The following is an 844979-nucleotide window of genomic DNA, read 5'->3' on the forward strand; positions in this document are numbered from 1 at the left end:
TGGAATGTTTGCGATGGGTCTGTAGCTTGAGAGGTCTTCCATATCATGCATCGCATCTTTGAAAGTGATAGATTGAAAAGGTTTAGGTAGTATTCTGGTGGTGTCCCCTGTGCAAGGACCGATTTGTAGCTGCCTGGTGGACAGGGGTCAGCTGGGGAGCCTGACTTGTTGCTTTTGTTCACCAGACGGATTAATCTTTTTCTTGTTATTTCTGAAAGAGGGTCAGCCCGCTCTGTGGGCTGGTGGGTCAAGGTGAATGGTCGGGTGGGTCGGTCTACTTTGTATGACCTGTTGGTGATTTTATTCAGTGATCTGCAAGATCATCACACAGTTTTAGCGATGGGATCGGTGTGTTATTGCACCCGGGAGGAATTCTCATCTGGTTTATGAGGTTGAACAATTCTTTGAGTGTTGTTGTCCTTCGTGATGCATTTGTTATATTATTTCTTTTTTGATTTGAGATTTTCGCTTTATATGATCGTAGCAGTCTTAGAAATGTTATTCTTTATGTCTTGGTCATGGTTTTTCCTCCATTCTTGATCTAGTTTCTGTTTTTTTTTTTCATTGCTTTGAGTTGGGGCGTGAACCATTATGTGCCCTTAAGCACCTCAAGGTGGTTCAAGGTACCCTTTGTTTACCTGGCTATGTAAACTTGTCCATTCAGCTGTTGAAGCCCCATTAGATGGTAGCAGCTAGAAATCAAGGCAGGTTGCCCATGAAGGTATCAGTGTACTGTGACTGTCAGGGTCATGACTGTCAGGGGAGGGAGAGGAGATGGGGACCCTAGCCCAATAGAACTCATTATGTCCATGAGTGAGATCTGGGAGGGGGGGCAGGGGTCTTGTCCATTCTGCCCGAATATTTGCCGTTAGAGGAGTAAGCGCTTTTGAGGATGGGATACCATGCATATACTGATCCATTTTAGCCTTTCCTCAGTTTATCTTTAGCCATGATACCATGCATCCCAGTCCAGGGGTACAAGTCTTTATTTGCAGGGTTCCATAATGCAATAAGCCCCAGCTGAGACGTATTCTGGGCATATCCACAGAAAGCTCCACAAATGTCTTCCCAAGCACACCAAAAGCGACCCTTCACCCTTGCTGTGAAGTTTCTTCTTTGAAAGGCAAGTATGTTGTATGGCCTTGTCCAGTCCTCCTACCCCAGTGGTTATAGCATGCAGTGGTTTCTGGGTGTAGTAAATCCCTCTTGAACTAGTGGGGGACTGAAAGAGGGAGGCATAAGGATGAATGGCAGCGGTCTGTAAATCTTCTCACTTATTTGTGGGGACGAAGGGTGTTAATGCACTCTCTGAACACCTCCACTGTCTCGGCATATACTGAGCCCATTCTAACTTGCACACAATCCAGCCTGCTAGTGTTAACCAGGCCTCAGGTACCGTGTCCCCCACAGGGCGCTCTCAGAGACAGGCCAAACTCAAGCCGGTGTCCGGCAGACCTCCTCCTGCTGGTGGGTACTTCCCCAATTCACCTCGCCGTCTCATCCAGGCATAAGCTCTGGAGTCTCCGCTACGTGGCCTGTGAAAGCATCATGAGTTGGACAACAGGTTCAAATTTTCTCAACATAACTTTATTTCAACTTAAATGGTAGGGTGGAGTAATGCCTAAGTTGCCCTATGCTAAGGTGGGATTTCTCTACCTAAAGGAAACAAAGGATAGTCTACGTCAGGAAGTCCAATGTAAAACATCTGTCTGTGTCCAAAACCTATACTTGCCCTCACAACTAACTGCATACAATGTCTAGGGATGTCAGCATCAAAAAGAAATAGTGCTCAAAGTAAAGTTCAGAGCTTCTTCTAGGCTCTTTGGCTGGTAATCAGCTTCCCTTCCTCAAGGACAAAGTAGTTAATTAAATTCATCAAACAAAGGGGATTCCCTTCCCCTACAGTTTAAATCTTCCAGCTTTCAAACGCACATTTGACACTGATAGCTCAACAAGGTCTTAATATGACACAGGCTTCTTTAGAGGTGCTTTCAGAGGCTTCTTCATTCAGGGCCACCTGGTCCAGACGCAGTTGTCGGACCAGAAAGACCACCCATTACAGGTCACGCAACCAGTAACCCTTCTTGACTGCTTTCCCTTTAACACCCGTCCACTGCTTCTCCTAAGCAGCGAGATTTGCCTCAATTATATGCGCCACACGCTCCTGACAATGTATAGTTGCTTGTTTAACCACCTTGCACTTGTTACACCTTATGTTTTCTTGGCTCTTGCCAATGCTCGTTTCCTTATGATACACAGTTCTTTGCACTTTCTTGGCTGTGGCCCAAATGTTGGATTTACCATATCCTGCACACAACTCTGCGTGCTCTTGGCTCTGTTACCACTTGTTTCAGTTCACGCAGTTCATTATTTCCTTACAGTTCACAACTTTTTTCTTAGGAGTCACACTCTTTCTTTCATTCCTCACAAAATGCAGAAGTGTTCCCAACTTGGTTTCATTTCATGCCATATAAAAAAATGCACTGCTTGGCCTTAACTTGCTTTCATCACGTTCAATATTCAGAATTGCCTTGCTTTGCTTTAACGTGCTTTCATTGCATTCAATATTCAAACTTGGCTTGCTTTGCTTTAACTTATGTTCAATAATCCAAAAGCCTTGCTTTGCTTTAATGTTATCATCGCTGGCCAGTTCGATGTTGCCCCTTTCCTGGTTGCACTCAACGGTTGGTTTTACGGCCCTCACAAAGTCTTCCTCTGCCATGGTTCCGGTTTCCCTGTGCGGTCGCTTGCGTCTTCTCTTGGCAGTCTGTGTGGCTCGTGCACACTAAGCAGAGCTTCAGTGAAGCAGGATATTCACAACCATTTCTCCTGGTCCCCACAGCCCCATTCTCATGGCTTGCCACCAGCCTCCAGCTCCGTATATTTCTTTGCTTCCTGCTGCATATGCTCTGCACTGCTTCACGGGCCCCGAGTGCTCCTCCTGCCACAAGGCCACACCGGAGAGGTCCGCTTGCACACAGCGGGCTCTCCCTCCACAGATGATCATGCTGACACTCCTCTCGTAATTTGCCTTTGGCTTCTTAAAGTTCCTGCCTTCATTTGCATTACAAAAGGACTAGACCGCTCCCCATCAACGCAGTAGTCCTCTCTTGCTCCTGTTGTCCATTGCCCCAGTACTTGGCTGGAGTTGGTAAATATTTGTTTGCTAAATATGAGCATGCGTTTCTCTAGACATACTCTTCTTCGTTCCAGTACCATACTGGTACAATTTTAGGGGAGTCATAGGAAAAAGGCTGACTAAAGCCCGTAAAGGCTTGAGGCATGGAGGGTTCATGGTGAAAGGGAAATGGGGAATACCATGTCTCACCTAAGGAGGTCCTTTCCCCACTCCCCAAGTCTCCTCCACCAAGGTGATCTTCCCTTGCATATCCACCCCCCTGGGTCGGGATCCAAAAGTGATGGCCTTTCCCTGAGCAGAGGATACCAGGGGAAAACAAGTGAGGATGACGCCAGGTTCCTCACAGGCCCTGGTCCGCAGCCATTGCTCCACTTGTCCCGGCGAGGTCTCACTCATTCCATCCTGCTCCAATGCTCCCAGCAGCAGCACCTCACACTACCAGAGGCCAGATGCCACCTCAGATATACGCTCTGACACCAGGTAAGATAGTGTACGCCTTTGGCGCTGGGTGAAAAATGTGTCGGCCCGGGGCTTCCCGGCGCTGTTTTTGCGAACGCTGAGGATGTTCTGACACCCCTTTTCTGCGAGGGAGGAAAAAAAGCAAGCTATACAGGCCCCGGTGGAGAACGAGAGATTCACATCTCCATGCTCTGGCTGCTCGACAGCGCCGCCCCAAGGTAGTACGCTTTAAGGCTGAGTGGTTGGAAATTAAATAACAGAGTAGGGTTTGTCAGTCCTTTGTGGATGATGTGAAGGACAAGGATCGGAACAGAAGGGAAGAAGTAATGGTTCAGTCATAGGCCTTGAGGCATCAGGAAAAGGGTAAGCAGTGGGTTAATAGCAGAATGGGGATAGAGAAAGCTGCATGGTTCAGGATGGGAGTGGAGGAGGTATAGTTAACAGGTTGGGCCTCTAGTGATAAATATGCATAGAACAGGGATTACAGAGCCCCGAGCAAGCTATGTGCAAAATACAATGATTGCAGGGCCTCTAGTGACCAGCGGGCACAGTACAGGATTACAGAGAATGACCTGCATAGAACAGGGGTTACAGGACCTCTAGCAACCAATACGCATAGATCCAGGATTCTGAACCCCCAGCGATCATTGTTCATGGAATACAGCCAGTGATAGTTGCAAATGTCAATATTCAATGGCGGTTACCCTTCAGGAGCGCTGCGTAGGCCCCAGGAAGTGGCCACCACAGTAAAAGGGCGATGAGGCAAGCAGTTGTTAACCCTCGCCTAACTGCCTTTCTCTTGGATGCCCGAAGGACTGGTCTCCTGTTCAATGGCAATATAAAGACCTACATTGCATGTGAATTCTACAATCCAGTCTGTGGCCTTCTACATTACTGCTCTCTTTGAAGGAAAAGCTCTGGAGTGGAATTGCAGATGGTTAGCACAAACATACGTGTTAACCAGATCCAGAATAGAAATAAGTAGAAGCCAATTTTAAAATGTTCCTTTAAAAATTTATTAAGGTGCCATTCTTATAGTGCAAGCAAGATCAGACTGAGGAGATAGAAACCAGGATTTTCAATTTTTGGTGTCAGAAAAGCTCTTTGTAACATAACAAAGAATATCTCTAGATTGGGATGTTATGTTTGCACCCCATCATCCCACTACATATTATACAAACGTGTCCGAGTCAACACTACAATAACAGAAGAACTAGTCTTTCCAGTTCCTGCTACAGGTACTCTATATTATAGCACGTTTGTAGGTATCCGACAGGACTCAAAAGTGACATTACTACCAACAGAAATACAAAAACATCAGAATTTCTTAGCCTTGATTCTTACTACCCAGACTTTGCATTCTCGCTTTTCTTTTAGGCCAACCCGTATTTTAGAACATAATAATGCAAGTCTTTCTGCAAAGGAAATGCACACATTTATTCTTGGCACTTAACACTTCCTGGTCATTTTGTTTTAATGTAGCCACACAGTGCCATCAGTTCCTCAAACTGGTACAAGAAAAGGTCCCTGTGGTCGAGTAGCGTTTGTTAAGAGCAATGTACCAGATCCATAAGAGTGAACAATTCTGAAACCGATGTCATTAAATGTGAATTAATTATCCTTCACAGGATTATAATATAATTCTTGGACAACAGACCAAATCTATATTTTGGTTTAGAGTCAGTATCTGGTGATTGTTTTGAGTATTTGCATTACTTACGTATCCTAACAGACATATTTGACACATGTGACTACATTTATACACCAGAAAAAGTTAGCAAAACCCTTCGTCAATCAAGTCATCATATTGTCAGTCATTGAAAATAAAGGTGTGTATGCATGCGACTGTACCTTGAGAAAGGACAAGCTAGTGTTTGGACCCACTCCAACTTTGATACTGGTCTATATAGTCTACAAAAATACACAATCTTTTTAAAGAAACAAGCTTCAGGTTCTGTTCATTTCTACATAAGGCATTTCCATTTTCAAAAATGTTTGGTCCCCAACTAGAAAAAAAGACTCTGGCTAAAATGCATGGGTAAAGCGGATATTGGGTTACATTAAGCTGAGTGGATGTGAAAAGCACTGTAAAACAACTGTCCTATTTGCTGTAATCAGATCACTATGGTTTTGAACCGGTTTTCGTTTATTAAGGTTAGCAATATCTTTTACTCAAATAGACCAACAATTAAGAAAACCCAGCTGTTACTCCAGGTCAATGAATTATTTGCTTAAGCCATATTTTTCCTGATTTGCATCTACATGCCTTTGTAGGTGATAAAGCTGGAAAAAACAATGGGAAGCCAAAGTAGTGAGCTACACATTTAAGAATAACCCTTGCCAAATTATCACCACTGGTCTCAGCTGCATCTTCAAGAAATGAGTACATCGCATGCAAACCTGGAAAGTTCCCTCTAAATGTACACAGGAATTCCATACATGTTTCTCCTAAATACCTCGTGCATGTTAAATCACATTAACAAATCCCCTTCATCCACAATTTTGCATAGCACTGGAATCCCACAAGTGGTCACTTTTGCTTCTCAAAGGTGTGTAAGAGCTCAGAAGTCTATCCAAGCATGTTGACAGTCTGTAGCTGATAGACATCACAGAGTTTAGCAACAAGAAGTCCAAAGGTTATTTTCTTTATGTCCAGGTGTTAAGGTTACTCAGTTTTGTCTGCATTTTCAGGCTTCTCTTTCTGTATCATACAGCGCCGAACTATGCTGTCAAAGCTCCCCAGGTAAAACAAGGCGATGGTTCGAAAAAGGCCCATGGTAACAATCTGAAATAAAGAACAGGAGATCTAGCTTTTTTACAAAATCTGTGCTTTGCTACAGTATGCATACTGCATGCTTCTGCTTAATTTATTTGCACTATATAAGCGATTTACCACAAACGAAATGCTCAGGAAAATATCAAAATAAACAGCACATGCATGCATTACGACTGCACAAATTGAATGATAAAGCTACTGATTTGTAAAAGAAAGGTTCTTTAAGGCATTCACTCCTTATGCGCATTACCTGTGTATAGCAAATATGGACTGCATTGTTGTGATCAAATTGCAAAGGGAAAGGGGTGCTGGGCAATCAGGAAGCTCAGAACATGGGCTATATTCTGCTGGCTAGCACGCCCTCCTACCTTTCTACTACCTTTCCCTGCCCCCCTCCAACCACCTCGTCACACCTGTGTAGTTTCCTATGCAGGTCTAAGAGTGTTATTTTAAAGAAAAAAAATAAACGTACCTGGCTGTACAGCACAGTGCCGCACTGTAGATTCCCCAAATAATTTCCTGGTTGATGACGTCACTGTTATTAACATTAAAAACTGACTTCAGAAACTATGGCACGGTCCAGGACTGCAAGGTCAGTATCTTTTATAAAAAAAAATACATTAAACACCATTATCACCCATGTAGGAAATCACACGGGTGCAATTGGCGATTTAACCCATGGCGGCGGGCTGTCTCTGCCAGTAGCAGCACAGCCCCCAGAGTGAAGGGATCCTCGCTTCCCTCAGGCAGGGTTGATCCGCTGCCAGGGATATATCAGATCAATACGTGACACTAACAAGAAGATCGGACTGGTGTCACCTATGATTGAGGTATGCTCGGAGCCATCTTTACCAACAAACCATTTCTGGGCACTGTTAAGTGGTGCCTCCTTCACAAATCCCCCCCCCCCCCCCAAAAACTCCCCAAGAAATGGCATACATGTATTTAAAAGGAAACCACCCATAGAGGAAAAAACACCGGACTGTCACAAGCCCATCCTGCCCAGCATGTGGTATGAGTAAGAAAGTCACAGGGACATTATTTACCAGGAGTGAGTCTCAATCACTGCAAGTCATCAGGATGAATCTCAAGGAATGGGACCTCCTCACTGGGCGCAAGCCTTACACGGAGCAAATCGCAACCTCTGGGAAGATGTTTAAACAGAAGAGAGCATCTCATTCAGCTGTGGCAAATCAAAGGAATGGGACAGTAACCGCCACCTCGGTTCTTGATTCACACACTTCATGCACAAATCATGTTTGGTTGACAATGCCAAATTCTGGCAGCCAAAGGCTATTGAACTTTGCCAGCCCATCACAGCGAGTGTAGGTGGGATTTGCGGTCCACAAGAGGGTGCCCAGGATTTCAATTAAGAATATTCTTCAGGGGGGTTTACAGGGGATTGTTTTAATTTGCTATAGCCTTGCACGTCTGGTCGAACTAAGCTCCGACTACCTTCCTGGATGGGCTATTGTACATACTGTTCCTGCCCCTTCCATCAGACCACTGACCTCCCAAACGCTTCATCTCCACCCACTATGGCCAGTGTGCTTGATTCCGCTTTGCAGGCAGCATCATATTGACTTTCTGGTGAGTCCTATTCTCAAATAGTTATGGTGCCTCCTATGCATGTCTGCCACCTCCAAACACCTCCCCTGGCAATGCTCAACTTGCCAGGTGAAGGCAAGCCCTTTGCATGACACAGAAAGCAGGCATTCCAGGGAAGGTGGACACCAGGCAGAAATGGGCAAGGAGGTAGACGCTGAAGTCCATAGGTGCCAACACTTCCATGCACACCCCTACTGTCTAGTGGGGATTTGAGCCTTAAGCATCCAATAAGGATTAGAATACTGACATGTAAGAGACATCAGAAAGGCCAAGCAAGAAATGAAAAAAAAAACTCATTGTAGTCACCACACACTCAAAGCCCCAGATAGGAATTTGAGGCATGAGTATTGTATTCCATATTTTGGGGAGTTGGGAGTAACTTGGTTTATTAGGAAGTACAAGTGTAGTTCTCATTATCGAGTGGTGCGTTTATATGCAAGCAAAAATATTTGTTCATTTGAAAAAGAAGTCAATGTTCTTGTAATCCAAATATTTACAGTGATCAAATCCTCTAAAATAAATTTGCATTTTTATATCACAAGCTGTCTTCACATCAGGTTGCACTGTAGCAGATCTGCTTTTTGGAAGATGCATCTGAGGCCACGGGTCTGAACTCATCACCTGAGAAGTGTTTCTTTGTTGTGAGTACTAGCCTGATTTCAGGAAGTAAAATGGGGATGTATGCCACCAATCTAAAGCCCTGACTGTGCACTCCTAGACCACAGTCCCCTTCCTTCCCTAAGAGCAAAATGCCCAGCCCACGTTGATGGGACTGGAGTCATGACTGCACAACAGACCTTCATTTTTAATAACATATCACACGCATGCAGCTACTTCTCCATGCTTCCCTCGCCACAAACGCCGAACAGTGCTTTTTCTTTCTGCCTCCGCCAATGACGAACAGTCAGCATTAGGGGTGGAGCTGGTAAGGCACATGGAGTAATGGAGACTACGGTTTGATTTTAATTTATTTTATTTCTTTGTAATGTTTACAGTGCAAATCAAATTGTTTCTAGGCGTCAAGGACCATTAAACTGTTGGACAGAAGGAATCCACGAGGGAGCAACACAGGGATATTTGAAGTAAAAGTGATAGCTTATTGAAAGGCAATTAACCCAGAGTGAACCTCACTAGGGAATAACATTCCACAAGCAAAGTGCTTGAGCACAAAAACGTCTACCTCCTCTGGCAGTACAATTTACTCTGTGAATAACAATGAGAGGTGGATGAGAAATGCGAAGGTTCAGAAAGGGCAGGTAGGCAATCAGCCCCCTAGTTAGATAATGGAGGGCCAGCACACGAAGACATTTAAAAATTATACATAAAACCTTGAATGCGGTCAGTCTTAGGATAGGCAACTAATGCAAGCAGTGGCATACACGTCACAGTACAAAGTCCTTTCATCGCGGGGTGTTTTTTCACAGGTTTTTTTACTGCAAATTTTTAAATGAAAAAACCCATCAAATTTTTTAGGGGGGGTTAGAAAATGATATATCTGGGGTGGTGGTGTTTAGGAATACATTAAAAAATAAAAGCAGATTGGGGACTATGGGGGGAACCCCACCAAAAAGAATGTTATATATATAAAAAAAAGAATTTGTTGGGGCTTTTCGTTAAAAAAAATCATGGTAAAAAACCCCACGAAAAAACATCCCACGATGAAATTACATGGAACCACACGTCACACATGACCAATTTCTTTAGACCAAATAAACGCACTGCAGGATTCTGCATCCCTTGCAAATGTTGAGATTGGTATGCAGGCAGCCATACACCGGACACTGGCATAGTAAAGTTCTAAATTCATCAAGGCTCTGACTATTTAGGATGGTCTTGTCTTGAAATTAAAGGGAAGTATATTTCTTCACAGACAGCCAAAAGAAAAAATACATGTAAGCATTTTAAAAAAGTCATTAGAATACCGAGCCTCTTTTGTAATCAGTTTGATTGTTTCCTAAATCGTTCTGCATTTCTGGAATTAGGTTTTCAAATCTTACCTCATCGATCGATTAAAACTCAATACTTGGATTATGTTGAGATTTTTAGGAAATACTGCTAATGCTACTATAATTGTACATTTCTAATTTGAGCCCATTATTGATTGTCCTTTGGCACTTGAGGCAGATTTCTATAGACTGGGGTGCAATTGCACACCTGAGGTCATCTTAAAGGAAGAAGGCCACTATGACGGAGGACTACATTGAGCAGTCACGGTATATCGAATTTTGTAAATTCTGACATGGGCAAAGACATACACAGGGGGTGAGAGGTGAGATGGCCAATACAGTAATCTCCCCAAGATCTTGAATGCAAGGCGGTGGGGGGTAGAGGGACTACAATAAATTCACTACCCTCTCAACTTTCAGAGAATATCAAGATCAGATCCAATAAAAGGCAGCTAGATCTGTGCTAATGAGCATGAGGAGAATGATTGGCAGTGGATTCCTCTTTTTTACCTAGCAACCACTTGAGTCAATCCTGACCTGTGTATAAGCATTTCATCTTTGAATACTTTGGGCTTTACCCACCTGCTTGAAAAGTTTGGCCTCGTGCATAACCAATACAATTAGCATGCCAACATTACAAGAAACATGGCTAGCACAAGATAATCATACTTAAGGGTAGGTGCATCATGCACAGAGACCTGCAGTGGAAGGTAATTTGAGATGGCCGTAAGGCGGGCTACTTCATCAGTGTAAAACATTTTTGATTTAATTAAAATATTCCTTCTGACTCCATACTTGCATGTACTGCCAACTAGCACTCTCATAATGGCATTATCTACTCAATCTAAATTGTTAATATTTACGATACACCAGGGAAAATTGTGAATCATGATCTAGTGAACATGGTTAGGAATATGATCAAAAACCTATCACAACCGCAATTTAGATTTGGTCCTCGGAGACTAAAATCCCTCATTGTATTCCCATCAAGGGATACATGATGCTATTTTACTTAAATCTATCCAAGCTAAAAGAGGCAAAGTTTATGCCAACTTATTTGGTTGATATGATCTATGTATGCTTAAGGGATGCTGCACCAATGATACTCCGGGGAACATTACTAGAGTTTCTGTTACTTCTACATTTGACAAACCGTTTGCTCATAAATCTCTGTTCGATTTGGAGGTCGATCTGAACATCATCCAGCGCAAGGAAAGTGATCACTTACCCCTATTGGTCACAACTGGGATTCCCGAAACCTCTAGTGAATCATGATCGCATAGGCTGAGTAGAATTGAATGCTAGTAAGAATCACATCAGTTGGACCCCATGGAATGTGAGCAAGACTAACAACCAGTTATAGGATCTTGAACTTGGCATCTTAAAGAATTTTAGTTGGAGATGTTTTTATCAACTAAAGCTAGGTTCCCTGGCAGTCCCTGGAGGCTGTTCGATGTGAGCTGGAACCTTCAAAGTCAGATTACTTCCATTTGGACTGAGGTGGATGGTAATGGCTTCCTCAATCTTAACCTCATATACAGTAGCAAAATCCATCAGAGAGAGAGAGAGAGAGATTATTACGCATAGATTTCCTGTTAATGGCCTGACTTATTTGAACAACTCAAACAAACATCATTTTGATTATAAAACCCGTCAAGAGAAAATAATGAGAAGAGATCTGCAACGGTTACTTAAGAGGTATTGTAAAAGCACAAAACGTAAGTAGTTAAATTAAGGAAAAAAAAAAGTATGCTAGTTGGCTGAAAAAGTATCAAAAGGAATTGAATATCACAATTGCAATAATTAAAAATGACAACTAGGACTAATAATGTGCAGTGGTTTTGGAAATTAACCAGACCTATTTATATTTCAGCGACTAGATGGGGAGAGCTATTGATGGCAGCCACTTTATGGGCAAGCTTTCATTCACAAGGTTGAGCCTGACCAAATTATCGTGGCCACATGGAAATTAAGCGATTTGTCTACCAGTGGCTCACACTTTTCGCTAATACATTAAGGATTTGAAAACAAGCTGGAGTTTATATGTCCAACTGAGGCTTAAAAGTGCTCAGCATTTGAAATTGAAGTTATTGAGGTGTCCGACTATCCCCTTAACACAGGGGTTTGGTTCACCAATTGTGGATTCTGGATCTATTTGGAAGACCAGAGCTAAAAAAGAAAAATCAGAGAAAAAATATCTATCTGGGTCCTGATGAAGACTTGATTATTTTTGTGATTTGCCTCATCTCTGCAGTCGAAACTAGTTTTGGAGGAAGGTCCTGCCAACTGCCAGTCTTGTACACAATGACCACCACGATTTAAAAACAAAAGGATTGTTATATAGGTGATGGGGTGTACACTTATGACCTCAACCGTCTAGTTTACCATGTGTTTTTAATAGTTTCCCTTGTCTGTATCCTATCATGATTAGGGAATTTCGATTGTATAACTATTTCTGAGAATTGTAGATGTTCATTGTGAGCATTTGAGATTAATGTTTCACATTTTCGTGCCTGGGATTTGTGGTTCTATTATTTTCTGTTCCTTCTTTTGGAAGTCACTCTCCATTTGTTTATATAGCACTAGGTCACATTTGATTTGCTTTATATTCTGAGATGGATTGAAAATTGTAGAGTTTAGGTGATTTTCCATCCTCAGTGATTTGAAAGAATTATACTTCTTTCTGTTTGCTTTGATGTTTTAATATACATTATATAATTTAGATTACAATAATAAATATCTTTCTTATTTGTGTTCTTACTCTGTTCTGGGTCCCTGCTGGTGCCATTCCCATTGATGGCTGAAGTAGTAATTTGTTAATGAGTGAGGGTACAGTACATATCTCATGCAACACTATACCTTTTGTAGTTCCGTCTATGTACACCTCCCAGCTGGCATTGGAGGGGGGCGCCAGAGATGCGTAGCAAACCAATATTGCAACCACTAAATGCTCCTCTAATAGCAAAGACTGTAAGATTTACCTATCCAATGCCAAGTGGGAGTTTAAATTACAAGTCCACAAACTAGTAGCCAGCCAACAACAATGAATGTAGCAATTCATTCACTCAGCCATGAATACATTAGGCATTATCAAGAAATAAATTAGCTCCCTCTCTACCTAAAAGAGTATCATCACAATTGGATTGTGCAAAAATGCAATAAAGATAAGATTCAATTGTGTGAACTTGGGGCAATTGGGGCACACAGAGGCTTACACAGAGTGCAGCAAATGTGTAGATTATGTGGAGGAGAGGATATAGAAACTATAAAAACATCTGTTACTTGCATGTGAGAGTTTGCGTGAGAATCAAGTGCGTACTTGCGTACATGGGTGTAATTCTAGGGGTGACAAGGATGTTTGTCCCCCCCAACCTTTGTGGCACACCATTTTGTCCCACTCATTTGGCAGGGGCCCCTTTCATTTAGATGTCATGCCCCCCCCCCCCCAACATTTTCAGCAAATTGACTCCGCTGCTTGTGTATGGTAAAATGACCAGCGAGCACCCCTCTACCATAATGAATTACGGAATGTCTTATGGAGATCACGAGGTAATAATATTACAGGATTCAATTTTGTTGTCCGTTGCAACAAATTAGGGACAATATGAGTGCCAAAAAGGATATTCTTATGATCACAAAATCTATTAAATTGTTCATTATGACTTATATTGACCACATTTATGAAACCTATTAGATAATGTATTTATTTTAATATTGATGTTCTTTGTATAGCGCCTGCCATTGTTTTGGCTTCGAAGCGCTGTGAGGGTGGAAGGCCCTTAAGAAGACCGTAGTATGTGCAAACATGGAAATAAAAGAGCATTAATTTGCATGTAAATAGTAATTTGACTTGGATGGTTTAAGTCTACTTGGTCGAAAATATTTGACCTTTTCACATTTGACCAAATGTTTTTTGGTCGAAAATGAAGGAGATCCACTCTCAACCCCCTATTCCATTACCACACCCCTATTTATAGTCAATTAAAATTGACTGAATTTTGAAAAAGAAAACGATTTAAAAAAATCTGTCAAAAGAGAAAACTTCTAATGTTTTCAAACAAGTAGCCTAATACCACTTGGATAACTATTTCTAGAAAAGCTGACTAGTTTAAAACATTATGAAAATCAATCAGAGCATTGGGTCAGGCACAGAAATGACTGCTACGTCAGTGACTGAGAGACAGCTGGACCACATGTATTTGTGGGACTCGGCTGTAGTCTACGGGTTGCAGTGCAAAAGGGGAAATGGGCATCAAACCCCTAGGGAAACTATCTAAAGTTGAGGGCTCTGTTATACATTACATGCAGAACACATGCACACTCAATAACATGTAGTCCAGGCAAAACAACCGACAACCCTGTACTCCCACCACTTTTTCTTGCATTTAGGTTCCATTTCACTAGCTGACTGAGCCCTTGCCCTCTCTTTCTCTCTGTGTCATCAATCTATTGCATCCGATGTGCAACAAAACCAGCATCTCTGAGGTGTCACAGCAAAAAAAGTGCGATTTAGATTTTGCATTGGTTGTAGTTTTTTTTTTTGTTATGTTGAGGTGTATAAAAAGCATTACTGGCTACATTATACTAAAAAAATAATTTCACCCAAAAGACTACATAGCCTATATGGGCTTGGCTTGCATTCACAAATAAGCCTCTCAGATTACAGAAACAGTCAGAGTTGTCGCGGCAGTTTTGTGGCCAGTAAGCAATCTGCAAAGGCCCAAAATGCAGAGCTCTGTCTTTGAAGCATTCCGTTTGAGATCACTGTGTCATCCAATTTTCTATCATAGTCATAAAGATGGGGAGGGAAGAGAGACACTCTTCAAACCCACTTACTCGTAAAGTTCCAGCAGGCCACTGAGTGCAGTACCCAAGCATGCTAGACTGCGGTTTTAGGCATCTTTCAGCCTGCCAACCAACATCCCAAGGAAGGGGAAAGCGCCTGCGGTTCCCTAAATTGCAAGCAGCCTTTTCTCTGAACCAAATGCTCTTGCCTCACATAACACTTAATTGTTGCTTATAGTAAGTAGTGGAGTTTCTTGACTGCCCGCTTTCTCTCATCTACTCATTTACAGATCCTTATATTGTTGCACAAGTATCAATTTTGTAGGGGGATGGGAAGGGAGGGGAGGGGGAAGAGTGGTGGGAGAGGGAGAAGAGGAGCTGGGGGGAGGAAGAGGGGTGAGATTAACAGTGGCAATGAGAGATAATGAAACAGGACCAGTCTGTAAGAGACCAGCAGTAGGAGTGCAAGGGTTGCAAATTGTTTTACTGTGCAAGCTCTCCCACTTCCCTAGACTGACTCGAAGATCAACTACCACCTTACGCTACTCACAAACCACCGCCAGACAGCCTCCACATGTCTGACCATTAGCACATCAACACTAATTGAGTGTGAACTAAGCTCTCCTCTTTAGCACTATCACAAATGCCCACATCAGTGGCTAACCTGACCTGAAGTGCTGTAGTCTATTAGATCTTGTGCTCTTCCCTATGGATAACAAACTCGCATCTGTCTCGGGTAAGCTCATAGAAAGCAGATTGCAACACAAGAACCAGGTACTTAAGACATACATCTATGAACAGTGCAGTTTTTGCATCTGTCTATCGCTCTGTCCCCCTAATGACGTCCATCTTTTCCCCCCTGTGGAGCCACACAACGCAAGGCCACCAAAAGTACATTACGTTACCGTCTATTTATTTATTGAACATTTGTTAGGCGCTTGCAAAATTGGCAAAACTGTTTCAAAGCTCCGACCGGGCAACAGGGTGGGGACAGGGGAAGTTAGACAATGAATTTACAACAAAGATAAATAAATTGAATTAATAGTACAAACAAATAATGAGAATAAAAGGGAAGGGAGACAAACATACTATGCCTTGTGAGTGTTCAGAAAGTGCAAGTGCAGAGGGTAGGGGGGTAATGGATAGGTGCTGTAGTGCTCATGGCGAAGTGCTAAGAAGAGTAACCTATGTGCAACCTCCCGTGGGGAGGGTGAGCCTAAGCAAATGCAGTAAGACAGCGGCTAGGATGAGAGCTGTGGGGGCACAGGGCCCGAGGATACATAACGGCCCTGCACATCAGTCACGCTACTGTGATTAGCAGGGAAAAGAGGAGGAGAAGGAGGAGAAAAAGACAAAGGTCTTGAGGCTTTTCTGGACCTTGAGGAGGTCCTGCTCAAGATGCAGGGTAAGAGGGGGGGCTATTCCACAGAAGGGAGCCCGCCGAGGAAAGTGAACGACCACCAGCGCTCTGCTTAGCAAACCGCTTCACATGCAGAGAGTTGGAGCCAGAGGAACGCAGGAATGAAGAAAGTGAGTATTTGGTCAGGATGTGTTGAAGATTAAGTGGTCCCTAGCACCAGATACCATTGTGGATGATAGAAAGGGCTTTGAATTTAATCTTTGCTGAGACCAGGAGCCAGTGGAGGCTTTGTAGGGCAGGTGAGATGCGGTCCTTGGGCTTGAGGGGAAGGATAAGTCTTGCTGCCCTATTTTGGGTTAGCTTGAGGCGCAGGGTGGTTGAATGAAGATTAAGGAGGAGGATGTGGCAATAGTCCAGCCTGGAGAGAACCAGAGCACAAGCACCATTGAATCTCTGGGGGAAAACCAGGAAGGTTAGAGTTTCTTTGATAAGGAAGAGCTGAAAGTGGGACTTCTTGACATTGTCCTGAATATGAGGGATGAAGGAAAAGGAGTAGTCGAAGATGACTGATTCCTGGCTTCAGAGGAGGGTGCAGGGGAGAGTCCATGGATGATGGCCAGAGTGACGGGAAGAAGTAGGGTACAGGGGACCCAATAGGGAGAATCTCTGTTTTGCTGGCATTGAGGCACAGGTGCACCAGGACTGGGTAGCAGTGAGGCAGTCAGGAATGAAGGAAGGTGCAAGGGCGTCAGTGGGAAGTTTGAAGAGTTATCGGCATAGCACTGGAAGTTGGGGGGGGGGGAGGAGGAGGAGGAGGAAATGAGGCGTGCCACCAGAGAAAGGTATATGTTAAAGAGCCAGGGAGAAATAATGGAGCCCTGGGGGACGCCACAGGTGGAGGTGGAAATGGGGGAGGAGAAAGGGTCAAAGATGGTTTTGGAGGAACGGTCAGTAAGAAAAGAAAAAAGCCATACCAGTGCCCGCTCCGAGATACTCAGGGTATCGTGGAGCCTTTTTATGAGGATGGAATGGTTCACTGTGTCAAATGCAGAAGAGAGATCAAGGAAATTGAGGGAAGCAGGGGAGCTGAAATCAAGGGAAGTGAGCAGTTTTTCACAGGTGTTCAGAAGAGCAGTTTCCGTGCCTCTGGATGGTCAGAATCCAGATTGGTGATCGTGAAGACCACCAACAAGCTTGGTATGAGAGATGAGTTGGGGGAGGGTCAACTTCTTGAGCAGTTTCCCCAAAGGGGGTGTTGTGGAGATGGGGCGGTAGTTGGCTGGGCAGGAAGGGTCTGCAGAGTTTCTTTTTTTTTTTTAAAGGAGGGGGAGGATGGAAAAGGATCAGTAGCAAAGGAGCGGTTGCAGAGATCAGCAGGAGCAAGAGATGTTGTCCTTGATGGTTCTGGAAGAGCATGGGGCAACCTGTTTGGAGGAGACCTTCATGGAGTTGACAACTCTGGTGACTTTTCAGGAGAGACTGGAGAGAAGGAGGAAGGTGGTTAGTAGGGGGGTGCGTACATACGAATGATATAGTCCTTCCGATCAAATGAGGGGAGGGGGCATATATGAACATTAAAGTGTAATGGATACAGAGAGGAAACATCTAGACCACTCTGGTTAATGGGAACAGGTCCTTTGATGTAATTTCCCAGTTTCACACTGTTTCCTGTTAGAGAGAAATGAGTGCAACCATTCTAACAATGGACCAGAGTCTCAAGAAATAGTGGACAGGGATTATAAAAAGTTTGTGATCAAAACCTGCTGATAGTTCCATTCCACCAAACGTGAGAAGGACCATTTTTTAGTTAGCTTCAAAATATCATGTTTAAATGATGTGTGTCAAATTCCTGACTGGAGGGTGGTACATGATTCCTTGTGTCAACAAATGATTGAAGTTGTAGAGTAACAATGCACTTCCTATCAATGCCATTCGTTACGAACTGGGTAGAACCTCCCTGACAGCACGAGTTGAGTACACATTTCTCTTTACTGAGGAAAATATTGAGTCCTGTTGGTGGGTCTTTGTTTGAAGATTTAAAAAGTATCCTGGCAAGTAGTTCCTGGTTGAATGAGATATGCGAGCACAGCGTATTGGTGCTGGGGAAAGCAAATTGTTCATTGAGATAATTGTGCGAGAATCCTGAAAGGATTAAGAAATGCCTTTTGGAACAAGACTGGATTGCGACTTTGGAAGCAATGTTGGATACTCTTCAATTTCCCATTTACAGCATGATCATAAGAAAATAGGAGTTCTGGCCCCATTTTTAGCAGTTTATCCTGCAAAGTGGGTTCTGCGTTCATTTTTGGGATTCAGATGGAACGTGTGTCAGACTAAGAAAATTATGTCTATAATGGGCTATATTGATGACCAGTTAGTGTGTCGATATTGCAACAACAAGACTATGCATGAAACTCTGAAACATGCATTTGTTGTTTGCCCAGCACTGGGTGCTTTAAGATCGAAATACCTACACAAAGTTATACCTTCCCTGTCTTTGGGCGATATGGAACTTATGCTTATCTGGCCATATAACCTTTGCTAGAATATGGTCACCTTCTTAGAAGCACTAAGGTTTGAAGTGGGCTGTGAAACGATCTAATTTAATGAAGATCCTATTGGGATTGGTCTTTGTGAAGCTGATCCATTTTTAAACGATAAAGTGTGAATGGTCCTGATGGGTTAGGTTGAATATTTTTTGTATATTTATTTGCATTCATTTTAATGTTCTTCTATTTTTACCATTTTATCTTTCTAAATTGTTGTGATATATAGTATGTATATTAATTCATGTGTACTGTTCTTTTTTATATGGGTATTTTTGTTAAAGATTAACTTTGTCTAGCCATAAAACAATAACAAAATTAAAAAAGTAACAATTTGCGTCAACATTTTGTCCGTCCAAGGTAGACCAGCTAGAGGTCTAGCAATATTCTAAACAGTACATGCCCAACTCACGATGGGCGGTTTACTGATTCTTTTTGCTGCAATTTATACTGGGGCTGTTGGATAAGGGTATAATTTTAAATGGATTTTAGGGTGGTGAGGAGGGTCAAAGGATGAATGGGCGTCGCCCCCCCATAAAACCATGGTTAGTTGCATTAGATCCATTCAACACTAAGGGACCCAGCAAGGATTTCTTTCATTAAAGTGTCAAGACTGACTGAGGGTTGTAGGTACCTGTGCTAACATCTAGGAGAGGTTTACAATTGTGCAATACGATCAGCATTTTTATTTGCTGCTAAAATATCCTCTTGATGGCAATTTGGGAGAAGGAAATTCAAGGGAAGGGAAATATGAAAAATGAAGGCTATATACAAATAATTGAGCTAGCTCTCTGGAATGATTGATGAACATCACAATCATATGTGGGCTGGCTGGAATGGACGGGGTGTTGAGATGGATTTCTAGAATCTATCCTGGTGGACAGATTTTAGGAGGCTACTCGAACTCTGAGGTTAGCAAAAACCCTATCAGGGTAGCAACGGAGAGCAGTCAAGGCTATTGTCAGGAGAGTATGAGTGAGGTTATGGGTCCACAATAAGTCCACAAAGCCAAGCACACAATAATTCAACTTGGACAGGAATGTACAACATTACTATATTTATTCTAGGCCTTAAACACACGCTACAAAATGAAACGAGCAGGTCATACAATCACACAAACATCAATAATAAATAAGTATACAGTCACAAGAGATTCTTAAAATGCATTCAATGACAAATCAATAAAATAATAGTTACTCACTGTAGTGACTAACGTACTCTTAGTCCATAGTCCCCTTTCCTCCATACTGCATGGGTGTCCATCGCTAGGGACGTGCGACAGAACCTTCTTCAGCAGAGAAAAACCTACTTTAAATTTAGAGGTGTGGGCGCGGCCCTGGGGGCATGCGCTCCCCTGACTCTGCCCACAGGCGCCACCGCTCAGTCCCCATTGACGTGTTGACAATGCTTAACATTGCCTAATGACTCCAGTATTATTAGGGGCGAGGATGGTGTGACGTATGGCGGAAACGGGACTATGGACTAAGAGTATGCTAGTCACTACGGTGTCTATTACTCTTACGTCCCGTCCCCTTTCCTCCATACTGCATGGGCGATTACAACTGAATGTAGCCCCAGGGTGGAGAGCAAACCCTCCTTAAGAAAACAGGTTCCTTAGAAACGCCTGTCCGAAGCCCGCGTCTGACTTGAGCCGGCATCCAAACAGTAATGCTTACAGAAAGCCGAATGGGTGGCACAGGTGGCCGCCCTGCTGATGACCTGCCACGGAACCTGCCGTTGGAATGCAATGGCCGTGGCCTTGGCTCTGACAGGGTGGGCGTGCATGTTAGTTGGCAGCAGCTTGTGCTGCCCCTCGTAAGCCTCCTTGATGGCTGAAACCATCCACGGTACAATCGAGGCCTTGAATGCCTGATATCGAGGACTTGAATGCCCGATACCCGGGCCTGGATCCCCCAAAGGTGACAGAGCAACAGACTTGCAGAAGCCCCTGGTACTGTCCAGATAGAATTTCAGAGCGCGTCTGACATCCAGACAGTGCAAGACCCTCTGAGCCTCGTCCTTAGGGTCAGCAAAAAAATGCAGGTAAGACTATTTCCTTGTTTGGATGGAAAGCGGAGGGTACCTTAGGTAGGAACACGGGGTGTGTCCGCAGGACCACCTTATCCCTGTGAGAAGTGGTATAGGGTTCTGAGGCCACCAGAGCCTGGATCTTACCGAGACTGCGAGCACAGGTGAGCCCCACTAACAAAGCTGTTTTAATGGTGACCAGCCTAATGTCTGCAGACGCAATTGGCTCGAAGGGCTTATGCGCCAAGGCACCCAGCACCACATTGAGGTCCCACATGGGGTGTGGCTTCTTGATGGGCGGGTAGAGGATGGAGAGGCCCGCCACATGTCTCCTGACTATCGGGTTTTAAGAGAAGATGACCTCCTCCGAATTTCTGTAGGCCCCTATGGCAGCCAGATAGGTGCAGCATGTGTCCACCTGCACACCTGAGTACGCAAGGCGTGCAGAGAAGGAGAGCACATCATCCAGCGTGCATGTAAGGGGGGGGCGATCTCTTTAAAGTCTGCCCAATGACAGAACCTAGTCCATTCACTATTGTTATGGCTCCTGGTAGCCTTGCTCCTGGCACCCTGAATGATTTCCAGGTTAGCCTGTGATAGGCTCAGGTGCTTAGGAACCACACTGCGAGGGGACAACTTCTATTCCCAGCTCGCCCCTGAGATCTCTGTCCTCGGCTGGGGCCTCCCCCTGGAACAGCCTCCCTGCCACTCTAGAACTTGAGGAGAACCATCTCCGGTTCTGGAAGCACCTTAAGACCTTCCTCTTTGCTTCTGCCTTCGCTCCCCCTTTCCCCTGCTGACTCTGCTCTCTCTTGGCACTGCGCACCTGGCCATCCCCTGGGCCCAGGTACCTTCTCACCCTGCCACCCTCCTGCACTGCCTCTTGGCCACCCCTTGCACTGGTGACTGTATCTGTACCCATACAGACCCTCACCCAAGTTTCTTCTTTTTCTGCACTTATTCAGACTTACCCAGTCTGCTGCCGTAAACACAGCACTTGCCACTTTCTGGCTGCACTACCACTGTTTATTGCCTCCATTATCTATTTAGTTTTATTTATTACTATTGATCTGTTATCCTCTGCTCTGCACTTTCCACTCACCCCCACCACCCCCTTCCATGCATTTTTCCCTTTTCCCTTTCCCATGCACGTTCTCAATGTCACTGGGCCTACTAAGATGGTTGTTGTGTTCTCCCCCGTTTCCCCTCCCTCGCCTTGTCGCGCTCTGAAACACCTGTGTACGACTGCGTTACAAATAAAATATCAATCATAATCTGGGGCAGGGTGGATGACCCTGCCCCCTGCAGCACCAGAAGATGCACTAGTCCCTTTCGGAAGGTGAACGGGTGGTCTGTCCGTGAGGCTGAGAAGCTCGGAGAACCACGGTCTCGCTGGCCACCATGGAGCTATCAGAATGACGCTGAGGTTACAAGATTCCTTTATCTTGCAGATCACCATGTGGATCAGGGGTGTGGGAGGGAAGGCAAACGTTTTCATGCCGTTCCACTGTATCTGGAATGCGTCGCCCAGGGAGCCGGGGCCCTGCCAGGACGCAAACTGTTGGCACTTCCAGTTGTCCCAGGAGGCAAAAAGATCCACTTGAGGATGCCCCGATCTGCTGAAGATTTCCTGCAGGACCTGGTGGTTCAATTGCCACTTGTAATGGTCTACTCCCAGTCTGCTGAGCCTGTCCGACTCCAAGTTGGACTCCCCCATAAGGTGGATGACCGTGAGGTAGAAGTCGTTCTCCAGGGCCATTCCCACATGCTGACCGGAAGGCTACACAGTGGAGGGGACCTGGTAACCCCCTGCTTGTTGACATAGCACATGCTGTGTGAGTTGTCAGTCTGGATTAGGATGATTTTGCCCCCAATGAGCGGAAGGAAAGCTTTGAGAGCTAGCCAGATGGCTCTTAGCTCCAGCCAGTTGATATGAGACTCCTGCTCCTGCCGGGTCCAGACTCCATGGATGCTGTGGCCGTCCAGAGTGGCTCCCAAGCCTTCCAGGGAGGAGTCTGTAGTGATGGTGACCTGCGGGGTCGGCTGCCGGAAGGGCTTGGCGATACACAGGTTGCAGTCCCTGGAACATCATGTGAGGTCCGAGAGGAAAAAAGGAGGGAGGGATGCTGACCAGCTCTGCTTGGGAACCCTTCTCCTTAATTCCATGAGCCTGCAAAGTGCAGCTGTAATCTCCTCATCTTGAGACTTGTGTAGGGTACGGCCAGTAGGACCGCTGCCATGATACCTAATAAGTGTTGGTACCAGCAGGCCAAGGTCACTGCTCTGGTCAGGAAGTGAGTAGTGGCTTTCTTAATGGCCGTGTTCTTGTCCTCCGAGGTAAAGACTTTCTCGGAGCTCGTGTCCCAGATGAGGCCCAGGAAGGTCAGGCTCAGCTAGGCTGCAGCTGAGACTTCTTGAGATTGATCGTAAACCCGTGGTCATGGAATGTGTTCATAAGGGCGGAGGAAGTGTGGTGAACTGTCTCCGGAGATCTCGCCCTGACGATCCAGTCGTCCAGGTATGGGTAGACGTGGTGGCTCTGGGCCCTGAGGAGGGCTGCCACTGCATTCATGAGCCTGGTAAACACCCTGGGGGCTGAGTTGAGGCCAAATGGTAGCACCTTGTATTGGAAATGGCAGCCCATGATCCTGAAGCTCAAGAAGGAGCGATGCGGTTGCCAAATCGGGACATGTAGATACGCGTCCTTCAGATCCAGAGAGCACATTCAGTCTCCCGTGTCCAGTGTCCAGTGTCTCCGCAATGAGTGCTGGCGTAACCATCTTGAATTTTTGAAGAGTGAGGGAGAGGTTGAGGGTGGAGAGGTGCAACAACTCTCAGGACAGCCTGGTTATTTTGTATGGCGAATATCCTGGAATAGAAGCCCAATCCTCTCTGGGAGGCTGGGACTTCTTCCACTGCCTGGCTTTCAAAGAGCGATCCAATTTCCGCCAACAGAGTACCTGTTCCAATCTGTGGGGGTGGAGGGGAGAATGGAGGATAGGGAGGGACCGGTAGGCGGTACCCTGTGGATACAACAGAGGGTCCAGGGGTCCGAAAAGTTCTGGTGCCAAAACTGCACGTGAAAGGCAAGCCTACCCGAAAGAACGGGTCATGCCTTCTTTCCCTCTGAGGCTGCTGCAGAGGAGGGGGACTGGAAAAAGCCCCTGCCCCCATATCCCCCTTTTGTTGCTTGCACCGGTGCTGACTGAGAAAAGTCAGGCTGTCTGGACCTCTGTTCCTGGAAGCCCCAGAACCCGTCAAATGCCCGCCCCTTATCGGAGCGTTGATGCGACTGGGTGTACACCTTGGGTGTGCCCTTCGTTAGGATAGGTAAAGACTTTGCAGTTTGCAAACTGTTCTTTTTATCTAATTCCACATCAGTGGTGGAGTAAAAGAGGTCAGGTCCAATATGCGCTCCTGGACGTCAGGGTTAAACTTAGTAGCCCAAAGCCAGGCAGTCCTCATGCCCATGGCGATGCATGTGGCACGGCCAGAGAACCAGAGGTATCTATGTGGGCCACGGTGGACTCCATGATGTACTGTGCCACCAGTTTGACTTCTTCCAGCCCCGCCTAGAAGTGGCTCTGTACCGGAAGCTCTGGAAGGAAGTCAGTATTTCCCACCAAAGTCTTTGGTTAATGGCTGCCAGCATGGCATCCGCGTTGGATTAACGCAGGTGCAGAGAGGCGTTGGAGTACAGCTTCTTTACGTATGCCTCCAAGTTCTTCCCCTCCTTGCCTAGCAGTGCCGAGGACGAGCTGGCTTAGGACGACTGAGGCTTTGAGTAGAGTGACGCCGCAGCGATCACCCAAGAGTGTGTTTGAGGGTGTACCGACAGCAAGAGTGGATCCCCCTCCATCTGCCTATACTTTGCGTCGAGGCGCTGACTGACAGGCTGGGCGGAGTGTGGCTTGAGCCGCCCCTTCTTGGCCAAGACAACAATGTCCTTCTGCATCGGGATCCCTGTTCTAGCAGGGGGGCGTAGGATGAGGACTTCTGCTAAAACCCTTCCTCCGGTTGTTCGACCTGTGGTAGAGGAAGCCCCAAATATTCTGCAATGAAAAAACAGTGGAATCGAAGGATATAAAGAGACTTGTTCTCAATGTTATCATATGGAGGGCAGGGGGGAGACAAATGCCGGACTGATATGTTTCGCAGAGGCCTGGTTGGGTCGACTGGGTGGGGGCGGCGTTCATTGGAGGTTGGATTTCTCACTGTTGGTTCCGATGAGAGTTGCCTAGGAGCCGCGGGTGTAAGGATTCTTCTGGTCGGGTCCCTGAGCAGAGTGCAACTCTTGGCGATGGAGAAATGCAGAAAGCACTGATGCAGACCTATTCAGGACACTTCACAGGACAGGGGAAGGAGAGTTGCAGCGACGGCCAACGCACACAGATGGCAGACGTCTTTACAGTTATGAAGACCTTCCAAATCAGAATCTCTTGAAGTTTGGAGGCTTGAATTGGGCAGGAAGGCATCTTACACAACGGTTCTAGAAAGGTAGCCCACTGGAAAGCTGGTCAAGCCACCAGGTGGTCCAGGACACTTGTGAAGGCTCAGGATGGCTGGATCCTCTGAAACATATCAAGACTGGTTGCTCCCACCATCTAGAGATTGAAGCACCACACAAGGCCTTCATAGATCAGGTAGTCCAACAGGGCTTCACTAGGCCAGACACAGGAAAAGATGCTGGGCATCTTGAGGAGTTTTCTTTGGCTCTTCAGGCGGCTGTTCTTCTACACAGGATTCTTGGCTCCAATGCTTATCTCCAGAAATGGCTGCAGGAGTTCTCTTATCCAAAATCCAGCCTGGAAGCAAGTCCAAGCGGACCAATGGTAAGGGTCTGCACCAAACAGCCTGCAGTATTCCAACCAGGGACCACTGTTGGGTGTCCCTCATGCCCCAACACCCAGAATTTCAGGTACCACAGATGTGGATTGGGACCAGACAGTCCCAGCTCCTTCCTGAGCCACACACATGAAGGCATCACCAGTCAGCGAAAGCTGGGGCTTTCCTGGGCAATTGCATGACCTTATATGTTATTTCCAGACCTGGCAATACAGGAAGAAGGCCAAACAACAAGCGAAAATCTTGTGGCGTTTGTCATTTAAGGGGACTAACCACGTTTAGTACCCATACGTGGTAAAAACAAATGTGCACACTAGTAATAAAACAAACTGGTAAAAAATACATTTGCTGCCACCAGCTTGCCGTTAGGTACATATAAAAGTAAACAAAAATCCCAATTGTAAAACACTAGGGTGATACAAAGGTATTGCTGTTGCACTGCATTGCAAGATGCTGTGTGCAAAGTTAAAACGTTACAAAAGTGCATGGTTTGAAATTACTGGGCGCTAATTAGCTCCTGGTGGCACTTAATCAGTTCCCGGCAATCGTTTCTCCAGTGTTAGCAGGCACTACTAAATGCACCTGCTGTATTCCAGTGAATTTCTAATAATTGGCCACTAGATGGCAGCAGAGCTCAGAGCACCGACAAGAATAGTCTTGCCATGGAGCTGTGAACGGCTTCTGGTCCCTGAAAACTGCTCACCAAGCACCATGGCTGTCACTGAGCCCTGTTTCTACGAAATGAATGAGCTGCTGGATCCGACAGCAGCCATCCTCTACAGAAAACAGGGTTGTCTACTCGTCACTTAGTTCACTTGCCCCACCGGATGTAAAAGGTTTAGGGGTATTGGAGAAATTGCAGTTATCACATTTATCGCAAACTGAATTCCCTTGCATGACTGCAGGCCTCAGGTCCTCAAAAACAAGATATGTATCCCCTACAAGAACTAATTTATTCAAAACACCAACTACAAAAACTCCTGGTAAGTTTACAAATACAATTCTGTGATAGACGAGTCAACGGGCGCTAATAAAAATCGTTTGGCAACATTTATTTTCCCTTTCTAATTTTTTTTTTTAAATTTAATTTTTATTGTTTTTAACAGTGAATATGAACATACAGGTGGTTATACAGTGTGCATATCGAACTACTGCATTAAAGACTCCGTGTCCACCTTAACAACAGTTATCAACCTTAACCCTCCATATTCCAGGAGAAGGCAGAAAGAAGAACGAAAAAGAGAATAAAGAAGAGAAAAGAAAAAGCCCCCCTTCCCTCCCTCCTTCCCACCCCCCTCCCTATCCCCATGTTCCATGTCCGCTTCCTTCGGGGCTTTGGCATTCTGAGTCGTAGTGGGCTATGTGACGCGCATTTTGGCACTTCCAACGATCATTGTTCTCCTGTGTAGTCTATGACATGCAAGGGTTGTCAGCATGGGGGCTTTTCAGTTTTCAGTGATTGGTGGCACGGATCGAGGGCAGTTTTCCTGCTGCGTCGAGTCTTCCTTGGTCGGGCGCGAAATGTATTCGGTTATGAAGTCGGACCAGAGTTCTTCTTGCCGCGCAGCTCTGTCATGTAATATTGCTGTCACTTTCTCCATGGTGTAGATATTTGTCGCAATCTGTATCCAGTCCCTCTTATCAGGCAGGCGAGGAGCTTTCCATTTTATCACAAGGGCAGCTCTCGCCGCAAGCAAGAGGGGGGATATCAGACCTTTCACTCTTGTCATTTCGTCGTCCTCTTCTTCGAGGCCAAACAGGATCAGGAGGGGTGACAGTTCTCTATTTATGCCTTCCAGCTGTTTGATCCATCCCAGGACCTCTTGCCAGTAGATGCGGACCTTGGGGCAGTTCCACCACATGTGCCAGTAGTCGGCGATCATCCCACAATGTCGCCAGCATCTCGGGCTGGAGGTCTGGAACATTTTGGACAGTCTTTGCGGGTCATATTGCCATCTGTGTAGTAATTTTATGGCGTGCAATTTGTACTGGGCCGCAATCGATATTTTGGCTGGTGTTTCGCATATTTTGTTCCAGGCTTGCTGATCGAACTCTCTGGCAAAGTCTCGTTCCCATTTTGCTTTTAGACGATGGTTGGGTGCATTGTCTTTGGTGATTAGGGCTCTGTACATTTTCGCTATGAGGCCTTTGGAGGTAGTATTTGTGTCCAGGATCGTCTCAAAGGGTGTCAATTCTCTCTGCGTGGTTTCCTTCCATTCTTTTCTAGATATGACGCCTTTCAGCCGTAGGTACAGGAGGACTGGTATCGGGCGGATTTGGAGGGCCTCCTCGAGTTCCGTTATCGAAATGAATTTCCCCTTTCTCCACAGCTGTCCGACCCTCTCAAGGCCGGCATCGAACCAAGATTGGTACCTGGCATGTTCCGGGATTTCCTCTCTGATTCCCGGGGACCAAAGATGGCTCAGTGGCGAAGGCCATGTGGTAACCCTTGACATTGCTCTTCCCTTTCTCCATATGTTCCACAGCGTGCTTAGTATCGGATGGTTGCGGAGCTTCCTCGATAATTTCGACCTGGGGACCCATAACCACTCTGCCAGCGTCACGTTGTATAGAACGTTGTTGTCAAGGTGGACCCATTGGAGGTCTTTTCTTTCTCGGAGGTGTGGGATTAAGATCCTGAGCTGTGTCGCTTGGTAGTAGCGTTCTATGTCTGGTAAGCCAACCCCGCCTAGCTCTTTTAGTAGTGTTAAGACTTCGTATGAAATTCTGGGTTTTTTCCCGTTCCACAAGAAGTGTAGGATGGCCTTTTTGACTTGCTTGAAAAAGTGTTCCGGGATTGTGATAGGCAGGACCTGAAAGGGGTAGAGAAATCGTGGAAGGGACACCATTTTAATCGCGTTCAGGCGTCCCATCCAGGATATCGTGAGCGGTTTCCATTTCCTGAGATCATTCTTGAGAGCCTCGAGGAGGTGGGGAAAATTGGCTTCGTAGAGGTCATCTAGATGTCGCGTCAGGTTAATTCCCAAGTATCTCAATGTCGGGCCTCCGACGATCAGCCCGAGTTGTGCAAGGGTGTTCCGGTATTCCGATGATGGTTCGTGGAGTGGGAAAAGAGTAGATTTGGATTTGTTGATTTTAAATCCCGAGAGTGCACCGTACTCTTCTATTAGCTGGATCGCTCTCGGAACGGAGGACATTGGGTTCGACAGGTGAAGCAGAATGTCATCTGCATACAAGGCTAGCTTATATTCTTTACCGCTCACTTGGATTCCCTCCACTGCGGGGTCAGCTCGTAGCATTACGGCGAGAGGTTCCAAGGACAGTGCAAACAGTATCGCCGATAGGGGGCAACCCTGTCTTGTACCCCTGTTGAGGGGGAACCATCGGGAGAATTGAGCGTTTGCCGAGACCGATGCTCTTGGAGACTTATAGATTGCTTTGATTCCTCGTCGGAGTGTAGGGCCTATGCCTATCTTTTGTAGTGTGGCCTCAAGGAATTGCCAGTCGACTCTATCGAATGCCTTCTCAGCATCAATTGAGAGTAGCGTAGGATTGTTCTGTGAAGTTTGGGCCTCGTGAATTAAGTGTAGGGTTTTCCGGGTGGAGTCTGCTCCTTGCCTGCCCAAAATGAAGCCGACCTGGTCATTGTGGATTATTGCCGGCATATATGACTCCAGCCTTGCAGCCAGGATTCTCGTATAGATTTTGGCGTCAATGTTTAATAGAGATATAGGGCGGTAGGAAGCGCACAACTTAGGGTCTTTACCCTCCTTGGGGATGACTGTTATCAGCGCCTCGGAGAAGGAGTCGGGTGCCTCTCCGGAGTATAGGATGTTGTTGAATAGGAAAACCATGAATGGGAGAAGGGCGTCTTTAAAAGTTTTATAAAACCCTGCCGTGTATCCGTCGTTTCCGGGGGCTTTCCCTGCTGGGAGTCTTTTGATAGCTTCCTCAATTTCCTCTCCTGTTATGGGGGCTTCTAATGTGAGTGCACTATCCGTTGGGAGGGTGGGCAAGTGCGCTCGCTCAAGGTATTCATTTATGGCTCCTGTATGCAAGGGGGGGCGCGCTGAGTATAATTTTTCGTAAAATTCGGCAAAAGCCTCAGGAACACTGGGCGAAGTTGCCTCGTCAGAAGTCCTTTCTGTTTGAATCGTGGGGACCCATCTCTCTTGGCATTGGCCTCGTAGCCTTGCGGCAAGGAGGGCGCCCGCTTTGTCCCCGTGTTCATAATGCTTCTGCTTCAGGTGTTGTAGCTTACGTGCTACGCTTCCCGCCTCTAGTTGTCTTAATTCCTCTCTCTTGTCGTTGGCTTCTTTAATCTTTTGTAGTCTATCCTGATCAGCCGTTTGTGCCATGTGGTCCAGTTGTGTGATTTCATTCCGGATCCTGTTCTCAATGAGTTGTCTTTCCCTTTTTTTGGCTGCTCCTTCTCGGATAAGTAGTCCTCTCCAGGTCGCCTTGCCTGCCTCCCAAACTGTGTTCATAGAGACTTCCCCTGTGTTGTTGATCTCAAAGTATCGGGTAATGTCCTGTTCCAATTCCTCGCGAAAGGTGGGATCCTTAAAGAGGGTTTCATTACAGCGCCATTTAGAGGATCTTCGGGGCAGGGCTATTTGGTCGAGGGTGACCGTGACCATATCATGGTCCGACCAGGAGACTGGGTTTATGACAGCTTCAGTCATCGCCGCGATGAGGTCTGTGGTCAGATACACATAGTCTATTCTGGAGAAGGTTGCGTGTGGCGCCGAGAAAAAGGTAAAGCCAGTGCGGTTGGGGTTGGCATGCCTCCATGCGTCGGTGAGGTTATAGGCGGTCATCATGTCTGCGGCCAGTGGGCGTCTGGGATCAACGAGTGGAGATGTAGAGGGGCGACCTGATTGCCTATCTTGGTCCGGGTTCATCCACATGTTCAGATCACCTCCGATAATTACTTCGCCTTCTGCTTCGCACATGATTTTAGGTATTATCCTCTGGAGGAATTGGTCTTGGCCAGTGTTAGGGGCGTATATTGCCACAAGGGTAACAACCGTGCCCTGTATGTTGCCCACCAGGGCTATTGCTCTACCACTGACGTCCATCCATGACTTTAAGAGTTCGAATTGGATCTTTCTGTTGATCAGTATGCCAACTCCAGCTTTTTTCAGCGGGCCAGAGCCCCAATATTCCGATCCCAGCTTGGCATAGAGAATCTTCCTCTCTTCCCCTCTGCTATATCGAGTTTCTTGTAAGAAAAGAATGTCCAGTTCAGCCCTCCTGAATTCTCTCAGCGCCAGTGACCTTTTGGTGGGAGAATTAAGGCCCTTAACATTGAGCGTGCCAATTTTGAGCTTACCCTGCATGTCGTTTGGTTTATCATGTCTGTGTGTCATCAGTGCATCCGTGGAGTTTCTTCACCTTGTCGTGGAGCCCATTGTACGAAATTGCTATGATGGAAGTAGCTTTGTGTGTGGCACTATCTGACAGAGGCTTTGTCTGAGACTGTGCCATTCCCCGTTTCCCTCCCCCCTCCCGTTCCCGTAGGGTATCTGACTGCATACCCATCACCCTCTGGATTATCGTGTCGATTTTAAATTTTTCGATGAGGGTTTGTGTCTGTCCGTGGTGGCGTCCGAGTTGGACCGGATTGGGACAACCGGTCTTCAGTCGGACCACCAGTGAGGGTCGAAACCGTACGACCCCGTAAACTAATAGTATCAAGCTAATATTTTTGAGCCCCCACCCCCCTGCTCATGAAATCACTTATCAAACAACAGTGTGTCAAACACCAAGGATTCCCACTTCGCGGTAGCATATTGTATGATACATGTGGTCATTGGTTGTGATCAGGTGTGTCATTGGGTCTCCTGTATTTTCTGGAGCCTTTCACTCGTTTTCTTCTCGGGCCCTGCAGCTCCCAGCGTGATCCGTCCTGCGTTAGTGTTCCCTGGGTGCCGCCCTCCGGGGTCTGTTCGAGGAGGTCGGCTATACATTCTCTAATTTCCTCTTCAGAGCGTAGTAGGAACTTTCTGGTTCCATGTTCAAACGCGAGGGAGAAGGGGTATCCCCACCTGTATCTCGTTCCCTGTTCTTTTAGCCATCTCGTGAGGGGGCCGCATAAGCGACGCAATGCCAGTGTCAGTGATGAGAGGTCCTGGAAGATAGTAATCTGGGCCCCTCCTAGGGTAAGAGTGCCTCCAGATCTGGCCTTGGCGAGTATCTTCGTTTTGTCCTGGTACCTATGGAATCTGGCAAGGACCAATCTCGGGCCTCCTGGGGGGCCACCGGCTCTGTGAATTCTCTCGGTCCTGAGTTCATCGATGTCATCGTCCGCGGTCAGGATTTTGATGATGTCGTGTATAGTCTGCTTGAGGTCTTCCTCTGTCTCCCCTTCTTTTTCCGGGATTCCAAAAAACCGTAGGTTATTTCTCCTTTCTCTGTTTTCCAAATCGTCTATCTTCAGGCGAATCTCATCCTCCTTCTTTTCTATGTTTCGTATTCTGAGCTCCATTTGGGCCTCTAGAGTGTCTATAGAGGTTTGGTTCATCTCGACCCCTTCTAGTCTCTCCTCGATGTTGTCTATCCTTTGGGTCATCTTATCCATTTTGCCACCGAGGTTGGCGCCCATGTTTCGGATTTCGGCTAAAAGAGCGGCAATATCACCCTTGGTGGCAGCTGCACTTGTTTCGGTGGTTTCTACCGACATTGTTGATCCAGGGTCGGGAGCCTGAGCTGCTGGCTTGTAGGCGTATTTGGCAAGCTTGTTCGATATGTTCATGGATGGGTGTTCAACGAGGAGGCACACGCCCCTGGGTCGGGGGCCTTACCCTCGGAACCAGCGTGTTTAGGCGCTCGTGGGGGGTATCAAGGAGTGTCCGGGTGGTTGTCCTCGTGGCGTGTGTTCCTTTGGCGACGGTGGGAGGAGGCACTCGCCCTGTCTCCAGGGGCTCTACCCTCCACACTGGTTATGTCCTTCGTCGGCTTCAACGTCTTTTCGGAGGGTCTTTGGTGTCGATAGCGTCCCGTGGCTAGGCCCTGATGGAGTTGTGTGGGCGCATGTCTCAGGGCAGGGATTTAAGGCGCAGATGCTTGGGGGGGGGCCTCGGGTCTCCGTGTAATGCAGTGTTGTCCAATTGCAGGGCCTTTTGTCCTGCCTCCGTTCTGTCGGTGGCCTTTTCGAAAGAGGGCACACGCCCCAAGAGTGGGGGCCCAACCTTCCGCCTCCTCTTTCGTGTGCTTGATTAACTGGTTGCTTGGGGGGAGACCGTAGATAGCTGTTGTGGGCACCAAGAGCACCCGTTGGTTCCTTTCTCGCCTGGTGGTGTGTGGGTCCCCGCGTTGCAATCGGCGGGAGCGATGTTGGGGCTGCGGCACCCCTACCAAGCCAGAGCCTTCGGGCGATTTGCGCGCTTCAATTAGAGTGGGGCGCCGTGTGGGGGCAGGCTCTTGGCAGGTCTCCTGGAGTCCTGGTGGCGCGGTTATTCTAGGCCGGGGGGGTAGCGCGGTTATTCTGGGCCGCGGGGGCAGAGCAAGCTCCCGCCGAAGTGGCGTGGAGCCGGGCACCTACCTCCGCGGGAGCGATCCCTTGTGGCGTGGAGCCGGTCGCACGAGGAGTCCGCTCTTCGGGAGCTCGGGGGGGGGGGGCGACCCTCCACTTGATCCGGAGCGGGCCGTTGCCTCTCTCCCCGAAGCCCTATTTCCGCGCTGGCGTTTCCGCGCCGGCGTTCCACGATGAAGGCCGGGGGCGGAGTCCAGCGCCGCGGGCCGCGGCCTTCTCCCGTGTCTGTGTCTCCGCCGGCGGGGGGAGGTCGATTCCTTCCGTGGTTTTCTTGTGGACCCCGGGTCCGATTTTGGCCGGGTTTTCGCTCGGGGGGTGGGGGGGTGCTTCTTGCAAATCAGGCTGTCGTTGTTGGGTTCGGGGGGGGCCAAAGTGGGGGCTCAATTCACTTTTGGGGGCCCGTGGGTTAGGAGCTCACACGGAGGATGACATCGTCCGTGCGCCCCCTGGTGGCCTCTCCTTCCCTTTCTAATTTAAGCTAAATGGTGCTTGTTTACATAATGTAAACAATATTGGGTCTTGTAGACAAGTCGGGCTGTGAATCGGCGCGATATTTAGAAAACAAACTGAGTTCTATATGTTGAATACAACGCTATTCAATGGTTTCTAATTCATGTGCCTTCCATAGTTTGTCAATGACCTCTGCAAGCTGTGGTCGGCACACAAACGGAATAACTACTATGCTAGTAGTGTAATTTCCATGTATACCAGATTATATAATCTATGAAATAGTGATTAGAAGGAAAAGGTCACTGCCCAAACTGCAAAACCCAATTACCCTCTAATTCTGCTGTTGTGGTTTCGGTCCGACATTTATGGTGCTAATTAGCTAGCCACAGATGCTGCACTCCAAGGCACCACAAGCCCACATCAACTCTGCTGTTTGGATTTCCAGTGATGATGGGGTGGTCGGAGCCTCCCTCGCCGGCCACCACCCTTGCCTTTCACTATAACATTTCACTCAATGTCTCCTGCTACTTCTATTTGCTCATTAGATTTGGTCTATTTGATGGTGAAAGGCTGGATGTCGACCAACTAACTGGCTCTGCCTTAACACCACAAAGACAGAGTTAAAGTTATATGGCCCTAGACAAGCCAGAGAGAAGCTGAGCCCTCCGTACAGCAGTTTACTGATTGATGGATGCCAGATCCCAGTGGTACACAAGGTGAAGATCCTGGGTACTTATTTGGAGGCCAGTTTGGACAACAATGCACATGTTGACGCAATTGTAAAAGGTACTAATTACCATTTGAAAATGTTTCACCAAGTGGCCCCTCTGGTCTCAGAGGAAAACTAAAATTGGTTTGAGCTGTAATACTCCGGAGCGTGGACTGTTGCAATGCCCTCTTAGGGGGAGCCAGAAGGCAGACCTTCAAAAACTCCAAAAGATTCAGAACGCAGTGGTACGTATTGTCTTTCAGATGAACGCCTGAACCTACATCAGCAGCCAGGAGGACTCTACACTGGCTGCCAGTTTCAGCCAGAGTACAGCACAAGCTACTATCACAAGTGTGTCTATGGTGATTCTTCTGTATACCTTAAGAACAGGTTGAGACTATATATACACCTAGTAGAATCCATCGTCAGCTAATGCTTGTTTTCTACAAGTAGACCGAGTCAAAAGAACATGTGGAAACAGTTGTGATTTCCAGGTACAGGCCGAACAGGCCTGGAATGCCCTGCCTGAATTCTTAAGCAACACAGCCGACCTTTTGGTCTTCCGGAAACAGCTAAAGACCATTCTGTTTGTGTAATCTTGATATGGCTAACCAGCAATAATTAGATGGGGTACTGTCTTCTATCTTTCTTCTTCTTATGGCACCTGGACGCCCCGGAGCTTTGGCGCCTTACAAATAAACTAACATAACATCCAGCATTTGCAAGTTCTCACATAACATAACACTACACTGCTGGATTTGATATCCATTTAAAGTATGAAACACTGGCAAAGCGTTTATAACAGTATGGCATTGTGTGTCTTAATTGAATGTGACTAGTGTTAGGGAGAATTCTCATAAATGTGCTAATTCCCTCTACCTTAGAGCCCTCCAGCTCTTTTGTTAAGCTTTGGGGCTTTGAACTTTTTAATTCTGTTTGTTTTCTGTGTTTATTTCTTTGGTTATGGAGTTTTAGACAACTCCATAGGCATCATCTTTTTATTTGTGTCACACAGCACCCACAGTGCAGTGACACAGGGATGTCTTTCTAGACTTCCAAAAGGTTTAAATGCCTTCTCTGGGATAAATTGTTTCCCACAGAATGGAAGGTTAAATTGACTTTACTAGTCTTTTTAGATTCCTAGACCCAGCACACACTTTCTTCCTATAGAGTGCTGGAGGGGTTTCCTAGTATCCCCTGCGTCTAGAAACTCATGTAGCAGTCAAATGCTACCCTTTTCTATCGAAATGGCTGGTGTCAGTGGTTTTACGATGAAGTACCATGATTTTTCCCGATCGCGAACACCGGAAGCTAAAAATCGCGGGAGCCATGTTTTTCAAGATGGCGTCTTAAGCCCCTTTGTTTAAACAGGGCCCGGTCTTCTCTTTTCGCTGTTTCTTTTTGGAAAGGTCCTTCTAGAGTTTGTCTCTGCGTACCAAACCAGGTTTTGGTCCCTTTGTTCGTACGCCTTGGGCAGGCTTCAAGCCTGAAGAACGCCTCTGGCACCTGAGTGTCTGGGTGGGCGGGAAGTGAGGGAGGTACCCGAAACTCCCTGTGCTTAGCCTCCTAGGAGACCCAAATGCACTCTGGCGTGATTGGCTGGCTGACTGTCCGGCAAGGACAGCCACCCTGCTGGGTGAGTGGCAGCTAGGCTGGAATGAAAGGGAGAAAACTCTTTTAAAGACGAGTCTCTTGGACTGGAAAGCAGATACGACCACTGGAACGAAAGAACCAAAGGCAAGCTGAAAGAGGACGACTTCTGCAACTCCTGGACCATTGGTTTGCCCGGTGAAGCCCTGCTGCAGGTCTGAATTGCCAAGTTCATCTCGAGAGAGAAGCCCCTACAAGGACGACTTCTCCCTTTGAGTTGGTGGGACCAATCAACTCACAAGCCACCTGGATACTATTCTCGGAGCTGGTTACGATTAACCAGGGGGAAGGACACCAGCTTGTGTGATTGACGACAGCTACGCGAACCGAAGATCTTCCATTTTGCCAGCTTGTTTGACCCGTCCCTGTGCAGTGCAGGAGTCCCCTGACACCCCCCCTCTTGTCCCCATGACTGAGGCTCAGGAACAGTGAGATCTGCAGGAACTGCCAGGAACCAACATCTTCAGCTGAATATTTTTCTTCATACTAAGGTACTGTGCCAACCCGATTGAGAGAACTTAGTCTTGCAGTGAAAGTTCGTGAAACTTTCGCAACTTGCAGGCCTAATCAGCTTGTGACCCAACATATGATTGTTTTTCGTACAAACTACTTTTGAGAACATTGGCAAAGACTTTACTGTTTACTACAAGAACTGCTCTTTCCTATCCAAGACACTAGCCCATTGATTTTGGCCTAGGCCTTTTGAACTGAATTGAGTCCTCTAGTGAACGGAAACTATTTGCACTGCCTCAGAGAGTGTGATTTATTCTATTAACTTGTGCCTTTTTACTTCCAGTCAAAGTAACTGAAATGCCCTTTTGCTCCTATTTCAGGGGAGCCTAATTTACTCAAACGTATTTGGTACTGAAGTGTGTTTGTGTATAATATTAATATGCCTCCTTCTAGTGAATGTTTTCTAAATGACTGTGTAATAAATTAATAAGTGTTTTACCAAGAAACCTTGAGTATAAGTGTCTACTTGAACCACTGTGATTGTAAGACCTCTATGTAACATCCTTGTACTGCTCACATTCTCTCTTGAGATAAGCCTGGCTGCTCAGCTCTCTACCAAAAACTGTGTAGTACAGACTTATACCAAAGGTTGGTTTTGCTTACACCTGTAGTCTTAATTGTATGTGGTGCTCCCAGAGGGTACTGCATGCAATTCTGCCTAACAACTAGTACACAGTATAAGAATTAATTATGAAACTACACATCTGCCTGAACGTATGCACTAATGTCCACTACAGTGAGGAAAGATGCTGCTTGATTGAAAATCCATTGAAATATATACAAGAATTGTATGGCCACTATGAAATCCATGTTTAATGACTGCCATGACTATTGTAAAATACTTGCTAAAACTTGGTTTTGACACCTTTCAATGTGAAAATATATTTTGTGGTTTTTAATTAAAAATACGATGGCCCAGTAACCGCTTTCCTCTGCCAGCAGAGCTAGGGGTACGTTCGGATCATTAGACATGCAGAGTGTATCTGATCACAAAACCCTGACTTCTCATGCTCACAGAGCCCAATACTACATCTGTGTGCAATGACCTACGGGGACAGACATACAGTCCTAGAAAACAGATCTTTCTGGTTTCCAAATTGGTTGCTGCCAAGGAGTGCAGATAGTTGGCATTCAGAAAGTAGGAGTCCCTCAAGGATACTTATAAATGCATTTGCAAAGTTAAATATAAAAGTTCCTGGTCAGAGGAAATATCTACTAGTAAAAAAAATGTTTAAAAAAAATAAAATCATGATACCCAGGAGTTACCTTGAGCTCCTGCTCCATGAATCCCTATTTCGACCCCTGAAAGTGTAGTAGTCAAAGGGGAAACAGTTTCCCAGTACTGACAGTCTGAAACACTGATCAGTTTCCCCATAACAAATGAGCAAAAGCTCTGGGAAGTGATGCAGACGGCTTTAATTCCCTGTAAAAAGTCATGACAGGTACAAGAACAAAAGCAAAAAGATTGGCTGTCCTTCAAAACTGCAGAGCGAAAGTTGCCAAAAGAGAAATCTTTCCTAAGGAGGGGTAATCTCCAAATGACTGAATTTGATTTGCTCACTGAAGAATTGGTTGAACGTGTCCCAACACTCTTCAGAAGGTTCCAGTTGTCCTTGAGACACGGAGAGCGAAAGGTTTTAACAACTGGACATAATGATCTAGCTTTATTTTGTGCTGAATGACACTTGGCAGTAAGGAATATCGTTTTAACATTCAAAATATCTTTTTGTATGACAAGGAGGAAGGAGTGCAACGAGGGTAAATTGTTAGGTCTGTATATTTTGTTCTAAAGTATATCTTTAGGTTTACATTGACTTTTTTCAGAATCGTTCTGGTGAGATCCAATTATTTATTTTCCAGATGCATTTTATTCCCAGCAGGGGAGCAATGTTATTGTTAGGTGTTAAAAACGCCTCCCGTAATGTGTCAAAAAGGCAGAACGTGAAATGGGAGTCTATGAATCTAAATTGAGACGGATCAAAGGTTCCCACAGTCACTTGACAAAAGTTTATTTTTTCGATCCAGAAAATCCACTAGATATTTTAAGAGTTCCGGGGGAATGTCTTTGGAAGCTAAATGTTAAATATTCTAATGTGATGCTTGGGCTACACAACTGGGCTGGTGGAATTCAACTCAAGTTTCTAAACAAAGTTATATCAAGACTATTCCCTTTAACAGGTGGCAGGGAGCTAATGTGAGCGGACGAGTCATCCAAAAATATATGGCGTCTACTTTTTCTGGGCAGTTGGTCCAAACGAGAACATCTCTGAGGATAATTAATTTTAAGGCACCCAATCCAGAGTACTGGACCACTGTTTGAAACGGAAAGACCCTGGAAGGCACAGGAGGCCGATAAGAAAAGCATTTTTATTTTTACGTTTTTGCAAATTAAGAAATCCAAAACCTCAAAGTTTTCAGCCCAAATGCTAAACAGGCACTTGATCCGCACCTAGACTTGCAATAGACACAAACGTTCTGCCATTCATCAGTACACATTTTAATCTCAAAGCCTTTTTATTTGTTCTATTCGGGAATGCAAACATGAATTTTTTGGGCCTGCAGAATGCACTTGCTACCTATATGTGTAGAGCAATCCAGCCGAAATAAAGCTTTTATAGAAAAAACGTATGTGAAAGTAGATCTTAAAAACAAGAGGGTCCTGATAATGTGTTGCCTCACGTGAGAGTGGCATCTACTTTTGTGAAGGGGAGGGGCCCCCCTTGATCTTGATTAGGAAGGCAGCAGGGAGCGCTCCATCTTTCTATAGGGTTAGCTTAAGTGGCGCAAGGGTGTCAGCAAGATCCTTGGGGGTAATGGGAGTTGTGACAATCCAGATGTACTTTAGGTTTTGTGGGACAGGGTAACCGTTTTTACAGGATCAATTTGTCACACATTCTTTCTTGTTAACGAAAAGGTTAATAGGGTTTACCCAGTCAAACTGTGGGTTTGAGCAGTGTTTAATTTTACAGACAGCCTAGGTAGTTGATGAGTAATATGATGTTTTGGCTCCGGTGAGGAGATGGCGGCATGTAGTGCGCAGGAGGCTTTGAGGGTAAGGTCTTAATTTCTCTGCATTTAATAACAATGTAACTATGCATGTGAATCCATGCCAGACCCATGCTGGAGAACATTAGTTACAGGCAAGTAACAAACCTTCTCCAGCATGGGGTCTGGCATGGATTCACATGCTCATCAATATTCCCTCATCAGGCTGGGAATCATTAGTAAAAGAAAAAACTGTATTTCTCCTCTAAACCCATCACTGTCCTCTGGGTCATACTGCCCACATCCATTGATGTTAAGCACGCAAGTGGCAGTATGACCAAGAAGAGCCGCAGAGGGACTGGGAGGGAGGGTTCGCATGTGAATCCATGCCAGACCCATGCTGGAGAACAATAGATACAGGCAAGTAACAAACCTTCTCCAGCATGGGGTCTGGCATGCATTCACATGCTCATGAATAACGAATATACAACAGTACACATTACACAACCACGGGAGGAGGCTCAGCAGAAGAAATTAACACTTACCCCTGGAACAGGTTCCCTCAAGAGAACAGGTTGCACAGCCCTGCCTGGCCGACTCTAGACTCCTCCCTGAAATCCCTGTCGACGAAGAAGAACTTTGTGAAGTTATGTGTGGACCTGCATGTTGCAGCCCTGCAGATGTCGAGCGAGCAGGGGAACACCAGAAAGGAACCCTCTCTACCGGCGACGGAGGGTTCAGGAAGAAAACGGGCAACACCAAAGGCTCGTTGAGGTAGAATACCGACTGGACCTTTGGCATGAAAGTGGGGTGCGTAAGCAGCACCATCCGCGATTCGTGAAAAGTCAGATACGGCTGCTTGCAGGACAGGGCCTGCATCTCACCCACTCGTCTGGCTGAGATGATGTTCACAAGGAACGCAGTCTTCCACGAGAGAAACTTGAGTGGGATCTGATGCATAGGTTCGAAAGGTGCCCCAATTGGACTTGTCAGGACTATGTTGAGTTCCCATGTCGGGGCAGTTGCCTACACCGGTGGGAAATATCTAAGAAGCCCCTTGAGAAACTCCTCGACAAGTCTGTGGTACCACAACAAGGATCTTCCCAGGGGTCTGGTATAGCGCGAGATGGCCGCCGTGTGTACCTTGATGGATGCGTGATCCAGACCAACTTTTGCCAAGGAAACAAGTATGGAAGAATCTGTGGGGCTGTGACACTCAGAGATAATTTTCTGCGACCGGCACCACGTAGAAAAACGCTTCCACTTATGGCTGTAGCACTTTAGTGTCGATGACGCTCTCCCTTTGGCGAGGACCTCACCGAAGTCCACTGGCAGCTCATAACCTCCAAACTCCAAGGCTGCAGGAGCCATGCCTTCGGATTCAGAGATCCTGGGTCGTGATGAAGGACTGCACCTCTCTCTCTGGTGAGCAGATTAGGAAGTACCGGCAACTTGACTGGAGGAGACACTAAACGCTGAGTAGGTCTGGATACGAAATCTGTCTCGGCCATGCCAGGGAGAGGAGTATCATCCTGCACCGTCACCGAGTGTGTTGATCACACTTAGCAGGAGAGGACACTGAGGAAAAGCGTACAGAAACAGACCTTCCCATAGGAAGAAGAATGTGTCCCCCATGCTCCTCTGTTGGGGTAATCTGCTGGCAAACTTCTGGCATATTCAGTTTTCTGCTGTGGAAAAAAGATCGATCAGAGGTCTGCCCCATTTGATGAACAGAGGGTCCACCTGATCCTGACAAAGTTCCCACTCGTAGCAGGAGCGCAGCTCCTTGCTGAGGGAGTCAGCAATGGTGTTCTTGAGTTCTGCCAGGTGGAATGGGACGAGCAACATCCCCTGTTCGATGGCCCAATGTCACAAGTCCAGAGTCCTTGGAGAGCACTGGGGATCGAGTTGCCCCTTGCTTCCTGATGTAGAACATGGTGGTGGTGTTGTCCATGAAGATCCTCACCACCTTACCTCTCAGAGACAGAAGGAAAGACTTGGGCCCAGAATACGGCCATAGCTCCAGGAGGTTGATTAGCAGATACTTCTCCTCCAGAAGCCACAGACCTCTGGCGTGCAGAAGTCCAGTGTGAGCTCCCCAACCTTCCAGAATTGCATCCGTGGTGACCCTCTCCTGGTATGGTGGGGTTTGAAGTCACATTCCCTGGGCGATGTGGGAGCGTACCCCCCACCACTATCACCTGCCGGTACTCCTCGTTGAGGGGGATCTTGTCTGCAAACCCCCCAGACACTTGTATCCAACGTGCATCCAAGAAATCCTGTAGAGGTTGCATTTGCAACCTGCAGAGAAGGACGAGGTAGATGCAGGATGACATCATGCCCAGCAACGATTTTATGGCCCGAAACGTGACCGTCTTCGCTGACAACAGTCACTGCACCTTTCATTGAACGGCCACTAGGCTCTCCTCCGAAGGGGGATGCCAGGCAAGCCACTAAATGGAGTCTGACGCTGAGGAACAGTGTGCTCTGCAATGGCGGTAAGCAGGACTTTGGATAATTTATGGAGAACTCGAGCTCCGTCAGTAGCCTGACGGTCTCCTTTGTGTGCTCGTCGGCCAGTTCACGGGAGCGTATCAGCCAATCGCCCAGGTACGGGTATACGTGTATGCCCTGCAGACGCAGGAGGGCCACCACCGGTGCCATGCATTTTGTTTGCACCCTTGGTGCCGGATTTAAGCCGAACAGTATGGCCTTGAATTGGTAGTGATGGCCTTTTACCACGAACCGTAGGAACTTCTGATGTTTCCTGTGGATGGGGACATGGAAGTACGCATCCGCTAGGTCCAACATAGTCAACTTCCTCCAGTTATCCGAGCACCTGTTGCAATGTGACCATCCTGAATTTTTGGGACTTCATGTGCTTGTTAAGACGGCATAGGTCTAGGATGGGTCTCCAAAATTCCCCCTCCCTGTCTTCTTTCTAACCAGAAAGTATCTGGAATAGACTCCGCAGCCGTTGCGGAACAAGCTCTATCGTCCCCTTCCGTAACATGGCTGACAGTTCTTCTAGAAGTTGAGGGATGTGCTGCTGTTGACGGGGAAACGGTGGAATATGAGGGCACCTGTGTTGTAACTCCAAGGTGTGTCCCTGGGAGAGAGAGTCCAGCACCCGTCGGTCAGTGATTATCTTCCACTCAACAGCCGGCCTCCCATCGGGTTGCACGAGTGAGGGCCCGACGTTTTGGCTGGTTCAAGGTTGCTTGAGCGCAGGCACCCTGCGGACGACAGCAACCTCCACTACCGTAGGCCTGTGAGCGACAGCTGTGGGCTTCCTGCATGGAGGATCGTGGAGGATGCCTGGTGGATCGTGGAGGATGCCTGAACGATGTGGAGTATCCCTTGGATGATCTGCTTGATTTTCCCCTGGAGGAGCGAAAAGACATCGAGTGATGCTGCTGCGGAGTCTCAACCGAACGTGACGTCTCCCAGTGTGTCAGTCTTTATAGCTTAAAGGGATTCGCCGACCATCTTCCCGAACAGATTTTCACCATCAAAAAGTATGTCCAGTACCTTTGCATGAACATCCTGCTGAAAGTTAGTGGCCTTCAACCATCCCTGCCGATGAAGGCAAACCCCGTTTCCCATCTGTTGGAAAACTATGTTGGTGATGTCCACTGCCACTGTAATGGCATGGTCTGGCGCCAGCTCCCCTTCCTGGAAAAGGGCGAGAGCCTTGGTTTTCCATTTCGTCGGGAAGGAATTCCAGGATAGGGCCCAGCTTGTACCAAAGCTCACGGTCGTATCGGGACAAGATAGCCAGAGACAGGGGGGACTGATGATGCAGAGGCCAGGTTGGCTGAATGTTTTCTTGCAGCGGCTGACACCATCGAGTCCGGCGACGGTTGTGCCTCAGGCACTTGGTTTCGGAATCCGGCACCCTGCATTTCTTCTCCAACCTGTCTCGTTTGGGTGGAGCCGTGTATGGGTTTTTCATGAGGGCCAGGTCTTCCTCCCAAATGTCATCCAAAAAATTGTAACACGACAGTCCTCCTCTTGGACTCCCGTCACTGGTATAGAAAGCCCTCATTTTTGGTTTCCTCAGGCACCAGCTGGAACAGCTCAGAGGCCCTAGAGATCAAGTGGAATGATCCCACCTCGTCTGGTGGAGAACCTCTATGAGGGTCGTCCAGGTGCAGTGATTTGTTTTCTGCCGGGACGTAGTTCTCATCTTCGTCGGTTCCCGTGGCCTTCATGGCCATGTCCGTACCAGTGTCCGTGGGTGTATCTGAGTCTGCTGGTGGAGTCGGGTAGAGGCCTTGCTCGACTTGAGCCATGCCACCAGCCTGCTATACCTGACTTTTAGTTTTCTTCAAGAAGCCCAGGCATATGTCACATCCATCCCTGTTGTGGTCTGGGTGTAGGCAGTACAGACACTTTATGTTTGTCCTCCATAAAGGCGTTCATTAGCCCGCATTGGGCGCAGGGCCTGAAAAGGGCCCTTCCCTCCTTTGTCTCCTCCATCATGGTTGGAGAGTGCGAAGTAGGCCCAAGTCGGCCTCCCAGAAACTTTGAGGAACAACTGCCCTTGAGGGGCATGCAACTTCAACGACAACGGATCGCCGTTGCAGGTCGACGAAGATAGGAGCACAACAGCTCAGATGGAACAAAAATAGAATTGCACGAAAGAAACGTGGAAAAAAGTACAAAATAGCTCGGAGAGCAACTCGAGGACTCCCAACACTGAAGTGTGCGGTAAAAATCTGACGATGGCTGCCAGAAGTGGGGCTTAGGGAGAGGACCCTCATTGGATGGGGACAGTATGACCCATAGGACAGTGATTGGTTTAGAGTAGAAATACAGTTTTAAAGTGAAAGTAAAAAAGCGTTTTTTTTTTTACCAAGGATTCCCAGCGCGACAGCGGGGAATATTCATGAGCATGTGAATCCATGCCAGACCCATGCTGGAGAAGCTAGTTTGTGCTCCAGTACTTGAACGGGGAAATCCTTAAAAGGAGGACATGGTAGGCTTACTCTTTTCTGTGCTGAAGGTGTGAGCATATGTAATGTACGATGGGAATGGCAGCGTTGTCTATACGGTAAATTGGGATAGAGTAATACATTTTATCAAGGTGGATGCCGAGAAGAGTAGGTTGTGAACATTTCGTCTGACGTAGGTAGGGTTTAGTATGTGCAGTTTTATGTCCAAGGACCCCATGAGGTGGAGGAGAGCATCCCTGGTACTTTAAGTGGCTTGGGTCCCCGCCACATTTATTTTTGAATTGGTGAATATTGCAAAGGTCGAACAAGTAAGAGGAATGATCCCCACCTGTCAGGTGGGCTGTCAATAAGATTGAATGTGGCAGTCTGGTTATGAGATGATAGATGTCTAGATGTACGAAAATCAATGCCATGTGTTTGGAAAGGATTGTGGTCTAGAGCTGACAATATCACTTTGAAATCCCCAACTGGGTGAGTAACCTGGTAAAAAGTTGCAACAAACCCCTGCAGACCTGCTTCACAACACGGTTCGAGTAAGATGCCATTGTAGCTAGCTAATACTTTTGCAAGATGCAGGCTTCTATTGGAATAAAGATGCCAAGTGAGAGATGAACAGAACATTGTCTAAGGAACAAGAGGATAAATATTAGCCTGCAAGCGCCAGTAGGATAAAAGGACATTTGCTCCAGTACAAAGCTCTTGTGGGCAGCTTCCGGTCTGCATGAATTTTGACATTTCATATCAGAGCCCCAACCTAAGTGACAGTCAGGACCTCATGTACCAAGCGGCAAAGTGCATCGATTGAGAAGAGGAATGGCAAACAAGACCTCACTGTTGAACTAGCAGGTCATTCCAGGGTGGAAGAAACTTAGTGTGCTGGAGGACCAGGCTGATGAGGTTCAAAAACGGTCAGGCATTACCACAATAAGCAAGCATTATGAGAGCTTAGACCTTTGCTCTTCCTAACATGCACAAGGCCCAAGTGGACAGATTGTTTCAGCTCAGCAAAAATGCATCCCACCAGAACTGTGACCCCCAGTTACCATAGGGACACACACTGCGGGCATTTCGCATCGGCTGGGAGGCAAAAGGTCCACCATTGGGAAACCACATTCCTGCAAAGTCATATTTGCTGCTTCCTCGGGCAGCACTCACTCATGGCTCTGGTATGGCATTCCAATTTGGGAGTCTGCTTCTGACATTTGCATACTAGACTGGTTGCTTGAAGGGTTATGCCCTGGTTCAATGCTTACTTAAAGATTTCAACTACCAGCTGACAAAGGGTTGGAAACTTTCCTCCTTGTTTATGACAAGCGTATTGTCCAGCAGAATCAATAGTTCAGGCTGTGTTCTGGACAAGAAGAACACTGCTTTAAACTCAAGAACATATACATGTAGTTTTCTATCCTGGAAGGACCACATATCGTAGCATGTAGTCCCATGTTTAGGAATGTGTACATAACATGGATAGAATGTATAGAGAGAGGGTCACATGGATACCGTAATTACAGGAATGCAGTTACATAGATAAGAGATGTAGAAAGAGATACATGCAAAGAAACGGGTTGCTCCAGAGTGAAGATCTGTAGTGTGTTAGAAGGGGAGGTACAGGAGTTCTAGCGATGTGGGAGCAGGGTGGGAGTTGGTCTAGGTCTCATTCGGCATCCTGGGAAAACAGGAGGGTTTTGAGTTGTTTGCGAAAGACCGTCCTTGTGCGGGCTTGGAGGTGAGCCCACCAGTGTTCACTCCCCTCGCCTTTCCTCTCCCTCGAGCCTGCCCACGGCTCACAGCACAACAATGAAGGTGAGCAAAAGCAGGCTGCTTTTAAATAAATCACAAATGCTTGTGATTTTCTCCAAGGAGAAATGTAAGCAAAGAATGCTTTTCATAAACTCCTAGGCGCAGGCCCCTTTCCTCCGCTCGCATGAGCGTGTGGGCAGCATCGCCCATAGAGCTCGTCTAATCCATAATAGTCATAACAAATTATGAGCAAACTAAGGGCGCTCAGCAACAGTTAAGTGGCCAAATACTGTAGCACACTCCTATTCCTGAGAATTTAAGGGTCTAGCTAGCGAAAAAAGGAACTACTCTGGTTCTATTCAAGCATCTCTGCTTTAGTAACATTAGCGAACACTAAAAATATTGACTGCCGATTCTGCTCCTTTCATGACTGCGATAAGGACTACAAAGCCATCACTTACGAGCAGATATTTTATTCTGTTTCATTTTAAGTGGAACCTAATCCCGTCCTAGTAGAGTTTTCTGTAAATATGCACGTTATATGCTAATTCATCATGCATGTTTTCGGTGATAACAGCTATCGCTTTAGTCTGCGGGTAGGAGCTGTGAGCGATGTGGTGGGAAGTGAAAAAGAGCATGTGGATATGCCTGTGCACCTATGTGTATTGTATGCGTGTTCACGGGTATGCACCTATTTGTTCTTTGAAATATGTGGCTGTGTGAAGTGTACGGCTAAATATATGTTGGTTTATTTGAGTATGTCTATGTTTGAATGTGTTTGCATGTGGATATATGTGAGCATTTAGGACAACTTTGTTGCTAGAGTATGTGTTTGTGTGCGTGTATGGATAGGCCTGCCCAACGTGTGAGGAAACGAGTGCCCGTCTATAGGTATAAACTATGAAGTGTATGTGTGCGCAGGCATGTGTGCATATGTTACTTACCTGTAACTGTTCTCCAGCATGGGTCTGGCATGGATTCACATGCTCATGAATATTCCCTGTCGTCAGGCTGGGAATCCTCGATAAAGAAAGAATCAGTTTCAGTTCTGAACTGTCTTTCTCCCAACAACCAATCACTGAGCTCTGGGTCATACTGCCCCCAGCCAATGACTGCCCTCTACCTAAGCCCCTCCTCAGGCAGCCATTTTCAGATTTTTACAGCACGTTCCAGTGTTGGGAGTCCTCGTGCTTAGCTCTCGAGCTTTTACTGCATATTTCGCTTTTTGGAAGAGTTTTACTCTATTTTTCGGTCAATCACGCCTTGTGCTCCATTGACATCCTTCCGATTAACAGGGACCAGTTTTTCGGATTCTTCAGCACCCCTCAGGGGCGGATTTCATCAAGTTTTCTTCGTGGAGGCTTCCAGAAGATTTGTCATGTCTATGATGTGTGTATCATGTCGGAGAAGGATTCCCCCTCTCTTTTCAAGCTTTGTACTGACTGCGGCTTGCAGAATGTTTTCATGGCCGACAAACATTCCCAGTGCATTTACTGCCTGTACCCAACACACAAGGAGGAAGATTGTGCATTTTGCCGTGAACTCTCGACACACATGTTGAAGGATCGGCGTAAGCGGCTGAATGAGTGGCTGCAGACCAAGGCCTCTGCACTAGGTGGGTCCCAGGAGCATGCATGTCCCGGATCCAGGAAAGCCTGGGTGCATATTGGTCTATATGTGTTTGTTCATAAATGTTATGTATGGATGTATTATGTATGGGGGTGGCACATGTGTGTACGTGTATACATGTATGGCAAAGTGCATTATTGGGCTAGCGTGTGCTCGTGTGTTGAGAGCATGTATGTAAGGGGAGAGGAGATGTACATTTGTGTACTGTCCTTGAACAGGAGTCTGCAGGATTGTCCAAAGAAAGACTGAAAAAGATGCCAGGTTGAGATTAAAGGCAGTTTCTTGCAAGGGGCCACTGCTTGGCCCAAGTTGCCCCAATACATTTGTTCGAACAAATTCCCAATTAGAACTTGCATTCGTTTAAGGCACGTTTCAAAATTCCATTCGGATTTATCTTCTGGAATGCAAGGATAAGCCAATCAATGACTTCCTCAGAGTGTTTTAAAATAACACCGTTTAGGAGGTCAATGCAGGAGGCCGCAGCAGCCGTCCAGTACAATGATGAAACGGGTGTATAACATTTGTTATTCAACTGGGCGTATTCTGACACATCCCACTCGCGCTTCCAAGAATATGGTCTCTCGGCGCTGGGTTTTCTGTACTGTCAACGCCCAGCCAATGGACCAGGAAGGATGCTCATAAACCAGTGCCGATTTAAAATGGGTAATTGTATGATTTATGTAAAGAACTTTGGCGAAACTGCCTTATAGATGCATGGGTATTATCATTATCAATAATAGTGTCATTAGTTTCCATAAAACGTTTTAAAAAAGGCAACTAATACCGCCCTAAACTACACACAAGATATTCACTAAAAGTAGTCTGTTGCATTCTATGTTTGTTGGTTAAAACAATTGCACCATGGATGTCCCATATGCGGCTGAAACATTGGGTCTGATTTACAAAGCGTTATTCAATGGAATTATCCCATTGAAAAAAGCTTTCAGGCCCATACTGTCAAGTGACATGTGTTGCTTCTAGTCTTTGTTTTTAAAGGTGTGTAATCTATGCAAGCACATACCAATGAAGCATTAGGGCCTAATTCACAGAACTTTTGTCAATGGTGTTTTGCCATTATAAAACGCTTCTTTGAAGTAGGCCCTAGTCCTTTATTTACCGTTGCACCCTGGTTCCTATAAGTACAAAGAATAACAGTAAACGTCAAAACTATTGCCATTGCCAATGCTGGCTTGCTTTGGAGCCTGGGAGAAGCCGTGTTTTGCTCACCATATTTTCAGCGAACTCCACCTCCCAGTAGTGATTTCATTTCCTTTCGTGGGGGTGCGCTTGAGAGGAAAGCATACTATTCTTCAGGGACTCTGCTGCCTTGAGCACGTCAATGGGGTGTTACACATCAAGCAGCCACCCTTATGTGGGGAGAAGTGGGGTAATAGCACCATACAGTGCTATAATGCATACCAGTTATTGGCATCACATGCTCCAGTACTGCTTTAATAGGCCATACCAGTTCTGAAAACTAATGTGGGTCTTGTAAAGGCCACATTAAAGTGCATTTTTTTTGTATTAGAACCGAGTTGCACATCGTACTTAAGAGGGCTAAAATATGCTTTCGTAAACTGTCTAAAAAGGTACAAAGCCCAGATTATAGTAATGATATTCTTCCTACTATGACAATCAATCTTCTGCAAGGAAGATTCATAGCTGAAATAAAAATATTGTCTGGCACACATTGCATGATCAATGAAGAAACAGTGTAGCAGCATTATTTTTATACTGTCACCGGGTTCTGCTTGGGAGAAAGTACTGCAGCCAGACCGTTTGGGGATTTATTGCAAGAAGGGCCAACTTAAATGAAAAGGCGATCTTCCCAGATAAAACAGTCAGGATAGCTCTCTCCAAGGTAGAATTCGGCCACTGTGTCACAGAACATTGCCTTACACAATGGGGCTCATTACGAGTTTGGCGGTAAGCAGTAAAAGTGGAAGTAATACAATTACCGCCACTTTTACCACTTCACCGAACTATACACTTTTCTCTAATTCAATCAGCGGAATTATCACTGGGAATCCGCAGAATTACTGCCAGAACCAGGATGTTATTCCCACCATATTTCAAGTGGAAACACAGCCGAATCACCACAGAAAAACAAGTGCATAAAGCCCACATCTTCCACAAACACATTTTCCAACACCATGCTGCCACTAGCTGTTGTGAACTGTGGCATGCAGCTGCTCCTGATTGAGCTGTACAGGCTGGAATAGCAGCACTGGGAGCAGAGCGTAGAGAGGAGACGCCATGCAAGGTGAGTGCACATACCCCGGAGCAGGCCTTCACCCTGGACTTTAACTGAAAACCAACTGAACACCCTGTACTGCCTGCATACATGGAGTGGCACAGAAGGGCAACCAACCTGGATACTGGTGCCATCACACAAACTGATCTTGCAGCACCAGTGAAATGCAATGTGAAGGGGACACAGGAGGGGCATTACCACAACTGAACAATGCATGCCCTTGTCAAGGCCCCTGCCCTCTCACCACACACAAGACAGCTACCAACCCACCAGACCAGGACATGCTAAACAATGTGGTAGTATATTGGCAATGCATATTGCCCCAACAGGCAAGCAAAAAACACACACAAAAAAAATTGAAAACATTGAATGTCTTATGTCAACACTGCACAAAGACAATGCAACACTGGCAGAAGTTATGCCAGGTACTCCATCGACCATGTATTTGAGGCAATAATGAAGGAACGCAGATCCCACAAACCTGCACAATTACGACTAATCAATGATCAGGGAACATGCAGGATAGCAACACACAGGCCCAACACAGCCAACATGCATTCCACTATGCTAATCACAGACCCAGAAAGCAACAAGTGTTGCCCGTGAGCTGTGTGCATGGTGCAACTTGACAAGCACATGTTTCAGCCATAACAAATGAATCTACATACAAGTACTGTGATACTAAATCATTTTGTACAACAGATCTGGAAAAATGCATTTACACAATGTCCATCAACATGCCTTTAGAATAGTCAACACATTCACAATACACGGTGCCTGGCATCTGTGACCTTCGCCCTTGTAGTCGACTCTGGATGAAACCATGGCGGACACTTGTGCGCAATCCACTTACACCACAGGAGTTGGCCTACAATGAGGCACACGTCAGAACCAGGCTGTGCTGAAGGGTCATTTTCGGTGTCTACACCGGACCGGAGGGGCTTTGATGCTCAGGCCAGAGAAGGTTGGACAAATATTTCTCGTCTGTGCCATGCTGCACAACATTTGCTCAGGTGAAATATCCCAGAGGAGGACATGCCACCCCCAAAGTCCTACTACCTGCAGGTGCAGTGCTGCCAGATAGTGAGCAGAAGTAGGGAAGGGATGGACGTCTGGTGCAGCAATAAATAATATACAATTATTATTGATCACATCGATAATGACATGCTGCACACCTTCATGCATAGGCACGTAAAGATGTCCTAGCATGGATTCAAGTTAACTTGCCTTTAATACTCAAGTGTTCAGATCACCAACACAATACCCTCCCCTCATCCCTAATACAATACCCTCCTCACGACCCTCAGCCCTAATACAATACCCTCCTCGCGACCCTCAGCCCTAATACAATACTCTTCCCACACCCTAATCCCTAATACAATACCCTCCTCACGACCCTCAGCCCTAATACAATACTCTTCCCACACCCTTGCAGTCTGTGTGCCACATGTGTCCATTACCACCCCCTCTTAGCACCTATTGTTGTGGGCGCAGCAGCACGAGAGGTGTAGCGCTGATAGGGACATTTCCAACTGCCTCCTTCTCCCTTATTTCGGTCCATTCTTGTGCTGGGTGGAAGTCTTGCAGTGGTGTGGTTCATATAGCTCACCACCTGCTCTGCCAGCACAGTGAGCTCCCGCTCAGTGAATTTGGGTTTTTTTCAGGCACATTTTTGGCACCTTCCTTTGCCTTAGGACATGTTTGGGCTTGGATGGCAATCCTTTAATGGTGATTTTGAGTGCATTTAGATTTTCAAAATGGCTGCCGCTGTGCTTCCCGTTCTGACGATAATGCCATTTCCGCCAAACGTACAGCGGAATGTCATGGACTCCATTTCGGCAGTAATTCGGTTTCACAGAATTACTGTTGCAGCCAATGGTGTGTGCGTGCTCCGGCCAAGTTGTAATACGGCAGTAATTCTGCCTGACACCATGGTGGTAACAGTAATTCCGCAGTGGCAGAATTACAGCCAAACTCATAACGAGCCCCAATGTTTCTTCTGAAGTCGGGATTCTTAGGCTTTTCTAGCCTCCGGACTAAGTGCCAGAATCTGTATAGTACAAGATGTATTTTTTTAAATTTTTTACACCTGCATAGCATTGTAGGCCGAATGTAACCTAAACTCTTCAGTTTGATCTATCTGCCGGCTTTCCAGGGTCCCATACCCAAGGCTCACTCAGGCGCAAAGTCTTTTAAGGAGACAGATCAGTGGACCTAACCAGCAAGGAGAGCAGTTCTGGGGTTTTAGCCTTGCCAGACTGTTACCCTCATAACTCTCTCAAGTTTTGGTAATCTCCATGACCCAGTCTCATTCCTCCCACAGTCTAGCCCAGCCTAGGGTTGACTAGACCAGCCAGAGCCGCTGTGCTCTGGAAAACTAACAACCAAGACAAGTCAATTAATCAATTGGCTCAGACAAAAAGCCTGAAACCACATTTTGGATTAACTTGTTCATTCTTAAGCCCATTTTGCTCTGGAAAACAGCAGTGCACCTTTCTAAAAAATGTTAACGTAAACTGACCGTACACATTTTAAATAATAGCTTCCTTTTACGTGCATAGCTTGCATTCTAAAACCATAAAAGGAGCATTTGAAAGGCTTATAAAAACCACCACTCTGAAGGAAATAATTGGCTCATAGGACTGAGTTAGACATTCCAAGACCTGCACAAGGGAGGATGCCTATGGGCCACAAAGAAAGGAACAATCCAAGATGAAGGCAACTGCAGTTAAGAGACATAGGTGTCCACAACCTGCCTAGCAATGCTACGCAGGATGCAGTTCCCCGCCATTATATGGAAAGCCCTTCCCACTAACACTGGGTTAAGCTGAAGTTGGTGAATGTGTCCTCCAAGAATATGTTTCATTAATGGAATGCACTTAAAAAAATACAAAATTAAAAAAACGTACCCGATTACGAGTCGGGCAGTATCCCGGCTGGGATACCACCCAACTTTATTTGCATTACGCCCACTCATCCCCCGGATCACGGGTTGGGCACTAACTGTTACTCCCCATTCCCCATTCGGTCCATTGGACCCAACGTGGTGAATTTTCGGTGCAATTACCGCTGGCGATAATTGTGTCGAAAATGGGCATTCTTCTGGCATTTTTACCCCTAGTTCAGAGTTGGGGGTAAACGCACCAGACTCAGGATTGGGCTGACCCTTAAATACGGCAGTAACACCGTTACCGCTGCATTAAAGGGCTACCACCCAACTCGTGATCAGGCCCTTCATCTTGTCAAATTCTGGTCCCTAATTTTAATTGTCACTTGCATCACCCTGAGTTGTGGGATTGACAGGTCTATTTTTGAAGCCATCCAGACGTGTTGAGCAATACATGGATACTCTCAAACACTGAATAAATCTGGTCGCGAGTAAATACCAGACTTAATTTAGCATCTACCCAACTCCAGATGAAATGCACTGCAAGTAGGTAAGCCGGGAAAACGTTTGAATGATATTAGGAAACGATAGGAGTGTACTTATGGTGTTATGAACTGAAATAAGTGTTAACCAAAGTCTGCATCAGTTCGTAAAATGTCCAGCACCTGCTAGAGAATCAAAGTCACAATGCGAGCAACTGCAGAAATAGGTCAACCATCCTTTGCCTCATTAGATCACGCTCCGAGCCCTGCCCCCTGCAGTGGATTGTGAGGACTCCCTACTTCGGTTTTGCTGCTACTGGTACAGACCACCACCCAAGGAAGTCCCTCTTCATGATGCAGGGCACTGCACCCTGGGATTCCATTTGGACTAGGTGATCCACCGCCAGGAACCCTCTGCCAAAAAGGACTCTAGTTCATTATTTTTGTGTTTTATTTTATGGAGTCACGTTCTCCTCCATATTTTATAAGGCATCTGTAATTTACTTGTGCAGCTCGCAGCACCTTTAGTTCAGTGCTGCTGGGAGCCTTTTGGGCTTCCCCTTGTATTTTCTTTTATTTTCCTTGTATGAACACATATTACCAAGGGTAGAGGGATACGTTTTATCCAGTGTACATTTCTATTGTGAGATCAGCACACCCCACCTTATGTGGAGTGGTGAGGGGTTACACCGTATCCCCTTTCTCACTGCTCCTGTAACATTTCTGTTACAGTGACAAGTATACCTGAAAGGCTGGTGACAGTGGACGTATTCTACTGACTTGTGTTCACAGCCTTGGTATTGCACAGAAGCGTCACCATTGATCCAAACTGGTGGCTGTATTCTTTTTTCGCCATTTCATGTGTGCTTGTTGTTTCTTGGTTCTTCTGCTGTCCTGGGTGGGGAAGGTCCTGGTTTGATTACAGTCTTCGGCGGGAATCCTTTGTGAATCCCGCTGAGGCTCCAGAGTGTCTGTGAAGACAGGAAATGAGGGAGGAGTCCGAAACTTTGCAGCCCTGGTCTTCTGGCGTGCCTGCCTGGAACCCAAAGTTTGAATGTAGCATAAGTGCCGATTGGCTGGGTTCCTAGATAAATGGCTTGGATCTTGAGGCTGAAAAAAAGTCAACCACTTTAACAGAAGGACCGAAGATAAAGACTACCAGAGACGCCTGCAGCCCCTTCCAGTAACAGGTGAAGCCTGCTGAAGTGTCTGCTGCCGTCCTGACCCTGTGCACTCTGCTCACCACTACTGCACTTTTGTAATTCGTTCCATGAGAAGGGTAACCTCTCTGCACTTAACCCAGGGTCCTGCTGGACTGGGTGCACTTGTTCCCCTCCACCTCCCTTTCACTTCTGGTTTGCGCACTTACATTACCAGAATGCACTAGGCCTAGTTCGCCAGGCCTACTACGGTAGTTTTTTGTTTCTGTATGTTCTTCTCCCCCACCCTTATCACCTCACTCTTTGTCATGCACTTGAACTATTTGAAACATTGTCGTCCTAGTATGGTAGTTTATGGACTGCATGTTCTTCTCCCTCTCACCCCCATTTCTTTCATTCCTTCTTGTCATGCACTTACACTAGTAGAAATGCCATCAGACCTAGTATGCTGGTCATTTTTTGTTAGATCAACCGGAAACTTCAAGGCCTAAGAATGGCTCTGTATTCCCTTGTTCCCTTCCCGCTTTGAAGCATTTCAACTTGTGTGTAAGCGCTTCACAAAAACAATTACAAACCGCCAAAACCCAGGGACCTGCGTCTATTCTGCAGTGCATCATCTTCCCATGAAGCAACTCTCCCGAAACTTTGGTGGACTCCTTCAGGACCTCCTGAAGCACAATTCCACTCCTCAAAGTCCCCTCACCACAGTGCAGGACCGAGCAAGCGAGCGAATCGGATGAGAACCGTTCTTCACTGGTGTCTGAAAAGGCACCAAAACCACAGATCTGCATTGGAGCACGAAGAATCCTTTGCTGGGAGTTCGCTCTCTCGAATGCTGCTGTGAAAGCCTATCCAGAGTGCCTCCTTATCATCACCACGACCAAGGAACAGGAGACCGGATCTACAGCAGCTACATCGTGAAGGCATCCAGCTTCATCTTCATCACTCTTTCTTTTTTTTTTTTTTAAATCTCTTTATTGGTTTTTCAACACATGTGAAACAGTGGTTAGACAATGCAATATGTATGAATCAGGAACAACATGTCTTAACGTACCCAACCTCCCCTCCCCCCTCCCCCCTCCCCCCGAGACCACAGTGAAGTCCTCAGATTTCCTTAGGCACGAGCCGGGTCGGGACTGTCAGTACTGTTCGAGGCGCCGTCGTGCGTCACTGGGTGGAGTAGTGGCACCGTTAGCGCCACCCAACGGAGTAGATCTGCGCTGGAGTCCAGCCTTTGTACCTGAATCGCCGTTTCCCAAGCCGCAGTCTCAGCGGCTATCCATCTCTTGAGGTCGTCCCACCAAAGGGCTTCGCTCGGCCCCCCTGCGCTCTTCCAACCCATGGCTATGCGCCTTTTTGCTGTTATGTATATCAAGTCAGTGAGTCTATTTAGGGGCTTATTCTTGCTGTTTCGCTTGTAACTCCCCAATATGCAGGCTGCTGGCTCCCGAATCTCCACCTCAATCTCAGCTGTCGCCACTTTTTCTTTCACTCGGGCCCAGAATCTCTGGACTATCGGGCAGCTCCAAAACATGTGGGTCATACCCGCCCTTGGCTCGTGACATTTGGGACATGTCTGGATCGTGGCTCCTTTGAACTTAGATATGGCGTCGGGCGTAAGGTAGGCTCTATTGGTGATGTACAGCTGAATAAGTTGGAGGCGTGCTTTTCTGGAGACTTTTTTATGGTAATGGGTTATTTTCTCCCATGCTTTGTCCTCAAATTCGAGGCCCATTTCGCTCTCCCATCTACTTTTGCATTTTAGTGTGTCCTTTGTCGTGCTCTGCAGTAGGGCTTCATACATTCTGGAGGTTTCGTGGCCTCCTTCGGCAGTGTCCAGCAATGATTCGATGACTTCATTCTCCATGAGTTGGTTGGCGGCCTCTGGCCATCTCTCCTTCAGGGCCCTCATTACTGCTCTGTGGAGCAAGAACTGGCCCGTGGGCAGGCCCGTGGCTTCGCTGAGGTCAGTAAACGTCATGAGCTCTTGTTCATGGATGAGGTCTCCGAGTACCGCCACCCCATAGGGTTCCCACTGAGTGCGCGTGTCTGTATATCCCCATGAAGGTTTCGCCATGACGGCCGCAATGGGGATCTGCGGGGAATATGGGTCCGTCACCCCCACTGCCTTGCAGGCTCGCTTCCAGAGCTGAGTTCCAAGTTTAATTAGGTAAGGGTGATGCTGAAGAGCCCCCTTCTCGACCCAAAGTAGGTCTCGGAGTAGCAGTCGCGGCAGGGCCGGTTGGAGGAGTCGGGTGTCAGTGGTGGCTTCATCCGCCATCCAGTGCGTTACGTGCCTCAGTTGGCTAGCCAAGTAATACAGTTCGAATTTGGGGACTTTCAATCCCCCCCTTCTCATAGGGTCTTTGGAGAATGTCCAGCGCCACCCTGTGCCTACCTCCCTGCCACAGGAATCCCCTACAGAGCTTGTTCAGGTCTCTGAAAAAAGCAGGGGGGGATGTTGAAGGGGACGTTAGTGAAGCAATGTAGCAGGCGTGGGAGCGCTACCATTTTGAGGAGTCCCGCCCGCCCAGCCACAGAGAGAGGGAGCTTTCCCCAAAATTCCATGGATTTTGCAAGTGCGTCCTTTGCCCTAACCGTGTTAAGGATGTGTTCGGTACTCGGGTTGCGGTGTATGGTAACACCCAAGTATCTAAAGGATGTTGCTTGCCACTGGAGGTCTAGTGGGGGCAGGGATCCGTACTCCTCGCTATACAGTGCAGCGAGGGGGTAGAGGCAGGACTTATCCCTATTTATCTGTATGCCTGTGTGTGTGTGGAAGCAATCTAATGTCTCCAGAATGTGGGGCAGACGGAGCTCGGGATCATGCAGGTAGAGTAGCATGTCGTCTGCATACATGGAGATGAGATGTGACACCCCGTCTAGTTCAATGCCTCCGTCACCATATTCCTGACGGAGATATGCGGCCACCGGCTCTACAGCTATGATATAGAGCATGGGGGATAAGGGGCATCCCTGCCGTGTGCCTCTATGGAGGGACCATTTGTCAGAGTAAGTCTTGTTGGTGCGCACCCTGGCGGTGGGGTTAGTGTAGATCAGTTTAGTCCATTTAAGGAAGGCGGGTCCGATCCCCATCCTGACCATGGTGGCATACAACCACTCCCATCTAACCGAGTCGAAGGCCCTGGTGGCGTCAAGTGACGCTACGGCGTATTTCTGGGATTTCCTCTCGGTACTATATATGATGTGGTGTAACCTACGTAAGTTTTCGGTAATAGAACGCCCGGGCACGTAGCCCGTTTGGTCCTGATGGATTAGAAGGGGAATCACTCTGCGTAGTCTATTGGCGAGCAGTGCCGTCAGTATTTTGCTGTCAACATTTAACATAGAAAGTGGTCTATACGACCCGCAATCTGTCACGTCTTTACCAGGCTTCAGTATGGGAATTATTATTGCTTCACTCATGGAGTTCGGGAGAGAGCCTCGCTCAAAAGCCTTGTTATATACTTGTGCAAGCAGGGGGGCGAGGGTCTCCTCGTATGTCTTATAAAATTCCCCAGGGAGGCCATCCATGCCCGGCGCCTTTCCGGAGGGTAGTGATCTGATTATTGCCTTCACATCATCAGGGGTAATCGTTTCGTCTAGGGCCTCAGCCCGTTGTGGGTCTAGCCTGGGTAAGTTAATGCAATCTAGGGCGTCTTCGATCCCGGTGTCGGATGAGGGGGGGTTTGGGAATAGAGGTCTCGATAGAACTCAGAAAAAACCTTATTAATCTCCGCTTGTGTGTGCGCGGTGGTGCCATCAGGTTTGCGTATGTGGCAAATGGGGGTGCTAGGGGTCTCCCTTTTGTACAGCCAAGCTAGGAGTTTGCCAGGTTTATCTCCCAGGGCGTGTGACCTTTCTACATGTTTGGCATAATTTAATTTCCCCAGTGTCTCCCAGTGGGACAGACAGGCTTGTCGCAGTTTGATTATTTCTTGTAGAAACTCGGGAGTCACGTCTACCCTGTTCTCCAGCTCCCCCAGCTTCTTTTCTGCGTCTACCAGGGAGTTCACAATGGATCTCTGAGCCCCTCCCCCCGCTGCCAACATGTCTCCCCTCATGACCACCTTATATGCCTCCCATGCGGTGCTAATACAGTCTACACTGCCTAGGTTGTTTTGCCAGTATTCGTCTGTGCTGTCTTGTATGTGATCCCGGAAGGCAGCATCCAGCAGGTCTCCACGTGGGAACCGGGGGTCTGGGCGGGTATACCTCCCACGTGACAATCAAGTGGGAATGGTCTGACAACACTCTAGGTAAATACTGTGCTTCACGAAAGGTGGCCTGCTGCTCCTGACTGACCAGCATGTAGTCCAGCCTGGTGTGGACTTTGTGCGGTGGGGAGAAGAAGGAGTATTCTCGTCTCTCCGGGTCTAGTTCCCTCCACAGATCACAGAGTGATAGTTGGGTCATTAGTTTGGACAATATCTTGGCCGGGGGGGATGAGCGGGAGTGTCTAGTATCGGACCTGTCTTTAAGTGGGTCAAGGGTGCAGTTGTGGTCACCGCCCCAAATCACAACACAGTTTACATATGGGCCTAGTCTGGAATATAAGGAGTGGAAGAAGGGGGTGGCGTCGTGATTGGGTGCATAAGTGCTAACCAGGCACAGGTCTCTTCCCTCCACCGTACCTTGCACAAGTGCCATCCTACCCTCGTCATCCGTCTTGGTGCTCGTTATCCTGAAGGGGACGGTCGGGTCGATCCATATCAGGACCCCTCTTGCGTATGAGGAATAGGTGGATCCGATCATGGTCCCTCGCCATGTTTTGGCTAGCGCCTTCAGTTTCTCCTCCGTTAGGTGTGTCTCTTGGAGCATAGCAATTCGGACCTTGCAGCGTCGCAGATATGTGTGAATCCGGCGTTGTTTCACATAACTGTTCATGCCTCTGACGTTCCACGTCATTATTTTTATTGTTTCAGCCATAAGCGTGGTTGTGCCCAATGTTCCCCCACTGTCTCAATCGGGGTCCTGTTAGTGGTGCGTCTGTAGTGAGGTCGTCCTGTGGTCTCGGTATTTTTTGTTCAAAAGTCCCAACGTGGGTGTAACTTCCCTGTATTTCCCTCCCCCCTAATAAACTTCCCCAACATAGAACTGGTCCAACGGGGAGATCCCCGTCATGACTGTCCCGTTTCCACTCCTTGAGACCAAGCATGGTCTTCGGGTGCCCTACGGGCGGGTAAATGTACCCTGAAGAAGAAAAAAAACTCCTGGGGGTTGAGGGGGCTGTTGCTTCGGTGTTCCGCGTAGTAAGATCAATTCAGCTGCTCATAGGGCTCGATTTATTGTTGCTGTGCACTTGGGGTAAGAACCGTTCCTCTGCAGTCGTGGAGGGTGGTTCAATGCGGCTTACGTCTTTTATCTTCAATGTCCGGTAATTGCTGCTCGTCCATCCAGTCTCGAGCCAGCGCCGGGGTGTCAAACAGGTGGGTTCTATTTTTATATATTACCTTTAGCCTAGCGGGGTACAAAAGCATGTATTTCAATCCGGCAGCTTTCAATCTGGCCTTAGTATGTATGAACTGAGCTCTGTCCATTTGTACTTGAAAGGTATAATCAGGGTAGATCGCAATCTTGGCTGAGTTCCTGAGGATCTGACCCCCTGAGCGCGAGAATGCTAGAATGATCTCGCGGTCTCTATAGTTTAGTACTTTTGCTATCATAGGCCTAGGTGGGCCGCCTGGTGGAGGTTTCTTGGCGAGTGATCTATGTGCCCTTTCGATGGAGAAACCCTGCGATAGTTTCTCTGCTCCAATCTCCTGCAGTAGGAGGTTCTCTATGTAGTTGGTGGGGTCTGGGCCCTCGATGCCCTCCGGTACGCCAAGCAGTCGGATGTTATTCCGGCGAGCCCTCCCTTCGGCCTCCTCTGCCCTGTCCTCCAGGTTCTTGACCCTCTGCCGCAGGCCATCCACGTCGTGCAGGAGCTGGGTTTTCGCTTCAGTGTTTTCCCGTACCTGGGTCTCAAGTGCCTCGGTCCTGCCCGCTAGGGAGTGGACGTCCTGGCGTAGGAGGCCCAGATCTATGGCCACAGCGTCGATTTTGTTCACCATTGTTGCCTGGAATAATGTGATGGCCTCTAGGAGTTGGGTGTTGCTAGGTTCAGTTGGCGCTACGGTGGGGCCTGTTTCCTTACTAGCCGTTGCCGTGTCTGGACACCCGGGGTCGGGGGATTCATTGGCTGTATAAGCGTCCAGGGTGGTCTGTCGCTGCTTGGACCTAGCTCCCCTTCCCGCTGATCTATCCAGGCCAGACATTCCTGCGGTTCTGTGAACTTCAGGCACCGGGACGAGTTCCACGGCAAAAGCTCCAGGTCGCGGCCCCGGGTGTGGTCCCGGCCTCAATATGTGAAGGCGTTTAGTGCGCCCCTACTCCCGGCTCTCGGATGGGGCGGTGTGTGGTCCTGCACCGCGGGGGGACAGTCGCCAGCTCCCCCAGTCTCCCCGGGGCACCCTCAGTCCGCCTCAATGCTAGCGCCGTCTGAGATATGGGTATATTGCGGGCCGCCGGGCGTCAGGGCCACGCAGGCCGCAGCGCTTGCCCGGCAGGGCGGCCCGATCCCGCCGGCCCGGTCAACGACGCAGGCCCCGCAGGGCGGGCGGCGCCGATGGATCCCCCGGCGGGACGAGTCCAGGAGCGGGGCTGGTCCCTGATCTTCGCCGGTCTCCGCCGCGGGGCCGACGGCGCGCCCCAGCGGCCCAGGCAGCTCCCCCGCTGCACCTGCTTCCAGCGGGGCCGGTCTCGAGCCCGGCAGGACTCCTCCCGACCGCTCTCCGATACTCCTCCTCTCCGAAAGTGCAGTGAAGGTCCGCCGCTTCCGCGGATCGCTGGGCCAGCGCAGGACTCTCCGGGCTCAGCAGGAGGAGGCCGCCATCTTGGCCTCGAGTTACGCGGGTTTTCACGGGCCGCGTTTAGGTCTTTAGGGCTTCAACCCTCGTATGTGGGGAGCACCGGGACCCCTCCCAGGCTTCCGCAGCTCTCGTGATGTTTCAGCGGGTTCGGATGAAGCTTCGGTGTCCCGTAGAGCGGCTTATCATTACCCATCGAGCAGAGCTCACCGAAGACGCGTCCACTCTACATGGCGGTTAGCCACGCCCCCTCCCTTCATCTCTCTTAATGTACCCTGGGACTCTAAGTAATATTACCTAGAGTCATCATTCTGCTGCTCCTGTGTGGCTAGGGGCGTAATTAGTTTGGTTGGGAGTTTGTCCATCCATGTTCGCCCAGGCCCAACGCTGGAACGCATGCAGGGAGCCTTTTACAAAGTCCCTGAACCCGTACCCACAAAAACGTACTTGCTCCAAAAGAATTTCCCAGGAACTCTTGACTTTTCTACAGCTTGTGCTTGCCCGTTTGACCTCCAATCTGACCCTGAAAGAGACTCAGCACTAGATGAAGGAATCCTAAAGAGTAGGCCCTGTGAAAAGATTGCTTAGTAACTTAACTTCTCTTGGTGGGGTTTTTATCACACGGCTCTGAAACCAAGTTCTTACTTACCTTTGAAGTGTTTCCACTACTCTAAAAAGTATTACAAAGTTATTACTCACCTTTGAATTGCATAAGGCCATTCTGCAAAGAAATTATGTTCGTATAATTACAAAGTTACAACAAAGTGGTTTTTACTTACCCTGAATTGCATACTGCCATTCAATAAGTCTTTTACACTTTGGTTCACTTACCAGAAGCACTGCGTTGGTTATACATTGAGTTTGCCAAGTGTGATAGTACAATGTAGTGCTTACGGAAGAGTGGCCATTTCTTAGCCTACGTGCTCCTCCCATCAGACTTATGTACATTTCTAGGTAGAAAGGACTATTTATGCATTGCATCCTTTTTACAGAAAAGCAGGGCAACACTCGTTCATAGTCCACATACACCAAATGGGGACTTAAGTATTGTTTTATGCCAACCTCTATGGGGTTTACTGGTTCTGCCACTCAAATGGCAGCCCCTCTGACACTTTGGCAACCTCTCTGTTAAGTGAGTGATGCACAAAAGATGAGCAGGTTGAATTTACTAGTACTGGTAGGAGACATCTGTCAAATACCATTACCACATTTAGCTTGGCACAAACGTCAGGTGGAAAAGCACAGTTTCAGAACAGAAAACACAAATAACCTAACAATCCCAATCACTGAACAACAAGTTACAACAAATGTGGTTGGTTAAAAAAGAGGGGTCTGCATACTAAAGTTATCTGTGGGAGGCAGTGAAAGGGAAAGGTGCATACTGCTGTAACTCCTGTGAGAATAGAACAAAGGGTACCATCCCAATTCTCGAAAATAGCATGTGGCCTTGAGGGTGGGACACTTACTTCTCCACAGTCTACTGCCTGCCTCACTTGAAATCCCATTAAGGCAGTCACCTAGTTATACACAGGACAGATTGCCAATTGTGTTTGAGAGATGATGGGCAGCTGTTTATATTGAACAGAAATACATTAACTAGGGGTTCCAGAGTTGCTATGAGATATAACTATTTCTCAGGTTGGTTCACAGAGAGGTCTTGACCTATACAGTTTCCTTTCACACCCTTTTATATGCCCATCTCTCACAAACAAATTCGAGTTTGCTGGGTGGTGGTCCCAAAACATGCAGTGCAACTGAGCATGTGCTCTGCAACCAGCATGAGGACAAATGTATTTGGGCTCTTGTAACCATATACCCCCCCCCCCAACTCACCAGAGCAATTTCAATGGAAACATTTCACTGCAGCACTTAAAATGGGGGATGGGGATTAATGGAATGGGGTGTGCTAAAATAAGGAGAATTTAGTTTAGGGGGCAAAAGGTGGGGCGGTCCAGAAAGGATATGGGGGCTAGCTCCCCATAAGAATGGCACAGTGCACAAACACCTGCAGAATTTAACGTGTTATGTTGCATTAAAAAAAGGGATCACTGATCCAATTACAACGTAGTGCACCGTTATCTTTTTCTTGGGGTTGACCCATTTCGTGCTACTCTTTTTTTTTTTACAGTTGCACACACTTACTCTAAGATAATTATTTTGTAAACTGTTTCCTTAGAATAGTAATCATTGGAAGAAACACTGACATTTGACATAGGATGTCATTTTCGAAAATAGAATCATTGACCAGTAATAGAGCAGAAATATTGGGCTTCTCAGAGGAAGAAGCCAAACGTATCCTCAATTTCATTGCCACAACAGAAAAAGAAAACACACAGACTACTAAAAATCCAGAAGAATTAATTAAGCAGTTAGAAAGAGTGATTAAGCGAGAAATTAATCAGAAATTGCATGCCAGTACCTTGGCACAGTATTACAAATCACAGAGAATACCAAGGGGTTTCCTTATACTTCTCACCATAGCAGAATTATCGAAATCAGTAACATCATTGAAAGAAGAAATAGATATACTTAAGTCAAGTTTGTCATCTTTGATGACTAAAGAACAGCTTTCTTTAATATTAGAAAAAATCAACAATAAATTGGATCAGTTTAAATCTGAAACGAAAAAAATTAGAAAATTTCGTAGAGACACAATAGATTATAAACTTGATATTGTGTATACTTGGAAAGAGTATTATAATAAGAGGAATCCTCAACCTTTTCCTGCAAGACCAAGGAGACCATCAGTCTCACAATCATCATCTGAAGCTTCAGACCCTGAAACTGAAGAAGCTCGTTTAAGACAACAACAAACAGATTCGACGGAGGGGGGAGAGGATTTGAGAAACCAATCGGGAACGAGTGCAAGAGGGCCTTTTTTAGACAAAAGAAAACCCCAAGATCCAAAAAGATTAAAATCCAGCACGTCAAGTGAATATACCTCAAAAGAAAACCTAATCATCAACATATCATTGTATCAATTAAGTGAGTTTGAATCGAAGACCCTTCAAAAGGGTTTATCGTTTGTTCCAACATACTCAAGCAATCTACTTAAAGGAGAAAATCAATCTTTTCAGGTTAATCCGAAAGATGAAACAAAGTATTTTTTGCCACTATGGAAGGAGTACAACCACAGGAATCCTCAAAATATTTGGAAATTTCACCAAAGAGTGTGTTCACACCTCATACACAGAATCATGTTTTGGAAGTTTTTTTATAAACAAACATTAAGAGATTTCAAATCTATCTCTTTTAAGAATAGAAACATGATGAGCAATTTTTCTAAAAATGAAAGACTAGCACTGGACAAATTGTGGCAGAATCAAGATATTATATTGAAGCCAGCTGACAAGGGTGGAGCATTAGTAATAATGGACCGAGTGAAATACAAATTGGAGGTTGAAGGCCAATTGAATGATTAAGAGACATACCTGGAGGTCACTTTTGACCCTACAAACCATGTGAGAACATTAATTAATGAATTTTTGGATGAAGCAGTAGATCAAGAGGGGATAACGGACAAAACAAGATTATTTCTAACTAAGGAATGCCCAATAATGCCGGTTCTGTACATCTTACCAAAAGTACATAAAAATATTCAGGACCCTCCGGGTAGACCTATCATAGCAGCGACGGACAGTCTCTTAGAACCATTGGCACAATACATTGATCAAGCAATTCAGCCACTTGTGCAAAACAATACAACGTACTTAAAGGATTCTACCAATTTTTTATTAAAGATCGAAGACCTCAAATTTGATGGGACCACGGACATTCTTTTTACAATGGATGTCTGTAGTTTGTACACAAATATCACACATGATGCAGGATTGAAGGCAATGGAATGGCTACTATTGTCATCACAAGAATGTAAGGCAAACATGTGCATACTGAACTTATTGAAATTGGTCTTGAATAATAACTTTTTCCGTTTTGAAAATAGATACTTTATCCAGATTGCATTGACATCAATAGGGGCCGCTATGGCACCTGGGTCTGCGAATACCTATATGGCGTACTTGGAACAAACAATGGTTTTGAACAATCCACAATACCAGCCTCACTTAAGAAGTTTTATGAGATTTATTGACAATATCTTTGGTATCTGGAGAGGTTCTCATCAAGGTCTCCTACAATTATTTGAGTATATGAATCAACTAGCACCAAGAATTAAGTTCACAACTCAGACTAAGAAAAATCGTATCCAATTTTTGGATATGGAAATCTATGTTAAGAATAATCATCTGCATACAACCATCTATAACAAACCCACAGCCAGAAACAGCACATTGATGGAATCTAGCTTTCACCCATCCACTACAATTCAAAGCATACCCTACAGTCAGTTCTTAAGGTATCGCAGACTGATCTCTGAGCCACCTGAGTTTGAGATCCAATCCGACAAATTGAAAGATAAATGTTCTAAACAAGGTTATACAACAACCACACTAGAAAGTGCCTTAATAAAGGCCTCAGCAGTCCCGAGAGTTAACATATTGGAGCGGACACCAAAGGAGAACTCAGATGTGATGGTATATGTGACAACATACTCTCAACAGAGTTACAAAAGGAACAAGTTACTTACCTGTAACTGTTGTTCTCCAGCATGGGTCTGGCATGGATTCACATGCTCATGAATATTCCCCGTCGTCAGGCTGGGAATCCTCGGTAAAGAAAAATCAGTATCAGTTTAGTTTCTGATCTGTCTTTCGTAGTAGTAACCAATCACTGATCTCTGCGTCATACTGACCACAGCCAATGACTGCCATCTTCCTAAGCCCCGCCTCTGGCAGCCATCTTCAGATTTGGTAGCACGTGAAGTGGCAGTATGACCAAGTGAAGAGCTACAGAGGGGTAGGCGGGAGGGTTTGAATGTGAATCCATGCCAGACCCATGCTGGAGAACAACAGTTACAGGTAAGTAACTTGTTCCTTCTCCAGCATGGGGTCTGGCATGGATTCACATGCTCATGAATAAAAGAATACATAGAAGTACACACATGCACAACCACGGGAGGTGGCAAAGGCTCAACATTAAGCATTACATCCAAAACTCAACATTAAGCAGTTCTTACCTCCTCACCAGGCTCACCTTAGGCGAACAGGTTGCGCAGCACTGCTTGGCCGACCCTGGACTCCTCCCTGGAATCCCGATCGACGCAGTAGAATTTCGTGAAGGTGTGCGTTGACCTCCACGTAGCAGCCCTGCAGATGTCCAGCAAGGGAACGCCGTGGTAGCTGCTCTGGTGGAATGGGCTCTCGGACGGCCAGGCAGCGGTCGGTTTGCCAACCGATGACAGTACATGATACAGCCGGAGAGCCATCTGGAAATGGAAGCCTTCGAGAGAGCCTTCCCCTGATTGACAGGTCCAAAGTTCACAAAAAGTTGTGACGTCTTCTGAAAACTCTTTGTGCGGTCCACGTAGAACTTCAGCGCTCTAGCCACATCCAGCGAGTGAAAAGTCCTTTCAGCCGGCGACGAAGGCGACAGGAAGAAAACAGGCAACACCAAGGGTTCGTTGAGGTGGAAGTCCGACGGCACCTTGGGCATGAAGGAGGGGTGCGTCCTGAGCACTACCCTCATGTCGTGAAAAGTCAAGTACGGGGGCTTGCAGGAAAGGGCCTGGATCTCTCCCACCCGTCGTGCGGAGGTGATGACCACAAGAAACACTGTTTTCCATAACAAGAACTTCAACGGAGCTGAGTGCAGAGGCTCGAACAGAGGTCCCATGAGCTTGGTCAGCACCACGTTGAGCTCCCACGCCGGGGCCTGGGCCTTCACCGGCGGGAACGATCTGAATAGTCCCTTCATCAATTCTTTCACCAGACGATGAGACCACAAAGACATCCGTCCCCTGGTTCTGGTGTATCGGGAGATCGCAGCAAGATGAATCTTGATGGAAGCGTGCGCCAGTCCAGCCTTGGCCAGTGTCAGCAGGTACGGCAGTACTTGATGAGCCGTAATCCGTAGAGGGTTAATCTTCTGTGCGTGGCAACAGACAGAGAACCTCTTCCATTTGTGTCTGTAGCATTTAAGAGTTGAGGACGCCCTGGCCTTTGCAAGAACCTCTCTGCAGTCGGCCGGTATGTCGTAACCTCTAAACTCTAACGCTGCAGGAGCCCAGCCTGCAAGTTCAGCGACTTCGGGTCGTGATGGAGGATGGCGCCTCCTTCCCTGGAGAGAAGATCCGCGTCCACTGGCAGCTTGATTGACGGGGACGCTGACAAGTCCAGAAGGTCCGGGAACCATATCTGCCTCGGCCACCCAGGTGCGACGAGGATCATCCTGCACCGTGACCTCTTGAGCTGGTTGATGAGCCGGATCAGCAGCGGCAATGGAGGGAACGCATATAGGAACAGGCCCTCCCAGGGGAACGAGAAAGCATCGCCCATGCTCCTCGGCTGGGGAAACCTGCTGGCGAACCTCCGGCACTTGGAGTTCATCGCCGTCGCGAACAGATCGACCTGGGGTGTGCCCCACCGTCGGAAGAGGCGGTCCACTAGATCCTGTCGTAGTTCCCACTCGTGGCACGAGCGCAGCTCTCTGCTGAGCGAGTCGGCAATGGTTTTTTTTATCCCTGCCAGATGAAACGGCACCAGAAAGATCCCTTGGGCGACAGCCCAATGCCACAGATCCTGAGCCTCCTTGGACAAAGCTGGGGGATCTGGTACCGCCCTGCTTCCTGATGTAGAACATGGTGGTGGTGTTGTCGGTGAAGATCCTCACCACCTTGCCCTTGAGAGAAGAAAGGACCTGAGGGCCCAAAACACTGCATGGAGTTCCAGGACGTTGATATGGAGGGACTTTTCCGTCGGCAGCCAAAGGCCCCCCGCGTGCAGATTTTCGGTGTGCGCTCCCCACCCTTCCAGGGAGGCATCCGTGGTCACTGTCTTCTGGTGGCCCGGGGTCTGGAAGTCCATGCCCGCCGTCAGATGCGCGCGGGCGCCCCACCACCGGATCGCTCGTCGGAAGCTCTCGTCGAGTGTGATCCTGTCCTCGAAGCTGCCCGTCGTCTGGATCCAGCGAGCGTCCAGGAACTCCTGTAACGGGCGCATCCGAATCCTGCACAGGCGGATGAGATAAATGCAAGAAGACATCATTCCGAGGAGGGACTTGATGGACCTCACCCTGGCCGCGTCCGCAACCAGCATCCGCTGCACCTTGCCCAAGATGGCCCTCGTCCTTTCCTCCGACGGAGAGGCCAGAAGCGCCACTGTGTCGAGCTTCGCTCCCAGAAACAGTGCGTCTTGCGCGGGCACCAGGTGGGACTTGGCGTAGTTTATGGAGAATCCCAGGTCCGTGAGTAGTTGGACGGTCCTCGCCGTGTGCTCCGCGGCGAGCTCCTTTGTCTTTGCTCGGATGAGCCAGTCGTCCAGGTAGGGGTAGACGTGAATCCCCTCCAGGTGCAGCCGCGCCGCCACCGGTGTGAGGCACTTGGTGAACACCCTGGGTGCAGACCTCAATCCGAAGGGAAGGGCTCTGAACTGGTAGTGACGCCCTTGGACCACGAATCTGAGAAACTTTCGGTGTCCCTTTAGGATGGGGATATGGAAGTAGGCATCCTCGAAATCCAACGACGACAGGAAGTCGCCCTCCTCCAGTTGACCCAGGACGTGCTGGAGGGTGACCATCCGGAACTTCTGTGCCTTGATGAATTTGTTCAGCCGTCTTCTTCTTCACGAGGAAGTATCTTGAGTAAACTCCGGAGCCCCGAAGCCTCTTTGGGACGAGCTTGATGGCGTCTTTCTTGAGCATCGCCTTTACCTCCAAGAGAAGTTGAGGGTCGTGATGTTCCTTCCTGGCCACGGGGGGGGGGCGCGCAGGCACTTCTTTAGAAACTCGAGCGCGTGACCCTGGGTCAGGGCGTCCAGCAGCCAACGGTCGGTGGAGATGGACTCCCACACGCTGACGAAGCTCGCCAGCCGGCCTCCCACCGGGGTGCTTCAGTGGGGGCCTGACCCCAAGGCCGGTTCAGTCCTGCTTCGACGAGGCTTTGCTGCCTTGTCCTCCTTGGCGACGACGGCGGGGTCCGCCCGACTTGCCTCGTCCCATGTAGGCTTCCTGCGACAACGAACGGGCCGCTTGACGATAGGTGGAAAATCCGCCGCCAAAACCTTTGGAGGCACCCTTGAAAGGGCTGCCGTCGTTGCTGGAGAACACCAAGAGCCCGGGCCGTCTCCGTCTTGATGGCTTGTAGGGAATCGTCCACTGTTTTCCCAAACAGGTTGCTCCCGTCGAACGGCATGTCCAAGACTCTGGTCTGCACGTCCTGACGGAAGTCAGTTGCCTTGAGCCATCCACGCCGTCTAAGGCACACGCCTATGCCCAACTGGCGAAATCCAGTGTCAGCGATGTCCGTCGCTATCGTAATGGCGTGGTCCGACGCCACTTCTCCTTCCTGCAAGATCTCTAGGGCCTCCGCCCTCTTGTCTGGTAAGAAGTCCAGCAGGGGGGCGATTTTGTACCACAACTCCCTGTCGTAGCGGGCTACGATAGCCAAGGCGTTGGCAGCCTTAATTGTCGTCGCTGCCGATGAGATGACTCTGCGTCCCATCGTGTCCAATTTCTTTCCCTCGCCATCCGGCGGGGAGGCTGACGTAGAGGCCGAGGCCCCCCCCCCGCTTTCTTCCTGGCCGCCGCGGAGATGACCGAGTCCGGGGTCGGCTGTGGCCGAAGGCACAAGGTGGCCGCGTCCGGGACCCGGTACTTCTTCTCGTACCGATCCCTTCTCGCAGGCGTTGTGGATGGGTTCTTGAGGAGACCCTCATCCCAGATATCGTCCAGTAGAGGTACAGCGAGGACCGTCTTCCTCTTGGTCTCGCGCCGTTGATAAAGGAAACCTTCCTTCTTCTCTTCCGGGCAGAGCTGGAAAAGCTTGGATGCTCTGGCGATCATGGCATGAAACGATCCAATCTCGTCGGGCGGGGAAGAGGTGACGACGGGAGATCCTCGTCGTAAACCTCGTCGTCTGTGCCCGTCGCGGCCTTGTCAGTCCCCGTATCATCCCCACGGGTGGTGGACGGGGAGGAGGGCTGAACAGGGCGCGATGGTTGAAAAGGAGGTGGCAGATGAATCCTTCTTCTCTTAGGAGGAAGGTTCCCAGGAGGGCCTGGCTCCGGGTCCCCTGTCGGGAGAGGTTCCTCTGTTGGTGGTAACGGCAATCTCGTCCTTATCTCCAAGCAGAAGGACTGTATAGCCAACAAAATGGCCACCGAGTTGTCTTGCGGCACTGGTTGAGGGGATTCCGACGGGCGGTCAGGAGCCCCGTCGGGACCCCCGACGTTCTTGTCATCTCCTACGTCGGGGTCCCTCCCGACGGGCTGGTCGTCTTCCACGCCAACGCCGTGGCTTAAGACTTCGATCAGCTCCTCCTCAGAGGTTGAGGCCAAATCACAACAACCTCCTGCCCCCCCTTTTTCTTCTCCGTCGGAGGTTTCACGGGGGTCCTGTCGATGGGCATGAAAGAGGACTCCCTCCGTGGTGGCAGGGAGACTCTGGGCCCCAAGGTCGCCACCACTGGTGTAGCCTCCACAGGCTGAGCCAGGGCCGCCGCGACTGTCTCGATCAAGGCTTTCACCACCTTAGGTGCGCTCACCGCCTTCTCCTTGGGGGGAGGGTCACCGCCTCGCTCCCCCTCCGATGGGGCCTTCGAGCTCGACCGGGGTCTCTCCAGGAGCTTCGCCGGGTGCTCGGCCTTCCTCTTACCCGAGCTAGAGCATTGGCTCGTGGTTGATGGCACCGGGGAGGATGCGCCCTGCCTGGCGCCCGTAGAGCCCGACCGTTCGGCGCTCCCGGTGCCAGCGGACTCACGGTGCTTGGCCTTCTGTTGGACACCCGTCGCCGGGGCGCCCTCAAAGGTCTTAGAAGACCGCTCGGACTTATTCTTCTTCTTGCCTGACGGGCTCTTCCCTTCCAGCCAGTTGGCGAGACGCAGATGGCGGTCCTTCATGGTCCGCTCCGACATATTGCCGCAAAACGCACAGTCCTTCTCCACGTGCGTCTTGTCCTCATGCAGGCAGTAGAGGCAAAGGGAGTGTTCGTCCTCCTTAAAGACATTCTGAAGCTGGCATCCAGGGCAGACCCTGAACAGCTTTCCGGGCGTCGAGCTTCCCTTTTCCTGGGCCATGATCGAGATGGGCCTGAGAAACTTCTGGAGTCCTCCAAAAGCGTGGCTCGACGAAATCTTTACCCTTGAGGGGCGTAGAAGAATCCGACACGGGTCCCCGTTGATCGGATACAGAAACGGTGGAGCTTGAGGCTCTTTTGACCAAAAAAGAGAAAACTTTCCTAAGAAAAAGCGCGAAAAAAGCACTAAAGCTCGAGAGCAATAGCACGAGGATCCCAACACTTGAACGTGCGGTAAAAATCTGAAGATGGCTGCCAGAGGCGGGGCTTAGGGAGATGGCAGTCATTGGCTGTGGTCAGTATGACGCAGAGATCAGTGATTGGTTACTACTACGAAAGACAGATCAGAAACGAAAATGATACTGATTTTTCTTTACCTAGAATTCCCAACCTGACGACGGGGAATATTCATGAACATGTGAATCCATGCCAGACCCCATGCTGGAGAATTAAGAAAATCATCAAAAGAAACTGGCAAATGTTGAAGATGGATCCTTTGCTAGCACACTTGTTTGAGAAAGAACCAACTTTTGCATACAGAAAGAGTAAATCTATAAGAGACTTTGTCGTTCGAGCTGATTATCAAACACCGGTCATTGGCTCCAACATATTCAGAGGTACTTTACCCTGTAATAATTGCCAACACTGTCACAATGTAATTAAGGGACATAGTATTAACCATCGGTACACAGGAAAAAAGATTTGTCTTAGACACACCAGTACGTGTGACACAAATAATGTAGTGTATGGAATTAAATGTCCATGTGGGCTATTTTATGTTGGTCTGACATCAAGAAAAGCTAAATTGAGGTGGACTGAGCACAAATCTAACATCCGGCTGTGCTCAGTCCACTCACCGGTGGCACAACACTTCAAAGAATACAAACACTCAGTGGCTCAGATGAAAGTGGTGATTTTGGAGCAAGTAAGATGCTCAAAAAGAGGGGGTGACATACACAAGTTATTGAGGCAAAAAGAGGTGGAGTGGATTGAGCGGCTAGATACGCTTGAACCAAAGGGTATGAATAACGAATATGACTTGACTTGTTTTATCTGATGTGATTTTTTTGCTGATTATTGTGGGTCCAACTGTTTTTGTTATTTGCTTTTGGAATTGCCCTGTTTTCGGGCTTAGAGTGTAAATAGAATTGTGGTAACCTTGATTGTGGTGTCGATTCATGTGAGAGGATATGTTAACAATAAGAATGAAGATCAGTTAGTACGTATAAAAGATAAGGGAAATGTTGCTAATTGTCTCTGTATGACAAGCGCCCGTGGTACCTGAATGAATTTAAGCATTGAACAAGATTGGAAAACTCTGGTTTTATTATAATTGGATTTCAGTAATTGATGAATCTCCGGTGAGAGGATAGAGGATAAACACCTAGGGAGCAGGAGATGGTTAGGCTTGTATTGATCATATGGAGTTGCCTCTTTTGTGAATGAAATGTTGCATAGTGAGTATTTTTAGTGTAAATACATTGGTACAGGACTTAACTGTACTGATGTACATTTTTGGTAGGAGAATTTTTCCCATGTAAGTAACACATACATTAATGGTCGATTGCTTAACATCAAAATCTCACCATTGTTTTCCAGCTCTGGTATTTTCCAGGATTGGCCCATTGCTGAGATAATTCTAAGGTAGTGAAGCATGCACATTTCAAACTTTTGAACTATGGGTTTTTGCCATGGGCAGGCCGTCACGTGATGACTTCATTGTCACATGGGGCAGCATTGAGGAACAAGGATTATGTGCACCATTAGTCACGTGATCGGGCAGATCGCGTGACAAAAGTAAAAGATGTAATCTAACCCATCGCGGGGCGGGAGGCTTTGATCGCAGCCAATGTGCCGTTCCTGTGATGCGTTTATAACATACTGCGTTTCATAAATACCTGTGCTGTTTGTAGGGGAAGAAATGTACGTTGGGTCACGTGATCGGAATTACGATCACGTGACTCAGTGACTTTCTATTTAAAACGAACCGCGGGATGGGAGGCTGTGGTTGCAGCCCTTTTGCCATCACCGCGTTGCGTTTGGGACTCTGTTAGAGTTGTAGACAAGTAAGTCTGTTAAGCGGGATTCTGGTCTAGTGATTTATTGACTCAGACAAATTTGTTGAAACAAGTAGGTGGTGTCTGTGAGGAAGCTTACAGGTATTATTGTTTGTTCACAGAGTGACTGCAACATTTGGTTAGAATCTTTGGAGATCATTCAGGAAGTGAGACTGAAGTCAGAATTGACTGAATAGACCTGGGATATTTCCAAGGTCAGTGAAATTATATATTGGTGGCTTAAAATACATATATGGGAAATGGGCACTCGCTGTACTCCAGAGACAAGATTAGTACACATTTCTGTTTTTTGTCAAAATATTTTTAGGATACAAGAATATTGTTAGAAACATCACATCAACACCTGAAGAAGGGGTGAAGATAACCCCGAACCGCGTAGTGGACAAACATCATGTGATTGTGTGGGGAAATAAAAAAAAACCCTCTTGTTGCGAAATTCATTCCAGAAAGCATAAAGTTGGTACTTTTTGCTGAACCTTTCTTGGGATAAAAAATGTTTTCTTAAAAAAAACATTGCCTGTTACAAAGAAGAAAACATTCTTTTTGCTCTTGTTTGATGATGAAATATTTTTGTTGTACTTGTTGAAATTTTGAAATTCAGATTGGTGAAAAACATTGTAGGAATGATGAATATAATTACCTACTAAAAGACATTTACCATGTATGTATTTATGTTTTTTGAAACTTAGATTTAAAAGAGGTAATACATTTTTCGAACTTATTGAAATATCTTGAAGAGACTTTTTCTTTTAGAGTGATCATGTACATGCCCCATAGTGTTTTGTGGCATAAAATTGTATTGGCATTATGTTGCATTAAATCAGCACCTATAAGTTACTTCAACTAAAGGTTTTCAATGGATTCATTGCATCATATTATTTCACCTCAACGGTGCTTCAACAAAAGTTTTTTCACTGAATTTCAAGGGTTTTGTGGCACTGAATTAGTTCACCTTAACTATGTTTTTTCCACTGAATATACACACGTATTCTGTTCATTTTCTCTTTTTTTGTACAACCCCAGATCTAGGATACAATGATTACATTTTTGTACTATCCACCTCTTATTTCTTGCTTACACTGAAAGAGCAAAGTCCCACTGCATCCCTTTCCACTGCTCAATGCTCACCACTTTGCTCCTGATAGCCTTAAGTGATTCTCCCCACGTTAACATGTGGCCTAGCATATTCCCTTTCCCTATGATGTGGACCTGGCTGCATTTTAGCGGCAAACATCCTTCCCTATTTCGCTCGTTAGGATAGTTTTTCTGAAGTCCAACTAAGGGCATAGTCAAACCATTCAACTGAGACAGTACAAGACTCCATTCTTAGTTTAAGGCTGTACCACCCAAGTATATGGTAGCGTAGTCAGAGCAGTCCGCCTTATTTTAGGAGGGAAAAAGGGTTGTAGGAAGGTACAAGAACTTGTATACCAAGGGTTCAACAGAAACCCTTACAACCAGAAGTATTATTAAAAAAAATAAAGGTTTATTATAAATACAAGTTAGGCCAAGATAAATATTGGGTGGTAAGTACTTGGTCATAGAATTATAAACCCAATATAAAAACACAACACAATGCTTGAAAATACACAGCCCAAAGCATAAAACTTGTTTAGAAAACTAACAGTACGTCTAAGCAAGTCAAACATTATCAAACACATTTATTATAGGACACACCTATTCATGGGGAGTAAAACCATAAATTACTTTAATTACTTTCAGTAATGCAAGGGTAGTAGACCCTAGCAGTACTTTCAGTAATGCAAGGGTAGTAGACCCTAGCAGTTGCGCAGTGACACTAAATTAGAAAATCACTTAGTAAACCAACCTTCAAGTATACTTTTCTGAATAGTGGAACACTCATTCAAGGAACAGTAGAAACCTATAACCACATTCAGGGCAATACACAGTTATACTAGGTGAGTAAGACCTGTTGGTGTAATATACAATTACAGTTGCTTTTCAGCTCAGTGGACCACAGACTAAGGTAAGTAAGAACTTTTTACACCAATTTAGGATTATGCCAGGCAGACCAAGGTCAGCTACACCTACAGAACACCTTTTAAGAATGGCACACAGCTATTCTAGGCAGGTAAAACCTAATTTTGTAATATACTATTACAGGTGCTTCTCAGGTCAGTAGAATACCAACTAAGGTAAGCCAGGCAGACCAAGGTAAGTAAAACCCATATACTTTTTGAAGGAGCCATCAGCAACTTAAAGGTAGGTATACACCGAAGACTGTTTTAGCATCTGTATAAAACAGACCAGGGAAAGCAAAATCCGATGGTACACTATGAGAATGACTCAATTTTACTCCAGGTAGGTAAGACCCAAGGCCGACTTAGACAGGCTATACAGCAAGTCACGGGAAACAAGACCCAGTTGGTGAACTTCCACACTAATATTTTGGAAGAAATAGTTAAGTGAAGCCAACAGCATTACTTTTGGGAAGCGGCACAACCAATTCACAGGCGAGTAAGAACTTTTGTTAACTGCTCACTCACGGAGTTACAGTTACCAAACACCTCATTTACAAGTAATTACACTTTTAAACACTGGTTCTCTTTTTTAGGCAACAGGCCCAATCCTCAGAAAGTCTTTCCCTTATTCTTGGAGCATTAGTGTTTTCAGTGGCCGAAGGGAGCTGTTCTCAGTAGCAGAAAGTGGCTCACTAGGTCTCTAGTATCCAACAAGCAGTTCAGGATAGGCACAGAAGTAGCAAAAGTCAGAGTTCCTAAGGAAGACTGTTGAAACAGGTAAGCATTACACTTTAGAGAGGTTGAAACGGTCCAAGGACTTCTGAGAAGACACCCTAGGAGGATTACAGCAGTGGGCCTGGGTGAAGTGGGTGAGAGGACTCCCATCACAGGATACGCCCCAAAAACGGTACAGAAATCGCACAGGCTTAAGGTAAGTAAATACCCCAGCCAATACAGCACCTCAGCATAGAAGAGCTGCAGCAGGAAGACTTCAGGATCGGTATCCAAAAACCTGGTCAATGGATTCCTTTGTCATGAAGACCGAAGAAAACTCTTTGGAAGGGATTTTGAAGCAAGGCTCAACAGAAAATGCTCCAGTTAAGAGTTTCTTCATGGCTGGATGTGGCTATGTGGTTTTGCCCACCTTTTCAGGAACCAGAAGACGACTGAATATTCTGATTGGATTTACGCCGCTAATCTGGCCCAGCACTCTGGTAAGGCCACTTCAAGAACTGGAATCGCGTCTCTGGGTGTCAAGCAGGATTTCACCAAAGTTTCAGCTTGATTCAGAATTCGGAAGATCATGCACCGCACAATGGCACAAAGTCCCGGGGTGTTGCAGCCCCACAAGGCATTCGGATGGCTGAAAATGCATGTCCTCTTGAGACTCGTGAATCTCACCATGCTGTGGGTCGGGGTCATCGTTTTTCGAGTCCCCAGGTCACTTGGAAGTAAGAGTAACAGGAGGCTCTCTGGTCAGTAAAAATCATCTCAGCAGGAACCCAGCAAATCAAATATTGCAACATTCCAACTTGGGGGGGGGGGGAGTTGACAGTCCTTTCAGGACAGCCAGCCTCCAGGTTTGAACCGGATTCTTGCAGGCAGGCTGGAGGACAAAGGGCTGCAGTGGTTTTGGACTCCTCCCTCGCTTCTTGCCTTCGCAGACATACTGGAGACTGGGCAGGTTTGACCGATTTCACCCACCTTGGATACAATTCACACAAAGGAATTTCCCACCCTGGAGGTCAGGGGAAAGACCAAGAAGGGACAAGAAGCCGCAAAAATGGCAAAAAAAAGAAGACTGGGGCTGTTTTGCTAAAATGGGCACCCATGGGTGCCTGTACTGCAGCTGTGAAAACAACCAGCTGAAAGGCACACCGAATTTGTAAAAAGGTTCACTGCCATCAGCCATTTAAGATAAGCTTGTCCCTGTAACAGAAATGTTACAGTGCTAGGGAGAAAGGGGATTCATTGAATCTCCCCAGCAGTCCACATAAGGTGGGTTGTGGTGGTTTCACCTATCAAAATGTAGAAGGGATAGAAATATCCTTTGTACCCTTGGGAACTGTATTACTCGCAAGGTTAGCCAGAGAAAGTAAAAGGGGAGCCCAAAAGGGCAACCCTGTAACAATAAAAAGCTATATACCAAATGTTGCCAAAGAGGATCAAATTAAAAGGACCAAATTAAAAGGACACTATGTAGTGTCTTACAAATGGCACTCATAGAAATAGTAAAAGGATCTGCGAGTGTGGAAAAAGGTTCCCACTCATTGATGTTTAGGGACAAATAATCTACCAGTCCATCAAAAAGTTCTGGGGTTTTCACAAGTGTGTAAGATTTAGCACCAACGTTACAATCTTACCCAACAGCTCTCTCTCTCACTAGGTTTTATGATGGCTGCACTCATGTGCTCCTTTAATGCAACAGGGGACAGGGGCCTGTGCTCTCCACATTCATGGTAGGAGAACTATCATTCTACATACAGTTTAGATGTTGCCTGCTCATTTCACTGCAGGCCCAAATTGAGGTACATTTAAGTAGATTGACCTCCATAATCTTGATGTTTCTTTTCGATGGGGTATGTAGTGTGTGAACCTATGCAAATGGCTGGACTGTGGTAAGTGGCTGAGCCTTTATGTTGGCCCACAGAGAATGAAGTACCAATTCTACCCTAGGTTTTGTATCTTTTTGTTTGGCATCGCACAACTGTTATACACACATTTATGTTTGCACGGATTCACATACTATGAATATTCACCCATCGGCAGACTGGAAATCCTCAGTAAAATAAAGCAGTTCAGCCTTAAGCTTAAAAAAAAAAAACTTCCAAGGTGCTCAGCTCTTCCTACCGAAAGCCCTCCTGCTCCACTACACGGGAGGTGTATACAGGTAGTTCCCAGGCCTATAGGAGAGGTAACCAGTATTGTTGTCCCCAAGTCACCAGGGCGCAGGCACAGAAGGAAGCCTGGCTAGGCCCCACCCCCAGACCCCCACTTCACCACCCCAGTGGGAGGTCAGCTATCTCGAGTTCCAGGACAAGTGCCCCTCCCGCCCCCCGCATTCTTCCTGTGACAAGGCAAGAACAGCACAGAGCCCAACTTGTCAAGGAGGTTCAGGCTATGCAGCTGTAAGGGGCAGTGGACCCGGTTCTGATGTGCCTCTGGTGTTCCAGAGTATACTCCAGATACTTTCTGGTTTGGGTTTGGAAGAAGTCAGGAGGGTTGAGGCCCATCCTGGACTTGCTTGTCGCAACTAATTCCTGAAGTACCAGAAGTTAAGAATGGTCATGTTGCAGCACATGCTCGCCAACTGGAGGAGGGAGATTTCCGGGCGAGACCAGATCTGGAGTATACATATTTCCACATCCCCATTCTCCCAAAACATCCAAGGTTCCTAAGATTCGTTGTGTAAGGAAGACATTACCAATTCAAGGCGCTGCCCTTCGGCCTCAATTAAGCCCATAGTGTGTTCACCAAATGCCTGGGCCCAGTGGCGGTGTTCTTTTGTCCTAATAGTGTCTGTCTATCCCTACCTGAACGATTGGCTGGTCCGGTCACATTCTCACGCCCAGGCGGTGCAACATACAGCAGAGACGGTCCAGACTAACTTCTCTGAGATTCTCCATAAACTATCCCAAATCCTGCATGGTTGCTGTTCTAAGACGCTCTGTTCCTGGGGACCCAACTCCACACTGTCTTCTGGAATTGAATATCAACGTCCTGGAACTATGGGCTGTTTTTTGGGTCCACAAGTCTTTCAAACCTCAGCTCTTGGGAAAGGTGTCTGGGTCTTAACAGACAATACGACCACCATGTATTAAATCAAAAAGCGGGATGGGACGAGGTCACTCGTCCTCTCTCTGTAGGGAACAGAGCCTGTGGCGCTGCACCATTGCTCAATGGCAGATAATCAAAACACCATTGCAGACGCTCTCAGCAGGCAGCTGTGGTCCTGCCACGAGTGGGAGCTCCAGAAAGCTCCAGCCTCTGGGATCTTCAGCGAGTGGGGCCAGCCTCAGATCGACCTGTGTGCAACAGCAGACAATGGCAAGTGCCAGTGGTTTACCAGTCAGTGTCCTCAGGCAAGGTGTCTGCGGGACGCCTTCTCATTCCTGTGGGAAGGCCTATCCTTTATGCTTTCCCGCCAATTCCACCGCTCCTACGTGTGTTCAACACACTCAAACTATCCAGCTGCAGGATGATCCTCATTGCACCTGCATCGCCAGACAGATCTGGTACCCGGACCTTCTTCACCTGTCAGTGGTTCCGGCCATCAAGCTGCACCTTCTTCCATACCTGCTATCCAGAGGAGGGGCAATCCTGCACCAAGACCCAGCGTTCCTGAATCTGTCGGCTTGGCTCCTGCAGCCTGAGAATGTGGGCATTTATTTGCTTCCATTAGAATGCAAGAATATTCTAGCCAAGGCCAGGGCTCTGTCTACACTTGCCTGCTACAAAAACAAGTTGAACAGCTTTACAATGTGGTGCCAGTCACAGAAGATCTCTCACCAGTCCGTCAGTGCTGCAACGTCTGCCTAACCTGATCTTTCTGGCTAAGGCTGGCCTTGCCCATGCGTACATCAAAGTGCACTTAGCCGCAATATCCCAGTATACCCAGGCTCCTGGCAAGCTCTTCATGTGATCACACAGGCTTGTGAAGGAGTTCCTCAGGGGCCTCTTTAGAACATTCCCTCCAGTGAAGGCTCCTGTCCCAGCATAGGAGTTGAACATTGTCCTGTCCAAACTGATGGGTGGTCTGTTTGAGCCCATGCATCTGACAAATTTGAAGTTCCTCTCATGGAAGACCGCCTTCGTAGTGGCGATCCCCGCGGCCAGGCGTGTTGGAGAAATCCAGGCTCTCTACTGTAAGCCTCCTGGCTTTCATTTAAACAAAACTTTGGTAGTACCAGTTTTTTTTACAAACCCTTGCTGAAAGGTACTTGCATTTATGGATGTGTTGCATGCCTTTAAATTCTATGTGGCAAGCCCTAAAGATTTTTGAAAGACTTCGCAACTTTTCATCAACTTTGGGCCTCAAGGGCTTGGGAAGGCCCTATCGAAGGATTCCACCTCCAGGTGGCTCTACGGCTGTATCATACATTGCCATCACTTGACCAACAGACCATTACTAGGCTGCCGAGTGCCCATTCCACCAGAGCCATTGCTTCGACTGCGTTCCTCTGTGGTGTTCTCCTGATGGATATCTGCAAAACTGCTGCGTGGTCGTCTAACACCTTCACGAAATTCTATTTTGTCAACAGAGATTCCAGGGAGGAGTCTTGTCAGACAAGCGTTGCTTCGCAACCTGTTTTCTTCAGGTGAGTGTATTTAAGGGTTACGTTTTATTGCTTGTGTTGAGCCTTGCCACATCCCGCGGCTGTGTATATATGCTGCTGTGTAATCGTATTCATAGCATGTGAATCCATAAAGGACCCCATGCTGGAGAAGGAACAGGTTACTTACCGGTAACTCTTGTTCACCAGCATGGGTCTTGCAGGAACTCCACCCCAAACCCTCCCACCTTACACCCTCTGCGGCTTACTGCTACTTTACGTGCACAGCCGAATCTGAAAGATAGCCACCAGGGGTGGAGCCAAGGAGCAAAACTGTCATTGGATGGGGCTGTATGACCCAAAGTGACAGCACCTGGCTATACAAGCAACAATGCAGTTTTTTTTAGCTTAAAGCTGAAGTGCTTCATTTTACAGAGGATTCCCAGCCGGACGACAGATAATATTCGTAGCATGTCAATCCATGCAAGACCCCATGCTGGAGAACATAAAAGCTAGCAGATTCAGCTCCACAAAAATGAGGAAAACACCAGCAGAAACCCTAGAGCACAGACAAGTAGAGCAAGAGGCTACACAATGCAGCAAGGGACAACTGGTCAGCGGTCATGCTTGAACTATGAAGGCAAAGACCAGACCAGTTAAAGCATTGTGCTGGACAAGGGAAGAAAGCAAATGTTTGAACCCTTGGCATTGCCATCATCTTACAATTCATGCTTTTGAAACCTGATATTCATGATGCATCTTGGGAGTTGGTGGTTTTGTTATAAATCGAATAGGCAGTGAATGAAAAATAGTAAAGTAAGCACAGCATAATGATATACTCTACATGTTTAGTAGAAGAACAAGTTACTTACCAACTGGTAGCGTTCTTTCGACTGGATGTCCCTCCAACGTATTCCACATCTTTGACATGTAACGTCCACAGCTGTGCAGTTTGGAAACTTTTTCAGCAGAGGGCGTCCTGCATCGATGACGTTGGGTCGATGTCCCTCGAAGGCCTCCATTGAGGGCGACATCACCGGATGTCATAAATAGGACACACGGCGCCCGCAACCTCAGTTTAAGTTTTTTCCCTCAGAATGTGTGCCACCAGTCTTATGACTGCTTGACTGCACATAGCCTTGCGGAAACGTAAGCTGCAATCGCATAGGAAATTCTCCAGAGGGGCAGGCCGGGAAGGCGATGTGGAATAAGTTGGAGGAACATCCAGTCGAAAGAACGTTACCAGTTGGTAAGTAACTTGTTCTACGAATGGATTGTGTCCTCCAACGTATTCCACATCTTTGACAGACTCCCAAAGCAGTACCAGTAAATGGAGGAGGAAAAAGAATTTAGAGTACCCAATCAGATTGTGGAATAAAGAATCGCCTTTCCAAAGGCCATATCCTGACCATGGATTGTATCCAGGGAGTAATGTTTAACAAAGTTGTGGATTGAAGCCCATGTGGCTGCATCCAAATATTCCTAATAGGAACCCCCCCCCGCTGGAGGGCTGTGGAAGTAGCCACGCCCCTATTGGAATGAGCTTGCAACCCTTCAGGAGGGTCCTTACCTGCCACTCGGTAACACTCTGTAATGGTGAGGATAATCCACTTGGACAAGGTCTGTTTGGTAACAGCCTGGCCCAATCGGTGTCCAGCATATCCTACAAAGAGTTGATCGCCTACTCTGACCCTGGACAACCTAGAAATGTAAAAGCTCAGAGCTGTCCTAGGATCCAAACAATGGAGTTGCTCCTCTTCCTTACCAGGATGAGGAGGAGGGTAGAAAGATGTAAGACCCACCTTTTGACTCAAATGATATTCAGATACTACCTTTGGTAGAAAAGAGGGACGTACCCGCAGTCCAACCCTGTCCTTGTGAAACACAGCAAAGGGTGGCTTAGATGAAAGTGCCTGTAATTCACTCACTCTGCGAGCGGAAGTAACCGCAACCAAGAACACAATCTTCAAGGACAGTAATCTCAAAGGACAAGAGTGCAAAGTTTCAAACGGAACACCCATGAGAAATTTCAAAACCCAATTCAAATCCCAAACCGGCACCTGGACAGGAGACGACGGAAAGCCATTAGTTAGTACTTTAAGAAACTGAGAAATCAAAGGAATCTTAAAGTAAGAACATTCTTCAGACGAGCGCTTAAAGATAGACACCGCCGCCAGGTAAGCCTTAATGGTACCCACTTGAAGGCCCCTGTGGGCCAAAGAAAGTAATAAAGACAAAACCATAGGAATGGAGCACAGAAAACAATCAACATTGTGACTTCTGCACCAGTCGCAGAACTTGCGCCAATGGCAATGGTACATGGATTTTGTTGCAGCCCGCCTGGCCGAAAGCAACACCTCCATCACGTCATCTGGGAGATCCCAATACTTATAACTCAACCTTTCAGATACCAAGCGTGAAGGTTGAGAGTCTTGACCTCTGGATCGAGAACCTGACCTGACCTGACCCAACCACCCACCCCCTCGCACGAGAGCAGATATCTCGGTAGGGAAGAGGGCGCGGAGGGCAGATGGACATTTCTAGAAGGTCCGGGTACCATGCTCTCCTGGCACAATCCGGAGCAATGAGGATCATGTGGGAGCCGAACCTCCGTAACCTCTGCAACACTTGAGGAATGACGGGGACTGGAGGAAACGCATAGAGCAGCATGAATGACCAATCCACCATTAACGCGTCTCCTAAGGCTCCTCTTGAAGGAAATTCCCTTGAGCAAAATCTCTCGCACTTCCGGTTGACACTGGTGGCAAAGAGATCCACTTGCGGGTTATCCCAAAGGGCGAAGATCTCCTGAAGGACTTCCTGAGACAACTCCCACTCGTGAGAGATCGTGCTCTGCCTGCTGAGAGCGTCTGCCGCCACATTTTCGTCTCCTGCCAGATGAACTGCCGGGATCGAAATGTTCTGCTGGATGGCCCACAACCAGAGGTGCATTGCCTCTCTGCACAACGGAAGTGACCCTACCCCCCCCCCTTTTTGTTGAGGTAATGCCTGGCCACTGTGTTGTCCGTCATGATTAGGACACTCTTCCCCCGTACAGAGGCAAGGAAAGCCTTCAGGGCTCGCCTGATAGCCCTCAGCTCTACCATACTGATGTAGAGTCTGGACTCCGACAGAGACCAACGACCGCTGGCAGTCAAGTCGTTGGCATCAGCGCCCCATCCTGTGAGGGAAGAGTCCGTCACTACAGTCACCTACAGCCACGGTTGCCAAAACGGTTTCCCCCCCTCATCAGGTTCCCTTCGTTGGCCCACCAGAGAAGATCCTGTGAGACCGAGAGTGGAATCTGAACAGGATCCATCATCTTGCCGGAGAGCTGCGACCACTGCATCATTGCAGGTATCTCATCCCCAGCCTGGCCTCTGGCACCAGAAAAAGGCAGTATGCCATGAGGCTGAGCAACCTTAAGAATTTGAAAGCCGGGAGATTCTGGGCCTGTTGAAACTTGTCCACCATCTGCACAATGTGATGAGCTCTCACCCTGGGAGGCAAGCACTTCCCTAACACAGCCCAATGTACTGGAGCTGTTGGGTAGGCATCAGATGCGACTTCTTGAAATTCAGGGAGACGCCCAGCCTGTGGAGGGCGCGGCAGGTGAGTGAGGTGACCCAACGCTCGCTCAGGAGGGCACGTCCGGATCAACCAGTCGTCCAGGTAGGGGTAGACGTGAATCCCCCCTCACCTGAGGTACGCTGCCACCACCACCATGAGCTTGGTGAAGACCCTCGGGCGGAGGTCAATCCAAATGGCAGGACGCAAAACCTCAGGTACTTCCTGTGCGCGGGATGGATCGGCACATGAAAGTGAGCATCCTTGAGGTCCATAGACACAAACCAATCCTGAAGTTGAAGGGCCTGGAGGACGTGAGAAAGAGTGCCCATCTTGAACTTGTCGTTCTGGAGAAGTTTTTTCAACTAACGCAAGTCCATGATGGCTCTCAATCCCCTCGTCTTTCTTTGGGATAAGAAAATAAGGGGAATACCATCCCTTGTTCCTCTCCGCTACAGGCACTGGTTCTATAGCGCCTTTCTCCAGCAGGGACACGATTTCCTGCGCAAGGAGCGGATCCAGAAGCTTCAAAGAGAGTTTCCCTGGTGGATTGTCGTGAGGCTGCTGAAGGAAGTCAAGGCAGTAGCCGTGGGCTAAGATATCCAGAACCCACGCATCTGAAGTAATGGCTCGCCACTCTTCGAGATACTGAGACAGTCTGCCCCCAACCGGCGAACCATGGGACATGGCCTCATGACTGTTTGGAAGCGTCTACGGCAGCGCCTGAAGGCAAAGAGGCAGCTGCCTGAACGGCTTTGGCACCACGATTTCCCCCGACCACCATGGGTACTTTTTTGCGCTGGCCCCTTTGACTGGCGGCCCCTCTCGTTCTACCAAAGGAAGAGTAGTAACGAAAAGAACCTCCCATCCACTGCTGTCACCTGCTACGAAAAGGCGGAGGACGCACTGCAGAGCTTAAAGATTTCGCCACAGCTTTCGCGGTCTGCAACCTCTCAAAGCTCTCGTCAGCCTTGCTGCCAAACAAATGAGCGCCATTAAAGGGCATGTTCAGAAGACAGGCCTGCACATCCGGAGCAAACCCCGACTTCCGCAACCACGCAAATCTGCGTATAATGGTGCTCGCAGCCATGGATCGGCTAACGCCGTCGGCGGTAGCCAAACCCGACTGAAGGGATTCACACATGGCATCCTTGCCATCCTGCACGAGAGCAAGGAACCCATCCCTTTCCTCCCCCTCGGGAATATGCTCAGCAGCCAAAGAAACAATTCCACAGAGTGTGTGAAAACCTTGCCAAGGCACACGTGGAGTTGGCTGGTTTCAAGGCCATGCTCCCAGCAGAAAATACCTTCCGGGGCCAACCGTCGAAGCGCTTGTCGTCTCTATCCAGAGGGATGGTAGGGTACGCTGCCTACCTTGAGGTGGCCGTAGTCGCCTGCACCACCAAACTATTAGGAGTGGGGTGAGTAGATAAATAGCTGGGGTCGCTAACGGAAGGGCAGTATTTCTTAGTCAAAGATTTATTAACAGCCGGAAGAGATTCCGGAGACTGCCAAGCAGCTGCCACCCTTTTCTGCAAGGTAAGATTAAATAGCTAAACAGGGTCAGAGGACGGACCTTGATCTAAAAGGTCTGTTTGATCATCCTGCACGAAGTCTTCAGGAGGACTGGACCAGGCCAGATACTCCCAGACTCTCACCATGAGCCTTCTGTACGAAGACTGCATGAGCCCCAGGCTCAGGCCTACCGAATTCCACTTCCGGAGAACTGTCCAACCCACTGGCATCATGGAGGGTCTGCCTCAAGTCCTCCAACTGATGGTCTCCAGAAAAAAGTGGAGCCTCATCAAGTTCACCAGGGTCCTCAAACTCAGACCTTGCCTCCTCTTCATAAATGTCATCCAGCGGGGGCTGAAACCCAGGCCTGAAGACAGAAGAGGGCCTGGAGGCCAAAACTGGCCGCACAGACTTCCCAGTAGCCTTCCTTGGAGGATCCACGAGATCTGGGTACTCCAAAGGGAAATTTTGAGAAAAAAAACCAAAACAGATAACCTCGACGTCGTGAGCGCCGAAGGTGTCGACAAAGGTGCCGACGGCGCCATGGGCTGATACGACGGCAAAGCGTCGATGTCAGAGTCAGACGGACATGGCGCCGACCGAGTCGACACCGGCCCCGAGCCCTCATTAGGTTGCTGCGGTCTCGCCAGAGACGAGGACCGGGACCTAGAAGCACATCTCTTGCGACTTTTCGAATCCTTGTCCGTACGGGGCCTCGAAGGCTCCTGATGTGAGTTGCGTCATGTACCCGAGTCCGAAGGCGTGCGAGCCATGGTACGAGACCGATCCTGGCCGGCTTCGGTAGAAGGCACGACCGGACCTGTGCCCTGCGATTGAAACATCGCAAAAATGTGCTCTTTAGACGCAGCCCATTCCTCTGGAGTCGAGGACTTCGTCGGGCATACGATCTTCCTCGAGGCACCATCCTCCGAGGAGGACAGGGAAGGCGACCGGTGACAGCGCTTCCTAGAGTGCCGGGATGAGGAAGAAGAATGGTGGGAACCACTCCGGGACTGAGATCCCTGGGACTCCTTCCGACGCGGAGAGTCGCCCCTCGAGTTGTCGGTGGAAACCCCCTTAGACTTAGATTTGAACGTTTGGGACTTAGCAGGCTTAGAGCCCCTACCTACCTGGAGCTTCCCCTTCTTCTCCCGCGAGGCCTTGGCAGTCAGCGACTGGCATTTCGAGCAGTCATCGGTGTCGTGCGACTCACCCAGGCACCACAAACAAATGTGGTGCGTGTCGGTGAGCGACATTTTCGACTTGCAGTCCAAGCAGGTCTTGAAGCCAGATCGCGGAGTCGGAGGGGTCGAAGAGAAAGACATCGTAACGATGAACACACAAGGCGCGCCGAGTTTCACGAAGCAACACGTTCGTGGAAAAAACGGAACTGAGGCTGCGGGCGGCATGCGTCCTATTTATAACATCCGGTGACATCACCCTCGACAGAGGCCTTCGGGGGACATCGACCCAACGTCATTGACGCAGGACGCCCTCTGCTGACAAAGTTTCCGAAGTGCACAGCTGTGGACATTACATGTCAAAGATGTGGAATACTTAGGAGGACACAATCCATTAGACATTTGATTTGCAATGGTAGGATAAGCATTCTGTTGTAGAATTACATTTGAAAATATGTCAACTGATTAAGGGACATAACCATTCAGTAATGTTATGGGGCGTTCACCATACAACAGACAAAGGCAAGGAGCAGTGATTGGAACCCCCAGAATATCGACTGAGAATTCAATGTGTAACTGGAGTTGCCTCAAATCAGTACATACCTGCTGGAGTCCCTCTGTAATAGAGGTGACTGGAGACATCCCACACGTCAATGACGACAGCATATATCCATCTGAGCCAACCGAACTATTAAAATTTCCTTGCTGTTGACAAAGAAAACATTTTATCAATGGGTGCTATACACATTCAATTGAATCAAGTGTTTAGGGTCATCTGAAACCCACTGATTTAGCACAGAGCTTCAAAATGACACAGCAAATTAAACATTAAGAATAGGCCATCTCAACTTACTCAAAGATTAAAAGGAGGTCCAACAATAATAAGCCACTAAAATGTATACTAACTAATGGTTAATATGATGTACCAATTACATGCACCACTACAATTCTTGTGACTTCACTCAACTGTTGGGAAGGGTTTCTCTTTTCGCAACTCTCTCTCCATATTCTACAGACCCCAAACATTTTGCATTTGTTTTTACACCATGGCCTAACTTTTTACAGTAAAGTGAAGCCTTGAGCCTCACTTCTCTGTCCTTTTGCGCACTTGTTATTGGGAAAATAACTTAGCCCTTCAGACTGTCAGTACTGGGAAACTAGGTTTCCCTTTTCTTGTAAATGTTACTATTTTTGGGTCACTTTCATGTTGCACAATGCAACTTCCAATGCAGTGCAATGGGGATACTTTTGTATCACCCTAGACTTCACTCAAAGGATGTTTTGGTTACTTTCAAATGTGCCCAAGTACAAGCTGGTGGCAGCTGTTACATTTTTCCTGTATTCTTAATTATCCATCTCTTATTTACCACGCTTAGCTCCTGTGGCTAGTGTCTTAACATGGCTGTGCCATGAGGTTTTTTCGCTTGTCTTTGGCCATTTTGTTCTTTTGCCTTCTTCCTACGTTGCCAGGTCAGGAATGTCCTTTTATGGTCATGCACTTGCCAGGGAAATCCTTGCTTTTCGTGGGCTAGTGTCTTTGGGTTCCGGGAAGTGGGTTGGGACAGTCTGGTTCCAATCAACATAATGGTGCCAGTATGTCTGAGTGTGTATGCAAGAGTACGACCCACAGTGGTCCCTGATTGGATCACTGCTGGTGTGCATGTGTGGGGGCAGATCTTTACATTGGCAGGCGGGTCTGATCGCTCACCTGAATTTGTGATAAAAAGGAGTCCTGCAGCCATTCCAGCAGATCAGAAGGGGAGCCAAGTATCCTGTGCAGCTGTGCAGACGAAGGAAGACCCGTGGACTGATCCTGAAGAGGCCTGGCGATCAAGTCTTGCTGCGGTCCCAGTGGAGCCCTGCCTGGCTACTGATCTCAGAAGACCCTCGTTGGTGCTTCGACCCTCTGGGCCAATGGCAACAACCAGTCTTCACATCTTCGCCTGTTCCTTATTTGGACAGGTTTTATAAAGTTCAAATAAGGGCATCATAAAACCATATCGGAGACAGTACAAAACACAACTCTTAGTTTAAGGCTGCGCCACCTGTGAACATTTGGTAGCATAGATAGAGCATCCCGGCTTATCTTAGGAGGGAGAGAGGGCTGTAGCATGGTACAAAGAAATAGTAGCATACATATGGTCCAAAGAAGAAACACTATGGTATTTTAAAAATAAAGGGTTTAACTACAAGTAGGCCAAGATACTGGGAAAGTAAGTACTGCAACGTATCGTATATTAATAATTACTCACCGTAGTGACTAACGTACTCTTAGTCCATAGTCCCCTTTACTCCACCCTTGCGGACAGGAGACGTAACCTTACTCCGCCCACCGGCACCACTCCTCAGTCCCCATTGACGCGTTGACAATATTTAACATTGCCTAATGACACCAGTGTTATAAGGGGAGCGGGGGTGGTGGGACGTATGGAGGAAAGGGGACTATGGACTAAGATTACGTTAGTCACTACAGTAACTATTAATTACTCTTACGTCCCGTCCCCTTTCCTCCATACTAAATGGGCGATTACAACTGAATGTAGCCCCAGGGTGGAGAGGAGACCCTCCCTAAGCAAATAGGTTCCTTAGAACCATCTGTCCGACGGCCGCGTCCGACTTCGAGCCAGCGTCCAAACAGTAATGCTTACAGAAAGCTGAAGGGGTGGCCCAGGTGGCCGCCCTGCTGATGACCTGCCACAGAACCTGCCGTTGGGATGCAATGGCCGTGGCTTTGGCTCTAACAGCATGGGCGCGAATGTTAGCTGGCAGCGGCTTGTGCTGCCCCTCGTAGGTCTCCTTGATGGCCGAAACCATCCACCGTGCAATAGAGGCCTTGGATGCTCGATACCTGGGCCTAGATCCCCCAAAGGTGACAAACAGTGCATCCGACTCGCAGAAGCCCTTGGTCCTGTCCAGATAGAATTTCAGAGTGCGTCTGAAATCCAGACAGTGCAAGACTCTGAGCCTCGTCCCTGGGGTCAGCAAAAAACGTAGGTAAGACTATTTCCTCGTTTAGATGGAAAGCGGAGGGTACCTTCGGTAGGAATGGCGGATGTGTCTGCAAGACTACTTTATCCCTGTGAAAAGCGGTACAGGGTTCTGAGGCCACCAGAGCCTGGATCTTGCTGACTCTGCAGGCAGAGGTGAGGCCCGCTAACAAAGCTGTTCTAATGATAACCATGATGTCCGCAGATGCCATTGGCTCGAAGGGTTTGTGCGCCAAGGCGCCCACCACCACATTGAGGTCCCCAACGGGGTCTGGCTTCTTGATGGGTGTGTAGAGTCTGGACGGGCAGGCCAAATGTCTCCTGACTATCGGGTTGGAAGAGGAAAAGACCTCCTCCTCCGAATTTCTGTAGGCCCCTATGGCTACCAGATAGGTGCGGCATGTGTCTACCTGTACGCCTGAGTGTGCAAGGTGTGCCGAGAAGGAGAGCACATCATCCAGCGTACAGGTAAGGGGGTCGATCTCCTTGAAGTCCACCCAATGGCAGACCCTAGTCCATTTACTCTTGTATTGGCTCCTGGTAGCCTTGCTCCTGGCGCCTTGAATGATTTCCAGGTTAGCCTGTGATAGGCTCAGGTGCTTGAGCATGACCTGTTCAGGAACCACGCTGCGAGGGCTAACTTCTGTGGGGCGGGATGGATGACCCTGCCCCCCTGCTGGACCAGGAGATGGGCTGGCCCCATCAGAAGGCGAATGGTTGGTCTGTCTGTGAGGCTGAGCAGTTCAGAGAATCACTGTCTCGCCGGCCACCATGGAGCTATCAGAATGATGCTGACGTGACAAGATTCCTTTATCTTGCATATCTCCCTGTGGACCAGAGGCGTGGGAGGGAAGGCATATGCTGTCATGCCGTCCCACTGTAACTGGAATGCGTCACCCAGGGAGCCGGGGCCCTGCCCCTGCCAGGAAACAAACTGTTGGCACTTCCTGTTGTCCCAGGAGGCAAGCAGATCCACTTGAGGATGCCCCCATCTGCTGAAGATCTCCAGCAGCACTTGGTCGTTCCATTGCCATTTGCAATTGTCCACTTCTATTCTGCTGAGCCTGTCCACTTCCAAGTTGGCCTCCCCCCGTGAGGTGGAAGGCCGTGAGTTAGATGTTCTCCCGGGCCCATTCCCACATGCTGACCGCTAGGCTGCACAGTGGCGGGTACCTGGTACGTCCCTGTTTGTTGACATAGTACATGCTGGTGTAGTTGTCGGTCTGGATAAGGACGGTCTTGCCCCCAATGAGCGGAAGGAAAGCTCTGAGAGCTAGCTAGATGGCCTTGAGCTCCAGCCAGTTGATGAGACGTCTGCTCCTGCCGGGTCCAGACTCCATGATTGCGGTGGCTGTCCAGAGTGGCTCCCCAGCCTTCCAGGGAGGAGTCCGTAATGATGGTGACCTGTGGGGCAAGCTTCCGGAAGGGCTTGCCTGTCCACAGGTTGCAGTCCCTGGACCACCATGTGAGGTCCGAGCGGAGAGAAAGAGGGATACTGACCGGCTCTACTTGGGATCCCTTCTGCTGATTCCATGAGGCTGTGAAGTGCAGCTGTAATCTCCTCATCCTGAGTCTCGTGTGTGGCACGGCCAGTAGGACCGCTGTCATACCACCTAATAAGTGTTGGTACCACCAGGCCGTCACTGCTCTGGTAAGGAAGTGAGCAGCAGCTCGCTTGAAGGCCGTGACCTTGTCCTCCGAGGGAAAGACTCTCTTGGAGCTTGTATCCCAGATGAGGCCCAGGAAGGTCAGGCTCTGCGTAGGCTGCAGTTGAGACGTCTTGAGGTTGATCGTAAACCCCAGAACGTGGAGTGTGTTCGTAAGTGCGGAGGAAGTGTGGATAACTGCCTCCAGAGATCTCACCCTGACGAGCCAGTCGTCTAGGTACGGGTAGATGTGGTGGCCCTGGGCCCTGAGAAGGGCTGCCAATGCTTTCATGAGCCTGGTAAATACCCTGGGGGCTGAGGTCAGGCCAAAGGGTAGCACCTTGTATTGGAAATGGCAGCCCATGATCCTGAAGTGCAGGAAGGAGCGATGTGGTTGCCAAATCGAGACGTGTAAATAAGCGTCCTTCAGATCCAGGGAGCACGTCCAGTCTCTCTTGTCTAGTGTCTCCGTAATGAGTGCTGGCGTAACCATCTTGAATTTTTGAAGAGGGAGGTAGAGGTTGAGGGTGGATAGGTCGAACAACTCTCAGGCCAGCCTGGTTCTTCTTTTGTATGGCAAAAATCCTGGAATAAAAGCCCAATGCTCTCTGGGAGGCTGGGGCTTCTTCCACTGCCCGACTCTCGACGAGCGACCAAATTTCTGACAACAGAAGTTGCCAACGCTATCTGTGGGAGAGGGGGGAGGGTAGAGATGGGGGAACCAGTAGACGGTACCCAGAGGATACTACCGAGAGGATCCAGGGGTCCGAAAAGTTCTGGTGCCAAAAATGCACGTGAAAGGCAAGCCTGCCCCCCACCGGAGAAACGTGGACCCAAAGGGATGCGTCATGCTTTCTTTCCCTCTGAGGCTGCTGCGGAGGAGGGGGGGGGGAATGGAAAAAGCCCCTACCCCCCACCCTTTGTTGTTTGCACCGGTGCTGACTCGGAGAGCAGACAGGCTGCCTCGACCTCCGTTCCTGGAAGCCCCAGAACTTGCCGAACGCCCGCCCCTTGTTGGAGCGCTGATGCGACTGTGTACGCCTTGAGCATGGCATTCGTAAGGATAAAGACTTTGCGGTTTGCAAGCTGTTCTTTTTTTATCTAATTCCTAATTGGTTGTAGAGTGAAAGAGGTCACTACCCTCGAATGGAAGGTCCAATATGCTTTCCTGGACATCAGGGTTAAACTTAGTAGCCCAAAGTCAGGCAGTCCTTCTCATATCTGTGGCAATGCATGTGGCCCGGCCAGAGGTATCAATGTGGGCCACGCTGGACTAGGATGTCCTACGCTACCAGCTTGGCTTCTCCTAGCCCCGCCTTGAACTGTGCTTGGGTCTGCACCGGAAGCTCTGGAAGGAAGTCTGCTACTTCCCGGCAAAGCCTTTAGTTAACGGCTGCCAGCATGGCATCCGCGTTGGATTGACGCAGGTTCAGAGAGGCGCAGTACAGCATCTTCCCGTACGCCTCCTTCTCCTCCTTGCCTAGCAGCGTCAAGGACGAGGTGGAAGAGCATGACTGAGGTTTAGAGTAGAGTGACATCACAGCGATCACCGAAGAAGGCGGTTGAGGGTGCACCGACAGCAAGAGCGGATCCCCCTCCATCTGTCTGTACTTGCGTTGCGGCTCTGATTGACAGGTTGGCCCGAGGTAAGGCAACAACATCTTTCTGCATCGGGATACCCATTCTGGTAGAGGGTCATAGGGGGAGGACTTCTGCCAAGACCCCCTCCTTGGGCTGCTCGACCGCTGGTTGAGAAAGGCCCAAATATTCCGCCAAACCTGCAAGCCGTTCGTGGAAGGCATTTTCTGACGACTGCGTGTCAGAGTCCTCCTCGTCTGTGTCCACCAGAGCATCCGGCTGGTCCAGAGCGGGTGGAGGAGTGCTCGGCGCGGTGGGCTGTGGTGTGGAGATTGGAGCCGGAGGCCGCTGCAGAGGCTTGTGTGGAAGACATGCATTACTCACCGTAATAGCATTTCTGATGATTGTATCCGCTTAGATTCACATGCTGTACATATGGTCCGACATCCAGTGGTAACCGCAGAGTATTACATCTCGTCTTTCGGGGACCGAAAGGGGACGTCGGCATAGGCGTGTCCGTAACACTATCCCTATCGTGACGTGTAGTGTACCCAAAATCCCTCACGCACCGAGGTCCCTCCGATTGTATTTTTTCTGCCATGAGGGAGCCCAAGGCTATAGTGAGTGAGTACATAAAGAGAGAAAGTAGTAAGACGTCTATGTTCCTTTCACCCGGAGCGGGGAGGCAGGGAGGGTGCATGTGAATCTAAGCAGATACAATCATCAGAAATGCTATTACGGTGAGTAATGCAGGTCTTCTGATGCTTGCTAATCTGCTTAGAATCACATGCAGTGCATAGACTAACGAGCAGTACCCGGAGTTGGAGGTGGGTTGTGAGAAGGGACAGTAGAGAAAAGATGTCTTCGTACTGCTTGTCCCACCTGAGAATCAGACCTAGAATGAGTGTCTAGACAATAGTATTTTGTAAAGGTGTGTACAGAACTCCATGTTGCCCCTTTGCAAAGGACTCGAGGGGAACATTTTAAATGAATGCTATGGATGACCTGGTGCCTCGAGTAGAATGTGCTCTGGGTTTGAGGGGCAGTTCTCTCTTAGCAAGAGGGAAACAGTGAGATCCATTTGCCAATCCACCTTGAGATAGCTGATTTAGAGACAGGATCCCCTTCTCTACCAGCTGTCACTGAAAAGAAGAACTGTTTAGTCTTCCTCAGTGGTTTAGTTCTTTCCAGGTAGAACATGACTGCCCTGTGCACATCCAGTGTGTGTAGGCTTCTTTCGGCCATGTTAGTAGGGTTCTGGAAGAAAGTGGGTAGTTCGATTGATTGGTTCACATGGAACTTTGAGATGAATTTAGGTGCAAATCTGAGATGTGTGCGCAGAACTACCTTATCTTTGTGGACTGTAACAAAGGGGTCTAGAACAGAAAGAGCCTGTAGTTCGCTAACCCTTCTGATAGAAGTGATAGTCACTAGGAAGGCTGTTTTATATGTCGGGTCTTTCAGACTTGCTTTATGCATAGGCTCAAAGGGAGCTCCCATGGGCCTGGTCAAAACCACATTTAGATCCCCATCCAGGGGCTGGGTGAGAAATGGGAGGATAAATCCTCTTAACCCCTTCCATAAAGTCTTTAATGACAGGTATTGTCCACCACGACACCTTTTGTAGTGACCTGGGCTAGGTTGACAGAGCAGCCAGATGAACCTTTAGGGAATTGAAGACTAACTCAGTGTCCAACAGATGGGTTAGATGCAGCACAATGTGTGTGGGTGAGCAATCGATGGGATTGACGCCCTTGGAATTGCACCAGATGACAAAACGTTTCCATTTGCTGGCATAGCAATAATGTGTATTCGGTTTTCTCGCTTCCCTGACTATGTCCATGCACCTCTAAGGGAGGTGCAGGTGTCCAAACTCTATGATCTCAGAAGCCAAGCTGCTAAGTTCAGGGTTTGTGGGCATGGGTGTAGGGTCTCCCCCCTGTCCCGAGACAACATGTTGTACGGGCAGGGTAGTTTTATTGGTGGGGAGAGGAACATTTCCATCAGGTGAGCGAACCAGGGTTTGCGGGCCCACATGGGGGCCACCAGTATCATGGTAACTGGTTCCTGGTGCATCTTGTGTACTATCTTGTTGAGAAGGGGAGTCGGGGGGCGGGGAGGGGAAGCATAGACAAATTTCCCCAACCATGTCACCCAGAGACCGTTCCCCTTGGATCGGTTCTGGGGGTACCTGGAGACGTAGTCTGGGCATTGGGCGTTTTCCTGATTTGCGAACAAGTCGATCTCTGGGAAGCCCTTTGTATTCTTCTGGCAGAGGAAAATCTCTGCTGAGTACGTCTGCTAGAAGATTGAGTTCCCCTGGAACATGTTGGGTCAACAAAAACATCTTGTGTTTGAGAGCCCATATCCAAATGTTTTGGGACAGCTTGAATACATTGCTGTAGTGCTGTCCGTTAGAATCAGCACTGTCTTCCCTTGCAGTTGCATCTGAAAGGCCTTCAGTGCTTTGAACACCGCCAATAGCTCCAGTAAGTTTAAATGGCTGGATGCTATTCGAGGGGACCACACTCCGTGCGCTGTCTGCTGAAGCAGGTGAGCCCCCCCTCCCGTGAGAGATGCGTCTGTCGTGAGAGAGGCTTCCACTGTAGGGGTGGTAAAGGTCTTCCCCTTCAAGAGGTTTTCTCTTGACCACCACTGCAGAGAGAGAACGAGGGCTGACGAGACAACTACCAGATCTTCCCATTGTCCGCTGGCCTGACACCACTGGCTGTTGAGCCACTCTTGCATGGGACGCATGCACAGCCACGCGTGGGGAACCAAGTATATGCAGGACGCCATCATTCCTAGCAAGCGCATGGCTTTGTGCACCGTCACCTCCTGATTGGCTACATATTGAGGGATCCGAAAAAACATGTTCTGAACCCTCTCGTTGGAGGGGAAGACGAGACCGTCCTTCGTCCGAATTAGAGCTCCCAGAAATTGTTTTATTTGACTGGGGACTAAACTGGATTTCTTTTTGTTGATTGAGAAACCCAGACTGAACAGGAGGTCTACTGTTTTTTGGGTGTTCGAAAAACAAACGTCGAACGAGTCCCCCGTAATGAGCCAGTCGTCGAGGTAAGGGTAAACTGGGACTGATAGTCTGCACCACTGCCAGGACTTTGGTAAACACCCTTGGTGCCGAAGCGATGCCGAAGGGGAGTACCTTGAACTGGTAATGCCTGTCCTGGATCATGAACCTCAGGTATTTTCTGTGTGCCGGCAACATTGAAATATGAAAGTATGCATCTTTCATGTCCAATGTTGCCATGTAATCCCCTTGTTTCAGCAATGGAATCACCTCCTGCAGTGTTACCATGCGAAACTTCTGGGGGTTTTATAAACTTGTTCGCTAGATGCAGATCTAGAACAGGGCGCATGGCGAGATCCTTTTTGGGTACAAGGAAGTACACTGAATAAATACCCTCGTTTACCTGAAGAATGGGGATGGCTTCTATGGCGTCCGTCCCAGCAGGGCTTCCACCTCTTGGTTCAGGATCTCCATATGGTCCGGTGAAAGGCGCCGTGAGCGCGGCGGTCTGAATTGTAGAGGTCGGGTACTTCCACACATTAACCGTGGGCGACCGTCTTTATGATCCACTGGTCTGAAGTTATGCCATGAGGAAAGATGTTAATCGCCCCCGACCGGGGTGACATGGGAGGGGACCTGGATTTGGTGGTCATTTCTGACCAGAGGCTGTGGCTCCTCTGGGATTGGGGTCTCTGCCGCGTTTGACCCCTTGCTCGGTAGTATGCAGTGTTTCCAGAAGTCTGTCCTGAGTTGAAGTTTCCTGTGCCATAGTTGTTTTGACCAGCACGGGCTTGCCCCCGAAAGGACCGCTGAGAGTTATTACGCCTCTGGGTGGAAGGCTTCTGAGTGATCTGTTGCAGTGACTTCAGAGTCTCATGCACCTTCTTGGCTGTTTCCAAAGCCTCATCCACTACCTTCCCGAAGAGGTTAGAGTCCTCAATGGGCTTGTTGATGAGGGAGGCTGGAGTCTCCGGTTTAAAACCAGACGTACACAGCCAAGCGTGTCTTTTCAGCAGGGTCCCTTGAGCTAGAGACCTGCCTGCAGTTAACGCAGTGTCGAGAGTGTTCTTGATCACATGCTGGTTAACTTGTCTTCCCTCCATTACAATGGAGAGAAGCTTCGATTTTGCGGGTTCAGGAACCTCTTGGAGGCCTTCCTGGAGCAACTTACCTTGGGCGTCAGCATAGCTTGCCAATAGTGCAGTATTATTAGCAATCCGCGTAGTGTATGTGGGTGCTGACGTGACCCGTTTGCCAAGGGCATACTGTCGCTTAGATTCCTTGTCCGGCGGTCATTCCCCCGCAGCAAGGGGTACCCCTGTCCTTCTCCAAGTGGTAGTCACTACCAATGAATCTGGGATGGGGTGCCCTCTGATGTAAAGAGGGTCGGAACAGGAAGGCCGAAATAATTTTTCGACTCTTGGGTTCACTGCCCGGGTTTGAGCTGGTGATACCAATGAGGGAGCCACCCTTCTCTTCACAGAGTTGAGGAGGGTTATGGCCTGGCTAGATGGAGGTTTCTCCGTAACGATATCCTCCATAAGATCCTGCTCAGGCACCGCATCCTGAGTGCAAATTTTGAAGTATTCAGCGGCTTCTTTCATCATGGAGTTGAACGCTATTTGGTCATCCACAGGCGAGGCCTGGCGAGCCGGAGTGGACGGAGGAGAATCCAGGCACAAAACATCAGAGTCCTGATCTTGCTGTGTCCATGGGTCTTGACCTACCTGCTGGGTTTCCTCCCAGTTGTCCGTAGTATCCGGTTATTCTTCCTCATAACGTTGAAGAAATGAAGCTTCCTCTTCTTCATTATAAATGTCCCTATATGTGTCCATGTGGACTACGTCTTCCTGCTGAAAGGCATGAGACTGATCTTCAATCTGGAGATTAGGGTCCATTTGAGCCCTTTTTGCGGAGGATGGTCAGAAAACCAGATAATCCTCCCCAGCCGATCCATACACCCTTCGAACATCTCTGTAGTGCATTTAGAGGACCCAAACGGGCCTGCAGGTGGAGAAACAACGTTTTCCGCCCTACCGCATCGAAAAGGGTCCTTTAGGGTGTCGGAGAGAGGCTCCTGGCTATCTTCGTAAGCGTCATAAGAATCAGGATCCCAATCCGCATCTGAAACTTTTTCTGCGGCTTGTCTCATAACTTTGGGCGGACTGGGGTAAGACCCACTGCCGCTGTAATCCTTTCGATGCTGTCTTCGATAGTCGATGAATCAGCGTGAGACAAAGGCTCCATTGGTTTACCGGCAGGTAAACTACCTTCCGTGACGCTAGAGGGCCTAGCGGTCGGTTTTTTGGGTAGAGGCCTAGCTGTAGTTTTTGGGCCTACCACAGCCTTTGAGACCGTCGGACTTCCGCGCTTCAACGTTTGCAGTTTTTGGAGTAGCGCCCTTGTTTGATTTGGATCGCCTAGTCCTAAGACGCTGCTGCGGATGCAGGGAAGGCTTTGGATCAGAACGATCCGAGGAAACCGGCAAAGTTTTCGGCAGCCCCGTTGGCGCTTTCACCTTTTTCGACAAAGATGTCGAAATCGGTATAAGGGTTGTGTGCTTAGTGCGATGCTCTTGTACGCCCCTGTCGCCAGGTGTTGTCCCTGTAGCGAGACCAGAGTCAATCCTTAAAGGGTCGGGGATGGGCATGGCAGACCTAGAAGCGTCCGCCTCAAGGTCTATAACATCCGCAACGGATGTTTGATCATACAAAGTACCCAGTCACTCTCAGCGGGTGTGGCGGTGGGGGAAGGGGGTTCCACCTGCGACATACCGTACGCGGCCCATCGCTTTACACAGCGCTTCTTATGGGTTTTGGGCGCTAGGGGGAAGACAGGCCTTACACGTCCTGTGCTCGTCCTTCCAAGGATATCTAACCCTAAAATTAGGGCAGAATCTAAAGGGAGTCCTTTCCATAGCTAAAGGGAATGATGACCAGACCAGAAGGGAAAAGAGGGGAAAGGAGGGGAAAGGAGGAAAGGCATACCGACAATATGGCCACCCCGACCCCACTCTCCCTACTGTATAGGTCGGCCAGAAGGCCCGACCATGTGGAAAATCTGGCCGCCGGATCTTAGGCGCCGAAATCCACAGCCGTAGACGAATACCTCGTAGACTTCGTAGAAGATGTTCTTGTAGTTGAAGTGACTTAACAGGGAATAACCGACAATTCGGTGAGATAAGAACAAGTTACTTTCTTACCTGGTAACGTTCTTTCGATGGGATGGTCCGACGACGTATTCCATATCTATGACAGGTAATGTCCACAGCTGTGCTGCTTTGGAAAATCTTTGGCGTGTGCGTCCTGCGTCGATGACGTCGATGCGCCGTCCCCGAGGACCTCCTCCAACGGCCAACGTCACCCGATGTGATAAGTAGGACGCACGACGCCCATAGCCTCAGTTATAGTTTTTTCGCAGAACGTGTGCCACCAGTTTTCTGCCAGTCAGACACACAAGGCCTTGCGGAACACAAGCTGCAATCGCAAAAGAAATTCTGCAGCGGGGAAGGCAGGGAGGGAGCGATATGGAATACGTCGTCGGACCATCCCATCGAAAGAACGTTACCACGTAAGAGAGTAACTTGTTCTTCGAGGGGATTGGGTCGTCCGACGTATTCCATATCTATGACAGACTCCCAAAGCAGTACCAACATAAGGAGGAGGGAAAATAATTTAGAATATACAAATTTAGAATGCCCAATCAAAATGCAGAGTAAAGGACCGCCTTGCCAAAGGCCAGATCCTGCCCCCGGATAGAATCGAGGGAGTAGTGACGTACAAAAGCACGGACCGAAGCCCAGGTGGCTGCATCACAGATGTGACGAATGGGAACTCCCCTCTGCAGAGCAGTAGACGCGCCACTCCCCTGGTAGAATGGGCCCGCAAGCCAGCCGGAGGGTCCTTACCCGCCAAGCGGTAACACTCGGAGATAGCTAAAATAATCCAACGAGACAGTCTGTTTCATCACAGCTTGTCCCAAACGCTTTCCAGCGTAACCAATGAAAAGTTGATCGTCCACTCTGACCCGGGACATGTGCGAAATATAAAAGCTCAACGCTCTCCAAGGATCAAGCCTATGGAGCCTCTCCTCTTCCTTACCAGGATGTGGAGGAGTATAGAACGCCGGAAGAACAACCTTCTGGCTCAAATGAAATTCCGACACCACCTTCGGAAGAAAGGAAGGACGAACTCTAGGACAACCCTGTCCTTATGAAACACAGTGAAGGGTGGCTTAACTGAAAGTGCCTGTAACTCACTCACTCTGCGAGCGGAAGTAACCGCAACCAAAAACACAGTTTTCAGAGTTAACAGCCTCAAAGGGCAAGAAAGTAAAGGCTCAAACGGAGCACCCATAAGAAACTTAAGAACAAGGTTCAAATCCCAACCTGGCACCAGAAAAGGTGATGGAGTGAGCACAATAGTGAGCCCTTTCAAAAACTGCGAAATTAAAGGAATTTTAAAATAGGAACACTCTTCAGACGAGCACTTAAATATGGACAGCGCTGCCAGGTAACCTTTAATGGTCCCCACTTGCAAGCCCTGTGGGCCAAAGAAAGCAAAAAAGTCAGAACCATGGGAATGTCACATTCAAAAGGATCCACATTCTGAACTCTGCACCAGTCGCAGAACTTTCTCCAACGGCACAGAGACTTAGTTGCTGGCCGCCTGGCCGAGAGCAACACCTCCATCACGTCTTCAGGGAGGTCCCAATCCTTATACCTCAACCTTTCAGAACCCAAGCATGAAGCTTGAGGGATCTGACCTCTGGATGGAGAACCTGAGAGCAGATCGTCTCGGTAGGGAAGACGACGTGGAGGGCAGATGGACAAGTCGAGAAGGTCCGGGTACCACGTCCTCCGGGCCCACGCCGGAGCAATGAGGATCATCCGGGAACCGAACCTCCGTAACCTCCTCAGCACTTGCGGGATGACAGGGACTGGAGGGAACGCGTACACAGCAGTGGGAATGACCACTCCACCACAAACGCGTCTCCTAAGGCTCCTTTTGGAGGAAATTCCCGCGAGCAAAACCTTTCGCACTTCCGGTTGACACTGGAGGCGAAGAGATCCACTTGAGGGGTCCCCCAAAGGGCGAAGATCTCCAGGAGAATCTCCTGAGCCAGCTCCCATTCGTGAGAGATCGAGCTCTGCCTGCTCAGAGCGTCCGCCGTCTCGTTGTCGTCTCCGGCCAGATGAACAGCAGAGATCGAAACTTCCTGCTGGATGGCCCAGAATTCGAGCTGCATCGCCTCCCTGCACAACGGAAGTGACCCTGCCCCCCCCCCCCCTTTTTGTTGAGGTAGTGCATGGCCACCGTGTTGTCCGTTAGAATCAGGACACTCTTACCGCGCACAGTCGGCAGAAAAGCCTTCAGGGCTAGCCTGACGGCCCTCAGCTCCAACAGGTTGATATGGAGTCTGGACTCCGACAGAGACCAACGACCACTGACTGTCTACTCGTTGGCATGAGCTCCCCATCCCGTGAGGGATGCGTCCGTCACGATCGTCACCTCCGGCCAGGGCAGCCAAAATGGGGCCCCCTTCATCAGATTGCCCTCGACGGCCCACCAAAGAAGGTCCCGGGCCACCGATGGCGGCACCTGAACAGGGTCCAACAGCCTGCCGGAGGACTGAGACCACTGGAGCTTGAGTGCCCACTGCAAAGATCTCATCCGCAGACGAGCCTCTGGCACCAGAAGAATGCAGGATGCCATGAAGCCGAGCAGTCTCAAAAACTCAGACGTTGGGAGATCTAGGGCAAAATGAAACTTGTGCACCATCTGCTGAATGTGAAGAGCCCTCACCTGAGGAGGAAAACACTGCCCCAGAGACGTGTCAAGCACTGCTCCGATGTACTGGAGCCGCTGCGTTGGTGTCAAATGGGACTTTAAATTGAGGGAGAAGCCCAGCATGTGAAGGGAGTGGCAGGTGACGGACAGATGATCCAGGACTTGCTCGGGAGAGCTCCCCCTGATCAACCAATCGTCCAGGTAGGGGTAGACGTGAATCCCCCCTTTCCTGAGATGCGCTGCCACCACCACCATGAGCTTGGTGAAAACCCTCGGGGCGGAGGTCAATCCGAACGGCAGGACCCGAAACTGAAAGTGCGAGTCGCCAACCGCGAACCTCCGGTACTTCTTGTGCTTGGGATGGATCGGCACATGAAAGTAAGCATCCTTGAGGTCGAGAGACACCAACCAGTCCTGAAGTTGAAGGGCCTGGAGGACTTGAGAAAGTCACCATCTTGAACTTGTCCTTCCTGAGGAGTTTGTTCAAACCGCGCAAGTCCATGATGGGTCTCAATCCCCCGTCTTTCTTTGAAATAAAAAAATAAGCGGAATACCATCCCTTGTTTCTCTCTGCTACAGGCACCAGTTCTATGGCGCCTTTCTCCAGCAGGGCTTGAATTTCCTGTGCAAGGAGCGGATCCGGACACTTCAAAGAGAGGTTCCCTGTTGGATTGTCGTGAGGCCTCTGCCGAAAAGGAAGACAGTAGCCGTGAGTTATGATCTCCAGAACCCACACATCCGAAGTAATGGCTTGCCACTCTACAAGATGCTGCGCCAGCCTTCCCCCAACCGGCGAACCATGGGACCTGGCCTCATGACTGAGTGGTAGCGGCTGCAGCGTTGCCTGAGGGTAAAGAGGCAACTGCCTGAGCGGCCTTGGCACCTCGAGTACCTTTATTTCCACCTCCGGCACTCTTACGATGGCCTCTTTGACTGCTAGCTCCCCTCGCTTTACTGAAGGACGAGTAATAGCGAAAGGAACCGCCCCTCCATTGCTGTCCCCTAGGACGAAAAGGCAGAGGTTGGCGAACTGCAGCGCCCAACGACTTCGCGGCAGCTTTGGAGGTCTGCAACCTCTCAAGGCTCTCGTCAGCCTTGCTGCCAAAAAGGTGTTCACCGTCAAAGGGCAGGTTGAGGAGCCGGGACTGCACATCAGGAGCGAACCCAGACTTCCGCAAACACGCAAACCTGCGCATTACGGTGCTCGCCGCCATGGACCGGCTGACACAATCCGCCAAGTCCAAACCCGACTGAACGGCCTCACACATAGCATCCTTGCCATCCTGAACCATAGCAAGGAAACCATCCTGTTCGTCCCCTTTGGGAATATGTTCAGCCACTAATGCAACACAGTTCCAAAGAGTGTTTGTGAAACGAGACAAGGCACATATGGAGTTGGCCGCCTGAAGCATCATATCCCCTGAAGAAAACACTTTCTTCGCCCAGCCGTCAAAACGTTTGTCGTCCCTATCCGGAGGGATGGTAGGATACGACGCCTGCTTTTCCGGGGCCGTAGCCGCCTGCACCACCAAACTCTCCAGAGTGGGGTGCCTAGACAAGTAGCAGGGGTCGCTACTGGCTGGACGGTATTTTCGCGACAAAGACTTGCCCACTGCCGGGAGACTCTCCGGAGCAGTCCAAGCCGCCGCCACCCTTCTCTGCAGAGCCATATGAAAAGGCAAAACCGGGTCAGTGGGGGGACCGAGATCAAGGATGTCCATGAGATCATCCTGAACGAACTCCGCTGGGGGAGCTGACCAACCCAAGTACTCGGTGACCCGAGACATAAGGCGCTGATATGAAGAATCGGCATGAGTGCCAGGCTCCGGCCTACAAAACTCCACCTCCGGAGAGGTGTCCAGTCCACTGGCATCATGCAGCGACTGCCGCAGATCATCAAACTGGCTATGGCCCGAGATACGGTCATCTTGAACCGTAACCGGAACCAAGCCCCCATCAGAGCTTTCATCACCCTCTGAAATGTACTCCAGGCGGGGAGAGGAAGACCAAAGCAGTGCCTGACCTTAGCCATAGCCTTTCTAGGGGCAAACCCCGTGCCACGGGGCCCCTCCGACACAACCGCCTCGGAAGGCGTCGAGGGGCACCAAACGAGTCGGGGCCGGCGTCGACAGAAAAGGCGTCGACGTCAGCTGCAGCGCCGCCAGCATCGGCGGCATCGACACAGGCCTCAAAGCCGGAGCTCCGGGCGTGTCTCTCGACGACCTAGGCGCCGACGGCGTCAACGACCCCCTCGGAGGCGGAGCCTCGAGAGAAATCGTCGACGACCTCAGCGCCACAGGCGTCGACGTCTTCTTCGAAAGACAGCACAGGATCACGCGGTCTCAGGCGCGTCGAGGACCGGGACCTGGAACGGGCATGGCGAGAACGGCTACCCTTGTCTGAGCGGGACCTCTCCCGCGAGCCGTGCCGACCACCCGAGCCCGAAAGCGTACGGGCAGCGTCTCTCGACCGGTGCCAACCGACCCCACTCGGAGGCGCGGACGGACCGGTGCCCTGCGATTCAAGAATCGCTAGCATCTGCTTCCCGAAGGAAGCCCATTCCTCCGGTGTTGCTTGCATGGAGAGATAAGCGACCCGCCGACGGGCGGAGTCCTCGGAAGAGGACGGGGAAGGCGACCTATGCCGGCGCTTCCGGGAATGCCTCAAAGAGGCGGAGGAGTGGCGAGGCCGACTCCTGGAAGGAGACCCACTGGACTTCCGTCGAGGACGCGGAGAGTCACCCCTCGAGTCATCCGTCGAAAGCCCTGCAGACCTCGACTTCTGGTGCTTAGACACCCGGCCTACGGACAGCTTCTTGCGTTCCCGCAAGGCCTTTGCCGTGAGCGACTGGCAGGCGACACAGTCGTCTGTATCCTGGGCCTCCCCGAGGCACCAGAGGCAGGTGTCGTGCGAGTCCGTGACCGACATCTTGGACCCACAGTCCCCACAGTTCTTGAAGCCCGGACGTGGGGTTGAAGATGAGAAAGACATCGCCACGAACAGGTCTTCACAACAAACCGAACAGGTTCAACGAACCGAGAATTGAAAACAGCAAACTCCAACGAGTCGAGGCGTACCGAGATTCACGAAGCGAACACGTTCGCGGAAAAAACAGAACTGAGGCTATGGGCGTTGTGCGTCCTACTTATCACATCGGGTGACGTCGGCCGTCGGAGGAGGTCCTCGGGGACGGCGCATCGACGTCATCAACGCAGGACGCAGACGCCAAAGATTTTCCGAAGCAGCACAGCTGTGGACATTACCTGTCATAGATATGGAATGCGTCGGAGCACCCAATCCCCTCGAAACAATGTTTCTAGTAAGAGCTCTACTATAGGGCGACCAGTTATCTGGGTGGAAAAAAACAATCTGAGGGACCCTGGTGCGTGAGGGATTTTGGGTACACTACACATCACAATAGGGATAGTGTTACGGACACTCCTATGCCGACGTCCCCTTTTGGTCCCTTTTGGATGCAATACTCTGCGGTTACCACTGGATGTCGGACCATATGCACAGCATGTGATTCTAAGCAGATTAACAAGCATCAGAACCGCCTCTACTGTGGGAGGCAGGGGAGCCGGAATCGAAGGTACCAGCAGGGGCTGCGCTGGGGCCTGTGGCGCCAGAGCCATAGGAGGAATGACTATGGGCGCTGGTGGAGAGACCGGAGGGAGCACGTCCCTGACTGTATCCCGCAGGATGGCCCCATCTGAGGGGTTCCCATCAGTGCTAGGAAACTTTCGAAGAACCCGTCTTCGGAGGCTGAAGAGGTGGTAGGTGCTACTGACGTAGTGGCTGGAGGTTGCTGGGGCCAGAGCGCACTCTCTCGGAAACTCTTGAAACTCGTTCTCCTGCCCGCTCTGTTCCTAGGAGTGGCATCGGACGAGTGACCATGTTGTCTGGCACGGCGGCCATTTTGTCGTGCAACATGCTACGTGCCGAAGTCGTGGTGCTTGGCTCCCTGGGCCCGGCCTCCTCCAAGACTCTTGGTGGTGGAGCTTGAGACATACCCTGCACCTTAGGCCGGGGCCTGGAAGGCGTATTGCCCTCGGCAGTGTTGCGGGTAGTGCTGAGTGTAGGCGCCCCCTCGGACATTAGACTGGTACTAGGGCGTAGCCCCTCGGGTGTACACCCTGTAAAAGAACCTTGCTGTCCCTCAGCACTGCTTCAGGAAGGATCTACTGATCCCTCGGTCGGGAGGCCGGTAGCTGGACTAGCCTCGGTACGTGTGCTGGTGCGAGAACCAGAGAGGTTCCTCCCGCTCGGGCACTTGCTTGGGAAGGAGTCGCCCTTACGGGGTGCAATGGAAAACAGCGGCCCTCCCTTGGTCCTCGATCTCTGTCTGACCAAGTTCTTTAAGTCCTCTGGAGGCGACCTTTCGAAGAGCTCCCTCCACCTAGCTAGCCTGTTCTTCAGTGTGTCGCACGATGTACCACCTTCCCAGCCGTGATCGGGGTCAAGGCAGCGGAGGCAAAGAGCGTGGGGGACGGATGTAGGAAAGAGCCCCTTGGAGGCTGGACACCTGCTGAAGTCGACATGCGCCGGGAAGGAGCGTGGCGCTGGAGTACCAAGTGCCAGATTGACAAAAAGAAGACAAAAAGATATAAGAAAGTATCCAGGGAAGAGCGCGTGGTATTACATGGCCGAAGCCAAACCCAGGAGCGCAGGTGAAATCGGCCTGTTGTCGTCTACGCGAAAAAAGGGGACTGGGGAGTGGCGCTGTTGGGCGGAGTCAGGGGAGTGCATGCTCCCAGGGCCGTGCCCTGCGCGCCTCTAAATTGAAAGGGGAAGAAGGTTTTTCTAGTGAAAAAGGTTCTGTCTCCCATCCATAGCGAGGGACACCAATAGAGTATGGAGGAAAGGGGACGGGACGTAAGAGTAAAACACAATTATATAAACCAACTCAATACTTCTGGTTCACAAACCAAAGTGTAACGTTATTTAGATTACAATAAGCAGTCAAGGTGAGCCCAACCTATAACATATTCAGAATGGCATTACATTATTAATGGTGAGTAAAACCACAGTCAGTTACTTTTAGATTACAATGATTACAATAAATAATTCAAGGGTAGTAGTTGCAATATGCATAGTTATTCAGTTTAGACACACTTAATTAGGCCAACACTGTTACAAGTCTATCTTGCAACATGTATAACCTACTTCTATCAAGAATGGATACAGTTACACACCAATGTAACTTTTTAGAACACAGTTCAGAGGGAGTAACTTAACTTGTATACTTTCTAGAGGAGCCTCCAGCTACTTATGGACAAGTATAAACCTAGTGAAACTATTTTATAGGTGCCCAGAAGCAAATCGGGGAAAGCACAATCTAAGAGGTGACTAATTGACCATGTACTCTTGTAACCACACACGGAGTGACTTCAGTCAGGTAAGTAAGAGTACTTATCTGAATTAACTCAGCAACATTAAAGTTTAAGAAGAGAAGCAGCTATTCAAAGTCAGTAAGTAACCCAATACACTTTTCAGAAGTGTGATATACAGTTCTAAGGTGAGTAGGAACTGTATGACCGTTTCAGAAGTGCTCTAAAGCACCCCAGGTTAAGCATAACCCAAAGATACACTAAGAAAAACAGTGCATTTCAAGGTAAGTAAGGCACCTCATACTTTTAAGAGGGGCTACAAGCAACTCAAAGAATGTTTTAGGAATGTAAAAAGCAGATCAGGGAAAGAAAAACCCAATAAAACAGATTTAGAAGAGCACACTGCTAAAAAAGTGGGTTAAATCCTATTGGAAAGCCTTTACACTCATTTACTTTAGAAATGATAAAACTCTACCAACTTTATTACGTTTTGGAAGTGTGAAGCACAATTCAAAGCCACTAAAATAAACTTCCAACTATACTTTATAGAGGAGCAACAAGCAACTTAAAGTTAAGTATTAACTTCAAGGACACTTTATAACGTATTCTGTACAATAACCAAAGTTTCTCAACTAATTTAAAAGTAAGTACTTTCAACACTGGTTACAGATTTCATGATAGAAGCCTTACATCAAAGTCCTTCCCCATTTCTAGAGCATGTGTTTTCTCAGTGGCAGAAGAGGAACTGGTCTAGAAAGCAGATGTAAGCAGGTCAGGATAGGTTTCAGTTGCAGGAAAGTCAGAGTTCCAAAGGCCATCTTTTCAGACAGAAGTGGTTAGGGACTTCACAGAAGGCTCCATATATGCGTTCCACCATTAGGCCTGGGCGAATGTAACGATATGGGCAAACTGCCAAATAATTGAATCACCCACTCAGCCTCAAAGGATTCAAACAAGACTTAAGGTAAGTATTACCTAATCCAACAGTACCTCAACAGAAAATAAGAGCTTCTAGGAGGATGCCTTCAGGATGCAGCAGCACAGGATCCGGTCCTTGGGTTCTTGGTCTAGAGAGAAGAAACGGACACGCAGCTCTGTGGATTTGGTGCCCTTTTATAAGTACCTGATGAATGACGAATATCGCTGGTCAGATTCTCTTCACTCTCTCGGTCCTGCACTCTGGTGAGGGGACTTCAGGGATTCAAAGAGCAAGAGTCCACCAAAGTTTCGGATGAAATCGTACTACGGTGCATGGTCCCCTGGTATTGGTATTTTGCAGCCCAGCATGGTCACAGCATGCTGACAGATGGCTCGTTTTGCAGGTCTTCTCAAGACTAGTGGATCCGACCAGTCTCTGGGTAGGAGTCGTCGCATTCGGAACCCCCAGGTAGCTTGGACGGAAGGGTTACTTCAGGCTCCGGTTACACAGCAGGTTTTCCGGTCACTGGAAATGGTTACAGCAGTCGTCTTCATCTTCCTCTTCGGATTTGGTTCCAGTGGTCCACTTGTCAGCAGCTTCCAGGATCTGAGTACTTATCAGAACTACAGCACAACTTCTGCAAACTCTCCATTTAGTTCACAGAAAGGGGGTGGTCTGGCTGTACAATCAGGACAGCCAGCCCCCCCAAGTGGGAACTCGTTCCTTTCAGGCAAGGTGAAAGACAAAAGGGCTTTGGAGTTTGACTCCTCCCTCACTTCCTGCATTTTGACTCAGAACTTCAGGGGTCCTCTCCTCAGCTTGCCCAGAAAGTAATCTTCCTGCAAGATTTCAGCATCCCATCATCAACGGTCCCCAAGATAGAAGGCTTTTTTGAACTGCGACATCTGTTACGCCTGCTGTCGCTGTGCATAGGTGGCCATCGCCAAAGCTGTCCTTCCCGTATCTGGTCAACTGTCCTGAAGAGTCCTGCATCGGTTCCTACTGCATTATTGCACTGGAAAGGGTTGCGCTCTGCTCCTGGACCTGTCTGGAACTCTTGCACCCGCAGCTCCTGGGAAGCTGCGACTGGAAGAAACAGTGGGAAAGCCTACCTACAGCGACCCTCCTTGGACCTGCCAAGTCTGAGGAAAAATCAGAGTACGGGTGGGGAGTAGTACCAATACCAGTGCCCCTCTCTCCACCCTTCAAATGTTTGTGAAGAACTTAGATTTCTTTTATAACTCTTAGCTTTGCCAACACTTTTTGCAAAAGACCTCCAAATGCTAGATACACATTTTGCTCACCAGTAACCTCCTTGGACATCCTTTTGGACCCACCTTCACATCCTCAGGAACCCCCCCCCCCCTCCCAACACCTAAAACTCTTTGGACACTTTGTGAACTTTTGTCACAAGGCCCCATTCAACTTAGGGTTGCAATCCCTGTGGACTGTTGATGCTATAACTAATTACTTACCTTTCAAGCATTGTGGGGCTGAATTGATTTTTTGGCACTGACTGATTGAAGATACGTTTCATATTAGTATTGTGTGATATTACCTGTTCAAGTCATTTTCCTTGTGTATTTTTGGGCCTATAATAAATATATGTTTATAATTAATTGTCCAAGTATAATCCTTGATTGCCTCACTGTTTGGGCTCTTTGTGGACCCATGACTCCCACTAACTTCTCCTGAGATTTAGCCTTGGCCTCTCTCCATGCTACCTTGATTGGTTGGCTAAACTCAAAGAAGTTTCTCCCTGGAGCGGGCGCTAGAGAGCCAAGCGGTCCAGCTGTACCAAACAGTGCCGGCCTGACAGGCCTCCAACGCACGAGAGGACCGTTGCTCCTCCACCCCCGGAGAGAGGTTGCCGACGGCAGAGCCCTGCCCGTGTGCGGCCTGGCGAGAGCGGGACAAGGGGCTCTCTTCGCTTGCAGCCGCGGCTGGGCTGGATCTCGGGGCGGGTTGTGCCCTGGTGTCGGCTGGGGCGCGGACGAGGGCGGGCTCCTGCCGGGGCTGCCTGCGAGACCAGCAGGCGAACCTACATCCACCACGTCCATCCTCTGGCGGTGGCCCCCGGTGACCAGCAGTTCAGTGAGAAGAGCAGCGAGAGCAGAGCTGAGGCAGCTGAGTGAGCGCCCAGAGCTGCACCGGCCCTGGGTCCTAGCTGAGCAGAGAGGCGTGAGCAGAGAAGCCCAGTGGAGAAGTCGGCCATTTATTTGGCGCCATAACCGGGAGGTAACAACGCACGCACTGAAAGGTGAGAGGAACCCTGGCCCTTGCCCTCCCCCTGAAGTCACCTAAAGGCACGACCACGGCGTAGGGACAATAGCAGATACCATAGGCTTGTGGGCCCCCGCAGCGTGTGTAGCAAGAGCAAGTGGCGGACCTACAGCGATCACTGAGTGGCCCCCACTGACACTGAGGTTTAATATAGCCATAAAACGGCGGGCCCCGACCCCACTGGCTCCAGATAAACACTCCCAAACAACTCACATGGTGAGTTAACTGGTGGGAGCGCTCTCCCAGTCTGCTCCAGACGCCAGCCCCAGCCTGGGCCAGGGACACCCCAGAGCAAACGGAAGAAAGTGCGCCCGAACAGTCACACTGGCACTCACCCCACAGCGCTTCAATCACACAGCGCCACCCAATCCCACAGAAACGAAGCGGGGTAAGAGACCTCTATGCCAATCCTGAAGCCTCGTGCAGTGCCCAGACCTGGCAATTAGGACACACTGCACCAGAAGTCTCTCCCCCCCCTCTGGCTACTATGAAGGGACACTCGCACCTGGAACTGGGTCAGCACTCCATTGCCCCCTGTAGCCCCAATCACGCGCAGGCGATCCCCGCAGCCACCGTTTTTCCTCAGCCCCTCCCCCACCAAGATCAGAAGATCCTGTACATCAGAAAAGTTTAAAAGCAAGGCCGAACACGCCCCCAGAAATGGGGAAATCCGATAAATCACAAAGGAAACTCAGATTCGAACCAGGATCAGTGGTCAGAACCCCGCAAATCAAATGACCAACCTGCCGATCCTGGTGATACACTACCTCTCGAAAACGACGTCGACCAATCCATAGACATCAAGGGGATCCTCCTTGAGCTTAAATGCGGTATCGGTAACATCAACAGTAAGCTCGACAGTCTATCTGCCAAGGTCGACCAGATCCAGCACCGATTAGACAAACATGGCGACAGACTGGACACAGCCGAGCAACGGATTTCGGATAGGTCGACCGCACGCTCTCCCTGGAATCAAGTCCGTCAACAATGGAAACACAAATGAAAGCCGTAGTGTCGAACGGGAAACCATATCATACCCTCTTGATCGTATGTGTATATATATGAATTGGCCTGGGCCAAGTCGTTCTGCAAGGAAATCTGTGTTGCAAGATCCTGACCTTAGATCTGTTTAAGCCGCCATTTTAGGTTCATCCACCATTTTAGATTGTCCCTCTAAAGTCACCCTTTGTTCTAAGATGGTGGACAGTGTCGTTTTTTAATGTAACATGGCCGTCTTGACCTCTGTGTACAAGTTAATGTATAAACTGCCTGCAGGCCAAATGTTAGGGTCATGTACTGAGACCTTGTCCTTCGTTGACCTGTGTATAGAGGATTACCTGCGCCAACGAGACTAATCCATGAACATATATCATGCACAATACTGTTTGAGCATCTTATGTGAACACTTGTTTTACTATATTGTATAAAGAGATGTGCAAAAGCTCAACGTGAAATCTAAAGACACACTGTTGCTATTGTAACTTGTTTGCGAATATATTAAGGATAACCCCTAAATGTATAGTTGCATAAATTAGAAGCGAACTCGGCACAAACCCTAGATCCAAGATTCATTAACCTGCAAGTGGGTTGGACATCATATTTTGGAGTGTAGAAAAGGTGCGACTATTCTGATGTACATCCCCACTCACTTCCCACACCGAACGGGCTGGTATTCGCTGTGGTGAACTGAGGGCCTGATAGCTATCCGATACTTTGTTTCTTTGAAAACTGTTCAATTACTTTGAAAGCAATAAGGTTAGTAACACTTCAGAACCAGATGGCATTAGATGTCATCCTAGCTGAACGTGGAGGGGTATGTAAATTAGTGGGTTCCGCTTGCTGCGTTTTTGTGCCAGATTCCTCCCCAAATATCTTCAAGGGAATACAGAATCTGCATGTCCTAAATTCAGAAGTGCATGTTCCCGAAGGAAACTGGGATCTTAGCGCTTGGTTCTGGGACTTCTTGCGATCTTGGGGTTGGAAGGTACTTTCGGTCTTGCTTATTTTGGGAATTCTGTTGTTCCTTTGTTGCTGTATGCAGTGTCTTCCTGGTATATGTTCGATGCTAGAGGGATGTTGCGCACAGGCAATGGGTACATTAGGACGCAATGTATACGCCCCAGACAAGAACTCCAAAGAATATGTTCTGAAAGAAATTCTGGTAACCGATCTAATGGCGATTGATATCTCCGATGGTGATTCAGGGTATATGGAGGTTGAGTCATGGAGTCATTCATAAAGTGATTAGAAGTAGTTTAGCGCTTGGCATAGGCCAAAAGGAGGGTTTGTCGAACAGGAAACCATATTATACCCTCTTGATTGTATGTGTATATATATGAATTGGCCTAGGCCAAGTCGCTCTGCGAGGAAATCCGTGTTGCAAGGTCCTGACCTTAGATGTGTGTAAGCCGCTATTTTAGGTTCATCCGCCATTTTAGATTCTCCCTCTAAAGTCACCATGTGTTCTAAGATGGTGGACAGTGTCGTTTTTTTAATGTAACATGGCCGTCTTGACCTCTGTGTATAAGTTAATGTATAAACTGCCTGGAGGCCAAATGTTAGGGTCATGTACTGAGACCCTGTCCTTTGTTGACATGTGTATAGAGGATTACCTGCGCCAACGAGACTAATCCATGAACATATATTGTGCACAATACTGTTTGAGCATCTTATGTGAACACTTGTTTTACTATATTGTATAAAGAGATGTGCAAAAGCTCAACGTGAAATCCGAAGACACACTGCTGCTATTGTAACTGGTTTGCAGATATATTAAGGATAACCCCTAAATGTATGGTTGCATAAATTAGAAGCGAACTCAGCACGAACCCTAGATCCAAGATTCATTAACCTGCAAGTGACATCATATTTTGGAGTGTATAAAAGGTGCGACTATTCTGATGTACAATCCAACTTACTTATCACACCGAACGGGCTGGTATTCGCTGTGGTGAACTGAGGGCCTGATAGCTATCCGATACTTTGTTTCTTTGAAAACGGTTCAGTTACTTTGAATAAAGATCTGTGTATCTTTATAACCCACGTTTGGTGTATTTCCTTTTGAAGGTACTCAGCCTCAATATCTTCTTTTGCTTTCACAAATGGCGCCCGAATAGGGACCCTCAAGATTGATGCCAGCTCGTTGAAGGTTGACGCGGCTATCGGACCCGGATCGGACGGTGACAAAAGGGGCCCCTTTCTGAATGAGAAGCGACACCTCAGCAGTGCTGCACGGCCCGATCCCTGGACAGTGAGCACGCGGTCTGATTCGGCATCTTGACGAGGGTCCACATTTCGAGGCGGGCAGATTTGCCAAAATCACCAAACACGAGGTAAAATTTGTTAGAAAAAACTTTGAAATCCGATCGGAACTCCTTAGGCTTGATCAGGTGAGTCGTGACCCGCTTCTTAAGTATCCTGATAATTTGTTTTGGAGCATTGCACTCGTGAGTACAATTATTGACCAGGTAACACCAGTATTCTGACATGCCTAGGAAACTGTCTGCCTGCTTTAGGGCCTTATTCCTCAGTGACAGACAATCTTTGGAATGTAGCCATCCGGCGCCACAGGAGGGGTCGCTGGCTTGTACTATGTACTGTAAGCATGGCATTGGTAGTATAGTGTTTAATGATGTTTGGCACACACAAACTAGACATGCTTCCGAACTTCAGTGGCCAATCAATGGTAGTTTTGAAATTCCTCGTATTGAATACTTAGAATCTATATTATTAAAGAAAAAGGCTAGACCTGCCGCATTTGACATATTACAGAATTGGAAGAAAGAAGCTTTGCAGCAGCTTAAGAGTAGAGAAAAACATGCGCGTCATCATAAGACAAACACCAAAAAAAGCATTGTTGTATGACTAAGATAAACAGTCTGAGTCAACTAGCAATATGGATAGGGCTTTCTCACTTGGTATCCAGAAAATCTATCCTTATAAAGACTTTCATGTTTCCGATGAACTTATCGATAAATTGTTAAATGAACGAAGACCTGGTGCCACTGCGCCACCTCTGTATGTTCCTCTTCCTGCTGCTTTGCCTCTCCCTGCTGCTGTTCCTCCTCCTGCTCCTCCTCTTGCTCCTATTGTTCCTCCTGTCATTCCTCTTCCTCCAGTTGTTGGTCCTCCTTTTGTTGCTGTGCCTCTGCCTGCTCCTCCACTCTTTCCTGTTGTACCAGTGATAACACTTCCGTTGAACATGCCTACTCTCTCTCTTCCAAGTGGTCCTGCACCGCTTGTAGTAGATCAGGGAGCGGGATCGAGCGTTGTCACTCGCAATACTGTACCTCCAGAGAAGAAACATGAATTGATTGCGTGGTCTAAGTATTGTATGGAGAAGGATGATCAAGCTAATGTTTTTGCCACACTTTCTAATATGGATAATTTTCCTGAGAAAAATGTTTTTATTGAGGGATTAGGGATTCATTTGTGTGTAATGTGGGACTTGCACTTGCACCAAATGGGCGCATAACTCTGACATATATAACAAGCATTGGCAATGCCAACAGTTTGGGCTTTTGTGTCAGCAAGGGCACTTGCCAGGCACACCCATGGTGGTATTAATTGATGGTAACAGGTGCAAAATGGTGCAAGTACCTGGGCATCTAACAGCAGTGCCTGGCAAATGACTAATACTTATTCACAAACCAAAACTGCTGAATTTGCTAATGTTTGTTTTGAGTGAAAAGTTAGATGGTAAGGTTTCAACAAAGCAAGCTCAGTTTCCTGTTATGCTCAAACCTTGCCCGTAAATCCCATAGCTTGAGTCTTTCATTTTAGGAATTTCAGAAACACTACATTATAAACCACTGATAGGTTCCTCTCAGGTGTAAGCACTTGGTATTTGTGGTATGGCTCTGCACACATTGCGAACAAAACCACCTCTTTTTTTAAATAAACTAGCATCTTTACAGATTATGTGCACAAGTTCCAGCACACGTCTCTCCCACCAGCTTATGTTCACACAGTCCCACTCGCAACCATCACATTCTGGCACGTTAGGCAGAAAACCAGTCAGGACGGGTGCTCTACAAATCCCCTAGGGATAACATAACATGATTGGTTAAACCACTGGCTATGCGCAATGCTGTAGCATCGAAGCACACTTAGGTTGCAGGAACGCTCAACCAACATACGCTATGTGCGCACAAAACGTGTGTCTGGGTGCTTCCTCTGCTAATCATCTTTGATTTGCAGAGCGCACAGTGCAGATTGTAAACCCTCCTGCCGCCCGATAGCCTACACTTCTCAGAAAAAAATAATATATCTGACAAAAATAACTATTGAGACCTTAGGGAAGAAGATTGACGCCTGAACGGATAAAACTCATTTCTAGCATATCTGTCCCAAATACGCAGGAAGAAGTTAGAGCCTTGATAGGAATGGCTTCTTACTGTAGGCAGTGGATCCCCAACCTTTCGTTAACAATCAAGCCAATGTTGGCTGACGAAGAAGGGCATTTCTTCGCCATTGCCGTGGAACATGGAGCACCAGCGTGCATTTGATTTGCTCAAGACTGCATTGTGCTCGGCACCAGTTTTGGGTACACAAAATTAGGAAAAGGCCTTTGTGTTAGTGCATGAATGTGATGGATGTGCTTTGACTGTATTAACGCAGGAACATGTAGGGAAGAATAGGCTGTGCGGCTACTTTTCTTCCGTCCTCGATCCTGTAGCATGCGCTTTGCCAAGATGTTTGTGAGCTGTCGCTGCTGCGTCTGTAAAACAGAGTGAGGGAATGGTCCTAGGCCATGCTTTAACCCTGATGGTACCTCACTCTGCAGATGTTCTACTGAACAGAACTCAAACGCAACACATCACTTCCGCATGGTTGACAAGATATGAATTGATCTTGTTTGCACCACACATTAAAATTAGGAGGTGTTGTGTTCTTAATCCGGCTTAACTCTTACCTTTTCCGCAAGGTACTGCTTGCAGGTACGAACAGTCACATGACTGTCTTTACACTACCGAACAAGAGACAAAGGGTAGAATTGATCTAAAAGATACTCCTTTGAACAGTCCACAAGGGGAGCTGTTTTGCGATGGCTCCTGCTTCAAACTTCCAGATGGTACATCCACAACTGCTTATGCAATCACTACATTGAGCACGGTCGTGGAAACCAAGACAATCACGCATAACTCTGCGCAAGCCGCAGAGATTATAGCATTGACCCGAGCTTGCAAACTTTCCGAAGGGCTTACCGTGAATATATACATGGACAGTCAGTATGCCTTTGGGGAGGTTCACAACTTTGGGAGACTTTGGTCAGAAAGAGGGTTACTGACTTCACAGGGTACAAAGACCCAGCATGGCTCCGTGATAGTACGGCTACTCTCAGCACTTGCACTCCCTACTCAGCTGGCTATTGTAAAACGCGCAGCGCATCAAAAGATTGTAGATGATATAGGAAAAGGGAATGCTTTTGCTGATCAGATCGCTAAACAGACTGCCACCGATCTCTCTTCAGACATGTATACTTCAAAGTAAGCCACAAATGCCTGTACTATGGATGAGGGTATAGATTCCGTGAGGGATATCCAAGCCGATGCCACATTAGAAGAGTCTAACAAATGGGCTGAGGGCTTGGGGAAACTTGACGATGATGGGTGTGGGTTGACAGAGTTGAAGGGAAATGGCTACTTCTGGACGCGTATATGATGATAATGGTTGTTTGGCCCATGGTCCCACACATATATGTGCACGCAAAATCACGCAAAATCATACAAACGTTGGAAAAAGTATGGGTAAACGACAAAATCTGTAAGGTAGCTGAACGCTTTGTTCAAAACTGCATGATCGGTTTAGAGCATAATATGGGAAATGGAACGCCAACTCCTAGGGGAAGTTTTGGTCCACCTTCTGTCCCCTTCGAGGTTATACACTTTGATTTTATTGAGATGGAATGGTGTAATAATCTGATGTGTGTGTTAGTCGTTATTTGTGCTTTTAGCAAATGGGTTGAGGCTTTTCCTTTTAAAGATGCTACAGCCATGACTACTGCAAAAACTATGTTAAAAGAGTATTTCCCAAGGTTCGTGCTACCAAGAGTCATCTGGTCGGACAATGGTCCACATTTTATCGCTGCTATAATTCTGCAGATATGCGCGGGATTACAGATCGATAAACGGTTCCATTCGGCCAGACACGCTCAGAGTGCCGGACTAGTAGAAAGACAACGGCATCATCAAAAACAAGCTTGCTAACATGTGTGCCGGCATCAAACTAAAATTACGGATCGTTTTGTTGTCAATGCGTACAACCCCTCAAAATAAGACTGGGCTCTCTCCCTTTGAGGTGGTTATGGGGAGGCCTGCTAATATCTGGAACCTTCCGAAATGTCGTTCTCTGCGAAATGTAGAAAATGTACTTATTTCAGATTACTGTAGCCAGTTGACTAAAAACTTGTATTTGATTTATCAAAGGGTGCGAGAGGCTTTACCTGTACGATACGAGGGCCCTGGTCGCAGCATACAGCCAGGTGACTGGGTCCTGACAAAAGTATTCGAGCAATCCTCTTGCTTTGCACCTTGGTGGCGGGGACCCTTCCAAGCCCTGCTGGTCACGTAGATGGCGGTGCAGGTGGCAGGCCGGAAAAATTGGATCCATGCGACGCACACCAAGAAGATTCCACACCCAGTGCCACACGATACAGAAGAAACAGAACCCCTCATCAGTACTGCAACCAACAATCCCGAAGCAGTAAACAGCATCAAGAGTGTGTCGGAGACTCTTCCCTGAGCCCGTGGGGTCTGGGGAAACAGCCATTTGCCTCCACACTCTCCAATAGTTTTGTTTCCGGAAGCTGTTGTTCCGGATCTTGCATCCTCTCTTTTTCTTGATACATTGCTTCCAACGGGAAGTGGCGACACGTTGTTCTCAGTTCAATCAGTACCAGGAAGCACGAGCTACGATCTGCGTCCAAGGAAATAAGACTTACGGCACGGTTCGGCTGTGCGCTCGGAGAAGAAGAAAATCATCAAGGGCTTGCTTTTGGCCCGATCAATTGTTTGAAAAAGGGGATTCTGTTGGCTAGGGTTTTTGGAAGTAAAAAGACGACGATCGGCCTGGAGGTCGCAAGCTAAAAACATTGGCGTGTTCGTTTGAAGATTACAATGCCTGCCACCGCTACCGCTCATACAGGACTGATAAATGAACGTGTGACCAGCTGCGAAAAAGGACAGTCTGTAACATGGGCCCCGAAAACGTACTGCTGTTTTTTGATACTGTTAATTGGTTTTATAATAGTCATTGTTTTAGGCTTCTGGTATCTAGAAGAAGTACATCCGCTTGAGAATTTGTTACCGACTGAAAATGTACCTACTGTTTCTACTCCTTTCGTGCATCTGCACAATCTATCTCCTAGGGACTAGTTAAGCATAGACAGAGATACCATAACACCACATTATTACTTATCATGAATGCTATACATGCCATCTTTAATTAATAAGTCCAACTGTTGGGTCTGTTCACATGTACCACAACACGGGGATAAGGGGCTAGGTTGGTATATTCATCCTTTACCTTTGGCAACTGCATGCTATGCTTCTCTTCGAGCACTATTCTTTGGTCGCTGGAACGATAGCATCTCAGCGAACTTTGATGGGACTGATTTGAATCAATTTGAAAAACGTGTTTTGACTCCCTTGGGATGCTCGCTTTTCGCAAATAGGAGTAAGCTCAATGTTGCTTCCATTAGGCCTTCTGATACACTGTCTCGTCCTTTCCAATCTTTGATTTCCTTTAAAATGGCTCCTATAGGCAATAAGGATGCCACGCCTCCTTCTTACACCATTAACTATAGCCCCGATTCAGTTTCTTTCTGCATACAGAGGAATGGTACTCAGACAATGGGTGATTTTAAAGGTTGCGCCAACGTTGCGAATTTGACTGGGGAAGACGGACCTTTTTATGTAGGCGAACCTGTCTACTTTGTTTGCAGTAATGTAGCTTTTCCATGGTTACCCAGGGATTGGCAGAGAACTTGTTATTTAGGGATCCTGTTACCCAGGGTATTCATAGCCAGTACTGTAGAGGTTTCAAAGGCTTGTCCACGGCGGGACGAGAATGGTGACACTCCAGCACAAGTTCTGGGAGACATAGCAAAATCCTTTGTGCCATTTTGGGGACAAATACTGAACTCAGAGGATATCAGGAGACTAGCGAGAGTACTGGAGAGAACCATCAACCCGGACCACTGAAATACTCTATAATATGACTCTAGAACAGAAAGCAACAAGGTTAGTAGCACTTCAAAAACAGATGGCATTGGATGTGATCCTAGCTGAACGTGGAGGGGTATGTAAATTAGTGGGTTCCGCTTGCTGCGTTTTCGTGCCAGATTCCTCCCCAAATATCTTCAAGGCAATACAGAATCTGCATGTCCTAAGTTCAGAAGTGCATGTTCCCGAAGGAAACTGGGATCGTAGCACTTGGTTCTGGGACTTCTTGCGATCTTGGGGTTGGAAGGTACTTTCGGTCTTGCTTATCATTTTGGGAATTCTGTTGTTCCTTTGTTGCTGTATATAGTGTCTTCCTGGTATATGTTCGATGCTAGGGGGATGTTGCGCACAGGCGATGGGTACATTAGGACGCAAGGTATATGCCCCAGACAAGAACTCCAATGAATATGTTCTGAAAGAAATTCTGGTAACCGATCTAATGGCAATTGATATCTCCGATGGTGATTCAGGGTATATGGAGGTTGAGTCATGGAGTCATTCGTAAAGTGATTAGAAGTAGTTTAGCGCTTGGCATAGGCCAAAAGGAGGGTTTGTCGAACAGGAAACCATATTATACCCTCTTGATCGTATGTGTATATATATGAATTGGCCTAGGCCAAGTCGCTCTGCGAGGAAATCCGCGGTGCAAGGTCCTGACCTTAGATGTGTGTAAGCCGCCATTTTAGGTTCATCCGCCATTTTAGATTCTCCCTCTAAAGTCACCATGTGTTCTAAAATGGTGGACAGTGTCGTTTTTTTAATGTAACATGGCCGTCTTGACCTTTGTGTATAAGTTAATGTATAAACTGCCTGGAGGCCAAATGTTAGGGTCATGTACTGAGACCCTGTCCTTTGTTGACATGTGTATAGAGGATTAGCTGCGCCAACGAGACTAATCCATGAACATATATTGTGCACAATACTGTTTGAGCATCTTATGTGAACACTTGTTTTACTATATTGTATAAAGAGATGTGCAAAAGCTCAACGTGGAATCCGAAGACACACTGCTGCTATTGTAACTTGTTTGCAGATATATTAAGGATATATGTATGGTTGCATAAATTAGAAGCGAACTCAGCACGAACCCTAGATCCAAGATTCATTAACCTGCAAGTGACATCATATTTTGGAGTGTATAAAAGGTGCGACTATTCTGATGTACAGCCCCACTCACTTATCACACCGAACGGGCTGGTATTCGCTGTGGTGAACTGAGGGCCTGATAGCTATCTGATACTTTGTTTCTTTGAAAACTGTTCATTTACTTTGAATAAAGATCTGTCTATCTTTATAACCCGTGTTTGGTGTATTTCCTTTTGAAGGTACTCAGCCTTGATATCTTCTTTAGCTTTCACAGTAGCAGCCAAAAATGAAGATCTCGAAGGGCGCTCACTCCGAAATAACATCAGGATTTTAGGGGTGAGAGAACATCAAGTCGCAATGAAAATGGAGGACTTTGTGGAACAGGTCTGCAAAACACTGTTCGGAAGCCCAGCACTCTCCAACTTGTTCGTGGTGGAGCGAGGCCATAGAGTCCCCGCTAACCGCCCCATCCCTGGGGCACCCCCTCGCCCGATCATAGCTAAACTTTTCAATTACAAAGACAGCGACACAATACTACATGTGGCTAGGGACAAGGGAGACCTAAACTACGAAGGAGATAACCTACAATTCTTCCCGGACTTCTCCCCATCAGTCCAGGCACAACGAAAGAACATTCAACAGGGTAAAAAGACGGTTACAAGATAACCAAATGCTTTACTCTATGATATACCCAGCCAAACTGCGCATCCAGCATGACGGAAAGTCCCAATTCTTTAATACCCCTGAAGAAGCAAACTCCTTCCTGGATAAACTAGGATGTAGACCCGGGGTGAACAACCCGAGACCCCCCAAGGAGAGACCGACCTGGAAGAGTCCCCCCCCGTGACATCACTCACCGCGTGAAGGGGACCAACCCAACTTTACATGATCGACGACCTGGAATCTTCAACAGCGAATGAAAACAGGGTGCAACGGCCCTTGTGAGGTCACTAGCGCCCAAAGCGCAGCAGCGTTATGTTTTGGGTTTTAGAATGGGGAAATCTGACAGGCGAGTTGGGGAGGAACATTGGTCAATGTTTGAGAGACACGCCTGCCAGGGCCCCCCCCCCCCGAGTCCCACCAGCTGCCTTCACAAATTCCAGCCAGAAACTCCAGGGATGCCCGTGGACAAAGAATATATGCACCCACACACCAACCTACAAATAAGCAGTACAACACAATCAGCAGCGTCAGGGCTCTAAAACAAGTCAAACGAGTCACCATTCCGCAACATTCAAGCTAGTCACGTGGAACATTAGAGGGGGCAACCACCCGACAAAAACGAGGAAAATAACCCAATACCTTTGGAGGCACAAAGTAGACATTGCACTGATCCAGGAAACCCATCTCCTCCCAGGCAAGGAAAATCACTGGGCCAGAGAGTGGGGCTGCCACAGGTACTTCTCCTCGTATTCCTCATACTCCAGAGGGGTGACCTGTCACGACCCTCGCCCAAAACCCCCTCTGGCAAACCCATTGGCCAGGTGGAGTCAGGACTCTGGCCTCTAGAGCCTGGCATCCTCTTCAAAAGCCCTCGTGGGGCTAGTCCTGGCGCCTATGGCGCCAGGCTCAACCACCATGAAAAACAATGTGCTTGGGAACTACTTTATTGTATTGTCAGCCAACATGGAGGCATCCACATAGCTTGGTTATTAAGAACCAAGCTATGCGGTCTAGTGTTTTGGGTGTGGTAGCCTAGGGACTATTTTGTTGGGGCTATTTAAACCACACCCGAGCAAGACAACACGCTTCACGTTACTTTGCAGCTTGCAACGTGACGCTCACCGTGTCCAGCTATTCCCTCGAACCTCTGAGAAGCAGAACCTGCAAGGAGACAAAAGGAACATCATTACCAGCAGCATCTTACTTGCAGTCTTCATCTTTAAACACTTGCAGCTACTGAGAACAGCTTCCTCGAATCTGCACGTCTCCCGGACAGAACGACCTGAAAGAGGAAGATAGAGGCAACATTAAAGAAGGAACAAGTTACTTACCTGTAACTGTTGTTCTCCAGCATGGGTCTGGCATGGATTCACATGCTCATGAACATTCCCCGTCGTCAGGCTGGGAATCCTCTGTAAAGAAATAATCAGTATCAGTTTCGTTTCTGATCTGTCTTTCTTAGTAGCAACCAATCACTGGTCTCTGGGTCATACTGCCCCCAGCCACTGACTGCCCTCTCCCTAAGCCCCGCCTCTGGCAGCCATCTTCAGATTTGGTAGCACGTAAAGTGGCAGTATGACCAAGTGAAGAGCCGCAGAGGGGTAGGAGGGAGGGTTTGCATGTGAATCCATGCCAGACCCATGCTGGAGAAAAACAGTTACAGGCAAATAACTTGTTCCTTCTCCAGAATGGGGTCTGGCATGGATTCACATGCTCATGAATATAAGAATACATAGCAGTACACACATGCACAACCACGAGAGGTGGCAAAAGGCTCAACATTAAGCATTACATAAACTCAACATTAAGCAACTTTCAACTCCCCACCAGGCCCACCTTCAGGCAAACAGGTTGTGCAGCACTGCTTGGCCGACTCTGGACTCCTCCCTGGAATCCCGGTCGATGCAGTAGAATCTCGTGAAGGTGTGCGTCGACCTCCACGTTGCAGCCCTGCAGATGTCCAGCAGGGGCACACCAGACAAGAATGCCATGATAGCAGCGATCGCTCTGGTCGAATGGGCTCTCGGACGGCCGGGCAACGGTCGGTTTGCCAACCGGTGACAGTGCATGATGCAGCCGGAAAGCCATCTGGAAATGGAAGCCTTCGAGAGAGCCTTCCCTTGGTTCACAGATCCAAAGTTCACAAACAGTTGACGTCTTCCGAAAACTCTTCGTGCGGTCCACGTGTTAGGGAGAATTCTCTGTTTAGGCTGAATTTCCTAACCTAGTGAGTCCCCCAGCAGCTTTGCTGGATTTTTGGGGTTTATTTTTTTTCTCCTGCCAAGAGTGAGACTCTTACCCTCACTCTTGGACATGATTTGAGTGTGTCTCTTTGATTCTAGATGTGTTTAATGGGCTATAGGGTCTTTTACTCCATAGGGCTTCATGTGTTTTTGTGATGTGTGTTACACAGCACCCTCAGTGCAGTAACACAGGGGTGTCATAGCGACCCCCCAGTATAGACTCCATACCGTGACTGACTACTGTCTCCCAGGGCATGTAAAGTCACCATTGACGTTACTAGTCTCAAATTCTGAACAGAACCAGTACAAACCATCATACTGTGGACGTACTGGCCGGGGCAATTCGATTGACCCGGGGTCTGTTAGTCGAGGGGGCACGTCTCCATCCCCCCTGATCGAGTTTTGGCTGGTGGCAGTGGATACTACTTTTAATATTCGACCGCGAATATATCCCTTTGGGATTTCCCATTGTTCGAGGCTACCAACTTTAATTATTTAATTCCTATAGCCTCGAACATACCCGCCGGTTTATTTATTTAATATTAATTCTCCGGTTGGTATTTTTTGCCAGAACTCTGTTCTAAAATGGCGTTTGTGTTCGCTTCTGTGACTCCAACCCAAGTTGAGCCCTTTGTTCCACTTTTTGGCGGGCTTCTCCACAGAAGCCCTCCAAAGTGGTGCCACTCTGTCTGGGGTACTTAGTAGGGGTGGAGGGGGATTTAGGCACCCTGGACTGAGTTGCCTAGGCAACTCAAGTCGCACTCCGTCCTGATTGGCCCAAGTGGTGAGCCGGCCGGCTCACCACTTAGCATGTTTGAGTGACAGCTAGGCTGAGTGAATGGGGGCTTTCTGCATAAAAGCAGGGCTTTGGGGACTGGAACTTTAGAAGTTGCCACAGGACCTAAGAATCCGACGAGGGAGAAGCTGAGCCGACCTGCTACGACGACACCACCGGTGGAGCCCCACTGAACCGTCTCACCACTTTTCCCAACGACAGAGGAGATCTCCAGCCCGGAGAGTCTTCTTCCTTCGACTGGTGGGGATAACCGGTCTGCTTCCTTTTTCGCTTCCTGGAGCATCTCGTGGCCGCCTTGCCTGTGCCAAGCACCCCAGCAACCGGGATACCATGTTTTACCACTACCGCGAATCAAAGGGTACTACCTTTAACCGGAAAAAACTCTGCGGCTGGTTTCTTCCCTGGCAGTGCAACGACCTTCATCTTTCCTCCGCGTTGAGATCTTCCCTTCCTCTGGAAGACGCCGCGACTTGCACACGCTGCCAGGAACAACTGCCCCCGCTGGAGGATCCTTTCCACATAAGGTACCGTGTTCTGCCTGGCTTCCCTTGCAACCGACTGTACGGGGTAGATTTAGTCCCCGGCTTTCGACCCTCGGTTAGCCTGGGACACCCTGGCTAAACTTTTCTGAGCCTAACAGAAACCTTTCTGAACTCCCTGCAAGACTTTTTAAGCCGGTTGTCATTGTGTGATCTTGGGTGCATTTGTGCCCTGCTCTCTCCAAGAGTGGGCCCGGCCTACGGACTTTGGCTCACAAGTAACTTTTGCCTTTCCTGCCTTGCTTAAGAGTTCCTAAGTATTGGTGTGGTGTATTTTCCTACATTCTGCCTTTTCCCTCCCTTTTTCGTTAACTTATTGGAGTGCCATCTATAGTTAAGCGCTCACCTTTGTTTGGAAATAAGTGGTGTTAACTAAGTCTTGTCTGATAAGGAATAAGGAGTGTATATATGATAATAGTAAGTGTGTTTAGAGTGATTTACGATAATAGTGCTGGAGTGTTCCAATAAGTGTGTTTTTAAATAGATAATTATATACCTTGTTCCAAAAGCTCTGGTCAGTATTTGCTTGTGCTATTGTATCTGAGTGCCTATTGTGTATACTTTGCATCCTGCCTAGCTCTTCTTTAGGGAAGTCTGACTGCTCAGCCACAGCTACCAGGTAAATCTGGGTGGTACAGACTGCTACCAAGTGGGTTTACTGCCAACACCTGTAGTCTTAAATCTTTTGAAGTGGTCCCCAAGGGAACTGCACAGGTTTCTGCCTAACACCATGTAGACCTTCAGCGCTCCGCCCATATCCAGCGAGTGCAAAGTCCTCTCGGCCGGCAATGAAGGCGACGGGAAGAAAACTGGCAACACCAAGGGCTTGTTGAGGTGGAAGTGCAACGGCACCTTGGGCATAAAGGAGGGGTGTGTCTTCAGCACCACCCTTGTGTCGTGAAAAGTCAAGTATGGAGGCTTGCAGGACAGGGCCTGGATCTCTCCCACTCGTGCGGAGGTGATGGCCACAAGAAAAGCGGTCTTCCAAGACAGGAACTTCAACGGCGCCGAATGCAGAGGCTCAAATGGTACCCCCATGAGCCTAGACAGCACCACGTTGAGTTCACACGACGGGGCAGGGGCCTTCACCGGCGGGAACGATCCGAACAGTCCCTTCCTAAATTCCTACACCAGACGATGAGACCACAAGGACGCCCGTCCCGTAGTTCTGGTGTATCGGGAGATCGCAGCCAGATGTATTTTGATGGAAGCGTGAGCTAGTCCAGCCTTGGCCAGTGACAGTAGGTACAGCAGTACTTGAGGGGCCGTAATCCGCAGAGGGTTAATCTTCTCTGCACGGCACGAGACAGAGAACCTCTTCCACTTATGTCCATAGCACTTGAGAGTTGAGGACGCCCTGGCCTTTGCAAGAACCTCTCTGCAGTCAGCCGGGATATCATACCGTCCAAACTCTAGTGCTGCAGGAGCCAGACCGCCAAGTTCAGCGACTCCGGGTCGTGATGAAGGATGGCGCCTCCTTCTCTGGAAAGAAGATCTGCGTCCGTCGGCAGCTTGACCGGTAGGGACGCCGACAAGTCCAGAAGGTCCAGGAACCAGATCTGCCTTGGCCACACAGGTGCGATGAGGATCATCCTGCACCGGGACCTCTTGAGCTGGTTGATGAGTCGGAGCAGCAACGGCAACGGAGGGAATGCATATAGGAACAGGCCGTCCCAGGGGAACGAGAAAGCATCGCCCATGCTTCTCGGTTGGGGAAACCTGCTGGCGAACCTCTGGCACTTGTAGTTCGTCGCCGTTGCGAACAGGTCGATCTAGGGTTTGCCCCATCGCTGAAAGAGTCAGTCCACTTGATCCTGGCGTAGGTCCCACTCGTGGCACGAGCGCAGCTCTCTGCTGAGTGAGTCGGCAATGGTGTTTTTTATCCCTGCCAGATGAAACTGCACCAGAAACATCCCTTGGGCAACGGCCCAATGCCACAGGTACTGGGCTTCCTTGGATAGGGCTGGGGCTCTGGTTCCGCCCTGCTTCTGGATGTAGAACATTGTGGTGGTGTTGTCAGTGAAGATCCTCACCACCTTGCCCTTGAGGGCCGGGAGAAAGGACCTGAGGGCCCAGAACACTGCCCGGAGCTCGAGGGTGTTGATGTGGAGCGGCTTCTCCTCCGGGAGCCAAAGGCCTCTCGCGTGAAGATCTCCGGTGTGCGCTCCCCACCCCTCCAGGGAGGCATCCGTCGTCACCGTCACCTGTTGGCCCGGGGTCTGAAAGTCTGTCCCTGCCGCTAGATGAGCGCGGGTGCCCCACCACTGGATCGCTCGTCGGAAGGTCTCGTTGAGAGGGATCCTGTCCTCGAAGCTGCCCGTCGCTTGAATCCAGCGGGCGTCGAGGAACTCCTGTAGAGGGCGCATCCGCAGCCTGCACAGGCGCACGAGATAAATGCAAGAGGACATCATCCCGAGGAGGGACTTGATGGACCTCACCCTGGCCACATCCGGGGCCAGCAGACGCTGCACCTTGCCTAGGATGGCCTTTGTCCTTTCCTCCGAGGGCGAGGCCAGACGCGCCACTGTGTCGAGCTTGGCTCCCAGAAACAGTGCGACTTGAGAGGGGACCAGGTGGGACTTGGGGAAGTTGATGGAGAACCCCAGGTCCGTGAGCAGCTGGACGGTCTTCGCTGTGTGTTCTCCGGCGAGCACCCTTGTCCTTGCACGGATGAGCCAATCGTCCAGGTAGGGGTAGACGTGGATCCCCTGCAGGCGCAGCCGTGCTGCCACTGGAGCAAGGCACTTGGTGAAAACCCTGGGTGCCGACTTCAATCCGAACGGGAGGGCCTTGAACTGGTAGTGCCGCCCTTGGACCACGAACCTGAGGAACTTCCGGTGTCCTTTTAGAATGGGAATGTGAAAGTATGCATCCTCCTAATCCAACGACGACAGGAAATCGCCCTCCTCCAGCTGTCCCAGCACGTGCTGGAGGGTGACCATCCGGAACTTCTGTGCCTTGATGTACTTGTTCAGTCGTCGCAGGTCCAGGATGGGTCGCCGCCCTCCCGTCTTCTTTTTGACGAGGAAGTACCTTGAGTATACTCCGGAGCCCTGGAGCCTCTTTGGGACGAGCTCAATGGCACCTTTCTTGAGCATCGCCCTTACCTCCAACAGTACTTGAGTGACATTGTTTTCCTTCCTGGCCACGGGAGGAATGCGGGGACACTTTTTTAGAAATTAGAGGGCGTGCCCCTGGGCCAGGGCATCCAGCACCCAACCGTCGGCGGAGATGGACTCCCACATGCTGACGAACTTCGCCAGCCGGCCTCCCACCGGGGTGCTTCGGTGGGGGCCCAACGCCACGGTCGGTTCAATCTTGCTTGGAGGACGCCTTACCGCCTTGGCCTCCCTGGCGACGATGGCGGGATCCACCCGACTTGCCTCGTCCTCTATAGGCTTCCTGCGATGAGGAGCGGGCCGCTTGGCGGTACGTAGAGGAGCCACCGCCGAATCCCTTGGAGGCAGCCTGCTTGCCTCCGGAGCTCCGAAAGGACGGCCTTCATTGCTGGAGAACTCCTAGGGCCTTAGCTGTCTCCGTGTCCGCCTTGATGGCCTGGAGGGACTCATCCACTGTTTTCCCAAACGGGTTGTTCCCGTCGAACGGCATGTCCAAAACCTTGGCTTGTACGTCCTGGCGGAAATCCGTCGCTTTGAGCCACCCTCGTCGTATGAGGCAAACGCTGTTGGCTAGCTGGCGGAAACCGGTGTCGGACTAGCTGGTGGAAACCGGTGTCGGCAATGTCCGTTGCCACCGTTATGGCGTGGTCCGACGCCACCTCACCTTCCTGCAAGATCTCCAGGGCCTCAGCCCTGTTGTCGTCCAGTAGGAAGTCCAACAGGGGGGCGATCTTGTACCATAGCTCCCTGTCGTAGCGGGCAACGATCGCGAGGGCAGTGTCCGCTTTAATCGTTGTTGCCTCCGACGAGATAACTCGTCGTCCCATTGCATCCAGCTTCTTTCCTTCGCCGTCCGGCGGGGAAGTTGACGTTGAGGCCGATACCCCCCTGCCTTCTTCTTGGCTGCCGCTGAGACGACCGAGTCAGGGGTCGGTTGCGCCCTAAGGCACAAAGGGGCCACGTCGGGGACCCGGTACTTCTTCTTGTACTGATCCCTCTTGGCAGGCATCATAGATGGTTTGTGACCCTTGTCCCAGATGTCATCCAACAGAGGCACAGCGAGGACTGTCTTCCTCTTGGACTCGCACCGTTGGTAAAGGAAACCTTCCTTCTCTTCGGGGCAGAGCTGAAAAAGCTCAGATGCCCTGGCGATCATAGCGTGGAAAGACCCAATCTCGTCGGGCGGGGAGGCCCGGGCTAGAAGCGATGGGAGCTCCGTCCCGTCGTCACCGCCGTCATCCGTACCCGTGTCATCCCCAGGTACGGGGGACGTGGGCAAAGGTTGAGCAAGCCGCGAGGGCTGAAAGGGCGGGGCTGGATGGGTCAGTCTTCTCTTGTTTGGGGGACTTCCAACGGGCCTGGCTCTGGCTCCTCCGTCAGGCCTGGTTCCGGCTCCTCTGTCGGTGGTAGGGGCAATCTCGTGCTTATCTCCGAACATAAGGATTGTATTGCCAACAAAATGGCTGCCGAGTTGTCCTGCGGCTCCGGAAGCAACTGTTGACTAGGAACCTCGCCGGTGCTCTCGTCGTCCCCTTCGTCGGGATCCCTCCCGTGGGACCGAGCCTCTTCTACGCCCTCGTCGAGGCCCTCCAAGACTTCAACCACTTCCTCCTCGGAGGCTGTGTCCGTGTCCACAATGGCCACCGGCCCCCCCTCTTTTTCCTGCCGAGGGTCTTCGCGGGGGTGTTCTCGATGGGCCTGAAAGAGGCTTCCCTCCGCGGTGGCAGAGAAACTCTGGGCCTCGAGGTCGCCTTCACTGGTGTAGCCTCCCCAGGCTGCGCCAGGGCCGCCACAACTTCCTCGATAGAGGCCTTAGCCGAGTGAATCAAGGCCTTCACCACCTTCTGCGGGCCTGTGGCCTTCACCTTGGCGGGAGGGTCACCGCCTTGGCCCCCCTCGTCTGGATCCTTCGAGACCGGCCGGGGCCTCTCCAGAAGCTTTGCCGGGTTCTCGGCTTTCCTCTTCCCTGAGCCAGAGCTTTGGCTCGTGGTTGATGGTGCTGGAGAGGATGCGCCCTGCCTGGCAGCCGAGGAGCCTGACCGTTCGGCGCTCCCGGTGCCCGTGGACTCACAGTGCTTTACCTTCTGTTGGGCCCCTGTCGACGGGGCGCCCTCACAGGACTAAGAAGACCGCTCAGACTTCTTCTCACCTGACGGGCTCTTTCCTTCCAGCCAGTTAGAGAGACGAAAATGTCGATCCTTCATGGTCCGTTCCGACATGTTCCCGCAAAACGCACAGTCCTTCTCCACGTGCGTTTTGTCCTCATGAAGGCAGTAGAGGCACTTCGAATGCTCGTCCTCTTTGAACACATTCTGCAGCTGGCATCCAGGGCAAACCCTGAACAGCTTTTCCAGGCGTCGAGCTTCCTTTCTCCTGGGCCATGTCCGGAGTAGGCCACAGAAACTTCTGGACTCCTCCAAGAAGCGTAACTCGACGCAAAAATCCAAAACTGGTCCCCGTTGATCGGATGTAGAAACGGTGGAGCTTGAGGCTCTATTTTGAGAAAATGTTTTTGAAAAAGCGTGAAAACGCAGCAAAAAGCTTGAGAGCTAAACACGAGGACTCCCAACACTTGAGCGTAAAAATCTGAAGATGGCTGCCAGAGGCGGGCTAAGGCAGAAGGCAGTCATTGTCAGGGGGCAGTATGACCCAGAGACCAGTGATTGGTTGCTACTAAGAAAGACAGATCAGAAACGAAACTGATTTTTTCTTTACCGAGGATTCCCAGCCCGACGACGGGGAATATTCATGAGCATGTGAATCCATGCCAGACCCCATGCTGTAGAAAGCTGTAGAGACATTTACAAATTACGAACTGCTCAAAAGGCTTACCTGGCTGGTCGCCTCTCGGCTGGCACCACTCCGGACATTCCACTCGCGCTGAAGAACACCACAACCTACAAGGAAGGAAAACGCAGGTTAGCAAAGGCAAGACTTTGCAGCCCTGCGCATTATGCTTATTTACCACATCATAGCGCTCTTAATGCGTCATCATTTACCAGCAGGGCTCAACCAAGCCAGTTCGCCGTGCTGAAGCTCTGCATACCTAAGGGAGAAAAAAGAGACATTTTAAACAAAGAAAGGCATGCAGGATAGCAACAAAACTAAAGAACAGCAATAAGACCTACCTGAACATTATCAAACGGGCCAGCGTCAGTGAAGTAACTGGAACGCACTCACCTATGAAAGACAACGCGCCCCTGCAAAGAAGGCAGGACGGAGAGCACGCCTAATCCTACAACAAGGTGAGGAGAGGGCGCCAGAGGGACTGAAATCATACAGGGGTGGAAGGAGGATACTTACCCCAGTCAGTCTGTCTTGAACAGTCCTCCTGTATTTTCAGGCAGAACCTTCCCCGCAGATCACATCAGGGCAAAGCTGAGAAGCATACCAGCGAGTAACCCGGCTGGGTGGCGTCCCTTGGATACCAGGTGAGCGTAACATGACCATCTTGATTAACAAAACCCTAAATTCAAGCTCATATCGTCCAGCAGGGACACAACAGGCAGGGCACTTCTCATGCGTGGAATCCTTGAGGGGACAGAACTCATCATTGTGAATTCCTACAGCCCCAATGTTGACAGAGCAAATAACTTTGATTGGGTTATGACACACCTCGAGGAAGCTGGGCCAGCTACAATAATTTGGGGCGGCGACATGAACACCACACTTGACCCCCACCAAGATAAACTGCATCCAACATCTACCCCGACCCCCATGGCAGCACTCCAAATTCTCAAGATATGCAAAGCATACCGCCTGGAGACACCAACATGGTTCCTCCCGGGACTACACTCCTGGGTCCATAAACTGAGCTCACGAGTAGAGTACTTCCTGGTATCCACACAGAGTGAGGTACAATGGAGTCAATGTCACATCCTTCCAAGGACAATATCAGACCATTCTGCAGTCACGCTGGAATGCACCCCCCCCCAGACCAATTAGAGGAGAATCATCACTGGAGATTCAAACCTGGGGCGCTGCAAGACCAAGTGTTCGAGGAAGAACTTCGCAAGGAGATTATCTCCTTCCTAGAAATCAACCAAGGCTCGGTGGCATTGGCCGGAACACTATGGGAATCCCTAAAATGCTACATAAGAGGGGTATGCATATCCAAGGAACACGGAATTCTGAAACTCATTAGAATAGAGCTCAGCTCTAGTGAAGCCCGATGAAAAGAACTTGAACATCAAAACCCTGCACCCACGGACCTGCTAATAATTGCGACATTAAAAAAAGATTTAGGAAGATAAATGGACCAGAGTGGAAGGCTTGACCCCCTACTTACTGCTCGCAGCCAGGGCCCACTTAGTGATTAAATGGAAATCCACAACGACGCCCGGTAAGAGGGAATGGATCGCCCTAGCCACAAACATCTATTTAATGGAGACAATAACCGCCTCCCTGCACGGCAAAGCCGCCCAATGCGAAGCTCTATGGATGGACTTTAAAAATAAATATCTCATAACAGACTCTGGGCTCCAATCGGAGGAATCTATCGGACCCTGATGGAAAGGCAACACTCGACAGAAAACAATGGAAGAGACTCTGTAATAAGTAGCACCTGACCGACCACGCAATGGAGCTCTGAATAAAACACTTTGGAAATCCCCATGCTTTCAAACACTTTAATGGATGTGTGCTCAATCAAGGAAGGGAGGGGGAGAGGGGAGGGTAGGGTTCGTTAGACTAAGATGGATATACTTTGAGGTACCCAATGTAACATATGCTGCATAACTATGCCTGTTCTTCTTTTAACAACAAATATATCTTCCTTGTTCTGCAAACATATGCCTACTATGGTGAAACATGTAATATGTATTCCATCTTGTTTGTTCCTTTGTTAAAACCAATAAAACCAAATTAAAAAAAAAAAAAAAAGATTTAGATATATTTAATGAGGCAGCCAATCACGAAATAAAATGTTTAACCCATGGCCACCGCATCCGCCAATATGGCGAGGGACAAAAACCAGTGGCCCTTCTTGCAAGACTGATAGCAGCAGACAGAAAACCCTCACAGATAACGCATGTACGTGACCATAGAGGCTACCTGATCCACATGGATAAAGAAATAGCGGAAGCCTTCCGCACCTTTTATCAAAATCTCTACGAATCCAAATACTGCGCCAGCCAGGATGAGCTCCTGCAATACCTAAATGGAATCGAACTATACTGGGTGGACTCCACGTGAAGAGAGCCATGAAATCAACCCATTACACTAGACTAAGTCCAACTTGCAATAAAAGACCTCCCAAGAACCAAAGCCTCCGGCCCAGACAGACTGATTGGGGAATTCTATAAAACATTTGCCCCCCCTCCTGGCACCATTGCTATTCCAAGTATACGAGGAAGCACTCGCAAAAAGGAGCCCTCCCACCAAACCTTCGAGAAGCAAATGTGATCCTATTACATAAAGCAGGGAAACCCCCAGAGGATTGCAGCTCTTATAGACCAATATCATTGATCAATCTCGACAATAAGATTCTAGCCAAGATCTTGACCACCAGACTGCTCCCCTCTGGTGCTCGCAGATCAGGCAGGATTCATCCCTGGTCGCAATACGACATTTGGTATAAGGCGAATGTTTGGAGTCATGGAGGCACTGAACCCATCATGCCAAGCAGTGGTGACCCTGCTGGATGCGGAAAAGGCATTCGACTCCATCGAGTGGCCCTTCCTTTTTGAGGTCCTAAAAAGATTGGGCCTTGGAAACCAGTAGAACAAGCTCATCACACTTCTGTAAAAATCAACCCCGTACACATAATTCTGGGGAGAACCTGTTCACTACCCATAAATCAGATGAGGGGTACTAGGCAGGGCTGCCCCATGTCTGCAGTTCTATTTGCGTTGGTAATGGAGCCCCTCGCCTCAGACCTACGTGCCCGTCACATACACAGAGGCCTAGCTTTCGGCCCGCATAAATTAATTATATCCCTTTATGCAGACAACATCGCTCTCTACATGCAAGACCTTATTGAGAACCTAAACCCAATCATGCGGGACATCATCAAATTCAGCACTTTCTCTGGCCTGAAAATAAACCACAGTAAATCAATAATTTTCCCACTGACACCAGAGATCTGGGAATTCCAAGACGAATTCGGATTCAAAGAGGAAAACAGACAAAGGTTAGGTACTTAGGCATACAACTGGCCAGATCCCACCAAAAGACAACTTTGGCAAAGCTTTAGAAAAACTCCAAGAGAAGTTAGTTAACCAGATGGAAAGCATTGCCACTCACCCTCTGGGGCCAGGCATCGCTGGTCAAAATGGTGAGACTCCCCAAATTTTTATACCTCTTTACGAACCTCACTTTATTGGTGCCCCAAAAATACCTCCAACATTTGCATAGCTTGGTTCTAGAACGACTGTGGGCAGGCAAATCAGCCAGAATAGCATACAAGACTCTGATTCAGCCAGTAAAAAAAGGAGGCATGGCGCTCCCAGACCTAAAAAGATATTATTGGGTAGCACAAGCCCAATTCCTTGGCCACTGGTATGCCATTCATTTTATACGAACGCATGTCCAACTCGAAAGACATTAAACCTAGTACTATCCACCATCGCAATTTGGAAAAGAATAGCGCTAAAATGCGGTACACAGGAAAGGATTTCCCCTCTACTCCCAACAAGATTCACCCCTGGAATCCCCCTAACCTCAGAAAAAGTATACCTGAACTGGACCGACAAGCTCCAACTACACACCATGGGGGACATCTTCAATGACCAAAATGTCCTTACTCCTGAACAAGCCAGAGCCCGTGGAGCCACCACGGCCCTCGACACATTTAATTACTTCCACCTCAGGGTCTCTCTCCAGGCCATATTCCCATTGTTTCCACAACAGCCGCCGACATGGCAGCTACTGCACGGAGTGGTCCAGTCTCAGGGAGAGGCAAGGCTAGTGTCATTAATCTACAAAACCCTACTATCCGACACGGCCCCACCGCCACGAAAGCCAGATGGGAGAAAGCCCTACATTCGGATATCCCAGACGAGGACTGGGACTATATATTAGCTCAAACCCAAAAAGTATCACTAAACACACGCTATAAACTGATACACTTAAAATATGTGCACCAGGCATATCACACCCCTGCCAGGCTACATGCACATCATCCCACATTACCACCATCATGCAGTCGGTGCAATGCCCCAGTGGCTGACTTTCTCCACATTGCATGGTCATGTCCTGCCATACACCAATTCTGGAAGTCAATCTTGGAGAAACGGCAGCAATCATTGATACCCCTTTGGAGGCAGACCCCAAGATCACAGTGCTTGGACTCACTAAATATCTACCTTCCTCAGTGCGTTAACTAGCGGGACTGTTGTTACTACTAGCCTGGAGAAGGATTGCAATGTCATGGAGGCGAGGTCCGATAACAATCCAACAATGGCAGATGGATATAACGTACTGCCAAGACACAGAAGTGAACTTCATTAGACTCCTACCTCTACATGCTCGCCCCCCCATGACATCTGGGGTCCTTATATTACCTACCGAATATCCATCCCAGACCAAGACTCTTCACAAGACCCCTCCCCAGGTCCCAATGTCGGCGAGTCTGGTAATGCTTCACTATGAGACTGGGCTGGGTGCGACTAACATCAATATGCAGCAAACCCAAGGCATGGCTGGAGGAGAGAGGGCTGCGGAGGGAGGGCGGAGACTTGGACGGCTGACGAGGCATTGTTTCTCTTCTTGTTTGTTATTGTATTCACAGTGAAAAAATACCAAAAATAAAGTTAAAAAGAAAAAAATAATACGTTTTCCCTGTTCACTATAACTAATGTGGCCTTCTAAACTCTGTTCCCCAGGACAAGTTTCTAAAGCGTTCAAGGCATCAAGTTGAAAATTGCTGCAATGCCATGGATCCTCCAATATAATTCCGGCCATCAACTTGGACATCTGAAATTATGGTTCTGCACTACATTGAACAAATACCTACCAACTAAGTAAACCAAAGTGGAAAACATGGTTATTCGTTGCCATTTGCACATGTTGCCCTTGTGGAAAGACTAAACCAGTAACTTGGAAGGTTTCACCATCTGCTGTATTTAAATGCAGCTGGATAAATAAGTGTGGCCCAACTGCATCGTGAAAGATTCCATTGAAAACCTTCTATGGTGAGGGGGATACAGTTTATTTTAATCTAGGTCAGAATCCATCACGCATCTCCCCTTTTTCGGTAACATTGAGCAGACCGTCACCATCCGTTTGCATGAAAGGATCAGTCAGTACACTCTCCTCCAGGACTACCAATGCTCGATCCACATGGACAAAGGGGAAACCCGCGTACGCGTCCTATTCTACTTCTATGTTAATTCAATACTGCTAACCATGAAGCTCTCAACATCCTCCCAATGTGCAAGGGTGTCAACAGAACAACCCTACTGTCGTTTACACCTCAAACAAAGGCCATCTCGTCCATATGGATCTCAATAGATCCCTCCACTAACAAGTAATTTGCAGAGTTCCACAAATGTTCCATCCTGTTACTAGTCCTTGTGAACATCTGCAAGGAACCTGTGGGAGAACTCCTCAACAAAGACATCCAGATACATGAACACTCCGACGACAGCTGTATTTAAAGGTCCATTGCATCACCAACATCCACCTGCACACACACTGTCCAAGATTTAGGCCTGGATGTCAATTGCTTTAAACTAAGCTCAACCCGACAAAGACCAAATTAATTCTCCTAGGAATCCCCACCAAGCATGCCCAAGTCAAGAATTGGATGCCAATCATAAGGTTTGATGGATTCACACCTCATGTGTCATCCAGTGCAAAATCTCTGCGTAACCCTGGGCCGTCACCCCTCATTTACAACGCATTTCCAAGAAGACCCAAATTACATGCTAGCTGCTTGCGCTCATCTGCAAAGTCAAGTATTTCATCCCAGCTCAGCTTCAAAACAGTCACCCGATTCCTAATTATCTCCCACCTGGATGGTGGAAACGCCCTACATGCAAAAAACCCAAATGGCATCTTGTGCAAGGGCTGTCTCCCCCAAATAAGTCAAACCTGGTTTGCTTTTTAACAAGCCTTAGAAGTCATGATAATGTATTATACGCCGATGATGCTTTAGCAACAAAATTCAATCTAATCCATTTAACATGTAGTGCATTCCATGTTCACCGTATTACGTTTGTCCATTCACTGTAGTACAACCCATGTAGCATTTTAAACTTTCTTTGAAATATATTGATCATGCGCAATAACATTGATCAAATGCAATAAGCAAAGCGGAAATGCGCATTGATAGGTTTGCATGCCAGCAAGGTTAAGAAGATAGCCCAGTGTCTTAAGCACTTGTTGCAGAGATCTGTATTCATATACTGTATGACATTTCCCAATCCTGACAAGGCAAAGAATGCCTTTTCTCCCTCTCTGGGGTTATTTGTCTAAACACTGTTGATAGTAACTCTTACTGGGCTACAAAACAGCACACCTCGAACAAAACCACAAGTTTCAAATGCTAAAAGAACATCACATTTACCATCCCCAGTGAAAAGCATACTGCATTGGTTGGAAGATGTGGTTAAGTAGTCAAATTAGAAACAGTGAAACAAATGTGGCGAGGCCAGCAGCCTGGTTTCCCTGCTAGACAATACAGTAATCCTGGCCGGATCTTCATTAATTTACAGTACTGGGCTATCTTTGGTGAAAAGGTTTGCCTCCTCGCATTCTGCATGCATTCCTTAGCCCATTGCCTGTTCTTTATCTTCAAGTAGGCCATCTGAGTAGAAGGGGATCTAGACAGGAGCAATCCAGTTTAATGTGAAAGGTGTCTGGTGAGTTTATAGGACATAATCTCTTTGCTTTTTTGTAGAATTTCAAACCTTCATGTAATGAATAAGCAACCTGTGCATCTGTGTCAAACAAGGACTATAGACAGGTGGACTCATCACAGTTTCTTTTGTCGGGAGTATTAAAATCTTAAGAATCATAACAATTAGGACTGCCCATGAAGAGTTTGTTATATGTATACTTGAGAAATACAACTATAATCGTGCTCCTTTTTCATAACACATTTCTAAAAGGATGTTTTAAACATGCTGGTTTAGCATGTTTGTTTGTTTATTCATTTGTAATGCGTGCCAGACCCAAGGGTAACAGGGCGCAGGAGCAAGGCAAGGTAATTCTCAGCTTGGTTACAGTGCTGTACAGTATTGTATTGTAATTATTAAGTTTATATAGCGCTTTACACCAAAGCGCTGCACATTTTAACAGGAGACATTTAACAATAACAAAATAACAGTAAAAGCAAATTACAATTTTGAATCAGACCAACAAAACAGTATTTAGAGCAATTCGACAGAAGGGAAGGGGAGAGAAGAGGAGTAGAGCTAGGAGGAAGAGGGAGGATGGGTAGGAGGAGGAGGAGGAGGAGGGAAAAGGAAGGGGTGAAGGGTGAGGATGGGGTGGAGGGGGAGGATTAAGGGGAAGAGGGAAAGGGTGGGGGAGGGGGAGGGCGAGCGAGAAGGGGGAGGTGTATCATGGCGGGGAATGGAGAAAGATTTAAGGGACATGCGGAATGGGGAAAAGGTTGGAATAGAGCGGATTGAGAGAGGTAAGGAGTTCCAGTGGAGAGGGGCAAGGAGTTGGAAGGAGCGGAAATGGGAGAAGGCACAAGGGGAGGGAGGAACAGTGAGGAGGAAGTGGTCAGCGGAACGAAGAGAGCGAGAGGGAGTGTAGAAAGGGAGAAGGGAAGAGAGATAAGGGGGAGCAAGATCATGGAGAGATTTGAAGACTAGGCAGAGAAAATGAAATTTAAGTTGGGAGTGAAAGGGAAGCCCGCCAATGGAGGATATAGAAGCAGAGATGGAGTCTCGGGAGGTGAGGAGACAGAGGGTACGGATGGCAGAGTGGTAGATACATTTGAGGGGGGCGAGATGAGAAGTAGGTAGACCAAAGAGTAAGGAGGAGCAGTAGAAGAGGCGAGAGAAAATAAGGGAGGAGATTAAAAATTTAGTAGCATGGAAAGTAAGGGAGGGGCGGATTTGCGAATATTATAAAGGTGGTAGCGATAGGTACGAGAGGTGAGAGAGATATGATGGGGAAAAAAGTGAGAGAAGTGTCGAAGTGAATGCCTAAATTGCAAGCGTGGACGAGAAAGTAAGATTAGAGGGAGGAAAATGAATGTAATTAAATGAAGTAATTTACAGGTGTGGGCATTGATTGTTACAGGTGGTAGAGCATAGCAAAAACGTTAGGAAAAAGCATGGATACAAAATCAACAATTTACAGAATATAAAAACGCTGGTCGTGAAAAGGGTTAGTGGTCATTTTCCTTTATCCACTGTATGTAGTTGCGCCTGAAGTGGGGGAAAGTTTGCGGTGTCCTTAGGGTGGGTAGCAGAGAGTTCCAATGTTGGGCTGGTTTGACTTGGAAACAATTGCCAGCCTGTTTTGGTACGTTTGAATCTGGGAATAGACAGAAGGTTGGGGTTGGCGGTCCTGGTAGGTCGGTTGGGGATGTGTCATTTGATTCCATCTACTAGGTAGCGAGGAGCTGCATTGTTGAGGAATTTATGCGTTAAGGAGGCTACCTTGAGCATGGTTATGTCGGTGGTGGTGAGCCAGTTGTGCGCTCTTCTCAAGTTGGAGATGTGCTCTTTTTTGGAGATGCTTAGGGCTGGTCTGAGAGCATTGTTCTGCAAGATTTGGATTTTGTTGGTAACACATTTGTTAGCTCCTACATATAGGGCGTTACAATAATCCAGTTTTGATAGGATTAGGGCTCTGGCTAGGGTGGTACTGCTTTTGGTTGAGAGGAAAGGTTTGGCTGCTCTTATAAGTTTGCAAGTGTAAGCTGTTGCGGAGGCCATGGAGCTCACTTGTTTGCTGAATGTTAAGGTGGCGTCTAGATAAAACCCTAATGTTTTCATTTCTTTGGCTACATGGATGGGGTGGCCGTCTATATTGAAGATTGCGTAGTTGTGGTTTAGTTTATTTAAGTTGGGGGTGGTGCCAAGGATGATAAGCTCCGGCTTGTCATCATTCAGGCACAGACCAAGGGAAGCCATCCATGCCTGGATGATGAGGTACACCCTGTTCACCAAGGCCAAATCCTTGCCGTAATCTCCAGTCACTAGGATGAGGATCTGGGTATCATGGGCATAGTTAGTGTAGGTGATACCCAGGCCATCGAGATCATCAAACAGGGGTTTCATGAACACGTTGTACAGAGTGGGGGAGACACACGACCCCTGGGGAACCCCACATGTGATGGGGATGGGGTTGGCGGAATCTGTGGTAGAGAATACACACATGGACCTGTTGTTGAGGAAAGACTCTATCCAGCCGATGATTGCACAGAATTTTGTGATCTACTAATGCAATGCTGCAGAGAGGTCGAGTAGAAGTAGTAGTGCAGTTTTCCCATTGTCTCGAAGGGTGTCGATTTGCGTTTTGAGGTCAATGAGTGCAGTCTCTGTCCCGTGTTAGGGTCTGAAGCCCGACTGGCGGATACCCAGAAGGTGGTTAGTTTCTAGGTATTGTTGTATTTGCAGATATGCTGCCTTAGCTAAGATTTTAAGTAGGAAGGGAACGGTGGTGATGGGTCTGTAGTTGGTGGGTATTGAAGGGTCTAAAGATGGTTTTTTGAGTAAGGGAAGGACCCACGATTCTTTGAGATTGCTGGGTACGGTTCCTGAAGAGAAGGAGGCATTGATAAGCTTTGTGATGAAGGGAGAGAGGTCCCTAGCTGCGTCTTTGATAATTTGTGAAGGACAGGGGTCATCCTGGCAATTGGAAGGTTTGAGGCGGAGGATAATTTTTTCCACTTCTAGCGTGGTAACTTTAGAAAAGCTGAAGCAAGAGGGCGGTTTAGTTATAGAACTGTGGGGAAGGGGAAGAGTGGTGGTGTTAGAAGTGGTGGAGTTGGGGATGAGAGCTGCGCGGCCGAGGGCTTCTTTTTTTGTTGTCAATTTTGATTTGTAGGCCTGCGACTTTATTGGAGAGGGCATTTTGGTCACTGGTGCACCATTGTCTTTCACACAAGTATCGGGGATTGGGATAGGTGTTTCTATCTCTTTCAGTATGGTGAACAATTCTTTTATACTAGAGCTAGCTTGTGACATTCTCAGATTGTATGACTCTCGTTTGGCGGTAAGTATTTTTTTTTGTAGAGTGCTGATATTTTATTAAGGCTTGCCTTGTTGTTATCTGAGGAGGATTGTCTCCAAGCCTGTTCTTTTTTATGTTTCTCGAGTCTGAGAGATTTCAGATATGGGGAAAACCATGTTTTTTAGGCTTACCTTTTCTAAGTTTAAGCGGTGCAATGGAATCGAATACTGATCTCATGATTTTGTTGTAGCCATCAACGAGGGAGTGAGGTTTGGAGGGGGCAGATAGTGAGTTGAGAGTAGGGAGGATAAGAGGGATGAGTTCTTCAGCCTTGATGTTTTTCTTGTTTCTCGTAGGGATGGCTGGGGCTAGAGGGTTGTTAGTTTGAGGGAATGAGGCCTCGAGGGAGAATGAGAGGAGGAGGTGGTCTTTCCACGGTTGGGGCACAACTGCCGTGAAGAAGGCCAAACAATTGTAGTCTGCAACCTAGTCGAGGGTTCTCCCTTTGTTATGGGTGGGGAGGGTCACTCTTTGGGTGAAACCTAACTCAGCTATGCTGTTGTCGATAAGGGTGGCCTGGGAATCTTTAGGGTCTTTGATGCCCAACTTAAAGTCACCTAGGAGAAGGCTGCGGAATGTGTTCTTAATGTTGTTGGTGAGGATGGTTGTAAGATCCTCCTCGAAGGATCCTAGAGGACCAGGAGGTCTGTAGAGTATGTGAATGGTGAGGGTTTGGGAGTTGGCAAGGGGTAATTTAGCTGTTAATGATTCACAGGAGGTAGTGCTGTCTGTATCGGCAAGTCTCATGCTGAGGTGATATTTGGCAATTATGGCGAGGCCTCCGCCTCCGCCTCTTGATTCTGTTCTATCTACTCTGAGGATAGTGTAGTCATCTGGGCTGGCTAACATAAGGGCTGGGCCAGCGGCTGGGTGGAGCCAAGACTCAGTGATGGCCAAAAAGTCTAGCTTTTCTTCTAGTATGAGGTCTGCTATGTCTGTAGCATGGGCTACTAATGAGGGTGCATTTATTAAAGCGCCTCTAATGGGGGGTGGGGGGCAGTATTAGAGATGGGAGCTGGAAGAGTGACTATGTTGTGGAGGTTGAGTTTATTAGTGGTATTATTAGGGTTGAGCATGGTTCTGGTCGCTGGTTGGGGGGTGAGTGTATCTGCCTGTGGGGTCGAGTTGGTAATTTTAGTATACGGGAGATCTCTGGCACGCGGCTCAGAGTTTGTGAAGCCTGGCGCGAAGTCTGTGGTTTCTGGCCGAGGGACTGCAGGGCTTAGATAGGTAGGAGAGGTGACAGTGTAGAAAAATGGATACCTCTCATATGTGACCACAAACGTATTCTGATGGCCGTGCACGATATGACAGAATATAGGTTTCCGAGTTTGCCAATGAACGGCCATTTTGATGTAACAAGAATCGCCATTTTGTTTTCTAACCATTGCTCATTGCTTTCTGTTCTTATTGCTTCGCAGTACATTTTCTGCTTACACTGCTTGACTGTAAAACATTGCTGTCTGCACGTGAAAGGATAAGGACGCAGGGCCGGGAGGATAACAAAAGTTTGTTGAAACACAACGTAGGCAGCGCCAGGAAGAATGCCCGGCTCCCTCCCGAATGTAGCCTTGAAGCAGAGCTGCAGGACATTTAATCATTTTGCAGCTGCCAGCCAGTCTCGTTATATGGTAGAATATGTTAGAATAAAGCAGCTGAAGGCTTGAATTATGCTCTTCTTACGGCCCCCCCTTGCTGAGCCCCGTTAGAGCGTGTCGGCTCCCAGGACACGAATAGTACCTCATATATTGCAAGGTCTGGAATGCAACTCTTCTCCCCGTATGTAGCTCGCTTCCAAGAACAGAAGCGCTGTGTTCTGTTCAACAACTGAAAGATGCCTCTGCACTCACAAATTGCAAATTATTACTAGAATAGATATTTGAAGGTGTCATGGTTGTCGAAAGTGTCCATCATCACACCAAGTTCAAAGACACCCAATAAAAGGGGGGTGTTAAACATGTCATAGCTGAATGTTTGATATGCATTTTGTATATATGTAACTGATGTACGTAATTCACTCTCTTGCGTCCCTCGAGGTCTAGAGATACACGTCGCGGGGCGTGAGACAGAGTTGGCCAACTGAGACTTTTGCTTTGCAATAAACCCTAGCTTTGGGAATACAACCTTGTGTCTGGCGTATCTATCGTGTGTGGTGACTCGTCTTGTTTCCATAGACGTAAGGACCCCTAGGGGCCCCTTTCAGAGGGATGTTGGAAAGTGGGTGTGAGTCATGTTGTTGTAAAGTGGGGTGCCTGTGGAGGCAGACCTGTTAGTGTTACTTAGGTGGCAGGAAGCGCAGATTAGGTGGAGAATAGTTTTCAGCAGGGCTGAATAAATGCCTGGAAAATACATTCTGTGAGAGAGTATTGGTTAGGTGGGTCGTGCAGACATAACACTACAGCACATTGGACCGTTAGAGATAGTGCTACAAGTGGTGGTATTTGATGGTATTTAGGCAAACTAGGATCAACACTGTAGTCTAGCAAGTCAACCGGAGGATGGGCAGGCAGGTGGCCTGGTGGTCTGATTTCCGCAACGGCACTGCAAGTGTAACATAGCAACAGCATTAGGCTAGGTGTAACACTGTCAACGAGATGGGGACTTTCATGTGCAGCAACTTACAGAAAGGCAGTGTTGGCGGCATACAATAGCATGTGATTTGTGCCCTTTCCGTAACAGCTCTATAAAGCATGGTATTCTTTTAATTCTGTGACGTCAAACATTCAAAATTAAGTGAGTCTTGCTGTAGGACAGGAACTGGGAAATGATGCAGCCAAGGGCAAGAATTGTAGACTGGCCCTAAATCCCAGCTTCACCACTAGTGAAGTGCCTTCCCCAGCCCGGCTTGCTAGTTTCCTTGTTTAGCCTTCCCCCACACGCCTCCCGCACCACCCTGACCACTGATTGGGCCTCCAGGACATTCCAAACAACCCTCGAGGGCCTTGTGTCCACACACAAGTTCCCAGGGAGGTGGGTGTGACCCTGGTTGCGCCCGCTGCTGTGTTCGAGCGTTAGCTGGCTTGGTGCATTATTTAACTGTTGTCATTCAACGCCACTATGGCTTTAATCCTGGCACCTCATGCCTTTCACAGCCCTGCTTTTTAGTTTCATTGTTTAGCCTTTCCCACCCACCTCACGCACCACTCCGACCGCTGGTTGGAACTGTGTCCCATTTAAACTAACCTATCAGGGCAGCCTCTGCCCTGGAAGCCAGTCGGCCAAAGGCCACAATGCAAAGGGCAGATACTGCCTAAGCAGCTCCACTCCATGTTTGCCTGTGTTTACCTGGGACGCCTGACGAAGTCAACCTAGAGTGACGGATAAGGTAAGTGTGGTGTGGGCAGGGAGTACAGCCATGATCCTACTGCTGTAAAACACCACCACTCGTATTACCTGTTATCATCTAGCCTAATTGTGTAAGGTAGCCATTTTGGCACTCAGTCTAAGTGTGTAAGATAGCTATACTCTAGATGGAGCCTTAGTTACGTACGTTCGCCATACTCCACATCCAAACTGTTGATATAGTCTTTTTATATTTCCCTGCTGCGTTCTGAGATATAACTGCGCTGCGCCCCATAGTTAGCCATTGTGTCCGCACCATAGCTAGAACTTTGCCACACCCTATTAACTAGCCATCATAAGGCGATACAGGGAGAAAGCACAACCATTACTGTGCCCTAGAAACCAAGCCGCTCTGCGACTACTATGTATACAGTGCTAACATAGTTAACCTATGAGTTGAATTGTGCTTCCCTCCATAGTCATAAAATATATGGGCACTTCCCAATTTTTTGTTTTTTTTCGGGTGACCTGTTTTCAGACGGGAAGGTTTTTACACAATATATAGAAAGAAAACAGGTTACCACCCCCCTTTTGCACATACTAATTTCACAGTAACACAACATACTGACCCAACATTGCCTAAATCAGGTTTAGCAACAGAGCTTCATTTTATTCCTAAATTATACATTTAAAGGTCCATTATACAAAATGTTTGTTTTTTTTTGTAATTTTTATTCACCAAACAATTCATAAACCACAAAAATGTATTCTCAAATAACACACAGACAAATCATTTGTGCCCAGGGGTTCGTATCAACAATGTTTCATCTATACTAAACAAGTCCATCATTACAGAACAGATGTTCAACATTTTTGAAGATTAGCAATGCATCACATTTAGATCTGTGAAGATTAACCATGCATCACATCTAGATAGAATCATGAAGATTAGCCACCGAGAAGAATTTTGTGAGTACACAATGTACTAACAACCCGCTGTCCGGAAGGAGGATTGGCTTGATCTTTCGCAGGAGGGAGAGTCGATACAAAGCTGTATGAGTTTTCTTAGCTATGTGTGTCTTGAAGGAGAGGTGTCTGTTGATGTGGAACCCAAGGGACTTGGCGCAGGAGGTGAGCTAAGGTGTGAAGCCCTAGTTCATGGTTGATGGCTAGGTCTGTATGTCTGGGTGTTCGGTGTTGTTGGTGAGGAGTAGGAATTCCGTCTTGGAGGGTTTGAGCTTTAAGTATGCACTGGACATCCAAGACTGGATCAGCGAGGGACAGGGTTTGAGCCTATGGATGTCCTTGATGGAGTCGATCTTGAGATATAGCTTTGTCAGCGTATTGGTGGATGTGGATGTTGATGTGTGTGTGTCTATGATGGCTCCCAGCAGCTACATGTATAGATTGAAGATCACTGGGGAGAGGATGGAACCCTGCGGGACTCCACAGGTGACAGGTAGCATTGATGATCTAGAGGAGTCCAACTGCTGGATAGATAGGACTTGAGCCAGCGTAGGACAAGGTTGCTGATCCCCAGAATAGAGTGTCCGTAAGCGCCTGGTGGTCTATTGTGTCGAAAGCGTCCGAGAGGTCTATGCACCTTTGACTCCAAGAGGGGAGGAAGTGGCAGGTGCATGTGAATGTAAGCAGACACAAGCATCAGAAATACGATTACGGTAAGTAATGTAGGTCTTCTGAGTCTTGTGGATCTGCTTAGAATCACATGTTGTGCATAGGCTAGGAAGCAGGAAATGGTAGTGGGTTGTTAGAAGGTACAGTGGCAAAAAGATGTCTTAACACTGCCTGACCCAACCGTGAATCATTTTTAGAATGTGTATCTAAACAATAGTGTTGTGTAAAGGTATGAATAGAGCTCCATGTAGCTGCCCTGCAAATGGCATCTAGAGGTACATTTGCAATGCAGGTTAAAGTATCCCGTGTGTCTCAAGTAGTGTGCGCTCTAGGAGTGAAAGGCAAAGCGCTCTTGGAAAGAGTAACACATTTGGAAACATTGTACAATCCATTTAGAGACTGCCAACTTATAGATGGGATCACCTTCTCCACCAGTGGCAATGGAGACAAAGAATTGATCTGGTTTCCTCATAGGTTTTGTTTTATCGAGGTAATGCATCACTGCTCTCTGAACATCAAGCGTATGGAGAGATTACTCAGTTGAATTTGTAGGATTTTGAAAGAAAGACGAAAGTTCTATGAATTGATTTACAATGAACTTAGAAATTAATTTTGGTGAGAAGCGTGGATTTGTGCGCAAAACCACTTTGTCCTTATGAATAATAATAATTTAATAATTTAGCATTTATATAGCGCTACGAACCCTCGGGTATCTGAGCGCTGCTTATTACCCAAGGTGTGTGGTGCTCATTTATCGACCTCGGAAGGATGAAAGGCTGAGTTTGGGCCTCCCGGGATTCGAAACTGCGTCAGCAGGCTCAGCAAAGATGTCAAAGCGAGCGCTCTACCCGCTGTGCTATCGGACCAGCTATGGTAAAAAAAGGATCATAAATTAAAAGTGCTTGCAGTTCACTTACCCTCCTGATAGAAGTAACAGCCACTAGAAAGCATTTAAGACTTGCTTAATGCATTGGCTTGAAAGGAGGGCCCATAAGCTTGGTAAAGACAATATTCAAATCCCATCCTGGAGTTGGATTAGATATTGGGGGTGAAGTCTTTTGACCCCCAACATGAAGGTTTTAATTACAGAGACTTTCCATCCAGACATCTTACTTTGAGAGGTGGTATAACCAGAAAGGGCAGCAAGGTGAGCCTGTAAGGAATTACAGACGAGCCCAGAGTCTAAGAGCTTTGTTTGAACAAGTGCATTCAATGGGTTGATGTGACGAGAAGTACACCAAACGACATGTTTCCATTTAATGAAATAAAGTCTGGTATTTGCTTTACGTGCCTCAAGATTCACATGTGCAAACTCTAGGACTTCAAGAGCCAGGCTGCCAAGTTTAGAGTTTTTGGACATGGATGTAGTGCTGCTCCCTGATTCTGTGACAGAATGTTGTAGGGGTACGAAAATTTGGCTGTGGGACAAACTGAAATTTTCATGAGGTGAGAACCATGGTTGACAATCTCAGATTGGTGCTATTAGGATTAGTGGAACTGCATCTTGTGAACTTTCCTGTTGAGGAGAGGAGTTTGGGGGGTGAGCAGGGGTCTAAAGACTGGAGGGGGGTTTTCTGTACTCCTGCCCTCTATATAGCAGAATAGAAACACAGAGCACCCCAGCCAAGATTCTCTATAAGGTAGCTATGGACGAGCACTCGGGCTTAAGGTCTCAGGAGGTGAAGCAGGCTGGTTCTTAAGTTAAGTGTGGTCCCCAAGCCCCCACAAAGGAATGTCCACACACTATGTTAGTGATAACAGTTATTTATATACATAAGGTTCAATTTATACACACACACACACACTTTGTGCTCAGGCAATACTATAATGATATATGTACAATTTCTATGTGGTACAACAATTACTCCTTGACTCCTTCAAAATGCATCAACTGCTGACAGTTTCAAATGGCATACAAATCAATAGCAAAAAGTATCAACCATAGACTTGGGAGGAAAACAAGTTGGTTAAATAATTGGCAGAATACTGGGCCCCTACCAAAGACACAGTTCTGTGTGAGGATCACCCCCACCTGGACAACCGTAAATAAAGTATATTGAGAAGCCCAGTCCATATATTGTTTAGCAGAGTCTCATTTCCTTCTATAAATGTTCTACTACCCCAATGTACCTGGTTTAGCAGAGTAAGAAGACGGGTCGTTGGCGGATCCTTCTTGAGTGAACTCCCTTTAAGGCAGGAGCCAGGGATCGTTGAGATTCCTCAAAGAAAGGGGTGAACAATATTGTTGAGGCAGCAGCTTCGGTCCTTGCAGCGCTGGTCGACGATCGGTCGTGGACGTCCTGCAAAGATGAGGCATGCAATGTACCTCGACGACAATAGTTCGTTGCCACAAAGTCAATGAAGAACGTAGGTCCAATAAGGGTCCCGGGTCATCGGCGGTTGATGTCGGCGATCGGGACTCAATCACGGCTGGCTTTTGGATCTTCGTCTGCGTCTTTGAGGACTTCGGGTGGCGGGAAACCCACCGGCGGATTCTCCTCGGTTCAGCAGCAACCTTTACTTTCTCTGGCGGGACAAAGCGGAAGACTGTGATGAGCAAGGGAGTCCTTCATTCAAACGTCTTAGGAAATGGAGCGTTGCTGCTCCGGTCGGCAATGATGGTTGTCAAAAGACTTCAATGTCTGGGTGCTTCGCTTCAGGATTCCTCGGCAGCCCCAGTCTCCGGTCGGCAGCCTTTCAATGACTGACTTCCAGGGAGCCTAGGTGAAGGTTAGCTGGTGCGCGATGTTCCCTCGTAGCTCCGGAAAAGGTCTCCTAGCCAGATCCTCTCTTGGATCAGTTCTTGGAGACACAACAGCTTTCAGGTTGCATCGAAGGAAATGAGCAGCAAAGCCACCTTCTTCCAGCTGGGCTTCAAGATAAGCATCAAGTTTCGACTTCAGCTTCTGAACGATTGGTCCCCAGATATTCTGTTCGGTCTCTCATTCACTCTGCTGGGTCACAGTCAGGCAACCAATCATTCAGAAGGGCATTCAGGCAGGCAGCCAACCAGGCTCACAGTGCATTCAGGCCATTCACTTCCATCCAGACACTCGCAACACGGGATGTGGATTCGGACAAGCACCTGGCCTTTCAGCACACCACACTGCATTTATACCAGTTACGGGCAGGGCTGTCTCAGTCATTGTGTGTCACACCAGAAACCAGACACCCATAACATGAAATGTATATTGGTCACACTCCATTCAACAAGGTGCCACCCCACAGGCGTACCCACAACATACAGTCATTCGGAAGGCTCCAGCCAATCTGGCCTGGACTTCCCCACAATACCATATATGAAACTTCCACCCAACAGCCATTCAGGGGAAGGGACAGAGTCAGGGCTTCCCAGGACTTTGGAAAACAAGGTAACCGGCAACAGAAAGCAAGAGGCCACAGTGGCTATCTTGTCTCCCATCAGGAATCAACTGATTCCAATGGCAGGGCCTGGGTATCCCAAATTGGAGGACATTCAGAGCACCTATCAAATTCAGCATGGAGCTGCCACCAGCCCCTACTCTGCTCTGTGGGCAACACACAGGTGCCCAAAAACATACACTATGGGTACAGGGTGGTACACCCACCCATGGGTGCCATAAGGGTATCGAAGGGTCTGTTCACCACGATCACAAAGAGGAAGAGCTGCACTGCCAGGAGTCCCACATGGACTCCTGTGCAGAAAATAACACAAAACGCACGTGATAAAAGGACTAATGGACAAGGAGGCCCTGTCCATCCAATGCATTTCCAGCATTACAGGGTGCATGGCGGAGGGGGTGGTGAGTGTAGGCACATTTTCCTGACCACTTGTTCCAGCAACCATTCCCCTTGGACCTTACCTGGGGATACATGAAGGCGTAGGCTGGACATTGTAGGTTTTCCTCAGTTGCGAAGAAGTCCATCTCTGGATGTCCCCAGTCAAAATATGTTGTGCAAGATGTCTGTGTGTAAGAGCCTTCTCTGGGCAGTTGAAAGTCTCTGCTTAGCACGTCCACTAGAAGATCATGTACCTCTGGAACATGTTGTGCTTCAGTGCCCATATATTTTGGGTTAGTTTGGACATACTTGGAGAGTGTGTACCCCCTCTGTTAATATAAAAAATGGCTGTGTTGCTGTCAGTACTGTTTTGCCCTGTAGCTGTTGATGAAATGCTTTTAGGGCTTTGAACGCTGTGAATAGTTTCAACAGGTTGATGGGTTTGTTGGCTACCGATTGTGACCATGTGCCGTGTGCTGTGTGGTCGAGACAGTGTTCCCCCCACCATGAAAAAAATGCATCTGTGGCAAAAGTGGCCTCCACTGCGGAGGAGGTGAATGTCTTCCCCTTCACAGGGTTTCCCCTTGTTGACCACCGTAGTGATAGAACAAGGGCTTTCAAGACAACCACTAGATAGGCCCACTGACCGCTTGCATGAGACCATCGGTACCAGATAAATACAGGAAGCCATCATACCTAGAAGGTGCATGGTCTTTCGTAAGGTTATCTGGCGACTCGCTACATACTGACTGATTTGGAAACAGCATGTTTTGTACCTGCTTGGCGGAGGGGAATACAGACGTCTTCTGTCTGAGTGAGAGCCAGAAGAAATTGCTTTACTTGGCTGGGCACGAGACTTGTTTTTTTCTCATTGATGGAGAATCCCAATTGGAAAAGTAGGTTTATGGTCTTCTGTAGACACGCTTGATCTGTGTCTCCGGGTATTAGCCAGTCGTCCAGATAAAGGTACACCAGAATAGACTGTCTGCGCAGAGGCGCTTTCACCATTGCTAGAACTTTGGTGAATACTCTCAACACTAAGGCTATGCCGAAGGGGAGAACCCTGAATTGATAGAGAGTCTCTCACACCTTGAATCTCAGGTATTTCCTATGCGCTGGCAACATTGAAATATCAAAGTATGCATCTTTCATATCCAATGTTGCCATGTAATACCCTTGCTTGAGAAGGGGAACTACTTCAATTAAAGTCGTCATCTTGAATTTTTGAGGCTTGACATACTTGTTTGCAGATCTTAAACAGGGTGCATGGACCGATCCTTTTTGGGTACAAGGAAGTATACAGAATAAATACCTGCATATACCTTTAGAACTGGCTTGAGTTCTCTCACTCCCTTTTGTAGCAGGCTTTCCACTTCTGACTGCAGAATGAGAAGGTCTGCAGTTATCTTTCTTGTTCTTGGTGGACGGTACCAGGGTTTCTGAAGGAATCAGACTGTGGCTGATGTGTACTGTAGAACACCAACTGAATTCCCTCCCATGGGTGTGTGAATTACATTATTCGACCTTCTATTGGCGATGAATGAGAGGGAACCCTGACGGGTGAGCAATTTATTAGCAGGGGTAGGGGAGCCTTCAACGGCGGCACTCCTACCTCATCCCTTGCCACAGCAAAATCCTCAGTGTTTGGAGGTTCCTTGAGCAGAGTACCAGGCAGGGCCAGTAGAGCTGAAACCAGATTGTGAAGGTCTGGAGAAGGACTGGGACCGAAAGGGCTGCCAGGCGTTGAAAAGACAGCGCTGAACAAACTGGTTTTATGGTTTTGAGAGTTTTGTGCATTTTTTTTCTCGCGGTTTCCAGTGCTTAATCCACTGCTTTGCCAAATAAAGCTACCTATATCGGTTTACTGATGAGAGCTGTCTGAGTTTCTGGCTTGAAACCTGAGTTACGTAGCCAGGAGTGACGTCCGAGTAAGGTGTCCTGAGCCAAAACACTGCCTGCTGTTTCTGCAGGGTCAGAGTATTTTTAAGAATATTCTGTGTCACTTTCCTACCCTATTATTATAGACAGCAATTGAGATTTAGTAGGTTCGGGAATGTTATTTAAGCTGTCCTGAAGTAAGCCCCATTGAACATCACCATAGCTAGCAAGCAGTGTGGTGCCGTTGGCCCTGTGAGGGAGGCAGGGGTCTCCACAGACGGGTCAGGGGTCTTGACTTTAGCGTTGACACAAGGAACCTCGGCAGAGACGTACTGTGTGGCTTAGGATGTTTCTGAGATATAATAGCAGCCAAATTAGCCTCTAAAAGAGGAACCTTGGCCGCGCCGGTAACAGAGGAATTACGGTCAGCGACCTCACTCTGTGCCCCCTCGACAGAACCGGTATCACCACCAGGGTGAGAACGATGAGGAATCCACCTCACTGACAAGACCTTAACAGGCCTCTCAGTTCCATCGGTCACCTTAGCCTCAGACAGAGGAATCTCAGACCAGAGTCCGGTAACTGCTCCCTCACGAGGGGCCTTGAACCTTGGTTCGGTACAGAAAGCCTCTACCGAGACCTCAGAGCGCACCCCAGTGTCTGTATGGGAAGCTCCAGACAAGGAGACCTCGAATCAAGCTCCGGTACCCCCAGCCTCAGTATAACTGAGCCGTTGAATAGCCCCCACATGAGGTGCCTCTGATTGCAATCCGGTGTAGGCAGGCCCCTCACGGAGGCCCTCGGAGAAAACTCTGGTACCTTTTTTAGGCCTGAAAGGCACCTCATGGGAAACCCTGGTAACCAAGCTTTTGAAGCCCCTGCTGGACGGGGAAGACCCCGGGAAGGAGTCCTCCGGTCGGGGTGCCCTAAAAACTAAAGAACTTAGCCATTGAGACACTGGAAGAATTTGCCACCATATCCGGTTTCACAATTAATTACAATAAATTAAAGGCACTAAACATAATGGAGGACGCAAATACAATAAACTGCATGAAGAAGAGATTTCCCCTGAGATGGGAGGAAAACACTCTAGAATACCTGGGAGTTCACCTGGCTAGGAAATTTGAGGACTTATATAAATCAAACATCCCCCTCTTTGGAAACAACTGAAGACGGACCTGCTGAGATGGGATAACCAGGAACTATCGTGGTTCGCCAGAATAGCAGCAGTAAAGATGACCCTTCTCCTCCGCCTAATATATGTGACCAGTTCAATACCCGTAGAGATACCACCACAGATAATCAAAGAACTTCAAAACGCGGTATTCAGGTTCATATGGGCGAAAAAGAGACCCAGAATACAGAGACGCATATTGACCCGTCCCCCGCTCCTGGGAGGCCTGGGGGTTTCAGACTTGGGCAGATACATCATGGCAGCGCACTTGGCCCCCATACTAGTGGGCTAACCCAGCCGACACCAAAGGATGGAGAGTCATAGAACAAGCAACCACACAGATCCCGATAACAGCGCTCCTAGCATTGAACCCCAAGGCCCGCGAAACAGAAGGAAAACTACTAGGAGCTACTAAAACAGCCCTAAGTAACTGGGACAGAGCCATGCAAATGAAAAAGATCAAACGAGGGCTGGGCCCACTATCCCCAATAGCACATAACATCGATTTCACCCCAGGCTTGAAGAATTTCTGGGTAGGATGGAAAGGCGCAGACACTCTAACATTACAGCACATGTACCAAAATGGGGACCCAATCCCCTTCTTAGAATGCAAAAAGAAATTCGGTCTGGGAGTAAATGAAAGGTTCAGATGCATGCAAGTACGACACTGGATCTCCCACCAGTCAGTGAAAAGAGCGGGTACAAGAACCCTAACAGGCTTGGAACTAACCATGCAAGAGGGGAAACCAGGTAGAGGGATATCTAGAATTTACAGACTGCTCGATGGAGCACAACCAACGGACAACGTAAGATATAAAGAGAATTGGGAAAAAGATGTAGGAGAGCCGATAACGGATAGAGAGTGGGACCAGATATGGACAAGAGCTCATAGATCCTCCAGATGTACAGCAATTAAAGAAGCTGCATATAAATTATGCGACAGATGGTACATGTCCCCCCCACAGATTACACAAAATAAACTCAGAATATCCCCCAAACTGTTGGAGACAATGTGGAGGGAGTGGTGATCCACTCCACATGTGGTGGACATGCCCAAAGGCGATTACCTATTGGAAGGAGATACTAGGACACATCAAAGACATTACTGGCAGCGAACTACCACTATCACCTAAAGTGATCCTGCTGGGAGCGGAGGCAGGCGGCATCCCGGCATATATCCACTCTAATACCACACTAATACCACACTTACTATCAGCGGCACGAATGACATTGGCACAAAGGTGGAAACCGCTAGAGGGCCCAACGACACCATGGTGGTGGGTGAAAATATACGGAGTAATGGCAATGGAGAAGGTAACTGTCATAAGAACAGAGACTTACCAGAGATACTTGTCCATATGGTCCCCCTTTAGAGACTTGTCGGAGACAGGAAAGCCCACTTCTATAAACCACGGACCCTCAGAAATATATCGATCATCTAACAACCCAGAACAGAGAAAGAGAAAGAATCAGCACAACGAGAAAAGGGCACAAGGCGAAAAGTAAAGGGGGGAGGGTGGAGTTAACTGTCTAAGTGTTACACTCAAGAACCTATGTATGAAAGAAATGAACACTGCAGAGACTCTAGCCTACTGGGTCCCCCTTACGAAACTTTGTCGAAGAAAGAGAAGCCTATTCCCTCAAACCTAGGGTGTTGGAATAATAATCTATAGTTTAAAAATGGGAGGCAACTTACACAACAACGGGTGAAATTAACCCTGAATGAAAATTTGGTTTTATGCATTGTGTTAAAGTAGAACGACTATATGTTGTAATTGATTATGCCTCTATCGAAAAATAAAAATGGTAAACATTTTTTTAAAAAAACACTAAAGAACTTACCGGGCGTCTCTTATTCTCGTCGATGAAACTCTGAAAATGCAGGAGAGGTATGCGCTGAAACACCTCCTCCCACCGCTACAGACGACGTTGAAGTGCCCGGACCGAAAGGGAATCACAGTAGAAGCACGAGTCCCACCAGTGATCCGGCCCAAACACTCTAAACAAAGAGGATGGGGATCCCTAGCGAAGCGTCGCTCGCAAGAAAAACAAGAAGGAAAATCTAACCGAACCGGCATAGACGTACTACTATGCAAGGGCGTCCAGACCCGAACGTGTGGAGAAAAGGACTGATGGGCGAGGCACTGGGCGGAGCCAAGGAGGGCGGGATTACGGACACGTGCGGTACCCCTCGTAAAAAGAGAGGAAGAACACATTTTTGAAAAATGTGATGCTTTTTACTTACAAAGTGCTCTGATCCCGTCCCACAGGACGGAGGAATGTGCCTTAAGTATGGAGGAAAGGGGACGGGACCTAGGAGTATAACGATTACACAGAAGTACACATACAGAACCACAGGAGGTGGCAAGGCTCAACAGAGGCACCAACACCCACCTCTGGAACAGACTATCCTCAAATGAACAAGTTGCGTAGCACTGCTTGGTCGACATGGGACCCCTCCCTGGAATCCCTATCGATGCAGTAGAACCTTGTAAGGTGTGCGCGGACCTCCATGTAGCAGCCCTGCAGATGTCGAGCAGGGGCATAACAGAGAGAAACACTGTTGTTGCTTCGATGGCTCTGGGGAGTGGGCTCTCAGTCGGCCTGCAAGAGGTCTGCTAGCCAATCGATGACAGTGCATGATGCAGCCGGAGAGCCAACTGGAGACGGAAGCCCTCGAAAAGGTTTGTCCGTGATTCACAAGTCCAAAATTGACAAAGAGCTTCTGAAAAGTTCTTTGTGCTTGCCACGAGCAACACAAGTGGAAGGTCCTCTCCGCTGGAGATGACAGATTCAAGAAGAAAACAGGCAACACTAAAGGCTTGCTGAGGTGGAACTGCGACAACACCTTCGACAGAAGGGTTGGAGTGTGTACTCAGTACAAGAATCAGTGCGGAAGGACAAGTAGGGCTGTTTGCACAACAGGTCCTGGATCTCCCCGACCCGCCTGGCTGAGGTGATTGCCACGAGGAACGCAGTCTTCCATGATATAAACTTGAGCAGGGCCTGATGCATCGGCTCAAAGGGGGCCCCCCCATGAGCTTAGTCAAAACCACATTCAGCTCCCAAGCAGAGGCGGGTACCCTTCACCGGCGGAAAAGTCCTGAAGAGTCCTTTGAGGAACTCCTTGACGAGTCTGTGCAATCACAGAGAAGGCCTAGCCGGTGCCCTGGTGTAACGGGATATGGCGGCCAGTTGCACCTGGATAGAGGCATGAGCCAGTCTAGCATTGGAAAAGGAAATTAGGTACGGTAGGAGTTGCAGGGCTGTCGCACACAGCGGGGTAATCTTCTGAGCCCGGCACCACACAGAGAAACGCTTCCACTTATGGTCATAGAACGTCAACGTTGAAGAGGCACTGACCTTGACCATACACTCTGCAGGTAAAGATTAATGTCCAAACTGTAACGCTGCAGGAGCCAGGCTCTGAGGTTGAGCGACTTGGAATTGTGGTGCAAAATCGCTCCTTCTCTGGAGAGTACGTCCGAAAGTAGTGTCAGTCTGATGGACCTCACCACTGAGACATAGCAGGTCTGGATACCAGATTTGCTGCGACCACGCTATAGCGACGAGCATCATCCTGCAGTGACACTGTTTGTGTTGATCACTTGTAGCGGGAGCGGAGGAAAAGCGTATAAGAAAAGTCCCTCCCACAGGAACAAGAACGCATCCCCGTGCTTCTCTGCTGCGGGAAGCGGCTGGCTACCTTCTCAATTGAAATTCCTCACTATCGCAAAGAGGTCAATCAGCGGTTGACCCCATTCGTGGAATAGCAGATCCACCTACTCCTGGCAAAACGGAAGCTCCCTGCTGAGCAAGTCTGCAATGTTGATCTTGGTGCCGCCAGGTGAAAAGGGACAAATAGAATAAAATGTCCTGATGAATGGCCCCGTGCCCCAGTTCCTGGGCCCACCTGGAGAGCATCGGGGAGCACATGCCGCCCAGCTTCCGGATGTAGAACATGGTTGTGGTGTTGTCTGTGAAGATCCTCACCACCTTTCCCCTTATCGATGGCAGGAAGGACTTGAGGGCACAGGAGACTGCTCGTAGCTCTAGGACACTGATCTTCTGGCAGCCAGAGGTCTCTGGCTCTTAGGAACTCCTCGTTGAGGGCGATCTGGTCTGTCCAGGATCCTGAGACTTGCAGCCACCTTGCATCCAGAAACTCCTAGAGAGGCCTCATTTCTAGCCTGCAAAGGAGGGTTCCATGTAATGTCCCCTCAAAAATATCACCATGCAAAAAAAGAATTAAAAAAAAAAGAAATCGCTGAAAAAAGGCAGTTTTTCTGTGGGGATATCATTACATGGAACATGCGGGGGACACCCACGCAACCCCCAAACCCTTTTTCAAGGGGGGTGAGGGACACCACCACTCTCCCGTGCCTATATATATGGTCACCTATATAATGTCGCCACAACCTTTTCCCGGTGACATAAGGCGACCATATATTATAGGGATATTATTACCGGATACCCAAAGGAGGACAAGGTTGATGCCGGAGGACCTCATGCCCAACAGCAACTTTGCTCGCACAGTAGCCGACTGCACCGATGACATGCGCTACACCTTCCCTAGCATGGCTAGCACCCTCTCTTCCCGAGGCAGACGCCAGGCAAGTCACTGTGTTGAATTGGGCTCACAGAAACAGAGGGTTCTGCGATGGTTTCAAGCAGGACTTTGGATGATTTACAGAGAATCCCAGATCCGTCAGCAAACACACAGTACTTGCTATGTTCTGGCTCGCCAGAGCATGGGAGTGGGATCGAACTAGCCAATCATCCAGGTAAGGGTAGACGAGGATATCCTTGAGGCGAAGATGCACCGCCCCCGGAGCCAAGCATTTCTTGAAGAGGCTCGGCCTGATTTCAGGCCGAAGGCAAGTGCCTTGAACCGATAGTGTTGCCCCTTGACCACAAATGGTAGGAACCTGCAGTGCTTTCGATGAATGGAGATTTGGAAGTAGGTGTCCTCCAGGAAATGTCCCTCCTCCAGCTGGCCGAGCACATGTTTCAACGTGACCATCCTGAACTTCTGGGACTTCAAGTACTTGTTGAGGTGTTGCAGGTCCAGGATCAGCCTCCACCCTCCTGTCTTCTTTCAGACCAGAAAGTAACTGGAGAACACCCCGAAGGTGCTGGGGAATGGGCCCTATTGCCCCCTTTTTAACATTGTGTGGACCTCCCGCAGTAACTGCGCCCAGTGCTGTTCTTGTCGAGCTACAGAGAGAATACATGGACACCTGCATTGGAATTCCATGGTGTGTCCCTGTCCGAGAGCGTCCAGCACCAATCTGTCAGTGGTGATGGTTTTCCACAGGCTGACTGACCTTGCCAGACTGTGGGGGCCCGAGTCCACGGCCGGTTTCGGTGCCAGGACCCTGCCTGCACTGTCCTCCGCTGCTGTATGCCTGCAAGCGACATCTAAGCCTCTTGCATCGTGGAGCGGGAAGGCTGTCCATAAGGAGTGGTGTAGCCCTTGGAGGACCTGCTGGGTTTTCCCCTTGAGGAACAAAAGGACAGACATTGCTGCAGGGTACCAAACATGCCAATTCCATGTCAGTCGATGATTTGAAGAGACTCGTCAACCGGCTTGCCAAACAGGTCCAACACCTTAGACTGAACGTCCGGCCTGAAGTTGGTGGCATTCAGCCATCCTTGTCGACGGAGAGACACCCAGTTTCCCATCTGACAGAATCCGGTGTCTGCCATGTCCACCGTAACTGTGGTGGCGTGGTATGAGGGCACTTGCCCCTCCTGGAACAGCTCTCCAGGTATCGTCTAGCTGGAGAGTTAGATGATAGGGTTCACCCTGCGGTGACCCACCTTCCAACAAGGGTCAGTGGCCCAATTTGTGGTGCCAATAGTAGCCCTTGGGCAGATCCTCACCGTCATTGGAGCTAGTATAAACGTGCCCCAGCACACTTGGCTCAGCCCCTTGTTCTGTACCCTTCCAAGGGGTCGTCAGAGCCTTACTCCTTCTCCTCTCCTGAGACTTCTGTAGGGAAGCGTCTGCTGTCCCCTTTCCAGGGGTCTGCGCTGAAGCCGTGGCAGTTACCTCACGCCGTGCTGGCAGAGACACCTGCAGAACAGCCATCGCTGCGAGTGCGGGCACCGCCTTCGTGGTCTGCCCTCCTTTTGACAAAGTAGTGGTAGTCGACGGGGTCGTTGATGGGGTGGTAGCAGCAGTCGTCAATGTGGTCGTTTGTGCTGTCTTGGCTTGTTGAAATGCCAATGGAGGCAACAAAAGGCCTACTTTCGATATCTCTTTCGTCACCTTGCCTGCCGATGGCAAGCAGAGTTTCGAAGGAGTGATGAATGATCTGTAAGGACCAGGCATCGGAAGTGGCAACTACCCATTCCTTGCCAAAGTGGGATATCCTGCCTCCCACAGAAAGGATGATGCAAGTTTTGATTCATAGATGCTTTGCCCCTGGGGCAGCAGAAGTCACAGTGAAGGCAGTGAGACGCCTCGTCTGGGGATACCTCTATCCTGACCCCTGTGGGAGCGGTCAGCACTTGCTTGCCTGAGGGAGCTTGACCTCTTCCACTGTGGGCGTAAGAAGTGAAGGGGCGAAAACCTCTGCATGCAGATTTGCAGGTTGTTGCTGTTGGACCACCAGCCCAAGAGATTTCAGTCACCTTTGCAGCCTGGAATTTCTGGAGGGATTCAACTGCCTTTGTGGGACAGATTGTTACCTTCAAGCTGCATGTCCAGAAGCTTTTCTTGGACATCTGGGGCAAAACCGGACTTTCTCAGCCAAGAGGATCTCCTCAGCACAGTGCTGGTGGCAATTGTTCTGGCCACACGGTATGCCGTATCCAGGCCTGACAGAAGGATCTGCCACAAAATCTCTTTTCCATCCTTCACCAGGGCACCAAACCCATCCCTCATGTCACCCTAAGGGGTGTTCTGCTGCCTCCAAGAGGACAGACCCAAGTTCAAACGAATAAATGTGGCTAAGGCACAGGAGGTGTAGATACATCTGAAGCCATCGCTTGCTAAACAAAAAACCTTCCTACCCCAGGCATCTAGCCTCTTGCTCTCTCTGTCCAGGGGCATAGAGGGGGGAAAAGTAGTCTTCAGGTTAGCCATTGCAGCCTGTACCACTAAACTTTCTGGTGATGCATTAACAGACGGGAACTGCAGATCTGAGGTTGTTCGCCTGTGCTTTTTGGCTATATCCCAGTCTACAGTCAGAAAAGAGGCCAATTTGGACCACAGATCAAGGACTGGCACGTCTCCTGCCTGTTCGATTGGTAATCGAGTCTCCTTCATTGAAACGTTCTTCAGAATATCAGTCAGCTCCTACTGCACCTTTGGCTGGGAGGGGGCCTGATAAACCTAAGGTATACACCACCTAGGCAATTAGATGCTGTAAAGTTGCCTGAGGCTCTCCCAGGGTAGGAGGAGGCAGAGGCCTAGCTCTGGCGAGTTGTGGAGGCAACGCGAGTTGTGGAGGCAACTTGCCTCCTGCAAGTAACTTTCCTCACCGTAAAATTCCTCACAGAAGTCACCAACTTCCGTAGGGTATAGAGGTTACAATCCAAACGGAATGGGGTCCCCGTCTTTATCATAAATATCCTCTGAGACAGGAATGTGCCCCTATGGAGCAGGGCATACTACCAGAGGCACTGTGGAAAGAAGTGTAGAGGTCGGTGGACCGGTGTCTGAAGACTGAGCTTTGTGACCTTACAACAGGTTCTTGTCGGTCTTCTGCTTGACAGAGCCCCAGGGCATACGGTCGCACAATTTTTCAGTGTCTCTAAAGGCTCCCCCGAGCATGGTGGACTCAGGTGGCACCGGCAAACAGAGGCCGAAGCCAAAGATTCAAGGGCCTTGACAAAGATGTTGAGAATCGTAAGACCTGCCATTCCTCCCGAGTAGGCGACTGGGTGGTGAAAGGTACCCCGATCTTCAGGAAAGTCCTTGGACTGGTGGCTCCTTTTCAACTAAGAAGAATTGCCCTTTGAAGAATCGGCGGGTGAACAAGAGCTCTTGCAATGCTCCCCCCCCCTTGCAGACCGGGCACCGCTCTTGAGTGCAGTGATCCATGCCAGGCAACCTCGAAAACGTCAGTTGGTCATCTTTTTCTTTGTGGTGCAAGGTGAACAGCTTTGCTTCCCATTCACATAGCGCCTTGGTGTGCATTGACTGGCACGACATGCAATCCTGCATGTCATGGCCCTCACCGAGAAAATAAAGACAGATCCAACAGTGATCCGAGACGAACATCTGATGGCCGCATTCGCCGCACTGTTCAAACCCGGAAGTCTTCGATAGATTCGGCATATCATTGAAATCAGGAGAAATGATAATACTTTGAAAGAAGATGTGTTCCTAAAACAAGCAGAGGGCGCAAAAAGGAACCATAGTGGGGCATGGTGCCTCTATATACAATATCCCAATGTCCTATCCGGCACGAGGCACGTACAGGCGTCGATGGAGCAGATACTTAACAGCATTAAGCCTCCTGGTGGCAGAAAAGCTTCCCAAAAGCAGCTACGCTGGTAGATAAGTATCAAAGATGAGAAATATTTGGGAGGAAGGAATCCATGAGAAACCTTGGATAAGGGCTCATAATCTGGATCCATATTGGCCTGCAGCGAATGGGACACTACGCAGAGTGGTGGAGAGCACAAGCAAGGCAGGTTTGGGCCTAGTCACCCTTCAGGGAGAGAGAAGGCACCAAATGCATTATTGGAGATGTGATCCAAGTCATCCGTATCAGTGTTGTCAGCACTACACCATTAATCAGAGCCCTGAAGTGGTCATTCAAAGAGCATCACTTTGAAAGGAATGCTTTTATAGATGTTTGCCAGCTGAGGAGGCGGCACTGGAAGATTTAAGTATTGAACAGTGGCAGCCCACCTCCATGGGCATGGGGTGCTGACCCCTCACATGAGGGACAAGCAGACCAGCCCACAGGTAGGCTTTATTTACACGGGGGTCTGTGCTGCCTGTACACATTTTTTGGTTGTTACAGAGCCCTATAGTCCGTTCAGCGTGCTTAGGTTGCAACCCTCCATTGCGACTTGGGCCCATATGGAGGCTGCGTGCAGGTACAAAAAGTGCTTTTAAATCTAATATGTGGTTGTATGTGTGGCTGCATGTATTTATGTGCACATGTTGCTATGTTTTTTCTTTAAGCATGAAAGGAGTTGTTTGAATGTTGTGTGAATGTGTGGTTTAAAAAAAAAAAAATATATATATATATATATATATATATATATATATATATAACACAGCCACGGTAGTGGCTGTGTAGTCATGGTTAAGTCGCTGTTTCCATAGGAAGAGCACTTTTTGGGCGGCCTACAACTCCGCTCCCCCTGGACGAATCCTCACCAAACTTTGCAGAAAAAGTATATGGCCCGCTCTGAATTTTTTTTGCAAAGTTTGGTGATGTTTGGTTCGGGGGGGCAAAGTTATAGGGGGGTCCCAAAACATCTTTTTTCCCCATAGACTGAATGGGGGTAAACTTTCTGCACGGCTACATGCCAAACCGCTGGATGGATTTGCACCAAATTTGCAGCAGGGGCTTGGTCGCGAAAGCGTGCTTTTATAAATTTTGTGACAATCCGTCCAGTAGTTTCCTTAAAAACGATCAAAAAGTATGTCTCTATAAATTAGTGATATCTATGTCCGCTCCGCGGTCACACTTCCCTGTTCGCTCCGTGGAGAATTCAATTGGCTATTCCGATGGCATTTCTGATGTCATCTTTGATGTTCTGGGTGTTAGTCTTAACAATGCACGTAGGTGGCGCGAGTTATGGTTGTTTAGTGTCCCATATTTAGGGATTGTCAAGTGTTTTTCGGTTTTACTGTGAACTAGAACGTCCCAGTAACTACGTTTTTTCACTGAATATATATTCGCCGCTCTGAATTCTTTTGCAAAGTTTGGTGAGGTTTGGTCCAGGGGGAGGGGGGAAGTTATAAGGGGGGTCCCAAAACGTCTTTTTTTCCCATAGACATAATGGGAAAAAAACTTTGCTCGCGCCTACAGCCCAAACCGCTGGATGGATTTTCACCAAATTTGCGGCAGGAGCGGCGGCTTGGTCCCTAAAAGCGTGCTTTTGTTAATTTGGTGTAAATCCGTCTAGCAGTTTTTTTTTAAATGACCAAAACATAAAGCAAATAATTAGTGATATCCCTGTCCACTCCACGGACACACTCCGCGGACAAGACACCGATTGGCTAGTTGACCTGCGTCATGTCCGCAGACACCCAACGTGTTCGCTGATTGGTTGCCATGAAACGCGTCAGATTTTTGGAAATGCCCGCCATCTTGCGACATCGGCCGGTGTCCGCGGACATCGCGGTAAAAACATATTAAAAAAAAAAAAACACACAACATTGCACTTGTCAAACTTATCAAATAATCTCTGGGGAGGCGACGGGTAATGAGGATGGGATGGAATATGCCTGCAAGAAGCAAAAAAAACGTTTTTTTTTTTACCGCGAAAGTATGCAAACAGTTTGGATGTTCGCGAACAGTCCTGAACAGTTCGCGAACACCTCAGCATTACAGGGTTGGTGAAATGCAGTTCTTGGATGGCTTATAACTTTGGCGCCACTCAATGGAACTGCATGAAATTTTGCATGTATATTCCTGGGCTGATTCTGAGTGGGTATGCACAGTTTGGTGGGAACCTGCCATGAGGGGGCAAAATTAGAGGGGGGGGTCCCAAAATAATGTAAAGGCTTATAAATGAGGTGCCAATTGACGAATCTACACCACTTCATTTGGCAAACTGATAATAGATCAAGATATACATGTTTTTGGGAAGTTTGGTGGGATTCCGTTGAGAGGGAGCAAAATTAGAGTGGGGGTCCCAAAATATTGTAAAGGCTTATAAATGTGGTGCAATTTGACGAATCTACACAAAGGTTTTCAAAAAGATTATAGATCTAGATTTAGATGTTTTCTTAAAGTCTGAATGGATTTTGTCAAGTGGGGGCTAGGTTATATGACGATTATATGTGCATACATTTGACACTTGAAGAAAAAAAAAAACATGGGTGGATTTCCGGCAAACTTGCGTAAGGAGCATTGGCAAGGACCTACAAGCATGGTTTTGCAAATGTGACAGTGTTTATTTGACAAGTGTCATACTGTAGCTACAAAAAATAGCGGTATACCTTTAGTGACTGAGGGGTAGCCTGTGGCCATGGGCAGTGGCCATATTGTCTGGGTCATGGAACAAGGTCATGATCCAGACAATCTGGCTACTGGCCATGAACACAAAGAACAAAACATAGGTTTAAAGTGGCCATGTCCACCTGGGTCTGGCTTTGTGGTAAAGTTATTCGAAATTAGGATCAATTTGAAAGGGAAGAAAAGTGTGCTTGTGGTAATATGGTCATAGGGTTCTCTTTTTGCCTTCTGCAGGCTGCTATGGAAAGCAAAGAGGGGCCCTGTATGGAACCCTCACTTTCCCTTTCCATGGTGGTCATCCTGGAAAAGGATTTTCCTTCCTATACCTGGACGCCTGCGGTGTTGGAAAAAAAAATCCTATTTTTAGCACCCCGGGTTCCCGCTTTGGGAACCTAGGTTGCCAATGGCCTTCATCCCCCATTTCAGGGGCTGGAATGGGGGGATAATGGTTCAGAGACCTCGTTAGCCACCCTCGCTTCGCTTGGGCTGCTGGGCCGGTATCCACCATTCCAGTGCCCGGAACAGAGGATGAACGCCACAATATTCCCATTAGCATAGCACAAAATGGAAATGATGGAAAATCTTACGTCTATGTACTTTACTAAGAAATATAAAGTAGATGGAGTCTATACATTTTTATTTTTAGTTCTATTTTTTAACTGTGAAAGGTAGTTCTTAAAGGAATATGTGGTTTTTGTTTTTGGATGTATTTATTTTGGCAGGCGAGCAGAGAACGAAAGGTGGGGAGGGAAATGAGGGAAGAGCAACCAAACACTAACATGGAGGGGTAGGTGGACAAGGGAAAATGTTGCATGTGTGTTATTTCTAAGTTAGGGGGCACTGTTTCTCATTCTCCTTGATTACAGCAGTGGTGGTGGCTCTTGGGGAGGAGGGATGGCATTAGCTGAAGCCATTTTAAGATGAACAGCAGTTTTGCTAAAAGTATGTACTGTGTACTAGCTTGTTAATGGATAATGAGTAGGAATAGGTGTTGGAGCTGTGCAAGGGAAATTTTGAAGTTGGAAGTTCCTAGATCAGTAGAAAATGCAGTTCCGAACTGTCCGCCAAGCAGAGATCTTATCGTGAAGTGCGGACGGGTTCTCAGACATGTCATGATGCCGCGCGCCAGCGTATGGTCATGTGGCACTGTCCGGAAGGTCTGCTATGAAGTCAGATGTTAGTCTACAGATGCAAAACTAGTTGAAATAGTTGCAAGAAGTGTACAGAAGTGTTAACAATTATTCCAGATGGTGTGAAATGGCAGAGTTTTAAGGTGAAACTTTGGAAATTGGACACAAACATTGCTATGGTCATCATTTGTGATGTCATCTTTGATGTCCTCGGTGTTAGTCTTAGCAGTGCACGGTGGTGGTACGAGTTATGGTTGCTTAGCTTACCATAACTGGCGAAGGGATGGCATTCTTTTTTGCTTTACATCCTTGATGCACAGCAAAGATCGCATACTGTGCAGAAAGGGTGTAAAGCAAGCATGATGAGTAAATGTTACTGTGCCTCAAGGGTAATGCAAACATGATCAATGTTATGTGGCTAGACTGGCCTGCATTGCTGTTGTCCGTGTGCATTTACTTTCTTAATTTGGACGGCCATTTATTCGGTGGCACAGCAGATTTAATTGCTTGGACTCATGGTAATACTGTAATATACTGGTGCAGCTTGCATGGATATGCATAGGCACAGCCAGCATTACTATGTTTTACATACTGGCATATTTTGTGGGCAAAGGCATCATGGAAATGCATTAGAACATGGTCCTGTGCACTGTTGGTGACTTGTAACCATTGTTTTGTTCCTCATGTTTGGAGCTTGGGAGCAAGAGACGCTGCCAACGCTGCCGTAGCAGAGCAGAGTTGAGCAATCCCGAGAGGAGCATTCCTGAGACCCAAGACCTGGGACCTGAACTTCAGAGTGGAGGGCACGCGAGTACCCGCCCCTGCCCCAGGAGCCTGTTCCAGTGTCAGTGGCGGCAGCATACAGCACCCTGTAGATCGCTGCTACAGAGGCACTGTAGAAGGAGGTGACAGGGATACACCGTGGGGGTTCAGGGGTACACCTTCTGAGGCCCTTTTCCATTCCTTTCCATGTTTAACTGCTCAACTTTCTTTTTTGAGGCGCTCAGCCCTCATTAGGCTGCATTAGAACCATTGGAGTCATTGTATCTACAGCTTGGCGGTTGTTGCAGAGGAGACCGAGCAGGGTAGACTGCACTGCGCTGAGAGGCCAATCGATTACTGGGGTACACAATTTAGCCATGCAGAGGCTGGAGCTTTTGTAGGGCACTTTCCAGGCAACCCTCTTTCTTCTGTGGAGGGGGCATGATGCTTGCTGTGGTCGTGGCGAGAGAGTCGGAGAGGGCAGGTGATGAATACCCCACAACTGAAGACTTGCCCCTAGAAAGTGCATAGAGAGCAGAACACAAAATGGTGGGTGGTGTGTCGTCTGTGGACCGCGGCACGGTGCTCTATGTCCAGATTCTAACACCCACACCACATACCGAGCACTCTAGCAACTATCATCCATTACCACTGCTTGTTGGGGGGCTGTGCAACGGGAACTGTCAACAGGAACTGCTCACTTGTATGCACATCATAGGGGAAATGGCAAAACAGAAGGACAACAGCACCATGTCGCCTGTAGAAGGCAGTAAAAAGCTTTATAAACTTTTTAAACCAATTGACAACGTCAATCTCCTTGCAAATGAAATTAAAGACTTGTTAAATTACATAGATGGGCTCGATGAAGTTGGGTTTAGTAGGGGTGGAGCATTAGCTACTTGCGTTGTTAATTCTTCAGGATGGGATACTATTGAGAAAGGGCCACACAATTCCCAAAATGGGACCGCCAGACCCAGCATGGGACAAGGAGGAAGGACCAAACAACTGCCTGACCCACTTGCCGCTTGTGAAGTGGATAAGTGGCTCGACCAGATTGAGGGGGCAAAACAATTCATTCCCTGTGGGTAGAAAAGGGGTTCCTGGCTCGGGGAACCTGAAAGGAAGGGGTGCACTAGTAGTGCTCGAGACCCAAAGACTAATCAACAGGGCCCTCATACCAAAGGGGTCGGCATCCAATAACCCCATATGCTCACCGACATCACAATTAGCATTCCCTGTGGACCAAGCTGAAGAGGTGAGGGAACCAAGTCAATCCATGGGGAACGATGCAACAGACTCCCCCCACGATCATGGACCCGCTATCAGAAGACATAGCACATTTAAACCTGCCAATGGAGGAGCCTAAAACACTGTGTACCATTAATGTCAACAAAGCCCCTGGAGGGGGTGAGTGGGTGGGGGAGGAGCAGTCATCTGTAATTTGACCGCATCAAACAGATATGCCCCATTGGTGGTTCTGGTGGATGGCAGTATGAAGGCCGAAGAAACCGATAAAAATAAAAATATGGTTAGTAGTGCTACCTTCAGCAAGAGTGCAGGGAATTACTCAGAAGGCTCGAGTCAATTAATGATAAAGGAAGATCTTGGGGAAATTAAGACCCTAGTTAAAACTATGGTTGCCAAAATTGAAATTTTGATTAATACTGTTTTTGACCCAGAATGCACTTTTTCTACTACGTAGGGCATGGCCACACATTGCCAGACATGCAACTGTATAGTGAATACCCGATCGAGACCCGTTGCCGGAGGGAATGAATCCATCAGTTACCACCAACAAAACAAGGCCAGGCCGAGCCATCCAAGACAGTAGATGCAGGTCACGAGCCAGTATAAAACCGAGGATAATCCGCTTCCCTGATGTCTGCTTTGTCAGATTGTACAACTAATGCCAGGGTAAATGTGCCACGAGTAGAGATGCTTTGTCGCCCACAAATGCATGAATGGGCATGAACAGGACTGACCTTGCAATTACTGCAGTACTGAACACATTTGCACAAGCAAATCCATACAGGCGGCCTCACAGCCCAAAACATCATATGACATCCTGCATATGGGACCTGAGAAAGCTGATGCATGATTAGTTTACAAGTACCCTATGGATAAGGGCACATGTATGAAAAATGGCTGTAGGTTACTCATGTGTAATGTCTCAGGACCATCTAGCGGGCAATATGAAAACAACGATTTGCTTGTCAACAAAGTAGTACACTGGATTAGAAGCACCAGGAGCTGCACCTCATTGATCATAGAAGACAATTTCATGTACCAGAGTGCAGATGCCCCTGGGCAACACAGATGATTTCCAGCTAATCTTGAGGAGTAAATTCTTGGCTGTCTATTGAATCACGCACATATAAACCCAATGGTTTTAACATCATAATACGATCAACTATTCCTAGCAGTATAAATAACGGAAGTGCCTTACGGTAGCAGAGAGCACCACCCAGCCAAGTACAAGCAGATTCTGTGTCGAAGAAGTGGATGGACTTACACCACCCCAGAATGTACCAAAAGCACCCGCATCTAAAGACATTCAAGTTCTCTCATGGAACATTGCGGGAGTGATCAAACATACAACTGACCCTAGCTGGAGAGACTTCATTATGGGATCCGACCTAATTTGCTTGCAAGAGACGTGAGCATCTGAGCCTATCGAGCTACATGGGTACTCTACCTACATGACTCCAGCGACTAAGGGTTCAAGAAGAAGCCCAAGTAGGGGAATTTTGGGCTGGGTCAGCTCATCGCTTAATTGGGTAGCTGAACAAGTACCTACTGACTCGCCGGATTAACAATTCATTAACTTCACTACAGAGGAATCAGAGTATATCTGTTTAACATCTATAATCAAACCCTGGGGGTCTCCCCACTACATAGTCTGTTAAGGATGAACTAGTTTATCGTAGGGAGGGATCCAACAAATGGTTTCACGATAGTAACACTGGCAGTCGGGGATTGTACAAGCCCTTCAGACTTGTTGATATAGTATACCAAAAAATCCCACCCATTAGCCATTGGAGTGGCACGACTCCTGAATTATCTTAATCTTAGGGCATGCAAGAGCTGTTGTGCTTTGGGCAGCCCTCAAAGAACACTTTCCATGGACATAATGGTTCGAAGCGAATAGACCAGTCATGATTGGTGCTAAAGATTGGGACTTGATCACATTATTCGAGAATTTGGGCCACAGAGTGATCACAGGTCAATCCTATGTGGCATGTCACCAGTACATAGCAAACAGGCCAGGACTGATGTATCTCAGAGCAACCTCAATAGACATTGGTGGTCCCTCGAGAAGGGTGGTTAAGTGGGAAGAGGTGATAAACAGATTGGTTACCGGGCATTTATTCTACAATTATTGGGTATATTGCAGACATCTGTGATCTGAATAGGGGAACATAAGAACTAGTGGATGGCTATGTAGAGATGGTTGTACTCCTTGTTTACCAAACCAGGTACTAAGGTGAAGAATTATTTAAAGACCTGCCAGGGCTGGTATGACGAGGAGTGTCGATTATGCAAGCAGAACATCCTGATATGCCTTAAAGAAGGTCCAACTGAAGACGCAAAAAGATTGAGGCTGCTTAGATCGGTCTATAAAACTACCATTGGGAACAAGAAAAAGCTTTTCCACCAGGAAAGATGGGAAATCATGCAGAGGCATGAAAGGCACATGAAAAGGCACATGACACGCGCACCTTTTGGAAACCTGCATTGGGCAAAGACACAGACTCCTCTCGCAATCTCCAATGTAGCATTGCACCAGACACTTGGTGGGCCCATTTCCTGAACCTGTATAAGGTCTCTGGAATACCCAGTAACTCACTGAACTCCGGTGGCCACAATGGGGACCTACTTGGGTATAGCCCAGACCTTACAGTGATTGTGGAGGAGGATGAGAGGGCAATTTGTGCCCTTGGGAGCGGGAAAGCACCTAGCCTTGACTGTAAACCTGTAGACTTCTTTAAAAACAAGCCTGTAACACAGGTTCCGGTTCTGACATGAGTTTTTAACGTGGTTACTAAGCACACTTAGGAACAGATTTAGGCTGAAATCATCCCCATATTTAAGAAGGGCTCAAAAGATTCCCAGAAAATTAACGGCTCATCTCCTTGTTAAACGGGGCATGGAAATATATGCAAAGGTTATTCTGGGCCGCCTTCAAGAATGGGTTGTGTCAAGAGGTATGATAAATCCCTTGCAGGTGGGATTGCAGCATGGAATGTGTACCCTCGAGCAGTGACTGAGGTTTTATCTCATTGTTAGAAAATGAGATCAAGCCTGAATAACAAATCATATGCTGTGTTTGTTGATCTTAAAACACCATCTGACTCTCTACCTAGAAACCAACTGTGGCAGGTCTTGAATGGCTATAGCATTCCTGTCCATTATACAGGCCCAATACTCCAACAGTGTTGCTGGGGGATGAGGAGAAAATACAAAGAGGTTTGAGGTGCAGCGTGGGGTCAGGCAGGGTTGCGTGCTGGCACCACTCCTCCATGCTTCACTGCCCTGTTTTTCGCAGACGATGCAGTGATGGCATGGACTACTCCAATAGGTATAAGGCGTACTATAGCCGTTTTCTTTTCAAAGAAATGTGGCAGGCATCGCCTGGAAATCAACAAAAGCAAAACTAAAGCTCTTGCCTTCAGCCATAGAAAAGCCAGACATGTAAATGTTAAGAGATAAAAGGTGTTATATTGGAGCAGGTTACCACCTATAACTATTTGGGTTTGTATTTTGCTGAGAACGGCTCTTGGTGTGAACAAATATTAAAAGCCACCACAACCTTGAACAGATATAATGGGGTTATTAGGAAATTCTACCAGTCGCATGGAAGGGGTGCCTTGAACCCGCCCTTGAATTATATAGACTACAGGCTACCCCAGCAGCAGTATACAGTGCAGCGATCTGGGCATTTGCTACAACAGGAGCCATAGGAGTGGCTGAAAACAAATTCCGCAAATCCTTATTGATGCAAGCCAAGAGTACAGCAAATGCTATACTGCATCTTGAATGTGACTTGTGCCCTATCGAGTACTCAATAGCAGTTAAACTGCTTCCTTTTTGGGCCTGTATATGGACTGTACCTGGTCTTCATATGTTCAAGGAAATCATGATCCATGTTCCTGCCTTGAAAGGAAGTCGATCCACCCCATGGCTGACTCGCATTCAATTCTGGTACAAGAAGCTGTGTCATGGGTTCAGCCAACTAGTAGGACTCCTGCTTCTAAGGGAGTGATCAAAATGGTTTGTAGATTGAACTGCAGAAGATCAATGGAGGTAGCGTGCGCTAGAAATTCCTGTGACCAGCAGTATCTGCAGGTCAAGGAAGTCTCTGGCTACATGCTTTTTAGATGTTATTACACCCAGGTATGCCAGGTCACTATTCTATGACTTGAGAACCTGGACCCTGCGAGTGGTCTCCTTCAAGAGAAATTGGAGCAACCAAAACTGCACTGAATGCGTGGCTTGCGGTGCCTCATGTGAGACCGTTCTCCACTTTGTATTGTTCTGCCCCAGATATAATGATCTCTGAGCCTAGTATTTAAAGCCAATTTTTAGACCGAATGGAATTCAAATGGCAACAGATGCAATGGCCCATTGCAGGAAAAGCAAAGATCTTAGCCTCTTATACTTTGTAGCCACATACCTCCATAGTGTATGGCTGAGAAGGGAGCGTGTGATTCGTAGTAGAGGGGGGAAACCATGTATACATGATCTGTATGTAACCAATAAATAATATATGTTATTTTAAGCTTATGATCAAAGTATTAAGTTATTGGTTTTTATACGTTTTATCTGGTTTTAGGTGTAATTTTGTATGTAAAGTAATATGCTTTGATGGCACCAAAGCCAAAAATAAAGCTTACATACAGGTTGTTTTATTCATGTGCTACCATACACAGTCTATTGCAAACTGTGTGGCTTTTTACCAATTTTATCGTAAAGTGCCCAATTTTAACACATTCAAATAAAATTCTCCAGGAGGGCGGGCGGTGGGTGGAATCAGGGGCTGTCAAGAAATACAAGGCCTGATGTGCCTCTCCCAGACATTTTTGGCTGCATGGGGTAGAGGAGATAGAGAGAGACAAGTGATCAGCAGCAGATCTGTCTACATGGTGAAGACGTAGATGATGCTGCTCTTCGAAATTGATGGCGACTGTCTGGAAATACATTTATCACTGCCCTACGGGTATACAGGTTCAACCATCTTAACCACTGTTTAATAGAATTGTTAGGGAGTTTTACACAAGTTGCTGTCTATGACAGAACTTGGAAACGCCAACCTTACGTGAACAGGGTTACACTTCTTAGTTTGGGCCTGAACACCACAAAGGTTTTTTAGAATAGCAAGTATCCAGGCTTGAAGGAGGGAGGAGGGCTGTAGTGAGGTTCAAAGAACTCAGAGCATACACATAGTCCAAGAAAATGCAAATACACTTAGTAGATATATAAAAAAACAAGCATTTATTAGATACACCAAGGCAGAGGTGATAATTCACATGTCAAGTAATTACACTAAAACAGTGGGATAACATAAAATCACTTTGTAATATTCTTTGGATAATAAACCACTGTTGTAACAACCTTCGAATATCATTGGTAGTAACAAATCAGTTAGTGAAACCATCTGAAATATATGTGCAAACTTTTCCAAACGTGTAGTATAACTTTTAATAACATTGTTCCAGCCTATCTTAGTGAGTCCAACCCCATCTTATGCGAGTCTCTGTGTTCAGCTTGGTCACTGGGCCGCCAGTGGCCAGGGGTGGAGCATTAAATCAGGGTAAATGTTTCAATAGGGCAGAGTCCAGCACGAGTCTCTTCCAGTATTGCAGGTAAGTAAAGTTAGTTTTACAAGGGCAAGGTATTCAGGGTGTAGGTTTGCCCCAAGGACCGGTGCCCTAAGGCAGGTTTAGCGTACAATGGGAGGTACACCCCAATGTAACTACGGGTGACCTGGAGTGGTGCAAGATAACGCTATCTACGGTTTATAGTCATAAAATCGAAAACCATAATGTCGAAAGTCATAATATAGAAGAAAAAAATGTCGAAAACAAAAAAGTTGAATTTTTTTTTAATTACGTTTTTTATTCGAAATGGGAGGGGGGGGTTCCCCCTCAAACCTCCCTTTTAAAAAAATGTTTTAGTTTTACCCATTTATTTTATTCCCGGACCCCAGAAAAAAATATATGAATAAAAAAATTAAAAATGCAACTTTTTTCCCCCCCGACATTATTGTTTTCTATATTATGACTTTCAACATTACTCATTCGATATTTTGACTGCACACCGCTATCTACTGCCCCCAGGATCAAACAAGCAACCCACAGGTTCGTTGTCCCTGGGGTAGGGAAAGACCTTTAGGTGAAGAACCTGTTGCTGCATTACTGTTCCAGCAGTGAGGCGACAGCAGACCAGATCACTGGTTTCTCAGTCTTAATGACAGAAGGGGACCTCAGTGGATCTGGCGCCATCTGTCGTGCAGACGGACACCCATCAAAGGATCTTCTTGGTTCTGGTTTGTTGGTGCCTTTTTTAGGCTTGTTTGAAGGACGGTTGTCGCAGCACTTGACTCTTCTTGGTCATCGTCTTGGAAGAAGGGACTTTTGGGAGCTGGATCAGGTCACTGCACGCTTGGAAGGAGGCCCACAAAGTTTCATGGTTCAAGAGACTATGCACAGCAATGCAGCTGAGGTCCTAGGGAACTGACGAATTGCAGACCATTGAGGTCACAGCTCTTCAAGGGATGGCGCAAAATGCAATTAGTCTTGGGACTGGTTAGGTCCACCAGTCCAAGGGAGGAATTCGCTGTCTTTGGATCGTACCTGTCGCTTAGAGTTGAGGTCAGGACAGCAGCGGTTTGGTCTGAAGGAGGTTGCTGGTGTCATCATCCTTTGTTCTTTTTCTTCAGCTCTTCTGTTCCAGTGGTTGACTCTGGGTTTCAGCTCCAGGACCTCTGGATTTATGCAGAAATCCGGGTGGAGTCCACCAATCGTATCGTATCCCATGCACCATTCAAACTTGGGGCTGGCCATCTAATGGGATAGCCAGCCTCCCAGTCTGAAGAGGTTTCTCTCAGACACACTGCAAGACAAAGGAAAGGGGAGTTTCGGTTGACCTGCCTGTTAGGAAACAATTGATGTAGTAACCCTTTGGGAGTCTACACCAGCCTTATACTGTTGGTATTAAGTAACCCACCTATTGGTATACGTCTCTACTACACAAGTTGGTAGTTTGACTGAGCAGCCAGACTTAAGAGGGGTACATGTGAGCTGTACAGTTGTGGCAATGACATCCACCAATACAAGTACCCAAATAACTCTTACACTCAAGGTTTTCTGGTTAAATAATTATTTAACTGTCAGATTTAAATGAACATTCTTTAAAAAGGGCAATGAGCAACAATAAAAATACACTTCAAAATACTTTTCCAGAATCCAGAATCAATAGAAAGCAAGTAGATACTCTTTAGAGATGCTCCATACACACTTTCCGCACCCTGAGGTGACTTCACTAGCTAGGATGGCATTTTTATATCACTTATACACTTTGATAGATTCTGAGGTTGGTAGAAAGGAAAGGTTAAAGGAAGGAAAAGGTTAAACAGGTTCTCAGAACATGTGAGCACTTTAAATCCTCCACTGAAGTCTAGATAAAAACCATTCCCAGCAATATTAGTTTAAAACCAGCGCATCAACTATGAGGGACAGTAAGAATCAAAGTCAATGGAATAGAAGGATCTGCAGGGAGCCAGGACAGCCAAAGTCAATTGGAGAAAAGTCTAAGGAGCTGAGGCACTTCTTAGATAAAGTCTTGCTCAAAATTGTAGAAAAATTACTGTAGGGTCACAAGCTGTTACACTTGCGGAAGTTAGAGCTGCAATCAACTCTAGAAAAGCAGCTACTGCAAGGCTCAACTGAGAAGAGCAAGCTACAGTCAATGAGGTAAGTACCCCAAAGTCAGAACAGTACCATAGGTTAGAAGAGGATCCAGCTGGCTTCTGTCTGGATTGCAGTGTTGCAGATTCTGTGTTCCTGGGCCTCAGTCGTGGGGACAAGAGGGAGGACGTATAGAGGACTCATGCATAGCAGTTCAGAGGTCAGCAGCAGCTAAGGGATCTTTTCAGTTCAGCTTCACTTTGCGGTTTCAGCGCCTGATAAACAGCACCACCGCAGATCTTGGACACCGGTTGGGCTTCCTTCACTCAGTCCTGCACTCTGGTGAGGTGACTCGAGCTTCAGTCTTCCTGCTTCAGGGGGGGGGCGGGGGGGTGGGGGAGGGGGTCTTCTGGAGCTTCCTGGAGCATTTGGCCAGTTTATAGACTTTGCACTCGACTACGGATTTCTCGACCCTCGGCACTAGGTGGTGTCAGCGGCAGCAAAGAATTACAGCCAGTTGGGGAAGGTCTTCCAGCAAAGAAATTCTCGGGGTTAAGTTGGTCCCACTAACCCAAGGGAGGAAGTTGTCCTTTCCAGAGCTTCTCTTGAGTAGTAGTAGAAAAAGTACAGCAGCAGGGCTTCACCGGGAAGTTCAATGGTCCAGGAGGATGCAGCAAGCTTTGTTCACGGTTTCCTCATCGGGTTGTTCTTCCCAGTGGTCGACTGTCTTGAGTCCAAGAAGCCTCGCCTTTTAAGCAGGTTTCTCCCATTCATGCACAGCCTAGCTGTCACTCACAGGAGGGTGGCTGTCCTTGAAAGCCAGCCAGCCCATCAGTACTGGGTGAATTCAGGTTTCCCTGGAAACTAAGGACAGGGGAGTTTCGGGCCCCTCCCTCACTTCCTGCCCTTCCAGACACACTGAGCTAGAGGCGGGTTTCAGTACTGAAGCCCACCAAAGGCAAGGTTAACAGAGGGCTCAAACCTGGTTGGGCGTGCAGAGTAAACCCCAAAGACCTCACAAACAAGAAATGGCAAAAAAAGAAAACCAGGGCCCTTTTGACAAAATGGTCACCCATGTATGCTAAACTGCAGCTGAGGATTCAGCCTACGGTAGAAAATCACAATTGTAGGAAAATTAAACCACTGCCACCAGCCATTTAAAGTAGTGAGGGTAACATAAAAATGTTACATGAGTAAGTAGGAAAAAGGGGTTACTAAGTAACCCCCCAGCACTCCACATAAGATGGGGTGTACTGGACCTACAAAAGAGAAAGACGTAAGTAAAATCTATTTCTCTTTATTATTCTTGGGAACTGTAGTTCACCCAAGAAAAGGTATTTAAACCTTATGATTTCTCTGTGAGACTGCACGGAAGGTGCAGTGTGTCACCATACAAAAATGAGATGCCTATGGAGTTTGTCAGACTCCAAAAACAAAGGAAACAGATAATCCAGATCAGGGTTAAAATTAAAAAGTCCTAAAGTCCAGCAAAAGAGTGTGGGGTCTCTAAGGGTGAAGGCAATTAGCACAGAAATGAGAATTCTCCCTAACACTGCCCGCATCCTTTCCTGCCAGTCACTCAAAGGGTCCTAGCAGTCTTTCCAAGGGAAGCCAGGCAAAGACAGAGATAAGAGGACCCTCCCCCATCTAGCCGGATAGGAGACAACATAAGAAAGGAGAGGCCATCTTGTTTAGGGTTTAAAAAAGTACAGCCACCATTTTGGCCGAATGATGTCCCTTGTGTCCCTTGCCGCAGCTGCGAAGACATCCTGTAATGAAAGTTCACAAAATGTTGTGTAAAATGCACACTGTCACGAGACTAAACAGATGGACCGGTCACAGCAACAAAAAAGTTACTGGAGAGCCGAGAAAATGGAAACATTGGATCCCCTCGGCACCCCACATAAGGTAGGGGTGTTCTGATCTTGAAAAATAAAAACGGGTAGGATAAAAAGTATCCCCCCTGCCTTGGTAACCAAGTTTGCTGAGTAAGGTAAAAACAATCAAAGGGAAGTTCTAGGGGCCTCCAGCTACACTGCACAGACAGTGCTGTGTGCTGCTATAGTAAAATGGAGTAGAGATGCCTTTAAAATTGGAGGAAAGCACAATTCCAAAAAGAGGTACAAAGGATTGCCATGATCAGAGTAAGAGAAAGAGTGTGGAAAAGGTTCCCACTCACTTAGGAGAATTGGTTTAAAAAATCCAAGAGTGCAGCAAAAAGTGGTAGGGGACTATGAGAAAGTCGAGGGTGTCTTACTTGGTAGTCCCCGGGGATCTGTCATCCAGGTGGCCAGGAAACTGCCATCGCTATTGGATCCAGTTCCTGGGGGTGGAACAGTGAGGGACGATCACCTAGATGGGGGGCACTTGGGGAGTAGAAGTGGGACATTGACGGGTGAGACACGGTATCCCCTTCCTAGAACCCTTTTTCCCCCAGCCTACTAAGTAGGATGCTCAAATATTCTACCCACTGCACCCATTTTCCAACCAGAACACTGAGAAATACAAGGCAAACACCAGTGCCATCTACCGGACTTGTCCCAACACAAGGGTCAGGCAGAGTCACGCAATTGACCAGAATCACACACACCAGACAGCCCTTTCCCTTCACCACAGGGATGAAAGGTGGAGCATGAAAGCACAATACAAGCAAGGCTGACCGCACTACGTGAGAGCTAACTCAGCACAGCAGTTCAAGAGGAGGAGAAAGACGGCGCAAACCGAGAGGGTGACAAGGAGAGAAGCGACCTTGCCCTTTTCTGTTAAGGCCCGTGAAATCTCTGAGGAAGGAATCGTAAGATCGCAAACAATAGCCAGGATGTGTTGCAGCAGATGTCAATAGTACACAGTAACCTCCTCCGCTGATAACCAAGCCTGGGAGAGATGCTGGTATCTGTGGTCCCAACCTTGACTCCAGGGAGAAGAGAGCCAAGCTGCTCATCACAGCCGGTGAGTCGAGGGGAGAGCCGATAAGAAACCGAACTGTGTTGAACCAAAAGTAGCAAAGAGCTAATTGAACTGTGAAAAGTTACAAAGCACTGTTGATATCGAAAAGGGGGAACACCAGCAATAGAGGAGGCCGGCACCATGTGGGTGCTCACTCAGGAAACATTACCAAAAAGCCTTGGGAAAGACGAGAAGGGGGGTCAAAATGGTCACAAAAGGGTCTTTTAAAATCCTCTGTACAGTCGATAGTATTTGACCGACAGATGATTGTGAAGCTAAGGGAAGCGTATTACCGCATTTTAAGAGTTGAGTGAAAGGTTGACAAGAGAGAACCCAAAAGAGGGATGCCGATAAAGAGGGGGCGAAGTCTAAAGTCCCGAAATACAGTGTGTTGACAAGAGTGAACACGGCTGAAGGGATTTCCACAGTGAACTGTACAAAAAAAGATTCAGATTTGTGAATGTCACCAACAAAATTGCATTGAAAGCCATAGTGAACCCGATCGAGCGAAGCTAACGGTCAAGTTGGATCTGAGCCCGGAAGAGGGGGATCCAAGAGTGTGAAGTCAACACCCACCGACTCGTGAATGCAACAAAGAAAAGTACAGGGAAAGCCTTTGAATGCATGCCATGCCAGAGTGAACCTTATAAAGAGAAGCTGATATTCAAGAGAGGTCTGAGCCCGGGAGAGGGGGAACCGGGGGTGAAGAGCCATCACCCAAATAAAACCAGAGAAGCACTCTAGAACTTTGAACCCTTCAGGCCCTCGAAAGCAAGAAAACATAGCCGTCAGAGGTCCTGGTATTATTAAGGAACTTTCTAGTCATCTGCGCCTGCAAGAGGGGGATCCAAGGGTGAAAGGCATTACCCAACGTGCAAGCAGAAAATAACTTTTGTTTACTATGTTGAATACATCAGGCCCACAGCAAAAGACTCTTTGTAGAAAAGAGACTTAACCACCGAAGGCCCTGATACCTGAAAGTGGAACTGTTGGCTCGTCCTGGGAAAGCTCGATCGTGTGCTATGCATCCTGACTTATTATTTGTGAACACTTCCATCTTTTTTATGAACATTAGCCCACACTTCTTTTGTATTTAGTGTAAGGATTGGCAATAGGTTTTCTTAGTATAGGCCCTTTTATTTGACAAGACACCACTAGGACTGCCCTATTATTTGATGGTCGAAACTTGCTCCCATCTTAGATTTAGGTGTTTTTCCAACCTACCTTTGCAGCTCAATAAACACCCATGAACTGTGATAACTTGTGTATTTATTTACTGTTGCCACCATGAGTTCTTTACAGGACTCACAGGTGGAGAGAATTTCACACAAGGATGGAAATCTACTAGAATAAATAATTTAGTGCACAATAGTATTCTTAGAAGCACAAAGTAAAGTTCCTGCTGGTCTAATGGGTCACCACGCACAATGACAAAGAATGACTTCTACTAAGACAGGGAGCCGTCTCATTCTTTCCACAATCTTTACTGGGTTTGGGAGTACAAGGGGGTACCTCACGTAAGACTGTTTTCTGGGGGTACATCTATCCTTCATTACAAGGAAGTTGACTGTGTGATTAATGTATGACTAATGCTTTTTCAAATAAACCGGACACACAGTGTTTACTAGCCGAATGTGGAAAAAACAAACGGACACATTATTCTGAAAATTGTAATCTGTTGCCATTTATTCCTTGTAGTTTACAGAAGATATTAGTTTCCACACTCTGGTCCCAGGATGGGACACTGCCTGGACTCCCCTGTCCCAAATTTAGTAGCACCCAAGGCTGTTTTTTCTGATGTGTGCGTAGTGCTTCAAGAGATGCAAGGACCAGGGATCAGCAATTAATTGTGAGCTATAAATGCATTTTGGGAAATTAGACGTTCCCCGATCAGAGCAAACCAAGCACCACACCTCAGATTGAAGCTCTCCAAACAAGTGTATGTGGCTCATGATAAGTAGGCATTTTATTTTGAGGCTCAGAGCTCTGACTGGCAAATGTAATTGGCAGAAAGGACAGTGTGCTTTACATGCTCAAAAGGATGCATTTCTTAAAATAACCCAAAATATTTGTAAAATATACAAATCTGTAATCATTCTTACGGTCCCTAAATGCTCTTGGATTTTATGCAAAGCAGCAAGGATCTCCCTCTCTTTTCAAGTTATTTATATAACAAGGGTGATTTACTCATGGACTAAATTGTTGTTTGTATACTGAGAGAAACATTTTTATTTATGGACAATGTATTTACAAACTGAGACGCAGGTGTAGATACAATAGGTAGACAAGGCAAGCAAGAGCAGGGTTTGAGCTTTAGGTAAGCACTGGGTGATCCAGGACTGGAGCAATGTGAGGCAGTTCTTGAACCTATGGATGTCTTAGATGCAGAATATCCTGTGCTAGAACTGTGTGTGTTATTGGTGTATTGGCAGATGTAGATATTGTGTGCAGCCAGGCGGGCTCCAAGCGGTTCCATGTAAAGGTTGAAGATCAAGGGGGAAAGGATGGATCCTTGTGGAAGTCCACAGGTGAGGAGTAGAGTTGGTGATCTGGAAGAATCCATTTGTGCAAATTGGTGTCGGTTAGCAAGATAGAATTTGAACCAGCTGAGGAAGGTCTCGCTTACCCCTTTGCAGCAACATAGAATATCTGTGGCGCTTTGAAACATAGGTGCGTTATGAATGCCATATTATATCATATCTGTGAGTGTCTGGTGGTCTACTGTGTATAAAGTTTGAGAGTTCAAGGAGAACCAGGAGGCCAGGATGGTCATCATCAAGGATACTCGGGTATTGATGATGGCCTTGATGGTAGCAGTCTGTGCTACATCTGGGTCTGAAGCTAGATTGGTAGGACTGAAGGAGGTTGTTGACATTGACGTGTTGTGTAGCTGCTGCTTTCTCAAGGATCTTACCTAGGAAAGGAAGATGGGTGATGTAGCGGTAGTTGCTAAGGTCGTCAGGAACCAATATTAGCTTTTTGAGAAGCAGGAGACTGGCTTGTCTTCAGGAGAAGGTGCCTTTAGAGAGTTAAATGTGCAATGCTGCCATTTCAGCAACTACCCTTTTTTGGTGAGATTCTGTAATCAAGCCTTTTTCAGCGAGAGGCAAAACACCAATTTTAATGGTGTTTTACGTAAGGTCAATGAACCACATGGGAAGGATACTGTTCTCCTTCCACTTGGAACACATGATCAGCCCGCTCAGAAAATATCCTAAATAATTTACTTGGGATTTTCTTTTACTTTGCAGAGTAAAGGAAACATCCAGTCATAAAAATAAGTTGTAGCAGGAGCTCTAATAACACCCAAAGTCTGTATTACAGCTTACTACGAAGGTCAATCTTACTATTACCATCCTGCCTACTTCAGAGCTTCTGAACAATGCAGAATTATCAAACTACGTCTACAATAATCCAGGTCTCAAAGAGGACATGGATATGGCGCTGCTGCATATAAGCTTTACAATCCAAGTCAAAATCCCATTTAGGAACCCAGCAGAATTGCATGTGGTGATTTTCAGACCTTCAATTACTTGCACTCTGGGGCTTGTCGTTCAACCACCAGCATTAGGGCAGGTGGCCAAAGATGTGCCTTCTTCACCAGCTTCATTTTGTCCAAAGACCAAAGCTGTTAACAATAGAAATACTGAGGTTGTAACATTCTGTTGGCATCTAGTGTCTGGTATACTGGCATGTGAAAGGTGTTTCTTTTATGGTGGAGTACGTTTAGGCCTTTTATAGTTTGTGTCTTCTATGCACATATTTCTTTGACACCCACCACACACCTAAAGTCCAACAAGTAAATTAAAAGTACTTACAATGGCGTCTTTAACTATGACTCTGGCAACTTGTTCTGCTTGGCAAACACTTGATGTTTCCGAAATGAGCCTCGTCTCCAGGGGCTTTAAGAAAAAGAAATACATTCACATTAGTCCGTGTTAAATAAATGTCATACTTTATTATTTAGTTAAAAACCTCTAATAGAAATTGCTGTTTAAAGGTTATGCAGAACAGTACACATGAAGTGAACGGTTGATGGCAGGAGGGAACCAGTGTCTGGTAGAGCGAGGGCGGAGGAGAAAAATGTTAGGTTATTTGCTGCAGCTATGTGACATTATTCATTCAACTTCCGGAAACCTTCACATTCTCTTTGCAAGTTTGTTTGTTTTATTTATAATGCGCGAGCGTACCCGGGGGTATCAGGGCGCAGCCTTTACAAGAATTTTCGGAACTTGGTTACAGTACAAAGAATATACATAATGCAAGAGTAAAATACATCAATGTTATATACAAGTCAGAAGTAGGCTTGCAGGCCATTATATACAGGTAAGCAGAAAGGCACATGTGGTTACAGTTTGTGTGGGTGGAGCTGGGCACATCAAAGACTTGGTGGGTCTCGAGTTTCAACCAGGAGACTACTAGTGAGCGGAAATTTTGGTAGGGCATGTCAATTCTAAGGTAAGGAGGCAAGGAATTCCACAGCAGAGCAGCTTTTACTGGGAAGCTGCTGCCCCCCTATGGTGGTCCGCTTGTAGAGGGGAACCGATAGACAGTTTTTGTATGCAGTTCTGGTAGGTCTTAAAGAGGTCTATCGGTGGAATCTGTTGATCAGGTAAGTTGGGGCGGAATTGTTCAGGGACTTATGTGCAAGTGATGCAGTTTTTAATAATATTTTGTCTTTAGTTGAAAGCCAGTTGTTCTGTTGGCTAACATTTGTAATGTGTTCCCTTCTGGAAATGCCCAGTGCTGCTCTAAGAGCGTTGTTCTGAAGGGTTTGCAGTTTACTGGTGGTAGCCTTGGTAGATCCCAAGTATAGGGCATTGCAATAGTCAAGGCGAGACAGAATAAGAGCTCTGGCGAGTGTCAGGCAGCTGGAGTCCGACAGGAATGGTTTAGCTGCACGGATTAATTTCCAAGTATAAGCCGTGGAGGATGCAAGGGAGCTCACTCGTCTTTTGAAGGAAAAATTGGAGTCTAGATAGAATCCCAATGTTTTGACCTCCTGTCCGACTTTAATGATGTTACCGTCAATTGTAAAGGAATTGTAGGCCGGGCCAAGTTTCCTTATATTGAGTGTAGTACCTAGGATGATAAGTTCTGTTTTATCATCATTCAGGCATAGTCCATGAGTGGCCATCCATGCCTGGATGATGATGTACACCCTATTTAACAAGGCCAAATCCTTTCCATAATCTCCAGAATGCAGAAGGAGGATCTGAGTATCATCTGCATAGTTGATGTAGGGATACTGAGATGATCCAGATCATCGAAAAGGGGCTTGGTAAATATGTTGTATAGTGTGGGGGAGACGCAGGAGCCCTGAGGGACACCGCAGGTGCTGGGTATGGGGTCTGCTGCAGCCGTGGGAGAGAAGACCCTCATGGTCCTACCGTTAAGGAAGGATGTGATCCATGTGATGGCCTCCGTTGAGAAGTGGGCTGCAGTGTGGAGATGTGAACATAGGACAGAGTGATCGACCAGATCGAAAGCTGCAGATAGGTCAAGGAGAAGGAGTAAAGCAGCATGTCCATTGTCTCTGAGCGAATCGATCTGGGCTTTCAAGTCAATGAGAGCGGTTTTGGTCCCGTGTTGGGGCCTGAACCCAGATTGTCTAGAACCTAGGAGGTTGTGTTCTTCCAAGTGTTTCTGTATTTGTACATAAGCAACCTTGTCCAGAATTTTTAGGAGAAAGGGAACGGTTGTAATGGGTCGGTAGTTGGTGGGTATGGCAGGGACGAGAGTAGGTTTTTGCAATAATGGGAGTACCCAAGATTGTTTTAAGTTAGTAGGGATGGAGCCAGTGGCGAAGGAGGCATTGATCAATTTTTGTGATGAATGGGGAGAGGTCCCGGGCGGCATCTTTGATGAATTGAGCAGGGCATAAGTCTCCCTGGCAATTGGACGGTTTCAGAGATAGGATGATTTTTTCCACTTCCAAAATATTGACTTTGGCAAAATGGAAGCGGGCTAGGTCAGTGGGCATGGGTTTGTTATGAATTTTTAAGTTAGGTGTGTTATTCAGGGACGCTCTTTTGTTGGAGATTTTACTTTGAAGAGTCACAATCGTATTTGCTAGGGCATTTTGAATTTCTGAGCACCATCTTTTATCTTTGGTGCAAGTATTGGGGGTGCTATGGGGGTTTCTATTTCTTTGAGGATAGAAAAAAGTTCTTTCATGTTGGATTTGGCTTGGGATATGCGAGAGTCAAAAGAGGTGCGTTTGGCCAGGTAGATTTCTTTTTTGTACAGTATGGTTAGTTTGGAGAGTTTGAGTTTGTTTGAGTCTGAAGGGGATTCTTTCCAAATGGCCTCGCAGCTTCTTTTTTGCTGCCTTAGGTTTTTGAGGAATGGAGTATACCATTTGTTGAGGTGCATTTTTGCTTTACTGGATCTGAGTTTAAGGGGGGGCGATACGGTCCAGCGAAGTGGCCATAATCTTGTTATATTCTTTGACCAAGGACTCAGGGTCCAGGTCGTCTGGCAGTGTATTGAGCGTAGGGAGTAAATTAGGGATAAGTCTTTCTGCTGTCATGTTTTTCTTGTTTCTGGTGAGGGTGGGTGGGGCTGTAACGGTAGGCGGAGGTGGTGGTCTATCAGTAGAGAGCATTAATGATATTAAATTGTGGTCAGTCCAGGCTAGAGGTGAGATATTTGTGATATTCGCTAGGCAGTTGTGGTCGGCCACCCAGTCGAGTGTTCTACCTTTCAAATGTGTTGGTAACGTGCAACTTTGCGCGAAGCCTAATTCAGTGAGAGTGTTGGCTATAATGCTGGCGGGATGGTCTTCCGGGTCATTGTAACCCAAGTTGAGGTCTCCTAGGGTGAGTGCTTGAGTGGAGCTCTTGAGGTTGCTAGATAGAATAGAGTTGAGGTCTTCATCGAAGGTACCAATAGGGCCTGGTGGGCGGTAGATCAAATATATATTAAGCGCTTGGGTGTTAGTGAGAGGTATTTTGACTGCTAATATTTCACAGGAGGGGGTATCTATAGGGGAGGATAGTCTCAAGGTAAGACTGCACTTATGGATAATGGCGACACCACCTCCTCTCGAGTTGGTACGGTCTTGTCTCAGGATAGTGTAGTTGTCTGGGATAGCCAGCATGAGTATAGGGCCTGCTGCTGGGTGTAGCCAGGTTTCGGTGATGGCGAGGAAGTCAAGGTCTTCTGTCAGTATTAAGTCTGCGTTTCTAAAGCATGGGCTACCAACGATCTGGCGTTGAACAAAGCTCCCTTGATCTTATGGCTAACTCTGTTTTTGGGAGTAGTGTCTCTCTTTTCTGAGGTAGTAGTATGGCGCTTGTCCTTTGGGAGTTCAGGAGTGCCTAGGTTGAGGGAGTTATGAAAGGGTGTGGCATAGTGTTTTTATGATGGGTTACTGATTTGTGAGTCAGGATTAGGTTGGAATGGTTGCGTTCTGCGGTTTTGTGGGTTGGGCGATGAGCGGGCCAGGGGCTCGTGAATTTTGGCTAGCCTGGCTCTAAGTCCTAAGTTCCTTTCTGCAGTGGTGGGAGGGTGACTGGAAGGTGGCAATACCTGAGGGCCATTTAAATCTAAATAGGGTACTTGGCTATTAAGTCTAGGTAAGACTGGCCAGTTGGGTAATTGTGTAGCCATTTTAGTAGATGGTGCACTATTGAAGCTGATCACAATATGGGCCAGCAAGTAGGTGGTGAATAGACACATACTAGGTAGTAGCATCAAGCTATGGTAGTTTGTCTGAATTGCAGAAGTAGGCAACTACAGTCAGAATTAGGCAGTTTGGCTAAGGTGCATAGAGAAACACCTAAAAATGAGATGAGGCAGTTTTGCAGAAGTGCAAAATAGATGCCTAGCATCAGGATTAGGCGGTTTGGCAGGAACGCATAGATAAGCACCTAGATTTGAGATGAGCCAAGTTGGCAAGAATGCATATGTGAGCGCCTACATTCAAATGAGGCAAGTTGGCAAGAATGCATATGTGAGCACTTAGATTCGAATGAGGCAAATTGGCAAGAATGCATACACACTAGATTCAAATGAGCACCTAGGTTTAAATGAGGCAAATTGGCAAGAATGCATACACACTAGATTCAAATGAGCACCTAGATTCAAGTGAGGCAGATTGGCAAGAATGCATAAGTAACTGGTTGACTAGCAGGACAGAAAGGTCACCTTGGTTCAGTTTTCAGGATGAGGGCGAAAAATGCAAACTTTGAGACCCTTTGGATAGGAATGACTAATGGTCACCTAAATGTAGTTTTCACAATATAGGTGATACATGCAAACTTTAAAATCTTTGAGTAGGAGATGGCTAGTGGTCACCTAAATGCAGTTTCATAATGTAGGCGATAGATGCAACTTGAAACACTTTGAATAGAAAATGACTAATGGTCACCTAGCTGCAGTTTTCACAATATAGGCGATAAATGCAATGTAATTGACTAGCAAGAGAGAAAGGTCACCAAGGTGCAGTTTTCCAGATAATGGCAAAAATGCACACTAGGCGCATTTTGAGTAGCAAATAACTATAACTAGGGTCACCTAGATTCAGTTTCAGAATATGGCTGATAGATACAAGTTTTGAACACTTTAGGTGGCAAGTGAGTTAGGGGTAACCTGGGTACAATTTTCATAATTTGGGCGAAGGGTGCATGCAAAGACAGGTTATGATGAGGAGTATTGTTAGGTGGTAATCTCCAAAGGCGGTTGGCGTCGATGAGACTCGCCTGGATTCGAGATACAACGTAAGTGGGCAATGTCAGCATGCACGATGAAAGGTGGGGAGCTGTTTTGAGCATTGATATCGGAGTCGCCTCATCTGGGGCGCAGTGAGGTGTTGCTCTTAATATAAGGCTGGCGTGGGACAGAGTGTTAGTAGGGTTTGTTGAACTTGGTGGCGTGTTCATGCGAAAGCATATGAAACAGGAGAGTTACCATAGTATTGGTATGGTGACGCAAATGATTTGGGTGGCGAAGGCAAGTTGCCACGTTATTGTCTGTGGTGATTGGGTGAGGCTGGTAGCTGTAGGGCGGGCCTGCAGCAGCACAGCATCAAAACAGTAAAATGAGGGTATATGACGCCATACCATTGTATAGGTTAGAGCTAGTAAAAGGTAGGCTAGTGATTACTCACATGTGGGGAGGGTGAAGGGTCTTGCAGCATGTCCGGCCGACATCAAGTGATATATGAAAGTCCTTACTTACCCAGTAGTAGTGTTTCAGGAGCTTATATCTGGATATAGTCATAAACTATGCAAATTGCACCATCTGATGGCTGGTGTGGTGCATTACAAGTGTGAGGAACTCATGGTGGCAACAGTAAACACAGACACAAGTGATCACAGTGCAAGGGTGTTTAATAAACTGTAAATGCAGGGTGGAAAACCACTTAACCTAAACATAAATCGAAGATGGGAGCAAGCTTCGACCATCAAATGAAAAATTAGGCAGTCTTTGTGGCGTCTTGTCAAAGTAAAAAGGCCTATAATAAAAAAAATAATAATAATAAATAAAATAAAACTATTGCCAAATTCTTACAGCCAATTACAAAAAGAGTGTGGGATAGGGTTTTCCATAAAGAAAGAAGTGTTCACAAAAAGTCAGGATGCGATTGCCAGGGGTGTCCCCTTCCTCACGTTCTGCGCACAGGACAAGATGGATCTCCTGAGCACAGCACACACAAGCCTTCCCAGCACGAGCCCACGGTTTCGTCCCAGTTATCAGGTTCTTCGATGGTTAAGTTTCTTTTAACAAAAGACTCTTGCCTTTAAGAGCTTGATGTTAAACTTTGCGTGAAGGCTTCACCCCTGGGTCCCTTCTCTTCTGGACGTAGACCCCTCACGAGTTGTATTCAACAAAATCAACTAAAAAGTTCCTTTCTCAATGAACTTTGGGTGACGATGTTCCACCCCTGGAACTAACTCTCTCTGGCTCAGACTCCTAGGTTTCTTGCATACACAAATCGTAATGTCTTTTTAAACAGTTCATGCTTCACCCCTTTCTGTCAGCCTCCCTCTGCCGGGTTCACTCTTGCCAACTTTCACTCAAACAGTACACTCTGGACATTCCTTGGTCAGGTTCACTTCTGTTATCACACTGTTCATAAGGACTTCACCATGTGGAAATCATTTCCCTTAGTTTTCACAATCTTGTCGGTCAAAGACTTTCGACGGTACAGAGGATTTTATAAGACCCCTATACGACCACTTTGACCTCTCTTCGCCTCTTCCCAAGGCCTTCTGGTTACAGTAGTCACTATTATCGGTATCGCCCAGAGTTTCCTGCCTGAGCACCCCTGTGGTTCCAGACACCTCTGCTGCTGGTTTTCCCCTTCTTTCATCAATTGTTTCTTTAAACCTTTCAAAGTTCAATTTAGCCATTGGCTACTTTAAGTTCAAAACAGTTTGGTTTCTTTTCGACTCTTCCCTCAACTCACCGGCTGTGATGAACCGCCTGGCTTTCCTTCTCTTTGGAGTCAAGGTTGGTACAACCTAGATAAGCGTCTCTCCCTGGCTTGGTAATCAGCAGAGGACGACCTCGAGAACCATGCGCATCTGCTGCAACACACGCTGGCTTTGGCTCGCAGCCTTATGTTTCCATCTACAGAGGTTTCACAGACCTTGCTCGGAAAGGGCATTGTGTTTTCTCTCCTCGTCACGCTCTCGGTATTCGCCTCCTGTTAAACTGCCGTGCTGAGTTAGCTCTCACGCCGTGCGGTCTGCCTTGCTCGTCCTGTGCTCTCGTACTCCACCTTTTATTCCTGTGGGGGAAGGAAAGGGCTGTCGGGTGTGTGTGATTCTGGTTAATTGCCTGACTTTGCCTGACCTTTGTATTGGGACATGTCAGGTAAACAGCTCTGGTGTTAGTCCATTGTCTTTCGTGTTGTGCGAAGGTGTTTGTATCGGAAAATGGGGGGGGGGGGGGCAGCGTTTTGGAATATCCTACGTGGTAGGATGGGGAAAAAGTCTTGAAAGAAGGGGGATACTGTGTCCCACCGGTTGGTGTTCCACTCCCACAGGAACCCCATCCAGGTGATCCTCCCTCACTGGTCTACCCCCAGGAACTGGATCCAATAGTGATGCTGATGTCCTGGCCAACTGGATGACAGATCCCGGGGACTAGCTAGGGAGATACCTTCAAGTTTCTTAAATACCATTCCACCATGCAATTTATTTATTTGCATCTTTAAAGCGCTCGCACAGTCCGGGGCATTGAAGCGCTGTTACAGGAATATGTCTCTTAGTTACGTATTTATAACGCGCTTAATACCCAGAGGTTTTTTAGGCACAGACCCAGGGATCGAACCTGTGTTGCTCCGTGTCATCTTGTTTCCAAGGCAAGCACGTTACCGCTGAGCTATCCTGCTGGGTTGTAGCCAATTTTGTTTCACAGGGGAACCGGGAAAGAAAATCTACATTTCCCTGGTCTTTTCCTTTTTGGTGTTCCACAGTGAAACAATAGGGCTGTATGTCTAGAAACAATTGCATGACCCGAGGGTTGGAGTCTTTGGGATGGCTAATCCAAACTAGGGGTGAGTGGTCTGTAACAAGTATGAACTTTCGTCCCAATAGGTAGTACCTACGATGGATAATGGCTCACTTGATGGCCAGGACCTCCAGCTCCCACACAGTAATTTCTTTCATGCGGGAACAGTTTGCAGCTGGTGAATAGTATGGGATGTTCCAATCCATTGCAAACCTGGGACAGGACGGTTCCTAACCCTGTAAGGGAGGCATCTGTCTGTAAGACAAACTCCTTAGAGAAGTTGACTACCTTTAGGATTGGGTTGTGACACAGCGTCTGCTTCAAGGTGTTATATCTCATCCTCATCATTCCAATGACGTTTCCGGGGTTCAGCATTCTTAAGTATCTGTCAGCTGGGCTGTTTTGTCCGCAAAGTTTTTTAAACATTTTCATTGCATTTTTATATCGCAACAAACAACAACACACTCAATGTTTATCAACTGTTTTGCAACATATCTTGTCATTCAACTTTACTAGCCCTATCACATCCCCCCAACTTTGCCTGCCCATAAGGAACAAGTTACTTACCTGTAACTGTTGTTCTCCAGCATGGGTCTGGCATGGATTCACATGCTCATGAATATTCCCCGTCGTCAGGCTGGGAATCCTCGGTAAAGAAAAAACCAGTATCAGTTTCGTTTCTGATCTGTCTTTCGTAGTAATAACCAATCACTGGTCTCTGCGTCATACTGACCACAGCCAATGACTGCCCTCTACCTAAGCACCGCCTCTGGCAGCCATCTTCAGATTTGGAAGCACGTGAAGTGGCAGTATGACCAAGTGAAGAGCCGCAGAGGGGTAGGCGGGAGGGTTCGCATGTGAATCCATGCCAGACCCATGCTGGAGAACAACAGTTACAGGTAAGTAACTTGTTCCTTCTCCAGCATGGGGTCTGGCATGGATTCACATGCTCATGAATAAAGAATACATAGCAGTACACACATGCACAACCACGGGAGGTGGCAAAGGCTCAACATTAAGCATTACATCAAACTCAACATTAAGCATCTTACCTCCTCACCAGGCTCACCTTAGGCGAACAGGTTGCGCAGCACTGCTTGGCCGACCCTGGACTCCTCCCTGGAATCCCGATCGACGCAGTAGAATTTCGTGAAGGTGTGCGTCGACCTCCACGTAGCAGCCCTACATATGTCCAGCAGGGGCACACCAGAAAGGAACGCCGTGGTAGCTGCGATCGCTCTGGTGGAATGGGCTCTCGGACGGCCAGGCAGCGGTCGGTTTGCCAACCGATGACAGTACATGATACAGCCGGAGAGCCATCTGGAAATGGAAGCCTTCGAGAGAGCCTTCCCCTGATTGACAGGTCCAAAGTTCACAAAGAGTTGTGACGTCTTCCGAAAACACTTCGTGCGGTCCACGTAGAACTTCAGCGCTCTAGCCACATCCAGCGAGTGCAAAGTCCTCTCAGCCGGCGACGAAGGCGACGGGAAGTACACAGGCAACACCAAGGGTTCGTTGAGATGGAAGTCCGACGGTACCTTGGGCATGAAGGAGGGGTGCGTCCTGAGCACTACCCTCGTGTCGTGAAAAGTCAAGTACGGGGCCTTGCATGAAAGGGCCTGGATCTCTCCCACCCATCGTGCGGAGGTGATGGCCACAAGAAACGCTGTTTTCCACGACAGAAACTTCAACGGGGCCGAGTGCAGAGGCTCGAACGGAGGTCCCATGAGCTTGGTCAGCACCACGTTGAGCTCCCACGCCGGGGCCGGAGCCTTCACCGGCGGGAACGATCTGAACAGTCCCTTCATGAACTCTTTCACCAGACGATGAGACCACAAGGACGTCCGCCCCGTGGTTCTGGTGTATCGGGAGATCGCAGCAAGATGAATCTTGATGGACGCGTGTGCCAGTCCAGCTTTGGCCAGCGTCAGCAGGCACGGCAGTACCTGGGGAGCCGTAAACCGTAGAGGGTTAATCTTCTGTGCGTGGCACCAGACAGAGAACCTCTTCCATTTGTGTCTGTAGCATTTAAGAGTCGAGGACGCCCTGGCCTTTGCAAGAACCTCTCTGCAGTCGGCCGGTATGTCGTATCCTCCAAATTCTAGCGCTGCAGGAGCCAGGCCTGCAAGTTCAGCGATTTCGGGTCGTGGTGGAGGATGGCGCCTCCTTCCCTGGAGAGTAGATCCGCGTCCACCGGCAGCTTGATTGGCGGGGACGCTGACAAGTCCAGAAGGTCCGGGAACCATATCTGCCTCGGCCACGCAGGTGCGACGAGGATCATCCTGCACCGTGACCTCTTGAGCTGGTTGACGAGCCGGATTAGCAGTGGCAAAGCAGGGAACGCGTAGAGGAACAGGCCCTCCCAGGGGAACGAGAAAGCATCGCCCATGCTCCTCGCCTGGGGAAACCTGCTGGCGAACCTCCGGCACTTGGAGTTTGTCGCCGTCGCGAACAGTTCGATCTGGGGTGTGCCCCACCGTCGGAAGAGGCGATCCACTAGATCCTGCCGTAGTTCCCACTCGTGGCACGAGCTCAGCTCCCTGCTGAGTGAGTCGGCGATGGTGTTTTTTATCCCTGCCAGATGAAACGGCACCAGAAACATCCTTTGGGCGACGGCCCAATGCCACAGGTCCTGCGCCTCCTTGGACAGTGCTGGGGACCTGGTTCCGCCCTGTTTCCTGATGTAAAACATGGTGGTGGTGTTGTCGGTGAAGATCCTCACCACCTTGCCCTTGAGGGACGGAAGGAAGGACCTGAGGGCCCAGAACACTGCACGGAGCTCCAGGACGTTGATATGGAGGGACTTCTCCGTCGGGAGCCAAAGGCCTCTCGCGTGCAGATTTTCGGTGTGCGCTCCCCACCCTTCCAGGGAGGCATCCGTGGTCACTGTCTCCTGGTGGTCTGGGGTCTGGAAGTCCATGCCCGCCGTCAGATGCGCGCGGGTGCCCCACCACCGGACCGCTCGGCGGAAACTCTCGTCGAGTGTGATCCTCTCCTCGAAGCCGCCCGTCGTTTGGATCCAGCGCGCGTCCAGGAACTCCTGCAACAGGCGCATCCGGAGCCTGCACATGGGAATGAGTAGGATGCAAGAAGACATCATTCCGAGGAGGGACTTGATGGACCTCACCTTGGCCGCGTCGGAAACCAACATCCGCTGTACCTTGCCCAGGATGGACCTGGTCCTTTCCTCCGACGGGGAGGCCAGAAGGGACACTGTCGAGCTTCGCTCCCAGAAACAGTGCGTTTTGCGCGGGTACCAGGTGGGACTTGGCGTAGTTCACGGAGAATCCCAGGTCCGTGAGAAGTTGGACGGTCCTTGCCGTGTGCTCCACGGCGAGCTCCCTCGTCTTGGCTCGGATGAGCCAGTCGTCCAGGTAGGGGAAGACGTGGATCCCCTCGCGGCGCAGCTGCGCCGCAACCGGTGCAAGGCACTTGGTGAATACCCTGGGTGCCGACCGTAGTCCGAAGGGGAGGGCTTTGAACTGGTAGTGACGCCCTTGGACCACAAACCTGAGGAACCGGGCTAAGGCGTCCAGCACCCAACGGTCAGTGGAGATGGACTCCCACACGCTGACGAAGCTCACCAGCCGGCCTCCCACCGGGGTGCTTCGGTGGGGGCCCGACCCCACGGCCGGTTCAATCCTGTTTCGACGAGGCTTTGCCGCCTTGGCGACGACGGCGGGGTTCGCCAGACTTGCCTCGTCCTCTGTAGGCCTCCTGAGACGACGAGCGGGCCGCTTGACGGTAGGTGGAGAAACCGCCGCCGGAACCTTTGGAGGCGCCCTTGCCTCCGCTGCTCCGAAAGGGCGTCCGTCGTTGCTGCAGAACCCCAAGGGCCCGGGCCGTCTCAGTGTCCGCTTTAATGGCCTGAAGGGAATCGTCCACTGTTTTCCCAAACAGGTTGTTCCCATCGAACGGCATGTCCAGGACTCTGGTCTGTACGTCTTGAGCCATCCACGCCGCCTAAGGCACACGCCGTTGCCCAACTGGCGAAACCCAGTGTCGGCGATGTCCGTCGCAATAGTGATGGCGTGGTCCGACGCCACCTCACCTTCCTGTAGGATCTCCAGGGCATCCGCCCTCTTGTCGTCCGGTAGGAAGTCCAGCAGGGGAGCCAGTTTGTACCATAGCTTCCTGTCGTAGCGGGCCACGATAGCCAAGGCGTTGGCCGCTTTAATCGTCGTCGCTGCAGACGAGATGACCCTGCGTCCCATAGCGTCCAATTTCTTTCCCTCGCCGTCCGGTGGGGAAGTCGATGTGGAGGCCGCACCCCCCCCCCGCTTTCTTCCTGGCCGCCGCGGAGACGATGGAGTCCGGGGTAGGCTGCGCCCGGAGGCACAGGGGGGCCGCGTCCGGGACCCGGTACTTCTTCTCGTACCGGTCTCTTCTAGCTGGCGTCGTGGTGGGGTTCTTGAGGAGGGCGAGGCCCTCATCCCAAATGTCGTCCAGTAGAGGCACCGCGAGGACCGTCTTCCTCTTGGCCTCGCGCCGTTGATAAAGGAATCCTTCCTTTTTCTTCTCCTCAGGGCAGAGTTGGAAAAGCTCGGATGCCCTGGCGATCATGGAGTGGAACGATCCAATCTCGTCGGGCGGAGAAGCCCTGGTGGGAGGTGACGACGGTAGATCCTCGTCGTATACCTCGTCGTCCGTACCCGTCGCTGCCGTGTCAGTCCCCGTATCATCCCCTCGGGTGGACGGGGAGGAGGGCTGGACGGGGCGCGACGGCTGAAAAGGAGGTGGAGGGTGAATCCTCCTTTTCTTGGGCGGGGGAACACCAGAAGGTCCCGGTTCAGGATCCCCCGACGGGAGAGGTTCCTCCGTCAGCAACGGTAGTCTCGTCCTTATCTCTGAGCATAAGGACTGTATAGCCAACAAAATGGCCGCCGAGTTGTCTTGCGGCGCTGGCAGAGGGGAATCCGACGGGCGATCAGGGGCCCCGTCGGCACCCTCGACGATGTCGTCGTCACCTGCGTCGGGATCCATCCCGACGGGCCGGTCTTCTTTCACGCCAAGGCCGTGGCTTAAGACCTCGATCAGCTCTTCCTCCGAGGTTGAAGCCGAATCTACGACGACGCCCTGCCCCCCCTTTTTCTTCCCCGCCGGGGATTTCACGGGGGTCCTATCGATGGGCACAAAAGAGGACTCCCTCCGAGGTGGCAGGGAGACTCTGAGCCCCGAGGTCGCCACCACTGGTGTAGCCTCCACAGGCTGAGCCAGGGCCGCCGCGACAGTTTCGATAGAGGGCTTGGCCGGATGGATTAAGGCCTTCACCACCTTAGGTGCGCTCACCGCCTTATCCTTGAGGGGGGGGACACTGCCTCGCTCCCCCTCCGATGGGGCCTTCGAGCTCGACCGTGGCCTCTCCAGGAGCTTCGCCGGGTGCTCGCCCTTCCTCTTACCCGACCCAGAGCGTTGGCTCGTGGCTGAAGGTGCCGGGGAGGGTGCGCCCTGCCTGGCGCCCGTAGAGCCCGACCGTTCGGCGCTCCCGGTGCCAGCGGACTCGCGGTGCTTGGCCTTGTGTTGGACCCCCGTCGCCGGGGCGTCCTCAAAGGTCTTAGAAGACCGCTCGGATTTCTTCCTCTTCTTCTCGCCTGACGGGCTCTTCCCTTCCAGCCAGTTGGCGAGACGTTGATGGCGGTCCTTCATGGTCCGCTCCGACATATTGCCGCAAAACGCACAGTCCTTCTCCACGTGCGTCTTGTCCTCATGTAAGCAGTAGAGACAAAAGGAGTGTTCGTCCTCCTTAAAGACGTTCTGCAGCTGGCATCCAGGGCAGACCCTGAACAGCTTTCCGGGCGTCGAGCTTCCCTTCTCCTGGGCCATGTCCGGGCCTGAGAAGCTTCTGGTGTCCTCCAAAAGCGTAGCTCGACGAAATCTTCACCCTTGAGGGGCGCAGACGAATCCGACACGGGTCCCCGTTGATCGGATGGAGAGTCGGTGGAGCTTGAGGCTCTTTTGACCGAAAAAAACGAAGTTTTTGAGAAAAAACGTGAAAAAATAGCACTAACGCTCGAGAGCAATAGCACGAGGATCCCAACACATGAACGTGCGGTAAAAATCTGAAGATGACTGCCAGAGGCGGTGCTTAGGTAGAGGGCAGTCATTGGCTGTGGTCAGTATGACGCAGAGACCAGTGATTGGTTATTACTACGAAAGACAGATCAGAAACGAAACTGATACTGGTTTTTTCTTTACCGAGGATTCCCAGCCTGACGACGGGGAATATTCATGAGCATGTGAATCCATGCCAGACCCCATGCTGGAGAACATGTCGTACTATTAGTTCTTGATCATTTTGCATCAGTTCCGCATCGTGCGGTCTGCGTGGCTTCATCTTCATCATTGCAATCAAACAGAGTTACAGTCAACACTATCCATTGTTGAATGTCCATTCACGGCTCGATTTTTTGCTCACTAAACGCCCTTTCCCACGCTCCAGTTTCTGCAGTGACCCACTTTCCTAACTCCCTCCACCAACCAGCTACGGTCGGCTCTTTAGCATCGTTCCACCTCATGGCTATACTACGTTTGGCTAATATTTACATCAGGTTTTTAATTTTATTTAGCGGTTTGTCTTTCACATTTTGCCTGCATCTTCCCAACATACAAGCCTCCAGGGTCTGGATATCCAGTTCAATGCCACCCTGGTGTGCTTTGCATGCCACCTCTTTCCAAAACCCCTGCACCCTCGACAACCCCAACACATACGTATCAACCCAGCATTCACCATCTTGTATCTAGGACATTCTTGACTTTTTGCACCCTTAAAGGTTGCGATAATAGCAGGCGTGAGATACGCTCTTTGTGTTACATATAATTCTATCAATTGTAGCATGGCATTCGGCGAGACCTTTTTGTGGTACAGTTTCACCTCCTTCCATTCTGTATCCTCAAACACCCTCCCCAATTCCGTTTCCCACCTCTCTCTGCACTTCAATTCCGTTCTTGAATTGCGGTCTATCAGTACTTCATAGATTCTAGAGACAGTGTGTCCCCCCTCCACCACTGCTAGTAATGTTTCAATATCCTCACTTCATATGGTCTCCTCATTGCTATCTGGCCATCTATCCCAGACTACCTTTATCACAGTGCTGTGCAACAAAAACTGGCCCTCGTATATATCTGTGGTCTCTTGCAACTCTGCAAATGTCATCAACCCTTTCTCATTCAGCAGATCCCCTACTGTAGCTATCCCACACTCCTCCCATCTTGTTCTCACCATTCCCCTGCTTCCCGGTCTACCTTCCAGGATTGCTGCGATTGGTGCTTGCGGCGAGAGGGGTTCCACCAGTCCCATGATTCTGCAAGCCCTTAGCCAGATTCAGATACCCAGTTCTATCAAGTAAGGGTAATCAGATCGTACCCCAGGGGGAATCCACAGTAGGTCACTCAGGTATCTACCTCCGACAGTTGGCTGCAATGGTGCCGTTTCTGCTGTGGGCTCATCTGCCATCCATTGCACCACGTGTTGCAACTGGCATGCCATGAAGTACAGCTCGGAATTTGGTATTTTAAACCCTCCCTGTTTGTACGGTCTCCCCTCCCGCCACAGGAATCCCCTGCACATCTTTTCAAAGTCTCAAAAGAACTGCCTATGGACATTACTAAAACAGGGCATGAGTGTCGGCAGCGCTACCATTTTCAGCAGCGCCGCTCTGCCCATCACTGACAAGGGTAGCTTGCTCCAGAACTCAGTGGATTTCAGTAGCATGTTTTTGGCCCTTACTGTATTACATGTGTGCGCTTGCGTGAAGTCTTTGTAAATGTTGATACCAAAATATTTAAAGGAGTTCCTTTTCCACGGCAGGGGAAGGATTGGCAATTCCCTTTCCTCTGCCTTCACAGCCAGCGGGAAATAAGCATGACTTACTTTTATTAATCTCAATTACCGTCAGCGCACTCAAATTTTCCAACATCTCGAGGATGTAAGGCACGTTTACTGCTGGATTGTTCAGATACAGCAACATGTCATCCGCATACATGGACAATACATGCTTCACCCCACCCATCTCTATGCCCGTATCTCCGTATTCCTGTCTCAGATATGCCGCCATAAGCTCTGCCGCTATAATGTATAGCATTGGGGACAGTGGCAGCCTTGTCTTGTGCCCCTATATAGTTTCCACTCGTCTGAAAATGTGCTACCGGTTCGGACTCTCGCCATTGGTTCAGAATATATCAGTTGTACCCATTGCATATACAGCGGCCCTATTCCCATCTTAATCATTGCGGCATACAGCCAATTCCAGTGCACCGAGTCGAATGCTTTAGTCGCATCTAGTGATGCAACCGTGCACTTCGCCGTGTGACATGCAGTGTTGTAGATCACTTGATGCAATCTCCTAATTATCTGTAATGTTCCTCCCTGGTACATAACCAGTCTGATCCGGGTGCATCAGCACATGTATCACTCTGTGGAGCCTGCTTGTCAAGATCGCTGTAAGGATCTTGCTATCTTGGTTCAGCAACGACAATGGCCTGTAGGATCCGCAGCCCGTGCTCATCTTGTCCCGTTTTAAAAGTTGTACTATCAAGACCTCTCTAAAGCTGCCTGGAAGTATTCGGTCAGCATATGCCTCATTATACTCCTTGGCCAGCAGTGGCGCCAATATATCTCTGTAGGCCTTATAGAATTCGCTGGGGAGTCGATCTGTGCCTGGGGCCTTGACCGCAGGCAGTGATCTAATCGTGGCTACAACCTCCTCTGGGGTTATGAGCGCCTCCAAGGATACCGCCTGAAGCACATCTAATCGGGGCAGGGTAATGAGGTCCAGTACCTCTTGCAGGTCTCCTTCTTCGCCTACTAAAGTTTTGCATAGAGTGCTTTATAGTAATCCGTGAAGACCTTGTTGATCCCCACTTGTGTGTTTATTTCTTCTTGGTCTTTGTTCTAGATGGAACATAGGGTGGGGAAGGGTTTGGAATTATCTCACTTCTACAGCCAAGCTAACATTCTTCCCGGTTTGTCCCCTGTGCATGTCTCCTCTCCAGGTATTTCGCATGATTGTACTTACCCAATCTGCCCCATTGTTTTAAGCATGCCTGTTTCAGTTCTATTATTTCCTCTAAATGCCCTTTGTGCACTTTCGTTTCTCCCTCCAACACCTTCAGTCTCTCTTCCACATTCTGCAGTTCATTAACTATAACTTTTTGCACCCCTCCCGATTCGGCGATCATTGGCCCTCTTCTAACCACCTTGTACACCCTTCTATACCGTGCCTACTTTCTGTGCACTCTCCTCATTTACTGCAATGTACTCAATTGTCCTCTTACGGATGTGCTCAGCAAATGCTTTATCTAGTAGCGCTTTGCTTTTCAGCTTCCATGTGGGTATGGGTAGTCTTAGGGCAGATACCCGCCATCTCACTACCAATGGGGAGTGATCAGACAGGACCCTGGCTAAGTATTATGCCTCCGAAAATTCCACTTCGTGCTCGCCCCCAGTGAACACATACTCAATTCTTGTATAAACCTTATGTGGGGTGGAATAATGCGAGTATTCCCTGCCTCCCCCATACTGTACCCTCCATAGGTCCCGTAATTGGAAGTGCTCCAGCAGTGAGTTTAGCACCTTGCCCGGGAGGAGACGGCTGGCTGTGCTTCTCATCCGATCTGTCTACGGTAGGGTCTAGTGTACAACTGAAATCCCCCCCCAGATCAGAGTCCCACTCCTGTAGGGTCCTAGTCTCGCATACAGTGATCTAAAAAATAAAAAAGACTGTGGCATCATGGTTGGGGGCATACGTGTTCACAATACACATCTCGCGATTTTCCAATATACCGTGCAACATCGCCATCCTGCCCACATTATCCGTCTTCATTGTCTGCACCTTGAGCGGAATAGCTGGTTCCACCCATATGAGGACCCCTCTCACATATTTGGAGTAATCAGAGCCCACAATTACCCCTCCCCACGCCTTCCCCAGGTTTTTCTGCTTTTGTGCTTCTAGGTGCGTTTCCTGTAGCAAGGCTATCCCTACCTTGTTCTGTTTGATATACACACACACTCTCCTGCGTTTCACATAGTTATTTAGTCCCCAGACATTCCATGTCATAATCTTCACTTTTTCAACCATTGTAATATTGCGTCTAGGGCATCAGTGGGGCCACCAGCCTGGTGCCCGCCTCAGCAGAAGTTTGATGCAGCTATGTATCATGTATGTCAGGCTATCCCATTCCACCCCCCTCCCTGACACCCCAAACCAAACTCAACTTGTCCCGCTATGCAAACCATGCAGGGACTTCCCTGTTTCTGCTCCATTCCACCCGGCCGCTAGATCAGGCTCCTGGTGCCCTACGGGTGGCCCTATACTATGGGCCTTAAACTACTACTACTACTCGGGAGGGGTGGGGGGGTAGTGGGTGTGCTCTCGGCGTTCGCTCTACCAGGCTTCCATGGCCACTACGTTGCTCCCGTCATCTACTTAATGTATCATATAGCTTTCATAAGTCATATAGGTTCCAAACACTACGTGCCTTAAACATGTTCATACCCAAATCTACACATTTCTTTTTAACTTTGTTAGTTTTAGTTTGACTGTCTGTGCCAGGCTCTCCTCCTCTCGCTTAGGCATGCTGATTCTGACCTGGCATATCCGGTATGTGGGCTCCATCCATCCACTCCTGTGCCTCCGTTGGCGTCTCAAAGAAAAAAACTTTCCATTGTGTATCACTTTGAGCTTCGCAGGATATAGCAACATGTACTTGAGGTCTGCTTTCCTGAGCCTCGTCTTGATCGTGATGTACTGGGCCCTTCTTTTCTGGACCTGAAAGGTGTAGTCGGGATACACAGAGATCTTCGCTGACACCCTCTGCGACCCCCCTGATCTGGAGAAAGCCAGGATCTTTTCTCAGTCTTTATAGTTTAGCACCTTGATTGTCACCGGCCTCGGCGAGGCACCCGGTGGTGGTTTCCTAACGAGGGAACGAAGTGCTCTTTCTATATTAAAACAATGTGTAAGTTCTTTCACCCCCATTTCTTAGATCAACATGTTCTCAATGTACGTGGTGGGGTCGGACCCTTCCGCTCCCTCACGCAGCTCCACAATCCTGATGTTATTTCTGCGTGCCCGACCTTCCGCTTCCTCTGCCCTGTCTTCCAGTAATTTCAATTTCTGTTGGAGAATGTCGATGTCCTTCGTTGTTTGCACTCTCACTTCCGTATTCATTTTGACCTGCGTCTCAAGTTTCCCGGTGCGTTCAGCTATAGCTCGAACATCCTGCTGCAATAGTGCCACATCTATAGCCGCTGCATCGATCCTGGCCTTCAGCATTGTTTGGAGTGCCGCAATGGCCTCTAGGATCTGCTGCTGCCCTGCCCCCTGGTAGTGGCGCTTGTTCCTTGTCTATTTGCCCTCTGTCTTCTTCCCGACGGTTGGGTTTGCTTTTCGCGAAGGTTTACAGTGTGGTTTGCTTCTGCTTGTTTTTACCACTCTTGGTCGTCATCGTGCACCGCAACTCCTGTGGCACCCTCCATCCTCACTTGCCCAGTGGGGGAACCACACGCTCCGCCTGAGGCCCTCAGCATGGTTTGCGTCGCCGCTTCCGTCTCACTAGAAGTTTGTCGGTGCACCACACAAAATGTCTCTGCTGCACACCTTTCTGCCACTATCGTCCTCTTTGTTCCGGTGCCCTAGGATACATGAGTTGTGTAGTGGCTGGCTTCAGCGGTCGATGTCCCGTTTTGCCTGCTCCCCCCAACTGCTAACAATGTTTCTTCCCCGCAGCTACTCAGCATCAGGTCGCAGTCAATGCTTTGTCTTGGTTCAAGCCCTGGCTGCATGGGCACCTGTGTACCCTCCCTGAAGGATGTCCTCCAAGGCTATGCTTTCTAAAATAGAGCGGCTCTCGTTTGCTGAGGGTTCATTTATATTGCTACTCTTTGGTGTTCCCTTAAAAAGGCCTTCTTCCTGTGGCCTTCTGGCCGCATCACTGGTTGTTGTCTCTACCCCTGCACACGGGCCTATGGCGTCTGCAGCCGTGCACTGGCTTTTTTCACTGCTCAGGCCAAGCTGACCCATCTCTTGGGGCTACTGGGAGCTCACCAACCTGGGGTGTAATGTACTGCCAGCACTGTACGTTCCGGTGGCTGTTTACCGTGACCTTCCTCTGTGCTTCGGGGTCTTATGTCCGCCAGCTGCGCTCCGTTAATATGGCATGAGCAAGCCGGGCCACAGACTCATGATTGGTGCCCTCCATCCGGCACCACTCCACCGTCTCGCTCAGGCGGGTTGTGCCGCTGCAGGTGGAGTCAGCCGTATATGTGCGCCATCTCCGCGATACGTTCTTTGCAACGGTTCGGAGCACCGCAGGCAGCGCAGGGGAGCCCTACTCCCAACAGTCTATATTATGTGCGCAGTGCTCTGGCTCCCCCCTGCCTCCCCTGGCTCCTTACCATTTCTTCGCCGCACCTCGTGGCCCTCACACCCCACAGCTCAGCTAATTTTTCAGTGGGCTCCTCCCTCCGCTGCCTCTCGTGTGCTGGCCCAGCCCGTGGGCTGCCTCGTTAACATTGTGCCACCATTCGACTTCTTTCGGTCGGCTCCTGGGCATGTGAGGAGACCCACCGCAACATCCCTCCGTCTCTGCAGCACCGCCCACTGTCTCGTCTCTTCCGTGCACAGCCTCCAACCCGTGTTGTCCGAGTGCCTTCAGCCACAGCACTTCGGATACACCTTGCTGACTCTCGTGTTCCTTGCACGTGCAAGGTGGTATACCCGTCAGGGGTGCTGCTTCACTGCTGGGCAGTTCCACTCGCCGTTCTCATTGGCCAAGCAGCTCGTGCCGGACGCAGTTTCCTTTCTTCATAGCTGCCATTTTCCAGCATCTCTCACGGCTCCTTTTCACTGCGGCACTGCTCACCGCTAAAAAGCCTTGCGTTATGCCACTCCACGCAATCCAGCTACTCAGCTGTTTCCCATTGCCATTTCTCTGCGTGTAGAGTATATTCTCAAGGCATAAGTCTCTTTTGGAGGCTTCTCAGTGTCCGGATTTGTAGGAGTTGCAATGAGCAAGTCTGCCTCACATGGCTGCTAGACACGCCCCGTCCGAAAAAGTAAGGGATAAACCTTCGGTAGTATCCCATTAACCAGAGAAAAGCTCTGAGATTTCTTTTGGTCTTGGGAGTTGGTTTATATAAGACGGCTTTTACCTTTTCATATTGAGTTGTACATTCCCGTTCCCTACAAAGAAGCCAAGATATTTTACGGCTGATTTGGCCAATCTGCTTTTAGCTGGATTAGCAGTTAGGCCAGCATTTCTGAGGATTTTCATGATGGTATAAAGATGGACGAGATGGCCCTCCCAAGTTTTACGATAAATGACGATATCGTCAATCTAAGCTCCACAGAAATCATAATAGGGTTGTAGGATTTGATCCATGAAGTGTTGGAAAGTGGCTGGCGCACTGTGTAGACCGAAAGGGAGGACTATAAATTAGAATAATCTGAGCAGCATTGAAAATGCTGTCTGTTCCTTACCTGGTCCATATATGGGAACTTGCCAGTACCCCTTTAAGTCTAGGGTTGATGTCCTCTTAGATTGCACAACGAAAGTCTTCTCCAACACAGCAGGTGCTGCCCCAGCCTCAGTTCTCTGAAGTGCCTCAAGGATCCTGAGTGTCACCCACGTTTTACAACCTCTTTACTAAACTCTTGAGGGGGCGTGGCTAGACGGCCATGTAGGAGGACGGGAAGCTCCAGAGCTCCAAGGGTGCGCTCAATATCCTGCAATAATCTGCCTTCCAAACCACAGAAAACCCATTGGGAAGATGAGCACATGTATGGGAACATATTCGGCACGCGATGCGCATAAAAGAAACTGAACTCGACCTCCAGAGCGAACAATGCCCCGTGTGCATAGGAAGAACGACCTGACGGACTCCCATTAAAATGGCCGCCGCGCCATAGAACAAAGAAACTGGACGCGGGGAGCCGCGACAACACTGGACAGAAGCCCTGCAGGAAGAATTTGCGGACTTGGCACCCGGGAGACACCAAAACAGAACTAGCGGTGCAGGACAGAGGAAGCATCCTGGCCGGGGATGCTAACGGACCTTAACTCGCACGGAGAGTATCCAGGCATGGAGAGGCGGCGGGCGCTGTAGAACCGAAAGACAACACATTGAACGCGGGGAGCCGCGGCACCATTGGGCAGGAACCTTGCAGGGCGAACCTGTGGACTTGGCGCCAGAGACACACCAAACGAGAATTAGCGGCACGGAGTGGGGAAGAGACCCGCTGGAGAAGCTAATTGACATCAAGGCGAGAGAGGTGAAGCCTGGCAAGGAGGCACTTCGGTGCCACAGACACAAGGTACATACAGTGCCGGAGCAGCAATTCCATCGCGGGGGGTGCACGCTGGTGCCGGGCTCTGGAGGCTCCTTTAGCTATTTAGAACGAGGACGACCCAGGCGGGACCCGCGCTGAACGGGAAGCCGTACGCCCACTGGGGCCCGCCCGCGGCGCATGCTCAACGGTACAGGAGCGAGACACTAAGCGTCCGAAGCAGTCCCACAGCACCGTACCCACGGGGTCGCCTGCCAACATACCGCGACCGGCTGTACTGCAACAAGCAGTGCGCCGGGACACAGAAGGTGCAGGGGAGGTCGAGCCCCCCCGCGGAACTAAGCCGGAAGCACTCCCAGGGAAGGCACGGAGTGCACAGAGGGACGTCCCAGCACCCTGTCACAACAGTGGTCCACCCTGGGGGACGAGAGCCTAGACGAGAGCGAAGGGAAGGCCTGGAAATAGGGCGTGATGGCTGAGAAAAGGCGAGTGTGTGACCAAGCTAGCAGCCCCAATGAATTAAAAAATAATGCAGCAAACGGGAGGTGAGCTGTGGATGACATGCTGAAGAAGCGCGAGGGGGAGGCTCTGCTCTTTTCAGAGTGTTTGCCCAGAAACAGAGGTGTGGAGGCACCGCACTGGGGTGCATACACAGACATTGAGCATTGAATGTCCTAGAATCCTTTGTTCACCCACAGGGGACATCTTTGAACGGACATAGGCTGTGGGCGAGTGGTGGCCGGGCCAAACTGCAACACACTGGGCCCAGGAAACAAGGGCGCCAAACGCGCTGCAAAGGACCACACAGGAAGCCATTATAAAGCCCAGAGATAAGCCCAGCCGAGGCACCTGAAGCTGCACCACAATCACAGACATGCCAGGGAAGCAGTGAGGCACCACCCCACTTCTGGAGGCAGGCAAGGAGGGGACCTCGCCGAGATACACCACGGCACCCGCAGCACTGCCCCGAGACATTCCCACTGGAGCCATGCCGCACAAGACTGTAGCCAAGCAGAAGGAGTGGCGCAGAAAAGCGCAATGCAAGCTGAGGTCGCCCCAGGTGAGGAGTAGAAACAAGACAAATTAACCTGGGCAGCACCACAGTGAATTAGCCCAAAGGAGACAACAGCCTGGGATATAGACAACGGTGCTGGAACACCTGAAGGAGACAGCAATAAGCCCACACACATAAGGCTGAGAGCCTCAAAGCAGCAAAAGGCTGCACCATCCGGAGCTTGGGGCCCGTTCACCAACTGGGCAACTAAGCTGAATAAAACAAAAGGGAAGCAATCCAAGATGGAGGACTTCACAAAAACCCTGCAATCAACGGAAGGTGCTAGAAGCAAGGATAGAAGCGCCCATCTGGACGTATCCCCAGCGCGAGGAGACCGGCAACTCCTGGAAGCCATTGCAGACCTGAAAGCGGCGTGGGAAACGAAACTGGAAGCCACCATGACCACATTGAAAGTGGTGCTGGAATCTAAAATTGACGCAGTACAAATAGATCTAAACCTCCTGAGACAAGATGTAAGGGCAATAGCGGACCGCACAGGAGAACTAGAAAAAGAAGTGGAGGCCAAAACAGCAACCTGCGCCTTGCACGCTCCAGAGATCCACACGCTACGCCAGCAGGTGGGCAACCTGAAGAGGCCGAAGGACGGGCACGCAGAAACAAAAGGATCCGGGAATATTTTCGCAAGGGAGGCACGATCCGAAGGTCATCCGCCTCAATTACAGCATACCCTGACTATACACTCCAGGTGCAACGACGGCGACTCAACTTCGGAACAGTAACGAGGAGGCTTCCGGAGTCGGACCATAGATACATGCTGATGTATCCGGCGAAGCTGAAGGTGTTCCACAAGAACAGGACACTATTCTTTGACACCCCAGAGGAGGCATCGGATTGGCAGGACGCACAAAATTGCCCGGAAGGGAAGGAGGGCTAGAAGGAAAGCGGCACAGAGAAATGATGCAGAGACTTCGGAGAGCGAGGTGCTATATAAGATGTGAAAATGGGACTTGACTATAGCCGTGTTACTCAATGGGAAGGCAAGTAAAATGTGGCACATAACAGGGAGATACAGAGCACCCGATCTCACACCCCCTTAGATAGGTTAGTTGAGTTACCAGTAGAGCGGTAACCTCCTTCTGGGTTCCCGGTAACGGCCTAGATTGACGGGACCAAATGCGGGATCGCCAGAGATCCAGGGATGGAGCTGGGCAACAGTTGGGGTTGGAATGGGACGGGGGAGAGGAGGGAGTTGGGGAGTTTGCAGTGATAGTTGTTAGGGAACGAGCGTGCATCTGCGCGCCTCCACGCTTGATCCACGCTAAGTATTCTCAGGTTGAAAGATATGGAGGGAGAGACAGGGAAGGGGGATCTAAAAGATAATGGTGACCTCAGAATAATAACCTGGAACGTCAGGGGACTTAACACCTACCTGAAGACAAATAAGGTGATGATGTACTTGAGAAGGCAAAAAGTAGACATAGCTCTGTTGCAGGAAACTCACCTCACTAAGGAGAAACAGGAGGTAATTGAGAAAAAGTGGAGAGGGACTACTACAGGAGCAACGTCTTCAGCATAGGCTAGGGGGGTGATCATTTGGGTGGCACCACAGGTGCCTTTCCAGATACTACAGTCCACGGTGGAACCGGATGGGAGGATGGTAGCGCTCCGGGGCCTTTTAGAGAACGGGGAACTAAGCATCATAAACACACATGCCCCCAACCAGGACACAGTGACCTACTATAGAACATTATATGGTAAGATCAGCCCCCTCACAGGAGGAGCAATCATATGGGGAGGGGACTTCAACTGTATGCTAGACCCTAAACTGGATAGATCCAATACGAAACTAGATAAACCCACCCCCGCAGCAAGAGCGCTACGAGCCCTGTTAAGAGACTTTGGGCTAGAGGACATTTGGAGGCGGCAACATCTAACAGAAAGACACTACTCACACTTTGCGGCCCCACATAATCTGTATACGAGGCTGGATTACATGTTCGCCACCCCCGAAATAGCGGGGGAAGTGGTGGGTTCAGAATACAAAGCGAGAATACTATCGGACAACTCCCCTTTGGTCCTGGAGTGGCGACACCAACCCCCCAGAGCCAGAATCCCAACATGGAGGCTTAGGGCCGAGGCACTGAGGGATACTACATTTCGAGAGGACCTATGGAAGAGATAATTAGCTATTTCGAGAATAATACAGGAAGCGTGAACTTGGAGGGAACTCTGTGGGAGGCCTTTACGGTGGTAATAAAGGGGGCAGCCTATCCAAATCTAAAGGGCTCCAGAGGGGTATAGAGTGAGAGCTGCAGGAGGCAGAGAAAAGATGGAAACAATAATGAATAAAGAAGGCACTTCACAGGAGGGGGCAGAACGTGTGAGCCAGTTACAACTGGCTGGCGAGGAGCTTTGGGAGAGGCTAAGCAACCTGAATTACAAGAAATATATTGAAAGACAACACGCTGGAGGGGACAAACCAGGGAGCTGTTCGCGTGGCTATAGAAAAACGAGGCACCAAGACTAGCAATTAGAGAGATAGCGGGAGAGGTGGGACAAGTCTGGAACACCCAGGAGATAGTGAACGAGAGATTCCTCAGATTTTATAAACCTCTATGCAGATGCGGGGGAGAACACGGAGAGAGAGACTCAGGAGATCTTAGAGGACACAGGATTGCCCAAATTAAGCGTAGAAGACAGAGAGAACTTAGAAGCTATAGTCACACTGGAGGGACTAGAAGCAGTGGTGATGCATATACCCACATGCAAAGCCCCAGGCACGGATGGGCTCCCTAGCGAGTTTTATAAAGCATACAGGAAAGATTCTTCCCCCACTACTGGCAATGCTGAATGAGGCATACGAGATAGGGAGACTGCCAGAATCTCTGGGAGAAGCGGTAATCATCCCGCTCCTTAAACCAGACAAGCCTATCGTAGACTGCGGGTCGTGTAGACCACTATCTATGTTAAACCAGGACAGCAAAATCCTCACGTCAGTATTAGCAAATAGACTTAAGCTGGTGATAAACTAATACACCCAGACCAAACTGGGTATGTCCCAGGCAGAAGCATATCCGATAATCACAGGAGACTCCACCACATTATAGAGCAGACAGAGGGCAACCCAAATGAAATAGCAGTAGTCTTGCTAGATGCAGTTAAAGCCTTTGACTCAGTCAGGTGGCCATGGTTGATGGCGGCTTTAAAAGAATACGGCAACTGGCCACCAGGGGGCGCACGGATGATGCCAGCCTCCGTGTGAGCTCCTGACCCACGGGCCCCCATAAGTGAATTGAGCCCCCACTTTGGCCCCCCCCATGCCCAACAACGACACCCTGAGCCATTGGAAGCACCCCCCCACCCCTTGAGCGAAAACCCGGCCAAAATCGGACCGTTGGTTCGAGAGAAAAACTCCAGAGGAATCGACCTCCCCCCGCCAGCAGAGACGCGGACACGGGACAAGGCCGCGGCCCGCGGCACTGGACTCCGCCCCCGGCCCTCATCGAGGAAGACCAGCGCGGCACCGGGGCTCCGGAGGGGGAAGCAGCGGACCGCCGCCCGCCCCGGAACGCGTGGAGGGTCGGCCCCCCCCCGGGCCGTTGTGGAGCGGACTCCTCGAACGGCCGATCCCACACCACTAGGGATCGGCCCCGCAGAGGTGAGTGCCCGCCCGAGCGTAGGGGCCTCGGACTGCACCGCCCTTTTAGGCTAGAATAGCCGCACGGCCAGGACCCCCCCCCGCACCAGCAGGAGACCTGAACCCCCCCACAACCAGGGGAGACCTGCCACAAACCGCCCCACCATCTCACGCACCGGCCGCAACGCGGGCTCCCACGAGGCCGCGCTCCCCGTCTAGCTGCAGAGGACCCGCGCACCAGCAGGGGTGGAACGAAACATCTCGACCTCTACTGCCCTCGGTGGAACATAACCACACATCTACGGAGGACCCCCCCCACGCAGCGAATTTGCCAGCACGCGAAAGGGGGGGCGGAAGGTTGGGCCCCCACTCCTGGGGCGTGTGCCCTCTTCTGGAAAGGCCCCAAATTACAAGCAGAACGGAATAAGGACAAGAGGCCCGACAATTGGAAGACAGTGCATTACATGGTGGCGCTTGGCCCCCCCCCAGCATCTGCACCTCAAATCCTCGCCCTGAGACTAGGACCCACACACCTCCGCCACTACCCTGCTACAGGACGATACCGACGCCCAACACCCCCCAAAAAAAGACGCTGAACCAGTCGAAGGACATTGATCAGTGCGGAGGGTAGAGCCCCTGGAAATAGGGCGTGTGCCTCCTCCCACTCCCGCCAAAAGAACCCACGCCACGAGGACCACCACCCAGGTACTCTCTGACACCCACCAAGTGCCTCTCAACACATTGGTTCCGAGGGTAAGGCCCCCGATCCAGGGGCGTGTGCCTCCTCGTTGGATAGTCCTCCATGAACATACCAAGCAAGCTTGCCAAATACGCCTACACACCACCAGCCCAGGCTCCCGACCCTGGATCAACAATGTCGGTAGAAGCCATCGAAACGGGTGCAGCTGCCACAAAGGGGGATATCGCCGCCCTCTTAACCGAAATCCGAAACATGGGCGCAAACCTTGGTGGCAAAATGGATAAGATGACCCAAAGGATAGATAACATCGAGGAGAGACTCGAAGGGGTCGAGAATAACCAAGCCTCTATTGACACTCTAGAAACCCAAATGGAGCTCAGAATACGAAACATAGAAAGGAAGGAGGATGAGATTCGCCTGAAGATAGACGATTTAGAAAACAGAGAAAGAAGAAACAACCTACGGTTTTTCGGAATCCCGGAGAGGGAAGGGGAGACAGAAGAAGACCTCAAGCAAACTATATATGACATTGTCAAAATCCTGACTGCGGATGGAGACATTGATGAACTCAAGACCGAGAGAATCCACAGAGCCGGCGGCCCCCCAGGAGGCCCGAGATCAGTCCTCGCCAGATTCCACAGATATCAGGACAGAACGAAGATACTCGCTAAGGCCAGGTCTGGAGGCACTCTTACCCTTGGGGGAGCCCAGATTACTATTTTCCAGGACCTTTCATCATTGACGCTGGCATTGCGCCGCTTATGCGGTCCCCTCACGAGATGGCTAAAAGAGCAGGGCACGAGATACAGGTGGGGATACCCCTTCTCCCTCACGTTTGAACATGGAACCAGAAAGTTCCTACTACGCTCTGAAGAAGAAATTCGAGAATGCATTGCCGACCTCCTCGGACAGGCCCCGGAGGAGGGGACTCGGGGAACACTAACGCAGGACAGACCACGCTGGGAACTTCAGGGCCCGAGAAGGAAACGAGTAAAGGGCTCCAGAAAGTACAGGCGGCCCAACGACACACCTGAATACAACCAATGACACACTGGCTTCAAGCTCTAAATCCTGACGAATCAGGCTTTCAAAACCCTGGCAGGGAATCCACTTACATAACGGATCATGGCACCCCTTAGCTCGCGGTTCTGCCAGAGAAGGAATGAACTGCCAGTCCAGCAAGAAGGAGATTCCGAGGAAGGCTGACTCCCGAAACCGCATGTATCATAGAATATGTTAGCTCGAAGTGGGAATCCCTGTTGTCTGACACACTGTTGTTTGTTATGTAATTACATGAGAAGGGGGGTGGGGGCTCAATAAGGTTACCTTGATACTATTAGTTAACGGGGTCGTACGGTTACGACCCTCACTGGTGGTCCGACAGTAGACCGGTTGTTTACATCCGGTCCAACTCGGACGCCGTCACGGACAGTTACAAACCCTCACCGTAGGATTAAAGATCGACGCGATGGAACAGAGGGTGATGGGTATGAAGTCCAATACCCTACGGGGAAGGGGAAGGGGAGGGAAATGGGGAATGACAAATGGAGGCACATATAATGCCACTTCCAATACGACAATTTCTTACAATGGGCTTCACGACGATGCGAAGAAACTCCACGGACGCACTGATGTCATACAGACATGATAAAGCAAATGGCACGCAGGGTAAACTCAAAATCGGCACGCTGAATGTTAAAGGTCTTAATTCCCCCACCAAAAGATCACTGGTGACAAGAGAATTCAGGAGAGCTGAACTAGACATCCTTTTCTTGCAAGAAACTCGCTATAGCAGGGGAGAGGAGAGGAAGGTTCTCTATGCCAAGCTGGGAGCGGAATATTGGGGCTCCGGCCCGCTGAAGAAGGCAGGAGTTGGCGTATTAATCAACAGAAAGATCCAATTTGAACTCTTAAAGTCGTGGACGGACGTCAGCGGTAGAGCACTAGCCCTGGTGGGCAGCATACAGGGCACGGTGGTAACCCTCGTGGCAATATACGCCCCCAATACAGGCCAAGACAGATTCCTGCAGAAGATAATACCTAAAATCATGTGCGAAGCAGAAGGCGAAGTAATTATCGGAGGTGATCTGAACACGTGGATGGACCCGGAACAGGATAGACAATCGGGCCGCCCCTCTACGCCCCCGCTCGCTGGTCCCAGACGCCCATTAGCTGCAGACATGATGACCGCCTACAACCTCACCGACGCATGGAAACATGCCAACCCCAACCGAACTGGCTTTACCTTCTTCTCAGCGCCGCATGCAACCTTCTCCAGAATAGACTATGTATACCTAACCGCAGACCTCATCGCGGCGATGACTGAAGCCGTCATAAACCCTGTCTCCTGGTCGGACCATGATATGGTCACGGTCACCCTCGACCAAACGGCCCTGCCGCGAAGAAGTTCCAAATGGCGCTGTAATGAAACCCTCTTCAAGGACCCCATCTTTCGAGAACAACTAGAGCAGGACATTACCCAATACTTTGCGATCAATAACACAGGGGAAACCTCTATGAACACAGTTTGGGAGGCAGGCAAGGCGACCTGGAGAGGACTACTTATCCGAGAAGGAGCAGCAAAAAAAGAGAAAGACAACTAATAGAAAACAGGATCCGGAACGAAATCACACAACTGGACCACATGGCACAGACGGCCGATCAGGACAGACCACGAAAGATTAAAGAGGCCAACGACAAGAGAGAGGAATTAAGACAACTAGAGGCGGGAAGCATAGCGCGCAAGCTACAGCATCTGAAGCAGAAGCACTATGAACATGGGGACAAAGCAGGCGCCCTGCTGGCCGCAAGACTACGAGGCCAACGCCAAGAGAGGTGGGTGCCTACGATTCAAGCAGAGGAGAACTCTGACGAACCACTTTCTCCCAGCGTCCCTGAAGCTTTTGCCGACTTTTACGAAAAATTATATTCAGCACGCGCCCCCTTGCGCACGGAAGCTATAAATGAATACCTGGAGCGGGCACCCTTGCCCACCCTCCCAACGGATATTGCACTCACATTAGAAGCCCCCATAACAGGAGAGGAAATCGAAGAAGCTATCAAAAGACTCCCAACGGGGAAAGCCCCCGGAAACGATGGATACACGGCAGGGTTCTATAAAACTTTTAAAGATGCCCTCCTCCCATTCATGGTTGCCCTATTCAACAACATCCTATCTTCCGGCGTGGCACCCGACTCCTTCTCCGAGGCGCTGATAACAGTCATCCCCAAGGAGGGTAGGGACCCAAAGTTGTGCGCCTCCTACCGCCCAATATCCCTATTAAACATCGACGCCAAAATCTATACGAGAACCCTGGCTGCAAGACTGGAGTCACACATGCCGGCAATAATCCACAACGACCAAGTAGGCTTCATTTTAGGCAGACAAGGAGCAGACTCCACCCGGAAAACCCTTCACTTAATCCACGAGGCCCAAACTTCACAGAGCAACCCAGCGCTACTCTCAATTGATGCAGAAAAGGCATTCGATAGAGTCGACTGGCAATTCCTCGAGGCCACATTGCAAAAGATAGGCCTAGGCCCCACACTCCGACGAGGGATCAAAGCAATCTATAAGTCTCCAAAAGCATCGGTCTCCGCGAACGCCCAATTCTCCCGATGGTTCCCCCTCAGCAGGGGTACAAGACAAGGTTGCCCCCTGTCGGCGATACTGTTCGCACTGTCCTTAGAACCTCTCGCTGTGATGCTACGAGCTGATCCTGCAGTGGAGGGAATCCAGGTGAACGATAAAGAATATAAGTTAGCCTTGTATGCGGACGACATTCTGCTCCACCTGTCAAACCCAACGTCTTCCGTTCCGAGAGCGATCCAGCTAATAGAGGAATACGGCGTACTGTCGGGATTTAAAATCAACAAATCCAAATCTACTCTTTTTCCACTCCATGAACCATCGCCGGAACACCAGAGCACCCTTGCGCATCTCGGGCTGATCGTCGGAGGCCCGACATTGAGATATCTGGGAATTAACCTAACGCGACACCTCGACGGCCTCTACGAAGCCAACTTTCCCCACCTCCTCGAGGCTCTCAAGACCGATCTCAAGAAATGGAAACCGCTAACAATATCCTGGATGGGACGCTTGAATGCGATCAAAATGGTGTCCCTCCCACGGTTTCTCTACCCCTTTCAGGTATTGCCTATCACAATTCCGGATCAATTCTTCAAGCAAGCCAGAAAGGCCATCCTACACTTTCTGTGGAACGGAAAGAAACCCAGAATCCCCTACGATGTCTTAATACTGCCAAAAGAGCTAGGAGGGGTTGGCCTACCGGACATAGAGCGCTATTATCAGGCCACACAGCTCAGGATCTTAATCCCACATCTGCGAGAAAGGAAAGACCTCCAATGGGTCCACCTAGACAACAACGTTCTACGCAATGTGACTCTGGCAGAGTGGTTATGGGTCCCCAGATCGAAGCTATCGAAGAAACTGCGCAACCACCCGATACTAGGCACGTTGTGGAACATATGGAGGAAGGGAAGAGCAATGTCAGGAGTCACCACGTGGCCTTCGCCACTGAGCCATCTTTGGTCCCCTGGAATCAGAGAGGAAATCCCGGAACGTGCCAGATACCAATCCTGGTTCGATGACGGCCTCGAGAGGGTCGGTCAGCTTTGGAGAAAGGGGAAATTCATTTCGATAACGGAACTCGAGGAGGCCCTCCAAATCCACCCGATACCAGTTTTTCTGTACCTACGTCTGAAAGGCGTCATATCCAGAAAGGAATGGAAGGATACCACGCAGAGAGAACTAACGCCCTTTGAAACGATCCTAGACACAACTACTACCTCCAAATGCCTAATAGCAAGAATGTACAGAGCCTTAATCACCAAAGACAATGCACCTAATCATCGTCTCAAAGCAAGATGGGAACGAGACTTTGCCAGAGAGTTCGACCAGCAAGCCTGGAATAAAATATGTGAAACACCAGCCAAAATATCAATCGCTGCCCAGTACAAATTGCATGCCATAAAATTACTACATAGATGGCAATACGACCCACAAAGACTGTCCAAAATGTTCCAGACCTCCAGCCCCAGATGCTGGCGACATTGTGGGATGAACGCCGATTACTGGCACATGTGGTGGGCTTGCCCCAAAGTCCGCATCTACTGGCAAGAGGTCCTGGGATCGATCAAACAGCTGGAAGGCATAAATAGGGAACTGTCACCCCTCCTGATCCTGTTTGGCCTCGAAGAAGAAGAGGACGAAATGACAAGAGTGAAAGGTCTGATATCTCCCCTCCTACTTGCGGCAAGAGCTGCCCTTGTGATAAAATGGAAAGCCCCTCGCCTGCCTAACAAGAGGGACTGGATACAGATTGCTACAAATATTTACAATATGGAGAAAGTAACAGCCATATTACATGACAAAGCTGCGCGACAGGAGGAAGTCTGGTTCGATTTCACCACAAAATACATCTCACACTCGACCATGGAAGGCTCGACCCAGCAGGGAAACTGCACCTGATCCGGGCCGCCAACCATTGAAAACTGAAAGACCCCTTGCTGACAACCCTAGCGTGTCACAGACCACACAGGAGAACAATGATCGTAATAGGATCCAAGATGCGCGTCACGCAGCTCATTACGACTCAAAATGCCAATGCCCGAAGGAAGTGGACATGAGAGATAGGGGTAGGGAGGGGGGGGAGGGAGGGTTTTCTTTTCTCTTCTTGATTTCTTTATTCTTTCTTCTTTTTGCTTTCTTCAGGAATAAGGAACGTAGATAACTGTTGTTAAGGTGGAATTGGAAAGTCTAACGAAGTACCTCACAATGCATAATGTATACCCACCTGTATGTTCATATTTCTTGTTAAAAACCAATAAAAGCCAAATTAAAAAAAAAAAAAAGAATACGGCATGGGCCCTGGGTACCTGCGGTGGGTGAAAATGTTGTATAGCTCCCCCACAGCCAGGGTAAAAACCGGAGCAATAATCTCAGATGAATGGCAACTAAGCAGAGGCACAAGACAGGACTGCCCATGGTCTCCGATGCTGTATATCTTTGCATTAGAGCCGCTGGCAATTTATCTGAGACAGCAATACAGTGAGATAGGAGTGCGCACCAAAGGGGGACCGCACCTGATAGCACTTTATGTAGACTATATGCTCCTGTGCCTGCGATACCCGAAAGAGAACCTGCAATAACATCCTAGAAGTGATTGTGCGCTATGCGGCTCTCTCCGGGATCGTGGTCAACCCCAAAAAAAAAAAATCGAGCATGTTCCCCTTGGGTAGATACAAAGGCATACCACAGAAAAACCAACCCACCCTGCAGATAGCTTGGCAGACCAGATTGTTCAGATACCTGGGGATCAATATTTACCATACGGTAGAGGATGAGCACAAGTATAACACAGAGGAAGCAGTGGAGGGCATCAAGAAAAGCATGGAGTTCTGGGCCAAGTTGCCCTGGCCATGGTGGGGAGGGCGGCCTTGCTTAAAATTGTGGTCTTACCTAGGCTACTACATTTTTTCACAAACATCCAACACATGGTGCCCAGGCGCTTCTTCACCAAACTACACAGCCTGTGCAGAGGTTTCCTATGGCACAATACTGGAAACATAGTGACCCTGTGGAAACTACAGAATGCGTACGATAGAGGGGGATAAATCGACCGAACTTTGAGATATACCACCTGGCGGCACAATTACAATATGTAGCCAGGTGGTTAGCGTAAGATGAGACAGCAGAATCCAGGCTGTTGAGGGATGAGAATGCCCCATACTTCCTACGTGAACTAATATGGCTACCCAAGTCAGAGATGCTGGGGAGACCGAGATTGCTAACACTGGGCTGGGAAATTGGCAAAAAGCGCGCCGAGCCAATGGAAGCCCGGCCCTGTGCTCCCCGCAGGCGCCACTCGTGGCGCTATGCGGTGCAGAGGACCAACTAAGGAAAGGAATCCGGAAATATTGGGAGCCAGTGGGCCTAGCTACCCTGGGGGATATCTGGCAAGAGGGGGAGGCCCTGGATTTTCAAACAATAATGGACGGAATTGGGGTACACGCGGGACAGCATATTACATATAGTAGAATAGTCAAAAGGGTGAAAGGAACTTGGTCAGAAATAGTGCTAGCAGAACAACCAGGTACAACTCTTTAAAATGATGTATAACATGTCGGAGGGAGGGCAAGAAATATCCCGGATATACGAACTAACAATGTTAAGAGTGGGAAAAGAGCCGCTCAAACTGAGGTGGGACTGGGAGGAGGAAGCGGGAGAGACTATGTAGGATGTGCAATGGGAGAGAGCCCAAAGATACAAGACGGTGTCTAGAAACGCGAGGCTGCAACAGATACAACTATACGTCACCCACAGAGCATACATGACCCCCCAAATGATTGCAAAATTCAGAAACGCAGAAGCACAAAAATCCCCCAAGTGTGGAGAGGTGGGAGCAGGGATGATCCACATGTTCTGGGCATGCCCGGAGGTGGGGAAATTCTGGGGGGAAATTAAGCACAAGCTATCTGAAAAGGGCATTAAACTAGACATGGAATCCATATGGGCATGCATGCTAGGGGGATTCACCAGGCCACATAACTTGAGACATGTAAGTAAACTCAAGGACCTAGCATACATCCTGGCCAAAAGGAGGATTGTCATGAGTTGGAAAGCCACCCATAGACCCAGACTAGAAGAATGGTGGAAGGACCTCCTAAAATGGGCGGAAGCCGAGACAGTGGTATGGTATGAGGCGGCTAATAGAGGGGAAGGTGAAGAAGTGGGACCACTGATGGAATGGAGACAAATGATAGCCTTGTTGTATGGGCCCACCCAAGGTGACCCCAGTGATGACGACACGCCCAGCAATGAGGAAGAGAATTAATCCTGGGCAATGAGAGCCAGAGACATAGGGGGGAGAGCTCGAGTTTTAGGGGAAGGGAGGGGGGAAGACAAAGGAGAAACGTGTATTGTATGATGATACCTGTAACTGAAAATGTTGGGAGTGAAAGCTATGGTTTGTTGTAAAAACCAATAAAAACTATTTTAAAAAAAATCTTTACTAAACTCTTGTTTGATCGCTTAGACAAACTTGGAGTGTCGTATACTAATTACGCGGATGACACGCAGATCCTATTGCACCTCACAGGAGATGACAAAGACACTGCCACACTTAACAACATCTATCCGATCATCCAAACTTGGATGGCTTAGAACGAACTCTGTTTAAATGACAAAACTGAGCTCATGCTAGTAGGCACACAAACTTGCTTAAAAAACTCGACTCGAAAAAAAAAGCCTTCGCAATTGATAGGAACACCATCACCATATCAAAGGACGTCAAAATTCTAGGCGTTTATCTGGATCCCTCACTAACTTTATCAAAACAAGTCAACGCATCTTTCTCCTCATCATCATCATCATCATCATACACAGCCAAGCTCATTAACGCTTGCAGACCCTACCTCTCACCAGACAGCTGCTTAACCCTAGCGAGAGCCCCTATTCTTTCCAAACTTGATTATTGTAACATCCTCTTGGCTGGCACTTCTAACAGCAACATCAAAAAACTACAAGTCACCCAAAACAACGCCCTCCGAGCTGCTTTGAATATCCCTAGGAGAGAGAATAGCTCAGAATCAAGACGCAAAGCCCACTGGCTGCCGATCCAGGACAGCATTAGATTCAAAGTACTGGCAACCACACACAAATGCCTCATTAATACGGCCCCCAAATACCTCACCAAGCTCTTGGCTCCAACACAAACTAAAAAACGTACACGTGCTTCCATGGCCTCTCTCCTCAGTGTCCCTAAATTCAAAAGTAGTAAGGCCGGTGGACGCAGTTTCCCAGTAGTAGCAGCCAAAGAACAGAACACCCTGCCACTAGCCATCAGTTCTGACCCTTCTCACACATCCTTCCACAGAAAACTCAAAAACCGGCTCCTTACGTTCAAATGTTAGCACCTTAGATACCAGAAGATAATAATAATAATAATAATAATTAGGCTTTTATATAGCGCTACAAACCCTCAGGTATCTGAGCGCTGCTTATTATTACCCACGGTGTGTGGTGCTCATTTATCGACCTCGGAAGGATGAAAGGCTGAGTTTGGCCCCGCCGGGATTCGAACCTGCGTTAACAGGCTCTGCACGGGTGTCAAAGCGGGCGCTCTACTCGCTGTGCCACTTGACCGGCTGGAGCCAAGATACCTTGTACACTGTAAATATCTGCAATACCGTTACCTTTTGTATATTGTAAATTATACAATTTACTGCCTAATTTCTATGCAACTATAAATACGTCTGTAAATGTATGTCCAGTGCCCAGATACCTAAGGGTTAGGTGCGCGTTTACAAATGCTAAATAAATAAATAAATAAAATGGAAGGTGGCTGCTCCGAGTTTATCAATCAGATTGTCGATGCGTGGCACGGGATAGGCATCGATGGGATGGGAAATCTGATATGGCATTAACTTGACGGAAGTCTATACAGAATCTCCAGAAACGGTCATGTTTAGTGACCAACACGATAGGAGAGGACCATGGACTTTAGGAGGGCTCAATAATGTTGGCTTTCAACATTTTGATGACTTCCTCGCTCACTATTGTTTTACTGGCTTCCGGGAGTTGATATGGTTTCAAGTGTACCACTTTACCGTTAGGTGTTCTAATATAGTGGCAAGTACCTTTTACTCTGCCTGGTTTTTCTGAGAATACATCAAGAAATGAAATTACTACATCTTTTAGATCTTGTTCGTGTTGAGTAGATAACTCAGAAGCAATTAAATCAAAGTTATCTATGTCTTGGGGAACCAGACAGGCTAGTACTTTTGGCACGGGTTGCCGACAGGTTCTCTTTGCACTCTTTCAAGAGATTTACATCATAGCATTGGTTTTTCTATTTTTTATCCAGTTGGGCTACTCTAAAAGTACAGATTCCCGTTCTTTGTACTATCGCATAAGGTTCGTGCCATTTGGAGACAATCTTGCTCTCTGAGGTTGGTAAAAGGATCAGTACTTTCTGTCCTATGGAGAATGATCTTAAATTCACTTGCTTGTCATAAGTGGTCTTTTGTTGGTGCACTTGGGTGTCAGTTTGCGAGATGGGAATATCGGCCTCCTCGCGTTCTTCCCAGGTTTCCCGTTGCATGTGCAGGACATCTCTCGGTTATCTTCCATAGAGCAACTCAATGGGAGAGAAACCCGTGGAAGCTTGGGGGATTTTCCTCACTGCAAATCGTGCCCATGGGATCATTCGGTCCCAGTCTTTCCCGCCCTTGCCTGCCAGTTTTCGGAGAATTAGTTTTAAGGTTTTATTGAATCTTTCTACCAAGTCATTGGAACAGAAGTTCCCAAGGTGGTAATGTGGAGTAGCTCTTTGACTTCGGCCATAAGCCTACCATAAAATTCGAGCCCTGGTCAGTTGGTATTTCCTTGGGAAAACCTACCCTGGTGAAATACGGTAGAGGATGTTTAAGGATCTGCTCAGTGGTATTATTTAGCATTGGGAATGCCTCAGGATATCGTGTTGCATAATCCATGATCACCAGGAAATATTGATCACTGAATCTGAACGTTTTAAGTGGTCCAATTATGTCCATACCAATTCTTGAAAATTTCTATGATCGGCAATGGGTTCAGGTGATGGGATGTGTGTGCTGGTCTTCTGACATATTTCGAACGTCTGGATGAATGTATTTATATCAGCATGGATACCTGGCCAGTAAAACTTTCCACTAACATGCGCCTGCGTGTTAGATTGTTCTAAAAGCCCTCTGGTAAGATGAGAATGTGTGATTTCCAGTACAACATTTTGGTGGCTTTTGGATATTACCATTTGTCTTTTACCATACCTTCTGGGGAGGTTTCTTTTCTGTAAAGCAATCCTTGTTTTAGAAAGAAAAAAGGTACTTCCCTTCTCTAAACCTTCTTCCGGAATTGTGTGCAAAAACGCTTCAGTGAGAGCTGGATCATTTTGCTGGGCGAATGCTAGCTCGGGATAGATGGTGGGTTCTTCTCCCTTCCTTTCTTTGATGTTAAGCGATTTGTCAGCTTCCCCAAAGCCTAAGTTACCTCTTTCTAATTTATCTGGTTCACTTTCTTCAAACTGAGGAAATAAAACTCTTTCCAAAATTCTGTGTGCAATTTGATCTCCCGGACGTACCTCAAAAGGGATTTTGCAAGAGAACCTTCACATCTCCCCGAAAGTCGGGATCAACAACGCCTGCTAAGATGTCTATCCTGAACTTCCATGCTCAGCTAGATTTTGGGGCTAGTCGAATTTAACACCCTGCAGGGGGTATCAATACCAAGTCTGTGTGAATCATTCCTCTTTTCCCAGGGGGAATAATCATTTCCCTACTGCTACAGATATCAAACCCTATTGATTCCTTGGTGGCGATGGAAGGGCTAGAGGCTTTCTGGCTAAGCTTTTGAGGTTGTAGGTTTCCCCAATTAGTTTCAATTGAGTCACATCCCACTTCTGACACCATTTGTGAGGAACTCATGGTGGCAACAGTAAAGACAGACACATGATCACAGTTCAAGGGTGTTTATTAAACTGTAAATGCAAGGTGGAAAGACGCCTGACCTAAACCTAAATCTAAGATGGGAGCAAGCTTTGACCATCAAATGAAAAATAAGCAATCCTTGTGGCGTTTTGTCAAAGTAAAAAGGACTATACTAAAAAAAACGATTTCCAAATCCTTACAACTAATTACACGAAGTGTGGGATAGGGTTTTCAATAAAGAAGTGTTCATAAATCATAAGTCAGGATGTGATTGCCAGGGGTCTCCCTTTCCCTTGGTTTGAGCACCGGACAAGGTGGATCTGAGCACAGCACACACTCGAGCCTTCCCAGCACAAGTCCACAGTTCCGTTCCAGTTATCAGGTTCTTCGATGGTTAAGTTTCTTTTAACAAAATTCTCTTGCCTTCAAGGGCCTGAGGTTTTCAACAAACACAAAGTTCTGCTTCACGTAAACTTTGCATGAAGGTTTCACCTCTGGGTCCCCCTCTTTTGGACGAAGACGCCTCACAAGTCGTATTTAACAAAATCAACCAAGCAGTTCCTTTCTCAGTGAGCTTTGAATGATGACGTTCCACTCCTGGATCTCGCTCTCTCAGGCTCGGGCCTATAGGTTTCTTGCATTGACGAATCTTAATGTCTTTTTAAACAGTTCAGACTTAACCCCTTTTTGTGGGCCTCCCCCTGCCAGGTTCACTCTTGGCAACCTTCGCCCAAACAGTTCACTGTGAAGATCCCTTGGTTGGGTTCACTTCTGTTATCACACTGTTCATAGAGACTTCACCATGCAGGATTAATTTCTCTTAGCTTTCACAATCATCTGTCGGTCAAAGACTTCAACGGTACAGAGGATTTTACAAAACCCCTGTATGACCACTTTGATCTCTCTTCGCCTCTTCCCAAGGCCTTCTGGTTACAGTAGTCTCTACCATCGGGTAATCGCCCAGAGTTTCCTGCGTGAGCACCCACATGGTGCCGGACGGTTTTATTGCTGGTTTTGCCCTTCTTTCATCAATTGTTTCTTTAAACCTTTCAAAGTTCAATTTAGCCATTGGCTGCTTTTCACTCAACACAGTTCGGTTTCTTACCGACTCTTCCCTGGACTCACTGGCTGTGATGAACCGCCTGGCGTTCCTTCTCTTTGGAGTCAGGGTTTTACCACTGAGACAAGCGTCTCTGCTCAGCTTGGTAATCAGCAGAAGAGGTTCTAGAGTACCATGCGCATCTCCAGCAACACATGCTGGCTTTTGCTTGTGGCCTTATGTTTCCATTTGCAGAGGTTTCACGTACCTTGGTCGGAAAGGGCAAGGTGTTTTCACTCCTCGTCATCCTCTTGGTATTTGCCGTCTTTCGCCTCCTCTTGAACTGCTGTGCTGAGTTAGCTCTCACGCTGTGTGGACTGCCTTACTCGTCCTGTGCTCTTGTACTCCACCTTTTATCCCTGTGGGAAGGGAAAGGGCCGTCAGGTGTGTGTGATTCTTGTCAATTGCCTGACCTTTTTATTGGGACATGTCAGGTAAACGGCTCTGGCGTTAGCGTGTTGTCTTTCGTGTCATGCAAAAGTGTTTGTGTCCGAAAGGGAGGGCAGTGTTTTAGAATATCCTGCATGGTAGGATGGGGAAAAGGTGTTGAAAGAAGGGTGATACCGCATCTCACCCATTGGTGTCTGTTAGGCAAGATTGTATGCAGTACCCCTTGGGTGCACTACAACAACCTTGACCTCCTGGCAATAGGGACCCAACCTTAGGTATAAGTCTGAACTACACAGGGTGGTAGTGTGGTCTAGCAGCCAGGCTGATCTCAAGAGGGGTCAATGTGAGCTGTAATGTTGCGACACAGTTTCACATTAGCAGTTATTCAAATAAACACTTACACTCAAGGTTCCTTGATAAACAATTATTAATTTATTTCATATTCAGTTATGAAGCCTTCTACAGAAGGGAGCAATATATGTAACAATTCAAATACAATTCAAAATACACTCTTAGTTTCTCTAAATTAGTCGATACCAATTGGGGATGGCACACAGACACTTCCTACACCCTCAGGTTACTTGAATAGCTAGGACACTATGGTCATTGATTTATCACTAGCACATTTAGAGCAATACAGAGTTCGATGCAAAAGAAAGAATAGATGAATAAAACAAAGGTTAACAAATAATTCACAAACAGGCAAGTACTTTTGAAAACCTTCCAATGGCAAGTAAGTTTAACCCTTTCCTGGGGGAAAGGCCAAAGCACAAAATCGGGTAAAGAGGAGTCTCAGGGAGCCAGGACAGCCAATGTTAATTGCACAATGTCAAAGGGAGCTGATGATCTTCTTTTTCAGGTAGATAAGTCTTGCACAATGTTTTTAGAAATGTTTGTAGAAAATAGAACACCTGAAGGGCCACAAGCTGGGAGGCCTTTGAGGGGTAAAGTTTCAGCAAATATGCAAGTTAACCAAGACGGGTCTCAACTGAGTGCAAGCAAGGCTACACAACAAGATGTAAGTTCTTAGACTTTACAGTGCCTCAAGTTAGAAGAAATGTTTCCAGCTGGCTTCTGTTCCTGTACAGCTCTGCAGATCCGTTTGTTCCTGAGCCTCAGTCAGGGGACAAGAGGGAGGACATCTGGGGACTCCCGCTCTGCAACTTGAAGGTCAGCGGCAGCGATCGGCAAACTTCAATTGAGCTGTCCTTCGTGTTTCAGCTCCTCGCGTCCGACAGCAAATAGCAACACTGCCGTTCTCGGATAACACTTCAGACTTTCCTTGTTTCTGGGGTCCAGCACTCTGTTGAGGTGGCTCAGGCTTGGTTAGTCCTGCATCAAGGAAGTCCGGAGGATCTTCCTGGCGCTCGGTCTGGCTTAAAAGCAACACACAATCTGGTGTTCCTCTCCCTGGCTCTTAAGATTCCAGGAGCAGCAGTGGAAACAAAACCAGCTTCAAGAGGAGGTCCAGACTGGCTTACTTGGTCCTACCAAAGCAAAGGAGAAGTCGTCCTTGCAGGGTCTCTCTAGTGGAGGAGAATTCGGAGCTTCAGCATAGCAGCAGGGCTTCACCGGGCAAACCAACGGTCCAGGAGTTGCAGCAGACATCTCTTCCAAGTTCTTCTTCGGATTCCTTCATCCAGTGGTCAACTCTGCCTTCCAAGCCAAAAAGCCTTGCCTTTAATGCAGGTTTCTCCCAGTCATTCCAGCCTAGCTGCCAATCACATAGGGTGGCTGTCTTTGCTGGACAGCCAGCCGGCCAATCAGCTTTGGGTGCATTCCTGTAACCAAGGGGATGAAGCACAGAGTTTCAGGCACCTCCCTTACTTCCTGCACCTGTCAGACATACTAGAGCCAGAGGCGGGCTTCGCTCGTGAATCCCGCCAAAGACAAAACGAACAAAGGGAACAAACTTCGTTTGGCGCGCAGAGTAAATCTCAAGGACCTTTCCGACAAGAAATGGCGAAAAAAGAAGACCAGGGCCATTTTGCAGATATGGGCACCCATGGGTGCCTTACTGTGGCTGCAAACGCAGCCCACGGTAAAAACACACAATTGTAGTAAAAGGTAAGCCACAGCCAGCAGCCATTAATTGTAGAAAGGTGAACATAAAAATGTTACATGAGAAACTAGACAAAGGGGATACTAAGTAACCCCTCCAGCACCCTATGGTAAGATAGTGTGTGCTGGGTCTACAAAGTTACAAAATGTAAGTAAAGTCAATTTCACTTCACTGCTCTTGGAAACAGTAGTTTCACCAAGAGAAGGTATGTAAACCTTCGGGAAATCTAAGAGACTTCCCTGTGCTGTGTGTCACAATGTAAAGACGATTCCTATGGAGTTTGTCAGACTCCAAAGTCAGAAGAAATACAGAGAATAAATCACAATAAAATTACATGAGAGATAAAGTCCTAAAGTCCAGCAAAAAGAGCTGGGGGTCTCTAAGGAAAAAGGGAATTAACACATTTCTGAGAATTCTCCCTAACAGTGTCCAACTCCCACTCCCCAAGGACCCCCCATCCAGGTGATTCTTGTTGGGGAGAATTCTCAGAAATGTGCTCATTCCCTCCACCTAAGAGACCCAGAGCAACTTTGCTGGATTTTGAGGACTTGATTTTTCTAACCTGGAGAGAGTGAGACCCTTTTTCCCACTCTCCCATGTATTTTATTGTGATTCTGTACAGTGTCTTTTGGTTGTGGGGTCTGACAAACCCCATAGGCATTATCTTTTACACTGGGTCACACAGTACCTTCATTGCAGTGGCCCTGGGAAGTCTTTCAGATTTCCCAAATGTTTGAATACCTTCTCTTGGTTAAACTACTGTTTCCATGATCAGTAAAGTGAAATTGACTTTACTTACATTTTTAACTTTCTAGACCCAGCACACACTATCTTACAATAGGGTGCTGGAGGGGTTACCTAGTATCCCCTTTGTCTAGCTTCTCATGTAACATTTTTATGTTACCCTTTCCTCACTGAATGGCTGGTGGCAGTGGTTTCGTTGTAACTTACGTGGTGTGCATTTACCGCGGGCTGCCTTCGCAGCTGCAGTAAAGCAACCAAGGGTGCCATTTTTGTCAAAATGGCCCCGGTCGTCTTTTTTCGCCATTTCTTTGTGTAAAGGTCCTTCTTTAGATTTACTCTGCATGCCAAACCAGGTTTGGTCCCATTGTTCGCTTTGCCTTTGGCGGGATTAATGAGTGAAGCCCGCCTCTGGCTCCAGGGTGTCTAGGGTAGGCAGGAAGTGTGGGAGGTGCGCAAAACCCCCTGTGCTTAGTCTCCTAGGAGACCAAAATGCACTCTGTGACGATTGGCCGGCTGACTGTCCGGTAAGGACTGGAGAAAGAACTAAAAACACATGCACACCTTAGTCTGTATACAATTCACCTTTTTACAGATTTTAGTCAAATAACAAGGTGCAGAGGAGAAACCAGAGAACCCTGACACTGGGTTGTGGGTTTGAAAGAAACGGAGGAAAAAGGGTATCCACTGGCTGTGGAACCCTTGCGTCCCGTGCACACTCGGGGTTTCTGTCCTGAGACAGACAATGGATAAAGCCTTATCAATGTGAAAATTCACAAAAAGGTAAGTAAAATAGTTATGAATTGTTTAGTATGTATAAGTAAATAGACATTTCACCAATAGGTTAAAGGCAAGTATAGTGTTTACGCATATTTAAATGTTCTCAATTCAACTACTTTCAAAAAAATGTTGTTCAGAGTTAAATCACTTTTATTCACAGGTACTACTATCCTCGTAGCTCAGACCATTTTCATAACACCATTCATTTATGATTGTACATGTTTTCACCATACTAACTTCATATTGTGAAGAACAAACAAATCACAGTCTCTGTAATGTTTACTACTACTACAGAGGAACTCAACGCGTTTCGGGAAATAATTTCCCTTCATCAGGAGTAAATGCTTGAGATTTTCATAGTATACATCAGTTGATAAAAATTCTTAGAGCCTTTGAATTCTTTAGTTCTTCCTGGCCATCTATAGAAAATGACAACATTGAGATGATATCTTGTAAGTATCTTATTGGAAAGTCAACTATGACTATTCATATGGTCACCAATTGTACAGTATCCTACCTCACATTGGTGCCCCCAGGTTATTCCTAGTGCTGCAATTTCAGCGGTGGCAACTATCCAATTCCGGTGAGCTATACCTCATCACAGGTAATCCGTAACCTACAATGATGATTTATATCTACTTAGATGATGGTAAAATCTGGTGCAGCAAGCAAGTCACTGTCATGTACTCGATATTACAGGTAATTTAAGATTAATATCAGTGTATGGTATCTTAGTTTAAATCTGTTCCGACGTTACCCTCTACTCCAGGGGTATGGAAGAAGACTGGTGATTTAGGATGCCATAGTGTCCTAGTAAAAATACGGAGAGGAGGAGGTTCTAACATGTTGTAATGGTCAGTAAAGATATGCAATAGAAACAGGCGCTGGAGTCAAAAGCTTACCTGCGCTATCTTAATTTTCGAGCGGGCAAGTCAGAGATGTCCTCTCTTAAGGTACAAGGTATTCCTAAGGAGGAAAAAAAAGGGGGGTGGTGTTTAGGAGTTCTTAATGACCTAAGAGTCTAAAGTTGGTGAAATAGCTCAAGGAATTAGGGGTGGTGTCAAAGTCAGTATCTTAATTCTGTCCGAGTAGGCAGGTGAAAATAAATGTGTTCACTTCGAGCGGCATCTACTGCTGGATGTAGACGTGCCTTCCATGGATGCCGGAGCACAAAAAAAGTAAAAACGTAAAAAACGGCATTTGCGGGCACGAGCGCAATGATGTCACATGTTACATGTGACGTCATTACATCTCACGTACCAAAAGTAAATGTGTCAATCGCGCGTCAGGAGCATGATACTAACCTCAAACTCATCTGTCTAAGTTGTAGGATGAGGTCCAACACTTCCCAGTGTCTAAAGTTCATGCAGTAAGTAAGTAGGTCGAGTTCCTAATCATTTTTTTACAAATGTTAATGGGCCCTAGTCCATTGTATTAATAATGGATTCTGGAGTCAGAGTGGTGGTCGGCCCCTCACTATGTGATGTCAATCTGATATACACAAAGGTCTAACTTAGTCTTGTACCGATCAAGAGGAGGTTCAATTGTTTAAGTTAATGAGCGTCCACTAATCTGTTATGAGTCAATGATATGTATATTAAAAAATTCTATTAGTCAGGTAGACCTCTCACTCCTGATATCGTTTCAGCATAGGGGAGTTTAGACTAATCAAACCTTAGGGCACCTCTGTTCAAAATCTCCATTAATTTTCATGGGCTTAGATAGGTATGTACTCAAGAATGGAATTCTATATTAATTTCACATTTGTGCTAAATGATTAATACATCAGCCAACAATTAACCATTGTAATGCAATTAGTGTTCCATTGCAATACACTGTGACATATGAGTCACATCAGTAGTACAGACTTCTTGAGTGTGGTTTATATGGGCCACCTACGAGATCCCAGGATGTAAGGACCAATGTTATAATGAGACACTGTATACATAGATACCTTGGCTCCCCATATGATAATCAGCTCTTGTTATGTGTTGGATGTATCTATATGAACCTATTCCTCCTATTCATAGGAGATCGAAGTACTCCTGGGTTGTGGATTAACCCTCTATTAGGAATCGAAATGCTGAGTAGAATCAACCGGCATTGTGTGTACTAGAAGTTAAACAACTTTAAGATTCCCTTAGTGGTATTTAAGGGTTTGGTTCCCATTGCTTTAGAGGAAAGCTCCCAGGTGAAAATCTTTATTCATCCCATAGGGGTTCATGCTATCTAATTTGTCAATCCAGAAAAGTTCCCGTTGATCCAATCTTTTAGCATAATTACCTCCTCTTCAGGCTCTTGTGACTACTTCCAGTATTTGGTAACGTAGTTGGGCTACTGAGTGTTGTTTGTCAGTGAAATGTCGTGCCACAGGTGACAGGTCATTCTTCGTCCTGATGTTGCTCTTATGCTCATTGCATCTTTCTTTCATTTTCCTTGTGGTCTGTCCCACCTAATATATCCTGCAGGGGCATCTCAGTGCATATATTACTGACTTTGTGTCGCAGGTAGCACAGTGTTTCAGTTTAATCTTGGCTCCTGTTCGTGGGCGTCTTACATAATCATCTTTGGTGATCTTCTTGCAGTTTCCACAGTGTAGGCCTGCAAAAGTTCCAAATTTCCTGGTCTGTAATGTTAATTGTCGTTGTTCTGGGGTACGTTCAGCTTTCACAAGTTGGTCCCTACAGTTATTACCTCTTTTATATGCTATCAGAGGTGGTTCAGGAAAGAGTTTCTGGAGTTGGGGATCCATTTGAATGATCCTCCAGTTCCTTCTTATTAGACAAGTAATTTGATGACTCTGACTCGAATATTTAAGAGTATATAGAAATGGTATCTCCTTGTGTTCAGGTTTCTTCCTCATTAATTCTTCTCTTGATTTAAGAGTGGATCTCTGCTTCACAGCTGTTATGATATTTTCGGGATATCCTCTCTCCAAGTATTTGCCTGTCATCTTGTCCATTTCCACTGTAAGTGTGCATTTCAACTGTAAGTGTGGATTCAACTGAGGTAATTCTTTTTCCCCGAAGCAACTGACTGTATGGTAAGTTATTTTTCAGGTGTCTCGGAAGACGACTCTGGTAATGCAGGCTGTTGTTTACATCTTTCGGTTTCATGAAAAGATTCGTAATGATTTCTCCATTCATCAATTCCAATTCAATGTCCAGATAATGAATTTTAGGATTACCCATTTCCATTGTAAATTTAATCCTGGATGAGAAGCATTGACGACATGTTCGTCATTTGGAGACGGGACAAAGAGGCACTTGATAAGTTCCTATTATACATCAATTCTGTGAACGACAGGATTACATTTACAATGGAAATAGGTAATCCTGAAATTCATTATCTGGACGTTGAACTGGAATTGATAAATGGAGAAATCATTACGAATCTAGGTCTCTTATGTTCTAAATAATCTTTTCCTTTTGACTTATTAGCATAGGATTCTGAATGCAACAGTGATATATTAATGTCCCCAGCACCGTAGCAATTGAAGTCACCTGAGGGTGTAGGTTGTGTCTGTGGGCCATCCCAAAAGGGTATCTACTGATTCAGAGATATTAAGAGTGTGTATTTCATGAAGTGTATTTGAGTGTTACTGTTATATTGCTCCCTTCTGAAGAAGGCTTATTCTAACTCACTGATAAATTAATAATTGTTTATTGAAGAAACCTTGGGTGTAAGATTTTATTTGAATACTTGTAACTGTAAATCTCTGTGTAACTCCACTACAGCTCACATTGACCCCTCTTGAGATAACCCTGGCTGCTCAACACGCTACCAAAACTGTGTAGTACAAGCTTATACCAAAGGTTGGGTTTCCTATACCAGTAGAGTTGTTTGTAGTGTTCCCAGAGGGTACTGCATGCAAACTTTGCCCAACAATCCTCCCTCTCTGGTCCACCCCCTAAAACTGGATCCAATAGCAATGGCTGTGTCCTGGCCACCTGGATGACAGATCCCCTGGGGACTAGCTAGGGAGACACCTTCAGGATTCTCACACGAGTCAAAGTAAGCATCAACAGGGGCCTTCCTGTGAGACCATCGCTATCCTACTTGTGAATGTATGTAAAATGTGCTTATAGAGCAAAACTGTCACCCCAGCAGAGGCGCACAGGCTCTACACTATCAATGTAGGGGTAGATAAACGTCTGAAAGAGGTGACATTTCAGACTATACCAGAAAAGGAGCAGCCCACTTTGTACAGGCAAGGACTCTGGACATGATAACAGAGACAAATGTCTGTCCAGCTAATTGGAGCCAGTAAACGAAGGGACCAAAGCAGTCCAAAGGAGACTAATCAAGGCATATGGATGTTGACCGTTATATGGAGTAGAGAGAAGACATTGGCCCTCATTACGACCTTGGTGGAGAACCATGGTGCAATTTGCACCATGGTCCATGGCGCTTAGCTGCCAACTCCGCCATGGTGGTTGTCGGACTTACCGCCCCATTCCGACCTTGGCGGGGCGGTAAGTCCCCAATCCCCATTTACCCTTCCCCATTTTTGCCCCATAGGGTATAATGGGAGTGGGGAAGGCGTTAATTACGCCACCATAAATTACGGTGGCGTAATTAACAACAAGGTCCCGTAGCGCCATGGTTTTTACCGCCTGCAAAAAGCAGGCATAAAAATCACCATGGCGCTACGGGAACTCGTACTCAGGCGGAAAGGGGCGCCATGGTTTACACCGGCGTAAACCCCTTTCCGCCAGGGTCGTAATGAGGGCCATTGAGTGGAAGGGGTGGTGTATGAAGGTGATTTTAAAGGTGCAGAAAACGGTGGAAGCTCATGAGTCTTTGGCAACAGTGTTCCAGTGGAGAGCTATCTTGGGGAGCGGGGGGGTCTAGGGTGTGGGGGGGAGAATTTGAATCTCGTCAAGCATGATATTTTAACTTTGATTAGGCGATGCTGTGTTTTTTCGATTCACAGGACAAGGTGTGGTTAAGTGAAGGCCAACAAGGAATTTTGAATTATATAATGAGTAACTAGAAGAAGGACCTGTAAAAACACATTCAATGCATCTTCATTTCTGTGTGGTGATATGGGGGTGTGTCTGGGAAACTGGCAAAACATAGGACTGTTGTGTAAGGTGAAACAATCGGAAGTAGGAGACGGAGACAGAGATGCCATTACCAAATAGGTTTTATTTAACTTAAAAGAAAATGCCCAGCTATCCTTAATTTGAAGGGGTTATCCCTGAAAGAGAAAAGAAAGCTCAGGTGCACGTCGTCAGGATGGCCAAACTGAAAGTTCAAGCCCACCATCCGGAACTCCTACTGTAGCCCTGTCACAACTTAAAAAATGTGACTAGGAGGATGACTCCCTCCTCCTAGTGGGACATACAGGATTTCTATGCCTCTCGATTACAGAGACTTGTTTGTTCAATTGGGGCAGGGTCTCCCTTCCGCCAGTTTGTTCTCACATGGTCAATCAGCTGACTCAGTCCATTTGTACTTTCCGTAAGGGATATTCTGTACCATCCTGTGTTTCTTGCTTGACTGTAGTGACCTACTTTTCCCTTCAACAGTTCAGTGGACTTATGCCTGTCGCTGCATAGAGGAACTTTCCCTCCTGCTAGATTGCATTTCTCGTTACAGTTCACTTGGTTTGTAGGGTCACTTGACCAGGCCTGAAGTAGGGACCAGTCCCTCATGCTCCTGCCTCTGCTGTACCGCCCGTACTCCCGGTTACCTTTTGGGATCTCTATGTATGGTGTCCGATCTTTCTGAGCTCTATGGGCGTCTCTTTCCAGGTTCCTTCGATCTTCCTCAGCTTTACTGGTTCGTGGTAGGCCTGCGGTTCAAGGCTCCATAGAGTATCGGCATAGTTGTTGGACTGCACGATCCAGATCCACCTGGAGGTCGTACTACTGCTTCTCCAACTGCTAACCAGCTTCGGTCCTGCAGACGCAGGACTGCCCAAGAATATTCTCCCCTCAGGGTGAGGGCTCTCCACCCTCAGATCCTTTCTGCCTCCTAGACGTCACTGTCAACGACTCTCTGTCGTGCTGCCAATGTCTTGTGGAGTGCATTAGACCGAAGTCTAATTGTGGAATATTGCATAGGTTCTTGCTGATTAGAAAGAGTTATGTTATGGGATGGTGGCTGTTAAGCCAGAATTCCTATTTTGGGGATTGTAGAACAACTGGTTGCTTTATCTCTTTTTGGTGTCCAGGGAGACTTATTCTGATGTCTCCCTGCCAATAGGTCCCTCCTTTGCTTACATAAGTTATATGGTATTTCTTACCTTACATAAGATATATGGTATTGGATCGCCCCAAGGCATCCAAGACAACGGGCATCTTCACAGGCACCTAATTTCTGCCATAGTGTGATTAGGTCACTGAATATGTTCCAGGGAATAGGCTGGTGGTAGCTGTGCTTTACATTTGGCTTCACTTTGGGTATAAGTCATTTGACCGCAATGGCAGCCCAATGTACCTTTTTTGGTAGCCATTGGAGTACAAATAGGTTTTAAAACCCTACTCCTGACTTTTTTCTTTTTTCTGGGGCCTCCCTTTGTCTAAGAGGCCACAATGTGTGCTTAAATTGTCGTTCTTGCCAGGTGTGCTCTTTGTGAGACCACCATGGAAGCTTCCATACTAGTTCTAACTGGTTTGGTCAAGTATAGGTCCATGGCCGAGCCCTCACTTCCTGTGAGGGTGGCTTTGGCTGATTGGCAGTTCCAGGGAACAAATGGCTGGTTGGCCTTTAGCCAACCCTCTTTCAAAGGGGTATTATGGTTCTGCCCCACCCATAGCTCTCTTGTTTGCTTGTTCTTGAACTTGGAGGTGGCAGGAATGCTAATCTGCTGAAGGAGTGTACCAGCCGATCTTGCCATTTTTAAAGCCCTCACTTGGCAATACTTGTGAAACGCAGTGTCTTGAACATATCCCAGTTTAAAGTATTTTGCTGCTAGAAGTCCAGCCCGGATTTAGAGAAGACTCCAGGTGACTACCTACATCTGCTGGATCGAGCCCTCCACTTTGGACCCACTTCTGAGCCATTTTACCGCTGCATCCCACCATTTACTGCCAGGATCTGCCGCTTGGCTGTGGGCTACTGTAGGCATCCGGAGGGGTAATGAGAGTTAATCACTCTGCCAGATCTTTGCCTTCGGACATCCAAAACGTGCCTCCAGCCATTGTCCACGGACCTGGGATAGTTTGCTGTGGTGCTTCCTTTATCTTTTGTGTTGTGAACCACCAGGAGCCATTTGTTTAGGTTCTCCAGTCTTCCTAAAGTCGTCTTCATGGGATCTTTCACACCTGAACTGAAGGTAGATGCCTTAGGAAGAGCTGTTACTCTTATCCTATGTTGCTGGCATCTTCATTGGATTGGGGTACAAGATCCTGAGAACCGAATCCAGAGACCTGCACCTGTGGAAAGGTGTCACTCACTTACAGGGTTGTTTCCAGTCACTGCAGCAGTTTCCACTAAAATCACTGATGCAAGTATCTACCTTGGGGTCCTTGAAAGGGATATTCTGCATCTTTGGGTGTCCCCCTGGTCCGGGGTGGATATCCCTGGGAGGAGAGTCTTTACTGGGCCATTCCCCATAGACTTTCATTTGGGGTCGTTCTGCATCTACTTCTCGGCTCCTGAGTCCATCTTCTGAATGTTGGAACACCTCCTTAGGGTCCCATGGGGTCGATCTTTGCAGCAGCTGCCCTTTTGGAATAGATCCTACTTACCTCCTTTGTAGCAAATGGGCCTTTAACTATTCCCATTTATTCCTATGAAACTCTGAAATGACAAACTCTTCTTAAAGTGTCTCTGGGGTACTTGCCTGACCCAGGACATTTCTTCCTGAAAACCAGTAAGCAGCTCCAGGCCAAGTTTCACCATGTATGTAGTTACCTGTGGTTTTATAACAATTTTTTAAATCATCCCTTTAATTTCTGCTTTGGTAGATGTGATTAAAACACTAACTGCATCTAATAATGCGTAGATTTTTCCATGAAATGCATCTGAAAAGAAACGGTTATTGAAACATATCTTGATTCTTTTGAAGTTTTTACAAAATGTACAGTATGGTTACATCCTCTTTGTTAATGCCCAGTGACCCAGAATGCATTAAAGCCACACTGCTATAATGCCCTATGAGGTATATATTGATGGTGAATTGCATTTTAGGCTTTAGGGATTTTAATCTGTTTTTCCCCTCTGGTAGAATAGAGTTTCCTTTTTGAATTCCATACCCTGCAATATGTGTTAGGTGCTGACCATCAGGTCTAGGGACATATACTAGGGTTGCTGTGTGTCGGTAGGAAGAAATGCTATGCATAAAAACAATCTAAAACACAAGTTTCACATTAAGACCGTGATAAAACAAACTTCTAAATTAACCTTACAATCCCAGCTTTTGTTCTTCAAACCTATTTCGTATCTTATTATAATAAAACCAATCATTCACTAAAATTCATTGTGAGCCATTAGTTTGGGCTCTGCTAACATATTAAACGTATCCACCGCCCGTTGCCAAATGTGAGAAGCTGCAGAGGCAATCACTGTAGATGCCACACAAATAATTGTGTTCCAAAATTGGTCTGATGAATAGCATCTAACATTCAGTTTGTGAGAATATGTCTCTGCGATTCCACTTGTATGGAGAAGAGCCTACACACTTGCTGAGCCCAAGGAATACTCAGCCGGGGTCCCATATATTCTAGCATAGGAAGTATGTTTAGGCGGAGAGCAAGAATGAATCTGGTCAGTGTCGAAAGTACTGAATTTAGTGAGGCAAGTCATAGGGGCGGCAATAAGAAAACTTTGGTGCAAATATATAACATATCTTTGCCGCTTGGATAAATGATTGTCAGTTTGTGAAATGTCCAGATGCCTTGATTTCTGGAGAGATACAAGTCCTGCCATGATGCAGGAGGTGATTCTACTCCAATTTCCCCAAAATGTAGAGATCCCATATGATAGAGCCCAGTACTACTCCCTTTTGCAGAATCGCTTAAGAGTGGAAGATCATAAAATTAAGCAATGTCACTTCCTGATGCCCACTGAACTGGATCTTTGCCCATAGTTTACAAGCTGCTATTTTCCAAAGCAAATGCAGAGATGGAAGCCTCCATTCCAGACGTATAGCCTCAACTGGCACCATTGCTGGTAAACCCAGCAAACAGCGCAACATTTTTGCTTCTAGTTAAGGTCACCAGTTAAGCAGTTTAATTGGGCAAACTTCCAAAGCATACAAGTTGCTAAGAACAATTGAAGGACTATAAGCTCTTATCTTCGCCTCAACATTGACCCCCATGAGTTTCAATGGTCTTTCATTGACAACCACTTTCTCCAGGCTTTCGCAGAAATGCCATCAGCTAGGTGAGCCAAGGCCATTTTTTCTCAAATACCTACTCCCAGATATTTATACTCAATTCGTTCCAAAGTAACCCCACCTAAATTCCCCTTAAAAGAGGGTGCACCATAAGCCCCTCTACCCGCAGGCAGGACCTTTGTTTTAGAGGGATTATGATTCAGACCATGCTCTGTTGCAAATTTGTGTAATGCCTCTAAGGAGCGTTGAAGACCTATGGGCGTGCGGTCCAAAATTATTGTCATCTGCATATCCGAGACAGTTCAAAACTTTGTAGCATGCGGCTGGGGGTGGTTATGTACAGCCTTAAGTGCCTGCGACAGCTCTGCAGTACAGAGGCTTTAAAGAATGGGTGCCAATGGGCAACCCTGCTTGAGGCCTCCATCAGTGACAAAAGGCTTACCCTCACCACTGTATCAGAGTAGAGAAGTTTAATGAAGTACAGAAGTGATGAGCCAATTCCCCACCTTGCCAACTTCTCCCATAGTTTGGATCTAATAACGCTATCAATAGCAGCGGAATAGTCAAAGGTGAGGTATAGCGCCCTACCAGGATTTGAATGTGTGTCTGACAACAAAGTGAGAAGAGCCCGAGTGAGTGAGTGAGTTGTTCCGCTTCCCTTCCTAAAATCAGTCTGATAGAATGGTAGCAAACACTCTTTCACCCAATCAGCCAAAATTGAGAGGAGTATAGAGGCAAATATCTTTACGCTACAGTCTAACATTGCTGAGTCTCTAAAATGTGTGGTGTGATTCCGGGGGCCTTTCTCACATACTGTGAGGAGTATTGAGCTATTTCAAGTCTTGGGTAGCGATCCCCTTTCACATATGTGCAGTAAGAGACATCTTAGCAGGGCATCCCAATTACCTGGGGGTTCACTCTTTACAACCATGTTACATAGTCCATCCAGACTGATGGCCCTTAAGGCCTTCATTTTGACTAGCACACCTTCCAAATCAGCTGCCCTGATGTTATCAGACACAACAGAATACTGCATGGAGAGCACCCCCACCCTTTTTCTCCCAACTTTAGAATCCGGCCAAAAAGTATGTTCATACTTCAAAGGCCGCCAGGACAACCCCATTGCAACAAATAAGATGCCAAAACTTCTGTGTATTATTTGTCCTAATCAACTGATATGAACTTCCAGGCTGCAGAGTTCGCCCCATGTCTAACACCGGAGTCAAGATTTTAATCTTGACCTCTGTGTTACCATAGTCTTCCTCTTAGTCTCCCCTGAAATGGTGAGGCTTTGTTTGGTTTTTCGAATCAGTGAATTGTCGTCCTCCTTTTTCCCCATCAATCCCTTGATCAAATCTTAGGACCTATGGTCAGCAGAAACCTGATATCAAGTAAAGGGGGGGGGAGATGTAGGCCATCTCCTGCCTCTCCCAATAGCACCACCGTAGGATGTCCACTTCAACCAGTCCCTGCTCCATAACAGCCCATCCAAATCATTGGATCCTGGAGTTCCTGCAACAGAGCCTGTTAACCTGGAGGTTAACCGTGGGGTAAACAACACCTATTGTTGGAAGATCAGGAGTCGCCCCCCCACACTTCATACTGAGGGTTACATGATCACTACATGTCATCGGGAGCGAACTAAATTCTGGAGAGCACTTCTGGATCACAGGATTCACAAAAATAAGTACACAGCTGTTATATGTGCCATTGGACCATGTGGTTTGAACCTCTTCCTCCTGACCACCAGCATAGAGAGATCAAACTCGTCCAAGGACTCACGCCAACCCCTGGAACGAAGACCAAGTTCACCCCTCTTCCCCTTTCCGGCCACACCCCAACTACCATAAACACAGTCCACATTAAAATCTCTGGCCAGAATAATACCACCCCAGGGAAATCTGTTGGACCAACTCATATGGGTGTCTATTAGTACCCCCTGCAAACACTCTGTTAGTTTCCCTCCCGAGGGGGGCATATAGGGTCACCACCAATGTTGCCCCCATTCCCAGGAATAGTTTAGAGGTGTAACCACATAATAGGTTACGGTGGAACCTCGTGGTCGAAAATTCAGTAATGCTCAACGATGCCCTAGCACCAATACAAAAGCCGCCCTTTGGACGGCCCTTAGCTGGATGAGCGGAGGATCTGAATAAATTATTGTTGCTGTCTAGGTCGAAGGAGGTCTGCCACATTTCCTGAAAACAGAATGGCTGCAACTTCAACATCGTATCAAGGGCAGATTGATGACTGAGAAATGATCGATGGCCCCTCGAGTGCCAAGAGAGGAACTAGAAGGTACCTCCGTCCCTCCCCAGAAGAGGTTAGTGTGAAATATATTTAAACAGGGACCAGTGTCCAGTCTGCCTAACAGGTGCCTGCCTAACCTCCAAGGTGGTAGACCATGTCATGCTCTGCTTATGCATGGGTATGGCTGCTGCAAAGTATTTTTGTGCAGTAGGACAGAAGACCATGATCCCAAAACCTAACTCCCTCAAAGCTTTCACATTTTTGTACACGCTTTCCACCACAAAGGATGATTCAAAACCGACCACTGCCCAGTTCGTGATACTATCATGGAATGATAACTCCAGTTTCCCAATGTCCTTCGATGAAATAGCCTTCAGCTCTGGTATGAGGTACAGCAGTTCCAATAACCAAGAACGGTTGAGGAAGGGGCTGTTCAAGGTAGGCTTTGACGCTATACATTTAATATGATGTAGATTTAAATAATATGCCTCATCAACCTGAGTTCCCACCATGTCCTGCCTTACAGGTCGTAGTGCTTCCACCCTGCTCTGCCAGTGTCCTCCAGTTCCCTGCTGCGCTGTTTCCTCACTCACCACAAGGCCTGTGGATGTTTTTTTTCCAGGGAATGCATCTCCACTTGAGCTGGGGGGAGCCTGTACCGGAAATCTCTGCTCCTGAACTTATGAGCAAGTACAGGCTCTGGACTCATGGTGCCGCTCTTCCTCTCGGGGCGCAGGCTGTGAGTGTTAGTTAGGAGCCAGAACCTCAGTATTTGTTGTGACCGCCCTCTTAACAAATGTATTGGCAGTGAGGCCTTGCAACATCTCTTGGCAGGGGTCATCCATTTATCCCTCAGGCCCTGCAGCTGTACCCTCCTAACCGTGCCATCACGCATGGCCTTGCTGATAGTCGTGCCTACTATACATTTTTGGTCGTAGTCACACCCATAATTCGTAATGGGTGCCACAGAGGTTTTTGGGGGTTTGGCTTGAGGTCTCTTGTGAGGAGCGGGTCAACATTTGTACTGCAAATTCTTGAAAGGAGGCTGTTGATAGATTTCCGCACAGAGCGCCTCCATGGCGCAACTCTCAGAGTCTGCTCCCACATACCCAGATTCCTTTGATATCTCCTCCAATGAATGATAAATGGATGCTTCCTGCTGGGACATCGTGCCCAACGACTCCCCCACTTTCTCACTCTTGGTCAATTGGGTAATGGCCAGAGAGGTCGGGAGGGTCCCCATTTGTATTGCTTCCGATTTGCAATGCCAGGGGAGACAGGTTCATGGCTTCCCAGCAGAATAATGTCTACTGGGGGCTGGTGCAGCCCCGTTGGGCTTGGCACAAAAGACATGAGACCTTGGGTGGGTTTTTGGGCACTGCTGTGTTGGGGGTGGCAGTGAGGGAGGGGGGAGGTGTTGTTGGGGGATGTTTTAACAATAAAAATGGTGAGACAGTGGTAGCTTTTGGTATGACACATCTGGCCGCTGTACAAGTGGCCGGCACTAATTCGACAAAATATGACACACATTACTCGGATCCCCCCTAAATTGCTACTGAATGGCTATTAGGCTGATGTCTTGGAATATCAGAGGGCTCAGCAACTTCACGAAGGCACGCAGGATCACGGCCTACGCCCAAATGCACGGGGTCAAAATACTTCTCTTTCAGGAAACTCACGCCCTGGCACAATTATCGTCCTCTCTTGCCCCGTCATGGGGCCCCAGCAGATATTACACTGTGTTCTCTTCACAATCCAGAGGTGTCCTCACCTTGATTCACAAATCCTTGCAGTTCTCCCTTCGCACCAGCCATATAGATGTCCAGGGTAGATATGTGATCCTTCACTGTTTCCTCGCTAATACAGAATGCCTCCTGGTCAACACATATGCCCCATGCAGAGATGCACCCGAGTTTTTCGACCACATCCTTGACATTCTACTTGGCTATGTTGGGGTTCCCATCATCTGGGGGGGGGGGGCATGAATCTCATCCTCGACTCCGACTTGTACAGATCCGGTGTTGCACCTAGAACACTCTAGGGCCGCTCGCTGCCTCCATGCACACATGCTCACTACCGGTCTGGTGGATGCCTGGAGAGCACTCCACCCAATGTCGAAACAGTTTACATTTTAGTCCTCCGTCCATGACAGTCATTCCAGGATCGATCTTTTCCTTCTCTCCGCGGGGCTCATGGGCAAAACACGTACCACACAGATCCTGCCTCGCATACTCTCCGATCACTCCCCGATCACGTTAGACATTGCCTTGAGCCCGACCCTCCCTCGGCACTCTCACTGGCGGTTTAAGTCAGACGCACTACACGATATAGTCTTCAAGGCTGACATCCTTGCAGATATCACCTCGTTTTTTGATAATAACAAACGCCATGATACAACGGATGGGGTGAGGTGGGAGGCCTTTAAGGTTTTCATCAGGGGCATGTGTATCTCCAGGGAGGCTGGGGTCCTGAAGGACATCAGAAACGCTCTGTGCCGTTCTGAGTCCAGACTCGGGGAGCTAGAGCGCGAGTATGCGGCCGCCCCCTCTCCGCCTAAACTGGCACAGATTAGAAATGAACTAGACACGGTCGAGTCCTTCGCCCACAGCTAAATAAGATACCTTGCCCATCCCATTGCAGCACGGAAGTATGGTGAAGGAGAGAGGCCAGGCCATACTCTTGCCCGCCTCGCCCGGGCTGAGGGAGGCAGAGCGCTCATCGATAGTGGTGGAGTGCGACAATGGTCTGACCGGCCCATTCTTGTGACCTTTGCAGATTTCTATACAACCCTTTATGCCCAGCAACTAGAGCACAGCCCGTGAGATCTCGACGACCTCCTAGACCGCATTCCAATGTCCCTTATATCTCTAGCCACCCAAGAGCAATTAGATGCTCCCTTCACCCTTGACGAGATCACAGCTGTCATTTCGGCCCTTCCTAAGGGTAAAGCCCCTGGCCCAGATGGCCTGACTGCCAAGTTCTATCAGGAACATGTCGCCCTCCTTGCTCCGCGCTTGCACGAGGTTTGGGAGGAGTCGTTGCGTCTTACTACCCTCCCCTGTTCCTTGCGTGAGGCTGTTATTACGGTGCTTCCCAAACCGGGTAAGCCTCTGGATGAATGTGGCTCTTATAGACCCCTCTCCCTCATAAATACCGATACCAAAATCTTCGCCAAAATCATAGCAAATTGGTTCCTCCCCATCATGAAATATCTGATTCACCCAGACCAGAGCGGTTTTGTCCCTGCCCGTTCCACTGCCTTAAACATTCGGCGACTATTTAACGTAATCTCTAGAATCGACCCCCGAGCCAATGCGGTGGCCGTGACGCTGGACGCCCAAAAAGCGTTCGACATGGTCTTGTGGCAATATTTGTGGGCAGTACTGGAGAAGATGGGGATTGGCCCATACATGATGTCCTGCATTAAATTGTTATACACTAACCCTGTGGCCAGAGTCCTAGTCAACTCTCACCTATCGGCTCCCTTCTCCCTCCATAGAGGGACACGACAGGGCTGCCCATTCTCTCCCTTGTTGTTCGCGATGGCCATCGAGCCCATGGCCGACAGTGTACGTAACAACCACGTGCGCAAAGGGATTCCTTTGCGAGATACTCCCGAAATCATTTCGCTGTACGCCGATGATGTGCTGTTATATATTAGAGAGCCTTCAATCCACCTCGACCCGATCATACGTGAAATTATCAAAATTGGCACATTCTCGGGCTTCACTATTAATTACTCTAAATCAGAAATTTTTCCCCTTACTCCTGCAACCTCCCAACCTGCATGCGAATTCCCTCTCAAATGGGCACCTGATGGCATCAAATACTTATGGGTCCAAGTTTCCCTCTCAAAATCCTCTTTATTGTCTGAGAACTATGGGGTTGCCGCACATTATGCTCATACCAGGATGGAAAGATGGCGGAACCTCCCCCTTTCACTATCAGGTAGACTGTCCCTAATAAAAATGATAATTGTTCCAAAACTTCTGTACATATTCGCTAACGTTCCACTTTGGCCTGGGAAACAGTACTTTGCGGACTTGCATGCGGGGTGCGCCCGCTTTCTCTGGCACTCAGGGGCCGTGCGCAGAAAGTGGCAGCTTATGACCCTGCCTTACGAGAGGGGTGGCTTCAGTGCATCTGATCTCACCCAGTACTGGATAGCCGCCCAGGCCCAGTACGCTACGTACTGGTACCAGCACCAGGAACCCCCCCCCCCCCCCCCCCGCATGTTAAGCTCGAAATCCTGCCCGCCGAGGAGGTGAATGTCATATCATTGATTCCCTTTCACTTGTATCGATCGCAGGCCCCTGCTGACCCGGTGGCCTCCACTATAAGGGCGTGGCTGCAGATTCTGACGCCGGATTCCGGCTCCCGCCCGTATTACAAATGGCTTCCTCTCTGGTCTTTCCCTGGCCTCACCCCCACAGAGGATAAGCTTCTCATGCGTCACTGGTCAGACCTGGGATACAGATCATTCTCCGACCTGTTCCCTGATGGGAAATTCATCACCCCAGATACGTGGAAGCCCGGGCACTCCAGGTCCCCACTGGAGCTGCTGCAATACTTCTGTATCAGGGCGGCAGTCCAAGACATGTGGCCTTCATACCCGGACGAACCCCCCCCGAGGTCAGCTATATAGCCAATTCCGCTGGTGGTAGGGGCATTGTATCCTCCGGATATAAAATGTTGATGGCTGCCGAACCCCCTCACTCGGTTCGGGATGCCTGGAGCCGGGATCTGGGATTAGATATCACTGATGATATGTGGATCAAAATGTGTATGCACACTCGCAAGGTTGCTCTTAATTCCAGAGTTAGATGTATTCAATACAAGCTGCTCAATCGCCTATACTACACTCCTTACGCGATTGGAAAATTTGCCCTGGATCAATCCCACCCCTGTCCAAGATGTAGATCTACTGAAGCGGACCACGCACACATATTCTGGTCTTGTGGGGCACTGGCCCTGTCCTGGAATGCTGTGCTTGAAACCCTCTCCGAGGTCGTGGGGTTCTGTGTAGGCCCGGAACCTCTGTCTCTTCTGTTTGGGCTTTGGGAGGGGGCGGAAGAGAAACGGGAAGCTAAGTTTATGAATGTGGCGGCAATTGTGGCCAAGAAATGCATTCTGCAATGCTGGAAGCGCAGATCCCCCCCCTTCCCTAGAAATGTGGCTGAAGGCCCTCACCTGGACACAATCCTGTGAAGAAGACTATATTAACATGCTGCCTAGTAATGCTCGCCCTAAAAACATATGGACTGAGTTCTGTAGTTACTTGAACCGCAAGGTGGACCCGGAGCTCTTGTCATCCCCTCCTTCTCCTGATCAGGGGGCGGACCGCTATACATGATGCATGCCTCTATTGTAATTAACTTTTGTTGGATTGCATGTGGCCTTCTGTAGAACCTGCGTTTTGTCATTCACGCTTCAACATGAAATGTGCGTCATTTGTGCAAATTTTACTGTACCAGTTGCTACTTCTTGCCAATAAAGAAAAGTTTAAAAAAAAAAATGAATAATGTCTACTACTTTTGCAACAACTTCCTTGAGGCCTTGCTGTTCCTCTACAATTTTGGAACATAAGAGAAGCAGTGCTTCAATTTTTGCTTCTAAAGTTTCCAAGGTCACCACCATGGCAGAGAGTGCTTCATCAGAGTCTCTGCGGAGCGTCGATACTTCTGTCAGCAATTCCTCGTCCGAGTCACTGTCACTAGAGGACGAATGAGTGGTTAGTAATTTCTCCAGGTCTGGAGTCTGACAGATTTGAGGCCAGGTTAATGTCAGACAAAATCTGTAGGACACACAGAGTTTATTTCTATCACCTTGCACATCTTCAGAAGGGAACCATTGTTATCTATAGACATGTTGGCCTGCGAGGAAGTCTCCACCCCCCATTTCTTTTCAAGCCGACTGGGCCGTCTTAAACTGCTCTCCCGCTATGGATGGCATATTGGTCCCAAAAAAGGTCTCCATCTTAGACTCGGTAAGATTCTCAGTGTGCGCACCTTCACGTTTGTCTTTTTTTGGAGCGGGCGATGAGTTTTAAGTTTAACTTTTTTTTTCCCCTTGCAGACTGCGGGGGCGCTTACCAGGTTGGCAACGATCACTACGCAGTGTCAGATTTTTTTGTTTTCATTTGGGTGATCACTGGATGCCCTGGCAGCAGGTTTGAAAAAAACATTCACAATCCATTAACTATAAGGCGTGCAGTGGCAGCCACACGGGCTGGGAACTGACAGACTGGACCAGAGGAGATCACAGTGAATGGGGAGATCAAAGCGACTTTAGCCAGCACTGCCAATATTTGATATTTCCTAATTAGTCCAGTGCAGGCAGATGTCGCCGTCAGGGAGCTCATCCAAAAACAGCCACCCATCTCCACCATACAATAGACAATGCATGGATTTCTAGCGGCAAGTCAAAACCTGATTTAACACTGAGGTGTCGCCAGCTCTTTCAGCCCACTCGCCCCAAAGCGATGATATAAAGGCTGGGATCAGCTCCAAGTCATAAAAGCCCACAGCCACAGACCAAGATTGTGCGGATAGTACCAGCCAAATTCAGTAGCCTCCTAATAGCAGCTTAGGAGAGTCTTTCCACACAATCCAACAAGTATAAGTCAATGTTCCAGTTTTACTTTCAGCTAGAATTAGAATGCTTACTGTAGAAAGCCTGTTGAACGCCGGTGTACTACCAAGCTCTGCCGATTTGACACACACACCGCTCAAACTCTGCGCTGCTCCGCAGTGCAATGGGATTTTTAAAGTTAACTTCACCTCCAGGAAGGAAAGCCAGTAAAAAACAGTAGCCTGTCCTGCTGTGACTGTTACCAGGGTCGGATTGGGCCAGCGGCCACTCGGCCCATGGCCAGGCCAAAATCATGTGTAGTCCCTGGGGGCCGGTTTCTGCCCATGCCTGGGCCGATTTAAAAAAAAAAAAACATTTTGAAAGCATGTTTTCTTTTCTGTATAGCACATCAAGTGGCCATTGATTTCATTGTGCCACAATGAATGCTTTGTTGTAATGTGTATATCTTTCCCATCTCCTTGGCATGCTTTTCACTTTGTTTGCATACTCTGAGCACTCGTTGCCTCATGCAGTATGAGGTAACGAGTGCTCAGAGTATGGGATGTCCTGCAAGTGTGCTGCTTTTCCTATTTTGCCAACCTCTGAAGCCTGAAAGTAGATGCACGCAGGCTTAACATGCGGCCAACTTTGCACCAGTCCTGCAGACGAACTTAACTTGTCTGCTGTAAATCTCAGTTACCAGTTTAATGGTATCCACTTCAGAATAATTGCTCATTTTACTATAGCCGATATGATAGCTCAGTGGGTTGAGCGCTCACTGCTGCGATGTGTGTGTGATCTGCAGGTTGCAGGTTCGAATCCCAGCAAAGCCATCTCAGCCTTTCATCCTTCTGAGGTCGATAAATGAGTACCAACACAGGTTGGGTGATATTGTATGCATATTTCTTCTATAAAAAAGAGCTTGAGCGTAAGAGCTATACAATAACATTATCATTTGGCCTTGGACGTCTGCTTGCATTCACAGTAATTTGACAATATGATCTATACAGACACAGGTATTAATGATACATATGGTGATCCATTCTTTAATGATGTGTATATCACATTAGTGAAATCATAACCATCTTTTTCGTAGTGTACTTAGGAACAATGCTATTTTAACGCCACTTCCCATTTTGTCAAGGGGTATAAGGTCGCGTTTCATCGTTTCCCGGGATATCACTTTCTGGTGGGGTCAAATGACATCACTTCCAGTGATGTCATCAGAGATCAAGGGTCATGAGGCGAGGGGTGGGACACTTTTTCTTGGGTGTCTGGGCCTATTTCTTGTCCCAGTCCGACCCGGACTGCTACTCCAGCTACTCCGCTGTCATTTTATGTTGGGTGCCAACCTCTAGTAGAGTGCCCACATAGCGACATTGCTGTTAAGACAGTCTTTGTATAGGCATTTTTTTTGTAAAACTTTTTTTTATTGTTTGTGGTTTATAAGAAAACCTTTACAAAAACATAAATGGAATTAATACAAAAATATATACACTTCAAGCAAGTCAATAAAACCAATCTGATAAAAAGAAGAAAACAGTCCGTCACTAAAAAAAGAAATCAATTACAAACAGAAAATTCCATCTGTCAAAACGTTTAAGTTCTAACATGTTTAAAGTAATCACATTTCACATACATCTTCCACATACTTGTAAACACACCTTAAACAGGGAACAACATAATTTCACAGTACATCACAAACAAGATATATTTATCCCAAATGTGTAGGCTCCTTAACTTACAGCAACAACATTCCAGTGCCTATTGCACATCCAATGTGTGGTGACAAATCTTGAACCAAGAATAACTTAAATTCTCAATACCCCTGCACATTAACATAGAAATAAATATTCATCACAGCCTCAAATATTGTCACTGGAAGATTAAAGAAAGGAAAACATAAAAGATTTCCATATGAGGACAATTATAAATCAATAAATGATTGTTTGTGTAGTTCAGCAAGTTCTGTTAGACGAGCCTCTATGTGTCCAAGAAGCTCAATCAGCTTCAAGGTGAAATGTTGACTGAATCCCTCCATGCATCGTTTCCATAGAAATTCTCTTTTGATTTAAGTTTCAAACAAAATCCCTAGATCAAAAATGCGTACACGATGATCTTCAAAGAATTGACAAGAAATAACCAAGTGCTTTAAAGTTTCTTTGCTTTCGTCCTCAGTGCAAAAACAACAATAGCCTGAGCCCCAGCCCATTTGCCCCTGACTCCTATACCAGTACTTAGTTCTAGCATAGACAGGTAATTGATTAAGTCTGAAGTGAAGGTACAGTTTTCTTGCAGAAGGAGAGGGGAATTGGTTTAGATATTTAGGATTGCCCCATTTCCTCCGATATAAATTATATTCAGAGAATGAGGAGTAACCCCCAATCAGATCAAACATAGTGCACCAATGGTAACGCTCAAATTTCAATTTTTGACTTGGCAGTCGCGCACACATAGATTCTGGGGTTTCGTTAATGGCATTAAGCAACAGTTTAATTTGGACATTGATTTATACATAGAGGGAATTTTAGTTCATGACACATAATAGCATTTGGTATAGAAAGAGCAAGACCTAGAACCGTTTTCCATATTCTACCCTGTAAAATATCAAGGAAGGAATCAATCTCAAAGGTGCAGATGTCCAGTGAATAAAGAAGGATAGGTTCACTTTCAGTAAGTAGAATTGAATAAGGGGGAGAAGAGAAAACATACAATACTTGTGATGTATAATTTTCATTACTGAGATCAATGATTTTGCTTTGACATTTAGGATGTTCTTCCACATTGTCAAAGAATAGGAATCGGTCAATGGATAACCCAAATATCGAATTAAGGGGGGCATGGATTATAACAGTCTCGTTAAGAGACCAAGCAAAGCGTGCTGTTTTACGTTTACCGTCTGCAAATGTTAGAATATGTGATTTGCTTGGATTTATTAAAAGATTGTGTTATTTGCCAAAACTACTGAAACAGTTTAATTTCTCTTGAAGACCAAACAGTGTTCTGTCTATAAATAAGGGATCATTGAAAAAGCAGAGCCAATCCAATCTAATATACCCACGTTTAGCAGGAAATACCACAGTACTATGCCATAGTTCATCAAGGCCAAGAAGGTACAAATTAAAAAGTACTGCCGCCAGGGTACATCCCTGTTTAACCCCAATCTCAGTTAGGATGGGACTAGACAGAGCCCCCTCAAGGTTCAATCTGATACAGTAGTTGGTGTCACAATGGAGTAAAGCAATTAAAGCTATCAAATAAGTTGAAATTCCTAGTTTCAACATTTTTGACCAAAGAATTTCTCAGATCACGCTGTCAAAGGCTGCAGTGAGATCGAGACTGGCCATGTAGACAGGCCCCATTTTAGATGAAGTTTTTTGAGCTTGAAGGTGAGCTAAGATAGTAGCATTCAAGGAGCACCCTATATATTTACGAAACCTCACCATATTTGGAGACAGAAGATCTTTTTGGACAATATATGTTTGTAATTGATCCAACAATAGGAGTGAAAATATCTTTGAAGAAGCGCCTGAGCGCAATTGGGAGGTAATTGAGAGGGGATTCAGGAGGACCCTTTATATAAATTGGGATAATATGTGCAGAACACCAGGACAATGGAACAGTCCCAGTTGTCATAATCAAATCGAAATTTTAGAATATAAGCCCAGAAAATAGGATCAGATTTGTACACGCAAGGTGGCAGACCATGAGGACCTGAGGCCCTAGAACTGTTTAGTTTCCCAATGGCACTATAATATCTGTACAGGACCATAGGGATTGCATACCCAGAGTTAACTTTGGTTCAGTGCCTTTCAGCACTCTTATCCGCTTAGGCAATTGGTATTTTTTTTTTTTATGAAGCATGACCATTTCTCAGCAGAAATAACAGACTCCACATCAGTAGCAGAGGATGAGGTTGATATACGCAAAAACGACCACACGTCATGATGCCTACCCCCGGGGACCCAGACCAAGTCCAGCAACCCCGGAAGCAGGCATCAAGTTATTCTAAGCAAGCCCAACAACCCCTGCTAGGGGCTATTTTGGTGCAGTCCTGGCGCCTATGGCGCCAGGCTCATATGCAGAGTCAGTCCTGGCGCCATAGGCCCCAGGCTCATAGATTAACACTACCTGATGCAGACCATGCTGCAAACTCACCTGATGCAGACCATGCTGCAGGAGCTCCAAGCCAAAAGAGGCTTGGAAGGGACTACTTTACCCAGTGACTATTTGTTTTACTCGGGTGGGGCTGGGGAGGAATACTTACCTGGGACTACTTTGGAGGCTATTTAAACCACGCCCGAAGAGCAGCACACGCTTCGCGTTATTCTGCATCCAGCAGCGTAACGCTCACCGTGCCTGCAAGTCTGCATCCAGTCTTCTGCCACGCCCGCCTCGAGTCTGGAGCTCCTAGAAAAAGGGAGAAAGAAGGAGAAAAGGTTAGAACAAGAGCAATACCTTTGATCCTTACCTGAATTCTCGATCCATCGCGCCTTCGAGCTGGAAGAAAGACGTTATTTTATGCGCGTCGCCTCGCCTGCTGCAGCGCCGCGCTGAACTCACCGGCCTTCGCAGCATCTTCACATTCCACTGCATCCTTCTGCATGTTCCCGCCGCACTCCGGCACCTAAGGGGAAGACAAGAACAGCAAGGTGAGCCAAGGGAATACACAGAGGCAATATTATTTACCCCCCCCATAGACTTACCTGATTTTACCACCGGGGTTACTATTCCTCTTCACGGGTCAGCGCAGCTTCCACTGCATCCTTGCCGAACCCCGGCCCCCAAGGGGAAACAAAAGGACAACAAGGTGAAACAAAGGGACAAACAAGGGGAAACCTCCTCACCACAATAGACTTACCTGATTTTACCGCCGGAGACTTCATACTTTCTCTCAGTGCCTGAATAAGGGAGAAAGCAACAGGTTACATATGGACATTATTTTATCGAACTGTGTTGGATAATACAAATCCTTATCTGAATATTACTTGTTGCCACGAGGAACTCTCCGCTAGGGTCAAGCTGCAACCTGCAAGGAATCGACAGAGTGAAAGTCAGACATCTGAACTCTTACGAACTACATACTTACGGCGTCTTGCCGGGAATCTCAGTTAATATTGTTCTGGAACTCACCAATTCCTTCAAGCCAGTGAAGCAACTGGTTATCTACGCGCCCCTGCCCTCAATGCAGGATGGAGAGCTCATCTTTTCAAACCATCAGGTGAGACTATAAGAGGGGACATCAAAGGCGATCAGTGGGGAGAACAGCGGGAGTGAGGGAGAGTCAACGCTTAACTCCACGGGTGGTTAATTCCCTTTCTCCATTTGCAGAAGAATATTTCTACGGGCCAAGCAAACGAAGCTAGGTGGGCCAGTCCAGTCCGTCATCTCGGCACTACGCGTCACATTGTTGGAGACCGCAGGAGTCCAGTTCAGATCGACGCCCCTGTGGGAGCCAGGTGAGCGTAACACACATGCCTTGTGTCATGTCTTAAAAGGAGACCAATCATGTTTTGGTTATCAGTAATATGTAGTTTACTCGTCCATTTAATTTTATTTTTGTATGCTGGTTTGATTTTTCTTAACTGTTCGTTCAACACTTCACAATGTAGGTTTTTTTGTTTTTGTTTTAGTAAATGCTTTATTAAAAAGTTTTTTTTCTTTCTTACAAGCAGCTAGACTTGAGTTATATGAATGTACATGACTCGAGTAGAATTGAGTGTGGTCTGGTTTTTCAAATGCGAGCCTCCTTACACGGGATTGAATACGCAAGGTGTTAGCTTCAATGTCAAGGAGAGAATAACCGTCGCCACTACAGTGAATAACGATTTCCTTATCTAGTTTAATATTTTTGATGCGCTTATGACAAGTAGACTGGTTCCATCTTACAGACAAAGACTGACGATCTGATTCCACCAAGAGTAACGAGTAGTCGGTGGAGAACCGAGCAATTGGAATTTGAAGCAACAATTCAATCATCATGTGGTCTCCCACTTCTGGATTAACTATGTTAACAGGAGCAATATGTTGATATAAACCAGAAGAAATAAAGAAAAAAATCAATTAATGAAAAGCTAGTTCCCCTTGACCAAGTATAATTAAAGGAGTCAAAAATCATAGGCGGTGATTGAATGTCCCAAGTTAGAAGTAGGTCCACCCACTCCTGACCATTTCGCCTCGATAATGCTGAAGGCTTTATTGCTCTCACCTCTGAATGAAGCACAGTATCGTGGCAAAATGAGTTAAAATCTCCTCCAATAATTATACTTATTGCAGGGTTTTCTATGAAAGCCACTTTCAATATGGAAGTCAATTCATCAAGAATAGAAAACAAAGACTTTGAATGCTTGTTCCAATAAGTACAAATCAGCAGGAAGACTATGGTTGGATCCTCGTCAGCAGTTAACTGAGTTACCAAAAACGCATCAGAACTGCTAATTAATTTAGAAGAACACCTACATGCAGTGTTAATTAAAATGGCTAAACCTCCCGAGGGTCTTCCCAAGTAGCCACGCTTTGCCGCCTCAACAAAGGTATAATAACCCTCAACTGTAAAAGAGGTCAGACACATGGTTTCATGTAAGAAAATAATATCTGGCTTGAAATTATTTTTATTCCTGCACCAGGATCTAAAATTGTTTAAACCGCAGGAATTCCAGGAAATGATGGAAAAGTTAGAGATAACAATCGTTTACCTTCAGTTTTCAAGACAGATTGAGCAATACAAGGATCCATCCATGGCATACCCTTGATAGCGGATACTAAAGCCATAAATTGTTTCATTGTGTGTTCATCTATCGTGGCAGGATTACCCTGAAGCACTCCTGGTGTTGTCTCAACTACAGGAGGTAAAGGGGTTTCAATGAAGATTCTAGCATCCTCGATTGTTGTAAACAAATATGGCATCAAACCAATAGAAATCAAATCTTCTCTATGCTCCCAAATGAGTGAGGATAAAATGAGAGGTCCATCTGCATATCATTCTGTTATTGTTCACAGAGGCTAATTTGATCCAGTCTAAATCATTAGATCTTATTATGTGTAGTGCTGGAATCTCCTGCAAAGCATTTAGAAGAAATATTCGATTCAAACAGGCTTTGCCGTGGCGCTTCGGGTCACTTAACCAGCCCATCATTGTAGCAGAATTGAGCTGTATTGGTGTAGGAAGTGGATTGTTACATACCAGCCCATTTTCTTATTCTTCACTACACCTTGAGTGGGGGTGGGGGTGATCATTGCCTGTGCATCGGATTTTACAGATGGAGGCACTTGCCTAATGAACACTCCTTCATTGCTGGAACCACCCCCATCAATATTTGCCATACAGTCAGCAGAGGAAATTGGTGCACTGTTTTCTTTGTTTGGAGTCAATTTACCAGGGCTTTTAGCACTTTGTTCTTATACTGCACCAATGATTACCTTTTCAGTTTTCTTGATGCCCAAAATCGGATAGTAATTTGAGAGAACTGATTGCTTTTGTTACGACATTTCAGAAGGCACACATAGTGAATGAAGAGGCTCCTTTAACAGTCCCTTTAGAGACTTGAATAGCCCCTTTTGATGATTTTTGTAGGCCTTTGTTAGCATTATGACCTGAACTCTGAGGAGGGAATCCTGTTATACCACTAAGATGGATTTTCTTTCAGTTTTTTGTTTGTTTTTGAGTCAATTACAGGATTGGTCAATAGATGAGCCTGTAGATGGGGCACCGAGAAATTAAGCAATAACTTAGACTCTTCATTCAGCTGATGCAAGGCAATGATTGCATCCCCCAGACAAATTACAAATATCCTTCATGTGTGTGTTGTGTCTATCAATTGTCTCTGGTGGTAATTTTTTTTATTTTTTTTCTGTTTTGATCTTGGATCTTTTTTCAAAGGCTTTGCATTTCTCAACTCTAGCTATAGTTCTTTTTTTGTTTACGCGTCAAAACCGGTTTAGAAGTCTCATTAGTACAGTAATTATTCACAGACAGATCCAGTCCCTCTATTGGCTCTACAATGTCATCAGAAAGGTCAATGAGATCTGTTAGAGCAATGGGACTATCCAAGTTCACAATCTCTCGAGGGACATTTGACCCTACAAGTCCCATTTCACCGGAACAAGAATTTGCCGACTGGATTGGACCCAGCGCAACAAATTTCAACGACAATTCTGCAATTTTGGCTGCATTCATTGCAATCATTTGGGGGGAGGGGGGTGGGGGTTGCAAGTCTAAACCTTAGGCTGGAAGCAACTCTTGAGAATTGTGTGCCACTATTTCAGCATATGTTTTTGTCTGAGTCGCAACAGAACGAGACTCTGCCCTGTTATCGCGCTTCTGGGTTAGAACAGAAATTGCATCACAGGTAAATAGCATCCCCTCAATTTTGCTGAGTTTACCAATCAGCTTGGACATCCGCATTTGGAGCATCCTGACTTCACCATGTGTTTTTTCATGGCCCCTGTCCAGCAAGTTGAGTATTCGGGTGAGAACCGGAAATGCTTCAGAGCTCACTCAAACCTCATCTAAACTGGCTGCCATTGCAGGCTCAGGGTAGTCATTTCTTGGATCAACATCAGATAGATGATGGGCCAATGACTGTTCACAAGTATTAGAGCTCTTAGAATGATGAAAAGCAGACTTTTCAAATATGGGGGAGCTAATTTTTTTTTCTATCTGCAGGAGGTATCGATGGAATTCTAGGAGTGAAAATACTGTCAAAACCGCGCCCAGCACTACATGGGAGGTTGCGTGATGGTGCACTATACGAATAATTTGGCAAGTTATTATAGAGGAAAACATTTTCCATGCCATATTTCCTTTGAGTGACAGGAGTCGAGGGTTCATTTGAAAGCCTAATACGCTTTCCTAACTCTGATTCGATTGCAGGAGCAAGCATCGAAAAATCAGCATGATGACTAATACAGCCCTCCACTCCCATCAATCTTTTTATGGTTTCCCTAACCGCAGTACTACCCAGTTTTTCATCCTCATTATCCCATCGTATGGGCGAGATTCTGCTTGCTTCTTTTAGAGATAAAGAGCCTAAAGCATGTTTGTACACTTGGGCATTTTTAGAGTCCCCTGGAGTTGGTTACATGCAGAGGTTTGTTTTAAAATACATTTCTCGTCACTAGTTCTCTTAGGGTGACATATTTCTCCAACTATGGGGACTACATTGTAGGCAACAGGCCCAGTTGCAGAAGCTCCTAAAGTGACACTCTTATCCAAATGAAGTGGATGATGCAGAGGCACTTAGTTGTTGGAACTGGCCTCAGGATTACCATGTTCGTTTTGTGCGCCCGTGCCTGGCAGGACCTCCAAGTCACTATCAATCATTTGCTGCAGCTATGTGACATGGGGCTCGATATTCATGTCAAGAGGCAGACAGATGGTGACTTCCACGGTATCACAAAGAACCTGTGGAGGCTCGCCTGCCGACATGTTAACAATAGGACCAGCATTCTCAGACTCAAGGGCGCACAATAAGTGGAAACTTCAGCTTTTAGAATCATAACTAACTCATTGGACATATTAACTAAACCAGTCTCGGAAGTACTAAAATGGACGTCAGACGTCACGGACAAAATGATGCAAGCAGGAATAGAGGTTAAAGCGGGTTTAGGTTTAACCGTAATAAGTTTACATCCGCTGGGCAGACCATTTACCAGGGTAAAACTGTGTTAACCCTCAGCGCAATTGACAGCAATGAAAGCGCTTTGTGTGATGATTTAATAGTGGTTAGAAAATGAAACGTAACAACATAGCACAATAAACTAAACACAAACATTGAGAATATCAAATTCATCAACACTGAATCAGCAACAGCCTGGTGGCAGGGACACACACTCTCACCAGTCAATAATGCGTTAAGAAGTGGAACATAATGTTGGACTCACTCAACAGCCCAACAGCCTTACACTTCCCAGGCTCTTCCAATGCGCATGTGCCCAAGTGTAAGTAGGCTGGCTGGAGGGCTGGAAGGATAGGTGGGCAGGACCGCAACACGCACAGGATCTGCAGAGAAATTCAAAATAACCTGACGTGAGCGTAATGATACGCAATCATTACCAGCCCAAAACAACACAACAGGGAGGAGGAGGAGCAAGCCACTCCCAGCCTCAGTAGCTCCACACCCAGTGCTCCACTCCAGTGGTATGTAAATTGTCTAAGCACAAAAGAATGAATGAATATGAAACGTAAATATGTTTACTCTGGGCTATGAAGTCCAAGTTCTGTAAAAACAGTCCAAGCACACGCAGCGGTAGCGTTTCATCTCTGTAGGATGTTGAGACCTTCCTCTTGTCCTTACGTCCACACTCAGGCAGCAAAGAACAGAGGCAGGACAGAGCAGAAGCGGGTCAGCGTCTCAGCCCAACAGCCTTACACTTCCCAGGCAGTTCCAATGCTTAGGCATTACTGTTTTTATAATATGCTGGTATCTTTTTAATACTGTGTATTAAAATATAAATTACTTATTTGAACTGACAGTTTTAATAATCATCATAAGGCTTTTATTCGACAATTTGTCAAACTGACAGTGTTAAATATGTGGAACTTTATTAAAGTATATATTATTGATACATCAGTGTGGTGTATTTTCTGGAGCCATGTGTGTGGACTCATTGTATCTGTGTTGACCTACTATCCCTACCCGAGAGTTAAGCCTTGTCACTCTGCCTAGGCTAGTTGGTTTAGTCTCCCCCCCCCTACCCCTAGGGTTAGTTGTTGTAGCATCCTAAGAGGATGGTACAAAAAACCTCTAACAGTGGCCAAGATGGCAACCATGCACTAGCCGAAGACTGTAGCGGCATGACATGAGTGTTCTTTCAGATCCTTTAACAGCACATAAGGGATACCATGTATCTCACCATGTAGTTTCAGCTACATCTACCTGTGTTTGTTTTGGCACTGTGGAACATTTTACACTGGTGCTTGGGGATGCCTGTGTGGCCGTATCCTGTGATCGCTTCACCTGCTGACACTGGGACAAGATGAGCACTCATGGTGTTAATCAGTAAATCAATCATGCAGTTAGCGGATCACCTGCTTTTGCCGTGGGCTCAGTGATGGCAGCAATTGGTGTTCTGTTCAGTGAGCCTTTATGATCCATGTGTCAGTAGTCTCCACAGCCTTGCACTGAGCCATCTGTCAAATGTCAGTGCAGTGAGGAGGGTGCTGCTGGCCTGGTGTTTGGTACAGTGAGCGCAAGCAGTGATGAAGATTGAAAGAGCAATGGGTCTGGCTTCCCAGCAGACCCATACTAATTCTGTGGTGACAGTGTGCACAAATACTGGAGATGCCACTGCTATGCTGTAAAGCCACAAATCAACGGAAATTCTTCTCTGGTGCTTTCAGTGTGAGAAGCCAGAAAACTTCCCGCTCCTGAAATAAAAGGCTGCTGAAAATAGTTTTGCTCCTAAAAATAAATTGTTAACATCTCAGATAGTGTCAGCAAAGCAGGAATGAACAGGTTCGCCCTGCAATCTCCATCAAGTATCAATCTCAAATAGTTCATTGATGGCAACTAGCTGTCCTACCAAATTGGCGCAAAGCGTGGAGAGTATTCATTAGGACATAGATAAATGCGGCAAGTATTCATAAGGACAGGGATAAATTAAGGGAACTATTGAGGTCAATCAGACAATCTTAACCACTGTGGATACGCTTGGTGCGGCCTCCCGTAACATCACATAGGACACCGATTGGGTTAAACAGGATCTCAAAGAATTGGGGGCCAGGTCGGACCCCAATAGCCTCAGACTGTGGTTTTTATGGAGGGGCAGAGAAGGGCCGTGAAGAAGCTTCTTAAAGAATGTCTTCCCTTAAACCTTTGCAGGAATGCTAGTTGATAGGGAACACTCTGGAGTCCATGCAACTAATCCCCCAAAGCCCTTAATGAGCTGATAATAACGAAGCTATTGCGCTACCAGTATAAAGACCCTATGGCCGCAAGAGAATGGTGAGATCATGTACAACAGCAGGCAGAAGAAAGAACTACAGACAACAAAGATTGTTCATAATATCATGAAATTAGACAGAATTCTGTATAATCGGTCTTTACTAAATATCCAACCTAATGGAAAGACAGGGTTTCCAATCAAAAGACAGACCAAACTCTGACGTGGTAACAATGGCAGAGGTGTTCGGCTTTACTCAAGGGAGGAGGTAGGCTGCCAGTGAGGTAAAGATATTCCCAGTAGTTACCACCGGGGAATACACTACTCAAGTATACTAAAACATACAGACTAGCATAAAATTAATTACGCACAGTAAATATGTTTAAATATATTACATAACTGTAAGGCACAGCGTATGTATAAAATGTCATGATGCCTACCTCCAAGGAGCAAGGTCCGACCCAGCAACCCCAGAGGCAGGCATCATTTCCCCCAGGGAAGTGCCAGCGGGCCCAAGCTGGGGCCCTTTAGACACAGTCCTGGCGCCTTAGGCGCCAGGCTCATGTTGGACCCCTGTCCTGGCGCCTTAAGCGCCAGGCTCATAAAGCTAGACATGTGTTCAAGTGTTTTAAGGTGCACTTACCTGATGCAGACCATGCTGCTACATCCAGGCCCTCTTGAGGCCTGAATGGAACTACTTTACCTGTGGAACTACTTTCCCCTGGGTGTGGTCGGGGAAGGATACATACCTGATCGGTGGAAGGATACATACCTGGAACTTCTTCCAAAGCTATTTAAACCCCGCCCGATCAGCAACTCACGCTTCGCGTTGTTCTGCTCCTCGCAGCTGGACGCTCACCGTGTCAGCTCCTGCATCTGGACTTCAGCCACACCTGTCAGCATCCTGGGTCACCTGCTAAGAGAGAATTGGAGAGAAAGAAGACCTTACCTGCTAAAGCTGCATCACGGAGACTTTACACCGACGATCCTGAAAGGGAAGACATCATTTTAAAAGCATTTCGCTTCGATCGCTGCAGCGCTGCATTTCACTCACCTTTCCTGGGCACCTCCATCTTCAGCAGCGATCATCCGGATCCGCAGCCACTTCCCAGAGCCTAGAGAGAAAAAGACAAGAACAAAAGGTGAGAGAAGGAAGGGAATAGGAAAAGCTCAGTTTCCTTCTAACACTTACCTGTTGGGTCATTCCCATTTCATTTCGGGTCCTGCCGCTTCCTGGCATTCCGGACCCCGGCCCCTATGAGGAAAAAAGACAAAGACATTGAATGAGCGAATGCAAAGACATTACCCGAACGCTCATCCAGAACTTACCTGTCATTTACTGGAACTGCACGTTTCACTTCAGGTCGGCGCCATATCTCCGGCATTCCGAACCCCGGCCCCTAAGGGGAAAAAGACATGAGCGTTAGCACTTGCTGCAATAAGACAATGAACATTATTATTAAGCTTGAACTTGCTACAGAACTCTTACAGCGCCTTACCTGAATAGTCAAGCTTATTTGAACTCCCATCAAACCTCAATCCAGTAAAGTAACTGGGTTTCAACGCGCCCCTGCATCAGAAGCAGGATGGAGAACTCGTCCTTCCAAACCCTAAGGTGAGACTTCACGGGGAATCGAGGAAGGGTATCGTGGAGGATTGGACGGGAGTGGGAGGCTTGAGCATTATTCCGTCAGTAGGTAATACTCCCTTTTCACGCACAGGGGAATATTCCTGCGAGCCAGTGAGTCCATCTTCAGAGTCCTGCGCTTCACCATAGAAGAAGCATCAGCACTCGAAGCCAGACCTGCGCCTCCGTGGGAATCAGGTGAGCGTGACATAAAAACAGTAAAGAGCATAAGGTGGACCCTTCCTACTCCTGAGGTAAAGGTATGACCATTACCTTGTGGGTAAAGTGAGTATTTATAAAAGCAAAGGGGAGGGGAGGAAAGGGAAATCCTAGACAATAGAAAATACACAGAATGCCACCACATGAATAGTCACAGCAATCCCCACAACTTCTTACACAAAAGTATTACACATATAAACCATATACTAGATACATTGCCAAGTGATTAAAAAAGTGGGGGTTAGCACAGTTTACAAGAAGGCCCAGAGGGCTACGAAAAGCTAGAACAGGATTAGGTTTACAATACCAGAACTGAATAGTTTCATTCACTCCATACACTCAAGGACATAGAATATAAAATGGCCAGCAGTTAATACACTTTTCAACCAACAGCAGGGTAATATACCGATTAACACAATGCATAATAAATCGGCATTAAGTTCAATCTTTTGAAGAAATCTCCAGGGACCCAAACGGGGTCTAGGAAAAATGTCAGTGTTCAGCTAAGTACCATCTAGTGTTACTCTGGTGCAATTTAAAAAGTCCAAAGAGAAATCGCACTACAGTAACAGGTAAGTAAAACTTTGTAAGATAAATAAAGGAATTCAGCGACCATTTTAAAGTCTCAAAGCTCTTGGCATCTCTAAAAAGTCTTTGAAGATTGAGAGAATGTAAAAGCTAAGGAAATGTATTCCCATCTAGAAAAAAAGAGGTGCAATATCATTCAATGGAAAGCAAGGGGGCCAAGACTTGCATAAAAAGGTTTTATTTGCAGAAAGTTCTGGTAATTGCAATCCCAGTGCTCCGGACGTGTTGCTACGATAGCAGCATTAAGAAAAATGTACTTAAGCCCTGCGGTCAGGGTCTTTAGTTATGCTTTACTGACTTGGGAGTACCAGTCATTTTCTCAGGCTCAATAAGTGTCAGTGTGGCAGAGCAGCCCAGGCCTAACTTTCAGGAGGTGTGGTGGTTAACAAGTATATAGTGCCCACTATTCACAAATACCAAATTAGGGAATTTTGTAGAATAAAAGCAACACTAACAAGTAAAAACTGTTTCAAAAGAGTTTATCAAAGAGTCTTACCTGCGATTGCTTTTGCCCTTAGTAAAGAAACACTAATCTAAACCAGAACATTTAAAGACCCAGGAATACCAGTTGTGTGCATTTCGGCAGGCTTTTGCAAACAAAGAAGGCGTTTTTGGAGTTCCAGTTGAACTTTTTTGCTGAACTTGTGGATTATTTTCCTATGTTCTCGAGTGAGTGGAAATCCTTTTTCCCCACTCACCCTTTCTTTTACTATTTTTATGTGATTCCTTTTTAAGACTGTTAGGGGTGCTTTCCTAACGTTCTACTGGCAGTAAGCCTTTACTACGATATCCCAGTGGTTTGTAGATCCCAAACTCTTATGTTTGTTTATTTATTTATAGCGTGCGTCAGACCCGAGGGTATCCGGGCGCGTGTTCAAGGATACTTTAAGCTTACATGTTACAGTTACACATTTCAGGAAGGTTACAGGGTGCATTAACGGTAAATGATGACAGTATACGTGTTACAGTTACACATTTCAGGAAGGTTACAGGGTGTATCAACAGTGAGTGATGTTAGTATGCGTGGTTACATGCGCAGGTGAGTGTGCACAGGGGTGTGTGCACAGTATGCATCGAGTGTCGGGAGCAAGGTGGGTTAAACGGGTGATGAGCGAGGTATGCGTTCGGCTGCAGATTAACAGGTGGGTCAGACGTGAGTAGTCCTAGTCTAGTCGGTTAAAGGTCATTTTCTTTGAGCCATTTAATGCAATTAATTCTGAAGCGTGGATATGATTGGTCAGACCTTAAGGATGATGGGAGGGAGTTCCATAGCTGGGCCGCTTTGACGGGGAAGCTGGTGCCTCCGGCTGTGCTCAGCTTAAATGGGGGCACGGCTAGTTGGTTGGTGTATGCTTCTCTGGTAGGTCTGTTAGAAGTTCTCCTTTTGAATCTTTCTGTTAGGTATTTGGGGGCTAGGTCATTAATACTTTTGAAAGTCAGTGATGCTGTTTTGAGTTTAATTTTGTCAGCTGTGGATAGCCAGTTAGATTGTCTTCTGACGTCTGAGATGTGCTCTCTTCTTGGGATTCCTAGGGCGGACAGAAGGGGGTTGTTCTGCAGGGTTTGGATTTTTTGCAGTGTGTGTTTATTGGACCCTATGTATAGTGCATTGCAGTAGTCCAATTTGGATAATACTAGGGCTCTTGATAGGGTGAGACAGCTGGCGGTGGATAGATATGGTTTAGCTGCTCTATTCAGCTTACAGGTGTAAGCGGTGCTAGAGGCCATCGCATTCACCTGCTTTGTTAGGGAGAGGCAAGAGTCGAGGTAAAAACCTAGTGTTTTTACTTCTTTCGCTACTTTAATGGTGTTGCCATCTATGACAAATGATGAGTAGTCATCGTTCAGTCTTTTGATATTTTGTGTGTTCCCCAGTATGATGAGTTCCGTTTTGTCATCATTCAGGCATAGACCATGACGGGCCATCCATGCCTGGATGATGAGGTATATTCTGTTCACCAAGGCCAAATCCTGTTCATAATCCCCCGAAAGTGGGATGAGGATCTGAGTGTCATCTGCATAGTTTGTGTAGGTGACACCCAGAAGGTCCAGATCATCGAACAGGGGCTTCGTGAAGATGTTATACATAGTCGGAGAGACACAGGATCCCTGGGGGACGCCACATGTGATAGGTACTGGGTCAGCCGCTGCGGAGGTGGAGAAAACCCTCATGGTTCTGCCGCTTAGGAACGATCCGATCCATGCAATGGCATGTGTGGAGAAGTGGGCCGCGGTTTCCAAGTGGGTACAGAGCACATCATGATCCACCAGGTCAAATGCTGCTGAGAGGTCCAGCAGGAGGAGTAGGGCAGTTTTTCCAAGATCTCTCAGCTCATCGACCTATCGGTCTGTTCTAGCTCAGTCCATTTGTAGAGTGGCAGAGCAGTCAGGGCTATCGTAAGAGGAAGATGTGAGCTGTAGGTAAGTACACTGAATCTTAGCTTGAAAGGCTCAACAAAGAAGCACTTATATTTATATAAAAAGTATATATTTATTATATTTACACCAGAAACACTTTTAATACTTCAGAGTTTACGGTAGAACACTTAGGAATACTTGGTAATACACTTCAAAGGGCACTTTCACTTTCTTTTTGTTCGCAGTTATATTTGTGGCAACGTTAGAAAGAGAAAAGCCAATGTTATTGGATTATCAGCTATTGCGCAGTGATGCAGTTTTCAACGATTTATACAGTAGTACGTTTACTCTGCAAACACATAATAAAGTCACTTAATGGAAGGAAAATGGTTAGTGTAGCCTGAGCTTAGCTCAAGGGTCTAGAGACAGTTTCTTCACCTAGTAAGACTTTGAAGTCCAAAGAAGCAGCAAGTTAACAACTAACAAAGGAGACCTTAGAACGGACTCGAGAGGGGGACATAAGCAGCGGCTTATGTCAGAGGCAAGATGGGGTTGCCTAGGACACCTTTACATGGACTACGCCGCTATGGAGTGACTTCTTGGAATCAGGTAAGCAATACCTTTTTCCCCACAGTACCTTTGGCTTGAAGAAAGTGTGTGTGTGTTGTCTCCTCCACGATGTGGCAGCTCTGGACCAGACCTCCGGATTCCTTGGTCTGGTGAAAAAAGGCACAATGGACGGTGTCTCTCAGCATCAGTCTCGAGGGAGGACTTGTGGCATGGCTTTTCAGCAACTTCTTGGTTCACTCTGCGGTTTTGGCACCTTTTCTGCAGCACCAACAAAGGACACAGATCAACCGTTTCTTCTTCGCTTCCTGCAGTCCTACACTCTGGTGAGGGTGTCCGAGCTAGTTCGATCTGATCTCTGGAGTGTCTTTATGAGTTCAGCAAAGATTTGGACAGTTTCAGCCTTTCCACAACGATGCACTCGAAATGGGCAGCAGATCTTCTGCTATTGGGGTTCCCCAGCTCTGGAAGTTCCTAGGGCCTTCGGAGATGGCTCGTTTCAAAGTTTGTCTTGGGACTGGTTGTTCCCCACCAGCCAAAGGGAAGAAGTCGTCCTCTTCGGAGCTCCTCTGTTGCATATAAAAAGGGGTCAGGACAGCAGTGGTCGCTTCATAGTGTGCAAAGAGTCTGCAGGTGTCTCTGGACATCTTCGGTTACTTCCGTTTCTAGTGGTTGACTTGCTTTTCACTCCAGAAGCCTCACCTTGTATACAGTTCAAGCACACACTCCTCTGCAATCTCCCTCAGCATTTTACAGAAAGGGGTGTTTGACTGTCCAATCAGGACAGCCAGACCCCCTGTGGGAGCTGGACCTATTTAGGCACTGTGGCAGACAAAGGGCAGGGTGTGGAAAACTCATCCCCTACTTTCTACCTGCCCAGATACTCACACACACAAAGACGCTGCATGCTTTATTTTTGGAATTATACTTTCCTATAACATTTTCAGAATCTGCATTTTTCTATTTTAGCATGCCATGCATCACTTTCTGTGCAGTGTTGCTGGGGTGCCACCTGGGCTGCCCTTTTTTATATTATCTTGGGTCCCTTGTGTTAACTACTGTTCCCAAGGGTAGGTGGATACTTTCTATCCTTTCTACAATCCCCATTGTGAGATCAGCACACACCAAATGATGTGGCGTGCTGAGAAGTCACAGGTCTCCCTTGTCTCACTATTGCTCTAACATTTCTGTTACAGTGACAAGCATACAATTATGGCTGGTGGCAGTGGACCGGTTCTACTGACTTGTGTGGTTTTTATTTGCAGGCTGTCCAACCAGCCGTGGTAATGCAAAAAAGGGTCACCATTCATCTAGAATGGTGGTTTCTTTCTTTTGTCCACCATTTTTAGTGCGCTTGTCTTTTCTTGGTCCTTATTCTGCCGTCCTGGGAGGGGGGCGGGCTATTGGGGAGGATCCTGGTCTGATTTTTGTCTTCGGCGGGAACCAATTGAGTAGCCTGCCGAGTCTCCAGTGTGTCTGAAGACAGGAAATGAGGGAGGAGCCCGAAACTCCTCTGCCCTTGGTCTTCTGGCATGTCTGCCTGGAACCAGTCCTTACTGGGAGGCTGGCTATCCTAGAAGGACAAAGTTTGAATGTAGCATATGTACTGATTGGGTGGGCTACTGGATAAATGGTGTGGTTCTGGTAGCTGAAGTTAAGTTGACCAATGGTGCTGAATCCAATGAGAACGAAGCAGAGAACATTGTAGCCGATTCCAGTGACTGGATAGGTCTGCTGTGTAACCGCTGCCTATACTGACCCTTCTTCCATGCAACAGAAGCCCCGAAGACGACTCCAACCCTTAGATTGGTGGACTTAGTCCTGCAATTCAAGCTATCCCATGAACAGCTGTGACCTTCCTGGCATGCAAACCGCCAATAGTCTAGGACCTCGAGGCCGAGTGCTGTGCAACATCTTCCTGTTAACGAATCGTGCTGAAACTTCGGTGGACTCCAGTTGGACCTCCAGAAGCAAGAATTCACTCCTTGAAGTCCCCTCACCAGAGTGCTGGACCAAGATAGCGATGTGAATCAGTAAGGCGACCGTTCCACATCTGGTACCTTGAAAAGGACACCAAAAGCACTGAAGAATCCTTTGTCGGGAGCCTTTTCTATAGACTGCTACTGCAATTTCCCATCCAGTGTCCTTTCTTTCTTCACCAGGATCAAGAAGCCAGAGACTGGGTCCTATACTGCTGCATCGTGAAAGTGTCAGCCTGCCAGCTCTTCTTTACTGCTGAGGTACTGTGTGAGTGAGGGTAATACGTAAAGTCTTATGTTGCTCCTGTGTGGCTAGGGCGGTGATTCGTGTTGTTGGGCGTTCACCCATATCGTTTGCCCAGCCGGAACGCATCTAGGGAGCCTTCCACGAAGACCCTGAACCCTTTCTACTAACTCTAAAGTCTGTATTTACTTGTTGGATGACAAATCCTCTAGAACTCGACTTTCCTGCATCTGTGTCTTATCCTAACCTGCCTACTGTCAGCCACTGGACCACCAGTGTGCCCCTTCCGCTTCTGAGAACACTCATGCCACAGAATAGGGAAGGACCTCTGAAGTAGAAGGCCCCTGTCTAGAAAATAAAAGTGGTGCAAAGTACTTACTTGCTATGTGTAGGTGCTGTAACTGATTATCTCTGAAACAGGATAAAGTGTTACAAAGTTCTTACATGTGAATTGCTTACTGCCATCATGAAAAGTATGCAAAGTTGTTTTCTTACCTCTGAATTGTGTTCCACTATTCTAGAAAGTAACAATTGGTAACACAATATTATTACTGAAAATGAATAAGTGTAACAGTGTACTATCATTAAGGTTTTAATCACCCTGAATAACATGCTGCCATTCTAAATGTGCAATACAAAGTCTTACTTACCTATGAATAGCATACTGCCATTCTGAAAAGTAATTCATAAGTTATTGCTTACCTTTAAATTGTGTGTCAGTATTCTAGAAAGTAATATGGGTGTAACTATAATATTCCTGAAAGAAGAATACATTACATATGTTGCAAAGTGCTTACCTGTTAGGTTGATATTGTAATTGTATTATTCCTGAAACAGAATAACTTACACAAGTGGCCAGGTACTTACTTAAAACATTATTGGTATAACTAGATTATTCCTGAAACTGAATAAGAAACATAGTTTACTGCCAATAGGCTGTTTACCTTGAATTACATACTGTCATTCTAAAAGTCTACTAATGTGGTTTTACTCCCCTTGAATAGCATACTGTCATTCTGAATTTGGTTTATTCTTTGGCTAACTTACCATAAGCATTGTATTGGTTTTTTAGAATTGTGGCTATGACTTCTAAAAGTACTTTACCTTTCTAATATTAGTACATTACTCACCATAATCATATTTCTGATGCTTGTATCTGCTTAGATTCACATGCTATGTATAGGCCGACATGTAGTGGTAGCCGAGGATTATTACATTTTTTGGTTTTTCGAAACTCGAAAAAGGGACGTTGACAGGGCGTGCGAGTAATACTATTCCTAGTGTGACATCTCCTGTTCCCACGGTCCTTCATGCATCGAGGTCCCTCAGATTGTTCGGTCATGCACCCAGCTTCAGCCTCGCCCACACTCACCTCGCGGCGGCGGTGCGCGGGTAGCCCGGCCCGATGTCAGCAGGGATTGCACCCTTCAGGGAACACCTGGCCTGGCCGCGGGCCGCTGTTGCCCTCGGCGGCTCAGCGCCGTAATGACCCTCCGGCATTACGGCGTTCATGGCGCTGGTATGGGTGGGGGCGGCGATTGCGCTTGTGGTCCCGTTGGACCTCCCTTCCTCACGGCCGCTCACGTGACCACGTACGTAGTATTTACAAACTACGTTCAATGGTTGGTCACATGATGCGAGCTCGATCACATGCCCTAAGACCAGCAATCAAGGGTAAAGCCAGATAGGTCACATGATCAGGAAGTAGGCCATAAAAGAAACTCACAGTGTCATTCAAATGCTTCTCAGCTGTTCCAACGGCGCATGGCCATTTTTTGTACCTTGCCTGCTTTTCTTGAATTTTGGAACTCAAACCTGCTTTGGACTACCCTTATTGGATTTGGGGACCTCGGATTGTTTACTTACACGGCTACTACCCTCTGGACTTTGAACTTTGGACTACTTTTGCCTTTGCCCCTTTGGATTTGGTGAACTCAGAACTATTTGCCTGGATTATTACGAACACTCTACAGCTTGTGTTTTTGTTCAAGCAGAGTTGAAGACCCTGCCACCAACGTGGGTATGAGCTTGGGCCGGGAGGAGGACAAGACAGGACACCGCAATGGACGCTTTCTGGTACTGAGTTCTGAGTGGTGGCCCGAAGAGCTGCAGCTACGAACGACAGCCGAGGCGAATCAACAGCTTTAGCCGGATTCGATTAACGTATGCTCGGTCCTTCTGTACCTGGCTCCAGGAGCTGTACCGCAATAATTGGAAGTGGCCGCTGCCGCGATGCTGCTCGGCGAGCCCCGCAAGCAGATTTTGGAACGCTGCATGCCCAACCCGGCAAGATACCACAGGTAAGGCCAACCCCCAACACCAACCCCCCTACGGTACACTCGACTTTAGGATGCAGTGGCTTTTCTAACTCGGGGAGTACGGCCGCACTGCAGTACACACTTGGCTACGTGGGACTGTCCCTCATGGGCCATATACAGTACCCGCCGTGGACACTGGTGAATTGGAGTGAAGCGGGACAAGTGAGAGGTGAGTGGACTGGCGGGTGGCGCAGGGGGTACATGGGGTCCTCGAAGCACGAATGCCACAGCCTACCCTGCCTTCCCAGAGGGAGGCTGGAGAGACACGTGTAGACAAAGTGTCACTTAGCCACTATATAGGCTCGAGAAGCCTGGGCACTTCCCTGGACTTGTGGGCCGCTCTACCATAAACCCTGGTACACAACATCATTTGCTGAGCGACCCACGTGCCTGCCTGTTTGGGCCACATCCAATTAATGCAACCTGGCATTTCTGCTGTCAATAGACAATTAAGACATGAGCAGAGAAGCTGGTGCTAGGACCTGAAAACACGCATGAGATTTGTGTCTATGTGGGAAAACTACAATCCATCCCATTATCCATAGGGCGAATGCAAACAAAACTGGTAAGCGGTTGCAGTGGGAACGCTCTGCATCGGCTGAGGGGACGACAATACAGCATTTATCCCTTAAGATATACGCAACTGGCTAGTGACTTTCCTTTCCCCATGAGAACAGCCACGTAGACATTGTTGCCTGTGCGCCTGCTGCGCCCTGTGGGGTTTCCCTGTTGGCCCCCTGTGACACCACTGTTCGTGTGAACTCACTGTAGCATATCTACACGGCATAATCCGGACTAGTGAGGAACACTGTCGTTTTGCGGGACAGCCATAGTTTGCCCTGGGTCTCACAGCAGGCACCCCCAAATAAGAAAAGCACAGGTTACATTGAAAGTTAAAGACGCCATCCTGTTGTATTGAAAACTTGGGCGACGGCTTGTGTGGCAATATCCGGCTGGGGGTGCAAGACAGCGGAACACTAGCCAGAATACATAATCCAGATGTAAAGGTGAAAGCAGTATATACGCAACACTGTAGACAATGCCAATCCTCTAACCAGCAGCGAGTGCTCGCCTGCCTGGCACACGGCACGCTCTAAACTGTGCTAGCTCCTGGAGGGTTCACTGCTCAAGCCAAACTGTCTGCAGTGGGCCAGCCCCAGTGTAATCCAACAACGACAAAGGGTGCAGACATTAAGAAAAAGGGCCCTATGGATTCATTTACAAATTCTCAGACTCCGATGGCAACTGCAGCAGCACCCCAGGCTGGCGATCCCCCTTCAACATCAACAGGGAATCCCAGAGAAGACCACCTATTAAGAAATGTGCAAACAGGGTTTCTATCCGTGGATGTTAAACTGGACAATACAGTGCCGACTATCGGGTCACTAAAGGCAAAGCTGGAAAAGGAAAGTGCCCGGATAACAGAAACTGAAGTCAGAATAAGCGTGACTGAAGATGAGGTAAACCAGCATGACGGCGACATATCACACTTAAAGGGAGAGCTATCCAAGATGCGCGGTAAGAGAAGATTTAGAATCAATATCCAGAAGGAACAACGTACGGATCGTTGAAGTTCCAGAATCCGCATGTAAAGGTCAAATGGAAATCTTCGTTGAAGCACTCCTGAAGTCCCTATTTGGTACGGCTTTGTTTTCCAATAATTTCTTAGTAGAAAGGGCCCATCGCACTCTGGCCCAACAACCAACCTGGGGGACCCTCCCTGCACCATTAGACTGTCCAGAGAGATGGGTACATTGAAGTGCGAGGAGAGCAGCATCCACATATATCCCGATTTTGCTACGGGGGTACAGGCCCAGAGAAGGTCCTATGATCCGGTAAAGAGGCAGCTCTGTTTGCGCCGTATCACGTATGCACCGATTTTCCTTGCTAAATTGCGGATCCAACACAGGGGCAGGGCGCACTTTTTTGAAAACCCTGCTGAAGCTATGGAATATGTTGAATCCTCTATTCCGCTTCCTCCCCGGGACCGCAATTTGGACCAAAACAGAAGCCCACGACCTGGCGACAACAGGAGAGACCCTGCAGATTGAATGATATACACTGCCATATCCTTTATGCTTGCCTAAAGAGGATGTAAATGGGTGGTGCCAATACAAGTGTGTTAGAAGTGTCTGGGCGGTGGCAAGCAGTTTTGGCGGACATGGTCGCTGCAGCATACACACCTCAGGAAAGTTCCAAGAGTTATGTAAGAAACATCATCTAGTTGGGGTTGATGGTGCAGGTGGTGGGGGGGGGGGGGGGGGGGGGGTGTACGTGTGTTAAACAGTTAATAATTGACAAGGATGGGGGTGGGAAGGGAGGGCGAGGAGAACCGGAGGGGTTGAGAAAGTTCAAAGTTATGAAAACAATGGTCATGTTACGAAGAATGGCACGGAAAACAAGTGTACACGCAGTGCAATTGGTAGACATGGTTAATGTAAATGGCAACTACAGGTCCCATGGGCAAAGGGCTAAAAATCAAGCTGCTGACCAGGTTGTCCAGGGTCTTGATAATCTGGGTAAAGCTAAGAAGGTTGGGGGGCGTGGCTACATGGCCACATAAAGGACGTGCATTGTGGAGCTCCTGACGATCCGATGAAGATCTGTGGCCCTAACAGGCAAAAAAGATAAGTTATTAAAAAAAGAACAGAAGCCGTGGTTGTCTGAACAGTCTGGACACAGGGTGATGTGAAGAACGTGCGGAAAATCAAAGCACGGACAGTGCTTTGAGAAGAAGGTTGGGCGATATGGCGAGCTGACGCAACAAAATGGCGCCTGGCCAGGAACAAAGGAGAGGAGAAACCGCATAGCAATTGAGACTGGTAATAGAGCCCCGTTCTGCAGAGAAGCCGCGCCTGAGCTAACGAGAAGAAGCTGTATGATAGCAGAAGACGCAGCGAGTCAGCTGGAGCTGAGCAACAAGCGGCCGGCAAGCAAGTGTAATAACTACGAAAAGCAGAGGACACATTGTATCCAGGGACAACAGCTGATCGAACAGAGAGCAGCCGAAGAGAAGACACGTGGCACTGGTGCTCACGGAGTGGCTGAGCAGAGAGTGGGGCCCTCGAGTGGTGATACGATCAGGGGCCGGTTAGTGGATCACTGATAATGTGTCGGTCAGTAGATCACGGATGGAGGAATAGTGTGGCAAAGCGGGCCGGCCCACGTGGGATGTGGCTCAGCAGTGTGGAGCGCGGGCTGACAGGATTCGTACAGAGCACGAAGGCACTCAGAGCGGGCAGGGGGGAAGCATAGGATTTCACCCCAACTGACATGCAGGCGGGCGCAACAAAATGGCGCCTGTCCAGGAATAAAAAAAGGAAAATTTGGACAGCAGAGATACATAGTAGCAAAGCCCCGCTCTGAAGAGGATCAGCACTGGAGCCCCAGAGCAGACGCTGGAAGATAGCAGTAGCCGGGAAGCGTCAGACCAAGCAAAGGCACAAGTTGCTGACAAGCGGGAGTATAACGCTGTAAAGTGGATGAAACATTGCATCAGAGCAGCAGGTGTGCGGGGGAAGAATACATGTGAAGAATAGGCATACAAAAAGTGGCTGGGTGCAGATTGAAACCCCCGAGCGCTGGAGGAAAAGCACAAAATGACACGATGAGCCACAATGGGCCGGCTCTGAAAACATTAGAATCCGCACAGAGGTTTGAAGGAGGCACTGAGATGTCACTGAGATGTGCGAACAAGAGAAAATGGAGTAAGTGGATCTTGGTCCCAGCCACAGAAGGCACCAAAGAGACTAGAGTGACAGCGCCAACAGAAAAGGTCCCCGGGGACCTGGCACGGTAGCACAAGACAGGTGAAAGACCATGGACCAGCTCTGAATAAGTGAGACCCCAACCTAACTAAGCTGCGGCAGGGGCCACAGGGGGCCTACAGAAAAACACGCACAAACGGATTGCAGGCTGACAAGAACCATCACTAGTGGCGTGGAATACAAACGCAAAAGGAGAGTACCAAGTGCTCCATCTGACCTTACTACGCCTGACACAGACAAATACAAAACCCATGAGGTGCGAGTACCAGCAGCCCATGCAAGATAGGGCTCACTAACACAATACAGATGCCATAGGGCGACGAACTCCAGGCAATAAAAGCTGCTGCAGACAACTAAGCAGTGCCTGGCCACACCAGGGAATGGACACAAGGCGGATGGGCGAGCCCACATAAAGGAGCTAGGCAAGCTGATATTGACCCACTGAGGAGCTGCGCCTGCATGTGACACCCAAGGCAGGTTAAGATCGCGCTACAAAAGCAACAGAGGTAAATGCGTGGGTGTAGTAAACAGACAGTCAATAGACTGAGCTGAGGCATGCAGGGAACCACACTGAGAAGTGCAACACAGAGCCGAACAAAAGGTGGTGCGGCCCTGTCAGGGGGATCACACAGGCCAGCCTCTGACCAAAGCTCTCGAGTGGAATCACAGCAACAGGAAGACTGATGTCGGCACAGAAGGGCGATCCAAAAGGTAGGACCCTGCATGAGGTCATTGCAAACTATCCCCCACCCACTGGACACAGCAGAAGTGCATGTGCTGCACCAGATGCCAGGAACACTAAAGAACCTGAGGGGCAGGACATTAACAATGTCGACTAAGGCGAACAAAGAGAAAGCAAAGCAGACATCACTGGATACGTTCACCAGACCTACGCAGGCGATGGAGGGGGCGAAGGCGCAGCCACAAGAGCTTTCAGACGAAGCCACACCAGACAGAATGGACAAACAAATATTAGCGGCCATAGCAGAATTGAAAACGTCCTTGGAATTTAAAATAGATGCCATGCAGGCAGACATGTACCTACTGCGGCAAGGCGTCAGAGTATTGTCAGAGTGCACAGGGGCGCTGGAAAAAGAGATGCAGGCCAACACCAGCGGCTGCAAGGACAATACCTGAAGCAACAAGTTCAGAACCTGGAAAACAGGGCGGAGGAGGCAGAAGGCCGGGCCAGGCGTAACAATGTTCGGATCGTCGGGCTACCAGAAGGCGAGGAGGGACGGGACCCAACCAATTACACAGAGGACATGCTGCTACAAGAAATTGGAGTAGGCACGCTTTCCCAAGGATTCACGGTGGAGAGAGCGCACAGGGAACTGATGCAGCGACTACAACCGGGGGCCCCGCCGAGACCAATGATAGCCAAAATACTGAATTATAAGGACAGGGAGAGGATACTGGAACATTTCCGGAAAGGCGGCACTATCAACAGAGCATCGGTGTCCGCCATAGCTTATGCAGACTACACCTTTTTAGTACAAAAGCAAAGAATGGACTACAGGGAGGTGAAAAGAAGATTGCGTGTGCCCAACTCCAGTTCATGCTCTGCTATCCCGCCAAGATGAAGGTGCTGCACAAAGACAGAGCCTGTTTTTTTGAGACCCCGGAAGAAGTAAACAACTGGCTGGATTCCCAGAATATGCTGGAGGAGAAGCGAGATTGTGAAGGCAAGGACAGTGATAAGTAATGCACAGGGGGGACACTTGATGTATAACAATAGAGGGGGGGTGCTGCAGATGCTAGGGACAGACACTTGGACTATTAATAAGCAAAGCCACAAGGCCTATGCCAAATAACGAATATGCGGGAGTTCCACAGGAATCGCTATTACCCCCAGTAGGTTAGTTAGTTGGGATACTGGTAGCTAGGTATCCACCTGTCACACCCCAAGTAGCGGCCTCGGGCCAGAAAAGGAGGGAGAAACAGGGATGCCTGAGATTTAGTTTTGGAGCTGGGCAATTATTGGGGTTGATTGGGGTGGGGAAGGGAGTTGGGGAAGCTGGGGATGTTCCTAGGGGGAAAGCCTACAGACTGACATCAGGAAGGGAAGGAAGGGAGGCGGGAGGAGGGACGGGAGAGCTGCACAACGGATAATATGGGGGAGCTAAAAATAATGACCTGGAACGTATGCAAGTTGAATAACTATATCAATCGAAACAGTGTAATGATGTATCTAAGAAGGCAAAAAATAGACATAGCATTGCGACGAGAGACACATTTGACTAAAGATAAACAAGATGTAATGATAAAGAAATGGAAAGGGACAACCATAGGGGCTAATCAATCAGCGTATGCCAGAGGGGTCATAACGTGGATAGCACCTCATATCCCGTTACGGTTGTTACAGTCCACAGTTGACAAAGAGGGGAGGATGGAAGGGGGATGGTGGAGAACAAAGAAGTGAGTATAATAAATGTTTATGCCCCGAATCAGGACACGGCAGCATACTTCAGGGCCCTGTATACAACGGTCAGCCCATATACTGATGGAACGGTGATCTAGGGCGAGGACTTCAACTGCACCCTAAACCCATTAACAGACAGATCATACAAAAAGGTACTGCACCCGATCCCCGCAGCCAAGGCCCTCAATACCCTCTTACAAGCTTTCCGATTGGTAGACGCATGGAGGGAGAGCCACCCAAACGACAGGGAGTACTCACACTACTCTGCACCACAAAACCTTTACACAAGGCTGGACTACATATTTAAGAGTATAGCTGTAAACGGGGAAGTGTCGACAGCAGAATATAAAGCAATGGTCCTGTCAGACCATGCAACATTGGTGTTGACATGGCAGATCTGGCCACCCAGAGCCAAGATCCCCACATGGAGACTCAGGGCTAAATCACTGAAAGACACAGCATTTAGTGAAGATCTAAGGGGGGGGGGAGATGGAGGAGTACTTCACATATAACACAGGGAGCGTGGACTCAGCACGGACATTATGGGAGCCATTTAAGGTGGTAATCAGAGGAGCAGAAATGGCTAAATCTAAAGGGTTACAAAACGTAATAACACGAGAACTGCAAAACGCAGAACGGAAACTAGAAGAGTTGATGAAGAAGGGCACTAGCGCCCCAGAAGAGGCTGAGATCATGTCCCAATTAAAGCAGGAGTGTAAAAATCACTGGAAGAGACTGGGCAATTTAAGTTACAAGAAATATGTGGAGAAACAACATGCAGAAGGGGATAAATCGAGCAGGCTGTTAGCCTGGCTATACAAGAGCGAAAACCCTAGGCAAGCAATTAGAGCTGTACATGGACCAGATGGGCAGTTAAAACAGACCCAAGAAAGAGTCAATGAATGTTTTGTTGAATATTACAAGCGGCTGTATGCAGACTCCAAGGTAGAGGAAGAGATAGATATACAGGACGTGTTGACAGAGATCATGCTCCCCAAACTGGAGGAGGCAGAGAGAGAAAGCCTAAAAATCCCAGTAACGGCAGAAGAGGTAGAGCGAGTCATCAAGCTACTGCCCACTAGCAAAGCCCCAGGAGCAGACGGACCCCTTAACAAATTTTACAAAACGTATAAAATCGGCATTACTCCCTCCAATGCTAGAAATGTTTAACGAAGTGCTCAGCAAAGGCAAGTTGCCCGAGACCCTATGAGAGGCGATTATTGACCTGCTACTTAAGCCCAACAAACTGGACACAGACTGCGGGTCTTATAGACCCTGCTCATTACTCAACCAAGATAGCAAGATCCTGACAGCAGTGATGGCCAATAGGTTAAAACCAGTCATAAGTAAATTGATACACCCAGACCAGACGTGATAAGTCCCACATAGGAATATAACGAATAACTTGCAGAGACTCCATCAAGTTATATATCACAACAGAGGGAACACAGATGACGCGGCAATAGTCTCACGTGATGCTGTAAAAGCGTTTGACTCAGTAAATATATCAGAACAATGGTAACTAAGTAAAGGCACTAGGCAGGGATGCCCTTGGTCCCGATGCTATTCATTCTAGCGCTTGAACCCCTAGCGGCGTACTTGATACAACAATATGAGGCGGTAGGACTCGGCACAGTGAGTGGGCTGCATTTGATATCACTATACGCCGATGATATGTTACTGTACCTGCGTTACCCAGAAGACAACCTGCAATATCACTTAGAGGTAATGGAAAGATACGCAAGATTGTCTGGCATAACGGTCAACCCCCAAAAGTCCAGTATGTTCCCCTTAGGGAGATATAAGGTCAAGCCTATACAGGAGCTGCCAGTATTACAGATTACTTGGGAAACTGTCAAGTTCCAATATGTATAGCGGTGCACCCCAACCCTGCCAAAGAATATAAACATAACACTGAAAAGGCAGTGACTAATATAGAAAGGAGCATGGCATTTTGGGTAAAATTACCACTGGCTATGGTAGGGAGAGCGGCTCTACGGAAGATGGTAGTGCTGCCCAGGTTTTTACACTTTCTTGCAAACATTCCATATGCAATACCTAAACGATTTATTTCAGAATTACAGAGCATATGTAGAGGGTTCCTCTGGCATAATTCTAGCAATAGAATAGCATTATGGAAGCTGCAAAACACATATGAGCAGGGAGGCAAGTACCAAATTTCAAGGTGTACTACCTAGCTAGCCAACTGCAATACATAGCAAGATGTTTATCGGAAAAAAAAAACAGCGGAATCTGAACTGTTAGGGGTGGAGTGTACTGCTTTTTTTTTTTAATGAAAGGATGTGGTTCCCGAAACAACGAGGAGTAGGCAAAGGCACGCTGCTAGATCTAGGGAGTGAGATGTGGACCAGAGCGTGTAAACTCATAGGAAATCCAGCCCTGTTCTCCCCGCAGTTACCACTAGTCGTGCTAGAAGGTGTAGACGAACTTAGACTGAACATTAGAAGAAAGTTAGAACCAGTGGGAATAGCGTGGGTGGGGGATGTATGGATAGACTGGGAACCCAGGGAGTTTGAGGAATTGGTGGAGGACACAGTTGCACCGGGGACAGCACATCACGTATCTGAGACTGGCTGGTATAATGAAGAAGTAGTGGAAGGAGGAAGGGCTAGCGAGACAACCAGCTGCAACAATAGAAACTTTCTATGATGTGTCGGAGGGTGGACATGAAGTCTCACGCATATATGAGCTGCTGATCTCCAGGATCGGGAAAGAATGTGTGCGAACGAGGGCAGACTGGGAAGAGGAGGTGGGTGAAGCAATGGATGATGGGCTGTGGACTAGAGTGCAGGGATACCATAAAAAGGTATCGAGAAACGCTAGACTACAACAGATCCAGCTATATATAACGCACAGAGCGTACATGACTCCGGAAAAAATAGCGAAGTACAAACACACAACCGTACAGACATGCCCGAAATGGGGGGCAATAGAAGCGGGAATGGTACATTTGTTCTGGTCTTGCCCTGAAATTGGGAGATTCTGGAGGGAGGTGGCCCGACACCTGATAGATGTAGACATTAACTTGGATGTGGGTACCCCCTGGGCATGCCTACTAGGGGGGTCCCTAGACCGCGCAGAGCTAAACACTTAAGTAAACACTTCAGTAAACCGAAAGACCTGGCATTTATCTTAGCTAAGCGCAGAATTGCAATGAGCTGGAAAGCACGCGAAAGACCATCGGCCTTCGCCTGGTGGCAAGACAAAGAAATGGGCGAATGCAGAAACAACGGTGTGGCAAGAGGCGTCGAAAAGGGATGGGCGAGAAGGTGCAGTGACATTGGCTGCTTGGAGACAACTATCCACGCCACATCCGGACGACCCCGAAGGTGATAGGCCAACGAGTAGGATTAATGGCGCAGAAAGTGAGAGCGATGCAGGAAGTAGGCTGGGGGCAGGGGGAGTTGGAAGTTGGGGGGTAGAAACAGTATAAGAAAGTTTGACTGTAAAATAAACACAATCAGTGTAAGGATAAAACTGATGCAATGTGCAGTCAAACGAATAAAAAAAGCCAATAAAAAAAATAAATTAAAAAAAGCTAAGAAGGTTGGGGCGTATGTGTCACAACATGTTGCACAGATCCCGATGTTGCAGGAAACACACGCTCTAAAGAAAGGTCATGCAGCTTTTCTTGCAAATAGGGGTCGACTGCGCTATTATACAGAATACTCCACACAGGTTAGGGGAGTCCTTGACTTATTAATCCCTCATTGGACTTCCGCTTTGCGAAGAGCAGGGTCGACCCTCTGGGACCATATGTACTTGGGGTGACATAACTGGACACCCGGTTGTACTGGTGAATACTTACAGACCCAACCTTGACCCGGAATTTTACCAGACAATTGTGGATATGCTTTTCCCACTAGATGAGACTCTGGTAATTTGGGGTGAGGACTTTAATACTATCCTAAACACGCTATCAGATCGGTCCTCCGATGCCCCCCAGTTGCTTATGACAGCGGCCATTAGATCACAACAGATTCTCTTGCAACTGCCCCTTGTTGATTTATAGTGGACTCTCCACCCACACGACAAGGAATTCACATATTATTCCATGGTTCATGATTCGGAATCCCGCATAGATTACTGGTTGATAACCACCTCGATTCCTAACATAGTACAGAGCTGCGATATCCTTCCACGCACATTGTCCGACCATTCCCCGGTATCGCCGACTCTTGAACTGCATGATTCCTCCCCACACGCACCACGATGGAGGATGCCATCGGCGATTCTCAGAGACCCCTGTGTTACTGTAGCCCTACATATTGAAATTGCAGAGTTTTTTGCTATTAACAGTGGATCGGTCAGCACCCAATCGATACTTTGGGAGACCGTTAAAGTCTAGATCAGGGGCATTCTTATGGCCACAACCACTGGATTACTTAAAAATACTAGAAAATAATTAGGTCAAATTGAATCCCAACTAAGAGACCACGAAAATAATTACAGTGTGACACATAAGGAGGAGACTCTAGCAAGCATTCAGGAACTATTAGGTGAATTTCACAAATTGGCAGATAGGGAAGGACTATATATGGCTACCCCAGAAAGAGCCCGCAGATATGGAGAGGGGAATAAATCTAGAAGGTCAGTGGCTAACCAGTTCAAAGCAGAGCACTATCGCAATCCTATCCTATATCCCTATCCTATCGCTGGGATTCAAACTACAAACTGCTCAATGGTGACCCAGGACAAAAACAAACGACGCATTCACACAATTTTATTCTACACTATATTCTAACCGAGATGAGGTTACGGCAGGTGAGCTTTCGGGATACTTAAACAAATTGAATCTCCCAGCGATCTCACCTGAAGTCAAACACACTCTAGATCAACCTATAACACAGGAGGAAATTGATGGTGCCATTAAGTCACTGGCAACCGGGAAAGCTCTGGGATCAGATGGCATGGGAATCGAGTTATATAAAGAATGCCACCAGGAATTGGCGCCTATCCTACTGGGTGTATGGGAGGAGGCTATGGAGCGGGGCACACTCCCAGAGTCGATGCGGGAAGCCATTACTATAGTGTTATTAAAGTCACACCGTCCCCCACACGATATGGCCTCCTATAGACCTTTGTCCTTGATTAATACGGATGCTAAAATATTAGCTAAAATCCTGGCAACGAGTCCTCTCCCAAATAGGTCCCATTTGGTGCATCCAGATCAATCTGGCTTCATTCCCACGAGATCAACTGCACTGGACCTCCGATGTTTGTTTAGGGTTATGGCTCAGGTAAATCCAGACGCAAAAGCCGTAGTGGCTGCCTTAGATGCCGAAAAGGCATTTGATTCTGTACCTTGGACGTATCCGTTTGTGGTGCTGCGCTGTTTTGGGATCGGCCCGTACTTCCAGAGTTGTGTCTGACTCCTATACACTGGCCCGGGGGCGAGAGTGCTCACAAACCGAACATGGTCAGCAGTATTCCTTCTTGGTAGGAGAAATAGGCAGGGTTGCCCCTTCTCCCCAATACTTTTCGCCCTCACCATCGAGCCCATGGTCGCCTTTGTACGACAGGTACACAAACACAGGGGGATTAGGATAAGAGGTTCTCCACAAATAATATGCTTGTATGCTGTAGACACTCTACTATATGTCCGAGACCCAGAACAAAATATTGAACTCATTCTGAAAGACATCCAGTTACAAAATAAATGATTTTAAACCTGAATTATTCCCCATCACACCCGGTACCATACAACCATTTAATATTAGTGGGTTCAAATGGGCGCCCATTTGAGTCCGTTGCTTGTCGAGAGAGCGACAAACATATGCAGACAACTATGAGGCCTACCTGCAGCTCCTGTCTGTGAAACTACAGTTATGGGCATATTGAAAATGGCGGTACTCCCTAAACTGTTATATATTTTTTTGAAATATCCCCTTATGGCCTGGAAGGACCTTCTTCACTAAGCTTAATTCACTGGTCACTACATTCGTATGAGGTCCCGGGGTCGCAAGGATGAAATGGCATAAATTGGCAGAGCCATACAGAAATGGTGGCCTAGCAGCACCCGATTTTTAGCTTTACTACTTAACATCACAAGCCCAATTTACTAGACATTGGATTGACCCGGGAGATACAGCCACACACATACCGCTGGAGAGGTATACTGCGTCCCCCACTGAACCAAGCTCAGTTATATTTAGTACACGACACAAAGACTCATGCATATTTGACCCAGTTAGGACCACTGTTCATGCATGGTCGAAAGTCTTTGGGAAACTTAATGTGGAGACGCCTTATGACCGAGAAGCTCCATTATGGTGCTTTCCCGGAATCTCCCCCACCTTCGATGAGGCACTACAGAAAACCTGGGACCCTCATAAGCAATTGAAAATGGGAGACATGTACCCTGAAGGGATTATGTTACCCAAGGTGACTTTGTAAACACTATTGGGGGTGGACAGTTGAAACTGTTACAATGTCATCGAATGAGAGCCACATTTAATAAGAGGTGTCCGACATTCCCGAAGGGACCAGACACGCATGAATGTATAAGAGCCATCATGTCCAATGATGGTACGAAAATAGGAGTGTCCAAATTGTATGGGCTAATACAATCACATGTCCCTTCTCAAAACTGTATTATAGGGGATGGAAAATGGTGCAAATACTGTCAATTGACGCAAAAACCATATCTTTAAATGCTGGGTTACGTTTGATTCAGTTCAAGATCCTGAACCAGTTACACTATAGCCCTGCCAGAATTACCAAATGTATTGCAGACCGTACTGGGGAATGTATAAAATGCGGTAGACCACAGTCCGATGCTTTTCATATGTTCTGGCCATGTCCCTTGATAGCCTCTTTCTGGGGAAGTGTGGCTGAAGCAATAGAAGATATCACGCACATTCCATCTTCACTTGCCCCTCTCAAGTACATAGTCAGAGATATTGGTAAACCTGTGGGGACCATGAGAAGATTGTTTAATGTTGCATGTGCTATGGCTAAAAATATATATATTAAAGAGTTGGAAATCTAAACATGCACCTAAATTGGACAACTGGCTCCGGGAGCCAACATATGTAAATGAGTGTGAAGAACAATTTCTACTATTTGTGCCTACGACATGTCGACCAAAGGACATTTGGGCCTGGTTCAGGGGTTATTTATGCAATATGAGATCTGATGACAGCTCTCGAACTGTATACTATGATGTTGAAAATGTCGAAGATATTGTCCATTGATGATTATGTTGTACACTGTCCATATACAATGCTGAGATTTGTGATTGACAACATGACCATTCAATGAACAAAGTTTAAAAAAAAAAAAACACATCTATACACCTTCTACTCCACAGGAGGGGAAGGGTGGGCGAATGTGAATCTAAGCAGATACAAGCATCAGAAATACGATTACGGTGAGTAAAGTATTCCTTCTGAGGCTTGTGGATCTGCATAGATCACATCCTATGCATAGATTAGGGAGCCGTGTCTGGAGAAGGTGTTGGGTTGTGAGAAGGTACAGTGGCAAATAGATGTTTAGCACTGCTTGTTCTACCTGTGAATCTGCTTTAGAATGTGCATCAATGTAGTAATGCCGAGTAAGAATATGTATAGAACTCCGTGTAGCTGCTTGGCAAATGGCATCCAGCGGGATGTTTGCAATAAAGGCCAAAGTAGCTCCTGTACCGCTGATAGAGTGAACTCCTGGTGTGCAAGGCAGAATTCTGTTTAGTAGAGAATAGCAGGGCTGTATGCATTTAACTATCCATCTTGAGATGGCATTTCTTTTTTTTTTTTTTTTTTTTAAATGATCACCTTCCCTGCTTGGTGCTACAGAGACAAACAGTGGGTCTGTTTTTCGTAGAGGTTTACATAGTAAAGAACCACCCTCCTTACATCCAGTGTATGGAGGTTTTTCTCAGCTGAGCTTGAAGGGTTTTGAAAGAATGCAGGTAGTTCAAATGACTGGTTGACATGGAACTTGGATATGAATTTAGGTGAAAACCTAGGGTATTTTCTTAGTAACAACTTGTCTTTATGGATAACAAAGAAAGGGTCTTGTACTGTCAAAGCTTATAGTTCGCCTATTCTTCTTATGGAGTTGATAGTCACCAGAAAAGCTGTTTTATATGTGAGGTGTTTAAGGCTCGATTTGTGCATAGGCTCAAAGGAGGCACCTATGAGCTTTGCGAGTAAAACATTTAGATCCCACTCTGGAGTCGGTTTTGAAATGGGGGGTTGGGGCGCAAAGCCATTTTACTCCTTCCATGAATGCCTTAAAGACAGGGACTTTCCACCAGGACACCCTGCTTTGAGAAGTGATACATGCAGTTAGAGCCACTCAGTTAACCTTGATGGAGTTAAATACTAGACCGGAGTCTAGTAATGAAGTATGTGTGAGAGTGCAGTCAATCGGGTTTACATTTTAGACTGGCACCATATAACAAATCTTTTCCATTTGTTAAAGTAACAGCGTCTGGTGTTTGGTTTGCATGCCTCTTTGTGGATTTCCATACACCTTTGAGGTAGTTTTAAACGGCCAAACTATGACTTCAGGAGCCAAGCTGCCAAGTTCATAGATTGAGGGTGTGGGTGTAATGTTGTCCCTCCGTGTTGGGTGAACATGTTGGAGGGACACAGGCGTTTGATTGGATCACACATCGCCAGTCTGCGCAGATGCGGAAACCAAGGTTGCCTTGTCCACAAAGGAGCAACCAGGATTAGAGTCACTTGTTCCTGGTGCATTTTGAGCACTATCCTGCTCAGTAGCGGTGTTGGGAGAAAGGCGTAGGCAAATTTCCCTGACCAGCTCATCCCCAGGGCATTCCCCTTGGATACGGGTTGGGGAAAACTGGATGCGAAGTCTGGGCATAGTGTGGTTTGGCTTGTGGCGAACAAGTCTAATGGAGGATAGCCCCAGAGGGAAAAAATATCATCTGAAATGTTTCTGCTGAGCTGCCACTTGTGCTCTTCGGGAAGAAGAACTTTGCTTAATGAGTCTGCCAGAGAATTGAGTTCCCCTGGAACATGTTGCGACACTAGGAACATGTTCTGCTTGAGTGCAAAAGTTCACATTTTTTGTGCTAGCCTGGACAGACTTGGAGAGTGTGTGCCTCCCTGCTCGTTTATGTAAAATATGGCAGTTGTGCTGTCTGTAGGGATTTGTACTGTTTGGCCTGACAGATGTACTTGAAAAGCATGAAGGGCTTTGATCACTGCTAGAAGCTCTAAAAGGCTACGTGATTTTGGGCTGTGATATTGGTGCACTGGCCAGGCGCTGTGTGTTGAAGGTAATGGTCTCCTCAGCCGGTGAGAGATGCGTCTGTTGTGAATATCGCTTGCACGGTAGGGTTGTGAAAAGGTTTTCCCTTCAACAGATTTTCCTTTATGCACCAGCGTAGCGCTTGAACTAGGGTTATGGAAACAACCACTAGATCGTCCCACTGACCGACTGCCTGAGAACACTGTTTCACTAACCATTCTTGCATTGGGCGCATGCGCAACCGTGCTTGCGGAACCAGGTAAATGCACAAAGCCATCATCCAGAGCATGCGCATTGCTTTGCGTACGGTTATTTGGCGAACGGCTAGATATGGAGGTATTTGCAGCGGTAGCTTTTGCAATCTTTCATTTGACGGGAAGACAGACCCTTTTCTGTTTTTTTGACAGCTCCTAAGAACGGTTTTGTTTTGTTGGAACAAGACTATTTTTTCTTGTTGATTGAGAATCCCAAATGGAACAGAAGATCAATTGTTCTTTGGTATTTTGCTTGAAAATTTGAGGGGATTCCCCTGTTATCAGCCAGTCATCCAGATAAGGGTACATTGGGATTGATTCTCTACATAGGTGCGCTGCCACTACCGCTACTACCTTGGTAAATACCCTTGGATCTGGGGCTATGCCGAAGGGTAACACCTTGAATTGGTAGTGTTGGTTCGCTATTTTGAAGCGCAGGAATCTTCTGTGCACTGGGAACATTGAAATATGAATGAGGTGCTCGCAGTCTACGGCACACTCTTGCACGACCCTGCTTTCCTGCAGTCTTTTCTCAGTTGCTGTTGCTGTGGTGGGAGGAGTGACCCACACAGCCTTCAAAACCTCATTTCGGCCGCTGAGCGGCCGCGGAGCTGCTCGCAGTCTACGGCACACTCTTGCACGACCCTGCTCTCCTGCAGTGTTTTCTCAGTTGCTGTTGCTGTGGTGGGAGGAGTGACCCACACAGCCTTCAAAACCTCATTTCGGCCGCTGAGCGGCCGCGGAGCTGCTCGCAGTCTACGGCACACTCTTGCACGACCCTGCTTTCCTGCAGTGTTTTCTCAGTTGCTGTTGCTGTGGTGGGAGGAGTGACCCACACAGCCTTCAAAACCTCATTTCGGCCGAGGAGCGTCCGCAGAGCTGCTCGCTGAGGTGCTCGCAGTCTACGGCAGTCCGCGGCCGCTCCTCGGCCCGCCTGGCCCCGAGATGCCATTCGGGGACACAGACTGAAGGGCTCTGGCTGAGAAGCCAACGTACCAGAAGCGAAGATAGCGGTCTGGAGAGGCGCAGTCCCCTGAAGCGGAGGACCCGCGCCAAAAAACCACCCTCTTCAAAAACGGCCACAGACTTAAAAAAAACTTTTCGCTTTTAAAGGCCAAGCGCCACTGCTCGGACAATTCCAACGAAGTCATGGCCAACGTACCAATCGGCTTGGAAGATAGCCATATGCCTACATTGCCAGCGAAATTGCCCATTCGGGAGGGGGAGAGAATCCAGCTAGACCTGGCAGAGCAAACAGCGGCTACCCCCAAGCAAGTCTCGCCGAGGGACTTCCTCAACATCAACATCGTCCCCCCTGCCCCCAGCGCACTTGAAAACAACGCACAGGGAATTACCTGCTTTGTCACGCCTATCGACGAAACTTCCAACGGCGGACTCATCTGGCGCCGCTACCATTGAGGAGAGGGCTCCTGAAGGTGAGACTGGGACCGGAGCACTCAGTCCCGCTTCGGAGAATCCGCCAGCTGCGACCGACCGTGGACCGCCTCCTTTCGTGCTGGGCGCCGCCGTCGACCGGGAGCTCGCCGCGAAGGTGGCGAGCCCTGTTGCTGACGTGCCGCGCTCTGCGCAGATTGAGACGGAAAACATGAGACGGACCCGTGAACCGGATTAGGATCCCCAACAGCTCGAGAAACCGTCGAAATAACGCCAGACTCGAGCACAATAGGACACAAAACTCCTCAATGCAAGGCCAGGAAGGCCCCCGAAACCAGCCTGCATCAGGGAGTTCTGAAGGAGTCTCCGCCACAAAAAATAATGAGTCTCAAAAATCAAGAATGAACTCCGATCAGGGGGGACACCATCAAACCATCACTCCAATGAAAACACAGCCCTTACAGAGGCCTTTGGTAATCACCATCTCGTCAGCTAAACTAGCCGACACTCCGAAAAAAGAAACAACCAAAGTGCAAATCCACCAGCCGCACAAATAACGTGGCAGACAAAAGCTTGGAGGAGGATTCATACTCCACAGTCGACTACTCCGAAGATGAATTGGACGTCTCAGGAGAGGCAATTGAACCCATATCTATCCCTTTAAGACTTAACTTCTCGGACCCTATCTCTACGCCGATAGAAGCAGTCTCAGTAACTTGCCTCAACCTCAAGAGCGTAAACTACACCAAGCCCCAGTCCCAAACACGCTCAACGATGCCCCATAAAGCCATCACGCAGAAGTCCGGTAAAAAAAACTCAAATAAAAGGCCTAACACCATCACGAACAGGCAAGGCCCCTAAAACACCACTAAGTGGATCTATAGCCAACTTCTTCGCTACGAAAAGCAAGCCTCAGCAAGAGGAAGACAAAGCGGAGATATCGGATGCTGAATTACTAGAAGGTACCTTCCACCAGCCGAACCACGAAAATGATAAGGATTCTCTGCGTAAACTCGCCTTCCTGAAAAGATGGCACTTAAAAGTGGAAAGACCTGGCTCTGCTAACTCTGCCGATGTTGCTAAATCCAACCTGTCTCAAAGGTCCACGCCAATTCCTTACGACCAAATGCAGAACGCACTCAACTTGGCCGTAGGTAAACCAACCACGGACCAGGGGCAAAGTGACTCTGTACCCCACACGAAGAACCATAGTCCGAAGGATCATCACAAGTAAAGTCTCAAAAAACATCAGCGAGCAAGACTTAAGGAGCGAAGTCTCCCCTCTGGATAGTTCCATGGAAGAGAATACAGCTAGTGAACACATCACGCCCAAGCTGTGGCAGCCGCTGTCTACACCAGAGGACCGAAATCAAACCCCTGTTATCAATACCGCAGCAGGCCCCCAACCTCCATCACCAAAAAGGAAACCAGATCTTATGGTTCTCATGTCGTCATTGACCATAGCCCTCGCTCCGTTCACCAAGTTGTACGAAGCGCTCAACGACTCGGCTAAAGACCAAGCTACCATTCTGGCGCAGATGCAAACTCGGCTTTCCTTCATTGAAGGTTACATCACAGCTAAAGTAAACAAAAAAGTATCTCCAAGAGAAGACACACTGACTCCGGGCTACCTCGTAGTACCCACAAAGTGCTCGAGAAACACCCAAACTGAAGAGACGGTACCCAAAATCTTCAACTTTACAGGGAAATCGGACAAAGAAATCAGGACAGTGCCTACTAACCAAGAAAAAAACAGGTCACTTGGTCGGCGAGTAGTGTCACCATCAGAAGCTCCCTCTGTCAAAAGCACCACGCAGATAGCAAAAGAAAAAGCAAAACCTTCAAGCACTAAATCACTGCAAACTATTCCAAACAAAATCACAGGGAAAACGGGTCTTAGACCCCAACGGAAGAATGTATGTGCATCCTGGGCTGACGACCAATCAATCCATAATGATGATGTCAACCTGAGAGGACCTATAAAGGGGAAGACGAGCAAACTGCCAATCAGACTCAAAATCAATGAGGGCAGCCTGGTTCCCTCCTTCAAACAATCTTGTCTACCATTCGAGCCCAAACCAAGTGACCTCACTCTCTCTCTTCAACCAAAGTCTTTACGCACATCCAACAATGAAAAGATGGTTATGGATGATACCATATGGTCAATTACGGAAAGCGAGCTGATGGACGCAGCGCTGAATGAAACTGAAACTTGGGAAGAACTGGAAGAGGCTGAGAAGAATCCACCACAAAAAAGGAAGAGAAACACAATCTCTCAATCCCCTGTGCTAGCTGCCGAATGTACTAATAACAAACAAAAAAAAAGAAAACAAAATCAAGGATGGCTTACCGAGACCAACCAGCCCAATCTTCCTAACACTGGAGGAAAGAAAGCTCAATCTCCTGGCGAAAAACAAAGCCAAACCATTGTCCCAGAAGCTACCAATTAGGAAAACTGAAAAGACTTGTGAACGATTAAAGTCTAAGCCACGCACGGCTGCTGGGACCCAACCATCGGGGCGAGATGCCCAAAAAGAAAATCGGGAACATCAAATGACGCACGGGCCGGCACTGCTATCAGGTCCAAACCAAAGAGACCAGTTCACCAAAAAGAAAAACAGGACCGTCCATCCAAAACTCTTACCCATAGAGAGGAGCGCTCAACTACCAGAAATCGGAGCCCCAAAAAGACACTACAAATCAGAACATCCAGTTAGACCCTCGTATGTTTCAATTCATCGACGGTCGTCCAAATCTAGGAGGTCAAGATCCCCCAAACACGTGACTACTTCTGGGGAGGAAAACAACGACCGCCAAACAAAAAGACCTCATAAGGCGCTCGGCCAGATCCACAAAGACCCGCTCTTTTGTCCTGAAAAGCATTTGGAAAGAAGACGTCTCTTTCATCCTCAATAGGAAAACCATCATGAAAATCTTGCACCTGGTCCGGCGTTATCCACGCTATCGACCGACTACATTACAATGGAATTTCGGGACAAGAAGAGAGTCGACAACGTCTACTTACACATACGATCCGAAACCATAAAAGCCGCCTTACATAAGGCCAAAAACAAATTGAGAGCGCTAGGATACGACCTCACAGACTACATCAGCAAAGAGGGGTCCAACCTTAAAGAACAATCCTCAAATCACCCGGAGAGGCGCTCTCTTGAAAAAAAGACAAAGAACCACGGAACAAAGGATCGAACGCACCAGGGAGATCGGGCTCTGTCACTAAAAAAAATGAACCAACCAAGAGTCACTATGAGGGAACAGATCGAGGGTCTTCGACTAAGTTCTCTTGAACTAGAAAGAGTACCACCAGGCCCGCAGAAAAACTGGAATATCACCATTGAACAAGACATTGCAACCAAAGGAAAGGAGAAGTCAACCATGGTGGTTAAGCTTCTTGGCTCAAATGAAGATTCAAATCGATGGGCCTGGTTGCCGAAAGCCCTATCAACAAAAGAAAGATCTTAGCAATCAAACTTATGCCAGAATAACAAGGAGCGCTCTGGCAAGCCACGAACCATGGAACTCAATTCCAACCTTACTTTGGGATCTTGGAACACCAGAGGTTTCAACCATCTGACGCAGGCCTCAGATGTCAACTTAGGATCGTCAGATATTTGGTGTTTCCAAGAAACTTGGATCCAAAACAAGCCATCTATAGAGGGCTACGCAATCACCACTTCTCCAGCCCTGAGAGGCGTTTCGGGCAGACCAAGAGCAGGTCTATCAGCGCTGCGAATTGGGTCCAACCTGCAGTTCATCAAAGTGCTAAAGGCGGAGCCACACATACTGGCTACTCTGATTCAACTTAGTAGCACTCAACAAAAAGTAACTAAACAAAGGGTAATCACTTACCTACTGGTCAATTTGTATTGGAACCCAACAGAATTTGCAACAGAGCAATTCTTCCGAAAAATTTAAAACATTTTGAAAGACGCCCTATCGAACGAACTAATCGACTGTACAATCATCTGCGGTGACTTAAATGCCACAATCAAGGAGGAACATGACAACCTCCAACCTAAAACTATCAAGTCACAATTGTCGGAAAACTCACTAGAAAGAGGAAAGAAATGGGCCACCTTGATGAACAGTTTCGATCTTCACAACACCCACTTCCTTGGCAAAGCAGCGCACTCGATCATTCCGACCTGGGAACTAGCAGGAAGACACGCAACCCTAGACCACCACTACCTCTCCAGTAATCTCCTGCTGCAAGTCACGGGCTTCGAGGTCATCAGAACACTCAACAGTGACCCCAATCTTCTGAAAATGACACTGGCCGTCCCTAGTCTAGAAGCCCACGAGAGTGCCGCCGTCTTAAGAACATCAAATATTGAGACCCATGCTAACTCGACACGCTTAAGGTTGAAAGACTCTGCCATCTCGACAATAATTATGGATTACCATCGAGTAAAAGCCTGGGACAACGAAAAAAGGGTAGGAACCACCATGGACTACTGTCCTTTACTACAGCCTTAACATATCCAAGCAACTGGTATCCGTCCCAAAGGGAAGATCAATCACCGCAACAATGCGACAATTAGAGAAAAAAGGCTGGAGATGAGACGAGCCGTCCGAATGGCAAGACGGGCCCCCTCTATTACCAACATAGAAACAGCCAGGACCGCCACAAAGGCCTACAAGAATTGGCTAAAGGGCTTCAAACTTAAACTATATCAGGAGGACTCGGAACAAATGCTGCGAGTACTGGCCGGCAAACAAACCAAGGCATTTTGGTCACTGGTCAATTCTAAAAGTCCATCAAGTGATGACCCTCTATCATCCAGTGTGCCAGAAGAAGCCTGGATCACTCACTTCTCTGCCCTCTTCGGTCCATCGGTTAAAAGGACGGAACATCTGAAACACCAAGGATCTCGATGGGAGACCGATCCCACACCGACCGACATTGAAGCAAACATTAAGAAACTAAAATCATCACGTGCACCCAGCCCGGACGGCCTATCAAACATGGACCTAAAATCCAACTCAGAAAGCTGGTCCATTCTGATAGCTGAAATTTTCGAATCATGCACAACAACTAAATCCATTCCGAAGTCCTGGAAGACAGGAAACGTGGTGCCAATATATAAATCGGGGGATAGAAGTGACCCAAATAACTATCGCCCGATTGCACTCCTTGACTGCATCGGCAAACTTTTTGGTTCCTTCCTCCTGGACAGCTTCAAAAAATGGATGCCCTCCACAGAGGGGTGGGATAATTTCCAAACTGGCTTTAGAAAGAACATGAACACCATGGCCAACATATTCACCATCAACATACTTAAAGCCAGAGCCCAGGAAGGGGGGCCATCCCTCTGCATAGCCTTTATCGACCTATCAAAAGCATTCGACAAGGTAAACAGAGAGAAGCTTTGGACAAAACTTACTAACTGGAATTGCCCCCCTTCCTTATTGGAACCAATACAGGAACTCTACTCGGAAACATCCATGAGAGTGAGACTTAACGGCATAGGGCAACTCTCCTCCTCAATCAGTACAACTGGTGGAGTAAAGCAGGGTTGCCCCCTGGCACCGGCACTTTACAACGCCTACATAGGTGATTTTCAACACACAGAAAGGAAGGCAAAGGCTCCCCCCCCCCCTCTCTCTTAGGTCGGAAAAAGTGAGTAGACTGCTGTATGCGGACGACATCATTTTAATAGACCAAACGAAGATTGGGCTCCAACGAAAATTGGACAACTTGAACGAATACCTTCAAGTAAACGACCTAGAAAGTAACACGGCAAAAACCAAAGTGATGCAACTAACCAAAGTGGCCAAACGAAAAACTCCAGAGGCTTGGTTCTTTAACAACACCCGCCTTGAAGAGATAGATGCCTTCAGATACCTGGGCATCATGTTCAGTAACAAAAGGAACGAGCAGCCAATGCTAGACTTCTTGATCAACAAAAACAATACCCTGTCAAACCAATTGATCATCATGGACAAAAAATATGGCCGCTTTTCGGTTAAGGCGGCGATAAATTTCTACAGGATGAAAGCAGTTCCAGCGCTTACTTACGGCATGGCCGCTATGTTTGGTATTCCAGACTCAATTTGGCTGAAACTGGAAGGCTCACTTTGGAAAAAAGTCCTGCGACTGCCTATCTCGACTCCGATAACCCTCATCAGAAGGGAATTGGGTCTTACCTCACTCCAAGGCTCAATATCTCTAAACAGCCTGATGTTCTATAGAGAAGTTAGGTAATCTGTGGAAAAAATCTACACCCTGATTCAGGAAGAAATCGTGAAAGGGTCAAACAAAACGCTAAAAGCCTGGATGGAAAAAAACCAAATGCTGCTAAAGACAATAGGTAGCTCAGAAGAGGAGCTCCTGGAAAATCAAAAAAAAAAAACGCAAAAAAACTGAAAGAACTGGACTGGTGTGAAACACAACTGAAAGCAGCAAATTACAAGGCTACAGCACTTCTTCCACCTTTTGCCCAAAAACTAAACGAGCCAGTCAGCTACCTATTGAAATTCCCGAACGAGTCTGCCCACTCGACGTTCCTGAGAGCAAGAATGAATATTTTATAAACCAATGAGGTTCTAAAAATCAGAGGAAAAGCAGCATCCGATTCCTGCTGATTCTGCCGGAACCAAGAGGCTAAGGAGAGCCTGAAACATTTGATCCTCCAGTGTCCGGGAACCAGCGACAAAAGGGAAACCCACTTGGGCCACCTCGAGTCTACTTTCTCAAAAATGGACGAGGACTATTGGTGGTCATACCTAATGAACGGGCTAAATGGAAGACCAGTAATCGCAGTGGAAAATTTTGTACATAGTCTGAAGCTGGACATCATATGCGACCAACTGGAATGAGCACTAAAGGATTTAGCCCGTTTTTGACAAGTACCTGGACAAATTCATTGGAAACAGAAATGCTTCTTTTGAAAAAAACTGATAACAACAGTTAAACACAATAAAAAAAATAAAAAAAAATATGAAATGTATGCATCTTTCATGCCCAAGTTTGACAAGTAGTCCCCCTGTTTTAGCAGTGTGAATAATTCCTGTAGCATTCTCACGCAGAACTTTTTTGTCTTGACATAGGTGTTCACAGGTCACAGGTCTAGGACAGGGCGCATTGTGAGTTTTCTGTGGCACAAGGAAGTACATTGGATAAATACCCTCGTTTACCTGGTTTGCTGGGATGATTTCTATAGCACCCTTTAGTAGAAGTGCCTTGACCTCTTCTAGCAGGATGCATTGTTCTTCCTGTGTAGTTTGTCTTGGCAGGTGGTTGACCAGTGTTTGTATTCGGTCTATGCAATAGGCCCCTGCCACGGTGGAAAGTTCCCACTTGTCCGACGTGATCCCCCTCCCATGCGTGGGTAAAGTGAGACATACAATCTCCTACTGGTGAGGAATGGGAGGGGACCTGTAGCGGATGGTTATTGCTTTGGAGGGGTGGAGCCCCCTCTTGAGGAGAAGCATCTGCCTCTAGTTCTTGACCTTTTGTGGCCCCTTTTTGAATTTTTGGTTGGGAGAACTGCCATTGAGAGGAACCCCAGGGCTCTGCCTGCCCTGGTTGTAGTTGGAGGACCGCTGAGAGTTTTGACCTCTAAACCGGCATATATTTGAACCTCCTCTCTGCACAAAGGGTTTATTTATGAGTTGCCCCAGCGATTTGACGGTACTCTATTCTCCTTAGCACTTTTTTAGGGAGTCTTTGAATGCTTTGCCGAATAATATGTTAGGCGTGTTTAAGAGTGTAGCCTGGGTCTCCAATTTGAAACATGATTGATGAAGCCATGCATGGCGTTTGATGAGGGTACCTTCTCGCACAATTCTCCCTGCATTGTCTGCTGCGTCCAAGATATTTTTAAGAATGCAGCTTGCTACTTGTCTCCCCTCAGCAATAGTTTGTAAGAGCTGTATATTCAGGGGTTCTGGGACCGAGTCTATTTGTTGCGCGACCTCGCCCCACTTGTGGCAATTATAGCTAGACAATAGCGTAGTGTTAGCTATCCTCACTTGATAGGCAGCCAAAGAAGCTACTTTCTTGCCCAGGGTGTAGTTCTTCTTGCTCTCTTCATCAGGAGGGGCTTCAGCAGAGGCCAATGGTGTTCCTGCTCTCTTCATTGGGGTGGTGACAACTAGAGAGTCAGGCTTTAGCTGCCCCCAATGTATAATGGGTCATTGAATGTTTAGACCAGCCCCATCAGCTCCAGTTACCAGAATTCCCTGTTGCCACTGCCTGGTACATACCAGAGGGATTGAATCCTGCAAGGTTATGTTATGCACACGTAAAAAGCGCATCAGTCGCTCAAAGGCATCATGGCGCTACACCTAGAAAGTAAAATGCCCACTCAATGAAGACGAATCAGAACAGGAACGTTTTCAAGGCCCAACAAAACGGTAGGTGGGCCTCAATGGTGCGTAAAGCCCGGGGAAGAGAATTGCAAACAAGTGCAGCAACCACAGAAAAAGCACGACCCCACACCCGAGAGGGCCTAATCCTATAAATGGTGAGAGTCATACGTGCGCAATACTCTCAAAGGGACATAGGGACTTAACTTCTCTTGGAGATATTTGCATCCAATCAGCCTCCCTGAAGATTGCTGAGGCATGAAAGCGCGCTAGGAAGAGAACATCTTTGGACTGTTTGAGCTTACTGCTGCTGGGACCCAGAGCAGCGCCCCGGCCACCCCTCAAGTTTTATACATACACACACACACTCTTTCTGGGCAGCTTATAACTTCGCTCCCACTGGACGAATCCTTACCAAACTGCGCAAAGAAAGGATACGGCCCAGCCTGAATACTTCTGGCAAGTTTTCTGAGGTTTTGTCAAGGAGGGGTCAAAGTTATAGGGAGGGTCCCAAAGATATATTTTTTCCATAGACGCAATGGAAAAGAAAATGTTGCCCTCTGTTTGGATGGTGAAAAGAGTGAAGTGCGTCATATTTTTGGAAACGCCTGCCATGTTGGATTCGCAGACAGCCACCGGTGTGCGCAGACATCGTGGCAAAAACATTTTAAAAAACACAACATTGCACTTGTCAAACTTATCAAACAATCTCTGGGGAGGTGAGGGGTGAAGAGGATGGGAAGGGATATGGCCATAAGAAGCCAAAAAATTGATGTTTTTCATCCCTGAAATCCGCAAACAGTCCAGATGTTCGGAGGCAGCCCTGTGATGTTCACGAACACTTCAGATGTTCGGTGACATCGGTGCCTATTTCTGCATTACAGGGTTGGTGAAAAGCAGTTCTTAGATGGCTTAAAACTTTGGCTCTACTCAATGAAACAGGATGAAATGATTGGGATTGGTTAATCTAGACTTCATTCGGAATGGTCTGTGGAGCTGTTTTGTGATGTCATCTTTGATGTCGTGGGTGTTAGTCTTAGCAGTGCGCGGTAATGGCGCGAGTTATGGTTGCGTTGCTTAGCTTACCGTAACTGTGCGAATTTCTGAGGTTTTTCGGTTTTACTCGTAACCGTAACGTTCCTTTAAAAAAAGTATTTTCACTGAATTTCATAGGTTTTTATTAGTGCAATTTAACCATTAACGTCCCTTTAATAAAGTTTTTTCACTATATATATATATATATATATATATATTTCAAAAGAAGGAGGAAAAGGCGAACCGCACTCCCGCAGGCACATAAACTAGTGCCAAGTTCAAAAATGGTCGGACAAAACACACCGGACACAGTAGAAAGATTACTGATGTCTTTAATGTTTTTACAAAATTTTAAAAATTGCATTGTGCAGAAACAAATGCACAACACATGAGCAGCACATAGAAACAAAAGAACAGCAGGACACATAGGTATAGCAGCCTGCAAACAACGCGTTTCGCGCTATACTGAGTGCTTGATCACGAGAGGGGGAGTGGGTTTGGCAAAAGTAAATACACTTCAGAGATGCAGTCCCTTAACTATGTCAATGGCAACAACTGTTAAGACAACATGAGGAAACAAAGGCAGCCATATTGGAAGGGAGTAAAAATACAGGCAAAGTCAGAGAAATGAAAGCACAGTGCATTAACAAATTCTCTGCAAGTTGAAAGTGGCCCTAACCATGATGTGAGACACTGTATGGAACGTAATAGTCCCAATATAAAGTCAAAACCTCATAAAAATAAAAATATTGCTATGTGGGACATGATAAATATAAAAGCACCGTAATCGTATTTCTGATGCTTGGATCTGCTTAGATTCACATGCTGTGCATAGGCCGACATCTAGTGGAAGCTGCAGAGTATTACAGTTTGTTTTTTGAAACTCGAAAAAAGGCGTCGACACAGGGCGTGCCAGTAATACTATCCCTAGTGTGACATCTACTGTACCCATGATCCCTCACGCGTCTAGGAGCCTCAGATTGTATTTTTTCTGACATGAGGTAGCATGAGGAGTAGCGTGAGTACAGATAATCCAAGCAGATAGATAGAAAGGTAAGACTACAAGCATCCATGCGCCTTCTCTCAGAGGGGAGGAAGGGTGGGTCGCATGTGAATCTAAGCAGATACAAGCATCAGAAATACGATTACGGTGAGTAATGTATCCCTTCTGAGGCTTGTGGAATCTGCTTAGATCACATGCTGTGCATAGATTAGCGAGCAGTACCTGAAGAAGGAGGAGGTGGGATGTGAGAAGGGTCATGAGCAAATAAATGTCTTAGAACCGCTTGTCCCACTTGTGTATCTGTCTTGGAATGAGTGTCAATGCAGTAGTGCTGAGTAAAAGTGTGAATAGAGCTCCAAGTAGCTGCTTTGCAAATGTTGTCAAGGGGTACATTTGCAATGAAAGCCAGAGTGGCCCCAATGCCTCTTGTAGAGTGGGCCCTAGGCGTGAAAGGCAGAGTTTTTTTCAGAAAGTGAGTAACACAGCTGGATACAGTTAATAATCCACTTCGAGATGGCACCTTTAGAGACGCTATCCCCCTCTCTGCCTGTAGCTACGGAGACAAACAGCTGATCTGTTTTCCTTAGCGGTCTGGTCTGGTTTACATAGTAGAGGACCGCCCTACGCACATCTAGTGTGTGCAGTTTCACCTCAGCTGAGCTTTGTGGGTCTTGGAAGAAAGCCGGAAGCTCGATGGACTGGTTCATGTGGAATTTTGAAATAAACTTAGGTGAGAACCTAGGGTGTGTGCGTAAAACCAGTTTATCTTTATGGACAGTAAAGAAGGGATCTTGCACTGACAGAGCCTGAATTTCACTGACTCTTCTTATAGATGTAATTGCTACTAAGAAGGCCGTTTTGTAAGTCAGGTGTTTGAGACTGTTTTTGTGCATGGGCTCGAATGGGGGGCCCATGAGTTTAGATAGCACCACGTTAAGGTCCCATCCTGGTGGTGGGTTTGAAATAGGAGGGTGAAGTCTCTTTACTCCTTCCATGATGGCTTTAACTACTGGTACTTTCCACCATGACACCTTGTTATGGGAAGTGGTGTATGCGGACAGGGCTGCCAGGTGTACCTTCAGTGAGTTAAAAACCAGTCCTGCGTCCAGCAGGTGGAGCATGTATGTAACAATAGTGGAAGGAGTGCAATCAACTGGGTTGATTTTTTTATTCTGGCACCAGATAACGAATCTCTTCCATTTGTCAAAGTAGCAGTGCCTCGTGTTAGGTTTCCTAGATTCCTTTAGGATGTCCATACACCTCTGTGGTAAATTGAGATGTCCGAACTCTATGACCTCAGGAGCCATGCTGCCAGGTTCATTGAGTTGGGTTGAGGATGCACTGTTTGACAGTGCTGGGACAGTAGGTTGTACCAGCCCGGAAGTTTGATGGGTTCGCACACCGCCAATCTGCGTAAGTGTGGGACCCACGGTTGTCTTGCCCACATGGGAGCAACTAGGACGAGCGTCATCGATTCTCTGTTCATCTTGTTGACCACCTTCCTGATTAGAGGAGTTGGTGGAAAAGCGTACGCAGACATCCCTGACCAGTTCATCCACAGGGCGTTCCCCTGGGAGTCTGGTTGGAGGGAACCTGGATGCAAATCCTGGGCATTGTCTGTTTCGCTTGTGGCGAATAGGTCTATAGTGGGGAAACCCCACTGAGAGAAGATATCTTTTACGACTTCTCTGTGTAGACACCATTCGTGTTCCTCTGGGAGGGGGGTCTCTGCTCAGAGCATCCACTAGGGAATTGAGATCCCCTGGAACATGTTGCAATGACAGGAAGATGTTCCGTCTGAGTTCCCATATCCAGATTTTCTGGGCAAGCTTGGACAGATTTGGCGACCAAGTCCCTCCTTGCTTGTTCAGGTAGAACATGGCTGTAGTGCTGTCCGTCCGGATTTGCACTGACAGATTTAACAGGTAGGGCTCGAACGCTTGAAGTGCTCTGAATACTGCCAGAAGCTTTAACAGGTTGATGTGATTCTTGGCCACTGAGAGCAACCAGAGACCCTGAGCTGTGTGGTGGAGATGGTGAGCTCCCCACCCCATCAGGCATGCATCGGTTGTGACTACCGCCTGTATCTCGGGATTGTAAAAGGGTTTCCCCTTGGACAGATTCTCTCTTGTCCACCAGTGAAGGCTTTGTACAAGTGTTGGCGAAACGACCACTAGATCGTCCCACTGACCACTTGCCTGAGACCACTGTTTCGCCAACCATTCTTGCATGGGACGCATGCGCAGGCGCGCGTGGGGGACCAGGTAAATGCATGACGCCATCATGCCCAGCAAACGCATTGCTTTGCGTACCGTTATCTGGCGACCGGACTGATATTGCGGAATTTGCAACAGTATATTCCGAATTCTTTCCTCGGTAGGAAAGGTCAACCCCTTTTGAGTGTCTAGGATAGCTCCTAGGAACTGTTTGGAAGTGCTTGGCACCAGACTTGACTTTTTCTCGTTTATTGAGAAGCCCAATTCGAAGAGGAGGTCGATTGTCCTTTGAATGTTTGCTCTTCAAATTACTGGGGTCTCCCCCGTGATGAGCCAGTCGTCCAGGTAAGGGTACACCGGGATTGCCTCCCTGCGTAGGTGTGCTGCCGCCACCGCCAGTACCTTGGTGAATACCCTTGGAGCCGAAGCTATCCCGAAGGGCAGTACCTTGAACTTGTAGTGCCGACTGTCCACCTTGAAGCGCAAGTACTTTCTGTGCGCTGGGAACATGGAAATATGAAAATAGGCATCTTTCATGTCCAATGTTGCCATGTAATCCCCCTTTTTTAGGAGGGGAATTACCTCCTGGAGAGTAGTCATGCAAAACTTTTGGGGCTTGACATACTTGTTGGCAGGCCGTAAGTCCAATACTGGCTGCATTGTCAAATCTTTTTTTGGCACAAGGAAGTAAGTTGAATAAATACCCTTGTTTACCTGGTGTCCCGGGATGAGTTCTATCGCGTCCTTGGCTAACAGATTGACGATCTCCATGAGGAGGATTTCTGGTGGTCCAAAGAATGTATTCTTTGTCGTGGAGGATGGTTTCGGGGACACTAACAGTTCTATGCAGTACCCTGCGGATACTTTGGACAGCACCCATCTGTCTGATGTGATCCCTTCCCAAGCTTGGGTGAAGTTGGAAATGCGTCCCCCTACTGGGGTTGCGTGAGAAGGGACCCTGAACTGAGCGTCACTGTTTTGGTGGAGGCGTGCCACCTCCTATACTGGGGCTGCCTCTACCTTTCCCACGTCCTCTTTTATTACCGCTGCCGTAACCCTGGGTAGACTGTTGGTTATTATTGCTCCAGGGTGTACCCTGCCCCCGGAATAGTTAGATCCTCTCTGGGAATTTTGGCCACGTGGGCGACGAAAACTGCCATTCCCTCTCTGGTTAGGGGGTCTATTGGTTAGTTGGCCTAGGGATTTGAGTGTTTCATACTCGTCCTTGGCATATTTCAGCACGTCCTCGACCGCCTTACCAAACAACAGATCTGGCTCCACCGGTTTATCTAACAATGATGCATGGGTTTCAGCTTTGAATCCAGACTGCCTTAACCAAGCGTGTCTCTTGATAACAGTTCCTTCTGCTATCAATCTGCCGGCGTTATCCGCGGCATCAAAGGTTGCCTTTAGAATGCAACCGGACACGGCTCTTCCCTCTGCCGAAACTCGTGCCAACTGGCTCTTTGAGGGTTCTGGGGCGGAGTCTATGAGTGCCGCGACTTCTTCCCATTGATGGCAGTTGTAGCTGGCCAACAGGGTGGTGGAGTTGGCAATCCTTGCCTGGTAGGCGGAAGTGGAGGCTACTTTCCTGCCCAACCCATACAGTTTCTTGCTCTGCTTGTCGGGAGGAGCTTCGGACGATGACAAGGGTGTTCCAGCCCTCTTACGGGTGTAACAACTAGGGAGTCCGGCTTCAGATGCCCCCTTATATACAGTGGGTCTGATTGGGCTGCCCTGAAAAGTTTCTCAATCCTGGGGTTCACTGCTCTGGTGAGGTTAGGATTTACGAGTGAATGGTCTATTCTCCTCTGAATAGACTTCAGGATAGGAATGGCCTGAGCAACAGGCCTCCTTTCTCCCACTAACTCTTCGGCAAAGTCCCTCTCCTCTTGAGCACCCTGGGTGTCAATGAGGAAATGTTCAGCTGCTCGAGACAGAACTTCATTCAGGAGAGGTTGGTTGTCGACAGGGGAGTCGGTAACCGGGGGTTTCTTGTCTACCGGGGAATCTACTCTGTAGGTTTCCGGGTCGTCCTCATCCTCTTCTTGGTCCTCATCCCCATAGTAGCCCGTAGCAGTTTGTTCTTCCAACATGCCCAAAACTGGATCCTCACAGAAGGATGTCTCTCCTTGATACTGAGAGTAGGGCTGTACATAGAAGGGGTCCGAAGACCGTGTTGGTGTTTCAAACCGGGACTTTTTACTTGGAGGTATAGGATCCTTAGAGCCTGAGGGTGCTGACCCGTCGGGAGTATAAGAGAGAAAGTGTTCAGGGTTTTTTGCGTAAAAATATGCCAATGATGACATCCTTGACATGACCCTGTCTATGTCATCACTAGACCATTCTCTAGAACTGGGGATGACTCTTTCTGGAAGTTTCTCTGACTTATCCTGACTAGACTTGGTGGTCTGAATAGGGGTCTTTGTGATAGCAGAAGACTTGGACTTGTCGGTCTGTTTCTAAGGAGTGGAGTGTCTTAAAGGTGTGGAAGTAGGCAGAGGCTGCTTCCTTTGTTGTTTTTCCCCCCTCCCCCTGAGTGGAAGAGTGTTTTCCCTGTTTTTTCGCCCCTACGGAGCCTTTCGATGCCTGGCGTCGAGGTTCGGGGGTAGTGTCCCTATCATTCGAGTGTGGAGGTAGGGGTTCGGGAGCCGCCGTAACGCGGTCTGCGGGCGCCGACTCCTGGAGTGTGGTCTGGGGATGGAAGTCGGCTTCGTCCTCCGACGATCGAACTTCCGTTACCTTGGGGAGCGAGGCACTCTTGGCAACAGTGGATGATTGCCTGGAGTCATGCGGCGATCTTGATCGAGAACGCCCAGAGGACGCCGATTCGGACCGTTCTCTATGTGCCTCTTTCCGAGAACTCGACGTGCGCGTCAAGTCCCGGTTGGACTTCATGTGTTTTGTGGAAGTGCTGTGGGAAGTGCTTGTGTCGCCGGGGGTCTTCCCCATAGCCGCCCTGTCGGGGACTTGCGCTCGGCTGTCTTTCGATGCCATAATGCCCTCGCCGTCCGAAAGCACGGCGTCTCTGCCATCTCTGAAGGCGCCCTCCGCTGCCATGGCCTCTTGACGCCTGGCGTGGTGGGCCCAACGATTGATCGAACAGTCCTTAAGTGTTTTGGGTTTAAACCTACTACACGCTCTGCAGTTCGCCTCGGGGTGGTCCCTCGGCAAGCAGAGATTGCACGTGGCGTGCCTGTCGACCCAAGGGTATTTGCGGTTGCACTTGGGGCAGAATTGGAAAGGGGTACCCTCCATACGCACCTTGTGGCAGCGGGCTTGTAAGTGTAGGAATATATAAGAATGTACCTATATACCAAAAGAGTGTAGAGTATGTCCACCCCCCACTCTCCCTACTTGCAGGGCCGAGGCCAGCGGCCTTCCAAGGCCCGGGCCGAGGCCAGAGGCCTTCCTAGGCCCAAATCCGTCGTACAGCTTTCGACGGTCGAATTCTTCTCCGGGCCGGCATTGAGTGTGGAAGTTCGGTGACTCGACGTTGGGGTGGAGAAATGGGTAAATTTAACAATATTTAGCAAAAGTATGGCTAAGGCCAGGGAACTCCGCGAAATGCTTCCGACCACAATGGCGGAAAAAACCAATCCGAGGGTCCTAGACGCGTGAGGGATCATGGGTACAGTGGACGTCACACTAGGGATAGTATTACTGGCACGCCCTGTGTCGACGCCTTTTTTCGAGTTTCAAAAAACAAACTGTAATACTCCGCAGCTTCCACTAGATGTCGGCCTATGCACAGCATGTGATCTAAGCAGATTCCACAAGCCTCAGAAATATATATATATATATATATATATATACACATAACCATTGATTTTACAAAACGTCAGTGTACAAGTGTTTCTTTGGCACAAACGTATGCTTCAAATTCTTTGTACCACCACTCTGAAGCCCTTTCTCCCTCCTTAGGTAAGCCTGGCTCTTCTGCATAGCTACCCCTTTACTGAGTGTTCCAGGCCTTTAATAAGAGTTGGAGTTTCTGTATTGCCCAAGGTATTGTTTTTAAAGTACCTTTGGGTGGACTTTTGAAAAGCTGTCCTAACAGGGCCTCCCAGAAATGGAGGCATAGTTCCAGCATTAGACAAGGTGAGGGATTATTTTTAATTTTATTTATTGAGTATTTATAAGGCACCTATGCAAAAAATGGTGTTTCAAACAGAGTTTCCAAGCGTCAAGCACCAAGGAGGTCTGATGTTATCCTATTAGGAGACGGCGAGTAAACAGCAGGCAATCACATACCAAACAATCCAAACTGAGGGGTGGGCCGCCAATGTCAGACCATCTCTCCAAACACACCCAGCAACTCAGGAAGGGCTCTCACACAAAGAAAGTGAATGCACACTATCACAGACGGGCATCTGCGCATGCCATTCAGAACTGTTTCAGGCCGACTGCAGCCCCCAGTCCCAGCATGCAGGCCTCTAGTGAAATATATAGCCACCTCCATAGTGATGCAACGCCTTTGGTCTTTGAGGCAAAAGGCCATTATGTGAAATGGAGAAGAGGGATCAAACAGGTAAAAGTGATAACACCATGTGGAGCTATACAACACAGAGGAAAAAGCCACCACCAGCATTACAACGTGACCATGGGGTACCCCTGCATTAGGAGTCATAAGGACTCCTAAGGCAGAGCACACACAAACAGGAACACTCGGTCATGCTTGGATTAAGCATGACTGGGAGGAAAAATAAAGTCCACCCCCCAGAAATGCCAGCAAAATGCTCAAGGGTCTACAGCAGGAGGTAAGAAAAGGGAGCTTCCTACCTAACTGGCAAACCCTTGGATCCAATGGGGGTGGGAGGAGGTTGGGGGGGTTGGCGGGGGGTGGCAGTTGGAAGAAACTAAGAACCCCCATCAGCGCCAGATGACTGGAAGGCGAAGCTCTCCACCCTGGAGTCAGTCCTAGTGCACGGTCCAAGGGGTGGTCCGGAGGGAAAGTTGTCCAGGGATCACCAACGCCTTCAGCAACCGTGTTCCATTGATTAAAGGAGCACAGACCCCCCCCAATACTGCCTGCCCCCACCCAGCCACAAGAGGATGGATTATTCAAGATTTCACCACAAACTCAGCTAAAGATTCAGGCCTGGAGCGCAGGAAGTAGTGGTCAGGTTTCAGAGTCATGGGAGATGCTTGGTGCCTACGATATCTAAAAAGGCACACAAGAGCAGGAATCCAGAGGTGGGGTCAGTGCTGAGTGACCTCTCGGGAAGATCTGTTCTTGAAGATTCACCCTCTGGACCACACCTGAAAAGAGCCAGTGGCCCTGGGTTGCAGGTTCGGAGAAACAGTCTGGCAACAAAGGGCAGCACAAGCCTCTGAAACTTTAGATTGGGGAGATAGAACAGAGTGCTTAGCATGTGCTCCCAGATGACGGAAATCAAGCCTATGGGTCACAAAGGAGCAGGGGTCTTTGGACCGGTAAAAGGCTCCAACTGTCCCCACCAAATCAGATGGAAGAAGCACCACAGTGGGTTCCCCTTTAGGTGCTGGAGAAAAAGGGCTTTGTATGAGACTTCATGGTGTGTTTGAGATGCTGGTTCAGAGCTTTAATCTCCTCCAAGCAGCAGACCTTCGAAGTGTGCAGTTTTGTGTTTCAGCAGCAAGGCGAGTGGGTAGAAGGGATCTTACCCACAGTCTCCCATCGCACACCCACACCAAGTCAAGGGATGGCAACCGACTCTGGCATCCCCAAGCACACAGGAATTGGTTACACACAAAATATCCATACCAACACTGTTCCGAGACAGGCATCAGTCAGTCAGAGCTCATTCAGGCTGCTACAGTTTCCTGCTCAGAGAGATGGTCATCCTGTGGCACATCCACACGCTACAATACCATGAGTTGTACTTTTACTCAAAGACCACAAGTGTCAACAACAAAGAGCAAATCGACAGTGAAACTGCACTTTAAGATTGACAGTGGTGTCAGAAACCTAAGTGCTTTTCTTCTCACTAGAGCTGCTATAAACGAGATATCGAGCAAAGCTCCCTAAATAACAGTATTCAATTCAAACAATAGCAATCACCAAAGTGAAAGCCACATCAAGAAACTAGGAGTCCTTCAGTGCTGGGCAAAAATAAAGTGTGTTTTTAGAGAAAATACTGACAAGGGCTTGGGGATATCATTATTTCTTTTTTTTTTTAAAACTAGAGTTCCAGCAGTGTAGTGCTGTAGTACATCATCATGGGAAAGACCTAAAAAGAAAGTACTTGTCTGCTAATCCCTCCGATTCATCTTTCACCACATTGGGATAGACCTGGAGCACTAGTTGTCCTCACCAACACCAGAATCTACCATGAGCTCTTCCACAGCATAGTCATGTTCCAAATCTGAGTCAAAGCATGGGAAGACACCCCTTGTGATGTAAGGAACAAGTTACTTACCTGTAACTGTTGTTCTCCAGCATGGGTCTGGCATGGATTCACATGCTCATGAATATTCCCCGTCGTCAGGCTGGGAATCCTCGGTAAAGAAAAAACCAGTATCAGTTTCGTTTCTGATCTGTCTTTCGTAGTAATAACCAATCACTGGTCTCTGCGTCATACTGACCACAGCCAATGACTACCCTCTACCTAAGCACCGCCTCTGGCAGCCATCTTCAGATTTGGAAGCACGTGAAGTGGCAGTATGACCAAGTGAAGAGCCGCAGAGGGGTAGGCGGGAGGGTTCGCATGTGAATCCATGCCAGACCCATGCTGGAGAACAACAGTTACAGGTAAGTAACTTGTTCCTTCTCCAGCATGGGGTCTGGCATGGATTCACATGCTCATGAATAAAGAATACATAGCAGTACACACATGCACAACCACGGGAGGTGGCAAAGGCTCAACATTAAGCATCACATCAACTCAACATTAAGCATCTTACCTCCTCACCAGGCTCACCTCAGGCGAACAGGTTGCGCAGCTCTGCTTGGACGACCCTGGACTCCTCCCTGGAATCCCGGTCGACGCAGTAGAATTTCGTGAAGGTGTGCGTCGACCTCCACGTAGCAGCCCTGCATATGTCCAGCAGGGGCACACCAGATAGGAACGCCGTGGTAGCTGCGATCGCTCTGGTGGAATGGGCTCTCGGACGGCCAGGCAGCGGTCGGTTTGCCAACCGGTGACAGCACATGATACAGCCGGAGAGCCATCTGGAGATGGAAGCCTTCGAGAGAGCCTTCCCCTGATTGACAGGTCCAAAGTTCACAAAGAGTTGTGACGTCTTCCGAAAACCCTTCGTGCGGTCCACGTAGAACTTCAGCGCTCTAGCTACATCCAGCGAGTGCAAAGTCCTCTCAGCCGGCGACGAAGGCGACGGGAAGAACACAGGTAACACCAAGGGTTCGTTGAGATGGAAGTCCGACGGTACCTTGGGCATGAAGGAGGGGTGCGTCCTGAGCACTACCCTCGTGTCGTGGAAAGTCAAGTACGGGGCCTTGCAGGAAAGGGCCTGGATCTCTCCCACTCGTCGTGCGGAGGTGATGGCCACAAGAAAAGCTGTTTTCCACGATAGAAACTTCAACGGGGCCGAGTGCAGAGGCTCGAACGGAGGTCCCATGAGCTTGGTCAGCACCACGTTGAGCTCCCACGCCGGGGCCGGAGCCTTCACCGGCGGGAACGATCTGAACAGTCCCTTCATGAACTCCTTCACCAGACGATGAGACCACAAGGACGTCCGCCCCGTGGTTCTGGTGTATCGGGAGATCGCAGCAAGATGAATCTTGATGGACGCGTGTGCCAGACCAGCTTTGGCCAGCGTCAGCAGGTACGGCAGTACTTGGGGAGCCGTAATCCATAGAGGGTTAATCTTCTGTGCGTGGCACCAGACAGAGAACCTCTTCCATTTGTGTCCGTAGCATTTAAGAGTCGAGGACGCCCTGGCCTTTGCAAGAACCTCTCTGCAATCGGCCGGTATGTCGTATCCTCCAAACTCTAGCGCTGCAGGAGCCAGGCCTGCAAGTTCAGCGACTTCGGGTCGTGGTGGAGGATGGCGCCTCCTTCCCTGGAGAGTAGATCCGCGTCCGCCGGCAGCTTGATCGGCGGGGACGCTGACAAGTCCAGCAAGTCCGGGAACCATATCTGCCTCGGCCACGCAGGTGCGACGAGGATCATCCTGCACCGTGACCTCTTGAGCTGGTTGACGAGCCGGATTAGCAGAGGCAAGGGAGGGAACGCGTAGAGGAACAGGCCCTCCCAGGGGAACGAGAAAGTATCGCCCATGCTCCTCGTCTGGGGAAACCTGCTGGCGAACCTCCGGCACTTGGTGTTCGTCGCCGTCGCGAACAGGTCGATCTGGGGTGTGCCCCACCGTCGGAAGAGGCGATCCACCAGATCCTGCCGTAGTTCCCACTCGTGGCACGAGCGCAGCTCCCTGCTGAGTGAGTCGGCGATGGTGTTTTTTATCCCTGCCAGATGAAACGGCACCAGAAAAATCCCTTGGGCGACGGCCCAATGCCACAGGTCCTGCGCCTCCTTGGACAGCGCTGGGGACCTGGTTCCGCCCTGTTTCCTGATGTAAAACATGGTGGTGGTGTTGTCGGTGAAGATCCTCACCACCTTGCCCTTGAGGGACGGAAGGAAGGACCTGAGGGCCCAAAACACTGCACGGAGCTCCAGGACGTTGATATGCAGGGACTTCGCCGTCGGGAGCCAGAGTCCCCTTGCGTGCAGATTTTCGGTGTGCGCTCCCCACCCTTCCAGGGAGGCATCCGTGGTCACAGTCTCCTGGTGGGCTGGGGTCTGGAAGTCCATGCCCGCCGTCAGATGCGCGCGGGTGCCCCACCACCGTATCGCTCGTCGGAAGCTCTCGTCGAGCTTGATCCTTTCCTCGAAGCTGCCCGTCGTCTGGATCCAGCGCGCATCCAGGAATTCTTGCAACGGGCGCATCCGGAGCCTGCACATGGGAATGAGGTAGATGCAGGAAGACATCATCCCGAGGAGGGACTTGATGGACCTCACTTTGGCCGCGTCGGCCACCAACATCCGTTGCACCTTGCCCAAGATGGTCCTGGTCCTCTCCTCCGACGGGGAGGCCAGAAGGGACACTGTGTCGAGCCTCGCTCCCAGAAACAGTGCGACTTGCGCGGGCACCAGGTGGGATTTGGCGTAGTTCACGGCGAATCCCAGGTCCGTGAGGAGTTGGACGGTCCTTGCCGTGTGGACCACGGCGAGCTCCCTCGTCTTGGCGCGGATGAGCCAGTCGTCCAGGTAGGGGTAGACGTGAATCCCCTCGCGGCGCAGCTGCGCCGCCACCGGTGCGAGGCACTTGGTGAATACCCTGGGTGCCGACCGTAGTCCGAAGGGAAGGGCTTTGAACTGGTAATGACGCCCTTGGACCACGAACCTGAGGAATTTTCGGTGCCCCTTTAGGATGGGAATGTGGAAGTAGGCATCCTCCAAATCCAACGACGATAGGAAGTCTCCTTCCTCCAGCTGACCCAGGACGTGCTGGAGGGTGACCATCCGGAACTTCTGCGCCTTGATGAACTTGTTCAGACGCCGCAGGTCTAGGATGGGGCGCCATCCTCCCGTCTTCTTCTTCACGAGGAAGTATCTCGAGTAGACTCCGGAGCCCCGAAGCCTCTTTGGGACGAGTTCGATGGCGCCCTTTCTGAGCATCGCCTTTACCTCCAGGAGAAGTTGAGGGACGTGAAGTTCTTTCCTGGCCACGGGGGGGACGCGCGGGCACCTTCTTTGAAACTCGAGCGCGTGGCCCCGGGCCAGGGCGTCCAGCACCCAACGGTCGGTGGAGATGGACTCCCACACGCTGACGAAGCCCGCCAGCCGGCCTCCCACCGGGGTGCTTCGGTGGGGGCCCGACCCCACGGCCGGTTCAATCCTGCTTGGACGCGGCCTTGCCGCCTTGACCTCCTTGGCGACGACGGCGGGGTCCGCTAGACTTGCCTCGTCCTCTGTAGGCCTCTTGCGACGACGAGCGGGCCGCTTGACGGTAAAAAGCGAAACCGCCGCCGGAACCTTTGGAGGCGCCCTTGCCTCCGCCGCTCCGAAAGGGCGTCCGTCATTGCTGCAGGACTCCAAGGGCCCGGGCCGTCTCAGTATCCGCCTTGATGGCCTGAAGGGAATCGTCCACTGTCTTCCCAAACAGGTTGTTACCGTCGAAGGGCATGTCCAGGACTCTGGTCTGGACGTCCTGCCGGAAGTCCGTAGCTTTGAGCCATCCACGACGTCGAAGGCAAACGCCGTTGCCCAGCTGGCGGAACCCAGTGTCGGCGATGTCCGTCGCCACGGTGATGGCGTGGTCCGAGGCCACCTCACCTTCCTGCAGGATCTCCAGGGCCTCCGCCCTCTTGTCGTCCGGCAGAAAATCCAGCAGGGGAGCTATCTTGTACCAGAGCTCCCTGTCGTAGCGGGCCACGATAGCCAAGGCGTTGGCCGCTTTAATCGTCGTCGCTGCCGACGAGATGACTACGTCCCATAGCATCCAATTTCTTTCCCTCGCCGTCCGGCGGGGAAGTCGATGTGGAGGCCCCCCCCGCTTTCTTCCTGGCTGCCGCGGAGACGACGGAATCCGGGGTAGGTTGCGCCCGGAGGCATAGGGGGGCCGTGTCCGGGACCCGGTACTTCTTCTCGTACCGGTCTCTTCTAGCTGGCGTCGTGGAAGGGTTCTTGAGGAGGGAAAGGCCCTCATCCCAAATGTCGTCCAACAGAGGCACTGCGAGGACCGTCTTCCTCTTGGCCTCGCGCCGCTGATAAAGGAAGCCTTCCTTTTTCTTCTCCTCAGGGCAGAGTTGGAAAAGCTCGGAAGCCCTGGAGATCATGGAGTGGAAAGATCCGATCTCGTCGGGCGGAGAAGCCCTGGTGGGAGGCGACGAGGGAAAATCCTCGTCGTATGCCTCGTCGTCCGTACCCGTCGCTGCCGTGTCAGTCCCCGTATCATCCCCTCGGGTGGACGGGGAGGAGGGCTGGACGGGGCGCGACGGTTGAAAAGGAGGTGGTGGATGGATCCTTCTTTTCTTGGTAGGGGGGAACACCAGAAGGTCCCGGTTCTGGATCCCCCGACGGGAGAGGTTCCTCCGTCGGTAACGGTAGCCTCGTCCTTATCTCGGAGCATAAGGACTGTATGGCCAACAAAATGGCCGCCGAGTTGTCTTGCGGCGCTGGCAGAGGGGAGTCCGACGGGCGAGCAGGGGCCCCGTCGGTATCCTCGACGATGTCGTCGTCGTCACCTGCGTCGGGGTCCATTCCGACGGGCTGGCCTTCTTCCACGCCTAGGCCGTGGCTTAAGACCTCGATCAGCTCCTCTTCTGAGGTTGAGGCCGAATCTACGACGACGCCCTGCCCCCCCTTCTTCGTCCCCACGGAGGGTTTCACGGGGGTCCTATCGATGGGCACAAAAGAAGACTCCCTCCGAGGAGGCAGGGAGATTCTGGGCCCTGAGGTCGCCACCACTGGTGCAGCCACCACAGGCTGAGCCAGGGCCGCCGCGACCGTTTCGATAGAGGGCTTGGTCGGATGGATCAAGGCCTTCACCACCTTAGGTGCGCTCACCGCCTTATCCTTGAGGGAGGGGGCACTGCCACGCTCCTCCTCTGCCTTAGAGCTCGACCGGGGCCTCTCCAGGAGCTTCGCCGGGTGCTCGGCCTTCCTCTTACCCGACCCAGAGCGTTGGCTCGTGGTTGATGGTGCCGGGGAGGGTGCGCCCTGCCTGGCGCCCGTAGAGCCCGACCGTTCGGCGCTCCCGGTGCCAGCGGACTCGCGGTGCTTGGCCTTATGTTGGGCCCCCGTCGCCGGGGCGCCCTCAAAGGTCTTAGAAGACCGCTCGGATTTCTTCTTCTTCTCGCCAGACGGGCTCTTACCCTCCAGCCAGTTGGCGAGACGTTGATGGCGGTCCTTCATGGTCCGTTCCGACATGTTGCCGCAAAACGCACAGTCCTTCTCCATGTGCGTCTTGTCCTCATGAAGGCAGTAAAGGCAGAAAGAGTGTTCGTCCTCCTTAAAGACGTTCTGCAGCTGGCATCCAGGGCAGACCCTGAACAGCTTTCCGGGCGTCGAGCTTCCCTTCTCCTGGGCCATCTCCGAGACTGGGCCTGAGAAGCTTCTGGAGTCCTCCGAAGTGTAGCTCGACGAAATCTTCACCCTTGAGGGGCACAGATGAATCCGACACGGGTCCCCGTTGATCGGATGTAGGATCGGTGGAGCTTGAGGCTCTTTTGACCGAAAGAATCGAAGTTTTTTGTGAAAAAGCGCGAAAAATAGCACTAACGCTCGAGAGCAATAGCACGAGGATCCCAACACATGAACGTGCGGTAAAAATCTGAAGATGGCTGCCAGAGGCGGTGCTTAGGTAGAGGGCAGTCATTGGCTGTGGTCAGTATGACGCAGAGACCAGTGATTGGTTATTACTACGAAAGACAGATCAGAAACGAAACTGATACTGGTTTTTTCTTTACCGAGGATTCCCAGCCTGACGACGGGGAATATTCATGAGCATGTGAATCCATGCCAGACCCCATGCTGGAGAAATGTTATTAGTTCCAATTTGACTGCAGGACCCACTCGACAGCAAGCGCATGGCTCTGGGCCAGGTTACCACAAAGCAGCTCATTTGTCAGCTGTGCTCATTGACTGGGCATGGTCCCCAGACGGTTCTAAAAGTGCACTCAGCACAAATGACCCATCAAGGGGATAAGATGGAAGATGGAGCGGGATGTTTAATCAGGGCTAGACTAGTTCCAAACACAGCCACAACTGATCCCTCCTAGAGCCTTCAGTTGGAAGAGAAAGGCTCAGAGTGGTGTATGACGAAGGCCCCTGCTTGATCGTGCTGGTGAATGGTAGGGTCACGAAAGAGGCAACCTACTGCCATGAGCCAGGTGATACTGGGTCTGGGGGAAGCATGGGGAAGAGCCCCAACAACCTCCCACTAAGCAATATGCATGGGCTCGTCACATTGGCACTTTAGCCATTCCTGGCCCTATAGTGAATCGAGGAATAGTGATCCCTCAGAGCCTGGCAACACCTACAGGCCTGAATCGCCTCACGCAGGTACACAAATCCTATGGAAAACCACAGGGGAAATAACAGAGCCTGAACTAGGAGGGAGAACACAAGCAATCACCAGTCAGTTCCAAAATACTAATTACGGATCAGTGTATGACTAGGAAGGCTAAGTGGGTCCAACCCGAAAGCAGGGCCTTGTCAGGCAGAGAGAGGGACGTCCAAGGTGATGAGCCAGCCAAACGAGACCCTCGAGGAGTGTAGCCAAAACCAGGGGCAGGCGCTCATCGGCCAATGTCTGTATCAGCAACCTAATGATGAGGAGTGACGAACTTCATGATGGCAAACACGGTCCTTGAAGCTGCGGTCCAGCCAATGCCAGAGACATGCCCAGATACAAAGAACTGCAACTCCCAAAATCCCCATACCAAGCCTGCACACCAAGGTCCCCTTTAACCAGCAAGAGGCCGGAATTAAAAGAATGGGCCTTGGCAGAGTTGAGGTTTAGGAGTTAAGAGCACATACAGAGCTGGATGGCAACACGAAAAGGGGCTGGAGCTTAAAGGAATGGTTCGGTCAAAAATATTATTGTCCCTATGGTTCGGCCATGTGCTTTTAACCATAATTCGATCAATCGTAAAAGCATTTCCTATGCACCTTGTCCGAGTTTTCGTCTCTTGAACACAAGCACAATCAGGCATCAGGGCGCGGCCATCTTGTGATAATCTTATCACTTTCCGCATCGCCCTGAGTGACCTGCGTTTGCGGCACTAAATCATATCCCCCATCCCTGAGCCTGACATCACTAGACGCGTACTGCCCATTTCACAACGCCAAAGCACGTCTCGTGTCAACATTCTCTGTGCCTCAGCTAATGACGTGTCACCATGGAAACAGCAGGAAGCCTCTTTCCTCGACAAGTATAAACTGAGCGTTTCACAACACAACAGCAGATTTTCTTTTCCAATCCTCTCGCTGTATTTCTTTGAGTATTCTGTGACTCATTTCTGTGCTCTGGTCAGCTACCTTCGTTGCTTGTAGCCCATGTGAACAGATACCAGTACGACCGCTATAAATTATTTTCATTTCTTTACCACACAATGGCAACAATAATGCCCTACCTGTACGAGCCCGAGTATTCCGAGGAGGAATTACTGGAAAGAGCAAGCTCTGTAGACGATGGGGATTTGGACAACAGTTGGGCGGACGTTTCAACAGATGAAGAGCCTGGGCCTAGTCGCATGGACGATGTTTCCACCCGGTGTACCTGCAATTGGTGCACGCTAATGCCAACCGAGTTGGAGAACTGCTGCTGCCGAGAAAGCTCTGGATGCTTGTCCTACATATCGCAAGACAATCCACAGCCGCAATGCGTTACCGAGCTGCCAGACTTCACGGCAGTCTGTCTCACACGGTCCGTGTTGAGGACTTTGATGGTGCTTATGCACGAACTTCGCGCAACAGTTTGCCCTCGTAATCCAAGTAACGAGTAAGTGTAGTCTGGTTGTGATGTCAATTAGGCCACTACTATTTCTTGGTTGTCCCCTATATTCTCGTAACTTCAAGATATCATTGTCATATCTGTTTAGTCTTACAATTCTCTAGTAATAGTCGCATAAAAGTCATTCTAAATTGTGCAGTGTCTAGTTAGCATTTGTCCTGGCAAAAATGCCATTGCATACAAGAATGGTCATTGACAACTAAGGTTTAATACACTTATCTTGGTCATTTAAAAACAGATTGTATCTTTCTCTTTCATAGGTGGTACCGGCTGGTGGCCTATCGTTCGTACACATGGTGGCTTCATGGGAGGCTTGGACACCGCATTTGATGAGTAATACCCGCCTGTGTCGTTGGCGCCATTAGACAAACTTTCCCCAGCGACAGTGGTCAGTACAGGGGATTTTCCCTCGCTAAGCTGCAACCAGACCTTTACAATGTGTGGTATTTTTGTGCATCAAAATAAGAAACCAAATAAAACACAACATATTTTCTATCAATGGTTGTTTCAGTTTTTAAGTGAATCAAGTGTGTCTCCATTCAGCATTGTTCCGGTGCCTTGTCTGCACGCCTCCCGGCCCATCCATCCCATCCCCCTCTATCCAAGGCAGTTCGCACCAGTAGATGTGCGCTGCCATGGGGGGCTGTCAGGGGCGCGAACTGCCAAGGTGCCAAACAACATGTACACTTCAAAAAGGTATCCCACGCTCAGGGGCCATTGCTCACATGGCCTCCTCAGACCCTGTGTCTCCAGGCAGGCCTCCCCTGAAGCAGACCGCTCCCTGCAATGTACATAATGCCACGACATATACACGTCATTCATTCACAAACACACCCCTTTTTGTTATTCTTTATAAACCACTGGATATTTACCATGAGAACATCCTTGAGCACTGCAAGTCAACTCGTGAACGTGCTACTCTGTGACCGCTTCGAGTGAACTCATCAGTGTGCTACCTGTGAACATCTCCCTGTTCTCCTGCCACTAATTACTCTGCTTGCTGAATCCAACTGTTTGTTGGTCAAGGTAAGGGCATGTATCCTAATCATATCTCCTTCATTTGTAAATGTATATCTATTCCGAAGTATCAAACTCCGTAGTGCTATGTTAATTTGTATCATTGCTTTTGACTTGAGTTTCTTTTGTTATGTTTTCGATATCTCAATTTTTATAAGTATCAATTGGCATCGTTTTGCATCCTTCGCGGACCGTGTCTATAGTATAAGCACGTTTCCTTTTCGTGCATGATAGAACATTCAAGGGACGAGTAACAGGTTCTGATTTTCAACACATCAATGAATGCTGCACTAGTTTTGCTGTGGTGCCCAAAAGAAAGCATGAAACGAACAATGTATGGTCCAATTCATTCTTTCTCACATGATTATGCAAAATCAGTTTCTAATAATGTTGACCTTTATTTTGCAGAATTTACAACAATGCCTGCATGTTCTATTTTCGGTTGCCCTTCGAAGACCCATGAAAAATCCGAAGGCATTACAATGCATGTATTCCCTAAGACTGTTGATCGAATAAGAGAATGGGTCAGACATTGTGGATATCCACTGGAAGAGCTTGAAAGAAGGGTCAACCAAGTCTTGGAGGACAAGAGGGGTCATCGATACCGCATCTGCAGCCTGCACTTCTCACCGGATATGTACGACACATCCTTATACACAAAGAGGAATCAACTGAGAACAACTCGGAAATTGCTCCCAAACGCTATTCCGACTTTACTCGTGAAAATGCTGCCACAGGTGAGTCATGCTTCCGGATTCAGCTTTAGGCCTGTATTTTCAGTGTAAATGCCACTTATAGTACTTTCCATATTTATGTGATTGAATAGCGGTTGAAATAATTACTTTTTTGCTAAACATCAGTCCTTGTTTTGTAGAACCCACATAGAAAAATGAGTTATGGGGACGGATAACTATGCTATATTATGCATTTCAATAAGTGTAATTTTCTCGTATTCAGTCTCCTTACATGCCATTTTGTAATGCTGGAATTGCTAAATCGAATAATACTTTCCCTTTACCACTCCATGACTATCCATCGAATATGAAGGAACAAGATTCAACATCCACGTCTTGCCTGGAGTCTGAGCGCGTATCATGTAATCTTACCTAGCTATTCTGTTCCAGACTGTTTTTATGCACAGAATTCTAGATGATGTGATCATATTTTCGCAACATATCATTGCATTACACAATGTTTCTTTGCCACTTTACTGTTGATATGTACCTTTGTCGTCTTTCCAAATTATGTGTCCAGTTTCCAATCTTTTCGACCTTACTAATGCAAGTACTGTGTTTCAGGGAGATGCTGACGCGTCCACTACAATACGAACACCCCTTGTAGTAGATCCGGTGTCAGAGGTATGGGTCTTCATAGCTCAATAGGACGAGATAATCTGATCATATTTTCGCAACGTATCATTGCATTACACAATGTTTCTTTGCCACTTTACTGTTGATATGTACCTTTGTCGTCTTTCCAAATTGTGTGTCCCGTTTCCAATCTTTTCGACCTCACTAATGCAAGTACTGTGTTTCAGGGAGATGCTGCAGCGTCCTCTACAATTACATTATCCATTGTGGTTGTTCCGGAACCAGACCTTACAGTTGATCCAGAGCCAGAGGTATGCGCACTGACAGTACCATCTACTAAAAGAAAGTCGGTCTAATTAGATGTGTAATGCCAATGACTTCTTTTAAATGGATTCTATTTTTTGTAGGGATGTATCCAAGATCCGTATATTGAACCGGAGGAACGTGTATTTGAGTAGGTCCGCCAGTTTGCTGATGTTAGAGTAAAGAAGGTTTCAAAGAAAATAAATAAAAATAAGGTGTTATAAACACTTTCTATTGTTGGCAAAAGTTTTGTGCTAAGGCCTTCATTATATGTTTTTTTTGTATGTCAATTGCACAACACTATGTTGGATTTACACTGAACATCCCTTTTCCTATCTGTCCTGTAGTTGCCCAATGCAGTACGGACTATGCAGACACAGACAGCGATACAAATGACAGATGCTGCTTGCCAAACTGTTTTCACCATGGAGGAACTATTCATTGAGGCGCGTCGTGTTCACACTCGAGATGCCTATGTCCAATGGGCAGAAAATGAATTTAATAAGACCGGCGATTCCAGCAAAGTGTTCTTGGACCATTGCTACAATTCGCCCGCTCCACCAGAGGAAGGTGAAATTGAATTTATAGATGATAGTTTAACATTACTAGATGAGCACTTGACACAATCGACGCCCGCCAAAAAAATGACCCCCAAAACAGTCCACATTGATGTTTTCTCCTATCCATCGTCAAGTAACAGATGTTGAAATGACAGAAACTGAAGCATCAACACTATTGACCGACGAAACAGACAAAGATATAGACTATAGTATGTCCGGTTTTCCTGATATGTCCACCACGGTTCAGTCCGAAACAACAATGTTGCCAGATGACAGTATTATAAAAGAGGCCAAATACAAAGTATTTGACAGCAGCTTGATGGAGATTATAAAGATGCTGAAATGTGTGCATTCAGTGGGAGGGGAAGTATTTGGAAAGCCATTGGTGAGCGTGACTCGTCTAACACAAGGCAGTAACCTGAAAAAAGATGCCACCTGTGAAAAGTCACAAAGCATTTTCATGGTCCGCTCAACCGATGCTGGGGAAACTGCCATCTGGCAATCTACTGTGTGCAGCAGTTTTACTTTTCAGTGGCTCTAGTTTCACAAAGTTTCTTTCAGTTTGTGGGACTCCATTTCATTTCTAAAACGCAATACTACAAATACCAACGTGAATATCTATTCCCTGCCATTACTGATGCTTGGAAAATTGAACAATTGGCTATTGAAAGTACATTCCCCGACAAAGGTTTCAGGCTAGCCGGCGATGGACAGTGTGACAGCCCCAGATTTTCTGCTAAGTACTGCACCTACCATCTTCAGGACATGGAAAGTAAGAAAATTGTGAGTTCGGTGGTCGTGCAGGTGTCCCAATGTAAATCCTCGGTGGCCATGGAGAAACTTGGTTTTATAAAATCACTGGAAGATCTACAATCGAGGGGAATGCAAATCGAACTCATAGCCACGGACAGACACGTCTCAATAGCCAAGACAATGAGAGAGCAGTATCCAAAAATTAAACATCAATTTGATGTATGGCATGTTGCCAAGTCAATTAATAAAAAAAATCTCAGCTGCAGGGGAAAAAAAAAGGTTTGGAAGGTATTTCGCAATGGTCCCAGTCTTTCAGCAAGCATCTTTGGTGGACCTCCAAAACATGTGATGGGTCTGTGGAAATTCTACTGGAAAAATGGCGCTCACTGATGCACCACTGTTCCAAAGTTCACCATTGGACAGAAAACCAACATTTCCAACAATGTGAACATGGCCCTTTGTCCCCAGGGCAGGCACGGAAGAAGAAATGGTTGATAACCTCTTCACCTCCGCACAAAGCCCTTGAGAAGATTGTGTTTGATAAAACTATCAAGAGATCTTAAGGGACTCACAGAATTCTGTCACACAGGAGATTTGGAGGTGTTCCACAATATGTGCCTAAAGTACAGGCCAAAGAGATTGCATTTTGGCATCCAGGGGATGAAATGTCGGACTTTGCTTGCGGTATTAGCGCATAACGAGAATGTGGGCCGGGAACAATGTAGGACTGCAGGAAACTTACGGATGCTTCGCTACACTATGGCCTTTACGAAAAGAAGAAAAAAATGGGTTGTCAAACCAGCATATGAGAAAATGGAATTCGATTTTGTGAAAGATCTTATTGCGAATGTCGTCGAGATGCATACTCATGGAATCACGCACAAATCTGTTCAGAGCACACATACATTGCCACAAAACATTGCCAGCGTGCCATATCCACCCAAAGCAGAGCTTGTAAAATCGTTCAAATCCCGGTTGAAATGATTACCGTCTGTTTTTATTTTTGCAAAAAATGTTTCTATAATCTGTATAAATAAAGTATGCATTTTGTCTTTTGAAATCTATCCACCCAGTCCTTTTCTTAAAAATATATTACAATTATTACGATTGCTTTGAAGTGGGAGAATGGAAGAACAGGGTCCCGCCCTTCCCCTCTCGCGTTTGGCCTAGAGGATCACGGCCCAGACACCCGCCACGAGAGGAGTTTGCCTATCTACCGGACGACCAAATACCCTGGTACAGGAACATACGGATGTGCCCATCTACCTGCCCAGCAGCCCGCCCTGTCCATGCCGACACCTGCGGCACGGACCAACTCGACTAAACCTACACGTCGTTAGAGATGCCATGACGACCTAGCCAACGGTCAGCACACCTGTGCAAATATACACACCGGACACTCCCGCACCAATCTACACGAAGAATATACTCAGTGCTATGACGTAGGCGACAGACATACTCACGGACGTACATCTTTATTATTTTCCACTTTGGCTCTCAAAATGCAGAAACGCAAGACGCATCATGAACTTATATAAAAAAGGCTTGCTCACGCTTCTTCTAAAGAGCCATGTACCATAATGAAGAACATAACAGGGACACGATACTGAGGATAAAGCAATATGATACCGTAACCTAAAGCGCCCTGCATCAAACGGTTCCACCTATGCACCAGGCCCAAGTAGGCCGCAGGCAAAAGCTTCCATGAACATTGAATGAGCAAGAACTGGGTTGCTGACCCTGCAAATTGAGCCCGACGAAGGCACACCGTCAAGGGCACAATGTTGCAATCTCGCACGCTGCAAGCCAACGCCAAGGTCACACCTGCAAGATAAACCAGGCACACAGTAAGAAAAACAATATTAATTGTGTTGAATTTTGCCTCAAACACGGTCCCACCTCACGTGACAAAGTCAAACCTGACAAGATGCCAAGCCCAGGAGGAAGGAGACGCCTGAATCCCACGTTTCAAGACACAGGCAGATACAATTAAAAGACTCATTGGACATCTGCAGCAGTGGGAGTAGTCTACCTCCCAACATATGAATAAATCCTCACATTGTTTACACCTACCCATATTAAAACATTGTTGCAAATGACAGGTGCACCGCGAGCTGGGAACAGCGATAGTCCCAGACTGGGAGGCTCGCGAGCGGACCAATTAGAACATGGGGTTCTTATCACTGACGCCATTCACATTGACCAATCCTCAGAGGTCTTCATGTAACAATTTTCATGTATCAAATTGAAGGGACAGCCCAGGTATACCACCTGACTAACCCTCAGCCACTAACACCGTTCTCTATATGTGCGCTATACTAACCCTACCACTCGAGTAACCAATCCAGAGTGGAGATAGGTTTTTTGCTAAACTTTCCAAGTGACGCAAGTAGCGCGTCATACTAAGGTAAAAAGGGCCTGCGAGCCCCACGATTGTGTGTGTGTCAGGACGGACGCGTACGCTCTTTGACCCATCCCTGCCGTTTTGTCTAATAAACAGCAGAGTCACCTTGCTTCTTGCGTGTGTCTCATACTCTATCTCTTTTGGGTTATACGGGAGGAGTTGGGGCCTCCCTGCCCGGAGGTCTGCGGACGGTCCGGCCGACCCCGGCAGAATTTCCCCCCCGACAAGTTGGAGGCACTGCTGAGATCTGTTTAAGATCTGCTTTTTATTTTTTACTTTTTCCAGGTAATCGCGTTGCGAGGAGGCCCGGCGGCGTGGCCCCCTCTGCCGTTGCCCCCTTCTGAGGACTACAGGACCATCGCGGAGCTGCGAGAAGGCCGGACAGCGCAATCCGGATATTGGCCCTCGGGAGCCGGTTGAGAAGTATCCTGCCCGCGGTTGGCGAGTGTCCAGACGTGGTCCAGACGAGTGGAGGTGGCGAGCCGCTTGGAGGGGTACACGCAGTCGAGCGGCCCCGCATCAAGAGAACTTGGTGAGCATGCCACGCACAACAAGCAATGTGAAATTGTGAGGGAGGGGGGAGGAATTAAGTGCGGGAGGTGTTGCACAGCGAAGGTTTGGCAATTTAGTGTTGGCAGTGGAATGAATGGTAGCCGAACGAGTGCGAGAGCAGTCGGCTACGTTGCGCGAGAGAGGGGGGTGGAGCACGAAAACATCACGTGCGGCCGCTCGTAGACACTGATTGGCCTAGGTCGCGACTACATGTAAGGGTGTGTGTGGTTTCCTACGATTTGGCATTTATTGATCAATGAGTAGATGAGGATCCCTATTGTTCGAGCAAGAAACTCGATAGGTAGATGACGTTTCCCTGTAGGCGGTAGCTAGTTAGTTGCCCAATACGGAAGATAATTGGCTGGTTAAGTAAGCCCTCCTGTCGAGGGGCGTATCACACGCGAGGTGACGCAGCGTGCGCAGTCCGATTATATTATTGATTACCTTGTTCCAGGAGTGACAGGAAGACAGCTGTGAGGTTAACGGGGGTAGATTGCAAGCGTATTTTGAACTTAAAGAATATATGAAGAACTTACCAGTAGCTCGAAGAGATCGGTGACGTCACCAGTAGGGCTTTCATAGGATATCCCGAGCACAAGGCATCTTTCTTTCTGAGAGTGGTGGGGAAGAGAACTGTGGTAAGGGAGTGGAAACGGAGATAAACGGTAATGAGATGATCGGGGAAAGGTGAAACGGGGGACGTGGCTGCGCACGGAGAACGCCGGCCACGGCAAGTGTAGAAGAAGGAGGAGGAGCAAGTGAAAATAGGACGACTGTATAAGAACGTCATAAGGGGTACGCAGCCGCAGGGGGCTACGTGCGCCTCGGCCGCAGGGGGCCGTAAGGGTGTCATGTAAAGGAAGAAAGACAGAAGAAAATATACAAATGTAAATACTATATTTTTATAATTTTCCTTAGCGGACTATCGCAAGTCCCCAAACTTACGGGGCCAGGTAACGATATAAGGCTGTATATTGTAAACTGCTAGTGAGATAACCGCTACCGAATAGGGGAAGGGTAACAAGTGGAGCGCTACTATGTCATACGAGACAGGATCGGGAGGGTGGGGGAACACCCTCACTACCCCACTACAACACATATGTACAACACTGTCACCCCATAGGGAGAAACTGATTAAGTATAGCATAGAATGGACCCAGGGGACCGACAACAAAATGATAACAGCGTGGCCGCCTAATGGTAGCTTCGATCCATATGCCCAACATTCACTACTAAACCATCTGCATAATACATACAAGGGGAAGAAGTTGGCAAACCACGTGGAGGTGTTTAATTTATGGAGGATGTTCCAAGGGTCCCGACCAGGACCAAATGGAACGTTCACTGTGGGGGAAATACCGGAAGAAAAAGAGATTAAGGAGGAAGGAGAGGATGGGAAAAAGGGGAGTGAAGACCCAAAGAACACGGGGAACGGACAAGAGGGAGGAGAAAAGAATAATACATCAAATGAAATAAAAAAGGAACCGAGCAACGATATACCCCAAGCAAAGGGAGTGAAAACAGAGGGAGGGGGGTCTTACCCTTTAAGGGAGTTAGGAGAAATAGAAAGAGGTCAGTTACGGGCGGCTGAGGGGTACTCGAACCAGGCATACAGCCCTCCACCATATGTGGCTCATAGGAAGATGCCAGCAGGGGAGGGGAGGACTGGAGAAGAACAAACTGTGGAAATAGGAAATGATGAGTGGGTAGCTGCACAGATACTATTAAAATTACGAGGTTCATTAACAGGAGAAGAGAAGGAGGTAGTAAGGAAAACAGACGAGGATAATACCAGGGAGAGTGGAATGAGAGGGGAAGAGCTGTTACGGCAAAAGGAAGAGATTTTGGAGGAACGACTAGCAGAATTAAGGGATGAGCAGAATGAATTGATCAAACAGCTCGAGAGGGAGGAAAGAGAGAGAGCGAGGAAAAGGAAAGAAGGTAAGAACGAATTGGAAAAAATAAGGGAACGAACTGAGGAGCAAAGGAGAGAAGCTGAAAGGGTAAAAGCAGCAGCAGAAAGGGTATCAAGAGCAGTGCTGCGAGAAAAGAAAAGGGAAGAAGAAGAGAAAGAAAAAGAAATGGCAATGTGGAAGAGGAGATTACTATCAGAAACGACTAAGAAATACGAAGAAGGGAGGGTGATAGAGAGCATATTGGAAAGGGAAAGGGTGAAATGGGAAAGGAAGAAAGAGGATGAAAGAATACTGGAACAAATGAGTAGTGAAGTAATGGAGGAATTAAAAAGGAAAAGGGAGGAAAATGGTAAGGAGATGGAGGAGAGAAATGAAGGAGAAAGAAGATAGGAGAAGGGAGAGTGAAGTATGGGGGGATGTATTTAGAGACACAGAAGTAGCAACAACATCAGCGCAAAGGGGAGCGGTTGATAAAGGAGTAAAAGGAGAACTGGACCTAATAGACTTACAAACAGTAACAATAAAGGGGAAAAAGACCGAGTGGGGGGTGCCGTTTATGACTGACTTTTGTAGTGAGGAAGAAGGAGTGGAGAAGGAAGGAAGAAACAGTGAAAGGGAAAGCCTAGATAAACTATACATCACCCGGACCAACACAGGCTCACCATGGATCCGTAGGAGAAAGGATGAGGTGGAGAGAAGTGAGGAGGGAGAGCAAGGAATAGCGGAAAGACAGACACATGAGGCCGCACCGTCCCCATCACGCCCTCTCCCATCGCACTCTACATGTTCAACCACCTCACGCTCGTTACGCACAATAAAACTTGCGCCCTTCACAGACAAACTGACACCCTATGCATGTCGGCTTAGGGACCTCCCTAGACGCAGGCAGGAAAGGCGAATACACATGGCCACAGTAAATACAGGAAATGATGGAAGAAGGGGAAAAGATGGAGAAGAAAGAGTTACGAGCAGGGGAAATACGGATGAAATTGACGATGTAGAAGAAAGGGAAGAAGAGGACGGGTGTGAGGACTCGATTTTATGGAACACAAAGGGTAAAACGAGACATAACTTAATGCCACTTCTGGAAAGGGGAGGGGTTAGGCCACAGTATGTCCCTTGGAAGCATACAGACAAAGAAAATATAAAATGCAGGCTCCCATCATTAAGTGGAGGTGCGGGTAAGTGGATATATGAAATGGAAAAACACACCGCAGGACAGAAACTGGCAGTAGGAGATGTGAAGGGCCTTCTAATATCAATATTAGGGGATGCAGCGGATGACATTTGGAAGAGAGCGGGATTCCCTGGGGTAACAATAACAAACACATCGCATGATGGGGCACCATTCGCAAACTGCAGACATGCACTATGGCAGGCACTGAGGGTACAGTACCCAGACACATCAGACATAGGAGCAATTACCTCCCGCAAGATGCGTGAGAACGAAGATCCTGTTGATTATATCCAGGAAATCCAAGAGAAGTGGCGCATTGAAACTAGAGAACAATGGGACAAAACACCAGCAATATTTTATCATATACTAGTACAAGGGCTCCCAGAAGGAGTTCAGAAACAACTAAAGAAAGTGGTGGGAATGGAAGCAAAAGCATGGCCAGAAATACAACTGACTATAGTGCACCATTGCAGGACATGGCAAGGAAAAATGAAACAAAAGGAAGAGGACAGGAAAACGGAAGAGGCTAAACTAGTACAGAAAAAGCTTACTAAATACACAATGGAAGGGGCACTAATAACTACGCCTACAACAATGACCCAAAGCCCCACACAAGTAGTGGCTGCACAAGATCCCTCCCAAATACCACCTTCACAGACTGTAACACAACAGGTGCCGCCACTCCAACCATATACGACCAACATGGGAGGAGGATACCCAATGCCAGGAGCTGGGTATTATAATTACAACAGGGGGGGAGGAGGAATTATGAGAGGGAGAGGATACGGATATAATACCCAACAGCAGGTGGGAGGACTTAGAAATTCCTACCCCACAGGGCACCCAGTATACCAGGACAACATAGGGAGCTTTCCATGGCAGAGTAGGGAACCACCGGTGTGTTGGAGTTGTGGATTATTAGGGCACATGTCACGCACGTGTAGAGTAAGACCAGGAACACCACCATGGAGTGAACAGGGACAACCAAGGCCCACACAGGAACAGCAGGGCATACAGCAACAGCAGACGTTGCAACAGGGAAATGAACAGCAACAACTAATAACACAACAGCCACAGACACATTCACTGCCACAACAACAGGTAGCGATAACACAACAACCCCAAGTACAACAAACACAACTGGGTAGGGTGACGGTCCTGGGACACAACCCTTACACAGGAAATGGTCAATCGTTGTACCCTCAATAGGACAGCCCACAGACGGCCTTGGTGTGTCCCATCCTGTCAGTAACACCTAATAGTGCGGAGGAACCACGCATAGAGGTAACGATAGGTGACAAAAAGTTATCATTCCTTGTTGACACCGGGGCGACCCGGTCTTGCATAAGGGAAGGTAAATTTAAGATGTCAGGCGAAGCCATGAACACCCAAGGATTCTCTGGGGCTAAAGGGTTGGTTCCTTTTACTGATAACATTCCCTTATCTATAGTAGATTATGACCTGTCAGTCCCACTTCTATATAATAGTGCCTCACCAGTAAATATACTGGGGAGAGACATAATGAACAGGTTGAATATGACGATCTCATTTACTGAGGACGGCATAATTTGCTCCACTCCAGGGATTAACATGCTCACAGCACGACAGATTATGCAAGCATACTGCGGACAAACAGCGATTAGGGCGGAGCCAGTAGATGGCGAGCTCTTCCAGTACGGGACAGACATGGCATTTGCATGGATGCCAGGGATAGAGGGAAAAATGTGGAGGAGGCCAGCAGCCTATCTGTTCAGACCAGAAACACCAGTAAATGAACCAGAAGGAAAGGTGGTTCCAGTGGACATTGAGAGCATTATAGCAACAGCTGATTACATTGCTGTACATGCCCAAGACAGAGAAGGAAGGGCATGGAGGGCAGTGATAGCACTAGCGGAAGGATGTAGACTCACCCAGGTGTCAGATGAGGAGCTGTTCTCAGAAGAAAAGGAGGAAGGTGAAATGGTGTTTATGATGAGTGTGGAAATATGGCTAAGAGTGGCGTACAAACAAGTAGCACAGAAAATTGCAATGGCACTTGAGGCACCCGCATGCACCCCAGTCCCCTTCTTTAAGGAGGACATGACAAAGGTACCCACATCACTGTGGACTACTAGCCCCTATGACGTGGGGTGCATAAAAAGTATAGGGGGAGTAAGGATAAAATTGAAAAAAGGTGCAACACTCCCCAGAATGAAACAGTACCCACTATCAAAAGAGGCAGATGAGGGCATATATGAAACTATAACTGCCCTTATAAATAATGGCATATTGGTCCCCTCAGAATCACCATGTAACACGGCTGTATACCCAGTGCGCAAGGCTAAAGGGGGTTCTTGGCGCTTCATACAGGATCTCCGGCCCTTGAACAACATAGTAGAAGCAGAATACCCCATAGCAGCAAACCCGGCCACAATATTGTGTGGCATTCCAGCAGAAGCATCACGATTTACAGTGATCGACCTTAAAAATGCATTCTTCTCAATACCATTGCACCCAGACTCACAAGATCTGACTAGCTTCACTTACAGAAACACAAAGTGGAAACACACCAGATTGCCACAAGGGTATGGTGAATCACCCTCAATTTTCAACAGAGTAATACAGATGGATTTGGGAAACATTGAAGTGGAGAGCACAGTGTTGCAGTATGTCGACGACATAATAATTTGCAGTACAAATGAAAGGACATGTAGAGAGGACTCATTAAAGATGTTGACAATATTGGCTGAGAAAGGCTACAAGGTAGACATGGAAAAGTTACAGTACTGTCAAGAACAGGTACTTTACATTGGTCAGCTCATATCCCAACATGGAAGAAAGATTGCACCACAAAGAGCACAGGCCATTTCAAACACTCCAGTACCACAAACAGTGAGGGAACTGCAGCAGTTCCTGGGGCTGTGCAACTACTTTAGAGCATGGGTATTTGATTACAGTTCATACATAGGACCCCTGCTTGAGGGGTTAAAGGAAGCTAATAAAGGGGAGAAAAAGCTGGGATGGACAATGGAAATGAAAGAGGCTTTTGAGGAGTTGAAAGATGCGATATCAACTGCTCCGGTACTGGCATCCCCAGACTATGAGCGACAATTTTTTATATTTTCACATTGCGACTCAGCAGTAATGAAAGCAGTGTTGGCACAAAAAACAAGCATAGGCTACAAACCAGTAGCATTTTACAGCGGCCACTTAGATCCTGTGATGCTAGGTCATTTCCCTTGCGAACAAGGTCTCGCCGCAGCTGCTTTTGCGGTAGAGAGAGCATCAGCAATAACCATGGGGTGCCCAACTACACCGTTTGTGGAACATGCACTATTTGCCATATTGAATAAACCTAAGTCCACCCTAACCACACAAAGGGCATCAGGTTATGAGATCATCCTATCCAGAGCTGAACTATCAATTGTTAGATGTAGCACGGTTAACCCTGCAAGGTTCCTAGCAGAAGTACTTGAGGAAGGAGATTATGCCCACGATTGTACGCAAATAACTGAAATATACTCATGTACTAGAAAGGTTGAAGAAAACGCGCTAGAGGGAGGTGAGCTCTTCTTCATTGATGGGTCATCAACTATCGACCAAAGGGATGGTGTAAGGAGGACTGGGGCAGCAGTGGTAAAAATGATGGAGGTACCGGTGTGTGTGGCCATGAAATGTGTACAATTACCACAGCATTACTCCGCTCAAGCAGCGGAATTAGTTGCACTGATCTTGGCGTTGAAGGAAAGCTTTGACAAACGAGTGACCATATACTCCGACAGCACGTATGTTACATCCACTGTCCACTCAGGGCTGTCGAAATGGAGAAGAAGAGGGTTTAGGAGAGCTCATGGCACTCCAGTGCAACATGCCCTCCTATTGGCTGAACTAATTGAAGCAACCCCCAAGAATTAGCTTTAGTGAAATGCACCGCTCACACCAATGGTGAAGATCACATCTCAAAAGGGAATGCAGCAGCAGACGCACATGCGAAGTATGCTGCATACTTTGGTGTGATATGGAACCCCCCAGAGTCACAGAGAGGGAGAGGGAGGGGAATAGCTAAGGAGATGTTGATTAAGAGAAGGGTACACCCATCTCCCAGCCACACAGATTATGGAGCTACAAGCGGCTGCACCAATGGCCGAAAAAGATATATGGGTAAAAAGAGGATGCACAATGTCACCAACCGACGCACTATGGCGCCAGGGTGACACTGGAAAGGTTGTAAGACCATTGGCACTTTTGAACACCGCCCTAAGCCAACTACATTACCCAGCCCACACAGGCAAGGAAGTAATTGCAGCACAAATTAGGGAAGACTGGTTCTGCCCCGAGTTAAATTCTCATGTGTCAAATTTCATCAGCAATTGTCTCACATGTCAACAGTTTACGGCCGGCCACACTCTAAAGGTGATAAGAGGTACTATACCCCGGCCAGAGGGACCGTTCCGACATCTCCATATTGACTATGTTGATATGATCAACGTATGTCAAGGAAATAGGTATATGATTGTAGTAGTATGCCCATTCTCGAGGTGGATTGAAGCAGGGCCCTGTTCACACCCAGATGCATTTAGAGCAGCTAAATTCCTAGTGAGGGAGGTCTTCCCTAGGTGGGGAGTGTGTGAGGTATTAAGGTCAGACAATGGCCCACATTTTGCAAACGAAATGTTCCAGCACATTACATCCTTGCTGAACATCAAGCATAAATTTGCATGTGCATACCACCCACAGGCCAACGGTGTATGTGAACGCCTGAACGGCCTATTAAAGGAGGCAATTGCAAAGATACAGCAAACAACAAAGAAGAGTTGGTTATATTGCCTTCCATTAGCCCTATTTGAGCTAAGGAATAGACCAGGGTCCGACCACCACCTCACCCCTCACGAGGTGGTTACCGGACGACAAATGCGCCTTCCCCTAACGCCAACATCAAGAGCATTTACTGACCACGAAAGCACTGCGAGTGTTCTTGGTGATGAAATGTACCAATATGTGTCTTCTTTGATTACTAGTGTAGTGTTTGTGTCTCAACAGCTCGAGCGCACGCGGGGCGGGTCTAACAGCGACCAACAAGAAGACGTGGATAAAGAATTGGAAAAGGAAAGACTGTGCAAAGTTGCTAAAGGTGACCACGTACTACTTCGCAATTTCAACAGAAAGTGGAACAGTCCACGATTCACTGGCCCCCACCTGGTAGAGGAGGTATCAACGAGAGCAGTAAAGTTACAGGACAAACGTGCTTGGAACCACCTACACGACGTAAAGATCTACAAACTCCAGACCCGCCCCAGCGCCACCGACAGGGCCACAGGAAAAACAACAACAGCGTCACCAACGGAGGAAGAGACTTCTCCCACAATTAACATCTTAAGTGTCCCCATACCCTGCCACCCCCAGATTCCCCAGAGACAACTATTAGAAAAGAAAGGGGTGATCCCCATACCGCCCACCCCATGTTTACACGATCAAAGGGTAAAGAGACTCCCGCCAGCTGAGCCCCAAACCCTCTGCCCATTGACCCCCTACCCACTGTAGTAATAACTGAACTGAAGGACATTGTTTTTGCACATATACACATGTAAACACCTGAATGTTCTCTTTCTTTTCCCTCGCACATGCAGGTAAAGCGTATTATTGTACTGTTAAGAAAGTAGATAACTAACTAATTCACTGCCCAGGAGTAGATGGTACCCTCAGACAATAATTACCTGGAAGAACTGTCACACCAATTTGTATATGAAATAAAACGGCCAACGTACTTGAAAGGAAGGAGGGTACGTGTCTACTACACAGCATTCCTCTTGGCCATAGAACATTCAATGCCCCACCTCCAACCATACTTGCCTGCCCTAAGAGATAGATCGCTTAGATTGGCGTGGGAACAGCTCTTCGCCTGGGCACTGAATGACTACTTGATAGGGAGAGCTTAATAACAACAACTAACATTAATAACGAGCATATTAAGAATTTTCAGGCGGGCAACTGTAACGTCGCAAGAATAAGCTGCCGGACTGCAGCAAGGTAAGAGCAAAATGCCGGTGAAATTAGCATTTGTAATAAAATTGATAGGGATTTTAATGATCACCGGGTTCTTGGCTGCCTCTGTATGGCAGTACAGCTATGCTATTGATATTATTGCTGTACCCAAACCTAATATACCCCCACCCCCAGCTGCAACAGGTGTTACGTCAGGTGGTACTAGTAAAACCCCACACCAGGAAAATAGAGTTAAACGCAGCACATACTCAGATAATAAAGGCATTGACAACTATGTACAAGATTCAGCACACGTCTCTAACAACATGTGGTACCAACATATGACCAAAATAGGCAAGCAGACAACGGAAGACAGCTGCTACGTTTGCTCATTGATCCCATACGCCATGAGCGCTTCTCGAACATTTGTTGCTACGGAGATAGATGAAAAAATAGCACGATGTATAATATACCTGGCACTGTTCCAGACGAAAGGAAGATTTCAAGAGACAGTGGTGCATCTGGTGTGGAAAACACGAGATACATATCCATATGAAAACAACTTCCTTAAGACTTATTTGAGTTACCACAAGAGCAGTCTACATGCTGAAGGATTCAGATACATAACAAGTGGTCCTGAAAAAGGAGAAACAAAGAAGGTAACACTGCAGTACCTACCATGTGATTGGTACGCCGCTGAAGTCCCTGGTAAAAACGGATGTTGGGAAAGACCACTGATAATAACAGGGAAGGTGTACATGGACAACAAATGGGACATAGGAGTGGTTGGCAGCAACATGTTAACAAGACAAAATATTTCAACTATTGATGGAGATAACCATAGATGTTAGATGACTTCGATCAAGTACGTACCCATGCTTACGTGGATGGAGAAGGATGAAGACCCAATAACAATATTGCCGCTAACTGCGCCTAAGGTATGCTACCAACATAAAGGAGAGGTGGATGTGGGATACAACACCAACTGTGAAAGCGTGATGGAGTTACCTGAGGGGGGAGCAGGAACAGCAGTAGTAATGGACCATTACTGGGCCTGCGGAGACAAGGCATATCACACACTGCCCCCTTTGTGGAATGGTGTATGCACTATAGTACACGTTAATGTACCATCACTAGTGGTACCCCAGAAGCATGTGAATATGGCGAATTTCCCCAAGATGGATGAGGGAAACAAAAGAAGGAAGAGATCTGCACAGCCTCGGAAAGGGCCAGAGAACAGACGCAACGTTAACAACACTGTCCTCAACAGAAGGAAAAGACAAGGAGAACCCCTGACAGGAAATTACCTGTGGGGAAGGTCGGAAACAGCACTCACCTCAATTCCGCCGGAACACAGACTATTCAGCAGAGCAGCCATGTTCTTCTCCTCAATAATACATCCTGGACTGCAGGCCTACGCAAACGCGAAATGGCTCCAGATAACTAGGTGGGAACTAATGATGACAAATTAACTCTACAGTAAATGGATTCAACGCAATAAAAGAGGAATTGCGAGCAGTAAGAATGGTTGCACTACAGAACAGATATGTACTGGACCTCCTCACAGCAATGGAAGGAGGAGTTTGCGCAAAGATAGGACAATCATGCTGCACATTCATTCCTGCTAACGATGCTGACAATGGTACCCTCACGGAAGCTGTGTCACAATTGGCCCAGATGCAATCAAAAATGATGGATGAAAGTAAAGGTGTGAAAAAGGATGAGAGCTGGTTTTCAATATTATGGTCATGGATGCCATCTTGGCTGTCAGATGGACTGAAGATTATAGTTGGATGCACTGTTTTGGCTGGAGCTGCACTGATCATAATAAGATTTTGGAAGGCCCGGAAGGCACGCACCACAGACGAGATGATCGAAATGGTTGGTATACACCTCTTGATGCCAACAGATGACGGCCAACACACAGGCACAATAATAAAGGAGAGAGAGAAGTTGCGCAACCAGATCACCACCAACCACCTGGATCCACCATCTGTGAAGCTCGAAAACCCAAGAAACCCAAGGAGCTACATAGGGAAATGGGTATACTGCACTCCTGGAGGAACATGTGAATATATGTATTGGTCATTTGAAGACCATGTTAACCACTATGGACATTTGGGAGGAATAACTAAAATATGGAGAGTAAGAGGAGATAAAGAAAAGGATATGTTTGTGGTCGACAAGTCGACCAGAGGGGGGACTGAAGTGGGAGAATGGAAGAACAGGGTCCCGCCCTTCCCCTCTCGCGCTTGGCCTAGAGGATCACGGCCCAGACCCCCGCCACGAGAGGAGTTTGCCTATCTACCGGACGACCAAATACCCTGGTACAGGAACATACGGATGTGCCCATCTACCTGCCCAGCAGCCCGCCCTGTCCATGCCGACACCTGCGGCACGGACCAACTCGACTAAACCTACACGTCGTTAGAGATGCCATGACGACCTAGCCAACGGTCAGCACACCTGTGCAAATATACACACCGGACACTCCCGCACCAATCTACACGAAGAATATACTCAGTGCTATGACGTAGGCGACAGACATACTCACGGACGTACATCTTTATTATTTTCCACATAGGCTCTCAAAATGCAGAAACGCAAGACGCATCATGAACTTATATAAAAAAGGCTTGCTCACGCTTCTTCTAAAGAGCCATGTACCATAATGAAGAACATAACGGGGACACGATACTGAGGATAAAGCAATATGATACCGTAACCTAAAGCGCCCTGCATCAAACGGTTCCACCTATGCACCAGGCCCAAGTAGGCCGCAGGCAAAAGCTTCCATGAACATTGAATGAGCAAGAACTGGGTTGCTGACCCTGCAAATTGAGCCTGACGAAGGCACACCGTCAAGGGCACAATGTTGCAATCTCGCACGCTGCAAGCCAACGCCAAGGTCACACCTGCAAGATAAACCAGGCACACAGTAGGAAAAACAATATTAATTGTGTTGAATTTTGCCTCAAACACGGTCCCACCTCACGTGACAAAGTCAAACCTGACAAGATGCCAAGCCCAGGAGGAAGGAGACGCCTGAATCCCACGTTTCAAGACACAGGCAGATACATTTAAAAGACTCATTGGACATCTGCAGCAGTGGGAGTAGTCGACCTCCCAACATATGAATAAATCCTCACATTGTTTACACCTACCCATATTAAAACATTGTTGCAAATGACAGTTGCACCGCGAGCTGGGAACAGCGATAGTCCCAGACTGGGAGGCTCGCGAGCGGACCAATTAGAACATGGGGTTCTTATCACTGACGCCATTCACATTGACCAATCCTCAGAGGTCTTCATGTAACAATTTTCATGTATCAAATTGAAGGGACAGCCCAGGTATACCACCTGACTAACCCTCAGCCACTAACACTGTTCTCTATATGTGCGCTATACTAACCCTACCACTCGAGTAACCAATCCAGAGTGGAGATAGGTTTTTTGCTAAACTTTCCAAGTGACGCAAGTAGCGCGTCATACTAAGGTAAAAAGGGCCTGCGAGCCCCACGATTGTGTGTGTGTCAGGACGGACGCGTACGCTCCTTGACCCATCCCTGCCGTTTTGTCTAATAAACAGCAGAGTCACCTTGCTTCTTGCGTGTGTCTCATACTCTATCTCTTTTGGGTTATACGGGAGGAGTTGGGGCCTCCCTGCCCGGAGGTCTGCGGACGGTCTGGCCAACCCCGGCAGAATTTCCCCCCCGACAGCTTTCACATTTCACAGTTTAGTTGCGATACTGTGGGACCTTCATTTTTCGTGTTAATGACCAATGGGTAACAGTGTGTAAGAATATTTGGGTTTTGGCAGTTGACTCGCAATAAAGTTCAGCAAAAAGCTGAATATCTGCTGGACCTACAAAAGGGATTAGATCTAGGCCACAAAACATTCTAGGCACGCAAGAAGTACTGACTGTGAAAACATGCCATGGGGTAGGAGGCCATGAGATAAGCAGAGGGGGCCTTATTATAAGACACATTTTGACTCCGTTTTTGTGTTACACCGACTATAATTTGGGAATAGGGGGCATTCTGTCATTGGCAAATTTCACCTACAGCTGAGCAGCGCCATGAACAACTAGCAGTGGTAGCCCACAATTTCTTGTGCCCGTGCTTCAAAATTCATGTTCTCATGGATGCGTTGGCACAGGATATTGCAAAGTAAGAATGTACGTTCATTTTGAGTGAAGGTCACCAGCTTGGAATTTTAGCTTTGGAGCTGTGAGGCCCACGCGTCCCGTGCACAATATAAGGTTCTATTGTTTTTTTGACCTTGAGAGGCAGGGACCATTCCGAAAGGGATTGAATTGAAGGGGGATGTAATAACGTATGATATGATAAGGTTGCCCATTCCGAAACTGCACCTTCACTTCAACCTTCCCTTCAACCCTGATGGAGCCCCTTTCCCTCTGCCTCCCAGCACCGGATACCATCGCGCTGGACTCCCCATCGAATCGCGCACTGCTGGGGGTAAGGATTGACTTTAATGCAGACTTATTTTCGATCTCGGCAAAAATTTACAATCTGCCTCTAAATTGCACCGGATCATTGTGCTTGCCTCCTCTGGGTCTGGCGTGCCCTGCATGGCGCGATTAGCGTGAAACGCACTTGGGTACATTTCGAATTGCTCTGTGTGGTTATGCTGCCTCCATGCTTTGAGGCCCTCAAAGATGGCCGTCGTTTTTCTTGCCTGCCTGCATTCTGTTGTCCTGTTGTGGGCCAGCCCCTGCCCCCTCCCATTGGCTGCCATGGCCCCTTTAGCCAGTGGCTGAAGCCGGGAGGCGGGAGCCGGCCACACCACCTAAGGCCTACAACGGGGCCCGCCTCCATTTCCTCTCGTCCTTCTGCCTTCCCTTCAACCCTGATGGAGCCCCTTTCCCTCTGCCTCCCAGCACCGGATACCATCGCGCTGGACTCCCCATCGAATCGCGCACTGCTGGGGGTAAGGATTGACTTTAATGCAGACTTATTTTCGATCTCGGCAAAAATTTACAATCTGCCTCTAAATTGCACCGGATCATTGTGCTTGCCTCCTCTGGGTCTGGCGTGCCCTGCATGGCGCGATTAGCGTGAAACCCACTTGGGTACATTTCGAATTGCTCTGTGTGGTTATGCTGCCTCCATGCTTTGAGGCCCTCAAAGATGGCCGTCGTTTTTCTTGCCTGCCTGCATTCTGTTGTCCTGTTGTGGGCCAGCCCCTGCCCCCCTCCCATTGGCTGCCATGGCCACTTTAGCCAGTGGCTGAAGCCGGGAGGCGGGAGCCGGCCACACCACCTAAGGCCTACAACGAAGGCCCTGTCTACCGCTGTCCACCGCGGTACGCCGGATCGCCGCCCCCTCCGTGTGAGAGTATCTGTGTGCCCCCCCTGCCCCCCGTGAAGATCTGTGTGCCCCCCCTGCAGATCTGTGTGCCCCCCCTGCCCCCCGTGAGTATCTGTGTGCCCCCCCTGCCCCCTGTGAGTATCTGTGTGCCCCCCCTGCGTATCTGTGTGCCCCCCCTGCCCCCCTTGAAGATCTGTGTGTCCCCCCTGCCCCCCGTGAGTATCTGTGTGCCCTCACCCTGCTTGCCCCCCCTTCTTGCATTGCGCTCCACCCCCCCTCCTCATTTCCATCCTCTCTACTCCCCTCCTACTCCCCCCTCTTAGACCTCCGCCTCCTAGCACTTACTACTATCATCTGTTCCGTGACTCTTGATAGCAGCTTGTCTGTCCCCCCCTTTGTTCTCCCCCTCCCCCCTCCTCTACTTTTCAATTTGTCATTGACTTTTGCTCAGTAGCGTGTCTTGTTCTCCTTCCCCCCTCCGTCCACTTGCCCCCCCCCACCCCACCTCTTGTTACCACCTGCACTGCGTAAATTGTCGTCAGACTTAGTAACGTTACTGCTTGCTCTGTTTTTCCTTCCTTTCCATTACCTCCTGCCTTACTTGTTCTATGCACTTGCACTATCAGAAATGTCGACAGGCCTATTATGATAGTTTTTTTTCACATTCTGTATTGTTTCAAGGACTTGCTGAATGTAACTGTATTTTTCCTTTGTCCCCTCCCTCCTTGAAGCGCTTTGAAACACGTTGTGTATAGGCGCTTTATAAATAAACTATCATATCATATCATATCACCTAGTTACATACAAGTTCAGTTCATGAGAAAACGTTAACACGAACGGAGGAGTCTGTATCACTGTCTGCATTACGCCTAGAGAATGGAAATTGCGAATATAATGCAAGTTTCTCTTTAGACGATTTCATACCAGAACTAATCGAAATACGAATAGCTGACTGTTACTGCTGGGTGACATTGTACTTGTTCGTTCTGTTTGGCATATTGCAATGATGTGCTAGTACAACCTTTGTGTGCAGGGCTATCTACCGGGCACATGGGAAGGCCAACATCGAGATGCATAATGGGACCACCACTCGTTTCTCCCTGGCTCTACGCTAATAAATCATTACATTGTTTTTACACCTCGAATTCTTGCCCCAGTTTACGCATTACGTTTAGAGCTCAACATTCCCATTCGCACTATCCTTGGAAGCAAATAGAGTACTTTGATATTCCACGTTGTATTCTCTCGGTTCACATTGTGTCACCTCTGCGCTAATAAAGGAAATGATTAATTGTAATAAAGATTGGCGACTGAGACACGATTTTTATCTTTTGCAAACAGGTACATCGTGCCATTCTGAGATTGTCATCTATTCCAGACCCCGACCGGTGGCTTCTTCAACCGCCAGCTGCAGCTACATGTCAATCACTGGATCTACTTAACTGTATTTTGGGACGACAGACAAGGTCCATTCTGTCCGTACGCGGTACCGGCGATTAGGAGCAACATAACAGCCTTTACGGTGGTCTAGTGCCAAGTTGAAGCACCAGCCTTGCAATTCACTGTGCGACCGAAGTGCTTCGTTTACCCAAAACGAACACCCTGTGTACCCAAAAGGAACAGCGCGTGACTCACAAACATTTGCGGATTTATGAAACGACAGCAAAGAAAAAAAGTTCAATTTTAATTGATTAGGTCACACGCCAAATGTTATCGAAACATTTAATGTGAAATAAATGTACTTTACCAATTGTACAGTCTTGCTGTTTCCTTTTAAAGTACACTTTCATATTCCTAATTGTGACGCGCCGCACTGTGAGACGATGTGTGTTTTCTGGTTTCCGTGTCTAGTCGCGTAGGTGACGACTGGGCTCGTTTGGCCACGCTGCCCAGCAACGCCACGGAGACAGGCAGAGAATATAAATGATTTGGTGATGTCAGGGGCGGGGGAATATGATTTAGTGCCGCAAACGCAGGTCACCCAGGGCGATGCGGCAAGTGTTAAGATTATCACAAGATGGCCGCGCCCTGCTGTCTGATTTTGCTTGTGTTCATGAGCCGAAAACTCGGGTAAGGTGCATATGAAATGTTTGTACGATCGATCGATCGAATTATGGTTAAAAGCAGATGGCCGAACCATAGGGACAAAAATATTTCTGACCGAACCATTCCTTTAAGCATCACCCGATGACCAAGAGCATGAGGAGGGATATCAGTGCCTGGAGCAAATGGAGACAGTGACCAAGGAGAGCAGACATCCTGGAGAGTCCAAGAAGAATCCCTCCCGTTTCAGACCATATGCAAGTAGGGTCAGGGTGGCGAACAAAGAGGCAGTTTATAAGCAGGGAGATGGCAGTGAAGAAGAGGAGATTGCTATCATCAGTGTAGGGTGAAGGAATCAGACGTCAAAGGAAGCGATTGCCAGAGAGTGGAAAGTGGGGATTATCAGTCATTGGAAGGCAAATCTCAGGAGGTGAGGGGAGTGGACTATCAGGAGAGAAGAGAACATCAGAAGTTGTTAGGAGGAGAACCCCGGGAGGAAGCCGAGGAAGAAGAGGGGCCTTAGGTTCATCACATTTGTCTAAGAAGTGGGTGGAGCAGAAAGGGCTGAAGAAGGGGACCATGACCCACACCACACAAGAGTTAATTTTTTGAGGTAGACAATGCCTGAAGGGGTGATGAGGGAGAATATGCAGAAGAAAGATGGAGAAGAAAGGATAGGGAGTTAGAAGAGAGAAAGTTATTGAAGAAGTTGGTGAGACAGACAATTGGAACACCAACGCTACGGTCAGGTAAAACAAAAGTGGGAGAAGATGTTGGAGCTGCAGGGGTTTGTGATTGCACCAGAGAAGGGGATAACAGTAAGGGGGGCATGGGAGAGAGTCGGTGGGAACTGGATAGTGAAGGAATCAGGGTGATTGGCCACCCTCTTAATCTTCCTAGAATTCCTTGCCTGCACCTATTGCTTTGTGAGTTGCCACAGCCTCACCCCAGTATCCCACACTTCCTAGCTGGAACTACCCGCCATGATGGCCAAGGAACCTATTAGGGAAGAAAGACCAAATATGGCCTCAACAGCCCACGTCCAAAAAGAGGAAGAAGTGGGGTGCGAGAATCCTTAGAGGCTAAATTTGAAAACGGACGGAGAGACCCTCAGTCCATAGAGAAGACGCATGAGGGGGGGAAGATCAAACCCGAGAGTACTGAATGCTGGTCAGGATGAGACCCCCTCCAGCTGAAGCCAGAGATGTTTTGTAATAATTTTTGTCAAGGGCTAAAGCCAGAAGGGTAACCCCCGACAAGCCCAAACTGAGGAGAAGCCATCCTGAACTTTTATTATATCTGTTAGTTGGACTTGTTAACATGTACCACTTAGTTAAATCCTGCTGTCTTTAGTTTACTTCAGAATAATTGGTTTGCCATTTCAGCGCTCATTTGTATAAATCTTTTGCTGAGTCCATCTTTTTGTCTCACCTTATTTGTAGATCTCCCGTCAATCATGTGAGGTTGCTATCTTAAAGGAACTGTAAGGATACATATACTGTAGGACTGCACCCCTCTTCGAGTCTGAAGACTATCTTAAATTGTGCTCATCTGCCCGCTGTATAAATAAGATGGATTGCTGAGTCAGAGGGTAGATATAAAAGAAAGCGATCATGCCAGTCTTCTCCCAACATCTTTCCATTGTAGAAATCATGTTGCTTACTGGGGTAAAATTCTGAAGTACTGATGCTTTCTTTGACAAAGAACTAAAAGAATGAGCAATGTTAAAAAAAAAATATTCAAAAGAAAGAAAAACATACCCTTTTTTAAGTAAAAGATGCAGGTGTAAAAAAAAATTAAAAGTCCTCTGGTTTTAGGACCCTTACTGGCCAGCCAGAAAAACAAAGTGAAGCTGGATCCTTTGTTAACCAGTCGTATGCAAGGGAGATAGCCAATATACAGCAGAAAAAAAACCCTAAGAATGCATACCATTTAGCATGCTTTTTGTAACAAAATACTGCGAGGGAGGCATGGTATCACAAGTAGACACTGATAGACGAGCTGCAAGTTTCAAAACCTTTATTGATGGTTTAAAAGGGGTTGGAAAACTCCCATCTTGCCCTATAACTAAGATGGGAGTATTATTGACCATCAAACGAAAAAAAAATACAGTCCTAATCAGTGCTTAGTCAAAATAAAATGGCCTATACTGATAAACCGAATGCCTGCCTTCTTTCCAATACAATAAATGTGTAAAGGGAATGTGTAATGCACAAAAGAATATCAGCGTTCAAAAGAAATGTCAGTATGGCTGAGTAAACTCTCTTCCCCAGGTTTTGTAGCATGGGTAAGGTGGCACTCTTGGACCTTGCGACACACTCGGGCTTCGGACACAAGGATGCAGTTTGTTTTGTGGACCAGGGCCCACTTGGCCTTCCATGAAAAGTCACTAGTTAATCCACTGGACCTCTCTGCCTTCTCTCAGTCCAGCCCAGGTCACCTTTTAGCTTGTAATGCAGCTCAACAAAAGTTTGTTTCCTTCTGGTTACCACAATTCAGTACAGGTTTCCCTCTGCCGGGCTCAGACCTTTCAATCACAGTTTATGGGGGTTACCGTCCCCAAGCTTCAATCACACTTTCATAAGCTTCCCTGTGGCAGGCTCAAGCCACCTTTCACTCTCCTTCCGCTGTCGAAGGCTTTTGAAACTGAGTCTTTTGCTCTTACCTCGGCATGACCACTTTGACCTTAAAATTTCACTTTTTCTCACCTACAACAAGGCCTCTTGGTAAATGTAGTTTCGAGCACAATACTTATTTCAAAGCTCAAAGATAACTCTCACATCCAGGTTTTCCTCTGGCAGGATCAAACTAACAGTTCAAATCTTGCATCTCAGTTGCCTTCTCTTCCCGTTGCTTGTACGGCATCAGACATTTCACAGAGACTTTCGATTGGGCAATCTTCTGTTGCCGGACCACTCTGTTACTTTGCATCTCTAATTTACAGTTCTTTACAATGCTTTACTTTCTCTCACATTTTATCGGCACACACGCAACCTTCATTCATCAGATACTGTTGCCATCAAGTTTCATTTAACACAGACCTGCTTTCATCAACTCACCAGCTGTGGTAATTAATGTTCTTCTTTTGCAGCTTTGATCCTGGAATCAAGGCTGATGCACAACTACCGCTGGTCCTCCCCAACTCTGCCTTCCCCCCCCCATGAGGGTGGCTGGTATCCTTAAAACACAAATGGGGTTTATCTCTTTGCTCTAGCTGGGCTTCCTTGTGTAAGCTTCAAGGCCCTTCGGAGGCAACGATCTCTGGCCGGGGTGTCGAAGGTTTCTCTGTGCCTCGGTTCCGTCCCTCGGCCTGTCGCTCTGCTCTGCCTGGTTTGCTGTCGCCCTGGAAGAACTGCTCCTTTTCGTGCACTGCCTTGCTCAGAGTGTGTCTCAGTGTTCCAGCTTTTAACCATGTGGAGAGAACTAATAGCTAACAAGTGTATGTAATTAAGATCAAGTGCCTGACCCTGCCTGATCACATTAGTGGACATGTCCAATGTAATGCATGGGTGATATTCCTTTCAGCCTCAGACCTCCTCTTCCTCGGCTCAGTGTTTGTGTAGGGAAGGGGGTGGGGGATCTGGGAAGTTGGAATATCCTATAAAATAGGATATGACCGGGGTATTTGGAAAAGGGGGACACCATGTCTCGCCATCAGGTGTCCCCCCCCCCCACTCCCAGAGGACCCCGCACCCAGGTGATCCTCCCGCACTTGTCTAACCCCAGGGTTTGGATAGAAAGAAGATGGCTGTGCCCTGGCCACCTTAGAAAGTGATCCCCAGGGTTTAGGCAGTGAAACACCCTCTGTTTTTGCACAATATTTTTATCGGGTTTATTTTTTACGAAAAACAGAAACAGTGTGTGTGCCGATATCTAAATAAACAAGTGACACAGCTCAAGGTCCAACTTGAGGTATGCTTTTACTCAAACATATGGGAAGGATCCTTTATAGAAGAAACCTAAACGTTTTTATTTACCATACCATGTCTGCTGTTGATTCTTGAGCAGTAAAACCAAAACTAGTGACACTAAGAAGAATGCAGCACCAGCAGCTCACCCCTTGGAAGACCTGTGGTCAAGCAAGATCATCAATGAAGGGCCTAAAGATCGATTTCAAAAGTGGCGCATTCATCCATCTGCTTCTTCGTCCCAAAAGGTAAAATCAGTAAGGGCCATGCAACGCAAGCAGTTAACCATTTTCAGTAAATTCCCATATTGTGTTTTCTCCCATCTTCAACAACTTTAAAGTAAATCAGGAATAAAATAGTTATTTTATTCTTTCAAAACACATCATTTAAAAAAGTGTACAATTCAGCAGACTCAAAGTACCTTTGTTTTGTTTTCTTCTGCAAAACCAGGCGTGTCTGTATCCGGTGGATAAGCAACGGTTATATAAATGTTATATGGTTTCACCTAAAGTAGAAATTAAAAAATGAAATTTTAAACCACAGCAAACATGCGACTTTGTAGACAACATCTCAAACTGTTGTAAAGTGTTTTAGCTCAAGTCTATTCAATTTTGTTGCATTTCAGCTTAAACTCAGTCTGACTCACACTGATAAATGTATAACTGCACGGTCAGCAGATGAGCAGCCTTCTGGAAATACATTTGGTGAAATGTATATAGCTGTCAAAAATACAAATGGCCAATGAATTGGATGAGGAATTGAACAGACCACACAGGAGAACACAAATGTAGCATTTACTAAGCAGCTAACTTCATGACCCCGGACCTCACTGTCCTAGGGCTATTACTGTGCTCCTCAACTTAATTCTACATTCACTGTCAAAATTATTTCTTTTCAAAGTCACTCCATTATTTGTCTTCCAATCCCACCACTCCCGTTTCCCCTCCTTCCCTTTCTACCATCCCTCTCGTGTTCTCATCTCTGATATTTCCCTACGTTGCTTTGAAAAGGCTTATGGAGGTATTGCAAGAACAATACAAGTGCTAAACAAAAGCCCTACATGTATAACCGAATATTCTACATCCTCTTATACCCTCTTTCCCACTACCTCAGTGCTCCACAACTGCCCATGAACCACATTAGCTGCTGCCAGTTCACATTTATGGTTCCCATGAAGTGCACAGTAGACGGTTTACAAAGCTGTAAAGATAAAGGAGGGCAATGTATGCTTCCAAGTTGTAGCTGGACACAAAGTGTGAAACCCTGAGAAAATGTACTCCATCAACGAAATGTGACTCATATGCCCTTCGAGTTAGGGTCTAGACCTTAGTAATGCTACCCCTTGTTGCCTTCTACTTGTACACTGTGGGACTGATTATGAAGTATAACAAGCATATGTAACTGCCATGTAATAGATTGAGCGCTGTTTTAGCTACTGTGACAGATAGCCCTTTCTGATGTCGTGTTACACTCTGGAATTCAAATTGTGTACCCTTACATTACTACAAACTCTGAATTTTTTTTTTTTTGGCCAACTTTATTTAATAATTACACAGAAAATAATACAAATGAGTAACATCAGAATGGGAACAAGTAAAAGATTACTCCATATACATCAGTGCAACAAAATGCAAATGACTACTAAATTAACAGCATTTCAGAAAGAAATCGGAAAACATTCCCACCCTCCTATCCCATAGCAAGACGTTACAACACACAACACAAAACACAAAAAACAGGACAAAACATACACCCCAACAAACCCCCCCCAACCTCAAGATCCATAAAATAAACCAAAGCCTACACCTCATCCAAATAAATCACTGAATGACCCCCATCTCTCCTCGTACTCAGTTTCCCGATGTTGTCGAATTGCCCGAGTCTTCTCATATCAAGAGAGCGTCCACATATCCGACACCCAGTTCTTGCAATGTGGCTTTTTCCTGGACTTCCACACCTTCATTATATGTTGTATGGCCATCAACAACGCTCTATCAATCCATTCCGAACAATCCCACATCTCCACACTTCGACTATCAGTTGAAAGAAAAATCACTGACAGAAAAATACGAGGCAATGTCATACTAGTTACCATATCGATGTAATCCAAAACCGTTCTCCAAAAGTCCAGCAATCTACTACACTCCCAGAGCATATGTAGATAGGTCCCTCTCGAGGCTCCACACTCCCAGCACAGATCTACATCAGCCAAGCCTCTCTCCTTCATTTTCACTGGAGTCCAATAAATACGGCCTAAAAGACGTTGGTGAATATACCTCAGATTTAAATCCACCTTGGCCCTCACCGAAGCCCTCCAGCTATTATCCTACAAGTCATCAGAAAGATCAGTTTCCAATTCAGACACCCATTTCATTCGCAACTGATCCCAGGAACTTCTCATACAGTCCTGCAAAGGCAACAACTTAACATATGTAGAAACTGTCTTAGGAGATGTAGCAAATCTCACAAATCTGAGGACTACCACTCAAAGGTCCGCTCAACGGTTACCAGACATTTCGTCGAAAAAAATGGTCGACAGGACATTTGGTCGAAAACCAAATGGTCGAATTTTTTTTATTTTTATTTTCACTTTTTTTTTTGGGGGGGGGTCCTCCCCCAACCCCCTTTTTTTTTCTAAAAAACCCTTTTTTCCCTAAACTAAAACCTAAAAAATATATATATAAATAAAAAAAACATTTGACCATTTGGTTTTCGACCAAATTCCGTCGACCAGATGTCTTTCGACCAAATGTCTTTCGACGAAATGTCCGGACACCCCGCTCAACATTTGCAATCTTTCCATCAGCAATCGCTCCAAAAGCCCATATCTACCCACCTCCCTATTATGCATAACAATCAGCTAATTCTTCAAACGAAACCATCCCCCCCTCCATACATCCCCTATCTTCAGAATGCCCCTGTCAGCCCAACCCCTCCAATTAAGCATTTTATTATTAATTTCTAAACCCGAGTTCAGCCAAATAGAGGCCGAATCATACAAATACAAGGATTGCCCACACCCCAGAATCCATGTAACCAACACCGACTTAGAAACCACTAGAGCCTCCAATTTAGTACCAGAATTCGCCAACCTCCTATAAGAATATAACAGTCCAGGGAAAAGGGATGCAGCAGTTCCTTTTCCATTGAAGACTTATATGGGTCTGATGCCCGCCCCTCCTCAAAGTAATAAGAAGCCTTCTTCAATAAGAAGCCCCTACAATAATTCTCCAATACCAGATAACCAAAGCCCCCATTTTTAACTCTACGTACCAAAATAAATCGTGGAATTTTTGGCTTATTACCTTTTCCCCATAGGAAGTCCATGAAAATCCTATCAATGCTCCGGAGCACTCTTTTAGTAAATTTAAGGGGAAGTGATTGAATAAAATACAGGACCTTTGTCAACAACATCATCTTGATAGCATTTATTCTTGCCCAGATGCTTAGAGTCAATCTTACCCATCTTTGTACATCCTTCAGCAGAATTTCTTTCAATTTGTCTACATTGTATTCCACCGTTCTCTTAATATCGCGCACCAAATAGACTCCTAAATATTTCACCGAAACATCAGCCCATTGGCAATCCCAATCCAACAACCTCCTATTCAACGAGTTCATCTGAAGCGGGAAAACTACCGTTTCACCCCAGTTCACTTTATAGCCAGACAATTCTCCCACCTCCTGCAACATATTTCTCAATAAGGGGCCACCCACCTCTGGATTCCTCAAGACCACCGTCAGATTGTCAGCATATGCTAGGACTTTCACCGCATCATTTCTCAACTTCCAACCACAGATATTCTGCTCCTGCCTAAAATAAGCCAACAACGGCTCCAGGACCAAATTAAACCAAAAGGGCGAAAGAGGACACCCCTGTCTCGTACCTCTATACAACCGAAACGCCTGAGACAAAACATCATTAACCCAGATTTTAGCCGAGATATTGTGTTGCAATGCACCTATAGCATTCAGAAATTGTAGGCCAAAGCCCACCCGAAGCAGCGTGAAATTTAGAAATGACCAATTCACACAATCAAATGCTTTTTCAGCGTAAAAAAAAATAAAAAATAGATCATCCACCTTAGCACAAGACAACCCTATTATATTCAGCAATGTCCCAATGTTATCATAGCCATATCCATCAACCATAAACCCCACTTGGGAACAGCCCACCAATTCACCCATATATTTTTGCAACCTAGTGGCCATGACCTTCGCAAAAATGTTAACGTCCACATTAAGTAGAGAAATGGAACGATAATTAGCACACTTTGACGAATCTTTTCCCTGTTTTGGGATGAGGGTAATAATTGCCTCTTGCATCGTTGGACACAATACTCCAGCTGAAAGAAAATTATTAAACAAAACACAATTTGGGCACCAAAACCGAACTAAACGCTCAAACTCTGCAGGCAGCCCATCTGAATCAGGGGATCTACCCATATTAAGTTGATTAATAGCATCCACAACCTCCGTTTCCATAATGTGAGCATCAAGAGCCTCTCTATCCTCCTCAGATAAATAAGGAATGTCTATTTTATTAAAGAACTCCATTAGTTTGCCATCCTCAACTTGCGACACATCCGAATAAAGAGAAGCATAAAAGGACCTAAAGCATTCACAAATGTCAACACTTCGAACCTTCACCTCTCCAACTGTATTCTCCATTTTCCGTATAAACGATCTATCCGACAAACTTTTCAGTTTCATAGCAAGCAATCGTCCTCCCTTATCCCCTTCCTCCCAATATTTCTGCCTCATGAAATATAAACCTTTCTCAGTTTGCTCCTCCATCATTTTTCTTAATTCACTCCTCACAACCTCCATCTTTAATCTATCCTCTCCTTTACCAAACAAAGCATACTCCCATTGTAGAGCCTTAAGCTCCAACACCAACCCCCTAATACTCATCTCCCCCTCCCTCCTGACTCTAGCTGTCCAATTAATCAATTCCCCTCGCACATGCGCCTTAAACGCATCCCACACTATCGGACAGTCGGCCAAACCCACATTATCCTCCAAAAAATGAACGATGGAGATATGAATGGCCTCACATACTTTCTCCTCCTGCAAATGTCTTAAGTCTCCATTTAACCCAGGTAGAACGATGTATACTTCGATCCATATTCAACTTTACCAGTAAATGATCTGAGAGACACCGCTCCCCAATTTCCACAGTCCTCACAACATCAATCATTTTATCCGAAATCAGCAAATAATCCAGTCTAGAGTAGGAGTTGTGAGCCAAAGCGTAAAAGGAAAAACCCTTCTCTGTAGGGCGAAGCGACCTCCAACTATCCACCAAGGCGAAAGCATCAATAAAACCACAAAAGACACTACTCTGCCCATGACCTGTGAACCTACTTGTTGATAACCTATCCAAGGTGGCATCCAAAACACAATTAAAATCACCTCAAGAATGATATAATCACCATTCATCTTTTTCAAAGAATCTGTCATTGCCTTAAAAAAAACTAATACCATTTGAGCATGGACTATACACTGATCCTAAAGTCATCATTCTCCCCTCATACTTAACATTCGCTAAAATATACCGTCCACCGTCATCCATAAGTATATTTTAAACCACCATTGCCAAGTTTTTCCGAAGCAGCAATCCCACTCCCCTTGAACTTCCAGAGTAACAATTGAACAGAACCTTCATAAACTTTGATGGCCCATAAAAATGAGTCGGGTGTTCTATTAGGTGCCTTTCCTGTAAGAAAATAACATCTGCCTGTTCACGCTTTAACATAACAATCACATTTCTTCCTTTCTCTGGACAATTTAGTCCTTTAACATTCCAAGTCACAAAATTCAAGGACCCCATCAAAATCTATCAAACACAAACACTATACTATTTGCACAAACCACCCAGGACATCAACTTGAAGACCGGGAATCACATATTAGGTTCAAAAACCGTACAAGCCAAAGATTCATCAAGAAGTTGGTGTAGAACAATGAATCAACCCCCCCCACAGACCTGCATCACAGTAAACACAGACACACAACAGCAGTCAACACAAAGATAACATTTAAATTGCAGATAGCCCATCAACCGGACTGAACGATAATTTTCACAATCACAAAACCCAACCACTGAACTGTAACCCTAGGGTCCCGTGCCCAAACTATAAGCAATACATCAGCTCAACCCTTCTTACTCTATTTGCCACAAGCCCCTACCTGCACCTAACCTCTGAAGTAGTCTTCAATAACCTATATATTCAACCAAAACCCCCAGTAACCCCATTCAAGCCCCCAATCCAAGCTCACTCCTAAACATAACCCAAAGTTAGCCAGCCAGAAATCCCCCATTTCCTCTCCACTAACTATCTAAGCTCAAGCTCATCATGATCCCCATCCAACAATAACAGCACCACCTATCTCCAACCAATGTTTGGGACTTATTCAATGAAGACAACCTCCACATCCCCATATTCCCATCCCAATCCACATAGCCAGAAATACGAAAGTTCAAGCACCAACAGAGTCACTACTACCACACTGCCCGAGGGAGCGTAAGTACAGGGCTGAGTCCCCAGAAAGCAGCGTAAACCCCAAGATGTATGACGGAACTTCAGATCCCCCTGAGTAAAGAAGAAACGTTCCTAAATTGACTTCAATACATAGCTGTAACATCTGAAGGCTTAAACAGGAAACAAATACAATGCAGTCCTATGTTCTCAGTAGACATAGAATAGAATTGAGCATTGAATCATTATGATTAAAAGTAATGTGCAGAGAAAAGAAATATCAGAAGATGTCCTACTGGACTAAGCACATAGCATAACAAAGCATCTCGAGAGAGGAGACAATATAAAGTAATCATCAACAATGACAGTCTGCATATCTTCATAAACGTTGAAGATATCATTTCTATTCATAACAACCAACCAAGCACGCATTGTCTCATCTAGCCATTCGAGGGACCATACACACAAACATCTGCATTCACGACCCAGCATACAAACAACAAGAGGCCAATATCAGACATTCAAGAACAATAACGCCTCAAAAAACCCACATGCATACATCCAATTACGGGTTCAAGCAAATCCGGCATTCGCCCTAAGCAGAGGAAACTGCGTAGTAAAGGACATGAAGCCAGAGAGAAAAGCATAAGATCAAAGCACAACTACGCGAGCATTAACATCAGAACGATACATTAAAACGCACGCTTGCACACCTTTCAATAATATTCCCCCCCCCACCGCCTACAACACTGACAATCCCCCAGAATGCAAGGATTAGCTGTAAACCTGCAGGTCTTAAAGAGAAGCGGATCACATCAGTACCCGATAAAAAAATGTTTTAAAAAAAGACAGCTTCTGTAGTAAACCTCCCGCATGTTATCGTCCATTGCCGATCCACTGCTCTTCCTAGGTTCATGCAGCCATTCACAGTCAGTCCGACACTGCATTATCCACACAACGTAAGTCCGTACAGCGCTCCAAAGTCACGTGATCCAATACAACGTGATAAAGTCCCTTACTCTAAATCCCTCCCTGTTCATTGTACAACCAGCTCCGAACATTCTAATCATAACGAAAAAAAAAAAACGAACTAACGCCAAAAACACATTTTATATTCAAATATATACATAGTGAAATGTAAAATGTAAAATATGAATGAATAAATAGGCAATAAAACAAAACCAGATGAGAGTCAATACAAATGAAACACCATTTTCTCACCAGGCAATCATCTTTTCTTCTTTGTTGAAATGGTCCTCTGAGACCCAGATGCAGTGTCCATGGGCATATTCTCCATATCAGATAAAAAGGTTTCTGCAAGCTTATCATCTGAGAAAGAGTGGGTCTGGCCATCAACGACCACTCTCAAGATAGCCGGATACACCATGTAATACTGCAATTTATTGATCCTGGCTTTTTCTTTTGCCACATTAAACAGTCTTCTCCTGTCCAAAACATCTCTGCTCAGATCTCCAAAGATCCTAATTTTATTTCCACCCCACTGTAGATCCCCCAGCTCACAAGATTTTTTCAAAACCATTTCTCTCATGGGGAACCTCAGGAATTTTACTACAAAGTGCCTTGGTTGCCTTGGTCTTTGGCCCAGTGCCGGTTTCTGGCACAACGCCGTATGAGCCCTTTCCATTTCCAAGGGGGTGTTCGGATCCAACTTCAGGATTGAAACCAAAGCCTTCTCCAGAAAGCTCATTGGATTGCCACGTTCTGCATTTTCCAGAAAACCAGCCAGCCTGATGTTATTTCTCCATGAAAAATGTTCTTGTTCCGACAGCTTAAGCATCAATTTTCCATTTTGTATTTCCAGTTCTCTGATTTTATCATGAAGCTTCACTGTTTTTTCATCAGTAACTGTAAAATGATCTTCAATCTCAGAAACCTTGGTAGACAAAAATGAATACCTCTCCTCAGTGTTGATCATCCTTGCCTTGATCTCAGCAATGTCAAGAGTTACTTTGGTAAGGAGATCCAGAAGTTTATCGTCCCATGAATCAGTTTCATCCCTTCCCTTTTGCAGGTTGGGAAGTCTCTTCAGTCTTCTGATCAGCCATTATGAAAAAAGGTTCAATCCCATACAGGGCACAGGAGCACAGCAACTATGCTGCCATCTCCTGAGCTAGCAGTTCTAGAATCCCCTGAATAATAGCTTGAGTGCGGCACAGTCTCACTTACTCGCTCAATTTTCCACATTTGCTTCCACATTTGCTTCCTGCACGTGGAATAGCCAGCACCACTTGATAATTATAATGAAATTGCCAAATTAAAAATTGTGCAGAGACCTTGAACTTCATCATTAAAGATGCACCTTGTATTTCGGCTCCAATCAAAGACGCAGAGAGGGACGGTCTCAGTAAGTCCAAAGCCTCTCAAGCATAACTTATTAAACAACTGTAGCATAAACTCAGAAAAAATATAAATTTGAAATTCCATTGAGAAAAAAAGCTCAACGTATCCGAAGAGGATTGTCCTCCAGCCTACACCATGCAGCCAAAACAAGGAGTTTGTTAAATGGTGTTGACAAATTCTCTACAAGTGCGGCTTAGGACTCAATCTTCCGATGGCTGAACTATCTAAATTACTTCACTGCAATTCAATTTACAAGAGCACCATGTACAACTTCAAGGATTGTATTCTACTGCAGATCTCACTAAACTACTTGCAGATAGCAACGCAACTCTTGATAACTACTGTGAAATTCTAGAACAAAAGAAGATTATAAGGTTTGGCAGATTTACTTTAGATCATCAAAAGGATACTGTATAGACTTAGATGGATGAAAATAATTGTACCAAGTCTAGCTTGTCATACAAGCTACAAAAACAATCTGCCTCTAGAGCGATTCCCCATTGCTGATCCTGAGTTCAGCAGCAAAACTATACACAAACCATCAATAGTTACCATCTCTGATATTAACTCTATACTTTCTACTTCACATCACCTAGTTCAAACGTTTTTAGGACAGAATGATGGACATAAATGACTAGACGAGGCAAAGGGTAGAAATGTAAATACAGAATATCCAGATGTTAAGACAGTCGGGATTAAAATAAAGTTGAATGGCCAATTTTAGGGAGTTTTAATAAAGTCCACCCATGATAGGACTGAAGACTCACTCTTCGGTCTACAGGGCTCCAATTCTTAGGTTTGGCCTGAACTACTCAAAAGTGTTGGCAGCAATGGACTAGCAGCCATGCTTAGTCTAGGAGGGAAAAGGGCTGTAGTTGACTACAAAGACCTTTCATCAGACCTATTCTCAAGGAAACACTGTAGTATTAAAAAAAATAGACTATTATAGATACCAAAGCAATGTTACAATCAAGACAGTTCAGGTAAATAAAAATAGTTCACACAAAGATGGGACACATTACTCACCGTAATCGTATTTCTGATGCTTGTATCTGCTTAGATTCACATGCTGTGCATAGGCCGACATCTAGTGGAAGCTGCACAGTATTACAGTTTGTTTTTCTAAACTCGAAAAGGGGCGAACTAGGGTGTGCCAGTAATACTATCCCTAGTGTGACGTCCACTGTACCCATGATTCCTCACACGTCTAAGACCCTCAGATTGTATTTTTTCTGACGTTGTCATGATGCCCGCTCCCGGGGAGCCGGTTCAAGCCCTGCGTCCCCGAAAGCGGACATCCAGTCCCCAAGAAAAGACCCAGCAACCCCATATAGGGGCCCTTTGGACAGTGTCCTGACGCCATAGGCGCCAGGCTCATTATGGGAGTGCTTGGGTGCACTTACCTGATGCAGACCATGCTGCAGGATCCCAGCCTCCTTGAGGCCTGAAAGGAACTACTTTACCTGTGGGACTAATTTACCATCCGGGCGTGGTCGGGGAAGGATACATACCTGGAACTTCTTCCAAGGCTATTTAAACCCCACCCGAACAGCCAGACGTGCTTCGCGTTGTTCTGCATCTAGCAGCTGGACGCTCACCTTGTCTGCTCCTGCATCCTGACTTCTGCCACGCCTGCCAGCATCCTGGATCACCTGCAAAGGAAGAGAAGAAGAGAACAGAAGAAGGAAAAGTCCTTACCTGCTAAAACCGCATCCCGGAGACATCTCGCCGAAAATCCTGAAAAGGAAGACTTATTTAAAAGCTCATCGTGTCGATCGCTGCAGCGCCGCATTCCACTCACCTTTACAGGGTGCCTCCATGTTCAGCAGCGATTATCTGGATTCGCAGTCACACACCAGCGCCTAGGGAGAAAAAGGCAAGAACAAAAGGTGAGAGAAAGAAGGGAATAAGGAAAGCTAAATCTCCATGTTAAGACTTACCTGTTGATTCATTCCCTCTTCATTTCGGGTCCGCGCCGCATCCTGGCATTTCCGGACCCCGGCCCCTAAGGGGAAAAAGAGACATCAGCGTTAATGAGCGAATGAAAAGACATTACCAAAAAACGCTCATTAAAGACTTACCTGATTTCTACAAGGATTTCACCTCTCATCTCGGGTCGTGCCTGTTCCCCGGCATTCCGTACCCCGACCCCTATGGGGAAAAAGACACTAGCATTAGTACATTAATGCATGGACACAAGGGGAACCTCTTATCAAAAAACTTATCTGGAAGCCAAGCAAGTTTGGTTCTCACCAATCCGAAAATCCAGTGAAGTAACTGGATACCAAAGCGCCCCTGCATCAGAAGCAGGATGGAGAGCTCGTCCTTCCAGACCATAAGGTGAAACACTACGGGGAATCACAGAAGGGTTTCGAGGAGGGTGAGAGGGGAAAGTGGGAGGCCGATTGCATTACCCCGCAGACAGTTAATCCCCTATTTTCGCCTACAGAAGGATACTTCTGCGAGCCAGACAAGCCAGATTTGGGGGCCCGGTCCAGTCCGTCTTCCGAACCCTGCGCATCACCTTAGAAGAGGTCACAGCAGTGCGAACCAGGCCAGCGCCTCTGTGGGAGTCAGGTGAGCGTTACAGACGTGAGGTAGCATGAGGAGTAGCGCGAGTACAGAGTATCCAAGCAGATAAGATAGATAAGACTACAAGCATCCATGCGCCTTCTCTCAGAGGGGAGGAAGGGCGGGCGCATGTGAATCTATGCAGATACAAGCATCAGAAATATGATTAAGGTGAGTAATGTATCCCTTCTGAGGCTTGTGGAATCTGCTTAGATCACATGCTGTGCATAGATTAGTGAGCAGTGTTCGAAGAAGGAGGTGGGATGTGAGAAGGGTCATGAGCGAACAACTGTCTTAGAACCGCTTGTCCCACTTGAGTATCTTTCTTGGAATGAGTGTCAATGCAGTAGTGCTGAGTAAAGGTGAGAATAGAGCTCCATGATGCTGCTTTGCAAATGGTGTCAAGGGGTACATTTGCAATGAGAGCCAGAGTGGCTCCAGTACCTCTTGTAGAGTGGGCCCTTGGCGCAAAAGGCAATGTTTTATCTGACAGGGAATAGCACAGTTGGATACATCCGAATATCCACCTTGAGATGGAATTCTTAGAGACGCAATCTCCCTCTCTGCCCGGAGCTACGGAGAAAACAGCTGATCTGTCTTTCTTAGCGGTCTGGTCTTTTCGAATAGTAGAGGACCGCCCTCCTCACATCTAGTGTGTGGAGTTTCACCTCAGCAGGGCTTTTGGGTTCTTGGAAAAAGGCCAGCAGCTGAATAGACTGGTTAACATGGAATTTGGAAATGAACTTGGGTGCAAACCTAGGGTGAGTGCATAAAACCAGTTTATCCTTCTGAATAGTAAAGAAAGGATCCTGCACTGACAGAGCTTGGATTTCACTGACTCTTCTTATCGAGGTGATGGCTACTAAGAAGGCAGTTTTATAAGCCAGGTGTTTGAGACTAGATTTGTACATGGGCTCAAAGGGGGGTCCCATGAGCTTAGCAAGTACCACATTAAGGTCCCAACCTGGTGGTGGGTTAGAAATTGGAGGGTGGAGTCTCTTTACCCCTTCCATCAATGCTTTGACAACGGGCACTTTCCACCATGACACCTTGTTATGGGAAGTGGTGTAGGCTGATAAAGCTGCCAGGTGCACTTTAAGTGAGTTAAACACTAACCCTGCATCCAATAGGTGGAGCATGTAGGTGACAACATTAGAAGGAGTACAATCAACTGGGTTGATTTGTTTATTCTGGCACCAAATAACGGATCGTTTCCATTTGTCATAGTAACAGTGCCTTGTGTTAGGTTTTCTTGACTCTTTCAAGATATCCATAAATCTCTGGGGTAAATTGAGATGTCCGAACTCTATGACTTCAGGAGCCATGCTGCTAAGTTCATCGAGTTGGGCTGAGGATGCACTGTTAGCCCCTCGTGATGGGAGAGTAGGTTGTACCGGCACAGGAGTTTGATGGGGTCGCACACCGCCGGTTTGTGTAGGTGTGGATACCAAGGTTGTCTCACCCACATAGGAGCAACTAAGATGAGCGTCATTGGTTCCCTGTGGATCTTGTTTGCCACCTTCCTCACCAGACGGGTTGGTGGAAAAGCATAGGCAAACATCCCTGACCAATTCATCCATAGGGCGTTCCCCTTGGAGCCTGGCTGGGGGAACCTGGATGCAAAGTCTGTGCATTGCCTGTTTTCGCTTGTGGCGAATAGGTCTATAGTGGGGAAGCCCCACTGAGAGAAGAGGTCTCCTACGACTTCTTCGTGTAGTGTCCACTCGTGTTCTTCTGTGAGGGGATCCTGGCTCAGAGCATCTGCTAGCAAGTTGAGATCCCCTGGAACATGTTAGGATGACAGGTAAATCTTCAGTTTGAGTACCCATCCCCAGATTTTCTGGGGAAGCTTGGACAGATTTGGCGAACGTGTGCCCCCTTGTTTGTTTAAGTAAAACATTGCTGTTGTGCTGTCTGTTAGGATCTGCACTGACATGTTGGATAGGAGGGGTTCGAATGCCCAAAGCGCTCTAAAGACTGGCAGAAGTTCTAGCAGATTTATGTGGTTCTGAGCCACTGTGTGAGACCAGAGACCGTGAGCTGTATGGTGCAGGTAGTGGGCTCCCCACCCTGCTAGGGAGGAGTCTGTTGTGACAACGGCCTGTATCTATGGATCGTAGAAGGGTTTCCCCTTCGTAAGATTCTCTCTTGTCCACCAGCGAAGACTCTGTACTAGTGTTGGCGAAACAACCACTAGATCGTCCCCACTGACCACTTGCTTGAGACCACTGTTTCACCAACCATTCCTGCATGGGTTGCATGTGCAGGCATGCATGGGGAACCAGGTAAATGCAAGATGCCATCATGCCTAGCAAACGCATCACTTTGCGCACCCTTATTTGGCGACCGGCCTGATATTGAGGAATTTGCAGCAACAGATTTCAAATTCTTTCCTCTTATGGAAAGACCAAACCCTCTTGGATGTTTAGGACAGCTCCTAGGAACTGCTTTGAGGTGCTTGGCACCAGGCTTGATTTTTTTCTCGGTGATTGAGAAGCCCAATTGGAAGAGGAGGTTGATTGTTCTTTGGATGTTTACTCTGCAAATTAAGGGTACAATGGGATTGCCTCCCTGCATAGGTGCGCCGCCACCACCACCGCCAGTACCTTGGTGAATACCCTTGGAGCCGAGGCTATTCCGAAGGGCAGCACCTTGAACTGGTAGTGCTGGTTGTCTATTTTGAAACGTAAGAATCTTCTGTGCGCTGGGAACATTGAAATATGAAAATAAGCATCTTTCATATCCAATGTTGCCATGTAATCCCCCTTTTTTAGTAGGGCGATTACCTCTTGGAATGTAGTCATGCAGAATTTTTGTGGCTTGACATACTTGTCTGCAGGGCGCAAATCTACTACTGGGCGCATTGTTAGATTTTTTTTGGCACAAGGAAGTAGGTTGAATACATTTCGAAGGTTTTGGGGAGAAATAGCCAACCGACTAAATGAGAAAGGTATTAAGCTAAATGTTGAATCAGCATGGGCATGCATGGTAGGGGGGTTCCCTAGACCGCGCAAACTCAAACATGTGAGCAAGCTTAAGGATCTGGCATATATACTTGCCAAGCGTAGAATTGCCATGGGGTGGAAAGCATGTAATAGACAGAAAATGGAAGTCTGGTGGAGTGACCTCCAGAAATGGGGTGAAGCCGAAACGGCAGTATGGCATGAAGCGACTGGTAGGGGAGGGGAGGGGAGGAGGAAGTAGAAACCCTGACGGCCAAGAAACACTTAGTGACCACATTGTATGGGGCCACCCAGGACTGCTTAAGTGATCAGGAATCCTCAGAGATAATGGAAGGGGAGGCTCCTCTGAAGGAAAGAGAAGGAACAAGTTACTTACCTGTAACTGTTGTTCTCCAGCATGGGTCTGGCATGGATTCACATGCTCATGAATATTCCCCGTCGTCAGGCTGGGAATCCTCGGTAAAGAAAAAACCAGTATCAGTTTCGTTTCTGATCTGTCTTTCGTAGTAATAACCAATCACTGGTCTCTGCGTCATACTGACCACAGCCAATGACTGCCCTCTACCTAAGCACCGCCTCTGGCAGCCATCTTCAGATTTGGAAGCACGTGAAGTGGCAGTATGACCAAGTGAAGAGCCGCAGAGGGGTAGGCGGGAGGGTTCGCATGTGAATCCATGCCAGACCCATGCTGGAGAACAACAGTTACAGGTAAGTAACTTGTTCCTTCTCCAGCATGGGGTCTGGCATGGATTCACATGCTCATGAATAAAGAATACATAGCAGTACACACATGCACAACCACGGGAGGTGGCAAAGGCTCAACATTAAGCATCACATCAACTCAACATTAAGCATCTTACCTCCTCACCAGGCTCACCTCAGGCGAACAGGTTGCGCAGCACTGCTTGGCCGACCCTGGACTCCTCCCTGGAATCCCGGTCGACGCAGTAGAATTTCGTGAAGGTGTGCGTCGACCTCCACGTAGCAGCCCTGCATATGTCCAGCAGGGGCACACCAGATAGGAACGCCGTGGTAGCTGCGATCGCTCTGGTGGAATGGGCTCTCGGACGGCCAGGCAGCGGTCGGTTTGCCAACCGGTGACAGCACATGATACAGCCGGAGAGCCATCTGGAGATGGAAGCCTTCGAGAGAGCCTTCCCCTGATTGACAGGTCCAAAGTTCACAAAGAGTTGTGACGTCTTCCGAAAACCCTTCGTGCGGTCCACGTAGAACTTCAGCGCTCTAGCTACATCCAGCGAGTGCAAAGTCCTCTCAGCCGGCGACGAAGGCGAAGGGAAGAACACAGGTAACACCAAGGGTTCGTTGAGATGGAAGTCCGACGGTACCTTGGGCATGAAGGAGGGGTGCGTCCTGAGCACTACCCTCGTGTCGTGGAAAGTCAAGTACGGGGCCTTGCAGGAAAGGGCCTGGATCTCTCCCACTCGTCGTGCGGAGGTGATGGCCACAAGAAAAGCTGTTTTCCACGATAGAAACTTCAACGGGGCCGAGTGCAGAGGCTCGAACGGAGGTCCCATGAGCTTGGTCAGCACCACGTTGAGCTCCCACGCCGGGGCCGGAGCCTTCACCGGCGGGAACGATCTGAACAGTCCCTTCATGAACTCTTTCACCAGACGATGAGACCACAAGGACGTCCGCCCCGTGGTTCTGGTGTATCGGGAGATCGCAGCAAGATGAATCTTGATGGACGCGTGTGCCAGACCAGCTTTGGCCAGCGTCAGCAGGTACGGCAGTACTTGGGGAGCCGTAATCCGTAGAGGGTTAATCTTCTGTGCGTGGCACCAGACAGAGAACCTCTTCCATTTGTGTCCGTAGCATTTAAGAGTCGAGGACGCCCTGGCCTTTGCAAGAACCTCTCTGCAATCGGCCGGTATGTCGTATCCTCCAAACTCTAGCGCTGCAGGAGCCAGGCCTGCAAGTTCAGCGACTTCGGGTCGTGGTGGAGGATGGCGCCTCCTTCCCTGGAGAGTAGATCCGCGTCCGCCGGCAGCTTGATCGGCGGGGACGCTGACAAGTCCAGCAAGTCCGGGAACCATATCTGCCTCGGCCACGCAGGTGCGACGAGGATCATCCTGCACCGTGACCTCTTGAGCTGGTTGACGAGCCGGATTAGCAGAGGCAAGGGAGGGAACGCGTAGAGGAACAGGCCCTCCCAGGGGAACGAGAAAGCATCGCCCATGCTCCTCGTCTGGGGAAACCTGCTGGCGAACCTCCGGCACTTGGTGTTCGTCGCCGTCGCGAACAGGTCGATCTGGGGTGTGCCCCACCGTCGGAAGAGGCGATCCACCAGATCCTGCCGTAGTTCCCACTCGTGGCACGAGCGCAGCTCCCTGCTGAGTGAGTCGGCGATGGTGTTTTTTATCCCTGCCAGATGAAACGGCACCAGAAAAATCCCTTGGGCGACGGCCCAATGCCACAGGTCCTGCGCCTCCTTGGACAGCGCTGGGGACCTGGTTCCGCCCTGTTTCCTGATGTAAAACATGGTGGTGGTGTTGTCGGTGAAGATCCTCACCACCTTGCCCTTAAGGGACGGAAGGAAGGACCTGAGGGCCCAAAACACTGCACGGAGCTCCAGGACGTTGATATGCAGGGACTTCTCCGTCGGGAGCCAGAGTCCCCTTGCGTGCAGATTTTCGGTGTGCGCTCCCCACCCTTCCAGGGAGGCATCCGTGGTCACAGTCTCCTGGTGGGCTGGGGTCTGGAAGTCCATGCCCGCCGTCAGATGCGCGCGGGTGCCCCACCACCGTATCGCTCGTCGGAAGCTCTCGTCGAGCTTGATCCTTTCCTCGAAGCTGCCCGTCGTCTGGATCCAGCGCGCATCCAGGAATTCTTGCAACGGGCGCATCCGGAGCCTGCACATGGGAATGAGGTAGATGCAGGAAGACATCATCCCGAGGAGGGACTTGATGGACCTTACTTTGGCCGCGTCGGCCACCAACATCCGTTGCACCTTGCCCAAGATGGTCCTGGTCCTCTCCTCCGACGGGGAGGCCAGAAGGGACACTGTGTCGAGCCTCGCTCCCAGAAACAGTGCGACTTGCGCGGGCACCAGGTGGGATTTGGTGTAGTTCACGGAGAATCCCAGGTCCGTGAGGAGTTGGACGGTCCTTGCCGTGTGGACCACGGCGAGTTCCCTCGTCTTGGCGCGGATGAGCCAGTCGTCCAGGTAGGGGTAGACGTGAATCCCCTCGCGGCGCAGCTGCGCCGCCACCGGTGCGAGGCACTTGGTGAATACCCTGGGTGCCGACCGTAGTCCGAAGGGAAGGGCTTTGAACTGGTAATAACGCCCTTGGACCACGAACCTGAGGAATTTTCGGTGCCCCTTTAGGATGGGAATGTGGAAGTAGGCATCCTCCAAATCCAACGACGATAGGAAGTCTCCTTCCTCCAGCTGACCCAGGACGTGCTGGAGGGTGACCATCCGGAACTTCTGCGCCTTGATGAACTTGTTCAGACGTCGCAGGTCTAGGATGGGGCGCCATCCTCCCGTCTTCTTCTTCACGAGGAAGTATCTCGAGTAGACTCCGGAGCCCCGAAGCCTCTTTGGGACGAGTTCGATGGCGCCCTTCCTGAGCATCGCCTTTACCTCCAGGAGAAGTTGAGGGACGTGAAGTTCTTTCCTGGCCACGGGGGGGACGCGCGGGCACCTTCTTTGAAACTCGAGCGCGTGGCCCCGGGCCAGGGCGTCCAGCACCCAACGGTCGGTGGAGATGGACTCCCACACGCTGACGAAGCCCGCCAGCCGGCCTCCCACCGGGGTGCTTCGGTGGGGGCCCGACCCCACGGCCGGTTCAATCCTGCTTGGACGCGGCCTTGCCGCCTTGACCTCCTTGGCGACGACGGCGGGGTCCGCTAGACTTGCCTCGTCCTCTGTAGGCCTCTTGCGACGACGAGCGGGCCGCTTGACGGTAGGAAGCGAAACCGCCGCCGGAACCTTTGGAGGCGCCCTTGCCTCCGCTGCTCCGAAAGGGCGTCCGTCGTTGCTGCAGAACTCCAAGGGCCCGGGCCGTCTCAGTATCCGCCTTGACGGCCTGAAGGGAATCGTCCACTGTCTTCCCAAACAGGTTGTTCCCGTCGAAGGGCATGTCCAGGACTCTGGTCTGGACGTCCTGCCGGAAGTCCGTAGCTTTGAGCCATCCACGACGTCGAAGGCAAACGCCGTTGCCCAGCTGGCGGAACCCAGTGTCGGCGATGTCCGTCGCCACGGTGATGGCGTAGTCCGAGGCCACCTCACCTTCCTGCAGGATCTCCAGGGCCTCCGCCCTCTTGTCGTCTGGCAGAAAATCCAGCAGGGGAGCTATCTTGTACCAGAGCTCCCTGTCGTAGCGAGCCAGATAGCCAAGGCGTTGGCCGCTTTAATCGTCGTCGCTGCCGACGAGATGACTCTACGTCCCATAGCATCCAATTTCTTTCCCTCGCCGTCCGGCGGGGAAGTCGATGTGGAGGCCGCACCCCCCCCCGATTTCTTCCTGGCTGCCGCGGAGACGACGGAATCCGGGGTAGGCTGTGCCCGGAGGCACAGGGGGCCGTGTCCGGGACCCGGTACTTTTTCTCGTACCGGTCTCTTCTAGCTGGCGTCGTGGAAGGGTTCTTGAGGAGGGAAAGGCCCTCATCCCAAATGTCGTCCAACAGAGGCACTGCGAGGACCATCTTCCTCTTGGCCTCGCGCCGCTGATAAAGGAAGCCTTCCTTTTTCTTCTCCTCAGGGCAGAGTTGGAAAAGCTCGGAAGCCCTGGAGATCATGGAGTGGAAAGATCCGATCTCGTCGGGCGGAGAAGCCCTGGCGGGAGGCGACGACGGAATATCCTCGTCGTATGCCTCGTCGTCCGTACCCGTCGCTGCCGTGTCAGTCCCCGTATCATCCCCTCGGGTGGACGGGGAGGAGGGCTGGACGGGGCGCGACGGTTGAAAAGGAGGTGGTGGATGGATCCTTCTTTTCTTGGTAGGGGGAACACCAGAAGGTCCCGGTTCTGGATCCCCCGACAGGAGAGGTTCCTCCGTCGGTAACGGTAGCCTCGTCCTTATCTCGGAGCATAAGGACTGTATGGCCAACAAAATGGCCGCCGAGTTGTCTTGCGGCGCTGGCAGAGGGGAATCCGACGGGCGAGCAGGGGCCCCGTCGGTATCCTCGACGATGTCGTCGTCGTCACCTGCGTCGGGGTCCATTCCGACGGGATGGCCTTCTTCCACGCCTAGGCCGTGGCTTAAGACCTCGATCAGCTCCTCTTCTGAGGTTGAGGCCGAATCTACGACGCCCTGCCCCCCCTTCTTCTTCCCCACGGAGGGTTTCACGGGGGTCCTATCGATGGGCACAAAAGAAGACTCCCTCCGAGGAGGCAGGGAGATTCTGGGCCCCGAGGTCGCCACCACTGGTGCAGCCTCCACAGGCTGAGCCAGGGCCGCCGCAACCGTTTCGATAGAGGGCTTGGTCGGATGGATCAAGGCCTTCACCACCTTAGGTGCGCTCACCGCCTTATCCTTGAGGGAGGGGGCACTGCCACGCTCCTCCTCTGCCTTAGAGCTCGACCGGGGCCTCTCCAGGAGCTTCGCCGGGTGCTCGGCCTTCCTCTTACCCGACCCAGAGCGTTGGCTCGTGGTTGATGGTGCCGGGGAGGGTGCGCCCTGCCTGGCGCCCGTAGAGCCCGACCGTTCGGCGCTCCCGGTGCCAGCGGACTCGCGGTGCTTAGCCTTATGTTGGGCCCCCGTCGCCGGGGCGCCCTCAAAGGTCTTAGAAGACCGCTCGGATTTCTTCTTCTTCTCGCCAGACGGGCTCTTACCCTCCAGCCAGTTGGCGAGACGTTGATGGCGGTCCTTCATGGTCCGTTCCGACATGTTGCCGCAAAACGCACAGTCCTTCTCCACGTGCGTCTTGTCCTCATGAAGGCAGTAAAGGCAGAAAGAGTGTTCGTCCTCCTTAAAGACGTTCTGCAGCTGGCATCCAGGGCAGACCCTGAACAGCTTTCCGGGCGTCGAGCTTCCCTTCTCCTGGGCCATCTCCGAGACCGGGCCTGAGAAGCTTCTGGAGTCCTCCGAAGTGTAGCTCGACGAAATCTTCACCCTTGAGGGGCACAGACGAATCCGAAACGGGTCCCCGTTGATCGGATGTAGGATCGGTGGAGCTTGAGGCTCTTTTGACTGAAAGAATCGAAGTTTTTTGTGAAAAAGCGCGAAAAAATAGCACTAACGCTCGAGAGCAATAGCACGAGGATCCCAACACATGAACGTGCAGTAAAAATCTGAAGATGGCTGCCAGAGGCGGTGCTTAGGTAGAGGGCAGTCATTGGCTGTGGTCAGTATGACGCAGAGACCAGTGATTGGTTATTACTACGAAAGACAGATCAGAAACGAAACTGATACTGGTTTTTTCTTTACCGAGGATTCCCAGCCTGACGACGGGGAATATTCATGAGCATGTGAATCCATGCCAGACCCCATGCTGGAGAAACAGAATGCGAAGTGGAGTAGGCTTGAATGGGGGGTACAGGGTAAGTGGTAGATACTTAATGATACGCACATGATGTTAAAGTATGATCATAAGTACCTCTGGTTTGTTCATTGATTGTTGTAAAAAACCAAAAAAGCTTTTAAAAAAAAAAAGTAGGTTGAATAAATACCCCCGTTTACCTGGTTGCCCTGGATGAGTTCTATGGCGTCCTTTGCCAGTAGAATGGCGATCTCCTCAAAGAGGATTTTCTGGTGCTCCGAGTGTACCTTCTGTCTTGGAGGATGGTCGTGGGGGCCCTCTAGTAGTTCTATACAGTATCCTGCGGACACTGTGGACAGCACCCATCTATCCGAAGTGATCCCCTCCCATGCGCAGGTGAAGGTGGAAATGCGCCCCCCCCCCTTACTGGGATGTATGGGAGGGAACCCCTAGCGGAACGTCACTGTTTACTGGGTGGCGTACCACCTCTAACAGGGCTGCCTCTACCCCTAGTGCGGCCTCTGCGCTGCCCTCTGGGGAAGGCCTGTGATGGTTGGAACTGATTGTTGCCCTCCTACCAGTCGTTTATCATTGATGGCAATACCATCCAAGTTTCAAAAGACACAAAAACCTTAGGCTTTTACCTCGACGCCACTCTATCCTTATCGCGTCAAACTAATGCAGTCAGATCAGCCTCTGCATACACCTGTAACCTCATTGCAGCCTGCAGGCCGCTTCGGACTACCACTAGCCAGAACCCTCATTATGTCCAAAACGGACTATGGTAGCTCCATCTACTTGGGAACTAGCCAAGAGAACATGAATAGATTACAAATCACCCAGAACAACACAATCAGAGCTGCCTGAAGCATCCCCCGTAACCACCACATCTCTGAATCCAGAACCAATCTACAGTGGCTATCCGTCAAGCAGAGAATCTCACTGAAAACACTTGCCCTCACGCACAAACGCCTGGCTAGCAAGGCCCCCCCGTACCTCTGCAGTCGGATATCCTGACATGCGCCCACCTGACCTCAAAGAACTGCTCAAACACACTATCTTTCGACCCCCCAGGTTCAAACTCCAAAAAGCGGGTGGCTCAAGCTTCCCTGTCCTGGCCTCCAAGCTATGGAATGCCCTTCCCCTCACTATTAGATCTGAAGATTCCTTTAACGCATTCAAGTCCAAAACGAAATCATGGCTCTTCAATCCGCACTGAGACATGTTCTGCACACCACAGCCCTGCTAGCATTGAACCACTGATCCCGCCTGTTGTACACTCTTGTCCCTATACCTTAGGTCAAACACTGGCTTTGTACATTATGTATATGACATATCCGTTGTGTATCCCTGCTTAAAATTATGTACGTATATACGCACTCTGTTTTAAATTATGCATGTATTGATGCTCTGTATGTATGTAACTTTGCACAAGTTGCGCCACGATGCCTCCGGGCCTGATGGTGCGCGTTACAAATAAAACAAATACAAATGAGGTTCCTTGATTTTGATAGTAGTTTGAACCCCTCTGGGAGCTTTGGCCCCGAAAGCGACGAACATTAGAGTTTCCCCTCTATCCTGAGGGTTTATTTGTGAGTTGTCAGAGATTTTAGGGTCTTGTACTCATCCTTGGCCGTCTTTAAGGCTTCCTCCACTGCCTTGCCGAATAGTACATCCGGCTCTACCGGCATGACTATAAGAGTGGCTTGGGTCTCGGGTTTGAACCCTGACTGTCTTCACCAAGTGTGACGTTTTATTACAGTGCCTTCGGCGATAAGTCTTCCAGCATTATCTGCTGCATCAAAGTTTGTTTTTAGAATGCATCCTGATACCGACCTTCCATCTGCTGCCAGCTGAGCCAACTGGCTCTTCAGTGGTTCAGGTGCAGAGGATACCAAATCAGCTACTTCTTCCCACTGATGGCAATTGTAGCTTGCCAAAAGCATTGTGCGGTTTGCAATTTGTGCCTGATAGGCGGAAGTGGAGGCAACTTTCCTGCTGAGAGTATATAATCTCTTGCTCTCTTTATCGGGAGGTGCTCCTGAAGAAGCGAGTGGTGTACCTGCCCTCTTTCTGGTGGTTGTTAATTGGCCCATAATGTATAGGGGGATCAGAAGGTGCGGCACAGAATAATTTTTCAACTCGTGGATTAACCGCACAACTAAGATTTGGAGTTACCAGCGAGGGGTCAATTCTACACTGGACAGACTTTAATATAGGGATAGCCTGACCAATGGCTCTTTTGTCACCCAGGATCTCTTTGTCATGATGCCTGCCCCCGGAAGACCAGACCAGGCCCAGCAGCCCCGGAAGCAGGCATCATGCCACTTGGAGCATGCCCAAAAGCCCCAGTTAGGGGCTGTTTGGGTGCAGTCCTGGCGCCTATGGCGCCAGGCTCATTATTGATAACTTACCTGAAGCAGACCATGCTGCATACTCACCTGAGGCAGACCATGCTGCATGAAGACTCAAGCCAAATGAGGCTTAGGAGGGACTATTTAACTGAAGGGACTATTTTGTTACTTGGGTGGGGCTGTGGAAGAATACTTACCTGGAACTTCTTCCAAGGCTATTTAAACCACGCCCGGACAGCCACTCGTGCTTCGCGTTATTCTGCTTGCTGCAGCGTAACGCTCACCGTGTTTTCAGCAGCTCCAGTCTTCAGCCACGCCCGCTTCAGTCCTGGGACTCCTGAAACAAGAAGAAAGGAAGGATAAAGGTTAGAACAGGAGTTTTAACTTTAATCCTTACCTGAATCCTGATCCATTTCGCCACGGAGCTGAAAGACAGAAGTCTTTGAAGCATCGCTTTGCATTCCTACGGCGCCGCGCTGAACTCACCTGCTTGGCGGTACTTCAGCATTCCATCACGCTCTCGCCATCTCGCGGCCGCCCTCCGACACCTAAGGAGACAAAGACAGCAAGGTGAGCAAGGGGACTCTAAGGCTATACAAGCTACCCCCAAGGACTTACCTGATTTACCACGGGGGGTACTCACCTCATCTCGGGTCGGCGCAGTCAACTCTGCTTCATCGCCGTACCCCGGCCCCTAAGGGGAAAACCACAATAGACTTACCTGAATCTTACCAATTGCCATTTGGATATCTTCGAGTGGATTAATCGGCAACCTGCAAGGAATCGGACAGAGTGAAGATCAGACATTTGAACTCTTATGAACAATTGGACTTTAGAGTCAATACTGGAACTCAACAATTCCTCTACGCCAGTGAAGTAACTGGTCATCAACTCGCCCCTGCGGTCGACGCAGGATGGAGAGCTCATCCTTCCAAACCATCAGGTGAGACTAAGGAGGGGACATCAAGAGTGATCTGTGGGAAGACAACAGGAGTGGGGAAGGTGGGTTGACACTCAATTCCACGCATGGTTAATTCCCCTTCTCCTTTGCAGAAGAATATTCCTGCGAGCCAGACAAACTAGGCAGAGCGGGCCAGTCCAGTCAGTCATCTCGGCGCTACACGTCACGCTGGTGGAAACAACAGCGGCCCAGTTCCGGTCGACGCCCCCGTGGGAACCAGGTGAGCGTAACACTCTTCCGCAAAATCCCTGTCCTCTTGGACACCTTGTATGTCAATCTGAAAATGGGCTGCTGCCTTAGCCAGTACCTCATTGAGGAGTTGTTGATTATCCACCGATGAGTTATGCACCGGGAGTTCTTTAGGAATTGGGGAGTCATCCTCATCCTCTTCATCCTCCTCCCCATAGTAAGGGATCCGTGTCTGGTATTCCATCATTTGTGGTTCTGTTTCATCACAATATGACTCAGGATGGTAAGATTCAATGACCAAAGGGTCTGTGACCAAATCCTGCACCAGGGCATCAGAGCAGGGTCTTTTATTAGGGGGTTGAGAATCCTTGGACCCCGAAGGGGCTGAGGTAGCTGGTGTGTTGGCATAACTATGAAAATAATTGGGGTCTTTGACATTCTTCTCATAACCCTGTCGATATTAGCTGAGCTCCATTCCTTGGAGCAAGGGATAACCACAACATCTTCTGTTTCTTCTTCCATACCCATATCGTGAGCAGCAGAAGGGATGATTTTACCTTTAGTGGGAGGGTCAGGGACCTTGGACTTTCCTACTGATTTACAGGCCTTTTGTTTTTCTTAATGAACATGTTGTTCTGAAGGCTTTTTGTGTTGTTTCTCCCCCTTCCCATGACTAGAGGAATGTTTCCCAGTGCTTTTAGGGGCCTCCGAGGAATCTGACGCCTTACGTCGAGATTCGAAGCTGGTATCGGACACCTCGTGTCGAGATTCGGAGGTGGTCTTGGAGGAAGGACATCGAATCTCGGGAGTAGATGCTACGCGCCTTGTCGGGAGGATAGAGGTCGGAATTGTCTTCTGACGATCGGCCTCTGGGAGTATTGGGAGTGTGACACCCTTTTCAACCGCAGACGGTTGGTCTTTGTCATGAGGCGATCTCGAATGAGAACGCCCAGAGGACACAGCATTGTTGGACCGCTCTGTGTCTTCCGTTGCCGATCGTTCGACACGCATGTCGAGTCACAGCCGGGGCTGATGTGCTTAGTGGAAGTGGTGTGTGTCGCGCTTATGCCGCCGGGTGTTGTCCCCATAACTGGGCCGCTGGCCAATCCTCCGGGGTCGGGGGCTTGCACGTAGTGTCTGAAGTCACCCCTCTGCCCTCGCCGTTCGAAACGACAGTGTTGCTGCCATCGCTAAAAGAGCCTTTGGCGTCCATGGCCTCTCGATGCCTGGAGTAGCGGGCCCAGCATTTAGCTTGCAAGCTCGACAGGTAGGCTTGGGATGGTCTCGTGGGAGACACAAATTGCACCTATTGTGCTTATCTACCCAGGGGAATTTCCTGTTATACTTAGGGCAGAATTTGAAAGGAGTACTCTCCATATGTGTCAATTTGATAGCGGGCGGGTATAAGTAGGAAATAAATGTGGGAGCCTGTATGACCACCCCCCACTCTCCCTACTTGTACAGGGCCGAGGTCAGAGGCCTTCCGAGGCCTGGGCCGAGGCCAGAGGCCTTCCGAAGCCCAAAGTCCGTCGTGGAGTTTCGACAGCTAGTTTCCTCGATCTTCACCGGCGTCGATCTTCGGTGTAGGGTGGAAAGAACGGGGACGTTTCAACAATAATTTTAGTAGAATTGGCTAATGCCAAGGGAACTCTGCAACATGTGTCCGACTAGTATGGCAGAAAAAAACAATCTTAGGGTCCTACACGCGTGAGGGATCATGGGTACAGTAGACGTCACACTAGGGATAGTATTACTGGCACACCCTAGTTCGACGCCCCTTTTCGAGTTTCGAAGAACAAACTAATACTCTGCAGCTTCCACTAGATGTCGGCCTATGCACAGCATGTGATCTAAGCAGATTTCACAAGCCTCAGAAATATATATACACACTAGATATTTGCTGTTGCAATACTCTGTTTCAGTAGTAGACAAATTAATTATAAGCAAGTATAAGAGTAGCTTTATGTTAGCAAATAATTTATCAACCAACACTAATTGAAATAGCAATATTGGTAGGTTAACAACTTGAGGAAAGCCTTTTCTTTAGAAGTGCAACCCTATCGGGAATGAGTGTCTCAAAAAGTCAAATGGTAACACTGGAGGACAAGTGACCCTTTAGTGGCATAACAAAGGAAGACAGACGGTGTCAAAGTTGTCAAATAGCAGAATTATAAGAACTTTTGGCGGGAGCGCGTGGTCAGACTCGGTCCCAGGGATGCCCAGCAGACAATCTTTGCTGTACTTGGTTGAGGATGCTCGACACAGGCTTTGGAACAGTAACGGTTGTCCCCTGGCAGACTTTTGTCCTTCTCTTGGTCCTCGACTCTTCTGAAGGGGAGTTCTACGATTGAGATGAAGTCTTGGTAGGGCCAGACAGATGCCCACAAGTTTGCAGCCGGAACCGCATTTATCAAGAGGATGCAGTGCAGAAGTGGCAAAGGTCCCAGGGTATTCCGGAAATGCAGGCCTGGAAGTTCGCAGCACTTCGTGTGATGGCTCAACCTGTAGCTGGTCTCGAGACTGGTTAAGCCCACCAGTCCAAGAGAGGAAGTCATCCGGTCTGGATCGTCTGTGGAACATAGAAGAAAGGGTTGGAGCTGCAGCGGTCACTCGTCGGCTTGGCTGTTGCTCGAGGTGGCTGCAGATGTCCTTCCTTCTTTGAAATGTTTCTTCCAGTAGTCGACTCTGGCTAGGTTCCTGCATAAAAGGCGAGGGTCTTGATGCTGAAGCCAATCAGCTCGCATGCAACATTCAAACTTTGGGACAGCCAGGCAATCAGTTAGAACTGGATCAAAGCTGCACTCTAGGACAAAGACCCAAGGAGTTTCGAGGTCGGCCCGGCTTCCTGTCCTCCCAGACACACTGGCGGCTCCTTATGGGCTTCCCAATGGGAGCCCACGCAAGACAAAGGAGTGAGCAGGACTTTCCCCACCCAGGTTAGCAGAGAAAGGCAGAGGAAGGCTCAAGAAAGGGCAAGCCACCGTGAGTTGGAGAAAAGAAAAGACAGGCACAGCAGCCTGCATGTGAAAATCACAAAAAGTCGTTAGAAAACATCCACTGCCACCAGCCACTCAGATAGACTTGCAACTGTTACCATAAAGTTACAGGAGAACTGAGAGAAGGAACACCATGTATCCCCTCAGACCTTCACATACGGTGCGTTAGGATAATCTCACAAAAGAAAAGTCTAGGTAGGATAAAAAGTATCCCCCAATCTTGGTAACATTAACGTTAGCACCAGAACCAATGAGGGAAGCTCAAGGAGTTTCCAGCATCCCTGCACAGATGGTGCTGTGTGCTGCAATAGTAAAATACTGATGCCTCAAAAAGCAGAAAGCAAATAGCCTCCATCAAAGATAACCAAAAAGGGTTCCCCGAGTTATAGCAAAAAAATGAATGAGGAACGAGGCTCCCACTCACTCAGGAGAGTCTGAAAAAAACCAATACAGGCTTCAAAATTGCCAGGCGCTGAGCGCTAATTAGCTCCTGGTGGCACTTAATCAGTGCCTGACAATCTTTTTTCCAACTTAAGCAGGTGCTACTAAATGCACATGCTGTATTCCAGTGCATTTCTAATAATTGGCAACTAGATGGCAGCAGAGCTCAGAGCACCAACGAGCATATGCTTGCCATGGAGCGGTGGACGGCTTCTGGTCCCTGAAAACTGCTAACCGAGCACCGATGACGGTCACTGCGCCCTGTTTCTATGAAATTAATGAGCTGCTGGCTCTGACAGCCATCCTCTACAAAAACCAGGGTTGCCTAATCTTCACTTAGTTTACTTGTTGCTTGCCCCACCGAATGTAAAATGTTTAGAGGTATTGGAGACGTTGCAGTTAACACACTTATCATAAACCAAGTTCCCCTGCATGAAAGTGCAGCTGCGTGCCTCAGGTCCCCATAAACAAAAGATGTATCCCCTACAATAATTTCTAATTTATTCAAAACACCAATGACAAACTCGTAGCAAGTCCACAAATACGATTCTGTGACCGATGAGTCACTGGGCACTATGAAAATCGTTTGACAAAATGCTTTATTTTCCCTTTCTAAATTAAGCTAAATAGTGTGCGTTTACAGAATGTAAACAATATTGTGTCTTGTAGACAAGTGTCAGGAATTGGTCCGAGATCAACAGGAGTCTAACTAAGCCGGCTGCCTCCCCATTGTCTCAGACACAACAGGAACACTCTACATGGTGTCAGCGCTCACGATCCCTTCGGATTCCTCGTAAAAGAGGGTTACTTCAAGGCCACAAGAGTTGGTAAAACCTTGTCCCTCCGTGTTGTTGCGTTGGCAGTTGCCATGGAGATTAGGGCAGGCACGTCGACCTGCACCACGTCAGCCGTACCTTTAGGTCATGTGACTGCAGCTAGATAAACTCTAGCCGGCAGCAAACTCGTTGCTTCTGATTTTGAATTTGGAGTCTGCTACGTATCCTGAGATATTCCTTGTTTTGCCTGCTATTTTGGATTCTTGCCTTCCTGTCTCTGCCTCGCTACTTTTGCCCCTGCTTCAACCTCGCACTCGTAATTTCCTCGAAGTTATGGCCTCCGTGATTGGAATCTCCATTGTTCTCCCTCTACCCATCTATGCTATTCCCCTTACCTGTTGTCTTCCTGCTCCTTCCAGCCTACACCCGGAACTATTCCCATTCCGCTCCGCTGCTTCTGGTTGCCAAACCGGACCGCACCCAGGAACTGCCATTTGTCTCACGCTTTTGATCAACAATACCTCCCGTTGCCGAATCAGAATTCCTCCTGGATTGCTTTGCCTCACGTTTGATCAACGCTGTTTATAAACTCATCATCGTGGACCGCATAGGATTGCCTCCTGTTTCTTGGGATCCACGTGCCTATTGCTCCTCAACCAGACTGCCCGTACACTACTCCTCTCCTCTTCCCCGGTACGGACTAGAGACTGCCGTGGTACCATCAGGGGCTGAGGTCGGAGCATCCTCGTTTCGTCGGGTATTGTACTTCTGACCCTTAGGCGTACGCGTGCCAGCGGGAGTAGCCCTACCCACCCTCCCCCTGTTCCTGGCAGTCTTACTGGAGCATTGGTTGTTTCTGGAATACTTGCGGTCAATCCCATGGTAAGAGTGTCTGTCCTTATTCTTGTTTCTGCTTTTCGTTTCACGTTTTGTGAGTATTAAGGATTCTTGTTTCTTGTGTATTGTAACAGCTGTTTTCTGGTCCTTGTGAAGTCGGCATAAAAAGCATTAATTGTGTCAACTAGAATACTGTCGCACCCGAGGAGTCTACTGCCACGCGTTTTTTGGGTCCATTCTTCAAAACAATTGATCCCTGGTGCTGGTTTACTTGTATCCAGACACAGAGTTACATTGTAGGGTAGAATTCTTCATCTACACTATGGGGGGCAATCATAACAACAAGTCAGGATGTGAATTGGTATGCATGTAAAATATTTAGAAAACAAACTGAGTTCTATATGTTGAATACCACACTATTCAATGGTTTCCAATTCATGCGCCTTCCAAAGTTTGTCAATGACCTCTGCAAGATGTGGTCGGCACAAAAACGGAATAACTTCTATGCTAGTACGGTAATGTCCATACATATCAGATTATATAATCTAAATACGAAATGGTGATTAGAAGGAAAATGTCACTGCCCAAAATGCAAAACCCGGTTACCCTCTACATCTGCTGTTGTGGTTTCGGTCAGAGATGTATGGTGCTAATTAGTGTAGGGAAGGGTAGGTCAATAGGACCCCCTCCCACTACATGCCCCACCTTGGTTGAGACCCATGACTCGCCAGCGGCCCCCCGCCTCCGGGCCCAGGCAGCAGGGCGGCTGCCGGCCGACACATGGGGCTGCACCATCACGTTATGTGGCAGAGAATAGAAGCCATCTTGTATTAAGCCATCTCCATCTTGCTAGAAACGTGCATATTCAACCCAAGGCAGAAACACTGAACGCTGCAGAGTGACTCTCACTTGACCGCACTCACAGAGGCCCACACTTTCCCCACCTCCCACTGCATGGCAGATCCGCTGAAGACTCGTTTTCACGAGTCACCAGACGCGAGCGAACAACAAAATAAAACACTGTAGCTGTTGACCTTCCGCAGTACATCATTGCCCCAGCTATGAACGAGAATACTAGGATGTAACTTAGATCAGCCCACACCATGCCGGCCCTGACCCCTGCACCAAGCTCCCCAGCCATAGACGGCGTGGCGCCTTGCACACATACCCACCCCAAAAGCCCTTGCAATGTGCAGAAACCATTTATGTAATATGTGCCTTGTTGACTAACGTTCGCTGCTCACATAAAGGAGAATGGGTAAAGAGAAAGTTGTGCAACCGAAATTACATGTAATGAAGAGATATACAAAGACTGGACAGCTGATAACTGAACAATACCTTGTGTTGCTCTCTCAATACACTCTTTAAAACACCTGCTTGACACTACCTCATGTTCGTATGTCAACTGTAAATGTGAAATGCTATGTAAAAAAAGTATGATCATCAGCTAGTATCCCATGTAAATACAAATACATTTGAGTGCTTTTAGGAACCCGATGTGTTGTTTGTCGCCCCTCACCCATACGACAGTAAAACCGCCTCGTGCAAGATGCCACGCACAGACCTGCAAGGCCATTTCCCCCCTCCCCCTGCCCAGGCTCTCTCTCGAGATAGACAGTGTTCAAACAGCAAACCCTTGCCTTCCCTCCCGACCCTGCTGGACCCATTTCAAGCATCCGCCACCCTTCCTTAAGAGCTATTACTGTCCTCCATGGTCTACCCTCATCTACTCCGAGCATCGCCATTTCCTTTTCGTACTATGGCTGCTTCCAATTCTATAGGGATAGTCTGTCCTTGCTCTTCGTCCATAGATATCGGTGGTCTAAACAATCGGGTATTCTCACAATTTTTCCCACTAAGCCAGGTAGCCATTATCAATAGAATGCTCACTCCATACAAAACCCCTCTGGATCTATTGGCACACCTCGCAGAAACACTTGCCCTGTGAATGCCAATATAAATTCTCCCACATTCAAATAGTGTATTCCTAGTGTGTAGCACACTAACCCTTGATCAGTGAATGAAATAGTCATGTTTTTTGTCATGAAATCTCTTCCAAAAATGTTAACTGTGACTGTCATGAATATAACAAAGGAACAGACAACACACTCTCCTATAAAAATTGGTAATTCATTAGTAAAAGGAACCTAGTTGTAGCTCCAGAGAACCCTTGAGCATTCATGGCAATTTCTGACACTGGATATTTTCCCTCTTGTATGCATGAACGAGTAGACCCTGTGTCTACTAAAAAAGAAAAGGATTTGCCTCCTATCATCACATTAACCGTTGGTTCCTCACCAATAGTACTGAACACACAGTCACCCTGTGGGCTGTCCTATTGTGGGTACAGGCTCATCCCTGTCCCTGTGAAAGGATTTCCTCTTACCACAGTGACACCTCCTGTTCTAGGTGTCAGCACTTGTCCTGAATTCGCACACTGCTGCATTTATTTATTTCAATTCTTAAAAACACGCCACATCGCCTGAGGGCCTCAAAGCGCACAGAAAACAAACAAAAAAATACGCAACGAACAAAAAAGCAGCAGTGCATCAGAGGGCCAAAGGAGCTGACAGGAGATAAGTGAGCAGGCTACGTAGCCTTAAACAGGAAGGTTTTTAGTTTCTTTTTAAAATCAGCCAGTGATGTGGTGGATTTGAAACCGAAAGGAATTGGATTCCAAGTGGCAGAAGCCAAGATGTCAAAAGTTGTTTGGCCAAACTTGACTGATCGAAACCTGGGTTGGCACAGTTTAGCCTGATCTAAGGACCTCAGGGATTGTGTAGGAACGTACCTGTGAATGCGATCACAAAGGTAGTTAGGCGCCATCTGGGTAAGGCACTTAAAAGTGAGCATAAGGATTTTAAAAGGAAATGCAATGCTTAACTGGCAGCCAGTGCAGATTCTCCCTGACAGCAGTGATAGACTGCCTATTGGAGATACCCAGAACTGCTCTGACCGCCCCATTTTGTGTTACTTGTAATGCCGAAAGGTTGGATTGAGCGAATCCTGCCAGGAGACTATCGCAATAGTCGAGCCTCGAGTTGACTAGGGCAGAGGCAAGAATGGACATATTTTTAACAGTAAGTTACGGGCATAAGTGGACAAGCGGTTTGTTGATCCAACCACATGAAACCCACGTCTTGGCAACATGTGGCCTCATCGTCAACTCACGAGTCCAATGTGACACCCAAGGTCTTGACAGTCTTAGCCACTGGAACGGAGACGTTGGAAATTTTGAGGTTTTTTTTCATAGGACTCGAGGCCACAATGAGCAGCTCGGTCTTGTCTGTATTGAGGGTCATGGAGTTTTCCATCATCACCATCCAGGAGTGGATGGTGGAATAGATGGCATTGATGGTCTGTGAATCCAGAGAATAAATACCAGAGAGTTCGAGGATGACCTGGTTGTCATCAACATAGTTGGTATACAAGACACCCAGGTCATCAAGTAGGAGAAGAAGAGGAAGAATATAAATATTTAAGAGAGTAGGAGACAAAGAGGAACCCTGAGGAACACCTTGTGTGAGCAGAGTAGGACAGAAGGAGGCATCATGAAGTGCAATTCTGCCAATACTTGGACCCAAAAAAGGAGACCAGCCACTGCGTTGCTAGATCAGAGCAGCCCACCACAGATTGTAACCTGGTAGCCAAATGTTCGTGGTCGACCAAGTCGAACGCAGCCGACAAATTGTGCAGCATAAGGAGGGCAGGATGACCGCTATCGACGATAGCCGACAGATTTGCCTTCAGATCAAGCATGACAGTCTCAGTCCCATGATGAGCCCGATAGCCCGATTGACAGGGCCCTAGAATAGAATAGTCCTCAATGTATTTTTGGGGCTGAAGGTAAGCGACACGATCCATTACTTTAAGAAAGAAGGGCACATTAGTGATAGGACGATAAGGTTTTGGCAGAACAGGATCCAGAGTTTATTTTTTAAGCAATGGAGTGATCCAAGCTTCCTTGAGGTCAGTAGGTACCTGTCTCTCAGCAAACGATTGATTTATACGTTTCATGATCCAGGGACAAATGGCATCAATAGACCCAACCAAAAGTCTAGAGGGACAGATATCACCCCTGCATATGCTGGGCTTCATATCAATGATGATTTTTTTTTACCTCTGCTACTGTGCAAGGTGCAAAGGAGAAAGTAAATTTAGGATTAGAGTGCCGCCTGGCAGGTGTGTCTTGCTGAGTGGAGGCAGGACTGGTGGGCTCCTGCAATTGTGCGATCTTGGCAGGAAAGGCATCATGGATGGTCTGCATGGGAGCTTGTTGCGACTGCTCTTGCAGTGGATTCAGCTTGTGTCTGATAAACTGTGATCCTGGGCAAACCCATCCCTAGTCTATGTACTATATGGAGGACAGGCTGTGCCCCCTCTTGAAAATTGGCCATTTTGTACATTTCCCTGGCTCCCACATTTGCGCACAATGTGCACTGTCATCCCAACATACTGGGGGTGCTCGTCTAATAAGTCCCCCCTGGTTAAATCCTCCCTGGGTATTGTTTTGGAATGCTCCTCTTCCTCCATAGCCCATACCTCTGCCTTGCGGCACAAACCCATATCCTCCTTGGACCATCGGGCACTGGTTATTCACCTGCGATGCACCCACTGCTTCCTGCATTCCCAATCCTTCTCCACTCGTCAATATGGCAAATTTAGAAAAATAATTCGGAACAAATTGGATTCCTCGATTTTCCTAGTCTCATCATTCTTCCTATATTTCTCTTGCAACAACCGACAGTGAAGCACTATCTTCAGCAGTATCTCAAGCCAAGGCTTTGCTTCCATTCACACTTGTTTCTTCATCTGTCTCTGTACTGGCTCCGGTAACCCCTGACATAAAATGTGGTAAAATAATGCCACTTTTTTTCCTCACAGCTCTCTAGTTTCAAGTTGTCATCTCTCCTGAATATCCTGAATGTAAGCAATAGGGTCTGCATTTTCCTTCATCTTACGTGTTATAATTGCACCCATATCTGACGTGTTCGGATACTGTACCCTTAGAGGCCTACAAACCTCTTCTCTGCAATTATTAAACAGCGCTCTGTCATGCGCCGCTTTCTGTGCGGTCACACTTGAATACCCTGCTCTTCTCCATATGTCAACAGTTCTCTCCCCAGGAATAGCTTCCAAGAGACCTTTAATGACCCCTATATAGCCAGCGTATTTCCCCCGGTCATTTTTTCTAATTCATATATCCATTTCCCAGCACCTTAAGTCAAACTCGGGAGCTTATACCTTAAATTATCCTTGTCCATCTGTGGCCATGGAATATACTGTGGTCTCGCTCCCCCTTTTTCCAATAAGGGAAACTGTGTAAACCCTGCCCCACAATCGGATCCTACTATCAGTCTATCCCTGGCAGAGACGATTGTCCCCGTCTGCCTCCTTGTGGGTAACAACCTCAACCTGCCCACATATGGTGGCGATTCTCCCTTCTCACTGTACGATTGTCCCCGGGGACGCTATGGATAGGCTATAGAATCTGGCGTCCTTTCATTAGGTTGTTCTAGATCCGACCATCTTACTTCCTTATCTATTTGAAAACTTCCTTCAGGGGCACACATGCTCCCTTCTCGTGCCTGGAAGGCAGACTCTTTCCTCGTCTGACATGTCTTGTCCCAAACTAGTATGACTATCATCCCCTTCACCCTTATCCAGATTCAAATCTACTTCAAGACAATGCTCAACGTTCACCACTAAACAAGCTTCCCTCCTCTCTTCATAATCGAGGCATTGAGGATCGATCATCATTCCCTCGTGCTTCATACTCGCTATTTCGTCTCAACTGTTGATAAGTGTTATCAATCCTTTCTCCGATGCTTTCCGCCTCAAATCTTTCTTTGTCTAAGACAACTCTAAATGCCCCTGGCATTGCTTCCTTTAACAGAAGCAACTCTTCTATTCTGTCCATTCCTATTTCTGGGCTTGGCCCTACTTGTTCTTTACGAATGAGACTGGTATCAAAACTTCATTGCCTCCCATTTTGTTTCATTTCTTCACCTAATTATCTTCACTTTCTCGCATTTCGTTTAATTCTTTCCTCTGCTTGTCTTCGTTCCTATCTCCTTACCTTCTTTCCTCTTCTTCCCTTCATCTTTGTATTCTTTTATCCCTTAATCTTTGCACATCGTCGTCCTCCTTCCTTTCCTGTCTATTTCTTTCTTCTATCACTTTGTTGTCATATTTCCTTTGTTTTTATGCCTGTTCTTTTCTTTCTTGCTCTTCCTGATATAGCTGTTCTCGTCACTCTCTGCTCCTCCTTTTCTGCCCATCTTCTTTCAGTCACTTCTCTCGTTCTTTATCCTTCCTGGTTTGTCCTTATCTTCCCTTTGCCCAACTTCCGCAATGCTTTTTCCATCTAATTTGAGCAAAATCTTTCCTCCCCTCCATTCGTTCGGCACAAGCGTTAACTCGTCAGCTTTATCCTTCTCTCCGTTCCATCTCCTAATCTCCCTGTCTATTTCTGTCGATAATTTCGACCGCTTACCCCTTTCTTCATTTTCTTGTATGATCTTACAGATCTCTTCTTTTCTCTTACTCTCCTCGTGATTATCATCACTGCTATAAGCGGGAGGTTCATATATCTGATTACTGTACCCCATTGCAGCTTTGAACACCTTTAAAGGGTACAACCCCATCTCTACCGTGTTAGTGACTTTTACTTCAGGCAAGGTAAGGGGAGCTGTTGGCTTAACACCTTACTCCTTACGCTGACTAAGCATTCAGTCCTCAGGTGGAGGGTCTTCCCTCTCTTTCTGGTACATTTTCCAGAGTTCTAGAATCGCTAATCTTTTCTCTAATTTCTTCCCCGTGTACGCAGCGTGCAAGTAGGTCGCCATGTGTTACAATACCGCTTTTGACAGTGACCCCGCTTGTGGCCACGGCATGAACACCTTATCTGCTGTGCCTTTTACCCATTCCACACTATACTGTTTGAGCTTGGGCATGTGCTTTGGCAGTGTCTTGCATAAGTGCATCAGCGTAGTTTCTTCCATTATGACAAGTCCAACATTGACTGGCAATACTTACCAGACTTTATGAAAGAACCTGTAAACCTTTGCGTGAATCACCACTTTTTCAATCGCTTTTAAAATAACAAATATGAGCGTGCACCATCAATCGCCACTCAAGCCTCTAATTTCTTAATTAGCCATCTCTACCTTTAGACTGGTACCAACCTCTTCACTAGGTAGTCACTATAGCTCTTCAATTATTTCACAACTTCTATCCCGCTTCGATATTTCTACTGTACAAACACAGACTAGTCAACTTTAAACATTAATAAACACTGTGATCACGTTTCACTCTTCTCTCGCCTTTTCTATACCCTGTACAGGGTTCGAGACATCACCTTACACGAACCTGTTTGTGCATTATATGTTTCTGCTTTACTCCCATTGGGATTTGAAATGTCTCCTTCTGCAAATCCCTTGAGTCAGGACTCTAGGCACTATTCTTCTCTTCACACAATATTTCCAGTTACTTAAAAATGATCACACCCCATCACCTTTATTTGCCACACCCCTTAATCTACTCACCATTTGTTCGTTAATCGACTCGAGCCCTTTGGTAGCGACTCCTCCAATCCGACCACTTTGCCTTCCATCCGCAGAACATCTCTGGAAACCGGGCAGGGATTTTGTCAAAGGGCACCTGCCCACTGTCTTGGTGCTACTTGCAAGTTTATCGCTGTTCGGTGCTCTCCACAGGAAACCCTGCAATCTTCCAGATAATAGCAGAAGATACTCATTCATCCGAAAGACTAGGGGCAAACTAGTTTGGATCTTGAACCATCCGCAGTGCTACTACATGAATTTAGGGTCCTTTGGGTAATGTGGTGATTCCTGCCCCTCATGTCCCCCAGCCCTCCAAGATGTCAGGCTGGAGCCAGGCCACAATCACCTACATGGCCCTCAAGGGCCTCTCCATCCCTCCAAAGACCCACTTGGAGTCAGACTTGGCGCTTGTGGCACCAGACTCACTCACTCTCTCCCATAGGATAACATTGGGGATTGGACTTGTAGGGCATTGATGGGGACAAGATGGATGCCCCCACATATTTCGGTTCCAAGAACTGCATGTGCGGTCTAGTCTTTTGGGTGTGGTTCAGCTCAGAGACACCTGGGATATCCAGAGACTATTTAAGCCACACCCAGGCTGAGAAACATGCTTTGCGTTTTCTGCACCTGCAGCGTGACGCTCACCGTGTTCGGATCGATCTCCAGTAGGCCTGCATCTTTCTTCTGCGCTCAGCTCCTGCAAGAACAAGAACACTGTTAGGAACAGCCTTACCTTGCGGCGCTTCTGCCCATCATTCATCGCTCCTTCTTTTCTGCGGGCATCTCGGCGGTGTCATTCCCATCCCGGCACGCTGCTTCCTAAGGAAAAGGGAAAAGAACAGAAAAAGGGCATTAGTAAGCATTCTACAAATCTTACGAGCTTCAAACGCTTACCTGAATCCCAGCCGCTCTGGGGGAACTCTGTCTTCGGAACTTCTCATCCATCTGCAAGAGGGAAAAGACACTCCAGGTTAGAGTGGAAACATCTAGAGGCGCCGCATACCGCGCTTACCCACTGCATTTGTTCTTCATAACCGGCATACACGCTGAAAACGTTGCGGCACCTAAAAGACACAGAAAAAGAACTCAGTTCAATGCAAATACGAAAGGGGTGCATCGCGCTCTCACTCACCTTCAGCGCTACTCATCTCAGCAGCACGCCGCCATCCCCGGACGCCGGCCATCATCTAAGGAAGGAAAGGAACTAAGTTAGAGAACGGTTCAAAAGACTCATTATATTTACCTGTCAGACTCTTGCCAGTGAAGTAACTAGGCAGCAACGAGCATGCATCAATCAACGCGCCCCAGCGCTGAAAGCAGGACGGAGAGCGCACTATCCAAGAAAACAAGGTGAGCTGTGGATCAAAGGGAAGGGTTGGACCCCTGGGAAGTAGGGGTTCAAGCACACAGACAATAGGGAGTTAAACTCTACCAATGCTGTGTTTCAGGCCCAGTCTCCAGTTGAATAGCCTCCAGGGAAGGGTTCAAGGTCGTAAGAGGTCAGGACAGGCTGAGTGACGTCCCCGTGGATACCAGGTGAGCGTTACAGGTAACACGCATGGATGGAATGCAGAATAACAACTCAAGAGTCCAAATAATCGAACCAACTCAGGAATGTGGCAAAGTTTACTGTTTTATTAACAATTCTCTAAAACAGGGAGGTTTCAACAGACAGCAACTGACGTTTGCTCGAGCTCTCAGCGCATATTACATAAAAACACATTTATATACAAAAAATGTCATAGGTGACGTCAGCCATTGCATGCGTGTTGCATGGCTAAAGTAGTTTATGCAAGGATAATGGAGAAAGGAAGGTGGATAAACATGCTACAAATGTAAAAGATCACATAGTAGATCATGAAGTCGACACCATGTGCCTCACTGAGCCATGGCTGAAAATGTCTAGCGGCCACAAATATTGAACTTGCTACTCCAACAGACTATACATTTGTAAATCAGAATAGAGAACATAGTATGGGAGGTGGGGTGGCGATTCTAGTCAGACAGAAATTGGGCTTCTTTCAAACACCAGTTTCACTTACGGATTGTGAAGCGGCAATGATAAAAACAACATCTTCCCCAAATAACTTAATATTTTAGTACTCTACCATCACCCTGAAGACACTCCAACCTTCTAGGAGGAAATGTCAACCATTCTGGTGGACATGAATAAGCCTTTTAGCTCTACCGTTGTATTGGGAGATTTTAAATAGGTGGTTAGGGAATCCTTTGGACCCCAAGGCTACGAGTCTGGAGCAATTGTTCAATCTAATAAACCGACCCCCCCGAACAGACCATCTCCAGGAGAACCAAGACAAGACACTAGTGACAAGAGTAGTGACATCCCCTCAAGTAACGAAGACACTACAGGAAGAAGTAATACCGCAGGGGAATTTTCCACAACACCGAATACAAGAAGCGATAATTTCCATAATTCACAAACAGCCACAACCTCTACAGCAGCACCACAAGCTTTTTTAGACGGAAGACCACACAAAGAAGGTCTAAGAAATCTAAGGTCAAAGAAAAAAACAAACACCACCTAGTGGTTAACTTATCTTCGAAACAACTATCTAACAACCAGCTGCAAGTATTGAATTTGGGTCTCTCCTTCACTCCCACACAAAATACAACACACTTGGAGGAACGTGTTAACCTATATAGAATCATGAGAAAAATGAGGCTCAAGGTTTTCTTTGATATACAACCTCCAATAAATATTCCTCCCTTGACAGAATACCTTGAAATCAAACCATTGAGTACTTTAAACCCCCCCACCCAAAACACTACTCTAAAACTTTTTGAAACTCAGATGTTAAACCAACTCAAAAAATTGTAATACTGTACGGTGAAGAAGTATAACATACGAAACATCAGAGCAAAATATTATAGAGTTGGCTGATGACAGTACATTGACACTGAAACCCGCTGACAAAGAGGGAGCAAAAGTAATCATGGACACTTCCTTTTATAATTCTCAATGCCTACTACTTCTGGATGACAGATACCTATATCCCTATTAATGAGGACTCCACTTTAAGAATATCTACAATGATCGAAAAGGTACTCGAGAAAGCAGTGGACAACGGTTGGATAACAGAAAAAACTAGGAGATTTCTCAACAAAGCCAATTCCATCATACCAGTATTGTATGGTCTCCCAAAGATCTACAAACAACTGGTTCAACCACCGTTAAGACCAATAGTTGCAGGAACAGATAGCCTATTTCATCCTCTTGCAATTTATGTTGACCAGATACTCCAAACTATAGTACGAAAGACCAGTACTTACTTACGTGACACTACCCACTTCTTGAACATCATACAAAATCTACAGGAGTTGCATAACTATTATTTGTTGGTAACATTTGATGTACAGAGCCTGTATACTTCCATTCCTCATGATAAAGGATTAGAAGCATTAGAATGGGCACTTTTACAAGAATAAGACTGCAAAGCTGAAAGAACATTCGTACTGGAATTGGCTACCATTATCCTACACAATAACTTCTTCAGGTTTAACCGTCAATTTTACCTAAAAGCATCCGGTACCTCAATGGGTTCAGCAATGGCCCCTGCATACGCCAACTTATTCATGTATCATTCGGAAACAGAACATAATCACACATCTAGACTGGGGACCCAGACTAATCTGTTGGATGAGATACATCGACAACGTTTTCGTCATTTGGAGAGGGGACAAAGTCACTTGACAAGTTCCTAGTACACATCAATTCGTTGAACGACAGGATCAAATTCACTATGGAAATAGGTAGTCCCAAGATCCAATACCTGGACGTTGAACTGGAATTGACAAATGGAGAAATCATTACAAATCTTTTTACAAAACCGACGGATGTGAACAGCTTACATTACTAGAGTCACCATCTGTAACGCTCACCTGAATCCCTCGGAGGCGCAGGTCTGGGCTGAGGGTTCTCGGAGTCTTCTAGGGTCACGCGCAGGCCTCGAATGCCACCCTGGAAAGGCCCTTTCCCCACTGAGATCTTGATCTGAAGGGTGAGGTGTCTGCAATTATGAGAGCAAGGGGTTAATATGGATATATAAGCCTGACTGGGTAAGCTGCCTCCCCTTCCTGGTACTCCCAAGTAGTTCGTAGGCTAAATGTGCTCACCTTATGTAGGTGAAAGCGGAGCTCTCCATCCTGCGTCTGTGCAGGGGCGCCGAAGCCAGTTACTTCACTGGTTAATTGTCCAGCCTCTTGGTTGCAGAGGATGAAGATTTGGAGCTAGGCCGTTGTTAGCAGCACGAACGGCGGTTGCTTGAATATGGAGGTCCGGAGAGCGATGGAATGGCGAAGGTATTGCAGGCAAGTAAGTAGAAAATGTCAATTCGAAGTTAAAAGCACTTCTTAATGTCTCTTTTCCTTTTTCAGGTCGCAGAAGCAGCTGGGTAGAAAAATGGATGTCGAGGAATGCACCGAGGAGTGAGAAAGATGAGCGCTGCTCAAAACACGTGCGTATAGATGGAGTTTTGTATTTCTTAATGATGTCCTTTTGTTTTGCAGATGCGAGTAGCAGCGTCGGCGGAGGCGAGAAGAATGCAGCGCAGGTAAGGAAAGTTTCACGGAGGTTTACTAACCAATGTCTTTGCTTCCACAGGGTGCCGGAAAAAATGTAAAGCTGCAGCCCGTGGCTTGAGATGCACCGATGGACTGGGTAAGTGCTGCGCTGGTTTTTATCTCGTGCTAACCTGGTGTTCTTTTCCCTTTTCAGATGCTGCTGAAGACGAATATGGTATTTCGGAAGGTAAGATTGCGGATTTTTCTTCCCCAGATACAGAAGTTGAAGATTCTCTGGAGCGGACACGGTGAGCGTCCTGCTGCTATTGCAGAATAACGCGAAGCACGTTGCTCTGATCGGCGTGGCTTAAATAGCTTACTGGAGTGCTTAGGTGTCTCCTTCCACAGCAGCCTCGCCCAGGTAAGAAGTCCCAGCTTCCAGAATAGTTCCAGTATCCAGTCCCAGGGAGTGGTGCTGGCCACACCCAGAGGTAAAGTAGTTCCAGCCATGGATGGATGAGGATTTCATCCTGCAGGTGAGTGAGCAGCATGGTCTGCAGCAGGTAGGTCCACCCAAGCACCATTCCTTACATCATGAGCCCGGCACGTCCTGTGCCGGGACTGAGTCCCCTTATGAGCATGGCGCCACTGGCGCCAGGACAAGGTCCATAAGGCCCCTATGGGAGCCGATAGGTGCCTGGAAATGAAGTTGTGACCCAGCTTCCGAGGCAGTTGGGCTAAACCCGACTCCTTGGAGGCTGCGGTCATGACACCATCCGGGACACCTGAAAAACAACTTACCATACAGTAAGTTCCTTCAGGCAAAAAGAATTACCTCAGTGGAATCTACACTTACAGTTGAAATGGACAAGATGACAGGTAAATACCTGGAGAGAGGTTACCCCAAAAACATCACAGCTGCAAAGGAAAGCTCCATTCTTACATCAAGAGAAGACTTGCTGAGGAAGAAACCGGAACAGAAGGAGATACCATTTCTATATACCCTGAAATACTCTAGTCAGAGTCACCAAATTACTCGCCTAATAAGAAAGAACTGGAGGATTATACAAATGGATCCTCAACTCCAGAAACTCTTTCCAGAACCACCTCTGATAGCATATAAAAGAGGGAAAAACTTTAGGGACCAATTTATGAAAGCTGAACGTACCTAGGAACAACGACAAATAACATTACAGACCAAGAAACTTGGAACTTTTCCATGTCTACACTGTGGTAACTGCAACAATATTACCAAAAGTGATTATGTAAAACAACCACGAACAGGAGCCAAGATTAAACTGAGACACTATGCTTCCTGCGACACAAAGTCGGTAATACATGCACTGAGTTGCCCTTGCGGGATCTATTATGTGGGCCAAACCACTAGGAAAATGAAAGATAGATGCAATGAGCATAAGAGCAACATCAGGACGAAGAACGACCGGTCACCAGTGGCACAACATTTCACTGACAAACACCATTCAGTAGCCCAGCTACGTTATCAAATACTGGAAGTAGTCACAAGACCCTCAAGAGGAGGAAATCATGCTAAAAGATTGGATCAACGGGAACTGTTCTGATTGACATATTGGATAGTATGAACCCCTATGGGATGAATGAAGATTTTCACCTGGGAGCTTTCCTCTAATAGGTTCACATAGATACATCCAACATATACATAGAGTTTATTATCATCAGGGGAGCCAAAATATTCATGTAGGCAATGTCTCATTATAACATTGGTCCTCATATCCTGGAAGCCCGGATGCGGCCCATATATACCACACTTACCAAAGACTGTACTACTGAAGTCATATTTGATTGCAATGGAACACTAACTGCACTTTTAATGGTTAAGTGTTGACTGATGCATTAATCACTTAGCACAAATGTGTTATGAATTTTGAACGCATACTTGTCGAAATGGTGCCATAAAAATAAGGGAGATTGTGAGCAGAGGTGCCCTAAGGTGGGATTAGTCTACAGTCCCCTACACCATAATGATATCAGGCATGAGAGAGTCACATGATCATTTGAATACTTTAGAATTTCCTTACAAAACTTGTGGTCAACCTGACAGTTGTACATACCGGATGAACATCATATAGCGAGGGGTCAACCACCTCTCTGACCACAGAACTCAATATCAACACATTGCACATTGGCATTCAAATATTGACATTAAATGACTAGGAATACGTCCTACTTTGTTAGTGCGATTGCACCCACTTTAGACACTGGGTTGCGTCAGAAATCTTCTTGCAACTTATACAGATGAGCCTTTTAGCTCCTGACGCGCGTTTGACGCGTATTTACTTTTGGTACACACAAACACCATTTTCTGACGTTTTTACTTTTTGTGCTCCGATAATCACAGAAGGCACTTCTACATCCGATATTGGATGACGTGCAAGGTGAACACTTTCAAGTTGCACCTGCCTGCTCACTCAGAGGTAAGAGATAGACCTTGTGTTTTTGTTCCCAAAACGGGACACATCCCCTAATTCGTGTAGTGAGTCCACTAACTTTATAATGTTATATTCTTAGACCATTAAGACCTCCTACCTCCTTTCTTTCTTTAATCTTTAGGTAGATTTTGTACCTTAAGAGAGGACAACACTGACTTGCCCGCTTGAAAATTAGGACAGCACAGGTAAGATTTTTACTTCAGTGCCTGTTTGTATTTACTTTTACTGACCAATACAAACTTATTAGAATCTCCTCTTCTTCGTTTTTGAACTAGGACACTAAGGCATCCTAAACCACCTGTCCCTAACGCCAGGATTAGAGGTAGCATTTTTTCCACACACGGATACTAATCCTTAAAATCTAGTACATGACAGTGACTTGCTCTCTGCACCAAACTGCACCATTATCGAAGCAGATATATATTACACTTCTAGGTTACCTATAACCTGTGATGAGGTATGGATCATCTGAATGGGATAATTACCACAGCTGAAATTGCAGCACTATGAATAACCTGGGGGCACCAATGTGAGGTAGGAGACTGTACTATTTGTGACCATATGAAGAAACCTAGTTGATTTTCTAATAAGATACTCACATAATATTGTCTGAATGTTGTCATTTTCTAGAGACCCATGAAGAACTAAAGAATTCAAAGGATCTAAGAATTTTTTATCAACTAATGTATACTATGAAAATCACAAGCATTTACTCCTGATGAAGGGAAATTATTTCCCGAAACGTGTTGAGTACCGCTGTAACTTTAGTAAACATAACAGAGACTGTTAGTCACTTGTTTTTCACAAAGGAAGTTAATATGGTGAAAACATGTACAAACAGAAATGTATGGCGTTATAAAAATTGTCTGAGCTACGAGGTTATTAGCATTTGCAAAATAAATAAAATCGATTTATCTCTGAATAACATTTATTTGAAATCAGTGGAATTGAGAACTTTTAAATAAATGAAAACATTATACTTCCCTCTAACCTATTGGTGAAATGTCCGTTTACCTATACAAATTGAACAATTCCAAACTCTTTTACTTACCTTGTTGTGAATATTCACATTGATAAAGCTTCAGCTATTGTCTGTCTCAGGACAGTAACCCCGAGTGTGCGGGGGACGTGAGGGTTCCACAGCCTGTGGATAGCCTTTCTTCTCAGTTTTTCTCAAACTCACAACCTAGTATCAGGGTTGTGTATTCTCCTCTGCACCTTGTCACTTGACTAAAATCCGTAAAAAGGTAAATTTTATACATATTTAGGTGTGCATGTGTGTTTACTTCTTTCTCTAAACCTTAAGAGGAGTCAGAGCCCGGCAGAGAGAGACCCTTGGGAACTTTGAGGGGGAAATTGTCATCAAAGATAGAGTGGTCCTGCACCGCCTGGGCGCTCATTCGGGGTCTCTGGCTGGTGCCCCCTCTCCCGAAACCAGGAGAAACAATAAGCACCAAGAGGCCTTAAAAGAGGCAGTCGTGAGGTGTCAAGGGGGCCATACGATGGTCAAACCAACCCCCTTGTACAGTCGAAAGTCTTTGATACATTATGGAGGCCGACGTGAACCCCACTGAGGGATGCCAGCGAATTGGGGTGAACCCGAACACACTCTAGAACATTATGATGAATTAACTGCGCAAAGCCTGATTGGGGCTTTACGGAAAGCCTGACTGGGGGCTGAGACCCGGACTTAGGTAAAGGGAAGAACCTAAGGGGTTTAGAATGACTTTGTTGAAATGTGAACTGTTGCAAATGTCAACCCGACAAAGGGATGTCAAGAGAAAGGTAGGTGAAAAGAACCCCGCTTTCTGATGAGATTTAAAAATTGTGAACTGTGGAACGTGCAAACCCGGCTGATGGAATTGTGAAACTGGCCTTTACACCCGGTTGAGGGGAACACAGTGCAAACTGTGATATTGTGGAGCACGCACTTGCAATAGAAGGACAAAGTGACCCAACGAGACGTGATCACCCTTCGGAAGCCCCAGTTTAAATTAACAAGTGCTTTGAGAGGCTAACGCTGAAAGAAGGATCGGAAACCAGCTGAGGGGATCCAAGGGTGAAGAGTAGTGACCCGATGTGAAGGTTACCAGAAGGAACTGTTTGTTTTGTTGGTTAATGGCACATCAGTCCCTCTGAAGCACGAGACTTTGCATGAAAGACTTGGACACAGATGGTCCCAATATTGAGGAAAAGTAACTGTAACCTTGTGCCGTAGAAGCCCAGGAGTGTGTTGTGCTCAAGCGTCCTTTGTCCCGTGCAACAAACGTGGGGAAGGGAGACCCTCAACCATAACATCCCGACATCATTCTGTGAACACTTCTTTCTTTTCTTGTGACCATTATCCCACACTATTTTGTAGCATAGTTGTAAGGATTGGCATTTTTTTTTAGTATAGGCCCTTTTTATTTGACTAGACTCCACAAGGACAGTATTATTATTTGATGGTCGTAGCTTGCTCCCATCGTAGATTTAGGGTTAGATTATGCATTAATCTCACCCATTTTTACAGTTTAATAAACACCCTTGAATTGTGATCACTTGTGTCCGTCATGCTTTGATACCATGCCCTTCCTTACACTGTGCAATGTTGCACAACATCTGCACCAAGCGCAACATACACCTGCCCCCAGATCTTGGCATGCCTTCCGCCAGAGGAGGATGATGATGATGATGCCGGTCCCATGCATGTGCGCACTGAGCGCATGGAGGCCAGAGATGGGCGCATGGCCCAACAAGAACTGCTTGGAAACTTATGAGTTTACCCTTTACTCTGCCCCTTTGTAAATAACATGCAGCATCACAGTAAACACTTGTTAAAAAAAAAGGAATGTTTTGTGTTATAATGCGAATATTGGCAACCCCAAACACACCTCCCTCTACCCTCCCCACACACCATCCCACTCCAAGCACCTCTTCCCTTCCAAGCTCCTGCTCCCTGGCCCTCACCACACACCCAGTGATGCATCCGGCCAGTGTTCTACAGTCACATGTGGCATCTCTTTACAATGGGGCTCTTTGCGTGCTCCTTTGATGACTGGAGTCACTGGGAACGGTGCTGTGGGGTTCCAGGCTGGGAGCCCTCGTGAGGGCGACTGGTCAGATCCCTGGCCCTGCATGTGCTGCAGGGTCAATTGTATGCTGTGACTGATGGCCTCTGCTGTGGCAGAGGCTACCTCATTGCCCTCATGCCCCTTTTGGACAAGGGAGACTAGGGCAGCGGTGGCATGTCGAAGGCGCCTGGCAGTCTTGTGGCTCGATGCCTGCATGCATTCCCACATCAGGTGCATCCTCTCGAGGTGCTGGCATTCTATAACAGTGAATTCTGACTGCCTGTCCTCAATGGCATGGAGGTGCGTGTCCAGGGATCGGATGCTGGGCAGTATGCTGTAACAAGGGGCCGGGTAAGATGTGTCCTCCTCGTCAGTTGTGGTGACCCTGCAACCAAAGGACTGGTGGCTGTAGTGCCGGTGGTGAGGGCACAGGAGGGGCAGCAGCCCGTAGTGCCCATACTTTGGTCCGGTCAGGCCTGCCAGAGGTGGCTCTTGGGGCTGGAGCATCTCCCTGCTGACCATTGGTGGGTCCACTGACCACTGGTGTGGTGAGGGTGGCAACACAGGCACCACTGGTGGGCCACTTGCAGTGGTGGGGGGTGATGGTGGGGCAGCTGTACGGCAGTGGGGCTGATGCAGAGGTTGTTGTGCCAGTGGCCATACCCAGATACCCTGTGTGTGAGGCTATACATTTTTGCTACGGTGCTTGTGCATGGCAACGCATACCTGCACCCCCTGGCATGTGTGTGTGATCTGCCCATTTGCTGTGAGGGACATAAGTTGGGCCAGTTTACTTGCACACTAGGTGGTTTGGTGCTAGGGGATTTGGACACAACATTTGCATGGGCTTTGTTGTACTTAAACACCTTTGCCTTGGGTCCCAGCTCCTGCCTCTGACGTCCCAACACACTCAATGCCCTCCATGTGCAAGATGGAGCTGCCTGTCACCTCCCATGGCGTGAGGTGGAGGGGTGCCACTGTCCCTCCTCCTGTGGCAGACATCTCCCTCCTATGCTGGGAGATGAGGTCCCAGATCATTCAAGCGCTTCGGGCAGTCCCTCTTCGTGTGGGGGACAGTCCCCCACAGCCATCACATTGTCAACCACCTTCTGCTATATGGCAGTCTTTCTTTTCTGGCTGGTCTTTCTGTGGCCTGCCCCAAAGAATGCCTCCAAGTGCTGCACCACAGTGTTTGCCAGTGCAGTCAGCTTGGCCTCTGAAAATGTTGGTTTGCGCATGCAGATGTCATGGACTCGGATCTCCTGGCTTCCAGACATGTTAGGCACTTCCTTTAGCAGTGGATGGCAGTTGGCGATTCAACCTGGATCGAGTTTTAAAGATGGCTGCTGGCAAGCTTCCTGTTATACTAAGAGTGGATTTATGTGCTGCCTCAGATGTATGGTTTTATGAAGCCCATAGTTGGACTATAGAAAAACTGTCCTAACAAGCCGGTATTACCACTTCCGGCCGGGGTTCTGCACGCACCAGAGCACACCAGTATTTCCAGCGGTCGCCCTGCCGGAGACGGGAATACTGGCATGATGGAATTACCAGTGTTTTACCAGCAAACTATGAATGAGACCATATGACTAACATTCTACATTCACATTTGTGCTTTGGTCATACCTTCCTGAACTCGGTTACATCATATCATACCCCAAGCATACATGCTCTCAACCAATTATCTTAAAGCCTCTGCTTTATAGCATGGTCCAACCTCTAATCAGTCCCTCAGTATCTTCAGTCCCAAATCTCTGAGCATATTGTCCTGAAACAGTTGTGGCCAGGCCCACTTAGTCATTGAAAAGTTACTAGATCTAGGCATCCACGATATACTTCTCTCCCCCCAGCTGGCCAATGGAATCCCCTTATATAGAAGCCACAGAAATTAAATGGGATACAGAGTAAACCAGAATCAACCATGTCCTTTTGATTAATGTGTATTGGAATAGCTTGCATATCTCGGTGGAATCCTTTTTGACTTGCATGACTTCAATACTTTATAGAAGGATGTTTATTAGTGGTTCGCCAAATGTTTTAATCGCAAGTGAGCTGAATTGTACATGTGTAGAAACAGGATTCTCCCCCCCCTTTATTCTAGGCACTATTCTAAAGAATCTCTAAGTCAAGGTCAGGCGTGGCTTAATCTCATGAATACTTGGGGCCTTTGCCAGTTTAATGGGCATATTCCGGGAGATATTCCACCTCGCTCCACCTGGGAAACTCTGCATCTCTTACTGATTATATGTTTGCCACTGATTTTTTATTCATGATGTGATCCAACTACGATGTGCTCCAACTTCAGTGTGTTTAAGACCACCACCAGCAACCACCAGAATGGATGTTTGAGGCCAACGCTTCTCACCCTCCCCTGGCCACTAAAACATCTCAGATTAAAAATACAGGAGGTAATTGCTTGAGATAGAATAATCATTTTGCAGCAATTTACAATGAAAGATTACTAGCATCGACCTCAATGAGGCGTGGCTAGCGCACATGGAGTGAGGAAGCAGCCTGGCTGAGCTCCCGTCCGAGATCCTACGTATGATCCTCTGGCAGCGGAAAAAAGCAGAATATCTAACAACAAATTGCAGTTAATGGTGCATAAACCTTTTACCAGCCGTCCGGTGTGTTCTCCAACGAGAATCGGACCTAGCAAGTTGCCGAAACGATCACTTCATCAAGACGCCCCTGCAGCCTTCAAAATGGCGCTGGCGGTTCTCACTGCCTGCCTGGGGGAGGACTGAGTCTACAGATCAGCCACAGCACGAACGACTTGAACTACGCCGACATCTACGGCGTGGGATTGACCAGGAGCACCTGCTGGCTCCCATTACTGGAAGGGAAAACAACAGGTGGCGTGGCGTGCCGCCTGGGACGAGCTGAGTTTTCAGCGTGGAGCGGGAGAGCAGGGGGGTGCCCGCGCTTCCTGCCAGGACTGTGCCTGTTGGACCGCGGTTGCGGGCAGCAATGGTGCGCTGTTGGGGCCCCCGTTGCTAGTAACTGCTTAGCCCGAAAGGAAGGCTGGAGAAGAAGCCCTCCCCCACACTAGGACTGCTGGGGCACGACAACACTTAGGGAAGTGACTGGGCCAGATCCCGGAGGAGTCGCGGGAGTGCCCCCACCGAGACCACAAGACCCAACGAGCGCAGAAGGCACGCAGGCCTGTAATAATTGCCCGCTGAGGACGCCGGCGCCATACAGGTCAGTGGGAGCGCGCCCCTGAACTTAAGGAGCGGGAAGCTCCGCAAACATTTCTGTGGCGAGCCCGTCAAGGCTGATGGGGGCTGCACTCGTGCACTGATTGCCTCATAGAGGAATACCCCAACACCAGTGCATGAACTGAACAACTCGACCTGAAATACCCCCACTCACTGAGGACCTGCGACTTTATCCTGGGGGTGTCCAATACCTGAACACCCCACCCTGGGAAGGCTGCACACAGTAAACAGAAGGGAGCCGAGTTGGGAACGGTGTTGCGCAACCGTACCGCCATGACAAGCTGAACAGCAGCAGGGGAAACTTGCTATACAGTGTGCTCCGGCTGGGCCCCAGTGAAGCGACACATGCTCTACAGACACATACGAGGCTGCACACTGCCTTGGGGCGATTGGAGGAGCTCCAGAACACCAATACAAACCCGTAGCTGGGAAAAGGATCAACTATTGGGGCCGTAACCCAACCAAGACACCTGAAATGAGACACAATATTGAGCACTCGAGACCACCAAACTCCAATCCAAACTGCTGGCATTGAAGAACACAGCCCTCGGCCGGGTGCCCTGGTCGCATCATAGCCCTGCACGTCAGCGAGAGCTGGCGACTCGCTGGCCTGAGACAGGAAAACGCCTGCATCAGTCGGCCAGGGACACACGAAAGCTGCCGTCCATTAAGCAGCGAGTATCACACCAGTACTTGGGGACCACATGACCCCGCCGGTGCAGACCAACATTCGACGTGACCAACCGAGGGGGCAACTGGACCAAAAGCCGCAGCAACACAAGAAGTGAGCCACTGAGCAGGCTCACAACCACGCATTGGCTGAACACCGCGAATCCCTGGAACCATCACCACTGCCTCAAACACCAATAATCACCTGCCTCCGCCAACCTAAGGCCTGGAAGAAGCTACCCAACTGAGTGGCCTACAACTACTTAAAGAGAACAAACAGTGTGCAAACCAGACACATACTGGGTTGCAATCACAGAACCACACGTACACGTGGACCCGAGGCGCGAGGGGACCGACGCGGCCGGGCGACTGCCTGAGGGCCTAGTCAGTAAGGCGAGGCAATGTCCCCCCCCGAAAGGAAAGGGCAAAGCCAGCATTATGGAATCCTTTGTGGTAGCCCGCACAAAGGAATAAAGGTCGGAACCCAAGAGCCCTGAACCAACCCAAGGTGCCCCAGAGGAGCACACCAAAACAATATCAGGACTCCACTCATTCATTAACACCAAGATAGAGGAAGTGAAATCGGACATGCAATTAATGCGTCAAGACATGCGCAACCTCGCAGAACGGCCGACAACCACGGAATCAAACCGACAAGAGATGGCCACAACACGGAGAGAAGTCCAGACCAAAGTGGAGGAGTTAGAAAAACACAACAGAATATTGGAAGAAATGGCGGAGGACACCGAGGGAAGATCCAGGCGCAACAACGTCCGCTTACTTGGGGTTCGGAGGGACTCAAGGGACGCAACCCCATGAACTTTGTAGAATCACTGTTGCAGCAGGAAGTGGGTGCCGGAAGACTCTCCCAGGTTTTTGCTGTTGAAAGAGCACACATAGCACTCCAGAAAAAGCCACCACCGGGCTCATACCCACACCCAATTATAGCTAGAATCCTGAACTTCCAAGACAGGGAGGTAATATTACGGTATTCACGCGAGGAAGGTGCAATAAGCAGAGAAAATGCAAAGATAATATACCCAGACTATACCCGAGCGGTCCAAAGGGCAAGAAACTCCTACATTCCAATTAAAGGCAGGCTACGACAACTGAACCTCAAATACATGCTGCTCTACCCTTCCAGGCTCAAGATCATACACAAAGGATGAGCCATTTTCCGAGAGACTACAGCAGCGGCAAACATGTGGCTCGAACACAACAATATGGCTGACGACGAAAAGACATCAACACGTCCACAACACTGATATAACGGCCTCACAAAGGAAACTTTGCCCATGACAGCCTACAACCTACGCCAACCCGTGCAAAATGACACGACCCCATGAACGGACCGATGCAGGCCTGTTTCCATGGCATCGCAGCCCGCCAGGGATGGCTTGGAAAGGCCAAGAGATGGAGGGGGCACCCGAGCACGGCCCATGTGGCACAACTGCTGGGTGCAGTTGGTTGAGTTTATTAAGTTACTGTTCAAAATGTTCTATACTCTTTGCCACGATACACACACAGAACCAGAGAACATCGGAGACATTGATCAGGACACTACAACACGACGATGGCGGCGAACATCAAGGTGATGACGTGGAACGACAGAGGGATGGGCTCCTACATGCGCAGGATTAGGATCAAATCATACCTAAAAAGGAAACACGTCTCCATTGCGCTATTGCAAGAAACACACCTAACAGCTGAAGGCAACACCAAAATGACTGAATGGTGGGGAGGACAGGGCTTTGGTGCCCCCTACTCTAAGTACTCACATGGAGTCTACACCTGGATTGACAGCTCAGTGCCCTTCAAGCTACACTCTAAGGGAGCAGACACGGAGGGAAGATACTTGATACTAAAAGGCAGCATTGAACAGCAGGAAGTATGCATGGTCAACACTTACTAACGACGGCATCCCAGCATACCTGTCCAAGATAAGTGCTAAATTAACACCCTATCGGGATGGTCTGTTTATGTGGGGGGGCGATTTCAACTGCACACGAGATTGCACGCTAGATAGGTCTAAACCTGCTACCTCTTCCCAATCCCCACTGAACAAAGTACTAGAGAATCTCGACCTGGCTGAGGTGCGGAGGGAACTTCACCTGAAAGATAGAAAATACTCATATTTCTCATCTCCTCACACACTGTACACTAGGATGGATTACCTGCTGGTTGACAAACACCTACCTCAGGTCGAGTCAATATCCTATCTAGGAAGAATAATAGCAGACCACTCCCCACTCCTTATGGAATGGAAAACTAGAGGGCCCAGACCACCCATGCCAATGTGGCGAATGCCGACAGAAGCCCTCACTGATTGGGCTTTCAGAGAGGACCTCTGGGATGAAATACAAGAATATCTGGACATCAAAATAGGCTCCGTAAAGGGCTGGGACACAATATGCGAAGCGCTAAAAGTAGTGATCAGGGGAGAGGTTATCGCCAGCGCCGGAGGTATAAGGAAAACCCTACGGAAAGAACTAGAAGCTGGGGAAGAGGGAATCACCCAACTTGAAACCACGGCACTTAAAACAAGGGAAACAGAGGAGGAACTAGTTACAGTCAGAAATTACTGCCAGAACGCATGGGCCAGATTAGCCAAATTTTACTACATAACCAGGGTCAACAGAGCACACGCAGAAGGCGAAAAGCAAAGCAGATTTGTCGTGGCTATGCAAAAAAGAACACCCGAAATACCCAATCACTGAAATAAAAACCCCCAATGGTGAGACCCAGAAATCACAACCGGAAATTAATGAGACATATAGCCAATTCTACACCCAGCTGTATAGCCACACAACAATGATACCGCAAGGGGACATCTTAGACACCCTTGAAGAAATAGGCCTCCCAACATTAGACAAAGCCCAGGCAGCCACCCTCACTGAAGACTTATCGTTGGAGGACATAACCGAGGCAATCAAATCACTGTCCACGAGCAAGACCCCGGGCAATGATGGACTGCCCCCTGAGTTTTATAAAACATATGACGCGACCCTGGCCCCCACCCTTCTGGGAGTCTTTAAAGAATCTTATGAGAGAGGGACCGTGCCCAAAAGCATGAGGGAGACGCTGATAGTGCTGATCCCCAAACCCGGGAAACCCAGAGAAGAATGCGGGTCATACAGGCCACTAGCCATGCTTAATTATGATATAAAAATACTAACCACCATTCTAGCGCAGAGACTCTCCAAGGTGATGGGTACACTAATACACGAAGATCAAAACGGGTTCACGGCAGTAAATCTGCGTCGACTACAACATATAGTGGCATAAACCAAAAACCTACAAACAACATACGCAGTGGTCTCCTTGGATGCCACAAAAGCTTTTAACTCCATATATTGGGAGTGGTTGCTGGAGGTCCTGAGAGAGTTTGGGTTGGGGGCTTCCTTCATTAGATGGATAAAAATACTATACCAATCGCCGGTGGCTAGAGTGAAGACTGGGAAGACAGTGTCAGGACTATGGGACATCCAGAGGGGTACCAGGCAGGGCTGTCCGCTATAACCTATGTTGTACATCCTGTGACTGGAACCATTAGCCATATTCATGAGGAAGCAATTCTTTGAAGCTGGCATCCAGATAAGGGGAGAATACCATATCATCTTATCGTACGCAGACAAGGTCTTACTATATCCGAGGGACCCCCACCTCAACCTACCAACAATCCTAGAGGTCTTAGAGAACTTGGCTCGGGTGTCAGGGATCTCCTTCAATAAAGAGAAATCCAGCATATTCCCCCTGGCTGATCTAGTTGCACGAACTGATCTAGTTGCACAAACTGAAACTGATCTCCCAACGGTGGGAATCCAATGGAAGCTTCACACCTTTAAATACCTCGGGGTCAACATCTGGCACACACCAGAACACAAACATGGGGGCAACACACAGGTAGCGGTACATGGGCTTAGAAAATCGATTAAATTCTGGTCAAAACTACCACTATCAATGATGGGCAGAACTGCAGTGGCTAAAATGATAGTACTACCAAGATTCTTGTATTTCTTCCACAACATACACTACCTCATCCCTCTTTCTTTTTTCCGAGTACTGGAAAAACTATTGAGAGCGCTACTTTGGAACAACACTAGACACAAAATATCCCTGAACACACTGACACTGCCATACACAGCGGGCGGAATCCAACTCCCAGACCTAGGAAAATACTACCTTGCTGCACAACTAAGTCACGTAACTAAACGGATGTCCGACGAATGTACCCCTGAAACCAGATTACTCAGACAACATGTGGCCCCAGCAAACTTGAAGGAGATACTATGGGTCCCGGCAGATTCCCTCGGGGAAACTCCGATGGTAGTAGAGCTGGGCAAGAGGGTCTGGACCAGAAACCAGAGGTACGCAAAAGGGGTACACCCCTACTCTGCAGACATGCCGATAGCAGCAGGAGTATGCAAAGGAAAAACGGACCTAGCCCGAACTAGACAGTGGGAGAGGTACAGTATTTACACCTGGGGAGACACGTACAAAGATGGAACCTTCAGGGAATTCGAGACATGGTGGCCAACGAGGGCTTGCCCACCGGCCAATCCCTATGGTACAGAAAAGTCAGAGAAAGCGCCAAATCACAATGGCAAGAGTGGACAGATGACCCGGAGCTAGACCCACTAATAACACTGCTATACAACCTAGGGGATGGCTGGATACCAATATCTAGGCTTTACGCCCAACTATCGGACAGACCCAACCCCAAAAGTGAGGCTTTGAAAACGAGGTGGGAATCTGACCTGGGGGAAGAAATCACTGAAGAGGAATGGGAAAGAATCCTAAAATATCCTAGAGAGGTGTCGAGAAACGCCCAATTCAGACCAATCCAATTACAAGTCCTCTACAGAACGAAGATGACACCAGGGAAAATAGCCAGAATCAACAAGACCAGTGACCCACTATGCCCTCGATGTAAATTAGAGGGAGCGGGGATGACGCATATGTTCTGGGAGTGTCGGATGATCCAGACTTTCTGGTCCAGAGTGGAATAGACCTGCAGAAGGGCAAGAATGACACAATACAAATGGTCCCCGAAGGAATGCCTACTCGGCACGTACCCAATAATAAGCAAACTACGAAACATAGTGAAATTTATGGACATGGTGTGCGTGCTGGCCAAGAGACCCATAGCAATGCCGTGGACATCCTCGAAAGGTCCACAATTCGAGAGATGGTACAGAGAGCAAGAGCACTGGACAGGGGCCGAAACAAAGGTGTGGGGAGATGGAGTAGACAGAGCAGGAGGAGAGGCGAGCCCGACATTTGAAGACTGGAAAGCACCAATACGAGATGTTTCATCCGTCGGATGACAAACCCCCTTGAACCATCCCCTATCCACCGAAACACTATTGAATCAGACTTAAAGCCAATGCCCCGCCAAAGCACCCGCAGAATTACTAGACTTGGCACTTATCCGCCAGTCTAACACCCAAGGAACTCTGATGCCGAAAGACTGAATGAACCGGGACAGAACCCCCAGCGTATTCGAGAGGCAAAGAGATCAGTTGTTTAGTTACAATCGTTCAATGTTTGCGTATCACACTTGCTTTTCTTTTCATTCCCTTTCCCTCTTCTTTTGACATCCCCCACTCGCCCCCTACCCCCCTTGTGGAAATGATGCTTTAACAGGTTATTATGTAAATGTTACCAAAAGTTAAATGCCAATAAAAATACTTTAAAATAAATACTAGCATCAACCTCGATGTGGCCCATGCAGGAATTTGACAATGTTTTTCCCCCCGGAGAAATGTATGTTTTTTTTTCTCCATGTATTTTAATGCAGAGTTTAACCCTAAAACTATGAGAAGCACCAAGTAATTAACATCAGTGATAGAAATCAGAAATTAAAATGGAACCTCAGAGCACTTATCAAGATTCCAGTGGCCAGTGCGAAGACCCAGGTGGACAAAGCTGAAACTGGGATATAACAATTGGATGAGGAGGTATAAAGCCTGTATCCTCCAACGGGAGGAGGAGATAATGCTGTATAGTTTGTCCTGTAACAATATAGCTTCTTTTTGGAAGTTGATTAATAAATCTAGCCCGACTCAGGCCTACAGGCTTTTGTGCCCAATCGCAGAAGATGATTGGATTAATTATAACAGGATTGGAGTAGTTACACTTGAATTATGTTAATGCGCCCAATTGCTGAATTACATTCAAAAGAAAAAGATCACACGTCTTATGTGTTTGATTTACACAGTGTTGATTTATATATATTCAATGCCCTTTTCCGATGACATGTGTTTCGACGTATAAACCGTCTTTTTCAAATCAGGGCTACATACCAAATAAATACAAAAAGTCAATCACAATCAATTTAACAAAAAAAAAAAAACATGATTGATGGCAATTATTATGATCACTGCCAAATTGTAGCGCGAGTAGCAAAACAATAAATATATGTTTTTTTAATCAACATTATGTATGCCAAAAGAAAAAACCCAACAGTTGTGTGTGCATACGTATAGTAAAAAGTGGATAGAAATGGCCATCTTGAGGAGGGGGAAGGGTAGGAGGTTGTAGGTAGTCAAAAAAATGATAGAGAAAGAAATAAATAAATCAATGGCAAACACTATACAGAACCTAGTTTAAATGTAAGGTCAGCTTGGCTTGAGATGTGTGAACCCTGGGACCAAGAGGAGGAAACCATGAACTCAAATTACGGCAGGAAGAAGCTGGAATGATTTGGAAATTCCGCTCAGTGGAAAGAGTCTTAAACTCTGATACTGAGATGTATTCTTTTTTGTAAAATATTTCTAATAATTTGACCTATTTATTTGTTACATAGGAGAGGAAATGTATAGACATTGTCACTGGCCACACACATATACACGTCTGGTCAAAGTTGGCACATCATTTATTTATAACTCTCCTTTTTTCGCATTCTTGGGCATGGCTCATCAATAGTGCGTGACTAGACAAGGAACATAATCCCAGGCAAGGTTCATTCCAAAATACTTTGAATTAGGGAAGATCTCATCAATCCCCCAGCAATTGGCTCCAATGAGAATTAATCCGCAAACCATTTCATTGAAAGAATTAGAATTAAGAGCACAAGGATTTTCTGATTAACCTAGAAACAAGGGCAATTCCCACCAATTGTGGGACCTCTAATTTTGACCAATTTATCCATGAGAAGGGCTAACTAAAAATAGAAAGTCTATTTAATTTTAATATCTGTCTATGCACCCGTGGCTTTTCTGAATTAAGTAAAACAATCAGTGCGAACTATTAACTTTATAACTGTGCACTGCATTATTCTTAATCCCATATACACCTAAATAACAATGTGAAGAACACCGACAACTAAGCAATTGCGTCTCATTTCATTAATCCATTCGTAGTATTAGCCATACTAAAACATGTAGGTTACACCAAGGATAGGCACACCATTTCATGAATCCATCCATCAGTAGGAATGGTGGTGAAGGCACGTATCACAATTGAAAACAGAGAACATTAGCCCAAAACATGGCAGCCATAATTGAAACAGCAGTAGGACGAGGTTGCTAAGCAACCCAATAACAAACATGGAGCCGGTGGACAAACTCGAACGAGGACAGAAAGGTATAGATCGAAGAGGACGAAGGTAAGATACATACGGACACTACAACTCGCTTTTTTAAAGTATCGCACACAGATTAGGTGCACGCGGTCCCTCGTGGAGCTTGCCCGTAACATTCACATGAGGAAATAAATCCTTTTTTATCTATCTTTGCACGTGCATATGGAAATAACACACGCGGCTTCAGTTCCACGGCCACCATTTCGCTTGCAGAGAAATTGGTGCAGCCTATTATTTTGATAAGTTTCGCGTAGACACTATGTTAAATTTTAGTACGGAGTCACAAACAATGATTATGGCTTTGACACAAGTGCTGTATTTAATACGAGACGAGTTTGTAATGACACATGATATAGTAATCATGGTAAATTGGGACAAAAGGATTATACTCTCCCGAATAAGGGGTAAAAGACATGCATGATGGAAACCAATGTAGGAACATATATTTTTTGTGTTTCAATATTTAAACCTGTAGAAGTCCACTTATGTAATGTGGGGGTTTCTCCCATAGGCAAACTGTGATTATTCCATGACTGGATGATAATGCTGTGAAGAATATTTGGTGCATCAAAAATACTGGGTAAGATGCGCTAGTATGTTGCGACCTAGTGTGATTTGTACAAATGAAAGTCATCTCAAGCCAAGGTGACCTTACATTTAAACTATGTTCTGTATAGTGTTTACCATTGATTTATTTTTCTTTCTCTTTCATTTTATGACTATCTACAACCTCCTACCCTTCCCCCCTCCTCAAAATGGCAATTTCTATCCACTTTTTACTATACGTATGCACACACAACTGTTGGGTTTTTTCTTTTGGCATACATAATGTTGATGAAAAACATATTTATTGTTTTGCTACTCACGCTACAATTTGGCACTGATCATAATAATTGCTATCAATCATGTTTTATTTTGTTAAATTGATTGTGATTGACTTTTTTTATTTATTTGGTATGTAGCCCTGATTTGAAAAAGACTGTTTATACGTCGAAACACGTGTCATCGGAAAAGGGCATTGAATACATATAAATCAACACTGTGTGAATCAAACACATAAGGCGTGTGATCTTTTTCTTTTGAATGTAATTCAGCAATTGGACACAGCATAATTCAAGTGTAACTACTCCAATCTTGTCTTTCTAAATGGAGCAGAGGAACCAAGGACTCCATTGTTACCAAAGTTAATGCGACCTGAAAATCAGAGCGAATCATCAACACAGAGGGTGCAGAGTTCTACCAAACAAGTACCTCGAAATAGGTTCCTCACAACCCTAGTAAATTAATTACAACAGGATTTATGAATGGCCCCCGCAACTGTGCATTGATAGGTCCTCTGATACAGTTTGGTCCATGAATTCGATATTGATGATCTCTATCAATTACATTTAAAAAAGTAAACTGTGACATGCTCCTGGACCCAATGGTCTCTGCAACATTACCATAAGGAGTCAGCCAGAATTGTGGTGCAGAATCCTTAACACACTATTTGATCAGATCATTCTCTCCAAGACCACCCCCCCCAGATTCCTGGTAGTTTTCCCATATTGTTACAATTTACAAAAAAGGAGAGAGTTCACTTTATCGCCCTATAGCCCTGATGCAAGATTTCCATCCTTCCTGCTAAAAAAAATCAGGAAAAAGGGGTAACAGAAAGGAAAACTCACGATATCAATCAGTCAGGTTTTAAAAAGGTACTTGGGAACTACCCTTAATGGGCAATGTTGTCACTCCTTCAAACGAGAGCAGCCATTTAAAATACCAAACATATATGTTGCCTTTAATCGATCTGACTATGGCTTTCGGTTGTGTTGATCAGACCCTTCTCTGGAGTAAAAATTAAACTGAATGCCCAGGGTGCCCTGTCTAAACCCATTTCTACCTTTAGGGGCTAAAACAAGGTTGTGTACTGATGTTCATAGCTGAAATTGGAGAGTTTTTAGTCCAGATAATACCTCCCTCCCCGCCCTACCAAATCGACGCCAGTGACGTGGTTTTGCTGGACCTCACCCCCATTGGGCTCCAGCGTCAATAGGTGGCCCTAGATACCTATGTGACTGCTAATGGTTTGAATATTAGCCCGAAAAAACTAAGATTCACATTTTTAGCCCAAATCATGGAATTTAATATAAACATTTCAATTGGATCCTAAAAAAAAAAAAAAATCAATTGAAGTTGCCCCCTCCCTTACTTAATTCGGATTTTCAATTTCTGTGAAGAATAGAAAGGAGTCTCTTTACGCAGGGCTGTGTGAGAAATGTATTGCATTTGCAGGCTGTTGAGGGAGTTTTCCTAAAATCCACTTGAGCTAAGACTTCATAGAGCTATCTCTTGGCATACAGGTCCCCAACTCTTAGTCTGTACTACTCAAGAAACCTTGGTAGAGTGGCAGAGCAGTCAGGCTTACCATACATGCATGGGAGTTAGATGTGAGCTGTAGGCAAGTACTCTAAACCCAGTAAGTACAATAGTCCAAAGAAACACTTGCATGTATATTTTAGTAGAACATTTTAAGTGTATTATATTTACACAAGAAAGGTAAATAAATACTTAGTTCACTTAACCCACACACATATGAATTCTTAATACTTTTCAGAGGCCATTGCTTCAATGGTAGTTGCTTGTGGTACAATTGTTACAGAGTTTAACACCAATGACAGTTCGACTGTATTATCAGTACTACCACACACTCGTGTTAAGACAAAGATATATGGTAATTGGATTTAGTTAGCAAAACCACATAAGATAAAGTCTTTTAGGAAGGAAAAAAGTTGGTTAATCACCCAGCCGCAGAGCCGTTCTAGAGACACTTTTCAGACAAAATAACACTTTAAAAGTCCAATCCCTAACTGTACAAAAAAGTCAGTGTAGGAGCGGATTCAAAGTCTTAAGCAGCAGCAGAACAGCAAAAGTCCCTGAGGATACTATTAGTCTCTAGGATGCGTTACTTGGCAATTCAACACAACAAGGAGGCCCCTGCTAAAGGACTACTTAAAGGAACACAGACTGGCAAGCCTGGGTCAGAGGGAGAGTGACACCCTGGGCTCCTCTTCATGCACTTTAGCCACTCTGGAGCGACTTCTTGGTTCAAGGTAAGTTATGACTTTCACCCCACAGTACCTTAGGTTAGAAGAAATGCTTGTGGCTGGATTCACCTCTGTGCAGCAGTGACGGACCTGGTCTCCCGATTCCTCGGACTAGTGACAAAAGGAACGACTCTGAATGGGATGTCTCAGCAGTAGTCTCGAGAGACAGGACCTTTGGCACAGATTTCTTCAGTCCCCTTGGTCGCTCTGCGGTTTTGGTGCCTTTTTCTCAGCACCAAGAAAGGGCGTTCTTCACTCAGTCGATCTTCGATTCTGAAGCCTTGCACTCTGGTGAGGGGACTTAGATGAATGGGATTGTGCCTCCTGAGGTCCAGCCCAGAGCTCACCAAAGACTTGGATGGATTCGGCCTGGCAAAGACGTTGCACTGAAAATGGAGTTCTCCTGGTATTCACGGTCTGCCGCTCTGGAAAGGCACAGCACCTCGGGAGATGGCTCAATTTGTAGTTTGTCTCAGGGCTGGTGGGTTCCACCAGCCAAAGGGAAAAAGTCGTTCTCTTCAGAGCTCCTCTGTCGAGTCGACAACAGGGCAGGACAGCAGTGTTGCTTCACAGTGATTGGACGGGTCTGCAGGCGTCTGGTTGTCTTCAGCTTTGGTTACTTCAGTTCCAGTGGTCGAATTGCCTTTCACCTCAGGAACCACACCTTTTTTCAGTTTTCCCACACACTCCTCTGCAAACTCACTCAGCATTTTACAGAAAGGGCTGTCCAATCAGGATACCCAGTCCCCCCCCCCCCAACCCCTCAGTGGGAACTGGTTCCATTCAGCCACTCTGGCAGACAAAGGGCAGGGGAGTGAATAACTCCTCCCCCGCTTCCTGCCTGGAGACAGACACACAGACACACCCCCCCCAATAGAAAAGAAAGGAGCCACAATGTTAGCACATAAGTGACCCTATTGTGCATAACCGAGACTGAATTGAGTATGTGGTAAGCACACAATTGGTAGAACACATCCACTGCCACGAGCCTTACCTATAGGGTTGCCAATTTGACTAAAAAGTCATAGGACCAGAGAGAAGGGGCATGGGGGATACTAGGTATCCCCTTAGCAGTCCACATAAGGTGGTGTGTGCCAATCTCTCATAGTATAACATTTTAGGAAAGATACAAAGTATCCCTCTATCCTTAAGAACTATAGTTACTTGAGTATAGCAAAGGAATCTCAAAGGAGAACCCAAAGGGTTCCCAGCAACATTTTACATAGGGTGCTGCGTGCTGCAAAAGTTAAACACAGATGCCCTTAAAGAGCTATGGATGAAAGCAGACTACATAGTAAAGATAAAATACAGAACAGAGTTCCAAAAGGTCACAGCAAATAAGAAGGAATGTGGGGAAAAGGGCTACCCTCATTCAGGATAGAAAGAAAAGGGTGCAGAAGACCAGCAAAAAGTGCTGGGCGTCTCCCTAGAAGAGGGGATGAAGCATTCAACAGGTCAAGCCAAAAAATAAAATCAGTATGCGCTTGGGCGCTTCTCCACATTTCCTGTTATAACATTTTTTTTAAAGGCAAAGACAGTTTATCCTCAGGTATGGAACTGAATTAATGAGTGTCAACTGTGGTGCTATTTTGGACAAACTTGAAGACCTCTTTGGAGGAGATTTCTGAAGCTAGCGGACTGTGTACCGGTCACAATAATAAGATATGAGCTTGGTTGAATTTCTCTGAAAGCTCTAGTTAATTGGAAATACTTGGCTCATTATAGAAAAATATTAGTCCCAAATGAAGGCCCATTATTTAGTGTCCTAAATACAGCATACATTAAAGAAACTGACACGGAATTAATCCACTGGAATGTTTATGAAAACTAACTATTAAACAAGTTGGGGATGAACCCTAAAACCCTTATTACAGCACCTATGGAAGTTGAGAAAAAATGCAGGACAGCAGATTGGAGGGAGTTATTTACATGCTCGAAAAAGAAAAGCCAGTAAACTTCGTACCATTTTATTTTAGGAAATTCCCCGACCATTGACATAGGACTTGGTTTTGGAGGTCAAGTTAAACATTCTGCCTACCAATGAAATTTTGGGAGCTCGCCTCAAGAGCGCAGCGATTTTGTAGAGCTCCCGACATTGTAGAAACCCTGCACCACCTACAAGATGTTCACCTGTAAACATCAGTTGCATTGACAAATTTTTCCACAACATAAATTGTATTAATGGACATGAACAGAATCATGTTGGGTATCACGTATCACTAGTTTTAGCTATTACTAAATGTTTAGTGGAGATTTTGCTTGAACGTAATGAACAATTGTATAAGTAGTGAAATATGTACAATTTATCATTTTTCTTCGTGTGAATATTTTTTGCCCTCTATCGGATTTCATGGAATCGTTAATTGATGTACAGTATCTTCAATCTAGAGGTGGTGCCTGTGGTCTTTTGGGTGGGCTTGAGAGAAAGGGCACATTTATGAAGCTTGTGCATTTTCATCAGAGTATGCTTGGAACTTCCTGTCTGCAGAGGGCCTACTGTTGGACATCTTCAATTTACATCTACTTTGTCTGACCGAGACTTGGTTCATGGGCAGCTCTGTCACGAGCTTTGACACTCTCCTTCCTGATGGCTACAAGATCCTCTCCGAACCCAAAATCAACCGTCCCGGTGGGGGAGTAGCCTTGATCTTCCCGGAGTGGATCCCTGCTTCTATCATTCCAATGCAGGACTCCTCCTCCTTTGAATGCCTGGTCTGCAGGCTCTCTGCCTCTCCTGGCCTTTCTCTCACTGTGGCCACTATCTACAGGTCGCCCGCTTCCTCTCCGAGTGGGCTGACCTCTCCTCCTCTTTCTTTGCCTCTACCTCAACTTCTCCTCGGGGACCTTATGATCCACCTGGACGCTACCTTCCGTTCTTCAGGACTCTTTCACAACCTCTGCAACCCTCTCTACCTCTCTATTCTTCCCTCTAGCCCGGCTCACACTGCAGGGCACACCCTGGATGTTCTGACCTAGTCAGACCTCCAACTCCAACTCCATCACCACTCCTCTCTCCTGGAGTGATCACTTTCTCCTTTCCTCCCACTTCTCTCTCTCTACCCCTCAGGCCAAGCCGACTCCAGCACTGCCACCTACCTTCTCGGCCATCCGCACCATGAAGCGTGTGTCTGCTGAGGCTTTCGCCGCTACTTTCTCTCCTCCTTCTGCACCTTTGGCTGACTCTCACCCTGACACAGTCCTATCTAACCTTCATCTTTCAATATCTAACACTCTTGATGTACTTGCCCCTGTCCTGAGGATCTGCCTGAAGCCCCAATCCAAGTGCAACTCTTGGTATGACTTCAACCCCGTAAGCCACCAACGCAAGTGCAGGGTGGCTGAGAGAAAGTGGAAGGCATCAGGTCCACCCTCTGACAAACTGGCCTACCGCCTGCTCCAAAGGCAATGCGGACTCGCTGTCCTCGCCAAGAAGTGCCGACATCCAAGCAGCATCTCTGCGGCATCTAACAACTCGGCAGAACTCTTCAAAATCTGCAAGGAGCTGGCCAATCCTGCTGCAGTCTCTACCTCTCCTGTTCCCTCCCAGGCCCCCTGTACGACATTGGCTTCTCATTTCATCATTAAAACTCAGGACATTGTGTCCACCCACTCTTCCTCCTCCTCCACTCCTCCCCCATATCTCCTCCTCCCTTCCTTTTCCCTTGTTCAACCCAGACAATGTTTCTAGACAAGTCCGATCTATAAAAGTCTTGTCAAAACAGGTTCGCTGATGTTCATCCATTACCATCAAGGACCACATTGACACCCTTGCTCCAGCCTTGGCCGATTCCTGCAATCACTCCTTTCCCACTGGAACAGTCTCCTCCCCCTTAAGCACTCCCTGCTAAAGAAGTAGCCTGCCGATCCTCCCTCTCCAGCTAACTATCGCCCTGGCCATCGCCTAGCTTAATATGCACACTGAATCTGTTGGTTGTCTCCATAACCACCAATCTGGCTTCAGAGCTGCCAGAAGCACAGAAACTGCTCTCCTGAACACCCGTGAAGACCTGCTCTCTAAAATTCATTCAAACCTTCCTTCTGTCCTCGTTCACCTCAATCTGTCTTCTGCCTTTGATATGGTCAACTATGCCATCCTGCTCATTCGCTCTGTGATAACCTGGGTATCATTGATCAGGCTCTCGCCTGGCGGACCTCCTTACTCAGTGACAGACCCACTCAGGTCCAACTGGGGGTCTTTCCTCTCCTCTATCTCGCCCTCTACTTGTGTTCCCCAGGGGTCTAACTTCTCTCCTGGCCTGTTCAACCAATACCTGTGACCTCTTGCCCACCGCATGGATTCCTTCTGCTCCAACTTTCAGTGTTATGCGGATGACACCTAGCTCTCCTACAGGCTCCCCTCAGCCGCCTCCTCGCCTCTCATTCCAGATTGTCTGGCCGCAATTCAGGAATGGTGTGCCGCCAATGATCTCTGCCTTAATGCCAGTAAGACTGAGATCCTCCTCATCAGAACACCAGCTCCCTCCCTTTCCTCACTCTGTGCCCTCTTCCTGCTCCGACACGTGAGGCTAAGAACTTTGGGGTCATCATCGACTGCACCCTCGCCTTCTCTTCTCACATCGCCGACGTCTCTATGAAGTCAAAATATCAGCTGCACCTCCTCAGAGGTATTCTTCCTTTCCTCACTTTCCCCCAGAGGTTCACTGTCTCCAGAGCTCTGGTCCTCTCTGGCTGCACTACTGCAACAGTCTTTTTCTAAATCTTCCTGCCTCCACTCTACAACTTATCCAGAACAGGACTGTGAGACTTGTCCTTGGCCTCAAGCCCAGGGATCGTACCTTTCCAGCTCTGCAATCTCTTCATTAGTTCCCAGTGGCGGCAAGGATCATGTTCAAGACCCTCTGCATTATCCACAAGGCTTAATGGGGTCTGGGACTGCACGATCTCCAACTCTCTTCCGAAACATCTACCTCTATCTCTACTCAACCATCTCCGACTCTCTGAGGTTCAGTCGCTTTTCCAAGTAGAGAGTTGGGGCCAGATCTCCATCTTCGGCTGGGGCCTTCCTCTGGAACAGCCTCCCTGCCGCTCTCAAATGTGAGCAGAACCACCTCCAGTTCCAGAAGCAACTCAAGACCTTCCTCTTCGCTTCAACTCTTCCTCTCCTCTGCTGATGTCCTGACTGCTCCATGCACTGGTCACCTGGCTACACTCTGAACTTGGGCCCAGGTTCCTGCACGTCCAGTTGCACTTCGTACTGCCTCCTGGCTCTGCAGCCCTGCAGTCCCTTCTCTCTGCACTTACGAGCCATCCGTTGGCTGCACTTGAGTTACCTGCAATTCTCCCTCCACCTCATCCCCAGCACCCTGCACCCGGCACTTCTACCCTTCCACTTCCCCACACTTGCGCGATCTGAATGACCCAGGGCCTAGTAAGATCATTGTTTTGGCCACCCTAGGTTTCCCCCTCCTTGTCTTGTCGTGCCTAGAAACACTTGTGTACAGGCGCGTTATAAATGCCATATCATATCAATAGTTAATGTGTTAACTTTTACAAATAGTTTTTTTCGTACAGTGCAGTGGCACATGAGCAGCAATTGTTCTTGCAAAACAGACTGGAGGGTAGGCTTCCCAGTTTAACTGTGCTTACTGCATAAAGGCAAAAAAGCAGCAAATGCATAACTGGTTTCTGTAGTTAGTTTATTAAATAATGGGAGAAAGCTGCAAAAATAAACATATTTTTTAACTATTTCAATGGAAACCCCAGTATATATACTGACTGTTGTGTGACCCTGCCTGGACATTTATACAAAATACTTTAAATATCAATTCCTTGCTTAACTCATTCCATTTTGGGGGTGGGGGAGGCATAAGTGAGTCCTTAAGGCCACTGTGCAGGAGACCCGGTCATAGTTTAAGGTTTAGCAATACCTACCTTTAAAATCAACAAAGGTGCATAGGAACCAGGGTTCAACTTTATTCTGACTTCAAGGGCATTTTCCCCTTATGCAATGTTAGGAACTTTTTTTCTTGTTTGCTGTTTTCCATTTAAAGACATCAATGGGACACCCTACTTTTGTGACATTGTCTTAAACCTTTCCTGACTTTTGGAATTAAGTGAAGCCTCTTTGCTCCACTTAACTTGCTAAGCTCATCAGTATTGGGGGCACTGATCAGCCCCTATGGATTTCAGTGCAGTAGAACTCAGTAGTAAAACTCCATGATTGTTTTTCCCTGCATACATCACCTTTCGAGAAGTGCGGCAGGAACACGGAGTATCTATAACTTTGACTAGACCGTATAACTTCTGTGCCGGTTTCTGGATAAAGGGGGGACTCCTGCAGCCATTCTTCAAGTCATCGTTAGAGCCAAGACACCGATGAACAGGAGCAGCCTGCTGAAAATCCACAACTCGTGGCTGGAATATAGTTAAGATTATAGCCAGCAGCCATTTTTCCACTCAAAGCCCTGCCTCTCTACCGATCTCCTGAAAACCTTAATTGGTGCTTCGACCATTGGACCGGTGGGAACAACCAGTCCCAACCTTGGCTTGAAGAGCCAGCCGCTGTAAGCGCATAAAAGTCCCAGAGTTGTCCGGTGAGCTAGCCAGATGTCCACTTTGGCTACATTGCTGCATCAGTTGCCGTCCTGTGTTGAGCCTTGGGACTCCTTAGATACTCAGCTTAGGGAAGAATAGGCAAGTCTTGTGAAGTTGCACCATAAAGAGGGGCCTTGCATTGCCAGTGTATTTGCTTCCGCCATGATGGGTCCCCTTCCACCATTTTCTATAATTGGCCATCATTGATCACCACCTGTATCACTTTCTGGGAGTCCTCTGAAGTGGTCCAGTAGTTGGTGTTTCCTTGATGTCCAGCTGTCGAGAACCAATCCATCAGAGCATGGAACCGCATCCGGACCCAAAAAAACCTAAAGCCGAATTGACCTTCAACAAAACCAAGACACAAATCCAAAAGGCCCAACAAGTTCAGTAAGTCCTATGGTGGTCTCCTAGTGAAGCAGAGTACAGGGAATAAGTAGACATACCTGCCCTCCTCATCTATATAACAACTGTGTTTTAATTCTTGCAGTGGGATTTTGAATTCACAATCATTTTTAAAATAGTTACCAAACTACAACTCCTTAGGAGAGAATTGCTTATTTTACACCGTCGTTATGGAGCTTTGTAAGGAAGGCTGAACGTTCCAAACATGTTGGATACAATTTTTGAACGCAGGCATACAATAGAAGAAGCAGCAAGTGCAGTTACATGGTATGAAATATCAAGAAATAAAGAAGGCCAACCACAACAGTATTGAGATTATGGACAAACTTCATACAGACATTGGTTAGAAATGCTGATTAGCAAATACAATGGGATTATCAGATTCCCAGTATTCACAGGCATCCCTGAATGGCAATACACGAACCTGCCTCTTTGAGGCATGTACAGAAACAATGGATGATCTGTTTGAGGCAAATAAATTGATGACCTTGGAAAGAATGGCACATACAGCTGTGTTTAATGGGAAATGGTCTTGAAATGTTTTATTTCAAAACATTTAAGTAACTCACAATAGCACACATACTTGCAAAAAAAAATAAACAATACGCCCCAACAATTATAACACCAATTGGTTACTGGAGGGCTGCCATCTTTCCCACTGTCTTGCATGGTACTGTGGCTTCCATTACAATGTATAAATAAACTCCAAAATAATTGGAGGACCTCTCGGAAATAGTGAGACATAAGCTCCTGTTTCAATGTATTAATAATAAACTTGACTGTAGGAAGCATATAAGATGCAATGATACAATTATGCAAATGATTATTTCACAGGAAATACATATTCAAAGCTATTTTGCAATATTCTGACCTTCTTTATACCTCCATTTTCTTCTTTCTATCCCTTTTCTCCTCTTCGTGTACCCTCCTTTCCTTTATTCAATTTTTCTGTCCAGATCTTATTTTATTCCATCTATCCAAGTCCGACCCTCTTTTCTCCTCTTTCTTCCACTCATTTCCTTCAATTAACCTTTTATTCTTTCCATATTTATTTTAGTGGTCATTCACTTCTGTGATCATAGCACCAGCTTGTCTTTCCTTGTTGCTGTCTTTCATTCCACCTTTCCTTTCTGGTTGTTCTTCATTTTATGTTATGTTCTGTCCATCGAACTTTTCTTCATCCCATTTGAGCTTCATTCCATTTTTCCGTCTTCTCTCATTCCTGCTTTTTTTTCTTCTTTTTTCAACTGATAAACAAAAGCCCCACCATGTTTAATTGTCTTCCACTTGTTGTTACCTGTGCTGGCGGATGTATTAGAATATCTGACAAATCAAGCTGAAAAGTCTGCTAGTCATTTTTCAATACAGGAAGACCAACCTTACGTCCCATCACTAAACTAGCATCAGAGCAATACCATATCAATACGTTCTCTTACCAGCAGTAAGATTTTTCAGTTCCTCCAACCTTAAGTAACATACATTTTTATCTCGGAAGTGAGTCTATTACACAGAGCAATAATTAACATTGCCACTAAAAATCCTTTCCTATTGGTTATGCTTCATCTATTAATAATTTCTCAGACTCTTTCTCCCATTTACGCCACTGAATATTTAATTTGTAGCCTGCATCATGTAAGTGGTCACAATCAACCATCCCGTTACTCATGAGATTCTTGTATATGTAGACAAAGCTACACGTACATTTTATTTTTATTCTACAAACTTCACACAGTGGCATTTCCGACATTGGTTTCCATACATAGCATGCTGGTGATAGATTCAAGTATAGTGGAGGACCTAACCTACCAAATAATAGCAAAAACGTATATTCATCCACTGAGGTTGAACAAAATGAATAACTAATAGAGAAGGGTTTTGTTACAGTGTCAACCAGTGAGCTATTCGGTTTCCGTCAGACATATTGCTTAAAGCCTCAAACTAATTCCAGGTTGGCCAAGTGCAAATATATTAATACCAGTTCTAGGATGTGCTTGGTGGGTTTACTCTTAATCAGAATATGTTGTTGACAGGAAGGAATTGTCGAAAGTGTCCATCATCACACCGAGTTCAAAGAAACCCAATAAAGGGGGGGGTGTTAAACATGTCATAGCTGATTGTATGATATGCATTTTGTATACATGTAACTGATGTACGTAATTCACTCTCTTGCGTCCCTCGAGGTCTAGAGATACACGTCGCGGGGCATGAGACTGAGTTGGCCAACTGAGACTATTTGCTTTGCAATAAACCCTAGCTTTGGGAATACAACCTTGTGTCTGGCGTAGCTATCGTGTGTGGTGACTTGCCTTGTTTCCATAGATGTAAGGGACCCCGACGGGCCCCTTTCAGAAGCTTCCCACAAAGGATTATTTACAGATTCTCATGGCTTCGGCACACTTTTGTAGTTGCCTGATGAAGAACGAATATCGCTGGTCGGATTCTCTTCACTTTCTCGGTCCCACATTCAGGTGAGGGGACCTTCAGGGATTTGAATCTTGTCTCTGGAGTTCCAACAGGAGTGCACCAAAGTTTCAGATAGATTTGGACATCAGAAGACTATGACCTGCACTCAAGCTCTTCGTTCCCTGGTATTGGCGTTTTGCAGCCCAGCAAAGTCACAGCACGTCGAAGGATGGCTCGTTTTGCAGATCTTTTTGAGACTAGTGGATCTCACCAACGTCTGCTTAGGAGTCGTCGCATTCGGGATCCCCAGATGGTTGATTGGAACAAAGGGTTGCATCAGGCTACGGTTACATAGCAGGCTCTCTGGTCACTGGAAATTGCTAAAGATGTCTTTCCTTCATCTTCCTCTTTGGATTCAGCTCCAGTGGTCAACTTGTCAGCAGCTTCCAGGTTCGGAGTAATTACCACTACAGCACAATCTCTGCAAACTGTCTCTGCAGTTTACAGAACGGGCTGTCTGGCTGTCCAATCAGGACAGTCAACCCCCCTAGTGGGAAATGCTTCCTTTCAGGCAAGGCGAAAGATAAAAGGCTGCCCTCGTTTCCTGTCCTCTCAGACACTCATTCCCACCAAATAAAAAACTTCAATCAATCAAGGTCGTTCCCAGCTAGAATGGCATAAGATGGAAGACCACCTCCGAAACAATAAAATGAGAAATAGCGAAAAAAGGAGTCAACCATTCCAGCAGAATCGTGGCCCTCCTGTGCATTACCGCAGCTGATTTGACAGCCTGCAAGAAAGAATGACTAAAAGTCATAAAAGTAATTGCACTGCCACCAGCCATTCAAGTTAACTAGTAATTGTAACATAAATGTTACCAGGGAAGTAAGAAAGGGGATACAGTGCATCTCCCCAGTACTCCACATAAGGCGGGGTGTGCTGATATATATATTTACCCCTTAGGAACAGGAGTTCATCCAAGTATATTAAAGACAAATTACAAAGGGAAGCCCAGAGGGGCAACCCAGCCTAAGCCCAAAAGTTATAGGAAACCAACTCCAATCATACATTGTGGAGGGACATACAAGGGTCACCCATCAAAAGAGTAAAAGACTAGGTGAGAGGTGAAAATGATTTACCTTCACCTAGGGACAAGGAAAACTAATTACCAAGTCCAAGCAAAAGGTTCTGGGTTTGACACAGGTCAGGAAGATTTATCATTTATGAAAATCTTACCCAATAGGTATAAAGAAGGAAAGACCTATGAAAGGAAGGATATGATAAGATGGAATGAGAATAAAAGTTGATGGAAAGAAAAAACAAAGACAGGAAGGTGAGCAGGATTGAAAAGAAGAAAGGAGGGAAATAAAAAATCTATACAGAAACAAAGAATTAAATGAAAATAGAAAAAGGAAGGCTAGAAAGAAGCAGAGGGTCAAGCTATTACAAAATAGCATAATATGTGTACATTAATTTCAGAAATGCATTAAAAGTGAGGGTTGAAAAATGTGTCCTATAGTCGGACCCCATTATTCATATGCTGCAACAGCTTCCATCAACTCATTGTTGAAGAAAGTGTCATGCAGTGATCAGTGGAGTCTATTATCGATACTTTGTCAACGGAGCCATGGCACCATGCGATGAAGCTCCCAACTTGAGACAACATATCCGTGAGCAGGATATTCAGCGGCCAAGTTTCCATTGGTAAATCCTTCAATGTTTTAAAAAGAAAATAAAGTCCCCCTTTTAAGCAAAAATGACGTTCCCACAAATCATAATCTTTCATACGACTGTAACCCCCCAACTTCTGAATAAAATACCAGAGAGCATGCTTTCACCTACTCAGGAAAAGATGGCAGGAAAAGAACAAGCTTATAATACATGGTATTACTGACTCAGAGGAGGCAGATAGGACTCCAAAGAGTTGAGAAACCTTGGGGCAAGCGTTGAATTTTTGAAAAACTCACCAACACCAAATAAAAAGAAAAAAAATCATGCAATCTTAACATCTGCATAGTATCTGTAGGACAGACTAGATATAAGAAATTTGATGCCATCAGAGATGGACCCCATTAGTAGGACCATGTAGTTAAATGCTGGTCCAAGAGTCCCCCCCCAGTAAACATCCAATTGCACTTTTATGGTTAGCATTGATTGATTGTTTTTCGTAATGTCGAGTGAAACGTGTTGAAAGTGGTTTCAGATTCATAGGTGGATGTGAATCAGAGTATTAACCAGCCGTGAAGGCTTAGGTGTACAACTCAGACACATGGCGGTATGTTGAATGGTAAAGACTTATTAATAACCAAAACAGGTAGGGGTTGGAGGAAATCCTAGCTAACCCTACCTTCAACAGGGGTTTCCCGGCCAACAAAACTATCCAATTAAACAGTCTGTGTCAGAATTTGCAAAGTAATGTTCGCCGTCCCGTGTTCAAATCCTAACCTATCCCTCACAAGCTAAACTCAAAATAAGGTGAAAAATTGAAATTTCTGACTGCCGACCTACAACCGTGCATATAGTTCAAAGGTGTAGAAAAAGCAAGCAAAAAAGTTCCACCAGACTCAAGGGTTTGACTCCCTTTCCCGAGAGTCTTAACACTTTATACAAGATTGTCTGTATCTTTAATGGTCAACATAAGTATCTTTAGCAGGCCTGGCTCCCATGCCCTGCAACAACGAGGAATAGCCTGGGCACCTTTTCCAAGTCTACAGGGTCCCAGCCTCCTTGGTGGCCAGTCCCAACGTCCACGTACTGCAACGATAAATAATAGCATGGTTCTCTCTCCCCAAGCTGTGTTCTTATTTTCCTCTCAATTGCTAAGGGACCCAGACCCTACCCTCAGAACCCCTCTCAGTTACTGAGACGAGGCAGAATAGCTTGGTTCTCTCTCCCAGGCTGTACTGAGGGTGCTCGACCCATTCTCAGTACCCCTCTTCTTGGTCCACTGTCCTGGCCAAGTGGAGTACTTAACATTCTTGGATGCACAGTTCTCACTCTCTCGGTCTTCACTTCCACCCACAGCCTTGGTTTACTCTCCTGCCAAGGTCTGAGTGTTACTTGTACATGTAAGCTTCGTAGTCTTCTCAATAGCGGTTTGGGGTGTATGAACCCACTATGGGTCCCAATGCCCCTTCCCTGGATTGATCTTATAGCGCGCTCTCTCAATTCTCTCTTCACTCCACAGCCTAGGTTTACTCTCTTGATAAAGGCATGTGGTCGCCACTTGTATCTGCAAAGTTGGTGTTCCCCTTTATTACTGGTTGGTTTATGCCTTCCTGACATGGGTCCCACACCCCCCCTCCCTCACTAGGTCACTCTGCCCGTTGAGTATTTCTTCTCCGTTGTTAGGACTAATTTTCTATACTCTGGCCTGATGGACATTAGCCACAGTAGGTAGCCAAACGCGGTAAACACAGTAAAGCTAACGTAAAATACACCAAGAAATAGCAGAAGTAACTGCGGTTACCAGCTTGTCCCTTAGGCACACCTAGAGTAACCAAAAATCCTCTTTGTTAGTCTAGGGTAAAACAAAATGTGTACCCCATTGTACTGCATTGTACATGCATTGTAAGATGCATTGTACAATGATAAAAAAGTTACCAAAAGTGATAACATTGTTACAAACCTAAGGGAAACAATGTTTCCCAGTACTGACAGCCTGAAGGACATGTCAGTTTCCCCATGACAAATGAGCAAAAGCCTATAGTTGCTGCAAAGAGAAATATTTCCTAACATTTGTTTCGGGCCTTCAGTACTCTTTCTGGGTCTCCCCAATCCTGGGACTAGCCACCCTTGTACCTGTAGGGCCTTGGCCATCACCGTCCGGTTGTTCAGGGGTCTCTAAGGAGCTTTTGCAGATTCTCTAGCTCCTCAGGCTTCTCTGGCTCACCAAGACTTTCCCCGGCCTTCCGCACGTCTCCTCTGCAGTTTGCTGCTGGTTTCCTTGCACTCCAGAGACCTGTGTCACCTGACGGAAGGTACGTGTCCCCTCTTATCTGGTGTGCCATCTGCGAGTGCGTCTCTCCCTCGGACACAGTCTGCCTCTCTGCTTTGTGGTCCTGCCCGTACCTGGGCCCTTTCCGGGCTCATGCTGAGCCGACAACGGAGACGCCATCCTTCTCTTTTATACTGGCTGACCTCATTGCTGAATCTGGAGTCTTTTTATTCTTATGCCGACACCCAGCTGGTGTTTCGGCTAGACTCCCCTCAAATGGATCCACCCGAGAAGTTGCAGGACTGCTTGGAGAAAGTAGGCAGCTGGATGTCGGCCAACTGGCTGAAACTGAATGGAAGCACAACGGAGGTCCTGGTGTTCGGACCTCAAAACGTGATCATCTCTGGAATTCGGAGCATTGGCCGAATAGTTGGGCCCCTGTCCAGTGCCCTGCACCTCAGTAAAAAGCCTTGCGGTGAAACTCTTACCAAATGACTCGCGTGAGGCACAGATCTCTGCCATATGCAGCACCTGTTTCGGAAAACTGAAGGTTTTGAGGAGGATTCTCGCTCTGCTTCCTCCAGCAAATGGAACACTGGTGACATCAACTATAATGGGGTCACTGGATCACTGTGGTGGGATATACTTGTGACATCCCAAATATCGGATCTAACAGATGCAATTACTCCAAAACTCGGCAGCTAAACTGCCACTTGTGGTGCCTCGTCCGATACCTTCAATAGCTCTCCTGCACTGCTTGTATTGGCTACCAATGGCCACTCGGATTGAATTTAAGACTGTTGTCCATCGTGCTGTGCACAATGTTGGCCCTCAATATCTAAAAGGGAAGTTAGAGCGGTACTGTCCAGCCAGACAACTGTGCTCTGCGTCACACTTACTTCTCAAGATCCTCAAATATCAGCGAAAGCAACTAGGTGGCTATTCCTTTTCAGTCCTGGCCCCTAGTTTATGGAACGATTTCCCGCTATCCTCAAGAACCATTGATGAGGATATCCCTTTTAGGAGAGAGTCAAAAATCCATCTGTTCTAGCTCAGTTTTTTCTACAGGTTAGGAGTGTGAAATATCAGTCGCGAGGCTGCTGACTTTTTAGCGCCTACATGCCTTTTGGTTGTTGCGCTTTATGCATTTTCAAATTATAATTCTATTGCTGCCTTTGAATGACAGCTGACCAATAAGATTGTTCAAAGTCTAGAATGTGCGCATTTGTTCTGGTCAGTGTTCATTACTCATGGCCTCTTCCTTGTCCCAGAAGTTCTTGTCTGAGATTTACTGCAAAAACACATGGGGACATTGGGTAGTGTGGAATTGGAGGGGTTTTGAGGGAAGATTGGAGGGTGAAATGGATACAGAGTTCTCCCGAGATGGCCAGTGCTCTCAATGGGGTTCTCCCTTCTCATGAGATCCTCTCGCCGAGCACCACACCCAGCGGGATTATCGGGTAGCGGCCTCACCTCCCTGCCCCCTCATGGAAAGGGGCTCCCCCATCTGAAACAGTGACGATACCTTGGGATTCCTCACACAGCCCAAACATATATGACTGAGCAGCCACTTTTACTCAATAAACCTGGCAAATGCTCTCAGAAAATAAAAGAAAATATGAAGAAAAGAAATACTCCCCAACACACACACTGGAAACAGATAGAGAACATTGGTGACCGTTTCCACATACATAGCGCCACAGAGATGTTCAGACCAGTGCAATCAGCAGAGCGATGTCAGAGAAAGGAGCTCTAATGCAATATTCAATTTGTTTGAATGGATTGGTATGATTTGACCGTGGCATAATTGTTTGTGGTGGATTTGAACGTAGTCAATTTTACTGCGGGCAAAATACCAATCCATCCCCCCACCCCCAATACATCCCCACTTCCCTCCCCCCACTTCTTTCACCGTCAGCGTTCCATCTGACCCTCCGGCGTCAGTTCCGTCCCTGCAACGCGGGTCATAACTGACGCTGCAGCGTCCCTTACTCTATTTATTTTTTGTAATCTTTTTTTTTTTTTTTTAAAAAAGTCCCCCGCTTCCAATGCCCCGGAAGCGCAGGACACCCCCGCAACCCCTGTTCACTATATTTGATTGATTGATATTTTATTTCTATCGCGCTCGTACACAAGTGTTTCAGAGCGCCACAAGGCAAGGGAGGGGAACAGGGGAGAACTAAACAGCGATCTTACTAGGCCCAGTGACATTAAGAACACGCAAGTGCATGGGAGGGGGGAGAAGTGGAAAGTGCGAAGCAGAGGAGAAAAAGATAAATAACAATACATAAATAATAAAGGCAGCAAACAGTGGTAATGCAGCCAGCAATTTGCAAGTGCTAGGTTTAAGGCAGCAGACGGGGTAGGTCTGATAAGTGCAGGAAGAAAAAGGGGGGGCTGTATGGGTACAGAAACAGACCCCAGTGCAAGGGGTGGCCTGGAGGCAGTGCAGGAGGGTGGCAGGATGAGCAGGTACCTGGGCCCGAAGGACAGAGGGTGGCCAGGTGCATGGTGCCAAGAGATAACAGATCAGCAGGGGAGAGGGGAAGCGAAGGCAGAAGAAAAGAGGAAGGTCTTGAGGTGCTTCGGAACCGGAGATGGTTCTCCTCAAGTTTTAGAGTGGCCGGGAGGCTGTTCCAGAGGGAGGCCCCAGCCGAAGACAGATCTACCCCCAGCTGGTTTCTTAGAAGAACGACTGACCCTGAGGGAGTTTGAGATAGAGGAGCGAAGAGCTCGAGAGGGCCCATTTGACCGAATATTTGTTTGTACGATCATTCCGTACAGGCTAAATTCGGTAAATGGGCCATACGGTAAAACAAATTCTGTCAAATTGGCCAATTACCAGGTGAGAAGAAGTCTGCATTAAAAAACGATTCTACTTTTGAAGCGAAAATATTTTTATTCGCCTGAACAATACACCATTGGTAATGAGTTTTCCTCATGAATTTAATGCTGCCTCCCTTTTCAGAATTGGGCATCAAATGCTGCCCCGTCAAACTTATCTGGGACCTGTGAGAAACCAGATGGCGTTCTCACATCTACTCCCCTTGGATCCTCTGGTATTGTACGTTTTTACTGAGTAAAAACATCCGCAAGCATCAAAAGTCCAAAAATGCATACCACCAAAGGTTCGAACACCGAATGTTGGAACCTTTGGTGGTATGCATTTAAGGTAGGAAGAAAAAAAAAAAAAACACACAGGCTGCGGGGGTTTCCTCTGCAACACCCCGCTCACTACACTTTACAGTACAGTGAGCAGGGGTTGTGGGGGACATGTATTTCGCATGGGAAATGTACTCACCTTCTGTGGTGTGTACATTTCCCATGCAAACTTTTCTGTTGCGGGAAAACCAGCCGCGGTCGGATCACGCAGATCCGATCCTCTATACAGGTGGACAGGGAAAGGCCATCACTTTTTTGATCCTGCCCGTGAGGGTGGACAAGCGAGGGAGGACCACCTGGATGGAGGGTCCTTGGGGATTGGAGATGGGATGCCCTTAGGTAGGATGCAGTATTCCACACTCCCATGTCAGGAAAGAACCCCTACACCAGAGGTGGTTATGGGATATTGTTATCCATGTTCTCTTGGTCCAGAGATGGACAGGAGATATTACCCCCAGACGTGTTCGAAGAGAAGGATTGGGTATGAGGTACTGGGACAAAACACAGTATTCCCCCTTGTCCTTGTAATAACCAGCATAACCCTCCCCCGACCTTACGGGGTAATTGTAGAGCAGTTCCCCTTTTCCCCCCGCCTCTTGGGATACATGACAGTAGTGAGACAATGAAGAAACAACTTTGGGGAATGAACACTCCACGCTTTCTCCACTTGGTACTGAGACAAGGAAGAAGCCACAGAGTAATGAACACCACTTACTCTCACCACTTTTGACACTGGGACGAAGAAGATGACGAAAGAAGCACACAAGTATACTGAACAGCCATGTCCCACTAATAGGTTCAGGCCAAGTCAGTCAATTGAAATAAAGTATTCCCACCTGCACCCTATGAAAGTCTCAGGAGAGTATAAAAGGAGTAGTCACTAGAAGCGAAGGCGAGCGAGTTGGTACAGCAGCTGAGACGCCAGAGTTACCCAGCACCAGTTGGTGGAGAATGAGACCCTGAGAGTCTACAAAGTAAAGCCGTGAAAAGAAACGTGGCAAGGGAGCTGTGTCTGCTTGGAGCCAGAGAAGTCCAGAGAAGGGAGCCGGAAGGCGTGCTGATCCCTTGTGAAGTGGTTCGAAGAAATGCTCATTCACCTGGGCTGAGAAGGGAGCGCAGGAGTGTTCAAGGGGCCGATGGCGAGGCCCTGACCCAGGAGGGAAAAGACGCTTCACTCATTTCTAGCGGAAAGCCAAGAATACAACCAGTGAGTTTCAAATAGTAGGAAACCCGGTATGTGAAATGCGTGAGTGAATACAATGCAAGTGACAATCTGCGTGTGAAGAAATACATGTCCTTAATCTCCAAACAACGCTAAGTGAATGAACAAAGATGAAAATAGAAGGATAAGTGATACGAAGTAAGAGAGTGGTCACACATCAAGAAATACCTTCTCGAATGCCTCTGTGGAAAGAAAGAAAGCCTTTTTATAAGTAGGGGATCCAGGTGAAAGGCGAAGTATGAGCAAAATCCCCAAGAAATACTGAACTGAATGAAAATAAGCAAATTGCTCCTATTGAACACAAATGTAAATGCAAGAGCAAATTACTAACCCTGAATATTGAACTGAATGAACAGCAAGAAGCTGCATATAAGAAATGACTTGTTCATTGAATATTGAACCACACAAATATGTTTAATAAATGGCTGGAAGATGATTCAAGGTTCCTGGTTGCGTGACCTGTAATGAGTGGACCGTTCCGTCTAACAACTACGCCAAGACCAGAGAACCCCTATATGCTAACAAGGAGACCGGTTATTGTGTTGAGAGGAAAACCAGTATTGATGCCTACGAGACATGGGCAAGGGAACCGTGAGCTGTGAAGAACTGCTGAAAGTCAGTTCAAAGACCAGGCATCAAGATACTTCTTTTGTAGCATCTTTTTGATATTGAACTTTGGGAAGGGAACCCCGAGACCCGCCGGCCTGGAATTACACTGAACTTGGGCGGGGGTGGAGTGGCATCCTGACATTAATAAAGCTGTGGAAGTTTACTACTTTAAGTCCAAGAGAAAGTAATTTTAACATTGTGATGAGCTTGTTGATATTTGGGGAAAGGAAGCTGAATAGGCCTGAGCTGGAAATAGCTCTGAACTTTACTTCTGGAACACTGTTTAGCTTCTGATTGATATCCCTCCACATTGTTTGGTTTTAGTTGTGAGGGCAAGCATAGGTTTTGGACACAGACAGACTTTTCATTTGAACTTACTGACACAGACTATCCTTAGTTTCTTTAGGTAGGGAAATCCCACCTCAGGATAGGGCAACTTAGGGCTTAGACCAGCGGTATTCAAACTGTGGGGCATGCCCCTCTGGCGAGCCCGCAGCCTCATACCCAGGGGGGCGCGCATCCACAGCCCGAAAAAAAACAGAAAACAGGATACATTACAAAAGGATTTGTCTGTTGCTTCATCATCAAGCAGCAGCCCGATCTACGGCCCCTGCCACACATGCTTAGTGCGACAGGGGCCGGGGCCTTTGTGGGGCCTCAGGCTCCTTTAAGAGCCTTTATGAAGGCGAAAGAAAAAAGCACACACCTGCTTTTGCCGTGGTGACCCATCATTGCGGCAAAAAAAAGGAGTGTGCTTTTTCTTTCTAATGCAATGAAATACCCAAAAACCTTTTTGACAACTTTCTAAACTTCTTAAGTCAACATCATGTAGAAGATCAGAAAATAATACACCAAAGACTATTATTGCGACAAAGGCTCCTGCTTCATCTTACTGGAGAAAGGTGCAGTTGCCAAGGGGGCCGAAAGCTACCTCATGCCAGGTAATGTCTGTGACACAAATGGTGATTTGTTGGATGGAAGGCTTAGAAAAGAAGGCGGAATGTAGTTGCAGCTCACCCTGGAGCATATCCAAAGCCCCAGAGCAGGTGGGCCTGGGTTGCAGTGACCTGCACTAACAAGAATGCAAACAATGAACAGGGGAGAAGGAAAGCCTGCAGACATACATAGGGCTACTGAGGGCCAGAGTGCTGTAAAAGAAGTCCACAGAGATGAAGAGTTCCAAGGAGAAAGGCTGCTGATCTATCTGAGAGAAACAAAAGCCCAAAGCACCTTTGAGAAGGAGCTGAAGCGAGATAGCACCCTTTTGGTCAGGATACTCTGTGCTGAGAAGCCGCTGCATACTGAAACATTGAGTCCAAGATTTCAAAGTGAATTGAAGAAACTACAAGCTGAAACACTGCGCTTAGTGGACCACTAAGTCCAATTTGCCAGAGCAAAGTGGTGAAACTACAAGCTGAGAATCCGCTCCATGCAAGGACACCGAGCCCAAATTCCTACAGCAAAATGAAGAAACTGCAGGCTGGCAACACCCTGACTTCAGGGATTTTTAGCAAAAGTTCCCAGTTCAAACATATAGAAACAACACGTTGAAAACCTTCTGCATACTGGGGCACTGAACACAAGTTTTCAGAGTGAACTGCATAAACTACTCACTGAGAACCTGCTACAGCCACAGCCGGGTGGATAGCTCAGGATAGGTCAAGGGCAACGCAGACAACGTACAGCAACACATCTTCGAATGCTGGGCTAACTCTTAGAAACCGGCTCTGGTATTAAGTGCGTTATTAAAGAACAATTATAATGACAGCAGGAGGCACTGAACCCTAGTTCCCATACCGATAACGAGCTAAAGGAACAAAAACACTTTATCTGATATATACTGGTTCACTGACCCCAGAGGCGTCCGAGGTCCCACAGAGAACTTAAAAAAAACAACACACAAAAAAAACACATGTAGTGGATTAGGTGCTGAGTCCAAGCTCAGGAACATTGGTTAGGCCACTGGTGCATGTGGCAACACTGATTTCAGTTACCCAGCATGAACTAGAACAGCAGTGGCCAGGGAAGGCTTCAGGGCATTTCAGCTTTTTTAAATTAGAGGCACCAGGGCATTTCAAACTTTTCACATGAGGGAACACCACAGAGTCTTGGGGGTGGGGGAGCAGCTTCCCCCATGTTGCCAGTCAGAACTCATTTACCTCAGCAATGTCTTTCGTTCTCTGTTTTTTGTCCTGGTGCTTAAAATGTGCGCTTTGCATTACAAGCTGTGTGCCGCAGAGTGCTCCGCTCTAAGCAGGGGAGACATGAGGACTGTGGGGACTCTGTCCAAGTGAATAGAACAGAAACCCCATGGTCCTCCTTTCTCCTGCCGAAGCAGTGGCCAGGGAAGGCGCTAGGGCATTTAATTCTTTTCATAGGAGGGGCCTACACTGAGAGTGGCAGTCTCAAAAATAAAGCCACACATAGACTCACTTTCTGCAAATAGACAGGCCCACCCTTCCCATTAGTACTTGCTATGTAAAATCAAATTGTTTTCTGCTGAATGTAGTATTAGGAATGTATTTAAAAATAAATAAAGGCCCTACTGGAGAATTTTGTGTTTACTTGCATGGTTTCTATGTTTGGATTGGAAGTGATTGTCCTACTGTCTTGGAATGTCTCCCCAACAACACATATCCCTACAAAATGATGGCACCAGGCATTCTGCAGCCATCTCTATAAAAAAATAAAAAAACACCAACACAGAAGGGCAGGGCAAGAGGGTCCCGAACATTTTATTTTTTGCTCAGGGGGGCCTTGGCATAAAAAGTTTGAAGACCACTGCCTTAGGCAATCCTGACATTTTCTTTAATAAAAGCCTTTAATACATTTAATCTGTTGTCTGTCTCCTTCCAGGATGCCAACCTCACAGACCTTCGTACTAATAGTTCCCTAAAGCATGAAGGGATAAAAGGGCATCAAGTCAAGTACAACTGTAATGTTTATTATAATTTTTAAATGGTTTCTAGATTCCATAGAAGTTTTGATTGTTATGCTGACTGTGTAAATGTCCATTGGTTTTGGTTGCACTGTTGCATGTAAACCTGACAAGTGTCTCATTTAATAAACTTGAAGCGGGAGTGCTAGCGACATGTATATCTACTAATAGCTTAAGGAAAAGGCTTTCAGAACATTAAAGTATCAATTGAAGGGGGGGACTGGAGGTGGATCAGAGTTGATGTTTCCAACCCCTTTAAAGTTGAAAAATAAACTACTCGCGCTCTAAGAAAATATAGACAAGGGTGGTGCAAATTGTTCATCCGCGACTCATGGCAGGTAAGAAATGGTGTACTGTGTGTATATACAGAAATTAGGTGAGTGGCTAATAACTTCCAACTTGAATTTCTATCCACAGAGATACATATAAGAAAAGTAAGAGTCTGGTGTTCAGCACTTCGAAAATTATGAACTTCCCAATATAATAGATATAGTTTCCAGGAATGTGTGGTAGGTTGAGTTAACAAAAATCAGACAAGTTTCATTTTGAGCAGTCAGGATTTTAGTTCATCAAGGAAATAATATGCATGCCAGTTATTTCTTAAACAAAAAACAGGCAAAATTGCACCACTTCAGGGCAACAAGTTTCAAATGCATATGTTACCTTTCATCTAACTGTATGGTTAAACATATCATAACGTACGAGCAACCAACAATTTTGGGAGAAATATATAAATCATTCTCGCGAGCATTCTTCTAAACTTACCTCCATTTGCAAGGCTTCTGCTAGGCCACGCAGAGCAAACTTTGTTGGAGAATAGGCTGTGTAGCCAAAAAGGCCAATTTGTCCTGCCTGCGAAGACACAAAGACAATGCGCCCCATTCGTCGCTCCTTCATGGTGCCAATCACTGCGCGGCTGGGGTATACGCTGCCCAGGTAATTCACTTCCATTAACCTCTACACAGATAAAAACATGTTAAACCAACATGCATTATGTGCGGTGAAACATACAGTCATCAGTGGGATTCAGGGACATATACATCCGGATTTAAACTTTACAAAAATCAAATTGCATGCCCTTAGGATGATGGCAACTAGTTGCAAAATTAAACGGACTAACTTAAATTAATAAGAATAAGACACTGACTTTTCAAGGCCACTAACACAAGCACATGGCATAGTTGGAAATTACATGGAATAGTATGTGAGAAACCTGACCATATACTCCCACCTACTCCTCCGTGACCTTCCATTCAGGTGGCCAGGGCCAAGTGACGGAGGATCGATCACCTGAGTGGACATTCACAGGGGGTTGGGGGAATACCGAAGGGCGAAATATGGTATTCCCCCTTTCCCCAATTCTACACCAACCCACTCACCCTCAACCTTAATGGGGTATTTCCAATCACACCCCAGCTCCCCCCCTCCCCATTTCCAATAAGTACTGGGACGAGGAAGAGGCAATCGGTAGCAACGAGGATAACCCATAGAAACAACATAGGGATACAAAGTGAGGCTTACCATTGAACACCTTTAAATTGTCCCAGTAATAGAGTCGGGCACGGTCAGGCACATTTCCCCAACTGTGCACACCTGACTCCAATTGACTGACATGCAGTATAAAAAGGGTGGTTCTGCCAGAATCAGAGAGCGAGCTGGGGATGCTGACTGAACCAGAGGAGCCAAGGAGCAGGGAGCAGGGAGCAGGAAGCTGCAGGAAGAGAAGCCTGGAGGATCTGGAGGAGAATCACATGCCAAGACACTGGCCTGGTGTTTGTAAGGGGCTGCAGCGTGGCTAAGGAGCCGTGTTTCCAGAGTACCCGAGCGAGGCCGCCTGTAACCTGCCGGCACTGTTCAGGGAAATGCTCATTCCCTTGGGATGTGTGCCGGTCCAAAGGGTGCATGAGGGGCAGGTGGTTAGACCCTGACCTCGACCCAAACCCATTTGGCCTGCTTGCCAGCGCCGCGCAACTGTTGGTGAGTTTCATGAGACAGAGAGAAACTCAGTAACGTTCAGGTGGCTGGAGCCAAAGCGTTGTTGAGAGAAGAGCCCAATGAGCGAAAGTGGGAGGAAAGCAAGTGAAAGCTGAAAAGCAGTGGAAAAAAAGCAAAGTGAAGCAAGAGACAGGTAAAAGCAAAGCGAAGCAAGCTAAAGCTGGAAAGTAGTGAAAGAAAGCAAAGCGGAATGACAGAAAAGGGGCGCTAGAGGCGCAGCAGTAATAAAAGACAGCAAAGCCAGGACAGTGAGAAAGAAAACAGACAGTCGAGAGAGGGTGCAAGCGACTGAAAGTGAGAAAGAGGGTGCAAGCTACCCGAAAGAAATACAGAGAGTGCAAGAGGCACGTTAAAAGGCAGATGAAGGTGCAAGAGAGCACAATGAAAAGAAGTGTGGAAAGAAGGTGCACAAGTGCACAACAGAGAAAAAAGTGCAGAGGAAAGCTCAGCAAAGTGGAAAAGGACAGAGTGAAAGAGGCACAGAAGAGGAAAAGGTGCCAGAGGATAGGGCGAGGGGTTAGAGGTTAGAGTGGTCGCGGCTGGGAGGAACAAAGAACACAGCGTTCGAAAGTCTGATACTACCCCCATGAAAGAACTGTACAGTGAAAGATAATCCTGACAAAAGGAAATTTGTTTGCAGACAAAAGGGGCCTATGCTTGGGGAAGGGAACCCTCAGAGGCCCCACAAGGACATTGAGAACTTATTTTTTTTGTATTGATTGGCTGAAAAAAACAACTTTTCAATTTAAGACAAGATTACATCATTCAAATGAGAAACAATTAATGTATAGTACAAAAGTTATCTAAAATTCCAAATATACATAGATCAGAAGATATAAAATATCAAACTTAATAAAACACCATCTCATATAAAAGGGATGCTTCATCCTAGGCCTTCTGTCTAGTTAAGTTTCAGCTCATGTAAAAAGCCAATAGTAGCTATTTTTACAGGCATTAGTTTAGCACCAAATACTTGCAACCAGAATTCCTCAGTCTCAATAGCTCCCAAGAGATTGAAACAATTTGCAAAATATTTACAACGTTGTACATGCACTCCAAAGCAATACGTAACAATATGCTTCAAAGTTTCAGGGTGTTCAGCAAGGTTACAGAACCTACAAACATTCTCATGAGAGGCCAGAAGCTGCCGTCTACATTGTATCTCTCTAGTGGACCACAAATTTAAGTGAAATCTCAAAATCTTGTCTAAATTTATGAGATGGATATTTGATTAGATAGAATTCTGGGATTCTGAACCTTTTGTGTCCAAATTGGGCTGGTCCCCAGTGTTTATGGAGCAGACATAATTCTATGGTATAGATCCAGTCCCTTTGATAGAGCTTCAATTTTGCATGGTCAGGATTATTGAAAGATCAATTGTAATATCGGCATCAATGAGAATGTTTAAAGACAAGTTCCGCCAGCTCTTTGGAAAGCGTTGCAAAGATTGTAACAAGTATCTAGCTAGAATATAGGAGATATCCTTGTATTGCAGGGAGATTATACATTTCCTTAGCAACGAGCACAATTTCCAAGCAAACATACTGTACAGAGATAACAAGCCTAATTCAAAGCGAATCTGGGCATTAGGTACGCAGTTGGGTAAATTGAAGTACTGAGCGCCAGAATTTACCCTCTAATCGGTCCCAGAACACGCAAGTTTCAGGCATACGGGATTCAGAACCATAGGTGATGGGTATCACTTTCAGTGAGAAAAAAGATAAAAAAAAGAGGACATGTGAAATTAACAAACCTATAAAGAATTGCTTTAGACAGAGATTCCTGTAATTTGGAATTTATATCTGCTAAATCGAGTGATTCATTCTCCGTGTTACTGATAGTCATCCCTAAATATCTGTAAATTGGAGTGGAAAGGATACATTCCTGATCTAGGGTCCAAGTAAACAGCTTTCGGTCTTCAACCTTGAATTGCAGCATTCCATGACTTGGGTTTGTGCTAGATTAACAGTCATGGCATTTTCATGTACATAGGATGCTAAACCTCTAATTAATCTTTGCAATCCCACTAGAGTTTTAGAAGGTAGGATAAGATCAGCTGCATAAAGGACCCATTGAATCTGATGGGATCCTAATTTAGGGGCATCTGAATTGATGTTTATACGTTTTTCACCCATATCTAGAATAAAGATTTAAGATGGTGGCCGCCAAAATGCACCCTTCCTTAAGACCCCGAAAAGTCGGGAGGGATGTCGTAAACCGACTGTCAGGAGCAATTCTAATACGTATTGAAGTGTTGGAATGAAGCAATGAGATCACTTTAATCAAGGAAAAAGGACAACCCATTTTTGTCAATTTATGCAACATCAGTGCTCGATCGATGGAATCAAAGGCCTCTCTGAAATCAACGAAGGCTATAAAATAGCGGCTGTTTTTGCTGATGACAGAGGGTCTTGATTGAGGTGATCGTAACAATATTGATGGCTGTACCCTTTCCTGCAACAAAACCGGTCTGGAACATGTCCTGGATATTCTTTGATTTGATCCAATGATGAAGATCTTGCAAGATCAAAGACGCAAACATTTTCCCTGGCGCATCAAGAAGGGCGATAGGTCTGTAGTTAGCTGGATTATGCCTATCACCCTTCTTGAATATAGGAACAATAAGGGAACAGCACCAGGATTTTGGGAGCTTTTGTGCAAGTATAATTTGAGAGAATAGCTCAAAAAGAATAGAGGCCCACAGTTCCAGGAACTGTTTCAACATAGAGTTAGAGAGGCCATCGGGGCCAGGGGCTCTTGAACGGCTAGCTCTATGAATATAATAAAGAATGTCATCAGCAGAGAAGGATATCGAAAAAAGTACTTCCAGTTTAGGGAAAGGGAGTGAAAAATTTGAGTCAGCGGCTGCATATAGCCGAGAGAAGTGAGCATGCCATTGGGTCGATGAAGCATCATTCATTTGCATACAGCTTTGTGAGCGCTTATAGATTTTACTAATTACAGCCCAAGTTCCAGCAGAGTTTTTGGAGCATATTTTAGTTAGCATGGACTCGCTATAATTTTGAAACAAAGCAGCTTGATGAGCTCTTCTCCAGTTTCTAGATCTTATCTTAATAGTTTTTAGGGTGGACCATCGCAACTCGTCTGGTAAAAATAGGGCCAATTTCCTTTCTCTTCTGAATAACGCTTTTCTCCTTTGCATATCCAGATCAAAAGGTATGATTAGTCGAGTGCGAAATAATCTGTTTAGGAGGTAGTGCCAAATTGATGTAGCAAGTTTGTGTAGTCAAGGCCAGTTGCGATGGAAGGCTGGTATTTCAGAAACCCATCCTTCAACAAAATGCTGAACTGTGATAGCTTGAATTCAGTCCAATGCAATCGATTCACGGCACAATGATTGTGCAACCGCATTCCAGTATACATTAATTATAGAGTAGTAAGTCTGCCTAATATTTATCTGTACGAGCTGCAGATATGGGTTAGGTGCTTGCTGCGCCACAAAAGAAATATATGGGCTGGTTTTTAAGGCAACCAAGAGGCCTGACATCGGGCGACCTCTGGATGAACAAATCGCTGGGTTTAGAATTATGGTGCGATTATCCCAAGATGGACACTGAGTTACCAACGTTTCTTGAAAAAGAATAACATCGTAATCATCCAGTTTATTAACTGAGGGCAATAGGAGATGTCTATGTCATCTCGTGTTCCAACTTAGAAGAGCGATAGAGATCGTGGAGGAGAGGGTAGGCTTAACTATTTGCACACACGCATTTACATCACAAAAAAATCTGGGCAGGGCTTTTTAAAGAGCCAACAGTCTCTGTAGGTCCTTCCTTCAGTTGATGCTTCCTTGTATTGAAGGAAGGATCAGGATCAGATCTCGTGATCTCTATCAGCAGATAAAAACCTCACTCATTTAACTCAGATTGTTGCACCCACAAGGTGTTAAGTACGACTCTTGATCGTAGCCAAATCCTGGCAACAGAAAGATCGAAGTCATAGGGGAATTCCACCAATTCGATATCGCAGGTTTTGATATCTTCAAGCATTGGAATATCTCCAAGGATTGCCAGGATACTGCTTCGATTCAGGTCGTATTTGGTATGTGGAAGATCTCTACATTTAATAATTAGAAAGTGAAGCCGGTGCTTGGACCCATATTTTTTTTAAAAGAGAATGGTGTCCAGATGTTTCGTTAAATGATTAGGAAATTAGTCAAAGACTCGCTTAGGAAGCACTAGTGGTGTTTTAGGCAACAAAAGAGGCTTTAGTTTTTGTCTGTCAAGCGTCTGTCAGGAGGTGTTTTTCCACTTGCTGATCATGTCGCCTAAGTGTACTCGATGGTTTGGCAAAATGTTTGGACATGTATTGCTCGATTGCTCTAGACATCATTTGTTCGAGTGGAAGACGCACAGATGTAAAGTCAGCTTGTCCGAAGTCCTCGATTTTTTAAGCAACTTGAGGATTAATCGGAGGGACAACAGAAACATCTGGAGTCAGAATGGATCCTAAGGATTCAATAGGAGGAGGAGTGGATGGATTGGTGGTTTCCATTGGTATAATATTAGTATCAGATTACACAGAGTAAGTTTAATGGGTTGGGAGGACATAAGAACAATCTCTTTTTGAATTTCAGAGCGCCTGAGTGCTAAGTAGTTTTTAATAGCTGCTCCCAACACAGAAGGATTGGTCAACTTTTGAGAGTTATTGAGTAAAGATTGCTGGTTCTCGGTTAGTGCGACAAGCTCATTCAAAGGAGCATAGGATAGGGGAAATGCAGAAGGCAAAGTTTCTTTGATTTTTTTAGCCAAAGTCATTTGAGCATACTTAAGTTGCACCGCTTTGGCTGCGAGAGTTAATTTCTTTGTTGGAAGCTGAATTGTTTTAATAAACGACTTTGCGGCTGAGGAAGTGATATGCTGACAAGCTTGGTTTTTAGGTTTTTTTCTCAATTTTCGTAGGATTAAGTTTACTTAGTAATATCCTTTATGGGTAAGGAGCTCCCAGAAAAAATAGTGTATGATTGTTTTTGCAGGGCTGTACAAGCGGAAAGAGAAACACTTGCAGCAGTACCTGCAGAGAACGGTTCATTGGGGGCATCCAAAGGTTTCAAAAATGAGGGGGAGAAGAGTACTAGGAACTGTTTGAGCAGGCACATCACCATCCGCAGGAACGCTTTGCATTGAAGTCAAGCAAATTTTTCTGGCTTTAGTCTGCATCTGCAATGTAAGTTTGTATTGCCATTTAGTCAGTTTTAGTCCGTTTAGTCCATTTTACAATCTGCATAGCTTGTTTTGTCAACTTCGAATCCAAAAGTTTCATACAATTTAAACAAGGACGAAATCGCTAGATTCATTGCATGAAGAGTTGTTTCCACTAGCATTGCAGTGGGAACTGTCAGCTGAGGGGGTGGTACCGGGGAACCTTGAAAAGGAGGATGGGCAGATATCGGAGCAGGGGGGCGGAGGGTGACGCGGAGTGGGAACAATATGGGAGGAAGCTACCACTGAGATGTCATCTGAGTAAATGTGGGATACTTCAGGCAAATTGAAGTTGGTTTCATGCTCTCCGCCATAAACGATGAACAAATGGAGTTCAATAAAAGCGGGATTAGTTTTTACACAAGAGGCGGGAAATGTAGATAGTGATTGTGAACCTACTTTAGGTGCAAGCGGCAGGAGAGCGTTGAAGAATGGGCAGTCTCCTCTCATGGGAGTAGCTATAACAGCATTGGGGGTTCCCTCAGTCTCACAAATTTTATCCAGGGACCCACAAGTGGGCAATGTCCCTGGGTTTACATGTGTAGATAAATCACTACCTTTAATCATGATTGCATCCGAAACAGTGAGAGAGGGGGCTAGGGGTAAAATAGGTACAATGCTAGGAGCGACTGGGGTAGCAGGTAATAAAACCGTACTAGCAGTGTTGCAGAGTTCTCCTAACGGGTTAAATAACATGTGATGGATATCTCGAGAACTTACCTTATGTTTGGAGCAGCCAAAAGCAAGAGCCTGAGACCCGGAACTCGAGCGAGGTTGCAGCGTGCTACCCAGTTGTTTTCTTTTTGAGTTGGCAATTGTAGGAGTCACGGGATCCGGCATATTTGTTTTCAGGGAGTAAATGCCGCACCACATGGGCCAGACTCAGAAAGTCAGGGTGTGGAAGTAAGGCAGTATATCAACACTCCAAAATAGCAGATAAACACAGACGCTGTACCCTGCACAGTGAACAGCAAACTGCTCACTTAGGAATCACTTGTGAAGCGCACACTGAAGCGCGTTCACAGAGGATAAAAAGCGCGCTCTGGAAGGTAGGCAGAGTCCGTATGGTAGAGCCACCAATACAATCAAGATTGCAGCGGTCACAGGGTCGCAGTCGCGGAAGCACGACCAGAACAGCAAAAAGCAGTGTCTCCTCTCAGCACAGCCAACAGCTCACTTAGGAATCACTTGTGAAACTTTACAAGCAAGGCCTAGACCTGGGGAAGGGGCCCTGGGACGCCTGAATTGAACTGTCAATCCTCAATAAAGTTGTAAGATAAGAAACTTTGAATCTTTGGTATGACGTCCTTTCATTGCGGGATGTTTTTTCACTCGGTTTTTTACTGAGAATTTTTTGCCGAAAAAAACGAATCAAATTTTTGGGGGGCAATGAAATGACATGGAACCGAATCTTTTGACCAAGAGGGGCCTAGGCCTGGGGAAGGGAAACCTAAGAAGCCCTATAAAGACATTGTTGAACTTTGAGAAGAGAGGCCTAGACTTGGGGAAAGGAACACGAACTGTGCATTTTTGTCTGGAACTGGAAGGATCAAAGCTTGGGGAAGGGAACCCCAAGAGACAGAGACATTGTGAACTCTATTGACTTAACGGCAAGAGCCCTGCATGGAAGGTTCGAAGCACAACCCTTTTGGGTTGAACTATTTTTAACTGGCCGAACTACACCTATTGGTAAGACTACCTGAAACCAGCTGTGGTTGATTTTTCCATTTAGGAGTCCCCATTTTTCCTTTAAGAAAATCCCCTATCACATTTGGTTTAAGAGTGAGGGCAAGCATAGCTTTGGACTTGCGGACATCGACGGCCCTTAGATGCATCAGTTGAGGGAACAATCCCTTAGAGTTGGGGCCAGGTAGGCATTACACAAACCCCACAAAGTTAAATATTAAAGGTTTTCAAACTGTTACTTTTGAGTATGTCTCTCTTGATACCATGCCTGTCTCACACGTAGCAGACATGGTACACTTCAGAGAAAGCCTATTATAAAAATACACACACACAGGCCCATTATACTCCATACCTTCTGCCATCACAGCAATTAAGTTACTTTCCCCATGTACTAAGTTCACTGGCATAGTGCACAGGTTAAATCAAGCAGATGTTAAGGGTGTCAAGAACAAGTAGTTTGTCTGAAACATAAAGTGGTACTTTACTGAGACTTCTTGATTTCAATTTTACACCCACAGAGATAGGATAACAAAGGGAATGTCCCCATTCAATTCCAAGTGCACCTCTATGCCTGGTGTACATTATTTTTACTAAACCACAAGCTAAAACATTTTTTAAAAATCAATAACTAAGGAAAGTGCAAATATAACCAGTGCAGCACTTTGGAATTCCACCATTCAAATTGCTGCATCTGTCAGAGCTTTAAAAAAAATTAAAATACCCCAAAAAAAGAAAATTATTGAATTCTTGATTTCCAAGAAACAAAACGGACAGGTATCGAGAGTGCACGATTGTGCGGGTTTTCTCAAATTCTTTTAGAGGATCTCAAACTGCATACCCCAAAATATCCTGAAGCCTTAAGTCAAGGCATTCAGAAAAGAGCTGATGTCGAATAACTGGTTTTCGTTCTATAGAGGTATATCTTAGTTGCAGACAGATCTTCGTTCTCCGAGCTTATGTCATGAGTAACTATTAAAGCTCACACTAATTTTAGATCGATTCCCCAGAAATACACAAAATGCATTTAGCTATATACAACTGTGTAGCGTTAGCATTTGGTGTGCAGACTGTAGCCATTAAGTGCTGCTAGCCAAGCCTTTTCACTTGGGCCTCTGACGGCTCAGGGCTGTTAACGCCAAAGCCTACATGCCAAACAGGTACTTAATGCTGTTAGCATGATATGATATTAGATGAGTAATTTATAAATCGCTTAATACCCAGAGGTTTCTAAGCACGGACCCGGGGATCAAACCTGTGTAGCTCTGTGTCGTCTTGCTTCTAAGGCGAGCAGGTTGCCCCTGAGCTATCCTTCCGAGAGGATAGCTGGGCCGCTAACAGTTGGTTTTAAAAAAAAATGGGTGTGTGCCCAATTTCCTTTATACAAATGAAGATGCCACTCAGAAAATACAAAGGAGCACTGACGGCCTCTGATGAGAGATGCAGCTGGGGGAACAGATGGATGGAGGAGAGGGGAGGGGAGGGACCTAGAGACGAGTGCAGAAAAGTGGATTGCGGTAAAGGCCAAACCAAATGGCGGCTCGGCAGAGTGGTGCCGTGAGGGTGGAAAAGAATGTGGGCGTATACCAGCTATTATCAGCCCATGTTATAAGACTACCGATTGGATGGTGCCACTCGCCCAGGTGCTAATTCACATTTAAGTTACAGAATTCAAAAGCACACCTTCCTTTGCTTGCAGGTTTGATTTGAGTGCCATGTATGAAAAAGGAGCACTATTTTATTCGATATTTTTGACATAGCACCACACCTCATCAGGAAAAGAGGATGCGCTGTGTGTGGTGTTAAAACTCCATTAAAGCTCTACTTGGAAGGTATGCAACTTTTCATTTCGCGGCATCAGATCTACGATTCTTTTACATGTCTGGTAGAACAAGCAAGCTAGCATCTTGGGGATGTACAGTCAGACTAATGCTTGCAATTAAGGCCCTGTATTCTGGAACCTCATTAAAAGTTATATTAGACTGCGCAAGTAGTTTATCGAGTTAAATTCCAATGAGCAGAGGTTTGAAACAAGGGTGCCCCTTGGCGCCAGCTCTTTTTAATTTGTTTGTAGCAGATTTGGTGGGCACTCTAGAGAAGTCTAGATCAATCCTTTCACGTTTTAGTGGGCGATTGGTAGGTCACCTATTATTTGCTAATGACCTGGTGCTTATAGACCAGGCACCAATTGTTCTTCAGCGACCATTAATGGCCTTGCAACAACATGCAGATAAAAACAAATCGGAGGATAAACGTACCAAAAACGAACATCCTTATCCTTGTATCAGCACGGGGCAGGAAAGGTGGTTTGAGAAAGTGGTTCCTAAATAAAGAACAAGTTTCCTACGTGAAATCATTTACCTACCGGACAAGGTTGGTAAATATTAGTGTAAACAACAGCCCAAGAACAGCTCAATTAAGGATAAAAACTAAACATCTAGCGGTACAGGCCGCTATCTCGGGAGGATAGCTCAGGGGCAACGCACTCGCCTTGGAAGCAAGACGATGCAGTGCAACACAGGTTCAATCCTCGGGTCTGTGCTTAGAATCCTCTGGGTATTAAGCGTGTTCTAAATAACCAATCATAATCATATCCTACACTTAAAAGTTTGGGTGTTTCTCTTTGATTTATAGAATGAAGGTGGTGGCCATACTTACTTACGGGCAGAAGTATTTATTTCTACTACACATTCAATATGGGTTACACTGGAGGGCTCATTTTGGAAGAAAGTGCTGTGTCTTCCTACTACGGCCCCTATGACAATGATACAGTGGGGGCGTGGCCTGGAGCCGATGACGTACAGAGGCTGAATAGCCGAGCTCCGGCCGAGACGCCGTTTCTCGATCCTTTTTACCGGTATAAGAAGTGCCTACGACCGCGAAAAACTAATGCGGAGGTGGGAGAAGCCGACCCCGACGCAACCTGCTTGACCAACCGGGAAATCGGACCCTCTGGTCTGCGAAATTGTCCTTGAATCATACTCCCTCCCCCGCTCCCATACGCCTCCAAGATGGCGTCCGGCACCATTTAGCGGAAACTCCGAGAAGGAAGCCGCCATCGAACAGCATCCGGGGACTAAGGTGGCCAGATCGAGGAGAGACACCACGACGGAGCACGATCGCATGCAGAACATCGGAAGGGAGAGCCCCCATCCTGCTTCTCACTACTGGGCGAGGCCCGCCACAGCGGCACCTCTACACCCGTGGTACACTACGCGGGCTCATCCATCGCTGGGGACGGCCCGCTGAGGGCGCACACTACCACCGGAGGTTCCTCCCCAGCGTCGCCCCGGGGCACAGGACATCGAGAACCAGCTGCAAGAGCGTGAATGCGGCGCCCACATATCTCTCGCTCAGAGGCAGGGGCAGTTCAGCGACTTCACAGATATAGCACCCCTATCCCCCTGCAGATTCGGATTTATTGACTTTTGACACCTTGGGAACGTCACTCATTACTCTATACACGGAGAGACGGCTGATACCCCCACCGGTAACTCATCTAAAGTGTCCCAAGGGCAGCATCACCGAGACTCCAAAATGGCTGCCAGGAACAAAGCGAAAGCATCCACCATGGACTTATTTGTATCCGCCAAGCCAAAAACCCCCACACTGGCTTGCTCTTGTGCTCCAGAGATTACCCACACGAAAGAGGGGGAAACCACGGATAACCACTCCCAAATATTGGAGGCTATTGCTTCATTGAGGACACACATAGACTCTAAGATCGACAAATTTAAAATGGACATTCAACTCATGCGACAGGACGCCCGCAAATTAACCGAGAGGGTGACAAACACCGAGACTTCATTAGAAGAAACGGCAGGAGCCACGGCAGTCTTGAAGTCCAAGGTTGCAGACCTAGAGAAGAAAGGGGCGATCCTAGAGGAGAGATCCGAGGAGGCTGAAGGTCGGGCTAGACGGGGCAATATTAGGATCCTAGGAGTACCGGAGGGAAACAAAGGCCCGAACACTACAGCCTATATAGAATCCTTGCTACAACAGGCGATTGGGGCCGGGAAATTGTCGCAAGGATTTGCGGTCGAAAGGGCCCACAGGTCACTCCAGAAGCGGCCCCCACCTGAATCATTTCCACGGCCAATAATTGCTAAAATCCTAAACTTTCAAGATAGGGAGATTATCCTTCGTCACTCCAGGGAAGAAGGCCCCATCGAACATGGCGACTCTAAAATAACCATTTATCCCGATTACACTCAGAAAGTGCAGAGGGAGAGGAACTCTTTTGTCTCGGTAAAAGCAAGACTCCGACAATTGAACCTGAAATACAGGCTGCTCTACCCATCACGCCTGAAAGTCATCTTCAACAGACGAGCCATATTCCTAGAAAACCCAATGGCCGCCAACATGTGGCTGGAAGACAACAACCTTGCAGATGGTAAAGATGCTCCCCAGATGGAAGAATGAGTCTCTCAGACCGTCGACACACGCTGCCATAAATGACCACAACAAGCACAATCAACCGGACCCCAGAAGGTAATCCAACTATCAGTTAGCTACATAGAAACAGCCCTCATTCGGTCTCTCCGCCAGACACCAGCCCTATCCCCCGCAAACAATCCGGTTCGGGACAGCCACCTGCCCGACCCAGCTCGCGCCCGACACCCGGATGGGTCTGGACGGCTCGAGAGCGCCCGAGCACCACAACGAAGATGTAGTCGGTGGGCGCACCAGTTTGAGTTTTGTTAACAGTTTTGTTAGTTATACAGTCTTCATAGCACTATCGCCGAAGAAACACAGGATGGGTGCATGCCACAACTTGGGGGTAAAAGAACCCGATTACTCCCGTCAACGGCCTAATAACCTAAGATTGGCATCACTACAGGCTCCAGAGGATGAGCTGCCAGCCAGCCTCAAAACATTGACCCGATGGCGTCACAACTCAAGGTCATGACGTGGAATGTGAGAGGGATGGGCTCATACCTGAGACGAAATCGAATACAATCCCATCTTCCCAGGAAAAAGGTCTCAATTGCAATGTTACAAGAGACGCATGTTACGGAAGACACCATGTCCAAAATAATAGAGCGATGGGCTGGGACCGGGAGAGGTTCCCCCCTACTCCAAATACTCAAGGGGGGTGCTCACATGGGTGAACCCGAATGTGCCCTTCCAATTGCAAGGATTCGAGTCCGATAAAGAAGGAAGGTTTGTGATAATGTGGGGCACCATCGAACAGACTCCAATCTGCCTAGTTAATTCGTACTTCCCGCAACACGGGATACCATCTCACCTCAGGGCAATATGCTCAAAGATGGCACACCACCGAAATAGGACATTTATATGGGGGGGAGGGGGATTTGAACTGCGTCATGGATGGCTCTATGGACAGGTTTGCACCCCCTCCCCCCCATCCAAGTAACCCCGCAACATGTGCTCTGACAGAAACACTGCAACAACTCGACTTGGTGGATATTTGGAGTGAACAACATCCTGTTGAAAAGATCTATTCCTATTATTCAGCCCCGCATAAGATCCACACGAGAATCAACTATCTGTTCATCGACAGGGAACAAATATCATTGGCAGAAACCACGGCATATTTAGGAAGATCAATCTCAGATCACTCCCCACTGATAATGCAATGGCAATTAACAGGGCCTAGACCACCAATCCGCATGTGGAGAATGCCCACTGCAGCCCTCGCCGACCCGGAGTTCAGGGAAGACCTCGCTGAAAAACTAGAAGAATACATTGACATTAATAAAGGCTCCTATCTACCTGGAGCACACTGTGGGAAGCCTTGAAGGTGGTGACCAGAGGAGAAATAATATCAAAAGCTGGAGGCACTCGTAGGCAATTGAGGCTGAACTCGAAGCACATGAAAAAGATCTCCCGTCTAGAATCCACCTCAAATATTACTCCGGAAGTTGAAACGAAGTTGAAGGAAGCCCCCGAGAAGTGCCAATCTTCCTGGGACATATTGGAGAAGTTTGACTTCGCGACATACACTACCAGGTCTCATAAGGAATCCGACAAACCCGGCAGACTGCTGGCCTGGCTGTTTAAGTGTGAAAGTCCCAGGCACCTCCCAACGGAGATACTAGACGAGAATGAGACAAGTCATACGACATAACTGGGAATTAATGAAGCGTTTGCTAAATTCTACGCCAGATTGTACTCCCACGAAACATAAATAGACAGAGACGAAATCAAAGAAACACTAGATGAGATAGGCCTCCCCAACATATCCAGCGAACATAGAGAGGCACTCGAGATGGAAATCACAGCAGAAGACGTGACTAGTGCAATCCGATCGCTAGCCACCTGTAAGGCTCCCGGAAGCGACGCCCTCCCGCCTGAATTTTATGAAACATACGAATCCATCCTCACCCCAATCCTCCACAAGGTCTACCTGGAGGCCTACGAAAACGGGGTCTTACCTAACACTATGAAAGACAATAATTATTCCCATGCTCAAACCAAACAAACCACCCACTGACTGACTCTTATCGCCCTCTGGCCGTGTTAAATTATGATAGTAAGATCCTCACCACTATACTGGCCAGCAGACACGCTAGGGTGGTAGGGTCCCTAATCCACGAAGACCAGAATGGCTTTGTCCCAGGACGCAACACCACGGCCAACCTGAGAAGGCTTCAACACATTACGGCCGAAACCTATGAGAATGAGGAAGACCTGGCAGTACTATCACTCGATGCCATCAAGGCCTTTGATTCCATCTTCTGGGAGTGGCTCATCGAGGTGCTGAGGGGGAGGGGGTTTGGCGAGGGCTTTGTCAGATGGATCACAGTACTCTATAATTCTCCTATGGCAAGAGTAAAAACCGGCAGAACGGTGTCTGAATCCTGGAAAATACAAAGGGGCACCAGACAAGGGTGCCCACTGTCGCCCATGCTATACATATTGGGCCTTGAGCCGATTGCCATATACTTTAGGAATCAATTTTTTGACGCTGGCATCAAAGTGGGCAACGAACATAACATAATATCCCTGTACGCGGACTATGTCCTTTTATACTTGAAAGATCCCTAGGTCAACGCACCAATCACATTGGATGTACTAGACAACTATGCAAAATACTCCGGGATCAAATTCAGTAGACTGAAATCTTCTGCCTTTCCCTTGGCCAGCCTGAGAGGCTTAGAAGAAACTGACCTCCCGGACATTGGAATAAAGTGGCAACTCGACAAGTTCCGGTACCTAGGAATTAATGTGAGTCACACCCCGATGCTCAAACACGAGCACAACACGGAGGTAGCAATAACCAGCCTTCGCAGATCCATGAAGTTTTGGTCTAGACTCCCACTTGCGATGGTGGGCAGGGCAGCAATCATCAAGATGATAGTCCTCCCCCGATTTCTGTACTTCTTCGTCAACATATGCCACTACGTCAGACCGCCCTTCTTTAAGAAATTAGAGGCACTTATCAGGGACTTCCTATGGGGACCTACCAGGGATAAATTGACTTTGGCTGCCCTATCCCTCCCATAGAAGGAGGGGAATACAACTCCCAGACCTCCAGTTGTATTATCTTGCGGCACAGCTTAGCCACGTGACGAAGTGGCTTTTTGACGAACCATCAGCCGAGCTGGGACTATTGAAACAATCTCCCTCCAGAATATTCCCCAGGGAAACTCTTTGGAACCCTCTACGACAATCCCCAGATGCCCCCCTGATTGTCGAACTTGGCAGGCAGATCTGGACCAGAACCTGCTACATCAGACAGGTGAAACACCCTTACTCTCCAGACAACCCCATTCTGGTTGACGTGTGCAAAACAGAATCGGATCTCTCCACATCCAGGAGGTGAGAGGACTCCGGAATCTACACATGGGGAGACATGTTTGAGAAGGGCGAATTCAGGGATTTTGAATCGCTGCGGGCTAATGAGGGGCTATCAAGCGGCCAGTTCCTCTGGTAGTATCGGCTCAAACAAATGGCCAAGAAGATCTGGTGCAGCTGGCCGGAGGAACCCACCCCGGACCCACTGTTACAAGAGATGCATGACCTCACGGATGGCTGGAAACCGGTCTCTCGACTCTATAGGAGACTCATCGAAACCCAACCCCAAAAGTGCGACACTGAAGGCGAAATGGGAAACAGATTTTGAAACTACGCTTACAGACAAGGAATGGGAAAGAACGCTACTATACCCAAAGAAGGTGTCGAGAAACTCCAGATTCGGTCAGATACAACTAAACGTCCTGTATCGGACGTATCTGACCCTACACAGGGTGGCCTCCTTCAACAAACAGGCCTCCCTGGCTTGCCCGTGGTGCGGAAACGACAAAGCTGATCTGATCCACATGTTCTGGACTTGCACCAGGACAATGGCGCTGTGGTCCAAAGTCAAACAAACCTGCACTGACGCCGGGGTAAGCAGATACGAATGGACACCCGGAGAATGCTTATTAGGGGCCTACCCCAGACCAAGCAAATACAAACATGTCGTTAAATTGATGGACATTTCATGTATCCTTGCAAAAAGAACTATAGCCATAGCATGGAAGTCACCAGGGGGTCCTAGACATGAACGCTGGTTAAAAGAACTAGAGAGATGGACTGCAGCCGAAACCAGAGCCTGGCAAGATGGAATCGCCTCTGACTGAGACTTTGCGAGTGGCACCCTGGACTCTTGGAAGGCCCTCCTGAGAGATATACACTTCAGTGCAGACCATACACCCCCCTGATAAACCCCATTTCTCTACCATATAAGACCCCTCACACTCGCCCGGACATGGTGATCTCCTTGACCGAGATCCCTCCCACTTCCCGAGATGTCGGAACCCCCATCTGCACCCTTGCCCACCCAAGTAAGAGGAACTGTTCCCTTGAAGACTGTTGTTGTTTATGTTTATTGTTTTAGTTAATTTTCTTGTATTTGTATGCATTTAATACAAATGACAATAAAATATGTTTAAAAAAAAAAATGAGTGATACAGTATGAACTGGGACTTACATCTCTATATGCAATTGTAGTATAAAAGTCTCTTGCTCTATACAGAAAATGTATAAGCCAATTGCCAGTAAGAGGTTTTTCATTGAAGGATGTTTTAAAAAACTGAACCGATCTAGATGTGTGGAGATTGGCATGCCCTGCTATTCTATCTGACCTAAGCACGTCGGAAAGTACACTAATCCCCAACACTGAATCAGTCAAAATTTAACTGTGGAGAAAGAATTGGTTGGATACAATTGATCAAAAGGTCCCAGTGGAGGATGTATAAATGTGGAAAGTCGGGCTTATAACACCATGCCAAAATAAGACTGTTTCGGATTAGTTTCTTCAGGTCGGAATTCCTAAGGTTTCGACTGAACTTGTACCCAACCAAGGAGTTCTTGATGGTGAGAAAACAATGGAAGGGAACAAATCTTAATTACAGCTTTTGAGATCCAGAGGGAGGTGTGGAAACATATCATTAAAAATATTATTTTTCCCTTGGTTGTCAGAAAAACTGACATTGTATCTGGGAAAGACTTTTGAAAGATCTTAACACCTCAACTGCAGAGGATCGGTGGACAATGAGAGTCAGTGGTGAAAATGTGACAACAATAGCACTGATAAATTATTTGGAAAACATTTTTTGCGGAAATAATTATTTTATTGATGATGAATTTTTTAATTTTAAATGGGTATTTTGATACATTTTCAAAATGGTTTTATGAATTGTAATACGGTTTTCAGTGACATTGTGGAACAGGTGAAAGGTTTATAATATTGCATACTTATTAAAAAAAAAAAGGGTAAAAAGCCAAACAAACAGTTTGCAATTGGCGCTGGGGCCCAAGGGGAAAGCATGGTATTTTTTACTGGACATCTATGAGAGATATCCAGTAAATAAATACCATCCCTGTCCCCTGGGCTCCACAGCGCCACAGAAGGAGAGCTGATTTTGGTAGGTGGGTAGGGGGATTGTGCAACAAAGGCATTTTGCAAATGCCTTTGTTGTACAACCCCTCCTTACCCCCTCGACCCCCTCACTCGCCAAAATCAACTCAATGGACCAAAACAAACACATACACACATGGCAATCACTCCATCATTCATACAAGCACCCATCACCATACACTCACTCATAACACAAGCATACACGCATCCGTACACATATTTAAATAAAAAAGAAATTAACATAAAAGTACGTTCTGCAGGGGCCTGCGCGTGGGTGCTGAAATGCCCCGCTCCAGGTTGCTCTGTCCGTATGTGCGAGGAGGCGCATGAGCGAGGAGGCGCATGAGCTCCCCCTCGCACATACAGACATGCAGTGCCCCAACCAGCATTTCCAATGAGTTATGCAAAGCTGACGAAGCAAAACGCCCCCAGCGTTGTATGGCTCAGTGAGCATGTGCAGCTGGGGAACTGAACTGTCAAAGGGAAACATTGTTTCCCTTTGACAGTTCAGACAGTCCAAAAGCACTCCCTCATCTGGAAAAAAGCATCTGAGGGAGTGCTCAGTGTTTCACTAGGCTGGCTCCTCGGCTCCTCCATAATAGGCGAGTGGGCCACTGGACGCCCATTATGGATGAGCCGCCAAAATGCTAGTGTAGGCCAGTCAAAATGGGCCACTTTTTTGCCCAATGTTGGCCAGTTGCATGAGTTACTTCACTATGCAGCTAGTATTTTTGACCGCTGTTGCTGAATAAACATTCTTTAAATATCACAATTTACTTACATTTTTAAAAAAAAAGCACCCCCGTGGGTATTATTCAAAGAGTCTGTGACTAAAGGAATTAATATCCATTTGCAACTGCGGGCCACTTTTTTATTGGTGCCTGAGACCATTTTATCACCCAGTCCGACCCTGTGAGCTGCCCCAGCCCATTTCTCTCATTACTTTTACATTTCATGCTGGGCTCTCGCGCCCCCTCCCTGCGATGCGGCCGCGCTTCCTAGGGGGGCGTGACCCACTGTTTGAAGACCTCTGACCTACACCCTCAGGTGACTTGCTAGGGTGCTGGGAACATTAATAGATCACTGTTGCATTTAGAATATACGAGAGTGCCAAAGAAAAGAGGTTTCAGAGTAAGACAAGTATTCACACAATTATTCTTAACCAGGTAAGTACTTTCAAAACCTCCCCCAATGCAAAGTCAGTTACCCCTTTCCTGGAAGGAAGGCAAAACACATCAGCAGAGGAGAGAAGAGTCATTCAATGAGCCAGGCAAGCCAAAGCTAAGTTAGCAAAAGTCAAGGTGAACTGAAGCACTTCTTGCAGGTAAATAAAAGTCTTGCCCAATGTTTTAGAAATCTTTGTAGCAAAAGTAGAATCAAATGAAGGGTCACACGCTGTTAGGCCTGTGAGTAGTAGAAGATGCAAGCAACTCTACAAGAGCAACCGAGACAAGTCTTAACTGAGATCAAGCAAGGTGGCACAACAAGAGGTAAGTTCACTTATACTGTACAGTACCTTTAAGTTGAAGAAAAGTGCAGCAGTTGGCTTCTGTTCCTGTGCAGCTCTGCAGACCCGAGTGTTACTGTGCCTCAGTCGTGGGGACAAGAGGGAGGACTTCTGGGGACTCCTACACTGTGATGGGACAGTCACCAACCGCAACAGGCAATGTTTAAACAAGTGGCACTTTGGTGTTTCAGCTCCTCGTGTCTACCGCAAATACCAACACTGCAGTTTCCTGGCTGTCGAGATGGGCTTTCCTTGCACCTGGGGTCCAGCACTCTGGAGGTGGCTCAGGGTCGGTCAGTCCTGCTTCCTGGGAGTCCGGAGGATCTTCCTGGAGCTCTTGGCCAGCTTAAAAGCAACACAGACAAACTGGTTTGCCTCTCCCTGGCTATTCGGTTCCAGCAGCAACTGCAGTGGAAATTCAACCAGCTTCGAGAGGATGTCCAGGTGGCTTACTTTGGAGTTGATTGGTCCCACCAACTCAAGAGGAGAAGTCGCCCTGGCGGGGATTCTCTGTCGATACGAATTCGGAGCTTCAGCGCAGCAGCAGGGCTTCACCGCGAAAACCAACGGTCCAGGAGTTGTAGCAGGCGTCCCTTACAAGTTCTTCTTCGGATTCCTTCGTCCAGTGGTCGACTCTGCCTTCCAAGCCAAAAAGCCTCGCCTTTTATGCAGGTTTCTCCCATTCATTCCAGCCGAGCTGTCAGTCACCCAGCAGGGTGGCTGTCCTTGCCGGACAGCCAGCTGGCCAATCACCTAAGAGTGCATTGCTGCCTCCTAGGAGACTAAGCACAGGGAGTTTTGGGCACCTCCCTCGCTTCCTGCCCCCCCCGCCAGACACCCTGGAGCCAGAGGCGGGCTTCACTTGTGAATCCTGCCAAAGACAAAACGAACAATGGGACCAAACCTGGTTTGGTGCGCAGAGTAAATCTCGAGAAGCACCTTTGCACAAAGAAATGGCGAAAAAAGAAGACCGGGCCATTTTGACAAAAATGGCACCCTTGGGTGCTTTACTGCAGCTGCGAACGCGGTAAAAGCACACCACGGTAGTTAAAAGTAAACCACTGCCACCAGCAATTCATCGAGGAAAAGGTAACATAAAATTGTTACATGAGAAGCTAGACAAAGGGTATACTAAATAACCCCTCCAGCACCCTACTGTAAGATAGTATGTGCTGGGTCTAGAAAGTTACAAATGTAAGTAAAGTCAATTTCACTTTACTGCTCTTGGAAACAGTAGTTTATCCTTAAACCTTTGGGAAATCTGAAAGACTTCCCTGTGCCACTGCACTGAAGGTGCTCTGTGACACAATGTAAAAGATGATGCCTATGGAGTTTGTCAGACTCCACAACCAAAAGAAACAGTGTTCAAAGTCCTAAAATCCAGCAAAGTTGCAGAGGGTCTCTAAGGTAGAGGAGTTAGCACATTTCTGAGAATTCTCCCTAACATGAAGATATCCATTTGAGTGGCCCAATAAGAAAGAAGAAAGCCATCACAATGCAAGCAGCAGGGTTACATTTGCATAGAAAACCTGAAGCACCAGACTGTTTAAACATAGAACTGAGTCTTCCAAATTAACCTTTTAATGCCATCTTTGTACAAATTGTCCTTTGTTTTTTCTTGAAAGCATATGTATAACTTCATTAGCATCTGTGGGTTGCGCATACAAACTGGGCAATTTACTTTAAAATATTTGTAACGCGCACCACAAGGCTCAGGGGCTTAAGGGCACAGACAACATGTAATACTAGAGACAATCAGACGGGCCTAAATATCAAACATATTGCACATGAACATGTGGGATGGCACTCAAACTGCCGTCCATCCATTACAATATCTAAACAGCAATATTTTCAATCTTTTCCTAAACACCACAGTCAAGCTTAGCTCCCTGCGATCAAGCAAAATGGCATTCCAGGATCTCGGAGCCGCCATAAAGAAAGCACATTTCAATCACATGGGTCAGTTTGCAGGCTGGGATTTTAAATTGACTGGAGTGGTTTGATCTTAACATCCTGCTACTCTACACACCAATGCCTCACTGTGATACAAAGGGCTAAACAGACATTTATGGGTAAACAACAAATGAAAGATGACTCTTGCCTCTACGGGCAGCCAGTGTAAATGACGCCTGGCATTGGATATATGATCCCTTCTCTGCAAACCAGTGGTTACTCTCACCACACTGTTCTGAAGAATTTACATTCTTTTTTTGCTATGCCCATAAGCAAGCTACAACAATAGTCAATTTTTGAACCAATCATGGCTCGTGCCACGGTTCCACAATTAAGGTTTGAGATAAAAGGACAAAGCTGCACAAGCATCTTAATGTAATATGCAATAGAGGAGACTAGGTTGCTCACCTGGGCCCTCATTTAGTTTCTGGTTCAAGTACACCCCCCAATGTTTTAACTTCCTTCTGTGGAGATACTACATCCTGCCACTTGGAAGTAAGTGTAGTCAGTTCCCAATTTGCAAATCTTCACCATCAGCTCAGTTTTTTCCTTATTCAGTGCCAGGCCATTGTTAATCATCCATGACTGGATGAGTCCATATATTTTATTAATGGTTTCCTCATCATCTTTATGGTTACCAGTCAAGCAGATGACACATTGCGTGTCATCAGCATAATTGGTAAAGGCAACAATATTTTTCATCAGTAGGCTAAAAAGTGGTACATTAAACATGTTATAAAGCGAGGGAGAAAGACAAGGCACACGTGGCAGATGGTGGTATGGTGTTTAGTTTATGCTGCTCCATTTTTATTGGTTTCAGTTATTATTTCTATGACTATCTAGAGCAGGAGGTTCAAGGCCACAACATCATCCATTTCGGAGTCGGTCATTCTTGCAGGTGATCTTTGGATGGATGAATGGACACGAGGATCTATTGTAGCAGTCTGAGGTCTAGCTTTGTAAGAACACTTGAGACAGGGTGTTTCGTTGGAGAGATGGTTTGTGGTGCATGGTCATTCGGTCCTCTCAGCTGGTCAATGCGAGATCTTCATTTACTGCTGCCAAGAATCATACTTCTGTTCCTGTGTGGCCTAAAGCAAGTTTTGTTCCCAGCCACCCGCATCTTTCAAAGTAAAGTTTTGGTTTAAAATGCATTGCGCCACAGTCCGAATGTGTTTGGGTCTAAAATTCCTTTGACTTTTCATGGTTCAACCACCCAAGAGCATGGATGGAGGTTCCTGGCCGGTAGCATGTTCTGCATTTCTGTAGGACATTAGAAACCTTATTGGAGTAGCTCACGGGCAATCTTTTGCCATGGAAGCAAGACAATGCAGAGAAACACAGGTTCAAATTCCGGTCCCGCTCTCAAGAGACTGGGCCCCCGTATTAAGCAAGTTGTTACTGTGTTCTTTGCATCTCACTACAAGTGAAATAACCTGTACTAATGATGTCAGTCCACTGGGGCAGGGTAGTCTATATGAATTGTCAGAGGCCAAAAGAGTTTTTGATTTTTCTGCCTATTAAAATAGAACTCTTTCCAGGTGCCACCTGATGGGCCAAGTCTACTGATGAACAAGATGTCTCACCCATGCGGCACACATATATAGCCGGGCTAGCAGGAACACCAATCCAAATGATCCTTCATTGTCATCCTCAACTGGTTTAGTGCACGGATCCTTCGCTTTATTTGATGCCATTATAGATTAGGTTTTTCCAATAACAACTGAAAATTGAAAAAACGAATACTATGACTATCATGATGGCTTGGCGACTGTTCCTCCTTCTCGCCCATTTCCTCAGTCCCATCACATTAACTGTCCCCAAGTCACAGCTGCTAATTGGTCACATTTCATTTGATCATGTGATTTCCCCCAACAGTGCCCTGCACAACGGGGACCTGTAGGTGCATATTGAGAATGGGGGAAAAGAAGTCCTTTCCCAAAGTGTGGTCTCTTCAAAAACCATGACTGTCTGATGTGAAACCCCAAAGTGATAGCAATGCCATAGCCGTACTGTGAGGGCCTGGCACAATATTCCAGACATCCATTGTGGTGCATCATGTAATGGTGATAAAGTAGGGAAATGATGCAGCTTGCAGGACAAATAGACCGATTATTGAGGTGTTTTGCACTGCACCAACATTCAGCACAAACAGCTTCATAGTGCTATAGAAAGACGTGGTGAGCGGAGGGCCTAGGCTGCAGGAGGGGTGCAAAGATTCAACATGCAATCAAGTCCTTTAAGGGCATCTGCTGGAGGAGCAGTAGGGCAAAAGAACAAAGTCGTCTGCAATCTTGGGATCAAGTAGGCAAGAAGAAAAAGTACAAGTTGGGTGTTGGGTGTAAGGGTCCTAGACTGCATTATTGGCTTTATTGGACCCATGTGGGCTGATTGCATCAGGAGTGCAAGAAGTGGCATCAGCCACCTTGACCAGGGGTAGGCAGGGAGACAGAAGGGGGTTGCAGCTGCAACCCCTAACAACCCCCAAATGACGTCCATGCATCCCATCTAGAGGGCATCCTTTTTCTTAGTTCCTCTTTAGCAGATCGGTATTACATTGAGGGATCTCTGTTAAGTCATTAGTGGAGCTTTAATATTAAATTCATTGATATTGCAAACTTTTTTTAAGAAGCTCATCAGTGTCTACACTTGAGGAGCTTTTTCCATTTGAGTGGTGAATGCTGTGTCTGAAACGCGATGCACCGACAGACCCCTCGCTTTGTTTGTGTCTGATGAGCGCCTGTCAGCACACATACAATTTAACCAGAGATCGCTCATCCCGTTTTCCATTTTGTTATCCCAAATGCTCTCGCCACAGCTATCTGTTCCCTGGTGAGGCAAGTGATACTCACAAGGATGGGAACCCCAACCGTGTGGAGTGGGAGCGCAGAAGGGACCCAGCAGGGCGCCCCACCACCGGTATTAATGTTACATGCTCAAGCCGAGCCAATGTCCTTACAACATTCTCTAAATCAAGTTGTGGTTGGGTCAGTGGTGTACACAAAGGAAAGAGTGGCTCTAGGGAGGATATGCAGTTAGGAAGGGGCCAGCTAAGAACGGGTAGATGCAAGGTCACATGATGAGTTAAAGGACAGAAAAAGAGAAAACATGAGATCTACTCAAAAAGGCGTGGACTGAGGGAAGTGGCAGTGTTTCAAAGTCGCTCATATTACTGGATGGTTTTGTTTTCCATGGCTGCTCAAGAGAAGGAAAGGGAGAACATTATAATGCACTCCTCTGTGCATTTAAGAGAGTCAAGACTTCAATATTGTAGCCTGGGTAGTCTCCTATGACCCCCTCGGAGGAGTGCCAAGTTTTTTGAGGTAGACGATTCAACGGCATTTGCAAACCAAGGATCATGAAAGAGGAACGCCAGAAAAAAGGAATCTTGGAAATAAATAATCTCTGATATATTTACTCCTAAAACTACAGTCCCTTTCCCTCCATACTTGTGGAATACCCATCCATAGAGGATGGCATCTGACATATTTGCACAGCAAAAAACTTTAACTTAGGGCTCTTAGCCTCATCCCACTAAGATACAGTTTATGACTTAGCCCACAATTCCTTTTAACTTCCGCTCATGCAAGGTCTAACAGATAGATCTGTCGTAGCATGGTTAAGGGAGGATTGTATGAGAGGATGGGGGGGGGGATTACTAGAAATACAGAAGTGGCTACTGTGAGCAACCTATTCTGACTCCGAGTCCCTTGCCCTTTCCTCCATACTTTCAAAGCTTGCATCTCCAGGGTGGTTGTACCTAGTTCACCTTCTAACCAAATAGTTTTTGAATGATCAGTTCTCTGAAAAAGATGCAGATACCGATTCAGTGCTTACCACATTTGGGTGAAAGCCTTTGGTGGGGTAAATTGGATCTGGATAGCTTCCAGATGTAGCTAACATTACTGCCAGTATTGCTGCTCCTGTAGAAGACAGCCCCCCTGTCGATACATAACTTACATGCCCAGCAAACATCCAGAGAGTTAGAAGGCAGCCACGTAGTGTCGGGACCAAGGTTGGGAACATTTCCTGTTTTGTATAGGAATAGGAGTGTACCTTTAGCCAAAAGATGGACTACGATATGATACGAGTCGTTTATAACGCGCCTGTACGCAAGTGTTTCTGTGTACCTTGCACTTTGCACCACCTTGTCTATGTGCAAGACGGAGTATGGTCCAGAAGATAAGGTGTGCTGTCCATCTGGCGAAGTTAACCAACAAAGCCTTTTTCTGGGTTGCAAATTGAAGGTCTACAGAGGTCGTAGGCACAATTGTGATTAAGAGCAGTGGATCAGGATTAAGTCCAAGACTGACAAGTGCACAACAGTCTTGCTGAGCTTTAAACCACAGGGTGCTGTAGGGAATGGACCGACATCTATATTTCAGCAGACACTTATGCCCAGTCCACATGAAGCCCTTTGTTCTTTATCCTGCATAAACCACAAAGGGCAAATATAAACTGCTAAAGTACTGGTTTCTGGCAGAGGACATTCTGGCTACTTGAATAGACCGGTTTGCCTCAAACAATCCAAAATGGGAGCACATCAGTTTCTCACAAGTTAGTTTCAAAACTGGTGGTCTTTTTGTTTCTGTAATAAAATAAAAAGACAGCTTAACATAGAGTTCCAGATGAACAATGTCCAGTACTACCCAACTAAGATCAATGATTAAGGATGAGAGGTGATCATACCACCCTATTGCTTGCTTAACAAATGCGTTTACCCGACTGAGATAGAGTGTGATGAATTGACTTCTGCCCTGCAGGAGTACAAGGATGAGTTGAGGCTAAAACGCTCAATTAGCCCTCAGTCTTCTACAAACCAAGAGCCAACACAACAATAAAGGCAAAACAGGCCCAATCAAGAGATCAACTTCCTTCACCTTTTGTGGCAACGTGGGCGGAGGGAAGGCTATACTCTTGAGGAGGTGTGAATGTGGTTCAGTAGCAACACAAGCAGCGAAGTATTACAGTCCAAAGTAAAGGAACATCCAATCAAGGTTCTATACAAATACATACACTTTAAACACACCATGTACAATAATAGCTAGAAAAAAACTACACAGAACCCAACCCTCAGTAAAGAACACAGAATAAGCAAAGATGGTAGATGCAGCACTCTGGATAACGAATCAGGGGTGAAAGGCAAACAAAAGATACAATGTTCTTGGAAACGGATATGTACTTGTGAGCAAAAAGGTTTGAAAGTGACCCAACCAGTCTCTAGGGCCCATGAACGGACAAAGGGGGCAGTTAGCAGTCAAATAGGATCTTCTTTGCATTTCTTGGTGGTTCGGCAGCGCCAAACCAGACTTCTTTTCGCTGTGCTAAGATCGGGAGAGAGTAAAAGGCAGCAACGACGGGTCCTGCTGGTTCAAATGTGTTGAACACAGTTCTTGAAACGTGCTCCAAGCAGTTAAATGGAGAAAGACATTATGATCTTGGCAGTCTTAGCTCTCAGAGTGCACAGAGTCCCAATCCAGGGACTCGAGAGACAAGAGTAGTAACAAGATTTGTGTGCCAGCCTCCCTCAAATACTGGGAAGGCTGGCACACAACTGCAGGGGTCCTCCAACACAGTGAAGGCCTGGGTACCACTTTGGCTGGCAGAGCGGCAGGTCTTCTTCCAGCAGCAGATCACCCCCCCAATGGACCCTGGGGATGGTTAGGGGACAGAGCTTGATTATGACTTGGAACCCTGGCTAGTTTCACCTCACAACTGGAGGACTTTAGAAAGGACAGCTCAAAGCAGCAGCCAGTGAAATCTTCTCAAATGATGATCCAAAGATGCTTCAAGACAATTTTAAGAAGTGGTGGGAGACTCCTTTTATGGGCAAAAGTCCCCATGTGAGTGGATTAAAGCTAGCTTGCGTTAGGGGTCCAATGCCGGACTATTCCCTTCCGATGTCACACCCAATGTGCTTTGCTCCAGAAGAAGGGGAGGGGAAGGAAAAAAAGAAGCAGAGAGAATCAGGTTGGCAGAAACTTCCCAAAATTGTACTCTGGCTACACTGACCCCGCCCATTAACTTCTCCAAAGGATCAAAGGATTAAAAAAAATGCAGCCCCCTGGTGAGAGGCCTGGCTCTCTGAATGGGTGTGCATCTTGATTTCTGTAAACAAGGCCAGCGTCCTGTGGAGTGGCTGCCCTAGGGGGAAAGGGTGTTACCTGCCCTTACAAAGGAACAAAGACGCAATTCTCACCCTCCTGCCCCCCAAGGCTACAATCCAGTCAGTGGACAGTGGTGGGCCTTGTGTGGGAGGAATACACCTGATCCTTACACAGTTGCAAAATCAATGTAATGTGGCTGAGATAACTCATAAATGCTGGCCACCATACCCTAATTCGGTTATGGCTTATATTTACAGTTTAGTGAGCCACCAGGACAGGATTTCCAGAGTTATGCATTATTTATTGCATTTGTTACACACCCAAACCCACAGGCATCACGGCGTTGGTTACTAAAAAAAAAAAAGAAAAGAAAAAGTTTCACTTGTTAGAGGATTGCTCATTACTTATTCACTTGCTCGAGACACTGGTTGAATACAAACATTCAGTTGGGGCGTGGCTAGGCAGCCATGGCGTAAGACGCGCTTCTGACCGTCTCCTGCCAATCCGGAATGATCCTTGGGTGCATGGGCACCTTAATCCTGAACATTCGCTACCAGAGACAGACCAAAGTCGGTTGGAATGCTAGCTGCATCGAATGATGGCACTCCGCTCAAAATTCATCAAGTATTGGAGCGGCTACCGCGGAAATTGTGCTGGCGGTGGAGGACGGCGATCGGAATCAAAGATGGCGGCCATGCAAGCTCGCCGAACAAAGGAACGGGAGGACTGAGAAGGAGGGCTCGCTGTACGCCTTGAGGGGAAGCGTCCCTGGTCGGCTGGGACAGCGGCACAAATGACAAAGTGAAGAGCCCAAGCTGTGCTGCTGCGGAACCCAGAGGAGTGGACGCCTCAGTTGCTGATACAGGCGCCCAGCGAAAACGGGAGTGCACGTGCGCTCCACAGACCTGGCGGCGCATAAGCGCTCTGTGGACCTGACGCAGTAGACACAGGATACTCCCGAAGGGCCCTGAAAGCGGTCGTACATAAGGCAATAGCATCCACCTGGGACTGGAAGGCAGCAGGGGCCAACGCCCTGCCGCCAATATACGGCTAGCCCGGCGGCGGGCCGGTGAGATTGCAGGCCTTGCTGATCTACGGCACCGTGGCTAGGGGCCAGTAGGCCTCGCTTAAAACTGGGGGAATGCCAGACGGCAGGATGACATCTAAACTTCCCAAATCCAAGGGGAAGCAGCCCACAATGGAAGATTTCACCAAGATCCCGCAAATGGCGGAGGGGGCGAGACCTAAGGACAAGATTCCACCGGAGGATACCACTCCTACACGCGTCGACCGGCAGATCCTGGAAGCAATTGCAGACCTTAAGGCAACGTGGGAAAGCAAGCTACAGGCAGCCACTGCCGAACTTAAGGCAGCGCTGGAGCTCAAAATTGGCGCAGTGAAAGAGGAGGTCAACTTGCTCAGATTGGACATGTGGAAAATGGCGGAACGTACAGATGAGCTGGAGAAAGAAGTGACCATAAACACGACTGCCCGGTCCTCCCATGTCTCGGAGATCCATATCCTGAAGCAGCAGGTGAGCAACCTGGAGAACAGAGTAGAGGAGGCCAAAGGGCACGCTTGAAGGAACAACGTGCGCATAGTGGGCCTTCCGGAGGGGGAAGAAGGCCCCAACCCGACGGACTATGTCGAAAATATGTTGTTGCAGGAGATAGGAGCTGGGGTCTTCACGCAAGGCTTCGCGGTGGTGCGAGCACACAGAGCGCTCACGAGGAAACCCCTCCCTGGCACCCCCCTGAGGCCGATCATCGCCAAGATATTGAACTATCGGGACAGGGAGAAGATACTGGAATATTTCAGGAAGGAGGGCACCATACAAAGGGCTTCCGCGACCATCTCAGCATATCCTGACTATACACTTCAAGTGCAGAGGCGGAGGCTGAACTATGGGACAGTGAAGAGGAGATTGCGAGAGGCTGGGATGCGATACATGCTGATGTACCCAGCTAAGCTGAAAGTGATCCACAAAGCCAAAGCTCTGTTTTTTGAGAGTCCGGAGGACGCAACGGAATGGTTGGATGGCTAAAATTGCCCAGAGGGAGCGGACGGCCGGACGAAGGATGATACGGACAAATGATGCCCGATCACGGGACCGAGGTGCTGTACATATTGTGACTCTGGGACTTGATTATAATACAGTGTAGAGATGCATGGACTCTCAGGGGCGACACATTTTATTGTGATAATGAGGATGCACAATGTACCATGGCAATTAGCAGGAGACAAGTAGGAGGCACTCTTAACCCCAACAGTTAGGACATTAGTTAGGTCACCAAATATTGGTGACACCCTGCCGGGTTCCCGACCTCGGCATTTCGAGGTGGGAACAAACGCGGGGGAGCCCGAGATCCAGGGATGGAGCTGGGCATTAGTTTGGGTGTGGTTGGGGGGCGGGAGGGAAGGCGAAGTGTGCAGTGGGGAACAGTTGACTGGGGGGAGGAGGGCAGGCTAGTTGGAGAGCCCAAGTTGGGGGAGGGTGGGGAACAAGTCCAATTTCATGCTGGCCGGGACTGGAACTGTGACCCGGGGAGAGGGGAGGCGGTACATACTTTGCATGGCTATGGATAATCTCAGGATTGTAACTTGGAATGTAAGAGGGCTCAACAGCTACCTGAAGAGGAATAAAGTAATGATGTACCTGAGAAGGCTGAAGTCGATATAGCATTACTACAGGAGACCCACCTTACTAGGGATAAATTAGAGTTAGTCAAGAGAAAGTGGAGGGGAACCACCACAGGAGCTACATACTCAGCGTATGCAAGGGGGGTGGTCACTTGGGTAGTACCTCATGTAACATTCCAGCTGCTTCAATCCACGCTAGACCCAGATGGGAAAATGCTAGTGGTGAGGGGGATGTTGGAGAATAGAGAGGCCAGTATCGTGAATACATATGCTCCCAATCAAGATACAGCAGCCTACTACAGGGCCCTCTATAATAAAATTAGCCCCCTAATGGGCAGTGCTACCATCTGGAGAGGAGATTTCAACTGTAAAATAGACCCCAGGATGGACAGGTCCGATAAGAAACTTGATAGACCCATCCCTGCGGCGAAGGCGCCAACGGCCCTCCTGCAGGATTTTGATCTATAAGATATATGGAGGTGGCTGCACCCGGGGGACAGGCAGTACTCACACTATTCGGCCCCCATAACTTATACACTAGATTGGACTATATGTTTGTGCCCTCGGGAATAGCTGGGGACATGACAGGTTCGGAGTACAAGGCCAGAGTTCTTTCGGACCACTCCCCCTTGGTGGAGTGGAGGCATCGGCTCCCAAGGGCGAGAATCCAGACATGGAAACTCAGAGCTGAAGCTTTGCAGGACTCGGGATTCCGTGAGGACCTAAGGGAGGCCATTAACGAATATTTTGACATGAACACTGGCAGCGTGCAGTTGGAGGGCACCCTATGGGAGGCGTTCAAAGTGGTAATACAGGGCGCGGCCATATCTAAGTCTAGAGGGCTCCAAAGGGGCATAGAGCGTGAGCTACAGGAGACAGAGGGAGCTGAAAGAAATAATACAGGCGGGGGGTACCTCACAGGAAGATATGGCAAGGGTGCCCCTACTCCAGCAGGCTAGCAGAGAGCACTGGGACAGGCTCTGCAAGTTAAATTATAAAATGTACGTTGAGAGGCAACATGCAGGGGGAGATAAACCGGGCAGGCTGCTGGCGTGGCTATACAAGAACGAAACGCTGCGCACAGTGATTAGGGAGATGAGGGACGAAGATGGCCAGACCTGGGATACCCAAAAGGGAGTCAATGAGGGATTTCTTAGATTCTACAGGCGCCTGTACGAGGATATGGGGGAGGAGATGGGGCAAGAGACTCAGGAAACCCTGGAGGACATACGACTGCCCAAGCTTAGTGACCAAGAGACCCAGGACCTAGACGCCCCAATCACTCTTGAAGAATTAGAGATGGTGGTACAGCACCTACCTACGTGTAAGGCTCCAGGGTCAGACGGGCTCCCGAGTGAATTTTACAAGACATACAAGCAGGAGGTGCTCCTCCCGCTGCTCGTCATGTTAAACGAGGCGTTTGAACAAGGGAGACTGCCAGAGTCCCTTAGGGAGGCGGTAATAATCCCCCTCTTGAAACCAGGCAAACCAAGTTCAGACTGCGGATCCTACCGACCCTTGTCCATGCTCAACCAAGATAGCAAGATCCTTACTGCCGCGTTAGCAAACAGGCTTAAACGCGTCATGGGGAAACTGGTCCATGCCGATCAAACAGGGTATGTACCAGGCAGGAATATAACGGACAACCACAGGAGACTCCACCACATAATTGAGCCAACAGAAAAAGACCCGGGCGAAATGGCGATAGTTTCGTTGGACGCCATTAAGGCGTTCGACTCGGTGAGGTGGCCGTGGTTGCTGGCAGCGTTGAGGGAATATGGCATGGGGCCAGGGTACCTGAGGTGGGTTAGAATGATTTATAGCTCCCCAATTGCCAGGGTTAAAACTGGCAATATGATCTCGGACAAATGGCAGCTGAGCAGGGGCACGAGACAGGGCTGCCCCTGGTCGCCCATGTTGTACATCCTCGCTCTGGAGCCGCTGGCAATCTGCCTTAGGCAACAGTATGGGGAGATTGGCATCCCCACAAAGGGAGGGATGCACCTCACTTCGCTGTATGCGAAAGATATCCGGTTATACCTGCGCTGCCCAGAGGAAAACTTGCAATATGTCTTGGAGGTGATGGAACATTACGCCACCCTCTGGGGCATAGCGGTGAATCCTAGGAAATCTAGCATGTTCGCCTTGGGGAGATACAGAAGGGTCCCAGCAAAACACTTGCCGGTCTTGCCGATACCCTGGCAGACTAGGACTTTTAGGTACTTGGGTATCGATATATACCACGCGGTCGAGGACAAACACAAACAACACGCAGCGGGCTGTGGCAGGCATTAAGAACAGCATGTGGTTCTGGTCTAGGCTCCCTTTAGCCATGATGGGTAGGGCGGCACTGCTCAAGATGGTGGTCCTCCCGAGACTGTTGCACTTCTTTGTGAATATTCCATATATGCTCCCTAGACGGTTCTTCAGGAAACTCCACAGCTTATTTAGGGGCTTCGTCTGGCACAATACCAGAAACAGGGTGGCCTTATGGAAGTTACAAAATCCGAGTGATAAAGGGGGCATAAACTACCCAATTTTGAGCTAAACTATCTGGCAGGACAGCTTCAGTACGTGACCAGATGACTGTCTGAGGAAGAGTCCGCCGAGACTAGGCTTTTGCACAAGGACTCTGCCCCTTATTACTTGAGGGAGGTGGTGTGGTTGCCAAAAACTAAGGTGCAAGGAAGGGCCAGACTCTTAACACTGGGCTGGGAAATCTGGAACAAAACGTGGCAGCTGGTGGGAATCCTAACCCCATGCTCCCCGCAGGTGCCGTTGGTAGTGGTATGCGGGGAGGACCTGCAATTGACAATAGCGATCCGTAAATATTGGGAATCAACGGGACTTGTGGCCCTTGGGGATGTATGGCAAGAGGGTGAGGCACTAGACTTCAGTAAGCTGATGGAAGATACCGGAGTGCACGTAGGCCAACACATTACCTATACTAGAGTCATCAAACGGGTGCGGGACAGATGGTCTGCGGAAGTGTTATCTGGTTGCTCGGATATGTCCATCGAGACAATGTACGATATCTCGGAGGGTGGGCATGAAGTGCCCCGCATATACGAGTTACTGATGTCCAGGGTGGGTAAGGAGGTGTTGCAATTGAGACAGGACTGGGAGGAAGAGGTGGGAGAACCCCTACTGGATGGACAATGGGACAAAGTTCAGAGGTACCACAAGAAGGTGTCTCGCAACGCAAGGCTTCAGCTATATGTCACCCATAGGGCATATATGACCCCCGATAGGATCGCCAAGTTTGGGAACCCAGCGGCGCAAATGTGCCCACAGTGCGTGGAGGCGGAAGCTGGGCTAATACATATGTTCTGTGCTTGCAAGGAGGTGGGCAGATTTTGGACAGAGATCAGGCTACGCCTGGCGGAGAAAGGGATTGTATTGGAGGTGGACTCAGTATGGGCATGTTTGCTGGGGGTGTTCGCCAGACCGCGTAACTTGAAGCACGTTAGTAAAATGAAGGACCTGGCCTACATTCTGGCCAAACGAAGAATTGCAATGTGCTGGAAGGCCGCCCGGCGCCCTAGGATAGAGGCGTGGTGGGCGGACCTCCTAAAATGGGCAGACGCAGAAACGACAGTGTGGTACGAAGCAATCAGCAGGGGTGGGGAGGAAGAAGTAGGGCCCTTGATAGAATGGAGGCAACTGGTGACCACATTGGCAGGCACCCCTAAAGGAGGGTCCCAGTGGGGACACCGCGCAGGAGACGCGAGAGCAGAACAAGATATTTTGGCAGGCGGCATGGAGATAAGGGTCGAGTTAAAGGGGAGGGGGGACCTCAATGTTTGATGCACGACTATATTGCAGTACACTGTAATGTAATTGTCCTCTAAGTTGTAATGTTTGGTGTGTTGGTAATAAAAAATAAAACACTTTAAAAAAAAATACATACATTCAGTTACAGCAGGTTAAGAACATTGACGGAATTATTTGAAATTAGTCGAATTCATCAAAAGAGCCAGGTTTTGATCATTGTCTTGAATCACTGGTGCAATTGCTTATTTTTAATCTGAGCCGGTAGAGTGTTCCAGAGCGTTGGTGCGGCTACTGGGAAACTGGAGCCTCCGGCCCTTTTACTCTTGTAACGAGAACATTCAAATAAGTACTGGTACATGATCTTAGGGACAGAGTTCAAACCTTTTGGGTTACGCTGTTGTTCAGATAGGATGGGGCATCATTAAGGATACATCTGTGGGTCGTGATAGGGTCTTAAAGAGGATTCTTGCTTTGACAGGGAGCCAAAGCTCTTCGATAAAATCGTATCTTTTCCATTCCCCTCCCTAACACCTTTCGCTTCCTCTCCTGCTTCTCCCACTGCCTCATGCCTCACCTCTTACTCCTGTACTCCCTTGCCCTCTCCATCCTCTACTCCCTTCTACCATATCTACGGCTCTTATCTAGTCTTATTCTTTCCTCTCTTCTTCCTCACACCTTCTCGCCTCCCTCTTACTTCTGCTTCTACCTCCACTCATACCTCCCATTCCCTCTCACACCTCTGTCCCTCTCCACTCCCTCCTCACCTCAGCAATAATGTAAATTGTTCCTTGTACTGTTTGAGTTGTGATTCAATTGCCATTTGTTGTATGTTTTCTTGTTCTCATGTAAAGCACTTTGGATTAAAGGGCTACATAAAGTCAATAAAATACTAATACAAATCCAATGAGCCTCTCTTCTAGAAGAGAAAGGCTGCACGTAGGGCTTTATTCTGGAGTAATTGCAATTTGGCGAGGTTTGTTGTGGTGCCCAGTAAGAGGATGTTGCAGTTATCTCGTTTTGAGAGGATGTGGGCTTGTGCTAGTGTAAGGCAGTTCTGGGGTGTGACAAATTGTCAGTTTAGTGAGATAAGTGAGGTAAGTTTTGTAGTGTAGGCAGTGGAGGAGGACGGGTCGTTAGATGTGCTTGGTCATGGAGCGATTAGCATCTAGGTAGATGCCTAGCGTTTTTACTTGTTTCAAGATCAATATTTATGGCAGTGTAACTATCATCTGGGGAGTTTAGGCGAGCGGGAGAGCCTACAATAAGGATCTCCGTTTTCTCATCGTTCAGGCATAGGCTATGGGTGGCCATCCAGTTTTGGATGATTGCGTAAATCATGTTGATAGTGGCAGCAGGGTCATGTTTGTGGTCCTCAGTGATGGGGATCAATATCTGGGTGTCACCAGCAAAATTGGCGTAGATGACGTCTATGGTGTCAAGTGCTGCAAATAGTAGTTTAGTGTATGTATTGTAAAGTGTAGTGAGAAACAAGAGCCTTGAGGGACAACTAGAGGTACTATGATGGAGTTTGCAGCCTCATCACCGATATAGACTCTGGGAGTACGTTCCGACAGGAAAGATTTAATCCAAAGAGTGGCTTTGGGGAAAAATTGACATTTTCGGCTAGAGCATGGCACAGCTTGTCTTGATCTACCAGGTCGAACGCAGCTGAAGGGTCGAGGAAGAGTAAAATGCCTATGTTGCCAGAACCTCGGATGGTGTCCATCTTGATTTTTAAGTCTAGTAGCGCCGTTTCGGTGCTATGTTTGGGGCAGAGACCTGATTGTCTGGCTCCTAGTTGGTGGTTGCTTTCCAAATAGTGTTGGATTTGAGTGTAGGCTACTCAGTCAATTATCTTCAGTAGGAAAGGAACGGTAGTGATGGGGCGATAGTTGGTAGGGGTGGTGGGATCAAGAAAGGGCTTCGAGTAGTGGGGTTACCCAGACCGATTTGATGCTGGAGGGGACCGAGTTGGAGGTAAAGGATGCATTGATAAAATCAGTGCTAATGGACACTATGGCTGGAGCACAGAGTTTGACCAACCGGGCGGGGAAGCGGTCACCTTTGCAGTTGGAAGGTTTAAGGGTAGTGATGGTAGCCAAGACTTTATCTTGGGTTACTGTACTGAATTTGAATTGGGAAGCGGTGGTATCAGAGTTGGGTAATAGTAAGGGCATACTTTTACCAGCTAGTAATTTACTCTTGGTTTTTATTTTCCCTTGTAAGGTAAGAATTGTGTGTGCCAGTGCATTTTGAACGGTAGTACACCAAGCTTTGTCTGTGTGGGAAAGTGCTACTTTAGGGATGGGTGATTCTAATTCCTCAAGTATGGAAAATAGTTCTTTAGTACTAGAAGACACATTAGTAATACGGGTGTTGAGGGAATTTGCTTTATGAGCTATTACTGTTGATTTGTATGTTTTATTAGCTGCGACAAGCGCATTGGTTGCATTGGTGGAGGGGTTCTTTCTGTGAAGGTGCTCCAGTGTTCTTTTGTTGCAGCATAAGAGTATGACTTTTTCATCAAACCAGTAGCTCACACGCTTCGGTTTGTGTGATATTTTCGAGGTGGGTGGGGCTACAATGTCAAGAGTGGATTTCAAGAGAAAAATAAAGGGGTAGACCTGCACTTCAAACCCTGATCCTTCAGGTATAGTACGTAAATATCCAAGATTGGATCAGTGAGATGGGATGATACGCCTTAGTGACTAAGGAGTATCATCCCATCTCACTGATCCAATCTTGGATATTTAAGAGTGGATTTCAGACATGTGTGATAGAGAGTGGAGATACTATCAAGGTTAGTATCTACGGGGGAGTGAGACTTCAGCGCATCTGCAAGTATAGGGATGAGATTTTCTGCTGTGAGTGTTCTGGTGTTTCTAATGGTGATAGGGCTCTGTCTGGCAGGTGATGGAACCTGTGCCTTAGTGTTGAGGAGATCAAAACATTAGGAAGTGGTCAGACCAATTAACTTCACATATAGATTCTAAATTTATAGTTAGGTTAGAAGTCAGGATCCAGTCACGGATTCTTCCTTTAATGTGAGTAGGAGAGTTGACAATTTGTGTAAAATGCAGGTCATAAAGGGCAGAGGTGAGAGCAGTAGCTTTGCGGTCCAATTTATCATCAAATCCCAGGTTGAGGTCTACTAGAATAATACATTTGGTGAGTGGTTTTAAAAGGGTAGTGATAAGCAAAGCGATGTCGAGTTCAGGATTGTTTGTGTTATTAGGTTGTCTATAAATAAGGAGGAAGTTGAATGTGGTTTTAGGGTCAGTAGTAAGCTTCAAGAGCAGGAGTTCATATCCTGGAACAGGGCCAATGGAGCATGGTCTAAAATGCATAGTGGTTTTGGATATTACTGCTACTCCACCCCCTATGGTATCCTAGCGGCGTGTCCTGAGAATTGTGTAGTCAGAGGGGATAGCTAGTGCAAGGGATGGGCCGGATGCTGGGTGTAGCCATGATTGCTAGGAAGTCTAGTTGTTGATCTAGTAGTAGATTGTGGATGTCAATGGCATGAGATGCTATGGAACAAGCATTAATCAGGGCACCTTTAAGACTAATGTTAGTGGCTACTATGTGGGGCAGGATGTCTGTGTCATGGGTGGTGGGAGCGGCAAGGGAAGGATTCTTGTGAGTGGTCATCCCCTACTCATGCTGTAGGGTGGTGGGTTCAGAGTGTGCTATAATAGCGGTGGTACGCACCTGTGTGGTGTTGGTAGTGTATGGCAGGGGCCAGTTAAGAGTGTGGTGGTGGTTCTGGCGTGTGCGTGATGAGTCCAGCTAGCCTGGCTGGCCCTAGTGCAGGAAGGGTAATATGCGGAGGGGCTGCTAGTGTTCTGGAGCCGAAGCACGCAAGACGAGTTATGCCTATGCACGAACAGTGAGCCTTATTTGTACTGTTTTAAAGGGTGGTGTGTATGATTAACGGGGGCGGGCTAGTGAAGTGAATATCTGTTTAGGAGGTGGTAGCGTTTTATGGGTGGTCTTCGGATTGCGCTGGGTGGGCATTTTAGTAGGCTTAGATGGAGGTTGCTGGAGTGGCGCTAAGGAGAGTGGCTGTTTAATTCAGGTAGACAAGGGGAGGCCAGGACTAGTGTTTGTGGCTTGGGTGTCGCAGGCGTGGCTAAAGGGTCCGGGAGCTGCTATGACGTTGGGATTAATAATTGTTATCTGTGCGAATGGGGATTCTTTTGGGATCAAGGGTGTCGGGCATGGACTAAAGAAGCGGCGCAGGCATAGGCGAGCAAGGCAGTTTCCAACCTGCACATAGGCACCAGCTGTACAATTCACTACGCTTGGCTTAACATGATGTGCGTTCTCTGCGGGCAATGGTTTCCACCAGTACACATGGCGAGCAGCGGGGAGCTGGGTAGAGGGACATCAGCCTTTCCTGCCTACCTTCGCTTTCCAGCTTCGCCATTTGGTGCGGGGCAAGCCTATTTATTGGTCCAGACAGGGGCCAATCATGGTCCTGGAAGCTGGATGCTCCGGCCCCCGGATCAGGAGTAGAAATGGCAGTGGGCATCTTTGATAAGGGGGTCGGCGTAATGTTTCCAAAGGTGGAGGCACACTCCTCTAATTGGCTTGGGTACTTTAAGGCATGCAAGCACGTGAGGTGCAGATTGCTAGCATAAAGCATACAGTGGGGGCAGTGATTTTGTGAGCATTTGACAACAGATAGCTATCTACTCTCCAATATACCTAACACATGAACAAGAGGTGGAAGGCTTATGTGCAGTTAGGCATCATACAGGAACATCTAGGTACATTTATGGTAGTCGCAGATATAAATTACTGACATAGCTGCAGGGATACAGAGCTAAAGTTCATTAGGCGTTGTGTACACATACAACAAATAGCTACTTAACGTGGTCTAACTAGATGTTAATAAGCAATAGGACACGTTGATATGCAGCTCAACAAAGGCGGCCATACAAATGCAGTTGCTCACAGGCACTTCTAGAAGCATGCAATCGATAGCATAGCACAATACAGTACAACAAGGGGTGCAGCTTGGATGCGATAGCTCAGGGGCATTACTGGGTGCTAGTAATCAATGAGGCACAGTGACATGCAAAATGACAAAGGATGCCGCACCAATGCAGTTCCTCAAAAAGGCACTATTGTAAACCTCCAAGTAATGGCACAACAGATACCGATCAACGGTAGGACACAGCAAGATGTGATTGAGGAATGACACAAAGCGGGTGCAATATTCTTAGATACAGCTAAGTATACCTCATATCGAAAGGGGTATGGCCCCTAGGACCAGTTCGCTTAGGCTTGGGATATGTCAAGTGTGTGACAGTCCATGTGGTGGGGCATATTTTGGTTAGAGTTGTTGGTTGGGGCCTGGATAGGGAAAGTCTGTCTTACTGTTGTAGGCAGTAGTTCATGCGACCACCCAATGCTTGGGTTTAGACCAGACTGTTGCCTCGAGATCTCAGCTCCACCAGCCATGGACAGGCGCAGACGGGGCCCTAGCAGAACGGGCCTTTCAGAGTAAGGACAGCTTACGTTTGGAACAGAGGTGCACATTGTAAATGCAGCCCCTGTGCAACATATGTGGATGTCACTGCAACTGTCAAGAGGGCACATGTGAACTCTGAACCTGCTATGTGCAACTGGTAGAGCAGGTCCGGTGAATCAGGATACTGATGCAGCAGGGCGCAAGAAACCACTATGCTTTTGGAATGGAGCTTTGACAGGGCAATCCGATTAGCAGATTTCCCTTTCAGAGATGGAATGACCTGCATCATTTTATTACTTAATAAAAATCTAACAAAATCCAGGGTTTTCACACCCATGCTAGATCGCAATTCATCACACAGACACTAGGCTATCAAGGTCTGTGAACCAGAAGAACAAGTTACTCTCTTACCTGGTAACGTTCTTTCGATGGGATGGTCCGACGACGTATTCCATATCTATGACAGTAATCACCACAGCTGTGCTGCTTCGGAAAATGTTCTGCGTCCTGCGTCGATGACTCGATGAGCCGTCCTCGAGGACCTCCTCCGACGGCCGACGTCATCTGATGTGATAAGTAGGAAGCACAATGCCCGTAGCCTCAGTTGTAGTTTTTTCCCAGAACGTGTGCCACCAGTCTTATGCCAGTCTGACACACAAAGCCTTGCGGAAACGTAAGCTGCAATCATATAAGAAATTCTGTAGCGGGGAAGGTAGGGAGGGAGCGATTTGGAATACGTCGTCGGACCATCCCATCGAAAGAACATTACCAGGTAAGAGTAACTTGTTCTTCGAGGGGATTGGGTCCTCCGACGTATTCCATATCTATGACAGACTCCCAAAGCAGTACCAATGCAAGGAGGTGGGAAAAGAATTTAGAAAACAGAAATTTAGCATGCCCAATCAAATTGCGGAGTAAAGGACCACCTTGCCAAAGGCCAGATCCTGCCCCCGGATGGAATCAAGGGAACAGTGACGTACAAAAGTATGTACCGAAGCCCAGGTGGCTGCATCACAGATGTTGCGAATAGGAACACCCCTCTGCAGGGCAGTAGAGGCAGCCATACCCCTGGTAGAATGGGCCCGTAAGCCGACCACAGGGTCCTTACCCGCCAAGCGGTAACACTCAGATAGCCAAAATAATCCAGCGAGACAAAGTCTGTTTCGTCACAGCCTGTCCCAAACGCTTTCCAGCGTAAACAATAAAGAGCTGATCGTCCACTCTGACCCGGAACATGCGTGAAATATAAAAGCTTAACGCTCTCCTAGGATCAATCCTATGGAGCCTCTCCTCTTCCTTACCGGGATGTGGAGGAGGATAAAATGCCGGAAGAACAACCTTCTGGCCTAAATGAAATTCCGACACCACCTTCGGAAGAAAAGAAGGACGAACTCTAAGGACAACCCTGTCCTTATGAAACACAGTGAAGGGTGGTTTAACTGAAAGTGCCTGTAACTTACTCTGCGAGCGGAAGTGACCGCAACTAAAAATACAGTTTTCAGAGTTAACAGTCTCAAAGGGCATGAATGCAAAGGCTCAAACTGAGCACCCATCAGAAACTTTAGAACAAGGTTCAAATCCCAACCGGGCACCTGGAAGATGACGGAGGGAACACATTAGTGAACCCTTTCAGAAACTGAGAAATTAAAGTAATTTAAAAATAGGAACACTCTTCAGACGAGCGCTTACATATGGACAGCGCCGCCAGGTAACCTTTAATGGTACCCACTTGAAGCCCCCTGTGGGCCAAAGAAAGCAAAAAAGACAGAACCATGGGAATTTCACATGCAAAAGGATCCACATTTTTAACCCTGCACCAGTCGCAGAATTTACTCCAACGGTACAGGGACTTTGTTGCGGGCCTTCTGGCCGAAAGCAACACCTCCATCACGTCTTCAGGGAGGTCCCAATCCTTATACCTCAACCTTTCAGAAACCAAGCGTGAAGGTTGAGGGACCTGACCTCTGGATGGAGAACCTGACCCCCCCCTCCCGTGAGAGCAGATCGTCTCGATTCGGAAGACGACGTGGAGGACAGATGGACAAGTCGAGAAGGTCCGGGTACCACGTCCTCCGGGCCCACGGCGGAGCAATGAGGATCATCCGGGAACCGAACCTCCGCAGTACTTGCGGGATCACGGGGACTGGAGGAAACGCGTACAGCAGTGGGAATGACCACTCCACCACGAACGAGTCTCTTAAGGCTCCGTTTGGAGGAAATTCCCGCGAGCAGAACCTCTCGCACTTCCGGTTGACACTGAAGGCGAAGAGATCCACTTGAGGGGTCCCCCAAAGGGCGAAGATCTCCAGGAGAATCTCCTGAGCCAACTCCCGCTCGTGAGAGTTCGTGCTATGCCTGCTCAGAGCGTCCGCCGTCTCGTTTTCGTCTCCTGCCAGATAAACTGCCGAGATCGAAACCTCCTGCTGGATTACCCAGAACCAGAGCTGCATCGCCTCCCTGCACAGAGGATGTGACCCTGCCCCCCCCCTTTTTGATGAGGTAGTGCATGGCCACCGTGTTGTCCGTCAGGATCAGGACATTCTTTCCTCGCACAGTCGGCAGAAAAGCCTTCAGGGCTAGCCTGACAGCCCTCAGCTCCAACAGATTGATATGGAGTCTGGACTCCGACGGAGACCAACGACCACTGACTGTCAACTCGTTGGCATGAGCTCCCCATCCCGTGAGGGATGCGTCCGTCACGATCATCACCTCTGGCCAGGGCAGCCAAAATGGAGCCCCCTTCATCAGATTGCCTTCGTCAGCCCACCACAGAAGGTCCTGGACGACCGAAGACAGCACCTGAACCGGGTCCGACATCCTGCCGGAGGACTGAGACCACTGGCGCTTGAGTGCCCATTGCAAAGATCTCATCCGCAACCTGGCCTCTGGCACCAGATGAATGCAGGATGCCATGAGGCCGAGCAGTCTCAAGAACTCGAACGCTGGGAGTGTCTGGGCAAGTTGAAACTTGTGCACCATCTGCTGAATGTGATGAGCCCTCACCTGGGGAGGAAAACACTGCCCCAGGGACGTGTCGAGCACTGCTCCGATGTACTGGAGCCTCTGAGTTGGTGTCAAATGGGACTTCTTTAAGTTGAGGGAGAAGCCCAGCTTGTGGAGGGAGTGGCAGGTGACTGACAGATGATCCAGGACTTGCTCGGGAGAGCACGCCCTGATCAACCAATCGTCCTGGTAGGGGTAGACGTGAATCCCCACTTTCCTGAGGTGTGCTGCCACCACTACCATGAGCTTGGTTAAGACCCTCGGGGCGGAGGTCAATCCGAACGGCAGGACCCGAAACTGAAAGTGCGAGTCGCCAACCGCAAACCTCAGGTACTTCTTGTGCTTTGGATGGATCGGCACATGAAAATAAGCGTCCTTGAGGTCGAGAGACACCAACCAATCCTGAAGTTGAAGGGCCTGGAGGACTTGAGAGTAACCATCTTAAACTTGTCCTTCCTGAGGAGTTTGTTCAAACCGCGCAAGTCCATGATGGGTCTCAATCCCCTGTCTTTCTTGGAAATCAAAAAATAAGGGGAATACCATCCTTTGTTCCTCTCCGCTACAGGCACCAGTTCTATGGCGCCTTTCTCCAGCAGGGATTGAATTTACTGCGCAAGGAGCGGATCCGGACTCTTCAAAGAGATTCCCCGGTGGATTGTCTTGAGGCCTCTGCCGGAAAGGAAGACAGTAGCCGTGGGTTATGATCTCCAGAACCCACACATCTGAAGTAATGGCGCGCCACTCTGCAAGATGCTGCGCCAGCCTTCCCCCAACCGGCGAACCATGGGACATGGCCTCACGACTCAGCTGAAGTGGCTGCGGCGTTCCCTGAGGGCAAAGAGGCAACAGCCCGAGCGGCCTTGGCACCTAGAGTACCTTGTTTTCCACCTCTGGCACTCCTACGGTGTCCCCTTTCACTGGCAGCTCCTCTCGCTTTACCAAAGGATGAGTAATAACGAAAGGAACCTCCCCTCCATTGCTGTCCCCTAGGACGAAAAGGCGGAGGTTGTCGAACTGCAGCACCCAACGACTTCGCTGCAGCTTTGAGCTTTGGATGTCTGCAACCTCTCAAGGCTCTCGTCAGCCTTGCTGCCAAAAAGATGTTCCCCGTCAAAGGGCATGTTGAGGAGCCGGGCCTGCACATCAGGAGCAAACCCTGACTTCCGCAACCACGCAAACCTGCGTATCACGGTGCTCGCCGCGATGGACCGGCTGACGGAATCTGCCATGTCCAAACCCGACTGAACAGCCTAACACATAGCATCCTTGTCATCCTGAACCATGGCAAGGAAACCATCCCGTTCATCCCCTTCGGGAATATGTTCAGCCGCCAAGGAAACAGTTCCACAGAGTGTGCGTGAAACAAGACAAGGCACAAATGGAGTTGGCCGCCTGAAGCGCCATACCCCCTGCAGAAAACACTTTCTTCGCCCAGCCGTCAAAACGCTTATCGTCCCTATCAGGAGGGATGGTAGGGTACGGCGCCTGCTTTGCCAGGGCCGTAGACGCCTGCACCACCAAACTCTCCGGAGTAGGGTGCATGGACAAGTAGCAGGGGTCACTACTGGCTGGGCGGTATTTTCGCGGCAAAGACTTGCTCACTGCCGGGAGACTCTCCGGAGCAGTCCAAGCCGCTGCCACCCTTCTTTGCAGAGCCATATGGAATGGCAGTACCGGGTTAGTTGGTGGACCAATGTCGAGGATATCCGTAAGGTCATCCTGAACAAACTCCCCTGGGGGAGCAGACCATCCTAAGTACTCGGAGACCCGTGACATAAGTCGCCGGTACGAAGAATCAGCATGAGTGCCAGGCTCAGGCCTACAAAACTCCACCTCCGGAGAGGTGTCCAGCCCACTAGCTTCATGCAGGGACTGCCTCAGGTCCTCAAACTGGCTATGGCCCGAGAGAATCTCATCAGGCACCGTGTCAGGCACCATGCCATCATCAGAGCCCTCATCCACCTCTGAAATTAATTCCAGATGGCGGCAAGAAGGCACAGAACTGGAACCAAAGCCATGCTTGACCTTGGCCAGAGCCTTCCTATGTGGTTCCCCCGAGCCACGGGCTATCCCCGTCGACACAGCCCCGAAAGGTCGAGTGAATCGGCGCCGACGACAGACGCGGCGCCGACAGCATCGACGGTGTCGACACAGGCCTCGAAGGCAGAACCCCGAGCATGTCCCTCGACATCCTGGGCGCCGACGGCGTTGACGACTTCCTCGGAGGCGGAGCCTCGAGAGAGTCCGTCAACGACCTCGGCACCACAGGCGTCAATGTCTTCCTCAAAGACTTCACAGGTTCACGTGGTCTCGAGCGCGTCGAGGACCGGGACCTGGACCGGGCATGCAGAGAACGATTCCCCTTGTCCGAGCGGGACATTTCCCGCGAATCGTGACGACCACCCGAGCCCGAAGGCGTGCGAGTGGCGTCTCTCGACTGATCACGACCGACCCCACTCGGAGGCGCGGAGGGACCAGTGCCCTGCGATTCGAGAATCACCATTATTTTCTTCCCGAAGGAAGCCCATTCCTCCGGTGTAGCATGCTTGGTGGGGTAAGCGACCTGCCGACGGGCGGAGTCCTCGGATGAGGACGGGGAAGGCGACCGATGACGGCGCTTCCGGGAGTGCCTCAGAGGCAGAGGAGAGGCGAGACCGACTCCGGGACCGAGACCCACTGGACTTCCGACAACAACGCGGAGAGTCGCCCCTCGAGTTGTCCGTCGAAAGCCCCGCAGACATCGACTTCCGGGGCTTGGACACCTTACCTACCGATAACAACTTCTTGCGCTCCTGCAAGGGTTTCGACGTGAGCGATTGGCAGTCGACACAGTCATCCGTGTCATGGGCCTCCCCGAGGCACCAGAGGCAGGCGTTGTGCGAGTCCGTGACCGACATCTTAGACCCACAGTCCCCGCACTTCTTAAAGCCCGGAAGCGGTGTGGAAGACGAGGTAGACATCTTCACGAAGAAATCGTACACAAACAGGTTCGAAGAACCGAGATGAACAACAGAAACTCCAAAGAGTCGAGACGTACCGAGATTCACGAAGCGAACACGTTCGCGGAAAAAACGGAACTGAAGCTACGGCCGTTGTGCGTCCTACTTATCACATCCGTCGGCCGTCGGAGGAGGTCCTCGAGGACGGCGCATCGACGCAGAACATTTTCCGAAGCAGCACAGCTGTGGTGATTACTGTCATAGATATGGAATACGTCGGAGGACCCAATCCCCTCGAAACTAGTCTACCAATGGCAAACAACCAGAGACAGAGAGTTGTGGTTCCTCTTGTACACCAGATGTAGAGGAAGGATGGCCGAAACCTTTTTATTGTTTCAGTGCAGCGTCATGTCATTTCTCTGAGATAGTGATACCAGACCCATTGAGGAGGCATACAATGAGTACTTCACTTTGTAATGCGTTACATAAGGACAATGTGCTAAAAGTCCTTGGTGCAAAACATATGCATATCTTACGGGTGCCACTCCCAATCATGGATCCACAGGGATAGAGCACTTATTGAGCTTGTTATGCTCACTAGGGTGAGAGTTGTGAATGCAAATGCCCTACAACCAATCCCATATCCACAGTTGAAATAGGAGATATACCCAAAAGCATTCATGCCCCACCCCCCCTTTGTTTACATAAAATCGGCTGTGGTATTGTCTGTGAAGACCAGAAAACGTTTGCCTTTGTTCAGGGGGGGCGGGGGGGACTTTGATGTTCAGAAACAGCCTTGAGCTCCAAGAAGGTGAGGTAATTGTCACATTCCTAGGATGACCAGAAGATGTGGACCACTAGAAGACTCCCCAGCCAAATAAGGAAATGACCGTCATGATTGATGGTCACAAGTGGTCTGGAGACCCTCCAACAATGTCCTCCTATACAGGTTGAAGGACAGCAGCTAATTCTGAGGCTGTGCTGGCAGATTTCACTTTAACACTAATATAGGTGAACTCATTGCATTTTTTTTTGTAGCACAGGTGCAATTCGGAAATTAGCAGTCCCAGCAAAGCACCACACTGTGGTATATTATCTAACACAGAAGTGTAGCAACGTACAATGAAATGTCGGGATCCTGGTGCCGCATATAAAGCTTACGTGCATCAGCTTTGGAGTGCCAAACCATGTTGCATTTTAATATGGGACGTGAAGGACTTCTTGATCGATACGCCTAGACAAAGGAGTAGTTCTTGTAGCAAACAGGGCTGTCGAAGCTTTCTGTGGAATGGACACCAGATATTGGTAGATACGTGTCCCTGCATTCAGAGACAAGGGAACACTGTTGCCATGGGTACCCTTCAAAAGAGGGAAGCTGCTTGTAGCTCATAAGGAAAAACTCAGTACTAGTTCCTCCTTGTCCTAATTGAGAAGTGTAAGAAAAAATACTGATGGGACCAGTCAGACTGGCTAAACAAACATGGCCTGCTGTACACCAACAAGCAGCCCTACAGATAAGGTGTGAACAAGCAGCCGTACAGATAAGGGGTATATCAGCCACTTTTACTCACTAAAAATAGGCAAATACTCCCAAGAAATAAAAACGGGGAGTAAAAATACTCCAAAAAGAGGAGTATGTTTGGACCAGTAGTGCATGTAGTGCCACAGGAAGAAACTGCCATTACTGCCGGATGGGAAGAAGTAAACCTGTATCTTTATATGTGTATGAATAACTAGGTGCAAAGAAATTAATTACAAAAACATTGTTTTTTTCAATTCAAACATTTTTACCCAAATATAAAATACTTCCCTTGGGAATTGGATTTACATTTTTACTCCCTAAACAAATAATTTTTCTCACAACTTTAAGAAAGATTGAGTAAAATACTCCCACTTCCAAATCATATTTGGAGCACTGCCAACAAGTAATCCCGGTGCACTCCAGTAGGGGATTTCCTCTTAATAAACTTCAAAATACACTCACTTCAACAATAATATAGGTACTCTCTCTGTCACTGCTAAATTACGTAATCTTCAAGTAAAGAAGAATTCAAATAAAGTCAGAGGTAAAAAAAAACATAAGATTTTATTAGGAGCAGTTTCTCCTAAAACATAGCTTCTTCAGTAAATTCTGTTTAACACTAAAGCTTCTGACCACATAATCAGTTTTGTGACTTTACAATGTTGTAGATGCGTTTCGGATATCACAATGATTCCTTCTTCATGGGCTATAAAGCCGTCAATTGAGTTTGGCATCTATATTCAATATTGCCTACAATAAACAAATAAAACATTATCGACTTACTCTTCTAATCCATTCAAAACCTCTTTTGATATGAAGAAAATTGAAATGACTAACCGCTAGTATTCATCAATGCACCACTTAACCAGCTACTCAACGTATAGAATCATAAACTGACATAGCCTCAAAGTATGCTAACCCAAATTTATTTGGCTGGACATCCCGTTCCAACAACGAGTTCCCGAATTGCCAGATCACCACAAGGCTTTAGAGACCGAAACAGATCAGTCAACATAAAAGTACTTGAGTGACCAATCACTTGTTTAAACACCCCCACTTAGTGCACTTACTTTGTTAAGACTCATTCAGGCATGAACAGCAGGGCATCAGACCGCCAGAACCCGTCGGGTGCCCCGCATTCATTATTTATATTCAGAGCTCTGACGTCGACAGCCCGGAACAGTCAGATGGGCACCTTCAGACATTTTTCAGAGGTTCTGAGCAAAATCAGTCTCTTGAAGAAAGCGTTGACCAAGAAATGTGCTTGGATCTTGAACATTTTACTGGGAAGGGAACCTATGCATGGTTCTTTCCTTTTAAGTGTGCGTGCGATGGAATCCTGCATTCCATTTTGGAATGCCATCGTTCCCAGTTACCGGTGTCGATTTATTCCGTTGGTGCTCCCCCAGTGCACGCACTTGTGTAGGGGTTTCTTTCAGGAAATAAACTTATATAGAATCCTTCTATGGTGGTGGACTGCTTATTATCACTACATTTATTGGCGACGAGGATGGGATTACAATAAGAGACCCGACACTCGGCTGGAAAGGATAGGTGAGCAACGGAAGGTTTCACCAGTGGTAAGTGGTGGAAAGGACTTTAGCACAGGCAGCGAGCGATCTTTGGGCTTTAGGAATATCTGTGTCTGAGGTCATCTGAGGCGTTGTGAGACGCTCTTCTCAGATCTTGCTGTTACTCACCGGCACTGGGGTTCGTGCCAGAGCTATTGGTGCACATTGGACCAAACAAACCGACTAATTTGAATAGCACTGGCATGCGAACTTTGGACTTTGGTGTTTTGAGGCATTGTGGGTTGCTGCAGAGGGTTTACTTTATCCCTCTGGTAGGCGCCCATTTCAGGGCTGGGGATATTTGTCGTGGGAAACCCCTCCCCTCAGCCTCCCTTTACAAAATTAACTCTACCAGAGTTTGTGCTGAAGCCAATGTGGTTGATAATCGGAGCGGATTCTGCCGCAGATAGTCAAGCACAGCAGGCGCGGTGGGGCAGCTATTAACATTCTTAGCACTGATGCCGTCGAATCCTTAAAGGGGTTGCGACTGGTGGGGGCACTTCCTCGCTATCCACACTACGGAAGCTATCAAGTGTTAAGGAAATACGTATGAAGATGGGCGGTGCTGTCCTGGAGGGCCGGCATTGCATCTTCCAGTATACACATTTGTTAGGAAACTGTGCCATCTTCAGGCCATAATTGGTGCAACATCGGATGAACGCTTTTTGTTCTGATCATTATGGAGATTTTTGAGAGCATTTGGACACTTTTTGGTCTCAGTGCAGTGGGAGGTCGCTCCTTGGGCAGCCTTGGGGAGCAAACTTTAAGTGTCTAAATGTTTCTTGGTGATACATCTCTGTTCAATTATATTGAATTCACATTTTCTTTTCACCTTAAATGTTTTTTTGATAATTGTGAGAAACCTGAAGGTGTCTCACCCGCTAGTCCCCGGAGATCTGTCATACAGGTGGCCAGGACATAGCCATCACTATTGGATCCAGTTCCTGGGGGTGGACCAGTGGGGGAGAATCACATGGAGAAAGGGGTCTTCGGGGGAGTGGAAGTGGGACACCAACGGGCGAGACGCGGTACCCCCTTCCTATAAACACCTTTTTCCCCATCCTACCTTGTAGGACATTTAGAAGCTCTACCACCCACCACTTTTCCGACACTAACACATTCTTATACCATAACAGACAACAGACTAACACCAGAGCGGTTTATCTGACATGTCTCAACACACAGGTCAGGCAGAGTCAGGCAATTGACAATAACCACGAACACCTGACGGCCCTTTACCTTCCCCACAGGGATAAAAGGTAGAGCACACTACGAGCAAGGCCGAACGTACGAGGACACAGCTATACCGGACCTGCAGTTCAAATGGAGGAGAAAGGCGGCGAGACCTGGTAGAGACCAGCTGCAGAGTGGTCAGGTGCCAAAGGAGTGCTCATTCAAAGGACTCTCGCTGAACCCTTTTTATATTTTGTGTTGAAACTGCTCAAGTACCAGAAGGCCCTAGGAAAGGGCGACGTGAGAGGTCAAAGTGGTCCTACAAGGGTCATGTCAAATCCCTTGTACAATCGAAAGCTTCTGAACCATTGCGAGAGAAAGCTAGGAGAAGGGAGCCCACACTTTCTGATGAAAATTAGCAAATCATGAACTGTTAGAAATTCATGCACTATGTTAAAGAAGGCCGTAGTAAGCCCGGCGGAGGGAGGTCTTGGGGGCAAAGAGCAATCACCCAGGGTGCAAGACCACGGAAGGAACTTTTGTTTGTTGTTTTGATCCAGAAAGCCTTCTAAGGCAAGTGACTTTGAGGAAAGAGACTTGACCCTTGAGAGTTCCGATATCATGAAATAGAGTTGTCAACCTTGTGCTGGAGAAGCCCAGGCGTGTGCTGTGCGCAGGACTCCAGCCTTGTCCCGTGCTAAACAGTGGGGAAGGGAGACCCCGCCACCATCTCAACTAATTTTTTTAACAGTTCTTTCTTTTCAGTTGAACATTATCGCATACTCTTTTTGTAACTTGGGGGTAAGGATTGGCAATAGTTTTTTTACATTTTATTTTAGTATAGGCTGTTTTTATTTCACAAGACACTACTAGGACTGCCTTATTATCTGATGGTCATAGCCTGCTCCCATCTTAGCTTTAGGTTTAGTTTAGGCATTTCTCTCACCCCTGCATGCAGTTTATTTAACACCCTTTAACTGTGATCACTTGTCCCTGTCTTTACTGTTGCCACCATGAGTTCCTTACATAACATTGAGACAGTTACAGGGTTCTGGCAGTGGGAATTTTGGTCAAGCTTGGGGGGTAATTTAAAGTGTATATATTTTACAGGGATACATTTATATTTTCACTGTCATCAAAATGCAAAATTTGGATCCACCCCCCACATTTTTGGCAACCCCTAACGAACCTCGCATTCCATGGGAGGATTGGAAAGACCCTTTTAAATGTAATGTTGTCGCTCCTGGTTTTTAAAGATTTTCCGGTGAGGGGAAATATTCTACTGTGTTGTATGGAGGCTGAGGCTTATCCGAAAATGAGCAGATATCAAGTACTGATGGAGAAGAGGGGGTTTGTGGGGATGGTGATGGGTTATATGGCAAAGCTATGAGAAAATTGGAGGTGCAATATGGAAATCCAGTAAATGTGTCATTTGAAAGATACACATTTTTCTCTGGGAAGCAGGAGGTTGGTGAAACCGTGGATCATTTTGTTGCGGATTTAAGAGGGCTATTGGCATCTTGCAAAATCATAAGAAGGAAGGATGAATTTATTTGGGATAAATTAATGATGCACACTTCCAACTCTAAAATACAGGAAAGTTTGTTATTGGGTATCAAATTATTTTAAAATATATATATGGTGTATTCCTTATACCATTAGGAGTAATTACACGCCATTAGCCCATTTGTTTAGCACTAGATTTGCCAGCTGGTTGTCAGCCCTGCAGAGTTTCAACTTTTTGGTGCAGTTTGTGCCAGGTCGTTGCAACCCCGGTGCGGATTGTTGAGGTCACCGAAGGAGGAGGTGACCGTTGATGGCATTGGAGATAAATGGGTGGCCCAAGTTGGGAATACTGTGAATGCTGCGTTTTCTAAAGAATTATGGTTGGAGGGCATTGAGGATGAGGAGTTGAATAAGGCTATTGCTAGAACAGAACATGGATGGCGTTCTGCAGAGGAAGTTAGTTCCCCTTTTTACAAGGCAAAGGAAGAATTGCATAGTTCTCTATGGGGTTTGACAAGAAGAGAAAGATTGATTCCTCCTCTTTCTTTGCGCAGTGAACTTGTCAAGCATGCTCATGCTGGCCATTTAGGTAAAAGTCTGACAAAAAAGAGAATGAGAGCGAGGTTTTGGTGGCTGGGTATGGACACGATGGTTGACGAGGAGATGGGGTGTTGCGTACCATGTAGTGTCAGTGACTAATCCCTTTCGGCCCGCCAGGACCGGTTCATTGAGTGTTGGGGATGCGGTACGCATCAAGAAACCTTTCAAGGTACCAAAAGGGTGTCCTGGTTACTTTGAACCCATTGGAAATAAACATGTGGCAACGAGTGATCGTAGGCGTGGAGTATGAACATTGTTGCTGTGTTTCAGGGTACGGATAACATGGCATTAGAGGAGTGAGAAAGTGAGAACCCCATTGGGGTAGATGATGGGGTGGCATGGTATCAAGGTCCTGGTGTGAGTGATGGTAATGGTTCAATGAATGAGGACGTACATATCCCTGAGGTTGTGGGGGGAGATTATGTTTCGTTAGATGAGGAGGAAGGTGAGAAGGAGGGATGAGATCCAAGTGCGGTCGAACAAGAAGGCTACCATTGAAACTAAATGATTCTATAATGCCAGGCGTACAACCCTCCTAACAGTGTATACGTATGTGTGTTGAAACCCATGTTCAGTGATATCACTATATTTGCAGAGTTATTTTAATTTTTTAAATAAGAGGAAGCATATGTCATATCTATACATGGTTCTTTCCTTGCAAGAGTGCGCGCAATGGCATCCCGCGTTCCATTTTGGAATGCCATAGTGCGCAGGGACCTGTATCAATTTATTCCATTGGTGCTCCCCCAGCACACAGACTTGTGGTGGGGTTTCTTTTGGCAAATACACTTATATAGAATTCTTCTGGTGGTGGACTGCTTATTATCACTACAGGAACGTTTTTCAGTGAAAATCTCCAAACAGTACCTTGACTAGCGTGGACATTTTTTCTATTATGTAGTCTGAAGGAGCAGCCTAAACCCTTCTCGCAAGTTAAAGGTTCACTGATCATACCCATGGTTGCAACAAAATTACCACAGCAACAGAGCATGTCCCCAGTTGGAACGATGGGGAGAGCGAGAGGATTGCGAGGAGCAGCAGGCTAAATCCCTGCCCACTTCTGACCACACCACTGAGTCCTTTGAATAACTGAGTACTTTGCATAAAGGAGGGATTTGCGCATTGGCTCATCTGTCTTGGATGGCACAAACCTATCTTGCCAATTAAACGTATCTTGCATTCGGTGCTAAATTTCTTACAGATCAAACTTGTCAGTCGGTATGCTGAATGATAAATAGTTGGACGGAGACTTCAGTCATGTCTGATATAACTCGTTTGAACTGTTCAAGCTAGAAGTAACAAGAATACAAAAAAGGTAGCAGGCACCCCTCTCTCGAAAGAACACGGCAGGATAACCTGTTCAGTGGTTATTAACCACTTTGAGAGTTTGCAGCCATCTGCTTTTTGCTCACTGTACCTTTCACAGATGGGAAATAACCATTTGCATATCAGTCTTTGTCCCGCCCACAGTCCAGCACCTAAATGCTATGGCAATTCCTCTCTGAACAAGATTACCAACAGCAACCGCATACACGCGTTTCAGCCTTGTTGGGCCTCATCAGTGAGGTGAAGCTGTGCCTCTCTGAAGTAACAAGAGCCTGATCATCCTATGTCTTGGTTGCATACTGTAAGCAGAGCAAGTTTGACTAAAGTGGAGAGCTGAGTGAAGGTGTAGAGCTGTGTTTTGGTAACCTTCACACATCACAATGTCCAGTGCTCTTTTGTATCTTCATAAGGGTTGATGTTGATGTGGTACAACTGGTTGGTAACTTGTTATTGAGCATTGTAGCCAACATTACAGGAGGATTGTAGGCCTTGAGGATGCTATGCAGATCAACCAACCTATGTGTCATGTCAATCTGTTTATTTACAGTCTTTCAAGAAATGAGGAAACTACCAGATCTTCTGGGCTTCTCGCTCTCAACACTTCAGCTTTAAAGTCGGAATCACTATGGTTTCTTCGAGCAGTAAAGCCACAATTTGCTCTTTTAGTTGTTTCACTATCTGACATGAAGAGATCGCTCAGACGACCCGACTCCTCTAATGGCTTTTGATCGCCATAGGTTGCAAACTCATATTGGCTCTTATGGAGTCTGTGGGATCAGAGGAGTAGGTAAAGAAGGAAGAAACGGTGGTTAAGTTGGAACTGCCAAAAAGAGGTACAGGAATCATGGCTGAGGTTGCAGTGGTTGTGAAGCCAGCATGGGCGTCATCAGTCCAGTAATAACACATGTATTTATGCAATCCTTGACTTATTCTAAATAATTAGTTGCCCTTGCTATGGAAACTGAACTCACTGTATTAGGGGTCAGTGTATGATCTCAGCCCAACTTTGATTGCTTGCCCTCAGACCTCCAGATAAGGGCCGTACCAGGCCTTTTCAGGCATGAAAATCTTGTAAATACGACAGCATTATTTTCCTGTGTACATTTACATAAAGGTTTATAGCAGAGGGCAGTGGAAAGGTCAGGTTACTGGACAGAAACCAGAAAACTTCTTTTGATTTGTATCTACATGGATGTAATTGCAAGTCGTGAAGAAAAGCATCTGAATCAGAATGTTCTTCTCTGAAGCCTTTCAAAAAAGGAACCGCACATAAAAAGCCTTTCATAAAAGGAATGGTTTCTTTCCGTTTAGCTTCTGCTGTGTTGCGTGTAGATGCTCATGGAGAAAACAGAAGCACTGTGCATATTTATTTTCCTAGCATGTTAGTATTGTATAAATAAGATGGAAAACTAAGTTGCAATTGAGAATTAATCTTTTGCAACAAATTATACTTTTTTTCTCCAGTGAAAGCAAACTAGTATTGCACAATTTAATTTTTCAGAAAATAATGCAGAGGCAGATCATTTTTACACTTATAATTTCATTTACACTCGAATTATAAAAACAGTGTGTAAAATGATGAGTATGCAGGGTCTAGTTTACATCCCTTCAACTTTGCAGTCAGTGGGGTACATTACTATAATTGGTCAGTGGCAACAGAGTCTTTGCTCAAGGGTGAGTGATTGTCATTACATCAATCTCAGGTGTTACAGGCTCTCAAATCTTCAAGACTACAATGAAAACCTCCATATCCTGAGTCTCCAGGAAGTGCAAACGCTGTTCAAAAACAAACAATTGAAAGTTGCATCTGTAATTCAAATAGAAACTCAGTAAAACCTGTCCTGGAGTAATCCAGATAGGTATTTAACTTTATGTAGCTCTTCATGCCTGGTTCGTCCAACATCTAGGCACTGTGATTATTATACTTCAGTTGATAGTCAGTTAACCAACATCAGAAGGATGTTTGCCAATAAGATAGCTCAGCCATTTGAGCACTTGTTGCTGCTATTTGTGTGTGATCTGTAGGTTGCAGGTTCGAATCCAAGGCCAACTCAGCCTTTCATCCTTTCCAGGTCGATAAAGGAGTACCAACTTCGGTTTGGTTATTATTGTGATAAATATGTTCTATGTACAGTGCTTTGCCAAAAGCGCTATATAAATATTTTGACCATGAGATTAGGTATAGAATTTAGCATCGAGTCCTTGCCTCTCTGCACTGTTGCATCATAACATTGGCATACCATTATGTAGTAATAGTTCCAAGACTTTCATTAAATATCAAAAAACAATTCTGCTATCGGACCTCAAAACACACAATACAATTCAGGTTTGCTTTACTATGCATTTGGCTAGGTCTTTGAATTTTCAACATTTAAATATATACAGGAGAGATCAAATGGCCAGACCTTGGAGAAATAATGAAGGGTGTATTCTGTCACAATGCAGAAAGCTGCCGCATGGTAATGATTACAGTTTTTACACCTGTTGGCTGGATGTCACATACATTTTACTCTTGCAAAGGAGAAAACTCATGTTTACTCTCTTGCAATCACATTTACTCTCTTGCAAACACATTTACTCTCAGAGTTTAAAAATGGGGAGTAAAATACTCCCACCAAATCTTATCTGGAGCACTGCTTGCCCTCGCCTTGAGATATGAAAAAGACTGCTCTAGATACTGAGCTTTGCAGGGTCCTATGTTTGCCTTCATTCAAGTTCAGGATGGAAGATACCTTTGAGATAGCTCTGCATGATGTTTCAGTACACAGTAGCTTGTCTCAGAGTCTGCTGTAATGAGTAAAAAAACGATCTACCCTTGATTGGACATTACCTTCAGGTAATTGGGACACAGATGGACCAATGGTGCCATCAATTGCCCACTTGTCTGGAGATAGGAGAATTGAACAGATATGCCGTGTTGGGCACCAAAAATGGCAACCAGCGGGCACTCCATTGCTTTAGTATGTCCCTCTATTTTAGAATGACCCTACATTTACAGTCAATAGCAATAGCAATGCCTGCCCCGGTGGGTGGTCATAATTTCGAGAAAAAAATGTCGACAGACAAAAATGTCAACAAAAAATGTCGACTTTCGTTTTTTTAAATTATACATTTATTTTAGGGGTTCGGGAGTTAAAAAAAAGTGAAAAATTAAAAAAAAAAAAAAAAGGGGGGTTGGGGGGGAACCCCCCCATTTAAAAAAAAAAATGCATTGAAAAAAAAAAGTCGACTTTTTTTCGACATTTTTTTTTCGATATTTTGACTTTCGACATTTTTGTTGTCGAAATTATCACTGTAAACCGCCTGCCCCTCCATGTTGTAAAGGGCCCGAAAAGGTCAGGTCAGTTACTTGTCAGTTATGCCTCTTGTGCCTGATCAGATAGTGTTAGGTCACCACAGAGCCCTTATGTTGCACCCAGTAGTACAAATGAAGAGATCATCAAAAGGACATCATCAAAATAAAACCTAGTAATAGGCTTAATGGTTCCAGAGATAGCGTTTCTAGTGTTGGCCCCTGTGTTTTGCTGGCCATAGGTGCGAATGTAATACCTCAGTGAGAATCCCGATATTAAGTTTCAGTAGACCCTTGTCACAGGAATCATTGGGACAAACCCTAGTAATATGACATGCTGGAGATCTTTAATGTTCTTTTCCAGCAGTTTACTGATGATACACAGATAGTTTGCAAGCAGCATAACTCGCGCAATAAATTGCAGGACATCACAAAGTGTCTCGCCACCTTCCAAGACTGGACAATAACCTATGCTTAAAACTTTTGGGGGGGCGACTTTTCTACAGCCCTCTGGTGAGGGTTGTAAATCCATCAAACCTGATCGCAAGAAAGGGGGTTCAAACAAAAGAAAGACCAAAATCTGTAAAGTGGTAGCTATGGCAGAGCAATAAGGCTTTACTTAAGCAAGGAGGTAGTCTCAGAGTGAGGTACAATTAGTCCCAATAGTTACCCCAGAGAATACACCAATCTACACCATTCTAAAATTACACAGAGAGCAACCAGAAGTTCAAATAAGTACTTGGACTAAAACACAGTGCATGTAAAAACAGTAAAGTTACCTGAGAAGACCTCTTCCTTCTCCCAAGCCAGATTTATGCCCAAACTCTACTGGTAAGCACTGTACACATCAGCCCAAAGGGAGTGGGAGAAACCAGGAACCCTAGACAACAGTACAATGAATTTCGATGGTCATGATCAGGACCCAAAATGCCAAAACGTGAATAGTCACTGCAATCCCCACAAGATCTAGCACAGTAACATTATTACACATTGTGGTGGGTTGGAAGAAGGAGTCTGACAATTTAAGGACATGTTTGTGCTTTTTATTAAACTAAAAGAATAAGGCCAAACTCTCCCTATGACTAAATGTAATACCCTACCTCTGTAAAGATGTCAGGAAGCCCAAAGTAACGCTGTCCTCAATCCAAGCTAACCCCATAACTTAAGCAAATGAGGCCAAGCAAATGTCTCCCCACTTGGTCTTCTCTTTATCCTAGTTTCTTATACTATATATTTCTTGGTAAAGTCAATTATGATTGTTTTTCTCAAGAGGTCTTTGGTTCTTGACCTTTCTATGGTCCTTTCTTGGTAGTAGTTTTCTTGGTATAACATACACGTTCTTCAGTCTCCGTTTATACTTTTTGTGACACAATGGAGTAAGGAGGCTGACAGGATGTTCTCATTTTGGCTATAGATTAATAACTCAAAAAAGTTAACTTGTATTTCCTGATCTCTAGAGAGGTTGTCCCTGCCTCAGCACAATACTTGAGTGCTTGTCAGAATGTTCATCATAACCAAAAAGTACCATCCTCTGTCCAAGCCAACTACTCCAGCCCTACCACTAAGAACTAAACCACCCAATGATCCAGGTTCTCTTTAACGGAAACATCAGGAGAATTACTCCCTTCTCCAGTTGAAACCATGCAGTTCTGGTTGATTCAAAAGCAGTCTCTTGTGAAAGGGCCTGTTTTAACAGACACACTACTGACTTGATGGCCTACGCGTTAGTTGTGACCATGAGTCTCTTATCTCCACCTCGTTTGAGGCTATGAAAATAGACCCTTGACCATCAGTCGTTTCATTTCGACATTCACCATATGCTGTGACTCAGCGCTAAAAAACAGGCCTGCCTAGGTTTGTGTGCTTACCAACATGATTAAACATATACAGCCAAGAATTGTAAAGTTCTTGAACTCAAAGAGAACACTCTGACACATTACTCTGAATTATAAAACTTGACACAGGAGTTACCATGCTAATGTACTTAAAAATTACCACCTATCTTCTGACGGCTCTTATTTTCATTAAACAAGGTAAAGCAAAAGCAGATATAATATAACATCACACGTTTGAATAGATGAATAACAGAACAAGTGGTGGTTTTAGTTTAACAGCATGTGTATCCTTTATGTCTCAGGAAGCTATGCTACACTATACTACATACCATCAGTCTAAATGGACTTAGCAAGTCTGCATGCTTCACTCGCGCAAGTCCCCACGCTTCACTCGCGCTTAGAGCAGAATGTGCTTCACATGAAACAGCGCGTTCTGGGGTTTGCGAGTTATGCTTAGCTGGGACCGGCTGTCTCTTTCCTGCTGCTGCTCAGGACTCCTCTGCACTCCTCCACAGCCCCACTGGCCTCGATGCACAGGCAAGTCAGCTGCTGTTGCCTCTTTCTTCGCCTTTTGGCTGGGCCTTATAGTAAGAAGTAACATGGTTTCCCTGCCCGCGTGCGTGCGTCATATCCGCTATCTGGCAGAGTAAAAGCGTGTGTCAAAACCTGGACAGTTCTCACGACAACCCCCTCTTAGCCTGGAGCTAATTTGCAACCAGACTTTCCTCACAAGAGCGCGGTCTGTAGGAGTATAGTATCCCTGACAGACCAGGGGCTTGAGTGAAAAGGCAGGAGCAGCAGCAACAGAGCTAGAGGAAACAACAAGAACAGCAGTTCAGTACTGTGATCAAGGATACCAACCCTGTCAGCCACCACCCCCTACTTCCCACTCTTACCTGTTCCGTGAAGGAAAAGACCTGAAACCTACTTGGCCTCACAAGATGCAGTAGAATGAAAACAAGGTAGCAAAATCTCAGGAGTCCTGTGATCCCAATAGAACAATTCCACGGCAGTCCTTTATCTTTCTGCACAGCGTCCCGATGTTAGAGGGAGGAGTGACCAATGAAGAATTCGGGAGAGCGTCCACAGTAGTCACCCTTGAGTCCAAAAAGAAGGATCCTTGGAATTCAGCAAAGCGTCCCAAATAAAATATAGGTAAGCGAGTACGTGTCTGGGGGTGTGGAGAAAAAGCAAGAGTAGAAGGCAGAAAGAAGGAGACTGAAGGAGAGGAAAACAACAGGTAGACAAAAACAGAAGTCGGGAAGTACTCGACCAGGTTTCAGAAGTTGCCACACCAAGGTACAGGAATCAGAATTATCGACATAACCAGACACTAAGCAAAAGGGAAATCCGGGTAAGCAATGCAGCGTCGGGGGGACCGGGAGTCAATCCAAAGGAGCCGGGCACCGGAAACCAAGGGCTATCCAATAGAATAGTCCCTAATAACAGGCCAAGAAGTCGAAGGCAGGATTCAAGACGGAAATATCAGGATACAAAGCGCTACGAAAACTCGCAACAATACACAGTTAAGGAGCACCCGATCCATGTGTGAAGTCAGAACAAATAGACTACTCGCGTACGGACGCGAGAAAACGGTCCGTGCATCTCACGTGATCTGAGTACCCCATTCGAGCACTAACACGCAATGCTGGAAGATGTAGTCCACACGGGACCGCCACGCTTTCGGCATTGAGCAAGACGCCAAAAGATTTTCCAGGATGATATAAGGGGTGCTCATACGCTGTTGTTGCCACATATGAGGTTGGGTCATGCCAGTGTGTCACTGTGCTCGTTGAGTACAGTCTCCTATGTACAACTCCATTAAGTGGGGTTTAGCACCTCTCAGTTTGTACCAGTTCAGTGAATGCGTCCACTGTACTTTATGGCCCTCAGCTTTGCGAAGAGACAGGTCTCTTACTTGTTACTTCTTGACCTTGCAGACATGCACGATGCTTCGGTTCATGTCTGTCAATTTCCTGTTCTTGAATCCTTATCAGATATAACACTTAACAGTGTAAAGTCAACGCTCGCGACTACTGGTGCATAGTTAAGAGGCATATATTTGCCGTTTTGTGGTTTGCTCATCGGCCAGAACAGTAAAGCACCACTTCCTGGATCTTGGTGAGGCCAAGAAATATTTCTCCAGCAAGCGTGCACACTAACCTTCTGTGTAGAATATGTGCTGTATGTTTGATGACCATTCTTCGGCTATCAATAGCTGCAGGCCTGCATGAGATGTGGAAACAGCAGTCCTCTACATGTGCCATTGTTCCACTGGCTACAGGCCACATGGGATGAGAACAGTTGTCTTAAATTAGGCTTGTTTTCATGTCACTGGGACCAGGAAAATGGCTCCCTTCTCCTGGTCTACTTGGGGAAGTTTTGAAGATAGTTCCACGATATCCTCTTGAACATGTTTTAAAAATGTCTTCGGTGCCTCCCAAGGATTAATAAAAACAGAGTTCATTTTTTCTCAATTCTTCTTGCTGTTGATGCCCTCTTAGGGTTACTTGTATCTTGATTACAGAGGAGATTAATCCCGGATAGCTCTTGGTCCTTTTGGTCTCTTTCCTGCAAGTTGTATTTCCTACTTTGCCGAAGGAGTTAACTCCCGAGGCACTCTTGCGATTTAGAACTTGTCACCACTGATGAGGAAGTTCACGCTGGATGTACTCTTTACTTTGAAAGTAGGCTTGATATTTAGGCAGACTGTCCCTTTGAGTCTCTTGCCTTTTTCCTCCTTGGACTATCAGCCCCCATGTGCCAGGATCTATTTTCAAGGAATACTTTGTGCATCACTGTGACAAGGGCAATCACTCCAGAGTAAAACTTGACTCTTGGTTCTCTGGGTATCACTTTGATGAAGGAGATTACTCTCGAGGCACTCTTCTGTGGACTCTAAACCCTCCCCCCCAATCGGCTTTTCTTCAGCCCCTCCCGTTACCTTCCGTTTGCTTTAGTTGGCTTACTGGTTCTTCCTGGGGTGTTCCGTTGCCTCTCTCCCTTCAAATGCTGACCGCGTCTTCCTCGCTGCTTCTCAGCATTCGCTGTCTGCTTTGCAAGTTCGTGTCTCTCACTGCGTTCCCAGCCACCCCTCTGTGGTTGTAACCAGTGCTCCAGATAAGATTTTGAGGTGGGAGTATTTTACGCATGATTTTTGAAATTAGAGAGTAAATGCAATTTCAAGAGAGTAAAAATGAGTTTTCTCCTCTGCAAGAGAGTAAAACGTATCCAACATATACACCCAGTGCATATGTAAAATTAGACCCGTAGACAAAAAGAGTTGTAGCTCAAAGTTGTCTGGCTTGCCTTTAACCATTTTTTTACACTTGCGGAAAATATTCTGCCATGAAATAACTTTTGTACAAGTGCACACATCCAGGGGTGCACCTGGGGTACAATTTAGACAGGGCTAACCCTTCAAATGTTGGGAGAAGCACTAACTTCAGAGACGGTGGAGGGGTGGCAAACTTACTTGTGTAAGGGCATTTAACTTCTTACTTGTAATGAGACTATTCTAGTGCAGCTTCAATGTTACAATCAGTTAACTCTCTCTTTTAGGTCTAAAACACCCACTTCTTGCAGATCCTGAAGGTCCTAGAAAGTGTCCAAATGGCAGATGGTGTGCAATGAAAGACTCAATATCATAGCATAACGGGGACATTGCAGAGTGGGGGGCAGTACTCTGGACGGCCCAAACCACTTCAGTTGCTGGGAGCAACAGGGGAGAAAATATAATGTTGGTTCTACCACAGTCTGCTATACTAGAATTTCTGGTGCACTGACTGGCTGGTGGGACTGTCTGCCTGTCAAATCCAGTGTTACGAGATTGGAGGCGGGCCAGTGCAGCAATAACGCATTTCTTTTTTTTTTATTAGCTTATAAAAACCTTTAAAATAATGCATTTCCATGCGGCAGTATTGGAGCTACTAGCAGAGGAGCACCCGCGTACACCAATGTGGCCCCACACTTATTAAAACTGTCCTATTGTAGTAAGGGTGTACACATAATCATTCATAAGCACTCCATTTTTTGCAGTTGAATTTAGGGTGAGATTACAATATTTGCCCAGGATCACACACGCTAAACAGTGAAGCAGGGATTTTAACCCACTCTTTCAATTTGGGCATGGCCACTTTCTTCCATTCCATACTTACAAATATTTAAGTTTTGGGTGTCAAGACCTACAAAAATACTGTCCTATAGAGTTTACTTGCAAAATACCCAAATTGCATAGTAAAGCATCGTGACAACATGTAAATCCTTATAGAAGCATGTTGGGGCAAAATAATATCACTGTACCTTTATTTTCCACATCCTGAATGGAAAACGATATGATGCAAAAGAAAAATATCCTGATTTAGCCACTTTATTTTCAGCGCTATAAAAACACACCAAAAAATAAGTTGTGCGCATGACACACGGTAACGGGGGGCATGGGGAAACAGACAGTCAAGGGGGGCGGAGGAGGGTGGAGGGTGGGGGGAGGGAGGGGAGGCATGACACGTAACGGGGGCAAAGGGGCACAGAGACAGTCGCGGGGGGAGGGAGGGGAGGCATGACACGTAACGGGGGCAAGGGGGCACAGACAGTCACGGGGGGTGGGGGAAGGGAGGGGAGGCATGACACGTAACAGGGGGCAAGGAGGCACAGAGACAGTCACGGGGGTTGGAGGGGAGGAGGCATGACACGGTAATGGGGGCAACAGAGAATCACAGGGCAGGGGGGCGGGGGGGCGGGCTATGCTGTTGATGACAAAGGAAACGTGTTTCCCAGAGTCACAGCCCCCCCCACACAGGCTGCGTCGACAACACTGTGGTGGAGTTCATCAGGGACACAGCCTGTGTCTCAGGGGGACTGTGACTCTGGGAAACGGGCAGTTGGTTGATCATCCGACCCGAGCAGATGGATTTGTTTTGGAAGAAACAAAATACTTTGAACTGGTTTCAATTGCGGTTTTATTTCTCTCCGACAGCCCGGACCATGCGAGATTCGATCAGATAGTGGTCCGGGCTGTCAGACAGAAAATAAAAATGCAATTGAAAAGCGCCTGCAGCAGAAGGGCGGGTTGCTTACCTGGCTGGTGTCACCGCGTTTGTGGCCTCCTCTCTCAGCTTACTCTACAAATGAAAAAACGTAGCAGAAGGACGCATGCGTTTCTGGAAAGGTCTTCCAGGGCCGAGGGGGTGGGTTGAACCCTGGATTAGGATACATGTCTCAGAGAGACTGGCAAGGGAAGGGTCTGCCTGCCTCAAGGCAGGAGCTTGCTACAGTGCCATCTAGGGGTGGAAAGTATGCTCTTTTTAATTAATAAACACAGCGTACATGGTACGCAGTAGAAACAAAAATCATCCGTATTTCCCATAATTAGATGCGTAAATAAGCACGATACGCACCTTATCTAGAGGGCTGGTTGTAACGCTCACCTGGTATCCACGGGGACATCACTCAGCCTGTTCTGACCTCTTACGACCTCAAACCCTTCCCTGGAGGCTATTCGACTGGAGACTGGGCCTGAAACACAGGATTGGTAGAGTTTAACTCCCTATTGTCTCTGTGTGCTTGAACACCTCCTTCCCTGGGGTCCAACCCTTCCCTTTGATCCACAGCTCACTTGGATAGTGTGCTCTCCGTCCTGCTTTGAGCGCAGGGGCGCGTTGATTGGTGCGTGCTCGTTGCTGCCTAGTTACTTCACTGCCAAGTGTCCAGACTGGTAAGTATAATGAGTCTTTTGAACAGTTCTCTAACTTCGTTCCTTTCCTTCCTTAGATGATGGCCGGCGTCCAGGGATGGCGGCGTGCTGCTGAGATGAGTAGCCCTGAAGGTGAGTGAGATCGCGATGCGCGATGCACCCCTTTCGTATTTGTATTGAACTGAGTTCTTTTTCTGTGTCTTTTAGGTGCCGCAATGTTTTCAGCGTGGATGCAGGTTATGAAGAACAAATGCCGTGAGTAAGCGCGGTATGCAGCGCCTCAAGATGTTTCCACGCTAACCTGGAGTGTATTTTCCCTCTTGCAGATGGATGAGAAGTTCCGGAGACAGAGTTCCCCCAGAGCAGCTGGGATTCAGGTAAGCGTTTGAAGCATGTACAGTATTTAAAATTAAGCGAAGATTTGCAGAATGCTTACTAATGCCTTTTTTCTGTTCTTTTCCCTTAGGAAGCGGCGTGCCGGGATGGGAATGACACCGCCGAAGATGCCCACAGAACAGAAGGAGCGATGAATGATGGGCAGAAGCGCTGCAAGGTAAGGCTGTTCCCAACGGTGTTCTTGATCTTGCAGGAGCTGAGCACAGAAGAAAGATGCAGGCCTACTGGAGATTGATCCGAACACGTGAGTGTCACGCTGCAGGTGCAGGAAACGAAAAGCATGTTTCTCACCCTGGGCCTGGCTTAAATAGTCTTTGGGTATTATCCCAGGTGTCTCTGGGCTAAACCACACTGAAAAGACTAGACTGCACATGCAGTTCTGGGAACCGAAATATGTGGGGGCATCCATCTTGTCCCCATCAATGCACTACAAGTCCAATCCCCTATGTTATCCTATGGGAGTGAGTGAGTCGGGTGCCACAAGCGCCAAGTCTGACTTCAAGTGGGTCTTTGGAAGGATGGAGAAGCCCTTGAGGGTCATGTAGGTGATTGTGGCCTTGCTCCAGCCTGACATCTTGGAGGGCTGGGGACATGAGGGGCAGGAATCATGACAGTGGTTTGCTGTGTCTCTTGGTTCCGGTGCAATTAGAGGACTGAACGGTCCACCTCCCCGAGGTCACGCAACCTTGAACTTTCTTCCAGTTTTGGCAAAGGTCAGTCTGCTTCTGGGCAGCGAAGAATTCCAGTGATCGTTCTCCAGTGTCCTCTCTCCCTGGCGACTTGCTTCTCAGGATCACTTCTTCCTTCCCAGGTTCGAAGTTCCCGGGGTCGACAGGCTTCACACCAGAGTGCTCTCTCTTCATTGAGTTCCATCTTCATGGGGTCCTTCTGCTCTTTTTATATTGTATAGCTGGGTCCTCCCCAGCAGAGTCCCATAGTCCTTTGTTTTGACTGTGTATTCTTCATGCCTCCTCAGAGCTACCTCTTTCCAGTACCCATCACACTTGGCAATGGATATTTTCTTTATTCTTCTTCTTAGTACTTTGATTAAATGTTTCATAGTTAGCCTGGATGTTCCTTTTGTTCTTCTTTAGATGATGGTGTAAAATCTTATAAGAGTACAAAGGGGAGGAGTATCACAATAATACACAGTAGTGCTGACAGCTGGACTCATAACAGATTTGATAGGTTTCATGGTTTAAAGGGCAGGTGTGCTAGGGAGTGCCATCGTTGAAAGGAAGTAATTCACTGCAGGAGGGGAGTGTCTCCCTGTGATGTCTTGCTTTCTATGTGGTGGTCTCACATCCCTAGCCTCACAGAGAAGGGTTCCCCAGTAGGCAGAAGTGATGAGACCCCATGAATCTTCACATTCTGCACAGTATCTTTACTTCTATTTCCTTTTAGGTTTTCTTTGTCATTTGTACAACTTTTAGACCCTTCTATCGTCCACTCTCGGTAGTAGTTTTCCCTACAATAATTTCGCTTCTTGTTCTTAACAACCTTTCTGTTTATGGTTTGGCAAAGTATTTTTGCTTCTATTTCCTTTTAGGCTTTGTCAATTGTACTCTTTCTGGGACTTGGGGGTTCTTCTACCCACTTCAAATGGGAATCTTAGCTTTCCTTTCTCGTTATATATGTTTTATGATTTTCCTTCTCACGCGCTTCAACTTTGCACATATAGGGTTCTTGCCCTTCTTCCCAAGGTGCCCGTTCCCAGTCTTAGTTCCCCACCTTTGTTGTTTAAATGTCTCTTATCACTTGCTGTTCGCTTCCCTTCTCATCCTGGATCTTACACAATATGTTGATCCGGTACTGGTATGCGTTTCTTTATATGCTCCCAGTTTTTACTTGATTATTTATTATGTGTTTTTTTTCGATTTTCAAAGTTCCAACCATTCAGCTTTCTGGTTAGGGTTTCGTCCTTAAGACTGGGACGAGATGTATCACGTAAATAAGGATTCCCCTATCGGCCCCCGTTGTTCCCCATTCCCCCAGTACACCTCGTGATGCAGGGAAGGGTTGCAGGGCTTGGCTCAGGTACTGCCTCTCGGTCTCCCGTTTTCGACTCTGAATTGGACGTCTACCGTCTGTATACGATGGTGCTCAGAAGGCCTTCAGCCTTCCCGTCGCAGTAGTCTCAGCACTGTTATTCGGGTGTCCTACTCACCACTCAGTAGTGGTGCGACCACACATGCAAAGTGCATTTGCTTCTAGTTTGTACCACTTTCCTTGTGGTCCTGTACACCGGGATTCTGCCATCTCGCAATCGACTGATCTGCTTCTTCGAAACTTACGGGCTCTGATCTTCCTGGACTCACACTCCACAATGTGTGATGAGGTCAGGAAGGCTTCCCCTGTTTATCAGGCTCTCCCCTCAACCTCTTGCTCCAACTCGTCGCTGTGAAATACACATCTTGAGTTAAAAGGATAATGTTCCTTATTTTCAACCGAATTATTTGTTCCTGCATTGCCTTCAGCCAAACATGAAGCCTCCATAGTATTCTCCATGGAAGACAGTCCCATATATGCATGCCTATGGTAGATCCTTCAGGGAGTGCCCCACAGGTATGGGAGTCCTTGTCCTCAAAGGGGATGGGGGAGATGGGAGGGGGCTGTCACTCCCAGTGAGGTCCCACTTGCCTCATCTCCTAGGGAGGGTCTTGTGGAGCAGGCTCACCTCCCTAGCCTCACAGGGGAGGAGTCTTGCCCTAGGGGAGATGGGGTGAATACCTGCAATTCGTCACTATATATAAACCATATATACTAGATACAAATGCAAATAGTGGCCAGTTTATAACATATACGATGCAACGAGATTCAATGCCAAAATATGTCGAGGCCTTTCCCAGCAGTGCAACAATTAGACAATATCCGATGATCAAATTTAAAAGTTGCCCTGTTCTTGAAATCACTGGAGCGCGGCTTCAGCTGGAAAGAGCAGTTTGTGTGGCATTAACACTATTGAAACCGTTGAACACTTATTAGCAGACTGTGAAAGCTTGACTACCATAAGAACTAAATGATAAGTGTGAAAGTCTAGATACCTCTACTATGCGGCAGAAACTGATAAGGGAATGATGCCAAATTTTATATATTTTATGGTTCAATTTTTTTAAGCAATGCTTAGATATTTCAGAGGAACTGTCAAGAAATATTTTGTAATCCTTTTCCTTAATGGATTTTATTATTGCGTAAATCGGGCCATGCGATCCCACTCTAAGATGATCCCATGGAATGAAATGTTCTTAAACATATGATGAAATCCTTGTATAGTATGTCGATTTGCAGTGTTGACTTCTAAATTAGGATGTGTAGATTGTATCTTCCTAAAAATGTATTTTATTGTAATAATGCTTATATACAAAGCCGTTTTGGCTAAATGTATATTATTCAAAAATATAATAAACATATACTAGATACACTAACTAGAGGGAGCTAAATAAGTTACCACTTTCCCAAAAACGAAAAGTCAGAACAGAAATAGGCTTACAATACACACTTATAGGGTCTCATTACAACCCTTAAAACAAATGCATACATAAATAACCAACAGTTATACAAAGTAACCTACTACATTTCAGTGGGGAGGAGTGTAATGCAGGGATTTAAAAATACCTACTATATCAGTGGTAACATTTAAAACTCTAGTTCTTGATAGAAAACTCTAGGGACCCAAAGGGACTGGGAAACATGCCAAAGTTCCTGAAAATACCTTCCAAAGTCACCTTTAGTGGAGTTTAATAGTTGTTTAAAGGTTCATACGAAATAACGGGGCAAATCCATTATGCAAAGCCGTGGCTATGGGTTACAGGTACACCACTACCCTGTAGGTACAGAAAAAGGTGGAACCAACTCAAGAAGACACCAGAAGAGAGACTCTCAAAGAGTTCCAGTGCCAGGTTTGAGATCCATAAAACACACAAAGGACGGAAGCAAACAGTATTCAGGGCAATGAAAGTTAATGGCAAAATGTGTTAGATGAAAAGCTTCCCAAGACCCCTCACTCCCATTTCAGGACCCAGGGAAACTCAGAGGAACAATTCGATAAATAACGCAGCAGCCCAGGTCACAGTACTTAGGTTGCCGATTCGGAGAACTTGGTTAAGAACGGCAAAACAACCCCGTAAATACAAAGCTTCACTTAACAAGAACCAGTACCCTAGGTCAGCAACAGCCCAAAAGAAGAAGAATCACACACCTGCAAGGACCCAAAACAATGACGAAGAATGCACCAGGAGGGCGTATGAAGTCGACCAAGCATTTCCAGATGGCTCTAGCGGCAAAGAAAGGAGCAGCCAGTTAGCTGAAAACAGTCCCACAATGACCAACAGTGGAGGCGATGTAAGAAAAATCAGAGAAAGAGCATACGTGGGATATTGTTGCCCCAGCACCCTTATGGACAACAGAGGCACTAGGTCCATGACAGTTAAACAGGAAGACGGGTAAAACTACCCAGAAGCCATCCCAACACAGGACATCCAATCCAGCAAGTGAGGAGGACCAGGAAGAGGATGGGAACAGCCCAGTAAGGAAGTCCAGCAGCCAAAAGAAGAAACTGGAGCTAAGGCCATGGGACAAAGAGCCCAGCCAGTATATCCAAACCTGGTCCTGAAATTCATCATCCCATCTTTGTGGCAAATCCTCCAGCAAGTCAAGTAAGAAACCTGCAGAATTGAGGAATGCACAGGCTCTCATATATATATATATATATATATATATATATATACACATACATACATACATACACACACACACACACACACACACACACACACACACACACGCGCCTAGGCAAGCCCTCCAATCGCACACCAAGCAGAAACAACAGTATTGTCGCCCAACCCATCAGGCTGGTCCTAAAAATCCCAAAAACACTCACGTCCAACCATACAGTTTGTGTATTGGATGGTGTGGGGCAAGGCACTGGTGCAAATCAGAGGGAGAAGGGCTGGGCTCAGAGTGAGCCCATTTGTGTGCAGCTGTTTAAAGTTCCTCTCTGGGTGAGTGTGTGTGCACTCTCAGTCCTCACTTACGTTCTTCACCCTACCCATCTTCCCCTTCTAAACCTTTCTCTACCCCATCTATCCCTTGCTCTGTGAACCCTTGCACCGTCTCACTCCCCACTGATGACAAAAAAGTGGATCCTTTTTTAACCCAGTCTCGACTCTGCTCCGAACCCACCAAACTCCTCCGGGCTTCGTCACTTCTCAGCCTCATGGGTACCCACTCATGATAATGCTGCAGTGGCTCGTGCGAGGGGCGGCTACAGGGTATTCTCCCGTCAGAATAATTCTTCCCATGATTGGGGTGATCTGGAGCACTTCACCACAACACTCAAGCTATGTACCAAAGCACTAACATAGTGCCTGACTGATTAACTCGTACTACAGCCCACAGCGAACACTACAGAAAATACCAGTCATATTGCAACATACAGCACTCACACTACACACAACAATCGTGTTTCTTTTCTCTTTCTACGAACTCCCCACACATACACCATTTTCTGCTCTTGCTCTTCAAACCTTCGTCCCATACATATAACAAAAGTGCCACCAGTTTAGTGATCCTGTGGCCCTTATAGAGGATGGAATATACGGTTAACAGCCAAGATCAAAACTGGTTGGATGCTTCAGAAATTGTGAATCCAAAAACGAAAGGTCCAGGCTGCTATATTTTTTTGGTGTCATAGCAATTACCACCAACCGTGCAAAATAACGTACATGCCCAAATCACAGTCCCATTTAATCATATTGGCAAACACAGGACCTACGTCAAACAATATGCATGCACAACCCAGTATTGAAATTTGAAAACTTACAACAAAATCATTGATCGGAACGGTTTCAAAGTTTCCTGCAATCGCCATACCAGCACAGTTAATAAGCATATCCACTGGCCCCAGTTTTTCTTGAGCCTAGAAAATTTAAGGAAAAAACTATTTAACAAATCTTTACATTCATTCAGAAATGGGGGTGGGCACAGTTCGAAGTGCCTCCACTTTGCACACAAATTAAAACTAAAAATGTTGCATGCTTGAAAACATCAATGGCAAATAAGCAATTGTTAATTAGGGCAGCACCAAGTCATGACTGCACAAATCATAATTTTTGATCTGTGAGAGAACACATCCGATTTAATGGCAAGAAAACAAAAATATCTTCCCAGCCAGGTAGAAAGACCAAACCTAGCCACTAGGTTTGGTGGGTTTTCAGACCCAGTACAGGTGTGGTGTTCAGGGAAGACAACCATAGTAGACCCATAAAGGTTTTATACAAATGTCTTACCAAACTCTCCTTTAGTAACAAGAACGAGAAGTAAGGCGGAGACTCCGGAGGTCAGGTTAAAGTACGACATACACAAGAGTTTGACAAGCAATAGATTGTCCTTACAGATACATATTAAAAATACACTTATTTATCAAATACACCTATTTATCAACACAGATGTATTTAAGTCAAAATACTAAAAGGGTAAGTAAAACAATATGCATTAATTTAGAAATCTGACATTAAAAATCAGATACACAAAATGTTAGAATGCAGAGTTAAATGGCAAGCACAGTTACAATTTAATCTAAAGTGGGGAGAAAACAGTGTTACATTTGTCATCACAGCCAAGCCACAATTATAAAGATAGCAACAGCCCACAGAAGCGAGCCTTAAGGCCAGGGTAATGTGAGAAACCTGTAGGTGTCTCACCTGCTATTCCACAGAGATCTGTCATCCAGATGGCCAGGACACAGCCATCGCTATTGGATCGAGTTCCCGGGGGTGAAGCAGTGAGTGAGAATCACCTGGACGGCAGGGTCTCCGGGAAGTGGGACATTCAAGGTTGAGACGCGGTACCCCCTTCCTTGTAACACCTTTTCAGGATATTAATAAGCCCAATCCGCCCGCCCCCTCTTTTCTGACACAAAGCCCCCTCTTTTCTGACACAAACACTTCCTTACACCATAACAGACAACGGACTAACACGAGACCCAACACAGGGTCAGGCAGAGTCCAGCAATTGACAACCACGCAAACCGGACGGCCCTTGACCTTCCCCACAGGGATAAAAGGAGCACAAAAGCACACAACGAGCTAGGCCGAATGCACGAGGACACAGCTATACCAGACCGGCAGTTCAAACAGAGTAAAAAGGCGGCGAGATCTGGAAGGACGACGAAGGGGGAACTGCCCGTGCCCTTTTCAACTCAGACTTGCGAAGCCTCTAAGAGAGAAATCATAAGACCGGGAGATACAGCTGGCGTGTGGAGGAACAGATGTCAACAGTGCACAGGGGCTTCCCACATTGATAGAACAGGCAGGGTGGTGTGCTGGATACTGTGGTACCATCCGACTCCAGAGGCAAGACAAGCCAACTGGTTCAACACAGCCGGTGAGGTGGTGGAAGCAGATCAATGAACGCAGGAACATGAAAAAGAATTGAGTTTTTAAAACTTTTGTGAAAGCCCAGAAAAGGGCCAGCTGCAGAGTGGTCAGGCGCGCAGGAATGCTCATTCAAAGGACTGGCCCTTTTTGTGTTGAAAACTGCAAGTACCAGAAGGCCCTAGGAAAGGGCGGTGTGAGATGTCAGAGTGGTCCTACAAAGGTCACGTCAAATCCTTTGTACAATCGAAAGTCTCTGACCCATGGCCCAGAGAAAGCTATGGGATGGGAACCCTGCTTTCTTATAAGATTGTGAACTGTTAAAGCAAGTGTGAACCCGATAGAGGGATGCCTGCGAGTTGGGGTGAAGAGTAACACACCCGGGAACATTGTGTCGGCGAGTGTGAACCCGGTTGAGGGTTGTCCACAGTGGTGTTTGTTTAAAAAGACATTAGGGCTCCTGATTGTTGCGAGCTGTATTTGAAAGGCCGTAATAAACCCGACGGAGGGAGGACCATTTTGCAAGGGGGGAACCAAGCACGGCGGAGGGAGGTCCTAGGGGCGAAGAGCCATCGCCCAAGGTGCAAGACCACCGAAGGAACTTTTATTTGTTTGTTGTTTTGAACCAGCAGGCCTTCTAAGGCAAGAGACTTTGAAGAAAGAGACTTAGCCCCTGAAGGTTCTGGTATTGTTGAACTTGAATTGCGAGCCTCGTGAGGGAGAGGTCCAGGAGTGTGCTGTGCTCTGGAGTTCTGCCTTGTCCCATGCTTGAAATGTGGGGAAGGGAGACCCCAGCAATACCATGCTGACTTATCATTTTGAGAAACTTCTCTCTTTTCTGGTGAACATTTTCCCACACTCTTTTTGTCTAATTTAGTAGTAAGGATTGGCAATAGGTTTTTATTTTTAGTATAGACGCTACTAGGACTGCCTTATTATTATTTGATGTTTGTAGCTAGCTCCCATTTTAGCTTTAGGTTTAGATTAGGCATTTTTCTCACACCTGCATAAAGTTTAATAAACAACCTTAAATTGTGATCACTTGTGTCTGTCTTTACTATTGCCACCATGCGTTTGCTAGAGTAAATATTTCAAGATGTAAGCTAATAGCAAGGAATAAAAAGTCACTCGCGGTTAGGATACATTTCTAAAAATAAGCCTTGGGGAAGATTTGGGAAGGCCACTCTTAAGGTGAATAACGAGACGCAGTTTAGCCAAACGCAACCAAGGTAGTGTGGCGAACCAGAAGAAGAACTCGGACGCAACAAGGACATTTTAGTGATCTTTATTTCTTAAAAAAAGAAAGAATGCCTATCTGACCCCAACACTATGGGGATGTTCCCTTCCTAGCCAAACTAACTAAGGTGCTCATCTATAGACAAAGTCCACAAAATATTATGTCCTCCGTCCTATAAGCTTTTCCTGTCTGGCCCTACTACTAAAATTATAACTAGTTCAGGTATCTTCCCTTTCGCTGCATTTCTCCAGGCTTTATTTCAGGGTTTTACAAAGTATAAAGTTTGGTTAGGCACAAAGTCAATATAGAATAGTTCTCCTCTTAGTACTGTTATCACAAATGAGCCTCTGCAGCTCTTGATATAGTGTGGCGGCTTTCATCTCAGTAAATCTCCGATATCTTTTCCTCTTCTTCTCCCACTTGTTGTGGCAATCTTCTGATCCCTTTTTCCTTTTATATTTAAACACTTGCAATGCTGGGTATTTCACCTTCTTAATAATGGTTTCCTTTTTAGATGTCTGAGCCCACGCCTCCTGGGACGCTTCGTTAGATTCTCCTCTTAAATGTCTCTGAACTTGACATGGTAATCTCTGAATTAACTCACTTGGTGTCTAAGTCTTTTCTCATAGACTGCCAATGTTCAGCAATAGTTATCTTTTACAACCCTCCTGGGTTCTAACATACAGGTACATGCTTTCTCAACTTTACATAAATGAGTCAATTTGGTAGTGTACATCTGATCCCTGTAGCCTTTGTAGCCTTCCGCCCCTTCTCAGAATCACCCTGGTACCTTCAATGAGCGTGGGCCGATTCACTGTGCACGGCTTTGGGATGCATCTGCTATGGCTTCTCCAAACGTCCGTTTCCTCGCTTTCACTGCGGTCTCGCTTCCCGCATCCTGTGCTTTCTGGATGCTCCACACAGGTTTGCTGAATGTGGGCTTTGTTACTTGATTCTGCTAATGTTTCAGCGTTCTTCATTGAGTTCCAGATCCGCCACGGCTTCCCATGGCAACGCCACCACTTGCAAGGGTCAGTTCACCTCGAGATGGACAGCGGCTTCTCAACTGCTCTCTCTGCCAGGCTCCCGGCATCTTTGCTCAGCTTTTCCTATTCCGCGGGCTCTAATCTGCTCCATGGCTGCACTTTGCTCAGCCCCCTCCAGGAGATGCGTCAGAGGGTTTCCACAGCCTATCCCCTCGCTCTCCTTTTCCATATCCAGTTCATTCCTTTTACAGACTGTCTCTTGGGAAATGGGGCGTGTAAGTTCCATTCATGCCTTGTCCTCTCTCCAGCATTACCTGAAGACAATAGATATGAATCCACATTAATGGTGTTTGGAGGAGGTTAAACTCACCCCCCGCACTCCATTATCTCAGCTTCCTCGAATTGATGCAGGCAATATCTCAGTCTTCCTCAGATTACTTTGCCATTAATGAGGGGTCAGTGGAGAGCACTTTCTATGGGAGGGTTGTAAGGCAGTCGTCACGGCTGAGGCAATTTTGCTTGCCTCAGCGCAGTTAAAGCAACACATGGATGTGGTAAGGAAGGTGGAGCTGGCATGCAGGATGGCAGAAGAGAGTTTTATAGCATTAGGGTCCCCTATGGCGCCAAGGGCACTTCTGAAAGCCCAAGCTACGCTTCGTAATGTAGCACTGGACAATGCCAAACAAGCGCAATTGGTTAACACAGTCAAATCCAAGAGTCCGGGGGGCAAGGCGAGCAAAATACTGGGATGGTTGGAGAGGAGGGACAAGGGCAATGGTTACATGCTGGCCTTGCAGGGGGCTAGTGGGGCTGTTCTAATGAACGATGCAGATATATGTGAAGAAGCCTGCAGATCCCTCACTGAAACCCTGCCTAAAGTCTCCGCCCTGGTGGCCAGGGGAGAGCAGACACTTCCTGATCTTCCCGCAGTACACCATCCCAGGGTTGGGATCACATGGGTTGAGACAGGGCCCAGGGTAGGGAGGAGATTCTGTGGGATGAGACATTGTATTTTTCCTCAGACAGGGAGATTCTTACCACTAGGCCAGAAGCGGTTATGGCTTATTGTCATTTTAATCTCTCAACCTCCTATTAAATCTAAGGTGGTAAAACCTAAGGTTGCAACACCCAAACCTATTAAGCTAAAAGACTCTTTTTGGTCCTTAAAAGCAAATGTCCTCCTCAATACCAAGGGTACCCTACAAGGAATAGCAAAAGTGCTGCCTTCTTTACACCTTCTTCCTTTAATATCGTTAAAACATACAGCTCCTCTGTTAAAATTACGAAGGGAATTAAATATACCCCTAATAATACACACAAAGTAGAAAAATCTGACTTTGAGAAAGTAAACTACATGTCCGAGACTCCGATAGGGACTGAGACGAAGAAGAGGGCTGAAGAGGCATATAGATGTAGAAGACAGGCAATTAGGCCTAACAGCCTTTGGAAGGGTAAGGCAATTGACATGAATGGTTTGCACCTGAAACCAATTGCCCCACCTATGAGGCATAAAAGGCTGCAGCAGGAGAGGGAAGGAAGGAGCTGGAGTAGGAACTGGAAGGCTGGCAGAAGTAGCAGAAGTAAAAGAGCACAAGGCTGGCAGTTCATGAGGAAGGATCATCACCTGAAGGACGCTGGTACGTGGAGACAGCGGATTTCACCTGCAAGTTCTGAGAGTGTTCGCAAACCCTGCCTTGCTATGGTTGCACTGAGAAAGATGTGTTGAGAGTGAAGGTTTTCCCCAGGTGCGCCTTAGTGGCTGCAATTGCAGAGCTGTGACCGTGCTGAAGCCCAAGGCCCATAGCAGAAAGCAAGCTGAGTGACCGAGGAGTGAACAAGACTCCCATTTGGCATGGCCAGACCCAAGACATCCGTGCTGCAGAAGGGTGTGGGTCCCAAGTGTGCCCAAAGCCGTAGTGGAAGAAGTCGGGAAGATGACTAAGCTCGGAACTGCAGTGTCCCTGGAGCCGTTGAGTGAAGCTTGGCATTCAGGTTCACTCCGAAAACCTTGCCGTAACGGACCAGCTCTAAAGTGGCTCGCGTAAGAGTAGAAGCAAGTAGTATAAACCGTTTGTCATTGTGAAGAGTATTGCCAACAATGGAAATGCATCACGGGCACTTTAAACGTCGTAGTGCTTGTGTAAGAAGAAAAGCATCCAATTTCTCCTGGTTGAACTATTAACGTTGACTGAGTGGTGGAGTGTCCATAATTAAAGAGAAAACGCCTGCTGAAACATTTAAAAAAAAAAAAATTGACTTTCACAATTGTTAAAAGTATTTACAGTATCAAAGGAAGGTTGCATGTGGCCAGTTGTCATTCCCAACAGTAGTTAGAAAGCATCTCCGCAATAATACGTGGGAATACAAGTGCTTGCAGTTATTGAAGGTTAAAGATCTACCTTAAGGAGTGGTCACATGTGCCTAAATCTGTTTCTCCTTTGAAGACTGAACACTAACATTAATAACAAGTATTCTTTAAACCTAGAAGTTGTTGTACTAATGAGAACAACAAGCATTATCCACGCCAAGAGGCAAACACTTTCTATAGTGAAGCAAGCTTTGTTTAAATCTAGCCACCCGATTTGAAAAGTTGTTAAAAGTCCAGTGTGGATGAGGCCACCAGGGGGCGTGCAGGTGATGGCAGCCTGAGCGTTGCTCTCCCGCCGTACTCGGGCCGTTGAAAGGGATTGAGCCCCCCCCCGGAACCTCCCGGCGACAACACAGTGCTGGATCGGCTGCTGGACCCCCCCGCGCCCCTTTTGAGCGAAAGAGCGGACTCTGGGGGCATCGGGAAGCCGGAGAACGGACCTCACAGCCCAAAGCGACGGAGCGAAGGGAGGGCCTGGAGGGGTGATCCCTCGACCGCGGACCCGCAGCGTGGGCGTTGCCCGGCAAGGCGGGGGATTCCCATTGGAGTGCTGGGCCCACGCGGAGAGCCCTCCGCCCATCACCGTGGGAAGACACGGAGACCTGGGACATCGGTCCTGAAGCAGGAAGAGGACGCGGACGAACAGAAGCGCCACGGACGGGGCTCCCGCAGCGGTAGAGCCTGGGTGTGTATTCCACAAACCTCCCCACCCCCCTGGCGAAGAGAGCTGGTGGCGGCGGGACGAGCCTGGGGCCGGAGACGAGGCGATGCCCGGGGAAGAGAGGGTGGCCCCCTCCCCCCCTCCTGTGAAAGGCCCACGACCCCGTGCCCGAGGAAGAGACAGACGACGGCGATAGAGGTCGAGGACCCGGAGGGCTTCCACCCCACGACCCCTCCACCGAGAAATTATCTGGCGCTCACTCCTGGGAGGTGGAAGCCCCTGCGCTAGGCCGCAGGGCGTGTGCCCGCCTGCAGTCCCCCAGGACTTTACAGGACCCGGGTGTGAGGCCCCCACACGGTCCTGGTGGGGCGTGTGCCCGCCTAAAGGTCTCCTCCCACCGCGCGAACCCATCCACTAGGCCCCGGGGGACAATCCCCTCGTCCCGGAGCCGTTGGGGGACAGCGAAGCAGGAACGGGTAATGCCCGTATGAACTGGCGGGAGACCCTGCAAACTTTTCGCTACGAGGGGGCTGGTGACAAGAACGAGAACCCCACAAACCACGGGAGCATGGCCCATTCGGAAGCCCCGACGCACTCCGCAGCAGCTATGGAGAGAGGATTTGCATCCATACTCCAGGAGATCCGGGATATGCGATCAGACATTGCGCAGAAACTGGAAAAAATGGACAACAGGGTGGACAAGGTGGAGGACAGGCTCTTGCAAGTGGAGAGACGAGGAAAGGGCCAGGCAAATGGACGACTACGAAAATAGGGAAAGGAGGAACAATCTCAGATGTTTTGGGGTTCCCGAAGTGGAGGGGGAAACGGAGAGACTTAACCCGTGTGGTGCGAGACATAATCACCCTCCTATTCGCTGAGGAGATGACCACGGAACTGACATTTGATTGTGTGCACAGAGCGGGCGATAGGGCAGGGGGGCCCCCGCTCGATCCTTGCGCGATTTCACTATTATACGGACATGGCAAGGCTGGAGGAGGTAAGGAAAGCGGGGGTGATCTCCTACAACAACGCAGAGATCTCAATATTTCAAGACCTAAGCAGAGAATGTGCCGCCCCCTCACGCAACTGTTGAAGGACAAAGGGGTGCGCTACAGATGGGGGCACCCATTCTCCCTGACTTTTGAATACATGGGCCAACGGACATCGTTAATCACAGAAGAGGATATAAATGGGGCCATTCAGGATTACGTGACGGAGTCTACCCCCAGAAGAAGCCCAGTGGGCCCGGCAGCGATCGGGGAGGGGACCTCGGACCGTCCTGGGTCCAGGAGGAAGAAAACCGGCTCGAGAAAATACAGGAAGCTAAACAACCCGTCGTCCGGGAAGGAGGGGGTGCGCAATGACTCAGAGGACTGAGGATCGGGGCAACCCGTCCGCTTGAGGGACGGGACCCGACACAATGATGGTCCGGATGAACAAAGATTCCCCCAGGACAGCAAGTAAGATGGGGGCGACAGTGGGGAAGAAACAGAGGGGGTGGGGCTCATAACAAAGAGCTTGGATGTGAGTGCCCGGTCGGGAAGGGCAGTCTGGTGGTCCGGCCGAATGCCAGGTATGGCGGAACTAATTGGCTGGGTGCCGGGGAGGGGGTTTCTGGTTGGCGAAGGGGTTCGGGGACGAGTTGGGGAAATGTTCAAATAATGTCCTAACAATGAGACTAAGGGAGCGAAAAGGGAATAGTGATGCTAGGCAGGTGCCCAACAGATCTGGCGACTTAGATTATGGCTGACTGCCAACCGGCCCTGGGAGTGGGCACCCTGAATGTGCGGGGCTTGAACACCCCCACCAAGAGGTCCCTGGTTTGCCGAGAATTCGGGAGGGCTAAGCTGGACCTGTTGTTTTTGCAAGAAACACACTGGGCGCGGGGGAAGGAACCCAAAATGAGAGGGGGGGGGCATAGGGGAGGTTTTCCATGCATCCCACAAGGGGAAGAAAAGAGGGGTGGCCATCCTGGTTGCCAGGGATGTCCGCTTCACTTCACCAGAGGGCCGTTTTCTATTGGTGAGGGGCACCTTACAAGGATCCCCCCTGACCCTGGCTGTGGTGTACGGTCCGAATGATGGCCAGGCCCAATTCTGGGAGGGAGTAAAGGAGAAGCTCAAGCTATTTGTACAGGGCATGTTGGTAGTAGGGGGGAGATTTCAATATGGTGCTGGACCCATCTTTGGATAAGAAGCGGGTGGGCCCCCAGTACCCCAGACCCGCGGATGAGTCCATGGCGCGCACCTTCCGGAGGGTGAACGAAGAGCTGGGCCTCGTAGACTCAATTCCGACCCCCAGAACAGGAATCCCCTCTTCTTCATACTACTCGGCCAGCCATGCCTCGTTTTCAAGGATAGACTATATTTTGGTGTACGCAACCCTTCGCCCGTATGTGACAGGCTACAGGGTCGATCACGTACCCTGGTCGGACCAGGATATGGTGGGGGTTACAATATCAGGGGGATGGCGGAAAGAACGCAGAGGCCGTTGGAAATGCAACGACGCCCTACTAAAGGACGAGGTCCACGCCCAAGAGATTGCAGACGCCATAACAGAATTTTTTTTAACTAAACGACAATGGGGAAGTGGGCACACACACGCTCTGGGACGCCTTTAAGGCGACTCTACGGGGTGTTCTTATCCAAAAGGGACATCAGCAAAAAGGGTGAGAGGCTCAGGAGAAGACCCTCTGGGAAAAAATTGCCCGGCTCCAGCCAGTGGGCTCCCCAGACCGAGAGTCGGAACGCGACCGTGTGGCCGCCCTGGAGGATTACAGGCTCCAGCTGAAGGACTTACTCCTCCACAAAACAGAGAGAAGTCTTCAGATGGTCAAGCAAAAGTACTATGAGAAAGGGGACAAAGCGGACAGGATCCTGGCCTGGAAGCTGAGGGAGGTCCAGAGGAGCAAAATGGTGAAGGAAGTGAGGGACGCTCAGGGAACTCTGGGTTGCAAGTCTTCCCACATTGGAGAAGCCTTTCGCCGATATTATGAGACCCTGTACTCATCCGAATATGATGGGGGATCTGCCCCGATAGAAGATTTCCTGAACTCAATCCAACTCCCTGCTTTGACTAGGGAGATGTCCGAGGGTCTGGAAGGGCCAGTGACCGAGGAAGAGGTAGACAAGGCGATAAGCGGGATGAAAGTGGGAACCACCCCCGGGGATGACGGGTTTTCCGTTTATTTTTACAAAAGATTCCGATCCTCTTTAATCCCCTACCTAGTGAGAGTCATCAACTCCGTGCTAGAGGGGGAAACTCTCCCCGATTCCATGATGGGGGCTATCATCGCGGTGTTACCCAAGGAGGATAGTGACCTTGCAGAGTGTGCATCTTACCGCCCCATATCACTGCTAAACATTGACGTTAAGATTCTGGCCAAGGTGGTGGGGAGGCGCATAGAGGGTATATTGCCAAAGTTAGTCCATGGGGATCAGGTGGGCTTCATCAGGGGAAGGCAGGGTTCGGACAACATACCTAAGACCTCTCCCCTCTGATATACGTCCTCACGATAGAAGCTCTGGCCATAGCGATCAGATCACATCCAGGAATAAAGGGGATCATCAGCAGGGGGGAGGTGGAATTTAAACTCTCCCTATTTGCAGATGACATCCTGGTTTACCTGGTAGACCCTAGCTCCTCATTCCCCCCTCTGTTGAACCTGGTGACCGAGTTTGGACGCTTCTCGGGCCTGAAAGTCAACGCCTCGAAATCGGTCCTGCTCCATATGAGACTCCGGGACCCGGTGCTAGACCCCTTAGACAGGCTTCACGGGATCGAAATGGGGAAGGCCGAAATACGATATCTGGGGTGTTCTCCTCACACGGGACCTAACTAAACTGGCTACTGCGAACTACGACCCCATAATATCAGGGATCACATCAGATCTGAGGAGCTGCGGCGGGATGATCCTCTCCTGGTATGGCAGGATGACGGCGGTTAAAATGAACGTACTGCCACGGCTCCTATACCTTTTTACAGCCCTTCCGAACAATGTCCCAGGGCAGGCTTTCAGGGCTCTCCGGAATGCTATCCAGGACTTTATATGGCAGGGGAAAACCCTGAGAACCAGGAAGACCACACTGACGTTGCCAAGGGAGGAGGGAGGGGGGAAAACCCCGAGAACCAGGAAGACCACACTGACGTTGCCAAGGGAGGAGGGAGGGTTTGGGTTGCCGGACTTCCATTTGTACTTTCGCGCCGCCCAACTCTGAGTGCTATTGGAACACATGAAGGAAGGATTGGGGACGTACTGGTCATACCTGGAGGATATGGACACTCACCCCCTGAAGGTCCGCAACCTTGTGTGGGCTCCACGAAGAACAATCCTGAGTCATTTGAAAACCCACCCGACCTTGGGGGTTCTCGGGACATTTGGAAGGAAGGGCCTCAGACAGCGTTCCTCACTACATGGCCGTCCCCGATGACCTCCCTCAGGGGCCACCCCCTCAACCTGGGTAATAAGGGGTTTAAGTCATCCCAAACCTGGTCGGACAAGGGATTGGAGTGGGCAGGGCAGATGTTCAGGGAGGGTGAATTCCTGCCTTATGAGGAACTAAGGGACGCGCTCGGCCAGGGATCCCTAACCATCTTTGAGTACCTCCGCCTAAAGGGCATTCTATGTGATCAGTCATGGGGCCCCAATCTGAGTAGACAGCTAACCCCCTTTGAGAAGTTCATAGATACGGCGACTTCGAGGAAGGGGGTGGTATCTTCCATGTATAAAATCCTCAATACGTACGACCTCCAGGGAAGGAGAAACTTTTGCAAGTTCTGGAATGACCTGGCGGGAGAGGAGATTTCAGAGGACTCCTGGTCCAGAATATTCAAAATTGCCTTGCATGGGAATCTATTTACCGCCGATATGGAACACAACTTTAAGGTACTGCAGGGGTGGCATAGGGACCCAGTGAAATTATCTTAAGATGTTCCCGGCGGTGTCCCCGTTGTGTCCGAGGGGATGTGGTCAAGCAGGCTCCAGGAGCCATATGTGGTGGCACGGTCCAAAGGCTCAAACTTGTGGCAGTAAGACAGACAGAAGAGGTAAAGAGGTTGCCCTTTTCTTGGAATATAGGAAAGAAGAGTGCTTTGCCTACCTGTAGAGGTCGAAAAGAGTCTTCAAATGCCTAACCATCCTGAAGTACAAAGTTGAAGCAGAAATACCAGAACTGTGGTTGTGTATAATGCTGTCAGTGGATCTTACTTTGAAGTTGGTTGAAGTAGTGGCAAACTGTGGAACAAAGGAGTCTGTTCCCACGCTAACAGTAGTAGAAGGGTGGTTGTCACGAGTAAAGCAACAACCTAGAAGAAGCATTCTGACAATTATACCAAATACACTGCAGAGGTCATAACCATTTGTGAAGTTGTAGAAGGAGAAGGAGACGTTGTTAATCTATTCCTTGAACTGTAGCAAAACCATCTTGGAAGAAGGATATCCAGGATTAGCATTGGTGCTATTTTCTTGGTGGAATTGGAAGGGGATCTTTTCAACTGAAAGCTGAAGAACTGTTAGCAGTGGATTTTTGTTTGATGAACTTTTTTTTTATTTGGACCTTACACAAACGGGTTTAAGACTTTGAACATTTGGGGAAGTCATCTTTGGACAATCCTGGGGAAAGGATGTACCAAGGACAGGTGAAGGTCAACCAAATGTGGTTAGGCATAACTAAGGAGGGCTGTATATGTCTCTGTATAGACTGTAACAAAGGAATAAATTCAGTGGCAGACTTCTTTTCGCCAAGACTGTCCTACACAAAGTCTTTGTCTCTCTGTACCTCTTGTGTGTCAATACTGAAATGTTGGGTAGCCATAAGCAGCAGCTCATTGTATTGGAGCTGATCATCTACAGGTGAATCTGCTATCGGCTGAACTTGGCGGTCAGACGCTAGAGATATCATCATCGTAGAATTGGTCCGGACTGTATAGGTCTTCTTGAGAACCGGGGCCTTGCGACCCTGAGAGATTAACACCTTACAAGTCCTGAGAGGGGTCTTGGTAAGTGGAGGCCGGGGGACCTAGGGCGGAAGTGCTTGGCTGTGGGTCAAGACAAGGTTTTTTGGCAGGGGGTTGATGTTTTGCAGCCCCTGACTGGGAGGCATCTTTAAGGACCGTTAGTTCTTCTGGATGCTCGTCCATGAAGTCAACAAGGCATGACATCCTCTTCATAACTCTTGAATTGATCAGGGGTCCAGTCATAGGAGGGTGGAAAGCCTGAAGGGGTAGGGGTGGCTTGGGAGGGTGCCGATCCTTATGATGCGTAGCCCCTGAGAGTTTTTGTACAGGGGAGGAGGAATCCACAGCTTGGGAAGACAAAGGCGTTTGATTTTGATTTTTTCCGTGACTGACTGTAACAGTGTGGCAGGGTCATGTTTTTTAATTAGTTCCTGCATTTTTGGCGCATGTTTTTTGGCACACGAAAGAGGGCTTTTTTGTGCACGGTGTCTGAACAGACTTTGGGAGCTGGTTGCCGAGGCTCGTCAGGAGGCAAAGGTTTAAGCGATGCCCAGAGGACAGGGAAGATTTAGAGGCTTTTTCCATGGGCTCCCCGTGGGCCTCGATGTTCGACGTTTTCACTGAATGTTGGTTGTGGGCTATGTGCTTTGTGTGTTTGGACTTGTGTGTGCCATCTCTGTCACAGAGCCTCAGGCCTTCTTATTGGAGTCGCGGACCCACAGATGGGGTTCTGACTAACCCCAGTCACCTTCGGCGTCACTAAGGACACCGATAGTGCCATTGCTGGAATCTCCATCAAAACGATGGAGGCTTCGGCCTGCATTCCATGGATGGCCCAGCGCTTGGTTCAGCAGTCTTTGAGAGTGTTCAGGAAGAAAGGTTTGCAGGCTTTGCAAAGTTTTCGGGGTGGTCCCCAGGGAGACAGTAATTGCACTCTTGGTGTGTAGGGCAAAATTTAAAGGTGTTTTGTCCCTTACAAACGGAAAGGGTAGTTAGGCGAGAAAAGGGGTGGCAGAATATGCATTCTCTAAAAGTTGTCTGTATGAAAAGAACTCTCCCCTCTCTCCCTTCTGTGAGGGACGGGGCCTGTGAAAGCTGCATCTGGTCGAAGTCGTCGAGGACGGCGGGGGCTTTCGAACAGTAGGATGACGCTGCTTCAAAAGCAGACAAAAAAGAAAGGATGAGAAGTCTATGAATAAACTTAACTAGTCAAAGGCATCAGCCTGGAAAGGAGCTCCACAACTTGCGACGGACCACGATGGTGGAAAGAAAACAATCTGAGGGACCTCGACACGTGAAGGACCATGGATACAGAACACGTCACACTAGGGATAGTATTACTAACATGCCCGGTCAATGACTTTCGGAAAGTCTTATAATACTCTGCGACTACCATTAGATGTCGGACTATGCACAGCATATGATCTAAGCAGATCCACAAGCCTCAAATATGTGTACAGTATATTTTGTGTGGTGTATATTATTTTGTATATGGGACTCATTTTACTTTGGTACTAGACTATTTGCAAATTATTCCCCCAGTTGTAAGTGACCATGGGGTAATACAACGCCAAAGAAAAGATTAAATAGTTGGGGATATTGACGTTAATGCAGGAAACAAAATTCATTGGTCTGAGAGGAATGTGGAAAGACTGAACTCCCTATTCCTTAGAGAGTTGAGCAAGAGACCAGACCAAGAGCACCTTGATGTAATTACATATGAAACATCCCTTGTAGCAGTGAAAGCACAGATGGGTAGACTATATAGAAAATATGCATTGGATACAATACAGAACAATGCTTTATATGATACATCTCTAATATGGAAAAACGGCTGAAATTTGAAATAAAGAAAATTCGCATGGATTTAATGACTATAAAGAAACTAAAAACCTCTTTTAAAAATTCAGGGAAACGCTACAAGGATTCGGCTAATACTTGCCAATGGTTGCAACTACACAACACGCTCCGACATACCGATTTACGTGTATTTTGGAATCTTTATAGAACTCAACCTCAAGTGAATGTCGGGAAAAAAGAAGCAAATCCAATTGTGGAGACAGTCTGTCTAGAACACATAAAGCTGTGTTATATAGCCCAAGATATCTCAAAGAATGGGTATGTTTGATTCATGCTTGTTGGGGGACTTTTCCCCTAAAGTCCTACCTGAAGGTAAGACTTTAGTAAGCTATCCCAGGGGTTTGTAGATTCCCCCAACTCTTAGTATCAGTCTGTATTACTCAAGGACCTTGGTAGAGTGGGAGGAGCAGTCAGGCTTATTTTAAGAGGAAGATGTGAGTTGCAGTTAAGTACACTGAACCCAGTTAGATTTGCAAATCAAAGAAACACTTGCACATAACTATTTTAAAATAGATTATATTTACACAAGGGTCACTGTTGAATACCGAGCACAATCAACCAACACCCATAGGTATACTTTTCAATACTTTCAAAGGGTCAGTTCTTAGTTGGTAGTTGCTGAACGCATATAATTGTTACAGGAGTTTGACAGTTTTATCAGTAATACCGCGCACCCACAAAATACAATAATTGTATGCAATCTGCATACACATATAAGATAGTGATTTTTGGGAAGGGAAACTGTTGGTTCGTGTTATCCTAGCAGAGCTTCATGTTCTAGAGGCAGTTTTGCGGCACAGCAAGTCTTTCAAAGTCATAAACGCAACCCTAGCTAAAAGGCAGTTCGTAGCAGTTCAGTCTTGCAAAGCAGTGGAAACCAAAAGTTCCTGTAGATACTTTCTAGTCTCTAGGAAGGAAGATACAAGAAGGCTTAACCAACGTTGAGACCCTGTTAAATGATTTGCTAAAGAGACACAAGCAGCAGCTTGAGTCAGAGGTAAGAGGGGGCTGCCTTGGACACCTCTACATTCACTCCAATGCTCCGAAGCGACTTTCTGGAATCGGGTAACCAATACCTTTTTCCACACAGTACCTTAGGTTAGAAGAAAATGTTTGTGGTGGATGCTCCGTGATGTTGCAGCTCAGGACCAGACTTCTGGATTCCTTGGTCCGATGACTGAAGGTAGGACAATGGATGGGATCTCTCAGCAGCAGTCTCAAGGGAGGATCTCTGACACGACTTTCAGCAACTTCTCTGGTCACTCTGCGATTGTGGCACCTTTTCTGTAGCGCCAACAAAGGACACAATTCACCCGGTCATTCTTCTTCCCTTCCTGCAGTCCCGCACTCCGATGATGGGGTCTGGGTGAGTTGGATAGGATCCCAATAATATTCACAAGGTGTTGAGATGGACTTCTAGAATCTGGCCTGGTGGACAGATGTTAAAGGCCACCCTACTTATAGTGAACAAGGGGAACTCCAAGAGGTTAGCCTAGCCAAATCAAGGTAAGCCCGGACAATGGTCAAGGCTTCGTCTCAAGTGAAAGTGGTCCACAATGAATCCACACAGTGAGGTACACAATAATTCAATTTAGACAGGTAAATGCAAAAATACTACATTTATTATTGGCCCAAAACACACACTGGAAAATTAAACAAGTGGGTGGTAAAACCACACAATACTCTAATATCAAACATATATAAAGACACCTTTAGGTTTGTAGGCAGGCATACAATAACTTAGTCAACTAAAATAAGGTAAATAGTGATGCAGTAGAATGAAAAATTTTGCAAGAATTAAGCCCTAACTTTGTTAAGTCCAATCCCTATGATGTAGGGGGCCTTGTACCAAAAAGTCAAAGCTTCTGCCTAGGAAAGGGGACAGATGTAGGGAGAGTTCTTGTGGTGGTGAAAATGTTCCATAAGATACGTCAACAACGTTACAGACCAGTTACATTTTCCTATCGACAGAGGTTGGATCTAGCAGCTGCACCTGACTGGAAGAATCCCTGAACCCTCAACACCTGGGCACCACCGGGAACAAATTGAGGAAGTTTGAGCCCCCAGAAGCCCCTAGACGATTCATTAGTTAATCTGGAAAACTCAGAGTCAGGGGTGTAAGTAAATGCAGTATATCAGTCTCCCTCTGTTCACCAGAGGATAGCATTGGGAACAAATCCCTTTGTCTCCTTATTCCATTCCACTCATCCTTTAGCATCAATCCTGGGTTGCGTATCCTGCCCCTGGGTTAGCCTTAGGTCTGGAAGAAAGGAAAACACATCCTTACCTCTGGTAAAATAGTTGTAGAACTTTTAAACTATCACCAACACAAGCTTTTCCCTACAGCGACTCCATTCTGGTGCGAAACGTTGTGGTCCTATGACTTTTGGGCAAGGCCCCATTAATCTTAGGGTTTGGACTTCTTAGCATAGGTTATCTTGTGATCTGGTTCCATCATCAACTGCATTTAAAACACCTAACGGCTTTTGCTAAGTTATGTGATGTATGTTTGAACCTATGGTGACTATAAGCTTGTATCAGAGTGTTGTGCAATAATACTACCTGTTAGATTCATTTTCCAGTGTGTTCAGAAGGCCTATAATAAATAACTATTTTCATGCATTACAGACTAAATTGAATTATTGCGTGCTGTACTGCGTGGAATCATTAAGGGGCCCTTGCGACACTCGCACTCTCCCGAGAGCAAGCCTTGAATGCTCATCTACGTATCTTGATTGGGTTTTGGCAAACCTCTCGGGAGTTCCCTGTTCACTTTAACTAGGGTGGGCTCCTAAAATCTGTTGACCAGGCCAGATTCTAGAAATCCACCTCAACATACACTATGCTTTTGGAATGGAGATTCTGAAAGGGAAATAGGATCAGCAGATTTCTCTTCCTGAACTGGAATTGCTTGCATCATTTTATGCATTAAAAATACATATTTTATGCATTAAAAATGCACATTTAAAAAAACCAGGGCTTCTATCCCTTGCCAGATGGCAATTCCTCGCACCTGTGCCCTGGTAGCTAGAAAGACTACCAGGGAAGCTGCTAGGAAATAGGATAGGAAATAGGATTTCAATGGAACCCACGCTTTTTCTGTTGACTATTTGGTAACCCGGACATGCTTATTGGTCATAAGTCTTTTTAAAACTCGCACCTTTTTGGGGAACTGGTTAGTCTTTAAGGCTACCAGTGCAGGGAGCCCATTGGCCCCCATTTAAGTCTATTGAGGCACCATTACCTCCCATAAGAAGAATAGTACAGGGAAAGCTGGTTTCCCCATACCTTGTGGGCAATGGATATTTTCCCCTAACAAGTGAAGCCCGGACAGACTAGCAATAGAGGTACTTTTATTTCACTATTTTACTTTTATTTCACTTTTTGGGTGCATTCCTCTGCACCTTGAGCTGCATGTCAGCATTTTCATCAATTTGATGCGTAAGCCTGCCTTTGTTCTTCCCTGTACTCTAGGCAGTCTTCCTTCCGTGTAGGGATAGGAAATTAGCAGATATAATCACTCAGTTGCAGAATCCAGGATTAGTGTATGCAAATCAGAAATGGTCTGGGCTGGGCAAGGGTGTGCAGATGGGCCCAATACACATCCTAAACCAAGAGTGATGTCACAAATGTGACTCAGCTGGCTGTTCCCGGTTGGACAGCTGCCCAGAGTTTAAATGTAGAAGGTCCCCCAATAGGCACGCTGGTGGGGAGTAAGGAGGGTTGCAGAACTGCTGCACATACCTGGTTTAGCCTTCTTGTCTGATCTCGGTCACACTGCCAGTTGTGATAATTTACACTTGTTTACACCTCCACTCTGAAGCACAATAGCTGTCGGTCAAGTGAAGTCTCTGACCAGTTTGTGAATAATGTCTGGAATCCAGTCTTAATCCATGCCTGGGAAAAAGCCAAACAAAGGTGAAGGTGGTATAATCCCAGTAAATCGGTGGTGCCTAAAAGTGAGCGTTAGGTAGGTTTTTCTAAATTCAAGCTCGTTTGGGACGTCGTAAGACTTACCTCTTAGTATTAGGGACCCAACTCTTAATTATAGGCTTGTGCTACACAAGTTGGTAGAGTGGCTGAGCAGCCAGGCTTATCTTAGGAGGGAGTTATGTGAGCTGTAGCGCAGTACAATTAAATCAGTTCACCCAGGTATCCAAGTAAACACTTACTTACTTTAAGTTATATTAAGATATATTTATTTATATATAAACAAGGCACACAGGCAAATCTAAAATGCAGCAACCAACAATAACATTCACTGTGAAATGGAATCGAATTAAATAAGAGAAAATAATGCAGGTGAGTAACTTTCTATGCTTTACATATCCAGCACACAGAGACGTCAATTAAGGTCAGTATCAGCACTTCTATATATCACCTTTGCACAATTGAGATGGCAGGGAAGGTTTCAAAGTCAGGCAGAACACACTTTAGCAACTGTAAATGATAAGTACACTCTCCCAGAGGGATGTATGCAGTCTGTTTCCAAGCAGTAAAAGTGTTCACAATTAAAACCTATGGAGGCACCAGCAATGCCAAAGCCATTAGGATCAAAAAATGGACCTTTGGGAAAACAGCCAAACCCAAAAACAAAGGTAAGGACCCCTACATGGGCATCTGGGGTGAGTTCAATATATACTAATCAGAGAGGATACCCTATGTGCTGAAAAATTCAATATATGTTTCAAAAAGTGCATGCTGAGGACCAGAGAGTGTGTTCTGTATTCTGTTACAATTTCATAAAATACATCATTTTTGAACAATAAGACATATATTTTTGTGAACAAAAGTTTTTTTGTGCAAATAGGAGAAATGTCTACACAAAAATGCGCTATGTGTATATCACTAACACAGCATTTTACCATTCATCTTCACAATCAAATCTAGTTTGTATATAGACATTCTAAATAACTTTTACAGTAGTAATATTCCTACTTTGACAGTCCATTATGTACCTTGGGAAAACAGCACAGTCAAAGTCAAATGGACAGTTCCAGTTCTGATGAAGATCTCCAGAGGAAAAGTTAGTTAACCACTCAGTGGTTCTTGAAGAAACATAGGAGCTCAAGGGGAGCCTACCTGATCGTGCACAGCCTGCACTAAAGAGTTAAGGTCAACTCTCAATTGAAGAAAACTGCACTCTCCCCCCCACCCCCAAGCCAGGAAGCACTCAAAATGGCACATGGCAATTACAACCCAAACCCCACAGAACCTCGAAAGTGAAGACGAAATTCTAGCTGGCTTCCTTCTTGATGCAACGTTGCAGACCCAGAGTCCTGCTACTTGGTCGTGGTGACAAAAGGGGGGACCTCTGGCGGGCTTCTACGGCAGCACTCGGGCGAAGGGGTCGGCAACAATGGATTCAGCTCACTCCAGTGGCTCTTCGTGGTTTTGCTGCTTTTTCTTAGCACCAAGAAGAAACAAACATTGCTGGTTGGATTTGCTTTGATTACTCGGTCCTGAACTCTGGTGAGGGGGCTTTTGATTAACAATTCCTGCCTCTGGAAGTCCACACGGATGCCAGCAAAGTTTCAGCCGGGTTCGATCTTCGGAAGATGATGCAATCGATAATCGTCCAGGTACCCTAGGTATTGGGATTCTGCAGCCCAGGAAAGTTGCAGCAAGTAGGGGAATGGCCCAAAATGCAGGTAGTTGGTACCACCATCCATACTTGGCTGGTCTTCCCCATCGATGTGATAACGAGGTCAGCACAGCTGCAAGGCTTCACAAAATCCTCACCTTTTATGCTGGAGCCCATTAATTCACACTCAGAGCTGTTAACCACCTGGAGGTTGGCTGTCCTCAAGGAAAGCCAGCCGCCCTGTTAGAACTGGTTTCAGCGAGGCATACCTACAAAGGAAAATGAAGCTTCAGGCTCCTCCCTCCGTTCCTACATTCCCAGACACACTGGAGCCTGGGTAGGCTTTGGGGCTGAAGCCCACCAAAGGAAAAACTCACAAAGGACTCAAATCTTCTCTAAAGGATAGAAGAAAAGCCCAGAAGGAACTGAAATGAAAAATGGTGAAAAAAGTAGACTATGGCCATTTTGAGAAAATTGTCACCCATGGGTGCTGTACTGCATCTCACAAATCAGCCTGCTAGTAACCTACACAAAAGGTAGTAAAAAAGAAACCACTGCCACCAGCCGTTTAAGTTAGTCAGTGTAAGAAAAAGTTACATGAGGAATGGGATAAGGAGTTACAATGTAACCCACCGGCACCCCAAATAAGGTGGTGTGTGCTGGACCCACACAAGAAAAGCTAAGCAAGATAAAAGTTCCCACTATTCTTGGGAACTGTAGTTCTCACAGTAAAATACATTTAATCATAAATAGAGGTCCAAGGGACTTTTCAAAGACACTGCACATAGGGTGCTGGGTGTCGCAAAGTAAAAAGCAGATGCCTGTATTAAACACATGGAGTTTACAGACTCCATAAAACAGTAAAAATAAAAATACCCTTCAGAGAAAAAGAATGAGTAAGTGGCAAAAAGTTCCACTCGCTCAAGAGTTTAAAATCAAAGCAAAAGTTCTGGGGGTGTCTCAGGTTAAAGGGCATTAGCACAGAAAATGAAAATTCTCCCGAAAAAGCAGAATGAACAAATCAATACCATCCTGTGATTGGAAACAAAATAACCTACTCAGCCTCTATATAACCCTAGCATCAGCATTCTTAAACTTGTGAGACAAAGTTCTTGACCTTGTCAAAAGGGTTTTAAGAACCTCTCGCCATGAGCAGAGGACAGTGCAGGGTGGCATTCAGAGCCAGCCTTAGCCTTGAGGGCAAACCCAGCAAAGAGGGCCCCACATTTCTGTCCCTAGTTTTTATTTTTACTTTCAGGAAACCCCAGAGCGACCTTGAGACACAACAGAGAAGGCCAAACGAAAGAACCAATATCAGTACTCCACGCTCTGAACAGGATAGAAGAGCCGGAAAACACAGGCACAGCCCCACAGAGACCAGATCTCGGCAGCGCACCTACCACGAGAGAACCCTGCTGCAGCCGCACTCCAGAGGAGAGCGGAATCCCACGCTGCAGACATGGCAGAGTCAGACGACAAGCTTGCATTCTCAAATCAAAGGTCCCCTAGACCACGCGGAGAAAGTGGGCTTGGCTTAGCCCCCTTTTAAAGTCTTTACCCTGCACATACACACCCTAGGGTGGGAAGAAAGGATGAGATTAGTAATGAAAAACCCTTGAATTGTTACAAAGACAGTGTTTTTCAGTGCCATCCGTGACACTTGTCCAATCTGGAGACGAGCCTCGAAGCACCAAAGAAGGCAACAACCTAAAGATTAGCGAGGAAGCTCAGCTGGTTCCAGCACTAACTGTTCTGACAGAAGTTCTGCCGATTATCTGTGGACACTGGATTTTTGAAGACCACATGGAACAAAGGAACAAGCATTTCTGTTCCCTATCTCAGCAACCACAACCAAGTCGCAAGCCCTCGTGCATAGGGCACGAAGAGACAGACGAAATAGACACTGGATGTCCAGATAACAAGAGAGCCACTCTACTTTATGACTGGAAGCTAGATAAATCTATAACAAAGTAATGCAAAAGTAAAGTTGGGACTATGAGGAGTCCACCTCTTACCTGAACTGACTCTGCTGGACAGTGTACCACCTGGGACTGATCATGCATCAAAGAACAGGATGGCTCCCAGATCCTGCAATTATTCTCATCTTCGGCACACCAGCATTACCAGCAACTCCACAGGAGTCCTTGTTTGAAAGATCCTTCTCTTCATCATTGGACAGTTTGAGCACAGTAGACCACACACCGTACAGTAGAGCACAGCACCATTGACCTGTCACTTTGAAAGGATCTGAGCGTTGATAGCTAGTAGTCGAACAGCTGAAGGTATCTACGTGCTCTTATTGCCGTTGGAAAGATTCCAAGCGTTTCCAAAGTGAGAAAGATTCCAAGCGTTTCCAAAGTGAAGTTCTCGAGCACTGTGCCTGACAGTCAAAATTGGGGGAACGAACAGCATCATGACCAGTATCCAACTTCGCCAATCCAAAGCTGGTCCAGCGCTCCTAACGATTCCTATGATAGACTAACTTCCTGTTGAGTCTATACAAGCGCTAAGGTTACCATGGCGTATGAAAGGTGAAAGCTGGTACCTGAAAGGCTTGACTTTATCAGGGACCTTAACAGCAGGGTTCAAAATTGCTGGAAGCCATTTTGAATCGCAATTTACGAATCTCCCAAGTCCTTAATTTCCCACACAAAAGCTGAAATGAACCGAATTATTTGCTTACTAAAATGCTGACAATTACCTCTATTGCATGGAATGCCCCACCTCAAAAAGCCAGCCAAAATAAACTTATAGTGGAGTTAGAATGGGAAAGAGAAGTCCTACAATAGGCAGTAATTAATGATGGGCTATGCAAAATGATTTAAAACCCAATTGTCTTCAGTACAATTAGTTATATAATTTAATGTTATGTCTATGCCAATTTAATTCCAAGCTATAATAAAGTGAACATTTAAAAATTGTACATTTGAACTCCATTGCTGCAACAGGAACTCTGGTGCAGCATCAACGGCCTTCATATTCAATGTAGATAGGATGTGTGTCCCTTGTTTAGGATTGCTACCGTAGTAATAAGGATGTGACGAATGCCATTACCGTTAGAAGGGTTCAAATATTTTGATTTACCAGTCAATTTGAGTTTCAAAAGATTTTGTTGTACATTTTGTTACGAGGACTCTTCTCTTTACACATGTAAAGTGCATGAGTTCAGTCTACCCACATATAGGGAACAGGGCTACCGCCCCCCATGCTCTCACGTATACCCGATTCTCCCATTAGGAAAAACATGGCGGAGTAGCCGGGGCAACTCTCAGGAAAGGAGCAGGGTGTTTAGAAGGTATAAAAAAAACTATTTATAAGCATACACTAGGTAATGTCCACACAATATATTACTCAAATTATATTGTTAGCCATTGCTGAGCAGAACCAAAAACAGGAGAGTAACTCTGCAAAATGAATACTTAACTCAATCCTATGCTCAGCAGTTCAAACGAGCCGAACCAAGTTTCACCGTGTACTCCCGTGTGGGTCAAACCAGGTTTGGGTGTGTCAAGTCGTACTGGGTAAAGTGGCAAACCACGTCAGTTCTAAGTGGGAGTTTTTTTTGGTTAGAGTACGACGTTCTGGTCATGCAGAGCGACTGGCCGCTCCTGGGTCGGTACGAATTGTCGATTCGGCTTGAGATGATTACCTCTGGGTTGGTACAACAATGACAATGCTCCAGCGGTAAGAGTCTAGGTCCAGCAGTTCAAAGCGGTGGCATCGATGATCCAAAGCAAAATTTTAAGAAGTGGAAGTTTGAGTTTCTCCGCAGCAGGAAGCTGGTAGTTTGTCCCAAGCAGAGCCCTTCATCTGTTTGACTCAATGTGGTGGCGAGGGAGTTAGATGGCGGCACAACAGCAGTGGGTCAAAGTTCAATGTAGTGCCAAAGGCAGCACCCGTGGGTCCCTCTGGGTCTAGTGCGTTAGGTGGGGCACAGTTCAAATGTAGACACTGCAGAACAGGGATCCTGCTAGATCGGGCCCTCTAGATGCTGCGAGACCTGCTGAAGGGGCATGTTGAGTCCGTTCAGGTTCTGCCCTCTGAACCCAGTGATGTTTAGTGCAACGTGGCAGGTCCTGGGTCTCAGTGTTGCCAAAAGTGGCCTGGGGAGTGCGTAAGGAGCAGAGTTTGCCTCTGCTTTAGAGCACTCCTTCACCTCAATGGTAGATTAATTGGAAAGATCAATCCTCCCAAAAGAGTTCTAAAACACCTCTTACTTGAGGCCTGAATGGTCCATTCATAAGTGAACCAAAGGCAGAGTGGGAGACACCCTCTTTTGTAGTTAAAAGGCCAGAGGCAATTGGACAAAAGCAAGTATACTTTAAGGGGATCAAAACCGGTCTTTGTGACAGGTGGTCTTTGCCTTCCTGCATCACAACTAAAGTGCTTTGTGATAAAGGAAGTTTAGGAGACAGGAAGGAAGAAAAGTTTGAGAGAAACAAGATGGTGGAATACTTCCCCAACTGTGCTGAGCTTCCTCAGACTACACTTATCCCACCCCCTTCTCAGGCCCATGGAATCAATGTTTCTTTGGTATGGATCACCCAGGTGTGAGGCTAGTCCTTTTGTTTATGGTGTGCACTTTGAATTCTGTTTGCCAGACAGCTCCTGCTGAGGGGCTGTCCTGATGGAGAACGGTCTTATCCGGCCTCACAAAGGATCAAAGAAGCAATCCTTGCTGGCTAAGATCTTGCTGAGTGCAGCAGAGAAAGCCAGTCTACGCAGAATGCACACAGCCTGTCCATGGTTGGCCTGGGCTCACAGTGTTGACACATGTATGATACAGATCAGATGTGGCTTTGATAATTATGTGAACTATCAGCCACCATACCCCAACTCGGGTATGGCTTAGGTTTAAAGATTAAACTGCCAACAGGATGGAAAATTAATCACATTTATGTAGGTTTGGAACAGAGGTGCATATATATATATTAACATCTTTATGTAGGCATCAGTGAGGTACACATCACTTAGTGTGTAAAACAATTGTCTCACATCATTCTTTTATTGTACTTTGTCCTTACAACTTCTCATCCCATAAGAATCACATTTGATTCTGGCAACAGTGCAGACAAGAGGTGCATATTTTAAATGCAGTCTCTGTGCTGAAGTGACTCATCACTCAGCTGTCAACTTTGAACTTGCTCTGTGCCACTGGAGAGCAAGTGCTCCTGATACGGACACTGATGCAGCAGAGCACAGGTGTACACTATGCATTTGACATTAAGTTTGATGAAAGACGTGTCTGTTTAGCAGACCACCTTTATGAGATAAAATTATGCAAATCAGAATTACCTGAATCAGTTTACTATTAAAACACATTCTTTAAAAGCTAAGATTACTACACACTTGCCAGATGGCAATCACAGTGCCTGCCTCCTGTGTGACTGGAGTCCAGTCATTGGGCAAATGAGTTTATTAGAGGTCTGTGCATTACTCCCTTTTGAACTGCAATTGTTGAAGGGTGCTGGAGAAGATGGGCTGCAGTAGCCTAAGGCGTGGATTGGTCACACTGACTGGACCCCGACTCCTTCGTCATTGCACCCACATTTTTTCTTTACTTAAGGAATCCCTTCATGGGCTTCGCTTTGTCCTCGGATTTATCCTCCTTACTGATTGTACTGCTTGTTCCATCTTGGTACAGTTTCTGGGCCTTTGTTGTTCTGCCTCCCTGAAAAATGGTCATGGACCAGGCACCATGAGGTTGGGAGTCTGCTGGGCTAAAGCAACGGGCTTTCTAACAGACGCATTCCCACTTGTGATACTCCTTTGAAATCCGGACTGATAAAATGACCACTTACCTTATTGGCTACAACCTTTTTATATCACAAGGGTAAGAATTTTTACTTCATTACTCCTTTCCGCATAATATTTGCAACTTCCCAATTAATATCTAGGTTTTTTAACTCAGAATCTTTGTATTTTAACAATACTTTAGACTCAAGGCTCAAACATGAGTAATTTTCGAACTTTACTAGTACTGCCATTGGTAACTTATCTACAATGAAGAGGTCACATCACGCCAGCATGGATACTATAAGTACGACCCAATTAGGGCATAAGTAGAAAGAATTATGAAAATGAATGCAATAGTATCAGTCAGGACACAGTCTTTTTACTGTATACAGCAGCATGTACAACATTTATCGCTTGGATTGAAATTAGAAGACCACTCTCAAATCATTTGACAGTTTCGGTGATGATTTAGACTAAAACACCTGCGATGTTGAACAACTCAGTGAATACTTGATCTTGTGTAATGGAAAGTGTATATAAAAATGTAACATTGATTGATTTCTTGTTTAGAACAATTTTGAATATATTTAACCATGAATGCCTATAGACAATCTCTTACCAAAATTGGTAATTATTTGTTTTTTTGAACATTTCTTTTTAGATGCGATTAATTTTGTTGAATATACCTCTGAAGAAGAGATGAATTTCTCGAAACGGGTTGGGCCACCTATGAATTATTGAAAAATAAAAATACTGAAAAAATCTTCACTTTATGTGTTGAGATTTATCATTGAACACTATACAATGATGTTGTATTGACTATAGAATTGTATAAGTATTGTTTAGTCTCAATACACTCACTGAGTGCATTAAATGTACATTAACAGTTTGGCTCATTCTATGAGCTTGTGAAAGTGTGCAGGGGACGGGAGTTCCTCCATTTGGAACTTATTTGGTTTGCATATATCTTACAACCCATATGCCAAGGTTGACTGTTATCTCCCCTGCACCTTAAGTTTTCTAAAAGCATTATTTGGCTGTTTAAATTCTACTGAAAACAATTAATAGCCCAAAATAGGAGTGCATGGTGGACACAACTGGGGTTCTCATATCCCTTGGTATAGTCACCCCCCCCCCCCACAGCCGAGAGTTGAAGAATTGTGGGGTTCTTTCAGCTCCCCCACCTTAATGCAGATTACTGTTGGCTCATATTGGTCAAAGTACTGCTCTGCATTCATGCCTCTCCTAAGACTGGGTATTGAACCTGCAGCACAGCTATTCTTGGGGCAGTTTCCTCTGGTGTTCCCTGGAATTGGATGCTTCTGTGGGGAGAAACTGGCATTTACCCAACTTTATCCCATAACGGGTTACCTCTGGGATTTGCCCCAGTGTTTTCAATGTAAAAAACTTGTGCAAACTTTTGAACTCCTCCAAATTAACTGAAAATTGGCAGTTACCTTGATTGTGATAGGTTTCCATGATGTTTCCTGGGATTCTGCATTTCTCCATCAAAAAGTGACTTCAGAAGGTCCCAGTTACTTATTAGAGAATTTAAAGTAATGCTTCACTGCATTTCGCTCTTTTCTTAGCTCTTAAAAATGGGCACTCTAATACAGATTATTTTTACAGCATTTAAAAGTGCATTTTCTGGTGAACTGGAGAGGCCCAGTACCATGTTTCTAATTGCACTGGATTTTGGGTGGTCCTCTAGTCCCATTTTGTGATTGTTATAATACCTTCACTCCCTCTATGCAATAAGGAATATGTGCCAAACATGTTCCCTTTTAGGTGTATGTGTCCTGCAACGTTTTAGAGGTTTAACCTGTGTGCCAGCACAGTGCTTTACGATTGTGTATGTACTTATTGTCCACTCATTAAGCCCTTTTTTTCCTCACCCATAACATTATAATAAAAGGAGGTTCCTTACAGATATAGGTAATTCATTATAGCTATGGGTAGGGATGCGTCTGCTTTAAGGCCCAGTTAAGTTTTTTATATATTCACTGTTGCTGTATGTTGTGTTCGAGCCACAGTACTTATTTGAACTTCAGGTAACTTATTGTATAGTTCAGTTATAGTGTATAAGTAACCATTTTCTGTACGGGTTCTGTAAACAGACATACCGCTGATCCTGTAGGACGCTGTTCCATTTCACGTAATGTGCTTTGCACCCTGAAGTAAACTGCACTGAGAATGGACACATGTGGCTGGCAAACCCCGGAGAAGAAGTTAGGGGTGGGGGCGAGGCGAGAGTTGGTGTGCTTCTGCATACTGGGACATTCTGTGCTCTCTCTCCACCTGTCGCATCACACTTGCGTGGCGCAGTTCGTTGCCGTGCAAATATCTTGGAAACTGTGCCTCCAGTGCCTGGACCTCGAGTTTTATTCCTCGGGTTGGGACCGGTCCTTCTACAACAACACGGACATCTCGCCAATTTCAGCCAACTGTCTCATGTGTTAAGCTGCTGAAATCCAGGGAAATGGGTGGGATGTCCAGATGTCATGTAGCCAATAATGTCTGGATGGTCCCAACAGGTAACTATTCAAAGGTTGGTGCAGAATGGTGAGACTGTGTGGAATTGTATAAGGAACAAAGCTTCACCACAAATCCCACCACAAACAAATGCATTTTGACTTTTACATTTAGTTCTTGAGTATGCCTGTATAGTGCATTATGTTGGGTTATCTCTTGGGAATAACGGTACCAATCTATCCGCCTACAGCCCTCCCTAGAGTAAAGCCAAGGCTGCTCTGCCGTTGCTACCAACAAAGTGATTTTGGTCCATCTTGTGGTTGGAACCATTGCTACCCTTAAGATAGATGTATACACACACACCCACCCACGACAGACTGCTATGGGTAAAGCCTGCCCACAAAAATCCCAAAGTCGGTTTGTACTAATGGGAATCAATTCTCCCATATAAGTCCATGCAGCAGATAACAGGCAAACATATGTGGTTCTAGGGAAGCAACTGGAAGATGTTAACACATTTAAAAATAGTTTTGGAAGTCAAAAGGTCACTGCTGTCAAAAGACTCAAGTTAAACAATGGAAAAATGTTTCCCCACAGGAAGGAAGACTTCAGTCACAGGAATCATTGCTGGTTTGGAGACAAAGGTGAGCGAATGTTGGTTTACAGTGCAGCTCTTTGGGTAGCAGATGGCGCATGTCCAGTAGGCAGGTGGCCGGCAGACGGGGGCCCAACTATTAACATTAGGTGAGCCCAGGGTTACTCAGAGTTCCAAGGATCTTGCATGAAGGTGTCTTGTATTAAGGTAGTATTTTGTAACCGTAGCCACCCAGTTAGTCGCACGTCTAACTATATAGGGCAATCAAATCATTTTTGATCAGAGGAGACTTTAAGAAATTCGACCTGGGTAGTCCCTGTGGTCAGTTGATATGGCTGGCATCTACAGGAACCAGCAACACTTTGCCTTCAAGCTGTGATTCTGGGCAGAATACCACAGCAAAGTCTCCACAGAACATTGTTTTTGGTATGAAGTTGCTTGGGTACTCAGCCCAGCGATTGGCAAAGTTTAGGTGAGGGATATTGAAAGAAGAGCTAAACTAAACTAAAGTGTATGTTTCAAACATTTGGAACCAGCCAAACCGTGGGGTTGTGTGAAGGGCCAGAAATAAGATCCGGACACAGGGTTGTCATGGTTTTTTAAATATATTTATTAAATGAATAAGGGTTGGGAAAATGCCTCTCTGACCTGTCTTGGGAGGCGTTTCCCCATCTACAAAATCAAACTGTTGGGAAGTCAATAGCTGAAAAGCCATCCTTGTGTCCAAAACATCCTATCCTGACCCTCACACTACAAACACCACATTACAAATGAGTAAGGAAAAGATGTTCAACTTGAAACTGGCAAAAAGTGTTCACAACTAGTAAAAATAGTTTTAACCAAAATGTTCTCCAAAGCGGAAGAACCTTGGTTCAAGAGGATGGATCCTTTCCCCTGCATTCTTACGTAGAGTGAAAACAGTTTCTTTTAACTAACAGTTCCTTTGTCTCCTGCTTTGCTTCTCCATGTTCACGTTTAAACAATAACTTCTGTGACCGTCTTGTTTTAATGCAAAATTCTCCTTGATTAAAACAACAAACAACAATCTTTCCTTGGTTCAGCCAACATGGTGTTTCTTTAACATTTCTGGGGCTTGCACATTGCCTGGCATACTCTCCTGCCAGGTTCCCTTATGCAATGCCCAGTACCTGGTGTACTCGCCTGCCAGGACTTCACTGTATGGAACTCATTTGCCTAGTATATTCACTTGCCAGGATAGATAGATATATATATATATATATAATCAGTTGCCTGGTATCTTGTTTGTCAGGACTTCACATGTGTTTTAGTTCTTTGTGTTACCAATCCTGTACGTATTGTTCTTGATTTTGTATTAGCTTTGTGCTAAGGTTTCAAAATGTGCCCCACATTTGTACTTTAAGTATTTATAGTTCATTGGGTGGTTGTACTTTGCCTTTTTTGCATTAAAATAATTCTTCAAACAACTCTTCAATGATATTAGGTTGAAACTGCTGTTGGCGCGGTTGCCAGAACACCCCCGGGGTCCACACTGGCGCTGGGAAGACTAAAGTGCTTTGTCCAGCATCTCCGGTCCCGTTCGCACTGTTACAGAGTGCTGTTTTCACCCACTTTCCAAACTGGAAGGCATAGACATTCTGCCGGCTTCCGTCGCGGCTCCACGTTCACAAGCCCGCTTTCCTGCAGCTCCTGGAATGGAGACCACCACCTTCTTGACTTGCTGAACGCCCAGGGCCTTGCCCGTGGCTTCCAGCATCTCCACAGCACTTCTGTCTCTCGTACAGCATCTCTCCCTCTCACGCGGCAGCCTCCTCTGCCACACCGGTACATGATAGTTGCGTCTCTGGGTTCAGGGATAGGAGCCAAGGTCTACTCTTGCACTGCCTTCTCAAATAGTGTGCTCGCCATGTTTAAATGTCCCCTGCAGAGGTGCCTTACAAAAACAATCTGACTGCACCTCAGCTTTTGTTCGAACTCCTGCATCCTCCTCTTCTCAGTACTTGGAGAATTCTGGGAGATGAAGTCTATAGAAGTTACTGAACAGTTCTTCTTGCTGATTTTACAAAAAAGTACTTTGGAAAAAAAGATGTTGCGTTGAATTTGTGTGTGTTTGTGTCGTAGTCAGGCACTTGACCAAAAAGAAAGGAAGAAGAGGTTTCTTTTCTTCAAGGGGGAACAAGCAATTAGCAGTATGCCATGAGGGTCTTTGGTATTAGAGGGTCTTCCTCATGGGAAAGAAGGAGATTCAGCGTCTTGTCCAATGAAGTCATGACATTGTCTCCTCCCATGTGATCCTCCATCGTATAGCTGCCCCCAAAGTCAGGATCAGGTAGCCGCCGCCGTCCCCTGGCCACATGGGAGGAGGGCACCGCCAGGGAATCTGGGAATACTCCATTGGATTCATCACAGTTGCCACATTCAAACTTTCCCATGCAAATAACCAGGATATGGTCAACCTTCTATTGAGACAGTCTATTCATGCACTTGCCAGATCTGGTCTTGGACTCCGGCTTCCTGGGCTCAAGGTAGCCAATACCATAAATGCAGGGTGCAAAATTTGCACTCACTAGCCATTGGCTAGTTACAATGGACTGTTGACAAGTAAGAAATGGTGAGCTGCATGTATGTATAGACATGAGGTAGCAAATGCCTTTTATGCCTGGCTAGTAGCTGGCAACTGGAATTTGTTCCCCCTGATAGATGGTCACATTTGTTTCCTCTCGCACAAAGGAAGTCAAGTTTAGCAGCAGAGCTCCTTCAGAGTTACTGACACACAATTGCCACAAAGGGGCTCTGTGCAGAGAGGAGGCATGCACCCTAATTAAAAAAGACTGACAAGTGCGTGGGCGATTTTCCCCTGGGTACAGATAGTAAAACGGGCAGTATTACTTGTGCGGAAAAACAGGGGGTAAAGTTTGGGCATTCCACCCTTAGAGGCTTAAGGCTTCCCATATTACACAGAGTAGAATCCTTGGTGAAGCCTCACTAAGGCAAAAGATAAGTGAACCAAATATGGATTAGCAAAAAAGATCACGGGTACTCATGTCAAAGCACAGTTCAATCAGTCTTCATGACAAAGCAATTCATGGACCAGGTTTTCGGCTGCAGATCCTGAGGTTTTCCTGCTGCAACTCTTCTTCTGTGCTGAGGTACTGTGTTGGCTGGGGTATTTACTTACCTTAGGCCTGTGTGATTTCAGTAAAGCTTTTGGGGCGTTTACTGTGTTCACCCACGCCCACTGCTCTGTCCATGCTACCAAATCCTCAGGTGTTACATACAGCCTTATACTAAGAGTGGAGTTGTGTACTACCTCAGTTGTATGGTTTTACCAAGCCTTTGATTGGAATTCAGAAAAACTGTCCTAACACAGGGCATGTCAAGACTACTGCATGATGTAGCCTTAGGGTCAGAGAAGCTGCTTAGCTGCATGTCACCCGCCAGCGAGTTGGTATGCACACCATCGGCTCTGGAGTAGGACATCCTTGCAGGCAGGACTGAATATAACACAAGGTTCTAGCATTCTTAATTTAATCTACTGCCTATGTAAGGCCTTCAGAAACTGGCTTTTACTCAAAGCCTAAATCCATTTATTTTACAAATAAATATAGAAGAGCTGCAGTTCTTAAAACCTGGAGTAATGACAGTTGGACTACTACACAATATACTGAATAAAGTAAAAAGAAAATAAATGTGATGTACAAAAAGATGACCATATCCATCCACCAGCAAACCAGTCACAGAAAGTTCCAAAATTGGACTTACCTGTTTCATGACACTTTCAACTTGTCCATAGTCTTTAGCTACATCCACGGATATGCAGAGCGCAACCTAGTAGAAGACAAGCATACATGAGGGAGATCAACCCTATGACATTGCAGAGCAGAACGTCTTGCAGCATTCAGGCACAAATCTAAACTGCAGGCAATCAATGAAACAGTAAATAGGTAATGCAACGTGGCCTCTAACACAACTGTGCCCCCTTAAGGAGAGAAAAAAGAAAATAAAAATCATGCAGATAAATTCCGTGAGCACATTTGGTTTTTCCTACGGAAACAACCCTAAAACAATTTTTATTTCCTCAGTGTGATATTCGGTCCCACTAATCGAAATAAAGAAACCGCAAACAGGTGCCTTTTATGTCCTCCTTTTTGTCTTTTAACTATGTCCTGGCAACGGGCAGGGAATGTAATCAGACTCCGTTTCAGGCAAAGTGATTTTACAAAGCAACATTTTCACGAGAGTTTGATTTTTACAACAGAACTTTCACAAACACAAGGCATAAATCTAAACCCCAAACACCAGAAACTTCAAATGTAGATCAGCAAAGGCTGGGGAGTGCTGCTTCTGCCTCAGACAGAGTAGCAGGTCTAGCTGACACTTGACCCCATCTACACAAGGTACTGAGACAATTCTAGAAAACAGAATTCCCTCCACTTGTCAGAGCAGAACAAAATCAATCTAGAGGTTAGCATCAAACGGATGCAGCCCCAAACAAAGAGAAGACCCGAGCAACAAATAATTATTCAACTAAGCAAAACAAACTGCATGATAAAAAAAAAATAAGATGCAGGAATACAAAGTATAAAGATACTTTGACAAAGCAAAAAAAAAACACAATCAAGTGCTGCCTCTGCACTCATCACAAACTCGCCACTCAACAGCCTCAAAAAGGTCCTCCGAGATGACAATATGCTTACTAAAGAAATTTCCTGGACCACTTAAGTTCCCCGGGGCTGCAAAAAGATGCAAAAAGAAAACATTCGTGAGGGAGTGATTGGAGGTGACTGGAAGAATAGAATGTTTGTGTCGGTGCTGTGGTAATCATGTGCGAGTGTTGTATTTAGTATGTGTGTTGAGTTTGCAGAAATATGGACTGTTCTATTAGGGTTAGTGGTAGGAGTCGGAGAACCTTATGCTGGAGTTGCATAGGTTGCTTGGTTTAGACTGAGATGCCTTATCCAGTCTTAAGCAGTGTTAGGTTTTCTTTCTATGGACCTGCCCGGATGTGTTTACTTAATCCAGGAGGCCCAAAGTGGTCCCATAACTTATATTGAGGTTGTGCGTTTTTCAACTGTGTTCTCACTTTTAGGACAATAAATTAATGAACCAGGTTTTTACGATTTTCCTGAAGGTTAGATGATTTTCTATTGTACATATTTTTTTGGCAAGGGAGTTCCCGAGTGGACATGCCTGAGAAGGCTGATCAACCATATCTAATTTTAGAGTATTTTTGGGTTTCAAGGCATGTCTCATTCCTGGATTGCATGGTTCGTTTCAGACTATAGATGAAGACTTTTTCTTGCATGAACTCTGTCCCTTGGTCTTGGATTGCTGTGTGGATTAGGCAGAGGGTTTTTAAGTAATACTTTTTCTCACTAGTAGCCAGTGTTGTGATCTTAGTGCCGGTGTAATGTGGTCTCTCTTAGCGATTCTGAGGAGTATTCTTGCTGCAGCATTTTGTTTTCACTGCAGTTTTTTGGTAAGGTTGTCCAGCATTCTGAGGTATATGCCTTCGACAGTCTATTCTTGACATGACAAGGAGATGATAGCCAGTGTTCTGTCTGGGAAGGTCAGAAAGAGTAGTATCAATTTTATTGTGTCTAGGAGGAAGGAAGAACTTACCTGTAACTCCTGTTCTCCAGCATGGGTCTGGCATGGATTCACATCACATACTCATATATTCACTGTCAGGCTGGGAATCATGGGCAAAAAAGAAAAGCAGTTTGCTTTAGACTGAAAACCGCATTTCTCCTCTATAACCAATCGCTGTCCTTTGGGTCGAACTGGCCCATCCAAAAACCGTGGTCTCCTAAGCGCCACCCCTGGTGGCCATTTTCATATTTGGTAGAGCACGTAAAGTGGGAGTATGAACCAAAAAGAGCCAGAGAGGGTGGGTTTGCATGCAAATCCATGCTGGAGAACAGGAGTTAGAGCTAAGTAACTTGTTCCTTCTCCAGCATGGGGTCTGGCATGGATTCACATGCTCATTAATACGATTGAATAGCAGTACATCTACACAACGATGGGGGGTGGCAAGGCTCAACAGAAACAATACACTTAACATTGAACAGACTCGGGCAAACAAGTTGTGCAGCACCGCTTGGCCGACAAGGGATACCTCCCTGGAATCCCTGTCGACGCAGTTGAATCTCATGAAGGTGTGGGTGGACATCCATGTAGCCACGCCGCAGATATCGAGCAGGAGGAACACCAGAGAGAAATGCTATTGTTGCTGCGATGGCTCTGGTAGAGTGGGCTCTCCGCCGGCCTGGTAGCAGTCTGTTGGCCAGACAATGACAGCGCATGATGCAGCCGCAGAGTCACCTGGATATGGAAGCCTTAGGCAGGGTCTTACCATGATTCACAGGTCCAAAGTCTACAAAGAATTGAGATGTCTTCCGAAAACCCTTTGTAATTGTCACATAAAACTTCAAGGCACGAAAAACATCTAGCGAATGCAACGCCCTTTCAGCGGGCGAAGAAGGGCTTGGGAAGAAGACTGGCAGAACCAAAGGCTCAGTGAGATGGAATTCAGATACCTTCGATTTAGAGGTGGGGTGCGTCCATAGTACCACCTTCGCCACGTAGAATGACAAATATGGTTGCTTGCAGGAGAGGGCTTGAATCTCCCCGACCCGCCTGGCTGAGGTGATGGCCACTAGGAAAGCAGTCTTCCATGAGAGCAACTTCAGAGAGGCCTGTTGCAATGGTTCGAACGGAGGCCCTGTGATCTTAGTCAACTCCACTTTGAGCTCCCAAGCTGGAGCAGGAGCCTTGATGAGCCTGTGGGACCAAAGGGAGGGCTTGCCATGTTTACAGGTGTACTTGGATAAGGCCGTCAGGTGCACTCTGATAGAGGCATAAGCCAGACCAGCCTTAGCCAGCGAAAGCAGGTACGGAAGGAGCTGCAGAGCTGTGATGCATAGAGGTGTAATCTTCCGAGCCCCGCAATACACTGAAGTGTTTCCATTTGTGTGCGTTGCACAAAGTAGAGGAAGCGCTGGCCTTGGCAAGGATCTTCTTTCACTACAGCGGCAGGGAATGATGTCTGCCAGGCCACGAGGCTTAGCGACGATGGGTAGTGATGCATTATTGTTCCATCTTCTCTGGAGGGAAGGCCGGAAAGTGGTGGCAATTGGATGGACTGAGCCGCAGACAGGGCAGGTACGGGTACTATATCTGCCAAGGTCACATCGGAGCAATGAGTATCATCCTGCAATAACATTGTTTGAGTGTATTGATCACACGTAGCAGGAGAGGGATCAGAGGTGTACAGGAAGATCCCCTCCCACAGGAACGAGTAGGCATCCCCTCAAACCCCTCGGCTGAAGGAAGCTGACAAACTTCTGGCACTTGGAGTTGGTCGCCTGTTAGGTTAGATGTTAATGTTGGTGATAAATCTTCCTGACCTGTGTCAACCTCAGAACATTTTGCTTGGACCTGATGATTATTTTCCTTTGCGCCTAGGCGAGTGGGAATCTTTTTCCCCCGTGGAGAAAGAGACTAAGTATGGCCAACTTAGTCACACAGCCGCTCTCCGTTGTACCCAAACATGGGTTATGGAATTAGTAAGACTTTCTGCAGATTGATTCCTGTATACAATCGGAACTACTTGTATCCAATTTCAAAAATGGTAATCAAAACCAAATCCAAGTAAGTGATGAATTGAATAATAGTTTATCCAAAAAATGTTGTTGAGAACAAAACACTAATTCAGTCTTAGTGAGGATGCAGCTACATATCACGTGGTAAGTATCAACTTACTATGCCAATGCATTTCGGAGTATACAGACTCCTTCATCAGGGCAAGTCTGATTTGTAACAATGTGAACACATAATACACGTACACATTTGTAGATTAACAAAAGAAAGGAAATTGAAGCACATACCAGATTGTAGAATGTTCAAACAAGCGTTGAAATATAAACATAACAGAAAAAATGCAGTAAATGGAAAGCGAATGGGAAACATTATATAGAATAGGAAATCAGGAGACAAATGGTACCTCTACTATGGTGTGTAGCCAATGTAGCTTTGTCAGGCGTGTTGATGTCAATAACACACGAAGTCCATTGGAGGACAGAGGTCAAAACAGCTTTCTAAAAGCACAAAAGTAGAATGAACACAGGGCTACATGGATTGGGATGAGGCAAATGGCCTACAGTGATCTAGATCTAATGCAGTACCTGTATATGCAGCGCGGCCGAAAAGAAAGCCGTCCGAACGCTGCAATGCATCGTCGTGTTGTGGCGTTGCTAAGAAACGGGTTATCTAAATAACCACGTGACCGCATCGCGTCTGGGAAGAGGCGCAATGCGGGTGACTTCCTAAAAGCTCTGCAAACGCGGTTTGTAAGCCCCTAAAATGCAAAGCAAGTAATTGTGTCACCTAATGGGGGTAAATCAGGAATTGTAAAGTGCACAATATCCAATGACAAAAAAATCATGGAAATAGAAAAAATACTGTGAACAACATGCTAGATAAATAAAGAAAAGTAAACAGAGAAATTAAATAAATGGAACATGCCGCTAAAGGTGACATTGAAGCAATGTCACCTTGGGTCCCAGACAAAACGTCTGGGAAGTGCGACAGCAAGGAATGCACAAATGTGTATATATATATGGGCAACACAATATGCAAAGGTAACACAAAAGACATAGGTGGCATGCAAATCTTTCAATGGAGGTAACAAGGGTTAGATGTCACCTCGGGACACAGGTGGCAGGTACCCCCGCTCACCTAGCCTTTTACTCTTTTTATGGGTGACCTTTTTTTTTTATGTCTCTCCATAGTGTGTGTATGGATGTATAACTTTTGGGCTTAGGCTGGGTTGCCCCTTTGGGCTTCCCTTTTTCATTTATTTTAATGTTATCTCTTGGGTGAACTACTGTTCAAGAAGTAAAGTGGGATTCCCATCCCCTTGACATTTTATATAGTGAGCCAGCACACCCCACCTTATGTGGAGTGCTGTGGAGATACAATGTGTCATGAATCAGCGATTTCGACCTTTCTGGACGGTCTGGTCCCTTAGACATGGACTATTGCAACTCGATCCCTCCCAACATGGCCGACGCCGTGGAACTGCACGGTCTAGGCTTTCTGATCCTGTCTCATGCTTTCTTGAAAATACACGCCCCTGCGGCCCAGCACGTCTCAACACGACGCTTGTCTGTACCCCTCGTCCCGGCAAGTGGTGTCTCTAACTTCCTTGTCCTCGTTTTGCCTTCGTTCCCAATAAGGCATAATTTCCTGAACTCTTCCTTGCTCCCTTCCTGGCATCCCTTCCCGAGCGGCCCGCTACCTCTGCCTTAGCGGTTTTTCGGCCATTCCCAGTTTAGTCTTCCCTTGTCCTAGACCTCTCCTGGATCCTGGAACGTGAACACATTCCGACTCCACGTCTACCCCGCAGGCAGGAGCCTCGGACTTCAACACTCACTACCTGCCTGCAGACTGGCTTCAGCGGAAACACGCCCGTACCTTTACAAGACCCGCACCTCCAAGAAAAAGAAGCCTGTAAACACCAGGACAAAGACAAGAAACAAACAGGTGAGTCAAGAATCCGAGGACTCGGTTTCTGACAGTTTGAGACGCCAACAACCTAATACTGTTCCCACAATGGAGGCTGCTGTACAAGACCGAATGAGAGGAATGCAGGAACGGTCTATCGAGGTTCAGAACCTCAACGCTGAGAATGCAGCCTTAAAACAACTTGTTCTGTCCATGGATTCGGCATATCAGGGAAGTGCATCTGTAGGAGGCATTGTGGACAAATATGATGGCAATCTAAAGCATTACGCTCCTTCCTCGATTCATGCCTGGTTAATTGTACCATCAATCCTACTATTTTTCCACTTCCAGGGCTAAGGTGGGATTCATGATCTCTCACCTATCTGGCAATGCACTGGCTTGGGCAACCCCTTTGGTATCCTCGGGGGATTTGTTACTTGACAACTATGACAAATTTGTAACTGCCCTTAAGGCCATGTTCGATCGACCAGAACAGGTGTATTCCGCCCAAGAAAAATTACTGGAATTCCAGCGGGGAAACCAAGATATGTTGACTTATGTGACCCGCTTCAAGCAATTGGTTAAAGACGCTGACTGGACCCCTGAAGGAACAAGTTACTTACCTGTAACTGTTGTTCTCCAGCATGGGTCTGGCATGGATTCACATGCTCATGAATATTCCCCGTCGTCAGGCTGGGAATCCTCGGTAAAGAAAAAACCAGTATCAGTTTCGTTTCTGATCTGTCTTTCGTAGTAATATCCAATCACTGGACTCTGCGTCATACTGACCACAGCCAATGACTGCCCTCTACCTAAGCACCGCCTCTGGCAGCCATCTTCAGATTTGGAAGCACGTGAAGTGGCAGTATGACCAAGTGAAGAGCCGCAGAGGGGTAGGCGGGAGGGTTCGCATGTGAATCCATGCCAGACCCATGCTGGAGAACAACAGTTACAGGTAAGTAACTTGTTCCTTCTCCAGCATGGGGTCTGGCATGGATTCACATGCTCATGAATAAAGAATACATAGCAGTACACACATGCACAACCACGGGAGGTGGCAAAGGCTCAACATTAAGCAGTACATCCAACTCAACATTAAGCATCTTACCTCCTCACCAGGCTCACCTCAGGCGAACAGGTTGCGCAGCACTGCTTGGCCGACCCTGGACTCCTCCCTGGAATCCCGATCGACGCAGTAGAATTTCGTGAAGGTGTGCGTCGACCTCCACGTAGCAGCCCTGCATATGTCCAGCAGGGGCACACCAGAAAGGAACGCCGTGGTAGCTGCGATCGCTCTGGTGGAATGGGCTCTCGGACAGCCAGGCAGCGGTCGGTTTGCCAACCGATGACAGTACATGATACAGCCGGAGAGCCATCTGGAAATGGAAGCCTTCGAGAGAGCCTTCCCCTGATTGACAGGTCCAAAGTTCACAAAGAGTTGTGACGTCTTCCGAAAACACTTTGTGCGGTCCACGTAGAACTTCAGCGCTCTAGCCACATCCAGCGAGTGCAAAGTCCTCTCAGCCGGCGACGAAGGCGACGGGAAGAACACAGGCAACACCAAGGGTTCGTTGAGATGGAAGTCCGACGGTACCTTGGGCATGAAGGAGGGGTGCCTCCTGAGCACTACCCTCGTGTCGTGAAAAGTCAAGTACGGGGCCTTGCATGAAAGGGCCTGGATCTCTCCAACCCGTCGTGCGGAGGTGATGGCCACAAGAAACGCTGCTTTCCACGACAGAAACTTCAACGGGGCCGAGTGCAGAGGCTCGAACGGAGGTCCCATGAGCTTGGTCAGCACCACGTTGAGCTCCCACGCCGGGGCCGGAGCCTTCACCGGCGGGAACGATCTGAACAGTCCCTTCATGAACTCTTTCACCAGACGATGAGACCACAAGGACGTCCGGCCCGTGGTTCTGGTGTATCGGGAGATCGCAGCAAGATGAATCTTGATGGACGCGTGTGCCAGTCCAGCTTTGGCCAGCGTCAGCAGGTATGGCAGTACCTGGGGAGCCGTAATCCGTAGAGGGTTAATCTTCTGTGCGTGGCACCAGACAGAGAACCTCTTCCATTTGTGTCCGTAGCATTTAAGAGTCGAGGACGCCCTGGCCTTTGCAAGAACCTCTCTGCAGTCGGCCGGTATGTCGTATCCTCCAAACTCTAGCGCTGCAGGAGCCAGGCCTGCAAGTTCAGCGATTTCGGGTCGTGGTGGAGGATGGCGCCTCCTTCCCTGGAGAGAAGATCCGCGTCCACCGGCAGCTTGATTGGCGGGGACGCTGACCAGTCCAGAAGGTCCGGGAACCATATCTGCCTCGGCCACGCAGGTGCGACGAGGATCATCCTGCACCGTGACCTCTTGAGCTGGTTGACAAGCCGGATTAGCAGTGGCAAAGGAGGGAACGCGTAGAGGAACAGGCCCTCCCAGGGGAAAGAGAAGGCATCGCCCATGCTCCTCGCCTGGGGAAACCTGCTGGCGAACCTTCGGCACTTGGAGTTCGTCGCCGTCGCGAACAGGTCGATCTGGGGTGTGCCCCACCGTCGGAAGAGGCGATCCACTAGATCCTGCCGTAGTTCCCACTCGTGGCACGAGCGCAGCTCCCTGCTGAGTGAGTCGGCGATGGTGTTTTTTATCCCTGCCAGATGAAACGGCACCAGAAACATCCTTTGGGCGACGGCCCAATGCCACAGGTCCTGCGCCTCCTTGGACAGCGCTGGGGACCTGGTTCCGCCCTGTTTCCTGATGTAAAACATGGTGGTGGTGTTGTCGGTGAAGATCCTCACCACCTTGCCCTTGAGGGACGGAAGGAAGGACCTGAGGGCCCAGAAATCTGCACGGAGCTCCAGGACGTTGATATGGAGGGACTTCTCCGTCGGGAGCCAAAGGCCTCTCGCGTGCAGATTTTCGGTGTGCGCTCCCCACCCTTCCAGGGAGGCATCGGTGGTCACTGTCTCCTGGTGGTCTGGGGTCTGGAAGTCCATGCCCGCCGTCAGATGCGTGCGGTTGCCCCACCACCGGACCGCTCGGCGGAAACTCTCGTCGAGTGTGATCCTCTCCTCGAAGCTGCCCGTCGTTTGGATCCAGCGCGCGTCCAGGAACTCCTGCAACGGGCGCATCCGGAGCCTGCACATGGGAATGAGGTAGATGCAGGAAGACATCATTCCGAGGAGGGACTTGATGGACCTCACCTTGGCCGCGTCGGAAACCAACATCCGCTGTACCTTGCCCAGGATGGACCTGGTCCTTTCCTCCGACGGGGAGGCCAGAAGAGACACTGTGTCGAGCTTCGCTCCCAGAAACAGTGCGTTTTGCGCGGGTACCAGGTGAGACTTGGCGTAGTTCACGGAGAATCCCAGGTCCGTGAGAAGTCGGACGGTCCTTGCCGTGTGATCCAGGGCGAGCTCCCTCGTCTTGGCTCGGATGAGCCAGTCGTCCAGGTAGGGGTAGACGTGGATCCCCTCGCGGCGCAGCTGCGCCGCCACCGGTGCAAGGCACTTGGTGAATACCCTGGGGGCCGACCGTAGTCCGAAGGGGAGGGCTTTGAACTGGTAGTGACGCCCTTGGACCACAAACCTGAGGAATTTTCGGTGCCCCTTTAGGATGGGAATATGGAAGTAGGCATCCTCCAAATCCAACGACGACAGGAAGTCTCCTTCCTCCAGCTGACCCAGGACGTGCTGGAGGGTGACCATCCGGAACTTTTGCGCCTTGATGAACTTGTTCAGACGTCGCAGGTCCAGGATGGGGCGCCATCCCCCCGTCTTCTTCTTCACGAGGAAGTATCTCGAGTAAACTCCGGAGCCCCGAAGTCTCTTTGGGACGAGTTCGATGGCGCCCTTCCTCAGCATCGCCTTTACCTCCAGGAGAAGTTGAGGGACGTGAAGTTCTTTCCTGGCCACGGGGGGGACGCGCGGACACCTTCTTTGAAATTCGAGCGCGTGGCCCCGGGCCAAGGCGTCCAGCACCCAACGGTCGGTGGAGATGGACTCCCACACGCTGACGAATCTCGCCAGCCGGCCTCCCACCGGGGTGCTTCGGTGGGGGCCCGACCCCACGGTCGGTTCAATCCTGCTTCGACAAGGCTTTGCCGCCTTGACCTCCTTGGCGACGACGGCGGGGTCCGCCAGACTTGCCTCGTCCTCTGTAGGCCTCCTGAGACGACGAGCGGGCCGCTTGACGGTAGGTGGAGAAACCGCCGCCAGAACTTTTGGAGGCGCCCTTGCCTCCGCTGCTCCGAAAGGGCGTCCGTCGTTGTTGCAGAACTCCAAGGGCCCGGGCCGTCTCGGTGTCCGCTTTAATGGCCTGAAGGGAATCGTCCACTGTTTTCCCAAACAGGTTGTTCCCATCGAAGGGCATGTCCAGGACTCTGGTCTGAACGTCTTGACGGAAGTCCGTAGCCTTGAGCCATCCACGCCGCCTAAGGCAAATGCCGTTGCCCAACTGGCGGAACCCAGTGTCGGCGATGTCCGTCGCAACGGTAATGGCGTGGTCCGAAGCCACCTCACCTTCCTGCAGGATCTCCAGGGCCTCTGCCCTCTTGTCGTCCGGCAAGAAGTCCAGTAGGGGAGCCAGTTTGTACCAGAGCTCCCTGTCGTAGCGGGCCACGATAGCCAAGGCGTTGGCCGCTTTAATCGTCGTCGCCGCAGACGAGATGACTCTGCGTCCCATAGCGTCCAATTTCTTTCCCTCGCCGTCCGGTGGGGAAGTCGATGTGGAGGCCGCACCCCCCCCCCTGCTTTTTTCCTGGCCGCCGCGGAGACGACGGAGTCCGGGGTAGGCTGTGCCCGGAGGCACAGGGGGGCCGTGTCCGGGACCCGGTACTTCTTCTCGTACCGGTCTCTTCTAGCTGGCGTCGTGGAAGGGTTCTTGAGGAGGGTGAGGCCCTCATCCCAAATGTCGTCCAATAGAGGCACTGAGAGGACCGTCTTCCTCTTGGCCTCGCGCCGCTGATAAAGGAAACCTTCCTTCTTCTTCTCCTCAGGGCAGAGTTGGAAAAGCTCGGATGCCCTGGTGATCATGGAGTGGAACGATCCAATCTCGTCGGGCGGAGAAGCCCTGGTGGGAGGCGACGACGGTACATCCTCGTCGTATACCTCGTCGTCCGTACCCGTCGCTGCCGTGTCAGTCCCCGTATCATCCCCTCGGGTGGACGGGGAGGAGGGCTGGAAGGGGCGCGACAGCTGAAAAGGAGGCGGAGGGTGGATCCTTCTTTTCTTGGTAGGGGGAACACCAGAAGGTCCGGGTTCTGGGTCCCCCGACGGGAGAGGTTCCGTCGGCAACGGTAGTCTCGTCCTTATCTCTGAGCATAAGGACTGTATAGCCAACAAAATGGCCGCCGAGTTGTCTCGCGGCGCTGGCAGAGGGGAATCCGACGGGCGATCAGGGGCCCCGTCGGTACCCTCGATGATGTCGTCGTCACCTGCGTCGGGATCCATCCCGACGGGCCGGTCTTCTTCCACGCCGAGGCCGTGGCTTAAGACTTCGACCAGCTCCTCCTCCGAGGTTGAGGCCGAATCTACGACGACGCCCTGCCCCCCCCTTTTTCTTCCCCACGGGGGATTTCACGGGGGCCTTATCGATGGGCACAAAAGAGGACTCCCTCCGAGGTGGCAGGGAGACTCTGAGCCCCGAGGTCGCCACCACTGGTGTAGCCCCCACAGGCTGAGCCAGGGCCGCCGCGACAGTTTCGATAGAGGGCTTGGCCGGATGGATTAAGGCCTTCACCACCTTAGGTGCGCTCACCGCCTTATCCTTGAGGGGGGGGACACTGCCTCGCTCCCCCTCCGATGGGGCCTTCGAGCTCGACCGGGGCCTCTCCAGGAGCTTCGCCGGGTGCTCGGCCTTCCTCTTACCCGACCCAGAGCGTTGGCTCGTGGTTGATGGTGCCGGGGAGGGTGCGCCCTGCCTGGCGCCCGTAGAGCCCGACCGTTCGGCGCTCCCGGTGCCAGCGGACTGGCGGTGCTTTGCCTTGTGTTGGACCCCCGTCGCCGGGGCGTCCTCAAAGGTCTTAGAAGACCGCTCGGATTTCTTCTTCTTCTTCTCGCCTGACGGGCTCTTCCCTTCCAGCCAGTTGGCGAGACGTTGATGGCGGTCCTTCATGGTCCGCTCCGACATGTTGCCGCAAAACGCACAGTCCTTCTCCACGTGCGTCTTGTCCTCATGTAAGCAGTAGAGACAAAAGGAGTGTTCGTCCTCCTTAAAGACGTTCTGCAGCTGGCATCCAGGGCAGACCCTGAACAGCTTTCCGGGCGTCGAGCATCCCTTCTCCTGGGCCATGTCCGGGCCTGAGAAACTTCTGGAGTCCTCCAAAAGCGTAGCTCGACGAAATCTTCACCCTTGAGGGGCGCAGACGAATCTGACACGGGTCCCCGTTGATCGGATGGAGAGTCGGTGGAGCTTGAGGCTCTTTTGACCGAAAAAACGAAGTTTTTGAGAAAAAACGTGAAAAAATAGCACTAACGCTCGAGAGCAATAGCACGAGGATCCCAACACATGAACGTGCGGTAAAAATCTGAAGATGGCTGCCAGAGGCGGTGCTTAGGTAGAGGGCAGTCATTGGCTGTGGTCAGTATGACGCAGAGACCAGTGATTGGATATTACTACGAAAGACAGATCAGAAACGAAACTGATACTGGTTTTTTCTTTACCGAGGATTCCCAGCCTGACGACGGGGAATATTCATGAGCATGTGAATCCATGCCAGACCCCATGCTGGAGAAGCTTGCTTTACCTTGTTTGGACGTGGATTAAATGAAGAGGTCAAGGATGAATTGGCCAGAGTAGCCCGTCCCGGATCCTTCCAGGACCTCCTAGATTTGTCCCTTCAGATTGACTTCAGGATACAAGAAAGAAAATCCGAAAAAAGGAAGACACAAGTCCTCTACAAAGACCCTTACCTGAATACACCAGTCCTAAAGAAACTCCAAATCCAAGCCCTGCTGAGCCAGAGCCCATGCAGCTGGGTTCCTCGCGGGGTCCCATCACTTCCCAGGAAAGGACCCATTGGATCAACAGTGGGCTGTGTATGTATTGGAATTCAGACAAACATTTATTAAGAAACTGCCCGATGGCTCCTTCAAGACGTTTGGGAAACGCCAGCTCCCGGTCCTGAACTGAGCTCAGCTTCGGGAGAATGGTTCCTGCTCCGAATCTCCTCTAACCCTGGACTCCTCCCCGAAGAACTCCTTGGTGACTCTCCAGGTGTCCCGGTCTACACCCAACAGGGAAATCTCTCCCATCCTGCCCTTGGTGGATTGTGGGGCCATGGGCATCTTCCTAGACGACGAATGGGCACAGAGACATCAGATTCCGAGAGAAACTAAGAACGTCTTCCAGGCGGTGGAAGGGATAGACGGGAAAACTCAGTCCTCAGGACCTATAACCCAACAAACCTCAGAGCTATTACTTTCCATTCACAACCATCAAGAGCTATTGCACTTTGACATAATAAGGGCTGCTCATTACCCAATGGTTCTGGGTATGCCCTGGCTGCAGAAACATAATCCATACATCAACCGGGCAGCAGGATTCTTGTGCCTGGGATCCGAGTTTTGTCTTTCACATTGCCTTCCCGGGAAAAGTCAACAGTTCATAGGAAAAAGGTCCCCGGATTCGCAAACCATCACCGTTTCTAGCATCACACAGGTACCTGAGGGATAGCATCAGTTTTCAGATGTATTTTCCTCTGCCATAGTACAGTCTCTACCTCCTCATCGTCCTGAAGAATGCGCTATTGACACAGAAGAAAATGCAGTCATCCCCTTTGGAAGGATGTTCATTCTGTCTGAGCCCGAGAAAACTGCTCTACGTGAATACTTAGACACCAATCTAACCAACGGAACCATTTGTCCGTCCAAATCCCCTGCTGGAGCCTCCTTGTTCTTCATACCAAAAAACACTAAGGAGCTCCATCCATGCCTGGATTACCGGGGACTGAATAAGTGTACCCTTAAAGACTGGTACCCCTTAACACTCATTTTGGACATATTGGAAGGCGCTACGTGGAGCAGTGATCTTCACCAAATTAGATTTACGAGGAACCTACCACTTGATTCGTATAAAGAAAGGCGACGAATGGAAGACTGCCTTTCCAACCCCCTTTGGCCATTACGAATACCAATTGATGCCATTTGGCATTGCCAATGCTCCTGCCGTATTCCAACGCTTTATGGACCGAGTCCTCTCCGACATGTTGTTCCTTTTTGTGATTGTCTACCTAGACGATATTTTGGTTTACTCACACGACCCGGCCCTACATCAGGAACACATCACCTTGGTTTTGCAACGGTTACGAGATCACCATCTGCTGGCCAAACCCGAGAAGTGTATCTTCCATGTGTCCATGATTAGGTACTTCGGTTTCGTTCTGAGCCCTCAAGGGGAAGCTATGGACCCAATCAAAGTCGAAGCCATCCTTTCCTGGCCCGCACCAGCCTCGGTTAAACAAGTACAGTCATTCCTAGGACTTGCAAATTTCTATAGGAACTTCATCCCTACGTTTTCATCCATAGTGCAACCCATTGTCAGCCTGCTGAAGAAAGACACTCCTTTTCGCTGGTCAGCAACACAAGAAGCCGCCTTTCAGAAACTTAAACATGAATTTACTCGTGTACCCATCCTGGCTCAACCAGATACCACCAAGCCCTTCCTGGTAGAGATGGATGCTTCAGAATACGCAATCGGGGCAGTAATCAAACAGGAAGCAGAAGATGGACATGAACACCCCATTCCCTATTTGTCACGGACCCTACATCCTAGTGAGAGATATTACTCGGTCCTGGATAAGGAACTGCTTGCCATTCGACAAGCCTTCACGGATTGGCGTCACCTCCTTTTGGGCGCCAAACATCCCATGCTTGTGCGGCCGGATCATCGAAACCTCCAAGTTTTACAGTCCATGGAATGTAGAAACAGCCGTCAAGCATGTTGGGCCTTTTTCTTCGCCCAATACCAGTTCCGCATTCAACATGTTCCCGGCCCATCCAACGGGATCGCTGATGCTCTCTCCAGAAGACCAGATTACGTGCCAGAAGAAGCGTGCACCTTTCCCAAGATGTTTCCGGACATGGTGTTCATAGCCCAGGCCAACTCGCTTTTGGATATCATACGCTCAGAGACTCAGACTTTGGACATTTGGAAGGACTACGCAAAAGATAACCACTGGGCTCTATCTGCCAAGGATGGATACCTCTTCAATTTAAAGACAAGAATCTGGTTATCCCTACTCAGAACACCAGAACTAAGATAATGAACCTTTGTCATGACACATTTCATTCCGGGCATCGTGGAATCAAGGCCAGATATCAAACAATCCGGAGGAACTTTTGGTGGCCTAAAATGATCATGGACATATGTGCATACATACAAGCCTGTCCAGTCTGCAACCAGAACAAGACCGATAACAGGAAACCAGTAGGGTTACTCCATCAACCTGACCTGCCATCTCGACCCTGGGAAATGATTGCCACAGATTTTGTCTTGGATCTTCCTCCTTCCAAAGGACATACCAGCATAATGGTTACCACAGACCGGTTTTCTCAAATGGCCCATTTTACTCCTCTGATCAAGCTACCTTCGGCACAAGAAATGGCAGGGATTTTTGTTACACACATCTTTCGATTACATGGTCTACCTGCCAAGATAATTTCAGATCGTGGACCCCAATACATCTCCAGGTTCTGGAAACACCTTTGTCAGCAGTTAGGTATTGAACGTGCCTTATCTTCGGGATATCATTCTCAGACAAATGGCATAACTGAAAGGGTAAATCAAACCCTTGAACAGTATCTACGGTGCTTTGCTTCGAAAGTCCAGGACGACTGGTCATTACAAATTCCAGTAGCTGAATTTGCCTACAACAACTCATCACTCTACGACCAAGACAAGTCCCTTCTTTTGCACTCAGGGGTTCCATCCGTCCATTTTACCCACGCTCTTGCCTCATACCACACTCATTCCATCAGTGTATTCTTGGATTGCGCAACTGGTCTCAGTACACAAAGATGTAAAGGAACACCTAGAAAAGGCCAGGATGGATATAAAGAAATTTGCCGATACCAAACAGCAACCTGGTCTTTCCTATACTATTGGAGATACAGTCTGGCTTTCTTCTTGATACTTGCCTAGACATCTGAAACCCAACAAGCTGGCACCACGTTTTTATGGACCATTCACCGTGACAGAAATCATCAACCCTGTGGCCTTCCGACTCCGATTACCGGAATCTTGGAAAATAATCCATCCTGTTTTCCATTTGTCCTTATTGAAACCATTTCACCAATCAACCAGGTCAGCTCTCCGGCTTCCCCCACTCCTCGTCAATAACCAAGTCGAATTTGAAGTTTCCAGGATCTGTGACTCCAGGTACAGAAGAGGTCGGACCCGACGGGCAGAGCGGCACCCGCGAGCACAGCATGTCTGATGCACCGGCACCATTATAAACGGTGTCGGTGCATCCGGCCTCCCCATTGGGCCCTATGGGGCCGAATGGGGAGCATCTTTTTTCTGATGCCCGCAAATGGGCAATTACCGGGTCCGGCAGGGCCGTAATGACCCGGTAATTGCTGTAATGTTTTCCAGTAACCAGAGAGCTTGCTGTGTAACCGGAGCCTGATGTAACCCTTCCTTCCATCCGACCTGGGGGGGGTCCCAAACATGACAACTCCTACCCAGAGGCTGGTGAGACCCACTAATCCCAAGAGGACCTTCAAACCCAACCACCCCTCAAAGTGCTACATAATTCCATGGCTGCAAACTGCCAATACCAGGGGAACTCGAGTCTGAGTGCAGTGAAATCCCTTCCGAAGTCCGATTCCAGCTGAAAGTGTGGAGGACTCCTGCTGGACCTCCAGAGACACGATTTGAATCCCTGAAGTCCCCTCACCAGAGTGCTGGACCGTGAGAGTGAAGAGAAGCCGACCAGCGATATTAGTTCTTCATATGGTTCCTGTAAAAGGGCGCCAGATACACAGATCCGTGAGAAGCCTTGATGAATCCTTTCTTGAAAGCCTTTTCTGATGACTGCTGTTACAAGTTCCCATCCAGTGTGCGTTTCTTTCGTTACCAGACCGAGATTCCATGAACCGGGTCCTGAGCTGCTGCAGCCTGAAGCCATCAACCCATTAGCTCTTATTTTCTGCTAAGGTACTGTGTTCACTTTGGTAATACTTACCTTAAGTCTTGTGTCGATCCTGTGAGGTCGAGTGGGTGATTTCAGTGTTTGGGAGTTTGCCCATACCGTTCGCGCATGCCCAACGCTGGAACGCCTATAGGGAGTCTTCTGTGAAGACCATGAACACTTTATTTTTCATTTCTTTTTTTTTGTATTGTATTTTTAGACGCAAAATCTTTAAAAACAATAACCCCTACGCAGCCACCCATTTGTTTAAATATTTTTGAATAAAAAGTGTCAAACAGGATATGTATAAAATTGAATATCCATTTTTTTCTTTTTAATTAAAGTAATTTTTTCCTTCTTTTTTCTTTGATCCTTACCAGGCACCATTGTAGAACAAAAACAAATACCATCAGTTCAACTGATCTTCTTTCTTTGAACCACTCTCAATTCAATTTCTAAAAAAAACCCTGAAGATCCGCCATACACCAGGCGGTGAAACACGTGTTGGGTATTTGAACTTGCATTTTTTGAGACCAACTGAATTCTGTGATGCAACAATATTTAACTACTACATTGAACTGGGATGCAATTAATTGGTTGGAACTAAAACCAAACCTGTGAAGCAACAGTACCTATATAGTAAAAGAATTTGCCTTTTTTTTGCATATTTAAATTCTGTGACGCAACAGTGTTTGCTTTGTTTTCAATTTATAATTTCAACCATTTCATGTTTGGAATAAAATCAAGGCTAAGACTATAGAACTAACATCTGGCACATCTTTATTTCTGCAAAAGTTTTTGAAACTACCATTTGAAGTATATCCATTTTTTCCTGTTAAACTGGAAACATAGTTCTTTTTTTTCTCTGCAGAGCGCGAAAAATCCTTTAAGGTCTAAACATTCAAATACGTTTATTCACTTCCCCTTACAGTCTAGGGGTAATAGACTTTAGTTTCGCTGACCTGCATCTATTTTATATGGACATATTGAGGAGCGCCGGAATCAGCCAAAGACTGTTTCTACCAGATGTATTTTTTGACGCAAGCAGCTTTTTACAATTACGTATCGCATCATTTAGTATTTCACTATTACAGTCTTTAAAATTACAGAGCATAATAAAATGTCATTAATAAAAAAAGGAATTCATGATGTTCTCATTTATAGTTAGTGTGTTCTTTCTTTGACAAACCATTACTGTCTATATCGGAGTTCTAAATTAACAATTTGAATCGAGCTTGAGTCAACAGTGTGCCATCCCTTTACTTCATGGAGAGTTTAAGTTTCTCTCTTCTCCCCTTTGTCTCTTTCCATAAATACATTTAGTTATTTAAGAATCTTCACAACTTTTATCGTGAGTCTCGTCTCCTGTCTCGACACTAGTCTTTTCCCAAAAGGAATGAGTTGTCAACTACCAACTGCTGTGCACAAATCTTTCAAATAATTCTGAAGCAAATACTTACTTGTTTGAACTGGTACCCTCTGGAACTCTGACTTTTCCACATCTGAACCATATCCTGACACGCCTACAGCTGGCTCCTAGACCACTAGGACCACTCTTCTGCCTCTGGGAAAACTCATGCCATAGAACAGGGAAGGACTCAAAGAGAAGGCTTCTGTCTTGGAAACATAAGAAGCGTTGAAAGTACTTACTTGTAAATGAATTCGTGTTTTAACTATCTCTGGAACAGAATAAGTTAAATGTCTAAACGTTATTATGCACCTTTAAGTTGATGGTTGATCCTTTAAAAAGTAAATGTATGTAGTGTTCTACTCTTCTTAAAAGTAATTGTGTTGGTACCGTTTTATTATTCTGAAAAGGAATGGAGTGTAAAAGCTTACCAATATGGTTTGCCTACTTTGAAGAACAGATAGTCATTCCTTGTGTACCATTGGGTTTTGCTTTCCCCGATCTGCTTAGTCCATATCTAAAAAACAGTCCTAGAGTTAATACTGGTCTGTGAGTCGCATGCAACCCCTCCAAAAAGTATATAGGTCCTTACTTGCCTTGAACTGCTCATTGCCTTTCACAAAGCTCTGCTAGGGTTCTTACTTTCCCTAGAATTGTATTCTACACTTCTGAACAGTATCCTCAGTTAAACTGTTTATTCATATAATAGCAATAGTGTAATAAGTTTATATACCAATAGATTATACTGATCTGGAATAGCAGCTGCTATTCTTAAACTGTAATGTCGGAATGTACGTTCCCTAAAGCTTTAGTGCACTTCTCAAATAGTTTCACTAGGTTATTACTTTGTTCTTAAAAGTATTGTTGGTGTTGTAACTATTCACAAAAGAAAAAAGTTATACATGTTACAAGATATACTTGTAACAGTGTTGGTCTAATTGAGTCTATAACTGAATAACACTGTATATTCTGACCGATAGGGTATGCTGCCCTTGAATTACTTATGGTATTCTAAAAGTCTAACTAACTTGGTTTTACTCTCCAAGAATAGCTTAGTGCCAGTTGAATGTTTTACATTGGGTTTGATTCACCTTGAACTGCTTATTGCTGATCTTAATAAGATTATACTTTGGTTTGTATACCATAAGTATCGAGTTGGTTTTTAGAATTGTGTTTATAAGATATGTGATCATACTTACCTTTCCCAATATTGATCTTGGCCTACTTGTATTTAAATAAACACTTTATTTTTACAATACTTAGGGTGTCTGTGTTTCTTTGGACCATATGTATGCTACAATTTCTTTGTATCCATCCACAGCTCTCTCTCCCTCCTAAAATAAATCTGGCTGCTCTGTCCACACTACGTACATTCTCAGAGTTCCATGTAATAATGTCCCCGCAGAAATGTCTCTTGACCAAAAAAAAAGTCAAGTTTTTTGCAGACATTATTACATTGAACATGCAGGGACACCCCTGAAACCTCCGAATTGTGTTCATTTTTTTTTATTTTACAAAGGGTGCGGGGCACATCACCACTACTTGTCCCCATACATAATGTCACCATATATAATGTCGCCAATGGCTTTTTGTTAGGGAGAATTCTCAGTTCTGTGTGATTTCCCCTTCTACCTTAGAGACCCCCAGCTCTTTTGCTGGACTTTAGGACTTTTAATGTTTATCCTGAAGAGAGCGAGACCTTTATCTCACTCTCTCATGTTGTGTGTTTGATTTGAACACTGTTTCTTTTGGTTTTGAAGTCTGACAAACTCCATAAGCATCATCCTTTTACATTGTGACACAAAGCACCTGTGCCACAGAGGAGTCCTAGGTTTAAATACCTGCTCTTCAATAAACTACTGTTTCCAAGAGTAGTAAAGGGAAATGTAATTTACTTCTCTTTTTATCTTTGTAGACCCAGCACACACAATCTTACCTGGAGTGCTGGAGGGGATACTTGGCATCCCCTTTGTCTACCTTTTCATGTAACAATTTTATGTTACCCTTTCTACAATTAATGGCTGGTGGCAGTGGTTTACTTTTTTCTACCATTGTGCGTTCTTACTACAGGCTGAACCCTCAGCTGCAGTATTGCGCCCATGGGTGCCCATATGGTCAAAATGGCCCGTTCTTTTTTCACCATTTCTTGTTGGAAAGGTCCTTCTTTAGATTTACTCTGTGTGCCAAACCAGGTTTGGTCCCTTTGGTCGTTTTGTCTTTAGCGGGCTGCAGTGCTGAAACCCGCCTCTGTCTCCAGTGTGTCTGGCAGGGCAGGAAGCAAAGGGAGGTTCCCGAAACTCCCTTGCTTAGACTCCTTGGTCACAGGAATGCACCCAAAGGTGATTGGCCGGCTGGCTGTCGCTGGAGGACAGCCACACTGCTGTGTGATTGACAGCTAGGGTGGGAATGAATGAAGAGACTTGCATAAACAGAGTCCACCACTGGACGAAGGAACCGAAGAAGAAAACTGGAAGAGAAGCTTGCTGCACCCTCCTGGACCGTAGGTTTGCCCTGTGAAGCCCTCCTGCATTGCTGAAGCTGCAAATTTCTGATCGGCTATAGAGGCCCGGAAAGGACGACTTCTCCCCTTGGGTTGGTGGGACCAATCAACCCCAAGACGAACTCGACTGGAACCCCTCTCTCTGCTGGCTGTACTACTTTGCTGTGGCAGGAACCGAGTGCCAGGGGACCGGAACACCAGAATCAAGTGCATCGCCATTAAGCCGGACTCTAGCTCCAGGAAGATCCTCTGGAATCCCTCGAAGCAGGACTTTCTAAGCCTGAGGCACTTCAACAGAGTGTTGGATCCCAGACACCAAGGTGTCCAACAACCGCGGTGGTGCTATTTGCGAGAAGCAGAAACCGCCAAGTACTGCTGATCGGAATTTCACCCATTGCTGCCGCTGACCTTCAAATCGTAGTGCATGAGTCCCCAGACAACGTCCTCCTTGTCCCTACGACTGAGGCCCAGGAACAACAGGATTCGCAGGACTACAACAGGAACAGAAGCCAGCTGGAACGGCTTTATTCAGACTCAAGGTACTGTGAACTAAGGGGTACTTCCCTCTTGTGTGTAGCTATATTGGATCAATGCAGACTTGCTTTGGCTGCTTTTGCAGCTTTACCCTCTGCAAGCTTCCCCCAGCTTGTGACCGTGAATTTTGTTTTTACAACAAAACTCTTAAACATTGGGAAACACTTTTGTGCTAATCTTCAAGAAGTGCCTCAGCTCCCCTAGACTTCCTCAAGTGACATTGGCTGTCCTGGTCCCTGCAGATTCTTCTGACCATCTGACTTTGTGTTTAACTATCCCTCCAACAAGTCATACATTCCTTACTTGTATTGCTGGGAAATGGTTAACCTACATTGCATTGGGGGATCTAAAAGTGCTCATCTGTGTGAAAAACTTGTTAACCATTGTTTTCTCCCCTAACCTCTTTTCCTTTTTGCCACAACTTTAGTATTGCAATTTAAGTGTGAAAAGTGATATATTAATGTCCACAGTGTCCTAACTATTGAAGTCACCTGAGGGTGTGCCATCCCAAAATGGCATCTACTTTATTTGACTAAAGGAGCACATTTTTGAATTGTGTTTTTAGTGTTACATATTGCTCCCTTCTAAAGAAGGCTTGGATTTAAACTGACTATTAAACTAATCAATAATTATTTTTATCAAGAAACCATGGGTGTGTTATTTGAATACATGTCACTGTGAATCTGTATGTTGCAACCCTACAGCTCACATTGACCCCTCTTGAGATAAGCCTGGCTGCTCAGTCACACTACTAACTTGTGTAGTACAGGCCTATAAAAAAAAGGTTGGGTTAACTATTGCCAAGAGGACAAGGCTGGTGTAGTTTCCCAGAGGGTTACTACATGCAATCTTGCCTAACACTTTTCCCGGCAACATTATGTATGGGGTCATTATTACCAGATACCCCTTCTCAGGTAGTACAGCCTTATACCAAGAGTGGAGTTGTTGTACCGCCTCAGATATGGTTTCATAAAGCCGTTAGATGGACTTTAGAAAAAACTGTCCTAACACTGCTGCTGCGAAGAGGTCGATTTGAGGTTGACCCCACTTGCTGAAGCAAAAAGATGCTTGCTCCTGCTGAAGTTCCCATTCATGGCAGGAATGCAGCGCCTTGCTGAGCAAGTCTGCAAAGGTGTTTGATGCCCGTCAGGTGAAAGGGGATGTGAGTAACCACAAAGGGGAGTTTAAAGGCAGTTCCCCTCCTGCTTATGCCAAATTATTGTAACACTCAAACAACAGAAGGTAAAGTAATTATAGAGTTATTCCTATAGCCAAGTCCCTAGCCAAACATTTAAATGACCCTATCTGTGCATAATCTCGTACCAATTGAATAGGGGCCCTAGTTGGTGCTGCTGGGCCGGCTACAAGTGGTGTAGAGATCTTGTCCCTAAACTCTCTAAAACACTTTCCTGGTGTCTAGTACGTGCACACCGATTGGAGGTCGATTTTTTGTTTTTAATTTGTCGCCCCCAATGTGTGTGTCTTATCATAAAAACACAAAAATACCACACCCAAAGCAACTGATTAGGAGAACAGTTGTCAGTGGGAAAGATTTTTGTAAAAACAAGGGGCAAATCGCATATTCCTTGCTAGCCCAAACTTTAGGTGAAAACACAATGTGTGTGGATAACAGGTTTAATTTCTTTAAACAAGCCCTTAGTTTTCTTTATAAGGGGATGAAGGTCTGGGTTATCCACCAGGCCTAATGAATAGTCAACCGGTTTCAGCGGGATTCTCTAGTGGCCGCTTTCTTCAGGACGAATACTTTTTTCAATTCTTGTATTCTTTAACAATATCTTCAGCACTGTGAAGTATTAGAGGGTGTCTTCTAGGGTCCAAGACTGGATAGGGTAATCTAGTCCTATATGGACAAAAGACAAGAAAGAAGGGGACTGGTATCAGTCTCAAGTACTAACTGGTCTATTTAAAAACGAAAAATTTCTGGGAGTACCACCTGTGGGAGATAATGGTCATCATACCTCTGTGGTGGAGTCCCAGGCTTGGTAATGAAGTGTGCATCTTCAATGGTCTCTGCTGTAGCGGAAATTCTTTTTTTCTTTTTTTCTCTTTTGATCCGGTTAGGGGATCTATTTGGTTATTTCTCCTTACTCCTATCCCTGTGGTCAAGCAATAGACATATGCAAATTTTTTATTGATTTTGTCTGGAACACCATTACACTATCATCTTCTGGAGTCTCGTTTCTTGTTTAGGAAAATAACTCAAGTTGTGCTATGTACTATGGAGATCTACCTCCTAGGTTTTCCTGTGAAAATGCTGTCCATAAGTTAAATGGCTACATTCTTTCCCAAATGGCCTCTGCTGTTTATCCCCAGAGTCTATTCCACCATCAATGGCTTCTTTTCAGCATACTCCACGTAAATGTAGCTTACCTCCAAGTGCTGGTCTGTCCGTTTTCAAAGTGTCCGGTTCTCCGCCATCTTGTTTTTGGCGTGTTTTTATATCCTGGCGCACGGGCACGTGATCAGCGCTGTTGTATCACGTGACCGCGTCACGTGCATTTGGCCCAGCCGTAACGATTCGCTGCAGGGCTACATTTTTCTAAGTGGGCGGCTCCCCGTGTGTCAGCGGCTGGGATATGTAGTGAACCACCATTCTTATTATCATATGTGCAGAGTTCCGTGTATCCCTAATACATTTCAGCCTGTCTATCAGCCGGGCTATGATTGCAGCCGGCCGCGTGACTCGATTGCATCCTATCGTGAAGTCGCGTTACGAAAGGTGCGATTTGGTCGTATGGTCGCATCTATGGTGTAATGAACTAACAGCCAACGTGGCTCAATTTCGTACCGTGTTGTTAGAAAGAGAAAGACAATCTGATTTTTCGAAGGGGGCGCGTCCATGGACACGGTAAAAGGGGTGCTTGGGAATTGTAGTGCATATGGGAGCTAGATGTTCCAAGGTATTTCAGCCAGACCGTTTGTTGCTGGGATTTCACAAAAAGGAGATCCAGCGTAATACTGAAATCTCCTCTCTTGAGTAATCCCTGGCTGCTCCCTATACAATATACAAGGGGCGTCGGAAAATCCCAACAACAAACGGTCTGGCTGAAATACTTTGGAACATCTAGCTCCCATATGCACTACAATTCTCAAGCACCCCTTTTGCCGTGTCCATGGACGCGCCGCGCCCCCTTCGAAAAATCAGATTGTCTTTCTCTTTCTAACAACACGGTACGCAAATATATTCCTATGGGATTTTCCCATTGTTCGAGGCTACCAACTTTAATTATTTAATTCTCATAGCCTCGAACATACCGCCGGTTTATTTAATTAATATTAATTCGCCGGTTGGTATTTTTTGCCAGGACTCGATTCTAAAATGGCATTTGTGTTCTCTTCTGTGACTCCAACCCAAGTCGAGCCCTTTGTTCCACTTTTTGGCGGGCTTCTCCACAGAAGCCTCCAAAAGTGGTGTCACTCTGTCTGGGTACCACAGGGGGTGTGGGAGGGGGGTTTAGGCACCCTGGACTGAGTTACCTTGGTAACTCAAGTCGCACTCTTGTGTGATTGGCCCAAGTGGTGAGCCGGCCCACCACTTAGCATGTTTGATTGACAGCTAGGCTGAGTGAATGGGGGTATGCTGCATAAAAGCAGGGCTTTGGGGACTGGAACTTCAGAAGTCGCCACAGGACCTGAGAATCCGACGAGGGAGAAGCTGAGCCGACCTACCACGACGACACCACCGGTGGAGCCCTGCAGAACCGACTCACCACTTCCCTACGACAGAGAAGATCTCCCGGCTGGAGAGGCTTCTTCCCCTGACTGGTGGGCACAACCAGTTTACCTTCTTCTCTTCGCACCCCAGACAGGTCTGTGGTCCAATTGCCCATGCCAAGCACCCCGGCAGCCGGATAGCCACTTACCACTGGACCGCGAACCAACAGACCGCTCCTTGTACCTGAGAAACTCTGCGGCTGGTTTCTTCCCTGGCAGTGCAACGGGCTCCGGTCTTCCTCCCCGACGAGATCCTCTCTTCCCCCGGACGAAGCACCGACTTGCATCCGCTGCCAGGAACAACTGCCCCCGCTGGAGTATTCTCACCACTTTAAGGTACCGGGTCCGCCAGGCCTCCCTTTCTAAAGATTGCTACAAGGTAATAATAACCCTTTAACCTCCTGGACTGGGCTGGCCGCCTTGACCCTCTAACTGGTCCCTTTCTTTGGTCCAACTCCTTTTTGAACCGTTGCAAGACTTTTGTGCACTGCAACCGTGTGACCTTGGACACATTTCGTTTTGATCCTCTTAAAGCGGGTCCGGCCTACTGACTCTGAATTCATGGTGTCACTTTGCCTTCCTCTCTTGTTGTGTTCGTGAAAAAGTGTCAGGATCTGTTACATTTGATTCGCTGCTTTTCTCTCCCTTTTTAAAACGAGTTATTAGAGTGCCATCTACGTTAAGCGCTCACTGCTGTCTGAAAATAAGTGGGGCTTTATTTAAGACTTGTCTAAATATTCTTTTAAGGGAGTGTATATCTTTTAGTGACCGTGTTTTTGAATTGCTTACTATTAGTGCCTGTGTGTTTTTCTAGATGTGGTTTTAAATAAATAATTATATCTCTTTTACACCAAGCTCTGGTCAGTGTTTACTTGTTCTACTGTGTTCTTGTGACCTATTGTGAATACTCTGTATACTGCCTAACTCTTCTTGAGGGAAGTCTGACTGCTCAGCCACAGCTACCAAGTGAATCTGTGTGGTACAGACTGCTACCAAGTGGGTTTACTGCCAAACACCTGTAGTCCTAAATCTTTTGCAGTGGTCCCAGAGGGAACTGCACAGGTTTCTGCCTAACACTTGGAGGGCCCAATATCAGCGGAGGAGGTTAGCGCAACGATCCGTCACCTGAAAAACAACGCCTGGGCCAGATGGGCTATCCTCAAAATTCTACAAGAAGTTTGCTCACTTGCTAGCTCCGCAGCTTGCGAACCTATTCAACTCCTTCCTCTCCACAGGCTCTACGACAGTGTCTATGAATGAATCAATAACAGTACTGATCCCAAAGCCGGGGAAAGACCGAACGCTATGTGCGTCATACAGACCCGTAACGCTGCTAAACAACGATGCAAAAATATTTGCCAAAATCCTGGCAAACCGTCTGGCCCCCCTCCTCCCAGAGATCATTCACCCAGATCAAGCGGGCTTCATCCCGGGTCGGGCACCCAAGACAATATCCACAGAACCATCAACATCATAGAGTCAGCAAACAGACTGGGCTCAAGGCTAGCAGTCCTCTCCTTAGACGTGCACAAGGCTTTCGATATGCTCGACTGGAGCTATGTAAAGGAAACCCTACGACATTTCGGCTTCGGCCCAAACTTCATAAAATGGGTCCTAGCCATCTATCAAAAGCCGTCTACGTGTCTACGCCTCAACGGAGCCAAATCTGGCAGCATAAACATAACCCGGGGGAGGAGTCAAGGATGTCCACTCTCCCCACTCATCTTCGCCTTATCAATGGAGCCGTTCGCGGACAGGGTCCGCCGAAATCCATCAATACAAGGCCTCATGTTCAAAACAGAAATCTACAAAATCGCCCTATACGCAGACGATGTGCTCCTCACACTCACCCAATCAGCTGAATCAATAAGAGCCCTATGGTGAACCCTAGAAGAATTCAGAACAGCCTCAGGGTTTACGATAAACATAGCCAAATCAGTAGCACTTGGCATCAACATCCCAAGCACGCACAAATCCAATCTCGAGGAGGAGTTCGGAATTCCCTGGGCAAAAAGCAGCATCAGCTACCTAGGAGTCCAGATAGCCAACAAAACTGAGAGGCTGTATAAAGCAAACTTTCCGGCAACATTCGGAGCCCTGAAAACGGACATCAACCGCTGGAAAACACAAGAAATCTCCTGGTTTGGCCGTATCACGGCAATAAAAATGAATCTGACCCCACGGCTGCTATATTATGCACAAGCATTGCCTGTGGCGATCCGAGAAAAGGCCCTGCAAAAGCTCCAAAGAGATCCTGAACCTCGTTTGGGAAGGAAAGAAGTCTCGTATCTCCAAACGCATCATGCTGCGAAGCTCATCCCTGGGAGGTTTAGGGGTCCCAGACGTGGCGAGATACTGTCTAGCAGCCCAATTGGCCCCAGCTTTTGCCTGGAAGCTCAGCGCTAACCGCCCCAGGTGGTTACAACTGGAAGAAGATTGGCGTAAGACCCCGCTACAAGCTCTGTCCCATTCCAAAGAACCCAATGGGACCCAAGACTTGGGCCCCCTTCCAGCAACAAGGAACACGGTCGCCAATTGGAAAAAGGCAGCCCGCCGGTGGAACTGCAGGGGCTCAATGGGCCCCCTCACACCGATCTGGGGGAACCCGGACTTCTCCCCGGAGTCTCACCAAACCAGTTTACGGAGTGGAGGGCCGGCGGCTTGGAAACCATGACAGATTTCTTCGAGAACGTGCGCCCCCTAAACTTTGAGGAGTGCAAAGCAAAATTCAAGATCCCGGAAACAGAAAGGTTCGGCTACGCACAACTGAGGCACTGGCTGTCGAACCCATAAGTCAGGAAGCAGGGCAGCAGAGAATTAACAGCATTAGAACTCATCCTCACAGCAAATCCCCCGAAAGGGAAAATCTCTGCTCTGTACAAAATGCTGGACAGATTGGACCCTACTAAAAAAGAACCATACATGCTGAAATGGGAAGAAGACATCAGAAGACCGATTGAACCCGAGGAATGGCAACATATATGGTCCCGAGCACAAAAAAGCTTAAAATGCGTAACAAACAAAGAAAGCGCATTTAAAGTCTGCTACAGATGGTACCGAACCCCAGCTATACTAAACAAGTGTAACCCATCGATCTCTGCTCAGTGCTGGAGAGGGTGCTCGGAACGAGGAACCTTGTTCCACCTCTTCTGGTCGTGCCCAAAAGCTGTCCTATTCGGGAAGAACATTTTAGAACAGATTAAAGCAATCACCGGGCTCAACATCCCCTGGGACCCAGGAATCATGCTACTAGGGGCTACAGGAGACGGCCAATTCCCCCTCAAAGGCTGCCTGGCGGACATATGCTCTCATCTCCTTACAGCCGCCAAAATTACCATCGCCAAACTTTGGAAAAATCCGGAGGGCTCATCCACACACGTGTGGTGGGCCAAATGCTGGGAAATTGTGGCAGCCGAGAAAGTCACGGCCATCAGACTAGGCAACAAGCCCAAATTTGAACGCACATGGGCCCCCTTCATGGACTATGCTCAGCAACTCCCGGGGATGGCAAGACAGCCCCAAACTCTGCGCTGGATGGAAAATCAGGACTGAAAAAAAAATATGTCTAAAACTAGGCCCGAGGCCCGACAGGGCTCCTCTACACCCTCGTGCCACTAGCAGTCAACTAATCTAGCCCCTTAACTCGGCCGAGCCCACTTTAAAAATCCGGTCCGAAACACAGCCGGAGAGCCACACTGACTCCCTGAAACGACCCCATCCTTGAACTAAGAAGTCCTCTGTTCCTATTGTGCATAAAGCTCCATACCCTTCCTCCCCAGCTCCCCCTCCTCAGTTGTTATCATCAATTTTGTTTTTGTAAAGTTAATACATAACTTGCTATGACTATGTTACAGCCAGCGCCACTTTTCTCTCATAAAGGCTATAACTAGCCCACTAAGTATGTAACACTCAGAGAACCTGTATAACTTGTTATGCCAAAAATAATAAAAATAATATTGGAAAAAAAAAATATATGCACACTTGAGTATCACACAATTATAGCTAAATATCAGTATCAGAGGCCTGGAGGTTGTGGGGAAGGACACTGGACTATGACAACATTGGAAATCATAAGTACTTGTGTGAACTTCGAAAATGAAACCAAATCTGGCAACATGCCGGAGCCCAGTGCGCTCGTCTGTGCCAAGGCAATAGATAATCCCCTATTTCAACTAAATTATATGTGCCTGCTGCAGGTGCTTGTGAGTTGATGGAAACCTGTGCCCACGGTGTCCAAATTAGAAATGTGTACAGAAAGTTACACAGCCACTCTGCGCAAGGGCAATTTGTTTAATATGAACATAAGTAGGTTTAGCTACACTTATTTGATAATATGTTGAGATTAGCTACACTTATTTGATATGTTGATATTAAACACATTGCCCTTGCGCAGAGGGGCTGTGTAACATTCTGTACATACTTATGAGTACTTCCCAAAGCTACTAGAAGCCCCGATTTCCTCACACTTGGCTCCAAGCAATGCATAGGGCCGCCAAATAGCTTGGGCATCCACCGCAGACGCCACGTTACAAAACCCCACCAGCGCTGAAACTACAGTACAGCACTAAATCTCTAGCAGGGCCATGACACGGGTAGGGATGCAGGAATTAATGCAGAGTCCCCCGGGAAATCTATGCAGTGGACATATGTCAGGAGGCAAAGATGGCGAAGTCAAACCTGGCAGCCACAGTCTCAACAGAAACAAAAAGCTTTGGGCTAGTAATAAACACCATGCAGGGACAGGAACCACACTCGAGCAGCAACATTCATCAGGGGTGCAAAGCAAAGTCCCTGACATCGCGGCCTCCAAAGAATACTTCACCAAAAGCTTTCAGGAGTTTCAAGGTCGGTTTTCTTCGAACTTTCAACTGCAGTTCTCAACATTCACAGCAGAGATCAGAGGGTCACTCGACAAAGTGACCAAAGAAATTGCATCTTAAAACAGATAACACAAGCCCTGGCAGACGACAGTAAACAGAGACGTTGCACTGGAAGAGTTGTCCAGGACAACACACAATCCTGAACTCCTCCCCCTCTTTCCTCCTCCCTCCTCCCTCTCCCCTGCCACACCTGATGAGGTCTCTAGACAAGTCCGGTCTATGAAAGCCTCTGACAAACAGGTGGACCCCTGGCCCCTCCAAAACCATCAAGGACAACATTGGCACTCTCGCCCCAGCCTTGGCCGACCTCTGCAACCTCTCTTTCACCACTGGAGTTTACCCCTCTCCTCCCAAGCACTCTCTTGTACACACACTGCTCAAAAAACCCTCTGCTGACCTGTCCATTCCGGCAAACTATCGCCGGATCTTCATCATTCCTGTCCTGTGGAAACTCCTAGAGAATCTGGATATCACTCTGTGATGCTGGAAATGCATCAGGGGGACAGGGCCTCTGAATCCTTGTCCTTTACTGCCTTTTATCGTGTGTTCTGTCATGTTTTCTGCCCATGAGTCCATTTGGGACTCCTGGCAGTGCAGCTCTCTCTTTTGGTTTGGTGAACAGACCCATGGGATACCCTTATGGCACCCATGGGTAGGGGTACAACCCTGTGCCCCTAGTGTATGTTTTTGGACACCTGTGGGTGGCCCACAGAGCAGGGTATGGGCTGGTGGCAGCTCCATGCTGAATTTGACAGGTGCTCTGGGTGTCCTCCATTTTGGGATACCCAGGCCCTGCCATTGGAATCAGTTGATTCCTGATAGGAAACAAGATGGCCCCTGTGGCCTCTTGCTTTCTATTGCCTGTTATCTTGTTTTTCCCAAAGTCCTGGGAAGCCCTGACTCTGTCCCTTCCCCCTGACTGGCTGTTGGGTGGAAGTTCCATATATGGTGTTGTTGTGAAGGCCCAGCTAGACTGACTGGAGCCTTCCCAGTGACTGTATGTTGTGGGTACCTCCTGTGGGTGGGACCTGGGCGAATGGAGTGTGTGACAAATATACACTCCTTGTTGTGGTTGTCTGGTTTCTGGCATGTGAGACAAAGACTGAGACAGCCCTGCCCGAAACTGGCCTGAATGCAGTGTGTAGTGTTGAATGGCTGGGTACTTGTCCCAATCCACATTCCTTGTTGTGAGTGTCTGAAAGGGAGGAGTGTGGCCTGAATGCACTGTGTGCCTGATTGGCTGACTGACTGCATGAATGCCCCTCTGTATGATTGGCTGCTGAGTGTAGGCCAGCAGTGTGGATGAGAGACAGAATAGTATATCTGGGGACCTCTCACCATTGGAAATTGTTCAGAAGCGTTCAGAAGCGGAGTCTCCACTCAAGAGTAACTGGAACTGCTGATCCTCGACGTCCAGCTGGAAGAAGAAGACTTGCTGCTGCATTTGCTTCGACAGATCTGAAGGTTGCCGAATTCGTCGAGGACTGACCCAAGAGAGGACCTGGTAAGGCGCCCTCTTCCCGTGCTCCGAGGGATCATCGAGCACCGCTACATCTTCGCCGAAGCGCCCTGGAAGTCAGACCCTCGAAAGGCTGCCGACCCGAGATGGGACCGCCTAGGAGATCGAAGTGAAGCACCCGGACATCGACGCCGTCGAAGTCCATTGCCGTCGACCAGGGTTCGCAGGTGTGTGTAACCGCTGGAGGCCCGTCGAAGTTGTGTTGCCCAGACGTGGGAACCACTTGACGCCGTGCCGCCGACGACCGGAGCCGTCCGCTCCTTTGCCTAAGAACATTCAATCGAAGGACTCCCTCGATCGCATCGTCGACCGCTTATCCTGCCGGAGAAAGTCGAGGACGACCAACGCGCCGAGGAGAAACCTGCCGGTGGGTTTCCCGCCACCCAACGACCTCAAAGACTCGGACGACCCGACGCCCTTGCTGGGCTTCCGTCTCTACAATCTTTGCGGTCCAGAACTATTGTCATCGAGGTGCCCCGCACACCTCCGCCTTGCAGGACGCCGACGCCCCGACGCCGACGAGCACCGCTCGGACGAAGCTGCCGCCTCTTCGACATCGTTCTACCTCGTTTGTCGACGGACGTTCGACGCCCCGTGCCTCCCGCTTGAAAGGGAAGGCATTCAAGAAGGGCCGTCGATTCCCCGTCGCCGAACCACGAGGTCTTCGACGTTTCTCGACGCCTCTCGACGATCTGTGACTCCCGCTTGAAAGGGGGTCGCTCAAGAAGGATCCGTCGACGCCTCTTCGAAGGACTCGACTCCACCAGGTACATTGGGGGGGTAAAAACATTGTAGGAGAGAATAAGACTATTGAACAACATATGGACTGGGCTTGTGTTAGATCTCTTTCTTTTACAGGTTGCCCAGGTGGGGGGATCTCCACACAGAACTGTGTCTAGTGTTAGGGGCCAGTATTTTGCCTATTGTTCAACCACCTTATTTTCTCTCTTCTCTCTATTGCTGGTTTCACTTATTGATCTGTGTGACATTTTTGTGGATGCACTTTAATGAGGTCTAATATTAGTGGTACCACTTTAGAATTGTAGATATTTACCATTATTGATTTTCCTGAGCACAAGGTGCGTTATTGTGATAAGTGTACCTAACCTTTGAATTAATTATATAAAGACTGTTTTCAGTAATACAGTGTGTGGACATTCCTTTGTGGGGGCTTGGGGAATACACTGTACTTAAGAACCAGCCTGCATCACCTCCTGAGAAGCTAGGCCTTGATTGCTCGTCCATTGCTACCGTAATAGAGAATCTTGGCTGGGGTCTTCTGTGCCTCTCTTCTACCATATAGGGAGCAGAGGTACAGACACCCCCTACCGGTCTTTACACACTCAACTTAACCTCCATACTGAATCAGTTGGTTGTCTCCATGACCAACAGTCTGGCTTTAGAGCATCCAAAAGCACGGAAACTGCTCTTCTGAACACCTGTCAAGAGCTGCTCTCAAATCTCGACTTCAACTCTCCCTCTGTCCTCATTCTTCTCGACCTCCTCTCTTCTGCTTTCAATATGGTAAACTACAACATCCTGGTCACCCGTCTCTGCGATACCCTGGGAATCACAAATCAGTCCCTGGCGTGGCTCGCTTTCTTGCTCTCTGATCATCCCTCTGGCATCACTTCAAGCACAAGGAAAAATGGCGTCAGGCCTAGTATAATAGTTTTTCTGTTTATATCATTCGGCATCTTCAAGGCCCAAGAAGGATTACTGTATTCCCTTGTTCCCTTCCAGCCTTGAAGCACTTTATGTGTATAAGCGCTATATAAATAAACAAATAAAACTACTATATGAGGATCTCGAAAACCGTTCTCGAAGATCTAATATTCATATAAGAAACCTTTTGGAAACTATACTAGACTCAGAATTGAAAGAAGCCATAGTCTGTATATTTACAATCCTTATCGCCGGCGAGGAAACTGCAAAAATTCCACTGGATAGAGTTCACAGGGTTGGTCCCAAGAGACTGGAACCAGGCACCAGACCCCGAGACGTCCTTGCTGCATGTACCTCATACCCGCAAAAAGAACGTATTCTTAAGGAGGAGAGGGCTACTGCAAGGATTATATATAACAGAGCGGAGATTCAATTCTATCAAGATCTCTCCAGGATTACCCTACAAAAACGCTGTGACATGCATGATTTCATGCGCACCCTTCAAGCTAGGGGCATAAAATACAGATGGACATTTCCTTTCGGGCTGGCAGACAACAAAGAATTCCCTCATATGAGTCAAGAATGGCTCTGCTACATATAGACGAGCACCCCACGGAGGACACATCAGAAGATAACAGTCTACAAGAGGCAATGTACAGCACAAAACCCAAGACCAGGGAATGGAAAAACTGCACCCGACAAAGAAGGAACCGTAGAGATCCGAAAAAAGAGGACTGTCGATCCCGAATAAGAGGCACGACCATCATGACACTATAGACGAACCTGGGTTATCGCAAACTTTTGCAGGCAGATGTAATACCCATAGGAGTATCCTTGACATGCAGCGAGACGTAGAGCAGCACTTTGGAATCTGTTTGAAGAAACAGATGGGGGAGCAAGGACTTCCTGCATTTTATCGTGGAACAAAAGATGGATCGCAGCCAGGTGAGTTAATCCTGGAATTGGTTAGAAACTGAGTCGCACCTGGGAACCTTTGGAGAGGGGGGGGGCAATTAGAGGACAGGGTTAAAATGAATAGCTGTTGTGTTAAAAGCTTAGTAGTTTCAGGGGGGTCTAGATAGCCAGGGTGGGGGATTACTCCGGCAGGGCAATATAAGGTCTCAAAATTCGGTTAGTATTGTGCCAACCTGTATCAATCCCACGGCGCATGGGACATAATAATCAAAGTCCAAGTGTTTGTCATGCCATGTCAGGGGGCTTAATACTCCGCAGAAATGCAGGAAGGTGGAGTCTGTCTTGAGGCGGCACCAACCGGTTTTGGTGGCGCTCCAAGAAACATATCCGCAAAGCAGAGGAGGGTAAATTTAACCTGCGTCAATACCTGACAATCATTCAAGCATGAGCAGTGAGTAAAACTGCAGGCGCGCAGATGGTAATCAGGGAAGGGTGTGGGGTCCAAGTAAATCACACAAAAACACCTAAGGAAGGTAGATTTGTATTTGTAATCTTAAGGTGGGCTCCATCAATTTGACAGTGATATCATTATATGCCCCAAATTCAGGCCAAGATGATTTCCTGAAACATGCAATGGGCCTTTTGGTGTCATTTATGGATGGCGAATTGTTAATACTGGGTGACTTCAATCTCGCATGGGATCCAATTTGAGAAAGAAGTGGGATAACCCGATGGGCACCGCCTACCCCCTCCGGTGGATTACAGCCAATATTTGTAGATTTATCCTTAGTAAACATCTGGCTCACTCTCAAGGGAGATGAAAAAGGATACACCTTTTATTCACATGTGCATAGATCATTTTCACGTATAGATTATGCCTGGATCACCACCCCACTTTTGGGAACTATCACACAAATCATGACACATACAATTACTATATCAGATCCTGTCCCTCTCGCTCTAACCCTAAAGCTGACAAAAGATAAACTAAGGCTGCGGTCTTGGAGATTCCCGCCAACCTTACTGCAAGACCAAGTCATCAGGGAGCAAATCGCTGGACAAATGAGATCATTTTTTCGATTGAACCCTAGGAGGCGAGACCTCACTGAATGTAACTTGGGATGCGTTTAAAGCCACAATAAGGGGTCTTCTCATAGCAGCAGAAGCTAATAGGCGCAAACAACATACCGTATTGAAAGCAGAATTAGAGGAAGAATTATCCCAAATTATGAAAAAAATTGAAACAGACACGGGGCCACAGATGCAGAAAGCTTTCAGAGCTGCAGCAGGCAAATTAAATCTTCACCTAACCAAGAAAGCTGAAAAATCCCTTTTATTTCTTAAGCAGAACCATTATATTAAATCCAATAAAATGGATTTCCTTCTGGCATCCAAGCTTTGCCAAAGAGTGGCATCCAGACTTATATGCCAAATTAAATTACCTTCGGGTGAGGTGACCTCTGTAACAGAACATATCCTTAAACAATTTCAATCATTCTACACAGATTTATACAAATCGGACAACCCGGATCCTTATTTTCAGATAACATACTTAAAATCTGTCAATCTCCCCTGGTTTACCCCAGCAGACAGTCAGACCCTTGAAGTACCCATATCACTGGATGAGGTGTCCAGGGTTATCCGAGAACTCACATTAAACAAAATCACCTGGCCGGATGGATATCCGGACAGGTTTTATAAGACATACTGTTCAATATCGACTCCTATTTTAACCAAATTATATAACTTTTTTTTTTTTTTACATAGAACAGATTTCCCCTACCCTGGAAGAGTCAAAAATAATGTTATTTCCTAAACCAGGCCAATAACCAACTATATGTGGATCCTATCGTCCAATCGCACTAATCAATTTAGGTGCCAACTTTTTACCTAAGTGTTAGCCATTCGGATAGTTGATTTTTTTTACCATTGCTTGTACACACGGACCAAAATGGTTTTATTAAGTCTAGGCAAACGCATGATAACATACACAGAGTGTGCCACATTTTGTAGAAAGTCGAGAAGAAACCGATTCCAGCGGTCCTCGTCTCTACCGGTGCGGGAAAGGCATTCGACCAAGTGGAATGGTCATTTCTTTGTCTGACACTAGATAAGCTGGGATTCGGTCCAAACTACATTGGGTGGGTTAAGGTGAAGTACAAAAATCCCACCGCAAGACTCTTAAAAAATGGTCAGTTATCTTCTCTCATTTCCCCTCAGTGCGGTACTAAGCAAGGGGTACCCCTTTCACCTATGCTGTATGCGTTACACTTGGAACACCAACTAACTAAAATTTGACAAAGTGAGGAAATAAAAAGGCATTCCGTTCGGAGGCGCCAATCATAAAATCTTGGCATATGCAGACATGCTGCTTACCGTAGCAGAACCGTCAAGTACATTACAAGAAGCTGCACGTGCATTTAAGAAATTTGGGGGGTTGGGCGGGGGGATGCGGGACGGAAAATGTATGCATATTATAATGCATATTATATCATACGAGCACACACTCCACGTGGATGGGCGAATGAGGGAATTAATCTATTGGGAGTAAAAGTCCCCCGACATGACAAGGTTTATAATGCTGCTAACTACCCCCCCTATTGAAAGAAATCGAATCTCAACTTAGAAAATTGGATCCTCAGATGATCTCCTGGCTGGGTAGAATCCATTCCGTAAAAATGGAAACTCTCCCTAAGGCACTCTACCTTTTTCAAGCTCGAACTATCAAAGTCCTCCTATCGTACTTCCGTAAAATACATAGGGTTGTTTCATCCTTTGTGTGGCATAACAAAACCCCACAGATAGTCCCAAAGGCTAAACGAGGGATGGGCATTCCCAACTTTGACATATCGCGCAGCTCAAATAAGGGTGCTATGCGAATGGTCCAAAGGTACACCAGAGAAAGGATCGGCACAAATGGACCAAGCGATGGGGGGGGAATATAGAGTCCGATATATTATGGCTACGAAAGCAGGACCACCCTGCCAATATACAAGCGAGTGAAATTATTAATTTAGTACAAGAAACATGGGATGTGGCAGTTAAAAAACAAAAAAGAAAAAAAAAAAGAAAAAAAAAGAGTTTCGCAAGGTTTCCCTCTGCTTTGACTAGTATGTTTTTTAAACCTGAGTTCACCCCAGGCTTAGAACCAAACGCATTTAAGGAATGAAAGGAGGTTGGGCATGAAAAGCTGAGAGACATGTTTTCAAGGGCAACGCTTAAAATATTCTTACAATGCAAACATGAAAAATGTAGGCTCCAATATTTCCAGGTGAGACACTGGATTCTAGCCCCTCCAATCAAGGCAGCCGCGGTGAGAGTCAACACTGTTTGAGAATTATGTACCAACCAATCCAGGGAACAAAGCTATCATCTCTAATCTATATAAAATAATGGGGCAAGGGACCACAAAAGTGACGTTTAGCTACACAAAAATGCTGTAACGTTACATTGGAGGAGGGAATGGATCAGGAATGGGGAGCTGTACAGAAAATAATACCCACGCTCTCCAGATCGATTCAAATCAGAGAGTTGTGGTATAAACTCATGGTGCAGTGGCACGGCCCCCCAGCCCGTTTAAATCCGATGAAGCCTGCTATATCTCATAAATGTTGGAGGGGTTGTGGAACAGTGGGGAACTGGAAACACGTATGGTTGAATTATCCAAAACTGGTAATGTATTGGGATGAGGTGAACTGACATACGTTACATTTTCGCTATTCAAATGCCCCACTTTGTACAATCTTGCTTGATGATTATAATAGACGAAGATTTCAGACGATGTTCGAAATCTACTCAGAAATCGTATGCAATTTTACAATTAGCCGCACTTTTAGCGATAGCCCAGCACTGGAAGAAAAGTGATCCGCCCCACATCTCGGAATGGTTTTCTAAAGTCTGGAACTTTTTGGACGCTAGAGTGGATGACTTACTCCCTTTCCGCATTTACGGAAGACTGGAAAGAGGTGTTGACATTTTTACATGAAGACTTTAATGTTCATTATTGCCCTCAAAAACTTTGTATTATGGGTATTGCATGATAAACCAATTCATGAAAACATAAGGCTGTGGTACAATTACTAAAACTAAAAGTTCTGATGCTCAGCATGTAGGGGTTGGGGAGGGGGGTTTGGTTTGTTATTGTATTCTTGAAATGGCAATAAAAAAATTAAAACATTTTATTTTTAACAAGAAGACTGCCCGGAGTTCCAGGATGTTGATGTGAAGGTCCTTCTCTGGCAGCCAGAGGCCTCTTGCGTGTCACTGTCTGGTGTGGGCTCCCCACCCTTCCTGAGAGGCATCCGTGGTGATCATGGCCATATACGGTGGGATATGAACTGGAGAACCTTGAACGAGATGTGGGCACACTCGCCACTATCATAGAGCTTGCTGGAACTCCTGGTTGAGGGCAATCTTTTCCATCAAAGAGCCTGTGATTTACAGCCACCATGAATCCAAGAACTCTTGAAAAGGTCTAATCTGGAGCCTGCAAAACAGCACAAGGTGGACGTTATGCCAAAAAGCGATTTGATGGCTACTTTTGTGGATTGCACCGACAGACGCTGTATCTTCCCCATGATGGCAGTCACCCTGCCCTTTGAGGGGGTAGCCAGGCATGCAACCATGTTGAGATGGGCACCCAGGAACAGAGTGTTCTGCGATGGCTCCACGCAAGATTTAGGATAATTGATGGAGAATCCAAGCTCCGACAGAAGGCGAATGGTCTCCGCAGTGTGCTGATTTGTCACCGCGTGAGTAGGTGCAGATGAGCCAGTAGTCCAGATAAGGGTAGACGTGTATGCCCTTGAGGCATAGATGCACTGCTGCCAGAACCAAACACTTTGTGAACAGCCTCTGCGTTCATTTCAGGCCGAAGGGCAGGGCCTTGAATTGATCATGTCAGCCCTGGACCACAAACCGCAAAAACTTTAGATGTTTTAGGTGAATGGGGACATGAAAGTAGGCATCCTCAAGGTAATCCCCTTCCTTCAGCTGGTTGAGCATGTGCTGCAACATGACCATTCTGAACTTCTGGGACTTCAAATACTCGTTGAGGCGCCTTAAGTCTAGTATTGGCTGCCACCCTCCTGACTTGCCATACCAAAAAGTATCTTGCGTACACTGCAGAGCAGTGGAGGGACAGGATCCATTGCTGCCTTTCTTAACATGGCCTGAACCTCCTGCAGCAGTTGGGCCATGTGTAGTTCTTGACGCGCCACAGGAGGAATGCAAGGACACCTGTGTTGGAATTCCAAGGCGTGCCCCTGATAAAGATTGTCCAGCACCCATTTGTCCCTGGTGATGATCTTCCACTTGTCGGTAAAGTTAGCCAGCCGGCCGCCCACTGGGATGCAAAAGTGGGGGCCTGAATCCACAGCCAGTTTAAGCATGCTTGGGCGTCTGCGCCCAGGCGGGTGACAATGGTGCCCTCCGCTGCCATAGGCTTGCGAGCAGCCCCTGTGGACCTTCTTGGTGGGAGAGTGGGAGGGCTGATGATAGGGCGCGACGCACCCCTCGGAGGATCTTCGGAGTTCCCTCTAGAGAACCAAAAGCACGACGATCTCCTATGGTGCATTGTCCTCAGCAAGCCTGCCGTCTCCGTGCCCGTCTTAATGACTTGGAGCGTATAATCCACCACCTCGCCAAATAAATTGTCCATCAAAGAGCATGTCCACCACCTTGGACTGCACGTACGACCTGAAAGTTGTGGCCTTCAACCAACCTTGGCGCGGGATTGCCAGCCCATTGTCCATTTCGCGAAAACCAGAGTCTGCAATGCAACGCCACTGTGATGACATGATCAGAGGCCACTGGGCCTGCTGGAACATGGCCAGGGCTTCTTCCTTCTCGTCATCCGGCAGGAAGTTCAAGATTGGCTCGAGCTTATACCAGAGCTCCCTGTCACAGAAGGACAGGATGGCTAGGTAATTGGCAGGCTTGACGGTGGAATGATGCGCTTGCCCACTGCATCAAGCTTCTTCCCCCTCCTGGTGGGGAGGCACTATTTAAGAGGGCGATGGGTTAGACTAGCACTTCTTGGCAGCGGCAGACACCACTGAGTCTTGAGAAGGCTGCGATCACAAGCACCTGGGGGCCGATTGTGGGACCCTGTACTTCTCTAGGCTGTCTCATGGAGGGAGCGGGACCTGGCATCTTGATTAGAGCCAAACCCCCCTTCCCTTCAGAAGTCATCCAAAAAAGGGACGCAAGGACTCCCGGCATTGAAAAAGAAACCCTTCCTTTTCCTCCGGCACCAAATTGGAGAGCGGATGGCCTCGAGATCCTGGCATGCAAAGAGCCAACCTCGTCGGGTGGTGATGCCTTGGCGGGCTCATCGGCACCTAGTGGCTCCCAGTCAACTGGGACATAGTCATCATAGTCATGTGTTGCTGTAGTGTCTGTGTCAATACCTCTTTCGAAGTGTGGTGGCTCCTCCACCATCAGAGTTAAAGGCCTCGGGGCGGTGTCTGTTGCGGTGGTGCCGGCTGGCGTTATGGCCCTGAAGGGCTAGGCTGCTGCTTCGTCCCCGGTAGGGCTAGGTAGGCACCTCAGTCTTGGAGAAATGGGCCTTGTTGGACTTCTAGGCAGTGGTCTAGGAGGGCTGCGGACTGGGCCAGGCACCGGGGCAGTTAGCAGCCTCTGCTGCATTTTTCCGACATCACATTGTGGAGGGTAGTGAGAATGTCCAGCGAAATGTCCCTGGGCACTGGGTGAGGTGCGAAAGGAGCAGCTGACAACGGCTCAGAGTTAAAACGCCTTGGCAGGCAAAACGGTAGATCAGGCTTCCCTGGTGGAGACCCCTCCTGGGACATGGGTCCAAGGCCTCCTTCGTGATCCGATGAGAAGCCTTCAGCAAGTGGTGGTCATCGGAGCTTGTATAGACGTGAAGGGATTTCCTTGAAGACCCCATCAGCACTGTCAGGGACATAATAACTGGCCTGGGGAGAAATTCTGTAGGTGGTAGCAGCTCCTTGGTCCTACCCGAATCTTTCGGGAATGAGGAGACAATGGGCACCTGCACCCTGACCGGCACATACGCTGCAGTCATGGATGGAGCACCTGCTGCTGCAGTAGTCTGTGGTCGCACAGCCACTTGTGGAGTTGCCGTCTTGACCGTCAAAACTACGGTAGTTATAGGGAACCATCGACAAAGTGGATACAGATTATGTCGACGGGGCTGTGGTTATCGACGGGGAAGCCATCAACGCAGTTGATGCCTTGGAAGACGAAGATGTGGTCTTGGTGGATGATGGGGTCGTCAACGGGCCTACCGAAGACTTTGCCTTCGTAGTCTTGTCCTTAGACAAATATCTGTGTTTCAAAGGGGGTCAATGACTTCCTTGTGGAAGGCACCTCCTCCAACCCTCAGGCTCACCGCAGAACGGAGGTGGAATGTGGAGAGGGTCTTTTCCGAAACTAGGTCCCGCAATGACCCTGGAGGACTCAGCAGCATGGAGTTTTACTTTCTTTTGGATCTCCTGGAAAGGGACATCCTCAAACGATCTCAACCTCTTTCTCAGAGGGAGCACGCTCATGGGACCCGCTGGTCCCATATGAGGCATGACTGCGCCCGGAGGCTGAGTCAGAGGCCTTCCCCTGTGAGCCACGCCATCAACTAGCGATGGCAGTCCCGCTTTGTCTTCACTGGGAATGTGTGGCAGATTTCGCATCCGTCCTCATCGTGCTCTGGATGCGGGCAATACAGGCACCGATCCTCGACGTAGACTTTTCACAGTGCACATTTCTCGCAGGGCTTGAAGAGACGCCTCTTGCCCTCCTCAGACATAGTCGAGGTGCAAAGTAGACCCAAGCCTGAGCCTTCTGCAACTTGAAGAGACAATCCGGTGATGAATGAACACCTTTGCCGACAACGGGTTACCGCTGCCGGTGGTCAGCGATTAAAAGAATCAGAGAAAAAATATCAACTGTATCCAAAAAGCTCAAGATATACCAAAATACTCTAAGAGCAAGGTGAGAGGACTCCCAACACTTAAACGTGCAGCAAAAATCTAAGATGGCCAGCAGGAGGTGAGCTTCGGGAGACGACTGACATTGGATGGGGGCAGTACAACCCAAAGGACAGTGATTCGTTATAGAGGAGAAATGCAATTTTCAGGCCAAAGTGAAACTGCTTTTCTTTTTTACTGAGGACTCCCAGCCTGACCGGGAATATTCACGAGTATGTGAATCCATGCCAGACATTGAAGAGAGGGTCCCAGGAATGGCCCTTATGACCCCCTACGCAACTGTCAACCCTCAGAATCAAGAATGAAAGGTGTAACTCGCTGTTTGGCCAGTCACTGACTGCACCAATGTATCACAGACTTAAGAAAAGATATTCTCTAAAACAGTCATTTAAACTGTATCCAGTTGATGGTTTTGAGGAAACAGGTCTCATCAATGGACCAGGTCGACTGACAAAGCCAGGTATCGATGACATCATTAGGGACATCACGACATAGCCGCATAAGCCATAAAACAAATATGCATCCATTCATGAAGCTACACAAACATGAACCCGTTTATTGCTTGTAGACATGTACAACATGCTTATGACTCCAGTAGGTAGAGGACGGATACATTTACATAATGCTAAGAACCTTTCCTTTCTTTTGCCAAAGCAAAACCGCAAGATGCAGAATATACGTGGACCAAGCTTGCATATGGTTTATTGCTACTAACCATAAGAATACACATAAGGAACCTATAGGGTGACTGAAGTGAATCCAGTTGGAAATACAGGCCTCAGATACATGGAAGGAGAGAGGATCCCTGCAGCACAAGGCACACAGCTGGTGTTCACAGCCAAGGACAAGGGCGGGTGGAAAATTCCCGGTTCCCTAGACAGCAAGCCACCTGCAAGAATTCAGAATAAAATCCTCATAATTGCAGACAAAAGAGCATTGTTTTGTGGTCCTCTTACATGTGACCCAGCAGAATAGGACAATGCTCATTAACTCGTGGTGGGAAGTGAAACTGTTCCCAGTGAGAAGGAGTGGAATGATACGCGGGTTGCCCACCAAAAACTGCAACCTGCAGGCGCTCTCTCAGGCTTAGGTGATCAGACAGTGGCAACAATATGGACAGATGGTGAGGATAAAACGCATCGTAAGTGACCCTACTGAATGTGCAAGAAATTTGATAAATTGAGTGACAGAGGTTACCCTGAAGAAGATGTGTTATCTGCAGAAAAACAAATGAGCAACTAAAACATGCGAGAGCCTCTTGCAAGGAAAAACACAGAGCAACACCAGCAATAGTTTTGTGTCAAAGTACTGTGTACAAAGTAACCAAATGAAATGGTGTATTAACAAACATCAGAAGATTTTGACCAGCGATGTGAGAACCAAAGATTTATTCCCAAGCCTTCTTGGTGTTCGCTTACCAACAAAGTAACAATCTCAGGAATTTGTTAGTCAACACAAGCGGATGTAAACCATTTACAAAAAGTTGCATACAGGGTACTTTTCCCTGTCTTGATTGCAGCAACTGCAACAATATCACCAAAGGCGAATATGTCTTTCACCCTCGAACAGGAGAGAAGATCCAACTGAAATGCTACGCTACATGCCTTACAGAAAATGTGTACTGCATACAATGTCATTGTGGCATCTATTATGTAGGGGAAACCGGCAGAAAAATAAGAGCGAGAATGACAGAACATAAATCATCCATTCGTATCAAGAATGCACTTTCAGCAGTAGCACAACACTGTGCTGATAAAGGACACAACTTAAATTTCAAGTTCTAGAAGTGATCAATCCACACAACTTACGACAGAATGTCCAAAAGAAAAAAGAGCCCAACGCAAGGCGTCCTCGATAGACCGACTGAATTCCCTTTCCCCAGATGGGATGAATGAGGACTGGGATTTGAATTGCTTTTTGTAATTCTCTAAATCACCAACACTAGAGAGTAGTTATGATTAAGGGAAATGTACGCTGTGTGACTGGCAGGGGAGTGTATGTGTCCTCAGTCACCAACCAGTATGATATATTCCACATTAACAATTATTTTTGTTGATTTCAATCTTACTGATCTGTATTTTTTCATTTTTACTTGTATTTCTTTCCTTTTACTTTATTGTATATTGAGAATGTACCCTTTTAATGAAGGATAGACTCACCAGAGAGCAATAGTTTCATACCATTCAGTCACCAGTCCATGGTGTTAGCCATTGTGTTGAGAGAGGTTTTCACATATGTTTGCATAAAGAACTCACTTGAGGACTCAAGATGACAGGGCACAAATAGCATTACACTGTGCATCTTATACCGACACTGTAGCGCGCAGATGTAGATCACACGCCAGTTGAGGATCACAATGATCCATCTGGTCCTTTAAATCAATTGACATCCAGAACATAGACCTCGACATCAGGCTGAGTTAGTAATTTAGAACATATGTATGAGCTGTGTTATTGGTTAAAAAGGATCTCACAGAAATCATTTTCGGAGGCATTACTATTTTAAAGCGCAGTAGGCAAGAAACATAGGTTATGGAAATACCCCTATGACATTGTCTGTCCTTTATATTACTATTGATTGCCCTCCAATGCTTCTGTTTCACAAGTTTTACAAAGTTAAAAAGAGTTCACATGATTTGAGGCAGTTGCAATGTTATTCTTCAAAAAATAAAAAAATACAAAAATAAAAAAGAGGATTTGGCTGTGAAAATAGCATTCTTGTAGGTCTTTATGCTAGAATTGCCAGATCTCTGGATTTACCATGTTTAAGTTTATTTTTTTTCTCTTTTTCCCTATAGTTTGCCATATTTTAGGATCCAGGTAAACCATGCTTTAGATGTTTTATTTGGATGTTTGAGTTTCTGGGTGCAAGTGTTTCTTCTAGTTTACTGAAACCGGTGCCAAAGAACTCCTCCTCCAGTGTGCCATCTGTTTCGGTAGTCTGGGCCATGGTGATTTTGTTGCCCGATATTTTGTCCAGATCTATTCTAGAGCCATGTCACAAATCAGGATCTGAAATTTTTTTCATGTTGCCCTGAATCATCTTTGCAGTGTCCAAGGCACATAATGTTATAAAGTGGTGGGGCCAGGATAACTGAATAGTGTCCACCCTAACAAACCTGTGTCCTGTCACTGCCAAGATATCAAGGCAGTGCCCCATATAATGTGAGCATGAAGTAGTCAAGGGTGTCAGGTCGCGACTCAAAAAATCATCAGATAATTTGGCAGCAGGCGTATTGTTCTGTGCTTTTAGCCATATATTAAGATTACCTGCTAAAAGCAGATGGGAATATCTTAACGCCGTACTAGAGAGAAAGTTATTCAAATGATCTAAAAAATAATTTGCCGGGTCTGGTGGGTGGTAGCATCATTAACACCCACATGTTGGCAGTGGGCGTCTGGTTTTCGGTGAGTAAAGGTTCTTTGCCACCCAATTGGGTTCACAGTAATTCTAATGTGGACCACAGGTCTCAGGCTATTTTTTTTGCTTGTGGTTATTAGTTGCCATTCTTGGTTATGTGAGGGTTGCTTTCATACATTCTATTAAAAGAGTTTAATTTTTGTAAGTTATTTGACATGTATGTTTTTAAAAAAAATGTTTTAATTAAAATGATTGAATGCAAACATATTGCAATAAACTTTGTAGTATTTTGCTTCTTAACCACTCTTTATTGTTTAGGTTTTGTGGGGTACACTAGGAGTCGTTTCTAGGTGAGATGTCCCCTGCGTTATGTACTTGGAACAATACATACAGGTACACATACATCGATTGGTGCATCTAGGAATATTATGTATTATTTGCGCACATTGTGTTCGTGCCAGAAGTTTTTTCTGTTTTACAGATGGGTGTTAGGAGAGTATCCTTTTAAAAGTTAAATTAGGTGAAAGAGTAAAATTAGTGAGTCCAATCTGGGAGCCCTTATCGCTCATTAGTTGTTCCAAGTTGGTTGCAACCCTCCTGGATTTGTATATAATGGCGATTCTGCCCCTTTTTAGGTAGGGTCGGTTGAGCCATTTAATAAGGTAGTTAGGCGGTACAAGATTATGAAAATTTGACAAAGAACCATCTGTAAACCAAGTTTATGTATATACATAAGAAATCTAAGTTTTGTCCCTCCATTAAATCATGGTGGGCTAACACAGATACCGCGGACCTCACTTTATCAACTCCATACGCATATAGTGCTGGTTATCTTAGGTGTTAACAAACATTTATTTAGTATTTTATTTAGGCCAATTTCATTTAAGGTTCTCAGGCTAATAGAACCTTGTTTGGAACCAATTGTTATTAATCTTTCTTAAAATGGACCATCATGTCTAAATATAAATCTCACCAATAGGTTCCTTATAAAGAGCTGAGTGAGTCTCAATTAATTAATCCATCTCCGTTTTGGGCGTTTCGTACTACCAACGCAGTACTAAGGTAAAGAAGGGCATAGATTCACTTATCCCAGATCATATACGATACTGCAGGTTCGTAGAGTTTTGTGCAGGTCGTAAAACTGGCCTAAACAGGCTTCACATCAGCGCTTTACACCAAATCACGCCTTTTAAGCCCTGCAGCATGTTGAAATGACAAGTGCTATGCAAAACCTAATGGCTATTGGGAGTTGAAGTTCCTAGGATCTCTAGTGATAGTTAACACACATAGAAATATGGCATCAGTACCAGCAATGTAATATAATATAATGCACATGCTGCCTAATCACGTATAAAAACAATTAAGATACATAAAACACAGCATGAACAATTTAGAGGTAGTGGTTTTTGAGATTTGGTTTTTCTTCACTGCAATTTGTTCCTTTATAAGAGATTCTTGTAAAGCATAAGGTCGGGGCATTTTATTGAGGTTTGTGCTATTGAATTGTAGGTTTTTCAGTTGGTAGTCTAGGTCTAGTTTGTGGCATCCTTATTTAGTTTTAGTTATCTTGGCATTTTGCTAGTTGGTTATGTGAATGGGGAAAAACCCAATGGCATGTGACTCGTTTGGGGAGATTATTAGTCTTTCCTTGGTTGGTTAGGCTGCTGAGTGGATTTCCCAGTGGTCCTTTCTGTTCCGGTTGCAGTTTATTAGGATGGATAGACTGTGCTGTTTGGCAGAATATACCAGGGGCAGGAGATCTCAATGGCAAAGTATCCCAGGGGGCAAATATTACTGGGGCATAATATCACCAGAGCCATCAGTGTGGCAGGCAAGCCATTTGTGTGGCAGACCATCAATTGTAAGCTGCCCGGTTGAATATCAGTGTCAAATTATCGCAGGGGCCAGATAACAGTGTCAAGATATTGCAAGGGCAAGAAATCACAGTTGCAGAATAGCGAGGAGGCAGAATATCCATGTGGCAAAATATCACTGACAGAGTTAAATAGACAGATCTGGAACTGGCCCAGGTATCATCTCATACTCTATTGATGAATATCTTAAGCAACAATATTGCGTTTCAATGTATGGTAAACATACTAATGCTCTTTTTATTGATGTTTTTCGTGTCCTTTCCCCCTTCCTTTGTTTATTTTGCCCTGTTTTTATACAATTATTGTTAAAAATATGATGAATGTGGTTTGTTAATGTTAAAGGATATTTGTACTGCACACTATCACCACCGGAGAGGTCCCCTGGCGCTCTGGCGGATCTGAAAGAAAAAAGGGGGGTAAGTAAGAGCGTGTTAGTAGGACAACGTTTGGGGAGGAGCAAGGGAGCTGTGATGTGCTGTTGGCAGCTTCAGTTTGGTGAACACGGTTCGCTGAGCTTTTTGGTGTTGTATACGGTCGGAGTCCGTTGTGTGCTGTAGTGCGAGGGTCTGTGTGGTGTATTTGCTGTTGCGGTGTGGTGAAGCGTGTGCGGGTTGCTGTGGTTTAAGGAGGTATGGTTGGGTTTAGTTAGGGTTTGAGACGTCTGAAGAGGGGGAGATTTTAGTAGTGGTTAGTAGAGTTGGTTATCAGCATGGTTGTCTGGAGACGCACGCTCCTATTGTGTGTCTTTTGAGATATAGACATAATTGTCTTCCTTGCAGTGATCAAGTTTCAGCATCATAAGGCTGTCTCTCACCTCTCTGTCATTATGTTGCGTTAGTTAATCTCTACGTTTCCATTTTTCTTACACAGGCCAGACCCTACATCCCAGTCTGTGGTTGATGCAAACTGGTCCACTCGTTTCTATCTACTTGCGACCTACGCCCGTACGCATCGCTCTGTTCGAGTGGGTAAGGTTGGTAGTTGTGCCCATTTCAGTCAGCCTTCTGTACAGCCTGTTGGCTGTGGGTAATGTAGGTTTCCCCTAATTGGTGTCCCATAAAAGGATTACACCATTGTGTCTTCTGTGTTGCTAGTGTAGATCCTTTTGGCTCTTAGTAATGCAGGTTTCCCCTAATTGATATCCCATAAAAGAGGAATTATGCCCTGCTCGCCGTGGTATTACTTTCTTGGTTCGGTATTCAAAATTATCTTTTGTTTTAAATAGTCTTTTCGGAGCGCCCCAGGGTCTACTCTGGGTTTAGGCCAACTCACCGGTGTGACTTGGCGTCTCTGCTTCTTGGTGACTTGAGGCGGCAGACCTCCTGTGGTCTGTCCGCCCTCCAGACAGGGTCTGCTCAACTCCACTGGACTGCTCCTTCGGTCACTGAAGCCCCAGTAGCCCTAATGCTGCTCTGCTTCACCTCGCACTTCATTGAATTGCCTGCCTGAAAGGAAGCAGGTCTCCCCTTCAGCTGGCTTCTCTTTTCCGATGCTGCTTCCTGCCGCAAACACACTGCACGGTCCTCCGGATGTCCGTTACAAACCGGCATCAGCTGGGCTTCCTGCTGCTCTCAGAGCGAGCTCAGCCCTCTGGTTCGGCTCACTGCTCATTCTGGTTAGTTGCCCTTTTGATACTTACTGAACCCTTCTTCCTCATTCCAGTACTACAGGCATTCTGGACCTTGAAGTCCTAAGTGGTGTTGACCCTTTGATACTTTGTTAATTCAGAATGTTTTGAAAACAGAGTGGTCACAGTTAGAAAATGGAAAAAGGGTTTTTGTTCCATCATTAGGATAAGGACCTCTATTTAAGATAGTCTCATGATAATTAGAGGGTGTTGTAATTAAGTCCTAAACTGCTAATGGGCACATTTTAGTCTGATCATATGACTTGTACCCAACATCTTCGCTGGGTAGTTTCAGGCGAGGGAATTGAACAATGACAATACGCCATGAAGTATCTGGGAATGATAAGATTATTTTACTACGCAAAGGAGGAATACCACGTCTCTCATAAAGGAGTCACTATGTCTCCCTGGCAGCCATCTCCTCCCATGTGATCGTCCTTCCATATACCACCCGCAGGGTTAGGATCAGCTAGCAGCGGGATCTTAGGCTGGGGGCCAGTAATGACTCCACAGGATTCACCACACTATCCAAATGCTATTGACCGGTTAGATGCAATATGTATATGATTGTGTCAGCGTGTAAACCTAGTATGATGCCCGTTTTGAGAGGGTGGTCTGAATCTTGCCAAGAATTACGATAACAGAAGCTGTAAAGAGAATTACTGGTGGAAATGGTGGACTGTGCCGTTATAGATCCAATAGCCTAGAACTTAAAATCTTTAGCCCTGTTGTATGTAACTTACATGCAGGGCAGTTGCATTACACCTCTACCTATCTGTAGAATAAAACTACTGTTTCATTAATGTGGCTGTGGCTGACCGACTGACAGACAGACAGACAGACAGACACACAGGCACACACAATATGAACAATCAAAAAGAAAACTAAGAGTATTACTTTTCCCCAACCAAGTTCAACTTTTCACACCAGAAAAATAACTCTCTTTCCAGTCTTCACTTGAAATTAAACTGCTCTTCCATGCGTATATAATTTGACCATCACAAGAACTCTGTTATAGTTAACTATCTTCCATCGAGGCATCTGAAGGACTACCCTAGAGTAGACCTGACTGAGTTTCCCTTTTCTCTCCCTCTCTGTCGCAAACTAAGAGTAGGGCTCGCTTTTCAATGGTCGGGAAAAACACCTTCAGTCTTTCCGCGTAGAAGACTTTTCTAGCTTCTCAGGGATTGCCCATATCCATAATATACTTCACTACACCAAGTTTGCAGACTTTTTAATAGGGTTCCGTCAAGTGGTCCTGTAAAGCTCTAGGGTTCATAGACTCCATGGCCAGTGCCTCTTGTCCATTTGAGGGGTCTTCTGGTCATACCCAAGCCTGACCTGCCTTCAGAATAGCACTTGTATCAGGCATCATAAAGTGGCAACCTTTTTCGAAGGCTTAGCATAAAGGCACCACATTTAAGGTGGGCAAGAGAGGGAAGGATTCCAAACCTTCCTTCCCCAAAGCCAACAGGCCTTTGATTGGATGACCAAAGAGAATCTCAAAAGGGGATGAAGCCAATACCCTCGTGGAGGACATCACTAGAAGCTAGTAAGGGACATGATAAAAGGGGAGCCCACTTCCAATGTGGATTCTTCCAAAACACCCACTATGCTCACATTCCACTGAATCTTTCAACTAACCCATTGGTTTGTGATTGGTAAGCAGTTCAAAACGTATGAATTGCACCACACCGTCCACATGGCCTTCATGCAGTGGGATATACATTTTACAGTGTCTGCAATATCGACCCTGTACTTAGGGCCTCCTCCCCTTATTTTTATGGCCCGGTTCGGAATAATTTGCATGTCTTCCTTCTGTTTGCTTCTTGAACTACCTTGTTTTTTTTTTTTTAATAAAACATTTTATCGTTTTCAACAACAAGCTCTACAACTTACGTTCACCTTCTACAATCACATGTCCTAGTTGTGGACAGACCATTTGACAATCAAACACGCAGTTACATTAATTCACATCAAATCTCATCATTACATTCCCACCCACTCGTCTTGTGGTGTGCCAAGGTCGGGAATCTTCAGTGGGGCATTTTGTAGCACGCATAGGAAGTGTGGTAGTGCCATCATCTTAAAAAGTGCGGCCCTGCCCATCAGCGTTATGGGGAGGAGCATCCAATGTTGCTCATCGTTCGTAAGATGATCAGTAAGTGGGTGCAAGTTATGGGACACACAGTCTGAGAGGCCTCTAGAGATCCATATCCCCAGATAGCGGAAACCTTCATGCTCCACCTGGTATGAACAGGTTTCGGGAAATCGCCTGCTCTCCGCCTTTCACTGGGAAGAGAACGGATTTCCCCCAGTTGACTTTTAGCACACTGAATTCGCCGAAGCATGCCAGCATCTGGGTCACCAACGGGCAAGCACGAATTGGATCGCTTAAGTATATCAGAAGATCATCGGCGTAGAGGGAAACCTTATCCTCTCTGCCTTCCGGCCACTTGCACCCTGTCCATGTGTTAACCTGTCGGAGCCACAGGGCCAGTGGTTCAATTGCCAATGCGAAAAGGAAGGGCTGAGGGGGCACCCCTGCCGTGTTCCTCTGCCCAGTGGAAAGGGCCTGGAGGACCAACCATTCACCCTTATCTCCGCGGATGGAGGCTCATATAGGAGTTTAACCCAGTCTAGAAAGGTCTCACCAAATCCCATGCGTCTCATTGTTTCCCAGAGGCCCTCCCATATCACTGAGGGTATACTTTTCGATAAAAAAACAGCGATGAAAAATCCTGCGGCAAAATAACGTAGAACCATCACTGAGTCAAACGCCTTCTCAAAATCAAATGCCAATAAGGCAAGTGGCGTATCAAGAATAGGGCCCAGCTCCATTAGCAGATAGAGGCGGCTTAGGTTCATTTGTGTCGATTTATGTGGCATAAAGCCGCATTGGTCAGGGTGGATCAGGGAGGAGATAACAGACTGGAGTCTGTTGGCTAGGAGCTTGGCGAGAATTTTAGCTTCCCCATTAATCAACGATGTCGGCCTATATGATGCACATTTGTCGGGGGGTTTGCCCGATTTGGGAATTACCACAATGCTGGCCTTACGCAGATCAGACGGGAGGGTACCCTGCTCCCTTGCTTTCAGAAACATTTTATGGAGCGGAGCTGCCATCTTGTCGCCGCCCAGTTTCTTCCGTGTCTCAACCGGGAACCCATTGGGACCCAGTGTTTTCCCAGATTGCAACTGGGTGAGAGCTTTGGTAATTTCAGCAAGAGAGCGGTCCAGCTGTGCTTTCTGCTGCTCGGACAGTTATGGGAGCACGATATTGTCTAGAAAAGAGGGGTCTATTGGGGACGTCGGGCCTCGATATAGAATGGCATAGAAGCTAGCAAAGGTTTCGGCTATCTCAGGGTCCATTTGGGCCCGTATGTTTTCTTCATCTATAACCTCTCTAACATGTCGGTGCCCCTCTTCTCATCCCTCCAGCCAGGCTAGCACCTCGTCTGCTTTATCTCCATGTTCATAGATCCAAGCCCTCGACTCCCTGTGCGCGTGTTTGGCATTATCTAGCGCAATATTGCAGAGATATTCTCTAGTTTTTAAGAGGGTTCGGTGTACTTCAGGGGTATTATCTAGGATATATTTACCTTCCCATTCTTCCACTTCCCTTTCTGCCTCTGTCATTTTCCGCAGCTGTTCTTTACTTTTGTTGGTCGTCCAAGAGATTATCCGCCCCCCTGAGCACCGCCTTGTAAGCCTCCCACAGCATGATCGGATTATCCACTGTGGTAGAGTTTATTTCAAAGTACTCGTCAGATTTCTTCGTGATATGTGCTATGAATCCGGGGAAGCCCAAATAGTAATTATTTAGTCTCCACGTCCTGGGAGGCGCAAGTCTGTCTATACGCATCTCCATCACCAGAGGTGAGTGATCTGAGATGCCTCGGGGGAGTAATTCTATGGTAGTTACCCTAAACGTTTCTGGGGATGGGAGAAAGAAATAGTCCAGTCTCGACAGGGAAGCGTGGGCTCACGAATGGAATGAATAGCCCCTAGCTGTGGGGTGAAGTTCTCTCCATACATCGCAAAAGCCTAGTGCTGTTGAGAAGGTTGCTAGTTTCGTTGTGGGGTTTGGGTTACGGCCGCAGATATGAGTGCGATCTAAGTTGTTGTTCATCACATCAATAAAGTCCACCCCTCAGGATTCACATGTCTGGTTGATGTTTCGCTATCAGGGTAGTTATTTCGTCTAAGAGCCCGTCAGCGAGCCCTGGCGGGGAGTATATTATTAGAATGGCCAGCATCTCCCCCCAGAGTGTGCCCTGCAATATTACAAACCAGCCTCTGGGGTCTTGTTCCACTGTGAGCAGTGTAAATGGAAGGCGCTTGTGTACGAGAACCAAGACTCCCCGGGATCCCATTGTATACCCTGCATGGAACGCACACGATAGTTCGTTCTGCAGAAGCCGTTTAGATTCTAGGTGAGGAGTTGAAGGACCTACTGTAGTCATCATCGGGGTCTGCGTGTATGCCATTGGTGGTGCATGGTATCTGGGTTATAGAGACCGCATGGGGTGGGTATGTGAGTTGTATATGGTGGGTGATTGTGTTGGCCTTGCCACATGAACATCTGATAGCTTCGAGCAATAAACAATACTTATCAACTTGTTTCCCCCCCATCCCCATACTCCTCCCGAACATGAAGTATCTGTCGCCCCCGAACATTGCTGGCGATCAAGAACTATAGCGCCAGCTCAAACCTATTAACATCAATTGTCCCAACCCCAAAAAAGGAAGGTGCGTTACCAATCCACACAGCCGCGACTTCGGTCTCGTAGGTAGTCACGTATAAGGGGGCGGAGGGGCCCTCATATGTTGGGCCGCCAGCTGCAGTTAAAGGAGTGGGGGGTCCTAATTTCGTTGCACTAATCCACTGTACAGTTGTACTAGTGTGAGCCTGAACAGTGACCATGGGTCATCGCATTGATTTAATCGTTGTCCCTGGTTCTGCCTCTTGTTCCGGGTCCTGCTGTGGGCGTTTCGGTGGTGGTCTTTCAGGGCGGGCCCCAGGCCTTTCGCTCCTGTTCCTCCAGTCTGGTCTCCTTCCTTGGGGTCTGTGAAGTGCACGGCCGTGCCGTTGTGATAAATCTTGAGCTGTGCAGGGAATAGTAAGCCGTATTTGACGTGGAGGGCCTGCAGGCGTCTTTATTAGGTCAAAGGATTGTCTTGCCTTTTGTACCTCTCTAGTATAGTCCGGGAAGAACGCAATCTGAGACCCATCATATGTTATGGATCCTTTGGTCCTGGCCATCTGGAGGACGGCGTCCCCCCGGTCTCTATAATTTAACAATTTGGCCATCACTGTTCGTGGTGGCGCGCCGGGCTTGGGTCGACATGTTGGCATTCTGTGGGCACGTTTTATGGAGAAGAATTTTGAGAATGATTTAGTAGCAAATAGATCTGTCAGCCATTGTTTGAGGAATAGTTGCATGCTAGGCCCTTCTGTTTTTTCAGGCAGACCGAGAATGCAGATGTTGCGTCTCGATCTGCCCTCTCCTTCCTCCACCCGATCTTCCAGTGTTTTGAGCCAGGTCAGCACTCTGGTCCTTTCGTGCCCCATGGTGCAAAGACTCTGTTTCAGATATGCGGGTTTCGCCCTCTCCCGTGCGAGAAGTCAACTTTAGCAGATCGTGAGGCAAGTGAGAGACTTCTGCACTTATCCCGTCCATCTACATCTCCGTAGAGACTCACGAGCCAGCAATGGCGTTCATCACATCTTTCAGGGAGATATTTTCTTCTCTGTTCGCCATTTCTCCTGATTTTGCTTGTTCCATCAGGGGAGTCGGAGTGGTTGTTGCATACTGTTCTATTTTACTTTGAGTACTGGTTTTCTTGTTTTTATCTTTGCCCATGTCGGGGTATCCGCCCATCTCTGCGCGGTTGACTTTCTACTTGTTTGGGATTGGCGCCTATCTGGCTTAGTCAGGAGTCGGTCAGGGTCCCATAGAAATTGTATGCAAGTTCAGGCGGGTGCACGTTTTATAGGGCCTCGCTGCTAGGGCTAGTATTTGCTCAGTAAGGTTCCTGGTAGCCCATAATTTCGCCCTGCGGCCTCCCCCAGCGTCTCTGCCACCTGCAGCCCTCCAGAGGCGATCCCCTAGGTGCAGGAGTAATGGCCAAGTAGTAGGGGGGCATGTGGCGTTTCTGGACCGTTCAAAATCTCCTTTCTCCACCTATTGGCGGTGCCCCTCACTGCGTATGAGCCAGGGTGCCTCACTCAATGGCCACAGGCGGGGCACAATCTTGTCCGATACACCAGGGGAGTCAGCTGGCCCATGCACACCTGTCGTGGCATGTGTCCCATCTACTTCTGCCAAGACTTATGCTTTGTACTTCTCTCCCCAAGTGTATCGCCTATTTTCTCATATCTTGACCTCTCAGCGGGTCGCATTGCCCAGGCTTCCTCTTGTTTGCTTTCCCTTGGTCCAGGGGGCGGGCACCAGTACCGCAGTCACTGTAGTCCCCCAGGTCACTGGGACATCTCTATTTTAGTGTCTCTCGGGTAGTCGCACAGGTGGGGCCTTCAACACAGAATCTATATACCGGATCCGTGGCGTGAGACGCTTGGCACACCTCTCAGCAGCGCTCAGCACACAGAGATGACTGCGGTTGCTCGAGCTAGGAGACCTTAGGGTCTTTTCACCCGCTTCTCAGAGGAGTGGGTCGCTCCCGTGTTGCGTTGGCTGTGTGTTGAAACTAGGCATCTATTTGGTAGTATCTGCCTCCAGAGGGTTGGTCACAGGCACAGGGTTGGCATTTGATCCTTCTTCTGCTGCTTAAGTTACCAGAGTCTGTACCACACAGGGGGGACGGAGGAGATGTGTTCATACACCCAAAGCCCGTAGCTGTAGATATGTTCTCTTGTGTGCCAGCAGGGCCTGAACAGATGCATTGGTCTGCAATCGCATGGGGGAAGAGTGTGGGACTAGGACGGGAGATCAAGCAGTTTGAGCAGGCAGCCGTGGGTCAGTCCCAGGGCAGGTGAGCACAGCGTTGCCTTCCTGCATGTTCCAGCCCAGATTATTTGTGCGGTTCTGGCTTGGGTAGGCGCTCCATAGTTTATGCACCATCCCAATGCAGGAGGTAGAGGTTTATGGCTGCAATTGTAAATCTGCCCAAAGGGATCTGGTGTGGCGCGCACCGACAGATCAGCTGCTTTTAACTGTTTTGCACCTACCGTGAAGTGCCGCCCCAGGTAGGGCACTGTAGCGGCTTCATTAAGCTTCAGTGTCAGCCGTTAGGAGTGTCGGATTCCTGGTGCAAGCACAGCCGGGGCGGTTGACGGGCCGTCACCTCCTCAGCCCGACACTGTGGTGCGGTGGAGGGCCAACTCTGCAGCCCCGTCACTGGGGTGTTGTACTCTAGTATGTCCGGGCGGTCTCACAGCTCACTTTCTCAGGCATTGGCGTTGTGAAGGGTCCGTCTGCCACCAAGGGACCGTCGTCCCATCCAGATCAGGTACCACACCTCGCCAGGGTCTGGCACCACAAAAGTTGTCCCAGGCACACAGATCTTCACTCCGATATCGCTCCACTGGTACATTCTCTCAGGGTCCATGGGGCACACCACTGCCCTCGGTCCGACACTCTGACCCGGATATCTCAGCTCCGGTTTGCCGAGTCTTTTGCAACTTGGTTGTGTGCGAGGCGCGCTTTCACATGTAGCGCTCGTCAGCCTGAATTGCAGTTCGCATCTGGCAGCCATTTTAGCTGGCCAGGCTTCTTGTTGGACTGAGCTATCCGCAGCAAATATCTCTGCAAAAATAGGCTGTTGATGTTGGCCAGGTCTTTCACGTTTCTACCGGTGCATCTCCCCAGCTAGCCAGTAGTTTTTTTAAATATAAAACGCTTCTGTTAACAGGATATTTTTCAGGATTTAGCCGGCAGCCCTCGGAGCTCAGAGGCTTCACGTCTTCATCGCTCGGCAGTTGGCCACGCCCCTCCTACCTTGTGCTTTCCAGAAGCCCTTTTGTCTTTGTGGGACATACTATGGGATAACCACGGGGTAGCAGCTACTGACAGCTTTTTGGGGGTAATCTCTTTGGAGTCAGCAGATTGCGGTCTCATTTCTGGGGAAGCAGCATCAAAAACATGCTCAAGCATGAATTCAATGCCCAAAAAGAAATTTTACATTTTGGCCATCAATTCATCCATCCGTGCAGTTTCTTAAAAAGGAGGCATTCACCCAAGTCCAACCATCTTTATTTTTGTGTTCCCTAAAACATTAAGTACTGGGAAGAAGTCTTCCAAAATGTAAGAACAAGAGCGTCTTTCATCCTGGCATACACTTTTTCGTCAACCTAATTAAAACACAAAATGTGCTTGGTCACCACTCTGAGGGAGCTTTCTAAACACATGCAGCCTAATCTTGCAAACTCGCTCTACGCTTACCACATGCCAACTCGAATGAAATGAACCACTGCAAAATATTATTGTATTCATCAAAAGCACTGAGCCGGTTATTGGGGAATGTGGAATGAGGTAAGAACCCAGACGCATTGCCATCATCGTTACTGGACCCAGAAGGCTTGGCAATTGAAGAATATTTTTTTAGAACGTTTCTGCGCATTAACGACTGCTTGATGTGTCCTCTCCATGTCAGTTTAAAACGTGTCTGCTTCCATCTGGGCTTTCTTGAAGTTTAGATCAAGGTACTTAATTCAAAGTTTTCTTATTCTAGACTTAAAAGTACTCTGAACTTCAGAGCTAGTCACTGAGCTAGCAGACACAGAAGTAGAGGAGGTAGTGTGGAAGGCTGCCCAGGGCAGTGCCAGTGGTTCAGATAAATTCAAAACCTTCAACCCATCACTTTTTTGGTTATAGTTTGTCTCCATATATGAGAAGCCTTGCTCGCTGTGCCATTGGGAACCAAACTGCACCTTGCTGATAGGGCTCGAACAAGGCCGAAACATGTCTGGGGTTGCTTGCGTTTCCATGCAGAGGGGACCTGGCATAGCAGTTTGGGCTGGGCTGCTCCCATTGGTGTCAGTACCCGACTGATTCCATATGGCTGGACCCGTTTTGCAATGGAGCACATGGGTTAAAAAAACAGTGGTGTGGCAGGTTGCCCAGAGCAGTGCCAGTGGCTCAGATTAATTCAAAATGTTCCACCCATCACCTTTTTAGTTAGAGACTGCAGGAGGGCCTGCGGTCACACCACTACCAGCAGCTAAGGGAGTTCCAGATACCAAAGAATGTTTTGGGTTAACTCTGCTTTAGTACCAGAAACACTCAGACCTAGAAGGTTCACTTGTTTTTCTTTTGTGTTACAGCACCGATGTTTTTTTTTTTTGCACTCTCACGCTCATTTCCCTTGCACCTTTTCTCCCACAAAGAGCAATATTTTGGATAGGACTTTCAATGGCAGTAAAAGGAATGGACATCAATATTAATTAGTGGGATTAGTTTAAGCAGTGGTTTATTTTGATTAATATGAGAGTTAGTAATTTTGTAGCGCGAAATTTAAGCTTTTAGATATACTATTAGCAGCTACAGCAGAGTGTATTTTAGAAAAGTAAACCTTTGAAATGTAGACAGCAACTCTGCCAATATCGTACTGCATTTAGGCAGTGTACCCATGTATCCTTTGTAGGCACTAGTAATTTCTGGTCTACGAGTAGCCACGACATACGACACATCACATTTCATGATATTAGATATGGTGTCATTTATGTGCCCATTTTTTCGCTCAAAATACTGCTTTTGCATTCAATTATACACACCCTAGAAGTGCGTTTACTCCAATGTGCATCTTATTTACATTAGGGTGCAGTATCTTCAGCGAGTACGGGTATAGTGCACTGTACACTTTACAGGTTTATATATGAAACAACTTCAAGCTGATCTTTGAAACACACTTCTCTTGTACAATTAGACAGGTTCTGTTACCTTTTGAAGTATATATATATATATCTTTATATGCACTGCGCATTCTGTTATCCAACAAGTACGATCATTGGGATGTTGTGTATTATGCGGTGTACTTCCAGGATTCGCTGATTGGAACAGGAATCTCAGTATGAGGCAGAGTGAACTTTGGTAGGCTAAAGCTATGATGTGTACGCTGCTTATCATTGCAATATTCACAGACTAATGATGCATGGTGCACTTTACAGACTACCATTACGATTATTTTACGACTCATGCTGTAGATCCGTTGGCACAATGCACTTTAAACTTTCCTTAGCCACAGTGCTGAGAATTGTCCAGGTTAACAAAAAAACGTTGGCGCATGATGAAGCATATCAGCATGCATGCTTAAATGAGGTTAAAGTGACGTGGGCTGGAGCTGCGGTTACACCATGCACTTTAATGTCACCTTTGCATTTGTGCTTGGATTTTCTCTGGTCATCAAGTCTGATTCTTTTTTAGCATTCATGCTTATAGGAGATTTGAATGTCTGCGTAAACAAAAAAAACACATTTTTGTGATAAAACTACCACTGTAAGATGGTGCTTGCCAAACTCACATTCTGTGATGATCACGTAATGATCGCACCATGGAAAACGGACTTGGCGAAATGGTGAGAATCTGTAATGTGGATACATTTCCTACTCAGACGAAGCCATTGTGGGGAAACGCATTAGTGGGAACTGTTCTTGTTCATTTCCTTTAAATATGCCGTAATTAAATAAACAGCACTGGAAGAAAGAGTTTTAGATGCCGTGTTTTTACTTCACATCCTGCTTTTGAAGTAATCAATAAGTCCAGCGAGTGCGGGGCCACCTGGAGTTTTCTCTGTTTTTCTCACAGACCTAGAAGTACATGCATCTTTCAACTTCCCCTACCATGTACGTATTGAGGACATCTGCTGTGTAGATTTCCAGGAATATAGGTTACTTGACTTATAGCACTTGGTATAATGCAAACAAGTGTGTGGGTAGGTTGACTGACATCTTTGCCAGGTGTGAACCTGTTGTAAGGTAGTTTTTCAGAACCACTTCTGGTGTACGGTTCTGGAAAGCCATCCTTCCTGGACCTGCAAAGGTTTGTAACATACACAAGCAGCGAGGCTGGGTCGAAAGAAGATCAGGGAATTAAAAATACAAACAGGGGAATGTGGTCTGTGACAGAACTTGGAAAAGCCCACTTTAGGTGACAGGGTTGTACCCCTTAGGTTTAGCCTGAACCACCCAAAGGTTTGGTAGCAATGGCCGAGCAGCCAGGCTTATTCTAGGAGGGAGAAGGGCTGTAGTGAGGTACACAGTACTTAGAGAATACAATCAGTTCAAGGAAACACTGGCACAATAGCACTTTTATACAAAAATTGTCACTTATATACACAAGTCTTTAGAAAGTCCTGCAAGTACTATTCACACAGTAATATCACAGTAGAATAAAAGGTAGCACATATTAAATCAATGTAAAGCAACACTAAAGTAAGAGAAACTACTGAAACAAATAAGCAAACATTAGATCAACTCTTGCAACTTCAATTAACCCTTTCTTAACCAATCTTCAAAAGTCCATCCCTATACTAGGTGAGTCTCAAGAGTCATGGGGGGTGGGGACTAGGTGGTGCAGTGACAAAGGGCAGAGGAGGAAAGAGGCAGGTAAGTAACAGACGGTCTATGAAGGTTTTCTTCAGGTTTGCAGGCAAGTACAGTTTGGCAATTTAGAGCCCAATGGGTTGTTCACCCATCTAGAACAGCTTAACTGCAGCCCTCCAAGAACACAAGTACAATACTGCAAGACCCAGTTAAGAAAATAAGCTTAAGACAGTACCTTTTCATTGAAGAAGTTGGAGCAGCACGTTGGTCCCCAAGGTTAGGCAACAGTTGTCTCTGGTTCCGGTTTCTTAGATGGATGGCTGAAGAAGCAACATTGGAGGGAACAGACGGATGCACTTGAGTACTGGGATGCCCAGCTGTGGATTTTCGTGGCACTGGTGCGTTGGAGCCATTCACAGGTTTCGGGTCAGCGACGGTAGTCATCCGGCAGACTTCTCTTCAGTTAACGGTAAACAACTCAGCTGAGGGGACTTCCAGGAGCGGACATGTGTCAGTGCAGACCCAGAAAGATGCCTACAAAGTTTCAGCCGGTACCATGCTTCACAAGATGTTGCAACAGCAAAATGGCACAGGTCCCACGATATTGGGAGTTTGCAGCCCTGGAGGGTCACAGCTCTTCGTGTGATGGCGCAAAATGCAGGTGGTCTTGAGACTGGTTAGGCCCACCATTCCAGGGGAGGACATGGTCTTCAAGAGATCTCCCCTGTCGCTCGGAATTCGGGATCAGGTCTTCAGCGATCACTCAACGTCTCTGGTGGTTGCTTTGAAGTTGCTGGAATGTCTTCCTATGAATCCCACTTCGGCTCTTCAGTCCAGCGGTCAACTCGGAGGTTCAGTTCCAGGACCGTAGCCTTTTATGCAAGAAAACTGGTTGAGCCCACCAACCACCATGCAAGCCTTTCAAACAAATCTGTGGGGTGCTGTCCCAGAGTGACAACCGCCCAGTTCAAACTGGTTCCAGGTCTGCACCCTGCAGGATAAAGACCAGGGGAGTTTTGGTTACCTCCCCCACTTCCTGTCCAAATAGGCACTCACAGCACTTTGGCGGGCTTTTCCAAGAGAAGCCCGCCAAAGACAAAAGACCCATCAAGACCTCCCCCACCCAGGAAGGTAGACGGCTCAAGCAAGAACAAGTCATAATGAACAGGGCTTAAAAAAGTACAGCCACCATTTTAGGAAAAATTGTGACCCCGTGTCCCTACTGCAGCTGCGAAGACAGCCTCCGGTAGAAGTCCACAAAAAGTCATGCAAGAAGGTACACTGCCACCAGCCTGTCATTTGAACTTGTAACGGTAACTAAAAGTTACTGCAACAGTGAGATAATGTTTGCCCTCAGCACTCCACATAAGGTGAGGTGTGCTGATCCCACAAAGTCAAATATGGGCTCCCCCTGCAATGGTAACAGTAGTTAACTCAGATAAAGTACAAAGTTAAGCTCAAGGAGCTTCCAGCAACACTGCACAGAAAGTGCTGTGTGCTGCAATAGTAAAAAAAAATGCCAGAAAACATGGAGGAAAGCATAACTTCATTAAAAAGTACCCCCCCCCCCCCCAAAAAAAATAAAAGGGTTCCCAATGTTAGAGTAAAAAAGTGACTGTGGAAAAGGGTTCCCATTCACTCAGAAGAATTAGTCCCAAAATCCAATTGCCGACCAGAAATGCTGAGGGAATCAAAGTGGGGAAGAAGGAAAATCTACACAACCACAAGAGCTTGACGAGCACCACAATACCTACACACGCAAGTTAAAAAATAAAATCAGCACATACGCATGAAGTACAGCATACCACAAGATTCCCCCTCTTATTTAATGACAATTCTGAGGTAGACACTTATCCCTAGACTCCGTGATCTCCAGCAAGTGGTCCAGAAGATTACTTTAGAAGGTGATTGAATACATGTTCTAAAACTTACATAAACCTGGAGGTGTAGAAAATCTACATCCCGAGCCAGTGCATTTAACAAAAGTCTCCGTTAACCTGACAAAAAACCCCTAATGAGGTAAACTCTTAGGTATAAGACAGGACAAAAACAAAAAAGAATGTAAGGCTCGTCAGACCAAAAGGGCAATCCATCCGTGAGGTTTTTGCCTGCACATAGGTGCTAAGGGAACACTCAAAAAATACTGAAACATCACCAGCCCCTGACCGGTCACATGGCTATCAGAGTTAACAAAGAAGTGTTAATATACATCTGGGTATTTAAAGAACTTGCTTACCCATTGACGAGGACTGCATCTCTTTGAAGACATCCAAATTGGATTTTGCTACAGAATTAACTGAACTGATGAATAGGCAGATCATAAAGAGAGGAGAAGCCCACCTTCAGGGCCGCAGACTACATTGGCGGTCTTGCAAAGTTGTTATTTGCAGGAGGGTTGATGTAAGGTCTTCTGGGATCAAGGTCTCTCCGTGGCAGATAAATAGCTGACAGAAGCTTAACAGGTTGCTGTGGTGTTGATATGTGGCTTGGCTTGCGCTCTCAGGCTGACATTTGAAAGCTGACTAGGGGGCGCAGCGCCCTGTCCAAGTAGAAAGTGATGAGCGAGGAGTGGAGATACCTCTCTAGATGCCAGGAACAAAGGGGAAAGCAACCCCAGCAAAACAAGGTGGAGCCTGAGAAGTCAAGGAAGGTAAATTAGACCGTTTTTGGAAACAGCAATCTGGAGAAAAATAAGGAAGGAGTGAGAGGATGGTTTCACAGAAGAGAGCAGGCTTCAGAAGGAGGAGATATGGCAATGAGTAAAGAAGACCTGACTGCTTGTCTCAGAGGAATGGAGGAGGACAGGTAGGCTAGAGCAACGCAGGAACAGATTGCAGACCTAAAGGAAGACCTTAAAAACTGTTAAGGAAATCAAAGAGGAAGTTGTGGTGCTGGGGGGCAGAGCGGGCATCACAGAACATGGGCCATCGGAAGTCTCTGCAGGGGGAACGCAGAATTCGGAAGCGTTGGAACACATTTGAAGGGTCACTCATAAGATGGAATTGTAAATGAAAGATTTAGAGAACATATCCTGAAGCTCTAATATAAAGGATTTGGTGGAAACAACAAAGGATGCTGAATTGAAAGGAGTAATGCAACAGTGTTTTGCAAACCTTTTACTAGAAAAAGAGCCAAAGGGCATCCATATAGCCCCGATTCATCGAGAGGGCCCAGGAGGTCCGGGCAGGGTGACAGAACCCAACACGTTTTGGTAGCTTTCGCGTCATACAAGATTAAAGAAGGAATACTAAAAGGCGGCCCGAGGTCAGAGGGACATCACAGTGAATGGTTAAAAAATATTGCTCTTCCAGGATTTTGCGGTGGCGACACTACAGAATAGGAGAGCTATGGGTCCAGTGACTAGAGTTTTGGCGGATAAACAAGTTCATTACAAGTTGACTTCCCCCATTTGATTTGTTGTTCTCATGGGTTGGCAAAAAATACAGAGCTACTCCGTGCGCAGAGGGTCTTTCTATCCTTGGGCTGGAGGAGGAAAACGAAGGGACTGGAAGGGGACCAATAGGTCCCGCTGGTCAAGGGAGGAGATATGGGAGTAGTCCAATTCGCCAGGATGAAGAGGGGGAAGGTTAAGAGGCCCTCCTAATGTACGAGGTGGAAAGGGGACTTGCCGAGGATTTGTATGGAGGAGAGCCCAGGTATGATTTGCTTCTACTGAGAATTGCAGCTTGGTAACAGGCACTTGGCACAACAGTAGGTAAGGGAAAGGGGTGTTTGGGTAGTGGAGTTGCAAGACTGGTCAATGAGGTGATGGGCCAGGCAGGGCTCGAGGGAAGGGTTAGGTATTGGAATCAAAGCTCAAAGAGAGGTTAGCTCTCGCACAGTCAATTTCAGGTACAAACATGGGCTGGCTCTCAAAAATGATGGGAGAAGTCATAAGACGCTAGGTACAGAATGGGGTGGTGGGTTGGGTAACCGGGGAGGGAGTTGGGGTGGGGAGGGTTCAGGTTTACAGTTTGTTGGAAGTGGTTTGGCTGGCGTTTCTTATTAGGTAGATTATATAGAGATCATGTAAAATGGTTGAATGGCAGAAATGTAAATATCATCCCATAATGTAAGAGGTTTAAACACCCCCAAGAAAAGAAAAAAAAACTGGAGATGCAATTGAAGAGAGGATGCGTTGATATTGTTATGTTTCAAAAAACCCATATTCAGAAAGCAGACGAAAAAGTTCGGTTGAGCCATTTCTCGCAGATCAGTCAAATGGAAAGGGGAAAAAGGCGTTGGTTCTGATCGGGTCTAGGGACACGTTGGCAGTTAAGATAAGCAGCAAATTTATAGACCCCAAAGGTACCTTTTTATAAAACCTATTATGGAGGGCAGGGCTATGACTCAAGCCACCTTGTACGTTCCAAATCAGGGTCAGGAAGAGTTTTTGCATAACATTGGAGAAGCTATAACGATTTGCAGAGGGGGAAATATTGTTGACGGGGGATTTCAACTTAGCGTGGGATCCTGGGAGGGACAGGAGTACGCACAAGCTAAGTGAGGGGGTAGGCCCTTCATGTGCTTTGAGAGAGATTTGTCGGTATAGCTCTACAAGACTTATGGAGGGTTAAGAAAGGGAATGAAAATGGCGAGTGTGTCATACCTTTTCATGGATTGGCTGTGTGTGGGGCACTCCGGGAACAATGGGGCACTTGCAAATATGGAAATGGATCACGCTCCCAAGTTTTTCTGCAGGGGTGGAAATTGGGTAATAGGCTATGGTCATGGTTGCTCCTTTGGAAGTGGTGCAGGATGTGGTCCCACAGGAAATTATAAGATAAATTAGGGAACATTTTCAAGATAATACTGCATAGGAGGCAACATTGAATAATGTATGGGAGGCCTTCAAAGCTGCATTTAGAGGCGAATTGATTCAGCATCAAGCAACAAGATCTAAACTAAGGAATGCCTTGGAAAGAGAACGGGTGGGCATTTTAGTTAATGTTCAAGGGGAGCTGGAGGTGAAACAAAGTAGGGAGGGGTATAACAAATTGAACGAGGCTAGGAAACAGTTAGTTCAAACAAAGAGGTCAGTAAAATCTCTACTTAATATAGACCAACGCTATTATGTTAAAGCTAATAAAGCTGATAAAATATTAGCAAGACAGTTGAAACAACAAAATATGAACCACCATGTTAATGGGATAAAGCAGAGTGATGGTTCTATAACTACAGGAACAGATGAATCGTGCAATCCTTTGTGTGGTCTTTTACGAATGGTTTACTCATCAGAAAGTCCCAAAATAGAGGCAATTAAGACGTTTTTACAGAACCAGCAGATGCCAAAAGTAAATATAGAGGATAGGACATTTCTGGAAGAAGATATAACTGAGGAAGAAGTAGGAAAAATGATAAGGAGCCTCCCCTTAAATAAGGTGCCTGACCCAGATGGTTTCTCAGCAGCTTTTTCATAAGCAAAGCAGGAATAGAACTAGATCTATGACAAGTGGCGAAGGTGGTTTTACCTGGGAAGCCTAATAAAGAGTTGACACTTTGTAGTTCCTATTGGCCGATAGCATTATTGAATATTGATGCTAAAATGTATATAGGTATCATGGCCACAAGAACGAAACATATCCTCCCCTCGTTGATAAGGCTAGATCAATCTGGATTCATAACGGGGAGGCAAACCTGGGATAATACGAGAAGGGTGATGCACTTGTTAGAGAAAGTGGAGATTAAAAAGGTCCCTACAAAGCAGATATTGTCAGATGCTGAGAAAGCATTCGATAGAGTTGAATGGCCTTATCTCTTCTAAACATTTGGGTTTTGGGCCCAAATCTATACAGAAGGTGGAGGTTGATTATAAAAATTCTTTAATGGTCTCTCGATTAATTTAAACTTATCAAAAAGTATACATATTGAAGCGGGACGAGGCAGGGTTGCCCTCTTTCCCCTATACTATAGGTGATATACTTAGAACCCCTGTTAGTCGCAATTCAACAAAATACTAGTATAAACGGGATTACCTTTGGGGGCGCAGTTCACAATACAGCGGCATACGTAGACGATATGCTGACAGAGCCCAAGATCTCAATCGCAGATCTAATTAAAACCTTGGAAGAACAGGAGAGAATGTCGGGCCTAAAAATCAACATGACAAAATCCAAACTTATGGGGCTGCGTCTCTCAAAGGAACAGACGCTAAATATGCACTCTCCCCTTTCCGAGTGGCAGGGAACGAGATAATATACTTGGGGGTGAAATGGACAAAAACAATTGGCCAGCTATATAAAAGCAAATGATTTAGAGTCTTTGCAAAAAATGAAAAAGGTTTTTAATCAATGGACCCTCCCTCCCCCTTCGGGTGTCTTGGTTGGGGCGCATATGATATGATCTATAATTTGTTTATTTGTGTATTTGTGTTGCTCTCCAAACACAAGGGTATCTGGGCACGTTACAAGTTACATGATACACAGACATTAGTACGCAAGAATGTATCGGGCTCATACGCAAGTGTTTCATAAACACGGTCAAAATGGCGATATTACCTAGGTTGCTTTGTTTCAGGCCCTCCCAATTCCGATCCCTAAAGCTTTCCCAAGGTAATCAGACCCTATTGGTAACAATGTTGCTTATTAGTTTCTGGAATAATATTAGTTATACCAACAATGTTACAACTAGACCCCTTGCAACCTATGTAACTTATTCTTCTCTCAGGAATGATACAGTTACACCCATATTACTTTTTTGAATACTGGAACACAATTCAAAGGTAAGCAATAACTTGTGAATTACTTTTCAGAGGGGCAGTATGCCCTTCATGGATAAGTAAGAACCCAGGCAACACATTTAGAAGGGCAATAAGCTATTCAAGGAGAGTAAAACCTTTTTGGTAATACACTATTTCTATTACAGGAATATAGAGTTATAGCAATGTTACTTTTCAGAAGAGTGGAACAAAATGCTAAGGTAAGCAAGAACTCTAATTCTTTTTCAGAAAGGCAGTAACCAGTTCAAGGTAAGCAAATCCTAATGTTAAACATTTAGAATGGCAGTATGCTATTCAAGGTGAGTAAAACCCCATTGCTAATTCATGGTTATACTTCTATTTCAGGAATAATACAGTAATACCAACTCTGTTACTCTATAGGACAGTGGAACACAATTCAAAGTTAAGTAAAAAGCATTGTATAATTTTCAGAGGGGCAATAAGCAACTCATAGGAAAGCATGAACGTTGCTTACTTTTCAGAATGGCAGTAAGCAAGTAAGAACTATGTAACACTTTGTACCTTATTCCATTTCAGAGATACAGCTACAGTACTAACACATTAGCAAGTAAGTACTTTGCAACAATTGTTATAATTTCTAGACAGATACCTTTATACTTTGGAAGTCCTTCAATATTCCAAGGCATGAATGATGGTCCAGTGGCCAATAGTATTCAGGTCAGGATAGGATAGGCACAGATATAGGAAAGTCAGAGTACCAGAGGATTTCCTGTCCAACTAGCTTGCACAGACTTTATACTACGTTTTCAGGGACTTCGTAAAAGGCTCCATAGATGCGATCCAGCGTTCGGCCTGGATGAACGTTATGGGCGTAATCCCAACTACACTAATCACTACCCTAGCCACACAGGAGCGACTCAAAACTGAAGGTTAAGTATTACCCCAAGCCACACAGTACCTCAGCAATAAAGAAGAGCTTGCAGACAGACGCCTTCACGATGCAGCAGCACAGGACCCGGTCTCTGGATTCTTGGTCGTGTTGACCGAAGAACAGGCACTGGATGGGAACCTCCAGCAGCAGTCGAAAGAAAAGGCCCCCAAACTAAGGATTCTTTTGTGCTTCTCACAGCTCTGTGGATTTAGGGCCTGTTAGGCAGAAACCTGTGCAGTTCCCTCTGGGACCACTGCAAAAGATTTAAGACTACAGGTGTTTGGCAGTAAACCCACTTGGTAGCAGTCTGTACCACACAGATTCACTTGGTAGCTGTGGCTGAGCAGTCAGACTTCCCTCAAGAAGAGTTAGGCAGTATACAGAGTATTCACAATAGGTCACAAGAACACAGTAGAACAAGCAAACACTGACCAGAGCTTGGTGTAAAAGAGATATCATTATTTATTTAAAACCACATCTAATAAAACACACAGGCACTAATATTTAAGCAGTTCAAAAACACGGTCACTAAAAGATATACACTCCCTTAAAAGAATAGACAAGTCTTAAGTAAAGCCCCACTTATTTTCAGACAGCGGTGAGCGCTTAACGCAGATGGCACTCTAATAATTCGGTTTAAAAGGGAGAGAAAGGCAGAGCATAAATTGAAACAGATCCCAACACTTTCAAAAGAACACAGCAAGAGAGGAAGGCAGAGTCAAACCGTGAAGTTAAAGTTCAGAAAGCCGGATCCACTTTAAGAGGATCAGAACGAAATGTGTCCAAGGTCACACGGTTGAAAAGTGCACAAAAGTCTCGAAAAGGTTCAGAAAGAGTTGGACCAAAAGAAAGGGACCAGTTAGATGGTCAAGGCGGCCAGCCCAGTCCAGAAGGTTAAGGGATTATTATTACCTTGTAGCAATCTTTAGAAAGGGAGGCCTGGCGGAACACGGTACCTTAAAGTGGTGAGAATACTCCAGTGGGGGCAGTTGTTCCTGGCAGCGGATGCAAGTCGGTGCTTCGTCCGGGGGAAGAGAGGATCTCGTCGGGGAGGAAGACAGGAGTCCGTTGCACTGCCAGGGAAGAAACCAGCCGCGGAGTTCTCAGTTAAAAAGGAGCGGTCCTTTTATTCGCGGTCCAGTGGTAAGTGGCTATCCGGTTGCCAGGGTGCTTGGCACGGGCAATTCGACCACAAGACGTCCTGGGATGCGAGGAAAAGAGGATAAACTGGTTGTGCCCACCAGTCAGGGGAAGAAGACTCTCCAGCCGGGAGATCTTCTCTGTCGTCGGGAAGTGCTGCGTCAGTTCCGCAGGGCTCCACCGGTGGTGTCGTCGTAGCAGGTCTGCTCAGCTTCTCCCTCGTCGGATTCTCAGGCCCTGTGGCGACTTCTGAAGTTCCAGTCCCAAAAGCCCTGCTTTTAGGTAGCACACCCCCATTCACTCAGTCTAGCTGTCAATCAAACATGCTAAGTGGTGCCTAAACCCCCTCCCACACCCCCTGTGGTACCCAGACAGAGTGGCAACACTTTTGGAGGCTTCTGTGGAGAAGCCCGCCAAAAAGTGGAACAAAGGGCTCGACTTGGGTTGGAGTCACAGACGAGAACACAAACGCCATTTTAGAATAGAGTTCTGGCAAAAAATACCAACCGGCGAATTAATATTAAATAAATAAACCGGCGGTATGTTCGAGGCTATGAGAATTAAATAATTAAAGTTGGTAGCCTCGAACAATGGGAAAATCCCATAGAGATATATTCGCGGTCGAATATAAAAAGTAGTATCCACTGCCACCAGCCAAAACTCGATCAGGGGGAACGGAGACGTGCCCCCTCGACTAACAGACCCCGGGGCAATCAAATTGCCCCCACCAGTACGTCCACAATATGATGGTTTGTATTGGTTTCTGTTCATACTTTGGGACTAGTAAAGCCAATGGTGACTTCACATGCCCTGGGAGACAGTAGTCAGTCCCAGGGTATGGAGTCTATGGTGGGGTGTCACTATGACACCCCTGTGTCACTGCACGGAGGGTGCTGTGTAACACACATAGTAAAAACACATGAGACCCTATGGAGTAAAGGACCCCATAGCTCATAAAACATTAACAGTCAAAGGAACACCACAAATCATGTCCAAGAGTGGGAGAAAAAGAGTCTCACTCTTGGCAGGAGAAAAAAAAAAAAAACTCCAGATATCCAGGAAAGCTGCTGGGGGACACACTAGGTTAGGAAATTCAGCCTAAACAGAGAATTCTCCCTAACAGGGCCCTTTTCAAGGTACCAGATAAATTTGGTCCTTCAGGAGTCCACCAAAGTTCAGCAAGATTTATTCTTCAGAAGACATTGCACAGAACTCAGGCTTGAGGTCCCAGGGTATTGGCAGTTTGCAGCCCAGGAAGGTAGTCTTCGGGACGCTCCGATGCATCAAAGAAGGGTCAGCACAGGCAGTGGTTACACAGCAGGCATCTCTGGCCGGTGGAAGTAGTTACAGCAGTCTTTTCTTCTTCATTGGATCTTCTGTTCCAGTGGTTGCCTTGTGTTCAGCTTCCAGATCCAGGCCAATATATAGGAATCCACACACAACCTATGCAAACTCTGCCTGCAGTTGACAGAAAGGGGCGAATGGCTGTCCAATCCAGACAGCCAACCCCGCCAGTGGGTGCTAGATTCTCGCAGACACACCAGCAGTCAAAAGGTGAGTGGAGTTTCGGACTCCTCCCTCACTTCCCACATTTAAAGACACTCTGGAGCCTCAGCGGATTACACAAAGGGTTCCCGCTGAAGACAAACTACAACCAGGACCTCTACCAAAGACGGCACAAAGCCCAAGAAAGGAAAACCACACTACAAATGTCAAGAAAAAGAAGCCACTATTCTAGCAGAATGGTGAACCTTCTGTGCATTACCGCAGTTGGTTTGACAGCACGGGAGTAAAAATTAGAGGAAAGTCAGCAAAGTATGTCCACTGCCACCAGCCATAATCGTAACCTTGTCACTAACAGAAATGTTGCAGGAGCAGTGAGAAAGGGGATACCATGCTTCTCCCCAGCAGTACACAAGGTGGGTTGGGGGAGGGGGGGGGGCTGCTGGTCTCACAATATAAAATGTAGAGGGGATTAAATACCCTTGAGAACATGTGTTCTGCAAAGTTAAATCAAGAGAAAATAAAAAGGGAATCCCAAAGGGCAACCCAGCAACACTGCACAAAAAGTGCTATATCCTGGAATAATAAGGTTTAACTTACTTACCTGGAACTATTGTTCTCCAGCATGGGTATGGCATGGATTCACATGCTCAAGAATATTCCCAGTTGTCAGGCTGGGAATCCTTGGTAAAAGAGAAAACAGTTTTACATTCGCTTTAAAAACTGTATTTCTGCTCTAAATCAATCACTGTCCTCTGGGTCATACTGCCCCCATCAATGACAGTCCTCTTCCTAAGCCCCTCCCCTGGCAGCCATCTTCAGATTTTTACCACACGCTTTACTGTTGGGAGTCCGGGTTTGCTCTTCGAGCTAATTGTAAGTTTGTTATGGGTTTTTGACGGAAAAAGTTCTATTTTTGGTTCAAAGAAGCCTGTTTGCTCTTTGCTTCATCTGCCGACAGCGAGGACCCATTGTCGTTGTTCCGTGCCCCACAAGGGTGAAGATTGTCAAAGGCCCTTGGGCCTACTTCGCACCCTCCGACCATGACAGAGGAGGAGGAGGAGGAGGGAGGTCTCTCTTTAGGCCCTGCACCAAATGTGGGCTACATAATGTGTTTGTGGAGGACAAGCACCTGCAATGCCTCTAACCCGGACCATAAGGAGGTGCAGTGCGAGATATGCTTTGGCTTCTCCAAGAAGATGACGAAGGACAGGCATAGTAGACTGGCAGCGTGGCTTAAAGCCAAGGCCTCCGACCCATACTCCAAGCAGGGTAATGCCTCACCTGGTACCGGCTTGTCTGAGGAGTGGTCTTCGAAGTCCTTTGAGGGCGTCTCATCCCTGGGGGCCCAAGATAAGGCCAAGAGCCGCAAGTCCACCGGGTTCGCCGGAGAAGCGGATCCGAAGGTGGATATGGCATGATCGACATCACATTCCGCCTCCATTGCCAGCCGGCAATCGAGCTCTTCTTCGAAGAGTAAGTCATCTACCCTGGTAAACTATGTGAGAAATTTGAGAAACCGCGGACGGAGGAGAAGAAACCAATGATTGGTTTAGAAGAGCAATACAGTTTTTAAGTGAAAGTAAAACTGTTATTTTACCAAAGATTCCCAGCCCGATGATGGGGAATATTCATGAGCATGTGAATCCATGCCAGACCCCGACAGCGCATAGATAGGTTGGCGGGTGGTACTAGGCCTCTCAGGCGGCCCTTAAAACTTTGGGTATGAAAATCATGGATTTGTTGGATGCATGGAGGACGTTTCACCCAGAGGCCAGGGAACACTTTAAATCGGTCCATGACATGACATCCCTGATCAACTGGTTTGGCCAGTCCATCTCTGGTGTGTATGACTGTTGAGTGTCATCTCCTCCACTCAAACGCTGTCAGATCACTCTCCGATTCGGTGGTCAATCAACCTGGGCAGAGAATGGGTAGTTAGACCTTTCTGGTGGTTCAAGGTTTTGGTACTGGCGGATTTTCTTGTCCCCCAAGTGAGGGGCTGGATATTATAGTGTTGTACTTTGCACATAATCCTGTAAAAAAGGGTTGGGGTGGGGGAGGGAAGGTTCCCAATCACCCAGGCACATAGAAAACAAATCCACAAGTCCAGCAAAAGTGTTGGGGGTACCACGTGTGCAGGTGATCTGGCACCTAAATGAAAATCACCTCCAACAATGGCTGCTTGCCGTTTTAGCCCAGAAGCAAATGTAAGGCGGCCCAAGTATCCCATGTTACAGTAAGATGGGCTGCTCTACGGCTCAAGAGTAGCAAGTGATCCAGTTGCCCAAACAAGCAGCACTGTAGCTGCACTGAAATCATTTGGAAGTTCTACAGTATCATCACTTTTCGTTTGGATCACACTGTGCCATTTGAATGAATCACACTTTTTGGAAGACAAGCGGAAGAAACCTTGAAGAAACTTGCAGTTGGGTCAAGGGGGACACTAATACAGCACACCGCAATTTCTAGGTGTTTCAGTGGGTTTGATCTCCACAATTAATATTTTTCCGGGCTCTATAGGGATTGAAGATATTATAACACCCGCCTCCTTGCCTTCATAGCCATAACTCACAGGGAAGAAGACAAACAAAATCAGTTCCTTACTGCGAAAGAACATAAGACAAATAGTTGTTTGATACAAAACTGAATATTTTGATCAATTTATCAAATAATTTCCGGGCACACCGCTAAAGGTTCTGTACTTTGAGTCATAAATCTTCTACAAATAAAGGGGGAGATGATAAAAAAAATGGCCACATTCAGAACGACCCCCCCGCCGTCCCAGAAAACTGGAGGAAAATGTGAGTGGCAAACACAGCTCAGAAGCAATCTCGTTTACTGTCTGCCAACTACTTGTGATTGAACATCTTCACAACTCTCACTGGGTCGTCATCTCCAAGGTTGTTAAGCTTTTGCATTCACACTGAAGCAAGACAAAAACTTGGAAGGCAAGATGAATAGCATTAACCTTAAGGAAGTTGACGAGACCAGTCCTCTCCATACTAGCATAGAGTCTACTTCCGCCTCGAACAATCACATGGGCCCCTTAATAATAGTAAGAAGCAGCCTGGTCACTGACTTTCAAGGAATAAATGAATTTCTCCTTGCAGGCCCACCAGGCAACAATGTCCTGCTACAATGACGAGGTTAATTTTCTTGGTGCGAGAATCCGTTGTGCAACCAATTGCTTGAAGAGTGGAATCATGGTCATCCACCTGCACGATTGGGACCAGCATAAATTCAACCGGATAGCAATACACGTTGAATATTAGTCTACATTTGACTTATCCTGAGCTATTACTGATGACATTGGGACTTCAAATTCAACCTTCTGTTAAAGAACGACTTTTCCAAGCTTCAAAAGGTCAAAAGGAAGGTCAGGGGGAAAGCTATATCTTAATACTTTGAGAGGTTGCACAGAAACCTGGTGAAGACAAAGCAAAAGGTACCAGGATGTTTTCGTCTAGCAGGTGCACACTGAAGGTTACAGAAGCCCAACATTACAGGTTACCATTTCACATAAAAGCTGTTTAACCATCCTGGGGGCCCTTGGTCCACAATATTAATTGGAGCAAACAGCCAGACATCAGAAAGGTCACAAAAAAGAACAATCTGGAATCGGGAGATGGCACAGGTTTGATGCTACAATAGAAACTGTGCGGTGCCATGCTCATGGAAAATCCGATGTCTTATGGACTGGCCGTACGATATTTCAGGCCATTAGTAGACGGCAGGATTAGGAAGAGGACAGGCAGGGCAGGCTATGTACTCCCTTTTTCGCAGCACTCAATTCCAGACATATTCACTAACCATTAAAAAAAATAAAAAAGATGTTTAGAGTAATTGAGCCAAATACATTTGGCAGTGGGCAGAGAAGATGTTTCCTACAGAAAAAGTCACGTACACTACTGGATAATATCATTCACTGAAGAGACTTCCGGTCAACAGCCTTTCACTCTGGTATGCTTCGGTTTTAGCTGCGAGTCCTTCATACTCGAGATACAGCACACAATGTGCCTTGAAAAACGTGTTCAGGGAATAAAGGGGCTATAGAGGAAATAGATTTCGCCTTTTGGTCAGAGATTGCTTCTCCTTCTAGGGAGTGTTAGGACATAAAGATCCTGCCTGCAGCCCTGCCTGGTCGAGACAAGAATCTGTTGTCATGTCCAAGTACTCTTAGCAATCACCCAAATGAGTGAGATAACAACACCGTTCCTGGGCAAAGGCAGACTTTCTGGACATGGATAACCGCTAGCCCTGGGCAAAAAGTAACCGTTAGCAGTCCCCGGGCAAAAAGTAACCTTTAGCAGTCCCCGAAGACAGTGCTTCAGAGAAAAACTGGGAATGGATTATTTTTATTTTAGCTCTTAAACAACACATTGCTGGCCTTCATGCTCGTTTACTTTCTGTAGAAGCGGTTACATTTTTACCTCGATTGTTTTTTCAATTTTAGCAATTGCATCAGATTAAATATGAATTACAACACAACCGGTTTCAGGTTGCCCCTTCTTCAAGCATCACCTGCCTGGAGTGCACAATGTTTAGAAGCCTCCTCCAAAAGAGCAACAACTGAGCGATGGTCTTCAGCACCAGAGTAATTTTGAACTGCTAAACGCAACTAAAATATCCACTTTGAAAAACTGGTACCAAAGGAACCAAAAAGCGCACCGAAACCAGGAAGAAAGGTGTAAGAGCTTGTATACATGGGCACGCTTTTGAAGACCACTCCAAACGCTAATCAATTGCACAGAAAAGATTGGCAGAATCCATGTAAAAGCATGCAAGTATTGCAAAAACAAGGAGATCATCATGCATTGCCACGACCATGAAAGAACAGAAGAGAAGCTGTAGCAAGTAAGTAGGAGGAAGGCCAGAGCAGGAGAAAAGAACAGCAAGCAATATCACTTATTGGAGAATATTTAGGGTCTGCATTCCTATGGTCCAGACTGGCTGACAGTAAGTACCATTGCGGGTGCCTACATCCCTTAAATAGATTTTTTCAAAATGGCAATAGCTGCTTTCTTACCTGCTTATCATTAATGGCGCATTTTTCTATTTCCTTCTTTGCCTGCAGCAATTTGTTCTACAATGACAGAAACACAAAACATACATTACAAAACGTGTCAGTAATACTGTTACCATCAGCAAACATCGAGATCCAGTAATATTTAACTAGATTGTACTTCTGAAACTTCACTCGACTAGAGCAGAAATAGTACCAACATGGGTCCAAGTCCAAATACATTTGGCATTATCAATGTTGCGCAACCACTGTATGTACTCAACTGAACATCGTGAAAATAGGCGACGTGCCAGCAGTCAGTAAACTGACTTCCCTGTGCCCCTTACAACAAAAAACAAACCATAAAACAGTCTTTCACTGCAGGATGAACACGTTCTTTATCCATGTAAAGATTTATACATACAAAAATACAGAAAATTGTCATTCTGTTCCTTTGCACAGTTAGGAGCATAATGGACAAATAAATGGCATGCATACCCAACTTTCCTTTAAGTCATTTGCATGCACTGCTTTTTGTACAAGTGAGGTTTGTGTTTGATGCCAACATGCATTATATTTATCAGAAATACTAATGTTAGCGTCACCTATAGTATTACATAGTGTGTATGGGAAAAATTGTTTGATACTCTGCCCATCTGGCACATGGATAATGGACAGATAAGGTAAATGCAGGGCACATTTTACATAATTAATTTGCCCTATAGTCAAATTCAATTAAGTTCTGGTTAATATGTTTAAATTGACAAGCCAATCAATCTAAATTTTTACCACCACACTCCTCTATGAGGTGGTCGTCAAATGCTCAAAGTGTTGACCAACGTTTGCCACCAAGTCTTGTGTAAAATTTCTCTTGGACAGAATAGGGACTCCAAATTCTTCAGGAAATTATTATTATTATTTTTTTAAACATCTTTTTATCAAAGGTCTCAACAGTTACATCGGCACTCAGTCAACATATCATACGGTTTTCTTTACAGCAATATCATCATCACATGTTAAGCAGTACACAGTTCACATATCTGTATCGCTGTCACATAGGTACGTCCTGAAGGGGCCCCAGATGTCCTTTGGTCGACTTGTGCTAGGTTGGGTGAGCACGTCTTGTTCCTCGCATTCATTGATATATGCGAGTTTACGTAAAAAATTGTTCATGGTAGGGGGTTTCGGGCTTTTCCATGCTTGCAATATACATTTGTTGGCAATAACACATGATATAATAAACAAACAGTCTTCTAACTTTTTCCGAACATTTACCAATATCCCCGAAAAAATATTTTTGGGGAGTGTGACATCAGTCAGCATGGCAGCCACCATCTCCCAGAATTGTGCCACTGCCGGGCACTCCCAATACATATGATATGATCCCGCTTGCGGAATCCCGCATTTGGGGAAATTGCCAGAGTCGTCTGGTGTGAATTTAGCAACTTTAGCAGGTGTATAGTGCAATCTATTAAGGTTTTTGAATTGTATCTGGCGCAGTCCCGCATTGAGGGATACCTTTTTCGTGAGCGCACAATATCTGCCCCATTTGTCATCAGGTATTTGCATTTTCATATCTGTTTCCCATTTCTCTTTCACCCGGCTGGTCGTGGAAGTGTGGGTCTTTATTATCTTATACAATTTGGAGATTCCCAGCCCGCCCTGTGTTGTGACCAGTTATATGCAAGGGTGGGAGGGGGGTTTGTCAGGAAAGGACGGCCAGCGTGCTTGATATGCAGATCTCATTCGATAGTACTGTAGTGTTTGAAGCGTGCCTCCTCCCATGCCTCTCGTGAATACAGCGAGGGTTACGAACTTCCCCTCTATATACATGTCTCCCACCTTCATCTCTTTGGCGGGGTCCCACGCCTCCTGTATACTGGTGTCAAATGTAGGGGGAATGTTTGGATAGTTCCATAGGGGAGTCTCGGGGTTGTATGGGATTTTTATTTTCAATCTTTTAAATATCGCCCCCCAGGCTCTCACGGTGCTGCCCACGGGGTTAAATTCACATGAATCTTTATGTCTTGTATCATAAATGACTGATCCAACATCTGTGGGTGTAGTGGTGTAATCCTCTATCCAGGTGTGAGGCGAGTTGTCTGCATCATCATACCAGTGTCTTGCAAACTGCACCTGCGCCACTAAGTAATAGAGCTCGAAGCCTGGCGCCGCTATTCCCCCTCTTTCATATGGTTCTGTCATCTTTTCCCAACATATCCTGGCCACCCTCCCGTTCCAGAGAAACGACACCGCCCTGGACCGAAGCCTGGAGAAAAATTCCTTTCCCGGCCATATGGGAATATTTACAAATAGGTATAGCAGTTTTGGGAGCACAATGATTTTAAGGATTGCAATTCTGCCGTGTAATGAAATTGGGAGTTGCCTCCAGACCTTTAGTTTGGTATTGATTGTTTGCAGCACCTGGTCATGGTTATCCGTATAAAGGGTCTGTCTATTGCCTGAAACCAGCACTCCCAGGTATCTAATGTTTTGTTCTGACCACTTGAGGCCGCACGTCAGAGCAGGGCTTTTCGTGAAGGGGTGAGCGGAAAGATTTCTGATTTGGAGTTGTTTATTGTGTATCCGGAATACTGTGCAAATTCGTTAATGTCAGCCATGATGGGGTCGATGTTTTTATCTGGTTCGCGGACATATAGCAGTGTGTCATCCGCATATAATATTATTTGGGTGGCTCCTTTCAGTGTGATAACCCTGTTTTTATGTCTCAACCGAACAGCAGCTGCCATGGGTTCTATTGTTAAGGCGAAGAGAATGGGGTAGAGGACACCCCTGCCTGGTGTTCCTGTCTAGTTCGAACAACTCAGATATGGTTCTATTTGTGCATACTTTCACTCCCGGGGCAGTGTATAGCAGTCTAACATATTTGATGAAATAGGGGCCCACCCGAGCGCCTCGAGCACCAAGAAGAGGTACTCCCAGGAGACTGAGTCAAACGCCTTCTCAGCGTCAAGAGACACTGCCACTGCTTGCTTGTTTGGGTTTATTTGTGCCATTATGCCGAATAACCTGCGCAGATTTAAGGCAGTGGACCGTCGGGGAATGAACCCACTTTGGTCTGCATGTACCAGCGTGGGCATTATGGGTAGCATTTGTTTTGCCAGCACCTTCGCAAAGATCTTAGCATCCACATTTATCAGGGATAAGGGCCTATAGGATGCCATATCTTGTGGCGGGCGTCGCGGTTTAGGCAATACCGTAATTATAGCCTCTTGCATTGTCGCGGGCAGTATTTGCTTTCCCAGGGCCTCTTCCCACAGTTCTAACATTACAGGGACTAGTTCTTGCCGAAACTCTTTATAAAATTCAGCACCCAGTCCATCTGAGCCCGGTGCTTTGCCAGATGTGAGCTCCTAGATTGCCTCGGTGAGCTCCTCTGCTGTAACAGGCTGCTCTAATACCAGTTTACTTTCCTCTGGGAGCTTAGGGAGGTCTAGCGTAGCGAGGTAGTTTATAATCTCAGTGGGGGATTTCCTAGCTCTATTCGCATAAAGAGTTTGGGAATATTTAACAAATTCATCGTTGATTCCTTGCTCGCTTGTAATTATTTCATTTTGTGTCGTTTGGATCGTGGTTGATTGTTTTTACTGTTTTACCAAGTTGGCCAACATTTTCCCTGCTTTATTACCCTCACCATATCTGCGCACCCGGGCTGGGGCTGCTATGTATTGTATTTCCTGCACTGCCAGCCTGTCGAAATCTCTAAGAAGTTTGTGTATTTTGGCTAGAGTGTCCCCGCTATGTGTGCGACTAAGTTTCTTCTAGTTCGTTCAATTCCTTCTCCACCCCCTCCAGTTCTGTACTTATGCCTTTCAGTAGGCCAGTGGTTTTGGATATCAAGGCCCCTCTTGCCCAGACTTTAAAGGCTTCCAATAACTGATGATATTTGGTCTACCGACCAATGTTATCTGTGAAGAAGTTGGCAATTTCAACGTGCAGGGTTTCGACAACATTCGGGTCCCAATTAGGTCTCTAGGCATTCTCCATCTCCACATTGATCTAGGGGCGTCTTTCAGATTAATCTCCAGTATGACCGGGGAGTGGTCCGTGCAGGGGAGGATTTCGCAATTTTGTAGTGCATGTGCAATGACAGAGGACACAAACCAATAATCTATACGTGACTCACTATCATGCACAGAAGAGTAGAAAGTATACCGTTTACTGGTTGGGTGGAATACTCTCCAGGCATCAATTAGGGACAGTTGCGAGAGGATTTGTTTCAGAGTCAATGCCACTCTAGAAGGTGTCCTGTTCCCTTTGGAGGATCTATCCAGGGCCTGGTCTAGTGCGACGTTAAAGTCTCCCCCATACAACATTAATCGCGTCGTGTTTAGTAAGGATCTCAAGCATGTGTAAGTAGAAGTCAGGGTCATCTAAGTTGGGGCCATAGGTGTTCACTAAGGTTATTTGTTTCCCCACCATTTCCCCCCAGACCAGTACATACCTGCCCATTGGGTCCGCCAAGTGGCCCTTGGTAAGAAAGCCCAGCGAGGGATGTATGAGGGTGCAAACCCCTCTGGACTGCGAGGAATAATTTGTGTAGTATCACAGTTTGCCAGAATTTTCTCATTAACCAAGTTCTGTGCGTGTGTTTCTTGCAACATTAGAATGTGTGGCCCGTGCCTGGTGACATAGCTGCCCACCTTCCTGGCCTTCATTGGATTGTTTAGGCCTCGGACATTCCATGACATTAGTCTCATCTTTAACCCATCACCCATTCTTTATGTGAACATATTGTAGTATACTGAAGCAATCTTGATTGTGCAAGTTATCAACATCCGAGTGGCGCCAGTGCCCCCAAGACCGTATTTCAGTTAACCCACAACTTCCAACAGTGCTTGCTGTCCCCCAAGACTCAAACTCGTCTAGGTGGTTGCAATAATACAAAACGTCCCCGCTTTCCCTAACACCCCCCTCCACCCACATCATCTGCCCCAACTTGACGATAGACCCTAGTAACTGTTAGGAACATCCTGAGGGTGCTTCGTTGCATCACGGGGCTACCCGACCGGCTCACGGCCCGCTTCACATTACTTGGAGCCCTCATGGGGGCCAAACATTTCCGAAACCCAGAAGGATACTTGCATGAGACAGGTTACACGGCTATGTTTCAGTCCGCATCTGCAGGTGGATGTCTCCCGTTCTGGTCTGGTCCGCGACCCTTAGGGGGCAGCGGAATGGTGGCCTCCACCTAGGCCAGGGCTGCTGCAGGAGTCTCAAAGAAGTGTGCCCTTCCTCCATATTGGATTCGTAACTTGGCTGGGAATATTAGTGCATATGGGACTTGTCGTGCTCTTAAAAGTTTTTTTAACGGGCTCATATGACCTACGACTTTCCTGGACTCCAGTGGCAAAATCCGGGTAAATGTGTATATGGCTTTCTTCGTATTGCAGTGTACCAAGTTCCCTTGCCATCCGGAGGATCGTCTCTCTGTCTCTATAATTGAGCATTCTTGCAATTATCGTGCGGGGCGGTGCCTCAGGTTTCAGCACCGGAGCCAGTGTGCTGTGTGCATGTTCAATTAGGAAGTGTTCTGAGAAGGAGTTTGCTCCAAAAAGGGTTTTGAGGAGTGTTTCAACACGTATTTCCATTTAGTCCCAAATCCTCACACTTGTTCTGTAGTCTAATCAGGTTCCCTCTGAGCTGGGCAATGTCTTGGTCATGGCGTGTGACCGTGTCCTCCGTAGTTCCAATCCTGTTCTCTGCCTCCGTTAGTCTCAGATCCTGTTTATCAACTCTGGTTTTTAATGTTCCAATGGTCGTTACAATGTCGTCCAGCTTCACATTCAGGGAGAGGAAACCATTTTGGACTAGGTTGGTCAGGTTTTCAACCCTGTCTCCACTCTCCGCACCTGGCTCAGGGTTAGCCGTTGATGGTGATTCAAGCTTGCTGCCTCCCGCCTGACTGCTTGTGTATGAATCCATCGGCCCTTTCTTCTTAGCTCCCGCTCCCTCCGCCATTTTGTCTTGCTTCCTCGTCTTCCCCATGACCCTGAAGTCGTCTGGCAGTCAGCCCCAGGCAGCTCCGGGGAACGGTGGTTGCCGCCGTGGGTTCGTCTGGGTTCCTAGGCGACTAGGGTATCCAGAACACCAGGGCGCCACCAGGCCCCCGCACCAGAACCACGGCTTTCTCGCCAAGTGTAGTGTAGGTGATACCTAGCGCAGAAGTGTTCAGCCCGCCCAACTTTGCCAATGGGTTGTGCTCTCCCACATATCCAGGTTTTAGGGTATTAAGGCTTATCCACTCTGTTCAATTACTACAGTGGCCGCCAAGGGTACCAACCCCGTCAACCGCCCCACTGTCTCAATGGTTGGTGAAAACTTATGATACCAGCGACTGTTCGGGTTGGCACAGATTATTCTGGACTTCACTGACCCGTGGGCTCAGATGTTCAAGCAGCTCCCAGTATTGCAAGGCCCACACGAGTGGCTTTAAACGTAGCCACGTCTCGGTGGCCCGAACCCAGCCCAGTGCATAGCTTGTGGTGCTGCACATACAATGGGACCGCTCAGCCGTTGGTGTAGGCGCTGGTCGAATATGTGGCTCCGCTGCCTCCCACTGCCCCAGCAATATGCCCGCTTCACAGGCCAGCCAGCTGCCCAGAGTCAAAATTTGTAGGGATACCTGCACCTCTTACCACGTTGCCTCGCTCCCACTGGGATCCAAGCTGCTAGCTGTCTCTCGGCCTTCAGTACAGCTTCTGCAGGCAAGCGGGGGCTGCAAGGGGTGCCAGCGCAGGAGGCCGGCACGGTCAGAGGAACGCACAGTGTGGGCGAGATCTGTTTCGTCTTAGCTGCAGGCTCCCAACAGGGCGGCACGAGCAAAGCAGCCCCTTGGGCAGTCACAGCGCCGAGCCGTTTCTCCGTGTCTGGATCAGGCGTATATATGAAAGGGAGGGGGAGCAGGCCGTCCAGGTCGGATTGCTCTGCTGTGGCTCTGGCCATTGTTTTTACGCGGGCCTCGCTCACAGCAGTAATCCTCTGGTTCCGGGGATCGGAGTGCGACAGCTCCGCTCTGCAGAAACCGCCGAGCCACGTATCTCCACAGCCAGGGCTTCGTTCACTCCAGGAGTTTCTGTGCAGATGCTGCTACCCTTGTTACACCTTCCGGCGTGCTCGGTTCCCCGCAGCGGGCTCCGAAATAGGATTTATTTAATCAACAGATGTTTCTCGGGCCGGAGCACTCTGATAAGGCAGCCATGTCTGTTCGTGCGCAACAGCACCCCCCCCCCCCCCAGGAAATTATTTTTTTATTCCCAAACACTTTTTCATCAATGTAACAGGACGCAGGAGCTTTAAGATGCACTATATGACGTTCAATGGCAAAATATTTATTGGGAGGTAACCTCCAAAGCCCCAGTGAAGTGATCATTAAAGCCTACCATGTAAAGATCAGCATTACTCAATTAATATTCATTTAATCGCATTTCTCCATTAAGTTAGCAACATTTCAAAACGGGCATCATATTTCATAAAATTAAGAACAAGCCTAATATAAAAAAGCTTCTTTACCATATTCTAACAAGCTATACATAAAAACCAGATCACTAGAACGAATTGTATAAAACCTAGTTTTCATGCATGTCCACGCTTATGCAAAACAAAAACGACGACAAATTACCAGAAAACGATCCAAATCTTCGACTCCTATTTTGCAGGTACACTTTCTGCTTCCTGCACACCTTCTTAATTTAAATGTACCATTAGCATCAGCCGCCTACGTTCTGGGGATCTTATTTTACAGATTTCTCCATGCCATCTTATATGTGTATGCACGTCTTCATATAAAGCTAAAGGGGGCATATTATTTATATTTTGGACATCTGCCTCTCTCCCCAATGGACAAGCTCTTGCTTCAAGAGCCATTTAGAGTTGACTCAATGTGCCAATTGTAGTCATATCCCACCCTCTATCCAAATGGACAGTGCCTGACAACCCCTAAGACCACAAGTATTTTTCTTTACCAGGAGAGGCTGCAATCGCACTTACACTGAAATTCACTGTACGATTAGCAGACAATCCCAGATGTGCTTTTGAACAATAAGTACAAAATATGAACTGGCCCGACACCGTCAAACTGAACACCCCAGTTCAGTTCATGAGGTGCTATTTGGCACATTAATTTATTTGCAAACCCTCCACGACATGACAGTTTATTACACTGCAGATTTTGCTGCCATAAAAATCATGGAGCAGACCTTTGCCTTCTATACCTCCAGGCACTTGTCCAATCAGAATGGAATGCCCCAAACTAAAAATAAAAATGTTAAGCCCTTTAAGCTGTCTTCTTAAAAGGATTGACCCAAGCACCGCTTTTTGAGAAGAGTGGGCTCAAATAAAAATTAGACTTGCCGCTCATCTCTACATTCATTTGAAAACTGACTACAAGGTTTCACGCTTTTCCCCGAACACCATATATTTTTTTAATCCTTTTTAATTTCAAACTATAGCTCCCAAAATAGTAATTTGTGTTTAGCATGCCCTGTTGGAAACCTGCCGAGGGCAAGTCCAAAATAGCTGCGTCTTCGGCATAAAGAAGCATGCAATAAATATACCCTTCAGAGAGGGTAGACTAACTTTCCTAAGATAAGTTATAGAGCCAACTGAATGGAATAAATTGGACCAACTGACATCCCTGCTTTTCACCTTTATTGTTGAGGGGGAAAAAAAACAATGTATAATCGCCTGATTTTGTATATCGGACAGACGCTGAGATGTCTGTGTACCACAGTGGGATAAGATTTAATAAACCATTAGGGAACCCAATAAAATGTAAACTACGCCACAAGACATTTCTTGTTCTATGTGTCTAAAATGTACAACTGACTACTCAATATCCTCAACATTTCCTGTAAACAACCACTTGATGTCAAATGAAGTTAAAGGCCTTTCACATTTCCTTTACTAGAACTACACCTTTCACATTTGCTTTACTAGAACTACACTGGTCTAGACAACTATTAAGTACTGGAAATTAAAATATTCTATAAGCAGGCTTTAGTTTATTATATTTCAAATTGTTGTTGCAATCACTTGTCTGGCAACTGAGTGCCGATATGTTCAGTCGGGAAAAAAAGTGGATGCTGCTCACCATTTCATTCGATAGTCACATTTTGCTTGTTGCGCACAAAATGGTGGGCATCCCTGACCGAATATGTACATGAGCATAACAATGTAGGATTGCTGAGCCACGTTTTGTAAATGTTGCAAGAACTTCATGGCTCTTCATGGAATTGTTTGTATTGCTTGCGATTGGCGAGAGGCAGGTAGGTCTCTGGTTTTGCAACAGGTAGTACTGTCAAGAGTTGTGAGACTGTATATAGAGGACTGGTTTTCTGTCAAAACAGTAGAACTGGCCATTGCATTATCCGAGCATACATAGTTGCCTGATCAGTAATAGATGTCTTGCTTTTCAGGGTGGTCTCTGGCTGCTGTTTTTGTAGTGTATGATGGTGTAAATTGTTTTTTGACTTGACCTAATCCTAACAGTGACCTTAGCCCAAGGGAAATGGATGCTGGTTGGTCAATCCTGGGGAACCCGGGTAGTATGGTAATCCTAGGAATGAATTACCATTCTGCCCAGTGCCCAGCACATGGTTCAGTGACTCGACCTGGGAAGGACCTTTGCAGTTGTAAAGGAACCTGCGCACCAAAAGACATGCAAGCTTTGTGAATGTTTTATTTGATATTTTGTAATGGGGAGAATATCAAGTAATGAGAAAATTATTGTATTCCTGAGACATACAGAAACCAGGATCAGTTGGGAATTCTGCTGGTACAATGTGACAGACTCTGGCCACAGACTCTCCGAAGCAAAGAGGAGCAATCCTGTTAAGAGTTGATACTGGTGGGTATGCAAGTGTCTCTGAAAAAAAGTCCCACTGAACCAAGTATAAAATGATGACTATTGTAAGAAACACTGAGGCACAGATTACAAGCGTCCATAGGGGCACTGCTCTCTTTGAAGAGAATGTGCTTAGTGGCTGAGGGTTTGACAGTCTTGAGTAAAGGACAGGGGGAGAATGTAAAAAATGCTACGATTTGGGAACACTTCAGAGTGAGCCGTTTCAGCAGGAGAGAGTTCCATTTGTCCATGACCGGCAGTGGACTGTTGTATAGCTTCAAGGCTAAAAGTTACAAACATGGGTAATAACAATATTGAGTAAAGCATACAGTGTAATTCCCAGATAAATCAACATCAGCAGGCTTGCAATTAAATCAGATAGTTTTTAAAGTACAAGCTGCAAATGGGAACTATCGGAATCAATAAATATCAAGTTATACTGATTTTTCCTTCTGAAAACAAATGTGCAGTGAAACCTTGTAGCAAGAAATACTTTGACTTTAGAAAAAAAGTCTTCATGTGTGTATTGCATTTGAATCATAACAAAATGCACATTTTCAGAAGCTAAGAACTGTCCAGAAAGAATGGAAGCAATACATACAGTCTGAACCGGGCTCAAAGTAATCACAGAAGTGCACCAAAGCAAAAGCCACGTTTTTCAGACATTTACAAATTGTGGACTTTCCGCTTGCTGCAAAGTTCTGCGTGAATGAGTTTTAGCAGGGATTTTCAGAACCGTTCGATATTCAAAAGGACTTTGGAAACCAGGGTGCTCTGGGAACCTCTAGCACTCACTGGTTACACACACAGAAGCTCAGTTCTGTTTGGAGTGCTTCGCGACAAGCCTCTCAACTCACCTGCTTCTGCTTTTCGGCTTCTCCTAGCCTCGCCTTTCCTTTGTGGAAGCCACAGAGAGCACTGCTCCCTCTACTGGTTTCCCGCAGCAGCTGGGGTTCTTGGCAGGACTTCCAGACCCTCTTGCGCCTTTAGCCTCGGCATCTCTTTCTCCTGCTTGACACAGCTCCTGAGTCTCCAGCTCCCTTCTGCCCAGCCCATTCCCCTTTGCTGTGCACGGCGAGCATTTTTATATCCATGAGGAGTGTTAAGTGCTCCAGATGTCTGTCACTAAGTGCAATTGCCCGACTATGACGAAAGCCATTAAGCAGACATGCCTGGTTGTTCCACCTGTACACCTCCATAGCCCTCGTCTTCGCCTCAGTGCGAGAGTGGCGTTTGGGAATGTCAGATTTAATAAAAGAAGGTATAATTCTGCTTTGTTTCTGACATGTGTTTGTCTCAAACAAATGAGGATGTGTCTTCCTAGTTGATCTCTTCCTCATCAGGGTATGGAGGTGGTGTTTCTGGGGGACAGTTTGGAGGGAAGAAAAAAGAAAGGGCTGACAGCAGCCTAGAAAGGCGTGAGGTATAGGGGGCTCATTCTGAAAAGGGAATGGGGGATATCATGTCTCACACAAGGACGTCCTCTCCCCATTTCACCCCCAAGTTCCCTCCACCCAGGTGATCCTCCCTCGCATATCCACCCCCTTGATCAGAATCCAAAAGCAATGGCCTTTCCCTGAGGATGCCCTCAGGTTCCTCCCACATCCTTGTTCCTGTACTGCAACTAGCGCCTAGATGCCCATGGGCTATGTGCGCTGCTAAAAATGCACAAATAAATATATAAAATATACTATTTATTAGGCCTGATCACACATGCTGGTGGGTAGGGCGTAGACTTAAGATAATGCGATTTGGAGTTTCCCAAAATCCTTTTGATAATAACATCTCACTGGATGTGAATTCTTCAAAATTCGTGTCTGGCACAGGCTCCTCCAAACTGGAAATGAAGGGAGAAATTCAATAAAAAGGTTCAAAAGTTACTAAACCAATCTGTTTTCTCTTGATCATATTACCATAAAGAAAAAGATGCTTCCATTTAACACCCACACCGCCAAAATCACTGATTTTCACTGGATACGTAACAGGTTGGGCACAAAGATTTTTTTTTTATTTTAGTTTGGTGTAAATCCGTTCAGTCAACAGAGAAGGGGGTACTGCGGTCCAAAAAAAATGTTCACTAACATGGTGCAAACCATCAGTGAGGCTTTTTAAAAAGGAAAAGGCCTATTTTTTTCAGCTTTATGTGACAGATTACCATGAAAATCACGCAGGAAGCTGAAAAAAAGGACTCCAAAATGTTTGGGGAGACGGGGAAAAGGGGTTGTTTCACATTAGGGAATAGGTGGGGAGGGGGAAAGAGGACCACGTGTAGTGGTAGAGCTAGGGTCAGGCTGGACTGAACTGCACATTTTGTGGTGGATATCTGCAGCAAAGGTGCGTCGCAAAAAAAAAAAAAAAAAAAAAAAAAAAGAGAAAAGACAAAAATCAAAGATTGCAACACACAAACCTGCAACTGAAAGCTGGTAATGGGAGAGAATCATGGAGGATTTACACAGAGGGTAAATATGGGGGACCTAGAAAGGAGAATGGGTGCACATGAAGTGTGACAGTGGGGGAGGAGAAGACAAATTGTTGAGCGTTTTCCCACTTATCACAGTAATCAATACATTACCGCAGTAATGATTACTAGTAATTATCACTACAAGGTGGCATTGAGGTGACTGCAGTATGTTTCCACTGGAATTCCCGAAGAGAAACTACTGCAGAAATAAGAGGAGAAAAAAAAAAAAGAAAAAAAGGAGGGAAGCACAGGCCGTGATATCCAAGTAACAATGGTGCGACACAGACAGTGCCTGTGCTGGTGGGATGTAATAATTTACTAGTAAGGGGGCCGGAGTGTATGGGCCTCTCCCAAAAGCCGAGCCACTGACCATGGGCAAATGCAAAGGCCAGTAGGGCACTTTCTTTGCCTAATTGGTACAAGAGAACACGTCCGACGTCCGTGGCCACAGGCCATTAGGGTATGGATGGTGGCAACTGGTTAGTTGCTAGGCAGGGGGATTTGAACCTGAACGTAGGTCAGAACCACTGTTCATAGCTTCCAAAGATAGTGGAACAGATATCGCCCAACTGTGGCAAAAGTGGGCAGTAGCCACAGAAATGGTTAGTTACTAGGCAGAGGGCTATGAGCCCCAGCTGCAGGCTGGCCACTGGCATTGGCCAATGGGCTGCTGTATTTAAGTTTTTTTTTAAACAATTGTTATTGTTTTTTGTTTTTAAACCACAATTTACAGACATTGCATAAACATTCACATCAAAGTACTTTACAATTCCTAGCAGTCTGTTCCCTCCTCTCCCCCCCCCCCACAAGCCCCCTTACCCCAGCCTACATTGCACCTAATGGTTCCTACTCCTCTTTTGCTTATTCCTCATCCGCCCCCCTGGTATGGTATACCCTCTTGCACAGGTGTGTTCTCTGGGTTATTAGTGCTCTGCACTGAAGTGGCTAAATCCACAATCAGCTGTCTCCAAGCATCCACCCCCCCTCTCCTTGTTCTGTGTTCCGACCTATTGCTTCTTGCCACACCACTGTTTCTGCATGCGCACATTTTAACAGGTCCCTCCCACCATACCTGTACCATAGGCCCAATATATGCTTTCCATCCCATTGCTATCCTTTGTTTTGCCAGTATATATGCCAGATCCTTCAGCTTACTCACGTTTCTGGCCCTTTTTGGGCCATGCAAATCTTCCTAGCAGACAAGCCAGGGGGGAGGGGGGGTAGGAGGGGGGAATCCGATATCCAGGGTGATATCCGCCTTGGCCAATGTTTGGGCTACTTCTTCCCAGAATCTGCCAATCTCTGTGCAGGCCCAAAACTTGTAGACCAGATCTACGTTGACCTCCCCACACTTTGGGCACGATTGTGTTGCTGCCAGGCTGAACTTTGCTATTCTCTTTGGGGTTAGATATGCCCTGTGTGTCGCATATAATTAAATCTGTTGAAGTTGTGCGTTTGTAGACACCTTTTTGTGGAATGCCATTGCTCTGGTCCACCCAGCGTCTGACATGGGTTCCCGTAAATCTGCCTCCCAGTTCAGCTTTTCCCAACTCTTTTCCCACTTTAGACCTCAGTAGCTCATATCCGTGAGACTTAAGTGTCCCCCTTCTGAAACATCATAGAGGATCTCCATCTTCTCGTCTGGCTGCAGGGGCGTTCTGGTCTCCGGCCACCCGCGTCTAAGGTAACTCTGTAGGCAGGTGTACGTGAGGTGCTGCCCCCGGTGTACCACCGTGGTTTCCGACAATTCCTCAAAGTCCCTAGGCAAACCCTCCTCCATGACATCTCCCACTGTCGCCACCCCCATGGGTTCCCAGTACTTCCTCACATTTAACCTCACTTGTTCATCTACTCCTTCTAGCGCAACAAGAAGGATCTACGGGGAATATGGTCTTGTGTACCCCATCAATTGGCATGCCCAGCGCCACATTACACACCCCAATCGCAGCAGCGAGGGCGAGTGAGTTGTGTGAGGGTCGGTTATCCATATTACTTCGTTCAGGAAGAGCCGAGTATTCATTGTTCGCAATAGTCGTGATTCAGGCATTTGTTACTCCGACAGCCATCTCGTTAAGAATTGCAACTGGCTCACGACAAAATATACCTCAAAATTGGGCTATTCTTCCGCCCCCTCGCTCATATGGTTTCTGGAGTTTCCACAATGCCACCCTGCACCTTGCATTATGCCATGCAGTTTCTTAAAAAACAATTTCGGTATTGCGAACGTGACATTTGCAAAATAATGCAGGAGCCTCGGCAGCACCACCATCTTTAGCAATGCTGCATGCCCCATCATGGACAATGGCAGTCTGAGTTTTCGATTTTGTTCACGGCTTCAACCGTGTTGCATGTGTGCTCTGTCTTAGGATCATGATAAATGTCCACCCCCAAGTACCGGAATGTGTCTATCGTCCATTTGATTGGTAGCACTGGTTGCGTGCTCACAGTCTTCCCGACGTACCCTCCCAGAGGGAACAGACTCCACTTCTGTGGCTTGATCGTTATGCCTGATAAGGCAGCATATCGTTCCATCACGTCTAGCATATACTGCAAATTCGTTTTTGGGATGCTGCAAGTACAGGAGCATGTCATCTGCGTATAATGTAATCAAATCCCTCCCCCCCCGGAGGGTCTTTGCCCGCCTGCCTGTATTCTTCACGCCAAGTAAGCTGCCAGTGGCTCCAACGCTAGGATAAAGAGCATCTGAGACCACGGACATCCTTGCCTCGTGCCCTTGACTAACTGCCATTGTTCTGAGATAACCATGTCGGTCTTCACCCTAGCTATCGGTTCAGTATACAGCAATTTCACTCGCCACATATTGGGCCCACATATTGGGCCCAATGCCAACCTTTTCCAGCACCGATAACAGCTGGGGCCATCTGATGGAGTCAAACGCCTTGACGACATCTAGGGATGCAACTACAAACTGTGTATCTCCCCAAATGCAGTCTATTACCTGGTGCAATCTTCTCAGGTTGTTAGTAATATTCCGATGCGGGACATATCCTGCCTGGTCCGGGTGTATAAGCTCTGCTATAACTGGTTTGGGTCTTAGTGCCATTACTGCTGTAAGAATCTTCCTGTCTTCGTTCAGTAACGAGAGGGGCCTATACGAACCACAGTCTGTATCCTGCTTATTGGGTTTAAGGAGGGGGACAATTATCGATTCCCGCTAGAATGCAGGCAATCTGCCCGTGTCCAGTGCTTAAAGCATTGCTAGTAGTGGATTTAGGATCTCCATTCTTTATAGAATTCACACGGAAGTCTATCCGCTCCCGGGACTTTGCTGGTTGGTAGTTCTTTGATCACATGTTCTAATTCTTCTATCCTTATGGGGACCTCGAGCTTCTCTCTCTCCTCACCATTTACCTTGGGTAGATTATTCTCAGACAATGCTTCCTGTACTTCCAACCTAACACACTGAGGTCTTCTCATACAATCGCTTATAGTAATCATAAAAACATTTATTCACCCCCCTCCTGCGTCTCACTCAACTCTCTGCCTGTACCTACAATCGCTCCGACTGTTTTCACGTTTACTCTCACTTTTATAAAGCCAGGCTAACAAATCGCCCCGGCTTGTCTCCTTCTGCATGTTGCCTCTCAGCATATCTCCTATAGCTTAAGTTGCTCAGCCTATCAAGTGTTCCGTCTGCAACAAGAATGTCAGGATCACCTCCTGTGCTTCCTCCAGGGACACTCCCCCTCCTGTCTGCGCTATGACTTCTAATCTCCCTTCTGTTTTTTGTAAATCCTGTACTATGACGTCATGCATCCCTTTTGACTTCGACATTGCCGCTCCTCTCATCACCACTTTAAAGGCCTCCCATGGTGTATCTGCAGATTTCACACTGCCCTTGATATATTCAAAATAGGCTCTCACCTCTCCCTCAGGTGTTTGCAGAACCCTATATCTCTGAGTGCCTCGACCCTCGGTTGCCATGTTGGAATTCTGGCCCCAGGGCGGGGGGGGGGGGCGGAGTGGATCTGCCACGTTACTGCCAGAGGGCAATGGTCTGAGAGGACACTTGCTTTATATTCAGCCTTTATGAATTCTCCCAGATTCTCTTCCCCCCACAAACAGGTAATCTAGCCTCGTGTAGAGGTTTGTAGGAGCATTGTAGTGAGAGTATACTTTACCCTGCAGGTACAGTGTCCTGCATACATCCGTCAACTTTCGCCAGTGGGGAGTGTTTTGGGGGGGGTGGATGTGTGAATTTGTCATCTGATCTGTCCATCAGCGGGTCCAGCGTACAATTAAAATCACCCCCCATATCAATGCACAATCTGTTTGGACCTATCTTGGAATATAAGGATCTAAAGTAGGCTGCCGTGTCATGATTCAGGGTATACGTATTAACCACACATATCTCCTTGTTCTCCACCATACCCTGTACTACTACCATCCTCTCGTCTGTGTCCTGAAGGGACTGAAGAACCTTAAATGCTTAAATGAGGCCATTGGTGCCACCCATATCAAAACCCCCCCTAGCATATGCTGAATATGTTGAGCCTAAGGTCAACCCTCACCATTTCTTTGCCAAGGTGTCTTGTCTTTCTCTAGTCAAGTGCGTTTCCTATATCTATTCTCTGGCATCTCAAATGTCATTACCCGGTTTCTTTTAATGTATCTATTCAAGCCTTTGACATTCCAGGTCGCTATTTTAAGTTCCCCCATCTTTCTTTTTGGTACTCCTATCCACTTCCACCTTGTCATGCACATTATCCCGCCTACGTGCATATCTGTAGGCCAACTCCCCTCTAATTACCCCAACTCCCTTCACTCCCCCTTCCCAAAAATCCCCAACTTTTGCCCAGCTCCCAATCCAATCTGAAGCTCAGGCATCCCTGCATCCCACTCCTATCCCTGCGCAAATGCCGGTATTCGGAGTGCAGCAGGAGGATACCATACTACCAGTATCCTAACCATTCTAAACTAACGTGGGTTGTAGTGAGATTCCTTGGAACCCCTCCTCTTGCGACGGTTCCTGCATTTAGCATACATGTTGTCAAGCCAATTGTCTTCCCATCTACATCACTCTCCCGGTACTTCTAAACTAGCAACTATGCATCTTATGTAATACACTGTCTCAATAACATAGGTTACTTATCCCGCCTCCCGCCTGGTCCCCTTTCTCTGTTGGCACATTCACTGTGTCCATCCATTTCGCCTCTTATTGGGTTTCAAAGAAGACAGCTCGATCTTTGTATAGAACCTAAGTTTCGCCAGATACAACAGCATGTATTTGAAATTGGCTGCACGTAACCTCTTCTTGACTGCCACGTAGTTCATCTGTTGTTTTTGGACCAGCAAAGTATAATCAACGTATGCTGTAACGGTCGCTGATGCTCTGCTGATTGTACCTCCTTTATGAAAATGTTCAAGAATCTTCTCTGTCCTTGTAGTTTAGAATCTTGGCAATTATTGGCCGAGGTGCTGCTCCAGGCGGCGGCTTCCTTGTCAGGGCCCTATGTGCCCTCTCCACTGTGAAACCTTGGTAAGTGTTCCCGCTCCTATCTCTTGCAGCAACATGTTTTTGATGAATTCCGTCGGGTTTGGACCTTCTTCTCCTTCTGGAAGCCAGCAATGTGTACCTTATTTCTCTTTGCCTGTCCTTCCGCTTCCTATGCCCTGCCTCCAAGATTCTGCACCTGTTGCAGTGTGGATACTTCCTGGGTGTTTTCTTTGCAACTGCTCGCGTTCACTTTCACCTCCTTCTCTAAAGCCCCGGTGCATTCTGCTAATGCACGGACATCCTGCCTTAGAAGGTTCCCATCAATGTGGATCGCGTTGATTTTAAATTCCAGTGTCGCTTTTAGTTTCACTAAGGCCTCAAGTATCTGTTGATCGCTTCTCCCTGGTGTCCCATCGCCTTGCGTCCCCCCTGTGCTGTCGCCATCACACTTGCCTGGTGTTTGTGCAGGTTTGGTAAATGTATCTATTGAGGACTGTTTGCCTTTGCTCTTGTTTGGCTTGGATGCCATGGTCACGCCCGCCTGTACTGCAGTGCCTTCTCCTGTCGAGTCTGATTCGATGCTCATCCTTATCTGTTTAGGTCTTGCTGATGGTTGGCCCCATTTACGTTGCCCTTCACAGTGCTGGGTTGACTTCCTTCCCGTGAAGGCTTTTGTTCGTGGCAAGCCCACCATTCCCCTTGGTGTGCTCTCCTAGCCCCATCCACTTTTGGGGTCTCTTACTGCTCTCAATGTCAGCACCCTCGATGCTTCCACTGTGTCGGCAACCCCTTCTGTAGGCGTATCCTGGTGGCAATGCTCGAATCTCTTCAAACCGCCAATGTTCACCTCGTCCAGTACTCCTCTATAGCACCTAGTACGTTCTGTGCTAGATTTTGCTTCCGGTCTACAATGTCCCGGGAAATGTCATCGGCCCGTGCCCATTGATTCCCCCGGTTAGAACCGTATGTCTTTGCCCTGCCCGGTGTGAATATATGTCCTTTCTGATTCGGGGTTGCTTGTTCTAGGGGAGCTGCTCTACCACCCGCTCCGCTTCACCTCTTCTCACGTCGCCAGCGCCAGCTGTTCCACCAAGTGAATCACTGCACTCTCTGGTTCCTCCTCCCACAGCCTACCACCCCTTCTCTTGTTCACCTCTCAACCAGGTGCTGCAGGCCTTCTCCGGGTGATGGAAGCTCACTGGGCTTTAACTGAAGCGCTTCTGCAACGCTGCCTCCAGGGCACTGTGCTGTCTCAGTGTGGTGCACACAAACCTAGGCCGTACCACGTCTCCTGCCACATTCCATGATGTCCAAGTATACAGAAACAGCCCTGTGCCAGCCTGCTCCATCCAAGGTCGACTTCACCCTCACTACGTAGCACTCACTTCTCACTTTCTCTGTCCTGTATTCACTTTTGCAGATTATGTGAGGCTGGTACTGAGGGATGGCGCCGTTCTGTTATTATGGCTTCTGGCCCCTTCAGTCTTCTCGGACCGGCCCGCGATGCAAGCTCAAGATCTTGTTTACAGCTTCTGTTGGTGGCAGCTCCGCGTCACCTCTGCTTGGGACAGCTGCTGCCCATCTGCTGAGGCGCCCTTGTTCTAGATGTATGGGTACCTGTATCCAAGCTTCTCACCCACCACCGTCACACGCTGTTTCCCTCCGTTTGTCCGTCTCTCCCCTTATGCAGTCGTCCTCAATGCTGTACACCATTTGTGCCTTCGAGGAATTATTCAAATCTGATGTCGCTTGTGTCCTTAATCCGTTACGTCTTCTGGGGACTCAGCCTGTGCTCCGCTTACTGTGCTGGCTTTATTCTTTTCTGCAACGTTACCTTCGTGAACACTTAGCCTTTCACTGTGGCAGTGCTCTATTGTGTCTTCGTGTCCGCCCGGTCCCAGCTTTCCCAGCCAGCCTACAGTCACAAAGTATCCGCATCCCCGGGATGTTCTAGCGTTCCGGCAGTCATGCTGTTGCTACAAATGTATCCTCTGAACTTCTCCGCTCATTATAGCCTCTGGGCTTTCCCTTTCGCTACCTGATGTTATTTCTTTCCCGACGTGTCAGCCCACGGCTTTAGGAGCTCGGGCACACAGTCACCCGCTCCAGCCCTTTGTTGTCGGACCCTTGCTTCATTCGCCCATGTCGTGATCCACAATCTCGTCTCTGCGGGGGCACTTGCATGCGTTGTTCCTTTGCTGTCTCGCCAGCCTGCTTTTTCATCCCCACACGATTACGGCTTCCATCCAGCAGGGTTCCGAGCCCCTCTCTTCCGTGGTACGGCACTGGCGCTTCTCTGTGCTTACTGCCGGAGACTCGCCTGGGATATCCTTTGTTCCGACCATGCCGCCATCTTGTTGTTATTTCCACAGGGACACTTCGCCCCTTCTCCGGTCCCTATCTTCTGTGCTGCACTGTGAATCCTTACAAAAATGTGCTCCTTTTGTTCCGCATTACTTCACGTGCCTGCATATCCTGTATTACATTTGGGCTCTTAGATTCGCAGCTTTTGTTTAGGATCATAAGCCATGCCCCACCGCTGTATTTAACAGATGGTGCAATATGGAGCCCAGATAGGATGTAGCATAACAAAGCCCTTGAAATGCAGTGAAGATGAAAATGAGTTAATATGATCCGAATGATCGCAGCACAACTCGGGAAATTCACTGGATGTGAAAACTGATAATCAAACTCAGAGCCATTCCCCCGCTCTCCATTGCTCAGCCCATGTGCACGTAGATGCGATTACAGCAGAGTTCAACAATGAGATCAAAAATGAAATCATGGTGACTTCTGCTAGCGGGCTGGGGGGAGGCTGTGTTAAGATGGCCATCACTTCCAACACCCCACACACATTTTCTATGTTTTGTTGCAATATATCAGATCATCTTAACTCTGTCTTAACTAGAGCTTTTTCACAATATATACATATTATATACACACACACACAATAAGTAATCTCAAAGTGAGATGACAACATTTTATACTACAAACAGCAAAAAACTATTCATCAGTAGCAATGCCAAACAGTACCATGTAAATTGGGAAAGAAAGTGGACACAAACATATCTAACACCCTGCCTTCTAATTAGAAGTCAGGCATCTACCTTGAGCAGGTAAGCACCTGCAAGAAGGGGAGAGGAGTCAGAAGACAAAATTCGCCTGCCTAAGTATTGGCTTCAGCCAACAGGCTGTGAAGATACGTTTAAATCACAATTTAAGGACACTTTTTTTAGGAAACAAATTGATGTACACTCCCAATTGCACCACATTAGGGGTAAACCAGCTGGGAAGCTGAGGCTGGAACTCCTGGTCACGCTCAAACTTCATGCCCTTACCTGCTCCCGCACGCTGACGCTTCATCCAGAGGATGGTTTCCTGGCGTCTACCCGATGTGGCGCAGAGACAGTTCCTGCACCGTCCCCAGTTTCCAATCATGTCACACGGTATTGCGCCGCGGTTTCCAGTCATGTGGCACGGCGTAGAATCAACGCCAGGCACACGTGACTCGCGTAAAGAAGCAGGAAGCATTTAAACGCTGATCCTTCCTGGCTTCGGTGCTTCTCATCTGTTCTCTTCGACGAGTGGTGACCGGGCATCCATTGTTCCGTGTGTTTCTGGCTTCTGCACTTCGGCTACTTATCTAAAGATTTTTATTTGGAGATGTGGACGCTGGATTAGTTTGAATTTTGGATCCATTGGATATTGGCACCGACCTTTGAAGCCGTCCCTGGAGGGACTTGCCTCCTCGGTTTCCCTGCCCCTACTTTTGCCATAGGACAATTCCCTTCCTAGGTTTGCGCCCTTGTGCCGTTGAGGAGGTTTGACATCCTCACTTCTCCTTCTGGCTGCATCTGGACGTTACAGGTAGGCCAAGTGGTCCATGGGGGGAGTGACAGTGGGTGGATTGTTATTCTTTAAATCTGACATCTGTCCCTTGGTTTCCCTATTGCAGCAGAGGTTACCTGGCAGACCTACCCAATGCAGTATTTCCCGTTTGCCCATTCGGTTGGCCAGTAGAGTAGTTATTGTGCCTTCTCTGGTTAATCCATTAGGTTAAAGGCCTTAGTGCACCAGGGATCTGGTGCATGACAGACTTACAAGACTTTGTCCCACCTACACTAACCATGGCAGGCACCCAGGACCTTGTGGAAGCCTTCATATAGGCCATAGCATCCTTAAGGGCTGACATGACTGCCGGCAATGGGGCTCTTCCTCAGTGTCTGGTCCCCCTTCCACCGGATTACTAATTTGGCGATAACACAGTTGGTGCTCCTGCTGGGCAACCTGGAGCACAAGCCAAGGCTCCCATTACCCGACTTGCGTCCCAACTGCCTCCCCCTTGGCGGCCCCTGAACAGTTTTTGGGGGACCGCCAAAATCTTGGCACTTTCCTAAATCAGTGCAGCTCATACATTTTGTGTAGAGCTGTGGGCTTTCCCGACTCCACCACAAAGGCAGCAGTTCTGCTTTCCCATCTATGCAGCATTGTAGCCACCTGGGCTAATTGGCTCCTGGAAAGCAATAGCCCTGTCCTATAGGACTTCAATCTCCTAGTTAGCAAGATGAACAAAATGTTCCACACCCTTTACAAAGTCCAAGCATGCGATTCTCAGTTCCTGGAAAAGTCTGGGTTATTTGAATATATTAGCCGTTTCAATCAACTAACGGCTGAAACTGCATGGCCTGAAGAAAAGAAAGCTGAAGTATTTTATAAAGGTCTGTCTGATGCCCTTGAAGACACTTGGCCATAGCACCTGTCCTCCCTGCTTTGTACCCCAACCTTTTGGACCTAGTTCTACAAGTTGATGCCTGCCGGATGGAATGGAGAGTGGAAACGTAAAACATCTTCAGCCTTTTCCCCCCCTCCTCGGGTCCTGGCTCCCTCCAACCCTTCCGACCGGGGACCAGAACCTCAGTGGCATTCGTGGGCCCCTTACAGCTACCGAAAGGGAACTTAGGCATGCAGCTAATGCATGCCTATATTACGGCCAAGAAGGGCACTACATTTGAGAGTGGCCCAAAAGACTCGAAAATAACAGCTTTTTGGAGGGCTCATCTGTAAACTGAAGGGTCGGAATGATGAGCCTCTTGCAATAGCCGCTCATTGAAAGTTGATCTTAGAAGTCTGCCCAATAGCACCTCATTGAAAGTTGAATTTAGAAGTGTGCCCAATAGCCCCTCTGTGAATTTAGAAGTGCGCCCAATAGCCGTTTATGGAAAGTTGAATTTTAAAGTGTGCCTAATAACCACTCTGTGAATTTAGAAGTGTCCCCAATAGCCCCTCATTGAAAGCTGAATTTAGAAGCGTGCCCAATAGCCGCTCATTGAAAATTGAATTTAGAAGTATGCCCAATAGCCTCTCTGTGAAAGCTGTATTTAGAAGTGTGCCCAATAGCCTCCTGTGAAAATTGTATTTAGAAGCGTACCCAATAGCCGCTCATGGAAAGTTGAATTTAGAAGTGTGCCCAATAGCCTCTCTGTGAAAGTTGAATTTAGAAGTGTGCCCAACAGCCTCTCTGTGAAAGTTGAATTTAGAAGTGTGCCCAACAGCCTCTCTGTGAAAATTGTATTTAGAAGCGTACCCAATAGCCGCTCATGGAAAGTTGAATTTAGAAGTGTGCCCAATAGCCTCTCTGTGAAAGTTGAATCTAGAAGTGTGCCCAATAGCCTCTCTGTGAAAGCTGTATTTAGAAGTGTGCCCAATAGCCTCCTGTGAAAATTTTATTTAGAAGTGTACCCAATAGCCGCTCATGGAAAGTTGTATTTAGAAGTGTGCCCATTACCCCCTCTGTGAAAAGTTGAATCTAGAAGTGCCCAATAGCTTCCAGGTGGAAGTTGGATTTAGAAGTGCATTTAGAAGTCGAATTTAGAAGTATACCCAATAGCTTCTAGGTGGAAGTTGAATCTAGAAGTGTTCCCAATAGCTTCTCTGTGAAAGCTGAATTTAAAAGTGCATTTAGAAGTCGAATTTAGAAGTGTGCCCAATAGACTCTCTGTGAAAGTTGAATTTAGAAGTGCATTTAGAAGTTGAATTTAGAAGTGTGCCCAATAATTAGAAGTGCATTTAGAAGTTGAATTTAGAAGTATGCCCAATTGCCTCTCTGTGAAAGTTGAATTTAGAAGTTGAATTTAGAAGTGTGCCCAATAGCCTCTCTGTGAAAAGTGCATTTAGAAGTGTGCCCAATAGCCTCGCTGTGAAAAGTGCATTTAGAAGTGTGCCCAATAGCCTCTCTGTGAAAGTTGAATTTAGAAGTGTACCCAATAGTCTCTCTGTGGAAAGTGCATTCAGAAGTGTGCCCAATAGCCTCTCTGTGAAAGTTGAATTTAGAAGTGCATTTAGAAGCTGAATCTAAAAGTGTGCCCAATAGGCTCTCTGTGAAAAGTTGAATTTAGAATTTAGAAGTGTGCCAAATAGACTCTCTGTGGAAAGTTGAATTTAGTAGTGTGCCCAATAGCCTCTCGGTGAAAGTTGAATTTAGAAGTGTGCCCAATAGCCTCGCTGTGAAAAGTGCATTTAGAAGTATGCCCAATAGCCTCTCTGTGAAAGTTGAATTTAGAAGTGTACCCAATAGTCTCTCTGTGGAAAGTGCATTCAGAAGTGTGCCCAATAGCCTCTCTGTGAAAAGTGCATTTAGAAGTGTGCACAATAGCCTCGCTGTGAAAGTTGAATTTAGAAGTGCATTTAGAAGCTGAATCTAAAAGTGTGCCCAATAGCCTCTCTGTGAAAGTTCAATCTAGAAGTGTGCCCAATAGCCTCTCTGTGAAAGCTGTATTTAGAAGTGTACCCAATAGCCGCTCATGGAAAGTTGTATTTAGAAGTGTGCCCATTACCCCCTCTGTGAAAAGTTTAATCTAGAAGTGCCCAATAGCTTCCAGGTGGAAGTTGGATTTAGAAGTGTTCCCAATAGCTTCTCTGTGAAAGCTGAATTTAGAAGTGCATTTAGAAGTCAAATTTAGAAGTGTGCCCAATAGACTCTCTGTGAAAGTTAAATTTAGAAGTGCATTTACAAGTTGAATTTAGAAGCGTGCCCAATAATTAAAAGTGCATTTAGAAGTTGAATTTAGAAGTGTGCCCAATAGCCTCTCTGTGAAAAGTGCATTTAGAAGTGTACCCAATAGTCTCTCTGTGGAAAGTGCATTCAGAAGTGTGCCCAATAGCCTCTCTGTTAAAAGTGCACTTAGAAGTGTGCCCAATAGCCTCTCTGTGAAAGTTGAATTTAGAAGTGCATTTAGAAGCTGAATCTAAAAGTGTGCCCAATAGGCTCTCTGTGAAAAGTTGAATTTAGAAGTGTGCCCAATAGCCTCTCTGTGGAAAGTTGAATTTAGTAGTGTGCCCAATAGCCTCGCTGTGAAAAGTGCATTTAGAAGTGTGCCCAATAGCCTCGCTGTGAAAAGTGCATTTAGAAGTTGAATTTAGAAGTATGCCCAATTGCCTCTCTGTGAAAGTTGAATTTAGAAGTGCATTTAGAAGTTGAAGTGTGCCCAATAGCCTCTCTGTGAAAAGTGCATTTAGAAGTGTGCCCAATAGCCTCGCTGTGAAAAGTGCATTTAGAAGTGTGCCCAATAGCCTCTCTGTGAAAGTTGAATTTAGAAGTGTACCCAATAGTCTCTCTGTGGAAAGTGCATTCAGAAGTGTGCCCAATAGCCTCTCTGTTAAAAGTGCGTTTAGAAGTGTGCCCAATAGCCTCTCTGTGAAAGTTGAATTTAGAAGTGCATTTAGAAGCTGAATCTAAAAGTGTGCCCAATAGGCTCTCTGTGAAAAGTTGAATTTAGAATTTAGAAGTGTGCCCAATAGCCTCTCTGTGGAAAGTTGAATTTAGTAGTGTGCCCAATAGCCTCTCGGTGAAAGATGAATTTAGAAGTGCATTTAGAAGTTGAATTTAGAAGTGTGCCCAATAGCCTCTCTGTGGAAAGTGCAGTTAGAAGTGTGCCCAATAGCCTCTCTGTGAAAAGGGCATCTAAAAGCATGCCCAATAGCTTCTCTGTGAAAGTTGAATTTAGAAGTGCATTTAGAAGTTGAATTAAAGTGTGCCCAATAGCCTCTCTATAAAATGTTGAATTTAGAAGTGTACCCAATAGCCTCCCTGTGAAAAGTGCATTCAGAAGTGTGCCCAATAGCATCTCTGTGTGAAAGGGATGAGTGCGTGGAAGGGATGAATGCGTGGAGGGGATAAGCGCGTGTAGGGGATGAGCGCGTGGAGGGGTATGACTGCGTGGAAGGGATGGATACGTGGAAGGGATGAGGGCACAGAGGGGGTGAGGGCACAGAGGGGGTGAGGGCACAGAGGGGGTGAGGGCACAGAGGGGGTGAGGGCACAGAGGGGGTGAGGGCATAAAACGGACGAGTGCGTAGAGCGGGTGAGTGAGCAAAACAGATGAATGCATGATGCGTGACGTACATAGTATGGTTTGGAATGTAGGGAACGTTTGAAAGAGCATATAACCCATCATACTATGAATGCATAGTGCGTATGAGGACATAAAACGGACGAGTGCGTAGAGCGGGTGAGTGAGCAAAACAGATGAATGCATGATGCGTGACGTACATAGTATGGTTTGGAATGCAGGGAACGTTTGAAAGAGCATATAACCCATCATATCTCACCACCACCCTTACTCTCTTCTCTACACCACCACTCAACTAGAACACAGAGATACTATGACACCATTCGGTATAACTGTTCTCATACCAACATCCGCCGCTCACTCCACATCATTCTAAGTAAACACTGCTGGTTACACACCCCCCCAGCCAGGCGTTCTACTCAGGCCTGACGCAGCCACATTCGGTCTGGATAAATCCTGCCAGAACGAACACATACTACTGATCTCTCAACCACCACACCTACCACTAAAAAGCAGCTATTACATGAATACCGCACCAGCTGCACACATACTCGGTGCTCACAGGCACCTTGACTCTCTCTACTGACCTGAAATTCGGTTCCCAAGGGCGTTCAACCTACCAGCGCCTTCAGACCATACCAATGGTATATAAGGCGCTATATAAATGCAAAAAAACATAAAATAACATAACCTACCCATTCAAGGGTTCCATAACACCAAGACTCACTTCCCGATTCCAGCTCATTTTACGGTGCCTTGCCAGGCACCCCATACAGGATCAGTCTTAATCTACTCTGGTGCCACAGGTAATTAATTATGTGGATATCACCTGTGAGGAATCACAGAATTAAGTCACTTACCCCCGTCACCTCCCCCGGTGTTTGACCCCCTGCTCCTCATCAGACATTTTGTGTCTGTGGCGGCAGCATTCTTTCAACCATGAAGGGGTTTGTCCCCTCCTCTGGGTGCTCTATTCACCCGGGCCGTGCTCACAGTTGCACCCATCCTGCTTGGGCCATAATAAACATCCCCCACACCCTCCCTCTTCCCTCTTGCGCCTACTTCACCTTTTAGGCCCCCCCCTTCCCTTTCCCCTCTTCCTCCCCCCCCCTCTGTGCTTTCACCTCTTTTCCATGAGGTTTCCGTTTTGTTCAAACCTCAAATTAACACTCACGCGGTTTCCCCGTGCTCACTTCTGACGAGGCAGCTGCCCAGTCTCCTGCATCATCAGCCTTGAGGCACTGTGTGACTCACACTGTGCCCCACCTCCGGCACCATTGGCCGAGATGCAATCAGGGATGTGCCTACCAGGAGCCGCAGGCTAAGGTTGGCGCCTGACACACCCCTGCTCTGGCTACTTGAAGGTAGGTTGCCATGACAACCACCTTCCGAGCACGCTACCCAGCGTCATTCGGCTGCAGCAGCTCACCGAGTACAGGCTCCTTCACTGCGAGTCTCCTGCATGACACGGCACTTTTAACTTTCCGCCGTGCGCTCCCTGCTACATTCCTGCTCTCAGCATGCAAGGTGAGTTTTCCTTGCTGTGACTCAGCAACTGGTGTGTGTGTGTGTGTGTGTCTTACAACGGAGGGTTTAACGATAGACTCCGTGTCTCCCACGCACCCCTAGGCGTTTTTTACCATCCCCCTCACAGGCGCTGCTTCCACAACGTCTGATCTGGGGTTTTTGCCTCCCACACGAACGTACAATATATGTACTGTTTGCAAGTGCTGGACCTTGGGATTATGTCTGTTTTCCTTTTCTTTTCACAGTAAATTGTGTCCTGTAAAATGATGTCCACGTCACATCAGCCACCCCCCTGGATTGACCAGAAAAGCCCTCGTATTTGCCTCCACCCAGCTTTGACTCCTTACGGGGCGCAAGGTAACTCGTCCATGCAACTCTGCATAGTCTTTATCAGCACGCTCCACTTGGGCCACCATTTTCACATGGGTTGGGATTTTCTAGTCTCCTCTTTTTGCCATCCTGCACATATAATCCATCAGCATGTTTTGCCGTCTCTCAGCCTCTCTTTTACATCTCTTTTACATCTAATTCCTCCACGTTTTTACTATTCATTTCTTCAGCACACTATCACCACTGGACCTTTATTCCCTCTCCAGACAGCCATTTGACCCATGGTGCATGTTTAGCAGCATCATCCAATGCACCCCTCTTTTGATGTCTTGATGCCCAGGTGCATTCATGCACTACTACAAACTTTTAATTCTTATTCTGAGATCTACTCCTTTCATGTGCTTACTTCTATAGTTGTTGGTTTCCCGGCACAGCAAATTGAAGTCATGGCACTGGCCTTGTCCAGCTGGACATTTTTTCATTAGCAGTACAAGAGTCCCGACACACTGGGACAGCAGCTACACGGCATTCCCCTGCCCTCCATACGTTCATAGGGTGAGTGTTCCACGTCTCCTTGTCAGCAGTATCACAAAACCTTGACACTCCTTTGTAATTTTTCCCATAAGAGTACATGTTTGACCAAACTTGTTTTAATTTTTCTGCCACCTTTAGGGATTTATCTTTATACTAATCAACCCTGCCCGGAGGAAGGCTCTAATTACATTAGCCTGTATAGGCTCGCTGAAACGGGTCTCTCCCCATGCTGTGTTCCCCTGCCTTCTGGAAGCACTCTTGGAACAATTCTAGGATATCTCATACGTTGGCAGTTTAATATATGGAAAAACAACCATATGACACAAGTTGATTGTGAATGATTTCACTCTGTACTAACCAGGGTAATTTTTTTATACACCCTGGTTAAAACTTAACCCACAGGTACAACTGTTTCCCTGTTGGGCCTCCGCCTTTTTTCATTAACTGTTCTTTTGCATAATATTATATTCCATCACTTGAGGAAATTACAAAGTACACATGTTATGCTTTATGTTTTTTCTTTCATTCATTGTTATATTTTTAAACCTGTGTTGAAAGCTTTTTTGAAACTCTTTAATGATGTTTGTTTGTATAATAAATCCAAAAAAATAAATAAATATGGAGATTTAATTGAAATTATTGACAGAATTCAGGACTGTCACTAGCGTGGGTTCACTTTTTAAAGGTCCTTTGTTTTGAATGTTTATACAGCCCCCCCCCCCCGCGCATGCACACTGGAGCACACCTATTGTTTGTATTCATTGCCAGGTACCCCATACAGGATCAGTCTTAATCTACTCTGGTGCCACAGGTAATTAATTATGTGGATATCACCTGTGACGAATCACAGAATTAAGTCATTTTTCCCCAGAGGAGAGCGTTTCCTTGTGAGGCTAAGTAGATGAGCCCACTATGATATATGGCATTTGTAACGTGCCTATACACAAGTGTTTCAAGGCGCAACGAGGCAGGGAGGGGGGGGAGGGGGGACAAGGGAAGACAGACAACGATCCTACTAGGCCAGGTGTCATTCAGATCGCGCAAGGGTAGAGGGGAAGGGAAAAGTGCATGGGGGAAAGGGAGAGGGGAAAGTGCAGTACAGGGTTATTAGCATACAGCATACAGGATAAATAACAAGGGCCAGCTGGTGGCAAGTGCGAGGTAAGTGCAGACAAGTGCTGGGAAGGGGGGCTGTAGGGATACAGACACAGTCCCGCAGTGCAGGGGTTGCCGGGGAGACAGTGCAGGGGAGAGTGGCCGGGCCAAGGACCAAGAACGGTGAGTGGCCCAGTTGCAGATTCAGAGCAGTTTCAGTAGTATTAGCAGGGAAGAGGGGGAGAGAAAGCGGAGGCAAAGAGGAAGGTTTTGAGGTGCTTCCGGAACCGGAGATGGTTCTCCTCAAGTTTCAGGGAGGCAGAAAGGCTGTTCCAGAGGGAGGCCCCTGCTACGGAGATAGATCTGCCCCCACCTTGTTGTTTGGAGAAGCGGCTGACCCGGAGGTAGTTGGAGGCGGATGAGCGAAGAGCTTGAGAAGGAAGATATTTAGGAAGAGAGAGTTGAAGGTATTTTGGCCCAAGGCCCCAGACGGCCTTGTGGACAATGCAGAGGGTTTTGAACTTGATCCTCGCAGTCACTGGGAGCCAGTGTAGTGATTTCAGTCCTGGAGAGATACGGTCCATGGGCTTGAGGCCAAGGCAAGTCTCGCAGTCCTGTTCTGGATGAGTTGCAAAGGGCGGAGAGTAGAGGCGTGCAGATTTAGATAGAGGCTGTTACAGTAGTCTAGCTTCGATAGAACCAGGGCTCTAGAGACAGTGAGCTTCTGGGGGAAGGAAAGGAAGGATACCTCCAAGGAGGTGTAGCTGGTAATGTGACTTCTTAGAGACGTCGGATATGTGAGGAGAGAAGGAGAGTGTGGAGTCGAAGATGACCCCGAGGTTTTTTGCCTTGCAGGTAGGAGCAGGAAGAGGGCCCAGAGAGGCCGGCCAGAGAGCAGCAGGGAAGGAGGGAGTCGGAGTGCCGATGAGTAGAATCTCAGTCTTACTGGCATTAAGGCAGAGGTTGTTGGCGGCACACCATTCCTGGATAGCAGAAAGACAGTCAGAGATGAGTGAAGGAGAAGAGGAGGCCGAGGGTAGCCTGAAAATGAGCTGGGTATCATCCGCATAGCACTGAAAGTAGGGGCAGAGAGCGGCGATGCGGTGGGCGAGAAGTGCCAGATACTGGTTGAACAGCCAGGGAGAGAGGTTAGATCCCTTGGGGACACCACAGGTAGAGAAAAAGATGTCAGGGAGGAAAGACCCTAGTTGGACCTGGGAGGGTCGATTTGAGAGGAAAGAGGTCAGCCACGCCAGAGCCTGACCAGTGATACCCAGGTTATCACGGAGACGGTTGAGCAGGATGGTATGGTTGACAGTATCAAAGGCAGAAGCGAGATCAAGCAAAATGAGAACACATGGAATGTTAGAGTCAAGGTTCAAGAGCAGGTCCTCACGGATGTTCAGGAGAGCAGTTTCCGTGCTATGTAATAATCCCCGTAGGGGTGGTGGCATGCAGGACCTCACAGGGAGAGACTCCCCTCTCAGGGACAAGGACTCACTTTCCGCAGAGGAACTCTCTAGAACATTCTTTTGGAACAACAGTATCATCAGAACTTCAGAGACATCCATCAATCGATCCAACCTGAGGAACAATATAATAAAACTACTATGAAGAAGAATGATTGAGTAATTTCGAGTACTCGGTGTTTGGGAACCAACACTACTGTGATGAAGGAGAATGAAGGAATAATGAAGCGTGCTTAACTAAAAGGAAACAGACTAATCCTTTGCTGGGGAGGACCCACCAACCTATCATAAAAAAGAGAAGAAGGACTACTGTCCAGGAGAACTGAAACCTGGTAGTTTCAAATCAGCACAGTTGGGAGTGCTGGGGAAACCCGCCAGATCCTCTGCCGGGAGGAAGCCATAAGGTGTTGTGGGCAAGAAGCACTGAGGAAGCCAAAGGCAGAACAGAGAAGGGGAAGGAAACTCCAGGAGAGAGAGAGAGAACCAGTCAAGGGTGGTGGCGTGACCCAGGAGAGGTAGACTGTTCAGTGTGGCAACAACGCAGAGACCGCTGAAGCACTGGTGCAACGAAGCAGAAACGGAAGAAGTCTGAGCGAGAATCTAAGCTATCCTGACTACAGGGGTAGTCCACTATCCTCAAAGCAAGTCCAGTGACGTCAACCTGTGAAAAGCAAGGTAACCGGGACGTCTGTAGACCCAGGAGGGAACACAGAAAGCGTACCACCAGCCTACTCATCTAAGTGTCCCGAAACAGAGCGTGAAACACTGGGACACAGCCTACTTGTGCCAGTGAATGGTCAGAAGTTAAGAAGAACGAGAACCAATATGAAATATTTTGCTCATCTAAGTAGTATAAGAACTGGTCCAGAGAATAAGAATAACTATTGGGTCTGCTATTATCTCAAGGAGAAAGACAGTGAATCAGAGGAGGAGGATCATGATATCAAACGTTTTATTCATAACGAGTTAAAGAACTAATGAACCACAGAACAAAAACCACATAAAAAGATCGGGGAGAGGGCGGTCGAGAGCTTGTGACCAAGATAGCCGCTTCCCTTTGAGCTCTAAGTGAGGACGACTAGAGGAGGGGGCCGCCGGCTATACATGCGGTGGCACGGACAATTATTTAAGAAATGTCAGCGGTTGAACACCCAGAGCGCCACAGGGCCACATCTCATGTTGCTTTGTGGCCTGTGAGAGCCGGGATCACCTTGGGGACCGGCAAGTTGCTGTGCCCAGAGTGAGTGTCCTAGGGGAAGGCCTCCCGACGGAACCTATTGATTGGGGATCCCCACGGAGCACCTCGCGGAGGCTGGCAGTGGCAAGACCAGCAGCACATTCTTGGTGAAACCCCACGACCCTCACCCATATCGCTGTGGGTGCGCTTTTGGGAATTGAAGACGGAGCAGGCACAGCCCATTCTGGCAGCCGATGTGCTGCGGCAGTAGGAGGAGGTGCAGGCAGTAGGCGGGAGGGGCAGCAGAGGACATTGGAGAGGCCCCCCGCTGGTCTGATATTCCGATGCAGACGGTAGGTGTATCCCCCCCCCCCCAACGGTGCGTGCCTTTAAAGGACCTGCAGAGCAGCCCTCCATGGCGTGTGACCGCACTAGTCAAGGGCCACTGGCTCGTGGAGCTGCAGGTCTCGTTTGGATATAAAGTTGGTGAAATCGGACTGCTGCTAGAGCTGTGCCAAGACTGGGAGTTGCTGGAGCAGCTGCAGTGTTGGCTAAGCTGCACTGCTCTTGTTCGCTGTGGAGGCTGTGGTTAGTGGGGACACGTTGATCTGAATACAGTGGAGGAACTGGTCTAGTAGGCTGACTTGGGGGTCTGGGTCGTTTTGGACCCTTCCCTGGCAAGTACTGAGTGGGTGGTTATTCCTCGCAGGAATACCTGCGTGGTTGCTTCTGCTCCCGGTGGGCCCCGCGGACTGCTCTAAAGAAGGTGGTGATAATCTACATTGTCAAAGGCAACAGAAAGCAAGGCTGCCTGCAGTGGGACCAAGGAGGGGCTGTCTGCCAGTGCTGGTAGGATGTCAGCCCCTGGGGCACTTGTGGACACGGAAACAGTGGCGTCAATTGCTGCCCCGGGTCCTAGCTTTGGCAGAGGTGACCTCACCCCAGCTCTGGCAATAGCACTCACTGAGATGAAAAACAGGTTGCAGCTATCAAAACCAAGCTGGATGGTATGGCCTACAAGGTGGACAGGATGCAGGAATGCATAGGTAAGGAGAGTGGGCGCATCACTGAGGTGGAACAAAAGGTGGGAACACTTGAGGATTCCAGCGCAGAAATGCACCAGGCGTTGAGCACTGAGAAACCTGAGGCGTTTCGCCCATGCTATTCCCGGGGATCCCTGACTCAGGTGGCCAGGGGAGGGCCATTGCTCTTGGATCTTAACCTTGGTGGCAAACAAGCGAGGGAAGGATCACCTGGCAAAGGGACCCTCGGAGACAAGTCCTCTGGCGAGACATGGCATACCCCTGTTTCAATACATCCCTACCAGACAGCCCCTCAGGCATTATGGGATATTATTGCCCAGAACATCTGCCCCCTTTCACCCAACAAAAACGAATATAGTTTTTCCCTCATCCCTAAGAAAAACTACAACTCTACATTCCCTTCATCCAGTATCAAAACCATCACTCCCAATATACCTTTAGAAAATATGGGCAGTGCCATTTCATGTCCACGTCCCCATTTTCGAACAATACTAAGAAGAGGCAACCTGGAGAGGTGAAGATTACCAGTGAAAAACCCACTAAGACACAGAGGACAGACTACAACATTCTGACAGCAGGCAGTCCCCTTAACAAGGAGAGGAAAGGTCAGGCAAACCCAACCCTGACCACACACCTGCATACAATCAACATTACACAGGTGCATAAAAGGGGACTGCAGCGGGAGAGAGGGCAACTGCTCTTGGGAAGCCAGGAGGCAGGCTTCAAAGCCAAGGGCAGAAGATATGATATGATATGGCATTTGTAACGCGCCTATACACAAGTGTTTCAAGGCACGACGAGGCAGGGAGGGGGAACAGGGGGAAGACAGACAGCGATCCTACTAGGCCATGTGTCATTTAGATCGATTTTGACTTCTTTAGAGACTTTTATAAGCTTCCAACTTCAGCCTCCACACCCCCCTGAAGAAGTTCCTATAACTAATCCCAAGGAATACAGGAACAAAACATGTAGGGCTACTACAGATACTAACACTAAGTACCTGAATAAGGAATTATAACCAGCAAAGGTGTATTTTAGGTACTCTGAAACCAAAACACCATATCCTGAGACACTTGACAAGAATAGGTCTCACGTGTTATCTTTAGTATGGCTCTTTCTGTTTACCAAAATAAGTCAAAGGTTGCCTTTTCTTTAAGTTTTCAAACTACAATTGTAAACAATTACCTGACGAATCTAGAATTCTTATGTATTTTGAAGTCAGATTCAGTTAAAGTATGCTGTTTGTACTTTATTAACACTTTTTGGTGATTAGCACAAAGCACTTTATTTAAACAGCACTGGTCACTTTGTCAATTATTTTACTGACTAAATTTTATGTGTATGTTTTTATAACCTTATAGATTGTGTATTAAAATTGTTTTTAACTGAACATATAATGGTCAGGTTGTATTCTCCATGAACTTCGTAGCGTTACTGTCTGACATGTTTTAGTGTGTTAGTTCATGTTCAACCAGGATACAAAGTGTCCAAACCTTTATGAGGTACGGGAGCCTTTATGTTCTATTATTCTCTAATAAGATATGTCAGGTTTGCTCCCCGACTACCTCCAGTATACCTGATTTCCCTCTAAGTGTGTACAGTCATTTAGATCGCGCAAGTGCAGGGGTAGAGGGGAGGGGAAAAAGTGCAAGGGGGAGAGGGAGAAGTGCAGGTTAAGTAGAATAAAAATAAATAATAGGGCCAGCTGGTGGCAAGTGCAAGGTAAGTGCAGACAAGTCCTGGGAAGGGGGGGGCTGTAGGGATACAGAGACAGTCCTGCAGTGCAGGGGTTGCCAGGGAGGCAGTGCAAGTGGAGAGTGGCTGGGCCAATGACCGAGGTCGGTGAGAGTTGCCCAGTTGCAGATTCAGTGCAGTTTCAGTGAAGAGTGAGAGCGAAAGCAGAAGCAAAGAGGAAGGCTTTGAGGTGCTTCCGGAACTGGAGATGGTTCTCCTCAAGTTTCAGGGAGGCAGGAAGGCTGTTCCAGAGGGAGGCCCCTGCCGCGGAGAGAGATCTACCCCCAGTTTGTTGCTTCGAGAAGCGGCTGACCCTGAGGGAGTTGGAGACGGATGAGCGAAGGGCTCGGGAAGGAAGATATTTAGGAAGAGAGAGTTGAAGGTATTTAGGTCCCAGGCCCCAGAAGGCCTTGTGGACAATGCAGAGGGTTTTGAACTTAATCCTCGCAGCCACAGGGATCCAGTGTAGAGATTTCAGTCCTGGAGAGATACGGTCCCTGGGCTTGAGGCCAAGGACAAGTCTTGCAGTCCTGTTCTGGATGAGTTGCAGAGGGCGGAGAGTGGAGGCAGGCAGATTAAGATAGAGGCTGTTACAGTAGTCCAGCTTCGAGAGAACCAGGGCTCGGGAGACAGTGAGCTTCTGGGGGAAGGAGAGGAAGGGAAGAATACCTCTGAGGAGGTGCAGCTGGTAGTGTGACTTCTTAGCAACGTCAGATATATGAGGAGAGAAGGAGAGTGTGGAGTCGAAGATGACCCCGAAGTTTTTTGCCTTGCAGGTAGGAGCAGGAAGAGGGCCAAGAGAGGCTGGCCAGAGAGCTGCAGGGAAGGAGGGAGTGGGTGTGCCGATGAGTAGAATCTCAGTCTTACTGGCATTAAGGCAGAGGTCAATGGCGGCACACCATTCCTGGATAGCAGACAGGCAGTCAGAGATGAGGGAAGGAGAAGAGGAGGCCGAGGGTAGCCTGAAAATGAGCTGGGTATCGTCCGCATAGCACTGAAAGTTGGGGCAGAGAGCGGCGATGCGGTGGACAAGGAGTGCCAAATACTGGTTGAACAGCCAGGGAGAGAGATTAGATCCCTGGGGGACACCACAGGTAGAGAAAAAGATGTCGGAGAGGAAGGACCCCAGTTGGACCTGGGAGGGTCGATTGGAAAGGAAAGAGGTCAGCCACGCCAGAGCCTGACCAGTGATACCCAGGTTATCACGGAGACGGTTGAGCAGGATGGCATGGTTGACAGTGTCAAAGGCAGAAGAGAGATCGAGCAAAATGAGAACACACGGAGTGTTGGAGTCGAGGTTCGAGAGCAGGTCCTCACGGATGTTCAGGAGAGCAGTTTCCGTGCTTCTGGCAGCTCTGAAGCCAGATTGATGGTCATGAAGACTACCAACAGATTCAGCATGGAGGTTAAGCTGGGAGATGGCCTGTTTCTCCAGTAGCTTGCCCAGGAAGGGAGTGATGGAGATTGGGCGATAGTTAGCCGGGCAGGAGGGGTCGGAAGAGGGTTTCTTAAGAAGAGGGTGCACAAGGGAGTGCTTAAGGGGGGGATGGGAAGACTCCAGAGGCGAAGGAGTGGTTGCAAAAGTCAGCCAGGGAGTCGATGTGGTCCCTTGATAGTTTTGGAGGAACAGGGGTGAACCTGTTTAGACGAGACTTTCATAGATCGGACTTGGACCTCATCAGCAGAGAAAAGGGGAAAGGCAGAGAAGGAGGGAGGAGGGGTGGCTGCAGAAGGGCCAGAGGAAGAGCCGGGAAGAGAGGGAGGGAGGAGATAGGAGGAGAGTGAGGACAGGATGTCCTGAGTTTTAGAGATGAAGTGAGAAGCCAGTGCAGTGCAGAGGGCCTGGGAGGGGACAGGAGAGGTAGAGACTGCAGCAGGGTTGGCAAGCTCCTTGCAGATTTTAAAGAGTTCGGCCGAATTGTTAGATGCCGCAGAGATGCGGGCTTGGATAAGGGCTCTCTTCTTGGTGAGAACAGAGAGACGGTATTGCCTTTGGAGCAGGCGGCAGGCCAGTTTGTCAGAGGATGAACATGAAGCACGCCATTTCCTCTCTGCCACCCTGCACTTGCGTTTTAGGGTGACGAGATCCGAGTCATACCAGGAGTTACATTTGGGTTTGGGCTTCAGGCGGATTCTCATGACAGGGGCAAGGATATCAAGAGTATCAGATATAGCAGAGTGGAGCGTGGAGAGGGCGGTGTCAGGGTGGGAGTCAGCCGATGGAGGAGGGGGGCGAGAAGGTGGGTGGCAGTGATGAGGGTGGCTTTGCCTGTGGGGTAGGGAGGGTGAGGTGGGAGGATAGGAGAAAGTGATCACTCCTGGAGAGAGGGACGGAGAGGGGAAGGTCAGAAGAGATCAGAGCATCAAGAGTGTGCCCTGCAGAATGAGTAGGTCCAGACAGGAGAATAGAGAGTGACAGAGAGTCGCAGAGGTCACGAAAGAGTCCAGAGGGGGGACAGGAGGCATCCAGGTGGATGCTGAAGTCACCAAGAAAGAGGAGTTGTGTGGTTGAGGACAGGAGTGAGGAGGAGAGGCCAGCCCACTCAGAGAGGAAGGAGGAAATTTGACCAGGTGGCCGATAGATAGTAGCCACGGTAAGGGAATGGCTAGGGGAGAGAGAGAGAGAGAGTCGGCAGACAAGACATTCAAAAGAGGAGTAGGTCTGCGTAGGAGTGGCAGGAATCCACTCAGGGAGGATAAGGGCCACACCCCCACCTGAACGGTTGGGCCTGGGCACGGAGAGGATCTTGTAACCGTCAGGTAGGAGTGTGTCAAAGCTGGTGACATAGCTAGCCGTGAACCATGTCTCAGTGAGACCGAGGACGTCAAGGTCCAGTTCCTCAAGAAGGTGGCAGATATCAGAGGAGTGTTTGGTGGCCGAGCGGGAGTTAAGAGTGGCAATGTGGAGAAGGTTGCCACCCTTGAAGGACTTCCGGGGAGGGGTACAGATCAGAGGTACGCCCTGCAGAGATGAAGAAGGAGGTGAAGAAGCAGCAAGAGAGGGGGCAGAGAGGGAGGGTAGAGGCAGGGTAGCTGAGGACAGAGGAGGGGGGACAGCAGGAGAGGAAAGGAAGTTGATGAGGCGTGGGAAGCGTCTATCAAAGAGGTGAAGGTTGGCCTGAGGGCCTTGGACCAAGACGGTCCCATTAGCGTAGACATTAATGATGGCCTTAGAGGAGTGGAAGGGGGCCAAAAGGACATCCCAACGGGTGCCACCATTAATGGGAGAAGAGGAGAAAGGAGAGAGCACAGAGACCATATGAAGGGTCCATAGGTCAGGTGAAGGCACGAAAAAGAGGATGTCAGTGAGAGTTTCCTTGGAGGAGGCACTAGTGTAGGTATCAGCGATAGGGAGGCCTGGGTTGGAGACCAGGATGTCCTTTTTAAACTTTTTCCTACCAGATTTAGTGAGGAGAGCAGGATAGTCAATAGAGAAGCAGTTAGAGAAGATAGGCGAGATAGAGAGCACCATAGAATAGGAGGGAGTGGGGGGAAGACAGACGAGACAAGAGCATGCGGACAGGAATTGAGCGGCAAGCCCAAGTTTACCACATTTCAGAAAAACAACAGTAAGTGCGTATTAGGTACTCAGTGGAGAGGCCACCCAAGTTTGAAAATCCTGCGAGGGGAGAAAAACCCTAGTTTACCACATTTCAGAAAACAACAACAGTAAATGCGTATTAGGTACCGAGTGGAGAGGCCACCTGAGCTTGAGAATCCTACGAGGGGAGAAAAACCCTAGTTTACCACATTTCAGAAAACAGTAAATGTGTATTAGGTACCCAGTGGAGAGGCCGCCTAAGTTTGAGAATCCTGCGAGGGGAGAAAAACCCTAGTTTACCACAACTGTGGAATACAGTGTGGTGTAGACACCATGCGAATGAAGGGAACAGGTGTAGGTGGGGTGGGCCTAGACCTGTTCCCTTCATTCGGGCAGAGGATCCCCATCTAAATCCCAAGCACTCAGAGAGCAAGAGGGAACATGAGAAGGAGGAGATCTTCTGGGGCAAAGGCGAACCCACTGGAGCAGGACAACTGATCGAGGGGCTGGGAAACCCTGAACATCCCTGCAGGAGGTTAATGCCTCTGGGAAACCGAGAGATACGTGTACATGGCCAGAACCCAGAGAAGAAGCCTGCATTGTGTTTCAAGGATGCCATCGACCCTTCCGGCATAGTTGGGGAGGAGAGGACAAGCCTGTGGTATTAACTTTGACTTGTGAATCAAAGTTACAGAGAACAGACAAGAATGCACACAACCAGTGAGTTAGCGAAAGACCTGAAAGGGCGGTTTGTGTCAAGGAAAGACTGAAGCCGCAACAGTGTATCTCACAATTGAAGGTGCGAGCATGCTGATGAGACACGAAAGAAAGCAAACATGTAGTGAACTTTAAAGTCAGCAGTAACTGTGAAGCCAGTGATGGAGAGTAGCGGAGTGATCCGGCGAAACAAGGTGTCAAGAGCTGGTGTTGCAACCCTGGCTTAAGTGGTGCTGGATGCGACTGTCGTCATAAAGTAGGGTAGTGCCTGTGTATAGGCTCACACAAACACTGCTGGACACAGTTGGATTTTCATGTTGCTTAGTTTCATTAGGTTGTTTAAGTGGCAATAGACTGCCCAGGTTTTGAAAGCAATTGTTGGTACATTTGCATGTTGAGAGAAAGCCAACATGTGTTTCAACTAGGGGTCTTTATCCAGGCGTGGATGTGCAGGTCTGAGAGGTCCTGCGTGTAATAGCTGAGTAGTTTCCGTAGTGCCCGGCGGGGCTAGTGACGAAGTGGAGGGCTCGTAGCTATTACACCCAGGACTTCAGTCCTGCACGTCCACGCCTCGATAAAGACCCCTAGTGAAAACACGGGTTGGCTTTCTCTCAACATGCAAATGTACCAACAATTGCTTACAAAACCTGGGCAGTCTATTGCCCCTTAAACAACCTAATAAAACTGGTATCAGATAATAATGTTGCCATGAAAAAAGTCAGCAGGTTGGCAACTTTTAAACAAAAATGCATTAATGAAGCACCCTCCAGGCTTCCAAACACTTTCTCCAAATATTCTAGGACTGGCGGTAATAATATATAACTATACCCCTCCTAGCATATTTGGGGAAGGAATTTTGGTAGCCAAGAAAATGTCGCCAGAACCCGACGACTTTTTCACAGCAACATTATTATATGGAACCATAAAACTAAGCAAGATGAAAATCCAACTGTGTCCAGCAGTGTTTGTGTGAGCCTGCACACAGGTACTACCCTACTTTATGACAACAATCACATTCAGCACAACTTAAGCCAGGGTTCCAACCCCAGCTCTAAACCTCGCGAACATCGGGACTTCAGGAGCTCTGTCCCGCTGAAACTCTAAGCTGCAGGAAAAAACTCACATTTTTTCACCAAGCACATCAGCGCAGGGGTCCTACTTTCCTAGAAGCTTCTACCTTCTTTGAAGTTAAAAGGCGATTGCTGTAAGAGAAAGACTTATTTGAGCTACCCAGATCAGGAGATACTGGCGCAAATATAAGAAAGCTTAAAAGGAAGTCAAAGTGGTCCTGCGAAGGTCTGTGGAAAATCCTTGCGCATTCGAAAGTCTTCGACATCGGAGAAAGGTCCGAGCTCGATAGAGGGAGACCTAGAAGGTGCTTTTGATGAATGTGAATAAAGCCTGGGGAAGAGAGCCCCTGCAAAGGCTGCGATTACAAAGTCCGAGTCCGACAGAAGGAGACCTATGTGAATTTTGTTGAATTGTGAACTTTTTTGTGAACTTAAGTGACTTCAATGTGGAAGGCCAAACAGGCCTCAACCCACGTTTTGAACTGCCTTTTTTGATAACCTGAGCCAGAGTGCATCATCCTGCCTACAGGGACCGCCTTACTCTGTGCTGTCCAATGTGGGGAGGAGAGCCGACTCAGTCATCTTGATTCTCTATGTTATAACACTGACTTTCCTTTGCATACACATTCCCCTTTACATACTTTTTGTATAAGAGATAGGGCAGGGATTTGTTTTTCTTAGTACTCCGATCGAGTGCCACTCCAGCCTTGGCCAAGGATAGCAAGTACAGAAGAACCTGCAGGGCCGTGACCCTCAGAGGGGTAATCTTCTGCGACCGGCACCACGTATCGAAACGCTGCCACTTGTGACAGTAGCACTTCAGAGTCGATGATGCACTGGCCTTGGCGAGGACCTCCATGCAGTTTGCCGGCAACTCATATCCTCAAAAATCTAGGGCTGAAGGAGCCACGCCCTCAGGTTGAGCGATCCTGGTTCGTGATGTAGGATTGCGCCTCGTTCTCTGGTGAGAAGATCCAGGACCGCTGGTAGCTTGACTGACGGTGACGCTGACAGGCTAAGAAGGTCCGGGTACTAAATCTGCCTCGGCCACGCCGGGGCCATGAGTATCATCCTGCACTGACACTGTCAGAGTGCATTGATGACTCGTAGCAGCAGAGGCAACGGAGGAAAATAGTACAGAAACATCCTTTCCCACGCAAAGGAGAACACGTCCACCAGCAGATTCCATCAGCCGAGGAACCTGGAAAACTTCTGGCATTTGGAGTTCGCCCCATCGCAAACAGGTTGATCTGGGGCCTACCCCCACTTGGCAAAGATGTGGTCCACTTGGTCCTGCCGAAGTTCCCACTCATGGCAGGAGCACAACTCCCTGCTGAGTGAGTCCACAATGGTGTCGACTCCCACTAGGTGAAGGGGGACGAAGAACATTTCTTGTCTGACGGCCTAGCGCCACAGTTCCTGCGCTTCCTTGGAGGGCTGGGAAGTGAGTGCCCCCTTGTTTCCTGATTTAGAACATTGTGGTGGTGTTGTCCATGAAGATCCTTAACACCTTGCCCTTCAGAGATGGAAGGAACGACTTGAGGGCCCAGAACACTGCTTGCAGCTCCTGGCTGATATGAAGATCCTTCTCCTCCGGCAGCCACAGGCCTGTGGCATGAAGAAGTCTGGTGTGGGCTGCCCAACCCTCCAGGGAAGCATCCTTTGAGACCGTCTCCTGTAATAGAGGGTTCCGAAACCCTGTGCCACGGGTGATGTTGGAGCAGGCGCCACAACACCTTATCGCCCAACGGAACTCGTCGTCCAGAGTGACCTTATCCGCAAAGTTTACTGACACCTGCAGCCAGCGAGCGTCCAGGAACTCCTGAAGAGGTTGCATCTGTAACCTGCAGAGTTGGATGAGGTAGATGCAGGATGACATCATGCCGAGAAACGACTTGATGGTTTACACTATGGCCGTCTTCATCTGCAACACCCGCTGCACCTTCCCCTGAATGGCTGCTCTCTCCTCAGAGGGCGATGCTAGGCAGGATATCGAGCCTGGCTCCCAGGAACAGCACATTCTGCAATGGTGTCAAACAGGACTTTGGATAATCGATGGAGAATCCCAGATCCGGCAGCAGCTTAACGGATGCCTCTGTGTGTCTGACTGCAAACTCCCGTGACCGGGCCCAGATGAGCTAGTCATCGAGGTACAGACATATGAATCTCCCATAGACGCAGATGGGCCGCCACCAGTGCCACGCACTTCATGAACACTGTGGGGGCCCATTTTAAGCCGAAGCCTTGAACTGGTAGTGCTGTCCCTGCACTTCAAAGCGTAGAAACCTGCGAATTCCCTGTGAATGGGGACGTAGAAGGAGGCGTCCTCCAAGTCCAGCAACATCAAGAAATCGCCTCTTTCAGTTGGCCGAGCACGTGTTGCAACGTCACCATCCTGAGTTTCTGAGACTTAAGGTACTTGTTTAGACTTCGCAGGTCTAGAATGGGTCTCCAGCCCCACCTTCTTTCTTACCAAGAAGTATCGTATCTGGAGTAGACTCCGGAGCCCCGAAGTGGCTGGGGAACCAGCTCCATCGCCCCTTTTCACAGCATGGCCCAGACTTCCTCCAAGGGTTGAGGGACGTGCTGCCCTTGACGGGCCACCGGCAGGATCCGTCGGCATCTGTGCTGAAATTCCAGCATATGTCCTTGGGCGAGAGAGTCCAGCACCCATCTGTCAGTGGTGATCTTTTTCCACTCGCTGACTAACCTAGTCAGTCGGCCTCCCAGTGGGGTGCACGGGTGGGGGCCCAATGCCTTGGCCGGGTCAGGCTTGCTGTCAGCATCCTGCATTGCTGGCGATGACCTCCTCCTCCGTAAGCCTGGGAACGGCCTCTGTGGGCTTCCTCGGTCGTGGATGTGGAAGGCTGACTGTACAAGGAGGAAAAACCTTTAAACGGCCTGCCCGACTTTCCTCTGGAAGAACAAAAGGAAGAGCGGTGCTGTTGGAGTGTGCCCAAGGCACCAGCCATCTCTGCCTTGATGGCCTATAGGGACTCGCAGCCTTTCCGAAAAGGTTATCTCCATCGAAAGGCATGTCCAGTACCTTCATTTGGACCTCCTGACAGAAATTTGTGGCCTTCATCCACCCTTGGCGACGAAGGCAGACACTGTTCCCCATCTGGCAGAACCCCGTGTCAGCAACGTCCATCGCCACTGTGATGGCGTGATCCGACACCATCTCTCCCTCTTGGAAGAGGGCGATCACCTCCACCCTCTTGTGGTCGGGTAGGAACTTCAGAATAGGCCCCAGCTTGTACCACAGCTCTCTGTCGTACCTGGCTAGGATCGCCAGTGCGTTGGCCGCCTTGCTGGTGTACCCCGCGGTGTAGATAGATTACCTTCCCTCCCCTAATCAGTAGGGTGGAGCTGTGCCTCTTTAAGACTAGTGAGCAAGGGGTCCATGTCTGAATGAGGGCCAACCAGACCGAAACACGTGTCTGGGGTTGCTGTTGGTTTTTAAAAAAAAAGGAAAAAAAAAACACTCTTGTTCAGAGGAGAATTGCCTAGCACTTTGGTGCTGGACTGCCCCTGGGCAGGACAAAGACTGCTATGTTTGGGATATTTCTCCTCTGTGAAAGATAGTGAGCTAAAGAATCTGGGTTAGGCTCTCACAACCAGGACTAATGTCTGGCAAAGAGACTCCCAGGACGCCCCCTTGTTTTTTCCAGTCCATAACATGACATCCCGGATCGACTATGTTTTGGCCGGTCCAACTCTGGTGGGTATAACAGTTGAGTGTCAGCCCCTCCACTCTAATGTTGTCAGATCTCTTCCCGATTCGGTGGTCAATCAACCTGGGCAGAGAATGGGCAGTTAGACCTTTCTAGGTTTTTGGTGCCCCACATAAATTGGTTGAAGTCGGTCTGGTTTCCATTAACCCCTTAAGTGCGAAGGACGAGCTATCTCATCCTCAGCACTATGTTTGCAGTGCCGAGGACGAGATAGCTTGTCCTTTTTAGCAATTGGGTTTGTGTGATCGCTACAAACACAAAAAAACCTAACCCCCGGGATATGTGAGAAGGAGGTTCCTCCTCACGGCCCAGGGGTTGGATTTCCTTTAGGTTCAAAACAGCGTGCGTAATGCGTGCTGATACGAGACTGAATGTAATTTCACTGCTGCAGCCATTTACGGCAGCGGTGGTGAACAGAAAGGTAGGTTCCTCCATCGATCTCTGGCATTTCTATGCGGTTTTGATAGAGAGGTGTAGTTGGAAAGGGGACACTACTTCCCAACGGCACCTACCCTGAAGCATTGCTGAATGCAAATTGCTCGATCTGTGGCCAGCAACATCACTAGATCACCAGGGGTCTGTTTTGCAGTGGGGGGGGGGGGGGGGGGGTGAGGGAGCAGCTTAGTATGTAAGCGACTCTACACCTCTAGACCCCAAAGTATGGGGCATAACTGTTTGCCCACCCTGGAGGCAGATGGGCAAACTAATCTGCCCCTAAGGAAGGGTAATAAAAAAAAAAACAATCATATGTACGGTTACTAGGGGGTGGGACGTTACTAGAGCACAAGGGATTTTTTATTTATTTGAAACGGGGGTGGCCTTCTCCCCCTCCTACCCTAAGTGGAGGGGGTTGTTGTGTAGCCCTCCCTGGGGGCAGATTGGCAGTGCAATCTGCCCCTAGGAAGGGGTACATTGTTTTTTCTTGGGGGCAGGGGGAAGGATCACTAGACCACCACAGATCGCTTGTATGAATGGGGGTGGCTCTCTACCCCCTCCTGCCCCAAATGTATGGGCATGTCATTTAGCCCTCCCTAGGGACAGATTGCTAGTAAAATCTTGCAATCTGGTAAGGGGCAAATGTGTTTTTACTGTGGGGCCGGGGGGCCACTAGACCTCCAGGGATGGCTTGTATGAAAGGAGTTGGGGTGATAGGAGCATGAGAGTTTTGATTTGTTTTTTTCTGGGCTAACCACAGTTAATGAATGTTTTTTGTTTAGTTTACAGTTGTGACATGCTGAAGATTTTGCTGGCTTATGTAAGTAGTATGAAATTTAATTTTGTTATCATATATTATAGTTGGGGGCGGATTGTTAGTGTGGTTGGCGAGACTTCGGCTGAAGTGTCAGTGGTGTGGGCAGGAACAGGTGGTGTAGAGTTAATGCCGGGTTGCCCGGGCAGGGTCCCCATCCCATCCCGGAGGGAAAAGCTGCAACACAGCCCAGCCAAAGCTCCAGGCTGGGTTTGGGGACGGTCGACCCACATGGAAGAAAGCCACCCAAGGCCGGGATATCACCCCCAACCATCCTGGAACTCTGGCTGAGCTGCGTTACAGAATTTCCCTCAGGGAAAGGACGGGGACCCTGCCCAGGCTCCCTGGGACTGCTGCTGTGCTTAGAGATGGTCGACCCACATGGCAGACAGCCGCCCAAGGCCGGGGAAATCAACCCCAACCATCCTGGAGCTCAGGCTGGCCCTTGTTACAGCTTTCCCCCACCAGTGAGCCCTGTCAGTGTGTCAATGCCTTCCTGGAGGGAAAAGATGTAGCACAGCCCAGCCAGAACTCCAGGACGGTTGGGGTGATGTCCCTGGCCCTTGGCGCTTTTCTCCCATGTTGGGCGGCAATCCCCAAGTCCAGCGGCAGTCCCATGGAGCCCCAGCAGGTCCCTATCCCTTCCTGGAGGGAAAATCTGTAATGCAGGCCAGCCAGAACTCCTGGATGGTCGGTGGTGATGTCCCCGGCCATTGGCGCCCGTCTCCCTTATTGGGCGACTAGCCCCAAGTTCAGTGGCAGTCCCAGGGAGAGCCCTGCAGGGTCCCCATCCCTCCATGGAGGAAAAAGCTGTAACATAGGCCAGCCAGAGGTTCAGGATGGTCGGGAGGCGGGGGGGGGGGGGGGGAGGATGTCCCCGGCCTTGGGCGCCTGTTTCCCGTGTGGGTCGACCGTCCGCCGGGTCCAGCGGTGGTCCTGGGAGCCCTAGCGGTGTCCTTGGCCGGTTAGGCTCCCTGGGACCAGTGCTGGACTTGGGGACGATCAATCCACGTGGCAGCACAAGTCACCTATCCTTCAAAAGGCCTGCCTGTGCTCTTTCAAAAAAAGTATGCTTGCCATTCTTCACCACATTTGTTTTCCTTATTTTCAAATGCTAAGTAGATCAGTTTAGGCTGTCAGGATAAAAATCCTGTGTATCATGGCTCTGTTTTTGGCTTGTGGTATTGCTTGGTTTGTGAAACTACTGAAAATGTGTGATTTCCCTAACTAGAAGAATCGGGGGAATGAAGCGTGCATTACTTTCCTCAATATTCGCAGAAGTCATGTCCAAACATGTCCAGCACATACCTTTTTTTCTGTCATTTTTCCTATTTTTTTCCCCAATCTATGGGAATTTTACCTACATAGCTGTTGCTTGACCTGCTCAAATGACGACTTGCTAAACTTGGAATTTGTTCTACTTTTCAGAAATGTATGCCTTTCTGTCTTCCCATTCAGTGTTTCTACCCGCCGCTTCCATTCGGTCGAAGCATGTCCTATTGAGTCACTTTGTTATTTTCTCACACCGCCCTAAAGCAAACTAGGAATCCTTGGTGGTGTTATGAGCGCCAACATGTGAGAAGAAAAGGGTACAAATTTGGTCAGGATATCACTTGTAATTAAAAGAAGTTACAAGGGAGTGAATGCTGACATACCAAAATGTCAAAAAAAGGGATCAGCACTGGGAGGAAAAACCATCAGCAGTTAAGGGTTTAAATGAGAATACAAGGGAACCCCAGAATGTGCAGTCTTATAGGTGGGAACAGAGGTTGGTTCGTTATTTGAAGATACAAATTACCAGGGCGTGGGACACTTTACTGGATGAGAACCACTTAGCTTATTTACGAGACCTTTGGGTGAAGGTTGATAGGTGGCGAGCCCTGCCGGTCTCCATGCTAGGACGTACTGCGATAGCGAAAATGGTGGTGGTGCCCAAATTATTATATGTTTTTCAAAATGTCCCCTTGTGGCCAGGAATGGTGTTCTTTTAAGCATTGCAGAGCCTATTGATTCAGCTGGCATGGCATCCTAAACACTCTTGGATTAATTGGGAGAAGCTGACCATGCAATATGTTGACAGGGTGCTGGGCGCTCATGATATGGAGCTGTATTTCTTGGTGGCACAACTCCACTTTGTCAAGCACAGGATGCCGGGGGCTGGAATAGGTAGAAAGAGTGGCATTCGGTTCATCCTTATTCATTGCAAAGTGCACTATTGTCTTTGATGGTACATGATAAATGTAAATTCGATCTGGTAGCTTGAACGATACATGCGCGGAGGAGGGTTTTGGCACAATTGAACCTGCAGTTCCCTTATGCTTAAAATATGGAATATAGAAACCCTGCACCCAACCTGCGACGAGGCCTTAGCAAGAGAATGGAAAGGATTGGTGATAAGGTATATGTCGGATATGCCCCCAGAGGGAATCTTTGTTAGTGATGATAAATTTGTGGCAAAGGTGGGCTGCGAATTCCGGCATAGATTTCAATATTATTGTATGAGAGCAGTGCTCAAGGCATGGTCCCCATCCTTCCCGCGGGACCCAGCAGCAGTACCATTGTTACAGTACTTTGTTAATTTAGCTTATGTAAAGCATGCTGTTTCGTCCATCTATAGGACGACAGTGCAAGGTACCCCTAAGGTGCCTTTAAGCTGTAAGGCACGATGCAGGCACTGTTTTCCGATAAGCAGTGGGCAAGCATGTTTGAATGTATGCAAGTGGGTGCTGTTAGCGCTAGGCTTAAGCTCATACAGTTCAAGACATTGCATAGGGTATATGTGACTCTGGCTCGTCTTGGGCTATTTGCCCCTACCAATGATGACAGATGCTGGGGGTGTCTATGGATCAACTTCACATATTGGGGACATGCCCTCACATTCATGAATTCTGGAGGGAGGTGACAACTATGTTAACGAGGATGCTTGGGCATAAGGTTCTCTGTGACTTGCTTTGCTGCATGTTTGGATGGCTGCCAGGTCTGCTAAAACACGGTAAACTACTGACCACTGGTATAATATTAGCGCAGCATGGTCTTCTGTTGCGGTGGACCAGTTCTACCCCACGTACGCCTGCGATATGCCTAACGGATATGACTTGGTTTTAAGATATGGACTATGAATATTGTGCACCGGCGGCAGTGGTGAATCGACCAAGTGACATTTGGATGCCCTTTACGTGGTTTCTTAGTACTCAACATCTGTGAGCTGAACCTATAGGTCTATTTGCAGGGAGGCAACGGCTCCCTGTTCTCATAAGATTTGAGTGACACTGGAGCGTGCATATAATCGGTCAAGGCTGTGAGAACTGCTGTACGTGCCTATATGTTGTTTTGGGGGGGGGGGGGTTGTGTACCGATCAGCGGGTTGGACCTGTGAGTCACTTGGCTCAACGGAATGTTATGGTATGGGACTGTACCTGTATGAGATGGAATTTGTATAACGTTTAAAAAATAAGGGTTTCCGTATCCTTAGCAATCCACGGGGACGCGACTCAGCCCTAGTTGGATGATATGCACCTCGAACCCTCTCCCCGATCCCTGGGTAGTGCCTCCGATGGAAGTTGAGCCTGAAATACAGGAGAGCCTGATTCAATACTTAGACGTCTCTGGTAGGGTCTCTTCCCACCTCCCTTGGATTCAAAACCTTCCCTTGGCCCTCTCCTCACCTTAATTCTTTAGAAGGCGTGCTCTCCATCCTGCTCTTCGTGGCAGGGGTGCGTAGTCTCGTGTGGGCGTGGGCGACCAAGTTGCTTCACTGGTGTGAGCCCCTTTTGGAGTGTCTTTAAGGTAGGTCTTGCTGCTTTACAGTCTTTGTACTCAATTCTGGTCTTTCCTTCCTTCCTCCTAATGTTACTAATGTCTTATTTCTTCTATTTAGGTGTGCAAAGAGATTTTGGCGATTTCGTGCGGGTTGAAGCTGAGCACGAGCCGGTAAATGAAGGCACGGTGTGCGCGATGCTGTCCGGTAAGTAATGCGCTGCGCTGTTTTGCCTTGTATATGCTAACCTGCGTCTATCCCCTTTTTCGTAGGCCGCAGTGCTCTTCGCCGGTTGGAGTAATGTTCCGGAACGAAGCTGACCAAGAGGCGACTAACCAGGTAAGAATCTTGTGATTTTCGTTTTTCGTGTGGAACCGCGAGTATGCGCTCACTAATGCTGTTCTTCTCTTTCTCCTTTTCAGGTTGCCGCGTTCCGGGAAGCATGCGGTGCCCAGATGATGTAGTTCGCTGGATCGACTCTTCCCAGGTAAGCAGAATCAGGAGCGGACGATGGGCTGAAGACAGGATGCTACTCAAAGGTAAGATTGCAATAACGATGTTCTTTTTTCTCTCTGTAGGCACGTGGTTCCAAGAATAGCTGGCATCAAAGAACACTGGAGACCCGACTGGACACGGTGAGCGTTACGCTGCAAACAGCAGAATAACGCAAAGCGTGTTCTGCTGTTTGGGTGTGGTTTAAATAGTCTTCAAGTAAAGTAGTCCAGGTAAAGTAGTTCCAGGCCAGCCACACCCTAAACACTATACCGCATAGCTCAGTTCTTGGTAACTGAGCTATGTGAGTGCCTCTATGTTGACTGCAGCCTCCAAGAAAGTAGTTCCAAGTAGCATAGTCCCAACTTAAAGGTGTTCTCCATAGTGTTCATGAGCCTGGTGCCAAAGACGCCAGGACTGACCCCAAAAGGTTTTAAGGTCTTTAAGGCCATAATGGAACCCCAAAACCTGGCCCTACCTGGCAGGCTGACTTGCCAGTGGGGGTCAGGGGTAGGGGTCATGACAATAGGGGAGACAAAGACGTGGAAAAGTCCCCTAGAGTAACTTAATATGTTAATCCAAGCGATAACCAAAACGTATCTCAACATTGCTTGATAAGACCGAGGACGCCTCTCCAGGAAAAGGGAGTCATTCTCCTGGTCTTTAGTTATTTTTGTCTTAGTGATAGGGACAGAGCAGCTTAGCTTTGGACGGAGGCCAGACTGTTCACTTTGGAATTCACAACAGACGATGAGCACCTTAGTTTCGTTAGGCAGGGAAATCCATAGATTAGGGATAGTGAGGCCTTTTTCACTGATTTTAATAAAATAGCTTCAAGAATGCCAAAAACTGGTCTCTCTCCTTTTGACCTATCCCAACACTCTAGCCAATTACATGGTCTTACCCGTACAGGAGAAAAATGGAACCAGAACCCATAGTGCCGCACATTATACTGCTCCAATACCTGGCCCTTTTAGACACCAAACCACAGCATTATCTCTACTCATTCAACCAGAGCACAGTGAATCCATAATATTTGATCCAATTGGTGCACCCCAGTTTGGAATGATCACGGGCATGTTCTGGTTGGAGCTCCACAACCCACACACTGACGGGCACAAAGAACAATCTTCTATGCCGCCCTCTTCCGTCAACAGCATTGCTATTCGAGTTTTACCCAGTTTCAGATGTCCTGTCAAGCCCTTGTCTACATTGGTCGCGTAATAGGTGCTCTCACTCCTGAAATACCTGCCGGTAGAATTAGAGTTCCCGAGACCCTGAAGGGCCCAACTGCCACAGGAAGGGAGAACATGCAAAGCCAAAAAGGAAAAATGGCAGTGAAGACCTAGGCAAAGATGGAGGCCATGAAGGGCACACGTGTCGTTAGAGAGCAGCGCATGTACAGACAAAAGGGGGATTTTGGTACAGGTGAGTTTTGTTCGATGACATTTATCCAGAATATTACTTTTAGTGTCACCTACATTTAGTGTTATGTAGTGTACTGGTGGATACAATGCAGCTTTTGATACTCTGTCCACCTAACACTTGGCTAATTGGCGCGAAACATTCAAATCCAATTATGTTACTACGTTTTAAGTGACAAGCCAATTAATTCATTCATATATGTAGTTACCATACCTCTCTATGAAGTGGTCTTCAAATGCTCAAAGTTTTGACCAATGTCTGCCACAAAATATCCTGGAAAATCCCTTTAGGGACAGAGAAGAAGCCTAACATTTTTCAGAAAAAGGTGGTTTACTCCTAAACACTTTTTCAGCAAATTAGCATGCGCAGGTGCTTTAAAATGTAATATTTGCCAGTGCATGCCAAATTAATTCTTAGGGGGCAACTCCTAAAGCCCTGATTCATGGAATGTTTTCCTATGGGATTGCACCATTATAAAACACTTCCATGAATCAGGCCCCAAGTTTAGTGATGTGAAATTCCTACTATGTTCTGACCAGCATTACTGGTCTTGTATGCTTAGGAATACACCATTTACCATTAGATCATGGAAGTTCCTTGGGCAGAACCCTAAATTACACCATAAGATCAGCGCTCCATTTCTGACCAAATATACGGTCTAAACATTTGCACAAAATGTCTTGAAAATATTTTGAGCAAGAACCCAAAGCCCCAGGTAATATTTATTTAGCTCTACTGCCACTTAGGATCTCATGTTGTGCTGGACTTAACGTGAATTAAAGGCGTAAAAGACTTGTGTAAGGCTTTTATGCCTTTCATTCACATCACGCACCATTTCCATTCATTTGTATGGCAGAGAGGGGTGGGATCTCCGCCATGCAAATACTCCAGTATTTGCGCCAACATTGTAACAAGGCACAGAAGCAGGAGTCAGACACAGATGGCATGATTCAAAGTGAGATTTATTTATAATAAAAGAAAATTTAGCTATACCTAACTCTATCAGGATTTCCCTACCTAATAAACAATCTCGGGTCAGTATAATCATAATGTCCTTTCATCTAATAAATCTGACCTCCCTCTAAACTCTTCACCCAGCCCCATCACTAGTAACAGTAAAATCACTAAATAAATATTTCAAGAGGAGGCAGTCCTCTTCCTGATTAACAAAAGGATTTAACCTTCCAACACTAATCAAATTGGGATGCCAGGAGAATGATTCCCTTCTCCCGACTCATTTCCAACAAGGATTTCCAAAGTTTTAGTTTGTCTCTTACTATAGGGTCGAATTTACCAACCAGGAGAAGGTCTCCCGTCTCCTGGTATAAATAATTCCTTGGTATGATCAAGGAAACAGACGTAGCTCCTGCCACTGTTCCTCCAATGGGTGTTGCACTTCCCTCCTTCACACCCTAGGCAACAGTCCAAAGATACTCGCTTTGTTTCTCCGACGATTTACCAATGATTCCCAACATTGAACAGGATCGCTCTCTTGTGATTGGTATAAGGGAGTTTAATTTGACACACACTGCACAGTTCTTTTCTTTAGTAGTTACTGCTACTGTGCCAAGGGAGACCACCCCCAATGTCAAGATCAGAGTTCCCCACCTCACCCCTGTGGTTCATCTCCACCACTGGGCCAAAGGCGATAACTTTCAATCTACGATTACAGTCTTTCACCAGTAGCCTCATCTCTGCCACTGGGCCAAAGGAGATTACTCCTGATGCAAATCACTAGCAGCCTTTTGCTCCGCCACCCCCGTATTCCCACTGGTCTCCCGTGTCTCCCCTTTGCCTTCTACTGGGCCGCGGCACGTCACTGGTTCTTCCTGGGACTGGGGTTTGTTTTGGAGACTGCTTTGGTTTTTCTGTTCAGTTTCTGCTGTTCCGCCATGTCTCAGCGGTCCTAGTCTAAGCACGGTGTCGGCATAGTTGTTGGACTGAACGGTCCACCTCGTCAAGGTCATGCCACTGTTTCTCCTCTATGGTCTTGCAGTTGGGTCTGCTCCTGCTATGCCCCCACAGGACATGCTCAGCTTGGTGCCGGCGTCCTCCATTCTGCAGTCTGCCCTCTGAGTTTTTAACTTCCGCCTGAGGTCTGCTCCACTCCTGCTGCTGTTCCCAGATGGACAACACTTGAAGTCTATTGTCTCTTTTTATACAATCTTCCCAGTTCCTCCCCGGTGGACTATCAGAGTCCTTTGTCACTTTCAAGGGATTGATCTTCATGGCTCCTCTAGGCCTCCACGTCTCAGTGCTTGAGGAGTCTACTGTGTTACAATAGAATATTGTGGCACTATGAAAAGTATTTTAAGACTGGTGGGTAGCTCATGGTTTCAGATGGAAGTGATTCAGGGAAGGGAACCATAGAATTAAAAAGTTTCCATCCACAAGAGGTGAATCCTCCCCTGGAAGGTCCTCCTGCATGTTACCACCCTAAGGGGGATTATTGGTTAGCTTTTGCACCACCCTAGCCTTGGGGTGAAGCGACATCCAATGATCCGTCAAAGCATGCATCTTCAGGCTAGCAAAAATCCTGATTGAGAACGCTGTGTTTTTGCACCTGCAAAAATTTCATTTAAAAAGCAGGTGGCCTTCATAGAAATATGTATTCAAATAGGTACACAAATTCCTATTTACACATACCACATCTTACTCCACCAACAGGAATATTGATATATATCATAAAAGAAGGATAAGATGGTAAACTTTCTCTACTTGCACCCCTCTCTCCCCCCCCCATCAATTAGAAACCTCTGAAAGATTAACCAGGCATTGCAAGTCTTGACAACATAGACTGCATGCAACATTACATTTTCAAAAAAACATTTTCTGGTTTTATTCAAAATATTTAAATTAAAACATAATATACTACCCTCACCTAACACAGTGTAAATACTACCACTAAAACCTGCAAAATCTAAAAAGCTAAGGTTCAAATTAAACACGTACCCAAGACACAAACAAAATCACATATCACAATACACAGAAAAAACCTAAATGTGTCAATAAAACAACATATAATCCCAACATGTTTCTGTTCTTCAAAGCCCCTTTCGGGCGAACATTCTTCAGGGGAAACTTTAAAACATCCACTATTCTTCTCAACACCGTGTTGAACGGGTAGTTTCAGGCACCAGCCTGCAGGGAAAAGAAACAGAGGAAACTAGTCAGACCCACAGAGGAGGGGGTGTTACCAAACGTAAAAGTGGAATCGGCTCTAAAAAGAGAGCAAATCCACAAAAGGGTCTAAAAATCAAATTAAACCACTAAGATTTACCTTAATATAGTGAACCTTCAAAGCATGTCTGTAAATGACCGATAAGCTAATTTTTCTTTATTGAAAAACCAAAACTCTTCAACAGGCGTCCCAATCCGCCGAGATATCGTCACACCTAGGAAGGACACATTAAACTGCCAATGAGCCATCCATACTATCACAGCCCCAGGTCACTACAGAACAATAGTCAAGAAATGTTCAAAATATGACAGATAGAAATTACCTTCACACAGGTGAAGAAACCCACAAGGTGGGGCACAGGGAGGAACTCCCTTGTTAAGGCAACCGGATCCAGTCCCCAGGTGACTACAAACCTGACGCAGTGCCAATCTGCAATTTAAAAAGGGCGATCACTAGCCCACTCAGGAATACGGCAAAATGCATCGATACACCACGGAAAACAAGGTGCTAGATGTTAAAGCCTCAGTGTGCCAAAAAGATCCCACATATAAACCAACCATGGTCATGCATTCGGGCTCCTACCTACAAAGGTTATGCCATCCAAAAGTGATCTTATCAATCAGTTATATATTGCAAACAAACGGGTCGTGTTAGCATGCTGAACGTCACAGAATAGCAAAAGGTCATGCACAGAAAAAGTGCGGTGGAGTAAAGATACAGATAACCGACATCACCGATCGTGACGTGACTAGTATACTTCAAAGCCAAAATGCTCACCTCTAATTTCAAAACAGCATACTTCTTGCTAATAACTCGCGATGTTTAGACAAAACGTGTGTCACCCGCATGCGTTTTCACCAAATGCAAAACTGTGGTCCGGATTGTAACGTGCTCACATCTTCCTGGTAAACACTGAAAAAGGACTACACTATTCAGTCGGGTACTAGCTAGCAAGCAACACGGCGGCCATATTTGCATGAAACAGCCCAGCAACAAATGAAAGCAGTGTTAAGGGAATAAGTACATTGAAGGGCTCAAAAACAAGCAGAACATTGCAAATTTGAGTCAAAGGCATATTAGAATTATAATCTTGGCAAATATAAATGGTAAAATCTGTGCACTCATAAATACAGGAGATCATACATGGCCAAAATTGCAACATTTAACATAAAAAAGATAACTCGAGCCCAACCCTGATCATATCATACTTTTAAGTCTGGCTGACCAAATGCCAATCAATACTCTCATTGAGCCCCAAAACATTGCTTTGTAATTTAAAAATGATTTTCTGTTCCAGGTTCAATCATTTCTGGTCTGTCTCAGCTTTCCCGTGGCCATGCACTTTTTTCAATATAAGCCACGTAAAGTCATTACAGCCATGTTTCTTATCAAGGAAGTGTTTCACTAAAGGGGCTGTAATCACTTGATTTCTAATACAGCTCCGATGTTCCACCATACATACTTTACATTGTCTATTGATCTTGCCTACATAGTGTAAGCCACAAGGGCACGTGATTAAGTACACAACGTTAGATGTATTGCAGTTGGTCATTTCATTGAACGCCCATATGAGATTCGACAAAATTTGTATAGATCTGATCTCTTTGGTTTGGGCACACATACTACATTTACCACAAGGAAAATGTCCTTTTATTTCCGGTAGACTCCACAACCTGGTTTGTCTCACTAGTGGTGTATTCGTTTCAGTCACATCATTCCTAATCAAAATGTTCCTTAGGTTTTGACTTTTTCTGAAAGCCACCAATGGGGGCAAAGCTTCTTTTCCTCTGTATACCTTTTTCCATGTTTTCATCACAATAGATTTAATTTTGTAAGATAAATTTGAAAAAGTATTAACAAAAACAGTACCAATCTTTCTCTTCATTTTCACATTTTTCTCTAGAAGAGCCTCCGATTGTTATTATTTGCTCTCTTAGAGGCAGTCTTAATCACTCTGGGTGGGTAGCCTTTGTTTAACAGTTTCTGAGTAAGTGCATCCGCACTTTGGCAGAAATCCTTTCCTACTACGGTTCCTTTTTAACCTTAAAAACTGTCCAAAAGGTAAATTGTTTTTTAAATGCTTAGCATGATGGCTATTAAAGTGCAGAAGAGAATTCTTATCAGTGGTCTTGGTGTAAGGCTTTACTTTTACCACTCCATTATCATGAAAGATGGTAATGTCCAGAAAATGAGTCTTGAAATCACATATGGATCCCGTAAATTTCAAAAAGTGATTCTGTTGATTCAACCACGTCACAAAATGCTCAGCTTCTTCTTTCGTGCCATCCCATACAATAAGTATGTCGTCTATATACCTCAGCCACTTCCTCAAATGATGAATATAAGGATTTGTGGCTGGGTATATCACCATTTTTTCAAAGTATTCAACATAGAGATTGGCTAAATTGGGGGCCATAGTCGCCCCCATGGCGGTCCCTTCTATTTATTGGAAAAAAGTACCTTGAAATTGGAAAAGGTTTTTGGTCAGGGCGAACTCTGTACACCATAAAATAAAGGCACTACTCACAGGATGTCCGTCCTCTCTACCTAGCAAAATTTCCTCAACCACCTCTAGTGTAGCTCTTTGTGGTATCATAGTATAGAGGGATTGAATATCCAAACCTATCAATAAGGAACGGCCTGGAACAAATTCTATATTCTCTATTTTGTTGATGGCATCGGTGGTGTCCCTCAAGTAACTTTGCATTTTCATGACAAAAGGACGCAGATAGAAATCTGCGAACTTAGACAATGGTTCCAAAATGGAGTTGACCCCAGAGACTATGGGGCGTCCAGGGGGGTCTATTAGACTCTTATGAACCCATGGGCAAAATGTAGAACACAGGTATCCTGCCTTGTTCCCTAGTTAGAAATTCATATTCTTGTTTGCTGATCATCTCTGAGTCACATGCTAAAGTAACTTTCTCTTTTATGATCTTCATCAGTCGAGCAGTAGGGTCACAAGCAAGTTTAAGATAGCGCACATTATCAGAGAAAAGTCTCTCACATTCCTTAGCGTAATCACTGCGATTCATCAAAACAATAGCTCCCCCTTTGTCTGCTTGTCTAATGATAAGGTTCTTATCCTTCGCAAGTTTTAAAGCAGAAGCTCTCTGGAGCTTGCTGAAGTTCGAATGATGGGATTTCTCACAGGACTAACTTTTGGACTTCCGCCAACACCGGTCTTTCAAAAACCATAGATTCAGCGGTGTAAGAATGGCTGGGTGCACTGAAGGTCGATGCATTTCGAAGTCCACTATGGTTGTTGCTATTGTAACCCTCGTGTTCGCTGAAGTATTCACGGAGACGTACTTTACGCATGAATGCAAAAAACTCTGTACGAAATTCAAAAGGATCATGGGTTTCTGTCATGACAAAGCTGAGGCCCCTGTTGAGGGTATTCTCTTCTTCTGAGGAGAGTACATGGTTAGACAAGTTAATCACCACTGATTCCTTGTCCGACTTCGTGTCCTGACCTGGTTGTCCCAATCCCCTCGATTGGGACCCTGCCCTAAAAAAGGCGTCCTTTGTCTTTGTCTATTGCCACCTCTCTGGCCCCTTCCTCTGCCTCTGCCCGCGTTAGGTTGAGCTGCAGGTTCATTGTCACCCGTGCTATCTTCACCTGAGCTATATGAAGTGTCCCTAAAATGTACACATCTATTGTTTTTGGGAACCTGAAATGTATTACCAAATTTATGACCCTCTACAACATAAGGGAAGGCCTTTTCATGGGTGAAATTGATAAGGTCCTTTTTCAACCTTTTGACCCTTTCTAGGGTAGTATTTTTGAAATCTACTAATCCTTTGAGATGTTGTTCTAGTTTCACTTTAAAAGTATCTAGATCAAGATCTTTTTTGAGTTCTTCTTTCAGCTTCGTAATGTCCATCTCTATTTTCTTCGAGACTTCAGTGGCTGTGTCAATGATTAGGACTAACCAATTCATCCCACACTTGTTTGCCATGTAACTCCATTTCAATTTAAATTCCTTGTTATCTAAAAATAGACGTGGCTCATTTCTCACTATGAGACCTTGAGGTTTGCACCTTTGTAGGTAGGAGCCCGAATGCATGACCATGGTTGGTTTATATGTGGGATCATTTTGGCACACTCTGAGGCTTTAACATCTAGCACCTTGTTTTCCGTGGTGTATCGGTGCATTTTGCCGTATTCCTGAGTGGGCTAGTGATCGCCCTTTTTAAATTGAAGATTGGCACTGCGTCAGTTTTGTAGTAACCTGGGGACTGGATCCGGTTGCCTTAACAAGGGAGTACCACGTTGTGGGTTTCTTCACCTGTGTGAAGGTAATTTCTATTTGTCATAGTTTGAACATTTCTTGACTATTGTTCTGTAGTGACCTGGGGCTGTGATAGTATGGATGGCTCATTGGCAGTTTGATGTGTCCTTCCTAGGTGTGACGATATATCGGCGGATTGGGACGCCTGTTGAAGAGTTTTGGTTTTTCAATAAAGAAAAAGTAGCTTATTGGTCATTTACAGACATGCTTTGAATGTTCGCCATATTAAGGTAAATCTTAGTGGTGTAATTTGATTTTTAGACCCTTTTGTGGATTTACTCTCTTTTTTGAGCCGATTCCACTTTTACATTTGGTAACACCCCCTCCCCTGTGGGTCTGACTAGTTTCCTCTGTTTCTTTTCCCTGCAGGCTGTTTGCCTGAAACTACCCATTCAACACGGTGTTGAGAAGAATAGTGGATGTTTTAAAGTTTCCCCTGAAGAATGTTCGCCCGAAAGGGGCTTTGAAGAAAAAGAAACATGTTGGGATTAGATGTTGTTTTATTGACACATTTAGGTTTTTTCTGTGTATTGTGATATGTCATTTCGTTTGTGTCTTGGGTACGTGTTTAATTTGAACCTTAGCTTTTTAGATTTTGCAGGTTTTAGTGGCAGAATTTACACTGCGTTAGGTGAGGGTAGTATTTTATGTTTTAATTTAAATATTTTGAATAAAACAAGAAAATGTTTTTTTGAAAATTTAATGTTGCACGCAGTCTATGTTGTCAAGACTTGTAACGCCTGGGTAATCTTTCAGAGGTTTCTAATTGATGGAGGAGAGAGAGGGGTGTAAGTAGAGAAAGTTTACCATCTTATCCTTCTTTTATGATATATGGCCTTCATAGAAATGCATTGAACACTGCCTGCGATGTGTACATGGCAGGCAGCGTTTTCTCAATGTGCACAGCAGAGTGCAAAAGGGTGGCGCATACACCCCCTTTTTACCCTCCCCTTGTGGACTCCTGCATGCAAATGAGAAAAATGAGGTGGCGGAAACGGTTTACACAAAAGTATAAATGTGAAAGGTCCCAGCCACCCAATTACGAGGCCCTCCAAAAGGAGCTCCTTGATGTCAAATCAGTTAAGTCATTGTAAATAAATAAATAAATAAATAAAAAATAAATGCCCTTTTCTAGAATTTCACATGGTCTAGACAAACCTAAGATTGCTAATGGTACATTTTCATTTGCAGCAATTATTACATTTATAAGTTGTTTCAATTACCTTTCCACCAACTGAGTGCCGATATGTTACAAAGAATGGGCGACACTCACCATTTCATTTGATATGCACATTTTTCACATTCTGCACAAAAGGATGGGGACCTCTCTCATAGATTATGTGCACAGATGTGCCATATTCGCACAGGGTAAAAACATGCAGGTAAAGTCTGTGGGATTGCTCCAACCCATGCCCTTTCATCACAAACCATGGTATATGGTCACGACTGACTTTGTTACGGACCTCCCAAAAGTGAATCAGAAAGACACCATACTTGTGGTAGTGGACAGTTTTACAAAAATGGCCCAGTTTATCCCTTGCTCTGGTCTTCCATCAGCTTCTGTTGTGGCGAGTTTGTACGGTATGCAGTAATAAAATCGTAGCTGTGGTTTGACCCAGTAAAAGTGTACCCTGTTATACCATTTAAGAGGAGCGGGGCCGCGGGGGTGTACCCCGCACCCTTTACATGGATTGTAGCGACAAAACCACAGCCTTTTTTTGCCGCGATTTCTTGTGTAAACAGTCATTTTTGACGCAATTTCAAACACATGGAACCGTTTGTACTTTCCGGTACGTATTCTGTCTGTTCTGTCTGCCCTCAGTTATCATATCAGACCGAGGCTCCCAGTTCACCTCCCGTTTTTGGCAAGCCCTTACTGCTCTTATGGGCATAGACGCAAATGTGTCCTCGGTGTACCACTCCGAAACAGATGGAACACGTTAAGACGTTGGACAAGGCCTCAGATGCCCAGGTCTGCAGCACCAAGACACTTGGCTTTATGAGCTGTTTTCTGACAAATTCACATATATATTTTCATATTGTATGGGCAACATCCCTGTAGTTTGCCGTTGGCCGATCCTCCCAACTCCCTGGTACCTGCAGCAGACCATTGGGGGGAAGTGATGTGGGGGGGTACATACACAACCAAACCCACTCCAACCTGGAGGACACTCAGCAACGCTAGTGCAACTTTGCTGACCGTCATCATCAGGCACCCAGTTATCAATCTGGTGACAAGGTCTGGCTCTCCACGTGCCATTTGCATATATCTGGTTCCCGTAAGTTGCTTACCCGTTTTGTTAGCCTTTACGAGGTGGAACCTTGTGGCTTAACAGATGCATCTTGCCCACTCATGGAATGTACACCCCGTATGCCACACCCCTTTGCTGAAACTGTACAGGCCCACCACACATTGCCCAGCTCATTCACCTCCTATCCACTTGGACTATGCTGAGTAATAGGAGTTGCAGACGATCCTCAATTCGTGTCTTTGTTGGGCCACCTATTCTACCACAAAGACTGGAAAGGGTATGGACTAGAGGAGTAGTAGTGGGAAACTTATGAGAACGTGCATGTCCCAGGCCTCATTGCCCAGTTTCACCGGTTGCATCCTGAATGCACTCTGTGTTCACGGGAAGGGGCAGGGGCACCGTTTCACCCCCACTTCGTGCACTTAACTCTTCTGGTCCTGCATGCCGACGCCTCCTCCCGAGGATGCTTCCCTGGCGGCTGTTCTGGTGTTTTATGGATGGGCAGCGGAGATGGTTCCTGCGCCATCCAACGCGTTGCGTCCCATCTTCCATTCATGCGACACAGCGTGGCGTCCTGGATTCCAGTCTTGTGGCACTGCGCAGAAACAACGGCAGGCACACACACAGTGGTATAACAAAATTTGGGGGCCCCCTCCTGAGGGGCCTCCCACACCCAGCTCAGCAACAAAACTCAGGTCGTGCCACACCCTGGGCTGGCCTAGATGTCTGATGCTTGTATTTGCTTAGATCACATGCTATGCATAGGCCGACATCTAGTGGTAGCTGCAAAGTATCATATTTTTTGTTTTCGAAAATCGAAAAGGGACGTCGACAGGGCATGCCAGTAATACTATACCCAGTGTCACGTCCACTGTACCCATGGTCCTTAACGTGTCGAGGTCCCTCAGATTGTTTTGTTTCTGACAGGAGGTAGAATGAAGTGTAGCGGGAGTACAGATGTAATAAAGCGGATAAGAGTAAATGAGCCAGAAAACATCAATGCACCTTCAACTACACAGGGGAGGAAGGGTGGGCGCATGTGAATCTAAGCAGATACAAGCACCAGAAATACGATTACGGTGAGTAATGTATCCCTTCCAAGTCTTGTGGATCTGCTTAGATAATATGCTATGCATAGATTAGCGAGCAGTGTCTGGAGAAGGTGGTTGGTTGTGAGAAGGTACAGCAGCAAATAGATGTTTTAGCACTGCTTGTCCCACCTGTGAATCCGCTTTAAAATGTGTGTCAATGCAGTAAGTGCTGCGTAAAAGTATGAATAGAGCACCATGTAGCTGCTTTACAATCAGCATCCAGTGGTACGTTTGCAATGAAGGTCAAAGTAGCTCCTGTACCCCTGGTAGAGTTAGCTCTTGGTGTTAAAGGCAGAATTTTGTTTGATAGAGAGTAGCAGAGCTGTATGCATTTCACTATCCATCTGGAGATGGTGTTTTTTGAAACGTGATCACCTTCCCTGCCAGGTGCTATGAAGACAAACAGTTGGTCTGTTTTTCGTAGCGGTTTTGTTTACATAGTAAAGAACCACCCTCTTTACATCTAGTATATGGAGGTTTTCTCAGCTGAGCTTGAAGAGTTTTGAAAGAAAGTGGGTAGTTCAAAGGACTGGTTGACATGGAATTTGGATATGAACTTAGGTGAAAACCTAGTGTAGAGAATCAGCTGGAAACCTCTGCAGGACGTCCCACCCCCCTACTGCATGTATGTTGGAAACCTGAAACTGCACCATGCTTGACACTAGTAGTTGTGATCATACCGTGACAAGTATTCGAAACAAGGTATCCATTAAGAAAGCCATACCAGATGTATACCTGAAGAGATGACAAAATCTTGGAAGAGGTCCCCTAAGGAATATAAAAACAAGAGAAAGAGCAGCTGGTGACGTCACAAGAAGGAAGAGTGACGCACTAATAAGAGTGGCTGAAGAAGAAAGTGTATGGACCTTATAGAAACGGATGACGAAATAAGGAAGCAAGTGAACATCCTTATGCAGAAAACAAGATTGCACGTGTGAAGAACACTGAAGAAAATGCAAACTGTTCAGAGGCAGCAACGCAAGTAGATCAAGTAATCTTAGAAGCTAGCTAAGTAGTGAATAGACTGCAGGTGAAGCCGCCATTATATTGTGTGTGGACATGCCACAAACTTTAGTAAGTTCAAACCCACAGAGAAAGAAGGATCGAGAGATGCGTGTGTCGCAGCAAAGAATTAGCTGGAGATCACGGACTTGAAGGGCGAATCGGTTTGGCCGGGTATCAAAGCTGAAGCAACCAAGAACTAGTTATCTATCCATGAAGAACAGAGACCGTGAGATGCCGAATTATCCCTCGTTAAGGTACAAAGAAGGAACACCACGAGTGCCAAGTTTATTAATTCAAGACAATTAAATGCTATAAAATGGACCGAATTGTGGTCTCCTGTCACGTGAGCCAAGGATGGAAATAGGAGTTGGGCATGAAGACCAGAACTATGATAAGCATGTACCCATACTCCCAAGAGAAGAGAATCTACTGCAAGGCCAAGTATAAAGACAGTCTGCATGGCAGAAGGCATGGGCGATGCGATGTGGGTCTAATTGGGTGGGAAGCAAAGTCATGTACACCTCTCGGCATCTGGGTATGAGCTTACGTGCTGCTAAGGAGCCGAATGTTCCCGACATTGCATGAGCATGCCAACCAATTATAGGAGGCTATATAACGAAGGGCCTTATAGTTTAAGAACCAATAGCGGAGTTGGAGAGCTGAGGTGGAGAGCCAGTCTGCAGCCTTGTGCAGTCCATCCACGCTATTGTGCAGGAGGTGCCTATAAGTGCCTCAATAAACTGCGGAGCGGTGAGCGGAGTTGGAGAGCCGAGGTGGAGAGCCAGTCTGCAGCAGTCCGCTGCAGACGCGAAGTCGGAGTCGTATGGAGCCGGAGGTTCGACCTCCAAATTCACTGAAACCACTCTTGAGACTACTCCTAAGAAAATTGCCGTCGACCAAAACAACCAAGCCGGAGGGGGCGATGGCCCCGGGATCAACCGACAGGAGGCGGAGTAAATCTGATTTGGCACCAAGACCGGCTATTACATCACCAATGGCGGACCTTCTACCGATGGCGCCCGGACGGACATGTCCACAGGTACCGGTACATGGACTCATCAAAAGAAGCAAAAAAGAAAATAATATCCTACCTGAACCACGAAGTAATGGGCGGGAGGCCGCTGGAGTGAAGAAGTCCATGGCATCGGCAGAGGAGCGGGAGGAGGTGGTGGAGGGGGCTCAGGAGGGGCCACGCCTGCCTATCTAGGCCATAGTACACCAAGCTGGGAGCGGTCTGCCGTCACCGGAGGTGGCGAGTAGAGTTCATCTGGGCGCGGTCAGAGGACGGCACCCGCCCGGCACAAAGCCGCCACCGGGCAGTGGTCTTGAGGAGAGTCCCGAACCAGAGGGATCAGAGGATTGGGAGGTACGCATACCATTGGAGAAACCAGCTGGAAACGGTGCGGCGGCCACCAGGGCACGGGACCCGCGTAGCGGGTTCGAACTGGGGACCATAGAGTCGGCAGCAGGCCTTGAAACATCCGAGACATCAGAACAGCGTTTGGCAGGAGAGGGGCTGTCCCGTCAGCATAGCACAGAAGTAGAAGGGTTGACTAACCCACCAGGTAGAGCTGAAGACCGCAAATTAGCCCCTAATACGGTGCGCATCCAAGTTATGCTCCATGATACAGGCCGTGAAGGCGACAATCTCATACAGAGGCAGGGTAAAAGGCAATCAAGTGTCTCCAGACCCGTTATAGAGATCAGTGATAATGAGAGGAACGCCGACCTAAGCAAAGAGGAGGAATCAGATGAATTTGGCTCGAAAAGTGAAAAACAAACGGAGGGAGAGCTGGAGGACTCGAATAAGGAGACGGATGGGGAGCAACTTAAAACTGGTTTCGCAGTAAAAAGAAAAAAAAGAGAAACAAAAGCAATACCCAGGCCAAAGCAAGGCAACAAGGGACTAAAAACACGGCAAACATGAGAGCCCTGAATAAACTGTCCCTGGGAGAAGCGAAACAAAAAAAAAGTATCAGAAGACGGGGGCAAACATCTAAAAAGGACTGCCTAATCCACTTCTGTCTTGCCCGTTAAAGGCGTTTTTTACCCAACAACATAAAAGGAAACAGAGTATAGAGACGGAAGTATCAGATGCGGAAATGCTTGCAACAGCAAATGAAACACAGCCAGCCCTAAAGCAGAGGAAAACTGAAGCGGCAACATTGCCAACTAACAATCAAGGGCGAGAAACCGGTAGCCCCAAGGAGAGAAAGAATACAGCTACTAAAGAACCGAGCAATGATACAGAAAAGCCAAAGGCGGCAGGGAGTCTGGATACATCGGCACTGGGTACATCGGTACAGAGCCTAAAAGCCCTATCAAGAGAGATGGCCGCCTCCCAGACTCAAAAGGCATCGAAGGGGGTTTCGGCAATTAGAGAGGAGATGGAGATACTGGAGGATTAAAAGGAGGAAGAAAGGGAGAAATTTGATCAAAGAGCCCGGGACTCGAATCGTGAGTCCATCACTCAGCCGGAAAAAGAGCTCTGTCTTGCATGGACAAAGCCCCATCTGTCAACGGGCTAATTGATCTCTTCTCCGACTACAAAAGGACAAGAGTTAAAAGCAAATTGGGACAACCCTCAATTAAAAAATGGACCATTAAGAAACCGGGTGAATTCGGATTGGAAAACAAGATCCCCAGTGGAAGGCCTGGTGTTGGACTCATCAATAACCCGCAAGGCGATCTGAAAAAACGCAAGTATCGCCAAAAAAGAGACTTAGTGACATTGCAGTGGCTATGCAAAATTAATTCGCCAAATAAAAAATGTCGGCCATGACCATCGTGTTAGCACCCTTCTGCAAATTATATGAAGCTATAAAAGAAAAAATGTGCATGACAACACTGCAATCCTTTCGAATAGAATAGGGAAATTAGCCATCGTAGAAAGTTATATAACAGCAATTGAAGATAAAGCGCTCAATCAGAAAACCTGTTGGGAAATTGGGAAAGGAACATTTTAGCCCTGGAAAAAAAGATTGAATTTATGGACACACAAAACAGAATTCAAAAACCAACAACTCTGGTGCACGAGGAAATGGTTCAAAAGGTTCAGGTGCGGCCAAAGGGAAAGGATAAAAGCGTCCCAACGCTCCCTCAAGTGTCAAACGAAGGGACCCATTTTGCAAAACCTAAAGAGACCCTGCTGCCTATAACCCCCCCAGGTTGAGAGAAACGCTAAGTTCAAGAACACCATTGAAACGTTGGTTAAAGCAGACGGTAGAACTGGAGCGCCCCTAATAAAGGTTAATCAACTTGAGCCACTTATACAGCCTGAAGAAAATAGCGCACCAAGATCGCCAAGAACAGCGGAAGAATTTTTAGTCTGCTCGGACTTAATGAATATATCTATACACTCAGAAAAGGAGAGGAAGGAGATCAAGGAGGACCGAACAGAAAGTAACGAAAAAAGTAGGCGCAATGATCAGGATGTTTTCGTTATAGACACGGATAAAGCGGCCAAAGAGGGAGCCGTCTGGAACAACAAGAGCGGTCCCTCCCAGCCGGATTCAAGTGAGGCCCGGCTCAAAACCAAACCACACCGAAGCTGTGAAGAAAAGCAGCATAAAAACTATGAGGGTAGAGCAAGAAGGAGTCCATCAAAACCCCGATATGAACGAAAGGAGGCAGATAAACGAGGAAGCTCCTGGAAACACTGAGCCGAAAGGTTTGAAGTGGAGAACCATCAAAAAAGAAATGGACAAGAAGAGACACGAGTTTTCAAATTGGAGCAAATGGAAGCAGATAGAAACGTCCTAATACTGAATAGACCGACAGTATTGCAAATAACACGGAAAACAAAAACATTGAAAAACAGAATGGAGGACTTTGAGCTCGTGGAACCATACCACAGGGAAATGAAGGCAAAAGCCTTTCGACAAATGAAATCGGCAGGCATTCAATATATTGATGAGTCCGCATATGAAGAGCTGGAATTTTTGGGCTTCCGTCTGATGGAAATAAAAAGGAAGATTGATAGTCAAGACTATGAAGTTGAAAAAAAAAGAAAGGAACAAAATCCAAAAGGACTACCAATCAAAAACGGAGGATCTGTACTGCAATAATCGATGGTACAGGTCTCAGGAGTCTGATGAATCCAGCAGAAGACCTCATTGGAAGGCTGGGGCAGAGAAGCGTTGGTTTGAGGCAACTAAGAGGGACTCTCCAAAAAAAAAACAAAGGCAAAGTCCAAGCAACCGGGAGCATTCTGAATCGGGTCGCAGGGGGACCTAGATCCCAAAGAGAGTAACACCAGCAATCCTCTCCCTGTACAGAAGTAGGTCCCAAATACTGAGAAAAGAAGATAAATTCATATGGACATACAAGAGACATCAGGATCGAGACAACCTAAAGGGCCCTGGAAGTGTCTAATGTCAAATTGGAACAAAAATACTGGCAAATAGCAACGACCAGGGTTAGCCCGACTCGACAACATCTGCAAGAGAGAAATCGAGCGACCCGTAAAGGAAAAGTATAGTCTGGGCTCATGGACATGTTCATCTCACAACAGCTGGAGACGTCAATCTGGATCTTTTCGACATAGTTTGTCTGCAAGAGACCTGGTTGTTGAACCAACCGGCTCTCGATGGCTTCACAGTGACAATATCACCAGCAGTGATAGGCCTGTTAGGTAGACCATCATCGGGTCTTTTAACTGCTATCAAAACAGGAACGGGTCTAAAGTGGAAAGAGTTCTATGAAATGCTGGTCATTCTGACCTCGCAGCCAGAATTGAAGGTCAAGAACCAAAATGGTCTGCAAAATCCCTTGGCCATAGCTAATTGCTATTGGAATCCACAGCGGATGTCGATAAAAACATTCTGTTCCAACATGAGTGCAATGATAGACCAGCTTTACGTTGAATTTGACAAAATTGAGCTCATCATCTGTGGTGATTTCAACGCCAAATGCTTGGTGACGGCGGTCGACCAACAAAGACCCGTCCAACCACTGGGAGGCTCTGATCGTACCATCTAAAGAGGCAAGGCGTGGAACGAAGTTATTGCCTCAAGAAACATCCAAAATGTCGCCTCCTTGTTCCCAAACCAAGTGAACATCCCGACATGGGAGCGTGACTCTTCAAAAGCAACTCTTGATTATATTTTTGTCTCCAACGGGTTGATTCAAGACCTGATGGGCTTCAAGGTGCAAAAAACGGTGCACAAAGATCATAACTTATTGATGTGTACGTGGCAAACAAGAATTTTGAAGCCAAGCTCTTACGATCTGGCCATTGAAACAAATATCCAACAGACCCGGCTACGACTGACTGAACAAGATATCGTGCAAATTAAAAAGGCCTGGGAGCAGAGGGTCAACGGCGACGTCTTGAACACAACGAAGGATAGACCGAACTACCTACCTCTGCTATTGTCATTCCAAGTAAGGGGCAAGAAGAAATTAACGAAACCTGAGCATACGAACCATACCTATGACAAAAACCTGGTTGTGAAAAGAAAGGTGGGCCGCAGATTGAAAAGAATAGCGAAGAAATCAAATGCCCCTGAGGATTGGGAAAAATGGCAAATGGAAATAAAAAGCTATAACATCTGGCGCAAACAACGCAGAGCAGCTCAATATCAAAACGATGCCGAGAACATGATGAGCAAACTTCAAACAAAAAAATCCAACAAATTTTGGACTCTGATAAAAGCAAAGAATAGTCCTCAAAGTGCAGTCCAGTGTAATGCCGTGACGAAAGTTAGGTGGATCAACTATTTTACAACAGAATTTGAAGGCGTAAATCAAGACCCAGCAATGATCAACCAGGTATCCAACACACCCTGGGAAGACCTCTCGAACGCAGAAAACATCGAAGCAGCCATAAGGAAACTTAAAACATCGAGAGCCCCAGGTCCTGATGGGTTGACGAACGTGGACTTAAAAATGTTCCCAACGCAATGGTCGGAAATGATCAGCATGATTTTCGCCGAATGTGGTAGAACAAAGATGATCCCCGAGTCATGGCAGAAAGCGGTGATGGTCCCGATTTACAAAAAAGGAGCTAGAAACGAACCTGAGAGCTAAAGGCCAATAGCCCTATTGGACATAATAGGGAAAATATATGCAACCCTCCTGCTAGCTCACTTCAGAATTTGGGAAAAAGACGGCCCTTCAAAAGACCATCTGTTAAGACGGATTTCTGAACTCTGTCCCGGAGGGGCAGAGGTTCAGAAGGCCAGCCTAGTTTCTTGGAACAGGGTAACCTCTGGACAAGCCAGACCAATCAGGGTAGCGATCGCAGCGGTCAAGAATAGGTCTCAAGAGGGGTGAGGGTGACTGAAAGCCCACAATGAGCACACAAAGCAAGGACACTTACAAATTACTCCAAGCAGGTGTTATATTAAAAATATATACACATTTATTACAAGGCCTTCAAATACAAACGAGTAACGAGTTTGACGCATGAAATGTGTAGACCACCTAGATGGGGAGGAAAACAGGTAGTGCGAATAATTAGACCCAGTCCGCCTTCAGAGGCACCTAACTAAAAGGCAGTTTAGTTCGGTGAACAAATGAAGATGAACAGAGCTCCGCGACTCAAGCGCAGCCTCCACTGTGGGCAGAAGCAGAGCGCGAGTACGGAAAGGCGTGCTGTTAGACTGTGGGGATGTGAGGGTGGACGGAGAGGGAGAGCGGGACGCACGGCCAGAGGAGCCCGCTGTGCCACGGGCGTGTGCGGCGCCCAACGCGGGCGCCGGGAAGGCGTCCCTGTTAAAGGGAGAGCCTTGTCGGCGTCCCGCGACGGTGCCGACGTTGCAGCCGCGGCGCCGCGGGTGCTCACAGCCGCAGCGCCGCGTGTGCCCACGAGGACCGGGTTCACTGGCGCTGCGGCTGGGAGACCCGCGAGAACACCGTACCTCGGCGGCCTCCGGCGGCGAGCGGCGGCGAGGCTCGGGAACTAGAGAGCCCGACTCGTGCCGACCGCTCGGCGTCGGAGGTGCGCCAGACAGCTGGGCAAGGACCCATCGGGGGCAGCCAACCAGAACCCCCTCCTTACCTCATGCAGGGCAGACCCAGAACGGTAGCATGGGGCCTCAAGCAGGACGGGCCTCCGGGAGACATGCCTCGAGGGAGACACAATGTTGGGGGGGCGGGGCCAATGGAGAGGGTGTGGCTGACAGCAGGGAGGGGAAGCTAGAGCCAGGCAGCCAGAATAAAGGAGGAGGTGGGGAGGAGGCAGCACTATTCATAGAGGGTGGGTGCCTAGGGTCCCCACCAATCAGACAGGGGGGAGGGAAGTTGTCCCCGATTGGCCCTTTTTCCCTCCAAACCCCAGGTATAAAAGGGACTGGCCTAATGGCGTTTTTGTTGCTTTTTGCAGGGAGAAGGAGAGGAGAGTGAGAGCAACTGGTGGGCCTATCCGGGTCCGTGAGAGTAGGAGACACTCAAAGAGAAGAGGAACTCCTGGTGCCTTTTACTCACAGTGAAGTAACTGTGGGGTCAACCTGGAGTCCAACTACCTTGGTTAAGACATTGTGTAATAAAGGTCTACAAAACTCCACTTCGCCTACTGTCCTGATTTCTACAAGTGGCGTAGTCGGCAGGATTAAGGAGAACGCGATGGAGAAAATAATACAGACACTGTCAGAAGGGCAACAACAGTTACAACAGCTCTTCCAACTTCAGGCCCAGCAGGCGGCTGCTGATCGCCAAGCCTTTCAGCAGGCCATACAATTGCAAGGTACCCTGCAGTCCACTTCTCAAGACAAACACCAAGAGACGATAAAACACCTGACGGATGCTGTCACCGGCACCCGAAACCAGCCCATGGTCCCTTCCGCAGTGTTGCAAAAATTCAAGGAAGGTGAAGACCCGGCTTTCTTTTTCACCACATTCGAGAGAATCGCCCGAAACGCTCAGTGGCCGGTGGACCGCTGGGGCCAGTATGTTGCTCCCCTTTTGTCTGGCATCATGCAAGGTGCCTACCAGGCCGTTAACCCAAACGGAACCACGCCTTACGCTGAAATCAAAAAAGCAGTATTGGACCGGTTGGGACTTGACAAAGAGGCCTACAGAATGAGGCTGCGCAACACTAAACTCAAACCGGGTGAGAACCCCCGACAACTCTTCTACCGAGTTAAGGACCTCACCGAGAAATGGTTACAAGTACCGGGAACAGGTCTCCAAGATGTCTTAGATAAAGTCACCCTCGAGCAGTTCATTGAGGCCCTACCCCCTCCGATGCAAAGATGGGTCCGACAACATCACAGGCCCACCTTATCTGAGGCGGTGGACATAGCGTCGGCCTACCAAAAGGCAGGGGGAGCAGGTAAACCCTTCGGAGTCGCATCTCCCATTCGCAATCCAATGCCACCCTTGGAACCCCTCCCAACCAAGAGCCTGCGAGGAGGGCTTCCCAAATGGAGAGCAACGGAAGGACGCCCTTCTGGATCCGAGGAGAAGAGGAGCGGTCCCGACCCGCAATCCTCCCAGTTGTCCACGGGATACCGACAACCGCAATGTTATGACTGGCGAGTGGGGCCATATCGCCCGGTTTTGTCCCCGGAAGAGAGGCACCAAGCCGATGGAGATCGGATTCATGAGGACCGAGCAAGGACCAAGATGCCAAGGTCTCTACGAGATGGACGTCCGGGTAGACGGGAACCAAGCCAGGGCCCTACTCGACAGTGGAAGTCGACAGACGGCGGTACTACCAACCGTAAGGGATTCTCCTTACCTCGCCAATGTTAGCATCCCGATTCGGTGTATACATGGGGATGTAAGGACCTACCCCATGAAATCCTTAACAGTAGAGGTGGGCCCTAACATTGCAGAGATGAGAGCTGCCGTCCTCCCCTCCTTACCCGCCCCAGTGGTGATTGGGACCGATCTACCCCACTTCCACCAGACTATCAAGGCCCTAGACCAGGGATGGTGGGAAGAAGCACCCTTTGCCAGGGAGCCCATCCCCCCGAACACCCAGGGACGAGAGAGACCCACCAGGAAAAGAAGGGAAGCTCGCCTTGCTCAGTGCGCATCCATGTATGCCACCCAACGGATAGCCTGGAACCCGGAGGACCATGAGGATTCCATCCGGGGAGAAACCCTGACGGACCCTACCTTAACATTGGCCCGCGAAAGGGCCATCACTAATGGGGACCCAGACCTGACCAAGGGAGCCGGTTTTATATCTAGACAGGGCCTACTCTATCGGGTTTACCAAGAAGAAGGAGGTACACGGAGGGAACAACTACTCCTACCCAAAACACACAGGGGCATTGTCCTCCAGTTGGCACATAATCACCCTTGTGGCGGCCACATGGCCTCCCTAAAGACACAGCAAAACATTCTAAAACGCTTCTATTGGCCGGGGGTCTATGGGGAGGTGGCGAAATTCTGTAAGGAATGCAAAGTCTGCCAGTTGACGAGTGGGGAAAAGCCTGCCAAAGCGCCTCTGCAGCGGATGCCATTGATCACCATACCCTTTCAAAGGATAGGTATAGATCTGGTAGGCCCGCTCGAGCCAGTCAGTCGTGGATATCGATACCTGCTGGTCGTTGTGGATTATGCCACCCGGTACCCCGAAGCCTTCCCCCCTAAAGGGGACGTCGGCTAACCAAATATGTGACCAGCTCATTCCCTACTTCGCACGGGTAGGCCTACCCACCGAAATCCTCACCGATCAGGGTACCAACTTCATGTCAGCTGTCATGCGACAAGTCTGTGAAAGACTACAGATCAGACGTCTACGTACCTCAGTCTACCACCCCCAAACGGATGGGTTGGTGGAAAGGTACAACCAAACAATAAAGAAAATGATGAAGAGGGTAACAGGCCCAGAGGGGAAGGACTGGGATAGAGTCATACCCCTGATCCTTATGGTATTAAGGGACACTCCCCAGTCCTCGACAGGATTCTCCCCATTCGAGCTACTGTTTGGAAGACAGCCCAGAACAATCCTAGACCTGGTTAAAGAGGATTGGGAAAACATTAAGGAAACATCCCTCACCGAGTACGCTGAGGACCTTAAGAACCATCTATATACTTTAAGGGGACTAGCGGAATCCCATCTAAGTATAGCCCAAGACCGACAGGAGAAGACATACAACAAGGGCTGTCGCCTAAGAAAGCTAGAACCAGGGGATAAGGTACTGGTGTTACTACCCACCAGTACAAACAAAATGTTGGCTCGGTGGAGAGGTCCTTATGTGGTGAAGGACGTGGTGGGACCAGTGAATTACCGGATATACCAACCTGACCGAAGCCCATCATATAAGGTTTACCATATAAACCTACTAAAGAAATGGAACGAGCCTGCACCGGTCGATATTCTGACCACCCAGGATACAGGGTTGTTACACGCAACCGGCCAATTGGATGCGGTGCAGTGGGGTGAAACACTGACTGAACACATGAAGAACGAGATCCTCGAGACGCTCAAACCACACCGCAACACCTTCTCCCATTTACCTGGAAGGACCGACCTAATGGAGCATCGTATCGAAACCCTAAACGGACAGATAGTCTGGCTGAGACCCTACAGGATACCAGAGGCCCGAAGGTTGATCATTAAGAAAGAGATCGAAGAAATGATTAGGTTGGATATCATTGAACCCTCAACCAGTGCATGGTGTTCTCCAATCGTGCTCGTACCCAAGCCAGACGGGGCTGTACGATTTTGTATGGACTTTAGGCAACTCAACCTGATATCCCAATACGAAGCCTATCCCATGGCCAGGATGGATGAACTGCTGGAAAGGTTGGGTGCTGCCCGTTACCTCAGTACCCTGGACCTCACCAAGGGATACTGGCAGATCCCACTACGGGAATCTGACAAAGAAAAAAACGCATTTGCTACACCACAGGGGCTCTTTCAATATAAAGTGCTACCATTCGGGTTGCATGGGGCTCCGGCCACCTTTCAGAGGCTGATGGACGTCCTCCTACAGCCCCACGACCAATACGCTGCAGCCTACCTGGACGACATCGTGATATACAGCGCATCATGGAATGACCATCTAACCCATCTACGCAAGGTGGTCGGCACCCTGACCCAGGCCGGACTCCACATCAACCCAGTGAAATCAGTACTAGGGACCCAGGAAACCAAGTACCTCGGACATATAGTCGGTGGCGGCGTGATTCGGCCACAGGTGTCCAAAATCGAGGCTATTCAGGGGATCCCAGTACCAACTAACAGAAAACAAATTAGGGCCTTCTTGGGGTTTATAGGGTACTATAGGCGCTTTATTCCCTGTTTTTCTTCCCTGGCTGCGCCACTGACCGAGGCGTTGAAAATCGGGGGTTCCCCAGACCTGTCAACCAATCACGCCGCCATACTGGCCGTTGAGGGACTGAAGCACAGTATATCATCCCACCCGGTGTTGGTATGCCCGGACTTCCGGAAGCATTTTTTTTTGCAGACGGATGCCTCTGGCATGGGGTTGGGGGCGGTCCTGACGCAAGAGGTAGACGGGTTCCTGCGACCGATCTGTTTTGTCAGTCGGAAGCTCCTTCCGCATGAGTTAGCGTATTCCACTATCGAAAAGGAATGTCTCGCCATCAAATGGGCGGTGGATTCATTGCGATACTACCTACTGGGGAGGAAGTTTACGTTATATACCGACCATGCACCCCTGCAGTGGTTGGCGAGACACAAGGACACCAACCAACGTGTTCAACGGTGGTTCCTGTCCCTCCAGCCCTTCGACTTCGTTACCTTGCATAGACCTGCCAGCTTTCAGCTGGTGGCGGATTACTTGTCCAGGAGTTCGATCCGGCCCGACCGGCCTGGATCTGTGGTGGGGGTATGTGGGGATGTGAGGGTGGACGGAGAGGGAGAGCGGGACGCACGGCCAGAGGAGCCCGCTGTGCCGCGGGCGTGTGCGGCGCCGAACGCGGGCGCCGGGAAGGCGTCCCTGTTAAAGGGAGAGCCTTGTCGGCGTCCCGCGACGGTGCTGACGTTGCAGCCGCGGCGCCGCGGGTGCTCACAGCCGCAGCGCCGCGTGTGCCCACGAGGACCGGGTTCACTGGCGCTGCGGATGGGAGACCCGCAAGCACAACGTACCTCGGCGGCGAGCGGCGGCGAGGCTCGGGAACTAGAGAGCCCGGCTCGTGCCGACCGCTCGGCGTCTGAGGTGCGCCAGACAGCTGGGCAAGGACCCATCGGGGGCAGCCAACCAGAACCCCCTCCTTACCTCATGCAGGGCAGACCCAGAACGGTAGCATGGGGCCTCAAGCAGGACGGGCCTCCGGGAGACATGCCTCGAGGGAGACACAATGTTGGGGGGGTGGGGCCAATGGAGAGGGTGTGGCTGACAGCAGGGAGGGGAAGCTAGAGCCAGGCAGCCAGAATAAAGGAGGTGGGGAGGAGGCAGCACTATTCATAGAGGGTGGGTGCCTAGGGTCCCCACCAATCAGACAGGGGGGAGGGAAGTTGTCCCCGATTGGCCCTTTTTCCCTCCAAACCCCAGGTATAAAAGGGACTGGCCTAATGGCGTTTTTGTTGCTTTTTGCAGGGAGAAGGAGAGGAGAGCAACTGGTGGGCCTATCCGGGTCCGTGAGAGTAGGAGACACTCAAAGAGAAGAGGAACTCCTGGTGCCTTTTACTCACAGTGAAGTAACTGTGGGGTCAACCTGGAGTCCAACTACCTTGGTTAAGACATTGTGTAATAAAGGTCTACAAAACTCCACTTCGCCTACTGTCCTGATTTCTACATAGACACAGCGGGGAAAAGGTATGGGCTCCTGCAGGAGGGCGACCAGTTCCTAGCGATGCTACTCACCGGTCCACAATGCAAGCAGACCCAGGCTTCTCCGTGTCAGTTTCAGTGCTGGCAGGTTCAGATAGGAGCAGGGGACGTCTCGTCGTCGTGTAGATTCCGCAGCAGCAGAAGTTGAGTCGAGGATGTCCCAAACGCAGTGAACCCGCACAGTTTGTTACCACAGCAGGGCAACGGAGCGGCCGTGTGTATTTCAGCCAAATGTACACTACTCACTTCAGACCTGGGAATGCCAAGTGTACAAATCGTGAGAGAGTGACAAGGACTCGTAATACAACACAACCTGACGGCGGTTACAGAGCAAGACTCCTGGGTAGGCTGGTCAGTCTGCTGGATGGCCCAGAGACACTTCCGAAGGCTTACGTGCAGGAGATGGTGAAGATGCCGAGAATAGTTGTCTGCACTATTCCAAGGGTCGAAGTACCAGTACAGGCCTTCTCGTTCGATCCGGGGTAGAAAAGGTTTCACAAGGCGACAGCAGTGCAGAGGCGCAGTCCTTCAGTGGGTCACCAGCGATTCCTCGGTTCAGTCTCGTGGTTGCAGGATACTTGGCTCCTGTATTCCTTCGTTCGTGAGAACTCAGGAGATCGACATGGTAGTGGCGTTTCCAGCCCCCTCTTATCCACGGTTCCCTTCGCGCCAAAACGGAGGGGACCCAATGGGAGATCTGCTCACAAAAAACTCACACCATACGTGGACCTATCACAGACCACGGAGGTCCCAGGCATTCACACCACCCTAGACTCTGGCACCCAGGATGTGTATTGGGAACAGACATCCCAGCCCACATCCTGGAGGCACACACAAGGCCTGTAGAAGCCCGCGAAAGCATCTGTGTTTTGTGGGAAAGTACATGCCCAAATAAGGAAGGCCCCGGGTCGGCTCGACCTGGGGAAGGTGAAGGGGGCAAGACGGTCAGCGGACAGGACAAAGCCTCGTGGTCTGGCCATTTTGGGAGCTAGGCCACCATTTTGGGCTAAGCGAGAGAAACGCACTTAAACGCCAAAAGGAGCTCAAACACACAAAGAAACGATCGCTGCCACCAGTCCCGTCCCTGATTCACTTGCACTGTTCGTTAACAATCCAAAGAGAGTATCTAGGGCCTGTAGAAGACTAGAGACCCAAGAGAGCAGTAACTTAGCTTACAGTGCCCTCTTGTGCCATGTTGCGCGAAAGCTGCAACATGATAAAGAAACTATGGAAAACAACGTTTCCCGGTACTGACTGTCTTAAGGGCATGTCAGTTTCCCCGTAAGAATAGGGCGAATGCCCAGAGGAGTGCGGCAGAAGGCTGCACTTCTCTGGCAAAGTCTAGATCATGGTGAAAACAACAGCAAAATGTCTAGGCGTTGCCACGTGGAAGGAAAATTACCCAGTATTAAGAAATCTTTCCTAACACCATCTACAAACGGGCTTTCAAAAAAATGGCTGTACAACAATCAACCTAATGATAATAAACATCTTGAAAGCCAAAGTCAAAGAAGGTGCACCAAAGATCTACTTGGCTTTTGTTGACCTCTCGAAAGCTTTCGATAGGATCGACAGGAACAGACTGGTTGAAACTTCAAGGTTGGAATTGTCTGAAAAAAATACTCGACCCCATAAAAGCTCTTCACTCGTTCACAAAAATCAGAGTTAAACTAAACCTCCAAGGCGCACTTTCCGAGGAGATAGTGGTGAACAGAGGAGTCAAGCAGGGGTGCCCTTTGGCCCCGGCCTTGTTCATAGCGTTTCTAGGCGATTACCAGCTCTCTGAAAGTAAAATGAGAGCTTTTCCTCCTAAAATCGGGAAAATGGAAATTCCACATCTTCTGTACGCCGATGACGTCATCTTTATAGATCAGACCAAAGTGGGGCTTCAAAGAAAACTAGCTAACCTGGAGAAATACATTGCTGAAAACCAATTGGAGATAAATAAAACAAAGACGAAAATCTTGGTAATTGAAAAAGTAACCAACAAAGCAACGAAAAAACGAAATTGGTTTCTCGACAAGACCAAAATTGAAATTGTCAAAAATATCAAATATCTAGGGGTCCAGATGGACAGTTCAAGAACAGACATGAGTGCACAAAACCAACTGTGGGGAAAAGTGAGATGTCTAACCTCCCAGACAAGAATGGTTGACTCCAAGTTTGGAAAGTTCTCCTTAATACCAGCGATAACCTTCTACAAGGTTAAAGTCATTCCAGCGATGACATATGGAATGGAAGCTTCGTTGAATATACCACGCCATCTCTGGAGCAAACTAGAGGGCTATGTTTGGAAAACACTTTGGGGCCTTCCAAAATGAACTGCCATGCCGGCCCTTAGGAGAGAGCTGGGGCTAGTCTCACTAGCGTCAATGGTAGATCAAAGCGCCATGAGACTGTACAGGAGAATAATCATGTTGGATACTTTACTCATTTTTAACTTCATGAAGATGGAAATCGAAACAGGCAATTGTGAGGCTTTGAAAAAATGGGTCAAGGCCAGAAAGACCGATCTAGCACTAATAGCATGCACAGAAGTAGAGCTGAAGGAAAATCCAGATCGAATCAAAAGAAAAATGGAAGAGATGGACTGGTTTCTGACAATAGAGAAAGCGGTGGGGAACAAACTCCTAAGCCACCTGCCACCGGCTTTTAATAAACTGAGAACACTGATGAACTACTGCCAAAAATTTCCGGACAAGAAAATGAGAATATATGCCATGAAAGCGAGATTGAACCTTTTGTTGACCCGAGAGATCATAGCAACTCGAGGAACCACAACCGACAAGAGATGTCGCCTATGTAAGGAGGATTCATCTGTTGAAACACTTAAACACCTGGTGATTGACTGTTCTAAAACCAACGCAAACAGAAACATCTACTTCCCATCGCTGGTGGAAAACCTATAGATATTCAATTCTGACGATTTCTGGAGAAGATCGATCACTGGCGAAAAAACGAGATGGACCATTGCACTGGTCAAACTACTCGAACTCGCATTCTAACAGATAAATCGCCAAGGGCCCAAGGGTGGAGTGGCGTAGGGCGCCAATGTCAAAAGACTACGTCTTAGTTCCTTGCTCTCGTATAACAGCCACGGCTACGTACCAGTTAATGTGGGAGGTTTATGTAGTTGGTGAAGTTTTAGCTTTTTTCTTTCGGCTGAAGATGGAGGCGAAATTTTGATAAAACTTATTGTAAATAAGTAAAAGTTCAAATAAAAAAAAAAATATATATATATATATATATATGGGATACATTACTCACCGTAATCGTATTTCTGATGCTTGTATCTGCTTAGATTCACATGCTGTGCATAGGCCGACATCTAGTGGAAGCTGCGGAGTATTACAGTTTGTTTTTCGAAACTCGAAAATGGGCGTCGACACAGGCGTGCCAGTAATCCTATCCCTAGTGTGACGTCCACTGTACCCAAGATCCCTCACGCGTCTAGGATCCTCAGATTGTATTTTTTCTGACATGAGGAAGCATGAGGAGTAGCGCGAGTACAGATAATCCAAGCAGATAGACAGAAAGGTAAGACTACAAGCAATCATGCGCCTTCTCTCGGAGGGGAGGAAGGGTGGGTCGCATGTGAATCTAAGCAGATACAAGCATCAGAAATACGATTACGGTGAGAAATGTATCCCTTCTGAGGCTTGTGGAATCTGCTTAGATCACATGCTGTGCATAGATTAGCGAGCAGTACCCGAAGAAGGAGGTGGGATGTGAGAAGGGTCATGAGCAAACCGGTGTCTTAGAACCGCTTGTCCCACTTGTGTATCTGTCTTGGAATGAGTGTCAATGCAGTAATGCTGAGTAAAGTGTGAATAGAGCTCCAAGTAGCTGCTTTGCAAATGGTGTCGAGGGGAACATTTGCAATGAAAGCCAGAGTGGCCCCAATGCCTCTAGTAGAATGGGCCCTTGGCGTAAAAGGCAGAGTTTTTTCAGAAAGAGAGTAACACAGCTGTATACAGTTGATAATCCACTTCGAGATCGCGCCCTTAGAGACGCGATCCCCCTCTCTGCCTGTAGCTACGGAGACAAACAGTTGATCTGTTTTCCTTAGCGGTCTGGTTTTATTCACATAGTAGAGGACCGCCCTACGCACATCAAGGGTGTGTAGTTTCACCTCAGCTGAGCTTTGCGGGTTCTGGAAGAAAGCCGGAAGCTCGATGGACTGGTTTACATGGAATTTAGATATATATTTAGGTGAGAACCTAGGGTGTGTGCGTAAAACCAGTTTGTCTTTGTGGATAGTAAAGAAAGGATCCTGCACTGACAGAGCCTGAATTTCACTGACCCTTCTTATAGAGGTAATGGCTACTAAGAAGGCCGTTTTATAAGTCAGGTGTTTGAGACTACTTTTATGCATGGGTTCGAAAGGGGGGGCCCATGAGCTTAGCTAGCACCACATTGAGGTCCCATCCTGGCGGTGGGTTCGAAATAGGAGGGTGAAGTCTCTTTACTCCTTCCATGAAGGCTTTAACTACTGGTACTTTCCACCACGATACTTTGTTATGGGATGTGGTGTAAGCCGAGAGGGCTGCCAGGTGTACTTTCAGAGAGTTAAAAACCAAACCTGCGTCCAGCAGGTGGAGCATGTATGTTACAACGTTGGAAGGAGTGCAATCAACTGGGTTGATTTGTTTATTCTGGCACCAAATAACGAATCTCTTCCACTTGTCAAAATAACAGTGCCTTGTGTTTGGTTTCTTGGATTCTTTTAGGATGTCCATACACCTCTGTGGTAAATTGAGATGGCCAAACTCTATGACCTCAGGAGCCATGCTGCCAGGTTCATTGAGTTGGGTTCCTGGTGCACTGTTTGACCTTGTTGCTGGGACAGTAGGTTGTACCAGGCTGGGAGTTTGATGGGCTCGCACACCGCCATCCTGCGTAGGTGTGGAAACCATGGTTGTCTCGCCCACATGGGAGCAACTAGGATGAGCGTCATCGATTCCTTGTTCATCTTGTACACCACCTTCCTGATGAGAGGAGTTGGTGGAAAAGCGTACGCAAACATTCCTGACCAGTTCATCCACAGGGCGTTCCCTTGGGAGTCTGGCTGGGGGAACCTGGATGCAAATCCTGGGCATTGTTTGTTTTCGCTTGTGGCGAATAGGTCTAGAGATCTTCTACGATATCTCTGTGAAGGACCCATTCGTGTTCCTCTGGGAGGGAGTCTCTGCTTAGGGCATCCGCTAGGGAATTGAGCTCCCCTGGAACATGTTGTGATGACAGGAAGATGTTCCGTCTGAGTGCCCATATCCAGATTTTCTGGGCAAGCTTGGACAGATTTGGCGAACGAGTCCCTCGTTTGTTCAGATAGAACATGGCTGTCGTGCTGTCCGTCCGGATCTGCACTGACAAGTTTAGCAGATGGGGCTCGAACGCCCGAAGCGCTCGGAATACTGCCAGAAGCTCTAGCAGGTTGATGTGGTTCTTGGCTACTGAGTGAGACCAGAGACCCTGAGCTGTGTGGTGGAGATGGTGAGCTCCCCACCCAGTCAGGCATGCATCTGTAGTCACCACTGCCTGTACTTCGGGATCGTAAAAGGGTTTTCCCCTTGCGAGATTCTCTCTTGTCCACCAGTGTAAGCTCTGTACGAGTGTTGGCGAAACGACCACTAGATCGTCCCACTGACCACTTGCCTGAGACCACTGTTTCGCCAACCATTCCTGCATGGGACGCATGCGCAGACGCGCGTGGGGGACCAGGTAAATGCATGACGCCATCATGCCCAGTAACCGCATTGCTTTGCGTACCTTTATTTGTTGACCGGACTGATAATGTGGAATTTGCAGTAGTATATTCCGAATTCTCTCTTCCGAAGGGAAGGTCAACCCTTTCTGAGAATCTAGGATTGCTCCTAGGAACTGTTTTGAGGTGCTTGGCACCAGACTTGACTTCTTCTCGTTGATAGAGAAGCCTAATTCGTGGAGGAGGTCGATAGTCCTCTGAATGTTTGACCTGCAAATTCCTGGGGTTTCCCCAGTTATGAGCCAGTCGTCCAGATAAGGGTACACTGGGATTGCCTCCCTGCGTAGGTGTGCAGCTGCCACCGCCAGTACCTTGGTGAATACCCTTGGTGCTGAAGCTATCCCTAAGGGCAGTACCTTGAATTGGTAGTGGCGACTGTCCACCTTGAAGCGCAAGTATTTTCTGTGGGCTGGGAGCATGGAAATATGAAAATAAGCATCTTTCATATCCAAGGTTGCCATGTAATCCCCCTTTTTTAGGAGGGGGATTACCTCTTGTAGCGTGGTCATACGGAATTTTTGGGGCTTGACATACTTGTTGGCAGGCCGTAAGTCCAATACTGGGCGCATTGTTAAATCTTTCTTTGGCACAAGGAAGTAAGTTGAATAGATACCCTTGTTTACCTGGTGTCCTGGGACGAGTTCTATCGCGTCCTTTTCTAGCAGAATGGTGATCTCCTCGAGAAGGATCTTCTGATGTTCTAAGGAGTGTACTCTTTGTCGTGGAGGGTGGTTCCGGGGACGCTGCAGTAATTCTATACAATATCCTGTGGACACTGTTGACAGCACCCATCTGTCTGAGGTGATCCCTTCCCAAGCCTGGGTGAAGTTGGAAATGCGTCCCCCTACTGGGGTTGCATGAGAAGGGACCCTGAACTGAGCGTCACTGCTTTGGTGGAGGCGTGCCACCTCCCTTGTTGGGGCTGCCTCTGCCTCTTCCACGACCTCTCTTGTTACCCCTGCCGTAACTCTGGGTAGACTGCTGGTTGTTGTTCCATTGTGTACCCTGTCCTTGGGCATAGTTGCCTCTTTGTGAATTTTGGCCGCGTGGGCGACGAAAATTACTGTTCCCCCTCTGGTTAGGGGGTTTGTTGGTAAGCTGGCCAAGGGATTTGAGAGTCTCGTACTCGTCCTTGGCCTTCTTAAGTGCGTCTTCGACCGCTTTCCCAAACAATAGATCGGGTTCCACCGGCTTGTCTATTAATGAAGCCTGGGTTTCTGTTTTGAACCCTGACTGCCGTAACCACGCATGTCTCTTGATAACAGTACCTTCTGCTATCAATCTTCCTGCGTTGTCCGCGGCGTCGAAAGTTGCTTTTAATATGCAACCAGACACGGCTCTCCCTTCTGCCGAGATCCGAGCCAACTGGCCCTTTAACGGTTCAGGAGCAGAGGCTATGAGCGCCGCGACCTCTTCCCATTGATGGCAGTTGTAACTTGCCAACAGGGTGGTGGAGTTTGCAATCCTTGCTTGGTAGGCGGACGTTGAGGCTACCTTCCTGCCAAACCCGTACAGTCTTTTGCTCTCCTTGTCGGGAGGAGCTTCTGATGACGATAAGGGTGTCCCAGCCCTCTTCCGAGTGTTGGTAACCACTAGGGAGTCTGGTTTAAGCTGTCCTCTTATATAAAGAGGGTCAGACTGGGCTGCCCGAAAAAGTTTTTCGACTCTGGGGTTGACGGCTCTGGTGAGGTTAGGATTCACCAGGGATGGATCTATTCTACGTTGGATGGATTTAAGGATAGGGATGGTCTGAGCGACCGGCCTCCTCTCTCCCACCAACTCTTCTGCGAAGTCCCTTTCCTCCTGTACACCGTGGGTGTCGATGTGAAAATGTTCTGCCGCGCGAGCGAGAACTTCATTAAGGAGGGGCTGGTTATCAACTGGCGAGTCGGTAACTGGGGCTTCGCTTTCTACCGGGGAATCTACTCTGTAAATTTCCTGCTCGTCTTCTACCTCCTCCAGGTCCTCATCATCCGCATAGTATTCAGTCCCGGTTTGTTCCTCCATAATTGTAAACTCCTGGTCCCCTTCAGGGAAAGGCTGTCCTTGGTATCTGGGGTGTGGAGTAGAGTATGGAGTAGAGTAAGGCTGCACCTCGAAGGGTTCAGGTCTTTCGAACCGGGCCTTTTTACTTAGGGGGATAGGATCAGAGGAGCCTGAGGGTGTGGCCCCTTGAGGGTCATACGAAAGGAAATGTTCTGGGTTTTTGTCATAAAAATCAGCTAAGGAAGACATCCTTGACATGACCCTGTCTATGTCTTCACTGGACCATTCTTTGGAACAGGGTATGGCTTTAGTAGGCAACTTAGAGGACTTATCAAGGGTAGCCTTGCTGGATGTTGATGTCCCAGTAGATTTATGTTTGTCTGTCTGCTTAGGGTGGAAGGATGGTCTTACAGGAGTGGAAGGCTGTGCTTTCCGCTGTTTCCCCCCCTCCCCGTGCGTGGAAAATTGTTTTCCCTGCCCCTTGGAGGCCCCAGAGACTTTCGACGCCTGGCGTCGAGGGTCGGGAGAGGTACCTTGTTTCGAGCGTGGGGCCTCGCTGGTGTTAACTGCGGCCTCGGTCTCCTGGAGCGCGGCCTGGGGGTGGAAGTCGTCTTCGTCTTCCGACGATCGAACTTCCGTTAATCTAGGGAGCGAGGCACTCTTGGCAAGAGTGGATGATTGCCTTGCGTCATGCGGCGATCTCGATCGAGAGCGCCCAGAGGACACCAAGTCGGACCGTTCTATCTGTGCCTCTTTCCGAGAAGTCGACGTCGTCGAGGTTCGGTTGGACTTAGTGTGCTTAGTGTGTGTAGGGTGTGTAGCGCTTGCGTCGCCGGGGGTCTTCCCCATAGCCGCCCTGCCGGACAACCTTCCGAGGACGGGGACCTGCGCTCGGCAGTCTTTCGACGCCGTAATGCCCTCGCCGTCCGAAAGTACGGCGTCGCTGCCATCGCTGAAGGCGCCCTCCGCTGCCATGGCCCCCTGCCTGGCGTGGTGGGCCCAACGCTTTGTCGAACGGTCCTTAAGTGTCTTAGGCTTAAACCTACTACACGCTCTGCAGTTCGCTTCGGGGTGGTCCCTCGGCAAGCAGAGATTGCACGTGGCGTGCCTGTCGACCCAAGGGTATTTGCGGTTGCACTTGGGGCAGAATTGGAAAGGGGTACCCTCCATACGCACCTTGAGGCAGCGGGCTGGTAAGTGTAGGAAATATATAAGGTGTACCTATATACCAAGAGTGAAGAGTATGTACCACCCCCCACTCTCCCTACTTGCAGGGCCGAGGCCAGCGGCCTACTAGGCCCGGGCCGAGGCCAGCGGCCTTCCGAGGCCCAGATCCGTCGTGCAGCAGCCGACGGTCGATGTCTTCTCCAGCCGTCGTCGAGTGTGGAGGGTCGACATTGGGGTGGGGAAGGATGTCAATAAATAATTTAAACTTCAATAATTAGCAAAAGTATGGCTAAGGCCAGGGAACTCCGCAAGATGCTTCCGACCAGTATGGCGGAAAAAAACAATCTGAGGATCCTAGACGCGTGAGGGATCTTGGGTACAGTGGACGTCACACTAGGGATAGGATTACTGGCACGCCTGTGTCGACGCCCATTTTCAAGTTTCGAAAAACAAACTGTAATACTCCGCAGCTTCCACTAGATGTCGGCCTATGCACAGCATGTGATCTAAGCAGATTCCACAAGCCTCAGAAATATTATATATATATATAGTATTCTGTGTGTCAAATAGGTGTTGAAGATGACTTGCACTAGGGTTGGGCAGAAGTTGTCCACCTGACTATAGAGACCCAATCAAAACCCGTTCCTATATAGAAAATATACTTAGATGTTCCCCTTGAGACAACCACAACACCTTGTAGGTTTTCCTTATTTGCCACGTAGTATGCAGTCACTTATGATGAACTTTTAGTACTTGTGTATTTTTATGTGATTTGTGTTGAGAGCCCGATCGAACATCCGTTGATGTCCGTTATAACTCCCTGTTTTAGACAATTGATAATAAAACAGTTGGATGAGACTTTGCCAACTTCCTGAGTCGGTCTGATTATTTGATTTAAGAGTTATTCTGCATCCCATCCATGCATGACAAGTTACTGATTAAGGACCTTATGTTCATGTGGTGGCAATGTCGGATGGTTAAAAAGACCCATCGACCTGTTGAGCTCCAGATTTTCGGACAATCCGGCATCCTCTGCCATTTAGCCAGAGGATGGTGGGGTTTTCCTGTGGAGAGTGGCCCAATATAAAACTTTGAAGAACATTGAGACAGAGGGCAGGGCCCCTCTTTGATGAAATCCCTACCTGGTTTCCACAGTTGCTTTGCGGACAGAAAGCGAAAGTGGTCGGTTGAAGGAGGAGACAATACCGAAGGCCTTGAGCCAAATGACCGAATGGCGAGTAGATTGAGGGGAATTGCAAATTAAGGTAACGTGGTTGTGGTAATTTTAAAAGTTAAACGTAACGAGAATAACAGAAGTAACGAAAAGTAACGGGAAATATTGTGTCAAGAAATGGACATAGCACCTAACGAGTCCCGACTCGAGAGAGTTTCAGAAGAACTCGTCTTACACGCCAGTCAGAGTCTCTAGGAGACGTACGAACAGGTTCATATAAGATGAGTTCTGATAGAGTAATGATTAGAGGCAAAGAGGAAAAAGCCTGATCACTGAGGTTTTAAATGTGAAACGTCGACTAGTCTGTCGGTTTGTGTATTTTTGTCGAATTAAGGTGTCGAAGAGCAACACGAACAGTTGTGAAAAGAATTGAGATAAAAGTCAAGGAGTCATATTGTCTATGTAGGGAAGTGATTGGTACCAATACAGAGATAGAAAAAGGTTTGAGCAGCAATTGTTGAATCACGCTCACATTTATTGTTTTTGGTGAAGGCACATTTTATAAAGTCCTTAAGTATTAACAGTCAATTGAGACTCGTACAATGGGAGATATCACAATAGACGGTTAGGATTCCATTTGAAAGCTTGTTTCCACAGTGTTGAGGTAAGGGGCACCACTCGATCCAAGATTTATTTAAACTTGATTGGTATAAGGTTACTAATCTAAGGATTGTAACCTTTACTGTATTTCAGGATACAGGTCCCACTATACCATGTGTGGGAAGTTTTTCCCCTGGGTTCCGTTTCCTGTGGACCAGGCTGGAAAATAGACTAGTACTGACAGTAAGTGGAGTGGTTGCGCAGGGACACTGCATGTACATGTGTTTGGTCTCAGACGCTCATTGGGGAAATTGTGCTGCTCCTTTTAGGAGCAAATAGCAGGACTAATAGGAAAAGAAATTAAATTGAAGACAGAATAGGACATGCTCTATTCATTACTTTGTAAGAAGGTAAGGAGCTGTTCTTCACTTTGCTTTGACCAGGAATACCATATCCATGTTTTAGAGTGGTCAATCTTACTGAATGACTATGAGAGTAAGGGAATTGTGTTATCCTTGCAGGTGATACGCTTTGAGGTTAAGCTGGAAAGTGTGGAAACAGCTTTAGCAGCATTGGTAGTTTCACTGTTTGAATATATGAAGAAACAGAGACAACATTCATGTAGATTATTTTTAGTTTATCCTGGTATCTTTGTGGTTTTAAGGATGTAAGCTAGGTCTAGTGTTAGACCGATAAAGCACATATGTTTTTATTTGTGTACCTATTCCCATAGGGACCCTCTGGATATTACATTGGAGATAACAGTGGAATTGATCCCTTGCCAACCCCAAGATACACATGTTCTGCCCCAGAGGAATGTCCAGCAAGGTTCAGCCATAAAGGACAGAAACTTAAGTCAGGCTAAGATAAACACAGTATAAAAATTGGGAGCATTAATATCAACACCATCTATAATCAAGTAATAGGGACTTGATCTTCGAGGTGCCAATAACGCACAGAGGGCCCAATTCACAGAAGCATTTTATAATGGCAGAACACCATTGGAAAACGCTCTGTGAATTAGGCCCATAGTGTATCGTGGTTGCATTACTTGCAGTATTAATTACTATATCATCAGAAGTTCTATACTGATGAGTGTATGTGTTTTTATTTACTGTTTTCCCATGTCAAATATTAGGTAGCTACATGTATTCATAACATCAGTTTGATCCTTTGATACCAACCTATATTTGTTAACAAGGTTGCTTCAGAGCATCATGAGGATTAGAGGGTACACATTTTATTTGCGTTTTTGAGACCTTTTGGTTCAGTAGAGACATATGGAGTAGAGCAGGCTATTCAAGTGTGACAGCACAGAACACAGCACACGATGGAGCACCGTTTAATAATTGTAGAACAGACGTGTGAAGGGCTCTCAGGATACAGAATCCTGATACATCAGATATGGGTGCGATTATCACACATAAAATGAAAGATGAAGACCCTATTGCTTATATTCAGGACATTCAAGCGCTTTGGGCTCTTGAAACGAAAGAGCCGTGGGAAAAGACGGTGGCATTATTTTACTACATTTTATGTCAAGGGTTGCCAGAGCCAGTACAGAGGCAGATGAAGAAATTGATGGGAATGGAAGCCAAACTGTGGGCTGAGATACAGTTGACAATAGTGCGTCACCGTCGGCTATTGCAGGAGAAAAACAAGAAGAAAGATGAGGCTAGGAAGACTGAGGAAGCTACATTAGTTCAGAAGAAATGGTAAAAATATTCCATAGAAGGGGCGGTATTGACAAGCAGAGAAGGGCTAGGGATACAGCAAGCAGCAGGTACATCGCAGGTGAAAAATCAGCGCCCGATGGACCAAGGAGGAAATGGGTTCATGCCACAAGGCAGAGGTATGGGATATAGAGGAAGGGGTGGATTTCAAAACAATCAAGGTGCAAAATGAGAACCATAATGTGCAAGGAATATTTAACCAAGGGGGACTAGTTAGACAGTCTGGAATTGTGGGATGACGGGGCACATTGCACGCTCATTTGGGAGCCAAGGGAATGTACCGAATGGCCAATTCTCAAAAGGAGGAACAGCTTATCCTCCACCATATAGCACACAAACTAGGGAAGGGATTGCCCAAGATCAGACAGTTAATCAGACACAAATGCTGCGAATGCAACAAACACCACAACCAGAGCAAGTACAAATGAATCCACAACAAGGACAGTCGCAACACGCCCCCATGCAGACACAGCAGTATGCAAACACAGGACAACTATTGACACTGTAATGGGAGAGAATACTTTCACAGGTACAGGGGTGTGCATATACCCACAATAGGACAGCTCACAGGGTGACTTGATCTGTTCAGTACATCTGTGACACCAGATCCCACCCCCCCCCCACTCAAGAGCAAACAAGGGTCTGATGTGACAATAGGAGGTAAATCTTTTTCTTTTTTAGTAGACACTGGGGCTACTCGTTCATGTATACGAGAGGGAATTGCCATGAATGCTCAAGGGTTCTCTGGAGCTACAAGCAGATTTTCTTTTACTGATTAATTACCAGTCTCTGGGAAGAGATTTAATGACAAAACTTAACATGACGATTTCATTTACTGATGAAGGGATAATGTGTTACACTCCTGGAATACACCATTTAAATGTGGGTGAATTCATACTGGCATCCACAGGTCAAGTGGCTCAGCGAGGCGTTCCTTGAGCCAGAGGTTTTTCTTTATGGGTTGAGCATTCTATTAACATGGTTACCTGGCTTAGTGGGGAAGGAACAAGTTACTTACTTGTAAATGTGCCTTCTCCAGCATGGGGTCTGGCATGGATTCACATGCTCATGAATACAAGAATACATAGCAGTACACACATGCACAACCACGGGAGGTGGCAAGGCTCAACATTAAGCATTTCAACAACTCAACATTAAGCATCTCTAACCTCCTCACCAGGCTCACGTTCAATCGCACAGGTTGCGCAGCACTGCTTGGCCGACTCTGGACTCCTCCCAGGAATCCCGGTCGACGCAGTAGAATTTTGTGAAGGTGTGCGTCGACCTCCACATAGCAGCCCTGCAGATGTACAGCAGGGGCACACCAGACAAGAACGCCGGAGTAGCAGCGATCGCTCTGGTCGAATGGGCTCTAGGATGGCTGGGCAACGGTCCGTTTGCCACCCGGTGACAGTGCATGATGCAGCCAGAGAGCCATCTCGAAATGGAAGCCTTGGAGAGGGCCTTCCCTCGCTTCACAGGGTCAAAGTTCACAGACAGCTGTGATGTCTTCCAAAAACGCTTTGTGCGGTCCACATAGAACTTTAGCGCTCTAGCCACATCCAGCGAGCGCAAAGTCCTCTCAGCCGGTGACGAAGGCAACGGGAAGAAAACAGGCAAAACCAAGGGCTCATTGAGATGGAAGTCCGACGGCACCTTGGGCATGAAGGAGGGGTGCGTCCTCAGCACTACCCTTGTCTCGCGGAATGTCAGGTACGGGGGTTTACAGGAGAGGGCCTGGATCTCTCCCACTCGTCATGCGGAGGTGATGGCCACAAGAAACGCCGTCTTCCACAATACAAATTTCAGCGGCGCCGAATGCAAAGGCTCGAATGGCAGACCCATGACCCTGGTCAGCACCACGTTGAGCTCCCACACCGAGGCCGGAGCCTTCACCGGTGGGAACGAGCGGAACAGTCCTTACATGAACTCCTTCACCAGGCGGTGGGACCACAGCGACGACCGCCCCAGAGTTCTGGTGTAGCGGGAGATAGCCGCCAGATGAATTTTGATGGAGGAGTGTGCCAGCCCCACCCTGGCCAGCAACAGCAAGTACGGCAGCACTTGAGGGGCCGTAATCTGTAGAGGGTTGATCTTCTGTGCACCTCACCAGACAGAGAACCTCTTCCATTTATGTCCATAGCACTTACGAGTCGAGGAAGCCCTGACCTTGGCAAGCACCTCCTTGCAGTCCACCGGGATATCGTAGCCTCCAAACTCTAGTGCTGTAGGAGCCAGGCCTGCAGGTTCAGCGATCCTGGGTCGTGATGCAGGATCAAGCCTCCTTCCCTGGCGAGAAGATCCGCGTCCGTCGAAGCTTGAATGGAGGGGACACTGACATGTGCAGAAGGTCCGGGAACCATATCTGCCTCGGCCACGCCGGTGCGATGAGGATCATCCTGCACCGGGACCGTCTGAGTTGACTGATGCGTCGCAGGAGCAACTGCAACGGTGGGAATGCATAGAGGAACAGGCCGTCCCAGGGGAAGGAGAATGCATCCCCCATGCTCCCTTGCTGGGGAAACCTGCTAGTGAACCTCCGGCACTTGGTGTTCGTCCCGTCGTGAACAGATCGATCTGGGGATGGCCCCATCGTCGGAATAGGAGATCTACTTGATCTTGCCGAAACTCCCATTCGTGGTAGGAGCGCAGTTCCCTGCTGAGTGAGTCGGCGGTGTTCTTAACTCCTGCCAGGTGAAAGGGTACCGAACATCCCCTGGGCGACGGCCCAGTGCCACAGATCCTGTGCTTCCTTAGAGAGCTGGGGATCTGGTGCCCCCCTGCTTCCGGATGTAGAACATCGTGGTGGTGTTGTCGGTGAAGACCCTTACCATTTTGCCCTTGAGGGACGGAAGGAAGGACTTGAGGGCCCAGAACACGGGCCGAAGCTCCAGGACGTTGATGTGCAGTGACCTCTCCTCCGGGAGCCAAATGCCTCTTGCGTGGCGATCTCCGGTGTGCGCGCCCCATCCCTCCAGGGAGGCGTCCGTCGTCACAGTCCCCTGATGCGCTGGGGACTGGAAGTCCATGTCCGCCACGAGATGCGCGCGAGTGCCCCACCACTGGACCGCTTGACGGAAAGTTCTTTTAAGGGAGATCTTGTCTTCAAAGCTTCCCGCCACTTATATCCACCGGGCGGCGAGGAACTCCTGCAGCGGCCGCATCCGCAACCTGCACAGTCGCACGAGGTAGATGCATGACGACATCATGCCGAGCAGGGACTTGATGGACCTCACCCTGGCAACTACCTTGCCCAGGATGGCCTGCATCTCCTCCGACAATGAAGCCAGATGCGCCATCGTGTTGAGCCTGGCCCCTAGGACCAGGGCGTCCTGCAACGGTAGTAAGCAGGACTTCACAAAGTTGATTGAGAACCCCAGTTCTGTGAGCAGGCGGACGGTCCTCGCTGTGTGGTCGACGGCGAGTTCCCTTGATTTCGCTCAGATGACCCAATCGTCCAGATAGGGGTAGACGTGGAACCCCTACAGGCGCAGCCGCGCCGCCACCGGTGCCAGGCACTAGGTGAAGATCCTTGGTGCCGACTTCAAACCAAAGGGCTGTGACCTGAACTGATAGTGCCGCCCCTGGACCACGAAGCATAGAAACTTCTGATGTCCTTTGTGTATGGGGATGTGGAAGTATGCATCCTCCAGGTCCAGCGACGACAGGCGGTCCCCTTCTTCCAGCTGTCCCAGCATGTGCTGAAGGGTGACCATCTGGAATTTTGGGGATTTTATGTACCCGTTGAGGCGGCGGAGGTCCAGGATAGGCCGCCAGCCGTCGGTCTTCTTTTGGACGAGGAAGTACCATGAGTATACTCCGGAGCCCCCTTTGGGAGGAGTTCTTTGCCCCTTTGCCAGAAGTAGTTTTGGGATGTGGTTTTCTTTCCTGGTCATCGGTGGAAAGTCTGGGCACTTCCTTTGGAACTCCAGAGTGTGCCTGTGGGCCAGGGCTTCCAGCACCAAACGGTTGGTGGAGATGGATTCCCACACCATGATGAATTTCGCCAGCCGGCCTCCCACCGGGGTGCTCAGGTGAGGGCCCGACGTCACGGCCGGTTCAGACCTGCTTCGCCGAGGCCTTGCCCCCTAGGGCCCCTTGGCGACGATGTCCACCGGTATTGTTGCGGCCTCTGTAGGCTTCTTGCGATGAAGACCGGGCCGTCTAGCGGTATGACGAAGAGCTGCCGCCGAATCCTTTGGAGGCACCTTGGGATTTGCCTCCGGAGGTCCGAAAAGGACGCCGTCGCTGATGTAGCATGCCCAAGGCACGGGCCGTTTCGGTGTCCGCCTTGATGGCCTGCAGTGACTCGTCCACTTCCTTGCCAAATAGGTTGTTCCCGTCGAAGGGCAGGTCCAGTACCCTGGTCTGTACGTCCTGACAGAAAATCGGTGGCCCTGACCCAACCACGCCGGCGAAGGCAAACACTGTTGCCCATGTGGCAAAAACCGGTGTCAGCGATGTCTGTGGCTACCATGATGGCGTGGTCAGAAGCCACCTCGCCCTCCTGCAGGATTTTGAGGGCCTCTGCTCTCTTGTTGTCCACGAGGGGGGCAATTTTAAACCACAGCTCCCTATCGTAGCGGGCGTTGGCCGCCTTCATGGTTGTCGCTGCCGACAAGATGACCCGACGTCCCATGGCGTCCGGCGGGGAAGTGAAAGTAGATGCCGTCGCCCCTGCCGGTTTCTTGGCTGCCGCAGAGACCACAGAGTCTGGGGATGGCTGTGCCCTGAGGCACATGGGAGCGGAATCTGGGACAACGGTACTTCTTCTCGTACCGGTCTCTCTTCGCACTGGCTGTGGACAGGTTCTTCAGAAGAGACAGCCCCTTATCCCAGATGCCATCCAACAGCGGGACTGAGAGTACCGTCTTCCTCTTGGCCTCTCGTTGTTGATAAAGGAATCCCTCCTTCTGCTCTTCGGGGCATAACTGGAAAAGCTCAGAGGCCCTGGCAATCATGGTGTGAAATGAGCCATTTTCAAGGGGGCGATGGGAGATCTGTTCCATTGTCTCCGCCGTAGCCCATCCCCGTCGTCTCAGTCTCTGTCTCATCCCTCGGCGGAGGGAGTGGAGGTGAAGGATGGAAAGGTGGGGGTGGATGGACTTGCCTCCGCTTGGCTGGAGGGCTCCCCCGACGGTCCAGGCGCAGCTGGATCGTCCGCTGGCGGTAAGGGCAACCTTGTCCTTATATCTGTGCACAGGGTGTGCAGCACCAGCAAGATCTCTTCCGACTGTCCGACGGGGTTGGCATCGGTTGCGACGGGAGCGTCGGCCCAGGCTCCCCCGGTTCCTCATCAACCTGCCGTTCTTCGTCAGCTCCTCTCTCGCTCTCCACATCCGCCTCGTTGGGATCCTTCCCGAAGGCCCTGACCTCCTCGAACCTCTTGTCCAGGACTGCCTTGATGACCAAGAGCTCGTCCCCGGAGGAGGTATCTGAGTCCGCTATGACTACCGCCCCCCCCACCTTCTTGGCCCGGGGCTTCACGGGGGTCTTTTCGATCGGTTGGAAAGGTGACTTCCTCCGGGATGGCCGGGAAACTCTAGACCTGGAGGCCGTCTCCACTGGGGTCGCCTCCGTGGGTTTTGCCAGGGACACCACGACTCCCTCAATCAAGGCCTTAGCCGGGTGAATCTGGGTCTTCACAACCTTAGGCGCTTCGGAGGCCTTCACTGTGGTAGGGGGAGGGGGAGGTGGGGTCACCGCCTCGCTCTCCCTTGGCTTTCTCTGTCAGGACCAGCCAGGGCTTCTCCCGAAGCTTACCCGGGTTCTCAGACTTCCCTTTTCACAGAGCCGGAGCGTTGGCTCGTGGTTGACAGCGTTGGTGACTTTGCGCCCAGCCTGGCAGCCGAGGAGCCCGAACCAACGGCGCTCCTGGTGCCCGCAGACTCGCAGTGCTTTGTCTTAGAAGACCACTCAGATGACTTCTTCTCACCTGCTGCTGGGCTCTTCGCCTCCAGCCAGTCAGCGAGTCGTTTATGACGGTCTTTCATGGTCCGGGCGGACATGTTCTTGCAGAACGCACAGTCCGCCTCCACGTGTGACTTGTCGGAGTGCAGGCAGTTGAGACATCGGGAGTGCTCATCTTCCTTGAAGACGTTCTGTAGTCCACATCCTGGGCAGATCCTAAACAGCTTGGATCCAGCTGGCTTCGAGTCTCCTTTGTCCTGGGCCATGTCCAGGCGGGGTAGGCCTCAAAGATCTTCCGGAATCCTCCAAGAAGTGAAGTTCAATGAAGAAAAAAAAAATGAAATCGCCCTTGAGGGGCGCAGAATTTTCCGAAACAGGTCCCCCATTAATCGGAAGATGAAACGGTGGAGCTTGACGCTTGAATTGACCGACAACAAACAGTAAAAGCTCGAGAGCTAAGTACAAGGACTCCCAACACTTGAACGGGCGGTAAAAATCCAAAGATGGCTGCCAAAGGAGGGGCTTAGGTAGAGGGCAGTCATTGGCTGGGGGCTGGGGGCAGTATGATCCAGAGACCAGTGATTGGTTATTAGTAGAAAGACAGTTCAGAAACAGAACTGAAACTCATTTTTTCTTTACCGAGGATTCCCAGCCTGACGACGGGGAATATTCATGAGCATGTGAATCCATGCCAGACCCCATGCTGGAGAAGACTCTGAAAATACCTGACAAATTCTTATTTAGACAACAGATACCTATGGACGGAGAGGGGGGCAGACTATCCCTATAGCGCTAGAAGGAAAAGATGACGAGGGTAGTGTAAGCGATATTCAATCAACACTACAGCTAAGTCAATGCCTAGTCTGGGATGCTGAGGAAAACCCTTATTGATGTATTTTTATGTCCAGTTCAGTACTCTGGATGACAACCCTTGTATAACACCCCCTCTTAGAATCCCCCTGACCCCACTGAGCCAAGAAGTAGGTTTGTTTTGCAAATTCAAAGGTTTATTTGAAAATGTAAACAATATATCACACTTTATAATAAATTAATATCTGATAATACACAGACATATGGTTTTGATCAACAATGGGTAATCTGGCACTAGCACACTTCTTTACAATCAATGAGGAGTTAGTATAGGATGGATAAAGTAGCAAAAATACTTTTATGGTTTCAAGGGAAAAGCAATGAGGAATAAAATGCAGTACAGAAATACTTGATATGATTTTAGCAAAAGATAAGATAATCACTTTTTCTCTGGCAATTCACTCCCCCCCTATGCAATACCAGAAATGGATGAGAGCACACAGTCTTCAAGAATCCCAACAAATCACACTTTATAATGCAATACACAGTTCCAGTTCTCCCAGCAAGCTTAGGGAAAACAGGGATGAGTTTTAAACACAGGCGAATTACTTTAATGTGGTTTGCAAGGAAGTGAAAAGGTGCTAAAATTGCTTTTAATTCCCTCTAGAGGTTCAGGGTAGGTGATGGCTACTTTATATTAGTTCAGGCTCACTTTAACAATATTCTATGAATGATTAGCAGATTGCAAACGAATTTTAGCAAAGAGAAGCAAAAAGCTGCCGATTTCTACAGATGAAGAAATCGGGCCAAATCGCGGTAATTTTCGCGAGTGCGTGTCTAGGTTCGTTGGAAAGCCTAGATTCGTTCCTAGCCCAAACGGTTCAAGAGATAAGGACGATTTAATAAAGGTAGATTTTCGGATTTAAAGTAAAACTCAAAATGACAGGTCACAGCTTGCAGCTGCAGAATTGACAGGTGACAGTTGTGCAGCTTTAAAAATGACAGATGACACGATTTCTAGGAGGCAGTTCTACTTAGGTTAAAATAGGTTGGATTAGATTATTTTAACTAAGAGATTGGTTCTGCACAGTTCTGCTAGGTACTCACAATATAAATTTGAACTAGGCCTCGTCACGGATCTGGTCAACACGTCTGGCTGCGCTTCTGTCTGCTCGGCGAGTCAATCAGGCACCGGTTCTGCTCACAGCGATCTGGGTCAGCTCTGCTCTGCTGGTCTAGCCTCTCTGGATTCTGGATGTCCCACTGCTTTCTGGGTACTGCTACAGGTTCTTGCAAAAATTCTCAGCAAGACTTCAAACACGTCGCCCGGCTGTTGAATAGTTTGGTTAGTTTTGAGGCCTGCTGAAGAGGATTCAGCTGGTGGATTCAGGCCTCTCTGCTACAAATTCTGCAGTTATTTTCTGCTACAGGTTCTGGAGATTGATGGATTTGAAGTCTGGATCTCTGGATGTGAAGCCGTCGGTCAACATGCTCCGCAGCAAATGGAATTGAATGTCTCTACCTGTCCCAGCAGTCTCTTTTTATGTGTTTTGAAAATGGGTGTGTGCCTGGGCCTAGCTAAGCCTGCCCCTCTCTACTTGTCATTGGCCAATTCCTCCTCTCTCCCTTGATTGGGGGAAGGAAATGTGAGTCAGAGTGATGCTGTAGGTTTTATGGTCAGAGGAACCTCCCCTTGTCAGATTGCACACAAATCTATTTCTGACCCAAATACATATTTATCTATGTACCATTTTTCTAATATTATAGGTCCAGTTAACATATTTTCTGTAGCACCAAACCATCCGATCCCTGTCTTTGCACGATGTTGTGTCCACTGATGACAGAATTCTCCCCTTTTCATCCAGATAACGACCTCTAAACCTTTCCAGATTTTAGACAAATGTGCACCAGGGATATGGGTTACAGATGATAAAGTGTCAGATTTTTAACATGCATACATTTGGAGTGAGACCCTATTTTCCGCTAGCAACCCCCCAGAATACACCAAAGGGTCCTAACGCCTCTTAAAATGTTCACAGAAAAATCACAAAAATAATGATATTACTTATCTAATTCTGACAAGTCCGCACTATGAGTTATCTATCTTTTTAAAATTATGCTCTGGTGAAAAAGGGGTGTGGCTTCCCACATCACAGGGTGGAATAACTGGTTTATCCACTTCCCCCAAGCCAGCTTGTTCACAGAGGCACAGCTGCCCCCCAGTTTCTCCCAAGAGGAAGCTACTTTACGCCCCCCCCCAATATAACTTTAGCCTGAGTCCATTGTTCAGTTTCCTGCAGTTGCCCCTCCCCTAATCTAATCAGAGAGGTAGCAGGATGCAGCTAGGCCTGGGAACACAGCTGTTGATCCAGTTTCAACTCCTGTCGGGGGTAGTTGTCAGGCAGAATCCAGTTTCATTAAGCCAGGTTTCAGCTAAATGTCACTTTTTGTTCCCAGTTTTCTCCATTCAAATCAAACTGACAATTTTTACATATACATTAAATAATTACTTCCTTCAAGTCATTTCAGAATATAGTTTTACATTGTATCCACCTCTTAGCAAGTCTTTCCTTGGCCTGGTTTTGTTTCATTTGTTCAGTTTTACACAAAAGTCTGGTGGTTTTAAAACGCCGGCTTTCTGATAGTGGTGAGTACTGGTAATGCAACCATTTTTGGGATTAAGAAAATGAATTCCCGACAGTTCTGAATTGCTTTTTGGCAATCAGCATTGCCATTCCCAATGGTTTCAGGCTACTGTGTGTGTAGCCCAATGGTGGTTTTAGGCAGTGCCCTCCTGTGCTCACAACATAGGCAAAAATGGGTGGCAGCCTATTCATGTTTTCCCTGTGCACTCTCTGGGGAGTTCTGGCCATCATGATGTTTTCCATGCCAGTACTGCACAGTTTTATGGTAGGGCTTGGATGCATGGGTAAAAACATCCCACAGTAGACCATGGAAGAGATTGAAAGCTCTCGAAGAAGGGTACAGGTTGACGGACATTACTGGCGATTACATGTTTAGAGATGACCCAACAGACAATGAAATGGTGTTCTTTATGATCATCACAAACTGGATAAGGATAGAGAAAAGGGAAGTCCCACAGAGAATGGCAATAATGCGGCAGCGTCCATTTTTTTTTAACGAACAATTGAAGAAGGTACCAAGCATCCTTTGGACCACAAGTCCCTATAGGGAAGTAAAAATGAATTGAAGCCAAGGGCAATTTTATCTCGAGCAAGACAGTGCCCTGTGTCTCAGGAGGCCAATGAGGGTATATTCAAGACCATCTCAGCACTGACGGAACAAGGTATTCTGGTGCCATCCGAATCATCATGCAACACTGCGGTGTATTTTGTGAATAAATCAAAAGGGGGGGGGTCGTTAGGGAGAATTCTCAGAAATGTGCCAATTCCCGTCTACCTTAGAGACCCCAGCTCTTTTTGCTGGACTTTAGGACTTAATTTCTAACCTGGAGAGAGTGAGACCTTTTTCCCCACTCTGTGTTTCTTTTGACTTTGGAGTCTAACAAACTCCATAGGCAGCACCTTTGCATTATGACACAGCACCTTCAGTGCAGTGGCACATGGAAGTCTTAGATTTCCCGAAGGTTTAAATACCTTCTCTTGGTGAAACTGCCCTTTCCTAGAGCAGTGAAGTGAAATTGACAGTAAATTGTAAGTAATTACATTTTGTAACTTTCTAGACCCAGCACACACCATCTTACAATAGGGTGCTGGAGGGGTTACTTAGTATCCCCTTTGTCTAATTTCTCATGTAAGATTTTTATGTTACCCTTTCTACAATTAACGGCTGGTGGCAGCGGTTTACCTTTTCCTCCCATTGTGTATTTTTACAGCGGGCTGCAATTGCAGCTGCAGTAAGGCACCCATGGGTGCTCATTTCGTCAAAATGGCCTGGTCTTTTTTTGGCATTTCTGGTTAGAAAGGTCCTTCTTGAGATTTACTCTGCGTGCCAAACCAAGTTTGGTCGCTTTGTTGGTTCTGTGTTTTGCAGGCTTCACTGCTGAAACCCGCCGGGCAGGAAGTGAGGGAGGTGCCCGAAACTCCCTGTGCTTTTAATCCACTTGGTTACAGGAATGCACCCAAAAGGTGATTGGCCTGCTGGCTATCCTCAGAGGACAGACAACCTGCTGTGTGATTGACAGCTAGGCTGCAAATGAATGGGAGAAACCTGCATATAAGGCAAGGCTGTTTGCTTGGAAGGCAGAGTCGACCACTGGACGAAGGAATCCGAAGAAGAACCTGGAAGGGACGCTTGCTGCAACTCCTGGACCGTTGGTTTGCCCGGTGAAGCCCTGCTGCAATGCTGAAGCTCCAAATTCACCTGAACTAGAGAAGCCCTGCAACGGATGACTTCTCCTCTTGGGTTGGTGGGACCAATCAACCCCAAAGTGAACTGGTCTGGAAACCCTCTCGGAGCTGGCTGTACTTACCTTGAGACTGCAGGAACCGATTGCCAGGGAGAGGAACACCAGATCAAGTGCATCACTTTTAAGTCCGACCCCCAAGCTCCAGGAAGATCCTCCGGACTCCCATGAAGCAGGGCTGACCAAGCCTGAGCCACCACAACAGAGTGCTGGACCCCAGATGCGAGGAAAGTCCATTAAGGTATCCGAGAACCACAGTGGTGCTGTTTGTGAGAGCCACAAGGAGCTGAAACCGTGAAGTGCCACCAATCGAAAGTTTGCCCATTGCTGCCGCCGAACTTCCATTCGTAGTGCAGGAGTCTCCAGATGTACTCCCTCTTGTCCCCACGACTGAGGCCCAGGATCACAGGATCTGCAGACCTACACAGGAACAGAAGCCAGCTGGAAGCAGTTTTCTTCTAACCAAAGGTACTGTAAAATTAAGGACTTGCCTCTTGTCGTGTAGCTTGATAGCTCTCAGTTGAGACTTATCTTGGGTGCATTTGCAGAGTAGTTTGCAGCTTTTCCCCTCACAAGCCTCCCAGCTTGTGGCCCTACAGCGATATCTTTTTATACAAAAACATCTAAAACATTGTGCAAGACTTTTTACCTACCTGCAAGAAGTGCTTCAGCTCACCTAGACTTTTGCTCAACTAACATTGGCTGCCCTGGCTCCCTGAAAGACTATTCTTACATCTGACTTTGTGCTTTGCCTTTCCCCAGGAAAGGGTTACTTTACTTTGCACTGGAGTTTTCAAAAAGTACTTACCTGCTTAAAAATATTTGTTAACCATTGTTGTATTCCCTCATCTTCTCTATTTAACACAACATCAGTATTGCTCTAAATGTACCAGTGATATAATAATGTCCACAGTGTCCTAATTATTTAAGTCATCTCAGGGTGTAGGAAGAATCTGTGTGCCATCCCAATTGGGTATTTACTGATTTAAAGAAACAGAGTGAAATTTTGAAGTGTATTTCTGTGTTACTTATATATTGCTCCCTTCTAAAGAAGGCTTATTCAACTGACTGATAAATACATTAATAATTGTTTAATCAAGAAACCTTGAGTGTAAGTGTTTATTTGGATACTTGTCACTGTGAATCTCTGTGTAACAAGCTTACTGCTCACATTGACCCCTCTTGAGATAAGCCTGGCTGCTCAGTCACTCTACCAACTTGTAAAGTACATGCTTATACCAAAGGTTGGGTTAACTAAGAGGTCAAGGCTGGTGCAGTCTCCCACAGGGTACTGCATACAATCTTGCCTAACAGTCATGGAGATTCATACAGGACAGAAGACTGATTAACCAGATTGTAGAAGCAGAGTTTCCTTTAATTCCCAACCCAGCAACAATACTGAGTGGTTTCCCAGTAGAAGCTTGATATTCCATGGTGATTTGATGTGAAAAATGTATTTTTCTCAATCCCGTAGCATAAGGACTCACAAGACTCGACTTCCTTTACGTTCAGCCAGATTCGTCTGAAACATAATGGACTGCCCCAAGGGTACTGTGAGTCTACATCTATCTTTACCAGAGACCTCCAGATGAACCTAGGTAATGTTGATTTGAAAAGCACAGTGTTAGAATGTGAATGACTATCCTAGCAGACAAAGGATACAAATTAGACAAGGTAAAATTGCAGTATTGCCAAGAAGAATTGTTATACACAGTTGATTTCACATGAGGGAAAGAAGGGGACACCTTAAAGGGCTGAGGTAAAGCAGATGCAACAGTTTTTGGGACTATATAATTATGTTAGAGCCTGGGTGTTTGATTACAGTTCATACACAAGACCCCTTTTGTCGGCTTTAAAAAAGGCACAAGTGGACAAAGTTACGTTAGAATGGAAGTTCTAAATGTATAAATAAAGTTTTGAAAAAAAAAAGAATGGACGGAGGAAGGATTTGAAGAGTTGCAAAAAAGCAATTTGTACAGCTCCTGTTTTGGGGATTCCCAATTATGCTGAGGAATTTTATTTATTCTCGCATACAAAATGGACAGTCATAACTGCACTGCTTACACAGAGGACCACATTGTGGTACAAACCACTAGCGTATTACAGTGGGATTTTTCAAAGGACAATTTGGTTTTAACAGTCATTGGCAGCCGCCGAGTTCGCAATTGAGAAGTCTACAAGCATCGTGATGGGCTGTTCTAGGAATCTCTTTGTGGAGCATGCTCTGTTCGCCATTTTAGAGAAACCCAAAGGTACATTGACATCTCAGAGAGCTTCTGTTTATGAAGTAATAATTTCAAATCCAACTATCAAAATTGTCAGGCGTGGAATAGTGAATCCGGTCACGTTTATAACTGAGCCAGTGACAGAGGGTGACCATGTACACGATTGTGCGAATTATGTTGAATTTTATGATGATATACCTTGTATCAAAGAACGCATTGCCCGAGGGGAAATTCTCTTTATTGATGGCTCTTCGAAAATGTATCAAACTAGTGGAGAAAGACATTATGGTGCAGCTATAGTGAGGCATAGAGCAAATGGTGAATTTTAAGTGGTAGCAGTGCAAGACTACCGTCTCACTTTTCGGCGAATGCATCAGTCTTGACGATGTTGAGGATGCCCTTGCTACGGTGGCCAAGTGCCTGGAGGAAGTAGGATCCTGGATGGTGCAGAATTGGTTGCAACTTAATCCTAATAAGACTGAGATTATTTTACTACGACCAAAACACCTACTTGAATGAAAGAGCAGTCCTCCACCCCCATCCCCCCCACAACCTCCCCCTAGTTTTTGGGATCTAACCTCAAATACGCTACCAAAATTAAGAATCTAGGTTGTGTATGGCAGAGTGACATGGGCTGAAGAGGCAAGGTGTCAGCGACAGTACAGTCAGTTTTCTATAATATTCGTCTTCTCCGCCAGGCACTACTTTATATGCCAGACATGGATAGTGCCTTGGTGGTTGGAGCTTTGGTCAACTCTAAATTAGACTACTGTGATGGAATTCTGCCCAGAGCTCCGGTCAAGCAGATTTATTGCATACAAAAAGGTGCAAAACACCAGTGTCCGATTAGTGTTTGGGATATCAAAAAACACCCCAATCTCAGGCCTGCGTCGATCTTTACACTGGTTAGCAGTGGAGCACCGCACTAAATTTAAGATTGGGTGTTTAGTGTCAAATCATTTAAACACTAATCTACTTGGCAAATAAATTAAAGAGGTACTTAAGATCAGAAGATCAATACCTGCTTACTGTTCCGAGGTCGTATTGTGTAACAAGAGGTGGTCGCAGTTTTTCAGTCGCTGGTCCCAGATTATGGAACACCTTGCCTTTGAAATTAAGAAGGGTAAACTCATTACAAACCTTTAGAGCAAGCCTGAATTCCTACCTATTTAAATAGGTCTTTTTCCCTCTCTGTCTCTTATTGGTAATGTTTATTGCTGGTTAGAATTATTCCGACTGATTCTCTATAGTGTACTAGTTAAATGTTACACCTTGCGCCAGGATACGATTCAGTTCGTTGTGCGCGTAATTCCTCAAAATTCTAAAATTAAATTCAAGGAAGGCTAGCACGTTGGAAAAGAAGGGCTACCTCATGTGGATGGCACTCCAGTGCAACACGCATCCTTAATGGGCAGGCTTATTAAAGCCCTACAACTCCCAGTAGCTATAGCGGTAATTAAATGCGCCGCTCACACTAAGCGAACAGACTTTATTTCTTGCGGGAACAAAGACGCAGACTTATAATCCAAAAGGGTTGCATATTCTCCAGAAATTTCAAGTTTTAAAGAAAAAATAATCAGTTGTGGTGATGCAAGAAGGGTTTAATAAATTACAGATGACCCAATTAATGGCGATTCAGGGAAGTGCACAGTAGGAAGAGCAGGAATTATGGAAGGGAAGGGGGTGTTCTTTATCCCCCACAGAAGCATTATGGTGACAGGATAGCACTGAAAAGCCAGTGATACCAGTAGCATTATTAAAGATTGCGCTTGAACAGCTGCATTACCCCGCGCATGTAACTAGGGAAAGTCTAGCTGCAACAATTTCAAAAGACTGGTTTATTCCAAATGTGTTATAACACGTTGCATTTTATGGAGTAAACTGCATCATATGTCAAACGTTTACCTCTGGGCATACAGTGAGAACAATTAGAGGAATAAATCCTTTACCAAATGGTCCTTTTCAGCATTTACATATAGATTATTTTGATATGCTGCATGTGTGTAGTGGATACAGGTATCTGATAGTGGTGGTGTGTCCCTTCTCCAAGTGGATCGAGGCAGGTCCATGTACACACCCCAAAGCCACATGCGCAGCAAAGTTTCTAGTGCATGAGGTCTTTCCAAGATGGGGCGTGTGCGAAGTGCCGAGATCCGATACCGAGCCACATTTTGTTAATGAAGTATTTGAATAGATAGGGCTTCTATTAAGTATTCAGCATAAGTTTTCTTCTGCTTATGACCCGCAATTAAACGGGATATGTGAGAGAGTCAACAGCCTCCTTAAAAAAATAATTGTCAAGATTAAGCTAATGTTGAAAAAGGGATGGCTATACTGCCTCTCCTTAGCTTTAAGTAATTAGCCTGGTTCCGGCCATCACCTCAACCCCCAAAAGCTAGTAACAGGGAGGCGAATGAGAACACCACTTGCACCTCCATCGAGGAGTAGAAGTGATGTCCAGAGTACAGAAACATTTTTAGGAAATGAATATTGGACATCCCTCTCATTTCAGATCAACTCAAGTGCCAGGGGGGAGTTGGTCTCAGAACACAGACGAAAACCATTCAGCAACCGGATCAATTGAACTATTATCGGCACCTAAACTGCTTATTGGAGACGCTGTATTGATTGGAAACTTTACCAGGAAGTGGCACGAGCGTGATTTAATGGCCCCCTGGTGTTGAAAATGTCACTCCCTCAGCAGTGAAAGTCCAAGGCAGGTGATCCTGGCTCCATTTGAATGGTGTACATCCGTGAGACCGCACCACCCCCAACTATCAATTTAGAAGAAAGACAAGAAGAAGAATTTCAGCGTGTGCAGACGATCGATGACAAAGAAGGATGAAAAAGCTACAAATTGATAAATGCTGACTTGCATTTGAACTGTGACTCACCCTTGGACACTCAGATATTATAGCAGGCATGCAATTCTTTGCTAGGGTCACAGGAATCTATGAAAATGAACTTTAGAAAGTTCTGTCACAAATATGCCTAATCTAGAGTTCAAACTCAATAACTGGAAACGAGAGCAATACCCACACTCGTTTCTCATTGAGTATCTATTTGGTTGAATCTATGGTCTTAACAAACGGAGATGCTCACAGACTTGTTCTTGCTGTTTGTGTTTATCCTTCAAGCTTATCCTGCTCTTGTCAGAAGAGAGTTGATATTTGCACTTTTTTACAGGATCCTAAGAATGGCCCTGTAATTAGAAGATTGCTTGTAGCAATAGTAGAGGAGATATTGCAGTTGCCAGATTTATTACAGCCGTCAGAGTAAAAGTGTTTTTTCCTAAATAATTAAAGTAAAAATGAGCAATGCTGAAGCTGGCATGATTTTAGAGCATGAGCAAGCCCAAGAAATACCAGAATGGCATAATTGGGGTAATTTATTTGTTGGTTCATAACATACATATGCATAATTATGCTTTGATACTTATTTCTCCCGATTTGCCTTTTCCATTTCATTTATCCAAACAAAGCAGATGTCCCTTTATTCCTCCACACTCCAGGAACTGCTGTTGATTTGCCCATTACCAATGAGCCAAAACCCATTGCGTTTTCTTCCCGTAGTAAAGCTGCTTTGGAGTTGTTTCCATGGGCTGCAACCATTCTGTTAGGGAGACACAAGGGAAGTGTGGAGGATGATAACGAGGGGATAAATACATACTTTGGTAATAACATGTGGTATCGGCACATGAAAAAGGTGGGAGTGAGAACATCTAAGGAGGGTTGCTACTTGTGTTCTCTCATACCTTATGCTTCAGAAACTTCCAGAATATTCATAACCACAGAAGTATGAGTGACAAAAGCCCATTGCCTGACGCACCTTGCACTTTGCCTGACAAGAGGACAGTTCCAAGGCAGAACAGCATCCATAGTGTTAGAATGTTGGGGCTGGGGTATGGAATTTGAAGTTCAGTTAAAAGTTAAATTGCAAAACATGCTAACCCACAGTGGGGTCCGCGCAACTGCATCACTCAATAGGGTGAGCATGGGTTTGAGAAGAGGAGGGACTGAGGATAGACAAGAATGGGAAGGCGAATGGGACGCAGGAGGAGAGAAGGTGCCGGAGATAGAAACTGGCGATATTAAGGTCATCGCCTGGAATGTTAGGGGGCTAAACAATTTTGTAAAAAGAAACATGGTGCATACGTATTTAAAGGAAAGGGGTGCATATAGCACTCTTGCAGGAGACACTTAACTGACGCTAGACAAGCGACGCTCATCAAAAAGTGGGGAGGGCGCATGTATGGCTCAACGTACTCTGTATATGCCCGGGGCGTTCTTATATGGGTGGCACCCAATGTACCTTTCAGGCTGTTAGAATGTAGAGTGACAATGAGGGCAGGGTGGTGGAGCTACATGGGTTGCTGGAGCAGAAGGAGATTTGCATTATTAACACATATGCCCCAAAATCATGATGCTACTGTTTTTTTTCCAAAGCACTGGGCCCCAGAGTGACACCGTATCGAGGTGCCATGTGGACAGGGGGGGGCAATTGCACATTAGATCCTACCTTAGACAGATCCAACAGGAGGCATAAGAGGAGGGCACCAGCGGCAAAGGTGTTGGGATTCATGATGAAGGTACTAGGCTTGAGAAACATATGGAGGGCACTGCATGGGGAAAGGAGGGGCTACTCCTATCGAGCCGGCATGGAGTGCATACAAGCATAGATTATGCAGCGAATCATTGGATGAATTTGTTGCAGTACAGTATAAGGCACGGGTACTATCGAACCATGAACTGCTGGTCGTGATGTGGCAAAAGGCCACGAATAGGCCTCCGATCCAGACTTGGAGGCTGAGAGGCGCTATTAGATGACCAGTTCAGGGCTCACAGGGGAGAGAGGATAAAAATGATTCGCTAAAAACCTGGGGAGTGTAGACATTACCGGGATCATGTGGGAAGCCTTCAAAGTGGTGATAAGAGGGGAGGGGGGCATCCGGAGAGAGCTGCTACGCAGCCTGGCAGAAGGAGGGGCTGTCGGAAGGAGGGGAGCGCCCAGGAGAGAGCAAGAAGGAACTTATAAAGCTCAGACAAACTTGTATAGCCTACTGGGAATGGCTGGGAAAACACAATTACGCCAGAAACCTAGAGAGACACAATTACACCTGGCTGTGTCGTGCAGAGGGAAGGAGGGAAATAAGCAGTATTAGGGACGAATGCAGCGGGGAGTGGCAGGTCCAGAGTGAAATGAATGCAGCCTTTGGTAGATTCTACAGGCAGCTGTACTCCGGTTGGTACTCTTGTTCAAAGGAGAATTGTCTAGCATTTTGGAGCTGGGCTGCCCCATGGCAGGAAAAAGACTGATATGTTTAGCTCACTATCTTTCACAGAAAAGAAATATCCTAAAGACTTTGGGTAAGCCTCTCGTACCCAGGACTAATGTCTGGCAGAGTGACTCCCAGGATCCCCCTTGTTAATTTACAGGATACTCTTGGGCAGAAAGAGCTCAGGGTGAGAGCCAAGTGGGAGGGCGACCTAGGACGGCCTTTCACAGACGGGGAATAGGCCAGAGTGCTGGTATACATGAGTACAGTGTCCAGGCACACCAGATTTAAGCAAACACAGTTACAGGTCACCCACAGGGCGTATATGACCTCACTCGCCATTTCAAAGTTCTCGGTAACAGAGGAGCAGAAATGCCCCAGATGCACCAGCAGCTCGGCAGGGATGCTGCACATGTTCTCATTGTGCCCGGTGATCAGGGTCTTTTGGCAGAACATAGCGAGCAGAGTCATGGGAGGAGGAATAGATATGTGGGAGTGGTTGCCTGCAGCAGGTTTATTGGGACTGTAACCGCGACGGGGCAGTGCACCTGTGAAAATGACAGACCTCATCTGTGACTCGGCCAAGCAACAAATTGCACTAGCGTGGAAGTCAGTGGATGGACCCTGCATAGAAGCATGGTTGGAAGATCTTTAAAAAATGTATGGAGGCCAACACTGTGGTGTGGCATAGGGCGGTAGACAGGAGGCAACAGGAGACCAGCAAGGACGTGACTGCATGGAACACACTGGTTCAGGCGATGTTTGCAACTCAGGATGACAGGACACTAACGGGGGAGAGTGACTCAAAGGCCAGGCGCAAAGGAACGGTGGAGAGGCAGGTGGGTATTCGGGGGGTGGGAAGCATGCAGAGTTGGGGTGATGTTTGGTTAAGGAATCAGACAGGGAATGTAACATAGCCAGCTACCAGGCAATAGAACGGTAGAAGGGGAGAGAGGGGGGAGGCAAGCAACGGGTGCCGCCTGAGACAAATGGGAGCATGGAGGTCAGAACACCAAAATGCACACAGAATAATACGGGTTACCTTCATCCCTGCTACACCTGTGGGCAACAACCGCTACCAAACATTCACCATCTGGTTACTAAAAAGCAATAAAGGGAAGTTCATATAAAAGAGGAAAAGGTGGGTGGCCATATCTGGGGACAGCGCCACTCCCCGGATCTTGAACAGTGGAATACAGACGTTCTTTATTGTCATGACATTGATGCAGGACACTGTGCCACTCTGTGCCCTGGTGTGTGACCCCAGGACACTTGGGACCCTTACGAATTTCACCTATTGCAAGAGACAAGGGAGGGGACAACATTGTCAGGGGTGGGAGGAGGGGTAACTGGACTATGTGGTGATGTCCGATTTATGTTTAAATGCTATTTTGACTGTGTGGCATGCTGGGGCGATGCAGAAGAAATGGGCAAACATGTCTTTACCCTATGAGAGAAGGGGGGTTCACAGCACCTAACTATGAATCCTACTGGATTGCGGTGCAAGCCCAGTATGCCTCGTTCAGGTATGATGACGCTCATCGCCCTACGCATGTCGAGCTGGAGCAACTAGCAGCCGGGGATTGTGATCTCAAAACGATCATTCTGAATTCCATCTCCAAGGATGACTCCCCACTAGACCCCCACATCTGCCACATTATTGGCATGGCGCCGTATACTACTATCAACTAGTGAATCCAGGCCATACTACAGATGGCTCCCTGTATGGAGATTCCCCGGGCTAGACCCCACTTGGGGCGTAGCTCTTATACATCGCTGGCAATGCTTCAGAAATAGATCATTGGCAGATTTGTTCCCGGACAGGAGTTTCATTACGCCCCAGACGTGTTGGGGGGGGGGGGGGGGCGGGGGGGGGGGGGGTGGGCAGCACTTCGGAACCGGGTTGGAAATGTTGCAATACTACAGGCTGCGAGCAGCAGTGCACACATTGTGGCCATGCTTTCTGGTGGAACCCCTCTGGAATTACAGTACATTGCGAATGCAAGTGGCGTGCATTGGATAGTTTCCTCCCTATACAAGATTGTGCTGAATCAAATGTCCAGATCCGAGTGCTGCGACCCACCCTAAGTGGGCTACTAGGTTGGGAACGGAACTCTTGGATGACCAATGGGAACACACGTGTCTGTCGCCATACACAAACTGTCTACCTCAATTTCAGATTTCGATGTATACAATATAAACTGTTAAATAGGTTGTACTACACCCCCCCCCACAGACTTACCGATTTGCTCGCCAATTGCTTCACACATGTCCAAGATACAACTCAGATGAGGCAGATCATTTACATATGTTTTGGTCCTGCACACAACTTTGGACCTTAGGGCACAAGGTCATACTGGAGCTGGCTGAAATAACGGGGTCTCCTGTCGAATGTGAACCACTAGGGGTCCTATTTGGTGTTTGGAATACTTCTCTGAATAAAAAGCTGTTAAACATTTTAAATGCAAGCTGTGCCATAGCTAAGAGATGTATTCTCCAATACTGGAAGCAAACACTCCCACATACATATAATATGTGGCTAACAGCACTTACCTGGACTCAAACCTGCGAGGATGACTATGAACTCATTACCCTTAAACTCCCGTCCAAAAAACATTTGGACTTAGCTTAGTGCGGATCTATCCAACCGAGCTGATGACTGAAATTTAACAACCTCACTAGGTCTTGAACGTTGCATTCCTGTGTAAAAAGCAACTGGGAAGTATTGTGAGACCATGTAAAGTTCCCTGATCGCTTTCTTTATACTGAGCATGTCTGTATGAACTCTGAACTGTCAATATGCACCCTTGTACTCTGATGTTTTGCCAATAAATAAAAGGTAAAAACTAAAATGCTATTTTGACTGCAATACTTCTTATTTTCATGTTCCGTAAAAAAGGCAGATGGAGAATTTAAAAAAAATGTATGCGTTATGTGGCAGTCACAAGGAAATGGACTGACAAGTAATTTCCTAACTTTCCCTCTGCTACAAGGCATCCCTACCTAATAAAAATAGCCAAGCTGCTCGTCAGTGAATGTCTTATAAGAACCTCTCACCCGTCGAAACTAGCCTAACTGACCCTACCACTATAATACCAACTAAAGACATGAGAATTACTACCTTGCCCTGCAGTAGATTTGCTTCATGCAAAGTTCTTATTTCAATAGTTCATTTTCAGGTCAGTTCATACAATTCGTTCAAGACTTTGCTTCTCCTCTATGGTCACCCTTTTGCGTTCTATTACTCTCCACTTGATTCTCTACAGAGCTTTGTTCTTTCTTTCCACTTTGTTTTTATGAAGCGTTTTTTCATAAGACACCAAAGACTGTGGTACAAATTGTTCAAACCGCATGTAACAAAATGTTCTCTCTTTCATTTGTAAACTTACCCAACATTTTAAGTCTCTCTGACCAGGTTACTTTCTTGGACTTTACTGATACAGGAGACTGAGTATTCCATTATTGATACTTATTCACTTCTTGAGGTTTCACTATTTGTATTTATTTACCTTGACTGAGATGAGTAAAATTGTTCGCATAATGATTCTCCATTCCCCTCCAGGGTCTCCAGTTCTACCCTGTTAGAGTAGATTTCCTTTTGGAGTGAAATTCTCTCCACATGCGAGCCCCCCAGAATGTTTTGCTGGACTCCTACTTTCTTTTAATGTATTCTCATGAGTGGGGCCCTTTTCCTACACTCAACTCATTCTTTTAATCTGTACTTGGGAACCCTTTTTACCTCTTTTTTGGTACTCTTTAATGGAGTTATACTTTCCTCCATCTTTTCTGCCATCTACATTTTACTACTGTGCAGTGTTGCTGGAAGCTCATTGAGTTTTCCTTTTAGGTTTTACCTAGGTTAACTACTGCTACCTGGGCAGTGGGACACCTCTTTGTCCCTACAGTGTTTTATTTTTTTTAGATCAGCACACCTCACCTTATGTGGAGTGCTGAGGGAAACATCGTCTCCCTTTTCTCACTGTTCCAGTGACTTTTAGTTACTGTTACAAGTTTGACAGGCTGGTGGCAGTGTATGTTTTTGCACTACTTTTTGTGGACTACCACAGGCTGTCGTAGCTGCAGTAGGGGCCACAGGTCACCATTTACCTAAAATGGTGGCTGTACTTTTTTGTAAGCCCTGTTCTTACTTGAGCCTTCTTCTACCTTCTTGGGTGGGGGAGGTCTTCATGGGTTTGGTCTTTGGCAGATTTCCCTTGGAAAGCCCGCCAGAGTTCTCAGAGTACTTGAAAGGACAGGAAATGGGGGTAGGGGAGGGAAGCAAAAATACCCCTGCCCTTTGACCTGCAGTGTGCCTGCCTGGAACCAGACTTGCATAAAAGGCTTGAATGGGGATTGGAGGGCTCAGACAGTTTTCTTGCATACAAGGCGAGGGTCCTGGAGCTGAACCTCAGTCGACCACTGGACTGAAGATCCAAAGAGGAATTCATAGAAGGACGTCCCAGCAACTTCTAAGCGACCGCCAGAGTCGTTGAGTGACCGCAGAAGACCTGACCCTGAATTACAAGCAACAGGGAAGATCCCTTGAAGACTACGTCCTGCCCTGGACTGGTGGGCCCAACCAGTCTCAAGACCACCTGCATGTTGCACTATCCAACGAAGAGCTGACCCTCCTGGGCTGCAAATTCCCAATACCTTGGGACCCGTGCCATTTTGCGGTGCAAAGTCTTGTGAAGCGAGGTTCCAGCTGAAACCTTGTGGGCATCCTTCTGGTACTCCATTGACACTTTTTCAGCTCCTAGACGTCCCCTCAGCCGCGTCGTGGACAGAGAACCAAAGATAAGTCAACCAGACCACAACCGTCGCTGACCCCGAAGCCTGCGAAGGGATCCAATGCACCAGTGCCGCAAAGATCCACTGCTGGGCATCCCACTGCTGGAGTGCATCCATCCGTTGCCTCCCAAGTTCATTCTTCAGCTGCCCAGGCCAAGAAACCCAAACCAGGGACAACTGTCACCTCACCTTGGGAACCAACATGCTGCACCAAGTAATTCATTGAAAAGGTACCATCTCAAGCCTAAGTACTTACCTTGATCTTGCTGTGTTGTTCTTGGAGGGCTACAGTTAAGCTGTTACTTGCACCCCACCCTCCCCTTGCTGGGCACCGAAGACCCATTGGTCTCTAAATTGCAAAACTGTTATCGGAAAACCTTCATAGATTCTACTTTCCGCTGCTTACCTGCCTCTTTCCTCCTCGCCCATTGGTAACTGGACCCCCAGTCCCCGCTTGACTCTGAGACTCACCTAGTATAGGGATGGTTCTTTAAGATTGGCTAAGCAATGGTTAATTGAAGTTGCAAGGGTTTTACATTTTTTTTTTTATTTGGCGTCAGTAGTTTCTCCCACTTTTGTGTTGCTTTACATTGATTTACAGTGTGCTACCTTTTATTCTACTGTGATATTACTGAGTGAATAGTACTTACATGGCTTATTTCTAAATGTTTAGTGTATATAAAATAAATGACTTTTTAAAACTGCTAGCATGTCTGTGTTTCCTTTAACGGATTGTATGCTCCAAGTACTGTGTGCCTCACTACAGCCTTCTCCCTCCTAGACCAAGTCTGGCTGCTCAGCCATTGCCACCAAACCTTTGGGTAGTTTAGGCTAAACTTAAGGTGTACAACCCCAATACCCAAGGTGGGCTTTTCCAAGTCACAGACAGTAACTTGTGTAAAACTCCCCAACATCCCTGTTACCCGGGAATCCTAGGGAGAACGTCACTGCGGTGTCTAGCTGCTCACGGTCAGTTCTCTGTACCCTCAACTTCCTCCCTCTTGCTCCTTTAGCACTTCCTCTTTCATGAACTCTCTCTCACACACACACACAGAGCATCTCTCTTCCTTCATATATCATTCCCAAATAAAGTCACAAATGAGGCACCAAGAGTAGAGGGGAGAAATATAAGCGTCATATTTTATGCCGACGACGCAGTTTTGTTGGCACGTACTCCCTTAGCATTACAAACTCTTGTCCATGCTTACATTAAATACATGTATAGCAGAGACCCGTCAATAAACAAAGAAATCTAAAGTTATGCACATCGGCAGAAAGACCAAAAAAAAACGAGCTACATATCGGATCACAGAACCCTAAAACCGGTGTTGTTTGTGCACAAACCGAGAATCATTTAAACACACATAATCTTATCATCTTAAACACACGAGAGACTTACCCAGAGTCTTTAGCTCACTATCTTTCCCAGAGAAGAAATATCCCATACATATCAGTCTTTGTCCTGCCCTGGGGCAGTCCAGCACGGAAATGCTAGGCAATTCTCCTCTGAACAAGAGTACCAACAGCATCCCCAGACACGTGTTTCAGTTTGGTTGGACCTCATCATTAGAGAGGAGCTGTGCCTCTCTAAGAATAGTGAGCAAGGGGTCCGCGTCTGGATTCCCCTAGTAACTTAGGGTGAGACCCAAAGTTACTTAAATATGCAAATTACCAATGGAGGTCCTGGGAGTCCCTCTGCCAACGGACACATCTCAGATATCTGTAGAAAGATTAACTGGTTAAATAAACTGGCGGAAACATTTGACATCCCTGGCCTCCGGAGCCTTTACGCTGCCCCAGCAAATACATCCAGAGTGGATATCAATATAGTAAAGGAAAAATACATGCAGTACCAGATGGAGCAGCATACCCTTATTGAAATTAAAATGGTCAGTCTCCAGGTATATTGATTACGGCTGTAGTGGACTTAATGCCGATTACATGCACTGGTTTTATCGTAAGCAAATAAGGAGTATTCTGTTCCATCTGAGGACTGTCCGCCTTTAATCATCGATTGAGGATTGTGGCAATTTGCTGTCCCTGTAACGTGATTTAACTCAAGGTATGGCTCACTTTCAACTTCTCTTCCGGTCCTTTTATGAACCAAGGAAAACATTTTTAATACCAGTACTAAGGACATCAAACTGTAGGTTGCTTAATGAGGCAATACAATGCATACTAATCATACCATCTAGAGAGGTAGCACTGTCTGTTTAAATGTTTCTAGAAGCTGCAAATTAGAGACTTGTGGGTATGTTGCAAAAACAAGGCTTTATTGTGAATTTTATATTGGTATCTTTTTATGTAGAGTTTTAATATTTCAATGCATTTGTTTTTTTGTTGAAAAAAAAGATTGTATCATGGATTTTTAATGGAATCTTCTTGCATAGAGACTTAATATTTCAATGTATCTGCGCATTTTAAAAGTTTGTTTGCTTCAAAATAAAGATTTTCAATCCCCCTCATCCCAGTTAAAGGGGATATTTTGTTTAAAGAGATAATTAAAGTTTCTGGGTGACGTTAGCAAATATTGCTTTCTTCTTCACACATGTTTCAATAGTAAATATTCTCAGGGGTATTGTTGAGATGGTTTTAAGGGAATTCTTCATTGGAACGGGAGTCCTTGTCACCAAAGTATCTCCCAGTGAGGTCCCACTTGCCTCTACCCCTAGGGAGGGTAATGCACAGCAAGCTTCACCTCCCTAGCCTCACAAGGGCGGGCTCCCCCTGGGGGAGAAGGGACGAAATCCTGCGATTCATCAAAGTACACAGCTTGCTTGGTAAACAAATCCTTTCTAAGCACAACAACCAAGTGGTTGTCACCTCATGGTATCGTTGGTACTCACTTCTTTCCAATGATTTAAAGAGACATTTAATCCTTTCCTGGGCACTGCCACGTCACACTGCTGGTCTTCATGTTACATTTAGCATTGGGATACACATTACATCTTTTCAGCTTGAGAAACGAAGCTGGCAGTCTCCTAAAGCAGCATGCTTTCTGGGATATTTGAGATTTTTCAGTGCAGTATATTGGAACTGTGTAAACTAGTAGCTTACTGGGAACGATGGGTATAGTGGGAATGTCAGACTGGGAACTTAATGGAACATGCTGTAGATGACAGATTTAAGGGCTTGCCATAACAGAGATTTGAGAGCAAGGACGCAAAACCTTGGCTCTTGTTATAGGGATTGTTTTTATTATGGGGATTGGTTACAAAAAAGTGGACAACCTAAGCTTTTGGAGATGTTCCCAAACCAGAAGAACAGTGTCACAATGCCTATCCTTCAGTCTCTCTGGACCTTCTGACTTTTTTAAGCTCTGTACCAGTTTGTAGAAATTCCTCCCTCATGTTGAGAGCGTTTCTACTATGCCAGCCCGGTCAACCAGGCATGCCTGGTCTTCCTGGCCGAGTCTCAAAAAAAGGGCAGTCCAAAGTCCTTGGAGGATTGCCCCTCTCCTGCCCTCTAGGCTGTTGTATGAATGGTCACATTCAGGGTGCCCCTTGAAGCTGGATGAATAGGCAAGAAAGCACTGCAAGACTTATCTGGTTAGCAGGAAAAGGTGGGAAAGTATCCAGTACACAAGCCCATTGTTTGAACCTGCTTGTGGCCATCCAGATCTGCTGAAACCTTACTATCTAGCTTTGGCCTTTCCCACTTCTCAGGTTGTTCATCCCTGCCACGTATCTATATGGCGATGACTTTATCAGGCCTCAATGGTTTCCCCAGAGCTTGTGGGGCTTTTTCGCTGCCCTTTATCCTCCCCAAACCTCAGTTTCTGGTAGCGATTCTTACCAGTCATTAGCCATCTGTTCTGCATCACTGCTACCAAAACCCCCCAGGTGCACCTCAGTGGCGGTAACCTTGAGGCAGTCTGAAGTCATTTGGTTTATCACCTCCTCCAAAATCCCACAGGTACCTAGGTGTTGCACATCTTCTAGGTTCTGGGTGACTAACCTAAGACACATCTACCTTACCAATCCACCACCTTACCACTTCCCCCTGGCACTCCCACCTTCGATTCCCTTTTTGTTGGTACCTCCTCTCCTTTTCTAGTTACCACCTCCTGCGGCATATCACTATCTCACCCTCCCGTTCTCAGGCTAATACTTCATCCCCTTAGATGTTATTACACAGATCACTGTAACGTCTCCATCTCTTTGCCCTTCCAGATTCTTCTTTTACCTTGGTGCTTCTCCCTACTTCGTCTTCTCCCCGGCTTGTCCGAATTATGCAATTTCTTCCCCACTATGGCCTCCTCCCTCATCATTGTTACTGTTTCCTTTCTCTTGCTACCATTCCCCAGCCTTCTTTCCCACTCCTTCCACAGCCTACTCCAATGGTACTATTCTCCAGTCTTCACCAGAACCAAGCTTCCTGCCACCCACACCTGTACACTTAGCTCCCTACCTTTAAGAAGGGGTGTCTCCTCCCGTGGGGCAGACCCTCCAAGGAGGATCTGCGCCTGGGTTCTAGGACCAGCAAATGGTTGCTACCAATTATTACAGGTGTGGAAGATGGTTTGTTTACTGAGGAGTAGCACGAATCCACTAAATTCTGCTCTTGTGTGCCTCTGAGAAAAACAAATCTTTTGTTTTACTAACTATTTTGCAGATGGGGGGGGACAAGCTATATCTGGTGCACTAGAGAGGGTGCAACACCGTTTTTGCTGCAAATGGTCAGTGCTTCTTGGGAGCACATGGTCCTCTGATATGCTGAGTAAAGTGCCACAGCATCTATGTCCATGGGTGCCTTCACTTTAGGGAATTCGAACTGAGATTTTGTTAGGGACTATAACCCGCTAAGGAGTGGCCACTAAGGGAAGGGGGACTAGGTGATCCTCCCCAGACCTTCCTCAGGACCATCCTCCACTATGTGGGCAAAGCACCTAGGTCCACGAATCACTCCTTGGTGATCCAAAGGACCAGGCAGCAGACTTTGTCGAATGGGGAAGAGATGCAAGATGGGGAGTAACAAAAGCAGACCAGGAAAAGAGAATGACACAGAGTAGGCTAGATTAATATGTACCAAGGTGCAAGATGGAAATGAGTACATGCATATGTAACCTTTTCTGATACAAAACGCCAACATTCCCCAATGAAAGTCACTGGGACAGAAAGTAGGAAAAAAAATCAAGCATTGTACCTCATCTCGTGCCACCAGCGTTATGAACGCCCCTTGTTTAAAGCATTCCATAGCTATACATTTTCCAATGCCACTGGAACCGCCAGTTACCTGCATGAAACAGAAAAAAATAAATTGGTTAAAGTATAAATAAAAACATGACAATTAGATTACCAAAAACGTCCACCTGCTCAACAGGTTTCACCTGCTAGGAAACCCAAAACCACGGGAGCAACAGCCTTTATTCAAGTTACATTTGTCCAAAATGAAAACGGATCATAGAAAAACACTGCTCACTAATGCTTACATGAAAATCTAAGAAAAGCCATGGGGAAAGCACATGCTAGCTGTGACCCTCCGTTAACCCCTAAATGGCAATTACTTTCATTCTTTAAACCTTACAAAAACCTTCGGATAAGCTCTCCAAATCTCTCTTTATACAACCAACGTTTTTTTAAGAGAAATTCTTCTCAATTCTACCCATGCCCCTTCACAGATCCATCCTGGTAAAAGAGCAAGTTGCATCATAGTACCTCATCAGAATTGGATATTTTTTTCTCGAATATCGCTATATCACACGCAAGTAGGTTTTCAGAAAAATTGGCCTAATGTGAATGTCAGTGCTTCCCCAAGCAAAGAAACACGTTTTTTTCACTTGCGAATTGCAAACATTGAAGGTTAAAACATATCTCCCATCCAGTATATCCACCTTAAAAACAAATACATGATTATTGCTGGATACAAGTCACCCCTCCAACCACAGCAATCAGCTTAGACTTGTATCAAGCTTCTTTAGCGCGCACCTCACCAGAGTAGTGGTTTAAGAGCGTTGAAACCTTGTTTGTGTGGGTGATCTGTGACCCCACCCAGGGTACTAGACAGACCGTAGTCTCTGGGGTGAAAAGGAGCTGTGGATAATGGTGCGCAAGAATTGGGAACAGCAGGAGAAAAATCGGGGGAGAGAACAGAATACAAAAGGTGACAGTGGAGGGGAAGAGGACATGAGGAATGAGCAGCAGCATTAGCTGGGATGCGTGTACCATAGTAAGGGATTAGACCAAATGGTCATGAAAAGAATCCGGAGCGATCCATAATGGACAAAACAATTATTGTCGGTTAGGAATGCAAGTGCTGTAGGTTTAATTAAGAGTAGGGTTATGGAAGTGTGATGGCCTTGAGATGTGCTAAAGAGTTCCTGGATGTTGTGAAGGCTTTGAGACCAGATATTCGTATTGTGCTCCTTATAAGAAGTCCCCAAGAGAGACCTGGGGCTACGCAGCCAGCTGACAATAGTGTCAGAGCCAAGAGTTGGCTGTGTGCTAGAAGAAAAGTACGGGGCACAAAAGGGTAAAATGAGAAACAAAATATCCCCCACGTGCAGCCATAATCAGATAGCATCCGGTGTCGTGGAGAGAACGGGAGTGCACCAATATGTAACAGAGGGCATGACCTTATCCTATGCTATAGGGGGACCATAGGAAAATATAATAGAATGAATGTGACAGGGTCAGGGTCTTGACCCTGTCAAAGGGGTCGGCAGGGGGCTGAGGGGCGCAAAGAGTGACCCTGATCAGCCTGAAGCAGGAGGCGTTCTAAAATTAAACTCAAAACAAGCCCTGCTGCAGCTATGCGAAGTGGGAGTTGTGGGGTCACAGGTCCCCAAAAAATACCCTCCTATTGTGCCAATATTGACAACAATGATGCCACTCATATGCTCTCAATACCACATGATATAGTGGCTCGCAACAGTTCTCTTTTTGTTGTTTCTGAACTACATCACGCACTGCTACCTGAGGGTTTGGTGCGCATTATCAAATAAACAAAACAATTCAACAGCAAGCAGCCAGGAAAACCCAAACCGGAAGCATACATCCTAAACGCATGAAATGCAGCAAATCCAGCATACTGTGAATTGACAACCCCAGTAAAGTGCATCCAAAACATCAGGGAAGCAGTCTACTCACCCTCCAAGCAGAAAAACGAACTTTCCGTCACTAGCATGACAGAGAAACATCAAACTGCTCACAAAACCGTTGTGAACAATTAGAGGTGGGGGCTTAGAAGGGTATTTAAAGCCTACCAGCTGTGTAGCCCTCCTCCTGGGGAAAGGGCAGACACGGATTGGTGCAGGAAATCAGCTGAGCACTTCAATGGGGGCTGGCGGGGGTGATACACTATAACAGCAGCAGAGTATGGGTTGTATGGGTGAGGACGCTGGTGGAGTTGGAGAAAGACCAAGAGAGGGGGAGGCAGAGGGGGAGAGAGGGAGAAAGAGGGGGGAGAAAGGAGAGAAATAAGGGGAGAGAGGGGTGAGAAAGGAGAGGGGAGAAAGAGGGGTGAGAGAGGGAGGAGAGAGAGGGGCGAGAGAGAGAGGGGGAGAGAGGGACACGTTTAGTGTAGTGTTTGCATTGCAGGAAGTGGGTATGGGAGTATAGGCGTTGGGGTGAGAAGGAAAGACTGAACATAGTGTGGGAGATAGTGGTTGGTGGGAGTGAGTGGTTGGTGTGAGAGGAACAGTGTTGAGAGAGTAAAGGCCAGTAGGGATCATATAGATGTGGGTGCAAGGATTAAGCTGTATTAAAGATGTGGGAATGGGCTGAGATTACTGAGAGTGGGAAATGTGAAGGGTGGAGTTTATGGTATAGCAAAGGGGCGTGCATGCCACCATATCCCAGAGTTTCATAAGTAGTTGTGATAGGAGTAGAGCTGGAAGAGTCATAGAGTGGATAAGGCAAAGAGTTGTGATCAAAAGAAAGTAGGTAGAGTGGAGTAGAAGAGTAGTGAATAGAAGGGAGGGCAAAAAGATCAGGATGCACGCATACCCCACCCTCTACTACTAACCATCGCTAGTGTAGAATTAGGTAGGAGATCTCCGAGGGAGTCAGTTAGCCTGCACATAGGGAAACAAACCAGCTTGAGACAGTAGAGGTTACCGAACATAAGCCCTAACCTGCCCGATAAGGACGCCTGGGCTAGAGATGAGGAAAGAAAGGGTCCTAGCGCCACATCCCATACGCTTTTTCCATTCGATGCCTCTTTTGTTCCATTTGTCTTTTTTCTAATCCTTATTCCGAGAACCGTCCTTATTTCTGTGATTATTTTAATTAAAACGCTTGAAATAGGATTGAGACTTTGTGTTTCATTTAGGCCATCTGTCACAATAATAAATAATACTTTTGTAGGATACAGCGTAGAGATTGCATAATTGTACAACTGGAAGTGAACCTTTACGCTAAATGTTAAAACCATGAGTCAGTGTCTCCCAGAAACAAATGAGGTCATAAATTGAAGCGCGGTGGGAATAACACAGTGAAACACTATAGAGAACTAGATTATGCATGTGTAAAACGCATGCAAGGCTCCTACCAAACCTAGAATATAAGCACTGTTCAGAAGAGGAAGTGAAATGAGAGTGAACAGATGCGATAACAGTATAGCCATGGCAAATCCTACCAATGTGCAGCAAGGTTGGTGTGCCATGCGATAGCTACAGAAACAAATGGAGACAAACTAAGAAACAGCTGTAGGAACAATCCATAGGTTAAAACAGACTAGAAACCATTATCTGATAACCATAGCTGCTTCCCCGAGGCATTTGTAATAAAAAATAAAGAGAACGCAAAGTTTTTATGACAATAAAAAGATTTATAAACTGAAACTATGACTCACAATGGACAGCTCAGGCCATCAGCTTGCATATTATTAAGTCAATGAGGGTCTTGAACCTGCACCGTTGCGATTGGTAAACCCATACTCTAACCAACCTCATAACATTTGGCTTTTTCAACAACACCTGACCAATGAATGTACAGAACGACGCACAGACCATAACCCACAGTACTGCGCTACTGTTAAAAAAAAAAAAAAAAAAGCCTGCCCATGCGCTGCCAACCCACACCCTGTACAGTGCTCAGCAGCTCTCGAGCGATGTCCGTGCTTTAAACAATGAACTACTGGGTCTCCCTTTACAAGTATCACTTTTTTCAATATGGCATATCTGTCAATGGTGGGGAACGAAATCGTGTGTTGCCACACGATAGCCTCATATCCACTCCTAGAGGAGCAGAGTTCCAATGTAAATTAAATTAATCCGTAGTCCTGAAGTCGCAACTGGGAGGGTGCAATCAGGAGTACAGGTTTAGTTATACATATAATCACATTCAGTAAACTCAAGACTCAACATTCTCTCCCCTCAGAGAGAGAGCAAGGGAATCAATTTAAATTGCATGTAACAAAGGATCATGTATCTGTCAACGTGCTTTTTCAAACCACAACAGTTCGTGTCAAGCTTAATTTTTAATTTGCATGAACAATACTTTAAGTCAGCAGTATACAGTATTGACATATACCCAGTATGTCAAATGCGTTCCAACGTGCATCAAATCGAATTTATAAACCAGATAAGTGTCTTTTTGTCAGCCAAATTTACTTGGCTCCACTTAAACTCCAACATAGGTTTAACAAAACAAAAGTTGTTTAAGTGTACAAACGTTCTTTAACAAATCCAAAGCAAATCAAATGACTGGTGTTCACAACATCCACACAGTCATGTAGGAAGGCCTTGTGAATTCCATTGTCCCAGATAGCACTATAAGGTCTACTTAGTTGCCTAGGCGTTTCGGACTTGAACAAAGTCCATCTTCAGGGCTGGGATTGCTATTGGTTCCGACTGATCCATATATCAACAATGTGGATACCTAGGGGATTGTAAAAAAGAGGAATCACTATAATCTCAGAATGGAAAATGGTGTAATAGATGATGAATGTGGAATCTATCATAACCATATCTGATTTTCTCTCCGAGTCATATACAATAAAAGAAAGATACAACCATGTATTTAAAGCAGTGCAAAGCATTAAATACAAGAAATATGACTTATTATCTCATAACAGATATGAAGCCAACAACGGGCTTGAGCCAGCAAACTTGTTGAAAGGAAACCTTTGCTCTAACCACTGGGTGACTAGCCCTATGCAGCCTCCTGGGCAGAAGTACAGGGGCTTTCGATCCAGGATATTTATAGGTCTGCCACTTGGGCAGACTCTCATACCTTTATCAAACACGATCGACAGAAACAACAGCCTATTGTCATGCATTCACGACTTACCGTTCCTCTGCACGGGTCGCTTTGTGCCCGGTGGCAACTTCCTTCACGTCGCGCTGTTCTTGCCCTTACCAAGATGGCGCCTGTGTAAGTCACATGATGAGGTCATACAGCACTCGCAAGATGGTGTCCGGACACCGACCCGCAAAACCATTATGACGCAAGCATTTAAGCTGTGTGGTTCTTCTCCAGTGCAGCACGTCCCCACGCTCTGCTTAGGATACTATTCCAGGTTGCCTTAGCCTACCTCGTCTTGTTCCAGTCATTCCTTCCTTCTGCCCCCTATTGCTCTATTGTTTGTGTCCCTTGCAGGTCCCTCTTACTCGTTACCCGACATTATTCTGCCTTTTGTTACCCTTTACTCTGGTGCAACCTAATGTCTTCCTGGTGCAATCTTCTAGCCTGCTTGCTCTTCCATGTCAGCTAAGACAGTCATCTATTGCCAGGAAAATCCTTCTTGCGACACCATCCTGCCTGCAACAGAACAGAGTCTCCTCTTCTGACCGTTCAGAGGTTTTTCTTCTGACAAGGGTTTTCCTTTGGCTGCTACTCTGGGGATCACATCCTCCAGTGTACTTGTGGAGACATTGTGTACTTCCAGCTGTGAGAACCTTAAGGGTGTCTCACTGTCTGAACCCCAGGGAAATCTTGCTCAAGTGGCCATGGCACGGCCATCGTCCTTGGAGCCAGACCCTGGGGGGTGGACAAGTGCGGTAGGATCACAACCTCTGGGAATGGAGGTGAGACATCCAAAGGCGAGACGCGTTATTCCCCCCTTTCCAACACACCCCTACCTGACATTCCCTCCACCTACATAGGGTGTTGTGAGTCCTATCTCGTTAACCCCCCCTTCCGATTCCAACCTGTACCAAGACAAGAGGGAGGTATACGAGAATAAGGAAAAGGGAATTACACATATTACCCAGTCATTTACAACAAGGTGATTGTCCCCCTTTATCCGACAGCAGGTTACCCCTTTTTTCCACCATCCCTAGAAAATACTACGACTCCCATAATTCCCGTCCAGTGCATTTTCCAGAAACCACAGGGACGCAGAAAAACAGAACAAGACCTCTGAAGATTACCCATAGGAATCAATGAATCCTAAGCGCAGTTGCCCTTTTGTCCCAATAATGGGGCCAGGCAAGGTCAGACATCCTGTTACAACCATTCACACCCAATCCCAATTGACTCTCCCAGACAGTATAAGACAGAGCACACAGGCACAGTGAGCGAGCTGGGGATGCTGGATGGGGCGGAGAGGCCAAGAGGAACATTTCAACTGGAGAGACCCTGGAGGACCAAGGAAAGCCTAATTGCTGGGCCTGTGAGTACAGCGGAGGCTGCAGTGTGGCAAAGAATTGCCAACTGCAGAGAGCAAAAACCAGGGGCAGCTAGGGTTTTCCTGGCAGCACCCATACCAGAGCTCCTCCCCTGGCTGGCAAAGCAGGAGAACCCAGGCCTTTGAGGGGCAGATGGTAGGACCCTGACCTCAACAAAATATCCCCTTGTGCTCTTGCTGCTCCAAAAACTGCCAGAAAACTAAAAGGGGACCTAGTGAAGTGGGTGGAAAATCAAAGTGCATTCTGGGACTGGAAGTCCAAATAGATTTATTTTGTGAAACTTAAGAGGGGTCTGAGCCTGACTGGGGGACACCCCTGGAGAGGAAAAGAAAGAACCGCACACAGCAGGTGAGTTGACAAACGACCTGAGAGACACGTTTGTGTTAAAAGTAAGATTGAAGTTGCAACATTATATTGCAAGTGAAGGCTGCATACATGTGGAAGAGACGTACGGAAAGGCAGACCTATGAATGAACTTTGAAGTAAGGACAGCTGGGAGATCAGCGATATTGAGTAATGGAGTGGTCCGGCGAAAGGAAGTAGCCCACTCGAAAGTCTCAGTGAAGGGGACATTGTTGTGGCGATAAAGTGAATGAACTATAAAAGCTGTCGAAGTTCTCTTATGTAACCAATTCCTTAGGTTCTAGCACCTAGATGCCTCTGGGCTATGTGCATTTTATAAATGCCAAAATAAATAAACAATGCTGAAGATTGAACTTTTAGTCGAAGTGGTCTTGCAGAGGTCTGTAAAGAAAGCCACGCACATTCCAAAGTCTTTGACATCTAAAAACAGTCTGAGCCCGACTGAGGGAGACCAGAGGTGTAATAAGCTTGGGGAAGGGAGCCCCTGCAAAGACAGATTCACTTTTTTTTGGTAAAGGTCTGAGCCTGACAGAGGGGGTCCCTGACAGTGGGGTCCAACGTGAACTTATGGTTGAACGTTCTTTGAAAGGCTGGAAAGAGAGACTTTAACGTGGAAGGCCAGGCAGGCCTTCATAAACGTTTGGAACAGTTTAGGTGTTAAAACCCGAGCCAGAGTGTGTCATGCTGCCTACGAGGACCACCTTACTCCGTGCTGTCTAACGTGGGGAGGTGTCATATATCGCCCATGGAAAGTATGGAGCAGATGGGCGCTATGGAAGAAGGACTAGACTCCGAGTCACTGCAAGGTGCGGTCTAGTCTTTCTGTTTGTACTGCATACAAGTACCTGAAAATGGAGAACACCTGTGCGTTGCAACTTTCTTGCTGCCTACGTGAGTACACCTCGCTTGTGCTCTGCCTCCAGTTGTTTCACCGTGTTTCCTGTGCCTTCCTTCCCTGTTCGTCTGCCCGTGTCTTTCCGTTACCGCTGTTCGCAGTTTCCTCCTCCCGTTTATTCTGCTTACCTGTTTGTTTTCTGCTTCCGCTGTTTATCCGCGCTCTGCGCTGCCTTCTAATACTCACACCTGCTTCAGTGTCTTATCTGCCATCGGACGCTCTCTGCTGGGAACACTTCGTTGTCCAAGTTCTTTGGAGTACTGTACTGTTTGTGCTGTTCCGCTCTGGATCGTTATTTCCTATTCACAAAGAACACTTACCAGTGCATTCTGGTTATTGAAGTACGGATACACGCCGACAACTTCCTGCCAACTACAGCTACACAATCTTCCAGGGTTTTTCGGCAAGGCTTTTCCCTGGTTTGGGGTGGGCTCCCCGGAGTCCCCGCTGCCGGGCTAATTGCTTATAGGCAAGTGGCCTCCGGGGGAGCTCGCTCCTATTTCGTCAAACAGAAGAATAAGATCGTCAAGACAAAGACAAAGACAGCCTGGAGGGAAAAGCCGGAAAGCTCATCAGACGAATCCGTAAAGACCCACACAGAATCATCAGGTGAGAAGTGGGCTAGTGGGAAGGAAAGTGTGAGTGATAAACCTACAGAATCTGAGAGATTGCAACGCCAAGAGAAGATGGCTAGTCTTGAACAGTACCAGGAGATGGTTAACGCCATACAAGCTCTGAGGGTTGAAGTACACACCCTAAAAACTGATAATGCCGCATTGAGGCAACAGAGAGAAGATTCCAGAGGAGAACTACCTCCTTTATACCTACCTTGCGGTAAATTTGAGGAAAACCCCAGAGTTTCTGGATGCCTGCACAATACACTATACTTTTCGGCCCAAGACATACGAGTTGGATCGAACAAAAGTGGGTTTTCTAATTTCAAACTTAGCTGGTAATGCCCTAGCCTGGGCCACCCCACTAGTGACAAACTCAGACTCAACGTTAAATAACTATGGTGCCTTTGTAACACGTTTCAAAGAAAGATTCGAGAGACCTGAAGTCTTATTCTCCACCTTTGAAAACCTGTTAGACATACGCCAAGGAAACTCAGACATACAGACATATGTTACCTGTTTTCAGAAGGTGGCAAATGAAGCAGGTTGGCCAGAAACAGCACAGCAGGCTATTTTCCGTCAGGGTCTGCATGAAGACATAAAGGACGAACTGGCCAGAGTAGCCAGACCTGCTTCATTTCAGGAACTCGTGTCATTGGTATTACAGATAGAATTCCGCATGTCGGAAAGGAAAGCTGAGAAGAAGCAGCCCCGGTCTTTAGTACCCTTCACTAGCCTACCCTCAGTTCCTGAAAGGGTTCAACATGAAGAACCAATGCAGATAGGAACTGCTAGAGGACCACTTACAGCCAACAAACGGAAGAGACGCAAGGATCTTGGACTTTGCATGTATTGTGGGTCCAACACACATTTGCTGCGAGATTGCCCAGAAGTCCCTCCCAGAAAGCAGGGAAACGAAAGACCCAACCTTGAACAGGGACAGGAAGGGGAGACATCTATGCATCCCTGTGCTAATGCTCAGCCAGCTTTGATCAGCAATAACACACTGATGGTGGTTAAGATTACGTTAGACTGGCACTCTACCAAACCCATTGAATGTTTAGCTATGCTGGACTGTGGAGCTGCAGGCAACTTTGTAGATGATAAGTGGGCTAATTAACACCACCTTCCTCGACGCCCTAAGATCAAACCGATTCCAGTAGAAGGCGTGGATGGCACAACTTTGACATCCGGACCCATTTGTCAGGAACCACAGGAATTACGGGTCAGAGTGTCAAATCATTCTGAGTACCTATCTTTCGATCTCATTCGAGCGGCTCATTTTCCAGTCATATTAGGCATACCATGGCTCAGAAAACACAACCCGGCAATTGACTGGCAACTTAACACAGTAGAGTTCAGATCCACGTATTGCTCTCAACAGTGTTTGACTAATGAACCCGCTTTGTCCTGTGTGCTTCCAACAATACAAAATACCGTCCTCAGTGTCAATACAATTCCCATCCAGTACCTGGAATATGAGGACGTGTTCTTAGACACCCAAACGAGGAATCTTCCTCCTCATCGGAAAGAAGACTGCAAAATCGAACTAATTCCGGAGGCTGAAGTACCCTTTGGAAGGATGTTCCCTTTATCTCTACCTGAAAAGGAGGCATTGAGGGAATACTTGTCAACCAACCTACAAAATGGCCTCATACGGGAATCCTCATCGTCAGCAGGGGCATCTCTTTTTTTATCTCGAAAAAAGGAACAACGGAACTAAGACCCTGCATAGATTACCGGGGTTTGAACAGTCTGACTATACGAGACAGGTATCCTATGCCCTTAATGAAAGACATTATTGAGGCAGTGCAAGGGGCACACCTCTTTACCAAATTAGATCTTCGAGGAGCTTATCACCTACTTCGTATTCGTGAAGGGGACGAATGGAAGACAGCTTTCAGGACTCCCCTGGGACACTACGAGTACAGAGTTATGCCCTTTTGTTTGGTAAATGCACCGTCCCAGTTTCAACGCTTCATGGACAAGATATTTGCAGATATGTTGTATTCCTCAGTTGTGGTTTATTTGGACGACATTCTCATATTCTCAAACACTCTGACTGAACATCGGCAACGCGTCAAAGAAGTTCTCCACAGGTTAAGACACAATAGTCTATTGGCCAAACCTGAAAAATGTGTTTTTGAAGTTACTACGGTACCCTACTTAGGATTCATCCTCTCCGAAGATCAGGTACAGATGGATCCAGCCAAAACTCAGGCTATAACACAGTGGTCCACACCCAATTCAGTTAAGGATATACAAAGGTTTTTGGGACTTGCAAACTTTTACCGCAAGTTTATACCAAACTTTTCGGACATCATCCTTCCTATTACAAATCTCCTTAAAAAAGGAGTCAAGTTTCTCTGGGACCGGAAGATGGATCAGGCATTCCAAAGGCTTAAGGAAGCATTTGTGACAGCGCCTATCCTGAGACAACCGGATCAATCCTTACCATTTATTGCGGAGACCGATGCTTCAGGAGGAGCAATTGGAGCTGCTTTGTTACAAAAGAAAGAAGATGGGTTGGACACCCTATAGCTTATTATTCCAGAACCCTTAGTCCCAGTGAACGAAATTACTCAGTGCTGGAAAGAGAACTTCTGGCCATAAGACAGGCCTGTGAGGAGTGGAGGCACTTATTACAAGGAGCTGTTTGTCCTTTCCAAGTTCGTACAGATCACCAGAATTTAAAGGTGTTACAGAAAATGGAATGCCGAAATTCCAGACATGCCAGATGGGCTTATTTTTTTTCTCAATTTGATTTTGTAATCACCTATTTACCAGGAAAGGATAACTCATTAGCAGATGCCCTTTCCCGCAGTCAAGGGAGTGACTGTGGAGGATATCAAGGTCCATAAATTCTTCTAGTAGGGAAAAGGTTCATCAATATGGTTAATACGTTCCTTCAACAAGTACAGAAAGCCCAAAAGAATAACAGAAAGATAGACGACTATGGAATGACCCAAAGAGGAAATCTGACGTTTATGAAAGAAGCTTTATTCTTACCCACTCAGGATCTACAAGAACAGGCCATGGCTTGGTGTCACGACATCCCATCAGCAGGACACAAAGGTCAACTTGCCACCATGGAACTGGTGTCTAGACAGTTTTGGTGGCCTACCATGAAAAAAGTCATCAAAGAATATGTGGCTACGTGTCCCATATGTGCTCAGAATAAATATGCTTACTGTAAGCCATTAGGCTTACTTCAACAGGACGTTCTACCAGATGGGCCGTGGCAACACATTTCCACAGACTTTATTGTAGACCTTCCAGTTTCCAATGGACATACGGCCATAATGGTCACTGTGGATTCATTTAGTAAACTAGCGCATTTTTCACCATTGAAAGGTCTACCGACAGCAAGTATCACTGCGGAGGTGTTTCTGAAAGACGTGGTTAGGTTAGATGGTCTTCCGCAATCCATAGTCTCGGATAGAGGCTCACAATTCACCTCAAAGTTTTGGACTGCCTTATGCAAGACCTTGGGTATAAAAAGATCACTGTCATCAGGATTCCACCCTGAGAGTAATGGGCAAACTGAACGTCTTAATGCAACATTGGAACAATACATTAGGTGCTTCTGTAATCAGGAGCAAAACGATTGGTTTCATCTACTTCCTATGGCAGAATTCTCTTATAATAATACAAGACATTCCTCGACAGGCATGAGTCCCTTTTTCTGTACCTACGGTTTTCATCCTAGACACATTCCTCTATTTGGTCCGGTGTCTACTAACATTCCCTCTGTGGACCATCTTTTGGACACCCTTCAGACCCTTCACAAAAGAACCAGGTCTAATCTTGAAACCTCCCGTCTAGAGAACAAGAAGTGGGCTGATCTCAAGCGAAGACCCAATCCACAATGGGACATTGGTACCAAGGTATGGTTCTCCACCAAGTTTTTGCCCAGATGGGTACACCAAGGAAAGTTTTCTCCCCGTTTTATCGGACCTTTCAAGATTACTGCCAAAATCAATCCAGTTGCCTTTCGATTGGCTCTTTCTGCAAAGCTCCAAAGGATACATCCAGTGTTTCACACCTCTTTACTAAAGGAATATGTGGAAGATCCTCGAAAAAGAAGGAAGAGAGGAACCGGTAACCTACCCATTGAAACATCGAAGGAGTATGAAGTATCCAGATTATTGGATTCAAGATACAAAAAAGGCACCTTACAGTATCTAGTATTATGGAAAGGATACCCAAGGTCAGAGAGTTCATGGGAACTGGTCAGTCACATCTCTGCAGCCCAACTTATCCGAAGGTTTCATCGGCTACACTTGGGTAAACTGGGAGGAGGACTGCTGAGAAGGGGTCATACTGTCATATATCGCCCGTGGAAAGTATGGAGCAGATGGGCGCTATGGAAGAAGGACTAGACTCCGAGTCACTGCAAGGTGCGGTCTAGTCTTTCTGTTTGTACTGCCTACAAGTACCTGAAAATGGAGAACACCTGTGCGTTGCAACTTTCTTGCTGCCTACGTGAGTACACCTCGCTTGTGCTCTGCCTCCAGTTGTTTCTCCGTGTTTCCTGTGCCTTCCTTCCCTGTTCGTCTGCCCGTGTCTTTCCATTACCGCTGTTCGCGGTTTCCTCCTCCCGTTTATTCCGCTTACCTGTTTGTTTTCTGCTTCCGCTGTTTATCCGCGCTCTGCGCTGCCTTCTAATACTCACACCTGCTTCAGCGTCTTATCTGCCATCGGACGCTCTCTGCTGGGAACACTTCGTTGTCCAAGTTCTTTGGAGTACTGTACTGTTTGTGCTGTTCCGCACTGGATCGTTATTTCCTATTCACAAAGAACACTTACCAGTGCATGCTGGTTATTGAAGTACGGATACACGCCGACAACTTCCTGCCAATTACAGCTACACAATCTTCCAGGGTTTTTCAGCAAGGCTTTTCCCTGGTTTGGGCTAGGCTCCCCGGAGTCCCCGCTGTCGGGCTAATTGCTTATAGGCAAAGTGGCCTCCGGGGGAGATCGCTCCTATTTCGTCAAACAGAAGAATAAGATCGTCAAGACAAAGACAAAGACAGCCTGGAGGGAAAAGCCGGAAAGCTCATCAGACGAATCCGTAAAGACCCACACAGAATCATCAGGTGAGGAGTGGGCTAGTGGGAAGGAAAGTGTGAGTGATAAACCTACAGAATCTGAGAGGAGAGCAGACTCAGCCACATTTATTCTTTATGTTAGAACACGCCTTCCTTTACATACACCTTTTCCCCATGCACCCATTTATTGTAATAGTTTAAGGGTGGGTAATAGCCTTTACTAAATAAACCTATTTTGTTTTGACTGACACAACTAGGACAGTTTTATTTATTATTTGATGGAAGAGTGTGCTCCCATCTTTAGAGATAAGGCCAGCCAGGAGCTTATCCAACCATTTTTCTCAATAAACACCCTTCAACATTATATCCATTGAGTCTGTCTTCACTTGTGATACCATGCCTCCCTTACACAGCAGAGACGGACCTTATCTCAGTAAAGACCAACATCACGAAGAGTAGGTACTGTCAGGAACCGAGATCCACGTAGACTAGAATACCTCCGTCCCCAACTACCAGTCTGAGAGATATTAATATACTCGCTGACCGGTTGTTGAGGCCACAGGTGGTGGCAGGAACAGGAATCTCCAGAACCCAGATGACTGAGGGAAAAAACAAGTAAAGAATGTTAACCAAACACCAACATTATCACCAAGCTCCAGGAAAAAGAAAACTTAAAGTGTCCTACCAGTAGATGTCAGCTGTTCCCTCCAGAAGTCGAGAAGAGGCTAATGTAAAAGTACCCAAAAGGCTACTTACACCAGACAACCATCGGAGGCCACCACAAGTACCAATGGGGGGGTAACTTGAAGGGAGAGAGGGATAGGGCCAGGGCCAGGAGGGGTTCAAGGCAGAGAAGGTATCCAGAATCCAATGGCCAAGTGTTCCACTAACCAAAAGGAAGATACAAAGGCAATCCAAATTCGTAGTGCAAGGATAGAGCAGTTCAGAGTATCAATTCAGGATAAAAGTGCCAAATCCAAAGGGTAAGATCAAATAGGAGTCCAAAGAACATAAGCCAAGGTCCAAAATCCAAGGTAGTACCAGAAGTAAGAACGAACGCCACACACTGCAGGAAAAAAACAGCTGAGACGCGTATTGCGGCGTTTCAGGTATTCCTTTATACTTCCTGGTATTAATCACGTGAGCGCGTAGGTAACACGTGTAAGGAGACACGTGGTCGTAATCTATGGCGGTGACTGGAGGCTAAAGGATCATGTGGCACGGAAGAGATCAATGAAGGGAGAAGGCCCTGCACCCCAAACACGTGATTGCCTCCTTCGTGCCGCGGCAAGCGTATGGATCGGCCGGCGCGCCCGCCGTAATTGCCATGGCACCTGCCAGGATCGGAACAGCCAGCGCCACCAACCAAGACCCCACCAGGAGTGCCTGGGATGCGAGCGCGACCCCCTGCTGGGGCGAGGCAAGCGCAGGCAACCTGGAAGGCAGTAAGTGCATGACAGGTACGTTCAATCGCTCACAGCAGTGGCCTTTGGAGCTGTGGTTCTAAGTACTGCAACTCACTGATTCATATGGACCCATACTGAGACCTTATCTATGAATAGCGGATGGTTAGCGTGCTCAGCATCCAGTGTCTGGGTGAGGTTTTTTTTTTTAGGCCCATTCACGATATGAAGTTGGTGTTCCTTACAAGTACTTAGATGAGGAAGAGGAATGTGATGCTGGGATTCCGTTTTTTTTGTTGTTATTCTGTTTATTAGTCTTTCTTACAACCTTAACTGTACAATGACCGGAATTGCATCTGTGTTTCAACGGTATTGTATGAATTACATATAACTCTGCAGTGCATCTATATTTGCTGCCTCGAAATATTCCATCTTGTCCAATTTTCAGCCATCAAACAATATAATATAATTTCAAAGACCTGATTTGCTTAGTTGTGATTAATGTAAACATTCCAATAAGAAATGACATCCCCTACAAGGAGTACACGAGTGTGCGTGAACAATGGAAAGAGCTTCATCAGCGAAGTCATGTTCAGAAATCCTCCAAAAGATCCAACCATTCCCACATTTAAATTGATTGATAAGTGGGAAATGGGCCTGGAAACTCCCAATTCAAAACATCTCATGTCTAGCAGGTGTATGCTCAAAATTTCTATAGGTGACAAAAGCATAGAGCATAATTGTTGGGCTGTGCAAGATGTCCCTGCTGCATTCTATTTAGGCAGTGACATTCTCAATCGGTTTGCAATTAATTTGGACGTTATAAATTACAAGGCCTGGTCCCGACTAGTGGGCACTCCCATGGGCTTTGATGATTCTGAAAAAGCATTTCGGTCAGCCCAATTGCTTCTGTATGCAGTTGATGTTCAAATTGGAGAGGCGGTCACCATCCCAAGACAGACCCGACAATTCCCACTTGAATTAAAAATTGAAAGAGGACAGAAACTGCAAAATCCTGACGCCTATGTACATCTCAATGCCCATCTCCAACAGCAGGGGTTGGGGTTAAACACAACACCATTAGTCAATGTAGAACACAATACCATAATTATGATGGATAACAGCGACCCTTGGAGTATCCCTCTGAGCGCAGGCACCATTATTGGTATGGCGGTTGATGACCAACATTTTTCCATGGATCTAGGAAATGAACTGATAGGACCAATCCCCAAGGACCAATCCCCAATGACTGCTTTGACAATGACAATGACATACCACCGGACAGGATCTTCCGGCAAGGGTGGAATTTCCTGGTGTACTCTTCCTGCCCTTACTGGGAGGAAGAAGTGACCTGTGACATCAGGCAGGATGAGGTGATCTTCCAGGTCTAAAATGACTGCCTCTCCTACCTGAAACCCTCTGTCCAGGTCAACACTTTAACCAGAGACCTCTCCACACAATTGGAGGAGGCAGCGCAGACAGCGAAACCTGAAGTTTTCCCAGGCTTCAGGCAAAGGGTTGAAGGGGGGAGAGGGGGGGATCAACCTAGCTGATACATGTGAGACGGAGGAGCAAAAGCAAAAGTTGAAACAGGTGTTCTTACATTTCCAAGATATCTTTGCTGTGGACTCGTAAGAGTGTGGTCGCACTGAGATACATGCTACAACAATTCTCACGGACCCTGGAATGACTCCTGTGTTTGTGAAGCAATATCGCTTGCCTCTCGCATCCATGGAGTCCTTGACGGAAAAAATTAAAAACCTTGAGTCCCATTGGATAATTCTTCCAGTCCACAGCACCTTAAATAATCCAGTGCTGGGGATTTTAAAAGCAAATGGCCAATGGAGACTTTGCGCAGACGTTAGGGAGCTGAACAAACGGGTCCACATGTCCCGATGGCCTCTTCCCTACATTGATCAAGGGCTGGTCCAGATCCAGGGATCAAAGGGCAAAAAAAAATAATCAGCCCCAATCTCTATTCTGAGAAAAGCCTTACACTGGTTGCCAGTAAGGGAGAGAATAGAGTTTAAGGTTCTTTGCCTGGTTAACAAGGATTTGAAGAAGTTAGGACCAACATACCTATCAGACAAAATCAGGAGGCATGTTCCCACCCGACCGCTCCGCAGATCAAAATCTACTTTACATACCAGGTACCAGGTATGTGAATAAAGGACCGCAGATTCGCAGTCTACGGTCCTAGAGCGTGGAACAAATTGCCCAGAGAAATCCACGGGATTCAAACCCCTGTGGCTTTCCGGAGGGCCGTGAAGACCCTTCAGTTCTGTTAGCCCTTCTTCTTTTGCGCACGTTTACGATTTTTGGTGTTAAGCAATCTCATATGATGTAGTGGACCGATTATAGACAAATGGCAGTTGATACATCTGCGCCCAGTTATGATTTAATTCGTAAGGTGCGCGTTACAAATACCTAATTCAATTCTAAGGTATACACCGCCATTGACCTGACAAATGGATACTGGACTGTGCCTGTCAGTAGGGAGGGCCAATACAAGCTTGCCTTTACCTTCGGCGAGCAGCAGTACACGTGGACCCGGACTCCCTTCGGATACATAAACTCTGGTAGCGAATTAAACATCTTCTTACATAAGGCCATGCCCGACTTGGGTGAAATGGGTAGCCTGGCCTATTTGAATGATGTCTTGATAAAAAGTTCAACTGTCGAGGAACACATAGCGGAAATCCGTTATGTTCTGACCCAGTTGAGGGTTACCTGAGCAAAACTGTCCTTCCAGAAGGCACAGTGATGCAAGACCCATGTCAACTTCTTGGGACATGAAATAACTCATGAGGGCCTCTGTCCCCAGGAGGAGAAAGTGGAAGCCCTCCTAAAACTAAAGGACCCCACAACTCTGCGTGAGCTAAGAAGCCTCCATGAACATACTAATTACAGTAGGAAGTTCATTGGTTATTACGCAGAGGTCACAAGACCCCTGATTTATCTGTTGAAGAGGGGTGAGAGGGGGTCCAGAACAAGCCGAGGCAGTAAAACAACTCAAAAGAAGTCTCTCACAAGCACCTTGTTTAGTTTACCCTGTTGAAAAACAAGTTCTTCTTGGAGACAGGGTTCTCATACATGCTTGACAACAGTATTATATCAAAAGCAAGTCATTTCCAATGCAAGCAAGACTTTACCCTCTGTGGAGGAAAAATTCAACAATTGTGAGAAGGCACTCCAGGCAACAGTGTGGGCATTGAAAAATTACCACCCGTTCATCCAGGCGGAACACATCATAGTGGAGACTCCACACCAGCCATTGCAATACCTCCAAAGCGGCAATACCTCCAAATCGACAGAATCCGGGCCGGAAATGTGATTAATTCCAGATTCTGGATTCTGTCAATGCAAGGCTTTCCTGTGGAGGTCGGATATGGCCAAAACAAGAAGAGTCCCCTCGCGCAAGGTCTGGCTGACTTGCATGATTGTGCCAGAGAAAACTGCCTCGAGGACGAAAGTCTCAAAACTTAGGACAACATCGAGGCGTACCTGAATTCCCTGCATAAAGTCTATGAAGAAGACATGTGCCAGGGAACGTACACAGTTTGTGGATGGGTGCTCCTACCATGTTGAAAACAACAGGGAAAAGGAACTGGTGGCCGCGTTGGGAATGTCCGGAACTCTCTGCTGGGTACAAAAAATAAATAAAAAATAAAGAAGAATTGGTCCCCGCAGTAGTCAGGTGGCAGAGTTGAGGGCAGTTCAACAGGCCATCCTCACTCCCGTCCAACACCACCTCCACGAACTGGTCATTATCACTGACTCAGATTATGTCCGGAACAGGTTTGTGGAGCACCTGGTTAATTGGAAAACCAGAGGCATGCTGTCTGCTAATAACAAACCGGTTAAACATGGCAAGCTAATACAAAATATTGATGATCTGGTCACCCCTAATGCGATGACCATCTATTGGAAAAAGATTAAGGGTCATTCCAGAATAGAGGAGCCAGACAAAACAGGCAATGACCTAGCTGGTCAGCTGGCCAAAACCGAAGCCATCATAGGGGATCTCCTTGAGATCGAGTCCCTGTTGGGGGAAATCCAGGTCACTGCTGTCACTAGGACCCAGACAAATGCTCACAATGAACTCTCAACTTCGCAATGGATTAAGGAGACCCCAGATGCTGATTTAATTACGGCACAAAAAGGGGATCCAATTGTTGGGACATTTTATCAACACATTGAGCACCCTGAGTAGTTTCCTCCAACGGATACCGATTACATTGGGAAAGAGGACCTCAGGGTGTTGATGAAGAGTCCCATAATGGTCTGAATACAAGACGGTTTGTTGCTAAGGAGATCCATCTCTGGATGTGACCAGTGGGTGGTACCTACCTATTTCCGAAGCCTAATGCTAAGTCACGCCCATGACGCGGCCACAGCCGGTTATCGGGGGTTCCACACTACTCTAGAAATTGCGGGAGATTGCATACTGGCCACATATGGGGCAGGACTTCACCCAATATTTGAAGGGGTGTCTTGTGTGTGCACAATTTACTCACACACTGAGCTACCTTCCAGAAGAGGGGGGAAGACACTGCCTTGGTCAGATTTACAAGTAGATTTCATCGGGCCCGTAATTCACTCCTCCAGGGGGAACAAGTACATGTTAACAGTAAAATGCTTGTTTACCAAATGGGTGGAATGTCTCCCGGCCCCAAATTGCAAGGCAGAAACAGCAGCTGCCCTGATCTTCTCGTGTTTCCTACCCGCAAAGGATTGAGTCAGCCAAAGGAAGTCACTTCACCAGCGAAGTGATGACCAAGATGTGGGAGATACATGGGGTAAAAAGGAAACTTCACATTGCATAGCGCCTGTCCTCTAGTGTGGGAGTTGAGAGTTACAATAAAACAATTGTGAGCATTCTAAAACAGTTTGTGGCAGATTCTGGGCCGAATTGGGACATCCAATTACCACTTGTCCTGATGGCCATCAGATCTACACCTTCTTCTGCAAACGAGATGTCTCCATTTGAGCTAATGACTGGGCGAAGGATGGTGCTACCTCAGCATCTGCGCTATAGAAAACAAGAGCAGACACTGATAAACGCCTCCACAACACATGAATATGTTGAGAATCTAAGAAAACACCTTCAGCATGCTTTTGTGTACACTCAGCGGAATCTGGAAAGATCAGCAGAGGGGATGAAGAAAACAACCCAAAAGAAATATAAAAATAAAAAATAAAATAAAAATAAAAAGTCTACCAAGTAGGAGACAGGGTCTACTTGTACAATTTTCAAAGGAACCAGACCAAGGAGCGGAAATTTCTCCCTAGCTGGCGCAGTCCTTTTGAAATTGTAGATAAAATGTAACTGGTCGCCTACAGAATCCGCATCCCCAAAGGAGAGTTGGCAGAAGAGAAATGGGTCCATATTAATCAGTTAAAGAGTTGTCACCCCAGACAAACTTTGCAGCCGATTGAGGAGCCAAGAGAAAGTCAAATAGAAGAGACATCTGGAGAATGAGAACAAGAAAAGAACCAGAAGGGACAAGGTAGGTCCATAAGTATATCTATCTGACAGGGAGTACTTTTCTTCACTGTCAGTGCAAAAAGATATCACAAAAACCGTGGTGCAAATATCAATAGTTATCCGTGTATTGGAAGGAATTATTTGTTGTTATTGTCCAAGTACTTGAACGACGGTAGTGTATGCGTGTCCCACTGCTGTCAATCTTCCGGGAAGACATCAGTGGGATAATGTTGTAACAAGTCTTTATTTATTTCCTAGATTAGTACTGATTCCGCTCCTTCATAGACCAAGGAGGACTTCACCAGGGACCTGGAAAGCAAAGACTAAAGGAAAATCTGGGGGTGTCGCTCCACGCTACAAGGAAAGACAACAGGAGGATTGTGGTGCACCGCTCCCTGATGGAAGAACACCACCTGATGAACCCCACTTTGCCCTACTCTCTGTCAAGCATCAGGAGACTCAGGGGGTGGGGGGGATTTGTGGGATACATTTACCAACCCAGCAGAATTCCCCTCCATCACCAAGCTGCAATACAGCAGTACCAGCATAATGGCTGCACTGGCTCTATAAATGAAACACTGCCTCGCATCAAAACGGCATTTTGCAGCTACAAAAATGATGGCTGCGCTGTCTTTGCCGAGCACATATGGGGCAAGAGGGAACATGGAACACCCCGAGAATGGCTATCAGTGTTTCCTTATGTGCACCAAAGAAAAGAATAGAAAAGCAGAGCTGCTTTGCTGCTGGCTCAAAATTTCCCATTGAAAAAGGACATATTTTACACTTAAAGTGACTGCGCCTGATGCTCTTTTTCATCTGTTCAAAAGTGCACAGTTGGTTCCAGCGAGACCCAGCCATATTCAGTTTGTGCTCCAGCAAAAGAAAGCACTTCTCACTGAATGACAGGCAAGATCTGTGAAATAACAAAGAAACTTCACTTCAAGTCACGAGCAGAACGCTTCAACAAAAGATCACAACTAAAGTCTTTATAAAAAGCCCTCTCTCTCTCTCCTAGATCACGTCAGTTTCAATGGATCTTTATTTGGACAGATGCCTGTGCATTAGAAACATGACTGGAGCTTTGGAAAGATTCAGAAAATTAATGTGAGAAGGCTGCATTTGAAAGTGACATCTTAGCGGAATTAACCCACAGGTAAAATGTGCTTTTGACAAAGAAAATGCTGTTTAAAAGTGAAATATTGAATTAAGGACCTGTCTTTGCACAGAATGCGAGCGGGGGAGGGGTGTTGTTGGTAAACATATGGATTACTTAATTCCAACAGATTTACTTTCTTAAATAAATAAATGCATTTACTGTGCTGAAGCCACAGAACAGGTTTTTCCTTGGGCAGGCTTCAAAGGACATTTGCTTTCTGGAAAGAGGGTCTGCCTTCCCCCAAGGGGGCTAGCCCCTTGGAAACTATGAATGGACCAAGAGGAAGAATGTAACACGCTCATCAGACTCTGTGGCAGTGCTTCAAGCTGATACAATAGATTCTAAGACACCTAGGTGTGACTTTTGAAGCAGCACCTCCCCTCAATTTAAACTGAGGAGCTTCAAATGCAATTCCCTGGCCCCACAGGAATAGTGCCCGACATTTGCTGGGGGGTTGGAAGAATGCCCTTATTTGGAAGACAATGCTGGCCATTTGGGGGCAAAAGACTTTTTCTGAATTAATAAACTTTGGACTTTTATTTCTGCAACCGGACAACGCAGTAATGCGAAACAATTTAAATATGATTTTGGGGGCATTAAAACAAGACATTGTAGCTTTCCCTAGGATGTTGGGGAAACAAAAAATAACGGAAAAGTATCCATGGTGGAACGTAAAAAAATGTATGAAAACATGCTCTATGATACTATGTACACATGTATAAAGTTATAGAATTGTAGGGTAAATATTTCCCACCAAAAATGGAAAAAGATTATTAGAAGGACGAAACAATGTTGCACAGACCTGGGAGTTGGAATGTTATGCTCTGTGTGGAATATGTCATTTGCAAAAGTGCCACAAATGTAAAAATGTGCGATTTATGTACTGACTGTTGGCAAAAACGACTGTGCGATGGCCCAGTACCTCATAAAAACACACCGCATAAAACAGAGTCCCCTCCTTCTGTCCAATCTGCTTCTAGAGAAGAGGCGACATACATAGGCTGACCTATCCCGTTGTTAGAGGCATGTCCAGCCAAAGCCGGCCCCATCGTATAATCCTGTGATGTCCCCCGCCTTATAAAAGGGGGAAGCTCACAGAGACAAGGAACACGCTCTTCTGAATTTTCCAGCTCCTGCGTATCCTGATATTCCATATTCTTCCTGCCATATTCCAGATCCTACTGTCAGGCCAGAGCATAGCTGACCCTATCCAGGCAGGACCACTAATCCAAAAAGGAACGCCTCTGAAAATCCCAATAACTCAGCGAGAAAGGGGAAAAGCTGTGGTGCCCTTTATGAGAGTATCCTGTGACCAGACCGGCTTCTTGCCCCACTACCTGCATGCCAGCTGTACCCTCGCTATCCAGTGACCAGACAGGCCCAGCTGTTTCCTTCTAGGAGAGCCCCACCGCGGTGACCAGTGACCAGATATTGCCCTGGTGTCCAGAAAACCGGTTGGCTGTCCCAAATACCAAACTCAAGTGCTGATTTGAGTATCACCCCATCCCATAGCAACACATCGCATACCCCATCTTGATACTTTGTCTTTGTTCCACTCTCTAAGTAATCCCATCAATACCCTGATAAAACTGTCAGAATTCTCTGTGCATGCTGTCCTTGATTTCCTAGTGTTAGCGCCATTCTTAGGCGCATTTCCGTCATTTGTAAGTGCTTAGTAATATTTGGATTAAATTAATTAATTTAATTAATTCTCCCTAAAAAGAAGGCACACTGCGTGAAGGGTTACAACTGCAGCGTAACTTTTCTATTCACGGGTGGCGTTTCTCTTTTCTAGCCACTAAATCTAGTTTAAGTGAAAACCGATTTTCTGTTAACTGCTTTTATTTTTAAAACCGAATTTACTTTCCCCTTGAGAATCTCATCCTGTCATTAAATTAGTCACTCTTTCACTTGCATATTATCCCTTTGATGTGCATCTGTCATCCAGCATAAAAACCGCGTTCCAATTCCGTCTATTTCACCCTTTTTTCAAATTGTTTTGATATTTAAACATGTGAAAGTAAGAAAATGCAAATTCTATGCGTGTGAATTGGCTGCACTGTATTATCACTTCAAAGTGGATTGTCTGAACTGTATGCCCGCTGTTAATATCTTGCCTTGTAATTTGCTAGTGTTCTTACATCTCCGATACTGTTATAATTAATATTTACCTCATTTATTCGACCGCACATGTAAATTAATTATTTACCAATTCTGAGTGTTGTTTATGCAATTGCAAAGGGTTTTGTCTCCGATTTCGTGGGGGAAGACTTTAATACTGTTTGCTGCCTTGTATACCCGACTCCTTGCTGCTCCATTCTATCCATTAAGACTTCAATTAATAGGGGTTTGAGGGAGCATTGCAGGGGGAAATCAAAATTGCTACCACTCATTTGTGCTTTGTTAGAATACACTTAATTTGACCTTCTACTGTAACCTATCATTGTACAGTGTAATTATCACCCCATTGGTGATTGCTGCCCAATATTAAATGTGTGATTTTCTTTGAATTTTAAATAAATAAATAATGTATTACCACCCACCGGCCTGGTTCATGGTCCATTGTGACCCGGGGTATTTGTGTAAAAAAAAAAAAGGGGGGGGGGTGTGAGACGGGTTGGTGCCAGCTCAATCCGAATTCTAGGAAATAAAGAAAAGGTATTTTAATTGTGCGCTACATCCTAGGCTAAGGGCAGGAGTCCTGGTCTGGTGTGCGGCGCCCGATTGGAATCCTTAACAATTGCTTCCGCTTCTAGATCTTCCTGCCGCCTTTGATCTTGTTGACCATCTGCTTCTGGCGGATAGACCATCTACTGTTGGCAGATGTACCCCCTCTGCCACAGCATGGTGTAAATCATTTCTCGGTCCAAGAAGCATGGATGTTGCAAAGGACAATGCATACTTCAACAGATCTGTTCTTACCTGCAAGGTGTCCCAGGGGTCAATGCCTGTCACCACTGTTGTTTAATGTCTACTCAAGACACCTGTGTGACGTTTTGTCTACCATGGGTGCTTATGCAAACTAGGCCAATGACACACAGATTGTTATGCGGTTATCTGGCGTCTATACTGACGATTCCAAGCACATTAACAACAATTTTATCGAGATTCAAAAATGGATGGCCATGAACTCATTAGCTCTCAACAACTCAAAGACCGAGCTTCTTATCTTGGGTACCCAATAAAAGCTAAAAAAGAAGATTCCAACTATGGCAACTTTACTATTGCCCAACACGTCATCCCTGTTTCCAAAACAGTAAAAACAGTTTTCTTTGATCCCCAACTATCTTTCAATCCTTGAATCCTCCTGTTATTACACCCACCTACTAGGGCATATACGCCTTTTGCTATCTGACATCAATCTAGTGATGATAGCAACTGTTATCATTAACTGCAACAGCCTATTAATAGGCACCTCGCAGACCAATATAAAAAAAAAATTACAGAATTGTGCTGTACAGGCTGTCTGTGGTCTTAAGCGCAAATCATGTCACTGAAGCCGGCAGGAGCCTACATTTGCTGCCCATTTGACACAGGTTACATTACAAGGGCCTAATCACAGTGTTGAAGTGTCTTCATGATGACGCTCAGTCTTACCTGACTACCAGACTCAAGAAGAAGTCCACTGTACGCACCTTGCGCTCCAATGACTGTTTGTTTGTCCCAGCCACGCATCATCCTGAAGAAAGTTGGAGGAGCTAGTTTCAACTCCTGGGCTCCCTCCCCAAATATCTCATTGATAGCGACTGAACTGTTCGGTTCAAGAAGCATTCTCTTCGATGCTGGACTCGGATGAATGACCCTAAACAAGCCTTCTTTCCTACACTAATCTCTTGCTCTTCAAATCTTGGATTACTGCTATGGTGTTTCTTTCTCCTTTTGTCTCTATGTTTCTCTTTGTAAGCACCCTGAGGCCTACGGGTTAGTGGTGCTATAGAAAAATTCAGATAGATGGATAGGCCTTATGGCTTTCCACTCCCACTGTGGTTCGCCTCACCTTGTGCCAACCATCTGGGCTCCTCCAGATGGCACTCTGAACCACACGGCTTATCTCGCAAGCCACAGCTTTTCCTCACACCGTTTTTCGCCCAAGCATTCCTGTGGGGTTCACTCACAATACCAGTATTTTGCATATAATTTCCACGTCTTGCAAGTTTTGTCTTCCGTCGGATCATGCGGAAGCTGTCTCAAAGGCAGACCTACTCCATTGGCTGCTAGCCACGCCTTCCAGTTTGTGGCAGGCTATGGATAGTGTTTCTTTATATAAGTTTATTCACATTAATATGGTTTTCTTTTTGAAGTGTCTCACTGGAATAAGATTTTGTGTGTGGGCAGAGCCTTTTGGCGATCTTGCAAGAAGTTTTCACTGTACATTTCGGCGGTAAAATCTCAAAAGGGGACTCAACCTTTTTTTGTACAATGTATGCTAAAATACCACATTTCCCCACCAACCTTCTAATGACACGAGCCTTACATGTGGTTGAATGTGCCACTACTGATCTTGCAAAGCGACAGCACCCACCATAACTAACACTATCCCATACCCTCCTGCTTGATATGGGGGAAGGGAGGGGAAGAAAGAGAGAAAGAGATATTTCTTTCATCCCGTCTCTTTACTTCCACTGACCCGCCACACTTAGTGTACCACTCAAAACATGGAAGACTGCAATATGTGGGAGGTTGTAACATATGTAATGCAGGTCGCTCTGAACAAGCTACACAGAAAATGAAATAAGGAATTCCAGATGGGGCTAGTTACGTTGTAATTTGTTTCAAATGCTTTATTTGATCTTGACCTGAGGAAGTGGTCAAGACCTTGTTAGCTCGCAAATAAGCCTCATTGACGTATCGACTTGTTTTCTTTTGGAACACACACTCTCCAAACCTGTCCTCTGGAACCCTCCCCTTGACCCATCAGATGATCACGCTGAAAAGAAGGTGACCTGTCCACTCACTGTCTTGAGCAAAATTACTCCCCATCTAAAACCTCTTGAGAAATATCCCAAAACAGGTATAATAAAACATTGAATTCTTTCTCCTACCACAGCAGTGGTTTGTTCCCCCCCCCTCACATCTCTAAACATGTGGAAAGACGTGAGGATCTTGCCCGCTGCATCCCTGCAAAATGTTACATGGGGATATTCGGATCAGTGGGACCAACAGAGCAATAGGAAGGAGCTGCAATTATATTACCGCCTAACCTGAAAAGTAACTAAGGTACAAATACATCCTTTCATATGTAAAGCAATATGGATATTTTAGAATTAAATATAGTATTCGCCTAAAAAAAGACCTCAATGGTAGTGGGAATTACATTTTTGCTACATAAACAAAATCCTTTAACTTAAAAATAGGTCGCAGAACACTCCCACTTCAAAATCTTATCTAGATCCCTGTTGTGTCAGGTGTTTTTGGAAAATGAGCTACATACATTTGTTGAGGGGTTTACAGGTTTGATGATAGGGGGTGCCACTGAACTAGAGAGATCTTCGGTCCGGGCCTTAGGTTTGGGGAACAAATATGTTCTGTACGTGTTAATTAATCAGACATGGAAACGTGGTGTCCTGTAATCGTTTTTCCTACAGAAACAGTCACTTTTCAATCAAAACCACTGCACTGCGCCGTAGCAAGTAGGGTGAAATCTCTTCAAATCTTGACCTTGAGATCTCTGCTCCTCCACTTCGGCGCAGTGTCCCCCGGGACGTCAGTGTTGGGATCTTGGGATGACTTCCACCGCGATGCAATGTGACGTTTGCAAACATTGTAACACTTCCGGTGTGATACTTGCTAGGGCAGAAACACCGTGATGCTTTAGGAGAGAGCAGGTGGAACCCCCATTTGCAGATCACAGTTAAGAAAGGTCGTTTTGATGAAGCAGCGATGCTGAACAGCGGGTTATCTTCATAAGCAACCCCCCCCCCCCCCCCCCAATACATTCAGGCTTGCTAGGGTGTTGCAGTGTGCATTAAAAGACACCTGGCGGCTTCCTAATACGCCCAGATTTCCCTTTGCAACAGTGAAAAGGCATCCAGTCCTGTTATTTCCTTGGAAATCTGGGACTTGTAGTTTTACCTAGCGGGAAAAGACAGGATTGCACGCCCTCGCGCGTGCAAATAGAAAGCGTGAGAAGTGGGACAGCGCAGGACGAGACTCACTTACCACGACGTGCGCCCCGGCAAGCTTGAGGGGCTTGGGGCTGATGAGCGGGGACACCATGTAGAGCAGTAGCACAAAGGCCACGGTGAAAGCGGCGATCAACAACAACATTTCGGAAACAGGAGTTGGCAGCCCTTGGAATACCCACAGCGTCGCTGGTTGTTCACGCCCCGCTGTCCAGCTTGCACCGACCCAGAGACACTTGCAGCATGGGATCCGCCACCTCCGGGGGAGCGTTGGGCCCGCCCCTCCGCACTGCCTGTCAGTGGCTGTACCTAACGAATTCTGTTTTTCCGGTGACTTTTGATGAGGTTTTCGCGTCGCTTTCCACTCAACATTGTGCAGACTGCTGCCCTCTGCCAGTCAAAGGGTGTAGTGCAGCCCGTGCTAATGGATTTTTTAAAAATGTTATTGTCTTATGGTGGTTATTAACTAACCTTTGGCAGAAAACAATAAAACAGTAATTAAAATACATTTAAAACTGTGTCACAAGTTAAAACCTTATCATTCATACATATGTTTAACAAAGGAAGAATAGTGTTAAAATACATCACTATAAATTCATAGCAACAAAACAGCATATTCAAGTTTCAAGAATCTTATGAAACCAACAACCGCTAACACTACAGAGGTTGTGCGCCCCGCTAAGCAAAGATGCTAAAATGAATTGGAATAATTTATAGCATTAAGCCGGGAAAAACTCTTAAAATTCACCTCCTTTGCCCCACTCAATGCTGGACAACCCATAAAAAGGTGCTGCATGGTTTCGACTGAAGCTGTAGAGTTACAAAATGTCATGCCCTATCCTGGTGTGGCTCTGCCTCAACCCAGGAAATGCGCTGACGCACGCTGCGCTAAAGAACCGGACGGAGACAAGGGCCCTCATTGCAACCTTGGCGGAGGACCTTGGTGCTGTTAGCACCATGGTCCATGCCGCTAAGGTTACGATTCCGCCATGGTGGATGGCGGAATTACCGCCCCATTCCAAGGTGAGTGGGGCGGTAATTCCCCATTCACCATTTGCCCTTCCCCATTCCCATTTTTGCCCCCATAGGGCATAATGGGAATGGGGAAGGCGCTAATTAAGGCACCGTAAATTACGGTGCCGTAATTAGCTCCAAAGTCCCTTTGCGGGTTGGATCTTTAACGCCTGCTAAAAGCAGGCGTTAAACACCAACCCGCAAAGGAACACTTGTAATCAGGCGTTAAGGGTTAACGGCGCCAATGGCGCCGTTAAACCCTTAACGCCTGAGTTGTAATGAGGGCCAAGGTAGCTTCCACATTCCTCGGTCCACTGACTTCCCCACGTCCCCACCCCGCCGACTCCCGCCCCTCTGCCCCGGATGTTCTTTGTCAATGTGATAACCCCCCACCCCAAATTAAACAGTTGCCCCAACAGGGTCTTTATGTGAGCCAAGGATGATGCTGCTCACCCCATCTCTTCAATGAGCCGTCGTGGCCTGTTTCGAGCCCTCTGGGGTCTCAGGTTCTCTGGTTCAACAGTGGCCATTCCCTCTGGTCGGCGCAGGTCGTCCTGGTCTGAGGCATCAGAGTCCTCTCTGTCCCCTTGACAGGAGTCATCGGAAGAATACTCCTCTGCCGCGTCTTGTCTGCCTATCAGTGGCCTTGGGCTCATTAGCGGGATCCTCTTGAAATGTGATGAATTCCTTGTGGTTGACCCGTTGTCACCCTGGACCGTAATCATCAAGCCTTTCCTCACCGTAATGTCCAGAGGCTCATCCTTGAAAGCCACAGTGTGTTTACTGACCTGCGGTTGTTTGCCAGTTACCACCTCACCTATTGCAAGGGTCGAGTCTTGGGCCTTCCTTCGCATATCCACATAGTCTTTAATCTTCTGTTTGGCTGCGCGGTCTTGATTTCGTATGTCCTCATCTTCAGGTCGAGTAGAGTCTTGGTTTTCATATTGGTGCATATGTTTCTTCCAAACATTACTTCTGCTGGGATTTTCTCTGTGGAGGTATGTGGAGTGCTCCTATAATCTCTTAACAGCTGATGAAGTATCTGTTCATATGGCTGTCCTGTGAGGCGGGCTACTTGTAGTGCCCTTTTGAGGTTGGCCATGAAACGTTCAATCAGCCCATTTGCTTGTGGCCATAATGGCGTGATCTTGTGGTGATGAAACCCCATGTATTTGCTGAAACGTTTTGGCCTGTGAACGGGGGCCCATTGTCAGTCGTCATTCTCCTGAGTATGCCGTAGGCTGTGAATATACAATCCATTATGGGGATTACATGGTGAGTGGCCATGGACGATACTATCTGTGCCTCTGGGTAGCGGAAATACTCGTCCATTAATGCAAGGACATATTTTCCTCTTTCTATGGGCCCAAAGAAATCGGCTGCTAATGCCTCCCATACCCCTCCCAGTAGTTCAGACATGTGTAACGGCTCTGGGTTTCTGTTTGGGGTAAAAAGACAGCAGGTAGGGCAGTCTTTCAAAACCTCTTCCACAAGCAAGTCCAATTGGGGCAACCACACCTTTTGTCTTAGCATTTGCTTTGTGGAGACAATGCCCCTATGTCCTTCATGGGTGAGTCCTACAACCTTCCTCTTGAGAGAGTTCAGAATTACCATTTTGTGTCCTTTTTAACAGGATGTTGTCTTTGGAGAGGGCTAGCTCCTCTCTCACGTCTATGAGCCGGTCAACTTCCCTTCTGATGTCGTCTGACCCGCAACGTCCGCTTTCTTTGGCTTACTTCCACTGTACAGATCTGATTCCTTCACTGATAATTTTGCAGGCCACGTCCCCCTCCACCTCCCGTTTGAGGTGTATCGGGTCAATCACCTCGGGGATTGCTTGTTGTATGAGGGACCTGAGCTAGCGATCTGCCACCGATGGTGCAGGCGCGCTTTCTGTCCTTGGATGACGGGACAAAAAGTCAGCCGGATTTTCCTCTTTCCCGGGTCTGTGGACTATTTCAAAAGTGTAGTCTGAGTCCCCACCAGGCAATTTGGGACATTATTTTGCCTTTGGGGTTACCATGCAGGAAGAGTAGGGCTTGGTGGTCCGTGACGACTTTGAAGGGCTTCCCATATCGGAATAAATGGAAATCCTTGCATCCCCATACTACGACGAGACTCTCCTTCTTCACCTGGGAGTAGGCCTGTTCCGTTGCTGAAAGACTCCTGCTGGCATATGCAACGATGTGAGTGTGTCTTGGATCATTCAGGTCCCTCTGGGCCAAGATTGTGCCTAACCCAACCAGGGTTGCATCTTCTGTCAGTTCAGATTCACGGTTTCCGTCGAAGTAGGCCGTATTTTCTGCACGTGCGACTCTGTCGCGAATCATGGTGAATGCTTGCTGGCATTCCTCCGACCATTTGAATGTGGAGTTTTGTTTGGTCAGCGCTCTAAGTGGTTCGCTGACGGTGGCAAAGTATTTGATGTACCGGGTACAATAACTAGCAGGAGCCAGGAATGATCGTAGTTCCGACACATTTGTTGGTGGCAGTGTTTCGTTGAGAGCTAGGACCTTGTCCGGATCTGGGGTCATGCCTTTCTCAGAAAATATATGACTGAAGAACTTGAGGGTACCCTTCTGAAATTCGAATTTTTCTTGAGTGTAGGGTTTGCCGCTTCCAGGGCCATGCATACCCTGGACAGTGTCTCAATGTGCTTCCCCACATCCGTGCCAAATACCAGTATATCATCACTGTAGTTGATACAGTTAGGGATGTGTTTGATCATGTTGTGAATCTCCGCCTGAAATATCTTGGACGCAGATGACACACCGAAGCTCAGTCTCTTATATCTATAGAGTCCTATGTGTGTGACAAATGTTGTTATGTTCCGGCTTTCGGAGCTCAGTACTAGATGATGATAACCTTTTTGGAGGTCTAACTTGGAAAAAACATTGGCGTAAATCAATAGGTGTATCATGTCCGTGATGTGCGGTGCCATGTATCTTACCCTTTTGATGGCCTGGTTGGGTCTCCTCATGTCCACACACAAACAAATGGCATCTGAACCTTTCTTCTGAACAGGGACAATGGGTGATACCCACGTTGTGGGTTCCATGGCCGGTTCTATTATGTCCTGTTCCAGTAATTTACAGAGTTCCTCTTCAACTTTCTGTTGTATGTTAACGGATATACCCCTATAGTGTTGGGCTACCGGCTGAATTTCTTCTTCAATGTGTGACTTGATTTGTTTATTGCGCAGCTTCCCTATCCCATTGAATAGGGTTGGGTGTAGTTCTTTGTTCATGTCCACTGGGTCAATGTATTTGTGTACTATAATTTTATATAGCACATGGCCAAGACCCATGTCTATGACTGTTTAGAAGCTGATTGTGCATCCACCTTCACTTCCGGTGGCAAGCATGTGCATGAGGCCCTTGTTCCCTTGTGACTTGTATCTGCATGTGCCCTCAAATTGCCCCATTCACTTTGGGGGGCTTGACCCCATAGAGAGAAATGTCTACTTTGGCTGGTTTCAGCTTAGGTGGGCGATGCAGTTTATTGTGCGCCTGTTCGCCTACCACATTTACTGTGGCACCGGTGTCTAGTTCAGGCCAAAATCACCTACTTCTCACAAAACGGTTGATAACCATATCAAATTAAGTTTTTTTTCGTTTCCACTCAAACTGTTCTTGAAAGCCAGGCAAATGGGGAATTCAGCACAGCAAACCCATTTGTTCCTAGCTCTTTAAGGGAAAAAAAACACAGGCTTCTTTGTACATCATTTTATTGCCATTTTTTGAAAAAACCCACATTTTCTCCCTTTTTTGTTATTTTCTCTCACCCCGGCGAGACTAGGATTCCCGGCGACATACCGAAATCACCAAAAAAGGCCTCAGCACTGGAGGTGGGGGAGAACCCATGGCACTTAAGGGGTTAAATATTGTAAAAACAAAGGTTATGGTGCTTAGTAGAAAGAGGCAGAAAAAGATCAAATTGAAGCAGTTGGTAGATAACCATAAGTTAGAACAGGTGCCCTATTACGATTATCTGGGTATAAGATTTTTACAGGACCTCTCATGATCAGCTCACCTTGTTAAAGCTACAATAACACTTCAGAAATACAGTGGGGGAATTCAATGTTTTTTTTAACAAACTAGATGGGCTGCTAACTCCTTGGCCACCAAATTCTATCAGGAACAAGGTAGGGCAGCAGCAAGCTATGGGGCGGAACTATGGGAACACGCCCCCCCTAGCGGAGCTGTGTGTAGTGTACAATAACTTCCTGTGAAACCTACTCATGCAGCTGAAGGGAGCTCCGATGGCAAGCTTGCGATGGGAAACTGACCTCCAACCATTAAATGAAGTAATTACCACAAAGCCATTGCTGTATTGGATTAGGCTTTGGAGTGTTCCTGAATCGTCAAAGTACAGGGAGGCTTTGAGCAGTATGTTACTGGTGCCTGGGGCTAGGTCATTAGCCTGGCCTAAATTTATTAAAAAGGGCTGTGAAGAATTGGGCTTGATATACCACTGGGTAAACCCAGAAGGCAAAACACTGAGTGCTAAAGCCAACATTAAAACCATTTGACAAGAGGTAATCCTGGGTAAAATGCAATTGGCCTGTATTGAGCTGAAACCAAGAGCCCCCTTTGTAATTCTAAAACCGGCTGCAGGATTTGAAGCATATTTGGACTATGTAATCCCAGCGTATGGCTGAATGCTGCTTGTGCAGCTGCACACTAATACCCTGAGGGTAGCTGAGTTTACTGCAAGCTGGACAGCTACAATGGAAAAAGGGAAAAGCATTGTAGGGTCTGTGGTAACCCAGTGGAAATATTGAAGGATTTTCTTTTGTTTTGTGCAGGATATGACAGGTTGAGCAGGTATTTATTGCCAATTTTCAGATTAAAAGAGATTAGGACGACAGAATTTGCAATCATTTTCTGTAAGAGTACTATAGATGTGAACCTGATCTATTTTATTTCAAAATATATAGATAGGGCATGGTTGTATAGGGCTAAGTGTATTTGATTCAATTGTTCAGGAATTTTATGAATTTAACATGTATTTTCAGAGTGTATTAGAGATATGTATTTTTAATCGTTTCTGAGGTTGAATGTTTTTATGTTTTGTAAAGATGCTTTTATGGTTGTTATACCGAATAAAGCTTTGTTACCTCAAAAACGTAAAGCACTTTTGGGTCAAGACTATGCAACCTCTCCTCCTCCTTAGAAGGATGAGGGTGTGTATCAAATGCTGGCAAGAATTTTTTTTGTGTCAGATAGAATTCAGCCACCACCTTGGAAAGGAAGGAGGGGCGAACCCTCAAAACTACCTTCTCCCTGGAAAATATTGTGAAAGGAGGTTTACATGATAGAGCTTGTAGCTCCCTCACTTTGCCAGTAGAAGTGATGGCTACCAGAAAGATTGTTTTGAAGGTTAATAACACGAGTATACAGGAATGGAGAGGTTCAAATGTAGCTCCCATCAAAAATGTTAGTACCAAGTTTAGATCCCAAGCCGGGACTATGAAAGGGATTGGAGGGAAAATATTTGTCAGTCCCCTTGAAGAACTGAATTACAATGGGTATTTTAAAATAAGAGCCTTGTTCTGGCGTGCGTTTAAAGATGTATAACGCCGCCAGGTAACCCTTGACACTTGCCACTTGTAGCCCCTGGTGGGCCAGGTGTAGGAAAAAAGAAAGCATTGCAGGTGTTTTGCAAGTGAAAGGATCAATATGTTTAGCTCTCGACCAGCAGCAAAACTTGTTCCGACAGAAGCAGTATATGTCATGCCGTTTACAAGGAGATCTCCCTGGCGACTTGATAATCAATGGAAATTGCACCGCCATTGAACTGTTCCGTCTTTTTCCCCTTTCTCTGTCCGTCACGCTCTAGTCTTTTTCCACGCTCATTTCCTGGTCTGCGTCTCTTAACCACGCCTTCCGGCGCTGTTCGGCGCGTTGCAACCTCTTGCATTCACGCTCTGTACTCCGCTCTGTGTTTACTCTCACTCTGTTCAAATAACAGTATTTTTTTCCCTGTTCAACGCCCCGCCGTTCGCGGGTGCCCTTTTCTGGTACTACTTTCTTTGTCTATTTCCAGCCGGCTCTTCGGCTCCACCTTTCTGTCCTTCTTACCTGCAGTCTGTTCTATCCTCCGGTTTCCCGTTCTTTATCTTTGTTGTTATCCTTTCCTCTTGTATTTTTTCCGCTTTCCTCTTTTCCTTTTCTCTGAGTCTTTTCCTTTTTCTTCTTGGCTTTCCCCCGTTACTTTCCGTTCCAACCACGTGATCCTGCAGCCTCTGGTTTTGTTCGCTGCTCCTGTCCGGAAGCCCATAACACCGCCATACCTTGCCCAACCTGGTCGCTGCTCTTGTCTGGAAGCCTGTAACACCGCTACAAGACCCCGTATTTAAGAGAGGTTTTTTTAAGCATCAGCTTTTTTCCTCTCTTCTTGGCCTCTCCGGCAGGGGGTCCCTTGTACCCCTGTACCATCAGGGCGACAGGGTGGCTTCCAACCGTAGAAGGCCATACCTCTTCACAAAAAGAAGATCTACGAGAAGAAAGGGGCGAAACCAAGATATTTCCACAGAGGAATCAGGTGAGGAGGAGTGGGTTCAGAGAAGAGACATTTCTGGGTCTGGGTCTGAGGAGGGTCAAGATATTACTGATACAGCTGGCAGCTTTGACAGTATAGTGCTTTGGTTGCTGGCCTCCAGGGAGGTCCCCATCTTTGTATCTTAACTTCTTAGAAACCATGCGTGAAGGTTCAGAGTTCTGATTTCTGGGTGAAGAAGAGGGCCTCCCTCTTGCAAGAGTAGGTCCACTCTGGGGAAGATGGAACGGAGGGCAAATGGACATGTCTAGTAGGTCACCTCTCTGAGGAAGATGGAATGGAGGGCAGATGGGCATGTCTAGAAGTTCCGGGTACCGCATGCTCCTGGCCAAGTACTTACTCAAACTCCTGATGACATGAGGAATGACTGGGACTGGTGGAAATGTGTACAGGAGTGGAACATCCCAATCTACCACAAACACGTCTCCTAGAGATCCTCTCTGAGGAAATTCACTGGAGCAGGACAGTTTGCTTTTACTGTTGATACTGGACGCAAACAGATCCTTTTGAGGTGTTCCCCATAGATGAAGATTTCTAGAAGGACTTCCTGAGCTAACTCCCACTCATGGGAGACTGTGCTCTGCCTGCTCAGAGTATCCACCGTCGTGTTCTTTTCTCCGGCGATGTGAACAGCTGATCGAGAAATTCCGCTTTGTAGTGTCCAGAACTAGAGCTGCATTGCCTCCCTGCCCAGTGGTAGTGACCCTAAACCTACTCTGTTCTTGAGGTAATGCATGCCCACTGTGTTGCCTGTCATTATCAGATATATTTCAACAAAAGGAAGGAATATACAACAAACTATATAAAACAGTGAACTTATCCCCTCAGAAAGCAGAAATACATAACAGCCGCTAAAACAATATGGGCTGCATTATGTATTCTCAATAAACATAAAACAGTATTATCAGAAAATATCATTTTTAATATATTAATCTCTAATTCAGCACAGGTAATACAAAAATAGTTTCAAAAACATATACACATAACATAGTCATATACATGTTAAAAACATTCCACCTCGCAGTATAGAAACATTTATGCCGACAATTAGATCAGCATAGCGATCTAATTGTCGGCATAAATGTTTCTATACTGCGAGGTGGAATGTTTTTAACATGTATATGACTATGTTATGTGTATATGTTTTTGAAACTATTTTTGTATTACCTGTGCTGAATTAGAGATTAATATATTAAAAATGATATTTTCTGATAATACTGTTTTATGTTTATTGAGAATACATAATGCAGCCCATATTGTTTTAGCGGCTGTTATGTATTTCTGCTTTCTGAGGGGATAAGTTCACTGTTTTATATAGTTTGTTGTATATTCCTTCCTTTTGTTGAAATATATGTTATATATCCTCACTTAGTAGGAGGGATCATCACCAGAGTGTGGGGTTACCCCTGTAGAAGAGTATCTGTCATTATCAGGACATTCTTCCCCTGTATGGAAGGCAAAAAGGCTATCAGCACTAGTCTGATGGCCCTCAGTTCTAAAAGGTTTATGTGTAGTCTGGATTCTGAAGAGGAACAAAGACCGCTGACCGTAACATCGCTCATGTGAGCTCCCCATCCTGTGAGCAAAGAATCCGTGACCACTGTTATCTCCGGCCAGGGTTGCCCTCCTCGCAGGCCCACCACAGGAGATCCTGTGTGACCTTGCTCGGGACCTGAAGAAGGTTATTTATTTATTTATTTATTCAGATTTGTAGAGCGCACGTCAGCCCGGGGGCATCGTGGCGCTTGTTACAGACAATATCTTAGTTACATAGGATACAGTAATTACATACAATACAGAATTTACAGTAGACATGTATACATTAGCAATGCAGTATATTTACATGGATTCCTGAGAGTTTCCCAATTATTTTGCAAGGAATGAGGTTTTCAGTTTCCTGCGAAAAATGGGGAGTGCGTTTTCCGCTCTAATGTCTGCAGGGAGAGCGTTCCAGGTCATGGCTGCAATGTAGGGGAAACTTAGACCTCCGGCTTTGGCTTTTTTGATGCGTGGGATGCAGATTAGGTTGGAGTATTGCGTCCTGGTGGGACGGGAGGAGGAAGGTTTGAGGATGGTTTCTGATAGATAGGACGGGGCGGAGAGAGAGAGGCATTTGTGAGTGAGGGTGAGGATTTTGAGAGTGATCCGTTCTTTGACCGGGAGCCATTGGGCTGAGTGCCTGGCCTGGGTGATATGCTCTCTTCTTGGGATACTAAGAGCGGCCTGGAGAGCATTGTTCTGCGTGACTTGTAGTCTGTTTATGTTTTTGGCTGATGTGCCTGCTAGGAGTGCCTGAGAATGGTTAGTCATTCTGCCTGAGAATTGTGACTATTGGGATCTGAGGGCCCAATGGAGTGACCTCATCCTTAGGCGGGCTTCTGGCACGAGGAAAATGCAGGATTCCATAAGGCCCAGCAACTTCAGAAAATCAAAAGCCAGTAGATGTTGGGTGTTTTGAAATCTTAAAACCACGTGCAAATGTGCTGACCTCTCAACTCAGGGGGGTGAAGCCTTCTCTGAGGAAGAATCCAGGACTGCTCCAATGAATTGAAGCTTTTGGAAAGGTGACACCCGGGACTTCTTGAAGTTGAGGGAGAAGCCCAGTTTGTGGAGAGAGTGGCAGGTGCTGTTGTGATGTTCCACAGCCTGTTTGGGAGAGCAGGCTCTGATCAGCCAATCATTTAGGTAGGGAAAGATCCCATCCTTGGATTTGTGCCACCACCGCCATCAACTTGGTGAAAACTCTTGGGCCGAAGGTCAGATGGAAAGGCAGCACTGGTGTAACAGGGGCCCGCTAGAACATGCCCTGGGAGGGGGCCCCACTTGGAAAAAAAATGAAAAAAAATATTTTTTCAAAATCTTTTTTTTTTCTTTTTTAAATCACTTTGCCTGCATAAAGAAATTATTTCTGTAACAGAAATAATGTCTTTATGAAGACGGAGTAACTACAAAAAGAAACGTTCTTTTTGAAGTCCGAGGGCTCCCCTTGCTCCATGACATGGAAGACCCCAGGCTGGAGGCCTCCATGTCATGGGGTGGGGGAGCCCTATGACTACAAAAATAAATAGTTTATTTTCGAAGTCACTCTGCCTTCATAAAGAAATGATTTCAGTTATGGTTCGGTCCTTAACAGAAATCATTTCTTTATGAAGTCAGAGTGATTTCAAAAGAAACAATCCGTCTCATCACAAGTTTGGCTGTAGCCTTGCTGGTAAAACCGGCAGGCTGCCGCCCAACTTGCGCTTTTTTCCAGCACCTGCGAATGGGCAATTACCGGGTCATTACAGCTCCACCGGACCCGGTAATTGCCCATTCACAGGCGCCAGGAAAAAATGCTCCCCATTCCCATTTGATCCCCATATTCCAATGGGAATGGGGAGCTTGGATGCACCGGCACCATTCAGAATGCTGCTGGTGTATCCAACATGCTTGGCTCAGTGGTGCCGGTACGACCCCGAAGTCAGACCTGGCGGGTGAGAAGGCACCCGCGAGCAGAACTCGTAGTTTGCCGGTCTGGTAACAATGGTACCGGCAATCTTACCGGTACTGTTGTTACTGCACCGACAAACTTATACTGAGGCCCAATTTCTTTTTGAAGTAATAGGGCTCCCCTCAACCCCATGGCGTGTGTGAGTGTATTGGGAAAGAGTGAACACTTAAATGTGGAGGTGGCTGCCTGTGTGAGTGTATGGTGAAAGGGTGCACACAAATTTATGGGTACCTGGGTGTGCGTGTGTGCGTGTACAGTGAAAGGGTGCACACTTAAATGTATGGGTGGCTGTCTGGGTGTGCCTGCAGGGTGAAAGGGTGCACACCTAAATGTATGAATGGCTGCCTGGGTGTGCCTGTATGGTGAAAGAGTGCACACTTAAATGTAAGGATGGTTGGGTTTGCATGCGTGTATATAGTGAATGGTGTTTGTGCTTGTGTTTGGGGGCGCAACAAAACCTACATTTCGCGGGGCTGATCCTTCAAATGTTGGGAGAGGCGCTAACTTCACGGGTGGTGGGGGAGGCAAACTTATTTGTGTGGGGGCATCTAACTTCTTTACGCATTTTAATGAGACTATTTTAGTGCAGCTTCAATGTTACAAGCAGTTAACTCTCTACTTTAAGTGTGAAAGCACACTCTTATGAACTGTTGTGAGAATGAACGTCCCCTTTTCCCTTTCTACACTTCCCCGGCACGAAAGTACTAAGCCCACATCACAATTTCAATTGCCTAAAAAATTTGGCATTTGAATACAGGTACTAACAGTGAAATGCTTTACGTTAGTAACTGATGGGCCCTTGTTAACAGCGAAACCCAGGTGCCGTTTAACATCTGTCTCCTGTTCTGTCTGGCAACTTCTCTGAAAGTCAGCCAGGTTGAGTCAACATAGCCCAACATTTCTAGGGGTGAGTGCTGCAGCCTAGTCAACTGAATATTGTTAAGCCGCTACTTGGGTTTAATGCCTTTATTACTTATTGGTAATCGTCATTACTCTAAGCCCTATTCTTCCTTGTCCCTGTACTTGTGTATGAGGCAGTACTTGTGTATGAGGCATACTGCCTCATACACAAACACTGGGATGAGGTAGAGGTACATGGAGGTAATCCCTGACTTAGTCAGGGAAGATACCTGTATCTTCATTACTCCTAATGCCACGCTTCCTCATCCCAGTACTTACCTATGAGGCAAGGAGCCTCAAACATAGGTTCTGGGACAAGGAAGAGGGACATGAAGGTAATTCTGGGCCAAGCAGCTGATTTTGGAGGTTGGGTAGGGCATAAGAGGGAGAGGGGATCTGTGGGCGGTGGTATTGTGCGATAAATCATAATGGTTGTCCGTGTCCAGGCTAAGCAGGCATGATATGTGGTATTAGTGGCTAGAGAGGCATTTTGGTGCAGCCAGTCTAGTTATTCCTCAGTTTGGTATGACCTTTCTTTTTACTGCGCAGTCCTGCTAAGTGTAATTACCTGGCTAGATTGGCATTTGGGTGCTGCCAGTCTAGCCATTTCTTACTGCAGCATTGTATATTTTTTGGAGCATCTGTGACAAAATGATATGGTATAAGTCTATTATAACACGCCTGTACACAAGTCTTTCTTGGCGCGACAAGCAATGGAGTGAAGATAGAGGGTGGAAAAGACAAATGATCTTACTAGGTCTTGTGTCATTCAGATCGTGCACGTGTGAGAATGAGAAATGCAAGGGGAAAGGGAGTGCGGAAGTGCAAGGAAGAAGGGAGGGGAAAACAGGGCTGCAAGGCTCCTAGTAAGTGCAGCCAGGACAGTGCGGCTCTGGGTAGTGCAAGGATAACAAGGGACTCTAGGGTTACAGTCCCTAAGTGCGTGGTAGGCTGGAGGCAGTGCAAGGGTGACTGATCAAGAAAGAGCCTGGACTCAGTTAGACTCGCCAAGCAACCAGTCAGTACAGCAGACAGGTAGGTCATCAGGGGAGGGAGAGAGCGAAAGCAGAGAAGAGGAAAGTTTTGAGCTGCTTCTGGAACATCAGGTGGCCATTCCAGAGGGAGGCATTTGCAGAGGAGAGAAATCTACCCCCACTCTCTACCTAAAGAAGCATCTAGCCCTTAGAGAGTTGGAGGTAGCCGGGGGAAGGGCTAGAAAAAAGTGGTATTTTGGAAGAGAGCGTTGGATGTAGTGTGGGCCCGACCCCAGAAAGCCTTGTGGATAATGCAAAGGGTCTTGAACTTCATTCTTGCAACCTCGGGGAGCCAGTGGAGAGATGTCAGGGCTGTAGACATATGATCCCTGGGCTTGTGGCCAAGGATAAGTCTTGCTGTCCTGTTCTGGATTAGTTGCAGAGGGCTGAGAGTAGAGGAAGGCAGCTTGAGAAAGAGGCTGTTGCAGTAGTCCAGCCTAGAGAGAAACAGGGCTCTGGAGACAATGAGCTTCTGGGGGAAAGTGAGAAAGGGAAGAGTCCCTTTGAGGAGGAGCAGCTGGTAGGTAGTGAGACTTCTTGGTGACGTCCGAAATGCGAGGAGAGAAAGAGAGAGTGGAGTCGATGATGACAAAAGGTTTTTTGCCTTGCAGGATGGCAAAGGAAGTGGGCCCAAGGTGGGCGGCCAGAGTAAGAGAGGGAATGCAGGGGCAGGGGTTCCAATGAGAAGGACCGCCATCTTAATGTCACTAAGGTAGAAATTGTTGGAGGTGCACCAATCCTGAATCACAGATAGACAGTCATGAATGAGCAAGAGATGAAAGGAGCCTGAAGGAAAGCTGAGTGCCATCCACTTAACACTGAAAGTTAGAGGAGAAGGTAGAGATGAGGTGGGCCAAAGGGGCCAAGTAGAGGTTGAAAGACCATGGTGAGAGGATAGAGCCCTGGGGAATGCCACAGGTAGAGAGAGAGGTGGCAGAGAGAAAGGGACCAAGTTGGACCTGGGAGGGGCAGTCCAAGAGGAAGGAGGTCAGCCACTCCAGGGCCTGATCCTTGATATCCAGGTTCTCACATAGTGGATTGATCAGGATGGCGTGGTTGACTGTGTCCAAAGTAGAGGGAAGATCAAGGAGGATTAGGACAGAAGGAAGGCTGGAATCAAGGTTAGAGAGCAGATATTCACGTTGTCAGGAGAGAGGTTTCTGTGCCTCTGGCAGCTCTGAAGCCAGACTGATGGTCATGGAGACAACCAACAGATTCAATGTGGAGAGTAAGCTGGGAGATGGCCAGCTTTTTTCCAAGAGTTTGCCCAGGAAAGGGGTGATGGAGATTGGGTGATAGTTTGCCGGACAGGTAGGATCGGCAGATGGCTTCTTGAGGAGTAGGTGCACAAGGGAGTGCTTAATGGGAGAGGGGAACATTCCAGTGATGAAAGACTGATTACAGAAATCGACCAAGGTGCAGCAAGGGTGTCAATATGGTCCTTGATGGTTCTGGAGGAGCAGGGGAGCAGCTGTTTGGATGACACTTTCATGGATCGGACTTGTCTAGAAACCTTGTCAGGTGTTGTCAGAAAGAGGAGAAAGGAGGAGGAGAGGTAGAGATGGCCAAAGGGAGGCAGAGAGAGGAAGAGGGAGAGGAAGAGGAGATAGTTGACAGGATGTCCTGAGTTCTAGCACAGAAGTGAGAGGCCAGAGCCAGGGAGGGAACAGGAGAGATGGAGACCGCAACAGGATTGGCCAGTTCCGTGCAGATTTTAAAGAGTTTGGCCGTGTTGTTAGAGGCAGCAGAGATCCGGGCTTCAGTGTGTGCTCTCTTCTTGATGAGTGTTATTGCTTCAACTGGCATTTTTGTGCAACCAGTCTAGGTATGTCTAAATGTGGCCTGGCATGCTTTACTGTAGTGTTAGGACGTGTCTACACTGGTCTATATTGTGCAGCCAGTGGGACCCGTTTTCAATGTGGCATGACATTTTTAATAGCAAAGCATTCATGTTCCTGTGCATTGTTGATGACTATCGTGTATTGGATTGGTGTTACCCTACAAAATAATTGCTTTTTAGCCAATTATTCTCAAAGTGTGCTGTATATTGCATTAAAACACATATTTATATCTTTCTCCTAGTACAGTGTGAGGCATACCCCTTCAGCAGCACTTTCATGCATATTGTGCAAGCGTGATAATCTAGGCCTGCCCAGTGTGTAGCACGATCTGTGATTTGTTGCTGAGTTGGGGGGGCCCCCTCAGAATGGCTCGCAGGGGGGCCCCCACATTTTGTGTTACGCCATTGAAAGGCAGTACTCAAAACAGTGAGAACTGACAACAGTTAACATCAGGTACTGTCTGTGGTTGGGATCTATAGGCACATGAAAGTAAGCATCCTGAAGTTCAAGTGACACTATCCAATCCTGGAGCTGAAAGACTTGGAGAATCTGCGGAAGAGTAACCATCTTGAATCTGTCCTTACTGAGGAACTTGTTCAAGCGTCTCAGGTCCAAGATAGGTCGCAGTCCTCTGTGCTTCTTGGGAACCAGAAAATAGGTGTATGACCAACCTTGTTATTGCTCCACTATAAGTACTCTTTCCACGGCACCTTTCTCCAGCAGGGAAAGCATTTCTTGCAGAAGGAGTGTGTCTGGTTCCTAAAGAGTTTACTCACTTGGGGGACAATATGGGGGCCTTTTTTGAAATGGGAGGCAGTACACTTGGACCGCTATCTGAAGTACCCAATCCTCTGAAGTAATGTAACAGCATTCTTTCAGGTGCTGGGTCAACCTGCCTCCGACCGGATTCCTGTGCGCAAAGCGCTCAGAGAGGTTTTGATGTTGTGGCTTTGGCAGAGGGCAGTGAGGAGGTGGCTGCCCGAGCAGTTCTTCCTCAATGACCCCTACGGGTATGTGAAAATACCCTTTGCTCTCATTAGGTAGTCTGACCTCTACCTCTTTGTACAAAAGAAGAGTAGACGTGAAAAGAACGCCCCGCTCCAAGCCTGCAAAGGCGAATGCTCCTGCTGCTATGACTGACGAATGGCTGCTCCCATAGTATTTGCAGCCGCTTTAGAAGACTGAAGCTTCCCTAAACTGTCATCAGCCTTTGATCCAAAAAGGTTGGACCCATCAAAGGGCATGTCTAAAAGTCTTGAATGGACGTCAGGACCACATCCAGGTTTGCGCAGCCATACAAACCTTCTGATTACTGCAATTGAGCCCATAGAACGAGCAGCACAGTCTGACGTGTCAAGACCTGATTGGAGTGATTGGCATGCTGCCTCTTTGCTGTCACTGATGTTTTTAAAACAATCCATCATAACTCCTTCAGGTATGTTATCTGCTGTCTGAGAAATAACATTTCACAGAGTGAGTCTACGTTTTTCTAAGGCAAGCGATGCATTATTGGCCTAAAGGGGCCATGCTAACAGCAGAGAATACTCGTTTTGCTAAGATATATTTTTTGTCATCCCTATCAGGTGGGATGGATGAGTAAGCAGTTGCCTTAGAAGTGGAAGTAGCCGCCTATACCACCAAACCTTCTGAAGTAAGGTGTCTGGAGAGAAAGGTAGGGTCTATATTTCTTCACCAACTTCTTATTCACAACAGGAGTGGTGTTGGGCTTTTGCCAGTCCTTCAAAATGGTGTTCTTGAGAGCTGAATGAAAAGGCAGCACAGGCTCCTTTGGAGGGTCTTTGTCAAGGATTTCCATGAGGTCATCTTGAACTATGTCCTTTGCAGGACGTACCCAGCCCAAAAATTCAGTGACCCTGTTCATAACAGATTTTTTTTTTTGTAACAATTTTTATTATTTTTCATAATACATATAACATCACAGCACGCCCGGCAGATAGGATATTACTTATTCAAACATCATATACATTAGCTTGTGTTTATCGCTGTCATCCCTTCCCTCCCTCCTTTAACTCAAGCTTACTTCATTGCACTTTTAACCTTATTTTTCCTGGGGCATCTCTTCGTCAGTGCTTCTAGAGGTGTCATGTTCGCTTAAGCTGACGCGCGTAGGCTCAGTTAGTTTAGCTATTAGCTGTCTCCAAGCCATCAGCGCTCCCACTTCTTCGTCTTCCCCTTTGTAGGCTGCTTCATACCATGCTACTGTTTCCGCTTCTGCCCATTTTAGTAGATCATGCCACCACCCCTCTAACCGAGGTCTCTGGCTTGCTTTCCACCCCATAGCTATTCTGCGTTTGGCTAAGATGTAAGCCAAGTCCTTGAGTTTGTTTATATGCTTCATTTTATGTGGTCTAGTGAATCCTCCCACCATGCATGCCCACACCGATTCTACGTCTAGTTTAACACCTTTCTCAGTGATGCGATGGGTAACCTCTCCCCAGAATTTCCGAATCTCTGGGCATGCCCAAAACACATGCGTCATCCCTGCATTCTCTTCTCTGCATTTGGGGCACATTAGTGTACCCCTGTTTTGAAATTGTGCTACCCTTTGAGGGGTCATATATGCTCTGTGGGTTACTAATAACTGGATCTGTTGTAATCTAGCATTCCTGGACACTTTCTAATTGTATCCCTGTGCTCTTTCCCATTGCCCGTCTAGCATGGGTTTTCCTGCATCCCCCTCCCACTCTCGTCTCAGTTGGGTCACCTCTTTCCCCACCCTGGAAATTAATAGTTCATATATCCAAGATACCTCATGCCCTCCCTCCGAGATGTAATACATTGTCTCTATGACCAAATCTGGTTGGTCTTCTAATGCTATTTCTGACCACGAGGCTTTTATCTGCTTTACTAGTCTAGTGTGGATAATATATTGCCCCGGGTGCACTCTGGTTTCCTCCATTAATGTTGTGAAATCCAGTGCCCTCCCTTTCCACCACATATCTCCAAGTGTTGCTATGCCCACCGGTTCCCAGTGCCTACGTATCGTTTTCCTTAGTTGTTCGTCTACTCCCCTCATTGCTACCAGAGGCGCCTGGGGGGGAACACTGTGTCGGGTTCTCCATGACCTGGAACGCCTTATGCCACGTTTGCCACCCCAGTTCTAACAGTTTCGGTCACCCTTTCAGCTCTGACCTTGGCAGCAATATTACTTCCTTCAGAAAGAAGGGTGCACATTCGGCCCTCAGCAGTCTGGACTCCGCTGTCGTCTCTTCACTTAGCCACTTGGCCACATACTGTAGCTGCCCTGCCAAATGGTATATCTCAAAGTTGGGCAGTTTTATTCCCCCTCTCTCATACGCGTTTTGTAGTTTACATAACACAACTCTGTTTCTGGTGTTATGCCAGATGAAACCTCTACATGTACTGTGCAGTTTACCAAAAAAGCGTTTGGGTGGCAAATATGGGATATTCACAAAAAAGTGCAATAGTCTGGGCAAGACAACCATTTTCAGCAGTGCCACCCTTCCCATCATAGCTAATGGGAGTCTAGCCCAGAACGTCATGCATATTTGCCACTGCTGTCTCTGTGTTATATTTATGTGGTTTTTCCGCCTCATGATAAATATCTATCCCCAGGTATCGGAATGTGCTAACCTCCCAAGGTATTTGTAATGCCGGCAGTTTGTCTCGCGCAAAACCCTTGTATCTTCCTAGAGGGAATATACTTGACTTCCCAGGGTTAACCGCAATGCCGGAGAATATCGCAAATCGTTCCATCACTTCTAGGATATATTGCAGATTTTCTTCTGGGTACTTCAGGTATAGCAGCATGTCGTCTGCGTGTAGTGATATGAGGTGTTGCCCCTCTCTAGTACAAACTCCTTTCTCTTCATATTTCTGCCTCAAGTATATAGATAGGGGCTGTAATGCGAGAATATACAGCATGGTGCTCCTGCTTAGTTGCCATTTATCCGAGATGATTGCTCCCGTCTTGACTCTAGCCATCAGTGAGCTATACAATAGCGTTACCCATCTCTAATACCCGGGCCCCATTCCATATTCCTTCAAGGCTGCCATCAGCCGAGGCCACCTAACTGAGTCGAAGGCCTTCACTGCGTCAAGCGAGAAAATTGCCACTTCGTTTGCATCTCTTTCTGTCTGTTCACTGACGCGGTGAATCTGTTTGTGATTATCAGCTATACTTCTACCTGTGACATATCCTGTCTGATCATGATGTATCAATTTGTTTATAACCCATCCAAGCCTATTTGCTAGCACTGCTGTGAGTATTTTTCTATCTTGGTTCAGCATGGATAGCGGTCTCTATGACCCACAATCTGTGCTAGGTTTATTTGGCTTGAGAAGCGGGATAATCGTTGCTTCCCTCAGTGATTCTGGTAATCTCCCAACTTCAAACGCTTCATTTAGCATTGCCAATAATGGGGGAAGCACCTCCAACTTATATGTTTTATAAAAATCGCTAGGGAGCACTTCTGTTCCAGGGGCTTTGCCGGTGGGAAACTGTCTGATCACTAATTCAAACTCCTCTAATGTAATGGGGGCTTCCAGCATCTCATTCTCTTCTGTACTCAATTTCGGTAACCCAATGTCTTCCAATATCTATTTCATCTCTTTCTCATCTCCTCCATTTGTATAAGTGTTGGCAGAATTTCTGGAATCTCTTATTTACGCTCTCTTGGGTATCTAGTATTTGACCATTCTCTTCCTTTATCTCTCTTATCGTAGGTCTGGGCCTCTCTTGCTTGTATAGCCATGCCAGCAGTCTTCCTGGCTTATCTCCCTCAGCATGTTGCCTTTCTATGTACTTATTATAATTTAGGTTGCATAGCCTCTCCCAGTGCCCTATACATTCTTGTTGTAATTGGCTTATGGCTTTGGCGTCTGCTCGGGTGGCATCCTCTTTGTTCATCATTGCTTCTATTTTCATTTCCGTGTTTTGCAGCTCTTTTATTATGTCCCCTTGGAGCCCTTTGGATTTTGATATCACTGCCCCTCTTATCACTACCTTGAATGCTTCCCACAGGGTGCTTTCTGAATCTAAGCTTCTGGTATTTTCCTCGAAATATTGTATTATCTCCTCCCTCAGATCCTCCCTGAGCTCTGTATCTTTTAGTGGTTCGGCTCTCAGCCGCCACGTTGGGATCTTGGGTCTGGGGGGCTGGTATTGCCACTTCAGGAGCAGAGGTGAGTGGTCTGATAAGACCCTTGCTTTATACTCCAAGCTCGCTATCTCCTCGATGAGTTCAGAATTGACAAACATATAATCTAATCTGGTATACAGGTTTTGTGGAGCAGAGTAGTTCGAATAATGCCTATCGTATGGGTGGTGCAGTCTCCACACGTCTTCTAGCTAAAGGTCACCTAGCAGGGTTTGCAGCATTTTGCCTGCGGGGGTGGGCCTGTCCTGTTCATTGTCTGACCTATCCATCCTGAGGTCCAGCGTACAGGTGAAGTCTCCCCCCCCAGACCACCGCACCTCCTAGATACGGGCTAATTTTTTCATACAGGGCCTTACAATAGGCCACTGTGTCTTGGTTTGGGGCATATGTGTTTACAATGCACAACTCTCTGTTTTCCACCATCCCTTGTATCCCCACCATTCTCCTGTATGCCTCTACTGTATGTTGCAGTAATTGAAAGGGTACATGTGGCGCTATCCAAGTAATTACCCCTCTGGCATATGCCGAATACGTTGCCCCGATTACGGTCCCTTTCCATTTTCTCCTTATCAATTCCTGTTTTTCTTTTGTAAAGTGGGTTTCCTGCAGCAAAGCTATATCTATTTTTTGTCTCCTCAGGTACATCATGACCTTGTTCCTTTTCAGATAACTATTGAGTCTCCTAACATTCCAGGAAACTATCTTAATGCCCCCCATCGCTTGTCTATATGTTGTCTCGCTTCTGACCAACTGTGCCCTTCCGCCATCTTGCTACTGCGCGTAAATATAAGCTTGTTCCCCCCTCCCATTTCCCCAACTCAACTTCCCCAGCCTCCTTCCCATTCCCCCCTCCAACTCCCTCAACACCCTTCCCCACCCCCTCCCTTCAGTCCCCAACTGCTGCCCTCCCTCCCCTCCCCATCTAACTTCCCCAAACTGTTGCCCAGCTCCATCCCTGGATCTCAGGCTATCCCGCATCTAGCCCTCCTCCCGATTTTACCGATTCTTGGTACTCTGCAGGGGGATACCTTTCTAAAGGTACCCCAGCTAAATTACCTCTAGTGGGGTCGATGGTGTGTCCTCTGGTGTTACCTCCTCCTTTTGCGCTGACAGCATGTTGTGGTATGTGCTCCGTGTTCTGAACCAATGAGCCCAGGTACAATCGACTATAATCTACTCCCAATATCTACATGTTTGATGTAATCGTTTTGTGCAGCCATCTAATATCTCCATACGATGTCTTCAAGGTTCCGGTTACATCCCTGTATCGCTTGTTTTCTGGTCTACCGCCCCCGTCGGACACTTCCTCGAGTCTAGCCATGTCGTCACCTCTTCTGGTGTATCAAAGAATAAGGCTTTGTTTTTTAGGAGCACCTTCATTTTTTCCAGGTATAGCAGCATATATCTGTATCCAGCTTCCTTCATTCTACTCTTCACTGCTACGTAGTTCAGGCGTTGCCTCTGTACAATAAGAGTATAGTCCGGATATATGGTGATGATTGCTGATGCTCTGTTGATTGTTCCTCCCTTACAGAAGAGTTCCAGGACCGTCTCCCTGTCCTTATAGTTCAATATTTTTGCAATTATCGGCCGCGGTGGGGCTCCTGGTGGCAGTATTTTCATCAGCGCTCTGTGTCCTTTCTATTGCAAACCCTTGACTTACCACTCTGCCCGTTATTTCCTGCAGCAACATGCTTTCGATGTAGTTTGTGGGCTCCGATCCTTCTTCTCTTTCCGGTAGCCCCACGATGCGCACGTTATTCCTGCGGACCCGCCCTTCTGCTTCTTCTGCCCTATTTTCAAGATTCCGCACTTGTTGCTGCAGCACGTTAATGTCCGTTGTGTTGGTCTTACATGAGCTTGTATTATCTTTCACTTCCTTTTCCAGGATCCCTGTGCATTCGGCCAGTGCTCGTACATCTTGCCGCAGTAAATTTACATCTATGCTAACAGTGTCAATCTTGGTTTCTAGAGCGGTCCGTAGGTCTGAGATAGCCATGTCCATTCTGCTTCCCATCGATATTTTCAATTCCGCAATAGTGTCCAGTATTTGCTGGCTGTTGGGTGCCATCTTATCTTGTTCTCTGTTGCTTTGTTTCTTCCCATTGGCACCTTCAGTGGCTTGTGATGTTTTAGCGTACACTTCGATAGTAGATTGTTTACCTTTGCTTTTGGGCATTTTGGATGCCATATTTCTTTTTGCACTGGCTGCCAGCAAACATCTGCCCTTGGCTTCTGCTTGCACTGTCTTGTAGGGCCCTTGAATGTTTCCTCCGTATTGTGGCTGTTTCTTCCTCCCTCCTCTTCGGGTTTGTGTTCTGTCTCTCTTGTGGTGTATGCCCCCCTATTCATATTCAGCCCCTGCGCTGCGTTTCAAGGTTTCTCTTTGTGCATTTTATGTGTATGCGCTGCTATTCACTGCGTACTTTCCTTTACAGGCTTAAGCCAATGCCTTTCCATCGTGTCTTGGGGCTCTCCAGCTATTGTGCTGTTTTTGCTCCATGTTGCTGAAGAGGGAAAATCGAGACCAAATCCATGCCCCCGCCCCCCAAGCGCATACATAAAAGAACAACAGGAAGAACAAGGAGCGCACTTATCATTTGAACCAGGCCCCAGCGCACCCATGGGTGACAAATATGCTGAAACACACCCACTTCACCAACAGTGCAACTTCCATGCTACATTAGAATCAATGCTGCAATATCAGAATCTACAAACACAAAAATCCCTGTTTAAAGGCTTGCAAATGCCTATATGAATTAACATGGTCTAAATGCACAGTGTAAAGCTATGTTTCAGGAAAATTACAGCTAAGTTCATTTCACTCACTGAACACTGGCTGCGGGAGCCTTATCAACACTCCTCGCAAAACATTCGAACTGCCAAGGCCGCAAGTTCAAGATAAAATTGCTTTCTGCAGACAGACATTTTTTAATTATCCACAAATGCGAATAAATCACGGCAACCCAGTGTGCTTTTTTTTCTTTCTGGGAAAGAAAGACATTTTCTCAAGGACACGCACAACATTGAAACATAACTTGTAACAAGCCAGAGCCCAGGTGCGAACTGCTTGTTCAGCTAAAAGTTATGGGAACAAAGTCACATTGCAAAAAGGTTAGAATTAGGTAATGGGGGCTGGCACAGCTAAATCAGCCCACTGATGCAGGAGGTTAATATCCAATTATCAGGCTCTCTATAAGGGCTACATATGTAACCCACCACTTTGCAGCCAATAACAGGAGGAGATAGGTTTTTGGGAGCTGATCCAATTCTGTGAGGTCAGCCTGCAGTGTGATTATAAAACTTACTTGCAAGACAGCTCCGGGGGAGACGGCGCCTGAACTCGCGATGCACGAAGCTCTGTGCTTTTCTTGTGTTTTTTTTTCTTTTTTCTTTGCCTAGAAATAAATGCAGTTTGAAAACATGCTGCTGCCTGCTTGGGACTCTGTTGCATTTCTGGGGGCCATATGGGAGGTGTTGGGGCCTCCCATAGCTGGTGAGGGTATGGCTGCTGGCCCCCCACTGCCCTGGGGGGGGGGGATCCAGCTTCTCCCCGACAAGTTGGTGCCCTCTGTGAGGCTCATTGCTCATTGTAACATGGGTAAGTGAGCTCTGCCTGCGCAAGCTCTGCGATGGACTGAGCTCCCTGCCGCCGACTCAAGGAAGCTGTGAGACCCTCGCCTGCACCTGAAGACCACCGGAAAAACGCGTAACCGGCTAAAGGCTTCGGGGGCCAGTTGGAAATACCCCGCTTGAGGGCAGGTGAGAGCCCTGCAGGAGAAGGGGTCCGGTGAAGCGCATTGAGGGGGTGTCCAGCAGCGGTGCAACTGCCAGTGCAGCATAGGAAAATGTAAGTAAACCAGCAACATAGGCTCTGAGGGGGGGGAAATGTTTAAAGTAGAAATGTTAAAGTGTTTTTTTTTTTTTTTTTGGGTAGAAACTGAGGGAGGGATTGTAAATTGGGTGGTGGGTGATTGTACATTGTCACAAAATTCAGCGCATTGGTAGTGATCGGCACGTGAATTGTAGTTGGGACTGGGGTGGTGGCAGTGGTCCCTTCTTGTGTTTTTGAGCATATTGGGTGGGGTAGTGACTCCCTACACATAGAACAGGAGTGCCGCGCTGATTGGTCTAGAACAGGAGAGCCGCGCTGATTGGTCTGGATGGTGATTTCATGTACGGGGGTCTGGATTTCCTATGAATTGACGTTATAGATCAATGAGTAGATGAGGTTCCCTGCTAATTGAGCGTTTAGTTCAGTGAGTGGAAGATAGTTGGCTGGTTAAGGTCCCCTGGTGAGGAGCGTATCACACACTAGGCGACGCAGTGGGTGCAGTCCAATTATAAGAGTTTTATTGTGGTTTACCTTGTTCCAGTTGAGACAGGAAGACAGCTGCGGGGATTGTGGGGTTTTATTTTGGGATTTTTTGTGGGGTTGGGAGAAATGGGTTATTGTTCTGTGTATGCACATTTGTCTGTTCATTTGCATTGTGTTTTTAGTTTGGTGACGTCACCTTCAGATTGATGCATAAGGACGCAAAGTTTTGATGGTGAGGAGATAGTGGTGTGGTTTTGGATTTGGAGAATAGATGACCCAGAGGCGGTGTGTGGAAGACACATGCGCAAGATTGTGGGGGTGTGCCGGAGAAGGCAATGGGTTGGTGAAGATGGATTGCACGTGGAGTGCACTGGCTAAGGTGCGGAGCAAAGAAGGCTCACAGAAGTTGAAAAAATGTTCAATTATCTTCTAACTTTTGCTCCCTGAACAGCGGACCATCGAAATTTTCGAATTGAATAGAGGTAAAATGTATCACACAATACAGAAATGACTCCCCTTCACTTGTTGTGTAGCACACAGCTTCCATGCCGAAATAAGTCAGTAAAACATAGTGTGCAAAGATTAAAAAGTACTGAAGGTAAATTAAAAAGACCATGGCTGCTCATAGGCGGCTTCTCCAGAAGCGTGCAGCAATCGCTAAGGACACACATACACAGCACTTACACGGGAATAGCTTTAAAAGCACATGGCTACAGTTGAACTGTGTGCACGAAGGAAAGGGAAGATGGGAGGGGTCAGCTGATGCTGAACCAGCGCGAGCATAGGGAAGAGGGGACTCACCCTTCTGAACCTCCGGGAGTGTAATATTTGATGACACAGGGGCAGAGAAAGGCAGATGAGGACAAGTAGGCACAAAATAAATCATTCAAGCATGCAATGGGAGGGGCAGTTAAAAACAGCTTCAACACACACGCACAAGAATCACAATAGCAGTGTCAACAATCACCACAATATGCACCGCCCATGTGGGGAGGATACATGGGGCAGGATGGGATCATTTCAGCAGACACCACAAGCACCAATGCAGGTACTGTTACCACTACATGTACAGACACAACAAATGACAGCACCACTACCCCAGGACTGACTAGAATGACAACACAGGGGCACTGCACAGCAGCCAGCACCCATACAGAACACTGACACAATAGCAATGGTACCGGTTGCATGACTGGGTGGGGTCTTCCTGATGGGGAACAAATCTTTCAAAGGACATAGATTGACATTATACCGCTAATAGGACAGCCCAAGACAAACTTGATTTGACTCACTCTGCCACACACACTCATGCTCCACCTCCCCGACAGAGCGGGCGAGACGCGCGCCGACACACACACTCACGCACACTCAATAATGCAGAGGACAATTGCATAGGGGTGGTGATAGGTATCAAAACATTTTCTTTTCTGGGTGACAGTGGGGCGACTAGGCCATGCATTAGGGAAGAGACATTTGTGACATCATGAGCAATGGGGATATGACCACCTTATTAACAGAGAAATCCATAACTTGTTAAACACCAGGCATACACATGTTGAAAGTAAGGAAGATTGTTTAAGAATAATGGGGGTGCACGGTACAGAGGGGGGTGCATAATGATAGCGCATCACAAGAGAGTACATTTAGCTACATTTTGAGCACACATCTTTCAGTGAGGAGACTGGGCTCATGAATACACGATTAACACAGAACAATCAAATGAGACACACAAGATGGAAGAAGGTGCACTTGAGGGGGGAGGCCTACATTTCATTGACAGTTCACCACAGGAGGAGAGAAATAGGGGTAAAGGATGGATGATCCATGTTCCCAACAGAATTAATTTGGCGACACAATAACAGTGCAAGTGGTACTGCCACTAGCGCTTTTGAAAATAACACTGGCACAAATGCATTAGCCAACACACATAGGGAAAGAGGTCATTGCTGCACGAACTGGAGCATAATGGTTGTATTAAAATTTGAGAGCAGATATTGGGGGGAGAAATATATATTGTTTAAATGTAACAGTAATTAGAAATATATATTGTTTAAATGTAACAGTAATTACAGTAGTGGAGTAATAAAATACTAGACTAAATGAGTAATTAACAGAGTAGGTAGGCTTTAAAAAGTGGACATGGGGTGGGATAGAGAGAATGGGAGTAAATTGGTAGCGGATTTCATTAGTACCAGCTTAAAGTGCCTGCAGTTCACTGCGAGGCACGCCCTGAGAAGTGAGAGAGGAGCCATAGAAAAGAAAAAAAAAAAAAAAGTTTTAAAAGCCATGCGATTATCTTAACTAAATAACATGGTGCACTTAATTTAGAAACACAGCCACCCTATATGACAAATTTACCACCCTGATGTTTCCCTATTTAGCTTGTCAGTGCCTGATGCCCCACGGGACAAAGGCAGGCACTATAAATAGCTTGCAACAAAAGCACAGTAAATATAAAGATCCAAAGGCCCATTTGTACACTAGCACCCAAATTGCATATATATGATCCAAGTGTGTAATGAGTATCTTCACATAAATTAAGTGCCTACCCATTTCCTGGGTACATTCCGAATTGTGTAACAATTTACAGTCAGACCGCCATTGAACGCCACCAGGTGGTGACAGGATGGTGCATAGGTGTACCATTGGCTCCTCCCACTAGGACACTGAATAGTGTGAGAGTAGTGCAGAGAGGTTAGGTCAAGAAATTGAAGAATATGTAAATTCTCAGGTCTCAAGCGCTTCCATTTCATTTCTCGCCAGATACAAAGGACCCAGGGCAGGCCTGAAGACAACGGACAACCAACACCCAATGGCTATGGACTACAGTGGGACATTTTCCCCTCCTGACAGACTTTGTTAGAAGTGTAAGGCGTCAAGCCCTACAAAGCGGTGGCCACCCTGGCAACGAGGGAGCAACGATCAACAGGGCCAACGCAAGAGATTTTCATGAACTGCAAAATAGCACGAACACTCCCGAGTTAGGGAAACATGGCCATCCCATGGTCCAACGCACACTAGCAACTAGAATAGGGACTGACACACGCATTTCCAAAGTTTAATTGAGTTTCATATTACATTTTGTGCACCTACAGCTGTAACACTGTTTTCTTTCTTCTCTTTTCCCCGCACATGCAGGTTGTTGCGTATGTATGCTGTTAGAAATGTGTAGGAAATTTCCTTAATGTTATCTTCCATTAGAAACTGTGAGGCCTACTGATTAAAACATTGTGTAGCATTCCCCACTCAATTGCCCACCCTATCAAGAACCTCAGACCCCTTAGAGCATGTTTCCCTGAAGTATATTTCCTTGCTTCCATTGAATAAACAGCCCAAGATTTTCCCTACCCATATTGAGAAATTTTGAAAACACGAAATGTCCAGGGGAAGGTTTGATTTTTGCCCTTAGTGATTGTTTAGTTCGCGGAGCTTGAGGTTACTAACAAGTACTAACGTATTAACGCTTTTCTTGCGATTTTCAGGCGGGCAACTTTATCATCTCATCAGCTGCAAGGACCCAGCAGCGTAAGTGGTTATGGGCACGCAAATAAGGACTTTTACCTTCACGATGGGACTATTAATGATGAACGAAATAATGGGGGGGTACTTTGAAAATTATATGTAATAGTGAGCATTACCGCTGTATCCCCTGCTAACATTCCCTTACCTAAGCAGGAAGAGTTACGGCGTCAGTGGGTGAGGAAAAGCTGCTGCTAAAGTAAGGAGAGTTAAAGGCAGACACAAGGGGAGTAAAACATACACATAACACACATATCAGAAGTGACCAACAACATGCACACATGTACAAAATTGGTAGGGACACCACTGGAGAGAGCTGTCCTGACTGTTCTTTAACATATGCCGGAAGAGAATTGATTACAACAGAAATTACTACAGCAGAGCACGACGCCCATGTATGACAAGGTGTGAAGAAGATTGCAAGGGAAGACAGCAACATTGAGATTGAAAAATAAATAAATAAATAAATAAATAATAAAAGAAGAAAGAAAAACAAAAAGAGAGAAGAAAAAATAAAAGGAAAAAGACAGAAATATGATAAGTGCCTAACAGAGTGGGAGAAAAGAGCAAAGATGGTCACTGAAGAAGGACGTATACTGTTAAGGTACCAACGTTATGTTACCAGCACAACAGTGACAAGAAGTGGACAATCATGCTGGATGAGAGAAGGTTGAGAGAAGTTGCGAGATGAGAGCAGGAACATCACTGCTTATGGACTACTATTGAGCACATGCATCCAAAGATCAAGAGAAACTACCACTGAATTGGGGAGGAGAGTGTTCATTGGTGCGCATCAGCATGCCCTTGTTGGTGATGACCAAGGAAGATGTGAAGAGTGACACATTAACAAAGATGGAAAACAACGGAAGAAGAGAAACAGACAGAGAAGTAAAAAGAGGGGGGAATTACTTCTCGAGCGAGACAGAAGGATGAGTGGGTGAAGTACCAGCATACCAAAGAATGATCAGCAAAAAATGCATCTGAAAAGAGAAAGCAAAGAACTAGCTAGTGCTTGCATGGTAATGGATGACATCATGACTGCCTGGTTGCTTGAAGGTGATAACGGAAGGACGAGTACCGAGCACAGCACCATTGTGCAAGATAGAGATACATTGCAAGAGAACAACAGAAGAAGACATCGGAATTCAAATAAGAGACATGGTGAAAGGAAGAGCCGGACTAAGATAGCGGTGCGCAACATGGTTCCAGCAGTAATAAAGGTGGCCACTCCCTGTGATCAGAGGAAGTACGAAGGGAAGTGAGTGTGGTGGAACACAGAAGGAGAACACTCCCATATGTACTGTTCATCAACAACAATGCAGAAAATTATGGACACTTCAAGGAATTGACAAAGATATGCAGACCGGAAGGAGGTGAATGTTGCTTGGTGGTGTGGTCGACAAAGTCGACCAGAGGGGGGACTGAAGAGGGAAAATCGAGACCAAATCCATGCCCCCGCACCCCAAGCGCATACATAAAAGAACAACAGGAAGAACAAGGAGCGCACTTATCATTTGAACCAGGCCCCAGCGCACCCATGGGTGAGAAATATGCTGAAACACACCCACTTCACCAACAGTGCAACTTCCATGCTACATTAGAATCAATGCTGCAATATCAGAATCTACAAACACAAAAATCCCTGTTTAAAGGCTTGCAAATGCCTATATGAATTAACATGGTCTAAATGCACAGTGTAAAGCTATGTTTCAGGAAAATTACAGCTAAGTTCATTTCACTCACTGAACACTGGCTGCGGGAGCCTTATCAACACTCCTCGCAAAACATTCGAACTGCCAAGGCCGCAAGTTCAAGATAAAATTGCTTTCTGCAGACAGACATTTTTTAATTATCCACAAATGCGAATAAATCACGGCAACCCAGTGTGCTTTTTTTTCTTTCTGGGAAAGAAAGACATTTTCTCAAGGACACGCACAACATTGAAACATAACTTGTAACAAGCCAGAGCCCAGGTGCGAACTGCTTGTTCAGCTAAAAGTTATGGGAACAAAGTCACATTGCAACAAGATTAGAATTAGGTAATGGGGGCTGGCACAGCTAAATCAGCCCACTGACGCAGGAGGTTAATATCCAATTATCAGGCTCTCTATAAGGGCTACATATGTAACCCACCACTTTGCAGCCAATAACAGGAGGAGATAGGTTTCTGGGAGCTGATCCAATTCTGTGAGGTCAGCCTGCAGTGTGATTATAAAACTTACTTGCAAGAGAGCTCCGGGGGAGACGGCGCCTGAACTCGCGATGCACGAAGCTCTGTGCTTTTCTTGTGTTTTTTTTTCTTTTTTCTTTGCCTAGAAATAAATGCAGTTTGAAAACATGCTGCTGCCTGCTTGGGACTCTGTTGCATTTCTGGGGGCCATATGGGAGGTGTTGGGGCCTCCCATAGCTGGTGAGGGTATGGCTGCTGGCCCCCCACTGCCCTGGGGGGGGGGGATCCAGCTTCTCCCCGACATTGCGCTCTATCCGCCGGGTCCCTCAGAATCTCTGTTGCATGTCTGGGGCAAGCCTGTATCATTATCCCTTGAGTTCACTGGGTGTCCTGTTCTCATATTATATTTGCAAGTGGGAGGCTATTCTGCCTCACATGAGCGCGTCATACTATTGAGGCACTAACACTCGTCTGTTTTCCACTCGTGTCTCCTCTAACCTTCTCTCCCCTTCTATTCACCCTCTGCAGGTCTGCTTCAGCCTACACGGTGGTGTTGCCTTCCTTCAGCGGCACTTTAAGCCTGCTCTTGGCGGTGGGCAGCTTTTCGTTCCGGGTCTGCAGTGCTTGTTGTTTTAATGTATATTTGCTGTTTGCTCTCAATAGGGCGCCATTTTACTGCACAGTCCTATGGTTCCTTGGGCTCTTTGTTAGTGTCCGATTTCACTTCGCTCCGAAATGGAGCATGAAATAAATAGGCAGAGACCTGATGCAGCGCAAGGGATCATTCCGGGGCAAAATTTTGTGTTCTCCTAATGTCCTGCTCTCAGCTGAGCCTCTCCTCGCACGGCATCCCCTCCGGCTGCTTTGTGTCTGTGCTTCGTCGTCGTCTCTTAATGTACTTCGGTTTGGCTCTCAACGCTCCGCTCTAGCTACTGTATCCCGCGCACTCGAATGTAGCAGCTTTGGGGCGGTATTATATCCACTGCTCCGAACCCGGCTCAGATGTTGCCGCAGGGGTGGGGGCTCAGTTTTGTTTCGGGCAGAGCGTGGCAGAACTTCTGTGTATCGATTGTATCAATGCAGATAGTCTTGTAACATAGTCCTGGGTTGCTACATATTGAGCGAGGGTCGCTTGCACTGTATTTCTCATACGCGGTGTGCAGCGCCGTGCCTGAGTTTATGCATAATGTCTCTCGGTGCAGAAGGATTTACTTACCGATGTATAATGTGCTTTTTACTCAATTGTGTTCTGCGGTGGTCCGCACCTCCTAATCTTCAACTACTTCTACTTTCCTCGTTGGGGTGATCACAGCGGCCCCCTGCCAATCCGCACGCACTGACGTATGCGAACGGGATGTATTTGCTTAGGCATTCTGTGCGCCACGCAGCTCGCGAGCCATACGCTCAGCTTCTCCCCTGAGCCCGGCGGTCCTCACAGGCATCGGGTCCGGGCGGGCTTGTGGTTTCACTGTGATCTGGGTTTAGGCAACGTTCACAGTCGCGCCTCGCGCCCGACCTTCAATACTGCATCCCGGTTACGATCCGTCTTCCACTCCGTCTGCTGTTTCCCTTTTGTTCTAGGGCAGGCACCATTTTCTTTTCCTTTCACCGCAAGATGCGATCGGTTCGGTTAATTATTTAACTGCTTTTTCCACTCCAGATCTTCATGGGAACACGATCCCATGATTCCCTGCACATTGCCACAGCAGTCGCTTCAGTTATGGCTCAATTGCATTGGTTTTGGCATATGTTTCCAACAGGATCTTGCAGGATCGGCAGGAGCCTCCAAAAGGCACATCCTACCTCATGGCTGCTTAGCCACGCTCCACGCCCCCCACCCTGTTTATAACTGTTGTTTATGCTACACTTGGATGAACAGTTACATCAGGCGTTGTCACACCCTTCCCTCTTTCTCACCTGTTTGTCCTTGATTGCGGTCTTCTTGGGAACTCTTTCCTTCTTCCTCACTGATCGAGACTTGTACAGGAAGGGACGTGAGTCTTCGGGTTCCAGTGTGAGGAGTGCCGACTGCTTTAAGCAGGTTGCGTTCAGTATCCAGGGAAGTTACGGCGGAGGAATCCAGGAAAAAAGGGAAACTGATGTCCAATGCTCAGCAGATGCCGGGGAGCCCGCGGCACCGAGCACGAGACAGATTCTGGGATGAAGGGGAGAATGGCCTTACCGAAGCGAGTCAGGAAAAATAATTTTTCAGGTTTGGCCAGGAGTTTGTTTTTCTCGTAATCGTTGTAAAACTGCATTTACATGTTCCTGATGGACTTGGGGGTCGTTGGAATAGATCAGTATATCATCTAGTATACAATGACAAAAAGGAACAGCATATCTGAAAAGACTCTATCCATGAACCGCTGAAAGACCGCAGGGGCGTTGGCGAGACCGAAGGGCATCACTAGATATTTGAAATGGCCAAAAGGGGTCTGAAGGCTGTCTTCCACTCATCACCTTCCCTTATCTGAATGAGGTGATAGGCACCCAGAAGATCGAGTTTGGTGAAGATGACTGCACCCCGAACTGCCTCCAAGATGTCAGAAATGAGCGGTAGAGGGTAACGATCCTTGATAGTGCACTGGTTGAGACCGCGGTAATCCAAACATGGTCAAAGTTCTTTGGTATCTTTCTTTGGTACAAAGAATAGAGAGGCACCGGCAGGAGACTTTGAAGGATGAATGGTTCCATTAGCCAGGTTGGTATCCAGATATTCTCGTAGGGCTCTTTTTTCAGGTTCAGATAGTATAAACATTCTGCCGAATGGGATTACGGCTGAAGCATATGTTTCGAGGGCACAATCCTCAGGTCTGTGGGGTGGAAGAGTTTGAACGATGGCTGTTGAAAACACGTCTGAGTATGGTTGATATATTTCAGGCCCTTGGGTAATGTTGGACACACATAGGTGATTGTCCAGAATTCCGGGAGTTCACAGAAGGGTTATGCAGTGAGTCTTGAGACAAACAATGGGACAAGCAGAATTCAGAACCTAGAAAGAGGGATCCGGCTACCCAGTTGATGTACGGGTTGTGCTTCTGGAGCCAGGGCATGCCTAAAACCATGGGGTAGTGAGCAGCCTTTATAATATCAAAACTGAGCTTTTCCTGGTGGTTGTTTATCAAAAGCAGTAGTTCCTTGGTCTGGTGAGTAATAGGCCCGGAAGATAATGGGCTCCCGTCAATTCCTTCGACAGGTTGTATTATTTCTTTGGGTTCTCAGGGAATATTGTGTCCGGCAGCCCAGTCATGGACTATGAATACTCCCATGGCACTGCAGTCCACTAGAGCCAGGGTGGGAAATGAGTCTTTCTCAGTGGGTGACAAGATCGTTTGGAGAACCAATAAGGTGTTTTGGCCAGGAACATTTAAGGAAGGAAGGGATGTGGAGCTGGCCTCTTTCTTCCGAAGCTGTGCTCCGCTTAGGATCGGGAGCTGGCGTTTCCCCGAGCGCCTGGGTGGTGCTATAGGGCATTCTCTTACAAGGTGTTTATCCGAAGCACAATACATGCAAAGTACGGTATTGATCCTACGGATCCTTTCTTGTGGAGAAATTGGTCCGCAGAAGGCACCCACTTGCATTGGTTCTGGGTCTGAAAAATGTTGGATGGGTGCTTCCTTAAGGCAAGGGTATTCCATGGTTGTCTTTGGGGATGTTGTCTTTGTTTTTCTTTTCTCAGCCTTTCTCTCCTGGATTCTGAAATCGATCGGCAGGGATAAGTCCATTAAGGCCTGAAAGGAACTGGGGCGGGCCACTCTGGCTAACTCATCCTTGACTGCGTCATTCAAGCCTCTCCGGAATAGGGTGAAACTAGCTTCTTGGGACCAATCAGCTTCTTTAGCTAGTTGTTTGAATCGGGTCACGTAAGTAAGCATATCCTGACTCCCTTGCTGGAATTCCAGAAGTCTTTCCTGGCCGCTGTAGACGAGTTCTGGTCGATCAAACATGGCCTTAAAAGCTTCTATAAATCCGTCATAATTATCCAGGAGTGGGTCTCCCGAGTTAACCAAGGGAGTCGCCCATGTTAAGGCATTGCCAGTGAGGTGAGATATTATAAAACCTACCTTATCCCGGGGCGTGGAAAAATAGTAGGGTTTGAATGCGAAATGCACCAGGCAGGAGTCAAGGAAGGAACGCAGGGACTTGGAGGAGCCATCATATTTGTTCACAATACCCCCGACCAGGGCGCTTTCTTTGAACGCGGAATCGCAGGACAAGACTAGTTGTTTTAATGCCGCATTTTCGGCCTTGAGATTTTGAACCTCTGTAGTCAATTCTTGCATTCTTCTCATGAGGTCTTGGACGGCAGCCTCCATATAAATTCTGATATCAGGTTCTTGGCATCTCAATCTGTCACACCCTTCCCTCTTACTCACCTGTTTGTCCTTGATTGCGGTCTTCTTGGGAACTCCTTCCTTCTTCCTCACTGATCGGGACTTGTACATGAAGGGACATGAGTCTTGGGGTTCCAGTGTGAGGAGTGCCGACTGCCTTAAGCAGGTTGTGTTCAGTATCCAGGGAAGTTACCGCGGAGGAATCCAGGAAGGAAGGGAAACTGATATCCAATGCTCAGCGGGTGCAGGGGAGCCTGCGGCACCAAGCACGAGACGGATTCCGGGATGAAGGGGAGAATGGCCTTACCGAAGGGAGGCAGGAAAAAGAAGGGATTCCAGGAAGGAGGAAAGGGTAGGTAACTGGAAGATAGACAGGAACGATACACACGCCGAACAACATGGATCAGTAGCGCTGAGACACGCAGAGTCGCAGGGGCGTGCCTATTTTCTAGGAAGCAGCGCATTGCACGTGGACACTAGAGAGCAGCGTTTCCGTGCTGTTGGTCATGTTGGGAGGATCGCCGACCTGATGTTGCGGTGCATCATGAACCACGAAGTCCAGAAGGGCCGGAATCGGTGGTTCATGACAGGCGTAGCAAATTTAAAAGTAATCAAGCCACTGGCTTCTCTAAGTCAAGTAGCCAAGTCCTGCAAACGAGATTGATCAGAAATCAACTCTTCAGTGACATTAGGTGTGCCAAAATGTTCATACCCAAAGGGTACGTCATCTTCCTTGAAGGTGGATCCAGAAGACTTGAAAAAGTATTTCTTCGATTCTGGCTTAAAACTCAAAGTTGGATCATAGGTAGACATCGATGACACTGACGTTGAGTCCTTCGATAATTAAGTGACTGAAGCCTTTCGCTTTGATGCTGCCCCTGTTGTCGAAACTGTTGACGCTACTCAAGAAGGCATCTCAGAGGTTTTCTGACTCTGGCTTTTGGACGTGCAGGTCAAAGCCTTTGATGATTCCCTGCCGGCATTTAATGTCATGGTGGTATCGCTACCATTTTGTGGCTCTTTCGAGGGACCATTTTTTGACAGAACCTTTCCCAATCGGGTTCCCAGGCAGACTTATCCAGGAAACGTACCTGTCACTTGTCGGGTGAGGAGTCGGAAGATGAAAAATGATGGTGTCTCTTCTTCGATCTTTTCGTGAAGACGAGGACGAAGAATTACACCAATCGTGCCTACACCTCAACCTCTTATAGCGTTTGGAGCATTTCTTAGGCCTCTCAGGTGATTTGTCCCTTGCCGAACTTCTGCCTTCAGAAGATTTTCTCTTCGAAGGAGCAGAAGATGGAGATTTTGAAACCAACCAACTTAGGGCGAGCGAGTTTGGACCATCTCTCTTTCAAGGCCTTGTTAGTCGTCGACTGGCAGGAGCCGCACTCAATGACCTTACCAAGGCATATCCTGTGCGAATCTGTGATAAACATCTTGGAGCCACAGTCCACACACCTCTTAAAACCTGTCTAGACATAGAAGAATTCAAAGAAATACGTAGAAAGAATTGCTGAGGTCAGTCGAACTGTTTTGAGAGAATGCTGTGCAGGAGGAAAAACTGAACTGAGGCAATATGCGCAATGCATGCTATTTATAGCATCATCGACTTCACGAACGAGCACGGCAATGTATACCATTGAGGGACATCAGCTCTATGCTGCACAGCACCTTCTGCTGTCGAAAAAAGTTTCCATGATCTGTATATCAAAGATGAGGAATCTGTGCGAGGACACAATCCATTAGGAGTGTATTATGTAATCCTGGAGGGATTAGAACATTTAAACACCAGAGATTATTTTTTAATTAAGGGGAGAGTGAAACCCTCAAGGGAATTATATGTTTATACAAAGAATACACAAATTGTGGAAAATATACTATTATGCTTCCAAGAGATTTTGGGACTGGGATCAAGACAATACAAGTTGGGCCATGCAGAAGCTCATACTGAAGCTTCTGTGCAAGCCTCACTTTTTTCTAACATGTTCGTGCCAGTTAGTTAGTTAGGATTCAGACAAAGACTTTTTATATTGGACTTGACATGCACCCTTAGCTTTAGTTTTGTTAGGTGGGGAACATCCCTCATAGTGATAGTGCAGGTTAGGAGTTTTCCTTCATTTTAAATAAAATAATTACTGAACATTTCATTAAGTTGTCCAACTCCTTCTGCTTCACCACAGATGCTAAGAAGTCCCCAGTAACAGGTTGCTATTCTCTTGCAGAGCAATGATCTTGAACTTTTGTTTTCTGACAACTTTGTTTAGAAACCTCAGGTGCGGGATGTGACCTCATGTCTCAATATGCCTTTCTTTGAAATGAGACAAGCAATTTCCTGCAACAGCTCCAAGATAGCTTGTGTTCCAGGTGACAGCAGAGTGGCTGGTAGTTTCTTTAAGAATTCCAGTGTGTGTTTATATTGGTGCATGGAGAGCACCAGCTTATTCAATTTAATCTTCACCCACTGTTTATGAAATTGGGATATCTGCCACACTTACCGGGATGTGTTTAGACAAGGGGGAGAGAAGGGCGAACAAAGAGTCTGATATATTTTGAAGCTGGTCCTTAAATCTGGCTGCTGCCTCCTTCATGTTGGTGCTGCAAACATGTTTGCCCTTACTGTAGTTCTAGGACCCACTTTGATAGCCATGTGTATTGAGGGCAGTTACTTCTGGTGGGGAGGGGAGGACGACCAACTGTGGAGCCCAAAAAGATCACAAAAGTGTATTTTGCTGTAGCATAATAATAGATCCGGCTGCGTCTGCCTTAATTGGCAATACCTCATCATGCTTACCAAAAAAGGACATAGCCATCAAATGGCATATTGGGGACCTTGGCTTGGCCACTGAATGAAGGAGGTGCACTTTAGACAGCACTAATGGAAGAGCACTGTGCCTTTTGCCATCTGTTTAAATCGTATCTTAGCCACATACATGGATGTAGAGATTGAGTAGTTGGACTCTCCATTGACTTCCTTCAACATTGAGAATGTCTCATGATGCCTAGGATCTAGCAGGTGTTTAAGTCTATCAAGGTTAGAGGGTCTCACCTGGGTATCGTCACTGCGCTGGTGGAGACTTCGGAATCCGATAAAGCAGTGGCAGGTTCCTCCGGAGATCCCTTCTTTTTGAAGAGATAGGGTTTGTTCCGGGAGCTCGCCACTTTTGTTGGACCGAGAAAACAGTGCCACACAAACGGCGTTCTCCATGCACAGACCTGAAATGAGAAAAAGCTAAGCGCCACAAAAAATCCCTGTTTGGTATTTTCGGAGCAGGTTAGGATTCCTCCATGGTAAGCAAAGAACTATTAATTCCAAAAGGTGAGGAGTGACTTCCTGAATGATGCCCCGTCTCGGGAGGATAGCTCAGCGGAAACGTGCTCACCTTGGAAGCAAGACGACACGGAGCAACACAGGTTCGATCCCCGGGTCCGCGCTTAGAAACCTCTGGGTATTAAGCACATTCTAAATAACCCATCATATCATATCATAAGGTGTCTCCTGGAGTGCTATGAGTTCCAAAGGCAAAATAAGGGCACTGTAGTCCTGTATCCCAGTGGCAGATCAGAAGAAACAAGCACAATGAGGAAGACTGCAGGCTGGAAGCTATATATATATATATATACAGGATGTGTAATCCAAGAAGGAGAACACAAAAGAAAGGAATGCGCTCCTAAGAATAAAGTAGGAGAGAAAACTGGGGGGTGAGGGTGCGTCAGAACAAACTACACATAAGAAAAAACAGATCTAAGAGCCCAGAGAGAAGAGAAATGAAAATCAGAATACAGCACAGATAATGAAAAGCTCATAAAGAGAGTCACGTACTGGTCAGAACAGAGGCGGGGCACTAAGGAATTCACTGCCAGCTTGTACGCGGTGACAAGACAGTTAACGAGCCAGAGAATACCCAAATGTCCCACAGACTACAGAGCGGGTACAACGATCCCACGCCGAAGTAAATGCAGAGACGGATTCGCAGAGGAGTCCAAGAGAGGACGAACGGAAGAACCGCAGGCAGAATGTAAGGGAGAGAGGTAAGGAAGAGCGAAAGAGAGAGAGAGAGAGAGCATTGAAGGCAGGGGAGCGTGAGGCGAGACTCGCTACCGGAAAATACAGACAGTGAAGCAAAGAAGCAGTAGGACGGCTAAAACAAGCAGAGTGTGACCGAAGGCAAACAGGGGTGGGCAGAGTAGCAGAAATTTGGAAAGAATCCAACGGCACTAAAGCGAGGAGGAGCACCAGGGCGCGGGGCTAGGGAGCAGAAGTAGGAAACTCGCAAAAAAGAGTAGACCGCCACCAGGGAGAAAACAATGGCACGTTAATGGTGGATCCTCCACCTAGACCAGAGCTTCCAGGAACCAGCCCCCATGACACAGTCATGCCATGTTCCACATTCAATTAAATGGATCTTTTCTTTTAATCCATGGCTTGCTCAACGCATTTCTGGACAAGTAGATCCCTTCATCAGGAGCAATTCTTACAATCTGTTAGATATAAAGTAGAAAAAAAAAAGTATGTGTGATGGATTTACATAAAAGGGTATTATAGTATATAGATATGAACTTTTATTAAAAAAAGTAATTCATAACATATAGCATGAAAAACTAAATTGACCTTATGAAAAAGTAAATTTTTTGAAAAAATAAAAAAGGCACCCGGCGAACCAATGGGCCAGATAATGGGTTCTTCCTATAAATAAGGAAACATTAAGACTAGTATCACAATTGGTATTCGAAGTTCAACCATTTTTAAAGGAACAATAATCACTCACTAGAAAATGGTTAACTGTAGATATTCATGTATCTCAAATAGTGAATATTTTAAAGCTGGTAAGTAGAAGCCAAAAAGTGGTATCTAAAGAACTAAGGAAAAATTCAAGACAGTATAATGATAGGATCAGTTTAGGTAAAATAACAGGTAAGTAGATGATAAAAAAGTGGTATCTAAAGAACAAACAATTCAAGGAAGTATAATGGTAGGATCAATTTAGGTAAAAGAACAGGTAAGTCGATGCAAAAAAGTGGTATCTAAAGAACAAAGGAACAATTCAAGGAAGTATAATGGTAGGATCAGTTTAGGTAAAAGAACAGACATCCAGTATAACATTGGCATGACTTAACTAAATTGTTTGAAGCAGATGTTCCAAGCGGGACAATATGCAACCACATGGTTGTATTTGCAATGAAATGCCAGTCTTTTATACAAGAAAAATGGCTGAAACATATACGTTACGGAATGATGTATGTGACGTGATGACTACATTGGATACGAAAATGACATACAGTATAAATGGTTCGTAATGCATGTCTTGATTAGGATAATGTAGAAAAAAAGATTTTAAAACTGAAGAAGCTACACTCCAGGAACAGGATACTAACCCTACAATACCAGAGCGGCAAGCCCTGTTGCACAGAAACAGAGAAATTGGAAATTATCACCGAGCACCACACGAGAATTATGTCCGGTCCCGCCACGAGTAAAGAAGCACAATCCCAGTACCTGCAAGGAACTCGACAGGCTCTCCCACTCCCAGAGCTCGACTCCTTAGAACTCCCTATCTCTACGGAAGAGGTATCAGACACAATTCGATCTCTGAAGAACACAGCCCCAGGCCCTGACGGATTAACAGCCCAGTTCTACAAAATGTACGCCCACATCCTGGCCCCACATCTCGCATAGCTGTATAACTCCTTCCTAACCTCCGGCTCCATCACCCCTTCTATGGAGGAGCCCCAAACAGTCTTAATTCTGAAGCTGGGAAAGAACCCAGAGCTCTGCTCATCATACAGACCGATCACCCTACTGATCAATGACGCCAAAGTCTTCTAAAAAATCTTGTCTCGCAGACTGGCAAAATTCCTCCCAGAACTGATCCACCCAGACCAGACAGGGTTCATCCTAGGCTGAAACACCTTCGACAACATCAGGCGCACCCTAAACGTCATTGAATCGGCAGGCAGGACGGGGGAGCAGATGGCAGTCCTGTCACTCGACGCGCACAAGGCATTTGACATGCTGGACTGGGGATATATAGAAGCTACGTTAAAACACCTAGGCTTCGGCCCAAAGTTCCGGAAATGGACCCTGGCCAATTACCAGCACCCAATGAACGGCAACAAATCGCCCAGAATTCGGATCACCAGAGGCACGCGGCAGGGCTGCCCTCTATCCCCGCTCATTTTCACCCCGTCTATGGAGCCGTTCGCCTGCAGGGTCCGCGAAAGCCCCCTGCTAAACGGGCTAACGGTGAGGGGGAAGCTTACAAAATAGCCCTTTACGCCGACAACGTCCTTCTGACCATGACCAAGCCCAATCCCTGGAGGCCCTGTGGAGCGAATTGGCTAACTTTGGGGCAGCCTCAGGGTTTTCGGTCAAACTCGAAAAATCAACGGCCCTCGGGATCAACACTTCAAGAGCATTGGTCGAGTCGCTAGCCGCCAGCCACCCCATCCAATGGGTCATCTCACACTTCAGCAACCTGGGGGTCCAGATCACAAGCAAAATAGAGAAAGCGTATAGGCTAAACCTCCCCCTCTACTCAAGGAGATGCAGTCAGACCTAAATAGATGGCAAAAGCAAGAGGTGTCATGGCTAGGAAGAATAACGGCAGTGGAAATTAACCCGGTGCCTAGACTCCTCTACCACTGCCAGGCCCTCCCTATCTCCATCCCCAGGAAAGACTTGCAGAAGCTCCAAGCAAACATCCTGAAGTTCATCTGGGGGGGAAGAAGCAGCAAATAGCCAGGAGGGTGATGCTCCGAAGCAAGGAAACAGGAGGCCTGGGGGCCCCAGAGGTGGACAGGTATTGCCTTGCGGCCCAGCTCACACCGGCCTTCACATGGAAACTAATCTCCAACAGACCGTGCTGGATGAAGCTAGAGGAGGACTGGTGCGGCGGCCCCCTAGGACCACTCCCGCACACCATTAGGCCTATCGACCCCCCAAATGCCGGACTCCTCACTGCAACCAAGAACACTGTGGAAAACTGGAGGAAGGCAGCTAGACGATGGGTCTGCAGCAACACAATTGGCCCACTATCTCAGATCTGGGATAACCCAGACTTCACCCCGGGCAAGGCGCCGAACAATTTCGACAACTGGAAGTTGGGAGGGCTGAAACATATAGGGGAATTCTACGCGGAGGTAAACCCGCTAACTTTCGAAGAATGCAAGGGCAAATTTGGGGTGCCTGATTCGGAAAGATTACGCTACGCACAGCTTCGACACTGGCTCTCACATGAATCAATGAAGTCGCATGGCAGCAGAGAACTGAAGGCATTGGAAAGAACACTCACAGCGCTGCCCCCTGCAGGGAAAATATCGACCCTGTATAGACTACTAGACAGAGGAGACCCCAACAAAAAGGAGGCCTATATGGAAAGATGGGAAAGGGATATTGGCAGAGCAATCGAGATAGAAGAATGGGACCAGATCTGGACCAGAGTACAAAAGAGCTAGAAGTGTGTCAAAAATAAGGAGAGGGAGATCAAAACCTGCTACAGGTGGTACCTAACCCTGGCGACCCTAAACAAGAGCAACCCAGCAATCTCCCCATTGTGCTGGAGAGGACATACAGAAAAAAGGCACATTGTTCCACTTGCTTTTGTTGTGCCCAATGGCCACGAAATACTGGAAAGAGATACTGGACCTTATCAAACAGATCACTGGTCTGACAATCCTGTGGGATCCAGGGATACTCCTGTTAGGCAGCACAGGGGACGGACAATTTCTGCTGACCAGCAACCTGGCAAACCTGTGCACCCAACTCCTCACAGCAGCAAAGATCGCCATAGACAGACTGTGGAACCATCCAGAGGGCCCCGCAGTGGCCCTGTGGTGGGCCAAATGCTGGGACATCACAGTGGCAGAAAAAATTACCGCCGGCTGCCTGGGAAAGAGGAACAAGGTCTATGACACTTGGGCCCCCTAAGTGGACTACGCGGAGCAGTTCCCCAGAATGGCAAGGAAACCTCTGTCCCTCCGCTGGCTGTCCAAATATGACTAGTGGATCCTGGACCCCGGCCACAGGCCCTCACGAAACACCCCCCCCCCCCAGGCTCTGGCAATGCGTAGCTGAAGCACCGACGCTTAGCAAGCACACCCCGAGGCACTCCCACCTCAGACACGCACCAGCCAGGTCTCCCTGTGGAAATCATCAGTTATCCCCATGACTTGCAGCAACCCTACATGATTTTCTCCCCTCCTGCTCCCACTGTGCCCCCGTCCCCATTTGGTTATGTTCTTAATTTGTTGCTTTACATCTCTGTATTCCTTTGCGATAACCAAACGTATGCTCACAAGATGTTTGTTTTATTGTCAAAATCAAATAAAAAGATTTGTTGGAAAAAAAAATCAAGTAAATCTTGAAGGTGTACAATCTGTGTACCTTGAGAATTATATAACAAAAAATTGTGTGTCAATACAATAGTACATTTTGGTGACAAACCGATCTTAAGAAAATATATGATACTTCTCAATGATAAAGCACCTGCTCCTAATGTGAGAGCTCACACAAGAAGCATGATTTCTAACCAAGTAGGACATCAAGGATCAGAGAAACCACAGTCAACTCATTTTAAATAAATCACATTCACAATCCTTGGCAATTTTGCCATCAAGTCACATGGGCCTCATTACACGGAAGGCGGTAAGGGTTAACGGTCACCGGTAATGGTACCGGTGCCCGTTAACCCTTACCGCCTTACTACGAGGTCCCTTTGCGGGTTGGTACTTTAACGCCTGCTTTTTGCAGGCGTTAAAAACCAACCTGCAAAGGGACCTTGGTGCTAATTACGGCACCGCAAATTTGCCCTATGGGGCAAAAATGGGAATGGGGAAGGGCAATGGTGGAAGGGGGAATTACCACCCCGCCAACCTTGGAATAGGGCGGTAATTCCCCTTTCCTCCAAGGCGGTGCCGGTAATTTACCGGCATGGACCAAGGTGCTAATAGCACCTTGGTTTACTGCCTTCTGTGTAATGAGGCCCACAATGGTCTTACATATCAAAGTCACCTAAATGTATTGTATTTCTATGTACTTTATATTTAACAGACTGTAAGAATTATGCTTCTGATAAAGTGATCTACTTGTCCCGAAATGCGGAGAGCAAGCCAGGGTACAAATAATTGATGCATTTTATTAAATGTTTGTTCAAAAAAACTAAATTCATACATGCTTTATGATCTTTGCCTAATTATCTTATTCATACATAAATTGAATAATTCCGGATGAAAGTGGATATCTTGAAATCACTACTTTATCTTCAACTTTTGACTGATATCGGCCAATAGGTGTGCAGGGACGGAAATATCCTTAACTTTAGGATACTTTGCTTCTTTTGTTGTCTTATAACCTTTGTGCCAGAGTTACCTCGATCTACGGAATGCTTCCACTATTGCGACTTTGAAACACCTGTGAAGGAAAGTTCTGCTGGTAGACAGTGTGTTGGTAAGCTTGATCATTTTCGGGTAAATATGCTGCTGGAAACATGACAACTGGCAGCATTGTAGAACTTGCAGGAACTTGGGGCTTGAGGAGAATTTCTCTGGGCCTTTGAAATTACTGTACGGCAGGATGTTTGGCAAACATAACAGTGCAGGTTTCAAAAGCATCTTATGTGTAATGCGGACTGTTGATGATGAGTGCATTTGGTTTTCTTCTCAGGGACTTTCTCCTACCATATGAAGGTGACCAGGGGATCTTCTGGGTCACCCCCCCAGAAGTGCACATAACTAGGGAGCGGCCTTCAATACAGTAGGGGACAATGGATAATGTTGCAAAGAACCACAGGGTCAGCATTGCTGATAATGTGACCTGATATATTGAAAATCTGAATCATTGTCGATAGGCCCCTTGCCTTATCTGGAAGATTCCTGGTGAGCTGTGGTTTTGGTATTTTGATTGCTAGGCATTGCTGCTTAGCTCCTGTCCTCAGCCCAAGAAATGGGCCTGTCACTGTTTATTGTCATTTTAGGCTGGTACTTGATTTTGTGGTTGTGCCTGATCAGTTTCTAGTCTTGCTCACTGGAGCTGTGGAAGAGTCAGAAAATTGTACCGACTTGCTGTGTCAGTTATTTGTGAAATTCCCTCTACTATTGTTTTCAAAGTGAAGGTTTGTGATGTAATAGGTTGCACAAGTACTGTTACTGCTGATAACCCCAGTGGGGGAAGGAGAACAGGATTCATTTTGTGATGATGCCATAAAGGCGGGAGATGACAATGAACATCTATGAGGGTAAAGGATGATATGGGATGATTCTGGGGACATACTGAAGTGTTATTTATTTACAAATAATGCCTGAGTGTTGATTATTTCTCTTTAAATCCTACCAGATATTGGCTAGGGAAATCACCATGTATTGGCTCTAGGCAATGCTTGCCCCGAGGGCTCCTTAATTTTACTAGCTCTCGGGGTACTGGGTGAAGGCCACTTGAGCCCCCATTTGGATAATGTCGGCTCAGACCAGCTCGAACAATGGGACCTTATTCTTGGCCAGAAGTGCGCCTTTGGGGCGGTGGTCCCAAACCTCTCACTTGAGGAGGGCAACACCAGATATCGACAGACTGTAGCGACTGACTCAGAAACAGGGTATTGCGTGAAGACGCGAGTCGGGATGGAAACAGAAGAGGGCCTACGGGAGTGAACAAGAAGGGTCATTGGTATGTTTGGGCAAAAGAAGTCAAACGGAAGTAACGTGTATTGTGAGGGGACCAACCATGGGGAAATATAAGGGGAAGGCGAATTGGAGGTGGTTTGGGTGGTGTGCTAATTGGGTGCTGTTTGTTTATGTGGTTTGAAAACCAGTGATAAAGGATGCCTTGCTTTGTCCATTTCCAATTCAACTCCTGCGTACTCTTTGTTTTGATTCTATGTTCATAATACAGATAGATTAATATTTTTTATTAATATTTTAGTTTAGTTAATCTTTTCTTGTGGAGCAGCGTTCTTAGTCTATTTCTTTAGCAGTGTTATTTCAGGTAATAAATGCATCACTGCATTATTATGATTAGCCTCTGCCTCATCAATCTCTTCTGCTTGGGGAAACTATCAATATTAAAGATCTAAGATCCTTACTGCATCTGCTAGTACTAAAGCTAAGTATTTTCTATGTTCTGTATGCTCCAAAAACCAACATAGTTTGTTGAAGACCTGTAATCCACTGCAGATGGTGTTTGCTCTGCAGTGTTGGCCTCTGCCATAGTTATTTCTAACCTCTATTTCCCTGTTGAACTAGTAACAAGTCCTGAAGGGCTCAAGGGCAACACCTGTCATGATTCCTGCCCCTCATGTCCCCAGCCCTCCAAGATGTCAGGCTGGAGCCAGGTCACGATCACATACATTGCCCTCAAGGGCCTCTCCATCCCTCCAAAGACCCACTTGGAGTCAGACTTGGTGCTTGTGGCACCAGACTCACTCACTCCCATAGGATAACATTGGGGATTGGACTTGTAGCGCATTGATGGGGACAAGATGGATGCCCCCACATATTTCGGTTCCCAGAACTGCATGTGCGGTCTAGTCTTTTGGGTGTGGTTGAGCCCAGAGACACCTGGGATACCCAGAGACTATTTAAGCCACACCCAGGCTGAGAAACATGCTTTGCGTTTTCTGCACCTGCAGCGCGATACTCACCGTGTTCGGATCGGTCTCCAGTAGGCCTGCATCTATCTTCTGCGCTCAGCTCCTGCAAGAACAAAAACAACGTTAGGAACAGCCTTACCTTGCAGTGCTTCTGCCCATCATTCATCGCTCCTTCTGTTCTGCGGGCATCTTCGGCGGTGTCATTCCCATCCCGGCACGCTGCTTCCTAAGGAAAAGGGAAAAGAACAGAAAAAAGGCATTAGTAAGCATTCTGAAAATCTTTGCTTATTTTTAAATACTATACGAGCTTCAAACGCTTTCCTGAATCCCAGCTGCTCTGGGGGAACTCTGTCTCCGGAACTTCTCATCCATCTGCAAGAGGGAAAAGACACTCCAGGTTAGCGTGGAAACATCTAGAGGCGCTGCATACCGCGCTTACCCACCGCATTTGTTCTTCATAACCGGCATCCACGCTGAAAACTTCGCAGCACCTAAAAGACACAGAAAAAGAACTAAGTTCAATGCAAATACGAAAGGGGTGCATCGCGCATCGCGCTCTCACTCACCTTCAGGGCTACTCATCTCAGCAGCACGCCGCCATCCGCGGACGGCGGCCATCATCTAAGGAAGGAAAGGAACGAAGTTAGAGAACTGTTCAAAAGACTCATTATACTTACTTGTCGGACTCTTGCCAGTGAAGTAACTAGGCAGCAACGAGCCCGCATCAAACAACGCGCCCCTGCGCTGAAAGCAGGACGGAGAGCACACTATCCAAGAAAACAAGGTGAGCTGTGGATCAAAGGGAAGGGTTGGACCCCGGGGAAGAAGGGCTTCACGCACACAGAGACAATAGGGAGTTAAACTCTACCAATCCTGTATTTCAGGCCCAGTCTCCAGTTGAATAGCCTGCAGGGAAGGGTTTGAGGTCGTAAGAGGTCAGAACAGGCTGAGGGACGTCCCCGTGGATACCAGGTGAGCGTTACAACACCCTTAGGGTAGAATGTGGGTGTTCCTATATTTATTATTTATTTATTTATTTCTATAGCGCCGAAGCCCGCAGGCATCAGGGCGCATTACATGAAGACAAGGACAACATGAAGTGACGGGCATTAGGGCATTACATCAAGACAAGGGCAACATGAAGTGACGGGACAGAAGAGCAGGATTACAGGTCCTGAATAGATTATTTTACATGTTCTTTAGTGATTATACAGGTCCTTATTTGACCAACAGTGTCTTCAGTTTCTTCCTAAAGGATAGGTAGTTAGGTTCTAGCCTTAGGCTGTTTGGGACTTCATTCCACTTTGATGTCGCTTTGGTAGGGAAGGCTCGCCCAAGTCTATTGGCTTTTTTGGAGTGAGTTACTTTCACGAACCCTTGCGCCTTGGATGTTAAGGTGTGGCAAGGTTTGTATGTGGCTATTTGGTTTTTTAGGTAGACAGGGGCGGATCAGAATATACAGTGATGAATAATGGTCATTGCTTTAAAGGTAATGCGGTCTTCCAGGGCTAACCAATGAAGGGACTTTCTGTCTTCTGTGATATGTTCGCCCCATTTTTCTCGGTAATTGTCCTCACCGCATTGTTCTGTATGATCTGACATTGTTTGATGCATTTATTGTTAGCCCCTATCAACAGTGCATTCCCGTAGTCCAGTCTACATAAGATTGTGGCTCTGGCGATGCGAGTGGAGTACACAACATAAATCAGTAACTACAGTCAATAAATACACTGTAACGAGTGACCCATCCACAGATTCTCCAGTGTAGGGTTTTTCATAGATGTGCGTGCTTTGAGTATCCCTTTCGTCGGGCTGGGAATCCTTGGCATTATCTTAAAGCAGCAGTGAAAGGAAAATAACAGACAGGTGCAGCTATCTACCTCTTTTTGGAGCTCTTCCATTGAGGTGGAGCAGTCTTCACCTTTGCCCCTGAGGCCATCTTCAGATTTCAAGCACACATCATGGTGGAGGGTGTCTTTTTCGGATCAAACTGCAACATGTATAAGGTTTTATCCGTTTCTGCCCTGACTGGAAAAATGTCTTCAGGATTGGACTCATCGCAAATGAAACTTTCATATTTGGGGGCATTTCTTATGGATTTGTTCCTCTGGCACCTATGGCTACAGAGAAAAAGTTCTTCCCCAAGTGTGTGTCCTGGTGGGGTTTCTTTCTCTAGGACCAAGCTTCCCACAGCATATTCGTCAACCATTGATCACAAGGATTTGGAACTCTCTAAATTCAAGGCAAGGATGCCTTTATTTGTTTTACCTATTTTTTTAAAATAGGTACTTTGTGTAGCCTCGAATTCCTATGCAGATATAAAAGGGGGCTGCATATATTGTCTACAACCACAACATAGTGCGGAAGACTGCTGTAGAGCCAGATGTTAATCAAAATCTCTGGATGACAGGCGATTGTTATGCTCGCTGAATGAGGAGCCTACCCAGTTTCGAAAGAGGAGTCTTTGAAAAGTACTACTTTTACTTTTATCGAGAAGATACTCGATTCACGAAAATGGTTGAGATCAGAGAAGATGCCCCTGAACTGTCGGCATAAAAAGGTGAAAAATTCACACCTGATGCAGGCACCATCCGGTATGTATAAGCACCCCTCTAGCGCTGCAACAGTTATCATTGCCACCCTTTGTGATGAGAATACATTTGATGACTAGAGGCATGTCAACCAGTCATGGATGAAACCCATACATTGGAAAAATCATTAGTTAACAGATGGGCACCTATTAACAAGTTGTGAATTGCGATACTGTCACAACCACATCCACAACAGCATTGAGAACTCAGTTGACAAAGGCACCATTTATTAGGACAGTCATCAGCACACACATCCAATCGTCCCTAATCAACGGCCATCACAGCTCTATTGACTACCACAGCAGTTCCATTAACATACTTGTGAACCATCAGCACAGCTCTGTCAATGCCCTTGCATTACCTCACAGCAGAGGCAATATCTGTGTTCCTTGATGAGAGCATAGACAACAGCCTTAAATAAAAAACAAGCTAGCCAGCCATTACTGATGTGCTTCTTTGAAAGATCTCAGAACTCATAGATATTGAACAATTACAGGATCCACTTTTGCAGAGGAACACTTCTCCACACAGGATTTGGACAATGAGGAGATTGTCACTTCAGGACAGAAGTTCTTTGTTCAGAGCCTCTGACCTAAGAAAGGATTGTGCCTGCAGATTTGCCTGAGCCTCATGTGGCCTCCTCCACCATTGATTCAGCTTGAGGAAGGTGGGGGCAGCTCAACTTCCAATACAATCCCAGTTCCTCCTAATGATGCAGGTTTGGTCTTCCTACAGACACTGATCATGGAGCTAGACCGCATTCCCATTCTGGCTAATGATAGGGTGGTCTCTGTAGCCTGCGCAGTTGCAGCAAACTTTGGCTCTCATTTTGGTGCACTGTGTGAAGCAAACCAATTGCAGCCGGAATTGCCTCTTCGACTAGGGAAACCCTCATGCTGCTGAACACCCAACGCGCAAGAGCAACACATTTTATTTATTCATTTATTTTTAAATATAGTGCTGAAACCTGGCCTAGGGCACTGGAAGAGCAGAACAATCAATGGATAACCAAAACACAGGTGAGAAGACAGTGACAATTTAAAAAAATTAAAATGCCCATGGGAACAAGGCCAGGGCAAAACTAGTTCAATGTGGAAATAATGTCCCCATTTCTTCTGAAAACATATTAGGAATGAGGTTTTACTGGCAGGGAAGGCTAGACATGTGTAATTGCAGTGAAGCGATTGATTTGCAGCCCAAAATTCTCAAACCTTTCTTTCCTTTTTCACATTTTCTTCTTCCTTACATCATACTGTTTGTTCCCGTCTATCTGCTGTAAAATCTTGGATGGCGTCCAGATTTCTTTGTTTGAAATCCTGCAAAACAGAGGTCATCATTTTCCCTCCTTACTCCCCATCTAGTCTTCTTTTTCCTTCTACTTTACTGTCCTTTTCTTCTGCTTGTAATCTAGGTGTTCTCTTCAACTCCTCTCTCTCCTTCTCTCTGCATATTTCTAATACTGCTCGTATTGCTAATTTTCACCTCAATAATCTTCGGTATGCTCGGCCATTTCTTTAATTTCAGGCTACGAAATTGCAATTCTTTCCCCATCTTAATTACTGTTCTGTTCTCTTTGTTGGTCCCCCTAAGTCTCATCCATCTCCACTATGCTCGGTTTTAAACTCTGCAATTCATCTTTTGTTTTTATTACTGTCTCGTTCTTCTGTGACGGTCTCTTCGCTCTGCCTCTATTCTTACCTTCGATCTCTATCTTATGTTTCATTTTCTTTGTTTTGTTTATAAAGCTTTTTATGGTCCAGCCACTTCATATATTTATTCTCTTTTGTCTTTTTATTCTTCAGCTCGTTGTCTCTGGCACTTCTCGCCCGAAGTGTTGGAATACCCTTCCACTTTCAATCTGTGCTTCTTCTACTTATAATAGCTTCCATTTTCTTTTTAAATTTGATTTTATTAGGTTTTATTAAACATAGTAAATAGCATACAGATATCACTTGGAACATGTTACAGCAGATTATACTCTATGTAATCTACCCTCTCCCAAATGAACTGCAGTCTTCAATAATAACATAACTCCCTTTCCTCCCACCTCACCCCCAAGAACACAATTATTTCTCTTAGTCCACATATGCTTAGGCACTAGCTGCCACTTCAAATTGTTCACTTATTTTATGTGGCTGGACTTAAAGAGCATGATGTCCCATAGGAGCCAGGCTTACTAATGGATCAACAGTATCTTTAAATAACTCCCCATTAACCCCACAATGTGTATTATCAGGGGGCGGGGCTGAAATTGTGTGGAAGAACCCATAGGGGAGCAGGTGAGGCTATCGGTGCTCCTGGGAACTTTGTTGCTATGTAATATGTTAGTGAGCAAAAGATGTTCATTCTGCAATTTCAATCTCCTCGTGGCACTTAAGGCCAGAACTTCCTAAATTCTGCTATCCCTCCTTTGGGGAGCCGGAGGTGTTAACTGTGTAGGGGTAGCCTCTTTACTCGAAACAACAGGCTGGCTGGCCGCACTGAGTTCAAAGGGGGCGGCCCCGTTCCATGGCTAGGGGTCGTAGGGGATTTGTGGGCCAAGTCTAGGTTCAGGACTCTATTAGGCAGTAAATGCGAGGATTGCAACCTTGTTGTGGGCATGTCGCTGTGAAAAGGAAGATGGACACAACCTGGCACAGCACGAAGAGGTACAGAGGTAATAAAGACAGCAAATGCTTACCCCCAAACATTTGCCCTTCTGAACGCCCAGCCAGAAGGGAGCTCTGGCAGCAATGGCACCGCATCCAACCTTTCCACCCACCGCAGTGCAGCCAGCCCGGCGTCACCGGAGGGCTGGTGATTTAGTAATACTGAGTTTCGTATCTCAAAAATACAAACAAAAACGAAGCAGGAGGAAAGGAAAACGATCCAGAGGGCAAGCAATCTGGCAGTTCGCTAGGCGAGATTGCAACTCGCTGCATACTGCTTCCTCGCCGGAGTCAGAGGAAAGGACCCTACACTAGAGCAGGCTGCGTCAGACCGCACCACCTAGGCCGTCTCAGATACGGGGCTCACAAGTGAATAATAGAACATTTACAGGCGTTTTCCTGCTGTATGGTGTCCACTTTCCACATTGTCCTATTGCGTAGTCCAAGCTGAGCGTTCATGGCATAGATAATCCCTCATCCCCAGAATTCCCCTGTGCACGGATTTTGTAGGTCAATCAATTCCACCTTTGGTAGTGGCTCATCATCCCTCCCACTGTGCTGACCCTCAAGTTACTAGTTGATCCATTCACAGTATCGAACAGTGCTCTGTACGTGCTTGAGATCAGTCCCTTGGTCTCTGTAACTGTATCTAGTAATTTCTCAAACGGGGTGAGGTCTCTTTGCACTTTCTCAAGCCACTGCTTCCTCATTAGGGTGCCCTTAAGTTGTAAAAAGGGAAAGACGGGTAGTAGGTATGTACCCAGCGCCTCTTCCAGTTCTGTAATCGTAATGAAGATACCACCCTTCCATAATTGACTCACCCTTTCGTGGCCCACATAAAACCAGAATTGGAATCGAATGTGGTTTGGGATATCCTCACGTACACCTGGGGCCCATATGTGGCTTAGGGGAGAAGGCCATGTAGTAACAACCTTCATGTTTGCCCCATCTCTCCATATTTCCCATATCGTGCCTAATAATGGGGTGGTTACGGAGTTTACGAGTTAATTTATTTTCTAGGGCCCCACAGCCACTCCGAGACAGTGGCAGGGGTTAAATTGTGATTATCAAGGTGTATCCACTGCAACTCCTTCCTTCCTCTCAAGAGGGGAATCAGTACCCTCGATTGTACTGCGCGATAGTATAATTTTATGTCAAGAAGACCCACCCCTACTTTTTTCTTGGTCAAGATGAGGACTTCATATGCTATCCTCGCTTTTTTCCCCTGCCACAAGAATCTCAGAATGGCACTTTTTACTTCTCTGAAAAATGCCTCTGGGATTTTTAATGGAAGCATTTGGAATGGATATAGGAATCTTGGGAGGCACACCATTTTTACTGCATTGAGTCTCCCCATCCAGGAGATCGTGAGCCTCTGCCATTTTGCCAAATCAACATGGAAACAGGCTAGGAGGTGGGGGACGTTTGCGTTGTATATATTCTCTAGGTCCGGTGTTAAATTAATCCCTAGATAACGAAGAGTGGTGTCTCCTATCACAAGGCCAGGCCTAGAGAGTCTTGTGACATTATCAGTAGTTTGTTCCTGTAATGGGAACAGTATGGATTTAGATCTATTAATTTTGAAGCCCGAAAGTTCTCCATATCTTTCTATCTATCAAATGTATGGCTCTAGGCATTGAGGTTAGGGGATTCTTAACATGGAGCAGGATATTGTCAGTGTAGAAGGCCACCTTGTATTCCCTCCCATTTACCTGAAGACCCTCAACTTGACGATCCACTCTGAGTGTTAGGGCAAGGGGTTCTAGGGAGAGAGCAAGCAGTATCGCAGAAAGAGGGCAGCCTTTTCTCGTGCCTCTCTCTAGGTTGAACCATCTGGAATATTCTGAGTTAACCATGACTGATGCCTTTGGAGATGTGTAGACAGCCTTGACCCCTTTTCTAAAGATAGGTCCCAACCCAACTTTGTCAAGTACCGTCTCTAAGACGCTCCACTCTACTCTGTCGAATGCTTTTTCAGCATCAATCGACAGAAGTACAGGGTCGCCTGACATTCTCTTTGACTCATGAATTGAACAGAGTGTCTTGCGCATTGTATCCAAACCCTGTCTCCCTAAGATAAATCCGACCTGGTCAGAGTGTATCAGTAGGGGCATGTGGGTCTCAAGTCTAGCTGCCAGTACTCGAGTATACATTTTTTCATTGATATTAAGTAGTGAAATGGGGCGATACGATCTGCATTGCTTGGGGTCTTTGCTCTCCTTAGGGATCACAGAGATTAATGCCTGTGAGAAGGATTCGGGAGACACTCCTGTCTGCAGTATATCGTTGAATAAATCAACCATAAAGCAGAGGAGGGACGAGATAAAGGTCTTATACAATCCCGCTGTATACTCGTCGTTGCCCAGTGCTTTCCCTAGTGGGAGCCTCTTGGTCGCTCTTTTGACCTCTTCCGCCGTAATCGGAGACTCCATCTCTTCTACTTTATCTCGAGGAAGTCTCTACATGTCCACCCCCGCATGTATTGGTCAATGTCCGTTTCTCCTTTTACAGTTTCGGATCTGTATAGCTGTTCGTAAAATTTTGCAAAGGCCTCTGGGATCTCTTTCACTTCCTTTATCTGAGTATCCCCTCCCTCTTGAATGGTGGCTACCCACCTCTCTGCTCGTTGTCCCTGCAATTTAGCAGCCAGCAGTGCATCTGCTTTATCACCCTTCTCATAATGCTTTTGTATGAGAAACTGGAGTTTGCGTACAACTAATCCCTTCTCTAAGCGTCGGAGCTCCTCCCTTTTTTGTACAGCTTCTGCTACTTTCTCCATGCTCCCCTCAGAGGATTTCTGTGCCGTAGTGTCTAGTTGCTTGATCTTGCTCCTCAGTCTGTTCTCGATCAGAGCCGTCTCTCTTTTTCTCAGCCCCTTCCTTTATCAGGATACCCCTCCATGTTGCCTTCCCCGCCTCCCACACCACTCTCTTGGATATTTGTCCCATGTCATTTGTTTTGAAGTAGTCCTCAATCTTGCCTTTCAGTTCAGCGCGGAAGATAGGGTCCTTCCACAGAGTTTCATTGCAGCGCCACTTCGGGCACTTATGCAGTAATGTGATCAGGTTCATGTCAACGGTGACCATGTCATGGTCTGACCATGAAATAGGGACAATCTCTGATGCAGTTGCGACAACATTCACACCCCAGAAAGATACAAATAATCTATTCTGGTAAATGTAGAGTGAGGTGCCGAGTAAAATGTGTACCCTGTTTCGTTGGGATGAAAGTTCCCCCAAGTATCATGCAATCCATATGTCTCCATCATTTCTATCACCCCTGCAGGCCACCGTCTACTGGTTCACCTGCCTCTGGATTGTCGGCCTGCCTATCCCACATAGGATCTGCCCATAGATTAAAATCTCCACCCAAAATGACATGCCATGAGGCTTCGAACATTATCTTCGGAACAGTGCGTTGTAGGAAGCGAGATTGCCCAGTGTTAGGAGAATAGAGTGTTGAGAGTGTGAGTGTGGCGTTGTGTATCTTACCCACCACTACGATGGCCCTTACCTCCACGTCCGTCCATACCTTAGTAATCTCAAGATTGAGCCCCTTCCTTACAAGTATACCCACTCCTGCCTTCTGCAAGGGACCGGAGGCCCAATATTCATTCCAGACCCTAGAGTACAGGACTCTACGTTCTTCCCCTCGTATATACTTTTTGAAGGAATAGTACATCTAGTTTTTCTCTTTTAAATTATCTGCACAGTAGTGACTGTTTTGTGGGCGAGTTCAGTCCTTTCACAATGAGCGTGCCAGTCCGGGTCTAGCGAATGGAGACTCTACAGCCATAGCTCTTTCTTTATCTATTTCATTCATGTGGGATACTCATACAACCTTCTTTCAACACGTTCACAGCATCATTAAACATATTCATGTAGAAACTTGTGTCTATCCAACTCCCTATCCTCAACCCCTCCGCCCCTAGCGGTGTCCGACCTAGCCGGGTAAACATCACCTAGCCAGTTCCGGACCACCAGTGGGGAATGTGCTGCCTACGGTCCCATCTCAAGTCACCACATCTAACATTGAGCCCCCATTAGCCGCCCCAACTCGTAATGTTAATTAAACGCTTACATCGTTTCAAGGTGACCTTGCTCAGGTCATGGGCATTAGACTACATGTGTCTGGATCAAGTGTATAAGCAATTCCCCTCATTTACCTTTGGGGTGCCCCCTGCGGAGCACTACAACATTCTGCGAGAATCAGTCGTGCTTGCATGTTCAAATGTCAGCAGCATGTTTGGTCTATCGTATCTTCTCGGGGGGACCTTTCCTGCCACTTTCGGTCATCTCTAGTACTTAAGTGGGTCAAGTCAGGAAAGTAGTCCATAAACACCAAAGGCATATGTGTGCACCGTTTTACAGGTCCTGACTTGGTCGTCACTACTTGTCTTATGAGGTGTCTTTTTCTCCAGTGTTTCCTAGTTCCCATATTCCTCAGAGTTCTGCACCTGGTGAGGCCTTGATCCTTCTATATTTTCTGGATCCAGGGATATTCTTCCATCTCGGACCCTGGATGCGCCATTGCCTGTCATCTCCACGTCCTTCTCCCTGGTTTTGTCCGTTGTCCTGGTTGCCCAGAAGGTCTGATGTGCAGGTCTTGATGCCTTTCTCCATTTTCTGTCGAACCATGTTCCCCTCCCATTCAAACGTGAGAGAGAAGGGGTATCCCCAACGGTATCGGATTCCCTTTTCTTTAAGCCATGTGGTTAGAGGCCTACACAATCTTCGCATGGCGAGGGTGAGTGAGGATAGGTCCTGAAAGAACATCACTCTTGTTGAAAAGGATTTGTAGGGTGCGCCTGGCCTTTTCTAGAATTCTGGCTTTGTAGGCATAATTGTGGAACCGTGCAAGGACTGTTTTCCGTCCACCCGCAGCTCCCCCAGCCCTGTGTATTCGATCGATCTTTGGTTCATCAACTGCATTGTCTTCAAACAGGACCTTCACAATCATGTGAAGAGTCTTGTTAAGGTCCTGCTCAGTTTCCCCTTCTTTATCTGGAAGTCCGAAGATCCGCAGGTGGTTCCGCCTTTCACAATTCTCTAAATCGTCCATCTTCAGACAGAACTCCTCTTCTCTGGTTTCTATCCCTGCGATCCATTTGGGATTCCAAGGTATTGAGGGAGGTTTGGTTGTGTTCCACTTCTTCTAGCCTCTCCTCAATTTTGTCAGTTCTGAGTGTTCTCTTATTCACCTTTCCACCAATGTCCGCCCTCATACTTTTCATTTCCGTGAGTAAGGCTGCCACATCGGTGTTGGTCGCAGCTGCACCTGCCTCCGATGCCGCCATTGCCGAATCCCGACAGGGGTCTACGCCAGAGTGATGCGGAGTATAACAGTATTGAGCCATCTTCTGGTGAGTGTTCATGTTTCCTTTGCATGTAGTATGATGGGTGGTATGTTCTATGTTTCCTTATGAGCGTGATAAAATCAGCCCGATTCCTCTCGTTTACTCTGCACGCCTGTGGTCCGTCTTGGTCTCAGGGCCCAGTCGCTCTCGTCATATCACGTGGAGCCTCGCTGTTACGCTCACCTGGCTCCCACAGGGGCGTTGGTCGGACCCGGACTGCTGCGGCCTCCACCAACGTGATGCATAGTGCAGAGATGGCAGACTGGACTGGCCCTCCTATTCTCGTCTGCTTGACCCGTAGAAGGATTCTCATGCAAGTGGAGAGAGGAATTTAGCCACCCGTGGATTCTAGTGATGGCACCTCCCTGCTCTCCCCACTAATCACCTCCGAAATCCCCTTCCAATACTCTCACCTTATATTCTTGAAAGATGAGCTCTCCATCCTGCGTGGATTGCAGGGGTGCGTAGATACCAGTTGCTTCACTGGTTGGAAGGCGTTGGGGAGTTCCCAGACGAGAGTTGACTCTGAGGTTCCTGGCGAAGACCAGTAAGTATACAGTTTATAGAGTTCAATATGTCCGATGTTCACTCTTGTCCCATTCCTTTCTTATCTTGCAGTGGAGTTCGAGAAAAGATGGTCTCGTGGCGGTAGATGGCGTTCAGGTAAGAGTCTGTATTACCCGATGCTGTCCGGTAAATGATGCATGTATTTAACGTGTTGTTTTCTCTCAGTTTTCAGATGCGGCGTTTGAAGATGTGGAGAGTTAAAGAATAATGCCTCCGGTGGTAAATCAGGTAAGTCTATGGTGGTAAGAGAGATTGTATTTGTTGGCTCTCTCGGCTCACCTGGTTATTTCTTTTGTCCCCAGATGCCGGAGCCGGCGAAGAAAAGATGGCGGCAGCGCCGGGACGAAAGGTGCTGTGAGGACTGGTGAGTATGGCGCGGTGCTGCAGCTGGCGATGCGACGCGTGTAGAAAGAATGTCCTTTCCAGGTGCTGAGATGTGATGGTTCCGGAATCAGGTGAGAAACTGGAATAAAGTTTGTTTTCTAACCTTGCCTCTACTTTCCTTCTTCTCTAGGAGCTCCGGATTCAGGACGGGCATGGCAGAGGTCTGGATGCTGACATGCAGGCACGGTGAGCGTTACGCTGCTGGATGCAGAATAACGCGAAGCGTGTGTTGCTGGTTGGGCGTGGTTTAAATAGCCTCAAAAGTAGTCCCAGGTAAGAAGTCCCTAGAACCACACCCGAGTAAAAAATAGTCCCTGTAGTAAAATAGTCCCTTCCAGGCTTCACGTTGGATTGGAGTCATTTGCAGCATGGTCTGCCTGAGGTAAGTAATGACTATGAGCCTGGCGCCTATGGCACCAGGACTGAACCCAGACAGAACTCCCCCCCAAGGCCCCTCCTAAAGTTGTTCTTCCCCTGGGCGCTGGTTTGTCTTTTCACCAACCGAGGTGCATGAACGTGGTCACTGGGCTCCCATGACCTTTCTTGTGGTCCGTAACCTTTCCAATCGATTAAATAAAAAAGTTTTGATTTAACCATCTTAGAGTCCAGGATATTTTTTACCTCTAATTCAGGTTCTTCATCTATCGGGATGGGGTCAGGTGGTTTGGTTAATCTTGTTCCGGGTTGAACTGGTTTTTAGAAGTGAAACATGAAAGACAAGATGGATCCGCATATTAGAGGGTAGTTCTAATTTGACGGCCACCGGGTTGATAATGGACTTAATGGTGTAAGGTCCCAAATATCTAGGATTAAAAGTTTGACTTCCTTTTAGAGGTATGTGTTTCATAGCCAGCCAAACTTGATCTCTAATCTGGTATTGGGGAGTGTTACTTCTATGTTGATCAGCATTTTTCTTGTATTTCTCTTTTGCTTGTTTCAAATGTTCAGTTGCTTCCTTAAAGGCCTCTGTAATAGTAGAGTGCAGATGGGTCACTGCCGGCATTTCTAAGTGCTGGGGCGAATCGAGTTCTGAGGTTCGAGGATGATGTCCATACATGGTATAAAAGGGGCTTTGTCCGGTTCCTGAGTGTACCGAGTTATTGTATGCGTATTCAGCAATTCATAAAATTTCCTTCCAATTGTTTTCGGTCTGGTGTAGCATGCGACGTAGGTATTGTTCAAGAGTCTGGTTGGTCCTCTCCGTTTGACCATCGGTCTGGGGATGGTGACTGGTTGATAACCTCACGTCGATTTGCGCCAATTGGCAACATTTCTTCCAAAATTGCAAAATGAATTGACTACCTCGGTCAGAGACCAATACGGAAGGAAATCCATGTATTCGGACAATGTTTTCAAGAAATTCTTTGGCCAAAATTGAAGCAGAAGGTAATCCCTTTAAAGGAATGAAGTGGGCCATCTTGGAAAAAAGATCAACAATAAACAGAATGGTGTTAAACCCATTACACAGAGGTAGATCTGTAATAAAGTCTAAAGACAAAGTGTGCCAGGGTGCGGGTGGAATATCCAAAGGTTGTAAAAGACCGGCTGGTTTTTTCTTTTGACTTTTGTTTTGGGCGCAGATACCACAAGACAGCACAAATGATTTTACGTCTTTCCGCCAGGTGGGCCACCAGAATCGTCTTTTAATTTTAGCTTCAGTCTTTGCAATACCTTGGTGTCCTTCCATCAGAGCATCATGGTAATTGGAGATGACTAGTTCTTGTAGTTCCTTGAGTGGTAGAAATAGACGCCCTTGATAGTAAGGTAAATCATTGATGACTGAATAATCATGGCCCTTTTTCACCCAATCTTGCACGGCTGCTGAATCGAAAAGTTGTTGGATTTTTAAATGAATATCTTCTAGAGTCTGTAGAGTAGTTATACCAAGAATTCTTTTTTCTGGAATTATAGGCACCGGTTCTGGGTTCGAATATGCTTCTCCCATCCCTATTCGGGACAAGGCATCTGCCTTACCATTCTTGCATCCTGGTCGATAAGTGATCACAAAATCGAATTCGGCAAGGAATAATGCCCATCGAAGTTGACGCGATGATTGGGCCTTGGCTGTCTTTAAATACTGCAGGTTCCTGTGATCAGTGATTACAGTAATGGTGTGCCTTGCACCGAGAAGATAATGCCGCCAAGCCTTGAAGGCGTATTTGATGGCTAACAACTCTTTATCGGTAACCGCATAGTTTAACTCAGGGGCTGAAAACTTCCTGGACCAAAATGCTTCTGGATGAAGTTGACCGGTTTCAGGATCCTTCTGGGACAGGACATCTCCCATGGCTAAACTGGATGCATCGGTTTCGACTACATATGGGAGCTCGGGCGTGGATGCTTCAAGACAGGTGCCGACGTGAATTTCAATTTCAGCTCTTGGAAGGCCTTTTCACCCTCCTCGGTCCACAAGAAGTGTTTGTTTTTACGCAAAAGTGCTGTGATGGGGTGTACAACATATGAGAAGTCAGGAATAAATCTGCGGTAGAAATTAGCAAATCCAAGCATGCTTTGTACCCCTTTAACTGAACTGGGTGATGGCCATTTGAGAATTGCATCCATCTTTCGAGAGTCCATTCGGACTCCTTTTGGGGTCAGGATAAATCCAATGAATTCAACTTCTGTAGCATGAAAAACACATTTTTCCAATTTTGCATATAACTTGTGCTGACGTAGTTTCTCGAGGACTGCACGAACGTGCTTAACATGGTCTGATTCCGAGGAGGAGTATACTAGAATGTTGTCGATGTATACGACAACACAGACGTCAATGAGTTCACGAAGGACATTGTTCATAAAATACTGGAAGGATGCTGGTGCATTGCACAACCCGAAGGGCATCACCTGATATTCGAATAATTCGTACTTGTTACGAAAGGCAGTCTTCCATTCGTCCCCCTTTTTTACACGTACCAGATGATATGGTCCTCAGAGATCTAATTTAGTGTAGATGCAAGCATCCTTTACTTGGTCTAGTAATTCGGGGATCAGAGGCAATGGGTATCGGTTCTTCACTGTAATCTGGTTTAATGCGCGGTAGTCTATACACGTTCTGAGGTCACCTTCCTTTTTAGGTACGAAGAATAAAGCTGAGGATGCAGGGGACTTGGATGGACGAATGAAGCCGTTAGCGAGGTATTGATCCAAGTATTGTTGTAGGTGTAGGTTTTCGGGTTCTGTAAGGGCGTAGATCCTACTGCATGGAGGTTGCGCAGCGGGTATGAGGTCGATTTGACAATCGTATGATCTGTGAGGCGGTAAGGTGTTTGCCTGTTCTTTTTGGAAAACATCCTGGAATTCTAGGTATTCCTGAGGTAACTGCACGACTGGATTAGTGACTGTGGCCAGGCGTTTGTTTAAGGTTTTTTCCGGGTAACAGGTGTGCGCACAATCCGGGAAGGTTATTCTCTTCTCTCGCCAATCAATACAAGGATTATGTGTTTCCAACCAAGGTATCCCCAGTATTATCTGGGACTGCAGGCCTTTGATTAAATCAAACACAATAGTCTCTCGATGCCCATCTTGACCCAGCAATGTCATCTCTGTAGTGGAATGAGTTACAGGCCCAGAAGCAATTTCAGTTCCATCGACTGTGGTGATGACATCCGAAGTGGTCTTTTTGCAGAGAGGTAGATTCATCCTAGAAGCCAATTTGTCGTCCATATAGTTTCCTACGGCCCCGCTATCGATGTATGCCCTTACTGCGTGTATATGTGATAGCTGCCTTGGATCAATAAGGACCATTGGTATGATTAGATGCGAGGTCTGAGTGTCCTTCTTCAAGCTCGGCAAGCGGACCTCTACGCTTGTCGGGCGTGGTCGTTTCCCGAGTCAGGCTCTGTTTGATTTTTAACAGCAACTCCAACTACTTTCTTGGATGGTTTTATAGGGCAATCCCGTAGAAAGTGTCCTGAGGCCCCACAGTACAGACACAATTGCATCTGCCGTCTCCTTTCTCTTTCCTTTTGAGTTAGAGGTCCCTTAACCCCCCCGATCTGCATAGGTTCTGATGCATCTGTTCCTTTGGGGTTAACATTAGGTTTAACCAATACCCGATTCTCGAACTTAGCTCGATCAGCCTTTCCATTCTGAAGTCGGTGGTCTAACTGGACCACTAAGTCTATATATTCTGCGCAATCCTGAGGTGGGTTCACAACTTGGCCCAAAACATCTTTGAGTTCACCCCGAAGGCCACGATGAAATAATGTGACTGGTTTTTCTTCTGGCCACCCGGTTTCCACCACTAACCTATTGAAGGTTGCGATATAGGTTAGCAGATCCTGATTACCTTGTAGTAAGGATAAAAGTTTGTTATCCAGGGCCTGTCCGTGTGAATGTCTGGCGAATAGTTTTTCCATGCTCAATTGAAAACCCTGAAAATCCCGAAGAAGAGGGTCATCCTGGTTGACTAGTGAAATTGACCAATCTGCTGCGCTGCCACTAAGGTATGATAGTACAAAGGCTACTTTAGCTTGATCGTTTGGGAAAGCTCCAGGTCTGCATAAAAAGTGCAAGCGGCATTGGTTCATGAACACGGTGAACCTTTTCGGGGCCCCAGCAAAACGTTTGGGTGGAGCTAAAGGAATGCTCCCTGGTAGAACCACTTGCACATGATTGCTCAACGAAACTGGAGTTGGATTCCCCCCGAGTCCAGGTAGCGGTGTTTGCCCAGCTTGGTTTTGCAGCAGTTGTCTAGCAAGATCATCAGTGCGCTCCTTTGACATGATCAGTTCCCTCCTGAGGGCATTAGTTTCTTGGCGCGCGGAGTGCACTTCAGCCCTAAGTTCCCCTAACAATTGGGCTAGTTGGTCAGTTTCTGAGGTTTCCATGGCGCCCGAGTGGGTGTTTGTAGATAGGCTTCGCGTTCTGTTACGCTCACCTGGCTCCCACAGGGGCGTCGGTCGGACCCGGACTGCTGCGGCCTCCACCAACGTGATGCGTAGTGCAGAGATGACAGACTGGACTGGCCCTCCTAATCTCATCTGCTTGACCCGTAGAAGGATTCTCCTGCAAGTGGAGAGAGAAATTTAGCCACCCGTGGATTCTAGTGATGGCACCTCTCTGCTCTCCCCACTAATCACCTCCGAAATCCCCTTCCAATACTCTCACCTTATATTCTTGAAAGATGCATGGGTGCGTAGATACCAGTTGCTTCACTGGTTGGAAGGAGTTGGGGAGTTCCCGGACGAGAGTTGACTCTGAGGTTCCTGGCGAAGACCAGTAAGTATAGAGTTCATAGAGTTCAATATGTCCGATGTTCACTCTTGTCCCATTCCTTTCTTATCTTGCAGTGGAGTTCGAGAAAAGATGGTCTTGTGGCGGTAGATGGCGTTCAGGTAAGAGTCTGTATTACCCGATGCTGTCCGGTAAATGATGCATGTATTTAACGTGTTGTTTTCTCTCCGTTTTAAGATGCGGCGTTTGAAGATGTGGAGAGTTAAAGAATAATGCCTCCGGTGGTAAATCAGGTAAGTCTATGGTGGTAACAGAGATTGTATTTGTTGGCTCTCTCGGCTCACCTGGTTATTTCTTTTGTCCCCAGATGCCAGAGCCCGGCAAAGAAATTATGGAGGCAGCGCCGGATCGAAAGGTGCTGTGAGAACTGGTGAGTATGGTGCGGCGCTGCAGCTGGCGATGCGACGCATGTAGAAAGAATGTCCTTTCCAGGTGCTGAGATGTGATGGTTCCGGAATCAGGTGAGAAACTGGAATAAAGTTTGTTTTCTAACCTTGCCTCTACTTTCCTTCTTCTCTAGAAGCTCCGGATTCAGGACGGGCGTGGCAGAGGTCTGGATGCTGACTTGCAGGCGCGGTGAGCGTTACGCTGCTGGATGCAGAATAACGCAAAGCGTGTGTTGCTGGTCGGGCGTGGTTTAAATAGCCTCAAAAGTAGTCCCAGGTAAGAAGTCCCTAGAACCACACCCGAGTAAAAAATAGTCCCTGTAGTAAAATAGTCCCTTCCAGGCTTCACGTTGGATTGGAGTCATTTGCAGCATGGTCTGCCTGAGGTAAGTAATGACTATGAGCCTGGCGCCTTAGGCGCCAGGACTGATTTCTACTATGAGTCTGGCGCCTAAGGCGCCAGGACTGAACCCAGATAGCCCCTAGCCGGGACTGCGGAGGTTTTAATAAATGTCTAGATGCCTGCTCCCGGGGCTGATGGGCTAGGTCCAGATGCCTGGGGGTAGGCATCATGACACTCGCTCTCCCCTTACCCCAAGAACGGATTTGGAAGGAGGGCACACGCCTCAACCATGAGGGCCCAACCCTTCTCATCGGTCGTAGTCCTAAGTCGGCTCGTTGACTGGCAATTTGCTTGAGGGGGGATGTGCCACCAATGCGAGAAGGGGATATTCAAATTCTCTGAGGATCATACATGCAATCACCTTAGTAGGTCACCTGGGTATTTTCTGTGCGTAGTCTCTGTTGGGAACGTACTTAGTTCAATGGGGGCTGCTTACTGATGACCAGCAGTGGCACGTGTACCGAAGGACGGCACACTCCCTGGTTTCGGGGGCCCAACCCTCCAAACAGTCTTGGTGGTACAGCTCGCTAGGCACCTGGTGCTTCACCCGAAGGTTCTGTGCCGTTTGGTAGTTCTTTTTTCTTTTTTGGGGGGGCTAGGGGGTCCAAGTTGTGGTTGCTCTGTGTTCTCACCAGAGTTCTTCTAATGGCGGAGCAAGCCTAATTCCCCTGCAGGGTGGCCGCTGTGGTTGCAACGTCCTGTAGCTCTGACCCCTCAACCTGTGTGGCTTGTGTGTCTATGTGAGGCTGGGTTTTAATGTTGTCTTTGTGTATGAGAAAGGTCTCACCGTGCACTTCTGCTTGTTATACTTCAGCTATGTGCTATGGGAGAGCCACCGTTGTACAGGTTCCATCCTGGTTTGCGAGTTGCTCCGCAATGCCTACTAAGGTAGTGGGTTAAATGTGGCGGAAGTCAGAGGGCTTCATATTGGTTCCAGGATAGTCGTGTTGTCCTGCGGTTCAAACCCCTCGGTCTGCGTGCGTTTCGTGTCCACATAGAGGTGAGTTTTATCGTTGCCCTTCGGGCTATGGGACCGGTTTGCCATGCACGTCCGTTTGCCTTATTTCAGCTATATCCTGGAGTAGTGCCCTCACTGCACAGGCCCTTTCCTAGTGTTTAAGTCGTTGCACAGTGTCTGCTTTGGCTTAGAGTTACTAAGCAACGGAAGCCGGGGGTCAGAGGGCTTCAGAGTGATTCCAGGAGCACGTCTCAACGATCACCCATTATCTGTAGGTGTTAATCCTTTAGTGCGACTTTGAAGCCCCTTGGCGGGTAGCTAAATATCACCTAATAGGGTTCACCGGGGGTGCATTGCTTAGGGTCACGGGGCTTACTCCACGGGTATACACCTTCACGGGAGAGCGTGTCTCCTGTTTTAATGTTCGTGGTGGGGGGGGGGTGAGGGGGCGGTGGGTCTTAAAATCGTCTCTTGTTGCTGGCATGGATGAAATAGCAGAGGAGGGTCTTAGCAAGTGGTTGGCCGTATCCGCTCTGTGGGTTCGGGCATTCATGAAGATACACTCCACGTTGTGCCTGTGTCCTATTGGGGGTGGATTATGTAAGCAGGCCGGGTGCCACTTAGGGGCCCAGCAAGTAATAGTCTAGAGCAGTTTCCTCATCGCCAGGTTCAATGCTATGTCTGTGCAGGCCCTTGGGCGCAGGAAAGATCACCTCCTGCCCCTCCACACTTCCCAGACGGAAAAGACAGCTTCGGTTATCGCGGCAACCAGCAATTAGCCCGGATGGCCTCTAGATGTTGGGGCTAGTGCAAGGGGCCCGACACACAGGGTCTGCGTTTAGTGTCGGCACGGGACCAGTGCACCGTACAAGTGCGCGTCCCTGAAGCAAGTTCTTCGCTGTGATTAGTCGCCTGAGACAGCGCGTGCAGGGGGAATAGGGGCCGGAGCAGAAACTAGTGAGAGTTGGTATAACTCATCGGCTCTTTCTTAGTGCTACGCAGGCGCGCTATGTCGGGGTTGCGCTCACTTAGCCTGCACATTTCTTTCCGTAATGCAGCAGAGACATCAGCTTAGGTTCATTAGTCGGTACTCAGTTCACGCCTGCCACTTCGAGTAAGGACCTCTTCGGAAGGTACAGCTTTCTCTCTCGAACTTCACTTTTATAGGGTAGGCCCTCCTCCAGGCACACGATCGCTCGCTGCTTCTTTACTTTCATTTTGAGGGCTCACCGCCGTGCCAGGCCGCCGCAGGGACCCGCCACTTCTTTTGCATATTTCTTGGTGTTTCCACCACCGATTTTCTCTGGGTTTTCCCTCAGCAGGGAGAGCGAGTGGGGGGGGGGGTGTTCACACAGCAATTCTGGGCATTTCTTCCAGGCTGGGGGTTCTATAAGTGGGGGCTCATTCCACTTATGGGACAAAGGTTTGCAGAGCTCACACGGAGTGTGGAGTCATCCGTGCGCCCCCTGGTGGTACCATATCTTCCGTTTTCAACCTCCTCTGTCCTTATCTTCCGCATAGTTCACTGCAACCGTTTTATCATTACGTATTATACTGTACCGTTGATTAACTTTTGTGAAGCGATTTGGCAAAAGCGCTCAATATATACAAAATATGAGTATTTTGGGGATGTTCAATCACAAAAGATATTTGCTCCTAGATTATGGCAACCCCTGCAGTCGGTAACCTATTTGCTAAATATGCGAAACAGTCGTCGTTTAAGCTACAGGCATATAAAGGCAGGCAGCGTGGTAGACCAGGATCAGTGAATTAGGATCAAACTTTCCCTTTTCTGCCACAAGCTGTGCTGCTTTATGAAGTGCCCACCTTAAAGGATGAAATGCTTTTTTTGTAGCTCCTTTGGCGTTTCGTCCATCGATGTGATACATCATGAGTGCGCATGTATCGCAGTTGTGAAAAGGTCTGGTGAAACAATGGTTTAATTCTCCTGAATAAGTAATGCTGAAAATAGTCAGATTGGGACTTCCCAGCCTGACTTTACATCAGCGAGAGCTCATTATTCAGCTGAAATCCGAAGGGTTTTTCTAATGTTACCAAAGTTGGTTCAATACCATTCTGAGTAAGGGGTTTCATTCAAGGTTGATCCATTTCCTCCTTGCCACTAGAGGTGAAGATGTAAAGCCTGTCTGCGCATCTCACTTTAAGATCAGCTGCCACCATTCAATCCTTGATCTCAGTCAAACAGGACATTAAATTCATAGCATCGTTAGCCAACAAACGATGCGTTTGTTAATACATTTGGAGTTGTTGTTTGCAAATATGCAATCACCCCAAGGCTCCACATACAAATTAAACAATAAAGGTGAATAAATAAATACCATGGGGAACACCTCTGTGAACAGGGAAGGGAGATCTGACTTGACTCTACATGTGTTGCTCAGAATCTGCCATAAAAAAATTATTGCAACTAACTTAAAACCTGGCCAGCTGCTCCCAGGAAAGCAGAAAGAATAGCCTTAGAGCCGCATTGAATGCCATGGATAGGTAGAGTAAAACTGTCACAGCAGGATCCCCTGTATCAGTTATTTGAATTCAATTGTTCATGATTTGCAAGGTAGCTGTTCTGTACCATGCAGTCTACGGAAACCAGACTGAGAAGTCCCAAGAGGAAACTGGTGTGGATAGGCAAGCATTTGGCTTGCCCCTGCTTCTTCCCAGGTCTTACCAAGAAATAGCAGCCTTGTACTAGGCCAATAGCTGCCTGAAAGATCAGCATCTAAGGATGGTTTCTTTAACAGGCGAAATCAAGCCAGCTGAAAGTGAGGCCTGAAGGTACCTTTAGTCAAGGGTGCATTGACAACATACATGCCCTCTGATTAAAAATGAGGAGACACTGGTGGGGCTCAATGATCAAGATCAGTCTATCATATTGCATGAGACGAGGACTATGAAGACCTTATAATGCCCAAGGATGATGCACCAGATAGGTCGCTAAGAAACTCCACCTGAGGAAATAGGCACTGTGCAAGCCTTTTGAAATATGTTTGGACACCATTCTGAGGCCATAAAGTAGTCCCAATTTTGTACCACATTTGAGACGAAGTTGTTTTGCAGAGCCACTCGAGAGTAGAGAGAAAAACAAATGTAATCCATCCAGGTGCCTTTGAAGTAAGCCATTTGCAAAGTCTGTTTCTGCCACAGGCAAGAGGTGGTCAGTAAACCTCCTGCGTCCGGGTTCCATACCCCCTGATCATGAGGGTGGGAAAGCTGATGTCCTTGGTAAGCAAGAGTTGGTCATTGAAGCTATGACAATTCCAGCAGTTTATACTCTGGCAATGCGTTTTCCTATGAGTGAGAAATGTGGAATATGAACCAATCCAAGAAGAAGTACTCCCAGTCAAAAGGATTACAAATGCTGTCAAAGCATTTACCAAAATCAGGTTCACATACTGAGGAAGCTGCATCCTTTTCAAGCAGTGCTCTGCAACAACATGATAAGGGAATTGCAGCCAGGCCAGATAAAGTCTTAGTTCAGCCCCTAAACCACAGAAAAAGAGCTGGTGAAACTAGGATGGCCAACCAATCCCAGCTCAACAATTTGACCACACAGGTGCAAACCCTCTTGGGGATCCCAGCCAATGTGGAAGGTTAACAGCACTAATAAAGGCTCAAAGATTCATGCAGTGGAGGAAGGGAAGGCTGAAGGTTGGAGAGGAAGGTGCAGTTGGAGAGAGGAATTTTGTGGAGGTTGGCATGCCTGGAGAGTGCACAGAGGAGTATGGAAAGATAAGCGATTGGATGAGAGCAGGCGATATTAATAGAAGAGGGAGAGAAAAAGGTGGCTGAGAAAAAGGTTGGTTTCAGTAAGGAGGCGGTTGTAAACAGTAGGAGAGTGGTGAGTGTAAGGTGAATGCTGGTATAGATCTAAAGTAAGCACTGTATAAGGGAGGAGGGTTGTGGGTTTAAAGGGGAGACCATTGAAGATCTGGAGGAAGTATTCAGAGTGGGAGGTGGTGTGAAAGTTGGCTTAGACTAAGGAGGGAGAGGCAGGCCAGACTAAGGAGGATATTAGGAAGTGGTTGCAGGAGGAAAACAGCAAAAGGTTCTAGGAGAACATCAGATGTTTGTAGGAAGAGGGTATCAAGATGATGTTGGAACAATGCGGAGAATTATGGACAGTGAGAGGATCTTGGTGAGAAATGTTTGAAAGAAGTAGCCCGTGCTCCAGATAAGATTTTGAGGTGTAGTTTGCTTTCTATTTTTAAAAATTTGAGAGTAAATGTGTTTTAAGAGAGTAAACATGACTTTTCTCCTTTTCAAGGGAGTAAAATGTATGTGACATCCACCCGACGTGGGCAAAAACTGTTTGGAAATCATTACTATGCGGCAGCTTTCTGCATTGTGACAGAATACACCTTTCATCATGTCTCCAAGTCTGGTCATTGGATTTCTCCTGCATATATTTAAATGTTGAAAACACAAAAGCCTAGCCAATTACATAGTAAAGCAAGCATGATTTGTATTGTGTTTTTTGAGGTTTGATAGAATTGTCTTTTGATGTTTTAATGAAAGTCCTTGTTTCCTGGAGCTATTACTACCTAATGGTATGCCAATTTTATGGAACAACAGTGCAAAGGAGGCAATGACTCCATGCTAAATTCTATATCTAATCTCATGGTCAAATGGTTATTTATATAGCGCTTTTGGCAAAGCGCTGTACATAGACCATATTGATCACAATTATCAAACCAAAGTCAGTACTCCTTTGTCAAACTTGAAAGGATGAAAGGCTGAGTTGGCCTTGCCGGGATTCAAACCTGCAACCTACAGATCACACACAGATCGCAGCAACGAGTGTTCAAGCGGCTGAGCTATCTTATTGGCTGAGTATCGACTGAGGTATAATAATCACAGTGCCTAGATGTTGGATGAACCATGTCTGAAGCGCTACATAATTTTTTTTTTTTACGTTTTATTAAATTTAATCAAACCAAACAACAATACAACCAAACATGCAGTGCAATTTACAACAATACAATTGTACAATACTCAATCTTGGTAACTGCCCCCACCCCCCTTCATGAGCCCGTTTGTCCTTTGCACTCTGTATATGCCGCACGTGGCGGGGTCTCGCTTTCCGTAGATTCTGTCCGATCTTGTATTGCTCCAAACAATTCCGCTATTAATGATTTCCATGCCATCAATGTACCTGTCTCTTCCTCCCCCCCTACAGTGCTTGCCTCTAGCCATACCATCATTTCTGCCTCTGCCCATTTCTGTAACTCTTTCCACCACACCTCTACCCGTGGCCTATGACAAGTCTTCCATCCCATGGCAATCCTTCGTTTAGCAAGCACATATGCTAAATCTTTCAGTTTGCTAACATGTTTAAGTTTTGATGATCTGGGGAACCCTCCCAGCAAGCAGGCCCAAGCTGTATCTATGATTATCGTGACCCCCTTTTCCACTAGTTTTTGTGCCACTTCTCCCCAGAAACGCTCAATTACTGGGCATGACCAAAACATATGCGTCATGTCAGCTTTTTCCTCGTCGCACTTTGGACATGCTTGCCGTCCAGCGTTTTCAAACCTGGTTATCCTCATAGGTGTCATATATGCTCTGTGCGTTATATATAGTTGTATCTGTTTTAGTCTCGCATTTCTTGACACCTTCTTGTGGTATCCCAGGGCACGTTCCCACATCCCCTTCTTTATCGGGGTTCCTACTTCCGCTTCCCAATCTAGTCTCAATTGCGTCAAATCCTTCCCAACCTTAGACATCACCATCTCATATAGTCTAGAGATCTCATGCCCACTTTCCAACATATCATATATTATCTCTATGATAGCATCTGGTTCTTCTTCCAGTACGGTTTCAGGCCATGTTTTCCAAATTCTCTGCACCATTCTGTGATATGTGATGTACTGGCCCGTATGCAATCCCGTTTCCTCCCCAAGAGCTTCAAAACCCAAAATGGCACCCTCTTGCCAGACGTCTCCTAGCGTTACTAGCCCCACTGACTCCCACTGGGTCCTGATTATCGCCCTTAGCTGCATATCTTCCCCTGCCAATGCAACCAGCGGTATCTGCGGGGAGCATGGGAATGGATTCTCCATCATCCAGCATGCCCGACGCCACATCTGCCACCCAAGCATCATCCTGGGGCGCTCTCTCATTTCGGCCTTGGGCAGCCAGATCATCTCTCTTAGGTGAAATGGGGCACAATCATGTCCAAATAGCTGAAATTCAGGGGTAGCTTCATCTGAGAGCCACTTAGCCACATATTGCAGCTGGCTTGCCACATAATAAACCTCAAAATTAAGCAGTTTTATCCCTCCTTTGTCATAAAAATTCTGCAGCTTCCATAGCGCCACTCTGTTTTGGGTACCATGCCACAGGAAATCCCTACACATACTGTTCAGTTTGGCAAAAAACTTCTTAGGCATCATGTATGGATTACTACTAGCATTGCACCCCGTCCCATCATTGCTAGGGGCAACTTCACCCAGAATTGCATACACTTCTCAATTTTCACAATTGCCACCTCAGTGTTGTGTCTATGCTCCTCCTCCACTGTGTGGTACACCTCTATCCCAAGGTACCGGAAAGAACTCACCGCCCATGGTATTTGTAACACCGGTAGCCGTTTCTCAGGGATACCTTTATAGCTGCCCAACGGAAACATATTAGATTTTTGAGGATTCACCACTATCCCGGACAACCCTGCATACCTCGCCATCACCTCCAGTATGTACTGAAGATTTTCCTCCGGATACCTTAAGTATAGCAACAAATCATCTGCATATAAGGAGATCAGGTGTCGTCGTCCCCCCACCTCAATACCCATCATATCATATTGTTGTCTGAGGTATATTGCTAGGGGCTCCAGGGCGAATATATAAAGTATCGGGGACCAAGGGCGATACTTTAGTATCCTCCCTAGTGCCTCAACTAAGTTGCCACCTCTCAGATATTACTGATTCTGTTCTAACCCTGGCCAGTGGTTCACTATATAGCATCTTCGCCCACCTTATGTACCCGGGCCCCATGCCATACTTCTCCAAGGCCGCCATCAACCACGGCCACTTGACCAGGTCGAAAGCTTTGACCGCATCTAAGGACACAATCGCCATTTCGCCTTCAATCTTACTACCCCATTCAACAACTCGTCTGAGTCGCCTGTGATTATGAGTTATATTCCTGTTCGGGACATAGCCCGTCTGGTCGGGATATATTAGTTTGCTGATTACTCTTCGCAATCTGTTTGCCAGGACAGCCGTCAATATCTTGCTATCCTGGTTCAACATCGAGGGAGGTCTGTAAGAGCCACAGCTCTGCTCAGGTTTATTAGGCTTGGGAAGCGGTATTATGATCGCTTCTCTAAGCGATTCTGGCAACCGTCCCACCTCAAGCGCTTCATTGAGCATTTCTATCATTCGGGGGAGCACTTCCTCTCTGTATATTTTATAAAATTCACTCGGGAGCCCGTCCGCCCATGGGGTCTTGCAGGTAGGTAGCTGCCTTACCACTTCTTCTAACTCCTCCAGGGTGATTGGTGCATCTAGCTCCTCCCTTTCCTCTTTGCTTATCATGGGTAGACCTATGTCTTCTAGCATTTCTATTATTTCCCTTTGGCTACCTCCTTTCTAATCTGTATATAGCACCTTGTAATATTCTCTTGGGTGTCCGCTACGCTGCCATCTTCTCTCATTATCGTCCTAATCGCGGGTCTGGGAGCCTCGTTCTTGTATAACCATGCTAGAAGCCGTCCTGTTTCATCCCCTCCCGCATGCTATCTCTCAATGTACTTTTTGTAGTTGTGGTTGTAGAGCCTTTCCCAGTATTTCGCACATTCCTGCTGCAGCCTCAGTACCCGCTTCATGTCTTCACCTCCGCCCTTTAATGCTTCCTCTAGTTCCACTTCCGTTTTTCGTAGGTCAGCCAGGACCTGTCATGATACCGGCTCCCAGGGAGCCGGTTCAAGCCCTGCGTCCCCGAAAGCGGACATCCAGTCCCCAAGGAAGGACCCAGCAACCCCACATAGGGGCCCTTTGGACAGTGTCCTGGCGCCATAGGCGCCAGGCTCATTTTGGGAGTGCTTGGGTGCACTTACCTGATGCAGACCATGCTGCAGGATCCTGGCCTCCTTGAGGCCTGAAAGGAACTACTTTACCTGTGGGACTAATTTACCATCCAGGCGTGGTCGGGGAAGGATACATACCTGATTGGAGGAAGGATACATACCTGGAACTTCTTCCAATGCTACTTAAACCCCACCCGAACAGCCATACGTGCTTCGCGTTGTTCTGCATCTAGCAGCTGGACGCTCACCGTGTCTGCTCCTGCATCCTGACTTCTGCCACGCCTGCCAGCATCCTGGATCACCTGCAAAGGAAGAGAAGAAGAGAACAGAAGAAGGAAAAGTCCTTACCTGCTAAAATCAGCATCCCAGAGACATCTCGCCGACAATCCTGAAAAGGAAGACTTTAATTTAAAAGCTCATCGCGTCGATCGCTGCAGCGCCGCATTCCACTCACCTTTACAGGGCGCCTCCATGTTCAGCAGCGATCATCTGGATTCGCAGTCACTCCCTAGCGCCTAGGGAGAAAAAGACCAGAACAAAAGGTGAGAGAGAGAAGGGAATAAGGAAAGCTAAATCTCCATGTTAAGACTTACCTGTTGATTCATTACCTCTTCATTTCGGATCCGTGCCGCATCCTGGCATTTCTGGACCCCGGCCCCTAAGGGGAAAAAGAGACATCAGCGTTAATGAGCGAATGAAAAGACATTACCAAAAAACGCTCATTAAAGACTTACCGGATTTCTACAAGGATTTCACCTCTCATCTCGGGTCGGTGCCTGTTCCCCGGCATTCCGTACCCCGGCCCCTATGGGGAAAAAGACACTAGCATTAGTACATTAATGCATGGACACAAGGGGAACCTCTTATCAAAAAACTTACCTGGAAGTCAAGCAAGTTTGGTTCTCACCAATCCGAAAATCCAGTGAAGTAACTGGATACCAACGCGCCCCTGCATCAGAAGCAGGATGGAGAGCTCGTCCTTCCAGACCCTAAGGTGAGACGCTACGAGAAATCACAGAAGGGTTTCGAGGAGGGTGAGAGGGGAAAGTGGGAGGCCGATTGCATTACCCCGCAGACAGTTAATCCCCTATTTTCGCCTACAGAAGGATACTTCTGCGAGCCAGGCAAGCCAGATTTGGGGGCCCGGTCCAGTCCGTCTTCCGAACCCTGCGCATCACCTTAGAAGAGGTCACAGCAGCGCGAACCAGGCCAGTGCCTCCGTGGGAGTCAGGTGAGCGTAACAGGACCCCGCCCTGCAAGCTTTTTGATTTTTCTATGGCGACCCCTCGCATTACTACCTTAAAGGCTTCCCATAATGTGCTTGCCAACGCTACCCGTATTCTCCTCAAAGTAATTCACAATCTCCTCCCTTACATCTTCTCTAAAGACTGGGTCTTTGAGCGCTTCTGCCCGGAGGCGCCATGTCAGAATCCGTGCCCTCGGGGGGCAGAATTGCCAGCCGAGGACCAATGGCGAGTGATCCGAGAGGACCCTCGCCTTATATTCTACCTGAGTGATCTCTGTTATCACATCCGACATGGCAAAGACATAGTCCAACCTCATATGTTGCTGCTGTGGGGCGGAATAGTGTGACTATTGCCTCACTTGGGGGTGCATCGTTCTCCACACATCCGCCAGACGAAAGTCATCTAGCAGTTCCTGTAATGCTTTCACAGCTGGGGTAGGTCTATCAATCTTGCCATCTGACCTATCTATGTTGGGGTTCAGTACACAATTAAAATCTCCTCCCCAGATCACTGCGCTGCCCGCACATATGCTAAGGCTGGCACACAGAGTCCTGAAATATGCTGCTGTGTTCTGATTGGGGGCATACGTATTTATAATGCTTATCTCCTTATTCTCCACCAGCCCTCTCAGCATGAGCATCCTCACATCCGTCTCCGCTACCTCCTGTAATAGCTGAAACGGGACGTGCGGCGCCACCCAGATAAGTACTCCTCTGGCATAGGCCGAGTATGTCGAGCCCACCACCACCCCTTTCCATTTCTTACCCACCAACTCCATCTTTTCCCGTGTCAGATGCGTTTCCTGCAGTAGTGCAATATCTATCTTTTGCCTTCTCAGATACAGCATGACCTTATTCCTTTTCAAATAGCTGTTAAGGCCCCTGACATTCCATGCGATTATTTTAAGATCCCCCATGGCTCATTACCATCCCTCTTCTCCACCTCTGACAAATCCCACCCTCCCGCGCGATACACATTCAACCATCCAACCCTTCTATATAGGCTTATGTTTGGACTTAACCCCACTATGGTTCCCCCATGTAAACTCCCCCAAACCAAAACCACACCAAACTCCCCGTTTTCCCCCCCTACCGCCTCCCGTCCCATTCCCAACATCGCTCCCCTTAACTTGTGCCCAGCTCCATCCCTGGATCTCAGGCATCCCCGCATCTAGCTCTTTCTGGCTCTCGCCTGTACTCCGCCCTGTCGCTCCGGTTTTACTTCAATTCAACTACACATTGCTACATAATTTGCATATATGTCTATATTCCAGTTCCTCAGGTATTCCAGCAAACTATCAACCTTACTCAGCTGCCTCCCTTAGTCTCAATATTTATCCTAGGCACTGCTGGGGTGCTCGCTCTACGCCATATCAATATGCATACAATGTACTAGTCACTTATCGTGCTCCTCTTGAGCCTTCTCCGTGTCTCGTTCTGGGAAGCCCTGCAGATCCAGCCACGTCGTTGCTTCCTCCGGAGTATGAAAAAAATTCAATTTCTCTTGTGCACCAACTTCAATTTCGCGGGGTACAGAAGCATGTACTTTATCCCAGCCATGCGCAGTCTCCTTTTGATTGCCACATAGCTGTACCTTTGCCTCTGGACCAACATTTTACAGTCAGGATACGCCGTGATGGTGCTTGAAGCCTTTTCAATCGTTCCTCTTTTACGAAAGTACTCCAGTATCTTCTTGCGATCTTTATAGTTCAGTATTTTGGCGATTATCGCCCGGGGAGGTGCCCCAGGCCTTGGCTTTCTCATGAGGGCTCTGTGTGCGCGCGCTCCACTGCAAATCCTTGCGAGAGTTTTTCGGCCCCTATTTCTTGTAAGAGTAAGTTCTCAACATAGTCCGTCGGGTCCTGTCCTTCCTCCCCCTCCAGCAAGCCTACCACGCGGATGTGGTTTCTCCTTGCTCTCCCGTCCGCTTCCTCCGCCCGATTCTCCAGGTTAGCTACCTGTTGTTTCAACACGTGAACCTCCTTTGCGTTGTTTGTACTAGTGTCCGTGTTGACTTTCACCGCACTCTCCAGGCTGCTCGTTCTTTCCGCCAACCCCCTGACATCTTGCCTCAGCAGGGTGACTTCTATGCCCACTGTGTCTATTTTGGCTTCCAGGGAGGTGCGCAGGTCCGACATCGCTATCCCCCATGAGTCTTTCAGCTCGGTTATGGCCGCTAATATTTGATGATTTTCAGTTGCTGCGGTGCCCTCCCCTGGTGTTATCGAGCCTTTGGGTGCAATGGCCGCAGGGGATTGTTGCGCTTTGGCGAATGTCTCCATTGTGGATTGCTTGATCTTGCTCTTGCTCACAGCCCCTTGCCCAGTCATCTCGCAGCTTCAGTTATGCGCTCGGGGTTGTCTGGTCTCAGATGTGGCAGTCTTGTTTTTCTGGGTTGACCCGGCACCTGCGTATCTGTTAGGGACCAGGGTGATTGTCCCAGAGGACCCCCAACGTGAGCTTTTATGTTCTGGGCTCTCTTTCTGAGTGGATTGTGTCCTCCCACGTTTAAGGGTGTCTCGCCGCGCCCTGGAGACCTCGCTTTTGTTCGATGCAATCTCCTGACTTCCAGGCCCTTAATGTTCTGCACTCCACTGTCTGCATGCACATCCGCTTAAACTCGCCCCACATGCCGTGTCTTTATGTGGTAGCACCTACTGTTCACTTCTTTAACTTCTCGGAGGCCATCTGCATATCCTCAGCCTCCCAGAGTGCCACCAGCTCCCATTATTATTTTATTCCTTACTGCCCGGAACACCAGAGTACCCCCACCACAGCCAGCTCAAAGTTCTTGCCCTGTGCCTTCAAGCGGTCGCCACTTCCATGTGCCCTTTTCCACCTTTGTCAGCCACTATGTGTTTCGAAAGATAGTGAGCTAAAGGCTCTGGGTAAGTCTCTCGTAACCAGGACTAATGTCTGGCAGAGGGACTCCCAGGGCCCCCATTGGTAATTTGCATATTCGAGTAACTTTGGGTCTCACCCTAAGTTACTAGGGGAATCCAGACGTGGACCCCTTGCTCACTATTCTTAGAGAGGCACAGCTCCTCCCTACTGATGAGGTCCAACCAGACCGAAACACGTGTCTGGGGATGCTGTTGGTACTCTTGTTCAGAGGAGAATTGCCTAGCATTTCGGTGCTGGACTGCCCCAGGGCAGGACAAAGACTGATATGTTTGGGATATTTCTTCTCTGTGAAAGATAGTGAGCTAAAGACTCTGGGTAAGTCTCTCGTAACCAGGACTAATGTCTGGCAGAGGGACTCCCAGGACCCCCATTGGTAATTTGCATATTCGAGTAACTTTGGGTCTCACCCTAAGTTACTAGGGGAATCCAGACGTGGACCCCTTGCTCACTATTCTTAGAGAGGCACAGCTCCTCCCTACTGATGAGGTCCAACCAGACCGAAACACGTGTCTGGGGATGCTGTTGGTACTCTTGTTCAGAGGAGAATTGCCTAGCATTTCGGTGCTGGACTGCCCCAGGGCAGGACAAAGACTGATATGTTTGGGATATTTCTTCTCTGTGAAAGATAGTGAGCTAAAGACTCTGGGTAAGTCTCTCGTAACCAGGACTAATGTCTGGCAGAGGACTCCCAGGACCCCCATTGGTAATTTGCATATTCGAGTAACTTTGGGTCTCACCATAAGTTACTAGGGTAATCCAGACGTGGACCCCTTGCTCACTATTCTTAGAGAGGCACAGCTCCTCCCTACTGATGAGGTCCAACCATACCGAAACACGTGTCTGGGGATGCTGTTGGTACTCTTGTTCAGAGGAGAATTGCCTAGCATTTCGGTGCTGGACTGCCCCATGGCAGGACAAAGACTGATATGTTTGGGATATTTCTTCTCTGTGAAAGATAGTGAGCTAAAGACTCTAGGTAAGTCTCTCGTAACCAGGACTAATGTCTGGCAGAGGGACTCCCAGGACCCCCATTGGTAATTTGCACTATGTGTTTCGTGAGCAGCAGACGTGTGCTACACACCACCTTTCACTGTGGGCGTCCACTCAGCAATCCGTGTCAGGGGACTGTATGTTCCAAATGCAGCGCGCCCTTTCCGTGTCCGTGGCACTACGTGGGGTTCATTTCATTCACCTGGTATACGGGCGCGCACCTCGCGCCACTGTTACTGCTAGGTGCTCGCCGCCTGCTTCATTGGCGAGATCACCCGCCTGCACCTTCATGTGTGCGCCACTCAAGCACACGCTGCGTGCGCTCGCTCGGGGACCGCACAACACTGTGTGCAAGTCTCTCGCCCTGCGCCTCCACTGTATTTGCCGTCGGGGCCGGTCTGCCTCTACTCAAGCCCGCGTCGCAGGCCAGCGCATCTCCCTGTAGTCTTCTGACGTACAGCCGCAGGGGCTCCGGGTTATTTTCATACGCCGGCGTCCGTCTCTTCACGCATCTGCCAGCCCTATGAAGCCGCTCCAGTGGCTTTCGTTGTAATTCCTTTGACGACAGCCATTTTGGAAACAATGTATCTCATGGCCGCATTCTTAATTGAGTGATACTTTCCACCCGATGCATCCGTTTCACGCGATCCTCGCTCTGCGTGCAGAGCACACATACCGACGCCTGTGCTGCTAATCCTGGAACCTTTGGAGTATTTGTAAAGGTAGTTTGACGGATCATTTGTCGGATCCTCTGGAGCCCTAAAGGAGAGCACGTCCTACTCCATGGCTGCCCAAGCCACGCCCCCCGTCTGAAGCGCTACATAAAGTTAAATACCTATCTTGATTATCACAGGGACAGGTTTTGCCGAGTTTCTATTTCAATTACAAATTCAACTTTAATTTGTTTTTGAACAGCGCTTGCACTTCCTGGAGAGTAAGGCTCTGGATGTTTTAATTGTAGTCGTGAAGATTTGAGAGGCTAGAACGCTTGTGATTGTGTAATGACAATCACTCACTCTTGAACAAAGACTCTGCTGCCACTGACCATTTATAGTAATGTACCCAATTTACTGCAAGGTTGAATGGATGTAAACTGGACCGTACATAGTCATCATTTTACACACTGTTTTTATAATTAGAGTGTAAATTAAATTATAAGTGTAAAAATGATCTGCCTTTGCATGATTATGCACACAGCACAGGAACTCTGAAAAATACAATTGTGCAATACTGGTTTGCTTTCACTGGGGAAAAAAGCATAATTTGTTACAAAATATTAATTCTCAATTGTAACTTAGTTTTCCATTTTATTAATTTTATAACCCTAAAATGCTAGGAAAATAAACATGCACAGTGCTTCTGTTTGCTCCATGAGCAGCAACACAGAAGAAGCTGAATGAAAGTAAACCATTCCTTTTATCAGTGAGTAGTTTCTTTTTTTGAAAGGCTTCAGCGAAATACATTCTGTTTCAGAGGAGTTTATATCCATGGCTTGCAATTACATCCAGGTAGATAAAAAGAAGCATTCTGGTTTCTGTCAAGTAACCGGACCTTTGTACTGCCTTCTGCTCTAAACATGTATAAATGTACACAGGAAAATAATAAAACAGTGGTATTTACAAGATTTTGTATGGTAAAAAGACCTCGTACACACCTTATCTGGAGGCCTGGAAGTAGCTCAGGCTTCAATGGAGCAGAAGAGCTCCTTGTCAGATCACCACCAGGAGGTGGTAGGAGAAACTCAGTTAAAACAATATCAGGAGCTGGGGGGAGAAAAGGGAAGAGAGCAAAAATAATCAGACCAGGAAGGTTCTGGTAGGCCCGTTTGGTACAAAAGGAGGCAAGAGGAACAAGCCCATGACAGGGCTCCTACCACCTCCTGCCTAAATGGGAACACTGACTATTGCAACGTAATTTATTTGGCACAGCTATCTTATCTTGTTAAGAGTCTCCAAGTGCTGCAAAATGCAGCCGTCCGACTGGTGAAGCATATTCCTTTTGGCTCGAATGTCAATCTCTTCACTGGTTGCCAATCACTGCATGGGTTAAATTCAGGGCATCCTGTTTGATCCACTGGGCACTGAGTGGTTGAGGCTCTCTGGCCATTTGGGAGAAGCTACAGAGCTATATTCCGGGTTGTCCTCTTCGATCCACTGACGCAGCACTCCTGCGTGTTCCTAAATATCAAAGGGAGCGAACGGGGGAGCGGGGTCAGGGCCTTCTCTATTGCAGGGCCTAGGCTCTGGAATTCACTGCCTTTCCAGCTGCGAAGTTCAACAGATTTCACACTGTTTAAACAAAACCCCAACACATTACTTTTTGTGTGATTCATCCGCTTAGTCTCTTCGGTATCTCTAGAAAGCGCCAGGATGCCTTTGGTGACAGTGCGCTACAGAAGAAACGGATTGATTGGTAGGGAGCATATATCAGGTTCAGCGATGCAAAGAAGGGAGCAGAGTAGGAACTGGAGAGGAAGGTATAGCCATGCTCAGGAGACTCCGACGTTGGGTGGAAGAGAAGTTCCTCCTCTGTTGCTCAGCCAGACATGGCAGGGACCGGCAGCCTCAAGAAGTCGAAATACCCATAGAACAACTAGGTTCTCTTCTGGAGCAGCAACTCTGGCTCCACCGATTCCTACTTGAGGGGGGCCCAACAAAACCTGCAGGCTGGCGCAAGACCCATCTTTTCTCCGTTAGAAGAAGGGCACTGGAAATGCTACAATCAAGAGACCAAGACTGAACGAATCAGGAACACTTACAAGCCTGCAGCAATGGACCATTGGGTGACCTAATCACTGGCTTATTTCGAACTTTTGGTGACCACTCTATTTTCCCCAAGAAGCCCACAACTCCATTAATGTTCCCTAGACACAACCCAGGCAATGGTGAGAATATCCATCCTGATTATTTTCCTTAATGAAGGCACATTTTGTTAGATGTTTCTGACCATCATACCCATAATAAAAATCTTTCAGTGACAAAAGTTTGGCCTGGCTGTTCCTTTAATCCCATCACCCTATGTGGCACCACCAAACCATTCAATGGGTGGATGCCGACTTGGAACTCATGAGCTTCTTTAGGAAGGTTAGACCCAAAGCAAGTTTTTCAGAAAACAAAACATCATATATGCACCAGTCATGTCTCAGACTAGGACCCAAATCAACGGTCTCCCCCGCAAGCCACATAGTAACACAAAAAGTGCTAACATTCAAAACAAAGCGTCTTTTGAGGCGATGAGGAAATGTATCAATCCCCCAAAAACATCCCAACTAACATATAATAAAGAGAAAGGAGGTTTTCAAATAATTGCAGACAGCAGACTAAAACGGACTAGATTGTCAAGTCAATGGAAAGGGGAGGAGGAATTACCTACTCTGAATAATTCTATGATGGAACAACCATAGCAATGTTAAACAATCAACATTATAAATCACCACGTCCAATGATTAAACCGAGAACATGGGCAGCTCACAGCAGAATACAGGTAGGACGGTTTATTTTGCTGCTTTCCGCCCACAGACTTCCATGGGACACCCTTTCTTTTTGGTTGTTCTTTCAACTTTGTCTTGACTTCTTGGAGGTAAGTAAAGTCTTCTGCTTTACTTCCCTTGCCCGTTTTCTCATTCTTATGGGGAACCAAACTATCAGTACTGAGACTATGTCTCTTTGTGAATTCTTCTATTGTTTCAATTGCACACACCACCTTACAGTGACGTGCAGTTAGGGTACGTCGTATCCTTTTACCTTAATACAATGTTTTTTTGGTTACTTTTACAAAGTGCCTAAGACAAACCAGTGGCAGCGGGGATAGTTTCACCGTGTGTGACATTTTATTTGCGCACTTTTGCATTTACTAACAATGGCTACTAAAGATGGCCCGCAACCCAAGATGTCTGCCGTATTCTTTGGCAATATTGTTTTTTTGCATTCTTCTGCCCTCTCAGGTCATGAAATGCATTATATGGAAATCAACTTCCCCGGGAAAGCTATGGCTTTAGCGGGCTAAGGGGCAGTAACTGTGTGTGGCCAAAGGAAGGGGCAGGGAATGTTTAGTCGCAATCCACATCCCTGGTGCCGGAATGTCTGTTGCTGGACAGATATTGTGGCCAGTGGCTATCTACGATTGGATAGCCACTGCCTGTTTGAATGGTGTAGATCCTTACCATTGGTGGGCCTGTGCATGCCCCCAGCCTGAATCTTGGATAAAAGAAGGGCTTCTGCAACTCTTCTCCAGATCCTCTTTTTTTTCAAATTACACTTTATTATAAATATTGCAAACAATACAACACACAACAAGAAAACGTTAACATTACCATGAAGGTCAAAACACCCATTATTGAATCCAAAATTTCATGCAGCCTTCTACCACCTAAAACAATCAACACACAATAACCCCTCCCTCCGTCCCTCCTCCCTTTGCCCACCCGCACCCTAGTAATATTTTCCCTTTTTCCCTCTCTAATTCCCTTAGTAGGCTACACAAGGATAATGTCCACTTCAGTTATGGTTCATTAGCATCCTGAACCCTTTTGGATGACCCCTTCTGTTAAATTCTAACATTCAGTCTATCACTCCGATGTGCTGCTACATTCCCCCTAAACAAGAAGGTTCTTTCTCTGTAGTTTCCCGTTATTGTATCCAATCAGGTTGTTTCTGGTGTCATATTTATTGACAAATTACCCCCATTCATGCTCCAACAATCCCCCAACCCCATGGAGCCACGCAGTTATTCGTTCCATCACATATATACGTTTAGCCACGTCAATCCATTCCTGTTTACCTGGTGGGTGTACATTTTTCCACTGGGTTGTTATACATGCCCTAGCCGCTAGTAGCAAGCTTGCTGCCATTAAAGGGAGCCTAGAACATTCTCCTTCCACTTCCTCTAGGCCAACAGGACCAGCAATGCAGCTTTAACTCTAGGGATCCCATCAAGCTCCTCAATCCAACCCAGGATTTCATCCCAGAAAAATTGCACCTTAGGGCACCACCACATGTGCCAATAGTCCGCCCTTGAACCACATTTGCGCCAACAAAATGGGCTGAAATTCTGATAAATCTTTGAGTCTAACCGGGTCATATTGCCACCTGTGCAAAAGCTTGATGCCGTGAAGTTTATATTGACTGGAGATCGAGGTCCGAGAAACTCCTCTGCAAAATGTATCCTACAAATGTGGGTCCAGCCCCCCTCCATATCTCTCTCCCACCGTCCCCTCAGCTTGTCCGTGGAACCCTTTCCTGATCCCACCGGGGCCCTTTACATGGCAGAGATCAGCCCCATCTCCTCCGTTCTGATATCTAAGAGCTTTTCAAAGGGGGTGAGGTCTCTCTTCCTTCCAGCCCTCCCCCGTCAACGCCCCCTTGAGTTGGAGATATAGAAAGACAGTTTGCCTATGCCCAGAGCCTCCAAGTTCTACAATATTAATGAATCTACCTTCCCTGCAGAGCTGTCCAACTCCTCCCAGCCCTGCCTCATACCAGGACTGGAATCTTTACAGGTTTTGTATGGTATCCCCGACTCCCAGCACCCAGATGTGTCCCAACGGTGAGGGCCAGGTCATTACTCCATCCATTTCAGCGCATCGTTTCCAGATATACCAGCCTGTCCCCACAATCGGGTGTTCCCAGATTCTGTGTGCTATCCTATTATTTGGGAACCTTCAGCCATTCCCCAGCTGTGGCCGGACACATGTGTACATTATCTACGGTGACCCATTGCAGGTCGTGCTGCACTCTTAGATGGGGTATCAAGACTCTAAATTGGGCATCCATATAATAAAGGTTCTTGTCCGGAAGACCCACACCTCCTTTTTCTTTTGGAAGAACGAGAATCTCAACGGGAATCCTAGATTATTTCCCCTGCCAGAGAAATTTGAGTATGATGCCCTTGGTTTCCTGAAAATACGAGTCCGGGATCCGGTTGGGTAGCATTTGGAACAGATAAAGGATTCGCGGGAGGAAAACCATTTTGAGGGTAAGGCGTCGCAGCCAGGAGACTGAATTTACTCCACTTCTCCAGATCCTCCTTTAGCCTGCCCATCAGCGGCGTGACAATAGCTTCATATAAATCTCCAATATCCCTGGTGATATTAATCCCCAGGTATCTAAGTGGTCCAAAGCTGACCTGCATTCTGAAAGACGCAAATCTGGCTATATATCTACCTTTCTTGTCCAAGGGGAAGAGGACCGATTTAGACATATCAATCTCAAACCCTGACATGCTGCTGTATTGTTCAATCAGTTGGACCGCCACAGGCAACGATCGCAAGGGGTCCGTAACGTGCAACATGTCGTCTGGATATAGTGCCACTTCATATTCCACCCCCCTATACAGAACCCCTCGACTCAACGCTACTCCCTAATCTTCTGTGCCAGTGGTTCCAACGAAAGGGCAAAAAGAGTTGGCAAAAGGGGGCAACGCTGCCTGGAGTCTTTCCCCCCCATACCACACTTAATGAGCACTACTTTCAGGAAGTCCCACTCTACCCTTTCAAATGCCTTTTCGGCATCCACTGAGAGGTAGGTGGGGGTCACCTACTATTCCCTTTGCTTCCTACAATAGATGCAGTGATTTCCTCATCGTGTCAGCCCCCTGCCGACCTTTGATAAAGCCCACCTGATTAGGATGCATCAATCGTGGCATGTACACCTCAAGTCTAGCCGTAAGAACCCTAGCATATATTTTGGCATCGATGTTAAGAAGGGAAATGGGCCCATATGCCCTACATGTCCTAGGATCCTTCCCCCTCTTTGGGTATTACAGTAATTAGTGCTCGGGTGAAGGAATCGGGGGATTCACCTGTCTCAAGTATGTCATTAAAGAGTTCTGTCATGAAGGGCAATAAGACTAAGAAATGATCTATAGAACCCTGCCGAAAACCCATCTTCGCCTGTCACCTTGCCCAGCGGCATCCGCACCACTGCCCTCTTAATTTCCTCCTCCGTTATGGGGGCCTCCAGGACCCTCAACTCTGCTCCGGACAATTTGGGCGAGGGTATACCTGCCAAATATGTGTCAATACCTCCCACCTCCTGTTTAGACTCAGAGTTATACGGAGCCTCATAAATGGAAGCAAAGGCCTCTTGTATCTGCTCAGAAGACATCATATGCACATTATCTTTCCCCATGACTACAGAAACCCACCTTTCCGCTCGCTGTCCCTGCAACCTGGCTGCCAATAGTTGGTCAGTCTTATCCCCTGTCTCAGAATTCTTGCTTGAGAAATTGCAGGTTAGAAATGATTTTCCCTTCCTCAAGAAGTCGCAGTTCTTCCCTCTCAGTCCCTAGCCTCTGCAAGGTATTCTTCCTTCCCCTCCGGTGACGACTGTGCCTGCTTATCAAGTATTTTAACCTCCTCCCTCAGCCCATGTTCAATGAGAGGCCACTCCCTTTTTTGCATGTTCCCTCTATGATCAATATTCCCCTCCAAGTCGCCTTCCCTGCTTCCAAAAATATTCTTTTTGCTATTTTGCTGATGTGATTAGTGATGATAAATTCCTTAATTTCTTTATGCAATTCCTCATGAAACACTGGTCCCTTTATTAGGGATGTATTGCATCTCAATCCAGAACCCCTGGGGCTCATTCCCAACCAACCCAGGTCCAGTATAACCAATTCATGATCCAACCATGAGATAGTATGACACTCTGATTCCTGGGAAACATCTCACAAGTCTCCAGAGATGTCCATCTAGTCTATTCCCATGAAAGTTCCATCGGGGGTGAGAAAAACATGTAACCCCTCTCCTGTGGATGGAGGCGACGCCAGATATCTCGTAGACCATATCATTCTAGTGTCTCCCAGATCTCAAAATGACCCAGTCTGGGGGCTCTTGTTCTCTTTTGCGCGTCACCTGCCTACCCATATCAACATTTGGCCAAGTGTTAAAATCGGCTCCCAGAACCAGATGTCCTGAGCTTTCACTCAATATCTTAGCAAGGGTACCCTTCAAAAATCTCATTTGCCCCAATTAGGTGTGTAAATCATGGCAAACAAAAAGTACACCTTTCTAATGCACTCCGAAATCAGCAGAGCACTCCTCCCAACATCTGACCAAACCTTTGATACCACCATCCTGCTTGTCTTGCGGACTAGAATTCCCACCCCTGCTTGAGCCCCAGAATTTGCATCCCACTGTGCCATTTGGGATCCTCCGTTTATTTCCCCTCATGAATTTCGTCTCCTGAAAGAACAGGATATCCAACCACGATCGATGAAATTCCCTGGCCACCAAGGATCTCTTCATCAGGGATTTCAGGCCCTTGACATTCAGGGTGCCAACCCTCAGAGAGCCCATTTGCGGTCCTTCGTCCGTGGCCGCCATCATGTCACCCCGCAGCAAGCACCCCCTCTCCTCCACATACTATACCACGGTATAGAAATTCCAACATTGTCAGAACCCAAACAAAAGCTCTGAATATCTAAGAGCCAACATCTACCCAAAACCCTTTCCCTCTCCCTGTCATTCCCCCATGCCCTCCTCCCCCAAAGGCACTCGGTCCACACCCATGATCCATACTAGGCTGTGGCCCAAACACCAAACGGACCCAAAACACAGTTCATCTCAACTTGTACCCTATAACCATTGAGCCCTACCCCTGTCCCGCAACTGATCCCTTAACACCCAAATCATGCAATTGCCAAATGAACACTCACCACAATGCCCCCAAATCCCCATCCAGGAAAACAAAAGAAAAACACCTATTTCTTAGATACAGCAGCTGAAATTGGTCCCTTCAACGTGCCCCCCCTCCAAAACATGGGGCAGCTACTCGTGGTTGCGAGTATGCTGCAGTACCAAGTCAGGTTTCAGCTGCAGGAGAAGCACTTTGTTTCCTGAACTTCCTGGCTCTGGGAATACGTCTTCTTCTTGGGCCCTTAACTTGCTACTGTCTCTCTTCAGTATTTTTCTCCTTGGAGCCCGAGGGGACTTCTGCACTTCCCAATAGTTTGTTCTCTGCTCAGTTCATCTCCTCCTCAGTAACCAGTTTATGTATATATCCATCAATTTCAAAAGAGATTGAGAATGGAAACCCCCATCTACATCGAAGACCTTTATCATTAAGCCACTTGGTAAAGAGCTGACAAAGTCTTATCTTGGCGAGGGCCAGGGATGATAAGCCTTGGAAAATACAAATTCTAGTGTCACCATAGGCTATGGGCCACAACTTCTTCGCCTTCTCCAGGATCTTTACCTTGTTCGGGTAGTTGTGGAAACGAACAATGACTGATCCGTGGCCCATGGGGATGCCACCCGCTCTATGTATCCTTTCAATTTTAGATTCATCTGTGGTATCTCCAAAAATAAGGTTTGTGATTTCATATAGGTTTCTTTTCAAGTCTCTCTCAGTCTCCCCTTCTTTATCAGGCATTCCAAAAATTATGAGATTATTTCTCCTCTCATCTCTCAAAGTCATCAATTTTTAAAGGTAATCTCAGCCTCACTGCGCTCCATTTCGGCCACCCTCACATCCATTTGTGTTTCTATTATATCAAGGGAAGACTGGTTGTGCCCCACCTCCTGAAGTCTTTCCTCTAGCTGATCAATCCTCTCGGTGATCTTATCCACCTTCCCACCGATATCTGCTCTCATGCTTCTGATCTCATCCATTATTGTGGCCACATCCTTTTTCATAGCCTTGGAGTCTTACTCCTTCTATGCCATGGTCCCCCCTTTGATCTGCAATACTTGTGTCATCCCTTGGGGTGTATCCGTAACCTGAGAGCCTTGACGCCCAGTCCATGTCTCACCACACATGAAAGAGTGCACTCTTGTGGGATGTTCACGACTCCTGTTTGTGAGGCTTCACTTGCGCAGCTTAAGTTCTGCTCTGAACACTGAAGGTCCTGGGGGAGTTCTAGACAGTACTCTGTATCAGGCACCCCCGTGGGCAGGGTGTTCCCCTTCCACACCAAAGGGCCCTATCATCTGCCTTTATGGGGAAGCCTTCCTTGTGTCTTATCCGTCCGTATACTGTAACTGCGGGATCCCCTCCACCCGTAACTCCTGATATCTTACACTGTGTCCGTGAAAGTCGCTCCGTTCCACCTCTGTACCATATTTGGATCCTGGGGGAAGAGCACTTAAGATGAATTCCTCTCTCTGCTGTTGCATTGTGACCATCCTCGTTGAAGCACGTGAAGGCAGGCACATGCCCTAGAATCGGGGGCCCACACCTCCTTATGCCGGTGAGTGCACTGTATTCTCGGGCTGTTGCAAGGCTTCCCATGAATGTCCCCAGCGTTCTCACTTCACCAGGGGCCCCCAGCGTGTTCAATACAATGCCACATCCTGAAGCAGAGGTCATGAGTGGGCTGCCCGGGGCCCCCCCTATGCTGCTTCTGGGGTCCAACTTCCACCCTTGTTGCCCCAGCCACTGGGGCACTTGGGGGTGCTCTCCTGCTCTCAAGGTCTTGTAGGGTCATCTTTACAGGTGCAGTTAGACGTGTTGCATGGTGAGGGGTATCAACTCGGCCTCTGAGTGCCATCCCACTGCAACCGCCTTGGTAAATCACAGCAACCGGGAGGCAGGCACACGCCTCGGGATCAGGGGCCCACACCTTCCTATGTCCGTATGTACACCGCGCCCTCGGGGTGGTCCAAGGCTTCCTATGAGGGCCTCTCGTGTTTCCACCTCACTCAGGGCCTCAGGCTCGCTCCCCCAGCAGCAGCTCACTCATGATGGAAATGTCATGGGTAGCCTGCCCGAGGCCCCCCTGTGCATCATCGGGGGCCCAACTTTCTCCTTTATCCCACAGGTTGTTCCTCACATGGAGCAACACATTGTCCTCCTGTTGTGCCTCGTGTAGTTTTCCCGGCTTCACGTATTGAAAGCACTGAGCACTGCGGGCAGGGAAAGTTACATTCACTTTCACACCGTCCATGCGATGGGCTCATATCTCCGTTCCCCAGTGACCAATCTTTGCGTTTCTTCGCTCCAGGGATCTGGGGGCCTCAGTAAACCTATCCCAGCTGGATTACATTTTAGGGGGGTTGGGAAGTGGGGGCTCAAACCACTTTTCGGACCTCAAGGGCAGAGAGCACACATTTAGGTGTTCATCATCCGTGTGCCTCCTGGTGGCCTCATCCACGAGATTCCCTTTGGAGCCAAGGCCCCCACGAAGAAGAGCAGTCCGCTGATGACCGAAGACCATCCCTGCAGTAGAGCAGCATTGACTGCAGCGCTCTCCCCGTGAAGCCCTGCTGCTGTCTAATCTCAACAAGACCCTTGTCAGTGCTTCGAACCCTGGACGGATGGGAACATCCAGGCACAATGCCAGAAACCTCTTCCACCCAGTGGTGGTTTTGTTCCTGCTTCCCAGCTCCTCCATAGATACTATTTGTTGCCCTCTCATTGAAGCCGTGTACTCATTCTTGAGGACTATGGCTGATGCCAGGAAGCAAAAACAAAGAGGTGATGGCTGGAAGGTTTAGACTGAATCTTAACCACTGGCATTGCTCAGGGCAACCCTCCAGACCATCGTTCTTCGCCTGCCAAGCCTTTACAGAAGGGGAAAGACCATATGCAAATCAGGCTTGGTCCCACCCCCCCTCACCTCTTTGTTTTTGCTATGTCACCCCGAGTGGGACGGGTATGCCCAGACGTGGGTCCCGTGCCTGCTGGGCCTAGAGACCCAAGCTACTCCTCACTGATGAGGTCCAAAAAGGCTGAAACATGTTTGGGGATGCTTGTGGTCTCGTGCAGAAGGGATGTGACCTAGCAGTTCGGGCTGGACTGCCCCTTTTGGGGTGGGGCCAAGTCTGATTTGCATATGGTCTTTTCCCCTACTGTAATGGCTTGGCAGGTGAAGAACGATGGTCTGGAGGGTTGCCCAGAGCAACGCCAGTGGTTAAGAATAATTCTAAACCTTCCAGCCATCACCTCTTTGTTTTTGCAATGCCAGGAAGAACATTATTTTCAAGGCCTGTGCTACCTGCTATCTGAAAAGCATCTATGTGGATGATCAGCATGACAACAGCCTCCATCGTCTTTATCCTGACCACGAAATCGGAGAATCTTCCTTTGCCAGTCATTTTCCAGCAAGACTTTTACAGTCATCGAAGGTTAGTGACTTGGTTAGACGATGATGCTAGTGCCTCCGATATGGCCTCTGTACACAGACATGCTCCTGGCAGGCAGAAAACAACCCTTTAATACACCTCTTCTTTCAAGAGGTCCTGATCCCACGAGGTCACTTCGTGGTAAAAGGGCAACAACATAAAATGGTCATTCAACCCTACCTCGTACTGCTGCCCCGTCCTAAACAATGTTGACTTCTTCATCTTCGGTTCCATCAGTGACAACTTATTACACAAAGGCTGATTCGTCTACAACTTCTAAACACCCGTCTGCGTCTTTGGCTGATTCACTGTAAGAACTAGGGAAGCCATTTTAGGATTATCCTGAAGACTTGTTTCGATGTATACAGCATACGAGTACCTACCAGCGTTTCATTGGTCATTGAATTATATGCTTTTCTATTTCTCTTAATGATGCATGTATATATCTGTTTTATAAGGGCTTGTGTGACAATAATTGACCAAAGGTTTTACTAGCTTAGTGTGCATTTTAAAGGCTCAATAAACTTGTATTGTTATAGTTACCCGTCTAACTAAAATTATTAGTGTTGCTGTATGGACTCATGGAAACCCCAGACCAAAAATTGGTGTAGGTACTTAAAGTGAATCAGTTTAAATCGACTATTAAGGTGTCATGATCACCAAGACACTACCTCTGCCCGGGCACCCCTCTTATTTTGGCATTAGCGGTTCCCAGATTACCCACATGGGAGCTAGATGGGTCTTTTCCTGGCGTTCCCGGCACTCCTCACAGTCACACAACACCATTAAAGCTCAAAGGAGGGTAAGGACTTCCTCATGCCCTTAAGATGGCCGTTCAGCAGGCCATATACCTTTTCCAGGAGAGCGCTAGTTTCTGAGCGTGGCTGCCTATTTAAGCCACGACCAAAGCTCCATCCATGCTTCACGTTGAACTGCAGACTGCAGCACAACGCTTAGCAGTGCTCCCTATCAGACCTGCAAGAGAAAAAGCACATGTTAGAGTAACACGAACAATTGCAAGCGGGAGGCATCAGAACCTACACTTACCAGTCTCGTCATGGGATCTCCTCCATTTACACACAGCTGGGCTTGGCGTTCAGCACTCAATGATTCCTTGGCCCTTCGCTTCTTGGCTCCTGATGCTCGCCGCATCTCTGGAACTTCAGCCGCGCCCGCCTGCGAAGAAGGAAAGAAAGGTAAAGGGGGTTAAATAACCGAGTGCAGCATACAGTTTACGAACTGATACTTGAGGCAGTAAATCGCGCACAACCAATGCTCGCATTCCAAGGGCAAACTCACCTTCAAGCAAAGCTATGTGTGCATTCCAAAGGCGAATATGCACAGCACCACTGATCACTTCCACTCTCACCTGCACAAGGGGAAGAAAAGACACATGGAATAAAAACAAATGCATTCCAAAGGCTGAAATTCACGCATGACCAATGCGAATATTTCATAGGCAAACTTACCTTCAGGCGAAACAACTGCTCAGGGCTCCTCTCACCAGCAGGGAGAGAGACAAAAGACTGACAGAACCCCAATAACTACGAAAAGTGAAACTCAATAGTTCTCACCCAAACAAGGCCATAGCTCAAGTCGCAGCAGGACTGGGCTTGAGCGCCAGTGAAGTAACTGGCAACAGCCTTCACCCGGAAACAGCGCCCCGGCACGACAGCAGGATAGAGAGCTCATCTTTCACAGTAAGCAGGTGAGCAAATGTCTTTGTTTAAAACCCGGGAAGCTCGGGGGGGTTGGATCACAAGAGTCGAGATAGGCCTTGAGATCCATAAGGTAGTGACCCTTGTCTCTTGCTTTGCAGAAGCCTTCACACAGCCCCGGCTAGGCCGCCCACAGCAACCATTGAGTGGAGGCTCCCAATGCTCCCGCAGAAATCAGGTAAGCATGACATATGGGCTATCTTTCGTGTCTGTGCACAAGAATATCGCCATATCTCCTCTGAGGCAGTGTCCCCCCAAAGAGATTGTCCACTTAGCCGGGAGGACTCTGCCCTGCCCACCCGGGTTTCTGCACCATGCTGTCTATAGTGGACAAAGTTCTACTTGTATCTACCTGCTCTAACATCCCCTCCAGTATAGGTGCCACACCTGGTTCTTTAGAAAAAGTCGGAACAAGTCTTTCAGGGTTTGTCACAGCCTAAAATACAGAAACAGATGCATTGACGTGAATGACCCTTTATTATGCATCTCCTCCACCGTTATCAACTGTCCCTCCGGGAAGAGACCCTGAAAGCACAATATACACAGGCTATTCATACAGCAAATAAATCCAGATTCACTTGTAAAAGGCAAACCCGGGACGTGTATAATCGGGAGTTTGGGAGAGTAAATGACTTCTCCCGCCGCCTTCACCTCAATTTGAACCCATGATCTACAAGTCAATTCCACCATGTTCCCCACTCTGGCCGACCTACCAGGAGCCGTTAACACAACCACACGCAGTAAGTTTGGCGCTGCAAGGGCTCTCTCAACCTCCACATGCCTCCTATCAATTCTGCCCCCAAACCAATACCATAGTAAATCCTGCTTGGGCTGCGTCATAGTATGTCTCAAAGTTAGATAGAGAAAAAATTGTGTCTGATGAAAGTTTATCTGACCTGGCGTCGTTAATTATCGTAGTAAACACTACGAATAATCTTATTAATTCATTCCATCTTGTTGTTTGTATGAACCCAAACAAGAGTTCCTTGTGTTGTTGCCGTCAAGTAATTAATTAGTCTTTTAATTGTAGTTCATTTTTGTGAAGGAGAATACAAATAACGCCAATGCATTTCAGACCTTTTTTGTGGTCCTCCTTCAGGGCGAACTCTCTGATCTGCTACTTTTGTTCAGTAGCTGTATTGCCTTGTGTTCAAGTGGGCAATTTACTTTTCTTGTTTTTAGGAACTTTCCCAGACTCCAGCACCATGAATCAATTGAAAAGTGCTGTCTTCAAAGTCCTCTTTTGCTTTCCCGAGGGGCGGGTAGGAGGTCCACCTGCCACTCGTGGAGTGGTGAGGTTGCTTGAGCAAGCTGCCACTATAAAGCCACTCTGGGGGTCTTGTGGGATATTTTATTGTATTTACTGTATTTTTAGCATTGTGTTTCACTTTCTTTTAACAACTTGCTGCCTAATGCTGCTTTGCAAGTGTTCTACATTTTACTGGGCTATTTTTCACCGCATTCGTGGCCAGTACTCTTTTGCTTTCCCGAGGGGCTTATTACTCTCTCCCCCGGCACAATCACTATTAATGTGTGTAGGAAATTGCCCGCGCAGTGGACGGGCGCAGCGGGCAAGCCCGTCTGTGCCCATCCGTGCCAGGGCGCCTGGGCAGATATATTACTCCAGGACTGACCTCCTCGAGCTACGGCCACATGTGCCTTTATTCCCTGCAGCCGGCCACGACCTCCCCATCAATGTAGCCCCGCCAGGACTCTGCCCCAAACTACATCGGCCATAGCAGACAGTCCCAAACTCTTGCCCTTGATGCTCCTCAACACGCAATCACTTCCCGCGCATGCAGAAGAAGTTTACTCTTTCCTATCTGATCGACATCCAGCCATTCTGTGTATCGCAGAGACGTGGCTGCAAACCACCTCCACCCCCTCTTTGGTTCAAGCAATCCTTCCAGGCTATCTTATTATCTATATGGACCACCCCCTTCCCCTCCCATCAGGGAGGTGGGATTGCAATTATTTATAATGACAAATTTACTGTTACTCAGCTACATTGTCCCCACAATTTGATGATGGAAGCCCTCCTAGTTAGGTGCAATGCTTCACCCACTAGGATGTATCACCTATTACTAATATATCGTCCTCCTGCCCCCCCCAGGCAAGTTCTTCAAAGCTTTCCCTGATCTGATGGCTCAATTGCAAATACAGCACAATCATTTGATTGTTTTGGGAGACTTTAACATTAAATTTAATCAGCCTATGCCGCCTTTACTCAAACTATTTTTTGACAGCCTGCACGATTTAGATTTACATCAGCATGTCACTACTGCTACACATAGACTAGGTAATACCATAGATCTGATTTTTGCTAATAAAATGATACTGTCAGCAGTGTCCACGGAACCAGTATTATGGTCTCACCATCTACTGGTATCCGGTTCCCTGGATGTATCAGGGTGGCTGCCTAAGGCTCCTGTAGCTAAAATCTGGCAAAGCTCATGGCGCGCCGTTGATGCCCAGAGTATGGCCTCTGATATTAATACTAAATGCATGTCCGATTCTCCCATGTCACTGTCTTCTCTATCGCAGGTACTCGTGGAAGCTGCCAATGTGGTTTCTCCTCTTCGACTGATCCAACCACATAGACTACCGTCAGAACCCTGGTTTTCTGACCAACTTAAAGTCGCACGGCTTAAACTTAGACAAACTGGGTTGGCCACCAGGGGGCACACGGATGAGCATCATCACTGTGTAAGCTCTGCACCCGTGGGTCCGTGAAGCGACTTGAGCCCACGCTTTGTGACCCCCCCCCCCGAAAATAAGAACGAGCGAAAAGCGGTGGGAAGACTGCCCCCACCCACAGGAGAAATCCCAAGCAAAATCAGAAAAGAGAAAGGCACGCAACCACTGGCCGAAGTTAAGGCCCAAAAGAAGACATGTGTGCAAGGGAAACCCCGGCTATACTACACACTCCCCAGCAGGCCGAGCAAGAAAGACAGCTGATCCCGGTAGAGGGGAGTGAACACCCCCGCAGCGAGAGCCGGAGCGCCCAACTTACTACATCTCACGTCCAGTGCTTGTACGGACCAGCGAGAGCCTCCCGGTAAGCCACGCGCAGCGCCAGTCCCCGGCCTCACACAGGCGGCGGACCCCGCGGGACACCGAAATAGGAAGCAGCGGGCCCCGCAGGGGAGTCCCCACCACCTCGCCAGCAGCCCAGAGGAACCCAGCGCAGCGCTTCCCACTGGCTGCCTGCCAGCTGCTGCAGCGGCCGGGGCTCCCAATTGGTCCTCTCCCACGGCAGCCGCCCGAGGAGCGCAAGCCACGGGAGGGGCTCGAGGACACATAGGGAGCCATTGAAATACCACAGACGCAACAGGGAAGGCCCCACCAGGCAAGAGGAGCATACAGAACCCCAGCAAGTGCACATCAGCACACCCTGCACCGATAAAGCACGAGTGAACCAAACCAGCCAGGGGAATCAGCACAGAACACACCAAGCTGCCCCCCACACCTCAAAGAACAGCATTCACAAAGAGAGGTACCCCCCTCAAACATCAATCCACCAATCCACTGTTAGTAAGGTCTGAAAAAGAGTGAAAGAGGCCCAAACCCCGTGACCCCTGCGCATCCAAGTAAAGAATTACAGAAAAGAAAAATTAGACACCACAGCCCAGCAGCCCTACATATTGCTCTGCTTCAATGTGGTCAACGCGCAATAAATACAGAATACAGCCCAAACGACCTGTTTATGCCCAATGTCTCTGAAGTCATTTTGAATCCACCAATGCAAATCAGTGTTATAAGCCATGACAATGTAATCTGAATCTGAAACTACTATTGTGAGCTTCCCTGAGTCGGCTTGGTGCAATGCAAGCAGCAATCCATGCAATTCAGCAGTCTGTGCAGACATGTCTTCCAGATGCTTTGTTGCAATATCAGTATGTGTAAATACTGTATTGTGTAAAATATCCTACAACTGCTGCACATGCAGCAGCATATTTGGAATGTGTTCTAACAGCAAGTATGGCGGAGCCATCACAGTAAATTATTTGGAAAAATATTAAACGGCATGTCAGGCTCTGTATCCATTGTCCAAGTCAATTAACTCATTCTTTGCAATTCTGCTTTATAATGATGCTTTACATCTGGGGCATGTTGAGATGCTGATTATTGAATCCATCTAGTATGTAATGCCTTTGCATTGGGCATGTTATGCAAGCAACAATCTAAGTAATTGGTTTAGTCTCCCCTAGATTACAAACTGTGCATGTGAAGGCATCATCTCCCACCAACGGGTTTATTTCAAAGTCTTTTTCTGTATTTTGGTCTTGCAAAGGACCAGTGTGAGTCATTAATGAGCACACTTGGTGAGGAATGTGAGTGTGCTCTGGCAACCAATGGGCTGCTTTGAAATTTGGTTTTATCAAAGCATACAATGGTTTCACAGCTCGGCAAAATTAGACAATCTGCTGACAAGTCTCTGCCCTCATCTGTAAGAGTGAACCCTAAGAAGGTAACCTCACGATGAGCTATTCTTGTGAGTAACACGGTGAGTGCATGGGCTCTGCATTCTGTAAAAACACAGAGCTGCAGTGTGTTTTGTCTCACCATTCACATCCTTCCCTCAGTTTTAGAAGGGTCTGGCGTCGTTAGATGTGAGGAATGGGATGAAACTTCATCAGTGGCATACTTTTGTGGACCTTTCATGTGTTTTTCCGTTTCCGAAATCATAGTCAGTTGGTCCAAACTGGGACTGTCCCCTAGGTCCCCCTCCCCACACAATATGGTCTACCCCTGTGAGAGCCTTGCCACTGCAGGCCAACTCCATCTCCTGTAGCTTTCCCATTATGCTCTGGGTATTTTTCTTCCTCTATTGGCGAAAGCCGTCGTCTATGTGGTTTACTACCATTTTACCATGAAACGACTCCCGTCCCTTTAAGGGTTTCCCTTTGTGGTGTGTCTCCTTGTCTGGCTTACTATCCTTGTTAGCCTTCTTCTGTGTCTTTGCAGATCTCCTTCCTAGGTGATCTCTGACTAATGATTGATAAGTGGATGTCAATATGTCCCCATACTGCTCCCTTTTTTCTTGCTCATTTGACTGGGCCAATTTTCTATTAACTTCCAGCCTTGCAGGCTCTCCTTTCAATAAGGGAATTATACTCTCAACCATTTGATAATTATTGGATGCTATGGGAAAGCCTAAGTTCATGGTGGCAGCAGCACTCTGTGTTCCCATAATGTCTGCCAATATTAATGCTAGCCATGTGCTAGACAGCATGCCCATCAGCTGTAAATAAAGTCAGCTATAAATTGAGATCCAGCTGTCACAGCTCACTAAAGGCGGTGTGCAGCCAGAGGGAAGGAACATGGCTAGTGCACTATGCCTATGCTGTGGTGTAACCTGGGGATAGGCGGCTTGCAATTGTCCTAGCTTTTCTGAATACCACTTGGGTATGTCCTCATTTCTGGAAGGGCAAGACCCTAATATAATTCTCAATGTCTGCAGCTGCACTCTTTCTGTGTCCATCTGTCCTTGTGGATGCTGGGCAGGCGCTAAGTCTTGCTGCGCAGCATATTGCAATGCAAGGTTACGCACAGTGTCAAAATGCGTAGCCAGTAGTTGATAGTCTGTTTGTAAAAAGGGGCCTCTGTTTTTTTGCCACATTTCGGACTTTGCTGGGGTTTCTGGGTACACCTGTCGGAACGCCAGACGGTAGGCCATGTGTTGTTGGCGGCGTGTTTCGGTGGGTGAGCCGAGTGAAATGTGCAAAAAATGCTTCTTTTTCGCCACATTTCGGATTTTCCCAGGATTTCTGGGTAATAAAGTCTGGGCAGATTTGCCCAAGTCAGACCTCTGGATTCCCACACGTGTCCTCTTTTCGGAAATGCCTGGGGTTCCCCGTTTTCCTTGGTGGCTTGGACACCCTAGGCCCATATCTGTATGGTGTGCCCGTCTGAAAAAAAGTGTGAAATTCAGCTGTCAGAACAGACTTGGTGGTAGGGGTCTTTTAGGCTTTCCCCTTGGCGCCCAGGTAGGTGCACCCACACATTTGAGGTACCGTTTTCATCGGGACACCTGTGGGAACGCGGGACGGTAGGCCATGTGTTGTTGGCGGCGTGTTTCAGTGGGTGAGCCGAGTGAAATGTGCGGAAGTTTTTTTCGCCACATTTCAGACTTTGCTGGGTTTTCTGGGTACACCTGTGGGAACGCGGGACGGTAGGCCATGTGCTGTTGGCGGCGTGTTTCAGTGGGTGAGCCGAGTGAAATGTGCGGAAAATGCGTTTTTTTCGCCACATTTCGGACTTTGCTGGAGTTTCTGGGTAATACATTCTGGGCCGATTTGCCCGAATCAGACCTCTGCGGATTCCCACGGGTGTCCTCTTTTCGGAAATGCATGGGGTTCCCTGTTTTCCTTGGTGGCTTGGACACCCTAGGCCCATATCTGTATGGTGTGCCCGTCTGCAAAAATTGTGAAATTCAGCTGTCAGAACAGACTTGGGATAGGGGTCTTAGGCTTTCCCCTTGGCGACCAGGTAGGTGCATCCACACATGTGAGGTACCGTTTTCATCGGGACACGTGTTGGAATGCGTAAAGGTATGACATTTTGTTGCGTTTGTGTGGTTTTCATAACGTTTTGACCAATTTGCTGGTGCCCTTGTCACACAACCCTTTCATTTCCCAAATGTGCCCTACATTTAGTCGCTGCTTTAGGCACCATACACTTTTGTAACCTGCAGAAGTCACCTACCCTTGAAAAGGTCTGTCTGTGCTCTTTCAAAAAATGTATGCTTGCCGTTACTCAACACATTGGTATTCCTGATTTATACATGCTAAGTACATCTGCTCGGGCCGTAAGCATAAAACTCCTGTGTACCATGGCTCAGTGTTTGGCTTGTGTTATTGCTTGTTTTGTCAAACACTAAAAAAAATGTGTGCTTTCCTAACTGCAAGAGTCGGAGGAATGTAGGGGAGCATCGCTTTTCTCAAAATTCATAGAAGCCATTGCCTTACCAAGCCAACCATGTCCCCCACATACCCTTTTTTCAGTCATTTTCCCGCTTTTTCCCCAACCTATGGCATTTTCCCCTACCTGCGCAAATCACCCCTTCCTAAACTTGGAATTTTGTCTACTTGTATGCCTTTCTGTCCTCCAATTCGGCTTTCCTACCCTTTTCTTCCATTCCGTCCATGCATGTCCAATTGGCAAAAATGGCCAAAATAGCCTACCTCTCACAAAAAGGTTGATAACCACATCAAAATAATGTTTTTTCGTTTCCACTCAACTGGTTCCCGAAAGCCAGGAAATGGGGGATTTCAGCACAGCAAACCATTTGTTCCTAGCTCTTACAAGGAATAAACCACAGGCTTCTTTGTACATGGTTTTATTGGCATTTTTTGAAAAAACACAACATTTTCGCCCTTTTTGGTTATTTTCTCTCACCCCCCTGCAGCAACCTAGGATTCCTGGGTGGCGCTACGACCGCCTACATGTAGGAAAAAAATGGGCTTAATTTGGCCGAGATATCTCATGTAACAAAAAAGCTGCAAGGCATTGAATGGCCACATACCGAAATCACCAAAAAGGCCTTGGCACTGGGGGGGGGGAGTGAGGGAGGGTGGAATACCCATAGCACTTAAAGGGTTAAATAAAGCACTGGCATCATACACAGGTGAGGAGAAATACACTGTTTTTGATATAATAAACTAGGAGTCTTTTTTGAAAGCACAATAATTCATTGAATAGATCTAGTTGCTGTTAGAGGCTTGTGGGTGTTTGAGATTAACATGGCATCACAGAGCAAAAAAATAAGACTCCTTTATGTTTTCATCACCAAAAAAAAAGAGCATCAACTTCCAATGCTGTAATGGAAGTAATGTTGATATACATAGAAAATAAAAGGAGGGCAATATACAATCTTGTTTTACACTGGATTCTTTTAAATGAGAAATGGTTCGGTTAGCTTACCTTCAGGGCCTCAGCGTACCATTGCATAGTCTTTGGAATATCACTTCTTTAGTGCTTGAAGCTCTCCAGGCAGCGCTGAGAGATGTTATAAGCCCATATATTTAATCTTGGCATTCTGCGAAAAGCAGATTTCAGATCTATGAATGCCACTTACAGCGTTTGATTCTCTTGGACCACATAATTACTTCGTAAGTTAAGGTGAAAAGTCTGGTCAACAGTGCTTACACCTCTCCTAAATACTGATTGCAGGTGGGAGAGTATATTACACTGTGTGACCCAAGTTTCCAAAAGCGTTGCTAGGGCCTGCCATAAACCCCAGCCAAGGCATCCAACAGAGGACAAGGTCTATAATTTGAGTTGTCTCCCCTATCTCAGTTTGACTTTTGGAACAATAACAGTGTTACTCCAACTCAGTGGAAATTTCAAAGATCTATTTATACATTTGAACAATTTTGCAAGAGGGACCCATATCCTTGGTTTAGCCATACAAAGTCAATGGGCATGCAGCCAAGGCCTTGGGATTTCTCCCACTTCTGCCTAATTGAAGGCATTGCTCATTAGGTTCAACACTGTACCAAATGCATGATTGTACCACCTTTGCTCCCTTATAAACTCTGTATAAAGTGGTTCTTGTGTGCATCGTTAATGACTATTTGCCAGAAATCACTGAAGTTGTTAGATTAAACTGCCTTTAGGAGTTCTTCCCACTTACTAGTCTCCTCCTCTAGATGCTTTCTTTCGATAAGCTCCCTGTATGAGCTTCTGAAATCATGTAATATGGATTTATTCCTTTGTGTGGTTTTTTGACAGGCTAATAGCAGCTTAGCCTTGGGCGTGTTTACATCTTCTATCATTCGTGGAAAATTAACCACAGGCTCTCCAGGTGGATTGGTGAACGTCTTTAATAGCAGTCAGCAATGCCAGAATACACAGGGCAACAGCAACGCAAGGACAGAACGAGAATCTGTGCAGCAACCTCGCCTCCCACCAGGCACAGAGATTTTATACAGAAGAGCATGCATGCTTTTTCAATGCAAAGGGCGGTTTAGACATGGCATGCGATAGTAAAGCAACAATGTTTCAGGTGACTGTTCACTGTCCCGGCATACAATTCATAGGCAGAGGCTTTATTCTCACGCTGGGTAAAGGCACAATTGGGCTGTCTGCAGAAAACCTATTATGATACATTCCAATTCTTGCTGTGCATGCCAAGTCTTCGCTTCTCACATGGTACGGGTATACTGGCTTGCTTACTAACGACCACTTCCATCCGCTAAAGCCACTTTGTCTGGAAAGGCATCTTGCTAAAACACGCTTAGGTATGCCAAAAGTTTAACACGACGGAAGCGAGAACTATGGATGCAAGCATCGTCAGGCTGTAGACGGCAAAGCCTTTGTGGATAAAACATGCAAATTAGAACATAGGGTCTTAAACAGCAATGGCAAAAAGACACCATTAAACATGGCAGTTAGCTTGACCCATTATTATGACGACAGCAAAGTATCTGAGGAGCTCATTAAAAATGTTAAATTCTCAGTTTACCCCCACATATCGTACATCTTTAATTTCTGGTCGCTCTTGCTAAGTTTGCTTGGTTTTGTCATGTGTGGGTTGGTGAGCTCCTCCACTTGACAGACTAAAAGGCAAAGACTTTACAGTGGGATTTCTAGTACACTATCCCTACGAAAAGTTATATGTTGTGTAGCAGGGAAGTGCAGGACCTTTGGCAGGCAGGGGCAGTTCAAAATTATTTTTGAATCTGCAGCCTTTTTCCACTTGAAAGAACAGTTTTCAGGCCCGACCTGCAGTAAAATTAGGTTTTCAAACAGTTTGCAGGAGGAAGAAGAGCTCACAACAAATTCATCTTCTAACAGAAGATTATTATTTCTTGAGCCTTGGGATCTGCAAGAGAGAGAAAAGTACTTGCAAATCAAAAAAAGTTATCAGGGACTGTTTGTCTAAAAGAAAACAGACTAGAGCGGTTTAGCAGGGATGCACATGATGCAGAGGAACAACTGTTGTACCATTGCATTTTTAGCAAACATGCAAAACAGACTCCTGGAATGCTCACCAATGCCTTGTTAAAGTTAAAATGTATTTGTCATAAAACGCTCTTTATCTTCAATGAGGTGCTGTACAATGTGGAGACATAAAGGATTGATCATAGACAAGTCGACCAGATGAAAAGTGAATACCTCTAGAAACATTTCAGCATGGGATTACAGGGCACCTGCAGGAATCGGAGCAATAAAGGGAAAGTAAAGTTAGACTGAAGAAAGGTATTTAGGGCTTTTCGAAAGAGAAGGCAGCCAGGATTTGCCTAGTATTCATGGGGAAAGAATTTGCCAGTCGAGGGGTGGTTGAAGAAAAAGCCTGGATGCAAATGTATGTGCACGGGAACTTCTGGATTTCCAAGCGAAGGGTAGCCTGGGGGTATGGGTACACCTGGAACCACCAGGGACTCAAAACCTCTTGGCCAGATAGATGGGGACACTTATGTTAAGCACATTGCAATCGATGATTCAGAGATTAAATAGAAAGTAAAGGGCTAACTCAGATGCTCAAGAATGGAAAACATGTTCAAACCTGCAAAATCCAGGGATAAAACAACAAGCAGAGCCAGGAACAGCTTTATAAGGTGCAAACCAGGACAAAGGAAGGGTAGATGGAATATAATTACAGCCATCTAGCTCACAGCACAAAGATCTGAAAGGCGCA

General features: G+C 47.2%; 1 protein-coding gene across 2 annotated transcripts; it reads right to left on the bottom strand.

The window, feature by feature from the left end:
- Positions 1–4590: 4590 nt before the first annotated feature.
- On the bottom strand, positions 4591–743321 carry KDSR (3-ketodihydrosphingosine reductase). 2 transcript variants are annotated; one of them, XM_069613690.1, is made up of 10 exons: positions 742980–743321; positions 715424–715513; positions 598933–598989; positions 523308–523373; positions 490561–490656; positions 420422–420613; positions 337304–337387; positions 181796–181879; positions 87580–87681; positions 4591–6383 (listed from the first exon to the last, which is right to left on the bottom strand). In XM_069613690.1, the coding sequence occupies exons 1-10, from the start codon at positions 743085–743087 to the stop codon at positions 6264–6266; spliced, it is 999 nt and encodes a 332-aa protein (XP_069469791.1). In that variant the 5' UTR covers positions 743088–743321; the 3' UTR covers positions 4591–6263. The 2 variants fall into 2 exon arrangements, with proteins under 2 accessions (XP_069469791.1, XP_069469792.1); XM_069613691.1 differs by having other exon boundaries at positions 743125–743286.
- Positions 743322–844979: the final 101658 nt, after the last annotated feature.

The sequence above is a fragment of the Ambystoma mexicanum genome, chromosome 5p (assembly GCF_040938575.1).
Source record: "Ambystoma mexicanum isolate Mex_15411 chromosome 5p, UKY_AmexF1_1, whole genome shotgun sequence".
Classification (NCBI taxonomy): Eukaryota; Metazoa; Chordata; class Amphibia; order Caudata; family Ambystomatidae; genus Ambystoma; species Ambystoma mexicanum.

What these genes read in the sequence shown, in the direction of transcription:
- KDSR (XM_069613690.1), bottom strand. Translation starts at nt 743,087, where the DNA reads ATGTTGTTGTTGATCGCCGCTTTCACCGTGGCCTTTGTGCTACTGCTC. An exon ending in TTCCGATCAATGATTTTGTT is followed by an intron (nt 420,614 to 490,560) that starts GTAAGTTTTCAA and finishes TTATCTGTGTAG; the next exon opens with AGGTTAATGGAAGTGAATTA. An exon ending in TCATAGTTAAAGACGCCATT is followed by an intron (nt 87,682 to 181,795) that starts GTAAGTACTTTT and finishes CTTTGTCAACAG; the next exon opens with CAAGGAAATTTTAATAGTTC.